The 1,153,433-nt window shown below is 43.0% G+C and overlaps 1 protein-coding gene across 1 annotated transcript; it reads left to right on the top strand.

Moving 5' to 3' along the window:
• The first annotated feature begins 518,833 nt into the window (after window positions 1-518,833).
• On the top strand, window positions 518,834-1,066,555 carry KCNJ3 (potassium inwardly rectifying channel subfamily J member 3). The gene is made up of 3 exons (XM_086958768.1): window positions 518,834-520,477; window positions 530,324-530,540; window positions 1,064,535-1,066,555. Exons 1-3 carry the CDS (start codon window positions 519,806-519,808, stop codon window positions 1,065,119-1,065,121), a joined length of 1,476 nt encoding a protein of 491 aa, XP_086814894.1. The 5' UTR covers window positions 518,834-519,805; the 3' UTR covers window positions 1,065,122-1,066,555.
• The last annotated feature ends 86,878 nt before the right edge of the window (window positions 1,066,556-1,153,433 follow it).

The raw sequence follows: 1,153,433 nt of genomic DNA, 5'->3' as shown, positions 1-1,153,433 counted from the left end.
ATGGGTTCCTAGATGTCTTGAGGTCCATCAGGTATGTAAACTTCCCCTTTTTCTGTTTCACCACATAAGGCCACAACCACCTGTCCTTCAAGTGCCGGGGCTCCAGATGTTCCTTGAGCCACACCATTTGACTAGGTTGGTACTCTACTAGAGTGACCTTTTGGTTGTACCGATTCTTCATCACTTTCTGGCTGGCTTTTAGTTTCTCCGAGGCTTCCTTCTAGAAGATCTTCATCTGGGACTTGAGTTCCAAAATGTAGCTCACTACATCCTGAGAAGGATTCTTGGGAGCTTGCTTCCATCCCTCCTTGACAAGACTGAGAGCCATATGCACAGGGTCACTATACAGAAGTTCAAAGGGACTAAACCCCAATCCCTTCCAAGGCACTTCCCTGTATGCAAAAAGAATGCATGACAAGAGGATGTCCCACTACGCCTCAAGGATGCTGGTAGGTACATAATTATACCCTTCATGGTCTTATTAAATCTTTCAGCAAACCCATTATTGGTGGGTGGTATGATGTGGAGAATTAGTTGGTTACCCAAGACTCACGCCACATGGAATTTCATGTAAAAAGATAGGAAGTTGGTGCCCCAGTCAGACAAAATCTCATTTGCAAAACACACTTGAGTAAATATCTCCAGAAGTGCCCTGGCCATTATTGGCACAGTCACTGTCCTCTGAGAAATGGCCCCTACATACCATGTGGAGTGGTCCACCAAGACCAGGATGAAGCTGTTTCCTAGGACATTCCTTGGATCAAGTAGACCAACAAAGTGGGTTTTCAATTCGGGGAGACAAAATAGGGGGCATTTTACCTTGCCTGTGACTTGACACTGGCCTAGTAGATGGGAGAGGTCTTGCAGAATACATCTGGGGTCAATCTCATCTGGTGCCAAAAAAAACGGGGAATCAACCTTAAAAAGATTTTGACCTGCCATAGGTGTCCTGCCATTTGCTTGTCATGAGCCAACCCCTATAGGGGGACCACCATCACACTGGTTATTTGAGGCTGAAGAACCTTAGACTCACTAAACTGGGGATCATTCTCCCTGTAGATTAGTTGATCACCAGTGGTGTCTCTGTGCTTGGGCCTCAGCCTGCCACCATAGAACTGCAAAAGAGGGGCATTCCTTCTGTGCTTGCTAGAACTCTGCCTGGAAGAAGCCTCTTTCAGTTTGATATCCGGATAGCTCAGGTAGGTCTCCAAAGGCAGCAATGTTCTCTCATCTAGGTTCCAGATCACCCCCCTCAGGATCAGCATCCTCCTGGACTGTGGGAACATCTGAGGCAGATTTCCCAGGCCCCTGCCCTTCCTCTCCTTGGCAGGAACCTAGGCCATTGCTTTAGGCTCCAGGGGCTTTGGATTTCTCTCTTGGACTGCAATGGACTGTGTGGTCAAGCACAGCTACTCAGGCACTCTAACACCTCCAAGTGGGACCAAAGCTCCATCTCTTTCTAGATGGTGTGCTCAATTACACCTCTCAGCAGCCTACCCACAATCATAGCCGGACTCACAGCTACCGTTCAGGATCCTAAGACCCCCCCCCCCCCGATGCAAAAAGAACTAGAAGCAGAGCCATGGGATAGTGACTCTGGTGCTTGTCAACTGTCACAACCAAGTGGACTACAGTAGGGACTATCTGCTCTGAGGACACCAGATGACACGTAACAGTAGTCATGGCATCTCCTGTTTCTTTCAGAGCCTTCACCTTCCGCCCAGTAATGGTGACCTACTTCATAAACTTCTTAGTATTATTAGGAACGTGAGCCTTTGGCACCCTCTCTCTGTTACAGAGGGTCACAAAGGTAACTTCTGCACTCCCTCCCCCTAACTAACAGGGGCAACCTTCTTCCAGAGATCCACGCTTGCCATTCCCGGGGTACACACACCGGTGGGGGTTTGCTTTCATTTCTGGCAGATGGGATCCCCATATTGTGCCCTTAGTCGTACCACTCATAGCAGTAGGATGTAGAGTGACCTCAGGGATTTTTCCCATGAAATCCTTTCTTATGCTAAGGTTAGGATGGTGAATCCTTCCCCTGTATTCTCTTTCGGGGTCCTTTGGAGAAATAGTTTGTGTTAACCTTGCATGCCCCCTCTTTCTTCTGATGGGAACACTGTCCACCCGTTTTTGTGATCCCCAGGTACCTTCTTATTGGCCCTAATGCTAAGTCTGTGGTCCGGCTCCCTTGTCACCTCCTGTGGTACAATAAGCTGGAAATCTATCAAGTGTTGGTACATATCTGGAAAACAATTACAGAACATATGCTGTCTTGCACCAAGATTGTATAGCTCATTGTTGTTACTCACCTTACCGCCTTTCACCTAACCATCTAGTGCCTTAGAAATGTAATCCGTAAAATCCACCTAAAACTGGTTTGCCAACTGCTGGCTGTCCCTATACTTTATATTGTATCTTTCTGGGATAAGATCATATCCCCCAACCAGAGCCTCTTTCATCAGAGTATACTTCATTCTATCCCCCTTTCCCAGGGGCAATATTCTATCCCTCCATGAATTGGGCATATGTTTTCATAGACTAGCCCCTAATTCATACTCATGGATTCTGTATATTTCCAAGGTTTCCTCATAATCCCTAAATCCTGTGTCAATGTCATCCCCACTACATAGCCTGGCACCAGATCTTTGAGAAAGATTATCCTTGTCTCTTCATATTGATTTGTGTTATTTCTGCTGCCATTGCTGCTGGGCTCTGAGAGTTGTTTGACCTTTAGGTCCAGCTCCTCTGTTTTCTCTCATGATCCTGCAACATCTTCTCTTCCTCTGTGGCCCTGTCAGCTGCTATCTTTTCAACTACCAAGCCAGCTTCCTTTCCTCTAAGATCCTCTTGGCAGCAGTCTCCTTCTTGGCTCCTTCCAATTTCATCTCGGGCAGTTGTTGTTTAAGCTCTTTTTCAGCTCTCCTGTCCTCCGACTCCACAGGGGACAATTTGTGAGAGGACACACTGATCCCTGCCCTGGCAGAGGGCCTCAGTTCTGTGGGCATCAGTCCACTTCCTATGCTGCATCTCCCAGTCTGAAGCCATGTCATTTCTTTCCTCATCCTCCTCCTCCACATCCACCTCTTCTTCCTCAGGGTCATCACACTCTTTCTCACTTATTGCTACTCAAATGCTCAGACGGCTTTTTGAAAATCCACTTTTGAGGCCCCCTTTTACAAGGTTAGCCCTCTTTCCTTGCATATTGTTCATCTCCATTTTCTTCAGCAGGTATCACAGGAGGGGGAAATGGGAGACAGGAATTAAATTGGAGAAAGGAAAATATGTGGGTAATCAAGGAGGTTTTAAACAAAATCAATTCTGATGTCAGATTATTATTTGGGATTTTTAGTTTTGCACTGATCACTGAGTGTCACTGCACAAACAAAGGTACTGGATGCCACCACTAAACACCTATATAGGAATTTGGGCTATTAGTTGTGGGCTTAAAATTTTAAGGGAACATAGTTCTAAAAAGCACAAAGTGCCACTCGTGGCCATCTGTTTGTTCTAGAAAGGGGGAAAGTCACAAGTTCAGGCCAACCACGATGTAGCTCAGATCGGATTCAGAGCCCAGGTTTGTTCTGCTGAAGCATTACCTTCTCAAGTCCATGAAAATTGTGCTGTTCAACTTGGTTGGGGGCTACGAGGAGGTCTTTGTCTACACAAGAAGAAGGTTGAGCATCATGGATGGTCAATGTTGTATAAAAAAGAGCTGGTCATCACTAGAATTTCCCATTGGTGATCATCGGGGGATGTTGCTGTTGGTGTGAAGTTCAGGTCTCAATATTACTGTCGTTGTGGATGGAGGCTGTTGGCATACACAGCAGGCCCCTCTGGAGCATTCGCATTGGTGGTTGGAGCTCAAAACATTTGCATCTTCACCTTTTTTTAGGATGAGTACCATCTGATGCCAACCAAGGGTCCAGGACCAGAGGGGCACCTCTTGTGGCTCAGGACTGACTCCAGCAGAGGTCATAGCAAGGTCACATACATTTCTTGGCATGCCCGATTGTTGCTGTTCAACTGGGCATTCCCAGGGGGCCTCTGGAAGCTTTGTTGTGTAGCTCAAACAGGAAGTCAGCCACCTGCCTCTTGCAGTCACTTCTGGGGAGCCTGGGCTCAAGTAAATCATATATAATCTTCCTTCTTCGAAGAGCAGGGAAGTCTTTCTTTTAATTCTTCCACAGGTCCAGGAGTGTTCTGATAGAGGTTCTGAAAGTGCCAATTTTATACATGGTGCCAGGTGCCAGCATTTGAGTGGGGAATTCCCTGTCCTACCTCCAAAACTGGTTCTGGTCAGTTCTTCCCATTCCCCTAGTCCAAACTCTCTGGGGTGACAAAAGCAAAGGCAGGCCTGGTGTCAGGTGTCTTTGCTTGTGCTGCTGGCAGGTCCCTTTGAAGTGTGATCTGGGCAGGGCACAACTCTTTCCCAGCCATCCTGTCAGCTGGACCCTCTGCCTCCACACCTAGGCCTCCCCTGTCTCAATTTCTGGAAGCAATACATAACCCTATGGACACTAGCAGGAAGACACAATTGGTTTAGGCAGAAAAATGCCAACTTTCTAAATGTGGTAGTGTCAGAATTGTAACTTAAAATCTGACTTTACCATTAAAGAGGTTTTTAAATTGCAATTCATTTGAGTGCAAACACCGTTTTGCTATCTGGTCCCAGTCTGAATTTAGCACTTATTAAGTGTAATAATGTAACTTAGTGTTAGCATATGCGGGAAACAGCTTTACAACAGTAAAAAAGGACTTTAAGAGTTTTTCACTGCAAGGGCATGTAAAACCAAAACACACACATGTTCTACTTTTTAAATACTGTTGATCTTGCCCTATGAGCCGTTAATACCTAACTTAGTGGTGATGTATAAGTATTAAAAAGGAAGTTTTAGGCCTGACAAAATGTGTATTTCGTCAAGTTGATATGGCATTGAAAAACTGCACTTTAGGCTGTAGTGTCAAGCCTGAGACATGTTTTACAAGCCACTTCAGCAACCAGCACAATGCTCGAGCCAACTAGTGCCAATTGGATGTAGGCCAATTATACTATGTTTTAGGCAGAGGGCACTAGCATTATAGTACTGGCAAACAGGGGTGAAGAACACAATTATAATAACAACAAAAATGGGTGCCGCTCGAGAGCTTGACTCTGTCCCTTGGTGCTGCTAGCTCGCTACAGGAGTAGCTGGGAGCCAACGCGTTTTCTGGGGGCATTTTCCAGCTGTCCAAAGGAGGACCCGGCCGCAGTGGAGGTGAGAGGCGCGGCGAGCGGGACTGCGAGGACCAGCATTCCTGAACAACACCGCCAGCTGGTTCCTCTTCCCGCCGTGCCCCCTCCCAGTGCCATGCCCCCCGCCTGAAACGCTCATTACCTCTCGCGGCCCCCGCTTCGCGGGAGCCGCTCGAGATTGAGACTCTGTCCCTTGGTGCTGCTAGCTTGCTACAGGAGTAGCTGGGAGCCAACGCGTTTTCTGGGGGCATTTTCCAGCTGTCCAAAGGAGGACCCGGCCGCAGTGGAGGTGAGAGGCGCGGCGAGCGGGACTGCGAGTACCAGCATTCCTGAACAACACCGCCAGCTGGTTCCTCTTCCCGCCGCGCCGCGCCCCCTCCCAGTGCCACGCCCCCCTGTCATACTTAGGAGCACTTGGGCACGCGCATCGCGGGACGCGCGAGGGGCGGAGATCGGGGCGAAGACCGGGCAAAGAGCGGGCCGTTCTAGGCCGTTAGAGGCCGGCAGAGACCGGACCGGGCCACCCCTCTGACGCTCCCTGCCCCTCAGCCCCTCTCCGCTCAACTCCATAATGGCGACCAGGGCTTCACGGAGTAAGCCCGCCCAACAGGGTTCAAGTACACTGGAAAAATTATTCCAAAAGGCGAGTGCTCAAGCCAACAAATGTCAGTCAGTCACGGAAACAAACCTGGAGCTGGGACCTGAAAGCGCGACCCTGGATCACGGGGATACTTTTTCTACTGATGTTAGTACACCTATACTACTGGACGCCACTCATATGTCACTAATGGACAGTATTGATCAGACCATTGAGTCGGTTCTTCAGCAGCTAAGAACTCCATCAATCCAGAGGGATAGTGACTTCCCCCGGTCATCTGGGATCACTGACCACTCTGCCATTCCGGTTAACACAGGAATAGACTCGCAGGAAGTGGGACAGGTTGCCCTGCTCACAGAGCCCGCAGGTAGAGGAGTGGACCAACCACCAAAAAGGAAAAGGTCCAGGAAATCAAAGAAGGCAAAAAGGGCCAAAGTTGATACAATTGAGCTAAATCTGGATGACAGTACAGATATTTCGGCCTCCCCTGAGCTCATTTCACCAGGGTCTAGGTCGGATCACATGGGCTCTCCAGTACCTGCGGCCTTACCATTGCACTCGGGTCCATTTATATTCGGTGGGGCGACTTCCAATAGCACTGACACAATAATCAACTCACTCACAGACACCATTAAGAACTTGTTAATTCCCATCTCAGATAAACTGGATGCCATAGAGAGTAGACTCAAGGCTTTGGAAAACATTCACAAAAGGAACAGCCCTGGGTCAGCTACAAATGCTCTTTTAGTTCCCCGGGATCCATCTGGGAACAGACCGTTGTCTTCTGCACTGACCCAGGTTTCAAATACGGTCCCGTTGAGTACAAACGGTGTGCCTGCCCCTCAGACGCACCCTTTGCCATCTTCAGCGCCTAGGCCCCCTGTCCCAGCCCCTAGGAGATCTAAGCCACTTCCTGCTCCCCAATCGAGGGGAGTTGAGAATTCTACTAATGGTCCCACTGGTAATATCAATTCCCCTCATGATAGGCGCAGGGTGGTTAATTTGCCCCCAGAAGCAGTCCCGTACACGGCAATCATGGTGGGAGTACCTGAGCTAACTGGTGACACAAGGGAGCCTCAGGACTCTACGTAACAAGGTCATAAGTTGGCTTAGTATTAATAGGCCGCTGCCCCCAAACCTGAAAGGTGAGGTTCTGATGGTCAGGAGGATCCCATGGATTGGCCTTACTCCAAAGAATAGGGCAGGGGATTGTATCATTGTAAGTTTCAAAAGCCCACACGTCGCCAACTACATCTGCAATTGGCTCGTAAGGCCTGATAAGTCCAACATTGAATTAGTACCCCTCTCACACTTCTACCCAAATGTTTGCAACACGGAGGCGGGGAGGGAGAAGGGGTGGACTAGAGTAGGCTTTGCTGTAGATGGCTCACGTTATAGACCAAGGCATTACTTACCACCTGTTCCGGCTAATATCACACATTACAATAGATTCTCCTGCCTAGATCAGGTCGACTGACCACAAACCGGGGAGACTTTTCTTAGCCTTGGAAAGCTGGTGGGTGAGGCGCAAAGTTGGGTGGGACTGAGTGTTGCCCCTGTAACTGAATGCGGTCCACAGGATACCGTTAAAGATCGAACGGTTATCCTGGATGATAGTCTGGGTCAACAGGGGCTTTCATCTAACATTGGGTCTGACCATATTTTGCAACCTGAGGTGGCGGAGTTGGATGGTCCACCCGCCACCACGGCTTGTAACATTGCTCTGTCAGACACTTATCCACCCATACTCACTGCGCAACCTCCTACTGGAGGTCAAGGTACACTTCCGTCAGATCCTGGGTTGAGAATTCTCTCCTGGAACGTGGCAGGTATCGCAAATAAGGAAGGCACACCGGAGTGGGATCACTTAGTAGGTAGCAGTGATATCCTCCTTTTTCAGGAAACATGGGCGAGGGAAACCCAAACTAGGAGAGGGTTCAAAACATTTGAAATCCCTGCTAAATGGAGTGGGAGGGGGAGGCCGTCAGGAGGCTTGGCAATCTGGATTGCGAGTCACACTGGGTGCCAGGCGGAACAGGTGCATACGTTTTCGCAGGACATCCAGTGTGTACGGCTCACATGGCCTGGCAAACCACCGTGGGCTGTTGTTAATGTCTACTCGCGACCAGTTGCCGCGCCAAACGAATCACCCACCCTAAACGATCTGTCCTCCTTCCTGGGTCAACTTCCAGGAGACTTCAAGGTGGTGCTGGGAGGAGACTTCAATTGCCACTTTGAACCCTTGGAAGGCCTACTGGAGGGTGCCCTTACTGCCGAGGATGACTACTGGGGGGTCCCACCCTCGTCCTCGCCCCACCCTAAAGCCTGGTCCCCTCTAGCAATACAACTCATGTCCCTCACCTTGAACTTCGCACTGAGGGCGTGTAATGGTCGTACCCCTTCCGATACCCCCTCAGTGTGTACTTTCAACAGAAGGGGCCATGAGTCGAGGCTAGATTATATCATGATAGATATTACACTTTGGTCAAAAGTCCTCGACTTCAGGGTAATAAATTGGTTAGACAGTGACCACAATGCCCTTTGTTTAAACATCCAGTCGCCCCTGCCTCCAGCGGGCACCTCCGCTGAAAATGGAGGTGAAGATATGGGGGAGCTGCTCCTTACAACTAATAGGCGCCGGGTTAAGTGGGGAAAGCTCGTGAGCTCAGAAGATGCCATTAACAAGCTATACGAGTTGGCACTCCCTAGGTTTATGGAGGTGGACGTGCTTCTAAACGAACCAAGAACCCCAGAATATAACGAGAAACTGGTTAGCATACATCAGGAACTAGTGAGGGATTTGGCAGAGGTATTTCACCCGGTGGTGCCAACCCGAAAGAAAAAGACCCATGCTCCCACCTGGTACACCTCCTCCTGTAGGGCAGCCAAATCTGAGCTTATTGCTGCAATAAAAGAGGGGTCAAATAAGGCCAAGGTACGTGACCTCAGGAAGCAGTATAAATCAGTGATGGCAAATGCTAGGACCGAGTGGGACTGGAACCACTGGCAGGACCTTCATGATGCCCTAAAAGCCAGGGACTCCCGGAAATTCTGGCCCCTTGTAAATATTGGGATGGGGGAACTTAAGAAAGCAATTGAACCCAACATTGCCCCCGTGGTTTGGGAGGCTCACTTTGGGGGACTCTACCAAGACACTAATTCCTGCCCTAATATAGCCCTGCCAGTGCCCTTAGGTTCCCAGGACTCTGCCATGGAACTATCCCTAGGGGAGGTGGAGGCTGCCCTGGAGCATTTATCGTTGGGGAAGGCGCCGGGTTTGGATAGGTTACCCGGGGATCTTTTCAGGTATCACCCGGACATCTGGGGTCCGTACCTCCTTATTCTTTTCAATGCCATTCTAGGATGTATGGCAATCCCAGGGTCTTGGCTGGGGGCAGAGATTGTACCGATTCACAAGAAGGGATCCACTCTGCTCCCGGCCAACTACAGGCCTATTAGCCTAATAGATGTACCCCAAAAGCTCTTTGCGCGCCTTATCCTTAACCATCTGCTGGATTGGGTGGAGGACAATGACATCATGAGCACCCTCCAGGCTGGCTTCAGAAAGAACACATCGACCATGGATCAGATCTTCCGCCTCCTCCTCCTTTAGTGGAAGACGGTAACGTTAGAGGGGGGAAGACTGTACATGGTCTTCGTGGATCTGAGGTCAGCCTTCGATCTAGTCCCTCGAAGGAAATTATGGGAGGTTTTGCAAAAGCTAGGAGTACCCCCTCAGCTACTCAGCATTATCATCAGGTTGCATGAGAACAACTATGCACAAGTGAGGTGTGGGAGGGATGGCAAGCTCTCGGCCAAATTTCCGGTCCATCGAGGAGTCAGACAGGGCTGTGTCTTGGCGCCGACCCTGTTCTGTATTTTCATTAATAGCGTCATTCAACATCTTGATAACGTTAAGGACAACGATGCCCCGCTCCTGGCAGGCAGGAGGGTCCCGGCAACAATGTTTGCTGACGATACCCTCCTGCTTTCCAAATCCCCCATGGGGATTCAGAGGATCGTGAACGGTTTTGGCCTTTTCTGTCGCCAACATGGGCTGGAGGTGAACACGGAAAAGACTAAGTTCATGATCTTCAACCCCCCCACCAAAACTAGACCCAATCCTACACTGGGGGAAGTTAGTCTTGAAAGGGTCTCGACCTTTATATATTTGGGGGTAACACTCCAGGAAAACCTCTCATGGGACTGCCAGATAGCGAGATCCAGGCTAAAACTGTCCCAGTTATCGGGTGCAATCCTGAAGGTGGCTAATAAGTCCACCTTTAAGCCTGTAAGCCCGGCCCTGGAAACATACAGGTCCCAAGCCAAGGCAGCAGCCATGTATGGCAGCGAGTTATGGGGACACAAAGCAGGGAAGGCTTTGGCAGGAGTGGAAAATAGTTTTCTAAGATGCCTACTTGGTCTCCCGCAAGGCACGCCACTTCTGCCCTTAAGACTGGACTTGGGTCTTCCCTCCATCGCTGAAGATCTTCTGTCGAAACCTGTGAAGTTTTGGCACCGGATATGGACTACCGAGGAACTGCACCATTATAGACAGGACCTTATTCATGTAATGAGGCTGAATGGCAATAACAAAATTCCCTGGCTGGCTTTTATCAAGACGGAATTGTATAGTATGAACTTGCCAGACTTATGGGATGATCCAGCTCAGGGTTGCCAAAGGATCACACGTAAAACTCTTGCCCAGCTGTATAAAAATAAAAACCTCTCTCATATGGAAAACGCTCATAATAGTGGCACCCTGACGGCACGTTTTATGGAATCCAAAAATTCTTATGGTTTCGAACCTTTTATGGATTTTATCTTTCCTGTCCTAGCGAGGAAATTATTTGTGCAATGGAGGTTTGGTACACTCCCCACCAAAGTATTTACCTACAAATGGTCCATAGGGGGTGACAAACTTTGCCCATGCTGTAAAGCCCAGGATGAAGATGACCTACATATAATGTTTGTATGCCATGCCTACCAGAGACCCAGGAAGCGCTGGATAGCACCGCTCTGCCGGAACCTGGGCTTCGGGAAGTACTTACAGGCCTACAGGGTCATGAAAACTAATACTCTGGGCCATATTGTCTTTGCTGTTTCAAAATTTTTAATGGCAGCGTGGATAATAAGGAAGAAAATGTCCCCCTGAACTGGTAGTACCCTGCACCCCCTACCCCCGCTGGTCCAGTAGAGTCTTCTTATATGTATAATTACTGTGTTTTTAATGTATGTACTGTATTTTACTGCATCTTTTATGGCCTATGTGGCCGAAATAAAGAATTTTTGGATTAGATTGGACAACAAAAATGAATTCATCCAAAACAGTGGATGATGGCAAGAATTCTGGGGAAAGCCACTGCAAATATGTCAAGTCTAACAATATGTGTCATTTCCAACTTTTTTAACATCATTTTCTTCGCAAAGCAAGAGGTATTATTAGGGGTAACCTAATAATTATACTCATAAAAAATGACACTATAGATTAGGAAATCATCTAACCTAAAGCTCCATCTAATTATAAGAAAAAGATAAACATTTTATCTGACAAATGTAATAACTCTATAAGGGTTCATGGGTTATATGGTAGGAAAGTATAACATCATTGGACTAACCTGGGAAAAGGCATACAGAAATCAAGAAATCGTGAAAAATGACTAAGGCAGTCACTTTCTCTCAGCAGGTGCTAATGACAATAGTGATGGGGGAAATTCTCAGTTAAGGGTGGTCAATCCAACGTCAGAAAAACATTTAAGTGTACCAGAAAAGCTGTCAGAAAACAGCGTGCACAGAACATTTACAATATATGTTTATTTAAAGGGACCATCCAGTGTGGAGAAAAAAGACAGTTCTCTGAGCCCACCCTTCCATTGCTGCCAATTGCCAACGAATGGCATTCTAACATGATGCTTTTTTATTGCTGTCAGGTGGAGTTTTGAGATTTATTGCCTCATTCATGGAATAGACCCTTTAATGTTAATTAGTTTGTGTTTTTGTTCATGTTTTTATGAACAAATTAGTAAAAGGGAGAAAATAAAAATGCATGCACAGATAGGTATGTGTGAATGTTCTCTCTGCCCCTCTTCCCTGATCTGGCGGCTTTCACGAGGCCTATTTTGAAGCGTGTTTCTCTCCCGGTGCTCTACAACAAGATACCTCGCGGCCATCTCGCATTAATCAGGAAACGTGCTTCAAACAATCCTTTGTTCATACTCTAGAGGCTAATGCGTTTCACAGTGTTCTATGACCTGTTATAGCACTGCTTGGTATGTGATATGCCTTTCCATTTACCAGCATTTGAGCTCACTCTGATACACAGTGTGGATGGCGCTCCTTGTTTCTTCAGTTCCATATGTGCCAATGGACCTAACGAAATGTCATTTTCTGTTATCCAGCCTCACCGGTGTCACATATTGATCTGGCAGTTTTAACTAGCCCCAGGAGAAGTACGACGTGGTGACATTTTTCCTGACGGCCCTTTTTCAGACTCTTTACATTCTAGAGTCTACCAGGAGTCCCTAAGGTGTGCGGTACACCAAACCATTCATGTAACTGGAAAATGTTGGCTGTGAAAAGAGAACAATAATAAATGCCAACGAAATCTGCTGCTTTCAGGTCTAACGGCTCATATTGGACCATCTAGATAGATAGGACGACCTTTTTTGTGTTAAGTTATTTACAACCATCACAATTTGAAAACAGCAGTCTGCATAAACCAGCACAAATCTACAACATAGTACAACACAATCAATTAATGCATCAAGCATCCCTCATCTGCCTTGCGAACCAGTCCGCTAAAGTGCAAAGTGCAGTATTGACCTCCTAGCTTTAAAAAAGTGCCCCTCAAATAATAAATAAATAATTTAATAATAAAGTGTATGCCCTTCCAACGATTCTGTAAAAAAAACTCAATAAATAAATGTGTTATTAGTAAGGTGCAATAAGACGATTCTTAAAAAAGAAACACTGTTCTTTTTGGCTGAGGTCTACTGATCAAATTCATTGCTGGAGCAACCAGGGCCTCTCTAGCTAGTTATACGTTATGCAATCACAGGCGCAATGAGATCACAAATGATGTGCTGGTGCAGCTCTAAAAATCACCTTGCTAGTCTGAAATTAAGATAGGAACAGACTCACATACAAAAGGTCAAAGGGCTAAATATGGTCCAGCTGCAATAGCTAAAATGGATAAGCAGTCACCAAAGTGTAGGACAGTTAAAAAATATCTGACGATAAGTTCAGGGCCGGACTGGCCATAGCGGGCACTGGGTAATCCCCTGGTGCGCGGCACATGTGGGGGCAGGTTTTGGACCCCTGGTGGCCGTTTTTGTTGCAGGGCCGTCTGCAAAATCGGCCCTGTACAAAAATCGGCCAAAAACCGGCCCCGGCAAAGAGCTAGGCAGCACCTCCAACCCCCCTAAGTGGGGGGGGGGGGGGGGGGGGGGGTAGGCCGAGCACTTTGCCAGGCCTGGTTGTGGTTTCCAGTCCGGCCCTGGATCAGTTCAGTAGCTTCAGTGCTTCTTTAAGGAATTTCACACATCGAGCTGATAGCTGCGGGTTCACACTGCTCAGTCAAGCGATAATAGTTGTGTCACATTTTCTTATGGCGAGTTTATGAAACAAGGGTTTCAGCCAGCAACATCATTGATTTTTCAAGGCTGCGCACACGCATATGGCATGGAAGAGACTTTCTTTCTTCTTGTAGATATATAGGCGTTAGTGCGGTTCCGTAGACCCTGCTAACTGCCAAATCTTGCAGCTTTTAGTGGAATTAAACCACACTGAGTCTCAGCAGTTCTCTTTGGATGGGCAGTTTCATGGGGAGGCGAAGTACACTGCGTTTCCTGACCCTTGAAAGAAAAACCCACATAGATTGGCATGAGCTTTTCAAGAGAGTTCTTATTTGTCAACAACTCCCAAATGGATCTTTGCCAATTCTACCAGCAACTTTGCAGTGAGCTTCGGGGTTAAGTTGCCCTCAAAGTTATTCCACGCATCCAGGGCTTCCATTGCCTCTCTCAGGTAAGGTTACCACAGACGTTTTTTTGTCTTGGATACCTCGCTTTATCGTTTCTTTCAAAGATCCAGGTGGTGCCGCTATGAGTTTTGTGTAATATCCCAAAAAGCCGGCCTTCTACATTATAGATGGTTTATGAAGACCTAATACAAGCTGTATCTGTGAAGATGGTGCTGCATCCTGGAGGTTGATTAAACGTCTAAAACATCTTGTTTTTGCTTTATCCAGTCAGACTGAGCTATGATCTTTAAAAATCAAAGAGCCCTATGAGAGCGCGGGAAAGCATTTGGCATTGATTACTTTACATAGGCCCGTTAAATCGGGACCGTTCGTCCTGGAAACCAATTATTTCAGACTCATTTTCATTGACAAGGTTGAGTCCTTCAAGTTGCAAAGATGTGTAACATGGGAGCCGCAGTTGTTAAAATGGATGCCCAGATATTTAAGGCTTGTCACTTGTTCCAGAACCACATTATTCATTGAAAAATTTAATTTGGCAGCATATCTGTTTTTAACTCCACAGGCCATGATTTTTGTTTTGGCATAATTGACTTCAAGTTTGTTTTGCTCACAATAGCGGGCAAGGGCCGTCAAAGATCACTGCAATCCTAAATCGAATAATAAAGTATCATCTTCATACTGGAGGCACTGTATATGGCAGCCAGAAAATTTGGGAGGAAAATCACGTGCAGACCCCAGCGCTTAGTTTATATCTGCCAGATATAAATTGAAGAGCACTGGGGCAAGGATTGATTTTATGAATAGTGACTCTTCTTGATATTACTTTTACTTTTACCCACGTGTAATACCAGATTTATTCATGCAGTTTCGATAAGGGTAGATAGAAATTGATCAGAGAAAGTGTTATTTTTAATTTATTATTAAGGATCCTGTCATTTTTCAGACTACAGCACATTTATTGAGGATGTGTGTTTGCCATAGTGTTATTGCAAGACTACATGCGAATACTCAATTTTTACTTTAACAAGACAATTATTAGTTAATTAATTTCTTTGAAGTAATAATGTCAAGCTATTTGAATAAAAATACAATATCAGAGAGCAGATCCGAACACCATGCTTTCCAATTCATATATTGTTATGAAATTAGCATTGCAAACTGAAGAAAACCGTTGTTATGGGCACAGTTCAGGAAGCTTTAACTGTAAATGATTGTGTCTTACTTCTGATGTAATAAACTTCTAAAAAGCACCTTCAAGGGATTTAGGGCCAGATGTAGGTAGCCAAATATGGTCGGTAACGGCCGAAAATACCAAATTTTGGCCGTTACCGACCGGTATTTTGATATTGAGATGTGGGGTCACAAAAAATACTGATTCAGTAAATACAAGTCGGTAATTTTACCGAATCGGTAAATAAAAAATGCAAAAAAATTAATTTTGAGATGTAGGTAACTCCTAAAATACCGAATTTCATGATATTCGGTATTTAAGAGTCAGTATTTACCATGGATTGAAAGCAGGTGGTAACCAGGTGCAGGCTATGAAAAAGGGCCCAAAATGCAACAGTGTGACCAGAATGGCAGAATTCTAAGTGACAGCAAGGCCGCTACGGCTACAGAAAGCAGGAGAGAGGGTCTGGAAAAGGGAGGAGCAAGTCTACAGGCAGAGGATAACGCTATTTCAACTAACTGAGCCAGAGATATTGCAAAGGTACAGGCTACACCCCCACACCATCCTGGACTTGATCAGGGACCTGCACCCACTTTTGGAGCACCCAACCCCAAGGGCGCACCCCATCCCACCCCATGTGCAGGTGCTGTGTAGCCTACACCTGCTTGCATCTGGGAGTTACCAGAGTGTGATTGCTGCGGTAGGCAGGGTGTCCCAGAGCTGCCTGTCTCGTTTCTGCAGGAAGTTCCCAGAGACCATGATGCAGAGAATGCATCATTACATCAGCTTCCCTGAAACTCACGCCGAACTGCTCAAGACCAAGACTGACTTTTATCAAATTGCACATTTCCCACATGTCATCAGCTGTATTGATGGAAACCACGTCCCAATATGCCCAACCGCTACCACAGAGTACATTTACAGAAACAGAAAGTCAACCCACACAATCAATGTACAGGTAATCTGTGATGCCAAGAACATTATCACGGACATAATGGCCAAGTTCCCAGGAAGTACCCACGACTCCTACATCTTTCAGAACAGTGGGATCTATACACGCCTGACAGTGGGGGAATTTGGCGAAGGATACCTGCTAGGTGAAACACTGTGTGAAACTCCCTTGATACATATTGCAGATGTATGTGTATGTGTGCATGTGAGTAATGGCTTTCTAATTTTCAAATAGGGGATAGTGCATATGCCGTCCGCTCTTTCATCCTGACACCCTACCTCAACCCTTCAACCCCCAGCCAGAGACAATACAATGTGGCACACAAATCTACTAGGAACATTGTGGAGCGCACCTTTGGGCTTTTAAAAAGCAGGTTCCGCTGCCTCCACAAAAGTGGAGGGGCATGGCAGTACTCACCAATCATCTGCTGTAAGATGATTGCAACTTGTGCAATGTTGCACAACCTTGCTACTAAGGACGGCACTGAGGTGGAATTGAGCGACTATGAGGACCACGATGATGAACATGCACTGCCTGAACCCAACACAGCAGGAGTTGCAACACCAACAGATGGCAGACACAGATGGGCAGAGATCACACGCAACTACTATTAAGTAAGTAAAGAGACACAGACAGGTGGAGTATGCACCCAACGTAGTTTAATATTTGGCACTACGCAGGAACTCAATGTGCAACACAAATGTAATCCATTTAATAATGGTAGTCCTGGGTCACTTCCCCATTTACTTTACAAGTCAATTCATTTAATTCAATTAATTTAGTCTTTATTTCGACATCATGTCATAAAAGACAAACATATTAAAAACAAGAGTTTAAAAAGTATTTAAAGGCACAAGTAAACATCATCATGCCCAAATAGTACAATAAACAGGACTAATTCATTAACAGCTGTAACAATAGAACCTCCAAGCAATTCTGTCCTCTAGCTATTCCTTATCTTTGTTTAAATAGAATTACCATTTAAGATCATAAATATATTAAAATGTATTAAAAAAACATTTTAAAGGAACAATATTTACAACAATTTATCTAGAGGGAAATTTTATATACAAAACATTGTTTCATGAAATATAGGGGTTACTTAGACAGTGGGGGCAACTACTCAATTCAGTTTATTCCTGCGTATTGCCCACATCCAGCTAAGGAACTTAGACACAGCAAATCTGTACCTTTTGTTATGCTTTTCTGGAGACAAACCGGCCTGATCCACCTTAGTCGCGGAATTTTATACACCGGGCAGATAAACAAGATGTGAACAAGGCTTTCCGGTTGTGTAATGCAGAAGAAGCACATAGCACCCCCACCAGTGGACCATTTGCATGTAAAGGTATTAATTGGCAAAGTGCCCACCCTGTATTGGTGAAACCATTTCCTGTCCTCAGGGATTGTAATAAGGTCCCAGTAGGGTTCATAGGCTGGTAGGTGTTTAAGCTCAAGAAACTCACATTGTAATGAGGGTACAGTGCATCTTCGAAAGTCTCGTAAAGAGACCTTCGACCAATACAGTTCTTTAAGGATCTTGCGTGAGGGAAAAATGTTTTGCGCTGGATTTTCCCATAGATGACCAAGGCCCATGGCGATGTAGATGGCCTTGGAGTCTCGGAACCATTTTATTCTGTTAGCTGTGTCCATGTCCCTAACCTCAAGGAGTGCCTGAGCATATAGTTGGAGAGTTCACGGGTGACCCAGATCCTCCACCAGTATGCTATAGGTCTGAATTGCTCTACATCCTCTATCCGCTGACAGCCCAGATCTATATAAAGAGGTAAAAGTGGGGTGGATGGAGGTAACCTCACTAAGTCTCTAATAAATTTGTTTTGGGCAATTGCCAGAGCAGAAATGTTACACGACCCCCATAGTTCTGCCCCATACAACACAGATGCTCGAATTTTTGTGTCATAGATTTTAACACCTTCGCTGCTAGGTGTTTTCCCCTCCGGTGCTGGATATGCCCATTTCCCATTGTTTCATGACAAGCTCAGCTCGTCATCAGCACAGCTCAACCGTGCATCATGACGAGCTGAGCTCGTCATCAGCATGGAAAGGGTTAAGCACCGGAGCTATGGGTTGGGTGGCCGAGGAGTGCAATTCCCTTAAGAGCACTTCCGCCAGCTGGGCGTGTCTGGTTACCAGTTGGTTAATATGGGGTTTCCATTCGAGCCTTGAGCCTAGTGTAATGCCCAAATATGTGAATGATTGGGTTTGCTCAAGTGGCTCCCCATTCATTATTGCTCTTCCTGTCACATACTTATGCCTATGCATTACCATAAATTTGGTTTTAGATACATTAATAACAAGCCCATAGTCATTACAGAAGGTCTCAAAACGCCCAATTGCTCTTTGAAGACCTTGCTGGGTCTTGGAAATCAAAAGGGTGTCATCTGCAAACATCAACAGGGGTATCAACACACCACTAGGCTTAGGAGCATCAGTTGGAAAGTCCTTGTAGTAGTCGATAACCCTGTTGATGTACAGAGAAAACCGTGTTGGAGCCAAGACACATCCTTGTCTTACGCCTTTCAGAATTGGGAACCTATCTGTTACCTGTCCTTGTTGACCCCACTGAACCTGGGCATAATTATTATCATGAAGTTTAACTAAAAACGCAAGTAGTTCAGGTGGCATGCCTTGTTCCTGGAGGACTTGCCACATCTTCATTCGGGGCACTAAAAGGCCGATTTTAAGTCGACGAATGTAGCGTGTAAGGTGCCCTCTCCAAGAACTACGCACCTCCAATAAATAGTGACAAATCTAAAGACCTGGTCCACCGTGCTTGTATGTGCACGGAACCCAGCTTGTAGAGGTGACAAGGCTTCACCATCATCAATCCAGCTTTGAATCCTCAATAGAACTAACCTGGCCACCACCTTTTGAATACAGTCTATTAGGCTAATTGGCCTGTAGTTAGCGGGGTCAGAGCGGTCACCTTTCTTAAATTTAGGAATTTTCTTCGCTCCCTTCCGGGTATCTGGAATTGGGAGCCTTTGGCAATAGCGTTAGCAAGGTACACTATATACTTTGCCCATACATCCATCCCGTGAATGAAAAGGTCCGCTGGTATGGTATCCAGACCCGGAACTCTGCCTTTCAGAACAGTTTTTAGGACATACTCTACCTCCTTTTGACTAAATTGTAAGGGGGTTTGGGAAGTATTGGCATGAGCGATTGTAGGGGATATCCCAATATCAAAGATCTGGCAAGCAAACTGCTTCTTAACACCTTGGCTGCTAGGGATATTTTTATCCTGTGCTGCATTCCCACATTTACCACTGTTCATGACGAGCTCAGCTCGTCATCAGCACAGCTCAACTGTGCCTCATGACGAGCTGAGCTCGTCATGAGCATGGAAGGGGTTAAAGTGCTTCATCCATGTTTCAGGAGAAACATTATTTTCTGGTTGAGCTCTGGGGCAACCCATACCCCATTTTACCAGGTCCTAAAAACCTACAATGTTTCTAGATCTGCTGGCATCATATAGTTCCTGCCAATATTTTTCGTCCCAAGATTTTTTCGCTTCCCGCTGAGAATTCTTATACTTGTGCCTTGCATCTTGGATTACATCCCTATTGTTCGATTTTACTGCTACAGCGAGTATTTTATAGGTGACCCTACAGCTCTTATCATACCAGGAAGCTGGTTTGTGATTTTTAGTGTTATGTTTGGGTCCAGTCATCTCCTTAATAATTTTTTTTAAAGATTATTGAAGAGTGTTAAATGAATAGGAGCAGCCTTGGACAGAGAGGCTTGGTTTAATAAGCATTCCTGAAGCTCCATAGATGCCCTTTCGGCTAGTTCCCCCATAGCTAAAATGTGTTTTAATAGGCATTCAGACCATTTCATCCTCCGTTGATCATTTGTTTGAAATAGTTCAGTAGTTATTAGTTTGAAATCTGCCTGCGATGCACCATTTAGGTCCAAAGTTAAACTTAGGGGATTATGGTCACTCTCTGTTCTTTTTATGATAGTCATATCATGGATAGATTCCCAAAACTCTAAGTTAACCAGTATGTAGTCTATTCTACTGGTACGCACCCCATTATCAAATGTTGGTGCTCCTTCTTTGTCTGCACTGGTCCTACCATTAACTGCACGCAACCCCTGTTCTAGGCATAAAGCTTTGAGCTGGAGTGCGGCCTGTGTCCAGCGCTTTATCAGGGAGATAGTTAGTTGCGGGATGCTCCATGCCACCCGGTTTTCCCCTCGCATAAACATTAATGATGTACAGGTCTCTGGCATTTGGAGAATGTCATTACAACCAGAATCTATCTGGGTAACCGTGTAACTATCATCCGTTTTATCTTCTATCGGTTGCCCTTGTGGAATCGGATTTGGAATAGGAGTGGCCGAGGCATTAAGCCGGTTAGTATTAGTTGTGATTACTTCTTTGAGGGACTCCAATTGGTCACTGATCCATTTCACTCTCTCTACTAAGGGAAGCAAGAGGGACTTCAATAGGTGTTCCATGGCTCCCATTAATTCTGGATAAGAATTAGAGGGTGTGGCTGGGCAGTGAGGCTGGGTTTCTCTACCTTCATTATTTAAGTTTAAGGCCTTCGTAACGCCTGGGGTAGTTTTAGTAATTTTTGCACGCCTACCCATGAAACAGGTCCCCCTACGCTTCCTTTTGTTTCCCTGTCCTGGCTTTAATGAATTATCCACCTTCGTAGGCGAGGCGGGTTTTGGTTGGCGTGCCCCCTAAGTGATAGTTATTATTGGGGGTTCAGTATGAGAAAGGTCAGTTTCGTACTCCTTTTCTAGAATCAGTGGGTACGTACTTATCTTGTAGTTGCAATGGAATACCAAACTTGCTATCTATGACCCTTTCTGTTCCCAAGGAATAGGGGGTAGTGGCGTGTTGAATAAAACCCAGAGAGGAACGTTTGTTTTGTAGTAGTTCTGAAGACAACCTTCTCTCGGTTAGGACTATTTCTCTTTCCAATACATTTGCTGCCCTTGTGATAAACTGGTTGAGAGTCCCTTGGACAGACCCACCCACCAAAGATTTCCTACCACTACTTGGGCGACGATTCATTTCCCTTGTAGGTAGCTATGCCAAGATATGATCTATAATATTGACAAGAGACTAGTAGTTTTTCAATCAATGGGTTCTCAATGCAAGTCCGTAAACAAATGTCAATGCCAGAGTTCTTACATGGACAGAGCCGATGATCCGAAATCCGATGTCAGGGGGGTGGCCCTGCCCTGCCTCCTCCTGCCCCGGACTGCCACAACCTGTTCCGCCCTTGTTCCGGGGTTCTCCCGGGGCGCTCCCGCGTGCTCCAGCAAAGCGGAAAATGGGGCGGATATTTGTGCGCCTCCTGGCGCGATGATGCTGTGTGCGGCTTCCGGACGCTGGTGCCGCTGGTGTTTGTAGTCCTCCTCCCCGGCTCACTTCCTCACAGCGGCCGTATTGATGTTAGTTGGCTCATGGCGGCGGGGGGTGAGCAGACAGACAGCGCTGAAACAGTGCGACCGGTGGAAGATGGAAGGTGCGGGCCGTGATTCAAATGCCCCCAGGGAAGCGAGTAAGTCTCCTTGAAAGTTTCGGCAGTGTTTAGGCAAGTCTCCCCTGTACAAGTCATTTCCGCCCACGCCTACCAGTGCCAGATGTAAGTGGCTGGCTCTCTTCACTGTGTGTTTGGGCTGTTGGCTCACCATGGCGCCTGCTGCTTCTCCATGTCTCAAAAACAAGGGGGCTTGTCATGCTGCTCCTACTGGTGCTTTCCTCACTTTCCGGTACATCTAGAGCAGCAGTTTGTGCTGTCTGTGCATTAATCAGCACCTCTACAGTACTGGTCATCCTAGCAATGCCCCTAGACACCTCATTGCTGTTGTGTGTGAATCCCTCTTGCATGTTGATGCATCGTCTGCATAGCAGGGAAGTGGCTGTGACCTGGCAGTTCATTGCCTTACTTTGTTGCTGCGCATGCTGCCTCTCCTTGCGCCTTGCTAACATGTTCTGGTCCAGTTTACTGCACAGAAGCTGCACCGATTGTGTCATGTCCTGCATCCCTGCAGCCATCTCCTTGTTCACATCAACCAGTTCTCTGATGCCCTTCCCTATGTCTTCCATATTTGTGTTCAGGTTCCTCATCTGGCGTTGCACAGACTAAATGGCCTTCCCCTACATCCTTTGAATCTTGACCATGCTACCCTCCAGCCCATGGAAGACACTGGGACCCTCCACATGTGCTGCAACACTGCTATCTCTGGGCCTGCGGCGTCTGGTACCTATACGGGCACCCTCTGCACTGGATTGCTGTGTGGCAGTGCTTCCTTCCCCAGCCAAGGTTTGAGTGTCATCCCCTCTGTGTCACCTGCTGATGACTCCATTGGGACTAGTGGGGCAACTACATGCCTCTTGCTCTTTTGTGAGGCAGGTGTTGTTAGAGGCAGTGACACAGGCAGTTCAGGTGAAGACAGTGGCAGAGGGCATCCTGAACGTTCTGGGGACTCCTGCAGATGTTGAGACATTTCAAGGTCTTGGGATGGTGGCTGTGTTGTTGGTGCACCTGTGTCCTCTGTGACATTCTCTGCACCTGTGGATGCCTCCTGGCTGCCATCCCTCTCTGGTGCAGTGCCTTTCGTCTCCCTGGTACGCCTGCAAGCAGTCTCGCCCATGGACAAATAAACGTACATTAGCTCTGTGCTCCTGCCTCACAGCCTCTACAATTAAATGATACACACTGAAACACTGTACATGTTGCCTGCGCTTGATCATGTCTGATATGATTTGCCTAACTTGTTGCTTGCTGTGCTGTATGACATGGTGTTTCATTTAATGACTACATGTCCCATGATGCATTGCTCCTGTATAGTGCTACCTCTACTGGACTGGGGTTAACTGTGCCACATAGGGAAAAGGGAAGGTGATGGGGTGGAGGTGATTGCTGTGCATGCCTCTTACCTTTTCTGGTGGCAGCTCTGGCTGAGCTGTCTGCATCTCCCAGTCCACAGACATGCTCTGGTTCAATGGTGGACCCCACCAACTCAGTCAGGGAGGGTGCACGGTTCGACCCTCCTCCAGTTTTGTTTGCCTCTTTGTGGAGCTCAGCAATTTTTTTCTTAGTCAGGCTCCTCAGGTCATACCACCTCTTTTTCAGGTCTTCTATGTCCCTTGGAGTCACTCCTACATAATTCACCTTTGCTTGTATGTCCAGCCAAATCTTCCTTTTGGCAGATTCAGCCACAGTCAGGGACAGCTTGCCAAACAAATTCTGGTGTTCCTTCACCACCTCCTCCACGAGGACCTGCAGCTCCATGGTGCTAAATGTTATTTTCCTCTTCCTCTCTGGAAGTTCCTTTTCACTGCTGCTTGCCATTTTCAAAGTTTAAAAGCACAACACTTTTCTGTGGCTCAGGGACTCAGCTCAGCTCTCACAGCCTCACCAGAAGCTTCTAATTAATTGCAGCTGCCTGTGTAGCCACTTCCTGGTAGGGAGGGGGAGGGTGGTAGCACCTGATTGGCTGCCTACTTAAGTTTCACTTTTTTTTGCTTTCCGATTCGGTATTTACCGAATCGGTATTTACTGATTCGGTGTTTACCGAATCGGTAAATACCGAATCGGTAAATACTGATTCAGTAAATTCCGAATGGCAGATTTAGAATTTTCTAGACAATGGGTTGTGCACCGCTCCTTGATTTTTATATTCGTTTTAGACTGTGCTCTGGGGTATCACCTCCCTTCTGAGGTGTATATGATTGCTCCACTGGTCGCACGCCTGTTACATCACAGGTGTATCACCCTAGGCACAAGCATCATGTGCTGGATACCAGCTCTAATAAATGATATTGTTCATTCAGTGGTTCGATTAATCAAAGTTCTTTAATTCTTATATCCACATGTTAATTCACATTTAATTCTGATTTGATCATGTTAGGCGTAAATATAAATAATTCCTCATTCCAATGCATTTCGGTGCATTCGGCACCTTCATCAGGGAACGCCTGAAAATTAAACAAATAACACACTTTGTAATCATAAGGTTCCATTCTATCTCACTGGATAACTTCTTTCGTTAATATGCAAATTAAATGCTATACTTTCTCTTCGGCATTTCTATGTATGCTCCTTTAATATAAGAGATATGCATCCAGTGTAACACCCGCCATGTTTTTGACCTTCAGGTTCTAACCATCGGTTAGTGTATAATGTTACTAACTCATTCTCTGTTCTTGTTGCTAACCATTACGCGCTAGCTGCTGCCCACACGGGCGTTCTATTTTTAAAGTATACGTTCGACTTGCCGTTAGTAAGTGTCTGTGCCCGGTGTTCGCCTCTCACCTTAATCCCAGCTTTTAGAATCTCAGCTACGCGAAGCCCCTCCGCTCCGTTTGGCTTCGACGCTGTTAGTTCAAACGCGAGTCTCGCGCATGCCCACATTAAAAGGTGTCCTGGCTTTTTTTTTATAAAAAAACGCTGCTTAAGGCTAACTTTATCAACACGGTGAACACTATCACTAGTGACATGCTCCTAGGGCTCTATACATTCGCTTGCGGCGCATCAATCTTGCGGGTCCTGCACTATAAAAACTATCAGATGTAATGTACGTTTACATTCATGATCTCATTGTGGTCAATTCTATTTCTAAGATATTACTAAACAATTACTGGAAAATTCACAATGCACAATAATCTCTCAACATTACAAATAGCACGTAAATTCCATTCTTTTATTTAGCCCATTCGGCTTGAGGCTACACAAGTGATAGATCCAATGATTTTCCCTCTGTAAGAGTATTTTTTTGCTCAAGGATCCTTCCTTTTAAGGAACTATTTCCAACACGCAGGCCCTCAGTTGGCTTACGTTATGCTTTTTGTCCATAAAATGTGCTGCCACTGTTGATTTCATTAGCCCTGTTCTTATATTACTTTTGTGTTCGTTCAAACGAGTCTTAAGTTTCCGTTCTGTGTGGCCCACATAACCCTGTCCACATGGGCATTTCAATAGGTATACGATGTTGGTTGTATCACATGTTGCATTGAGGTTTAAGGGAATTTTGAAACCTTTCATCGGGTGAGTGATACTAGCACCCTTCATGATGTTATGGCAATTACCACAATTTAAACATGGTACTGTTCCTTTGAATGTCTGTTTGTTTATCGTGTGTTTGGGAGTGTTCAATAATTCACCTATGTTTTTCCCTCTGGTAAATGCAAACAGTAGTTCCTTCTGGAATATTCCTTTGAAGTCTGGTTCCAATTTAACTATTTGCCAGTTTTTACGGATAATTCTTTTGAAATTTGCACTTACGTTGGAATATTTACTTACACACGTAATTCTTTGTTCCTTGATTCCGCCGTTCGCCGTTACCGACCGGTATTTGGTGACCTACATCGGGCCCTTAGTACCTTAGAAGTTATGAGATAGGTTAAAAGGTTAACAAAGTTAAAGGGCAACAGTTCAATAACAGGGTAGGAGTTACACATTTGCAAACGAAAGAGGTAAGAGGGTGGGAAGCTTAGGTGTGGAGGGTAAGTGTTTTAATGTATAGTGAAGTTTAGTTTTGAAAGTTGAATGCCTAGGTTTATGTTGTGATGTGCACCTTCCTTCAACCAAGCTGACTTTTTTACACAATAAATTAAGTATGTGGTCTGTGCTGCTTCCCTTTGCCCATTTGGGCTTTGGGGGCAGTCGACCATAGAGAAATGTCCCACCCAAGGAAAATGGGAGAATGGAACAGCCTAAACCCCTAATGGGCTATATTTGGGCTACATGCAGTTTATTAGACAGCCTAATATATATAACCAGCCATTTTTGGTTGTTAGTCACCCTTTTTGGAAGGTGACACAGTGTTTCTTGGAGCAGGTTCAGAGCGGTTGGCAGTTATGTTGGCATGGTTCTACAATGAGATTATTGTTAGGAACATTGGTGAATCAGGACAATGGTGGGTGGCAAAAAAGTTACAACGAGATGAAACAAGAAATGTAAAGTGAAGATTTAGGATACTTAGATAGTTATTTGTTAAGAGATGTAGGTTAAACGGTTAATAGAGTTAAAGGGCAACAGTTCAGTAACATGGTAGAGGTTACACATCTGCAAAATAACGAGTTATGGGGGGGCAGGCAGCTTAGAGATCGAGGGTAAGTGACTGTATGTGACTTGATATATAGGGAGGTTTACTTTTGTAAGGCGAAGACCTAGGTTTATGTTGTTATGTGCACTTGTCTTCAATAAGGCAGCCTTTTTCACACAATACAAGTGTGAATGTGGTCTTTACTGCTCCCTTTTCACCCAAATGTTGGGGTTTTGGGGAAGAGAGACTTTCCCAGAATCTGACTACCTATGTGGAAGTGAATTACAAAGCCTTATCTCTAGCACATAAATGCACAGAACAAACCAAACATAGTTGTTGGAACTAATGGTTATATGCGTATTGAATATCACTAGTTTATTTTTGATCATGCCGTTAGCAGGTGTGTACAAATATAAGAAATCCCTTCCACTCCTTGAGGCTGAGCATTGTGACAACCTACTATAAAATAGTTTTGTTAAATGATGTCATCTTCGTATGGTTCATTGAAAAGAGGGAGCTAATTGTTTTTATTGAAGAAGCACTGCAACACAACTAAATCCAGTGTTAAAATGCGAGCTGTAGGCTTTTCAAGGAAAATGGTATGGTTGACGTTGGTGGTAGCACATAGATTAAACGAGTCAATGTTGAACCTCATTGAAAGCAAAGTGCACGACTTTCATTTTAAATCACCATCTCGAAACAAAATCAGTTGATTTACAACATGTCTATCTGTACCCAGAGTTTAGTCATTAGTAAACCTGCTTTGTAGTGTTATTTCAAGGGCCTGTGCATCCAGAAATGCAGTCCCGACGTGCATTTAGCAATACAAAAGTATCCACAGCAGTTTTATATTCAAAGAATTGACCAACAATTTAGGGGACCTCTGCTCTGTGAAGGAGGGCGGGGCAAGGAGGCCTGAAATAAGGTTTATCCAAACAAAATGCACATTAGACCGACACACCTCATACATTGAAACCAGTTTCTTCAAATTGTATCTGGTACAATAAAAAAAGAGGGGATATCTAGATACAAAAATAAAAGTAACATATTTGTGAAAGTGTTTGTGAATGCTAATGTAAGAATCTATCATTAAAAATAAGAAGGGGAACATGAACACATAAATGTCTGATACAATTATATTTACCCAAAAACTAGCCTGTTAATATATAGAGAAAACAAATTATAATTTTGCCTTTCCACATTTAGAGTAACATTTCGAATTTATTTTCTGTTTTGTGCAATTATTCCGCTCCTTGTTTCATTGTACTTGTCTAATTGCCCAGGTTTCGTGTAAAAAATGTATAAAAATATTTTCCTCTATGTGTTGCGCTTTTTTTTTCTCTGCTTCACCGAGGGATGTAAGGTGGTCTCAGCAACAGCAGGAGATGCGTTAAGCTTTGGAACTTTTCCAGCATTTTCAATGGCACTCTTCTGCTGCTCTGTGTTTACGAAGAACCTAGGGATTTGTCTTGTTTAAATATGTACACAACTGGCATTAAGCCACCTGGTCTTATTGGGAATTCATTGGCAGGACTAAACACCTTTGCAAGTTCTGTCCTGCAGAGACATGCTGGCCCGATGACAGCTTTGGAATACATTTATCAAGAACAACAGAGCACAAAAGCGAACAACTAGCATGTGTGCACTTCTAAAAAGCCAAGGTAGGTGTGTGTGTAAGATAAATAAAAGATGACAATCCCCTTTGTTAACAAACATATTTTTAATGTATTGAGCATTCTGTAGTTCGCTCACGTTTGAGTCAGTTGTATTTATCGTGTTTGCTTCTTTGATATATTTATATTTTTTTTAACAGAGTTTTATATAGCGCAAACTTGACTCGAGGGTCCTAGGTATCAGAGCACTTTACACGAGCACCAGTTGCGTTACACGAGGACACATTCATTTTTGTTAGGCAGGGGGATATTAAGTGATTTGCTCAGACTCATAGGATGCTGTGGGTCCTTGCTTATACTCGAACCCGTTTCCCCAGATGTGAGGTCCACCACCCTAGGCTAGGCCAACTCCTCCCCCCATATTATCTCTTGATTTATACATAATTTCTAGCCTCTACCGTTTACACCATTGGTACTCACAAACATTTTCCCTGGGGGCAGAATGTTGGGTCTGTGATGTGACTAAAGGCAGCAGTGACGCCAGTGCAGTGGCTGTCTGGCAGGGTTCTGGGACCAGATTGGTGGTAAGGCAGGTATAGGGGAAGGGAAACAAAAAAATCTAATTGATGAATTCCACAATGTGGTGCTAGAAAACCTGGGATTAATCCTGGTTTCCCCACTTTACCAAATTGTGTGATCCTATGCAATTGTTTCATTTCAATTTCCCTACTTTTTCTTCATTATCACATATAAGAGGACCTTGATGACTTCAGAATGTGCACTTTACACAACCTACTCCTGTGTTTGAGTTAACAAACTATAATGGTGTTCATGTATATTAGGAACCCCGACCACCCAATGAACACATAACTGACTTGCCTCTCTTAGTTCACTATTGGCATTGATGTCAGGCTGGGTGAAAGAATTAAGGTTTCTAAATTATTATTTGACAATTACCACTATTAAATAAATTCTTCTCAATGCACTTATGTAATCCTATATACTAAGATGAAAAGATCCTGAATGTTAATTAAATACCCTTTTTGAATATTGAAGAGACTTTATCATACTGTCAAACTTTTGCTGCAAGATGTCTTTAAAAATTAAGATTTTCCTAAATGTAAGTGGTGCAGGACTCCCTAGTTATCTCCTTTCTTTAACATCAATTAACCATTAAATAACATCTTTTTATTTTTAGGTCTGAGTTGAATAAACAGAAGTATGTAAAGGTTAGGAGGGCCGCATTTTGAGTAGCAGTGGTCTACACCAATCCGTTTCTCTCTCACTTCTGCCAGTTTACTCATCTGTTAAGAAAGGCTTTTTTGGTCATACTTTTAAATATAAATGCTGCTTCTTTGGCTCAACTAATGCCTTTCAAACATATACATCAAAAAGAAAGCAAATAAGCATTGCTTCAATTAAAAGTATATACTATAGCTCTGCACATTAGGTTTGGGAAAACATTTGTATCTGCATTTTTTCTCATGAAAATCATGAAAGTGAGAGACTAGTGTGTTTTCAAAGGCAAAAGTGAACAAAGTAATATATAATCTATAACCATCTAAGAGCAATTCAAATTTCTTCCAAAAGAAATATTTTTGCACCACATATGTTGGTACATAATCAGATTTAAAAAGCAAAATGATGTCAGTATTCTGTAACAAAATTAAGCCAACAATTAAATGTCTTAGATTATCTAAATTGCACCAGAGAAAAAAAAAGAAGTTACAATGTATATCCAACACCTACATACAAAACACTGTCAGGCACACCTGTGCTCCTCAGTATGGACAGTCTTCTCATTCTTCAAAATGTGTGCATATTCCAGTGTACGATAGACCAGTCTTACACGCCTACAACAGGACTGCTTTAAATGTGGCATCTGTGGATTGCATCCTCCTCAAGGATTGGGCTGTTGTTGCTTGTATATTTATTTACCTTAAAGAAATGAAAATACAAGAGGCATTTGGCAAAGCAGGGACAAGTTGGTTGAATTAAACGTAGCAGCCAGGAGAGTATCAACAGAGTTGCGTCTGAAGAAAGTCTCTCACTCTACAGTTTGGCCGACAATATATATATCGTGTGAATTACAATAAACCAATACTACATTCTTGCAAAATTCCTGTATCTTGGTGTAGCCTTGCGTGGCGCGTTTTAGTGTCCATTTAGTCTCTTCTTGTCTCTGAAAAAAGGGGAACAATTGAAAAGAAAAACAAAGAACAGAGGTTCTTCCAGTCGAAGGACATACTCCTCCACTTGTCTTGACCTCCCGGAGGTTACCTTCTCCTTCCCGACCTCTGGTGCAGCCCCTTACTGCTGTATCTTAACCCGGGCAGCACTGCTGATTGGCCACGCGGTAGGGCTCTTACCCGACTGCTGCTCCCGCCAAAGTTTTAAGGCAGACCGGAGGGTACTGCCATTGCGGTACCATTCCCTGTGACTACAGATTGCTGGGGGGCCTCCCCCAGGGGTGGCCAGGGGAGTGGTGTGACCACCGTTCTGGACTGTGCGCCATTGTGAGCTGGTCTCAGCGCCAAAAGCTGGCCTTGGTCTCCACTGCCTTCTTTGGGGTGGAGTTGCCGCATCCAGTCAGCGCTTTTCGCTGCGGGACTTTTGCACATTCATGTTAGCACAGACTGTCTTTTGGGTCCTGGAGACTGTTGTGGCCCCACCTGCAGCCCTCCTGCTGCCCCTACAGAGCTGAATTCCTGTCCTGAAGACTGCCTCCATGAGCAAGGGGAGACAGCTGCTAACCCCTCCTGGGCCAAAGATCTGCCTGGAATTGCTGTTAAGTGGCTGCTGACACCTATGGATGGGGCTCACTGAATGGGACTGCTGCCATTGACACCTCTATTTCTCAGCTTTCTGTCTCCTCTCCTCATCTGATCTCTTTTCCTTCTTTCATATTTTATGTTCTTCTGTCAGACTATTTCACCATCTGCATCCACTGTTATTTTGTCACTCTCATCTCCTTCTGCTTTCTGCCTTTTCTCCTCTCTCCCCACCTGTGGCATTGAGCCTTGCCTTGTTATGTCCCTGCAGCAACTAGTTCTTCACTGCCCCACTCCTCCGCAGCACAGTTCAACCATTTTCCCACCTCTCTGGACCCTGCTGTCCAGCCCTCCCCCTCATGCTTCTCTATGGTCACTGCAGTGTGGCCGCACCGGAGTTGAGCCGAAGGCACCTAGACCGCTCCTATCACCACGGACCCTGGTCCTAGGACCATCCAGTGATACAAAACCAGCACCCTCCACTCCCTTAACACCGGACACCACACTGCCTGCCACTGAGCATCAACTAATTACACCCAGGTCTCTTTCTTTTTCACCGCACCCTATGCACACGCCTCCACAACGCTGGGATCCAAGAGAAGGTCCTGGACTGGACCACCTCCTTCCTCTCTGGCAGAACCCAGAGCGTCTGCCTCCCTCTTTCCGCTCCAAAGCCACAAAGATCATCAGCGGCATACCCCAAGGCTCATCCCTCAGCCCAACCCTGTTTAACATCTACATGGCACCGGTCACCCACCTCGCCCGACTGCATGACCTCAACATCATCTCCTACGCCGACGACACCCAGCTGATCCTTTCCTCCAACAAGGACCCTCACACCGCCAAACCAACCTCCATGAAGGAATGAAAGCCACTGCCGAGTGGATGATGAACAGCCGACTGAAGCTAAACTCAAACAAGACGGAAGTCCTCATCCTCGGATCCACCCCCTCGGCCTGGGATGACTCCTGGTGGTCGACCACACTGGGAACAGCTCCAACACCCACCGACCACGCACGCAACCTAGGGTTCATCCTCGACTCCCCCCTCTCCATGACAAAGCATGTCAATGCCGTCTCATCCTCCTGCTTTAACACCCTCCGCATGTGACGCAAAATCTACAAATGGATCCCCACCGAAACAAGAAGAACGGTCACCCAGCCTGCACTACGGAAACACCCTTTACGCAGGAGCCTCAGCCAAACTCCTGAAACGACTCCAGCACATTCAAAACGCCTCTGCTCGCCTAATCCTCGACATCCCTTGCCACAGCCACATCACACCCCACCTAAGAGACCTGCACTGGCTCCCCGTCAACAAGAAGATAACCTTCAAGCTCCTCACCCATGCGCACAAGGCACTTAACAACACCGGACCAGCGAACCTCAACAGACGGCTCAGCTTCTACACCCCACCCCGCCAGCTCCGCTCCTCCGACCTGTTCCTCGCCACAGCCCCCCGCATCTGAAGAGTAACCTCTGGTGGCAGATCTTTCTCCCATCTCGCTGCCAAGACCTGGAACACCCTCCCCATCCCCCTACGGCAGACCCAAGACCTGCTGACCTACAGAAGACTCCTCAAGACCTTGCTGTTCAAGCAGTAGCAGCATCCCCCCCAGCACCGTGAGACCCTCACGGGTAAGTAGTGCGCTTTACAAATAATTTGATTGATTGATTGATTCATTGATTGATTGATTTCTCTTGCAGATAGTACTGCTGCATTTTCGCCTGCTGCCCCACACCAGCCCCACCCACTGCATGACTGACACATACCAGACCCCACACTCTCAGCTGTATCTTGCTCAACACATGCATCCTCCACAAACATGCAGTGGATATCTGGGACCTACTTGACTCCAGCCACCCCAACATCGCCTTCCTCACGGAAACCTGGATGAACTCCACCTCTGCTCCAGATATCGCCACTGCCATCACGGACGGCTACAAGAGCATTCACAAGGACTTCATCAACAAAGTGGGTGAAGGCATTGCCATCACATACACAAGCACACTCTGCCTCACCACCCACTCAGATGAATACATACCCAACATGGATCACCTTCACTTCCAGGTTCAGATCAACTCGAACACCACCCTTCATGGCACCCTCATGTACAGACCTCCTGACCCCATCCTTGACTTCATCGCACCACACACTCTCACCTCCTCAGACTACATCCTCCTAGGTGACCCCAACTTTCACCTGGAGAACCCCAACAACAAGAACACATTGTCCCTCCTGGAAAACCCCACTGCTGTCAGACTCAGACAATGGGTCACCTCTCCAACCCACTCAGCAGTACACACGCTCGACCAAGTCTTCTCTGTGATAAGGTCTCCTTCAGCCACACCTCCGAGCTGCCTTGGACCAACCACAACTCCCTCCACTTCTTCTTCACCAAACCCACCATGCGCCACCACACCCACCGCTACCCTCACAGAAGCTGGAACAAGGTCACCAAAGAACAGTTCACCACCTCCCTCAGAAACACCCCACCTCCAACTTCCATGGATGCTAATACATCAGCTCGCAACCTTCACCAATGGATCACCAACTGCCCCAATGTAAATAAAAATGTAAATGTTTTGTACTTGTATAGCGCACAGCTACCCGCAGTGGGTTTCCCGGCGCTTGTACGAATACCGCAAGGGAACCCTTCCTGGCTTCCCTGTGAAGTGTCCACTCCTGGGCACCCCCGTGGTGCAGACCAGGCATCCCTTGCGTTGTGGGGGCCGTTGTGGAGACTAAGCAAGCTATTGCCCAGAGTTGCAGCGTGGGACCCATGATCAGAATAGGCACTGAGGCGAGAATATCCGGTCAGGGGAATTTATGAGCCCGAGACCCGCCGGGGCAGGAATCGAGCCCTGGTCCCTGGCCAGAGCTCTGCATCGAGGTCTGCCTGCTCTAACCATTGAGCCACACTTCTCCACTGGCTCCTATCAAGAAAGCACCAGTCAAACCACAATCCCAAAAAGCCATCTGGTTCTCCCCCACCCTGCAAGTGTCCAGACGCTCCTGTAGATGGCTTGAAAAGAAATGGAGGAGCAGCAAGACTGTGGAAGACCACTCATCCTTCAATCCTCTGCACATCACCACCTCATCAGAACAATAAAGAAAGACGCCCTACAAGAAAAGATCAATGCCAAAATGCACAATAGCGTGGAACTTTTCGCATTGGTCAAAGAATTTGCCAAAACCCAGCACAGGGACAGCAGACATCCCACCCTCTCAAGACCTCTGCAACAACCTCAGTGCCCTTTTCTACCACAAGAATAAGGAGATCAATGACAGCTTCAATGGCCTCAATACCCAAGACCATCTCACCCCACTTGCAACCACGGCACCTAAAGACACCAGACCTCAGCAGACCAGTTGGACTCCCCTCACCACTGGCAACACCCTCAAGATCATGAATGAGCATCCACTCAGGAGCACCACAGGCCCCTGCCCGCACCACATCATCAATAGAGACAGCACCTTCAGTGCCCCTACTCTCTCGCACAATCAACTGCTCCATCAACTCCACTACATTCTGGACCTGGACTTAATTTGCAGAATTCCGCTATGCCAAAATCAAAGAAGTGACCAAAAAACTCTGAAGATTTCAGCAAGTGTCAGAGTGCAGTGCGAACTGCTATTTGCACTTATCCTCCTGCTGCTCGAGTAGAAATTCTACCCAAGCAGCAGCCCGCACTCTCCAACTTATTCCTGGTGAGGGCAAGCGGGGAAAAAACTCTGCTGCACTACGCAGAGCAGAGATTTCTTCACTCCTCAAGTTCCGCAGAACATGAAGTTAAAAAAACTCAGCAAACACTTCCCAGGCCGACCACATTGCTGGAAGTCTGGAAACACACAGAGATCAACCCCTTGCTGAAGAAACCCTTTGTCGACCCAAAGGACCTCAAGAACTTTAGACCCATCTCCCTGCTCCAGTTTCAAGCCAAGAGCATCAAGAAGGCATTCAATGCCCAACATTCTGAGTTCATCGAGGTGAACCACATCCTGGACCTCTCTCAATCCAGCTTCTGAAGCAATCACAGTACGGAGACCGCCCTCCTTGCTGCCAGAGGCGATGTGCACACCCTCCTCGACCAAGGCAAAACTGCAGCCCTCATCCAACTAAACCTTTCAGCCACCTTCGACACCATCTCCCACCGCACCCTATGCACAAGACTCCACGAGACAGACATCCACAAAAATGCCCTGGAATGGATCCGATCCTTTCTCACCAGCTGAAAACAGGGAGTCAGGCTACCACCGTTCCACTTGAAACCACAGAAATCAGTGGCAGAGTGCCTCAGGGCTCATTCCTGAGCCCCACTCTCTTCAACTTCTACAGGGCTCCGCTCGCAGCCATCATCAGGAAGCATAGATTCAATATTGTCTCCTTTGCCGGAGACATTCAGCTGATCCTCTACCTCACCAACAAACCCACAGTCACCAAGAGCAACTTCCAAGACGAGATGAAGGCTGTTGCCACCTGGATGAAGGACAGCTACCTCAAGCTAAACACAGAGAAAACTGAAGCCTTCATGCCGGGCTCCACCCCCTCCACTTGGACCGACTCCTTGTGACCCGCAGATCTTGGACCTTCCCCGATTCCCACAGACCACGCACAAAATCTCAGCATCATCTTGGACTCCTCGCTCACCTTGAACTGCAAGATTAATGTTGTCTCATCATCCTGCTTACACACACTAGGCCTGCTCCTAAAGATCTGTAAGTGGATCCCCCCCCGAGTTCAGAAAGACAGTCACCCATGCACCCATCAGCAGCAGACTTGACTACAGCAATGCACTTTATGCTGGCATCACCCAGAAACTCCTCAAAAAACTGCAAAGTATCCTGAACGCCTCTGCCACACTCATGTTATGTTAAGTGAATTTATCACGCGCTCACCTACTCATGACTGTCCCGGCGCAGAATCATAGGGAATGGCAGAAGGCTTCACATAAAGAGATGCGTCTTCAGTTTTTTCTTGAATACACTTAGTTCCTGGATGGTGCGCAGGACCAGAGGAAGGGCATTCCAAGCAGCTGCAGCTTTGACTGAGAAGGAACTACCCCCTATCCTCTGACGCTTAAAACACGGGACCTGGGCCAAAAATTGAGACGAGGAGCGCAGAAAACGCGCAGGAGCATAAAAAGAAACGCGCTTCTGCATATAGAGAGGGCCATGCCCCTGGAGCGCACGGTGTGCCATGACCAATGTCTTAAATTTCACCCTAGCAGCCAGGGGCAGCCAATGATACAATCGCAGCTGGAAATGAATATTGTCCCTAGATGACAGACCCGATAATAGTCTGGCTGCGGTATTCTGTACCACCTGAAGCCTCTTCAGCCGGTAGCCAGGAATACCGGCAAAAAGGGCATTCGCGTAATCCAGCCGCGACAAGATCAATGCGCAAATAATTGCTTGCCTTGCCGCCAGAGGCAGGAGGGGAAAAAAGCATATGAAAGATTTCAATAAAGCGAAACGGCCACCAGTCAGCTCCTTGATATGGTCCGCAAAAGAGAGATCTTCGTCGAACCAAACCCCAAGATTTTTTGCTGGCTGCCAGTGGAGGTGGGACATGGGAACTCCTGGGGGCCAGAACTGTTCTCTGAAATTTGCAGGGAATGAACCAAACAGTAAGATCTCTGACTTCCCCTCATTACATTTAAGCTGTGCCTCTGCCATCCACTTAAAAATAGATGACCGGCAATGTTGGGCCCGGAGCACCGAATCTTCCCCCTTTGCCCAGGTGAAAAGCAACAGGGTGTCATCCGCATTGGCCAGCACCTTAGCCCCGATCGTCTCTTCTAAATATAGTAGGGGAGTCATATAGATAACAAATAAAAGGGGACTAAAGGAAGAGCCCAGCGGGACACCCGTTGTAACTGACTGAGAAGCGGAGGAACAAGGAGGAATCCATACCTGCTCTGACCGCCCCCCTCCCAAAAAAAAAGAGCGGAGCCAGCCCCACACAGCACCTGATAACCCTATCTTGGCCAAGCGTGACAAGAGCAGAGAGTGTGGGACCGTATCGAACGTGGCTGAGAGGTCAAGCAAAATGAGTGCCGCCCTCCCGCCATCGTCCAAACAGTCCCGTATGACCTCTGCCACCTCGACCAGTACTGTTTCCGTGCTGTGTGACTGCCGGAACCCAGATTGTGCTAGGTGAAGCAGTCCCTTCTTTTCCACATAAACAGAAAGCTGTTTATTAATGGCCTTCTCGTAAACCTTAGCTAGAGCAGGGAGAAGAGAAATAGACCGATAATTCCCTAGGCAGCGAGGGTAAAGAGACTGCTTTTTCAAAAGAGGCAGGATTTTTGCCTTCTTCCAAGCCTCAGGGACCACCGCTGTCTGGAGGGAAAGATTTGTAATGGTATTCACTTCCTCGATAACAACCTCAGCTGAAGATGCCAATATCCTTGCAGGGCAAGGGTGTGCCGGTGAGCCTGATTGTAAACTTTTCAGCAGTTTCATGCAATCCAAGGAATCAACGGTCTTAAATTTTGACAGTGAGTGTCCCCCATCAGCCACTGGACACTTCGTGGTGGTATCCAAGTGGCTACTACAAGATGTAAAGGTAGATTGAATGGCCAAGATCTTATCTCTGAAAAGCCGGAAAGCGTATTACACCAGGAGGGTGAAAATGGCATCACACTAGCTTGGACCGCAGGGGAAATAAAACTCTGTGCAATCGCATAGATTTCTCTGGAGTTATTATTGGCTGCTTCGATACGGGCTGAATAGAATTGCCCTTTAGCCAGCTTAATAGCGGCATAGTATATCTTTTACTTATCCCTAAGCTTGCTCTTAGCAGCTGAACAATAGCCACTCTTCCTCCATGCCCATTCCAGAGTTTTACAGTCATGCTTCAGATCTTTGAGGGACGCGTTGAACCACGGCTTAGATGGCGAATCTCTAGCCCGTCCAAAAGAATGGGGGAGAGCTACAGACGCAGTAGTAGTAGAGATCCAGCTAGAGAACCCTGCGACCTGGTCCTCGAGTTCTCCACCCAACCTGGGTCTGGAATCAGCCAGGGCCGGCTTGAACTCTACGGGATCAATCCTGCCCAAGACTGAAATATAGCTCGAGATAGCCAAAGGCTCCGCCTTGGAAACCTCCCAGGAAAAATAGGTAATGAAATGATCCGACCAAGTAACTGGGCGAGTTTCATCTGCCTGAATTGGAAAGTTAGTGCAGATAGGATCAAGAACATCCCGCTTGATGAGTGGGAAGGCTAACCTGCTGCTCAAGGAGAGCCAGTTGTAAACCATCAAGCAGGTCTTGTGTGTCCTTATTACCAGCCTGGTCTAAATGTATGTTCAGGTCTCCTCGGACCATTTAATGGGCAAATCTGAACGCTTTAGTAGTGACTGCATCCTCCCCAGGCCTGGAGACACAAACCTACTGGACCGGGGGGCCTATAAATCAATGAGCCACCCAAGGTAAAATGTGCTGAGAGCCGGACGCTAAAATCAATGGCTTCGAAACCGCCCCAAGGAGTGGGCTCTTCCATCCTGAGTACCCACTTCTTCCTATAGACAATTGAAACTCCTCCCCCCGCCCCTTCATCCTAAACATCCTCTGCTGCAGCTGCATTACCAGCTACTTGAGAGACGTCCACTGGCTCCCAGTCAATGAAAGAATCACCTTCAAGTTCCTCACTTATGCCTGTAAAGTCTTACACGACACAGGACCTGCATACATCAACTACCATCTCTCGTTCCACTCACCCTACAGAGACATCCGCTTCTCTGAACTGGCCCTGGCCACAATCCTACCTATCCTCAAGACCATGGCCAGGAGAAAGTCCTTGTCCTAGCTCACAGCAGAGACCTGGAACACTCTGCCTCTTGCCCTTAGGCAATCACAGTCACTGTCCAATGCAGGAAGGACCTAAAGACCTGGCTCCTCCACTGAATCACAGTGCCTTGCAACATATCTATGGTCCCTCTCTTGCCCCCAGTACCTTGAGATCCTTATGGGTGCGTAGTCATGCTTTACAAGCCACTTGATTGATTGATTGATTGAAAGAAATTGAATAACCGAGAGGAACAACCCCCTGTAGTGAAAACCTTTATGACATTGGATGAAACAACATTCAGGACAGAAAAACAAAAAGGATATTCATTAGGAACTGAATGTGAAGTTCTCTAGGTGCCCAACATTCACTTCAAAATAAAAAAGAGAGCTATTGCTGTGGTCTTGAAAAAGATGGTGTAAATCAATGGGATACCATCGAAACACATCAACGCATTAAACTTAATTTTTGAAACGTGTGGACAAAATAGATGAAAAATTGGGAATTGATCAGGTGCCTACCCTGAGTGAATTTCTACACAGATTGATACTTTTTGATGAAAAAGTGTATGTTCTTATGTGCTCTCTTGTTTGTCTTTTATCGTCTAATATATTGGTATGATTGATGAATTAGTGTAACATTATCTTGTGATTGTTAGACAAACCTATTTACAAACCAATGTACCAAGGCAGGGGTGCGTTGATTTGTTTTTAATATTTCTAATAGTTTTAATAAAATATGTTTGCATACAGGTATCTGCGTAGTGGCACTATACACGTACAGATTCATATATACATACATGGGGGTCACATTTGAGTGTTCCTAACTACATTGGCATCTAGCTGTTTGGTATTTTAGGGAACACAGGCATCCTTCCAAATTTGTTTTATTGAGGCGAATTTCCTCAGACCTGTTTGTGGTCCTACTGTCTATCAGTGGGATCAATCAGAGTTTTCCGTGGGTGTGTGTTTATCTTTGGGCTAAGCGAACCCCCACTTGTTACCTGACACTTGATAGTTGGGGGTTAGGGTCACAGAGCCTGTCTGACAATGTATCTTTGAATCAGGGTTGATGGGGAGGTCACAGTTGGTGAATCCAACAGCAATGGTACAAGTTTGTTAGAACTTCTACAAATAAAGTGGTGGCCAATTTTTTACTGATATCCTCAGTATTGTGCACTCAGTTGTTACAGTGTACATTGATAATGTATTTAATGATATTGACATTGTTATGTGTGCCTAGATCATGGTGTACATTGACATTGTTTCTACTGGTATTGACATTCTTATGCATGCATAGATTATAGCAGAGATTGACATTGTTTCTACTGGTATCAACACTGTTATGTGGGCATAGTTTATGGCATACATTGACATTGCATTTATTGGTATTGACATTGTTATGTGGACATAGTCTATGGTATACAATGACATTGCATTTATTAGTATTGCCGTTGTCAGGCCTGCATAAAACATGGTATACATTGACATCATATTCACCCATACTAACATTCCACCCTCCATTTGAATGTTCAACGACTTCATCCTCCTATGTCATGATGGTTACAATAGTCAAAACGGTGTGTGTTGCTGTAGTGTCTTTACTCTTTCCCTAGGTAAGTGCATACTACCTAATTTGAGGAGTGTTTACCGCAGGAAACTCTCATTTGTAGAAAACCACACAATAGAAGTACAACAACAAAAACTGGGATTAGTGACGTGAATAGTTTGGACACCCATAGAGGGATCCAAAAAATATACTATGCAACGAGTCCTACTCAGGGACTCCTCCCTCCTTCTTCGTGACAGCTTGCAGATGAGGCAGTTATTGGATGCCAAATGTGAGAGTTCCATTGTAGATATCATTTCCCAGAATAGCACCAATCTTGGCACATACCCCACCCTCCATCGCAGTCATCAAGTCCCACACGTACCGATGTTGCGTCACCATAAGGTGGATTGCTCTCAGTTTTTCCTTTATAGTGTTTAGGCAGAGTTCAGTGTCATTTATCATCTTCAATAGCTTCTGCCTGGTTTTCTGTAACCAGCAGGCGCTCACCTTTGTTTGCATGGCAAAGAAGGGTATCAAACCTCATATGTTAATTTGAGTCTCTGTCAGCAGTCTAAATTCTTCTGAACAGCCCTTGTACTGAGCCCAGCCAAAATATTCAGCAGTTCCTCTTCTTCAAGCCTGATGCAACAGAGTTGTTTTCTTCTGTAACAGATGTTGACACAACTCAGACAGATCTTCTCCAGGGACCAGCATAAGGGTACAGAGGCCCTGCCAAGTGGGAGCGAGATGGGTATAGGCAAGTTCACTGCAAAACCAGTAGATATCCATCAACATGGAGGTGCCCCATTGCAGGTCCTTTACATGTAGTATCACACCAATGTTTTTGTAGCTGACTATCGGTATGGTTCCTTTGCCTCTGAAATACAAAGTATACACTGTGTTGGTTTCTGTACGATTAGGGGTTGCCCCTTTCCCACTAACCATGAGTACCTATTAATCTCGGTATTCCAGATTTCCTGACATGGGGCACCTATACTAACATTGGACCCACTCCCATGAGACTAATTTCCCCAAGCGTGATCAGAGGGAGCTGCCCTGCACTGGAATTCCATGTCTGGGGTCCACTTGTCATTAAAAAAAGGTGGCCAACAAGACATTAAGAGCCACCCTGGGACCTTAGATGGAGGCAGGAGTGGATGTATTCCTGTACTGGTGCGGTGGTCTTGCTACCTCCAAGAGCTTCTTGTCTATGAAGTCCTTGGACCAAATAGTGTCTTGCCCTATAGTGCCCCTTCTGCATATCCTGTGTAGTTCAGTTTGGATATCGCTAGGATCTGTTAAAAGGTACAGCACTGTGGGGTTGGTCTTATACCGGGTGATGTTTCCTATTGCTCTACAGGGTTCTACTCTATTCGGTTGAATCTTGGCTCTGATCCTGCATAGGTACAGATGAATGAGGCATTTTGCTTTTTCTGGGGCTATCTCCTGGGATAAGTACAGCCTGTCTGAGCCTACGGCGTGGGGTATCAGTGAACATATGTAACATGACCTGTTCATAGTTTGAATGCCTAAGTCAGTCAAATGTTGGTACAAGGTGTTGTGTAGGAGTGCCCTGTATAGTGCATGAGGAATGCTAATATTTGGTTCGGTATAGGATTATGTGAGTTGAGAGAGGTCTCAGCGTAGGCGTTGCAAGAAGGTTGAAGTAGAGTTTATGAGACAAGACATACTTCTGGTTCAGGAGGGGCAGGAGATCAACCTGGCTATATACAGCATGTAAAAAAATGCAAAATATGTATTTATAAAACATGTGTAGGCTATAGTATCGTCTTCAAGGGAAATGTCTGTCATCTGGGCACACAGAGGTGTCCTGTCTTGGTGCACTACAAAAATAGCATTTTATAAAAATGGTTGTAAAGTCAATTTGTAGTCTGTGGCACTTAAGTGATTTTCATTGTAAAAGTCCTTTTGAAAGCTTTGATCTAAGGGGTGGCAGCCAGCAGAAATGATGGTGCACTTACTTGCACCTCCATCGCAAACCAGTAGGATAAGAGCTGTGGGTTGTAGGCTAGCTCGGAAAAAACATTCTTCAGTTGATTGGAAAATTCCTGCATTTACATTTAACCTATTCTCTCTATGATTTTACTGTGAGTGATTTTTACTAGTGAAGTACTGGAAGGAGGTGCTAGAATGTTTAGGGAATGATGAGTGTGAGCATATTTAGTGTGACTCCCCCATCTCCTTACTATGGTGGGAACAGTACTCTTCCTCTGTGAGCTGCTCCTCTTAAAGGTGTGATGTTTAACCAGTATGGAGGTGTCCATTTGACCTGCATGGGCTGTGTCAGATTGTGAGGGGAGGTGGATGCTTAATTATCAGGCAAATGATTCTGTTGACATGTGCTCACCCCTTGGGTCCCTGCATGAGACCTGGAATGAGGTTTTTCTCTTATTGAGTTGAGATGCTGGGGTACACCCTCCTTCTGGAAGGTTGGGGTGTTATGGCTAATTTGTGTGAATTCCATTTCTGTGGTTTGGGCACTGCTGCTTCTAACCCACCATGCCGGAGGTAGTCAGGGGGTCAAATGTAGCCCCCATACGTACCTGCAGGAGAATGGCTGGAATTGTACTTGTTTGCCGTGTTTTTCAATGAGAGTCAGGGGTTCTGTTGGATCTTTGTGTGGTCGGCCTGATATAAGTAACACTAATGAACTCAATGGATTCTTTCCTGTGGATTGGGGTCATCTGCTTACTTGTTTTCAAAGTTTTGAGGATGTCCCTGTCCTAAACATGTGAGAACCTGGCTCCAGTCACTGGAGCATTAGCTTCATTTTGGAACCATATGAGGGCTTCAATTTGGTGGAATTCCCAGGGTTGGTGAAACTTACATAGCTCACCCAAGGCTGGGCTTTGAACTGCCGGACCTGGGTGCTAGTTTTTCTGCATCGTTGGGGGTTGCCCTGCCCACTCATCAGACTGTCTTCCCCCCTGGCAGATGAACAGCGGAAGGGGCCTAGGCCCCTGCGGGCACCTAGATGGAAAACTCTAGTGAGGATTCCGGTTCGACTAGGTAGGGCAGTACTAAAGCCTGGCTGTAAATGCATGTAAGGAAATGTGACTGAAAGTGATATGAAGGGGATAAGTCATTTTGGAGGATGGTTTTGGACATGCTGGGTATTTCTACTCTGTGATTGTGCTAGGACATTGCTACTACAGACAGACCTCTGTGCCAAGGCTGTGGGCCCGGTTCCTGCTGGACAGAACTCCTTGTCTGTTACAAGTGGTTGCCTTGTGCTCGCCAAATGACATTGCCCCTGTTGTGGTAGCGTGGCTGCAGCCTGGTTTCTTTGAACCTGATTGAACAATGGAGTTGCATTGTTCTGGGCTTGGTTTTGGGAGTGTAAGCTTTATGGGGGCTGTCCCAAAAATACATCGTCATATATTTTTCGATGGCCTTGGTTTGCCAGGTGGCCCAGTCTGACACTTGTGGCACTCTATGAGGCTGGTGTGGACCAAGACTCCCCAACCTCGGCTGCTAGGACTTACTCGATGTCCTCGGGGGTCCGCAAGGCGGAGCTTGTCTTGAGACTCGTAACATCTAGACATTCATTGCCAACACAGTCCCCTCAAGAGCGGTCGTTTTCAAATTCTGTTGGACCAGTTTGGCAGTGTCTCTCTGGGCTCCTGATTTTCCATGTCCTTTCCCTGTCATTTCTAGTAATAGTGTAATATGTGGGCCTATGTTTCCCACCAAGGTTTGGTGTCTAACCCTACTGCGCCATCTAGTCCAGTGTGGATCTCAGTTGGTAATCTCCTTTTTAGGATGTTATAAAATAATGCAACCTGGGGCCCTGTATTGGTCCAGGGCTGTCCTGTCTCTTGCCACCATCGTTCTCTCATTCTATCTAGGAATTCAGTCATGGTCTCTCCAGGCTTCATGCTCTCTGCCATCAGCACTAGGCAGTCAGGATACATCTTCCTCAGGGCCCTCTAGATCTGAAGTCTGAATGAGTTAACTGCAGTCCCGTTATCCCTGGTGTTGACAAGCGTGACTCTGGGGTTGCGGGTTGAAGAGAATACTGTGTCTGTCTGCTCCATGATGAGGCTGCAGATTTTTTATGTCACTTATAGCTAAGTGTTATACCCATGGTGTTCTTCCCTAAGCATGATTTCCATTTTCCTGACCCATCTATCAATGGGGGCAGTTTGTTCCTGAGCAATTTATGTCCACCAGTACCCAAGGCATGTAGATTGTCCCTGCTGCAGCTTCCTGCAATAGCGGATAAATTCTGGTGCGGGGTAGCTCCTTTGGTTTCTCCCAACATAGCACTCCCATCGTATTAGGCATTCATGCATGCAGGGGGATTCCATCTCGTATTCCCCCTCCATACTGTATGCAGTCCTCTGCAGTGGCCATTTCCTCAGCTTTAAAGGATCTCTCCTCCGGTAAAGAATGATCATAGTGGCCCTTTCTTTCAGTTAAGTAGGTCAGTAGATGGCAAAAAGGTCATGTGAAGGCCTTGCCCTCTTCTCCAGATACTATCTCTATAGGGATTTGTCTGCCTGACCGCTGCATTCGGGGAGACCGTCAGACGTTTGCATCATTGCTCTCCTTGTGCACGAGAAAAGGTGCCATGCTGCTCCTTCTGTGTCTCAATTCTGTTCTAGTCAGGCTATCCTGACCGCTTATTTTCTGTTAAGCCCCTCTCATGCACCAACAGCCAGGTGATGTGTGTGTTCTGTTAGGGGCCTTCCTTCTTACTCTTTGCTGGGCTCATCCCTATGTGGGGCTTGTGGCCTAGCCTCAGTTCCATCCAGGGGAGGGGGAGTTGGTCCTCCCTGCTGGGCTTCATAGGTAGGAGCTTTCTCTCTTTCTATCTTTAACTCACACCTCTACCCTACTACCCACCTGGACTGCCTCCTTCGCTCAGTGCTGTATGTTGTTCTTCTAGTCAATGTCTTGGCTTCAAACTCACTCCCTGATGCTTCATCTGCACAATAGGCAAACTTGAGGGAGTATAGCCTTCAGCCCCACCTCGGAGTCTGATTGTAGAGAACGGCGGACCCTGTCTTCCCCTTCATTGGTGAAATTACCTTCCAGGAGGGCAAATATCTTCTCTCTGAACTTAGGGTGGCCTGTGCTGTGATCAGGAGGATGTGCTCCACTTTTTCTCTGACCTGAAGCGCTGTGACCAATGGATGATGGGTTGAACCCAGTAGAGGCTCGTGGAGGAAGTGCAGTGGGGCAGTGGGGTGGGGTGGGGTAAGGACAGGGTGGGGGTAGTAAACTCTGGCTCACAGCTGACCAGAGTAATGTAACTAAATAAATAAATAAAATGAATTTCATTGCACGCACTGAAACGCATTTGGCGTTTCAGCGCGCGCAATGAAATTAGTGTTATTTATTTATTTAGTTACATTACTCCAGCCGGAGTTTACTACCTCCCACCTTGCCCCTCTCTCATTCGGCCCACTACCCCGCCGCACTCCTTCCACGAGCGGCTACTGGTTGAACCCCGAGGGAGCATGTCACTGGACTGAGCCGGGGCTGACTGCTTCTGAGCTAGTTGATCCTGTGATCACTCGCCCCAGGTCTGGTGGCTTGTTGCCTGGGGTATGTCCAGCAGCACCCTTGACTGGTGGATTGCTATATCCCAGTGCAGGGTTGGCTGGGATGGCGGGCATCAGCAAGAGCTCATCCCTGCCGCCGTATTGGAAGAGGAGGTGCAAATGCCTCGCGTTCAGACTATAGGAATGTCTTGTGTGACGGTGTTACCTCAAAGATTGCCTATTGTTGTAGTAGGGCCTCACGGTTAGCCTTTTTCTGTCCTGCACACCTGGTCTGTTTGTGAGTGTTTGTGTGTTATATGATGTTGGCATTAAATGTTCCCCCATCAGCCCAGGGAAATGTGCGTGCTTTGATGTGGGCGTTCCACCTGCAACAGTGTTTCTCTAGTCTCCCAGCATGTGTGGGGAACCTTGCTTGCAAGTGGTCTAGTGGAGTCTACATGATGGATTGGGGAACTTGTTTAAGGATTTGCAAGTTTTTTGATTGGCCCCCAAAATTTTTTTGTTAATTGCAACTTCTATTCCGATCATGGGAAATTGTGTACATTGGATGGTACCAGAAACAATCTCCTTGTTACAAGCGCAATACAAATCAAGAAAAATAAGACAAAGACAAATGCAATGGCATAGTAACAACTTGTAACAAAGTGCAATTTTTAGTACAGAACAGTATGAGTTGATTCGTACCAGTGAACTAGCAAACGTAAAATTCTGCTTCAGGGAAAATGGTTAATTTTTCATAAATTATAGACTGACTAACATGAGATAACATTTAAACATGAAGCAAATTGTAAAATTTTAACAGCATCACAATCTCAATAAATACATACATGGATAAATCTAAAAGGGACTTAAAGAGAAAAGGTTTATAGAAAAAATTATTATTTTGTTCAAAAAACCTTAGCCACCTCCTAGCTCCTTCAGCCCGAGGAGAGGAGATGCACCATGAAATACGCGGAGCTAAGTGAGCCTGAAAGTCTGTCAGTATTGGCTCGGTAGACAAGAGCAGCAACAATTTGTGCGGAGAAAATGAATAATCTGACAATTATCGGCCCTCTGTGACCAGATACAAGCTTCACCTTATTCATCAAGGTCAGATTTTTTTTTCTAACGTCCACATCATACCTTATTTCACACATAGGGCTTGTGCGTACCAATTGTCTGATGACTGAGTGGTCCAAGCAATAAAATCCACCTTCTACTTCTTTTAGAACAAAACCATTGTTAGGAAACTGACAGTCCTTAAGAAAACCACTTCAACTAATAAAATAAGATCAAAGTGGTGCCCTATATAAAACACCAAGGGCCAAGGTGTACCAGTTGTGTCACGCTCAACAGTTCAAGTGAAATAAATAAGTGACTCCATATAATACACCAAGGGCTGGGGGTGTACCGGTTGTGTCATGACCAACAGTCCAAGTGAAAACATGAGTGGTCCTGTATAACACCCCAAGGGCCGGGGGTGACCAGTTGTGTCACACCCAACAGTTCTAGTAAAACTAGTTGTAGCTACCCTCACCTTCGACAGTGTGTTGACTAGAAAAATGTGATCTACGCACTTGTTCTAGTCTGCAACACGACAAATTCTAGTCAATTGTTTTGTCTGCTCACCGATCTTGTAGCACAGATGTCAATCCATTCGGGCAGGGGTCCTTGTCCTACGGCAGCAGTCGGGATCGATAAACCAATCTCTCCTATATGGCTCTCAAAATGTTGCTCGGATATGAATTTACCATAAAGAAATAAAAAGATAGGAGGCGTTTGGCAAAGCAGTAACAAAGTGGTTTAATTAAATGCTGCGGCTGAGACAGTATTGACAGAGTTATGACTGAAGAAAGTCTCTTACTGTACAGAGTTTTGGCCGACAATATATACATCTTGTGAAGTACAATAAACCAATTTTGCTTCTTGGAAACACCTCTTACCAAGCAATAACAAGTACAGTCATCTGATAAGGAGTCACAGGGAACTCTCGACCTCGGGGAGACCTAATGTGGGCCATTGTGTATGTGTTCAGATGTTATGTGGCATCTAGATTTTTTGTGTAGGAATCTAGGACCCTAGTGAAATTTTCCCCGATTCATGCCCCTATATAGGTATAAATTACCTGATCCTTATATGGGCATAGAAATCATAACCATATTTAGACTGAGCCTGTGCAGCCCAAATACGGCATGGCTACTTCCAATAAGTTCCGAGAATCAACAACGATTTCTTAGAAAAACCCACCTTCAGAAGCAAGGATCTTCCCCTTGCCTGAATACTAATTTATCTAGGAAATCATGGAGTTTTCAAAGAACTGAGTCTTTGATTATATTATTATGTCCAATCATACTGGGCACCTTCAAGGTATAAATATGCCTACATTTGCCCAGACAAACACACTGTGGTTTGGAGCAGTTCGACTATCTACTTGCCCGACGCGCCCTGCAGCAGCAAGTGCCGAAGGAAGCTGACCCTCCAGCTGATGCACTGAGAGACGCTGTCTTTTATCCTGCCGAGAAATCCAGCTCCAGTGTTTCCAGGCTACCCTTGCGAGTTGCTGGGAAATCGAGTCCTGAGTAAGAGATACAAGACCTCCTTCATTCTAAAACCAAGGTACGGAGCTGATTAGACCCTTAGAGAATTCTTGGAATAGATTCTTGGCAAAGAATACTAAACTTAAGCTACACCTCACTTAATTCTTCCCTTCGACTAGACTTAGGTTAGGTACACCGGGGTAGGCGTATTTTAGAAGCACCAGTTGAGTACTTGTAGTCATTATTTTATCACTTTATGTATTTTATGTATTTTATGGCTTAGAAACCATATCATGCTTTTACTGTACTACTTTATAATACTTATTGTGTTATATACCTTGTACTTTATAACCAGTATTACGATTGTAGCAGTACATTTCTTGTGCTTGAGAAAGAAGACTGTTCAATAAATACTTTTTATTGAAAAAGCCCGTCTCTCTATTTTCTCAGCACCTCTGGTGAAACGAAGCATGCACGATTGACTGATTAAAATAGTTATCTATTGTTTCTGCGACTCTAGAGATTGATTTCTTATTCTTTGGAAACAAAGTTGTCATGTTTATGCAGTTGTCAGAAACGAATCCCTTCTTGTGAATTCGAGAAAGTTTCTAGTGACCTCTGAGCTAGCTGGCACTCATAATTAAGTTTAATATATTCGATAGAAACCTAGTTGACCTCAGTCCTACGTCTAAACTATAGTATATATTATTCCAATGCGTAGAGCCTATTGGGAATATAGGAACTAAACTACATGGCGCCCAACGTTTGGTAAGGCGATAATTTAACGCTAGATACTAGAGTAACTCAGTCGTGCTTTTTACACAGACCCCTTTTCTCCCGTAAAATACTCCAATAGACGTCTGGAGTGGGTGAAAGGATAATATTCGCCCAAACTGAGTAGGACGAAAATCCTATGTATTCGTTTTTGGTTTGTTCAATGTTGAAGGACACAGTTATTGTGCACCTAATCTTTGTTTCCTTGAAACTTGTCCTGCAAACTCTTCAGTCAGTAAAATAAAGATTTCTGATGAAGAATTGGCTACAGCTGCAGCTCAAGCAGTTTTAAATGACAGAAATGTCCTACAGAATGACCCGGATGTAATAATCATCCCGGTACATGTAAGAAAAACTATAACTTACAAATTCATAAATAATGGAGTATCATCGAGAGGTGGTAAAGTAATATTTGTTATAGAGTCACATGAATATCGGCAGACAGAAGCGTTCTATTCATGGATTCAATTTCCTCCAGCAGATGGAGGGACACACAAGTTACACTACTACAAAGTAGAGGAACCTCCAACGGAATACGTTCCTTACAAGGACGTTGACATTCCATTAACTTACCAAGAGCATCAGCTCTGGTTTAAAGGCACCCTATAACATGAAAATCACATAACCAGGCTCGGTCCACTAGGTAGACCAGGAGCGACATGGCCGGTACTAGCCAGCTATATACCACACCCTGACATTGAGAACATGATAGGTCCAGAACTGTTAGTACAGCTAAAACAGTTAATTAAAATACATAGACAATTGGTTCAATATGTCATGCGGACCTTAACAGTCCAACCTACTGTGAGGATTCCACAGCACACCCCTCACCCCACACCCCTCACCAGGGGAATACAAACAAAATCACACCACAGACTATACAATCAGTCATTGGTAAATTGCCCTCAAAGAGGGAACAAATTCTGTTCTGGTTAGCTCAGAAAATTACTAAAATAGAGGCAGTATTCCCTGATAGTACACCTCATGAGAAACACAGAATTCTGACAATCTGTTTACCAATGGGGATAGCACCACATGTGGAGGACTGTGACACTTGGGGTACAGTCTTTGCTTCAATCTACACAAAAACACATGATGTACTATCCATGGCGGTAATACCAGACGTTCTGAGACAGATTCAAAATGAATACGGACCAGAACATGCCCTAAATCTTTGTATGAAATTACTGAAATATTTCAAACAGGTCTCGGCTATATTATTAGCCAACATAAAAGGTGAAGCCGCATCTGTGGCAATCCGCCAAAAGTTCAAAGAATCAGATATAACAGACCAACCATATGAGCTTGCTAGAATTATTGAAACATCTTATGAAGAACTAGGAAGAGATAGTTTGAGTGGGAAACCATTAAAATCCCAACTAACAGAAAATACTGAAAAGATTTTTATTAAAAATAATCATACTACCCCTTAGAATAAGTGGGAAAATACTGAACAGTCACTTCCTAAAGAGAACAGGAGCCCTCTGAATAAAGATATAACCTTAGAAATAGGGATAATCTGAGAAAACCTGACTGATATCAAGATACTGATACACGTTCCTCTCGTACCTTTCAGACTTTCTCACAGAAATCCGAGCGGAGAGGACGATCAGAACAAAAAGAAGAACGCGTGAAGTCCAAAGACGAACAGCACGTTCCAAAAAATAAGAAAACTCAATTCACCAAGAAGAAGGTAGCAAGCGTAAAAATCAGACATCCAGAGGATCTTGAGGAGACAACTCAAGAACGGGGAGTGGGCCCAGACAATGCTAGAAAGCGCAGCAGAAGTCACCATAGTTCGCAAGATCTTGAAGGATCATCTGCAGACAGTGGACTTGAATGAATCCATTCAAGTTGAAACTGCCGACACCAGGGTTAGTGTACCCCACAAGTTACATGAGACAACACTCCGGATGGAGGGGGACATACCTAGAAAAATAAAAGCACTCTTTTGGGAGAAGCTATCAAAGGGTTATGACATTCTTGTAGCTGAACAAGACTGGCCACCTGAATTTTTCAGGGAGTGCCCACATGGCAAAGAGATAATTATGCTAGCCTTCTCAAATAACATTCCAATTCACCCAAAATACTCCTATGCGAGAAAATGGGCTGTAGCCCAGGCTCCAGCATTATATAAAAATCATGTAGGATGGGATGAGGACTCTCCTCACCACAAAATCCAGTTGAAAAATCAGCCTACTGCACAAAGGCAGAATCCAGTTAAGCAAGAACCTAAAAAACAGGTCAGGGAGATTTTAAAACAACTTGAATACCAGGGGGTGATTGAAACATGCACCTCATCAATGAACAATCCTTTGTTTTCTGTCTCCAAACCAGCCAATTCATATTGTCTAGTATTGGATTACAGACATTTAAACTCCTGTTGCAAAACATTGATGAGTAACATCGTGCGGAAGAAATATAAAACCACATTAGATATTTCAAATGGGTTTTTCTGTCAAAACATTGCACCTGAAAGCAGGCATTTGACCGCTTTCTCAATTATAGTGACACAGCGACAATTTGCCGTCTCCCCCAAGGATTCAAGAATAGTCCAGGGTTATTTTCAGCCAGGGCAACAGAGGGGCATATTATCAAGGGGGTTTATCTCCGCTTTTTTGGCTTTAAAAGCCAAGAAAGCAGAGATAAAATTATCTCCCTATTACCTAGCTGTTGCTAACACCAGTGAGCGACAGCTAGTAGGAGATAGCGACCATCTTGGGCCCCACTTTGCATGTCAGTGATATTTATCACTAATGATATGCAAAGTGGGCGTGCCAAGATGTTAGCGACTGAAAACAGTCGCTAACATCGCTATCTCCTATTACCAACTTTTGGAGATATTCGCGCTAAGCGTGAATATTTCTAAAAGCTAACACCTGCCCTGAGCAGTTCTTAGCCATGTTATCCAATGGGAGGTGGATAACATGGATAAGAGCATTAGCTCGGTAATGCATGAATATCGCTGACTTTTCAGCGATATTCATGCATTGCGGCGATTTTTATCGCATTTGCGATAAACCTTGGTAATACCAAGGTTTATTTGCGGTAAAAATCGCCGCAGCGCAGCGGTAAATTTTTGTCTCTAACCAAGCATTAGCGATAATTATCGCTATTGCTTGGTAATATGCCCCAGAGTTACTACAAATGTATGATGATGAGGCATTACCTTATGTCGATGACATCTATCTTACAGACAATGATTTGGACGTGCACTTGAAAAGAGTGAACACCATAATACTTGGGTTCCCGTCTGAAGGGTACAAATTCAATTTTAAGAAATCACGAATTGCCCACCTCTGTGTCCTATTCTTAGGATAAGAACTTTCAAGTGAAGGCAAAAGCCTAGCAGCTAACTTTCCAGAGAAATGTGCGCTGCTCCAACCTCCAACAACCCTGAAAAACGTACAATCATTTCTAGGTTTCCTGAATGTCCGAAGAACTCATGTTCTGAATTACACAGAAAGGGTTAAACCTCTCTACGAACTAATCAAACCTGATTTCAAATAAACAAATTGGACTCAAAACCATACAGAAATTTTGCCGATCTAGTAGTTGGCGTAATAAGACACATCCTGATTGTAGATTCTGCCTCTAGAACATTACGGATGTATAATCTATACAGACGGATCAGCACAGCCCGCAATTGTGGGCAAACAAGCCTATAGTGCTGCGTGCGTGATTGTTAACACAATCGCTGCTAGAGATATTTTCCTCCGGTGCTGACTTGTTGGAAATCCCATTGTTCATGACGAGCTCAGCTCGTCATCAGCACAGCGCCACTGTGCCTCATGACGAGCTCAGCTCGTCATGAGCATCAAAGGGGTTAAAGATCGCTGGCACGAAGGTATATTTCGACCTATGGTCACTAAAACTCAATCACTCGGAGACTGTACAGCTCAGCGAGCAGAACTCCAAGCATTCAAGATGGCGCTTGAAAATACCGATCGCGAATTCCCAACACTCATAGAGTGCGACTCGTATTATTGCGTCTAGTCTTACAATGAATATCTACAGAACTGGGTACAAAATGGGTTCAATAATACGAAAGGTCGCACAATTAAGCACAACATGCTTTGGGAACAAATAGTTCTATTACAGAAAGAACTACAAAAGACTCACGTGATCCATACACTGAGTCATCAGCTTGATGGCGTTCATGTTGGAGGGAATTCATTGGCTGACGAAGCCGCAAAGGAAGCTGTGCAAACTGCTTCCATAGCTACAATCGCCCTCTCAAAGAGAGTAATAGACGGTGAAACGCTACTAGCAGTAAAAGCCTCAATGGAAGGCAACCATGCAGCGTTACCTCTAAACTTTCCACTCACGTATACATACATAATTGATGCAAACTCCGTTCCTTTTGCTCAAATCCCTGGAGTGGGGGACAGAGTCATTCCAAACAGGAACCGGAGAGGTGTTTTGGTTCAAGAAGCACATATGGTAGAGGGTCTGACACATCAAGGGATCTTAAAATCTCTAATAGAATTAGAAGAGATGTACTGGTGGCCAGAAATGAGCGTCCAAGTTTATGAATTTGGAACAAACTTTGATACCTGTTACAGATATCATAGCTTTGAAGATCACCAGATGCCTGACTACAGTGTAGCCAGCCCAGTTCAGACACCATTGTTAGACAGCATTAGGCTATCTTTACGCAGACGTCACCATGGACAGATGCGGTCCCACAACTACTAGGACAAGATTTATTTGGATGTGACCCCAGCCCTAGGCTGACGCTAGAACTGTTATAAAGGATTTGCGAGTCTTTATCGGCACATACGCAATCGGCACGCTTCATTCTGACCAGGGTCCTGCGTTTAGCTCTCGAGCTTACAAAGAGGCCATGGCTTGCTTGGGCATTGCAATGCGGTATTCTAGGGACTTCCATCCTGAGGGTAATGCGGTAGTGGAAAGAAAAAAACGTGACATAAAGCAATCCATAACAGCTAAGGTATTAGGTTTGGGTGATGGATGGGTCAAACATCTAATAAGTGTCCGACGTACTACTAACAATCGGCCAAGGAATTCTCTGGGTGGAATCACTCCATACAAATTAATGTTTGGTACTAGAATATTAATCGAACTTCAGTTGTAGAACAAAAACCCTTTGATGTCAAAGATCGTTTGGCTGTTTTACAGGACTTAAATGAAACAAGAAGTCTGAGTAACATAATACAGACACCAACGACCAATGAAGAGAAACCATCTGTCCCAGCAAGCCCTGTCTGGATTCCAAAGATTGGGGAACTAGTCAGGGAAAAGATCGCTGTAGAGAAGGAATTTGGGCCTTCTTACAGAAAAGCAGTATCTGTCTTAGCTATCCACGGAACAAGATCAGTATTCCTACCACCCCTTGCTGGTAAAAGGGAGAACAGAGTTGTGTCCATCGACCTGGTCAAACCACATCATGTGCCCCATAATAAGTAGTAGGCCCAGTGGACTCCCAAGATGTAGCAGACAACCAAATCTTGCAAAAATCCAAGAGGTTCAGACTGAAAGACATCACCTTTGGTAAACCTGCAGTAAGAAAAGAAGGACTATGGAAGAAAGCCATGGAACTTGTGCCTCTGGATACCCAAATAACAGTTCGTCAAGAAACTCCTACAATGATGTAGCATCTGACTATACAAATATGACAAAGGAAGAAGCAGCTCCAAAGATTAATAACAATCCGGATGCAATTCCAACAATTGACAGAACTGCCTCTGGCTATTTCATCAACTTGATACATTTTCTGAGGATCCCAGTGAACCTACAAATATGCCAGCAAATAAAAGTTTCAAAGAAAAAATAACAGAACTCTTTCATTAACTGGAAAAAACATATCTGCTCTCAGGATGGGTTGAATTTTGGATTGTGTTAGGTGTACTTTTCCTCCTGCTCTGGCTCATACTGGTGTTAAGTTTGGGAGGGATGATAGATGGAAAATACAGTACAATGGACACAGCAAGTAAGAAAATCAACTCAATCAATCAATCAACACATTTGTAAAGTGCGCTACATACCCGTGAGGGTCTCAAGGCGCTGGGGGGGGGGGGGGGGGGGGGGGGACTGCCACTGATCGAAGAGCCAGGTCTTGAGAAGTCTTCTGAAGGTCAGCAGGTCCTGGGTCTGTCGTAGGCTGGTAGGGAGAGCGTTCCAGGTCTTGGCGGTGAGGTACGAGAAGGATCTGCCGCCGGCGGTGGTTTTCCAGATACGAGGAACTGTGGCGAGGGCGAGGGCGAGGGCGAGGGTGGCAGAGCGGAGGTTACCTGTGGGGGTGTGGAAGCTGAGTCGGTTGTTGAGGTATGTTGGTCCGGTGTTGTGTAGCGCTTTGTGTGCGTGGGTGAGGAGTTTGAAGGTGATTCTCTTGTTGACGGGGAGCCAGTGTAGACCTCTCAGGTGGGGTGTGATGTGGCATCGTCTGGGGACATCTAGGATCAGTCGTGCTGAGGTGTTCTGGATTTGTTTTAGTCTTCTCAAGAGCTTGGTTGGTGTTCCTGAGTAGAGGGTTTTCCCGTAGTCGAGTCTGCTGGTGATGAGGGCCTGGGTGACGTTTTTTCTCGTGTCGAGAGGGATCCATTTGAAGAACCTGCGGAGCATTCTGAGAGTGTTGAAGCAGGACGCGGAGACGGCGTTGACTTGCTTGGTCATGGAGAGGGTGGAGTTGAGGATGAACCCTAGGTTGCGTGTGTGGTCGGTGGGTTCCGGGGCTGTGCCTAGCGATGTGGGCCACCAGGAGTCATCCCAGGCTGATGGGGTAGGTCCAAGCATGAGGACCTCCGTCTTGTCTGAATTCAGCTTCAGTCTGCTGTCCTTCATCGAGTCGGCGATGGCCTTCATTCCTCTGTGGAGGTTGGCTTTGGCGGTGTGGGGGTCTTCGTTGAGGGATATGATCAGCTGGGTGTCATCGGCCTAGGAGAGGATGTTGAGGTTGTGCTGTCGTGCGACGTGGACGAGAGGTGCCATGTAGATATTGAACAGTGTCGGGCTAAGGGAGGATCCCTGTGGGACGCCGCAGATGATCTCTGTGGTTTTTGAGCGGAAGGGTGGGAGGCGGACGCTCTGGGTTCTGCCGGAGAGGAAGGATGTGGTCCAGGCCAGGGCCTTCTCTTGTATTCCGGCGTCATGGAGGCGCGCTGATAGGGTGCGGTGGCAGACCGTGTCGAAGGCAGCTGACAGGTCCAGGAGGATGAGAGCGGCTGTTTCTCCTTTGTCCATCAGGATCCTGATGTCGTCGGTGGCAGCGATGAGGGCGGTCTCGGTGCTGTGGTTGCTGCGGAAGCCGGATTGGGAACGGTCCAGGATTTCGGGTTAGGTGTTTGTTGAAAATCTTCTCTGTAACTTTTGCCGGGAACGGGAGCAGGGAGATGGGCCGGAAGTTCTTGGGGTCGTTGGGGTCCGCATTGGGTTTCTTCAGAAGGACGTTGATCTCGGCGTGCTACCAGCTCTCTGAGAAGGATGCTGTCTTGAAGGAGATGTAAATTGTTTTCCGTAGTTGGGTTACGATGGTTGTGCTGGCTAGGTTGAAAACGTTGTGAGGGCACAGGTCGTATGGGGATCCGGAGTAGATGGAGTTCATGATTTTGATGGTGTCTTCATCGCTGACATTGGACCAGGTGGTCAGGCGACTGGAGTGGGTGGAGGTCGCGGGGATGGTGGTCTTGGTGGTGGGTGCGGGGATGTTGCAGTTGAAGCTGTCGTGGATGTCTGTGATTTTGCGGTGAAAGAAGGTGGCCAGGGAGTCGCACAGATCTTGTGATGGTGGAATGTCATTGGTGTTGGAGCTGGGGTTGGAGAGTTCTTTCACGATGCTGAAGAGCTCTTTGGTGTTGTGTGCGTTGTTGTCTAGGCGGTCCTTGAAGGCGGTCCTTTTGGCGGTCCTGGTGAGTTGGTGGTGTCTGCGGGTAGCGTTTTTGTGGGTTTGCATGGCTGTCTGGTGATCGGTCGCGGAGCCATTTCTTGTCCAGTTCCTGACAGGTGTGCTTGGAGGTCCGGAGGTCTTCGGTGAACCAGGCGGCTTTCTTGTTGGTGTGGTTGGTTGCGGAGATCTTGAGAGGGGCGAGGGTGTTGGCGCAGTCGTTGATCCACTGTTTGAGTTTGGTAGCCAGGGTGCCGGGGTCGATGGGGTCGGCAGTGGATCAACGACTCCTGAAATCTCGCAAATCATCTCATCGTGAAAGAAGAGACCTGTCATCAGTAAACATCACAGCTGTTCCTATACCTGGTGGATATAGCATGGGATAGAACTGATTATGACATCTATGGCCCGGTGTAGCTGCTGAAGATTCTACACCAGTTTAAGGTCTCTTTGAGTGACTTTGTATCACCCAGCACATTTAGTGATGATTGGGACTTTGAAACTGTTAATAACATGATGACAGACTTAGAAATGTCAGCAAAATTTACAGAACATGAATACCTAGAAGGTTCATCAGATTATGAACAAATGTATTGTTTTTATCATTATGGTCACCATTATTTGCATAAATCTGCAAGCCCTAGGAATGTTTTTACTTATAATCAATGGGAACATTGTCCAACGCCACCAAAGGGTAGCTCAAAAACATTTTATGAAAAGTTTCCGTACTTCTCAGGGTTTAATGTCACAAATCCAGAAACGTTTTATTTCAAAAATATGAATAAGACAGGAATGAAAACAATGTTGACAACTACAAAACAAACTTATTCTGCAAACTTTTATGCTCAGCTGTCCACATTAGGTTTTGACTTTTGGAAAGACAACATTGAGACAAAAATGGTCTGAGGCACAAAAGACTATCAGGTGCAAGGTTTAGAAGCCCTGTTCAGAGACTGCATTATACCAGAACAAATATTATTTTTTAATGACACTGTTCAACAAACTTCTTGTCTTGGCCTGGCTAAGATAAAAGATTTAAACAAATCGTCCATACCAAAGCCCGCACCTGACAGTAATAATACTGCGGATGAGGAGGTAGACATAAAACATATTTAATTCAAAACAGAACTAATCCTGATTGGAAAGAATGGTTAATCTGGCCCACAGACATGAATAACTGTCAAGATAGATTCCTGAGCAAAACACAAGGGTTCACAGTGAATAGGCCAGATCCAATATACTCCCAGAGACAACATCCAGGGATAGTAACTACTTACAGTGTAGGAAAGCTATGCCTTGAGTGGCTACAGAAATCGACACTTCAAGAAATCAAACAACACTTATCTTTACTTAAAGAAGGAAATGATTTGCGAGATTTCTTAATGGGGCCTCGCAAACTACGTCAAAAACGTTTCATATACGCCGGTAAATACGCTGAGTACAATGAAGCTTGGAAAATCACGCAAATGGAAACTGCAGAAAGAATACGAGAAATTGATCGTATTAATTTAGAGAAAGCTCTCTCTGTAGTGGACAATGGGTTAACAACTCTGTCCTCCAGAATATATTCTTTGGACAGCATTGTATCCTCTGCAATTGACATAGTAGAGCAGGACTTGCTAATGTTACAACATGGCCAGTCTCAATTACGTTCTGTAATGCAGCTAGGCTGGACGTAACATCATCTTCGTTTAGGCTACGTGCCATGGCGTCTAATCAACACAACGTCATTGTTTGCTGTATTTAACCTTACAGATAAACAAATCTCTTTGGCACAATGAGGAGCAGACTATACAGTGCTTAGCATTGAAAAACTGGAAAGATTATCATTAACAGTTTCTGAGAAGCCTTTCGTTGAATGGATAATACATGGCACCATCACGATACCAGTGATGATTTTCCAATTTCAGTATTGTCTACAGCATATACCAGCGGGCCTGTATGAAAGGTTGGATATAGAATACATTAAGTCAACCTGGACTTTACCTTACACACACAAATGTTGGAATGGGGGTAAGAGGTATTCCTTAGCGGTAAAAATTGTAAGAACTCACTAAGTGGTACACTTTTGTGCCAGGGTATTAATTTACACAGAGCCTGAGAAGGTTCTGCAAATAACCTCTCTTGCCACCTGTACGGTACACCCTCCACAGTGATAGAACCAATTTTCAGGCAGCTATCCAATGGGGTTGCATGACGATCCATCGCCCTTAAAGATATCGCAGGAGTTTTCATGGCGGCAGTTACATCGCAACGGCGGCCACGGCGGCAATTTTCTCATCGCACATTGTTGCGACGCAATTGCGGCCATGTAATTGGATAGCGTGTCATATCGTCGACTTTACATCGTGCGACATGACAACGCGATGTTTGAGCCCACACATTTGTGTTTGTACACTCGATCTTAACGATTAGAAAATGTGATTAAAACTCACCAACTAATTAAGTACCATAGCAGGCTGAAATTTCCAAACTCCCTCAAATCGAGGGAAAGAGCATTGGCATCAAAGCACTGAAGAGAGACTTCTGCAATACAAACCAGGAGCCGTGTGCCGGATCCTGAAACTGCAGACTCGTACATCGGGGCTGCTCCAGCTCGCAGCCAACACTGTAAGGATGGCTTGTGTGAACAGAAGGTACGTTTTTTTACAGCCAATAACCGCACCCTGGTGTGGATATCGATGTGATGGGTGTTTCCCGTTATCATACCACACGCTTGCAGGTAGTAACTAAGGAATATTGCATAGTGGTCACCCCTGCATTCGGTCACACGGCACACACTTCACAAATCTTGAACTTGCAATCTGATCTGTCCAGCCCTCGGAAGTAATTATAAGGCTATGTTTAGTACAATGTAAAACTCCTACATAAAAAATATATGTCTGATCCCCCAAAGGTCTTGGCATGTGCCTCATGGTGCGCTTTCTAAGGCATGTCTCTCCTGACACTTACTTTAGAAAGGGAACTATGTGATATATTCTGGGGCCCACATCACTTAGCCCAGTAATAAGATTATTTACTTATAACTCAGTTATAAGTTGTCCGCAATGGCATACAATTTAGATAATGTGCTTGTGACATAATATGATGCATAATTTATTTTTGCCGTTGGAATGCACGTGCCATAAATATTATGGGGCTCATTTTTGTTATATTATTATATTAATTATTTCTGTGCTTTATGGGCAGACTTGATTGTGCACGCATGCCCATGCTATGAGGAGATTGTATCTAGATAACTACGCTTAGTGTTCCAGGCAAAGTATCCTGACTGCGTGCATTTCTTATCTTAGAATATTGTGATGAATCATTAAAGGACATTTTCAGTCTCCTCCCAGCCTGGTGTTTTCCAGTATTTAAACTACAAAAACGTAATATTGTGGACCTTTGATTGATGGAAGGTGCCAGAGCCCCTCTTCCAGGGTTCAAACATTTAATTGGCAGGGCCTTAAAACTGGAAATTTCCGAGCACCGTCTGTCTGAGGCGCACTGCAATCTGTGCACTTACTCCGGATCGGTCATATCCCACAGGGGGTGTTTCTAATCGGCATTACTTCTCACAGGAAACTATATATTGAAAGTTGTTATCATAATGTTTCTGATAGAAATCATTTTTTAAATACGGCTTCCCCGTTCTCCCCTCTTATTTGCCCTCTACCTTGTGGATCCCCCCACACATCATGCATCCATCCATGCACCCATCCATCATGCATCCATCCACCCATCATGCATCCATCCACCCATCCACCCATCCATCCATCATGCATCCATGCATCCATCCACCCAGCGATTGCCGCCCCATCCATCATTCATCCATCCATCCATCCATCCATCATGCATCCATCCATCCCCCATACATCCACCACTCACACATCATGCATCCTTCTACCCATCCACCCAGCCATCCATCATGCATCCAGCCACCCATCCATCATTCATCCATCCATCCATCCATCCATCATGCATCCATCCATCTATCCCCCATACATCCACCACCCACACATCATGCTTCCATCCATCCCCCATCCATCCACCACCCACACATCATGCATCCATCCACCTACCCATCCATCATTCATCCATCCATCATGCATCCATCCACCCACCCATCCATCATTCATCCATCCATTATGCATCCATGCACCCATACATCCACCACAATCCTCTTGGCCCACAATAATTCAGAATCCATGTTATTTCAGCTTTTTCTTTAATTCAAAGCCTAATGCTTAGGTTTACAAAAATGAATTATCGTGCTTTTGTTGCCAATAAATTCTACTTATTTTACCTTTTTCATTTTACCGCATGTTAGGCCATAAGTGTTCAAAGCCTCACGCTTAGGTTTACACAAATAAATAATGCTGCTTGTGTGACACCATGCTGTAATTGTATAATAAAGCCTCGTGCTTGTGTGACACCGCATTTTAGTTTTGTTCCTTGTAATCGCTTGTGTTATCAATAATTCATTTGACACCGCTTGTTCTTGTGTGACACCGCATTTTAGTTTGGTTTGTTAAAAATCAAAAATCATGCTTTTGAACTAAATAATCGTGCTTTTGTTTCCAATAATTATTTTGACACACTTATTTTACCTTTTTTATTTCACCGCATGTTAGGCCATAAGTGTTCAAAGCCTCATGCTTAGGTTTACAAAAATAAATAATGGTGCTTGTGTGACACCGTGTTGTAATTGTATAATAAAGCCTTGTGCTTGTGTGACACCGCATTTTTGTTTTGTACCTTGTAATCACTTGTTTTTTCAATAATTAATTTGACACCTCTCGTGCTTGTGTGACACCGCATTTTAGTTTAGTTCGTTGTTATCGCATGCGATGTTAATGGTATCGTGCCGTTGTCGCATGCGTAGCTAATGCATTCGATGTAAATGAGCCGGCGATGTATAAGTCGTGGTGCGATGGATCCGCGATGTGTGGACATCAATGTAATGGGTGTTTCCCATCCAATGGCAACTACGTTATGCTCAATGACCACAGCTGTTGTGGCATGTTGCCAGGAAAAGCCTATCTAGTTAGTGTGTCATCCAGGGTCACTTGTTTTATGCAAGTATTGTATCCAAAGAGAAAGACAGACAGGGAGACGGCGTTATGGCCTTCACTGAATATCTCTTCTATACGAATTGATACTTTAAGCAGAATGAAAGCCATTCTTTTGCATAAAGCTGTGCCACTGACCTTGTCTAGAGAAACTTATGTTCTACAAGTTGAAAGGACTTCTACAGAGATACATGCATTATTATCAACAAGCTGCCCAGTACAGTTCGCAGAAATGTTAAGTCAAATCTTAAACATGTCTGATACTAGTGGCATTGCACATGTATTTAAGACGATTTTTTCGGGACTGTTAACACTGTTTGAAGCAGTCCTCAGCATTTTTCCAAATTTCGTGCACTCTGTGTTCGGCGGCCTCCCTCTCATCTTGGGACTCGTAGCAGGAATTCTATTTTTATTCCTTCTGCTCCGATATGGCAAGTCCAGTCACTAGCGATACCCAGACTTCCATGGAACAAGCCCTCGTTGCCATGAGGTATCGTGAGAGTTTTACACAGATTCTTGGCTTGGCTCGTTTAAGGGATCTGAAGTACACAACTTGGTTCCTTTCGTTCAGAACAATCTGGCAAGATTGCATCTTACCTGTTCTACGATGCCTGCTTTGCGGAGAGGAATGCGTGTTGGACATTTGTCTTACACTTCCATCAGTCCTGCCATCGGATATTGACGCTTTGCTAGGTCCGGTAACGACTCATGCATCATGTTGCCCCCAACGGCTGCCTATCCTGATGACAGCATTCCTTGAGTTCTCACCGGCAAGTCTAACTGAGGCTGAGATGCGAGACACTACAGGCACACAGGTACCACCTACTGCGGACATTGCTAATGCATCAAACGCAGACGGCGATGATCCTCATCCATACACATTTGACCTGCTAACTGAAATGGTTCCACTTTCGCCTACTATGGTAGACGGTTTCTTTGCCAGCCTAGACAATCTGATGTTTTTTCCTGACACCGAGAATAACTTTTGATTCATTCACACAGCGTTCCCTGAACTCCGAAATTCGGCCTTCGTTTTTTCGAAACAAACTGTCTAACAATTTGAACTTTTTCCAAAACAGAACTTTTGGCACAGAGTAATCTGCTTAAAGTAGAACTATTCTTAGAGAACAAGATTTCTTTTTAAAACTTCCTAAATGACAATATTTGGCCTTGTCCTAAAAACAAAACAGTTTAAATATGATGCTATGGGATGGTCTCAACCTTTTTTCTGTACCTTAAGAGACATTTCATGAATGTAATTTCATATTTGACAAAGGTTAGAATGTATGCTCTGAAAGTATGCTTCATATCTGTTGAGACTTGTTTTTCCATACAGTTCATACTCATTTCATGTGAACAAACCTTTTCAAATGCAAATTGTATTTTGGGTGGGATTGTAAACACTAGCCTTAGATATGTTCAGTGCTTATACATTTAGTTTTATTGAACTTGTTAAGTTCAATAAAACTAAAAGTTAATTACACTAGGGTCCTAGATTCCTACATAACACCGTAGAGTGGATGTTGTGTAGGAATCTAGGACCCTAGTGTAATTTTCCGATTCCTGCCCCTATATAGGTAAGTAATTACCCGATCCTTATATGGGCATAGAAATCATTACCATATTTAGACTGAGCCTGTGCAGCCCAAATACGGCATGGCTACTTCCACTAAGTTCCGAGAATCAACAACGATTTCTTAGAAATATCCGCCTTCAGCAGCTAGGGACTTCCCCTTGCCTGAATACTAATTTATCTAGGAAATCTGAGTCTTTGATGATCTTATTATCCTATTATGTCCAATCATACGTCAAACTCTGCACCTTCAAGGTATAAATATGCCTAAATTTGCCTAAACAAACACATGGTGGTTGGAGCAGTTCGACTATCTACTTGCCCGATGCTTCCTGCAGCAGCAAGTGCCGAAGGAAACCAACCCGCCAGCTGACGCACTGAGAGACGCTGTCTTTTCTCCAACCGAGAAATCCAGCTCCAGTGTTCCCAGGCTACCCTTGGCGGGTTGCTGGGAAATCGAGTCCTGAGAAAGAGATACAAGACCTCCTTCATTCTAAAACCAAGGTACGGAGCTGATTAGACCCTTAGAGAATTCTTGGAATAGATTCTTGGCAAAGAGTACTAAACTTAAGCTACACCTCACTTACTTCTTCCCTTGTACTAGACTCAGGTTAGGTACACCGGGGTAGGCGTATTTTAGAAGCACCAGTTGAGTACTTTTAGTCATTATTTTATCACTGTTTGTATTTTATGTATTTTATGGCTTAGAAACCATATCATGCTTTTACAGTACTACTTTATAATACTTATCGTATTATATACCTTGTACTTTATAACCAGTATTACGATTGTAGCAGTACATTTCTTATGCTTGAGAAAGAAGACTGTTCAATAAATACTTTTTACTGAAAATGCCCATCTCTCTATTTTCTCAGCACCTCTGGTGAAATGAAGCATGCACGATTGACTGAGTAAAATATTTATCTATTGTTTCCGCGACTCTAGAGATTTATTTCTTATTCTTGGGAAACAAAGTTGTCATGTTTATGCGGTTGTCAGAAACTGATCCCTTCTTGTGAATTCGAGAAAGTTTCTAGTGACCTCTGAGCTCAGTTTAATATATTTGATAGAGACCCAGTCGACCTCAGTCCTACATCTAAACTATAGTATATATTATTCCAATGCGCAGAGTCTATTGGGAATATAGGAACTACACTACAGATTTGTAGCATTTTGGGGAATGTGTGCCTCTGGCCAAATGTGTTTTTAGGGCCAAATTCCTCAGACATATTTATGGTGGAACTGGTGGCTCAGTGGACTACTCCAGGACCTGTGCATGGCCACAGGTTCAAAACCTGGCGAGTCCACTCAGCCTTTCATCCACCTGAGGTCGATAAAATGAGTACCATTGAGTTTGGTAATAATAAGCATCTGTTATTCAGCGCCAAGATGCCTCTGGGTGAATGTGTGCTTTACAAATACACATGTTATGTTGCAACTGTCTATATTGACTTTGTTTCTATAGGTATCGACATTGTTATGCATGCATAGATTATGGCATACATTGACATTGTTTCTACTGGTATCGACACTGTTATGCGGGCATAGTTTATGGCATATGAAGACAATGCCTTTATTGGTATTGCTGTTGTCAGGCCTGCATATATCATGGTATACATCGACATTGTATAGAGGAAAACAAATAGAAACAACTACAGACTTTTTAGATATTGGTTTGTCCAGGAAACTCTGGGCAAATATTATAAATAGAACAGTATCAAATAAAGTGCTTCAAGAACTTCCATGGCATTAGCCACTATGTACAATCTCGATTGATGAATTATCATGGATAATTTTGAATTTATATTTCATGGATGGACGCTAGATGATTTAAGAAAATACTCTCCTGCTACTATTTTATGCCCTGATGAAGTTCCAGAAGCGATTTGAACGAAACGCATTGGCTGAATTTTATCACGGTCTTACTGAAGAAATATAATAAATGCGATACTTTGAACATATATTGGAGCCTGATTATTCTCTGGTGCACCTTACTATGTGCTATACATTGACATTGTATTCACCCATACTAACACTAACCTTTTCAGCAGGCCTAGTAGGGATGGGTGGTGTGTGGGCATGTTTTCTTACCGAAATGAAAAATTAAAAAAGTGTTTGGCTCTTTACCAATCACAGACGCACACATCTGTGTCCAGCATAGAGCCAGACCCTGTTGAATGTTTTATGTTAGGCTAAGAAAAAATCCAAACAGCATTTGACTCTGTGCTGGGGTACAGGCACTCAGGTATGTGCCCTGGCTTGGAACCAGGGTCTGTTTTGATATTTTTAGGCACACACAGAGGTCCATGCCATATCAGATTCCCTGATGCACTTTGGATTTTTTCCACAATCGATTTTCCTAGCTTATGGAAAAAAGGCACTGGCTATTTGCTGGAGCATGTGTTTTTACTTACCCATAAAACATCCATGCAGTATCTAGCTTCATGTTTTGACTCAGAGACACATAGCTGTTTTCTGTCATTGGGCCAAAAGTTGTTTGGATTTTTTCTCAGCCTAAAAAGAAATCCAAACAGCATCTGCTATGTAATGGAGCACAGACACACAGATAAGAAAAAGTCCAAACAGCATGTGATTTCTTTCTTAGGCGTAGGTTGTACAGCTCATTCCTCTCACAATACAAAGTGAGAGGACGAAACTGTGCATCTGTTTTCCAGCAAGGAGCCAGACCGTGTTAGGATTTTCTTAAGCCTAAGAATAAAGGCATTTCCGATTGTTGTGCTTTAAACTTACTACCAGTTGTAGGGTGAACAGGTGTAAAGCCCACAAAAGGTCCCTGAAGGCGATAGATTACGGAAAAGTAGACACAATCGATATTTTGGTAAGGGGTGAATTTTGTCGATTGCTCTATAATTTCCCAGGGAAACTAATTGGCCACATCAAAAAATAGAAACTACAAGTGAGAAACAAGGATAACAAGGTTTTCATCCATAACATTTTGCATGGACGTTTGATCCTCTTGTCTTTTATGTTGATAAAACTCTTTTCATTGCAAAGGTGTAGTGTTTGTAGCTTACTTAAACGCCAAGAAAATGCCAAGAGCAATAAATTGAGCTCCCGTTTACAATGCTTTTCACTCTGTTCTGTTAGTGAATCACATGACAGACAACATTCTAACAAATAAAAATTAGGGGTGAATAAAACTGCATATTTGAAATGTTCCAAATAATCTGATTTTCGTAATAGGTTGTTACTTGTATCACTTGGAATTCTAGATTACACATAATGCTAGACCATCCAAAAAACCTTTTTTGGAGAAAAAAACTGAGGATGCTGCAAAAAATCCTAGACTTATTGGCAGAGGCAGCTAAGAAAACAGATATCCAGGCACTGATAATATCGCGCATGGGTTACTGCAATGTGCTGTATCTTTGAGTCTCCCAGGGCAGACTAAAAATGCTGCAGAGGGTGCAGAATTCTGCTGCCCGAATGTTATTAAAAATTCTGAGACAATCGTCGCTGGGCGCTGCCCTGGGTAAGTTACACTGGCTTCCAATACTAGATAGAGTGGCTTTTAAAACACTTTGATCCTGCCATAGAATTCTAAATGGTAAAGGTCTGCAATTTCTATTCCCTTTGAAACTGGCAACTTTCTCGATGACTGGAACTGCGCAGAAGTCCGACCCCTTCCCAAGAAGCCTTCAGTAGATTCCACGGACGTCAAGAACTAAAGACCGGTCTCCCTCCTCCCCTTCACAGCCAAATTCACAGAGAAGACAGTCAACGTCTAACTAACGAAATTCATCGAAGAAAACTCCAGCCTCGACCCGTCCCAATCTGGATACTGCAGCAACCACAGCACCTAGACTGCTCTACCCACCGCCACAGATGACATCCGCAAACTCCTCGACCAAAGGCACACCGCAGCCCTGATCCTCCTCGAGCTCTCTGCAGCATTCAAAACCGTCTCCCACCACACATTCACAGCCAGACTCCACAACAACGGCATGCAGGGAACTGCCCTATACTTGCTCCTCTCCTTCCTCACCGACAGAACCCAAAGAATAAGACTGCCACCCTTGCTCTCCGAACCCACGGAAATGAACTGCGGAATACCCCAAGGGTCATCGTTCAGCCCCATGCTCTTCAACATCTACATGGCCCCCATTGCCGCCACTGTCTGACAGCATGGATTCAGCATAGTATCCTAAACTGATGACACCTAGCTCACATCATCTCCCTCAGCAAGGACCACATCACCAACAGACTCAACTTTCAGGAAGAAAGGAAGGATGTTGCATCTTGGATGAGCACCAGCTGCCAGAAGTTCAACTTGGAGAAGACATAGGTCCTAGTCCTCGGACCCTCCCCCTTAGCTTGGGACAACACCTGGTGACCCACCACCCTCGGCAGCCCCCCACACCCACGGCCCATGCCCAAAACATTGGCATCGTACTCGACTCCTCCGTCTCCATGACCCCACAGATCAATGGTGTTGCCTTCACCTGCTTCAACACTCTCTGCATCCTCCGAAAGAACTTCAAATGAATCCCCGTCATATCAAGGATGACCGTCACCCATGGATTCACAACTAGTAGACTGGACTATGGAAACGCCCTCTACGCCGGGATCAATAAGTCTCACTCAGCTTCACAAACTCCAGACCCTACAGAACACCGCAGCCAGACTCATCCTCGGCATCCCTCGTCACGGACATATCACCCAACACTTGCGTAACCTCCATTGACTACCTGTTGAAAAGAAAGTAACCTTCAAAATACTCACCCACGTCTACAAATGCCTCCACAACATCGGACCCCAATATCCTAATGATAGAATCTGCTTCCACGTTCCCAAGAGTGCCCAAGAGGAATCTCCGATCCGCCAGCCTTGCTGAACCCCCACGCATCCGCAGAGCAAGAACACGAGGAAGAACCTTCTCCTACATCGCAGCCAAGACATGAAATGAGCTCCTGATAGACATCAGAGGCACCCCCACCCGGCACATCTTCAGGATTACCCTCAAGACCTGGCTCTTTGACAGACTGTAGCTGCTTCCTCCCACCCCCCACTGGCACCTTGAGAACCTCACTGGTGAGTAGCGTGCTTACATTTTGCTGATTGATTGATTTGATCAAACCATATCAGCCAATAAGGAATATGTTTATGTTTATGTTTATGTTTATGTTTATCATTTATAAAGCATTATAAAGCATTTATAATCTTAGATCATAATATACTGCCAATGTGTTAGTCCCTAAAGATACAGACAGTAGACACCAAATGTTTAGGACAAGAAAATGTCCCCCAAGTGCAAGTGGAATTTTCAGAATTATGACTTAAAATTTGACTCTACCTTTAATAAGGAGTTAAAATTACAATTCTCTAGAGACCAACCATGTAATTTCTACCTGTTTACAATGAACTTATGTCACTTATTAAATGTAATAAGTTGACACAATGTTATAGTTTGGGAGAGGTAGACCTGGCATTAGTGAAAAATGAATTTAAAATGTTTTCGTTATGAGGACAAGTAAAACTCAAAAGTACATGTCCAATGTTTTAAATGCAATGGAATCTGCCTTATGGGCTGTTTAGGGCCTACGCTAGGGGTGACTTCTGTGTTGAATTACTGCATTGGCAGGCCTGAGACATGTTCACCAGTGCTACATAAGTGGGTGACTAGATAAGTGCTGCAGGGCCACTAGTAGCATTTATTTTACAGGCCCTGGGTATATTAGTACAACTTTTCTATCGAGTTCCAAGTAAATTGTATGCGCCAATTGGGTGTTCGCCAAAGGTATTATGTTTACAGAAGTGCGCACATACTCTTTAGCACCGGTTAACAGTGGACAGTGTCCTAAAAGCCAACAAAAACGGGTTCAGAAAATAGGAGGTAGGAAGGCAAACGTTTTGGGGGGTTGGGGGTAACTTTTCTGAGATGGCCAAGTCCAACATTAGAGTATAAAGTAAGCTGGGAAAACATGAAGCATTACGCATGTCATGTACTACAACAAAAACATCCATTGCTGAATACAAGCTACAATGGACACAAGAGCAGGTCAATAATCTGGGAGTGTACATGAATAGAGGTTTTAAATTAATGATCTCCAATAATATCAAACCACTTATAGTCAGAGCCAAGGTGGACTATGCGAAATGGTCAAAATGACATCTTTCTCTATGGGGTAGAATAGAAGAGCTGAAAATTATGGTGATTCCCACGTTCATTTATTTGCTATGCATGTTACCATTACCAATCACTCTTTCACTTTTATGAACCATTGATAAAGACATCAAGCCGTTCATTGGCGCACCACAAAGCTGAGGTTAAAAAGTCAATAAACGAATAGCCTATAGGAACACTACCAAACAGCATTACAATTGGCAAAACTAGCCTACATGTGACCACAATCAAGGACCCCCTCCCCCATGGGCCATCACTGAGCACAAATATACATCAAGTTCCCAAAATGTACCATTATTTTACAAGCATAAGACTCCTTCATCTTTAAAACAAAACCCTGGACTCACACTCAAAAGCTCATTCAGACTGTGGCCGACTATATATGAGCACACCTGTTAGAGCCTTAAAGCCAAGCATTTTGCCTCTGCTCCTCCATTTTGTTGAACATAGGAGTCTTTGCCCTTTACAAGTGTTTTTCAGTACTAAAGTGCTTGTGCTGACTCCCCTAAAACATGGCTGCATTGCCTTATACCCAATTGGCATATTTAATTTACATATAAGCCCCTTGTTGAGTGGTACGCTATATAACCAGGGTCTGTACATGAAGTGCTGCTAGTAGGGTTGCGAGTTTACAACGGGGTGTACCCTAAGAACTCTCTGACCTGGGTCAGTTAAGATAAGTATGTATGCAGTGGTCAGGGTCTATTGATTATCACAAAGAATTTATCATAGAAATCTTTACGTTAATTAATTATTTTGAGATTCCTTCTGTGCAGTACAAAACCATTTATTCAAACATTTTGATGATAGGTGTGCTTAGTAATATTCACATAAGTACCACAAGTACTACAATATGCAAGAAACCAATTACTTCATTGGGTCAAGCAAAAACAGGAGGACGTAAGTCTCAATGGAATTAGTATAAAAACTCTCTTGTGGGTTCAATTCACATATATTATCTACATAATAAACATTTTCGACGCGCTCAAAGTGACAAGTGAGGATTTAGACAATTTCTGGCCTGTCGGATTGACTTTGTGGCTTCTCCCGCTATATTCTAGATTAACTCCTGTCATAAAGTGACTTTAAACCTTTTGAGGTGATACAAGAAGAATTCTATCTATCCACACATCAGAAATGGACGTACATCGAATGATGAAACTGCCTTCACAGTAGACTAATGTGACACGCACTGGGACATACAGGACTCTCTTATCTTACAATGCATGAAATTGAGGACAATTTAAGGGAGCTACAGAAGGATTTTATAATCTACTCGAATATCAATTGTACTCCAATTCCAAAATATCACGCCTGAGTGACAAATGGCAGAGAATCTTACAGATTTAATACACAATGCCTTTGAGCAGATACTTGAAAATCTAAATAAGGGAAGCTTGAATGAAATTCTGTTTGTTAAGTTTGATTGAGGTTTAGTATTGGACCCCCAGGAAATGACAGTAGGTCAACCACACCACTCAACTTGCTGGATGTGCAGACAGTTGGAATGTGACACTATTCATATTCTTCATGATTGTCCCCATATACTTAGGTTATGGCAGCCGGTATTATCTTTTTGATTTCTAAGGACCCCCTCTGACTCGCTACTGGAGGCCCGAGACCCTCACCTAAGCAATTTCTATGCTTTCAACCTCAAAGCACAGAAAAATAAAGAAACAGGTACATTTAAAACAAATACACAAATTATGAAATATTTTAGTTAATTTATAAACAAAAAAAATTGAAAATCTAAATTTTAATGGGAAGGTTGACACTTTTCAAAAAAAGATTTTTCTTCTAAAAGACGAAGCAATGTGCTAGACTATAGCATATATCTTTATCTTGTTTGCTGATATGCTCTGTTTCTATGGGCACACACCAGTGAATACTAGATTCTGTTTGCTGTACTTGAGGCGCGCCTATGACTCATGAACGACGTTTACTATCCACTGCGCTGAATACCGCCAATGTCTTAATCTTGGGACACTGGAGATGAGCACATTTACCTAGACATGACAAATTTAATGCAGCCTCCAATAAACCTCTAAAACACAAGGGACAGGCTAAGACAGAGGTTTAGCTCCAGATTTGGTCGCCTCAAGGATTAGTTCTTCAGAGTCAAAAGTCTCAATCACAGGTCATACTGCTAGTTACATCACAACTGGGCCTAGGCAACAAGCTGCCACCTCCTATATCTTCTAACACCTCTCCCTTCCCCTTCTCCCCTTATCCATTCAGGGCACCTACTTTTGTCCCTTTTACCGTTTACCTACAACTTCCCTCCACCCCCTCCACTCTACCGTCCACATGACAATAGGACAATTGCAGGCTAGACAAGGAAATGTGACATGGCCTCCACCCTTCTCCGCCCTCCCCACTCCCTACATTACACGTGAATCTAAAATGCACGCTCACTAACTCTTTCTTCTGATGCTAGGATGCTGTGATGATGCTATTATTACAATTCTCTATTATATGTACCACATTAACTAGCTCTATTTGCTTCTGTTCTGCTCACTGTAACCCTTTCATGTTTGCTAAAGAATAGTCTGTTCTGAGCTTTCTTGCTCTGCATTGGCAAGTCATGTTTGCGACTGATACTGCTCAAGGTCAACTCAAGGACAATGTTTTTCTGTTTCCTTTTCTTTTCATTTGTGATTAAAATATAAACAGATATAAAAAAGGTTTATAGTGTTTAACTGAAAAGAATAAGTGCAGCGACGTGCTGGTAATGCCAAATGCCAAGGCTGACCAGTCTTGACTGCACATTACTTCTCTTTTTGCTCACACCCCACAGTTCTTGCCTCTTTATCTCACGTTTGATGACTTTTTCGTGCCTGCTTTTAACTGTCACTGTTTCCCTCCTTTCTGCGTTTTCTGCATTTCTATCCCTTGCTGGGGGCCAGTCTGATGAGGAAAAATAATCCCTAGTGCCCAAAACCTGGAGCCGGTGTTCACCACCTACAACCACCTGCACAAACTAAGAAATTAACATTTTATATGGGGTAAACCACATACATGTAGTTGGTGTTTAATAAAGTCGAAATGTAAGAAAATAATGTACTCAGGCACTATTAGTTGGAAAAAAGTCTCTTTTGACCACCTGAAGAACCAGACCGATTAAGCAGCTGATTTTCTTTGGAATTTTTGCTCTCATTCCCTGATTGACTTTATGATGATCAGCCCATTTTTGTCTACAGCAAGCTTGAGGAGAAGAAAGTAGCATACCTTTCGACATGACACAACTCAATATACAGCCTGTTATGTCCCTGATCGTGTAAGACAGATAGATTTATAATTTTTTTCCATTTTCAATTTGCAAACTGCAAACAAATAACCTGTAAGGAGGCTTTGCTAGCTGAAATTAAGCAGAAGTCTTTATACACTGTAGAAAAACAACATACTTAGATACTTGAATTTGGCAGATAACGGTACCTTCGGTGGTTGACCTTTATGTAACTCAGAAAGGATGGGAACATAAAAAGGTTATGCAGCGACCATGCCATTGCACATGTGAACATTTGCTGAGTTGCAAGGAGTAAAAATGCCTGCGAGTGCAGCGTAGTGAATGATCCTGGTAACAAAAAGTACTTGTTATGTCTTCATTCCTTCACTTGATATGACTCACAATAGGCACATGGTGCAAGTCCTAACATGGTCTATCGGCCCGCAAGACATTTCAAGCAATAATAAGTTAGTAGAGTGCATTCTAGCTTTACACATAGATCAGACTGAGAATTACCGTATTGAGTTGGAGTGGTTTATGACCTCTTCCATTGCCAAACACGTCCCATTTACCCCTTACATTGTCAAGAGGGAATAGTAATTCTGTATGGTATAGGGTTGGAAAAGTCATCCACACATTGTGGGGCATATTTATGAGAGAAGTGGCGGAGCGTGGCGTTAGAGTCCTTGGCTTAACGCTATGCTCCTCCACTTCTGAAATGCAGGGCTGCACAGTATTCACAAGAATACGGTGCGCCCTGCGTTTCCCCCTACACTGTTGCAAATTTAGATGCCTAGCGCCAACGCAGGCACCCTTCCACCATAGTGCAAGGGTGTCTGCATTGCAGGGGAATGATTGTTTATGGACAGGAAGGTGTCCGTTCTTGCACTGACTTTCATGTGTGCTGCTGTGACAGAATGGCATTTTAGGATTGCCAACGCAGGCACCCTTGCACTATGGTGCAGGGGTGCCTACGTTGGCGCTAAGTTGCTAAACTTAGCGCTATCGCATTCTTGTAAATATGGTGCAGCCTTGCATTTCATAAGTGGCGGAAAGAGGCGGTAAGCCAGAGAGGCTAACGCCTCTCTCCGCCACTTCCTTGTACATATCCCCCAAAGAATTTCTCCTTGTTTTGCCTGTTTAAGACCTGGTTTCCTTGGTCTTAATTTTGGCCAGGCCTCCTATTTATGCCACCCTTGTAAATAGGGGGCAGCATCTAAATCAATGGGTGTTGTGGTGGAACGCCCACCGCAACACCCTTTGCCCTCCCCTTTCACTTTAAGTGTAGCATGAAAGTGTGTCTTATTCACAAGGCAGTGTTATGCCACGTTAAGTGGATTGATGCTACTTTGTAAATAAGGCGAAGCCCCTATTGCCACCACAACGTCTGAAAAAGTGACGTGGTGGCAATAGAGGCTCGTAAATATGCCTCTTAATCTTTCTCAACAGCTGATCAGTCGGGAGCTGCCTCAGGCAGGGCCAGGTAGAGGCGCCTCCCTGTCATCCAATGCTCCTTTTAGGAGTGGGGTATGGTTTTTATTGGGAGACATGTGGCAATGCTGGGAATTTTAGATAGAGTTTGTGGGTTGCAAGGTCTTCTGAGTAATAAAATAAAATGTTGTGGTATCCATGCGAGCTACACCACCCTGGGCTCTCTTCTGTGTTGAGTAATGAAAGTTATGCACCCAAATTACCCCTGCTTGCTTTATTTATTTTGAAAAATAAGATAGCACCCCGGAAGATAATATAGTAAAAATAAGTGCCATTAACCAAAAAAAATTAATATAATGGTTGAGGTCATCAAGCATAAGGATATCAAGCTATTCTGATCACTTGTTAAACATTCCAAATCTATATAGGAAACACCCTGTATGCGCCACATGCTAGAAAAAAGCAATGTGTTTGGCAAATTACTAACCTTTTTTAGTCTTATGGAAAGTCTGAGGTCTTTGATTTAGCTTATCACCCATTTACTGGTGCTTAAATTAGGGCTGATATGCCAGCCAACATTACCAAGTACTTTAAGTCTTTTAAAGCTAAAGACCCCATGAGTGGTTAAGCAATCTAATGTAGAAGTTTTTGGAATGGTTTAACAACTTCTGTGACTTCAGGAAAGAACTCTGTCTGTGTAACAGAATAATCCTGGTTTCTAACCTCAAACAATCACTGAGTTCCCATCCAAATAATTGTAACTTAGTGAACCTATGCAAGTTCTCTAAGCACTCAGTTTGGTCATCCAGAAATACAATGGCACTGACGGAACATGTTTGAAGATGGGAGATGATTACGCAAAATTTTACTTCTTGCCTTCCCTACTAAATTCAAATCAGATGGTCTTTTTTATAGCCTGTTAAAGAGTTTAAGGGGAATAAAACAATTTATAAAGTCATACTTTCAATTTGTTCATGCTTCTAAAGGACCACAGACTACCACTTTCAGTTTTGTGAATTTATTATAAGGCCAAAAATAATTGAATATTAACACACCTCAATATCAGAGTATAGAGATACATGAAAATCAATGCAGAGCCGAATCTACAAATAAAATTCATTCGGCACAAAAGACATAATATGATGAACTCCAAAATCAGATTGCAACAAAGAATACAAGCTGAGTCCATTTCTCTTTTTATTTGAGAGAAGAACACATAAATATGTTTCCCTACTCCACTCTAGATGAGAGTCCTACCTAATTTTCCATCATCCTATCCCAACGGTGTCAGCACGTGTCGACTTCCTAAGAAGTTCTCAGGTCAAAATGGTCTGATAGCTCAAAGCTATGGAGCTCACTCTAAGATGCTCTTTATCCTCGGAAATAAGTAGAAGTCTCTCAATCTGTCCCTGCGCATCATACAAAAAGGCAATGTTCAGCCCATAATATGTCACATGATAGACTTTTCCATTAACACCATCTTTCAGTGAGTTTCTAAAGAAGCTTTAATTAAGCCAAGTTTTCTTCCAGTGGTCTTGGTTCTCAGATAGGCCAGGTACCGAAGGGGTCCTCCATTCTCGCCTTTCAAACTTCTTTAGAGACATTCCAGGTATCTCCTTAAATCTAAAAATAATGAGGTCGAATTCCTGAACCTGGAGTAGGATGAGAACACACTGTCTTCAAGCACAAAAAGGATTAATTTAATTACAATTCTTGAGCAATCAAGGAGAAACAAAACTCAAAACAACTTGCAGTTTGGGCCTACAATGAAGGCAACTTAAACTAAGCACAAATTACATTGCACAAGTAATATTTCATCCTGCACATTACACATACAGGAATTATAAGTTTCGTCAATATATATATAATCCTACTTAAATGTGTACACTACAATTCAATGCTAATATAACTTTGAATAAATGCATTTTAATAATCATGAAACACTGCAAATGATAAAAATAAATGTGAGTGCGTTTAAACTATGAGCATAGTGCACCCATACAATATAGAGTTCTGTAAGCGCTCTATCAGTCCCCCCTCTTATGACTAGTGTCATAACACCAGTACCTTACCCTCTTACAGTTCTTATCTTTGTAGAAAAGACCGACCTAAACAGAAGTTGTAGCTTGCCACCCCTGTCTAAATCTTTCTAATCCTTTTAGGTACTGGTAATGAATGTCTTGCAGTCGTTCCAATTGCTGCTCTCATTTTTCAAAGAATTCTCATTATGAAGTGCTCTTGCCATTTGTAAGGCTTGATGACTCATAATAGTACAATTATACAAATGACAACTATTATGGTAGGTTTCAAAATGTATCCCATTATTCCTTGTCCCAGACTTCCAAACCAGCTCCCAACCTTTCCAAATCCCTCACCAATTTGCTCCCAAAGTCCCTCAGCAGCCAGATCACGTAAATCTTGATGAATCTCTGAAATGTTACTAATGTACTTCCTTATATCCCGACTATCGTCAGGAATATAAGTACAGCACTGTTAAACTTTCAATAATTAACAGACTCCTCCGGCTTTTGCTAATAACACGTCTATTGCAAGGCGATTTTGAAGAACCATAGCCCTTATCGAAACCATTTCTCCATCAACGATTAATAGAATTTGAGCAGTATTCACTGAAAGTTTATCTACAAGCGTCGCTAATTGTCTAATTTTCACATCATTCAAAATCACACCCAAGCTAGGTATCACAGCGTCAAACACATCCCCAACAAATTCTCCTGGACTTGCACCTGTAGAAAATGAGCCCGCATTACTATCGATGCCCGGGCTGCTGGCGCAAGTCGCCTCTTAGTTCCCATTCTGAATAGTTACCAAATAAAGAGACGGGCGCTGGGAGCAGGAATCACAAGAACAGGATTTATTACTCATGAGGAGAGCCTGTCATTTCGGACACGAAACACAGTGTCTTTCGGGAGGTGCTCTAACAAGTGCTCTGAGACATCGCCTTTTATACCTTACAAAACACTCCTTATTACAATAATGACATTGTGAAACAAGGAAAAGACATTCCCGTAATCCTCGTGTCAATCCCACCCCACATGTAACCACAATAGAGACCCTTGAACTGCCGATAAGAGGAGGGGCAATCACGCAGCTGAGTGTTCCGCTGATTATTAGGATGTGTGCGCCTGATCGTATCCCAAGGGGTGGGGAAGCCAGGATCAATAGTGGGTCCTTTGAAGAGGAGTGACTCCATGCAATAAGGGGCAGTAAACAGTATCCCCCGGGTTAGGCGATGGCCTCGGACATGTGTGGTCAGTCAATCGTGGAGGGAGGGTTTACTAACAGAGAGGTTATTCGTAAAAGGAAAGGAGGTGTTGGTCAGGCGTGGCCGTGACTCCCAAGGACAGGGTCATGCGGACCTGTGCATGTGAGGGAAGGGCGGCCAGAGTGCATGGAGGGAGAGGGTTATTCGAGAGGGGGGGTGTTCAAATGCGCGCAGGAGGGAAGCCGGGGATTTCAATGAGCGGGCAAAGAGGCCATGGTGCCTAAAATGGCTGTCATGTACATATGGGCACGGGCTTTTACTGGCGGAATGATGCGGTCAATATTTTACGGTATATATGGTGCTTACAGGGAGGGGAGTGGGAAAAGGCAAATGAACGCCGCTTATGTACATCAATTTTTCTAATTTCCACAGCACCACGGTTTCCTCTGTGAGATCTTTTCACTTCCAAAGGTCATAAATCATCTACATGGAAGATTTTTGGGAATACCACAGCCAAATAAAACGTACCATACCAATTCTTGGGCAATTTCACATAAGCACTTTTTTCACACACAAAATACACATTTGGCACTATGGTTAATTCATCCAAGAGCGCCTTCCTTATTGATTCCTCAATTAAGAAAATGTGTGCACAAGCACTCTCACCCATAAATATCTTGTCAAAATATGTTGAAGGATGTCTAATGCATAGTTTTCCTTTTTGCTGGAAATCTAAAGCTGTTGGACCAAAACTCCCCTTTGCTTTATGATCTAATTCTTCCTGGGTCCATGGAATAACCTTATGCTTTGGATCTGGTCTAAATAAAATCTGCCTATGTCGATCTTCTATCTGATCTACAAACTTCTTCTCGATGTCAGATAACATCCATGTCAGATTGTGTCTATGGGCATAAGATGTACCTAAAGTAATAGTAGGCATGAAATACGTGGACATCCTCTCGACCTCCTTAAAGTAGTCATACTTATTCATGTATTTGAGAACTGAAGCTTCTGAGAGTACCACATCATAATTAGAGAAGTAGAACTCATAAAGTGCCTTACTATAAAACATTCTCAACAACACACTACATGTGATACCATATGTCAAAGGTAAATGATGGTATCAAATGCCTTATTCTACTGATGCTGGAAATTGCATACACACATAGCAGACTTTCACGTCCATTGTATCAACATATTCATACAACAAATGAGCATATGCATTCAACGTGAAATCACCTTATGACAGGTCTACATGTAAAATTCGACTAGTTTCCTGATCATATCTCTATCTTTTGCGGATGCACCCTCTTCTACATCTTAGACAGGTGGAGTAGATGTCGCCTGTTCCCCGTTCTTTTCAGCATCATGTGATCCAAACAAAGATGTAACAATTACACAGTTATGACAATAAGCACCACAACAATAAGGGTACCGATTATGCATTTCTGCCTTCGACCTGAACTGCCAGGCTCCATCTTGAACCACTGTTGGATTTCTTGAGGCACAATCAAAATCAATAAAGTCTCTTTTCATCTTTATTTGCCTTATCCTGTTATTTACAATGCCTTTTTATTTTCTATTATCATTTGATTATTGCAATTGTCAGTCCAATAACACTAACCTATTGAAGAGATGTAGTCAGTCCTAGCCCTTAATGCTTCTTCTATTGAAAATCCCTAATTTACATCTTCTTCCACTTGGGCCTAGGTTATCTTTTTTCCAAAGGCTAATAAGTTCTCCTTTCACAGTTCAAAGATATTTAATCCAAGCATAGTAAGAACAAAGTGAAGAATTTCTGTGGGAATCTCTCTCAATTCCTGTGTGGTGGGCTGTCGACCAAAGGTAGGAAAAGCAACTTGGTGAAGGGTCAAACATTGCAAACCACTCAACCTTGGTGGATCGGTGACTGTCAGAGTCAGGATTCTAAACGCATCAACTCCAGCGACCAGTAATTGGTTATCAATAATCAAGGTGGTCCCTCCATGACTCATGGTACCGGTCCCCAGCCTCCCGGAGCTCTCCAGTTTCTGATCTACGACCAGGTATGTCCACTCGGGAGATGCATATTTTTGAGACGGTACTCTCTCTCTTCTGGATCGTCTTAGACCATCTAGTCTCTCTTCAGTTTCACTTTGATGGAATTCAGATGTTTCATGAATAGGAGCGAGGTTCTTCTCAGATGCAAGCCTTATGTTTAGCCTCTCTTTTCTTGCTGGCCATGTTTCTGGTTCAACACCTGCTCTCCTCTCTTCCTCTTGATCTGATCCTTCTTTAGTAGGTTGTTTACTCTGATCTGGTTCAAAGTTCACTTTTGCAATCTCATCTATTTTAGAATCTGAGCTCAACTCTAGAGCAGTTTGATCTCGTTTTCCTTGCTCTGTTGATTGACCAGCTTCACCAAGAGTTCCTATGACTTGACCTTTTCCTTCATTTACTGTTGCATTTTCAGTTGCTCTTCTCTGAACAAGTGGAGTCGTTCCCTCCACAGGATCTGGAACTCGGCGGGTATGAGAAGCGTGTATCCAATTTGGCAATCTTCCACACTTCCCAGCTGTATTTGTGTGACCAAAATCACCTGGTATGGTCCTCGCCAGTGGGCATCAAGGCAACTCTTCTTCACATGCTTTCAGTCAAGCACCCAAAGTCCAGGTGGTTAAGGTCATGCAGAAGTTCTCTCGAGGTAGGTGTAGTTGCAGCCTCGACCTGATGAAAAACAGAATTAACCAAGTCAGCCAGACCCCTACAATAATCCAAAACGAAATCATCTGTGATGTTTATCAATGCTGTAGCTCGCACCGTAGGCAATCGCATAGCTCTTCCCATCAGTATCTCATGGGGAGAGAGTCCTGTCCTCCTATCAGGAGTACTACGCAGACTCATACGTGCCAATGGCAGTGCATCTGGCCAGTTCAAAGAAGTCGACGAACAAACCTTTGATACCCTCATCTTGATCGTGCCATTTATCTGCTCCACTAGACCAGAAGCCTCGGGACCATAGCTACAGTTCAATCTCTGATCAATTCTCAAAGCTGTACACAACAAATTCCTTATTTCTCTTTGGAAATTAGTTCCTCTGTATGTTTCCACTGAGGTTGAAAATCCAAACCGCGGAATGAGCCCCCCTAACAGCAGCTTTGCCACTGTGAAACTGTCACACCGTCTAGTTGGATATGCCTCAACCCAAATTGAAAAGATGCACATCACCAAAACATATCTCAGCCTATTACATCTTGGCATTTCAATAAAGTCCAACTGTATCCTCCTGATCTTCCAATGTGACTCATTGCAACCACAGTCCTTGCCTTGCCATTGGGCTCAGTTAATAATTAGGTAACACTACCCTTTCATCTGTTGACACCCAAATGCCATCTTCCCTCTTTTCACAGCCTGCTCTAACCCATGATGCAGCTTCCTCCTCTGAGACCTCATCCTGCAGTCACTTCACCTCATCCCAAGAATCGGCTACAGCTAACATCATGCAGAGTTTGGTCTCTTCTGTGCTCTCTCCTGCATATTCTCCATTGAAAACAGAAGCATGTATAGCACAAAAACGAGCTACCTCCTCAGTGTAGAAATTTCCTTTTGTGACACAGTCCTCTTCCTTTCCATGGGTTTCACATTTTACTACTGCAATCTCCTTAGGTTTCTGCAAAGCGTCCAATAATTGGCCCACATTTTCCGGATTGGGGATCCTGAGGACGTAAAAAATCCCCTCTGTGACCATAACTGCCCAAATTCATGACCCACTCCAAACCCATATTAGCTGTCCGTATAGATAGTCAATTGGATTCCCTTCAAGATGGTACAAGCATGTATCAGAGCAATAATCCCGGCCACCTGAGCAGAGTACACTCTTTTCAAACAGGCAGCTTCCACCACCCCAAGATGGTGCATACAGCAAACGCTGCTCTCAAACACCCTTCATTGTCTCTTAGGCATGAACCATCAACAAAAAGGACCAAATCAGATTCAGGCAGTGGTTCATCGACAATGTCAGGTCTGGGTTTGGTAGATAGCTCAGTAACATCTAGGCAGTCATGCTCTTCACAATCCTCTCCTTCCTCTTGCGGAAGAGGCAACAATGTGGCAGGATTCAAGGTGGTACAGCGTTTCAAAGTGACATTTTCAGAAGCCAATATAACTGGCTCATACTTTGTAAGTCTGTTATTAGTTAACTACTGTGTCTTGGTTCTAGTCATTAACAGCTCTACTGAATGTGGCACATCAACGGTAAGTGGATGACCCATCACTATGCTTTTGCATCTCTCAATGCTGACACCTGTTGCAGCAACTAATTTGAGACATCCAGCTAATGCAGCGCTACCGGATCTCATGTAGCTGAAAAGTAAGCCACTGGTTTATGAGCACCTCCATGTGTGTATACAAGGACTGCTAACGTATATCCCTCCCTCTCACAGCAGAAAAGCAAAAATGCTTTGTTGTAATCTGGCATTCCCAGAGCTGCAGCGCGACATAGGCTCTCTCTTTTCTCGTGGAAGGCTCTCAAGCAACCGTCATCCCATTGTATGGGATCACTTACGTCCTTTCGAGTCAATTTCAATAGTGGCTTTCTGTAGTTTTTTGGAGTTCCCATTTGCAGAATCGCATGGATGCGATCTGCTGACACTCTTCGTTTTCCCCTTTCAATCCGATGACCTAGATACTGAACTTCAGTCTGACATCACTGAAGTTTATTTGGGGACTCCTTGTGTCCATTCTCTGCCAAATGATTAAGCAAAGCCACAGTATCGATCCTGAAAGCATCCTCAGTCTCTGAAGCAACCAACATGTTATCTATATATTGAACCAGAACTGAGCTCTCGGGCATCACCAGCCCTTCAAGATTATTTTTCAAACTCTGAATAAAGATGGAAGGGCTTTCTCTATACTCTTGAGGAATACAACTCCATGTTAACACACAGTAATCCATCCTAAATGCAAATAAATATTGTGTCTCTTTGTGCAATGGTACAGAGAAAAATGCCTGACATAAATCTATGACTGTAAACCATTCTGCCTTACATGGAATCTGAAATATTATAACAGCTGGAATCGGTACCACAGGACAACATAGACTCACAATTTCATTAACCATGCGAAAATCCTGCACTACTCTATACTTGCCACTAGGCTTCTGCAGTCCCATAATAGGTGAGTTACAGTGACTTCCTCTTATTTCCTTGTGAATGCCTTGTGCAATCATAGATTCGATTACAGGTCTTATTCTAGCAACAATTTCTGGAGTCAATTTATATTTGGTTTGACCTGTATCTTAACAGGTTCAACCCCTCAAATCAATCCTATCTCTCTGAAATTCCACACTTTCAGAGAGACCGAGTCTCCCAAATCATGTGGTAACTCCTCTGTCACGAGAACCACAAACATTTCTGCACAAGAATTCATGTTAGCTATTTTAAAATCTGCATCGTCATCATAGGTTTGCAGCTCCACACCCCTCGGAGTGCAAAATATGTTGCAAAAGGTCTCGTTCCAATAGACAGACCGGGCTTGAATCGCACACTACTAATTGATGTCTGTCTCGGATCATTCCTATTCTTACAGGTAATTCATCTATTAATGGGTTAGTCATTCTTTTATTGGTAACTCCCACCATTTGAATTGATTGTCCTGAAAGAGATAAACTTGGACCCACTTCTGTCCTTACTTTGGAGCAGCAGCTCCAGTGTCTAACAAAACTGTAACAGGATGACCATTAACCTCTGCATCTACAAACGGTACACTCTGATCTTCTTCCAAAGTTGCACCCAAAGTGCATTCCTCCTGCAACCTCCTCTGACACTAATGAAGATCTTAAGTTTGGTCAAACCTGTCTTTTATTTCAAATAGGGCATCTGATGGTACACCTGATTATTTGCTGGTATTCTCGGAGGCTGAGGTATCAGCATTTGCGGCTCATAAGCTCCCATGCATGGACCTAGGTCTAGTCACGATGTTCAAACCCTCAAACATCTGTCCTTCTCCCTCATACTGCATTTGATTTGCCAGATTCAATCGACACTTGCGCTTCCAATGCCCGATTTTGTGGCAAAAATGACAAGCAGTAACCCTCTTTTGATTTGCCACCCAATCACCTCCTGCACCTGCATCCATTCCTCTACCTCTTCAATGTTCAGGTTGGACTACCATATTATGATTCATTCCCCTGTCACCCCCTCTTCCTCAGCCCATTGCTCCTCCAACCCCTTGCATCTGATCAGACCTTTCGGAATGTCCCAACTGCACCAATATCAACTTATCTTTCATTTTCTTTTGTGCCAACTTGACCTGATCACTGCAGTATTTTGCGTAATGCAGAATTTTGTCCACCGACTTATTCTGCCAACATATCAAGTGTTGCTGTATCATCAAACTAATATCAGATTTCAATCCAAACACAAACTTCGAGACAAACTGTCCCATATCCTTCTGCTCAATAGTATCCAATCCACTATGCTGTTTAATAGCCAATAAAAGTCTCTCATAATAGTCATGTACCAACTCCTTAGGCTCTTGAGTAGTACCATTGATTTTAAGCCAATCAACAGTTTGAGGAGCCACTTTTGATTGTAACCATGTAATCACTTGCTCATATTTCTTCCTTACCTCAGGTGAATGACCATGATTCACCAGATCGCTAGCTGGTTCTGCAGGGGGCCATTCAATTGTAACTTTACATGCTGTCCACAATCGGCTGGGACCACTATATCAAACAAAATGTTCAAATCAATCCATAACACCTTCGAAATCTTGAAAAACCTGTTCAATAGTTTATACCACTAAGCAGGTTTCTCCCTCAGCCGAGAAAAATCATTAGTGAATGCTGCCAAATCACCCCTGCTCCATGGCACATGTACATACCCTCCATTTTGTACTTCTCTTAGATTGAAATTTCCTACGTGTCCCGTCCCTCAACCCGGAGGCAGAGTATCTCCTATCACTTTCTTGGTACTTTTTTTTTGCCTACCTCTCTTCCCATTTGTCTAATTCTCTCCATGGTTGCATCCCTATGACAAATTCTCTAATTTGTGCCTTTAATCCTGTTGTTCGCTTTCCTTCCAAGTCTTTATCAGTATAGTTCAATCTACAGATTCCCTGCATTAATTTCGTCTTTGTCAAGTCCACCTCATACCTTCGTGCCAACAGTATCAATGCTTCATGAGCTAGTAACATCTAGTAACATCTTTGGTTACAAATAACAGCTCGCTTGGGTCATATGCTTCAATTCTGTCCAATGGCAGATTGCCTTCAATCACCTCTTCCATTTCTGCTTTTAATCTTACCACATCTAACAATGGTGCGTTCATTGCGACTTGTAACATTCTCTGACCTCTTTCACTTCCTGATTCCTCCCTATCACAACTCTGTGTTCTCCTTTGACCACCACTCTCCTCTATTCTCAAAACTGGGCGACTTTCTCTCTCACAACTTCGACTTCTCCAATGGTTACCCTCCCCCAAATTCTGTAGTTCGAACAATAGCCTGAGTGCTTCTCCTCGTCTCCTCATGTCTTCTGTCCCTATCATTGACTCCCTTACTGGTGGAACCCACATTCTGATGTCTGACCTAGAATTTGCCAGAGCTCCTGTTCATCTTAGTTCCCACCCACTCTCCATTTTCGACAGATCAGCCGTAACTGGCAGTGGAGTATTAGCTTCCACAGGTATCTGAGCCAGACCTGTTCCACTCATTGTCAGACTCCCTCCAGATATAGTCTCTGTCCTTCTCCTGGTAGCTGTTGACTCTCTGGGGGTATATATTGAAACCACAGGCCCAATAGTAACTGGTACTGTAAGTGCTTCTGGTAACCTCATGGTACATGTATTATCTCCTGGCTCCGTATCTGCATATCCTGGTCCTCCAGACCCTCCTGGGATTCTTACTCCCACTGAAATCCTGCCTGTTACTCCTGCTGTCTGATCCTCCGAATCCACTTGTTTCACCCCTGAAGTTTCCTTAGGTTTTTGCGTCCTCTCTGTCTCCAACCTAGAGTCACTGGGTGGAGGACGTTCTGCTAACAATCTATCAAGAAAACTGTCATCTGTATCACTTTCCTCCTCTGTCTTACTCTTTCCTCCAGACCTTCCTTCTAGCAACCGAAATGGATGCAATCATTCTCCCTCTATAGAGTCTACTCTCCATATCTTCAGTTGTGCATCCCACATGGTATCTTGAAATGCCTTCATTGCTTTCTTCATCCTTCCCTGTGAAATTTCTCTTCTTTTCACCATTGCTGCTCTCATCCATGCATCTAATGCCTCAAATTGTGTTGGCCTGGAAGGAGGTTTCAGAGAAGACATCACTCCCCTCAGCTGATACAGCACCTCCTTACGAAATTACCCATAGCGAGGGAAAGCCAATTCTCCTTCTTTCTCTGTAATTTTATGCCAATTTTGAAGCCACACTGTGGTATGGAGTCCTACATTAGTTGCCATATAATGTGCCGGGGTATCCTCTGGTGGAGCTTCTTCTCCTATCCGAGTCACCACCCAGGTGTCGCCTCTACACAAATCTCTCAACACCCTAAAACATCTCATTGTTAAAATCAATTAATCAATTAATTGCAGCCCAAGTTTCACTGTACAACGTCGAACAAACTTCCACCAATCTCAGCACGGCGTTACACCAACCGACCAATCTGGGCACACTGACGTCACTGCTCCCTCTTTGCAGCAGCTCACCCTCCTTTACAATTTCACCATGTACTCTCGCTCACACATTCATAGTAACAAATAACTGTATATCCAAAAGCTAATAAACCAAGTAACTGCTCCTAACGCAGTCGCAATAACTTACAGTTACATAAAACAAGTAATTGTCCGTCCGTTAAAAGATTTAATCCCATGCATGCTGCCGCGATTCTGCGCCTGTGCGGCAAAATAGCGAGTGGGCGGGTTCATGCCGGCCCCCAGCCGTCATCAGCACACGAGCACCGTAGTGCATGACAGATGGGGGCCGTCATCAGCATGCAAGGGGTTAATAGAACACTCTTACAAGAACATTCATCCACTATGACCCCGACCTGCATTGGTCACTCAAGCCTGGGGCTTCCTGTCTGCGACGTACTCCTACATTCACACAAAGTTCCCCGTCACAAATGAATCGTCGATAATGCTTCACGACAGCCACAATTTTGATCAGACAATTACAAATACAAAACTATCCCGGGATCTTGAACTTCTCTCGAGTCTGCTCACCAAAACCTCCTGATACGCACTTGTCCCGACCGGGAAACCGATAAACCCACACTTACTCAACTTGCATTCCAACTTCTCAAGACATCACACACTTAATTCATCACCACAATCTAACACACCACACAGTTTCATACTCATGCTACCACTGTTTCCGTCGCACCATCAATGTCCGCTGACTTCAATCCGTCTTCGCTGTCGTCTACTCCATGTCCAAAGACCTATGGTTTTTTCGATCCTACTTCTAATATCCCTTTTCTCCCTTCACTCTAAGACTTTCAATTTGTTCATGCTGCTAAAGGACCACAGACTCCAACTTTCAGTTTTGTGAATTTATTATAAGGCCAAAAATAATTGGATATAAACACACCTCAATATCAGAGTATAGAGATACTTGAAAATCAATGCAGAGTCAAATCTACAAACATAATTCATTTAGCACAAAAGTCATAATATGATGGACTCCAAAATCAGAACGCAGCAAAGAATAGACGCTGAGTGCAATTCTCTTTTTATTTGAGAGAATAAAACAGAAGTATCTTTCCCTACTCTACTCTAGATGAGAGTCCTACCTAATTTTCCATCATCCTATCCCAAAGGTGTCAGCACGTGTCAACTTCCTAAGAAGTACTCATGTCAAGAGGGGTCTGATAGCTTAAAGCTATGGAGCTCACTCTAAGATGCTCCTTCTCCTCTGAAATAAGTAGAAGTCTCTCAATCTGTCCCTGCGCATCATACAAAAAGGCAATGTTCAGCCCATAATACATAACATGATTAACGTTACCATTAAAAACATCTTTCAGTGAGTTTCCACAGAAGCTTTAATGAAGCCAACTTTTCTTCCAGTGGCCTTGGTACTCAGATTGGTGAGTTTCAATGGGGTACACCCTAAGAAACCTCTGACCTGGGTCAGTAAAGTTTGTTACAATAACAATGGTCAGAGTCTATTGATTCATAAAAACAATAAATGTTAAACACGCAATCGATCAGGTATAGAACAAACTAAAGTTATATCCAAAGTGTGCTTATATTATTTATTCATTAATTCCAGCACAGTATTTGACAGGTACCTGGTTCAATTCAATGGGTACCTGGGCATACGGAATGTCATTACATGCAGACAAAAGAAATATACTTGTTCAATTTGCGCCATTGAATCATATACACGTCAGTGGACATTTAGTCTCATATGAATATACCATTTAGGAGCATCAATTAGAGAGATAGAACAGACGTTTTACATCAATTGTCCACATAAATGTCGCGCTCAAAGTGATAGAGGTGGGGAGACAATTAAGTAGGATAGGTGTGATGGGGAACACGTGAGGACTGGGTAAAGGTGGTTGTGACTAGAAGCAATCACAGTGGGATAAAAATAAACCCTTTACAGTCTGTAGTTAGATCTGAAGTTCCAAATATACACATATACATAGGAATCGTGTTATTCTGTTGATTAATCCTATGATTGGCGAGCGGTTGTGATCAGGTCTACGTTTCGACCCCCAGGTTAAAGGGTAGGTTTGATCCTCAAATTGGGGTCTTCATCAGGACAGGAAAAAACTGGAGCGCCTAAGAATAACAATTTTAAATGAATGTATCATATTTTTTTAAAAGAAGCTAAAGAACACACTAAGGGAGCATATCAAAAGTGGGGAATGGCTTACTTTAGCAGGGGCCCTTACGTGGCCATTGTAGTAGGACCATCAAGGGTTCCTTTCTATTGGAGTGGTTATTCCGCCTTCACCTGAAAGGGGAATAATTAATTACTAGTACAAATAGTTGTAGGCGTGAAACACGCATTAATTGTCTAAAAAATCCTAGGGGGGTACTTACTGGGAATATGAGCCTTCCATCCAAAGGGTTGTTTCTCTATTCCAGCCAAATCAGCGTTTGTGCGGACATAGTTCACGCACCACACGCGGTTCTGGAGGTGGAGGAATGTAACAGAGAGGCCTCACTGTGATTGCTCTCAGAAGCTTCCATAACCTCCCCAAGAGAAACGTTCCTAAAGATATCTCGGATAAGGAAAAATGGGTGGCTTAAAACACATTAACAAAATGCAACAGTTTTGAAATCTCTAGAAAAAGTGGGTGTGTGGGAGAAACACAGTGCATTAACACTTTTTGAGAATATATTTTAAAGAGCCATGAAATCTCCAGAAAAGTGTGTGTATCACCATGAAACGTACAGTAATAAACACTCTTTAAAATGTACCTCTCTTCACCAGTCACTCAGAGCTATACCCATGTCACCATAGATCATAGATATGGGTGCTGTAGTAAACAAAGTGCACTAAACAGGTGTGTGTATCACCGTTTCCATATATGCATCAAAAGCAAGACTTCTTGGCTCTCTCAAAATGGCAGGCAAGTTAATTCAACGCATTGCTTTACCGTGCCACTGGACCACTCTGCGTCCTTGGGACTTCAAGATGGCCGTTCCATGTGTATCTGGCATTTCTCATCAGGAGTTTGTAGCAACACGCTCCAAAAGCACTAGGCTGCACACTTGGTTATCTTAGCTGATCTCAAAGATGGCCTCTGTATGCATAGTTAGCATAATACGTCACATCACACACCGTAGCACTCAGAGTCAGTTGGGTCCTCTGATACGCCCATTTGCCACTCACTTACTTATGAGACAGTACTCACCCAGCTGTAATATTGTACACACTAAGGGCTAGATGCATCAAGGGTTTTTGCATTCGCAAACGTTGCGAATCGCAAATTTCGTCCGTTTGCGAATGCAAATCCCAATTTTGGGATGCATGAAGCATTTTGCTATTTTCGCAATTCAAGAAATCGCAATTTTATTGCGATTTCTTAAATGCCATGCATGATTACTTTGGAATTGCGAATTCGCAATTTGGAAGGGGTAAATTAGCATGAAGTGGAACTTCATGCTAATTTACCGAGAACTTTTAAACATGCACTAGTTGCATCTTTGAAAGTTTTCATTTACACACACACATGTCCTTGGGTCATGTGTGTGTGTAAATTGCACTTACAGTTCAATTTCAGGGGTGCAGGGAGGGGTTCTTTGATCTCCCCCCTGCACCCTTGAAATTGCATTCACATTTTGCGAATTGCAATTTGAAATTCGCAAAATGTGAATGCCTTCCCATAGGAATCAATGGGAAGGGTTTTCCTTAATTGCGATTCGCAAATTGTAAATCGCAATTAAGGAAAAATACAGAATCGCTATAAAATTTGCGAATTTTTGATGCATAGCATTTTGCGATTTCTTAATTTTCGCAATTAAGAAATCGCAATATGTTACAATGATGCATCTAGGCCTAAGTCCTTGTATACAGCTGCCATCACATACTTTCTCTGCAGGTTTTCGCCATTATCGTAGGTTCTTCTTTGCTCTGCCTTTGTAGTGTGAACACGGAAACATCCTTCTCAATCTTTCTTGACCCTTCATTGCACTGGCCAGCTAATCACTGCCAGAATTGTTGTAAAGGAATGGGGGAACACACCACTGAAGTGGCTTTATTGTAGAAAACAGCTCAGAACCTACTCTCCTCTGCTGGCCATGTGTTCAACTTCCCACACGGGATTGTTAGCTTTAACATATTATGGAATCCTGCCACTGCAGAATTCAACTACAATGAAAGCACGAGACATGAACAAGATAAGGCCCAGACCCCAAGACTTAAACTCTATACAACAGCATCCTTCCATGGTTCTGGGGCTACGCTTTCTAAACACAGATCCACAACCTCAGTATTTTTTCCAAATGGGCTATTCAGACAATCCACACTCCTGGGTTCCAGGTACTAGTCCCAAGCACTTATCAATACAACAATCTGAACTGATCTCTCAGGAGACTTGCAACACGATTACTTATAGGGCATCATGCATCACTCGCTCACAGGCCTCACTCTTAAACAGCACTCTTGCCATCTCTTCATCTCACTTCATTGCCAGTGTTAAAGTGTTCATTCAGGGAAACTAGTTTTAAAAGGCCAGTTAGAACTCTCATCCAGTCTCCTCTTTCAGGTGAAGCATTACCCTTAATGACACTAGTCTAACAACAAGTCCTCAGTAGATGATATTGTCGTTTTAACCCTCATCCTCCTTGGGCCTCCTGTTCACTCATTGAATTTCCTCCTCTCTGATTTGCAGCAAGATGCGTACTTACAGAGCTGGGATGCCTGTAGGTCTCTTTACCTTGCATCTGGGCCCCACCCTCTCTTAGTCTCCGCCTCGCGCCTGCAAAGGCTCAGATGTTCCGGGCAACCTTGATGAGGATGTGGGAACCTAGCCACCTCCTTGAACTTGGTAAGGTAAACTCACAAAAGATGAAGATGCTTGTGGAGCTCAGGAAACACCACCATTCCAGATCTCTCCTGACTATGACTCTTTGAGGCACCCTCTTCTTTCAAATACTCCAAACTACAACAAATGATCTTCTGTGAAGGGGGGATATGCCATTGATGTGTTTCATCTCTGTTTTTATGTAACATTTTCTCAGTGACTTTGACACATCCATGGCACAAACTACATTACCTCCTTGTAAGTCTTCCTTGCCACATGAATAACAAAGTGAGCTTCAGCTCTACTCCAGAACCCTCCTAAGCAAAAAAGTCAGACTCCCATTCCTCCCATCCCTTCCCAATATGGCCGACCCCTTACACCCTTGACCTCTATAAGAGGCCCAACCCTTCAGCCTGCTTTTTTGGGTCTGCGCACGATTACTCTCCAGATGTGCCTTCAGGTAAGTGGTTCCTGCTGTAGGGTGAGCATGGATCCCTGATTGGTGGTCCTGCGCTAGCGGACTCTGGCGCTTTTGGACCTCCCCACTTCCTTCCCAGGTTTCCTTTTAGGACTGGTTAGGCTCTGTCTTAGTGGGCCAGGGTTCAAAATGGTTAGGGGTGGGCGGGGTGGTCTGGGGCTCTGCTGTATGATCCCTTCTGACCCCTAACCTCACACAGACATGGTCACAAGTTGTCGACCTCTGTCTCAGCCCGCACTCCTGCTGGTGCTCTTTGGCATTGGTTGTGGTGTACCTCAGTTTTGTCTGTGACACGGTTAATTACTTATATAATTTTTCACTGGAGGTGCGGTGAGCTCCAGTGGCCCATACGGTTAGCCCACGGTACTTATCCAGCAGTACTTGCACTACACCGTGGTGAGTTTGAGCTCCCCTGAAGCATGCTGAGTGGTTTTCCATAAACCATTTCACTTTACGTACTCCTTAAACTAAGAGTACACATGGCCCAAGTACCCCAGCCCATCGCAGGGGGGGGGCGTACCATCTCCAATTCCACAGCCACGCCCCCTATTCCTGTCTCCGCGGGCCCGGCCTTCATGCGGCAAGCACTATCAGTCCTGTGGGGCTGGAATTCGGCACAGGGACTGCTGCTTGTAGGGCGGTCTCACCTTCTGACATCCGGGGTGGGTGCAGTCCTAGGCGCTGCCTGGATCCACTCTTGGCTTTCTGTCATGTCCTACGAGAGTTTGGCAGGGGTCTACTACACGGCAAGGTGTCACTTCTTCCTGCATTTCTTTCCCGGCCTCTGTTGGGGGGGCCGGGCTGATTGCATTCAGGAGCTCCTCCCCAGGGCAAGGTATGCCTCCGAGGGTTGGGAGCGGACTCCTCCGGCTTCCCGCATGTTCCTGGGAGACTTCTTTTGTTTTCGCCCCATTTTTTTGCAGGGTCCAGGGCTGTGGGTATTTCCATCTGTGGCTGGATGTGGTCTAGACTGTTCCTGTCCCATGGGACTGGCGGCCGGCAAGGGCTGCTGTGGGGCTCCTATTTTTTTGTACTATCTTGTTCAACACCCGTGGTTTTCATTGTAGGGGGTTTTATTGAGGTATCTTGTGTCGCGCACTTCATCCTTCCCAAGAAGCGGGCAGGTTTGCGGCTGGATGTAGTGGTGTGCTGAGGCTGTTTTGGAGCTCTCGCAACTGCTCGGCTAGTCTGTTTCTACCCTGGTTCAGATTCTTTCAATACTTTCATGGTGGTCCTGTGTTGTATGGCGGAAACACCATCCTCAGGGTGAGTGTTCTAGATTGGTATATGTAAGTGTTTTTTACATTGCCTGAGGGGTCTCAGGAGCCTGTGGCTGCAGTAGGTCTGTGTTTCCCTCCCGGTTTTCATGAGTTGATAGGTGCTTTTGTTTTTATTGTGGGTTGAGCACAGCCTTATGGTTAGAGCGGTCACCCTTGAGACTGGGGACCTGGGTTTATGTCTCAGCCACAGCGCTCATTTTCCGGCGGTTACGGTCAAATCACCCACTCTCCCCATGACCGATAATGTGCTCTTTACAGGCTTTCTGTGGTAGTACATATTTTCTTGGTCTGGTGGATTGGTGTTCTATTGATTCCACTGCGGAGGTCTATGTTCGTTCTCTTTTAATCACAGGTTTAAAACTCTCATCAGGTCCCCTCGGTTTTTCGTTCTTCTTAGGATGTTACATGTGGACCAATGGGTAACAGTAAACATCTGTTGTTCAGTGCCAATATACCCTTTGGGGTGAATGTGTTCTTTACGATTCCCATGTTGTGACCCTATCCCTTGCACTGCTTGACACGGTTTTGGGCCCTTCCTGGTAGTTTTTGCGCTCTTTCTTTATTCTGAGATTGCCTAGAAGAGTTCCGTGGGGTGGTCATCCGCTCTTCATTGTAGGGTTGTATGTTTTGCCTTTACTGTGCTAGTGATCGCACATTTGTCATCCTTTTGCCCGGTGGGGTGTGTGTTTATGTCCTGGTGTTTTGCGGGCATTGAGGAGTGTTCCACGGGCCACTGCTACATTTGATTTGCCGTTTTTATCCCTCATCCTTCTTCCCTTCCGGGCTTTGGGCCTGCAGTCCTTCCGTCTGGTATACTTTTGTCCCTACCTGCTCTCCATTGTTGTGCAGTGTCTGTCCTGGTCGTTCCCTGGTTGTTGTGTCCTCCGGGGGTTGCTGGGGGCTGCTGCATGTCTGATGGGAGCAGGCCATTGTTTTCCCCTGCCATTCCTTCCCTGGGCTGCTTCTGTGGTCTGCAGGTGGGTTTTTGCCCTGGGCTGCTTCTGTGGTCTCCAGGTGGGTTTTTGCTTCTGCTTCTGCTCCTGGAGTCTTGGCTTTTCTTATCTGGGTCTGCGGCGGTGGCCTCTCCGGATACCTGTCTCGGCTGGCTGCCTTGCTTTCTCCTCCTAATCGTGTTTCTCCTCACTTCCTGGGGATTGGGGCTCTGCTTGGGGGCTTTTCTGTTGCCACTGCTAGGTCACCACCGGTTGTCGGGTGTTGGGTTCCCAGGGTCGGTCCGACATGCTGTGGCTCAGTGGTGTGTCCCTGGGTGGCCGTTCCCCCCTCAGCTGGTTTTGTGTGGCCCCCTGGCTGTTCATATCAGGGTTGTCCACCTTGGTAAGGGCTCTCTACGGGGAGTGTTTTAGGTGCCTTGTGCCTTAGTGACAGACAGTGCTTGCCCGGTCTGTCCTTTGGGGGTCCTACCCATCCGGTTGGTCTCAGTGCTCTGTGGGCCTTCCTGTCTCCGGCTGTTCCTGTGGGTTTCCCTTTTTATTGCCTCAGTGGCTCCCTTCCCACCCGGTCTGCCAGTCTGGCCGGTGGCCTTTCAGTTCTGGTTTTTCCTTCCTGGGTGATGGCCGCCTTTGCCATCCTTTGGGGAATGCGTAGGTTCCCGTTCAGTGCTGGGTCGGTTGGTCTGCCTTCTGTTGACCGATCCTTGGATTATCTGGGATTTGCAGTGAGCCTGCGGGGGCTTCTTGTTGCTCTCCTGGGTGGTTACTCCCCAGCCTTGTGCTCCGGGGGGTTTGTGGGGTTCCCCCTGTTGACTTTTTGGCAGGGTCGTGCTGTCCTTGCCTGGGTCACTTTATTCCGGTTTTTGTACCCAGTGTTGGCTCTTTGGCTTCTCGGCTTTTGCTCTTTCCTAAGGTCCCTTTTCTTCCAGGGGTTCTGGGCTTATTTGGCCTGGCCAGGGCAATTGTCCTGTTGCTGGTGCTCGCCTGGGTGCTTCTCCATTGGCATCAGCTGCCGTGGTTGGTGGACTTGGTAGCTGTTGCTCAATGGTCTGTGTTGTGCCTCTGTGGGCGCAGGTTTTGTGTCATTTGTGTCCTGTCCCTGCTTTCTAGCTTTCCCTTGGTGGTTTTTGTTTCCAGCAGTGGTTTTGGGTGTCCGAGGATGCCGGGATTCCTGGTTCTCCTCCCCCGGGCAGGGCCCTGGCTTCCAGTGTTGATTTTGTATCCTTCTCTTCTTTGTCCCTGGTTTTGGGGTCCTGGGCCCTGCTGGCTGAGGTTGCACCCTGGGAGTGTTGACATTGCTCGGGCTCGTTTCACCCAACTGTTCTGTCCTTCTCACCATTGGGGTGTTTCTGCATGTGGCCTTGTGTCCTTGTTCGTTCCTGTTCCTGTCAGCTCTGCGTTGTTCGCTGGGCCGCTGGTTGTTGGTTGTGTGATTAGCCACCTGGGTGCTCGCTTCGGCAGCTATTTTGCTCCCTGTGGAACATTGTTGGGACGGTTTTCTTGGCCCCTGTGTGGGGCTGTCGTGCTCGTTCGTTCCGTGTTTCCCTCCCTTCCGGGTTCATTATGTTTTCTTGTGCATGTGGTCCCCTGGAGGGTGTTCAAATTCCCTTCTGGTGGCTTGGCCTTGGTTTTTGTACTTTGTCCACTTTTCGGCCTCCGTTGGCAGCCTTGTGGTCTTTACTTTTTTCGCTGTTTACCGGTTGGGTTCCCTTGGTGGCTGTGTCGCTGTGGTTTCCTTTACTGCAGACTCCTGGGTCTGTTTTGCTTTGTCCCTGCATAGGCTCTCTGTGTTCCATCTGTTTTCTCCTTGCAGGTGGGGTTTGGGGGACCTTCATTTACGTTATTCGGTTGGGGTGCTGGGTTCCTTTCTGGGCCTCCTTCTGTTCTTGCGGCTCCTCACGGTCTGGGTTGTTCACATCTGGTTCCTCTGCTTCGGCTCGGTTGCCACCAGGCCTGGTGGGTTTTTGTCTCTTTAAAGCTGTGGCTTCTTGTGGTGCCACTGTGGTGGGGTGACCTCTGTTTGTTCGGTTCCGAAGACTGGGCTTCTGCTTCCTTCTTGCTGTTGGCTGTCCGTCGGACGGTCTTGGTGTGTTTTCTGTTCTGGGGCGTGTTGTTGTTGCCTCTGGCTCCTTACAGTTTCATCCCTTACAGTTTCATCCCGGTCCTTCTCTGTCCGCTTCTATCATTTGTTTTGGGCCTGCTTCTGGCTGGACTCCAGGTCTCGAGGGTCCGGGGTCTCGGCCCTTCCGGTATCTCTCTTTCCTGGGCTGTTTCTTTTTGCTTGTGGTTGCCTCTCTTGGGTGTTTTTTTCCACTTGTCTGTGTTTTTGGGTTTGCCCTCTTTCATGGGCGTCCCATTCTGGTCCGTTGGTTTCTTACGAGTTTCCATGAAGCCGCTTGGCTTTGGAATGTGCTCACTTTGTTATTAATGTGGCGAGGAAGACTTACGAGGAGGTAATGCCCCGGTTACTTACTGGTAATCTTCATTACTCCGAGTATAGTCTTCCTCGCCACATGAGTTCCCATCCCTCCCTCCCTGTCTGGCTATTGGCTTCATGTTTATGCTTGGTAGTTTCAGGCTAAAGGGTTGGTCGGCCCCCTCTTATAGAGGTCTTATAGAGGTCAAGGGTGTAATGGGTCAGCCATTTTGGGAAGGGAGGAGAGGCATGGGAGGCTGACTCTTTAGCTTTGGGGGGTTCTGGTGTGGAGCTGAAGCTCACTCTGTTATTCATATGGCAAGGAAGACTATATGAAGATTACTGGTAAGTAACTAGGGCATTCACCACCCTCTTTTAGGACCCCAGGATAGCTATGCTCTTTATTATACAGATGATCAAACTGTGTCATCCTGAAAACATTTTCAGTCAATAGTGAATTAATTGTCACAAAATTAAAATAATGCAATTTGGAAGATTCTCATATAAGGGCTTTTGGCATTTAGAAGGAAAGCAACTGACACTGGCCTTCTCCTACCATGGCTTGGGAATGTTATTAGGTCATGATATATGCACACAGAATTCCTTCAGCATTGTAAGGTGACTCTGGTTTGATTTCAAATACAATATAGGCTCTGTCCTCTATTTCCACTGTAGAATGCACATCCAGCCAAAACCATTCCCTTACTTCTCGTGGATGTCACATCTGGCTTCTGGTGAGTCGAATTGCTCTTGATAAGCAAGAGGACCTGACATGGTCTAAATATTGGGTCTCGGACAGTACACTCCAATTGAATCCATGAGATTTGTTCTTGGTATTACATTTTCGTGGGTTGTTGCATTACAAGCAAGTTAACAGGTATCATGCCATCAAACAGGGCAGAAATTGTCTATCTCCAACTGAATATTGCCTGTTCTTTTGCTACATGCTGGTGGTCATTACACCATGTGTAAGCCTTTTGTGAATATGGCTATGGATTCTTAAATTGTTACAAACTTGTTCCAACTAACTTTTGTCCCCAACTTTACTGGAAAAAACAAGTAACTTACCTGATTAAACATTTATCGCTGGATCACTATACATTCTTGAATGGTGCTATTTTATGTCCATGGAGGCAAATCGTTCTGTGCTTGACGCAAACTCTCTTCACAACCGTATTATGAAAGCAGATTTCCAGAGGTAATAACAAGAATGTCATTGATTTTTTGTGGTGTGGCATTTGGTTGTGGGAGTGATGTGTTATTTTATTTTTGTGGTGTTGTGCATTTGTTTGTTGTTTTTTTGCATGTCATATTGTTGTTCTCTATTATTTCTAGGGATGCTTCTAATTTTCTAACCCAATGCAGCAAATAGGTATACAGTTCCCTTATCTAGCAACAATTTACCACTGTCTATTGTAGTGTAATTGTGCTGCTCCAGCTCGTACAGTAATTACTACGTGAGTGTGCCCTCAGGGGTGCATTGACATTGTGTCACCTCTTTCTGGCACAGTGACAGAGCACCTCTTAAAGGCCTGTTTGTGAGTGAGCAAAGGCAAAGTGTTTCCCCATTTGCATGGCACCATGCCCACATGCAAATGAAGGAATTTCCTCTCAAGATAGTACTCTCCACACTGTATCTTTATACTCAAAACAGAGGCAAGATGATGTTGTTAAATCACATTAGGTTAGGTCACCTTATGACACTTCACAAGAACTGCCAGTGGAAGTGCACTTCATCAAGTAATAATGTGTACATTTTGTTATGAATGTTTAGAAACAACGACCTATGTAATTATGCTCTGTCTAAGCATAGTGGGTGTTATGTATTTTCGTCTTGTAGCTATTAATGATTTGTTAGACTTTAGAGGAAATAAAACACTTTATGTAGTTCTTCTTTCATTTATATTTTTTGTTTATTAAATCTGTGCTTGATGTTTTAAGTATGTTTTTGACTGCATCTCAGTGCAAAATTGTTTTTAAAACCAAATAAAAATGTAGGAAAAACAAATAAGGCACGTAGACAAATATACCAGCCTTTATTCTCACCTATTCTTGAAGTATACATTCATGCTGAAGTCTCTAAAGAGGCGGATACGTTATCTGAGCTTCAATCTCTTTCCTCATTTGACCTTGAGGATGTCAGAGGAAACGCAAATGCTCCCCTGCGGCAGCCAGTTTTAAGGGCCTAGTGTAAAGAGAAAGTTTCGGATATATATGAGGAACAGAATTGCCCATTGAATTCTATTGTCATATCCTTTGTGCGCATTCTGTGAAAAACTAAAAGAAACAATGAAATGCCTGAAACCATGTGATGCATAAATCACTGTACTTTCATGTCTACATCTGTTGTGCGCAAAGCTAGCTAAAAACCAAAGTTAAAGGGGCGAGAATGGGAGAGAGAGGAGAGGCAATGGGTTTCATGACGTGTACGGGGAGATGGAAAGGAGATGACATGGGGGTGCTGTCTCAAGTAGCTGTGAACATTCACTATAATAAGAGGTTCCTTGAAGAAGTGGCCTTCAGTTCATTCTGAAAGTCTGAAATGGAGAGAGCTAGCTAAAATTGCTGATATTAATTAGAATATATTTATTTTCAGGACACAATATTTCCCCTACCAAGGATGAGTATGGGAATTAATGAGAATAATCCTTCTAAAATGCATATTTCAAAGTTATTTATTTTACTTGTGTAACTCAGAAGAAAGCATCGTTTGAAATTAAGTCAACAAGCCTTAAAAAAACAACATTTTGTAAATATTTTTCTGCTTTTATATTTGCATTTCGGTGCCCCTTTCCAGCCTAGGATGCATTGTTACAAATGCCATCAAATCCATGAAATGAGAGCTTAATATATTGGACTTATATATGCAATTTGCAGAAATGTAATTTCATTCTGAGCTTCTGTTACAAAAGAAATCACTCGAGCTTCAATTTTATGGCTTATAATATCCAACAACCCATTAGCAGCCTTATTGTACTGTAATTCAATTGAGCACACATATTGTTCTGTTTCTGATTGTGACATTCCATGCTGGAATGAAATGCGGGAGTATTAGTTCGCTGGCATCTGTGCAAGTATGTATTCAGTTTCTAAATGAGTTATAAGGCATGGCTGTATGGATGTTTTTATTCCTACTTCCAGTGCGATGCATTCAAGTTACAGTAATATTGTGCCCAGATGACATCGGTAAATCTTGTGTAGCTCACAAACTGTGCATACAAACGAATGCATGGAATAGTTTGCTATATTACCCGTAGTTAGAAAGTACTGTACTGCCAATCTTAATCAAGATTACATTGACTCGGGATGGCCTGGTAATAATAATTGGACAGCAATTTGTAGATATCATTGTATTTATATTTAAAGATTAGTTCTTTCTATCCCTTCTTCTGTAGGGACCACTTTTCTTATAAAAAACCATGTACCCAAGGTTCCTCACTACTGATTGGGTTCCCCATGTTCTTGTTAAACACATTAACTAATGACAAGCACAACAAGAAAAAAACACATTTACTTAATATGTTAACATTGTTGACATTATGAAGTAAAACATGGTCCCGCTCCTAATTTAGTCAATAGTTTGGGAAATATTATTGCTAAGTCAGTATTTAATGTGCCAGTTCTTAAAAGTTTTAAAACCATGGCAAATTTCGGGGCAGATTTATGAGTTCTGGCGCATCTCTGCAAATCAGCAGGGATGCGCCAGAACTGATGCGTCACGCAATTCCCTCCTTGTGGTACCACAGATGCCCCGCATTTACAATGCGTGAAAACAAGGTGGGGCTGGCTCTAATCAGCAAGGCCGAGCCTATATCATAAACAACAAAAAGGGGATGCCAGTGCTGATAATAATAACTTAGAACTGTGATAAATCCTCCACAGACTGAAAATCAAATTCAGAAAAGGGAATGCTTCTTAGTCGCAATTTTATTATGTGTTCAATAATATTTTATAAAATCCATTTTTACATTTGAGAAAGAAACATTGAAGGAAAAACAAGAATGCAAAACGGACACAGGAAAATGCAATCAATTTACGAACGAACCACCATTCAATACTACAATCATATCACTTTCACCCTACATTCAAAACATGCAAACTACTCTCACACATACCATATGTACATTATCTACAACAGGAAAACATAAAACTGGTACTGCCTTAGTATGAACACAGTGTTTGTAATTTGTATTGAAAAATAGAACACTACCAAAAGTTTTTACAATTTCAAGCAATCTTGGCAAATTAAACGGAAATAGATAGTGTGCAACAAATGGCAAGAGATCTATACAATGATGTACTCTTAGATCAGTTGGCAGACCAGTAGAGGGATGGGCCTACGCGTTTCGAATCTCCTTTAGTTCTTTGGAGATTCTCATCAGGGCCTCGGGCAACTGAGCAAAAGGAAGGAAAGAAAACAAAAGTGTTTCTTTTAAACAAAGGGAATTACAAGGATAACAATTGCATAACAGGTAGACACATTTGTAAATATCTTAAGCTACTAACACATTTCAGAATCTCTAAAACTCAGTGGGTACCCAGTCTCAGATATGTGGCTTTTTTAATTAATTCCTGCCTTTTTGATCACACAGGACTTTGAGCCTTCTTTACTATAAAGACACGACGCCCATCTCTCCCGGCCCCCGTGGAACTCTTTCACCTCGGCAGCTCTTACCTCGGCATTATCCATTTTTGTTTCCCAGCGCTAGGACACTTTGCTCTTCCCAGAGCGGTAAGAGAGTCCTGTGAGGCTTATACTTTATGATTTTAGGTCTCCATATTATCTTCCCTGTTGAGACTAATTATTATCCATATATCCACAGATTGACTGGTCACCACCCTTAGCATTTTTTCTGTCCTGGACCACCGCTAGCAACTTAGGTGGTAAGTCTACTTCTACACTGACCTCCCTTCATAGCAGCTAAATAGAGTATGGCTGCACTGTAGACTCCTGAGTGTTAACCTGCAGCTGTCCGCTGTGTTAGCAGTACAGAATCCCGTCTGGAGTGTTCTGAATCTATGTTTTACACCGACTCTGTTCCTTCCAATAGTTCCTTTGAGACTGGGTACCCACTGAGTTTTAGAGATTCTGAAATGTGTTAGTAGCTTAAGATATTTATCAATGTGTCTACCTGTTATGCAATTGTTATCCTTGTAATTCCCTTTCTTTAAAAGAAACACTTTTGTTTTCTTTCCTTCCTTTTGCTCAGTTGCCCGAGGCCCTGATGAGAATCTCCAAAGAATTAAAGGAGATTCGAAACGCGTAGGCCCATCCCTCTACTGGTCTGCCAACTGATCTAAGAGTACATCATTGTATAGATCTCTTGCCATTTGTTGCACACTATCTATTTTCGTTTAATTTGCCAAGATTGCTTGAAATTGTAAAAACTTTTGGTAGTGTTCTATTTTTCAATACAAATTACAAACACTGTGTTCATACTAAGGCAGTACCAGTTTTATGTTTTACTGTTGTAGATAATGTACATATGGTATGTGTGAGAGTAGTTTGCATGTTTTGAATGTAGGGTGAAAGTGATATGATTGTAGTATTGAATGGTGGTTCGTTCCTAAATTGATTGCATTTTCCTGTGTCCGTTTTGCATTCTTGTTTTTCCTTCAATGTTTCTTTCTCAAATGTAAAAATGGATTTTATAAAATATTATTGAACACATAATAAAATTGCGACTAAGAAGCATTCCCTTTTCTGAATTTGATTTTCAGTCTGTGGAAGATTTATCACAGTTCTAAGTTATTATTATCAGCACTGGCATCCCCTTTTTGTTGTTTATAGCATTTACAATGCGGCGCACCATGGTGCAAGGAAGGGCAGATGCGTGACGCATCTTGTGGTGTACGGGCGGCGCATTGCTGGAGTAGCATCACAAGTGCGACGCAACTCCTGCAATGTACAGAGTTGTGCGTCACTCCTTACGCCTTACTTGCTTCAAGCAGGCGTAAGGATTTGACGCAGCAGCCTCGTAAAACTGACTCAGTGAAATCTTGTAGATTTCACTGCGTCAGTTTTATGGGGCTTTCCTACAAGGGAACGCCCACCCTGCGACAGAACGCCCACATGAAACCTGACGCAGGTTTCATGTGGTGCAGGGCTTTACAACGTGACGCATCTGCCTAGATGCGTCACGTTGTAAATAGGTCGCAGGGATGCGCCACGTTTCCGCGCCGTTGCGTCACGCAACGGCGGCGTAAACGTGGCGCAGGTCCATCATAAATCTGCCCCATAATGTTTTGCAACATTTTTGGGATGTTTCCTGTTTCTGTGACAGTGTAAAAGTGTAAAATGAACATTTTAAGTAGTCAGCAGTTAACATGCAAGATATGTGAAACAGTAATAAATATGCCGTATGATAAAATATCTCTCCTCTTTCGTTAGGTTTGAGATGGTTAAGTCTAAGTTTCCAAAGGAAAGATTTTTTTTGTTTGCCACGTTTTGACAAATCTGCAATACACTTTCCCAAAAATTTAGGATCATCAAGTTTGGATCCTTCATGGTAACGTTCACACAGATCCATCAAGCATGAGCCAAGAAGAAAGGAAGATCCTAGAAGTGTGATTTCCTATTTTCCCATGGGGTTCTTGGCAAGTCGATACAGAAAAAAACAGCTCCAGCATGGCCAAGTGCCCAGCAAAGATGGGTGCTCCTGCCTGAAGCTCCGCAATCTCGTCAGTGCGGGATGCTTCTTGGGATGCTTCTAATGATGTTGTAATCACTCTTTTGGGCTGTGGAACATTGCGTGTGGCTGAAGGTATCCCTGGTAACTGTGGTGTTCGTTTGTGCATCTAGTTTTTCCACCACTCAACTGTTTGTCTTTGTCAGCTGCAAAATGGTGGAGATGGGGGAGCCAGTACGCACTGCTACTGAAGCAGAGCAATCTTCATACAGCTCCACCACTGAAGCAGCACAATTTCTACAGCCGAGGAGGAGAAGTGAATTCATGGTCAACATACAGCAGTAAGTCACTCTATTCAGCTTTGCACTTCCCCGTACTTGGGCATCACCAGCTTACTGACTTCGGCAATAGGGCACCATTCTCAACAAATTGGTGGCCATGTAATCCTTCTTCTGGCCCAGTTACTGCTTCAACTGTCCTCACAGTCGCACCCTCGCCTTCACAAACATTTTCCCACTGGATATGGTGAGCTATTGGTGCTCTCCCTGCGAGGTATAGTTCCTTAGCTTGTTGCCCCGCATTTGAGACTGATAAATGTCAATACCTTCTACTTCTGTCAGGCGCCTACCATGAGACCAGCACAGTTGCTGAGGCTTAGGTTGGGCCTAGAGAAGCTAAGCTACACAGGGGATATATGTAGAAACCACTTACATAGAGACTCTCCCTGGCACCAGTGGACTTTTCTTTCTGTTTCTACCTGGGAAGCAAGAAGCCTGAGGTTGTCACTGTCTCCATCAGCCTGCAACTCAGTGTGTAGATTCAGTGGCTCCATATCTCCTATCTGAGACACAAGCAGTGTGTGTTTGTTGTTGTCTCTTCAAGTCTACTGCTTAGGTGCATACCTTCAACGAATTCAATGTGGGTCCATTGGATTCAGTGCAATATCAGTGGAGCTCTGTGAGGTGAGAGCGGCCTTTGGTTCACAGCACTTACTTAATCACACAGTTGTTTTGATGGAGCAAGGTTGCACAGGTAAAGTGACTTGCTTGTATTCAACCCTCTCGAAAATAATATTAATGCACTAACTAACATGTTTTGTCATATTAATATTGCATTACACAACGTATTAGGTATCTAGGGGAAGCTCGACAATGTGCTTTTACTAACTATAATACGCTTGCATTAAAATGGCTGCTTCTACGTGGTATTTTCTACTGTGCATGCGTCTGTCACACTCACGTGACATGCTTGGTGGGAAACATTTGCTTCTGCACACTAGAACTAAGATGGCTGTTCTGTGTCCTAACGTGCAAGAAGCTTGCATCACTGCTTGGCTAAGCTGTTTGATTTGCCTAAACTTTTAATGCAATAGTTTAAATAAAATAATGGGAATAGTAGAAAGAAGTGGTATACAGTGGAGCACTCTGTCAGAAGATTCGATAACCCAATCGGGGTTCTCGGAAGGAGTTTGATGACCCAATCGGGGTTCAACTGTTAGCTGCAGAGAGGGTTTACAACGCTGGCGTTTGAACTCTAGCTGTGGTGCTGGTCTTATCCTGTGGTGGTCTTGTCCTGATCCAATTTGGTCCGTAACATGTCCTGATTCTGATCTGCACCTGTTCTTTCTCGCTGGCACCTGCACTTTGGGATTCTTGTTCTTTGTCTTCAGCCCGTGGCCAGGGTTGGTCACCACACCATTCTAGGTAACTATAAAGTGTGGGGTTGTCATTATACCGTTTCCTTTTCTCTACCCACCCTTCGTCAGAATGCTTAATGATATTTCTTTCCAAATTATTTGCATATGTATGTTTTAATCTACATCACTCTAAATAGAACAAGAAATTATTGATTTCATGGTTTTCAAAACTTTTGAAGATTTACTTAGATAAAAGAACTTAAACTTTTTCTTGAGTTTGTGGTTATTTTATGAAATACTAAATGTTATTCACTGCCTATTTTCTTGCTAACTCCCTTGATCCTTTAGGACTATAGGTATCGATGGCTTGGATTGTTAAGACAAATGGTATAGATCCTGAATGGTAAAATCTAAATTGATTGAGTGTAGGTTTACCTGTTTTAATATATATATATAGATATATGGACCCAGGTGAGTATGTTCAACGGGTGAACCCGCGCTCTGTCAGTTATTTTGGTAGCAGAGGAGGGTTAGGGTTTCGTTAAGGTAGGTAGTTAATTATGTATTGATTTTATATATTAACCAAAAATTTTCGTACCTGTTTTATGTTTTGTCTGGAAACCCCGGGGGCAGAATATCAGGTGGTAAATGGAAACCACTCTGTAGTGAGGTTACTTGTCCGAGGAAGTAAGTGCATGGTTAGGTAAAACCGGAAGCACTGTTTTAGGGACTTTTCTGTATAAATGTGTGAATAATTGATAGCAAAGAGTTCGCTAGTAAAACTTTGGTGTGATATCACCTAGAAAGGGTCACACTGAAGGAGTAGCAGGTTCTTCTGAGCTTAATTGACAGCAAAGGGGTTCGCTGGTGAAACTTTGGCCTTACATAACCTAGAAAAGAGTAAGCCCGAGGGAGTAACAGGTTCTTTCATGCCTTGCGTGAAAGGTAGACGGAAGAGATCTACTTGTAGTGTATGAAGAGTAAATGGAAGGGAGTTACTCGCAGTGAAAAAAATCATCTTTTTCTTCGAATTAGTTACTCAGGCACACTGGCGAATGTTTTTACGTCGTTAATTAATGAAAAATGAACATTTACAGTGAATAAAAGGAAGTTCTCGTATTACCTTGCAAAGGAGGGAGTCAGTTGCGGAGATGCGCTGGAGTCACTTAGTGCTGCGCTGGTATAGGTTGGTACAGTGGGTGTGTAGCTGAGATAATATTGTAAAGGAGAGGTGAGTACAGGAGCGTGAGAACTCGTCTCACTAGAAAATCCGCTGAACCATTGGTTGAATTTATTTGAATTCTAAATGTTGATTGGTCATTGAAAATAAGAAACACACGAAGTAAAGTGGCATAAAATTTATGTGGCATTTAGGTCCAGGATTCATAGGAAATATACCAGATAGAAAATATCTAGGTTTTGCTAAAGAACAGATGATTAGAGGGAGACCTTATATCATTTACGGAGATGAAAGAAAAATGTCATTTGTCAAGAAATTTAAACATTTCTTTAAAAAGGATGAGTCAATAAAAACCAGAGAAGTAATTATTATTCCACTACTGAATACGTCCGCATCATACATGATGGTTGAAAGGGGTTATCACACTTGCATATGGTTAGAAAACTGGATAGAATATACAAAAGAAGATAGAATTTTGGCATTTCCAGTAAATGGTACCTTTAATGGTAGAGTTTTGTACAATTTAAGAGCACGCATAAATGAATTAGATCCAAGACCTAGATTAATCCAGTATGAAGCATTAGAGGAATGGAAAACAGAAGCTTTTGAGCGAGACAGATCTAGAAGTGATAAAAGTTTAAATAAATTCTATCCCAAATTTCCTAAAGAGAAAAGAGATAAAAAGATGAAACAATGGAGGCATTCCATGTTAGTGGAAGGATTAAATCCTGTCCGAGCTTTAGAAGACAAACAGGGAGCAAAAGTATTGAGAAAACTAAAAATTTATTGACAAGTGCTGATTCGGAAGATGATTACTTGGAGGATTTATTAATGAAAAATCCACCACCTTATAATGAAGAGCAAAATCAAGTTAATACTAGTTCTCCGTTCTAAAAGCCACCTTTGGTTCCACAAGTGATACATGAGGCATCATTAGAAAAAATGTTACGGGAAAAGCAATGAGAAGCAATAAATAAACAAAGAAATTAAGGAATTCAGGAAATTACACAATTAAATGTAAGTCCTGAAGCCTTGACGATTCCAGTAACTATAGGTCCTGTTGTTCCCTTATACGGAGATAAACAAACTAGGGCCAGATGTGGGTAATTCCTATTTACCGACTCTTAAATACCGAATTTTACCGATTCGGTATTTAAGAGTCGGTAAATAGGAAGGGGGAGATGTAGGTAATTCTAATTTTAGAATTACGGAATCGGTAGGATTCGGTATTTACCGATTGGTAAATACCAAATCGGTATTGCCCATTGATTCCTATGGGCCATGAAGCCCATAGGAATCAATGGGCAATACCGATTCGGTATTTACCGAATTGGTAAATACGGAATCCTGCAAGGGTGCAGGGGGTGTCACTTTGACACCCTGTAGCACCCCAATTCCGGGCTTGTGTGCCATGTGGCACACATGCATGCCCTAAGGGCATGTCTGTGTGTCACATGGCACAGGTGTACATGCACAGATGTGCATGTACACCTGAATTCAGTATTTTACCACCCAATTGGATTGGGTGGTACAATACCGAATCCTGAAGGCCTGTAGCACTGTGAACAGTGCTACCTACATCTGGGTTTTACCGAATCGGTAAAATTACCGATTCGGTATTTTACAGAATCAGTAAATTTACCGAATCGGTAAATTTACAGATTCTGTAAAATTAAGGGCCTTACATCTCGAAATCCAATTACCGGTCGGTAACGGACGAATTCGGCCGTTACCGACCGGTAATTGGCGACCTACATCTGGCCCCTAGTCCTAGACCTCCTGTTTTAACTACACCCGTAGTGCAGCCAAGAAAAAAACTAGTGGATGATCAAGCAAGTGAATGTGAATCAGAAATTTCTTTGATGGATTTACCTATAAGAGAACCAGTAAGTAACTCAGCTAGGAAAACTACACCTGTAAATTCCAGAGAGGTACAAATAGAAACTTCTTCAGGTACGAGAAGTGCTACTGTAGTTACCCCAGAAGAAATTGAAAGATGGTCTCGAGAAATAGAGAAATCAAAATCTCAGCCAAAGACATTGGATATTATTAAATTAGGAGTTGAATTGGAAGAACTGCTTGCTGGGAATGTGGGGTTAGACTGATTAAATGCATTAAATGAAGATGAATTGTTGTTTATATGTCGAAGTATCACTCGAAATACAAAAACATTTCATGAAAAGTTAACAAGTTTGGCAAATGAAATGGGAATTGATATTGTTAAATCGAAAGTGTTACAGAAACCATATCGAACTGAATTTTCTGACAAAGATTTGGAAAATATGATTGTATCAGGTCGAAAATTACAGATCAAAGAGTTATTATCACTGTTGCAAAAATGGGGTGATTTAGATAGATGGAAAACTGGATGGATAAAGAAAAAGGAAGAAGCTCAAGGGAAAAACACTCCATCAGAATATATGTTGAAAGAAACAGAAAAAGTGGAAAGGTTGTGTCCAATGAGAGAAAGGCCAGGTGGAGGTTATGTACATGCCCCATGGTCCCAACAGGATATTTTGTCATTTACAACTGATTTCCCAAAACTCAGAGAGAAACCTGTAGAATGGTACAGGCAGGTCGAGAGATTTGTAAAAGTCTCAAAAGTGTTGTTAAAAGATTTAGATGTGTTATTTGATATTGTTGTTCCTGTTGATTTATGGACAGAATTTAAGATTGCAGTAGACTGGCCAAGTGAAGAGTATCCCAGAAACCCAGAGACTCAAAAACAGGAGCACCATCAAATGAGGTGATGAAAAAGTATAATCAGGTAATACTGTACTTAAAAGGAAAGGTACCTCCAAAAGAGACAGACTAGACTAGAATAGACAGAACTACCCAGAATAAAGCTGAATCTGTGCATGCATATTATGAACGCCTTTTACAAGTTTTTAAACAGTATAGTGGATTAGAAAACATTGACACTAAAGACATGACACATTTTATCTATTGGTGTGTGTCTGGATTAAAACCAGAAATTTCACAATGGATTAAAGATCATAAATATGCAAAATATTGTTAAGCTGAATTGGACAATGAACAAAAGAATTTAGAGGAAAAAGTAATGTGGGCACAGGTAAAATTAGCAGAGCAACAAGAACTTCAAATGAAAAATATTCAGACACAAGGAGATGGAAATGGAGGTAAACCTAGGGAAAACAGTGATGAAGCTAAAAAGAAATTTCCTTGTCATGGGTGCGGCAAGTTGGGGCATTGAAGAACGAGTGTAAAGCTGTATTAAATAATAATGTACAAAATAATAATTTGAATTCACAGACGAGGAATGAGGTATCAAAAAAGCAGCAACAACAGGTAATACAAAACCAGTTACCATTGGCGCCTATGCCAAACCCTGGGAGTCAGCCTTTCTACAGTGTAGATACCACCAGTTGGGAAAGAAGTGGTAAAAGGGACACAGTGACACCCCAATTTCTTTTGAGTGACTCATACTTTGATGAAGACACTTTCTGATGGTGCCTGAGGGGGGAGGACAAGGAGCGCGTACTTGGCGCATCCTTGCAGGTAGATCAGTCAGGTACATACATTGAGGGAAATGTTGAAGGAAATGATGTTACCTTTCTGTTAGATACTAGCGCTACCCGTTCTACTGTGAGAACAGCAGACGTTCCAAGCCTATCCCTCTCGGGAGAAGCGATCCAAGTAGTGGGCGTTTCTAATAAACAAATTAGTACCCCAGTTACAGAACCAATGGAAGTCAAAATAGGTAATTTTAAAGGAATGCACAAATTTGTTGTATGTGACTCCAGTCCGGTAAACCTGTTAGGTAGGGATTTGCTGTGCAAAATGGATTGCACTATCTTTAGTACACCAATTGGTGTTGAAATTCAAACCCCAGATGAAGATGGAATTTATAAAATCATGTTAGCAAAACAAGAAACTGAAAAACAAAAGTTTACCATAGAAGACTTGCCAAAAGAACGACAACATACGGTAGATCCTAAAGTGTGGGATTTCACGGGAAAAGATGTAGGATTAATGGCGAATGTTGACACAGTAAAAGTGACGGTAAAGGAAGGTGCAGCTTACCCAAATATTCTACAGTACAAAATGAGTCCAGAAATAAAAGCAGGAGTTGCACTAGAAATAAAGCGTCTAGTTGAGGCAGGAATTTTGCAGGAAATAATGAGCAGTCCATGTAATTCCCCAATAATTGGCATAAAGAAACTGAGCGGAAAGTACAAGGACTTACAAGACCTTCAAAAAATTAATAAAATTGTTGTCCCATGTTGTCCAGTTGTGCCAAACCCTGCTGGGATTCTGTATCAAATACCGTGGGCAGCAGGTTGGTTTACTGTAATAGATCTATGCATTTTTCTCCATACCATTACATCCAGATAGCAAGTATCTTTTCTCGTTCAAATTTGACGATCATATCTACGTTTGGAATCGCGTCCCTCGGGGGTACATGGAAAGTTCATCGATTTTTTATCCGATTTTCAAAAAGTCCCTTGAATCTCTGATATTGTCTGGACAATCAGTCTTGGTGCAATATATAGATGACCTGTTGGTGGCATCTAAGAATCGAAAAGACTGTGTTACTGATACTATCGCTTTACTGAATCATTTAGGAAAAGGGGGACACAAAGTATCACCTACGAAATTGCAATATTGTATTGTACCACATCAGTGAAATATCTGGGGCACCAGATAGAGAGAGGTGTCAGAAGGGTTACTTCTGAAAGAATCAGGATAATTCACAACATGAATCTACCTTAAACGCAGAAAGAAATCAGAATGTTTCTTGGAGTTGTAGGTTACTGCATGCAATGGATTGTGGGATTTGCAGTCCTAGCAAAAGCATTGATACAAATGACAAAGAAAAGAGCAAAAGACCCAGTAGAATGGATGATGAAAGCATGTCATATTTTCTGAAATTACGAGATTGTCTGTGTTCAGCACCAGCATTAGGGATGCCTGATTATTCGAAAGATGTTGCATTGTTTTGTGATACACAAGATAATTGTGCACTTTCAGTTCTGACTCAGACCCATGGTCTGATGAGAAGTCCTGTTGCATATTTTTCTTCTACACTGGATCCAGTGGCAGCAGCATTGCCAGGATGTCTGAAAGCAGTAGCAGCAACTTGCATGAGTCTTGAGCAAAGTGAGTCCATTATTGTGGGACATTCAGTAACAGTATACGTCCCATATGCAGTTGTGATTTTGTTGACCAGGACTAAAACTCAGTACCTAACACCTAGTTGGCCGACTAAGTATGAATGAATTCTTGTAGGTGCAGAAAATGTGACTATTGCTAGGTGTAATATTCTAAACCCAGCAACATTGTTGCCTGATTCGCACTTTGCAGAAGTTAAAGGAGATTGAACACAATGGCATTGATCTTACAGATTATTGTACTAAACCTCACCCAGATATAATAGAAGAGCCACTAATAAATTCAGAACATGAGCTATTTGTAGATGGTTCATACATTTGACATGAAGAAGGAGGTTTGAGCGCTGCTTATGCTGTTTGTACTCTATGGGGTCCAGTTGAAGCATCATATTTACCTGGAGAAAAATCTGCACAGGTAGCTGAACCAATTGCATTGACAAAGGCCTGTAAAATTGGAATAAATGTAAAAGTGACTATTTATACTGATGGCCAATATGGCTATGGAGCTGTGCATGATTGTGGGCAACTCTGGATGCAAAGGGAGTTTCTGACTTCATCAGGCACTCCTATTAAAAAAGTAAATGTTGTGAAAGATTTGCTAAAAGCAATCCAATTACCAGAAACAGTAGCTGTGGTCAAGTGTGCTGCTCACCAATCTGGCAACGGCCGAGTGACAGCAGATAACCGATATGCTGACCAATTAGCTCAATATTGTGCCAAAAATAAAATGGCAATAAACAAGAAAATTGAAACAAACAATGGAAACACCTGCCAACTTATGTTGCTTGGGAAAGTGAAAACATGGGAAGAAGTGAAAGACTTGCAAGATGATGCAGAACAGGAAGAAAAGGAAGGATGGGTGAAATAGGATGTCAGAGAAGCGCTGGAGATGGCGTCATTGTTTACCTTGATGGAAGGCCTGTGTTGCCAAACTGTATGCTTGCTCCTATGGCTAGGATGTACCATGGTGATTCTCATCTAGGGCGGGATGCCATGACTAGATTATTCAGACAAACCTGGTTCAATGCAAAGTTCAGGAATGTGGCAGAGAGTCTTTGCCATAGGTGCTTAATTTGCCAACAAATGAAACCTGAGAAGAAAACTGTAGTGTTGCCAGGAAAGATTGGAAAATCAGAAGGTCCTTTTATTCGACTTCAGATTGATTTCATCCAGTTACCAGCTTGCAGAGAAATGAAATATGTTCTTGTCATTGTCTGCCTATTTTCAAAATGGGTGGAAGCTTATCCTACACGTAGGAATGATAGCATCACAGTACCAAAACTACTATTAAGAGAGCTCATACGACGTTTAGGTTTTCCAGTAACAATTGAAGCAGACCGAGGAAGAAATTTTAATCTGTGAAGCATTTAAAATTGAGCAAAAGCTGCACTGTGCCTACCGCCCAGAGGCTTCTGGAGTGGTAGAACAACCAAATGGCACAATCAAGTCAAGATTTAGAAAGATATATGAATCAACATGATTAGAATGGCCTGATGCTTTACCTTTCGTTCTGATGGGACTCCGAAGCATTCCAGACAGAAAAACAGGCTTGAGTCCTCTTGAAATACTCATGGGAAGAGCAATTAGGTAGGCATGGGTGCCAGGACATAAGCTGATACACATATCTGATGATTTAGTACTAGAGTACTGCAAAGATCTGGCTGACCAAGTGCGATCTATCTCTCACCAGGTTGGAGAAGACGCTGTCACCAGACAATCAACTCCAGCACATGATCTGATTCTGGGTGACTGGGTTGTGATAAAAGAACATAAACGAGAATCTTGCCTAGCTCCGAGGTGGGGAAAGCCAAAACAAGTGATATTGGTTACCGTTACAGCAGTGAAATGCGAAGGAATTCTGAACTGGATCCATGCAAGTCACACTAAAAGAGTGGCTGCACCTGATGAAACTGAAGCTGAAGGTTGTGCAGCAGAGCAGTCCCAAGAAAGTGATTCCGAAGTAGTTGATGATGAACAACCGAGCACCAGTCTGGATAAATGGATTCCAGTGATTGACATTCCTGCAGATGTTGTGAGAACTAGAAGCCAGACTTATTTAGATAGACAGAGTGATAGTGAGGATGAGTCAGGAATAGAAGAACGTACTCATATTACAGAACTTAAAGCCAATAGTAATTCCGAGGAGGAACAGATAAGGAGAAATGAATATACTCAGACATTCCAGATACCTGTCACTGTTTCAGAGTCTGAGGAGGGACAGATAGTTAATAAGACGAAGGCTCGGGAAGAAAAAAAACAAAAGTTCTAGATACCTGAGCAGGATCAGATAGATGTAGAAAAACGTGTTCAGGAAGAAGAAAGTGAACCAAATAAAAGTCAATTGCAGAACGCTCCTGAACAAGGCCATCTTAGCATCCAGGCAGAAGAAACATTACCAAGACCTGGACCAAGTCAGATAGAAAGGGATACAGACGATGAAGATGTACAAATTGTGCTACAACTGAATGAGAATAAAAGAGCAATTGAAGAAAAACAAAGTACAGTGCCAGCTAAAAGTCTCATAAAAAGAGATAAGTGGCCTGGTTTTGTCAAAAGATTGAAATTTCGCCTGAAATCAATAAATGAAGAACCAGAACAAGTAAACAAGATATCAAGTCAAACTTGGCTTTCCAACGAGCAACCAAAAAGGAGGAGTCAACGTGTGAAGAGACTAAATAATAAATTAAGAGGCCCTGAATGGACCTATGTCATCCTTGAAGATTTTGAAAATCTAGAACTGAGTGATGAAAATGATGACAAATTAATTGATGACTCAGCAGACGAAGAAGTAAGACCAACTTGAAAATTTCACAGGATAAAATTCTGTGAAAAGTCTCAAAGAGGGGCTAAGTCTCCTTAATCAAACATGGCTGATCGTACTTTTAATGGTAAACCGAAAAGAAACTACTTAAAAACATTCTGATAGTACTCATAGTGTGGTTAGGACTGACAGTAGCTATTCCTTACCTAATGGATAAAAGTGAGAAGAATAACACTAGTATTCATGAGAAAATAGATGTACCTGAAAATGTAAATATACATGGAAGATTAGATAGTTCTAGACAGCAAAAGGTATAATTAGAATCATCAGATGAGGAAGAATTGCATTACAATAAAGTTAGAAATAGAACACACTTGAACGTATTTGCAAACTTGTTAGTACATTATGCAGAGGCAATGGAAATAAGTGATTTATATGTTTGTATGAAGCTACCATTGTCTGTAGCTGAAGGCGTCACTTACCATCATTTGCCCCTAATTTATGGTATTTCATGTAGTATTTTAGATAGTTTATTTTACAAGAAAGGACCTTTACAATATTAATATTCTAATTCAGATGTGATTTTTTCTGAACTTCCTATTAATAGTAACCTGAATCCTGTACATACTAAAGGTAACATAGCTCGTTATATGGGAGAATATTTTCTAACAATAGGTACAGTAGATATAGCTGAAGCACTCAAGAATAATTTAACATGCATTTTGCATGACGAAGAGAAGATATTTTTGAATTTCGTTGAGAAAACGAAAGAGGATTTCCAGAGAAAAGCTACAGAAAAGAAACTTAAAATTCCTAAATGGGAAGAAAATAAAGAATACACCTTGAATGGCAAAACTCATGCTGCTATGTTGCTGGACTTTGAAAAGAAAGGGAAACTCTGTCGATATAGGGAGAGAACAAGTTATTATAACAATATATTCATTGGTTCTAGTGAATGTGAACACAATTGTAAAGTAATTGGGGGGTTGGGGTTTCAAAGATGGAACTGAGCCAGTGTTTCCTGGAATCTATTATATCTGTGGGAACAAAGCATATCACAAATTGCCTGATCATTGGTATGGGAGTTGCTATTTTGGAATAGTATTCCCAAAGGTATACCATGTAAATAAAATAGCTGGAAGCAATGAAGACATTAATGGACTAATAGGTAGTAAAAGAGCTAGTTTTTCAGAAATTGTAGGTGATATATTTAGTGCATTGATACCTTCAGTGGGAGTGGTTTTGAGCACTCAAAGAATTTGCAAATTGTCAACAGTGATAGATCATTTATCGACTGACACTGCTGAAGGACTGTTAATGATCAATACTGAACTAGTTGCGGTAAGATCAATGGTTTTACAAAATCGATTTACTCTTGATACATTGTTAGCAAAAGAGGGCGGAGTCTGTAGACTTTTGAAAGCGCAACATTGTAGCACTTAGATACCTGACAAAAGTTTAGAACTGAAAGGGTATGTAAGGAATATTACATATTTAGAAAAAGATCTTAAACCACTGGAGGTTGATAGTGCATGGAAGAGACTAACAGATGGTTTCTCCTCTATAGGTAGTTGGTTTTCTAACGTAGGAGAAAGTTTGGTAGGTAGAATACTGATGCCAATGGTGGGAATAGCCCTCATGCTTTTAGGGATAATAACTTGTTGTAAATGTCGCAAGCATAAAAAGACATATACAGTGAATAAGAGAGGAAAGAAAAGAAATATTAATGAAATTGAATTAGAAGAGCATAATGGACATTTGTACAAGAAAGTGAAAGACCTTCATATGAAAAATTAAAAGAATTTTAATAGAAGGTTTAAAGAAATTGAGTTGGGTGAAATGTGAAAGTTGGCATCTGTTTCATTAATTAGTGATGATAAAAAATATAATCAAAGAGGGGATTGATGGAGGAAGGTTGCACACGTAAAGTGACTTGCTTGTATTCAACCCTCTCGAAAATAATATTAATGTACTAACTAACATGTTTTGTCATGTTAATATGCATTACATGACATATTATGTATCTAGGGGAAGCTCGACAATGTGCTTTTACTCACTATAACCCACTTGCATTAAAATGGCTGCTTCTACACGGGTTTTTCTACTGTGCATGCGTCTGTCACACTCACGTGACATGCTTAGTGGGAAACTTTTGCTTCTGCGCACTAGAACTAAGATGGCTGTCTGTGTCCTAATGTGCAAGAAGTTTGCATCGCTGCTTGGCTAAGCTGTTTGTTTTGCCTGAACTTTTAATGCCATAGATTAAATAAAATAATGGGAATAGAGTAGAAAGAAGTGGTATACAGTGCATTCATTTTATTCTGTGTCTCTAAAACTGTTTCTATCTTGCATGTATCATATTTGGGCCTAAATGTACCTCTGAACTCCATCTTTGGAGAGACTGCGCCTGTGCGAAAGAAACCCCAACCTGCTGAAGCTGTGGCATTGAACCAATGGCAATCTGACATGGATGGCAAGAAACTATGAAAAGTGACCTCCTCACCCTGCCAAAGGAAGGTGAATTGAATAAAATGTTAAATGTATTATTGTTACATTCACTACCGGGTGGAATAAAAAGCACATGGGAAGATAAAGTAATGGGAAGGAACATTTAAACACATGATTGACAAGTTACTTCATAATAATATGGTGTGATGATTACTCCTCGTCCTTTGCCCAATAAAATTGTGGGATTCACACATTTGCAACTTTTGGGGGTGGTACACTGATCTATAAAATAGTATAACTAGTGTAGGTTAAGATAGTTAGATTGTCTGACTTGTCCAAATAGCTGACCTGTCACTGACTCAACGCACTCAATAGGTGATCAAGAGCAGAGTTGCTGGCAGAGCACTCTGTCAGAAGATTCGATAACCCAATCGGGGTTCTGGGAAGGAGTTCAATGACCCAAACAGGGTTCGACTGTTAGCTGCAGAGAGGGCTTACAACGCTGGCGTTTGAACTTTAGCTGTGGTGCTGGTCTTAGCCTGTGGTGGTCTTGTCCTGATCCAATTTGGTCCTTAACCTGTCCTGATTCTGATCTGCACCTGTTCTTTCTCGCTGGCACCTACACTTTGGGATTCTTGTTCTTTGTCATCAGCCCATGGCCAGGGTTGGCCACCACACCATTCAAGGTAACTATAAAGTGTGGGGTTGTCATTATACTGTTTCCTTTTCTCTACCCACCCTTCATCAGAATGCTTAATGATATTTCTTTCTAAATTATTTGCATATGTATGTTTTAATCTACATCACTCTAAATAGAACAAGAAATTATTAATTTCATGGTTTTCAAAACTTTTAAAGATTTACTTAGATAAAAGAACTTAAATTTTTTCCTGCGTTTGTGGTTATTTTATGAAATAATAAATGTTATTCCCTGCCTATTTTCTTGCTAACTCCCTTGATTCTTTAGGACTATAGGTATCGATGACTTGGATTGGTAAGACAAATGGTATAGATCCTGAATGGTAAAATCTATATTGATTGAGTGTAGGATTACCTGTTTTATTATATATATAGATATATGGGCGCAGGCGAGTATGTTGAATGGGTCAGCCTGCGTTCTACCAGTTTCTTCATTTTTTTGTCACCATTCACTTCTAAGCCTTTGACACCAAGACTTCACAATGCCCGCATCCATGACAAAGCCCAGGAATGGATCCGCTCCTTCCTCATTGGCCAAACTAAGAGAGTCAGACTACCACCATTCCACTCCGAACCTACAGAGATCAGGTCTGGAATGCCTGAGGGCTCCTCCCTGGGCCCCACTCTCTTCAACATCTACATGGCCACATACAGCCATCGCCAGGAACCATGGACTCAACATCATCTCGCATTCCCACCACACCCAGCTGATCCTCTCACTCACCAAAGAACTCACAGTCGCCGAGAACAACTTCCACAATGGGATGAAGGCTGTCGCCACCAACCTGAAGGAGAGCTGCCTCAAGCTAAACTCAGAGAAGACCGAAGTCCACATCCTGGTCTCTATCCCCTCCACCTGGGATGACTCTTTGTGGCCTGCATATCTTGTCGCCCCCCACACCCACAGACCATGCTTGAAACCTTGAATTCATCCCGGACTCCTGACTCACCATGACCTGCTACATCAATGCCATCTCATCATCCTGCTTCTAAACGCTATGCCTGCTCTAAAAGATCTTCAAATGGATCCCGACTGAGTCCAGAAAGACCATCTCCCATGCACCCATCAGCAGCAGACTCCACTATGGCAATGCACTCTTTACCGGCATCAACCAGAAACTTCTCAAGAAACTGCAGAACATTCAGAATGCCTACGCCAGACTCATCCTCAATATCTCCGTCTGCAGCCACATTGCTGGCCACCTGAGATACCTCCACTGGCTCCCAGTTTCAAAAGAATCACATTCAAGCTTCCCACACACATCTAGAATACCCTACACAATGCAGGACCTGCGAACCTCAACCACTGCCTCTCATTCCAAGCACCTACCAGAGACCTCTGCTCCACCCAACTGGTCCAAGCTATCATCTCACATATCCGCAAGACCACATCACGAGGAAGATCCTCCTGCCACGCCTGTGATTCAGCCATTATCACCCAGACATGGATATATGGAGACAAATCAGGAACCATTAAACTCATGGCAAATTGCGTGAGTGCAAATGTCATTTATCTGACTCTATGATCTTGTGGCTTAGGTTATACAGGGGAAACCTCGAGAGAGTTCCGGACAAGATTCTCTGAGCATAAATCTGCGATTAAAACCAAGAAGCATCCAGCACCACTAGTCAGCCATTTTTATAGCCACCAACATATAGAAAATGACCTGAAATTTCTTATCCTAGAACATGTAAAAATAATACCGGGCAAAAGACTCAGTAAAAATTTGAAAACAAAGAGAAACCCTTTGGATTTTTTTCTTGGATATGGTTCGAAAAGGCCTTAACAAAGAAATAATTTGGGTAGTGAAAACTTGAAGAGGCACACCGATTTTGGAGTTCCACAATCTTCAGACAGCCATCATAGATTCATCATAAATATCTGAGCCCACAATACATATTACAACAGAGAAAGTAACCTCAGGAGCCTTATAAGCAACTCATTACTTAAATAAAAAGTATTTTTACTGTCAACAGATCGTACCCCTGGGGAACCAGGGGTACCTCATGGGGAATTATGGCACACCCAATTTGGGGTTCCATAATCTCCAGACAGCTGTCATGAACTCATCAAAAATACCTGAGTTCACAATATATATATCACAACAGAGAAAGTAACCTTATGAGTCTTATTAAAACTCATCACTTAAATAAAAATTCCATATGGTCATTAGGTCACACCCCTGGGAAGCCTGGGGTACCACATGGGGAACTAGGCACGTTTCAGTAAATTTAGAACCGTCTTGACATTTCATTGTGCTATATCCATTAGACCTCATGTCAATATATTCTCACTTTACAGGGAAAGATACATCATTAGGAACTTCCAATATGGAGCTTTTGGAGAGATATTGTATCTATAAAATACCACAACACCCTACCTAGATGACATTTACACAATCTATAGTTCTTTTTTTCCTGTGACAAATTGCGGGCACATTAGGAATTCTCGCGAGATTTCGCCACACTAACGTGTGTCAGAGAAGATACCGAGGCGTATACTATTTTCTTCCTCAGCATAACTTTGGCACAACTTTTTTCCACATGGTACCTACGGAAGGAAACATTAGGGAATACACATAAATAGAGGAAAAAGGGCCAGACCCATCAGCCAGACACTTAACAATATCAAAAACACTGTGTTAAGATGGAGCCGCTGTAGCCAATCGTCCTTTGTTTATTTTGCGCAAAATCGCGGCCCCATTTGGATTTCTTGCGATATTTTGCCTTGTAAATGATGGAGGAAAACATATCGTGTTTGGTAGTGATACATAGGATGGATGCAGCCACGGACGCGATAGCATGAATCTACTTAGTCGATCCCTTTGCATGGGGCACCCTTTGTTAGACAACTCTTGATTTCCGAAACTTTTTCACGTTACGCTAGAACCATCCTTTAGCAGTTCCTTCCTGTTATATTCCCTACGCACCGCACAGAGTAGGTTATAGGTCCTGTTAATTATATCGAGGACCACCACTCCTCGGCTAAAGGCTTTTTAACCCAATACCCTAATTGTTGTAAAATATAACCAAGGCCATTTCTTCGGTAATAAGCTGCCTACCAGCAGATACCACATCCAAGTATCCGGACTACTATAAAAGTATGACAATTTTTGTGTCCGACAGTGCTACTCAATATGTTTCAAATTAGTCTGTTTTTTTGCAGTTATAATCATAATGTTTTCGGCTTATCAATCACGGATACATGAGCCGACATGTCAACAGCCTATGCCTTTTAACAATGATAATCAATACCTGAAGAAAACTAGGTAACCCAGGTAAGGTGGCGCTCTGCAAGTAAGGGTAAGTGAGGTCCTCTAATATATGCGCAGGTGCTCCAAGGAAGGGTGTGGTTACCAACACCCCACACAACCTACAAGTAGGTCTTCCAACACAATGATTCTCCTGAGCACTCACAATTTATACAACAATCAAATAATAGCACAATTTGAAAAAGTCTTTCCAGTGTATCCAAAGCAGTTCCAGGTGGATGATCCCAATAATCGTATCAAAAGTTCTTCAAATCGTATTCTTTTATTTTTTACTTCTCTTCAAATAAAGCTTCTCCACATTCCATGTACAGATGTCATTTATTCAGCCAACACGTGTTTCGTCTCGTATATTATACATACAACGACTTCCTCAGGGCGTATTCTCAAGTATTTATGCAATTCCACAAGTCACAATAATCACTCTTCTCCGTACTCCAATAATGGTTTCTGGGACCCCTGTTTCTCTCTAAGAAGTAATCATAAGATAGGAGTCTTCCTATTTTTTCAATCTATTCAGTTCATCAATGATCTTATTTTCAATCCTTGTTCGTCTATCCACGAACTCGTTCCCGTCGGCGTTCAGAGACGAGACGAAACACGTGTTGGCTGAATAAATGACATCTGTACATGGAATGTGGAGAAGCTTTATTTGAAGAGAAGTAAAAAATAAAAGAATATGATTTGAAGAACTTTTTATACGATTATTGGGATCATCCACCTGGAACTGCTTTGGATACACTGGAAAGACTTTTTCAAATTGTGCTATTATTTGATTGTTGTATAAATTGTGAGTGCTCAGGAGAATCATTGATAATCAATACCTCTTTTCCGATAAGCATTCTTGGTTCCTGTTTCATTAGTGCATCCTTTTTCGGCTAGTCGCAGATGATATGAGATTTGTTTAAGGGATGTCAAAGGAATTTACCGCCTGACACACGGCGATAGGTGTAAACTACTTTGTAGCGACAGAAAGCCCCAATTGTAAGCCAGCCATTATATTTATATATTCCATGTCAGTATACCATAGACTATGGATAAATATCTAAGGAGCATACACAATTACATGCTCCATGTCACAAGTGACCGCACGATTAAATGGCCCATCTCTTGGCAAACTAATATGACAGCTATGCCTTTACATAGCTAAATAGTTGATTTTTTCAATACAAGCTGACTTCATGACGACTATTATAACAGCATAAAAACTCTTTCTTCTTTTTTCAGTAGATTGGCTGACACATAATACTAATCCAAGAAACAATCACTCTTTTTTTGAAAACTCTAAGAGATCATAAAAACCACTACTGCGAGATTGGGACATTTTAAGTCCCATGTTAAACTAGGTAAGACCCTTTTCTAGAATTACAAACCTTAACAGGTAAAAATAACCTAAGTGTCCCACTATTTATAAATCCATCGCTTTATTTCAGTTTAAGAACAGAACCACCACAACTGCGGAATCTGGATAAACAAAGCAAAGTTTGAAGCTCCACAAAATCCAGCATTACAGACCTTGTGTCCCATAGAAGGAGATCAAATATATAACTGGTAAGCTGGCTAGCTTTAGCTTCCAGTTTGTCTTGATAGGAGCATCATCAAACATAAAAATGTATCAATTCCTTTTGACTTTTGTCCTATAAACAGATTCCTCGCTGCACCTTCTATCTGTGTGGAACGGATTAAAAGTTTGTAATACCAAAAACCCTCAGTTTTCTGAGAGACATGTAGGTTAAACAAAAATCCCTTTTGCTTTACAAAACTCATGTGGGGAAAGGGACATTTACTCAGTTTTACTAAATGTTCTTTACTATGACACTTTCATATGGTACCTTAGCACTTAACCTTCTGACATGTGTTTTTATTTCTTAATTGTTCAAACACTTGTCATACTAATACTTTTCACAACCTTATCGTTCATCTAACACAGGAGGTGGTGTTTGTTTTGGAGATACGAGTTACTATGTGCACATGCATGGAGGCAATCTATTATATGTAAATAAGTAGAATGTATTGATGTATTGTACAGCATACAACTATACCCTTACCCAGAATATTGTATTATTACAGATAAACCCCCAGACAAATCCCAAGGATGACATTTGTAACACTATGGCCCTGAAGAAGGTGAATTTAATTAATTTTACACCGACACATACGTAGGCCAGTGATACGCATCTGAAAGCCCTACTCAAGGAGTAAGCCAAAAAGAAGAAATAGAAAAAAACAAATTGATGGACTTACTTGCATCTTTTGAAATTTGGAACTTTGTGAAAAAGAACAAAGAGGAATGAGGAGTAGGTTTTGTCGAACCAGATGTGTTTTTTATTGTGATTTAGCTTGTGTGGTATGGTTGTGGGTATGAAAGAGTAGAAGGATAGGTGAGAATGGAAGAATGATGGAGATACATTTGGGGTCTGTCTGCACACACATAACACTGTTTTGAAAAATTTAAATATGTTTTTGTCCAATTTGAAGTAGTAATGAGAACTGTTTTTGTGGTTCATTACGTTTACAAAAAATAGCAAAAAAAGTGTGAAAAAAATATAAATGTCTATAAAAAGTAAATATATGAATATTTTTTGATTAATAAACAAATCTCAACATAAGACAAATTTGTGTGCATAGTGTCTATGCTGTAAGATAAATGCTTTTGAAAAGTAAGATAGGCCAGATAAGAGGTTTCTCATTGTATCGAACATCCTCTCCTACCTCGCAGCAAAGACCTGGAACACCCTGCTCTCCAACTTGGCAATCACCGTCATAGTCGCACTTTACAAGTCACCTGATTGATTGATTGGATCCTGACAAAACACATGGTGAAGGGTGTAACTGGAAACATGAAGGAAAAGGACTCTAAATCGACCTTGTAACATTCAAAACAATCTCCACCGCTCCCTGAGTCCCCGATCAAACTGCTCAAACTTAACACTGTACATGATATTTGATAGAGTGCCAAACAAAATACTGACCTTCTCGAACTGGAAGTGGCAGCCATCAGCAAAGATTTCGAAGACATGTCAATAAGATTGTCCAATGCTGAGACTAGAGTAAGCATAGTGGAAGACTTTACAAACTCTCAAGCTAAGCAGATACAAGGTCTTGAACAATCCATCTCATCTCTAAGGAGAGATCTTACTGAACAGGAGGACCATATTCGGAGAAGAAATGTATGTATCTTCGGTTTACCGTAAGGTATTGAATCTTCTGCTCCATTCGTTGCTGATTTTCTGATTTCTTGAATTCCGCGAGCCCTCCAATTGTCTTTGAAAAAGGACCTTGAGATTTAAAGAGCCCATATGATTTCAACGTTCAAGCCTAAAAACATGATGAACCCGAGACCTTTGATTTCCAAGCTCCTGCGCCATCAATACACAAAGCAAATATTAGCACACACAAGGAAGATATGGTCATTACAGTGGTGTGATCACAAAATCTCAGTTTCGCAGGACTATGCCAGAGACACTCTCATTCGCCACAAAGGATCTGTGGAAAAGATTTTGAACTTGGGCCTTCCTTTCTCTTTTTCGAGTCCCTCAAAATTTTGGATAACTTTAAGAAGGCCAGTCAAAAGTCTTTGTAGAACTTTTGGAGTTGGCAATGTTCCTGGACAATCAATCTGAGTTGCATATGGAGTTTGATTCTGCGCTGTGTTCTTCTTTGCTTTATCATTGTTCCTAAGTTGCTGCACATCCTAGTGCTCTGGATCCTGGATCACAGTTTATATCCTTTTCAATATTCTTAGTGCTGTTCCTTTTGTAAACCTTCTTGACGTATTGGGTTCCAGGTGCATTCCTCCTTAGCTGGGTACTAATGTGCCCATTCATGCCTTAGGTGTCTTAGTCCTTATGTCTACACCCTCTCAGTCATCATCATATATGTCTACCACACTACTTAGTCTCTGATGTGCTCACTCTTGTGACTATTTCACTAACAGCTCTTTGAGGATTCCCATCTCCTAGTGATCACTTTTATAATGGGTGTCCTTTCTTTGTCCTTTCTTTTCTTTTCTTTTATTGGATACCTCATTTGTGGCTGGATCATTATCCGCTATTTCTGGGGGTAACTTTCTACTAGAGGTCACTTTTCATGACAGGGCCCTCTTTTAAAGTTCACTTTATGGGATACCTCCCTTATTTTAATATTACTTACTTAGTCAGTACTGATTGTTACTATATATTGACACAATACAGTAACTTTGTCATTGTTTCTATTGTTATTACCCACTTAGACCGTACCCTTTGACACAATACTGTTGTGAGACACTGTCATCTCCGGGATTTAGTTACTTCAGTCTACTCATATGCCTGGTCACTTGTGCATTTTCACCTCGTTCTACATACTTATTCTGTGACACTCTAGGCATCGGCACTGGCTCCTCCTACACCTTAGCTTAGTTTTTGCTATTTCACCTGTACACTTACCTATGGCTACCTTTGTAAAAGGTCATGGTTCGAATTTGTCTAGACCTGTCTGGAAAGAAACAATGTTCTAAGCATAAAGTCTGGTATCTAGCATGTTTTTATCTTTGCTTTTGCATGTTTCCATTTTTGCACACATTGGTATGGCATGCTATTGTAATGTGGGTTTTTCTCCTAAATGCCTGTTTCTCTTATTGCATGTGCTGTTCCTCATCATCCTCCGCCTGTGAAACATTTCCCGGGGGGTAGTTTCTGCAATGACTTAGTCAGCCCTTACTGTACTTTGTTCACGTCTTTTTTTTCCAATACAGTATGTCTTTTATAGACATTCCCTGGTAGGATGGGGTCACATCGCCTCTCTGACCTGGTGCAGAGACAGTGAGAGTCCCCACTTTTGTTCTCTCTTACCTTATACCTTCCTCCCTTTTCCTTTTCTCAGTGGGACATCTGTTTCACCTCAGTTGTTCTTCTTTGCTCAATTCCATGCTGAGCCTTCCAAAACCCATTGTGTATCTGTCACATATATATTGCTCAAATGCCCTCCCCAGGACATTGTTTCCTTAAACACCAAAGGGCTGAATCACCCACTGAAAAGGGCCATAATTGTGAAGGGGTATGTAGTACTCCTCCAGGGGACCAAGACCGGTTTCAAGTAGGCACTGCTTATGAGGAGGGATGGGTTGCGGATTTTACCTGCTCTGAAGCCATGGGTAAACGTAATGGAGTCCTCACCCTTATTTCTAAAAAAGCAGGTCTGTCAATAGTCACAGCTGAACATGACACCAATGGGAGATGGCTACTTACTAGACTGCACATTCAAAAAGGAGCTTTAGAGGGAAGAAAACCACAGGTTGCCCTCCACTCAACAGTCAATCAAAAAACAACAAGACCTGGTTTATAAGGCACCTCTTGTCAGGTTACACAATTTCCAAACGGAGGCGAAGATTTACAAAATGTAAATTCCACATAATCCTCTCTTTCCTTTTAGGAGGTATTCGCCAAACAATTTTTCTCCTTTACTTAAACCCGTTTTTACAACAGGCAGTCCCCACATTTTATAATATTTCCATCAACTTATCACAATGTGAAAAGAACCCAAAGTTTCCAAAAAAAGGAGGCAGAAGGAAAAAGTGGGAAAAGACAAAATGACCCATCACGTGCGCTCCACCAACGGGGTTGCTGGTTGGTACTCAGCAGTTGTGCCCACTATTCTCATTGTCGGTGGTCATCTTGTCTAAAAAAAGAAAATAGGTGTCCAAAAGAAAATAACCTCGATGCAGTGAAGTGAGCAGGTCACATCTCACGATGTAACCATGTGTAATTAAAATTGAAAAATACACTATATTAGCAACCACTTTATTATTCACAAAGTGGACAACTACGTGCAACTTTGTCCTCAGGACCCCTTCCCTTCCTATCTTTACCTTCCCTCCTCTTTTCCTTCATTAGCAATTGGGGTAATAGTTGTGATAGAAGGCTTTTTTTCCCTTTGGAATCTAAATCTTTGGATATCTTTGGTTTATATAGGCTATAATTGTTTATGTATCGTTTGGCATTTAATTGTATGGATATGATGTGGTACTGTACAGATAAATGCCTTCCCTTTTTGTACTATTTTATCCCTTACTTCTGTCATTTGGTAAAGATTCTATTTGATCCCTTACTTCTGTCATTTGGTAAAGATTTGTATCAGCCCTACCGAGGTACTTCATATGTGCCACACACGTACTGCTTTTTAGCCTTTATCACTTATTTTATTTACCAGTTTTGATAACTCTTCTGCTTAAAATGGTAAAATAGTTTCAGCAAAAAAAAATGCTCAATGGAATTACACCAAAGATGCCACAAAATTAGAACTTTACTCACGGATTATGCTTTTATTGTAGGGTTCATCTGCTAATAACTCTTTAAAAAAATTGCATTGAGCAGAAGCATAAGGTATTCCATTACATCATAAAACCATCACTTATCAATATTTCTTTCAAAATAAACATCCTAATTGGAAACATTAGGATCCATTCTTATTTCCCGATTGTATTCCCTGATATTTTTGAGACGTAAAGTGCAGCTTGCCGGAAAAGCATTCAAAATGAATCTTCTTGGATTAAAAGATGGGGATCTAATGTTTTAACACATCAATCCCCTGTGTTAATATAAACATAAATGAGGTGCATTGTGCTGGGATTCCTTTTACTTTATATCTAACAACAGTGGTCCCATGCAGGATTAGGAATGAAGAATATAATAATATAGACACAGTGGAACTATATTGGTTTAAAGTGATTTGTTCAGCCGGACAGTGATCACAGAAATCTTTACTATATATAATGCACAACGAAAAATTCTCTTACATTCAACAAAGAGTGAGACACAAGCCTGTGCCTTCACGCTTACAGATTGGCAAAGTGAAAAGACAGGGAAAGAGAAAGATATTTAGGCAGAAAGTGAGCGATTTCTGTTAATTATAGCAATGACAGAAATTCATAAACACCATTAATAGCATATCTCAATAAATATACATATTCATATATGGTGTGACAAGAGGTCGACGACGTTTCGATTCCATAACCAAAATGCAAGGAATCATCATCAGGACACAAAATATTATGCCTAAAGCCTGTTCTACACAATAGCCTAGGGGAAAAGAAATTGGGAAAAGTTTTAGTTTAAGGAACACAGAACAGAACGTATCTGGTGACTTTTAGTGAGTCTAAGTGGCTAAATGGTCCATAAGGGAACAGAATACAGCACGCGTGATCTCAAGGGTGAAAGACCTTTTAAATTATCGTTGAGTGTCTACACGTGAGTGACAGCTCCTTAAGTGTAAAAAGCCTGATGACCGACGTGATCACATATAGAGATGGAAAAACGAGTGCTTGTGTAGTGCCCGGGAGTGACTTTTGCGCAGTTACTTCAAGGAACACAGGGGACTGAAGTCTACCTGTGAGGCGCAGGGGGGATGGCCCTGACGTCTTGGTGCAGGGATAGCGCCAGTAATATGTAGGGTCGGGGCTGAGGAGAAAAAGAGGTTTGGTCAATGCAGGTTCGCCTAAGGGAATCAGGCCGGTAGACCATGATCGGGGACTCACCAGGGTCCTATGGTGGAGGCTTACGGGAGAGTTTGTAGAGCTGCGGTTCTTTAGGTCGCCTTCTGGAGACGGAGGCACCTCGCCTCTCGGTGGGTCTGGTGAGAAAGGGGGGCGGTAAGAGACTGCAAGGAGTGCCTGCACAACATGGAGGGCTAGTAAGCGCTACACTTACCGGAGGATAAAAATGACGATCTCCAGTAATTTATGAAGTTGCCCACAATGGGGTGTTAGGTATTGATTCCAGCGCCAAATAAGGCGCGGTCGGGCGAGCCTGTTTGAAAATAACATGTAGGGTCAGAATAACAGCCCGTGGCGCGGTAAAGTTAAGATTGCGCCTATGAGAGTTCCTGTCACTTACCCAGGGCTTCGCGATATCAAGGCTTCCCAGCGATGTTATTCCGCGTTGTGCACGGGAAGGCAGGGAAGGGGAGTATTAGCCAGAGTAGTTGAATGCTGATTGGAGGGCAGACGGTCAGAAATAATAGAGGGACCAGTGGCGGCGGCCATCTTGGGTTAGGTGATTTACTTACTAGTAGACAGTAAGGAAGGGGTGGGAATTAAACGTGGCGGCCATCTTAGATGAGTGGTGGATTGCATGCACGAAAAAGGTGAATCACACGTGTCTGAAATTGAACTATAAAGGTGGGACTATGATGCCCATAATTTGTTAACAGCATCATCTCAGCAGGAGAGGGAAGATCTCCAAGACATAATTCTGCTGGAACCAGGACTAGTCACCAAGATCTTCCAATCTCCGTGTTGGGTGAGGGGCCATAAAGCAGGTAGTCAAGAACACTTGCCCTAACCCTGTAGCACTAAACATCTGCCTGCCTGTCATGGCCAGAGTTCCTTGTGAGGAGGAGAGCCCCTACATTCTGCCAGCCTGCCAACCCCAGTAGGTCCTGTGAGGACGGGGAGAGCACCTGGACGGAGCGCGGCCCTGCGGGGATCCTGGTGAGTAGATCCAGGTAAGCAAAGTGTGAGACATTTTGTCCTGTCGGGGACTATTGCAGAAGTGCAGGCCATCTGCCTGATTCTGCCAAGTTGATGAGCCCAATGTGCAGGAAGGAGCCATTATGAAATTTGGGCTGTCACTTATGTGTAAGGCAAGTTGGGTGACTGCCCCGGGTGCCAGAAGGGGGTGGGACCACTGAGAAATTCAGACTGTTACCTGGTTGTGCACTAGTATGAACTCTTAAGGACAAACATAGACTGTGTTTGTGTGGGGCTGGCGTAAGCTGCATCTGGAAGTCACCTCCAGTATCAAATGCAGAATAACAGACCGCACTAGATGGACAGAGGGACTTGCAGATTCTGCAGAGGGCAACGCCATGTGCGCCAACCTTAACAGACTCTGGAGGTCATTTTAGTGCACCAATGCTATTCTTTGTGTGTTACAATAAACTACTCCTTTTTCATAAGGACAAGTAATTGACTGGACAATCACCTTATTGTTGTTACTGTATGTACTTTTAGTTGTGAGCTTGTGTATGTGTTACACCTACTTCCCCCTAAAGAGACTTGGACTGCTGGACTCGAGCTACCAATGGGAGTCAAGTGCTGGACTGGGTGGTACTTGGCCAAGTTACTCAGAAAAACCATAACTGGCTGGGCCCCAGGACATAAGTAGTAAAAGGCCTCAACGTCCACAGTTATACCCACTAGCTCCTCCTTGCCCCATGGCCCTCAGAAAGGGGTTCTGACAACATGGTTTTCCCATTATTCTCTTTCTCCTTCCTCCTCCATTTTCTCCATTTCTCTCTCTGTCTTTCAGTAAAAATCTGATGATGAAAAATAAGTCCTGCCCCCCAAAAAAGTGTCGGTTCCCATTGCTCACAACCCCTGGCACAAATTAAGCACTGCTCTCTTCCGTATAGCCCTCGCCTGACAAACCCTGTTCTCATGGGATAATTTGTCTCGCCCACAATGCACTGTCCATAGCCACATTATGTACAAATTGTCAGTCTATCCTACATTGCACTGCATGGACACATTGTGTTCAGTGGTTTTCACCTTGTCCACGCTTCACTGAGTGATGACCCTTATGCTAAGAGCTAATGAGTCAACCTCCCAGTGTACTTTGGAGTGCTGCTGACTCTCTCCTTCACTGCTCTCTCTAAGCATATACTATTCACGGAGTTTAGGGCCTCATCCCTTAGTGCACTCCATAGACACATTGAGAGCTTAAACTGATACTTTTCTCCAAACTACTACCATATTGCATTATGTGGCTCACACTGCACTTAGTTTTTGTTGACTCTTTCCTGCACTGCTCTCTGCAGATGCACACTGTGTTCTGAGTAGGTGGCTTGTCTCTTAAGTGATAAAAATTGGGTGAGGAGGGTTCTGGTGATATTTATCTATGTATATCATTTACTGAAAGACACAAAGTTATGGTAAGCAAACACAAAAAAAACAAAAAACCGAAATTCCCCAAATATCGTAAGCAAGGCACAATCCATAAAATAACTCACGCCTCCACCAAGTTTTGCTCTTGGTAGACAGTCTTTCTTTTCCTGTGCGATTGACAAAATATTATATTGAGGATGGCGGATAGTGTGAGTTATGATATGTGATGTCCATTGCTTAATAACTGTACATTTTAATTTTCAGGTTTGCGTTCACTGAGCCATAACTGACCTTTAACTGTGTTTTTACATCATTGAATTTCTAGGGTTTTTCGATATACTGCATTTACCTGCCATGTATCCATTCTGTGTTGTGGACCGTCATAGTCCGTGCTTAGCCTGGGTTGAGTATTGGGCCCAAACTGTCTGTGCTCAACATTTTGCGGGTGCCCAACGCTTGCTGCACATGGCTGAAGGCTTTGTGCAGCTGGGTTGGTAACAGGGCCTGGGTCTTTATCTATTAACCGTGTACACAATAACTCGCACATCAAATGCAATACTCATGATCTCATCCTTGATGTAACAAATTAAATTACAAATGGTGTAAATGATCTTACAGTTCAGATTACATATCATATTACCATTACACTAGGCTCTGCTGGGTGCCTATGCCAAAAAAAGCTTTTTTCAGGTATTCAGGTCCTATGTTGTGAATTGTCTTGTAGGCAATACATAGCTCTTTAAATGTAGTGCTACTTTTTATGGGCAGCCAGTGGAGCTCTCGCACCGCATTAGAAATTGACTTAAACTTTGGAGTACCTGACAGTATCCTGGCAGCTGCATTCTGTATCAGTTGCAGACTGCCCAGAACATTTTCTTGGGCATTGTTTAGAAGGCCATTGCAGTAGTCGACCTTTGACAGAACCAGGGCACTGACTAGTGTTTTTCCAGTACTAATTGGGAGGAAAGGTAGAAATGTCTTTATCATCCTTAAAACATAAAAGGATGAGGAGACCACTGCTTTGGCATGATGTTTAAAGGATAAGCTCTCATCAAATATACTACCTAAGTTTCTGGCCTTCTTAACAGGGGTGGGGAGTGATCCCAGCTCAGCTGGCCACCAGGCCGGAGACCATCCTAGGACAAGGTTACCAAACATCATTACTTCGGTCTTGTATGAGTTTAATTTAAGGCAGTTACTTGCCATTCATGAACTAATGGCCAACATGCCATCATGAAAGCTTGCCGCTACTGCCTCTCCGTCTTAGTGCACCGCAAGCACCAGTTGCGTGCCTTCAGCATAAGATGTGGGACCCATCCCATAGGGTTTGATTACTCGTGCTAAGTCTGTCACATATATACTGAACAAAGTTGGACTTAGCAACAATCCTTGCGGAACTCCACAACGGAGAGAAAAAACTGGTGAGTTGAAATCACCCATACTGACTGACTGGGTCCGGTTAGAGAGGAAAGAGGACAGAAGGGCTCTGGCCTTTCATCCCGTGCCTATGGCTGAGAAACGGTTGATCAGAGTAGCATGATCAACCATGTCAAAAGCTGCTGATAGATCCAGAAGCACCAAGACTGCGACACCTCCTCTATCAAGCACCATTCTAATTTCATCCGATGCTTTGATGAGTGCGGTCTCCGTGCCGTGGCCTTTCCTAAAGCCAAACTGTGTGTCATCTATTTATTTATTTATTTATTTATTTAGATATTTGTAAAGCGCACAGCTACCCCCAACAGGGGTGTCCCGGCGCTAACTACATGAGAATAAAAAGGTCAGGGAGGGTGAGCTGAAGAGAATCGATGAGGCTAGGCACGAGAGAAGAGCCAGGTCTTCAGTTTCCTTCGAAATAAGGGCTCTGATGTCAAAAATCTGAGTTCCACCAATAGATTCCACAATCTGGAGGTGGCCTCAGCAAAAGCCCTGCCACCCGTACGTGCCAGACGGAATTGTGGGCAGAACATAAGGCGAAGATGGTTGGATCTCAGATCCTGCGTCGCATGAGTCAGCCTGAGTCTATACATTGGGTATGCTGGCCCTCGGCCATTGAGAGCTCTGAAGGCGAGGACTAGAGCCTTAAACTAAATGCGATATCTCACTGGTAACCAGTGCTGTTTGGCCAGCTTATTCTCTTCAATAAACTGCACCAGCTGGATATTCATAATTTTTTCAATAATTCCCGCTGGAAATGGGAGACACGCGATTTGCCTATAGTTTTTGGTCTCTCCTGGGTCGAGATTGTTTTTTGTTAACAATGGCTGAATGCTTGCCTTTTTCCATATGGAAGGGTAGGTGTCTGAGCAAAACATAGAATTACAGATGCTCGCTAGATTAGCGCCTATCATGTCAGCGATCATTTTCAGGACTAACAGCGGGCATGGATCAGATGGGGAGCCTGATTTGACTGTGTTAACCAGATCAATGATCTGTTCCACAGACACTGGCCTAAATTCCATGAAGCTGGGGATGTCTCTCCTCCTGCTGTTGTCAGCCAGTTGATTCCAGGCCCCCGTAGGAGTGGTAAAATTGGAATAAAGTTGGCTGGCTAAAGAATCACAGAGTGATTGAGACGTCTCCTTAGTGGAATTCACCACCGGCCCTGCCAGATTGGATACTACCTGAAACAGTAGTTTTGAGGTAAAATCTATTTAAGGGGAGTGCCCTTGGAGAAGGTGAGCACATTTGACTTCCTGGATATCACCATCTCAGAAGACATCTCATGGAAGCCTCACGTAGCCAAACTGACACTCAAACACAGACAAATTGTGGGGCCCCTGCTAAAAGAACACATCACCTCCTCTAGCAAACTGGTGGCAGCTCCACTCCAGATTTACAAAGCCAAAGCAGTAGGTTCAACCCTGTATGGTGCCGAGCTCTGGGGTTTTGACACAATGGACTCTCTTTTGACTTCTGAGAATAAGTTTTTTAGGCTTGGTCTCCTTACCATAGAGCACACGTTACATCCGCTAAGTCAATTTGTCAGTACATTTCCATAGTTTATACGAACATAGACACATAATTTTTTACTTATAATATATGAAATATTTACATACAACATACAAGTGACGGTGTGTCCCAAGTGAATATTTCAAAGAACCTACAATTCTATTGTGAAAAATCAATAACCGGCAGACACAGGCTCCAGGGACACGAACGCATGCCAGGGGAAACCTTTGCTTCAAACTTTGCTGCCTTCCATCTCTGCCTGGGCGCCGGGGGTCTTTCTCCCCTGACCCTCCTCTGGTCTCCGGATTGAACTCCCCTGCCCAGCTCCTCTTGAACGATGAGGCTGCGACTTTGCTGCGGACTGCCTGTCCCCCCCTGGACCTGCTGGCTATGCCAGCCCTCTTTCTGAACCTTCGGACTCGGACCTTCGCGCTCCCCGCCATTATCTCTATATGACGTGCCTCTTCTACTAACTTTTTCTTCCACCATTTTAGTGATCTCTCACTGTCCTTTTGACTTTCCTACTGTCTCTCTTATTGCCTCTGACCAGTATAGGCCTAGAGTATATCCATTTGTATCTCCTCCTCTTGTGATTCTATCTCTTGTACATTTGCAATTTTTTTCTTTTCTATTTGCACCTTTTTGTAACGCGTGTAATCCTAAGTCAGCTGAAATTCCAGGAGCCTAGTCCCGACAGCTCGACGACTTTCGGAGGGCTGGATGAGGTCCCCCGCTACACGGCGGAGGAGGGCACTGGACATCGAATGCTGTCTTATGTAAAGCGCTCTGATAACCTAATCGGTTCAAGATCCTGAAATGTGCAACGTAACTGATTCTATGTAAACTGCTGTGACAACATGTAACGGAACTGGTGCTATGTAAAGCGCTCTGATAACCTTATCGGTTCAAGTTCGCGCTATAGAAAACTCTGAAAATAAAAAATAAATAAATAAGTGAGATCAATAAGAATTATTAAAAAAAGTGAAGTGAGATCAATAAGAATTATTAAAACACCCTGACAAATAAGAATTATTAAAACCTCCTGATAAATCAACTCATATAGTTCACATAACAATTCATCGGACCCAGTTACAGTAGGCTAGTCCAATCTTCCTGCAAATTGAGCCCTGTATTGAGACTGTCAGTTCTCAATATCCACTTAAGTTCCTCTTTGTTCAGCATCCTAGTGAGGTCACCTCCTCGCGGTGGTATAATGATTTGGCTGGTTCCTTTTACAACCATCGATGTAGATAAAAACACTAAGCTCAGACACTAATTCACATCATAAACAGTGCTGTTTAAGCCATCAATAAAGAGGATTATGATGGAACAAGATTAAAACAAATTGTGCCCATTATACAAAAATACTCCTATACAAAGTTTTTTCTTTCAGTGCTTAAATAAAGTGCAATACCTCATTAAGTTTCATAAAGTACATTTGTCCCTGAGCTAAGCAAATATATATATATATGTTGCTGTGTCGTGTCTTTATCTACGGGACTCGTAGGAGAAGAAGCTGATGTGATATATATATAACTTTTGGTGGATGGCTTTGTGGACATTGTAACGCGCTAACCAATGGCGCTTTTGGATAACCCCTGTCACGTTTGGGAAAGAAGGTCATTGGTACTGCTTAACGGCATATTCTACATTCCTGTTAAGGAATACTTCGGACCTGCCTTTGTGTGTGGCGACTGGGGCGGTGGAGGTAATTTACCTCTGTTTGTGGCAGTTTGCCCCCGCTCAATTGCTGCTGTACACGAGGGTTGTGACAGTCTGAGGAGACCGGAGGAGTGGCTTATTTGGCGGCGAACGGACAAAGGGAATATCGAGCCCTGCTGGGTCGGGCCACCGCAAAAAGAATAACAACATTTTGAGCCTCCGCCATGTACCAGCCCATTCTGCCTGATCATATGGCATTGTGGGAGTTGTGGTGCAATGACATTGACATGCACTACAACAGGTGTGCTTCACGGCAAGGGGGAGGAGCGGAGCCTTTTGTTCATCTAAAGCCAGCAGGAAGCACTTACCAGGCCAAACTGTCGGGTGAAGGGCGCTGAGGAAGGCAAATGCGCCGAAATGCATTCACCGCCACCGGACTTGTGCGTTTGCTGTCAATAAAGGCTGCTCTGAAAAGTATCTCCTCTGTGGTTGCCGCCTTCTTCCTTTTGGTGGATGGCTTTGTGGATATATATATATATATATATATATATATATATATATATATATTCACTGAAAAAACCATAGGTTATAGACCATATATAGTTAGGAATTAGCATTTACAAAACCTTAATTTACTCGCACAAAACCATTGAAATTCCATATATAGTTAGTTGCACTAACTATATATCGCGCACCTGCAATCCACTGCTGATGATGTCACATATTACATCATTCATGACATTGTCAGTGACATCACTGATGACATCACTGATGACATCTCAAATGACATCACTGATGACATCACTGATGACATCTCATTTGACATTACTGATCACATCACTGATGATATCATTCATGTGATAATACGATGAACCTCTTCAGACTCTAATATAACCTTAGATACAATCAGTGTAAACAGACACTCACAGACTGTCACTCATCCATGGAGTTACTCACACACCTAGTCAGTCATGCAAAGAATCAATCACACCTCCATTTCCTCAACTATACAGTTATACAAACTTTACTTATTCAAACATATACTAACACATATTTTCTCTCTTATACAATCCCTGATACAAGTTCACAATGATCCATACAGCCACTCACACATTCACTGGCTCTTATGCACAGTTATTTATATATGTCAACTCTCACATGTACTATGTTTTACATATGTACTTACTTTGACATGTAGCACTGAGATATCCATTCACTCACCAATACACTCATGCACACAGTCAACCGCCCATACAGCTGTTTCCACATGCACTTTTGAAACCAATCATCTAGTGAATCAACTGCTCACACATCCATGCACAGAGTCCTACACCTCCCAACCACCCACACACACACTCAGTCTCCCATACAAATACTTGGGCAACCAATCAATAACCCATATAGTTACTCATATAGCTACTTATCAACACATGCAACAGTTTACAGAACAACAGACATAATGATGCACAAATTAAGACAGTTTAGTCACAAACCCATGCACTCAGTGAGACACATTTAATCACTCACTCATACAGTCAGTCATGCACCTACTAAATCCTTCATCCAGACACTTATACACCCACTCATTCTTCAATATGTAAGACATATTTTAACTTTACAGAAACATACAGTCACTGGATGTTGTCATCAGTGATGTCATCAGTGATGTCATTTGAGATGTCATCAGTGATGTCATCAGTGATGTCACTGACCATGTCATGAATGATGTAATATGTGACATCATCAGCAGTGGATTGCGGGTGCGCGATATATAGTTAGTGCAACTAACTATATATGGAATTTCAATGGTTTTGTGCGAGTAAATTAAGGTTTTGTAAATGCTAATTCCTAACTATATATGGTCTATAACCTATGGTTTTTTCAGTGAATTTTCAAGGTTTTGTAAATGCTAATTCCTAACTATATATGGTCTATAACCTATGGTTTTTTCAGTGAATTTGATTGGTTTTTTAAAAGCTAACATCTGAAGCTGTAAAATGTATTCTTCTTTAAATCCAAAAATATATTTTAGATGTTTATTAATAATTTTTTTTAAATATTTTTTTGCTTCGCTTTCGGTTCGCAAACTGGGAAGCTTTCCGTTAGCTGATCTTGATGCCGCAACCTAGTCCGCGAACCGGTAAACGTTTCGTTTGCGCAACTGTGACGCTTTGCGGAAGCGCGACGTATCACTTTGTCGCGTAATGCGTCTTATGACGCGCCGCGTTAGCGCTCCCAGAAGTGCTCCGGACCGCGAACCGGAAGCGATGCGGGACGCGGCGCGCACCGCGTAACGTGAGCGGAACAGGTCATGTGACTTGTTTATAAAACTTTTCATTGCTTCATTTCACTTTTGGTTTCCTAATAATGTAATACTAGGTCATGTGATCTAAAATTAACACTTTTCATTGGTTTAGAACTTTTGCTTTTCCCAAATGATGAAAACCCCTCCTTCTTTCCTCACTCTGACTTTCATCTTGGTGAGAGAAAGACCATTTACCTATAATTGAGCAATGGCTTCTGTACTTGCTTCACCTGGTGCACCCCCACCACCACCTCCACCTCCTCATGAGAAGAGAGGACCATCATCTCGGTTCATCGCCAACACAGAGGAGGAGGAAGAGGATGAACTTGAAGAAGAGGAGAGAGAAGAACAAGAGTTCTTACAGGAGTTGCCCCGTGTTTCCCGTCGGAAAACTAGTTTTATCTGGCAGTTTTTTTCAATCCCTCGAGGGGAGAAGAAAGTCAATGCAAAATATGCCACCTGCCTTATCTGTAAAAAAAAAGCTATCAAGAGGCACTGAAAAAAAGTATAGCATGGGAAACTATACCATGCATCGCCATATGACCAGGTGGCATCCACTCAACTACAGCCGTGCAGAGTTGCGTGACCTGCAGGATAATCCCCCAACAACTCCTGTGGCCAGGTCAACCTTGCATATCTCTCTGACTGGAGGAGAGGCACAGGAAACCGTGCCAAACATTCAAAAGAACTTCAAACACATGAAACTAACCTGCTTGTATTGTGGGGCATTACTTTCATGTGGGAACAAGAGCGTAAACTTAATGAACATTGCTTACGAGAATCATAATTGCCCTAACCCACCCAAACAGTCATTTTTTTTTTCCTCCTGTTGAGCCTTTTTCAATGCCTGTTTTTTGTTGTTTCCCCTCCATCAAAAACAAAAAAAAGATATAAAACTGTGCAAAAATACAAAAAAATCAAAAAATGTTTAGAAAAAATAAAAAATAAATAAAACAACAAAAACATTAAAAAAAAGTTCTTTTCAGAACTACCTCCCCTTTCAAATAAAATTGCTAGAATGTTTAGCACTCTGGCAAGCTCTATTTCTTTTGTTTCGCTTTCCAGTTAGCTGCCCGGTTCGCGAACTAGAAGCGAACCAAAAAATTTTTTTTTTAAAAAAAGAAGAGTTAGTATAAGGAAAGTAAACAGAGAGTAATGTTAAAAGAAAGACAGCTATAGGGAGTAAACCAGAGATACTGTTTAATAGATCTATTTAACGAAGAAAAGATGGAAGAGGGTATAATTGCGAAAAACAAAATGGATAAGGAAGTGAAAGAAAAAAAAGAGAGTAGAACAATAACAAAGAAGAGTTTCTTGGAGAATGTGAGTGAATGTTCAAAATAAGATTAAAACATGTGGAATAACAGAGAGAAAAAATAGAAAACAGAAAAGAAGAAATAACAGAAAAAGATTAATTGAAACAGCAAAGAAATGTAAATAACATAGAGCCATATCATCAACATAGGCAATAAAAGTTTTGCTTTTTTTATCAGCAGAAATATGTCGCCAAAGCATTCTAATTAGCTTGATACATATGACTCCTTGTGAGGCCTGTCTTGCAACATGGTGCATCTTTTTCATCAGTGCTGCATCGGTTTCATGTGGCACGGTTTTAAAACAGCATGAGACATTTGCCTAAATGCATCAATTTGTAATTTCGACGCCTCATAACATATCTTTTGCACCGCTACTGTGTCACAAAACTGACGCACAGTGGCGCAAAACAGGCATACATATATCATAAATCTGTCCCTAACATTTTAAATAATTAATTCAGGATGACGATAAGGTGTGGTCTCTCCTGAGGTTTGTTTAAGGTGAGGCCTACTCAGGGTTGCATATCAATTTTACGCTTGTTGAAGAATACAGAGGAGATAATACATGTGAAGGCCTACCAATGAAGTAAGTCATGTCCTCTTATTACATCATTCATGACATGGTCAGTGACATCATCAGCAGTGCATTGCGGGTAAAAAGAGTAGAAAACATTTACCTTATAATTCTTGTTAACTTTTAAAAATATTTTTTCATACTTTCAATCTGTAAAAGAGAGAACAAACATTTCCAAAAATATTAAAACATGTATTTAAAAATTAGAAAAAAGAAGGGAAAAGGTTCAAGAAGAAACAGTTTTTCAACAACTTTGACATTTGCAGAAGCCTCTGCTTCTCTACGTCCCCTACACAATCCTAAAGATATTTATTTTAAACAAACAGTATCTTCATGCTGATGAAGTGAGGCCTATTTTGGAACATGGTGCTTCTTTTGCATTGCTGATGTCTCACAATAGTGATGCAATAGCAGCGCAAAAGAGATGTAAAGCCATCATAAAATTGTGTCTAACATTGTAAATGATTGTTTCAGGATGCAAATAAGATGTGTCCTTTCAAGAGGTTTCTTTGAGGTGAGGCATATTCAGTTTTTTTTAAGAAAACAGTACCCAGAAGTACTGCACTGTAAGCATTAACTTTGACACTTACAGAAGACTCAGTTTCTCCATATCTACCTCACATTTCTAAATGTATATCATAAGTACAAAAAGCAGAACATTAATTATACATGTTAAATGGTTTATTTTTGCTGTTCTCAGAATGTATCAAATTTCACTTAAATCAGTGACTTGAAGGTATTCATCATGTAACAGCGGGGAAAAAAAAACACAATCAAAATGATTGTGTTTAAAAAACCCATTCAACCTAAGAAATCTGAATTCAAAACCCCTTAAAATTAACTTACTTTCAATGACGTCGAAGGATGTCCTATGAACAGCGTCCACTCTGTTGTGCTATAAATATTTTCAGCCCGCCACTTTCTGAAAGAAAACCTCCATCGTTTTGAAAAATATGTTACATACAAGAAAAGACTTCTCACATTCTACCACATGTTTCCACTTGGCCAAATCATGTTGCAGCGATTCACAACTCTTGTAATTCTTCCAATCAAATCCCGTCATTTTCTATTTTCGCAACTTTCAAAAAGAAAACATTTAAGATTATTTTCACAATCCTGGACTACTAATATCTTACCCTTCTTTCTCACTCATGTTCTCCTTTTCCTATGACACTGATACTGCTTACTATGAAGCAGACTTACTTGCATCAGGTTTATATAGTTGGATTTTTAAATTGACATTATAATTAAAAGTTTTGGACCAATAATCTAGACAGCATTGCAGACTTACATTCCCTCTACTTGATGAAACTTTTGCAATTCCTCAGAGGAAATCCCGAGATTCTTTCTTTAAAATTTTGGTTTTAAAAACACCAGGTAAGAATTTTTAAGGTCAAACGGCAATTTTTTTTTGAAAGTTACAACAGAATCGTTGCAGAATGACCAGCCGTTTTTAGACTTTAAATAAGCTGTGTAATGTCCTGATGTTGTTGAAGGACCATCGTGATAGATAATTGCTACAGTTACAAAAGTCCTACCTGATATTGACAGCTGAGAAGCAACAAATTTTTTTATTAAAGTTGACAATTTTGATCCATCAGGCCTACATCGTTGGATCATTAAAATGACATACTGGCCATATCTTCGAATAAATAATGTTGACATCATTTCAGATTTACATTGGCTACACTCCATGTTGTGATCCGCTGCATTTACTAGCTTATTAAAGGAGACTGATTTACTGTCTGGCAAAGTTAAATATATAAATCTTTCTGAGTCTACACTAGTAGTACTTGATACCCTACAGTTCTCGCAGTCATGCTGCCATTGATAAGAAAGCCCAAACAGGTGATCTACATCTACACCCTCATCTTGCAATACATCAAGCATATACATTAAAAACTCATCTAACAGATAACGAACTTCAGACACACTTTCTACTTTTGTTCGATCAGTGCTACATTTCTCTAACACAGAATTCAACAAACAGCATAAACTTTGTTCCGAATTGAACACAATCTGTTCTTTTAAAGTCTCTAGTGAAAAGAGAACATTAACCACTACATTTGCATAGCAGTTGACACCAGAACTGTTTTCAAATTGAAAACCGACAACATCTTCAACAGAATCCACTTTCTTTCTGCTAACAATTTTCAGTTCATCGACTTTTGGTCTTTTTGCTACAACCTCCCTACTATTACTGATATTTCTTCGTTTACGGCCTACCACACGTTTCTCAAACAAAGGATATTGAGGCAAATGTGGCGCATACTCTCTTCTTAACCTATTGTATTCCTTAACACAATCTAGATCCGCACAAATGTTTGTGACATCACAGTCAATCAAGTACAATCCCGATAAAGTTCTAACTCGTGACAATGCCACATATGCCATACCCTCCTTGAACACAGAACTGCCAATATTCACCAATGCACTATCTACACTTAAACCTTGCGATTTATGGATTGTCACCGCATATGCCAAGCAAACAGGAAACTGTTTACGGCGAACATATAAGTCTTTAACAAGCAAAATCCTAGCAGAACAATGACCAATTAGCTGTACTTCCTCAATGCCATCAAATTTAATTTTTAAAAATTCTATTCCATCTCTATTTCTGTATTTCTCAAAATCAACAACATTACCCATTGATCCATTTACCAGACCTCTTTCAACATGTAAATTCCTTCTCAAAATGATTCGGCAATTTAAACACACATTTAAAGTCTTTTCAAAACCCGCTGTTTTAGATATAGTCTTCTCTAATGAATCCAATTTTGATTTCAGATTCTCAGACAAAATAATTGTTGATCCCATATGCTCTATTTTGTCAATAGCTTCAAGTTTCACAATCTCTTGCTTTTCTAAATTCAACATTTAGTTGTTGAAGATGGCACATTCTGCAAGAGTTGGCATCAAATATATTCCAGATTTCTTCTCAGTAATTTTCTGAAAAATATTCTCAGGCACAATGTCTTGTTCGGGATATAAATTTGAAAGTAATCGTGCATTTAAAGCTTCTTTTCCATGCTCGGTCACTTTTCCAATTCTAATATCTTGTAGAATATTCTTGTAATCTTCATCCTTCGCCTGACGCATATTTTCATGCAGTTCAGCATAATTGAAGTTTAACCATATATTGACGTTGCCAATGCTCCCTAGGCACTTCCTGGTATCTTCATGCGTGAGTATTTTGAACACAGGTTGACCTTTTACTGGTGTCAGCTGCAGAAGATCTCCGAAAACAATGATGTGTTTGCCACCAAATAACACATCATACTCAGTTTTAAGAACTTCTTGCATTCTCAAATGCACAAAGGCAAGCATGACATTGGAAATCATGCTTACTTCGTCAATGATAAGAAGTTTCATTTTCCTCAAGACTCTTGAAACTTCACAACAAGCATCCCCAGATAACTTGTGGTATTGTAATTTGTTGTCATGCTCCACTGGCAGCATCAGTAGACGATGCAAAGTAATACCTTTAATGTTATGTGCTGCCAGTCCAGTTGGAGCGGTGACAACACAAGACAGCGATGACTCAGTCCTTTCCTGCAAATAACAAGAAATTGCTTTAATGAGGAAACTTTTTCCAGTTCCCGCTTCTCCACTCACGTACAGTCGGACAGGCTTCAACGATGTACATGAGCACTCTTTCTTCTCATGACTTAATCCATGCTCAATTTGCTTGGTAACTTCATCATATATTTTCCTCTGCTCAACGTTGAGTTGTTTTTCCAAGTCTTCTAAGTTAACTGAATCCTCCTGAGCATGTGCCATGGCTCTTTCCACTTCATTCATAGCAGTGGCAGCTTCATTTTCGATAATAGGTCCTCCAAGTGGATCTTGACTCAATGAAACAGAACTCTGACTGTCCTGAGAACTGTCTCTGGCAATCTCGGCTGCAATCGTTGCTTCCTGCTCAATTTCCAAAGTTAGCATTTCTTGATATTTGGGAAAAGCAGGACATTCTATGGTCTCCTTAGCAGCAGTGAAAGAGTCTTCGTAACAGAGGAAATCTCCAAGCAGTTCCTCTTCTGCACGCCAAGGCTTGAAATTTGCAAAAGTGCTAAATAGAAAAACTCCTTTTTTTCTGGAGATTCGCCACTCAATTTTCGATGGTTTACTAATTGGCATTTTCTTTGCTTGACCAGACATCCCTCACTTCCAATTACAGCATACACTCCATTCTCAATATCTTCTTTGATGTTCCTCTTGAATATATAATTTTGTAGAACCTCATATAGACAAACATTCTCAAGGGGACTGCTTCGATTTGGATAATATGTATCCAACATGTTGGTCTTCAAAATGTCGGAACTGTTTGGTTCCTTTTCTGCCAAATACTCAATTTCCCGGACAGGTTTTAGAACTCGATTTCGCGTTGCAGCAAGACCAAGACTCGCCCAAACGATACTCCTGGATTTGGCATAGAGACTTGCTGAAGACAACCGGTCAGAACATTCATAAGCTCCAATTTCTCGATGCGACAACATCTTCAGACTGAAACTGTACAACTTCTTGCTGAGGCTCTTTTCATGGGAAATGTCCTCCCACATATCCTTCAGTTCTGTCTTTTCTTTTTTGGTGATGTAAGATGTCACATACCGAGCCACAGCCATACAGTTGTCAGCCACAAACTGTATATCCATGTTAGCATTCCACATGGACAAAATCACTGGGTTGTAGTCGTTGATGTACTTGGACTCTTCGTTCCTTTTCAAACTGTATGTATTTTTGGGTGATTTCCTCGTGACATTATGTCGCAGCGAAGACATCAAACTGTTCACTCTTCCTTTAGAAATCACCGGTCGTGGAAAGTTGAAACGACATTTGGTGTAGAACTTGTCCTTGTTTCTGAATTTACGACGACAGTACTTTCCACAACGATGGCTTTGGAAACGTAGAACTTGTTCTCTTAGGCTTTTCTTCTCCGTTGCGTTTGGAACAGCACACGTAGAATACTGTTCTATGAAGTTCATCACTAACTCATCCGGATCTGTTCCAAATTTAGGTGCATCCTTGATCCACAGCAACATATGTATATGAGGAGCACCTCTTGCTTGGTACTCCTTTCTCCAGAAGAAATCCAACACCTCTCCAAGAGGTGGATTTTTCTTATTTGTGATGAAAGACATCATAGCTTCAAATCTATGATTGAAGTACCTGCATACATTCACTGGATCCAAAGAACACAGTTCTCCTGGTGTCTTGAATTCAATGTTTTCAATATTTCCATTTGCGTCTCGTAGAAATTCAAGTAAGTCTTCCCAGCCATACTCGGCACAGCTCAGAGTAAGGAACCATGTTGGAGTTCCTAAGTTCCTCAGCATACATTTTAAATCACCATGACGACGATACCAGTACTCATTAGTACCACGCTGACACGCCATGAGATTAATTAGGTGAGAATCCAAAATACTGTCTTGGACATTGACTTTATGCATAAAGTCACTTGCCGAGATGTTTCGCATCTGTATACCACTTTTTAAGATGTGGTTCACTGCATATGACAGTCCAGACAGATCGCTTTCAAACAAGAGATGAAACAAATAGGGAATGCATTGACGAAACCTAGGATCTTCTGCATACAATCGTAAAGTCCGGTATTCAGACGCAGGAATTTGATGAGGCCGCTCATCATATCTTCCTCCTTGACCTGTTGGAAATAGCTGTGGGAAACACCGAGCTTCCAAACTTTCCTCCCAAACACTAATGGGACTCCCTTTGGCTTGTTTCATTTGAAACAACTCAATTGCATTCCCCATGACTTCCTTGGAATGCAAAGGATGAACACTATAATGTTCATATATTTCTTCACTTTTAGAGGCCTCTACTTTCTCAATTTGGCCAGCACACAAATCGCTATCCTCTTCATCACTTACTTCCTCTTCTGCAACATATACATTTATATAGTACTTATTATTTTTCTTCAAATACAATGTTGCCTTTTTGACTTTCCTAACATCCACTAAATCTTGCCATATTTTCTTATTCTTTGTCGGAACACCATTAACCAAGATAACCAAAGGTTCCTCTTCAACTTTTTCTACTCCAATTGTGTTAATGTTTTTGTTCAAATCTAGAGGCAAATAAACAACTCTTACCTTTAATCCTCTCTGTAAATCTGATGGAGGCAACTTCCCTGTCTTTGGCTCCATTCTTACAATTGCCTGAAAGGGATGGATACTTTGAATCAAAATAGATTCATAAGTATTTAAATCCTTCAATTCAGAAGGAACCTCAACCAATTCCAGATTATTATGAACCGCCCTAGCAGGCATCTGGTTTTGGTTTAATTTGTTACAACAATAAGTACACACACGTTGATCCGATCCCAAATCAAAACAATTTTCTACCATCAAGTATGTGGCAAAATCCTCCCATTCACTATTAATTTCCCTTTCACTTTTTGCATATAAATCCACTAACTTAGTTTGATTCTCATAATAAGTGCGTCGACAACACACACAAGTGAAATTAGGCCTCTCACTTGATTTCATCTGAAACGTGGCAATTTCCTTCTGAAATTTATCTGTACTAGAAACCTGTACATTATCTTCAACATTACCCTCTATTTCTGGGTCAATTTGAACATTCTCATCTTTATTTCCAAAGTAACAAAACTCAATTTCTTCACAAATATTCTTGACATCTATTTCAGAACCATGCAAAAGAGCAGCACATAATTGTTTAAGCATAATTGCTGGACTCTTAGCATGATACAACATTCTCACTATTTTCCTGACTTTATTATGATGCACTGCTAGCATCCTGAAATGATGAAAAACACTCTGGCATACTCTCCTGGAAAGACAAGCCAGTGAATGACCATGCAAACCTGTCGCTTCTCTCACTCTGCAAGGATCTAATTCTTGCAACAACTTCATTTTCTGCTTCAAACTTTTCTTATTAAATGTCCGTACAAAATCACAAAGCAAATTGATGGAATCCTGTCGCACACTGCAAATAGAACTACACTTCCAGGTGTACACAGGACGCTTAGGACGTCTTCCTAAAACCTCATTACCTAACACCTCGTCTGTCTCTGTTGTCACAAGTTTTTCTTTTTCAACTGGACAACCATCCTTCACTTCATAAGCTCGACCACTGGTGTCAACTGCAAACACCAAATCATTATCCTGAAAATAACTCTCCTCATTAAAAAATGCCTCACAACTTGAACTATGCATCCATTCTCCGGAAAAAACTTCACAAAAGTTACTACGATTTACTACTCTCTTCCATCTACTATTTGATTTGAAATCAGAAATTACCTTGCTTAGTTTCCTAATTCTATTGATTATCAAAATAAACAACTTTCGCTTAATTTCAAAAGCATGATCAATAATTTTCTCTACATTTTTCTTCTTATAAAATGCCACTTTCTGTTGGCCTTTCTTAATATTTTTTAATAAATTAACTATTATCCTGTTGCGGAACATTCGTTTTCGAATGTCCCTAAACTGTTGTTTCCTTCTACTATCATGCACAGAGTTATCTCTTCCTCTACCAGTAACATTTTTGATGGGTCTTTCCTTTCCATTTAAATTGCTTTTCTTTTTCTGGACTGAAACATTTTTGGGAGAAATACTTTTTTTACTACAAATATTTCTTATGAATGATTTCGTGCTCTTACCCGGAGCTTTCTTGGTGATTTCACGAGTATTTTGGATAGAGGACTGCTGCAATAATACATGATCTTGCTGTCTTTGACGTTTTCTCGCCTTTGTAATACGATTTTTAGTTGGCATTTTTTCAATTTAGAAATGATGTGCAGTTGAATCTGTGGAAAAATATAATAAAAAACTGTTATTAACCACTATTACCAAACAGTAAATGAATAACAGTCATCATAAACTTAACACCCTACTTATTATATAACATAGCAAATCTTTGGCACCACCACTGCGTCACAAAAATGACACACAGTGGTATAAAACAGGCAAACAACAATCATAAATCTCTCCCTAACATTTTAGATGATTTATTCAGGTTGACGATAAAGTGTGGCCTCTCTAGAGGTTTGTTTGGGCCCAGATCTTTGGACTGGGGTAAATGGGTGTCATTGATCCACATTCGGTCCATCACTTGTTTTGTTTGTTTGAAGTGAGGCCAACACACGGTTGCAGATGACATCATAGACACTCAAATGCCTTATAAATATGACCCAAAACAACCTATGAAGCTCTAGCAGTACATATCTACAAATGTAATTGATTTCAAAAAATCGTTTTTAAACACAGCATATAAATCAATTGTATAGCTGCATTCAAGAGGAAATGACTGAAAATGTCCTTGAGACATATGAAAGCGTTTTATTGAATGCCCTTGCACCATTTTTGGGACATTATTAACATGGCTATGTAACTCCCATAATCAAAATCTAAATTTGCCAAGCACAGGTGGGAGCGTATTTACAACAAACTTGCCCCATGAAGAATGCTTTCCATTTAAAAAGGGAAAAATAACATCATAGACACTCAAATGCCTTATAAATATGACCCAAACAACCTATGAAGCTCTAGCAGTACATATTCAGAAATGTAATTGATTTCAAAAAAACGTTTTGAAACACAGCATATAAATCAACTGTATACCTGCATTCAAGAGGAAATGACTGAAAATGTCCTTGAGACACATAAAAGCGTTTTATTGAATGCCCTTGCACCATTTTTGGGACATTATTAACATGGCTATGTAACTCCCATAATCAAAATCTAAATTTGCCAAGCACAGGTGGGAGCGTATTTACAACAAACTTGCCCCATGAGGAACGCTTTCCATTGAAAAAGGGAAAAATAACATCATAGACACTCAAATGCCTTATAAATATGACCCAAAACAACCTATGAAGCTCTAGCAGTACATATCCAGAAATAAAATTGATTTGAAAAAATCGTTTTTAAACACAGCATATAAATCAATTGTATACCTGCATTCAAGAAGAAATGACTGAAAATGTCCTTGAGACACATGAAAGCGTTTTATTGAATGCCCTTGCACCATTTTTGGGACATTATTAACATGGCTATGTAACTCCCATAATCAAAATCTAAATTTGCAAAGCACAGGTCGGAGCATATTTACAACAAACTTGCCCCATGAAGAACGCTTTCCATTTAAAAAGGGAAAAATAACATCCTAGACACTCAAATGCCTTATAAATATGACCCAAACAACCTATGAAGCTCTAGCAGAACATATCCAAAAATGTAATTCTTTTCAAAAATCGTTTTTAAACACAACATATCTGTTTCAGCTTACATGAGAGACCATGGAATGGACTCCATGTACAACAATAACTTGTGTTACTGCATGCCAGAATGCTACACAAAATATGCAATTACAATTTCTCAAAGAAACAAAATCTATTTGTATTTCACTTGAGACAAAGCCACATTTTAAAAACACAGCTTTCTTCATCATTTTCTCCTTAAATCATACTATTCTCTTTCTAAATTAAATAAATCTTTTCTCACCTTAGCAAATACTTTTTGAGTTTCAAAACAGTCTCAGAAATACACCAAATTGTTTTGAGCAGATCAAACAGGATGCACTCCAGAGGCTGCAGCTATTGAAAGCACAGAAATACAGATATTCATTACACATATCTCTCATATTAGCCAATCATAACTCTTCCCTCACTTTTTTCAAATCAAAACCCTTCCCCCCTCTGCCCTCTCTGCCTTTTTTCCATAGCAACCACCTCCTGGAAGACCTCTCATGTTTGCAAATTCACACAACAATGTTTCAATTGAACTCTGAACTCTCAGTGCACCTGCGTATCCAGTGCAATCTTTCATTAAATGTTTTTTCCTTGACCATTCAAATTGCATCTTTCAAAGAACACATCCATGCACCCTAACCTTCTGTTTTCAGAAATGGAAATCCACCAATCACTGCTAATGAATCATTAGCACTGAAACTCCACAGTTTTTTTTCTTTACAAACTCCTACTGTTTCAACTGCCCTTTCATTACCACACTTCATCTGACTGCAGCACAACCTTCTCTCACCATTTTTAAAGTCTGGATTGTTGGACATAGTTACATCCACTGGGCTCAAAGGTATGCTGAGAACAGAAATTTACCTAACCTCAATTTACAAGATGTGGAAATTAAGTGGTTGGGCCAAAGAGGATTAAAATGTCACCAATTGATACCATTGGTGAAAACCTTTATGCATTTGCCAAAACCTGACCTGTTAATTGTGCACTGTGGAGGTAATGATTTGGGCACTTTGACTGGAGTAGGTCTGGAAATGCTTTTAAAGGACACCTTTGAGCAATTAATGGCACTTTTACCTCAAACTGCCTTGGTATATTCCAATATATGCCAAAGACAGAAATGGAGGTGGTCCAACCAATTTTGTCCACAAATTGAGAAAGCGAGGAAGCATGTAAACAAATCTGTTTCAGCTTACATGAGAGACCATGGAATGGGCTCCTTGTACAACAATAACTTGCGTTACTACATGCAAGATATCTACAGAGGAGATGGAGTTCACTTCTCAGATGAGGGCAACAGAATTTTCATTCTGAATTTAAGACTGTGCATTGGTACCTACTTATAAGTACCTAAATGTACCATAAACCCAAAAGCTCTTCTCAGAGCTACCCTTCATCTGATCACTCACAATTATTATTTTTTTCTAACTTTTTTCACTAATTTTCCACAAATTACGCTCCACGGGGCGCTACCCTGTTCGCGAACCGAAAGCTAACCTCGCGGAATTTTTTAAAAAAATGTTTTTTTCCGCACATATAAGCCTCCTCAGCCACCCTCAGAAAACCTAGGGGGTCAAGATAAGTCTACCATGACCCCTTCTACCCATTCTAAACATTATTTGTCCTCCATCTTGTATCTTAATGCGACCGAAACATAAAATGGTGGACCCCCGTGACGCTTAAAGTTCGCGAACTGAGCCGCTTCCCGGGAAGCGGTCCAAAAAAAAGGTGGGAAAGTAATTTACAGAAAAACGACTAGAGACACTCTCACCAAATATAGATTAGCTCATACTACATAACAATCCCTTTCATTTTCACAAATTTGATTGAAATTCCATTTAGCCATTAAGCCTGTAGACCTCTCTAAGTACCGTGAGGTAAATTACTTCACAAAACACATCTGAAGTGTTGGAATTGACAACCAATGAAAATGTTACTTTCATTTTCTACTTTTATTATCTGACATTTGATTGGTTATATACCTGTATATATATAAAGGAGGAGAAGAAAACACAGCCATTTTGACTGCTACTTCTTGTTGTACTTGTACATCACATTTGAATAGCTATCAAACAATTCAACTGAAGTATATTGTGCACTATAACTTAATATGGTAGACTTTTTCTGATAGATATATACTATCCCTCTATAGTAGTTATAGATTTAGATAGACTTCTCTGTTATAGTTATGAATGGAGTTAGGCTTGTCTTGGTTAAATCACATACACTTTTTTATAGTCCTATTTCCACTCTGATACTATACACTGCCAAAAGATAAATTCACTGATAAAAACTGCCTATCTAAAATTAATCCCAACAGTGCCCTATCTCTACTAATATATATTTTTTTAATCAAAATTTCAGGCAAAATGGAAGGCGAGCAACAAGTTAAATTTACAATTGTACTGGAGGAGAGCAGCCAAGAAAAAATTGATGATTTTATGGATCAAAGTAGAGACCAGGAACTACTACAATGTGTTGAAGCAGTGAATAACCTGCTTCAAAATGAGGACAATTTACACCCTATATTCAATTTTGAAATTTCTGACACTGAAATGTTAGAAAATTTAATGAATTATGAAACACAATCAAAATAAAAAAAATACTTTAAAAATGAAGAAAACAAAAAAAAACAACAAAAACAACAAACAATTAACATACAGTATTAGAAAAGTCTATCATTCTTTTATCCTTATAGTACGCTGCCCAGAACGCTTCCCGGTTCGCGAACTTGGCGCTCACCACGCAAAAAAAAAAAAAATTTTTTTTTTTTTACCCTCCTGGGCCCCTTTAAAACCTCCACATAAAACCTAGGGGGTCAACGAGGATCTACTATGCCCCCTTATGGTAATTTCCCCCTTTGTTTTGGCCTCTTCTTCTCTCTCGATCCTACCGAGAGTTAAGATGGCGGCCGCTCCGGACTGTTTAGAATGTTGACAGACACCGGAGAGCCAATCAGCTTCGCATCGCAAAGTTCCGTTTCACGAAAAGTAAGCGGACCGGAGCGCAGCCCGGAGGGCTGTTCCAGATATATATCTTGTTTTAAACGTTAATTTCTCAAAATCCACTGAAGCACATATATTGAGACCTAGCAAAGGCACATCGGGCTAACAGTCCCTACAATTTTGCCAAGTTTCGTGGAAATCCATTCAGCCGTTCGGCCTAAAAGTGAGGCCAAACGCCCTATGGAAATTAACATTGGAAAAACGCGTTTTGGGACCCCCCTTTTTTCTCGGCCCCCCCTTGACGAACCCCCCCCAAATTTCCAGGAGCTGCTCAGAAACAAAATGTGCCATTTTCCAGAAAATTTCAGCCGATTCCGTCCACAAACGCCAAAGTTATTAGACATAGAATTTTCAAAAATCCCATAGGGAAAAAATCCTAACTATATATACCTACTGGCGACCGCCAGTAGGTTATATATATATATATATATATATATATATATATATATATATATATATATATATATATATATATATATATATATATATATATATATATATAGGAGAAAGACTCGTCCCAAACCTCCAACACTGCCAGATATTGCGCAGTCCAGAACAGACGAAGAGAGGAACCCAGAGATGGTGCCAAACAAGTGTGTGTTTATTCAAGCTCAATCTTGCTCAGCATGCCCGCCATATATATATATATATTTTAAATTCATTCAAATAGTATTATTCTTGACCTTAATAAAGTGCATAATTTCATATTCCACCCCATCTAGCAGCAAGTACCTCTTAATATAAAGTGTGATTGCGCATAAACAATTTAAAGTAGAATATTCTCATTCCATACACACAATATACCATGGTTTAATTTATGGCATCTTACACTTCAGCGCTTTCTATTCCATCCATATATCGACATGCAGCGATAAATCTCTCAATAGCGCCAACCCTTTTTGCATAGGCACTTTAAAATGTCTTTGTTCAATTGATTTTATTATGCTATTCTAAGTACGTTGGAACTCTAGTTGACCTCCAGTTCTGCAAAATCAGGGATCGTGCCACAAGAGAGGCAATAGCAATAAATGTTTTTCCCCTTTAACCATTGAATTTTGCCTCTGTCTTAAAAGCCAAACAGCGACACATCAGCCTCGGGTTCTCCGCAAGCACATTTTTTTTTCTCAAAACTGCGCTATCATTGGGCAGGTAAAAAAAACTATGCAGCAATCACCTCCTCCATGCTGGTGACAACGAAAACACTGATCCTCTAGTTCTAGATACATTCTATGTAAGGCTTTAGTAGTAACATATGCCATCAAGCAAAAATGACATTTTTTTAAAAATGTTCAGGCCGCAGGGTCTTATTGCCTAATTGCGAGATTGCCTGCCACTCGAGCTTGGAAAAAATGCATTGCATTGCCTGAGTAATTTCATCTAAAAAACTTTTCACCAAGTGGCACTTTTCTTGATTTTGTAAAAATCTGTGCCAATTTTGACCCAAGTTGGCAGGGTGTGCCCAGGTGTGGCCCCTAAACTCGTCGCAGGATGCGTGTTTCTGTTCCAGAGAAGACTTGGTCTGGCAGTTTAGGCTGGACTAGTCCCATGAGGCACAGGGTCAAGACTGATTTGCATATAGCAGGGTCTGAAGTCGGGTGGTGAAGTGAGATAAAGAGCGATGATGCATTCAACTCAGTTCTATGACTGGAGTTGAGTGTCTGAAAAAGTTCTGCACTCTGTCCATCATTATCTTGTGTTTACTTTGTTTGCCCTAAGTTGGCAGGGACCCCTCACGCGGGGCCCTTGCTCACTTTACCACTGGATTTAAGCTAGACTGGCTGATGAGGGGTGTTACCCCAGAACCAGTCACTGGCTTGGCAGTTTGGGCTGGATGCTCCCATGAGGCACAGGATCAAGACCGATTTGCATACAGCTGGGTCTAAAGTGGGGTGGCGAAGTGGGCTGAAGAACGATGGTGGATTCAACCCAGATCTATGTCTTGGTTTGATTGTCTGAAAAGTTTCAGCGCTCCGACCATCATCTCCTTGTGTTTGTTTTGTTCGGTCCCAGGATGCTTGTTTCCTGTCCAGAGAAGACCTGGCGTAGTAGTTTGGGCTGGACTGTTCCCATGAGGCACAGGATCTAGTCTGATTTGCATTAAGCTTGGTCTGAAGTGCGGTGGCTAAGTGAGAACGATGATGGAATCAATCTAGATCATGTTCTACCACTACCAGAGCTTTAATGAGAATCAGCCCCCTTCAGAGCATCGGGCCCGACATAACAGCCTGGACAAATTGGAGTCTGTAGCTCCCACTACCCAGCCAACCCCCGTGTGGTAGCCCTATTCCCTATTTGAGATGCTTCCTAGCCAATGTCATATCCCTACCCAAGCATTCCATTGAACTATGGGACTTAATTAATTCTGAGTCCCCTGAGTTAGGGTTTCTTACAAAGACTTGTCTTAAACCCTCTTCCACTCCAGCCATCACTTTAGCCCTTCCTGAAAATTACCAAATACTCAGACTGAATAGGGAGACTAAAGTGGGTGAAGGTATCACCTTTGTATATAAAGAAATGCTGAAAGTGTCTATCATTGCCTCTACCTCAGACAATGACAAAGAAATCTGTATTTTTTAAAATGAACTCATCTCCTGGGAATGCTGGAAGGGTGCCCTTATACACAGAACTCCTGGGCCTCTCAAGGATTTTACTAATAAAATGATGAAAAGCATTGCCCCCCACACCATTTCCTCCAAGCAATTATTGGTGCTAGGGGATTTAAACATGTACACTGAAGACAGTGAAAACACAGAGTCCGCTAACTTTCTTGACAATATGGCATCCTTAGGATTAGTAATGATCAATACTGGTCTGACCCATTCGGCTGGCCATACACTGGACATTATCTTCTCCAATTCTTCCAGTATATTTGCAGAACCACCCTGCCTAGTGACCTGGTTGGTTCACTACCTGATCAATTTCCAGATAAATTGCATCTTACCTAGTGACCCTCCTTCTATTCCCCTTCGTAATTTTAGAATACAATGGCACAAGATTACACAGGACTCCTTTGGAAAAAGTTTTATACCCCTGACATATGTAGAACCTGTTGATATTGAGACCAGGCTCAGGACATTCCATGAGGCCTTAGAATTAGTCACTAATACACTGGTGCATTTAAAACAACAGTATACCAATTTCCGTAGGACACATGCATTCTGGTACACCTCCGAACTCCAGAGAGAAAAATCTAACTGCAAACAATTTGAAAAAACGTGGCGAAAAACACAAATAGTGAAAGAGAAAATAATCTATAAAACGGCTCTTGCACTCTACCATGGGAATATTAAAAAGGCACGAAAAGCTCATATTGCCGCTCGGCTACACCATGCTGGCAATTCCACTAAAGAACTCTACAAAGTCCTTAATTCCTTTACCAACCCTATAACCTTCACTACTTAGATCCCCCCTCTCAGACATTACGTGATAATATTGCCAACTATTTTCAGGAAAAAAATTATATAATCTATGACCAATTCCCCAAAGACAATGTACTCCCTGATATCTCTGTCCCACTGTCTACATCTCAGATAAAGAGTGAGGGATGCCTCGAGGGCTTTCCCATCTTGCAGGTACCTCAAGTTGAAGAGATGCTGAGAACAGCTAACTCGGGTACCCCTCTCGACATTTTGCCAGCCAACCTGTTTGCTTCTCTAGCCCCACAACTAGCCTCTAGTATCTGTACTATACTAAATGTCTCGCTTAGTGAAGGGAAACTCCAACACAAATGGACTGTGGCACAAGTACTCCCGATCCTTAAAAAGACTCATGTACCCTCAAGTGGGTTGACTAACAACCATCCCATTTCACTCCTCCCACTCATGAGTAAACTCCTGGAAAGACATATAAGTACTCAGCTCATGGGATATTTAGAATCCCACGGCAAACTCAACCCTTCTCAAACCAGTTTCAGAACCAACTACTCTACTGAAACCACCCTCATAGGCATCACAGATCACATTAAACTTGCCCTGGACAACAATAAGGCAGCTCTGCTGATACTTCTGGATTTGTCTGCGCCTTTTGATATCATGGCCAACCAGATGCTACTTCATAGACTGAGTGAGATAGGTGTCCTGGGACTTATGCTCAAATGGCTTGCCAGTTTCAATGTGTACATTGCCCGCCCTTACCAAGATCATCAGAGACCCCGGTTTCACCCCATATTCCTATTCAGATGATACCCAACTCCTTTTATCTTTTGACAATTACAAGATCTCTACCAAATCTCTCTTTGGGGATGGTTTGTAAGCTATCTCTGGATAGATGACACAAAACTTCTTTCAGCATAATGCAGCCAAAACTGAAATCTTGCTGTTTGGTAAAGTCCAAACCCTGTGTTTTCCTGACTGGTGGCACAGAGAGCTGGGTTCAGCCCCCACCCCTAAATCTGTGGATAAAAACCTTGGTGTCCGACTGGACCACTCCCTAACGATGAGAGACCAAGTTATGGCCACCACAGGTACCAGTTTTCACACATTGAGCCTCCTTCCCATAACTGACCGCAGGACCTTAATACAAGCATTAATTATTACCCATCTCGATTACTGCATTGCCCTTCTTATGTCCGCCAATGAAGCCATCCTGAACAGTCTGCAGGTGGTTCAGAATACAGCAGCCCATTTAGCCCTTAACTTGCCCCTAGTATCCCTTTCCCGGCCATTGTTACTGCAGCCTCACTGGCTTCCCATCCGTCAGAGAATCAAGTTTAAAATGTGCATTCTAGTCCACAAGTCACTACATGGCAGAGGCCCTAGTTATCTTTCTGAAAAACCTAAATACAATCGGCCTGGAAGATCTCTTCTCTCTGGAGATAAAGCTCTGCTAGCTCTCCCCAGTTACAGAAAACTTAGGGCAGAGGGCAAAGCTTTTTCATATTTTGCCTCCGTGTACTGGAACCAATTGCCCATCCTATTACGGAAGTGCACTAATCTGCCCCACTTCAGAAAACTCCTAAAGACTGAATTGTTCAGTAATTGGCCTACCTAGCCCTGCATTTATCACTCCTTACCCAGGAGATACCCCTCCAGGGACGATTCCAGCACTTTATAAATTAAATAAATAAAAAGATCTATGGCAGGGGGTGAGTGTCTGAAACGTTTCAGAGCTCAGTCCATCATCTCCTTGTGTTTGCCAATTTCACACCCCCTCCTTAACTTTGTTCTAAAAATAGTGACCATTGCTGGTGAAAAGCCTATACTAGACGAACAACAGTATTTTTTCAGTAGGTGCATAATCTGCTGATACCCAAAGAAGAAAAGCTGCAGCAATCCCCATATCTAGCTTGAAGACCCTGCCAAGTAATACATCTTCCCCCACCAGAAAATGGCCCAAGTCTATAAAGCTGTTTGCCTTAAAAAAAACTTAGATGGCTGTTCTGTATTTGGAGGCCCAGAACTTTGCATTCCTTAAGCTGCAAATATTTGTACCCTGCAGAATGAACATGTATGGAATAGAATGCCTGAAGGCTGGTGCAATATTCTTGTAATGTTTTGTATTCGTTATATTTTGGAATATGTATGTATCTGAGGCAGTGCCAACCCCCATGATTTATAGCCAGCATTGGAAGTTTAACCCTAGATATCTTATTCCTAATAAAACATTGAAAAAGTGCTTCTAATTCTTTAAAATGGATCATATAAATTTTTAGTGGGACATTTGTAAACTAGACATTTTTATCAGAACAACTCGCCCAATTAGTGTAAGAGGATGAAGTGTCCATCTGTCTAAAAAGTCTCTAATCTTTTTCAACATTACCCCATAATTCAGTTTGTGGAGCTCCGCATAACAGTTAGTTACATATATCCCCAAGTATCAAATTGTATTGGGAGAGGAAGCTTGCTGCTGAAGATAGGATGATAAAAGAGGTATTAAATAAAAGTAATACTGTTTTATTATGATACATTTTATATTCCCAAATCTATTGTAACAGCTCAAACTCTGCCAATGTCGTTTTAATATTTTGTTCTTCAGTTCTGAGATATAAAATTACGTCAGCAGAGAACAATTTTAACTTGGGTATCCCTACTATTGATGCTTCTATACCAGGTCGAATGGTTTCTTGGCATCAACCATCATTATCAGTGCAGGTATCTGAGATTTCGTTCATAAAATCCGTTGCATGCAAAAGAAATCCAGTATTTGATTAAATCAGCCTACCAGCACAAAAATCAGTCTGATTCTTATGAATCACCTTCTGAGCAGCCGGAGTGATACGATTTTCCCAAATTATCATTACAGTTTTATAATCAGTATTTAATAGACTAATCGGCCTATATGAGTTCTCATGTCTAGGATTCTTTCTATTCCTAAAAATTGATAGAATCTCTCCTTTTTTTTACAAAATTAAAACAGGCCTGGGGAGCTCGTAGAGTTTCACTGTGCAAAAACTCAGTGGAATTATGCAAAGGTCCGGGAGCGGGCAGAGTATTATTGCTGAACCACCCCTATTGAACACAAGAAGACATGATGTTAAACCAAAGTCACCAGCTAAAGTCAAAAGAAGTTTATACCATGAACTAAGAACAAGACTTATAGTAGATGCACAACTGGATGGCAGGAGCTGCTATATATGAGGACATTTCAAATTATGATAACCACCGACTCAACTTAACTCTTCCTCTGCTCCCTGGTCACTTCCGCAGTACACAGGCATGGAAACTAAAGTGCTGATGAATCATCAACACCTCCTTACATGTATTGCAATGGCCTGCCAAGCCGTTGGCTGACACCTCAGGCCCCCAAAACCTGCTCCCACAGACACGAAACGGGCATGTTGGAAGGCCACCATTACCGCAAGCCTTCCCACAAGGCATTGAAGCCAAAGCCTGCTAGGTTTCTAATTCTGTAACATCAGCTACTAATCTCCCTGCATACCTGTCAGCTGTGGTAATTTAATAGCATAAAAATACTGATGTATTGCTTCCTTTGAAGCAGTATATTTGGTAGCATACAAATTATTATAATATTTTTAAAAAACGATTAGCAACCTTATCGTTTTCAGAGACCAAAGCCCCCAGTTCCACCAGCTCAGTAATTAATTCCGCCTCCTGCTTAACTCTGGTTGACCAAGACAGGAATTTCCTAATCATCTGACTTTCCTTATGGTGAAACATCCACGACCTATTCCTCTATAATAAAAGATTCCCTTAGCTCACACATGGGTTCGGCCAGCTGCAAATCTGCTAAAGCTCGTTCCCCCAAAGAACTAATCTTCATCTGCAGAACAATATCAACTGCAGATTGGAGTTCAGCTTTTTGTAACCCCACAATTTGAGATTGTGAAGCCATAAATGTCACTATCCGTCCATGCATTGTTGCCATAAATGCACCCCAGACTGAAAAAAGTGTTGCAGTGTAAATGTAAATGTAAATGTAAATGTGTGTGTCTTGTAAAGCGCACTGCTACCCGGAGGCGTCCTGGCGCTATAGACCGCTGGGGAACCTGTCCTGGCTTTCCCTGTGAGATGTTCACTCCTGGGTATCTCCAAGGTGAAACCAGGCATCCCAGGCGTTTGTGGGGGGCTGTTGTGGAGATGAGGCAAGCTAATGCCCAGAGTTGCCGAGTGTGATCCCTGTTAGAGTAGGCACCGAGGCGAGAATTATCGAGTCCGCTGACCCTGGTTCACGACCCTGCCGCGTCGGGAATTGAACCCTGGTCCCGGGCAGGCCTCTGCTTCCGGGTCTGCCGCCTCTAACCAGTGAGCCACACCACTCCACCAGTGGTGCCCTTATTCACCTGGAAAACCTCCTTAATACATGTGTTCATGTTTTTCAACCATTCCTTGTTTGAGAGAAGGAGGCAATCCATCTGCCACCCGGACCTTTTTCCTTTTTCTCGCTTCTATTTCTACTTCAATATCTGCCAACTAATGAGCTGAAAATGAATTAGCCTAAATTTCAGAATCACAAAATTAAGAGAATGGGAGATAAGAAAGTGATCTATACAAGAGGCAGACTGAATTTAACGAGAGTAGCAGGTATATTGTGAAATTCACTGATGGGCCCTACGCCATGGCTCAATCAATTTATAATCTTGCTTAATTACAACCAATACTTTTTTAGTACTTGGCTTCAGCTGTTTTTCGGTTTTGTTTGAAGTATCCTTTACCAGATCCTGGATAAAGATAAAGTCCTCCGCTAGAATTATAGGGCCCACTGCTTCTCTAGCCAAGTCATTGATCTGCATGATAGCTTTAGGATCATCTATTATCGGGGCATAATAATTCACTATATTGAATGGATTTCTATTCACCCCAGCAGTAATCCAAATCCATCAGCAATTGGGATCCCTCCGAACCTGAGCAATCACCCAGTCTATCCCTTGCCCAAAGTAAATTGCTACCCCTCCTATTGCCAACCTTGCAGAAGCAAAATATGCCTTTGGATAATATTTTGGAATAAAAAGATTTGGTATATTTGTTTTAAGATGAATCTCCTTAAGAAATAGAACTTAAAAAGAAAAAAGAAGTTAACCTCCTGATTAGAAGACCATATTTTTGCTTATTGGACACTCCATTGACATTACACAATATTATTCGTACTTTAAGACCCATCACCCCAGTACCCTTCTTTAAATTGAAGCCTCTTATAAAATATCTTTCTAAGAATTGCATTAACCTTTATGATTCGTTTTTTTACTAAGAGTGCTCCCCCCGCAAGAACACCTCCCAACCCAACCCATGCCCAAGGAAAAGGGGAATGGCCCACAGTACCCCTCTCCTGGGGAATGTCCTTACAGGGTGCCATGGAGGTGCACTCTGGATGAACTATACATCTCCCCCCATTTGCCTTGTTAACACATTAACTATTATACTCGATCTCCACCCCCAGTGTACTTTGTTTTTTTTATCAACTAGAAATCTTTTGCAGCAGCTGCTTGACTTCATCCAAATTTGTAAACAAGTAACATTTCCCTTTCACTAAAACCCTTATGTTAGACTGTTGGGCAATTGCTGCCTGTGCGCCCTGCACTTTGAACAAGTCTAAGAGCTTTACAAATTCTTTCCGGCGGCATGCTGCCACTACTGACATATAGGGAAGGATACAACAACAATGTACTTCATGGTTAGAAAATGGCTTTTTCTGTATGGTTCTAGTAAGAAGCCGCTCTTTTATGCAAAAGTCTGCAAAGTTTACCTTAATTGTCTGCAGCTGTTTTGAATCAGGATGGGGCTGGGCCTGGCTGGGACCCTGTTTGCTTGTGTGATAGTAAGATCTCCTGAATACTCATATAATACATTTTTCATGATGAATGTTTCGACACATTGAAGTACTTGACCCCTTCACATCCTTACAGAACTCCAACCAGACATAGGTTTGCGTAACATGAGTGTTTTTCCAACTCCTCAATCTTGTTTCCTAGTGAAAATGTCTCCTTCCTTGCTAGGTTGACTTTTTGCTGAATGATGTTCATCTGATCCTCCAGTAGTGAGATCTTGGACTCAGCCTCCTCCCTTCTGATGGGGAAGCTGCCCACTGCTTCTTCAATTCTAGACAAATGTTGATGCAGAGATGCTATCTTGCTTAGTTGCGTTGCTTTTTAGTTTCTTATTTCATCCAAGATAAGGGTCAGCATGATCTTTATATCACATTGCACAACAGCCTGCTCACCTTGCAGCTGCTTTGAAAGCTGCTTCTCTGAGAACCCATCTGATTTCACATGTGCCTGGTCTAGCTGGTCCATATCTGCTATTACTGCTGTTGTAGGAGCCTCAGACTGAGGGACCAACAAAGTTTTACTCTGTACCACAGGAGATTACTATTGACTTTCGGCTTCACCATCTGCTTTGGGCACGGAGAAAAAGACAGCGTACTTAGAGGAACACAGATTCAATATCAGGGGAAAACCCCTGAGGTGCAGTTGATGATATTTTTGCTTTTGTAAAGAGTGGGTATTCTTTTGATTTCTCTTGGGTCGACCTGATGTGGCCTTCATTGATATCCTCCAACGGCTGGCCCTTTACTTCTTCGTTGACCTTTTCGCTTGGCGCCTTCTCTTTATCATTGAAAGCCCAGCTGTTCTCTTTAGAGATTTTCGGTATCTCACTTTGTATCGGGGACTCTTCCTCAGACCCTACTTCCCCTGCCGACTCCCCTTATGAGAAACTCTCCTTATTTGACCCAGCAATTCCTGCCTCAGCCCTGTGACTCAATATATCTTCCTCTGAACTTAGAGGGCTTGACACTACTGATGACCCTTGGTGTGATTTAAGATTGCACTCTGCTCTTGCCTCAGCTGACGCTGTCTTCATTTGGGCTGTTTGTGTTTTTGCTTTGAGTACCACAGTACATTGCAACTGCATGGCAAGGGCTATTCCTTGGCAGGGCTGCTACAGCGCATCGCGTGCCTCAGCGGTATTCTTTTGCGGCTCCCCACTGTGCTGCACTGTACTATGCGGTACAAAAGGGGGTGGTGATGGACGGATCATCTGAACCAATAAAACACTCACATCCATTCAACAGATCTGGGTTTAATCCATCATCGTTCTTTAGCCCACTCTGCAACCCCAGTTCAGACATGGCCATATGCAAATCAGTCTGACCCTGTGCCTCATGGGAACAGTCCAGCCCGAACTGCCAAGCCATGCCTTCCCTGGACCAGAAACAAGCTGCCGAGGACCGCTTTCTGGCATTTCAGCCATCTTCAGCCCGTCTTGCTTGAATCGAGTGGCAAAGTGAGCAAGGGACTCACGTCTGAGCATACCCTGCCAACTTATGGAGAACAAAGCGGTACAAAAGGGCGTGGTGATGGACGGAGCATCTGAACCAATCAAACACTCACACCCAGTCAACAGATATGGGTTTAATCCATCACTGTTCTTTAGCCCACTCTGCCACCTCAGTTCAGACATGGCCATAGCAAATCAGTCTGACCCTGTGCCTCTCGGGAACAGGACAGCCCGAACTGCCAAGCCATGCCTTCCCTGGACCGGAAACAAGCTGCCGAGGACCGGTTTCTGGCATTTCAGCCATCTTCAGCCCGGCTTGCTTGAATCCAGTGGCAAAGTGAGCAAGGGACTCACATCTGAGCACACCCTGCCAACTTATGGTAAACAAAGCGGTACAAAAGGGGGTGGTGATGGACGGAGCATCTGAACTAATCAAACACTCACACCCAGTCAACAGATCTGGGTTTAATCCATCACCGTTCTTTAGCCCACTCTGCCACCCCAGTTCAGACATGGCCATATGGAAATCAGTCTGACCCTGTGCCTCATGGGAACAGTCCAGCCCAAACTGCCAAGCCATGCCTTCCCTGGACTGGAAACAAGCTTCCCAGGACCGGTTTCTGGCATTTCAGCCGTCTGCAGCCCGGCTTGCTTGAATCCAGTGGCAAAGTGAGCAAGGGACAATGGACTCATGCCTGAGCATACCCTGCCAACTTATGGCGAACAAAGCGGTACAAAAGGGGGTGGTGATTGACGGAGCATCTGAACCAATCAAACCCTTCCAACCAGTCAACAGATCTGGGTTTAATCCATCACCGTTCTTTAGTCCACTCTGCCACCCCAGTTCCTGGCTGAAGACGGAGTGGGATGGGTATGCTCAGACGTGAGTGCCATGCTCTCCACACCACTGGAGTCAAGCTATCCTGGCGGAAGGCGGCTGATAGCCAGAAACCGGTCCTAGGATGCTTGATTCCGGTCCAGTAAAGACATGGCTTGGCAGTTCGGGCTGGACTGTTCCCATGAGACACAGGGTCAAGGCTGATTTGCATATGGCCATGCCTGAACTGGGTGGTGTGGAGTGCAAAAATACGATGGATTTAGGCCCAGATCTCTGTACTGGGGTGATTGTATGACATTGTTCTGCATTCTGTCCATCAACTGTTGTTTTTGCACTGTACTATGTGGCTGCGTCTCAGTTGCGTTTTCAATGGTGTCCCACTGTGCACCTGGTGTGCTGTGGGGCTGAGTCTTTTTTTCCCCCATTGTGTCCCGCTGTTTGATGTGAGTGTGTTTTGGCTGTGTTCTCAGTGACGCCTCTGCAGTACTCAACTGTATTACCAAGTCTCAGCGGCCCCAGCAGTATCCCACTGTGCAGTGCCGCCACATCCTGAAATCTTGGCTATCTGTAACCTGGAAGCAGAAACCAATGCCAAAGAGAGTTGTGGGGCAAGGGAGAGGGCAAGTCACCTAGCTGCAGCTCATGTGGGATTGCCTGCTTCCCGAAAGACTCTAAGCATTTTAAGTCCATTGCAGGAATCCCAGGTTTCATGCAGATCTAAAAAGGCGCAAATTTAAATGGGATGGTTCCAAAAAATTAATTTGCTAATAATTGTAGCGCATTTCTAAAGATATACACATCACATAGCAGACACCTTTAGCTTAATTGTGATATTTTGCGTTTCATGCAAAGCCATTAAAGGGGTGGTAAAAAAAGCAGCATTTGCAATTATAACTCCCATAGAAATCTTTGCTCTCTGTTACAGAAAGAAACTCAGAAAATAATTATTATTAAGAGCATAAAAATAAAACTTTACTCAGGAAAGGCCAGGGCTTGGAGAAAATCTATTAATTAATATTAAAGAAATTAGCATTACAATAATATGACAAGTGGCCTCAATGTTGGAAATATACGTATGGTTAGTGTACAGAGAATACCCAAACCCAGGTTTGCAGACTCTCCATAGGAGTACAATAAAAACACAAAAGTCAACATTGCGCAAGGAGCCTTTCACTCCTGTTTTTAATTTCATGTCCATAGTACCTAAGTCTGGTCTGTAAAGCCATTGAAACAGGTTCTATGAATAATACCTACCCAGGAAAAAGGCGGTGAGCTATGGTGGTTGGCAGCTTGAGACGGGTTGCTCACACAAATAAGACCTAAAAGAAGCACTTAAAGACCGAACTGCGTAACTCCCAGCAATACAACTCTCACAGATTTTGAGAAGAGCTCTTAGGCCGCACCTATAGAGATATACCAATGTGAGCTGTTTTGTGTATGTAATAGTGAGCATAGTGTAATAAAACAATTGCAAATGTGAATTAAAAATGACTCTCGGTGGTTGATATAATCCAACTTTTATCACTGTTCTTGATGGGGATAATTAAAAAAGCAGTGCCAAGGGATGCAACTTTACCTTCTAGCCCCTTGACTGCTTGGCCTTTCCTCCTTCCCCAGTGCTGAGATCTTTTTTGGCTATCTGGGGTAGTTTGTGTTTAGGGCTTCATAACTTTTTTCTACATAACCTATCCATAGAAAATGTGTGTCCTTTTTTCCAAAATCCTGGAGATTCTAAAAGTACCCAGGGTTTGTGGATTCCCCTGGTGGGGACCAAGAAATTAGCCAAAATACAGTTAACTTTGGGGATTTTCGGAAAAAAGTGCTGTTTTTCCCCTACAAATGTTATTAACAAAGTGTTTGCAGTAATAAAATCACCATCTTCTCAGCTTTCAGGAACAGGCAGACTTTTGTCAGACTACCAACATTTTCTACACTATTTTGGCATTTTAGGTGGTCACAGTCTATGTTTCCTATTGTTTATGCTTTCAACCTCCTTTCAGTTAGTGATAGAAAGTGATGTGAAACTAATAATGGATCCTGGAAAGCTATACATTTCCAAAAAGTAGACAAAATTCTGAATTCATCAAGGGGTCATTTGTGTAGATCCTTCATGGTTTTTTTAATAGAAACTAACAGTTGAAATGAAAACAGATTGAAAGCGAGCTGAAAAAAACAGCCATTTGTGCCTCTGTTTTTTTAACCTGTAACTTCTTTTAAGTATGGCAGATTTTTATAAAGCAATATACCGTTATTGTTGCAGGGGTATAAAGAACTTGAAGATCTAACAAGATCCCAAAGTTCCCAGAGCCAATAATTGAGCTCCACGTTGCTATGATTTTTCATTGTGTACCAGGTATACAGCAATTTACTTGGTAAAATATAAAGAGTAAAACATAGGTATCAAGGAAAACTATGTATTTCTGAAATGGGAACAACATATGGAGTTTAGAAGCAGTGGTTATTTACACAACTCTGAGTATGTGGGCACCTTTACCAGCATGTGAATAAGAGGGCATTCTTGAAAATGAGTTCTTTTTTACACACTATCTTACACTTGGAAGGGAGAAATGCATAATAGTCAATTGGCAATAACACTTGTTCTACTATTCTGTATTTCCCTAAGTCTCCCAATAAAAATGGCACTTCACTTGTGTTGGTAGGTATAGTGCCCGTGACAGAACTCTGACCAAAACGCAACATGAGCACATCACATTTTTCCAGTGGAAACTGACCCCTTTTTTGCAATGTGCCTGGCTGTGCTTTTTGGACCCTAGCTCAGCTAGTAGCTAGGGAAACCAGAATACCTGTACATTTTCAAAATCTAGACAACCAGGGGAAACAAGGATGGGGTGACTTGTGTGGTTTTCACCAAGTTCTGTTACACAGAATACCTTTGAACCTCAAACTTTGTAAATACTTACATTTCTGTGCTGGAAAGTTCTGGAATCTGAGTGGATCCACAAACTTCCACCCACCCAGCATTTCCCAAAGCCTCTGATAAAAATGGTACCTCACTTGTGTGGGTAGGCCGAGTGCCCGCAGCAGGAAACGGCCCAAACAATTCAGACAAGGTATTTTGTTGTATAGAGACATTTCTAAAAGTGGCATTTTCAAAATGTAACTTAAAATCCAACTTTAAATTGAATTTTTTATTACAATTTCTCAGACACCAAATATCAAAATCTTACCTGTTCCCAATCAAATGTTTGCTCTTCTTAAATGTGATAAGGCAAGCCAATGTTATTCTATGGGACAAGTGGGCCTCACAGTAGTGAAAAACAAACAGGAGTTGTTAACTACCAGGACAGGTAAAACACAAATATATTTTCAACCTTTTAATTACAATGCACCCTTCCCTGTCGGCTACCTAGGGTCTACCTGACCCAATAAAATGGGGGTAAAGGCTTTGCAAGGGATTTATATTGACAAGTCCTATTGGCGGTTTAAAACTGTATTCAGGCTTCAATTTCAGGCCGGGACATGCTACAATGGGCTACTTAAATGGGTAGCACACTAAGTATGGTAGGCTCACTAGTAGAATTTAACTTACAGACCCTGGGTATATGGTATGCCACTCAACAACAGACTTATAAGTAGCTTATATATGCCAAGCAGGTGTCTAAAAGACCAAGCACAAGTACCTTGGCATTGATTAGCAGTCATAAAGTGCAAAGCCTTAAAGCAAACAAAAACAAATTGCAGCAAAAAGTGGAGGGCAAAGGTAAAGAATTGTGGGGAAAATACCTTAAGCCCGACAGGTCTCATAATTATATATGTAACAGCAAATAATAACATGCTAACAATCCATTAACATAACATTTGATACATGCATACATTAATTAATAAATACATTAATTAATAAATAAGTAAATAAAACATACACCAATGGAAAGTAATATCTAACTATTAGGCATCCCCAATGTTTGAAATAATAATCTGGCCAATTAAATTCAAACTAAAAATGATTCAACAATAAACCATATGAACCATTTAAAGGCTATAAATACAACAAATTGTAATGCAGCTGCCCAAAACATTGAAGTAAGTTCATATTCCTAAACATTACATTCATAAATTATCTGCTACATAAATAAACTCCTTAAAATGTAATATATGATCACAAAACGAATTCTAACAAAATGTGCCATTATTTATTTATGTTACAGATACATAATCTACTTCAAGGCAAATAGTACAAAAGATGAAGTAAGACAAAAAATGTCTTGTCAGAAAAAAACCATTGGGGTTGATTCACAGAAGCATATATAAGTGAGGATAGTAGTCAGGGCTGGCTCTTGGGTGGTGCGACTGGTGCCACGCAGGGGGTGATGACTACGGATAGGCGCACCATGTTTGCAAGTATATTATGGTTTTAAAAGCAGTTGCTGCTACGTTCCTTGCTGCCATCAATTTTCAGGCAAAAATAAAATATCGAGATAACTACTGTGACTAATTTTCTTGCTCGAGAGAGATCGAAGTTTTGTCTATTGGACGTTTAGACTCATCGTAAGTTAGCACAGATGGTTAATATGCCTGCGGCAAAGGATGTGTCCTATGCAGATCACAAAGTGCATAATATGTAAATAGGTCAGTGGTTACTGCTTTTGTCATAGAGTTCCTTTGCTGCTTACAGTTTATAAGGCAAAATCCTAACAGAACTATGTGAGCAATTAACTGTCATCAAAGAGCTCTGCCAACTGGTGAGTGGTCCCACTCACAGCGGCGGACATCTCTTAGACCCCATCCTTTCGAATATGACCAATGTGAGTGTTGAACCCTCTATCCCTATGACCTGGAGTGACCACTGTTTAGTGATTATGACTATACCTCTCAGAGATGACCCCAACATAAAACCCGCCCAGCAGGTCCTGTAAAGAATGTGGAGGAAGCTTTGTCTCGAAGACTTCCACGCACTCCTAACAATTAACCCTCCCCAACCTAGTGAGGACCCTGATCGAGGCTATGACCAGTTTTGCGAGTGGATTAGCAAAGCTCTGGACACCTTGATACCTGCTAAATGGATCATGGTGCGCTCCCACAAATCCAGCCCTTGGTTCAATGAAGAGCTCTCCTCGCAAAAAAAAGATTATAAAAAAGCTGAACGAAGATGGAGGGGAGAATATGATCCGGCACTCAAGACCCTCTTTGTCCAATTACAAAAAAGTCACCACCGCAATATTTGTAGGACTCGAGCGGGGTACTACACTACAGAGATTAAGAACAGTCATAATGCCTCCAAAACCATTTTTAGAATACTAAAAGAGCTCAGCGCCAAGAAAACGATGGACAATCCCAATACTTCTCCTACACTTTGCGATAACATGGAGTCTTTTTTTATGGACAAAATCAAGAAAATCTATAGTACCTTCCCAGCGATTCCCCACCTCATTCCCTCAGTCGATCCGAATAGACCCAATCTTTCTAATATTCCGGCACTCAGCCAAGAAGACTTCCTCAAACTCTGTAATAAAATTAAGTCTGGTTCACCCGCAGACCCCCTTAAACCTGAACTATTTAGAGAGTCAGACTGGACTGTACTTGGCCCCCTTAGAGATATTGTAAACCTGTCCTTCTGCACTGCCAATATACCCACAAGATGGAAGCAAGCCTGGGTGACACCCATCATAAAAATGCCCACGCTAGACCCTACCTTACCCGAAAACCTCCGACCTATATCACTCCTCCCCTGGCCAGCCAAAGTAGCGGAAGCCCATGTTAATTCCACCTTGACCAAATACCTGACGTCTAATTCCATTCTGGACAGGTCCCAATATGGCTTCCGTGCCGGCCACAGCACCGAGACAGCCCTCTTAAGTGTGACAGAACATCTCCGTACCATATTAGATTCTGGCGGAACGGCAGCACTGATTCTTTTAGATCTCAGTGCTGCCTTCGACACGGTGTCACACGAGGTACTGCTGTCCAGGCTGGAGCAGGTAGGGATCACAGGGCTGGTCCTCAGCTGGTTCAAAGCTTTTTTGTCAGGCAGATCTTTCAGAGTCTCCACACCTCCTTTTCTTTCTAAAGAATGTCCCATTGAGCAGGGTGTGCCCCAGGGGTCGGCTCTCAGCCCTACCCTGTTTAATGTGTACGTCCAACCTCTGGCAGAAGTAGCCAGGAGATATGGGCTGTCACTTGTGTCTTACGCTGACGACACCCCGCTAGTGGTGGCACTGAAAAATGAAAGCGGTCTTAGTGCACAGAATTTTAAACAGACTCTCATAGTCATCACCAGTTGGATGATGGCGAACTACCTCCAGCTCAACGCCAGCAAAACTGAGGTTTTGCTGGTGGGCAAAGAGACAACTGCTTGGTGGAACAGCTGGTGGCCAGAGACCCTCGGCCAACCACCTGAGCCAAAAGACTATGTAAAAAACCTGGGAGTCTGGGTGGACTCTGCCCTGAACTTCACCCACCATGCTAAGAAAGTGACTGCCACCTGTTTTGGAATCTTACGCAATCTCAGGCCGATTTTAAAATTCTTCGACCACCAAACCCGCCAACTAGTGGTTCAGTCAGCCATCCTCTTGCGGCTGGACTACGCTAGCTCCCTTCTGTTAGGGGAAAACGTAGCAGAGAAATCTAGACTCCAGCGAGTCCAGAACGCCGCCGCCAGAGCTCTGACCGGCCTTCCCCGCCATAAGTCAGTGACCACTGTCCTTACGAAACTCCACTGGCTTCCCGTGGAAAAAAGGATCCACTTTAAAACCTTATGCCTAGCATTTAAAATCCTAAAAACTGCCTCCCACCATGCTATGTCCACTCCTCTCATCCTACATTCCCCGACGCACTCTGCGCTCTGAAGGACAGAATCTAGCCATAGTGCCCCGCATTAAATTAGCCAGGATGGGTGGCCGTTCATTCAGATACCTTGCAGCAAAGTGCTGGAATGAACTCCCAACTCAAATACGGGGATTGGAGGATCTGCTACCCTTCAGGAAAGCCATAAAGACTCATCTCTTCTGTTAGTTTGCAATATCTCCAACATATCACTTCAGCATCTCCTCCCGCTCAGCTTCATGCAGCTAGCGCCGGGACGCCCCTTGGCTGGGGCAGCCGTGCGCTATACAAGCTCATATAACATTAACATTAACATAACATGCAAATTACATAGCATAGATTAGAATGTTATGATTTATTTCTGTCTTCCATTATCTGAATGTTGAAAAAATGGTTCATTAGTGTTGAAATCAATTTGTACTATTAAAGTGAACCTCCAACAATGGTGTTACATTTTAAATTCTGAGATTGCGCTTCTCCAGACCAAGCACTCTTAAACTATACTGCCTATCAGTATGGATGACATGTGACTCTGACAACTTCCAGTCCACTGTCTTATCTAACATTTCATATACACTGATTTAAACATTTATGGTTGATTGTCTCTGTGTAATGTGTTTGTGTGTGATGTAAAGTGCTCTGACACCCTACACTGGTATGAATGGTGCTATAAAACTAATTAAATGTATCTGAGAGAGAGTGTTTATGGAGACTTGATGGACACTGTTAAAGGGTGGTAGTGAGGGAATCAGTGGCATTGAGGGTCATTGGGGGGCGGTTACAAATATTGTCGCACTGAGCACCACCAGTGCTAAACCAAGCCATGAAAGTAGTCATTCCAAGATACTCTCTTATATACTCTTACAAGCCGTGCGAATCAGCCCAAATATCCAACTCTCTATTAGTAAATGTGTAAAGCTGACAGAGTCTGTTCTTTTTGTTCTAATTGTATTTGGTTAATTCCTAAATAATTCCATTTTACCCCTCGTTTTGATAGTTTGGGGCCAATTGACTAATGTATGAGTGCGCAAAAGAATTCTACAGGAATACTTTTTTGCATGCACCACAATGTTGTTGTCAATTGGCCCACAATTAGATGGAACTTATTTACTATATTGTAAAATAAAACATGAATATTTTTTGGAAATGCAAAGAAAATGTAACCATTCAAATAATGAATTTCTTACATTTTATTATTATATTGTACTCTATCACTTCACAATCAAGGATTTATTTTAAAACAAAATCTAGGCTACACATATTACCAAGAAAATAGTACAATGAAAGAGTGCACTGCAAGTTCACCAAGTAACATTTCAATGGATACTATGGAAGAGAAGCCACAGTTAATATCTCAACAGAAAACAGAGTGGATCACAATCACCAACTACCGAGAGCAGAAATGAAATTGAAAGGTGCAGTTGGTGATTAAAAAGCAAATGTATCGACCTGTATTGCACCCACCAGCATTACATAAGAAGCCTATGCTCTATTGTGATCAGCTATCTTGATAACTGCCTCCTAACCCAGATATCAGAACACAAAACATCAGCATAAACCAACAACAGCACTCTGAATGTATGGCGAGATTGAAACCTTTCACCTCAAATAACAAACCATAAAAAGAACCGCTCATACTATATATAACAAATAACAATGGGAAAATAATTATCATTTTCATTATACTAAAACACGCCCACTGTAGTGCATGACGGCTGGGGGCCGTCATCAGCATCAAAGGTTTTTAAGTTATTAATAAGAAAGTACTCACCACAAAAAGATAAATTGGCATTGATTTTGAATTTGCAGTGCTTAATACAAATCATAAAATGTACATAGAAGGCCAAAAACATGGGTGTGGTATTTCCATTTTAACCCAGATACATGGCAAAAAATCAAAACTCCCTTATAACCAAGGATTTCTCTGTCTACAGGAAATCACCCTTGCTTTCGACTTGCCTTTGAAGTCTAAGCATTGACCTAACAGATTCCACCACCCACAAAAATAATGATTGAAAACCCTAATAAGTCTTAGTTTACTGTTTAGCTACCCAGGTGGGTCACATAGACCGGTCTGGCCAGACACGCACTGATGTTCCATATACCATGGTGCAATATCTACAACATCACAAACCAAGACCTTAAACTGAATAATGCTATTGAAGGGTGGCACAACTCCTTCTATGGGACTTTAAGGAAAGCTCACTACACCCTCTACCAATTCATCATGATACTATAAAAAGAGCAGAATTACCAATAACTTCAACAAAAACCAGTCCCAAGCAAAAACTCTCAAACCTAAAACCTCTAAAAAAAACAAAGAAACAAATGTATGCTAAACTTTCAGAAAAAGTTATCTTATTTGAGAATACTTAAGTAATTGACTGACTTGCATCAATAGTGTAAGACCTACTCTAAAAGACACCAGTAAGGGGGCATGGCCTGACCAGTGACCATAATGGCCGCTCAGAGTTGAAGCTCCGTGCGAACCCTGCACATCATCAATAAAATGCGGACTTGAAACCGCATCATTGCCTGAAGAAATCTGCAGACCAGAGCTCAGAATTGACACTGCGACCTGTGCTCCCATGTGTGTGCCTCAAACAAGCGTTTGAAGCTGCCGAGAGCCAAGCGGGACCTGCCGCAGCCAAAATGGAGCCCAAGCTCCTATGAGATTTGCGCTGGGGAAATGGCGACCTGCCGGCCGGAGCCCTATGAACGACACCTGGGCTGGTGACTGTGGCCTGCTGTTGAAATCACCTCCCCTGGACCGGGGTATTTGCGAACCCCAGCCACGGTAAGACCACTGCTTGCACTGCATGGCGGGAGGCAGAGAGGGAGGAGCGGCCTGTACCCGTAACCAAAAGTGCAGAGCACAGGCTCCCTGCAAGCGCGATTCCCCTGGAAGCCCGATAATAGCGAGGTGAGCCCATGGAACTGCCTGCCATCCTGCATGCATGAGGGCCAGTAGGAAGGTAGTAGGCACTGATTCTTTGTGCCCAATCGCCTGATAACGAGCGAGCACATGGGGATGCTCAGAGGGCATTCGGAGAGGAGGAGAGGGGGAGGAGAGGCGGCTATACACCTGTGAGATAGAGCTGTGACACTGGACATGCAGTGTTGGTGAATGTGGAGATCCCCCATAATGTGAGATGCACGCGGACGCCCTTCCAGTAGTTTGTACCCACTGATCTGAATGAGACGTATGAAGGAAAACCACCATACAAGCAGCAGCTAATGGGGTGAAGACCTGAACGCTCAGCGACACGCCAATACAGGGCAGCCTAGCAGCAGCCTCATACGGACAGTAGACATTGCATCGAAGTGGCTACCTAACAAGCTTGCAAATTACATGAACATGACAATGACAACTGCCCGAGCTGCGGGGTGGCACATGACTAAAGGGGATGATACACAGAGGTCCTAAACAACGGAAGTTGCCATTCGATGCACTTAAGAATCAAGAACGTGCGCAAATCAGCACCATGGCAGAGGGAACATTTACTGGAACACTAGGGGAAAGTGGTCCACCAGATGCCAGCATGCTGATGCTAGAGCTGAGATCTGGCTTTAAAGCTCTGGATAGCCGATTTGACGCCTCGGATAAACGACCTGACAGATTAGGTGAGCGCATAGATTGGCATGAAGCTCGGCTGGACACGGCAGAGGGTCGAGTCTCAGATCTCGAGGATGGCACAGCCCAAACAGCCAAGAGAATGGAATGGCTAGAGAGGGTCATTAAAACAATTGCCACAGAAAATTAAGATTTAGAAGCAAGAAGCCGAAGAAACTGTGCAAATAATTGGGGTACCATAATCCACTAATCCAGGGAGAATGGACCAATTCGTTGAGTGGCTACTGACGGGCCTATTTGGAACTGAACATTTTACGTCTGTTTGTTGTGGAGCGAGTGCATAGAACGCTAGGACCACGACCAAACACTGGATGCCTGCCCAGACCTATCCTTGCAAGATTACTAAACTTTAGAGATCGGGACATTGTTTTGCAAGTAGCCCGTGAAACTGAGCGTCTATCATGGCAAGGATCATCTGTATCCATATACCCGAACTTCACCATGCTTGTGCACACTGCTGTTTTTTTTACGACGCAACTGTTTATTTTATTTTATTTTAATTTCTTCTATAGCGCAGGAATCAATCCCGTAAGGGTATCTCCGCGCTTTGCCAACTAAGAAGGTATTAGGTAGAGCAGCCTAAGGTTTATATGGATGGAAATGCTTCTAGGAAAAGAAGGGTTTTTAATGCCTTTCTGAAGGACAAGTGATTTATGGTGGTTCTTAGGTTAATGGGAAGATTGTTCCAGAGGGCAGGGCCAACAGCAGAGAAGGCACGGTCTCCATGCCTAATCTTCTTTGTGTTGGGAGGTTTTAACAGGGCTTGGTTGCAGGAATGGAGGGACCTGCTGGGCTGGTACAATTCAAGAGACTGGGCTAGATATTTAGGACTTGCTCCATACAGACATTTATGTACCGTGCAACAGATCTTGAAGTGGATGCGCTGTCGTATGGGAAGCCAGTGCAGTTCTTTCAGCAAGGGCTTGGAAGGAGTCCTGGCAGGTGCACCCATGACCAGTCTGGCTGCCGTATTCTGGACCACCTGTAAACGGCCTACTGCATCCGTATTGGCTGTTGATTCTAATTGATGACTGACCCGTTCCCATGATATGCTAATTTAGAGCTGGTAATTCGTAAGTTGCCTCTGGATGTGGCTAAGTAAGGCCTGATTTGAATAATATATTGATGTGTGGGGGGCTCGCATAGCATTGCCGCCCCCCCTGTAATATCACAAAGTACATTGAATTGAGTTATCTGCCATGTTAGCATAGCAAAAATGTAAAGTTGAATGATGGGATCAAGGGGAGTGAACCTGGTAGACAGCTACTTGGTTGGGTTGGTGGGACGGTGGTGAGCAAAGAAGGATTTATATTGTTTGTAGTTATTGTTCAGGTTTGTTGCTCTAGAATCACACAGGCATGCAACTGCACCATTACCTAACTAAGCATAAAGAATGGCACTACGGGTAGCAATCCCTCACTGTATAGATATAACCATGTTGACGTGGACTGTGCGGGAACCTACTTACCACAGAAAGTGTAGACAGGTACTCCAATACATACGGCAACATAAGGTTAACATTGTATACCTACAGGAGACACACTTACCACCTGCTAACCCATCCAGATTTGCGACTTGGGGACCACATTGCTATTTCTCGAACTATAGATCATACTCCTGGGGAGTATCCATTCTGATCAATAAAGTGTTACTATTCAAGCACATTTCCACAGTTGCTGATGTTGAAGGCCGGTTCCTGTTGGTGTTAGGCTGCCTAGCAGGGCAGAATGTCCTTTTTGTTAAAGTGTACTCCCTGAACATAGATGATCCTGCCTTTTACCAGCGATTACATTTGCAGATAGACCTAGTGGACACAGACCATATATTTCTAGGAGGAGAACTCAATAGCCTGCTAGATCCCATGCTTGACAGCACCACCGTAGCCCCTGTCAACAAGCCCCGATCACTCATGATATTGTAGGAAATGTGTCAAACACACACACTGACAGATGCGTGCTGGCAAAGGAACCCACAAGGTACTGATTACACCCATTATAGACTGCAATACAACACTGGCGAGGCTGGCTTACTGGCTGATATCCAGATCAGCTATGCAATAGATCCAAACTATTAAGCACCTACTCAGCACCTTATCCAACCACTCTCCAGTGCTTATAACAATGCAAGTCCCTGGCAAAGAAGGATTTGAAAGACAATGGCAATTCCCTTCCACAGCACTATGAGACATTGTCTTCAGGACTGAGCTGTGCACAGCAATTATAGAATACTTAGACCACAATGAAGGATCAGTCACGGCACAGGCCACCCTGTGAGAGGCTTTTAAGGATTACCTTAGGGGAGTCTGAATCTCCACGCAAACTGTAGTCCTAAGAGACTTGTGATGTACTCTCATCAGCCTAGAGGGTGACATTGTAGAGCGAGATGGGTAAAGTATAGAGAAGGTGGGGGGAGAAGCCCCAAAATACTTGAAACGGAGAGCAGAGCTGCTGGCTGAATATACGGAGGCACAGAGCATAAGTTCTACTATTTAGGAAAGTATGCAAAAGCCTAAAGATTCGAAAGAGGAGAGGAGTCAGAACTCACCTTGGCACGATTACTAACACCGCAGCACATCCAGAACTATATTGCTAGACTGCAGAGACAAGATGGTGCATGCATAATAGGCACACCAGCTATTGCGCAGGAACTACCAGTGTACTATACCAACCTGTACACTGCTAGATCTGTCAACAATCAGGGAGACATCTCCTCCTATCTAGATGAGATAGCAATGGTGTGGCTGTCAGACGCCCACCAATAACTCCTGAGCGAACCCTTCTCAATTGAAGAGATAATACAGGCTATTGATGCTATGGATGGCTCAAGAGCACCTAGCCTAGATGGCTTCACTGGAGTCTTTTCTAAAGCATATAAACACCTCCTGGCACCTCATCTCCTGGTGGTAAATGCAGAGGCACTGACAGGGGGAACCCTACCTCCCACACTTACAGAAGAGGTCATCACCCTGATATTGACATGGGAAAAATCTGCAAAAATGCGGATTCTACCACCCACTGTCACTACTCAACTTTGATTATAAAATATTAGCTAAGATGTTAGCTACCCCTTAGCTCTCCTTATGGAGCAGATTATATCAACTGATCAAGCTGGATTCATAAGGCATAGATCCACGGAACTGAATCTGTGAACCTTTTATTTGGTCCTTCATAGAATAGACCCAGGAGTCCCAGCGGTGGTTGCATTATTGGATGCTAAAAAGCATTTGACTCTATGGAATGGCTGTTCTTGCACGCTGTGCTGGGAAATTGGGTGTATGAAAGGGGTATTCTGCACTGATTTAATTATTGTGCACTGAACCCACAGCCCGAATCCTCTTCAAATGGTATGAATACGGAGCCTTTTTTTTCTCCCAGGGCACTTGACAGGGAAGCCCACTATCCCCTTTATTGTTTATAATTGCAATAGATCCACTGGTGACATACTTGCAAGAAGATCATATACATAGAGGACTACAGTTCAAGCATGGGCCACTGCTAACAACCCTATATGTGAATGATACAGTACTATATGTAAAAAAGCCGTCCGACATCCTCCTTCCGATTTTGACAGAAGTCGACCGGTATGGGGCTCTGTCTGGACTCCACATAAACTTGGGCAAAATTAATATGGGGGTGCAAACAACCAAGTATAAGTTGGAGCACAATGATCCTACCATATAAAAGAGGAAGATTTGGGGTGTTGGATATACAACTATACTACTTAGTGGCACAATGTAGCTACTCATGGTTCTGGTACTCAGAAGCCTGAGTTCCTTATGCCAAACAAGAGAGAGAGATTTAGAGGACCCCACCCCACTGGAGGCTCTGTTACTAGCTGGGATGACACCAGACCCTCAAGATGTCCAAACACTACACAACACTTGCTGGGCATGGGTGAGATTACTTAGGAGAACAGGGGGCAACATTATATTTCCCAGTACTTCCAATCCTTGCTACCCTACACTGGACCCATTAATGCAGGGTGCCCTTCAGCAATTGGAAATATGCAAAATTGGTGATTTATTCCCCAACGGGCACACCTTCTCCAGCACAGAGGTCCCCTAGTTTTTATGGATCAGTTTATCCTGACCCGTACACAAGCAGCACTAAGGGATACCATATCAACATACCTCATTGAACCAAAGGAATTTACACCGCTTACACTTATAATTGAGGACAACAGTGGAGAACATATCATTTCCAGACTGTATAAAGCTTGCCTGGCGCTCATACCACCACAAGATACTAAGGTGTGAGATGCCTGGGAAGCAGACTTAGGACGGCCACTCACCGATAAAATGTGGAAAAGCTGCTATACTCAAACAAAGTTAGTTTCATGTAATTATAGGCATAAGCTAATCCATTTAAATATTTTGAAAAGAGCATACATTACGCTACCACAGACGGCTGGCATAGACAAAAATCATTTCACATACTACCCCAAATGCAAAATGCACGCGACCACTTTCGCACATATGACATGGGCATGTATCAAGATTGCTTCATATTGGCAAGACATATTCAGAGAAGTGCAGCGAATGACTGGGCTGCAAGTGGAAAAATCTTCACCATTAGCAGTACTGGAGTATGTTGTTTACATCCCCAAAAGCATGCTTGCTCCTGGCAAAGCGAGAAACAGCTATACAATGGGGCAGGAAAAGGAAACCCATGGTAAAGGGCTGGATAAAGAGTGTGGTATATTGTGATACCATAAGCAAGCTGTTCGCAGAATTACAACCCCCTACATCTTGAATAAAGCACATATGGCAGTCCCTGAGGGACTATTTAAAATAATGAGACAAAAGGAACACACAACAAATCCCAGAGTGAACCTCTGTTAATACCATACATAAGTGCATACACTGTTTAAATGTATATCATGATGTTATGTTGAATGGAACTATTGGAAATGCATAGTGAAATACGCTAACCTACCTAGCCTAGCACACAAAACAGTGACATTAAACATGAGAGATAGAACGAATAAATTGTATGTCACTCAAGAAAAACTGGAAGTGAACAATTGTACTAAACGTTTGCACCCGAACAAATACTATCATGGAAGAACTGTGTAATTGAAATCATTGCAACACAAACTTAGCTAAAGAGAAGCCCAAATAAATAAACACAAAATACATTAAACAAACCAAGAAATACATTTCAAAACATACAGACAACATTTCAAGAAAACATAAAGACTTAGCATTATTCTAAACATAAAATACATACAATCAAAAACATACTTTTCAGCTATAATAAAACAGAAATTGTACTTACACATCTGAGGACCTTGAACATCCTACAAGGTGTTGAATACAGAGATTCCAATAACCCGCAAAAGAATGCACCAAAAACACCAAATCATTACAATATATTACTAAAATATCAACAGTTAAAACAAATTTAAAAAGCAATAGCAAAATACTAAGATTCACTTCATAGAACAAAATGTAAGTTTATTCAATACCTAACAAAACCCCAAAATGAACCACAAACCATAAAAAAGCAATTATATTTTTAGTCCTTCCACTCAAAAATGTGAACCCCAGTATTTACAATATAAATTATCATAAAAGAGAAATACTGAATTACAAATGATAACCAAAATATACTAAAAAGAACCTAAGAAAATGTAAACTACAAAGAAGTCTTCCATAATGCATAAGCAAAACACAATGCACCTTACCCATAATAATACCGACAAACAAGATAATCGCTTAAATTAAATTTTTTATCACAATTGGTACTCCTCAATACAAATTTAATTCCAACCGCTTTAATACCCAGTTTAGCCCACAGCCAATTAACTTTTAGATAACAAAAAATTCAACTTTAGAAATACCCTAATTTAAATAATTATGTGAACATTCACAAAAGTAATAAATATATACTTTACTAGCTTACCCGACGTGCGTTGCTGCGATCTCAGAAGAAGGGAAATTTAAGGAAACATGTTATGATAACATTTAATTTACATTGTGTCATTTTTATTCAAACTTATTCATTTTAATATGGAAAACATTTTAAAGTATTGTTTTAATTCTGTTTATTTATTCGAGTGCTTGTGGATACACGGTATTTTTTGTTTTTCCGTGTGGTGCTTACACAAATAAATCAGAAGGTTTTCCTACGCGTGAGCTGGCTAAATACAGTTGTCCATGTGAGAAACACGGATTCTCCAAATCTAGTCCACACACTTACAGCGATTGTCCTTGTGCTTTGTTGATGGTCATTGCAAAAGCGAGTCGCACCGGGAACTGTAAACTTTCAGTATTGGAAAGATTATGAGGGCCCTGGGGGGCCGATATTTAACAATGTATTTATTTATTTATTTTTGCCAGAAACCTTTGCGGGACTGTACTCAACAACTTCCCAAAGTTTCAGGCTGATCGGTTCAGTATTGGAAAGAATATGCGGGCCCTCAGGGCTGATATTTAACAATTTTGTTTATTTTATTTTTTTCCAGAAACCTTCACTGTAGTGTACTCAACAACTTTCCAAAGTTTCATGCCGATCGGATGAATGGTGTAGTAATGCATAAAGGACAAACAGAGAGACATACATTTGTTTTTATATATATATAAGACTAGCATACCCGTTGCGCTTTGCTGCGATCTCAGAAGAAAGGAAATTTTAGGAAACTTGTTATGATACCATGCAATTTACAGTGTGTCATTTTTATTGAAACTTATTCATTTTAATATGGAAAACATTTTAAAGTGTTGTTTTAATTTTGTTTATTTATTCGAGTGCTTGTGGATACACTGTAATTTTTGTTTTTCCGTATGGTGCGTACACAAATAAATCAGAAGCTTTTCTGACGCGTGAGTTGGCCACATACAGTTGTCCATGTGAGAAGCACCGATTCTCCAAATCTAGTCCACACGCTTGCAGCGATTGTCCTTGTGCTTTGTTGATGGTCATTGCAAAAGCGAGTCACACCGGAAACTGTAAACGTTCAGTATTGGAAAGATTATGAGGGCCTTGGGGGATATTTAACAAATTGTTCTTTTTTTTTTCCTTTTTTTTTGCAAGAAACCTTCGCGGGAGTGAACTCAACAACTTTAAACACATTTTTTTATTTTTTTTTGCCAGAAACCTTCGTGGGAGTGTACTCAACAACTTCCCAAAGTTTGATGCCGATCGGATGAATGGTGTAGTAATGCATTTCGAACAAACAGACATACTTTCTTTTTTATATATATAGATAAGATTAATGCACTCACTAACTACAATGATATCTTTGTATACTGTACCTTTCATAGATGATATTTTCTAGAGTGAATAGAAATATATGTATCATAATGTTAGGAGGCACAATATTTTGGCCATCATAATATTAAATCACAGTATTATTGCTACAATGTAATATAAAATGATATTCAGGCACACTGTTGCAGAGATATTCTCTAGCATGTGATATTTTGAAGTAGCGTGGAGGAGCTAGTCACCTAGGTATGGGCAGATTGACCATCCTTGAAGATGGGACCTCCTTCCACTGAAACTACCAATTATGTGCTTATGTAAGGCGAAGAGGTAGCTGTGAAAACTAAGGATGGTTCCCCTTAACACAACACCTGAGAAATTATTTATGGCTTGTGTGTATGTATACTGTCGTGGGCAAGACTTTTTGGACCACTAGAGGAATTCGTTTCTGAAGGCTTTCACTCTTGAAATAAGTTTAAAAAAAGGAAATATCTGGCGATTATTCATATACAATTAGATCAAATAGAAAAGACTGTGATCTCGTTGCACTGTTGCTAATAGGTTGTGGTACATTTTAGAGTCTGATTTACAGAGACATGTATGACTATGTAAAATAGTACCACAGGGACCCTACTTTTCATACTCCATACTGCCTTTGTTGATACGTCTCTTACTTGTTTTGGGTCAATTTCAAAAAGGAAAGTACGCATATTAAAAAGATTACTACTGGAAAAAAACTTCATGCGCTGTAAAATGCCTTGGCAAATCGATCCCAATTTGCTTGCTTGTCTAAGATCTAGTGCAAGCTAATTTAGGATTAGGAGGCCTATAATTAAGGCATGTGACAGAAGGAGAGTTATAGAGTATAGATACTTAGGGGCAGATTTACAAAAATGAATAGTAGCACTACACTATATTTCTTTTTGAACTCTTACCAGCAATTTTGAAATGGTCACAAAAGTCCTATCTGTTAATAAAAGCGCAATGAGGTGACAGACCATATGAATTGTTCTGTTGAAAATGAATAGTCCTCGAATATTACTGTTTTATCACTATTTTAGATGCTTTGGAGCCAATTCACAAAGGCATCTAAGAGTATTTCCTGAGAAATACTTTATTGACTCCAAAATGTCTCTGAGAATAGTTCCCTTTAGGACCAAATCATAAAGAAAGTAAAAGTAATCGTGAAGTTAGGTGACTTTACCTTAAATGTACTTTGAGACTTTTTTCAGTTCAGGTACAAATAGCATATTATGCTGGAAGACAATGCCTGAGGTAGTCTTCCAGAGGTAGTATTGGACATCCAGTGACCTTTTTAAGCTGCCTTGTGCCCATGTTTTTAATAGTGCATGCCGTACAATTCCACATAGCGGGAAGGGGAACCAAATGTGCACAAGCTATTTTTTCAATTTTTTTCTTTACTGGGAAGACAATTCTCCATGTGGTGAAAGCCCTTCTTCTCTTACACTTCCTTTAAATCTGGGGGCGATCCATTCCCATTTCCTTCTCTGAAGGGGAGGTAATGCAGACTGTGGCTGTGGTAAGTCACCAACCATTTCCAGATTTTAAATGAGTTGTATTGCAGTTTCTGAATTCCCTCATGTATACATGTTTATCTACAATAACAATTCTTCCTATAAGTATCATGAACTAGTTTATACATCTTTCTGACTTCTATAATTGCAGTTCAATTATATGTAATAACCACTGCCAAAAGATTTGCTTTGCCTGTGTGTATTCCTTTGTTATACCACAGAGTGTACCAAATTTTGCAGAGAAAGAGGCTTGAGTCCTTAAAAAATATATCCTTTAAAGCTGTGATCAATCTACTATGAATATCACTAAGAGCAAGCTCAGCCAAGAGCCAAGGTTCTAAGAACATTAGGACATAGTGCCTTATTCTGACTTAGGTGCTCCTCCAGTTGTGCCAATCAACAAACCGTCCACTGGAGGATTGCCAAGGCCATGGTGTGCCCGCCTGCCAGATTACGAGTGTAATCCATGATGGGCAGGCATTACAGTGGTGGTCTGATGGCGGTGGTCTCCTAGGGAGAGCCTAACACACAGACTGCCACAGTGAGAGCACCTACTGCACGTTCCTGCATGGGGTGGCATGCTTGTCTCACCATGCAGGAACTGGGGTGCAAATGCAGGGGGGCACTACATGAGCGACCTCGCATGCATCCCCAGGCCTAGGAGCAGCAGGGGGCCCGTTGCTTCTCCACCACCCTTTTCACGGTACACTCACTGAGTTCAGACAGGTAACTCGTAATATGCTCAGCAGTGCTGCAGCTGTCCTGCAAGTATATTGTACCTCCCTGACCGCTGCGTGACTGATGTGGGATCTTGGATACTCGGCAGACGCATCAGTCCTGTGGCAGTTTAACAACCACACTTGTATTACTGCAGGCGGGCCCACAGTGTAGCGCTGATAGGACCACCCAACGCGAGCACAGCGGTCGTATGAACTGCAGTCCTTGTAATTAGGCCCGTAATGCAGAAACAACGGTGCTATATATACTGGCCATGCTGTTCAATTTAGTTTGAATACTTGACTATTCTACAATGTTAGTAGGTACTTCCCGGTAATATAAAAACACTTTGTTCATGTTCAAAGCACGGATATTGTGATCAAGATTGGGTCTACTTAAGAACTCAATATTATGACGACTGACCACAATTTAAGAGCTAACATAATATGTTAAACTTTTGTAACAGTCCCTTTAAAAGTGTTTTCCCCCTTACTGTCTGATTATGTTCAGCCATTGCATGACTAGATTTTACAGTCAGAGAGACCAATTTGAATGTCTTGGCTAACTATTTCCTTACAGGTCTGCCTCCAATGCTAGGATGCCCCAAATCTCATAGATGGTTGTAGAAAGGAAATTCATACCATCACGAGTTCCTACCTTACATTGAAATCCCCATTCAAAATAAGCAGGTGGTTGTCAGTATTAAGATCTAAATTATCCTCAACCATACATAAAGTAGTCGATTATTTATTCCTGGGGTTAAGCGACTGCAAACATTGTATAATTTTAAAGAAAATTGCTTCCTCAAAGTTTTTGTAGGCCTAAAAAATCAGGTGAGCCAAGGTCTAATTTCCTAATTTTACTATCTATCGAGATTTTTACCCAAATTAATAAGCCTCCAGAAGGAAGGCCCACGTTTAAAGTGGAAGCCTCCATGCTAGAGGTTAGATTGCCTGTTCCGAACAGAGGCGCTATCGCCCAGGTCTCTTAGAACAGGCATGCATTACAATTATAAATGAAATCCCCCACAACGGATCAAAACACTTGGCACTCAAACCTGCCACAATCCATGAAAGTACCCGCAATTGAGAGTAACAGAGAACCACCTGGGATGAGACAGCACCCAAAACAAGTGGGTAATTGCAGTGATTACTGTTAGAATTACTTGATAAACCATTATGACATAAGAGGAGTTGCTGTTTTCAGAACCTTCGTCCACGTTTTTCCTCAAATCAGATTCAATTTATAACCATGACTGGGTATTTGTATTCCTACTGGCATCAGATTTCAGTCTGTAGTCATTTCAGCCAGGATACGCGTCTAATTTGTTGAAAGTTCAATGCTGAATTTTGTGTCCTCAAAGATTAAACTCAGAAAAATATAATGGGGATGTATGTTTCACATGCACACCAGTTCTTTTAAAGAGTCATCCTCGGGTTTTATGAGTAGAATAAATATTGTACTGCAGAGTTTAATGAGCTAAGATATTTGGAATGTTGCTGGCTATTCATGGTTATGCCCCATAAAAGTCTGCAAGAACAAATGAAGCAATCTAAATTGATGTTTAAGTCTCAATGGAGGCTCATTAGAAAAGGAAAAAAATACATACAATGCAGCATTGCTGAAAAGTTAGAAATCCCCCGACAGATAGCGAATACTATAAGCGATGGAAACCTAAAGGTAAGATTATTAAAATACAATGCTAACGTTAAGAAAAGCCCAATATGTCTTTTTAAAGGCCTTAGGAGGATAGTGACGTACTAATGACTCTACAGACAGTGACAGAATGTAAATAATGTTTTTGTCATATATGTTTTTGAGCATGGCTCCAGAACATTGTCTTATTTAAGTGGCATGGGGCCTCATATAGAGTTTGGTGGGCAAGATACTGGGGCATATGTACAAGGAGTTAATGCCATATTAGTGTCACTTTTCTGACGGCTTTGTGGTGAGATGTTTTTCGCCTTATGTACAAGCTGCCACAAGACTCTGCTAGCAGCAGTTTTCCGGCGAAAACGTCCTTTATAAAGATCGCAACTTATGTTAGCACTTATGACATGCAAGGTAGGCGTTCCTGTGCAAAAACGGCCGCTAAACCCACTTCCCGATATTTACAAGGGGATTCTTTAAGTTTGAAGTACCAACAAAAGTGCCTGTAGCTGCAGTTAGGGGCAGGTTTTAAGAACAGAAAATAGCTGGTCTTAAAAATGGAGATAACCCTTGGGGCCTCATTTCAGCAGGTTTTGTTGCTGCCCTGTGTCAAAACTACAGGCCAGGACTGCACACCATCAATAAGATAGTGCACATTCCTGCGCCTCACTCATGAAAAGTGTTGCGGTGCTGTGACAAGACATCGTTGCAACACTTTTCACTACCCCCTTCTTGCAACGCCATGGATGCGTTGTATTCACTGGACAGTGCTCCATGATGCAAGTAATGACAGATACATCTGGAATCCTTAGGTATCTTCTCTGCGCTAAAGTCACCATTCCTGCAGTCATGTCACAACCATGACTCAATTCCAGCAATGCATGTTACCAGCTTAGCCCTGTGGCACTGCGTCACCCTTACGCCTGTCATCATGCAGGCACAAGGTACTGACTCAGTGTCGTTCTTGAGGGGTGCCCAGGTGTCGGTGCAGTTGGAGATCCATCTGTTGTGGTTGCGAGCTCGATGTCATCGTCTGTATGCTTTGGCAGAGTGGTGGTGCTGAGGAAGTTGACGAGACATATGGTGAAGATGTGATTTATATAACAGAAAGGAGGAGTACCACCATAAAAAAGGCTCAAAGGGCGATTTTTGGTGGGATGATTTTCTAATGAGGAAAAAGAAGAAAGTCCTTCTTTGATTTTAATAACCCCTCACTCACCGACCTGGTCGGTGACATGCTTCATCATCGGGGCTACCTTGACAGCCGAGTGCCATCAAGGTGTGCTGCGACACCTGGAATACAGTGGAGCGGGTATTTTTGGCTTATAGGTGAAAAATGTATTCTTAAGACTACTGGACAATGTTAAAAACGTGTGTGTAGATACAATAATAGGTTTAATTATGACCAAGTGTATCTGTAATATAAGTGGAAGGTCTACATGGTTTAAACCGAAATGGAAAATGCCGGTTTTTCTTCAGGACCAGAAAAGGAAATGGGTGGTCAGGGTACACTAATGCCCTGTCATACCTGCATTCCTTTGTTCCCTGATAACAAAGTTGGTTACAGGGCGAATGAAGCAGTAACCCGGGGGTGGTTACGCTAGGAGCGAAAAAACCTGTAAAGAAAGAGAATATAAGTCACAAGAAAACTCGTTACGTGCCTGCCACGTAGTGAAGTGACGAAATCTGCTATCTCTGTGAGTCATCCCACACTGAATTAATGCGGACTTTTCAAGTGCGATTGTGCTGCTCAAATAAATGGAAAATAACAAATTGGCGCAATACATCCAATGTTGTTTCCTGGCACACCTATCAATGGTTGTGTGCTTAGTAAGAAACGATCCGTGATTCTTTAGTCACTCGCTACCATGGAATATAGGTGCGTGGCTATGCAACAATCATATCCTTATAAGTGAAAAGGAATACCGACGTGCTATTGCTTCATCATGATCCACACAAGATAATACAAGACAAACACTACATGTAACACACAGTATTTTAAAAAAGTGCTTACTCCTAATTAGGGGTCATTAGGCTGCACGGGATTAGAGGGAAGGGAGGCCACTGTTAAAAAACATATTCTGCAATTGAAAGGGGAGAAAAGCTTAGTACCCAATAGTGTACTCGTAGGTACTGGAAAGGTTGTGAGAAAGGAAACGGAAGAGTTCGCGTTTCACCGGCGAACAGCCAAGGTCTACTTACAGTTTTCGTGTGGCTAGTCAGGCCCTATACCTATTTTACCCCTCCATGCGCCCGTAAGGAAGCGAGTGGAGAGTCGGGTTTAAGGCTGTCGCTGTCGGGGTGGGCGTGGTCTCCTCAGCGTGATGACGTCACGCGCTTCCCAGAAACTACTACGGAAGCCTGTGAGGCACACGCGGGGTGAAACTATGGAAACGCTGTCGCGTTTATTAAATTAGTTCACAATGCTAGAATTTAGCACGCAAAGGAGCAGTAAAGTGCTGTTAAATGGTGACATGTCTTACATTATACAGTCCGATAATTAAACACGAGTGGTAAATATAACAACAATCGTGTTTCCTTAGTTGAATGCTACAAAGAAGAGGGGTATAGTACCTCTTAACTATTCCTTATGATGACATGTCTATCGTGGGAAGACCGATAATGTGACACGGGTAGTAGATGTCTCAACGATCTTAATCCCTCGCATGATAGCTACAAGGGGGAGAGGATATATTAACTCTTGCCTATTCAGAGTTGAGGAGTTACCTTAGGAGGTCTGTCTACAGAGTCAAAACAACCGGGTGGTGCCTTATGGGCCAGGCAGTTTGTAAAAAATGGGGGTTGATTGAAAAACAGTAAGGCCATGAGATCTTAGGGCTGGATATATATTCGTGAAGAGGAAGTCTTACAGCGTTTTGGTGGGCCAGTCATTATAGAACATTCGCCCATGGTATGTTATCATTTAAACCATTGATATGTGTAGATAGTCTGTACACCCATCTTTGCTCCTTTTCATACAGACGTTTCTGTAAGTTGGGGCCAGGAGATATTTGTTCAATGATTGTCCATACCATGTTGTTTGGTGTATGATTTTTCTCTATAAAGTGGTCTGTTAGCCTGGTCGCACTTTTTTTGCAGCGGATGGTGCTGCGATGTTCACAAATTCGTTGCTTCACTTTTCGGGTAGTTATTCCTATGTACTGTTTTTTGCATGTACACTAAATTAAGTAAACCACATTACTGCTGTTGCAATTAGTGTGGGAAGCTTGTCTCCATATCTTTCCTGCTTCAAGGTCCAGTGTTTTTGTGTTTCTCGTCAGATGACATACGCTACAATTTCCGCAGGGGTAGTGTCCAGTGACGTCAGGGAGACCCCAAGTTCTGGTGATGGATTGAGCAGCTGGAACTGTCCTTGTTTTTGGCCTGGTGTTGACCAGAGTGTCCTTAAGAACGCAGTATCAAATCAAGTGACTAGAAGTATAAATAAACACTGGGCAATCATAAACACTGGAAATCTACACTGGGAGAAACCACTGTTTTCATTCAAAAAGTCTCACAGTCTTAAGGACACTCTGGTCAACACCAGGCCAAAAACAAGGACAGTTTCAGCTGCTCAATCCATCACCAGAACTTGGGGTCTCCCTGACGTCACTGGACACTACCGCTGCGGAAATTGTAGCGTAGATTATTAAATTCACTTCCCACTCACATTGCTGCTGACCCTATTTTCTCTAATCTCTCTATTATCTCTGTCGCACCTCCTATCCAGCTTTGCTGGACTGATCATTTTGCAGTTTCTTTTTCTTTTAAGCCTCTCAATACTTCTTCGGTTAGATCTACTGCTCAGCCTACAATCTGGAACTGGTCAAAAACCTAAATTTTCCTTCCTTGAAAAGTGTGCTTCGGGATAATATTCATATTGCTTGAAGCCTGAACTCGGACAAGACGGAGGTCGTCGTTCTCGGACCCACCCCATCAGCCTGGGACGACACTTGGTGGCCCACATCGCTAGGCACAGCCCCCGAACCCACAGACCACGCACGCAACCTGGGGGTCATCCTCGACTCCACCCTCTCATTGACCAGGCAAGTCAACGCCGTCTCCGCGTCCTACTTCAACACCCTCCGCATGCTCCACAGGATCTTCAAATGGATCCCTTCCGACACGAGAAAAACTGTCACCCAGGCCCTCATCACCAGCAGACTCGACTACAGGAACGCCCTCTACTCAGGAACAACAACCAAGCTCCTGAGACGACTTCAACAAATCCAGAACGCCTTGGCACGACTTATCCTCGACGTCCCCCGACGCAGCCACATCACACCCCACCTGAGAAGCCTGCACTGGCTCCCCGTCAACAAGAGGATCACCTTCAAACTCCTCATCCTCGCACACAAAGTCCTACACAACACTAGACCAACATACCTCAACAACCAACTCAGCTTCCACACCCCCACCCGAAACCTCCACTCAGCCAACCTCGCCCTTGCTACAGTTCCTCGTATCTGGAAAACCACTGCTGGTGGCAGATCCTACTCCTACCTCGCAGCCAAGACCTTGAACGCTCTCCCCACCAGCCTATGACAGACTCAGGACCTGCTGGCCTTCAGAAAACTCCTCAAGACCTGGCTCTTCGATCAGTAGCCCCCCCCCCCCCCTTCCCCAGCGCCTTGAGACCCTCACGGGTTTGTAGCGCGCTTTATAAATGCAGTGATTGATTTATTGATTGATATTCTTGTCTCCTCCCCTAACTTAGCTCAAGTTAATATGCATTTGTGGCTCTCTTCAGCCACTGATGTTGTCTTGCCTCTTGTCTCTAAACCCCTGATCAGGACACATTGCCCAGCGCCCTGGTTTACTAATTCTCTTAAACAAGAGGAAAAGCACTGTAAAGCATTAGAAAGGCAATAGAGAAACTTTTTTTGCCTGATGTTAAACTAGAGTATTTGGGATCTTTGAAGAAATATCATGCTCTATGTAGATCGGCATGTGATACCATTTTCATAGATAAGATCTCTAGCTCTCAGCACTGCCAGAAAACTTTGTTTAGGTGGTGAATCAACTCTCAGCCACCAGTGTGTTTCGGCTGTCCTCTTCACTTACTCAACTACAATGTAATGACTTAGCATTATTCTTTGATAACAAAGTTAAGTCTATCCACGCTCAACTTGCGGTGGAATCAGAATGAAGTCAATTATTAGTGGAAGTATTACGAATAGGGCCAATGTATTTCTCTTCCATTTTGATCGTTAAATAGTTGGCCAGCATTTTACCTGCATTATTTTGACCCCTGTGATATTTAGATTTTATTTTAAGTGAAATATTACAAGCATCAATTGTAGCGAAATAATTTAAATCTGATTACACCTTAATGAGGTCTCGGAGATGAGTGGGTGAATTAGATGTGAAGAAAGAGTGTTCGAGAGATTTGAAATGTTTGGGGGTAGAGAGATACTGGCAGTTCAATCATTTCTTCTTTTTGGCCATGTATGCTGTGGTGAAAGCCCTAAAGGATGCCTTAAAGGTGTCTCAATTATTGTGGATAGAAGTATCGCAAGCATTATTGAACAGGATAAACTCCTTTATAAAAGAAGTAGCCTCAGATATATAGGATTGGTCAGACAGAAGTGAATTGTTAAATCTCCATCGAGCATGTTTGGAATTGGTAAGGGATAGGTCAAATGACGAAGAGACAGGGGCATGGTCAGAAATTAAAATGGATCCAATTTCAGAAGCTTGAACAGAGGGTAGTAGAGATTTTGAAACCAAACTATAATCAATACGCGACATAGTATGATGTACATTTGAGAAAAATGTAAATTCATATTAACAGGGCTGCAGGTCTTCCATACATCAAAGAATGGACATTTGTGTCACATTCAGTAGACAAAATTTGAAGTTTTAGAGATTTGTGACAAGGGATTGCAACTTTGCCCTTACGATTAACCGCCAGTGAAAAAACAACCTGACCCACCCATTGGTGTTTAAGTTTAAGAGATTCAACATCATTACAGTGGGTTTCCTGGAAAAAAGCAATGTTACAATTTATTCTTGATAAATGAGAAAGTACCTTATGACACTTGACACGGTGACCTAGACCACGAATGTTCCATGACACAACATTAAGCATGTTAAAAACAAGGGTACAGGAACAATAATGGGAACAAAAAGTCACCATATATCAATGACAAGATAACACCAAAGAATTATAAAAAAACAGTAGAGGATGATGAAACAAAACCCATATGAAGTTGTGAAAAGAGGAAGAAAAGGAAGAAAGTGATAAAGGGAAAGGGGAAAAGAAGGTTAATGAAAAAGGGAACATCACAGAAAGGTTAGTAGATTTAAGAAACAGAAAGAATAGACGAGGAAAGAATAGCGATAGGTAAAGTGAAGAAAGAATAGAAAGGATAGAATGAAAAAAGGGACAGATCAAGGAAAAAATAGGGAAAGACAGATCAAGAACAGGAAGCCAGATCTGTAGAGTGCAGAGAGAAATACGAAAACCGGACAGGTCTGCACACATGAACAAGAACAGCAACGGAGAAAGTCTGAATGGAAGAGGAGAAGAAAATATTATTTTTTAAATGACAATATGAAGCATAGAGGGAATAATAAAGCATAAAAAAAACTAGTTAGACCGCATAAACCATCATAAAGAGATTAAAAATATAAAAGACCAAAACACAAAGTATTAATGAAATGTAAAACCGTAGCAATCTAAAAATGTAACAGCATAAAGAATTTAAAGGACATTGAACATTTATAACCATAGGCATTCTAGAAATAGAGTGCAAAAGTTGTTTCAACTTGAGAGGATCTGCAAAAGAGCAGGAAACACACTCATGAGTGATTTTACAAAGACAAGGATGTAAAATGCCATATCGGATATTCAGAGATGTAGATGTTATGACACTACCAAACAAGGCAACGTTTTTCTCGGGCAATTTTTAAGAACATGCATCAAGTAAGTAAATTCAAGAAATAGCATAATTATGCCACGTGGTTTGGTAGAGTGAGGTTGAGGACAACCAAGATGATGAGCTCGTTGTTTGTTGAGGGGAGTCGAAGATTGAAGGCCAAGAAGGTCAGCCAGGAATTTCTTCAGAAAAGAAAGGAGATCTGGACCTTCAACATTTTCGGGCAATCCATACAGCCGAAGATTATTCCTTCTGTTGTGGTTTTCTAAGTCCTCAGTGTGAAGTTTAAGCTTATGAATTTCTTGTTCTAGTGGAGGTATTTTAGTAGTCGCCTCTTGTAGATTACTTATACATTGTTCCATTTTGGTCATTTTACCTTCCATATTCATCCATCAGTCTTCCATCAATTGTCATTTTTCATTGGTGGCATTCATGAATAGTTTTAAAGCACGCAGTTCTTCCAAGATTGAATTTAAGACCGGATTGGAAGAAGATTGGATTGGACATGGAGGATCATTCTCTGCACTTTTCGGTTTGGACCCAGGCGAAGAAGATTTCATGTAAGAGGTGGATTTGTTGGTCATCTTGACAAGATACACTTGACGCCTAGATTGAGGATGATTTCTAAGAAAAGAGGTCCTTCCGATAGACAACATTTTTCAAAATGTATGTCACAAGAGGATGCAAAGCTGTCTCACAATTTGATATAGGTAACGGAAAAAAGTACAGCAGAAAATGAAGATGAGAGTAGCAAACTCATAAATTTAAACAGTGACTAACAAGTCACAACCTCCTGAAAATGACACACTTGTGACAAAAATTCTAGACGAGTCAACTTCAATGGAGGGTAAAACAGTGGGAGTGAAGGCAGCATATGAATGTAATTGGTAACACCGGCCCAAAGGAGTTATTACAAAACCAGATAACTGTAGAGTTGGTAACAAATGGGCTGGTAGTATACCTTTGTTGATTCACCTCATGACAGGTGGCACATTAACATATAGAAGGAGGACCCTACACCCAAAGATGGACATAAGGTCAGATAGGTATGAGGGGTAGAAACAGAGGCAGGTGGGACTGAGGAAAAAGGCCTTAAGGCAAGAAAATGCTGGTAAACAGTCCCCCAGATAAACGATAAAGCTGGCATTGGCAAAGAAAATAAATGAGGGATGCCAGAAGTGGAATTTCTTTGAAATGCCCCCTTTTTTATAAGTAGATGTCTGTCCAGCCACAAATACTATAAAACGGCACAAAAGAACATGTCAGTCAACAAATAATTACTGGGCGACATAATTACAGCAGGAACTGTTGTTCTCATGGTAAAAATCCCCTCAGGCAGCGAGGACGTTGCGCATGCAAAATGGCAGCCACCCGCGATGAGGAAACCAAGGAGCGACAAATAAAGATGAAGGCAGACGCCTCGCTCCTAAAATTTCACAGTAGACGAGAGCCACCATGAAGCTGGAGCTGCACATCGCCACCCGACAGAAGGTTTGGGTCAGGAAGCGGGGAAAATTCTCCTCCGTATCGCTGCGACGAAGCAGAGCCCAAGTAAACACCGCCATCTCGTTCAGGGTGGTAGCCTCGCCCCCAGGAATAATGTTTTTAAATTCAAATTTGAGAACATTGACCCTGCAGCATTAAACAAAACTATTATTGAAGATTATAGGGTGTCCATTATGACTTGTCTAACTAAAGATCTATGCCCTGCTGTGATCCAATCAAAATTTCCTAAAATCTGCAGGTCTATTTATACAAATCTCACATCCTCCATGTCTCCACGAGAGAAGCCACCTTTCTGTTGGTTTAATGCAACATATTTAGCTGCCGCTAGGAACTTGAGGGTTGTACTGAAAAAGCACCCACAAGTAGATTGTGAGGTTAAGATGGTTAGAGAAAACTATAAACACGTCCTTCAAAAAAGGAAGTAAAAAATAAGAGATAAGAGAAAACGGTTGGGACGATTTGAAGTTGTGCATGGAATTGAGGGACAGTTCAAAATTCTGGGAAGTGGCAAATAAGCCTTTCTGTAGGGAGCCGAATGTTCCTAGCATTGACCTTATAATCCTGATGGAAGAATGTGTGTCACATTTCACTAAATTCTTCTTAACAGAATACTCACCCATATCATCAGAGTGCGACTATACTCTGGCTTTGGAAACCCTTTGTGATTTTCATAATCCTTTTGAAGTAGATGAGGTTTTAGAATAATTAAAAAGTGCCTCCCAGAAAAAGGCTCCCGGCTCTGATGGGGCCCTAACACACATATTTAAATCATATATTGATCTATGCGCCTGATTACTTACAAATGTGTTAGGATCAATAGTCCAAGGGCTCATCCCTAAAGGGACTGCTCCCAGCCGACTTGTTATGGGCCAATCTCCTTTATTGATTCCAGCACCAAGATTTTGGGTACAGTCTTATTGTTCCACGTCAAAGAATGGGCCCTAGCAAAGAATGTCCTTTCAGAAGTCAATTTGGCTTCAGATCCAACATAGAGACAATTGAACAATGCCTAAATCTCTATTATAGCATAACTTTAATGTAACAAGGCAAAAAAGGGTTCAGTGCACTTGTCATTTATTGACTTATCAAGTGCCTTTGTCTGTGCCATTTTCAATTACTTGGGTCCATTTCCATTATCCCTCTCCATCCCTCCTCTCGTTTTTTACAGCATCCCCCCCCGTTCTCCACCCTTTATTTAGCACCTAACCGCAATTCACCCTTATGTTGTCCTTTCCTTTTGTAATTGTTTTCGACCTTGCGCTGTGATTTTATTTTAGGGCGTAGTGATAGGCTGGGCCACTTGCCTCCTTGCTTTTAGATTGTGGCGCTCTAGTCTTTTCAATCCTGGAGACTACTTTAAGGCACTTCCGGTTTCACTCTCTGTCCAATTTTGGAGCAGAGGTTAACCAGTGCCTGTTCTCCACCTGAAGCGCACCCGCTACAGGTAAGCCTGTTTGTTTATTTCCACATTGTGTGGCTAGTTTTTTTGCCTCCAAACCCATTTTCAATTTAATGGGTGATAGGCCTGCAAGTTCTAGCACTTTGTCTTCATAGGTTCTTTTCAACGGAAGACCTGCCATTCTACTGAAGCACAGGCGCTCATTGTTGGAGATCACCGTTACACCGGTAAGATCCTTGAACACTTTCATCAGTTTCCACGTCCCTGTTTTTCATTGAGTACACCGAGATTAAGAAGCGAACCTTTTTCTATTTTCAGGTGCATCCGACATTTACTGTTGACCCTTTACTCAAGTTCTTCATACTTTGCCATTTGATATGGGATCTCCGGCATTCTGATAAGATCTTTTGCCAATCATTCCCTCTTTTTACTCTCATCACAAGCACTCCGATTTAAATTCAGCCCTTTACTTTTCATGAGCCTTACTTTCCATTTAATATACACCTACGAGGATGTTTCTGTTTTGTTTTACCCTCATCAGACCAGCCGGGTCGGAATTATCACCGGCGCAGTGGTGTGATTTGGGTTTTTTTCTTGCCTTCTGTGCCTAACTTCATCCAATGTTTTCCTTTCATTAGCTTTCCCTATTATCACCTACCCCTTTCTTTTTTCTTTACCCAGTAGACCTTACCTGATACCAACGTTTTACGAACAGGTAGCATACTTATGTCGCTTTTCATTGGGTTTTGATGTCTGGTTGCTTTTTTTACATACTTTTTAATTATTTTAGCCTTTTTTCCGTTATCTGGCCACTTTTCAGTAGTGTGAATATACAGATTTAATGTTTAACGAGTTTCTGTCGGTCCTTTTTTGGTTTGTGCTACTCTTTAGTGGTGTGAACACACAGATTTAATGTGTAACGAGGTTCAATCTTTCACTTTTGGATTCTGCTACATTATTTTCTATTCAACCCCCATCTCATTCTGAACCACACTGAACACAATCTTGAAACAGGCTCCTTGTCTAGCACTGATATCACTTGTGCGCTAGCATAATATTCTTTACGATGGTTGTTCTGTTAATTATTTGCTTAAAAATGAATTTTGCTTAAGCCTCATAGCCATGTTAAGATGCACTTGTAACTCTCACAATTTATTCACTTCACTATGCACCAAGTTAGCATTTCCCTGGAGCAAGTTCCCAATGTGCAATGAATAATCTATCTAGCTAGGTAAAGCAGCAATAACGTATGTCATGTGACAATGTCACACATTTTATCCCTAGGTCTGTGTTTTATGATTGTGTGAAGTCACCATTTTATTGTCCTGACACTTATCTTTTAGGGTTTCCACGACTTTAACCTCTTCGCCGCTAATGACAAGGGTAACTCGTCATGGAGTTTCCATTGATTTCAATGGAAATTACATTGAAGCACCAGAAGGACCATAGCATCCAAGTGGTTAAGGTTCTCTCCTAATTTAATTCTTTGGGGCCGCCACAGGTGCATGTTTGCAGTTGGTGCAGCCTAAGTGTCAAGGGATACTTTCCATTGTGACGATATACGTGTTGGCTGGTTGTGTTAATAAAGATTAAATAATTTGAAGAGACTGTAAACAACTTACGTGGAACTTATATGATAACATTCCTAATGCAAGAGACTTTGCTAAACAGTGCATTTACCCAATAAAGTGTGCCCGGGACTGTGTTTCTCTATAAATTGTGCGGGTCTCTACCCACACACACTTAGGGGTTTTAGGTACTTCCCCTATCCTGGTTGCACCGTGTCATAGACATAGCTAATACACGAAACGCAAATATAGCAAGGTGCCCCACTTCTTGGCATATCCCAAACCCTGTCTATTAGACATGACAAAAATTCAACACAAAGCATTAGCCACCTTACCTTGTTTTGCACTCTGTACTCCGGTCCGAACCACTCCTTCTTAACCCCGCTATTGCCCAAATCGAAACTGAGACACTACAAGGATGGGATAATATTCCTGCAGGCGTTAGGGTCCCAGGAAATATGTTATGCAATGTTGAATTTGATGATCAGATCAGCTTTTTATATTCGGAAAACGAATGAGATTTCGGGATGCGTTTATGTGAACAATATGCAACTATATTTATAAATATTTTTATAATTCCATTACATGAACCCGTATGATAGTATTTTTAAATGGATGCTTGTATTTATCACATACGTAATGTTGATATTTGCTTTGGCTTCCCATGTTTATAAAATGGAATTTAGATTTTTTGCTGTTTTTGTGCTATAATGTTCTTATTCGATGTACCTGAGTATATTCTAAAAGTATACTCTGCCCCATATGCACTGCATTTACTGTAATATGCTTTTCTTGATCTTTGCACTTTTGTGGCTTCGACCAAATAAAGATAATTTGACTGACTGACTTATTTATTTATACAATGTCACTACAGCTAACAGATTGTAGTATATGAAACATGTTATGGCAAATTACATCACACATGGAGTTCAGCAACCTGGCATGTATGTATGTTGATGATAATATTTTTTGTTTAAAAATATGTGTAACAAATTTGTTGTATATATATTTAATTTGGTATATGTGAAACACATTTTCTCTAAGTGAATGTATACAAAAATGATTACAAAGTTTAACATTTAGAAATTTATGTTTCCTTTATAGGTACATACCCCATACACAACACTTTGGACCTTCAACAGTGAGAATACACCAGCTCAGTGTGTTCTGTCAAATTTCCTGGCCAGGCCACCATGCAGAAAAGGGATATCATATGGAAATGCAGATTAAACCTGCAAACCATAATGGATTTGTCTAATCAAATGGAACCTCTACTACTACTAAAACCCAACAGCATTACCACCAACTGGGAAAACGATGGCTGTACTCTATTTTGCTGCAACTGGTTCTTTTCAATATACCATTGGAGACAGCAATGGGACGACTCAAGCTACCTTCAGTGGTGTACTATAGCAATTTGTTTCAGTGATGATGACCCGCAGAAATAATTTTATCCAATTTCCTATGAATGATGCAGATATCAACAATATAAAGGCTGAAATCTATGGTTTTGTGGAATACCACTTGTGATTGGCTCAACACACAATTCCTTGGTTTCACTTCACAACTGAAAATAGGTGTACAACAACAAGAAACTCTTTCCTTGTATCAATGTGCAAGAAGTTACTTCACTAGTGTGTGCTACATTCCTGGGTACCACCCATTATTCTTTTGTGCTACGCAATAGAAGCAAATGGTACAACTTGGCAATATAAGTTCCTGACTTGTTGGTAAGCAGTGTTACAAAAGTTAATAATGGAATAAAATCGTTTTGTGGATTCCTATTAATTTTTTTTATCATGATGATTCTGCTTATCCTGCCCAACTGTGGTTGTTACCACCCTTGAAGAATCCAACAATGCCAGGTGGAGTCCACTTCAGTGGAGCGGGCTTTTGGGTTCCTGAAAGCAAGATTTTGTTGCCTTGATAAATCGAAAGCATGCCTCCTTTACTCAGATAATGTGTGTCAAATCATAATGTTATGTTGTATAATGCACACCATTGCCCAGCACAGGAACACCCCTTTCATTCCTCATGATGGTTAAAACAAGGATACCCATAGTGAAGTTGCAGATTTTGCAAATACAGATGACAGTGGTGATAAAGAAGGGAATGATATAGGCCCTTAATAGCTCTGACACACCGGAAGGGCAGTAGGGATGAGTAAAATCAAGCTCTGTATGGAGGAACAGAGAGGGTACCGTGACTTGGCAGATGTTCTGCTTCCCCCCCCCCCTCACAGTCATGCACTGACCACAAGGTGCAGAAGCCATAGACAGTCCGTGCAGAATCAGTACTAGTGAAGTAACGAGCTGGAAGGGGGAAGACGGCTCGTCCCCTAAAAGGCCCCCTGCTTGGGAGTGACAAAGATGAAGCTGGAAGGAGAACAAGGAGTATTGACCCTGGACACAATGGTTAGTCCTTGCCAAAAGTCCATAACCCAATAAGAGCTGGGTGGGAGACCCAAAAGCATCTTCATACACAGACACCTTAACATTACGAAGTAGAGAAGCACTTGTTGGGGGATGGGTTTCATCGGGCAGAGCTGAGTCTATCCTGTAAAACACCACAAGCAATAACCCTCAAACAGGGATACAGATACATGCCCAGGGAAACTCTCCTGGGACTTTGCCTCTTGCCCTGTAACCTGCATGCTGCCCTCCCACCCCAGCGATACTAAACTCAATTCAATCAACATGGCAAAAGAAAGAGATCCAAACCACCCAAACTAGGAAAAATGAACAGATACACAAAAATGCTACCTCCCCCAGTCAAACCGGAGGAAACACCTCAACCTATGGCTGCCAGCACATAACTTCAACAACATAGGGAGCTCATGTGTCTCATCAAGAGAGCCTTCACCCTGTACATGGCAAGGACCAACAAGACTAAATATAATAGCAAAATAATATTAATAGTGGTGTCTGAGGCAAAACAGGATATCTCAAAGAACGTAAAGATACCCATCAGTCGCTATCTGATACCGCCCTTGTCATCATCTGAGTCTCATCACACCAAGGAGCTCACAGTTGTAGCCATCAGAACTAGGTGTATGTGTTAGATGCTACAAAGCAAGTGATGCAAAGAGGATTTTTGAGGTATTGAGATGATGTGTGCTAACTGTGCTAACTGATTTGCAGGGCATCAAGTGGTGAAAAAAGAATAGGTGATGTGAATAAAATTGGAGAGATGAGAGGAGTCATAATTTTAATGGTTCCTCTCAATCTTCCAATAGTTAAAAACAGTGCAAAAATTAGCAGTGTGTACAAATATCTGCTACTGATAATATATGGTCAACATTTTTCAGCAGAACAAATGGACAGGATTGTCCTCTGCCTTCATCAGGACCTAATCTTCGCTACTTCAAAGGGTGAGAAATATATATAAAAAGGTAAAAAAGACACTAAATATCAACCATGTCACCTGTTAATCCTAGGTACATCTGGTTTCTCCTCCTGTTTACTAATAGATGGGAGGGTAAGACTTCACCTCACCTCGCTGAGGCTCAGGTAAATGGAGCACCGCTCTCTCCGTCGGTACCCCTGGCGAGCAGCTGACCTCCCCGAGACGGCTCAGCGGATGTGGGGTGGGGAGATGTAACCCTGTTCTGTGTCTATGCCCCTTCAAAACTACAGAAACACACTCTGGATAGAGTAGCCAAAATATTGTTGGAGGCAGGTTCTTCCATGCTTATTATAGGTGGAGACTTCCATGATGTGCTTAGCTCAAGTCTTGATCGCTCTGGCCCGATACCAGCTCAACAGAGGGAAACACCATTAGTAATGTTTGTGAACACTTTGGGTCTCTCAGACCTTACTCTGATCAAAAGGGGAAGGATCACTTGTCCTGCATAACGTCGGGTATGCCGGAACGGTTCTGACTAGTCCCAATAAAAAACCCTCATGCACGTGTTGGTGAGTTTTGCGATGTTAAGCGGTATATCTTGGTTCTCCGCTGTCCCTCACACGTGTCTGCATAATCATAGGGTTTAGTTGTTTATGCAACCTCCATCCAGGAGGTGATACCCTCAGTTAAAATCAGTAGTGATCAGTGATAGTGACTGTGACGTGATAAAGTGAAAAAAATGATAAAAATGTCTCTCTCATCCAGAAAAATTTCTTTTATTCGTTCTGAATTTCGGAGGCAAAATTTATTTTAAAATATTGCTGGTGAGTAAGAGTGATTATGACTCTTTCACACTATAGTTGAGGTATAGGTCGACATGTTTCAGCCCTTGAATTGCCAGAAGGTTGAGGGGGCTTTCATCAGGACCACAGTGAAAAGTGTATAGAGACCTCTCACGTCTCTACATGTGAAAGAAAAAAGGTTTCTAAAGGAACATGTCGTTATGCTGCTCCTAATAAGGTATATATTTTACCTGTAAAGAAAAAAGACATACTATACAAAGGAAAGGGTATGGGAAAACATTGAAAGACTAGTCTACTGGTTAAAATGACCAGGAACATATATAACGCACAATGGCGTCGCAACTAAAAAATGGCAATACTTCGAACTGACTACCCTCATCCTAGAGCAGGGTCAACTCTCTTGTTGTTAGCGTTGCAATGTTATGAATTGTTATTTAGTGAATTGGAACTTGGTGGTAAGAATAGGAGTCTGAATTGTGTTCAGATTAGTATCCAATCTATTGTACATATTGCTAATCGATTTACTCTCATGGATATGGAAAATCAATCAATTATGGGATGACCGGATTGTGCGTTTTTCTTGAGTCTCAAACTTAATTAGTTTTGCTTAGCAAGTGATAGACTGTTGGGAGTTTACGTGTATATCTTTTACACATCTCATTCATCTGTGTCTCTCGTCAAAAGTGCCTTCATTAATGATTACATTGTACCCCATCGGTATCTGGAAACGTGGCGTATTTAAGGAACATTTCCGTTGCATGCATCGTGCTCATACAACTATCTCACGCACAAACGTACCTTCGTTAATGGCTATGTTGTGCCGCTTCAGGATCCAGGTGAGTCAGGGGGGCACACTACAACAATGAATACTGATTCAATTGGAGGTCAAAGAAAATACAGATACACTACGGTTTCACCGTGTTCTCCCCATACTAGCTACCTCTGCCACTCCGTCAGTTACTTGTTCTGACACTGCCAACGCTGGTCCCGGAAACAGGTTGTTGTTTCTGGGACTGCATATTTGATGTCCTGAACGGAATAAAGATGGAAAAAAGACTTCCGGGTGTTACGTTTTAGTCCGTTTTTTCTGTTTTAAATCTATTTCAGAGACAGTGTGGAAATAATTGTCAAAAAAGATAGTTTTAAGGGTGTTGCTATTATTACGCTCGATATTGCCGCATTGGTCCAAATAGATTTGCAAAGTTAATCTCAGACCTTAGTCACCACTGATATCTGGAGGACAGAAAACATCCCTACTTCACAGGTACATGATATTCTCCAGGCTGGACTAAATTTCTGCCCCATGGGAGAGATAGGTGAGAGTAGAAAGACAAGAATATTTGGCTGGCGGGATGACGGACCATCCCCTACTCTGGCTGACACTCAGCACACTCAATCAAGGGTGGGTTGGAAACTGAATGCCTTGGATTGAAGTGATGAGAGAGTGGCACGTGAACTGAGAGTAGATACAGAAATATACTTTAACAAGAATAAGGGTTTAGTGCCATCAACGGTCACACTGTGGTAGGCCAACAAAACTGTGCTGTGAGATAGGGCGCAAAACACCATAGCATATAAAAAAGAGATAGGTGAGGGAAATTGAAACACTGGAGAAAAAGTTAATAGAATTCAAAGGAAAACCCGGAGTGGAGACAGCTCCGACCATTATGCGGCAGATAACGATTGCCCACCGGGAATACCATTCCCTGGTGCATCACGGAGTGAAAACCCAGATTCTATTCATGCAACCCCACTTATTTTATGCAGGATGCAAAGCAAGGTGATTGCTTGCTTGGCTGGCCAGACAAGAGGCATGTTGGATACACACCAAACAGTGTGCAAATAATGAGTGCAACTCCAAAGCTCAAAAGATAGTCAACAAAATTGCACAATACTATGCATACTTCTACAGGGCTCGCCCTTTGACTGACACACCCCGAATAGTAAACTACTTGGAGGGAATGACGTCCCCACCCTGTAGAATGAAGGTCGTTGGGTCCTAGTGAAGGTCTCTTTCTGAGGTATTGGCAGCCATCGACAAACAAAAAACTGGGAAAACCCCAGGCCCCAAGGAATCCGGCAGACTTTTTAAAGAGAAATGCAGGGATGCTAGGCCCCCATTTAATTAAATTGTCTACTGAGGCATAAGAAGAAGGGATCCTTCAGAAAGATCTCAGCAGCACCACACTGGTGGTGATTCATAAATTTGGGAAGCCCGCAACAGATAGTAGTTCTTACCAACAAATATCAATTTTGAATATCATAGCAATAATACTAGCCACACGGTTACTAACAGTGATCACATCCCTAATCCACAAAGACCAATCAGGGTTTGTGCCTCAGAGGTCGACCAGATTTAACCTTCACAGGCTCTATAATTGGCTAGAGACAACACATTCCAAGGATGAGCCTCATATTTTTTGTCTCTCAATACTTAAAAGGCACTCGATGCCGGCCACTTTCTCTTTTTAACACAAACACTGAACAGTTTTTGGTTTGAACCCAAATGTTTGGCATGGGTAGAACTGCTGTACAATATTACGGTAGCTAAGGTACGGGTTAATGTGATAACATTAGGGGAATTCCCAATAGGTGAACAAGACAGGGTTGTCTCCTATCCCCCTTACTGTTTTCCCTCACTCTAGAGCTGCTGACATGTGTGGTTCAGATACACCCAAATGACCTGGGCTTCTGTATTGTGGAAGATGAGATCGAGGATGAATGGATTTCATTATACACAGATAACATCCCATTATATGTCACTCGCCCCAATGTAGCCATTCCAAGCAAATTCAGGACATTTGAGAATTATAGCCAACATGCTGACTACAAGAAAAACTGGGATAAGTTTAACTTGTACTCATGGGGGTGGTGGGTCACCTTGGGGCACAAGAGTTTCCTAGACGTCTACGCATTGACTGGCAGGGGTTTCAATATTTGGGACCTTATGTGACCTCATATAGGGAAATGGACCCCAGCAAGAATATTCAGAGAGTACTGACAGACTTCCACGCAGATGTGGAACGATGGAGATCTTTTCCCGTAACATTACTTTGGGAGGGCTGCTATGTACAAAATGATAACTCTTCGCAAATTCCTCTACATTTTCCAAAATACATATCATGCGATATTAGAAGACATATTCATTAAAAAAGAAAAGGAGGTCCGGAAGCTCTTATGCAATGGGGACACCGAAGAGGGGTTCTGCGGATGCTACAAGCACAATCAATATAATGAGGGAATAGCACCCCAGACATACACTCATATTATTGGACACCTCACTTAATAGCAATTAATGACTGGGGATAGGCACTGAGAGTCCATCCCCCCTATGTGCGGGAAAGATCACAATTGCAGTCCAGCTCATATGAATACTGTATGGAGGTAAGGGCTCCAAAAAGTTGCTGCCTGAGACTCAGAGGACCATTGAAGCCTGGAAATAGGGGGGAGAGGTGTATGGGATGGGAGGCAAAAGTTATCTGTGAGACCCCTGTGGGTAGGAACATGCTTGAAGTTGAAAGGGTTCAGAGAGTGGGACACCATCAGGATCTCCAAGTTGGGGAATCAACTGGAGGAAGGAACCCTGATTACATTCAGCTCCCTCTAGCAGTAATACCAACTGAGTATGACACACAAATTTCAATGCATATGATTTAAGCACACTTAGGAGGCCTAGAATCTAGACACAACAGACATCCCTGAATATGCATCTCTGGAAGCAAGATTGCTTCAGGGTGAGAGAGAGGAAAACGCAGTTTCCTAGACTTACAAAACAATTAACAATCATATGTCTGAATCCTGGACAATGCTGAGTGGTAGAAAGAACAGTGAGATGGGGGACTTGAACAACACAGATTGGCAGGCAGCCTTAATGCACCCAAGAGAAGTCGCTATAAGGTCTTGGTTAAGATTGGTTCAATTCAAAATACAACATATGATATATTAAGACTAGGCCCGTCTACATACATTTGGCCAGACAGAGTCTCCACAGTGCTTACGATGCGGGCAGAAAAGAGGTCATTCCTATATACCTTATGGGTCTGACAGGATACAACCATATTGGACCACTATATTAGAAGAGCTGACTGAGATACTGGGGGAAACCATCCTGATAGACCCGAAATATGTCCTGTTAGGTAAACTCCTCTTCAGTAACCTGGGCCTTGTAGTGGTCAAAGGGGGCATGTCCAAATACTGGGGAGTCACCCAATTGCCAACCTTCCAGGAGTGGAGAACAGGAATAAACCTTTACTTGGCTGCTGAAAGGCCAGGGGTTGCCCTAAAAATTCCACAAGATTTGGGATCATTGGAATGCATTTGGGAGACAGTGAGGCAGCATCACATGTAATGCTGTCCCAGTGACTCATGATAGATGACTATTTCACATGCTGTGTTGTTTAATGAATACCTACTGTGAATAAATTGATAATGTGGTATATTATGATAGAATTTAAACAACTCTACCTTTGCTCCAATAAAGCAGTGATTATTCGTGTGCTCAGTGCTGTTGAGCACGATGTATTGTTTGAAATGAAACCAAAACCAATATATATATTTTTTTAAACCAATTATGTGTCTAAAATTGAGGATTCCTCAGTGGCCACAGCTTCTTGCCATGTCCTGCTGAAAGCCATGGGGTTCCACAAAGTTGAGTTAGGACCTTATTTAGAGTTTATTTGGCAAGGTAATCTGTCACAAATGTGGTGGAGTACCCTGCCCGCTCGTGTCCTCCCACTCCATTTAGAGGCAAGCAGACCATACATTTTCTGTAAACCTAGCCTTGTTTGGAAAACTTACTTCAATGGCATGATGGAGATGAGGCCATGCACTAAATGTGAAAGGAATCACGATAGCAGAGGCTTCCGTTAACAAACTGAGAGGACTGCAGGGTCGCTGATGTCTTTAAATTTAATGAATAGTCTGTCAGAATGACAGAAGTAATGTTCTCCCTCAGTCTGAAAGATGGGGTACTGTCTGTCAAACTCTCTATTAGGCCCTAAGTGGGAAAATAAAAGATTTGACTATTGGCACCTGCTTGGTCTACCCAACCACCATTCCATCACTTTCAGCCTTAAATTACTCCTCGGTTCAAGCAGTCATGAACTGTAACCTCTGACTGAAACCTCTGACTAGTGCTTTGTATTCTCCAGACTTTTTTGCCGTTAAAAGACTTTATATTTACAGTTTCCCGTTATAATTTTGACCATTGTGGTGTCTTAATGCTTATTCAATTTTTCTTGATTTTTCTGGATTGGTTTGAGAATTTTAGTGTGCTGTTTTTTGGCTGTTTAAAATTATTAGATACTGGAACAGTTTTTGTAAATTATCCTAACTCTAATTATTACTTTTGTTAGACCTGGCATCTTTGTCTTGTTTATCCTCTGTTTTTGACTGATTGCTGCATTTTGTTTTTGCTGGTTTTAGAACTCTGGGCACTTTACCACTGCTGGTCAGTGCTAAAGTGCAAGTGCTCCCTGTATAATTTGTGATTATGATTGGCTATTCATGATTGGCATATTGGATTTTCTTGGGATAACCCTAGTAAAGTACACTGTGTGTGCCCAGGGCCTGTAATTCAAATAGTACTAGTGGGCCTACAGCAGTAAGTGTGCCAACCACACGAGTAGCCCTGCAACCATGTCTCAGACCTGCCACTTCAGTGTCCGTGTGTGCAATTTTAAACTGCCATGTCGACCTGGCAATTGCATGCACTTGTTAGGCCCAAACCTTACTTTTTACTACATTCAAAGCTCCCCTAGGATAGGCCCTCCTTAGCCCCATGTGCAGAATGCAGTGTATCTGAGAGGTAGGGCATGTACTTGTGTGTTTTACATGTCCTGATAGTAAAATACTACCAAATTCCTTTTTTCACTATTGCAAGGACTATCTTTCCCAAAGGTTATAACTGGAGCTGCCTTGTAACCTCTTACAAGTGTAACTTCCAATTGAGATGAGATGGAGATTTGAAGTTTGGGGTCCCTTAACTCACAATTCTTTTGGGGAAGTTAGTTTTTAAATTGCGTCTCATAAAATGCCACTTTAAGTAGGCATTTTCTTGGTTTACCAATCTGTGCCTCTGCCTGCCTGTGAAATCCACGACTGGTTTGGACTACCAGGTTGGCTGTTTGTGAATTCAATCTATAAGGTCACACAAAGAGAACTGAGGTGTGTCCTCCATATCCAGATGAGCCATCACCAGGCTGATAGGTCTTCCTGAGCTAGAGTGGTGGGAGGAGTTGTCACTGATACCTGAATTGGGCTGGGCCTGTCCTCACACAAAGTTGTCTCTACCCCCTTGAAGTGTGTCTGTAGCCAGGTCAGAGTAAAGCAGGGTCTTGTGCACTACAACAACTTCCCATTGAAGGTTGCCTACTTCAAAGGTAGAAACTGGTATAAGTACTGGAGCTGTGACAACATAACCTCAGAACACTTCTGGACTAAGAAGAGATTCTGCCAAAAAGAGGAGCTGGAGAATCTGTAGGAAGGAAACTGCCACTCTGTTTGCTGGCCTTCTGCTTGCTACTAATGTGTTGGGCAGTAAAATGACTGCACTTTGCTTTCTACACCCTGCTTTTCAAGTTTCTCCAAGATCTTGAGTTGGGCTTGCCTCCTGTTGGAATACTTCATCCACATCTTGCTACCAGCACTGGGGCTGATCTGCTGTTGAGTCCTGCATTGCCAAGTGGTGTTAAAACCAGTCCTGAGCTGTTGGAACTGAGTGGTTGTGCTGTAATCCCCAGAAAAGCAAACCTGATGCCTTCCATGAGGCGGCTGCCTGCACTGAAGCCATGGTCACAGCTCGTGAGGAGCACAACACACAAACTGCAATGACATCCCTGCCCAGGCCTCACTGATGATTTCACTTCATGTTGTCATCAACAGCACAGCAAGCCGTAATGCCGACAGCACAGCTCGTGAAGAGCACAAAGCATCGCCTGGATGACATTGCAGTACCTTGTGTACTGACAACAGCACCATAGTCTCTGACCTGGTCTCTGACACAGCTGTCTGCACCATGGCTGAGGGTACCACTCATGAAGAGTATGACTCATCACACTGTCTCACATTGCAACCCCGGGTCTGCCGACAACAGCACTCAACACTGATGCAGCGCCACTGCCTGTACCAAAGCTGTGGACACCGCTCATCAAGAGCATGATGCATCGACCATGATGACATAGTAATCCCGGCCCCACAGATGCCAGCGCTCCTCACCTCGATATCAAGGAGCTCGATCCGCAACACATGGAACGCCAAGGCCTCAATGACTTCTGTCTGACTTTTGTAACTGACGGATGCCGGCAACTCTTTATCTTCAGATTTCATTGCAAGGTCCCTGAGGCCTCTTCACTCCTAAAGGTACTATTTTGCAGGTCTGTCCGACACGGTATAAATGAACTGTTGGATTTGTGTTGTTCATGATGCCATGATAGCCCCAGTTGGCACTATCGACTGTAAGGAACTGTATTTTTAAGTGTATTCTTACAAAAATGTTATCTTTATATGTTTATGTTTATCGAATTTGCCTTGTTTTATTCAGATAAATATTGGCTGTTTTTTCTAAACTGGTATGGAGTCCTTTTTTAGTGATTTTACTGTGTTACTCTGTGTGTGTACAAATTCTTTACACATTGTCTCTGAGTTCAACCTTGACTACTTGTGACAAACTACCAAAGATGTGTGCAGGAGTTATCTTGGGTGTGTAATCTGGCTAGAGTAAGGTTTCCTACTTGGACAGAGAGAAAACCACTGCCAAATAGAGAGCCCCATTTCTAACAGTTTTTATTAAAGGATTGTTAGAAAGTGAATTATTGGTTGGGATGATTGTGAGACCTCACCAAGTAATAATGTCACTATTCTGTATCAGGTCTAGTTAGTTTTTTTAAAATACATTCTTATCTAAGGCCTGGGTAGCTGTGGCACAGAGCAGTCAGGCTTAAACTAACAAAAAAACAAACAAGTGTCGAGCATTTATCAGTACGAAAGCTGTCATTTTGTAAAAAACACAACACAATAAAAATCCATCTCTAATTAATCACCAAAATTACACAAATCTGATTAAGGGAACTGGGTTTTGATTGTAGCAAAGTTTTAATAAATCATTGCAATTCACACCTAAAACAAAAGGTAAATCACAACTTTTCACCCTTATCAGTAGTCTATAAGCCTCAAACAAGAGGGTTGGGCACCAAGTCCTAATCTCAGACCAACTGTGATAGAACTCAGGGTCAGATGCTGGCACAAGGTTGGCCACGATCAAGAGTTAAGTCAAGTCAAAAGAAACTTTATTTCGGCCGTGAAGCCATAAAAGCACAACACATATACACTTCATTGGTTAAAATATATGTGGAAACACAGGGACTATAATTCATAAATGGGTATTACAATCGTCTCAAGTTGATAGATTTATATTAATAACAATTTTTCTTTGAAAAGGTGAGTTCGAATTATTTTACTACAGTTGGGACAAATCTTTCCAACCTCTCAAAATTTGGCAGATGCTTGCTTACAGATCACATTATGGATTTCTAAAAGAGCGCTAAAAATTTATTTAAAAATAAGTTAAAAGAAGAAACATTAAAATTACTCTACCAAACCTAGAGGAATTGGCACAATAATCTAAAAAAACTATAAAAACAAGCATACTTAAAAACCGGATACAACATCTAGGTACTAGCCAACTCATTCTCCTTGATGATACTTCTAAGTATACACCACATTGCGTATAGAAATTTCGAGGTGACAACAGCATATAACGGAAGTGTTTCATATTTAAGTAACCTAAACACCTCAAAGTAATTTCTGAGCCCCATATTCCTGCAGAGTTGAAGAACCCACCTACCTCGAGTTAGGCCTACTATAAGCAGGACAAAACAACATTACATGGAGTTCTGTTTCTTCAAAAGTAGAGCAGTCTGGACAATCAACTTTGGTTACACCCTTCCATTTATTCATGAATGCACGGATCGGTAGTATACCATGCCTAAATTGTAAATACTATTTTTTTGCCATAAACAGTTGGATGCTATCCAGAACCAATTCTAATTTATACTGCTGATTAATATCTAGGAACCTTGAGGTCAGGCAACAAGAATTCAAACTTTGGGTCAACATAGCAAATTTATGTTCTTTGAAGGCGACAGCTAGTGTTTTTTAGATACTGGGACAGGTCTCTTCCGGGGTAGACCACATATTTGCCCACCCCAGTGAGAAGCATACCCTCCGAACATAGGACAGCCAAGGAAGGTTTGCTGCACCTAAAAGGGACATGACATCCCTCAGTTCCTCCCTATAAGGAACTAACTCAGGTGTGCTCCATATGTGACGCCAAAATAAGAGAGGACGAGAAGCTATAAGATGAGCAATTGGGCCAATACCCAAATCCATCCTAAGGGGGGTTAGGGGCATGCTGTTAGGGAGTCCCAGAAGTTGCCTAATGAAGGTGTTCTCTGTGACCGAAAGGATATGAGGCGCACAGTGACCCCAAAGTTCAGCTCCATATAGACAGGCTCCCCTTGCTTGGGTTTTGTAAATTTCTGCCGTGGGGACAACCACTTTCAGTGTGCAGTTCTTATAAACTTTCAGAATGCCACCTACCGTTTGTGTTAGTTTCAAATTGGCCTTCTTTGCTGGAATCCCCCAGTCCATTTTATAATTGAGGGTAATGCCTAAGTAGTCAAAAAGGGGCACTCTTTCAAGGGGCCTACCCTCCAATTGGGGATGTGGGAAGTTAATAGTTTTTGCGTGGAAGACCATCTATTTTGTTTTCTGAACGTTTATCTCTAGACTCCAATTCCATGAAAAAGAGCTAAACTCGTCCAATAGACGCTGCATTCCCATTGATGATTTTGACAGGAGCAGCGTGTCATCGGCGAACATTAATGCCGGTATTTTGCTAATCGCTAGTCTTGGGGAATCCAAGTCCTTCACTGCCAGCAAGGTTTCGATAAGACCGTTAAGAAAGAGGGAGAAGAGTGTTGGCGCTAACATGCAGCTCCGCCTCACCCCTTTTACCATATCTTACCCTTGCATAAGTACCTTCATGGAGGCGTTTCATTAGGTGACAAAGATAAACCGGTGCTCCCATGTTACATGGTAGACCCCATAACTGGGACGCTGTACCATATCAAAAGCGGACTTGAGGTCCACAAAAGTTAAATAAAGGCTACCTCCCTCTAGTATACCTGTTTTCCAGTAAATTAATTGCAATCTAATAATCTGGTCGATAGTCGAGATCTTGGGTCTAAAACCTGCTTGTAAGGGAGTTAAAACATTCCTCTCGGCCATCAGAGATTGCAGTCACCCCAGCAAAACGCTTGCAAAAATCTTTTGGGAAACGTCAATGAGGCTAATCGGCTGATAATTTGCCGGGTTGAGGGGGGAACCTTTTTTGAATATTGGGATGATTTCCACACCAGCCCAAGTCATGGAAAGTGGCATACCCTGTATGATAGCATTGAATAGAATTTGTAAATAAGGAACCCATACAACCTGTTCATTTCTGAATAGGTCGCATAGGGATTCTGTCCAATCCCGGAGCTTTGATTGGAAGAATTTTTTTCACCGCCAAAGAAACTTCCAGCATTGAACATGGTGGTGGGTTCACATTTGATGGGTTCTGGTCTACATCTGGCAACTCATATATTGCAGCTTCAACCGTAGATCGATAGTATAATCCTTTAAAATGTACTCTCCAGGCTTCTTCCCCCAAATTGGGTTCTATGGCCGAGTTGCCCCTGGAATTGCCAGTTTTGACCAGATTCCAGAAGCTTCTCATGTCTCTAGAGTCCAAGGCTGATTTTATCGCTTCCTATTTCTTGGTCTCGCAGGCTGCTTTGGCTTCAGCTATGGTTTTTTTGTAATGGGTTCTAGCTAGTCGGGTTCCTAGAGGGTCCTTGTTTTTTTCCTTAGATACCAATACGCTTTTGGCGGCCTTACACGCTTTGTTAAACCAAGAATGTTTAAACTTTGAGGGGAATTTATTAGTATTACCATAGCTATAAAAAAAACTCTGCTAATTTTAAAGACATCTCCTGGTGGTTCATACTTATCATCGATAAAGAGTCATGGCCTTGAGGGTTTTCAGACAAGCTAAAAGCAGTTTCTAGGTAGGGAATGGTTTGTGTATACAACAAGGCAACTTTTTTCGTTGGATACTACCAGAGTCCCCCATCGTACTCTTCTACCCCCTTGTGTTGCAATTAAATTTGGAGGGGGATCAGGTCTCGAGCCCTGTGCTCCCCTAAACTGAGGATAGGCTACTATGAGTGCCAATGGGTTGTGGTCGCTTTTGCATCGAGGTTGAACCACAAAATCTTTAATTCTGAACCAGTTCTCAACATCCACCAGTATATAGTCGATTGTAGAGGCCTGCTCCGGTTTATTAAATGATGGGTTTCCTGGAGAACCTGAAGGAAACCGACCATTGCAGGCCCTTAGCGAGTGAGTGAGGGTGAGTGAGGTCAATTGGAGAACAAGGGGAGTTCACCCCCTTGTTGGATAAATGTTACAGTCTGGAATTGATCACACGGAATCCGCTTAGCTATTAATGGTAGGAGTTATACCAGTGAGTGGTTCAAAATTGCGGTTGAAGTCCCCCCTGTGAGATGTTAGCCTGGCATATGATGTCCACAAGTTCTAGTGGGCACCTTGCACCAGTCTAATCAACCCTTATTGATGGTGGTTGTAAAGTCAACCTTATAGAAAGCTATCCTAGTGGTAGCATGGACCAGCAGTCAATAGGCTAAGACTTCAGAGAGCATGTGAAGCCAGCTGTTTTACCAATTATAATCCCTTGAATACCAAATGAAAGGACACAACACAAGGTATATATCAAATCTATATGTATTTATTCTAAACACAACCCCTCTGCACTCTTTATGACTTCAGAGGTAAAAGTACATCACAAGTTACTCAATTAGCATACGATAAGTTGCACATATACAGTTATACAGTAATGCCCTAGGGGCCTCACAAACCATATACTAAGAAAATAGTACAAGAACAATATCTGAAATAGAGAGTAGGCCAAGGGCCTAGGAATCGCTGGGCTACACTAAACAACCAAAGGTTAGGAAGTAGGAGGCCCACGGGAGACGTGTGCAGTGTTTAAACACAGTCGCAAGTTACCATTGACTTATAATGGGAAACAAAGAAGTTACAAAGTTACTGTTTAAGGACACTTCCGGATGGACTAGGATGGAACCCTTTTAAACTAGGAGACTTCGAGAGTCAAGACCCACTGGAGCACCAGAGTACTCGTGTTACCTCACCCAGGGAAGCCGGGTGCATAGGTGTCTTTTCGTTTTGAGTTTCGTTGTCATTTTCTATGGAGATCTGCAAAGAAGTGCTGCAGGCGACCAGAGGAAAAGTGTCCAGGTTGATTGGTGATGTGAAGAACCTGAAAGCAGAGGGGACAGAGTCTGGGTCACTAGCCAGTGACCAGGAAGGAACCAGGAAGGAACCAGGCGATGTTGCGATGATCTCGGGTGGAGAAGGTGAGCTTGTCTCTTCAGCCACGAGGTCCAGGAGGCATTGATGATGACCAAGCGCTGGATTCGAGCTGTCACACAAAGGGTCTAGTTGACTGCAGTATCAGTATCTGGATTGGTACCAACAAGCCTTGGCAAACGCAACCCATGCAGGATGTCGAGAATGGCTCTGTTACAGACAATTTTCATACAGAGTAGGAACCCAATATACCCTTGCAGGCTTGGGCAATGAAGCTATGTAAAACAAATGGTCTACAAGGAATTGTGTTTCTTGGTACTTTGTTGTAATTGTTTGGACAATAACGTTTTAAGAATCACACTCTTATAGTAGTGGACAGCTGAATGAATCACAACAGTAAATGTAACAGTTCAAGAAATATCATACATGGGGCAGGTATAGTATTCACAAAGTTTTATATTTGTAAAAAAGTTTTTCAGGGATAAATTAAAAAGCAACAACACATAGTTTGCAAGGTATCATCAAATTCACCTATTTACAAAACTATGAATAACATCTTCTCCTATAAAATTAAAACAATCAATGTTCTGGAGAGAAAGATGCTTAAGTCGACGTTTCGGTCTGTCAAGGATATAAAACCGGAAAAACACACTATCTTGCAGGGCTCGAGGGATGTTTATAGACCATGCCTAAGTATTATCCCCCGTAGAAATCAACGAACAACTACAAACTTAGGGGTCTCCAAAGGGATCCAGAAGTGATCCGCTACTCAAAGTAACCTTATCAACAGTACAAGGGTACGATGACAGTGACACTCACAGACCAGATCACAAGATGTGAAGAACCAATAACGTGAGTCACCCCTGGTTTAGGATTCCCATCAACGGTCTTGTGATGATCAATATTATCATTTGGTAATCCTTATCGGGTATTGTGTCTCTAGATCATTGAGACCGGCATACCCAGATAACCAGATACGGGGTAGCGACCCACAATCACTCGGTACTACCACATGATGTTGATGTGATGGGAAGTGCAGTGTAAAAATATATGTAAGTGGTGGTCTAAAAAAGGATAGGGAGCTCAACCAAGGTAAATTTAATAGTTGTTGGCCCCTTCCCTAATAAAAACAAGAACAGTATAGTATCATCAACGCAGTCCACACAAATAGCTGCGAGGAGACCAACATGTTTCAGCCACTAAAGGTTCACTCCTCTGGCTTTCGTCAGGGTCTCTGTTCAAATAATCTACTACTGCTTACAAGTGAATAAAGTGTGAAAAAAATACAAAAAAACACACAAGTGAAAACCAGTAAAGGATATAATGTTCCATAAACTGTGTCAACTCCTCTCTTCGGCACCTGGTTGCAATTATACCAGGGTGTCCGGGGAGTGGACCTCACCTCTTCCTGGACCTGGCTCAGGATATGTGAGACCCCGCTCTGTCCGTCGTTGTCTCTGGCCGTGACTGAGTCATTGGACAAGTAACGGATACCTGCAGTCTTGGCCAACTCGATGCCCATGAAGCGCAAATCGCAGCTTCAAGTGTTTTTCTCCTGAATCCAGGAAAAAGCACTTTTTTAACACCAGACCACTATTTATGGTCTGTATTTGGATGAGGACTGGACACTCCTTAGTGTGTGTGTACCACCCCTTCCAAACAACACGGTCCTGACGAAAACCACCTAATACGATCAATGGTTGAAACATGTAGACCTATTTTAACTTGTAAATAATTCACATAGCACACTACGCTATTTATTCTTTTTCACACATCTCGTAGCACCTAACCCTTCCTAAATAGGCACTGGTGCAACAATTATTTTTAATAGGGTCCGAGCACTCCAGAATAAATTCTTGGTGTGAGTAGACTTGAACCCTTTTTAACACACTTTCCATAATTACCATTCGCACATATAAAAATCAAAAAAAACCCGCTCCACTGTAACCAGGTGTCGCAGCACACCCTGTAGGCACTCGGCCTATGGGGTGGGACCCCGATGATGAAGCATGTCACCAACTAGGTTGGTGAGTGAGGGGTCTTCTATAAGGACTATGACTGTCCAATATAAAAAGGTTGGGGCAATCTCTTGCTAAAACCAAGGCCTTAAGCTCCTGATACCATCACAGCCCTACCAACCCTTTCAGGAAGCCCGACCATTTTGAAATGGATTTCTTTTTCCATCTCAGCCCAGGCTGAGATCTCTAGATCATTGCCTAGTAAACAATCTACAGGCATGTTTGTAGACACTGCCACTCTTTTTGGGCCAGTGACACCTCCCCAGCTGAGATTTACTACTGCCATGGCATGATTTTTCTGCTCCCCATCAATATTGGTCACCTGGTATGTGAACCCAGGTAAAAGCTGTTCTAAGGGGACTAGTCTCTCAGTCACCATAGTGATGCTAGCCCCTGTGTCCCTATAGGCCTTAGCTTTCTGACCATTGATGTGGGGCTCCTGTCTGTACTTGCCCAAGGTATTGGGACAAGCAGTGAAGTTGTCAAACCCCATGGCATTTTCACAGACTAGAGTTGCTGTGGTAGGGGACCTGGTTAGGCCAGAGTCCACCTGACTTCTCCAAGTAAACCCAGCCACAGTTTTGGGGGCACTCCCACCATCTGGTGGATTACTACTAGTAGTAACAGTAGGGGTTGGGGTATTACTGGGAGGAATATTTTCCTTATTGCTGGTTTTTGGGCAACTGCTGTCAGTTTTCCAGTGGCCGGGTTGCTTACGTACATGACAATAAGGTTTCTTAACAGTAGAGCAAGGAGTTTGGAACCCACCACCCTCAGAGGATTTTTGGGGCCCTGTAGTGGTCACCACCCTGATTTTTAGGCCTCACCCTGGTCCTGACCCATTTGTCTGCCTTCTTACCCAATTCTTGGGGAGAGGTCAGATCGGACTCCACCAGGTGTTGGTGCAAAAGCTGGTTTTGACAATTATTAAGGACCTGCGCCCTCATAATCACATTGTACAATCCTGTATAGCCATTTACTTTACTACCCAGTAACCAGCCTTCCATAGCCTTAGTAGCACAATCTACAAAATCAGTCCAGTCCCGAGTCTGTGTCTTCTGGGTGTCTATAAACAGCAACCTGTGCTGCTCAGTGGTTAAGCCAAAACCATCTATCAGAGCACTCTTCAGGACAGTGTAGTTGTCAGCATCATGTTAACTAACTGTTAGGAGCTTATCTCTGCCTTTATCTGAAAAGGAGAGCCACAAGATTCCTGCCCACTGCTCCTTTGGGACCTTCTGCACTTTGCAGGCCTTTCCAAAAAGCAGTTCATCCCTAACCTGATAGGGAGGGACAATCTTGTTCAGGTTTCTATGGTCATGAGACCTTTCCCTATCTTTAGGAATTATACTGCCACCAGTGGGTTCTAACCCACTCAACTTTTTCTCTCTCTCAAGAGCTAGGGTCTCTTTTGCAAGGGCAACTTATTGCCTCTTGATCCTAAGCTTGGCTTCTCTCATCCTAGCTTTATGCTCCCTCCTCTGAGGAGAATGCATTCTCCTCAGAGCAGAGGCATTTGACCCCACTGATGAATCAGGAATGGTCAGATTCACTGGAAAGTGATCTGGGTCTTCTGTACTCACCATTAATCCTACTTGGGGGTCTTGATTGCATCCTTCCTTCTCCAGTCCCATGTCGTCCTAGGTTAACCTGGTTCAGTTCACTGACTTCTGCCTGGTTAGCATCCACATCATCATCCCCTTGGTTCTCACCAGTGGGATCTTCTGTTGAGGGATGGCCCTCCTCTGTACTACCTGTGTGATCTGGGTTGCATGCCTTTTCTGCATCATACTCCACTAAAATATCTACCAGGTGGTTAAAGGTTGGACTCTGTCCTTGTCTCAGTCTTCTGACTGAACACAGACTTCTCAGTTCCTGAAAAGTAAACGTGTCATACTTAGAAGGTACCCTTAGGTTCTCTTCTGGCAGAGGCCCACTAGGCCCTGCTTCCAAGGACATTACTACTGAGGTGTAGTGTGTGCGCCTACCTATACTACTTGTTTCCTACTAGAACCTCTCCAGGAGTTGTAGTCAGGATGTCCTAGGCCCTTACCACATACAACTGCTAAGTTCAGCAGAGTAGGGTATAGGAAAACAGGGTTAAACCCAATAAAGTCTATGGGACCTGGGTGATTATCGTTACAAAGGGAAGGGGTCCCAGACAAAAGATAGATTAACATAAATTTATAAACATTTGAAACACTTAGAATACAACGTTAGTCAATGCAAAAAATATTTATTCAGATTTGCATGATTACCTTCTACTGGTTAAAGTTCATATCACATATTCATTAGACAAAATACAAATTAGTATTGGATATATGTGCCCAAATTCACAACGGGTAGGGGGGGAATAGTGAGGGACGTGTCAAGGGCAGGGTAGGGTCAAGGGATAGTCTGACTCATTCTGTGACAAGTTTTTATTACAATTTCAAAAATAATACATGTAGTCCCTTTAGCCAAAGGGCCACATCACAAGGCTCTATCAGAGTCCAAGTTATTAACTGTAGCACCGAGCCAAACTCCACTTCAGCCGATAGGGTCTTGTTGGGGTAGGAGAATGGTCGTTATATATATAGTCAACGTTTCGACCCGAGCTATGTGTAGGAAGGTAGTCCTTACGGGGCGGGTCTTCCTCAGGACAGAAGGGTTGTGAGTGGGCAACCTCCTAGGGGTAGTTAAAAAAGAGAACTATTAGTACACACCCATCCTGTTGATTGATTACAAGGAGAGTGGGAATAAGGGGGACAAAGTTCCATTGTTCAACACGTACTGTCAAGAGTCTACTCACATACAAAAATAAGGGAAATATACAGAAGACCAAAAATTAACAATGTTCTGGTTCAGGTTGGCATTCATACACTTCACTGATTCCGAAGTAGAATGCAAGGATATTGTGTAGTTACAAGTAACCCTACTGTGAGGATTGAATCTTAAATACACATTCACGGCCCGCTCACAACAAGAACTTAAAACGAATCATGCCATAGTTTCATGAGAGTCATACCTATCGGTAAAAGGTTCCTCAAAGCTTCTGATTAAGTGACCAAGGTCTTTAAATGATGGTTCATCCCGACACCTTAAAACGGTACAAAGAGACATTAGTCATAGTCCCACCATACCAAATGGTCGAAGATTTAGAACTGACAAGTCTAAGCTTACCACTATACTGAAGTTTCCATGATCAAAAGATCCATTCTGACGGTCAATGATTGAAAATGTTCCATAAAATTCTACAATGGACACATTAGATGAGCAACGGCGCTAGGAACAAAGACAAGAATGGGTTTGGAAGGTAAGAATACAGTAAATAATGCTTTCTTAAAAAGAAGGGAAATTAAGTTAATAGATGTCCTGTCTAGGCTTACCACTGTATAGGCATTTATATAGCGCACTACTTACCCGGAGGGTCCCAAGGCGCTTCGACCGCTGCGAAACCCTTCCTGGCTTCCCTGAGAGATGGTCCCTTAATGGGTATCTCCAGGGTGAGACCAGGCATCCCCGGCGGTCTGGTGGGGCCGTTAGTGAGGATGAGGCAAGCTAATGCCCAGAGTTGCCGAGTGTGATCGCTGATCAGAGTGGGCACCGAGGCGAGAGAATTATCGAGTCCGCTGACCCTGGTCCAGAAACCTGCCGCGCCGGGAATCGAACCCTGGTCCCGGGCCGTCCTCTGCTCTCGGGTCTGCCGCCTCTAACCAGTGAGCCACACTAACTAAACTGTAGTACTCTTTGTAAATAGATCTAGGTTGTTGGTCGTGAACAAACACACATCGGATATGTATCTGCACTTAAGCAACAGAGATGAAAGTATTGTTAATGGGAGTGCATTTGTTCAGATTTACGTGACACAGTAATTCGAAAAAAAGTTGAAAAAAAGTTGGGTGGGAGGGGGGGTTCGGGGCTTACCATAGGCATGCAATTCTCTCGCAGACTCAAAAGGATCTGTCTCATACACAGTTCGATGTATGTACTGAGCAAATAACTCTTATGCCTGTATAAAGAGGACATGAATCATAAAGGATCATATATGGGGGCATCACTGGGTTAGGCGATAGTTTCTATACAGTTTTGTAAGTAGTCTGTATTCAAACAGAAGCGCTAGTCACAATATGATAAATGAGGCTTACCACCATAGTTTCAAAGTGTGTCTGGGGGGCGCGCCATCCGTATTTACTCTGACTCATGTGCCTAAGAAAACAATAGATTGGTCCGCTAAGGTCGGAGCCCAAATGCATATTCAAATTAAACACAATCACTTTGCCGAGGTGTATTCAAGGAAAACGTCAGTCTTAATCAGTTAAAACGTGGCTTACCGCCATTCTACCCAGACTTTCAAGGGGGCGCGTCACTCTTGTTTTCTTCACTCAAGCGCCTAAGGAAACAATAGGGGTAACGCTAAGAACTAGTCGATATAACTTATTTGGTAAATAGATAAACTGTTTTCAGGATTGCATTAGACCAAGTACCTCTGTTTGATTCAAAATAGGGTCGGGAGAGGAATCCACACGTAAACGCGATCCGCCGCATGTAGTGTGTGTGCACTGACTTCCTGGTTGGTAATAAAGGGGGTGGGGCAGAGTCAGAAAATGGCAAAAGAAGTCGAAAAAAGACTTATTCGTGGCGTCAAGGCAGACCTAGTGTAGGTTGTCATTAAAAGTAGAATTGGTGGTAAATTATTAGCATATACTTTAAAATGCGTTGATATTAATTATAAACAAAACAGACTCCACCGGATTGAATTAATATTGTTCCAAATGGAAGGAGAGATGAAAACGAAACATTGTTCATTGTGGTCAGAGACACAACCAAGTGTATTCTGGGGGAGGGTGCGTGCATTGCAAATTCCACAGCCAGTCATTCTATTCTAGTTTATTGCTTGTTAATCCAATATTGGATCCATCGGAAAAGTTTTCAATTACCCATGTTTAAATCCCATTCTAGCGGTGCCCTCTCGAATAGAATGACTGGCTGTGGAATTTGCAATGCACGCACCCTCCCCCAGAATACACTTGGTTGTGTCTCTGACCACAATGAACAATGTTTCGTTTTCATCTCTCCTTCCATTTGGAACAATATTAATTCTATCCGCTGGAGTCTGTTTTGTTTATAATTAATATCAACGCATTTTAAAGTATATGCTAATAATTTACCACCAATTCCACTTTTAATGACAACCTACACTAGGTCTGCCTTGACGCCACGAATAAGTCTTTTTTCGACTTCTATTGCCATTTTCTGACTCTGCCCCACCCCCTTTATTACCAACCAGGAAGTCAGTGCACACACACTACATGCGGCGGATCGCGTTTACGTGTGGATTCCTCTCCCGACCTTATTTTGAATCAAACAGAGGTACTTGGTCTAATGCAATCCTGAAAACAGTTTATCTGTTTACCAAATAAGTTATATCGACTAGTTCTTAGCGTTACCCCTATTGTTTCCTTAGGCGCTCGAGTGAAGAAAACAAGATTGACGCGCCCCCTTGAAAGTTTGGGTAGAATGGCGGTAAGCCACGTTTTAACTGATTAAGACTGACGTTTTCCTTGAATACACCTCGGCAAAGTGATTGTGTTTAATTTGAATATGCATTTGGGCTCCGACCTTAGCGGACCAATCTATTGTTTTCTTAGGCACATGAGTCAGAGTAAATACGGATGGCGCGCCCCCCAGACACACTTTGAAACTATGGTGGTAAGCCTCATTTATCATATTGTGACTAGCGCTTCTGTTTGAATACAGACTACTTACAAAACTGTATAGAAACTATCGCCTAACCCAGTGATGCCCCCATATATGATCCTTTATGATTCATGTCCTCTTTATACAGGCATAAGAGTTATTTGCTCAGTACATACATCGAACTGTGTATGAGACAGATCCTTTTGAGTCTGCGAGAGAATTGCATGCCTATGGTAAGCCCAGAACCCCCCCTCCCACCCAACTTTTTTTCAACTTTTTTTCGAATTACTGTGTCACGTAAATCTGAACAAATGCACTCCCATTAACAATACTTTCATCTCTGTTGCTTAAGTGCAGATACATATCCGATGTGTGTTTGTTCACGACCAACAACCTAGATCTATTTACAAAGAGTACTACAGATTAGTGGTAAGCCTAGACAGGACATCTATTAACTTAATTTCCCTTCTTTTTAAGAATGCATGATTTACTGTATTCTTACCTTCCAAACCCAATCTTGTCTTTGTTCCTAGCGCCGTTGCTCATCTAATGTGTCCATTGTAGAATTTTATGGAACATTTTCAATCATTGACCTTCAGAATGGATCTTTTGATCATGGAAACTTCAGTATAGTGGTAAGCTTAGACTTGTCAGTTCTAAATCTTCGACCATTTGGTATGGTGGGACTATGACTAATGCCTCTTTGTACCGTTTTAAGGTGTCGGGATGAACCATCATTTAAAGACCTTGGTCACTTAATCAGAAGCTTTGAGGAACCTTTTACCGATTGGTATGACTCTCATGAAACTATGGCATGATTCGTTTTAAGTTCTTGTTGTGAGCGCGCCGTGAATGTGTATTTAAGATTCAATCCTCACAGTAGGGTTACTTGTAACTACACAATATCCTTGCATTCTACTTCGGAATCAGTGAAGTGTATGAATGCCAACCTGAACCAGAACATTGTTAATTTTTGGTCTTCTGTATATTTCCCTTATTTTTGTATGTGAGTAGACTCTTGACAGTACGTGTTGAACAATGGAACTTTGTCCCCCTTATTCCCACCCTCCTTGTAATTAATCAACAGGATGGGTGTGTACTAATAGTTCTCTTTTTTAACTACCCCTAGGAGGTTGCCTACTCACAACCCTTCTGTCCTGAGGAAGACCCGCCCCGTAAGTACTACCTTCCTACACATAGCTAGGGTCGAAACGTTGACTATATATATAACAACCATTCTCCTACCCCAAAAAGACCCTATCGGCTGAAGTGGAGTTTGGCTCGGTGCTACAGTTAATAACTTGGACTCTGATAGAGCCTTGTGATGTGGCCCTTTGGCTAAAGGGACTACATGTATTATTTTTGAAATTGTGATAAAAACTTGTCACAGAATGAGTCAGACTATCCCTTGACCCTACCATGCCCAAGTTCAGCAGAATCTTATGTATTATAAGACCTTGATTTATATGTACCTACAGGTACCTTAATGTGATCTTTCAAATGATATCTCAAGATTACATGGTAAAATAACAGCAAGCTCGTATCCCATCCGCTGCCACCAATGTGAGACGTTAGCTTGGCATATGATGTCCACTAGTTCTAGTGGGCACCTTGCACCAGTCTAATCAACCCTTATTGATAGTGGTTGTAAAGTCAACCATATAGAAAGCTATCCTAGTGGTAGCATCGACCAACAGTCAATAGGCTAAGACTTCAGAGAGCATGTGAAGTCAGCTGTTTTACCAATTATAATCTATTGAATACCAAATGAAAGGACACCACACAAGGTATATATCAAATATATATGTATTGATTCTAAACACAACCCCTCTGCACTCTTTATGAGGTCAGAGGTAAAAGTACTTCACAAGTTACTCAATTATCATATGATAAATTGCACATATACAGTAATGCCCTAGGGGCCTCACGAACCATATACTAAGAAAGTGGTGCAAGAACCACGTCTGAAATAGAGAGTAGGCCTAGGGCCTAGGGAATTGCTGGGGCTACACTAAACAACCAAAGGTTAGGAAGTAGGAGGCCCACTGGAGACGCGTGCAGTGTCTAAACACAGTCGCGAGTTACCATTGACTTATAATGGGAAATGAAGAAGTTACAGAGTCACTGTTTAAGGACACTTCCGGATGGACTAGGCTGGAACCCTTTTAAACTAGGACACTTCGAGAGTCAAGACCCACGGGAGCACTGGAGTACTCATGTTACCTCACCCAGGGAAGCCGGGTGCATAGATGTCTTTTCGTGTCGGGTTTCATTGTCCTTTTCTATGGAGATCTGCAAAGAAGTGCTGCAGGCGACCAGAGGAAAAGTGTCCGGGTGGATCCAAAGGTGGATCGGTGATATGAAAAACCTGAAAGCAAAGGGGACAGAGTCTGGGTCACTAGCCAGTGACCAGGAAGGAACCAGGCGATGTTGTGATGATCTCACGTGAAGAAGGGGGGCTTGTCTCTTCAGCCACGAGGTCCAGGAGGCATCGACGATGACCAGGCGCTGGATTCAAGCTGTGCCACAAAGGATCTAGTTGACTGCAGTGTTGGTATCTGAATTGGACCCAACAGGCCTTGGAAAACGCAACCCACGCAGGATGTTGAGATTTGCTCTGTTGCAGACCAGCAAGGTTTGTGGCGCATCTCCTTTTCAGAGAATCTGGAGCAAGCCTGGAGCAACTAGGAAAGCAAGTTTGTTTTAAGAAAAGGTCTTCAGGGGGCTCACTAGCCAATAGGCAAGAAACTGCAAAGATGCATCAAGCTGAAATGCAAGAGCAGGCCCAACGCGGCAGTCGTGGAGTGTGGAGGGCTGAGCTTCAGTGCAAATAGTGCTCGGGCTGGGGATTCTCGTACCCCAATGCACAACTACGCGGGTACCTCAGGAGTCAAGCAGTTAGCAAATTGCAGGATGTCCAGGGTGTCCAGTCCCATGTCTCTCATGTCAGCCACGGGTCTCAGCTTTGCTGTGGATGTGGGTTGGTGTCAGAGAAGTCTGGAAGTCTAGTTCCTGTGTCATAGATTCTTCAGGATCTGGCGGGAGCCTTGAAAATGTAGACTGGCAAAGTTGCTGATGGTGCCTGTTTGCACAGGGTGGTCACTCCTTGACCACAAGGGAGATGTCTTCCATCTTCTAGTCAGAATAGAATGTTGAAGGTCCAAGAGTTCTGTATCAAAGTTTCGTTCCAGGATAATCTGAAGTCCTGGGTACACAGCTCCTATACTTATACTAAGGATGGGGGCTGGATTACCTAACTAGGTCCCTCCTATGGGTGGACCTGAGAAGGGGGTGGGTACACCCCTTTTGCTTTGTCCAGTTTCATGCCAGAGCGGGGCTGTAGTGCCCCAGCAACTAGTTTGAACCGGGCTATGCATGGGGCACCTTGTGTGCCCCAGGCAGTGTCTAGATGCATTCACTGAATGCAGCCCTCCCTGCCCCAATACACAAAACCCCTGTCTGGGGAGGTGCTGGCACCTCCCTGGACCGGAAACCTATTGTCCAGGCCGCCCTTGCTGGAGTTTCCCCCAGCAACAGGAGGTCAAACTCGTGTCTGTGTCAGCACCATCCATTTTGTGATGCTGAGGCTCTGTTTAACTTTAACCGGGTAAAGCAGTAACTACATGTCTTCTCCCTCTAGAAGGTTGGAATGCTACCCCCGCCACCAGAATTGGCGGGGAGTAGTATTCCAAAATGTTTGACACCTTGCACAACATGTTTTGATAAAGCCAAACCAAAGTTAGCATTAACCGCGAGGATTATAATGCACTTAAGAGTATATGGTATGGCTACATCATAGAACAGCTATAAGGAGATGGTTTCAAAAGCTGCAGAGGGGCTCAGCTCATTTCAGAGCACCCTCTCACATAAAACCAAGCACTCTGCCTCCAGGATTGTCGTGGCCTACCATAGGAGTGGCTTATAAGTATATATGTGTCTATATATAAAGGTAGATATAGGTATACTATATCTAAGTAAAGGGTAATTACACCACTTTACCCAGGTTGTGTGAAAAGACCTGTGGTGTCAGTTTGGAAGGCAAACCAGGGGTGGCACAATACATGCTGCAGCCCCTGGTAGGCCTAGGGTGCACCTATGCCCTGGGTACCTATGGTAAACTATAAAGGGGCTCACAAGAGTGACCCAGTAACCAATCTGGTATGTATGTCAAGGTTATAGGCGAAGTTTTTTGGGTAAAGGGTACCGCAGGGAAGAATATGTCCCAGAACAAAACTAAGGGGATGCATGACTGGTATACTACAGCATGCAGGAAAGCTAAGACTCGGTTAATCGAAGCCGTTAAAGGCAAATCCCAACCCCTGATACAGATAGCCAGGAAAGAACACAAGAGAACACTGGCACAAGCAAAAAAGGAGTGGGAAGAGGCCTATTGGTCTACCCTTAAAGAAGCTAGCTCCAAGAAAAATTCAAAATGTTTTTGGGACACTATAAGAGCTAGAAATAGGCCAGATAGCGACTTGATTACCTGTAATATCCCAAGTCAGGCGTGGGTTAAACATTTCTCAAAGCTCTATACCCGTCAAGATGATCATCTTACTCCCATTGCTTCCAGTGATCCTGAAGGGGGGGTTTTGGCTCCACTATTGTTTCCTCCAATTTGGGACACCCATCCTAAAGATTTTGACTTTACAATTAAAGAAGTGGAATATGCAATAGGCACTATCATCCCTCAAAAAGTGGCTGGCACGGACGGTATCCCTGGCGACCTTTTGAGATCTGACATCCCGAAGTGGGGAAAACTGATTCACTCCCTACTTGTCGCCATCTGTAGGGGTACCCCTATCCCCTCCTCATGGAAAGGGGCGGAGGTGGTCCCTATTTATAAAAAAGGCCCCAGAGAAGATCCATCAAACTATAGGCCCATTAGCCTGTTAGACATTAGCCAAAAAGTAGTCGGCAAGGTTCTACTGGTCAGAATATTAAACTGGGTAGAAGAAAATAAAATCCTTTCTGACTACCAGGCGGGCTTTAGAGTGGGCACTGGGACAATCGAACAAGCTTTTAGAATAATGATGGTGTATTGGAAAGTCGTGGTTATAGGCAAGGGCAGTCTTTACCTCGCGGTTATCGATTTAAAGACTGCCTTTGACCTTGTACCTAGGGAGACCCTATGGAGTGTATTGGCTGATATGGGGTTGCCCCACTACTTACTATCACTACTCGTTAGGCTACATGAAAATAGCTTTGCCCAGATTAGGTGGGGCCGAGGGGGGGAAAAAACAAACAGTATCCCGGTTGAGAGAGGTGTCCGCCAGGGATGTGTGTTAGCTCCCACCCTCTTTTCCCTTTACATCAATGGGGTGGCTGAGCATCTCCGGAAACATCCTTCAGAGGAACCATCCCTGGCTGGCGAACGCATACCTACCCTCCTCTTCGCGGATGATACGCTTTTAATATCAAAAACCCCAATAGGCCTCCAAAGGCTCCTAAATAACTTTCAATCCTTCTGCTCCAACCGAGGCCTGGTAATCAACACAAGCAAGACAAAATACCTTGTGTTGAATCCTCCTAAAAAACCAGTCCGCTCTCCTACCCTGAACGCTGAACCTTTGGAGAGGGTAGAAGTCTTCGACTATCTTGGGATTCGCCTCTCACACAAAATGGAATGGACCCCACATTTGGACAAAATGCTGCTAACTCACAAGAGGATAACAGGAGCTCTCTTGAAAGAACAACGCTCCTGTACAACAAGACCAATAGCTGTAGTCCTTGAGATCTACTCGGCCAAAAGGGTTAGTTCTGCTCTCTATGGGGCAGAACTTTGGGGGTCATCCATTACTGACGATTTACCAAGATCCGAGAAGAAATTTTGTAGAGCGATTATGTCACTACCTCAGGGTACTCCCACGGTCCCGCTAATGTTGGACCTGGGTTGTCGCCCAATTGATGACCTTGCAAGATTCTGTCCACTTCTGCTATGGGCACGTCTGTGGCGTGTGGAGGAACTTGGTAAATATGCGCAAGGTCTAGCAGAAATCATGTCATTACCAGGGTGGCATAAAATCAAATGGTTGAGAGATATGAAGACATTGTTAGTAAATCTGGGCCTAAACGAAGCGTAGGCAAATAGATCCTCAACCCCGAAGTCAATTCTTAAGAAACTTTATTGGGACTGGATTTTGCTACAAAGGAACACTAGTACTTCTATGGGCAGACTTACGGAGGACTTCTTGAAGTTTAAGGACCAACCAAAACGGGAAGTGTACCTTGACATTATTGAAAAACCCTTTGATAGGGATTTTTACTTCTAATTTAGAGCAGGAACTCTTCCTCTGTATTCTTTTACTTCACGATGGAAATCCCCTGCACAAACTACAGAGCTTTGCCCAGTATGCCTAGATAAACGAGAGACAGTGGCACATCTCATGTTCGAGTGTGGAGAGTATGCAATCCCAAGGAGGGTTTGGCTCAAAAACTTATGCCGGCAGCTGGGCACTAGGAGCCACATGGCCGCAATTCGGATACTAATGTCTGATAGTCGTGCCATCTATGCTTGCGCCCTAGCCAAATTTTTATCATGGGCCTGGTCCATTCGAACTAAAAGGCTAAAATTAACTGTTTAATTCTCTTTTTAAATTGACTGCCAAATTAGTAAAAAAAAAATGTTAACCAACTTTTTTTTATTAGGTTAAATCTTCACTGTATGTCCATGTTTGCTTTTTGCTTTTAAATTTGATGTATTTGTGATTCATGTGCAGCTTTTATGATAGTTTTTTATCGAAATAAAGCCTTTTTGACTTTGACTTTGGTATGTACCTAAAGTACATGGAGTCCATTTTATAGAGAAAGCAGATAGTCTGGGACCCTGAATAGCAGGGTCCCAGGCCAACTAAGTCGAAAACCAGCAAAACACAAGGAAAAAAGTTGGGGTAACCATATAGTTAGATACCACCTTCCTACACCTCCCTACAACTTTATGAACAGATTCTGGTAGAGTGAGGAGTAGGGAATCCAGGAAATCTAATGTCTGAGAATTTTGCCCCTGCCTTACTGGCCGAGAGTATACACTAAGAACAGCCAGTTTGAAATATCATCGAGAGAAAGGAGAATGCACTGGATATCCTATGAATCTGTGTATAGCACTTTGATTGTACAGCCCAAGTGGGTAGCAACCCAGATGCAGAAGCCCCCCCGATGGTCTCCCTCTAAGTCCCTTTAACGCTGGGACAAAGTAAGTCACGTAACCTGCTCTATATAGTGGTATAGTAGACGACATCTCTTGGAAGAGACATATCTCGTGTGCATCAATAAATTCGCCCCAGTCAGGAAGGTTCAACTTGGCAGTAAGACCTGCTATATTCCAGGAAAGAACCCTAGTGTTGTATGGATCTTCTTTGATGCCAATCTGTGAGTGCACAGGATCCATGACCAGTTGTGACACTTTGGATAATGTATCCTCCCTGTCCAGAGTGTTTTCCGAGGGTGCCCCTTGTATTTTTGGTGAAGCACCCGAGTTTCCAATGGCCTCAGGTTTTGTACTGTGAAGGAGGACCACAACCGCAAACCTGGGGCAGTTTTGAAGCGCAGTTCATTGAGTAGCTGCTCCTTCTATTGATTCCACTGGGCGATTCAGTCAATCGACTAAGTCTAAAGTACTGTGTCTGTTACTGACTGGAATGTTAAAAGGGGAGGATGATTCGAGACCTTGGGGCAGCTTTAGGAAGTTTTTGGTCTGGGCTCTCATTTCCCATTGTTTGTATACACCTCCTATTCTTTCCATCAAGGGACTGGAGGAGTAAAAATATCTCAGGGGGTGAGACTGGATTACATTGGCCTCCCTTACATTGGCCAGTCCAGTGTGTGTTGCACCACCCTGGTATCCCTAAAGTTTATCAATACACAATCCCCCAGGATATCGTTTGCCTCTGTCCCAGCCAACAAACCCACCTAACAAATAAAATTTCACACAGTGTTGAGGGTGGAAGTGGTCTATATTTATTTAGCGTACCCCAGGGCTCATCCCTCAGCCCAACTCTGTTTAACATCTACAGGGCACCGCTCGCCCACGTTGCCCATTGGCACAACCTCAACATCCTCTCCTACGCTGATGACACCCAGCTGATACTCTCCCTCCCCAAGGTCCGCCACACCACCAAAACCAACCTTCACAAAGGAATGAAGGCCGTTGCTGAATGGATGAGGAGCAGCCGACTGAAGCTGAACTCGGACAAGAAGGAGGTCCTCGTCCTCGGATCTAACCCTTCGGCCTGGGATGACTCCTGGTGGCCAATCGTACTGAGTACCGCTCCAACACCCACCGACCACGCACGCAACCTAGGGGTCATCTTCGACTCCACCCTCTCCATGACTAAACAGGTCAACGCCGTCTCCTCCTCCTGCTTCAACACCCTCCGCATGCTCCGTAGGATCTACAAGTGGATCCCCACCGAAACAGAAGAACAGTCACCCAGGCCCTTGTCAGCAGTAGGTTGGACTATGGAAACGCCCTCTATGCAGGAGACTCGGCCAAACTCATGAGACGGCTCCAACGTATCCAGAACGCCTCTGCATGCCTGATCCTCGACATCCCTCGCCGCAGCCACATCACACCCCACCTGAAAGACCTGCACTGGCTCAGGGTCAACAAGAGGATAACCTTCAAGCTCCTCACCCATGCACACAAGGCACTCCACAACACTGGACCAACGTACCTCAAAAGACGACTCAGCTTCTACACCCCCACCAGCCATCTCCGCTCCGCCGACCTCGCCCTCGTTACAGTCCCCCGCTTCCGAAAAGCGACCTCAGGCGGCAGATCGTTCTCCCAACTCGCCACAAAGACCTGGAACACCCTCCCCATCCACCTACAGCAGACCCAAGACCTACTGACCTTCAGAAAACTCCTCAAGACCTGGCTTTTGAAGCAGTAGCAGCATTCCCACCCCAGCGCCTTGAGACCCTCATGGCAGAGTAGTGCGCTTTACAAATGATATGATTGATTGATTGCTTTAGCCAGAAAAACAATTTGTTTTTTAGGTCAGAGTAAATCTCCACTCTCCCTGTTACCAGTTCTGGGACACTGGTTAAAACAATGATGTAAGGAGTTTAGGCCGGCGGTAGATCTATACGTGGAAAATCAGGTCTAATTTGGCATCTATTCATAGGACCACTGTTATAATAGCCCCTTCTACAATTGCTTGTAAGATTTTGTTCCTCATGCGGACCTGTGGTTGTTGCCAAGATTGTGGGGGGATGGCATGTGTCCCCCTCCTGTGCTGCCACTTGTTGCTTCACATCTGAGGCTACAACCTTTTGATTTCAAGAAATAGGCCCCAATGGATTGTTAGGGACGAGTGGAGCAGTGGTAACATTTATGGCCGGGCAATTAGTTTGGTCCCTAGTGGCATGATTAGAGGCTTTAGAATTTTCCTGGCTACTGTAAATGCTGTCTATTTTAATCCCCCATGTATTGACCAGCGTGGTAAGCTTCTCAATATGACTCTTAAGAACCTCAAGTTCAGCTTGAACAAAAGCTTCAAAATGAGATTTAAGTTTTGAGGCCAAGTTAGTGGCCCAAGTTGGCAGTTCTGCTGCTGCTAGGTGATTTTCTCTAAAAGTGGAGCCCTCTATCTGCGCCTTTAGTGCTGTGCTTGTTGAAGAGTGTACATGTTTCCCCCCTTGTGGGCTTTTTGTTTCCTCTGGCCACCTTTTCTAGTTAAACCCCCTCTATCTGTTTTCTTTAAATTTTCAGAAATTATTTTTTCCGATGTAAACCTTAGGTCAGGGGTAAATGAGAGGTTTCCCAGTTGGGGAGAATCAAAGTCTCCTATTTCCACAAATCGTTGGAATACTTGTGATCGACGGCATTAAGGAAAGCCTTTTTTCCGTATGTTCTCTCTCGTTGGAGACAGCCCCAATTGCCTGCCGTAGCATTTAATCAATGGCAGTCGGCTTGTTGGTGGGCTTACGCGCATGAGCTTTCTGGCGGGTATTGGGCCTAGAGGGTGGAGATGCGTTATCCCCCATACTATGCTTTGAATAAGCTTCTAGGGCAGGGAGAAAATACTAAGGGAGATGGTGAACTGGGTCAGAGGGGCACACTCCGTGGGTGACTTTTAAAAGTTTTATCGGATACCCCTCGCGCTTTCTAACACCCACAATAACTTTGAGGATTTTAAGGCCAATGCTCACTTGAGAGGCCTGTTAAGGAAGAAAACTCACTAAGTTCAAATCGTCAGGGTGGTGTCCCAGCCCAGCCCGCACAAGACAGAAGGCTGCCTGTCAGCGGCCCGGGGCAGAAAACAGGATTCCAGGAATCCCGAGCTGCGTGGGGCAAGGCGGCGCTTCATAGCACGGTGTCAGCGCCTCCACATGCAGCAGCTGTAGGCGATTAGGTAGTGGTGCACCCTGAGACCACGAGTCCCACCAGAGCATTACAACAAGCTCAGCAGGGTCCCTGTTGGACTTGGCCCTTTTGGCAGGTCCACCCCAGACGTTTTTGCTTGTTATATGTAACATGGGGATGATGATTCCCTTTCTGAGTGTGTGTGGTGAGAAAGACCTGCCCTCCCATAGGGATGCATGGGGAATGTGTGTGTCCCTAGTAGTTCCTGATGCGTGGGGCGTGCAGGGTCGAGTCTGGTATGTGCGAGCTCGTGGGATTGAATGCTGCGCCATGGTATATGCGGCAGGAGTGTGTCTAGTGTAGAAGCGCCACTTTTAGAAGTGGGCATATTTGTGTCATTTGTGCCTGGCATGTGATTGGCTGAGGCGGGCTGGTCAACCTGGCTCCAAGAGTCTGGGAGGGTCTGCCCCGGTGGTGAATGGAGTGTTTAGCATGCTGATGCGAGGGGAGGAGTGAGCCTGGGCCTGCTTGTGGATTGACCGTCTGGTTTGAGGGTCCTGAATGGGGCTGGGTTTTTTCCCACACAATGCTGGCTCCACCCCCTGGGGTGCGTCTGATGTCCCTGGCCTGGCCAGTAAAAAGAATCCCCCATAACCAGTTCTAGCTGGATCTTCCCCTGCCTGCCCCTTTAGACAAAGGTTGTTGTGTATAAAAAGGGTGCTGTGACACTCTAGAAATGTTCTTGTTCCCAACTTGAACCGACCAGGGGCGTGCTGCTGCTTGGGCTCAGGGGAAGGCTTGCCTCCCTGAGCCCTGCCCAGCCCCTGGACTGCTAAGATGAATGATTGTTGAAGGACTCTTGTGCTGGCTGTTGTCCTAAGCGCTGGGAGCGCTTTATCCTGCATGGAGGGCTGGGCGCGCTCTATTTTCCCTGTCCTAAGTGCTGGGAGCACTTTACGTCTGTCCTAAGCGCTGGGAGCGCTTTATGTCTGTCCTAAGTGCTGGGAGCGCTCTTTACTTAAGCCGGTGCCCACCCGGCATTTGCCCTGTCCCATGGAGGTTCCTGAGCCCCTGCGAGTGCCTACTTTGCCTTATTTCAAACTTTATCGTATTACGAGGGAGCCTACTCCTCGTTGATTTCCCCCGGGATTGGCTGCCGGCCCGGGATTCCCTAGTGACGCCTTCCCTGGGGCCGCGCCGTGATTGGCTGCCAGACCGAGGACTATGCTGGCTGACCCTGGAGAGCACAAAGAAGCAGGTAGCGGCGGGAGCCTACTCCGCGCTCCTGCGTTGCCCCGAGATGCCGCTGACCCCCCCCCCCCCGGGGCTCCCGAGAGTGAAGGAGAGCCCCAGAGAGCGAGAGGAGGCCGGCGGAGAAGGAGAGACCAGCGCAATCCGGTGAGTGCAGGAAAGGGGAGGAGGGGCGTCGGGGCACATTGCCGGTGCCCGCCCCTCCCCTCGAGTACGAGCGCTTGGTTGCGCAGAGGCCCGTTGGGCCTTCCTCTTGCTGAGTCCCCCGAGAGGGACTCCACCAGCTCATCCCCCATTTATTCATGAGCCTGAGAAGGCTCCAACGTGGCCCAGTATTTTTCGAGCCCCGAGAGGCTCGAGTGCCCTTTCATTGTCTTCAGAGTCCAGAGAGGCTCATTGCCCAGTTGTTCTCGAGTCCGAGAGGCTCCACCCCTTTGGCGCCCTTTTTCCTCAGAGCCTGCGAGGCTCCCACGAAGGCCCTATCTTCTACAGCGGCCCAGCACTTCGTGGGCAGCTGCCACGTGTAGGTTTATTCATGGCTCCCTGCAGCCTGTCCTGACATTGAGACATTGGGCGTCCTAGCCCCAGAAAGGCCAGTTGGCCTGTCGAAAGTTATTGGCTAATGTTAAATGTGATTTCCTGAGAGTTCTTATGTGTTGCGCCTCCGAAGGTGCGTCTGTTGTGTTATGTACCTTGTCATTCCTTCCCTCTTGAATATCTATTGCCTCGTATAGGTTGCTTCTGGTTAGAGTGAGTTCTACTGCTAGTTCTACAAAGCTCCGGGGTGTTATGTGTTCTAATGCTAGCTCCTGGTTATTATATGCTCTAGTGCTAGTTCTATGAAACTCCCAGTTGTTATATATCTTAATGCCAATTCCACCAAGGGCATATTCTTGGCAGCGGCCCCCCTGGCCCTGTCCTGTACATAGTCCCTTGTAAGTTCTACCCGTGCCTCTGGCACCTTGTCAAATGTGTGTTCCTACCTAATGTGTTCTTTTTAATACAAAGACTATTTTCATATATACCTTGTGTGGAGTTCCTTTGGTGGGGGACCCTGGAGGTTGTTGCTGGTAGGTGCGTGCGCAAATACTTTACACCTAGCCTCCGAGATAGGCCTTGCTGCTCGCGCCACGTTACCTAGAGGGTGAGCAGGGCTTGTCTTGGTGTGTGACGCACTTGCCCTGACTTGGGAGTGGCGGTCTCTGACTGACTTTGGGGCAAGCCCTGGCCAGCCGGGGATCCCTTTTCCAACATTGGTGGCAGCAGTGGGATCTGGACTTGTGTTTGCACAGTACCACAGCGATAACTGGCCTCACTACAAAACTCTGCATTTTAAATGGTAGCAAAGAAAGGAGATTATTGTTTTTAAAGGTTGCTAGAAATGTCTGTTCTGTGGAAAATATGGTTCTTGTGCACTGTGAGTTAGGTGTCCCTAGCCCGGGAGGGTAGATCATCCCCCTAAGTGCAATGTGTTTTCTGGATTCACCAGGAGGGTGGGATCCGGTGGTGGCAGCGTAATTGTGCTCAATGTGTGTGGTCCCTGTCCCTTCCCTGGAGTAATGGTACCTGTGCCACATGGGGTCAGGTTGGGGAACCAGTGGCAGTAAAAACTGTCTTACCAGTCTGGGAGGGGGTGTGTGGGTGAGTATTGAGTTGTGCTGAATAATGGAGTGTAAGTTCTCTGGGATAGGGAGCTTGCTGAATCAACGATCATTGTGTCCTTCCTTACCCCGCTGAATGCGTTTGATGCATCATGTGTTCCGTACACCGCTGAATGTGTTTTATGCGTCAGGTGTCCCCCTTGCAAATAAATGTTAAGTGGTATCCCGTACAAGGAAGTCCTGCTGGCGCTGCTGCGGCTTGCCTTGGGGAGAGCTGAACACTGAGCTCTGCTGGCGCTGCCGCGGCTCATCTTGCTGAATGAATGTTAAGTTGTATCCCGGACAAGGAAGCCCTGCTGGTGCTGCCGCGGCTTGCCTTGGGGAGAGCTGAACGCTGTGCCCTGCTGGCGCTGCCGCGGCTCACCCTAGTTAGTACAAGAAGGAACTCCTGCCCGAAGAGGAGGAACCTGGTAAGCTGTATGGGGTAGTGTCCCACAGTGGTTGCCTGCCTGCTGAAGGAGGGATGAAAGTCTTAGATTTTATTTATTTTTTCTTGTAGAAGTCCTGGTGCGCCAGGCATCTGGCCGTAGGGTACTGCCCGCGGTTGGGGAGCCAGTATTCGGTGTTTCCGGATCTGGACGGCAGGGCGACTGTAGCCAGTGTCCTGGCTTGGGTGTCTTCTAGATGTACTCCTAGGAGCAGGTGGGGCCCACCTTAAGTAGAAGGAACATGTTCTATATGGGAGGGTACAGAGCTGGAAGGGGGTCAGAGGGAGTCTGACCCCTAGGCATCCGGTGAAATTAGTTCCCAGGTGGTAGAGAAGTGGAGGGAGTAAGTTCCAAGACTGGGAGGAGAGGGTGTTCTGAGGGTGCTTCTCCTGGGAGAGCGCAGGACCCCAGAAGTAGAGGTAGGGTGGGGCATTCTTGCCCGTGACCTCTGGTCAGCCTGAGGGGGCGGACCCTAGGTGGAAGGAGCAGTGGTAGTTGGAGCTACACTGAGAAAGGGAGTGGAGAATGGCTATTGTGTGCCAGGGGTTACCACCCCCAACTCCGGGTTAGCAGGGACCAGTGGTATCTGCGTGGCCTAGGGCCTGGTCCTGGTCGTGGACAACTAAGGAGTACCAGTGGGGTAGCCTGGTTGGGCCTGTGTTTTTTTTATAAGTCTGTGCGTGTCTTATGGATCAACGTGGCGTAGAACCAGAAGGGTGTCCCTGCCGTGCGGGCCGCGTCCGTGTTCTATCGCCCAAAGCAGGGAAGTCCATCACGGTGGTTATTGGTCCACCCTGCATTTTGGCTGGAAGGGGGTTGTGTTGGACTTGGCCCTTTTGGCAGGTCCACCCCAGAAGTTTTTGCTTGTTATATGTAACATGGGGATGATGATTCCCTTTCTGAGTGTGTGTGGTGAGAAAGACCTGCCCTCCCATAGGAATGCATGGGGAATGTGTGTGTCCCTAGTAGTTCCTGATGTGTGGGGCGTGCAGGGTCGAGTCTGGTATGTGCAAGCTTGTGGGATTGAATGCTGCGCCATGGTATATGCGGCATGAGTGTGTCTAGTGTAGAAGCGCCACTTTTAGAAGTGGGCATATTTGTGTCATTTGTGCCTGGCGTGTGATTGGCTGAGGCGGGCTGTTGAGCCTGGCTCCAAGAGTCTGGGAGAGTCTGCCCCGGTGGTGAATGGAGTGTTTAGCATGCTGATGTGAGGGGAGGAGTGAGCCTGGGCCTGCTTGTGGATTGACCGTCTGGTTTGAGGGTCCTGAATGGGGCTGGGTTTTCCCCACACAATGCTGGCTCCACCCCCTGGGGTGCGTCTGATGTCCCTGGCCTGGCCAGTAAAAAGAATCCCCATAACCAGTTCTAGCTGGTTCTCCCCCTGCCTGCCCCTTTAGACAAAGGATGTTGTGTATAAAAAGGGTGCTTGTTCCCAACTTGAATCGACCAGGGGCGTGCTGCTGCTTGGGCTCAGGGGAAGGCTTGCCTCCCTGAGCCCTACCCAGCCCCTGGACTGCTAAGATGATGGATTGCTGAAAGACTCTTGTGCTGGCTGTTGTAGTAAGCGCTGGGAGCGCTTTATCCTGCATGGAGCGCTGGGCGCGCTCTATTTTCCCTGTCCTAAGCTCTGGGAGCACTTTAGGTCTGTCCTAAGCGCTGGGAGTGCTTTATGTCTGTCCTAAGCGCTGGGAGCGCTGTTTACTCAAGCAGGTGCCCACCCGGCATTTGCCCTGTCCCAAGGAGGTTCCTGAGCCCCAGCGAGTGCCTACCTCGCCTTATTTCAAACTTTATCGTATTACGAGGGAGCCTACTCCTCGTTGATTTCCCCCGAGTTCACCGCCGCTGGCCCGGACCCCTCGTGACGTCTGCCCCGGGCCGCGCTGGGATTGGCTGCCGGCCCGGGATTCCCTAGTGACACCTTACCTGGGGCCGCGCCATGATTGGCTGCCAGCCCGAGGACTATGCTGGCTGACCCCGGAGAGCACGAAGAAGCAAGTAGCCTACTCCGCGCTCCTGCGTTGCCCCGAGATGCCGCTGACACCCCCCTCCTGGGCTCCCGAGTTTGAGGGAGAGCCCCCGAGAGCGAGAGGAGGCCGGCGGAGAAGGAGAGACCGGCGCAATCCGGTGAGTGCAGGAAAGGGGAGGAGGGGCGTCGGGGCACATTGCCGGTGCCCGCCCCTCCCCTCGAGTGCAAGCGCTTGGGTGCGCAGAGGCCCGTGGGGCCTTCCTCTTGCTGAGTCCCCCGAGAGGGACTCCACCAGCTCCCCCCCCATTTATTCATGAGCCTAAGAAGGCTTCAACGTGGCCCAGCATTTTTCGAGCCCGGAGAGGCTCGAGTGCCCTTTAATTGTCTTCACAGTCCAGAGAGGCTCATTGCCCAGTTGTTCTCGAGTCCGAGAGGCTCCACCCCTTTGGCGCTTTTTTTCCTCAGAGCCTGCGAGGCTCCCTCAAAGGCCCTATCTTCTACAGCGGCCCAGCACTTCGTGGGCAGCTGCCACGTGAAGGTTTGTTCATGGCTCCCTGCAGCCTGTCCTGACATTGAGACATTGGGCGTCCTAGCCCCAGAAAGGCCAGTTGGCCTGTCAAAAGGTATTGGCTACTGTTAAATGTGATTTCCTGAGAGTTCTTATGTGTTGCGCCTCCGAAGGTGCGTCTGTTGTGTTATGTACCTTGTCATTCCTTCCCTCCTGAATATCTATTGCCTCGTATAGGTTGCTTCTGGTTAGAGTGAGTTCTACTGCTAGTTCTATGAAGCTCTGGGGTGTTATGTGTCCTAATGCTAGCTCCTGGTTATTATATGTTCTAGTGCTAGTTCTATGAAGCTCCCAGTTGTTATATATCTTAATGCCAATTCCACCAACTGCATATTCTTGGCAGCGGCCCCCCTGGCCTTGTCCTGTACATAGTCCCTTGTAAGTTCTGCCTGTGCCTCTGGCACCTTGTCAAATGTGTGTTCCTACCTAATGTGTTCTTTTTAATACAAAGACTATTTTCATATATACCTTGTGTGGAGTTCCTTTTGTGGGGGGCCCTGGAGGTTGTTGCTGGTAGGTGCGTGCGCAAATACTTTACACCTAGCCTCCGAGATAGGCCTTGCTGCTCGCGCCACGTTACCTAGAGGGTGAGCAGGGGTTGTCTTGGTGTGTGACCCACTTGCCCTGACTTGGGAGTGGCGGTCTCTGACTGACTTTGGCGCAAGCCCTGGCCAGCCGTGGATCCCATTTCCAACAGTCCCGCAAAAGACAGAAGGCTGCCCATCAGCAGCCCAGGGCAGAAAACAGGATTCCAGGCATCCCGCGCTGTGTGGGGCAAGTGGGGCGCTTTATTGCCTGGTGTATGCGCCTCCACATGCAGCAGTTGTGGGCGATTAGGTAGCAGTGCACCCTGGGGCCACGAGTCCCACCAGGGCGTTACAATAATCAGCAGGGTCCTGCACAAGTCAGAAGGCAGGCAGTCAGTAGCACAGAGCAGGGAAAACAGGGTTCCAGGCGTCCGGCGCTGCGTGGGGCAAGGCGGCACTTTATAGCACGGTGTCAGCACCTCCAAAGCAGCAGCTGTGGGTGATTAGGTAGCGGTGCACCCTGGGACCATGAGTCCCACCAGGGTGTTACAACAATCAGCAGGGTCCCGCACAAGTTAGAAGGCTGCCCGCGAGCAGCCCAGGGCAGAAAACAGGATTGAAGGCAAGAATACCCAGTATTGTCTGTGGGATTGGCACTAAAGAATCTCACAGTGCCTCTCTTTACCCAATTCTAAAATCCTGGTAGCAATCTTCCCGGGGTCAGAGCTATTCCCACACCACTAAGGTGGGCCCCTTCTAATGAGCCACCCCTCCTCGATAAAAGGTTTAGGAATGAGTTTGACCTCTCTGGAAGAAATGTCAGCCTGTCTGTCTGCACAAAGGAGCTGGCAAGCTATGATTTGACTTGTATCTGCCTAATAGGAGTGGTAGCCCAGTAGAAGCTGGACCATCTACGACCATAGCCCTCTGTTCATCCTGTCAGGGGGATGCCAGAATGACTCACTTCAGTAGATCTTTTGTTCTATTTTCCAGTGAGCCATTCACACCTGTTAGCAGTAAGGCAGCAGCCTGTCTCAAGTGATACCTTCTGTAATAAATCAGAAATAGGTACTAGAACTTTTAGGCAAGAGAGTGGCGACTTTCTAAAGTGACCTTCATAATATAACAGTTACTTTCAATCTGACTTCAACATTAAGTCGTGTTTAATGTATCAATTAGTTTGATATCTTGAAGTATCATATTTGGTGGTCCCAAATGGAAATTAGCACTTAGAGGTTGGACTGGTGAAATCCCATGTTAACCAATGACATTACCAGTCTTGATACACTGACATGAGAATTGTGAGCTTTCACTGCCAGGACATGTAAAAGTTAAAATAAACATTCTCTTCTTTTTAATAACTGGCACCCCGCCTTATGAACTGCTATGGTCTTCCCTATGGATGACTTATAAATATTAAAAACTAAGGTTTACTTGTCAAAATGGCTTATATTGCCATGTCAGGTTGGAAGTTTAAAAGCTATCGGACTACGCTGCAGTGGGAGACTAGGCGCCATGTTTTCACTTTGCCACTGCAGTGGTGGCACAATAAGTGCTGCAGTCCACTAGTGATCTTTAACTTACTAACCTTGTGTACTTGTGGTATCATAAACTAGGTACTTATAGGTAAGTTAAATATGCAAATCAAAGATTAGCCAATAGCACATACACTTTGAGGGGTCAGAGGACATGCCTGGTCAGTAGGGCCAAGTGCATATCAGAGTAAAAACACATTAGCATCAGTCCAAAGTTTGAGGTGAGTGTGATCATACGAAAAGGTCCTTTCCCTATAAAGATAGTAAACATTTAACAAAGGTACATTGTCATTCCTTTTAGTTTTTAGGAAATAAAGTTTCTGTTTGCTAGATGCTTATATGTAATGTTCAAATTACAAGACATTACTTTAGTCTCTCAATATGGCACCCACGCATAATGCTAATGCCAAGCATGGATATTAGCAAAGGTAATTTTGTCTGCAAAACTTATCTTATGGGATTTGTGTAGTTTGAACCTAGCCTAAAGGCATCAGAGCATGCTACAGGGTCATAGTCAAAGAAAACGTAGCTCATTATTGTAGCTGTTGCTGTTTTCTGAGAGCAGAAGTGAACTTTAATAGGTGGATCTTCGCACTTTCCTAAATTGAAGCAGAGTTGGTGGAAATCCTGATGAATACAGATTTACTTTTCTAGATCATAGTGCATCAATGCCTTGTTTTTAATTTCTTATACATTTGTAGCTGCAGTTTGATGGTGTCCTGGTTGTGGGTGTGCCAGGAGCCAACGTAGATGGTTATCTCATTAGCCAGATATGTACGAGTACTGGTTTTGATGGTGTTGTAAATGATGCATCTGGTTTTTTAGATGGTGCTTGCCTGCAATGGGAGTTTCATCAGCTTGGAATGATGTGGTCATATTACGTCTGGCACTGGATGAGATTTGTGTGGCATGTTATATGGTCTTAAGTACTGCTAGTACTGGGGGCTCAGGGGCAGGACATTACGGCCTTTGAGAAAGAAAAGTATAATATCTTGAACAGTATTCTGAAGTCGCTTTCAGAAAACAGTTTCATTTTCCTTAGAGATAGAACTGGTACTAGGAAATAATTGTTTCCTTGGCAATGTGTTCCTTGAAAGTGAGGTTGTGTTCCAAGATACATCCAAGTGGCTTGATGTTGGGTAAAGGCTAGGGCTTGAATCTCAATGCCCATGGCATTTAGCCTGGTTTGCAATAGTTGCTGCTTGTTGGTCACAGGAAATAAAAGGAATGCTGTCTTGATGGGGTTTAGCTTATCATAGGTGTTGGACATCCAGCTAAGGGTGAAGTGTAGGCAGTATTTTAGGTAGAGTATGGCTGAAGAGAAGGAGGAGATTTCAAGAGAAGTTGTGTATCAACTGCATACTGGCGAATTGTAATGCTATTATCAGTTAGTGGCGTCCTAAGGGCCCCATGCAGTGGTTGAAGATGACACAGGGAAAGGTGGAGCCCTGTAGGACTATACAGCAAATTGGGATATTCCGCGGTTTGAAGGTGCCTCTCTAGGCAAAGTATTGTTGGTTAGAAAGGTATAAAGAGACCACGTGAAAGACATTGCCAGTAAATCTCAACCAAGACTTCAGGATGACAATGGGAATGGGATGGGCTTTGTCATTGATTTGTGAGGTAGCCGTCTCGTTGCTTCAGCATGATCTGCAGCCATATTAGCAGGCATTCAGGAGATTGTTGGTATTGATGTGATCCTAGGGGTAAGTGTGGTTTATTTTTTCAATGATCTCACCAATGTAGGGCAGGTGAGTGATGCACTGAGTCCAGGTGATTTCTTTAATGTTTAGTATGGGCTTATATAAGGCCTGGCATCCTTGTGGTGGGTTTCCCCTGTATTTTTGCCTCTTCCTCCTGTGTTTTTACTGTGTGCTGGGCTCTGTTTTTGCTGGTCTAGATGCTTTGGGCACTTTGCCACTGCTGACCAGTGTCAAAGTGCAAGTACTCCCTCTGTAAATTGTGACTATGGATTGGTGTTTCCATGATTGGCTTGTTTGACTTACTACTAAGTCCCTACTACAGTGTACTGTATGTGCCCAAGTCAAATGCTGCTGGTGGGCCTGCAGCACTGATTGTGCCACCCACACAAGCAGCCTTGCAAAAGGTTCTCAGACCTGCCACCGCAGTGTCTGTGAAAGGCAGGTCATGTTTTGGGGTGTGTAACATGTCCTGTTTTTCACTAATGAAAGGCTATCTGTCCCACAGGATAGAATGAGAGTTTATTTATAACATCTTATAAATATAACTTTCCATTGGGACAAGATAGGTTGGTATAGTATGCCTGAACTCATAATATAAAGATGCATATTTTAGTAAGGATGATCTTTGCATTCTGTGTTTGAAAATACCACTTTTAGAAAGTGGGTAGTTTTTCTTGATTAGCCATCCTGTGTGCCTCTGCTGGTTTGTGAATTGGTTGTCTGGCTTTGGAATGAAAGGGGATGGGGATGTGAATTCACTGTAGACAGCCACCGGGGGGGTGGTTTGAGGTGTTTCCTGCCTTTCGTGTATGAGTCAGGCCGGGGCTGAATAGACCTGGACTGCATTTAGAGCAGGGGGAGGAGATTTCCTATCACCTGAATAGGCCTGGTCTGCCTTACACAATGTTGTCTCCAACTCCTGAACAGGAACCTGCACCAGAGAAGACAGAACTGGGTTGGACTGAGCACAGAGCCTCCCTGGCATCAGAGAACAAAGAGAAATGGGCTATAAATGTTGGGGCCCAGACCCCTGAACTTTAGATTACTTCTGGAATTCAAGAGGAATCTCTGCCAAGGGGAAGAGCTGGGAAAACTGAAGGCGAAATACTGCCCCTTTGCTGTGTGCTGTCTGGGGTTGGCCTGCAGTGGCTGTTTCTGCCAAAGAGAGAATAAAGACTTTGCTGTGTGCTGTGTCTCCTGCTTGAAGAAGATCTCCAAGGGCTTGAAGTAGAGCTTGCCTCGTGTTTTGAAGTCTCAGGGACACAAAGACTTCACCACCAGCTCCCCTGAACTTCCTTGCTGGGAGTTCTGACCTGCCAAGAGGATTCTGTTGCTGAGTTGGGCCTCTGGAGGCTTTTCCTGCTTCTAAGAGCTGGAAAAAAAACACAACTATGAAAAGTGTGATGCATTTGCACCTGTTTCTGATGCATCACTGAAGAAACTGACACAGTGCCTGCCCGCGGCTGGAGAAATCGCTGCATGCCGAATCTCGTGCACCAATCTCTGAAGTCCGAGATCACCGCACCGATTCCGATGCAGGCCCTGCTGTTCGGCTGCAAGAACCAACACATCATGGGACCATGGTTGGAGAGACCAATGCAGTGCCGTTGTCGCCAGTGCCACATCGAGAACTGCTGCATCCCCGATCCGTACGCATTGCACCGGGCGCCAATTCTACAGAAAACCAGGGCCACAGTAACAAACCGACACCTCACCTCCCCGCACAGTAAGAAACCAACATTTCACCTCCACCTCAGTAGGGAACCGACACATCACCTCCCCTGGAATAAGGAACCAATGTATCACCTTCCCTGGGCATAAGGAACTGACACATCACCTTCCCTGCAGCTGTTTTGTTTGTGATTGTGACGCATCCAAAGTACTTTGTTTTGAAAGCGTGGCATCTATAGTTTGCTATGGACAGAACTGTTTCTACCTTTTAAAAGTCATATTTTGATTCCTGTACTGTGGATTTTGTCATTTTGGTCTTGTTTGGTTTAGATAAAGATTGCTTATTTTTCTAAACTGGTGTGGTGTCCATTTGTTTTCACTGTATTACTTACTCTATGTGCACACAAATGCTTTACACACTGTCTCAAAGATATGCCTGTCTGCTCATGCCTAGCTACCAAGGGAATGAGCAACAGTTATTATAGAAGTGTATCCTCCTTACCCTGACTTGGAAGAAGGGTCCCTATTTGGACAAAGGTGCAAACCATTGCCAACTAGAGATCCCCATTTCTAACAGCTTCTTAAAGAGTGGAAGGATATGACCTGTTCCAAGAGTTTTGGGGAAGAGGTCATGAACTGTAAGGAATTGATAGAGGTGAATAGGGGTAACATATCATCATCACATACAGTGGCTGTGAAGGGGGGAGCATGTGGGTGAAATCTCCAAAAGATGAGAATTTGAATGAAGGCCATTGCAGGATTCTACAAGAAGGGTGAGTCTAAGACAAGAAGCTTGGGTTGTTTGGGGGCTGTTGAATCTTCTTTGTTTTTTCACGTAAGTAGAGGTTGAGGTCAATGCACTTGTCTGTGGAGTGTGGGATAGGAGGTTTAGGGAAAGCTTTCATGTAGTGATTTGTTATCTTAACAAGTGTTCTTCTTCAACTTAATTGATGCTGTTAATATATCACAGTGCTTGGGCTGTGTGATGGCCTGAGTAACTTCCTCATTATAAGCTCATCAGTGATTTTGTTTTCCTTTGATGTCCTTTCTTGTCTGCAGGTAGAGTGTGTTGTTTGGTAAGTCTTTGTGATAACAAGTTACTGAAGGCTTCAGGTTGCAGTAGTTTGAGGCAGCTGGAGTGTGCATGTTCATATGTTTTTTTAGTAAAGTGTTAAAGATGTTTAAAAGAGTGGTGATATCAGACATGGAGTTGACAGGGCGAGAGAGGAATTAGAGCTCTAAGTTGTTTATGGAGAAGTCTTTAAAATCTTTGAAATATTGTTGTTATCTTTCCAGTTGACCTGAGGGTGCTGGTTGGATGCTAAGTAAGGAGATGAGGATGGTGAGGTGGTTGGTACAGTCCAGGCTTTTGGGACATTTGCATTAGATGGTCGAAAGGATGATTTTGAATATGTGTTCTTTGAGTATGTTTAATAGGTGGCATGTTGTACCATATTGAGTTTGTCAATGAGATGAGGACCATAAGGGTTTTTCTGTTTCTGCGTTTGTGTTGTCTGAGAAGATGAAGTCATCTTGGAGAGATATATTTGCAAGTCGAGTGGATGAAGTTGTGATGAGATCTCTTTGCATGCACTATGACACTTTGGTTAAAATGAGTATTCTAAATCTTCATTTGGTTTATTGAAATTCACAGGTGTTCTGTTCTTTATAATTTTTGCCTTTTATGATAATTATTATAAATGAATTGTAAGAGTAATTGTGATATTTTATTTTGTAAAATACACTTGTTTATATTTGTTGCTCTGAAGGCATTCCTCCTTTGGTATTAGTGAAGAATGTTTACTGATGTAATCCCAGACGCATTATAATAAGAGCTATAAGGGATATTCAAGAATTTAAAAAGTTTGACCAATATATAGAACAATTTCTTGATTCAAATATTCTTTTGGTGTACATATGATTGACTTCGGTGATTTGTCAAAGTGCTTCTCTTAGTTCACATATGAACGAATTACTGCAGAGTAAGAGATGATTGACTTACCTATGAATACATGTAGTCCATCTGTTTTGATATGTATTTCTAGGTCAACACATCCGTTTCTTGCTATAGTAAATCAAAACCTTCTTATGTGTGTACTCTTTGAAGAATGTTTTTTATTTTTTATGTGTTTCATGTAAGCTGAAGATGTTTTGGAGTAATTTAGAGAATCAATGTTTAATCCCGTCTTTTCTTAACACTAACCGCAGAATATGTGTTACTTCTCACTAAAATTGAATTTGTAATGCTCTTTACTTCTCAATGTCAAGTATTTTTCTTTATTTCCAAAAATATATTTAATCATTTAAAATGTGGGGTATTTTTACAGATTAAGTTTGATTCTCATGCACTTTGTCGGTGCATTGACATGGTTGTCATTGCTTGTGGAAATGTCCTTAGTAGTAGTTGTGTATCCACGGATTTATGTGGCAGGTAGCAGCTGTGTTTTACTGTGTTTGAAGAGTAGGATTCTTTGATGTTAGATGTATGCTAGTGCAATATCTCAGAGCATTTCCTCAGGCTGTCTTAGTCACATGTGCATTTAGGTGCAGAATAATCTTGAGGTTGTGGCATACAGTGACTATATGGCCGGCACTGCACATATCTGGCATGACTTGGTTAAGTTGTGCTCAAGCTTTTGATGATGATGTCTCCGGCTTTTAGGTGTGCTAGAGTTTTTTAGGGCACATGTCCTATGTTGAGTGTGGAATGAATGAAAGCATATTTCATGCTTAGGAGGTGTGCTGTTCTGATTAGGCCATGACTTAGAATGCACATGTGAGTTAGTTAAACATTCTAAAAAGGAAATCTGGAGTGATGGTGGTATTATATGCATATCTGGAATGGGATCATATTTAGATGTGGCATCTTATGGGTGCTATTCATGATAATTTGTATACATGCCTCCAGTGCATGAATGGTAGTGGTAGGTAGCACATTTCCACATAGAGAAATCAATCCCAGAAAAAATGCAGGGCATCAAAGAGTTGAGCCGTGGGATTGAACATTTTCGGAAGGGTGTCACCTTGTAGGCAAAGAGTATATCTTACCAATGGCTGATAGCAGAAATGGCATTAGAAACAGAATGTGTTGCGGTACAAATCCATACTCTATATACTTTATTAGCATCATCATGTCCACATCAAAGTGTATATTTGTTGGTGGCATATTTGAGCTTGCAGTTCACTTCTTTCACCTTGCTGCTTGTCAGTGAATGCATCTTATTTTGGTTCATTAGGTTCCTCGGACATGTATGTGCCTTATCCAGGTTGAAGTTCAAGAAAGGTAAAATCTTTGAAAGATTTCCATATACCTTAAGATACTGAGATTTATGCTCTAGTGCCGGTGATCTCCCTATGTCAAAGTATAGGAAAAGTAAAAAAATGTATAACAGTTGGTAAAAATTATTAAAAATAGTTGTCATGGTAAATAATAAAATACATTATTTTCCTATCAATGTAAAACAAAATAAAAATATTACAGTAATAATAACCTAATTTACAGTTAACATTTAGTTATTTGAGTATGCTAAATTAAATTAAAATAATGCTTTAAAAGGTTCAATTAATAAAAAATCCATCACATAAAGTAATTTTTAAAAATTGTTTATTCATTCTTAATAATTATTAAAAGTGATTAATAGATTCAATTAACCATATTTAAGTATAGTTGATTAAACCATAATGTTACAATTTAAATTAACAAAATGTTATTAAAATATGTTCAAATAAAAAATAAATGTTTTATTTTCAGTTTGTTTAACATACAATTATAACTTCTTATATTTTCAACTATTTGAAATCAATTTTTTTAATCTAACATTATTTGCTATAGAGTTTATTTTTAAGACTCTGTCTCCATTATTGTCTATGGGAGGTTTTACAGTACCTTTGAGTGACTATGTGTGGTGCTGGTCTTACAGTAGTAAATATTGAAGTGCAGTTTGTGGATAGGGGCGTTTTAGTGTCTTGTGAGTAAGTAAACCTCCCTTCGTAAATTCCTCTGTTACAGTCCCTAATGCCTTCTCACTACTCATTTGAACCTTATGTTTTAGTAGTAAGTATTCTCCATTTATTTTCAGCCACTCCTCCCTGTACCTCCCACATTTACTACTAAAATGTATACTTATGTGTTCAGAGACTCCACAGTTCACAGACAAAAAGAAAGAGGAGGGGGAGCCTCCTCATGTAGGCTTAAGAATAGCAAATTTATAGTAAGTTAGTAGTTCTATTGTACTACTATTAAATGTACTACAAAAGGTAGTTGGTGAATAGGCCCAAAAGTATTGAGAATTTACTTTTTACCTGCAGATTCAAGTAAATAAATTCTGATCATGGAGGTTTCAACTAGTGGGTTGACAGACCAGCCTCTAAACCTGTGATGATCTTCTCGACAACTTGCAGACCCTTGTTTTCAACAAGGTGGAGTTAGGTACATTCGCACACCAGACTTAAAACCTGAAATGATCTTCTCGACAACTTGCAGACTATTGTTTTCAACAATGTGGAGATAGGTTCACTCATACAATTGGGTACGCAATGGATCTCATGCTTACACACAATCTTGAAACCTAGAGCATGCAACCACAGACCTCGTCAGGTCACCCTTTACATATTCATCAAACTGCTGTATATGCCATACATACTCCAGCTGTAGTAGAAATAACTGCCACCTCTGGGATTGAGAAGATTAGGGCAGGTAGAGGCACATTTCAGTGCTATCAAACTATCCTAAATAGACCATGAAACCTTTCAGTAACATTTGTATTTTTTTTTTTTTTAAAACATGATTGGCACATGCATACAGTTTGCTTCAAACAGCTGAATAACAACTGCTATTAATCGCTGGCCTGGCTTCACGTTTGTGATTTTGAAACATGTGTTTTTATTTCTGCGCAAATATTTTTGTTAATGGCATCTCCATGAATACTGATGGTCATTATGATTTCGTCATGGTTACAAAAGGTGTACTAAATTAGATAATCTGCAAAGTCAGATGATAGTGCAGATACTTTCAGGGTTGTAGCTCTGGGTAATGTCATGATTGGAACATTTATTTTTGACAAATCTGAACCACACAAGTGCAACAGTCATACGATCTCAAAAGAAATAGAAATCAACAGATCTATTTAAATGATTTTGCAAGTTTATTTGAAAACTAATTTTGTTTAGATTTCCAGCAGTCTTCTAGTTCAAATTATGTTAAAAAATATATCTTTCACTAAAACTTGAAACAAGGCACCTGTTTACCATGCAAAAAAACTAGAGTCATTTAACTTGTACATTGTTGATTTGAGTGCCCTGATCTTAATATATATTTAAATGAATCATGTTTGATCTCGTCTATTGCTCCCAGCAGATTCATTATTTCAGAATTAATATCTGCATTGCCGCTCATCATGTGAAGCATTTGAAAGCACTTTATCTGCGGATGACATTTGAGGGTACTTTTTCCCTTGTTATTCCCAGTTCAATCTTCCAATTATTTTTCTTGTCTTAAAAATAGCTGTGTTCATTAAAATGCACTCCTGTGGGGACACATAACAAACAATCAACTTGCTGGAAGTTAATGCATTATTTACAGCAAATGAACTAGTGTTTCTGACATGATAAGCCACAAGGTGCAATGCTGCTGTCTGACCAATATTTATAAATAAAAGCTCTGACTCACTCCACATGGTAAAGGTGATTCCTCCATTACGCTCTTTCTGCTATTAAAAGGGACAGGTAGGGGTTTGGGAACTGAACGGCGACATAATTGCCAGTATTCATCATTAGCAGTAGTTTATGCATGAAACAGGGCGAACTGCATGGTTCAACAGGGCAGTGACAGCAAAGGTAAAATTAAAGAAATTGCAAAGAGAACAGAGAAAGGCCTCATTAAAAATGTGTAGTTAACCGAAAATTCTCCAATTTCTGGAGGAAAAATTAAATATGGTGTAGAGTTCACTGGATGAATTTCCTCCGCTATAAGAATAGCACTGTGGAGGAGATGTATACACAGGATCGTGCTTCTTATTTAGAGCTCCCTTTAATAATTAGAGAAGTGTCAGTTTAAGCTCTAAAATAAAGCACCAATGTCGGGGTATTAATAGAGCTCTGTAAAAAAAAGGACTGACTGAAAAAATGCACTTGCATGAACAAACTGTGAAAATGAATATGGCATGAATTATGTTTTACAGTGATAGAGATGGGACAAATAGCTTTTGCAATGTTGGAAAAAGTCACCCGCCTGGACCATGTCTTACTCAGGAAAACTGACCTGTCCCGCCTCCTTAAGGGAGTTTATCTTTTTGTTCAATGAGACAATTCATATCAAGTCAAGTTTTTTTGTTAAAACCAAATACTCAATATTTAAAATGATATAATGATGCACTTTAATAATATTTGTTTCCTACAACACTAATGACTGTCAACAAAATGCTCCTGTTAGCAGTACTGGAGGTTGACATTTTGGATGCCAGTCTCAATGGGCAGGTAATACAATAATATCCCCACATTTATTTACTTTGCATTTTTCTATAGCTTTAAAAACACAGCACGGGTGACATATTGCTTTACATGAGTGCTCATCGTAATGTGTCATCAAAATTAAGGTAACTGTACATCCACACATTTGCGACATACCCTACGAAAATTCTAATATTGTCTGAGTCAGAGAAAACGGCCGTCAATTACAAACGTTTTCATTCTGAATTGAACATTTATTTGCACATTATTACCAATCGTTTGAAACTCCACCAATGTCATGAGAAAAGCGAAAGAATAGTCATATTTTAGATAATAGGCCAAGGCAGGAAAGCACTTTTCATCTGAGTGGCAGGAGGTCTGGAGCAGAGGTATTTTACTCCTCTCTGGGCTTCAACATTAGTTGCAATAGCTCCTGGACTAAATATTTAGATGAAAATCTCAACCCACCCGAGAATGCTGTGTGCAGATCTAATAAAAAATTATGTCATACCTTCATTCTGAGTAGCAGGGTTTCCGTTCTCCCACAGAACTGTGCATAGAGATCTAGAACCTCAGTGAGTTAGGATGATCCAAAACTCATCTCAGTGTCAGAAATCTCGTTACCTAGCTAGCTACAGTGTCTCATGGATCATTATGAAATGATACATGTATTAGACAAACCAGAACATGATCTTTAGAATACCTCAGGAGTCGTGGAACACATGAACACTCTTTCGTTATACAATCATTTCAAACCAAAACTGGGAGTCAAAGAACACACATGCAAGTTTGAAATATTTATTATTCAATGCAAAGTTCTCAAACGCAGTATCTTGTATAATACCAAAATGCAGATTATAAAAATCAGAGTTAGCAGCATAGTCACTAATCCATAGTAAGCAAAAGGTGCTAGCATGTTATAATGCAAAAACCTATAGAATCGATATCACCTATATTTCGCGCACCCTATCTAGTATATTATTTTATATCTAAGAAGGTCTCATTCGGGCTTTAGCAGGGCGGCCCCATACCTCTCAATGTCAGTAGGAGCAGTTCACATCAACAGCTACCAGCTCTCTCCATGCGCAGTACCAAGTGTCTACGTTCATTCCGTGTAACTCTATCTTAAACCCGCGTAGAGCCCACAATGTTGGCATCAACATTATTTGTGTTATGTCTAATGTCTAATGTGGTGCGAGGATCAGACTTCCCAGCAACCTTGTGTTAGGTTAATCTTAGAGTGTGCAGCTCTCAGTGTGCAGACAGTTGTACCAAGTGTACGAGGCAAAGCTGATAGCATAGGAATAACATATTATTCTCAAATAAAACACCTCACCGCTTCTAGGGTGAAAGCTACAACAACAAGTACGTGTCGTGTGCAAAACTGAAGCCGAAGGCAAAGCGGCTGTTTAAACATGTAATACACTCATGCTAACTTAACGCAATATATGTAATGAAGTATCCATATGACACCCCCCCATTGGTCCGAGCACCGCCAATCATAAGGGAAAAGGCAATACTAAATCAGATACAAAAATTGAAAGCAAAATTCAATAATCTTGAGCTAAAATAAGCTAAAAATATGTATGAATGAATATGTATGAATGAATATGTATGAATGCCTACAGTGGCCTCAAATCTAAAAAAAGAACAAAAGTCTTGAACCAAAAGTCTTCCGCCAGGTCCAAAAAATATGAAATGTATGACCAGGTCGCATCCTTTCAAATGTTTGTAAGAGAAAAAACCAAGGCACTTATCCGATATCCAAAGTCATGTGCCACCTAGACGTTATCTCCAGCGACATCACGTGAGTGAACTTTCCATCAACTGAACATAGTCCATCCCTCCAATTCAGCGAGGGGAAAGTTATATTTCACAACAAAGCATTCCCTCCAGGCATCTCACGATTGGAAAGTATATGCAAAGAAAGTTGCAACAGCCTCCAGTATGAAATCACTGCCATCATCCGCAAATAGCTCAGCCATCCAATTTAGCAATGGGAAAGAACATACGTGCTCCTCCAGCATCGGATCCTCCTGCAACGTCAGAGGACAACTCGGTGGGTTCACCAGATCGCTGTGTGTCAGAAAGGCATTCGCCGCTGCAGAGATCTCCCATTGGCCCAGAACTCCATTTATTGCTGCCAAGGCCATAACTCTCTCGCCAGAACAGATCAGCTCGTGAGCCACAACGGGACGCATTAGCTGATCAAAATCGACGTCAGGAGCAGTCCTCAAGCATAGGCATAAATCAATGGCCCAATCGAACTCGCAGCTCAGGCAGTGAAACACAGGTTGGACACACGTGAAGTCGGTGAACCGAAATGACAATCTATAGGCCGTGCTTAATGCTGCAAGCGGCAATGTTCCATAGTAATTGAGCATCCGATTACGACACAGGGTCAGGAGGCGCTGAACGGCGTCTTGCGCAGGATGGGCATCCATGTTTTATGAAGAAAAACACCAACAGAAAGCCTGCGGCCACAGCCAGCAAAACAGGTAGTCCACCAAACAAACTCGAAAAAATAGTGTGGAAAAACGTGGGAATTATACCAAAAACTTTTTCAAACGTAGTCACGAGGCCACTGCTTACTAGTTTAAAAAAATGTGCAAGGCCAGTCGTTGAAGAAGCATTAAAAATCTGGTGTACCAGCTCGCAGAAATGAAATGGCAAATCAGTGTTTAAGAGCGCCTGCACCTCTGTGCGGGTGTTGGCTATGTGAAGGACATAAGTTTCCCGGGCCGAACTCAGGGTCACTTGTTTTTGAGACAAAAGGGCCCTTATTCTGCTTAAACCATTGAATTTCGCTTCCAAGGTTGGGATCCGTGGCCAGATGGAGACATCTGAAGAGCCATGCGTGGGTGGGTATAGCACGTTCTTGCAGCACACTACACGCTCTGATACAGTAACTATATAAGCCACACCAATTAATAAACCACAACATAATTCGTTGTTTAAAAGCAAATAACTACCATTAGCTAATAATGTAAATGTGGGCACTACTGCTGGAACTGGCGTGCCTTTTAAAACACATGCTAAATTTGGGCGGTCCTGATTACAAGAACCGTGTAACTGAATGTGTCTGCATATTAATGAATGGTCAGGTGACTGTGTGCATTCCTCACCATTAAGATTAACCTCTTTTCCATCTTTCAGACATCTGTATGTGTATGGTAATGACCATGCCTCATGTAGGAATGCATTGCCTAGCGGTTCATATCGTCCTATAGCAATATAACGCATACAGTTAGTAAATTTATATAAAGGGAATGGTAATGTAATTAATCCATGAATAAGCCATGTGGCAGTAGTGGTTTCAGCAACAGAGAAAGGCAAGGACTCTAGCTTTTCAATATGTAGCATAGAAAATGAAGCATCACGCATTGAAAGCATGCGCTGTTTCTCAGTAAGATTAAAAGGAGCAAAAAGGGATGAAACGTTCAATGAGGTCCAGGGAACTCGACCAGCCTTAAGAGTCTGTAGCGTCCATGCAAACTGCATCACAGAACGCAATTGATTTTGACCATGGTATAACGTGGACACTTCATCATGTACAATATCAACAACAGAAGAAACAATATTATCCAATGTGTAAATTCTGGAAGAAAGCATGTTAATACTGTTATCGACCACTGCAAGCACTTTTTCCAAATTTGCTTGATCAATAGCTCTCAGGCGTTTAGCTGCCTCAACTTGTGAAAATTTCCAAATCTCATTGTATATAGCATAAAGAAAGCGTTTAGATCTACCCCTAGCTGGGCCTTTTATAAAATCATTTAGATCTATTTTTTCATTCAACTGGGACAGATGCAGTTTAACTGCAGCCAAAGTGGAATGTTGTAACCAGTTCTGACACAATTTTCCTACTGAATAAGTAGTAACAGTGTGATCTGTTTCAAACCTGGGATCTGGCCTGACGTGTGTAAACCCTTCAGACAAACCCAAAAAACAACGTTGGCAAGCATCAGAGCTCCTCTGCCACAAGAGCCACCCCTCCGGGTCGAAATGGGAAACATTAAAGGAGGAGTTCTGCAAAAGTGCTTGTATCTCACTGATGGACAATGTACTGAAATTACTCCAACCTGAATATTCTTCCAAATCAGGGATAGTAGGGGTATTCAACTTTTTAGATGTAGCCAATCCAAAACATGTTGTTTGGGAAATAGATGAATTTAAAAACAACATATGATTCGGGATGAGACATGCACGATGCAAAGCCTCAGTGCCTTGTACCTGCCAATCTTTGGTACCCCAAACCGATTTAAGGTCAATAGTATCCTTCCATAACTCATAGCCATCTACAGATAATCTTTCTAGAAAGGACTTTGAATACAGCAATTTTGTATCAGTAAGTCTGACTTTGGGCATGAATTTCTGGTTTACTTTAAAATAAAACGACTCAGGATTTGATTGATTAAAGTCTGTAAAATAAGAGTATTTTCCCAGAAACGTACTTGAGCTCCCATGTAAAGGAGCAGGGCAATGTTCCCACTGAGTGTAATTCACAGGAACCCTCCTGGAACTTGTCTTGTGTAAGAAATGATTCCCATAATGTTGATAGCAAAACAAATCACCATAATTGACAGAATCTAAGTACAAATCCTCAGCATCAAAGGCCGAATAATATTTTAAATCAGAGAACAATGCTTCTACGGCCTGAAGATCCCAGTCATCAGAATGAATATTTTGTTTAACCACATCTCCCATGTTTACTCTAAGCACATTAGGAACATTAATAACTTCTGTGGGGCCATGTATCTGAAACCTAACCGCATCCCACACAATCCCATCAAGGACAGGCCAAGCAGTAATTTCTACTGTTTTCAAGTCTCTCCGTAGCCTGTGTGCTGAATGTGAGGAGGAAAGAGGGGCCAATGTTCCATTAAGGTACCGAATTCCTGTTCTTTCTTTCACATAATGGCCATCAATCAAGCGGAAAAAATAAAACACAAAACCAATTGACATAAAAAGATAAAATGAAAATAGTATCAGCCAAACGTAGGTCCAAGGTGGAACTAAAAAATGTTTTTTAAACAACGTGGCATATTTTGCAATAGTCGATGGTTTCTTTGAAAGTTCCGAATCAGAGTCAAAAGAGAATCTTGACTGGTTAGCCAAACGAGCATTTAGATCAGACATAGATAAATCAGCAGGATCTGCATAGGTCAGCTCATCAATGTTAGCAAGAGGAATAGTATTTAATAAAGGATTGGATAAAGCAGGCATCTCGAGGGACACCTCCTGATCTGTACCAGATGTAATAGCCAGCACAGAGTTCCTCACCATGGAAGGACAGGATGCAGCCGGTGTCATGCTATGAAGAATCGGCCACCCTGTGTGTCTTGACATTGTCAATAGAAATAAATCTGTTTTCCTTACGACCTGGAAGTGGTGGTAAAATGACTGTTCTTGTGCCCTTCACTCCAAGGACTCGAACTGGTGCTCGATATGAGGGACCAAACTCTTTCTTGTTATCGATCTTCTCTCGAACCAGTTCTCCAACTTGGGGTAGCCAGCCAACTACCGGGATCTGCAACGCATCATCCGATGTGGAGGGCAAGTGTTCCTTTGCAAGACTGTCTCTGGTCTTTTGTAGATCCTGTAAAACATTGCAATGTTCATCTACGTCAAAGGCCGCGGCCTGGGCCTGGCAGTCTGCACCATCAAGGTCAGGGACGTACATCTTGATACCAAAGAGCATTTCGTATGGGGTCCGCCCACCCAGAGACCTTCTAGGGAGATTATTAAGCGCACGCTGCACGCCATAGAGGTGGGTCAGCCAGTTTCTACCAGTGCCTATAACACGTGCTGTCAAAGATTGCTTTAAGTCGCGGTTCATTCTCTCTACTACAGAATTGCCCTCAGGCCTGTAGGGACTTGAAAACTTCACCTGTACTCCCAACGAAACCATAGCATCCTTATACGCCTTAGAGGCGAAAGCCGGACCCTGGTCCGAGTGGAAAGTACCACAAGCAAAGATTCCCACAAAGACACGCAAATCCTTAATGACAGTTCGCGAATCAGCGCTTCGATGCGGCCATACCCACACAAAGCGTGTGCATGAGTCAACTGCTACTAAGATGTATTTACAAGCAGTATCAGAAGAAAAAGGACCGCAGTGATCCAAATAAACGCAACCAAGCGGTTTATTAGAGATGCACAACTGTGTCTGAGGCGGACGCGCAGCAGTAGAAGGCTTAATCTGCTGACAAATGTCACACATAAGGACATAATCGCGCGTCTGTTTGTACAGTCCCCGCCACCAGAACCTCTGTTGTAGCTGAGATACAGTGGCTGAGACGCCCGCATGCGCAGACGCCACACCTTCATGAGCCGCTGTAATCAGAGAAGCTCTGCGATCCGAGTTGGGAACTAAACGCTCTCCAACTTCAGGAATTTTCACATAAGGAACCTTATCGGGACTTAAGTGGTATGTGTACTTCGAAGGGAACCCCGCAGGATATTTACCTCCCTTCGCTGTGGCAGCAACAGCCGCCAAGATGTCATCATCTATTTTGCTTTTGGACCTCGTGACCGCTGCAACTAAGTATTTTGATACCGCTGACTTCGCTGCTTCATCAGCAAGCGAGTTGCCAACAGCGTGGACTCCCACGCGCTGGTGGCCGAGAGTATGAATCACAAACACGAGCGGCAGTTTCTCTTTAAGTTCCGCCACTCGGACCCAGATCATTTTATGTTTTATTGTGCTACCTTTGGAATCACGAAAATCATTCTGAATCCAAAAGAACAAGTTCTCATTGTAAGACTGGACACAGTAGTAAGAATCACTTACGATTAAAGTCGTCACACAAGGATCAGCGTACTCCAATGCAAGCATTAGAGCACGCAGCTCAGCTAATTGTGCGGTGCAGTCCCCAAGCGTCTGCGTGTGCACGACGCTGGACTCGAACTCATCGTTCACCATGGCACCGACCACAATGGCGCAAGCGGAAACGTAGGCATGTTTAGAGCCATGCGCAACCTGCGCCGAACCATCCGTGTAAATGATACAGTGGAAATCCTCCAACGGCCGCATTGCTAAAGGCGCAGGATGAACAAATTCATACTGTAAATACTCCTGCGACCGTAAAGCGGCGTCAAAAATAAACGTGACATCCTGAGATGTCAAGGATGTAGCCCACTGAATCCACCGAGGGTGCAAAGCTTTAGAATTTGGTACACTGGCTTTCGTGACCGCCTCCAAGGCCGGACACGGGGTAACAACCAACATGCGCTTTCCCTGCGACAGGGCACGTTCCTTAAGAATTGCCATCTGCATAGCCGTTAAAACTTTCTCCACAGTGGAAAATCGCAATTCAGCCGAAGTGTACAAGTGTGACTTGTAAGCAATAGGTACAGTATCCCCCTCATTAAAAGTCAGGTACGTGAAACCCACCGTCCCAGGGATAATTCTTATCACCAGGTTGGTCTGGTTATCACGGGTCTGTAAGTAGTCAGAAGTGAGCAAATCAGCCTGCAAGGACTGCAGAATGGCTGAATGCTCAGGCAGCCAGCATGATTTGGAAAAAGATGGTTGTACCAAGGCATATAAAGGCTTGATACGCTGGGCATATTCCGGAATGTATGTCCTCCCGAAATTTAAAAAACCCAGTAAAGACTGTAATTTTTTCAGCGTTGTCGGAGAGCGCAACTGCGCGCACTTCTCCAGGAAGTGAGGAGCCAATCCCTTTCCTTCATGGTTAAGTTCATAACCTAGAAACAACACTGTGTACTCCGCAATGTGTGATTTTGCAAAGTTAAACTTGTAACCCATGTCTGCAAAGTTACAAATGATGCTGTTTACACGACACAGATGCACCCAAAGTTCGTCGTCTGTGAGATAAATGTCATCCACATACGAACATGCAACTGGATCGAAACTCTCCAAAAGAGAGACTATGCGGGCGGAAAACACCCCAGGACTATTTTTATATCCCATTGGGAGTCGTTTAAACATTTTTTGTACGCCGCCGCATGTAAAACTGGTCCATTGGGAACTTAGACCATCTAATCTATGTGCATAAAAACCATTGGAAATGTCAAGCGTGGTTTTGAACCGTTTACGCTCAAGACTATTCACTAGGGCAGAGCCGTGAGTATTCTGTACTGCACAGTTACGGCAATGCGAGTTCAAATGCCGGTAATCCAAAACCAGACGATATGATCCGTCCGGCTTGTTAACAGTAAAAAGGGGATTATTCATCGGTGACACACACGTTTCAATTACACCTTGATATTCCAATTGTTCAAGGATAGCCGCGACCGAAGCCTTAGCTTCACGCCGTATGGGATATTGGGGTTGTGGCTGCGGCTGTGACCGTAACGGAATCTCATGGCTCGGGGACAATTTATCCCAGCCACACTGATTCCGGTACACAGCCGGCGCAAGCGCCAGAGCCCACTCTTCTGCAAAATGCAGAGCTTCCATTCTTGGCACAGTGTGCGCGAAACTGGGGAGGATTACCTCCTCCCCTCGCGGAGCTGCGAGAACAAAAGGTGGGGGCCAGTCAGCCTCCGAAAGCAAAATATCATACGTATCCGAAAGATTTTCCCAAAATACCCCTTTTACAGTTCGCTGCATGTCACCTTCAATTAACAGGACAATTTCAAAAAGTCTTTCAGGGGGAGCAACATGTGTATCAGCTGTTTCAATCACAATAAAAGTTTCAGTCGCTGTCACCTTCAACAGTGGACGGAGGGCCTCTCTCACTATGGTAATCTCCGCCGCGCTGTCCAGCAAGGTCAGAGCCCACGTCAGATTCCGAAGCCGCGTTCTCACTATCTGGGGCATATCGATGCGCCGTTAAGGCAGCGACTTTCTTCTTGGCAAACTGCGGTCTCTTTGGCGTAGAGTCGTCCCGCTGATCCCCTTCACTTCGTGTGCGGGGCTGGCCACGTCCTTGCTGGCCACCCCTGCCCCTGCCGCCCCCTCCACCACCGGTTGACGGGGCCGATGAGTCCTGAAAGGAACGAGGAGAGCGTTGGTCAGTTGCCTGATATCTATCAGGCGATTTAATCGTAGCGCGATCGCGCAATTCATAAACTCGCTCTGACTGCGCAGGTTGTGAAGGCGCCGGACTCGAAACCTGTGTCTGTTGTTGTTGTTGCTTACCCTGATTCTGCTTTTTAGGCCAATTTTGTTTTTTGGACTTGGGCTGTCCACCTGTTTCCGAAGACTGTCCCTGGGGCTGCTTCCTTTCTTTTTCAAGAAAAACCTTTGCGCCCTTAGAATTGCGGCCAACCGTTTTATAAGCTGCCACAATAATTTTTGCCAGCTGACGGGGTTTCTCGGCATCGGGAATTAACGCCAGACCATTGGCCACTTGAAAGTTCACAGCATCCCCTTTTACATTGGCAAGGATAATACCGCAAACTGTCTCAAATGAACCGTTCAGGCGCATACCCAACTCAACCGCCGACTCAGGTCCGTGATCATCTTGAACACGTTTGAGGATCGCAGACAGGTTCGACACTGTCGGTGTGCCAAAGCACCTCGAGTAAACCGCTGCAAAAGTCTTACCCCATGTTTCACAGTCAGCAAGTTCAGGGGCTAAATCCTTCGGTAAACTAAGCGTAAGAATCCGGTGTTTTTCACCCGGAGTCGTATTAGGAAACACAGCCTCCAGCTGGTCGAATTTCTCGGCAAGCCAGTAAGGAAAATCATCCTTATTGTCTGGCTTTCTGCCCATTACGGAATTCACCAAGACAGGACTGATTTTCAAACCAGCCTGTTCCGCTCGAAGCCGCGCACCTGCGGGGGCTGCGCCATGTATATTACGACCAATGTAATGAACAAGCGCTCTAATCACGTCAACCGCGACATCATGCAGACGCCGCAAATCACCCACATTACAAGTGGCGCGATTAGGATGAGGAGTAAATCCGCCCAAGGCGGGCCAGGCTGTGCCCGGAATGGACAACGGACCTAACCTCGGAGCCGTTAAAGAGTGGGGTAGGACGCCACCAAACCAAACTCCGTGCTGCCAAGCATCGATAGGTACTTCCAGTGCTCTGTACGGAGCATAAGCCGCCGGAACAGCCGAGGCAGTGTACGAGTGGTAGACGCCCGAATTAGCGTTTACTTCCGGAAACGTCACCCAGGAATAAAACAATTCGTACGGGTACGCATGTTCCGCACTCACCACTAGAACCACAGCCAAACCTTCCGCAGGGACATTATATGCCCTCAAGTGGTCGCGAACCGCGACGCGGCTATGCTGCGCTATTTCCACGGCCATGGTAGCACCGGAAGTGAAAAAAGGACAAAGAACACTTTGTAGCACAACTGGGTAGTAATTCAAAGAAACCGTTTAAAGTAGAATTCAAGCTTGAAAAGACCTATTTCAAAAATAGGTAGGTTTTTCCGACACCACCGTTTACCGGAAACGGGAATGAAGGTGTTACGGTTTGAATGATATACTACTCGAGTGTCATGAAATACGGCCAACCAATCCGTTGGGCGCCATGTAGCATGGTTTCCGTTCTCCCACAGAACTGTGCATAGAGATCTAGAACCTCAGTGAGTTAGGATGATCCAAAACTCATCTCAGTGTCAGAAATCTCGTTACCTAGCTAGCTACAGTGTCTCATGGATCATTATGAAATGATACATGTATTAGACAAACCAGAACATGATCTTTAGAATACCTCAGGAGTCGTGGAACACATGAACACTCTTTCGTTATACAATCATTTCAAACCAAAACTGGGAGTCAAAGAACACACATGCAAGTTTGAAATATTTATTATTCAATGCAAAGTTCTCAAACGCAGTATCTTGTATAATACCAAAATGCAGATTATAAAAATCAGAGTTAGCAGCATAGTCACTAATCCATAGTAAGCAAAAGGTGCTAGCATGTTATAATGCAAAAACCTATAGAATCGATATCACCTATATTTCGCGCACCCTATCTAGTATATTATTTTATATCTAAGAAGGTCTCATTCGGGCTTTAGCAGGGCGGCCCCATACCTCTCAATGTCAGTAGGAGCAGTTCACATCAACAGCTACCAGCTCTCTCCATGCGCAGTACCAAGTGTCTACGTTCATTCCGTGTAACTCTATCTTAAACCCGCGTAGAGCCCACAATGTTGGCATCAACATTATTTGTGTTATGTCTAATGTCTAATGTGGTGCGAGGATCAGACTTCCCAGCAACCTTGTGTTAGGTTAATCTTAGAGTGTGCAGCTCTCAGTGTGCAGACAGTTGTACCAAGTGTACGAGGCAAAGCTGATAGCATAGGAATAACATATTATTCTCAAATAAAACACCTCACCGCTTCTAGGGTGAAAGCTACAACAACAAGTACGTGTCGTGTGCAAAACTGAAGCCGAAGGCAAAGCGGCTGTTTAAACATGTAATACACTCATGCTAACTTAACGCAATATATGTAATGAAGTATCCATATGACACACTGGATCCAACATCTGTTGACCTAACGAGAAATTCTAGCTGCCTACGTCAGTAACAATATCCATCAACCCTGAAATATCGCTTAGGAACATATTGGCATTCTATCGGATTTGTTATGCTGAACTTGGGCAGTATCATTGACAGCTGAATTAGCTCAGTGCAGAGCCGAGTGCCTGTTGTCTTGTGTTTGCAATTTCTAAGGCGCAGGCAATTCATTCCAGAATGATCCAACACAGACTACTAAAAGAGAGTCCCTTGTGATCCAAGATCTGAGATCAAACCCCTTCCTAAAGATCTTACATGGGAAGTAGAGAAGTCTTGTTTCTGAACAGTAACTAACACAATGTTTTCAATAAAAGTCAGCATGCACCCCAAGGATCCAGAAAAACACTGAACATCCCCCCGGCCATCCCATTAATTCCAGCTGTTGCTCTATTCTTTAACCCAGTTGGACATTTTTTGCTTTATCATTGATGTCACATCATCCCGTTTACAAAATTATTGTCCAATTGGATTATTTATAATAACTTATACCCCTTGCGAAGAAATTATTGTATTCTTAGAACATACTAATTCTGTCAGATATCAATTATTTTTACATAATTCTGACACACATCTGCAATCTTATGATCAGGGATCGAAACTCATCTAATAGGCTAAGCTATTTATTTATTTGACATCAATTATAGATACATTATTTGACACATCAATTATAGGTCCATTTTTTTATTCTTGTGTATTATTTATAGAAAGTTCGATAATTACTCACTCATGTTTAGCTGTGGTTAACTTCGTCCTACATCCATCACAAGAGACGAGAAACAGTGCGTGCCTTGCAGCAGAGAAGTAAAAGTCCTGTTAAGATGGCAACATGGTTTTAGCTGCCACAAACTAATACTACAGGTGACGCACAAGTTAACGTTAAAACATTCTTTGCGGAAATATATGCTAGTAGGTTCATCGCACATATGGATTACCAAATTCGCCTTATTTGATTTAGGCATTACTTCATCACAACCACTATTCTATATTAATATGATTTTAGGTCGAAACATTTGTAATTAAGGAAAACAGATGTTAACCTCAATTAATTGCTAGCAAATACATAAAACATAATCCAACATAACATAATACCAAATAAGAGAGGTAATAATAATAATAATCTTTATTGCATGATTAATTAAAATCTTTGCAATTGGGCAATCAAAACAAGAAGGAGAAAAGTACATGAATAAAGCATTTTGGAAAGCAATTTTAAAAAACATTTAGAAAAGTTAAAAAGTGAAAGAACAACCATGCTGCTGGTACAGTACCCAAATAAGAGAGGGAAATGAAAATATCGGGAAATTAACCCTTGTTCGTCTCAACAATAGATTTAACATCATTATAAGGTACAATATACCAGTCTAATGTTTGATAATAAAAAATATTGGAAGGTTTTGCAGTAACGGAAGTAGTAAACAGCAATTTCAGTTTGAATCATAGTAGAGCAATGACAGCTTCAAAAGGGATAGTGCCTCTGAATTTATGATTTTCAATGCCAAATTATCATGAAGGTATGATTATATGAGTAAGCATAGATTTAATATTCATGGCTCTAGATCCACATACATTGACGATAAATAATATGCTCAACTTTAGCGAGTCTGCAGCCTGTGTTTTGACTCTGAGAAGTGCGTTCTTAATAAAGGGCCTAATTTAGAGGTCGGTAGATAGGTTACTCTGTCATAAACGTGACGTACATCAAATCTGCTGTATTACAAGAGCCGTTGGATATAAAATAATTGTAATAGGGAGGACGGGATATCCGTCTCGTTTGCAACAGCTTAATGCAGTATGTCAAATATAAATTAGTCCCTTAGTCCAGTGCATTTGAACATTGAGGCAGTGCAGGCTATACCACTATGATCCAGTGAAGAGTCAATGGTCTATTTCCACCTGTAAGAAATTGAGTTACTGGTTGAGGAGAGTGAAACCCTACTCAAGCAGCAAACTCACTCTTGTCAGGGTGAGGCTCAAACAAACCCCAAATAAACCTGTGCTCAATTCTCTTGTAGCTTGGCACAGACCAGTTGGGCTTAATTAAGAGGCAATGTGTAGAGTATTTATTCAGTGTTTAGATAAGGAGAAAGTGAACACAACACACGAAAAAATCCATATCAATTAAAAGAAAAGAGCAAAATGTTATACATAATTCAAGGTTATAATGACAAAAATCCAATCAGCAGAACAAAAGATATGCAACTGTAAAGGTTTAAGGGAAAAGAGTGCCTAAAAGTCCAAAGCGCCCCACGCGGTTATCAGGTCATATGAGACCAGGAGAAAGTCACACATTCAGGCCAACTGCGATGGAACGCAGGTCAGGTAAAAGGACCAGATGAATCCAGCTGGGAAGTTACCCTTTCAGTCCATTGCAAAGAGCCCCGTTCATTGTGGAGTGGGCACAAGGAGCAGACAAATGTGGCAATCGTCAATGTAGTGCGAAGAGCAGGCCAGGCATCGCAGATGGTCATGTTAGCAACATGAAGATCCTGCTGTCGTCACGAGTGGGTGGGCCAGACAATTTAGGTTGCGGTCCCTGAGAGCAGTCCATGCTGTAGGACAAAGAGTCAGGTTGATGGAATGTCACGTTAGTGGGGTTGTACTAGTGAGAAGGTTTCTGTGTAGAAGAGCCCATTTGTGGTTGTGAAGAGAAAACAACTTAAAATCAGCTTCTCTGATGAAATACCAAGGTTCTAGGAACTGAGGGACAACACTTGTGGGTCAAGAGCTTGCCCCAGCTGGATCTGGGTGCTGGTTCAGGTGGTTGTGGGCCTCTTATGTCCCTTTGGCTCTGTACAGGAGGCCAGCAGACTAGCCCTTGTAGTCACTCTGGGAGTACTTGGTTCGGGTGCAGGCTCAATGAGGCAGACTCAACACAGGGGCAGCAATACAGTAAGGCAGCAGTCCAACAAGACAGTAGTCCAGCAGGGTTGCAGTCCAACGGAGTGGCAGTTTGTTCAGCAGCATAGCAGTCCTTATTCCTGGCAGAGTCTCCACAGTTCTACAGGTCTACTGAAGAGTTGGTGTCTGACCTCCAATATTTTTACCACGAGTCTCTTTTAAAGTGGGAAAAGCTTCTAAAGGTTGCCCTTTTGAAGTGTACAGGTTTTCTTCCTCCCCCTGCCTTGGCTGTAGACTAACAACAGGGGGTATGCAGCCCTTTGTGTGAAGGCAGGAGACAGACTATTCAAGTGTAAGTAGGGCTGTGACCAGTTCCACCCTCCCATCCTGCCAGTGATGGCTCATCCAGGCAGATCTAAGCCCTCTATTGTGAGTGAAATGCACAAAGCCCAATTGTCAACTGTAGCCATTATTGTGACCCAGTGTAAGGCTAATGGCTAAGGCAGAAAAATGGCAACGTTCTAAAAGTGGTATTTTCAAACTTGCAATTTCCAGACCGAATTTACCATTTTCCAAAGGCACCGAATATGAACTGACGACCTGTTTCCATTTGGAATTTACAGCTTATTAAATGCAATGAGGTTACTCAAATGTTATCCTATGGAAGAGGTAGATTTTTCAGTAGTGAAAAATGAATGTATATTTTCCACTACCAGGTCAAACTTAAAAGTACATGTCTGACTTTTCAAATACTCTGCACTCTGCCCTCTTGGCTGTCCAGGGTGTACCCTACTGGTGACTTATACATCTTAAAAAGGTAGGCTTGGGCCTTGACAAGTCCACTTGGCAGTTTAAAACTGCACACAGTGGCTGCAATGGCAGACCAAAGACATGTTTAAAGGGCTACTAGGTGGATTACACAATCAGTACTGTAGACCCACTAGTAGCATTTAGGGGTCCTGGCCACAGGCAGTGCCTATTTACTAGGGACTCACATGTACATTAAATATACCAATTAGGTTTAAGCCAATTCTACCATTTTTGAAGGAGAGAGCTCAAGTATGTTAGCACTGGTTAGCAGTGGTAAAATGCACAAAGTCCTAAAGCCATCAAAAACAAAGTCAGCAAAACAGCAGGTGAGAAGGCACAAAGTTAGAAGTAAAACCACACCAAGGATGCAATGTCTAACATCAGCAGCACACGAAATTGATGAATATCTCATTTATCTGACCTTTAAGAATGAACAGTCTGCTGTTACACCTGCTAAGTACTCTAGCTGTTCCTGTGAATTTAATTAACGCACACAAAGAGGAGTAGGTGTATGAATCTCTTTGAGAAAGGCGGCAAGTGCTTCATTGAAAAATACGGCCCTCACTCACAAAATTGTGACATGGTTCATCGTCAGGCTTGCTTACAGTACACCCCTGTGCAGACCAATGCCTGGGGTGGGGCAAAAGAGAGGGGAAGACAATACAAACATATACAAAAAATATGGATAATGGATCCTGGGATCACAGAAAGAAATGTAATACTTTGCCATTATTTGATTTGGCAACTTCAGCTGGTTCAACATATGGCCGCTTTTATTCAGTTAGGTTGGTCAATATTGGATAAATTAATAAGCAGTTACCCAAACCATATTTCTCAAAGACAACATCTAAATTTACAATTCTTTATTGTCCATAGTTCAGCACATGATTTTTTTGTATCCTACACATTTGTAACCAATGTCATTGATGCTGCTTTTTAGGTTTTACCACAGAAAGATTGTTGAAGACTTATTTTGTACAATACACGTTCTTGCTTATGATCGTATGGCTTTCTTGGCTTTCTCAAATCCCTGCTGCTGCATCAATTCTTTCCTCTATAGTCCTGTGTGTTGTCCTACACACCTGGACCATTTTGTCTTTACATCCCAGAGCTTAATTCACTGTATTTTCCATTAGCGCTCCATGAAAGCATGTCTTTTTTCCTTGTTCTCTCCCATCTGCTTTTTCTCCAAACCATCTACGTCTCCCCCCATTCTGTTCATGGATGTCTCTTAGTAAATTACCAGGGGTTAAAGATGTGATCCGTAGCTTAGATCATGCTACTCCTAAGTTTCTGTGACCGCTTGCATAGTACTTACATCAGCACAAACAACATCTTTGAGCAATGTTTAATTTGTTGAGAGGAAACAAACATGCATCTTGGCCGCAGAGCTTGTTGCGTGTTTATCTAGGTTCCTGATCGATACTGTGACCTTATGCCCCTATTCGGCTATAAATCCATTTATTCCCTATATTGGCATAACCGTTCAAGTGCGATTTTCTGAAAAGTCATCTCTGGCCTCACACGAACAGAGCCACATTCCAGCATAGTTCTCTCTGCCACTTCCTTTGCGACCAATTAGTGCAATGACAGAGCAGTAGTCACTATCTGATATTCCTAGATAACACTCCGAGTTCTTCAACAAGATAAAAACTCCGCAAACCTGGAAATCCCCGCTTGCTGTGTTTTGATTAGTAATGGAACTCTAATGAGCAACTGATAACTATCACTTCCTAGTGACATCTTTAATTGACGTCTTATGTCCAGCAAACTTGCGTCAAACCCGGCACCTGTCAGGTATAAATATTACCAACGTTGCCTTAAGCAATGGAGAGCTACTGTTGCTGATACCAGCTGCCTGCAAGACCCCGTGTTGGTGAAGCTAGCACTCTGTCGCTGCAGCCTGCTGTCCCCTTGGTGGTGAAGCTGCTGATACCATTATCGCTGCTAAAGCGCAAACGATGGTGCAGTACGCTTAGGAGCTGAACAGCCGTCCCTCTGCGAAGACATCCAGCAGATTCCAGCTGCCCGCGGACGCTGTCCCCCCTCCTTCCTCGACGCGCTGAAGAGACCCGCTGCCTTTCTCGTGCAGAGAAATCCAGCTCCGGCGTTTCCGGTCTGCCTTCGCGGGTGACTGGGATATCGAGAGTGACCCCTGAAGGAGATACCAATCCTCCATCATTCTATTCAGAGGTATGGTGTTGACTAAACCCTTAGACGAGAATTCTTGAAACAAACCTTGGCAAAACCAACTTAACTTAAAGCTACTTACTTACTCCCCTTTCACGTGTTAGGCTTAGGTCAGGCACACTGGGGTAGGCTTAGTTAGAAGCACCAGTTGAGTATGTTAGCCTAATGTATATATGACTGTATATATGTTTTATTACTTTTAAACCATTGTATGGCTAAGAAACCATATCAATGCTTTTACAGTTCTATTTCGCAATCCTTATCTTACTGTACGTACTTTTTATCCTAACAAGTCTTGCAATTGTGGCAATACACAACGAGAAGAAAGACTGTTCAATAAATGTTAACCCTTTATTGACAAACGCCCGTCTCTCTATTCTCTACATCTCGTGAAAGTAAACTGCACTAGACTGACTGAGTGAAATACATGTCTATTGTTTCACACGACCCTAGAGATTGACTCTTGATCTGAGGAGCAAAGTTGTCATGTTGCACGGTTGTTGGAAAACTGAATCCCTTCATGTCTGTGCCAGGGAAGCTGATCACTTCCTATGCAGAGAAGAAAGTTTCCAGTGACCTCTGAGCTAGTTGGTAACACAACCCAATTAAGTTTAGCATAGTCAGTGGAGGCCTGGAATATCCGCAGTTCCACGTCGATACTACTGTTTATGTTATTCCAATGCGCAGGGCCTAGTGGGAAACTAGGAACTACACTACATGGCGCCCAAACGTTTGGTAAGGCGATAAACTAACGCAAGACAGTAGAGTAACTCAGTCGTGCATATTTCACACAGACCCCTTTCTCCCGTAAATACTCCAATAGACGTCTGGAGTGGGTGAAAGGTTAAAATCCGCCCGACCTTAGTAGGAAGAGATTCCTATGTAAAGCTCTGGTTTATTCAACGTTGAAGGATACAGTGTTCCAAAATATTGTGCACCTAATCTTTGTCTCCTTGGAGACCTACTCTGCAAACCTTGCATTTTAACAAATGTCGGTAGAAAATAACGGAACCTCTGGGGCCGCAGTAGATGCGACTCAGCAAGGTCCCGAACAAGCAGACCCGGATGCAATTATCATCCCGGTCCACTTAAGAAGATCTATAACTTTAAAACTTATAGAAAACGGACTGACACCTCAAGGTGGTACAGTAATTTTCGTGATAGAGGCTCACGAGTATCGGCAGACAGAGGTATTCTATTCATGGATAAACTTTCCAGCGGTAAACGCTAGAACAAAAGAGTTTCACTATTACAAAATAGAGAAACCTCCGGAAGAGTACGCTCCTTTCGAGGAGATTGAAATTCCACTTAAATTTCAAGAGCACCTGCTCTGGTTTAATGGCGCCCTAAAACACAATGATCACATAACTAGGCTCGGTCCTCTAGGTAGACCAGGAGCCACGTGGCCGGTTCTAGCCAGCTACACACCACATCCTGACATTGTAAGAATGTCAAGAGAAGAGCTGTTAGTACAGCTAAACACATTAATAAAAATACATAGGCAATTAGTCCAATATGTAATGCGGACTGCAACAGTCCAGCCAGCTGTTAATTCACACCAGCTGACCCCTCATCAGGGGAACACAAATAAAATTACACCACAAAACATACAGTCATGTCTTGGTAAAACACCCGTAAAACGGGAACAAATTCCTTTCTGGTTAGCACAGAAAATCACTCAAATAGAGGCAGTATTTCCTGATACTACCCCTATAGAGAAACACAGAATCTTGACCATCTGCCTTCCTATGGGAATCGCACCACACGTGGAGGACTGTGACACTTGGGGTACAGTCTTTGCTTCCATTTACACAAAAACACACGGTGTTCCGTCTATGGCGGTAATACCAGAAGTGCTAAAACAGATTCAGAATGAATTCGGTCCAGAGCCCGCTTTAAATCTAGGTATGAAATTACTGAAAGACTTCAAGCAGGTCTCGGCTATACTATTAGCCAACATTAAAGTAGAACCAGCATCTGTGGCGATCCGCCAGCAGTTGAAGGAAACAGATATAAAAGATCCTGTTGAGCTTGAAAAAATCATAGAAAAATGCTATGAAGAATTAGGTAGAGACAGCTTGGGTGGGAAACCGGTAAAGCCCCAACTGCTCGAAAATCCAGAAAAATTATTTATCAAAAATAATTTAAACACTCCTAAAAAGAGCTGGGATGGAAATAAACAATCCACTCCCAAGGAAAAAGTTTTCCAGTCCAGAGGAAGGTCTCCTCGACGGAGGGAAAGAACTCCGACTCGAGAACGCCAGTCTCCCCAGAGGGAGCCCTCTGAGAAAAGATATAACCTTAGAAATAGGGATAATCTGAAAAAACCTGATAGATATCAAAGTATTGATAGACATCCCTCTCGATCTCTTCCACAGAATTCGGAAAGAAGAGGACGGTCAGACCCAGGAGAGCACACCAAGTCCAAAGACAAGGAACCTGCTCAGAGTAAAAAATCTCAATTTCAGAAAAAGAAGGTAGCCAGTATTAGAGTAATCAACCATGCCGAGAATACTGAGGACACAGTTGAAAAACGGGGAGTGGGCATTGACAATGTTGGACAGTGCAGCAGAAATCAGTATAGCGCGCAGGATCTTGATGAGTCATCTGGAGACAGTGGACACGAATGAATACATTCAGGTTTAAACTGCCGACGCCAGACTTAGCGAGCCCCATAAAATATACGAAATTACATTGCGTATAGAGGGTGATAAGACTAGGAAAATTAAGGGTCTATTTTGGGATAAGCTCTCAAAAGGCTATGATATTCTGTTAGCTGAAAAAGATTGGCCCCCGGAGTTTGTCAGGGAGTGCCCTCGTGGCGAAGAAGTGATTATGCCTGCCTTCTCGAATCACATTCCGATTCACAAAAAATATACATATGCAAGGAAATGGGCAGTAGCCCAGGCACCTGCATTGTATAAAAATCATGTAGGATGGGATGAGGACTCTCCTCCTCACAAAATCCAATTAAAAAGTGAACCAACTGCCCAACAGCAGTATCCCATAAAGCAAGAAGCTAAAAAACAGGTCAGGGAGATCTTAGATCAACTTGAGTACCAGGGGGTGATTGAAACATGCACCTCTCAAATGAACAATCCTTTCTTTCCTGTCTCCAAGCCAGACAATTCATATCGTCTAGTTTTGGACTACAGACATCTTAATACATGTTGTAAAACTTTTGCAGTACAAAACTTGCATAGTGCAGCCCTAATGAATAACATAGTTAGGAAAAAATACAAAATGACATTAGACATATCTAATGGTTTCTTTTGTCAGAACATTGCACCAGAAAGCAGATATTTGACCGCTTTCTCCGCATTTGGGTCGCAGAAATAATTCTGTTGACTCCCACAGGGGTTCAAGAACAGCCCAGGACTATTCTCAGCTAGGGTAACAGAGTTACTACAAATCTATGATGATGAAGCATTATCTTACGTAGATGATATTTATCTCACAGACGACGACTTGGATACTCATTTGAAAAGAGTGAACACCATTATACTTGGGTTCGCAGCAGAGGGTTACAAATTCAACTTTAAAAAGTCCCGAATTGCCCATCTGACAGTACTGTTTTTAGGGTACGAATTATCAAGTGAAGGGAAAAGCCTAGCGGACAACTTCTTAGAGAAGTGCGCTGTACTCCAAGCTCCAAAAACGCTGAAGAATTTACAATCCATTCTAGGTTTTCTGAATTTCGGAAGAACTTACATCCTAAATTACGCAGAGAGGGTTAAACCTCTCTACGAACTAATTAAACCTGATTTTAAACAAATCAATTGGACTCAAAAACACACAGACATTTTGAGATCACTGCAAACAGACATGTTAGCAAAAACAAAATTAGATACACGTGACAACACACGTGATCTTGTAATCCGAGTCATCCCAGGAAGATGCGGATTCACGTACCTAACCTCTAATGAGGGAGAAAAGGTACCAATAGCTTACAAATCACATTTGTACACAAAGGCTGAAATAAAATTCAGTTCAACGGAGAAAATTCTAACTGCGGTTCAGACTGCTGTAGCGAAAGAAAGGCCCCTAGCACAAGGTAAACGAATAATAATCGTAACTCCTATACCGGCTTTAGAAGCGGTGACTAAAGCAAGCATTCCTAATGCTAAAGCTTTGCATCCGAGATGGATTCAGTGGGTTAATTCTCTTGCTGCAACAGACGTAGTTTACGAATTTGATCCTAATTTAAAAACACAGGAATTTTTACAATATGAATATGAATGTCCTCTGCCAATTGAAATCCTGCCTCTCGAAGAATACGGAAGTATTATATATACTGACGGATCAGCACAACCCGCAGTTGGGGGTAAGCAAGCTTACAGTGCTGCGTGCGCGATTGTAAAAGGTCGCTGGCACAAAGGAAAATTCAGACCACTGGTCACTAAAACACAATCTCTAGGAGATTGCTCGGCTCAACGAGCTGAATTAGTAGCATTTAAGATGGCGCTAGAAAATACCGATCGCGAATTCCCCACACTAATAGTGTGCGATTCTTTTTATTGCGTACAATCTTATAATGAATACTTGCAGAATTGGGTGGAAAATGGTTTCAAAGATGCAAAAGGTGGCACAATAAAGCATAAAATGCTTTGGGAACAGGTAGTTCTTTTACAGAAAGAACTACAAAAGACTCACGTGATACATACACTGAGTCATCAACGTGATGGCGTTCACGTTGCAGGGAATTCATTGGCTGATGAAGCCGCGAAGGCAGCTGTGCAAACGGCTTCCGTAGCTGCGATAACTCGGTCACAAACAAAAATAGACAGCGATATTCTACAAGCTGTCAGTGCGTCAGTAAAAAATGATAAGAAAACACTCCCAAAAGGCTTTCCTGAAAAGTACTTGTACTTAACGGATACAAATAATGTTCCTTTTGCTCGAATCCCTGGAGTGGGGGATAGAGTAATTCCAAACAGGGAACACAGATTAGGACTAATCAAAGCGGCACACGAAGGGATTGCTTCTGCACACGCTGGCGTTTCCGCAACAATATCACTATTAAAACAGAGATATTGGTGTCCTCGCTTGAGAATACAAACTAAAAAGCATGTATTAGAATGCAACATATGCCAAAGGATAAAAGTATCAACAGTAAAACGACCAGCGCAGACACCCCTTCTCATCTCGGATAAACCATTTGCATGCGTTTACCTGGACCACTGTGGTCCCCTACAAAGGGACGGCAACTATAGATATATCATGGTAGCAGTGGATTCCTGTACGAGGTTCATATGGATGTGGCCCCAGCGCTCGGCTGACGCTAGAACGGTTATAAAAGATTTGCGAGTCTTTATCGGCACATACGCAATTACCACGTTCCATTCTGACCAGGGTCCTGCTTTCAGCTCTCGAGCCTATAAGGAGGCCATGGCTAGCATGGGAATTGGGTTGCGGTATTCTTGTCCGTCGCACCCCGAAGGGAACAGTGTGGAAGAAAGAAAAAACCGTGACATAAAGCAATCTATAACAGCGAAGGTATTAGGTTCAGGCGCTGGGTGGGTCAAACATTTAACAAGTGTCCAGACTAGTCTTAACAACATGCCAAGAAATTCTCTAAAAGGTTTCAGCCCATACGAACTATTGTTCAGAATTAGAATGCGCGTTCAGGACCTCGATAGTCAGATGTCAGTGGTACAAGAAGAAACAACGCACTTTGATGTAAAGGATCGTTTGGCTGTTTTACAGGAACTGAATGAAACAAGAAAATCATTAAGCAACATAAAGTTAAAGCAACAGCCAAGTACCACTGACGAGGCACCACCAGCAACAGCCCCAGCAAGGCCTGTCTGGATTCCAAAGATTGGGGATCTAGTCAGAGAAAAGATCGCGGTGAAGAAGGAATTTGGGCCTTCTTACAGAAAAGCAGTACCTGTCTTGGCAGTCACCGGAACAAGATCAGTTGTGCTACCGCCCCTTGCTGGTAAAAAGGAGAACAGAGTCGTGTCTATTGATCTGGTAAAACCACAAGCATGTGGCCTATAATCAACAGTAGGCCCAGTGGACTCCCAAGAAACAACAGAATACCCAAACTTGCAACAATCCAAGAGGTTCAAACTGAAAGACTAATCACATTCGATCAGCCTGCAGTGCACAATGAGGGACTATGCAATAATGCCATGGAACTCGTGCCTCTTGAACCACAAATTGAAACATTTCGTCAAGAAACATCACCAATCTACAATGATGTGGCATCAGAAAGTGCTACCGAGAGACAGATTGAAAGAACAATCCCATCAATGACAGAACTGCCTCTGGTTATTTCATCAACTTCGACAACTTCTCTGAAGATCAAAACGACCTCGAAGTGATGCCAGAAACAAAAAAGTATTCTAAAGAAAATACAACAGGACTCCTTCAACAAATCAAAGAATTATATCTGGATTCACCGTTGATTGAGCATTGGATTATTTCAGGGGTATTCATACTCCTACTATGCCTAATTTTAGTTTTAATTTTAGGAAAGTTTATTACAATTGAATGGACACAGCAAGTCAGAACATCAACCTAGTCCTGAAACCACACAGATCATCCCACGTGAAGAAAAGAGAACTGTCAACAGTAAATGTCACAGCAATTCCAATACCTGGTGGGGTAGTATGGGAGAAAACAGACTATGAGATATATGGTCTGGTCGAAATCCTGAAGTATCCTCATCAACTAAAGGTTTCCTTAAGTGACTTTGTAACACCTAGTACATTCTCTGATGATTGGGACTTTAACAGTATTAATGACATGATGTCTGATTTAGTAATGTCAGCTAGATTCACAGATCATGATTATTTACAAGGTTCATCTAGTTATGAGCAATTATTCTGTTACACCCACTATGGGGATCATTACTTGCATAAATCTGCACAGCCTAGAAATGTTTTTATGTATAATCAATGGGAACATTGTTCTACACCACCTAAAAGCAGTTCTAAAGCATTTTTTGGGAAATTCAAATACTTCTCAGGGTTTAACACCAGTGATGCAGAAACGTTTTATTACAAACTGTTAGATAAAACAGGAATGAAAACAATGCTGACAAATTCTGAATTGATATATTCAGAAGCATTTTATGACAAAATGATGACATTTGGTTTTGATTATTGGAAAAATATTATTGAAACGAAAACAATTTGGGGTACAAAAGATTGGTAGGTGCAAGGCATTGAAGCACTATTTAGAACCTGCATGATACCAGAACAAATGTTGTTTTTAAATGACACAATACACCAAACATCTTGTCTTGGCCTAGCTAAGAACAAAGACCTTAAAACACTGTCTATACCAAAGCCAATACCTGAGAATGCAACCACAGATATTGAGTTAGACGTGTCACAAATTTTACATTTCAACAGAACACATCCTGATTGGAAAAAGTGGTTAATCTGGCCTACAGACACAAATAGCTGTCAAGATAGATTCCTGAATAAAACACAGGGGTTAAAAATGACCAGATTAGACCCTAGATACTCCCAGAGACAACATCCAGGGATTATAACAACATACAGTGTAGGGAAGCTCTGCCTTGAATGGCTAACATCATCCACACTGGCTGAAATTAAGCAACACTTGTCTTTATTAAAAGATGGTGCTGATTTGCGCGATTTCATTCTTGGACCACGCAAACAGCGTCAAAAGCGCTTCATAGCGACCAGTATCTATGCTGCTTACAACGAGGCTTGGAAAGTAAAGCAAATTGAAACTGCTGAAAAAATACGAGAAATTGATCGTATTAATTTGGAAAAATCACTTTCTGTAGTAGACAATGGGTTAATGACTCTGTCTTCCAGAATATATTCGTTGGACAATATTGTATCCTCTGCCTTTGATGTGATAGACAGAGATTTGCTTATGTTACAACATGGCCAGTCTCAATTACGCTCTATTATAGAATTAGGCTGGACGCTGCAAAATCTTCGTTCAGGCTATGTGCCTTGGCGTTTAATCAACACGACGTCATTATTTTCCAGTTTTAACCTTACTGATAAACAGATCAGTTTGGCACAGAAAGGAGCAGACTATACAATCCTGAGCATCGAAAAACTCGAGAGATTACCATTGACAATGTCAGAAAGTCCTGTCATTGAATGGATAATACACAGAATTATCACAATTCCGATAACAACTTTCCGATTTAAAAAGGGCCTTGAGTACATACCTGCTGGCCAATATGAACAATTGGGTAAAGGATATGTAAAATCTGAATGGAAATTACCATACACTCATTCTTGCTATAGTGACAGCAACAAAAATGTATTTCTTAGTGGTGACAACTGTAAACATTCACTAAGCGGTATACTTTTGTGTCAGGGTATTAATTTACACGGAGCATGTGATGGAAATTCTAACAACCTTTCATGCCACCAGCTAGTCACACCTGCAACTCAGATAGAGCCCTTCTTTATGCAACTTTCGAACGGGAGTTACATTCTTAGAACGGATCACAGATGTTGTGGCCTCGTGCCAGGGAAAAGTTATCTAGTAGAAGTAACATCCATGGTCAAATGCTGTATGCAAGCATTGTTTCCGAGTGGGCCTGCAGACATAGTGACTCCCATCTGGCCTCGTCTGAATCTCTATTCTATACGAATTGATACATTAAGCAAAATGAAATCTGTACTTTTACAGACAACAGTGCCTATAACGTCATCTAAAGAGACGTATGATCTTCTAGTTGCAAGGACAGCTACTGAAGTTCATGACCTTTTAGCAACAAATTGCCCCGTGCATTTCGTAGAAATGTTAAGCCAACTCCTTAACATGTCTAGTGCAACAAGCATCCCAGGCATATTTAAGACAGTCTTTACGGGACTGCTAACACCCTTCCAGGCAATTTTGGGAATCGTTCCTAATTTTGTGCACTCTGTTTTTGGAGGTATACCATTATTTTTGGGACTTGTAGCAGGGATTCTATTTTTGACCCTCCTGCTTCGTTATGGCAAGCCTCGACTCAGACATAGCTCCCATGGGAATGGAAGAGACAATCCTAGCAATGCGCTACCGGGACAGGATAACTAACGTCCTTGGATTGGCCAGGTTGAGAGATCTAAACATGACCTGGTTCCTTTCATTCAGACCTATATGGCAGAACTGTATCTTACCGGTACTAAGATGTATGCTATGCGGCGATGAATGCGTGTTGGACATCTGTCTTTCACTTCCATCAGCAGTACCAACGGACGTCGATACTTTGCTCAGTCCAATAACGGCTCACGCATTGTGTTGTCCCCAGCGGCTACCAATCCTGATGACAGCATTCGTTGAGACTCCTGTACTACGACTAGGTGGTAACAGGGGAGCGAGTGACAAAAGCAACATCACCCAGGTACGGCCTTCTGTGAGCATTGCTGCTCCTGACTACGATGACAGCAATCATTCTCACACCTGCCAAGTTACAGCGCTATCTAATTTGGTTGAACTGTCACCTGAATTTGTAGACCAATTCTTTGAAAGCCTGTCTGATACGATGTTCTCACCCGTACAGAAACAATAACTTTTGGAGAAGCTTTCCGACACACAGCGTTCCCATGAACTCTGAATTCGGCCTTCAGTTTTGATCAACAAAAACTGCAAAAAAGCTTTGGAACTCTATGTTTCCCCGTTCAAGCATTAAAACTTTTTTTTTTCAATTTGGACAATTTTTCTAATATTGACTCTTTTTTTGGCACGAACAATTCTTTGCTTAACGTAAAAACTATTCTTAGAGAACAGAAGCTTCACACTTCTATTTCTAAACACATCTAGAGACATAACAATATTACACCAGCCTCTAGCACATGTTATTGCAATGCATTTATATGTGATGATTTATCTTGCCCTTCTTCTGTCAGAGATACTTCATGTGTAATTCTTTTTGCATAATCGTTCATTGATTTCATATGCAATAATTTTTTGAATGATTACTATGCTTCAAAAAACGTACAGTACCTAAATTTCATGTATTTCAAGTACGCCTGTTTCAAATGCATTTATGTATTTTGGGGTGGGCAATGTTACACATGCATCTAATTGCTTTAGTTTTAGTAATTTTGATGGACATTAACCCGTGGAGTGGGTGTTGCGTGTTTATCTAGGTTCCTGATCGATACTGTGACCTTATGCCCCTATTCGGCTATAAATCCATTTATTCCCTATATTGGCATAACCGTTCAAGTGCGATTTTCTGAAAAGTCATCTCTGGCCTCACACGAACAGAGCCACATTCCAGCATAGTTCTCTCTGCCACTTCCTTTGCGACCAATTAGTGCAATGACAGAGCAGTAGTCACTATCTGATATTCCTAGATAACACTCCGAGTTCTTCAACAAGATAAAAACTCCGCAAACCTGGAAATCCCCGCTTGCTGTGTTTTGATTAGTAATGGAACTCTAATGAGCAACTGATAACTATCACTTCCTAGTGACATCTTTAATTGACGTCTTATGTCCAGCAAACTTGCGTCAAACCCGGCACCTGTCAGGTATAAATATTACCAACGTTGCCTTAAGCAATGGAGAGCTACTGTTGCTGATACCAGCTGCCTGCAAGACCCCGTGTTGGTGAAGCTAGCACTCTGTCGCTGCAGCCTGCTGTCCCCTTGGTGGTGAAGCTGCTGATACCATTATCGCTGCTAAAGCGCAAACGATGGTGCAGTACGCTTAGGAGCTGAACAGCCGTCCCTCTGCGAAGACATCCAGCAGATTCCAGCTGCCTGCGGACGCTGTCCCCCCTCCTTCCTCGACGCGCTGAAGAGACCCGCTGCCTTTCTCATGCAGAGAAATCCAGCTCCGGCGTTTCCGGTCTGCCCTCGCGGGTGACTGGGATATCGAGAGTGACCCCTGAAGGAGATACCAATCCTCCATCATTCTATTCAGAGGTATGGTGTTGACGAACCCTTAGACGAGAATTCTTGAAACAAACCTTGGCAAAACCAACTTAACCTAAAGCTACTTACTTACTCCCCTTTCACGTGTTAGGCTTAGGTCAGGCACACTGGGGTAGGCTTAGTTAGAAGCACCAGTTGAGTATGTTAGCCTAATGTATATATGACTGTATATATGTTTTATTACTTTTAAACCATTGTATGGCTATGAAACCATATCAATGCTTTTACAGTTCTATTTCGCAATCCTTATCTTACTGTACGTACTTTTTATCCTAACAAGTCTTGCAATTGTGGCAATACATTTCTCTTGTACGAGAAGAAAGACTGTTCAATAAATGTTAACCCTTTATTGACAAACGCCCGTCTCTCTATTCTCTACATCTCGTGAAAGTAAACTGCACTAGACTGACTGAGTGAAATACCTGTCTATTGTTTCACACGACCCTAGAGATTGACTCTTGATCTGAGGAGCAAAGTTGTCATGTTGCACGGTTGTTGGAAAACTGAATCCCTTCTTGTCTGTGCCAGGGAAGCTGATCACTTCCTATGCAGAGAAGAAAGTTTCCAGTGACCTCTGAGCTAGTTGGTAAAACAACCCAATTAAGTTTAGCATAGTCAGTGGAGGCCTGGAATATCCGCAGTTCCACGTCGATACTACTGTTTATGTTATTCCAATGCGCAGGGCCTAGTGGGAAACTAGGAACTACACTACAAGCTGAATACCTTCAAACCATACTTGAAATGTTCGAGGGGCGTGGCTAGCTGCCTAAGATGGCGGACACGATCTGGTGAGGCTCCACGTCCCGGGGGTAAAAAATCAGATTGAATCGCCACACAGCGAGACATCCACAGTACTGTAAGGGCCCAGAACAACATTGGTGGCGTCCTGAGGGTGGAACGATACCATGGGCTCTGTTAGGGCTGCAGAGACACAAGAATCGTGGCGCTGGGACAAGCCTGCAGAGCGTGGGGACTACCTGCGGGCCGTGTGGAGAAGGCCAAACTGCATTTCTGCTTGTCTCCTGATTGCTGGCACTCCTGGTGGCCCGGTCGGGACAGGGGGCGATCCATGGTCGGCTGCTGACCGTTGCAGGCGGTGGACATATCCCAGGCTCAACTCTGTGGAACTGGGAAGACATCGGTGGGACTGCTCGGCCGCGATGTTCCATGAAACTCATGGAGCAGCAAATCGGAGCCATTATGACTGGCCTCACTCTTCTACGAGCAGATCACGGGAAGCTTGCCGACATGGTGCAGGACCATGAGAAGGCCTTGACTAGCATGGACCCCCAGCTCTCGGAGCATGCAATGCAAATATAACAGCTGCAACAACAAGTGAATGGCCTCCAGGACCGAATCGAAGACATGGAAGGCCGAAATCTGCGGAATAACATACGAGTCATTGGTTTGCCGGAACATAGCGAGGGAGCTAAACCTACAGACTTTATGGAAAATTGGTCTGCGAGTATGTAGCCCAGTGCTTATCTCCATATTTGTACGTGGAGACAGCGCATCGGATCCTAACTGGAACGCCGAGGGCAGACGCACCGCCCCGTCCCCTGATTGTCAAGATATTGAATTACAGAGATTGGGATGTACTATTACAGAAAATGAGAGACAAAATACAGATCCAGTCTGAAAATCATAGCATTTCTCTTTATCCGTACTACACCATACTGGTTCAGGGCCAACGGACCTCTTTCCAAGCAATCGAAGAAAAAGTTATGGGTGGCACAACTTAAATACGCCCTCCTGTTCCTGGCCAGACTCAAAATCATAAATGATAGGAACACCTACTTCTTAGACAGCCCCAGTGATGTGGTAGAATGGCTAGAGGTGCTAGACCTGGAACTAAGCCAGGATAAGTAGTCAGGATCGACAAGACATAGCTCGGTAATGCCGCAACAACCGCAAACCCGTGGATATGGCCGTGGCCTGAAGAACCTTGTGAAAATGGGCCCAACTCAAGACTAAATCTGACGGGCAGGGCGGAGGCGCTGGCAGTGGCTGGATCATTCCGTGAGGCCACTCCCAAAATATTAGCTCTGACTCGGACCACAGCATCACTTTGTTTCCCTCGGTGAAGCCACAAACTATGGATGCCATAATAGATAACTGAGCAATAGGGTTCTGACTTTTATCCTATGTGAATATGCTGGCTGGGACATCTATGCTGTATGAATGGAACACCAAGAAGCACTGTATCCTTTATTTCTTTACAGTAAAAGGACTCAATAATGGTTGTGTTCTATACCTAATTGCTACAGTGCACAATGCAATCCAGCATTCTAGTTCTAAGTGTACCTACACACAGTCAATGCACGTAACACCCTCTGCTACCTATTGGATGGCACCGGGCATTACCAATGCCGCTGCACTATGACCCTTATACTAATAACTAAGGCGATTCATTCAGAATTTGTTAAATTAGATGTTCTGATAATTTCCCCCTGGGCTCTCTTTAGAGCTATCAGAGCCCTACAGCCATGTGAGATGTAGTATGGTTGGCAGCAACGACCCCCCGCAATACGCATGCACTGTTTTATGGAATTCGTATTTGTTTGTTATGGTTATTTGTTTGGCACAGTAATGTTTAAAGGCTGCGCCGAGTATGTTTAGTTCACACGGGGAGGGGAAGTCCTGGTCTGTGCCTCCACAGGGGCTCTGTACTGTTTGGAGCGAAGTGCATGATATACACATATGCCACACACTGATGCCACCTTAGGATCATAACATTTGCTGACCTGCAATGTGAGAGGGCTCGGAGCAGTGCATAAAAGTCACAGTGTCCATGCTTACCTCCCCAGATGGAAGACACATATTGCCTTCCTCCAGGAATCACATCTGATGGAGGCAGGGGCCGCGAAGACCCGTAAAAAATGGAGAGGTCAAGTATATACCACTAATTATTCGGCCTTTGCTAGGGGGGCAACAATATGGATTCGCCATGGGGTCCCATTTCTGGAATTAGAACGCCGTATAGACAACCAGGGCCGTTACGTACTCTTAAGGGGCACTCTGGATGACCTACCTATAGCCCTACTATGCATCTATGCTCCGAATTTTGATCAAGACAATTTTTTTCAAACCCTGGGTCGAGCTGTGGCGGGGTGGGACACTATACCCTGGATCCGGGGGGGAGATTGCAACACTGTCCTAGATGTGGAATTAGATAGATCTCACCCTCCTTTACATGGCGCTGGAGCCCGCACACAGGCTGAGCAGCTCCCCACATGGATACAGGGTTGGAGGTTGCAGGATGCATGGCGCAGATTACACCCCACACACAGGGAATATTCCTTTTAATCACCGGTCCACCAGCTCCACACCAGAATCGATAGGTTCATCTGCTCCAACAACATTACCACACAGTTACGACAGTCCATCTATCTGGCCAAGCCCCTTTCTGACCATAACCCACTGGAACGTACACTTACTTGGGATAGGGTCCCAACCCCGGAACACAGTTTCCTCCAACCTCATAGACTGGGACGCGCTCAAGGTAGTAGTGCAGGGTTCTGACATTAGTGCCATGGTAGGGGCTAGACAAGTAACACATAAGAGTCTACTTACTATAGAAACTCAGTTGACAAAATTTAGAACAAGCAGCAACGACAGACCCAAGCAAACAGGAATCCCTGCAAGAGGCCTGCATCAAACATGCAGAGACCCAAGATACACTCCGACTTCATCAGGTCTACACGCAATGGAAACATACAGAAGCCGGTAGGGCTGGTACGCTACTGGCCTGGTTACTGAAAGATCACCCAGAAGCGCCTGTCATCACTAGCATACGCTCACCTCAGAAGGGCTTGGTTCACATCAAACTAGAGATCAATGAAGCATTTTGTACTTATCGTAGAGATCTATATGCGGCACTTGCACACACTAATGATAGATTAGTGGAGGATATCTTCACTGACCTACTACTCCCCGAAATCACGGAGGATACCCGAAAGAGTCTATCGGGGCCAATTACCCAACATGAAATAAGAGCAGTCATCAATGGACTAAACCGTAATAAGGACCCTGGTCTTGATGGCCTGCCAATTGAATTTTATGTAACATATTCAGACATCCTAGTCCCTAAACTGGAGGAACTCTATAAGGCAGCCTGGGACATAGGCTGCCATCCACAGTCCACTATGCAGGTCTTAGTAGTGTCCCTCCCCTAGCCAGGTCGAGATGGCACTGACTTATTCAATTACAGACCTTTATCCCTATTAGCAACCAAATATAAGATCCTAAGTAAGGCCCTTGCTAACCGGCTGCTACCTGCCCTCACCTCCCTTATACACCGAGACCAGAGTGGGCTTCTCCTTTCAGGCAGCACTTCTCCAAATACAAGGAGACTGCATCACATCATGATGGCGACCTCGACAGAATATGACAACGCGGGATGCTTAACACTGGACTTGCGTAAGGCCTTTGGCTTGATAACATGGGATTACATGTTTGCGGCCCTGCAGCGTTTCGGCCTCCCCCCGGATTATCTCAAATGGTATGTCTCCTCTGCATAAATCCCACGGCCGGGTCATATGTCCCAGGAATACAGCGTGCATAGGAGTACTTGACAAGGGTACCCGCTTTCCCCCTTTTGCTTGTCATAGCGCTGGACCCACTAGCCATAACCCTGAGACGGTCGTCTGACCTGGGGATACCAATCGGTGGTACTACACACTTGATTTTGATATATACGTGGACGACATCCTCATATACTTGCATGACTTGACGGTTCAGGCGGAATCTCTTCCCGCTGTGTTCTCCACCTTTGAGAGAATATCGGGCTTAGCGATCAATGCAGAGAAATCCAATGCCTTTTACTTCTGAGAGGGGCCGCGTCCAGACGTGCAACAAATTTGGCACCTATGAGCTAGCTGTCGCACATACTGCATTTAAGTATCTAGGCATTCATATATATACAGGACACAGACAGATCAATTGGAGGGTAACCTAATGAAGGCTATTTCTGCTATACGTTCCAGCATATCTTTCTGGACGTCTTTGTCATGATCGGTAATGGGGCGGATTACTATCTCCAAGATGGTAATGTTGCCTCGCCTGCTTTACTTCTTTGTTAGTTTACCCCTATTGGTGCCGCAATCGACCTTCCGCTTCCTTGACACACTCCTGCTGGAGCTCATCTGGGGAAAAGGGGGAAGGAGGGTTAGCCTCATGGAGCTGCAATTGGCGTCCCACAGGGGCGGACTGGGGGTTCCTGATTTCCGGGCATATTACTGTGCATGCCAATTGCAATGGCTGTCGTACTGGGCAGCGGGCAGGAACCTTCCGGACATTGTATACACTAATAGAGCTCTAGACCACGGAACTCTACATACTTTCTTGCTCCCCAAAACGGAAAATGCCTCCAACTGCTCCTCCATTATTTAAAACTGCAATACACTGTTGGAAAAAGGCCCTAAGCTACACCTCGGGTGCGATCCCATACGCGAAGAATATCGCACTACTAGGAATACCGATCACAGATGGCAGGCTTACACAGACTAGACTGAGCGACTGGGTGGAGGTGGGGTGAAGGAGGTCGGATCCCTGTTTGGGGATGGTAGCCTCTAAGATCATGATTCTTTTGTGCATACTCTGGGTGCGCCTGACCACCTGTACCTGTTGCACTACATTAGGGTAACATGGGCGCCTCAATGTACCGAACCACCGCAACACGAACTGGTACACTTACTTTACTATATGGGGTGGGGCGGCCACCTAGTTAAATGGCTATACACAGGGATTCGGGCACAGGCTTCTGTGGACCTTAGGGACCTCTGTATGAAATGGGAAGGGTCAGCGGACACAGAATTTACTGATAAAGCATGGGAGAGTATTCTAGAGCACCCCAAACGAGTTTCCCATAATGACAAACTTAAGTTCCTTCAAACTATGATTCTTCATAGATCCTATTTGACCCCAAAGAGGATACGGCGTATGTTCCCGGAGGCCCAAAACAACTGTCTGAGATGTAAGGCGGAGGAGGCGGGCTTCATCCATATGATATGGGCATGCCCCAACCTCCGTGACTACTGGGGAAAGATCCAAACGATTCTTAGAGAGAACACACACCTCCCAATTACAGACAACATGCTGAAATGTACATTAGGCCTGTGCTGGTGTAATGAAGCCCAGAAGGTCCAGCTACGCATCTTAGACCTGGCCATTAGCACAATTACCATGCAATGGAAATCCTCTAGGTGCCCTTCCATACTAACATGGCAGGAGGAGGTGGCTCAGTGGGGTAGCACCGAAAGTGCGGCACAGAGGCGCAAAGAGGCGTGTGGACTACGGAAACACCACATTTCAATGGACTGGGAGATCATGATGGGAGAAAGTAACCAACTTGATCTCCTGCATACACAAATCAATCCTACCCCATGAGGAGCCCAGTGGCCATGGTATAACAGAGGCATAGGCCGAATAGAGTCTTTTGACCAATTTAGCACACACCAGCTGCAATAAACAGGAAAAGATAAACATTTAGGTGGTATGGATTTGAGGGTAGGCGTGAGGATGGCAGACCGGAAGCGGGTGGGGCAAGGTGGGGAGGGGGAGGGTAGGCTCAGTTTAAGATGTAATTCCAAAGTACATACTGTAACCACCTTCGGTGATTATAACTTATATTGTCACAGTATATGGCTTGAATCTGCGAAAAACTGTATTTTGACATGTTACATGATGTATTATGCCTTGAAGCCTGTTTCAGGCTGACAGTGGCATTGTAAGAACAACAAAAAAGAAAATGTAATTTATACTTGTTCCAATGTACTGCAAACAGCCAGAGAATTACAATAAAGTTTGTTTTAAAAAGAAAATTCTTGAAATATTCAATGGTTAAGAAAATATAGGAACTTTCAGGTTTGAAGATCACTAATTAGCTTAATCACGTCGTCACCAGACATAATACCTTATGTATTTTGGGCTCATTGTGAAATAATAGGAAATCATGTCACATTAAATGATATTCTGATTAGAGGACAAGCATATGTGGATGGTGCCCCAGATGGCCTAATGCGAAATACATGGAATGCCCTGAATGTGTTTCTTTTGAGCAACCTTCAGCTCACATATCTCTTTTTTTTATCCAGACCCCCAACTAAGCTCAACAAATACAAATACATAAAATAGAAAATATATGGTTATGTTATTAAAACATTTTAAAAGCTCTTTATGAGAAAATACAAGTTATATTAGTTTGTGGTCCGCACCAACCACTTACAATAGTTAAAACTATTAGATTTGAACACTTTTTCTTTAAAATAACTTTAGGAAGCTCTTTAAAAACTTGAACACATTTTAACAGACAAATTGATTTGGGGAGACTGGCACACCGTGATTAGATCTTGCGTTAAAATAGCATTATATCTTAATCGAATTGGCTTTATATATCGACGCTGAGCCTCTACCAGTAACATATCTCATCATAAATGAAGTGTAATGCAGTGATGCCAGTTCCAGAAACAAACTTAGATAGCTTAGTCTGTCAACACACTTGCCACAGGATTCTCTTACAAATTGATAGTTGAAGTGCATTTGGAAAATTCATGAAAGAAGGAAAATATACAAAAGCAAGATTACATAGTCATTAAAGTGCTTCTTCCAGTAGAATCAACCAAGGGCCAAATTTCAACTCCTGTATTTTGGTTTGAAAAGATGCTTGGTTCCTTCATAGAGAAGTTTGAAAAGATATCTGAAAAGGGTACTTTTTCTAAGGAAAAATATTCACCATGTACTACAAACCTGAAATTCAATCTGACGCTCTGAAACTGCAGGTTTTATATATTTTGCAGTTTTCTTGAAGCTCTGCAGCAAAAAGTCTTGAAAACGTGCCAAACCTCTTTGTGTGCCCAAACAACCATAGTAGAACAATTCCATGCCTCAGCAGGATCTTGGGGGGACTTAGAAACTCTTAGGATGTCAGACAGAGGGCTTCAGAGAAATCCAGGCCAGGTCTAGTTACCACTAGTCAGCTGTGATTCTTCACAGAAATGTCCTTGTCAATTTGGTTATGTTCCTTGAGCCATCCAGGGTACCAGCCTAATTACACGTGCAAGGGTAACAAACCTCCTCAGGTCCTTCTCACAGGTCACAGATGCCAAGAACACAAGGTTGAGTCGGTCTGGTAACTTTTCACAAGCCCAGTAGGTTTCTGATGAAGGCTGGGTGAGGGTCCAGCTTCATAAAGGTCACCAGTCTGTGGGTGAGGGACACTTTGAGACACTCTTAGTTCCTCTCTGGCCAATGGAGCAGAGTTTCCCATGCCCTGACCTGCCTACATTTTCTGTAGTTTCTGTTTGCTTTTCTTCAAACAGGCCCAAAATGCCATGTGTCAGGGCATTTTCAAGATGAAGAAAGTATTTGGCAAGACTAAACTTGGACTCTCAGAGCTTGGGTAGTGTGTGAGGAGTGTACTATGATTAGCCTAGTGTCCTCCATCACCTACCACTAAACATCAGTTTGAAGCAGGCACTGTACCCAAAACAAATCCAGAGACCAAAGTGTTATAAAGCTAAAGAAGAGTCCTTTCTTTAGCAATCAGAAAGATGATATGCAAGAAGCATCCTTGTATCCTGTTTGCTACCTTTGGAGGATGCAAAACGTTTACATGTGATTCAGTCATACCTGTCATGCAGCATTAAACATAGTGGTTTCATTGTTTTTCAAGCTGGTCCCTTACCTGAGTTAGCTTTGTTAGAAATGTAACTAGTGCACTGGCTTTCTACATGGGGCAGCTAGGCCTGCAATACTGACAATAGTTTTTTAGGTCTTGTCACTGTAGTTACATACATTTTCTACATGCCCCATGTTTAAATATTCTACACTCTAGCTGATGGTCTTCAATGCCTACATAGGTTAACTTAACTTCGTGATATTTAAAAGGGAAGAAAGCTCATTGCTCTTCCAGCCAACAGAAGCCCCCCCCCCAGGACTTACTCAATGTAGGTCGTTGCACAACACCTCCACTGGCGCGCTAAAAGCAAGCCAGCCTGTGACTATACGTGCCTAGACCACCCCCGTGGAAATTACACTATTGCAACACTCTACACCCTTGAACCCGGATGCCGCAACAAACATGCCACAGCACTGAACCATACTCCACGGTAAGACCTTTCACCTGCACACTCTGCCACGTCACCTGCCACAGCATACACACTAGTCCACCAACCCGCCCCACCCCAAACATACTACAGGGACAACCTTAACAAAAACACCAACTCTCATGTGCCCTTCTCAACAAATGCTTGCTATGCAAACACTTTACAGAGATTTAGAAACTCATCTCCACCCTCACAACAACGTCCTCTTCCTCACTGAGACCTGGCTCAACCCCTCTTCTATACCTGATGTCACCAATGCAATACACAAAGGATACAAGATCACCTGCTGCAACCACACCAATAAAGTGGTACAAAAGCCACTGGATTCAAGCAAGCCGGGCTGAAGATGGCTAAAATGCCAGAAACAGGTCCTCAGAAGCTTGTTTCCGTTCCAGGGAAGGCATGGCTTGGCAGTTCGGGCTGGACTGTTCCCATGAGGCACAGGGTCAGACTGGTTTGCATATGGCCATGTCTGAACTGGGGTGGCAGAGTGGGCTAAAGAACGGTGATGGATTAAACCCAGATCTGTTGACTGGGTGTGAGTGTTTGGTTCAGATGCTCCGTCCATCACCACCCCCTTTTGTACCACTTTGTTCGCCATAAGTTGGCGGGGTATGCTTAGACGTTAGTCCCTTGCTCACTTTGCCACTGGATTCAAGCAAGCCGGGCTGAAGACAGCTGAAATGCCAGAAACCGGTCCTCGGAAGCTTGTTTCCGGTCCAGGGAAGGCATGGCTTGGCAGTTCGGGCTGGACTGTTCCCATGAGGCACAGGGTCAGACTGATTTGCATATGGCCATGTTTGAACTGGGGTGGCAGAGTGGGCTAAAGAACGGTGAGGGATTAAACCCAGATCTGTTGACTGGGTGTGAGTGTTTAATTGGTTCAGATGCTCCATCCATCACCACCCCCTTTTGCAACCACACCAATAAGCCTAGCTAAGGGATTACTATCATACACAAGGAATTCATCCAATACACCACCACAAAGGACAACATCACCCCAGTCATGGAACACCTCAACTTACGACTTTAAACAGACAGCAAAACCACCAGCATGGGCACCCTTCCTACCCTCCTCTAGGATCACGCTTAGCCTTCCGCAACTTCATCGCCCCTCTTGCCCTAGACTCCAACAACATTTTCCTCAGTGACCTCAACTTCCATCTCAACAACCACAATGGCATCAAACACCACCAACCTCCTCAACAGCACAAATAACATTGGATTCATCCAACTCATCCATGACCCCACACACACCACAGGCAATGTACTGACCCCATCTTCATCTCCAGTGATACCTCATCTTCACCTCCAGTGATCGCATCTGGTACAGACACACCACTCACCTAGACCGATCACTCCATCATCTACTTAAATATCACCAGCTCAATGACCTTTCCCTCAGTGTGTACAATGCCTCCCACTACAGCTAGAACTCAATATCATGGTTCAATGCCCTCAATAGCACCCACCCTATCTCCTCCAATGACATAGATCAGAACATCAGAAACGTCAACTCTTGGATCACCAACTGCGCCAATAGTGCTGCTCCCATCGGCAACAACACTCACAGAAGGTCCACCAAGCAGGCTAGCTGGTACACTAGAGATCTCAGAACTGCTAAATAACACTGTAGACAACTGGAAAGGAGATGATTACCAGCAAGGACACTACCAACAAGATCGCCTTCAAGACAGCCTTCAACCTCTAACACAGACAGTTGAGAGAATTGAAGAAAAGGCCTTAGCCTCACACATCGAATAAGGCTCCAATAACAGCAAAGAACTCTGCAAAATTGTCCAAGAATTCTTCAACCCCTCAGTTGCAGCAAAGAACATTGCTCGCTCTCAGGAACTATGCGGCAAACCTGCAAACTTCTTCCACAACAACATTGCCAACATCTACAGAAACTTCCAGCCTCAGCCCAAGTCTACTGACTTCTTCAAGCTAAACAACAACCCGACTACCACCACAGCCATTCGACTAATCGGATGGAGCCGGCTTGGCCCACATGACACTGCTTCCATTATTAACTTTGTTCACTCAGGGGCCCTAAGTGACCCATGTCCTCACAATTTCGTTAACCTAGGGGAGCCAGAATCAGCCACGTATGCACCACCTTGTTCAAAACCTCAATTGCCATCACTACCTTCCCCAAGTACCGGAAACATGCACAATTCCACTCCCTAATAAAGAAAGAATTGGCAAACCCCAGCAAACTCAACAACTACCGACCGATCTCCCTGCTCCTGTTCGCGGATAATTAATTAGAAAAAACCATCAATCAACAACTCTCCTCACATCTGGAACAGAAATTCCTACTAGACTCCACCAAATATGTATTCTGCTGAAATCACCACACTGATACAGCCCTCATCGAGGCTGCCAATGACATCCAAGTCCTACTCAACCAAGGAGAGACTGCTGCTCTAATCCTCCTAGACCTCTCGGCAGCCTTCCATACCAACTTCCACCACACACTCACCACAAGGCTGCACAACATAGGCATCCAAGGAGCCGCACTCAGATGGATCACCACTCTTCTCACCAGAAAAATGCAAAAAGTCCACCTTCTCCTCTTCACCTCGAAACCACAGAGTACCCCAAGCATGCACTCTCAGCCCCATGCTCTTCAACACTTACATGACAGTTCTGGCTAGCATCGCCAAACCCACTGACTAAACCTCTTATCCTACGCTAATGACACACAGCCCTCCTCTCTGAAGACACCACCAAAACCAACTTCAACAACTGCATGACAGATGTCGCCAATTGGGTGAAGGAAAACTGCTTGAAGCTCAACACTGACAAGACAAAGGTACTGATTTTCAGTAACAAATGTTCCCCATGGAATGCATTGTGGTGGCCCTCAGGACTCGGACCTAGTCCTACCCTCACTGACCATTCTAGGAACCTAGGCATCATTTTGGACATCAACATAACCATGACAAATCAGGTCAACTCCATCTCCTCCTCCTTCTTCTTCACCCTCTACATGCTTCATAAGATATTCAAACAGTTACCGCAAAGTTCGAGACGCACCATCACCCAGGTGCTCATCTCCAGCCGACTGGATTATAGGAACGCACACTATGCAGGGATTGCAGCTCTCCTCCTCCAGCGACTACAGACCATACAGAATGCTGCAAACAGACTTGTCCTGGATTTGCCTAGACAAACCCACATCACCCCCTGCCACAGGGAACTCCATTGGATTCCTGTACAGAAAAGATGCAAGTTCAAGCTCCTAACCCCTCAATGCAAGGCCCTACACAACTGCGGACCCACCTACTTGAACCATTGCCTGAACTTCCATCAGCCCACAAGACACCTCTGCTCTGCGTCCCTTTCTCTAACCCCCCAACTCCATCCCATGTAGCAGATGCAGAGGTTGCTCCTCTTCTTACCTTGCAATGAAGACATGGACCTCCAAATGTCTTCCAGAGTTTCAGAAGTCCTTGAAGCCATAGCTAGTTAGCTATTCAACTGGACCCTGCCAACGCTTGATACCCTCATGGGTGGCAAGTAGGGTTCTACAAATCTACCGATTGATTGAAGATTTTACCTGCCGGAAAGTAATATTTTAACCGGTCACTCTGTAGGTTCATCCTGCAGTAGTAGGGCTAAAATGGTAGGTCTGGAGCCATGATTTCCTTTCCATACTAGTGGATGGCAAAATATATCCTGCAGTCAACTGGTAACATTTATCTTTCCATGACATGCTTGTGGTTTCTACACCATATACTATGGGTTAAGAGGACAGTTAAATATACAACTATACAATATACAGTATACAAATATAGCCCATTTCTACATGTTTTAGAGGCAAGAGCACATACACTGGGTACTAGACAGCAATACCCCAAAGAGCAAAGCCTAAAAACAGCAATTGAATTCAGCAAATATTTTGAGGTGCACTGAAAAAGGGCATTGTCTCACGGTAGGGCTGCCAGAAAAGTAGTAGCCTATTGCGTAATTTGGTAGAGTTCGCAAGTATGCTTTAAAGCACGTATTAATGCTACAGCAAAACACACAACAGGTTAGCCAGATGTTTCTTATTTCTTATGCCACACTTTTATTCTGAGAAAGTTTTCAGGTTGCAAAAATCTTTGATATGATAGATCAAACGTTCAAGCAGGAAAAAATGTACCTGACAAGCCAACACCACAGAGAAGAGTTTCATTGTGTGTATAGCACAGGATGAAATATGTTTACCACTGCCCAGTTCCTAACCAGCTGCAAAACTTGATCACTGGGACCATGGAGATGTGTGTGCCTCAATACGAGGGAAGCTGACCTAGTTGTTTCAATGTTATTATATGTGATTGTCTGTGTGTGCCTATGCCAGAAGCTAACCTGAGATGTTATATTGCCTGCTGAGCCCGTTCACCAATTTAAGAACAGGCGTTAAGTACGCCTTAGCTACAGCCTCACTGCAAATCTGAGCCAGTGACAGAAAAAGACAAGCAGGGAAGTGAAAGAACAGTTTTGGCTTATTTTAGAAACATTTAATGCCAACTCCTGTATTGTAAGTCATGTATGTTTTGTCTACAATTTCTGTAGGACCAGAAGCACAAGGGGTATATGACTGCAAATTCTCCAATACGGTAAAATAGAGATTTTCTATAACATAACATAGTAAAATTGATTTAGAAATAATTATCAAATTGCATTTGGAAGAGGCACGTTTGAATCTTCCATTCCAAATTGCAATTTCTAAACCTATGTACCAATAGAATGCAGCCATAATTCTGAATACAAATCATTGACCAGTTACTGACTCCCAAATTACAGTGGCAACTGATTTGCAAAGGGGACGGGATTCCTTTGGACCCATTTCTCTTTGGTAATAGGGTAGACAGCCTCAGGGGAAGAAGGTAGACATTCAGGGGACCACTGCCTTCTCTCACAGACGTTTTCCAAATAAAATACTTTTTTTCTTAATGCAGCCTTCGAATCTTACACAAACTTGTAAAAAAGATTTTCAATGTGGAAATATGTGAGCATGCAACCACGTCTTAAATGATCATGACAATGGCATGCCAAAGCTAGGACCAGGAGCGTTGGTACAGAGTTTGGTGCTCCCCGCTTGGACCTGTAACCAATACATTTAGGACAAGTTCAGTATTGAGGACTGAACATTCACCAAAGGAATGACAGGCACAGCATATAATTTTCAAGTGTATATATAGAATTAACAGGCAAATTACATAAGACATACCAATAATGAGTTCAGCAATGGAAGAGGAAACATGGGTGGCTCATTTTATGAAAATATTTGGGGCAGTGTATGAAGTGGTGGTCTCCCCGAAAAGTGTTAGGCAGGTAGAAACGAAAGGTAGATTGGGTTTTAAACTGGTAGAGGTAAGGTAAGGGATGGTCCGATGTATTTATTTATTTGATTTATAAAGTTTTATATAGCGCGAACGTGACCCACGAGGGTATCAATTATTAAACATTAGATGATTGATGTGGTATACAAACATTTGGTATTCTCTAATCAGTACAAAAGAGGTATATAGTATTATATGGATAGCATAGGTGACTAGAAGACAACAAAGAATGATCCACAAGGACATCAGACCACTTCACAGAACACAGGTATTAGACATTAGAAGGTTGAGGTAGAATATATACATTCAGTATTTTCCATACAATCCAAAGTTCAAAGTTAGGTTTATTCTACTTTTGTTGCAAAATCATAAAAGCACAAATATCACAATATGTTAATAAAAATTTTCAAAAAGTTAAAAGAAAGCAATCGCCACATATTTCCACAATAAAAACGATCGTGTTTCGGCAACAGTCGAAACTTTCCTATTAGTTAATGGAGGGTAAATAGAATGGTACCGAAAATATACATAACTATCGCCATACACTTTCAGTGGCTAAGATTGAACAAAGAAGAAACAGTCAATGTAATTTCATATAGTTTAAAATGAGTATTTCCTTATTAAAATTGGAAAGCAACAAATACATACATTGTGGCCTACATTACCCCAGTCCTATAATATTCCTCAGGGCAATTGAATTTTAAAAGAGGTAGACAGAAATATCATGATATCATAGGTAACTATTAGTCAACATCAAATTAGGGCCTTAGGATGTAAATGTGTTAATTAGAAGAGTTGTTACTTCTTGTTTGAAGGAGGTAAAGGATGAGATTCCACCTACTAATGGAGGCAGGGAGTTCCAAATCTTCGGTGCGATCCCTGAAAAAACTCTTCAACTAGTTCTCTTTTTATGGAAGAATTGTGGTTTCAGCAGTAGTGACCTCGAACTTCTCAGATGTCTACATCATCCCGATCATTCTAACTTTAATGCTAAGTAGGAGGGGGTATTGTTATGCAGGGCTTTGTGGGTCATACAGGAAACCTTTAGATGCATTCTTGTCTCTTAGGGCAACTAATTCGGAGCTTTAAGGGTTGGAGAGATGTGGTTGTTTCTTTTAATCCCTGAGACCAGTCTGGCCGCAGCATTGAGCAAAGCCCTCAGCAGGGCCAACTTGTATCTGGGGAGACTGCATAGAGTGGTGCTTCCGTAATCCAATCTTGATAACACCAGGGCCTGTACCACCATTTTTAGATCAGTCGGAGGGTGGAATGGTTTAAGTTTCCTTAATATACTCAACTGGTGTTGGCTCCCTTGGTGGCATTAGTGATTTGCGCTTGCATGTTCAGGTGTCTGTCTATGATGTCTCCTAAGGATTTTGCGGAGCCATTGATATGGGGAGCACAGTCAAAGGAAGTTAGATGTCTTAACCAAAGGTTATCTATCTTGGGTGTGTGTTTGGGTGGGGAGATGAGAAGGAATTCTCTTTTTTTGGTGTTAAGCATAAGGTATTTGTCAGTGAGCCACCTTTGAGTGTTCTGTACAATAACGTTGAGAGAGATGAAGTCTTCTGGAGAGGATATTTTCATATACAGTTGGGTGTCGTCAGCGTAAAGGTGATATTGGATGTTTGCAGAGTTCAATGCGTTGCCAGGGGCTCCATGAATGGATGAAAGAGAATGGGAGAGAGTGCTGAGCCCTGTGGGACCCCTATGGTGACCAGGGAGGGTTGAGAAAGGGTTGAGAGTGTTCTGTAGAATAACGTTGAGAGAGATGAAGTCTTCTGGAGAGGATATTTTCATATACAGTTGGGTGTCGTCAGCGTAAAGGTGATATTGGATGTTTGCAGAGTTAAATGCGTTGCCAGGGGCTCCATGAATGGATTAAAGAGAATGGGAGAGAGTGCTGAGCCCTGTGGGACCCCTATGGTGACCAGGGAGGGTTGAGAAAGTCAATGCTTAATTTTGATTCTTTGTGTTCTGTTGTTAAGGAAGGAGGAGAACCATTGTAATACTGTCCCGTAAGGCACATCCTTCGTTCCAGTAGGGACAGTAGGTTGTCGTGCTTGACCGTATCGAAAGCGGAGGATAAGTCAAGAAGTATCAATAGGCAGGATTTGTTATGGTCTAGTATTTTTAGTATGTCATCCAATATGTGGATGAGAGCAGATTCTGTGCTATGATCTTTCTGAAAGCTGGATTGGTGTTTGTCTAGGAGGTTGTAATTCTCTATGTGATTACATAGTTGTAGTTGTACACATTTTTCCAGCAGTTTCGCTAGAGTAGGGATGTTGGTTATTGGGCGGTAGTTGTTTAGATTTGAGGGGAGGGAGTCAGATTTCTTCAGTATAGGTGTGACCTGCCCTACTTTTAGACAGTCCGGTATGGAGCCTTGACTCAGGAAGGCGTTTACAATCTTCGACCATAGGGCTATGATAGAGGTTTTGATAATTTTGAATAGGGAAGGAGGTAAGGGCTTAGAAAAATGGTTGGAGGGGTTAATCTCTAGAAGAGTGTTGTAGATTTCTTGTTCAGGGATGGGCAAGAAGGCGCGCCAAGAGGCATTGTTTTTGGGGATTTCCGTCAGAGTACTAGAATGAGCCACAATCTGAGCATAACATTTAGTGTCCTGAGCAATAGGTTCTGGAAGGACCTTCTTGGATTGGATGTTGAGTTCAATACATTTTGTTTTTTCAAGGAAGAAATTGGCAATCCGATCGCAGTTAGAAATAGCCGGATTGTTTAGTTCCACAGATTTAGGCGTATTGCGCGCTTGTTGTTTGACTATTTCAAAAAGTTTCTTGGAGCAGTTAATGGCTTGGTTCAACTGAGTTCTGAAAAAGTCTGCCTTAGCCTTAAGGATCTTCCTGTTATATGCATTCCTCAGCCTTCTAAGGTGATATAGGTGATCAGTGGAGGGTGCTGATTTACATAGTCTCTCGGCTGATCTTAGCTTTCGCCGGTCAGAGTTCAGATTCTGGTTGAACCATGGTTTGGAGATCTTGGAGGAAATGTTTTTTTCTTGGAGGGGCGCTGTAGAGTCAAGAATTTCAATTATAGTGGAATTATAAAAGATCCTGAGGTCATGTACGTCAACCAAATCTGTCTTGGCTGTTAGGGCGGAGATGCATTGGTTTACTAGGTCGGTGGGGTTGATATTTTGAATATTCCTTTTCCACTGTTTTGTTTTTGGGGGTTGGCCCCTTATTGTAGCTACTTCAGTATTGATGAAGAAGATAATGCTATAATGGTTCGGCCAATCACAAGGGATGATGAATTCTAGTGATACAGTGTTAGTTTTCGCTATGATGAAGTCTAGTATCTCTGCCTTGTTGTGGGTTGGACTGTCACAGAATTTAGAGAGATCCTGATCTGACAGAAAAGATTTGAGACAGCTTGCAACATGGTTGTAGTACAACAAAGGCCCCCAGCCTGAATGGGGTTCTCATAGATTTCTTTTTAGAACACTTTTGACCAATATATTCAATGTCTTAGGGAAGACAGTCCTCTAGACTCTTGGGAAAAAACTATAATAATACCCATTTACAAAAAAAGGGACAAGGCTTCGCCCAAAGTTATAGACCAATGTCTTTGATAGATGGCACAGCCAGATTGATGGGGCGCCTTTTATTGAACAGATTAGAGGATTGGGCTGGTGAGAGAATGCCCTGATAGCTACACAGTGTGGATTCAAAAAGGGACCATAAATCAATGCCTCAATTTGATCCTGATAATTGATAAATATACAGTGTCCAAGAATGGCCAAATATATATGTCCTTTATGAATCTCTCAGCCGCCTTTGATTGTATCACCCATTCGAAATTATGGACGACATGGAAATAGACGAACCTACTACAGTATTGAAATGTCAGATGCATTCACAGGCCTCTGCTCTAGTTTGGTATGGAAAGGATGGGGAGTGTACAAGGCCCTTTGAGATTTAGAATGACGTTAGGGAAGGATTCGTCCTGGACCCTTTTTTGTTTTCAATTTATATTAATGGGGTGGAGGCTGCTCTGTCTTGATCTACTAAAGATGTGCCTTATTTTAACTCATTTAACAACAAGGGGTGGTGATGGACAGAGTTTGTGAATTAAGCAGAATACTCTCACCCAGTCAAGAGATCAGGGCTAGATCCAACACCGTTTTTTAACTCACTGCACCATCCCAGCTCAGAACCTGGCTATATGCAAATTAGTCTGTTCCTGTCCCAGTGCATGATGGGAACAGGGCAAACCAAACTACCAAGCCAATTCTTACACTGGGAAGGAAATAAGCTTCCGGGGACCGGTTTCTGGCATTTCAGCCGTCGTCAGCCCGGCTTGCTTGAATCCTGATGGTGCAATGAGCAAGGGACTCACATCTGAGTATACCCTTCCACGCTTAGGGTGGACAAAATATTTAACAACAAGGGGTGGTGAAGGACAGAGTTTCTGAATTAAGCAGAATACTCTCACCCAGTCAAGAGATCAGGGCTAGATCCAACACCGTTTTTTAGCTCACTGCACCATCCCAGCTCAGAACCTGGCTATATGCAAATTAGTCTGTTCCTGTCCCAGTGCATGATGGGAACAGGGCAAACCAAACTACCAAGCCAATTCTTACACTGGGAAGGAAACAAGCTTCCGGGGACCGGTTTCTGGCATTTCAGCCGTCGTCGGCCCGGCTTGCTTGAATCCTGATGGTGCAATGAGCAAGGGACTCACATCTGAGTATACCCTTCCACGCTTAGGGTGGACAAAATATTTAACAACAAGGGGTGGTGATGGACAGAGTTTCTGAATTAAGCAGAATACTCTCACCCAGTCAAGAGATCAGGGCTAGTTCCAACACCGTTTTTTAGCTCACTGCGCCATCCCAGCTCAGAACCTGGCTATATGCAAATTAGTCTGTTCCTGTCCCAGTGCATGATGGGAACAGGGCAAACCAAACTACCAAACCAATTCTTACACTGGGAAGGAAACAAGCTTCCGGGGACCAGTTTCTGGCATTTCAGCCGTCGTCGGCCCGGCTTGCTTGAATCCTGATGGTGCAATGAGCAAGGGACTCACATCTGAGTATACCCTTCCACGCATAGGGTGGACAAAATATTTAACAACAAGGGGTGGTGATGGACAGAGTTTCTGAATTAAGCAGAATACTCTCACCCAGTCAAGAGATCAGGGCTAGATCCAACACAGTTTTTTAGCTCACTGAACCATCCCAGCTCAGAACCTGGCTATATGCAAATTAGTCTGTTCCTGTCCCAGTGCATGATGGGAACAGGGCAAACCAAACTACCAAGCCAATTCTTACACTGGGAAGGAAACAAGCTTCCGGGGACCGGTTTCTGGCATTTCAGCCGTCGTCGGCCCGGCTTCCTTGAATCCTGATGGTGCAATGAGAAAGGGACTCACATCTGAGTATACCCTTCCACGCTTAGGGTGGACAAAATATTTAACAACAAGGGGTGGTGATGGACAGAGTTTCTGAATTAAGCAGAATTCTCTCACCCAGTCAAGAGATCAGGGCTAGATCCAACACCGTTTTTTATCTCACTGCACCATCTCAGCTCAGAACCTGACTATATGCAAATGAGTCTGTTCCTGTCCCAGTGCATGATGGGAACAGGGCAAACCAAACTACCAAGCCAATTCTTACACTGGGAAGGAAACAAGCTTCCGGGGACCGGTTTCTGGCATTTCAGCCGTCGTCGGCCCGGCTTGCTTGAATCCTGATGGTGCAATGAGCAAGGGACTCACATCTGAGTATACCCTTCCACGCTTAGGGTGGACAAAATATTTAACAACAAGGGGGGGTGATGGGCAGAGTTTCTGAATTAAGCAGAATACTCTCACCCAGTCAAGAGATCAGGGCTAGATCCAACACCGTTTTTAGCTCACTGCACCATCCCAGCTCAGAACCTGGCTATATGCAAATTAGTCTGTTCCTGTCCCAGTGCATGATGGGAACAGGGCAAACCAAACTACCAAGCCAATTCTTACACTGGGAAGGAAACAAGCTTCCGGGGACCGGTTTCTGGCATTTCAGCCGTCGTCGGCCCGGCTTGCTTGAATCCTGATGGTGCAATGAGCAAGGGACTCACATCTGAGTATACCCTTCCACGCTTAGGGTGGACAAAATATTTAACAACAAGGGGTGGTGATGGACAGAGTTTCTGAATTAAGCAGAATACTCTCACCCAGTCAAGAGATCAGGCCTAGATCCAACACCGTTTTTTAGCTCACTGCACCATCCCAGCTCAGAACCTGGCTATATGCAAATTAGTCTGTTCCTGTCCCAGTGCATGATGGGAACAGGGCAAACCAAACTACCAAGCCAATTCTTACACTGGGAAGGAAACAAGCTTCCGGGGACCGGTTTCTGGCATTTCAGCCGTCGGCGGCCCGGCTTGCTTGAATCCTGATGGTGCAATGAGCAAGGGACTCACATCTGAGTATACCCTTCCACGCTTAGGGTGGACAAAATATTTAACAACAAGGGGTGGTGATGGACAGAGTTTCTGAATTAAGCAGAATACTCTCACCCAGTCAAGAGATCAGGGCTAGATCCAACACCGTTTTTTAGCTCACTGCACCATCCCAGCTCAGAACCTGGCTATATGCAAATTAGTCTGTTCCTGTCCCAGTGCATGATGGGAACAGGGCAAACCAAACTACCAAGCCAATTCTTACACTGGGAAGGAAACAAGCTTCCGGGGACCGGTTTCTGGCATTTCAGCCGTCGTCGGCCCGGCTTGCTTGAATCCTGATGGTGCAATGAGCAAGGGACTCACATCTGAGTATACCCTTCCACGCTTAGGGTGGACAAAATATTTAACAGTAAGGGGTGGTGATGGACAGAGTTTTTGAATTAAGCAGAATACTCTCACCCAGTCAAGAGATCAGGCCTAGATCCAACACCGTTTTTTAGCTCACTGCACCATCCCAGCTCAGAACCTGGCTATATGCAAATTAGTCTGTTCCTGTCCCAGTGCATGATGGGAACAGGGCAAACCAAACTACCAAGCCAATTCTTACACTGGGAAGGAAACAAGCTTCCGGGGACCGGTTTCTGGCATTTCAGCCGTCGGCGGCCCGGCTTGCTTGAATCCTGATGGTGCAATGAGCAAGGGACTCACATCTGAGTATACCCTTCCACGCTTAGGGTGGACAAAATATTTAACAACAAGGGGTGGTGATGGACAGAGTTTCTGAATTAAGCAGAATACTCTCACCCAGTCAAGAGATCAGGGCTAGATCCAACACCGTTTTTTAGCTCACTGCACCATCCCAGCTCAGAACCTGGCTATATGCAAATTAGTCTGTTCCTGTCCCAGTGCATGATGGGAACAGGGCAAACCAAACTACCAAGCCAATTCTTACACTGGGAAGGAAACAAGCTTCCGGGGACCGGTTTCTGGCATTTCAGCCCTCGTCGGACCACCTTGCTTGAATCCTGATGGTGCAATGAGCAAGGGACTCACATCTGAGTATACCCTTCCACGCTTAGGGTGGGCAAAATATTTAACAACAAGGGGTGGTGATGGACAGAGTTTCTGAATTAAGCAGAATACTCTCACCCAGTCAAGAGATCAGGGCTAGATCCAACACCATTTTTTAGCTCACTGCACCATCCCAGCTCAGAACCTGGCTAAATGCAAATTAGTCTGTTCCTGTCCCAGTGCATGATGGGAACAGGGCAAACCAAACTACCAAGCCAATTCTTACACTGGGAAGGAAACAAGCTTCCGGGGACCGGTTTCTGGCATTTCAACCGTCGTCAGCCCGGCCTGCTTGAATCCTGATGGTGCAATGAGCAAGGGACTCACATCTGAGTATACCCTTCCACGCTTAGGGTGGACAAAATATTTAACAACAAGGGGTGGTGATGGACAGAGTTTCTGAATTAAGCAGAATACTCTCACCCAGACAAGAGATCAGGGCTAGATCCAACACCGTTTTTTAGCTCACTGCACCATCCCAGCTCAGAACCTGGCTATATGCAAATTAGTCTGTTCCTGTCCCAGTGCATGATGGGAACAGGGCAAACCAAACTACCAAGCCAATTCTTACACTGGGAAGGAAACAAGCTTCCGGGGACCGGTTTCTGGCATTTCAGCCGTCGTCGGCCCGGCTTGCTTGAATCCTGATGGTGCAATGAGCAAGGGACTCACATCTGAGTATACCCTTCCACGCTTAGGGTGGACAAAATATTTAACAACAAGGGGTGGTGATGGACAGAGTTTCTGAATTAAGCAGAATACTCTCACCCAGTCAAGAGATCAGGGCTAGATCCAACACTGTTTTTTAGCTCACTGCACCATCCCAGCTCAGAACCTGGCTATATGCAAATTAGTCTGTTCCTGTCCCAGTGCATGATGGGAACAGGGCAAAAGAAACTACCAAGCCAATTCTTACACTGGGAAGAAAACAAGCTTCCGGGGACCGGTTTCTGGCGTTTCAGCCGTCGTCGGCCCGGCTTGCTTGAATCCTGATGGTGCAAACTGGTCCCCGGTAGCTTGTCTCCTTTCTGGTGAAGAATTGGCTTGGTAGTTTAGTCTGCCCTGTTCCCATGATGCACTGGGCCAGGGACAGATTGATTTGCATATAGCCAGGTTCTGAACTGGGATGGTGCAGTGAGATAAATTACGGTGATGGATCAAGCCCTGATCTTTGGACTGGGTAAGAGTGGTCTGCTTAATTCAGACACTCTGTTCATCACCACCCCATTTTCTGAATCGTTTTTGGCTACTATAGGTGTGGCAGGGTATACTCAGACATGAGTCCCTTTCTCACTGCACCATCAGGATTCAAGCAAGCTGGGCCGAAGACGGCTGAAATGCCAGAAACTGGTCCCCGGTAGCTTGTCTCCTTTCTGGTGAAGAATTGGCTTGGTAGTTTAGTCTGCCCTGTTCCCATGATGCACTGGGCCAGGGACAGACTGATTTGCATATAGCCAGGTTCTGAACTGGGATGGTGCAGTGAGATAAATAACGGTGATGGATCAAGCCCTGATCTTTGGACTGGGTAAGAGTGGTCTGCTTACTTCAGACACTCTGTTCATCACCACCCCCTTTTCTGAATCGTTTTTGGCTACTATAGGTGTGGCAGGGTATACTCAGACATGAGTCCCTTTCTCACTGCACCATCAGGATTCAAGCAAGCTGGGCCGAAGACGGCTGAAATGCCAGAAACTGGTCCCCAGTAGCTTGTCTCCTTTCTGGTGAAGAATTGGCTTGGTAGTTTAGTCTCCCCTGTTCTCATGATGCACTGAGCCAGGGACAGACTGATTTGCATATAGCCAGGTTCTGAACTGGGATGGTGCAGTGAGATAAATAACGGTGATGGATCAAGCCCTGATCTTTGGACTGGGTAAGAGTGGTCTGCTTAATTCAGACACTCTGTTCATCACCACCCCTTTTCTGAATCGTTTTTGGCTACTATAGGTGTGGCAGGGTATACTCAGACATGAGTCCCTTTCTCACTGCACCATCAGGATTCAAGCAAGCTGGGCCGAAGACAGCTGGAATGCCAGAAACTGGTCCCCGGTAGCTTGTCTCCTTTCTGGTGAAGAATTGGCTTGGTAGTTTAGTCTGCCCTGTTCCCATGATGCACTGGGTCAGGGACAGACTGATTTGCATATAGCCAGGTTCTGAACTGGGATGGTGCAGTGAGATAAATAACGGTGATGGATCAAGCCCTGATCTTTGGACTGGGTAAGAGTGGTCTGCTTAATTCAGACACTCTGTTCATCACCACCCCCTTTTCTGAATCGTTTTTGGCTACTATAGGTGTGGCAGGGTATACTCAGACATGAGTCCCTTTCTCACTGCACCATCAGGATTCAAGCAAGCTGGGCCGAAGACGGCTGAAATGCCAGAAACTGGTCCCCGGTAGCTTGTCTCCTTTCTGGTGAAGAATTGGCTTGGTAGTTTAGTCTGCCCTGTTCCCATGATGCACTGGGCCAGGGACAGACTGATTTGCATATAGCCAGGTTCTGAACTGGGATAGTGCAGTGAGATAAATAACGGTGATGGATCAAGCCCTGATCTTTGGACTGGGTAAGAGTGGTCTGCTTAATTCAGACACTCTGTTCATCACCACCCCCTTTTCTGAATCGTTTCTGGCTACTATAGGTGTCGCAGGGTATACTCAGACATGAGTCCCTTTCTCACTGCACCATCAGGATTCAAGCAAGCTGGGCCGAAGACGGCTGAAATGCCAGAAACTGGTCCCCGGTAGCTTGTCTCCTTTCTGGTGAAGAATTGGCTTGGTAGTTTAGTCTGCCCTGTTCCCATGATGCACTGGGCCAGGGACAGACTGATTTGCATATAGCCAGGTTCTGAACTGGGATAGTGCAGTGAGATAAATAACGGTGATGGATCAAGCCCTGATCTTTGGACTGGGTAAGAGTGGTCTGCTTAATTCAGACACTCTGTTCATCACCACCCCCTTTTCTGAATCGTTTTTGGCTACTATAGGTGTGGCAGGGTATACTCAGACATGAGTCCCTTTCTCACTGCACCATCAGGATTCAAGCAAGCTGGGCCGAAGACGGCTGAAATGCCAAAAACTGGTCCCTGGTAGCTTGTCTCCTTTCTGGTGAAGAATTGGCTTGGTAGTTTAGTCTGCCCTGTTCCCATGATGCACTGGGCCAGGGACAGACTGATTTGCATATAGCCAGGTTCTGAACTGGGATGGTGCAGTGAGATAAATAACGGTGATGGATCAAGCCCTGATCTTTGGACTGGGTAAGAGTGGTCTGCTTAATTCAGACACTCTGTTCATCACCACCCCTTTTCTGAATCGTTTTTGGCTACTATAGGTGTGGCAGGGTATACTCAGACATGAGTCCCTTTCTCACTGCACCATCAGGATTCAAGCAAGCTGGGCCGAAGACGGCTGAAATGCCAGAAACTGGTCCCCGGTAGCTTGTCTCCTTTCTGGTGAAGAATTGGCTTGGTAGTTTAGTCTGCCCTGTTCCCATGATGCACTGGGTCAGGGACAGACTGATTTGCATATAGCCAGGTTCTGAACTGGGATGGTGCAGTGAGATAAATAACGGTGATGGATCAAGCCCTGATCTTTGGACTGGGTAAGAGTGGTCTGCTTAATTCAGACACTCTGTTCATCACCACCCCCTTTTCTGAATCGTTTTTGGCTACTATAGGTGTGGCAGGGTATACTCCGACATGAGTCCCTTTCTCACTGCACCATCAGGATTCAAGCAAGCTGGGCCGAAGACGGCTGAAATGCCAGAAACTGGTCCCCGGTAGCTTGTCTCCTTTCTGGTGAAGAATTGGCTTGGTAGTTTAGTCTGTCCTGTTCCCATGATGCACTGGGCCAGGGACAGACTGATTTGCATATAGCCAGGTTCTGAACTGGGATAGTGCAGTGAGATAAATAACGGTGATGGATCAAGCCCTGATCTTTGGACTGGGTAAGAGTGGTCTGCTTAATTCAGACACTCTGTTCATCACCACCCCCTTTTCTGAATCGTTTTTGGCTACTATAGGTGTGGCAGGGTATACTCAGACATGAGTCCCTTTCTCACTGCACCATCAGGATTCAAGCAAGCTGGGCCGAAGACGGCTGAAATGCCAGAAACTGGTCCCCGGTAGCTTGTCTCCTTTCTGGTGAAGAATTGGCTTGGTAGTTTAGTCTGCCCTGTTCCCATGATGCACTGGGCCAGGGACAGACTGATTTGCATATAGCCAGGTTCTGAACTGGGATGGTGCAGTGAGATAAATAACGGTGATGGATCAAGCCCTGATCTTTGGACTGGGTAAGAGTGGTCTGCCTAATTCAGACACTCCGTTCATCACCACCCCCTTTTCTGAATTATTTTAACTCAGTCCCCTTATCAATTCATCTTCACGCTGATGACGCTGTGCTAATAGTGAGAACTGGTCAGGTGCTTCAGAAACTCATATCAGCTTACATGAGTTTCATGAAAAGTTTAGATCTTCATGTGAATGTAGCAAAATCCTTTGTATTAGTTTCAGGGGACCATCCTAAAAAACTCCCAGTTTTCCATTTTGATACACATGGGGGTGTGGGTGGTGGACCATGGAAGAATAGGATAAATGAAAAAGCCTGTTTACTAGAAAATAATACTACAGCCATAGTTTCATCAAAAAAGTCAGGTCAAAATTCGAAAGCTATCACAATTGGTACTTATGGGGCAGGGGTCTTGGGGGTGGTGGATATAGATTCCTTACAGTGCACAGGGAATGGCTTTTATAAAAGGCTGCTTGTGCTAGCCCTCCTTTACAGCTGCTCTAATTTCAATAGCCACGTTGAACTCGATGCCCCATACATGTCAGAGATACTGCGTTTAAGTCCCAACATATTGTGGCTTTCAATTTGGGGTAGGGAGACTGTAAACCTGAATCGGATCATCCTGAAAGATTGTTTTGAACACATAATTAAGTGGCTGCAATATATAAGGGGCACACTCAGGTCATTGGGTTTACAGGAACTTTTTGAGAACCCACAGAGCTGCGTGCTACTATCTAATGCTATATTTAAAGAAGCTTTCTTATTACAGGCTGCCAGAGAGGGAATGAAGGCTGACTGCACTAAATCTACTGTGATGTTGTATCAATTGTCCCCTCCCCCACACAGGACGTATTTTCTTATTTGGGCACAATGTCTAACCTCCAACACCATTTTATCTGAGTGAGGATCCGCCTAAACTATATTCCTCTGATGCTGGGCTACCCCGGTAATGTTAACTCTGCTCAAGATCTGATGTTATGTCCATGTGATGGGTTGTCTTCCCAAACTGGTTTACATATATTATGTTATCAAAAATAGTTTTAGGCAATGCCGAACAGCTTTATATTTCATTCAAACACTTGTGTATCCCTTTGTGTGTTACTCTCTGGCGTCATTCCTTTGGAGATCCCTAAAGTGTGATAGATCCCTTATAGACAGTGATGTAAGACATGCGCTGCATTCTTAAAGATTTTCAGCAAACCTTTTTTATAAATTATTAAATGTTTTTTGGCATGTTTTAATAGTAATATTATTATTTTTCATATTATGTAATTTTAACTTATGGTCTCACTTGCTTTTTAGGCACAATTATATAATGTACTATGTATTATGTATTTTGTGCACCTTATATGCTATGTAAATATAGAGAAATAAGAACTGTGACTGACTGACTGAGTTCAGCAGAGAAGCATTTTGGGTCTTATTTATAAGCCCTTGCATCACCAGTACGTCACTTTTTCCCATATTAAAAGTGACGCACCAGCGGCGTAAGGGGCTTGTAAATAAGCCCTGTAATTTATAGGTACAAATAATTTTATAAAGTTCAATTTGAAATCTAACATATATTTTGCTGTCTAATGGTGGGAAATAGGTGTTTGGGAATACAGAGAAAAGCATGCTCTTCATAGAACTTTAGACATTGGCTTTCATACATTTCTACACAAGAGCATGGTTCTCAGCATATGCACCAATAGGAGACAAACAAGAAGAAACATTTTACTGCAGAATATATTCAAGAATTCTCTCATAGTATTATTTACATTGGATTTAGTCACTCTCACAGTTTATTCAAACTTGTTGGTTGATACATTGTACAATGATAGCCTGGGACAGTTTTAATGTCCTTGGCTAGGTACAGCACTGGCAGACGTTTCTGGGAATGCTCTCCAATTATTTGTGTAAAGTTTGAAAATCATGGTAGTCATCACTTGGTGTGTTAAGACATTAATTCAAGATGGAGGCCAGTGTAAAGACTGCTCATGTTAATCGAAGCTCCGTTTATTTTAATGTATTCAAAGTGAACAAAGTGAAAAACAGCTCACAGCCCCCCCCCCCCCTCCCCCACTGAGGCTTTCTAATCATCACTTTCTCTTTATGACAGAACATCATTCATTAACTTTAGGTTCTTCTCCTTTGATTCTCCCAAGTCCTTCAGTATGTTGAGAAATCACTTTGCATCCCTTCAACCTTTACTCAAGTCTCTTTCTTTTTTAAACTCTCATAGCTGACAGCCTCTTATACCTATAGTCCATACCATTGCTTGATGAAATTATCTGGAAAAATGTTAATAAAATAAGAAGACATGCAGTGCCAATTAGTATAACTAAAAGAGGAATTAGAAGTAAAACCTCTTCCAATAGATCCAAATACAGAACCTAATCCCTCCGATGCTCCTGACTTTTCCAGCTCACTTAGTTTGTGCATTATGTTTGAAATAATTAACAATGCAGCTGTAAAGCTTGTTACATACAAGTGGTATACACGGACAGCATTCAAGCGCATGAATGACTTTGCAAACTCCGCCCTCCTTTGCTAGGAGCAAATACAATGGAAAAGCAATTTTGCATAGTCACACATCTCATAGCAAGCAATTCCTTTATAGATATTAATGTTCCTGCATTGTTAGTAGCAAGCCAATCTAGTAAAGTGGATATCCTTCTAATCTTAACATTATTTAAAGCAATTCCCATTGGAGGTATAAGTGCTCCAAAAATATTACAAAGGATCTGTATGAAACTGTGCTTACTTTGCTTTGTATAGCGCTCGAGATTGAAATCTAATTTGTTATTGTGATAGATTCTAGGGAAGACCAGGGCAGCATAACAACTACCTACCCAGTTACATGGTAACTGGGCATAAGCTGACATACCACATACATAATAGATGCTTTTAATCTTTACCTCAAATTCAAAAAAGTTCTGCCTTTAAATAAATAATTATGCTCATATTGCCTCCATCACATTTCATTTTCTCAACAGTGTCATTTGCCTCTTGCTTCCGTATTATACATAGGGATCCCCTTTTAGAAATGCCTATGCTTAATTTATTTGGGTAGTTACTTTGAAGCCTCCTTGCCCATTCTAATAATGTGTTCTGCACCCATTTTCTTTTACGGTTTTCTTCATCTATTGTTATCCATTCACTCAGCTCATCTACAAGTACTCTTTCATCTGTACTAATTCTACAGGTTATATTTAGCCATTGACGGAACTCGCAGAGTTTTGCTCCACGGAAATCCGTGGAGTTCCAAAAAAACAGTGCAAGATTCCACAGAACTCCGCAAAAAGATGGACGAACGTTAGTCCACCCATGAACGCTGCTTTTTCAGGCCAGTAGTGCAATCACAACACACAGCACCAAGCTGTCCACATGGCTGTGGCAATTTTGTTTTGCCGGCTTCTGTCTTTCCATGCTGGCTGCCTTTTGTTTACTTTATCGTAATCCATCGAACCCCATCTTCTCTTTCCTCTTCCTCCATCCCAACCTTTTTTTACTTTGTTATTCTCTCAATGTCCCTGTGTGTATTTTTGTATTTATTTTATATTTTCACAACTTCTTTGAGCTTTAATCCTTTCCTGGCCTATCCTGTTGGTCCACCTCCTGTTTTTTGCTCAAGTCCCACTTATTCCTTAATTATTTCCAGTTTCTTCCACCTCGTGCCTCTCTTATCTATTCTATGTCAGAAGCGGGCAACATGGGCACCACCGTGCCCATGTTGCCCACAGGTGTAAATAGAACTGGAGGGGTGCAGTGCCCCCTATCTTTGGTGAGGAGTAGGTGGCAGCACAGATCTGCTTAGTGGCTGTGCAACAATGCACAACAAAAGTTGTCACTACTGAGAACTTGTACATTCATGAGGTAGATGTACACTTGAGTAGAACCTCTGGCATTGAGATAACGCAATATACTGTAAAAGCAAGAGGAGGCAGTTACCATCAGTACACCAACAAGTCTTTATATACAATGAACATGCATTAACTTTAGTGACAAAAACCTATGAGTTTCATCAGCAGCTCGGCATAAGAGAGGAAATATCAAAATCATTAATTGCAGTATGCTACTCCTAAGAATCAACTTTAAATACAGTTTGAGTTACTTTCACTTCCCAGAAAACACTTCGATCAAAGGTTGGAGTACTTGCAAAACTAGGGAAATGCTCGGAGCAAAGGTTGGAATTACTTGCACTCCTGGGAAAACAATCAGAACACAGGGTGGGGTACAAGGTTGATGCAGATATCGAAGTTTGTTGGGGGAGGATGTGGCCTAATGGCTAATGAGATAAATCTCGGGATCTGGGTTCAAGTTTTGGCAACGATGCTCAACATCCTGTAATTCTGGGCAAATCACTTAATCTCCCCGTGCCTAACCAAAATGAATGTGTCCTCGTGTAACGCAACTGATGTTCATATAAAGTGCTCTGATACCTTTGGGTCAAGTGCGCACTATATGAAACTCCAGGAAAAAAAGCCTCTGCACTGCTTTCTCTTGGCACTACTCTTCATCAGAGAACACATAACTAACATCTTTAATCCTTGTGCTGTGACAGATCTAAGATCATGGTTGTAGGAAGGGTCCCATTTATTACTGTAGTAGGTTTAGTGCACATCAACTGATAGCAAGCACTTAGCCTAGTTCTCCAACTTGTCTGAAGTTTGAAGAAGATCTTGAAGCCTTGACTCAGAGCGTAGTGGAGCAGCTGTGCAAGAGGGAGGGAGGAGGAAGACGTTGAGAGTGCTGGTGCCACGGGAGCCACTGGTTCTGGTGGACTTGAAGGAGAATGGGTTCTAGCAGGATTCTTCAGGTGAGTGGGAAGGGTGAAGCTTGTTCTGCAGGGAACGAGGCCAAGACACGATTCATGTGTGGTGGGCAGGGCTTATATACCCTCTCAAAGGCTCAATGGATGTAGCTATATCATGTGGAGCACATGGCCGCCTGCTAGGTCCCCAAACTTGGGGAAAACACATGCTAGTACATTCTTGTGAGAGGTGTGCCCAGTATATGATGTACACTTATGTAAGTGGACACCTTGCACTGATCCAGACAACCCTTAGGGTGATTTTAGTGGTCTTAGACAACCTTAGAAAGCTTTCTAAGTGGTAGCTGTGGAGAGCAGTCTTCAGGCTTAGTCCAGAAGTAGTGTAAATCAGCTTGTTTTACCAGAACATAATCTTATGAGTCTGATTTAAGTTAAAATGAACCACAGGGTGTATTTATAAAAATATGTATTTATTACACAACACTCACTAACACATTCAGATATCTCCTAGCTGGAGATAAACACAGTGCACACAATACTTTGCATTAGAATAGGTAAGTAGCACAGAATACACTGTGGTGACAAGGGGGAGACCAAACTAAATACTAAAATAGGAGTGTACGAACCACACCTTGAGTAAAGACAATACCCAGAGGACGTAGAAGTGCCAGGAACACAAGGAACCACCCAAGGTGGTTTTCTAGGAGCCCCACTGAGGTAGTGTGCAGTGTAGGAACTGGTATCAGAAACAGTAGTTGAACTCAATGAGAGACTTCAGGAATATACTGCTGAAGGAGAATGTGGAAGTGTCCAGTTGACCCAAAGATGGATTCAAGATGTGAAGAACCTGCAAGCAGAGGGGACAGAGTCTATGCTAGTCAGGTGTGACCAGGAGGCACGGAAGACAAAAGCCCACAGATGTCAGGTGTTTCAGGAGAGCTGACTGTGACCTTAAAACTTAAGCTGTGTGGACCAGGCGATGCTGTGGAAGACCAAGAGCCATATACAAGCTGTCCCATGTCGGATGTCTATAGTTGAGGGGTCGGTGTCAGGCAACAGCATCACCAAGCCTTGACAACTGCTACCAATGTTGAAGTTGAAAAAGGTGCAATATCGGGACCAGCAAGGTCCAGGAGACTCACCGCAAGCAGGAGAGTCAGTGCAGTCCCCAAGCAATCAGGGAAGCCCAAAGAATTCAAAGGGGACCGTTGACATGACCCAAAGGTCAGAGGCACTGGAGTTGCAAGAGGACCTCGAGCAGCTTACAAAAGAAGAAGACCCACAGTGCAAGCAATGTGTTGTTGTTTAAGATTATGATCCCTGGAGATGCTTTAGGTTGGGGCTGCTTGGAACCTAAAGATCTTGAGGGAAGGAAGCCCACAAGCCTTTGCAACAGCAAATCGACGCTGTGCACAGTTGCTCAGTTCCTGTGGCTCCGACAAGGGATACTGGCCTCTAACTTGGTGAAAGGATAGGGCAGGCTTTGGGGGATGTGGAGAACCACCACCACTTATCCAGGTGTACCTATTTAAGTGCAGGCTGGAGAGGAAGCGCAGCATATGTGTGCAGCGGGCCGCTGCGTTGTCCGTGCCTGGCACGGGCCTAGGGCCAGAAACTCCTGAACTAGTTACTGAAGTTAAGCACACTCTAAAATATTTGGGCTTAGCCTTCACGCCCTTCATCGATCTAGGATCTAGTAGTAAAGCATGCATACTGTTCTCGTGTGAAGCACTGTTAAGTGCAGATTACTTTCAATGCCCAGAATGTCATACCAAAATTTCCAGGATCACCCGGGCGATGCCTAAACACAATAAAAACCCGGCCACCTTGTCGTGTAGTTTCTATATTCCCAATAGGCTCTGAGAATTGGAATAATATGTCCTATAGATGTGACGTAGGTCGACTAGGTCTCTATCTAATATATTAGACTGAATTGTGAGTGCCAGCTAGCTCAGAGGTCACTAGAAACTTTCTCGAGTAAACAAGAAGGGATTCGTTTCTGACAACTGCATAAACATGACAACTTTTTTCCCCAAGATAAAACATACCTTCAGAGTCGTGGAAACAATAGATAGATATTTCACTTAGTCATTTGTGCATGATTCGTTTAACCAAAGGTGCAAAGAAATAGAGATACAGGTGTTTTCAATAAAAGTATTTATTGAACAGTCTTCTTTCTCATGCAGAGGAAATGAACTGCTACAATCGTAATACTGGCTGTAAAGTATAATGCATACAGCAAGAAGAGTATTATAAAATAATACTGTAAAAGCATGGTATGGTTTCTAAGCCATAAATACATATATAAATAAATGAAGACTAAAAGTACTCAACTGGTGCTTCTAAAATACGCCTACACAGATGTACCTAACCTAAGTCTAGTACGAGGGAAGAAGTAAGTGAGGTGTATCATAAGTTTAGTATTCTTTTGCCAAGAATCTATCCAGCTACCCATCTAATCAGCTCCGTACCTTGGTTTAGAATGAAGGAGGTCTGGTATCTCTTTGTCTCCGGACTCGATTTCCCAACACCCCACGAGGGGAGCTTGGAAACACTGGAGCTGGTTTTCTCGGCAAGAGAAAAGACAGCATCTCTCTCAGTGCGTCAGCTGGAGGGTCGGCTTCCTTCGGCACATGCTGTAGCGAGATGCGCCGGGCAAGTAGATAGTCAAACTGCTCCAAACCACCATGTATTTGCTAGGGCAAGTGTGGGCTTATGTATACCTTGAAGGTGCCGAGTTTGACGTAAAGTTGGACATAATAACGTCATCAAAGAGTTGTAGTTCTTTGAAAACTCCATGACTTCTAGGACAAATCAATATTCAAGCAAGGGGAAGTCCCTAACTGCTGAAGCCGAGTTTTCCAAGAAATCGTTGTGGCATTTCGGAACTAGTGAAAGTATCCATGCCTGTATTTGGACTGCATGGGCTATGTCTAAATATGGTTATGATTTCTCTGCCTATATAAGGACAAGGTATTTTATACCTATATAAGGGCATAAATCGAGAAAATTACGCTAGGGTCCTAAAATGCTATACAACAACCTCACCCACAAAGATTTTAGAGCTCCTATTAGCACTTATCAATGCTAGGTCGTTGATTAAACACAAGTACGAAATCGTGGAATTTATTACTGATAATAAATTGGATATCTTGTTTGTGACAGTAACCAGGAGCGAATAAATGTCTGATTCGTATTTTAACATCGTAAGTCCTCATGGGTATAAAGTGGTTAGGCAGGATAGACACATTACAAAGGGGGGTGCTTGCAATTATTCATAGGAGCGAGCTCAATACACATTGCTCACTTGTACCCACACCAGAATGCGAGACAATCCATTTTAAAATTCCTATTCTTGTTCAAGAGACATTTAATGGAATACTAATATATCGCCCACTAGGCCCCAGCAATAGCTTCTTGACTAAGGTTCATCCTCTATTAGAATTAGGGCTCCAATCTAATTTTTTTACTATCCTAGGTGACCTGAACTTTCATCTTGATCTACTAGATGATAGGGACACACGGGATCTCCTTGATGTCACATCAGAATTAGGACTGCAGCAGCTCATACATTATCTGACCCATTTAGCAGGACACACTTTAGATGGACTGTTTACTAATAACCCGGCCATCTCTAAGATATCTAATCTCCCCCTGACTTGGACTGACCACTATGCTGTTTTATTTAGTTATATTCTGCCTCGATCTCATATTGTTAATACGTCTAGCAGTCAGACCCTTGGCAGACCATGGCATAAAATTGACCAGAGCGCACTGGAAAACCAGCTAGTACAATGCCAACCTGCTTTGAGCTGGGAAGTAGAAGCTTCAGCCATAAATGATATAGCATGGCTGGAGTCAAACATTGCCATTGTAGCACCTACCACAGTAGTAAGGAAAAACAGGAAAGTGCCATCAGCCCCTTAGTTCTCGGAGGCCCTACGATTAGACAAACAAGCATGCTGCAGGCAGGAAAGAAGGTGGAGGAAAAACTATGAAGCATCAGAAAAAGATCTATACAAAGCCATACTGGCAGATTACAAGAAAAAGTTGATTGTTGAAGAGAGCCAGTACTTTACGTTGCAAATGGAAAAGGCGGTACTTCCAGTAAGGAACTCTTTAAGAGGATAAAAAACCTAATTTCAGTTCCCACCGATGACACCGCCAACTCCAATCAAAAGTTTTGTAACACTCCTGCCAACTTTTTAAAATCCAAGTTAGACAAAATATATGACCAATGTGCCAAGCACACTTCAAATGCTAATGACACCGTACAAGTAGATACAGGCAAAGTGTCATATTTAGATTTTCCCTCGGCCTTCTCCGTTCAAATAGCTACACTTCTCTCTACAACCAAAGCAGAAACCCCAGATGATCCTTGTCCTCCTAGGATCCTTCAAAGCATCAGTCATATTATTAGTCCACTGCTAATTAATATATTTAATCTGATGCTATCTGTCAAGCAACTACGCAGTCTCCTACCTTATCTTGCTTGTGTCTGTGTAGTTGGGTTTCGCAGGGACGCAAGGGACCAACTTCCCGATTCACTAAAAAATAACTTGTGATGTAACTCACAATCAAGTTAAAAATTAGGAATAAGGGAGGAGGGCCGGGTACTGAATGTTGATGAATACTTGCTGTCGACCTGCGAGGAAACAAGTGAAATTCTAAATTCTCTATTTTAAGGTAGTTTTAGTATTTCTACAATTATTTACGTGAGTACTTTATTTTAGGAATGAAGCCTACCTGCAAACTGTGATTCTCTTGCCTACGTCCCAGTATTTCTTGTTTTAAGTTTAGTTGAGGGTAGCTTTGAAGAACAGGCTGTATCTTGTGTTGTATAATCGTAATTAGTTAAAAAGAAAACAACAGAGTAAACACCACTGCACCTTTTAAGAACCTTGAGTTCTACTTCTTCAATCAATACAAATAAACAACTTACTTAAATATTATCCAGAAATTCTGTGCAGTGTTCCTACTGCTTGAGAAAAGAAATACATAACAAAGAACAACAACCTACAAGTTGTTACATTCTACATTTCAGGCTTGGTCAAATAATTTCTTTAACCTTTTCTGAGTTTTAGTTCCAAGAATACCTTTTTATCAAAAGTCCTTTTAAACTAATCCTGAAATATTTCTCCTTGATAAAAGCAATTGTCCCAAAATTAGTCTGAAACTTGACCTGTCTTGCGAAGGGCTTCAAAATGTGCATAGTTACTTATCTTCTTCTTTGTCTTTTATTTGCAGATCCTGCTGTAGTGGAAAGAAAGAATAATTTCCTGAGAGGGGCCAGAGTCGTTGAAAACCATCGCGCTGCAAGCAGGTGAGTTCAAAGCTACTAATACATCTTCTCCAAATGACGGTCCAAAAGCAAAGCACCTTCTGGAAGGTGGGTGTGGTTTTTATAATCTGAGCCACACCCACGTCAGTCACCTTTTGCTAACGCCTACACGTCCCGTCCCGTTCCAGCGTGACGGTGCGTGGAGCGTTTCCTTTACCACTTAGGATCAGCAGCGGTTGAAGTTTGCAAGGTGCGTGAAGCGTTTCCTTAATTGTACCTAGTTTACCGCTTAGGATCAGCAGCCGTAGAAGCTTGTACCCCCCAATCAGCTATCCCAAAGCGTTCTGCATTCTGAAAGTCATAACACTTTCACCACTAAGATGTGAAGTACTAAACATAGCGTTTTACCAATCACTACTAATGTCTGAAACCAAAGTAGGTGTATTCAGAGCCTATCATCCATATTGTGTAATTCCACAAAATACACTGTAAAGCATACACAATTATCATACGAAGTGCTGGTGCATGGGAGAGGGGTGGGGTTTTTCCTGCATTAATTCGCGTTGCATTTTAAACGCACGCACATGAACGTGACCTGTGCCAGATCGTTATTAACGACAGTACTCCCCTCTCAAGATCCCCCCTAAGACCTTTGTGATGGGTTTGGGCTTTGTTGGATGTCGAGTATGGAAAGCTTCCACCACTCGTGAAGCAATCTTTAGATGAGCCAAAGGTTCCCAGCAGCGTTCTTCTGGGCCATAACCTTTCCAGTCTACCAAATAAAAAAGTTTTCCCCTAACTCTTTTAGAATCCAGAATTGTTTTAACTTCAAATCCAGGAATTCCTTCAATTACAATGGGAGGAGGAGCTTTGATTAGCAGTGTTTTAGTATTATAAGGTTTTAATAAAGACACATGAAAGACTGGATGGAGTTGATAGCATTGTGGGAGTGCTCATTTTACACTGACTTGATTTATTAACTTTTTCTACAGTAAATGGTCCTATGAAGCGAGGATTACATTTCCTATTTCCTTTTATTCATAGGTTCCTAGAGTCTAACCAGACTTTGTCCCCTTTCGCATAGGAAGGTTGAACAAAACGGTGTTTATCTGCTGTGATTTTTTTAGTTTCTTTTGCTCTGGTTAAAATTAAAGTGGGCATCATAATGAATAGGTGTTAGTTTAGAGAGATAAACAGGTACAGACTGAACCATGTTGGTTGAAACCAAGTGATCAGGAAATGTTTAGGGTGATAACCATAATTACAAAAGAATGGAGACATCTTGGTAGAAGAATGTTCTACATTATTACATGCAAACTCCAATGCTCATAAAATATCTGACTATTCATCATCTAGGTTCTTTAACATGCATTGTAAACATTGTTCTATGGTCTGGTTGGTACGTTCAGTTAAACTATCTGTTTGTAGATGGTAGCTAAATGACAAACGGTCTTCCATATTCAATCATTTACTTAAGTTTTGCCAGACGTGGGAGATGAATTGGGAACCTCTATCTGAAATGACAATAGACGGGATTCCATGTAAAGGTATAATGTTTGTCATTAAAATTTGTGTTAATACCATAGCAGATGAAAGTTGCTTTAATGGAACGAAATGAGCCATACGTGAAATTGGATCTACTACAGTCAATGTGGTAGGGAAACCATTTCTAGTTGATGGAAGATCGATAATGAAATCTAAAGAGATTGTATGCCACGGTTGAGGTGGAATGGATAGGGGTTATAACAGATCACTAGGGGCTTGATGTGAAGATTTGTTTTGAATACATACACTACAAGTCTCAACAAAATCTTTATTATCATTGAACATGGAAGGCCACCAAAACTTCCTCTTAATTACTTGATAAGTCTTAATGGTTCCTGGATGGGTTGCTAAAAGAGTATCATGATGTAATTGGAAGATTACCTTTTGAATCTCCGGTGAAGGTACTATGATTTGATCATTTAGAAACAATAAGATTTCTCTCTTTTGTGAGAATGGATATTCTTTTTTCCAGTCATCGATATCTTTTGACTTGACTTTTTTTTCAATGTCCGTAATCACATCACAGATTGTGAGATTAGCTTGGAAACCAGTCGTTGGTAGAACTGGTTGTACATCTGTGTTATTTTCACTTTCTTTTTCACCAATACCCGATAAAGCATCTGCTTTATGATTCTCTTTTCATGGTCGGAAAGTAATTACAAAATGATAATCATTAAAGAATAACGACTATCTGAGTTGTCTAGCGGATAAAGCTTTGACAGATACTAAAAAGTGTAAGTTTCTGTAGTCAGCATAGATGGGGATTGAATGACGTGCACCTAACAAGTAATGGCGCCATTCCTAAAAAACTGCTTTGATTGCCCATAATTCTTTATCTGCAATAGCATAATTTTGTTCAGCTGTATTTAATTTCCTTGAGTAGTAGGCGATGGGATGCATTTGTCCTGTGTCTTTATTTCTTTGAGACAAACGTCCCCCTAAGGCAAACTGAGAAGCATTGGCTTCTAAAATGAATGGCTGAGTAGGATCTGGATGACTTAAAATGGGTGCTGTGGTAAACCTTTCTTTTAGGGCCAGGAAGGCTTTTTCAGCCATCTCTGTCCACTCAAATTTAACACCTTTTCGAAAGAGTCTAGTAATGGGAATGATTATTTGGGAGAAATTCTGAATGGAATGCCAGTAAAAATGTGCAAATCCTAACAAACATTGCACTTGTTTACGGATATGCTACGTATTGAAGTGGCGGGGCTGGGATGACCCCGGGCCTACACTAAGCGGCACTGAAAGTTTTTGCCTGCGCGGATTCTACACGAGCGGTACATGACAGATTGGCTGCGCAGCACAGGCTCCTCGTACCCATCAGGCGCCATGGGGAAGGGCGACAAGACTCAGAGCAGGCTTACTTTCGACCAACGCCGCTCTAAGTCTCATGAGGCCTCGGGCGCAGATAAGGCCATATCGGCTGATAGAGCGGACAACACTGAATACTCGGACATTAAAACCATGCTCTTAGCAATGGAAAAAGGCCTCCAGGATAGCATGTCATCCATAGGCACCAAGATCGATGCCCTCACCTACAGGATGGACCGCATGGCGGAACGCGTTGACAAGCACGCTGAAAGATTAGACATGTCCGAAAAAAGAATCACGGAGGTAGAGGAAGCCCAAACAGAGCTGGACTCAGATCACAAGAAGATAGACAAACTCATGCAATCGCTACAGGAGAAAACGGAAGACTTGGAGGCCTGCTCTCGTCGCTCTAACCTCCCCATCACGGGCCTTCCGGAGTCGGCACAGACGGGAAACATGGAAAAGTTCATTGAGAAGCTCCTGATTACTCTCCTGGGTGAAGAAGTGTTCTCTTCAATGTTTGTGGTTGAGCGTGTGCACCACTCGCTGGGCCCTCGCCCGCGTCCGGGAGTCCCGCCGCGTCCCATTATCACCAAGCTCCTCAACTACAGGGACAGAGACGTGGCACTCCGGATAGCCAGAGACAAGAGTTCGCTACAATATGAGGGCTCGGAGATCTCACTATATCCTGACTTCACTGCAAGGGTACAGGAGGCCCATAGGCACTTCGCCCGGTACAAGCGACAGCTTTGTGAACTTGGACTAGACTGTGCCATGCTGTATCCTGCAAAACTGTGAGTCAACCGGCAGGGGCACTCCCACCTTTTCACAGACCCTAAGGCTATACAGCAGGCCCTGAAGGGATGGTCTAGGGACCACCGCAGAGACGCCAACAAACCGTCGGACGGCGAAGACCAGCCCAATCAGCTGGACGAGCAAGAGTGACCTTGGTCTCTTGCACACCTGGTGAAACTATGGAGTGACTGAGGCACAGTGAGCACAGTAATCAGGCTCTTGGCAGAGAAGTACATGGTGGCTTTGCCCTTGGGGTAGTTACATCCGGAGATCGGCGGAGAACCGAGAACTATGATTGGCTGTCCCAGGAGAGCTGATCGTGGGTGAGGTATTTGCAAAACACATGGTAGTAGCCGTGGAAAACCACCCGGGGACATTTGTCAAATGTCTGACTCTCTTTGGTTTGATGGGTGGAGGGGGGGAGAGGGGGCGTCAACGACAATTTGTGCGGCAGACAGTACTACCAGCATTGTATTTAGAGGTCGAATCCAAAATCTTAGCTGATGCATGTAATAAGGTACAACGAGAGACTGGAGCGGGGTAACTGGCAAGTTGTGTAACCTAATCACTTTCTTGTTGTCCGGCAACCTCACCCCCCGCGCGCAACGCACTCTGCTTGACCAGCGGGAGGTTGAACAGTTGGGGTATAGAGATGGAGGGAGGGGGGGCGGGGGCTGTTTCTGCGAGGCCTTGTTGGGGCGGGCTGCTGTGGGAGGGGGGTGGTGGGAGCTATGGGTTGGGATCGTTTATTGAGGAGAGTGGGTACTGTTTTTGGTTTTGAGCTTGCTACAGATCATAGACACACAGAGGACACACGCTCACAGAAAATTCAGGATTGACCTCCATGGCAAACACGGCTGACAAAGACAACACCACACAGACACCCAAACTTAGGGCACTCAGATGGAATGTTTGTGGGCTGAACAACCACAGGAAAGTCAGGAAGGTTCTTAGCTACCTACAGCGACAACATATTGACCTGCAACTTCTGCAGAAAACCCATCTGCCGTCAACGAGCAGAATGCTACACAACAGAGGCCTTGAGGGCAATATAACTGCTGCGGGTGTCACGTCGCATGCCAGGGGAGTACTAACCTGGGCGAACCCAAAATTGAAACTCACACTGTAAGGTCTTCCCGCGAACTTTGTCTGACCACTCGCCAGTGCTGTTGGTACTGGACACCCCAGGGCAGACCATCCCACCCTTCATGTGGCGGTTTCCCCCATATTCCCTCCTAGACCCGCTGTTTCCTGGAGAGCTAGATGAGGCTATTGATACCTTTTTTGAGACTAACATAGGCTCTGTAGAGAGTTTCCAAGTGATATGGGTGGCTTTCAAAGTATACATAAGGGGTATAGCGATGTCGAAACACTCAGGTGTACTCAAGTCCATTAGACTAAGACTGGCGGAGTTGGAGCGGCAAATGGCGATCTTGGAGGAGAGACAGAGAAGACACTCTGACACTGCAATAGGTGATGATATAAAGTCACTTCTGACTGAATACCATGAGGAAGCTGACAGAGAAGTTAAACACCTGGGGAAATATGCATCGGCCCGGACATACGGGGAGGGAGAGAGACCCAGCTCAGTGCTGGCTAGAATTTTGAGAGGGAAGAGGGGACGGGAACAAGTGACGGGAATAAAAACTGGAGAGGGTGTAGTCTTAACAGATGAAACAGGCATAGCACAGACTTTCAAGACCTTTTACACCGAGCTGTACTCATCCAAAAGCGGCAACCTTGAGGATGACATACTTGAATATCTCGAACACATTAGCTTACCTTCGTTGACCAACGCACACAGGGAGTTCCTGATGCTCCCAATAGAAAAAGATAAAATCATTGAAGCCCTGACGGGCATGCGCGCTGGCAGCGCCCCAGGGGCAGAGGGGCTCACAGTGGGTTGTTATAGGGCATTTCTGGATAAACTGCTCCCGCACCTCTCGATGCTTTTTGATGATATTTGCGTAGAAGGCAGCATGCCGCAATCGATGAGGGAGGCTCTTCTGGTCACAATACTGAAGCCGGGCAAGGCGCGAGATGAGTGCGGCTCGTATAGACCTCTATCATTGCTCAACATGGACACTACAATATTTGCCAAGGTATTGGCAAACCGCCTGGTGCTTTTAGCGCCTCAGCTGGTCGCACCGGAGCAGGCCGGCTTCATCCCCAGTAGGAACCTAACATATAATACTCGCAGAGTCCTAGGCACTATTCAGCATGTTAAGCAGGACCGGAAGGCACTCGCAGTGTTCCTGGACATGGAGAAGGCCTTCGACTTGGTGGAGTGGCCGTTTATGCGCCTGGTGCTACAGAAGATGGGCCTCGGGATGCCGTTCCTTCAAATGGTAGGGGCCCTGTACAACTGCCCACAAGCCAGAATCCGCCTTGGCAACCTGGTCACCGACTCCTTCCCCATATGCAGGGGGACTAGACAGGGATGCCCGTTGTCGCCGCTTCTATATGCCCCAGTGGCTGAACCATTGGCGTGTGCGCTATGAGAATACCATGGCAACGAAGGCATTGGATTCCCTACATACAGGATATTGGTCTCGATGTATGCGGATGACACTTTGTTATATGTTCGCGACCCTGACAATAACTTATCTTCGGTACTAAGAGAGGTAGTGCACTTCAGTGCCATATCGGGCTTGAAGGTTAATTGGACGAAGTCCTTGGCCTTTTCGCTGTCCCCGGTAACTCAGAACATAGACATGGACTATTCACTACAGTGGACCACAGACTCAGTTAGATACTTGGGTGTGCAACTTCATACCAACTGTGAGATAGTGTTCAGAGAGTCTTATGGTACTGTCTTTAGCAAACTTGAGGATGATGTGGAGGCCTGGTGCAGACTCCTGCTCTCCCTCCTAGGCGAATATCAATCATGAAAATGGTTGTGCTGCCTAGACTATTGTTCCTATTCGCTACCATCCTGATAGTACTTCCCAAAATCTTCTTTCAGAGACTCACGCAACTTATGATCAAATTGGCATGGGCAGGGAAGCAGCCCTGTGCCAAGTGGTCACTACTCACACTACCCTATAGCATGGGCGGGCTAGGTGCCCCAGACTTGGAGCTTTATTACAGAGTGGCCCAAGCCTCCCATTTGCACACTTGGCTGCATGGTGATAGCTGCATTCCACATGTCCGCATGGAAACATTATTGCCAGTCCGGTTTCGCTCCCGACAACAATCTTTCAATCAGTGGATCGTAGAACCGGAATCCTAGATTCCATTGCAGCAACAAACCATGCGTGGCACAGCCTTTTGCAATTGCAGGGAGGGGCATTACTCTATTCACCCATTATGCCTGTTGAATCGACCCAGTGGTTGTCCCCCATCAAAGGGAGGGGAGTGATACATGCACTACACAAGCTTAATATCAAAGCTGCGGGGGACCTTTTTCAGGATGGTACAGCCAAAACCTGGGATCAGGTGATTGGAAGCTGTGAGTATACCCCCCTGTTGACTTGCTTCCAATTCCACAGAGTACGTAGTGCCCTCTTGGAGCTATTGGGGGACAACTTGGCGGAACCGCCAGAAGTTCCGGAACTCACATACATAATGTAAATGTGTTAATTAGAAGAGTTGTTACTTCTTGTTTGAAGGAGGTAAAGGATGAGATTCCACCTACTAATGGAGGCAGGGAGTTCCAAATCTTCGGTGCGATCCCTGAAAAAACTCTTCAACTAGTTCTCTTTTTATGGAAGAATTGTGGTTTCAGCAGTAGTGACCTCGAACTTCTCAGATGTCTACATCCTCCCGATCATTCTAACTTTAATGCTAAGTAGGAGGGGGTATTGTTATGCAGGGCTTTGTGGGTCATACAGGAAACCTTTAGATGCATTCTTGCCTCTCAGGGCAACTAATTCAGAGCTTTCAGGGTTGGAGAGATGTGGTTGTTTCTTTTAATCCCTGAGACCAGTCTGGCCGCAGCATTGAGCAAAGCCCTCAGCAGGGCCAACTTGTATCTGGGGAGACTGCATAGAGTGGTGCTTCCGTAATCCAATCTTGATAACACCAGGGCTTGTACCACCATTTTTAGATCAGTCGGAGGGAGGAATGGTTTAAGTTTCCTTAATATACTCAACTGGTGTTGGCTCTCTTGGTGGCATTAGTGATTTGCGCTTGCATGTTCAGGTGTCTGTCTATGATGACTCCTAAGGATTTTGCGGAGGAAGTTAGATGTCTTAACCAAAGGTTATCTATCTTGGGTGTGTGTTTGGGTGGGGAGATGAGAAGGAATTCTCTTTTTTTGGTGTTAAGCATAAGGTAATTGTCAGTGACCCACCTTTGAGTGTTCTGTAGAATAACGTTGAGAGAGATGAAGTCTTCTGGAGAGGATATTTTCATATACAGTTGGGTGTCGTCAGCGTAAAGGTGATATTGGATGTTTGCAGAGTTCAATGTATTGCCAGGGGCTCCATTAATGGATTAAAGAGAATGGGAGAGAGTGCTGAGCCCTGTGGGACCCCTATGGTGACCAGGGAGGGTTGAGAAAGTCAATGCTTCATTTTGATTCTTTGTGTTCTGTTGTTAAGGAAGGAGGAGAACCATTGTAATACTGTCCCGTAAGGCCCATCCTTCGTTCCAGTAGGGACAGTAGGTTGTCGTGCTTGACCGTATCGAAAGCGGAGGATAAGTCAAGAAGTATCAATAGGCAGGATTTGTTATGGTCTAGTATTTTTAGTATGTCATCCAATATGTGGGTGAGAGCAGATTCTGTGCTATGATCTTTCTGAAAGCCGGATTGGTGTTTGTCTAGGAGGTTGTAATTCTCTATGTGATTACATAGTTGTAGTTGTACACATTTTTCCAGCAGTTTCGCTAGAGTAGGGATGTTGGTTATTGGGCGGTAGTTGTTTAGATTTGAGGGGAGGGAGTCAGATTTCTTCAGTATAGGTGTGACCTGCCCTACTTTTAGACAGTCCGGTATGGAGCCTTGACTCAGGAAGGCGTTTACAATCTTCGACCATAGGGCTATGATAGAGGTTTTGATAATTTTGAATAGGGAAGGAGGTAAGGGCTCAGAAAAATGGTTGGAGGGGTTAATCTCTAGAAGAGTGTTGTAGATTTCTTGTTCAGGGATGGGCAAGAAGGCGCGCCAAGAGGCATTGTTTTTGGGGGTTTCCGTCAGAGTACTAGAATGAGCCACAATCTGAGCATAACATTTAGTGTCCTGAGCAATAGGTTCTGGAAGGACCTTCTTGGATTGGATGTTCAGTTCAATACATTTTGTTTTTTCAAGGAAGAAATTGGCAATCTGATCGCAGTTAGGAATAGCCGGATTGTTTAGTTCCACAGATTTAGGCGTATTGCGCGCTTGTTGTTTGACTATTTCAAAAAGTTTCTTGGAGCAGTTAATGGCTTGGTTCAACTGAGTTCTGAAAAAGTCTGCTTTAGCCTTAAGGATCTTCCTGTTATATGCATTCCTCAGCCTTCTAAGGTGATATAGGTGATCAGTGGAGGGTGCTGATTTACATAGTCTCTCGGCTGATCTTAGCTTTCGCCGGTCAGAGTTCAGATTCTCGTTGAACCATGGTTTGGAGATCTTGGAGGAAATGTTTTTTTCTTGGAGGGGCGCTGTAGAGTCAAGAATTTCAACTATAGTGGAATTATAAAAGATCGTGAGGTCATGTACGTCAACCAAATCTGTCTTGGCGGTTAAGGCGGAGATGCATTGGTTTACTAGGTCGGTGGGGTTAATATTTTCAATCTTCCTTTTCCACTGTTTTGTTTTTGGGGGTTGGCCCCTTATTGTAGCTACTTCAGTATTGATGAAGAAGATAATGCTATAATGGTCCGGCCACTCACAAGGGATGATGAATTCTAGTGATACAGTGTTCGTTTTCGCTATGATGAAGTCTAGTATCTCTCCCTTGTTGTGGGTTGGGCTGTCACAGAATTTAGAGAGATCCTGATCTGACAGAAAAGATTTGAGACAGCTTACAACATGGTTGTAGTACAACAAATGAATTCCCCAACCTGAATGGGGTTCTCATAGATTTCTTTTTAGAACACTTTTGACCAATATATTCAATGTCTTAGGGAAGACAGTCCTCTAGACTCTTGGGAAAAAACTATAATAATACCCATTTACAAAAAAAGGGACAAGGCTTCGCCCAAAGTTATAGACCAATGTCTTTGATAGATGGCACAGCCAGATTGATGGGGCGCCTTTTATTGAAAAGATTAAAGGATTGGGCCGGTGAGAGAATGCCCTGATAGCTACACAGTATGGATTCAAAAAGGGACCATAAATCAATGCCTCAATTTGATCCTGATAATTGATAAATATACAGTGTCCAAGAATGGCCAAATATATATGTCCTTTATGAATCTCTCAGCCGCCTTTGATTGTGTCACCCATTCGAAATTATGGACGACATGGACATAGATGAACCTACTATAGTATTGAAATGTCAGATGCATTCACAGGCCTCAGCTCTAGTTTGGTAAGGAAAGGATGGGGAGTTTACAAGGCCCTTTGAGATTCAAAGGAGCGTTAGGGAAGGATTCGTCCTGGACCCTTTTTTGTTTTCAATTTATATTAATGGGGTGGAGGCTGCTCTGTCTTGATCTACTAAAGATGTGCCTTATTTTAACTCAGTCCCCTTATCAATTCATCTTCACGCTGATGACGCTGTGCTAATAGTGAGAACTGGTCAGGTGCTTCAGAAACTCATATCAGCTTACATGAGTTTCATGAAAAGTTTAGATCTTCATGTAAATGTAGCAAAATCCTTTGTATTGGTTTCAGGGGACCATCCTAAAAAACTCACAGTTATCCATTTTGATACACATGGGGGTGTGGGTGGTGGACCATGGAAGAGTAGGATAAATGAAAAAGCCTGTTTACTAGAAAATAGTACTACAGCCATAGTTTCATCAAAAAAGTCAGGTCAAAATTCGAAAGCTATCACAATTGGTACTTATGGGGCAGGGGTCTTGGGGGTGGTGGATATAGATTCCTTACAGTGCACAGGGAATGGCTTTTATAAAAGGCTGCTTGTGCTAGCCCTCCTTTACAGCTGCTCTAATTTCAATAGCCACGTTGAACTCGATGCCCCATACATGTCAGAGATACTGCGTTTAAGTCCCAACATATTGTGGCTTTCAATTTGGGGTAGGGAGACTGTAAACCTGAATCAGATCATCCTGAAAGATTGTTTTGAACACATAATTAAGTGGCTGCAATATACAAGGGGCACACTCAGGTCATTGGGTTTACAGGAACTTTTTGAGAACCCACAGAGCTGCGTGCTACTATCTAATGCTATATTTAAAGAAGCTTTCTTATTACAGGCTGCCAGAGAGGGAATGAAGGCTGACTGCACTAAATCTACTGTGACGTTGTATCATTTGTCCCCTCCCCCACACAGGACGTATTTTCTTATTTGGGCACAATGTCTAACCTCCAACACCATTTTATCTGAGTGAGGATCCGCCTAAACTATATTCCTCTGATGCTGGGCTACCCCAGTAATGTTAACTCCGCTCAAGGTCTGATGTTATGTCCATGTGATGGGTTGTCTTCCCAAACTGGTTTACATATATTATGTTATCAAAAATATTTTTAGGCAATGCCGAACAGCTTTATATTTCATTCAAACGCTTGTGTATCCCTTTGTGTGTTACTCTCTGGCGTCATTCCTTTGGAGATCCCTAAAGTGTGATAGATCCCTTATAGACAGTGATGTAAGACATGCGCTGCATTCTTAAAGATTTTCAGCAAACCTTTATTATAAATTATGAAATGTTTTTGCCATGTTTTAATAGTAATATTATTATTTTTCATATTATGTAATTTTAACTTATGGTCTCACTTGCTTTTTAGGCACAATTATATAATGTACTATGTATTATGTATTTTGTGCACCTTATATGCTATGTAAATATAGAGAAATAAGAACTGTGACTGACTGACTGAGTTCAGCAGAGAAGCATTTTGGGTCTTATTTATAAGCCCTTGCGTCACCAGTACGTCACTTTTTCCCATATTAAAAGTGACGCACCAGCGGCGCAAGGGGCTTGTAAATAAGCCCTGTAATTTATAGGTACAAATAATTTTATAAAGTTCAATTTGAAATCTAACATATATTTTGCTGTCTAATGGTGGGAAATAGGTGTTTGGGGATACAGAGAAAAGCATGCTCTTCATAGAACTTTAGACATTGGCTTTCATACATTTCTACACAAGAGCATGGTTCTCAGCATATGCACCAATAGGAGACAAACAAGAAGAAACATTTTACTGCAGAATATATTCAAGAATTCTCTCATAGTATTATTTACATTGGATTTAGTCACTCTCACAGTTTATTCAAACTTGTTGGTTGATACATTGTACAATGATAGCCGGGGACAGTTTTAATGTCCTTGGCTAGGTACAGCACTGGCAGACGTTTCTGGGAATGCTCTCCAATTATTTGTGTAAAGTTTGAAAATCATGGTAGTCATCACTTGGTGTGTTAAGACATTAATTCAAGATGGAGGCCAGTGTAAAGACTGCTCATGTTAATCTAAGCTCCGTTTATTTTAATGTATTCAAAGTGAACAAAGTGAAAAACAGCTCACAGCCCCCCCCCCCCCAATGAGGCTTTCTAATCATCACTTTCTCTTTATGACAGAACATCATTCATTAACTTTAGGTTCTTCTCCTTTGATTCTCCCAAGTCCTTCAGTATGTTGAGAAATCACTTTGCATCCCTTCAACCTTTACTCAAGTCTCTTTCTTTTTTAAACTCTCATAGCTGACAGCCTCTTATACCTATAGTCCATACCATTGCCTGATGAAATTATCTCGAAAAATGTTAATAAAATAAGAAGATATGCAGTGCCAATTAGTATAACTAAAAGAGGAATTAGAAGTAAAACCTCTTCCAATAGATCCAAATACAGAACCTAATCCCTCCGATGCTCCTGACTTTTCCAGCTCACTTAGTTTGTGCATTATGTTTGAAATAATTAACAATGCAGCTGTAAAGCTTGTTACATACAAGTGGTATACACGGACAGCATTCAAGCGCTTGAATGACTTTGCAAACTCCGCCCTCCTTTGCTAGGAGCAAATACAATGGAAAAGCAATTTTGCATAGTCACACATCTCATAGCAAGCAATTCCTTTATAGATATTACTGTTCCTGCATTGTTAGTAGCAAGCCAATCTAGTAAAGTGGATATCCTTCTAATCTTAACATTATTTAAAGCAATTCCCATTGGAGGTATAAGTGCTCCAAAAATATTACAAAGGAACTGTATGAAACTGTGCTTACTTTGCTTTTTATAGCGCTCGAGATTGAAATCTAATTTGTTATTGTGATAGATTCTAGGGAAGACCAGGGCAGCATAACAACTACCTACCCAGTTACATGGTAACTGGGCATAAGCTGACATACCACATACATAATAGATGCTTTTAATCTTTACCTCAAATTCAAAAAAGTTCTGCCTTTAAATAAATAATTATGCTCATATTGCCTCCATCACATTTCATTTTCTCAACAGTGTCATTTGCCTCTTGCTTCCGTATTATACATAGGGATCCCCTTTTAGAAATGCCTATGCTTAATTTATGGGGGTAGTTACTTTGAAGCCTCCTTGCCCATTCTAATAATGTGTTCTGCACCCATTTTCTTTTACGGTTTTCTTCATCTATTGTTATCCATTCAATCAGCTCATCTACAAGTACTCTTTCATCTGTACTAATTCTACAGGTTATATTTAGCCATTGACGGAACTCGCAGAGTTTTGCTCCACGGAATTCCATGGAGTTCCAAAAAAACAGTGCAAGATTCCACAGAACTCCGCAAAAAGATGGACGAACGTTAGTCCACCCATGAACGCTGCTTTTTCAGGCCAGTAGTGCAATCACAACGCACAGCACCAAGCTGTCCACATGGCCGTGGCCATTTTGTTTTGCCGGCTTCTGTCTTTCCATGCTGGCTGCCTTTTGTTTACTTTATCGTAATCCATCGAACCCCATCTTCTCTTTCCTCTTCCTCCATCCCAACCTATTTTTACTTTGTTATTCTCTCAATGTCCCTGTGTGTATTTTTGTATTTATTTTATATTTTCACAACTTTTTTGAGCTTTAATCCTTTCCTAGCCTATCCTGTTGGTCCGCCTCCTGTTTTTTGCTCAAGTCCCACTTATTCCTTAATTATTTCCAGTTTCTTCCACCTCGTGCCTCTCTTATCTATTCTATGTCAGAAGCGGGCATAATGGGCACCACCGCATACCATGCAGGTGTAAATAGAACGGGAGGGGTGCAGTGCCCTCTATCTTTGGTGAGGAGTAGGTGGCAGCACAGACCTGCTTAGTGGCTGTGCAACCATGCGCAACAAAAGTTGTCACTACTGAGAACTTGTACATTCATGAGGTAGATGTACACTTGAGTAGAACCTCTGGCATTGAGATAACGCAATATACTGTAAAAGCAAGAGGAGGCAGTTACCATCAGTACACCAACAAGTCTTTATATACAATGAACATGCATTAACTTTAGTGACAAAAACCTATGAGTTTCATCAGCAGCTCGGCATAAGAGAGGAAATATCAAAATCATTAATTGCAGTATGCTACTCCTAAGAATCAACTTTAAATATAGTTTGAGTTACATTCACTCCCCAGAAAACACTTGGATCAAAGGTTGGAGTACTTGCAAAACTAGAGAAATGCTCGGAGCAAAGGTTGGAATTACTTGCACTCCTGGGAAAACAATCAGAACACAGGGTGGGGTACAAGGTTGATGCAGATATCGAAGTTTGTTGGGGGAGGATGTGGCCTAATGGCTAATGAGATAAATCTCGGGATCTGGGTTCAAGTTTTGGCAACGATGCTCAACATCCTGCAATTTTGGGCAAATCACTTAATCTCCCCGTGCCTAACCAAAATGAATGTGTCCTCATGTAACGCAAATGATGTTCATGTAAAGTGCTCTGATACCTTTGGGTCAAGTTCGCACTATATGAAACTCCGGGAAAAAAACCTCTGCACTGCTTTCTATTGGCACTATTCTTCATCAGAGAACACATAACTAACATCTTTAATCCTTGTGCTGTGACAGATCTAAGATCATGGTTGTAGGAAGGGTCCCATTTATTACTGTAGTAGGTTTAGTGCACATCAACTGATAGCAAGCACTTAGCCTAGTTCTCCAACTTGTCTGAAGTTTGAAGAAGATCTTGAAGCCTTGACTCAGAGCGTAGTGGAGCAGCTGTGCAAGAGGGAGGGAGGAGGAAGACGTTGAGAGTGCTGGTGCCACGGGAGCCACTGGTTCTGGTGGACTTGAAGGAGAATGGGTTCTAGCAGGATTCTTCAGGTGAGTGGGAAGGGTGAAGCTTGTTCTGCAGGGAGCGAGGCCAAGACACGATTCATGTTTGGGCAGGGCTTATATACCCTCTCAAAGGCTCAATGGATGTAGCTATATCATGTGGAGCACATGGCCGCCGGCTAGGTCCCCAAACTTGGGGAAAACACATGCTAGTACATTCTTGTGAGAGGTGTGCTCAGTATATGGTGTACACTTATGTAAGTGGACACCTTGCACTGATCCAGACAACCCTTAGGGTGATTTTAGAGGTCTTAGACAACCTTAGAAAGCTCTCTAAGTGGTAGCTGTGGAGAGCAGTCTTCAGGCTTAGTCCAGAAGTAGTGTAAATCATCTTGTTTTACCAGAACATAATCTTATGAGTCTGATTTAAGTTAAAATGAACCACAGGGTGTATTTATAAAAATATGTATTTATTACACAACACTCACTAACACATTCAGATATCTCCTAGCTGGAGATAAACACAGTGCACACAATACTTTGCATTAGAAATAGGTAAGTAGCATAGAATACACTGTGGTGACAAGGGGGAGACCAACCTAAATACTAAAATAGGAGTGTACGAACCACACCTTGAGTAAAGACAATACCCAGAGGACGTAGAAGTGCCAGGAACCCAAGGAACCACCCAAGGTGATTTTCTAGGAGCCCCACTGAGGTAGTGTGCAGTGTAGGAACTGGCATCAGACACAGTAGTTGAACTCAATGAGAGACTTCAGGAATATACTGCTGAAGGAGAATGTGGAAGTGTCCAGTTGACCCAAAGATGGATTCAAGATGTGAAGAACCTGCAAGCATAGGGGACAGAGTCTATGCTAGTCAGGAGTGACCAGGAGGCACGGAAGACAAAAGCCTACAGATGTCAGGTGTTTCGGGAGAGCTGACTGTGACCTTAAAACTTAAGCTGTGTGGACCAGGCGATGCTGTGGAAGACCAAGAGCCACATACAAGCTTTCCCATGTCGGATGTCTATAGTTGAGGGGTCGGTGTCAGGCAACAGCATCACCAAGCCTTGACAACTGCTACCAATGTGGAAGTTGAAAAAGGTGCAATATCGGGACCAGCAAGGTCCAGGAGACTCACCGCAAGCAGGAGAGTCAGTGCAGTCCCCAAGCAATCAGGAAAGCCCAAAGAATTCAAAGGGGACCGTTGACATGACCCAAAGGTCAGAGGCACTGGAGTTGCAAGAGGACCTCGAGCAGCTTACAAAAGAAGAAGACCCACAGTGCAAGCAATGTGGTGTGGTTTAAGATTATGATCCCTGGAGATGCTTGAGGTTGGGGCTGCTTGGAACCCAAAGATCTTGAGGGAAGGAAGCCAACAAGCCTTTGCAACAGCAAATCAACGCTGTGCACAGTTGCTCAGTTCCTGTGGCTCCGACAAGGGATACTGGCCTCTAACTTGGTGAAAGGATAGGGCAGGATTTGGGGGATGTGGAGAACCACCACCACTTATCCAGGTGTACCTATTTAAGTGCAGGCTGGAGAGGAAGCGCAGCATATGTGTGCAGCGGGCCGCTGCATTGTCCGTGCCTGGCACGGACCTAGGGCCAGAACTCCTGAACTAGTTACTGAAGTTAAGCACACTCTAAAATATTTGGGCTTAGCCTTCACGCCCTTCATCGATCTAGGATCTAGTAGTAAGGCCTGCATACTGTTCCCGTGTGAAGCACTGTTAAGTGCAGATTACTTTCAATGCCCAGAATGTCATACCAAAATTTCCAGGATCACCCGGGCGATGCCTAAACACAATAAAAACCCGGCCACCTTGTCGTGTAGTTTCTATATTCCCAATAGGCTCTGAGAATTGGAATAATATGTCCTATAGATGTGACGTAGGACGTAGGTCGACTAGGTCTCTATCTAATATATTAGACTGAATTGTGAGTGCCAGCTAGCTCAGAGGTCACTAGAAACTTTCTCAAGTAAACAAGAAGGGATTCGTTTCTGACAACTGCATAAACATGACAACTTTTTCCCCCAAGATAAACCATACCTTCAGAGTCGTGGAAACAATAGATAGATATTTCACTTAGTCATTTGTGCATGATTCGTTTAACCAAAGGTGCAAAGAAATAGAGATACAGGTGTTTTCAATAAAAGTATTTATTGAACAGTCTTCTTTCTCATGCAGAGGAAATGAACTGCTACAATCGTAATACTGGCTGTAAAGTATAATGCATAAAGCAAGAAGAGTATTATAAAATAATACTGTAAAAGCATGGTATGGTTTCTAAGCCATAAATACATACATAAATAAATAAAGACTAAAAGTACTCAACTGGTGCTTCTAAAATACGCCTACACAGATGTACCTAACCTAAGTCTAGTACGAGGGAAGAAGTAAGTGAGGTGTAGCATAAGTTTAGTATTCTTTTGCCAAGAATCTATCCAGCTACCATCTAATCAGCTCCGTACCTTGGTTTAGAATGAAGGAGGTCTGGTATCTCTTTGTCTCCGGACTCGATTTCCCAACACCCCACGAGGGGAGCTTGGAAACACTGGAGCTGGTTTTCTCGGCAAGAGAAAAGACAGCATCTCTCTCAGTGCGTCAGCTGGAGGGTCGGCTTCCTTCGGCACATGCTGTAGCGAGATGCGCCGGGCAAGTAGATAGTCAAACTGCTCCAAACCACCATGTATTTGCTAGGGCAAGTTTTGGCTTATTTATATCTTGAAGGTGCCGAGTTTGACGTAAAGTTGGACATAATAACGTCATCAAAGAGTTGCAGTTCTTTGAAAACTCCATGACTTCTAGGACAAATCAATATTCAAGCAAGGGGAAGTCCCTAACTGCTGAAGCCGAGTTTTCCAAGAAATCGTTGTGGCATTTCGGAACTAGTGAAAGTATCCATGCCTGTATTTGGACTGCATGGGCTATGTCTAAATATGGTTATGATTTCTCTGCCTATATAAGGACAAGGTATTTTATACCTATATAAGGGCATAGATCGGGAAAATTACGCTAGGGTCCTAAAATGCTATACAACAACCTCACCCACAAAGATTTTAGAGCTCCAGTTAGCACTTATCAATGCTAGGTCGTTGATTAAACACAAGTACGAAATCGTGGAATTTATTACTGATAATAAATTGGATATCTTGTTTGTGACAGTAACCAGGAGCGAATAAACGTCTGATTCGGATTTTAACATCGCAAGTCCTCATGGGTATAAAGCGGTTAGGCAGAATTGACACATTACAAAGGGGGGGGGCTTGCAATTATTCATAGGAGCGAGCTGAATACACATTGCTCACTTGTACCCACACCAGAATGCGAGACAATCCATTTTAAAATTCCTATTCTTGTTCAAGAGACATTTAATGGAATATTAATATATCGCCCACTAGGCCCCAGCAATAGCTTTTTGACTAAGGTTCATCCTCTATTAGAATTAGGGCTCCAATCTAATTTTTTTACTATCCTAGGTGACCTGAACTTTCATCTTGATCTACTAGATGATAGGGACACACGGGATCTCCTTGATGTCACATCAGAATTAGGACTGCAGCAGCTCATACATTATCCGACCCATTTAGCAGGACACACTTTAGATGGACTGTTTACTAATAACCCAGCCATCTCTAAGATATCTAATCTCCCCCTGACTTGGACTGACCACTATGCTGTTTTATTTAGTTATAATCTGCCTCGATCTCATATTGTTAATACGTCTAGCAGCCAGACCCTTGGCAGACCATGGCATAAAATTGACCAGAGCGCACTGGAAAACCAGCTAGTACAATGCCAACCTGCTTTGAGCTGGGAAGTAGAAGCTTCAGCCATAAATGATATAGCATGGCTGCAGTCAAACATTGCCATTGTAGCACCTACCACAGTAGTAAGGAAAAACAGGAAAGTGCCATCAGCCCCTTAGTTCTCGGAGGCCCTAAGATTAGACAAACAAGCATGCTGCAGACAGGAAAGAAGGTGGAGGAAAAACTATGAAGCATCAGAAAAAGATCTATACAAAGCCATACTGGCAGATTGCAAGAAAAAGTTGATTGTTGAAGAGAGCCAGTACTTTACGTTGCAAATGGAAAAGGCCGGTACTTCCAGTAAGGAACTCTTTAAGAGGATAAAAAACCTAATTTCAGTTCCCACCGATGACACCGCCAACTCCAATCAAAAGTTTTGTAACACTCCTGCCAACTTTTTAAAATCCAAGTTAGGCAAAATATATGACCAATATGCCAAGCACACTTCAAATGCTAATGACACAGTACAAGTAGATACAGGCAAAGTGTAATTTTTAGATTTTCCCTCTGCCTTCTCCGTTCAAATAGCTACATTTCTCTCAACAACCAAAGCAGTAACCCCAGATGATCCTTGTCCTCCTAGGATCCTTCAAAGCATCAGTCATATTATTAGTCCACTGCTAATTAATATATTTAATCTGATGCTATCTGTCAAGCAACTACGCAGTCTCCTACCTTATCTTGCTTGTGTCTGTGTAGTTGGGTTTTGCAGGGACGCAAGGGACCAACTTCCCGATTTACTAAAAAATAACTTGTGATGTAACTCACAATCAAGTTAAAAATTAGGAATAAGGGAGGAGGGCCAGGTACTGAATGTTGATGAATACTTGCTGTCGACCTGCGAGGCAACAAGTGAAATTCTAAATTCTCTATTTTAAGGTAGTTTTAGTATTTCTACAATTATTTACGTGAGTACTTTATTTTAGGAATGAAGCCTACCTGCAAACTGTGATTCTCTTGCCTACGTCCCAGTATTTCTTGTTTTAAGTTTAGTTGAGGGTAGCTTTGAAGAACAGGCTGTATCTTGTGTTGTATAATCGTAATTAGTTAAAAAGAAAACAACAGAGTAAACACCACTGCACCTTTTAAGAACCTTGAGTTCTACTTCTTCAATCAATACAAATAAACAACTTACTTAAATATTATCCAGAAATTCTGTGCACTGTTCCTACTGCTTGAGAAAAGAAATACATAACAAAGAACAACAACCTACAAGTTGTTACATTCTACATTTCAGGCTTGGTCAAATAATTTCTTTAACCTTTTCTGAGTTTTAGTTCCAAGAATACCATTTTATCAAAAGTCCTTTTAAACGAGTCCTGAAATATTTCTCCTTGATAAAAGCAATTGTCCCAAAATTAGTCTGAAACTTGACCTGTCTTGCGAAGGGCTTCAAAATGTGCATAGTTACTTATCTTCTTCTTTGTCTTTTATTTGCAGATCCTGCTGTAGTGGAAAGAAAGAATAATTTCCTGAGAGGGCCAGAGTCGTTGAAAACCATCGCGCTGCAAGCAGGTGAGTTCAAAGCTACTAATACATCTTCTCCAAATGACGGTCCAAAAGCAAAGCACCTTCTGGAAGGTGGGTGTGGTTTTTATAATCTGAGCCACACCCACGTCAGTCACCTTTTGCTAACGCCTACACGTCCCGTCCCGTTCCAGCGTGACGGTGCGTGGAGCGTTTCCTTTACCACTTAGGATCAGCAGCGGTTGAAGTTTGCAAGGTGCGTGAAGCGTTTCCTTAATTGTACCTAGTTTACCGCTTAGGATCAGCAGCCGTAGAAGCTTGTGCCCCCCAATCAGCTATCCCAAAGCGTTCTGCATTCTGAAAGTCATAACACTTTCACCACCAAGATGTGAAGTACTAAACATAGCGTTTTACCAATCACTACTAATGTCTGAAACCAAAGTAGGTGTATTCAGAGCCTATCATCCATATTGTGTAATTCCACAAAATACACTGTAAAGCATACACAATTATCATACGAAGTGCTGGTGCACGGGAAAGGGGTGGGGTTTTTCCTGCATTAATTCGCGTTGCATTTTAAACGCACGCACATGAACGTGACCTGGGCCAGATCGTTATTAATGACAGTACCCCCCTCTCAAGATCCCCCCTAAGACCTTTGTGATGGGGTTGGGCTTTGTTGGATGTCGAGTATGGAAAGCTTCCACCACTCGTGAAGCGATCTTTAGATGAGCCAAAGGCTCCCAGCAGCGTTCTTCTGGGCCATAACCTTTCCAGTCTACCAAATAAAAAAGTTTTCCCCTAACTCTTTTAGAATCCAGAATTGTTTTACCTTCAAATCCAGGAACTCCTTCAATTACAATGGGAGGAGGAGCTTTCATTAGCAGTGTTTTAGTGTTATAAGGTTTTAATAAAGACACATGAAAGACTGGATGGAGTTGATAGCATTGTGGGAGTGTCCATTTTACACTGACTTGATTTATTAATTTTTTCTACAGTAAATGGTCCTATGAAGCGAGGATTACATTTCCTATTTCCTTTTATTCATAGGTTTCTAGAGTCTAACCAGACTTTGTCCCCTTTCGCATAGGAAGGTTGAACAAAACGGTGTTTATCTGCTGTGATTTTTTGAGTTTCTTTTGCTCTGGCTAAAATTAAAGTGGGCATCATAATGAATAGGTGTTAGTTTAGAGAGATAATAAGGGACAGACGGAACCATGTTGGTTGAAACCAGGTGATCAGGAAATGTTTAGGGTGATAACCATAATTACAAAAGAATGTAGACATCTTGGTAGAAGAATGTTCTACATTATTACATGCAAACTCCAATGCTCATAAAATATCTGACTATTCATCATCTAGGTTCTTTAACATGCATTGTAAACATTGTTCTATGGTCTGGTTGGTACGTTCAGTTAAACTATCTGTTTGTAGATGGTAGCTAAATGACAAACGGTCTTCCATATTCAATGATTTACTTAAGTTTTGCCAAACGTGGGAGATGAATTGGGAACCTCTATCTGAAATGACAATAGACGGGATTCCATGTAAAGGTATAATGTTTGTCATTAAAATTTGTGTTAATACCATAGCAGATGAAAGTTGCTTTAATGGAACGAAATGAGCCATACGTGAAATTGGATCTACTACAGTCAATGTGGTAGGGAAACCATTTCTAGTCGATGGAAGATCGATAATGAAATCTAAAGAGATTGTATGCCACGGTTGAGGTGGAATGGATAGGGGTTATAACAGATCACTAGGGGCTTGATGTGAAGATTTGTTTTGAATACATACACTACAAGTCTCAACAAAATCTTTATTATCATTGAACATGGAAGGCCACCAAAACTTCCTCTTAATTACTTGATAAGTCTTAATGGTTCCTGGATGGGTTGCTAAAAGAGTATCATGATGTAATTGCAAGATTACCTTTTGAATCTCCGGTGAAGGTACTATGATTTGATCATTTAGAAACAATAAACTTTCTCTCTTTTGTAAGAATGGATATTCTTTTTTCCAGTCATCGATATCTTTTGACTTGACTTTTTTTTCAATGTCCGTAATCACATCACAGATTGTGAGATTAGCTTGGAAACCAGTCGTTGGTAGAACTGGTTGTACATCTGTGTTATTTTCACTTTCTTTTTCACCAATACCCGATAAAGCATCTGCTTTATGATTCTCTTTTCATGGTCGGAAAGTAATTACAAAATGATAATCATTAAAGAATAACGACTATCTGAGTTGTCTAGTGGATAAAGCTTTGACAGATAGTAAAAAGTGTAAGTTTCTGTAGTCAGCATAGATGGGGATTGAATGACGTGCACCTAACAAGTAATGGCGCCATTCCTAAAAAACTGCTTTGATTGCCCATAATTCTTTATCTGCAATTGCATAATTTTGTTCAGCTGTATTTAATTTCCTTGAGTAGTAGGCGATGGGATGCATTTGTCCTGTGTCTTTATTTCTTTGAGACAAACGTCCCCCTAAGGCAAACTGAGAAGCATTGGCTTCTAAAATGAATGGCTGAGTAGGATCTGGATGACTTAAAATGGGTGCTGTGGTAAACCTTCTTTTAGGGCCAGGAAGGCTTTTTCAGCCATCTCTGTCCACTCAAATTTAACACCTTTTCGAAAGAGTCTAGTAATGGGAATGATTATTTGGGAGAAATTCTGAATGGAAAGCCAGTAAAAATTTGCAAATCCTAACAAACATTGCACTTGTTTACGGATGTGCGACGTATTGAAGTGGCGGGGCTGGGATGACCCCGGGCCTACACTAAGCAGCACTGAAAGTTTTTGCCTGCGCGGATCTTACACGAGCGGTACTTGACAGATTGGCTGCGCAGCACAGGCTCCTCGTACCCATCAGGCGCCATGGGGAAGGGCGACAAGACTCAGAGCAGGCTTACTTTCGACCAACGCCGCTCTAAGTCTCAGGAGGCCTCGGGCGCAGATAAGGCCATATCGGCTGATAGAGCGGACAACACTGAATACTTGGACATTAAAAACATGCTCTTAGCAATGGAAAAAGGCCTCCAGGATAGCATGTCATCCATAGGCACCAAGATTGATGCCCTCACCTACAGGATGGACCGCATGGCGGAACTCGTTGACAAGCACGCTGAAGGATTAGACATGTCCGAAAAAAGAATCACGGAGATAGAGGAAGCCCAAACAGAGCTGGTCTCAGATCACAAGAAGATAGGCAAACTCATGCAATCGCTACAGGAGAAAACGGAAGACTTGGAGGCCTGCTCTCATCGCTCTAACCTCCGTATCACGGACCTTCCAGAGTCGGCACAGACGGGAAACATGGAAAAGTTCATTGAGAAGCTCCTGAATACTCTCCTGGGTGAAGAAGTGTTCTCTTCAATGTTTGTGGTTGAGCGTGTGCACCACTCGCTGGGCCCTCGCTCGCGTCCGGGAGTCCCGCCGCGTCCATTATCACCAAGCTCCTCAACTACAGTGACAGAGACGTGGCACTCCGGATAGCCAGAGACAAGAGTTCGCTACAATATGAGGGCTCGGAGATCTCACTATATCCTGACTTCACTGCAAGGGTACAGGAGGCCCATAGGCACTTCGCCCCGTACAAGCGACAGCTTTGTGAACTTGGACTAGACTATGCCATGCTGTATCCTGCAAAACTGTGAGTCAACCGGCAGGGGCACTCCCACCTTTTCACAGACCCTAAGGCTATACAGCAGGCCCTGAAGGGATGGTCTAGGGACCACCGCAGAGACGCCAACAAACCGTCGGACGGCGAAGACCAGCCCAGTCAGTTGGACGAGCAGGAGTGACCTTGGTCTCTTGCACACCTGGTGAAACTATGGAGTGACTGAGGCACAGTGAGCACAGTAATCAGGCTCTTGGCAGAGAAGTACATGGTGGCTTTGCCCTTGGGGTAGTTACATCCGGAGATCGGCGGAGAACCGAGAACTATGATCGGCTGTCCCAGGAGAGCTGATCGTGGGTGAGGTATTTGCAAAACACATGGTAGTAGCCGTGGAAAACCACCCGGGGACATTTGTCAAATGTCTGACTCTCTTTGGTTTGATTGGTGGAGGGGGGGAGAGGGGGCGTCAACGACAATTTGTGCGGCAGACAGTACTACCAGCATTGTATTTAGAGGTTGAATCCAAAATCTTAGCTGATGCATGTAATAAGGTACAACGAGAGACTGGAGCGGGGTAACTGGCAAGTTGTGTAACCTAATCACTTTCTTGTTGTCCGGCAACCTCAGCCCCGGCGCGCAACGCACTCTGCTTGACCAGCGGGAGGTTGAACAGTTGGGGTATAGAGATGGAGGGAGGGGGGGCGGGGGCTGTTTCTGCGAGGCCTTGTTGGGGCGGTCTGCTGTGGGAGGGGGGTGGTGGGAGCTATGGGTTGGGATTGTTTATTGGGGAGAGGGGGTACTGTTTTTGGTTTTGAGCTTGCTACAGATCATAGACACACAGAGGACACACGCTCACAGAAAATTCAGGATTGACCTCCATGGCAAACACGGCTTACAAAGACAACACCACACAGACACCCAAACTTAGGGCACTCAGATGGAATGTTTGTGGGCTGAACGACCACAGGAAAGTCAGGAAGGTTCTTAGCTACCTACAGCGACAACATATTGACCTGCAACTTCTGCAGAAAACCCATATGCCGTCAACGAGCAGAATGCTACACAACAGAGGCCTTGAGGGCAATATAAATGCTGCGGGTGTCACGTCGCATGCCAGGGGAGTACTAACCTGGGAGAACCCAAAATTGAAACTCACACGCCAGCTTCTGAGGGCGGACCGGCAGGTAGATTTGTTGTCTCCAAATGCACAGGACAGGGGATGGAATTTGTCATAATTAACGCCTAGGGCCTGAACTATGACTCTCCAGAATTTTTCCAGGCTCTGGCCACGATTGCTACAGAGTATGGTACAGAATACCTACTGTGGGTGGGGACTTCAATTTAGTGCTCGACCCTGCTCTGGATAGATCCGCTGGTCCCCCTCGTAGGCCGACAGCGGCAGCGCTAGCCCTACAAAGTGTGATCACCGGTCTAAACTTGAACGATGTATGGAGAACGAGGCACCCTGAACAGGGTGGGTACCCTCATTATTCGGCCTACTATGATATCCATACCAGAATAGACTACTGGCTGGCGTCCTCCTCCAAGTTGGGACAGGTGCAAGACTGTAAGGTCTTCCCGCGAACTCTGTCTGACCACTCGCCAGTGCTGTTGGTACTGGACACCCCAGGGCAGACCATCCCACCCTTCATGTGGCGGTTTCCCCCATATTCCCTCCTAGACCCGCTATTTCCTGAAGAGCTAGATGAGGCTATTGATACCTTTTTTGAGACTAACATAGGCTCTGTAGACAGTTTCCAAGTGATATGGGTGGCTTTCAAAGTATACATAAGGGGTATAGCGATGTCGATACACTCAGGTGTACTCAAATCCATTAGACTAAGACTGGCGGAGTTGGAGCGGCAAATGGCGATCTTGGAGGAGAGACAGAGAAGACACTCTGACACTGCAATAGGTGATGATATAAAGTCACTTCTGACTGAATACCATGAGGAAGCTGACAGAGAAGTTAAACACCTGGGGAAATATGCATCGGCCCGGACATACGGGGAGGGAGAGAGACCCAGCTCAGGCTGGCTAGAATTTTGAGAGGGAAGAGGGGACGGGAACGAGTGACGGGAATAAAAACTGGAGAGGGTGTAGTCTTAACAGATGAAACAGGCATAGCACAGACTTTCAAGACCTTTTACACCGAGCTGTACTCATCCAAAAGCGGCAACCTTGAGGATGGCATACTTGAATATCTCGAACACATTAGCTTACCTTCGTTGACCAACACACACAGGGAGTTCCTGATGCTCCCAATAGAAAAAGATAAAATCATTGAAGCCCTGACGGGCATGCGCGCTGGCAGCGCCCCAGGGGCAGAGGGGCTCACGGCGGGTTGTTATAGGGCATTTCTGGATAAACTGCTCCCGCACCTCTCGATGCTTTTTGATGATATTTGCGTAGAAGGCAGCATGCCGCAATCGATGAGGGAGGCTCTTCTGGTCACAATACTGAAGCCGGGCAAGGCGCGAGATGAGTGCGGCTCGTATAGACCTCTATCACTGCTCAACATGGACACTACAATATTTGCCAAGGTATTGGCAAACCGCCTGGTGCTTTTAGAGCCTCAGCTGGTCGCACCGGAGCAGGCCGGCTTCATCCCCAGTAGGAACCTAACATATAATACTCGCAGAGTCCTAGGCACTATGCAGCATGTAAAGCAGGACCGGAAGGCACTCGCAGTGTTCCTGGACATGGAGAAGGCCTTCGACTTGGTGGAGTGGCCGTTTATGCGCCTGGTGCTACAGAAGATGGGCCTCTGGATGCCGTTCCTTCGAATGGTAGGGGCCCTGTACAACTGCCCACGAGCCAGAATCCGCCTTGGCAACCTAGTCACCGACTCCTTCCCCATATGCAGGGGGACTAGACCGGGATGCCCGTTGTCGCCGCTTCTATATGCCCCAGTGGCTGAACCATTGGCGTGTGCGCTATGAGAATACCATGGCAACGAAGGCATTGGATTCCCTACATACAGGATACTGGTCTCGATGTATGCGGAAGACACTTTGTTATATGTTCGCGACCCTGACAATAACTTATCTTCGGTACTAAGAGAGGTAGTGCACTTCAGTGCAATATCGGGCTTGAAGGTTAATTGGATGAAGTCCTTGGCCTTTTCGCTCACCCCGGTAACTCAGAACATAGACATGGACTATTCACTACAGTGGACCACAGACTCAGTTAGATACTTGGGTGTGCAATTTCATACCGACTGTGAGATAGTGTTCAGAGAGTCTTATGGTACTGTCTTTAGCAAACTTGAGGATGATGTGGAGGCCTGGTGCAGACTCCTGCTCTCCCTCCTAGGCGAATATCAATCATGAAAATGGTTGTGCTGCCTAGACTATTGTTCCTATTCGCTACCATCCTGATAGTACTTCCCAAAATCTTCTTTCAGAGACTCACGCAACTTATGATCAAATTGGCATGGGCAGGGAAGCAGCCCTGTGCCAAGTGGTCGCTACTCACACTACCCTATAGCATGGGCGGGCTAGGTGCCCCAGACTTGGAGCTTTATTACAGAGTGGCCCAAGCCTCCCATTTGCACACTTGGCTGCATGGTGATAGCTGCATTCCACATGTCCGCATGGAAACATTATTGCCAGTCCGGTTTCGCTCCCGACAACAATCTTTCAATCAGTGGATCGTAGAACCGGAATCCTAGATTCCATTGCAGCAACAAACCATGCGTGGCACAGCCTTTTGCAATTGCAGGGAGGGGCATTACTCTATTCACCCATAATGCCTGTTGAATGGACCCAGTGGTTGTCCCCCATCAAAGGGAGGGGAGTGATACATGCACTACACAAGCTTAATATCAAAGCTGCGGGGGACCTTTTTCAGGATGGTACAGCCAAAACCTGGGATCAGGTGATTGGAAGCTGTGAGTATACCCCCCTGTTGACTTGCTTCCAATTCCACAGAGTACGTAGTGCCCTCTTGGAGCTATTGGGGGACGACTTGGCGGAACCGCCAGAAGTTCCGGAACTCACATACATAATAAAGACTGAGACCCTCAGAAGTTATTATCTACTCTGTATAAGCTGTCCCTGGTGCATAGGGAACACCAGTATACGAAGGTGTGTTTGGCTTGGCAAAGAGACTTAGAGATACTTATTGACGACATGTGGCATTATTGCTGTGTTAATACTAAAAGGATATCTCTGGATGGCAGAAATAGACTAGTGCACTTCAAGTTCCTCAATAGGGTGTACTACACCCCAGAACGGCTCTACAGGTATGGCCTTCGAGGCTCTGCGGAATGTGAGAGATGTTATGCACCGGACATGGATTCTCTGACCTGGCATGGCAGTGCCCTGGTGTGCAGGTTTTTTGGGAGAATGTCTTCGCTGACATAAGTAACATTGTAGAAATTGACCTTGCCCCAGACCCTGCGCTGGCACTACTGGGACACTCCAGGAAGCTACCCAGCGCAGCTCGTCGACTAGTAGACATGGGGATGCTTATAGCCAGGCGAGTGGTTGCATGTTGTTGGATGAGAGGTCCTGCACCTACTCTTAAACGCTGGGCACACAACATGCTTTACTGCTGTACACAGTCGGAGAACTACCGCGAGTTACTGCCCCCCACTAGTCGTCCCAAGAACTTTTGGGGTTTGTACCACTCTTACCTCAGCAGCAGAAATGATGCAGTCGCTCGGGTAGAGGACTAGTGCCACATGGGGGACACCAGGAGCCATACAAAAAGTAGAGCTAGGTGGCTGTCTGTGCGGTGGGCAACGAACATCACACTAAGGGGAGCTAGTGGGGCAAAGGTGAGATGACGAGTGCCTCCTTTGAAAATATGTTCAGTTGATATTAGAGGGTACGCCGCCTGCCCTGTATTGGGTTGTTGGCTGAATGGCTGTGTATAGACCAAAGATGGGAATTTTTCTTTGTTGTCCTGCATTGATTTGCGACATATGACAGATTGGAGGGAGGGGGGTTTAATTGATTGTAATGCTCTGTGTATGCCAAACTCAATAAAAAAGTTTAATAAAAAAAAATGGTACTCGACAAACTGAACTCATCATTTATAGAGTGCTCTGGTTTTCTAATTATACTTGTACCATAGCTACTTTCGAAGATTTTGGTTTGCTTTTATTGGGACGTGTTGGACGCTCTTCAACAAAGTGTCCTGTCTTGCCACAATACAGACATTGATTTAACTTTCATCTCTTTTCCTTTTCCTCTTTTGAAAGAGGTCCTCAGATAGTACCAATTTGCATTGGCTCTACTGGATCTTGTTTGTTTATCACCTCCTGTGGTTTGAACCTTTGTCCTTAAAAAATAAAAGCTTGTGATCCAATTTTCCTCGTTTTCCTTTTCGTTCTGACATGTGGTTTAATTTTACTACTAAATCTATAAACTCATTACAATCATCAGGGGGTTCTAAAATCTGCATCACCATATCTTTTAATTTGTCTCTCAAACCCCTATAAAAAAGAGAGTCTGAAATATAATGGAGTAAGTGCGAGGATTCTTGCTTTAGATTAAGTAGTTCGTTATTCGCTGATTGTACAAAAACATGCTTGGCGAATATTTTTTTTATAGAATGTTCGAATTGCATGTAGTTAGATAATATAGAGTGTCTTTTTCCGCTAAAGGGACTGACTAAATTGTAGCATCCCCTCCTAAATAGGACAAGATAAATGCCACCTTAGATGAGTCATCTGAAAAGGCTCTAGGTTTTGCTAAAATATTGAGGTGACATTGATTCATAAAAATGGTGAATTTGTTGCTGTCCCCATAAAACCATTCTGGTTGTGCAAGAGGGACAGATACCGGGGTGATCACTTGGATCTGTGTTGGATTACTAGTTGTGGAAGAGGAAGAGGGATTTGGATAAGAAGTTTGAAACATTTCAGCTTTAAGAACAGGTTTGTTTATTGATCCTTGAATCCCTACGTAAAGCTGCATTTTCAGCTTTTATATTGGTCAAGATAGTAGCTATGTCTTGTAAAGAAATTTGCGATGTTGAATCCATTGCGACCGGATGAAACAATTATCGTAGGCTTTACCTTCTTTCAAGGAACTACGCAGCCTCCTACCTTATCTTGCTTGTGTCAACGTAGTTGGGTTTCGCAGGGACGCAAGTTACCAACTTCCTGAATCACTAAATAATAATTTGTGATGTAACTCACAATCAAGTTAAGAATTAGGAATAAGGGAGCAGGGCCGGGTACTGGACGTTGATTAATTCTTGCTGTCTACCTGCGAGCTAACAAGTGAAGTTCTAAATTCTCTATTTTAAGGTAGTTTTAGTATTTTTACAATTATTTATGTGAGTACTTTATTTTAGGAACAAAGCATACCTGCGAACTGAGATTCTCTGGCCTTCGTCCCAGTATTTCTAGTTCTGAGTTTAGTTGAGGGAAGCTTTGAAGAACAGGCTGTATCTTGTGTTGTATAATTGTATTCAGCTAAAAAGAAAACAACAGATTAAGCAGCACTGCACCTGCACCTTTTAAGAACCTTGAGTTCTACTTCTTCAATAAATACAAATAAACAACTTACTTAAATATTATCCAAAAATTCTGTGCACTGTTCCTACTGCTTGAGAAAAGAACTAAATAACAAAGAAAAGAACAACAGCCTATAAGTTGTCACATTCCACATTTCAGACTTGGTCAAATAATTTCTTTAACCTTTTCTGAGTTTCAGTTTCAAGAACCCCTTTTTATCAAAAGTCCTTTTAAACGAGACCTGAAATATTTCTCATTGATAAAAACAATTGTCCCAAAATAAGTCTGTAACTCAACATTTCTTGCAAAGGGCGCCAAAATGTGAATACTTACTTATCTTCTTCTTTGTCTTTTATTTGCAGATCGTGCCGTAGTGGAAAGACAGAAGAATTTCCTGAGATGGGGCCAGAGTCATTGAAAACCGTTGCGCTGCAAGCAGATGAGTTCAAAGCTTCCAACAGGTCTTCTCCAATGGAAGGCAAAGGGCCTTCTGGAAGGTGGGTGTGGTTTTTATAACCTGAGCCACACCCACGTCAGTCACCTTTTGCAAACGCCTACACGTCCCATCCCGATCCAGAGTGACGGTGCATGAAGCGTTTCCTTTACAGCTTAGGATCAGCAGCAGTTGAACTTTGCACAGTGCCTGAAGCGTTTCCTTAATTGTACCTAGTTTAACACTTAGGATCAGCAGCAGTAGAAGTTTGTACTCCCCAATCAGCTGTCCCAAAGTGTGCTGCATTCTGAAAGTCATAATAATTTTACCACAATATGTGAAGTACTAAACATAGCGTTTTACCAATCACTACTAATGTCTAAAACCAAAGTAGGTGTATACACAAGTTACCATCCATATTGCGTAATTCCACAAAATACACTGTAAAGCATACACAAATATCCTACGGAGTGCTGGTGGACGGGAAAGGGGTGTTTTTTTTCCTGCATTAATTCACGTTGTGTTTTAAACGCATGCACATGAACGTGACGTGTGCCAGAATTATTCATGACACTATCGCAGGGGCTCTTTCCTTCCATATGGAAGCAGTCATGCATTTTGCCTTATTTAAAAAAACGAATTTGGACATAACAGATCCAGCCAATTACAGTCCTATTGCAAGGCTCCCACTTCCCGCAAAAATATTTGAGAAACTGTTAAACACCACTGAACTCTCCACCTTCATTGCAGAGGATAAAATCTTAGACCAGTGTCAGTTTGGTTTCAGAGCAGGTCATAGTACTGAGACGGCTCTAATAAAACTACTGAGGAAATCCGTAAGACACTAGATGGTGGAGGGTCGGCAGCCCTCATTCTCCTTGACCTGTCTGCGGCATTTGATACCGTGGACCATATGCTTTTGGTCGAATGCTTAAAAATCATACGGATAGGAGGAAGGACCCTTTGCCTTTTAACTTCATTCCTTTTGGATCAAACTCAATCTGTGCATTTGGGCAATTTTAAATCTGCACCTTTCGTCCTGCCATGTGGGGTGCCTCAGGGGTCCTTGTTAAGTCCTACGCTTTTTAATATTTATGTTTCCGAATTAGCTTCATTGATTAGAAGCTTTGATTTTATTCCCACCTCTCATGCTCACGACACTCATTTGGTTATCTCAGCAGTGGATAAGGACATCAATTACTCCATCAAACTTCATGATTGTATGGTCACCCTGAGCAACTGGATGGGTAGGCACTACTTGAAGTTGAACTCGGGAAAAACTGAGGTGGTGCTATTTGGAAACCTTTCTCCTCAGTGGTCACCAGTCTGATGGCAAGACACACTGGTCCCTACTCCTACACCAGTAGCCAAGGCAAATAATTTGGGGATCATCATAGATGAAAAACTCAATATGAAGTCCCAGGTTTCTAAGGTGGTGTCCTCCTCCTTCCTTACTATCAGAATTGTATGTAAAAATCTGCCTTTTATCCCCATTAACACCAGAAAAACAGTACTTACCACCCTTGTCTTATGCAAATTGGATAACTGTAATGGATTGTATCTTAACTTACAATCCAATTTACTTAGAAGGTTGCAGGCAGTACAAAATGCCATGGCTAGACTGGTCTTCGATGTTCCTAAATACCAGTCTATCAGAGTAGGCATTCAGGAATTGCATTGTCTACCAGTTGGTCAACGGATCAAATTTAAGGCTCTCTGCATTGTGCAAAAAGGCATTGCATAGAGAAGGACCACAATTTCTTTGTGACCTCTTTAGCTGGTATTTTCCCAACAGATCGATTTGTTCAGCTAATGCCTACCTGATGTCCACCCCTAGAATCAAAGGGATTAATTGGGGGGGAGGTGTTTGAGCCACAACACTATAAAGGAATGGAACTCCCTTCCACTCTCTCTTAGGAAGACTTCATCCCTACTTGAGTTCAGGAAACTGCTCAAGACATGGCTCTTTAGAAATCAGCATTTTCTGACACAGCATGGCAGACCGTGAGTGACTAGATACCTCTGGGTAGAAGGGCGCACAATAAATTGTTATAATGTAACATATCCTGTGTTGCTGAGTCTTTCAAGGTCCATGGGAACCCAGGATCAGCAAACCAGTCAGCTTAGTTGCACTGCCTGCAGATGCAGGAAAGTGACTCCTTTACTTTAAGGGAGATTCCTTCAGGTGTCTTGAATGCCCACAGGCCTTGGAAGGTTTCCTGCATAGAGCACAGGCACAGACGTTGCAGTAGACGAGCAGGGCAAAGAGATCAAGAGCAACAGGAGTTTTCCCGGTTGCAGCCGTGATGCCCAGAGCGAAGTCCAGAGTACCCAGACCGGTCGAAGTTGAAGTGGTTTCTTAATTGAATTGTGTCCCATGACGAATCTAGGGACCCAAACTCAGGTAAACCCTTAAGTGCCCTAAGGAAAGGGTTGGGACAATTCAGGGTTCGCTCCTAGGGGAGGGGTTGGACAGTGGGAAGGATACTCCCATGTCCTTTGTCCAGTTTCACACCAGAGCCGGAGCCAATGGCTCCCTGAGCTGGTTTGAACTGGACCATGCAAGGAGGGCACCAAATATGCCCTTCAAGCAGACTGAGTAGTGCTGGCAAGCGCTCCCAACTGGCCCCAATACACTAAACACTGTCTGGGGAGTGGCCACACCTCCCTGTGACTTGATATCTATTGTTCTGCCTTTCCCTGTTCGAGCTTGGCTCCGCAGCAGGAGGACAGAATTTTGTCTCTGGTCGGCAGCAGCCATGTTGTGCTGTCCAGGTCTAGAATACTGATACCGGGAGCACTGAGAGCCTAATGGAGGTCCTTTACAGTATTCTGAATAATACCCCCACACCGCTTATGGGTGTAACCATTATCTTTGCGCTATATAAATTGTTTATTCCTTCATTCATATAAGTTTCTCTATATCTATGGTCACTGCGCTTAAAACATATGTCACACCTTCACCCGGCATTTCCAATCTTGAAGGCAGGGTGCTCGGTTCTGAGTGTGAGGGTGCCCCTGCATGAGCAGGACAACCCTGCAGCCTTTGGAGTCTATTCTCCTGGGTTGTAAGTGAGAGAGCCATATAAACATATGGAGGGGCACCGCATCATTACGTGATGACCATCTTGAAACTGGCTGTAACAAAGCCTATCATGTTTGGTATCAAACATGTTGGAATCATACCCCCACACCATAAACTGTGTGGGGTATGATTCCAAGTACTGTAAAGGCCCTCCATTATGCTCTCAGTGCTCCCGGTACCAAAATTCTAGACCCGGACATTGCCAATTATAATTATTCATAACCATGTACTTTTAATCAGAGCACAGGCCCTGGGTATGGTTAACTGAGACCAGGGCACAATCAGAGTCAGAAAACCATCACCTAGGAGTCAAAATAAGTGCAAAAGGTAGGGGGACCCTGCAAATAGGTCCTGATTTTTCACAAAGACACTCTCAATGCTGTTTATTCAACAAATCATGTAGTTTCTTCCGACTCCCCACAGTCATTATTTGTGATGGGGACCTGCAATCCATTTCACAATTTTGGTGTAGCCTTTGCACATCTTTAGACATTGATGCTCGACTCTGAGCTAACTATCAGGCACAAACTGCTGGGCAGATGGAGTGGGTACACCAGGTTTTGAAACAGCTGCTGCGATGGCTATTGACCTCAACTCAAAATGTTTGGGAATGCTTGTTACCCTTCGCTGACTTTGTTTACAATAACTCACTGGATCCATCCACTGGTATTTCCCTCTTTTATTGTTTAACTAGTGCACAGGCATGTATGTTGCCCGAAAAGTTTGTAAGGCACTCTGAAAATGTACCTGACACACAAGACTTTGTAAAACATCTGGCTGATCCAAAACAGCCGGATGCTATCACACTTACATCAACCAAGTTTGAGTACAGTGAAAAATGTTAATGTACATAGACAAGAACAGCCAGAACACACATTTTAAAGAAAAAGTTTGTCTGTCCACTAAACACCTGTGATTACAGGGGCACATAAGCTACCACCCAGACATATGGGTCCCTTTTCTAATTATGAAGTCATTAACTTCATAGCAGTGAAATTACAGTTGCCAGAAGATTATTCATCCAGTGTTTCCTGTGTCCTTATTGAAGCCCTATTGTGACCAGAACCGTCCTGTTCCCCCTCTATCACCTATAACACTGGATTTTCATTTGGAATTTAAGGTACAGAGAACCCTTGATTCTAATCTAAGAAAGAAAAGAACGCTTGTTTTACTCAATTGCTTGGAAAGAGTTTGAACCAGAAATGCAGTTTTGGGAATCGGCCAGCAAGTGTTCATGCCCTTCACGTGGTTTGTGCCTTCCACGCCTGTCACCCAGATGAATCACAACCTGTAGGTCATTCCTTGCAGGGAAAACTGTCCAATCCCCTCCTGCTCCCTCTCTGTCGCAACCCTCTCTTGTGTCTCGGCATAGTGGACTTGCACGCAGGGCCCTTGTTGCTTTACCCTATATCACCCCCTGCAGACTAAGAAATCATGTCTTATATTCAACCAAAACCCCTATAACTGATGTTTCCCCAGCATCCTTCATGATCAATGCTCCTAGAACATACCCTTGATTGATGTTTCCCCAGCAACCCTCATGACGAATGTTTCCCCAGCACCCCATAACTGATGCACCCCTGGCATCCCTCATAACTAATGTTCCCCCAGTTTCCTCAAGACTGATGTTCCCCCAGCTCCCTCAGGACTTTTCAGTAACTTTAAAATACTTTATTTCAGTCCTAGACCATAAAAGTAACAATCAAGAACATAATACAAAACATCACATTTTACTGCTTAATAAAAAAGTGTTTCAATAAAAGTATTTACATTACAGAATGTATCTATAAGAATGAAAAAAAGAATACATGCATTCATGTGTTACTATGATAAAAATCAAAGAAAAGAGAGCAACCAATTAAACTAACCTTTGCCTATAAGGCTAGAAGAGTACTGAGCTTGGCCAAATACATACGAGATGCTTCGCAATGGTGAATGTCCAATTGCGGCGTAGAGGAACAATCCAGCACGTTCGTTGCTTTCGATACATGGGGCAAGAAAATAAAAAATGAGCATAATTTACTGCCTTCAAGAACACCTTTTCATTTTGTCATGATTGTGGTGAGTGGGAGAGCGTCCATCTTGAACTTTAGGTATAAGGCTTTTGTGAATGGGGGTTCAATATCATCCATATAATTTTCAAAGGATGAAAATGACTTAAATTCTAGAAAACATTCAGTCATATGCCGCAGATCTGGCTGTTTATGGAGTTTAATTTCCTCATGTTTCCAAAAGATTTGCTTCAGCCTATTATTTGCAAGCATGGTAATTTTATGTGGTTCTAACTACTCTTGCACATCCCTCAGACAAGGTTGAATAGGAGGGGTAATGTCGGTTTCCTCAGAGCCAGCTTCCATGACTATATTTGACTTGTCCTCCTCCTACCCTTCCATAATTGTAAGGCTTTCAGGAACTTTCCTTTTCCGTAGTCTATCATGATGGGTCTCAGATTCAGCCGGGGTCCAATCTATGTCCATATCGTCAGAAGGGGAGCTTAGAGAAGATGATGTAGTACTCTTCTTTTTTCTTGCTGGAGATCTGGAAGCCAATGGATCAAGAAGAGGTACATCTTGCTCAGCAGGAAGCACAACCTCCTGTTCTGCTCCTACTTCAGGAAGATCTTCTGTTGCTGGCTGTGGCTCCTGTAGTCCACTTTGCTGAGTTTACTGCAATGATTGGGTACTAGTTTGCAGCTAAGGCAAATTCAATTCAGACTCACTGCTCGTCGCAATGACTGCAGTGGTGGCCTTGCTGAGAGACATGGCCTTGTTCTTAGGGTGGGGTAGTGCTGTTGATGAGGGAGTGCTGTTCCCAGCTTGTTGCCCCAGAGGACGGTGTGGCTGGCACACATCTCCTGAAAAAGGTTTGGGGCAGCATGCCAGTGGTGGAAATCTGCTTTTTTGTCTCCACCTCACTGGCCACTTACTTGGCAGCATCTTTCTTTGCTGCCACCTTCATGCTCTGTCAGTTGGCAGTGGCACTTAGCCACACACGCGGAAGACACTGGAGGACTCACATGTTGTGGTCAGTTTGTGCTGGCCTTCTGTCTAGCAGAACTGTAAAGGATATCACTGTGCAGCTAAAAGCAAACAAGCAAGAAAACATTTGGTAAAATGTGGCATTTTTGCAGTTTGAATTATTCACAGTAAAGACAATATAATTCAGCTTGGTCATTAACAACAGCATGAGTTTTCAGGGATTGCAGTTGTGTCTGGATTTGTAGAGGGTGGGAGTGAACCAGCTGGCTTTCTTAGAATGTTGCTTGCCGAGTCCCTTCTTGTGGGGTGCCAGAGTGTCAGCGCAGTTGGATATCTGTTGTTGACAGTGTTGGCGTCTGTTGATGTCAGTGGTGTGGTAGTGCTGAGGAGAATGATTAGATGTTCTTCTGTGGCCTTGTTCCAGCTACAACAGGGGGTGAGGGTGATGATAAATGGTGGGAGTGGCGAAGGCGAAGTGTGCGCACTGGTGATCTATCCAGAGGAGCTTGGTGGTGTGGCTGTAGGTGATGTTCCTGCTAGCAGAAAAGATTGGGTCGAGCATGTGTCCAGTTGTATGGGTCGAAGCAGTAACTAGCTGCTTAAGTCTGATGTTAGAGAGGTTCTCCAGAAGGGATGCAGTGTTCTGGTCAGTGAGGTTGTCCAGGTAGAAGTTAAGGTCACTGAGTAGGATGTAATCAGAGGATGCGAGAGCCCGGGATGCAATGAGGTTTGTGATTGCATCAGTGAAGGGCGGGTGGAGGCCAGAACGCCTGTAGAAAAGGGTGCTGCATGGGAGGTGTTGGGGTTGGTCTGGATCTAGAAAAGAAGGTGTTCCATGGCTGTCATTGGGTCGTTTGACTGAGTGGTCAAGGGGAGGATGTTCTTGTGGACGATGGCAATGCCTCCTCCTCCTCCTGCTCAGTTGGGTTGGTCCTTGCGGATGATTTTGTAGCCGTCGGGGATGGTGATGGCAATGTTAGAACCAGAGCAGGGGTCAGTTCACGTTTCTATGAAGAAGGCGATGTCGGGAGGGGTGGCATCAAGGAGGTCCCAGATTTCTGTGGCGTGTTTTTTGAGCTGGTTGCATGTGCTTTTGGTCGGCTGGTCAGCGAGAGGAGCAGACCTGTTAGTGTGGGCGAAGCTGTGGCTGCAGTTCTGGCCGGAGAATGGCCCTTCGGTGTCCTTGGGTGATGCAAGGTGGAAGACAAAGTGGTGTCCTGTGTTGTGGGTGTGGAAGGCGCTGGTGTATTGTAGGTGGAAGGTTCAAGAACCAGGGTCCAAGGCACTGGGCGCGGTCCAGGCACAGACAAGTGCAGATAGGCCTTCGGCACGCCAGTGGCACGGCCCCAGAACGGCTGCCATTAAGTAGTGTGCGGGGCGCTGGACAGCATGGAGGTGGGAAATGCTGGAGCAGGAAGAGTCACTGGAGGGGGGCAGGCCTGTGGGAATTGCAGGGGCAAGAGTGTTGAAGCAAGAGAGTGAAGAAAGTACAAAAGGGACAGAAAAAGGCAAAAAGGTCAAAGCAAATAAAAAGACAAAAGCTGAAAAAGGGAGAGAGACAGAAGGGCAGCCCAGCGGTAGGGCAGAGACACTCTGCCACTAGACCACCAGGGATGAGGCGCAGGCATGACCATAGCCTCAAACTCCTTGCCAGGGGGTCAGCAGCACCAGAAGGGACAGCAGCTACTTGGCAGAGCTGTGCGAGGGAAGGGCACAGTCCACTATAAAGTTATTACATCTTAGGGTATCCTGGGGTGCTTTTAAAGCTTTTATCTGAGGGGTTCTGTGCAGACAGGCACATTTTAAGAATAAGTGAAAAGGGTGGAATTGACCAGAATGAAGCAAGAAGTGGGGGGTCTTGGAGGCCACCCTGCAGATGCAGTATGCACGCTCCCAAAATACCATAAAGTCAGCTGCCACATGAGTTAGAAACACCATAATGTCAGATGCCACATGAGTTAGGAACATATAGCCAATCAGCATACAGCTCACTGCGTGATCACGCACTCCCGATGCCCGACACGTGGACACGTTACCCACTGGCCCCATTGTGTCCATGCAAGGACAAGGCCCATGTCTACTTTCCATCAGACAGTTAATATATGACTCCAAAGGCAGCAAGTTACATTCCTTACCATACACGGACCTGCAGAAACATTTTATTGACTACTATGAACTGTATTAAAAGATGCCACAAACTGATTGTAAATTTATACAGTCCTTTGACCCCACATCTGTAACTGTTCTCCCAACTGCTCTGTTTAATTTTGCAAACTATTACTGTTTTGCTAATTGTCTCTTGTCTTTTGTTTTTCAAGGTATTCATGTTCATGCAACAAGTACTCTATATCACGAAAACTACCAGATTTTGTTTTCTGCATCGAATGGAAGCGTAAGACTCTAACATCGTTTGACCATTAGCCTAACTGACTAATCGTCCCTTTCAAACTTTTTCAGCTATTGACATAGATGCTCTCTTTGCATAAATGGTATTGGCCTCAGGGAGGCTTGTCAATGTCTGTTAGTCAAACATCAGACTTAAAGTTTATTTTAGCAAGATATGGCCAATCAGGGCCTGAATAAAATTGATTGATCGTTCTCTCTCTTTTGGGTCACTTGGAAGCAGTCAAATAAGTGTTTTTATCTACAATGTCAGGTTGATCAGCTTGTTCTGGTTCTTTTAACTCACTAATTTCACTTATTTTCTCTAGTATTTTCCTAGTTGTCAAAAAGATCTTTTGAGATGTAATAGTCTTGGGCCAACCTTCCTCATCCTCCTTCCTTGAAGGTGCTTGAGATTTCTGCTTCTGATAAAACTGATTCTCTGCCAGAGGTGGAACTTCCTTGAACCGTGCTGTCCTCTGAATCCTGTAATCCTGACTTTGGAAGGTTTGTTTAGGCTTTCCATGAGTTTCTCTATCTCGATGAATACATGTTCTCAATCCAGTGGTCGGTATTACAGTGGTTCCAGAAATGAGAAAGCCTCCACCTGATTCCTGTTCTGAATGATCCTTTGCTGGTGGAGACTGGGCCTTTAGACAAGCCCCTTCTTCTTTCAAACCCTTAGAAACCTCAAACCTAGGGTGACTTGAGGAGTTACTGGATGGTGGCACTGCTTCTTTCACTTCTCGCCTTACCCTTTAGGTGTACAAGGCATGTATGCAGTTCAGCAGACCAGCACAATTGACAGCAGTGTCAGTGAATAGGATCACCTGATATGGGTCTTTCCAGTGCTCCTCCAAATAGGACTTGCAAATGTGTTTTTTTATCATGTCCTGGGGATTCTTGAACAGCTGGAGTAGCAGCAGTAACCTGATGGGAGATAGAATGCACCACATCAGCCAAACCCTTGCAGTACTCAAGAACCCGGTCATCTGTGATATTTACAAGGGCAACTGCAGGAACAGATGGAATTTTCATGGCACTTCCCATCAACACCTCATGAGGAGGCAAACCTGTTCACTTACACAGTACAAATGCTCATCAGCATCAAGGGATTAGTATAGGGCAATATAAGAGATGTAGAGGCACAGACCTTGGTCAACTTAGCTTTGATTGCTCCATTCAAACTCTCTTCAATACCTGAAGGCTCAGGTCTATGACTACAATGAAATTTCAGATCAATTACTGATGCAGTACACACCAAATGCATCACCTCATGTTTGAAGTGAGTTCCTTGATCTGATTCAAGATGAATTAGCACCCAGAATCACATTATTAACTCCTTCAGCACTAGTTTAGCCACTGACAGGTGGTATATGCCTCAACGCATCATGAGAATAAACACACAATGGGGGGAGCATGACAAAGCACATAAGATGCCTGACGCGTTTTGATTGCGCTCCGCATCCTATCCCCCATTTATCCTATGCATCCTCGCTTACTACCAGCCTTTACTAACCTTATGTATACGTAAGGTGTATACGAAGGTCCACTGCATCCAGTGAGGGAATCCCCGATTCTGGAGACAGATGACAGCGGCACAGCAGACTGCGTGGCCTGTTCCCTCACAGGAGTCTGGCCTGACCCACTACATGGAGCGCAGACAGAAGAATCGCTGCTGACGCCACCCGCGGTGGTCCCACGAAATTCCTGCAACAGCAGTGCAGGATGTACACGGTGCAGAGTGCCCCCCGGGGAGAACAACCCATGGCTGGTTGTGGCTTGCGGAGTGTCAAGGGCTGGGCGTGAGACACAAGAAAATGCCACAGTGACCCCTGGCCTGGCTTGCTGCATCGCAGGCTGCAGCGGACTGCTACTGCACCTGATGACAGCTGGTAGGATGACTGCGGTGGAGGTAGGCCAGCATGGCATGCTTGTTGCACCCATCCTGCGAGGGGGGTCACAGAGGTCGGCCAGGCATAGGGCCCCCATACGGGCACAACAGGGAAGTGACTGCGAAGCCTGGCTAGGATCGCACCTGAATCACGGCAGCCCCCGGGGTGAACACTCCACAGCTGGTGGTGCTCGGCCCCTTGGGCATATGCAATAAGGCTTTGACCTCCCTAGACATCAGCCGGGTGATCGCCCGTAGGCCGTGTCGAGGCCCGAGAGATTCCGCATCTGTTTTGCAACAAGGGCCCCTCAGCAAAACCCCCAGAGCACTGGAGCCCGTGCAAGTTTGCTGCGCACCTGTGGGGAACTAGTGCACGGCCGTTTCTCCTCCCGCTCCTTGATGTGACTTCTGTAGTGGTGCAGTGTGCAGCAGGGCCTATGCTGAAGCCTCTGCACCCGCTACATCGCTCGCAGCCGGAGTGCAGTGGATCCGGCCATAGCCGCCTTGAGGTGGGGGCCCGCTGTCCCTGCCCCCTTGAGCTAGAGAAGATGGTGTAGGTGGCCGGGCTGAGCACTCCGGGGGAGAGATCCTTCCTTTTAATGCCCTCCTCCCTTCTGGGCCCAGGGGAACTGCAGGGGAGTCTGGAGCCCAGGATGGCCACGAAGACACCCAAGGTCAGATAAACATAGACAAGGCCCTATTAATTGGAGGTGGGGACCTGCCGGGTTTGCCCTCCTGCGGGATAGTCCTTTGAAGGCAGCACCGAAGGTGTGTCAGCTCCCCAGCACTGAGTGAAGTAGTAGGAACTGCCTGAGTGCTGTGGTGCGGAGACAAGCACAGGGCTGGTACGGACCTATGCTGATCCTGTCTCTGTTGTGGAGGTTACCTTCGGAACCTGGGGGAGACTGGTCGGGTCAGGTGGTTCCGGGGGCCGTTCGGGCCTAGCTCCTCCCTTCCAGGGCCTTGCCTGCTTCCGTCTGACTGGGCCAGTGACAGCGCTATCAACTGGCTGCAGTGGTCCCTACTCCACCAAACCCTCTGCTACAACGAATGCCTGCTTGACTCATTTAGGTGTCCTCTGGAGCAGGGCATAGCCCTGAGAAGCTGGAAAGAGAAGAAGGAGCGCTGCGCAGTCCACAAGAATTAGACGTTTATAGCTCGCTCCCTGTGCAGAGCGTCCAGCAGATCATCAATTGCCGCTTATGTTCCAATAGACACCAGGATGTCCCCTCCAGGGGCCAGTCCAAGGGAACACTCATGGCTTCGGTAATCATAGCGGGGTGAGCCAACTGGACATTGCAGTCAAATTGGAGGACACACACCTCCCTAGAAGGCAGGTTGGATATCATCACCTCCGACTTCACACTTCTCCATGCTGACCAGCACAATCTATCAGACAGGGTTCGCGATGCGGAGACCACACTGACAGACCTGCAACCCCGATCTCGAAATTGCGCATCCAGGATCTGTTGGACTGCATATGCAGCCTAGAGGAGAAGGTAGATGATGCTGAAGGGAGGTCACGTCATAATAATGTGAAGGTGGTTGGACTTCCGGAGGGGGTGGAGGGATGGGATCCAGAGGGCTTCACCGAAACCTGGATCAGAGACTGCTGCCCTCGGGTTGGCTCCTCCACAGTTTGTAGTGGAATGGGTCCATAGAGTGCCAGCCCGCAAACCCCCTCCGGGGGCTCACCCTTGTCCTTTCTTGTCCCGAGTGATGAACTTCAGGGACAGAGATATCATACTGCGGGAAGTTGGCAGACTTCCCGGCCCTGAAGTGCAAAATGTCACTGTTTCCTTCTTCCCGGTTTATACTGCTCATGTTCAATGGAGGGAAGCCACTTTTGGCGTAGTTAAGAAACAAATTAGGTATTTAGACTTTCGATACTCTCTATTCTTTCCCTCCCGCCTTCGAGTTATCAGGAACGGCAACACCCGGTACTCAGAGGCTTGGGACTGGCTTGAGGAGAATGGGCTGGCAACAGCGCCCAAACCAGCAGAGGATTCTTGAGCACATGAGCGACCCCTTCGGGGCCGGCGTAGGAAGAAAGGCAAAGATGTGCGATCGCTCATAACAACCCCAAACCCAGATCAGATCAGATTGGAACGTCATTAGGCATTGCAGACTGGAGTACCCCAGCAACCTACCAGATCGCCTTCACACACCAGCTCGGTTGGATCCTTGCCAAAGTCTGGAGATGCCGGCTGCACACCGGTGTGGTTGACTGACGCGGGCTCGCCTCCGCTACCAGACATTTCCCCTCAGACTGCAGATGGCATTATCTAAATACATGTTACCTATCACCCCAAATTTATCTTGCTTTCATATGGGGCAGAGATCATAGGTTTGAAAGCTAGTCCTTACTGATGCATGATGTACTCCTGGGACATGCCATACATAATTTACCACCTGATTCTCTGTCTCCTACTGAACTGGGGTGAATAAGGGTGATGGACTTTTTACTCGCTTTCTCTCTCCTCTCACCCTTTGTTACATGGGTGCTTCCCCCCGAAGTTGAACAACAATGTTAGTCTAGTTGCCATGAGAAGGTGTACTTTTTTGGGTCGATATCCGTGTTGGGGGACCGCTCATATGCTGTTTCAAGGTGTTCAGAAGATGCATTATAATATTATTTTCCCCCACAAGAGTTGCTTCCTTCAGAGACCTGCTACCCCTGCATATACCCTTCCCAGGGATTTTCATCACACACGGGGAGACACATTCTATGGGCGGGCCCGCTAGCTTAGATCGTCACCATGACTAATCTCAATATTGTCAATTGGAACGAGTCTTGAGACTGCCCAACTGTGCCGTCGCTGGAGGGGACAGATATGTAGTACTAACTATTCATCCATGGCTAGAGAAGCGGTTATATGGGTCAAAGCAGGGATTCCCTGGAATGACGAGAAAGTGCTGGTATACCCAACGGGCGGTAATGTGTTGGTGAGGGGTAGACCGAATGGCCAGCCTGTCTTGTTGGGATCCATCTATTCCCCCAATACTGCACAGGGCACCTTTCTAAACAATCTCTCGGAGGTACTTCTCCGGTGGAAGGAGGTCTCATGGCTTCTGGGAGGAGATTTTAACGCTGTGTTAGATGTTTCTCTTGATCGCTCCTTCCCCCTGAATTGCACTATGGCCTCCTCCAATGCACAACTTTTAGAATCCTGGATGGGCCATTGGGCACTCTCTGATGTCTGGCAAGAATGTCATCCACATTCCCGAATATACTCCTTCTATTCCCCGGTTCACGACATACATGTGCACCTAGATCGCATTTTAACATCAGCTGCTCTACTCCCCCTGATACAGTCTACAGAATACAGACTATCTGGGACGGACACATTCAGATCATAATCCACAAATAATGCATCTGGCCTTTGAGATGCGACTGCCTCTGACCCCGGCCTGGCGATTGCAGACAGTGGTTCTGGAGGACCCTGTATTTCGAGGCTTGCTGGAGACTGCGGTGGCTAGTTATTTCAAGCTCAACACATCTTCTACAGATTCAACTCTGACTGAGTGGGAAGTTTTTAACGTAGTGGTTAGCGGTTACTGTCTGGGGCAGACATGAAGTATTCACAGGCAGCTAGACACATCACTGTCAGCTATTGAGAGACAACTGCTCCAAGTCGAATCATGAACCATCACTCGTCCGGACCAACAAGGGCGACAGGACTAAGCATGGGCGGAAAATCCGTTACGCTCGCGGATTTTGCGGATTTTTGGTAAATTCGCAATCCGCGAACGCTCGCGAATTTACCGAAAATCCGCAAATTCGCAGGCAGCGGATTTTTTTTTTCTTGGTGATACAATTTGCGGCGCGCGGCGTTTACTTACCGTCATTCAGCGTTTGCCGAGTTGTTTTTCTTGATATTTTGCGAGTGCTGCGCCATTTTGGATCTTGCTGCGGGATCCCGCGGGAATTTGGCGAGCACGATTACGTAATTGCGGCTTGCCAACTTGCACAGCGAGAGTTTGTCAACGCGAGTACGCCGTGATCACGTATCGCGGTACTTCGCAATTGCGAGCTTGTAGATGCGGCGAGCAGCAACAATCTCGCACTCGCGAAAATACAAAATTTGCAATTCTGCACAAGAAATCCACCAGCAAGCAGCATAAACCTTCTGGAAATGATGATTTTTATCTGAATAACTCCTCAGGTTGACATTTGCCTGCACTTTTTTTTGCGAGGAGTCCATTTTGGGGAGGGGGGGGGGTAGGAGGAAGGAAGTGCCTCACAGTCTTCAACTTCCTGTTCCTGTCCAGCAGGCTCCTCCCAGTGCTTTGTCCATCTCCTGGTCACTTTTCATTTGGATCTGGAGCTGGAAGGATTACTTTTTGTGGATGCTGCTGGATATTTGGATTTGAGGCCTTTTTGACTTTCTTTGGATCACTTTTGGATTAGAAATTTCACAAGTAAGTTTGTTTGGGGCATTACAGTTGCTGCAACTACAATTTTGGAATTTTCGATTATTGGCCTGTTTTGGGGCCTTTTGCCCAGGGGTACTCAGTGGTGGGTGCACTGAGTCTTTCTGTGGGGTGTTTTGAATTTAAACAACATGGAGGGGCTGGATGGCTTGGGATTGTGCTGATTTTTCTGTGATTTTCGTTTTTTGGCCTGTTGTGGCCTTTTGACCAGTGGTAGTGAGTGTTGCATGGGCCTAGTCTTTCTGTGGGTTGTCTTGAATTTAAACATCACAGAGGGGCTGGATGGCTTGGGATTGTGCTGATTTTTCTGTGATTTTTGTTTTTTTGGCCTGTTGTGGCCTTTTCACCAGGGGTAGTGAGTGGTGCATGGGCCTAGTCTTTCTGTGGGTTGTCTTGAATTTAAACATCATGGAAGGGCTGGATGGCTTGGGATTGTGCTGATTTTTCTGTGATTTTTGTTTTTTTGGCCTGTTGTGGACAGGCCATGTGGTTGGGGGCCATTTTGAGTGCTGCTACAGGCCGTGGCCATGTGCTGGGAGGGAGGGGGCCATTTTGAATGCAGGCAGTGTTCTCAGGCCTGCAACCATTTTGCCTAGATTTCATCCATTATGCCCAGGGGTAGTGAGTGGTGCATGGGCCTAGTCTTTCTGTGGGTTGTCTTGAATTTAAACATCATGGAGGGGCTGGATGGCTTGGGATTGTGCTGATTTTTCTGTGATTTTCATTTTTTTGGCCTGTTGTGGCCTTTTCACCAGGGATAGTGAGTGGTGCATGGGCCTAGTCTTTCTGTGGGTTGTCTTGAATTTAAACATCATGGAGGGGCTGGATGGCTTGGGATTGTGCTGATTTTTCTGTGATTTTTGTTTTTTTTTGGCCTGTTGTGGACAGGCTATGCGGTTGGGGGCCATTTTGAGTGCTGCTACAGGCCCTGGCCATGTGCTGGGAGGGAGGGGGCCATTTTGAATGCAGGCAGTGTTCTCAGGCCTGCACCCATTTTGCCTAGCTTTCATCCATTATGCCCAGGGGTCGTGAGTGGTGCATGGGCCTAGTCTTTCTGTGGGCTGTCTTGAATTTAAACATCATGGAGGGGCTGGATGGCTTGGGATTGTGCTGATTTTTCTGTGATTTTCGTTTTTTGGCCTGTTGTGGCCTTTTCACCAGGGGTAGTGAGTGGTGCATGGGCCTAGTCTTTCTGTGGGTTGTCTTGAATTTAAACATCATGGAGGGGCTGGATGGGTTGGGATTGTGCTGATTTTTCTGTGTTTTTCGTTTTTTTGGCCTGTTGTGGCCTTTTCACCAGGGGTAGTGAGTGGTGCATGGGCCTAGTCTTTCTGTGGGTTGTCTTGAATTTAAACATCATGGAGGAGCTGGATGGCTTGGGATTGTGCTGATTTTTCTGTGATTTTCGTTTTTTGGACTGTTGTGGCCTTTTCACCAGGGGTAGTGAGTGGTGCATGGGCCTAGTCTTTCTGTGGGTTGTCTTGAATTTAAACATCATGGAGGGCCTGGATGGCATGGGATTGTGCTGATTTATCTGTGTTTTTCGATTTTATGGGGTGTTCATGGGGACAGGCCATGTGGGTGGGGGCCATTTTGAGTGCTGCTACAGGCCCTGGCCATGTGCTGGGAGGGAGGGGGCCATTTTGAATGCAGGCAGTGTTCTCAGGCCTGCACCCATTTTGCCTAGCTTTCATCCATTATGCCCAGGGGTAGTGAGTGGTGCATGGGCCTAGTCTTTCTGTGGGTTGTCTTGAATTTAAACATCATGGAGGGGCTGGATGGCTTGGGATTGTGCTGATTTTTCTGTGATTTTAGTTTGTTTGGCCTGTTGTGGCCTTTTCACCAGGGGTAGTGAGTGGTGCATGGGCCTAGTCTTTCTGTGAGTTGTCTTGAATTTAAACATCATGGAGCGCATGGGATTGTGCTGATTTTTCTGGTTTTTTTCGTTTTTTTGGGGGTGTATAACTGAACTGATGTTCGTCTGTCTTCCATTGCTTTTAGGTGCACAAGACTCAAGAGAACCACCAGTGCCAGGAAGAAGTCCTGCAGTGGTGTGTGTGTGTGCAGCATAACATCACGCGACGTCACGTCTGGCCACAGACAACTCTGCAACTCGTGCAACTGCGGCCTGCTGTTCTGACCTGCTCAGAAGAAGATGGCCCCAAAAAAAGTTCTCTGTAGCTCCTCTAGCAAGAAAGTTGCCAGTGAGGAGCAGAAGAAGCAAGTTACCAAGGAGGCTGGTGTGCCGGCCGCCGCGTTTTTTGGGAGTAAAAAAAAAGGTACGCCTGCACCAGCAGCGGGATCTGCTGGGGACCAAGCTGGGAGCAGCACGCCCGCTCCATTGGGCTCAGTGCCTCCACCACCACCACCACGCCAACTTAAGTCCAAGCCCTTGAGTGCTGCAGAGGCAGTCAGTGTACTTCTTCAATCACCATCGACCAGTGATGTTGGCTCATCGCAAGAAAGTAGCAGCAATGTCCCTGAATCAACACAGGTTGTTGTACCTCATCTGACAAGTGTTGAACAACCACAGCCGCAACAACAACCACATGTGCAAGTAATAGTACAAGCCAAAGTACATGTGGAAGGAGAGGCAGCGCAAGGAGATGCGCAAGCAGAGGTGCATGGAGGGTCACAAGTGCCCACAATAGTTGTTCCTCCCGAAGTAGGGGCACATCAGGAAATCGACAATCAAACCGAGGTATCATTTGAGGAAGTCACTCCTCCTAATGATCATTCATTGTCTTCCACATCCCTAGCAAGGAAAAGATCAAGGGGGGTGTCTACATCTTCTTCAAGCCCACCTCCTTCTGATGATCTGGATGAAGATTGGGAACCATCACGGCCGTCTGAGAGTGAGGCACACCATGATATGACAAAGGTACCTAAGCGTAAAAGGAAGGTCGTCGAAAAACTCATAGCTATGGAGTGTGATGAAGCTCAACAAGAAGTGACGGATACTGCTGCTGATGAAGCCTCTCACGACGACGAGCCAGTCATCATAAAGGTCACTGCAGCCCCAGCGAGCATGCAGCAAAAAGACATATTGACCCTAGCCCGAGAAGCTGCTGAGCGTGATGATGTTGTCGACGAGGAGGCAATGGAAGAAACACCACAATCATTGGAGTTAACTAGTACACCAACACCTACCGCTTCCATATTTCTTAGTCGCCAGAAGGGACCTCCATCCACCTCGACCTCAATTAGTGGTGGTGAAAGTGCAAAATGTACTGAAGTTCGGCAATCCACATCCTCCACTTCATCTGGCATTAGCAGCAGGACCACCACCACCAGTATCGCCGCCTCCTCCGGCCCCCAAAGACATTTCAAGTCCGCAGTTTGGGACTTCTTTAGTGATTGCCCAAAAAAGGAAAACTTTGCCATTTGTAGCATTTGTAAGTTGGCAGTTAGTCGTGGTAAGTTTGGTTCCAACTATGGTACCGGAGGCCAGAGAGGTCATCTTGAAAGAAAGCACGCTGTCAAATGGTTTGCGCACCTACAGGCGATCAAGGAAGCCCGAATTGCACGTAATGCTGTTTCATCTGATGATGACGAGGAGGAAGAAGACGTGTCAAACACTTCTCTTACACCCAGTACCCCTGTCAGCAGCACACCCCATGTGAGCCACACTAAGAGTGTGGGAGAGAGTGAGACACCAATGCGAAAAAGTTCATTAGCGATCGTAACTGGGTCGAAGATATCATCATATCATCATTATCCCGTAAATGCTTGGTCCAGGGCAACATTAAAAAGATGTTGTTTACAGAAGCGCAGTATGAACGCAACCACCCACTGACGCGTCTGTATAACACTAAGCTGGCTAAAATGCTAGCTCTGGACCTTCTCCCTTTTTCTTTTGTAGAAGGGGTTGGTTTTCTAGAATTAGTGGCAGCGCTCTGCCCTAAATGGAAGGTTCCTAGCCGGTTCTATTTTGCCCGAGTTGCGGTTCCAGCACTACATGAAGATGTTCTGGAGGTGATTGGGGCAGCTTTGCAGAAGAGTGCTGTTCACACTATACATCTGACAACAGACATGTGGACCAGTGGCGCAGGTGCTGATTACATGTGCATCACTGCACACTGGGTCTCTTTTTCAGGGGTTAAAGCAAAGCTAAACGCAGGTGTTGACCCAGACCAAGTTTTTAAAGCTGCTCGGAAACATGCAACACTAGCCATGTTTGGTTTGGAGAAACGTCACACAGCAGAAAACATTTTGGATGAGTTTAACACAAAGGTCCTTGACTGGCTGTCCCCAAAAAAATACCAGATTGGTTATGTTTCCACGGTTAATGGCGCCAATGTAGTTAAGGCCATGGAGATGGGTGAATATTTCAGAGTAGCGTGTTTGGCGCACTGTATAAACCTGGTTGTCAAAACATTCTTGAGTGATAAAGACAGTGCAGCGTACAGGGTAAAGGACACCTGCCGAAAAATGTGCAACCATTTCAGCCATTCTTTTAAGGCCCGAAAGCATCTGAGGAGCCTGCTATATGAACGTCGAATGCCAGTGAAAGCACTCATCCAGGAGGTGGCAACACGTTGGAACTCAACCTTCTACATGCTTGAGCGTCTGTATGAGCAGTATACGGTACTTGATCACTATTTCTTAACACAGGGTACAGCTCAGAAGGAGGACCTGAGGATGGGTGCGGCGCAATGGGACATAGGTAAAAGCTTGACACGCATTCTTCGTCCTTTTGAGTTCTTCACGCGTGCAGTCAGCAAGGAGGACTGTAATTTGGGAAAAGCTATCCCATTGTTGTACATGCTGGAGCACCAACTGAAGGAGGTGTGTTCTGTGTTTCAAAAAGATGAAAAAAAACCAAGACCCTTTTGTTTTGGCGGATAAATTATTAGAGCGCCTACAAGGTGATGAACGTCTTAAAATGATCCACTCAAACCAACATTGCATTTGTGCTACTATTCTGGATCCACGCTACAAAAAGGCGCTGGCAGGCCAAGCATTCTTTTCTTTTGCTGATGAAGATGTTACAAAGTACAAACAGTGGCTAGCCTCCTCAGCCAAGAGGTTTGAAAGAGAACGGCAGAAAATTGAAGGGAAAGGCAGTACATCAGCATCAGCAGGCCATCCCCAGTCAAAACAATCCAATTCTGCACCTGTGGCTGCGGCACAAGTGACCTCTCAGCCGTTAAAGATACCGGCAACCGGATCATCTGCACCACCAGACACAACAGTAACATTGGAGGCTGAAGAGGATTGGCTAGCTCGGCTTGGGTTTGGTTCTCAAAAGGTCACAGCAACAGCTAAGCAAAGTGGAGGAACCTTGGAGGAGCACCTTGAGTCGATGGTGAAGGACTATCTGAATGACTCAACAGAGGTCTATGTTAATGCTGACCCATTGGCGTATTGGCATGGGAAAAAAGAATTGTGGCCACAGCTCTCCAACCTGGCTTTAAACTACTTGTCTTGCCCACTCGCAAGCGTGTCTTCTGAACGTGTTTTCAGTGCTGTTGGTGGCATTGTAACTTCCAAATGGAGCCGCCTCTCGCCCAAAAATGTGGAGAGGTTAACAATGATCAAGATGAATCAGCACCTCATACCACCAGATTACAGAGTACGAGAAAGCACGCCGGATGAAGACGAGGTGGACAGCAACATAGATGAGGGAATTTCTTCTCTGTCAGGTGACACTGAGCTCACCCTGCCTGAATTCGCAGAGTATGATGACGAAGCCTTATTCTTATTCGTGGACCGTGACACCGAGCCCTGAAAATGAGACAATGAATCAATAACTTTCTTTTTCGTCCTTATTCACTTTTATTCCTGTGTGTCTGTCTTTCTTTGTTGTGCACAGTTAATATAATTCAAACTTTAATCACCTAATCACAAAAACAAGCCCATCAGCAGAACGGTCTTCACTTGTTTGCTTATTGATTTCTCATTCCTCAGGTTCACAAGTTCAGAAGAACATGCTCCTCTATCCTCCTCCTCCAGACTCCTATTTCCATCAAAGCAGAGGGCTGGTTTACGCCCAATGAAGAAAGACTCAGCACTTGTGGGGGTGTTCTACTTCTTTGCGGGTGAGTTGACGGCTCTGGGGCCATTGCTGGGAAGCTCTAATACCGGATAAAAGGGGTTTGGACCAAATCGGAGGCGGAATTTTGTTTGTGTTTTTGCTGACTTGCTTGCATTTGAGGTGCTCTTTGGGGGGGTTCCGGCTCTTTTGTGGGTGAGTTTCGGGGTCTGGGAGCACTGCTGGGACAGTCTAATCTTGATTGCATTTGCTTTTCAGGAAATCCGTGGTGGTAAACTGGAGTTATGGCCTAGCTACACAGCGCGTTTGGACCGAAGGCCGAGAAATATTGTAAGTATGAGATTTTGCTTTTGGGCAGTTTGGGGGTGTTGTGCTTTTTGGCGGGTGGGTTGGCGGGTCTTGGGGCATTCCTGGGAAGGTCTAATACCGGATAGAAGTGGTTGGGACAAAATCCACGCTGATTTTTTTGTTGTTGCTATTTCTGACATTTTGCTCAATGTAGCGTTTTCGGGGGCCTGTTTGGGGGGCTTCCTGGTGTTTGTGGGTGGGTTTCGTGGTCTGGGAGCACTGCTGGCTATGGATACTTTACTTTGCAATTGGTTTAAAACAAATCCATGGTGGCAGAGGGGAGTTAGGGCCTAGCTGCAGAGCGCGCGCAGAGTGATTTGGGAAATTGGCCAAAAAATGACTAAGTCCCCATTTTTGTACTTTTGCTCTTTGGCTGTTTGGGGGTCTTCTACTCGTTTTCTCCTGGGTTGACGGCTCTGGGGCCATTGCTAGGAAGCTCTAATACCGGATAAACGTGGTTTGGACCAAATCGGAGGCGGAAATTTGTTTGTGTTTTTGCTGACTTGCTTGCCTTTGAGGAGCTCTTTGGGGGGGTTCCGGCTGTTTGTGGATGAGTTTCGAAGGGCTGGGAGCACTGCTGGGACAGTCTAATCTTGATTGCATTTGCTTTTCAGGAAATCCGTGGTGGTAAACCGGAGTTATGGCCTAGCTACACAGCGCGTTTGGACCGAAGGCCGAGAAATATTGTAAGTATCAGATTTTGCTTTTGGGCTGTTTGGGGGTGTTGTGCTTTTTGGCGGGTGGGTTGGCGGGTCTTGGGGCATTCCTGGGAAGGTCTAATACCGGATAGAAGTGGTTGGGACAAAATCCATAAGGAAAAGCCTTTTGGCAAGTTTTGTAACTTAGGGTTCGTTAGGGTTAGCCCTAGCAGCAGGATTGCATGTGAATTTTGGGGTGTTCTAGATTTTTGCAACTGAGTTCTGGGTTCTTAGAGCACTCGTGAGCATGTGTAATTTTGGTTGCAAGTCATTTGAAGAAAATCCATGGTGGGAAAGGGGGGATTTGGTATAGTTAAAGAAAGCCTCTGCCACTATTCTTAACTTATGGCTCGTTAGGGTTAGCAGTATTTCTATTGCATGTGTTTGGGTGGAGGGGTTTTCGAGTCTTGGAGCGATGCTGGCTATGGAAACTTTTGCTTGCTTGCAAGTGGTTTGAATACAATCCACGGTGGGTAAGGGGGTATTTGGGCCTACTTTTACTTTCGAAGTACGTTTTGTCACCAGTTTTCTGCTAGGCCTCGTTTTTTGAGATCTGATTGGGGGTCTTCTACATTTTTGCAACTGGCTTTAGTAAGGGTCTGGGTGGAAGCACTGCTGGGAAGGTCTAATTTTGTTCTAAAACACAGTTTACAGTACACCTAGCTTGAGGGGAAAGATCCGCTAAATTAATTTGCCCACACTTATTTATCCTTGAAAAGGTGACTCAGACAGAGTACGCACTTTCAGAAATGTTGTACTGTCTATTAGGAAAATTAAAGTGTGACTTTTTGCACTACACAGCGTGCATACCTTATATTTATTTATCAGTGCTGTTTTTCGTTCAATAATTACAGGCCGGGTTTCAGTCTGCAATGGGGAAAAAAGGATGGAGTCAGGCTTCACATTAGCGAGCCGCAATTCAGCATCCGCCAGGCAGGCAGTGGACAGGGTGTCTTCTGGTCACCAACATTGATGGACGAAGCGTCAGCTGGAATGGAGGAGTGCCGCTAATAAGAGGAATTGTTTGCTGCATGCAACTTTCTTACCAAATTCAACAGGACAACTACAACAATACAGATACAGTGTCCATTCTTTTATTCAATGAGTGTGTGTGACTGCATTTCTTGGATCTCTCTCTGCTTCTAAATTGATCCCTACAGCCATTCTATAGGTTTTACTTCGGCTATTTTTTAAACCTAATTTAATGTAGCCCTGTACAGTCGCATTCTGTCATTCACGGTTGTCGAAAGTACTACTTACTTTTCTGTAACAATGCATTCAGTAGTGCATGCACTTCCTTTATGTCACGTAAAAGATTTATGGTTAGCTTTGTACCCAAAAATGTCTTTATGTTCAATTATTGTTTGTGTCCATGCTGTGCTTTTTTTTTTTTTTCTCATCAAAACCTACCCAAAAAGAAACCCTCATTCCTATCCATTTTACAAACCCTAACCCTCTTCCCCCGGGTTGTGTGGTTTTGCTTGATGTGTGACTAAATGACATCAATAATTCCACACACTTGCTGGGGAGGATAAGGTCATAGCAACAGGCTGGTGAAGGAATCCGAGGATATATTCTAGACTTACCCAGCTTCAGTACTATTTCTTGTAGTATTAGCCAATGTCAAAGAAACAAGTACAAGTTATACTATAAATACTTTACCATTTGTTAGGCTACATTGTGGCACTGTTGTAGTCTAGTGTACTGTCACCTGCTATATTCTCTATCGTACCGTTGTAATGCTACAGTAAGGACAAACCAGGTTTCATTTTCTTTTTTTTCCATAGCCATGCAACTGCCACTGTGTCACACCACTAGTACCACCACAATGAGGAGGACATTTCAGCCGCCCTGGATTGCAACCTTAATCGCCATTTCCCGTGGAGCCAGCCCTGGGCCTAGCCCTACTTGCAAACAGAAATTACAGGTAAGATAGGCGTTTAGTTGGAGGTAGCATAATGGAGTAATAGGAGAGACGAGAGATTGACGGTAGTACTACTAAAGTCCTAGGACTATTCAGGAAAGCAAACTTACTGTTAAACCCCCACCCACCAGATTCAAAAGCAGTAAAAAACAGGTATGGTCAGATAAAGTTTCAAAAAGTATATTTTTATAGCCCTAACAAAATAATCTCCTGCAAGACCCTCCCTAACCCCAACGATTGTCCTTCAAAAGTCTCCAAAAAACCCAACTCCCAATTCCCACCCCCCAAAAGTCTCTAAAAAGGGGCAAGGGACACTATGGCAGGGTGCTGTTGACTTTAGCAGCCAGGACATCATGCTCCTTGCGGAGGGTAGCATGTTCGAAGCGGAGGCCCTCCACCAAGTTCTTATAGTTCAGGACCTCCTGCTCCAGGTAGGACAGTCTGAGGTATAAGCGGCGCCGGTGTGCCTTGCAAATCCTGTGGGGGGCAGCTGCTGTCTTTGCTGCTTGGCGGTGGCGTTTGGCTTTGGTAGCCCGGCTCCGTACCGCTGGAGCACTGCGCTGGCTGGCTGGCAGCCCGCACGGAGGAGGATGCAGCTGTCCCAGTGGACGTTGTTGTTGTACCAGACTGTGTCTCCTCCTCCTCCAGGGCCACCAGCCTCCGATATTCAGCGACAGTGGCATCCAGCCTCTGTTGCCGGGCCATTCGAGCCAGCTCCTTCCTCCTTGATGGTCTCTTGGGTTTGGAAGGAGCAACTACATGAAGAAAGAAAGACATAGTCTTAAACCAATGCTCCTTAAGATTAACACAAAATGATTGAGCAGAAAGTTGTCACAGTACAAGTAGCAAATTGAAAGCACAGTACATAACTATTGAGGACAGTATCTATGTAACCTCCGACTTCTTCATCCTTGCTCTAACATTAGTGGGAGTTTAAGGAACAAATTCTACGAGCACTATGGACTTCCATTGCAGTCAACTATGACAGTACACCCATCTTATTCTTCTTCTTCTCTCTTGTTTAGGAAAATTGTTACGTTATCTTATGCAAGCCGGCATAATGCCAGCGCAGTGAACTTGCACCCGAGAAAAACAGACGCACACCATGGTGAGTGAGACAGACTTGCGTTACTGTACCGGTCCAGTACATGCAGGTGGTGAAGCTCTTACTTTTCTATTATGGGTGGCACTGAGAATATAAAAGGGCTACTGCTTAATTAATTTAGCTTTCACTCTACAGTGCAAATGAGTATTAGAAAAGGAAAATGAAGAAGCTAAATAATCTGATTATCTATCACTTCACATGGGATGTATTTGATGACATATGGGATGACTTTAGGTGCTTTGCTTATTATTGAGTGAACAGTGATACACCCACACATGAATGACGTACTACTACTAAACTAAAGTTTTTAACAGAGGTAGGGAGTGTCCACCGTAATAACCGGATATATGCTGTGCTTGCAGTTGCAATACAAACTACTGCTACTATTCATGGTAGTATTTGGACAAAATTACAACTTCTTTTCCTTGCCTTTCCTACACTGGAACGGACGTGCGGGTGCGGTGTTACATGCTCTTCAAAGTAACACTTAGTTCATCCAGTGACCGTCTACTCTCTCTAGATACACATATGCTATCTAAGAGTCAGATAGTACCATGAATGATCCAGGCATCCATCCATTCAAAGTATATGCACACATACAGTTTCTGTTTCACCCACCCAGGCTGTTCTCCTTCCACCCATCCTTGCTTCATCATTCACCCAGCCATGCACCATACCATATTCTTTCCTTCCCAGCCACCTCGGGGACCAAGCAAACACATATCATTCTTCTTTGCCAGTCATCATTACATTTCTCGTCCTTCCACACTTACTTACACCCTTCTTTCGCTTTTCGTTCATCCCATCCACCAAGTTCATCTCAGATCTGATTGGGATTCTTCTCGCCAAAAACTTCACAGCTAAGTCGAAGTACATTTAGAGGAGGCTACTACCTGGTTTATTTATAATACACCCGTGCAGAAAGCACACTCTGCAGTCTTCAATCTCAATGAGTAAGGAATATATAGCTTACCTCTGCCCGCCACCACCGTGTTATCCCTCACAGGCATGTCCTTGTCAGGTACTTGCACCGCCTCCTCCCCAGAGTTGTCCTCCTCGTCCAATGCCGCCGCCACCTCCGCGCTGGCCCCGCCTCCAGATGTTCCACCTACAAAGTACATTTAATAATGTTAGAATACACCACTCACTACTATATAATATTTGGTCTAGGAGGAAGAAAGAAATGTGAAAAAAACAGTATACAATGTAATAATTTGTGACTGTCTACTCTAAAGTAAAAATGTCCCTTTTTCCAGGGAAGGCTGTTGTCTTGCGGCACTTTTTGGCACAACTGATGAATGTTTGCTTTTTATTTTTAACACGCACCACTTTTTCTCCTAACAGACAGAAGCTTGACTTCTAAGAACACGAGCAGGATCAAGTTCAAACCAGGTGAGAGCTCGGCTCGACCACAAGAAATGTGTCCAATTAATCGTCAGCACTAAGCACTTTTCAATTTTCAGTTAAACGTTTACTTTTATGACATACTTGATTTTAATAAATGTTTACTTTTAATAAAACTTTTAAACTTAAATAGACTCTGTGGTTTTTGGTCCTCCAGACTAGAGTGAATGAGCTAAAGGTTTTGCAATTTTTGCAAGCATGAGTCCGTGCCTCTGACATCATTGGGGAATAATCATAATCATCGGTGACTTTGGGAGCTAAATGACTCTGCCACACTATCAAGTCAGTAAGGAGATTGGGGGTTCAACTACAAAGTCTGTTATCACTGAGGTATGTGGAAAGTCTAACAGCACCTATTATAATTGATAAGCTAAGCAATGCATTATTTAGTGTCCATAGTTCTGTTTGTGCAGATTTGTCCCTGCAACAGTAGTAAAATGGATTGTCCTCCTATCCAAACCAAAAGTAAAGTAGTATCTTATTCTTTCTTGGTGGTCATTCACCTTTTTATTGTTGGCAATTGTCAAAGCATAAACATTTAGAAGACTTGAAAAGACATTATGGACAATCCCAGGCGACTGCACTCTGTGCATAGAGCTATTGCTGACTAGAATGGGAGTCCAATGGAATTGCCAAATGTGCAATCTTAGTTAGCTACACAGACAGACTAATAAGAAGAATCTAGTAATACCACACGGAGTCATAGTCGAGGCAGGATAAGAATTTAGATCCAGTCTACAAGAATATCAAAGACGATTTAGAAAAAATCTAATGAGGAACGCTGGGAAAAAATAAGTACTCTATATTAAAATTAAAACTTACTGGGGCCAGCAAAGGAGCCCTCGCCTGCCCGATCCTGGCCTGCATCCTCAACAGCACCCTCCTCCTCCTCCTCCTCCTGTGTCCTCCTCTTGCCCCTGGGGGAAGCTGATGTACAACATGAAAGAAAGAAAAACAGAAAACATGGATGATATTTGTCAACCAAATCAAACATTTCAAAAGAACTAACAAAATATTTTGGCGAAATAGCAAATAGACAACTATTCAACGGGATATATTATTGACCAATCTCATGTGGTCTACTACGTTATTAGTATTGCTTGATTTGCGGACCGTCGAATTGTAATCTTCTTATGTAACTCACTACACAAAGTACTAAAAAGGTTTGCCTAGGATTGGCAGGCAGCAGTCCGCAGCACGCGAAGTGACAGCCAAAGTCCACAGTGATTGCAGATCAGCGACAACACTAAAGTTTCCCACTACATTAACCAGTCATTAAAATACTCAAACTATCAATCCACCACCACTATTTCTTCTTATCGCCATGTGTACAAAGGAAGGACTGGACTTGAGTCTGTAGGGGCTGATTTAGAAGCCCCTTGCGGCTCTTTTGCTCCATTGTTGCGTGACTTTTGTGACGCAGCTGCAGCACAAAAGAGGCGCAATGGTGCGGCGTATATTAACAACGTGACGCATATGGGAGATGCATCACGTTGTAAAGTCCTGCGCCATCAGGGGGCGCTCCGGCGCAAGGGAGGGCGTTCCTGCGCAGGAACACATCCTAAAAGTGGCTGAGGGAAATCTACAAGATTTCAATCACTCACTTTAACGACAATGATGTGTGACTCAAACCCTGCGCCTGCTTGAAGCAGACGTACGGCTTGACACAGCTTTGGGGAGATAGGGCACCCCAGAGCATTGATGGAGCTGCGCCATCATTGCGACGCAACTCCAGCAATGCGCCGCCCTTACGGCACAGATGCGTAACGCTTTGGTGACGTTTTGGGCCCATGGTGCGCCGTATTGTAAATACGGCGCACCATGGGTGATAGTGGCGTGGCGCACAATTACTGGCGCATCCCTGCTACTTTGCAGGGATGCGCCGGTAATTAAAAATCTGAACCTTAGTGTGTAGCATTACGCAGTTCTTTAAACTACACTCATACATAATTTCACAGGCCAATGAAATGAACACAAAATCGGAAACAAATAAGCATAGTAGCAACACTACTGAGAAGTAGAGCAATGCACCTGAAATGCACAGAAGATTTTGAAATATAATATACCTACAATGTAATGAGCAGCAATATTGCTCTTGGTAAAAAAAAAAATTGCAATATAATAACACAGCAGGAGAAAACAGAGTAGTAAAGAAATAGCTACTACTACTATTCACCAAGCCCGGGGATCTCGAGGCCAAGTAGGTCGAGCAGATCTCATTCACGGGTCAGGACATCCGTCCAGCGGTGGGTGGCCTGGCTGTAGGTGCGCCGGACCCGAGAGTGGTGGTACATGGCCCGGCACACCTTATCCCACCGCTTCCGGCGTTCCCGCATCCCGTACCCGCCTCCGATCTTGCCGCCTGCCATTATGGTCCTGGGGAGGTGGCGCTGTACATAGAACACTAGTGCGCCCACCTCCTCCGGGCTAAAAATCTCCCGGGGTGCGACTGTCTCTCCCCTCAAACGCCCGCACGGGAGCCGGGCTCGGGGTGCGGGACCCTTCCCCTTCTCGGGATGCTTCCCGGCTCCCTTCACCATGGTCTGGGCGGAAAGGAATAAAGAAAATAGAATAGGGAAGAGAAGAAAAGAAAAGAAAAGAGTTTAAAAAAGTAGTTTAAAATTAACAAAAAGTAGCAGTAAACACAAAAATATAGGGCTAGAAAAATAGAGGGATAGATAATAGGTAAAATAGATAAAAAAAACTTCAAACAAACAAAGGATGTCACAGATTTAGAGAGGATACAAGAAGCATGCCGAGAACCATAGCAATGAATGAGAAACAAGATGGCCGCGCCCGTGCACGACCGCACGGGTAAGTTCGCGCAAAATGTTCCTCGCGAACACTCGCGAAATTGTACTTGCGAGCCGCACACTTTGCGAGATTACACTTCGCGCCCGGAAATGGAAATACGTCATGCAAACAAGATGGCCGCGCCCTTGAACGACCGCGAGGGTAACTTCGCGCCTTGCGCTACAAGCGGCTCGCGAAAATGCACAAAGCCTTGCGAACTAACACGCCGCAAAAAAAGAAATCGCATATTCGCATGAATTTGCGGCTTCCGAATCCGATCTCGCGCGTGTTCGTGCCCCGCAAATCCCGCGAAATTGCAGAAAAAACGAGTTTTGCAAAACTGAAAGCACTCGGCAGGTGCAAGAGTTCAAAATCATCATTAGTAACAATTCACTGTAGTGCTTCCTGACTGGGGCCCCTCCAGAGTTCAGTTGCTAGTTGCAACAATTGTATGACCCTGCTCTGACCCTCACAGCAGGCTCATAGAATAGCTACAAGTAGGCCACAAAGGTCCTGGAAAAAAAAATTGCACTGCAACAGAAAGCAAATTACTGATAAGGAAGCAGGTGCCAGACCTGGAATTTTAAAACAGTAACACATTAATAAACTAACCCCAAATTAATTCATGTCAGTTGAAGCAGGGCAGGTGTGCTTGCTTTTCCCCCCCCATAATCTACAGTGATGATGAACCAGAGGGTGGCATTGATGTAACAGAGGGTGGCATGGGTGAAAGAGAGGGTGGCAGTGGTGAAACAGAGGGTGCTGGGAGGCTGTGATGATGAACCAGACGTAGAACCAACATAGTCGCGACCGTTGCGAGCTGACAAGTAAGTTCGCAATTGCGAACTAGTACTAAACCCTCGCGAACTGGCAGAAACCCTTGCGAACACAAAAAAAAAAAATCCGCAAATTCGCGAGAATTCGCGGATTTTGCGGATTGCGAGTTTGCAAATTCGCAAAATTTGCGAACGCCAGATTTGCAAAATTCACCCATGCTTAGACAGGACAATGCCCATACTGAAAGGAGGGAGCTACTGGAGAGACTGCGGTGCCATAATTACTTGGCGCACTTGGCCCGTTCCCACTCTACGGCGGACAAGGCTAGGAAGTTGCTGACCTACTTGATACAGCAAGAACATCACCAGCGCCCAACACAGATGTTAATAGATGACCTGGGACGCATGTGAGGTACTCAGAAAGACATTCATGCAGTAATGACAGAACACTACACTAGGCTATATGCAACCTGGCAGGTAGGAAACTGACAAAGTGTGGAGGCATTCCTTGACACAGTAGAACTGCCCACTCTCACAATTGATCAGCTCCTTGCTGTGGACTCCCCATTGACGGAGGAGGAAATAAGGGAAACACTGCGATCTCTGAATGACTCCTGACGGAGTTCTTTAGGACATACCTGGAAAGATTAGTACCTCGTCTACACTTGCTGTACACCGCTGCAATCACTGACTGGATTCTTCCTCCGACCATGCGTACAGCCAACGTGGTCTCTCTGTTGACACCCAGCAAGGAGCCCATGTCCCATGGTTCCTACCAACCAATTGCAATACTAAACACAGACTACAAAATTCTGGCAAAGATTTTGGCTAAAAGGCTGGCTCTGCTTGTTCCTGACTTGGTACATTCCGAGTAGAATGGATTTGTTCCCCACCGTAATACGGCTCTGAACATACAATGCTACTTTTGGGTGGCAGCGTACGCCCCTATTGATTGGCCTCACTCGGGTTGCATGGTGTTGGACCTTGAGAAGGCCTTTGATTCACTGGCTTGGAATTTCCTTTTCGCTGTCCAGGCCCGCTTTGGATTGGGACCATACTTCATTAGTATGGTACGATAGCTATGCCGCAGTCCGACGGTCCGGGGTAGAACGGGCCCTATATCTCAGATCCCATTCAGGTGCGACTGGCGACCCGGCAGGGATGCCCGCTGTCTCCTCTTTTGTTCGCACTGGCAGTGGAACTGCTGGCGGCTCATGTCTGCACCCACGTTGACATGGGTATTGTTCTAGGAGATGGCACACACAATATTCCATTATACGCGGACGACCTGTTGTTGTATGTCCGTGATCTTCACAACATCCCGCCCTCTCTTGATCAGGCCCTAAGTCAATTTGCAGAAGCCTCTGGACTTCAGGTTAACACAGGGAAATCTATTCTTTCAACTTTCCTACAGGAGAATCCTGATCCAGGATATGTCCTAGGTGGAACTGGAACCCCAGTAACATGGTGCATAGATCCTTTCTGTTATTTGGGGGTGCGTGTATAACACACCAGGGCAGACCTATTCAAAGCAAGCATACTAAGGACGGCCACAGCCATTCAGTCACAAATGAGTTTCTCAAAAACCCTTCCGCTTGCAATCTCCAGGAGGATTCCTCTTTTTAAAATGGTAGCCCTTCCCTGACTCCTCTACTATTTCACCTTTCTACCTATTATTATCTCCCCTCCATTCTTCAGACAATGGGAAAAGTTTGTGACAGACTTTATATGGGGGACATCAAGGCATAGGTTGTCCATGGGGAAACTATATTTTCCTGTCGAACTGGGAGGATTGGCAGTGCTTAATTTTGCTTCGTGTATCGGGTTGTGCACCGCCTTAATGTTAACTTCAATTTCAACTGTGCACTTGGGTATCACTCCCCTCCTGGAGTGTATGTCAAATAACTTCTAGCTGCACACTTATTGCTTCATAAGTGTATCACCCTAGGCACCAGTATATGTTTGCTGGAATCTCCAGCGTGGTTTTACTTCAACAGTTCAATCTATAAGCTTTTTCCAAATATATTACTCCATATACTCCTTAAGTTCAAAATCCAAAGGTTACTTTATTCACTTTTCATTCATTTCAAAATTCAAGACAATCGTGTTCCAATGCCTTTCGGTGTTTGACCACACCTTCGTCAGGGAACGTCTACAATTTAAATAAACAAAACATTTTCTCAGTGCATGTATCAAAATAAACAACATTTCTACACGCTGTAAAGTCGAGTTTTACCTATAGATTAAGTTGGCATCCTTATGTCAAATGTAACCATTATCCGTAAGTGTATCGAGTACTCTGTAAGTTTGTTAACACTCGGGGTTTGCTACTAAGTTTTGCGCTAGTTGCATATTACTGTGGACGCTACCCCTACAAATCCGTGAATAACGGTTAACTCTATGGAGGTAATCCCCGCCAATTCTCACCTTGTTTGAAAAGTGGAATCAGCTCATTCTGCTCCCGCGGAGTCGTGCCACTCCGTTCGAAGTTCGAGTAATCTACTCTCACTATACGCTGGTTCACGCATGCGCTGTATGTAGGTAAAACTTTTTTTCTATGTTCTAACTTTATTGTTCACTACGCGGTCACTACTGGGCTGTTGCTACTAGATCAATTACCGGCTCGTGCGGGCCCATCAATATAACTTTATGCAAATGTAATATGCCTACGGAGCAACATTCGGTTCAGGTAATACGGTATAACATAAATGGTACAAAGAATTTATCACAAGTAACAAGAAAAATCAGTCCTGTCGTTCATTTCATTGGGCTTCAAACTGCTAAGGTAATAAATCCAATAGTTTTCTCTTTTTAAGAGATTTTTCTTGTTCATTGTTCCTTCTTTTTTAGGGACTATTTCCAATACACATGCCCTAAGCTGGTTGATGTTGTGATGTTTTTCAACGAAGTGCGTGGCCACTGTTGATTTCGATGATTGTGTTCTTATGTTACTCTTGTGCTCATTGAGCCGAACTTTAAACTTTCTTTCCGTGTGGCCTACGTAAACGCTGCCACATGGGCATTTTAGTAAATACACTATGTTGGTTGTATCGCATGTGGCGTTCACTCTTAGGGGTATTTTATGTCCTTTCATCGGGTGATTGATGCTTGCACCCTTCATAATGTTGTGGCAGTTTCCACAATTTAGGCACGTTCTGTTCCTTTAAAGGTCCGTTGACTTGACTTTTGTGTTGGTGTTTTTAACAGTTCTCCAATGTTTTTACCCCTAGTATGAGCAAAGAGTGGTTCCTCATCGAATATGCCTTTGAAGTCTGTTTCTAGTTTTACTATCTGCCAGTTTTTGTGAATTATTCTTTTAAATTGAGCACTTACGTTTGAAAATTTGCTGACGCAGGTTATCCGTGGTTTTTTCTCTGTTTGTTTGTAGGACATTAATTCAGTTCTGGTTTTCTTTTGAGCTCTTTCTTTAGATTTTTTTGATGATATCCTCCGGGTAACCCCGTGATAAGAATCTGTTGCCCATTATGTTCAGTTGCTCTTGACGGTCATCATCTTCCGTGACCAATCTCATAACCCTGAGGAATTGCGAGTAGGGAAGGTGAGTTTTGAGTGACTGTGGGTGATGACTCTTATATTGTAACAAATTATTTCTATCAGTTGGTTTCCGATAGAGGTTTGTTATGAAGGTGTTATCCTTTTTGGTGATTTCTACGTCCAAGAATTGTATTGTGGTTTGGTTGATGTTCCAGGTGAATTTTATTCTGTCATTCCTGTTATCCAAAATTTCTAGTTGTTGTTCTAGAGATGCTTGCGTCCCCTTCCATACTAGGAAGATATCGTCTATGAATCTCACGTAAGTGAGAAGATGAGTGGCCCATTCCTGGTTGTTGTAGATATGTTCCTCTTCAAAAGATCCCATGAACAAATTGGCATACACCGGCGCGGCGCAATTGCCCATCGAAGTTCCATTCAGTTGGATGAACCAACGATTGTTATAGGTGAAGTAGCTGTTCAACAATGTAAACTGCATTAGTTCCATCAAAAAGATTTGCAGGTCTTCTGGGTAAGAGCTATACAATAAGGCTTTCTCAATAGCTTCCAGGCCTTCTTTGTGTGGGATGGCAGTATACAGGGTTTTTACATCAACTGTCGCCATGATGGTGTTGTCTTCCAATTTCACCTGTTGTAATTTTAACAGAAAATCGGTGGTGTCCTTGATGTGGGATAGGTTTTTATTGACCAACGGTTGTAAATGTTTATCAATGTATTTTCCAACTGGTTCATGAATACTCATCTTTGTGGACACTATGGGCCTACATGGTGGGTTGTGTTGATCTTTATGTACCTTCGGTACCATGTACATAGACGGGCTTTTTGGATTCTCTTGAGTTAGATAGTTTTTGGTTTTCTCACTGATGGTTCCTCTTTCCGTAGCTTTTTTCAATATTGTTTGAAGGGTTCTACGTATTTCTTCTGTGGGGTCTCTTTCTATTTCCATGTATGTGTTTATGTCACTCAGATGTGTCATAACAGCTCTCTCATAGAAATCTGTGTTGAGTATCACCATAGCACCTCCCTTGTCTGCTTTTTGGCAGACTATTTTTTCGTTTCTAGCCATACTCTCAATGGCTCCGAACTCTTTCTTAGTCATGTTTTGATATTTGCTTCTTTTGTTGGTGTTGATTTTACTAATTTCTTGCTTGCATAGGTTTTCAAATAGATCGATTGTTTTATGTGAAACTGGTGGCATATATGAACTAGTGGTTTTTAATCCTTTCAATTCATCTTCCTTACTTGGGGGTTTGTCAGTTACAATGTTCTCAAAAAAATGTCGGAGTCTCATTTTACGTGTCAGTTTGAAAAGGCTAACTTCAAGTTCCAACTGGTTGGTACGTGCGCTGGGTACAAATGATAAACCACGTTGTAAAGTGTTGATTTGGTATTCACTCAGGTGTTGATCTGAGATGTTTATTACTAAATTATCGGTGTCCTTCAATGGTTTTTCTTTTTGTCCTTTTTTGAGGTCACTGTCCTCATTTGTGGTGGGGCTTTTTCTTTTGTTTTTGTTGCGTCCCCTCCTGGGTCTTCTACTTCTTCGGGGCCTGTGGCTAAAAGAGGATCCGTTGTAGAAGTTCCCTCTGTTGGCGTAGTTTTCTCTGGTGGTGTGGTTTTTTGTTGGCTATGTGGTTTCTGCGTTCTTGAAGTTGGTCTTTCACTATCTGAAGATGAAGTGTCGGTCTGTGATGTATATTGCTTGTTTTGGCGCCTTTTCGCATAAACCTCAGCCCACGTATATACCTCTTGAAGCTTAGAATCAAGGGTATCCCTTTTGTACTTCCTGAGTTTGCGTTCATTCACTTCTTGTGTGTGATGGGCTAATTGGGTATTTATGTCCTCTAGTATTTTCTTAAGTTCTTCTTCTGTGACTCCTTTCTTTAATTCTTCTGTTGTTGTTTCTATTTCTGTTTTAAGTTCCTCCAATATTTTCGCCAATTCCTCTATGATCAATAATATCACATCTAAGCTGCACTTATTGAGTATTGCAAACCAGCGTTCTGTGAAAGGTTTGGAGTTTTTTGACATAGTGATGGCTTCAGGGCTATTCGAAGGCCTCTCGGTATTCGTTGCGCTTTGTGATATTGAACCATGGTGCTCGCATGGAGACGTTGATTGATCTCTTTTCTTGTAAGATACATGAGATGTTTTATTTGTTGTTCTTTGTTTCTTGTAAATGTATGCTCCGTTGTTTCAGTTTGGATTAATGAATAAATTCTTTCACTGGCCTCTGCCGTGAATGCAAAAGTGTCTGCTCTTTTGTCCGTTGACTTTGTTATATCTTCGTATTGCATTTTGTACGTTGGCGTGCTACTTCCCAGTGGGGGGATTTGCAATTAGCTCCTTGTATCGGGTTGTGCACCGCCTTAATGTTAACTTCAATTTCAACTGTGCACTTGGGTATCACGCCCCTCCTGGAGTGTATGTCAAATAACTTCTAGCTGCACACTTATTGCTTCATAAGTGTATCACCCTAGGCACCAGTATATGTTTGCTGGAATCTCCAGCGTGGTTTTACTTCAACAGTTCAATCTATAAGCTTTTTCCAAAAATATTACTCCATATACTCCTTAAGTTCAAAATCCAAAGGTTACTTTATTCACTTTTCATTCATTTCAAAATTCAAGACAATCCGTGTTCCAATGCATTTCGGTGTTTGACCACACCTTCGTCAGGGAACGTCTACAATTTAAATAAACAAAACATTTTCTCAGTGCATGTATCAAAATAAACAACATTTCTACACGCTGTAAAGTCGAGTTTTACCTATAGATTAAGTTGGCATCCTTATGTCAAATGTAACCATTATCCGTAAGTGTATCGAGTACTCTGTAAGTTTGTTAACACTCGGGGTTTGCTACTAAGTTACGCGCTAGTTGCATATTACTGTGGGCGCTACCCCTACAAATCCGTGAATAACGGTTAACTCTATGGAGGTAATCCCCGCCAATTCTCACCTTGTTTGAAAAGTGGAATCAGCTCATTCTGCTCCCGCGGAGTCGTGCCACTCCGTTCGAAGTTCGAGTAATCTACTCTCACTACGCGCTGGTTCGCGCATGCGCTGTATGTAGGTAAAACTTTTTTTCTATGTTCTCACTTTATTGTTCACTACGCGGTCACTACTGGGCTGTTGCTACTAGATCAATTACCGGCTCGTGCGGGCCCATCAATATAACTTTATGCAAATGTAATATGCCTACGGAGCAACATTCGGTTCAGGTAATACGGTATAACATAAATGGTACAAAGAATTTATCACAAGTAACAAGTAAATTCAGTCCTGTCGTTCATTCCATTGGGCTTCAAACTGCTAAGGTAATAAATCCAATAGTTTTCTCTTTTTAAGAGATTTTTCTTGTTGATTGTTCCTTCTTTTTTAGGGACTATTTCCAATACACATGCCCTAAGCTGGTTGATGTTGTGATGTTTTTCAACGAAGTGCGTGGCCACTGTTGATTTCGATGATTGTGTTCTTATGTTACTCTTGTGCTCATTGAGCCGAACTTTAAACTTTCTTTCCGTGTGGCCTACGTAAACGCTGCCACATGGGCATTTTAGTAAATACACTATGTTGGTTGTATCGCATGTGGCGTTCACTCTTAGGGGTATTTTATGTCCTTTCATCGGGTGATTGATGCTTGCACCCTTCATAATGTTGTGGCAGTTTCCACAATTTAGGCACGGTTCTGTTCCTTTAAAGGTCCGTTGACTTGACTTTTGTGTCGGTGTTTTTAACAGTTCTCCAATGTTTTTACCCCTAGTATGAGCAAAGAGTGGTTCCTCATCGAATATGCCTTTGAAGTCTGTTTCTAGTTTTACTATCTGCCAGTTTTTGTGAATTATTCTTTTAAATTGAGCACTTACGTTTGAAAATTTGCTGCCGCAGGTTATCCGTGGTTTTTTCTCTGTTTGTTTTTGGTTTTCTCACTGATGGTTCCTCTTTCCGTAGCTTTTTTCAATATTGTTTGAAGGGTTCTACGTATTTCTTCTGTGGGGTCTCTTTCTACTTCCATGTATGTGTTTATGTCACTCAGATGTGTCATAACAGCTCTCGCAATTCCTCAGGGTTATGAGATTGGTCACGGAAGATGCTGACCGTCAAGAGCAACTGAACATAATGGGCAACAGAGTCTTATCACGGGGTTACCCGGAGGATATCATCAAAAAATCTAAAGAAAGAGCTCAAAAGAAAACCAGAACTGAATTAATGTCCTACAAACAGAGAAAAAACCACGGATAACTTGCGTCAGCAAATTTTCAAACGTAAGTGCTCAATTTAAAAGAATAATTCACAAAAACTGGCAGATAGTAAAACTAGAAACAGACTTCAAAGGCATATTTGATGAGGAACCACTCTTTGCTCATACTAGGGGTAAAAACATTGGAGAACTGTTAAAGACACCGACACAAAAGTCAAGTCAACGGACCTTTAAAGGAACAGAACCGTGCCTAAATTGTGGAAACTGCCACAACATTATGAAGGGTGCAAGCATCAATCACCCGATGAAAGGACATAAAATACCCCTAAGAGTGAACGCCACATGTGATACAACCAACATAGTGTATTTACTAAAATGCCCATGTGGCAGTGTTTACGTAGGCCACACGGAAAGAAAGTTTAAAGTTCGGCTCAATGAGCACAAGAGTAACATAAGAACACAATCATCGAAATTAACAGTGGCCACGCACTTCGTTGAAAAACATCACAACATCAACCAGCTTAGGGCATGTGTATTGGAAATAGTCCCTAAAAAAGAAGGAACAATGAACAAGAAAAATCTCTTAAAAAGAGAAAACTATTGGATTTATTGCCTTAGCAGTTTGAAGCCCAATGGAATGAACGACAGGACTGAATTTACTTGTTACTTGTGATAAATTCTTTGTACCATTTATGTTATACCGTATTACCTGAACCGAATGTTGCTCCGTAGGCATATTACATTTGCATAAAGTTATATTGATGGACCCGCACGAGCCGGTAATTGATCTAGTAGCAACAGCCCAGTAGTGACCGCGTAGTGAACAATAAAGTTAGAACATAGAAAAAAAGTTTTACCTACATACAGCGCATGCGGGAACCAGCGCGTAGTGAGAGTAGATTACTCGAACTTCGAACGGAGTGGCACGACTCCGCGGGAGCAGAATGAACTGATTCCACTTTTCAAACAAGGTGAGAATTGGCGGGGATTACCTCCATAGAGTTAACCGTTATTCACGGATTTGTAGGGGTAGCGCCCAACGTAATATGCAACTAGCGCGTAACTTAGTAGCAAACCCCGAGTGTTAACAAACTTACAGAGTACTCGATACACTTACGGATAATGGTTACATTTGACATAAGGATGCCAACTTAATCTATAGGTAAAACTCGACTTTACAGCGCGTAGAAATGTTGTTTATTTTGATACATGCACTGAGAAAATGTTTTGTTTATTTAAATTGTAGACGTTCCCTGACGAAGGTGTGGCCAAACACCAAAATGCATTGGAACATGGATTGTCTTGAATTTTGAAATGAATGAAAAGTGAATAAAGTAACCTTTGGATTTTGAACTTAAGGAGTATATGGAGTAATATTTTTGGAAAAAGCTTATAGATTGAACTGTTGAAGTAAAACCACGCTGGAGATTCCAGCAAACATATACTGGTGCCCGGGGTGATACACTTATGAAGCAATAAGTGTGCAGCTAGAAGTTATTTGACATACACTCCAGGAGGGGAGTGATACCCAAGTGCACAGTTGAAATTGAAGTTAACATTAAGGCGGTGCACAACCCGATACACGAAGCTAATTGCAAATCCCCCCCACTGGGAAGTAGCACGCCAACGTACAAAATGCAATACGAAGATATAACAAAGTCAACGGACAAAAGAGCAGACACTTTTGCATTCACGGCAGAGGCCAGTGAAAGAATGTATTCATTAATCCAAACTGAAACAACGGAGCATACATTTACAAGAAACAAAGAAGAACAAATAAAACATCTCATGTATCTTACAAGAAAAGAGATCAATCAACGTCTCCATTCGAGCACCATGGTTCAATATCACAAAGCGCAACGAATACCGAGAGGCCTTCGAATAGCCCTGAAGCCATCACTATGTAAAAACTCCAAACCTTTCACAGAACGCTGGTTTGCAATACTCAATAAGTGCAGCTTAGATTTGATATTTTTGATCATAGAGGAACTGGCGAAAATATTCGAGGAACTTAAAACAGAAATAGAAACAACAACAGAAGAATTAAAGAAAGGAGTCACAGAAGAAGAACTTAAGAAAATACTAGAGGACATAAATACCCAATTAGCCCATCACACACAAGAAGTGAATGAACGCAAACTCAGGAAGTACAAAAGGGATACCCTTGATTATAAGCTTCAAGAGGTATATACGTGGGCAGAGGTTTATGCGAAAAGGCGCCAAAACAAGCAATATACATCACAGACCGACACTTCATCTTCGGATAGTGAAAGACCAACTTCAAGAACGCAGAAACCACATAGCCAACAAAAAACCACACCACCAGAGAAAACTACGCCAACAGAGGGAACTTCTACAACGGATCCTTTTTTAGCCACAGGCCCTGAAGAAGTAGAAGACCCAGGAGGGGACGCAACAAAAACAAAAGAAAAAGCCCCACCACAAACGAGGACAGTGACCTCAAAAAAGGACAAAAAGAAAAACCATTGAAGGACACCGATAATTTAGTAATAAACATCTCAGATCAACACCTGAGTGAATACCAAATCAACACTTTACAACGTGGTTTATCATTTGTACCCAGCGCACGTACCAACCAGTTGGAACTTGAAGTTAGCCTTTTCAAACTGACACATAAAATGAGACTCCGACATTTTTTTTGAGAACATTGTAACTGACAAACCCCCAAGTAAGGAAGATGAATTGAAAGGATTAAAAACCACTAGTTCATATATGCCACCAGTTTCACATAAAACAATCGATCTATTTGAAAACCTATGCAAGCAAGAAATTAGTAAAATCAACACCAACAAAAGAAGCAAATATCAAAACATGACTAAGAAAGAGTTCGGAACCATTGAGAGTATGGCTAGAAACGAAAAAATAGTCTGCCAAAAAGCAGACAAGGGAGGTGCTATGGTGATACTCAACACAGATTTCTCTGAGAGAGCTGTTATGACACATCTGAGTGACATAAACACATACATGGAAATAGAAAGAGACCCAACAGAAGAAATACGTAGAACCCTTCAAACAATATTGAAAAAAGCTACGGAAAGAGGAACCATCAGTGAGAAAACCAAAAACCATCTAACTCAAGAGAATCCAAAAAGCCCGTCTATGTACATGGTACCGAAGGTACATAAAGATCAACACAACCCACCATGTAGGCCCATAGTGTCCACAAAGATGAGTATTCATGAACCAGTTGGAAAATACATTGATAAACATTTACAACCGTTGGTCAATAAAAACCTATCTCACATCAAGGATACCACCGATTTTCTGTTAAAATTACAACAGGTGAAATTGGAAGACAACACCATCATAGCGACAGTTGATGTAAAAACCCTGTATACTGCAATCCCACACAAAGAAGGCCTGGAAGCTATTGAGAAAGCCTTATTGTATAGCTCTTACCCAGAAGACCTGCAAATCTTTTTGATGGAACTAATGCAGTTTACATTGTTGAACAGCTACTTCACCTATAACAATCGTTGGTTCATCCAACTGAATGGAACTTCGATGGGAAATTGCGCCGCGCCGGCGTATGCCAATTTGTTCATGGGATCTTTTGAAGAGGAACATATCTACAACAACCAGGAATGGGCCACTCATCTTCTCACTTACGTGAGATTCATAGACGATATCTTCCTAGTATGGAAGGGGACGCAAGCATCTCTAGAACAATAACTAGAAATTTGGATAACAGGAATGACAGAATAAAATTCACCTGGAACATCAACCAAACCACAATACAATTCTTGGACGTAGAAATCACCAAAAAGGATAACACCTTCATAACAAACCTCTATCGGAAACCAACTGATAGAAATAATTTGTTACAATATAAGAGTCATCGCCCACAGTCACTCAAAACTCACCTTCCCTACTCGCAATTCCTCAGGGTTATGAGATTGGTCACGGAAGATGATGACCATCAAGAGCAACTGAACATAATGGGCAACAGATTCTTATCACGGGGTTACCCGGAGGATGTCATCAAAAAATCTAAAGAAAGAGCTCAAAAGAAAACCAGAACTGAATTAATGTCCTACAAACAAACAGAGAAAAAACCACGGATAACCTGCGTCAGCAAATTTTCAAACGTAAGTGCTCAATTTAAAAGAATAATTCACAAAAACTGGCAGATAGTAAAACTAGAAACAGACTTCAAAGGCATATTCGATGAGGAACCACTCTTTGCTCATACTAGGGGTAAAAACATTGGAGAACTGTTAAAAACACAGACACAAAAGTCAAGTCAACGGACCTTTAAAGGAACAGAACCGTGCCTAAATTGTGGAAACTGCCACAACATTATGAAGGGTGCAAGCATCAATCACCCGATGAAAGGACATAAAATACCCCTAAGAGTGAACGCCACATGCGATACAACCAACATAGTGTATTTACTAAAATGCCCATGTGGCAGCGTTTACGTAGGCCACACGGAAAGAAAGTTTAAAGTTCGGCTCAATGAGCACAAGAGTAACATAAGAACACAATCATCGAAATCAAAAGTGGCCACGCACTTCGTTGAAAAACATCACAACATCAACCAGCTTAGGGCATGTGTATTGGAAATAGTCCCTAAAAAAGAAGGAACAATGAACAAGAAAAATCTCTTAAAAAGAGAAAACTATTGGATTTATTACCTTAACAGTTTAAAGCCCAATGGAATGAACGACAGGACTGAATTTACTTGTTACTTGTGATAAATTCTTTGTACCATTTATGTTATACCGTATTACCTGAACCGAATGTTGCTCCGTAGGCATATTACATTTGCATAAAGTTATATTGATGGGCCCGCACGAGCCGGTAATTGATCTAGTAGCAACAGCCCAGTAGTGACCGCGTAGTGAACAATAAAGTTAGAACATAGAAAAAAAGTTTTACCTACATACAGCGCATGCGCGAACCAGCGCGTAGTGAGAGTAGATTACTCGAACTTCGAACGGAGTGGCACGACTCCGCGGGAGCAGAATGAGCTGATTCCACTTTTCAAACAAGGTGAGAATTGGCGGGGATTACCTCCATAGAGTTAACCGTTATTCACAGATTTGTAGGGGTAGCGCCCACAGTAATATGCAACTAGCGCGTAACTTAGTAGCAAACCCCGAGTGTTAACAAACTTACAGAGTACTCGATACACTTACGGATAATGGTTACATTTGACATAAGGATGCCAACTTAATCTATAGGTAAAACTCGACTTTACAGCGCGTAGAAATGTTGTTTATTTTGATACATGCACTGAGAAAATGTTTTGTTTATTTAAATTGTAGACGTTCCCTGACGAAGGTGTGGTCAAACACCGAAATGCATTGGAACACGGATTGTCTTGAATTTTGAAATGAATGAAAAGTGAATAAAGTAACCTTTGGATTTTGAACTTAAGGAGTATATGGAGTAATATTTTTGGAAAAAGCTTATAGATTGAACTGTTGAAGTAAAACCACGCTGGAGATTCCAGCAAACATATACTGGTGCCTAGGGTGATACACTTATGAAGCAATAAGTGTGCAGCTAGAAGCGCTTAATTTTGAGCATTATTAGTTAGTCTCCCAGCTGCAATGGGTTGCCAGGTGGCTTTCATCCTGATATTTAGTGGACACAGCTTCATTACAACCCCCAATAGCACACCATGTCTTGCTACAGGTTTTTCACCCATGCACAAAGCCTGGACCCCCAGGCACACTCTACTCACCTTACCCTATAAATAATTCTGTAGGAGCCTCTTTCTCACCAGAGCCACCATCCCATATGCACCTGCTATCCCATTGCTAGGAACACTGCGAGGGAACACTCCCACAACAGCAGCCGAGCTACGACACTGGGCCTTGCAGGGCATCCAAGACATGGGACAACTTTTCCAGGATGGCTCACTCATCCCATATCATGAACTCATGGCAGAAGGGAACTTACGCCCTGGACAGTTTTTATTGCATTAAACACTTATCGTCTAAGTGGGGTACACTTGCTCAGGTACCACCTACACACAGCACATTGCAATACCTATACGTGATGGGAACCAGGATGCACTTGATATGAGGGTTTGCATCCTCCATTCATCATCACACAGAGGCCAACCTCACCCATCTGAGGCACCACTGGGAGGGTGCCTTGGGGAAGTCATTCACTGATAGAGAGTGGACCACTGTTCGGGGCAGCCCGACGTACATCCCGCCTAATCACCTGTTTAAGCAAATCCAATTCATTGTGTTACACCGGGCTTATCCCACGCCAGCTCAAATTAATAAGTACTTCCTCTGTACTGATGCAGCCTGCCCTCGATGCTTTCAGTTAGATGCCCACATTCTCCATATGCTGTGGCATTCCCCGATCCTAGAAGAATACTGGAGTAATGTGACAACCACTCTCGCGCTGTTCCACCTAGATGGGAGGTGCATATATTACACCTATTTATGAGAAATAAAAAGCACAGGACTGCCACCTGTTTTCTGGCTCTGGGTCTAATAGCAGCAAAACACTTGATTACCCAGTGATGGAAAACCCCTCTGTCACCTCACACATTAGCCTGGCGCCAATCTCTACTTAACTGGGCTAGGGCGGAAGGAGTGGTGCTACACAGGGAAGACCTGCTTGCTATTCGTCAGTTCCCCCTGGTGTCTCAATGGGATACTATGGTCTCGAAGTTACAGGAAATGATCACTAACACTGGGGAACCCCGAGATGATATCCAGGACTGACACCCAATGCTCAGACCCCTTGGTATGGGTGTTGAGTAGCATTGACTTCCAGGAAAATATGGCCTCTTTTCATAATCCCAAAAGGGCCCTATAAGGCCTGCTGCCTCGGTTATACTAGGCACGGCAGCAGGTCTCATGCAACACCCCCACCCCTCCTTGCATTAGGTTGTCCTCCTTTTGTTGTACCCTATGTCTACAATTTGGCTTAAGATGCATCATGTCTGAAACATTCACAAGCTGAGTAGTGGTCAGATTCTCAGGCACCGCTACGCCCTCTATACAGGCGCTGTCATGAGACTCCTTTTAGTATCTGTTGAACAACGCATCTGTCCTTTTTTTTACAGATTGGTACTGGATACTGTAACATTTGCAAGCAACTATCCATGGTATATATGCATTGTTCTGGTTGTATGCTTAAAATGAAAAATGTTAATAAAAAGATTTAAACAAAAATGAGAATAAACAGACAACAACAAGAATATACTTCAATTGATTATACCGAGGCCACTGAGGCATCTAGGCAAACTCCATCTGGAAATGGTTGAATAGATTTCCCAATGTGGTTTATAGCCACCACACCCCTATTGTCAACATTTTGTTTCTGTCTGATAGCACAACCTTGATACAGGCATTCTGCCACTGATTGAAAATGAGGATTGTACCAGTGCAACTTTAATGTGGACAAATGTCTCTTTCACATATCTCATGTTTTCCCTCTTAGACCTTTCTGCTTCTGGGGCATTATGTTGCAATTCTCTCAGCTCATTGAAGGTATGTACAGTAATCAGTAGCATACTGGAAATAGTCTCTCCCTCTGCTTTGCATGGCTCACCCATGTGCAAGGTGCTGGTCTAAAGAACACAATATCGGGCAATTTCATTTGCATAACGATTGCCTCTGGTGACAAAATTACTGCTACTCTTGCTTGCAGCACACTTCATAACAGCAATTTCCTTCAGCAATTGTAAAACATCCAACGAATGGGAGGACAAACAGAGGCCAAGAAAGCTCATTGTGACTACAACTGCCCAAAGATTTGCATGACTCTGCACCCATGCTGGGTGCCAATATAAATGGTAACACATGAACCTTCAGATGTGCAACAAGCTCTAGTATAGGTAATTATTTCAGCTACTTGTGTGGACATTAAACGACACAGGTAGGATGATTCCACCATCCCACATATTAAATATACAGCTAAGGCAACTCCTAAAATACCAAGATGATCTCCAAGGCAAGATCCATCAACAAAGAGGATATGGTCGCGTTCAAGAGGAGGTTCATCCAGTTTGTTGGGTGTTGCTTTTGTGCCCAATTCAGTAACACTATCACAATCATGATCAACATCACCTTAATTTCATCCCTCTGGAGTTGGCAACAGGGAAGCTGGGTTTCGTTTGTAACATCTCCTGATGAAACCATTTTTGGCTGTCAAAATGATTCTCTCATAGCTGGTTAAGCAGCTATTTTCAATCAATCATTATGTAGCGCGGCTAATCACCTGAGTGGGTATCCAGGTGCTTTGATGTCATGATGCTTCAGTTGACTAAGTCAAACAGCCAGGTCTTGAGTGCGCTCCTGACCTCCAGTAGATAGGTGGAGGTCCTTAACTGCAGAGGGAGGTCATTCCAGGGTTTTGCCACGAGGTAGGAGAATTAGAGTCCTCCGCTGTGGTTTAGGAGGGTGTAGGGAATTTGGGCGATTGAGAGGGAGGTGGGGAAGTTGTCTGGTAAGGGGGTAGAAGTTCAGGCAATGGTTAATGTAGGCTGGTCCTTGGTTGTGCAGTGCTTTGTAGGCATGAATCATCAGCTTGAATTTGCATCTCTTCTGTATAGAAAGCCAATGGATTTTAGTGAGGTGAGGGGTGATGTGGGGGTGTCTGGGGTGGTTGAGGATGAGTCTGACAGTGGACTTCTGTATGATCTTGAGTTTCTGCAAAAGGTGTGCATTTATTCCAGCAGAGAGTGCATTGCCCTAGTCTAATCGGCCTGAGTGACGGTACGCCTGGTGTTCAAGGGGAAACATTTGAAGGCTTTTTGTAGCATGCGAACTGTGTGAAAGAAGGCAGAGATGACTATCCAGGGTTATGCCAAGGTTTCTGGCATGGTCAGTCGGTTTGGATGATGGTCCTAGTTCTGAGGGCCACCAGGAGTCCTTCCAAGCGTGGTATTTTTGCTGAAGATTAGCACTTTCATTTTGTTCGAGTTAGGCTTCAGGCAATTTTCCTTTATCCAGTTGTTGACACTCATCATTCACCTTTGGAAGTTGGTTCTTGTGCCAGTGGGTTCTTTTGAGAACGAGAGGATGAGCTGGGTGTTGTCTGCGTAGAATATGATGTTAGCCCTTGGGATCTGATGATGTTGGCCAAGGGGGTCATGTTGGTGTTGAAGAGGGGGAGTTTTAAGGAGGATACCTGAGGAACACTGCAGATGATTTAAAGCACCCTGACAAACTCTACTTAGCATAAAAGGGGTGTGTAGTGGTTTTTGCGGTGAGCGTTCCCCTGCAACAACTTTTGATTTTTACGATGCCCCCTATTTACAAGGGCGGCATAAATAGAAGGCAGCACCAAAATTAAGACAAAAGAAAACCTGATCCTAACATGGCAGAATGAGAGGAAATGCTTTATTTATTTTTGTTTTTGCTATTTCTATGTGTTCTACATTGTGCAGCACACATAGAAACAGCAAAACGCCATGCATGATTGTTTATGTGCAGGAAGGTGTCCCTTCCTGCATGTAAACAATCATTTTACAAATGATGAGTTGCAAGTTCAATGTGTGCTGGGTGCCTGTGTTGGAGCTAGGCTGCTGACATTTGCACCAGCACAGGGGGAAACGCAGGGCTGCACCATATTGTTGTAAATACGGTGCAGCTGTGCATTTCAGAAGTGGTGGAGCATTGTGTTAGGCCAAGGAGGCTAACGCTGTGCTCCGTTACTTCTTTGTAAATATCCCCCACGGAGTCAAAGACTGCTGAGAGGTCGAGGAGGACTAGAGCCACTGTTCTCCCCCATCAAGGAGGGCTCTGATGTCATTAGTGGCTGCGATCAAGGCAGTCTCATTGCTTTGGTTTTTGTGGAGTTCAGATTTGGAGATGTCTAGGAGAAGTTTCTGCTCCAGGTATTTGTGAGCTGTTGGCTTTTTCCAGCACTATGGTGGGGAAAGGGAGAAGGGAGATTGTGGAAAAAAGGCAGAGATCGCTGTTAGCATTTAGCTGAAGCCATCTTGTTTTCGGCAGCCACCTTGTCTGACCATGTGCTCACCAAGTGCTCTTTCCTTCTTCTCAGTTGCTTGCCCTTGTGCTTTGCTCAAGAACTGGCGATACCTAGCCATTGCTACTCTGCACATGCTCAGAAGAGCCTGTAGCTGCCCATGCACCTGCTCTAGTCTGTTACTGACAGGCTGTTTTAATCGAGATCAGCAACTGTTGGCTTCTCCCTTTTTGTTGATTCTGCATTCTCTGTATGACCATCTATGTATGTAACTCTTCCTATGTGAACTTGTATTGCCTCCTTTTGTGCTCCTGTGTGGGTATAAAAGACCCATGGTTCAGGGGGCAGAAATCAAACTCACCGGCAGGCACAGAGGACCGTGAGGGCAACGGCCTTGCTACCGGCGCACCACTTCTACCGGCACTACACCTCCCAGCTGCCCCGGGGGTTTGGCGCACTCGTGATGCTCCCGCCGCGCCTGGAGGCGCTTGAAGAACGTGGGGCGGCAAGCGCACTGTGGGGGCAGAAATCAAACTCACCGGCAGGCACAGAGACCCGTGAGGGCAACTGCCGCGCTACCGGCGCACCACTTCTACTGGCACTACACCTCCCAGCTGCCCTGGGGGTTCGGCGCACTCGTGATGCTCCCGCCGCGCCTGGAGGCGCTTGAAGAACGCGAAATGCCTCCTGCCTCACGGGACGTGCGTGGGGGGTGCCGGGTTTAAGCCCAGGCAGAGGGCGGCCCGTCTGTGGCCATCAGGGGCCAGAATTGGCCAGGCCGGGCTACCCCCCTAACCTCATCTATGGGTAAGCGCAAACAACCGAGTAATGATGTCCAGGAGGGTAAAAAGGCAAAAGTGCCAAGACAGTTAGAGTCTATTATATCATACTTAACGTCTGCAGTGGGTGCTCTAAGCAAAGAATTAGCGAATGCCGAGAAGGAACTGGTCTTGGATACCCCTATAATTGTTATTGAAGACGTTAATATTAGCCCTATTTCCGCGCCTATTGTACCTTTAGAACCTGAGGACATTTTAACAATTCCAAAGGGGCGTATTTAAACCTGGTAGTGGAATAATGGAAACTGAATCTGTAGAGGAAAATCAAGTGGCTGAGAAAGAGCCCCCTGGACCCACGGAACATCGGAGACTGGGGAAACGCAGAAACATTATGAAATGTATGAAGCGCCAAAAACATGCATCTGGGCAGCAAGGGAGTGACTTTAATATCCCTCAAAATTTGGGTGACCTGGTGAAAAAAATGTTTACATCTCGCGTGGAACCAGTTTTAGTGGGTATAGCTAAGGACATTATAGATACCCTCAATAGCTGTGTTGCAGGACTGTTAAAAAAATGCAATCAAATTGATTTATTTATCAAAGACTATAGAGGTCTGGAAGCTTAGGATATGCAGGCCCAGAAAGTTTGTAGTACTACCCAAGGGGAAAATAAGGGGCAAAAGGGTAGTTCAAGATCAACCCTGATTCAGGTCCCCCTTGTACTGTAGAGAGAAATTGTGACAGTGGTGTGACTGATAACTCTTTTTTTCAATCTGTGGGGAGCTCTAATGTAGCCAGCATGAAGGGGTCAGGGCCTAGAGACATTATGAGTAAAACAACAACTGGCATATATATGGGTAACCCCAATAGACAGGAGAAATACGGCTGTAGTCATCTGGATTTGCCACCTGATGCTGCTCTCCTCTAGTTGCAGTATTTAGGCAAAAATGTGACTGAATCCACTCATGATCTCCTAAGACAGTCCAAAAAGTGGTGCATTCAATACAGTAGTGGGGGACTTGACATATCACCCAATATTATTATGGCCAGAAGAGTGGGCTGGATAGGCCATCGACCTAAAAATATTGCAGGAGACTGCGTGGTTGTCAACTTTAATAGACCCAGCGTAGCTGACAGATTGTTCTGGGATACATCTGAGATAGTTTCTCCTGGCATTAGATCAGTACCATTGGGTTTTTTCGATCCTCCAGCAATTGGGCAACTAAGGGTCCATGGTAGGCCTTTACTAGTTCCCACCGATGAGAGGCATTTATTGGCACCCAGGGGTATTTCTAATAGTCTGACTGTTAACTCACAATCTAAACCAGGAGGAGTTTTGCCGTGCACTGTAGAAACTGCTACAATAGTATCATCCCTCATGCATAACCCCAGAAATCCATGTAGTATAGATATATCTCTACATAATCATTTTGCTCCTTTGTCAGAATTGGAGGAAAATGATTGACTACAGGATAATGTGTCGCATTTACAAGAATGTCCCTCCTCATTAAACCCAGTAATAACATGGAAAATAATGAGTTGGAACATTGCAGGAATTAGGGCTAAAAGAACGGATACTACATGGGTGAATTATCTAAAAGAATTTGACATTATTGCCCTACAGGAAACGTGGGACTCTTCTGAGAACTGCTGTTCTGACGGTTTTATAAGTATTGTTGTACCTGCTACTCCAGGGACGGTGGGCAGAGTAAAAGGAGGGTTAATTTTCCTCCTCTCATTAAGATTGAAAGGCTCACTAACAATGCTGGAGACAGGCTTGAGAAACTTTCTAATTGTTGAATGGGTAATGCCAGATTTGGCTAAGATCCTATTGATTAATTTTTATAATGCAAAGGAGAGTGTGTCTTTCAGTCAACACTTTGGAGCCAATTAGGATCGCGGACAGAAACGTGTTCCGTCCTTCAAGGAAGCGGCCAAGTTACTCCAGACCGCACCGCGGATAAACCTCCGTAGTAATTAGGATACAAATGGGACGAAAGTACGTCCGCAGCGGACGGACCTCAGCAAACACCGTCCGCGGAGAACGGAATACACCTGAGACCGCCGCAAGCGGACGGAACCGATGAAACACCGCCTGCTGCGGACGCACATGACCGCAGGAACAGCCACATCTACCGCTATACCTGCGGAGGCTCCGTGTCCGCGATTAGGATAACGCTGCCTGTACCCCGGTACGCAACGCAATCCACGGCCACAGCGGAAACAATGCAACGAGAAACGGTGCATCTCAGCGGAAGGCCAACACGAACAACATCCCTACCGTCAAACCAATGACAAAAAGTGTGACGGAAGTTAATAGCAAACACACGAAACAGGACTACCACCCACCTGAAACACCAACCCCAATCACTAGCCACAATGACACCCCCCCAAGTACCTACTAATTCACATTAGTCAACACACCCACCTAGCACCTGACTGCCAACAACCATTGGAACACGACCACGACACAGACTATAAAATGACTCCCACCCACTACCACAATCCTTTGCATCACAGCATAGCTGCTAGCAAGAGGCCCAAGACGACCGACAGCACACACCAATTGAACATATACAACCACCACCCAAACACACCCACCACACAAACACCCACCACACCATTCCTGCACACCACACACCTGCACCTCCCAACTCACTCAACCCACACCTCGAGCACCACACACCATGGCACCCAAGAAAAATCCAAAATTCATGGAGACCGAGTTGAAGGTAATGGTGGATGAAATCATCCGTGTTGAACCCCACATATTCGGGGCACTAGTCCAGCAGACCACCGTGGGTGACAAAAATCACATGTGGGACAGGATCGTAAGTAGGGTGAATGCATCAGGGACCGTGCCAAGGACAAAGCACGAGATACAGAGGTGGTGGCATGACCTGAAAACCAGGGTCAAAGGGATCCGTGCCAAAAACCATCTACGAGCACAGCACACTGGCGGCGGCACACCCCCGGAGCCCATACCCTACACTGATTGGGAGGAAAAGGTGCTGGGCATACTGCACCCAGAGAGCCTGGAAAGAAGTGAGGAAGGAGAAGAGGCTGGTAAGTACAAACCAAGCACCACGAGCACAACGACATGGTCTGCCTCACACAACTCAGAAGACACATCTCACAGGCCCCAACCCATGCATGTGGTCCACATACTCACCAAAATGTCTACGACTCCCAACAGGCCCCCATGTCCACAGGGAGGGCGGTGGTGGTGGGTGGGGTGGGTGAGAGGTCACTACTACAACTCCCAACAGGCCCCCATGTCCACAGGGAGGGCGGTGGTGGTGGATGGGGTGTGTGAGAGGTCACTACTACAACTCCCAACAGGCCCCCATGTCCACAGGGAGGGCGGTGGTGGTGGGTGGGGTGGGTGAGAGGTCACTACTACAACTCCCAACAGGCCCCCATGTCCACAGGGAGGGTGGTGGTGGTGGGTGGGGTGTCTGAGAGGTCACTACTACAACTCCCAACAGGCCCCCATGTCCACAGGGAGGGCGGTGGTGGTGGGTGGGGTGTCTGAGAGGTCACTACTACAACTCCCAACAGGCCCCCATGTCCACAAGGAGGGTGGAGGTGGTGTGTGTTGAGAGGTGGGTGGGGTGTGTGAGAGGTCACTACTACAACTCCCAACAGGCCCCTATGTCCACAGGGACGGAGGTGGTGGTGGGTGGGGTGTGTGAGAGGTCACTACTACAACTCCCAACAGGCCCCCATGTCCACAGTGAAGGCGGTGGTGGTGTGTGTTGAGAGGTGGGTGGGGTGTATGAGAGGTCACTTCTACAACTCCCAACAGGCCCCCATGTCCACAGGGAGGGTGGAGGTGGTGTGTGTTGAGAGGTGGGTGGGGTGTGTGAGAGGTCACTACTACAACTCCCAACAGGCCCCCATGTCCACAGGGAGGGCGGTGGTGGTGGGTGGGGTTTGTGAGAGGTCACTACTACAACTCCCAACAGGCCCCCATGTCCACAGGGAGGGTGGAGGTGGTGTGTGTTGAGAGGTGGGTGGGGTGTGTGAGAGGTCACTACTACAACTCCCAACAGGCCCCCATGTCCACAGGGAGGGTGGTGGTGGTGGGTGGGGTGTGTGAGAGGTCACTACTACAACTCCCAACAGGCCCCCATGTCCACAGGGAGGGCATGGCGGTGGGTGGGGTGTGTGAGAGTTCACTACTACAACTCCCAACAGGCCCCCATGTTCACAGGGAGGGCGGTGGGCGTGGGTGGGGTGTGTGAGAGGTCACTACTACAACTCCCAACAGGCCCCCATGCCAACAGGGAGGGCAGTGGTGGTGGGTGGGGTGTCTGAGAGGTGGGTGGGGTGTGTGCGACAGGACACTGAAATGTTAATAATTTGAAATAAACATGTAATGTCCACAGTACTGATCAGCACAATCTTGTCCCACAGGTGATCGAAATCTCACTGGTGAAACCAGCAACCGGCCGCAAGACTCGCCTCACACACATCCAGGACTCTCTGGGGACGATGACAGAGCCAGCTCCGGTGCGGAGGATGGAGCGGGCCCGAGCACACTGCCAGGGCAATCTGGCTCACAGGAAATCCCTGCCCCGACAACCGTCGCCTGTGTAACTCCTACAACACCGGCCACAGTGAGCTGCAGAGCCACCACCACCACCTCCACCACCACCAGTACCACCACTCCTGCCTGTGCCACCCTGCCTAACCCACCGCACGACGCAGGGCCATCACCATACCAGCCAAGCAGGAAGAGTGGGCGTGAAAGGAGAGAGCCGAGGCCACATCAGCCAAGCAGGAGTTCCACACACCGTCGAGCTGGGGAAGCACACCCACCCCATCCTGTCGCTGAGTCACTGGAATCCCTAGCCCGAATCCAGGCTTCCTACGAGCGTGGCCAGGAACAGGCAGATCGTGCCCACCAGGACTCGGTTGACAACACAAACATGTTGCGGTCCATTGACAGCCGGCTTGGCCATATAGTGGACATCATGGGCCAGCAGACAACACTGTGGAGGGAATGGTTAGCCTGCAACACCCCCACCGCCCCTCAACCAAGTGTCCAGACGCCACGGGCAGCAACACCACCGCCACCGCCACCTGTGCCCCTGGCGACAGATGTGGCCCCTGAGCAACCTGCCCCCCAAGCTGACTCCGTTCCGGCTCTAAGACGGAGGGGCCGTCTGAGGCAGGAAGTGGGTGAGAGCAGTGGGGATGCTCCATCCACAAGCTCCAAGAGGGGCCGACAATGACTCTGACACTGCCTGAGCCAGCCATTCACCCTGCAAACTATCCTGTCCCACATAGCCAATCATTGGCACAGGTCTGCTGGACTAGCCTGACATCACCCAATGTGGTGTCAGCACAGACATTTCATCTGCCATGACCTTCAACCCACACTCCCTCACCCCACACTAACTTGTAAATATTCACCAGCACCAATGCATAACCAGTAAATAAATTCCACTTACACACTCAATGATGTGTTGCCTCCATGTTTATTCACATGATTGTCTCAGAAACAGACGTTACCAGGTGCAGGGATCCAAGTCGTACATAATCCTGCCGCTGTGGGAGTGACCTAGGGAAAATCAGAGACAGCAAGCACACGTGAGGAAACTGAATCACACCCATCACAACACACTGCAGTGCAACATTCCACAAACCACATTCATCACTAAATCATTGGATGAGAGGACACACATCATGGAGACTTGCATGTCCAAAGAAATAAACACACACAAATGCAAACATCTAATAGCAGAACAGCCAGCTGATGCACACCACATCCACACAACACCAGCAAACATACATAAGGCCTTGTCAACTGGCACAAGAGGTAGTCACTCACATTCAAGGGAAGTAGCGATCAATGAGCTGTCGCCTCTGGTCCACACCTTCCTCCTCACCACTATCCTCATCAGTTGACATGGGTGGGATGGGAGGCCGAGGAACTTGTTGATCTTCAGGGTCCAAGAGCAGTTCAATGTTATTGCGCAAGGCCAGGTTGTGGAGCATGCAGCAGGCAATCAGGATCCTGCATGCTTTTGTTGCGTGTTTATCTAGGTTCCTGATTGATACTGTGACCTTATGCCCCTATTCGGCTATAAATCCATTTATTCCCTATATTGGCATAACCGTTCAAGTGCGATTTTCAGAAAAGTCATCTCTGGCCTCACACGAACAGAGCCACATTCCAGCATAGTTCTCTCTGCCACTTCCTTTGCGACCAATTAGTGCAATGACAGAGCAGTAGTCACTATCTGATATTCCTAGATAACACTCCGAGTTCTTCAACAAGATAAAAACTCAGCAAACCTGGAAATCCCCGCTTGCTGTGTTTTGATTAGTAATGGAACTCTAATGAGCAACTGATAACTATCACTTCCTAGTGACATCTTTAATTGACGTCTTATGTCCAGCAAACTTGCGTCAAACCCGGCACCTGTCAGGTATAAATATTACCAATGTTGCCTTAAGCAATGTGAGCTGCAAGCTACTGTTGCTGATGCTAGCTGCCTGCACGACCCCGTGTTGGTGAATCTAGCACTCTGTCGCTGCAGCCTGCTATCCTGTGGTGGTGAAGCTGCTGATACCATTATCGCCGCTAAAGCGCGAACTATGGTGCAGTACGCTTAAGGAGCTGAACAGCCGTCCTCTGCGAAGACATCCAGCAGATTCCAGCTGCCCGCGGACGCTGTCCCCCCTCCTTCCTCGACGCGCTGAAGAGACCCGCTGCCTTTCTCGTGCAGAGAAATCCAGCCACGGCGTTTCCGGTTTACCCTCGCGGGTGACTGGGATATCGAGAGAGACCCCTGAAGGAGATACCAATCCTCCATCATTCTATTCAGAGGTATGGTGTTGACTAAACCCTTAGATGAGAATTCTTGAAACAAACCTTGGCAAAACCAACTTAACTTAAAGCTACTTACTTACTCCCCTTTCACGTGTTAGGCTTAGGTCAGGCACACTGGGGTAGGCTTAGTTAGAAGCACCAGTTGAGTATGTTAGCCTAATGTATATATGACTGTATATATGTTTTATTACTTTTAAACCATTGTATGGCTAAGAAACCATATCAATGCTTTTACAGTTCTATTTCGCAATACTTATCTTACTGTACGTACTTTTTATAATAACAATTATTGCAATTGTGGCAATACATTTCTCTTGTACGAGAAGAAAGACTGTTCAATAAATGTTAACCTTTTATTGACAAACGCCCGTCTCTCTATTCTCTACATCTCGTGAAAGTAAACTGCACTAGACTGACTGAGTGAAATACATGTCTATTGTTTCACACGACCCTAGAGATTGACTCTTGATCTGAGGAGCAAAGTTGTCATGTTGCACGGTTGTTGGAAAACTGAATCCCTTCTTGTCTGTGCCAGGGAAGCTGATCACTTCCTATGCAGAGAAGAAAGTTTCCAGTGACCTCTGAGCTAGTTGGTAACACAACCCAATTAAGTTTAGCATAGTCAGTGGAGGCCTGGAATATCCGCAGTTCCACGTCGATACCACTGTTTATGTTATTCCAATGCGCAGGGTCTAGTGGGAAACTAGGAACTACACTACATGGCGCCCTAACGTTTGGTAAGGCGATAAACTAACGCAAGACTTTTAGAGTAACTCAGTCGTGCATATTTCACACCCCTTTCTCCCGTAAATACTCCAATAGACGTCTGGAGTGGGTGAAAGGTTAAAATCCGCCCGACCTTAGTAGGAAGAGATTCCTATGTAAAGCTCTGGTTTATTCAACGTTGAAGGATACAGTGTTCCAAAATATTGTGCACCTAATCTTTGTCTCCTTGGAGACCAACTCTGCAAAGCCTGCATTTATAAAAAATGACAGACAGTGAAGAAGAAAGGGAAACAGTTAGACTGGTATCCCTACTAATAGAGGAGGACTCGAGTCTCCTACACACAGACCCGGATGCTATTATCATCCCGGTCCACTTAAGAAGATCTATAACTTTAAAACTTATAGAAAACGGACTGACACCTCAAGGTGGTACAGTAATTTTCGTGATAGAGGCTCACGAATATCGGCAGACAGAGGTATTCTATTCATTGATAAACTTTCCAGCGGTAAACGATCGAACAAAAGAGTTTCACTATTACAAAATAGAGAAACCCCCGGAAGAGTACGCTCCTTTCGAGGAGATTGAAATTCCACTTAAATTTCAAGAGCACCTGCTCTGGTTTAATGGCGCCCTAAAACACAATGATCACATTACAAGGCTCGGTCCACTAGGTAGACCAGGAGCCACGTGGCCGGTTCTAGCCAGCTACACACCACATCCTGACATTGAAAAAATGTCTAGAGAAGAGCTGTTAGTACAGCTAAAAACATTAATAAAAATACATAGGCAATTAGTCCAATATGTAATGCGGACTGCAACAGTCCAGCCAGCTGTTAATGTACCACAGCTGACCCCTCATCAGGGGAACACTAATAAAATTACACCACAGAACATACAGTCATGTCTTGGTAAAACACCCGTAAAACGGGAACAAATTCCTTTCTGGTTAGCACAGAAAATCACTCAAATAGAGGCAGTATTTCCTGATACTACCCCTATTGAGAAACACAGAATCTTGACCATCTGCCTTCCTATGGGAATCGCACCACTCGTGGAGGACTGTGACACTTGGGGTACAGTCTTTGCTTCCATTTACACAAAAACACACGGTGTTCCGTCTATGGCGGTAATACCAGAAGTGCTAAAACAGATTCAAAATGAATTCGGTCCAGAACCCGCTTTAAATCTAGGTATGAAATTACTGAAAGACTACAAGCAGGTCACGGCTATATTATTAGCCAACATTAAAGGAGAAGCAGCATCTGTGGCGATCCGCCAGAAGTTGAAGGAAACAGATATAAAAGATCCTGTTGAGCTTGCAAAAATCATAGAAAAGTGCTATGAAGAATTAGGTAGAGACAGCTTGGGTGGAAAACCAGTTAAGCCCCAACTGCTCGAAAATCCTGAAAAATTATTTATTAAAAATAATTTAAATACTCCTAAAAAGAGCTGGGATGGAAATAAACAATCCACTCCCAATAAAAAAGTTTTCCAGTCCAGAGGAAGGTCTCCTCGACGGAGGGAAAGAACTCCGACTCGAGAACGCCAGTCTCCCCAGAGGGAGCCCTCTGAGCAAAGATATAACCTTAGAAATAGGGATAATCTGAAAAAACCTGACAGATATCAAAGTATTGATACACGTCCCTCTCGATCTCTTCCACAGAATTCGGAAAGAAGAGGACGGTCAGACCCAGGAGAGCACACCAAGTCCAAAGACAAGGAACCTGCTCAAAATAAGAAATCTCAATTTCAGAAAAAGAAGGTAGCCAGTATTAGAGTAATCAACCATGCCGAGAATACTGAGGACACAGTTGAAAAACGGGGAGTGGGCATTGACAATGTTGGACAGTACAGCAGAAATCAGTATAGCGCGCAAGATCTTGATGAGTCATCTGGAGACAGTGGACACGAATGAATACATTCAGGTTGAAACTGCCGACACCAGACTTAGCGAGCCCCATAAAATATACGAAATAACATTGCGTATAGAGGGTGATAAGACTAGGAAAATTAAGGGTCTATTTTGGGATAAGCTCTCAAAAGGCTATGATATTCTGTTAGCTGAAAAAGATTGGCCCCCAGAGTTTGTCAGGGAGTGCCCTCGTGGCGAAGAAGTGATTATGCCTGCCTTCTCGAATCACATTCCGATTCACAAAAAATACACATATGCAAGGAAATGGGCAGTGGCCCAGGCACCTGCATTGTATAAAAATCATGTAGGATGGGATGAGGATTCACCGCCTCACAAAATCCAATTAAAAAGTGAACCAACTGCCCAACGGCAGTATCCCATAAAGCAAGAAGCTAAAAAACAAGTCAGGGAGATCTTAGATCAACTTGAGTACCAGGGGGTGATTGAAACATGCACCTCTCAAATGAACAATCCTTTGTTTCCTGTCTCCAAGCCAGACAATTCATATCGTCTAGTTTTGGACTACAGACATCTTAATACATGTTACAAAACCTTTGCAGTACAAAACTCGCATAGTGCAGCCCTAATGAATAACATAGTTAGGAAAAAATATAAAACGACATTAGACATTTCTAATGGTTTCTTTTGTCAAAACATTGCACCAGAAAGCAGATATTTGACCGCTTTCTCCGCATTTGGGTCGCAGAAAAAATTCTGTCGACTACCACAAGGGTTCAAGAACAGCCCAGGACTATTCTCAGCTAGGGTAACAGAGTTACTACAAATCTATGATGATGAAGCATTATCTTACGTAGATGATATTTATCTCACAGACGACGACTTGGATACTCACTTGAAAAGAGTGAACACCATTATACTTGGGTTCACAGCAGAGGGTTACAAATTCAACTTTAAAAAGTCCCGAATTGCCCATCTGACAGTACTATTTTTAGGGTACGAATTATCAAGTGAAGGGAAAAGCCTAGCGGACAACTTCTTAAAGAAGTGCGCTGTACTCCAAGCTCCAAAAACGCTGAAGAATTTACAATCCATACTAGGTTTTCTGAATTTCGGAAGAACTTACATCCTAAATTACGCAGAGAGGGTTAAACCTCTCTACGAACTAATTAAACCTGATTTTAAACAAATCAATTGGACTCAAAAACACACAGAAATTTTGAGATCACTGCAAACAGACATGTTAGCAAAAACAAAATTAGATACACGTAACAACACGATCGATCTTGTAATCCGAGTCATCCCAGGAAGATGCGGATTCACATACCTAACCTCTAATGAGGGAGAAAAGGTACCTATTTCGATTAAATCTCACTTGTACACACAAGCAGAAAAAACATTCAGTCCCACAGAAAGAACTGTGAACGCAGTGCAAATCGCATTAGCAAATGAACGAGAACTAGCACACGGCAAACGGATTAATATCCTTACAGCGGAATCCGCCTTCGAGGCGCTATTCAGCCCAGTAAACCTGCCTACAGTGTCACTGGATCCAAAATGGATACAGTGCATAGATTCTCTAGGAGCGGAAGACGTGAAATACTATTTCGCCCTGCAATTCGAAGAACTGAATGATTTAAAATATGAAGAAGAATATCCTCTGCCAATCGAAATTCTGCCTCTCCCACAATACGCCTGTATAATCTATACAGATAGCTTTGTACAGCATTTCAACGTAGAGAGAAAATCCTACGATGCAGCATGTGCGATCATTAAAGGTCGTTGGCTGTGCGGTAAATTCAGACCGAAAGTAACAAAAACTGAATCTGTAAGAAACTGTTCGGTTCAAAGAACTGAAATCAGATCTTTAAAGATGGCGCTCGAAAATGCAGAACGTGAATTCCCGACACTTATAGTGTGCGATTCTCATTTTTGCGTCAAGTCTTACAACAATAAACTGCAGAGTTGGATTGAAAACGACTACAAAGATGACACAGGTGCCACAATAAAGCATAAATTGCTCTGGAACGAGGTAGCTCTTTTACACAAAGAACTACAAAAGACTCACGTGATTCACGCACAGAGTCTTCAACGTGATGGCGTTCACGTTGCAGGGAATTCATTGGCTAATACAGCCAAAGCGGAAGCAACTAAACCGGCTTCCGTAGCCACAAAAAAGCGTACAGATAAGTACATAGACGGGGAAACCATGCTGGCAGTAAAAACGACCGTAAAAGGCGACTGTGCAGCACTACCCGTAAACTATCCACTCAATTATGCATACATAATCGATGCAAACTCCGTTCCTTTTGCTCGAATCCCTGGAGTGGGGGACAGAGTAATTCCAAACAGGAGCAGGAGGGGCTTCCTCTTACTGGAAGCACACATGGGGTTGGGTCTGAGACACCAAACAATCAAAGCCTATCTGAAAGAATTACAATCAGAGTACTGGTGGCCAGGGATGAGTATAGATATTCAATGTTTTGCTCAAAATTGTGAAAACTGCAACTGAGATCGCAAAAATGAACAGGCCAGTGTAGTTTCAGGATCCCTTCTAGACAGCATAAGGCGGTCTATCTGCGCAATCAAAGAAGAGAAGCGCGTCCCAGTGTACACCATTAAGACGAAAAGCACTTAAAAAATGAGGCCTCCAGCGCTCGGCTGACGCTAGAACGGTTATAAAAGATTTGCGAGTCTTTATCGGCACATACGCAATTACCACGTTCCATTCTGACCAGGGTCCTGCTTTCAGCTCTCAAGCTTATAGGGAGGCCATGGCTAGCATGGGAATTGGGTTGCGGTATTCTTGTCCGTCGCACCCCGAAGGGAATAGTGTGGTAGAAAGAAAAAACCGTGACATAAAGCAATCTATAACAGCGAAGGTATTAGGTTCAGGCGCTGGGTGGGTCAAACATTTAATAAGTGTCCAGACTAGTCTTAACAACATGCCAAGAAATTCTCTAAAAGGTTTCAGCCCATACGAACTATTGTTCGGAATTAGAATGCGAGTTCAGGACCTCGATAGTCAGATGTCAGTGGTACAAGAAAAAACAACAGACTTTGACATCAAAGATCGTTTGGCTGTTTTACAGTAACTGAATGAAACAAGAAAATCCTTAAGCAACATAAAGTTAAAGCAACAGCCAAGTACCACTGACGAGGCACCACCCGCAACAGCCCCAGCAAGGCCTGTCTGGATTCCAAAGATTGGGGATCTAGTCAGAGAAAAGATCGCGGTTAAGAAGGAATTTGGGCCTTCTTACAGAAAAGCAGTACCTGTCTTGGCAGTCACCGGAACAAGATCAGTTGTGCTACCGCCCCTTGCTGGTAAAAAGGAGAACAGAGTCGTGTCTATCGATCTGGTAAAACCACAAGCATGTGGCCTATAATCAACAGTAGGCCCAGTGGACTCCCAAGAAACAACAGAATACCCAAACTTGCAACAATCCAAGAGGTTCAAACTGAAAGACTAATCACATTCGATCAGCCTGCAGTGCACAATGAAGGACTATGCAATAATGCCATGGAACTCGTGCCTCTTGAAACACAGATTGAAACAGTTCGTCAAGAAACAACACCAGTCTACACTAATGTGGCATCAGAAAGTGCTACCGAGAGACAGATTGAAAGAACAATCCCATCAATTGACAGAACTGCCTCTGGTTATTTCATCAACTTTGACAACTTCTCTGAAGATCAAAACGATCCCGAAGTGATGCCAGAAACTAAAAAGACTTTTAAAGAAAAAGCAACAGAACTCTTTCATCAACTGAAGGAAATCTACCTTATTTCCCCTTGGCTAGAGTTCTGGTTCGGTCTAGGTGTATTTTTCCTCCTGCTTTGGCTCATCATGGTACTGTGTTTGGGAAAATTCATTGAGGGAAAATATATTACAATGGACACAGCAAGTCAGAACATCAACCTAGTCCTGAAACCACACAGATCATCCCACGTGAAGAAAAGAGAACTGTCAACAGTAAATGTCACAGCAATTCCAATACCTGGTGGGGTAGTATGGGAGAAAACAGACTATGAGATATATGGTCCGGTCGAAATCCTGAAGTATCCTCATCAACTAAAGGTTTCCTTAAGTGACTTTGTGACACCTAGTACATTCTCTGATGATTGGGACTTTAACAGTATTAATGACATGATGTCTGATTTAGTAATGTCAGCTAGATTCACAGATCATGATTATTTACAAGGTTCATCTAGTTATGAGCAGTTATTCTGTTACACCCACTATGGGGATCACTATTTGCATAAATCTGCACAGCCTAGAAATGTTTTTATGTATAATCAATGGGAACATTGTTCTACACCACCTAAAAGCAGTTCTAAAGCATTTTTTGAGAAATTCAAATACTTCTCAGGGTTTAACACCAGTGATGCAGAAACGTTTTATTACAAACTGTTAGAAAAAACAGGAATGAAAACAATGCTGACAAATTCTAAATTGATATATTCAGAAGCATTTTATGACAAAATGATGACATTTGGTTTTGATTATTGGAAAAATAATATTGAAACGAAAACCATTTGGGGTACAAAAGATTGGCAGGTGCAAGGCATTGAAGCACTATTTAGAATCTGCATGATACCAGAACAAATGTTGTTTTTAAATGACACAATACACCAAACATCTTGTCTTGGCCTAGCTAAGATCAAAGACCTTAAAACACCGTCTATACCAAAGCCAATACCTGAGAATGCAACCACAGATATTGAGTTAGACGTGTCACACATTTTACATTTCAACAGAACAAATCCTGATTGGAAAAAGTGGTTAATCTGGCCTACAGACACAAATAGCTGTCAAGATAGATTCCTGAATAAAACACAGGGGTTAAAAATGACCAGATTAGACTCTAGATACTCCCAGAGACAACATCCAGGGATTATAACAACATACAGTGTAGGGAAACTCTGCCTTGAATGGCTAACTACGTCCACACTGGCTGAAATTAAGCAACACTTGTCTTTGCTAAAAGATGGTGCTGATTTGCGCGATTTCATTCTTGGACCACGCAAACAGCGTCAGAAGCGTTTCATAGCGACCAGTATCTATGCTGCTTACAACGAGGCTTGGAAAGTAAAGCAAATTGAAACTGCTGAAAAAATACGAGAAATTGATCGTATTAATTTGGAGAAATCACTTTCTGTGGTAGACAATGGGTTAACGACTCTGTCTTCCAGAATATAATCGTTGGACAATATTGTATCCTCTGCCTTTGATGTGATAGACAGAGATTTGCTAATGTTACAACATGGCCAATCTCAATTACGCTCTATTATAGAATTAGGCTGGACGCTGCAAAATCTTAGTTCAGGCTATGTGCCTTGGCGTTTAATCAACACAACGTCATTATTTTCCAGTTTTAACCTTACTGATAAACAGATCAGTTTGGCACAGAAAGGAGCAGACTATACAATCCTGAGCATCGAAAAACTCGAGAGATTACCATTGACAATGTCAGAGAGTCCTGTCATTGAATGGATAATACACGGAATTATCACAATTCCGATAACAACTTTCCGATTTAAAAAGTGCCTTGAGTACATACCTGCTGGCCAGTATGAACAATTGGGTAAAGGATATGTAAAATCTGAATGGAAATTACCATACACTCATTCTTGCTATAGTGACAGCGACAAAAATGTATTTCTTAGTGGTGAAAATTGTAAACATTCACTAAGCGGTATACTTTTGTGTCAGGGTATTAATTTACACGGAGCATGTGATGGAAATTCAAACAACCTTTCATGCCACCAGCTAGTCACACCTGCAACTCAGATAGAGCCCTTCTTTATGCAACTCGCGAACGGGAGTTACATTCTTAGAACGGATCACAGATGTTGTGGCCTCGTGCCAGGGAAAAGTTATCTAGTAGAAGTAACATCCATGGTCAAATGCTGTATGCAAGCATTGTTTCCGAGTGGGCCTCCAGACATAGTGACTGCCATCTGGCCTCGTCTGAATCTCTATTCTATACGAATTGATACATTAAGCAAAATGAAATCTGTACTTTTACAGACAACAGTGCCTATAACGTCATCTAAAGAGACGTATGATCTTCTAGTTGCAAGGACAGCTACTGAAGTTCATGACCTTTTATCAACAAATTGCCCTGTGCATTTCGTAGAAATGTTGAGCCAACTCCTTAACATGTCTAGTGCAACAAGCATCCCAGGCATATTTAAGACAGTCTTTACGGGACTGCTAACACCCTTCCAGGCAATTTTGGGAATCTTTCCTAATTTTGTGCACTCCATTTTTGGCGGCATACCATTATTTTTGGGACTCGTCGCGGAGATTCTATTTTTGACCCTCCTGCTACGTTATGGCAAGCCTCGGCTCAGACATAGCTCCTATGGGAATGGAAGAGACAATCCTAGCAATGCGCTACCGGGACAGGATAACTAACGTCCTTGGATTGGCCAGGCTGAGAGATCTAAACATGACCTGGTTCCTTTCATTCAGACCGATATTTCAAAATTGCATTTTACCTGTGCTACGGTGTATGCTGTGCGGCGATGAATGCGTGTTGGACATCTGTCTTTCACTTCCATCAGCAGTACCAATGGACGTCGATACTTTGCTCAGTCCAATAACGGCTCACGCACTGTGTTGTCCCCAGAGGCTACCAATCCTGATGACGGCATTCGTGGAGACTCCTGTACTACAGCCAAGTGGTAACAGTGGAGCGAGTGACAAAAGCAGCATCATCCAGGTACAACGCTCTGTGAGCATTGCTGGTCCTGCCTTCGATGACAGCAATCATTCTCACACCTGCCAAGTTACAGCGCTATCTAATTTGGTTGAACTATCACCTGAATTTGTGGACCAATTTTTTGAGAGCCTGTCTGATACGATGTTCTCACCCGTACAGAAACAATAACTTTTAGAAGCTTTCCGACACACAGCGTTCCCATGAACTCTGAATTCGGCCTTCAGTTTTGATCAACAAAAACTGCCAAGAGCTTTGGAAATCTATTTTTCCCCGTTCAAGCAATAATTCTTTGAATTGGACAATTTTTCTAATATTGACCTTTTTTGGCACGAACAATTCTTTGCTTAACGTAAAAACTATTCTTAGAGAACAGAAGCTTCACACTTCTATTTCTAAACACATCTAGAGACATAACAACATTACACCAGCCTCTAGCACATGTTATTACAATGCATTTTTATGTGATGATTTATCTCGCCTTTTCTTCTGTCAGAGATACTTCATGTGTAATTCCTTTTGCATAATCGTTCATTGATTTCATATGCAAACATTTTTTGAATGATTACTATGCTTTAAAAAACGTACAGTACCTAAATTCATGTAATACAAGTACGCCTATTTCGAATGCGTTTATGTATTTTGGGGTGGGCAATGTTACACATACATCTAATTGCTTTAGTTTTAGTAATTTTGATGGACATTAACCCGTGGAGTGGGTGTTGCGTGTTTATCTAGGTTCCTGATCGATACTGTGACCTTATGCCCCTATTCGGCTATAAATCCATTTATTCCCTATATTGGCATAACCGTTCAAGTGCGATTTTCAGAAAAGTCATCTCTGGCCTCACACGAACAGAGCCACATTCCAGCATAGTTCTCTCTGCCACTTCCTTTGCGACCAATTAGTGCAATGACAGAGCAGTAGTCACTATCTGATATTCCTAGATAACACTCCGAGTTCTTCAACAAGATAAAAACTCAGCAAACCTGGAAATCCCCGCTTGCTGTGTTTTGATTAGTAATGGAACTCTAATGAGCAACTGATAACTATCACTTCCTAGTGACATCTTTAATTGACGTCTTAAGTCCAGCAAACTTGCGTCAAACCCGGCACCTGTCAGGTAAAAATATTACCAACGTTGCCTTAAGCAATGTGAGCTGCAAGCTACTGTTGCTGATGCTAGCTGCCTGCACGACCCCGTGTTGGTGAATCTAGCACTCTGTCGCTGCAGCCTGCTATCCTGTGGTGGTGAAGCTGCTGATACCATTATCGCCGCTAAAGCGCGAACTATGGTGCAGTACACTTAAGGAGCTGAACAGCCGTCCTCTGCAAAGACATCCAGCAGATTCCAGCTGCCCGCGGACGCTGTCCCCACTCCTTCCTCGGCGCGCTGAAGAGACCCGCTGCCTTTCTCGTGCAGAGAAATCCAGCCACGGCGTTTCCGGTTTACCCTCGCGGGTGACTGGGATATCGAGAGAGACCCCTGAAGGAGATACCAATCCTCCATCATTCTATTCAGAGGTATGGTGTTGACTAAACCCTTAGATGAGAATTCTTGAAACAAACCTTGGCAAAACCAACTTAACTTAAAGCTACTTACTTACTCCCCTTTCACGTGTTAGGCTTAGGTCAGGCACACTGGGGTAGGCTTAGTTAGAAGCACCAGTTGAGTATGTTAGCCTAATGTATATATGACTGTATATATGTTTTATTACTTTTAAACCATTGTATGGCTAAGAAACCATATCAATGCTTTTACAGTTCTATTTCGCAATACTTATCTTACTGTACGTACTTTTTATAATAACAATTATTGCAATTGTGGCAATACATTTCTCTTGTACGAGAAGAAAGACTGTTCAATAAATGTTAACCTTTTATTGACAAACGCCCGTCTCTCTATTCTCTACATCTCGTGAAAGTAAACTGCACTAGACTGACTGAGTGAAATACATGTCTATTGTTTCACACGTTCCTAGAGATTGACTCTTGATCTGAGGAGCAAAGTTGTCATGTTGCACGGTTGTTGGAAAACTGAATCCCTTCTTGTCTGTGCCAGGGAAGCTGATCACTTCCTATGCAGAGAAGAAAGTTTCCGGTGACCTCTGAGCTAGTTGGTAACACAACCCAATTAAGTTTAGCATAGTCAGTGGAGGCCTGGAATATCCGCAGTTCCACGTCGATACTACTGTTTATGTTATTCCAATGCGCAGGGCCTAGTGGGAAACTAGGAACTACACTACACTTTGCCTGGTGAGTAAGGCAGGGCCCCTCCGGTCTTATCCAGGCACCGAAACCTAGACTTCAGCAGTCCAAAAGTATGTTCAACCACTCTACGTGTCCTTCCATGGGCATCATTGTATCGCATTTCACCCGCTGTAGTTGGATTACGTATGGGACTCAGCAGCCAAGGCCTGTTTGGGTACGCTGAGTCGCCTATGTAGGGGGATGAGAGACAGAAATATCACAACCAGAATTGGTGGGTACCCCATGCCACACAGATATCACAACTGTCCCCACAGCATACTCACCAACAAGCCACTCACATTCTGGACGCAGATTTGCCATCAGTTGGGGACAATGCTGCTCCGCATGATGTGGGAGTCATGTGCAGAGCCTGGAAATCTTGCACACACATGGGATATGATGTAGTCGGCCAGGCACACCACCTGCACGTTGAGGGAATGGAAGTGCTTCTGATTCCTATACACCTGCTCACGTGCCCGTGGTGGAATGAGAGCGATATGTGTGCCATCAATGGAACCCACTACGTGGGGTATCTGGCCCAGTGCATAGAAGTCTGCTTTGACTCCTGCCAACTCTGCCGGCCGTGGGAAATGGATGTAGTCATCCTTGTACAGCATCATGGCTTTTAGAACATCCCGAAGTACCATGCTGAACATGGACTGTGACATCCCCCGGCAAAAGCCTAACCTTGATTTTTAAAGCCCTTCACGGTATTGGCCCTAAGTACATCGGGAAACGCTTCTCTTTCTACCTGCCTAGCAGGGCTCTGCGATCTGCTTCTTTGGCTAAAGTGGCTGTGCCTGCCATCAAGCGTTCCAGAACTGGAGGCCGGGCTTTCCGGTATCTGGCTTCGCGGGGCTGGAATGAGCTACCTTTGTTTTTACGAAGGGCAAATAGCCTTCTTGCTTTTAGGTAGGAATTAAAAACTTGGCTTTTTTCTGCATAGGGGTTTTCTTTGGTCTTTTTCCTTCATTTTTTAGTTGTTGTGTTGTCACTCTGCATCAAGTTCTCTTCGCCAAAGGGCCGGGATGCTCTTTGGAGTAGCCGTGTGCTATAGAAGAAAATAAATAATATAACATAACATAACTGTGTACTGAAAGGTGCCAGTTGCAAAGAAGTGTAGTGCCACCATCACCTTTGCTGTGGGTGTAATGGAACCTGGATAGGTTCTTCGTGGCTGCAGGTGAGGAGACAATTGGTCTACAAGCTCCATCAATCTACGTCGATCCAGCCGGAATTTCCTGATCACCTCCTCGTCAACCATATCCTCCAGCACAGTGTATGGGCGATGGACATTTGGAGCCCTCCTGTGTGGGAGTAGATGTAATGGAAGTCAATTCACAAACAACGCATGGCTGTGCAACTCAATCACATGTCATCCAACTCTACCAACAAGAAAAATGTGGTGGACAATTGTCATATGTGTGACATCTCTGATTGTCACTACAAGACGGAGTGCCGTATGAACAATGTGCAGCCAATAGCAACATGATGTGTGTCAACATGTGCAATGCAACTTAGTCTCATGTCAACATTACTGCCAACAAGTTATGTGTCATGACCCAAATGTGTAGAAGCCTCATCACAGACACACATGCACGTGCAAGCACACAAACGATAATGATACACATACACCATGTCATCATGCACCAATGACAACACCAAAAATGGTGAGCATACGGACATTACATGCATGGTGACACAACAGGCAACACACATACACTGAATGCATGTGTACCCCCACCATTGTTATTACCACACATTAACCACACACTGACAACATATTCAGAATGTGGCGATACAGCCGTGATGTCCTGTGTAGATGTGAAGAAGTTGAAACGTCTGTAGGGAAATACCCGACGTCAACACGTCGACATGCACATGTGTTGCACATTGTGTGCACACCGATGGGCATAGTATGAAGGCACATGAAATACAGCATGACATATGAAGTTTTGCAATCACACTCACAACCCTCATAACGCAACTGCAGACTATACACCACGGTGCAGCGTCTGAAAATATACAATCATTGGCACCGCCATGACGGTACACTGCTCCGCTATTTTCGATTGGGCATACGCGGGCCACGTTCCCTCTTCCCATTGTCTGCATTTGCACGGACCGTCACGGTCACACATCGGCAACCGCATGTGCAAGCTTCCGGGACAGATGCTTCTTTTGCAACAATGTTCAATCTCTGGCGCCACCATGGCGTTGCACGTATTCCGCTGGGGAGGTGCAGGCCAACACATCCTTCAGATGATGTCAATGGACATGGCAGTTCATGACCCCCCTTAAAGTCACATTGCATCATCCACTGTACACCCGCCGGCCCAGCCCGGCCCAGGACTGCTGTGCCAGGCCCCGTCCACAACCGCTGTGCCAGGGTCGGTCCAGGACCGCCGTGCCAAGCATGTGACCCACAGCCTGCACAGCCCCGTCCACAACCGCCGTGCCATGCCCGGCCCAGGACCGCCGTGCCAGGCCCCGTCCACAACCGCTGTGCCAGGCCCGGTCCAGGACCGCCTTGCCAAGCATGTGACCCACGGCCTGCACAGCCCCGTCCACAGCCGCCGTGCCATGCCCGGCCCAGGACCGCCGTGCCAGGCCCTGTCCACAACCGCCATGCCAGGCCCGGTCCAGGACCAACGTGCCGGCCATGTCAACCACCGCCGTGCCAGGCGAGTGAACACCCGTCGGTGGGTGACATGCCTGGCACGGCGGTCCTGGACCAGGCCTGGCACGGCAGTTGCAGACGGGGCTGTGCAGGCCGTGGGTGACATGCTTGGCACGGCGGTCCTGGACCAGGCCTGGCACGGCGGTTGTGGACGGGGCCTGGCACGGCGGTCCTAGGCCGGGCTGGGCCAGCCGGTGTACGGTGGATGATGCAATGTGATTGTAAGGGGGGTCGAGAACTGCCATGTCCATTGACATCATCTGGAGGATGTGTTGGCCTGCACCTCCCCCGCGGAATACGTGCACCGCCATGGTGGTGCCAGTGATTGAACATTGTTGCAAAAGAAGCATCCGTCCCGGAAGCTTGCACATGCGGTTGCCGATGTGTGACCGTGACGGTCCGTGCACATGCAGCCAATGGGAAGAGGGAACGCGGCCCGCGTATGCCCAATCGAAAGTAGCGGAAGCAGTGCACCGCAACACCAGGGCCAGTCATTGGCCCTTTTACAAACACGCATCCAGGGGTGACCAATTGCTGGCGACGTATGCCACTGACTTGGGCTCAGGGCCCTATATATGTGTGATTTCCAAAAGCACACATTCAACGCTGTGAGCCAGTGCTGCCTGTGACCATCACCTCGACCTCCTGCTGCTGAGCTGACCGCTGACTGCTGCTGTAGTGCCACTGTCCAGGACCTTGCCATGCCGAAAGTGCGAGAGATCCGGTCTCGTCCCTTCACCGCCGCGGAACTAGATGTTCTCGTGGGCGGTGTGCTCAGCCACTACGAACAGCTGTATGGTGCACCCGGACAGGTGGTAAGTGCAGTGGTGTACATGTTGTTTGCCCTGAGGTGGTCAGTGGCTCCTGTCTTATGTCGGGCTGCCGGTGTGCTGTGGGACCTTGACATGTGTTGTGCAGGGCATGGCTGGATGTAGATACGTCTATCTACGTAGTATGTGCATGTCATACTGTCCACTAACGTTATCCTCTTGTCTCCCATCATGGTAGGTGAAGATGCACCTTCGCAAGGCAGTGTGGAGGAGCATAGCACGTGATGGACGGGCAGTGGGGGTGTGCAATAGGCGACACACACACTGCCACAAACGCTGGGACGACATTTCCAGGCTGAGCAAGAATGGAGCGGAGATGACACTGGGGATGATTCCAAGAACGCCACGTCTGGCCAGACGCTCCATGACACCTCTCATGCACCGTATCATTGCTGTGACGCATCCTGACCTGTCCGACTGGCTGAGTTTGGATCAACAGCAAACTAGCGGTAAGCAGACTGTCTGTGTATGTTACTTGGGAGTGCAATGCATGTATTGGTGCTCAGACACAGTAGTGACTTCCGTGGTGCGTATGTATCGCAGCAATGCCATGTTGGTGCCATTGGCGGAGTGTAATTTGAAATCCAGGTCCGGCATGTTGACACGCCACTTGCTTAGTAGTTGAGTGTTGAAGCACATGCCGTAGAGGTCTATGGCTCCATGGCAAGACAAGTGTGCAGATCTACATGCTCCTGCTATGTCCGCATGCTGTACATGTTTCACGGCCACCACCGGTTATTTCATGTGAGGATGACTGGTAGGGGTGGGCCGTGTGCAGGATGGTGGCTAGATGTGTTTTGTCAGCAATGGAATTAGGGATTTCGTGTCCTTCTGTACGTGAGTGTGCCCATTACTTACACCTCTTTTCTGTGCATTTCAGCTTTGGCAGAGGGCACTCAGCCACAGACGGCAGAGATAAGTGGAGGCAATGCATCCGGATCTGACTTCACGCACACGCAGACTGACACAGAAGAGGGCAGCCCCGGAGAGGGGGACAGGACCGTCCCTGAGGACTCGCATGTCGAGACACTATCGTCCTCATCTTCCGACAGTGTCGGTGAGTCAGCACTGTTGTCACAGACTGGGAGTGGGCAATCAACACCTTCGGTCGGGACACAGCACACAGGGCCCACACTGCTGCCACCTGTACCAAGTACTGCTCGTGCACGCAGAAGTAGGAGGAGCAGAGTGGCCTTCTGTGCAGGCACCGCTGCCCTTGCCCCGGTGACCCAAAATGCACTTTGTGCTGAGGCTGTTAATCTGCTGCGACAGCTGTGTGTGGGTCAGACCAATATGATCAATGCATTCCAAGACCATGATAGGAAGTTGGGGCAGGTGGTGGCATTCATGGACGGGATGCATGGCGATGTTGCTGGTCTACACAGGACAGTTCAGTCATTGGCAAGCAGTGTGTCGTCTGCCATTGTACGGTCACATGGACACGGTGCTACTGCTGTTCCCACATCTACACCACTGGATGTCTCAGGGGGGAGTGAATATTCTGACCAGGACTCTAATACAGGTTATTACACTAGAAGCAGCCACAGAGAGCACGTCAGGGCACGGAGGGCACAGACACCATCCCCTAGGTCAGCAAAATCTGTTCACAAAGACAACATCAGATACACTGGAGTTCACACACAGGATCCACAAGTGGTGTTGGGGGAAATGCCTTCACATGCTACACAGGCATCCCACACAAAAGGTACTCCCAAGGCAAGTGATACTCACACGTCCATGGACACTCCCTTGGACAAGGACAGTCCAAAGACGAAGACACCTCTGAAGAGCAGGGACACTCTCAAGGACAGGGACACTACTAAGGAAGGGGCCACTCCCAAGGGCAGGGACAAGGACTGTCCAAAGACTAAGGCACATCAAAAGAGCAGGGACACTCCCAAGGACAGGGACACTACTAAGGAAGGGGCCACTCCCAAGGGCAGGGACAAGGACTGTCCAAAGACAAAGGCACATCAAAAGAGCAGGGACACTCCCAAGGACAGGGACACTTCTAAGGAAGGGGCCACTACCAAGGGCAGGGACAAGGACTGTCCAAAGACAAAGGCCCCTCTAAAGAGCAGGAACACTCCCAAGGACAGGGACACTACTAAGGAAGGGGCCACTCCCAAGGGCAGGGACAAAGACTGTCCAAAGACAAAGGCACATCAAAAGAGCAGGGACACTCCCAAGGACAGGGACAGTACTAAGGAAGGGGCCAATACCAAGGGCAGGGACAAGGACTGTCCAAAGACAAAGGCCCCTCTAAAGAGCAGGAACACTCCCAAGGACAGGGACACTACTAAGGAAGGGGCCACTCCCAAGGGCAGGGACAAGGACTGTCCAAAGACAAAGGCACATCAAAAGAGCAGGGACACTCCCAAGGACAGGGACAGAACTAAGAATGGGGCCACTCCCAAGGGCAGGGACACACACAGGGAGAAGGTGTCTTCTGGAGACAGGTACACCACAGACGACAAGTCTGCTGCCAGGAACAGGGCACCGTCCAGGGAACAGGGAAAGTCCAGAGACAACCCTCCTCCTACGGACAAGGCAAATCCAAGGGACAAGGCTTCTCCCATAGACACTGGCGCAATCAAGGACAGGCATACATCACCCCTGGCTGCACTGAGGCTGATGTTGTTGAAGGAACGGAAAACAGATATCTCCGCGGCGGAGTACCCCCATACCTCCACTCCCATCCTGGCCCGTCAGAAGCTGAGGAAGGAGTCACCTGTTGTTGCATCCCCCATTACACATGATGCTGAGTCCAGGTGGCAGGCACACAGCAAACGACAAGCAGGGTCCAGCACGTCCCCAGAGAGCAGAGCCCCAGCAGCAGATGCTCCACCTTTGGTGGATGATGTTTCATTGGAGTCCGCACCACTTGCCAGTCCTGTCATGTCCAGGGTGACCTCACATATCCCAAACAAACGTAGACACACACCATTGACACCTGGCCTCACCGATGTGGCTCAAGGACAGCTATCCCCAGCTCCCAGAGCCACCCTGCCACCTGGCCCATACAGCCCTGTGGATCATCAATCCGGTGTTCTCAGTGGCGCATCAGAGGTTCACTCTCAGTTGTCAGATAGTGGCACTGTGTCTGTTGTCTGCTGTCATGCATCATGTTGTGGCACTGTCTCAGTTGTGCCCTCTCCTGTTTCTGGTGCTGGCAGTCTGTCTGGGTCTATGGCTCATGTGTCAGTCACTAGAGCTGTGGCTGTGTGTCACACTCCTGGTTCTGGTGCTGGCAGTCTGTCTGGGTCTATGGCTCATGTGTCAGTCACTAGAGCTGTGGCTGTGTCGCACACTCCTATGTCTGGTGCTGGCAGTCTGTCTGGGTCTATGGCTCATGTGTCAGTCACTAGAGCTGTGGCTGTGTCGCACACTCCTATGTCTGGTGCTGGCAGTCTGTCTGGGTCTATGGCACATGTGTCAGTCACTAGAGCTGTGGCTGTGTCGCACACTCCTATGTCTGGTGCTGGCAGTGTGTCTGGGTCTATGGCTCATGTGTCAGTCACTAGAGCTGTGGCTGTGTCGCCCACTCCTATGTCTGGTGCTGGCAGTGTGTCTGGGTCTATGGCTCATGTGTCAGTCACTACATCTGTGGCCTTGTGTCACACTCCTGGTTCTGGTGCTGGCAGTGTGTCTGGCTCTGCGGCTCATGTGTCATTCACTAGGGCTGTGGCTGTGTCTCACACTCCAGTTTCTGGTGCTGCCAGTGTTTCAGGGGCAGGTACTCCAGGCAGTCCAAGTGCTCTGTGATGTGCGGTGTGTTTCCCTTCACTCACATCTATTTGAAGTTGGTGTGTATATTGTCCATGTCAGGGGTACCTTGCACCACGTACTTGTGCTGCCTCTGATGTACCTGTTGGATGCCATGGACTGTTGATGCACTTAGCCTCTCTCATGTGCTGCCTCTGATGTCCCTACTCTGTTGGCCACAATTCCCTGTTGCTGTTCTGATACTGCTGTCTGCCCTTATGTGCTGCCTCTGATGTACCTGTTCAGTGCAATGGACTGTTGATGCACTTAGCCCCTCTCATGTGCTGCCTCTGATGTACCTGTTGGATGCCATGGACTGTTGATGCACTTAGCCTCTCTCATGTGCTGCCTCTGATGTCCCTACTCTGTTGGCCACAATTCCCTGTTGCTGTTCTGATACTGCTGTCTGCCCTTATGTGCTGCCTCTGATGTACCTGTTCAGTGCAATGGACTGTTGATGCACTTAGCCCGTCTCATGTGCTGCCTCTGATGTACCTGTTCGATGCCATGGACTTTTGATGCACTTAGCCCCTCTCATGTTCTGCCTCTGATGTACCTGTTCGATGCCATGGACTGTTGATGCACTTAGCCCCTCTCATGTGCTGCCTCTGATGTACCTGTTCGATGCCATGGACTGTTGATGCACTTAGCCCCTCTCATGTTCTGCCTCTGATGTACCTGTTTGATGCCATGGACTGTTGATGCACTTAGCCCCTCTCATGTGCAGCCTCTGATGTACCTGTTGGATGCCATGGACTGTTGATGCACTTAGCCCCTCTCATGTGCTGCCTGTGATGTCCCTGCTCTGTTGGCCACAATGCCCTGTTGCTGTTCTGATACTGCTGTCTGCCCTCATGTGCTGCCTCTGATGTACCTGTTCAGTGCAATGGACTGTTGATGCACTTAGCCCCTCTCATGTGCTGCCTCTGATGTACCTGTTCGATGCCATGGACTGTTGATGCACTTAGCCCCTCTCATGTTCTGCCTCTGATGTACCTTCTCTGTTGGCCACAATGCCCTGTTGCTGTTCTGATACTGCAGTCTGCTCTCATGTGCTGCCTCTGATGTACCTGCTCTGTTGCCACAATGCCCTGTTGCTGTTCTGATACTGCAGTCTGCTCTCATGTGCTGCCTCTGAAGTACCTGCTCTGTTGGCCACAATGCCCTGTTGCTGTTCTGATACTGAAGTCTGCTCTCATGTGCTGCCTCTGATGTACCTGCTCTGTTGCCACAATGCCCTATTGCTGTTCTGATACTGCAGTCTGCTCTCATGTGCTGCCTCTGAAGTACCTGCTCTGTTGGCCACTATGCCCTGTTGCTGTTCTGATACTGAAGTCTGCTCTCATGTGCTGCCTCTGATGTACCTGCTCTGTTGGCCACAATGCCCTGTTGATGTTTTGATACTGCTGTCTGCCCTCGTGTGCTGCCTCTGATGTACCTGCTCTGTTGGCCACAATGCCCTGTTCCTGTTCTGATACTGCTGTCTGCCCTCATGTGCTGCCTCTGATGTACCTGTTCAGTGCAATGGACTGTTGATGCACTTAGCCCCTCTCATGTGCTGCCTCTAATGTACCTATTCAGTGCAATGGACTGTTGATGCACTTAGCCCCTCTCATGTGCTGCCTCTAATGTACCTGTTCAGTGCAATGGACTGTTGATGCACTTAGCCCCTCTCATGTGCTGCCTCTGATGTCTCTGCTCTGTTGGCCACAATGCCCTGTTGCTGTTCTGATATAGCAGTCTGCTCTCATGTGCTGCCTCTGATGTACCTGCTCTGTTGCCCACAATGCCCTGTTGCTGTTCTGATACTGCTGTCTGCCCTCATGTGCTGCCTCTGATGTACATGTTCGATGCCATGGACTGTTGATGCACTTAACCCCTCTCATGCGCTGCCTCTGATGTCTCTACTCTGTTGGCCACAATTCCCTGTTGCTGTTCTGATACTGCTGTCTGCTCTCATGTGCTGCCTCTGATGTACCTGCTCAGTGCAATGGACTGTTGATGCACTTAGCCCGTCTCATGTGCTGCCTCCGATGTACCTGTTTGATGCCATGGACTGTTGATGCACTTAGCCCCTCTCATGTGCTGCCTCTGATGTACCTGTTCGATGCCATGGACTGTTGATGCACTTAGCCCCTCTCATGTTCTGCCTCTGATGTACCTGTTCGATGCCATGGACTGTTGATGCACTTAGCCCCTCTCATGTGCTGCTTCTGATGTCCCTGCTCTGTTGGCCACAATGCCCTGTTGCTGTTCTGATACTGCTGTCTGCCCTCATGTGCTGCCTCTGATGTACCTGTTCAGTGCAATGGACTGTTGATGCACTTAGCCCCTCTCATGTGCTGCCTCTGGTGTACCTGTTCGATGCCATGGACTGTTGATGCACTTAGCCCCTCTCATGTTCTGCCTCTGATGTACCTGTTCGATGCCATGGACTATTGATGCACTTAGCCCCTCTCATGTGCTGCCTCTGATGTCCCTGGTCTGTTGGCCACAATGCCCTGTTGCTGTTCTGATACTGCTGTCTGCCCTCATGTGCTGCCTCTGATGTACCTGTTCAGTGCAATGGACTGTTGATGCACTTAGCCCCTCTCATGTGCTGCCTCTGATGTACCTGTTCGATGCCATGGACTGTTGATGCACTTAGCCCCTCTCATGTGCTGCCTCTGATGTCCCTGCTCTGTTGGCCACAATGCCCTGTTGCTGTTCTGATACTGCTGTCTGCCCTCATGTGCTGCCTCTGATGTATCTTCTCTGTTGGCCACAATGCCCTGTTGCTGTTCTGATACTGCTGCCTGCCCTCATGTTCTGCCTCTGATGTACCTGCTCTGTTGGCCACAATGCCCTGTTGCTGTTCTGATACTGCTGTCTGCCCTCATGTGCTGCCTCTGATGTACCTGCTCTGTTGGCCACAATGCCCTGTTGCTGTTCTGATACTGCTGTCTGCCCTCATGTGCTGCTTCTGATGTACCTGTTCAGTGCAATGGACTGTTGATGCACTTAGCCCCTCTCATGTGCTGCCTCTAATGTACCTGTTCAGTGCAATGGACTGTTGATGCACTTAGCCCCTCTCATGTACTGCCTCTAATGTACCTGTTCAGTGCAATGGACTGTTGATGCACTTAGCCTCTCTCATGTGCTGCCTCTGATGTACCTGTACGATGCCATGGACTGTTGATGCACTTAGCCCCTCTCATGTTCTGCCACTGATGTACCTGTTCGATGCCATGGACTGTTGATGCACTTAGCCCCTCTCATGTGCTGCCTCTGATGTCCTTGCTCTGTTGGCCACAATGCCCTGTTGCTTTTCTGAAACTGCAGTCTGCTCTCATTTGCTGCCTCTGATGTACCTGCTCTGTTGGCCACAATGCCCTGTTACTGTTCTGATACTGCTGTCTGCCCTCAAGTGCTGTCTCTGATGTACCTGTTCGATGCCATGGACTGTTGATGCACTTAGCCCCTCTCATGTGCTGCCTCTGATACCCCTACTCTGTTGGCCACAATGCCCTGTTGCTGTTCTGATACTGCTGTCGGCCCTCATGTGCTGCCTCTGATGTACCTGTTCAGTGCAATGGACTGTTGATGCACTTAGCCCCTCTCATGTGCTGCCTCTGATGTACCTGTTCGATGCCATGGACTGTTGATGCACTTAGCCCCTCTCATGTTCTGCCTCTAATGTACCTGTTCGATGCCATGGACTGTTGATGCACTTAGCCCCTCTCATGCGCTGCTCTGATGTCCCTGCTCTGTTGGCCACAATGCCCTGTTGCTGTTCTGATACTGTTGTATGCCCTCATGTGCTGCCTCTGATGTACCTGTTCAGTGCAATGGACTGTTGATGCACTTAGCCCCTCTCATGTGCTGCCTCTGATGTACCTGTTCGATGCCATGGACTGTTGATGCACTTAGCCCGTCTCATGTTCTGCCTCTGATGTACCTGTTCGATGCCATGGACTGTTGATGCACTTAACCCCTCTCATATGCTGCCACTGATGTCCCTGCTCTGTTGGTCACAATGCCCAGTTACTGTTCTGATACTGCTGTCTGCCCTCATGTGCTGCCTCTGATGTACCTGTTCAGTGCAATGGACTGTTGATGCACTTAGCCCCTCTCATGTGCTGCCTCTGATGTACCTGTTCGATGCCATGGACTGTTGATGCACTCCACCATCATCTTCCTTGTTGCTGCTGGTGCTTTCTTTCCCTCTTCCATGACTTACCATCTCTTGTGCCCCCTCTCTTGCTTCTGCTCGCAGCCTCTCCCTGAAGGCCGCCTATTTCTTTACTTTCTGTTTTTTATTTAAAGCCCTCTTTGGTGCATCCCATCTTGCCAGTCACCAGTCTTCTGTATTCCTCTATTGATTATTTTATCCCCCAAAGAGCGTGTGCCTCTGCAGACGGCACAATTTTAAAGATCGTGTATTTCTGCAGTAGCATGGTGTTAATAGAAAGTCGGGTGGCTGGTACTTACTTTAAGTCAGTTTGCCACCTGCTTTCTTGGTCCTGGGCTGTCCTCAGAGTTTCGACTATCCTGGCGGCCGCTGCTGGAACCGCCGGTCACCGACTCCATGATGTGAGCTCAGCTCGCCTCGGTAATGGATAAGTGAGACAGCACAGGACGGCGGCCTTGCAGCTGTGAGCAGGAGGCAGGTGCTTCAGGCTCCATAATATAGGTGGCGCCCGCAGAGCCAGGCCGAGCCGCTTCCTGCTCCATAAAACAACTTCCCGCCTTTGGAAGCAGGACGTGACGTGACGTGACGTCCCCCCACCGTGCCAGACTAACGGATGTGTCATCATTGCACGGCCTTAACGTTAGGATTTTATTTAATGCATTCTTATAAAGCGCGGACTTTACCCGAAGGTGTCAGAGCACTGTACAATAAAAAGGCCACCACAACGGGGCACACCAGTGACGCGCTGCCACCGCCCCCCAAACAGTGCCGCCTGGGGCGGTCCACCCCCCTCGCCCCCCCTAGCTACGCGGGTGGTGAGGCGGGTCTTGAAGGTGGTCCTCTCTGAGGTGTCCTTGCTTGTGCTCCATCTTCATTCCAGTTGCTTGCAGTGGCATTTTGCTGTTATCATTTCCTTGGTGTACCATCTTGCTTGCTTGTTGGATCTCCTGTGTCTGCTGTTCTTAATGGGAGCGATGATGTTGATGCAGTTGGTGATCCAGGAGTTGAAGTTTTTGGTCCGGGTTTGATGCAATGTTAGGGCATGATGTGTTGGGGGTGTTGGTCCATTGGCTCGTTGATACTTTGCTCCAACTGTGATGTGGGGCACAGGGTGGCTCAGGCATAGAGGTGTGGGGACTGGAGATGTTGAAGTGTATGATACAGTGATTGGTGCAGATGAGTTTGATGACATGGCTGTACTTGACCCTGTTGCTAGAAGTAAAGATGGGGTCCAATGTGTGTCTTCCGTTGTGGGTGGGGTCGGTGACGAGTTGGGCGCGTTTGATGTTTTTCATCCTGTCGAGCAGGCTGGCATTTTTGGTGTTATTGAGGTCATTGAGGTGGAAACTCAGATCTCCGAGGAAGATATAGTCTATGGAGTCAATAGCAAGAGAGGCCCACGTGGTCTCTAGGCGAGGGTGACTCTCATGGTGGGTTTTCTGTCTGTCTGGAGAGGTGTTGTCTGTCTCAGTGGTGCAGTGGATGTTGTCTATGTGGAATATGGCATGTGTGAGCCAGGTCTCATGAGGAAGATGACGTGGGGGTTGAGGGTGTGAGCCAAGTCTTGTTGAGAAAGACAATACAGGGGTTGCGGGTGGCTATGAGGTCCCAAATCTCTGTTGTGTGTTTGCAAAGTGAGCGTGGGTTGAGGAAGAAGGGGGAACAGCATTTACAACGCAACTTTTACCACGCACTACCTTTACCACGCAGCTTTTACAACGCAAGTCATTACAACGACTTGCACTGGGGGGCGCTGTAGGATAGGGAATGGTTTAATTTACTATCCAAAACCTTCCCTACTATCCACGGGGACTGGACTTGGAATAGTAAATTAAACTATTCACTATCCAGCGCCCCCAACGCAAGTCGTTGTAACGACTTGCGTTGTAAAGGTTGAGTGGTAAAGGCATGCGTTTTAAAAGCATGCGTAGTAACGACATACATCCAGAGGAAGCATGCAAGTTGTTGTGAAGTAGACCTATTGTGTTGGTTGGTTCATGTGGTGGTGGGTGATCTGAATATACTGGAGAAGGAGCAGTGTATGCAGGAAAAAGGCCATAGACTGTGGGGCGGTGTAGCAGCAGTGTTTGGTGTGGCATTTGTGGTCCATGGCTTGGAGTTCAGCGGCTGTTTAGCTGCGGGGTATAGGAGAACTAGGGTATCTGGCACTGGGCATGGTCCAGGAATGGACGGGTGTAGATGGGATTCTCTTTGGGACGCCTTCGGCTCACCAGCAGTGTGCACAACTGTAGGTCCTGGGAGGAGGGAGGAGCACTAGGTAACAGTGAGCAAGGCTGGCAGAAGGCAAGAAACAGTTGGTAGCAAAACAAGTGGGAGAAAAAAGAGGGAACAAAACAAGTTGAAGTAATAAAAAGAGGGAAAAAAACGAAGCACATGTAGACACAAAAGGGAAAGGCAGAGAAAAATGGCACAAAAACAAAGACCAGTGGAAGGAAAAATGAGGCACAAGCCCTGCAAGAATCAGGCTGTTAATGGACTGACAGCAAGAGTGCAAACTGAACCTGGGAGCTGCTCAATGTGGGTTGCACTGCCGCCTTCATTCAGTAGGTCCTGTAAGGAGGTAGGGTTGCTGGGTGGTGGTGTGTGGAGCTGGCTGGAGGCAGGAAATGGGCAGTGGCAAAACAAGTGAGAGAAAAATTAGGGAACAATACAAGTGGGTGAAAAAGGAGGGATAAAACAAGGCACAGGCAGGCATACAAGGGAAAGGAACAAACACAAAGGAAAAATAGCTCAAAACGCAAAGACCAGAGGAAGGAAAAATGAGGCACAAGGAGGGCAAGAATGAGGCTGTTCGAGGCCTGACAGCAAGAGTGAGAGATGGGCCTTGTACCTGCACAATAGGGACACTGCAGCCTCCATTAAGTAGGTCCTGGGAGGATGGAGGGGCACTAGGGGGTGGTGGATGGGACTGGCGGGAGGCTGGAAATAGGTAGCAGCAAAGCAAGTGGGAGAAAAGGAGGGAACAAAACAAGTGGGACAAAAAAGAGGGAAAAAAGGGGGCACAGACAGGAACAAAAAGAGAAAGCACAAAGGCAAAGGAAAAAAGGCACAAAAGGCAAAGACCAGAAGGAAAAATTAGGCACAAGAAGAGCAATAATCCAGCTGTTCAGGGGCAGACAGCGAGAGGGAGAGCTGGGATTGTCAAATGCTGCATGCTGGTACGGTTCATGAGAATCTTGATTGAGTGATGGACCATAACAATAAATCACTGAAGACACACTGAAGACAATGGAGTCAATCCACTCCTGGGCCCCCACAGACCGCTGCCCCCCCACAACTTCAACAAAGACGCCAACACAATCGCACCCATGCTCCGCCACACCCTCAACTGCTCCCTGACGACCGCCTCGTCGCCTGATGACTGGAAGCACGGCGAGGTCAACCCCTCCTGAAGAAACCCTCGGCAGACCCCACTGACCTCAAAAACTGCACACCCATCTCCCTGTTCCCGTTCCCAGCGAAAGTCATTGAGAAAGCCATCAACAGCCAACTCACCACATTCATCGAATAGCACAACATCCTCGACTCCTCCCAATCTGACTTCTAAAAAAAATACAGTACGGAAACCGCTCTCCTCGCCACAACAGACAACATGCACACCCTACTGGACAAAGAAGAAACAGTAGCCCTCACCCTCTTGGACCTCTCAGCGGCATTCAACACAGTTTCTCACTGCACCCTAATGCGCAGACTCCACGATGCAGGGATCCAGGACAAGGCTCTTGACTGTATCCGCTCCTTCCTCTCCAGCTGAACGCAGAGGTCAGACTCCCCCCTTTCCTCTTGGACCCCACACCAAGCACCTGCGGAGTCCCCCAGGGCTCTTCCCTCAGCCCTACGCTCTTCAATGTCTACATGGCTCCGCTAGCCTCCATCATCAGAACCTATGGACTCAACATTGTGTCATACGCAGACGACACCCAACCCATCCTCTCCCTATCCAACAAACCCAACACCGCCAGACACAACTTTCGTGAAGGCATGGAAGCCGTCGCCAAATGAATGAAAAACAGCTGCCTACAACTAAACACCAACAAAACGTTTGGCAGCAAACCAACATGGCCGCTTGCTAGGGCTGCTCCGGAGCCCTCCTTTCCTACCTCACAAATCTACCACATAAATCCGTATTAGAGGTGTGAATTTCGCACCTGGAGAAAGAGCGGTGCCTGACAACACAACCCTGAACAAAATCGGAGGTTGTGGGCCAAAGATATCCTTGTTGGCGCTTCTGGCCAGGGACGAGGGAAAGCCGGGGCCTCAAGTGATAGCGCCTGCCGTAGAAGACGTTGAGGTTGCCGGCGTGCTCCACACCCCCAGGGGGCCACGGATTGAAAACGTGAGGCTCAGAAAATACCCCCAAACACCCCTGAGGGCCGCAACGCCCTAGGCGCCTTCTATTGCTCAAATCTGGTTCACGGTTCCTACCTAACACTTGGATAAGACGGATTAAACCCAACGCCAATTTCAATTAGCACACAGTTGGCCTGGTACTTTGGAAAAGACCTCACCATGTCCAACGCAAAGGGCCCCAAAACATCTCAGCAAAGTAGGCTTGATCGCTACACCTGCCCCAAGGCGGAACTGCCAGAGCGGAAGGGAGTTGGCGATAAGGCACAGAGCGGACCTGAGCAGGATTCCACTGAACCTACAATGAAAGACTTGATGACAGCTATCACAGGGGTCTGCACATCTATCGACGCCCTCTCGTCGGAACTGACACTCATCAGGGCTGATCTTGCAAAATATCGAGAAAAGGTCAAGCAACTGGAGCTTACCACCGCCAGTCTTGTGGAAGACACTTCGCAAATGCAGATGGAGGTCAGGGAACTTCAATCATTCCGTAGGTACACAGAGGACAAGCTGGACGACTATGAAGGACACTTGCGACGCAACAACATCCTTGTTCTTGGGGTGTCAGAGAAATCAGAAGGTCCCGCCACAGACCCCTTCATTGCAAACCTGATCACAACAAAGCTGCAACCTAAGGGCCTGTCGAAGTGGTTTGCAATCGAGAGAGAGCACAGAGTGCCAGGGGGTTGACCGAAGCCGGGAGCCCCCCCCCTTCCGATACTGGCCAAGGTAGTCAATTATAAAGACAGGGATACCATACTGCAAGCAGCAAGAGTCGCTCCTCCGATCCACCTGGACAACTCCGAAATTACTTTCCTTCCCGACTTCACCCGGGCAGTTCAAATGCATTGAAGCTTGTTCCTGGATGTCAAGCGCAGGTAGCGTGAAAAAGGACTAAAATATTCCATGCTTTTTCCTGCGCGTCTGAGAATTGAGATTGATGGGAAAACCCGCTTCTTCGACCTCCCAGCGGTGGTATCTGACTGGCTGGGCAGCCTGAAAGCCTCACGGAAAAGAAGCACACATGACCACTAAAAAGGACTATGAAACTTCAAAGGAAGGCTTTCGGTGACTTTGAACCGCCTGTTTCCTCAACCGGTTGAGCTACGGCCACGAACATTTGGCGCATGCAGATATTGACCTATTCACCGAAGTACTGAAACCCCTCAAAAGTTGTGGGCTGGGTATCCATCATGTACTGAACCTGTACTCTGTAACGGTAGGAGGGGGGTTAACGGGCGCTAGAACCTTCCCCAACATTCTTCTTTTAGTAGTGTTCGTTGGGCGACAGGCACTCTGCAGCATTTAAAGTACCAGGGGCAGTTTTAGGCCCAGAGTGCAGGGGAGCAGGGAGGGTGGATGTTGGGAGGGGTTGTTTTTCTTGGTTTGTTGTCTTTGGCGTTAACGCAACAGTACAATGCATGAATATGATGCCAATAATGGTGATCTATCTACTTTTTAATTGGAGTACAGTGTAACAAAGAAGTTAAAATCTTAAGTTGGAATGTTAACGGACTGGGGGATAAGATTAAGAGAAGTGTTGTATTGCAAAATATTAAGAGACTATCACCAGACATAGTGCTACTCCAAGAAACCCACCTTATGGACAACACGTGCAAAGCAATGCACAGATGGGGTTACTCAATGGTAGCATACACAGGCTTCACATCTTACTCTATGGGGATGGGCATAATGCAAAAGAAGTCATTCCATTTAGCACTCACCTCCACATGTGTGGATGATGGAGCAGATATATTGGGGTCACGGGTATTTGGGAGGGCAGCACTATCACTTTCATGTCAATATACGCACCTCCAGGGATGCAACCTGTAACATTCACTGACCTCAGCGCTGTATTGCTCATTTTGCCTGACGGACACTTAGTGCTTGTCGGCGACTTCAATTCGATAATATTGGGTTCACTGGACAGACACCTCCCTCACGCAACCCCCCAAGCTGCCCACATCTTCTCCAGTTGTTTGGAGGCGATGGGGCTAGTAGACGGATGTAAGGCATACAATCCGGATAAAATTCAACACACTTTAAACTCCGGGGCTTACAACAGTCTCTCCCCCCTTGACGATATGGTTGTCCCACCTCCACAAATAGCAGATTTTTTTATTTTTTTATTTAGGAAGTTTTCATTAGCACTTGCCAGACCCAGGGGTATAGGAGCGCTTTACAATGGGAACATAACAGATAATCATCAGATACAAGATAGACATATTAACATAAGCACGCAAAAATAAAGAGCAACATATTGTAGTGCAGGACAGTTTTTTCGTTCAGATTCGTTCGGAGTCTTAGTGCTGGAGCCAAGCTCGAAGTCTTCTAGTTGCCCCGAGCTATCCATTCCCTAGGGAGCGGTTGAGGAACAGGGTTTTGAGTTGGCTTTTGAATTCTACAAAGGAGGGACTGGCTCTGATGTGAGGGGGAATGGAGTTCCAAATTTTGGGAGCGCTTCCAGTGAAAGATCGGTCCACAGTTTTTTTTTTTTTTTGGTGGGACGAGTAGGAGGGAGTTAGAACTTCTCAGGTTCCTGGTCTGCCCGGCTTTAATGAGTTTTTTTGCCAAGTACTCAGGTTTGCCGTTGTGAGGGGCTTTATGGGTGAGGCAGGCTGTTCTGAAGCTAATCCGCATTTCGACTGGAAGCCAATTAATTTTCTTGAGTGCAGGGGAGATATGATCGAATTTCTTGATACCGGTGATCATGCTGGCGGCCGTATGCAATGTTGTTTTGATGGGAGCCAGGTGTGATTTTGGAATTACTGAGAGGACTGCGTTCCCATAGTCCAGTCTTGACAGATTGGGTGGCCTGTTTGAGATCATTGGACGCAATTAGGGGTTTTATTTTGTTCAGTAGTCTGAGGTTATGGAAAGCACTTTTGGCCGAGTTCTTAATGTGTCTTGTCATGTTCAGGTTTGAGTCTAGAGTGATGCCTAGGGATTTGACAGAGTCCACTAGAGTGAGATTCCGGTTGAGCCCATCAATGGCCTTTAACCATTTGGCAATTTGAGGGTTATGTTCATTATTGGAGATGAGGAGAGTCTCCGTCTTATCTGAATTTAGTTTCAGGTGGTTGCTTGTCAACCAGTGTTGGACATCTTTCAGTACATCATTAAGTCTTTGTATGTTTTTGAGAGAGGTAGTTTCCAGATAGATCTGAATATCATCAGCGTAGAGATGGAAGCAGATGTTGGCTTTTCTGAGAAGTTTGGAGAGTGGTTCCATGCAGATGTTAAAGAGTTGCGGTGATATCACCGAGCCCTGAGGGACACCCTTGTTGACTTGGTGGAGGTCGGAAGTGAAGTTTTTGATTTTTATTTTCTGTGTGCGATTGTGTAGAAAGGAAGAGAATCATTTGAGGACTACCTCTCCAAGACCAGCTCTTTCTTGGAGAGCCTTTATGAGGAGTTTGTGATCTACAGTATCAAATGCTGTCGAGAGGTCAAGGAGAATGAGGAGGCAGCATTGGTCAGAGTCTAGTGATCCATGGATATCTTCGATCAATCAATCAATCAATCAATCAAAGCAATTTATATAGCGCGCTACTCACCCGGCAGGGTCTCAAGGCGCTGATGTTAAGAATCACTGTTTCGGTGCTACAGCCTTTTCTGAAACCAGACTGGTGGGGGTCCAGGAGGTTGATGTTGTCCAGGTGCTGGGTTAGTTGATGTAGTATGCATCTTTCTAGAGTTTTTGAAAGAAGGGGGAGGTATGACACAGGTCTAAAATTGTTCAGATCCATCGCGTCTAGGCCGGGTTTTTTCAACAGGGGGGTAACTTGACCCATTTTAAGGCAGTCTGGGACCACTCCGTTTTTCAGGGAACTATTTATAATTTTGCTCCAAAGCAGTGCTAAGGTGTGCTTCAGATTTTTGGTCAGTAGGGGAGGAATAGGGTCTAGGACATGAACTGAGGGTTTGGAGGCGGAGATCAACATGACTATCTCAGTTTCTTGAAGGGGTCAGAAACTAAGCCAGGAATTGGGAGAGAAATCAAGAAAGAGATCAAGCAACCCAGCTGCGATGCTCTTCGTGGGGTGCATGTTGTTGATGTCCAGTGAGAGTTCGATTTTCGTGATCTTATCATTGAAGAAGTAGGCAAAGTTATCGCATAGTTCTGTGGACGCCTGTACAGAGGAGGACACGGGCTTGGAGGTTTGTTGTCTGATGATGCTATATAGTTCCTTGGGTCTGTTTTTAGCACTGTCTAGCGCCGAGCGGAAAAAGCTGGATTTTTTGTTTTTTTATGTGATTGTTGTACTTTTTACGGGCTGATTTGAGTTGATCTCGGAAGATGGAGGTAGGGTTATTTCTCCACTTTCTTTCTTTGGCTCTAAGTTCTCTCCTTTCGGAGTTGAGGTCGGGGTTGAACCATGATCTGGATGGGATAGCTCTACTCTTTTTCTGCATTAGAGGAGCTATTTTGTCAAGGATAGACACTAGCTTTGCGTTGTAACATTCAGTGAGGTCATTAGTGGAGAAGTGGTCATTGGTATTGGGGATAAGTGAGCTTATCTGTTCTTCAAGGGCTGCTATGGGAACCTGAGAGAAGTTTCTCAACCATTTGGGGGGGTCTTGCAAAGGAGTTTGAGAGAGAGTTAGTCGGTTGATATGAAATAGGATCATGTGGTGGTCTGACCAGTCGACTGTGAGTATGTGATTGATAGTGATGATGTTTCTTTGAGCGATGATGGCATCCAAGGTGGTTCCTTTATAGTGTGTCTCCTCTGTGCAGCATTGGATTCGATTGTTATCACAGAGGAGACTGGATAGCGATTAGATTATCGGGTTGTTGGTCTTGTTCCGTCATAGGTTCAGGTCGCCAGAATTAGATTGTTACAAAAGGGGGTGGTGATGGACGGAGCATCTGAATCAATCAAACACTCACACCCAGTCAAAAGATCTGGGTTTAATCCATCAGCGTTCTTTAGCCCACTCTGCCACCCCAGTTCAGACATGGCTATATGCAAATCAGCCTGACCCTGTGCCTCATGGGAACATTACACCCCGAACTGCCAAGCCATGTCTTCCCTGGACCGGAAACAAGCTTCCGAGGACTGGTTTCTGGCATTCCAGCCATCTTCAGCCCGGCTTGCTTGAATCCAGTGGCAAAGTGAGCAAGGGACTCATGTCTGAGTATACCCTGCCACACTCATGGCGGCCAAAAGCGGTACAAAAGGGGGTGGTGATGGACGGAGCATCTGAATCAATCAAACACTCACACCCAGTCAAAAGATCTGGGTTTAATCCATCACCCTTCTTTAGCCCACTCTGCCACCCCAGTTCAGACATGGCTATATGCAAATCAGTCTGACCCTGTGCCTCATGGGAACATTCCAGCCCGAACTGCCAAGCCATGTCTTCCCTGGACCGGAAACATTATTCCGAGGACCGGTTTCTGGCATTCCAGCCGTCTTCAGCCCGGTTTGCTTGAATCCAGTGGCAAAGTGAGCAAGGGACTCACGTCTGAGCATACCCTGCCACACTCATGGCGGCCAAAAGCGGCACAAAAGGGGGTGGTGATGGACGGAGCATCTGAATCAATCAAACACTCACACCCAGTCAAAAGATCTGGGTTTAATCCATCACCTTTCTTTAGCCCACTCTGCCACCACAGTTCAGATATGGCTATATACAAATCAGTCTGACCCTGTGCCTCATGGGAACATTCCAGCCCGAACTGCCAAGCCATGTCTTCCCTGGACCGGAAACAAGCTTCCGAGGACCGGTTTCTGGCATTCCAGCCGTCTTCAGCCCGGCTTGCTTGAATCCAGTGGCAAAGTGAGCAAGGGACTCACGTCTGAGCATACCCTGCCACACTCATGGCGGCCAAAAGCGGTACAAAAGGGGGTGGTGATGGACGGAGCATCTGAATCAATCAAACACTCACACCCAGTCAAAAGATCTGGGTTTAATCCATCACCGTTCTTTAGCCCACTCTGCCGCCCCAGTTGTACCGCTTTTGGCCACCATAAGTGTGGCAGGGTATGCTCAGACGTGAGTCCCTTGCTCACTTTGCCACTGGATTCAAGCAAGCCGGGCTGAAGATGGCTGTAATGCTAGAAACCGGTCCTTGGAAGCTTGTTTCCGGTCCAGGGAAGACATGGCTTGGCAGTTCGGGCTGGACTGTTCCCATGAGGCACGGGGTCAGACTGATTTGCATATAGCCATGTCTGAACTGGGGTGGCAGAGTGGGCTAAAGAACGGTGATGGATTAAACCCAGATCTTTTGACTGGGTGTGAGTGTTTGATTGATTCAGATGCTCCGTCCATCACCACCCCCTTTTGTACCGCTAGAATTAGATTGTTGGCATCACCGAGTGCACCGTGAGCTAACATGTAAGATAATTATTCTCCGAATGCGGCGGATTTGCCTGGAGGATGATAGAGAAGGTGACAAAGTAAAGATCCATTATCTTTGGTCTTAATGTTGGTTGAGAAACATTCAAATGTGTTGTAGTTGTATGAATGTATTTCTGTAATGACCATTTTGTCTTTATAGATGATAGCTACCCCTCTCCGTCGCTGGTCTTTTCTGTCTTTATTTATGAGGGCAAAACCTGGGGGTCCAAGCATGTCTAAGCATGGTGGGGATAACTCATCGAGCCAGTTCTCAGTAAGGAACATAATGTCAATGTCATGTGAGAGGATGGCCTCTGCTAGTTCAGTTGCATGCAGGGAAGCCGACCTGCAGTTGATGAGCAAGCAGTTTGTGAAAAACTCTTTGTTGCTGGCAGTATTTTCTTTGGGCGCTCTAGTTAGGCTGGTAAGGACGGGCGGTCACGGGGGTTTTGTGCAGGGAGGGTCTTTTCGGAAGCCCGTGATCACTTGGATTTTGGATTTAGGGTCGTCAAAGAAGGGTGTGTCGTAGGAGGAGGCAAGAACGGATGCTTCATTGTCAGACATGGCTGCTTCTGTTCTAGTGGGTCTTGAGATCAAAGGTTTTGTATCAGTATTGGAGGGTCTCTGAGCCCTAGTGGAAAGGGGTGCGATTCTTGAGGCTTTTTGTGTCCAGGGTTCAATGACCAGTCTTGGAGGTCTCTGAGGTTGAGTTTCATGGGTTTCTGAAGGCCAGGAGGGGCACTTGTAGCTGTGGGTGTTGGCAGTGGGGGGAACCTCGGGAGGTCATTGTTGGGATCTGTGTGCTTTATCTAGATTGGAGAGGATTTCGGTCAGGCCCTGGGAGATCGAGTCTATCTGGTTTTCTAGTGACGCGAGTCGCTGCGCCACTGAGTCATGGGAGGGGTTGGGGGCATCTTGGGGGGGTTCGCCTTGTGTGGTGTAGGTCGGGTTGATGGAGTGTTGTCTCTTACTCATTGTGTATGACAAGTTGCCCATTTTTGAAATCCTGGGAGGGGGGTGGATTGGGTCGAGAAAAGAATTAGAGTTTTTGAGATTTGTGCGGGAGCTAGTGAGGATAGGGGTCACTATCAGTGGGGCTCGTTTGCGAGATTGCGGTGCGTGTGTCCAATAGGGGAGTTTCCCCCCTCTGTGTTCCACGACATCTGCCTGGCTCTGCTGGACTGCATCCTACCCCTGTTAAATACCTCCCTTGAGACAGGCACGGTGCCCAACTCCTTCAAGGAGGCAGTCCTGGTGCCTTTGCTAAAAAAACCTGGTGCTGACCCAGAGGACCTTGCTAATTATCGGCCTATCTCCCTTCTGCCCTACCTATGCAAACTTTTGGAGGCACATGTCACCAGTTGCCTCTCTCAATTCATCGAGTGTTCCAACTACCTCGAACTCAACCAAGCCGGTTTCAGACCAGCCCACTCCACCGAGGCTGTGATCCTGGCAGTTATGGATTCCTTAAGGGACAATGCCGACAAAGGGGCACCTCAAGCGCTCGTCCTATTAGATCTGTCAGCGGCGTTCAACACGGTGGACCATAACATCCTCCTCCACCGTGTCGAGCAGGCCGGCATCCAGGGCCTGGCCTCTGCCTGGCTCAAATCCTTCTTGTCGGGCAGAACCCAAGCGGTTCGCTTGGGTCCTTTCACGGCTGCCAAGGTGCCATCGACCTGCGGAGTGCCTCAGGGATCTTCCCTGTCCCCTCTGCTTTTTAATATCTATCTTCAACCACTCATTCACTCCCTGAAGAGGTGAGACATCACCGTCTTCAATTATGCAGACGATCTGCCAATCATTTTCCCTCTCAACACGCCAAATGCAGCCACTGACTGTCAAGCGGTGATGCTACACATCCAACAATGGATGAATCTGAACCAGCTTAAGCTGAACCCAGGGAAAACAGAGTTAATTCTCCCAAGTAACAGCCCCATCTATTGGGTCCACAGTTCTGGCCGGTGAAGCTTGGCCCCCCACCCGCTCCAGCCAAGTCAGCAAAAAGTCTTGGGGTCCTTATCGACACAGAGCTCTCCCTTAAGCCCCAGGTGGGTGCTGTTGTGTCATCATGCATGTTCCAGCTTAGAAAAATCAGGAAAGTCTCCCATTTCCTTACACCCGAGGCTCTGATACAAGTCCTGATCGCCCTGGTACTGTCCCGCCTGGACTTTTCAAACTCTCTGTACCATGGCCTACCCAAATCCCTTCCTCACAGGCTTCAAACAGTACAGAACCAGGCGGCCAGACTGGCCTACAAGACCCCGAAGTGGCAGTACGCGAAGCCATTACTTCGCAAACTTCATTGGCTGCCGGTTGAACGGAGGGCCGCATTCAAGATTGGCTGCCTGGCATTCAAAGCTGTCTCTGGAACTTCTCCCGCCTTTCTCAAATCCCTGGTCACCCTCTACCGCCCGGCACGCAATCTACGGTCTTCTCATCACCAGCTCTTAGCTACCTCCCTAATTAAGCTTAAAAAATTTGGTGGCCGCAGATTCGCTCACTTAGTCCTCAATCTCTGGAACCCACTGCCTCTCCCGTTCAAATTTTCTAATTCTCTTCTGGAATTCAGAAAACTTCTGAAAACTTTTCTTTTTACACAGTCTGGCTGGACCCCCGTGCTTACATCTCTCAGCATTCAATCAGCGCCAGGCAACTTATGGTGACAGAGCGCTATACAAAACCCCCTTAAGATAAGATAAGATAAGAGGGTGTGTTTTCTTTAGGGAGCTGTGGCGCATGATTGGTAGCGGTGCTGTGTTGTGTGGAGACTCGGGAGGGGATGGATGATGGGGGCGTGTGGTGGTGTGGGTTTTGCTTCCTGTTGGTGCCGATTAGTTGTAGGCGGGGGTAGGGTTGAGGCGGGTTGAGGAAGGTGGGGGAGAGCGGATCGGGAGTCAAAAGCTTTGAGGTTCTCATTGTTTGCCTGAATGAGTATAGTGCCGTTAGTGTAGATGGTCACGGATGTGGTCCGTCTTCTAGATGAGCTATTAGGGAGCAGGGATGTTAATTTGCAGCTGTGAGGTGTTGATGTGGTTTTGGCGATGTAAAGTTGGGCTCTGAGAGTGGAGATCCAGTCTTCTGGTCTCTCCGTGTGGAAAATTAGGTTCATCTTGATGATGCCTTTAGAGTAGGAGTGGTAGATGTCTGTAAATAGGGTTTCTCAGTGTTATCGGATTAATTTCTGTTTGAAGTTTTGTCTCATTTTAGTAGAGAGGTGGGGAGGGAAGTTAATAGTGTATGATTTCAGGCTGTGGGGTTTCAGATATGTAGGTAGGGATTGGGTGGGGGGGTTGGCGTGTCAAGAGCCATAGTGAGAGAACTGGACGCAGGGGGATCAAGTCTCTGAAAGTCACAACAGAGCCCTATAGGAAGATAGTTACCCCGTCCCGGTTGGGGGAGCAAAAGGGACTCTTCCCTCGGTGGGCATCAGTTTCGTCTTCGTTCTTGGGGACCCAGCAGTCAGCGTCAAGAGTCCTCATATTTGCAGTCAAATGTGGCTAGATTCTGATCACTGGGGTTGCGCTGGTCTTGGGATAAAATTCCTGTCAGCTACGTTACCCTAGCTTAAAGAGAGGTGTTCCCCCATGTAGTTTTGTGCCTGGGGAGAAGTTCTGAGTGTGGATCAATGGGTGGCCATCTTAGGGCCAGGCATTGAGATTTTCCTGTGTGATTGTGGTGGGATGAAGGCATCCGAGGCTTTTGGGGTATACTAGTGATGAGGTCTTTGAGCAAGACCCATTCACTGTCTTCTTGGGGCCCTTACTTGTGGTTCGGTCTTCCCCCTTGCAAATTTGTGGTTGGGGAGAGTTCTCAATGTCCTTTGTAGGCATCCATCTTGGGGCCAGGCATCAGGTCTTTGCTGTGAGTTTGGCTGGAGTTAGGTTTTCCAAGGTGTTGACAGCATAGTATTGATCGCCAAATAGTATTAGTAGTGCTGACTAGTGTTTTGTTTCTCTAGATTGATTCTCTAGATTGTGGATTAGTCTTCCTGCTCGTGAATATGCAGTCAGGGGCAGTTTTCAAAATCACGGGCGACCATCTTGGGGACAGGCTCCCGGGATTTGCAATGATATGCGGCGAATATTAAGTTCTCTGTGGCGTTGCCGGCAGGTTTCTGTGGTGATCCAAGGAGGAGGTCCTGTCCGCGAGCTCCGGTGCCCCTTTTTGCTATTCAATTCTTATCTATGCGATTTTACAAGGTTTAACCCTGCCGTGCTGAAGTAGATGTCTGCCGCGGGTGGCCATCTTAGTTACAGGCAGAGTTGTTTGGCTGGCACGGCAAGGATTTTCTGGGTTATTGCATCCAGGAGATGCTGAGTCAGACCAGCGCTGTACTTCTGTGGGTCTTAGCGATGAGCTATCCGGGAGTCGTCCAGTATGTGGTCTGCTGACAGCGATCACCTCCAGGCGTCAGTTGCAATCCTGGAGATGTCATGACACCTGGCAAGAGGTATTACTAATCACTCCCCTCTATGGCTCCACATAGTTCTAGACCACACACAAGTGGGACGTGTTGCCCCTATCAATCCCTGGTACCTAAAGAACCCAAAAATATGGAAAGACCTAAATAAATGTATTGACGATTATTTCTTGGAGAACGAACACACAGTTGAGTCCCCGCAAACGTTATGGGAAGCCTTCAAAACAGTGGTCCGGGGACGGACCCTTTCCCTAATCACTAGATCCAAGAAGGACATGGTAAAAGACATCTCTTACATGGAACACAAGCTTTACCGTATTGAACAAGACATCAACTCAGATGCCACACCTGACTCCCTACATACACTCTGTCTGCACCAGGACGAATACCGGGCACTGGTCACTGACCGTGCCACATTAATGGGACAAGACAGGTTGGGCCGTATATATGATTGGGGTGATGAGGCTGGCAAATTAATTGCCTGGCTAGATAAAAAGGAACATGCAAGCAGGCTCGTGCCAGAACTTAGAGGCGCTAGCGGGTCCCACGTTACGGACCCTCAAGATATAGCCAATCACTTTGCAGCTCACTTATGCACAGTATATCCCTCGGTGGCGCCATACCCTGAGACAGAATTCTCTGATCCTATTAACGACATCACCCTTCCTATGCTCCCGGACTCCGACCGAAAATTTATGGACAGTGCCCTGATCGCTGACGAAATAGAAACTGCAATAGGAGCGCTGCACTCTGGAAAAGCTCTAGGCCCAAACGGTATCCCAATCGAACTTTACAAGCTCCGTCCTAATAAATTGGCTCCCTATCTAAAGTCCATGTTCGAAGATAGCCTTGAACAGGGATCGCTGCCATGTGATCAGAGAATAGCGACCATTGTTACAATCCACAAAGAAGGGAAACCCAAAACTGGCTGCGCCTCTTATCAGCCCATATCCTTACTAAACGCAGAACCAGAAATCTCAGCAAAAGACCTTGCCACTAGACTGATATGGGTTATAGGGGACCTAGTGACCCCAGCTCAACAGTGTTTATGCCTAGAAGAAATACTGCTTTAAACCTGCGTAGATTGCATGGGGTCCTGGGCAGGGTACCGACGATACGTGAAGATGCAATCATAGTCTTCCTAGATGCCACTATGGCATTTGATACACTGGAATGGTCCTATTTATTTGCAGTACTTGCTAAATTGGGGTTTGGGCCTACTTTCTGCCGCTGGGTGCGACTATTATATAGCGCCCCAATGGCTCAAATAGTGGTGAACAACAAGAAATCAGAGCCCTTCACCCTTAGCAGGGGGACCCGCCAGGGGTGCCCCCTATCTCCTTTATTGTTCGCTTTGGCCCTCGAACCTCTTGCGGCATAGATTCATAAGAATGTAATGATCCGGGGCATGCGGTGGTCGGCAGACTGGGAGGACCGTATTTCTTTATATGCAGACGATATTCTTCTGTATCTCACGTCCCCAAAAAGATCCCTGATTGCAGTATTCAATATCCTTAACATCTTTGGTAGATATTCTGGGTTTCGAGTCAATTGGCAAAAATCCCTGCTGTATGTCCTCTGGGGCCCCCCCACCTCAAAACTGTCCTATACCAATAGTCTCAGAAGGCTTCAAATATCTGGGAATATTCATTTCTCTTGAGACCTCCCTAAGATATGTTCATAACCTGGTTCCCCCCTGCAGAGGCTCAGAAGCAATATAGCAAACTGGAAGTCACTCCTGCTCTCACTATTGGGCAAAGCAGCCTTATTTAAAATGATGTCCCTACCCCATTTCTTATATGCCCTGCAAAACTCGGCTGATCCTTTCCCAAACTCGTATTTTATGAAATTGAATTGCTCCAGCGAGACCTTCTTTGGGGAGGGAGTCCGTATATTGCGTTGAAGAAGTTAACACTCAGCTGGTATGACGGCGGTATCGGTTTACCCGACATCAAAAAATACTACTGGGCGGCGCACCTTACAGCAATAAATCATGGCATGTATGGTCACCCTGACAACCAGGGGGTTCCTTTTGGATTGTTGGCTTCTTCCGAACTGGGCCTATTCCCGGGCACTATACTCTAAGCCAGGCAGATACCCGCTCACCGGCCCCACCAGCCACACAGTTAAAATCTGGCACTCTGCAACTAAATCGTTCGGTTGGCACAACAGATTGACTCTCACCACACATCTGTGGGACTGGCAGAAACTTGGATACTTGGGAAATTCCAAGGGCTTTGACAAATAGGACCTAATCGGCATCTCCCATATTAGGGACTTTTGGTGCACAAAGGGCGTGAAATCTTTTAAAACCCTCCAAACACAATATGCGCTGGTGGACTCTGGGATTTTTCTGTACTTGCAAATCCGACACGCTTTGCAACAGTATTGTCTAGTACCTCAGCTCTGCCGGATTCCTCCTCATTGGAGGATAGGCTGCTAGACGGCCACCTGCCTGAAAAAGCCATTTCCCTAACCTATCGAAAACTTACCAATAATATGGAGGACCCCCTGCTGGCAATACGGGACAAATGGACTGAGGACGGACGCGAACTAGACAATGAAAGTTGGCAGGCAGCGGTTTCCTCTCCCAAAACTGTTGCGATCCCGGCGCAACTCAGACTGGTGCACCTAAAGATCCTGCACAGAATTTACATAACTGGTCCCCAATTGCTACATATGGGTGGGCTGACGGATGGATCTTGTAGGCGGGGATGCACACAGTTGGACACATTCATGCACATACTATGGCACTGTTATGGTCTCTGGTTGGCAGGGGTGTGCACCCTAGTCCAAGTAGGGACCACCGCTTCTGAAAGGGCAGCTTGGCCCAGAGCAGGAAGGCTTAACTTCAGAGGCAAAGTGTAAAGTATTCGTGCAACACACAACAATGGTGACGCAGTAAAAAAACACTCACAAAAGGAAAAGACACTACACCAATGAAGTATAGGAATAAGAATATCTTTATCTAAGTTTCAGGCAGATCAATAACCAGATAACTCTAGTTTCCAGGCAAGATCAACAAGAAACATTACCCAGGATTCATGAGCTATGAACTGGCATTATTTTGCTGGCAGTGTCTGGGGTCGATAGGATTGTGCAATTACCAGTTTAGTTTCAGGCATGCACGCTAAAGAAAATAAAAGCCGGTGCATAGAGGCCCTCCTGAGCTATACTTTCCAAATGTCCCCCATACCAGAGAAAGAGGAGTAACCTTGCAGGTTCAATGAGTCTCTGGAGCAATGTTTGTGGTATTACTAGTTGTTTGAGGCCGTGTGTACAGAAAACGAGTGCAGGGAATAATGCGCGGGTTCAACTGCTAAATTGTCCCGAGTGCCCGCTATTAGGAAGGTCCTCAGGCACAGTATGCTCGAGTGGACCGACTCCGGATCAGCAGAACAGTCCCCAGCGGTTCGCGGTATGGAAGGGCAGTCCCGTGTTCACTAGTACCGGTGTTTGGAGCCCCGCTACTGGTCTCTCACAGCCCCTGGTTTGCCCTAGGACACAAATGCCACCCCCCAACAGTCTCCAGCGGCCCCGCAATTCACTTTCAGGTAGGCACTGGCACTCGTTAGTAAAGAGGGCTGTCCCCGCCGCCTGCCACTCACTCCCGCCAACCTTCTCCAAACGGCAGCTTAATGCCACACGCTGTCCATTACCTGCAGTTGGCGGGTGAGCAGGACACCATCGGGGAGCTCTCCTTTCCTCCGGGACACTCTCCAGCCATCGGTGTAACTCTTCCTGGCCCAGTCAAAGCTGGGAAAGCCCTCTAAGCCAGTCCAATGGGAGAGTGGCAGGCCGATGGCACTACGGGACTCCTGGCCGGGGGCAACCAATCCCAGCGCGGCCTGGGACTGACGTCGCACCAATCCCAGCGCGGCTTCTCCTGATGCTTGGGATGACGCGCCCAGGGCACCCGAAAATCTCGTGCCGCGACGGTGATTACAGGAGGCAAATTTAAATATCCCTGAAATCCTGGTCAGCGGCAAAGTAGGTACCTAGACAGAGCTTCCTTCGGCAGTACGCGGGTCACGGCCACACAGCGCTGTTTGGCTACAGCGCTACTCAGTGCAAATGAAGCCCTCCCAGCACAATCCGGTCCCACAGCAGCGGTGGTGCTTTCTGCTGCACAGCGCTTTGCTTCTCAGGTCCTTACAGTTCAATTAGGGTCCCCAGGCTGCAGCAGTGATTTCCAGCGCTGCAGCGTGACTCTGTGGAAGGTGACGGATGGCTATGGTCTTTTTAGTTCCGTTCTGCAGCAGAGCAGTTCCACAAGCTGCAGGGACAGTCCTTGAGTAGCTACAGGGCAAGCAGTGACACACGCAGGCACAGCGTTATTGTTATTATTATTATGTTTCTTATATAGCGCCTGAATCGACCCCCGAAGGGGTATCTCCGCGCTTGCCTTGGGAACCAGTCCTGGCTTTTCCCTGTGAGATAGCCCCTACAGGGCATCCCCAAGGTGAAAGCCAGGCATCCCGCTGCGGGGGCCTTTGTGGAGATTAAGCAAGCTTAATGCCTAGAGTGGCAGAGTGTGAACCCATGATTAGGTCAGGCACCGAAGCGAGAATTATCGAGTCCATGGACATTTGAGCTCAAGACCCAGCCGCGTCGGGAATTGAACCCTGGTCCCGGGTCTGACCTCTGCTTCAGGGTCTGCCTGCTCTAACCAGTGAGCCACCAGTGAGGCAAGTTCTTGGAAGCGTTGTTGTCCCAAAGGCAGTTATTATGTATATTGTGTTGACACTCTGGAGGTGTTTATTGAGGTCTCCCTAGCAGGGCAGGATTAGCAGGCAGTAGGGAAGCTCAGCAGGTTGGGGCAGCAGTTCCTTAGAGCAGTCAGCCTCCTTCCAGATGGCAATTCTTCCTGGTGCAGTGGTCCTCACTCCAGCAGGGGCTCTTCCAGGTCCAGCAGTGTAACAAAGAAGTGAGGCCAGGACCCTCCCTTATATATCTTTCAATCTGGGGGCAGGGGCTTCTGGAAGAGTCCAGGGAGTTCAGGTATGTTCCCTGCCTTCCCTGACCTGGCTGTCACATTGACGAGAGACAGGGCTGTTAAGGCTACAGTGGGCAGCCCAATACAGACCATTCAAGGGAAGACGGTGTGAATCACCACTCCCACCTCCCAACCCAGGCAGACTATCAGTATGCAGAGGGGAGGGGAAAGTCTACAGTGCCCAGACTAGGTGTAGGCAGGAAAAGGTCCACTTTCTAAAAGTGGGATCCCTAGCGTAGTAGTGCCCAAACCCTATATATAATTGGAAAGGGTTCGCCGCCCCGAGTCCAACAAGACCAAACATGACAGACTTATTAGGTCCCTGTCAGAAATTATCCCAGAAGGGGAGTTCCTAATGCTAGCTTATTGAGAGTTAAGCCTTACTGCAGTACCAGGGGCTTGTGGTAGATATTCCAGTGTCACAAGGTTTTAGGGCAGAGCACCTGCACTTCGGCACTGTTTAGCAGTGGTGAGGTGCCCAGAGTCCTAGGTCCAACAAAAAGGTACAGTAAAAATGGGAGGCACAAGGGCAAAAGGGTAGGGGAAGACCACCCTAAGGCTGACAGGTCCAACAGGCACTGTGAGCCGATCCAGGAATATTGGCGCAACATGCATACAATCATGAGTGGAACACTGGAGGTAGTAATCAAACCTGAAGCGCCCAGATACCTTCTTAACATCTGGGAACCTACCAACCTCAACACTTACAACACACAATGGGTCACACTTGGCTGCATGATGGCCAAGAGAAATATTGCGCAACTCTGGGGAGCCCCACATACACCCATGGTTGCAGATTGGGAGAGAGACAATGACTGGTGTATGCTGAGAGAAAAGACAGTTTATGTGGCCCGGGGCTTCCCCCAAAAATGGTCTAAGATTTGGGCCCTCTGGAATGCATACCGTGGCGATATCTGTACCCCTCCTGGTGATGCTGATAGTGATGATGCCCCCTCTCAGTGAATTCCTACGAAATGAACTATTGTATTTGTGTGCATATCTTATTGCACTGTAAATTCCTTTATTGATCATGGTGAAATTGTACCTTTATGTCGAGACTGTTTAATAAAAAAAGATTTATATATTTTTTTTAAAAACAACAAAACAAGTACTCATCATGGGCCCAAACCCCGATGCCTGGAACGACACCTGGTGGCCGCCTGCCCTCAAAAGCCTGCCCACCCCCAGAACACACACACAACCTGGGAATCATCCTGGACTCCGAGCTCAAAATAGACCGCCAAATCAACACCGTCTCGTCCTCCTGCTTCCACACCCTATGCCTCATATGTAAGACCTTCAAATGGAACCCCCTTGAACACAGAAAGATCGTCCCTCACGCCCTGGTCAACAACAGACTCGACTACGGAAACGCACTCTATGCCAAAATAAACAAAAACCTCACCCACAAGCTACAGAACATCCAGAACGCTGCCGCAAGACTGGTCCTCAATCTGCTAAGACATTGCCACATCTCACAGCAACTGCTCACACTCCACTGGCTCCCCATCGAGGTTAGAGTCACCTTCAATATGCTCACCCACGCACACAAGGCAATCCATGACACCGAACCAGCATACCTGAACAACTGATTCCTATTCCACGCACCCCAAAGGACCCTACGATCAGCCCAGCTCTCCTACGCCATGGTCCCCCGCACCAGAAAAACCAGATCAGGAGGCCGCTCCTTCTCCTTCCTCACGGCCAAAGCCTGGAACGCCCTTCTGCTCCACCTCAGGCAGACAACATTGCTCCCCATCTTCGCAAGAAACCTCAAAACCTGGCTCTTCGACAGACTCCCTCCTTGATGAACAGGAACCAGCACCCCCTTCCCCCCCCCAGTGCCTTGAGACCCTTACGGGTGAGTAGTTGTGCTTAACAAACGCTTGATTAATTGATTGATTGGATAACCAGGCAAAGTTGCTGCCACCAGGTCAAGTGTTGCTGAGAACTAAGCAATGGGGCACTTAGTTTCACCATGGACTTTTGTTAGTACAGCCAATGCACACCCATCTCATTTTGGGCAAAAGAGTATGAATTCTTTGGTAGGATATGGCATTTCAAGATTGGGTTTCCTGCCAAGTAAATTATTGAGCTCCTGGAAAACTTCCATACTTTTGTCATCTCTTGGCACTAAGTCATTGACAACAGTGCATCAGCCTCAGTAAAATCTTCAAAACAAAGGAAGAATTTGTGATCCATGGTTGGCAAAAGCCAACCATGCCCAAGGAAATTTGCCCTTCTCTCTGATTGGTTGGGAATTTCATTTTAAGAAACCGTCTAAATGCGCTTATGGGACATTCACCTCACATTTTTCTCTATCTGATGTCCCAGATACATGACTTCTTTCTGACAGTATTGTAATTTCTCAGGAGAATCTTGATGCCCATTCTCAGCCAGGTGGTTGAGCAGAGCAATTGTGTCTTGTTTCTGAGATTCCTGAGCCATCAATGCAATGAAAAGATCATCGATGTATTAAATTAAGGTCAAACTGCATGGTAGCTGAGGATATCCTAGATACTTTTTGAGTATTTGATTGAAATAGGATGGGCTTTCAGTATAGTTTTGTGGAGCATGGCACCACATGATGTCTTTCTCTCAGAATATAAATGCTAAGAGAAACTGGATCTTTGTGCAAAGGATCAGAGAAGAAGGCTTGGCAAACTACAATGACTGTGAACCACTCAGCCTCTGGGGGAATTTAGAAAAAAGTCACACCATGGTTGGGTACCACAGGATATCATGGAACAACAATGTGGTTAATTTCCTGAACATTTGGTATGATCCACAAATTTTTGTTGGCTTTTTTTAAGGCCATAATTAGTGAGCTACATGGAATACTGATAACTTCCTTTAGAATTCCCTGTCCCATCATGCTTTACATGATAGGGGGATTCCTGCAATGGTCTCTGGGGTCATTTTATAAAGGCATGTGTGAAGGAAAATGACATTGGGTCAGAGGGTAGTTAATCTTTAGGGTTTGTAACGTTTGATTAATACAATTTCACATTCCCATGAAATCCCAGGCAGCCTCTCCAACTGCCTTTCTCAAATCAATTGTCAGCTCCTCCTTAGTAATGGCTGGATACAATCTGACAACAGATTACTTAGCTTTTAGCTTGAACTCTGTATTGGTTGCTTGGGTCTCAATCCCAACTCCATCTTGTGTACAGTAAATGACACAATTGAAGCGGGGGAGATCCCTTCCTAGCAAGTTTACAGAACTTGAATCAAACACTTTGAACTGATGCTGTTCCTTGATGTCCCCTATTGTTACATGTACAGGGTCTGTAAATTGGGTATTGTGCTGTTGATTGGCGATACATTCAACTTAGACTTCTTTTCCAGAGAAGGGTAGGTCAGGGAACTCAACTGTTCTAAAATAAGGCATGTCAGTTACCCTCTCTATCCACATACAGTCCACTCTGATCGCCTTCCAGGACTAACTCAAGTATGCACACATCCTCTCTCCTCAGGCACTCTCATTGATCCTGATCAACATTTGAGAAGTCTCAAACATCATTTTTAGGTATGATCGGATTGAGGGTTACCCTTCTTTTTGGTTGAAAATATGAAAACCCTACCTGCATCTGCATGGGGCTAAAGGAATTCTGTGACAAGCCAGAATTTGGAATCTTCGAGGTTAAAACATAGGGTCTATGTATTAGGGGAAGCTCTCTGTGCACCACAAGATTCATGACTTAGACATCAATCATAACTTAGTCTGGGTTAAACAACACTCCCACTTGCAGTGCCTGGCCTTCTTACAAATATAGCAAGGGATAACATTCTTTAGGGCACTTATACTAGTTCTGGTATTGCTTCCTCAATATCTTTCCATCCCCAGGGCATTTCCTCCATATGTCATCAAAACTCCTTGCATTGTCATCCCACATATGGGATCCACTTCAGTGCTATTAGTAGGAACTTTAAATCCCTTTGGCCCCTTACTCTGTGCTAACTGGGTCTGGACTATTATATACTTCTCCTTAAGCCACTTTCACTTTGCTTCCAACATGTCACTACAATATTTTGCATACCGCAAAATCTCATTAATTGGTTTAATCTGCCAACATAAGATACCTTGGATGATCTGCTTATTGAATTTGGGTCTAAGTCCCTGCACAAAAGAGGCAAGAATCTCTCCAATGTTGTCTCTGAGTGGATCCTTCATTCCACTAAGCTCCCAGAACACCTGCATTAAAACTCTCAAAATAATCAACTCTTTAGGCTCTTGAGAGGTTCATGAAATCTTGGGCCAATTAATTTCTATTTAGGAAGCCTTTGCCTTTACATGATTCATGACTTTGTCATATTTGCTTTTGACTCTGGAGGAAGGTGTACTCATTCCAGCCACTCTAGGCAGCTCCTGTGATGGCAAGTCAACTATCCTCTTACATTCTTCCCACAAGTCCTTTGGGACTGCCACCTTGAAAAACACGTCCAAATCTTCCAACAAGACCTTTGAAATTGTCACAACCTGTTCCACCTGTGTACACCACTTATCAGGATTCGCTCTAAAGTTTGGAAGAGATTTTGTAAAATGGATAAGATCTGACTGTGATGATGGGACATGTACTTATACTCCTCTTTGTATTTCTCTCCAAGGATATCCTTCACCGTCCCTCCTGTGGCTCCCTCTTTGTATTCATTAGCACTCTCTCTCTTTCTTTTCACCTTGACCGTCTCCTTCCTGGACCACAACTCTGAATTTTTCAGTCACGCTCCACTTCCTAATTTTCTCAATCAATTCCCTTACATGATTCCTTACTCCTCGAAACTTAAACAATTTCAACTCCTTCTGACCCATCATTATCCCAACATTCTTCTGCAACAATTCTGCACTCGTCTGCCACCTCTTCACCACTCTTGCTTCTTCTTGCTCATGTACAGCAACTCATAGGGTTTATTACTGTAAGCTTGGGGAGTTAATAAGGAGATGAAACAGCAGTCTCTGTATAGCTTGGAGGTGTGCGAGCTTCAATCGAGGTTTCTAAAGTGGCTGGCAGATTATATGGGTTGATCTTATACTGGGGAGCTTATCTAGAAAGGCATCCTCCTCATCACTTTGTTTCTGTCTCCCTTTTAGGATTTTCTTTATCTCCTAACTCTTTATCGAGGGATAAGCACTAATGTCTCAATGACTTCATCCCTCCACTTTCTCTGTCTTTACTTGCCCTGTACGCTTCTCCATGAATGAGCCCTAATGCAGATTTTTAATTTAAAAAATGTCCTTTTCTTTTCGCTAACCATTTGCTCCTTAAGATTTAAGACTTCAAATTATGTGGACCTAGGCTGAGGTTTTAGGTCATACATTCATATCCTCAAAATCTCTTTTGTAGGGATATGGAAGGTCCCACTCAGTGGGAATTACAATTCTCCATCAAAGTAGGTGTATTTGGGCCATTGGCTAAGCCAGATGCATGTGTGCAACAAAGTCAAAGTCAAAGTCAAGCAAGCTTTATTCGACGAATGTCATAAAAGCATATAGTACATATAAAATGTGTCCTTATAAATATGATAAATAGTGATAACAGTTACAAATTCATTAAAAATAACATTGATACTACGGCCAATTTGGGGTAAAATTTTAACATGTTGCATAAACAAAAAGTTTTTCGCCCCAGAGTTAAAATTTAAGCTGCCAACAGTCTACTTCGGATTGACCATGCCCAACCTAAAAATTTGGCCACAGCTGTGTATACAGGCGGATTGGCACAGGTACAAATTAATCTAACAGCAACCAGCCCACTCCTTGTGCCCAATAACCTACACACTGGGCGTAACCAGATCCGCCGGGTGCTCATACACAGGACACTCAAACAATAGGTGGCTAATAGTTTCCAGAGTGGCTGAACAGGCTGGACAGGCAGTCTTGTCCCCACTAGTCCACCTATTAGTGAACGCCCTTAGTGGTAAACTATCAATTATCAATTGGAAGTAGAGCTTCCTGTCTAGGGGTTTTGTGATGACATCCCAGAAGGCTTCCAAATTTGACCCATCTTTGAAGTCCAGGAACATGCCAGTCAGGGAAAGGGGAGCTGTATTCTTGAAAGTTTTAGAAGCCACGGACTTCCAGTACAGGTCTTTGAGAACCTTCTTTGGGGGAAACCTAACATTTCCTGGATCATCCCACAATTCCCCAAGGCCTAGATTCCTTAGTGCACCTCAAATGTGTCCTAACCACTTGATTTTTTGGGAAGTATCACTTTTTATTACGTCCAGCAGACCCCTGGTATATACTTCCAGTTCGGGCGTAGTCCAAATCCGCCTCCAGTATAAAACTGGGCACAAAGACGCAATGAGGGCTATTGGGCACAGGCCCAGATTGTAAAATTAGGGGCTCATAGGGGTGCTCTGAGATAATTTGATTAAGTTCCTTAGGAAACGGTTTTCGAAAGCTGTTATCCCCCTTAAGTTTTCAGACCCCCATATTTAAACTCCATAAAGAGCGGAACTGACTACTTTGCCGTTATATACTGATAATACAGGGGCTATCGGCTTAGTGAGGGACCTTGAGTGTTCCAAACTTAGAGCTCCTGCAAGCTGACGGTGTTTTAGAGTAGCCAGCTCCACCTGGTGTTTCCACGTTAAGTCATTGCTGAATACAAACTCCCAGATAGCTAAAAGCCTGAACCTTCTCAAGAGATAATTTGTTCATACTTACTGTGCCCTTAAAAGATTTTGACGCGTTAAAAGACATGAACTTGGATTTTAAAACATTTACTTCCAAACCACGAGCGGTACAAAACTTTTCAACCCGCTCGGCGTTTTAGATACTATCAGACAATCGTCAGTAAACATTAAAATGGGGACTTTGGCTCCTGCAAGGGAGGCGGCATCAACATTAGAGTCAATCAGTAGCTTGGCCACGTCGTTAATGTACATAGAAAATAGGGCTGGCGCCAAAATGCAGCCTTGGCGCACTCCGGTTTCTACAGGGAACTGGGTTATGACATTACCAGGACTACCCCACCTAATCTGAGCAAAATTTTGCTCGTGAAGTTTTTTAATTAGTGAAAGTAGGGGCCCAGGCATGCCCATATCGTTAAGAACGTTCCATAAGGTCGAGCGAGGAACCAGGTCAAATGCCGCTCTAAGATCAATAAAAGCAGCATATAGACTACCAATTCCAATTACCACAATCTTCCAGTACAGCATAGCAAAATGCAAGACCTGGTCGACTGTGCTAATGGAGATTCTGAAACCAGCCTGCAAATGGGATAAGATGTTCTGGTCCCGCTCCCACTCCAATACTTTATTGAGGAGCAGCCTGCCAAAGATTTTTTGGGTGGTGTCAATCAGGCTGATTGGCCGATAGTTACCCGGTGAGGATTTATCCCCTTTTTTAAATACAGGAATAATTTGGCCCCATTCCAAGAATGAGAAATGGGAGCGCCCTTAGCAACCACATTGGCCAAGAAGAGTATGTAGGTACACCAGGAATCTTTATCCTGCAGGAATAAGTCCGCTGGTATGCCATCAATACCTGGCGCTCTACCAGGGATGACTAAGCCTAGGGCACGATGCACATCTCCAAGGGTGAACGGATGTTCCAAAAAAGGTATGAATGGTACCTCCATGGTGCGGTTTGTGACCTCACCCTTTGCGTATTGCGGCTTGAAGTTGGCTACCCATTCTTCTTGGGGGACCCAGTTCTGGGGCTTATCCGGGTTGCCCTCACTACCCTATTTAAAAACGTTCCAAAACATACGCTAGTCTTTCTGAGATCCAGCCTCCTTTAAGTCTTGCCATCTCTGTTCGTCCCAAGCATGTTTGGATCTAGAGACAGCACTTTTATATGCGGCCCTTGCGAGACGAATATTCCCGATTGATCTGCTTCTAATGGCTCTACCCAGTTCCAAGCGGGCCTGCCTACAATACCCTGTATACCAACGTGGTGGCAGGGGGATGCGTGATCCATTTGGTTTAGAAGGCCTAACAAATAAGCTTCTTAACTCTCTAAAGAAAGACTTGTGGCTCCTAGTGCCCTTTTCTAATGCAGGAGCCAATAAACCCTCTTTAGATAATACACCCAAATCACTTGTTGCCTGAGCTAGCTTGCTTGATATAAAATCAATATTCTCTTGAATAGTCGAAACCTTTGACCAACGGACGTGGCGCATATCATTTGAGATGGCGATGTCAATGGGAGAGTTACTACCCAATTCCCCTTGATCATTGACGGGCTCTTCCCAGTAGGTGAGTGTCATACATAGGGGATTGTGATCACTCTCAACCCTGTCAACAATTGACATATCTTTGAGTTATCGCCATAAACCCAGACTGACCAGGATATAGTCAATTCTACTCCCACGTGGCCCACTCCTAAATGTGTTGGCCCCTAACTTAACTCCAGCAGTCCTACCATTGGTTGATCTTAAGCCTTTATTTAGACAGATTGAGTTGAGTTAAGTCACTATTTCTGTCCACCTTTTAATTGGCTCCAGATAGAGTTTGGGTACGCCCCATTCCCTGTCTTCTTCATCCGATATGTACAAATTGTCCTGTGAAAGAGGTTCAAAGGTTACATTAAAATCTCCTCCAATAATTATATTGGAATGAGAGGAGTGTCGTTCTATCAGGTCTTCCAGGAGTGCTAGTGCTTCAGATTTTTTCCCCCCAGTACTTCGGGCATACAGATTGTAGATATAAATAAGCTTCCTATTTGGGAACTCTTACCTTAAGATCTGTAGATCCTTGTGAATAGTGGGCACGGGCTTAATTATGGCATCAAGGTCCTGCCTAACCCATATTGACAGGCCTTCAGACGGGCGGCCTCTCCCTCCCTTTTCAGCTGGGATACTATAGTTCAGATAACCAGAAAATGCAATGCATCCAGCAGCAAGGTCTCCTGGAATACGCATATTTCATACTGGCTGATGAATGTTGCCCAATCCGGAGAGTCTTATTTGGATTTCAGGCCAGCTATATTCCACGAGATGATTGATCCTGAGTACCCAAGATCAGCTACAAAGGCATCATTTTGGATTATATCTGGAATACTAGGTGGCACGATGGACGAAGAAGGCATAAAAGATGTTGGAAGTGGTAAGAGAAGAGAATTGCCCGGGAGGATAGTTGTACCTGGGACAGACTTTTCACCATTGATTACATCTCTACCTTTTATGTGTGTAACCCTTTCTTGGCTGCCATTTCTCAAACTGGTGTGCCTTCTGAGGAAAACTTATCTTCCTTATTCACGTCTTTCTGCTTTTTTATCAAGGAATTCCCCCTACTGGCAAGTTTTCAATCCCTCTCCATTCTAATCTCCATGCTCTCTGTTTTACTGGGTTTAAATTCTGTTAACTAATACCAGCACACCTCTGTCAAAGGTTCCCCTACCTAAGAGTGGCTATTCACCTGTGGTAAATAAAATTACCTAACTATTTTTCTATACATTAAATATCAATAAAGGACAGCTCAATCAAATGAGAGGCAGAGTCCGTGGTATCTGAGTCATACGGGCTTTAATTATGCTCCTCGAGGAACAGGACATCATGTTCCATCACCACTAAGGTTCAGAAAGGGACATTCAACATTTTATTAACATCACACATTATATATAGTAAAACAGTATAATTGAAATGAATACAGTAGGCGTAACAGGTGAAAAGAGAGAGATAAGAACACATGTGCGTAACAAGAGGCGTGTAAAAAGGCGTACACGTGGGCGTGCACTGGACATGTCAGAGAAACGTCACAAGAAAACGTCACAAGTGGGTGGATGCATAGAGAAAGTTTGCAGGATCAGCAGAAACGTATGACCTAGGTGCGCGCGCAACTGAACATGACGTGTAACTGGGGAGAACTGGGGGCTTTGACTTTAGCACTAGTAGAAGAGACTGGTGTCTGGGATGTCAGAGCAACCTGTACCTATAGCATATCTGGTATCTCATGTTTGGAGGATGTGGTGTCTGAAGTAAAAGGTCTCTCGGTCAGAGGCAATTCAATACTGAATGCTAGTGCGTGCATACGTGTCTTGGTGCAATGCGCGGGGCCATGGGCCTACCATGGTAACGGGTTCAGTAAATCACTTGCAAGGGGGACAGGAAGGCCGGGCCCTTTGCTCTACAGCTGGGAATATGTTTACCTATTTCACTAGACTGGAATGTGTTTTCGAGGAGGCTGAGCAGATAACTGTAGGCAAAATACGATTTTGGCAGGCAGGCCAGGCTGAGCCGGGCACCGCTTCGCTGGGCAGGAAGTAAGGCAGAGGTCAGGGATGCATACAGCTTTCAGAGACAGAAGAGAAGAGACTCGGAGCCTCGTTTAAGGGCCTAGCTCAACTGAGCCAGGAAACATGGAGAAAACGTGTGCGAGATTCAAAAGTGTACCATGTAAAGACGTTGGCACCATAGGCCTAGAAGCCTAATTAACGGGATTTCCATGTAGAACTGGATAGCTGACATGTTAAGGTTGGACGCAAATGCATATGCGTCTTTCTAGCATGTACGGGAAGGAAGTTACACGACATACAAGGAACATGGGTGCATGAATAGGGTGCGAGTGGGGGACACATTGGCTACCTGAAGATTTCTATTACCTCATTCCCTCCTTGGACCCTACTACACCCTTTAGGATATATCTATATTCATGAGACCATCTATCTGTTCATATAGCATCATTTGTTCTTCTTTCTTTATTCGAGAACGGGAACGTGTACTTGGACGTGGAATACAAGCTGTGGCGCACAAGCCGCAAATCGCTGGCCCACATTGCAGACAGAGACAACAACTGAATACTATGACCAATATTATTCCTAGGAATGATAACAATTTCCATCCCCAGGCAGATATCACACTCCAGAGCCAACCGGACCAAGTCCAGGAGCCTGGATTCTGGTGTATCAGGTGAGCAATTTCATGAAGCCGAGTTATGGCCTTATACACCGATGGCGCGTTATTAGGAATAAACATGCAACAACTGGATCCGATGACTCTACAAGCCCCGCCCGTATCGGCCAGGATGACGTCAAGGACAAGGCGATTTTGAAGAACAACAAGTCTCATAGCAGACTGCTCCTCGGTCAGGTTACCTAAAGCAGAAGTAGTTTCATTCACTACTGCCTCCAAAGTTCTGGTTAATTTGCGTATCAATTTACTATTCTGGACAGGACCTACAAAGAAAAAGAATCCTTTATTGAAATCTATATATTGCTCCCATGTTGTTTCAGTCTGGTCGACAATCGGGGTCTTGATCTCCCTTCTATGTCTTACATGCACAAGATGTGGATTTCGGTGATAATCAGGCGGGGCTAGGAAAACAGGCGGCAATAGGAACGCAATATAACACGTCCCATCCCAATCTAATGGCAGACGTACATAGGCTGTCTGACCACATATAAAATAAGAATGGCGGGAAGCTTTGAAAGTAGACTTTCCTTTATCACTGAACTCGACCACAGTATTACAATCACTGTGTCCTAGATGTACTGAACCATTCTTTCTGACGCATAATTCACCTTTCACTGGCAAAACTGTAATAAAGGGCAAGTCCGAATTAGTCTCAGACTGCACATTCAGAATCATGAGGTTAAGTGTAAAATTACCTAATCCGTACACTTCATTTTCTAGATCGGTCCCTGTCCTTTGGGGAAGACCTTCCTCGTCTGGAAAACATATTTTATTCATAACTGTATTCAGGTTCCCCCATATCCAATCGCATTGGGAAACTGTGGACTTACTGTCTAGGGAGGACATTAAAGTAAACCATGCACCACACAAACCATTATGTGTGAACGGATAAGGAAAGAGGGGCAGAGCTCCCTTGTATTTCTGATAGGGAGGGAGTCGGCCACATACCCAGCAATTGGTGGCATTGCTGGTCTGGTGGGAATGATGTAACATACGGATGAATGTATTGTTGCGCATTGCTAATCAATAGGATACTTCGTAGGGAGGCAGGTCGCTAAAAGTGTGCTCTACAGTGTCATTAGAGGAAGCATGTACATGAGAATCAAGAGGAAAGAAAATATGTAGCATTAAACTTATGCATATAATTGTAAAACTCAGAAGAAACATGAAAATTAATGCGATAACGCATCGGCTGTGCAAATTTTTACAATATTGTTTTCTCTTTTCGATTCGCCTATCTCTCTGACTACTTGGGTCTATCTTATACATGTCAGAAACCTGTCTAACCGCTTCACCCGAGGGGGACTTAAACAATTAAACGCTGTCTGACTTACTAGACCTCAATTTGGAATGGTACTCCTGTTGAGGAGTTTTCTCTAGCAGGGGGAGTTTAGAGTCAGTGTCTGAAAGGGGGCAGTCCTTAATCGAAGTCTCTGGACACAGTCCGTGAACTTTTTTAATATGACTGGAGTGGAGCCATCCCTTGCGACCTTCTATCTTTACGGCGGTCCTCGTTGTCATCAACACCAGCTTTGGCTGCTTCCATCTGGGTTCCAGTGGACTTGATCTGTCGAAATATCGGACATATACGAATTCTCCCGGAACGACTTCATGCGGTTTTACTTGGGTGTTGTCCGGGAAGGCAGCCGCGACCTGTGAACGACAAGATTGTAGTGCAGACATCAAGGAAGCCAAGTAATCTGTCAGCATATTACTTTCAACATCGGTTATTTTTCTGGGCATAGGCGTACCCCACATATTTGGGGGACGTCCAAAAATTATCTCATACGGGGACAATCCGGTTCTAGAATGGGCTCCCATTCGCATGTAAAAGAGGGCAACTGGCAGGGCTACTATCCAATCTACACCTTTTTCCGCACAGACCTTTGCTAAGCGTGTTTTCAGGGTTTGATTATGTCTCTCAACGAGACCAGCTGCTTCAGGGTGTCGTACGCAGTGGAATTTCCACTGGTAACCTAACAGGAGTGATACCTGTTTCATGAGCTCGGACGAGAATGGCTGACCATTATCAGAGTATACGACACGGGGCAAGCCGTATCGCGGGAAAAAGTCACGGACCAGTTGTTTGGCAGTGGTTACAGCAGTGTAATCGGGGACTGGATATGCTTCTGTCCATCGGGAAAGAGCACATACAACTACGAGGACATACTTGAATCCTCGGCATCTGTCCATCTGGATATAATCCATCTGGAGGACTTCAAAAGGATGGTCAGGAGAATGAAATCCACCTAGTTCCACGGGAATACCTTTGCCTGGATTGAACTGACAACAGATCATGCAAGTACGCACTTTCTGTTTCGCTGCTGCTCGTAAATGTCTGTTGAACCAAAGATTCTGTAAACTGTCTAACATGGCTTTCTCTCCTAAGTGTGCTGGACTATGTGCTGTGTTAATGATAACTTGAACCATAGAGTCGGGGAGGAACCATGTGGCTCTTCCCTTCGTCATCCATCCCTGATCTGTCTGGATCCCTCCTTGTTCAGTCCATTTTTTGATTTCATCTGGGGTTGCATGTGTCTGTATGTCGAGTACATCTAGTGTGGGATCCTTAACTGTTATACCATGTGTCAGTGAAATTACTTCGGTCTTTGTCATATCAGTCGGTATGTCTGTTTGAGTCTGAGCTGTGAGTTTAGCTGTTCGATCAGCTAGGTCGTTACCCTGGGAAATAGTGCCGGTGACTTTAGTATGTGCTTTGCACTTCATGATAGCTATGGCTGTAGGCAAGTGTATTGCTTCTAACAGGGCTTGAATGAGGGGACCGTGTTGTATCTTGGTATCGTGAGAAGTTAAAAAACCTCTTTCTTCCCAAAGAACACCGAAATCGTGAACGACTCCGAATGCGTACTGTGAATCTGTGTGTATGTTTACTTTGTTGTTCTTGGCTAGTATACAGGCTTGGGTCAGAGCGATGAGCTCTGCTGCTTGAGCAGATAATGTGTCAATACGATGTGTTTCTATGACTTCAGTTTCAGTGGTCACGGCATATGCGGCCACTAACTCTCCTGTGCTTGTTCTCATACATTAACCATCCACGTAAAGTGTCAGGTCTGGGTCAGGCAATGCAATGTCTGTCAAGTCTTGTCTGGGCTTTGCCACTGTATTAATGACTTCTACACAGTCGTGTGGTGCTGGATCAATTGTAATCGAGGGTAACAATGTGGCAGGGTTGAGTATGTTGCAACGTCTGATTTCTATGTGTGGCTGGAACAGGGTCAGTTCATAACCTGTCAGTCGTGCTATGGTCAAGTGTTGAGTCTGGGTTCGGTTCAGAAGAACTTCGACGGAGTGTGGAACCTGTACTGTCAATGGGTGTCCTAACACTATGGAATCGCTTTGTCTGATAGCTAGAGCTGTTGCTGCAACTGATTTTAGGCACGCAGGCAAAGCCTGGGCTACTGGATCCAATGTACTAGAAAAATAAGCACAAGGCTTGTGGTTTCCTGCTTGATCTTGTGTGAGAACAGATAATGCTGTGCCATCACGTTCTGTGACAAAAAGTGTAAAAGGTTTGCTGTAACACGGTGTCGCTAAAACAGGTGCTTGACATAAAGCTTTCTTCAAGTCATTAAAAGATTGTGTATGTTCCTGAGTCCAAGGGAGGACAGTTGAAGTCGCTGCCTTCTGTGTTGTCAACTGTATGAGTGGCTTGGCTAGATATGCATACTGAGGGATCCATTGTCTGCAGTAAGAAGTGAGGCCAATGAAGGCCCGTACCTCCTTTTGTGTCTTGGGTTGTGGCAGATGGGCAATTAACTGGATACGATCTGGTGTCAACTGTCTACCCCACTTGGACAGCAAGTGTCCAAGGTATACCACTTGCTGGGCACAGAATTGCAGTTTCGAAGGGGACACTTTATGCCCCTTTTCGGCCAGAAAATACAAGACTGTCAGTGATGCGCGTTCGCATTCACGTTCGGCCCGTGCTGTAATTAACAAGTCATCAACATATTGCAGCAGAGCAGTGTCAGTAGGCATGTGAATACTGTCTAGTTGTTGTTTCAGTGCTTGGCTGTAAATACTAGGACTTTCCGTGAACCCTTGAGGTGCACGTGCAAATTTGAAGCTTCGGCCATTTAAACAGAATCCAAAAAGGTACTGGCTTTCCGGATGAATGGGGACACTAAAGAAGGCGTTTTTCAGATCTATTACGGTGAAAAACGCAGCTTCGGAATCAATGGCAGTCAATAGTGAAGAAATATCTGGGACTACTGGGTACTGTGGTATTATACATTTATTGAGTTCTCGAAGGTCAATCACCAGTCTGTAGACTGGAGGTGCATTTGGGTCAGTTCTTTTAAGAATTGGAATGATTGGAGAATTACATACATTGGAGTCAGTTTCTACAACTACTCCTTGGGCAATGAGCTCGTCAATAATTTTCAGTAAGGCTGCTACAGCCTCAGGTGGCAATTTGTATTGTCGGATTCGGGGCAGTACAACACCTTGCTTAAGTGTGACACGATAGGGAGTAATGTGCATACAACCTACATCGGTTGGACCTTGCGCCCATAAATGCTGTGGTACATTTTGCAATTTTGGATCAAAATCTCTCAACACATAATGACCTTTAAAGTCACGTAAAAACAATCTCACTCCTTCTGGAGAACAACATATCACTGCACCTAGTGCTTTCAACGTTTTAATACCAAGCAAGTTTTCAGGACATGATTTCGTCAATAACAAATCTGTAGTACAGGACAATGGACCAACTGCAAGGGGAACTGGCTTTGACACTTCGTTAACAATAGGATTTCCTGAAAATCCAAGGGAAACATTCTGTGAGCCTGAGAGGGGTGCCCCTGGAACCTCGTCATGACTAATGGTAGTTCTGCTCGCCCCTGTGTCAATCAAAAATGTTCTGTCTTTCCCTAATACCTGACTATGTACATAGGGACCATCTTGATCTACAGGAACCTCGATAAGGGGCAAGCCAACCTCCCTCTCTAGGCTGTTTCATGTATACTGCTGGTAAAGGGGGTAATCTGACTGTGCATACTGGTACATTTGCTGTGTGACATGTTGCGTTGCGGCAATGGGTTGGGGTTGGGGTACAGCTACTGTCTGTTGTTGTACATTCTGGGGAGGTTGCGTATTCTGTGGAATATTCTGTGGAACGTGTTCTGGTCTAGGCGGACGCGGTCTTTCTTTCGTTTTTCCTGTGGCTATATTGTGTCTTAGAACAGCACATTCATTTATATAGTGACCTGGCTGTTTACAGTAGTTGCAATTCCCTTTAACAGGAGCTGCAGAGTGACTAGTCTGCGTGGTACCCCTCTTCTGACCATCTGCTGGGACGGACTGGGCAACTAGTACTTTCATTTTCGTGTCTTTCATACGTCTCTGTTCATGATCGTGTTCCTCTCTAATTCTGTTCTGGTGATATAGTAACATTTGTAACATTTGGGAAGGGGTATTTGCTTGCCATGTGCTCTCGACTTTCAAGACTCTGTTTTTAACCTGTGGTAAGGAATTCTCTACTAATTTGGTCACAAAGAGATGTGGATATGATTCGCTACTTGTTTTCAGGCCACTATTAATAATAAAACATTTCTCGAATCTAGAATAAAAATCACTAGTGTCTTCGTCTTGTTTCTGTTTGCAGGCTGAGATTGCATCCCAGTCTTCCTTTTTAACTGTCAATAATCTAGGCAAGACTTGTACTAATAATCCTGGTAATGCTTTGGTTTTGTCCCCAAGACCTATACCTGGGGTTCGTCCCTTTTCTTCGTCTTCCAATTCAGTCCAAATAATCTTTTTATCTCCCACCTCCCATTCTTTTTCTTTAAGTTTTTCGTAAATACCAGCCGGCAACAATACTTTTAACATTTTAAGAATGTCGGGATACGTATAGTCTCCCATGAGTAACATGTCTTTTAATTCACGGTGAAAACCTGCCGGATCTTCATCATGACTGGGCACTATTTTCTTCATTTCCAATAATTCCATTTTGGTCAAAGGAGTGTATACGAATACTCGCTGGAGCTCACCCCCTGGGGTCAGGACGGGATGAACTTCTCGTAAGGGATTCTGTCTGTCTATGTAAAATGGTTGTCTTACTTGGGGTGGAACAGGAACGAAATGTGGAGTCAGAAAAGTTCTGTATTTGTGGCGTTGTTCTAGAATGGTATTAATTAAATCGGTACCTAGGCCTCTCCATCTTTTTAGGAGTAATTCTTCCAATATATTATATAGGGGACCTGGATCAGAATGCTGACTTTCATATAGTCTAATGAGATGTTGGATCATGTACATACCAGCCAATCGCTGTTCGTCTGGGGTAAGACTCAAAAATGTTTGCGCTACTGAATCATCTTTATATATACTATCATTTCCAGCCCATTGGACTGCTGACCATGCTAGTTCCTGATCATGCATGGTACTAAGTTCACTGTAACCTATTCTTTCTTTCAGTATTTTATCGGTGTCTTGGAATACATGTTCAAGAGAACATTGTTCTGGTATGGGAGAAAGGAAACGTTTCTTGCTTTCTAGACGAATGGGTCTGTCAAAAGGTCTGTCAAAAGAATACTGTTTAGGAAGTCTTGCTCTACCTACGTACGCTATTCTATCTGGGTCTTCTACTGTATTATCTATATCGTCCTCCTCTGAGGTTTCATTCTTGTCTGTCTCGGCTTCTCTAGCCGCATCTTCTTTTTCACGTATTATTATGATTTCTTTACGGATCTTTCTATACATGGCTTCTATGCAATTTTGTTTATCATGTTTACCATCAGCTATATTGTTACTCCAATTTATCAGTATGTTCATCTCTTCTTTGCTTGTACCTGGCCGATCTCGTTCCCTTATCAAACAATTAATCAGAAACCGTAAGATCATTCTTTGTGTCTCAACCTTTTGATGTGCCATGGCCTCGCGAATGCATTCTGGTCTCTCCCCTGTTCTAATAAAATGATATATATTGTCTAGATGGTTAGTCATTTCTGGTAAAAGAATCAAATAGTTCGTAACACGTCGTAGACGTAACGAATATAACATCATGTCTTCCTCGCCAGGTTCTGAGTCATATCTACAATCTGTAATGTACTGTCTTAGGGATTGGAAAGTCGCTGCTTTGGGCGTACGCTGTAATGCTATTTCTCTGAGTGTCATTCGTTTTACTTGAGGCGGGGTGATAGGCTGACCTCCTACGGCACCTCCTGAAGCGGAAGCATAACCATCAATTAGATGGGTTGATACTGCTGGTGTCGTAATTTGAAAAACAGGTGCAGGTAATGTAAGCGGACTCTGGGTTGTCGGTATAGCGAAAGGATTGTAAGGACTGACAGTAGGAGGAACAGTAGTAGTAGTAGTAGTGACAGGAATAGTTGTGACCGGGACAGTGGTGACAGGATGGGAAATGACAACGGATGGAGAAGTCGAGTCTGGAGGGGGTGGAGGTAACGCGTCTTGAACAGACTGAACGGGCTGAGTAGGCTGCTGTATGGTTTGAACAGGCTGAATAGGCTGTTGTACATTATTAACAGGTGGTACGCGTACATTGGTATATGCTGGAGCTACATCATCTAAATAGGAAGAAAGGAAAATGTCCGCTGCGGTCTGTTTGTGACGGAGTTTAGTCGGGACCAATGGTGGTGGCAAGTTACGGGGTACTTCCGGGGTCGCCTTGGGCAGGCCCTCGGCAAGAACAGGATACATGCCTGTAATGAGTGCATTTCTTTGACGGTCTAATTGTTCTATTCTGACTCGTTCTCCTTCTTCTAGTAACTCTTTTTCTCTGGCTTCTTCGGATTCTTCTCTACTTTTCTCTGCTTTTCTGATTGCTTTCTCTGTTCGTCTATGCGCTTCTTTGCGCCACAATTCTATGGCATCTTTCTGGGATTGTCTGGCTTTCTTTTTCCATAATGCTTCTTCTACTCTCATGATGCAATCGGCATCCCATGTCCCTGAGACAGGCCATCTATACTTCTCTTCCAGATCCCTAGTGTAATCCACCCACAAATCTAGATACAGTATGGCATCTAAGCCGTGCTTATGGTACATAAAATGTCCAGGAGTGTCCCTAGGCGGGACGGGAACTGCTTCTTCGAGTATCCCTTTCCTAGTTCCTATCTGACGTAATTTTGAGAACAGCGGCATGATTGGACTAACTAGAACGTGAGCACAGTAAACACAGTAATGAATAGCAAACAATCATTCATACCACGACATTAAAACACATTGAAAACATGTCAGACTGATATTACCTGATACATAAAAAACACGGATTCTGAAAATCTCGAGATACAATACTAGAATACTGGATTACTAGATGCACTGCTAAAACAGTACAGACAATACCGGTCCCATAAAGAGACACGTCATACCGCGTTCACCTAAGTGAACACGTCCGGACCAGGTCTGTGTACCCAGACCTGTCTTGACCGGGCACAAATTAATGAACCCGTCTAGATGCGTTCTCAACAACGGTACTCACCGGGAAGCAAGAAACTGAAGGCCTCGGAAACTGGACTGGACTGGACTGCTACGGCGGCTGGCTGCTACACATCATGCTACCCCGCATGCGCTTCGGAACAGGTGGGCCTCCGGATACCTCGGACCTTGCTCTCTCGACTCGGGGCTCTGGTCGGGATCCTCCGCATTCCTCACCGCCTCGTCTGGATGCCGGACCGCAGTCTCCGTCTCCTCCGTGGGCCCGAGGGAGATAGCAGGAAAACCCGCAGGCGTGCACGGATTCCGTCGCGGCTGTAGAAGGGGTCAAGGCCTGCGTAACATCGCCGGCGAGTGGGGAAGGGGGGGAGTACCTATTCGGGCGCCAGATTATGTGGTAAATAAAATTACCTAACTATTTTTCTATACATTAAATATCAATAAAGGACAGCTCAATCAAATGAGAGGCAGAGTCCGTGGTATCTGAGTCATACGGGCTTTAATTATGCTCCTCGAGGAACAGGACATCATGTTCCATCACCACTAAGGTTCAGGAAGGGACATTCAACATTTTATTAACATCACACATTATATATAGTAAAACAGTATAATTGAAATGAATACAGTAGGCGTAACAGGTGAAAAGAGAGAGATAAGAACACATGTGCGTAACAAGAGGCGTGTAAAAAGGCGTACACGTGGGCGTGCACTGGACATGTCAGAGAAACGTCACAAGAAAACGTCACAAGTGGGTGGATGCATAGAGAAAGTTTGCAGGATCAGCAGAAACGTATGACCTAGATGCGCTCGCAACTGAACATGACGTGTAACTGGGGAGAACTTGGGGCTTTGACTTTAGCACTAGTAGAGGAGACTGGTGTCTGGGATGTCAGAGCAACCTGTACCTATAGCATATCTGGTATCTCATGTTTGGAGGATGTGGTGTCTGAAGTAAAAGGTCTCTCGGTCAGAGGCCATTCAATACTGAATGCTAGTGCGTGCATACGTGTTTTGGTGCAATGCGCGGGGCCATGGGCCTACCATGGTAACGGGTTCAGTAAATCACTTGCAAGGAGGACAGGAAGGCCGGGCCCTTTGCTCTGCAGCCGGGAATATGTTTACCTATTTCACTAGACTGGAATGTGTTTTCGAGGAGGCTGAGCAGATAACTGTAGGCAAAATACGATTTTGGCAGGCAGGCCAGGCTGAGCCGGGCACCGCTTCGCTGGGCAGGAAGTAAGGCAGAGGTCAGGGATGCATACAGCTTTCAGAGACAGAAGAGAAGAGACTCGGAGCCTCGTTTAAGGGCCTAGCTCAACTGAGCCAGGAAACATGGAGAAAACATGTGCGAGATTCAAAAGTGTACCATGTAAAGACGTTGGCACCATAGGCCTAGAAGCCTAATTAACGGGATTTCCATGTAGAACTGGATAGCTGACATGTTAAGGTTGGACGCAAATGCATATGCGTCTTTCTAGCATATACGGGAAGGAAGTTACACGACATACAAGGAACATGGGTGCATGAATAGGGTGCGAGTGGGGGACACATTGGCTACCTGAAGATTTCTATTACCTCACACCCACTAGCCAATCCCTGCTCTACACACTGATTACACAATGCCCAAATTCTATCACAGTTTCTACATATTTAGAATTCCTCTAGCCATGGTTTTGAAGAAACATTCCAACCCCACTTCTCATGGTGTTTTATTTGTAATCTCCTGACTGGAATGGGCATTGGGTACATTTTGTCATAAGTACTTAACAAAGTGTCTGCTTGATAGAAATAGTTTTTAACACACCAATATGTGTGTAATTATTAGAAAATATTGCAATAGTGCTTGACTGATATTGATTCTTACCCCCACTTTAGGCCAAAGTCAAAACTTCTATTTACTTGATGGCTGCACTTTTCAACATGAACGACCTGTTGTAGTGGTTGGTGACATTTAAAAATGGTGTCAATTGCAGCAAAGTAAATACTTTGATGCACCTGCAAGCACTGTGAGAAAGCAGCAATGTATTTAGGGTCAATGCCAAAGCTCTAAATCCTGGCTCATATAGCCTGTGTTTGTAATGGACCATGGTTGAGATCTCTGGAGTTGAGACAGTACAAGTGGTGGTCAACTTCAAAAACATGCTAAGTTAAAGTTTTAAAAAAATGTTTACCTTCCACTAGCTGCAAACTAGTCCGTTGGTGTTCCTCTGCAGTCCATGGCTCGATAAGTCCTTCAGCTAACTCCCCTAACCAATCCAGGTGCTGCTGTCATGCTGATGATTATATTAACCAGCCTGAGAGAAGCAACAGGATTGGTTGGAGCAGGCTCGCTCTGAGTTCATTGAGGCATCGGGGGTCTATGCCTGCTCTTTACCTGGTCGGCTAACACAGCTGGTTGGAGCGGTTTAAAGTATACATGTGTGGCTGGCCATCACAAGACAGGATGCCAAAACAATATGTGCACTTTAAACCGGAGTCGGCACCACTCATTCAACCAGCAGCAATGGCCCAACCTATCCCTCACACATGGCTCGGGTTGGGAGCAGTGAACAATAAAATGTTGATAACATCATTTTATTACAATTTCATTTTTCAAATGTGTTGCACTTGCAGCAGGGAGGGCGATGCTTCGCCCACCTGATGGAGGGGTCACTGCTGACCATCTGTACTTCACAGTGTGCTGCATAGCTCCAAAGAGGCCCATGGAATAAGGGGCACTGCATGCTATTTTATTTTCAGGATACCTTCTTTCTGCTGTTGACCTGCTCTTGTTTCTGATCCAAAAAGATGATTTTAAGCTTTCTAATAATGCATGTGGAATTTGTCTTCATTCTACTGAATGAAGATCTGGGCTTGTGAAAGAAAAATGCTTGAAACATAGTCACTGATTTATTGCAGTGTAGGGTAGCTGCGTCTTGCGACTGTCATTTTTTAAAGCATGTCTGTTTTGATGGGAACATTAAAAACATTTATTTACAGCAACTCGGGTACTGGTGGCGCGGCACTTGTCAGCATTTTTACCTGTAGAATATTGGAAAACATGAATAGCATGGGCTCTAGCTTCTAGTCCTCTAAGACTTTGATTCACATATGTTGTGTGAGTGCCATTTTCAAGACTCCTCACACCATTTTGCAAGGTAGGCTTTTTTATTTTTCAATTTGCATCTGGTTGGTAGGGGAAGTGTGGTGGAGGGATGTAGTAGAATATTGTGCCATGAGGGACTCCTACATGCACCAGGTCATGTGTCGCTCTTGGAGGTTTCTGGGTAGCACGCGTAGACATAGATGACCAGCCAGCATTGCCCACTATTGTTTACTCTCTTCCATATCACGATCAACTTTTTAGTCCACAATTTTTGTTGTAAGTGGGTTCTCCGTTTAAGGATTACTTTGGATTAAATGAGTTTTGGACCTTTATTGATGAATGAGTCTCTCTACCTGAGTCTCACTTACGATAACTGCATGACAATTTGGACTGTGCATGTTTGCTGCTAGTGTCCATCTTTTAAGATAATAACACTGTGAAACAGCTAAGGTAATGGTCACTGGATGGGACTGGTTACAAGGGAATACATGTTCACACATGTGTGCATTGGTCAATGTAGCATGTGAGAAACCGCAGTTGTGAGCAGACTGGTAGCTTCCTACAGAGCATGTGGCAATTTTAAACTGCAAATTCAAACTGTGCAAACATATTCAGTTTGACAGACCTAAAATTTCCTTTTAAATAATATTAACTCACCTCTATGTAGACCTTATTGTCCATAAAGGCAGTGTGTATGATATTTCAACATAGGGCATGCAGAAATTAATGTTGAACATGGCCTTCCAGTGAAATATTCCCAAACCAATTTTCACTGTAGCAATGCTGACTGCTGCTATAGGGAATCATTAGGCTGCATTGTTACATTTATTACATTCTACATTTGGATTGGTAGCAGCTAGAACATCACTTCTTGCACTCATTTGAATTTTGGAAAACATCTGCTAACACATAGTTTAAATCATTCAGTGCCTTTACAACGTGGGCACTACAATGAATTCATCATTACCACATTATCCTTTAGCATGGAAGTCGTTATGATCACTGGTTTTGGGATACGTATTGTTGGAGAAGTGTTGGATTTTAATCCAACACCTTCCCTACTGTTACACAGACTGGAGTTGGAATAATACATTATACTGTTGCAAAGTCCTGACTTCCCTAAGGCAAGTCATTGTAACGACTTATGTGCTAAAGGAATGCATGGTAATAACACAATCAGTGTAGTGCCCGCATTGTAAAGGCATATGTGATAAAAGCATGCGTGGTTCCGTCATACACCCTTTAAATAGTCATTTAAACCTCCTCTTTAATGGTAAGGTTGGATTTTAAATTATTTTTTTAGAAATGTCACATTTAGAAATCTGCCCTTTTCCTGCCTAAAGTTTCTACAGCCTTTCTTGGAGTTTCCAGCTGCCTGGGCTGGTCATGGCTCTCCCATTGGGGAATGTGTATTGGAGCGAGACAGTGCACAAAAAGACCTGAGTGTAGAGGGGACTGGGTCTTCCTAACAGGATGGCTTGGGGAGGAGCTGTTCACTGTCCTGATTACATTTTGACACCAGCCTTTTTATGTTAATTCCCAGGCTGGAGCCAATTCCAGGGAAGAGGCAAGATCTGACAGAATACGTTTTACGGTTAGACTGGATTGGGCATAAAACTGGCTTCCCCAGAACATGAAGGAAAGCAAGTACCCAGACCTGGACAGTCACAACAGTAGCACCATGGTCATGTGGAAGGAAAAGCCTCTTGATGGCTTGATGAACTGAGGACTCTGTCTAGAGCTGACCACAGGACTAGTAGGTATCTCCTGAGCAGTTGCGGATGGCACAGGTAAGCATGGTGAGGCTGGTGGGGTGGGAGGACGGGAAGTCGATAGACGATAGAATAGGTAAAAATAAATAAATAAATAATTCATATTCCTTCGTCTGTCGGCTTTCCCCCTGCCCCGCCCTCCGTGCTTACCTGTGCCAGCCGCCGCTGCTCCTAGGCCAACAATACTGGCTGCAACATGTCATGGAGACCATGCGGCCTGTGGAGGGCACAGCAAAGAACATAGATGGACAGTGAAACCTGATCCTTATAGAGTGTCCCCTGTTAGGGTTGGGAGGGCTGCTGAAAATGCTCCTTGTGGCTAAATGTAGCCACCAGGAGTAAAATGAGCCCGAAATCATTGAAAGTGGTGCAATTGGGCTGAAGATATTCACCTCTAAACATCTTGACCTGTGACACCCCTGCTCAAAAACAGAGCGTGTGATGCTCTGAAACCTGTGCTAAAAAATACTGCCCAGGCAGGCCAGTGCAAGGGTGCCAGTAAAATAATAATTTCATTCTTTTTTTAGGGAGATGGCATGGATGGGCCCCTTCCCAGAGTCACACTTAGCCCAGGACCACATTTCCCAGGTTAACATCAACTTAAAGGGAGCCTCATACTCCATCCCCGAGACACAGAAAAAGGATGTTCCCCACCACTGAAGGACCATAAAAGTCCTTCTGCATGGCGAAAGCAGGAAAGATGTTGCAGGCTCCAGCTAAACATTGAGCTGTGCGCAGGAAGCTGGCTGGGTTGCTGGGGCCTTGAGGCTCCTCCACAGCCCTACCGTGAAATCTGCCCGGTGGTGGCCTGGTTCAGATGAAGCACCTAGTTCAAAAACATAAAAAGAAAAAGAAAACAATGGGGAAGCCGGGCACACCAAACAAACTGCGGCCGAAGTAGCTCATGGAATATTCATCGCTCCATGTAAGGATTACCCCATATTGCTCTGCAGAGCTTAGTATGTTTCTGAATTTGGCCTTGGAGTTTTCTTATAATGGGTAAGGGCACCACCAACACAGATTTTAGTACTATGGTGGCTGCAGAGAGTACAGCAGTCCCTCCTCAGAAAAGATTTAAAACTTAACACTCTGCCTCCCACGTTTTAGCATGCCTGACCTGATAAGGCTTACTCTCATTTTTAAAGCACTCCCTAGGCTGTAGCTTTGTCCTACATCATGGGAGTGCAGGGATCTCTAGTGGTTGGTTTTATGGCTGTATTCTATGAGGCCTAAAGTAGTACAAGACAGATCAGGCATGTGTTATGCTGATTTTCAATGCTTTATTGACAACATATTATTGACTCTGATGTTTGATCAAAATTGCAATTCTTTATTGACTATAATGATGAAATGAAAAATATCGCTGCTGATTTCAGTGACAGAATGGTGATTTTTAATATGTGGTTGTTGTTCTTTTTATGTGGTGAATTCTTGAAAATCCATTCGACTTGCCGCTAAGCATGGGTGAATTTTGCGAATCTGGCGTTCGCAAATTTGCGGATTTGTGAACTCGCTATCTGCAAAATCCGTGAATTTGCGGATTTTTTTTGTGTGTTCGCAAGGATTTCTGCCAGTTCGCGAGGGTTTTGTACCAGTTTGCAATTGCGAACTTACATGTCGGCTCGCAACGGTCGCGATTATGTTGTTTCTACGTCTGGTTCATCATCACAGGTTCCCAGCACCCTCTGTTTCACCACTGCCACCCTCTGTTTCACCCATGCCACCCTCTGGTACATCAATGCCACCCTCTGGTTCATCATCACTGTAGATTATGGGGGGGAAAAGCAAGCACACCTGCCCTGCTTCAACTGACATGAATTAATTTGGGGTTGATTTATTAATGTGTCACTGTTTTAAAATTCCAGTCTGCACCTGCTTCCTTATCTGTAATTTGCTTTCTGTTGCAGTGCAATTTTTTTTTCCAGGACCTTTGTGGCCTTCTTGTAGCTATTCTATGATCCGGCTGTGAGGGTCAGAGCAGGGTCATACAATTGTTGCAACTAGCAACTGAACTCTGGAGGGCCCCCAGTCAGGAAGCACTACAGGGATTGGTTACTAATGATGAATTTGAACGTTTGCACCTGCTGCTTAGTGCTTTCAGTTTAGCAGAACTTGTTTTTCTGCAGAACAGCAAATGTAATGCCAACAAACTTACTTGTGAAAGTTTATTTCTAATCCAAAAGTGATCCAAAGAAAGTCAAAAGGCCTCAAATCCAAAAAAGGGCAGGCAAATGTCAACCTGAGGAGTTATTCTGATAAAAATCATCATTTTCAGAAGGTCTATGCTGCTTGCTAGTGGATTTCTTGTGCAGAATTGCAAATTCTGTAATTTCGCGAGTGCGAGATTTTTGCTGCCCGCCGCACCTACATGTTCGCAATTGCGAACTTACACTGCACGCCGCAAAATTGTATCACCAAGAAAAAAAAATCCGCTGCGTGCGAATTTGCGGATTTTCGGTAAATTCGCAAGCGTTCGCGGATTGCGAATTTACCGAAAATCCGCAAAATCCGCGAGCGGAACAGATTTTCCACCCATGCTTACTTGCCTCATATATTGACGTGGTAACCTTTGACAAAGCCAATGGACTTGCCTGAAGTTTTAATGTGATGAGGCCTTGAAAAGGCTCATGGGCTTGCCTTATAGAGCTATATGGTGACCGTCTGAGAAAGACAATAGGCCTGCTTTATTTAAAATGGCACCCCCTTTATTGTGATATTCTATCTGGACTACGTGGGAGGTACTGTGATTTTGGGGGTCATGACCCAGTAGTGGTCAAATGTGATTTCAAATGTCACCAAAAGTAATTCCATCTGCCAGATGTATATATTTATAAATTATTGCATAATATTTAGTAGTGTACCTGTAATAAATGTGCTTTTCTCCCCCCCCCCCACAAAAAAATGTTACTGGACAATCGTTTGTGCACTAATATTGCATGCCAGAGGGTGGTGATTACCAGCCCTCCCTCCCCCCGGGTAGGCCTTGGGCTACTCTGCTTCGCTACAGTATAGAGGTCAAGTACTACAATGGGGTGCTTGGTTCGCAGAGAGGAGACAATTGTGGGATTATTACTTGAGCAGGCCTCCAATTCTGTGCAACTAATAACCCAATTTCTTACAACTTTCATTCAATAGCTTACGGAATTGTGGGACTTCTTGTCTTAATTCACTTATTAATCAAGCAATAATGGGATTGTGGCTACTCACCGGTAAGGGTCCCAAGGGGCTGGGGTGTAGGGGAGGTTCAGGATCCTGTCCATCAAGGAGTAAGTCTATAGAAGATCCATAGAGTGGAGTGGGAGGGCCTTCAAGGCTCTGTCCACGAGGAAGGAGAAGGATCGGCCTTCCAGTCTGGACTTCCCGGTGCGGGGGACTACAGAGTGTCAGAGCTAGGCTGCTCTTAGGGTCCTTTGGGGTACGTGGAATTTGAGAATGCTGTTCAAGTATGCTGGTCCAGTGTTCTGGAGGGCTTTGTGTGCATGGGTGAGAATCTTGAAAGTGATTCTTGCCTTGATGGGGAGCCAGTGGAGTGTGCGCAGTTGCTGGGATATGTGGCAGTGCCGTGGCAAGTTGAGGATTAGTCTGTCGGCGGCGTTCTGGATGTTTTGAAGCTTGCGGTGGGGGTTTTGTTGATTCCGGAGTAGAGTGCTTTACCGTAGTCAAGTCTGCTGATGACAAGGGCGTAAGTGACGATCTTTCTGTGTTCGAGGAGGATCCATTTGAAGGTCTTGCGTAGGAGGCGGGGGTGTGAAAGCAGAAAGATGCAACGGAGATGATCTGGTGGTCCATTTTGAGTTTGGAGTCCAGGGTGACTCTGAGTTTGTGTGCCTAGTCCGTGGGGGTGGGTGGGCTTCCAAGGATGGGGGGCCACCAGGTGTCTGTGAGAGGGATGGGAAGAAAGTAAAGCAAGGAGGTCTTATGTGTGGCTGAATGATGGCATCATTTATTAGAATACACCCAAAGACAGAAAACAATCCAACACAAAAGTCCGGTATGATGGGGTTCCGACGTCCTCTTCTTCCATTGTCCTTATGGTGGATCCTCTCCTCTTGGCAGGGTGACGATGTGGCACAACCCCAGGGGATAAAGCAGAAATAAAAGGAGAAAAGGCGGTCAATGTAGCTGTCCCCTAAGCGAAGTCTAACGTGAGGCAACTCACGTTCCACCACCTTAGTCAAGCGGAACCATGGAGGGAGTGAATGGAAAAAGAACATGAGGAACAGGTGAAACTAAAAAAGGGGATAAAGGCTGATTATAATAAACGAAACAGAAGGGAGTGACCTCTTTCTTTCGGGGTCTCCTTATCTCAGGACTCCTTAGCAAAGCAGGAGTTCATCAATATCCAACAAGTTTCTCAGATAGGCGTGTATCTCCAATACGTAGCAAGTAGTGTTATTTAACAGGCTTGTGCAAGTGCCATGTAGACGTTGAACAGCGTGGAGTTGAGGAAGCGTCCTTGGGGTCTCTGCAGGTGGTTGGTGTAGGGTCCGAGAGGAAGGGAGGGAGTCTGACCCGCTGTGTTCTACCAGAGGGGAATGAGCGGATCCAGTCGAGGGCCATTTCCAGGATCCCTGCGTCGTGAAGTCTGTGTGTTAGGGTGCTGTGAGAGACTGTGTCTAAGGCCGCTGAGAGGTCAAGGAGGATGAGTGCTACTGTCTCTCTCTGTCCAGGAGGGAGCAGATGTCGTCTGAGGTTTCTGTGCTGTGGTTCTTTCTGAAGCCAGATTGAGAGGAGTCAAGTATGTTGTGCTCTACGATGAAGGTGGTGAGTGGTGGTGTTGATGGCTTTCTCAGTGACTTTCACTGGGAACAGGAGTAGGGAGATGGGTCTGTAGTTCTTGAGGTCGGTCGGGTCCGCTGAAGGATTTTTCAGGAGGGGGTTGATCTTGGCATGCTTCCAGTTCTAGGGGAAGTAGGTGTTTGCGAGGGAGTGCTTGATGATGTGGCAAAGCATGGGTGCGATGGTGAAGATGTGGTGGGGGCAGGGATCCATGGGGGCCCCAGAGGGGATTGACTTCATTGTCTTCAGTGTGTCTTCGGTGGGGGCATGGCCTGATGCCAATGGAGACAGGATCCTGAATCGGAGCTCCTGTTGGTGAGCCCCTCTCTGGCCCCATCCTGACCGCTACAGGGGAGCCCCAGGCAAGAAGACTAACTCTGAAGGTGTCCAAACCTTAAGAGGGTCCTGGGCGCTGATTTTGAGGGGTGGATAGCCCTCCCCTGCCGGTGCTGGACGACTCAGCCGGCGAGCCCATGAGCTGCGCAAAATGGCGGCTGCGCGGTAACAGCGGAGCCCGGAGTGCGGTGGTGCTGGGTGCCTGCTTGGGGGCGGTCCGGCACTGCAGACACGGTGGCTGGAGCAGTACCAGGGGCAGAGGTGGAGGCCGGGACTGCTACTGGCGAGGAGGCGGCATCAGGAGGAGCCTCGGCGGACCAGGCGCTCGGCAGCCATGGGCTGTTTAAGATGGCAGCCGCATTGCTCTTTCAGCCCCGGAGGTGAAAGACTTGGCGGGCGATCACCTGGTGTTCCTGCCCTGGGTGCGGGACAAGTGTCAGCGGTGGCAGTAAGAACCAGCCCCATTGCTGGTAAGGAGGCGGTGCAGGGAGGAGCTGCAGAGGGCCCCGGGACCTGGTGAGTGCCCCCAAACGGGAGTGGGGGCCTGGAAGGAGTCGGATGCGGCGGAGACTCGACCCCCTGAGGTGGCGGACACAACCGGGAGTGCGAGGAAGCAGTTGCCCCCCCTTTCATGGTAGAGCGCATAGGGGGAGAGCGAACAGTTGTGCGACCTGCAGGTAGCAGAGAAAGCGCTGTGGAGAGAAGGGAACGGGGCCCTGCCGGGAGTGTGGGAAGGGTGCGAGTAGCAAGTCCCAGAAGACCATGGTGAGACCCTAGGGTGGGAAGCGGCAAGAAGAGGCCTGGGGGTGGACTGTTGCAGCGGCAGCGGCACCTGGGGATAGAGGCTCGCACAAGACGGTGGGCCTGATTGTGGTCTGCCTTGTGTGGCCCTTGGGCTTAGAGAGCAGCGCTGCGGGGGACGCCAGTGCCGACCATTGTGGAGAAGGAGTGACGGTGGACCGGTGAAGAGAGGCACCTGTGGGGTGGAATGGAGGGCCCACAGCACTGGAGAGGTAGTGACAAGGTGCCCAGGGCATAGTCTTCACTGGCTTGAACACCGCATACAGGCGAGGGGTACCTGCAATAACCTTTATCCTATCCTAGCACACGTTGGGAGTGCAGACTACTGGACTTGCGGTCACCATGGCCCGGACCGCTAAGAGGTGGAACACTGAGCTACAGGAGGGAGTAGGCGAGGATTGCGGAGACTCTAATTCACGCCTGGGGACCAGGAAAGATGGGGGAATGCCCCAGGGCGACCTCTCCCTCCAGGACATTCTGCAGGCCATAGAACGCTCATGACTGGCAGTGGAAACTAAAATTGACACTCTCAGGGAAGATTTGGGCCTCCCTCGAGTGGACCATAGAAAACTGGTGGATCGTGTCACAGCCACGGAAGCAGAGATAGAGAGCCTGGGACCGCCGGTCACGGCGACATCAAGCAAACTCACGGCCATAGAGAAAAGGGTGCAGATTCTGGAGCAACGGGCGGAGGATGTGGAAAATAGGGCCCGCCGGAATAACATTCGAGTCACGGGCCTCCCTGAAAAGGTTGGAGGAAACGATATGGTGGAGTAACTCGAGCACTAGTTGGGCACAGAAGTGGCAGAGAAAGGGTTGTGCACATTCTTTGCGCTGGAACGGGCGCATAGAGTGCCGGCCCTGGCCCCGCAACCTGGCAGACCGCCGAGACCGGTGGTGGCCCACCTCTTGTTCTACAAGGATAGGGATCATGTGCTTGGACAGGCTCGTCTTACAGCGCAGCTTAAAATAGAGAACATCGTGGTACGGATCTACCTCGACTTTTCACCAGAGGTACAGCAACAAAGAGCATCCTTCACAGCTGTCAAACAGAAACTGCGCCAGATGGGGGTGTCCTACTCTATGTTTTTTCCGGCCAAGTACTCATCGTGCATAATGGAGGGACCACCTTCTTTACCACCCCCCAGGACGTATGGGGTTGGATTGAGGAACAAGATCCCCGAGGGCAACAGCGTGGAGGGAATGTTCCTGCGGATAAAGCCTTGCCGGGCTCCCCTGACAGAGTGGCTGCTTCAAAGAACCAACCGACGGTGAAAGAGGCGAATCGAGCTAGGGCCTGTGCGATTGCAGCGGTGGCCACATTGATACGGCCTCATTGATATGGCGGTGGCCATTTTGTTACTTCTGTTCACTGTATATATTCTTACACTAGTCACCCTGCGCCGTCTCTTGCTGATCACTTTGTCACTTGCGTCGCCGCCGTGCACATCACTAGCACCACTTGAGCACCAAGTACAAATAGGGTTGTTTTAATTGAATTGTTTACAGTGCTGATACAACTGTAACCAGTCCTCTTCCTGTTTTGGATAAACATGATGCCTTGAGCACATTTACAACTAAAAATGAGTCTCCTTTTTCTTGTCTGATAATGTTGTTTAACATATCCTACGTAATTGTCTACAAATAATACCAGTTGGGATATCATATTTTTATACTCATTGAGTGCAGCAGACACCCGGAAACTAACACCACACTCTGGGGAAGACCAGAGGGACTCGGACTCAGAGACCAGCTCGAGTTCGGTGGGGGATGCCAGCCAGACCCTGCCGCACGTAACTCCCAGATCAGCAGATGACCTGATGTGAGGTGGGCCACGCGTGCAGGTATTTCCAGAACTATGCTCGGGGGCAGGCAAAGGAGACTGATGGTAATATACTGCTACTTCTCAATCAAGGCGGTTCCCTGATGCCATTTTGTGATCTGTTAGCCGGCGGGGGGGGGGGATCCGGAGAGGTGGAGAGGACGGCAAACCTCTTGGTGGAACTTGGCCTGATCGCCACCTCTGAACTATGTTTGTTTGAGTACTGAAGTGTGCAGTTTGGAAGGGGGAGCTGTTCTCAAATGTCCTGGGGAGGGGGTGTTGGGATGGTTTTTGTAATGTTTGGAAGGGGTTAGTATTTTGGGTCATGGAGAGGGATGCTGCTGTCGATGGGGGGAGAAGCCATGTCCTGCCGTCCTGTAAGAGATGCCTGCAGGCTGCTCGGAGAGGTACTAGGTCATGGGACTTACAAGGGGGTGAATATGTGCACTCATGCAGCAGACACAGGCCACCTATAGCATAATGTTGTGAAATGTTAGGGGCATGCACTCTATGAGTACAAGGTATAAAATATTCCTAAGACTAAATAGGAGAGGGGTGCAGATAGCGATGCTCCAAGAAACCCACATACTGGATAAGGAAGGTGAGGCTCTGCGCAGGCGCTGGAGAGGGCAGGCGTTCTACACATCATATTCAGCATTTGCCCGGGGGGTCTTGATTTGGGTGCGGGTGGGAGTCCCCTTCCACCCTATAGAGCACAAAACTGATCCAGAGAGTAGGTACCTGATTGTCTCCGGAAGGTTGGACGGGCAGGATGTTACCCTAGTCAATGTATATGGCCTGAATGTGGATCACGTCAGGTTTCTGGAGCAGCTGTCGGGGGTGCTGGCACCATACATGACAGGGGCGGTTCTCATAGGGGGAGATTTTAATTGTATTGCTGATACTGACATGGACCGATCACACCCGCCTCTCCGAGACTCCCCAGTACACGTTTTGGCTAGACCTTTTAGTGATTGGCAGACTTGTTGGGGGCTCGTGGATGTGTGGCGCAGGGCACACCCGACAGATAGGGACTACTCGCATTTATCCCACACCCACGATTTACACGTCAATTTAGACACCTTTCTGAGCAGACCGGGCCTCCACACCTGAGGTTCCGTGACGATTTGAACCCGTGTTTTCAACATTGTCGTAAATACATAATTTTGGTATCAGCGAACCGCAAATGATCCATTTAGCATATTCTGGTGTTTTCGTTATGCTACGAGCAAGAGTACTCCTGTTACGAACACATTTCCAATCTACCCATGGCATCCATCTTAGATCATGGCAGCCATTTTGTGTTTCTTGCCCTCACATACGCAATGACCTCTGATTACTTCAATTCGATTAAGGACACGTAGGCTTAGCCGGCGATTCACCTCTCTAGTGACACGTGCACCTTAGAACAGAACATGCTGTAGCTGCATGACTCGACAAAGGCTGCCTCCTCTGCCTGAGGCCAGCCCTGCTATACTGGTTCTCGTGTTCGTTGGCCTGATCATGATTAGGCGGCCGAAGCTGGTAGCCTTGCCCATTTACGACCCACAAACATCTCTTATCCTGCTTTTCTATCTTCTGCACCTGGCTCTGCTCCTTTCCTTCTGGGCCTTTATTAGGGGGAGGTAACGAAATTTACGATGAGGCGGTCCGGCTCTTGAATGAAATGTTGACATGGAATTGTGATGGAATAGTGGGAACCCCTCTTCGTAATGTTTGACATCAAATATTATCAACGATTCCTGTGCAACGCCAAATATTTATTGTTTAGGACACAAAGGTTTGGGAATGTACTAGCATTGTGAAGAATTCGCCTGAAGGCTAATATTTTGTATATAAGGAGCAACCCTACTTGTACAAATCGAACAGGCTCCTAGACACTGCCCGTGTGTAGTTTCTGTGACTTCTGTGTCCCTGCAGTAATAAACCTTTGGTCTTTGACGCCACCACCGAGAAGCCCGTGTTTCTGTTTATTTGTGCACCGAGACAGGTAGAACTCCGGGGTCTTCGGGTGTTATCCCTGACACCTCTGGACGGAACCAAAAAGTCCAGAACTCCAATTGGCGCCCAATGTGGGGCGACGTCATTCGGTACCGGTCCAAAAGCCTGAAGAGTTCGAGAAGCTTCGTGTGAAGATTCCTGAGGGAGGCGCCCCACTTCATCGATCCCGGCATATCGCAAAAGTGGCCCGACGTTCTCTTCCACGAGGGTTCCCGTTCAGGACGGCTGCAGTGGTCCGTTGCCTTGACCGTCGCCCTGTCTTGGACCCAAGGTGCAGTCCTTATTACGGCGAAACGTGACGGGTTTCTCCTTGGTGACGTCTTCAGTGCCTCAGTTAAGTATTTAGTGGTTGCTAGTTGGTTACTTCGTAAGGGTTGTTAAAATCCTTTTGGTTCTTGGTTTTGGTTTGGTTTCGTAAGATTATCACTGGTTGTTCTGGTAACGATAATCTATTGGTTCAGTTTTGGGTATCGATACATAGGTTCGTTTTTGGTAGGCCTAAGTTCTTGGTTCGAGTGCAGATTCTTGTTTTTGTTTGTTTGTTCTGTGTTCCGGATTACAAAATGGTAAGTCGGAAAAATTGTATGTTGTCGTGTTTTGGTTGCAACAGTGATTCCCGGTTGGAGGACTCATGTTTGGTTCCTCCGATTGGAACTCCTCTATATGATCTGTATTGTAAGCATGGTGTGGGTCCTATATCTTATAATGAGGTGTGGGTCCGATACACTGAAAAAGACGGTGTCCTTAGTTGGCCACTGCATGGTAGTTTTGAACCTGAAGTTCTAGATAATTTGGAAGTGAAATTGTTTAAAAAGAAAGCCCGGCCGGCAATGTTTGATTCTTTCCGTTACTGGCGAAAAGAATCTAAACAGAGAGAAATTAAAAGGTTGAAGAAAGAACAGAAAGAGCAAGAGTTGACTTTAGAACAGGCGGCTAAACAGCTGCAAGTCAACGAGTCTGAAAAGGCAATAGAGATAGCTACTAGAGAGCGTAATTTAGCAATAGACAAGTGCTACCCTGCCTTGCCATCGAGTACAACTAAGATAGTAGAGGACCCCGAAAACGATCCTCTGTTGTCTTACTTGTTACGGTCACCCCCACCATATGCACAGGGTGCTACGGCTCTGCCTGTACCGAATGTTCAATTGCCGGTTGCTGGACAACCTGGTATTCCTGCTCCTGCCCCTCAGAATCAAGCTCCTGTACTTCCTGTGGTTAATGTGAATGTTCCTTCGGCACCCCCTCTTCCTGGGTTACCGACTTCTTTGCCTATACTTGTATCGCTTACACCTACTGTTTCACAAGCTACCTTACCTGATACTCCTACTGTCCCTGTGCTATCTGTTCCAACTGCTACTGTGTTTTCTACATCTGCTAGTATTATGACTCTGCTTTCTGTTCGTCGAAGAATCACTGATTCTGTCTCTAACATTCTGTCTCCTTTCTATAAAACCTTAATTAAGACTCCTACTTCTGACTCTGTACAGAGACGTAGTCAGCTTCCAAGTACTGAGGAACGGGGAATATTAGATTCCACGGCTCTCAGATGGATTTCGAAGAGTAGGAGATACAGTACTAGAGATGTATTGGATACATTTATGCAGTGGAATGAACCAACACAACGATATGTGTTCGACGAGATGTGCTCCCTTTTACGTGAAGAGTTAGAAGAAAATGACACTGACCCGAGTTTAGAAGAATTGATTAAGGTCCAGAAAGAGTTTGCTGCAGGTATGATAGTAGGTCAAAATATAAAAGAAGCGATGGAGCTAATTTTAAGTTATAGGAATGATCCATCACTCCGTTCACCAAGGGACTTAGAGAAGAGTAGTGCGAAGCAGAATCGCCAATATCCAATGAGAGAGGTTCCACCAATTTGGCGCGAAGCTGTGCAAGCTGATGTAAACCTTGGTATTGCAGCCGCTCCGGCGCAATTCCAGAGAGTGTGGATACACATTCCGTGGAAGCGAGCTGAAGTGTTAGCAGTGAAACAGGCCTTGCCAGATCTGCGTAAGAATCCTGCCGGATACTGTAAGGAGTTAGCACAGACAGTTGAGGCTTGTGTGATGAATCTAGCGGACATTGACATGTTATTTGGGAATGTAGTTCCGCAACCAATTTGGGCTAAAATTCGTAAAGAGAATCATCCAGTTGCTCTAGGTGGTGATTGGGCAGCTATCATTGCAGCAGATGGTCAGCAAATAGGTGGTTCCAAACCCGAACCTCTAATTGCTAATCTTCCAGGTAGGATAATTGACTTAATGAAGACTCTGATGCCAGCATTGCGCGTTAACTGGGACAAGTTGTCCGCATGCAGGCAGAAGAAAGACGAAAGTGTCTCCGACTTTTTCACAAGGTTTGAAGAGACTTTTGTAGATCACAGTGGTCAGGATATGAGCACAGAAGGAGGACAGAGATTGTTTGTCGATAAATTTGTACACAATCTGCTACCAGAGCTCTGCAATAAATTGAAAGATTCCGAGAGTGCGTGGGCTGTCTCTACGACTGCGCAAATACTTGCAACTGCACAGTATTATGAAAACAGGGATAAAGAGGAGAAAAAGAAATCAGATAAGAAAACGAAAGATTTAAAGACTAAAGTTCTTTTGCAACAGGCATATCCTCCTCGCATGAATCAGACCAATACACAACAATGGTCGTATCAAAGGACAGATTATGGTTCTCAGAGACCGCAATACCAGTGGAATCAATGTGCGTATTGTAAGAAAGAGGGTCATTATAAAAATGAGTGTCCAGTCTTAGCGCAAAATAACGCTGCAGCAGCTCAGAGAGGTCGTGGTGGTTTTGTGCAAAATTCTAGGGATCGAGGACGAGGTGCTATGCCTCCACAAACAAACGATCGCCCTTCCAATCACTTTGATCAACGAAATGGACAGTCTGCTCAACAGAATAGGTCGCAACAGTATCATGTTGAAGACTATTGTGAAAACGATGAGGGATTTCAACAAAATGAGTACTAGGACAGCCATGGACAGAGAGAGGGAGTAGTATCAGTTCCAGTGGATCAGAGTGGGCCTTATGTCGCAGTAGCAACATCAGGTGTAGTTGAACCGTTTCTGTTGGATACTGGTGCCGCAAAAAGTTCTATCATTCATGCGAAACTCCCTGGCGCACCTTTGTCCGGCTTAACAAATGTTTCTGTAGGTTTTTCAGGCGCCCCTGTTTACAACCCTGTATCTGGTCCTTTGTCTATTTCTGTTGGACCGTGTCAATTGAAAGCACCCCTGATTTTGACGACAGGTTGTAATGAAAATCTGCTTGGTTTAGACTTGTTAAAACGCCTATATGCGACATTGTATTGTTCTCCGGAAGGAGTACAGCTTACGTTGGGTAAACGAATCACCTCTCCGATGTACTTGTCAATGGATGCACTCCCGCCAGAGCTGCGTTCTCTCCCTGATACTCTTTGGGCGACTGGTCCTAACGATGTAGGCCTTTTGGAAATACCACCATATGTAGTCACTTTGAAAGCAAATGTCAAATTTCCACGAATTCCTCAATACAAGATCTCTAATGAAGGTGAACGTGCACTTTTATTGATTGTGCAAGATTTGATTAAGAAAGGGGTGGTTGAAGAAACTAGAGGAAATGTCTGTAACAGTCCTGTATTGCCAATTTTGAACGTACCGACCCTTCAAAGCCTCCAGTATATAGGTTTGTTATCGATCTCAGAGAGGTTAATAAAATTGTGGTTCCGCAGTTTCCTGTGGTTCCAGATATTACTGCATTGTTAACATTGATTCCTGCAACAGCCACATAATTTTCAGTTATCGACTTGAAGAATGCCTTTTTCAGCATTCCGATAGCCGAGGAAAGCAGAGATATTTTCGGCTTCTCTCTAGGAGGTCGAAGCTTTAGGTTTAAACGTGCTCCACAAGGCTATTGTGAGAGTCCCTCCATTTACAGTCAGGCATTAAAAAGTCAGTTAGATTCTTTTGTACTTCCTCCAGGTTCTGCTCTAGTGCAGTATGTAGATGACCTTCTAGTGGCTGCCGATGACAAGGAAACTTGCAAAGCAGCTACAATTTCGTTATTGCATCATTTGTCTAATTTGAACAATAAGGTGTCACCTTCGAAAATGCAATACTGCTGCCAAGAAGTGACCTACCTAGGTCATCTCTTGTCAAAGGAGGGAAGGAAGTTGACCCCAGAGAGAATAAAAGCAATTACGCAGATGAATGTTCCTCGCACACAGAGAGAAGTACGTGCCTTTTTAGGTATTACCTCTTACTGTAGGCAGTGGATCCCAAATTTTTCTCTTTTAGCAAAACCATTGGTAGCTTTGACTGGGAAAAATGTTCCGAGTCCGGTGCCATGGTCTGCTGAATGTCAGGAGAGTTTTTCTGAGTTACGGAATGCAATGTTCAGCTCCTGTATTGGGTACACCCGATTACAGTAAGCCATTCACGCTCTATGTTCACGAGAGAGAAGGTTGCGCGTTGAGTGTTCTGATACAGAGATTTGGTGATAAACAACGCCCTTGTGCGTATTTTTCATCAACATTAGATCCGGTAGCTAGAGCGTTGCCTAGTTGTTTGAGAGCTACAGCGGCAGCTGCGGCCTCCATTCGACAATCTGCTGGTTTGGTGGTGAATAACATGCTAGTGGTCATGGTTCCTCATGCTGTGGATACACTCATGAACCGAACTAAGACGCAACACCTTACTAGTGCTAGATTATCAGGCTATGAGCTGACATTGTTAGCGGGTCATATTCAGATCAAAAGATGCAATGTAGTGAATCCAGCAACACTGTTGCCGGCTAATCAAGAGTCGAGTGATTCCGAACCCCATGACTGTTGTTTCAGAACCGAGGAGGAGACAAAAGGACGAATTGATTTAAAAGACACTCCATTGTCAGATCCAGATGGCACGTTGTATGTTGATGGGTCATGCTTTAAATTGGAGAATGGTGATGTGACTGCTGCTTATGCAGTAACGACTTTGAGTACGATTGTGGAGACTGCAAGAGTGAGTCAGAATTCTGCCCAAGCTGCAGAATTAATCGCTCTAACGAGAGCGTGTGTTTTAGCAAAGGGAAAGAGAGTGAATGTGTTCACAGATAGTCAGTACGCATTTGGAGTGGCCCATAATTTTGGCCGTTTGTGGAAAGAAAGAGGTTTCATTACGTCCCATGGGACTAAGATTCAACATGGTCAGTTAGTTAACGACTTGTTGGAATCTCTAACCTTGCCGACTGAAGTTGCGATTGTGAAATGCAGTGCGCATAAAGCAATCACAGATGATGTTGGTCGTGGGAATGCTTTTGCTGATGAGACCGCTAAACAGACAGCTAGAAATATGATGAGTAGAATGTATGTTGCTACGTCCGCAAGATGGATTTCTGAGTCTGGAATGTGCGAAGACACAGTGGAAAGTGTGAAAGAGATTCAGAAAGAGGCGACTGAGGAGGAAAAGCGTGCATGGAAAGAGAGTACGGGTAAATTTGACTCGAGTGGGTGTTGGATTGATTTGTCGGAACAACAGCGTTGGATGTTGCCTGATGCGTATGTGCTTGCAGTGGTGACAATGGCACATGGAGTAGCGCATATTAGTTCTAAAGGAATCTGTAAGATGTTGGCTCCAGTCTGGAAGAATGATGGGATTAGTAAATGTGCAGAGAGGGTGGTGAAAAATTGTATGGTATGCTTGATGCATAATCCTGGCAAGGGAGTCCCTACACCTGCTGGTCACTTTGCTCCTCCCTCTTGCCCCTTTGAAGTGATTCAGTTAGACTTCATTCACATGGATCGGTGCAACAACCTAAAGTACGTCCTGGTGGTAGTTTGTGCTTTCTCCAGATGGATCAAAGCATATCCACTAAAGGACAACACTGCCCTATCAACTGCCAAAATTCTTCTCAAGGAATATTTCCCTAGGTTTGGAATGCCATGGATTGTATGGTCAGATAACGGAAGTGAGTTTATAGGGAAAGTTATGCAGAGTGTGTGTGCCGGTTTAGGGATCAAGCAAAAGTTTCACAGTGCAAACCATCCCCAGTCTGCTGGTTTAGTTGAGGGTTACAATGGCACCCTCAAACTAAAACTTGCTAAAATACAGGCATCCACGGGTTTGTCCTGGCCAGACGCACTACCCTTGGCTTTGTTATCCACGAGAGCGACTGTACATTCTAGAGTAGGGCTTAGTCCTTATGAAATTGTCTTTGGTCGTCCCGCTAATATTCGGGGAGTGCCAAGGCCGAAAGAATTTTGTTCTCTGTAATATCCAATGTTGATTGATTACCTTTACGACTTTACTGCTAAATTGAGTCTTATTCACCAACAGGTTTTCGATGCATTGCCAAAGCCACCGGAGAGTCCAGGTCATCAGCTGAAACCAGGTGACCACGTTGTGGTGCGCAACTTTGCGAGGACGAAGAACCTTCAACCCAGATTTTTCGGCCCCTATCAAGTACTGCTAGCAACGAGAACTGCTATTCGTGTGGCCGGCGCAAACACTGGATACATACGACGCACGTCAAACGTGTGCCCCTGCCACTTCCTTATGACAACTGGGTGAAGAAGGGAATTGGTGCCTCTGAGTTCGAGCGAACACCCAAATGTATCCCTTTCAGCGATGCCGAACTGATAACTGACACATCGAACTCTGACTCTCCTCCTGAAACTACTTCTTTGACTCCTGAACACTTGCCCTCTGCATCAGAAGAAACTCTGCCATCTGCGAACTTGAACATTGCAACCTCTGCTGATGATACACTGTTTCCAGATCAAACAGCTCCTGCAAAACTGAGATACAACTTACGATCTAGTAATATGGACAAATAAAGCAGGAAACTGCCTATTTTTACACGTTTGAAATTTTGACACTTTTGCCTCCAGCCAGGAAGTTTGCTATTATTTTATTGTTTTTAAAATTGCCTTGCCGTCTGGGTCGCCGTAGGGTCGTGGCTGTGTGCCTAGTTGAATCTGCGGGGGTCAGACACAAGGTCGATCTTTCTGTTAGTTCTGGGAACTCCCAGGGCTGATAGAGGCATTTTCATCTACGTACACATCATCAGTGGTCGCGAGCGGATTGTAGAAGATGGAGCTTCCTGCGCTGCAACGAGAAAATGTGATTTATGTTCGCAGAAACAGACTTTACAGAATTCTTCATAGCAAATGTTTTCTGATGCAATGTGCTATTACATTTTTAATTGTTTTGATAACGTTGGTGGGTGGAATCGTTTTTGGTATAAATTTAATTTTTATGCCAGTAACTACAGTACCTCCCCTTGATCCTGCTACCTCTACTGTTTCTTCTATGCACTCTTTTCACTCGTTTCCTGAACATGAGCAAGCTCGACGCTCAGAATTTATCAATAACACTTTCGTACAGCTCTTGCACCAACACCAACTGGTGGTCAACACTACAGACTGCTGGGTGTGTGGCTTGATACCCCACACTATGGATAAAGGCATTCCCTACCTGGTTTTGCCTTTTAGCTATAATGGATCATTTCAGGCCTTTCAGACCATCTTTGCCTATGCTCTTGAAACCTATCCTCCGCGTCCACCACGTTCCACTAAATATAACTCTGCCAACAAAGCTTTAGTCCAGGGAATTATTGACATGATCAAGGATGTCAATAATACTCCGTCTTACCCTAGAGACGAATTACGAGTATATTTGAGTTGGAACTCTACAGAGTATCGCCTTAGTTTGGGAGAAAGCAAGCGTAAAAGCTCCACTCCAATCTGGGTCGTACCTCACCGAGGTCAGGTCTGTTTGCAAGGAAATGGGAGAAATCCGAGAGCTCAGCTAGGGAGGAGTGAGTGCGTTGAGACTTACGTGTTTCCGTCTAACTCTTCCCCTGCCTTCCTTACTGCTAGGGGTACCTACTTCATCTGTCAAGACAGAGCGTATACATGGTTGCCTGCTGACTTTTCAGGTTCATGTTATATTGCTCGATTGTTGCCTCCAACATACACTGCTTCTTCAGACTATCACAAGACCAGAGTAGCAAGAGGTGTTTTCAGCAAGGAAGACACCGCTGGTCAGGAAGCTGGAGACTTCTTCAAAGGTTTCCTTCCGTTCTGGGGGCCTATGGCCAATAGTAGAAACATACGTCAGCTAACACGGGTAGTTGAATCTACTATTAACGAAACTGCTGGTGCCCTTAGCAATTTGACAGCTGAGCTTCAGGCGGATAGACTCATGACGTTGCAGTACCGTATGGTTCTAGACGTAATACTTGCAGATCGAGGTGGGGTATGCAGAATGATCCAATCGAGCTGCTGTGTCTTTATTCCCAATAATGCTCCAACAGTCTATGAGGCGATCTCTAAGCTACACAAGATTTCCGACTCTATACATGTAGACAAGGGAAACTGGTCCTTCATGGAGTGGTTGTGGACTCTGATATCAGCGTGGGGATGGAAGGTTCTGATGGTCATTGGTGTCATCTTAGTATTCCTATTCTCATGCTGCCTGATTATCCAGTGTGGTCCCGCTTTGTGTAGTCTCTGTGCTGCAACCTGTTTCAGAAAACCACCTGCGTTTGGAGAAAAGGCACGAGAAAGGATGATGATACAACAGCATGTCACTGACCTGATGAGCATAGAGTTAGACTCTGACATAGACTGAGTAATTGCCTATGTAAGGCCAAAAGGAGGGTCTGAGGTTCCGTGACGATTTGAACCCGTGTTTTCAACATTGTCGTAAATACATAATTTTGGTATCAGCGAACCGCAAATGATCCATTTAGCATATCCTGGTGTTTTCGCTATGCTACGAGCAAGAGTACTCCTGTTACGAACACATTTCCAATCTACCCATGGCATCCATCTTAGATCATGGCAGCCATTTTGTGTTTCTTGCCCTCACATACGCAATGAACTCTGATTACTTCAATTCGATTAAGGACACGTAGGCTTAGCCGGCGATTCACCTCTCTAGTGACACGTGCACCTTAGAACAGAACATGCTGTAGCTGCATGACTCGACAAAGGCTGCCTCCTCTGCCCGAGGCCAGCCCTGCTATACTGGTTCTCGTGTTCGTTGGCCTGATCATGATTAGGCGGCCGAAGCTGGTAGCCTTGCCCATTTACGACCCACAAACATCTCTTATCCTGCTTTTCTATCTTCTGCACCTGGCTCTGCTCCTTTCCTTCTGGGCCTTTATTAGGGGGAGGTAACGAAATTTACGATGAGGCGGTCCGGCTCTTGAATGAAATGTTGACATGGAATTGTGATGGAATAGTGGGAACCCCTCTTCGTAATGTTTGACATCAAATATTATCAACGATTCCTGTGCAACGCCAAATATTTATTGTTTAGGACACAAAGGTTTGGGAATGTACTAGCATTGTGAAGAATTCGCCTGAAGGCTAATATTTTGTATATAAGGAGCAACCCTACTTGTACAAATCGAACAGGCTCCTAGACACTGCCCGTGTGTATTTTCTGTGACTTCTGTGTCCCTGCAGTAATAAACCTTTGGTCTTTGACGCCACCATCGAGAAGCCCGTGTTTCTGTTTATTTGTGCACCGAGACAGGTAGAACTCCGGGGTCTTCGGGTGTTATCCCTGACACCTCTGGACGGAACCAAAAAGTCCAGAACTCCACACCCAGCTGGGGGGGGGACAGAATACCTCACGAGGACGGTCTCGGACCACAACCCACTCATGCTATGATATAGGGGGGGTAGGATTTTGCAGCCCATCCCTACATGGCGTTTCAAACTGGAAGCACTTGAAGATCAGGTCTTACAGCAAGAGACTAGGGAACACATCATACAATAGTTTACTGACAATGCGGGCACCACGGACTCTAGAATCACAAAATGGGAGGCCTTCAAGGCTCTGATCAGGGGGAGCTGCATGGCTGCATCTATTGGGGTCCGTAAGACGCTCTCAGCAGACCTGGAGAGAGTGGATGGGGCACTCAGGGCATTAGAGAAGAGATGGCCGGAGCACCCAGAATTGAGGCAGGAACTCCTGGAACCTTAGGAGGAGGTGGCAGTGCAAGTAGAGCGTCTACGATGCTTTGATTTCCAGAAATACATGGATAGGACACATGATGAGCGGGACAAAGCCGGGCGATTGCTGGCATGGCTCGCTGACCCATCCAGAAGGGGCAGTACTATACTGCCGATACACGACCAGGGAGGATGTCCTTTATATACACAGGAGGAGATTAGTGGCCGGTTATGGGAGTACTACGCCCGCTTATATAAAAGCAGTGGCAACCGCGACATTGGCAGGATAGCAGACTATTTGACACTCCCTCCTCTCCATACCTTAGCGGTGGAGGAAGCGGAGGTGCTGGGAGCGTCGATTATGGCACGGGAGATCAGGGGGGCAGTCAAAGCGATGGCACGGGGAAAGACTCCAGGCACAGACAGACTGCTCCAAGAGTTCTATGCCATGTACCTTGGAGAGCTGGCTCCCAGGCTAGTGGAGTTATACACAGCTACATGGGAGAGCAGGAGGTTTCCACCGACAACGAGGGAGGCGGTAATGGTTCCCCTGCTTAAGCCTGACAAGAACCCAACTGAGTGCTCAGCATACCGACTGCTATCGCTGCTAAACATCGATTTTAAAATTCTTTGTAAGATATTGGCCACCAGGCTACTGCCACACATGACATCTTTGGTGCATTCCGATCAAGCTGGTTTCATCCCTAGCAGAAACACCACTTTGAACATCAGGAGGCTGTCTGCAGTGTTATAGCAGGGAGCGGTAGAAGCGCAGGACGGGGTGATCTTTGCCATTGATATCGAGAAAGCATTCAATAGCCTTGAGTGGGAATACTTATATCCAGTTCTTGCAAAGATGGGGCTGGGGCAGGACTTTATCCAACGGGTTCAAATACTCTATACAGATCCAGTGGCGCTGGTATGGACGGGCCGCACCATCTCCCTACAGTACGGTGTGGAGAGGGGTACACAGCAGGGGTGTCCCCTTTCCCCCTGCTGTTCGCGCTGGCGGTAGAACCACTGGCGTGTATGGCAAGATCAGGGTCACCATATGAGGGCATTCGACTAGCAGAGCAAACACACCATATCACATTATATGTGGTGATTTGCTTCTTTTTCTGAAGGATACAGGTATGGCGTTGGGCGGAGCCCGGCATATGATGGACGAGTTTGGAGCTCTTTCTGGGCTCTGCGTCAACAGCAAGAAGTCACAACTCTTCCCGATAGCGGGAGAGGCCCTGCCGCCTGCGGGCCTGGGAGACCTCCAGTGGGAACCATGCTGTTTTAGATACTTGGGGGTTAGAGTGTATCATGATCTCTCTGATGTTCAGGAGGGAAATATACAGGGGGCTCTCCGATCGCTCAAAGGCAGTATGGCGTTCTGGGTGACGTTGCCCCTTTCAGTGGCGGGCGAATATCCTTGCTGAAAATGGTGGCATTGCCTTGATTGTTGTATTTTTTTACCACGTTCCCAGTGTGGATCTCTAAGGCAGGGTTCCGATCCCTTGACTCTATTCTGATCACTTTTATCTGGGGTCCCAGCAGGCACAGAGTGGTGTTGGCTACGTTGCGCAGGGCACAAGCAGAGGAGGGTCTAGCGGTGCAGGATATGGAGAATTATTATCTGGCGGGTCAGCTCCAACGCTTCACACAGTGGGTGGCAGGAAGTCTAGATCCGGGTAGGAGGATGCCCCCGTTCACCCCGAGTAGAGCAGCTGTCCTGAGTACACTCATGGGTACCATTAAGCAGCGCACACTGACCACTTCAGAGCATAGGGTAATAAGAAACTGCTGGATCAGAGGTCTTCAGAAAACCAAAACCAAAAGACCTTACTACCCGGAGATGCCTTTTTGGAGGTGCTCTCGCATGGGGGTCAGTGGAGGGGGTTGGAGGAGTGAGCACACGCGGGGGTCAGTAAGGAACGAGATTTATATGGCGATGGGGAACTTCTCACATTTTAGGCCTTCCAAGCTAGTTAGGATATCCCACAGGGGCATTTTCTACTATATGGGGCAGTCACTGGGGCCATGCGTAGACATTGGGGTCGGGGGACACTAGAACCACCTACACATTCTACATGCGAATACATAAGCCTAGCAGGCGGTGTCATTAAGGCGGTCTCATGTCTTTATAGAGCCATTAGACGGTATTCCACGGCGCCGCTGGAGAGCCTGAAAGATAAATGGGAGGTGGACATTGGAAGCCCCATAGCGGAGAAGGATTGGGACAATACACTGCTCCGAGCCACCAAGGTCTCCCGCAATGCGCGATTCCAATTAATTCATTTTTATACTCTGCATAGAGCGTATATTACCCCTGACAGGATTAACCAATATTTTGGTCGGGAGGATGCGTGTTGTCCCAGATGCCAGGAGATAGGGGCTAGCTAACTTCACATGGTGTGGAGTTGCCCGAGGATAGTGGGGTATTAGCAGGAGGTGGTTCAAGAGACAGCACACGTCTCAGAGAAGGAGATCCCATGCACCCCTGGTCATGTACTCCTCAACCTATTTCCCCACTATGCTAAAACCAAGGTCACAGCCAGGTTCCAAGACCTGGCCTACATTCTGAATAAATGTGAACTTACCAGCAAGTGGAAGGCCCCGGCTGGTACAGGGGTCAGCAATTGGAAAAGGGAACTAGTGAAGTGGGCAAGCTGTGAACCTAGAATCTTGCTTAGGAACGCGAAAATAGGTATAGGGAGATTGGAGCGGGCACAGGCCCGGGGGTTGTTGGTAAGATGATCTGCAGAATGAGGACCAGGAGTCGACACCTAGCTCGCCACGAGCGGGATTCCAACTGGGTTGCCCTGGAGAGCTGGATCAAGAAAGAGCTGAGGGGGAGACATAACTGGGCCATGGTACTCTAACATCCACCCACATGGCGAGCTCTTTACACAAGGCATAAGGATGTGGCGAGTATCAATGGGATCCAGACCATGTACGCAGCAAGAGTTAACGTGGCAAGGAGGTCCACAGCAGCAGGGGAGGGGAAGGGGGGAGTAGTAGGGGAGGGTACTGTTAGGCTGTTAACACTGATGAGAATCCAGTATAGCAAACATTATATACCGTAGTAGTCAGTCGTAGGATAAGCAGAGACTGGGAAGAGGGACGTACGAACTCACTGGGACGGATCCTACATGGGGATTTGTGGATATTTCCTGTCTGGATGAAAATGTATCTGTATTGTACTGATTGATAAATGCCAATAAAATCTGTTGGTTTTAAGGTGTCGGGTGGTTGGTGAGGGTTCTGTGAGTTATCTGTCTTCACCAAAATTGTCGTAAATGTTCTCGATTTTGTGGTGGAACAAGGTGATGAGTTTGTCGCAGAAGTCTTGTGAGGGAGGGATGTCTGTAGACTTGCTGAGGGTTGGGTGAACTCCTTGATGATGCTGGAGAGTTCTTTGCTGTTGTGGGTGTGCGTGGAGATTCTGTTTTTGATCGCTTTCTTTCTTTTGTTTCTGATGAGTTGGTGGTGGGCGTTGGTAGCGGCTCTGAAGTTGTTGTGGGCTTCTGTAGATTTGAAGTTCCTCCTGCCCTTTTTGAGGTGGCGGCATGTGCGTCTGGAGTCTCGGAGTTTGGTGGTAAACCAGCTGGCTTTCCCGGTGTGTGTGTGCTGTTGTTCTTCTTGAGAGGGGCGATGCTGTTGGTGCAGTCGGAGATCCATCTGTGAAGGATTTGGGCTGCAGTGTTGGGGTCATAGTTGTCAGCGATGTTTGGGGTAGAGTTACCAAGTGAGGAGTCTAGCTGGTCGTCTTTGATTTTGGTCCAATTTCTTTGTGGGAGCCGGTGCTGGGTTCTGTGGATTGTGGGTGTTCTGAAGGTGAAGTGGATGCAGTGATGGTCTGTCCACTGGAGTTTGGTGGTGTGGCAGAAAGTGATGGAGTTTCCTGTTGAGAAAATGGGGTCAAAAGTGTGTCCTTCTGAGTGCAAGGGTTCGGTTACGTTCTGGCAGAGTATTATGTTATGGATGTTGTCAAGGAGGGATGTGGTGTTAGGGTCTTGTTGGTTGTCAAGGTCTAAGTTGAGGTCTCCAAGCAAGGTGCAGTTGGTAGACACAATGGCCTGCGGGGTGATGCTGTCCATGATGGAGTTGGTGAATGGTCCGCGGGGTCTGGAGGGTCGGTAGATGAGGGTTCCCTGGAGGGTGGTGGTGGGGCTGGCCTGTATCTTAAAGTGTAGGTGTTCCATCAGGTCTGTGGGCTTGTCAGGAAGTGTGCTCAGCTGGAGTGTGGGTTTGTGAACAATGGTGATTCCTCCCCTTTCCCAGGGCGGGTGGGGCAGTCCTTCTGGGAGATCGTGTATCCTTGGGGAATGGTGATGTCGGGTCCCGAGGTGGTGTTGGTCCAGGTTTCAGTTAAGAATGTCACATCTGGGTTGGTGCTGTCGAGGAGGTCCCAGATTTCAGTGGTGTATTTGTGGAGGGATCAGACGTTGAGGATGTTGCATTGCAGGGTCTTTGGTGTGGTTGCGTTCTTGTGGGCGGGTTGTGCTGGATCTGTTGTCTTGGTGTTGCTGCATGAGTGGGTGAATCAATGAGAATTAAAGCAACCTAAACAACATTTTATGATAGGAATGTCTATTAGTGGATATGAAGTGTCATTTTGGCATGAAGTGGTTTGGCAGTGCCCATGCTTGTCTCATTACTTGCCACTCATTCAGAACTATGGGCTGAACCAATCATATTCTACCTTAAGGACTCCACAATGAACATGCATAGCTAAGTGTTGAAGCCCATGGGTACACCTCAATAACTCCTCGATTAGTATACCAGGAGAACCAGGGCTAACATACATGGACTTACATCATCCCAATAACACAATATACATATCTGTCATATCTTATTTCACAGTGACTCCTGTTGGTCCCTGTTTGTTTTTTCACCAAAGTTAATAGGATACATTTTGCCCTTAGTGGCACAGTTAGAATGTTTCCTGTTGTTGGCTACATTTGGAGAGTTTTGATGTACTTGGTAACCCAGTATATATGTATAATCATTGATGTGCGACCCCTGTATACACTACTACCGTTTTCTGCATTGAACACAATTTACATATGGAGAGCGGAATGTATATAATACAAAGTGCAGTGCAATGTGCTTTAAAAGTTAGCTTTATAAATGAGCTACTGTAATGTACAAACAGAAAGGCACGTTGCAGCAGTTTTTTGGACAAATTGTTTTCTCTACTCTCATCATGTTTTAATTCATCTGACACTGACTTGATCATCCAATGAATCTTGTATTGTGCCACTGAGGGTTTGTAGAAAAGAGACCTAGAATCCGGATATTCAATGAGGATCAAGAATTGAATAACCAATTCAAAAATTAATAAGTAGATTCATGTATGCGACTCTCCATACTATATAAATAAAAAAATATCACTGCTAGTCTGAACCTTCTAAACAAATTTAGCCAGACTAAAATCATGCTAACCAATAGTTCTGCTAAAGCGTTACAAATCAATATAATTAGTACCTGATGATTATACATCTCTTTCTACGTTTTTTTCCTTGTCATTTATAAACCAATTGGAATTTCACAATCAATTTAAGGAAATAAATCATGATAAGGATAGATTATGGTTTTGTTTAAAGCAAAATTCATTAAACATATTCAAAAGGTAGAACATCATTAATAAACATATAGGATCTGAAGAATTCTGGTCAAACTAATTAGTTTAGTGTTGGCATAAGGCGATAAGAAGCACTGGAAAGTTTAGTAAGGACATGGGCTATAACAGCTCAAGGGTAGTGTCCCATCAAGAAAGAGTCCATGAATGGCGCACACAGCATATGCGACAGTTTGAAAGGAAGCACCTAGAGTCTGCAAAGGTTCCCAGAAGCAATTTCTGGGAGCAGGTCTTGTTTGGACTGGGAAAATCAGAGTGAACTAGTCAGTCAGTTCATCATCAATTCAATCCAATATTCTCCCCAGACTTTCTCAAATCAATGTATATTATAATTAAGGCTCCCGGTTTTCCATTTAAATGGATTTTTACACATAAATAAAGTATTTATAATAGAAATGGAAAAATACGACAAACCTGTGCTCCTGCCAGGTGGTTGCCTCGCCACTCCGCTCCTCCTGATTTCAGTGTGTGCCTGCCCACATTAATACCTGCTGGGCCATTAATCTTTGGATATTTGTGGGAAATTCCTTCTTATGAGGGTCTTGTATTGACCTCTGGCCTGCCCTCCATTGCCCTTTTGTTTCACTGTTTGCTCTTTATGGAGGCTGGGATGCGCTAAGTGGCTAATGTAAGACCAGTAGAAATGAGTTGATTGCAGGATAGATTGTGAGGATCTGCAGGGTGACAAAGCATTCAAAAACTCTTTTAATCCTTTCTCTTATCTGTGGCTTCAGTTATTTTCTTTTTTTTAAAACTGCTTATCGGAAGCGTGTGACAATAATAAGTAATTAACCAAATGGTCACTGAGTCACTCTGAGAAACAAAAATAAATCTTTTGAATGTGATCCGAAAAGGGCTAAAAGACCGGGAGCATAAACACAGGTGGGGAAATTCGGTTGGATTAACATTTGGATCCTTGCAGGCCATAAAACGAAATTTTCCACCCTGACTTTGGTTGGCATGAAGAAACACAGCAAGACAATAGCAGAATGTAAACATTCCTGCGAGATTCATCTTGCCAGAGACAGCCAGAGCATATTGTACACTCTTTTCAAAGTTAAATCATGTTTTTTCCACCTTGGCTGCAGTTAAACTGTGTGATATACCGCACTAATGCACCAAAAATGTCTTCAACAAATAGAACTTTGTTTTCTAAATTCAGTAAAAGGTTAAATGCTTCTAGGCAGTAAAAAGTAAAATAAGGCAAATGATACATGTCTAAGGCCCAGACTCTTCAATGCAGAGACTGTCTCTCCTTTCTGGAAATGTATTTTGCATTAGCGAAGGAATTAGTTGAAAAAAAGTGATTCAAAAGATGCCAGCTCATGTGGGTGTTGTTCATTATTTCAGGTTTCAGAAATGTGAGGGAAATAGAGTCCAGCAGGACAAACGCAGGGCCTCAATTTCTGAGGAGTGCAACTTTATTCCCACACCAGGTTGGTGATTTATTCTCAAGACTGCCCTAGCCACATGGGAGACCATGGCGAAAGGCGGATATGGGACAAAGGTGTGGGTATGACACTTTAAAGATCCTTGGTGGTCAGAAATAGGAGCCCACTGCCTCAAAGGAGGTTGTTTGCTCGCTCAGCTGTGGACATCAACTTGCACCACAGCGCATGCTGCAAAGAGGAGCATGGAACTGGTAATAGGAGCAACGAGGCACCCAATATATCTAAATTATCATGAAAGCTGTCAGCTCTTTCATGCCCTCTTTGGCCAGGTCACTGACAGTGCACTGGTGCACTCGTCTAAAATCTAAATGTGTTTACATCTAATAATCATGGCTAGTGACATAGTGTTTCCAATATTGTAACAGCAGCATCTCATGAAAGTATTGTATTCACATAATATAAATATAGCAAAACCTATAACTACCCTGTGCACTGTCTATTTATATAAACGTGGAAAAATACTAGCTCCAGAGTCTTATCTTGCTTGCACTAAAAATAAATGCGGATATATACAGATAATAAGACAAAAAAAAAAATATGGATAAAGACGGAAATGTTAAAAAAATAAATACCATAAAAACGGAAGCCCTTTTATAATACTCTATTTCTGGTGGTGACACGTCCTTGGTCACCTCATCGTATCTGACCACTCACTTCATTGGCCAGTTCATGTAGGATGATTGTCGTGAACCATGAAGACAAATATTATAGAAAGATGTGGTTTTGGTCACATAAGTTGTCAGATTTTCCGATCAGTGAAAACTTCCAAACAATAATCCTTTAGCAGTATGCAAATGATTGGGTTCAAGAGGACATTTTCCCATAATAAATGTTCCCAAAGTAACAACTTTTGTTGGAAACAGTCCTTGTAAGCGAGTGATAACTCTTCTAGTAAGACAAAGTTTTGCTTCACATTGTAAGTTTATGAAACCTTCGAATGAGTGCAAGGCAGCACAAAATTCTGAAAAAGGCAGGCCTATTTTATTCAGTTCTAAAAGATGTGCAGAATATAAAGTAATGAAAATCTATGTTTCACGAATAAGAACAATTCTCTAAGATTCTTTCAATTTATACACACTCAGAATACATTATCTGTTGTATTGTAAAGATCACAAATAGCTAAGGCATATTACTGCATTTCAAAGTATCAACATGTAAAATTATTTCAACTCATAAATATTAATATTGTTTCAAATGATTTATATTAGTACATGTACAAAGAACATAATCTGAAGGTTTCAGAACAATTGCACTAAATATGACTATGCAACAACACTTTGCCTCTTGTCAATTTCAGTGCACATTTTCGCTTATGCACTGATGAAATGCAGAATGGGACCCTTCAATATCACATGTAGAATTATCTAAATTATGTTAGATTTAATTAATTCTTCACACGCATTATTATTTCAATGAGTAAGGTTGCCCAATGTCATGTCAAATAGCAAAATTCGTACTGACTGTGGGTTAAAGTAGTAACTCGATTTGGTCAGGGGTGCTACACGCTCGAGTCAAGGCTACCAACTCGGCCACTTGTGCAGAAACACTCCTTGCAACCATGAAGCTTCAATGACTCCAGCAACTGTACAAATAGCATTGTAGCTTTCCGATTTCCTTCCAAATCTCTTAAATATGATCCATCAATAAATGAGCTGATTCAGGCAAAGGCGTATCAAATATATCAGGACTGGGCTTTGTGCTCAGTTCTGTCACATCCAGACAATCATGGTCAGCTTCATCAATTACAATCTCATTTCCAGGAAGGATGTCAAACTTGCAGGATTCAAACACATGCACCTCAACATAACTTTCTCAGCTCCCAAAATAATCTCCTTATACTTTATGAGGTGGCTGCTAGTAAGATGCTGCACTTTAGTATGAGTAAGCAACAACTCTACTGCATGGAGCACATGTACTTTAAATAAATGTCCCATGACTTGGTTCCAAACTCGCTGATGTTGCAGCAACAACTTTAAAACATCTAGGCAATGCGGCAGAAATGGGATAAAGATTAGCCAAAAAATAGGCTGCAGGTCTATGCGCAGTACCATGGATTTGAGCAAGCACAGAAAACCTTCATGCCCCCTGCAGAACAGAGTAAAACTCTTATTATAGTCGGGCATTCCCAAAGCTGGAGCTTGATAAACACTCTAGCGGTTCAGTAAAAGGGCACAAACAATTGTCATCCAAAAATACATCTTTGTGTGTCAGCGTTTGAATAGGCTCTGCTGTCAGAGAAAATTTAGGAATCCATTGAAGACAATAGCCAACCATTCCCAGAAACATGCGGACTTCCTTTTGTATACTGGGTGTACCTGTTCAGAATCGCCATGATTCTGCCTTGAGTCACCTTTTTTTGCTCCTTTCTCATTATGGTGTCCAAGATACAGAATGCCTCTTTTGCAAAACTGCAATTTTGGACATGGATACTTTATGTTAATTCTCAGCTAAATGGTTCAGTAAAGCAATTGTATTGCATGTGAAAGTCTCCTGTGTATTTGATGCTACCAACAGGTCGTCAATGTATTGGACAAGAACAGAATTATTCGGCATCTCCTAAGACTCTAGATTTTTCTTCGATTCCTGATTGAATATCAAAAGGATTTCCTTATACCTTAGTGGGACTCGGCAACATGCCAAGACATGGCTGCCGAACTAGAAAGCAAAAAGATATTGGCTATCCTCATGCAAAAAAAAATAGAAAAGAATGCTTGGCGCAAATCAATGTCAGAAACCTATTCAGACTCACATGGAATCAAAAATAATATCACAGCTGGATTTGGTACCACAGGACACCATGAAACCACAATCTGATTAATTTGGTGCAAATCCTGAATAATGCAGTATTTACCATTTTGGTTTCTGCAAACCCATAATAAGAAAGTTACATGTACTTTCAATTAGTTCTTTCAGGGTTCACTACTCAATCATATAATCAATCAAGGTAGTAATCCCTGCAGAGGTTTCTAGACTCAAATTATTTTGTGTAATTTTCAGAAATTCAGCATCGGGCTTCACTGGAGCAACACTTTCAATCAGGCCAATATATTTTCCCGTAAAGTCCCAGACCTCTGGTAATACAATATCTTTCAATTCCTGAGGTAAGTTATCTTGTGTTAATAAAGGAAATAATCTTTCAGGTTCTGAGTTCCGTTTAACCAATTGGAAAACAACATCCTCATCATTGGTGTGAAATTCAATTCCCTTTAGATTAAAATAAAATGAACAGTTGAGTTTGCATAGCAAATCTTGTCCCAAAAGATTACCTGGATTTGAATCGCACAAAAAAGTGTATGTAGATCCTCAAAGGAACCTATTTTTACAGGTACAGATTTCGCAACTAGATTTGACATCTGCTTGTTTGCAACTCCCACAACTGGGATTCTTTCTCCTGAGAGGGGTAGGTTTGGAACTTCTACTGTTCTCATATGGGTATCACCAATGTCAACAAGTAAAGAGATGGGAGTTGCATTCATTTTATCATCCACATAGGGATCACTCTGGTCTACCGCTGTGAATGCGCCAAGCACAACTTCCTCCTTTTCCCTCAGGCACCATCATTGGGATAGCTCTGAATCTACGTCATCTATCTGAATCACAGAATATTGGCAAGACAAATTCTGAGTCACAACGTTTTCTGTATTTGCATTGCACCCTTGATTTGAATTGTATTTCTGAACCTTCATTTGAGGCATCGGGACTTGTGGAACATTCTCTGCTTGATTTCTCTGTCTGTAACCCTATTGGGACTTTATAATGGCATTTCCCTGTGATTGTGCATATCCAACATTCTTAATTTATCATCCATTTCCCTATTTAACTGTATTAAATCAACATTCGCACTTCCAATGCCCTAACTTGCCACAAATGTGACATGGATTTGTCTTTTTCAATGCCTCAATTGAAACACCCCAACGTCTACCTTGTGGCCACATACCTTGTTGTTGAACTCTACCTACCTCTGACATCACAGAGTTTTGCTGATAACTACCCTGCACAGCACGCATGTGATTAATAGCTTCTTGTGCTTCATTTCACGCTCATCCCCACAATATTTTGCATATTGGAAGACTTCATCCACAGGCTTTCAATGCAAACAAATCAAATACTGCTGAATCATGAAGATAAACGTGGGTCTTAATCCATATACAAATCGTTAAACAAAATATCCCATATCTTTCTCAGACAAATTTTCAATTCCACTATACTGCTTGAATGCTAGCAACAATCTCTCATGGTAGGCTTGAACTATTTCCTTCAATTCTTGGGTTGTCCAATCTATTTTTACCAAATCAATTTCCTTAGGGGAAATTTTCCCATGTAAATATGTGATGGCTTGATTTTCTCTCAATTTCAGAAATGTATTTGTAAAAGAAAAATTATTTCTGGCCTAGTCCAAGGAACGTGTATGTATCCTCCTCCAGGCACTTCTTTCATAGGGAGTATCCGTATTTCCTCATCCCCATCGTCTTTGATAGCTAGGAGCATCTGCATCATGACTTTCAGTCTATCCTTTTTCTTAGCTCACGGACTTCCCATTTTTCTAACTTTCCACATTTCCCAAGGATAGCTAACAACTCCATAATTTGCCATCGCAATCCTGAAGGTCACATATTTTCAATATCTTTATCATTGAAGATAATGCAAAGTTTCTGTAATGTTTTTTATTTCTGTACATCCACGCTGTATTTTTGGGACAAATCAGACAATTTTTCATGAGTGTTCCGAGCACATCCAGTAATGTCTTTGCAGATGAACAGTAATTCATCATTCTGGTAGGAAACTATTCTGGCCGGGCTTACAGTCCCCAAAATCATCTCTTTCAGCTCTACTTTGAGTCTTGCTAAATCAAGGAATCTAGTTTTATTCAATATCAGGGTATTTACTCCATGGTTTCTGCACCCTTTCCATTTGCAGAAGTGCCAATCATGAATTTCTTGAGAAGTGGGACTTGGTTGTTCTTTTAATGTATTCAGAAATGTATCCCCATGATATTCCTTTCCTGCAATAGAAGTTGAATGTAAAAGGGACACATCAAAATCTGGCATTGCCATTTGAAGAGTATTTCCTGTAGCACTCTGAGTTACTCATGGAGTTGCCACATCATTCTAAGGTATGTAGAAATGTTGAGCAGGCCTAGACGACCCTGTTAGGAACTCAGTTGTTGTTTCGAATGTACAATTGAACCAGCATTCGTTCCATTGAAAACCTCAGCTGACATTGTAACCAACAGTGTCTGCGTGGGCTGTCTATGCCTCATGTCAACAGGCATAGAGGTTGGACCATTTATCGTAGGAAGGGCAGCTGAAGACTTACCTGGCTTCCTCCGTAGCCAGATTGATGTAAAGGGGCTACAGGACCTATAGTTGCTGGAACAGTTAACTCATCTGGTGCATTATGAACAGTCTTATTAGTAGTGTTTGACATTTTGGTATTACCTCTAAGGATGGGTGGAGCTCGCTGAGTTTCACTCCATGGAATTCCACGGAGTTACAAGAAAACTCTACAAGATTTTGCTGAGTTCCGTGAGCATGTGGAGTGTAAATGAATAGAATATATACAGGGACAAAAAAAAATGCAATGTTTGCTATGGTACCTTTGGCCACTAATGGCAATGTTCACATGTGTTAGTTCTCATGGCAATATTCATTTGCTGCATTGTAAACATCTATGGTCAACATTCGTAATCCAAGGGATCTCTCTATTCTTAAGAGAATCCTAAGATGATTCAATCTATTGCCTCTTTAAAACAACAACCTCTCTGATTGAAACAAACAGGACAGCACAAACAAAAAATGTGTGAAAAGCGAGATGGCACCTCACGGGCGCACCACCAATGGGACCCCTGGTTGGTACTCACCAGGATGGCCCTGTTCTCATCATCGGTGCCATCAAGCTAAAACCAAAAACGTGTCTCGAACCTCAAAAATAAAAAGACAGTGAATGGTGCAGTGGACACAACTTATATGTGACAAAACTGACAACATTTAACATATAAGTCACTGAGCAACTGGGACCATAAACTTTACTTTCATTCCCTTCTCTGTTGCAAAACAGTGAACACACATATACTAAAAAAGAAGAGAGTAAATACTACCTATCGATTCACTCTCTACTTACAGCCGACATGTTTCATTGCCTTGGTTTCTATCAGGCAATTTCTTCAGGGCAATACACTTTAAATGCCACTGCAAGAGACACTGAAGCTTGGGTGCCTGCATGCAGTATTGGCTCTCATACCAGTGATGAAATTATGCTAAAAACGGAATCCAGCTCCCTTAGGTGAGCATGGTCCTTACTCCCCGTTCGAGAAAGGTACGGTGACAGAGTAGCGGTCGGCGTCCTCTCAACCCTCGAGGGTTGAGAGGAAACATGTCGGCTGTAAGTAGAGAGTGAATCGATAGGTAGTATTTACTCTCTTCTTTTTTAGTATATGTGTGTTCACTGTTTTGCAACAGAGAAGGGAATGAAAGTAAAGTTTATGGTCCCAGTTGCTCAGTGACTTATATGTTAAATGTTGTCAGTTTTGTCACATATAAGTTGTGTCCACTGCACCATTCACTGTCTTTTTATTTTTGAGGTTCGAGACACGTTTTTGGTTTTAGCTTGATGGCACCGATGATGAGAACAGGGCCATCCTGGTGAGTACCAACCAGGGGTCCCATTGGTGGTGCGCCCGTGAGGTGCCATCTCGCTTTTCACACATTTTTTGTTTGTGCTGTCCTGTTTGTTTCAATCAGAGAGGTTGTTGTTTTAAAGAGGCAATAGATTGAATCATCTTAGGATTCTCTTAAGAATAGAGAGATCCCTTGGATTACGAATGTTGACCATAGATGTTTACAATGCAGCAAATGAATATTGCCATGAGAACTAGGACTGTTGTTGTTTATTAGCTTTCAGAGTGGAGGGCGTCCTAGTTCGGTTTGTCTTTCCCTCTAGACTCCTATTTTTGCAATGTTCACATGTGTGCCCGCTGGTGGTGCTCTCATGCTGCTGTTGGTTCATTCAAAGTCATGCTTTACTATTGCAATCGTATTAGAAGTATAATGAGGTTTCCTTTACCTGCTTGGCCACAGCTCTGATCACTAAGATACAGAAGCAATCCTTGGCAATTTTCTTCTGGTAAGCCATGTACTGGTCCATTCAGTGCCTCCCTTGTCAGTTGCTCATTTCCCTCTCCTGTGATCCTCTGATCTAGCACCTAGCTGCAGTCACCTCCAACTCTGCCCTGGGCTTCACAGGCTCGCTGCTAGCATGGATGACAGGGCGCATGCACCATGCATACAGCCTCTCATGGGCGATCGCGGCAAGCAAGCTGCTCTCCCAATCTCTCACCATGACTGATTATATAATTTATGGGTGAGTGGACCCCGGTGGTAATGATGAGGCTGCCGGGCCCTGAGACACACCTTGCCTCATCCGCCATCACCCGCCGTAGAACAGTGGAACCGGCAGGATTATTATTACCCAGATGAAGAGCTGACACTGGGTTGATTGCAAACTCACTGATCAGGAAACAGGAAAGGAAGTTAATTTTCACTTCCCCGGACACACAAAGAGAATGCCAGGGGAAATGTAGGCCCAATAAGGATTGCATGTACTTAGGCACACACACAGCTGGAGGGCAGCAGGAGCACAGTATAATTGGATAGGTTGGTGCCTTGGCCTTGGTGGGTGGCAAACTCAACTCTGTGGGGAGAGGGCAGAGTTTTTGCCCGAACTTTACGTTCCAGTAGGAAATCTCCGCAAACTCCACCCGCTGAGCGAATTTAAGTGCCCGCCCTTAATTACCTTCCATTGGTGCGAACATTGTATGTGGAACGGGATCAATAGGTAGAGCACGTGCATCATGAATTTTTCCACAATATAAATGTGTTAAATTAAGGGGCTGACTCTCATTATAAGATGGTGGATGATTTAGCAATAGTTTTTTTTTTTTAACAATTCATCATAAAATTAATGATCACTAGCGCCATCCGGAGCTAGGGTTCTCGTATCCTCAAGGTGGTTTTCCTTTTCCTTTCGCTTCTCTCCATCCTCTTTCTCTGCAACCAGTACAGGATACATTCTAGTGCCTTTTGCTTTGTCAGTTCTCCAAGCCTTTTGTTTTGCATTCCATCTGACCTCAATATGATCTATCCTCAATACCACCAAGCACTCAATGTCACTCAAAGTCCACAAATAAATTAGATATCCTTGAATCTTCTTTTTCTTTATTCCTTCGTCCAAATATCACAGTAGTTCACAAATCACAGCCAACACTTGTTTCATCTTGTCAGTCTATGACAAATAAGACTTCTTCAGGGCTGTAAACATATACAATAACCTTTGTTTAGGTCTAAATACATCAATAACACTATCCACAAAAGAAATATCAACCATATAACAATTGAAAAGAAGTCACCGAATAACAAGTGAGGTCAAACAAAGTATAGCAGAAGAAGTACCCAATACCAAGAGAGAAACTAAAACCTCCCATGTGTGTCAGAACAAGATGCCAAGTCGGCAGAACCATAGCATGAATCCCAGTCTAAACAAAATCATCCAGTAAAAGCAAAAGACACACAACGTACCACTAAATCTTCCGTTCCTTCCTAAGATCCTCAGTATAATAGATTTCAAATCTATAAAATAAATTGGATTTATAAGCACCCTATCACCAACCCTTCTTTCAGGTAAAATAAAGTAACAGAAAGCATAAGCGACTAAAGACTCACCACCTAGAGATTGTATAAATCCAAGGTATCCTTCCTCATGAGTAAAGCGTATCGCTTGTATAATTATTCATACGCAAATGCGTGTAACATATCAATTCAAAGTAACCTTCAGCAAAACGCTGCAAATAAAATAATGACGCCGTAAGTTTCTGTTATTAGCTATGACAGTCACTCTATCACTGTTATTCCATACAATATGGGTTACACACTATCTTACCTTTCAGTTTAATCTGCCATAAATCAGGTGAAAATTAGTGTTTGAGGAGAGCGGTCCATAACTAGAAAAACGAAAAATAATAATCTCAATATTTATGTTCAAATGGAACCGCACCAAAACATAACTCACTACAAATACTGACAATAAATACTCTAACTCACTAAACGTGGTTCCGAATAATGCTTACCGCTCATCTGCATGGACTCCTCATCCAAAACTATCGGCGTGCTGCACACGTGCCATCTTGTAATGGCTTAATATAGCAAACCATAACGCGCGCCATCTTGTAATGATCAAACTTTACTAATAATCTTGCAATCTGTAGTACGCAATATCCCCGTAAACGAACTATTTATCCTCATTCTTAAATTCTCCAAAGTAACTCAAATGTGGAAATAATCATCCGCACATCAACCCATATTCTGCCTATATCTCGATCTCAAAGTCCGTTCTTTACTTCCATAAACCACACGAACGAAATGAAAACAAAAATCGCTGATGTCATTTCTATTACTATGCGTACCAGCAAAAGGTTCACAAAGTAACTCAATGCGAAAATCGTCATCCGCATATCAACCCATATTCTACCATAGCCAGCCCAGAGTCCATACTGATTTAGCAAACCTGTTCAGAGTTAACTGTCTCTAGACAAGAAGTTCCCGTGGTATTCTTGTCCGGAACCCCGCTATTGCCCTAATTGAATCCTTATTAATAGGGATGGGTGGGTGGGTGTCTTCTCTTGGAGACGTCCGACTCCTGGATGATCAGCGGACAAAGAGGGGGCCTCTAGGCTGGTCGCAGGCTTTTAAGCCTCGCGCCCTACTAACACTTCCGGGGCGTACCTCGACCTTTGTTCCCATTGGTCCTGACGCGACGCTCACTTCCGGGTCACGCAAAACCGGAAGTGATCCGGCTCCGGGTCGGCCCTTTGGCTGCCACTAACGACGCCATTCCCCGATGGGGTTGGCGCCTTCCATAGATGGCAGACAAAGTGCATTCTCCCCCCACCACACTGCATGCTTTACAAGGACCCAACCCCACATCAAACTCTGGAGTCGTACTTGATTTTCTGCAGTGTGCTGCTTGTTTATTAAAATTTAAGTTCTCCGGTCAATTACCTCATTGACCCACCAATCTCTTTATTTATTCGTACATATTCCAATACAGTATTTAAGAATAAACTTGCACTTATAATACAATATATACATTCACCGCCCATTCCACTGGGCCTTTTATTTGACTTCAGGGTTGCGCCAGCAGGCCACAATCCAGATCACCTGCCCCTTAACGTTAACCCCCTTCTGGTCAACAGAGCCGCAGGTGAGGAAAGCGCCCACTTGGGCAACCAGAAGCCTCTGGGGTAGGGCTGAAAAGCCAAGGCCACCAGCAGGTCGGCCCCAACTCTCCCGCCAGCCCAGAGTCCATACTGATTTAGCAAACCTGTTCAGAGTTAACTGTCTCTAGACAAGAAGTTCCCGTGGTATTCTTGTCCGGAACCCCGCCACAGGACGAGGAGCTTACTGGCGGACTCGACCTCCCCCCCCTGCGCTCAAGAGCTTCGGAGACGGCCCCTAGCACAGTTTCTATAAATATCTCCATACCCGCCTCCGACAGGTGGACTCCGTCCTCTGCGTATAGCTCCGGCCTTTCTGCCTGAATTAATTTATGGCGAATCGCTTTAATACTCGATTTTTGCAGGATTTCCGCCACCGATTGGTTCAGTCTTTTGACAGATCTGTTTATTGCCTTCATGGGTGCGCCCCGAGCCCACACGAGTCTCGGGATGACTTCCGACCATAGTACTATAGCTTCTGGGAAAATGTTTTTGATTGCTGCTAGGGTAGAAAACAGGGACTCCTTCACTTCTCTCCTCCCGCCTGGAATCATGTTGTTGCCTCCGCAGTGCAACACGAATACATCTGGTGAAGGCATGCCTTTTGCCAAAGCCGCTTTTACATCCCTCGGGATGTCCGCCAGGCGCTGCCCGCCTATCCCCACCCAATGATGGTCACAACCTCGCATCATGGTCACCCTGTCCATGAGTGTCTTTTCGAAGTGAGCCCCGGCCCTGCGAATGAAGGAGTGGCCACACCAACAGATTTGGGTTCTCTTAGGGGGGGTACCTAAAGTAAATATGAAGAGTAAATGTGGAGAGATACAGTCAGCCGATTCTCACAAAGGGGACGCAAGCTAAAGATACATCAGACTAATTGCGGGCGGATATAACGTTCGTAACACGCTGATTTCCAGCGACCCAACCTCTTGATTACCTGTTCGGGTAGGCCTAAGCCAGCAGCCGTTGTCGCTGCTCCAATTCTAAACGAATGTGATGTAAAATCGGCCGGATCAACTCCGATCCGTGCCAAGGTCATTTTAACTACTCGAGTGAACTGGAACCTGGTAAGTGGTAACCCATTCTCATGAATCAAGAGTCTATCATCGGCTCCCTGGGGCCTGGCTTGGAGAAATACCCTCAGCAAGTTGACCGGACAGAAGGGCTCACCCTCTACTCTACCCAGTTGTAACCAGGTACCTTTACCCAGCGGATCCGTTTTCGATCTCCGCACCCTCATCCGCAGGACACCTTTGGACTCGATTATATCAGAGCATTTCAGACCCCCTTCCCTATCCGATTTGGACGTCGGAAGTAATTCTGAAATTCGCAGCGCCCCACAAAAGGCTAAGGTATAGGCCACCCGGAACAGTTGCGTCTCATACTGGGAGAAACAAACAAACGGCAGAGCTCCTAAGATTTAAATCAATTTTTCTACGTCTATCGGCCTCCTAGAATCCTTCTCCCCGGGCGCTAGGCGCTCCCAACCTCTCATTGCTCTTCTAACTCTCTGATCTTTTGTCGGATCCGACACCCCCCGTAGACCCGCATAAAATGCTAACGCCGACAACTGTCTTTTCATGAATGCTACCGACTTCTCTTGCTCTTTCTGCTGCACAATGAAGCCTAATACACTCTGGGGGGCAAAGATGTCCGCTACACCCACACCCCTCAGGTATGCCAGATACGAATCCCATGAACTCTGATACATACTCTTAGTCCTTGGAGCCAAGGATGCAGATATCAACTCGGCGGCTGTGGGGCACCAAACTTCCATAGCTCCGCTGGGAAGGCTGACATTGACGTCTCCGCCTGGGGCCAATGCTCCCGGAACTCTGTTAACTTAAAACGAGACAATGCATCAGCCGCTTTGTTTTCTACACCTGGAACATGTTTCGCAGTGAATTGGACATTATGGCTCAGGCACTGCAAAACCAATTCTTTCAACAACCTGAGTACCCAAGTACAGGTAGCCCTCTGGCTATTAATCACCATGACTACGGACATGTTGTCTGACCAGAATACTATACTCTTGTTTGCCAGCAGATCTCCCCACAAGTGCAAAGCTACCACTATGGGGAAAAGTTCAAGGAAGGAAATGTTAGTAGTCAGGCCTCGCTCGATCCAGTCATCTGGCCAGCACTGCATACACCATTTTTGACCGAATATAGCTCCGAAACCAATACTACCTGCAGCGTCGGTGAACAGCTCAAGATCCGTATTAGAAGAACAGGCTGCTCGCCACAACACCGTGCCATTGAAGTCCCTCAAGAAACTTTTCCAAATCATAAGATCCTCTCTAACTTCAGCTGAGAGCCTCACTCTGTGGTGTTTGGCCCGCAGTCCAGACATTGCCCTCGCTATACTCCTAGAGAAGGCCCTGCCCATAGGAATGACCCGCAGAGCAAAGTTCAGTTGACCCAGAAGAACTTGTAGCTGATGTAAGGTTACCTTCCTTGCCCCCAGGCAGCCATCAATAGCGGCCCTAAAGGCATCGACCTTGACTTTTGGCAGCCTGCACACTCCTGCTGTTGTATCAATCTCTATGCCCAGGAAGGTCAAACACGTGGTCGGGCCTTCGGTTTTTTCCGCCGCCAAAGGTACTCCGAGCGCCTCAGCCAAGCGCTGGAAGCCCAGCAGGGCCTTCCTGCACGACTGGGAACCCTCGGGACCCATGAACAGAAAATCGTCCAGGTAGTGGACTACAGCATGTGAGTTGTCCGAGGCCAGAAACTGCTCAACCGCCCATTCTAGGAACCTTGCGAAAGTCTCGAAAACTGCACAGGCAATAGAACACCCCATAGGCATGCACAAATCCAAAAAATAGTTACCGTCAAATGTGAAGCCCAAGAACCTGGTGTCGTCCGGGTGCACGGGCAGTAACCTAAAGGCTGATTCAATATCGGCTTTAGCCATTAGGGCTCCCTCCCCAAATGCCTGCAATTTCTCAATAGCCGTGTCAAATTTGGTATACTTCACCGAGCACAGATCCGGGTCTAGCTTATCGTTTACCGAGAGCCCTGGGGGACTCGATAGATTATGGATCAGACGAAATTTACCTTCCTCCTTTTTTGGAACTAGACCCAATGGGGAACAAACCAGATTATGGGTAGGTGGTTCTATGAAAGGGCCCCCAACCCGCCCCAATGCTACCTCCTTCATGATCTTCTCTCGAGCTGCCTCCATATTTCGCAACACTGAGCTCTGATTGCGAGGTGGGACATTGGAAGGGGGGGCTGAAGACGGGATACGAAAGCCAATTGTAAAACCATGCAGTAGGAATTGAGCCTCCCCAAGATTATCGTACTTACTGAGGAGGTGTGTCAGGACATGCCGTTTAATTGGAGTTGGTAGCTTTGTCAGGGGTCTTAGTTGGCTTTCCTTTTGGGGCACTGTGGCTGGCCTGTTCTTTGGGGTTACCAGTTTTCTTAAAACACCTGATCTCGGGATGAGAGGTACCCCCGCAGTAGGAACAGCAGTGTTTGAATTTACACGCGACCCCCCTGGTACACTCATTTCTATTAAACTGCCAGCAGGCCTGTTTTTTCTCACCGACCCCTTTGTCAGTCCGAAAGGACTGGCTCTGAGTTGAGGGTACCGGGGTAGGCGTTGAAGGGGTGGAATAGAAGACTGTATGCCACAAATTAATCTCCCGCTGGTCCCATGCTATACCCGGGTGAACTGCCTTCATCTGCCTGAACATTTTATCGTATTTCAGCCACCCCTGGCCTGGAAACTCTGTTGCCGCACCATGTATCAAGGATATATAGCTCATCATTTGCGGGCCTAAAACCGGATATTTCTCAAGCATAACAGCGGCATATATTGCAAATCCCGTGATCCAATTCTTCATGGACCATTCTACCCATGATTTCTTCTGATTGTAATCTCCCTCCTTTCCGGCTTTGGGTTTTCCCGCCACCACCCCCGCATTGATAAGGTCGAACACTTCTATGTATTCGCCCCTGAGTATTCTGTCCTTCATATCTGCTGGCACATGCCAAGTTATCCCCGCGGATGGCGATAAGGTCATTGAGGAAGAACCGAACATTAGAGCGCTGAAAGCTAATAATGGGGAACCAGCTGGTTGCCCCCCAAACCCTCCATGCATCTGGCCATTAGAGGGACCCGCAACATCCACTACGGCATTCGTCATTGAGCCCTGACTTGGACCCCCTAGATTAGAAAAAGCAGTCATCGCTAAGGGGGACCCGTGAGCTGTGTAGGCAGGAAACATTGAGCTTACCGGGCTGCTACCTATCGCTTGACCATGCGATCCATATAATTGCATCCCTGGTAACTGAGCGACCCCCCCGGGCTGAACCCAAACTTGCGACACTCCGCTACCTGGCTGTGCCACTACTGGCGGTAACATACCGTGCAGACCGGACCCCCCCACAGAAGTGACGGGGAACCCTCCTATCTGCGTAGGCCTAGTTGCCTCATACTGCCCCTCGGCGTCATCTGGGTCGTTCTCTGCGCCTAAGTTCGAATCAATTGTCTCTGGCGCCTCCTCCTCACCTGGTGATACTGGTCGTGAATCCGTCGGCCTAGACCGCTTGCCTCTTGCCGAGCTTCTAAGCTTTTCTGGGGTCTGCTTCGCTCTTTTGCCTCTCCCCCTCTCCTCCTGAGAGTTCGCATCTGCTCTAGCCCCATCTCTCATATTCTTTAGTACCCAATCCATGCCTTTTTCTCTTGTGAACTCCAGCAGTTCCGTAAAGGCAAGGAATTCCTCATTCTTGGCTGCGGGTTGTTTACCCTTCGGTACCTTCTTCGACGGCATCCTGCACTTAAAGAAAAAACGACGTTAAAAACTTATCGAGAAACGCAAACGACTTTGTAGGCCCACCGTGCCGCGGATGGGCCCGGACCCAGGGAATCAGATGATCGAGCGCCAGCGCTCGCCCTCCCCCCGGACACGAGGATTTACCGCGGCAAACCCCCCCCCCTGCAAACAATATTTAAATCAAGAGAAATAAGCACGAAAGCTGTAAAGATAAAGAAATCTAGCACACACTGCAAGGCCCGCTAACCTAGACCACGAGTCGGATTAACTCTCGCTGTATACTCCAACGCTATGCTCCCACGATGTCTTCTCTTGGAGACGTCCGACTCCTGGATGATCAGCGGACAAAGAGGGGGCCTCTAGGCTGGTCGCAGGCTTTTAAGCCTCGCGCCCTACTAACACTTCCGGGGCGTACCTCGACCTTTGTTCCCATTGGTCCTGACGCGACGCTCACTTCCGGGTCACGCAAAACCGGAAGTGATCCGGCTCCGGGTCGGCCCTTTGGCTGCCACTAACGACGCCATTCCCCGATGGGGTTGGCGCCTTCCATTGTCAGTATTTGTAGTGAGTTATGTTTTGGTGCGGTTCCATTTGAACATAAATATTGAGATTATTAATTTTCGTTTTTCTAGTTATGGACCGCTCTCCTCAAACACTAATTTTCACCTCATTTATGGCAGATTAAACTGAAAGGTAAGATAGTGTGCAACCCATATTGTATGGAATAACAGTGATAGAGTGACTGTCATAGCTAATAACGGAAACTTACGGCGTCATTATTTTATTTTCAGCGTTTTGCTGAAGGTTACTTTGAATTGATATGTTACACGCATTTGCGTATGAATAATTATACAAGCGATACGCTTTACTCATGAGGAAGGATACCTTGGATTTATACAATCTCTAGGTGGTGAGAATCTCTAGGTGGTGAGTCTTTAGTCGCTTATGCTTTCTGTTACTTTATTTTACCTGAAAGAAGGGTTGGTGATAGGGTGCTTATAAATCCAATTTATTTTATAGATTTGAAATCTATTATACTGAGGATCTTAGGAAGGAACGGAAGATTTAGTGGTACGTTGTGTGTTTTTTGCTTTTACTGGATGATTTTGTTTAGACTGTGATTCATACTATGGTTCTGCCGACTTGGCATCTTGTTCTGACACACATGGGAGGTTTTAGTTTCTCTCTTGGTATTGGGTACTTCTTCTGCTATACTTTGTTTGACCTCACTTGTTATTCGGTGACTTCTTTTCAGTTGTTATATGGTTGATATTTCTTTTGTGGATAGTGTTATTGATGTATTTAGACCTAAACAATGGTTATTGTATATGTTTACAGCCCTGAAGAAGTCTTATTTGTCATAGACTGACAAGACGAAACACGTGTTGGCTGTGATTTGTGAAGTACTGTGATATTTGGACGAAGGAATAAAGAAAAAGAAGATTCAAGGATATCTAATTTATTTGTGGACTTTGAGTGACATTGAGTGCTTGGTGGTATTGAGGATTGTTTTTAGCCATTTGGCTAATTATGAGAGTCTTGGTAACAGACTCTTGCCCACCTTGAGCACCGGCCTGACTTGTACCTAGACTTGCTTACACACGCTGTGTGCTCCTTCATAACTGTTACCTTGTTTAATGCTGAATATGATCTATTCAGGGTAGTTTTGTAGCATCCCTGATATTTCAGTTTTTCTTTTTCATGAACTAAATGCTCCCTTTCACTAAGTGCTTCAAATTGCATGGGTCTAGGATGGGGTTTGATCTTGAATAATTGTCTTCTCAAATTGTCATGAATCTTAACATTAAAGGTTTCATATTGTGTAAAGACTAAGGTACCATCATTTTCAGTGTATTTCATCCAATTTTCAAGCCAAGTAAATGAATGATATCCACGTCCTTGTGAAATATTCAGTGCTGGTGTACCCTTGACTGGTATTGACACCCCTCCTCTAATTGGTATGGGGACATCTCACTGTATCAAGCTTCTCAAATTCTTCAGGATTTTTCCTTAATAAAATGTTGCCTTTCAAAAATGATTCTCCAAAAATCAATTTCTCTTACACTTCCTTGTTTAGCGTTTGCAACCAATACCAGCGCGGCATACTGTAACATAATAAACCTATCACAGAGCAGTGTAACACCAACCGACCAATACCAGCATGGAACACTGTGAAGTCAATCTTACTCCTCGCAGCGTCTACCCGTCCTTTACAATCCTTCGAGCTCATACTTTCTCTAAGCAAAAATCTTTCACAATGCAAGCTATTTCAATAAACTCTATCTGCTCCTCTAAAGAAATTATAGATTTGTACACACACGAAATCTAACCAGATACAATGATCTATTCTACTTTAACATACTTTTTAAATGAAATCTCAGCCAGCGCGATCTCACTCAGGCTCTTGCAATTACTCTCCGTGCACTGAGAACAATTGTAACAACCGGAACCCTCAATCTCACAAATAAATGTCCCTTCTCTTGGCGGCACTGCTGATGACGTCCCACACATAGCACCTTCAAAATACAGCAGAGAACTTACTCAGGGATGTATGACGTTACAACGCATACTTTTACCACGCATACCTTTACAACGCGATATTTACAACGAATACCGTTACAATGCATAGCGCTTAGAGGTACTGGATAGTGGTAAGTATAATTTTCTATTCCAACTCCAGTCCCTGTGGACACTAGGGAAGGTGTTGGATAGAAAATTAAACTTATTCCCTATCCTAGAGCGCCCCCCAGCGCAATGCGTTGTAATGGTATGCTTGGTAATGCCTGCGTTGTAATGGTAGTGCATTGTAAAAACTTTGTTGTAAACGTTGCATACCCTTACTCAGTGCATACCACACTAAGACCACCCGTAGGTGTATATCCCTGGATCTTAGGTCAATTCAGACCCAAAAAACCTTCAACCCCTTTGCATAAAGCGCATCACGCAAACATGGTCTTTATCCACTTCCCATAACATCACACAACCATTTCACAACACCTCAATCTAAGCTTAAGCATTTGGCACATGCAACCCTATTAACACTCACACCCCTGCTTCAAATCGTCTTCACTACACGCCACTGGTACTCAATCTTCTTAAGCTGAACAGGCAACATTGGACCCGGGCTGGGATGGGCAATTTCTAAACAGGGATCTTGACAGAGATCTCAGTAAAGATCTCTCTGTATCCTTATGTCAGTGGACAAAACCATCCAATGTGATACCAGTTTATTGTTGCAGCAAATTTGGGGCCCAATTGTTTTCTCTACTCTCATAATATGTATACATTTTTCTGGCACTCACTTGATCCTCCAATGTACCTTGTATTGTGCCACAGAGGGATTGGATATAAGAGATCTAGCATCCTGGTATCCAATCACGATCATGAATTGAATAATCGATTCACAAATTAATAAATAGATTCATGTATATGACTCTCAAGACCAGACTATATAAATAAAGAATTATCACTGCTAGTCCGAAACTTCTAAATAAATTTAGCTTGACTAAAATCATGCAAACCAATAGTTTTAGTAAAGGAATCCGAAACAATACCCTTAGTACCTGATGATTAGAGATCTCTGTATACTGATCTTTCCCTGACATCAATAGACCAACTGGAATGCAAAATCAATATAATAAGTAAGCATGATAAACATACACACTGGTTTAGTTAAAAGTAAAACGTATCAAAGGTATTCAAAAGGTGGTACATCATTAATAAACATTTAGGATCTAAAGAGAATGTGTCAATCAAATTAGTTAACGGTTGTAAATAGGTAAGAAGAAGCTTTGGAAAGTTTAACAGGGACATGAGCTATAACAGCTCATGGGCAGTGTCCCATCGAGAAAGAGTCCACGAATAGGGGACACAGAGTATCTCAGTCTGAAAGGAAGCACATAGAGTACGCAAAGGTTCCCAAAAGCAATTTCTGGAATCAGGTCTGGCTCAGATCAAGAAAATCGGAGTGAACCAGTCAGTCAGTTCATCATCAATTCAATCCAATAATCTCTCTAAACTTCCTCAAATCAATGTATATTATATTCCTCTACTTCTGATAGTGACACCTCCTTGGTCACCTCATCATTTCAGACCTCTCTCTCCACTGATTATTTTGTGTAGGTTGATTGTTGTGGGGCATAAAGAAGACATATTTTATAGAAAGAGGGGGTGTTGGTCATGTAAGTTGTCAGAGCATCCGGTATGTGAAAACTTCCAAATAATGATCCTTTAGCAGTAGGCACATGATTGAGTTCCTTAGGACAATTTCCTATAGTAAATGTTCCCAAATTAGCAACCTGTGTTGCAAAAGTCCTTTTAAGCAAGTGAGAACTCTTCTAGTAAGACACCCTTTTGCTTCACATTGTAAGTTTATGAAACTTTAGGCAGGGCATAACGGGGAAAAAGTGAGGCCTGTTATATTTGCTTTTAAAAGATGTGCAGAATGTAAAGCAATGAAAATATACATTTCATGCATAAGAACAATTCTCTAAGATTCTCTCAATTTATAGGCACTCAGTACACATTATTAGTTGTATTGTAAAGATCACATAAAGCTATGGCATATTACTGCATTTCAAAGTATCAACATGTAAAAAAGATTCAAATCATAAAATATTAATATTAGAACATATATGAAGATCTTAAACTGAAGGTTTCAGAACAATTGCACTAAAGATGACTATGCAACACCACTTTGTCTCTAATCACTTTTGGTGCACATTTTCACATATGCAATGAAGAAATGCAGAAGGAAACCCTTCAATATCACACTTAAAATTATCTAAATCATGTTAGATTTCATTAATTCTTCAAACACATTATTATTTCAATGAGTAAGGTTAAGAGTATAATAACATGTGAGACCTTCGTTTTAGCACTCGTAGGCACATTAAAATAGCAAATGAAAATGTGTTTATAAACCTAAGAACCTATATTATTACATTAATATAATTCCATCTATTCTACTTTTAATCTGCATGTTTTTATGATGTTTTTATGATGCAGTAACCAAGGGGCACATGCATTAAGCCTTTTCCTGTTCCCAAATGGGCCGATTCGCAGAATCGACCCGTTTGCGAATGGAAAAAAAGACCTTTTCTTGTGCATGTAGGTTTTGGCAATCACAATTTAGGTAATCGCAACTATGTGCGATTACCTAAATTGCAAATGCATTTAGGGAATCGCCATTTGCGATTCCGTAATGCTGATGCATATAGCCTTTCCTAAAAGCTAACTGTGCATTTAGGAAACGCTTATTATCATCAACTATAAGTTGATGGTAATATGTACATGATTTGAAAAATGCACAAAAAAGCATTTTTCAAAGTGCCATGCAGTGTACACTTGCTCTTAGGGCATGTGTGTGCTTTACATGTGCACACCTACCTTTTTTGTGGGGTGCTTCAGGGGGGGGCATTGGCCCCTGGGCACTCTTGGGTTTGCATTTGCTATTTTGCGATTACCAATTTGGTAATCGCAATTAGCAAATGCAATACCATGTATTCCTATGGGCCTTCAGGCCTATAGGAATGAATGGAGTCACATTACCTAATAGTGATTTGCAATATCCGAATCGCTATTAGGTAATGTTAAGGAATCGCAAATTGCTTTGTCGAATCCTACATGCAAAGCATTCGCCATTTGGGAATCGCAAAATGCTGTCTTGATTCATGTGGCCCTAAGTACACTCACTTTTTATTTTCCAAGACTCTTTACTGTGTGATTAGTGCACTTTCATTTGTTGGTTACTCAAGATGTCTCATAATTGGTTTAACTATCTGTCAAAGGATCTAGCTGTTTATTAGCTGTATCAGGCAGAGGAAGAATTAGCAATAATGGTAAACTAGTGGCATCTCCATTAAAGTTTCCTGTAGATCTGATGTAGGAGAAATTGGTATGTGGGGTTTCTTTAGTTTTAATCTCTTTCGTAAGACATTTAAATCAAATTAAACAGGTTTCTATGAAGTCTTCTAAAACTTTTAAGTGTTTGGTAGTTGTGTATTTAAATAAGACCTTGGGTGAGGAGTGAAGTTCTGAGGTGTGTGATCTGTCGTGGTGTCAAAAAGCAACAATGTGGAAAGTGGGAAATCCGATGTCTTAGGGAACTTTGCAATCTTTTCTGCAGAAGAAATTAGGTGGTGTGGGGGGCTGCAATTAGTGTGCCTGGTGACAGAACGCTGCTCTGTTCTGATTTGTGAAAGATAAATGCTGGCTATAGGAACCTATGCAAAATGTGTGCAGTCACAATTTCCAGCCCTAGTGGAAAGAACCATCCTTTTACTCTTCAGTACCACTGAGTTTGTGGAATGCAAACATCCGTTATTACTAAAGTGTACATGAGCAATGCGGATTGTGAAGAGTTGTATGTAATAGCTAATATATTTAGTCCCACAAAACTAAACTATTGTTATTTTCAGATTTTTGATCTTTGTCTACAGTACACATATCAGTGATGACACTAAACATGATGTTGCTAATGCGCACACACCAGTTTCCCAAGCAAGCACTCACATGTTAGTGGTGAAACACAATTAATTGGGCAATCTGTGGCAAGTGAGTACTTGAATATTTTTTTCCAAAACACATTTTTACCCATGATCAAAGCTCCTACAATCTGATTGCAGAATGATTATAAGACAGTGAAGAGTCAGCATTATACCGAGGCAGAAAGAAGCTGTGGCTGTGAATAAGGATGTTCTTACTGAGCATCTCCAAGTTGTTTTAGGTAATAAGGCTGTTTTCTGCACTGGTGGTCATGGCTCGAGCAATGATGATTGTGCCTGGGTGTTTGATGGATGTGCCTGAGTATTTGACACTGATCTTGGGAATGCAGTGGCTGTACTGATTGAATGTGATGGCTTGCCCTTTGACCCTTGCTTTAGCATATTTTTTAGTTTTGCCATAATTTTAATTTACTGTACGCCTTTAAAATTCAAACATACGAGTCCCTGGGATGTTTCCATAGTCACCAGTATCAAATGTCATGTGAGATCGCTTCCAATGATGTAGTACAGAGTCAGATCGAAGAGTGGGTGGTCCCTTCTGCTAGCCCTGGTGTTTTGTAAATTGATGTTGTTGTCTTTTTATCTGCTAACCCTACCCACTCCTTACTTTCTGGTGCTTCACAATCCTAATCCATTCTACACCAAGTTCGTTTTTTCATGTTAATTAATTTGTAGCTGAAAGATGCAAACTGTATCTTATCAAGGAACCTCCTTTTTATGCAACCCAGCAGTTTAGTTTTTTTTCTTCCTGAAATGGCCATTAGCCATGTTGCAATGGTGAAGTGAAAAGCCAAGGTGGCTGCCGATCCTTAATCGCACTTCTTTGGGCAGGCCTCAAATCTGTTCACAACAATTGGGCTTTCAGATATGCTCTGAAAGTCCGACTTTCCACTTAAAGGTTAGTGCATCCTAGCCATTGGAGTATACTTAGCGCTAAAAATCCTTACATTCGGTGAGATTGTACTCAACAAGTGCATCACTTGTTTTAAATATTTTCTAAATAGAAGATGAATAACATTCATTATAGTGATCATTTTGAGAGGCATTTCTCAATAATCGTGCAGCACAATTAGAACATACAAGTGTAGTAACCTGTTTTAAATGGGTTTCTTCCTAAGTAAATAAGTTGCATAAGAGAAAAGTTAGGTAATGACTCCTTATAAATTGTTTATAACATTTTATTTTCAGGACATATGAATCTTTTCAATCCCTCTCAGGACCCTAAGGGCTTTCATACTGGATATCTGCTCCCTGGAGCATACAGCCGCTCAGCAGATGTTAGACAAAAGGTATTCACGCCTTTTGTTTCACTTGGTAATGTGTAGGTTTAGGGGCGAAATGCACGTCAATAATCGTTGTGGTTTCACTAGAAAATGAGTAATTGAATTTATAGTAAACTGTATCAGAGCACAGAGAAGTTAACGAGACACGCATGCTCTTTTATCTGCCCATCATGGACTCCAAACTCTGCCTTAATGGACAAGCCACTCTTATTCTAGTTGTGACAATATTATTCCTACCCAGAGGTTTTCAACTATTCTATCTCATGGTTCTTGTCAACAGTGGCAAATGAGCCCTACACCATAAACAAATTATACATTTCTTTAAGTAAATTGTCAATTGTGCAATTTAACATCTCTATGTCTCTCTGCACCATTACCGTTTTTATAATTTTCTCATACAACGTGAAAGCCTTATTTTTAAACATATTTCTTGGTTAGCCAAGACCACGGCCGCAATAAATATGTGCAGTTTTGCAGTCGGACGCCTAACAAAAATATCACAACACACTTTTGTTATGTACAAATGACCAATCTATCAATCTTATCAATACGTCATGAGGATACAACATAAGTCCAAACCAAGGTAGCACAACGGTTACCTAGCCAGTCCACAGCCAAATTACAAGTACACCCTAGTCACAGATTCTGTAGATAAAAACATGGACACCAACAATCCTGCTCACAGAGGAACCCCAAACCAGGGTTGATGAACGAAGTGCTTCTATCTTTTGACTACTTGTTTTTAAATTATAGTTAAAAGATTTATTTGTATTTTAAACAATTACCTTTCTGTTTCTTGTTTGTGTAGTTGATCTCAGACCCTAGGTCTTCTCTATCTCACATCCCCTGATTAAGATTTCCGAGAATGTATCCAGGTAATTCTTGCTCACAAGTTACAGTTTTACTGCTGTGGATTTTCTGTTTTCAATGTATTTTTTTTTTTTTTTGTAAGGTTTTATATAGCACTGGCTAGACCCGGAGGTATCCGAGTGCTTTACATGAATATCAGACCATAGCTGCAGGTTTCATCTTTACAAAGGTTACACAGTTATTAGAGCATAGCTACATAGTTAAATGTTAGGTCAAGACAAACAATAAGGACATATACGTAAGGAAAAAAAGCATTCAAGGGAAGCGGGGGAAGTAGACAGAGATTGAAGGGGGGGAAGAGGAGGGGGAGGGTGAAAGACACAGCAAGAAAGAAGGGGGGTGGTCACGGGTGCACAAACCGGTAGACGTGAAATAGCTGCGTCCAAAGTCCAGTAAACTTTGATCCAAGGGGAAGTGACATTGTTCCCCCATCTCCGTTGCGAGAGGCTCCCTATTACATAGCGTACTCTGTCACTGGGGTCTCTGAGACTCCAAGACCTACCTACTGGATCCTTCTCCAAAAAGGGGTGAGGGAGTGCTTTGGCAAGGGCTGCCATACCATACCTCAACTGTGAGTGGCTCCCTTAGCGCTGTGGACTCTCTCAGAGGGAACACTGAGACTCCAGAGTATAAATATTGGATCTTTCCCCAACAAAGGGAGAAGGAGTGCTTAGTCAAAGGGAACAAGGGATAGGGGGCTAGGCTACAAAGCAGGCAGGGGAAGAGACTCAGGGGAGATGGGATAGGAGCAGAGGAAGTAGACAAAGAATGAAAGAGGGAAAGCGGTGGGGGAGGGTGAGAGACAAGCATGAAAGAGGAGGGGGAAGGTGAAGGGGGTACAAACCGGTAGATGAGTAAAAGCTGCATCCAAAATTCAGTAAGCTGTCCTCCCAGGGCAAGTAGTATCATTCCCACATCTCCGCTGCGGGAGGTTCCCTTTATGCAGTCGACCTTCTCAGAGGGGTCTCTGAGACTCCAAGGCCTACCTACTGGATCCTTCCCCAACAAGGGGAGAGGAAGTGCTTTGGTAAGGGGCGCCATACCATACCTCAACTGTGCGTGGCTCCCTTGACACTGTGGACTCTCTCAGAGGGGTCACTGAGACTCCAGAGTATGAATATTGGATTGAAGCAACCCATTAAAGTTCAAAGCATAGATGTAGGCTCGCATGTCAAACTGCAATCCTGCAGGCAGATCAGTAGAATCAGGCGACTCCTGCATGCAAGTCAGTACAGTAGTGGATCACCCTGAAATGCAATGTCCTTCCTGAGGCCCCCACGCCCAACTATCACCTCATTCAATGGGTAGAAGCTGTGCAGAGGCGGGAGGGAGATACCTGCAAACAGGAGGGTGATCCAGGGCCCACATCTCAGACCTCCGCCTTCCGCCAGCCTTGGGGTTAGCAGGCACAATCAGGTAGGGCTCCTCCGTCTCCCAACAGGAGGAGTGTGCACCCAGTGCCGTGGCCAGAAGAAAGGGACACAGCCATGGGCTCCTCCGCCTCCTTTCAGGGTGAGGTTGCACTCAGTGAGATGGCTGGACGAAAGAGACAACCAAGGGCAGAACAGCTCCACAAGCACGCCCCACCGTACTGGAGCCACTTGGCGCTATCTTTCTGAAACAGGCTCAAGCCGCAACATCCGGAGGCCCGTGAACTCACCTCACAGTGCGGTGAACGTCAGCACAACAGCCAAGGAGGACCATGCCCTTGAGCATCTTGCCAGCGCAGAAGCAAGGGTCACAGCAGCTGCAGGGGGGTAGGCCAGGGAGCAACTCTACAAGTAAAGTAACCTCTAGCGCGAAGCAAGGCAAACATGAGATTTACCCAGCAAATACTGCAGAGGGACTCATCATCCACACAACTAAGAAGTTAGGAGGCTCCGAGCTCATCTTGGGTCAGAGGCAGTCTCTCGGAGGCGTCGTCGTCAAGGAAAGTTTTCAGGTAGGACATTAAGAGGAGCTGCACTCAGTTGACAAAATCCAACATAAAGAAGTTTCCACAGATGTCTCCAATGTTCCTGATATGAAAATATACAAGATAACATTCTCTTGCAGGTTCGAGTTTTGTGGTGAGTGATAAATGCTGCAGCCGCAGAATCGTATAACTCCACTCACCTTAACCATTGTCCATTGGTTTCTTAACAGTTTATTCATGAAAAAAAACAAAATCTGAAAAATGTTCATTCCAATACGTGCCATTTGTTGTCAGTAAAGATAAAACTTTTTTAATTAATTCTCCCCAAATAAACATTTAATACGGAAAAAATAATGACTAATGTGTAATAAGGTCCCATATTTCCAAATATAGGTCTGGAGACCTTTACAAACCACTAAGGAGCCAATTGATGTCACTAGTGGAAAATATTGCATTTTTTATATTATAGTTTACCTATCCTGTGCTTTTGTATCATATTTAGCTACTCAGCTAAATGCCACGACCCCCATTGCTCTCTCTGTAATTTTAAGTGTTAAATCTTGCTCCCTCAACATCACACTCTGGATTTCTAACCTGCCCTAAAGTCGTTTGCCCTGCACCCAGAATGACACTGTTATCACCCTCATTTACAATATTATGGTGAATAACCTCCTCTAATGATACATGATTTATTTCTAACGCTGTCAATTGGGGAATGGATATCTGATTGAGAATGGATGGGAGAAAGGGAGAGAGCGAGGTAATGGGTGGGAAGGTGAGGGGAATAGTGAGTGAATTAAGTGAGTCCTACATCACTGTCAAGCTGCACAACTGCAGGATCAACCTCTTTATAAAAACGTGTACTTGTTATTAAACAAAGCCATATCGTAGGAATCTATTTCAGCTTTTAGAAATAAACAGAATCTAAATCGAAATGACACCCTGTAACAAAGGTAACAACGCAAATGCAGTTCACAATGAATGTATTTGACTTTATGTGTCCGTCTTAATGTTTAAAACGAATTATGTGCCACTGACTTCCTAAATGTGGGATTTACAGACGTCTTAGTCTTGTGGAGTATTGCGCGGCTTATAAATATGCATGTTGCTGTTTATGATTACAAATGTCATTAGCGTTTGTTCTGGAGTGGAGCACACTGAAAACTTTAAGCACGCCACATACAACCCAGCCTTCTGTTTGCTCTCCTGCAGTAATAGACTGCAGCAGAGAGGCAGAGTCGACTGGGCATGCTGTGGATACAACCCCGGCCAATAAATCTAGAATTCATTACAGCGCCCTTCCGACCTGGGAATAATCATTTGCTAGCCATTTTACGAAACTGCTTGCCAAATGGATTTTTTTCCAAACGTGTTTGTGCGAGGATAACGTTCATATCCGGGGAAAAGTGGGCAACATTTCAATATCGTGGGCTCCATCTGCGCCTTTTGATACTGGCAGGGGGCCTGCGTGTGCGTCTTTTTTTACACGAGTGCTAATCTGCTGCCTGCGCACTGCACTCCACTGAAGTCCTCGCCGCTCTGCCTCCCTTTACCATGGTGAGAATGAAGGTTAATGTCTCCCGATGTTCGGCATTAGCTGGAACATTACTCATTCTACACTTGCACGCCGTGGAATATTAAAGGGCGATTCTTCCGCACGCGCTCCGGAGGAGCCGTTAAAAAGACGGCTTCGGTTTGTGATTGTCCTATTGTAATCATCTCGGAAGCAGATCACCTGCCCGGGGTGATGCTCATCTGAATGGCGAAGGTGGAGGTGCTGCGCGCGCGTGTGTGACGGAGGCGGGGCTGCGTCCGCGTGCCGGTCTGTGGACTGCTGCGGAGAGGAGCGGAGGCCGGTTTAATTCCTCACCCTGGGAAACGAGGAAGGAAAGAGCATGGGAAGGAAGCGCAGGCAGCAGCAGCAGCGGCAGCGGGCGGGGCTTGTGGCTCTCTGCAGCTGATCATCATACGCACCATCACTTTCTCTCTCTCCATCCCCCATCACAAGCCAACTCACCCCTTGGAACAGCCCGCGAGCCCGGTGCAGTGAGCGGGGACGGCGTTAATGCGAGGACCTGGCCTCCTTTTTTTCTATTTTATTTGATTATAAAAGACCTCTTGGGAGGAAGACAATGCCGAGCAGACAAGGCTGCTGATGCTCCGACTGAGAGATTTTAGCAGATGGGGGTCTGTCTTTAAGGATTTTTTTTTCTCACAGCGGCACTGCAGAAGGGCAAGCAGTATTCCAGAGGTGGCTACGAAATCTGCAACCTGCTCGCCCCGCTGACATATTATTCACCTAGAAAGAGGGGGAGAGGAAGGGATGCTGGCGGAGCATTGGCAGAGACCCTGCAGGCTGCCTCCCCTCGCTCTCTCGGGGAGGACCTTGGCTTGTTGATATAACAATGATGCGCTAGGTCTCGCCCAGAGCCCATGTGCTGCCTGAGTCCAGTCTTTGGCTAATGCTTCCAGCAACTGAGGAATTGTGAACTTGCCTCCTCGAAGCGTTTGAATACATGTAAACCTTCGGCTCAGGTGGTTTCTTTCGTTTGCAGGTCACTCATTTTTTTAATTTTTTTGGACCATGCCTGCGAGAGATGACTTTTTGTAGAATTCTGCCGCAGGGGTGGGGGGTCAGGAAAGGGGTCATGACCTGTTTCTGCCTTCTTGTGTGAAGGAGTGCTTTCCAGCTTGGGGGGCCCAAGGAGCAACAGAAGCGACCATGCATCTACTCTACTCGGCATGCGTCTTTCTGTTAATCAGATGAAGGCTCACAGCGCTTTATAACAGATTCTGGGAAATAAAGTCTGCAGTAAAGGAGCACAGGGGAGAAAATTCAGGTATTCTGAGGACATATGACACAAGATTGATTTGCTCCGCTCATTACTCTCTCCAATTTTCTTGGATTATGTCTGCACTCCGGAGGAAATTTGGAGACGATTACCAGGTAGTGACCACCTCGTCAAGCGGCTCTGGATTCAACCAGCAAGCACCCAAGAAAAAAAGGCAAAGGTTTGTGGACAAGAATGGCCGGTGCAATGTCCAGCATGGGAATCTGGGCAGCGAAACTAGTCGCTATCTTTCGGACCTCTTCACTACCCTTGTGGACTTGAAATGGCGATGGAATCTATTCATATTTATCCTTACCTACACAGTGGCGTGGCTCTTCATGGCATCAATGTGGTGGGTAATAGCGTACATCAGGGGAGATCTGTACAAAGCCCATGATGAGAACTACACTCCCTGTGTGGCCAATGTCTACAACTTCCCATCAGCATTTTTGTTCTTTATTGAGACTGAGGCAACCATTGGCTATGGGTTCAGGTACATCACAGACAAGTGCCCTGAAGGGATCATACTCTTCCTCTTCCAGTCCATACTAGGATCCATTGTGGATGCCTTTCTCATTGGCTGCATGTTCATCAAGATGTCTCAACCCAAGAAGAGAGCTGAGACCCTGATGTTCAGTGAACATGCTGTGATCTCTATGAGAGATGGCAAGTTGACCCTCATGTTCAGAGTGGGCAATCTTCGCAACAGCCATATGGTTTCTGCTCAGATCCGCTGTAAATTACTCAAAGTAAGTCGCAGACACCACATCAATTGTTTTCCCATCTAGTAATTTGATCCTTCTACTTTGAATTGCCAAAATAACTGATTGCTTAGTTGTACATTTAGTTCTCCGCTTTACTTACTTTTAGCACAATTTTTAATGCTTGCATGTTTATTGAATGCTACGCAGTGGTCTCTGGTTTCACGACACACTTCATATCACTCTTGTTTTTATAAATTCTCTCCCAGTGCACTGTCAGATATTTAGTATGTGGCAATGTAATGTTGGTTTGCATTATTTGCCGCAAAACTTTGTTGGTAAACTTTATGGGGCAGATTTACAAGCCCCTTACGCCTCTTTCACGCCTCCGTTGCGTCACTTTGGTGATGCAGCGGCAGCGCAAAAGGTGCGCCATGGTGCAGGGTATTTACAACGGAACGCATCTGGGAGATGCGTCACGTTATAAAGCCCTGCGCCATAAGGAGGCATTCCGGCGCAGGGGTGGGGGGGGGGTGGGGGGGGGGCGTTCCTGAGCAGGAACGCCTCCTAAAAGTGGCTGAGTGAAATCTACAAGATTTCACTGAGTCACTTTTAGGCCAATGCTGCATCAAAACCCTAAGGCTTGACGCAGCATTGGACAGATAGGGCCCTCAAGCCTTGCTGGAGCTGCGTCGCGCTTGTGACGCAACTCCAGCAATATGCCGCCTTTACGGTACAGATGCGTGACACATCTTTGCCGTTTTTGCGCATGGTGCGCCGCATTGTAAATGCGGCGACCATGGATGGTGGAGCTGCGGCGCACAATAACTGGCGCATCCCTGGGGATGCGCCAGTTATTGTAAATCTGCCCCTATGTATTTGTCATAACTGTGAAAATACTATTATTGTTTTGTGTGCATATTTTCGGATATGTGAACAAGCTTCTGTTATCGCAGTTCAGCCATAGACTGGGTATTAGGTTTATGTTGGGAGCATGTTCAATTAATCTCTTCAGTGCCCAGGCAGAGTATTTCTTATGACACAAAGTGTATTGTGCCATTCTACTACCAACATTTGAAATGTTATTCCGTTCTTTTCTATGTTTTACTGCTTTCACACTTACCTCTTTCATCAGTTGTATTAATCTGGAATCCACCTTCTCTTACATGTCTCATTTCTCACGTTCTCACATTCCACTCCATCTCTTTATCCATTTCCATCCCCCCCACCATGTTTGTTCCATTCTCCAGGGTATGCATCTACTTTCTTGTGTGTCATAGGCCTTTCTCGATCCCCACTTTTTTTCATTCCTGCCAGGTGTATCAAACTGCCATGCATCACTATTTACTGCTCAAGCAACATTATTTTTCTCATTTTTTCCACATCTGTATCACCCCCTCTCTGATTCATACTGTCACAATATATCACTATGTTACTTTTTATAGTGATGACCGATATATGCGTTGCTTCTTTGTGTATTATTCTTCACATCTCTTATTCTCTACTCATGTTTCATGCATTTTATTTCACATTTGACCCAGGTCATATGTATGTACTGCTGCCACACTGAGTACCACATCCCTTTTCGATTGTGTTTGTTTATATCTGACTCATTAGCCGATGCCATCTAATTCCACCGTCCCATTCTAACTGACCTCATTTGCTCTAGTAAATGAATTTTCCTCAATCACATGTCAATTTTCTTTCTCAGTAGATCCTGCGCTCTCAGTTTACCTATAGTCTCAGCTTTCTGAGTCTTCAGGAATGTCTCCTCTGTCTGACTTGTGTGCTACTTGATTACTTAATACTCGCACATCAGATGTTTTTGATTTAATTTACCTCATGTTTATTTTTGGTGAGTGTTCGTGTTGTATCCCGCTACATTTTCACACCCATTACATATTTTCCAAATATCTCATTTACTCCTACGTTCATTAATACTAAAAGAGTTTTAAGCTTCTACAATGTCTTATGTTCTCTGTCTCTCATCTGCCTTGTACATCGGTTTACAGAAAATGTTCAAAACTAAGGGCCTGATTACGATGTCGGGCGGAGTTGCCTCTGCCCGACATCGTGTCGGTCACAGGACTGACCGACACCCGATCAGTGGTCCCGTTCAGCCCATTAGGTTGCGACTTAACACTGTCCAGTCTCATTCCTACATTTTGCAATGGGAACATGCATTCTGTCTGTAAACCGTCCGGATTGCATGCGCCCATTGTAAAAAAAAAATGGAAGGTGCTGTTCATCCCTGCAGCCCACGGCAGGCACCTCAAGGTGCCTGCCTCCAAGTGTAGGGATCAACAGTGAGGCACCATAGGGACCCCCTCTGGCTCGAACTGGAGGCCATGCCCCCAAGGGGCCCTGCTGGGGGCCCCTAAATGCGAGTTCTGACAGGCTTTCTGAGTCAGAAAGGTGGACACAGAAAGGCTGCCAAAACCCGAAATCAAAATCCCAAGAACGGAAAGAGCTACCCATGTGATTACAGGCCGCATTCTGACTGGCTAACAGGCTCTCTGAGCCTGTCGCAAGCCAGCCAGAATAACCAGTCGGATACCTTCTGAACCACCTCAATCAAAATGAGGGTCTGAGCCTTTTACGACTGCATCTTAATCGGCTCCCAGGTGTCCTGTGCCTAAATAAAGTCATGTAGGTTTTCCATTGACTGTCCTGAACCCAGTAGAATAAATACCTTCTCTAAATGAGGGAGCAAAGTTTGTTCCCTGAGAGTGGGTGTTCGCCTCATAATTGGACGATTGTACTGCACCTATTTACCAAATCAGCTGATGTTCCTACATATTAAGAATAGGAAATATGGATAGTGCTGTGGAACCATAAATGTAATGTTAAACATTTCCCACCATAACTCTGTTATTTGCTGAGCCCAACATTTTGCAAGACAAACTGTAGGATCACTGTAAGTTACCTGGGAAAAAGTATTACACATCATTTTAAACGTGTTTGGAAATGAGTCTTGGATAGAGTTGAAATTTTATATTTCAAGGAATGGGAAATAACTATTTTTCAAATGTGTTAGTAGTATCCCTTTTCATAGATTTTTGTGCCGTTCCTTCAAATGTTGAGCAGCTCACATGGGAAAATAGTGATGTATTTCAGACCCTGTTCTCCTGAAATGTTTTGTTTGTTTCTCTCTTCATGAGTGATACCAAATGACATGCTGTACTGCAATACTGTACACAATCGCATGCTAGTTTATTCTTTACATTTTAAAGATTGAACGTCATTTTGAGTGTGAGTACACTTCGAAATTATCAACTACTTTATTTTTCTTTTTTTAAACTGTCCTCCTTGTTTTCACGTAGTTTCAGACAAAAATCCTTTTGCTTTGACAATTACACAAAATCAGGGTGCAAAAATCAAAAAGATTGAATAAGTCCAACATAGTTAGTATTTTTTTTTTCTTTTTACAATATTAGTGTTTCCGGTGTGCTGAAGAGAATGTGCATTTTGGATGGATTAATTAAACTGGCTCACTGTTCTCATGTAGAAACGTTTATGTTTTGGTACATGCAGAAATGGCATTTATTTGTATGTCTTAGTTTCAATCTCTATTTCTATGCCTTACGTTGATGTAACAGATGAAGAAAGCAAATGGCCGATTAAATTGGCAGAGAACGAGTAGCAATATCATTCATTGGGAATGTTTCTGATGCCACATCAAAACTCATGAATGATGCTGTGGCATCTTTAGCCAGAGATCTCGTTTTCTCTAACCACACTTTGTTTGAAGGCCACTTCAGCCCACAAATACAATGGGATCAGAGAAACTAAAGATCATGGAATGCAAAATGCTATTAGATAAAGAGTATGACTGGCATGGTCACATGGGCACTTGCCAGCTGCACTTTATAGTTGTGATTGCATCTTGACCCCATGAATTGAGGCTGTTGGTCATCATTTAGTAGCAGATAGTTCAACACTTAGGCTCTGTTTCAGACATATCAGATGCGGCTCCACTCGAGACAGGAGCTGTGGGATACACCCCCTTGGATATGCACATATTCCAACATCCCAAAAATCCAGTTGCCTGTTTGTGTTGCTTCCTGACCCCCCTCCCCCCACCCGTGACCAGATGCTCTGCACCCTAGGCCTTCATTGTGGTATTAGGGTAAATATGGACATGTATTTTCTGTGGTGTTAGACAAAACAGTGGAAGGAATAGATTGCATGATAGAGCATCTCTGCTTTCTCTGTCCTTGTTTTTATGAGAAATATTTCGGCCTTAACAGAGTTTGTGGCGTTCCGCTCCTTGGAACTCTGAAGTGCTGAAAAACTTCACATGCTCAGTGGAGTTCCTCAAGCAGAGTGTGGTAAGTCGTGTTGCTCGCACTGATTTTTAGTAGTAGTAAATTGGCAAATTCTGGAAAATCACCGCAAATGGCACTATGCATCACAGCAGAAGGCGCTGTGTTTTTTCTGCTACTCGAGTAGATATTCTACTTGCGCAGCTGCTTCAACAATGGGAGTGGCACATTTCTCAATGAAAGCAGTCGCCACCTTCTGCGACCGCCCGTGTTGATAAATCCCGCCGGGAGGAGGTCTAGCTTACAGTTTTTCTTGTGCATGCTTGCCAACTTAAGGTGGTGGAACTCCGTACAGAGGGGGCAAAAGTCTGTGAACTCCGCCGGCGGTGCAGAATTCTTCTCCCATCCCTAGTTATGTTTAAATCAGTTGTGCTTAATTAAGCAAAATATCAATAAATTACAACTCAAGGACAACATCCCTGCTTAGTGCTTAAGCTCAGTACTTTTGTTACCATGTAGAGATACTAGCAATGCTTTCTACACCCACTTAAAAAGTATTGTCTACAGCAGATTTTAGTCCTTATTTTGCTAATAAATTTTATTTAGCCAATAATGTGAATGCCCAAAAAGTCTAGCTGAAGCCGTAGTCGGATTCCATCCCTTCTCAGAACCAGAACTGTAAGCTAAAGTCTCAACTTTGGTAACGCAGTTGGCTGAAAAGGATGCGCTTTGTTCTCGGATGCCAGCCAACACTGAAACAACACTCCGCCATCTACAGCTTGGAGAGATAGCCTTTGTGTGAATATAATCACATCTAGATGAGACAGAGGAATGGTTTATTCTACCAATCTATGCGAGGTGATAGCACACTGCTTCACATTTATTATTATTATTATTATTATTAATTGGGTTTTATAAAGCGCAAACAACCCAGAGGCCTCGTAGCGCTGTGTATGGTCAGACTGTAAAATAATATGAGTTAGAAGAACATACAGTTAAGAATGAGGAGAATTAAGCGAATAAGTAGGTTTTTAGTTCCTTCCGAAATTTTAAAAGATTGGGTTCGCTGCGAAGGGAGATGGGCAAGGAGTTCCATGATTTTGCGGCGTTACAAGAAAAGGAGCGTCCGCCCCATCTGGTGCGTCTGATTTTGTTAACAGTAGCTAAGGAAGCTGTGCTCGATCGTAGAGCTCTGTGGGGAAGGTAGGGGTTAGCCAAGGAACAGATCATTGTTGGAGCGGTCTTCCACATGGCTTTGTGCATAATACACATGGATTTGAATAGCACTCTGGCTTTAATGGGAAGCCAATGCAGCTTCCTCAGAGCCGCTGTGCCCGATTCCCGTTGATTTAGACCCAGCAAAAGACGAGCGGCAGCGTTTTGGGCCACCTGCATCTTTCTTGTTGTGGCGATGGGAGCCCCTAAATATAGGGAGTTCCCATAGTCCAACCGGGACAGTATAATGGCTTGCACCATTATTCTGCGGGCTTCAAAAGGGAGAAGTGGCAGCACTTTCCTCAACATACGCATGAGCCCGAAACAAGTGGCGGACAGAATGGTAGCTTGTTGCAAAAAGCTGAGATTTGCATCCAGCCATATGCCCAAGCTCTTTATATGGGGTTTTGGTTGGGGCGGGGGGCCCATACATGGGGGCCAATCCATCATAGGGCTAGGGATGGTTGGATTACCTAACACCATAAGCTCCGTTTTTTCGCCATTTAATTTCAAATGTGAGGCAGCCATCCACTGGGCAACCGCTACCAGACAGTTACTTAGGTTCAAACGGGAGGAGTCAGATTGATTCAAAGACACAACTAATTGTGTATCGTCGGCCACTATGCCTACGCCGAATGAGTGCGCTATGTCAGCAAGAGGCTGCATATAAATATTAAAAAGGGTAGGGCTCAAGGCAGAGCCCTGCGGCACGCCTTGAGCCAAAGGCCAAGTTTTTGAGTGGGTGGTGCCCTCAACAACCTCGAATGAGCGATTTTCCAGAAAAGACTGGAGCCAGTGCATAGCTTTCCCAGAAATTCCCATTTGGTGGAGGCGAAGTAGAAGGATGCTGGTGTTGACAGTGTCGAAGGCGGCACTAAGGTCGAGCAGCATGATTGCCGTAGTGCCGCCTTGATCCATTTGTTTCCTAGCCAGCTCGGTTACCGCCAAAAGAGCCGCCTCAGTTCCTAACTTAGGACGGAAGCCTGCTTGGGAATCATGAAGTAAATGATAGTTTTCTAGGAATTGAGTGATTTTTAGTAATTAGTAATTAGTAATTAGTAATTAGTGACATTTAGTAATTGCTTTGTCACTTTTTTGTGTTTATCATGAGCGAAACATCTGAAGATGTAAATACATCTGTGAGACCATGGAGACTTGTCTACTTTCCGAAATAACCAACTAAACCAAATCTTCTCAATTCGCTGAAGAGTCCCTGGAAATAGCATTGCACTGCAAAAATGATTTAATATGTACATGGGATCATTACAATGCTCAGATGCTTGGTGAACTTGTGTCATGGGACACTTCAAGCATGTCTAGGATTTTAGCCATCACCACTTTCAATGCAGGGCTTTTAAAGTATGTGTTTAACATCTTGAAAGTGGAGCTCGAAGTCCCACATTGCAACCTGCTGAATGGAAATTAGCCCTAAGTGACTGAAGACATTATATATGCATAAACACTTGGCAACTATGACAATTTCTACCTTTATCTAGGATAGTCATCAAACGTAGACGAGTAATGCAGAGTTTCTTCTACAATAATTATTTCATAACAAACGATTATAACACGGTAATATTAGAGACGAAACAGTTCGCGTGTTTTTATAAAACAAATCCTAAATCATTAATTCCCAGCACTAATAATACAAACATGATGCTCGTCATACACTGATTCCAGGTCCAACAGGCCTCAAAGCTATTTAGGAAACTAAAGAGCAACAGTGAACTATACAATGCGGTAAGATAAACTGGGCTTTATATACATGAAATAAAATGGGCCACAGTTAACTAAAGACAGCACCATGCTGCAGCAACATTATAGCAGTTAAAGCAGGGGTGAACGTGACAGAGCACGAGGTAATTCTTATGAAAGCACACGGCTCAGAAGCCTAGAGCGAAGCATAAATTATGCAAAAAAGAAAGGAGAACTCTGGGCTGTTCCCATTTTAGGTGACGAATATTCCAAGGAATGCGTATGAATCCATCAATGGCACTGCTTTTACTGGCTAAATTGTCTGTATTCAAGCACTGGATCAACAAGATGAAATCCACTCTGAACCGGAAATGACATCATTATTTGATCATTCCAGATATCTCAGGAAGCATTTTGATCTGTTTGCAATGTTCAGGCTGGTATGCCATGGAGTGAAGCAAGCTCTGACTTGTTTTACTCTCATTAGTGTTCATCAAAGGAGCATAGTTTAGTCACGAATATGGCAAGGCTATGTCTGTGGCATCCATCAAGGGAGCGTGCACAGTGCACGGGCGGAATGCATGACATTATGTGGCATTTCATGATATCAGAAAATGACTATTACTGTCCATGCAAGCCTTAAAGGCTAAAGGTGCGGCTAATTAAGCAGCTCTCTGTAGCTTACCTGGATGGCTGCCAAGTGGCTTCCCGCGGTGGTGACACAGTCCTTAACTTTTAGCGAGCAGCACTTTGAATAATGGTTTGCTTAAGTCATAATTTAATGGTAAAAATACTACACGGTTCCTGAATGGAGAGTGGCTAAAAATCCAGAAGGCCACTTTGCAGCTATTGATAACATTATGACACGTCACGAACCCAACGTACGTGAGGCCGATTCACAAAATCATTTTAGTACACACGTGGCACTCTGGGAATACAATCTTACGTACTCTTACATGACTTTAAGAATCGGCCCTGAAACATCCAATCCCTATTAGTATAAATGCCAGCAGAGAATTGTCCTATTTGTAATTATTTTATATGAATGTTCCCTGAATAGTCCCATGTTATTAACATTTTAGATAATTTTGGAACAGTTCGCAAAGTCATGTACGAGAACATAAAATAGTCCTGCAAGAGTACTACTTTAAATACCGCTTAATGCTTTTGTGAATCGGCCTCATTATGTAAAAAGTTCCATATGATCAGAGGCATTCCACAAACATTTTGACCTTGACAACAGCAGACTTGATAGCAGAAAATATATTGTAAAATACTTCATTGGTACTTCTAGGCGAAGTAAGGCAGTGTGCATGGCACGGACACACTGGCACACTTTATGAGCACGTTTGAGGCTACCTTTCTTTCACCTAAGCATAATCCAACTCTTCTCTTTTAGTGACATCATTTTTTTGGTAGAATATTTCACCAATTTATATCTCCACCCACGCCCTAATGCAACTATTATTCAAGTCAAGGAAAGCTTTATTCGTCTGCAACTAATAGTATTTTGCATTACATATGATTTTTGATCATCACTTGAAGGTATAAAGATTGAAGGCTAGAAATGCAATTAGTTTACGCATGGAATAAAATACAATCGGCTGAGTAAACCACTGCAGGAGTTCTAATGGAGACTAATGAATATCTCATTTTACAAAAAGTAGCCCATTAGTGAGTGACTATAATGGAAGATGTGTGTTACCTTATAAATGATGCAGCAGCAAAGAAAATCAAGTAAGTTATTGAACATTTTAGGGCACAAGATTCTGTGTAAGGTACCTTTCAGAATAGGGGTAGTATAAATGATTTCCCTTGTTGCATATCTTAAAATTAGCTTCATAGAATGTGTGGCCACGTTGGTTAACCCTGCATTTTGATACATCTTATAAGGAATGCAGTTCTTAATTATAAGAAGGGTCACTTAAATTATGTGGCAACGGAGGATCAAATTATACTACAGCGTTGACTAAATTATGTGGCAAGAGAAGGCACATTAAGTGTCATAATGTGGCACAATGTGTGACAGTATTATTTTACTATTCTGTTATTTTAACAAATATTAGTACTGTTTTGGCATCGGTTTCATCTCATTAGTACCCGTTTAACGAGTGAACACAGCAATCGTTACCTGAAGTGTGACCAATTAATCTCTGAAAAAGGTCTGCTACTGTGTGATACCTTGTGATGACTCTTTTTAAAAATTATGTTGATCTGTTTGAGCCAGACGCAATTTTGCTTGGAATCTGAAAGCTTTGCCGCAGACTTTAGATTGCGTAGACAAGTGTGGTTAATCCATTGGGTAGGCAAGTATGTTTAATACATAATTACATTGTTGCATGTTCAGAATCACATATTTTCAGTGGCCGTGTTTACAAGCCAATACTTAAAGGAGAACAAAATCTACAAGCGTAGGAAAGCAAAGTGTTGCTGACTAAAAAGTTAGACATTTCTATAGGTGTCACCTGTGATATGGTGTACCATAGCTCCCTTGAAAATAGTCATGTGGATTGTGCATTGAGTTAAACATTTGCCACTGAAATATGCATTGAATGGCAGGTCGCCAGTTTTAATTCTGGAAACTCCAGCTCAGCGTCTCTGAGGACAATTCGTTTATAGCACTCTGGAATGGAAAAATCATGTAATGAGGCGCTATGTTGAAAAGTTACTACTATTAATAATTATATTGTATTTTCTCTTTTGATGTGTACTTGTCTAGTCGCGACAGACACCCGAGGGTGAGTTCCTCCCTCTCGATCAACTTGAACTGGACGTTGGGTTTAGCACAGGAGCAGACCAGCTTTTTCTCGTTTCCCCTCTCACAATCTGCCATGTGATAGACGCCAAAAGCCCCTTCTATGACCTCTCTCAGCGGTCCATGCAGACGGAACAGTTTGAGATTGTTGTTATCCTGGAGGGCATTGTGGAAACAACCGGTAAGCGCACATGTATTTCTTGTGTTACAACAAGCTTTTGTTTTATGTATAGGGTATTTTTTTCTTTTTTGTTTATCACAGAGTTTATTACTTAAAAAAAAGTCTAAGACTGTATCAGGTTAGCAGCTGTGTATTTACTTTCATATAACATTGATAACATTTGCAAACAATTTGTAATGCACATGTTCCGGTTTATCAAGAGTATAAATATTGTATCTTATAGCAGCATTTATAGAGAACTTGCTACACCTATGTAGGGCGCTGAAGCGCTTGCCTACATGAGTTGCATGCTACACCATGTAGGGTGTGTTGTTGGAAGGATGTTGTTTTTGTTTGGTCTAATGTGAGAAGTCTTCCATGTCAATCAGGAATAATTCTGAGGTCTGCTTATTGTGTTATGGCATGCAGCACATAGCAGTGTGTTGGATGATGAAGTGTAAGAGGCAGATGCACAGTTTTATGGTTTTTACCATGCTGGTAGCATTGGACAGCTCTGCACGAGCCTTTAAGGTATTTCATATGATACAGTGTGCTTATCTTGTTACTGCACTGGTTTGACCAATCTGAGATTTTTTTGTATAGTTGTGGTCCTGAGAAGAAGTGTAATTGGTGTGGTCCTGAGAAGAAGTGTAATTGGTGCAGGGAGAGATGTGGACAGATCTGTTAGGATGGACATTTTTTTATTACCACTTCATATATGAAAGTATAAGTGAGATGTATAGAAGTGGTCAGCTTGTGTAGACAGTTGGGACCTGCAGTGAGGGGACTACATTAAAGTCCTCTAAAATTGTCTAGTAATGTGTGACAGATCTCTAGCTATTCCATGCCCACTCATTTGGTGATGTTTGGCTGTATAATCCCGGTGACTGACTACCCTAAATACAGATGTCTTATGTGCATAAATTGCAATCTTTGCTGACTGCTGCATATAATTGTTTTAGTATTATTTTGGCCCATAATGCTTATATATGTAAGTACATAACTATACAACTCCACGGCTAACCATAGGCTAGCCTTTTTTTTTACTTACCTGCATAATGAAAGCAGAATGCTGGTTGAGTTGTTAACAATTTGTGGGTTGCAAGCTGAGGATTGTGCTTCAGGTTGCAACTTTTTTCTAGGCTTTGTTGCTGAGATGATAGTGGTGCAATTATCTAGGAAATAGTCAAATTTTCAATTGTCTTTGGAAGTGTATATGGTCTTGCCTACTTTTAGTACTGGCTGGTAGTGAGTTCCAGAGCTTGGCAGTTTGTATAAAGAAGGCAATGCCTCCTATATATTCGTTATGATAAGGTGGTATGGTGATAAATGGTGCAAGCCTGGCGCGCTGTATTCTGTTTGGTTTGTGTGCTTGAATTTAACTTGTAGGTAATCTGATTCAATTCAGAGTAATTCTAAGGTTTTTCCTCCTCTGGATTTAAGAGCATATCCTCCCACATATGAAGACCTTTGGTGCTAACACACAGAGTGGTGCAGGTCATTGCAATGGTGGGGTCAGCAATGGCATCAGTGGCTCCGGTGTCAAACTGTGAAAAAAAAACTCTTGTACTTACTGATTTATAATTACAATTTACACAAATGAATCTCTGCTTCTCCAAGTAAAATCATTGCTAGGTATTGAAAAGTCATTATCACTTTCAATTCTTGGTAATGTGCTTACAACATCAGTTTAAAATCTTCAGCATCACTGTCAAAGCACTGTTCAAACACAAACTCCACAGTGAACGTGACAACCTTTACAAGTTTGGCTCAACAGAAATGAAGAATTTTTGGGACTAATCATCACTAAGCTGTGGGGGCAGAATTTTGGCACCAAGCATTTTCTGCTTGTAAACCACACTTGGGGAATTCTGTGCCCCTGCTTATTCCATTGATATGTATGGCCTTCACTGGGTGAAACCAGCGTGAATACTGAATTCTAAATCTGGTTATTCACTGCTATGGCATAGCAAAAGTGGGAAACAAATGTCTTTCCTACTATTGGTACATCTTTAAAGAATTGCATGCTGCTTTTAGAGGGTTCTCAGTGAGTTTGGCAGTGCAGAGCCAGCACTCTGCTCTGATGGAGAGCAGAGAGCACAACTTTAGGAGGGCAGTCTGAGGAGGGAAGGCAAAGAGACTGGCGAGGGTGGATAGTAGGAGAATAGGTATTGTTTTTAAAGATGTGGGGAAGGGAAGAGAGGCTGTGTCAAGTAGGGCTCCCTCATTACTCATGTGCCCCATTTCAACAGTTGAAACAAGGCGCTGATTATTTTTGCACATCATACATATTACAAAATTATACATGGATAAAAAGTCACACACATGGGTGTTACACACCTCACGGTTCTGAGTGACATGATAGACAATTCAACGACTTTCAGAAATCCTCAGTGACAAACGTCCCAGTCTTTCACTGTTTGCCCATCTATAATTCTATGTGCCACCTCACATTCCTTTTTTGGCACAATTCTTCCTCAACCACAAACACTTAGTCTCTATGCTGTCTTCACCACTGGGAAATTGTATTTTATTTTAACATTTAAGCTGCTTTCGATTCTTTCCAGGAATCACATCTTAGGAGTTTGGGATTTCATTTTTTCATGTTTATAAGGCTTTCTTTTTTCTTTTTCAATGCTTTAATTATCTACAGTGCAGCATTCAGGTTACAATTTGCTGTAGAAATACTTCAAATACAAATTCAAATGTACAGTAGAGGTTTCAAGAAATTTATAGATAACATTGCCCTATGTAACTCCCGGATCAATGCTCCAAGAATTCAAGTGTCCCCAACTCAACATTGAGGCCCCCTTAGCAGTGACATTGAATTTTATTTGTGGTGTACAGCAAGTGCTGCGGTCCAGCTATTAGGCGCAGAGAAACAGAAACTAAACCATCAGAAATGACCATAAGCATACAGTAAACAAGCGTCGAGATAATACAAGGGACAGTAGTAAAAAATACTTTATTTGATTTGTTAAAATCATAAAAGGGTGGGACTTACCACCATATAATACATTAACATCTTTGAATCAGAATAAAACAACGTAAAATAGCATCTTTAAATCAGCATAGAACAACATAAAACAACACTAGCCCCCATGTCCTGAGCAATTTTGCACAAATATGCATTAAAGTAAAAACGGGGAGAGAGTTTTTAAATGTTCAAAAGTAAAAAGAAACAAGGGTAGGACTTTTGTCGTTGAGATGTAGGGGCTTACAAGTGACTGTTTTAACGGGGGGTGCTGCACAAATAGGGGCTTATATTTGATTAGATGTAACTGTCCCCTCTTATCTCAAAAATGCTTGCCATATGTAAAAATAACAAAGAACAAAAAAGTTGGAGGAGAGAAAAGTGACTGTAAGGAGGATAAGGGAGGGTCTGTATCCAGCTGCGAGGAGTACATAAGTCCCAGTTCCTCCTATGCTGCCATCTTCTTTTCAATCTCTTGAGCAGCAAATGCCAGGAATTTAACGGTTTTACAGGAAGTTGTATTGAGGTCCCGCTAAGGCATTTTATCACAGCCGCCCTGCTGGTCCTGACTTGTAATTCTCTTAAGAGTGGCTTCAGGAGGATCTTTCTTGGATTTTGTAAGGCCGGGCAAATACATATTAGATACAGTAACGACTCTGCTCCCTTGTTACAGAGGCGACGATCCGAAGTTGGCCAGGTCCGTAGCCAAGTAGGGGTAAGGTGTTTGCTCAGGAACCACCCCAACCTCAATAGACAAAGTTTCCTCTTGTAGTAGTCCCTGAAAAATTCTTGTAAATAGGATTGTTGTTTCAGTTGGTTGTAAGTTGGCATCACGAACCAGGCTTGGCTTTTGCCAGCCACTAATCCTTTGTCTATTTGCAGCGATGTTTGTTTGACAACTTTGTTGGTGATTCGTTTAAAAACAGAATATGTCATTGGTGAATGCCAAGCTTCTTCCAGATTTAGCGACAGAAGCGCTTGCCTAAGACTTACACGTGGAATTGGTCTGCCTGGCAGAGGTGGGCAAGCGTGTCCTCTCCCGCATCCCTCATGCGCCAGTAATATTTGGCCAAGACCCCTTGTCTAGCCGAAATCTGATTTGTTAAACCATATTCCAGGCGTATTTGTGCTTGGGAAATATGTCGCAGAATTGAGAAAAGTTTTTTAAACAATCTTGATTAGGCAAGGTTTAACAAAGTAGAGTCCTTGCTGGCCATCATCTCCGAGCCATATCTGATTGAAGGCAAGAGTTTTGCTGCTATGACCTTTAGCAAATGACCAGTTGAGCTTCCGCTCAGTTTTTTTTGTATAGTTTTGAAGGCGAATTGAAGTTGTTTTGCTTTTGAGTTCCCATGGTTTAAATGGTGTTTGTACTTTAATTGGCGGCCTAATAGGATGCCCAAATACAAGGGACAGTAATCACAGAATGGGAGCACAGCAGAGGGTGCAAGGGACACATGAAGGACACACCGATTGTTGTATGAGCGGGGGGGGGGCGGGGTGAAAACCTTTTATTTAGACCTTGTAACGGACCAAACCCGAAGTTTGTGGAAGGTGGTACTCTGAAACAGGTCAGATAATCCGAATGGTATTGTTTTTAAGAGATGGTAGCATTTTCCCGTTGACGTACAACTGAGTGCAGCCGCATTGCTTTACAACTGAATGCAGCTTTGTGTGCAAGCTTAGGAGACCTTGCTGTATGATAAACAAATATGTGCTTTGTGCTCAAGTATGTCTAGCCTAAAGGGCGCAAAGGGTTTCAACGTTTCAGATCTCACAATTCACTCCACACTATTAAAAACTGTAAGGCTAGTATCTGGTTCCTCCAGTAGGTTTTCCCATATGCCACATTGTTATCATTCACGTGAGTCTCGTTAGTTCAGTTTGCACAAACCAAGACTACAACTCCCAGCATGCAGGTGTGTGCTAAATGCAAATCCAGAAACGTAAGCTTGACATCATTTTAAATGAACTCTTCTGGTTATCCAAGTTATGAGAGCTTTTCGGATGGTAAATCAAGTGACGTCCATTTAAATTTCATGATGATTATTGTTATTTGTCTAGTGAAATATTGAACACGTTCCTTTATTAAAGGACAATGGATGCTGTTTGGAGTAACTTGTAAAAACTGAAGTGACTCTTCTGGGTTTGCAATTCAGAATGATGCATACTGACAAAGATGTGATGGGCGAATATTGCTTTTGATTGACTAGGTAAACTATTGCCAGTCTGATGGCTCGTTTTTAGGCTGTTTGTGAAGGCGGCCTAGCCTGTTAAAGAAACATAGTGTAATGGCGATAAATACAATTTGTGAAATCTGGCTGTCAATCAGGTTTTGACAGCCATGCTGCGGCCAAGTGCAGTGGCATAGCAGACAAGTAACACCTCAAATGTGTAATACTTTTGCCAGTCCTGTTCATCAACCACAAGAATTGTGTTTTCAGAGACCTGAGGTTTGGCTTTTAAAATTGCAATCGGGGTTTCAAAAATATCATCATGCAAAGTGCTAAAAAGGGAAGACAACCTGGTGGATCTCATGCAATTCTTGAGCAACTTGGCAGCTGTGCAATGTAGGAGGGAACCTATTTATGCATTTTAAAAAGCTTGCATCATGCTATGTATAACCTATTTATGCATTTTAAAAAGCTTGCATTATGCTATGTATGCCTTAATACCATAACAAATAAGTCTGGGGATATTCACCTTTTGTAATTGACAGATATGCCTCATTAAAATGTAGCCAGTACAAGGAAAAAGCATATTTGCTGCAGAATTTCAGCTCTAGCAATTGTATTGATCTTTTATTTAAAGTGTTTTACAAAGAATAAAATGTATTTGTCTGGATTAACCTCAAAAGTAAATACGTTGCATCACTCTGTGTGACTTCACAAAAATACAAATAAACGTGGATGAAGGTAACAGGATGACTTCTTATGGACTTTTAGCGAGCATAGGATGATACTATCAAATATCGAGGCTAGGACTATTGGGATACAGTGATCTCACAATGTCGAGGAACAAAATATTTAAAGTTAAAAGCATGTAGAGAAAGTATAGATGTACTATTCTTACCTTACAAACACTATTAAACACTATGCACAAATCCCAATATATAGGCAGAATGGTGGGTGCAAATGACTATTCTATGTTAAATGCATTTATTTAGTGCCAGAGTACCTGAGGGGATCTTGACGCTAGGTACAAAGTGCAAGAAATGAAGAATTACGATGTATTATGTATTATGAGATATCCTGAAGGTCAGAAGATTTGTAGAGGATTTGATAGAGAGTGGAAGATTGTTCCTGGAGGTGGAAGAACTCCGAACAAAGCTGCGGCTCCACTAAGCTGCGCATTTGAATTTAGGGCCCTCTGGTGACCCCCTTTCATGAGCCACACAACCAACAGGGGATATACACTAAATAAAAATCCCACACAACAGATGTACTCCAACTGCCCAGCACTGAAGGCCCCTTTAGCGGTCTGAACACCAGCAAGCCTTACCCCTACAAACGCAATATCAACTCGCTTTGGTGGTAAGTACTCAAATCCATTTTAGAAGAAGCTATAAATGAGTGGGGCTCAGTGAAGAGGCACAAAAATAAGGAAGTCAAAAGTTAAAAAAGGAACTAGGCAGGCATTCAGCTAGTCAGAACCAACTCTCTCACATTAAAGATTATAAACGTTTTGGGACAAGAACTTGGGGAAAGTACTGAAATGATAAATTGAACAGATGAATAAAAAAATAAGTAGATTCAGTCAGTCAATAACTTTATTTCGGCCGTTGCAGCTATTAAAGTATCACAGGCAGGCAATACAATACAGACATATTAAAACAATCACATTTAAAAAACAATCTGTAGGAGCCTGTAGATTTTTCTTTTTAGAGTCCAGACTTCCTAATACTCCGGGGGAAAAAAAGTGCATGTGCATTGAGTATATAGAATTGGCAACCTTCATAAAAGAGCCTGTGCCTAGGATTAATAGAAGCAGCCTAACCCCCAACTGTCGAATCAATGCCTTAAAAGTGCCAGTGCCTAAAGTGCAGAGGAGGCCAAAGTTTGATTACAAATTCCCAATGGCTGGTTCAGCTCAGACCATCTAATGCAAATAATGAAGCAGACTTAAAAAATCGCTAAGAACAGCTAAAATTTATATCCAAGAACTGTAACAGCAAAAGTCTATAACGTAAGAGTTAGTAGAATGACCCGTCATGCAGGTACAATTCTAAGATTAGTTCAGAACAAGACTAATAAATAGATACATGTATAAAATAATTTAAGAAGTATTAAAATATAAAGAAGTTGCATCAGTTACATGGTCAATGCGAACCTCCTACCGATCCACATTTTGCCCAGAAATTTAGCAACAGCACAGACAATTAGCATGCTAGATCGGATTTTAGGATGCGTAGTGCCTTGCTGTGACAGCGGGTACCTAGTTGCCTACAGACAGGTGCTATCCACCTAGATCTCATAAAGTGGTACGTAGGGCATGCAAAAAGTATGTGACTGATGGACTCGGTTGCAGAAGAGCAGCCAGGGCGAAGCTGAGATGTGAACGTAGCCTGGTGCCAGGAGGCAACAAAGGTGTTAACAGGAAGGGAACTAAATCTGAATAGCATATAAAGTTTCCTATCCTGGGGCTTTGTAATAACCTCCAAATATAGCTCAAAGGCACCTTACAGTTTGAACTCCATAAAATCAAGTGTCAAACCGCCTCCGGAAGGATGGGAGATAGGGATTGGGCCACCCAGTCCCAGTAACGTTTCTTAACCTGGGATTTGGTAGGAAGTGATTCAGGAGTATTGGCATCTCATAAGCCTTCCATTCCTTGAGTGGACATCATTTTTTTCACCCTGGTTAGCCAGCCGATTTTCCTATGGTGGTCCAGCGCATATAACTCCTCCAAAGCAGCAGCATATGGTTGTAGCTCCGGGGTGGTTTTTAAGCGCAGCCAAAAGAGCAAGGGGCTTAGCTGCTTTTTTGAGCAAACGAGAATCTACCCATATCAAATCTCAGCGGTTGCAGGGGGGTACGCAGTGGCAGAGAGAAAAGTGAACTCAGAAATGTATTTTCGGTCACTAAGAGTGTATAGAGTTTTTAAAAGTCCTAGAGTCCCGCCCCTTAAAGAGCTGCGCCTACTACTTTGTGATCATAAATGCAGAGGGGAGAAGCTATTGGCTTGCTCAATGAGATCTTGTGCTCCTGGATCAAAGCCCCTGAAATGCCCCTTAGCTGGAGGTTCTGCTTCTTAAAATGATGTCTCCAGGAAAGGTAATCGGAGGGAGTGATACCCAAGTAATCAAAGGTACCCACTCTCTCTAGTGGTTTCCCCTCTAGAAAAAGCTTTCCCGTAAAAGATCGGTGAGGATTAATTATTAAGAGCTTGATCTTTGCGGTGTTTCTCTCAAGACCTCTTGGTGCACAAAAAGAATTGAACCTTATTAGGAGAGATTGCGCGCCACTCTGGGTCGTGGAAGGAAACTATTAAAGTGTTATCTGCAAAAATTACGGTTTTCACCTTGAAACCCCCCCCCCCCCCTCCCCAGGGTCGGTGCATTGGCTGGGCTCTCAGTGAGAAACTGGATAACACCATTAATGAAGAGTGAGAAGAGAGTGGAGGCCATTACACATCCTTGTCGGACCCCTCTGTTGACCCTGTATGACAATTCGCCCTGGTTACCCCAACGTACCCTTGCTTAGTTCTTCTCATGCAGGCGAACGGCCAGCAACAACATTTTGGATGGAATACCCATTTTCTTCAAGACACACCAGAGTTTGTGTCTAGGGATAAGGTCAAAAGCAGACCGTAAATCAATAAAAGCTGCATGTAAGCTTCCCTGAGAAATTGTCATTGTTTTCCTAGTTAGTAATAGGAAGTAGGTTCATTTATTGAATGAGCTAAGTTGATTATTACATTACCATAATTTGCAAACAAATATCAAAAATAGCATCAAGAAATTATCCAGTATAAATATATTATTAATCAATGCACGGCAGAATAAGGGTGTCCAAAAACTGTTTACCAAAGTTGATAGATAATAGAAAGTGAACATCAAAGAAGCAGAATGAAAAAATTCCACATTTTGGATTGGGATTTAAAGTGCATAATGAGCACAGGATGCTTAGTAACACACAAAAGCTGAAACGAATTCTAATCACTAAAAGTACAGATACTGGTAAGTGCAGCAAATTGATGGGCAAAGAAAAGAGAGTAGTTGAGATACCATCAAGACAATAAATCAATGGAACCAAAAATGTACTTGAGAGTGTGGTGAGTTGGAGAACGAGGCTGGGAAGGTGACAGAAAAAGGAATTTCAGTTCCTAAATATGTGTTGAGGAAGTCAACATGAAATCATTCCTACAGAGAACAGGGGGAAGACACACACACAACAAATCAGTCGAAGTTCACAATAAAATTCAGGTTTATTAGTATCGAAAAGTAAAATTACATTGAATAATAACCATGGATTAATGGCCACAAATAACTATGTCTAACCTCGAGACAATGACATCAACAAGATGGTCCCAAACATCAAACAAAACCCTGCTGCTACAGTTAAATGATTGACAATGTTATTTATTGTAAATATGCCACAAATGTTTACACAGTGGATAAAAAGGACCCGAGAATTGTTTTTAGTTGCAGTCGCTGAAGTAGCCGCATTTGTCATCTGAAAGGGTCTTCTCCAGAAGAATCCCTTCAGAGACCCTCAGACATTTCAGAAGTGTAGATTATATTCTGTTTTTTTATTACCAATACTACTTTTTAAATATTGGAAATTGAGGATCAATTACCTTAATCGTAAAATGTTGAAAGCCAAAAGACACACTAGTGCTAATAATGGTGAGGATGTTAATCACGAGGATGTAATAAAGGGCCATCAAATATCACTGCTACTCTAAGTCTGGCAAATTGAATCACACTGGGGTTTACACAGTGTCGGTGCTCTTTTGTTTACACTTAATAGCACAGCATATGAAATACTTTTCCTTGGACATCTGGGAGCATTTGTCTTTTTTGCTTTTTTTATGGTCTGGAGTGCAACTATCAGAAAAATACTCCTTGACATCAGCACCAAAACACATGTTTTTCCTAAAGTGTATTTAGATGAGCGCTTTCTTGGTATAGCATATTCCATCCAACTAATCCAATTGTAACATGACCCAAAGTTCAGCATCAATATATGTGTGAGAGAGAGATGCTATATTTGGTGAATAAAATGATACCTCTGCCCGAGAACTGATCTTAAAAGACGAATGGCACATGATCATTCATAAATCCAAATGCAAGTGGATTGACATCAGATGTTATCAAAAATTGCTTCTCACTCTAGAACTCGCTCTCTAAATACTGGAGCGTTTCCTGACAGCCTTTGCAATGGGAAGGGTATCAGGCTGAGCAACCAGGTGTGCTCTGTTCTGCCGTTCTGGATTCTATGTCTAGTTCTATTTGAAACACTCCAACATTTCAGTTGAACATATCATGTTCTTTTACATGGTACCAAATAGTTTAGTTTGCTTCCCTGATGGGCAATAAAATTAATACATTTATAAAAAAAGTTAAACACAATTAATTTAAATATTGGATGTTCGTGGTATATTTATATATATATTTAGGCGAAAAAATGGTTAGGAAGTTTTCATGCCTATAAGTCTACCTGTTAGATAAAATAACATCCACCAATGTCCATATTATGTCTTGTTTGGTAAAATTTGTTTTCAAAATGTAGTGTCCTCCTTTAACCCTTTCGATGCTGGGTGGCGTGTGCTGATGACGAGCTGAACTCGTCATATAACGCAGCTTTTAAAAAAAAGCCGCACAGCGCGAAAATCGCCACAGCATCGATGCGGTTAAGCAACAAAGACCACAGTTATTGTGAGTAGCAAATTTGGGGATTGTGGAGCGAGGAGGCAGGGGGGTGAAGGGGGTAAATGAAAAATAAAATTAAACATATCTCCTCACGCAACAGGAAGCACCAGGCTCCCCTGAGCCAATGACAACACTGCAATGCAACGTTGTGTTTGATCTGAGCACTGTGGTTCAGTGCTCAGATTGGGAATGGGACCCTGGGCAGGTTCTCAGCCCAGGCTGTAATGCAGCATGGGTGTAGAACATATTAAGTGTGCATGAAGGTTTGGCTGACCCGGGACGGATGGCCAAACATTCATGTGGCCTTAGGGAGGGAAAACCACTACTCTCCTGCTCTGCCAGCAGAGCACTCCACCCCTCCTCGCAAAGCTGCAGCACCCACAAAAGGAAAAAAGAAAATGAAAATATCATTGAGTTATTCTCATTTTATATATCCTTACACTGCTGAAAAACAGTGGGTTGACGCGCCTAAGCCTTAGCTGAAGAACTGCCACTGGTTATTCTAAAAATAGAAAATCAGTAGTAAGCTAGCTTTTAGAAACCTTATGTCCAGGGCATTGTTAGAGGAATTGAATATTCATGGATATGGAATTGATATTTTTTCATGTATTCCACTTGCATGCACCACTATGGTGCAGATTTTCTCTAGGAACGCTTGTCCGATTTTTATGCTAGAGAACCTCAATCTTTGGTGTGAAGCTGTTGCCATTGATCAAGAAGCACAGCAGGAAACTACAGAAAGCATGTGCACAATACGTACATGCTTACATACATTTCACCTCTTTTAATCCTGAGAAGCAGATTAAGGGAGAGGATGTAGCCTTAGGGAACTGGGTTCAAGTCTCGGCAACGACGCTCAACATCCTGTGATTCTGGGAAAATCACTTAATCTCCCTGTCCCTACAAACAATAAAAATGTATTGTGTCCTCATGTATCGAAACTGGCGCTCATTTAAAACGCTTTGATACCTTATGTCTCAGGTCTAGTTTGCCCTATAAAAAATCTTAACAAAAAACCCTGGGATGAATATATTCAATTTAAGAGTTGATTATCACGACATCAGATTCCTCTGAAGAACATTTGCAGATTTCATTTTCGCACATTTTTCTCTAAGTATATTTTTCTCCGAGATATACTTGATGAAAAATACCTCAAGATCAGCGTCATGTATGATTATGGATTTATCTTGCTTCTTTTAATCTGTACATCCCAAATCAGTAATGTAAGTGCATTACCTTGAAGTGCTAAGTGAAGAATATCGAAATGGCCTGCCTGCCTCACGTCAGTGCAAACACCCACTCGTAAAGTCTGTCAAATATTGGCTGCTTGTTGCCATGGAAATGTCCTTTTTTGTATTGATCCTTATTTCTAGGTACCAGAAGTGTAAAAACTGTTTACAGAAGACCTTTCTCTGAGGCAAGCAGAGGCGCTTATGTAATACCGAGAAAGAGTATGTAATTGTTTGTGTGTCATTAGTTATATATATATAACCAACATTGCATCCTAAATTGTGAAAGCATCTAAACTTATCAACTTCAAATGATTTCTACCCCTATAATATTGTTTGTTATCTGACCCTTGCATAGCACCACTATTGTGGCATCATGGCACTCTTAACTGTGCGAAGTGATTATAAAGGGACCTGCAAGGAGGGTTTCAATAGTGTGTAGTTATAGTGTGATCTATGTGAGAAGAGTAGGTTGCTGTACGTTAGGCCCGACACATGATCTGATCACTTTGCATTGTTTGTGTTGCTGAAGCTATACACCCACCTATTTAACAGTTGTATGAGACGGATGGAGTGTGATATGTGTAGCTTTATTTTAGCAGAATCTTCTTGTCTAGAATAATTATTTTTACCAGAAATTACTAATGTAAAGGAAACATTATATATTTTAGAAAATAGACATGAATATTCAATAGAGGTGGATTTTTATACACACGGATAAAGAATCCAAAAAAGGCAAATCCCTCATACCTGATTTACATAGTTCTGCATCACATTTATGATAAACATTCTGCACATTGCAAATGTGCATGCAAGCCCCTATTTAGTTACCACGGAAGGCACATAATAGTTGATTAAAACAAATGCCTAGGCGGTGCAGAGCATTCATGCTCATTTTTACCTCTGATGAACTCACAGTGCTAAACCTAGGTCTACATTTAACTCACCACACCAGAAAATTATTTGCAGTTAGAAAACTGCGTGCTGTGGAAATGACAGAAAATAAGGAGAGCTCTGAGGTCCCACCTTTTATCCTTACCACCGCTCCCATGACCCCTTGAGACCAGGCCTAGAAGAGACCAAAGGGCAAGAGCTCGGAAGCAGATGTTCATAATGGTATTGTGCAAAAATGATGTCCCTATCCCTGTAGAATGGGATGAATGTGATGAAGGGCCATGGGCAGATTGGGGCCACCGTGAAGGGTTGAGGTCCTCTCTACACCGCAGGGGCTGCTGGGACCTATGTCGAGGCGCCTAGTTGCTTGCCCTTGTTTACAAATTGACATCCGTGGCGGAGGGCCGAGGTTGCAGTTCAACTGCTTCACAACAATTCATAGTTTGTACTCACAAACTACCAGACATGTTCTTAAAGCCTTACTCTTCACTGTAGACCAATAATCAGGTGGCAGGAGGAAACAAGCATGCTCATCTCAGCAGGCTCTTGGCCTCCATTCCATAACCAGCGAAATGACCAAGACATCTTTTATAGCACGGTTTAGCGGTGAAAATCAGCATTGTGTATACTGAGGTTACTGCCTTTTGACTGTATGAAGGGACATGCAATGGAGAATGGGTTATATTTGCCACAAATCTGTAACATGTTTGCGTTGGTTGGTGGGCTCCATCAAGCTAGGTCTTATGTATGTGAAGAGGACGAGCATGCAGTGTACTCATCCTCAGTGCATTCAGTTCACTCCCTGTGGATGAAAAATACGCAATGAACTAAACCCGTCACATGCCTGGCTTTGCTGCTTCAGGTCGCAAACTGAGATCTCTTGCAATGCAAACAACGTGTTTTTTCTAACTCTATGCACAAGTAGGTTGGGAGAAGTGTGATCGAGCCTCGCCCCGTGTGTGTACTTAGCTTTCATCTCTTTTCAAGTCTCTGACCCTTATGTAACTAACTGATGAGTTCATTAATTCAGCGAGAAGTTCCATCTTCCGCTGGCAGCAAAACTGCAGTTTATTAATCTATGATAATCCTCTGCAGAAAATCTGTAGAAAACTTCTTAAGAGTGTTTACCTTTGGTACCACGCACTCATGAGAGGTAATATCACAACTAACCTATCCAGATGTCTTCACCCATCTTGAGCTTCAGTTTGCACATGAAATCAAATATCTGCAAAGGTAATCAGTCGGGCTTTGAAGATAATTTAGTGGCAGGAGACAATTTATATTTTCGAATGGTAGAATAAAGATACATAGGTAAACGTGATGTGACACTTTTGTTTGTTTTTTACATTTTTAAATGAACAAAAGAGCTTATTTGTCATTTTCCTTCCTAACTTTATCTCACTGGGTTATAGTTTTTATTAGATATTTCATGAAATGTACAAGCACTCCTATTAATTTATAAAGGATTGCACTGTGATAGTTGAAGCTTCAATTAAAACCATAGAAAGCCACAACATACTGATTAATTTCACTGTTGAAAAATGGCCATCTCTGAATGGTCATCCCAAACGTTTGACTTCCTCCTCCTCTTTTTTTGATCTTTTTTTTGTAAGGTGTACATACATAGGTGAAACATAAGAAACACATCCTTTTGGGGAAAGGTTACCAGAATGGAAACACACAAAATGTGTTTTTCTCAGTTAAAGACAAAGCTGATTCTCCATAAGGAAAATGTTTACCATGTGGAAGTAAAATTCACAGCAGGAGACTACTGGAAATCTATGACTATCATAAGTTTTGTAAGTGCACCAGAGAATGCTCAAATATGGAGATCTACTTCAAGTCGAAAAGGTATAGTAGGGTAGCCAAGTAGATATTTAAAGTGGAGACATGAAACAGATGTTCAAAATGAAGTATAATTTATTTATTTGCATTATGTAGGGTTTGTTTCCTAAACTGAATACTAGTGGTGCGTATTTGAGTAGAAACACCCTTTTTGATAGTCCATAAGGGTAATATTAGCCCATATTAAAAATAGTTTGTAGCCTAAAGGAATCCAGTTTTCTGAAAGAATTAAGACAAGAATATAAAGTTCATGGTATCTTAAAACTGCTCCACTTTGACAAGTTATGTCAGCTACTTTGTGAGCTCAGTGAGTTCATGCATGCGGCACAGGCATCTGTTGTTAATCTTTTCAATAATCTCCTGGGTTAGTGCAGTTTTTGAATACTAGTCAAGTTATTTAACATGCACATTTTACAGTCTTCGTAATCCATTAATATGTGGACTGATTTAGAAAGTCGTTGGGTTAGGAGATTTGCTGGGAAAGTAATATTAGCCCTCAACCTGGGCAGGCTATAAATACAGATGCAGCATTTGATTAGATTTACTGAATGAATTGGGAATTCAAAGTACTGCGAGAAAACATTACTTTTTTGGTTTCTGCTGGACGTTCATAGCATAAAAGCTGATGGAATGTGGAGGTAAAATGGCATGTAATGCATAAGTATATACTTGAGTAAGTGTGGAACACTTATTCCAACAGTTGTTTCCCATTTCTCAGGAGCGAACCCATTATTGGTCAATATTCATGCATCCCAGAATTATAGGTACATACAATTGAGGGAATATCAATGCGGAAGTTCCACAGATGTTTTATCCATGCCCATATTGTTTATATTCATGATTGAGGAGAGAAATATTTATTATAAAGAACCAGTGACAATGCAATTGAGTCTTAAAAAGTGATGAGCATGAAAAACAAGTGATTAGTAAATGTCGCAAGAATTTTTAAATGGCATTATCCCTCAAAATGCACATTTAAGCCATATGTAATTGATATCACATCACCTTTTTAATCAGTAATGGCATAAATTGGGTAATTAACCTGAGTAATGTAATGAAAACTATGGAAATGGCTTATGCATCGAGACGTACATAAGTTCTTTGATCATAACATTGTTTTATACTTTTTACGTCTATGGATGAAAAAACATTCCTTTCCCCTTTCTGCCCCAAAACTTGGGAACTAGCTGCAAACTATGTCAGAGGTACCTAAATGAAAGTTAGTTTATGCTTATGGCAAACCATTCTCCCATTCTGCAGTTACATTGTGTTGAACCTGGCCCTTTTTGCAGGGTTATCCCCAAACCTTTTTCCTGACGTGGTGTTTTTGGCTATAGAACTCAAGGCACTCTACCACTTCTAATCAGTGCTAAAGTGCATATGCTCTCTGTAAATTGTGAGCATAATTGGTTATCCATGACTCAAATATTTGATTTACTGGTAAGACCCTAGTAAAGTGTGCCAAGGCCTGTAAATCAGATCCTACTAGTGGGCCTGCAGCACTGATTGTGCCACCAACACGAGTAGCCCTGAAGCAGTATCTCAGATCTACCACTGCAGTGTGTGTGCACAGTTTTAAACTGCTATTTTGACCTGGCAAGTTAACCCATTTGCCAGGCCCTAACCCTCCCCTTTTTTACATGTAAGGCACCCCACAGATAGACCCGAGGTACCCCCATTGTAAGGTGCAGTGTATGTGAAAGGTAGGACATGTACTGGTGTGTGTGATATGTCCTGATAATGAAATACTGCTAATTTCGTTTTTCACTATGGAAAGGCTATCTGCCCCATAAGATAGAATGGGAAATGCTTTGTAACATCTAGCAAGAAAAACTTTCCATTGGGACAAGATAGAGAAATAAAGTTTAGGCTCTCTGAACTAATAATTTAATAACACATCTTTTAATAAAGATGTTTTTTAAATTGTGTGTTTGAAAATGTCACTTTAGTAAGTAGGCCTTTTCTTGTTTAGACATTCTGTATGCCTCTGCCTGTTTGTGTATTGACTGTCTGGTTTTGGAGTGACAGGGGCTGGGGATGTACATTCACTGTAGAAAGCCACTAGGGGGGTTGAGGTGTGCCTTGCCCTTCCTGGATCACTCAGAGCTGAGCAGAATGGGGCTTGGCTGCATTTAGAGCATTGAGAGGTGTTTTCCTGCGCCTTAGTATTACATGTCTCCCTTGCACAATGCTGTCGCCACCCCCTGTGGTTATACTGCACCAGTGAGGCTAGAACAGGTTTGGACTGGGCTCAGAGACCCTTGAACCAAGAGAACAAAGACAAAATGTGGTATAATTAGTAGACCTTACACCCCAGCACTTTAGATCACTTCTGGACTCAAGTGGAACCTTTGCCAAGGAGAGAGCTGAAGAGCTGTGAGGAGTAGTACTGCCCCTTTGCTGTGTGGGGTTGGCCTGCAGTTGCTCTTTCTGCCAAGGAACGGACAAAGTCTGGAATTTTGCTGTGAGCCTGCTTGAAGAACAATCTCCAAGGGCCTCTGTGTGTTGCCCTCCTGTTTTGAAGTTTTAGGGACACAAATACATCATCCCCAGCTTCCCTGAACTCTGCTGCTGGGAGTTCTGATCTGTCAGGAGGTGCCTGTTCCATTTTTGGGTCTCTGAAGGTTGTTCCTGCTGTTGGGAGCGGTAAGAAACCTGAAAAACGGAGAAAACTGATGCATCACCCTTCATTCAACTCTTTTTTTTCGAGACGCAGCACCACAGTGCAAGCAGGAGCTCCATGCACCTTCACGCTGCTGCAGAGACGACGCTGCACATGTCATGGCTGCAAGAACTGATGCATCGTGGGATCGCGGCTGAAGAAACTGCTGCAGCACCACTTGCCGCTGCCACATCGATCACCAGCGCATCCCCGTTTTCCACACATCACTGCTGTGCATCAAGTTTCCCCAATGCATCACCCGTGGGGACCAGAACCGTCTGGGAGTCGATGCATCTTGGCCCCCTACAGACCAGATTCGACACATCACTTCTCCTGCGTGCAGTAGAACTGTTGCATTGCCTCCCCAAGGACTCAGAAACGGACGCATCTCTTTGTTTCTCAATTCTTCCCTTCTCTGCAGCAGTTTTGCCATTGTGAAGTTTGGCGCATCTAGAATCACTTGTAGAATCACACATCCATAGTTTCCTATGGATCAAGTTGCTTGAAACATTTCAAAAGTCATGTTCTAATTGCATGTATGTTTGATTTTTTTCTGTTTTCATCATGTTGGGTTTAGATAAAGATACTTTATTTTTCTTAACTGGTGTGGTTTCAATTTATGGTGTTATCACTGTATTACTGTGTGTTTAGAGTACATATACTTTTCACATTGCCTTTGGAGAAGCCTGTTTGTTTTAGCCAAGCTACCCAGGTGGTGAGCAGGGGTTATCCGAAGTGTGTATCCCCCTTATCCTGACTAGACAAAGGTACACACCTTATCCTGGTACACAGGTACATACCGTTGCTAACTAGAAACCCCCATTTCTAACAAATGGGAGATCTGGATTCTGAACAAACCATAAACACTGAACAGCTCAGTCTGTATTGTCAGTTTGTGAGTTGGTGAAGAGTACAGTTGGATGTCTACTTTTAAGGCATTGCACTGTCTAAGGGGCAGACATTTAACTAGGAAATTCTCTGATTTATTGTGTCACATGCATATGGCACAACTCAGAAAGAGTGAACTGGGGTTGCCTATGCCTTATTCTGACCTGAGCTCTTTACATATCAAGCGCTAACTCTGAGAATTTCGAAATGTATGTCCTGTTTCTTAAGAGACTCTGCTCTGTGCACACACACACGTCCGTGAGATGGGTATGTTAATGTTTCATAGATTGCTAACGATCTACAGCTTTAAAAATGGTTAATAAAAGCATGAAGATCAGAGTGCCTAGTCCTCTTTAAAGGATTTATGCTGTACAATTTTACAAACCATGTTCCACTGGTGTTAAGACTGTTGATGTTGGCATTAGCAATAGTACCAATATGAAGAACAGTATTTTATGGACCATGGATCAGATGGGCAATGATAGGATTTTGCGGTTAGTAGCAAATAGCGCTAAAAAGGTTTCTTTAGGTCACAATTTGCGCAGACATTTTGCAAATCCCATTGTATTTTATGAACCAACCTATGTCCTAATGGGTCAGTTCTCACATTTTTAAATCTTACTGAGTAGCAATTGACCTAACTCATGAATATTAACAACCTACTACCATTTGCTGCTGTCATAGGGTTGTTGCATGGGTCAGAAGATCACCATGTCTGTGATTGCTTTGAAACAAAGCAATAATTTTTTACAACACAGTTCATTTTCCTATCAGGAAAATAGGATGTCTTAAAAAAAAATATTTCACGAACTTTTTTAGTAGTAAGCAGTGGTACCATGTACAACTCCCATACTACTAAAATATTTTTGACAGAATTCACAAAGGGGAACGGTCTCTTGGGGAGTACTACACTCTCTTTGTGCAGCTGAAAGCATTAATATTTTGCTGCCAGAATGTGATTACAAAACGTTACTACATCTGCAAAGCAGTATTTGGAAGGGAAGCCCTAAACACTACTCTTCCAAACAGTCTTTCGGTATGTAACTTGCAAATTCAAATTGCAATTCGGTAATGATTAACTTAATGGCAATTTGGGTTTGGTAATACCAAAAACTATTTTCCGGTCACAAAGACTCAAAGTTATGCAGGAGATAGTTAGCACTGGTGTCCTCTTGGAGTTCAACACTGACTTCTTTTTCAATAATTGTATCTATGAATGGCTGGAGAGTGATTTGCCGGTAGTTAGCGAGGCCACCATGGTCTAATGTAGGTTTCTTTAGGACTGAGAGGAACTGGCCTGTCCTAAGAGCTGTTGGGAAGATTCCTTGAATGAGTCTTTGATAAGGATTTATGGGTTCATCATGATGACTACCAACAAAAATTATGCTTGCACCCAATTTAAGACTGTAAGTCAGACTATAACAACATTCATATCACCATTTTAGAAAATGCAAATCACTCCAGGTACAAAATGGAAAAAGGTGCCTATGAGAAATTATTGAAATGGAAAAACAAGTTTGTTTCTAATAGCTGGTAGAACCAAATCTGCAAACTGATCAGCATCCCAAACTGAGAAATTGGTAAAGCTGTCTGGAATAATAATGTGACCGCAGTAATATAATCTTTGCCTGGTTAGTTGCACAGCTTGAAAATTAAAGCGACCTTGGGACAAGTAGCTGATGAATCAAGTTTTACTTTTAGTTTTGAGATTGTTGTTCGATAATTTATAGGATTCGTTTTGAGGATAAACTGCCCATGTTGAGTTCAATTAAACTCGTGTTGCAATGGAGCATCCAGCCCATTACATAATCAGTGTCTGAAGCAAAAATAAAAAAAAAGTCTGTACATCCGCAGTATGGCACGCGGTGTCCTAAGTGGAATAAATAATAATTGCTCCAGTTCTTTGAGTAATTGGCATGGTTGCCTTCTTTGACTCTATGTATTCTCATTTGCAGTATAAAATCTTTGTCACCTAATCCAACTATGGCCGTCCTTTCTGCTGTGGTCTGCTTTTCACTCCAGTGTGCATTCACTTAAGAGGACACGCCATTGATCATAAATAAGTGTGCAATCTCATGCTATCTTTCTGATGTGAACATTCAATTCTCCGGTGTAAAAATATCGCTAAACTGTGAAGTATGCCTGCTGGAAATGAATAATTAGGGAACACGAGAGTTCATTCCATATTTGCAATAACCAATTTAAATATTGCTTGCCTGTGCAGCTCATTACGCCAAAACAAATGATTAACACAAGTTCCCATTTCATAACCACTCCAGGCAACACATCTATATTTCCGAATTATGTTCTATTTTGAAGTGCAGACACTCAGGGCATTTATTAATTCATTCTGGCTGCTTATTTTCCAGGTTTTAGACAGGGCGCCAACAGTGAAAAGACTTCTATTCATAGCACATTAGTTGACAGTGTTAAATGTATGAGCACCTCATCCTTGCAGTACCACCATTTTAATGTGTAATCGCGTTCTCGCATTAACAATGTTATTCCTCTATCAAAAACTACGTTTTAGACAGAGGGGTTAAATTCTGGGGCATTCCTGAAGTGCAAAGGCAGTAAAACTAGGAGGTTTCCATAGGAATCGAGTGTTTCAGTACAGGAGTGTATTTTTATTCTCTGCTGGGCAGCTCACTGACGTGACTCTCTTCTGAATTAATATGTTAAGGGTGGACTGTAAGACATTTATTGCAGAGATAAGCGTTTGATTTATTGTTCGATGCTACAAACCTTATGCGAGAGTTAGGAGAGACAATCAATTCAGTAAAATAGTGTCTTTCTCAGAGAAACAATTTTCTCTAGTGCAGCATGTCTGTCAATCTTCGGTGCCACTAAACAATGCTTACCTTCACAAAGATGGCTTGCTCTACCATACATAGAACAATAGACTTATTTGCTTACCCCCACAATGATATCATTCTGTATATGGTAAGCATGGAGAACTGGCAAAGGAAGAAGCTGCAGTCTATAAAGTAAAATATGAACCTAGATTTCCTTAATTATATATTGATACATGCATTGTTTGTGAAGAACTAAAGACCAGAGATCCTTTCACTTGCATATTTTCTACTGATATTTCCCTGGACTCTTTTCGCGAAGGATTGTGAATTGCAACCCAAAATATACCACAACACCTTAAAACAGAGCGATCCATTTCGAACGTTTCTTTCGCTGTGCAGAATCTATGCTAGCATGATGACAAGTTTAGGGAAATTGTGCCCGATTGACTGTGTTCCATTTGTCTTTGTCCCGTTTATCCAAGTGATTGGCTTAAACTTACCCAGAGTGGAAACAGAAGGGGTTGCATCAACTGTAGCAGCTGGTGTATCCAAGGTTTTTTATCATTTGAATAAGTGCAGGTGACGTATAGAATGCTGCATCGTGGGGATTTTATTTTAAATGCCCATAGCTCAGTTAAAAGTCAGCTTGTAAGTTCGTCATGTGAAATGTGTAGATTTTTGTTTAAAAAATTACCCTTTAAGCGCACACTTATTTCTGTTTTGATATCCCCCGTCTCTGTGAATAAAGCTCTGGGGTGAAGGACTGGGTTCTTTGGACCAGCGGTGCCAGGGCACAACACCTGAAACCTTCGTGGGTAACCTGCTCCGGCGTACAAATCACAGAGACACGGGACACTTCCTTCGGCGTCAAAGAGTCAAGGTTTATTTACTGCAGGGAACACAGAAGTCACAAGAAGTACATCGAGTGTAGTTCGGGGAGACTGCTTCAAATTGTATTTGTGGATCGCTCCTTTTATACAGTTTCTACCCATAGGATAACATGATACACAATAGTTTACAACCTGGTTCCCACAAGTCGCTCTCAGAGGGGTCGCTTAGATCACTTTGAAACACACAAGATCCGGAACATAAGTGCGGAAACATTTGGCGGTTCCCAACTGTAAAAACCCATCTTCCCACCATTAGCAAATTCCAATCAGCAGTAAAGTAGATCGAAACAGGAACGAAGACAGGTGCAGAGGAAGACGGAGACAGTGGGGAGATCGGAAAGGGTGTAAAAGGGGAGTGTCGAGAAGCACGAGATACAGGCATCAAAGGGACGTGCCTAATGAGATGCACGGCTGAGACAATAAGCCCGTGCGGCAAGATGAGCCTCGAGCGGCGCCATCTGCCTTACAGTAGCATCCCCCTCGTCATAAAGACACTTTCAAAGAACATGTGTCTTCCGCAAATATCTTGGAAGTCCCAGGGTCGCGAAGCGGACAGCGTCCGTTCGCTGGCTACTTGAGGGCAAGAGACAAAATGGATGCCGTATCTAAGATGGAACCCGTGGGTACAGATGACAAACCCACATAACAAACGAACGGTTTAAGTTAGCACAGCGAAACTGCGCACACTTGCTAAACTCGTCATTTGCGGTTCATAGATACTAGACTCGACCATATTCGTGTGAGTCGAAAACACCACTTACAATTGTCACGGAACCTCAGACGCTCCTTTTGCCCTCATGTAGGCAAGCACTAGTCGGAATCATACTCGATATTCATCAGACCATCAAGATGTCGTTGTAGCATAGCTCTGTCCAACCGAGTCCCCTTGGTAACAGATGGTTGTCTCATACACGTTGTAGCACAGAGGCCACATAAGGCAGGACCACACTGCACACAAAGGCAACACGTGAACAGGAACACTACCACAACCCCGATGATCGTCAGAATCTTCCAACCCCAAGTCGACACCAGGCCCCAAAACCAACCAAGTAGCGTCCAATCCCCTACATCCACGTGTATGGATTCGGAGATCTTGTGCAACTTCGAGATGGCTTGATAGACAGTAGGAGCATTATCTGGAATGAAAATGCAACAGCTCGAATGGATCACTTTACATACCCCACCGCGATCTGCTAAGACAACATCTAAAACCATACGGTTTTGTAATGTCATAAGTCTCTCCGCCTGAAGTTCTGTGGTGATATTACCAAGGGCACTGGCAGTAATGTTAGCTGTCGATTCTACCACTCGAGTCAAATGTCTCAGGTTCCTACTATTAACCATAGGTCCCCAAAACGGGAGGAAACCCTTGAAAAAGTCTCCTGCCTCTTGACCGGCAGTATCCTCTTCACTAATTACGCCTCGTACAACTCTAGTCTTATGATAATCGGCATCTACAGTAAACGTCGGAGGCAACAGATTTGCAACAAAACAAGAGCCCATGAAGTCTGCGGGCAACCATGTGTATGCACGATCATGACAGATGAAGTACGTACCCTTGGCAGCCAGAAGCACAGGGATCGGGGACATTGACAGAACGTAACTTTCAGTGCAAGCACTTACTCCAAGTGAGGCTTGCGAGCCACGACCCACAAGACAAAGATTACCAGTGTGGGGTACGACCCATATTGGAGACGAGCTTTTAAGCTGCTTTTCATTAGTGAACGTACTATATTCCCCTTTATTCGGTGCCCTATAGGCTTGTACCTCTGCCTTAGGGATGAGATAAGCATCATAGATCTCATCTTCCAAATCCTGTATTATCATCGATACCACCCACTGCCATGAGGTAGGACCCGGTTTGGGGGAACGTTCTGGAGAGGGGTGGAAACCTAGTGCGCTTCGAAGCATTGTTTGGTATGCTCGAGCTGACCCTTGGGAACTATACGGTAACACCAGATATGGAATTCCCTTACCCGTAGTATGTGGCATCAACCCACACACCCAACAATTAGTAGTGTTAACCACTAACTGATGCTGATGGAGGAGCTGGATAAAGGAATTGTTGCGGAATTCTACACGTCTAGCCTGTTCGTGTTCTGGTAACATATGAAAGGAATGAGGAGAAGCAGTAGAAGTAATGTTAGGGTAAGGAGTAGGAGTAGGGGTAGGAAGTAAGAAGTAAGACATAGTGTAATACACCCCACCCGCCAAAAATGCGGAAGCAGTTAAAAACAATACAAACAATTGGGATACAAAACATTTAGTACGACTAAGTTTCTGCAGTTTGACTCTATACGCCTGCGTTCCTTCCAAATCGTTCAGCTTTGAAAATGCCATTTCCCTATGACCGTCCGCAACGTTTCTTGACGCACTTCGTTCTGTGCAGCAATAGTCAATTCCCAGGAGTTCCTAGGAACCGACGGCCTTTAACCTAGCGTCAAGACCTACTGTCCAGAAGGAAGTACGCGCGCGGCCCTACGGCCCTCAATACACAATATGTATTTATTTAGCACAATAATTCAGCTGTGGAAGGAAAAAGATACAAGGAAAAAATCTTGATATATATATATATACAAAACAATTTTCAATGATACGAATGTTCAAAGTTGATCATGGGAAACGAAGATATTGCAGTTATCAGTTTCAGCAAAGCAAGCAAAAATTTATTTGTCCTTAGTATGAGAACGCAAAGAATATCGATGTTTCCCGGGACGTGTCTGCTCGTCAAACAAAGGATCTGTCGAAGAGACAGCGTCCTGCTGATCAGTTCGTTGGTCTGGTCTTGAGTCTCTTGCTGACAATGTTCCAACAATGGCTTTCTGCTGCGCTGAGTGTTCACCAACAAGTTGTGCGTCACTGAAAGGTACAAACGCCGGCAATGTCGCTGCTTCTGTTGACGCAATGCCTTTCCTCACCCACGGGTCTGCCGGCAAAGGAATAGGGACTCGCTTACAATGGGTAGCATGTACCCAGTTCTTCCGTCCCTCAAGACGAACGGCAGTCCTCGTGGCCAAAAGCACCTGGTGAGGTCCAACAAAGCGGGGGTCCAGATTCTTCTTGCGCGAAAAATTTCGGGTGACAACCCAATCACCAGGCTGGAGCTGGTGGCCTGGACCCTCCGTCTGCGTCGGCAAGGCGTCGTAAACCTGTTGATGAATTAACCTCAGTTTAGCAGTCAAGTCATGTAAGTAGTCAATCAACATCGGGTACTCAAGATCAACGAATATACCTGGCCTAGGAACCCCCCACACATTCGCAGGACGGCCGAACACTATTTCATAGGGACTAAGCCCTATTCGGGAGTGTACAGTCGCCCTAGTTGACAGTAATGCTAGAGGCAAAGCGTCAGGCCACGAAAGTCCAGTCGTAGCCTGGATCTTCGCTAATTTCAGTTTAAGGGTGCCATTGTACCCTTCAACCAATCCAGCTGACTGGGGATGATTGGCGCTGTGGAATTTTTGACTAATTCCAAGGCCCTTACACACACTCCTCATCACACTTCCAACAAACTCACTTCCGTTATCTGACCACACGACTCTAGGCATTCCATACCGAGGAAAGTATTCCTTCAGTAGGATTTTCGCAGTAGACAAGGCAGTATTATCTTTGAGGGGATAGGCCTCGATCCATCGGGAGAATGCGCAAACCACAACCAAAACGTATTTCAGGTTATTGCATCGCTCCATATGGATGAAGTCCAATTGGATCACCTCAAAGGGATACGAAGGAGGAGCAAAACTGCCAGGGGGAGTTGGGGTTCCTTTGCCAGGATTGTACATTATACACACCATACAATTCTTCACCAAACGTTCAGCACACTTAGTAATTCCATCATTCTTCCACACATCAGCCAACAACTTGCAAATACCTTTCGCGCTAATATGTGCTAACCCATGTGCCATTTGCACAACGGCCAGTACATACGCATCAGGCAACATCCATCTTTTCTGATCTGACAAATCAATCCAGCAACCATTCACATCCAACCTTCCCGTACTTTCTTTCCACTTCATCTTTTCAGTGTCGGTGGCCTCATTCTGAATTGCTTTCACACTCTCTATAGTATTCTCACACATACTTGATTCTGTAGGCCACCTAACCGAATTCGTCACATACATTCGAGTGCTAAGGTTCCGGGCAGTCTCCTTAGCAATCTCATCTGCAAACGCATTACCACGACCAACATCATCCGTCACCTTACGATGCGCACTACATTTAACAATTGCAACTTGAGCAGGCAAAGTCAATGCATCCAAAAGATCGTTCACAAGCTGGCCATGCTGTATTTTCGTGCCATGTGACGTCAAGAAACCACGTTCTCGCCACAATCGTCCGAAACTATGCGCTACACCGAAAGCATACTGACTATCGGTGTACACATTCACACGTTTACCTTTTGCTAATACACATGCTCTAGTAAGAGCGATCAGCTCTGCAGCTTGGGCAGAATTCTGATTCAATCTCGCAGTCTCAACAACAGTATTCAATGTCACCACAGCATAAGCAGTAGTCACATCACCATTCGGCAATTTAAAACATGACCCATCCACATACAGGGTGCCATCCGGGTCTTCCAATGGGGTGTTTTTAAGGTCCACACGACCTTTTGTTTCCTCCTCTGTACGCAAGTAGCAGTCATGTTCTGCTACTACATCTGACTCTGCACTAATTGGTAACAAAGTTGCCGGATTTAGGACATTACAACGTTTTATCTGAATGTGGCTTGCCAAGAGCGTCAATTCGTACCCAGATAACCTCGCACTCGTCAAGTGCTGAGTTTTCGTACGGTTCAAAAGAGTATCGACTGCATGCGGAACCATCACCGTAAGCATATTATCCATGACCAATCCTGCTGATTGTCGGATGGAGACCGCAGCTGCCGCAGTTGCTCTCAAACAACTCGGCAATGCTCTAGCTACTGGGTCTAAGGTCGAGGAAAAATATGCACATGGACGTTGCTTACCACCAAAAGGTTGCGTTAAGACGCTTAAAGCACAACCTTCCCTCTCGTGAACATATAACGTGAACGGCTTGCTGTAATCAGGGGTACCTAACACAGGGGCCGAACACAATGAATCACGTAATTCAGAAAAACGTTTCTGACATTCTTCCGTCCATGGTAAAGGAGTCGAAACATCCTTGCACGTAAGAGCCACCAATGGTTTCGCTAGCAATGAAAAATTAGGAATCCACTGCCTGCAGTACGATGTGATACCTAGAAAGGCACGCACATCTCTTTGGGTTTGTGGCACAGCCATGCGCGCAATCGCTGTAATTCTCTCTGGGGTCAATCTCCTTCCCTCCTTTGACAATAAGTGACCTAGATAGGTTACTTCTTGACAACAATATTGGAGTTTAGAAGGTGACACCTTGTGATTTAACTCACAGAGATGTTGCAGCAACGACACTGTAGCAATTTTGCAAATGTCCTGAGTATCAGCAGCCACCAATAAGTCGTCGACGTATTGGATTAAAGCCGCACCAACCGGCAACCTAAACGCATCTAGTTGACCCTTCAAAGCTTGACTGTAAATCGATGGACTTTCACAGTAGCCCTGAGGAGCGCGTTTGAACCGGAAGCTACGTCCACCAAGAGAGAAACCGAAAAGGTCCCTGCTCTCTTCGGCAATCGGGATGCTGAAAAACGCATTTTTCAAATCAATCACCGAAAACCATGAAGCCGTAGCTGGAATCAGAGTCAGTAGCGCCGTAATGTCAGGCACAACAGGGAATTGAGGAACCACAATTTTATTCACCTCCCGTAAATCGATAACAAAACGATAAACAGGCGGTTTGGTAGGATCAGTACGTTTAAGAATGGGCAGTACAGGACTATTGCACACGTTTCCCCGAGTTTCTTCAATGACATCTTTCTCGATCAAATCATAGATGATCGCTAACAAAGCTCGTTCACCATCCAGGGAGATACGATATTGGGGAATACGTGGCAATCGCACATTCAATTTCAACTGAACAACATAAGGGGAGATATCAAGTAGGCCCACGTCGTTTGGACCCGTCGCCCACAAAGATGCAGGAAGAGAACTCAATTCCGGTGGAAGCTTATCGAGGGACAAGTACATGGGAGAGACTACCCTCTCTCCTAACGTAAGCTTTATACCCGCAGGAGAACAATACAAAGTCGCATACAAGCGTTTAAGCAAATCCAGACCCAAAAGATTTTCACCACAACCAGTGGTTAAAATCAACGGAGCTTCGAGCTCACGAGGCCCAATTTTAAGGGGCAAAGGGCGCGAAACTGGATTGCTAACGGGGGCGCCAGAGAATCCAACGGAAACATTTGTTAAGCCAGACAAAGGTGCGCCAGGGAGTTTCGAATGCATGATAGAACTTTTCGCTGCACCAGTGTCCAACAGAAAAGGCTCAACGACGCCCGATGTAGCAACTGCGACGTAAGGCCCTCTCTGATCAACCGGAACTGATACCACTCCCTCTCCTTGTCTTTGGCTGTCCTAGTAATTACTATCGTCAGTTCCCTGATCGACGTAATAATCGTCTACATTGTACTGCGCAGATCGTCCTTGCGATGATCCACGTTGGTCGAAACAATTATTAGAATTTGACGAGTTATTAGAACGGTCGTTCTGAGCACCATGACCTCTACCACGTGATGCGTTCTGTGAACCACCACGACCTCCTCTAGACGAATTACCACCACTACGATCATTTAAAGCAGGACAATTGAATTTAATGTGTCCCTCCTGTCTACAATAAGCACATTGGTTGTACCCCAACGAAGATCTCTGAAAAGATGAATCATTACGCGGCTGCGATCGATTTGATTGCGACTGCGATCTATTCTGCTGAGGCGCATTCTGATTAGAACGCGGCGGATATGCTTGTTGTAACAACACTTTAGTTTTCAGCTCTTTCGTCTTTTTATCGGCACGGTCATTTTCCTCTTTTTCTCTATTTTCGTAATATTGTGCCGTAGCCAGAATCTGAGCTGAGGTAGAAACGGCCCATGAACTTTCTGAATTTTTCAATTTATTGCACAAGTCGGGCAATAAGTTCGATACAAATTTATCCACAAACAACCTCTGTCCACCCTCAGTACCCATATCCTGCCCACTATGATCGACGAATGTTTCCTCGAACCTCGTAAAGAAGTCTGAAACACTCTCATCTTTCTTCTGCTTACAGGCTGACAACTTGTCCCAATTTACCCTCATAGCTGGCATAAGCGTTTTCATTAATGTAATGATTCGCTGGGGAAGAAGTTCAATCAACTGATCGGGTTTAGTAGCAGCCACTTGTCCAGCGTCTGCCGCTGTAATGGCAGCCCAATCACCACCTAATTCATTCGCGTGATCTTGGTGACGAATCTTGGCCCATACCGGTTGCGGTACGACATTGCCAAACAACATGTCGATATCGGCCAGATTCATTATCGTAGCGTCTACGAGCTGCGATAATTCTTTGTAATACCCCGCAGGATTTTTGCGAGGATCAGGCAAAGTTTGTTTCACCTGAAGCACTTCCGATCGTTTCCAAGGGAGGTGTATCCACACTCTCTGGAAATGTGCTGGTATTGGAGCATTAGCATTAGTATTATCAGCGGGTACCCAAACTGGCGGAACTTCTCGCATAGGATATTGGCCAGACCCATCTCGTTGTTCAATGTCCTCAACGAACAATGCATGAGGAATAGGAGCAGGACGAAGAGATAGCAACCGTTCAATAGCACGTCGGACATTAGTATCGACTATCAGTCCAGTTGCGAACTGAAGCCGGAGTTCAGACAGGGCGGTCAGCACCTCGTCAGGCGCAACAGCCGCTATCTGATCATGTAAGAACTTGCACATTTCATCAAACACATATCTCTGAGTAGGTATGTTGAATTGATCAAACGTTTCGAGGACAACACGAGGTGGATTTCTAACAGGGTTTATCATCCAACCCATCGCCATATTGTATAGCGCAACACGTTCTCTATTACCAGGAAGCTGGCTACGTCTCTGTGGACCATCAGAACCTGCAGACCCAAAAACAGGTCCGAGCGACTGAAAGAAGTTTGTCGCAAGGGGAGAATCACGATTACGAGTAGAGGGAGAAGAGTAAGACACAGGACTAACAAGAGAAGGAGTAGAGACATTAGCAACGACAGGGGTTAACAACACAGGAGCAGTAGTGTGAGTAGGAGTATGTGGAAGCGGAGGAGCAGTAGGAATAGACACAGGCACAGGAGCAGGAACAGTCGGAAGAGCGGGTGCAGGTTGAGGAATAGGCGGAGCAGGTACGGCAGGGACCACAGGAGCTGCGGTACCCTGTACGTACGGAGGTGGCGACTTCATAAGATAGGACATTAAAGAATCCTCAACTGCCTCTTCCTTCTTATCCGACTCCGTAGACAAAGCAGGATAGCATTTGTCTATGGACATACGCTGTAATCTCTCAAACACTTCCTTATCCTTATCCTCCTTATCACGCTGAAACTGCTCAGCTTTCTTCACTATAGTAGCAACAGTATCTCGCTGACTACGTTTATTTTGTCTGATCTCTTTCTGTCGGGCTTCTTTGCGCCAGAACCGAAAGGCATCAAACATGGCCGGCCTTGATTTACGTTCGAACAACTTAATTTCCAAATTATCTAAGATCGACGCTTCGAAGCTACCGTGAGGTGGCCAACGAAGATCGCCGTCTTTCTTTGTATATTTGATCCAATAATCGTTAAAAGCAATCGGGCCTAGCCCATGTTTGCTATATAGGTCATAAGTAGGAGTTCCAACCGGAGGTATCGGACATGAGTCCTCCAGCAGGGAATCCGCACCACAAGGTCTAAAGCAACTGAACAAAGTACTGCGACCAGGCATCTTGCACACTAGCCGAGTTTCACAAACTTCAAGGGTTACGGGATTTACCAAGTCCCAGCAAAGAACTAAACCCTCGGTCTTTGGCGGCTGCAGTCGTCAAACAAATACAACAACAACAAAGTACGCTAGCAAAGTGTCACCGACAAAAACACTCACACAGCGTGTACAACAAAGACACCCGCTAAAGTGTCTACAACAAAAACACTCGCTAAAGTGTTTACAACAAAGACACTCGCTAAAGTGTCTACAACCAAGAACTCTGGGAGCGACCCACAAATACTTAACTCAAAGATCAATGGCGTCCTCAGGAAGGCCCGTCAATCGTCTCGCTATACCAAGGTCTACGCCAGGCGCCAAAACAGGTCTACAGTCAGGGCAGCAGTCCGTCGCAGCCGTTAGGAGGCGGGAATCTTCGCGGGAAAAGTCTTCGGGCCACTTATTTCGACAACAGGATCGATGAAGCGGGGTGCACCTTCCCTCGGAGATTTCACACGAAGTTCCTCACGATCGTCAGGCTTGGACCGGTACCACTGATGCAGCCCCACGTTGGGCGCCAACTGAAGGACTGGGTTCTTTGGACCAGCGGTGCCAGGGCACAACACCTGAAACCTTCGTGGGTAACCTGCTCCGGCGTACAAATCACAGAGACACGGGACACTTCCTTCGGCGTCAAAGAGTCAAGGTTTATTTACTGCAGGGAACACAGAAGTCACAAGAAGTACATCGAGTGTAGTTCGGGGAGACTGCTTCAAATTGTATTTGTGGATCGCTCCTTTTATACAGTTTCTACCCATAGGATAACATGATACACAATAGTTTACAACCTGGTTCCCACAAGTCGCTCTCAGAGGGGTCGCTTAGATCACTTTGAAACACACAAGATCCGGAACATAAGTGCGGAAACATTTGGCGGTTCCCAACTGTAAAAACCCATCTTCCCACCATTAGCAAATTCCAATCAGCAGTAAAGTAGATCGAAACAGGAACGAAGACAGGTGCAGAGGAAGACGGAGACAGTGGGGAGATCGGAAAGGGTGTAAAAGGGGAGTGTCGAGAAGCACGAGATACAGGCATCAAAGGGACGTGCCTAATGAGATGCACGGCTGAGACAATAAGCCCGTGCGGCAAGATGAGCCTCGAGCGGCGCCATCTGCCTTACAGTAGCATCCCCCTCGTCATAAAGACACTTTCAAAGAACATGTGTCTTCCGCAAATATCTTGGAAGTCCCAGGGTCGCGAAGCGGACAGCGTCCGTTCGCTGGCTACTTGAGGGCAAGAGACAAAATGGATGCCGTATCTAAGATGGAACCCGTGGGTACAGATGACAAACCCACATAACAAACGAACGGTTTAAGTTAGCACAGCGAAACTGCGCACACTTGCTAAACTCGTCATTTGCGGTTCATAGATACTAGACTCGACCATATTCGTGTGAGTCGAAAACACCACTTACAATTGTCACGGAACCTCAGGGGCAATCATCACAGAATAAGATAAACATTTAACTTTCACTGGCTGAATGGCAGTGATAAGATTCCGCAGTGCCTGTGAGATTAAAACTGCACTGTGTGCAAAAATATTATCAATGGCACAAAACTCCACCCAAGCCACCAGAAGATGCCTGGATGTATTTAGTGGCTGACAGTATGTGACCTGGAGATGGCATGTGCTACGGTCTCCTAATATTTTATTTTTTGTTTTTTATTGACCTTATCAGCATAATTATTAGGCCAGATCCAAAAGTGGCCTTGTGAGGGCTTTTCCCTGAGTCTCTTAAAGAATCTATGTGACTAATTGCATTCATATGGGGTAAAGTGGCATAGTCATCCGTGCCGGAAGAGTAATATGCTGAAGCTCCCTTTTAACCATAATACCTTTTATGAATTTTTTGATATCTGAGGGCTAGTTATTATTAGTTACAGAACGGTGAGTATGCCTTCATGCAATCCATAATTGAAGCTTTGGTAATAATTAGGAGGAAGCTCTGGTGAGGTGTTCTCAGAATATTACTGCTGCAATTTTCGTTCAATGGTTTCTTGTGTTTGCCCACCTAGGTGCAATGTAGGCATGCTTCATAAACTAAACATTTATGAATGCCTGCTGTTGAAGGTTGAAGATTGCCCGTACTGGTGAGAACACATACATATGTAGGAGCCAGATGCTCTCATGGATTCTGTTTCTTCGTTTAGATGAAGACATCTAACATACCTTGGGCAAATACCCCTCTCCAAATGCTTGCCACACTTTGCGAAACAAGGATTTTCACAATTTTCACTTTGTGCTGCATCCCACTTGATGGCTTTCTGATTGGAGCGATGATTTGTATACTATTCTTTATCTGTTTATTTTAGCGGTGGCCTCTGACAATGTAGATGACTCCCTCTGAATAAATTGAACAAACTTTAATCTCATGTCACAATCCAGCCATTCGGCACTGTCAGTCAGTGAGGATTTACTTTATTCGGTTGATGAAAACCATCAAAGTACAAATAACAAAACAGGATAGATCAAATCTACAAACATAAAATACATAAATGTACAATCAATTGAGTAGCCCCATCTTGTGACAATATGACAGACATTACATTTTAAAAGAGAACAACAAAACAATTATTACTCTTGGTAGAGTCTTGCTCTATTCAGGGTCGTTATCTACAATGCGAAAAAATGCACTTCATAGAGTTACATGACGCTTCATGCAGAGAAAAGAACACCCCGAAAATCCATAGCGGGGGGAATAAGAATGCAACCCCCCAACACATAAAAATTAGGCCTGGGAGATAAATAAATAAGATAAAATTAGCCCATCTTGCTCTTATCCAGTGTCAAATGTAAGAAAACAAAAATTAATATTTAAATAACATGGTTCAAAACAAAGTCCACAGAGTGGTTCAATGGTAACCTATTCCTATACCTGAATGCTCCTGTTAGAAAAATTGCTACCCCGAAACAGAACATGGGTAACGCTAGCATTTGCAAGTATGCCAGCGCCGGCCTAACTTGTTCAAAGTTACAGCCTCTAAGTAGAGGAATGTTACATTTTCTGCATAGTGAATTGTAATATGCACAGAAAAATATTCAATGAAGGGTGTTCTGGTCAGAGAAGTTATCACAGGGGCAATAATTTAATGTACCTTCTTTAAAATACCCTTTAGGAAACGCTAGGAGCCAGTGAACCATATTATGCCTAAATCGTATTAGAACAAACAGATGGTATGGTTTGTTTATATAGGTTAAATATGGTTGCAGCTGTCTCCCCAGGCTCAGTGTGACAAATCTTCTCACCATGGGCTTTCTCAATTCGTTCTCCTCCCAGACATACGTCTATCTAAGAACTGCTTGAGGTCGCCTATGGCTGATGTGCCCAATGCTATAGGCCTCAGAAATATATCGGAGCACCAAGGGTTTCCATCTGGTCCTTAATGTATCGTATCCATGGGATGTCTAACATCTTAGCTAGGGAGAGGCCATCTTGGATAATCAATTGGTTAAGATTTGATGTGGGTTGTGCCCAAATTCTCAGCCAACACAATAAAGGGGCAACCGCAATCTGGTCGGAAATAAAACCTACTCCTTGCTCCTCATGTATGTTAAAGATTGGTGTGGAAGCTGGGACCGACAGCAATCTGGATTTATCTAGCATCTGTGTATCCCCAGATATCGCTCCCATATGTCGCCAAAGGGAGACACTTGGTATTGTAGATCTTCATAAGCGCAGGGAGTGGTTTTGATCCAATTCTTTTCGCAAAGTCTAAAATAGCCCCCAAAGCTCTGGCTAATATATTCTTTTTGTACGTACACTGCATACACCATGAGCGCCGATCATCAAAAAGAACCCCATAAAATGTAAAAGTGGGGACTTTTACTAATTCTAGATCCTGGCAATAGAATGTGACCTTCATTGCCCTCCTTGAACCTATGGACATAGCATATGACTTTTTAAGATTAGTAATTAAGTCCAAAGACTCCATAAAATCTATAAAAAATTTAAAAGCGTTTGCAGCCCCCTTGCAGTCCTTGCCACCAAGACCGCATCATTGTGATACAGAAGTGTGGGAATCATTTTGGTACCAGCTCCAGGGATATCTTTACAACATGAAATCAGGGAGTCCCCTAACTTGTTAATATAGAGTGTGAACAGCAAGGGGGCCAAACTGCACCCCTGCCATACCCCTCTTTTAACTGCCCAAAAATCAGTAAGGGTACCATCTTCATTAAAGCGCACTGCCGCTTTTGTGTTTTTGTGGATGGCCACCAGAAAAGAAATCAAGTCAGCATCTAGCCCTATGTCTTGGAGGGTCGCCCAGAGTTTTGATCTTTTAACCAGGTTGAAAGCCGAGTATAGATCCATAAAGGCCAGATGGAGATCCCCCTTGCTTAGCGACTGTATACTTCCCTATCACCAAATTGAGATTAAGGCATTGGCCCAGCGTACCTTTCCCTTGCCTAAAGCAATATTGGAGATCGGAAACGAAACATGCTTGATTAAACCAGTCTGTTAGGCGTGCGAGGACAACTTTCCCCAAGATTTTGGCCGCGGAGTCAAGGAGCGAAATGGGCCTATAACAGGCTGGATCGTCTCTTGCTCTCTTCTTAAAGATCGGGATAAATACTGCCTTGGCCCAAGACAGAGGGAAAACCAGACGCGGTGGCTGCATTAAAAACATGGGTTAAAATCTTTGCCCATAAATTAGGATCTGCTTTATAAAGATCAGCCGGTACTCTGTCTGGACCTGGGGCTTTCCCCGCTGAAGTTGATGTAATAGCCTCAATGTCTTCATCCATAGTAAAGACTAAGGGATGTGATACAGGATCACTACCTACTGTCCCAGTGGGAGTTCCGGGGATCACATCACTATACACTTTCCCAAAGTGTTACACCCACCTCTCAGCAGGAACTAAACAGTCTTTACTGGAGTTTGGTGATTCATCAAACATTGGGCTATTTACAACAGACCAGAATCTAGTACTATTGGCCGGAACACTGGCCTGACTAAGTTCCTCCCACGCTATCTCCCTCAGTTGCCTTTTCCGCCTTTCCACTGCAAGTTTGTATTCCCTTTTTGCATTCTTAACCCGTAAGGCTACATTTTCTGCACGATTGTTCTATGGGTGCAATATTCACATTGGTGAGTTGGGTCATGGGCCTTCCTTTGTTTACAGCACAAATATTAAGGTCCAGTATCAATGGGTTGTGAGCACTAAAATAATTATTTGTTGCACTTAATGTGCCTAGTGACGATAACAATGAAGAGGAGATCAAAATATAGTCGATTATACTTTGCCGGCCATGACCAACATATGTAGGTACAGGAGGTATCCTATCCGACTGTGCAGGGCAGATCAGGTTATGGGTTGATAAAAATCTTTCTAAAAAGGTGCCGGAAGAGGTGTGTTCAAAATGAGTTAACCCCTGAGGGCCATACACCTATTCCAGCCTTACTAAGCAATTGGTAGGGCAAACATGAATATTAAAATCTCCCAGGACTAATATGTTATAGTGAGTTTCATTGCTGTCAGCATAGTTATCCAAAAAGCAGTAAGAGTTCTCAGGTGCTCTAGCTCATTACTTCTAGTAAACGAGTTATACAAATTTACCACTAGAAGAGTTGGCAGATTCTTCCCTGTCAGTTCCACTGCCAAAATATTGGGGGAGCATGATTCAATCAACTTTGCTTTGTATGACAACTTAAGGTTGATCAGCAGTAGTAATACCCACCCCCTTGCTCTACCCATACTGGATGGTATAGCACATTTACAAAAACAAATTAGCCCATCCAGATAAAAGGTTTTGTTAGCCTTCCATGTTTCCTGAAGGGCTATGATATAATGTGTAGCAAGGAAAAGTTCCCAACTGACGTCCCCCCTTTTAGCCCTTAGACCATCTCTGCTTCCAAAATCATGGTCACTCACTGAACACTCTGGCTATTCAATGGCATAGGCACATACACATTGCTTGCAGTAAGACTACTCAAATTGGAGTGGATGTAGTTACTGTGAAAGGGGATGGGACACAGATGGTCAAAGGGGATGGGACACGGATAAGAGGTGTGTCTTATAGAGATTTGGGGGCAATTCATAAACTGCATTTTGAAATACTTTAAATACTACAAAAATAGTACTACTAACATACCACAAAATGCAGTTCAGTAACTTACATGCAGTCGTGTAAACCGCTGCCTCTCCTACTTATGTGTACAGAGTTTTCCACACATGCAGATATGCATTTTATTGGTAAATGTGGGAGGGGCAAGGGAATGGCCGAAAAAAGGGAAATGCTTCCTACTTAAAGGTAGATCTAAAGGGAGAAGTGAATAGGAGTTTAGGAAGGGTAAACCTTGGCGTTAGAGAGGGGCATGCACACACCCACAAAAGAGTGAGCCCATTGCTATTCACAAACTGCACATCTAAAGTTATAAAAAGTAAAAAAAAGACCCAAATTAATAGTACACGTACTCCTGTTCAGAGCTGTAGTAAGCGTGGCCTCCACACATGGCTCTTCACTGGCACTAAAACACCCTCCAACATAAAATTACGGAGGCAAGGCCATAAAATAACATCCCTTTTTTATTGTCAAACAAATTAAATATAAATGAAACATAGACCCGAATTTATGATATAATATGGTATTAAACTTTTTAAATTTAAAAATGTAACTTTTTTGTAGAACAATAAATTAATTTTAATTAATTCTCCACATGGGATTTAGGATTTTTACTACACAAAAAAAGACATATCTTTTTTTATAATTTATGTTTATTTTTCTATTTAGCTCTTAGGAAATATAAATGTTGTTTAATTTAATATATTAAAATATTTATTTTAATATTATGTTACTATTGCTGTAGCAGTTTGTATTTTCTTTTACATTTAAAATAAATACTTTAAATTAATTTACATGAATATTTATTTAAAAATATTTTTTAACTTTGCATTTCTAAAAAGTTTTTTCCTATGCTTTACCACAGGAGATCTCCCACAACTCTTTTGAATACTCTATTTGTGAATGATGATGTGGAGTGCTCAAATGTTTGTACAAATACTTACATTTCACTTTGTGTTCAATAGAAGAATAGTGATTCCGATTGTAACATGTGAGCACCGAGAAATTGATACATCCTTTTACAGTAAACATTCTCAATCAAAGTTATCCAGCCAAATAATATTAATAAATGTTATAATAACTTCTAAAAACAGAAGATGAAATGACTCCAGACTCCCACCTTTTCTTGTCCCTACAAGTGTGACTGGGCACACATTTATGAAAGTTTGTTAAATAATATTGGGAATATTACGAATGTCTTAAAAAAATTGAACACAAGTTCAATATAGGCCTCTCCCTTGCAAAAGTGAATAAACATGGGGCCAATTCGAAGAAAATAGAAGACCTCCCAGGTTATCTTTGCAAGACTACATTTTGTTTCAAGTTGTAATATAATGAAATGGCAAAGAGTCAGTTTCTGTTTCGAATGCTGTTTGAATTAATTAATTAATAAATAATTGTAATTGTATTTATATAGTGCTTGCTACCTCATACGTGGCATCAAAGTAATTTTCGGCAAAACGCAAGCTTCTCTGGAACCCATAAAGGATTAGTGGTGAACAACTATAAGAAAATATGAGTTAATTTGAGTGGTGGATATGTTGGATTGAAAAGGATATTGATAGAATAGGGAAGAGTCTAGAAAGGGTATATTGAGAGATCATAGTAGTAGGAGGAGGTTTGGGATAAGTAAGGAGAGATGGGGGACAGACGAGTCTCTAGAAATTGGTTAGGGAGATCATTGTAGTAAATAAGTTTTTGGATGAGTCTAAGGAGGGATACATGAAGGAAGAATTCAGAAAGGGTTGTTTGGGATATCATAGTAGTAAAATGAGGTTTGGGATGATGCAAGGAGGGATGGAACAGGAAAGAGTCTAGAAAGGGTTATTATCGATATCATAGTATTAAAATGAGGTCTGGGATGAGTTTGAGAGTGGAGGTAGAGTATATATTGAGAGAAGTATAGGGTGAAACATAGGGTAGTGCATTGGATACATTATTTTTTATTTTACTTTACAGTAGGGGTAAAGTAATAAATATATAGAGACATACGTACATGGAGGGTATACATGTATAAGAAAGGCAATATATCAAGATTTAAGTTGTATTTAATAAACTCAGATTTTCAAATGTTGCTATACTTTGTGCTAATTTATTTGTGTAAAAAATCAATTAAATATCAACATTTCAATAGCGAAGCAATTGTAGATAAATAGTTATGCTAACAATTACATATTGTGATAGGTAAATAATGAGCCACAAGCATTTAATCAAATAACTTGAATGAAAACTATGCAGTGACCTTTATATGTGTTAAGCATAGAATAATATATGTTTTTTAACCATAAGTAAAACACAAACAGATGATGGACTGAATGCAGAGCAAATCAAACTTTCACCCAAGTCAAGAGATCTGGCCCTAAATCCATTGTATTTTTGCCATTCTAGTTTGAACCCAGCCATGTACAAATCGGTCCTGACCCTGTGCCCAATGGGAAAAGTCCAGACCGAATTGCCAGGCCAGGTCCTCCCTGGACTGGAAACAAGCATCTTTGAACTGGTTTCAGGGCATCACCCCTCATCAGCCAGGCTAGCTTTAATCCAGTGGCATAGTGAGTCCGGGACCCATGTCTGGGCATACCTAGCACACTTATGGAGAGAAAGCAAAAGCCACACAGAGGATGGACGGAATGCAGATACAATAGTGCAATAATAAGGCTAATTAACTTTTTACACCAGGCTTATAAAGTGCTAATTTTTTGAGTTAAGAAAACTGTTTTCAAACATTGTTTTTAATTTATTTAACAATCACCTGATATTTGCACCAATTGCAATGACTTACATTTTTCATTGTTATGTTATGTTGTGTTATGTTATGTTATGCGGTAGGGAGGACGGTGGCAGTGTCTCCCCGACCTGCTGACGCCTCAGGTCATGAGCAATTGACTGATGTTATATTTGATTTTAAAACTGAAAAACAGAAATTTGCTGAATGATTTTATAGCGCCGAATTTTAATTACGCTTGTAGTCCATTGCTGGGTGTAATAGCGCTACACACTTCAGGGCAACACTTACAGCTTAAACTTACAGCTTATCCCAGCCTGTGCTCGATCATCCGTCCTGCCCGCCCTAGTCCGACTCGGCAACCAGAGTCCTTGAGTGGAGGGCGGGTCAGGCAGAGCCAGGTCACTTCCGCCTACAGAGAGCGGTTAGCGCTCTAGTTGCTGCACGCTGAGGGGTATTTAGGCAGCGAGGAGCAGGCGGCAAATCGCGGTAGGGAGGACGGTGGCAGTGTCTCCCCGACCCGCTGACGCCTCAGGTCATGAGCAATTGACTGATGTTATATTTGATTTTAAAACTGAAAAACTGAAATTTGCTGAATGATTTTATAGCGCCGAATTTTAATTACGCTTGTAGTCCATTGCTGGGTGTAATAGCGCTACACGCTTCAGGGCAACACTCACAGCTTAAACTTACAGCTTATCCCAGCCTGTTCTCGATCATCCGTCATGCCCGCCCCGGTCCGACTCGGCAACCAGTGCCGATGAGCGGAGGGCGGGTCAGGCAGAGCCAGGTCACTTCCGCCTACAGAGAGCGGTTAGCGCCCTAGTTGCTGCACGCTGAGGGGTATTTAGCCCCCTCGTCACAGGAAGCGCGCAGCGGTCGCGCGCAGCGAAGCGCCTGAGACGCGCCAGAGAGAAGCCCGTCTGCGCCCGTCCGCGACAGGACGGGACCAGGGGCCATGGCTTTACCATCTGGGGACCTGAAGGTATCTAGGCTGATGTATTCCTCACAGACCTTATTGTGCTTACGCTTTAACTCACTAACATCAAATTGTAAGCAACAACTTCATTGCTTCCCTGAAGGGCCATTTTCGTGTAGGTCCTGCTATTTGCAATTCGGGACTAAAAAAGACTCTCTACTCCAACAACGCACTGTTAATATCTCTAATGCTTTAGTACAGGGAGGAAAGAATCTATTGTGCAATGTCAGATCTTTAGCAAAACACTATATCGAGGTCTGGGACCTCATTTCCACTCATAAAGCAGATTTGTGCTTTTTAACGGAGACATGGCTCAAACCCCATTCTACCCCTGCTATCACTCTTGGTATACCAGAGGGCTATAAAATACTCAGAATGGACAGACCCAAAAAAGTTGGTGGGGGAATAGCTATTGTATTTAAAGACAATATTTCCATTTTGGTTATTGATCAATGCTGTAACCCGGCTTTTGAAATGTTGATCTTTAGGATTGGTTCATCTGCTAAACATAGCAGAAAAGGAGCTTTGGTTTATCGCCCTCCTGGCCCCATAAAAAATACTTCCAAATTGTTAGTTGAAGCACTAGCACCTCATGTATGCCCAGATAAAGATTTTTTGCTGCTTGGGGATTTTAATATTCATAGTGAAGAAGAGAATAATAGTGAGGTACAATCTTTTTTGACCGACATATCCCTAATAGGACTTAAGCAATTTCCCTGGTATTGAATGTTGTACACCTAAACAATACCATTGGACAGACCACTTTGTGCTTGAGTTCTCTATGCCTATGAAGGGCTCACACTCTATTCCCCATGTTCAATTGCCATCTAAACGAAGGCAGTGGCATAAGATCACCGATGCTACTTTTGAACAGAAATATCTTCCCCGTCCCGTTTTACCCACGGATGACATCAACACCGCTCTCTCCAATTGGGATCTAGCAGTTAATACCGCAGTACAACAAATTGCCCCAATAAAAACTTTTAAAATAAGCCCTGCTAGGAAACAAGAGGTCTGGTATTCGGAAGAACTGCGTAGTCTTAAACGCATGGCTAGAAAGACAGAGAAGACATGGAGAAAATCTCATCTGGATGAAGATAAAATTATTTATAAAAAAGCCCTTAACATCTATCACAAAGCCATACGATCTGCACAAAAGAATCATGTTACTGTACAGTTAGAGGCAGCTGGTAACAACTCGAAAGTATTATACCAGATTGTCAACACTTTTCTAAAACCTATAGCATGCGAGAGTGCAGATATGGCCTCAAAACATCTTTGTGATAGTATCTCCAGTTTTTTCACTGAAAAAATCGATGCCATTTATAAAAAAATAGACACTTATCCCTGCCATGAGTAGTCAGGATAATCATACTTTGGTGCAAACATCGCCCATAAATTTCTATTCCTTTAATGATTTTCCTGAAATATCATTAATAGAGGTTCAGAAACTGCTCACTGATATTAAAAGTGGGAGCCCTGCTGACTTACTTCCAGCTAGACTTATGGGTCCTTTAGGGAGAACACTAGGTCCTGATGTTCAGAGACTGGTGTATCTCTCACTTACAACTGGGACTGTTCCACAGCACTGGAAAAAAGCTTTAGTCAGACCAATTAGGAAGAATACTTCTCTCCCCTGGACCAACATGTCTAATCTCAGGCTAATTTCCCTGTTGCCATTTCTAGGGAAAATCATCGAAAAGCACACCAATAAACATCTATCTACCTATTTGGAACAATCTGGCAGCCTCGATCCATCACAGTCAGGTTTTAGGCCAAAATATAGCACCGAAACGGCCTTGCTGTCGATAACGGACGATCTACGGATGTACCAGGACAAAGGCTATTCTGTTGTCCTGGTGCTGCTAGATTTATCGGCAGTGTTCGATACCATTTCTCACAACATCTTGATCGAACGACTGACTGTGAGTGGAATCGGCGGTAAGGCACTGGATTGGATTAAAAGCTTCCTCTCCAACCGCACCCAATGTGTCACCATGGGTAAGTTTAGATCGGAAGAGGTCAACATCACCAAGAGGGTCCCGCAGGGCTCTTGTCTGAGCCCTACCCTATTTAACACCTATGTGGCCCCCTTGGCAGAAATAACCAGAGCTTTTGGTTTTCGCCCAGTGTCCTACGCTGATGATACGCAGCTGCTTTTCCCCTTCAAACAACTAACTCCGGGGATTATACAATCTTTCTCCGATGGGATGAAGGCAATTGCGAGGTAGATGTCCTCCAACTTTCTTCAATGTAACGTTGGAAAGACTGAGGTGATGCTTTTCGGTGAAGCCAGGGTCCAATGGTCCCCCGATTGGTGGTCTCCTGATCTGGGCCCAGTTCCTGAACCTAAATCTATCATCAAGAACCTGGGAGTTAGACTAGAACCGGAGTTGACCATGAAACAACATGTTATCACCACCGTGGGATCCTGTTTCCACGTGATAGGTCTCCTCCGTATGATATCTCCTTTCCTCCCTGACTCCCATAGGAGAACTCTAGTTCAGGCGTTAGTCACCAGCCGTCTTGATTATTGTAATGGTCTCTTGGCAGGTGCAAATGAAGAGGTTTTGGATCGTCTGCAGGTAGTGCAGAATACAGCAGCTAGATTAGTCCTTAATGCACCTCCCAGATCTCCATCTAAACCTTTACTACACAAACTTCACTGGTTGCCCATACGTCAACGAGTGAAGTTTAAGACCTGTTGCATCATTCACAAGGGCCTCAATGAATTGGGACCAGAATACTTGGCTAATAAATTTGTTCCATATGTTCCCACCCGTACCCTTAGATCTAGTGAACAACTGTTACTGAATGTTCCTAAGATAAATAAAACTAGGCTAGGCGGTAGGGCCTTGTCTGTGGTGGGTCCTAATTTTTGTAATGCGCTCCCACTTCCATTGAGACAATGTTATAACCATCTTCATTTTAGAAAATATCTGAAAACTTTTCTGTTTAGTTCACTTTAGCTAAGCACCCCTGTTGGGTTTTAATGAGTTCTTATCTGTAACATTTTTAATATCATTATTTCCTCTCTTAGTTCCTCCGGCTGGTTGTCACAAGCGCGGAGATACTCCTCCGGGAGTTTATTCACAGCGCTATATAAACCCGCTAATAAATAAATAAATAATAATTATACCTGCTTCTATGGCGCATGGCTGCCCCAGCAATGGGGCGTCCCAGCGCTTGTGAACGTACCAGAGGGCAGGACAGCACAGCAGCAAAAGTAAGTTTAAACAGAGGAAAACAGCCAGGTTTTGATCTGTTTACGAAACGGCATATGATCAGAAGTGGACCGAGCTCCTAGAGAGATAGAGTTCCAAAGCTTCGGGGCCAGATACCCGAAGGAGCGGCCACCGGCTCTGCTCCTTCGGATCTTGACTGTGCGGGCAAGAAATAGATCCGCCGAACGGAGGGCAACCATGGGGGCATAGAAGGAGCAGAATTCCCGCAAAATCTGGGGCCCAACACCGTATAAAATTTTGTGAGTTACACATAGAGTTTTGAACTGGATCCGCTGTTTAATCGGCAGCCAGTGTAAATGGCGAAGAATAGGGGAGGTATGGCAGGTCTTAGGGAGTGCACACAGGATACGGGCGGCAGCATTCTGGGCTCTTTGTAGCCTATTTATCACTGTCAGGTTAGACTCAAGCATAGGAGCATTACAATAGTCTAGGTGGGATAGGACTAGAGCCTGGACTATAATCTGACAAGTGTGTGGCTAAAAAAAACTAAGAATAGGCTTGAGAGAGCATAGGCAGCCATAGCAGGTACCTGCCACTCTCTTGGGATGAATTTCCATCGAGAGTGAGTTGTCCAACATCACACCCAAATTTTTAACAGTCTCCTTAGGGATAGGGGAAGGTCCTAGTGTGGGGGGCCACCAGTGTTTATCCCATTTCTGTGTTTCCCTACCTATAAGAAGTATCTCAGTTTTAGATGAGTTTAACTGAAGATAGTTCTGCGACAGCCAGTTTGAGATAGCCAGAATATCCTCCTGGAATTTAGTTTGGTCAGCCATGGTGTTTTTGGAGAAGGTGAAAATAAGTTGTGTATGGTCCACATATGATATTAGTTTAATTTTGCGTTCACGAGCCAACATGGCCAGTGGGCGGACATACACATTAAACAATGTGGGGCTGAGCGCAGAGCCCTGCGGAACCCCACATTCCAGGGGGTGCCTGCTGGATGAGTATGGCGGGGCGTGAACCTGAAAGGAACGGTCAGATAAAAAAGACGCGAACCAGTCCAGGGCACTCTCCCTGATTCCGATCTCCCACAGTCTCACAAGCAAGATCCTGTGGGAGACCGTGTCAAAAGCCGCGCTCAAATCCATCAGAACCAGTATAGATTCTTCACCCTGGTCCTGCACCTCCCTCAGATGTTCCATGACAGCCAATAGATCAGACTCCGTGCAATCTTTAGCACGGAATCCATTTTGTGACTCATCTAAAATTCCATTGGAATACAGGTAGGTGGTCAGAATAGAATTCACGTGAGCCTCCATCACCTTAGTAAGGTAAGGGAGTAGAGAGACAGGTCTGAAGCTATCCGGTCTGGCGGGTCCAAAGAGGTTTTTTTTAGGAGGGGAACAACTTTGGCATGTTTCCAGAATGTGGGGATGACAGCTGACTGAAGCAAGTTATTAATTAGCACCTGCCCCTGAAGTGCTCTGAACAGTTCAGGTTTGACGGGGTCTTCCGGGGAGCCGGACTTCACTTTTTTGGTCAGGGATTCCATCTCTATCTGCTCAATGGGAGAAAGAGATAGCAATGAGTAAGAAAGATCATTTGGATCTGTGGTAGGACTCAAATATATAGTGAGACCATCCAAATTCAGGGAATTGTAGATCTCTTTGACTTTGTCAATGAAGAAACAGGCCAGCTCTTCACATTGTGGGTTAGACACTATCAGGTTGCTTGTACCTTCCCAGGCCTTGGTCAGGTCTTTTACTAAAGAGAAAATGGTTTTGGGGCGGTTGGTACTGGAATTAATAAGGTCCGTATAATACTTGGCTTTCGATGATTTTATAAGTTTGTGATATGCTTTTGTGGCTTTTCTAAAATTGATTTTAGTCTGGTGGTCATACGTGCGCCTCCAGAGGCGCTCCAGTCGCTTGCAATGCTTTTTATTTGTTACTAGCGCCTCTTAGTACCATGGATGGGACTGCACCCCCTTAGGTCTTGACAAGTTCATCGGAATGAAGTGATCGAGTGAGTTTTTTATCCACTCCCTGTAGGCTATATTGGCCTCCTCGATGTTACTGGACCAGATTGGACGAGAAGTTTTAAGTCTATCTTCAAACAAGATGTTGTCCAATTTATTCCAGGGGAGCTTCCATAGCAGGGGAGAGGGCTTTTCCCTACAGCTAGCTGGAATCGTGATTGAAATATGGATGGGGAAGTGATCGGTCCAACTTAGGGTACTAGGAGTGGCAATCGAAACTTCCTGGATATTTGAAAACACCGGATCTAATAAGTGGCCAGCCTGGTGCGATGGCCCATTAACTAGCTGGTTAAGCTGGCAGGCCTCCAAGTCTCCCAAAAACTTCAGTATAGCAGATTTGTTGCGACACTCTAGATGGAGATTGAGGTCGCCCAATACACTGAAGTTTGCTAATTGTAAGGTCAGCACAGAGATAGTCGAAATCCGTGATTCCTGGAAGGCGCCAGCTGGCCCAGGGGGGCGATATATCAAAAGGCCCGTGAGGGTAAAGGTATCGGAGACCCGTATCCTGAATACCGCACTTTCGCAGCTGGTTATACTTATAGAGCTAAGGGTGCAGGAATAATCACTTTTAAAAATCACTAATTTTCTCCTTTATGCTGATCTTGTTCCAAAGTTCCAGGCACTCTAAAACACCAATTATACGATTGTTCCCCTGTTTTATCTTTCTGGGCTAATGTTTGGAATATTTGCATGAAAATGTTATCTCTCTCTTCCCCATTATCTTTTTTACACATATTTTTAGGTTCTTTATCTGATGATATTAATATTGTTACATCCTCTTCTTCTAAATTATTAGACCTATTTATTGCTCTTGCATTTTAAAGTTATTTTATCGTGTTGGAAGGATAATTCTAAACTATCTGTCCACACTTGGTATAACTACATTTGCGATGAACACAGAATTTCTATTGCTTCCTCCACCTCTGTACCTCTAATAATTAAATCCGATCTGTTATGGCTTCCCTTCACTTCATATCTTTCCTCTAATCCCTCTCCCTTACCACGTGCTATTACTCCCACATGATTCCTCTGGTTACCCTCTTTTTCTCTCCTCTCTCCCCTCTACTCTTTCCTTCTCTTTCGTTTCTTCTTTCTTTCTCTTTCCTTCTTTTCTTTCTCTCTATCTTTCTCCCCCTTTTCCTCATAAAATTCCTCTGGACTGATGTCATTTAATATTATATTCATATGTACTTTTTTCTAACTTTTCATGACATGTCTTTTGTATTACTTTTCAATGCCTAATAAAAATTTCTTAAACAAAACAAAATCACTGCTAAGCCACCACCTCTTCCCTTGAGTCTTTTCTGTGAGTGTATGAGGTAACCTGGAGGGAGAGCCAGGGCATAAATGGCCGAGGTGTCATCAGTTAACCATGTTTCTGTCGGAACAAGAGATCAGGGGAATGATCTGTGAGAAACTCCCATTGTAATCTTTTTAATAATACAATAAATATCATCAGCTACTACCACTACTACTCTCCTCTGAAGAGAATAGTTCGCAAACTATGAGACAGATCAACAGTGAATATAGGAAAAAGGAAGCCAGCAATGAAAAAAAATGAATACTTAATTGTGACTAAAATAAAATATAAAATCAGATCTAAAACTGTCAAACAAATGCAATATAAAAATAATGTAACCTAATGTGAGATAGAAGCAAAGAAAAAGAAAAACGAGGACAAAGGATTTCAAAGATTATTTATGTATAGTGTTCATTGACTGGATATTTGTTTTGATAGGTTGCCTCCATTGCCTTCTGTAGGTGCTAAACGCATTGTTCAATTTGTGGTTCCTTTAGTGGAATGGTATTCATCTAAAGGAATATTTGTCATAATAGCAGCTCTAACTTTATTTAATAAACTCATGGTTTACTGTGAGAACAACCAGGGTAGTTTCCACAAAAGTATGAAAGGAAACCTAATGTGAATGCCCAATAATTGAGATTGTCGGTCATGACACATGTGATATTTTTAAGATATTTTTTTTATATGCTCCACTGTGTGTTCAGTCATAAGCTCTGTACTGCTCCTGTGGTCTATTTTGCTAGAGAAAGAGTGCAGAATCATAGCTCCAGCATGGAAATTGAAACAGAGAGACAGCAATGATGGATAACAATACACATTTTTGGGGAAAGTTTCCTAGAGTTGTGATCTTCTCCCATTCTGTTATCACATCTCTTGGAGTAGTGTAGTTTAAAATGAGTGCTCTTTGTAGTGCTGTGGTATTATCCCGTGCTCTCCATTCCACTTGAGTCAAGCTATCCTGGCTGATGAGGAGTGAAACCCCGAAACCAGTCCTAGTTTTTTGTTTCCAGTCCAGGGAGGACCTGGCCTGGCAGTTTGGGCTGGAGTGTTCCCATGGGGCACAGGGTCAAGACTGATTTGCACATGGCTGGGTTCAAACTAGAATGGCATGATGAGCAAACAAACAATGGATTTAGGCCCAGATCTCTGTTCTGGGTTGAATGTATGATATTGTTCTGCATTCTGTCCATCAATTGTTGTTTTTGCATTTGTCACCCCAAGTGGTACGGGTATGCCCAGACGTGAGTCCCGTGTTCTCCATTCCACTTGAGTCAAACTATACTGGCTAATGAGGGGTGAAACCCCTAAACCAGTCCTAGGATTCTTGTTTCCAGTCCAGGGAGCACCTGACCTGGCAGTTCGGGGTGGACTGTTCCCATTGGGCACAGGGTCAAGACTGATTTGTACATGGCTGGGTTCAAACTAAAATGGCAGGGTCAGCGAAAAAACTATGGATTTAGGCCTGGATCTCTGTACTGGGGTGAATGTATGACATTGTTTTGCATTCTGTCCATCAACTTTTGTTTTTGCAGTGGTATCATTAGGTTTTAGCGGTGATTGCAGGTTTCCTAACCTTCGCTGCCAGGTGAGATATGTCCTGATTCAGAGGTCTCCAGCTAGCACATTGTTCCAAGTGGGAAAATCCAGATGTTATGGTTTAGTGATAATGCACTCATCTTCAATTTGCACATGAGCAAGGAGAAAACATGGATATTACATTGACGTCCTCATTTTAACTGGTCTTGGGAAAATAGATATGGAAATACAACTGCATCATTGATCACCTGTTCAAAACTAACTGGTTGAGCTAAAAAATGCACTGTGACCAATCTCTACCTGATGAAAGAAACTATGCAGCCCATTGAAAATTCTGAAATTAATCTAGAAGACTGAGAGTCATACAATTAGAGAATAATGAGATGTGAAAGGTATAGATAAGTTTCACTGATGTACTACATTGCATTAATGTTGACAAGGATCTGAGGATTGGCGAGACTTACAGTAAACTATTGTAACTCTGGAGATTGAAGTGTGTTACTAGCTAGTTGGTAAAAAATTCAATGACATACAGGTGTGGGATCAAATGAGGTAGGAGAATTGTGGAGGACTGTTGAATAGTATAAAATACGGTGATGGATCAAGCCCTGATCTTTGGACTGGGTAAGAGTGGTCTGCTTAATTCAGACACTCTGTTCATCACCACCCCATTTTCTGAATCGATTTTGGCCACTATAGGTGTGGCAGGGTATACTCAGACATGAGTCCCTTTCTCACTGCACCATCAGGATTCAAGCAAGCCGGGCCGAAGACGGCTGAAATGCCAGAAACCGGTCCCCAGTAGCTTGTCTCCTTTCTGGTGAAGAATTGGCTTGGTAGTTTAGTCTGCTCTGTTCCCATGATGCACTGGGCCAGGGACAGACTGATTTGCATATAGCCGGGTTCTGAGCTGGGATGGTGCTGTGAGATAAATAACGGTGATGGATCAAGCCCTGATCTTTGGACTGGGTAAGAGTGGTCTGCTTAATTCAGACACTCTGTTCATCACCACCCCATTTTCTGAATCGATTTTGGCCACTATAGGTGTGGCAGGGTATACTCAGACATGAGTCCCTTTCTCACTGCACCATCAGGATTCAAGCAAGCCGGGCCGAAGACGGCTGAAATGCCAGAAACCGGTCCCCGGTAGCTTGTCTCCTTTTTGGTGAAGAATTGGATTGGTAGTTTAGTCTGCTCTGTTCCCATGATGCACTGGGCCAGGGACAGACTTATTTGCATATAGCCGGGTTCTGAGCTGGGATGGTGCAGTGAGATAAATAACGGTGATGGATCAAGCCCTGATCTTTGGACTGGGTAAGAGTGGTCTGCTTAATTCAGACACTCTGTTCATCACCACCCCATTTTCTGAATCGATTTAGGCCACTATAGGTGTGGCAGGGTATACTCAGACATGAGTCCCTTTCTCACTGCACCATCAGGATTCAAGCAAGCCGGGCCGAAGACGGCTGAAATGCCAGAAACCGGTCCCCGGTAGCTTGTCTCCTTTCTGGTGAAGAATTGGCTTGGTAGTTTAGTCTGCTCTGTTCCCATGATGCACTGGGCCAGGGACAGACTGATTTGCATATAGCCGGGTTCTGAGCTGGGATGGTGCAGTGAGATAAATAACGGTGATGGATCAAGCCCTGATCTTTGGACTGGGTAAGAGTGGTCAGCTTAATTCAGACACTCTGTTCATCACCACCCCATTTTCTGAATCGATTTTGGCCACTATAGGTGTGGCAGGGTATACTCAGACAGGAGTCCCTTTCTCACTGCACCATCAGGATTCAAGCAAGCCGGGCCGAAGACGGCTGAAATGCCAGAAACTGGTCCCCGGTAGCTTCTCTCCTTTCTGGTGAAGAATTGGCTTGGTAGTTTAGTCTGCTCTGTTCCCATGATGCACTGGGCCAGGGACAGACTGATTTGCATATAGCCGGGTTCTGAGCTGGGATGGTGCAGTGAGATAAATAACGGTGATGGATCAAGCCCTGATCTTTGGACTGGGTAAGAGTGGTCTGCTTAATTCAGACACTCTGTTCATCACCACCCCATTTTCTGAATCGATTTTGGCCACTTTAGGTGTGGCAGGGTATACTCAGACATGAGTCCCTTTCTCACTGCACCATCAGGATTCAAGCAAGCCGGGCCGAAGACGGCTGAAATGCCAGAAACCGGTCCCCGGTAGCTTGTCTCCTTTCTGGTGAAGAATTGGCTTGGTAGTTTAGTCTGCTCTGTTCCCACGATGCACTGGGCCAGGGACAGACTGATTTGCATATAGCCGGGTTCTGAGCTGGGATGGTGCAGTGAGATAAATAACGGTGATGGATCAAGCCCTGATCTTTGGACTGGGTAAGAGTGGTCTGCTTAATTCAGACACTCTGTTCATCACCACCCCATTTTCTGAATCGATTTTGGCCACTATAGGTGTGGCAGGGTATACTCAGACATGAGTCCCTTTCTCACTGCACCATCAGGATTCAAGCAAGCCGGGCCGAAGACGGCTGAAATGCCAGAAACCGGTCCCCGGTAGCTTGTCTCCTTTCTGGTGAAGAATTGGCTTGGTAGTTTAGTCTGCTCTGTTCCCATGAAGCACTGGGCCAGGGACAGACTGATTTGCATATAGCCGGGTTCTGAGCTGGGATGGTGCAGTGAGATAAATAACGGTGATGGATCAAGCCCTGATCTTTGGACTGGGTAAGAGTGGTCTGCTTAATTCAGACACTCTGTTCATCACCACCCCATTTTCTGAATCGATTTTGGCCACTATAGGTGTGGCAGGGTATACTCAGACATGAGTCCCTTTCTCACTGCACCATCAGGATTCAAGCAAGCCGGGCCGAAGACGGCTGAAATGCCAGAAACCGGTCCCCGGTAGCTTGTCTCCTTTCTGGTGAAGAATTGGCTTGGTAGTTTAGTCTGCTCTGTTCCCATGATGCACTGGGCCAGGGACAGACTGATTTGCATATAGCCGGGTTCTGAGCTGGGATGGTGCAGTGAGATAAATAACGGTGATGGATCAAGCCCTGATCTTTGGACTGGGTAAGAGTGGTCTGCTTAATTCAGACACTCTGTTCATCACCACCCCATTTTCTGAATCGAATAGTATTGAGCAGCTTTTTATTACGCATGATCAGTTGAAATCCCCTTCCCAGGATATCTTTATCTTTATTCAAAAATGGGAGGAAATGCACAACTAAAGTAGCTTTAAATTGATACCAAAGGTAATAATATTAGAGAAAGTGCACATAGACAAAGTGGTATGGCTGCAGACCTAGAATGTATTGAAGGAAATAGACTGACTAATGTAATAGTGAATGGAGCAAAATGAATGTGTGTCCCTTGTCAGGATAAAACCGACAAAAACTAGGGAGTAGCAAAAAGAGTAAAATGCTTACTCTGTCTTATAAACAAGGAGCCTGATTCACAACGATAAGCTTATATGTTAGATCTAAACTTAGACCAAAAGTCTAACTTTATAACTTTTGGAATTCACAAGGGCATTTACTACTGCTATCTTTATGTCCACACTCTGGGTGGAGATTCACCATGAGTGCAAACATAAAGTTTAGACCAAACGTCTAAGTTTACCTTTGTGAATTGAGCACATAGTATTTAATATTGCAGTATAAATCTTCCATGGCTAATTTTGTTTAATGTCTTGCAATGTACGAGATAAACACGAATGTGGTATAGTTCAGTTATAGTATAAACATGGTATGGTCTACAGTAAATTATACATATATTATATCTATAACTTTCAAAGCAGAAAATCACAGAGCTGTGAATCAAATATAATGGGCACATTTCTTATAACTCAATCATGTCTTGGCCAGTGCTAGGTTTGTGCACATTTTGATACGTATATATGTGCTGTTTAAACTCATTACCAAATGAGAGGATAAATCAAACAATAGAAAGTTTTGCATGAAGCAGAACGATATTCTTTGATAACATATATACTTCAAATTATGATAATACGGATTTTCTAAAGGGCATTGAACAGATATTACGATATTATTCAGATACAAGCATATTGAAGTCTGAAATGATCAATAATTAAAAATGTATGTGAGCAAAAAGGAGGATGCAAAAGAAAATCGAAATATGTATTGATTAAATTCTTGCTGTTTGTGGTTCAGCTATTGTCATTATATATAGTGGCTGCAAAAGTGAAGACCTATGATATTGCAGCAATGATTATAACAGAAAATGTTAATAAAAATATTTCAATAAATAATTTAAAAAATATTATATTATTTCACTAATTTCAAATCCCTTTGGGAAGGCATTACACACCTGCTAAAATTAACGTAAAGGGAGAGGAGATGCTTGGGCCCCCCTCGTTGTAGGCTGCCTGTGCAGCGGACATTGGCGATCCAATCCTTCACTTCAATGGAGTTGGGACCCCCTTGTAGTCTTGGAACACACCCCACCTCAGTAGAGGGACCTGGTGTCAATTACGTAGCAGCTCTGCTGTCGCGGGTGCTCGGTTCTATTTTGGCTACTATATTAATTCATTTGGTCCCCTGGATATGGGGGAACAGGACTGTGGGGGCATTGTTCCTACCTGCTATTCAGTACCTACTCTGTGTCCTGGAAATCTCTAAGAGAACTGTATCACATGTGCCCTGAGCGCCGCTGTGCAAGACCTACGTGATCCCCTATGCCCAATATGTCAGTAGTCATGTAAGGATCAGTGTAACAAGTATTTCCTCAGAGTTGGCATAGCATGTCCAGTTCTTATAATGTATGCTGTTGATGGTTCTTGCTCTGTCTAAGATCATGAATCCTACTGAAGTAATGACAGAGGCACCATATTTATGATTCATGCTTTTGTTGCATAACCTAATGCATTTCATGTGCTGATGTATGAGTTATGTCATTTTTGCCTGGCACTCAATCATTCAACCAAACAATCAGGGGTTTGTATGGCAGAGCTACTCACCCATGAAGGTCTCTAGGTCCTCAGGGGGGAGGGGGCTGCTGATCCGTCTGGGTGTGGAGGTTCAGTCAAAGAGGTAGGAGAAGGATCTTCCTCCAGTTCTGGTCAAGTGGATCTGTGAGACGGAGGCCAGGGCGAGTTGTGCAGAGTGGAATTGTCTGGTGGGTGTGTGGAAAGTGAGGCAGTAGTTATGATATTCTGGTCCTGCATCATCTAGAGCCTTGTAGGTGTGTGTGAGGAGCTTGAATGTGATTCTCTTGTTGATTTGGAGCCAGTGGAGTTGTCATAGGTGTTGTGACATGTGGCTGCAGCGGGGGATGTCAAGGTCCAGTCTGGGGGGCGATGTTTTGGATGTTCTGTAGTTTCCTGAGCTGTTTCTGTGTGATGCTGGCGTAGAGTGTGTTGCATTAGTCAAGTTTGCTGGTGATGAGTGCATGGGTGACTGTCTTCTGAATGTCTTTCAAAGCAGGCAGAACGTGTGGAAGCAGGATGAGGATACTACGCGATTTGGCAGGTCATTGTGAGTGTGGATTCCAGTATGATGTCAAGACAATGAGTATTACTTCAGGATTGGTATTGTATGCCCCAAACCTATGATTCATGTTGTCTGTGGTCTTGTGTAGTGTGTCTATTGTGTTACATTTGTGACCTATACATATACATTACAGTCAGGATTTATTCAGAATCATATTACCACAATCTCATTGTGTCAAATCAATATATTTTTGATCAGGAGTAGCTAGTTTTTAGATTTTTTAGTCATTATACTAATAGGTCTGGAAAGAAGCAATTACTCTAGAGGATGTATTCTACATTGTTCTGAGAAGATGTGATTTAAAGTTTTGTTTCATTTATAGATTATTCCATTACATAATGCAAAAGGGGACATGATGCATAGCAATATAGCATGTTAAATATGTTCATGTCACAGATGTGTATGAGACAGAATTACCATTGTACCCTCCTTCATCCTGTTATTGACTTAAGTGTAAACAGTGGCAGCACTGATGGGACATGCATTTGATCAATTTTAAAAATAGAATGAATAGGAAATATCCTGTTATCCCAATCAGATGCTCATTTGGTGGCAGTCATGATAGCAAAAAATCATTCCCAAACATATTTTTTTTAGGGGAACCCCTCTGTAATATCTAAGGCATGATTTTTCTTTTTTTATCAGAGGCACTCCCAAAATGGCACAGACACAGGGAGTTGTCATTTTTCCTTGTGATATCCTAACCTTTGTCAATAGTCTTACATGATATCTAGAAGTTACTTTACAACAAAAGGTCCAGGGTGTTATAATATTTGTTCTGAGAAGATCCACAAAATTCCCAGTGTTTTGCAAATTTGTAGGTAGTATTACCACCTACTTGTCCAATTTTTGCAGAGGAAATCGCTATATTAGCCCCACCCAGTGAATACCGCACCCCATGTTATTAGAAGAATTACTGGGTACTGTAAATCCCTCACTTTTTGCTGGACCCTTTGTAATCAGGACCAAAATAGGGATAAGGTACCAGCTTTTATGCAGAAACTGCAATCTAATCATTCTAAAAGAAAAAGCTTCTCATAATTTGTTTGCTTGATTCCACTTTCACCATTTGGGATCCTTTTTAATATTTGGTATAGATTTGCTTTGGTTATGAAAATAAAGGCATCAGATGACTGGTGGTCATTACGTAAATTCCACTTCCTGTATCGTAAATAATCCTTTGGAGGCTCATGTAAATAAGCTTGGTATGCCAGGGCGCGGTTGTATTTTTCTCACACTTCCAAGCACAACGTACAAATATTGTGGTTTGATTGGATAATTTTGAGTGGCTTGCTCAATTAAGGAAATCCTATAATACTTAAATGCCTATTTATTGCACATCTTAAGAGCATCACTGCATATGACAACATTGCTTGAATCAAATCTTTGCTGAAGTATTGGAAATCCTTTCATAAAGGTGACTACATCTTTCAAGGCTACAAGAGGCACGGTCCGTGTTTATTCCTTCTAAATGATTTTTCCTTTCATTGTAACATTAAATATAACCTTTCCTTAACAGCATGCTTTAACACGTTTGATTTATGTTGCTTTGAGGACCAAGAGGCATGTTTCGTTTTCCAATTAAACGTCTTCAACTTTTGACTTTTTTTATAGATAGTGTTAAGAGGTTTTTGTCATTACATTATGGAAATTTATTCAACAATATGCGCTGCAAAAACTGTACTGGTTGTACTGTATGAGGTTGTCTATGTACTGCAGTTCGGATATCTATCATGTTAGGAAAACCTGTAGAGCAGACCTGCACCCGAGAGTTTCTTGGGGCTGTGAGATCCAGGGGAGAAGGGGGAGAAAGCTCAGGCTAATCAAAGCTTACGTAAACAGCCAGGCCTCCAATAGCTCCCTGAACCTCAGGAAGTTAGGTCCAGACTGACTGATTTCATAAAATGGGAGCCAGGACAGCGAAACTGCTCTCTGTTGCTTGAACTAAGGGACCCTCATAAGGTTGGCAAGAGAGGAGCTGAGATTTTGAGGAGGAACATAGCTTTTAATTCTGCTTGCTGCAAAGTTTGCACGATTGGCTCTCCAGTTTCAGTATAAAACTAACATTATTTAGTGAGAGATGGCATCAACACTATTGAGGTGAGACAGCCTCAGTGGGAACCTGCAGCCTCTTGTGTCCAGTTGCTGAGGGATTCCTTGTGGCCAAATATTGGTTGCTTTTGAGTCTACCAGCACTACTCTCATTCTATTCTTTTATCAGTGCAAGAAGGTTTAAAAGCATGCCCACTCAGTGTAGTTTTGTTTAAAGACTTTTGTGATTTATGAAGTCAAAGACTTCCAAATCGTCTCTGATTCTCACTTACGGAATAAGTTTCTTGATTTTCATAGTTCACTGAACTAAAACATTTCAGTCCTGTTATGGTGTCTTCCCTCACCTCACCAGAAACATGTTCATTGAAAGTGTAAAAATGTCCCTACATTTATCCTGAAATGATTCTATAATCGGTTGATTTTTTGAGCGTTTTATGGATTAGAAGTGAGACACAACCCTTTCAGGATTCTACTATCAATAATGGATTCAATACTGTCTTGAAGACAGAATATAAAAACACCTGACCAAAATGTAGGATTTATTTTTAAGACTGGATATCGTTTTAATAAGCCGCACCTAATTTTTGCCACTGGGAAGGTAACAAGACATGTAGTGGTTAAACTGATGACATCTTCTATTGTGGAAATTGTGTGTGACGTGATATGCTAGTTTCCATTACAAGTGTTCCGCTTTCAGACAGGGTTACATATTTAGATCTAGAAATACATAAAAATAGCGAAAGCACCCAACTGTGTATTTTGTTTGCCTTTGGGCACTGTTGCATAATCAGGTGGAAATGCAGAGATGGGGATTGGACTACATGAGCAGTGCATTTTTTAATTGCCTCCTACCACATATTCTTCTTTCACTTCATTTAATTGGTAGAGGCATAATGGCAGTAGTTGAGGTCTTTAAAGGCAACTCATTTTCAGTGTCAGTGTGATTGGAAATGTACTGTGTTATTACATGTTGATGAGCCTTCATGAAACAATACTATTTGAAAGCCCCGAGGTGGTCACACTTCTTGATCTGCTATTCATGGCAAATTGGCTGGCATTTTCACGTAAGAGGCGTTTTTGTAAAGCTCTGGTTGGCCTTTTGGGTATTTTGGGGCTAGTGACAGGTTACAGATGTTTATTAGCAAATTTATTAGTGCTCATGTTTTTCAACCCATGATTAATAAAAAACCGGAGTGTATCCACCAAAATAGAAATCTCTGTCCATAAAGATCAAACAAAGATACGTGCAGTAGTTGCATCATATGGCTACATGAGTATTTAATGCAAATGCATCATATACCAAATGTTTTTACTTTTGCAAAAGGTATAGAACGTATGTGGTTTAATAGCGCATACCATAGTGCGATACTGCAACCAACTTGTGTCTTGCTGTAGAAAGCATTTACACCTGCATACAGGCTGCAACGCACCCACATTAATGGACACACACACAGAACAGTTAATGCTGCCATTTACAATATCGTCCAAAGGTAACTATTATTGTATTCCTGTGGTGCTTTTTTCAACAAAGCAAAATCACGGAACAGTCAAATATTTTGATTTACTTTATTATTAGCCATTAAAATACGCAGTTGAATTAGCTCACTTTTTTGCAGTGCAGTAAATTGTGTAAATGATGGAAGCAGTAGTGTTTACACTTGATAGATCTGACCCGTACCTTTGGATCATTAGGGTATGAAATGTGATCTCTCGGAATCAGCTTACCCAGGGTACAGTGACAGCTGCGATGGAATGGGGCTGGTGAGGCGGGGTGGGGGAGGATAAACAAATATAAAAAATAACTTACCTGATTACTGCCTCAGCTTCTCTTCCGTCCTCTTCTCTACCTGGATCCCCTCAGCACGCAGGCTCCCCTAAGCAAAGTCACCAGCATGACAGTGGCATCATGATTGGTATGCATGACCTATTTGAGCATTCAGACGGCGCCTGGGGGCCTTGGGACTGTTCTCCACACAGCTGTGCAATGTGGCCTGGTGGAGAAATGCGAAGTGCGCATGACTGGCCGGACCAAGATGGCCTGCCTTACTGTCATGCGCACTTACGGTGCATAAACCACTCCTCCTCCCGGTGACCCCAGCCCCGCCCCAACCCACCCTAACCTGGCCCCTTAGCCTGTACTAAAAATTAAATGATAACGTTGTGTTATTATCATTTTTATGTTTCCTTTTTTTCACTACTCTGAGAGCAGTGGGGCGCCACTCCTCCGCCTTAGCGGAAAAGCTGCTCCTGCCAGGACACACTTTTCTCTTGCGAGTAGTAATAAACTGTTCAGAACATTTTGTGTCGCAGCCGTACTGTGCATGTTCATTCTAGCATCTCAATCTTTTCTATTCTGTTAATTTTCAAGACAAGCTCCAACAGGGGAAAGGGAGCTTAGTACTTCCTATTTGAACAGATGATAGCACTAATATTCAATAACAATCCATCGTTCCTTCGCAAACGTTCCCTCTTTTCATCTCAAGCATTAGAGTGTGCGGAATGAGGGCCTTTAACTCACAGAAGGCTATTTGCAAGCTCATTCATTTTTTCTGAAAATGTCCTGAGATTTGCTCTGATTGGGGGGCCTCTGTGGTTCACTGGGTTTAATTGACATTCTCTTGCACAAAGCACCAGCATCCAGATAGTTTACCATTGCACACGTGCAGGGGAAAGTTTCTCCTGCTTTTGCACTATACAGTGGAAAAATAATATTCACATTGACCAACTCCTGATTAATTTACTGAAGAGTGCTAAGACGGACATTTCTCACAAAACCTTTCGTCTTTTTTTTAAGCAGCGAGTACACATTTACCGTTTGTCCTTAATAGTCAGAGCACAGCAGTACAACATTGTACTGCATGCATTCATAATTTATTTAATCTGACTCGTGCTAACAAACCGCGACCTCACATATAGTGAGTGGCATTTGTTGGAACATTTGAATACTGCAACTCGGAGCTGAAAATTCGGCGTTATAGTTGCTTGCAGAGAGGTGGTTTGGGAATCCCTTGAGCAGCTTGGCAGGATGTTTGACTCACAGCCAGGACCTTCACTTTGAACGCGTGATATTTACAAGGCCTTGGGAAGGGTCAGTATTTAGGTACTTGGATAATGGGAGGAGATGGAGCACGGAAGGCGTCCTGCACAACTGGGCTTTGGAAACACAGTTTTAGCTTTAGAGCAGCAACTGAGGTGTGATGTGAAGACCCACAGCGAGGCACCCATTCACCTGCAGTTGTTGAGTCGATAAATGACACCGACCATGAAGTGACCCTAGCTGAGTTAATGGTCTGTCCACTGCTCTAGTGGAATGCTTAAATACACCTATTTGTAGCAGCTGGACCTATTTCATACAGGGGTGTGCAGGTGTTCCCAGGGTCAGTCTGGACCATAGGGCAATCTAGGAGTGTCAGATGGGCCAGCCTGACAGGTCAGTTTATGCATGTGGGAGGGGACGTTTTTGTCGTGTAGTGTGGGACTGGTGTGGCAAACATCTTTAAATAATAAAAACTAGGTGTAAGTAGCTAGTAGCTCTGTGCTGGATGCTGTTCTCTCGTTGCATGCAGCATAGATGGACCCATAGCACTTCGTGCAGTTAGAAGAACAGGAACTTGTCAAAATGTTATCTATTTGATAGAGAAGAAATATTATGAATTGTAATGCCTCATTTCTCTAATATACCGCTCACATTGTCCACAGAAAGCACACATTCCTATATTCCTCGCCTCTGAGAGACCATCTAGACAGCATGCCTAAAAAAAAGGTCCAGAGCTCCTCCATATATTAATGCGGGACACCTTTTTTTACCTACCCAGTTCGTAAATATGGGCCACTTTCATTTTTGTGTGGAGTCTCATTTTTGCACTGGTCTTACTCTGGGTGTTCCCAAACAAGAAACAATTGCACAAAGAGTTGCTCCAGTTGTTTCACATTTGTGCTATAAGGATGAAGATGCTGTGGTGATCTGATTTACACAACTGACACGCTTTGGTTCAAAACATTAATTGAATTATTAGTTGGTGAAGATGCCAAGTGGCTTGGAATAGTAATGACATTTTTAATATGTAATGGAACAGTTAAAGAAGATAAAGTAGTGCAGTTTGTTGTAAATGCAAATGTCTAAGTGATCAAAGTAACTATCAATACTATGTTCAACTTGATGTTATGACACTTCTTTTTTACAGTTATCACTTATTTTATGAAACTTTTAATCTCCGAGTTCAATTAAAAAACATGTGTACCTGTAGATGAAACGTAGTGGATACAGTTTCACATGCTGTTGGGAAATTCTACTTGAAAGAATAGGGATTCTAACTTGAAGCTAACCTGCTTCAAGTTTCTGCTAGAGGACATCGAAGATAGAGTTTGGAAAAGGGGGGGGGGGGAAGGGAGGTGCTATGTAAAAAGCATTGTTAAATTCCACAAAATTAGAAATTTGTGGTGGTACAAAAAATGGTAGGTACTTTCCCACCGTGAAAGCACATCAAAATGTACCACACCTGTTGAAAAATAACCATTTGGAGCTACGTATACTCAGCATTATTTAATGTTTCACTTACATTTCATTTAATTCCAAAAATGTACTTAAATCTCAATGGTATATCTCAGTAGCTCGAATCCATTTTTGAGCACTTCTGTGCAATACAATAAATTGACTACTATGTAGCGTAGTAGATTATGCGCTGCTTGTTAATTTAAATCCTTCTTCATGAGCATATGAACTTGATGTTTTCCTGGTTGGTCAGATGATTCATTGACTCAGGATGCAAATTCAGATTATTTCCCCGGTCTCCTGCTTTGGGGTAGTCTCACATGGGCATCTTCAACAGGCGCTATCATCCTAAGTCCTAGATCTTTTCTACGAACTCAATAAATTAGGTCTATTCCTTCTAAAGTTAACTAAGGCTGAATCATATATTGGTTAGGTTTGTTTTGAACCTTAGATTTTCAGAAGTGGTGGGGAGTAGAATGCAGTGGTGGCTGGCAACTATAGCAGTGGAGGGGTGGGTGCATAAAATAGCTTTAAAAAAGAAAAATAAGTAAACTGTCACTTACCTGCTTGCACAGACACGTCCTCCTCGCCCTGATTCTCTTCTTTTCCTGGTGTCCCGTTAAGGGCCCCAGCTAATCAACTTAACAAATTCTGGTGCTTCTCTCATGCTGTTAACCAACATTAGAGAAATGGCTTGGCAGGAAGGAGTGGCCTCGATTGGTGCTCCGAGGACTTTGTAGGATTCTGCAGGCTCTCAATCCAGCTGTATAAGACAGCTGGGTTGAGAGTTTTGTAGTGCGCATGTTAGGCTGACCATCACAAGATGGCCAGGCAAAGTAAGATGCACATTATAAATAAGTGCACAATCAGCCCACCAGCCTGGCCACTCAGCAGGCCTTACCCGTTCCGACACTCGGCTCAGGATGAGTTGTCAAAAATAAAATGGTAATGAATTGACTTCATTAACATTTTATTTTTTATCTCTGGGGCATTTCTGAGAGCATTTGGGTGGGACGATGCTCATTCACTCAAATAGAGGAGCTGCCCCCTGGTACTATGAGAGCTTTAGATCTGGTCAATTGCGTGTTTTCTGCAACGGATTTGGAATCTGTGGCCAGCAGAGTTGTTGCCTGTAAGGACTTGTATGTTTCAGTGTTAGTGACTAGATGTGCAATCTTGAATGACTTAGTAGGAACTGGTGGTTGATTGGGATTTGACAAGAATGGACAGTCTTCATTATTACATTATAAGGTATATGAACATAGTCTGTCCATAATACTGGATGAACCATGATGTACCTGTGAGAAACGGGCTACTGGTTGAGGGTGTGGAACCCTACTCAAGCAGCAACAGCATTCAGAATCAGGGTGAGGCACAAGCAAACCCCAAATGAACCTGTGGTCAATCCTCTGAAAGCTTGGCACATAGGAGTGAGGCTTAACTTAGAGGTAATGTGTAAAGTATTTATGTGTCACTTTAATCAGTGATAAAGTGAAAACACACAGCAAGAAAAATCCTACACCAATTTGAAAATATAGAACAAAGTATAATACTTATATTTTGACCAAAATGAACAAAAGCCAATGAGTAGAACTGGAGATATGCAATTCTAATGATTTAAGTGAAAATAGCGTGAAAAGCCCAAAGCACCACTCACAGCTATCTGGTCATGCAAGACCGGGAGAAAGTCACAAGTGCAAGCTAACCGTAATGGATCATGGACAGAATACAGGGACCAGATAAGTCCTTCTGGAAAGAGACCTTTTCAGTTGAGTGCAAAGAATTGTGTATGCTGTGGAAGGGGCCGCAAGGAGCAGGGAGGTGTTGTGAATGGTCGAAGATTAGGTCTGGCATAGCGGATTATTGTAGCTGAAGCACAAAGATCCTGTTGTCATAATAAATGGTTGGGCCAAAGCTTCTTGGTGGCGCTCCGTACAAAGAATTGGGTTGAAGAAGCTCATTGTTGGGGAGCACTGTGAGCAACAAGGTTTTGGCACCAACCGGCCCGTTTGTGGTCACAAAGAGCCTAAAAACATCAATTCAACTCCACTGATGCCACATCAAGGGTCCTGGACCTGAGGGGCACCTCTTGGGAGTGAGGGTCTTACTCCCACTGTATCTGGGTGCTGGTTCAAGACATTGGAAGCCTGTTATGACCCTGTGGCTCTAAACAGGAGGGCAGGAGAATAGTCTTCAGTGTCACTCTGGGAGTCCTGGGTTCAGGTGCAGGTCCAATCCCTCTGACTCAGGCAGGAGGGTAGCAGGGCAGCAATCGAGCAAGGCAGAGGTCCAGCAAGGCAATAGCTCAAGAGAGCAGCAGTCCAGCAGAATGGCAGTCCATTCAGCAGCACAGCAGCCCTTCTTCCTGACACAGTCTCAACAATTCAAGAAGCATACTGAAGAGTTGGTGTCTGAGGTCCATTCTTTATATATGGTGCCTCCTTTGAAGAGGGAGAAGATTCTAGAGGTTTCACTTTGAAGGGCAGATGTTTCCAAACTCCCCTGCCCTTGGTCCAGACTAACTGCAGAGGGTTGCAGCCCTTTATGTGGAGGCAGGGCACAGACTATTCAAGTGTAATCAGGGCTGTGCTCAGCTGCACCCTTTCCTCCTTCCAATGATGTCCCCATGTAAGGTCTCCATTGTGTATGGCTGTCTAGAATGCCCATTAAGCCCAACTATCAGCCACAATCAGTCATGACACAGATATATGGCTAAGGTAGGAAAAATCTAACTTTCTAAAAGAGGCATTTTCAAAATGATAATTTAAAATCCAACTTTACCATACAAGAGGATTTTTCATTAGAAATTCGAAGACACCAAACATGAACTTTGTACCTGATCCCATTTGAAAGTTAAAGCATTTTGAATGTAATAAGGCAACTCCAATTTTATCCAAGGGGAGATTACAAAATTAGAAGTTTTTCACTACCAGGACATGTTAAACTTAAAAGTACCCATCAAAAATATGAATACACTGCATCCTGTCCTGACTTAATTGCATTAAAATGTAATGTTTGGGCCTGACAATAGGTTTATCTTGGTATACAACCTTTAGCACGCATTTTTTACAACGCACTACCATTACAACGCAGGCATTACCACGCATACCATTACAACGCATTGCGCTGGGGGGCGCTCTAGGATAGGGAATAAGTTTAATTTTATATCCAACACCTTCCCTAGTGTCCACGGGGACTGGAGTTGGAATATAAAATTATACTTACCACTATCCAGCACCTCAAAGCGCTATGCGTTGTAACGGTATTCGTTATAAATACCGCGTTGTAAAGGTATGCGTGGTAATAGTATGCGTGCTAACGTCATACATCCGTTTATCTTGCTAGGTTGAAAGGGCAATGTAAAACTGCACACCCTCTTGAGGTGTAGGGGAGGAGACCCAAGTCCAGAGACTGCATACATGGTCAATAGGTGTGAAGCAAGGGGATGTTTGTAGGTCTTATACGATATCCTGTGTGCCTGTACAAACCAGTGGCCTTTGACCTATCAAGGTAATCAATCACCTGTAGTATCTCATCACTAGAATAAGGATCACTAAGAAATTGCCTCTGGGCATCTGTGGTGCAGACAAATGCAATTTCAGAGAGATAGTCATCCAATTCTGTGTTATCTCTAGGTGTGTGGGATGTGTGTAAATCATTATAATGCCAACACGTGTTGGCAAGGCAAAGACAATGAACAAAATATTATGAAAATATGGAAGAATAGTACTGAGTGACTGAAAGAAAAAGAAGAAATAAAGAAGACTTATTCGAAAATATTTGCACTACTTTTTACTGTTATTGTGTCTAAGAGTATTATTTTGTGGATTGATTCTGATATAATTTCCTAGTATTGCTCAGGGGGAGAATCTTGTTGTAAACCAAGTTCCTAGGCACAGCTCAACTGGTCTTCCTTCCAGGGAAGCAAAAACATCTCCTAAAAACCAGGCCATTGTCTCCTTTCTAGGAGCATTTTTCATACCTTAGCGGGGCTATTCACCAGCTGGGATAACAGTTGGGGGGGAGAGGGGGAATGCAGACTAGCCATGAGGAGCAGGGAAAATTGTCATTTCTGAAAGTCTCTTTCCTTACTATTTATATAAAATCTGACCTCACCATTGTGTATCAAAATAGTAATTTAATGATATTTCCTGCTAGTGCTAAGTATGACATTTGAGAATTACTATTTAATTTTGATTCCCCGTGTTTCACTATAGGACATCCAGCCTTCCTACAGTGAAAATAGCTTTGGGTGCTAACCACTGAATGGACATGTAACTTTAAATTTCTACATGTCCTATTTTTAACTACCATGCACACTGCCTTGAGAGCTATACTGTCTATATAGGGATGACAGTAACATTTAAAATCATGGTTTTCTCTTATAAAAAAAGTTCACTTTCACAGGTCAGGCAGCTGTTTTAAGACTGCAACAGCTGGGCTACAGTGATAGGCCTGGAGACATATGTATTTTGTCACAGTTGTAGATGGCACACTATTGCTGAGTTTTTTAGTGGTATTTAACCTTAACTGCTCTGGGTCACTATGTACTATATAGGACTTATAGGATCGTTCAATAAGCCAAATAGGAGGAAGTCTATTTTGACATATTTACGGGTCATACCACATGCACTGGGCCTGGTTAGCAGTGTCACAGTCCGATCAGTCTCAAAAAACGGGGTGGCCATGCAAAAAATCATCCCTTGTTAAAACAATGTTACAGTTTTTAAAAAAAAGGAAAATACTTTAATGTTTTTCCTCCAATAACTATTGTTTTTTTCAAATCCTCTACTTATTTCAACCTTTTTTTGCCAAAAAAGTTTCCCTAGAAATCATTTTTTTAAAATTATCAAAGATTATATGGCTGTTTGACAACCAATGGCATCTCTGTCAAGAAGATGCTCATTTTGTGCAGACATTGCTTTCATAGATTACATTGGCAATCTCTTCCTCATTACATGATTACTTTATATAGGTAAATACAAATCTCACTATCCGAACATGGTGTTGCCATACCTTTCCTACACTCTAAAACCAACAGTAACCTAAACCACTGCCCTTACATTTGAGAAGTCATGAACAATTAGCTATCCAGAAATCACCTTTCCATCTATGTGGGCAGGCAACTTGTGGCACTGGTGAAGCATCCAAATATACACTTGGGGCATGAATCACAAAGGGCCTCTGCACTCTTGGCGGAAGCCAGGTAGGCTTGGCGGGGGGCCTGCACTTGTGTCGGGACCTACGCATTGCAGTTTCTCAATCCGGAGGTTTTGCCATGGGTGAGGAATCCCCTGCCACGACTGCGGGCCTCCTCCACAAGTGCACAATCCCTTTGTGAACCCTACCCACAATGTTTTTTTCATTCTAGTTTGGATGGAATTTCTCACCTTATATATGCCCAAATGTTTTTCCAGGAGACTACCCAATAAGATCTTCCAATTAAGTTGCACAGGCTCAAGCACACTGTTTCTGTCTTTCTTTCAATGTCCATCACTATCATATGTGGTCTGACCATGAATTTAGTGTTTTTAAGTCTCGTTGTTGGTTTTTTTCTTATGACTTTAATATTATCGTGGGCCTGTCTATGATTATATAATCATGTAGGTATGAGTCAATGCTAAGGCCCAATCCCATTAACATGACTCCTTTCAGTGTTGGTGCTCCATAGCAAAATTCAGCCTACTAACTTTTTACAAGTGTTAATCTCTATAGTGCATTTATAATGGATTTCTCTAGGTCTGCATGTGTCTTCTTCGTTGTTGCTATAGGCAACTATTTAATGATTGAGGGATCCCTGGGAGCACTTGTGCCTATGCACCATCATGCTCAGTAACTTCTTCAAATTTGCATTCTCTTTCTGTGTATGCCATTCCAACTTGAGGCACTCCCCTGGGTTGATAAACTCCCCTGAACATCCCTCTGGACTTTGACAGATGTAAATGAAATGTCTGTAACTAGAAACAGGTTTTTCTTTCGGTATGTAATTTTGGTGTGTTGTAGGGGAATTTAGGGCCATAGGTACACATTTTAGAAATGGCGATAACCTAATTGCGATTAACTGTGGAGCACATTTTAGAAATTGCTATTCCTAATATTTGAAACACATTGAGTTTCAGTTAGCGATTCCTAGTGGGTCACAAATCAACCTACCTCATGACTATTCATGAGGTAGGTCGCAGTATGCAGCCCATTAGGAACTACAACCATCACTAGGATGGTGGCCTGCTGGGGTCAGCAGACCAACATGCCTGTGATTGGTTTTTAATAAAGCAATCAATTTTTTTTAATGTAGCCACGTTATCTTAAAGGAAAACAGTATGTGTTTGAATAAAAAAATGAAAAGTTTAAGTTCCGTTATTTTAAGATGGGCAGTTGTCCATGGCACCACTGCCTGCTCTTATTGTATCATCTTTCACAAATGGGAAGGGATCCTTTGGGTACCCCCACCCCCCATTTACGAATAGTTTAGTCCTCCTCTGACGTGTCGGTAAAAAATGAATGTTTTGCAACTGATATTTGGCTTTATTTAGGTAAAGCAATGTGTCATTGTTGAATCACCCAGGGGTAAACGCAATACGCCGTCATTGAGCAGTGCAGAGCATTGTCATTTGGCCGTGCAGGCTGTAGAACTACTGTCATCAAACAACCTCTGCCTCAGCATCGAATGCCGAAGCTTTGGTTCCAATTAGCACAGTGGTGACGATGCATGAGCTTTGTAGCAGCTGCAGAATCCAAATCTGAGGGCCGGGACTAAGAAGGGGCCCCTCAGGAAGTGTAGGACTCTCAGAAGGCAGAATCCACTAACACCAGCAGAATTGCAGGACGTCTTCTGTGTCCGAGACTTTAGAAAACATGAGGCAAGGCAGCGAGCCCTTGGAGGTCACTTGGAGGGAAGGCAGAGTCCAACTCTCATTCACCAAAGTTGGGAAGCTGCAGGGCAACCAGCAGAAAAGCAGTCCTTCCATAAAGCAGTCCAGTTGAGTCCTTTAAGCATTACAGCAGCAGTCCTTCTGACAAAGATTCAGTTAAACATCTAGTAGTGTCTGATTTTAGCGGGGTCAGGGACCCAGTACTTCTAACCAAATTGCCTTTGATGTAGACAGTGACTTCAAAGAAGCTCTTTGAAGTGCACAAGGATCCCTTTCAACCTAGTACAGCCTGCTAGGCTATATATGGGGGCTAACTCAGTGCTTTGTGTGTGGACAGGACACTACCTAATGAAGTCAGACCCTGCCAATCCTCCCTGCCCACGAAGGCCAATATGAATGCAGTTGAGTGCTCAGAATGCAGATGAGCTTCACCTTCCTGTGTTTATGGCTGTCTAGAGGGAATGCACAAAGTGTAGCTGTCACCCACCCCAACATGTATTGGAGACAGGTTGTCAGGCACGTAGAGCAGTAAGTGCAAAGAGATGTTTCTAAAAGTGGCATTTCTGAAACAGTAATGTTAAATCCAACTTCACCAGTACAGAGGATTCATTATTACCACTCCAAAGATATGAAACATGAAAAAGCTACTCCTCTCTGATCAGGAATTACAGCTTAAAAGCGTATTAATAAAAACCCAATGTTGGCCAATGAGAGTATTAGGCCTCAAAGTAGTCAAAAACAAAATAGGCTGTTTGTCACTATGAGGACATGCAAAACATAAAAGTACATGTCCTACCTTTTGCCTACAGAACACCCTGTCCTTAGGGTTACCTAGAGCCTGCCTTAAGGGCGACATATATGTAATAAAAGGGGAGTTTGAGGCTTGGCAAGTAGCTTTAAATGCAAAGTCAAAGTGAAGTGGCAGGTTTGAGACCGGTTTGAAAGGATATTTATGTGGTTGGCACAATTAATGCTGCAGGGCCCCTAGTGGCATTTGAAGTGCAGTTCATGGGTATATGTGAGACCACTTTGCAAGAGACTTACTAGTACCTCAAATATGTCAATGAGGTATACGCCAATGTCATCAAGTTTAGGGGAGAAGCACATGTACTTAAGCACTGGTATGCAGTGATAAGTGCTCAAATTCCTAAGGCCAACAAAACGAATAAACAAAAATTTGAGGCAAATGGCAAAAATTAAGGATGACCAGTATAACATAAATAAAGTCCAAGTGAATGAATGAATGAATGAATACCCTCTTGTAAAGTGCATGGCTACTCTTGAGCATCCCAGCGCTGTAAGACCAGAGGACATAGAAAGACACTATTGGAACAAGAATGTCTTTAATCGCTTCCTGAAAGCTAGATGGTTGGATTCATGCCTGATGTTGTCTGGGAGTTTGTTCCATCCTTTGGCTGCTTGAACAGAGAGCCGCGGCCACCCATCCGAGCCAGCTTCACCCTAGGTACTACCAGCAAATTACGCTGGTTAGATCTTAAAGATCTCACCGATTGATGGCGACGGAACAGGGGATCAAGAATGGAAGGGCCAGCACTATGGATGGACTTATGCGCCAAACATAAGGTTTTAAACATAATCCTTTCCTGGAAGGTTAGCCAATGAAGCGATCGAAGTGAGGCCTTAGCCGAACATCAATTGGGGACTTTCATGAGCAGCCGAACTGCACAATTCTGCACGGATTGCAGAATTTTTATGGTACCAACTGGGGCCCCCATGTAGACGGCATTTGCATAGTCCAGCCGCAACAAAATCAACGACTGGACCAGCATTCGTCTAGCTTCGAATGGAAGGAGATCTAGAACTTTTTTTAAGACTCTCAGCAATCCATAACAAGTCACGGCCACCTTCTTAGCCTGGTATTGAAATCCTAGCGAGGAGTCCAACCAGATCACCAGGCTTTTTATTTGGGTCTTAGGTACCGGAGGGGGGTCACAGACAATACGGCCACCAGGGGTCCAAGTTGATTGGGGCTTTATAGCCCAGAAGCATAATGTCCGTTTTGGCCCCATTTAACTTTAAAAAAGAAGAGGTCATCCATTCCAGGACTTTGGTGAAACACGGGGTCAAATTATTCTATATTGTATTATTTCAATATTGTAAAATATTATATGCTGTATATAATGCATTAACAATACAATGTAAGTCTGATGTAATTTGAAATGTAAGTAACCTTACTATCAGTATGAAATGCCATGCTTTTGAAATGCTTTCATTGAATAATGTGCCCTATTAAAAAGAAAACTCCTTCCACATGATTAGGTTTACAATAGCAAAACCACAATTAGTGAACCCAAATTAGTGTTCTCTGTCTTTAGCCACTTAAGTGACAACATAAATACAATAATAATGGCTGCTGGAAACCCTTTATTTGTATACATACTATTCTCTGGTTAAGAACAAAATGTATAATCTTGAAATAAATTGCCATCTGTCGCAACAGGAATGCCTGCATTTGAGTCACATACCAACAGCATTTCCAATCACTATTAACCCCTTCAAAAACGGAATTTTTCAAAGGCATCTTTAAGCTTCTGCAAGATAAAATGAGGTGTCTTCAAATGTATTTACATTTTGAATGATTTATCATAATATTGTTAAATCCTGCAAATTTGTAGCGTTTCTCGTGTCATGGAAAATGCCTTTCAGCAAAAAGTCCCATCTTAGTTGTATTCACTTGTATTATCAACATTTGCATGTGTGTTTTTGTTGATGATCCTATCACAACAGTGCCATTTAAAACATGTTTGGAATAATATAGGTAATAAAATGATTAAATAGACAGAATTGAAGTGACATGCTTATGTCTGACAACATTTATAGGATTACCTCTGACATGTCACTTACCATAATACAGAGACATAAGCCTTGGACACTCCCACCCACATGCTCTACTACCCAACAAAGGTAGCACAGTTGATCCAGTAGGAGGAGATTTAGGACCTGTATTCTAAGAGTATAGGGAGGGACAATACACCACCAATGCGAAAGAATGCATGGTACAGCAGCATCTGGACCCATGACTAGTAGGATGATGTCAGAATTATTTTTCTCGCAAGAAATGCTCATCCGCATTTGGGAGCCATTGGTGTCCATATCCGATGCCCACATTTGTTGATTTACAGCTGAGATGATTTTTTGTAATATTGAATTTTTTTTATTGTACCTCATGAACTTTATAAATTCCTGGCCAAAACGTGCATAGAGAGATTTTGAGCTGAAGCATTCTGTCCAGACTCTCCCAGCCGCAGAGTTTAATTAAACTAGCTTGTTCCTTTTTTGCCAAACCCCTCTTGCCTTTTCACTTATTTAAGGTAAATTCATATCTGTGCAACACATTAAAAAACAATATCACACTCATGAGTCTTTAAGTAAGTGTGGAATTACACGAGTGAACTTTGAAGCATACCTGTTTTAACAGGCTTCAGCTACTAAATATATAGATTTTAAGTAAGAGATGATGCATAAATGTTACATCAGCTTCTCCTCAAACAAATTAAGTTTCACATTACAGAAAATGTTGACATAATCAATAATGATTTACATTAAATTAAAATAAAAGTTAACCATAGTTAAAGATACAAAAAAATGGAAGTGTAAAACAATACTTATTCAAGCCCATTATTCACTTACTATGCATGCAGCTCACGGAGATATATTGGCGGAGGGGTCCAGGTCGCTGTGAACTTGCCTAATAGCAAACTTTGGTTTTATAAACTTGATCATTAATGCTTCAATTAAGTCCAAGTATTTTTTTAAACTTCAGTTCTATTTGACTTTAGAATATTGCAATTTAAACTACTTTCCAAATGATACCTTGTATATAAAAATCATGAGATTTCCACACCTCACTATGGCTGATGCGCTTCAGACATATCCACACTGGTATCATCTGCATAGAGCAAGACTATCAGGGGACCAGTATTAAACTGCAGACCCCTATGCAAATGTCTCTCTTGGAAATTATGAATTAAAGGATCCATTGCAAGGATAAACAAGAGAAGGGATAGCTGGCAGCTCAGTCTAGTACCCCGTGAAAGGGAGAAAGGTCCGGAAACTGTGTCATTCAAACGGAGTCTTGCCATTGGTTTGCTATGCAGTAAAGAGGCGGTAGCAATGAAATCCTTGGGCATACCAATACGGCGTATCACCAAGAGAAAAAAAGGCCAATTCAACTAATTGAAAGCCTTTTCTGCGTCTAAAAGTATGGCAGCGGCAGGAACTTTTGGATCAATCCTGTGGAGCACCGAGAAAAGCGTTCTCATATTTAATGAAGTGGAATGGTGGGGAACGAATCCCGACTGGGTTGGGGAGATGATAAACTCCCGGCCGCAGAGTTTAATTAAACTAGCGTGTTCCTTTTTTGCCAAACCCCTCTTGCCTTTTCATTTATTTAAGGTAAATTCATATCTGTGCAACACATTAAAAAACAATATCACACTCATGAGTCTTTAACATCTTTTTGAAAGTAAGTGTGGAATTACACGAGTGAATTTTGAAGCATACCTGTTTTAACAAGCTTCAGCTACTAAATATATAGATTTTAAGTAAGAGATGATGCATAAATGTTACATCAGCTTCTCCTCAAACAAATTAAGTTTCACATTACAGAAAATGTTGACATAATCAATAATGATTTACATTAAATTAAAATAAAAGTAAACCATAGTTAAAGATACAAAAAAAATGGAAGTGTAAAACAATACTTATTCAAGCCCATTATTAACTTACTATACATGCAGCTCACAGAGATATATTGGTGGAGGGGTCCAGGTCGCTGTGAACTTGCTTAATAGCAAACTTTAGTTTTATAAACTTGATCATTAATGCTTCAATTAAGTCCAAGTATTTTTTTTAAACTTCAGTTCTATTTGACTTTAGAATATTGCAATTTAAACTACTTTCCAAATGATACCTTGTATATAAAAATCATGAGATTTCCACAACTCACTATGGCTGATGCGCTTCAGACATATCCACACTGGTATCATCTGCATAGAGCAAGACTATCAGGGGACCAGTATTAAACTGCAGACCCCTATGCAAATGTCTCTCTTGGAAATTATGAATTAAAGGATCCATTGCAAGGATAAACAAGAGAAGGGATAGCAGGCAGCTCAGTCTAGTACCGCGTGAAAGGGAGAAAGGTCCAGACACTGTGTCATTCAAACAGAGTCTTGCCATTGGTTTGCTATGCAGTAAAGAGGCGGTAGCAATGAAATCCTTGGGCATACCAATACGGCGTATCACCGAGAGAAAAAAAGGCCAATTCAACTAATTGAAAGCCTTTTCTGCGTCTAAAAGTATGGCAGCGGCAGGAACTTTTGGATCAATCCTGTGGAGCACCGAGAAAAGCGTTCTCATATTTAATGAAGTGGAATGGTGGGGAACGAATCTCGACTGGGTTGGGGAGATGATAAACTCCATCAGCTGGGAGAGATGGTTAGCGATGATCTTTGCCAATATTTTATAGTCTAAGTTCAAAAGGGAGAGGGTCTATAAGTGCTGCAATGGGATGGGTCTATACCCGGGTTGGGGAAAAGGATAATGACCGCCTCCCGTAATGTGGAGGGCAGAGTCTATCTTTCAAGTGCCTCTGCACATCCTTATAAACTGTATAAAAATCCCTGTGAACCCATCCAGGACCGGATCAGATGAGCCTCATAGGGAATCTATAGTTCCCAGGACATTTGCCTCTGGAATTGGTTCTGCTAAGAAATCCTGCATGCCTTTCTCTAAGTACACCAGTGCGATCTCTGACAAGTAAACCTCCTGCGCCGAGGAGTCATTCTCAACTTTGGTAGTGTATAAGAACTTGAAGTTGTTCAAAAACTTGTTTTGAATGCGGTTGTGGAGGTGAGTGTTTAATTTGTGGAGGTGTAAATTTCAGAAATATAAGCTTTACTATACGGGAGTGGAGCATCTGCGTCAAAACCCGGCCAGGGCATTCTCCCTCACCATAGTGCCTAGCTATCTGGTGTTTACCCAAGTGCAAGACCCCGCGATCCGCTGTCTCCCGGAATTTTACGAGAAGAGCCAAGCGTCTTCCCTCCCTATCTTGGTCTTTTTTATGGACTGTTAAACCATCTAGTTCAGCGATCTTGCGTTCTAGTTCAGCGATCTAGCGTTCTATGTGTGACAGTGTGTTCTGAAGATCTTTAAGAACTCTAGAGTGTTTCAAAATGCATACTCCCTGGATGAATGTCTTGAAGCCCTCCCACAGGACTGTCCAAGTGTCTACTGAACCTGTATTAAGTGAGACGTACTCTTCGATGGTGTTGCTCGCCTCCGCATTAAAAAGGTCATCATGTAGGGCTCGGCTCGGGAAGCGCGACTGCCGCTCAAAGCCCTCCAAATGTGGGACCCGTAGATGGAGTTGCACCGGGGTATGATCAGAATACGTTCTGGCCAGCGACCCCAAAGACTGGAACCAGCCAGCAATACCAGGGGAAACTAGCCAAAAATCAAACCTGGTCTCCAGGTGTTGTGTTGACAGGAGCAGTGGGTGTATTCCGTGTGTGTGGGGTTGCGTTGGATCCAGATGTCTAACAAGGAGCCTGGTTCATATAGCTCTAGCAGTGTGCGGCGCGCTCGTGGCTTGGCGTTGGGTCATGGCAGTGCTGACAAGGTTCGGGTCAAGTAACAAATCGAAATCTCCCCCAATCTAAAACAGGCTTGTCTCCAACCTAGCTAATTGGGCTTGTAGTGTATGGAAAAAGTCTGGTGAGTCCGTGTTGGGCCATAAACAAAAACCAGTGCTGTGTGGTGCCCCATAAGTGATCCTGTGACTATTACAAATCTGCCCTCGCTATCCCCTAACACTGTGTGGGGGCTAAAAGTGACCCTTTTGTGAATAAGGATAACCGTACCCCTGGCGTAGTTGCTATAGTTAGTGAAGTATCTATGCGTCCCCCAACCAGCAGCAAATTGTGCAGTGTCCGATTTAGGTGAATGAGTTTCCTGCAAATAAGCAATATCCACATTGTGTCTCATTAAATAATGAATAATTTGCCTCCGCTTACAATCCCCTTACATTCCAAGACAATAAGGAAAGGCCAGAAGGACCAGCATTGTTACCTAACTGGGCCATCCAGTGTATTTTTCAGGCATAGCGTAATAGCGTAACAATGAAAAGCAGAAAATCTTGACAGTGACCATTGCTGTGCATAAACAATAACATTGAACCAAAAAACAGTTACTTCCACCCGTGCCCACCCAACCTCACTGCTCCAAAATCGAGGCAGAACCACAACCAGAAGAAGATTGTGAAGTACCAAGTAACTTTACAGTGGAGTGATAAGCCCCAAGTAGGGTACCTCTGTAAATACAAAAACAAGCCCATGGTATACACCATGAGGGGTGGCAATGCCATGCAAGTCGGCCAGCAGAAAAATAATAGACATTAACCACATTTAGTAGCTCAAAAATGCTGTAGATTGTCTCAAAAAGCATCAGCCTGTAGCAGAGTTAGAGAACCGATCAGCACTGGCATCCGAACAGCAATGTGGGGGGAGGGGCCCCCACCTCCAGACCCAGCCAGATTTTTATTCTGGTGGAACATGTGGCAAAATGCTTGCGCCTCTGTGGGAGTGTCACATATACGAGCTCGGACCTCAACATCCACCTTCAACCTGGCTGGTTACAGAATGTCGCATTTTAAACCCAGGTTCCTCAAGGTGGCCTTAACCCATTATATTTCCTGTGAGCGTCCTGCACCATTATGGTGAAATCGGGGTATAAGGATAGTTTAGAGCCTTGCCAGATGGTGTCTCCTCATTCCCGTGCGAGGCGTAGTGCTGTGTCACGGTCTCTGAAGTTCATTACTCCGGCAATGATGGGTCTGGGGGCACGCCAGGGTTAGGCCATGGCCCCAAGGATCAATGAGCACGCTCCATCGAAAATTGCGGGTTAAAAGAGTCCCTCCCAAAGAGGTCAGACAGCAGAGTTTCATGAAAACGTCCAGTCGGCCTGCTGCAGTGAACTCAGGGACATCTAAGATGCAAATTTTATTGCGCCTACTGCGCTCTTCGAGGTCTTCGTCCTTTATGGCTACCTCTTTAAAGATGCGTTTGACACGCTTTAAACGTTTCAGTGACTGGGCTGTGCCATCTTTAATATCCAAAATGCAGGCCTCCGCCACGTCCAGGCGGTGGTCATGCACTTGGATTTTGCCCCATGCTGCCAGGCTCTTGTCCAACACATCGAACCGCACATCAAGAGCCCGGAATCCAGCCCTCATCTCGTGAAGCATAGACGTCGCCGGGGCAGGGAGATCGTCTTGGCGTTCTGCACCTTGCATGTTGTCCGCCATGTTGGAGCCGCCTTCCAAAGGTTTGTCTGCGAGTTTCTCAAATTGCAGGGTCTTCTGCTTGGGGTCTTTGCGGCCAATTCCTCAGGAAATCCAGGAGCAGCAGGGGATTATGTGGATGTCAGAATGCACCCTCAGAGAGTCAAACTGCCACATGCAGTGAAGTATTAGTGCCAACGGGGTAAACGGTGCTGCCTGATGTAGTCCCAGGGAGGACTGAAACAGAATGGCCCGATGTTTATAGAGCTGATGCCTTAAGTAAGACTGGTCCCATGGTCAGATGCCTCCCATAAGCCCTGCTGCCACCAGTGCAATGCTGGAGAGAGCCCTTTCCCAATGTGGTCTCAAGTCCTATTGTGAAGCATTGATCTGGTCTGCCAGTGCCCCTTGCACTGTCAACAGAATAGGCTAGACCTCATCACCAAGCCACAGAGCTTGCCGGACCACACCAGGGGGCCACAGCAGGTATGTATATCCAGTGAATTAATCGACTGCATGCACTACGGGCCCAGATGGAGGAAACCGCTCCGTGATCCCAAAAACAGCTGCAATCTCTGCCGGTGTCTGCAAGCTACTCTTTGTCACAGGTAGCGGTGAAGTGACCACCACCTATGCCACAGTGTGGGCGGGCTGCAAGGAGCAAGGACCACGCCACCGGGGTGGCCTGTCACTGCGATCTAGGGGCCAGCACCGGCCTGCCCCCCCCCCCCCCCCTCCGCTCCATGCGCCACCCGCCGATGGAAGTAAGCCTGTCTGGGCCCATATTTTTAAGAAGGTTAAACTGAAGACTCTGTTATCAGCTATGAAGCTCTGGTCCCAAGTGAGATACCTTCTAAAAATACTGTATTACAATGAGGTAGCAACAGTCTGGGATTCCCCAAGAACGCCTCTGTGTATGGAAGATGCCCTTGCAGCTCCTCTCTGTGCTTGTGGCATTACTACATGGGGGCAATTGATTGTCGATGCTGAACTAATTTCCTGGCCTCATTTTTCGGCGATATGTGAGAACTCTGTTTCAAAGTTTAAATATTATCAGCTGAACAGTTGGGCAAAGTCTATAGGGAAAGAGTTAAATGGAACTAGGACTTGGCTTCAAAGATATGCTCTCACTAAATAAAGTCAAAAGAAGTGTCAGAGTGGTACAGTCCAGAATGGAGAAGAGATGCAGGCCTTATTTAATGCGATTTGGAAGAAGGCTCTGCCGGATGAAGACCTTGAAATATAGGGCAAGTATCTATGTCTTTTTTATGGTCTTACTTAAATGATGCATCTTTAAAAAAGAATCACCTCTTCACAGTACACAAAGCCTACTGGACACCCCAGAAATTATCGAAAATGGGAAGCCAAGAGATCAAGAAGTGTCCAAAATGTGGAGAAGACAAGGCAAATGAGGTGCATATGTTCTGGAGCTGCCCGGTAATACACTCTTATTGGCAGAAGTGGGTAAGACCATTTCAGATATTATGGGGCTTGAAATAAAATTAACAACTGTGTCCATAATTTTTGGGATACTCCTGAGGGATTTGGACGGTGGCCCATTAACAAAAAAACATAGAGCACTGTTGTTCACACTGATCCTTCTGAACCGAAGATAGCTTTGTATTAAATGGATTTTAGCCTGTCCTCCTACAGAGGAAGAGTGGATGCATTCCATTCAGAGGGTATCAACTTTGGACCAATCTGGTACAAAGCTAAAAAAAACAAAATTCTGGGGAATCTGGGATAAGTGGGTGGAGATGAGTTCTTCTGTGTAGGATTACATAGAATTCATCAGTTCCCGGTTTTGTGGATTTGTTGATCTATTGGTTCCCTCTATGTATATTTTGGTTTCCCTGTGGTGTGCTTTATCTGTTATTTATTTTTGTTTGTTTCTTGGTCCGATGATTAAGAATATGCTGTAAACGAAGCCCATTGGTAGGGCTGCCAACATTCCTAAAAAGAATCAAGATTAGGGGCCGGCTGGGCTCATCACAATGAAGCCGAAGGTGTGGGTCTGGCGATTTCGGGTATCCATCTCTCCTTTGTGGAGTGACCGGGACCCCTCAAACCACTTTGGCCAGTTGTGTTGGACGGAAGATCCCTTCTTGAATCTAGCGCATATTGTAGAGAAATGAGGCCTTTAAAAAATTTAAAAAATTAAAAAGCCTGTCTGGCCCGCAGCGGGCCCTATCCCTGCCGAGGCTTTAACACAATGTCGGGCGCTGGCAGAGGGGAGCAAGTGCTGTAGGCCCCAGCAATGCTCCATTCCGTTCTGTGGTGTCACGAGCGGCACCACCGCTGTCGCCATGCGACCACCACTACGGCAGGCCCCCACTCACCCGCTACCTTGCCCAGCTGCCTTCTCTTTACTCCGCTTGCTGCTGTACGCCGTGCCTCTGGGTGCCACACCACGTCTCCATGCACTTCGGCACTGTGATGGTGATATCTTGGCGATTACGGGCCTGCCAATCCAGGGTGGCAGCTGGCAGCTCAAGGGAGTCAGGGTGTCTTCAGCAATTCAGTGCCTCTGAGCATAGGGTCTTCAGCATGGGTTTCGCTGGGGATAATGAGGGATGTGCCAGGCCAGACCCCGAAGCTTAAATAGCAAGCGGCCGTCTTGGTCGCTTGCGTGGCCACGGCCCCCCAGACCCAATCCTCTTCACACCTACTCAGGGAGAGGCTTGGCTCTGGCTGGCAAAGGCTGAGAAATCAAAAGAGACTGCTACAGGGCTGCTTTAGGTAACTTTAGGATTGTACGATCTAAAACCACTTTCCGGTAATAGTATGTTAAATTTGACCTTGGCAAGATGTTGGGTTTAATCTAGGGCAAAGCTTAGGGGTGACTTATAAGTAATAAAAAAGATAATTTGGGACTTTGGAAGTGCTTTTAATTTCAAAGTCAAATTTGAACACAGTTTTATTTTAAAACCAGCCTTCGAGGCAAACCTGGCTTTAAAATGACATCATACACCACAGGAGTGCACACGTATGTGCAATAAGGCCAATGGGATCTGTGAACCTACATGTCCTATGATATATTAGAACCTTTCAGGTGGGCTGTTGTTAGATCTGTCAGCATTAGGGGGGTCTTCTCCCAAACATTTTGCCTTCCTCCTCCACTTTTCCTAAACACGTTTCTGGCTGGTACTAGGACTCAGTGCACTTTACCACTGCCAACCTGTACTAAAGTGCTAGTGCTCTCTTCTCTAAACACGGTAATATTGGCTTGACATATTTAATTTATTTAGAATTCCCTAGTAGAGTACCCAGGGCCCCTAAATTAAATGTTACTAGTGGGCCTGCAGCACAGGTTGTACCACCCACTTAAATAGCCCTTAAATATGTTTCAGGCTTGCCATTGCAGATCAAGTCTGTGCAGTTTTAAATTGCCATTTCGTCCTGGCAAAATAAACCTTTTGTCAGACCCAAACATTCCTTTTCAATATATATAAGTAATCCCTAGGTTAGGTGCTGGAAAGCCCAGAGGTCAGGGCCCAATGTATTTAAAATGTAGGGCATGTACTTTTAAGTCTTACAAGTCCTAGTAGTGAAAACCTTTCAAATTCATTTTCCACTGCTGCTTGGCCTATCATTCCTGTGGGATAACATTGGAGCTGACTTAGTACATTTTAAGAAGTGTAAATCCCAAATGGGAAGAGATAACCAGTTCACGTTTGGTGTCTCTGGAAACATAATGTAAAATCTGATGTTATGGTGAAGTTGGATTTTAAATTGCAATCCTGAAAATGCCATTTTAAGAAAGTTGCCATTTTCCTGCCTTATGCATTTAGTGCCTGTAGCCTGTCTCTGGTCACATGATTAGGTGTAGCTGACAGTTGGGGCTTTGTGTATTCACCCTAGACAACCATGCACAATAGGGAGATTAGGTGTGCATTGATGGCCAATCAATGGCAGGATGGGAGGGAGGAGCTGGGTACAGACCCATTAACACATTAATAGGTTGTGTCCTGCCTGCACCTCCACACAAAGAGCTGCAAACACCCTGTAGTTAGTCTGTAGATAGGGAAGGAAAAGTAGGATGCCTGGGGTCTACAATGGGAAGCCTCTAGGACAGAGGTCTTCAAACTTTTGGATGCCGAGACCCCCCTGTCAACATTTTGAGGTGTAAGGACCCCCTCCTGACAAAAATTTCTAAAACTGTAGGCAGGGCTACTGGAATTATGAGGCAGTTGAGGACCAAATTACGCAACAGGCTTGACTAAATTGTGTGGGAAGAAAATGTAAATGATGTTACTTGACGCAGCGTATTTTGGGATAGCATTGCTTCATTATTTTGAAATAAATTTTTTACACACAGTAACACTGAGGAAAGATTTCACCCCATCAATACCTGTTTATACCCAAAATACAGAAATGAACATCAGCAAGATTTCTAGTCAACCTTTGTGAAGGGCCCTCCACTCTGCAGGAATACATGCTGCCACATTAGAAGCTCACCTGGCCCTGGCCGGGAGAATGAGGGGTCCCTTAAAACCCTGGCGGTTTTCTGCAGGGTTAAGCAGTGTACCCATGCAGTTTTCCTCTCACTCCCTCCCTTCCATCCCTCTCTCCTCTCCCAACCCCGGATCCCTCTCTCACTTTGCAGACCATTTTCTTTCACCCCTTTTTACAACTTATGAACTCTCCCCATTCAACCTCTCACTTCACCTTTAATCACCTCTTGCCATTCTGTCTTTTTACTGCCCTCATCTCTAACAGTCTCTCACATTTATCTCATGGCCTCTCTGGCCCCTTCACCACCCATTCCCCTCAGCACTTTTCATTCACCTCGTCTCTCCATTCAACTTATTGTCTATTTGTATCTTACACCTCTCTGGTTCCCCCATTCATCTTTCACATCTCCCCTTTGTTCTAACAGAAGCCCTCACCTTTGGCTCACACTCACTTCTAGAGTGCCCACACTACTCTTCTGCAATTTACATTTCTCCTCATCCCTGACCTATTCAATCAAATTCTCTCAATCCCTTGCTGTCCTCTCTCATCCTCTCATCTCTCCTCGCCAAGCATAGGGGAAGGACCTGTATGCTCCTCTCAGTCTGTGCCACTCTGCTTATTGTTCCCCAATTCAAGAAGGCATGAGTTGTATATCTCGCTGTTTTGGTGCAGGCCGCACAGTTATGGGACTTGCACCCTCCTTTGTTTCACTCCACCAAGAATCGATTATCCTTTAGGAAGATATACAAACCTTTCTCTATGCTCTGTAGGTTACCCTATTTGGCTGGTTATCCATCTCCTTGTGTGTGTTTCTCATTTGCCTTCAGGCAGCAGATGGTTATTAGCCCCAGGGCTTCTTTTGGTAACAGTGGCACACTACAAATGTAAATGATAATAATCTGCAGAAGCAGGGAGGCCACTAGACCAGAACTTCTGGGGAAGGGGGACTAACACTCCCAGCCAGGGCTGGCCCTAACACTGGCTGCACCCGGTGCAACAGTCTATTTTGGTGACCCACCCCTGTTTCCTCCTTCTCCATGAATTCCCTCACTACCACTCACCAACAATGCACCTCATCTCTCTATAACACCTTTCTGACAAACATTTCATTTTTTATAGCGCTACTCATAGTTTACTCACTCATTTCTGTGATCTGCATGGTACATATTCTTTGTAGCAGGCACATTAACCCTCTGCGCTGTGTGGGTGGCAGGAGTGCCCATGTGAGTGCACGGTGAGCGATGCGACAGTGTGAGAGTAGGGTGAGAGGGGTGATTGCAGGCTGAGTGAGGTGGCCATACGATTTTGGGTGCGGATGCAAGTTTAGAATGGAATGAATGAATGTATGATTACTGCTGGGATTGTTTGAGTGAGTTGTATATTCAGCAGTGAGGGGGACAGGTGAGTGAAGTGTCACATGAGTGCAGGATGAGTAGTGTGCTTGTGTGACTGCAGGGTGCGGTATAGGGTGAACAGCACAAGTGCATTGTGAGTGCAGAGTAATCATTGTGAGTGCAGAGTGAGCAGGTGAATGGTGTGAGTGCATGGTGATCAGTGTGAGAGCATTGTGATCCCTGTGAGTGCAGGGGGAGAGTGAAAGTGAAGGGTGTGAAGGAGGAGTGAGTTGTCTGAATGCAGGGTCCATTCCCAGACACTTGAAGTAACCCAGCATGTTATTGACTGCAGCGTAGGGTTTAAGATCTAAGTTAAACTATTGCTATTATGGCAGGGTGGAGGAAATAAATAATGTGCTGATCCTGCAACAAACTTCCAGTCTTATGGATACGGTTGCCAGTAGATTATTTTGATGGCCCAGTTGGTCCAAAAGTAAGCAGTCACCTAAAACTGAATTTTAAGCACTTATTTGTGCATACTTCAATCAGCAAATATAAATAGAAAGCACTTTTAATTGTGTTCTAGGACTGCCTCGATGATCCATGACTGTAAATTAAAAAGAACAGACACAGAAAAGTCACATAATGAATTATTTCATACTTTTTTATTTATAAATATATTTAGTGTCAAGAGGAGGTCTCTGCAGGCTCTTTAAACAACACACACAGGCATTTTACTTTTGGCAACCCTACGTTATATTCCTTTTCATGAAATGTATCTCACACTACATCAGTAAATGTAAAATACAAATGTAAGGAATAGGCAGAGTGGGACCCAGGGGGTACTTGAATCAGGAAAAAAACACTAAGCCTCTGTAACCAGTTTACAAAGGCATGTAAATATGTAAATGGTCTTTAAAGACCTGTGAAAAACTCTGATGGGCGTGCTGGAGATAAGACTCCAGACACTGCCCAGCTGAGGCCCCAGCAGCTCGAGTTACATGCAGCAGCCCGGACTGAGACACAGGGGAAGAGGGGGGCTGAAGCCCTCGGGACTGAGCCGAAGTGTGACTGGGAGCGCGACCCCCTTTGCATCGTTCCACGGCCCCCCTGGGGGTCGCGCCCCACAGTTTGAAGACCCCTGCTCTAGGAGCTTCTCCCCTACTTCAAAGACGCAGCTGGGTATAAAGAAGTACTGATGTGCTGTTGAAGGACTGCATCTTTGCTGGACTGCACTCTGCTGAAACCCTACTTTACTGTTCAGACCTGCTGCCTGCTGCCCTCTTGACTGGTCGAGAATGACTGGACCTGCATCTCTTGAACCCAGTCCCTAGAGTGACTCCAAGGTCTAGTTGGCTGGCCTCCTGATCTAAGGTTTCATGTACATAGCAGGCTTTCAATAACCTTGCATCTGCACTGGAACTCTGCCATCTGTGAGTCTACCCTGTCAAGTAATACCACCCCAGTCCTGGACCCTTAGAAGTGTGCAGAAGATGCTTTGCTTACTCTGTGGTTCCAGCAGAACTGATGCACCTACTCAGCTGCGTGGTGCAACCCTCAGCAGAACATATTCATCTCCTCTACTGCGTGTATTGGACCCACTGAAAAGACTCGCATCACGGCATCAGCCAGCATCGCCTGCTGAATCCTCAGTGCAGGCCCTTTTATCTCTCACTGATGGCAGCCTCGATGATGACGCTGGAATAAGCATCACAGCCTCGCAGCTCCTTAGACCCGGAGAATTGCCACAACTGCGCCACGTATCCCCAACACCGGGCTTCAAATCGCAAGCCCTCAGCAAGATCCTCTTTGTCAACGCAACTTTATCTCACACCAAGCACATCTCGGAACTGACACATTGCAACCACAGCGTGGCCAATCTTTGATGCAGATCCACACAATGCTCCACAACCCAGGATTTAAGTTACTCTGTTCAGTAGGCCTAACTGTGTCCTGATAGCTAGCTCGTGCTCCATCACAGTTGGTCTGACGTGTGACTTTGTCCTGATTCAGCATGGCCAGATAACCACAGTTGGCGCTTTATGCCTTTTGGTGCTATTTTCTTTAAAAACTTTAAAATTCATTATCTCCAGTTTTACTGATTGGAGTTTTGTTGTTTTGGTCTTGTTTCATTTATTAAGCACTAGTCTAGTTTCCTAACCCTGTTGTAGTCTACCTCTGTGGCGGGTTTTTACTGTGTTATTGTTTGCACACATTCCTTAAACATTGCCATTAAATTAAGCCTGACTGCTCTGTGCCAGGCTACTAAGGGGTTGAGCACAGGTTGATTTGGTGTCTGTTTGTGTCCTACCCTGACAAGGATTTTGGTTGCTGCTTGGCCAGGTCACACACCCCAGTCAACAAGTAATGGCAATTAAAACTTCACTAGAAAGGAAGATTTATCATTTCCATTCCAAAGATAAGAAACATGAAAAAAACTATTCCCCTCTGATCAGCAATTATAGCTTAAAAGTGTATTAAGGAATTCCCAATGCTGGCCTATGAGAGGGGTAGTGCTCAAAGTAGTGAAAACCAAAATAGGTTGTTTGTCACTACAAGGACATGCAAAACATAAAAATACGTCCTAACGTATGCTTGCATACCACCATGCCCTTAGTGTTACCTAGGACCTACCCTAGGGGTGATTTATATGTAATAAAAGGGTAGTTTAAAGCTTGGCAAATAGTTTTAAATGCCAAGTTGAAGTGCCAGTGAAATGCACACACAGGCAGTGAAGTGGCAGGCCTCATACAGGTTTCAAAGGCTACTTATGTGGGTGTCACAATTAGTGCTGCAGGCCAACAAGAAACATTTGAAGTACAGTCCCTGGGTATATGGTATACCACTTTGCAAGGGATTTACCAGTACCGCAAATATGCCAATAAGGTATTCACCAATATCACCATGTTAAGGGGAGCAGTGATAAAGTGCTCAGAGTGCTAAGACCAGCAAAACAATCAGCAACACGTGAAGGCAAACGGTCTATGGTATGACCACTCTAAAGATGACAGGTCTAATGCTCATAATATGGCCTGTATGGTATATAACGTACATTTAAAAATTGTAAAATAATATATATTGTCCATAATGCATTAGTCTGATGTCATTTGAGGTTTAAGTAACCTTACTTTCAGTACGAGATGCCATGCTTTTGGAATGCTTTCATTGAACAATGCACCCTAATAGAACCTAGACTCCTTCCACATGATTAAGTTTTCAATAGCAAAACCACGATTAGTAAACCCAAATTAATGTTCTCTGTCTTTAGCCACTTAAGTGACAAAATAAATACTATAATAATAGCTGCTGGAAACACTTTATTTGTAGAGATACCATTCTATGGTTAAGAACAAATGTATAATCTAGAAATAAATTGACATCTGTCGCAATAGGATTGCCTGCATTTGAGTCATATAGCAACAGCATTCCCTATCACTATAAACACCTTAAAAAACTGAAAAAGGCATCTTTAAGCTTCTGCAGGATAAAATGAGGTTTCTTCAAATGTATTTGAAATTCGAAGGATTTATCATAAAATATGTTATATCCTGCAAATTCTATACATTTCTTGTGTCATGGCAAAATATCTTTCAGCAAAAGTTCCACCTTAGTTTTGTTAACCCCTTCGATGCTTGTGACGGAACGATTCCGCCATCAGTCACGGTTGAGCTGTGCTGATGACGGAATGGTTCCGTCACGACCACACCCAGTTATGGAATGTCCAGCACTGGGGGGAAATCAGGGCAGCACGCACGGTGTTAACCAGCATGTGTGTTGTTTGTGAATGAACCTACCACACATGCCATTTAAAATGTTAGGAATAGTATAGTTGATGAAATGGTGAACAGACAGAATTACAGTGACATGCGTAAGGTTGACAAAATGTATGGGATTACTTGAAATGTCACTGACCATAATGCACAGACTTGAGTCTTGGACACTTTCCAACCCACATCTTCTACTACCCAACAAGGGTAGCAAAGTTGATCCTGTAGGAGGAGATTTAGTACTCGTATTCTAAGAGTATAGTTTAGTACTGTTCTATTTTTTATACCACTTTAAGTTTAAGCATAAAAAGAAAAGGAAGAGTTGTCGTTTTGTTTGGTCTGCCACTCTTACGTTCTGCAAATTTCTCAATTTTGTATTATCAAAGTACAATAATATCGTGTCCAGAATAATGGCTGCTAAAAGTGTGTCAAAATCAGTGTAAATAGCTAAGTAATGATTTATTCTTCTTAACAGCACTTCTATATACCTTGATGATATGCATATATCTTCAAGGGACACATATGTGAAGTTAACAATACTGAATCTATACTGATTTTAAATACCAACCTTGATGATATGTTGCCATTCAATGATGTGGACACAATATCATTACAGATCAGTAATAAAAACTCAATGCTTTGGCGCACAGCTGCTATTCTTCTCTTCATAATTGCCTTGTGAAATCGCAAAGAAAAGATGAGTGTCACAATGGAGGAGCTGGGCTCCTGGTACAGGCAACCCTGAGTGGTCATTCTACCTCCAATATCTACCCTTTTAGACACATCTACGTATTGATATATTTAGTTCCGTATGTATCTGCTAAATATATTGAATCAAATATTTTTATTTCTTACTAATGGCCTTTAAAAACAATATTACAATCATGAGTCTTAGACATCTTTTTAGAAATATGGAAGTACAGAAGTGAATTCTAAAGCATACCTGCTTTAACAGGCGTCAGATTCTAAATGTGTGCATTTTACAAAAGAGATGTTGCATTAAAGTTACTTCAGCTTTCCATCAAACAAATTAAGTTTGACATTACATTTTTTTTACATAATCAATAGTGAGTTACATTAAATTAAAATAATAGTAAACCATAGTCAAAGATACAAAAAATATGGAATTGAAAAACAAATCTCATCCAAGCCCATTATTCACTCATAATACATGCAGATCACAGAGATGTATTGGTGGTGGGGTCCAGGTTGCTGTGAACTTGGCTAATAGTAAACTTTAGTTTCATAAAGAGAGTCTTGATCATTATTGCTTCAATTGTGTCTATGTATTTTAAAAAAACTCCAGCTCTATTTTGATTTACAATTTTGCAATGTGAACAACTTTCCAAATGAAACCTTGTATATAATAAATCTTGAGATTTCCACACATCACTATGGCAGATGGGGATTTTCGGAGGAACATGGGGGCTGCCAGCTAAACGGACGCGGCTCAGCTCTCTCCCCTGAGACCATGAAATTAAGATCTCCTGCAAGTTATCTTTTAAAATAAATTTGCCGGTGCATTATATCTTACCCCGCCCCTCCCAAATACCGTATCGCTGCGGGGCAAGCCTCTGGATGCGGACCTAGTTTTCGTTCTTGTTGGACCCCCTCGGACCCTTGGAGCAGGTGGTGTGAGGAGCGACCGGGATGACACGCACTGGAATCGCTGTTGGCGTTGGGAGGAAGCAGCCCGAACGCGGAAGAGACGCTACATGGCTCTGCTCCTGTTCCGGGTGACAGGAGGGAGAACCTGCAGTAGCGTCAGCTCGCTCGAGTCAGTGAGAGGAATTGCGAGGACGAGTGAGTGTGGAGTGGATTGGGAAACAAACGCCGCCATAAAGGTAGGGAGTCTGCATTCTGTATCTCTCCCTTCCATTGAGGATATCAGTTCTGGGAAATGTAGTAAGGTAGAGCAACTCCACCATATCATGCATACTCCTGAGTACGGAGGCTTGACGCTACTACAAGGAATAAGGGAGAAGACCATAGGGGCACCAATTAAGTTTATGGATACAGAAGGAGTGCTTGGTGCTGGCAGTACGGTGAGTCCCAGTAGTACGGAATCAGGAGTGATATCAGAAGAGATCCTAGAACTCAAGATAAATAGATATACACTACGCGCCAGGGGGATGTTTGATTCAATTAAAGAAAAGCCTGTAAATCCTCCGCGTGTTTCTCCCCCGGTATCCGAAGTAAGGGCTCGTGGAAGACGGGGCAAAACTAAGGGGAGTACCTCTGACGAGGGTATTGGCACAAAGTTGAAAAGGGAGACACAAGTAAGGGCAAAGGCAAAAAAGGGGATCCCCTAAAATAAAAGTAACTCCTTCGCTCAAGACCTTTTACAAAGTTATGTCCACTACCACAACTACTACTTGTTCTTCTCAGCTTATCCCTGCTAATCCTGCAGGAATATTGAACCTGGGGTGCTCCTTGGGGGCCCTCAGCATGTCCGATCCTGCTAAGGGAGGGTGTTCAGATACGCCATTAGATACAGTCGAGGTTGTGATGCATCCAGCAGTCGATTGTCAAATAGATATTCAGTATTGGTGGTTAATGAAGGAGAAAAGTTTTCTATGGAACCAACTAAAGTCCCCAATGCTTCCAATATAGTGCAACCGGATATAGCACACAATTCTATTACTACTAAGAATGTAGACTCAGAAGATATAGTAGGTGAACCTAGTACAACCTCACACTCATTGGCGGATATACTTCTTGCTATGAAGGATGAAATCACCTGCAGATTTACGTGTCTGAGGCTAATCAAGCAGAGATGACCAATAGATTTTTTACCTCTGAGGCCAATCAGGCAGTAATTCAAGCCTCTTGTGAGGCGCTATCTAAGAGATTGGATGATGTTACTCTAAGGACCAAGGCAATCAAGATGGAAATTCCTAAAATTAAGAACTCAAAGCGTGCTACTGAAACGGAGCTAGTTAAACTGTCCACTCAGAATAAAAAACTAAAAGAAGATTTTGAACGTTTAGAAAATCATTCCCGGCGGAACAATTTGAGGCTTCTGAACGTTCCGGAAGCGCTGGAGTGGTCTGACATCAAGGGGTTTGTAATATCTCTTTTGATGGGGACAGTGCTAAAAGGTTCCCCAGAAGTAGATCTTGTACATGAAATTCAAAGGGTGCACCGTGATCCATTTAGAAGGAATCCCACCAAACAGAACCTAGAAAGATCCTGGTAAATTTTTTAACATATTATGTCAAGGAGCAGATCCTGTCCTCCGCTCTGAAAGAAGGTTCCATACTTTTTATTAGCTCTGATCCTTTCTATTTTCAAATAAGATCAGATATCTCTCACACGACCGCAACCAGGCAGTGGGAGCTGGGAAAGAGGTTGGAACAGCTGAATAGTATTGGGGCCAAGGCACAGTTGAAGTTTCCAGCGTTGCTTTGGGTGATGTGGAACAATCACATGTACCAGATTAAAACTGGTGAGGAGGCAGATGCCCTTATAGCATATATTAGGGGTGAGAGGGGGGAAGTAGGATTATGGAGAAGTTTTCAGTTTGCACAGTAAATTTAGCTTTTAGTAGAAGTCTAGTTAGTTAGAAGTTCTTATTCTATCCCACGGGGAGAGAGGGCCAAATAGGCAACGCCTATTGGAAGGGAGGGTTCCTCATGGGAAGAGGGGGCACTGGGGCACTGGGGGTTTGGGGAGGGGGGCACAAGGGTGGGGAGCAGTGGGAAAAAAAGGAAAAAAATGTCGCCTCATCTCAACTTCGAGTATGAAATATCATGTCATGCAGGGGAGTCAGCTTTATAGGTAGAGCAGGGGAATGGTAGGGAATCAAGGCCTAAGGGATAGAGGGACCATTTTTATCTCTTCAAACGTAAATGGGTTGAGGTGCCCTCGAAGGCAGAGGTTAGTTCTTAAATATCTGGAGCTTTCTGCCGCCCAAGTTTGTATATTACAAGAAACACACTTAAGCTTTATAGAAAGTAGTTCTATTTTCTCCAAGGTCCCTTGGATAAAATGTTTTAGTGTGTAACAATCAGACATCTCAAAGTAGAGGGGTGGCGATCCTGGTTAAACAAGGCGTCCTTTGATCTATTAAAAAAACACAATCGGAGTCTTCTGGGAGGTGATTGGTGGCTCAATTAGCATTTGCGAACGTAGACTTAGTATGTGCCTCATTTTATGGCCCAAACGTAGATGATCCGACCTACATACATAAATTGCAATAAATATTGACTTTGGAGTCACCACCTTACGTTTTTGGGGGCGACTTTAATGTTTTGTTGGATCCATCAAAAGACAGATCCAATTTTAGTCTCTACATAGGAGACTCAAAGAAACGTGAGCTTTATTGAATATGACACATGATTTCGATCTGGTTTATCTATGGAGGGCCCAAGGAGGAGAACAGGGTTTTAAGTTCTATGGTAAAAAGTACAGTCATTCCTCAAGGATTGATTATGTATTTTCAGATAGGTTGTCTTTGGACAACCTAGAGGGGATATTTGTCTTGCCAACCCACCTCTCTGATCACGCACCTGTACAATTTTCATATCAGAACAAAGGGTTGCCACAGCAATCGCCGAGTTGGACCCTGAATAGGGCCAAGCTTCTTGACCCTGACGTTATCGAGGCAGAGTAGGCTTCCCCTTTGGAATTTTTTTTACTTTAAATATGGGTTCAACGACTATGGATTTTATTTGCGATGCATATAAAGCTTGTTTAAAGGGGAAGCTCCATGGTATTATTTGTTTTAAGAATAGGGTGATGGCGGAGGCATTAAAGTGCATTGAGGGAAAGATAAACAAGTTGGAGGGAGAAAAGAACGGATTAAGTAATGGGGATTCTGAGTGTCTCTCGCAAGTCCTGAAGGACTTAGACGAGGTAAGACTGGAATATTGAAGAAAGCTAGATGTAAAATGTAGACCGCAATGTAATACCAGAAATATGCAAAACTTTGAATATGTTGAGAAAGCTGGTGCCCTATTGGCCTGGAAAGCTAGAACTGATCGTGCCAGGAATAACATTAAAAAACTGATTATAAACAACAATGGGGAGACTTCAAGCAGGATGGAGGATATGCAATCCTGTCTTCCCTCCCTTTTTTCAGATCTTTACAGAGAGGACCTGGCATCCTCCCCGAGCTCTATTCAGTCATTTTTGAGTAATAAACATCTGCCCATTCTGTCGGAAGAAAGTAGGAATTAATTACACGCTCCTTTTACTCTGGAGGGGATAACCAAGCAAATGAAAAAATCTATGAATAAAAAAGCTGCAGGCTCGGATTCGCTCCCGAGTGAAGTTTATAAACTTCTTGGAGAGGAGTTGATTCCTGCAATGGGTATTACTTTTAATTCAGTTTATTGCCCAACTTAAAGGGTCCCCAAGTCTTGGAAGGAGGCAACAATCGTTCTGATTTTAAAACCTGGTAAAGACCCTAAAAAGGCAGATTCATACCGTCCAATCTCCCTGCTGAATGCCGACTATAAGATCTTTATGGGCATATTGGCAGGGAGATTGGAAAAATTGGTCCCAAAATTGGTACATATGGATCAGAAGGGATTTGTTGCTGGAAGGCACATTCAGGAGCAGATGCAGCTTCTAATAGGCAATATCCATCTGGCCATTCGAAGAACCTAACCATTGGCCGTTGTCGCTTTGGTTGCGGCCAAGGCTTTTGAGTCTGTTGGGTCTACCTTTGGGAAGTTTTGAAGGTGATGGGATTTGGTCCCATCCTTATCCAAACCATGCAGAACTACTACCAGGGTGCCTCCTCCTGAATCCTCTTTAACCCCTTCGCTGCGGCGGCTATTCCGCTGCAGCGCTAAGGGGGAGGCGGGGCCACGCGGCGCTCCTGTGCTCGTGACGGAACCGCTCCATCACGGCCCACGGGTGAGCTGTGCTTGTGACGGAACGGTTCCATCACGGCCCGCCCGCTCTTTAGAACATCAGCGCAGGCGCGGAATTCGCGCCGCGCAGGTGCGGCGAGCAGGCCATGACGGAACCATACCGTCACCAGCACAGCCCACCCGAGGCTCGTGACGGGACGGTTCCGTCATGAGCATGGGAGGGGTTAATGGTCTATTAACCTCAAGTTTTAATATTCAGAGAGGGACCAGGCAGGGCTGTCCGATCTTGCCCCTTTTATTTAATATCTATATTGAAGCTTTGGCACAGGCCATGAGATTGGACGATTCAATCTATCCCTTTAGGTCTGAACACTATCGCTCTAAAATAGCTCTCTATGCAGATGATTTGATATTATATATGAGCGATCCTGAGGTGGTGATCCCGAGGGTAGAGGAGCTTATGGCTGAATTTGGGTCTCTGTCTGGTTATTTAGTTAATAAATCAAAGACAGAGGTGATGTGCTGGAACCTGGAGTGGGCAGGAAGGGTCAACACAGAGTTGAGATATCTGGGGATTTACATTGTTAAGGATTTGGAAAAAATTCCTCAGATTAATCTAGATAGAATCATCAAAGAAATAAATTGCCTCTTTAATAAACCGGTCCTGTGATGCTTGATTCCGGTCCAGGAAAGACATGGCTTAGCACTTCGGGCTGGACTGTTCCCATGAGGCACAGGGTCAAGGCTGATTTGCATATGGCCATGTCTGAACTGGGGTGGTGTGGAGTGCAGAAAAACGATGGATTTAGGCCCAGATCTCTGTACTGGGGTGAATGTATGACATTGTTCTGCATTCTGTCCATCAACTGTGGTTTTTGCATTTGTCACCCTGAGTGGGATGGGTATGCTCAGACGTGAGTCCCATGCTCTCCACAGCACTGGAGTCAAGCTATCCTGGCTGAAGACGGCTGATAGCCAGAAACTGTTCCTGGGATGCTTGATTCCGGTCCAGGAATGACATGTCTTGGCAGTTTGGGCTGGACTGTTCCCATGGGCACAGGGTTAAGGCTGATTTGCATGTGGCCATGTCTGAACTGGGGTGGTGGGGAGTGCAAAAAAATGATGGATTTAGGCCCAGATCTCTGTACTGGGGTGAATGTATGACATTGTTCTGCATTCTGTCCATCAACTGTGGTTTTTGCATTTGTCACCCTGAGTGGGATGGGTATGCTCAGACGTGAGTCCCATGCTCTCCACAGCACTGGAGTCAAGCTATCCTGGCTGAAGACGGCTGATAGCCAGAAACTGTTCCTAGGATGCTTGATTCCGGTCCAGGAATGACATGTCTTGGCAGTTCGGGCAGGACTGTTCCCATGGGCACAGGGTTAAGGCTGATTTGCATGTGGCCATGTCTGAACTGGGGTGGTGGGGAGTGCAAAAAATGATGGATTTAGGCCCAGATCTCTGTACTGGGGTGAATGCATGACATTGTTCTGCATTCTGTCCATCAACTGTGGTTTTTGCATTGGAAGAAACTCAGACCTAGATTAAAAAAAGGCGAGCTGGCCCTTCAGATATTAACTTATACTCGGTAGCATTCCAGTTTAAAAGCATTTGGATGTGGAGTTCTGGACTTTTTGGTTCCGTCCAGAGGTGTCAGGGAACAACACCCAAAGACCCCGGAGTTCCACCTGCCTTGGTGCACAAATGAACAGAAACACGGGCTTCTCGATGGTGGCGTCAAAGACCAAAGGTTTATTACTGCAGGGACACAGAAGTCACAGAAACTACGCATGGGCAGTAACTAGGAGCCTGTTCAAATTGTACAAAGAGGGTTGCTCCTTATATACTAAATTTTGGCCTTCAGGCGAATTCTTCACATGTTGGTACATTCCCAAAACCTTTGTGTCATAAACAATAAATATTTGGCGTACACAAGAACCGTTGATAAAATCTAATACAAAACATCTACGGAGAGGGGTTCCCACTAGTTCATCACAATCCCTTGTCAATATTGCATTCAAGAGCCGGACCGCCTCATCGTAAATTTCGTTACCTCCCCCTAATAAAGATTCAGAAAGAAAGGAACGGAGCCAGGTGTGGAAGATAGAAAAGCGGGATAGGAGATGTTTGTGGGTCGTAAATAGGCAAGGCTACCGGCTTCGGCCACCTAATCGTGATCAGGACAATGGACACGAAGACCAGTTTATCAGGACTGGCCTCGGGCAGGGGAGGCAGCCTTTGTGGAGTCATGCAGCTACAGCGTGATCTGGTTTAAGGTGTACGTGTCATGAAAGAGGTGAATTTCCGGCTAAGGCTACGTGTCCTTAATCGAAATGAAGTGGTCAGAGGTTATTGCGTATGTGAGGGCAAGAAACACAAAATGGCGGCCATGATCTAAGATGGATGCCGTGGGTAGATCAGAAATGTGTTTATAAAAGGGGTGCTCTTGCTCGTAGCGTAGCGAAAACACCAGGATATGCTAAATGGATCATTTGCGGTTCGCTGATACCAATATTATGTATTTCCGACAATATTGAAAACACGGGTTCAAATCGTCACGGAACCTCAGACCCTCCTTTTGCCCTTACATAGGCAATTACTCAGTCTAAGTCAGAATCTAATTCTATGCTCATCAGGTCAGTGATATGCTGTTGTATCATCATCCTTTCTCGTGCCTTTTCTCCAAACGCAGGTGGTTTCCTAAAACAAGTTGCAGCACAAAGACTACACAGAGCAGGACCACACTGGATAATCAGACAGCATGAGAAGAGGAATACTAAGATGACACCAATGACCATTAGAACCTTCCATCCCCACGCTGAGATCAGAGTCCAAAACCACTCCATGAAGGACCAGTTTCCCTTGTCTACGTGAATAGAGTCGGAAATCTTGTGTAGTTTAGAGATCGCCTCATATACTGTTGGAGCATTATTAGGAATAAAGACACAGCAGCTCGATTGGATCATTCTGCATACCCCACCTCGATCTGCAAGGATAACATCTAGAACCATACGGTTCTGTAACGTCATGAGTCTATCCGCCTGAAGCTCAGCTGTTAAATTGCTAAGGGCACCAGCAGTTTCGGTAATAGTAGATTCAACTACCCGTGTTAGCTGACGTATGTTTCTACTATTGGCCATAGGCCCCCAGAACGGAAGGAAGCCTTTGAAGAAGTCTCCAGCTTCCTGACCAGCGGTATCTTCCTTGCTGAAAACACCTCTTGCTACTCTGGTTCTATGGTAATCAGATGAAGCAGTGTATGTTGGGGGCAACAATCGTGCAATATAGCATGATCCCGAAAAATCGGCAGGCAACCATGTATAAGCTCTGTCTCGACAGATGAAGTATGTACCCCTAGCAGTAAGAAAGGCAGGGGAAGAGTTAGCCGGAAACACGTAAGTCTCTACGCACTCACTCCTCCCTAGCTGAGCTCTCGGATTTCTCCCATTCCCTTGCAAACAGACCTGACCTCGGTGAGGTACGACCCAGATTGGAGTTGAGCTTTTACGCTTGCTTTCTCCTAAACTAAGGCGATACTCTGAAGTATTCCAACTTAAATACCCTCGCAGTTCGTCTCTAGGGTATGATGGAGTATTATTGACGTCCTTGATCATGTCAATAATTCCCTGGACTAAAGCTTTGTTGGCAGAGTTATATTTAGTGGAACGTGGTGGACGTGGAGGATACGTTTCAAGGGCATAAGCAAAGATGGTTTGAAGGGCCTGAAATGATCCATTGTAGCTGAAAGGCAAAACCAGATAAGGAATACCTTTATCCATAGTGTGGGGTATCAAGCCACACACCCAACAGTCTGTAGTGTTAACTACCAGTTGGTGTTGATGCAAGAGTTGTACAAAAGTGTTGTTAATGAACTCTGAGCGTCGGGCTTGCTCATGTTCGGGAAACGAATGAAAAGAGTGTATAGAAGAGACAGTAGAAACAGCAGGATCAAGGGGAGGTACTGTAGTAACTGGCACAAAATATCAAATTTATACTAAAAACAATTCCACCCACCAACGTTATTAGAACAATCAAGAATGTAATGGCACATTGAATCAAAAAGCATTTGCTGTGAAGGATTCTGTGAAGTCTGTTTCTGCGAACATAAATTACGTTTTTCTCGTTGCAGCGCAGGAAGCTCCATCTTCTACAATCCGCTCGCGACCACTGATGATGTGTACGTAGATGAAAATGCCTCTATCAGCCCTGGGAGTTCCCAGAACCAACAGAAAGATCAACCTTGTGTCAGACCCCTGCAAATCCAACTAGGCACACAGCCACGACCCTACGGCTACCCAGACGGCAAGGCAATTTTAAAATAACAAAACAATAGCAAACTTCCTGGCTGAAGGCAAAAGTTCAAAATTTCAAAATATCACAATATGCAGTTGCCTGCTTTATTTGTCCATTTTACGGTTTCGTAAATTATATCTTTGCTTTGCAGGTACTGTCTGATCGGCAAATAGCGTTTCACTGGTAGCTGTTGCAGTGTTCAAGTTCGCAGATGACAGAGTTTTTCCTGATGCAGGGGACAAATGTTCAGTGTTCGAAGGAGTCTTTTCTGAAGGAGAGTCAGAGCTTGGAGTGTCAGTGATTAATTCGGCATCGCTGAAAGGGATGAATTTTGGCGTGCTTTCAAATTCGGAGGAACCAATTCCCTTCTTCACCCAGTCGTCGTAAGGAAGCGGCAAAGGGACACGCTTAACATGAGACGCGTGCACCCAATGCTTGCGTCCAGCTACACGAACTGCTGTTCTTGTTGCAAGCAGGACTTGGAAGGGGCCGACGAATCTCGGCTGAAGGTTCTTCGTCCTTGTGAAATTCTTGATAACCACAAGATCTCCTGGTTTCAGCTGATGCCCTGGACTCTCCGGAGGTTTTGGTAAAGCATCGAAAACCTGTTGGTGAATAAGACTCAATTTAGCAGTCAAGTCGTAAAGATAGTCTATCAACATAGGGTACTCTAGAGAACAAAACTCCTTAGGCCTCGGCACACCCCAAATATTTGCAGGACGGCCAAACACTATCTCATAAGGGCTAAGCCCCACTCTAGAATGTACAGTTGCTCTCGTTGATAACAAAGCCAAAGGTAGTGCGTCTGGCCAGGCTAAACCTGTGGATGCTTGTATTTTAGCTAATTTCAGCTTGAGGGTGCCATTGTAACCCTCCACTAAACCAGCAGACTGGGGATGATTTGCACTGTGGAACTTCTGTTTCAAACCTAGGCCGGCACACACACTCTGCATAACTTTCCCTATAAACTCACTTCCGTTATCTGACCATACAATCCGTGGCATTCCATACCTAGGGAAATATTCTTTGAGAAGGATCGTTGCAGTTGATAGGGCAGTATTGTCCTTTAGTGGGTATGCTTCAATCCACCTGGAAAAAGCACAGACTACCACCAGGACATATTTCAAATTATTACAGCGATCCATGTGAATGAAGTCTAACTGAATCACTTCAAAGGGGCAGGAAGGAGGAGCGAAGTGACCAGCTGGAGTTGGAGTTCCCTTGCCAGGATTATGCATCAGGCATACCATACAATTTTTCACCACTCTCTCTGCACACTTACTGATCCCATCATTCTTCCAGACCGGAGCCAACATCTTACAGATTCCTTTAGAACTTATATGCGCTACTCCATGCGCCATTGTCACCACTGCAAGCACATACGCATCAGGCAACATCCAACGCTGCTGTTCTGTCAAATCAATCCAACACCCATTCGAATCCAACTTGCCCGTACTCTCTCTCCATACACGTTTCTCTTCCTCAGTTGCTTCTTTCTGAATCTCTTTCACACTTTCCATTGTATCCTCACACATTCCAGATTCAGCAATCCATCTTGCAGACGTAGCAACATACATTCTGCTCATCATGTCTCTAGCTGTCTGTTTAGCGATTTCATCAGCAAAAGCATTTCCACGACCAACATCATCCGTAATTGCTTTATGAGCACTGCACTTCACAATCGCAACTTCAGTCGGCAAGGTTAGAGATTCCAACAAGTCGTTAACTAGCTGACCATGTTGAATCTTAGTCCCATGGGACGTAATGAAACCTCTTTCTCTCCACAAACGGCCAAAACTATGGGCCACGCCAAATGCGTACTGACTATCTGTAAAAACATTCACTCTCTTTCCCTTAGCTAAAACACACGCTCTCGTTAAAGCTATTAATTCTGCAGCTTGGGCAGAATTCTGACTCACTCTTGCAGTCTCCACAATCGTCTTCAAAGTCGTTACTGCGTAAGCAGCACTCACATCCCCATTCTCCAATTTAAAACATGACCCATCCACATACAATGTGCCATCTGGATCTGATAATGGAGTATCCTTTAAGTCAATTCGTCCTTTTGTCTCTTCCTCCGTTCTAAAGCAACAATCATGTGGCTCGGAATCACTCGACTCTTGATTAGCCGGCAACAATGTTGCTGGATTCAATACATTACATCTTTTAATCTGAATATGACTCGCTAGTAATGTCAGCTCGTAACCAGATAGTCTCGCACTGGTAAGGTGTTGTGTCTTGGTTCGGTTCATGAGTGTATCCACCGCATGAGGAACCATGACCACTAGCATGTTGTTCATCACCAAACCAGCAGATTGTCGAATGGAAGCCGCAGCGGCCGCTGTAGCTCTCAAACAACTAGGTAACGCTCTAGCTACCGGATCTAATGTTGATGAAAAATACGCACAAGGGCGTTGTTTATCACCAAATTTCTGTGTCAGAACACTCAACGCGCAACCTTCTCTCTCGTGAACGTAGAGCGTAAATGGCTTACTGTAATCAGGTGTACCCAATACAGGAGCTGAACACAATGCTTTTCGTAATTCAGTAAAGCTCTCCTGACATTCATCAGACCATGGCACTGGACTCGGAACATTTTTCCCAGTCAAAGCTACCAATGGTTTCGCTAAAAGAGAAAAATTCGGGATCCACTGCCTACAGTAAGAGGTAATACCTAAAAAGGCACGTACTTCTCTCTGTGTGCGTGGAACACTCATCTGCGTAATTGCTTTTATTCTCTCTGGGGTCAACTTCCTTCCCTCCTTTGACAAGAGATGACCTAGGTAGGTCACTTCTTGGCAGCAATATTGCATCTTTGAAGGTGATACCTTGTGATTCAAATTAGACAAGTGATGTAATAACGAAACTGTAGCTGCTTTGCAAGTTTCCTTGTCATCGGCAGCCACTAGAAGATCATCTACATACTGTACTAGAGCAGAACTTGGAGGAAGGACAAAGGAATCTAACTGGCTTTTTAATGCTTGACTGTAAATAGATGGGCTCTCACAGTAGCCTTGTGGAGCGCGCTTAAATCTGAAACTGCGACCTCCTAGACAGAAGCCAAAAATATCTCTGCTTTCCTCGGCAGTCGGAATGCTGAAAAAGGAATTCTTCAAGTCAATGACTGAGAACCAAGTAGCTGTAGCAGGAATCAGTGTTAACAAGGCAGTAATGTCTGGAACCACAGGAAACTGTGGGACTACAATCTTATTAACTTCTCTAAGGTCAATAACAAACCTATACACTGGAGGCTTTGTAGGGTCAGTTCGTTTCAAAATCGGTAATACAGGACTATTACAAACATTTCCTCTGGTTTCTTCAACCACACCTTTCTTAATCAAATCTTGCACAATCAATAAAAGTGCACGCTCACCTTCACTAGATATTTTGTATTGCGGAATTCTTGGAAATTTTACATTGGCTTTCAAAGTTACTACATATGGTGGTATTTCTAAAAGGCCTACATCATTAGGACCAGTCGCCCAAAGAGAATCAGGGAGTGAACGCAGCTCTGGCGGGAGTGCATTCATTGACAAGTCCATCGGAGAGGTGATTCTTTTACCCAATGTAAGCTGTACCCCTTCCGGAGAACAGTACAATGTCGCATATAGTCGTTTTAACAAGTCTAAACCAAGCAGATTTTCATTACAACCTGTCGTCAAAATCAGGGGTGCTTTCAATTGACACGGTCCAACAGAAATAGACAAAGGACCAGATATAGGGTTGTAAACAGGGGCGCCTGAAAAACCTACAGAAAAATTTGTTGAGCCAGACAAAGGTGCGCCAGGGAGTTTCGCATGAATGATAGAACTTTTTGCGGCACCAGTATCCAACAGAAACGGTTCGACTACACCTGATGTTGCTACTGCGACATAAGGCCCACTCTGATCTACTGGAACTGATACTACTCCCTCTCTCTGTCCATGGCTGTCCTAGTACCCATTTTGCTGGGATCCCTCATCCGCTTCACAATAGTCTTCAACAAGATATTGTTGAGATCTATTTTGCTGAGCTGACTGTCCATTTCTTTGATCAAAGTGATTGGAAGGACGATCATTCGTCTGTGGAGGCATAGCACCTCGCCCTCGACCTCTAGAATTCTGTACAAAGCCACCACGACCTCTCTGGGCTGCTGCTGCATTATTTTGCGCTAAGACCGGACATTCATTCTTGTAGTGACCCTCTTTCTTACAGTACGCACACTGGTTCCACTGATATTGAGGCCTCGTTGAACTATAATCTGTCCTTTGATACGAACCCTGTTGCGTGTTAGTCTGATTCGTGCGAGGCGGATACGCCTGTTGCAAAAGAACTTTAGTCTTTAAATCTTTCGTTTTCTTGTCTGATTTTTCCTTTTCCTCTTTATCCCTATTTTCGTAATATTGTGCAGTTGCAAGTATTTGCGCAGTTGTAGAAACAGCCCACGCACTCTCTGAATCCTTTAATTTATTGCATAATTCAGGTAACAAATTATGCACAAATTTATCGACAAACAGTCTCTGTCCTCCTTCAGTGCTCATATCCTGACCACTGTGATCTACAAAAGTCTCTTCGAACCTCGTGAAGAAGTCGGAGACACTTTCGTCTTTCTTTTGCCTGCATGCGGATAACTTGTCCCAGTTAACACGTAATGCGGGCATCAGAGTCTTCATTAAGTCGATTATTGTACCCGGAAGATTAGCAATTAGGGGCTCAGGTTTTGCACCACCCGTTTGCTGACCATCCGCTGCAGTGATAGCTGCCCAATCACCACCTAAGGCAACTTGATGATCCTCCCTACGAATTTTAGCCCACACTGGTTGCGGAACTACATTTCCAAATAACATATCAATGTCTGCTAAGTTCATTATACAAGCCTCAACCGTCTGTGTTAATTCCTTGTAATATCCAGCAGGATTCTTACGCGGATCTGGCAAGGCCTGTTTCACTGCTAGCACTTCAGCTCGCTTCCACGGAATGTGTATCCATACTCTCTGGAATTGCGCCGGAGCGGCTACAATACCATTAGGAGCATCAGCTTGCACAGCTTCGCGCCAGATTGGAGGAACCTCCCTCATTGGATATTGGCGACTCAATTTCATTTTACCTTTCTCTAAATCTCTCGGTGAACGAAGAAATGGATCATTCCTAAAACTTAAGATCAGTTCCATCGCTTCTTCTATATTTTCACCTACTATCATTCCAGCAGCAAACTCTTTCTGAACCTTAATTAAGTCTTCTAAATTTGATTCAATATCGTCTTCTTCTATCTCCTCTCGTAACAACGAGCACATCTCGTCAAAGACATACCGTTGCGTTGGTTCCTTCCACTGCATAAATGTATCTAGCACATCTCTCGTACTATATCTCCTACTCTTCGATATCCATCTGAGAGCCGTGGAATCTAAAATTCTCCGTTCCTCAGTGCTTGGATGCTGACTACGTCTCTGAACAGAGTCGGAAGTAGGAGTCTTAATTAAAGTTTTATAGAAAGGAGACAGCATATTAGACACAGAATCAGTGATTCTTCGACGAACAGAAAGTGGAGTCAATACACTCGCAGACGTAGAGAACACAGTGGAAGTAGGAACAGATAGCGGGGCAGTAGGAGTATCGAGAAAAATAGTTTGTGGAACAGTAGGTGTGAGCGAAACAGATACAGGTATAGAAGTCGGCAATCCAGGAAGAGGAGGAGCCGTAGGAACATTCACATTAACCACAGGAGGTACAGGAACTTGATTCTGAGGGGCAGGAGCGGGAATACCAAGTTGTCCAGCAACCGGCAATTGAACATTCGGCACAGGTGGAGCCGTAGCACCTTGTGCATACGGTGGAGGTGACCGTAACAGATAAGACAACAGAGGATCGTTTTCGGGGTCCTCTAGTATCTTAGCTGTTTTCGATGGCAAGGCAGGATAGCACTTGTCGATCGCTAAATTATGCTCTCTAATGGCCACCTCTATGGCCTTTTCACACTCGTTATCTTGCAGCTGCTTAGTTGCTTGTTCTAGAGTCAACTCTTCTTTCTCTTTCTGTTCTTTCTTTAATCTCTTCATTTCTCTCTGCTTGGATTCTTTTCGCCAGTAACGGAAAGAATCAAACATTGCCGGCCGGGCTTTCTTCCTAAACAATTTCGCTTCTAAATTATCAAGAATTTCGGGTTCAAAACTACCATGCAGTGGCCAACTAAGGACACCATCTTTCTCGGTGTAGCGGACCCACACCTCATTATAAGATATAGGACCCACACCATGTTTACAATATAAATCATATAGGGGAGTCCCAATCGGAGGAACCAGACATGAGTCCTCCAATCGTGAGTCACTGTTGCAACCAAAACAAGACAACATACAGTTTCTCCGACTTACCATTTTTCAGTCCGGAACACAAAACAAACAAAACACTAAACAGATATGTGCACCTGAACCAAGAACTTTTAGGCCTACCAAAACGAACTGATGTATCGATACCCAAACTGAACAAAATAGATTATCGTAACCAGAACAACCAATGATAATCTTACGAAACTAAACCAAACCAAGAACCAAAAAGGATTTTAACAACCCTCACGAAGTAACCAACTAGCAACCACTAAATACTTAACTGAGGCACTGAAGACGTCACCAAAGAGAAACCCGTCACGTTTCGCTGTACTAAGGACTGCACCTCGGGTCCAAGACAGGGCGACGGTCAAGGCAACGGCCCACTGCAGCCGTCCTGAACGGGAACCCTCGTGGAAGAGAACTTCGGGCCACTTTTGCGATATGCCGGGATCGATGAAGTGGGGCGCCTCCCTCAGGAATCTTCACACGAAGCTTCTCGAACTCTTCAGGCTTTTGGACCGGTACCGAATGGGCGCCAATTGGAGTTCTGGACTTTTTGGTTCCGTCCAGAGGTGTCAGGGAACAACACCCAAAGACCCCGGAGTTCCACCTGCCTTGGTGCACAAATGAACAGAAACACGGGCTTCTCGATGGTGGCGTCAAAGACCAAAGGTTTATTACTGCAGGGACACAGAAGTCACAGAAACTACGCATGGGCAGTAACTAGGAGCCTGTTCAAATTGTACAAAGAGGGTTGCTCCTTATATACTAAATTTTGGCCTTCAGGCGAATTCTTCACATGTTGGTACATTCCCAAAACCTTTGTGTCATAAACAATAAATATTTGGCGTACACAAGAACCGTTGATAAAATCTAATACAAAACATCTACGGAGAGGGGTTCCCACTAGTTCATCACAATCCCTTGTCAATATTGCATTCAAGAGCCGGACCGCCTCATCGTAAATTTCGTTACCTCCCCCTAATAAAGATTCAGAAAGAAAGGAACGGAGCCAGGTGTGGAAGATAGAAAAGCGGGATAGGAGATGTTTGTGGGTCGTAAATAGGCAAGTCTACCGGCTTCGGCCACCTAATCGTGATCAGGACAATGGACACGAAGACCAGTTTATCAGGACTGGCCTCGGGCAGGGGAGGCAGCCTTTGTCGAGTCATGCAGCTACAGCGTGATCTGGTTTAAGGTGTACGTGTCATGAAAGAGGTGAATTTCCGGCTAAGGCTACGTGTCCTTAATCGAAATGAAGTGGTCAGAGGTTATTGCGTATGTGAGGGCAAGAAACACAAAATGGCGGCCATGATCTAAGATGGATGCCGTGGGTAGATCAGAAATGTGTTTATAAAAGGGGTGCTCTTGCTCGTAGCGTAGCGAAAACACCAGGATATGCTAAATGGATCATTTGCGGTTCGCTGATACCAATATTATGTATTTCCGACAATATTGAAAACACGGGTTCAAATCGTCACGGAACCTCAGATGCAACTTGTGAAACCAGAGGCTCAGCCTGGGGTAGGTTGTTAGGAGAAATGGCGAGAGCTGAAGGAGGGGGAGGCGGTGAGGCGTTTCTATATAAGTTCGGGTCTCCAAAGTTTTTTAAGCGGGTACGTTTGAAGGTTTTGAGGGCAGCTTTAGGGCTTTGGTATAGGGTTAGATTCAGTTGGGGCATAGGTTACTATTCGGATAATGCCCCCGTCTGGGATTCACCCGGAACACCGGGCTGCCCTAGAGACAGCCTGGCATTGCCAATAAGGAGGGCGGGCATCACTACCTGGGTCGAGTTGGTGGACTCTGAAGGAATTCACCCTTGCCAATACTTGAAAGCAAGGATCGGTTCAGGATTTTCTAGATTCAAATACTTACATCTAGTGTCATGGTATGATGCAGAAAAAGGGGAAGTAAGAGGGAATGGGGAGATTGAAAGGTTGTGTCAATCCACCCTCCCAATAAAGAAGGAAATCTCAGTGTGGTACAACCATTTAATGGAAGCTGAAGTCCCTTTATGAGCCCTCATTAAAGGTTTTATATAAATATGTCAAACCCGCTAGTTTGAAAAAGTATCATTTTTTTCTTATTAATAGACTCTATTACAGTCCCGCCAGGATTGCCAAGTTTGCTCCAGCGCCACCTCCTAAATATCCAAGATGTTCGCTACCCTAGCGAACGATCTACATGTTGTCTAAGAGTGTCCAGAATTGGTAACTTTTTGGAAAGAGGAGGGTGACTCTTTTTGAGATGTTTTTAAAACCAATATCAATATCAACCTGTCATTGGTCTTTTTTGGGGATGATGGCCGATTTGGCCAGACTGCTTCACAGATAAACAGTGGTCTATTAATCTATCTGGTATTGTTAGCTCGTAGAAAAATCTGCAAGAAATGGAAAGATCACTTGCCACCAAAAAGGGAGGACTGGCTCAAGGCTTCACTCGCTATGGCTCGACTGGAATACGAGGGGTTGGAGGATAAGCCATTAAACATCTGGCATCCTTTTATGAGTTGGGGCCGGAATTTAAGATTAATATAAATGGTCCAATGATTACATCAAGTTCCCTCACAAAAGGGATCGGTCGGGTGACCCATGCGAGTGCTGTAAGCCGGGAGGTCCACAGATTGTAAGAGCGGCTTCGTAAGACCCGCAAAGGCTTGAAAGGTGAGATAAGGACCAAAAAAACAAACAAAAAAAAACATCACTATGGCAGATGCTCTTCAGAGATAGCTGCACTTTTTTAAACAAAGATAGCTGGAGTTGTTTATTATATTACTCTTAATATGACTTTTCCAAGAGAAGGGATTGATTTTCGACATACCTTCAAATGAGTAAATCTGCAAAAATTGCATGCTAAGTATACGATTAATAAACATAGTCATATTGTGAGAGAGAGATTCCATTTTCTTTAGTACCTCTTGTGATGATATGGTGCTATTTGGTACAGGGGATGGTTCAACTTTCTACTGGTTAATGGAATGACTCCAGGAGAAACATTACAGGTGCGAATAAATAGAGCACAATTTTTTTATTTCATTGCATAAACATATCTCTACCCCAAAGTAAGATTTCTCCTCACTATGTAGGAATACTTGGGTGATGAAAAGTGTTTGAAAAAAACTCTCAGCAGAGTGGTCTCAGCTGTGCGATTTGCTGCTGAGCAGAGTTGTCTTAAGCCAGGTTTCAGCTCATAGGGAAATCACAGAATATGTTTCATTAAAGGGCTGTTTTGTGATAGATTGATATTTCCAAAACATGATGGACCAGAAACTGATAAAAGAACAGGAGGGTAATGTTCACATTTTGAGCCACATGCAAACTGAAACCCTTGACAACCAACTCTAACGAGAACAGTTATATGCAAATTCTCTCCATAGCACAAAGCAAAGAAAAGTAAAATGAAGAATCACAATTCTTCAGTGCTTCCCTATGACACTGGTTGCATCCTGGCACTATCTTTAACTTGCCTAAAAGTAGGCTATCACAAATTGGCCAGAATTTAGTACAATTATATGCTGAATCTCCGAGGCGGCATTCAGAGTACATATAGGGTGATGCAGACTCCCAGAAATTCATGTGTTCCTTATGTTCTAGTAAATGTGATGTCTTACTTCAGAGTCATAGTGTACCATGCCAGTGTGGCTTTTCTGCCACTGAGCGATAGGAAACTTAGGGAGATTTGGGGAAATGACCTGCAAAACCCTTTGTCCAATAATATTTGGTATTCTAGCTGTGCCCAAACACAACTAGTCTCACACAACCGCCTGCACAAACTCAGGCATTACAAAGGGGGGGGGTAGGGCGCTGGATGTTGGAATAGTAACAATTTACTAATCCAACTCCAGTCTATGCGGACTGTAGGAAAGGTGTTGGATTTGAAATCCAACACCTTCTTCTCCCTCCGCAAGTGATTGTAACAACTTGCGGGGTAATGGTATGCGTTGTCACAACGCAGTCATAGTTACGACCACGTTGTAACAGCATGCGTGGTTACGGATGCTGGGTGACAGCTGATTTCCGGCCAAAAGACATTTGGCAACCATTGCAAGTCTACCTGCTGTCATTGGAGAACACAGCTCTGGGTTAACAAGCATAGATGCTATTCTACATGTGTGTCATCAGCCCCAGTGCACCGTGTCTAGGTGCATCCGAAACAGACTCCCCCAGATTGCACTGAGTTCTTTGCCACTTATCCATCCCACCCCCATACTGAGATTGAACTATAATATTGTATTGAATCCACTGTCACCGGTGGCCTCTATAATGTACTGAAGTATTGTGCCCACATTATGTTACCCATATCTATGAGCTGTTTCTTTCTTTTGTTTTGTAATATGACAAAATGATAAAGTACCAAAAAATACTACATGTTGTCATGAGCAGAGGGAAATGAGAATAATAGTTGAACTGGCCAATGCATAGAGAAGGCAGACCCAACGCTTCTCCATTTATTATATATGTCTGATTTTTTTAGTTTATGATTTCTTGATTACATGTGCAGGTGAGACCGCTAAAGCTGTTCCTAAACCAGATCTGAGAAGGTGGATATCAGAGATACTAGTCTTATGAGCTGCGAAAAACGACCGTCCCTCTCAACCTCTCAAATGCCCCAAGATCCTTCCTCCCACCCCGGCTATGCCCCTTTCTGAGAAAGCACACCTTGGGTGGTGATGACATTGATGGTAGTCATTGGGGGCATAGCCAAACTACTGTAAATGTGCATTCTTCATTTGGAATTTGATATTCACACATATTTCAAAATATGAATGATATATACATGAATATATTTTCACTGCACATACCTTTTGTCTTTGGGGCATTTACGCTGGGCACTAAAACCCTTTGAATAGATACATTGAGCAATTTCCACTGTTTGTGTTCAGAGCATTATTATGCTAAATTCTGCTATTTAGCACTGTACCAAATTAACATTAAGTAAGTATCTTACACTGTGAGTGCTGGAAGCAGAATAGCCCAGTATGTTTACATGATTTGAAAACAAGAGTTCAAAGATCAGGCTTTTCGATACTGTCCGCAAAAAAAATTTGTCTTAGGAGAATGTTAAAACAGAAATATACGTATTTAAATAATTACTTACATAGAAAACTTGGTGGTCAAAAACAGTTTTCTCGGAAGAAGTGCAAATGAAAGAATTCTTGTCTTCTCTGCGCATTTTCTGCTTCCCTCTGAAGAGATGTTTTAATAACTTAAATGGTAGTCGTTGAGATCTTGGAGCATTTCATTGAGAAATGATTTTACTCCTCAAGCTTTGCTCTCTTGCTTTTCTGACAATTCGTTGTATCTCTAGGAAGAAAACAAACAGTAGTCACTACTTTCACAGCAAGTGGGAACAATTCAATGGGCCCACAGCAAGAGCAAAAAGGGCTGCATTATATAAAAGGTTTACTATCCTTGTTTATGCTACAGCACACATTTAACTTGGTGTGTCATGCGCAAAAAGGGACAGTGAGCCCTGTTACAGATAGTGTAATTCCATACTGCAGGTCACAACTTGAGGCTGCCCTGGCGGCAGTGAACTAGTGAAAGGCAGAGCAGTAGGAGTAACCACTCTGTCGTTCGCAGTGCAGGCGGCACACAGCCTGCACTTCAAAGTAGGAAGGGCTCCCCCCACAAGTAATATGGACAGTTGCAATAAGTTAAATAAGGGTGCAGTCAACTGGTCTGTATGGCATAGAGCAGACACGCTTAACTCAGAAAAGTAAGTGAAGTATTTAGCTCTCCCAAAACATGACACAACACACATTTAACCACAAACAATTTCTAAAAATGGAGAACATATTGTTAGGCAAAATGACACAAAAATAACTGAAATGCAATAAAAGAAATTAGATATGAATTTTGCTAATTTTTGGGGCAAAAGCACCAAGAAAAAGTAAAGTGCCAGTCAGAAGTAACTATTTACGGGGTCTAGCAGGAATTGAGGCTCACCACAATAAAGCAGTGATCAGTTACACCAAGCAGTGCATCCCAGAAAGTAATTTCCCTTCAGAACAACGGGCTGATGTAGAGTTTGATGGATTGAATACTCACAGGCATGGCGTATATCCCATATGACATATTACAACATAATGCACATGTATTATTGCTGACAGAATCTTTGACGTGTCTCTGATGGAGATATTTAAATAAGGACCCTAGCCTTTCTTATAGAAGTCAAAATGCTCCAGCCAAGCAAGCTTGAAGGTTGTATCTGGCAGAGTCCTCTTAAAGTTGGAATAGCTTTTGGATAAGGACCAAAAGAACCCAAATCGTCTGGTCGGTCGGATACTTTTTGCGCCTTCGGTCGGTCAAGCTATCTGCCTCCGATATTAGCCTCTTTTTTGGAGCTCCGAATCCTCCAGCATTTCAAACCTGAAGCTGTATTCAACAAAGACCTCTTGAAATAGGATACCTTAGCTGCATACCCACTGAAGCTTTAGAGGTCTTGGAAGTCCAAAAAGTTTCAAATGTTCTTCTTTTCTGGGGCAGCTCTTCTTGGTCCCTACTAAGGTTTTAAGGTCCGCAGGGACAACACATAGGAGCCAGGACTCACCTCAGCAAATGCCATCAATAGAGTACAATGCAGGCCCAACTGGTCAGCTAGTCCCTTCAAGAAAAGGCCTCTCATGGATTATTGCGTCAGCCCACTAACCCTTTTAAGTCCACATCTCATCCTCTGTAAAAGTGGAAGCGGGTCCTGTATTTTGGGTCTCCACAAAGTTCACAGACTGCACATCCAGTTTTCGTATTTTCATCCACTGGTTCAGGTGGGTTCTGAGAAACAGGGAGCGAGGAGCAATGTATGAAGAATTCACTACCCAGTGAGTTGGAGGGGGGAAGAGTTCTAGCCACTCCCTATCCATGAGAAAAAAGATTCCAAGGGCTACCCTTTGAACTTTTGCAGCAAATGCCTTTTACTTACTTTCTAGCAGAGTGCTATTTTTAGCAACATCGAATATGGCAGAACCCTTATGTCCCTGGAGGCGGCTGTGGCCCAGCCAGGGATGAGTTAACTATAAATGGACAGGCTTCGCCCTGGTCCCTTTCAATTTAATTAAAAACAGTGGTTGAATTATTTCTGTAGCATATCCCAAACTAAAGTTTGCAAAAATAGCATTCAATGTTTCACAAAAAAAGCCTATTGTTAGTTCTGTTGCTATGAATGTAATGATAATTAGTATTATGATCACTATTATTATATTTATTTTTCACCAATGCCAAATCATCCATCACCAAGGTCGCAAGAAGACCTATGTTAATTGCAGCACACTGCGTCATTGAACACTGCCAGGAACAAACTCAGAGTAAATTCTTACTCAACAGAACTGTCATTAACATCTTGCAAAAAGAAAATTATCCACAGCTTTCTTATAATAAAGGCCATGTGAGAAATCCAGGTCAAAGTATCCCATGGCAGCCAGAAGTTACTGACCCCAACTGTAGCAATTCAGGTCTATAGTTTCTGATGTCCGGTGACTCCCAATTTGCAGACCCCCCAAATTTGAACTCAAGTACTACTTTTATCAATTGTCTCTTATGATTGAGCATTCACATGCTTACTTAGGGAAAGTCTGTGTTGTAGAAACTCGGTACTAAATAACTCAAGATATAATGCTCAATAAATCAATGTCCAGTCTGTGCCTTTTCTTTAAAAATGATAAGCACATGCATACACCCAAAATTAAATGCTAAACAGAAAATTACAAATGTATACAAGATGGCTGGGTAAAAAAGCAATGAACACATTCTAATGGGTCATGCACAATATAGGGGGTGCATACTATTAAAAGGTCAGCCACCAAATAATCCCCAAAAAAACAGACTAACCTACAATGTATAAGACATATTTAAAGGTTTGCATCACAGCAGATGCACATACAATTACATATATTTAGAATTTTACTGTGAAAGAAGCTATACTATATGCAGTGACATACAGATAAAAACACAAACTGTGAATATGTCAATAAAACATATTTCTATCACTAAAGCAGGTTGCCTAGGAACTGCCAAGAACCCAGGAAGCCTGTTCACTCCAGGGTCACACTGAAAGGACAACACAGGCAGCATTTAAACATTGCTAAAGCTCTGCCAAGGCCATGAATCCTTTGGCTAGTGAGACATATGGAGACACACTAATAGAAATAGAGCTGGCCTCCTGCATGGGGCCTATTGTATTCATAGCTGCCCCATGAAACAAATCATATTGTTGGTAGTTCTGCCAGCCCCTTAGGGATCTGTAGAAAATAAATATGCACATTTATAAGCCCACATTGAGGGTTGAAAAATATTTCCTTTGCTCTAGGCTTCTCCTTTGAGGTGACTGCCTTGATCCTGTGTACTTTTACTTTTCTTTTTTTCAATTTTCTACTGATACACTGAACACTGTAATGTGTAGTTAAAAAGGGGTTGAAATGATAATTTGTAAAGAAGTGTTCAGGCTTGGTGTGGTGTCTTTACATGCCCATTACCATCTGGCAGGGTTATCAAAACAGACTTTTGAGTGAAAAACAGGACCGGGTGACCAACTAGTTATGCACACTTCTTTGTGAATTAGAGAAACACACACTTATACACACATACACATGCACACACAGACATCCAGATAGATACACATAGACTACCACCAAGTTCAGCAAAACTGTCAAAGTTAATATTCACTTTGTCATCTAGATCAAGCAACCTTATCCTGAGTTGCATATTCCGTTTATTGGTAATTTGGGAAATGTTTTGAAATGCATCCATCTACATCTAAGTAACCACTAATCATGGCAGCCATGGGTAATACACTCCAAACCAAATTGTTTACCTTCACATGTGTTACCTCTTAATCACTATTCTCCGTGTAACTCCCCAATAATAACTGGTGGTATTTTCTATATTTCTAAAGTAATGATCAACCCTCCTTGGCATTCAAGGCCACAGAGATAAGAACTCATATGTTTAACAAAATGCACTAAACCCCTGCAAAGGCTACACATAAAACATGAGTGTGGGAGTGTGGGTCTAATATACAGGCGAGGAGGCTGGATGAGTTTGCGAACAGGCAAAGTTTTATTTTGAACAAGAGTAGGGTTAGGTAACACAGATGTCCGGGAGTCACAATAGTCCTCTTCCTGTGAGTCTTGTTCTTTATATAAAGGGGCAGAGGGCGATGGTTCAGGCTCCTCGTCTTCGGAGTCGAAGGGTGTTCCCCGGAGGCTCATAAAAGAGAAAAGAGAAGGAGCCATCAGAACACTGGTTACCTTTTTTATCAAGGAAGTTTTAACCTGTCACCGCACCTCGGTTGTGTTCAGTACTAGGCAAATTTGGGCGTGAAGTCAGTGATTATGCCAAGGTAAGGAACCAGTGAGGGTAAGGAATCATGGGAGGGGACAGGAGTCAAGAAATAATCAGGAACCACTATCACGGGTCAGGTTTAGGCAAAAATACATGCTGTCACTTATTTTACACTTCTCTCGCCACCCTCCAGTACCTTCCCGCCACCCACCGGTTCTTTTCCCCCACCCTCCAGTCCTCGTGGTAACCCCTCACTCACCGGCCCCTGCCGCAAACTCTCCTGAGTCCGCGGCCGCTCTCCATCATCCTCCGGTGGGATCTACTACTCCTCACTCCAGGGCGCATCCGATTCTTCGTCCTGGGTCTCTCTGCTCATGGGCTTCTCCACGCTGTCTCCTCCGCACAGTTTCTCTTCTTTCGCAGCTCCTCCCGACGTCTTCTCCCGCTCTCCTGCTTCGTCTGGATGCCCGCCCCTGTCCTCGCAGTCCGCTAATTTCATTGGTCTCCTTTGACCACTTCCGGGTCCTGCCTCCCAGCTTTCTGTAGGGAGAGGAAAAGACAACATGGATCCGGATTGGGAGTTTCCTTATCTGTAGCGGGAGTCCGCTCCTGAGGGTTATCGGCCCACGGGACCGCATCGGTGAGTACTTCCTCACAATGAGCTAGTCCAGATTAAAATGCTTCTTCACTGAGCCTGTTTGAGAATTTGACAGGCAAGGTAAGATACTCCTCTGCAAACATGACGGAGGCACTTGGAATGCACCATACTGAATAACTGTCATATTTGTGACTGACTACCCCATTGGCAAAGCTCTAAATCGGGCACTAATCATCAAACTATTTACAACTTCCTATAAATCTGGACATTTTGCCCGATTACCTGAAAATACCAACACAATGCAAATTAATCTCAAATCTGAAATTCTTCTACACAATAAATTTTAACGATGGAGTTCAGATTGGTGATTTTCTTTGAGGAAGAGTATATTACATCAGGCAGTTATTGTATTCTAGATGTTTTTAATCACACAGTTGTGTAGTCAATTGGGAAATTGTGTGGGATGAATTTATGTTTTTTGCACATATAATCGCAATACAATATGGTGAACAGAAAAATAAGGTGGACGTTGTGAATTAAAGAAGATCAGAAGCAGAGTTTCAATGTTGGATAAACATTAACTTTGAGAGGCACCTTGTTATCAGGTACAGCAAAAAATGTATTACTTGAAAAGATTACATTACAGGAGAAAATAGAAAAGTTTAAGCAATAAGATGATTAGATGACAATAAATAAGTACCTGGAGTGTTATTCTGCTAGTTAGAGACATATACAAATTGATACCTTTATAGATATAGATCTGAAATAGTCTTTATAAAATCCGGTATCTGGAGAATTGTTCTTGGTTTTTAGGTTAACTTAAATAAAGAGATGGAAAGCATGGATTCATTTTCTGATATTATAAAGAGAATTAACTTGTCAGTATTTGATCATCAGTTGATAAGAGAAATTCCTTCAGAGAAAGACAACTTAAATGCAAATACACAAATTCCCTTTCCCCCAACCCGTGAAGAAGGAATATTTTTGAACCCATTTTATATGTTTTTCAACGCTCAATTGATATTTAATGCAACGTGCAATGGAATCATGTAGGGTCTCTCTGAAAAGGCCTCTTTTCAGGGTCCTAAACTAAAAAACATGCTAAGCATGAATTGTATAGGTCTAATATTCTTTTGATGTGAACTTGCAGGATCTTAAAGTCCTACATTTTTGACTATGTATTTTGACTTCTACAGATCAGAAACATTTGATAGGGCTAATCCTTTTAAGATTGCTCTTCTCTATTAGCCTGTAGCAGATTGTGTTGTTCAATCATTCAGGTGGACCTCGATGCTGAAAAGCCTTTTAACCTCATGAATTGGATTTTTGAATCATTACAATGTACACTAGGGAGACTTAATACAAAAGGTAATATGCATCTATGTAATTATTCATAAGTATATTTACTGCTACACCTAGTAAATCTACACGTTTTTTCTATTAACCTCTTCTGAGCATAGATTTGTGCCTTTTTGTACCCACTCAATCAGGGAGTCTTGTCCATAATTTATAAGTATAGGGCTGCTACTGGTGACTCCCACGTGGAAAGATGTCCATATGGGTAAGTAGAGAAAATGTATGAAAGTTTATTATTTTTAATAATATATAAACATATGTTAATGTAAATTGACTATACAAATTTTATGTTAAATGTTTTATACTAATCTAGAACTAATGAGATTAAATGTACTAGCCCATTAACTCATCAAACTGCATGTATATTAAATAATCAATAATGTAAATATATTAGTTACATTTTAAAGCAATGTTTTAAAATGATCACACCCTCAATGAAAAGATATATATTTATTTTAAATATAGTAAATTTGACAAAATGTGTAGGTTAAAGTAATTTAAAGTATCTTTAATATTTTAATACAAGCACCTTTTACTTTTTAGAATTATTTTTATTATTGAATCTTCAAAAAACTAGAAATATTAATACTAAAGGTCGTATATCATTTTTAAACACGTTAAAAATATATAATTTAAGTGTCATAATAATGAAATAATGTTATTTTGACATTTGCATTAGTTTTCATGGTGTTATTTTTTTTAGTTCCCTGCCTCTCTTTTTTTCTATTGGAGTTGCAGTACTGCAGTACTTTTATACATGTTTCAACATTATTTTGGTTGTAGAAACTTTAGAAGTGTAGTTTGTAAAGAGCAAAGGAATTACTCTTTTGGGGGTGTATATTGAATTAGAATGTCCCTTTCTTCTCTATTCCATAAGTGTTCCTAAAACTCTCCAATTTAGTAGTAAGTATTTTCCATTTTCCACATAGTCAACCTTGTTGCTTCCAAATTTACATCAGAGTTGTATACCCATCTGTATGGAGATTTCTGACACCTTGACTGAGAGCTCTGCGCAGAAAAGGAAGTTAACGTGGCCATCTCTGCCTGCAGGTTTGGGAATAGCATTTTGTACTGGGGTTGTTATCATTCTTCGGCTACCGCCTCACACAAGAGGTACAAAGAATACTGAACTGAATACATTACCGATGTTAAAATAGAGTAAAAAGTTTTAAATGACCTCAACACCATATGAGACATCTACTATGGTGTGGGAGGATCATTAGTTTTTGGATATTTAAAACCAAAAATTCCACCTTGGGATTTAAGAAAAAAATACAAAACAAGTTAAAAGGGCAGTAACATCATTTTGAATTGTAAAAATGTTAACTCATTGGCAAGAAGCCCTGCGACAGAGGTTTGTGTCAATGACTGGATGTGTCTGGTGGGCTGGCAGACATCACTAAATTTAGAGTAAGGTAACTCAGTTAAGCTGACTCTGTATTTTAATCATCAACATGTAGGAGTAAATACCATACTCCAAAGTCTACAACAGGCCATAAAATACTGGAATAATATTTTCTCCCTTTTACTGCACAAAACGAAATGGTTTAACCCAGCATTTAGCTTATTTCTTTCAATAACAAATTCCATGCTTTAAAAACCCTTTTCACGCTAACTGCGTCAGTTAACTACCACAAAATAAACATAATAAAAAAATTCATAACTGTAACATAAGAAATTTGTATCCTATATTGCATCTCTGTGATTTAGGGAGATCTATATAAACTATCTAACACATAATTCACTACTTCAGACAGACTGAATGCACATCAATATTGGAAATATATGCATCCCTTCATGGTAAAACATCTATGTACCATTCAGTTAGATTAAATCAAATGAATGTGCACTCAAAGATCAACGCTGAAAAAAATATTTGAGATTTGACATTTGGTAACTTTTACATGGTCAGCCATTCCACAATTATTCAGAAATCTGCCATCCATATGTGTGATACTGTAGATAAAGATTAAGCTGGGAGGTTGGAAATATAGTCTTCTTGTGGAGGGGTGTTTCATTTCGGGCATTGTGAATGTTTGAAAATTATTTTTATTGTTCTAGGTGGGCACATTCTATAAATGTCCACCAATGTTTTAAAATAGGAGGGGTAATTTATTTTAGTAGGTTGCCTAACAGTTTGTGCTCAGCAAACACTCAATGGATGGCAGTCTTGCCTATCTTCAGAACAGTGAAGCATACTTTCGTACGTATTCTTAAAGCTGCTTACCATGACTAAGGTTTATTATAAAGATGAGCATAAACAGAATTACAAAATATATGGTTACATTTGTACATGCCATCATCTTGGGAGCTCCTAGGCTTGTGTATAGCTTTAACTGATGTTTCAAGTAAATATGGAGGAAATTAATGATAATCATAGCTCTCTGCCAGTCCTTTAGGTCTCTTCTCTGTCTGTTTTGTTTAGCATTTTGGCATAGTGTTGAAACTGGAATCAGGAAATAAAGTTCCTGGATGCATTTATATTAACTTGCATGAAATTTCACCTTAGGAATGGTAAATCAGAGTTTGAAGAAATCCAGGCATGTATTTTAGCATTTTTTTATTGAATAATAATGACATTCTTTGCATTTCAGAGAGTAGTAACAACATTTTGAATATGCAACACAAAAAAACATATTAGCCACTGAAATGAAAAAAAATATCAACTGTGAGACAACTGTCATTATTTTAGCTCTTTTCATAGTCGATCTGAAACAGACTTGGAACAAGGATTCTAAGAAACCTGTAAGAACTGAACAAAAATGTATATAGAAATGTATTAAGATTTATTTACAGCACAGCTGGAATAGCCATTAGTGTAAAAATAGTTTCAGCACTTTAAGTCATTCTCTGCTGGATGGAATGTCATGTAGCCTCTAATCCTATTAGATGAACAGCATGAAGTTAGATAAAGACATATATAAAATAGAAAGATTAGTTATACAATAGAAACATAATCTCTAAACTGGCTATTCCAAAACGGAGATACATTCTTTGAGGAAATACAGTTTCTTCAGATCCAAACAACAGTTGAGAATAAACGCATACAATTACAAAATGGTGAAAAATCTTATGTGGGTTCCCAACAGCATTAACACATTTCAAGAAGGTATATGGCAACATAGAAAATATGGTTTACAGTAAAGTAGTAGTAGAGTGGTCTGATTATAAATGACTACTATCTGTTGCATATAGAAAATAATTGATCTAAGTAAACATGTGAATTGGTGAATATTGAACTCTTAGAATCAGACTTTATACATTCACATAAGTGTTCTACAAATAGGAATGACGGAAGAGTAATTAAATTCCTCCGTGAAATATACATCCTTATTTATTTTGCTACAATATCATGTTGTTTAAGTCTTTCCTCACCTTTGCCACGCAGTGCCCTACACTCATTCCTCGGTTCACCCCATCTGCCAACACATGTTTTAATATGTGGCCATTTTATTTTCTTCTTGATAATTTTCATGTTCTCTAATAAACGTCTTGTAATAGCAATTGTATTTCATCTATTACTATTCAAGTATCACCCAGAAGATAGTGTTGGGGGACCAAACTAATATACCACACTTTTAAGGGCCTTTTAACAAATGCTTTTTGAAGTAAAGTAAAGTTGTGCTACTGCAATACTATTTTACATGCATCTACATGACGTTGTGAATTGGCCTAAAAAAATCTAAACTAGGAATAAAACAGGAATATTCACAATAGGTTCATATACAATTAGTGCACATAAAAAGGACAGAGCACTCATTGTACTTTTACTACAAGGGAGATTGATGTATGTGGACCAATTCGCAAATGTATCTTAAAGTAAAAGGGCAGTCCTGTGGTAGTAATTTTCTTACCTGAAGATGATTTTAATAATCTGCCTCAAGGTTGGAAAAAGTTGCCAATCTCCTCTAAAATAAAGTGCCGTTGAAGAAAAGCATAAAGAAAATCAATACAACTGAAGTTTATTTGGACCTAACTTACACTCTGAATAACATTGAAAACGTAGTGCATAAAGAAAACAGTAGTGGTGTATCCAGAATTGGATAAGACCGCACATACACAAATAATAGTCTAGTGGACAATAATGCTGGATAAGTAAAAAACAATCTTTAGTTCTTAAAGACGGAATGCTGCATGGACCCCTATCCCCCACTACCAAGAGGGATCAAATGTCAATCAGAAGTTTGACAAGTATACAACCAAAAAGAAGTGGTTAAAGAGAGCACAATCCTGAAACACATGTACATATAAGACTAGTAAGTCATGTAGTAACAACAGTATTTAAACTGTATATGATCTGTTATTTCCAATTTTAGGACAGGACAAAGGAGCAGATAAAGTTCATATTCATATTATCATTTTCTTTATTGGGAGATCCATAAGATTTGAAGTTGATAAAAAACAGCCGACACGTGTTTCGTCAGTACTAACAATAAGTACTCAGACTTTTTCAAGGCTATGGAAACAGAGTGTCCCGGCGCATGTGACCTCTTATCTTAGTCATGTAACAGTAGCAATGAGACTCGGAATCAAAGTAAAAGACAATGGTCCAAGATAGCCAATAAGAACATCCGCAGTGTAGTAGGTACAGAATATGACAGATCAGATTGCCATCTTGAACTCAGCTAGGGTTAAACAGTCCCCTCATTTGAATATTGGTGTATTAAATGAGTTTAGACAAAACACACTTCCTGTAAGAGGTGCATGAGTAATGTTCCAAAGTTGGTATGCTGGCCCAATCCTGAGTCACAATATTATTAGCAAAAGGAACACAGCGCAAGCGTGCTGTAGTGTGGCCTCGAAGGGTTTAGAGGCGAAAATGTAATGAGTGGCACCACCTGATAATGACGCCTGAATATTCACAATAGGTTCATATACAATTAGTGCACATAAAAAGGACAGAGCACTCATTGTACTTTTACTACAAGGGAGATTGATGTATCTGGACCAATTCGCAAATGTATCTTAAAGTAAAAGGGCAGTCCTGTGGTAGTAGTTCCCTTACCCGTAGATGATTTTAATAATCTGCCTCAAGGTTGGAAAAAGTTGCCAATCTCCTCTAAAATAAAGTGCTGTTGAAGAAAAGCATATAGAAAATCAATACAACTGAAGTTTATTTGGATGTTTAAAGAAATCATCACGTTGTTCAACAAGGTTTACATTTGTGGAAGTTTTAAACCATACAACATTGACACCTTGAGACTTCCTAAAGTTGATAAGCATGAACAAAAGTAACATTCCTTCTGGCCCCTAGATGCATCAATTTTCTGCTTTCAGAAATCAAATTGTGCCAACAGAACATCACATTGAGAGTTTTGAGCTACTGTAACAGGTAATGGAGTGAGGTTTGGAAACGTTTTGACATATATTGTTGGACGAGGTGGGCATTAATTGCTCAGTGACAGCACTCTTTCATGATGAGGCAACACAGAAATTATTAGTGGCTGAGTTCAAAGCTCGACATCACAAATGGAAAAAAATTATTGAGAAATGTTTGTGTGAACATAGTTGCGATCTTGGTCTGCAGTATTGAGAGAAAACCTGCAGTGGAAAGAACAAAGAAAGAGTCACTCAAGTTATGAACAGCAGTTGTTATATATAATGTATTACACATTGAATTGCCTGTTTTGATTTTCCTGTAATCCTTTTGACACCCTCATTACCATAATTTCTCAACCTTTTTCCATCATAGAAAGTGATAAAATGCTGCATGGAGAAATTATTAATCCTACACACCTATATGTGTAGATTGGTTGCTTTGCAAGTGGAAGCAAAAAAGAAATATTAAAAATAACTGGTATCAGAAGGTAGTAGAGGTAATTTGGACGAACTAAAGAGGATGGCAAGGAGAATGTACCTTTTAAGATGTTCAAATAAAGCATGTTTTTCATGAGGGTGGCTGAAATCTAACAGAGGAACAATAAGGAATAATTAACAGAATGTGAGCAGTATCATTGAGATATAGGTATTGAATTAAAAAAATCCAGCGAGAAAAGAATAATAATCTATGAATGTGAAAATCAGATATCAGTGCTTCATGAAAGTTAGGAGAAGAGCTGCAAACCACATTTTGCCTCCAAGCCATGTGCACAAAACATAGTGAAAGAATATGGAAAGTTGTAGATACTCAAAGTAAAGACAAATACCAGTAGACACAATAATACAAGAAAGTACAAAGCAGTGAGCAACAATTGAACAACATTTATGTTTTGCTAAAAAAAATCTCTATTCAAAAAAGGATGTTATATTTCTGGATGTTTGTTCATCTTAGGTAGCTTTTTTCTCTCTCAGCGTATTTACATACTATTGTTACACTCATATTGATAAATATATGTTACTTCATAAATTTATATTATGAAGGAAAATGAACACACAACAATACTGTTTTAAATCTGTGGGCTCTATAAACACACTCAACTAAAAATAGGTTTGGGGTTCTTTATACAGCACAGCATTAAATGTCATGTATTTTTTTATCTTACTTTTATTTTTCTAAACCGGACCTTTTTCACAGTTCCAGTTTTCTTTCATAAATGTGCGTCAAAGAAGATGCTATCAGTTTACATCTGTTGATACACATGAATCAGTCTGTCTAGATACTGGACATCCCAAGTCCTGAAACTTTGCAAAATTATTGGGCTTGTTCATATTTTATTTTTCACAATTAATGTGTACTGACTTAGTGTTATTAACACGATCTTGTGCCAAGGAGGCCCATCTATTTTGTTGTCTGGTAGCCCTCCCCGGATGTATGACGTTAAAATGCATACTTTTATATCGCATTCCATTACAACACGATTTTTACAACGCAGGATCCTTTACAACAAATGCCTTTACAACGCATGTCATTACATAGCAGATGCTATTACAACGCATGCCATTACAACGTAAGTATAGGTAAGTATATCTTTTTAAAAAAAATTGTAATTAATAAATATTTAATTAATTTAATTTATTTTAAGTCGTTTTTTAAAAACTGAACCCTTAAAATACCCCTGTACCCAAAACCTATCCCTAATCCCTAAAGCTACCCCTGTACCCCACAACCCAAACCTAGCCCTGAACCCTAAAAATACCCCTGTACCCCATAACCCAAACCTAGCCCTGAACCCTAAAAATACCCCTGTACCCCATAACTCAAACCTAGCCCTGAACCCTAAAAATACCCCTGTACCCCAAAACCCAAACCTAGCCCTGAACCCTAAAAATACCCCTGTACCCCATAACCCAAACCTGGCCCTGAACCCTAAAAATACCCCTGTACCCCATAACCCAAACCTAGCCCTAAACCCTAAAAATACCCCTGTACCCCAAAACCCAAACCTAGCCCTGAACCCTAAAAATACCCCTGTACCCCATAACCCATACCTAGCCCTGAACCCTAAAAATACCCCTGTACCCCATAACCCAAACCTAGCCCTGAACCCTAAAATACCCCTGTACTCCATAACCCAAACCTAGCCCTGAACCCTAAAAATATGCCTCTACCCCAAAACCCAAACCTTGCCCTGTACCCTAAAAATACCCCTGTACCCCATAACCCAAACCTAGCCCTGAACCCTAAAAATACCCCTGTACCCCATAACCCAAACCTAGCCCTAAACCCTAACAATACCCCTGTACCCCGAAACCCAAACCTAGCCCTGAACCCTAAAAATACCCCTGTACCCCATAACCCAAACCAAGCCCTGAACCCTAAAAATACCCCTGTACTCCAAAATAAATAAATGTATTAAAAAAGATAAACTTACCTATACTTACGTTGTAATGGCATGCGTTGTAATAGCATCTGCTATGTAATGTCATGCGTTGTAAAGGCATTCGTTGTAAAGGATCCTGCCTTGTAGTAGTTGCGTTGTAAAAGTAGTCCGTTGTAACAGTTGCGTTGTAACTGTTGTTTTCCGCCCACCCCATGTGCATGTGTCCTTCCCTAATGTATTACTTGACTAAAACCGATTAGCTATATTTCTACATAAGTCTGGATTTACAGGTCTGCTCATTTCTCTGTGTTAATATATAATAAATGTTTCATCCTGCAAAATATACTCTAGAATTATGGGAACTGAATACATTTTTGTTTTGGGGTGTTTTTTATATTAGTTCTTTCCTGCTTACAGTTGTAAGGTCACACCTCTCTAGATATGAGGAAAGCAAATAATCAGGAAAACTATTTTAGAATAATTTTTTTCTTACTTTTATCTTAAAGTCATTATTAGCAGCAACATTGAGTAAATTGGTTTATTCGGCTTGTCAAACCTAGAAAATGGTAGCCTTGCATCAATTTACATCTATAATAGGCCATTATATTCAGCTGATGAGGAAGGTGCCTCAAGGTCATTGGGCTGATTGAGGAGATGCAAAACTAACCATTGCCCAGGGTGCTGGAGGAGCGTGATACCCCGGAGGACCAACTGACTAAGAAGAGCATGTTGTCCCCCTGATAGGTCAGCTTAATACTCCACAAGGAGGGCCAAGGCCCCTAGGATAAGGTCCGCATTTGGGGTGCACATGTGTCAACCCTCATCATCAATTTTATGTTGTTCAGGGGACCCTCATGCTCTCTGGCATTGATGCTAAAATTAAAGATAATTCAGCACCTCCACACCCTAGCAAAGCGGATCCTGATGGATGACCTGAGCTTCAGGGGTGAAAGCAGATGACTTTCACTCCTCAGCACCAATTTATTGGGGTGTGGAAAGCATACCATACAAGCCCCCAGGATGGAACAAGTGTCTGGCAGGGTGCAGGGCCAGCTTGTTTTTCATTTGTGTTTGGGCTATCGGGAGATCAATAAAAGAGAGGATGTTTCAATAAAAAAAAGTGATGGAAAAATTATTTTTCTTTGTGGTACGAATTTGCTATGGGCAAAAAGACTGCGTCAGAATCCTTTGTAGTGCTGACAATTTTTACTTGGTGCTGTAGTGCCTTAGGATGGGTGGGGGTCATTGACGTTTTGGAAAGTCACGGGCTCAAATAAATGCAGGAGCCCACAGAGTATTGTCATTAAAAGTTTCAGAAATGTCACCCTAAGCCTCCAGGTAATCCACTTGATGACCACAGGAGAGATTCTTTTCACATTTTCATGCACTATTGGAGCTGGGTCTTATATCCTGATAAAAATAGGGTCCGGAGCCTTTGGTTCTTTTTCTTTTTTTTCTGAGCCCAAAGGCTGTATAACTGTAGAATACGACACGTGTACACAATTCAGTTAATGTTGAAGTGTGTTATTGACTATAACAAAGTTAATAGTGACTCACTGCATGTATAAATAAATGCCATTTTAAGATAGTACCATTGTGGGTGTTTAAATGTTGTTACATTGGGTTATCATGACATAATTCTGCTTTTTTCATTGTAAGGCCAGTAGGCCTGACTTTTATTACCTATATTACATTATATCATGTTTAGTATATGTGGTGGAATTGTGATTTTACAGTTCAGCTTGCTAGGGGTGTGAACTGTTAAAAGACTGTCACCCCAGGTATTTCCACCTGCCAGCTTGTGCACATTTGTAAGTTATGGCATTTTATTCCTAAGTAAAAACAGTAACCCAACAATGATTTACTGACTGTTTGGTCAACAACACCTTCTCCGAGTAAGCCTTTGACTGTTCTGCTTCACTACCATGAGAGATTCAAGTGCTACAATGGGATATTTGGTTGAAAGTAAAGGGAGATTTCATACTTATTACTTGTGAAGAACCCATATGCTTCACCACTAATAATTCACTTTCTTGCTAAATATTTCTGTAAAGGATAAGCAAATCTGGATAATCACTTATACATCATATATTGACCTGCATGTGAGTCAACGTTATCATATTCTATGTAAGTGAGGTGCTGGAAGTTTCTGTCTGTTGTTGTGTGCTATCATACACAAATACAGTTCCAAGAGCTTGGTCTCTCATTAGCTGTTATTACCATTTATACAATTCTTCAGAGAATCTGTTTTAAAGGGTGCCAGCTCAGGGGGCCATCATCACTTTTTGAAATGAGCAAGCAATGAATGGTGCAAGTCCCAATATTCTCTGTATGCAGTCATTGTGGCATCTGTCTTGTAATGTAAGTTATCTTGACATCTTGCTAACCAGAAAAACTATTTCATTTCGAATTATGTTGACTGAGTGAGAAATTACAGAAATCATGTTTTGGAACATTGCTTGGAACAAATAAATGTGGAAACCAAAGGAAATATGTGGTATTCAAATCAATGAAACAAATGAAGAAAATGAGGCCACGTTGTTAATAAAAACCTTAATATGATGTTTATATTTTCAATACCTAATCAAATAATTCATTATTTAAATGAGACTAGAATGTCTAGGTCTAGCCTAGAGACTGCTTTGTCGTATAAGATGTCAAATGTTTTGAAAACTATTCACCCTAAAATGCATACCTACAAATTCAGACCTTTAGCGAATTTCGATAAGACTCTTTCAACCATTAGTCTTAACAATTGTCATTCACACTTTGCTTCTACCATCATTTATTTTCTATTGTCCTAGAAGTCATTATGTCAGATCATATCTGCACAGCTGCCTGCGCTGGTGTTCCTTGTTTACAATTCCTTTATTTTTATGTTTTTTAAGTAGGACCAATTCTTTTTTTGAATGTTGAATGTGTTTGCACAAAATAAAGTAAACAAGTCCCATTGGCTTCATTAAAACTTGTATGTTGTTCAGAGAGTGAGATAAATGATGGTTTTGTAAAGTATTGGAAACTGTTGACCTGAAAACTTCTCCAGAATAAACTACAGGATTGTATTTATTGATTGGTTCCAAAGTGATATGAAAACCCAAAGAAAACATTTTCTACTGCCATTTTGATATACATGTGCACCTCGAACAGCAGTTGAAGGTTTCATCGTAATGAGCAGCCGCAGTTGAATTGGTGCTCATCCTGGTTCCAGGATCCATGAATGCCTAATCCTGGGGCCCTGATGACCATCACACCCCTCGGGGTGTCTCTTCACAGTCTCTGCACCCACCCCGTGAAACTCTTGCAGGGGTTGGATCAGTGCAATCGACCACGCAGCTGGAAAGAGGACAGATTTGTCAAGCACGACGTAGGATGGTGACAGCCTGGGCCTCCATCATCAGATGGCAGTAACTCCCAGGTGGCAGTCAAGTGGGGACCTGGATTGGCTGCTCATGGGTACCTTTGTGACCCGAATAGAGATCCCACTTGGGAACTGACACAGAAACTGACCTCCTCCTGCCAGTGGATGAGCGGAGCAGCACAGACTATCTGCGGTCAGTTCTGACTACTGCCTGGAGGGGGCCCGAAAGCTGTGTCCTGTGGGGCCTGACGATTAGAGGAATCAGGGAAAGGAGAGCAGCTAGTCGTGTGGGACCATGGAGTCTCAGAGCCCTGAAGCACAGATTTGTTTTGCTGGGGGTGCGATGGGCATGTCCCCACCCCTGCTAGATGCAGTAGGGAGCTGCGGTGATTGCCAGAACCTACCTATGGGCATATGCTACAAGATTGGCATATTTTAGGATACCCCCATTTGTCAGAAAGACTTGCGGAGGCCTGACCACACTACAGAAACTCCTGAAAATCTCTAAAACCCTGGGGGCTCCGGAAAACTACTGTTGTATGCCATTCAAGACCTTGCATTGCTCAGTGTAACCAGCCCACCATAGGACTTAAAATGGGGAGGTCCCAGTGACACAAAGAGGATGACATGAGCTGTGCCATCTTTGAGGGGCACACCTCCCCCTCAGGAGGACAAATTAGACACCATTCTGGCTGCCATTGGCTTCACACGAGAAGCCCTGGAGACCAAAACTGACTCATTGGTAATGGACCTAGGCCTTTTATGGGATGACAGCAATAACATGGCGTCTCATCCTAAATTGGTTGAGGCTAGCCTATGGACAAGAGGTCCAATGTCCAGGGCACATTCAAGCAACCTGAATTTGCCTATTCGGAGGGTAAAAATATTGGAGACCTGATCAAGTACCTAGAGAGCAGCAACAGGAACAAGTGGGAAGGAATGGAACCACGCTGGCAGTGGTGACACTGGTGTTAGGTGGAAATGGTTCCGAGGGACTCATGAGCTTAGCCGATTATAGGCACTCTACCGTTAGCAGTGTCAGTTGATCAGATCAGACAATGCAAGGTACAGGTTGCCAAGCTGCAAGAAACCATCCAACTAAAGCATAGGGTTTGGCACTACACAAAAGGTATCGGAATAGAGTTTATTACACATGTTATTTTACTTTTGCCCGTGGAGTGCTTATTTGGACCCTACCAGGAGTACTCCTTTTGGTACAACTTGAGATAGTTGGCCCAAAGGGGCATTGCATTATGATGGACAGTAAGCTTGAGGGTTGGGATGTGGAGTTAATAACCTTCTATTCTCCTAACTCAGACCAACCAGCATTCTTAAGATCACTGGCACCACACCACACCTCTCCACTCTTCTCTTATACCCGTTGCTGGTTGGAGAATATTTTAATGGTTTAGCCAATTCATCTCTTGTAAAGTCTCACCCTCCCCTACCTACCACACCAACACACAGTGGCTAAGGCCCGCTTAGATTGAAAAAGCGAGTGGGACATGATAGACATCTGGAGTGTACATGAACCCAAACACAGAATATTCCTATTGTTCAGGAAAGCATGATCTTTTTTGCACGGCTAGATGTACTACTTTGCAGGGGCTTGTTATGTAATGGATTAATAAATCAAAATACCTTGCCAAAGCACATTCAGACCGCAATCCATTCCTGTTGTCTCTGTGCTGGAAGACCCCTAGACTACCCAGTTCAACCTAGAAACTGAACATGGAAACCCTAGAAGACTACTATTCAGGACTACTATTATCCAATATTATTTCTTCTTAACTCACAGAATGGGGGAACATTAAGATGGTGGTCAGTGGCCATTACATTGTGGTGACAATGGGGATTAGGGGACAATTGTTGAAAGCCATTTCCCAGCAGGAACAATTACTTGACCAATTAGAAAGTGAGGACCTCCAATTTCCCGCTTGTTACTAACAACTGCCAGCAGCAAAGAAGAAACTGCTGGAGTTGCTGGAGAGGCTGAGGAGATATGATTATCATCACTATATCAAAAAAGTCCATACTGATCAGGACAAGTCCAGCTTCTTACTTGCTTGGCTTGCAAAACCCTCCTGTGAAAACAAAGCTTATCTATTGTCAAAACTGATGAGGATCTGATGTATAACCTGGTAAACCTCAAAACAGAGTTTTTGGACTACTATGCTAGATGTTATATACTCCTTTAGAAACCTGCCCTCAAGGCATTGCATACTTAGTTCTTGAATGATTGGACTGCCATAGTAGGACAAGAGACTGCAGTGGTTCTGGGGGAGGAAATTCAGGTGCAGGAGGGTTGAGGAGCTATAAAGTCCCCAGACCAGGGTTACACCCTTGGAACAGAAGGCGTGTCCATTGAGTTCTATTAGATGTACAGTGACATCCTGGCTCCCAGATTGACTAAGATCTATAATACTGCTCAAGACCAGGGAACTCTCCCTTCCACCATGCATGAGGCCCTATTGGTACTGCGCTTAAAACTTGGGAAAGTGGGGGACCTTGTTTCCTCCTGTAGACCACTCTCAATCATGGATTATAACATCCTTAGCAAAGCATTGATCACCAGATTACTATCCCATCTTCAGGCCTTTGTGCACCTGAATCAGCCCAGGTTTGTTCTGACCTTCAGTACGGTCCAAAATATAATACACTTAATTCACAACTTGCTCTCTCTTCACAGACCTGCCCCAAGGCCGTGATGATGACAGTGGACATGGAAATGCCTTTGACTCTCTCCATTTAGAATATTTATTAACTGTCATAGGCTTGGTAAAAAGCTACCTTACATGGACCAAACTCCTCAAAACGGACCCAGTCACTCGTGTGAAACCGGGGATATTATCTCTGAAGCCTTTGGCATTGAAAGAGGCTCTAAACAGGGCTTCCCCATTATCCCTGGTTCTCTTTGCCTTGGCCGTTGAGCCTCTTGTCCTCATGCTCCAGCAGGGCCAGTCCTACCAGGGTCTACCAATAGATAAGAGCACACTTTCCACATCCATGTATGTAGATAATCTACTGCTCTACCTTTGCGAGGAGCGCCTCACGTGGAGGTTGACATTGCAACACTCACCGAGCTTGGCACTTTATCAGTTAAGCCAGTTGGTAGTGAGTCCCACCCACTCTGCAGGGCATTTACTTGACCCGGTCTTTTCTAATATCCCTTTGCTCCTGGTCAAGACACCCAGCCCAGTGTGTTGGTCTGACCACTTTTTGGTTACCATCTTCTTTCCGCTCTCCTAGCCTATACCTAGAATCAACCCTAAGGCCACTTTTAGACGTTGCTGGCACAAACTTAAAATAGAGGATTTGCTTTCCACTCTGGCATCCTCCTTCCCCACCCTAGACACTGAACCTGAGCTGGCATATAAATCATTCTGTGACTGGATACTACAGGTCTTGGACACTTTGATCCCTCCCAAATGGTCTAAAGTTTGCTGCCCTAGCTCCAACCCCTGGTATGATGACTCTCTGGCAGCCCTGAGCAGCATCTGTAAGAAGCTAGAATGGGTCTGGAGACTGGTTTAGGACCTTGGGGCTAAAAAGATGTAAGAGGATCCGATTAAACGCTACTACAAGGCCATAAATCGGGCTTGATCAGCCTATCTCACTAATGAGATTAAGTCAACTTAAAATCCGGCAAAAAGCATCTTCAAAATACTTAATGACTTTAAACCTAGGAAGGGCCCTTCCACCCCGTGGATCACGTCTGGGCAGCTATGTGAGGTTTTGGCCACTTTCTTTGTCTAGAAAGTCGAAGCCATTGATAAATCCTTTTCTATCTGTCCTTTGGACCCCATGGTTTCATCAGATCCTCGGATCACTAACACCCTAGTAGCGATCCCCCTATCTCCCAGGATGAGTTTCTCACTCTGAGAAAAAGGTCAAATCTGTTCCCCTATAGATCCCATGAGGCCGGCCCAATTAAGGGATAAATTACCTGTTCTAATGACGCCTTTGCGTCAGATCATCAATGCCTCTTTCTCCAAGGCAATGGCACCCCTGGCATGGAAACAAGCTAGAGTGGTCCCCTTGCTGAAAATACCGACCCTTGATCCAACTAAGCCGGAAAATGTTTGACCCATATTCCTCCTACCCTGGGTCGCTAAAATTGCGGAGGCCCACTCCAATACCATTCTCTAAGGCTATCTGAACAACATAGGTGCCTTGGATTGCTCCAAGAATGGCTTCTGGATGGGTTATAGCACCAAGACCGCGCGTCTAGCAGTAAGTGAACATCTACGGACTATCCTTAATGAGGGACAAACTGCGACCCTCAAATTACTCGATCTTAGCGACGTGTTTGCCACGGTCTCCTATCAGATGCTCCTGCATCGGTTAGAGGAGGCGGGGATGGTGGACCTGGCCTTGGAGTGGTTTTGTTCCTTCCTTTCTGACAGATCGTTCCAGGTTTCGGCCCACCTTCCTCTCACAAGCTCATGTCATCAAACAGGGGGTTCCCCAGGGCTCGGCTTTAAGCCCCGTGTTGTTCAATTTCTACGCTCAACCCCTGGCAGCGGTGGCAAGGGACCATGGCTTGACCATGGTCTCATACGTCAATGATATGCAGCTAGCGGTGGCACTCTTGGATGACCATTCCCAGGGCACCATGAAATTTTGGGGTGGCCTAGCGGCAGTCGCACACTAGATGACCATAAACTGCCTTCAACTTAATGCCAACAAATCAGAAATGCTGTTAGTGGGGAAGGACAAGGGGCTCTGGAGCAAGCATTGGTGGGTGGAGTCTCTGGGCACTGCCCCCACCCCTAAACCAGTAGCAAAAAATCTAGGGATCTGGTTCTATTCTACCCTTGGGTTTCAGGAGCAGACCGCTGGTATTTGCTTTGGACTCCTTCGGGGCTTGAGGCCCATACTGGGCCTCTTTGATCCACTAACCTGACAGTTGATAGTCCAAGTGACTATCCTATCTAGACAGAATTATGCTAACTCACTCATGCTAGGCGCCAATAAGGCTGAAGTCACTTGCCTTCTGTGAGTACAGAACGCTGCTGCCCGAGTCCTGCTGAGGCTCCCCAGAACTAGCTCTGTGTCAGGTGCCTTGCTGTGCTTACAATGGCTACCTGTGCCTCAATGCATCCAATTCAAAGCTTTATGCCTGACCTTTAAAACCTTAAAGCTGTCCTCCCCAGAGATTTTATTTAATCTGCTAGTTCCCAATGTACCTACACAACAGTTACGTTCTGCTGAGCACTTCCTGGCAACAGTCCCCCGAGTGAAGCTCCTCAGAGCGGATCGGGGTGGGGGGGCAGTCGTTCCGGTTTCTTGTTGCTAAACTATGGAACTCCCTCCCTGTCCAAATCCGGTGACTAGATTGCTTGCTGTCATTCCGTATGGCTATTAAAACCTACCTTTTCCCTATGATCTAGCCCTAGCTTCTTCTGCCACTGCTGCTAGCGCCGGGACGCCTTTTCACTGAGGCAGCTGTGCGCTATATAAAATCACCTAACAATAACAATAACAATATCAAGTCCAGAGGTAAACTGGTCATGTGTACCCTGTCCATGAAAATGAGACTGTGACATCAGGAAGGGTTTTCACTAGGAAACACACACCATTCCCTAATTGGGAGTGTGAGTTTTTCGATCGGAAACTCAATTGCTAGAGTATGACCTACAAATGACAATTGCTTCTCTATGCCAGACTATAGCCTTCCGACATACTCTAAAGCAGTTGGTTATGGGCCGTGGCACTTTAGCCAAGATGGTGATGTTGCCCTGCCAACTGTACTTCTTCTCTACACTCCCTATTTGAATACTGCACACCATATTCTAGTAGATAGACAATCAACTGTTGTTGATACACTGGGGCAAAGAATGTTGTAAAATGCTTTGGTTAAGATTTGCATTCCTATGAGAGGTCAGCCTCATGATGACTGATTATGAACTATATTATTTAGTTGCACAATTAGTTTGGGTGATTAAGTGGAGAGATGCTCGTTAGGGCGCCCATGTGAATTGAGTCTAACATGCACAACATGGCTGCAAATAATTCTCCACTCATTACGCTAATCAAAAGGCACTACACCATTAAATACGCCTGGTCCAGGGCACCCCAGAGAACACAATTGAAATGCTCCTATGCCCTGGATCTGCCATTATCCACAAGACAGGTGGGACTGGATGGGATTAAGGGCTTGGGAAAACATACTTGATATGTTCAACTCCCCCCTCATTTCCGATTATATGGGACAATGAGGGCCATGAGGTATATTTACATAAGTGACCAGACGAGCCACCTATCCACAAAGCACTACAGATCATATGCATGATGACTTGTAAGATCAAAGCCATTACCCTACTGTACAAGGAGCTTCTGCAATAAACTAAGGGAAACCTAGGGGCCTACGAGACAGATGGGCGATGGACATGCAACTCCCGATTTCAAATAGGGATCTGGTCTCCATTTTGGAATGCACCCCATGACCATCAAGGAATGCTAGCTTTAAGCTCATCCAATATTATTTCTTACAGAGTATAACTCGCAAGTAAATGTATAAATCTGACATTCCCTCTGGTACAGGCAGTGTAATGGCGTCGCCATGCTGACATACTCGCGGGAGTGCCTGTTTGCCATCGGTCAGGTAAGCCGCTGTTGTACCCTTCCATCGGTACATCCATTGCGAGGCCCGTACCATTGCCCCTGTAATGGGTGGGCTCTTGACTCTCCGAGTCCTCTCCCAAGGACTACTTCTCCGGTGACCCGCCGTATTACAGACTTTCCTTCCTCCTTGCGGATCCTGAACCTGAATGTCAGGTCTGCGCTGAAACACTATCAGAACATCTTTGACCTCATTGAGGAGGAAGCTCCAGACATCTTTGCCATGACTGAAACATGGCTACAGGATGCGGATACCGCTATTACAAATCTATCCTGCCCACCCGGTTATTCTATGTACACCTTGAACAGGTTGTCTAGAGGTGGGGGTATAGCTTTAGTGGTAAGGTCCTCCTATTCCTGTGTCTGGAGTGCCCTAAACATCTCTGGGTGTGAAAGTGCCTTGTTCAAGGTCTCTGTCAGCCCTGAGTTTACGCTGTCCGGGATGGTCGTTTATCGCCCGCCCGGCAGCGATGTGGCGTTTAGAAATGCTTTTCCCGACATTGTTGGCCCTTTGGTCGCAGACTGTGCCAACTTTTCCATCATGGGTGATTTGAACCTGCATTTCGACACCCTCTCAGGCCTGACAGTGCGCTCCATCTCCTCTGACCTAGAGGCCTTTCAACTTCCCCAGATGGTCTCCCAGCCTACCCATTCGGGGGGCATATTCTGGATCCCCTGTTTACCAATCTGCCGGGGATTACAATCACCTCTATCTCGCCGGTGGAATGGACTGACCACTTTTTGGTGTCCATCCTATGCCTGGTCTTAGCCACCCCTTCCATCTCCTCGGCTAGATGGGTTCAGAAGAGGGCCTGGAAGAAGCTTAGGTTAGAAGACTTCCATCGTCTTCTATTAGAGGAGCCGCTGGGCCCGTTGACGGAGGTAGAAAAGGGGTATGACCTCTTCTGTTCCTGGATTACTAGGGCCTTGGACTCTCTGATACCTATTGTATCTACTAAAATCAACTCCAGAGAGTCGAGCCCCTGGTACGATAGTGCCCTTCGGGCCCTAAAGGGTGCCTGTAGACGGGCTGAGAGGGCCTGGAGGAAAACCTATGGAGCTGATCTAAAAGCTGCATACGCCAGGTCCGTCAAGCTCTACCATCGGGCTATCTGTCGAGCTCGAGCGGCTTTTTATGCCGCGGAATTCCGGAACAGTACTAATCCGTCGAAAGCCATCTTTAAGGCCGTAAAAGATCTTATGTCAAAGCGGACTACCTCTACGACCGTAAGCTCTCTTTCCCACTGTGAATCCCTTGCTTCCTATTTTCTGGGGAAAGTCCAAGCTATTTATCGGACATTCCCTAGCATAGGGTCCGGTCGGGAAAGTATCAATGGGACCCACCATCAGTCTACTCTGCTTGTCTTCCCCCCCCTTACCTTGGACGGGTTTGATAAACTTGCGTTGCAAGTCAAATCTGGATCTCCATCCGATCCAGTAAGGCCTGCTCTCTTTCGAGATCAGGCTTTTATGGGACGTGCAGCTGTATGTTCCCTCGTCAACCTTTCCTTGGAAACGGGAGTAGTTCCAGCTAAGTGGAAGCAAGCTGTGGTGTCCCCAATTATCAAAAAGCCCTCCCTGGACCCGGCCAAGCCTGAAAGCTATCGCCCCATTTCGTTGCTACCTTGGCCAGCCAAGATCACTGAGGCCCATGTCAACTTGGCCCTGTCTGAACATCTTGTACGGACCAATGCCCTCGACCCCACACAAAACGGATTCCGTGCCGGCCACAGCACGGAAACCGCGTTACTTGTGATGGTGGAACATCTCCGTGCAAGGTTGGATGCTGGTCAAACGGCGGCGCTTATATTGTTAGACCTTAGCGCCGCCTTTGACACGGTAGACCACAGCATCCTCCTGCATCGGCTTGAGGAGACCGGCATTGGCGGTCAGGTGTTGCAATGGTTCCACTCCTTTCTAGATAACCGCTCCTTCTGTGTTGCCATCCCTCCCTTCAAGTCCAATTTCCAACCGCTGGCCATGGGGGTTCCGCAAGGGTCCTCGCTGAGTCCCACGTTGTTCAATCTTTACGTGAGACCGCTGGCTGATGTCGCTAGGCAGTGGGGCCTAACTTTGGTCTCATATGCCGACGACACACAGCTGGCGGTTACTCTCAGCGGGGATGCGGAGACTGAGGCCCCCAGGTTTCAGTCTGGACTGAAGGCGGTGGCTAGCTGGTTGACAGGCAACTGCCTTCAGCTAAATGCCACAAAAACGGAGGTGATGGTTGTCGGTAAGGGAGTGGAGCTGTGGGGTGACCAATGGTGGCCCTCTGAGCTGGGACCCACTCCGACCCCGGTATCTGAGATGAAAAACCTGGGGGTCTAGCTGGATGCGGGCCTCTCCTTTGTAGGGCATACTAAAAAAACTGCGGCCTGTTGTTTCGGTCTCCTAAGGGGCTTGAGACCTGTTCTCAAGTTCTTTGACGCCCCGACCAGGCAGCTGGTGATCCAGGCAACTATCATCTCCCGCCTGGATTATGCCAGCTCTCTTCTGGCTGGGGCTAACCAGGCCGAGCTAACCCGTCTGCAGCGGGTTCAGAATGCTGCGGCGAGGGCGATTGTCGGCCTGCCCAGATTCAGCTCGGTGGCAACTGTCCTTCGTACCCTACATTGGCTCCCTGTCAGGAAGCGCATCCTTTTTAAGGTCTTGTGTCTCGCTTTTAAGATTCTGAGAGGTATTGGCCCGGAAATCCTATCCAGCTGTCTTTCCTTTTATGTTCCCACCCGCACCCTCCGTTCCCAGGGTTTGGCCCTTGCGGTGGTCCCCAGATTTAGGCTTAGTCGCATGGGTGGCCGCTCGTTTAGTGTAAAGGCCGCGTCAGCATGGAACTCCCTTCCTGTTGAAATTCGTCTGATGGAGGACCTCTTGACTTTCCGGAGGGCTTTAAAAACTTTCCTGTTTTAGCTGCTTTCATGTTTTTAGTTTCCTGTTGTGTTATGTTCTACCTTGTCTCTGCGCCGGGACGCCCCTTGGCTGGGGTATCTGTGCGCATAATAAATCAATATAACATAACATAACATAACATAACATAACATAATTGCAATGTAACTAGGTGGATCCCAATTTTCACAGGGTTTGGTTGGCCTGCCCTATCCCACTGTGAAGCAATATGGTGCTGAAGCGCTAAAATGGGCGGATTGTGAAGAGATAACCCTTCGGAGAGAGGCACTGCGGAGCACTAGGGCCATGGAGCAAGAACATGGCTGGCACACCATATTGCAAGAATTCCCCATTATAGATGACAAAGGGAGGACCCTCCTGGGTAGTGATTAACCCTTAACTCACCAGCATTGGAGTTGGCCCCCCAAGCCCCTAAAGATCATGCTTGATGCCCAAACCAGCATTCTTACAACCTTCATAACCCCTGCCGCGAATACAAATAGCACTTTTGGTATCACCCCTGAAGGATATACCCAATTCAAAATACCTTTGTCACCTTACGCTATTTTTACTTTGCTAAAGTATTGTTTTCTTTGGATAGGGGTGCAAAAAGATAATTTTACTGCTATACTTATCGTATTCGTCTTGCAAAACAATACCAATTACATTTTTAAAGAAATGGTTCACTGAACTTGTTAAAACAGCTTTATCACACTACAATAAAACTCACAAACCTACAATTCTCTGTGTTTGCAGTTGACTGGCAGTACAAGAATATCTTAAAACGATTTTACATATATAAAATAATGCTCTTTATCCCATAAAGTCTCTCCTGTTGGTACAGAAATGCAAGCAATTAATTAAATTACTGCTATTCCAAATGGAAATTGAAATGAATACAATAGGATCAGGTCAACAGCAGTTGCCCAATTACAGAAAATAAAGATTGAATGCTGTGCAAGGGAGAGAGGTTTCTCGAATCAAAATATAATGACTCTCAATATATCTGTTAGGACAAAGGACAAATAAATCACAAAAGTAGTATAAGAATGAAAACAATGAGAAGATTAGTTTGTCGGTAAACTCTATTCCTAGATATTTTATAGCTCCTGTCTGCCAAGTTAGACCTGAGGTACCAAGAACTTCTTTGGTGGTGAAGATGTTTAGTGGTTTAACTTCGGACTTATCTTTGTTTAACTTGTATCCCGACAGGTACGAGTACTTGCTGATTGAGGTCATGAGACCTTCGATCGATTTGGCCGGGTTTTCTGTTGCAATTAATATATCATCAGCATACGCTGCCAATTTTATCTGAGTATCTCCAAAGGAGACTCCTTGAATATCTTCATTCTTTTTGATGTCAGTTAGAAGGGGTTCAAGGGCCAAAAGGAAGAGTGCAGGAGAGAGCGGACAGCCCTGTCTGGTACCTTGGTAGAGGCGAAATGGGTCAGAGAGGGTGCCATTAATTGCTATCCGAGCCGAGGGGGAGGCGTACAGGGCCATCACCATTGTGATGAACGATTGTCCGAGATTGAATGAGCGCATACAGTATTGAAGAAAAGACCACGAAACCTTATCGAAGGCCTTTTCAGCGTCCAGGGTGATCGCAACCATCGGGGATTGGGAGTTGTTAGCTTTCTCTAAAATGTGGCACAGAAGTCTGGTGTTGTCATTTGACATCCTATGTTTCAGAAAGCCAACTTGCGACGGGCTTATTAATTTGGGAAGAACAGCGTTTAATCGGTTCGCTAGGATTTTGGCATATATCTTGCAATCAAGATTTATCAAAGAGATGGGGCGGTAGTTTTTGGTGTGGAGCGGGTCTTTTCCCTCTTTAGGGATCACGACTATGTTGGCTTCGCTCATAGAGGGTGAGATACATCCACTGGACGCCGTAGAGTTGAGAACAGTGTGGAGCGTGGGGGTAAGTTGGTTTTCAAAGGCTTTATAAAAAGAAGCAGAAGCAGTGAAGCCACTACCTACACACGATTAATAGACTGGGTCACCAGGTGTCCAGAATATACAAACTGATCCGCCCACAGTCCACAAAGCTCACAACATCCACACAGTCCTTCTGGGACTCGTACTCTTCCACACCAACCTCGGAAGCAGAGTGGGCCAGAATATGGGAATCTGCCTCTCGACACAAAATCAGCCCTACATTATCCCAATCTAAATTCTGGCTTCTCCACAAAGCTTTTTGGACTCCTAGGAGACTCTTCCTGCACAACATCAAGGAAGATGACTCCTGCTGGAACTGCATGGCAGAGGGTGGGGACCTTGAACATCTAATATTCAAATGCCCCTGTGTGTCCGAATACTGGGATAGAATTTTCGAATTTATCACCAAAGTGCTGCATGTCTCGCTCCCGAGGGAATTTGCAACCTTAGTCATGGGTTTCACCAAAGCTGTTAACCTCAATGAAAATGATAAAGCCCTACTTGACTTACTTTTGACAGCAGCGGTCAAACTCATACTGAACAACTGGAAGGACACTGGCAAAGCTTCTTTCCCCCACTGGCTCAACTGGGTCTCGAACCTCAGAGGAGCCGACAATATTGCGCTGGCAGCTACACCTTGGCGCCCCCCCTATAGGAACCTATGGTCCTCGCTGGACGCTCACTTCGACCTATTTAAACCACCATGATTATGCACATATACACCCTACCCATAGTTCGGGCTGCCTACCTGCCCAAGCGACTAACCTCATTGACTTATATGACTACCTTGATCCACCTATGACTGTAACCTTTGTAAATGTACTGATGCAATGCCTGTGCTTTACATTACTATTTGTGTTTAAATTGATTATTGTTTTTCGTTCCTTATGTTAATTTAATTTACCCCTCCTTTGTTCCCGTTACACTTGCATGCTTGCTCTTGTTGATACCGGAACCATGCATAATTTCTGCTCACGCCTGTAATGCTTACTCATCTCTCTCAATAAAAATTTTTGTGAACTAAAAAAACGAAAACAATGAGAAGAAAATGAATTAATGCCAGAAATGATTTGTGCCTATGGCCTGTGGCAGAAAAGTATATTCATCAATTGTGTTTTAACATAACTACTGGTGTGATCACAATTTACTGAACAAAAGTGTACTAATGATGATTTTTTTCATATATCACTCTCCACTAGGTATATACCTGTTTTCAAGCACTTTCAGTGAAACTGAGGGATAAATAACTAATATGATGTTTATGCAATCAGTCATTTCCCTCCACTTCAATAAGAAACAAAATGTATTGGATGTATGATGACATATCACGTACAAAAACATCATGCTACAGAAATGTTGTGACAAAAACATTGAAAACCACAGTATCAGCTTTCTTTAACCCCTTCGCCGCGCGGCAAATTCTGCTGCGTGGCGAGGGGGGTAGGGCTTGGCGTGGTGCTCAGGTACCCAGGACGGCTCCCCGCCATCATAAATCACGGTGAGCATGTGCTCATGATGGCCAGGTGCCATCCGAACTCCGCCCACCAATTAATTTGCCCGCACAGGTGGGAATTAATGGCTCGTGGGCGGAGCGGCAACGGTCGGACGGCTCCCGGCCGTCATGAGCACACGACTACCGTGACTCATTATGCCTGGGAGCCGTCCTGAACATCGATGAGGTTAAACCTTTTGTAAGTAACAATATTGACAACACTAACAGCGCCAATAGAAATATTCATAAACCCAACAATATCAAAAACAAAAAAATAAAATATTAAAATATTGAGATCAGACTGGAACATAAATTATTATACTACAACACAAAATAAATTGCACTAAATTAATTTAAGAAACAAAACATATTAGAAAAAAATGTATTCACATCTTACATATGTGGCAAATCGTTAGAAAATTAACGCCTACCTAAAATATATACCAATTGTATTCCTTTCCAAAAGTAAGTTTATAGACTGTTAACAACTAAAATAATAATAAACTATCCCATATTTAAATGCCAAAAATAATTAGAAAGAACAATGAATTGCATGCTTTTCTAATAGATTTGTAATACAGAAAGAAATGTTGATAAAAATAAAAATCCAATCGGGAGAAAAGTCAGACGCTTGGCAGGGGTGACAACACAGTAAAAACTCATCAAAAAGTATAAGTGCACACATAGAATTTAAAAACCAATTTTATTTACCTTTAGAAATAAAATAAGTTATAAAATACATATACTTAATATTTAGCATAATCAAAATCACCGTTTTTGCAACTGGATAGTAATTATAGCCAAAAGTAATACAATAATTTTTTAAAATATTAATTGCAGAGAATTTAAGGAAAAAACAAAAAAAGTCTCAAACTCTGCACAACCCAAGAGAAACTGTGAAACGTGCTTGATGTTTGGTGTACGACAAAATAAACCACAAAAAAGAAATTCCACCTGCATATGTCATCGCCTATCCTTGGAGGCTTTCAAGGAGTGAGGGAAGCAATATATATTTATCATTGACAGACACCAATGTATTCATCACAGCTAGATATATACCCTCCAAAAAGAGAAAGCCGTACTAAACCAAATGGGTTGTACCTAAACTAAAGAGAGCATTACCAATGAAAGAACTACTAAAAGTGCAGTAAGTGCTATTCTAACTGCTGTTATGTTTTAGCAACCACTTTAACTGACAGAATTGAAGCCATATTTCAAGTACATGTCTGTACCAACTTGCCAATAGGAACGTTTTTAAAACACATTATTCTAAATGCTCCTGAGAAAGTAACTGTGTATATGGGCCGGGATGCCCGCCACCCCTTCCACCACCAATCCCAATGGGAGGAGACAGACACAGTTTGAACTTTTTGGAAGGCAGGGGGGCCTCACGACCCCCCCGGCCGTATTTATTAAAATATGAAACAAAATGTAAAACTTTAAATTAAAAACGTTTCATGTATCATGTACAAATTCAACTTCCATTACATTTGATGAAGACCGGTATATTCAGGCTAACCTTAACAAATCTCTAATACAAAGATTTCCTAACCGAGTCTAACATCATGACATAATGCATTGCATACGAATTTGTACATCCTAACGTTAGGGGCCAACGGCAAGGTCTTAACCGGTGTCAGGTCCCTATCACCAAATTCCCGCCCTCACGTGTAAGATATGGCTGTTGTAGTTCGGACTGGACTGTTCCCATGGGGCACAGGGTCAGAGCTGATTTGCATAAAGCCATTATCTGACCCAGGGTGGTGTGGAGTGCAAAAAACGATGGATTTAGGCCCAGATCCTTGTACTGGGGTGAATGTAAGACATTGATCTACATTCTGTCCATCAAATTGTTTTTTGTAATTTCCTCACGTGTGAGTGGCGCATGCGCAGAGGACTTTACCCTCGTAGCCAACTGTAACTTCCCTTGTCGTGGGGGCCCCCTTTCACTCGACGCCATCTTAAGGTCGTCCGAGTTCCCGTGCGGGGTATCCCTAAGAAGGACAGCGTAGACTCCCCCCCCTTTCCCTGCACTCTCTTCCGCCGGAGCGGATATCCGGCCCCCCGGGAAATTCTGGGGAGGGGCATATAGCCGTTCCCCCCTGGGAGGGGCCTATGACCGTCTCCTCCTGGGCAACCCATCCGTAATGGGTGCCGCCCCCCGTGGGAGGGGCCAATGGCCGCCTCCCTCCGGGCGCTCCCATCCATAATGGGTGGCGCCCCCCCTAGGGACCTTGAAATCACTGCTCACCGATCATGACCTTACTGCCACAGGCCAGATAGTTGACCGACTATCTGGTCCCCCCACACCTCCTATAGATCATGTCTCTTCAACCCCACTAGCCAAGCTATCATGTCTCCTATCAATAAGTCATTCCCCACCCTGGACAGGTGTACCCCATCATCAGAATAACAGTGATCGCCCCAGATGCACCCATGAGATATGCTTTGAAGATGAGCAGAGCAAAACAATTTCTCCATTTTATTGTTGACCCTCTTTACCGAATGGTTCAACGCTGTTGTGGACAAACCACTCCGCCACACCCTCCTCGGAATCATGTGAGACCAAGCTATTGTACATCCCAGGAGCGTCTTTGCTAACCAACTAACTGCAGAAAGAAAGTATGTGCTCAATTAAAGCTCGTCTGCCCAACCTTACCCAGTCATTGCCCCCAATGTGCACTATGACTACAGATGGCCGTGACCTGTGCCGCCCTAATAATTCTTCCACAAAACTTTTCAGTCGGTCAATACACAGGCCGCCCTTCCCATGGAAGGACACCCTGAAAACATATTCCTCAGATTTGTGGATCGCATCACCTGTCTTGAATATGTCCCCGGCACGCCTCACGTATGAGTGGCCCACGACCCAGACCGCTCGTCTTCCATTCCTTGTTCCTGAAGTGGTGGTTAGCTGACACTGGGCCGGTCCCAATTTCCGCCCTGCGTCACAGGCTCGTGAAACTGTAATCCAAACAAAAGACAACAAGCGTGAGTGCACTTTTTCAGTAACTTACAACATGTGCAGCCGCACATACCGTTTGAAACAAGTTGAAGACCAGCGTCCTAACTGTTTAACATTGTCTGCCTGCAGACCTCGAGCCGTTGCTTCTGTAGCGGCCCCTATCCTGAATGAATGGGTCCCAAAATCAATCGGGTTCAAGCCTGCCGCTGCAATCATGATTGCCAGCACCCTCTGAAACTGAAACTTTGTTAACGGGGTGCCGTCCGCATGTCGCAGCAAGGCCCCCCCCACGTTGTCAACCTCTGTTTTAGGTAGGCCTCAACATGCCTCACTGGACAACAGGGACTACCTGGAGCGCGCTGCAACACAATGCTATTCCCCTGGGCCTCCTGATCCGTCTTTGACCTGGCTATCGTGATCAGCAGAGAATTCCCCCTCACTTGCGTGTGATCCCTGAGCAGACCCCCCTCCGTATCTCTTTTGTTGGCAGCCGCAGGGCCCCATAGAAAGCCAACGCGAACGCTGCCCAGAATAGTACAACCTCGCTAGGTGAGGAGCATGTCTCCTCCAGTTTAGCCAACAAGGAGGTCAATCTGTCAAATCCTATTGGGTGCCTGGTATCCTTTTTGCGCCCCTCTAAGCGCTGCCAGCCGCGTAGTGCCTTCCTGACTACGAAGGAGTCAGTCAGATCCCTGATACCATGGAACTGAGCCATAAATGATATGGCGGCCTTATACCGACTGGCGGTTGCCGCCGACCGGCCCTCCTCATGAAGTGCCACTAAAAATTGGGTAAAGGACCCCTCCTGACCCCATCTATGCTCCCATGCCGAGCCCAAAAAGGTGCAGTACGAGCGGAACGCCCCTTCATAAGCTTTCCTTGTCTTGGGCGCTAAACTGGCTGCCACGAGGTTTTGTAGTCCGGGGCGCCGATTTGCCATAATGCTTCGGGAAATGGCGCTGCCACTAGCTCCGCTGAGGGTAAACAATCCCTGAAAGCCTGCATTTTGAAACGAGAGAGCGCATCAGCTGCATTATTCAGTACACCCGGCACATGTTTTGCCCTGAATTGTACGTTTAATCTCAAGCATTTCAACACAATTTCTTTCAACAATCGCAATATCCATTTGCAGCGTGCTGCCTGCTGATTAATGCACTCAACCACAGTCATGTTATCAGACCAAAATACCACAGAGCGGTCTCTGAACTCCTCCGGCCATGCTGACAGAGCCACCCAGATGGGGAATAGCTCTAGAAAACCAATGTTACTCATCAAACCGCTTGTTTCCCACCTTGCTGGCCATCTTTAGGCCGACCAACGGTTTCCAAGGATCACGCCGAACCCCACGCTGCCTGCTGAGTCGGTCTATAAGCCTAGTTCCGCCGACGAGGCTGGGGCTTTGCTCCAGACTACTCGGCCGTTGAAATCCACCAGGAATGCCAGCCAAATGAGCATGTCCTGGCGCACCTCTGCCAACAGTCTCGTGTGATGGTGCCCTTCCTTGAGGCCAACCATGGCCTGGGCAATGGATCGTGAGAAAGGGCGAGCCATTGGCATAACCCTTACTGCAAAGTTAAGCTGACCTACTGTTTGCTGTAATTGGTGCAGTGTCACTTTCTGTTTCCGAAGACACTGCAACAAGGAAGCCCTGAATTTGGCGATCTTCTCTGCTGGCAAGCGGAATCAACCCTCCACGGAGTCTAGTTCAATACCCAGAAACTCCGGGGAGGTAGTCAGCCCCACCGTCTTACCTGGCGCCAACGGTACCCCGAAACCCCGCATGAGCACGCAGAAATCCTGCAATGCCCGTGCACAGTCCCGAGAGGCCGCTGGGCCGAGAAACAGGAAATCATCAAGATAATGCATCACATGTTGGTGCCCTGTGGCCTTCGAGAACACCCACTCCAGAAATGAGCTAAACATTTCAAAATAGGCACACGAAATTGAACAACCCATCGGCATGCACATATACATGTAGTATTTCCCCTGAAATGTAAAACCCAGCAAGTGCTGATCCTGGGGATGCACCGGAAGCAACCTAAATGCAGATTCAATATCCGATTTTGCCAACAATGCACCGGGGCCTAAGCGATTCAACATTACCACTGTGTCATCGAAAGATGCATACCTCACACTGCAAATGTCTGGATCGATCGCCTCATTGACGGAAGCCCCCCTTGGTGCCGACAAATTATGGATGAGCCTGTTTTCCCCCGGGTCCTTTTTAGGCACTACCCCTAGTGGGGAACACACAAAATCGGCAGTTGGTGGGTCACTAAAAGAAATGAGTTTTAAACTTTTTTTCAAAGTTAAACATTTGTTTTTTCACTATTTTAAAGCCTGTAGCTTTTTTTTAATCAAATGACCACCTTTCACTTTATCAGTAGTTTTTTGGTTGGTTTCTTGCACAAAATACTGCACATATTCTTTGGGTGGATATCTTATCGCTAGAGCACACTCCCAAAAATGAGTTAACTAACCCATTTGCATTTACCGTGGGGCTCTGTCGCAGTTCACATTAATGATACAACCTCTCTCTGCCACATTTCTCTGTTCGATTACATATGAATTCTTAACACAAATATTTCAATCTTAGAGTTGATTAGCCAGTTGTTTGCACTTTGGCCACACAGCATTCACAATGACAGATAGCTGTTAGATGTAGCAATAAGTATGATATATTATAGTTATTTTAGATTTATTTTCATACACTTGGCAATCTGATTTTCAGGAGACAGAAACAAATGGAGATATGTCAAGTAGCCTTCTGTCCAAATCTGTGATCAATAGTTAAAACTACTACAACGAAAACATTTATTTGAGAATTCAAATGTCAAAACTATTACGATTGGCTATATAAATAAAATATTTTGCAAAAATATACAATTATCTAAGTTTACTTAAGACTACTTCTTTTAGAATGATTTGAAGTCTCACAAATGACCACCATTTTCGTTTTACCTCCCTTGCTCTCCATTGCCCATCCAATGAGAGAGCAATGCTTAGGTTTTTCAATTTCTTTCAATAAGCAAATATAAACTTTCCAATCATATAAAATGGATTAAAAAAATGCTCGTCCATGCAGTCCCAAATTTGAAAAGCGGCAGAAATATAATTTCTAAGAGCCTTTTCAATATTTCAATCCGATTGACATATTTCTTTGTCGCTTGAAAATTGTTATGAAATGTACATTGTAACCGAGTTACAGTTATCTTTGAAAAAAGGGCCTATACTGCTGCTGGGAATTGACATTCTGGATTTGCCGACAGTCTCTCTCAGCCCAGGAGGCAGAGACCAAGCACAAATGTGTGAATTTGTGACATCTTTGACGTTTTACACATGAGTTAAATGCCTTGTGTCACTGCCTCCACTCCACAATTTTTTAAGAGGCATTCACTTATCAAGGGATCGCCTTGAATAGCATAAGAAATTGCCATATTTGAGGTTATGCAACCAGTGGCAGCAGTTAATAGACTGCTCCCACTGTGATTTCAGACACAGTACAATATTATTTTACACTGGTGAAGATTTGGCGAGAACTTTTTTTAAATGTTATACAATGGCAGTGTTTCAAGTCATTCTAATGGATTCCTGGTTGTACAGATGTCCGGTAGTACGTAAATATGTTTTAAATAGACCTTTTAGAAGGTTGCAAAATATAGGTTCATGGAAAGCATGTCCATGTATCATGTTGTATATATATGGCAGTATGGATGGGGAGGCTAGCACATTGGCAAAATTATAAATGGCATTCTAAATATTTGATCAGAGTTTTCTGAGCGTCCTGGTTTAATCATGGAATTTTAATATTTTTCTTTTAATTTGATAAATATTTCTTTTCGAAAGGAGCATTAACTCATCTTCTCCCTCATTTTTACTTCTCCCTCATTTTTACTTCTGTACTGGATCTGTTCTTTTATATATATATATATATATATATATATATATATATATATATATATATATATATATATATATATATATATATATATATATATATGTTCTCCCTTTACAACTCTCCTGAAAGCACTTGATAACTATTTTGCCTGTCATACTGGCCTTTTTCAACACAAATTCTACCTTGCCCGTCATCAATCAACTCCTGTATCTCCTCTCTTCCTTCCTTCAAAGATCTAGATCCAATAAATGTATGCCTTCTTTTGTTTTCTTTCTTACCTCTAATCTCATCTTCCCCTCGTAAGGCCACAAACATAATATTAGTTTCTCAATGTCTTCTGCCATTCTTACTTCATTAAATTAAAACTTGTCTAACTTCCTCTACAGTGAAAACTTTTATCCCAACTTTGATCTTCTGACATCTTGAATCGAGTTATTAAGCTGCCCCTTAAATATATTTTTAATTCAGCGACACCTCTTTTTCACTCATTGAATATTTTTGTTTGTAAAAACGTTGTCTTGATTTGCCCCAACATATTAATTTCCTCTCTAATCCAGTTTTGCATAAATTCCTGTTTCTTCTGTTTGCCTCCTAAATTCGATCAGCCTTTTTTCCTCCTTGCACCTCTTCTTCATTTAGGTAATTATCTTTGCTCTAATAAACCATCCTACCTTCCTCATTTCCTCTTTCCATCTTTCAGACTCCCTTACAGTCTGTTTCCTCAAGGAGCATTTCTCAACATCTTTATTTCAGCGCCCACAACTGGACATTATGTTTCTTCATTTTATTATTGTGTACCGTTTTGTAATATTTTTCATTCCTTGCCTATCTTCTGTGCAGAGCACAGGCGCAAGTGTTATTAAAAAAAAAATAAGACATATTCAAACTATTCTTTCAAAAACCTTTAGAGACTAGAAGGTCTAAAATGTAACTAAACTTACTTGTTATCATTAGTTGGGCCTCCGTGGAGTGGATTGTTACTCATTCACATCAACAAACATGTAAAGAAATGAAACGAGAATGGGGTTTTGTTAACCTGCAGCCCAAGTCCTCCCAATAGCATGGTGGATCATGTTTTGGGACAATGGTGGTATCCTGAAAGAATAGAATGAGGTAAAGTCCTTGTATCGAACTTGCAAATTCATGTGAAGAGGTGTTTTGCACCCTGTAGTAGTAAATGCATATTTCCACGTCAAATGTGCATAAATATTGCTGTTAGTGCCTCAGTGCTGAATTTTGTGCTTTGAACATTTATTTTTATATACATTCATCACAGATGCAAAGGACCCACCTTACCTCAATTTTAGTCAATATCCCCTTCGGATAACTATGAACTACCACTCGGAAAAGTAAATATTATATGTGTGTTTCACCTTCCTCGTGTATTGAATACAGACATCCTTTTAACAGAGGGTTTGTTTGCCGGTTTGCATAAATCACCCACTGCTTGTCTCCCCCTCCCCTCCATGAAAGGTTTCGCTCCAGAACACATTTTTCATTTGAGATAGATTAAAACTGTGGCACATGTTCTAGTAATTGTTGAATCGACTGCCAAAATGGTGTCACTTTGACAGCCAAAGAAGTTTTGTTGCAATTTAGTAAAATATAGAATACCGAGGTGCATAAACATTTAATAAAATCATTTTTCAAAAGCAGGCTCAGAATCTTTTTTTTTAAATAGTATTTTCCTAAGCTCTGCTTGTTCTTTGTCCACACAAATGTGATTGCCTTGTAGCAATAGAGGATGCTGGTCATTGCGGCATTTTTTCTTTTCCTTGAATCTTGTCTGAAATTGTAAAATGCAGAATTGCGCTGCTCCTAGCTGTGGGTCATGATGTACTCTGTGAGATTTTGTTCAACAATAACGAGAGTAAGAAACCGTTTCAGCTTACAAAGTGTAGCCTCTCAGCCTTTGCATCAACAATTCTGATACCATCGCATTAGCTTGCCTTTTTTAAAGTCTCAGTAGAAATCTGACCTAGCAGCTTTTGGAAGGTTCTATGCCTGGTGCTTTTTAGTTTTTGTTACTGATTTAAAAAAACAAAACATTCCTTGGCTGTGAAAATTCCGCACTTATAACATTCCTTACTCTGTCTTCATTTTCGCACTTATTTCTAGAGCATCAGAATCAAACATCGCAGTACAGTCCACTACAATCAGGGGCGTAGCTTTAGGAGGGTTTTGTTTGGGGTGTTACACACCCAAATATATGCATTTTTTTATATACTGTTGAGTACAACTGCTGTTAGTTGGGTATGGTGAGGTGCCAGATTTCACCTGGGATTTTTGCATGCGTTCACTTACAGACATTACACACGCATTCATCTCTGTTTGAACGCCCTAAAAATGTTGATTATTTTACAAAATATTGTGTTTCTCTACTTTGTACTCACACCAGTCCGCATTTGTGTTCATTTCCGCTGTGCCTCAAGCTCCTCTCATGAACACTGCTTTGCATTGTATGTAAATCTGAAGCTCTCACCTCCCTAATCTTACTGACTGAGCTGCGCCCCTGGCTTCAATGTACACTTGAACTCAAATTATTGTTTTAATTCTCCATGATTTGAATACCCTCTTCAGTGTTTCGGTGACTTTGCTATTGATAATATTTATGAAGGTATGTGGATTGAAAACACCGAGTCCTTCGTTTATGTACAGGAACCTACTTTGCTCCTAGTAAGTCAGGGTTGTTATGCTTCAGTAAGTTTCAATATGGCTTTAAGGTTCGACTCATCCATATTTCATCATCTGAATCTTATTATTAATGGAACAAAGTGCATATAATACAGTCGAGAAATACCCGAACCTTCCACTATTCACTGTAAAACACACAGGGCATAATGTTTATTCATATCGCATCTGTTTCTGAAACTGGAATCATTTTGCTAAATAGAAATAAGTCTATGTATTTTATTACTCACAATTGGGCTTCGATTTAAGCTACTAAAGCGGCCTTTAGGTGAGACCCCAAAACGTCCCGAATGACACCAAATTGTCAAGTAAACGTTATCTGCCACAGGCTACAATTTGTGTATGTTTTTGGCAATCAAGTAATGGACAGGTGTTAGAAGAGATAATTTACTCCATGCTCACGATGTTTTTAACACGAACAACAGGCAAAACATAACCACGCTTTGATCTCGAGCTTGCTCGTGTGTTTTAGATCAGCCTGTACCATGCTGCGCTTCGTTCAAAGGAAAATCAAACAGCGAGGGAGTCTTCTACACTTTTGTCCAGTAATGTCATTTAAAAGTCATGCAATTGACTGGCCATGTTTTAGCACTAAAGGGCTGGTAGAGTTTAATTTGCTGCACATGTTTATCTCGAACATTCAATTGCTTTTGAGATTTCAGATGGTATTGAAGCACGTTTATTGTATACTTTGGACCCCATGTATGTCATGCATGTTGTTCCAAAAAATCTTTAAATGTGTGTTTGTATGAATTTAGAGATGTATGTGGTATTACACTGCCGCAATCCTAGCCAAAAGTCATTTCAGCAAGGTAAAGTGTTATAAGAAAAGGGTCAAGTCAATGAGTAATTGGAGTCCTAGTTGGTTTCCTCTGACAGTGGAAGGGGGCTGTTGCTTTGTTTTTAAAGTCTCTTTCAGATGAATGACATCTCAGTAGTTATTTTTAACCCAACAAGAGACATTCCAGAACCTTATGGCTGAATATGTAAGTTTAGGTAAAAGGGCAAGCCTCTTACTTTTCACTTAAAGGACCCTTTTAGGAAGTGTGCCGTCACTGTACTGTAGCCACTATTGGCATCAAAACCATCCGTTAGCTGACAAAGTTACCAAATAATACATAATTATACCTTTTGTAATAAGTAATAGCTGTCAAGTATCTTAGCTATTTTGAGACAGATATGCACGATCAGATACTAAACAGAGGCTATTCATTTTCACAATATAAAAGAACATCAAAAAGGGTGAATTAATTAGACACTCAGCTCTTCTACCCACATATTGTATTGTACGCTGTGATTGCCTTTGTTTAGTATGCAAAACTGCTAAAGGTTTATCCACTTTGTCTAACATGTTAGATCCTTATGATAGCTGTTCTAGTTTGTGCTAGATAAGACTATCTCAAAGTTCATTGTGGCAAGCAAGAGCTGCACAACGCCTCAGCACATTACCATCCACCATGGTATGCAACTTGGATATCATATCTGAAATATCAGTGTGCAAAAATGGTCATTGCCTAAATATTGAGGACCAAAATATTGACAAGGTAAGTATATATAGATAGGTATTATTTTAATTTACTCAACGCCCCTCAGATGTACCTTAATAGCATAGATCTTCAATAGTATATATATATATATATATATATATATGCTGCAAGAACTCGTCTCAGTCTCCACACGAGACCAACAGCCACACACAAGCAAAGACGAGGTAGACCCGATTTTCGTGCTTCTTCTTTTTTTATTTTAGCTTAAAGTGCAACCATATCAGCCACGACGCGTTTCGGCAGATCCCTGCCTTGATCACATGACAACAGTGTCGTGGGATACACCTCCTTTTAAAGTGCAAGTGCATAAAATGGACATAGAAAAAATACTAATTTACAGCTTTTTTCCATCATTTTTCATAGTGTGGTACGTAAAATACAGAAAATATTTGTAAAATACATTCGCTGAAATTCATAAATGAGGATTCAGTCTCGAAAAGTGTTTTTAGTATAATACAATAAGGTAATGTTTGCTGTATTTCAAATGTCCATTCACTAAATACTATAGTGCATCACCGTGAATCTAAATAAAGAGAAATTGAAACTAAAACATTTTTCAAAACGTGATAGAAAGAAAAACTCTTTTTTCCAATAAACAAAAATGATAACCTATGTGCATAATGAAGAAAAGATTAACTAAGATTTTGTATACACATACAGGTACCTTACCAAAAAGCAGTTCGAAAAACAGTTTCTAATCTTCTTTCAAGACAAATACAAGGGAAATATTATCTACATATCTCTGATTCACAAGGGGTTCCACCAAATAGATGCAACTCAATATAACTATCCAAATGAGTGTTTCCCACAATTGATCAACCTCCACCAAAATTGATAGATAATTGTTGTTGCTCAATCCACTCTTGGTTCTATTAAAATTGCATAAATAGTTAAAATCCCTTATGGAGTATCAAAAATATATCTATAAATATTTATCCTTATCACCATGTAAAATCCATTATTTACAATACAAAATGAGTTCATAAGGTGTTTATAACCAGAAAGTAATGGATAATTCAAACTTTTACATCCTAATATGTTAAACTGATGAAGACTGTGCAATTTATGCGGTACTTCTTGTAAGCAAATACTTCCCAATACTCATTCTAGAAAGGTGTACAGATCTTCCGTCATGTTGAGACCTTTTGGCTGCTTTGTATCTAAAGTCAGGATATAATGTGTCTCAAGCCTACGTAGCATGCCTTCCCTATCCCCTCCTCTTCTCTGCGCGGGGACTGTGTCTATGATGTAATATCTTAGATCTTTTAGATTTCCACCATGGACTTTATGGAAGTGTCTTGCCACGGGATAATTAGGGTCATTGTTGGTGATCGCCCTAATATGTTGTAAGATCCTCTTGTGGCTTGGGAGCTTGGTACTGCCTACATATTTTAAGTTACAAGTGCACTCTAGTATGTATACCACAAATTCACTTTTACATGTTAAGTGAAACTTGATGTTTTGTGGTTTAGAGCTGAAAGCTGTTAAATAGGAAGTTTTGTTCACCCCAAATGAACAAGCTTTACAGCTGGAGCACTTGTAAAAACCTTTGCGCGCTAGGGACAAGCCTGTGCTATCCTTGTATTCTGGACTGCTTCTTACCAGCACATCCCCCATCGATGTTGCTTTTCTATAAGTGATAGAGGGGTATTCAGGAAGAGAGTCTCCTATTATTGGATCCTCTTTTACAAGATGCCAGTTGCGTTGGATGATTTTTCGCAGTTCCCTATGCTGGCGATTGTAGCTCATAATTAATCTGGGTGCCTCATCAGGTATTGTTATGCTACTGGTTTTTTCTGCCGTCAGGATTTCTGCGTTTTGTAGGAGTTCCTCTCTGGATTTTAGTCTTGATTTGGCCATTGCCGCATCAATTGTTTTGGCACTATAGCCTCTTTCCAGGAACCTACACTTGCTCTCTTGTTGGTGTCTCCTGAGTTCCCCTTCGTCACTGCATATTCTACGTAACCGCAGCATTTCCCCATAGGGGATGCTGTGGATTAGATGGCTGGGATGTGCGCTACTGGCATGTAACAGGGTGTTCCCTGCAGTCTGCTTTCTGTACAGGATGGTCTTTATCTTGCCTTCATCAGTTTTAACTAGAACATCAAGGAAGGAAACTTGCCTATCACTTATGTCAGATGTAAAACATAAGTTAATATCATTAACATTGATGTTATCTATGAAAGCCTGCGCCTCCTGTTTGCTGCCCTTCCACACAATGATCAAGTCATCAATGTACCGTAGGTAAGATATTATATTGTTCATGCAGATGTCCCGATATTTCTCCCTGAGGACCAACTCCTCCCACCAGCCCATGAACAGACAGGCATAACTGGGGGAGAAGCTGGCCCCCATGGCGACACCCTGAACCTGACGGTACATTTGCTTATTGAAGAGGAAAAAGTTGTGTTCCAAACAAAACAGGAGCATATCAATCAACATTTTGTTGTGCATTGTAAATTCAATAGGTCTTTTGGATAAGAAATATTGTACAGCCTTCACTCCATCTCTGTTGCGGATACACGTGTATAATGAGGAAACATCCAGGGTTATTAAATGATACCCTGTTTCCCATTTAACCTTGGCGATTTTTGATAGAAAGTCCCCCGTGTCTTTCACATATGACTCTAGTTTATGCACGTGTTCTTGTAAAAAAAAGTCTATATACTGTGAGAGATTTTCAAGGGGTCCATCACATGCCGCGATGATTGGTCTTCCTGGAGGTGTTTCCCTATTCTTGTGTATCTTGGCTATAAAGTCAATTACTGGCGTTCGCGGGTATTCTTTCTTTAGGAATTTGAACTCCTCCATGTTCAAAAGTCCTAAACTTTTCCATGCCAGTAGTTTACTGCCCAATTCATCTTGCATCTGTTTGTATTTGATGGGTGAGCTGTGGTGGTAACATTGGACATCGCTGAGCTGTTTGTTTGCTTCAGTGAGATATTGTGAAAGAGGCCATAGCACAATGTTTCCTCCCTTATCCGAGTTTCTTATTACCACTTGATTCTCATTCTTTAATTTTTCCAATAGATTATCATATTGAATTTGTTCCTTTGTCCTTCTTTTCTTGGTCATTTGTATCTTAGTGTGTAGTTTCTTAACTTGCGCAACCACAGTATCATTGAAAACATCTATTGAGTCTTTAGTTGTAATCGGTACAAACTTGGATTTTCTTTTGAAAGATGTTTCCGGTTTCTTGTTTGCCAGACTCCTTGTTTGTTGGGAACTGAGAACAGGAAAATCCTGGGAGCTTTCCTCATTCTGTGACTCCATGTTATTTTGGGAACTATTTCGGGTATTTATTATTCCTTGGACAGATGTTAGCAGCTCATAATCTTCCGCTGCCAAATTTATATGGTCTGCCTGTGGATCCTCTTGTGCACTCCTGTTTTTTGATTTGTTTGTAGGTTGTGTCTTATGAAATTTTCGAAGTTTTAATTTTCGTATGAACTGGAACACATCGGCCCTGGTTTTTGTATAATGAAAATTGCTTTCAGGGCAGTACGATAGACCCAATGACAGCAACTGTTTCTCCGCCGTTGTCAAGTCAATGTTCGCTAGGTTTATTATCGTATTTGAATCTGTGTTCATTTCTTGTGATTCTACGTTTTTGTCCCCCGTTTGTTGTTCCAAGCACCCCTGCCCCGCCCCCCTCGCTTTGTTGCGTTTCCTCTGGGCGGCCCTCCGCTCCCGCCTGCTCCTTGTCCGTTTTTTGCCGGTTGTTGTTTGCCTGCTGAGCGTAAAGTATCACGCCTTGTCTTGCTGATGTACTCTAGCTCCTCACCCATCGTTAATCTTGTGGTATCTTCATCCTCATATTCAGATCCACTTTCAGTGTATACACTGGAGCCTGATGCCGAAGACATTTCTATTTGGGATTCTCTCTCCGGTTGTGCAGAGCTGGAGGGCTGCGGATTTTGGCACGTTTTCTCAGTGTTTGGTTTACCTGATTTGTTCTTTCTCATGGAGTCATATTTCCTGGAGAATGTGAAAATCCTCCCGTTTTCATAGTCCTCTTTGTCCCTTCTAAATTTGTATGATTTACGGTTTTTTATTTTGTCTTCTTCCTTTTTCAGTTTGCGTTCCATTTCTTCCTCGAATTTCACCTTAGAAGCTTGTGGGTCACTCATCGCTTGAATCTCGCTGCGCAGAGCATCTATTTTCGGAAGAATTTCCCCTCTATCAATTTCTGCATGCTTCACTAATAACTCAACTAGTTTCCTCGAAGAGTCTAGATTGCATTGCGCCCATTCCGCCATTAGTACCGGATTTGGAGTGTCATACGTGGGCGCTATCATTATTCTTAACCCTCTGGGGATTCTGTTTACCTCTAGGTATCGACTGAGGGACTTCGCTTCCCACCATTTGACCATTTCTGTGCGCATCAGCTTTTCGAGTGCCTTGTATTTGTCTTTTAAATCAGTACCTTCAGGCAAGGTTTTATCTGTGCCTGTGGTCTTGCTTTTTGGTCTTGTCGTTTCATTTGAGAACAACTCTTTCGCAGCGCTCTCACGATCCTTAACTGTTGCCGCTGACATGGTTGCACTGACAATCTGCTTATTTATTGATTTTCACCCGCCGCGTGGTAGATGGCTTAAGAAAGGCTCGCTAGCTGTCAGCTTCCCCTTCGCTCTCCTACTGCTTACGCGGGTTACTTGTTAGCACGTACCTCCCACCTTCCGATCCATATCGGGTTGCCCGGTACCTGATGGAGTTCGTTGTCCGCCTCCGCCGTCTTACACTCGCTCCTCCGAGCTGCGCCAGACCGCTTCACGCGGACGCCTTCTCCTCGGACCTCGGCAATGCTTCCACCTCCATATATATACATGCACAACACCTGAGCACACCAATATCATTATTTCAAATCTGAGTAATATAGGTATTTCTCCAAACAGTCAATAATGTCTCAGCGTCCTATATGTTCTAGATCCATAGAGTATCAAAGGAAAATCAGGTAGTCTAAACAAATCTTCTTAGGTTGAGGACTGATTTTAATTTCCACAGTTCACAAGAGGAAAACAGCAGCCGACGCACGTTTCGCCCACAGGGCTTTTTCAAGGCTGCAACAAAGATGTTTGTACATATCCATCAGATAGTGATTGATTCCAATCTGATTGGGACATTGAACATGTCAGTGTGGCATGCAAAATCCCTTGTGACTCAAAATAATCAACCTAGTTTTATACAAAAGATTTTTAAACAAATAGAGTGATTATATATAGGCAGAGACACCCTTGTGGATCAAGTCTCCCAGAGACCATCTGTTTATACTGGTGGAAAAAACAAAGATATTGTCCATCTAAAAGCTTAGAAAACCAAGAGACCACACAGCACAATTCGAGATGCAAATTATTATGTTTGAGTGACTTTGTGTGGAATATTTAAACCATTTTGAACCATGCCCATCACCAGGTGCAAGAAACATGCACCTATTAGTGTGATGATTCTCACCTCTTTGCTCATTAATCCAAGCGTCTACGATTGTAAATGTTCTCTTAAATGCACTATTCTTAAGTGGATGGATAGAATCCCCGATATTAGCAGCCACATATAATGGTTGATGTTTTAAATTTGGCGTTCCTATTCTCACTCTGTAAAAGTGATACCAGTGTTAATGATGTTCCTTGCTGGGCAAAATATCGTCACATACCAGCTATAAGTTCTCACTCATGATTTAGCAGTGCATCATGTTGTCATATGCTTACATTAGGGAGTATATCATCTATAAGGGGGCTATGGTAGACAAATATCAGGTGTGTCATACCCTTAATATATGAACACCAGGGAATGACACTTTGGTGGGTAGGTGTCAAATACCTTAGGAGCACCGCAGCCATAGTTCCATAGTTGCTTCCTATCATTTATCTATGTTCATATTACAACTGGCATAACCTTGCGATGCGCGGCTCAAATTAAGCAAACCCGTTTGTTTTATATATATATATATATATATATATATATATATATATATATATATATATATATATATATATATATATATATTCACTGAAAAAACCATAGGTTATAGACCATATATAGTTAGGAATTCGCATTTACAAAACCTTATTTTACTCACACAAAACCATTGAAATTCCATATATAGTTAGTTGCACTAACTATATATCGCGCACCCGCAATCCACTGCTGATGATGTCACATATTACATCATTCATGACATGGTCAGTGACATCACTGATGACATCACTGATGACATCTCATTTGACATTACTGATCACATCACTGATGATATCATTCATGTGATAATACGATGAACCTCTTCAGACTCTAATATAACCTTAGATACAATCAGTGTAAACAGACACTCACAGACTGTCACTCATCAATGGAGTTACTCACACACCTAGTCAGTCATGCAAAGAATCAATCACACCTCCATTTCCTCAACTATACAGTTATACAAACTTTACTTATTCAAACATATACTAACACATATTTACTCTCTTATACAATCCCTGATACAAGTTCACAATGATCCATACAGCCACTCACACATTCACTGGCTCTTATGCACAGTTATTTATATATGTCAACTCTCACATGTACTGTGTTTTACATATGTACTTACTTTGACATGTAGCACTGAGATATCCATTCACTCACCAATACACTCATGCACACAGTCAACCGCCCATACAGCTGTTTCCACATGCACTTTTGAAACCATACATCTAGTGAATCAACTGCTCACACATCTATACACAGAGTCATACACCTCCCAGCCACCCACACACACACTCAGTCTCCCATACAAATACTTGGGCAACAAATCAATAACCCATATAGTTACTCATATAGCTACTTATCAACACATGCAACAGTTTACAGAACAACAGACATAATGATGCACAAATTAAGACAGTTTAGTCACTAACCCATGCACTCAGTGAGACACATTTAATCACTCACTCATACAGTCAGTCATGCACCTACTAAATCCTTCATCCAGACACTTATACATCCACTCATTCTTCAATATGTAAGACATATTTTAACTTTACAGAAACATACAGTCACTGGATGTTGTCATCAGTGATGTCATCAGTGATGTCATTTGAGATGTCATCAGTGATGTCATCAGTGATGTCACTGACCATGTCATGAATGATGTAATATGTGACATCATCAGCAGTGGATTGCGGGTGCGCGATATATAGTTAGTGCAACTAACTATATATGGAATTTCAATGGTTTTGTGTGAGTAAAATAAGGTTTTGTAAATGCGAATTCCTAACTATATATGGTCTATAACCTATGGTTTTTTCAGTGAATTTTCAAGGTTTTGTAAATGCTAATTCCTAACTATATATGGTCTATAACCTATGGTTTTTTCAGTGAATTTTCAAGGTTTTGTAAATGCTAATTCCTAACTATATATGGTCTATAGCCTATGGTTTCTTCAGTGAATATATATATATACATACATATATAAACATATATCATATGTATATCTATATAAATACAAACATAAATGCATGCATACATATACTTATATGCATACAGATGCATGTTATTTACATGAAAGTTGAAAAAACACTAATAAAAGAAAAGCTAAAAAGCCACCTCATTACAAACAGAATGGCTTTAACTTAAACGAGGGCGAGATCTATTGCATTTTCAATGCTTGTTTACTTTGGTTCCATCAAGAAGGCATTCAGATATGTCACACATTTGCCATAAATTCTGAATGTTAGCACTCTAGTTGCACATTAGATCACTGTAGTAAAGCTACTGCTCACCAGGGACGTCTGCTGCTGGTATTCAAAGTACATGTTTCAGTCTGCATGTCAGAATTTTTTTAATGAAATAGAAGAGGATTTGAGAAGTCACTCAAAATGATCCCTAATTTTTCTTTCTGAAGCACTAATCATACTTTCTATGGCAAAATTAACCCCCTCATGTTGTTCCTTTTTAAATTGAGTGTTTTCAGACTTACCACTTCATTCCAATCAAGATGGCTTCTGGTGTGCCATACTTTTGTCATAAGTAAGACTGTTAGCGCTCTAGTTGTTCTTTAGAACACTCTGGGACATTCTGTCATTGGGCTATACTTGGGGTACATCTGGGTGATATTTGGGCTACATTTAGGCTCTTTTGTCTCTGGTGGCCATCTTGGGAGACTGTATGTCAGAATTTTTTAATGAAATTGAAGAGGGTTTGAGAAGTCACTCAAAATGTGCCCTAATTTTTCTTTCTGCAGCACTAATCATAATTCATATGGCAAAATATACCCCCTCATTTTGTTCCTTTTTAAATTAAATGTTTTAAGAGTTACCACTTTATTCCAATCAAGATGGCTTCAGGTGTGCCATACCTTTGTAATAAGTAGGACTGTTAGCGCTCTAGTTGTTCTTTAGAACACTCTGGGACATTCTGTCATTGGGCTATACTTGGGCTACATCTGGGTGATATTTGGGCTACATTTGGGCTCTTTTGTCTCTGGTGGCCATTTTGGGAGACTGCATGTCAGAATCTTTTAATGAAATAGAAGAGGATTTGAAAAGTCACTCAAAATGTGCCCTAATTTTTCTTTCTGCAGCACTAATAATACCTTCTATTGCATAATATACCCCCTCATTTTGTTCCTTTTTAAATTAAATGTTTTAAGAGTTACCACTTTATTCCCATCACGATGGCTCCAGGTGTGCTATACCTTTGTAATAAGTAGGACTGTTAGCGCTCTAGTTGTTCTTTAGAACACTCTGGGACATTCTGTCATTGGGCTATACTTGGGCTACATCTGGGTGATATTTGGGCTACATTTGGGCTCTTTTGTCTCTGGTGGCCATTTTGGGAGACTGCATGTCAGAATCTTTTAATGAAATAGAAGAGGATTTGAAAAGTCACTCAAAATGTGCCCTAATTTTTCTTTCTGCAGCACTAATAATACCTTCTATTGCATAATATACCCCCTCATTTTGTTCCTTTTTAAATTAAATGTTTTAAGAGTTACCACTTTATTCCCATCACGATGGCTCCAGGTGTGCTATACCTTTGTAATAAGTAGGACTGTTAGCGCTCTAGTTGTTCTTTAGAACACCCTGGGACATTCTGTCATTGGGCTATGCTTGGGCTACATCTGGGTGATATTTGGGCTACATTTGGGCTCTTTTGTCTCTGGTGGCCATTTTGGGAGACTGCATGTCAGAATGTTTTAATGAAATAGAAAAGGATTTGAGAAGTCACTGAAAATGTGCCCTAATTTTTCATTCTGCAGCACTAATCATACTTTCTATGGCAAAATATACCCCCTCATGTTGTTTCTTTTTAAATTAAATGTTTTAAGAGTTACCACTTTATTCCAATCAAGATGGCTTCAGGTGTGCCATACCTTTGTAATAAGTAGGACTGTTAGCGCTCTAGTTGTTCTTTAGAACACTCTGGGACATTCTGTCATTGGGCTATACTTGGGCTACATCTGGGTGATATTTGGGCTACATTTGGGCTCTTTTGTCTCTGGTGGCCATTTTGGGAGACTGCATGTCAGAATGTTTTAATGAAATAGAAAAGGATTTGAGAAGTCACTCAAAATGTGCCCTAATTTTTCATTCTGCAGCACTAATCATACTTTCTATGGCAAAATATACCCCCTCATGTTGTTTCTTTTTAAATTAAATGTTTTAAGAGTTACCACTTTATTCCAATCAAGATGGCTTCAGGTGTGCCATACCTTTGTAATAAGTAGGACTGTTAGCGCTCTAGTTGTTCTTTAGAACACTCTAGGAGGCTGCAGTAGAACACAAAGGAATCAACTGACAGTCTCTGTCCTTGTTGGATGTACATGTTTTAGTGAGAATGTCAGACTTCATTTTCACATGACTGAGAAAGATAATGTGAATTTACAGAAAATATGCTTTCAGTTTAGCCTATAGATCCCCTTCCAAACCACTGTGGGAAAATCATGAGATATTAGTTTTCTTTCAAACAATATTCATGATATCACAGCAGAAGGTTTTTTCACATGGTAAAATCACCTTAGAACCCACCACAATTCCTAAAATGAGTATGGTACCATCAACAAATGATTTATAATGTAACTAAAGTCCTAAAACCCTCTATTAACTACAATGCTTTTTAATGAGGTGCTATCATGTATATTGGTCCCAAGATGGCTGCCAACACTTCTTGGATGAAGTGCTGACAGCCAATCAGATCAGATGTGTGGTTAGGCTCCGCCCAGATATATATCTTTTTTTGAACCTAAATTACTCAAAATCCACTGGAGCACATATATTGAGACCTAGCAAAGGCACATTGGGCTAACAGTCCCTACAATTTTGCCAAGTTTCGTGCAAATCCATTCAGCCGTTCGAGCTAAAAGTGAGGCCAACCGCCCTATGGAAATTAACATGGGAAAAACGCGTTTTGGGACCCCCCTTTTTTCTCGGCCTCCCCTTGATGAAACCCCCCCAAATTGTCAGGGGCTGCTCTGAAACAAAATGTTCCATTTTCCTGAAAATTTCAGCCAATTCCGTCCACAAACGCCAAAGTTATTAGACATAGAATTTTCAAAAATCCCATAGAGAAAAAATCCTGACTATATATACCTACTGGCGACCGCCAGTAGGTAATATATATATATATATATATATATATATATATATATATATATATATATATATATATATATATATATATATATATATATATATATATATATATATATATATATATATATATATATATATCTATCTATCTATCTATCTTTACCACTTCCTCAGAAATGCCGGGACACTTCAGCAGTGGTGCACCTCAAGGTCCGAGGTTGCCCTGTATTCCATAAGTTTTCCACCATGCACAAAAATGCGCTAGTGCACGCCTTCCAAAAGTCAGATCACAATATAAAGAAACATTAATGGTATGTAAAACGTAACGTGCATAAACATAGACAGTGGACTAAAGTTCCAAAAGTCGTCAGCCATCTTATAGTGGTTAACTTAATGTATACAAAATAAACATTCTCCATTCCTATCCGAAACAAAGCAAACATAAATTTATATCATGCAACAAAATCCTTGTTGTATAATCAATGTGGGCTCTGTTATCATGGACATCTTGTACATGGGCTGCGGTTTCTATTAAAAAACACGCCCATCATGCTTGGAGATTCGGCAAAGTGCGGTACAATACTGCACTTAATGATCCTCCCCCCAAAAATTCCATATTGCCCCAGTAGACAGACACATTTCTAAGTCATACGGAGTAAAAAAAAATATCATTGTACTATTTCAACGTTTGGCATGTTTACAAAAATAAATGATATGAGCTATCCCAATTAGCCAGTGAATAAAACCCAAGTGGGTTAATCAAACTCATCATCTTAAGTCACAAGATAACCTCAATCCGAAGCCCCAGTGGGTATACATAAAGGTCTTAAATACACAACTCATTGGTCTGAAGGAAGGCTCAATGCATATATTTGCCCAAATGGGCTTGGATAACAACTTCCTTCTCATATTTACAAATGATGTAAACTTTGTGGAAATATTAGCGACAATTGTGACACCACCTATGTAGAAAAAGAATGGGGGGGAAAAAAGTACATAAAGATAGTCTAAGGTCATCCATACTCTTGGAACACATAAAGAAAGCATGTGCGTGAATTAAAAACAAGATTAAAATGTTACAGAGATATTGACACAGAAGACTTAGCTAAGGATCATTGCACAAATGACGATAAAACAGCCATATTTGCAGCAAAAGATAGTTGTAATACTGGCTAATTAAACTACCCAGATGGCACGAGAAACATACATCTAAAGCCTAGATCAAAAAGAGAAATGGAGAGTCAGGGGGTCTAATCACCTAAATACCAGGACAGTTCTTCTTCAGAATGTAATGACCTCGGTATCTTTGTATCCAGAATATATCTGGATTCTAACTGACGTAGTCTGCGAATTCTGTCTCCTCCTCTGTTTGTTGGAGTGACTCTGTCAATTCCCAAAAATCGCAATAAGTTGCGGTTGCTTTTATGTAGTTCCTCGAAATGTCTAGCCACCCGGGATAGTTTGTCTTTGTTTTGGATAGCTCTCATGTGCTTAAGAATGTGTTTTTTTGCCGCAAACATGGTGCTAACCAAATATTTTTTGGCACATAGGCACACCAAGACATAGACACAATAGTCCGACAAACATGTAGGGTGTTTCTCTATCTCCCTCTCTGTGTCGCTCACTGCGCAATAAACATTTTTGACATTTGAACTAAATATGCATGCTTTGCATGACATGCAGGTAAAGAATCCTTGGACACCTGTGTTGCCGCTTTTACCATGTGACACCTCATTGCTACACAGTCTGTCTCGCAGTGAATCCGCCTTCCTATACGTGATGTTAGGGGCAGGACCTACCACATCCTCTAAGGTGGATTTAGTTTTAAGGACTTTCCAATGTTTATTGAGGTATTTTTGGACCTGCCAGGAGCTAGAGTGGTAGGAAGTAACAAATCTGAGGACACTGTCAATTTCTTCAGTAGTCTTTTCTTTCAGTATCAGCAGTTCAGTATGAGTGAGCTTACTGGCTTTGAGAAAGGCTTATTTGATAACACTTGGGCTATAACCCCTCTCTAAAAACTGATCTATATATTCACCAAAAAAACAAAGGTTAAATGGATGTTATATTTAGGATCAGATTTCACTCGTACACAACCAGTGAAATTCAGCAGTTATAGTTACCTGAGCTAACTATAACTTACGCCCCTGCAATGCACTGCTTATGACCTCTTATATTACATTACTCAAGACATAGTCACTAACACCACTTATGACATCTCAAATGACATCCTTGTTAACATCACTGATTGCATCATCTACAGAACCACTCACACACCCAAACACACCTCATACAACCTCTCCCACACAATTCCTCACATATCCATATACACACCCATACTAGTATTCATATAACCAATCACTCATCCATAAAGCCACTCATAAATCCACTCACAGAGCCACTCACACACACACTAACTCACCTATACAGCCTCTCATGCATTACATATTCCCGGGACATAGCGGGAGCGGTCCCTGGGGGTGGCAGTCCTCACGACCATTGTTCAATGAGGAGCCCGCAAGGCCACCATCCTTCCATATTGACAGGCTGGCCCCAGGAAGTAGTGGTCCCTGGGGACGAATGTGGCCCAGGAGGGGGGGCCAGCCACCCACCCAGTTTTATTTATTTATCAGGCCATAGGCCCCCACAGCTGCCCATTAATACTAGTTGATTGCCCCAGGAAGTTGGTGGTCTCTGGGGCTTCTTCAAAGCACCAGGAGAGGGGGTCCACACGGCCCCCGCCTTTGATAAAGCTAAAGCTGCAGGGAGGTGGTGGTCCCTGGGGCTTCAACTAAGTCTAGGAGGGCAGTCTGTCCACCTCCCTCCCCTTTTTCAAAGAGAAAGCCCCAGGAGATGTTGTCCCTGGGGCTCTAAGGGCCTTAGAAGGGGGCCCCATTCGGCCCTCTCCCTTTTAAAAAATAAGAAATGCCCCCGATGCCTGGTCTACCTGGGGACTCATTACAAAACAAGGGCAGAAGACTGCCCTTTGTTTTTTTTCAATTTTGCCATGAATCTACCCATGATTTTGAGGCAACAATTAAAAAATAATTTTTAAACCCCAGCGGGCCCCTCTGGGACCCAACCGTCACATCTAGGGAGTCAGGGTTTCTACCCTGCCTCCATTTGTATATTTTTAAGGTTTTTGTGGTACTCAGCTGAAGCCGAGTCCCAAGATGGCTGCCAACACTTCCTGAATGAACTGTTGTAACTGAATCAGATTACAACATGGGAACTGTCGGATCCACTGAGGATCCGCTCCCCTAGATATACAAACTTGGATTTCAGTTAATATCTCTAAAACTACCAAATGGAACTACACCAAACTACCAAATGGAACTACACCAACTACCAAAAGGCACTACTCTGGACCAAATTTAGTGTGATTCCGTCCAGCAGTTTGGGCTAAAGTTGTATCTAAAGTACCCTTTTTCCCAGCTCTATCTGACTGGCAAATTGGTTTTGAAAATTTTGTGACGATTCATCAAACAATGCCAAAGGTATCAGCGAAATAAAAAATGCTATATAAATAGGTTATTTTATTTTACTTTGTATTGTGTATTGTGGTATACTTATAGAGCGCAGCCTGTCACCACCAAGGGCATCCTGGCGCTTTGAACCCTGATCTAACAACAACTTCAGCAACTAGCCTATCCTCGGGAAGAGGTGGGTTTTCAACGCCTTTCTAAAGGCTGGAAGAGCCTCAAGGCTCCTAAGGGATAGTGGCAGAGAGTTCCAGAGTTTGGCCGCCGCTACTCTGAACGATCGGCCACCCATCCTCACTCTCTGAAAGCGCGGGACTACTAACAGCTTGGATGACGAGGAGCGTAAGGCTCGAGCTGGAAGATACCAAGCAAACATTCTCCGCAGCGGGATAGGTCCCAAGCCATGAATAGCTCTGAACACTATGCATGCGGCTTTGTAGCGGACGCGAAGGTGAATCGGCAGCCAATGGAGTTCCTGTAGTGCTGCTGTAGACGAGCTGTAGTAGGGGCGGGAAAGAGCGAGTTTGGCAGCCAGATTCTGTACCCTTTGGAGCTTGCCCAGTAGTGTTACAGGGGCATCCAATAGTAGTGCGTTGCAGTAGTCGAGTCGACTTAAGATAGTGCTCCGCACTACTTCGGATCTGGCTTGCTCAGGAAGGAGAGGTAGAACCTTACGCAACATCCGGATAAGCATCATGCACGTGGACGTGGTCTTATTAACGTGCAGATCCAGCTGTAAATTAGGCCCAAAAGTGACCCCCAGATTACGCGCCGAGTGTGTGGCTGACACCGTCTCAGAGAAGGACGGGGGCCAGAAGTCGTCTGGGAGGTCCCTGGGGATTCGGTCACCGGAACAATGCAAAACCTCAGTTTTGGTACCGTTGAACTGTAACGAGTTCAAACGGAGCCAGTCCGCTGTGGCCTGCATACATCGGTGAAAAGTCTCCAGTGGGACCGCATCCTGTCCCTCCAGCGAAAAGACCAGCTGGGTATCATCTGCATAGTTAAATGCAGAGATCCCAAAAGATTTAATAAGCTGGACTAGTGGGCGGAGGTAAATATTAAAGAGTATAGGGCTGATGGCTGAGCCCTGCGGTACTCCTTGTCCTACTCTCCGCTCCTCTGAATTGAAGGGAGGGAGCGACACACGTTGTTGACGATTATCCAAGTAGGAAATTAACCAGTCCCTAGCCTTGTCTTTAACTCCACACTCTTCCAGCCTCGCTATCAAGGTTGGATGGCTGACCGTGTTGAACGCGGCCGACATGTCGAGCAGCACTAAGAAGGCTGCCCGACCACTGTCGACTCGCGCCCGCAGATTGTCAAGCACGGTCACTAACGCGGATTCCGTCCCATGAGCTGGGCGGAAGCCAAATTGCGTCTCATCCAGCCAGGTGTTTCCTTCCAAGAAGCCGGATAGAGTGCGGGTAACCAACTTTTCCATGATTTTAACTGGAAAAGGAAGCAGAGAAATTGGCCGGTAATTAGAGAGACAGGCAGGGTCCAGCGTAGGTTTTTTTAAAAGCGGAGATACCACTGCCTTCTTCCAACAACCCGGTACAATCCCTGTTTCAAATGACTGGCAGCAGATGGAATGTAAAGGCTGGAAAAGTTCCTCCTGAAACAGCCTCCAGAGTTTTGGCGGAAGAGGGTCAAGAGGCGAACCAGATGAGATCGTAAGGGCTAGGCTGCTAAACTCCTCCAAGGAAGGCAGAGGAAAGCTACTCAGTTGGGGTCGACTGGCCTCAGTCGCCGGAGCTCTCAAACTGAGAGCCTGGTCCAAGGAGGGCAGGGGAAGACTACTCAGCCGGGGTCGACTGGCCTCAAACGCCGGAGCTCCCAAACTGAGGGCCCGGACCAAGGAAGACGGGGGAAAGCTACTCAGCTGGGGTCGACTGACCTCACTTGCCGGAGCTCCCAGACTGAGAATCTGGTCCGCAGGAGGCAGAGAAGAACTACTCAGCTGGGGTCGACTGGCCTTAGTCGCCGGAGCTCCCAGACTGAGGGCCCGGACCAAGGGGGGCGGGGGAGAGCTACTCAGCTGGGGTCGACTGGCCTCACTTGCCGGAGATCCCAGACTGAGGGCCTGGTCCGAGAAGGGCAAGGAGAAGCTACTCAGCTGGGGTCGACTGGCCTCCCTCGCCGGAGCTCCCAAACTGAGGGCCTGATCCACGGGGAAGAGGGGAAAGCTACTCAACTGGGGTCGACTGGCCTCGGTTGCCGGAGCTCCCAAGTTGTGAGCCTGATCCTCTAGTCGGGGTCGACTGGTAGGTGAGGCCGGAGCTTCTAAACAGGGGTGAGAGATCCCCTGCAGGGGTCGACTGGCCATCGCCTCCGGAGCTCCCGAACCAGTAGGAGAATTGACTGGGTCCTGCAGACCCTCCAGGATTCTGCGGATTTTCTCCTCAAAGGCCTCGGTAATAGAATCACAGAGAGCTTGCGATGAAGGGACAGAACTGGCCACACACGTGGGATGGGCAAGGTCTCTGACAATTTTAAAAAGGGCCTGTGCCTTGTTAGGGGCATGATTCAAGGTGGATTCAAGATAGGACGCTTTAGCCAACTTGATCTGAGCCTTGTAATTTTGTATGGCAGACCGGAACACAATTTTCTCCGAATCTAGGTATTGTTTCCTCCACGCCCTTTCTGCACGTTTGCAGTCGAGTTTGAGCTGACGAAGTTCGCTCGTGTACCAAGGGCTAGCTCGGTTCACCCTACCCCGTGACTTCCGAAGGGGTGCCAGCTTATCCAAAGAACTCGAGATTGATTGGCAAAAGCGAGCATAGCTCTCCTCGGCTGTATTGCCAAGCTTAAAGTCCTTGTCTAAGATGTTCGGCAGAGGGGAGGTTTTAAGAATTCGGGACCAAGGTCTCTCTAGTTTGGCTTGGGGTAGTCCAGCCTCCCGTGAGGTGTGGTCCTCCAGCCAGAGAGGAAAACAAGATCAAGAAGTGGTCTGTCCAATACTTACATCCTCAATATTTTGATAGCCCATATTTAGGCTACAATCTCCTACCCAATAGTCTGACTTACAGCCCTCACCGCCAACCCATGCAGTGCTATGAAAGACAGGGATTTGTACCTATTGGGCTCAGTAAACTGAGCTGTTACATTGGTTTATAGCAATATCTGATATTTATAGCACTAAGAAATAGCAGATATGATGTTTAAAGTCTTATATATAAATAAAAGGTGTAATTAAGTGCTGAGCACAGCTGCCCACCGGTACCATCCATATATAACTATATTTTGCATTTATGTGTGACATCTAATTTTTCACTAGGTCCCACCAACTGTGCTTGTATGGACTGGAAAAAACGTACTTGGGCAGAACCCTCATCTTCCATCCATGTGAATGATGCAGCATAATTCAGAGGTCCGCCCTTACATGATTGTCTTTTTCAGTGCAATTTTCCTATTTCATGTCAGGAGGTTTGTTTTGAAACATATCTGTATTTTCAAATGCCAAGTATCTGCTTTGCACCTGAAGGAATGAATAGGTGTTAATATTTGTGCTAATATCTCTTTTTCAATTCCTGTGGGTTTATGGTGAGGTGATAGATGCATCATGTGCCCTTCTGGCACTGGACAACTACCAGTAAACACAACAGATGCTACTGGTCAGTGTATCTTAAAAACAAGGTAGTCTGTCTCCAATAGTGGGGACCCATTCAACTTAAAGGATAGTAGTCCTCACCACCCGAGGTAGAAATGCTTCATCATAGGACCATCCCTGTCATCATATCTAACTGTGGAGATGGTGTGGGTGATAACGCACCACATAAGGGGGGTCTTGAGTTGTTCATCTGTCAAGAGGCAGTGTGCTAAAAGAGTAGGTGTGCCTGTGTGAACAAAAAATTTGTATGAGTGCAGAGGTAAAGATAGTGTTGTTACAACCTCCTGGTGGACCTGTAGCATGTTATTCTTGTTCTCAGAGGGTAGAGTTTTAAAAAATGGGTATAATTCAAATCAAATCATGTGGTCAACATGTTTCAGCCTGAGCAAGACTGTCAACTTTGTTGTTGAGGGAGTCATCAGGACCAAAATTCCCTATGGCAATATTAGGAAATAAAGGTAAATGCATACAACCAGTGGGAGCTGAATGTAAGCTGATTTCACTGACAGCTGAACCTGCTTAAGTCAGGAGATAAGAAACTCAAAGTGGCATATAGTTTATATGACAAAATATTAACTTTGGTGGACAGAAAAACCTCACCCTCTGTCGTGAGGTCTGCATTATTAACACAATGATTGTGACAGTTGGACACTGAATACACACAAAGTACATGCCAAAATGCTTTGAAATAAAGAAGGAAAAAGTGGGAAACTATCCACTACCTGTTGGGTCTATGCCTCACTTCAGCTCCAATGGACCAGGCATGAATAAGACTAGGTAATGAAGCCAAGGGGAGTGAAAAGAGAATATGTTAAACAAAGTGCCACATTGGTAGCTTGAGTTGCCAAAGGCAGGCACAGAGATATGTTATGTCGAATACACATAAATAGTGTAGTCTGTGACATTTCAACTAGAAAGAAACAGCCCTGTAAGCAAGGGGAAACAGTGTCTTGTCCATTGGGTGGTATGTCACAAAGGAAACTCAGAGATAGGTTCTGGCTTTCTCAAAGGTAGTTGAAGAATAACAAAAAGAGGATTCTGGTTGTCTAGTCACCTTGTGGTTAAAAAGGCGTATACCCATTTCCACTGCAACTTGCATTTCTGCTCGGACGAGCAAATTGGAAACTGACCACACACACTGTGGGAGGACTGAGGAACTGCTGTGGAAACTCTGGAGATTTCGCTGTATTGACCGTTAGGAGGCCCTGCCGGGTTTTGCGAGTAACCCAGGAGCAGGCAGCAGTAACAGCGGAAGAACAACGGTGCCGGTGGTGAGGTGCCAGAGAGAGGGGAAGAGCGGCGGCCGCGGTGAGGCGCGGGACGGTAGCCCCGACAGCCCTGACACCCCAGACAGCCGCAAACTGGGAGCCGAATTGTAAAGTAAGCCGCCAGAGAAAAATCGATAGTATCTCGTCAACCAGGCACTGTGGTTGCTGGGGGACGCCGGTGGACGTTCAGCCGACACTGGGCTGTGACCCAACCGCCCGCATTCACCTCGAGTTTCACTTCGAAGGCGGGTGAGTTGATGCGGGAGTAAAGGCCACATCAGCATTTGCGGGGGTGAGGAGGGTGTCTATTTAGCCATCCAGCGGCTGTAAGCATCAAACTAAATAGGCAAAAGCTGCGAATGCTGTGAATTCTATCCCCCCCCCCAAAAAAACCAAAAGGATTCCAAAGCGGGAGAAACCGGGACTACAGAGTAATACCAGCAGCAGCAGAAGCCGTTAATTTTAAGGATCTGCGAACACCATCTTTTTTTTAAGGAGCAGGCACAATAGAGTCTCCGGTTGATTAACTGGCAGGAGCCAACAAACCATTTAGAGGCTTTTGGAGCTAAATTGTCTGTTTGACTGTACTACAGTGTGGAATTAGCAGTTAGCGGTAGTATCTGTAAGCCCTAAGACCTAGAGCGGGTGGCTCTGTGACAAATTGACTACCACGGAGGATTGAGCGAACAGGCACACTTTTAACCAGGCAATTTATCTCTTATGCATATATGCTAATTGTTGGCTGGTACAGGAGGATGTAGTAGCAGGTTGAACATACAGTCAGTGGAAATCAGGGGACCAGTGTTGCGTGGTATAGGAAGTTTTTTCCCTCTCCCTGATTGAAGCAGGGGTTTAACCGGGCTCAAAACTGTATATCTGTACCACAAGGAAGAAAAAATAATCCCATAAGCAAACGTCTAAATTGAAAGTAAAATGAGGTCTGGGAGATCCATAAAACAAGTGATACAAAAGCGGGCAAGCAAGGTGGAAAGAAAGCAAAGGAGTGTGATGGCTCACCGGAAAAAAAATCAAGAAAAAATAAGCCCCTTAATTGCCTTACAATATTCAATATTTGGAAAACCAGCTACCAACAGAAAATTCATATTTTTAAAAGATCCCACGACAGCCATTTTCTCAGAAACAGGCCAACTGGAGGGCCTTCCGAACCCATTAACACCTCAAAAAAATCATCTAAGATAGAATAACAACTTGGAGAGCATAAAAACACAGAATAATAGTCACTTAGTTATCCAAGCTCAAGTTCACGCTACTGACTTCTCTGACCACTCACATTCAACAACAAAATCAGTATTATATTTAATACCATTCAAACAAATGCCAGAAGAGATACATTTGGAAATTTCAGATACTCTCAAATCTGCAAGAACCAAACAGAACAATTCATGGTTACACTCAATTTCATTAACAAACAATACGGATCTCCTGCAGGCTCTGGAAGTTGAAAATACAAATGTCCTAAAGAATAGAAAGAGTAAAGAATCAATAGAAAAAAGGACAGAACCTTCGTATCCAATTATTGAAATATCAAGTACACTGGAGCAGCCAATCCAATTTCAGAGCCTAACAAATCACAATACAAAAAAAGGGGATCAAGAACAGTCGGTACTGCTGCATCAAAGTACTAACCCAACCATTCCAACACAGAATAACAGCCTAACAGCAGATAAAGTTGTGGAACAAGATAAAAATTAAGATAATAGTGGAGATACGCCCGCATTGGAAACAAAAGGAGGGATTTAGCAATCAGCATACTCATCACTACTAAAAGTGCTGAAAACCACAATAACAATCCTTAATATGCAGTCTGACAAGTTAGATACACAGATCGACCTCTTGAATGTAATTGCCTCATATACCGTAGGAATTAACACGAAATTGGAAATGTTAGCTGATCTAACCATGAACAAGCGAGAAATAAATACAGTATTAACCTCATAAGTGCTGCGCCTAGTCCAACGGCCGACGGCACCACTACCTCAGGAGTGCTGTCGTCGGCCGTTGGACGCTCAAACCTCACCTGCGCAAAGGAACGTTCAGCACTGGAGCTGGACGTTCCATAGCTGCTAAGGTGTTAAGCAGAGATTGTGTATGTGGTCCAAAAATCGATAAGCTAAGCAACGTTCCAGCGATCTTAACAAATATTCTAAATGAAAGTAAAAAGATTAATGATGTGGGGGGAACAACAAATTGTCTAACTAAGATCTCAGAATCAAACCTACAAAGTTCTATCACTGGCGACACAAATGCACCGACCACGGCAGAAACTCAAATGATCTGTACTAATATCGAAAGTCTCAATTATATTAAGGGTAATTCTGGGATGGATAAACCAAAGATGAGTAGTGATGGAGCAAAGATATCCCCCACATGAGGTGGAAAAGAAGGAAAATTATACAACCAGAATCAATAATCCAGCAGGGGATTTCCCGGGAAAGAAACAAAGAGAGACAGTAGAACAGACTCAAGAGAAGTGGCCATTGGATTGTAGGAGTAATGCTGTGGAAAGAAAAGGCATCACAGAGCTGGAGTGAAGAAATTTCCAAAAAGAAGAGGTAAAAGAAGGAAAAATTGACAGTTAAAATCAACACACAAATAGGTGACAGATATGGAAGTAATCAAAGGGAAGTATTAGAACTTACCCCAATGAATCAATCCATTGATGATCAGAACAACCCAGTACAAATAAAGGGCAGTACTGAGAAGGAGCACACAATACCTCCGGTAGAAGATGTTCCCAAGGAAAACATTATAATTAAAATCAACAAGCGGGCAGGTGACAGACATGGAACCAGTCAAAGAGAGGTACTTCAACGCGCTGAACCAAGAGTCAAACATCTGGGCAAAAATCAAGAAAATAGTTGTAATAAACAGATCATATTGACCCCCCACTATATCTCTCAGGGGCAACATGACCTCCTCAATAGAGGGAACCTATTAAAACTAATAGCTGATATTTCTACCTTAAACCATTTGACTACCTCAGATCTGCTGTCAATTAAATTTCTCGAGAAAGAAGAAAATAGTAGTATGGAAAAAACATTATCGACCTGGAAAAATTAAGACGTAGCGCTAATAAGGATTGCCAGACAAGTTTTTGAAAGTTGGGGTATCACAATGACAAGACCAATAAAAACACGATATCCCTCACCCCTACTAACTGAGCCAAAGATTCTAAAAAAAGAACAAAACGTACCTGCATATTCAGTAGTCCAAAACGCAAGAGGAAAAACAAACCCCGCTAAAGACGCCACAGAGAGTCCTACTAAACAACAAGATGGCAATAAATGGAATTGGATGGCCAAAGCCTTAAAGGAATATGGAATGACTTGCCACAAAGGGTAAAAGCACCATTAACAGTACCATAAAATTCCTATCGTGGAACATTGCTGCCAAAAAGGAATTAGAGGAAGATAACGCCCCAGCATATTGGGAGCACTGTGACATCATCACCCTGCAAGAAACATGGATAATGGAGTGTAAGGATGTAGCCAACTATACACTCCTCCAAGTAAAGGCAACTAGAACACACAATTATGGTAGGCCGAAGGGTGGCTTAGCAATTTGTATATCAACCGCGCTAAATATTAATACAGAACAATTACTGAGTACTACATCTGACCAACAAGTAATTAAAATGGTACAGGGGCATAAAAATCAAACCACAGTAATATTATAAATCTCTACATTCATCCAAATGTAAGAAGAAAAGAGGCACAATCCGAAAAACTAACGTCATTAGTCGCCTCTATAAGGTTTGATAATCCAGAGTGGGAGATAATAATAACTGGCGATTTTAATTCACATTTAATCCATACACCAGATGAGGATGACCAGCTGATAGCAGACAACGAGCAATGGTCTGTTCCTCCACAATCGTCGTCATTAATAAAGAGACAGGACTTAAAGGGGAAAAAGCTGGTCCAGACACTAGAACATTTAGGCTTCTGAGTCCTAAATGGCAGAACAAAAGAGGACACTCTTCCACGGTGGACCTATCAGGTTGTTCACGGGCAGTAAATTTTAGAATATAAAATTATAACTATTCCTTTACTTCTTTACTTGCACGCCTGACGAAATATAAGATCAAATATTCCACTCGAAGTGATCATGCATATCAGGTATTTGAATTGGAAACAGGTCATCAAAAACATTGTACGGCGCCCGTTGAGTTGGGTCACTTGACCATAACAAACCTTAAAAGAATACGATGGTCAGCAGAAACCCTACCTGAACTATCAGCATTAGCAAAAGAAATAGTTGAAGCCAAGAATACAACTGGCAAAAACACATTAGATTGCTGGTCTATTTTCGCGAAAACACTATTGCTTCAGGCACCAAAAATTATTTATGCACAGACTAGCAGGCTCAAGCCCTAAATACATATGTCTAGGAAAGCCTATTTGTTAAGAAAAGAACTGAGAAAGATGGTGAAGAAAAACAATACACAGAAAATCCCAAAGCATACATGGCGGGATATAAAGATCGCCAAGAGGCAGTATAAAATACAAATCTGGAAGGTTCACAAAGCACAACAGAAAATCCTCTGTACGAAATTACTTTTTAGTGCCAAACAAACAAACAATAGGCTGTTTTGGGAACTAGTCAATAACTTAACTTAAGATCAAAAAAGTGATCAACAATGCCTCGGTATCAGAGAATGCATGGGCAGTCCATCTAAGTAAAATATTTGAAGATCACATAACATCCACGAATAGGTCAATTAATGGGAGCAGCAAGACTTCAATCGCAGTACTCACAGGGAAGAATCATCCAGGATCGTTAGATCCTGGCACCACCATAGCCCAGGAAAGTCAATGCCATGCATTAGAAGATATTGCCAGAATAATAAAAAAGGGTCGCAATGATGGGGCCCCAGGTCCAAATGGCATCCCTCAGGCCATATTCAGGACAGATCCCGACTACTGGGCAAAATTCCTACTAGGTCTTTATAATGAAATCTCCCTAATTACACGTGCTGTATGTTAAAGCCTGGATTGGAAAGCAATAGCATTTGAAAATGTCAAATAATCTTCTTCAAGGAATTTTGCTGTCTCCGTGGTATCTACTAAACAAGATGGATTAAATCCGCAATTACAATGTTAAAGTTTTGATGAAACATGGATAAAAAATGATGTATTGTAAATGGGAAAAGTTCCCACTTAAAGCAGTGCATAAGTTCGGCGCGTCAGCTACACGCCCTTGTTATTTCATTTTCAAAAAAGTGACCAGGGACGGGTCACTTAGAGCGTTGTGCCTGCAATTCAAGAACGCGTTTGATAACTAGGATTACATGAAAGGGAAGGAGTGCACTTTGGCTGAATTACTTTTGCAGAGCAATGTTTAACATATTTCTGCAGTACCCAAATGGTGGTAAAGTCAAAACACTAAGCAATAAAAATCCCAACAGAATTTGAAAAATAGAGCATCATTTAATAAAGGAAATGACATCAAAATAACAAAAAATCAATAAGGAGATTCAGAGATATGATTTTTTAAAGAATTAAGTAAAAATCACCCCAAAAGGACCTAAACACCAATAATAGTCTATGGAAGTAGTAGACTGGGACGTAGGCTCGATGTGAGATTGACTGACCTAGGCAGATACTTCAAGATGATTGGTCCTGTTAAAAGTCTTGAAGTCAAAATGCTCAGAAAAGTTTTTAAGTGCCACCTTGAAAGAGACTTTGCCACTTTTTTTAGAGAAACATTTTAAGATTTCTTATAAGACTATAAGACTCAGTGCAGAATGGGACTTTGTTGTTTTTTGCGGAGAAAAATCCTCCCTACGTGGGATGCCACTGTAATTATAGCTGTCCCCTTGGAACCAAAGGCCATATACCTGAAGCAGGTTGACCTCACTGGTGCTTTGGAGCTTAAGTCTTTTTTTCCTGTAGTGCGGAGACATATGAGTGGGATGAAGCTGAAATTCAATACCATACTGTGAAAATGTCGATGACATATATTTTCAGACTAGTCCCATGGAAGCTCTGGATTGCTGTAGAACAGGTTTTCAAAAGTTTCCACATTTTCTTCTGGAGCCTACACAACTGCACTTCTATGGTCCCAGGCCCATAGAGGCAGACAGCTGGGCACTTCAAGAAAAAGGCATATTTCAGTGTGTTGTGTCAATGTAGCCTCACAGCAGGACAGCCAACTGACCCTTGTAGTCAATTCCTTTTCCAGGGTACCGGGGGGGGGGCTGTTGCAGTCCTTCATGGTCCCTTTCAGGTCACAGGGAGCAGGTTCAGCTCTGCACTGATCTTCCACAGGCCCAGTTATGAGGAGGGTGCCTTGTAGTACCATCCTTATGGCTACTGGGTGATTGTGGCTCCTCCCTAACCATAGATAAATGTTCCAAGAGCAACATTACCCACATTTGCAATGGCTTCTGTTTTCCTTACTGTAAATACCCCACAGTGCCCCTTTACTATCAAAATTCAAGATGGAAAACCCTTTTTTCCTTGTGCAGAACCTGTGTGCCCACCCAGAGGTGTGGCCAGGGAAATTAGCAGTCCTTTTTTCTGTGTCCACTCTAAACTAGTTCCAGGGGTGGCTGTACTCCCACTGGGTTTGATGACAAAGGCTACTTCCTACAGTTCTCCCCTTACATTAATTAGACAAATGTCAGATACCCTTTCAGGTTCCTGAAGCCCATGGGTACACCCTAAATGGTTTCCCTGCAATGCAAAGAAATACACCTCCCACAAGCAGGCCATTGTCTCTGCTCTGTGAGCAGTTTTTACTCCTCTTTCATACCTCAAGTACAAACTGGGCAATTGCTGGAGAGTAAATGCAAAGGTACAAGTATGTTTTTAAAATTGAATGAACAATATATTTAATAGGAGTCTGACATTTTGTAATTGCATTGGATTGTAATTAATGATATAAATTCAACTTTGAATGGAGTCTACAGGTGCTAAAGGTCAAAGGTTAAAGATTAAAGTGTACAATCTATACTTTAAATCTTGCTATGTGCAAGTTACAACTTACCCATGGAATTTTTCCTTTTGGACCTAGTCTGTGGGGGAACATGCATTCACAATGTTGCATATGTTCTGCTCTTGAATATTACTCACCCTAGACTGTCGGCAACAGTGTGTGAAAAAGGGCGGCATATTTAATATAGAAAAATCGGGTTTTTCTACTTGTCAAAAGAGTGATTTCGACAGTTTTTTTGCAAAGGAGTTCAAGCTGCTGCTGCCAGGATACAGAGTGTAGGCCTGAAACCATATTTTCACTGCCACTGTAGTGGATGACACAATAGGTGCTGCGGAGTGGACTGAAACATCTATTGTGCCATCCAATACAGTGGCAGCGAAATTATGGTTTTATTTAACTTCCATGCTATATTTCTGCTCCATATTCTATGGACGAACAGTAAAGTTGATTGTGCTATTCGGGTATAAGCCAATTTTGACATGCTTAAAGGGAGAGCGCAGGCACTTTACTCCAGTTTAGCAGGGCTAAAGAGCACAGAGTTCTAATGCCAGCAAAACAGGGCAAATATTGAAGTAAAACAGATGTAAAGATGTGCATTTCCTAAACAACACATCCTATGAATGATGTCAAAAGCCCAACCCAGCTATATATCGATCTCAAAAAGCCATTTCTGTCAACAAGATTACAATGTATCTATGCCAACACGAGTCCCTTGTAATACACCGAGCACTGAATGTTACACCCCTCCCCCCCCAACCTCCCTTGCAGACTGGTAATAGTCAGGTCTGTCTCTAAATACTAAATAAATAAAGACGTGAGCATTAAAAAAATTATAATTTTTTTCTAATTATATTGGAGTGAGGAGGAATTCATGTAGGATTTTTTTTAAGATAAAGGAAAAAATATAATACCCGACCATTAGTTTTGAATTATCCAATGACTATAACTGATCGCAATATTGAAGGGCTTATCATAGTTCACATTTTCAATGAAGGACCTAAAATGCTATGCAGGATATCGATGAAGAGGAAATTCAGCTGGCAGAGTCCTATCCATATTTATAGTTTCCTGCTGAGATTGAATGATATTTAGTTCCTTTCAAATTTAAAAGAGGGTAGAGGTTTTAACCCTATTTTCGGTACTTCATCAAGTCATCTTATTACCACCTATCGAAAGTTGTAAATTAGTGAAACATGAAATCAATCCAAAATCCCAGTGATGATCTTATATCTTTTTCAATTTAAAATGCCCCCCTTCCCAGTCATGTTCTGCATAATGTACCACAATTCCAAGTTGACTCCACACATCACAGTGTTCTATGAACGTCTGTGAACACGATATTATGTTTGAGATGCTCTGTCCAATAGTAATCTGTCTTTATATAAAGCACTTCATGCTACACTTCTGATATTTCTAATCACTTTTGGGAGCAGATGCGGTTATTTCAAAATGTATGGTGGTACCACTCATTCTACCAATGTCATAAGGAAGGGATACTCAATGTGCATTGGCAAAGTGAACTTGTGAAATACAGGACACTACTTTAGTAAGCAGCAGCAATCAGCTCACCGAGCCATCCTGTTGGATACAATAAATGACCTATTAAAAACGGTTGCTACTCTTTTTTTTTGAAAAATAATCAAATAACGGTCAATTAAATAAAACACATGCAAACATACAATATGAGTGTCAAGTACTTGTTGCTAGAATTTGAATAATTAAAGACAGAAAATATTGAATAAAGGTGAGATTACTGAATACACAGGAGTTAGCAGGAAGGTATTAAAGAAAATAAGTGAGATATAATACACCATTTACAATGGACGATGCATCACAAATACACTGATTGTTTGCATGTCATTACATTGATTTAAATGCGAGTGCATTAAGCGCAGTATGCAATTTATGGCAATTTTACACATTTATTGAAAAGATGGGTGATGTCTCTCAGAAGGGTTTTTGATGATTTGTTGCTTTCATATTCTCATGAATCGGTGATGCTTTACTTTACTTTGTCCCTTGCAAATATAATGAAAGAATAAAGGTATAATGCATAATTAAACAGTACTCTCCCAGCAATCGTAAATGAGTGATGAGGTGAGCTTTGCAAAATGTCCAATATCTGCCTTTCATTTTGCAATTCTAAAGAAAGAAAGATACATACACTTGGAGTGCAGGAACTCGCAGATCCTTCTATCCATTAACCCTGCATTTTTAGCAGATTTTAAATGTTTTAATAAAAATGTGAAGCCATTGTTTCATTTTAGTTCAGAGGTGAAATGTCAGTGTCACTACTAAATTCTAGCATAAAAAATCTACTGAAATGTACATGACATTCCACATAATTGATTAAAGATCTGGGTATTTAAAGCAAATGCTGTCGGTCTGCACCCTGCGTTGTATGTAGCAAGAACTGTCATGAACATTTGATTTTGCTAAAACAAATACACCAATGTATCATATTTCACGTATGACCCCTACGGGGAGAAGAGATATACTTATTTTGTGCAAGTAATTGCAGTGGTGGGCTGGCACTTATTTCTGGTGGATGGCGTTTATTTTTTATCATCAAACTTTGATCAAGAGCAAGGCAATAAAAGATAAGAGAAAGGTAGGAAACATCTACAAAGGGAGAAAATGTGTTCAGAAAGAACCTGCAAGAGGGAGATAAAGAGACAGGAAGGTTATGGTGTGTAAAAAAGAGACAAGGGGTGGAATCAAAATTAGACAGCTTTGGTATTCATCATCATCAAACTTTATTTCGGTCGTACGACCATAAAAGTACAATGTACACTACAACTCATAAGACATGGGATGCATAGCGAGGCTATGAAGGTGCAGTGTGGAATTCGGCTCATACGTAAAAGATTAAGAATAGATTAAAACATAAGTTTCATAGCAGGACCAACAAGCCAAATCGGACTAAAGTTAAGTTTATAGTTCACTTGCCGGGTCCTCCTATATCTTTTACTAATCAGAACTGTAACAACAAATTCCTCTTTGGAGCTATAGTCTTCCAGCCGGGTCCGCTATGTTGCAAATCTTTATTTGGCATGCAACCAATGCACATCTTGAAATCATCCATAATGGTGTGCTATACTGTTGATGCTTTAGATAGTTGAAAAACAATTAAGAAAAAATATTTTCCTCAACATGTTTGCAGCAGCTTCCCCCTTATGCCCCACATGTGACCAAAGAACTTTGCAACTGCACAGGCTATCACTAGTTTTGGGTCCGATCCAAGTATTTGCAACGCTTCAGCATAATTACGTGCCCCAACTGGTTGCATACAGGCATGAGCCACTTAGCTCTTGGACGTGAATAGGCTGGACAAGCATATTAACACATGCACAGATGTTTCTGTAGTAGCAGTGCAAATGGAACGAGATTGTGATGACTCTGAGGTAATATGCCAGGAGCTAGTGCGGGCCTTGAGCGGAAGCCTGTCGAACCTGAACTGCATATATAAATTTCTATAAGTAGGTCCCTGAATTAGGTCCAAATATTGTTTCAGGGAGGCAACATATTTAAAATCTGTGCATTGTAGTTGATGGCTGCAGACTGAGCTGCTCAACTACAAATGCGGTAGGGAGTGAGGCAGGGTCCCTATTTTCTCAGTGGCCCTCTAACCCTATGTTGGCTAGTAAAAAAGGCTCCCTAGCACAAGTTATATATTATTGTTATTCTCAGTATACAAGTGTCTTCACCATTCGTCACTCTTGCATTCATAAATGATTCTTGTCCATAAGGTCCGGTAGATTCTTTTGAAGTTTTATTTCTGGAGATTCACAGCCAACACGTGTTTCATCGTATTGGGAATGTAACCCACAACTTTCTCAAGGCTCATTCCAGAGTAAATTGGTTGTATATATTATGCGGTGATACTTCCAACCCGCACTGGGTTTCTGTTGGGGGCGTCTGTTAAGTACTGAGCCTTTGTCGTTAATCTCCTTAGTCCCCCGTCTTCCGTAAGCCGTTTTACATTCCTTAGCCACCTGTTTATCTAGGGCGATAACTTCCTTGAGGGCCTTGGCATCAGAGCCTAACTCAGGAGTGGACCTAAACCTACACCAAAACACCAGTGGTCTTAGCTTAGTCTTATCAGCTATCGATATCCTACCCAAATCTAACCTTAAGAGATAGAGGGGCGTGCTGTGAGGTAATTGGACTATACTCCTCATAAATTTGTACTCAGCCTGGAGAGATCAACCATCCTTTCAAAGCCCCACAATTCTGCCCATATAGAGCTGAACTCACCACTTTAGATTCATATATCTGTAGAGGGGAAACGACCTTTAGAACAGAGTCATTACATGGCACCACACTTACAACACAGTCATTACATCGCAACATCCTTTACAACGCATATCACTACAAAGCAGGCATTACTACACATACCATTACAATGCACAGAACCCTTACACTATCCAACACTTACCCTACTATTGCACCCCCTGGAGTTAGAATAGTAATTTTAACATCTACACTATCCAAAAGTTACCCTACTGTTGCACCCCCTGTAGTTAGAATAGTCATTTTTACCCTTATACTATCCAATACTTACCTTAAATGCAATGTGATGGTGTGCTTTGTAATGGTATGCATTGTAAAGGTAGTATCCGATGTAATGGAATGCTTTGTAAAGGTAGTTTTTTAATATGCGATTTAGTGTCATGCGATTTAATGGAATGCGTTGTAGTGGATGTTGCAATGTAAAAACTGTGTTGTAAGTGCATGCTTTTTAAATGTATGCGCTGTAACGTCATACATTCCTGTAGTGGAGCTGCCACAGGTTCGCTGTAGGAAGTACTATGCTCTATAATCAGAGCACTTGCTATTTGCTTGAGCTTTAAACCCAATTTGGCCACATGGGGTTTCCAGGGCATATCTTCGGCCAGGTATTCAAAGGTGCTAACTCTCTCAAGCAGGGTGTCTCCCAGAGTTGGTTTGGCCTTGTAGGATTTGTGGGGGGTTTATTGTCAAAGGCTACATTTTTGAAGTATTAATCTCTGGACCACTTAAGCTACAGGTATCATTAAATTGGTTAAGCAATAGCTGGAGCCCACATGGGGTTTTGGACACTAGCAGGGTGTCATCAGCAAACAGGAGCTTCACAATCCTTTCACTCCCCAGCATCAGGACATCAGCTGGCTTTCGTATTCAGCAACATCAGCATTCACCATCTCCAGCAGTAGGATTTAAAACAAAACTTTGCACTTTGTGCATTTATTTTTAGGCACCAGGGACTACAAGTTCAAAATGCACAATTGTATGAGATTGTTGTGAGCCCTTGATGCAGAATTGGAAGTGGCAACTCATTCATTAGGGCACTGACCTTCCTCTATGAGGCACCACACCCACACTCTGCTGACATGATCACTGCATTATGCTTTTTGCACTTGTTTTATCCTAACTTTCTTTATCAATTTAGTTTGCAGATTATCCCTCTCCCACGCATGGTCTTTGCCATTAAGTCTTGTAAGAAGAGACGTGGTCCTGTCACACAGCACACTATTCTTAGTTATGACTGACAAGGTTACCACTGCCATAAATTAAAGGGCATTTGATGAAATGACTGATATTCTGGTTTGCTATTTCTGTTGTGTAATTTAAGGTCTCTCAACTGCACTGTGTCTGAGAGTCAGAGACGGAGACCACAGCCCCCTGATCTCCGATAGAGCCCTTGGATTTTGTGACCCAGCCAATCTCAATGCCCTTTTGGCCCATTGTTGTAAAAAAGTATGTGAGTGGCTTTGATATTGGCTGAGAGGACCTGTTTTCGTGCAAGTCAAGCTCTGCAGATCTGCACATGTGCTGTAAATGGCAGGGAGTGCGACAGTGGAAGCATCCATAGATTGACCAATCACAATGTGGTAAACACAAGGAGATGATGGATGGAGCACTGAAACTTTTCCGACACTCACCCCCAGTAACAGATCTGGGTTGAATCTATCATTGTTCTTTAGCTTACTTAGCCACCCCAGTTTAGACTCAGCCATATGCAAATCAGTCTTGACCCTGTTCCTCATGTGAAACATCCAGCCCAACCTGCAACAATCCTGGGACCGGTTTTGGGATAACACCACTCATCAGCCAGGCTAGCTGGAATCCAGTGGCAAAAGTAAGCAAGGGGCCTACGTCTGGGCATACCCTGCCAACTTAGGGCAGACAAAGCAAACACCAGGATATGATGGACAGAGCACTGAAACCTTTCAGACACTGACTCCCAGTTACATATCTGGGTTGAATCATAATCATTCTTTAGCTCACTTTGCCACCCCAGTTCAGACCCCGCCATATGCAGATCAGTTTCCTGCTGAGATTGAATGATATTTAGTTCCTTTCAAATTTAAAAGAGGGTAGAGGTTTTAACCCTATTTTCGGTACTTCATCAAGTCATCTTATTACCACCTATCGAAAGTTGTAAATTAGTGAAACATGAAATCAATCCAAAATCCCAGTGATGATCTTATATCTTTTTCAATTTAAAATGCCCCCCTTCCCAGTCATGTTCTGCATAATGTACCACAATTCCAAGTTGACTCCACACATCACAGTGTTCTATGAACGTCTGTGAACACAATATTATGTTTGAGATGCTCTGTCCAATAGTAATCTGTCTTTATATAAAGCACTTCATGCTACACTTCTGATATTTCTAATCACTTTTGGGAGCAGATGCGGTTATTTCAAAATGTATGGTGGTACCACTCATTCTACCAATGTCATAAGGAAGGGATACTCAATGTGCATTGGCAAAGTGAACTTGTGAAATACAGGACACTACTTTAGTAAGCAGCAGCAATCAGCTCACCGAGCCATCCTGTTGGATACAATAAATGACCTATTAAAAACGGTTGCTACTCTTTTTTTTTGAAAAATAATCAAATAACGGTCAATTAAATAAAACACATGCAAACATACAATATGAGTGTCAAGTACTTGTTGCTAGAATTTGAATAATTAAAGACAGAAAATATTGAATAAAGGTGAGATTACTGAATACACAGGAGTCAGCAGGAAGGTATTAAAGAAAATAAGTGAGATATAATACACCATTTACAATGGACGATGCATCACAAATACACTGATTGTTTGCATGTCATTACATTGATTTAAATGCGAGTGCATTAAGCGCAGTATGCAATTTATGGCAATTTTACACATTTATTGAAAAGATGGGTGATGTCTCTCAGAAGGGTTTTTGATGATTTGTTGCTTTCATATTCTCATGAATCGGTGATGCTTTACTTTACTTTGTCCGTTGCAAATATAATGAAAGAATAAAGGTATAATGCATAATTAAACAGTACTCTCCCAGCAATCGTAAATGAGTGATGAGGTGAGCTTTGCAAAATGTCCAATATCTGCCTTTCATTTTGCAATTCTAAAGAAAGAAAGATACATACACTTGGAGTGCAGGAACTCGCAGATCCTTCTATCCATTAACCCTGCATTTTTAGCAGATTTTAAATGTTTTAATAAAAATGTGAAGCCATTGTTTCATTTTAGTTCAGAGGTGAAATGTCAGTGTCACTACTAAATTCTAGCATAAAAAATCTACTGAAATGTACATGACATTCCACATAATTGATTAAAGATCTGGGTATTTAAAGCAAATGCTGTCGGTCTGCACCCTGCGTTGTATGTAGCAAGAACTGTCATGAACATTTGATTTTGCTAAAACAAATACACCAATGTATCATATTTCACGTATGACCCCTACGGGGAGAAGAGATATACTTATTTTGTGCAAGTAATTGCAGTGGTGGGCTGGCACTTATTTCTGGTGGATGGCGTTTATTTTTTATCATCAAACTTTGATCAAGAGCAAGGCAATAAAAGATAAGAGAAAGGTAGGAAACATCTACAAAGGGAGAAAATGTGTTCAGAAAGAACCTGCAAGAGGGAGATAAAGAGACAGGAAGGTTATGGTGTGTAAAAAAGAGACAAGGGGTGGAATCAAAATTAGACAGCTTTGGTATTCATCATCATCAAACTTTATTTCGGTCGTACGACCATAAAAGTACAATGTACACTACAACTCATAAGACATGGGATGCATAGCGAGGCTATGAAGGTGCAGTGTGGAATTCGGCTCATACGTAAAAGATTAAGAATAGATTAAAACATAAGTTTCATAGCAGGACCAACAAGCCAAATCGGACTAAAGTTAAGTTTATAGTTCACTTGCCGGGTCCTCCTATATCTTTTACTAATCAGAACTGTAACAACAAATTCCTCTTTGGAGCTATAGTCTTCCAGCCGGGTCCGCTATGTTGCAAATCTTTATTTGGCATGCAACCAATGCACATCTTGAAATCATCCATAATGGTGTGCTATACTGTTGATGCTTTAGATAGTTGAAAAACAATTAAGAAAAAATATTTTCCTCAACATGTTTGCAGCAGCTTCCCCCTTATGCCCCACATGTGACCAAAGAACTTTGCAACTGCACAGGCTATCACTAGTTTTGGGTCCGATCCAAGTATTTGCAACGCTTCAGCATAATTACGTGCCCCAACTGGTTGCATACAGGCATGAGCCACTTAGCTCTTGGACGTGAATAGGCTGGACAAGCATATTAACACATGCACAGATGTTTCTGTAGTAGCAGTGCAAATGGAACGAGATTGTGATGACTCTGAGGTAATATGCCAGGAGCTAGTGCAGGCCTTGAGCGGAAGCCTGTCGAACCTGAACTGCATATATAAATTTCTATAAGTTAGTCCCTGAATTAGGTCCAAATATTGTTTCAGGGAGGCAACATATTTAAAATCTGTGCATTGTAGTTGATGGCTGCAGACTGAGCTGCTCAACTACAAATGCGGTAGGGAGTGAGGCAGGGTCCCTATTTTCTCAGTGGCCCTCTAACCCTATGTTGGCTAGTAAAAAAGGCTCCCTAGCACAAGTTATATATTATTGTTATTCTCAGTATACAAGTGTCTTCACCATTCGTCACTCTTGCATTCATAAATGATTCTTGTCCATAAGGTCCGGTAGATTCTTTTGAAGTTTTATTTCTGGAGATTCACAGCCAACACGTGTTTCATCGTATTGGGAATGTAACCCACAACTTTCTCAAGGCTCATTCCAGAGTAAATTGGTTGTATATATTATGCGGTGATACTTCCAACCCGCACTGGGTTTCTGTTGGGGGCGTCTGTTAAGTACTGAGCCTTTGTCGTTAATCTCCTTAGTCCCCCGTCTTCCGTAAGCCGTTTTACATTCCTTAGCCACCTGTTTATCTAGGGCGATAACTTCCTTGAGGGCCTTGGCATCAGAGCCTAACTCAGGAGTGGACCTAAACCTACACCAAAACACCAGTGGTCTTAGCTTAGTCTTATCAGCTATCGATATCCTACCCAAATCTAACCTTAAGAGATAGAGGGGCGTGCTGTGAGGTAATTGGACTATACTCCTCATAAATTTGTACTCAGCCTGGAGAGATCAACCATCCTTTCAAAGCCCCACAATTCTGCCCATATAGAGCTGAACTCACCACTTTAGATTCATATATCTGTAGAGGGGAAACGACCTTTAGAACAGAGTCATTACATGGCACCACACTTACAACACAGTCATTACATCGCAACATCCTTTACAACGCATATCACTACAAAGCAGGCATTACTACACATACCATTACAATGCACAGAACCCTTACACTATCCAACACTTACCCTACTATTGCACCCCCTGGAGTTAGAATAGTAATTTTAACATCTACACTATCCAAAAGTTACCCTACTGTTGCACCCCCTGTAGTTAGAATAGTAATTTTTACCCTTATACTATCCAATACTTACCTTAAATGCAATGTGATGGTGTGCTTTGTAATGGTATGCGTTGTAAAGGTAGTATCCGATGTAATGGAATGCTTTGTAAAGGTAGTTTTTTAATATGCGATTTAGTGTCATGCGATTTAATGGAATGCGTTGTAGTGGATGTTGCAATGTAAAAACTGTGTTGTAAGTGCATGCTTTTTAAATGTATGCGCTGTAACGTCATACATTCCTGTAGTGGAGCTGCCACAGGTTCGCTGTAGGAAGTACTATGCTCTATAATCAGAGCACTTGCTATTTGCTTGAGCTTTAAACCCAATTTGGCCACATGGTATTTCCAGGGCATATCTTCGGCCAGGTATTCAAAGGTGCTAACTCTCTCAAGCAGGGTGTCTCCCAGAGTTGGTTTGGCCTTGTAGGATTTGTGGGGGGTTTATTGTCAAAGGCTACATTTTTGAAGTATTAATCTCTGGACCACTTAAGCTACAGGTATCATTAAATTGGTTAAGCAATAGCTGGAGCCCCCATGGGGTTTTGGACACTAGCAGGGTGTCATCAGCAAACAGGAGCTTCACAATCCTTTCACTCCCCAGCATCAGGACATCAGCTGGCTTTCGTATTCAGCAACATCAGCATTCACCATCTCCAGCAGTAGGATTTAAAACAAAACTTTTCACTTTGTGCATTTATTTTTAGGCACCAGGGACTACAAGTTCAAAATGCACAATTGTATGAGATTGTTGTGAGCCCTTGATGCAGAATTGGAAGTGGCAACTCATTCATTAGGGCACTGACCTTCCTCTATGAGGCACCACACCCACACTCTGCTGACATGATCACTGCATTATGCTTTTTGCACTTGTTTTATCCTAACTTTCTTTATCAATTTAGTTTGCAGATTATCCCTCTCCCACGCATGGTCTTTGCCATTAAGTCTTGTAAGAAGAGACGTGGTCCTGTCACACAGCACACTATTCTTAGTTATGACTGACAAGGTTACCACTGCCATAAATTAAAGGGCATTTGATGAAATGACCTGATATTCTGGTTTGCTATTTCTGTTGTGTAATTTAAGTTCTCTCAACTGCACTGTGTCTGAGAGTCAGAGACGGAGACCACAGCCCCCTGATCTCCGATAGAGCCCTTGGATTTTGTGACCCAGCCAATCTCAATGCCCTTTTGGCCCATTGTTGTAAAAAAGTATGTGAGTGGCTTTGATATTGGCTGAGAGGACCTGTTTTCGTGCAAGTCAAGCTCTGCAGATCTGCACATGTGCTGTAAATGGCAGGGAGTGCGACAGTGGAAGCATCCATAGATTGACCAATCACAATGTGGTAAACACAAGGAGATGATGGATGGAGCACTGAAACTTTTCCGACACTCACCCCCAGTAACAGATCTGGGTTGAATCTATCATTGTTCTTTAGCTTACTTAGCCACCCCAGTTTAGACTCAGCCATATGCAAATCAGTCTTGACCCTGTTCCTCATGTGAAACATCCAGCCCAACCTGCAACAATCCTGGGACCGGTTTTGGGATAACACCACTCATCAGCCAGGCTAGCTGGAATCCAGTGGCAAAAGTAAGCAAGGGGCCTACGTCTGGGCATACCCTGCCAACTTAGGGCAGACAAAGCAAACACCAGGATATGATGGACAGAGCACTGAAACCTTTCAGACACTGACTCCCAGTTACATATCTGGGTTGAATCATAATCATTCTTTAGCTCACTTTGCCACCCCAGTTCAGACCCCGCCATATGCAGATCAGTTTCCTGCTGAGATTGAATGATATTTAGTTCCTTTCAAATTTAAAAGAGGGTAGAGGTTTTAACCCTATTTTCGGTACTTCATCAAGTCATCTTATTACCACCTATCGAAAGTTGTAAATTAGTGAAACATGAAATCAATCCAAAATCCCAGTGATGATCTTATATCTTTTTCAATTTAAAATGCCCCCCTTCCCAGTCATGTTCTGCATAATGTACCACAATTCCAAGTTGACTCCACACATCACAGTGTTCTATGAACGTCTGTGAACACGATATTATGTTTGAGATGCTCTGTCCAATAGTAATCTGTCTTTATATAAAGCACTTCATGCTACACTTCTGATATTTCTAATCACTTTTGGGAGCAGATGCGGTTATTTCAAAATGTATGGTGGTACCACTCATTCTACCAATGTCATAAGGAAGGGATACTCAATGTGCATTGGCAAAGTGAACTTGTGAAATACAGGACACTACTTTAGTAAGCAGCAGCAATCAGCTCACCGAGCCATCCTGTTGGATACAATAAATGACCTATTAAAAACGGTTGCTACTCTTTTTTTTTGAAAAATAATCAAATAACGGTCAATTAAATAAAACACATGCAAACATACAATATGAGTGTCAAGTACTTGTTGCTAGAATTTGAATAATTAAAGACAGAAAATATTGAATAAAGGTGAGATTACTGAATACACAGGAGTCAGCAGGAAGGTATTAAAGAAAATAAGTGAGATATAATACACCATTTACAATGGACGATGCATCACAAATACACTGATTGTTTGCATGTCATTACATTGATTTAAATGCGAGTGCATTAAGCGCAGTATGCAATTTATGGCAATTTTACACATTTATTGAAAAGATGGGTGATGTCTCTCAGAAGGGTTTTTGATGATTTGTTGCTTTCATATTCTCATGAATCGGTGATGCTTTACTTTACTTTGTCCGTTGCAAATATAATGAAAGAATAAAGGTATAATGCATAATTAAACAGTACTCTCCCAGCAATCGTAAATGAGTGATGAGGTGAGCTTTGCAAAATGTCCAATATCTGCCTTTCATTTTGCAATTCTAAAGAAAGAAAGATACATACACTTGGAGTGCAGGAACTCGCAGATCCTTCTATCCATTAACCCTGCATTTTTAGCAGATTTTAAATGTTTTAATAAAAATGTGAAGCCATTGTTTCATTTTAGTTCAGAGGTGAAATGTCAGTGTCACTACTAAATTCTAGCATAAAAAATCTACTGAAATGTACATGACATTCCACATAATTGATTAAAGATCTGGGTATTTAAAGCAAATGCTGTCGGTCTGCACCCTGCGTTGTATGTAGCAAGAACTGTCATGAACATTTGATTTTGCTAAAACAAATACACCAATGTATCATATTTCACGTATGACCCCTACGGGGAGAAGAGATATACTTATTTTGTGCAAGTAATTGCAGTGGTGGGCTGGCACTTATTTCTGGTGGATGGCGTTTATTTTTTATCATCAAACTTTGATCAAGAGCAAGGCAATAAAAGATAAGAGAAAGGTAGGAAACATCTACAAAGGGAGAAAATGTGTTCAGAAAGAACCTGCAAGAGGGAGATAAAGAGACAGGAAGGTTATGGTGTGTAAAAAAGAGACAAGGGGTGGAATCAAAATTAGACAGCTTTGGTATTCATCATCATCAAACTTTATTTCGGTCGTACGACCATAAAAGTACAATGTACACTACAACTCATAAGACATGGGATGCATAGCGAGGCTATGAAGGTGCAGTGTGGAATTCGGCTCATACGTAAAAGATTAAGAATAGATTAAAACATAAGTTTCATAGCAGGACCAACAAGCCAAATCGGACTAAAGTTAAGTTTATAGTTCACTTGCCGGGTCCTCCTATATCTTTTACTAATCAGAACTGTAACAACAAATTCCTCTTTGGAGCTATAGTCTTCCAGCCGGGTCCGCTATGTTGCAAATCTTTATTTGGCATGCAACCAATGCACATCTTGAAATCATCCATAATGGTGTGCTATACTGTTGATGCTTTAGATAGTTGAAAAACAATTAAGAAAAAATATTTTCCTCAACATGTTTGCAGCAGCTTCCCCCTTATGCCCCACATGTGACCAAAGAACTTTGCAACTGCACAGGCTATCACTAGTTTTGGGTCCGATCCAAGTATTTGCAACGCTTCAGCATAATTACGTGCCCCAACTGGTTGCATACAGGCATGAGCCACTTAGCTCTTGGACGTGAATAGGCTGGACAAGCATATTAACACATGCACAGATGTTTCTGTAGTAGCAGTGCAAATGGAACGAGATTGTGATGACTCTGAGGTAATATGCCAGGAGCTAGTGCGGGCCTTGAGCGGAAGCCTGTCGAACCTGAACTGCATATATAAATTTCTATAAGTAGGTCCCTGAATTAGGTCCAAATATTGTTTCAGGGAGGCAACATATTTAAAATCTGTGCATTGTAGTTGATGGCTGCAGACTGAGCTGCTCAACTACAAATGCGGTAGGGAGTGAGGCAGGGTCCCTATTTTCTCAGTGGCCCTCTAACCCTATGTTGGCTAGTAAAAAAGGCTCCCTAGCACAAGTTATATATTATTGTTATTCTCAGTATACAAGTGTCTTCACCATTCGTCACTCTTGCATTCATAAATGATTCTTGTCCATAAGGTCCGGTAGATTCTTTTGAAGTTTTATTTCTGGAGATTCACAGCCAACACGTGTTTCATCGTATTGGGAATGTAACCCACAACTTTCTCAAGGCTCATTCCAGAGTAAATTGGTTGTATATATTATGCGGTGATACTTCCAACCCGCACTGGGTTTCTGTTGGGGGCGTCTGTTAAGTACTGAGCCTTTGTCGTTAATCTCCTTAGTCCCCCGTCTTCCGTAAGCCGTTTTACATTCCTTAGCCACCTGTTTATCTAGGGCGATAACTTCCTTGAGGGCCTTGGCATCAGAGCCTAACTCAGGAGTGGACCTAAACCTACACCAAAACACCAGTGGTCTTAGCTTAGTCTTATCAGCTATCGATATCCTACCCAAATCTAACCTTAAGAGATAGAGGGGCGTGCTGTGAGGTAATTGGACTATACTCCTCATAAATTTGTACTCAGCCTGGAGAGATCAACCATCCTTTCAAAGCCCCACAATTCTGCCCATATAGAGCTGAACTCACCACTTTAGATTCATATATCTGTAGAGGGGAAACGACCTTTAGAACAGAGTCATTACATGGCACCACACTTACAACACAGTCATTACATCGCAACATCCTTTACAACGCATATCACTACAAAGCAGGCATTACTACACATACCATTACAATGCACAGAACCCTTACACTATCCAACACTTACCCTACTATTGCACCCCCTGGAGTTAGAATAGTAATTTTAACATCTACACTATCCAAAAGTTACCCTACTGTTGCACCCCCTGTAGTTAGAATAGTAATTTTTACCCTTATACTATCCAATACTTACCTTAAATGCAATGTGATGGTGTGCTTTGTAATGGTATGCGTTGTAAAGGTAGTATCCGATGTAATGGAATGCTTTGTAAAGGTAGTTTTTTAATATGCGATTTAGTGTCATGCGATTTAATGGAATGCGTTGTAGTGGATGTTGCAATGTAAAAACTGTGTTGTAAGTGCATGCTTTTTAAATGTATGCGCTGTAACGTCATACATTCCTGTAGTGGAGCTGCCACAGGTTCGCTGTAGGAAGTACTATGCTCTATAATCAGAGCACTTGCTATTTGCTTGAGCTTTAAACCCAATTTGGCCACATGGTATTTCCAGGGCATATCTTCGGCCAGGTATTCAAAGGTGCTAACTCTCTCAAGCAGGGTGTCTCCCAGAGTTGGTTTGGCCTTGTAGGATTTGTGGGGGGTTTATTGTCAAAGGCTACATTTTTGAAGTATTAATCTCTGGACCACTTAAGCTACAGGTATCATTAAATTGGTTAAGCAATAGCTGGAGCCCCCATGGGGTTTTGGACACTAGCAGGGTGTCATCAGCAAACAGGAGCTTCACAATCCTTTCACTCCCCAGCATCAGGACATCAGCTGGCTTTCGTATTCAGCAACATCAGCATTCACCATCTCCAGCAGTAGGATTTAAAACAAAACTTTGCACTTTGTGCATTTATTTTTAGGCACCAGGGACTACAAGTTCAAAATGCACAATTGTATGAGATTGTTGTGAGCCCTTGATGCAGAATTGGAAGTGGCAACTCATTCATTAGGGCACTGACCTTCCTCTATGAGGCACCACACCCACACTCTGCTGACATGATCACTGCATTATGCTTTTTGCACTTGTTTTATCCTAACTTTCTTTATCAATTTAGTTTGCAGATTATCCCTCTCCCACGCATGGTCTTTGCCATTAAGTCTTGTAAGAAGAGACGTGGTCCTGTCACACAGCACACTATTCTTAGTTATGACTGACAAGGTTACCACTGCCATAAATTAAAGGGCATTTGATGAAATGACTGATATTCTGGTTTGCTATTTCTGTTGTGTAATTTAAGGTCTCTCAACTGCACTGTGTCTGAGAGTCAGAGACGGAGACCACAGCCCCCTGATCTCCGATAGGGCCCTTGGATTTTGTGACCCAGCCAATCTCAATGCCCTTTTGGCCCATTGTTGTAAAAAAGTATGTGAGTGGCTTTGATATTGGCTGAGAGGACCTGTTTTCGTGCAAGTCAAGCTCTGCAGATCTGCACATGTGCTGTAAATGGCAGGGAGTGCGACAGTGGAAGCATCCATAGATTGACCAATCACAATGTGGTAAACACAAGGAGATGATGGATGGAGCACTGAAACTTTTCCGACACTCACCCCCAGTAACAGATCTGGGTTGAATCTATCATTGTTCTTTAGCTTACTTAGCCACCCCAGTTTAGACTCAGCCATATGCAAATCAGTCTTGACCCTGTTCCTCATGTGAAACATCCAGCCCAACCTGCAACAATCCTGGGACCGGTTTTGGGATAACACCACTCATCAGCCAGGCTAGCTGGAATCCAGTGGCAAAAGTAAGCAAGGGGCCTACGTCTGGGCATACCCTGCCAACTTAGGGCAGACAAAGCAAACACCAGGATATGATGGACAGAGCACTGAAACCTTTCAGACACTGACTCCCAGTTACATATCTGGGTTAAATCATAATCATTCTTTAGCTCACTTTGCCACCCCAGTTCAGACCCCGCCATATGCAGATCAGGCCTGACCCTGATCGTCATGGGAACAGTTCAGATCGAACAACCAAGCTAGAACTTCCCTGGACCAGAAACAAGCATCCTGGGACCAGTCTCAGAAAAAGATGATGGACATAGCACTGAAACTTTTCAGAATCTCGCCCCAGTCACAGATCTGGGTTGAATCCATCATCGTTCTTTTGCTCGATTCACCACCCCAGTTCAGACCCAGCCATATGAAAATCAGTCTTGACCCTGTTTCTCATGGGAACAGTCCAGTCGAAACTGCCGAGCCAGATCTTCCCTGGATCAGAAACAAGCATCCTGAGACCGGTTACTGGGTAACACACACAAAGTGATTTTCTATGTTTTCATGGCTCTACACTCGGCTTTAAGGCAGCTCCCTTACTTACAAGTCATTATGCACTAGTGTCCGAAATACCTATGATATATAAAATAAAAGTAAAACTTACCGTCCCGCTTTTGGTTAAGTCCAGAGACTCCTGACTCCCGCCGTCCTGCGTTTTGAATTCCTGCAGTGCTCATCATCAGGAAGTATACAAAAGAGATTGAGGGAGCGACCAAATTCCACACGAAATCAAATGGTTCACAAATGTGAATTCCAAAGAATGTTCTTTTATTTGATGGTATTCAACAGAGATGATGAAGATAAGATCAGTAACAATTCTTCAGTATTTCACAAGTCAATATATATAACAAACAGCCGACGCGTTTCGTCCACAGATGGACATCATCAGGGCTGTAATTACCAAAAACATAGAGAAAGCAAAAAATTAATCAACTGTGCCTACATTAATCAAAAATATAATACATCAAATATTACAACTTTATGATCATTATCTATCAGTGATATGTATTAGTCAGCCTATATAACAATCTACAAAAATGAAAAAATGGACATATTAACAATGAACATTTAGACACAACCCCTAGAACTCGCCATGAGAATAACTATTAATAGTGTAAACGTGTTCAGCCTACCTCCTGTTTATGTGCACTTTTCAAAAAGCGAAATCCTGTCTCAGTATTCGAAAAATCCAAATGTAGTACAACCTATTTGGAAATTATTAACAGGCTTAACAAATAATATTGATTCAAATAGATCATATACATCATACATATTGATTAATACATAAACTTCTGAATGTAGAGGAATTCATACTTATTAAATTTTATAGATTTAAACAATTGAATACAGAAAAAATGCTTCCCAAAGGCATGACTGAGTAACCTCAAAAAATATGTGGACATTAACAGACCAATACTCATGAAAAAAACAAGACCAATTTCGAAAGAACATCTCACCTGAAAGTGACCCTAAATTAGTTTCTTTGCCTGAACTCCCCCTTTATTTTCCTTTCCTGAACAAATTCTTTTTCTTAATATCACTGTAAGATTGAAAAATACATCTGATATTAAAAAGTAACAAAACCTGAAAGGCTAATCTAATTGCTGGAGGAGGCATCACACTTCTAAATATAACTCTGAATTACTCTTCTGGAGCAAGTCTCATAGAATTCAAACAACAACATACAAAGGGAATCGTATTGTGTGAAACTCATAATAAAATAGGGGAGGGCAGACAGATCCCTTAATAATCATTACATCCTGAAAAGATTTTTAGCCAACTAAATATAACAATCTGTCTACATCAGGCCTTTAACTACTGATCACCATCACAAATTTCCTTAATAATATCTGATCCTCACCTGATTTCAAAAGAAATTCAAAAGCGCCATTCCTATTGAAAGAAAAAAAAAATACGACCCTCAGAAAACCTCCTCTATCATAAAAATGAATGGACAGAGTTTAACTGAACAATGATAATTCACCCCGATAAATTATCTAAGCCGGTCTGCACCTCACCTTGTGATAGTAAGAATCCTATATATTCATGGGGAGTCTCGGCAGGCGACGTCTGGCGTCCTTCCCGACAGCGTGCAAAGAACCTGCTACCGCTGTCTCCCTTTAAACCCATACTAACCAATCAATACCATCAATGCTATTCCCGCTCAAACTATCCACTATGGTTTACAACCCGGTCCGCCATGCCTGATAAGCAAGACTGAATGCCGTGTAAAAAGTCCTCTATCAGTTCTCTATTGCATCTGTATCTAAGCTCAACGGACGAATTATATCCGGTTTCAAGTACATATCCGGTTTGAAAGTTGCTGGCATATTATATCCGGTATAGTTGCATATCCGGTATATTGTAACGACCAATAAGATATCCCAGTTTGACTATAATCAACCAGGCCCGCCATGCCTATTAAGTATGACTAAATACCGGGCAAAAAGTCCTATATCAGTTCTCTATAGCGTCCGTATCTAAACTCAACAGACGAATTATATCCGGTTTCAGGTGCATGTCCGGTTTGAAAGTTGCAGGCATATTCTATCCGGTATAGTTGCATTTCCGGTATATAATAGCAACCAATGAGATATCCAAGAGTGACGATAATCACTCGTCTCCCTCCCGAGTCGATCAATCACAAGCATTATGGAATCCGGAAAACATGCGAGTACAGCTACATAATAAATGAAAAATGTGATTTCATATTCAGGGTTCTATTTACATAAAGCGTACCTGTATTTGACTTAACTTTTTTCTAGTTATCGGATTCGAGGCAAGAAGGCTAAGTATAATTACAGATCAGTACGTAGGTCCGCTGGTCAGATGTGTTAGCCAATAAGCGTAAACTCCCACTTTCAAAAGACTGGCCTGTAACACTTACCAAACTGATCATAAGATCAAAAGCCGGTCAAAATATTTCTGCTCTGAGCCTGAAATTACATACTATTACCAACCATCAACCCTTTCAATACAAGAGCAATTGCTGATATATGTATCCCTGGTTTATATTTAAAAACCCTGAATGTATATCGTAATCCCTGTGGTAACAAAAACATTTCTGATAAACAACGACTTACATCAGGAAGGCTGCAGGAATCCTCCCTCCCCTCCATCGCGGCGTTGTGATTGGTGAGGCCACGCCCCACCAGGGTCATTTTCTCTATGTATAGAGAACAGAGAGAGTGGGCGGTGCTGCTCGAGGGCAGGGGGGAGTGACTTGTCCACTGTTGTTCATACTGACTGTTTGGGCGGCCTCAGGTTGCCCAACAGTCAGTATGAACAACAGTGGGCAAGCCACTCCCCCTGCCCTCGAGCAGGACCGCAAACCCCCAACCAGACACTTCTGCTTTCTTGCAGTGCGAGAATGCAGAAACAAATGTTAGTTATTGCCTTTATGTTTCTGCCTTCTCGCACTGCGAGAAAGCAGAAGTGCCTGGTTGCGGGTGGGCGGTCCTGCTATCAAATTCTTTCACCTCTCATTATTGATCAGCTCACGCAATGAAGAGGCAGATAGCCATGTGTGGCGTAAGAAAAAGGGCACTGTACAGTTTTGAAAAATTATATACTTATGTGCCAGGGTTGACAGTTACAAATATTTGTAAAAATATTGAGAAACGCTATCTAAAATGTAAAGCTTAAGAAGTACCGTCCAGAACTGCCTTTTAAACATATCTCTTTTTATCCAAATTCTTCCTCAAAATGTGCTGTAAAAGATGTGATTTTGCTCTCTTTTTTTACGTTTCTCAAAGGGTTAATCCCCAGATACCTCTTTTGAACTGCCGGACTTGCACATTTTGATCTCTCGACTCTGGGAATATTTTTACGCCGCACCACTTTGAATTTTCCCAGCCGCCACTGAGAATCAGTTGTGTATGGGAAAGGAAAAAAAAATAACCCTTACCCGTTTTGTTTCTAGATGTTGAAAAATATATTTTGAGCTCATATTTTTTCTGACTATATGTTTTGATTTGAACTGGCAATATGCGCATGCACATGTGTTTTGAAAGATTCATACTACCGTAACATGATTTAAAATCTAATTACCCTATCAATGACTTATGCACTTACATTAAAAAAATCGAGAGTTGCTCTTTGGCTTCTTCGTTCCGAGCACTGTTCAATCCAGGGTGGTCGTTGTACATTGAGTAAATACTGATAAAATCAATTCCTGCATTAACAAGGTGCTCAAATATCAAACCATTTTAAGTTTCAGATCTTGTATAACGCTAATGGTGCTCTTACGTGAAGCCACTAAGGCAGGGCCGGCTATTGGCATAGGCGAGCTGGGCATAGGCCAAGAAGCAAGGTCTCCAATCGTCAGGGGAGCGCATGGAACTGTGTGCATTATGGTTATGCAAACAGCAACTCTTCGCTCACCTGAATCCGTTGATTTAGTTTAAAATGTTTTAATCCTGAATTAGCATGCCGTATGTTATGTTTAATAGCCTGTTAACACCCTTCCGTTCCTCCTTTCTCCCTGTGTGCCCTGCTCGCAGGCACCAACAACCCCCTCATGAGTGTGAAGTAGCCAAGCTGTGGGTGAATTGGTGAGCTGGGGGAGGTGTGGAGATGTTTGTGGCCAGAAGCCAGTCACTGCTCAGCCAAGGACTCACCATTGATCACAAAATCAGCTATGTTATCTCATTTTGGTTACTATCAGCAGCAGGGGCCTCACACTTCTTTCTGTCCTGGGGACTATCCTATCAAACAAAGTGGCTTATTGACAAGCCCATTGTGCCACCAGTATATCACTTTTTCCCATATTAAGAAAAGCCCCAGTCTTGCACTGCTGACTCAGAACTTGCAATTTGCACCAGGTCTTACCAGGAACCACTTGTGCAGACAAGAAACCCTTGGGGTACACAATTAGTGAACCATTCCGATCTTAGTTTGGGCGCAAACTCCCTTTAGCGCCTCTATCGTGTTTGTGTGGGGCTTTTAAGAGGCCCTAAAATGAATATATGTCCCTATGCTACAGGAGGCAGACTTCAGTCTGAAAGCCATCCTATTTACGCAAGGAATCTCAAGTGGTAGTACCATGGTAAAAAAGAATATGTCATAGGCCGTTGTACCACATTTATTATGAATGTGTTTATCAGTACTCCATTGCAAAGACTGGATCCGAATGTTTGTGTTTACAACAGTGTACCCAGATGTTGCATGCACTGACAGTCTTTGTTACATAATATTTAAATTATGCATTTACTGTAAAACAAGCAATTCCTAAATAAACACAAATTAAACAATGGATATATGAAACAGCATTGCAGGAAACATGGATTGAGGAATATCTCGCTGATATAGACGTCATGCCGATTCGTGTTTGGCATTCACTGAAAAACTATGTATTGTGAAAAAAGGTTGCGTGTACGCAATGCTTGCTACCCTCAGAACAATTTTTTCTTCATTTATATGCCAACAAATATTTGTGTAACTTAATATTATTTTGGGCGTTCGGGTTTTCACAGAATTGACAGCTGCAGCATTCTGGTTTGGTGTTTTTTCAATATTGTGTAAAGTTGTTTTTGGGAATATACCAACACCACAGTCGCTGTTTGGCTCAACGTGGAGAGTTCCATTATTCATGAATTCTGCTTCAATAATGGAATTAATAATTTAAAGAGGAGGAAGGAGGTCTGCAGGAACACCAGCACTTTGCGAAATTCATGACGTCTAAAATGTGGCGTTGACTTTATTTCAGTAAGAGCATTTCTCAGACCATAAGAATTTGGACCAAATTTGTCAGCTCTACTCATATAAATGATTTCTTAAGGCAGTTGTAGTGTGGTGTAGTGTGTTGGAGTGTTTTAATGATTTCCACAAACCGCACTACATTTCATACCTTTCTTCAATTCACTCACCTGACATTGTTCCTCAAATCAGCATCAACGTACCTTACTTACTCTCCAAGTCCACAGCAGAAATGGTGTAAGCACGAAAAGACCAAAATGGCCTGCCATCAGCTTTAGTTAGAAATGCAATCCCCCAAAACATCTGTTTTAATCTCTCATTTGTCTGGAGCTGTTTCTATGCAATGTGTCTTAGCAAACTTCAAATAAATTGCATGTGATATCGACACCAGAGCCTGAAGTTATGTCTTCATTTGAAGACTAGGCCCAGATTTACCAAGGGTTTGCGTTACTTTTTTAATACAAACCCAGCACCATTTAATTTTTGATATTTACAAAGCAACGCAAATTGCTATTTGATTTGCTTCTTAAGGAAAAGTAGGTTAATGCAGTTCATTGTGCTGCCTAGCATTACTTTGCATCAGGGAGGCGTTCAATGTGATGCACTGGCATCCAAAAACTTGTAAACAAGGATTTGCTCCAAAATCCTACGCCTCTCTGTGGCTGGCATAATGAGGAGATATATCTTTATCCTAATTTTTGTTTTTTTTGCATTCCATAGCACACATACAAAGAGCAAATAGCTTCGAAGAACAGTTTCTGTGTAGGAAAACTATCCTGAACACAATGCAAAAATCCTTGCACTCTGTGCTGCCTAGTACCAATGAAGACACCTTTACACCAAAGTGTGCCAGTGCATGAATATTGCAGAACTGCAACATTTCTTTGAAGATATGATGCAGTTCTCCTCTCTCCAACTGATAAAATGCAGGACAGCAACTTTGCTTGCTGCGTTCCACCAATTGCTAAAAAATGTTGCCCCCAATAATTTCAGAACATTTTCATATTGTGATTTTGTTTGCATGTGAAAGTATCTTCTTAATGGTATCTTCAAGTGTTCTCGTTAGGTGTAGCCTGTGTTAAAACGGGGGCAAGTAACAGTAGTTGATGCAGCCAATTTCTTCTTGTGAAAGTCTAGAGGAAAATGAAGAATTACAATGCAAATTGGACCTGGCATTGTCTGTAACCGCAGTAATACAGTCATTCTTAGTGGACCCTCTTGGTAAAACTCATAATAGGCTACATTTTGCCCACCCCTAGATTTACTAGTACCCACAGGATCAGAAACTCTTGGAGTGAGGAAATACCTCCTATTTTCAGTCTGCTTTTAATGAGGCCCCTTGTGTCACTTTGGTTAATTTTCTAGCGAGCATTACAGTATTTGGTGAAATTATTTTTCTTTGCAAACTCATCACTTAGTAGATACATCGTATTTTTTAATTCATTAACGTAGAGAGATTTTGAATCCAAAGTCCTGAAAGAGGTCATAATAGAGGGAATCTAGGGCGCCAACACCCCTGAACCTATGTACAAATTTTGCCTCAATATCATTTTTCGTGTGCTGATGATTGTAAATTTTCCTCAGTAAGACAAAAACAGAAATAGTAAATGTTGCAGTATATATTCTAATCAGACAACATTCAAAATACACAATTACAAAAAATACTCTTTTCATGTAGAAAATAGGTACCTACACAACCACACTAACTGTCAAAATTAGAGACTTATTTCTGTATTTAGAAAGTATCTTTAACATTATTAAAATAAATATATTTTTTAAACATTCTATTGGTACTGAATGTCTCCTACATTCCAGATCAACCACTCACCTCATAATCTCAAACATGCACATATTTGACAGTCCCAGCAGTCATGCACTTCCTCATAGCAATCCTTTACATATTTGCAAATGGCCTGATCTTTTAAACATTTGACTGAGGGTCACTTGATGAGATTTAAACATTTCTACATCTTCACACAATGCACATCAGTTGTCAACAACCTTGTTTTTGCCACAGCATCCTCTTGGCTTCAGTATTCATCATGGCATTTGTTTTTTAGCAAGAGAAATAAACAGGTTCGACGATATGGGAAATAAATCACACAATCTCAGTTCAATTGAAATATTCTATTGTGGACCTTTCATAAATTATAACTGGTCCAAGCTTTTTGAAATAATCAGCAGCTTTAAACAATGCTCTTACCAACAAGCAAATCATCAAGGCTGCATGAAACAAATCTGCTGTCACACTAAATCTGTCAATCTAGGGATCAAGCAAGGGTTCGTAAAGTGCAGCTACTCATCTGTGAGGGTCTCAAGGCACTAAGGGGGCGGCTGCAGATCCGTCTGGGCACTGGGGCTCAGCCGATGAGCCAGGCCTTGAGATCCTTCCTGAATTGAATCAGCAAAGGGGTTGCCTAAGGTGGAGAGGTAGAGTGTTCCAGGTCTTGTCGGCGAGATAGGAGAAGGATCTTCCTCCAGTCCTAATCTTGTGGATCCGTTGGACATTATCCAGGGCCAGTTGGGTGGATTGGAGGTGTCTGGTGGGTACGTGGAATGAAAGGTGGTGGTTCAGATATGTTGGTCCTTCGTAATGGAGGGCTTTATAGATGTGTTAGGAGCTTGAAAGTGATTATTTTGTTGACTGAAAGCCAGAGGAGTTCTTGAAGGTGTACAGTAATGTGGCTAAATCTATGACAGCTTAAGATTCTGTACACTAAAAGATGCTGCCACTAATTTGACACCCAGCAATCTAAATGTTTTGAATTTTTACATTGTTTTAGCCTGGCCCAAAGGCATTAGAGCGCTTCGCAAAAGGGCCAGTTAACATTCTCACAGGGAGAACATGTGATTTGCACAAAATCACAGGATCTTGAGCTTCAAACCCAGTTCTACTTGTTATCTATATACTACCCGAACAACTTCTTATTCACTTCAGCATTATGTCATATATGTAAAATATTCAGATGAGCTCAAATCTTCTATTAGTACAATTACTTTCTCTGTTTATTGTTTTGTTTTGGATTTTTCTTGCTACTTTCTATGGGGCATATTGTACAAAATATGAGAACGGGCAGTGTTTTCTTTTACTAAGTAGTATGTCTCTAGGACTCACAATAACATAAAGCACTCCCTCTCCACTTGGACGAGAGAATAACAGAGGCCCTTGGCCCATTCTAGTGTTACAGATGCAGAGGAGAGATGGCATTTGAAAAAAAGCATGTGATAATAACTACAGTAGGGGGTTTATTTTTGAGTGGGCCGTTATTCAGAAAGTGCATTATCTGGCTCTACTTGGAGGGAAGTCCCCCCCACCCCACTCCATGTTGATTCTGAAGTAGCTCCCCAGGTGTACACCATAAGCACTTTAACGCCAATCAGAATGTGTGCTATTCAGCCATAGACCCACTTAAAATGTATCTGGTCGTGCAATGCATTGCTGTGTAAGGCAGGGGCAAGCTTGACTTGAAAACGACATGACGAAATGCAATATTAACAAAAAAGAGTATGGGGAAATTGTGCTACAATTCTCTGAGGGTCCATCTGTAATCAATTGTATTGTACTTCTCTTACAGTGCAAAGTTCTATGTATATAAGCACAAGTATTGTGGCAATTTGTGTGCAAATTTATTTTATGGATAGATACTGGACAATATCCACCAGGCTCTGATGACTCCTTTCGAGGTCTTGAAAATGTGCAGCACGTGCTTTTTTTGTCAATGCACAATCCACGTGTATATTGATGGCAGGGAGTCTTCAACAGTCCACAATTCTTGCAGATGATTGACATCAGTGCTGCACCTTATGATCAAAGGGAACTGATATGAATCTTCTCCTACTTTTTTATGTTATAAAATCAAACCTGTAATTGTCAGAATGGCCGCCAAAAGTCGCTGTGCAATTTGCAACCAGCTAATGTGGCCTCTCATTTCGTACATCAGGTCAGGTGTTTACTTCAGCATCACTAAAAGATACAAACAAGTTCCCATGTGGCCATAATATCTTCAAAGTTTCAGCACCAAAGGTATTTTTAATATGCCTCTGGGTTGTGGCCATTTATATATTTTCTCAGTACTTTAGGCATGACTATTAAGGGCGCCTCTCAGTAGTTTTGCTGAGTACTTTCAATCTGCATTTTAGACCCAGCTGTTTGTTCTCATGCTTTTTCCTGTTCATTGTTCCTGGGTGGCAATTACTGCACATTCTGTAACTGCTATGCTGTTTGTCTAAAGTATTTAAATATGCTATTTTCAGAAATGGAAACCATTTACTTATTAGTGTGATGTTCGAAATCCTTGTTTTGCCTTTTGCACAGAACAGTCTTTGACGGGCTAGAATATATTTCCCATCCACTATCCCTTTTTCTTGTATAAGGAAACAGTAGTTATAATAAGCAGCCGTGGGCCATCCAGGTAAGAGCGGTGGGGCGCTGTGGCATGATGGCCATGTGGAGGGGGGTTTTGAGAGACGACGAGGGAACATTAATTATTTATTTGATTTTCCCTTATGGTTGTCTGTCGAAACGCCCCCAAACCAGCCCCACCACCCCACCGCTCTTAACTGCACTGGCCACTCATAATAATAAGGGCATTCTTTGTGTATTTCATCAAACCACCATTAATATGATTTATTGTATTGTCTTCCAGCAGTTTTCGTTGTATTGTGTTTTATAGTATGAGCATATACTCATCGTCTACATGTATAAGTTATAAGGTGGCTCAGACTGTTTTTCTTAATGGAATCTTTATACCTGTGCACTTACCTCTTTTTTTCATAACAATAGTGAAAGGTAATATCAGTGTGACTTTTATCTGTCCACAGTTTATGCAATACCAACTTCATCTCCTCTGTGCACTTCCTGCTTCCCTCTGCACTGTAACATATTATGAGTAATAGAATTGGTCAGTTTGCTCCACACCAGGAATTCCCTTTAAGAAAAAGGCCTGTGATGTCTTTTATTTCTCTATGAGACGGGAAGTGGAGCACTGGGCCGCTGCAATTACGTCTCCCATCTCATGAGGAGATAAGAAGTGACATGGACGGTGAGCCATTAAAAGGCCTTGTTTCAGAGCAATAGTACAGGATGTGTAGCCGACTTGAATCCCAGCCCATACCTTGACCTCATTAAATCTTCCAGCTCCTGGCTAAAACAGTCATTTTTCTAAAAGCCAGGGATTCAAGCCTTTGCACTGAATTTAAATCAGACGTATTGCCCATTTATTTTTGAGGGCACAGAAGGACCTCTTTGCTTATGTACCTATATAGTGTCAGATGCTACAGTTTTGTGGGTTTCAAGAGTTGAAGAATACAAGATGTTGTACTAAGAGAGAAAAGAGAAGGCTAAGTACCGGGATGGAGAAGGGAGGAGGCGACAATGAAGCTGTCACAAAGAGGCATTTTAACTGTACATGTTCTATTTTAATATAAACAATATCTACTCAACCCAGTTTCGACTCCGTAGCTCTAACGCAACAGTTTAAACAATGAAGAAGAGAAGAGAGGCTTACTCTATGACATGGCATTTCACAAAGCATAGACCTCTTTCTTTTTACCATGAAATTGTGTAATTGTTTTCCACAAAACTTTGGTACATTTCCTAAAAAATCTCTGAAATTATGCAAATGGCTCATAATGTGGTTTCGCATTATTTTCTTGGTCAGTTTCATACCTTGAGTAAAAAAAAGATCATGCTAGATGTTGACACCAAATGGTTCCAGCAGAAAATGTCTCTAAGGGCCTAATGTAGGTAATTCCGATTTACCTACTCTTAAATACCGAAGAATACTGATTCGGTATTTAAAAGTAGGTAAATTGGAAGTAGGCAGATGTAGGTAATTTGTCTTTTTCAATTACCGATTCTGTAAGATTCGGTATTTACCAAATCGGTAAATACAGATTCGGTATTTACCAAATCGGTAAATATCGAATCCTGGCAGGGGAACGGGGTGTCACTTTGACACCCTGTAGCACCCCAATTGCAGGCTTGTGTGCCATGTGGCACACATACATGCCCTAAGGGCATGTCTCTGTGCCACATGGCATAGGTGTACATGCACAGATGTGCATGTACACTGGAATTCGGTATTTTACCACCCAATAGGATTGGGTGGTAAATTAAGAATTCCTAAGGGCCTGTGGCACTGCAAATTGTGCCACCTACATTTGGATTTACAGAATCGGTATATTTACCGATTCGGAAAAATACCGAAGCTGCATATTTACCGAATCGGTAAATATACCGATTCTGTAAATTCCGAGCCACCTACATGTCAAAATCCAAATACCGGTCTGTAACGGCCGAGGGCCCGATGTAGGTCGCCCAATACCGGTCGGTAACGGGCGATTTCGGCCGTTACCGACCGATATTTGGATTTTGACATGTAGGTGGCTCGGAATTTACAGAATCGGTATATTTACCAATTCGGTAAATTTACAGCTTCGGTATTTTTCCGAATCGGTAATATACATATTTATGTTTTTTTTAGCTCTAGGCTTAATGCTCTCAAGGTTAAAGAGCTTTCAAGTAGTACGCAAATGTGTTAATGGGTACGAATCCATAAATATTATTAGCAGTTATACTTTTATGCATGATTAAATACAATGCTTTTTCACTTTACATTTGTATGTATTTCTCTAAGGGTAAAAATCTTTTTCCTGTGTAGAAAGCCGTTCCCAGAGCCCCCTGCCAATTTTAACAGTGTCCCTTCATGGTTCCGAACTTGAATAGGGATTTTCCCCTGTCTTGAGAGGTCTAACATTCCAACTGTATCCACAGTGTGGAATGTGCCTGACAAATGATTGTGAATATTGACGGACTTGTGAGATCGCAGGTGTCAAACTACTTAGATTGGTATCTCCACCCTAAAACCCCCTCAGCCAGCCCTAGAACAATTTGCTCAAATGTAAAATCATACCACATTGGTGTAATGTTGTGTAACAATAAATTCCTGAAGGTATGGAAATTAATCATTCTGAACAATAAACAAGAATTTACGTTTGTAATTGAAACGATTTTTGCATTTAATTTTAATTTACATGTGCACATTTTTGGGACTTGGGGTTAAAGCACTAGAAGTTAGTTTGAAAGTAGCAGGGACAATTGAAGATGCTCAGTCAAAGGAACACTCTACGCCAGGCTCTCTCTGCTCTTGGCTTCATTGTCTGTAGATTATCTGATGTATATTCACTATAACACAGTTATGTGTCCAGCAATATGTTGCTTAAACTTGCAAGACATATAACAACTGCTTATGTGCATCTTTCACTTTTATATAGACGAATAGAATGAACATGTGAAGATGTTTTTTTACAGCTCTTTCATGTACATCTGTTCACATGTCCCAGCGGTAAGTGACATTGTGTCTAGAGGGATGCTGTGAAAACACAAGGCCTGTCTGCACTCCAAGCCAGTAGAAATTTTAGAAATAGAACAGAAAGTAAGCCTAGCTCAGTATCATAAACACACAATACAAAACAGACATTTGTTATTGTAAATTATGTCATTAAATTATTTTTAGATTATCTCATGGTTTGTTGTGCTATATGTTTTTTTTTTGTCCGATGTTGGGTTTTGCATTGTTATGCAGGGTTATGTAGTGCTTAATTTGAGCTAAGGTTGCTGGTGGAGTCCACCGGCACTCATTTTTGGGGTCTGACACATATTTTTCCTCATCGTACATTTGGAGAGCAAAAGAAAGAAGAAGAAAGACAGAAAAACCATCACAAATGGAGAAAGCAGGAGCTAGCAAGAGTGAAATAAAGGTGCAGGGATTGTCTGGTAGTCAATTAAATAGGCATGAGGTGGATTCCAGATACGCAGCCTTGGTATTTGGTACACCAGTGCTGACCGCAGGCTTCTGAACGGAACTTGGGCACAGCACTTATTCTTCTACAGATTAAGCACAGGGGTTATGTTTTGTTTTCATAGGTTGTGCTGTGTTATACTGTTTCACGATATGCTATGCTACTTGATTATATTCAGTAGGCCTGTTAGTACTGATAATACTAAAGTGAGTTTGAATATCAGTGGCATTCTAACTGGCTGACAGAGTTTTGAATAAATCCTCCTCTCTCCTTTAGTGGTCAATATTGATAGTATTTTCATTTTTGACTTGATGGACAATGGAGAAATGTTGAAGGACAGCTGGGAAACTAACAGGTGTGCTTATATCATAATAAAAAATCAAATGATGGATGGAGTGTTGAAACCTTTCAAACACTTAATTTGTTTGTCACATCACCCCACTTGGAACCAGCCACATGCAAATCAGTCTTGACCCTGCACCCCATGGGATCAGTCTGGTCTGAACTGCCAAGCCTGGTTCTACCTGGGCAGGAAACCAGCATCCTGAGACCAGTTTTGGGGCATCACCCATTACCAGATAGGCTAGCTTGAATCCAGTGGCACAGCAAACAAGGGATGCACATATTGACACTCCTTTGCTGGGGTGAGTATTTGAAAACATCAACACTCCATCCATCATATTATTTTGTGATGTTGCTATGAGCAAGGGACCTTCATCGTGGCTAAGGGTATGCCAAGATGAAGGTCCCTTGCTCACTGCACCACTGGATTCTAGCTAGTCTGGTAGATGATGGGTGATGGGTAAGTGGTCTGTGAAGTCTCTAGTGTGCGCAGTAACAAAGTAAAAGAAGTTGATAGAACAAGATAGAAAATGGGGCCACACAAGGATAGGGATAGGAATTTAAGTTGTTTTAGGTGTGGTAGTATGGACCACCTTGCAGGAGATAAAATTGTCCTGCACTTATGGACAAAGTCAATTTTATTGGACATTATGCTACAGTATGTAGGAAGAAAAATAAGAAAAATCTGAGTCAGATGATGACTAAGAAAATGAAGCTGAAGGTGTTGGGTGTGGAATGTCTTGTACTAAACATGGACATGATAGCTACGAATACACCTGAGGGGCCGATTTCGATTCCGATCTGGGTCGGAAATCACTCCGACCAAGCCGGATCCGGGGTGTTTTCCGACCGATCCGGACTCCTGGAGTCCGACCGAGCGAGTATAATGCGGCCGTATGCTGTCGGACTCGTTTTGGTCGTACAACGCGTTCATGGGCTCCCATTGACTTAATGGGTACTTTCCGGACAAGTGCGTCCCCTACAGTGTGTACGTGTCAGTGCCATCCACACCGTACATGCCTGCGGGTACCAGGGGGTCCGATGCGGGCCCCCAAAGACCAGCTCCGGGAGCTATTTCAAGCCGGAAGCTCCGACTCGATCCGGCTGTCCGAATCGCACATCGTACTGGGTCGGTCAGATTTCGCCTCCATTGTACGCCACGGTTAGCTTACGGTCGAGACGTACGGAGCAGTTCGGACCCGGAAACGATTCAGCTGGAGATTTTGTGCTTGTTCGCATCGTACTTCGTCATCCGGACCCATGTACGAACCAGACGGAAATTCAGCCTCTGAATCCGACCCGCTAATCCCGAACCCGATTCGGAACCCTTCCGACCGAGATCGGAATTGGCCCCTATGTGTAATATGACCATAGGGGGAGTTAGGATTGCCATTGTTCTGATCCTGGCACACCTTACAAAATCATTATTAGGGAAATGTGGGAGGAAACTTTCACTGAGGGATTAAGTGAGCACCTGATAGACACAGATATTCATACAGTCACGTTTCCGGGTGAGAAGATTCTGATGTTGGCGTACTATCTGTTATCTTTTGAATTGAAGGGCAGGAACACCATGAGTAAATTGTATATTGCCAAGGTGGGACCTTCTGTTTGAGGATGGATGGACCAAAAGGCATTGAAAATAGTATTGAATCTGAACAGTGTGGCTCAAGTACTTTTGTTGGAAGAATCTGAGCAGGCTCTTGTGGTGAAACTAAAAAGAGATTTCCCTGAAGTATTTTCTGGCCAAGTTCGTAGACTGAAGAACTTTGTGAACAAAATAGTGTTGAAGGAAGGAGTGAAACCTGTTTGTCATAATGTCAGGAACATCCCAATAATAATCAGGGATGACATGGCTAAAGAGTTGGAAATTCTAGTAAGGAAATGGATCATTGAACCCTTAGAGTGTTCAGAGTAGTTTACACCATTGGCTGTTTCCAGGAAGGCAAATGGAAAGTTAAGATTATGCATAGATCTTACAGAATCAAATAAGAACATTACAGTGGACAAATTTCCTTTGCCAAATATTTCAGAATTACTGGTGAAAACTAAGGAAGTCACGTGTTATTTCATGATTGAACTAGCTTTAACCAACCACCAGGTGACCCTACACACTGAGTTCAGGAAATTGACTGCTTTCATCACACCTACGGGATGTTTCTGCTTTGTTAAAATGCCATTGTGACTGGCTTCAGTCTCTGTGGTCTTTCAAAGATTAATGCACAGACTTTTGAGGGGTTTCCCCAAAGTAGTTTATTTCCAGGATGATATTTTGGTCATGGCGGAAAGTAAAGATGATAACGGTTGTAATTTATATAGTGTGTTGGAAAAATTCAAAGAATATGGGAGAATTAGATAAACACAAGGTCTATAGACATTCTGTAACATACTTGGGACATGTGAGCAGTGACAAGGGGCTCTTTCCTAAGAGGAAGATTATAGAGGTAATCAGAGGTGCCATTGCCCCCACATGCACAGATGTTGAAGGATGATTTTTAAGTCTTGCAGAATTGTATGCTAAATTTGTTAACACAGTTTACAGATAAAACATACAATATTTGACAGTTGTTGAAAGCTTAGCAGAATATTTAATGGAATGACATATTGGAATCACAATTTGAAAGAATCAATGATATCTCTGTTGCAATTCCTTTGCTTGGGTTCAGTTCCAAGGCTTGCACAATTTTGACTACTGATGATAGTGGGAAAGAATTGGGTGCTGTATTGTACCACATTTCAAGTGCTGGAGTAGATAGTACGGTGTCCTTTGCTTCCACAGCTCTGACATCACCATAAGGGAAGTACTCTGTCATTGAATGGGAAATACTAGCAGGTGTTCAAATGTAGGCAGTTCCTACGAGGTATGGAATTCATGTTACATACAGAACACAAGCAGTTCCTAAACGTTTTAACTACTGATGACTCAACTAAGGCCACACCTTCTATAACCAGAATGTCTCTTTGATTGCTGGACTATACATATGAGGTAGAATATTTACTAGGCAGGAGAAATTAAGTGGCAGCCTATATTGTCAGATCACCAGCACAAGGAGAGGCAGTGGAAACCAGTGAGTGGGGTGGCTGTAGTGTAGCCAGTGTGCACTGTGAAACTGAAGCCATTTTCGAGTGTGAATAGAAAGTTGGGTGCAAAGAAAACATAACTTTGGCAAAGTATTAAAGTATGTGTTACAAGGGTGGCTAGATAAAGGAAAAGTCTCTGAGGAAGGTAAAACATTTTGGGAACTGAAGGAGGAATTATTTATTTCTGATTCAGGGTTCCTTTTCAGGGGTGGCACAGTGGCTCCCCCTGACAATCTCCGTAAAAGTATTCTGGGGCTGATTCATGAAGGGCATTTAGGAATTCCTAAGTCCAGAGAGTTAAGGGTTCATGTTGGTGGCATGTGCTTGATTCTGGCATAGAGACGTTTGTTAGGTATTGTAAACATTGTGCAAATGCTCGTGAAGTATTGAGACCGCTTCTTGGCCTTAATGAGATACTATCAAAAGGGAATTGGTTCCTTTCTGTGGTTCCTAAATTAAAGCGCCAAAGCTTCAATGAATAAGACACCTAAAACATTTCTGATCTCAATAGTGCATATCTTGAGATCAAGATATGCACTATTGAGATCAGAAATGTTTTAGGTGTCTTATTCATTGAAGCTTTGGCGCTTTAATTTAGGAACCACAGAAAGGAACCAATTCCCTTTTGATTGTTGCCATATTTCCCAGTCCTTTCTGGGTTTGTTAGGGAAAACTCTCTCTTTTGTTGAACTTAATGAGATACTGTCAAACCCTTGAAGTTTTGGCAATGGATTTTTAGGCACCAATTTTAGATAGAAATGGGATTTCTAAGAATATTATAGTTTTACTGACACATATTCTAAATGGCCTGAATTGGTAATGTGTGAACATGTGAATGCAGCATGTGAAGTAATATTCTTGGAGAAAAGTATCCTTAGAGAAGGAATCCTTAGGTCATTTTGAATGATAATGGTCCAAAAACTTTGGCTGAAAGTTTCTTTCAAGGAATTGCATTAAGGAGAAAAAGGCACTAGTTTATCACCCTGTCAGTATTTGTGCTGTTGATAGACTCAAGAGGGCTATTATTGGTTGTATTCAGGCTGCCATTATTGCAGGTACAAATTGGCAATTGGAACTGGGCAAATTAGTGTGGGCATATCGTATAATTCCTACTGCAATGTGTATAGCCTCTTTAAGATTTTGAAGGGAAGGGATCCGTTTACTAAAGACAATGCAGTGTGGATGTCTAGTGAAAGTCAGAGTAAGTGGTCACTGGTGGTGGTCAAAGAAAATTTAGAAAATGCACACCAGGTTTACCAGAAGCATTAGGACAAGAAGCATAATGTGAAGGATGTCACTCTGAAAGAAGGTAATTCGTGCAGGTCAAGCTGGATAAAAGTGTGAATAAAGGTGGAAGTGATTTTTCTGAACCATTACCAGTGTGCTAGATATATGTGTGTTCAGCCAAGGTTAGCAATGGTAATGTTTAGCATTTTAGCAAGCTTTCTATATGTAATCACATTTTATCATAGATTTGTGGGGGTTTGAGAGCTCTTGGAGCATTGCTGTTGGAGAAAGAACATAATGGTATGCCCAGTAATATTGCTGTTCAAATTCAGCAAGGTCAGTCTATGGTTAACCTTCCGACTCCACTAGAATGCTGGAATTAAATTCCCTCCTGGTGATGTGAGTGAGTCATATAGTAATAGGGAGGAATAGGGACATACTTCTTCTCAGATATTCGGTTCTCACATCAAAGGTGTGAAGGTGATGAGTACAGGCAGAACTATATCACTGTTCACTAAATGAAAATATTTTGCGGTTGGGTGAAGGTTCTAATATGTATGCTTCATTCCTTTGTGTTAAGTATGCATTTTTTCCAGGTGTTCTAGACAAATATAATTTCATAGTCAAGTTTTTCAAATGTCAGAACAAGCCTATATACTTTACAGTATGGGTTTCTCAAAGTATTGTTTTAAGTTGCATCATTTACAGCAGATATACTGTGCAGTGTGGGTATATTACAGTTTTGAGTTAAGTTACACCATTTACAGTGTTAAGTCTCAAAACTGTAATTATAGCCACATATACTTTATGGGGTGAATTTCATACAGTGATTACTTCCCAAGCAATTATTACACTGTTCCCATTATCGATTGTGATAATTTATTATTGTATAGTCCAGTTTTAGTTGTTTTTAAAAGAGGAAGATGTGTGGTGTTGCTAAGGTAGGCAGGCAGTCATAATTGTCATAGTGATGATCTATGTCGATTCTGTTGTGGAATGGAAAGGGGATGGTTAGAGGGACAGTTGGTTCAGCTTTTGGCTGTGAAGAACATACTAACTTACTCCCCCCTTTGATAACTAAACTACCAATTATTTAACTACTATCCATCCATTTCATCTTTATTTCGACAATATTGTCATAAAAGAAATCACATATTTGAGCAATTAAAAATTGATACAATACATGTAAGTAGAGCAAAAAGTAACAAGAAAGTGCAAGTGCCCATACCACTTGTCATTACATAGCAATCAGTTAAAAAATAAATGTCCGTATATTCCTCCTTTGCATTCTAGAGTTTGAGTGCAAGCACCAAAGCATCTATACAACTGTGGATGCTGGATCCAAACTCAGGCGATATTTACATACATTCTTCTTTTGTTCCACATAGCTGCCAAAAATTTTGTTACAGCAAATACAATCACAGTTGAAAGATCCGTTTTAAATATTCTATAGGCTTGCATACAGTGCGTGATCCCCAGATTTTTACATGGAGGAATGATCCAACACCTCCTGGATTTTTGGTAAGCGGGGCAAAAAAACAAGACATGTATTTCATTTTCCTGCTCCGAAGTACAACCAGGACAATTTTTTGGGGAGGACGAACACCACTTGCTCGTAAGGGCTCTAATAGGTAGAGTGCCATGTCTCCATTGAAGGTACAACTTTCTCGAAACAGCAGGACTAACATCATCTAAAACAGGCTCAAATTGATAAGAGTCTTTAATCATTAAAAAAGTACCAGATAAGGTGCCGATTTGTCCATTCGATGTGAGAGCAGTTATTTACTTTCGTAGTACAATTTGGCCAGGTACTTGCAAGGGACCCTAGTACAGGCAGACTCAGGGTCAGACCACATTAACGGGAGACCTATTCTCCCAAATTCCTCTCTCACATACTTCAGCCAGGGAAATTTCCCCGCATTCGGGAGCCTTAAAACATCCAAGAGCTCATGCCTATAATTCTTGAGCTCAGGGGTGGTCCAGAGCCTCCGCCAAAATGTTAGCGGTTTGAGGCCCAATTCCTCATCTATGGTTCTGAGGCCCAAATCGAGCCTCAACAGCAATAGAGGTGTACTGGGGGGCAAAGCCACCAACTGTCTTAAAAATTGTTTTCCACGACGGCAATCGCAGATCAACACTGTTAACCCCAGAGTTCGCCGCCGTAGATTACTGCCCCCGTGCCTGTAGTTTATATATTTTAAGAGGTGGGCCAATTGGTTTAACAGAGGATTTGTTTAAAAGCTTGAGGATACCCCCGCTAATTGAGCCAACTTGAGTTGGGATTTTATTTGATGTGGGACCCAAGTCATAGATTCATTTAAAATGAGCCCTAAATACTCGAGTCTGAACCCTTTCTAACTGGACTTCACCTATCATCGGATTTGGGTGTGTTGTTGCTGGTGGGTTTAAAAATCATAAATTTTGTTTTAAGGGTGTTTATTTCCAGGCCCTGTTCCAAACAAAATGACTCAAAGCCATCCAGCACTCGTTGGAAGCCCATGGAAGATTTTGAGAGCAATAAGGTATCGTCTGCGAACATGATCGCAGGAACCCGACAACCATCAAGTTTTAGAGCGTCGCTGTTGGGTACCGCATTCAGGTGTGTGATTATCCCGTTGACATAAAGGCAAAACAGGGTGGGTGCCAAGACACACTCCTGTCTCACTCCTCTGTCAACGGGGAATCTGGCTGACAGAGCACCATTTTTCCCACACCTGACCTGTGTGAAGTTCTCCCTATGGAGTTGGATTATCATGTTCAAAAGAGGGAAAGGAATGCCCAGTTCTAGAAGCACCGTCCATAATTTCCCATGCGGGACCAAATCGAAGGCCGCACGGAGGTCCACAAAGACGGTATATAGTGAACCGCCCTCAATCTTGACGGTTTTCCTTAAAAGCAGGGTCAGCCGAAAAATCTGATCCTTAGTGAATACATTTTTCCTGAGCCCTGCCTGGTAAGGGCTTAAGATGGAAAACTCCTCCATCCATTCTAAAAGGTGGTCTAAGATCAGCCTCGCGAAGATCTTTAGCGGCACGTCAATGAGGCTGATAGGCCTGTAGTTGGCTGGGAGTAGAAAAGAGCCCTTCTTGAAGATAGGGACTATCTCAGCTCCCAGCCAAGTACTGGGGACTGCCATACCCCTTTGGATTGCATTAAATAAAACCGCTAAATAAGGGGCCCAGACCATGGGTTCATGCTTGAAGAGGTCGCCTGGGAGTTTATCCAACCCTGGCACTTTGCCGGCTGCAAGTTTGGAAATAGCAGCACGGACCTCTCCCTCAGTAAACTCTACCTCATTAATTTGAGCAATAGAGCTAGCCGCTAATCCCGCTTGTTCCATGTCATTGGTAGAATTGTCCCCTCCATAGAGGGTGCAAAAATGAGCTTCCCACACATCCGCAGCAATATTAGGTGCTATTGCCGGTACTGAGTCGGCCGACCCCGTATTAACAATTAGCCAAAATTTCCGTGCATCTCTTGTTTTAAGAGCAGACGTTAAATTAGCCCAATTATCGTTGTCCCACTCGACCTTAGCATGGTGTTTTAACTGCCTATATTCTGATCTCCTTTCTTTTATCAGTGCCCTATTATTATTTTGCTTCAGGACCCGGAGGAGTTCTACTTTCGCCTTTCTACAGGCAGTATTGTACCATGTAGGTCTATTGCCCGCCCTTCTCCCTATTGGCCCTGGGGGCTTAAGGACCTCTGCTAGGGTATTAGTTAATTCCTTGTTAAGATCCCCAAGTTTTAGATAACCTTCAAGTGAGAGATGCTGCGGAATTAAGGCGCCAACCGCTTCCAATACCGGAATGGGCCGAGCATATAGCTCCGCCACTAGCTGGATAAAAGCGCCCTATCATCTAGGCCACTATCTGGCTTACAGGCATCTTTGGGGGTGCCAGGGGATAAAAAGTCCAGAATCAGCACATTATGATCACTTTCACCCCTAGTTTCCACCCTAAACTACTATCAGTGTGTGCCCATTATTACACTTGTCCATGTAGCCCAGTAATCCTATCCAATGCCTTTTAGCATCCAACAAAAGCAATTCTAGGCTGTTCACAGAGACAAAACACAAGTTGTTCACTAATTAATCATTAATGCAATTTAACTTGTGTCCTTCGTAGTCCCATGATTGAGTAGAAAACCATGTTGTTAGTGGTATGTTCTTTTAGAAAATGATTAGCAATTATTTGAACATGGTTTAAAATATAATTTGTTTATGAACTTGGCCTGGAGAAGGAGCAGATATATTTATCTTTATTCATTTGAGTTACGGAATTACATTAGAAGATCAACAAATGCTTTTCAAGGTCTTGAGTTGAAATATCTCTAATTATTTTATTTGGTATATGTTACATGTCAATTTGTATTTTTGTTTTGTACGTTGTAAATACCAATAACAATTTTTTTTTTTAAAAACTCTGTTGAGTCACCAACAAAATATCATTGTATTGCAGACATCTCTAATATATATTCTCCCTTACCATTTCAAATTTTATAAATCATATTTTTTCTAGTTATCTGAAAGGCCATATTTTTGACAATGTTGGAACTGAATCCGTTGACTCTAGGACTTTTTTTAATCCATTTTCGAGTTGACATGAGCAACCTGATTTTTTCAGATTAAGTCTTGCGGGGAATATTCCAATTACATGTATTTAATATGACAAATATTAAATCATTTATTTAATATGGTAAATATCTGTGCTTCAAAATAATTTGACTATTAGCAATATTGTTTGCTGTAATTTATGCTTCTGAAACAAATTTGAGCTCATCTGAATTTTCCACTGCATTAGCTGTTTTCATGTTAGCCATAGAACGACAGTAAATCAACTCAATAAATTGGCCAGAAAAAACAATTGTACCACAAGACTACAATTGAGCATCCATCTGTCCCACAGCTAAATTAACAGCCCATGTTGTTGTAATATATGACCTACAGCTTACAATTTGTAAGAATTGAAAAATTGTTATGATAGTAATTCAGAAGCAATATAAACAATATAAGTGCTGATATATGATATATGCTGATGACTGCAAAATGAAAATATCCCATCTCAAGCACTTTTTAAAATGAAAATTATATAACATTATCAAAAAGTCCAAACCCACTATTAAAAACCAATTGTCACCTTGAAGAAATGAATGATGTAGAATTGATTGACTGCATGATGCAACATAATTATAAAATCTTCACATACATAATATGTTGCAGGCTAAAGAGATACTTACATATGCATTGGGAACATGTCAAAACTGTAATAGAGCCTCACATTTGATGTTGACTCAAGTTTCTATATTGCCCTTCAAATGTAATATTTGGATTCCAAGTTATGTTACTTTATAATTAATCAATACATATATGTTTGTGTGTGTATTTATGTGTGTGTGAGTGAGTGGGTGTGTGTATGTGTGTGTGCCTATATGTGTGAGTGTGTGTGTGTGTGTTTATGTACAAAACGTTCTAAAACCTATTTCAATATTAGGCCATTTTAGAGAAATGAGAGTAAATCCATCCAGATAAGAGTTGACAATACTGATAAGCTATATTTAAGCCCAATCTACCTGATGTTTTAAGTTGTGTCTATCGTCACTTTAGTTAGAATTGTAATTCCCTAAATATATTTATTTTGATTTAATTGAAGTATAATAATAATCCACATTTGTAAAGCGCACAATCACCCGTAAGGGTCTCTAGGCGCTGGGGGCCGCTGGGAAGATTAAGCAAGCTATTGCCCAAAGTCACATGGTGCTGGGCTAATCTGCCACCGGTGCCGGGGATTGAACCGTGATCCCCAGATTCCGGAGTCAGTCGCCCTAGCCGCGGCGCCACACCTCTCCCTAAGTATGACTGCTAGTAGCAGTAGCTAGCTTAGTTACTAAAGCTGGTCAATTATGAGCACAACACAAATCAGCTCAGACAGATTAATCATGTTAATTGTTTCCACAAATCACACTTTTTCTGTAAATCGTACCAGCTACAAGATAAACAAAAACATTCTTTTGTCTATTCCATCCTACTTTGTGAAGCATGGTGTCACTACTTTGTCACAAGTTTATTTGGAGTTTGAGCAGAAAATGTGTTGGATTTTGTTTGTTCTAATATCTTTATTAGTTTGAGAGAAGAAATATAAACAATTAAAAGAGCATAATAAGCAATATAACCAAAAAGAGAGTTACACAATTAATAAGTAGATAAATAAGCATTAATCAGTATAGATATAATCAATGTCCTATATATCACCGACATATCAATTAATATGGTGGAAAAAGCAATACAAGAGAATCAGTTGTATCACTTCTATAAATCAATCAGAAAGATAAAGAGAGAAAGGAAGAAAAAAGAGAGAAGAAAGTATCGAGGAAGAGAAAGAGAAGTAAAAAAAAAGCAAAGACGAGATAGAGAGAGATCGAGACCTCTGCTATAATAGGGAGGGTAAGATAAGGAGAAGTCACAAAGGGATATTGCGCCACCAGGCCTTGTAAGGCTAAGTTCATATGTCTATCAAGAGATCTCCAGACCCCACTAGAAACAAAGTGTGTATAGTGTTTCTCCTCCACAGAAGTATGAGCCCCTCGGAGAAATGATACCCAAGCCCACCATGTAGGATAGGATATGGACCAAAGGATTTCCGTTCTGTTAATATAATCTTGACCGCAATTGACAGCAACAAGTCTAGCAATTGCATATCAAGAGGATCCAAAGGCAATGATGTGTTGGATTTTAAATAAGTACCATTAGCAACAAGTATTTCACTTTTAAATGGCACTGGTTGTCAAAAGGATGCTGTATCAATACTGGTCGCTAAATAAGTACAACATTTGTTTGCTCATGCAATACAGGCCTGAGTTAGACATCGGCGAACAGGATACTCTTTCACAACTCTGGCCAATATTACGTCCACCAAAATGTAAATCCCATAGGATTTATAGAGATATATATTTTGGCGGACAGGATATCTGACACGGTTGTGATGGAGTTACCCATCCACTGAGATCTAAATCAGGCCCTTAGTCAGCATAAAGAATCCATCGAAATTGATATTTTGTAGCAAATGTCATTTGTCTATCTTGAGGTTATTCGGTTGAAAGAAAAAATGGTGAGCTTGCCTACAAAGTTAGTAACACATCTAAAACCTGTTAAAACATATTTAAGAAAATGAAAAAGAATATCACTTAGGATCCTGGTTTTGGCTGGTAAAAACTACTTTTGTCACTTAGAGAACTATGGGCCTGATCACGAGTCTGGCAGTCTTCTGACCGCCAGACTGGTAGTGGCGCACGAGTGGCAGTTCACCATCTTGCATATTATAAGTTACAAAGTCATAAGGTTGGTGGATCACCTGCTGCGCCCGGGAACCTTTGTTCCCTGGCATTGGCGCAGGAGCGCCACAATGCTGAGCATGGACTGGCGCAGTCCCACTCAGCATATTTTGCGTTCCCCCACCGCCAACCTCTTCATGGTGGAGCCATGCAATGAAAAAGCTGGTGGTGGGCACCCATGTCCTCCAGAATACCGGTATATATTCAGGGAGGCGCAACATGTGCCCCCCTATCTGTATTCCCCACAGTTCCAGCACAGCATGGACGTAACTGTACATGCCGTGCTAGACCTTTTTGGCCGTTCCCATTGCAATGCCTGTTTTCAAGGCATCGCCACGAGTATGGCCAAAGAACTACCAACCGTGTTACGAGTTGCTCTTTTTCAACTCGTTCTACGGTCGGCGGTCCTTGCACAGCTTTGGCGCAGCAAAGCCAGCAAGGTGCCAGATGAAAATCTGACATTTTTGTGTTCTCTATCTGAGCAGTGGATCCCTTTCTGCCAAAGAGGATACATCAGTCACTGTAAAAGTCCACTTGTGGATAAAAATCTTGTAGAAATCCAATTAATTATTGTATGATGGAATGTTGGTAGGGTTCAAAAGCAATTTTATATGTTGTTTTTACTAATATCAATGGTAGTTTCTCTTAGAGATAGTGTATGATATGCAATATTAGAATCATCACAAGCCTAATTGAGTTTCTAAAGGTCAGCAACAGTTATTATGTTTTTATTTTTCAATTACAAAAGAGAAGAGAATTACACATATGCAACTTTTACAAACTTGTATGTCGCTTCATCATGGCCAAAACATATATAATTGGAAAAAATACATATTTGATAAATGGATGGCTCAAATGTTACACTGTATTTCAATCAGACAATGTTATTTACATTGAAAAATGGAGCACAGTAGCTCAATAGTGCTGTGTTAAAATAATGTGATTTTTGCAAAAAGCTCAGCATGATGACTGTGGTTGAAATCATGCCTCCAGGTACCCCTTCACCCTTGCCCCAGGCAGCAATTTACTGCTGTAGGCCAGTGCAGAGGACAGTGATGCATGCCTCACTGAAATGCTATCTTGACTCTACCCAAGCAAAGAAATGTAGACAATTAACTCATTTAACTCTAAAGTTACCATTTAAAGCAGAACTCCTGAGGTATAACCTCGCTATCACTTCTTTTAACATCCCTAGCACAGTATGTATGGTGTTGAGTAGTGACCTTAGTGACTGTTAGAATTTGGGTTATTGTTTGAGAACCAAATTAATGTTAGATTAGGTTTAAAAAAGAGGTTAGGTTAGTCTAGGCTATAAAACTGTTGTAAGAGACACTCTGCCCCACTCCTGGTAGGTGTTGCATAAATACCAGGCTATTCCCGAAAGAAATTAAATTTAAGTTCAAGCAGCACCAAACAACATTAAAATCCTTCAATCGAGCAAGGCTGAATGCCGAAGCTGCTGAGGGCCCCTCAAAGTTACATACATCATCATCAAGTCCCCTCAAATCCCCAACAGGAACAAAGCAGGATTTTGTAACCACAAAGGCCGCATCAACACTCGGGTAGATTTGCCACTTTGCCATGAGCCAAGATTTTAGCTTCCTCTTAGTGATGTCTTTTGTCCGTGAAATCCTTCAGTGGGACAAGGTTGTAACCTGTAGATGAGCATAACACAGCAAGACAGAATACATTAATCAACTGTAGCTCCTTTCCTTGTGGAAAAAAGCTTTGAGATGGACAAACCTATATATCTTGCCCTATGAGAGTACGCTATTGCATTGGAAGTCTAAGCACATTTCCCGGTCCTCATGAGGTTTATCAAGCACTGAGGGCCTGATTTAGATTTTGGTGGATGTGTTATTCAATCAGAAGCGTAATGGATCTTCCGTCTACCGTATTAAAAGTACCATGTATTCAGTGGCACTAGTAATACAGCGGACTTGATATGCATTGCATGTCTGATGGAGTAACCTAACTGCCAAATTCTAAATCAATCCCTCAGTCCCAAAAGACTGAACCACTGAAAAAATTACTCCTCATTATTCCTACAGTCTACTAGGTCCTTAGGGCATGCTTCAGGCACTGTCTCTTTCGATTCTGGGTTTTTCAGGATGCAGTTCACAGAGGTCAGATGGGTATTTTAGGGTTCAGAGTCCGTTTCGGTTTTTAAAGTAAAAGAAAATGCAGGAGAAGACCAAACACTTGGAGGGCAATTTAAGTCCCTAAGTGTGAGAGGAGGCAGTATTCATTGAGTCTTATTTCGTCTAGCATTTAAGCAGATCTTCTTCTTTCCAGGCATTTCTTACCAGATCCAAGAGAGTTGAGAGGAGGTGGTGTTGAGGTGCCAGTCTTAGCATGTGTACTGGTCAGTAAATGGAGAATTTCTTACACCGAAGCCTAGCAATTATGTCACAAATTAAGGACTTCTTTTCTCAGTTCACTGCATGCATGCAGTCTCAGAACCTCTCCTCTAAGGTGACCATAGTCATCTTACGGCTACTGGAATATTTCTGCTCCCACTAGGCTCTCTCCTGTGGAGACAAGATCTCCCCAAAAGAGTTGGAACTGGATTTTCATCTTGCAAAGAGCACAGACTTTTGTGGCAGTGAGAATGAATGGTAAGACTCCTAAAATTCCATTTTGGGTCTCCACTTTGAGGTGAATAGTTTTGAAAGTTGGCGTTTGTTTACCAAACTTTGTTTCTCTCTCTTCAAACGGGTATTCATTGTTAAATAAACATTGTTAACACCACTCTAGACTCCTGCTTCTGTAGACAGCCATGTTTTCCTCAAGGAAAAAAGTAATTAATAATCAGTCAGGATTGTGGTTTCATCCCCTGAAAAAAGGAAAGGCTACTTCACAAACACATTCTAAACAAGTTTTCTCTCAAGCAGAAAAAAATAGTTTTATAAAGTTACTTTTCCACTAATGTTACCAAACATATACCTTCCCCATTGAAATAGATTTTTAATAACAAGTGAAAATAATGTGTATGGCTAGTCTATCATTTATCCAGATGAAGACTCAAGGTAGAGACGTAATCAATAACTAGGCTTGTTAATGGAAACCAGCCTGGTTATAGATATTGGACACAGTGAAAACAACTTTTTGTAACTGTTCACTGTAGGGACACCCTTTTCTTAATATCTAGCTTAGACCACGTTTATATAGTAAGTCCTAGTCCTTGGGGTGTACAACACACCCTTTGTATGTGACATAGCTAAAATTAGGTTTCCTATAGTGCTAGTGCTTTTTCTTGCAAAGTGACACTCCTGTGATTTTAAACTGTAGCCCAACCAAAGCACAACAGTACTTTCTGGAGCCATACACTTAAGTCATGGTTGAAGTGACATCACACTGGAGCTCACAAAATGACATTTAACTTCCATTCAACTACCATGGCATTACCGGAATTTTAAATAGGCTTATTGTGTAAGAATATTTTCTTCCAAGAAAACACAAGCTGAAACAGAGCTAGGCAGTGTCATGGCGCATACTCCTAAAGGCAACAAAATAAAACAGGAAAAAATGAGAGAACCAGTTCAAATGTTATGTCTTTTCTTAGTGTTCATACGATTGTTATAGTTATCTCGCTGTAATCAAAGCAGAAGTGATTACAAATTTAATAATTTGTCCTCGCTCATAAGTACTGACTATACAAGTGTTAAATGAAGAAGGGCCAAATAAAAGTGTATATACCCAATCTGGTACATTGGTTTTCCCCCTGACATCCTGTAACCGGAAGTTGAACTTGCCTTGCAAAGTGTGAAATGACAGTCAGCGTTTTGTAAAAACAATATAATAATGTTTTCCTTTGAAGTAAATTCTCACAATTCAGTTTCCCATTTTCACATTTACCGCCACATTTTAATATAGAACAAATTTTAATTTTGACAAAGTCACAGATGAGTAGCATTCTCATGCACCAACTCCCTCTGAGTAGCAAGTTAGAGACTGCCTTTATGGGAGACCTTTTCATCTGCATCTGTGTAGCTACCACAATGAATTGAATCCAATCACACAATAGTTGCCCTGCTCATGATACAAAAGAGATAGCTGTCAGTACAAGCTTTCCTTTGAACTTCCAACACATCTTATATCTGTTTTGGATCTCTCTCTCCTGGCCCCTGTATTCAAAATAGTCATGAGACACGTTTTTCATATTTTATAGTCCTGGGAACATGTAGAAATTGTCTTGAAAAATATGAAAGCTTTACATTTGATGTTGACTCAAGTTTCAATATGCCTTTCAAGTGTACAATGTGGCATCCATGTTCCGTTACTTTAACATACATCTATTTTACTTGGGAGTAGATCTTAAATTACAATATGCTTGGATAAATCAATAAAGACCTTCATCATAATGAAAATGTTATATCAAAACAAGACAAAATATAGTACAGCATGCCCCTAATTGGCATGCATTAGCATTTGAATGGATAAATGCATACCTTTGCCTTGTCTACTCTATTCATAGTAGTAAGGAGTCCATGGAAACTTTCCACTTTAGATTCTGCCACAGCTGAAATGAGGCATTATTTTTCAGATACTGATACATCTCTACTACCTTATGCTCAGCATATCTTGAAAGTGATAATTCAACCTAACAATCCCAGGATATCTGTCAGAAGAGGTCAAAGAATAAAAATAAACAACAATGGAGCAGTGGTAGTTCAGGAAGGAATAATGCAGAGAGGGTCACAAGAAGTAGTGTGAGATGGCCAGACTAGGTTACAGTTTAGATTTCTCCTAGCTCATCAGTTGAAATCATTAGTTCACATTTTTAAAAGCAAAATCATGAAAAACATGTCATAATTACAACAGCCTAAAGTATACAGAAAGGGTTGGGTGGAATGCTTGAATAATCTCAGCCTCTGGTAATTTCTTGAGCTTAATCTCAGCACATCATTATAATGCACACCATGCCATCTCAGTTTGGACCCAACTATATAAAACCAGTCTTGACCCATCTCAATGAGAATAGTCCAGCCCGAACTACCAAGCCAGGGCATCCCTGAACCGGAACCCAGGACTGGTTTCAACCTTGTTTTGGGCTTATCTCAAGGGTATAGCTTGGTTCCAGTTACACAGTGTGCAACAAAAGCACATGGTCTATCAATATAGCTGCAACTGCCAAACTACATAGATATAAATGTAATTAAAAATGAATTGATTTCCGGTTCCTACCCAGTCACTTTGACTTTGGTCCATCACCTATAAAAACTTTGCAGTGTAGGGTGAAATACTTCCTGTAGCCTACCAATTTACCCTCCTCATGGTATCTCATGGTGCAAAAGATCAAACACACACATATATAAACAGAAGCATACGCACACACACCATATTTCTCTCTATGTCAGAGTCAAATGTCCACTAATCAGTAGATCCAAATATTGCTTTGGGAAAGAAGTGGAAACCACCCATCTCCTTCCCTAACAACAGGGATGAACAAGCCCAAGACAACCAGTAAAGGAGGATTATGAGAGAAGGTGCAATAGGGATGTCGAACAAATCCCTTTGTCTATTCAGGATTTGTTACAACACAACTTAGAAGGTGAGTTCCAGTACTGAGTACTCTGAAGACAGCACTGGAAATGGTCCAAGAATTACAAGGATTTGAGTAAATCTTTTTAAGAGTTCCAGGGATGCACCACAAGCAGAAAACTGCTGAGAATAGGAAGGCACTGGCAAAATCATTTGTAAAAGATGCTGCAACCCTCCGTCCCACCCCATCACAGAATCGCTGGATAAAACATACATCCAGGGAAAGGCTCAACCTTACTTATGCGATGCCTTGACAACACAGGCTGGGGGGAAAGTACTCAACTTCAGATTTACTATGCTACGTATCACAGATGTTAATCCAGCTTGGGCACGCAAGAGGGAAAACGTTTCATGCAGGTTATGCTCCGATTTTAAAGAATCTTGGACCCACCTCCTGTGCAGTTGCCCCAAACTACATGACGATTAGTGGTGCCTGCATTGCCCGATATTCATCGCAATGGGAGTCAGGAGTTGCTGGGAGGCTTTGGATTTGTGTTTCTTCGAATCCACATCAAGCAATTTAGCCAGAATGGGGAAGTTTATGCACCAAATCAGGATTGCCATTAAAGAGGCGTTACAATCTGGAGCTGCTCCCCTGATAGACTAACAATCAAATATTTTACTAGCATGGTGCACTTTATTCCCTGAACGGGGGCAGCAGGGTGGGTCTTCCAGAGGTTTCAAGGGGGAGTCGCCCCAGGGTGCTGATCTTCTTTTATCAATAAGCACCTTCAATTAACTTTGAGTACTAGCACAGGCAAGCCAGGGGTTTATAGCTGATTCAAGAAAAGGATGTTAGGGGTGTGAGGATGGGGGTAAACGGGGAACCGTTTTGAACATTTATTTTTTACTGTATTATTTTATTTAATTGAACAGTCAATAAATATCTATCTATTTATCTAACTGCTGAGAAGTAGAATTTGGCATCTAGCTAAAGATTGAGAATGATTGAAAGAGAGCCAGGAACACTGGTAGAGAGCAGGAGAGTAGAACTAAGCAGAGGAACACAGGTGACTAGCACAGCCCAAAGAAAGGGTTACTCTCAACTGAGTGGAGAGTCAAGTGCCTGGCTATGCCCTCAGTGTGGCATTTACTGATTTCAGGGGACCCTGCACTAGTTTATTGAATACTGCAGTAGTTAATTGAATCCTGGCATCCTCAATTTCTGCGATGGATCTTTGAATCCCACTGTAACCTGCCACTCAGATGGAATATACTGTCACAGCTTTTGGGGTGCTCTCTTGGAAACAGGATGGTTGTGCTGGTGATTCCCAGCAGATCACAATGGGGTGGCACACATGTGGCAACCACAATCCCTGGCTGAAGGACTCCTGTCACTCCTGGACGGATGACATCCTGAGTAGCAATGAATTGAGCATGGGATGGAAGCAGCACCAATAATGCCAAGGACCATAGGTGGATGTGAGTGGGAGTGAGCACTTTTGACAAAGTATGAAAATCTCTCTCCCTATTTCTATTTCCTTTATTTTTGTTTGTCTCCGTTTCCCCCTTTCTTTTTCACTATCACCTTTATCTACCTCAAATCAATCACTAGAATATGCAATAATAGTTTTTGTGGATCATTCAAGTTTTCAGTTGACTAAACATTGGAAACAACTCTACAAATATCAATTAACTTGTGTAATAATTGTCTCCTATGGGTTTGATTCCATTATTCTACAGGATACTTTGGAGCCTAATTATGAAAAAGTCACACACTGCAGCACAGCAAGGGAAGGGGCAGGAATGTGCCATATTTAAAGCAATATGGCACATTCCTGTCTTTTCCCCTGTAATGGTGCCCTTTTGGCAGCCAAGCGCTAATGCAGTCACCCTTGCACCAGGGTGCAAGGGTGTATGCATTTCATGAAGGAATGTTTATGTGCAAGAAGATGCACCTTACTGCACAAAAACAATCCTGAGAGGAATATTCTTCTTTATATATGTGCTGTAGAATGCCAGCACACATAGAAAGAGGAAGCAACAAGGAGAAATACAAATATTTCTAGGAAGGAGTATCTTTTTGGCGCATTCCCAAGTCTATCAGTACTGGTATATCCAGGAATGCATGAAAAACTATGGGAGTTGCATGGAAGCAACTACCCAACACCCATGGAGCACTGTCCCAGGGCAGATTAAGACTACACAGATGCTACTGGCTATTACGCAATACCGAAAGGCACAAATTCAAAGTAAGGCACTGACCGCAAGTTGTGCTGGGTTAGGCACGGAGTCACACAGACTCCCAAACAACAGTATCTTGGAAACAATGTCTATGGATGATGCCTTGCGTCATGGAGCTAAGGCGTCATTGCCAATGTCGAGGCCGGTTCCCTAGTAGCCACAGTGTAGACGAGGTGTCGTGTCTGTGAGGAGGTGAAATGTTGAGTCCAGGACTGAGAAAGTTAGCAGCGTCAGCGGTGATGCGTGGGTTCGGGAGAGGCGATGCAATGTGGATGAGTTTTTGAAGTCACACTTATTGGTAATCAGCTCTGTGATAACGAGATGCAGGCGCTGTTGGTGATGGTGCCAGTGCGAGTGCTGGAATCGGGAAGGCCAATAACTCCAGGCATCAGCAAGAGGAGAGGTGTGTTGTGCACTTCATGAGCTGTGCCTCCGGCTTCCATGCAGGTCGCAGCGTCACTGGTGGCATCGCTGATAGTGTCAAATTAGTTTTTCTTGCTTTCTTTAAGCTTCTTCCAGCTTCCAACAGAAGGAATAACCTCCAGCAGCCCAGAACCGGAACAGGAAGTCTTCTGGCAGGTCATAACTACAGTAGTGGAGTTCAAGGGAGCTAGTGGTGGAGTCTTTGTATTCATGAGACTTCAGAACAGGAGGCCAGCACACACACGCCCTTGGAGATTTTCCTTCAAGCAGGGTCACAGCAAAGTTCCAGTCTTTTTCCTTCCCTTGGCAGAAGCAGCCACTGCAGGCCAACTCTGCAAAGTACATGCAGAAAAGGGGCAGTACTCCTCCTTACAGCTCTCCAGAGTTCTGCTTGGCAAAGGTTCCTCTTGAGTCCAAAAATTATCTAATCTCTGGGGTTTAGGGTCCAATACTTAGACCCCATTTTAACTTTGTTCTCTTTGTTGCAAGGGCCTCTGTACTCAGTCCATACCAGTTCTGTCCTCTCTGGCACAACTTGACCACAGGAGGTGGATACTGCATTATACAAAGGAGACACAACCTATTCAGGTACAAGTGAAACTCCTCCTACCACTCTAAATGCAGCAATGGTATATTCAGATCAGCTATGAGTCACACAGGAAAGGCAAGATACTCATCAATCCCCCTTGTGGCTGTCTACAGCAAATGCACATTCCCAGGCTCTATCACTTCAAAGATAGACAGTCTATACACAAAATAGTAGTGACACACAGAATGGTTAAATAAGAAAATAACTACTTTCCAAAAGTGGCATTTTCAAAAACACAATTTAAAAACCATCTCCCTGAAAAGTTGTGTTATTAAATTTTGAGTTCAGAGCCTAAACTCCACTTCTCTATCCCATTAGAAAGTTAGACTTGTAAGAGTATAACTCCATTGTTAGACTTTGGGGCAGATAGCCCTTTAAAAAATTAAATTGTAAGCATTTCACTATCAGGACATTTAACACACACTAGTACATGTCCTACCTTTCACATACACTGCACCCTGCCCATGGGATACCATCGGCCTACCTGAGGGGTGCCTTACATGTAGGAAAAGATAAGGTTAGGGCCTGGCAAGTGGGTGCACTTTCCAGGTCGACATAGCAGTATAAAACTGCACAAAGACACTGCAGAGGCAGATCTGGGATACCTTTGCAGGGCTACTTATGTGGGTGGCACAATCAGTGCTGCAGACCCTCTAGAATCATTTGTTTGACTGGCACCCTCAGTGCCCTGTACTAGGGACTCATCAGTAAATCAAATATACCAATCATGGATAACCAATCACTGTAGCAATTTAAACAGGGAGCACTTTCACTTTGATACTAATTAGCAGTTACAGAGTGCCCTAAGTTTCCAAGCCAGCAAAACCAAGATCCGTCATACCATCAAAAATACAGGAGGTAGAGACAAACATCTATCTATTTATCTAACTGCTGAGAAGTAGAAAGAGGATACCATGCCAAGTATTCCAAGTCTAACCTTTGTTAGTTGTTACACCTGCAACCTACTTGTAGATTTTACCTAGAGGTGCTAAACATTGTGGAAAAGGCACTTAACAAAATTTGGTAAAGACCAATACTTTCTCAGTAAATGATTATTTCCCTGAGCTCACCTCTGTCATACCCCGAAAATACAAACTGATGTAGCTTAAGAACATAGGGCTAGATGTAGGTAAATTGTATATACCGATTCTAAAATACTGAATTTTACCGATTCGGTATTTAAGAATTGGTAAATCCAATGTAGGTAAAAAATCGGTAAAAATTACTGAATCGGCCCATAGGAATGAATGTCAATTTCCGAATCGGTAATTACCGATTCGCTGAAAGAGGGAAAAAGTCAAAGGTGGCAGGGTGTCACTTTGACACCCTGTTGCACCCCTGATTAGTGCTGGGGTGCACATGTGGCATACATACATGCCCTAAGGGCATGTATGTCTGTCACATGGCACAGGTGTAAATGCACATTTGTGCATTTACATAGGAATTCCTTATTTACCACCAACTAATAGTTGGTGGTAAATAACGAATTCTTAAGGCCCAGAAGTACTCTTTTAAGTGCTTCCTACATCTCATTTACCGATTCGGTAAATACCGAATCAGTAAATGATGATTCAGTAAATACCGAATCGGTAAATACCGATTCGTTATTTACCGCATCGGTAAAATAGCCTCCTACATCGGAAAAGGCTTTTAGCGGTCGGTAACGGTCGAAATCGGCCGTTAACGACCGGTAAAAGCCTACCTACATCTGGCCCATAGCTACAAGGCCGTAGCGTACACATGGGTGAATAAATTAAGCACTGGTACATTGAAAGAGCGGATACCTGATTTAAGTTTTATGACCCTAGCATAAAATACACCTAACAAGTTTACAATTTTTTCAAATGAAAATCAAACTTACACCTCGAAAAAAACCTTTGCAAATTATGCCCAAAGTTTGCTTAATAAACAAAGGTACATAGTTGCTGAAGGTTTGCATAAATGGGGTACAACACAATACAAAACACAGAGGCAATTTTCCATAGATTATAAAAGCCTGCAAGCACTGATAAAAAGTAATTTTGGTCCGCACAAGTAGTCACACAGACACCACAAAATATTTGCTTGAAATGGTTTTGTTTTAGGTAAGTGGGTATGGCACTGCTAAGTTTCACATTTTACATGTTAAAATGCTGTATCGTAAACTTTTTAACTCAACTGAAAATTAGCAATTTTATATCCAGTGGAATCCCAATGAAATTAAGACCACACCTATGATTTAATGGATTACTTCACAAATAGCATTAAAGATGTTATTAATGACATGAAAATAATTGTGCAATTAACAAAATGAATGACACTTCTATGGATACATTACAATCTCTTTGTGTAAGTGTTGAAATTTAAATATGTGCTTGAAGTCTTTTTTTTATTGTTGCACATATTGAAAGGGCTTACGAATTGTGTTTGCTATGTGAGATTTGGTTTGTATGGAAGGTATGGAACTATGGTTTTCAGAGCTAACAATACTTAAGGAAATTCAGGTTTTTTAAATTTTATTTCAGAACTATGAAAGATCTTCAACTGCGCTTTATAAGTGAATTGCAGAGGTTTTTGAAACATACATAAAGGCATTATAATCAAAGAGCGATATAATTTATTACTGGCTGTGTTTCTTTTAATGGAAAGTTAGAACCGTTTTACTGATGGTTGTGTGCATATATGTGGTGTGTGTGGTAGTTATAGTGGTAAATGATAATGCCTCTGTGTTCCAGCCTTAACTCATTCTGAATGGCCGCAGATATATTTATTTATTTATTTATTTATTTTCGATATTTTTATTGCGCATACAAATACCCGAAGGTGTCTCGGCGCATGTGGAGGCCAGAAGGACCGGACAGCAAGCTTACTGGTTGAACAACCATGTCTTTAGGAGCCTACGAAAGCTCATCAGATTGGGGGCAGTTTTAATCGGGAGTGGCAAAAGGTTCCAAAGCTTGGGCGCAGCAACCAGGAAACGTCTGTCTCCCCAGGTTGCTGTTCTCGTGCGAGGTACCTGCAGGAGACAGGTGTTGGCAGATCTCAGCTGCCTTTTAGGGGTGTACAGCTGAAAGGCTTCAGTCAGAAACTTGGGTCCAACGCCAATAACTGCCTTATAGGCAATGCAGAGGGCCTTGAATTTAATGAGGCCTTCTACTCTTAGCCAATGCAGATGACGAATGGCGGGAGTAGTAGGCTGGCGGCGTGGGATGTCAAGTAGGATTCTAGCAGCCGCGTTCTGTATGGACTGCAACTTAGATAAAACGAGTTTCTGAGAGTTGAGAAAGAGGGCATTCCCGTAGTCAATTTTAGAAAACACTAGGGTAGAGACCAGGGTCTTCCCAGCTGAGGTAGGGAGGTAAGGCAGCAATTTCCTAATTTTCTTTAAAATAAAGAACGCAGATGACACAACCTTGTTAACGTGAAGGTTAAATGACAGCTTGCTGTCAAAAATAACTCCCAGGTTTCTAGCCTTTTCAACTGGGACAGGTGGAGAGCCCAGCTGGTTGGGCCACCAGATGGAGGACCATTCCGGGGAGAGTTTACCGAAGGTCATGACCTCGGTTTTGTCCGAGTTAAGCCTCAGACAGTTGGAGGACATCCAGGTACTGACAGCGAGCATGGCCCTTTGGAAATTAGCTGCCACCACTGGGCCGTCCTTATGGATCGCCAGAACCAGTTGGGATAAACGCACTCCCTATACAAATCCACAGTGTGATTTACCTTTCCTCTACATAGCCTTTGACTGGCTTCAACAGTGGTTGCAGCAGGTGACCAGCCTGCTTGCAGCCACCACCAGCTGCACAAGCAATTTGAAAGTAAAACATAATCTAGTATATTTCTATTCATGTAAATGGTGCCAAAATTATTGACAAATCAACAAAATGATTTTTTGACTCTACTTTATCCTTACCCCTACCTTGTGAGCCTACAATGAATCTTGAGGACTACACACTTAGCTTAACTTGACGTATCAACAAAGAACTAAACATGTACATTTCCGATGAATTTGGGACGCCATTTACAAAAAAGATTTATACATAAACGTAAGTTTATTTCAAAATATTCTTTTTTTACACCTGCCATGAACTCTGACAGCATGTTTTGGCAGGCATAAGGACATTAATGTCTGCATCGATTGCTGCCACATCTGTGCACTTGTCTGCATTCTTAAATCCCCCTCAAGGGGTGAGAAAATTAGCATACGAAGGTGTGATTAGGCCTGGAAGTGTGTGAACTCATTCACAAACTCATCTCATTCCCTCCTTTCCACCCTGGACAGGTTTTTCACTCCAGCCAAGATTTGGAAAGCATTCCATGTTAAGTTTGATAGGGTGTAGAATGTGAGGTTTCTTATTGGGGAAAAATATTTATCCAGGGCATGAACAAAAAAATTCACATTTGAACAGGGAATCCAATTTTCCTTGTTTTGAGTTCATTTAAATGGTGATTTTCACAGAGTGAGAAGAGGATTCCTCTGGATGTGTCGCAACAATTCTAAGAATACAAATGGAATCAGGCTACTCTTGCAGATTGTTATGCATATTCATGGGAATTATTATGAATTTGAGAAAGCAGTCAATATACACTCCTATGTATAAATACATTAGAGTTTATATTTACCATGTTCATTTTACGATCCTCCGTGAGAATTTGTAGATGTGCACAGAAATTATTAGGAAAACACAAGGAGATGATGGACGGAGCACTTGAAACTTTTCAGACACTCACCCCCAGTCACAGATTTGGATTGAATGCATCATCGTTCTTTGTCTCATTTTGCCACCCCAGTTCAGACCCAGCTATATGCATATCAGTCTTGACCCTGTGCCTCACAAGAACAGTCCAGTCCAAACTGCCAGTAATTATTAGCAAAGCACCACTTAATGGATCTTTATAAATCTCAATAAATCAGATAGAAGTTAAACATGTCAGGTATCTGCAAAAAGTCATTCAGATCTATGAAATCAAATATTTCTTGGCGCACAGTTAACTTTGCCTCCTTAGTAGATCTCAATCAAAAATACATTTCTTTACTGACATTAACTTGCTAGCAGCCTGCAAAATTTCAGACATATTCATTAAAACAGTTCTTGAGTTATCTTCATATCATCATTTTTTTAATCACCCTCCTTTCACTGTGCCCTCATCTTTGACACATTTGAATATATATCCATACTAATATAATAAAGAGAGAGCCCAAACCTTTGAGGCGGGTAATCTCAGGAACCACAGCACCAATCATAACACCCAATACAGCGTTGGAAAGGGCAGTTGCAGCAGAAGGACATAGGCTATACAGATGCCTACCATATACATTTAAAAGGTTAAAGAACCGTGCCAGCAAAGTAGTCCCTTGTGGGCGTGTCTGCGTTGTGCTGTGGGCGTGTGCTGGGGGCGTGACAAACACTGGGGGCGTGTGGTACGTTCCGCCCTTCATGCCATGTCTCATATTGTATGCTAATCCCACCCTGCTCCCTTTAAATACCCCTGCACCCCATAATCATAACACCCTTACTCTTTAAAATACCTCAACACCCTTAAACACTAACTGATCTTAACCCTATAAATATACCTGTACCCCAAAACCCAAACCTATCCCTAAACCTTAAAAATGCCCCGGTACCCCAAAACACAAACCTAGCCCTGAAACCTTAAAATACCCCTGTACCCCCAAAACCTAAACCTACCCCTGAACCCTAAAAATACCCCAAAACCCAAACCTAGCCTTGAACCCTAAAAATACCCCTGTACCCCAAAACCCATACCTATCCCTAAACCCTAAAACTACCCCTGTACCCCATAACCCAAAACTATATCTGAACCCTTAAAATATCCAAACACCCCAAAACATATACCTCAGTATCCCAAAACATATACCCCTATACCCATACTTACCTTATCCAATCATTAAAAAAAACATGGTTTTACCATTCATGCATTTTGTTGTAAATGTATGCGTGGTAAAAGCATATAAAATGTAATGCCATGCGTTATAATGGCATTGTGGAGTCATGGTACTTTTGTAATGAAAGTATGCGGAGTGATGGTACGCGGAAAGAAAGTTGCGGAATAATGGGTGTTTACCCTCCCCGGGTAAGTACATTGGTGGCACGGCGGCCCACATCTCCAGCAACATACTCATATTTTTTCACCACCCATTTGAAAAATGCACAAGTCTCTCTCATTGATGGCCAGCACCGACATACACTTTTAGACACACCTCCCGCCACAAGTTCTAGAATTGAGAACTTTAGAGCTGGGGAGCTACGTTCGAATCTCGGCATCAGCTCAGCATCCTGTGATTCCAGGCAAATCGTTTTGTCTCCCCGTGCCTACCACAAATGAATGTGTTATTCTGTAATGTAAATTGTGCTCATGCCATGTTGTCGAGTTCGTGCTATATAATATTGCAAGGAAAAATAAAGTAGGGAAACTCGAGTTCACACATTACTGAACGCGCACTCTTAAGTGCATGAGCAGTGCACTGTGAATGGGAGCGTTTCACAGGCCTGTCACAGATAAGAAATGCTATCAAAACGAAATCCTACAAAACAATATACTACTGGCCGGCAGCAATTCATACCTGGACAACCTCGGGACGGGCTGCTAGTGAAAATATAAAGGATAAGCTAAAATAGCTATGTGTCCACATTGTGCTGTGTAGATATGTGGAACTGCTTCACTATTATTAACAATCAATAATTTTTTTGTGTCTCCGCCTTTATTCCACACTCTATTTTTTGGATCTTCATGAAATCTGCCTTTCCCACAATGGAATTAAATTTCCATAAGCCTACCAAATCTCTAGATTATTCAGTGAATAGCACCAAAGCTATTAGCGTATGAAATTGTTTTGTTCCTTTCTAACCTGATGGATCTACATCAACCATGATGGCAACCTGACCGAATGGACAGCCTTTAACAGAAATAACACAGTAGCAATCATGCAGACCATCCACTCAGGGGCCGCAACTGACCCATGCCCGCACCACTTCTACAGTATGGGAACATCACCAATCAGCACCACCCTGACCCCCATCATCAGCACCTCCGTCGTGTCTGCCAGTTTCTCAGATTAAAGGGATCATGCATAAATCAATGCCCTCCTCAAGGAGCCCCCAGATAACTCAAATCAATTTAGCAAGTATCAACCCATCTCCAGACGTCCCTATACAGGCAATGTGCAATCACTTCCTAAAGACCATAAACGAACAACTCACCTCGAACTTCACCATCCTCTGGACAGCACTCAATCAGGATTCAGGTAGAACCACAGTACAGAAACAGCACTCATTGCGGCCACAGATGACATTTGAATAATCCTGGAACAAGGAGAAACAGTGACCCTCATCCTGCTCAACCTCTCTGCAGTCTTCAAAACTGTCTCCCATAATACTCTCATCAGAGGACTCCGTGAGATTGGTATACAAGGACCCGCTATCAAATGGATCAGTTCGTTCCTCGTGGGAAGAGCCCAAAAAGTCAGTCTGCCACCCTTCACATGAGAGACCAAGAAATTGATATGCAGATTCCAACAGGGCTCATCCCTAAGGCCCACCCTTTTCAACATATACATGACACCGCTCGCCAACATCATCCAATCACAACACATCACTATCATCTCCTATGCCGATGACACCCAACTCATCCTCTCCCTGATGGACAAAACTAACTTCACCAACTGCTTGACAATGGTAGCAGACTGAATGTGAACCAGCTGCCTGCTGATCAACTCCAATAAAAAGGAATTTCTGGTCTTCCGCAACAAAACCTCCACATTGGACTCCACCTGGTGGTCATCAAAGCTAGGCCCAACACCGACACCCACACCCATTGGTCACACAAGAAATCTAGGGATCATCAACATGATGGCTCAAGTCAATGCAGTGTGCACCTTCTTCTTCGACTTTCTGTGCATTCTGTGAAAGATCTTCAAATGGTTATGTTATGTTATATGTTATGTTGAGTATGAGGATATGTCCTCATACTCAAAAATGCATTGTAATCCTCTGCTATTCATACCTTGCCTTCAAAATAATTTTCTGATTAAGAAGTGGAATGTAATTGTTGTAATGGTTCCCAGCAGCAGCATAATTGCATCTACCCCATTCTGCTACTCTGGTTAGGCAGAAAACGCTTGAACCAAAGTGAAAGCCCCATGGTCAGTCGTATGACACTTTTGTATGTTTTCCAACAGCACTATTATTTGGCCATGACCTGAAGAGAAAAATATTTCACCTTTTTCATAGATTTGTGTGAATTATTACTAATGGGAGTCTCCCAGCAACACTATTGCTGATATTGGTACATCATACATTTTAACAGAATAATCTAATATTTTCTAAAAATATTATAGTATAATCGGACACCCGCTCAATCATCTTGAAACATCCAAGTTGGGGTCATTCTCTATACCTCCTGCTAGAACAGGGCTTCATCTCTACATTTTTGTGTCAACAATCTAGACTTTGGTATTTTTATATTCCTTTTTGTGACTTCCTACCTCCTCCATGAAAAAAACAGAGATAGCCCAAACCTACAGACTTTGCAGAAAGACTGGAAAGCACACTTCTTCAAAGTCTATTTAAATAGTTAATTTGTGACCTGACGTGAACCTACCATCTTTACAGGTGGCATTGCTGAATATTTCTTGATGGTATATTCATGATACACATGAAGCGCCAGCAAAGCTACGTTCCCACTATATACATATTGTTAATAGTTTCTGTTAATATATCCATTAAAATATGTATTTCCTCTGAAATTAATATTGCGTTTTCTTTCTTTTGGTTTAAAATATCTGGCGAAATATAAGCATAAGATACATCAAAAGGACAATAATAGCACGGATTGCAAGGAAAAGATCCATTAGGGGAAATAACAGAGTAAAACAAATCTCTCAGGATTTTAATTCCAATTCATGTGGACTAAATTTGGAACGGGAAGCAAATATGACTTGGCAGCAATGGGATAACGTGCAACTTAGACACAGAATAAAAAAGTGTGGTTGGAAGAGACAGATATCAGATTGAAATGAGCATGTGTAGATATCTGGCGATTGAAGAACAGACACTCCCCAGAGAGGTTTAGGAGGGATTGGATGGGGTATTAGAAAATAAAGCAGTGTGGCGATTTTAACAATTTATTAAATTGCACCAGATGCATGTTAATATTTAAATATTTTGAAGAGGAGGTAAGAAAACAGGTAGCTGCCAAAATAGAAATATATAGTTTTAACGGAGGAGGGCATTAAAAAGTAACTACTTGGTTTTAGTTAGGATGCCAATTAACGCAAAAATACATCATGGCAGCACAAAACAGTCTTCAGTAAGGAAAACCATTAAACTTCTAGAACGTCACCTCGTATTTGAATGACTAGGCTTTGAACGTCTTTAACATGTGTCTGGGAGATTAATCAAGTCAATTTGAATCCCAAATTTCAGAATGTTTTTAACAGAGCGCTCCAGATGCTGTGAAAGGGAATTCATAATGATAATCATTTTTCTCCTGTGGCTTCCTGTCACCATTCTGCATTAGGAATGAGCGCCGGATATTGTGAGGAACATTGTCACTGCAACAGTGATTGAAGTCTGATTGAGATAAAAGCTTAATTGCGCAAGCTGCAATGGAAGTATGTAATTGAAAGGTATCACTCAAGCAAACTTCTTCCTGCAAAAGCCTTGCAACAATGTCTTGAACATCTCCAGGTTCATGCATTTGCAGTGGTATAATGATCCCATGCACCGGCCCTTGTATCCCTTCTGAGATTTAGATAGTGAAGATGCTAAACAGTACCTGGTAGGCCCCTTCATCCCTTTGCAGTGTCCACTTTTAACTACAGAATGGTTGCTAGCAATGGTAAACCTGACTTACAGTAAGGCAAGTAAATGCTATTGTTACCAGACAATGAGGTTTTTAAAAATGAAAAGTAGTAACTTTTATGTGTGCTGCACAAAACGACACACATAGAAGATACAAATTGCTATTTTAGATTGTTTATGTGCAGGAAGGGCCCCTGCATGCACATAAACAATCATTCCCCACAACAGAGGCACCCTTGCACTATGGTGCAAGAGTGTATGCGTTGGCGCTAGGCAGCTGAAATTAGCGCCACCGCAGGGGGAAATGCAGGGCTGCACCGTATTGTTGTAAATACAGTGCTGCCCTGCGTTTCAGAAGTGGCGGAGCGAGGCATTAAGGCAAGAAGGCTAACGCTGCGCTCCGTCACTTCTTTGTAAATATGCCCCCAAGCCTTCACAAAACTCTGGCTATAATGTGCTAACACTTGCAAACATATGCATGCACAAATGCTGTTGACCACTTGGAATACCTGTTCTTGAAGAACTTAGAAAAGAGAGGCAACCCTATGATGTAAAAAACGCAGAGCTTGTCATCACTTAATAGTCCACGGACAATTAAGTGCCAGCATATGATAACCACGAAATTGTTGGAAGACATATTGGAGTCTGGCATGAACTAGAAGCTTACATATTTTACTCTGTCACACAAAACAAAAAGTCTATAACGGAGTGTGACTGTGATGTGGCAATAAAAATTCATGAATCAGTTCAAATATTGACCCACTCTTTATTGCCACATCACTGTACAAAATTGAATATAGAGGACAATATGTTTTTCTCCCTATAAATCTATGGAGAATCATAGTCATCTTCAGTAGGATCTTAAAAATATTCTTGGCACATTTATACTAATTGGGAATTAGAAAAGTTTGCAGTTAATTCAGGCCTTTTAGTGTTCATCAAAAGGGGGCTCAGGATGTAAGTTTGCAGCCAATATCACCCTCCCACTTGTATCAGACCCTGAGATTCATCAAGGTTAATTTAAATACCTGCTAATGTGTGGCATTCTGGTAACAAAGAGATCATTTCCCACAGAAGCTTTCTGAATCTGGTGAGTGATCACAGTATATCAACTGCAAAGGATGACACCCTAATGTATATTACCAAAAACGGAGCTCCTGGATTTGCTGCTGCTCTTTTATCTTTTCTAGGAGGGATTGCAAACAGATTTTTAAAAAGTTCACGTGAGAGGGGACATCCCTTCTTGTGCCAGTCTCTATCTCCACCTGACGGGCATATTTTACTGTTCAGCTGTAGTGTAATTCAAAGTGATGACTATAGTACACCTGTGCAGCCTCTGAATAGGTCCCCAATGCCCGATCTAATGAGTGTTGCCCTCATCATGCCCCACTCCACCCTGATGAACACTTTTTCCATATTCAGAGACAGTAGAACTGCTTCTTTGTGGTGTTTGCTCACCAGTATAATAGGTGAAGAGCTTTTTGGCCTTGCCTCTGGTGGATCTTGCCAAAATAAATCTAATCTTATCAGCATTTATTAAGAGTGACACACCACCTCCAATTGAGGATCTTTGTATCTATGTTCAACAGGGAGATGGGCAATACAACGAGAATGAAGAGGAGTATTTGGCTTTGCGATCAGGGTGATCGTTGCTTTGGCCATGGACTGGGTCAGCTCCTGGGTCTGACCCAGACAATTAACGGCGTTTATGAAGAGAGGGGCAATCTGAGGTGTGAATGGTTTGGAAATTGCTGCTATGTAGCCATTGGAACTGGGTGCTGTGCCAGTCCTCCTATTTTTAAATACTGTGAGGCCTTCCATGACCGAAATGTGTTCATCTAAATAGTCTGCATCCAATAGAGAGATATTGGTCAAAGTCATTGATCATAAATATGAGGTTACTGCTGCTGAGTCATATAGCCTCCTATAATCGTCATGGAATGTGTATAGTTTCCCTTTCTATGATATCCTATTCGTCCCAGGAGCTTCGCTCTTTTTACAAACCTTCTGACGCCTGTCATGCGGTATTCCCTGGCCGCTTTAAGGGTAAGCGTAAATGTCCTGGCTGTAGCTGGCATCTTGCCAGTGTCCCCCCTCCTATATCCAGCAAGGAGGAGGGAAACGTTAAGCATCTCTGCTTACTCCTTAACACCAGATCAGTCCACAGACACGCCCAGGAAATCTTTGATCTCCTGGCCACTGAAGAACCTGTCTGTCTGATGTTTACTGAGACATGGCTGAGTGAGTCCTCACACCCTGACATTGTGTCCGCGATCCCCCCTGATTACAACATCTTCAGGCAAGACAGAGGGAGGGGCAGAGGGGGGGCGTGGCTCTTGGAGTACAAAAAGCCTACACGTGTTCTGTCATCCACACGGAGGCCATCACGGGCACCGAATCCCTCGCTTTCTCCTTATCCCTGTCATCCCAACAATCTCTCCAGGGGCTTTTAATCTATAGGCCTCCAGGTCCCGCAGGATCCTTTTTTGAGGAACTTCAGTGTTTAATTTCTACATTAGCCTTAAGAGCAGAGCACTGTGTACTAGCCGGAGATTTTAATTTCCATATGGAAGACAGCTCTGACCCGGATACCACCAAGATGATCTATATCACGGCCTCTCTGGGCCTGCTCCCTTATCTTTCTGGACCTACCCATGATAAAGGCCATACTTTAGATCAGGTTTTCTCTACCCTCCCGGTTGAGGTGACAGCACTGCTGCCGGTCTTATGGTCCGAACATCGGCTATCTAATTTTTTCATACCAGGCACTAAGAAACCAGCAGCCACTGCCATGAGACATCAGGAAAGTGCCTTTAGGGCATATCATCGGGTGACCCCGGAGATGTTGGCCCAGGCCCTTCAGGACCATCCAGTCTCCTATACCGGTGATCTGGATAATGATCTTGAAACCTTGCAGACGTGGCTCGTAGATAGGTTGATCGAGCTTGCCCCTGTAATGCCCCCACGAACCACCGTGAAACGGGTTTCGGCACCGTGGTTCACCGAAGTGCTGGCGCACTCCCGTAGGCAGTGTAAAGTTGCCGAACGGACGTGGCGGTCTTAATATGATGCCGTGGCAAAGCTGACCTATAGATCTATGATCAAATCCTACCATCAACAAGTATTTCAGGAAAAAAAATGCCACTTCGCTAGGAGAATCGAGGAAGCAGCAAACTCCTGTAAGGAGATTTTCTTCATTGTCAGGGAATTTACAACTATGCGCTCTAACTCAGTTCAGGAAGTTCCTTCTTAGACTTGGGCCGCCACCCTGGCCATTTTTTTCACCACCAAAATCAGGCTGATACAGGATTCTTTTCCTATTAGGCCGACGGTTGGTTTTACGAACCTTCCGGAGGGACCAGTCCATCCTATTTCTCCAGGCCCAGTCTTGGCTGTTTTCCCGCCACTCTCGATATCTTCGTCATTAACACTTATGACAAATCTCAAATCTGGATCGCCTCGTGATCCCTGCCCGGCCAAATTCCTAGCTAAAATGGCAGCTATTGTCAACCCTCTAGCCAACCCAATTTTGAATCTTTCCCTTAGTCAGGGAGCTATCCCGCAGACATGGAAGCAGGCTATGGTCATCCCTCTCCTCAAAAAACTGAGCCTTGCCCCAGAAGTCCCTGCCAATTACAGGCCCATCTCGCTTCTTCCGGCATTGACAAAAATCCTTGAGAAGCATGTACATGGTGTGCTTTCCAATTTCTTGGAGCCCCACGAGCTGCTACATGCCTCTCAATCCAGCTTCCGCCCCAATTTAAGCACAGAGACGGCGCTATTGGAGGTCTCGGAGGCCGTTAAGGAGACGCTGGATGCTGGAGGCAGGGTTATATTGGTCATGCTGGATTTGTCGGCGGCCTTTGACACCGTCCCCCACGAGGATCTCCTCGTAAGACTTCATGATATCGGTCTGAGGGGGACGGTGTTCAATTGGTTTCGTTCTTTTCTAGCCAACCGCCGACAAACGGTCTGGGCCTCCCCTGGATCCGCCGAGATGTCGCCTTTGGAAGTCGGAGTTCCTCAGGGCTCCGTGTTGAACCCGACTCTATTCAACATCTTTATGACCCCTTTGGCGACACTGGTGGAGTCTTTCGGGGCCCAGATCGTATCCTACGACAATGACACCCAGCTTCTCTTCACCTGCCGGAAGGGAGAAGAATTTGATGGTGAAAGTATCCGTGGGTGCCTTGGGGCTGTTTTTAATTGGTTCCAGCTAAACAGCCTCAAGTGCAACTCAGATAAATCTGAGATACTTTTTTTCGGATGTCCATCTGCTCCGGATTGGCATGGGTGGTGGCCCGCCGACATGTTCCCTCCAGCTCATTCATCTCAGTCAGCCAAGAACCTGGGAATTAACATCGATAATGGGCTGACGCTCAAATCCCAGGTGCTGGCTCTTACAGGAACATGTTTCGGCATTCTCAGGATGCTCCGGAAGTTCTTCCCGCTACTTTCTGAGGAACATAGGAGAACGACAATTCAGGCCCTCATTGGATCCAGATTGGATTACTCGAACATCTTATATCTTGGTCTCCCGGAGTACCTTTTACAACGCCTACAGGTGGCCCAGAATGCTGCCGCGCGAGCCATCTTTGGCCTCCACAGGCGGGCCAGTGCCTTTAGCCTATTGCAAGTTCTACATTGACTCCCTATCCGGAACCGGATAGTATTCAAGGCTATGACGTTGGCCCACAAAGCTTTGCATGCCGCGGGAGCTCAATACTTGCAAAGGAGGCTGGCTTTTTACCACCCGGCACGATCCTTGAGATCGGAGTCCCTTTTCCTTGCGTTAGTGCCCCGAATAAAAAAAGCCCGCATTGGTGGACGTTCGTTCAGGCTGTTAGCTCCGCAGCTGTGGAACTCCCTACCTTTGACCCTGCGCTCTACTTCTAATTTACTTGCGTTCAGGAAGGGCTTAAAGACTTGGCTCTTTACTTGCTAGAGACTTCCTGCCCTGTTCGGAATCTTATCCTTTTTGTTTCTTATCTTTATTGTTATGTTTTGCTTGTCCCGTCTTAGGTCATGTAGTACAAAGCGCCGGGACACTCCTCGGAGTAGCCGTGCGCTATAGAAGACCTATTTAACATAACATAACATAACATAACATAACATAACATAACATAACATAACATAACATAACATAACATAACATAACATAACATAACATTGTATGTTGTTTTGATCTTTCCCCCGATGTTCCTAATTACCTCTCAGAGTTTGTTCACCAGCCGGACGCCTACTTTGTTCCTTCTCTTGTGGCAGCTGACTCCAACTCCAGCAAATTATTAATTCAATCATTCTATCCATGACCTTTCAGTATAATTCAAGATTATGGTGATGGCAGTCAATTATTTGACTGTGAGTGTACTGTATGTTGTAGAGGTGCAGACACTGTAATGATTATATATATTACCTGCTACTGGTAGTAAATATGTGCCTTTTGTCTGAGTATCAAACCGCTTTTGATTTGTTTGAAGAGGCTGTCAGCTGAAATGATAATGTGATTCATGGTTCTCCTCAGTTAAAATTGTACCTACAGGAAACTTCTTTGTCAATTATCGATGCAAAAAGAAATGAACAAAATGTATGAAGATTATTTTCCGAAGATGAATTACCATAAGCCATTATTAGTAGGCTTCGGAGGAGCTCAGAGTTTCACTCCATGGAATTCTGCGGAGTTGCTGAAAAACTCTGCCACAATCCGAGGAGTTCCGTGTGCCGACAAGGTATTGCTCAGCCACCACTATGACTTAGGCCCATTACCATTATACACCTACCAAGTTGTATGCATCCAAATTTACGACGAGCCTAGATTAACACATTTCCTTTAAATATTCATTTTCCCATGGGAATTTATTTGTGGCCAAGATCACACACTTTGGTTAAGAAGCTGGGAAACCAGGACAATCATCAATGGCTGTAGATTCACAGGAAGACAAAATTATTCCAATCTTTGTGCTTGTTCACTACGGCTGTGGTCACTTAAAGACCTTCAGCCAAAGTACAATCCATTTATGTTTGAAACCAATCCAGTGTGAACATCAGTTCCACAGGTGCCTGCATGCAGAGCCCGCGTCATATGCCTCATTGTCTGATTCATAGGTGCTGCAGTACACAGGCACATCTGGTAGTGCTAAAAGGCTGGATACTTAAAACCCATCAGAAAAAAATATGTTGATTCACGTGACAGTTCTACTCCCAGCTACCTCACTAGACCACAACACTCAGTGATCCTGTGCAAAATACACTACCTGCCCATGTTTCTATGTAGTCTTGAAACAGCATACACTGGAGCTGATGTGCTGGAGGGCTACATTAAGAACTCCTCCTCAAAATACCCCACAGCATTATAACACAGATAGGACAAACCAAGCCCTAAATTCATAGCATATTTTAAAGAGTTTCGGCTGGATGTGCATAGTCCGAGACAAGCAAATGTTGATTAAGTCAGTCAGCTCACAACTCATGCATCTCCCAGCGTACTACACACGTCATGTATAGACAATGCCCACTCATCTTGGTTTCATCCAGTACTACAAGCACCATCTCCATGAGCATGTCACTGCACCCTGCATCCGACACCTTCAGTTTGGTGAAGCACCCAAAATTATTTGCCACAAGTGCATCACCGTGTATTGCCCATAGTGCCTTGTGTTCATTGAGAGACCCAATGAGAAGTTGTTTAGCTTTCATGGAGGTGTAAGCCCGGCCAGAATAATTATCATAATGTGATCTATGGTAGAGCCATATGCCCCTGCCAGAATAATACCATTGTACTGTGTGCCATCTGATGGTCATCAAAAGTTTTGGGGGTTAGCTATACAGCTCAATAGAGTGAAACACAGTGAGCAGAAAATTACTGGATGCTAGTCTGAGGTGAGATGACATGCAGGGTTTCCACTCCAGCATGAGATGCATGCAGTGCACTGTATTGAGGAAGAGCAGACAGTGGGCGGCTGGGATAGAGGGCTGCTCGCTGAAGGTGGGTAAGCGGTGCCGCTACCAAAGACGTCTAGCAATAGCTGCCCTGCCATGGCAGGCAGAGGTTAGGGTGTGAGGTTTACTTCGGAACCAGTGCATGAGCTCACAGAGTGGAAGGATGGAGGCAACAGTACTTCTGCTTGTACCCCTTGCTGCAGTGGCACAGCAAGGGATAGTGGGGGGAAATCTGCCCAGGGCAGCATATGTTTTGGTGATGCGGCGTGCTCCCCCTTACCCACTCTTACCTGTGGCCATCAGGCAGCAAATGCAGGAAACAGCAGCACATCTCTGCCCTCTACCCCTGCTTCTCAATTTGGCCGCCACAGGCGGCAAAAGTAGGGGCTGCCATGGGCGGCACAAGGCCTAGCTATGCCACTGCCTCGCTGCTTCTCTGGTTGCTTCAACTGCAGAGCCTTTCCCAGCCTAAGGACAGGGGCCGTGACGTGCAGGAGTCCCGCGGCAGGTTGCGTGGAGCCAGGCCAGGCAGAGTGCAACTTTGGGACCCCAGGGTCGGTCAAGGCTTGGACTGCAGCTGCCTATGCCACTGTGAGTGGATGTTGTGGATTCTGCTGCATGCACGCTTTAATTGCTCTACCACCCAATACAAGCTGCAATCTTGTGACATTACCCTTCCCTGAAAGGTTCAATCATGCAAGCTTTCGGTTGCGTTCACCCAGTTTCTGCAGCAGCAAAAAGGCTAGTGGCCCCAACCTCCTTTCTGGGGTGAAGTTAGAACACTAACTTTCACCCATGATGGAGAGAGTTGAGTCTTTTGGCATGCCTGCAAAATGACAAAGGTTTGTTGTCGGTTTCCCTCAGAACGGTGAGAAGAGGGTGGCTGCCAGTAAAACTCTGCTACGCAGTGGAGGTGGAGTTTTTGCTGAACTGCGTACTCCATGCGGAGTAGCAAAAACTCTGTGAACTCCATCAGTGGAGCAGAGTTCACAGCCTACCCCTAAATATTAGATGACCCACATGAGTCAAGAACAAACCTATGAAGAGAATTTTATCATGGTGCGGTACCACAAGCTGCTATTATTTGCCCCCTTGGGTTAGACACAATTCCTTGAAGAGTCATTCCTAAAAGCGTAGTACCAGAAACAGAAAATCTCTCTTGAGCTAGACAAGAGTCCTCGCCACACTGTACTATCATAGCCTGTTAACGGAGACCCTGTAGGTATTGCCAGTTTAAATAAAGACCACTGCCCCTCAACCTGAGGATACCAGAGAATTATGAACAGAGCTAACCTCCTTGGATATCCATTTTTGACATCAGTGGGAAAACACTTGATTGTCGAGCACAGCAGGTCATAGAGAGGGCTGAGCTTCAACAAACATTCATATCAGCTCGACTACTGCTTTTTATTCCTTGTTATGGGCTAGATTACATGTCCATGCTGGGTAACAATGGCGATTGTGATCATCACACATTTGATTTCGCATTTGCTTTCACCTCCTGTATATTTCCTCCCAGATCACTGCCAGACATCAACAGCTCTTCGTCTTGTTAATGGGCCTTTGAGTGCAGCCCTCCTCCTCCAACCTGGCTCTCTAGCCTGCAAGAGCAGGAGGGGCCAATGTGAGAATCAATCTCCTAGGTACAGTCTTCTTCACTTGCCTGTCAGACCACCTACCAGCGTCAGTGAAAGGTCACTGCTGAGCCTCTCAGGCTCCTATTTGATCATTCCCTCGCTACCCACACCCAGCGCTACTCTGCTGCCTCCCTATTGTCAGTGTTAGAGGGGAAGGGTAGAGCGAGATGCACAGAGTGCCAAACCGCTCCAGGCACACCACATTATTGACATACAATGGCATTCCTCTCCTCTCAGACACATGCCTTCTCTTCTGAGCTTTGCTGTCTGCTGTGCTCTTGCTACTTCCTCTCCTGGCATCTTCCTCCAGCAAGGCTTTGTCTTCAGCTTCCCCTCTCTTCTCTTCCTGGTCCCTTCCACTTCCGTCTACCCATCCCCTTGGCTGTGCTCCCTCTGACGCCCCCTCTGTGCGCTTCCACTGAACCCAATCTGGTGAGCTCTTGCCTCCCTGCTATGCTGTGGTGTCCTTGCTGAGATCATTAGTTTACCTTCTCATTTTGTGATCTTTCTTTAGCCAAGTGTTTCTTCATACCCGAAACCTGGATTTCTGGAAGTGATTGTTCAGAGAGGTGTTTGTTTACATTCTATTGAAGATCACACTTTTTCTGAAAGTTAAAGAAATTTTTACCTGTAATAGTGTTTATTTAAGACACATTTTTGACTATTTTGAGTTCCAGGGGAAGGACAATTGTCTGCATTTGATCACATTTGCTGTTTGCTTGCTTGTACGTGAATGTAATGAGTAAATGTGACCTTTGACATGTTCTGCATTGTCATTGGTTGAGATAGATAAACCTAAAATGGACACACGATTCGACTAACAGAGCATATATTTCACCCAATAACAAGACGTCCCTATCTCTGTGACTTTTTGTTGCCGCAGCTCTTATGCATTTTTGTTACATTTTATTTTAAAAAGTTGACTAAAAATTATTTTAAGATTTTCTGATTTTTTAAATGAAAACATAATAAACGAAGGCAACACAATACAATTTTTAATGCCGAAAAATATCAACGAGAACTATGGACTTCGCCTATTAGCCTATTGGATGTTCTAGTTTGAGCGAGAGCTTGTAGATGCCAAATATAAGTGGAACGATTACCCACAGTGCCTAAACAAGCCCAAACACTCCACATGCAATTAACAGTGTTAATGAGTCAAAGTGTGTCAACAGATCTTTAAAACTTGAACGAAGCAATGGTTGTAAAGATATTCCTAGAACGTATTTCTTGGAAAGTGGAGCAGCAATTCTCACCTTCCCCACAATCAAGTCAAATACGATGTCCTCGATGTTCAATTGCATTTCTAATATAAAAACCTAATTAATGAAACAATAATATGTTATTGGGTGAATTATATTTTGCTCTTCATGTCTTTTAAAATATTTTTCGGACTTTCATCCTTAAAAAGAAAGTCACATACTCGTGAGGAAGTACCGTGATTAACATTTTGCAAACATTCTGAAAACAATAGTTATTGGTTAACTGCAGTAATCGTTTGTTTCATCAATTTTACTTTCACTCATGGTTTCATTTTTCTTTTGAAACAAATACATGGTTTAGTAGATTATCTTGTGATAGAACTCAGGTTGCAGGTATCGATGTGCCATGCACTAGGATAGTTGGTAAAGAGAGCTGACTGAAAGCTGCCCGTTATATATTTTAGAAAGACGGTGTGTTAGAGAGAGAGCGTGAGAGAGGGAGAGAGAGCACACAGAGAACAGAAACATGTCATAAAGAAGGGAGCAGCTGAGGTACACTGAAAGCAGATTACATTTGCACCTTTCACTAGTTCAGCTGTTGCTTTAATGCGAGTGCTAGCTCCTCTTGGAAAAATAGCTGAATAATACAAATGGTATTATAGAGTAAAAATAGACAGATTGTTTATTCTAAAAGATGCCAACTTGTGTACCATTTACTATACTTCTCAATTCTTCCCTATTATCACGACTGCAAATTTGATATTGCTTGCTTGTCTAACAAAACCTTAGATGGCAAAAATAGCAAATATATGATATTGTATACTATAAATTCTTTGGAATACTTATCAAAAAGCCCTTTAACTCAAGGAAGAGTTGCACAAGTCTTAAAAAAATCCGTGGAGAAAAAATAAACAAGAAAAAAACACAGTGGTCCAGTTTAAGAAATGATTGGCAATGGAAAGACTGCATTACAAACAATGTACATTAAGCATCGATAAAAAAATATGAATTGAAACAAAAGGAATAGAATAAAACTTTCAGCCACTGCACAAAAAGGTAGAGGGAGGAATTTCTTCCTATAATATCAATGGTGTGAATGCAGAGGTAAGAGGTGTGGACAGCAAAAAGGGAAAGCAAGAAGGGAAAGCACCAAGGATAGAGCAAACCAATATGAACGACAAGCAGGGACTGGAAGAACAGGAGAGGAAACAGGATAGTGAACACACTAGCAACGGGCGAATAAAACTAGGGTGAATCCAGGGCCAATGGGAGAGATGTGGCTGAAATAGAGTGACAAAGGTAAAGAAAATGAGGAACAATCGAGGGGCAGTGGGCTGCAGAATGTTTAGGGACCACAGGGCAATACCTAAAATAGGATTGGCAAGCAAACTGTAGCTGTCCGACTTTCTTTCATAAAAATGCTTTTGAGGAAAATAAAAATAAAAAGAAGTGCCATACCACTGTTTCATGATGGTAGCAAGTAAGCGGACTGAGTGATCTATTAAAGCATCAATTTCATGTGACTAATAAACCAGATTCAGTAATTAATATTTATTTTTAAACACTCTTCAGTGAGCAAACGATTATGCAAGAAAGTACAATGTTGGAAACTTATTAATCAGGACCATAGGAATTTTGTGATTCTGCCCATGCATTTGCTCTTTTGCCACATAATCCATCATCTACTCAGAATCCGCAGATTTTAAATAAAAAAAAAGGTTTTAGATAAAATGGAGCAAACATTATTATAAATGTTGCAACAAATGTTCATGCGCAGTGGAAGGCATATCACAAAGATGAACTGGTCATCTTTCAGTTGCTTATTTCTGTATTTGGTTGCTAAACTGGAACGAATGAGCTGAATTCTGTGGTTAAACAGTTCTACATAGGAAAAAAATGACAAAATAATGAAGTCAAACTTTCAAAAAATGGGCAACATTATGCCTCGTAATTTGCCTTTCGTGCTGGATAATTTCCTTAACTCTGTTGCATAATTTGGTGGTCCCCTTCTGCATAATTCCAGTGGGTAGCCGGCACACTGACAAAATATCGAGACCACAAATATTGTGGGACAGAAATATTGATGCAAGAATATTCCACACCAACATATTGTTATCCTATACTTATAATGTAAATGACAAAAATATCTAAATTAAAATATCGGTATACACCAATAGCAGATACAGAAATATAATTTTTCAACACACATGCATATTTGTATATGTATATGTGTGTGTGTGTATATATATATATATATATATTACCTACTGGCTATCGCCAGTAGGTATATATAGTTAGGATTTTTTCTCTATGGGACTTTTGAAAATTCTATGCCTAATAACTTTGGCGTTTGTGGACGGAATCGGCTAAAGTTTTCAGGAAAATGGCACAATTTGTTTCTGAGCAGCCCCTGAAAATTTGGGGGGGTTTCGTTAAGGGGGGGCTGAGAAAAAAGGGGGGTCCCAAAACGCGTTTTTCCCATGTTAATTTCCATAGGGCGTTTGGCCTCACTTTTAGCTCGAACGGCTGAATGGATTTGCACGAAACTTGGCAAAATTGTAGGGACTGTTAGCCCGATGTGCTTTTGCTGGGTCTCAATGTATGTGCTCCAGTGGATTTTGAGAAATTAACGTTTTAAAAAATTTATATATCTGTGACAGCGTCCCAGATAGCGCTCCAGATCGCGTACTTTTCGCGTCACGGAGCTTTGCGAAGCAATGCTGATTGGCTCTCCGGTGTCTGTCAACATTCTAAACAGTCCGGTGCGGCTGCCATCTTGTCTCTCGGTAGGATCGAGAGACAAGAAGAGGTAAAAAATGAAGGGGGAATTTAATGAAAGGGGGCAAGGTAGACCCCTCTTGACCCCCTAGGAATGATGTTGGGGTTATTAAAGGGTCCCGTGGGGAAAATAAAAAAAATTTGATTTTTCACGGTAGAAGCGTTTCCCGGATCGCGAACCGGGCCGCAAACTGGTAGCGAAACGGGAATTCGCCATTTTGTGTTTCGATTTAATTAAATTACAGGGTATAAGGGGGTACGGGAGACGTATTCTGATCCCTTATGTTTTTTGAGGGTGGCTGAGGAGGCTCATATATGTTGATACATGTCTTCCAGCGGTTGTGCGTGAGCGTTTTATTTTTTTTGCTGCGTGACGTCTGTTAACGTTCGATTCGAAGGAAATCAGGAAGTGTTGACCGCCATTTTGTCACTGCGATTAAATATTTTGTTAAAAATAATTGTTATAAATTAATCCTCATTGATAAACATTGTCTGCTCCATCTTGCCTTTTTTCCAATGCCACAATTTTATCGTGCACGGCAGCCATTTTAGATGCCTTGACCAGACCCACTCTCTGCACGCCGTCGATTCTCAGCACGGCTCCCCACCCTCGCAAGCATCTCCCCCACGCACTGGTCACCCCCGCTCTCTCTCTCATGCATGGGCCATAAACCTCCCCCCATCTGCGCTGCTCTTCCCTGAGAATCACACCCGTGCCCGCCCGACACCTTCCTTTCACCCTATTCACTCCCGCACCCTCTGACATTCCTCTTCCTCTGTGTCCGATTGTCCAGGCCGGTCCCAGGCTATCACCTAGCCCTGCGGATGTAGTTTATGGCCCCAGCTGTAGAGAATCCAGACATGCCAACCCTCCCGATTCAGGCGTGAGACTACCGATTTCAGTGCTAGTCTCTCGCCTCCCGATTCCTGCAAGCAAAAACCCGATTCCTCGGGGGTTTCAGCTGACAGGGCTTGGTATTGTGTAACGTGCTAATTCTTCCAGGAAACGTCAGAGGGCCGATGCAGGGGCTCTAGAAGGGGTGATAAACCATTTAAGCCTCATTAACAAGCGCATGGTCTTTTAAAGATCTGTGAAGTACTCGGGGCGGCGGTGTGTGTGCCCTGTTTCAGGAGCGGGCGGGGGGGGGGCACTGCCAGCAACTTGCCAGGCCAGGCAGTGTTCAACACTTGCATCACCCTTTCTCTGCCTGCTATTGTGCTCCATGCTTCGGAAAGGTAAGAAAAAGAACGTGCATTTGAGTTTGAAATGTCCGATCCTGCAGCAGCACACTTCCAAAGCCCAGACATGACAATAACCCGATTCAAGGCCCCATTCTCCCGATTTTTAAAAAAAAATCTCCCACTTTGCTCTTCTGAAATGTTGGCATGTATGAGAATCACCCCTCTTCAAAGGAGTTACAGTAGATGAAGGCCCCCACCCCATGAGATCCGTCACACCATACGGGTTCCTACATTCTGATAACCATCCTGTATTGTGCTTGGGGAGGGGATTCTCACTGTGAGGGTGTGTGGGACCGAGCCTGAAGCGGAAGATTCCAGGGATGCCTCTTTGTTCATCAAAGTTTTTACAATTATGTGTCACATTAATAATATATAGCACTTCAACAAAGTAGTAGGATTATAAAACTTTAATAACTTATAAATATATACAACGCAACAAAAACAGTAAACACATTTAAACATTTTTTTGTAAAAAGAAGCAACAATGGTCAGTAGCTGTGTTTTGTGCGAATAGTCCCAAGGCAGCACAACGAGCTGAGTTCTGGACGGCACCCAGGTAATGTCACCTGGGTGCCGCACTGGTTTTTGTATCCTACAATGCAGCTCCGAAAAAGGGCGTGGGGCGTCCCTGGGGAGGCCTTGTCAGTAGCGGTCTGTTGTGCGAATAGTTCCAAGGCAGCAGAACGCGCTTAGATGTGGATGGCACCCAGGTGATGTCCAGTAAACTGCTGCACTGGTTTTGGTATCCTATAATGCTGCTCCGAAAAACAGCGTGGGGCGCCCTGGGGGAGGGGGGGGAGGCGGCGTGAACGGGCCTCCCCAGGTGGCGGCTCGTGTGCTGTAGTGGGGCGCCCCTTTACCGTTTCAGTTGCCATTCCGCCCGCTTTTGGTACACTGTGCCAAAATCCGCAATTCAGCTGAGTTGCGCCTACTCTTGCGGTTCAGCGATAGGCGGCTGCCACAGGACTCTCAAAATGGCGGCAGGCTCTTTCCTTTTTGGGCCTGGTCCACTAAAATGGCCCTGGGACACCTTGGAACTCAGACGCTTGTCTGCTAGGTCTTGGACCCCATTCTCGAAAGCGTCCCCTCAGCCGTGAAGATTCTACAAAAGTCTTGGGGGCCCTCGACTCCTGCAGGCTTCCGGTGGGGAGCGGCTGCCATGATTGCTCGCGGAATGACCACGACGGAGCCACAAGATGGTGGTGCTTTCATGCCGACGCCAGCTTCAGTCTGAAACATCCAGAAACAAGGTGGGGCTTTCATCGTTTTGGAAAAAAAAAATGTTCTAAACCAATGAAAAGTGTTAATTTTAGGTCATATGACCAAGCCTTCCATCATTAGGAAACCAAAAGTAAAATGAACCAATGAAAAGTTTTATAAACAAGTCACATGACCTGGTATGCGGCAGAGGGCTATAAAAAGCGTAGAAAATCCGTTGGCACATGAGGCGGCGTCAGTAGCGGACCGATGTGCGAATAGGCCGAAGGCAGCACAACGCGCCGAGATCCGGATGGCACCGAGGTGGTGTCCAGCAAGTTGCTGCACTGGTATGGCTATCCTACAATGCTGCGCCGAAAGTCGGCGTGAGGCGCCCCGTTGGCCTGTGAGGTCGCGTCAGTCAGTGGGGGCGGTTTGAGGATCTGACTGCATTGGAAAGCAATGTGATGCTGTGCGTCGCCCCCAAGATGGAGGCTCCTCGGCTGCAGTGGGGCGCCCCTTGGTGTTTCACTCGCTATCCAGTTGAGTTGCGTTCGCACTTGCGGCTACAGTAGGCCGAAGGCAGCACAACGCACCGAGATCTGGATGGCACCGAGGTGGTGTTTAGCAAGTTGCCGCACTGGTGTGGCCATCCTACAATGCTGCGCCGAAAGTCGGCGTGGGGTGCCCCGTTGGCCTGTGAGGTGGTGTCAGTAGCGGACCGATGTGTGAATAGGCCGGAACCAGCACAAGGCGCCAAGTTCCGGATGGCACCGAGGTGGTGTCATAGTTGAGAGTTCTGAGCAGTGCTTGTAACACTGTCTGAAGCTTATTTGCACCTGCTGCAGCTTCACTATCGCCCTGGTGTGGCCAAAGATCGCCCATGACATAGGCGGCCGGCTCCCGGGGTCTGGCGGAACTTTTTTCCTTTTCCTTTCTGCATCTTGTCCCACAATCCGTTTGACCTGAAGACACGACCAGGTCCCTGAATGTGTGCAGGGGGACGTTATTGATTGAATCAAAATGGCGGCTTCACACAAAGCTGAGTCAAGCGTTGCTGTTGATGCTATACAGACAAAAATTGGTTTTCAGTTTGTACATTCTTCAGGATTTTTTTTTTCATCCAAGGCTGGTTGAGAGTTTGTAGAACAATGCCTTCAGATTTTCAACATACTACTCTTCAACATTCTTCCTAAATGTAACAATGTGAGACTCACTAGGAGAACGGCTGTTTATCTTTCCTTTCAAAATGCTGCCAACAATATTTTCTGAATGGAAGACACCATCTTGTAGCATAAAGGGCCGAAAGGGGTTCTGGTCAGGCCGATGGTTGGTGGAGACATTTTGACTATATCCTGGACCTGCCCGGCCTCGCCCAAAATGGCGCCGGTATAAATGGGACTCGTAACTCCTTGTTGTGTACTGGTTGAACAACCTTGATATCACGAGATATGAATGCAGTTTTGATGCACATGGCGGGCGGGGACGAGAATTGATTGAATATTTCGACATCCCTATTGATATTAAGGTCTGATGTGTTATTGATTACTGTACTATTGAAAGTTCGAATTAACGTCACCCATGGTACTTGCCCGCAAATGTATATCTAGATAATTTTATTGAAAGTGGCCCTGTCGTATTTTAATTACAAAATGTACGTCCACCGATTCCGCAACTGTTAGACACCTTAGTTCTTGCAACCTAATGACCCGCTCGTTACGTTCCTCTACAATGTAAATGTCTCCTCATCATATACGATTTCAGTTTGCTCCGTGACCGGCCCACGTGGTTATAGGCCCGTATTTGTATACTGACATTTTCACAATAAAGGTTTTTAAAACAAAACATGGTAGTAGTATTTACATTGGTAAAGTTTTTAATTTTAGTCACTGTTTTCGAATCAGTAAAAGGCAAGTGAAATAAAGCAGTCCAATTACATGACGGATAAAAGGTATAATACGCAGGAACACAGTAAAGATAAATGGTCAAGGGCAGTTGTGTTTTCCACTCCTGCAACATAAAGTGATCGATAAGAATCTGATAATCAGGCGTATCAGCGACTAAGACAGCAGGCCGAGCCTCTTTTACTCAACGGCTCCGTCATGGGACGAATAAACGCCCTTTTTCTCGAAAAAGGAATATATTTTGCTTGCAGGACAGTTGTAAATTTTCCGGGAAAGTACATTAGCCTGGAACATTATAACATATATGTTTAAGAAAAAATAATGTTCGAAACCAATAAAAAGCGTAATTTTTAGCTCATATGACCAAGCCTTTCATCATTAAAATAACAAAAGTAAAATGAACCAATGAAAAGTTTTATTAACAAGTCACATGACCTGTTATGCTTACGTTACGCGCTGCGCGCCGCGCCCCGATCGCTTCCGGGAAGCTGCGCTTCGCGCACCGGAGCACTTCCGGGTGCGCTAACGCGGCGTGTCATATAACGCATTACGCGACAACGTAGGTCCAGAATATAGTCAAAATGTCTCCACCAACCAGCTTCGGAACACAACCCCTTTCAGCAGTCTAAAAAGTTCTGTTAAATGACAACAGAAGGGACAGGCAACAAGAACCATCAGTCAAAGAGGGGAGGGCAAGTTCTTCTCTACCGGGTCATGTTGGGGCGCTACCGGAACTGATCGAATTGGTAGTCTACAGTGTTTCTGGATGTTTCAGACTGAAGCTGGCGTCAGCATGAGAGCACCACCATCTCGTAGCTCAGTCGTGGCCATTCCACGAGCAATCATGGCAGCCGCTCCCCACCGGAAGCCTGCGGGAGTCGGGGGCCCCCAAGACTTTTGTAGAATCTTCAAAGCTGAGGGGACGCTTTCGAGAATGGGACCCAAGCTCTATCAGGCAAGCGTCCGAGTTCCAAGGTGTCCCAGGGCCATTTTAGTGGACCACGCCCAAATCTGAAGAGCCGGCCGCCATTTTGAGAGTCCTGTGGCAGCCGCCTATCGTTGCATCACAAGAGCGGGAGCAACTCAACTACATGGTGAGCGAGACGCTGTAGTCGCAAGAGCGGGCGGTAAACAGCTGAATGGCGGAAGAGGCACAGTGTAGCAAAAGCGGGCGGAATGGCAACTGAAACGGTAAAGGGGCGCCCCACTACAGCGTGTCTTCAGGTCAAACGGATTGTGGGACAAGGTCCAGAATGGAAGAGTCATCAAAAGGCAAAAAGTTCCGCCGGACCCCGGGAGCCGGCCGCCTATGTCGGGGGCGATCTCAGGCCACACCAGGGCAACACGACTTGGGGAGGGGGCAGGAGCTAAGTGCCATCTCACCGCCCCTCGGGGGCGTCCGTCAAGCGGTTCAGGGAGGCACCACATCACATTGTTTAACAATGCAGTCAGGTCCACAGAGTCGAGCTGTCTTGCAGCCATCATGGTGTGCAGCTAAGTTCATCTTACTAGTTTCGTATTTCTCATGAGGGGTTGTTTCTATTTTAGCGAGGTCAAAAACAGATCCCATTAGTGGCCTACTGATTTTGCTCGATTCCTTTTGTTTTTTTAAACTATTTTTCACTATCTGCAAAGACTAAACAGAGTATTGCGACTCTGTGCTTGTTTGTAAATACAGAATGAACCAAAGAGAACCAATTCTAAAACAGTAAATGCTTGGATAGCAATCAATCAAATAGAGAGAGAAGCAGGTACGACGGATTACAACGGGGGCAAAGGCCTACGTTAACTACCCTTCACTATCTGCAAAGAGAGAGTACTGCTAAGAGAAAAGAGGGGGGGGGCAGCGTTCAAAGCACATCAGCGTGCATAAACACGAAAATGTTTTTACCTATCATGTACTTGACATTTGACAGCATTTGATATTTGGTATTAAAAAACCATTGAAATTCACAGAAAAAAAACATAGGTTTTAGGCCATATATAGTTAGGGATTTGCATTTACAAAACCTTATTTTACTCGCATAAAACCATTGAAATTCGCATATATAGTTAGATGCGCTAACTATATATCGCGCACCCGCAATCCACTGCTGATGATGTCACATATTACATCATTCATGACATGGTCAGTTACATCACTGATGACATCACTGATGACAACTCAAATGACATCACTGACGACATCACTGATGACATCAATCATGTGATAATACGATCAACCTCTTCAGACTCTAATATAACCTTAGATACACTCAGAGTAAACAGACACTCAAAGACTGTCACTCATCCATGGAGTTACTCACACACCTAGTCAGTCATGCACTGAATCAATCACACCTCCATATCCTCAACTATACAGTTATACACACCTTACTTATTCAAACATATACTAACACATATTTACTCTTTTATACAATCCCTGATACAAGTTCACAATGATCCATACAGCCACTCACACATTCACTGGCTCTTATGCACAGTAATTTATATATGTGAACTTTCACATGCACTGTGTTTTACATATGTACTTACTTTGACATGTAGCACTGAGATATCCATTCACTCACCAATACACTCGTACACAGTCAACCACCCATACAGCTGTTTCCACATGCAGTTTTGAACCCATAGATCTAGTGAATAAACGGTTCACACATGTATGCACAGATTCATACACCTCCCAGCCACCCCCACACACACACTCACTCTTCCATACAAATACTTGGGCAACCAATCAATAACCCATACAGTTACTCATATAGCTACTGATCAACACATGCAGCAGTTCATAGAACAACAGATATAATGATGCACAAATTAAGATAGTTTAGTCACTAGCCCATGCACTCAGTGAGACACATTTAATCACTCTCTCATACAGTCAGTCATGCACCTACTAAATCCTTCATCCAGATACTTATACATCCACTCATTCTTCAATATGTAAGGCATATTTTAACTTTACAGAAACAGACAGCCACTGGATGATGTCATCAGTGATGTCATCAGTGAAGTCACTGACCATGTCATGAATGATGTAATATATGACATCATCAGCAGTGGATTGCGGGTGCGCGATATATAGTTAGTGCATCTAACTATATATGCGAATTTCAATGGTTTTATGCGAGTAAAATAAGGTTTTGTAAATGCAAATCCCTAACTATATATGGCCTAAAACCTATGGTTTTTTCTGTGAATATATATATATATATATATATATATATATATTCACAATCCTTCCAGCCAGAAGGAAAAATAGGTCGCTCTCCTGTAGTTATTTTGCATTTTCTGTTTTTGTTTTTCTTTACTCCTACATGTGCAGGGATATAGGTGAGACGATCTACGCGTTTCGGTATCTACAAATACCTTGCTCACGATCAGGAGTGCGACCCGTTTTGCCTTCTGGCTTGATGGATTGTCAAGAAATATTGAGGGGCGTGGTTCTGCCACAGGGTGTTACACCCATATTGAATGCAGCACAACCCGGTGAAGGGGAACCATGTTGAAAATATATATATATATATATATATATATATATATATACACACATATACATACATACATGTATATACATGAAAATATTTAAATATTACATATATTAATATTTAACAATAATATTCTTACACATCAATTAATTTAAATAATTGCAAAATGTATCTATTTGTATACGTTTATTTACACATATATAAATTATTAAAATAATATTTATTATAATGTACAAAACTGTAAACTTAAAAAATACAGTACATATATATATATGTATGTGTGTATGTATATATATATATATATATATATATATATATATATATATATATATATATATATATATATATATATATATATGCCGATATGAAGGTTGATCACCTAGAGAGACACACACGAGTCCAACTGCAAAAGGTTACCATCCTTTCTAATCAGTACAGGCTTGCAAAGTTTGTGGGCAGATTAAAGCAGCTCTCCACAGTGCCTGACGCGTTTCAAGTTTCCCCTTTTTCAAAGGCTTGTGGGAAGTTCGTGCTCGGGCGACGCCCAACTCCTGATTAATTGCACATTTTTAGCATGGAATTCTGGGAGTTGTAGTGTCCTTTTGTCCCTACTCAGATTAAGAGTGCACTTGCTGGCTGCTAACGATGAAGCTCCCACTGAGCCCCCACCAACCGCATGCCTTCAATCCACTGTGTTTGTAGGGCATGCTCTGTGACATACACCTCTAAGTCCAGATAATTTACTGAGGTGTCACTTATATTGCTAGTAAATCTCAGATTGCGCTCGTTATCATTTAGCGTGATGACATATTCCTCAGCTAAGGCTCGGTCGCTATGCCAAACGACAAAGAGATCGTTAATATACCTTGCCCATATCGTGATTTAATCTAGCCAGCATTCGTTGCCCTCGCCCCAGGCCACGTGCTTCTCCCACCAGCCCACGAAAAGATTCACGTCACTGGGGGCGGAGCACGTGCCCATGGCCGTCCCACGTGTCTGTCTTTACAGTGTCTCAGAGAACAAAACAATATTGTTCTTGATGCAAAAACAAATATATGTATATGTCATTTTACAGCTCGGCAAGGACAGCACTGTACTAGTCCTATGCTTAAAGACTTTGCTGTATAAATGGCAAAAGACTTTGTCCTTTTTTATCTCGGTGTGGATAGCATTGTGCTAATCCTATGCTTAAAAACTTGGATAGAAAAACAGACATTTGAGGAGAGCAGATCTAGAGTGTCGCTGGTGTTGAGAGTGCTCTAACAGGAGCTGCTTTCCACCTAAACTTGAGAAATACCCAGAGTTCTCTCCTTCTTTTTTGCATAATTTATGCATCACTCTATGCCTGAAAGGGTTTTGTTTTGATATATATATATATATATCAGCAAATAGACTCCCTCCTACTTCTTTGTACATCGGAAAGAGAGTCACGGACCCGAACTTCGTAGCAGAAACAGTTTATTTTTTCATAAGCCGTATGACGCGTTTCGGGCAATGGAATGCCCATGATCACATTTGTTATATATATATATATATATATATATATATATATATATATATATATATATATATATATATATATATATATATATATATATATAGTGACAAAAGGAAACATACATCATTTTAAAAGCAAACCGCTTTATTAAATTAAAGAAATAAACAATAAAACATTTTTTTTTAATAATATGTGAAATTTTACAAACAGTACTAAATAAAAATATTATATGTGAGATAACACAGAAACGACATAATAATATAAATGTAAACAATATAAGAAAGCTATATAATTGTAGGAATGATGCATATACTATTCCCACTCCAATCTCTGGAACAGTAGGGAACATGTTGGGCTCAGGAAGGGTACAATTTACTATTCCCACTCATGTCGATGCAACAGTAGGGAAAACATTGGACTCAGTAGGGGTAACATTTACTATTTTCACTCCAGTCTGTGCAACAGTAGGGAAAGCATTGGACTCTGGAGGGGAACAAATTACTATTCCCACTCGAAACAACAGTAGGGAAAGTGTTGGATTGCAGAGGGCTAACAATTTTCTATTCCCATTGTAATCTGTGCAACAGTAGAGAAATTGTTGGTTTGCGGAGTGGTAAAATTGACTATTCCCACTCCAGTCTGTGCAACAATAGAGGGAGAGTAGTTAACTTCAAACCAATGAAATATTTTAACAACTACATTAAGTTACTAAAAAGTTAAATATTTAAAAATAAAATATATTTTCACATTTAAAAAATGCAAATGTATACCGTTTAATGCATTTTTTTATTTACAACACATATGTACTAATTTAATTAAAATACCACACTATTTTCATACAATAATAACAAAAAACAATGTTATTTACAATTATAAACCATACCACAATCAACAGATAACATAATAAATAAAACACTTAAAAAATAACTATCCTTACATTTGCTATAACATAAATAACTTTCTACCCTATACCTCCACAAACTCAACAACACACATCTAAAATATACATAATTAATTATCAATTACACAATATTTATTAAATAACAATAAATTCATTATCAATTAAACAATTAATAAGAATTAATAGTAAATTATTTATATTTAATTAACTTCCTACCCCTTACCCCTAGAAACTCCACACTGCACCTGATACATACATTTAAAATATCTTAATTGCACAATATACATATTTATTTTATCAATAAAATAACTATTACTTACCATTAATTATTATTGTACATCCTTTACCCCTACCCAAAAAAATTCACACCAAAAATATGAATACAAAATGTCATTTATTACACAATTTACATAATTAATTATCAATTACATAACTTACATGATTATTACTAATTAAACATGAATTATTAATTCACTATCATTAAATTACTTCCAATTCTATACCCCTCCAAACTTCACCATCCGCACCTAACACTTAACATAATTGAAAACATTATTTACACAATTAACATAACTAATGAGCAATTAATTATTTAATATTAACAATTAAATATTAATAATGAATGATTCACTTCCCACCTAGTTCTTATAAACCCCACAGCCTGCTATTGCACTAAAAATAACAATCAACTATTGAATTAAGTTTAAAAACAACTAAAAGTGCAACCAATTTATATCATATACAATTAAAATATATACTAAAATACATCCAAATATTTTAAAAACTATATTATAAACAACTATATTTTTGTGAATGATATTAGTAACATAGATATTTTTAACACTGATATTAAGAACACTGATATATTTAACATCGCAATTTCTTACTTTAAAATGTATATTCTTGTTAACAATATGTTTACTAAGAATATTTTTATCACAATATTTTAAACTCAATATTTTTACCTCTTGATATTTTTTGGGGATATTTTATTGAATACAATAGTATACATAAGAATGTACTAACAGAGCAGTATCAGTTGGATAAATGAACTCAAGTTAAATCAGGAATGAATTACATTAGTGTACAATGACCTAACGTACCAATGTATCACAAAACATTTAAGCTTAAAAGGTATCCTCTTTTGGTATACCGCACACATTCTAATACAGTGTCTCATGAGTGTGTAAATATATATGTGTACAAATCAATTCATGCCTTTTCGGTCACGTAAATCTCCATTTTGAGCAAGTGTACTGATAAACATGGACTCTTACATGTATTACTTCTGTACAAAATCAGATTGAAAGTTATTACCACAGCCTACCTTAGATCCAAACACATCGAATTCATCTTGTTCTCGATTTCTTGTTAAACACTAGTGATGCATAATATATATATGCAGCTCCACGTGGAGGAGTATTCTAGATAATGTCTTTGCAAAAGGAAGAGAGGGACATTATGCTGCATACAAGGCTTTACCTCTCATAAGTTGTGACACCCTCCCTGCACTCAAAAATGGTAAAACATAGCATATGAAACCCATTGTATTGAATATATACTAATAGCATGTTTGGCCAACTGCATTCGTTTTTTTGCACAGAAGGCTGTGATGTCAAAGCCACTCTTTCAAAACGAGGATGTCATTTCCATCCTTAGTCGCCACACTTTGGACATACGGCATAATCGAATGGAAATGCTTATCTGATTTTCTGCATTCCACCTAATAAACTTCTCAATTTAACAGCATGTTTTGATAATGACAGCTCTAAACCACACTGATGATTTAAACTTTAGACTTTATTTATGAACATACTGAATTCTTTAATTGTGATCAGGTACCACTGTGAAGGTTACTTTTTAAAGAACAGATTCAATACACTCTCAGTTGTGCCCAAAGGAACTGTTTCTTATCAGAGTGGAACATTTCCTAACTAACAATTCCATATTTTGAACAACAGAATTAAAATGTGCTTTGTTTTTGGTCTATACAAACAAGCAGTAAAGTCCTGTATTAACCTGATTGTTTTAAAAAATAAATCACATACTTACTCTACATGCTCTATAAAGATATCTAACTAGAAACAATCATACCATGACAAATAAATCCATCTCAGTGACTTGGTGCTATTTCCTTTTTTATAAAAAGAAAGAGACTTTGTGCTCATGGTTTGTTCTTTCAACAAAAAACACCAATTGCCTGACTGGTCCATAATAAGGGTAATACATTCTCCATAAACACATACATAGATATGCGTCTATATGAACATATCTATTTAGTGCTTCAGTGGTATTCATATGTAAAAAATGTGCTTAAATGTGGCAATATTTATTGCTCGTGGGCTGAGCTTATCTTTTTATTTACAATTCAAGTACAGAATGTTTTAAATTGAATTTTTATTGCTCTAATACATCATATCTAAAATTTGACAATCAACCAGAGTTGCATGAATGGACGAGAAAACTAGTGAGATCAGATTCTGTGCCAAGCATATTTGACAAGTTTCACGATAAGGTAAGTTCATAGGTTCAGCGCATCTTCATGAAATGTTGCAAACAGATCAAAAAATGCTCTATCAGTAGCATGCATCTGCCGTCTGGGTCAATCACAGAGAAAGACGAATGACAGGTGCCTGAAAGAGCAATTGAATGAATTGGTTGGGGTTGTGTGAAACAAGAATACAGCTTTTCCTGTATATTTAAGCATCCTGAGGCAGTTAGATCCTTATATGAGACAGGTAGAATAGAATTTAAGCTAGGCACGTTTCAACTTCAAACAGGTTTATTGGAGTTTGAGTCCAGAAGGCAAGTCCATTACTTAGGACATTTTCTGTATGAGACGGTGAAAATGAAAGAAGTTGTGCCTTCAAGACACTGGCACGTTTCATGGCAAGGCTCAATAAGTACCTATAGAGTGGGTGCAGTGTTCTGTGTCATATGTATGATAGCATGAATGAGGCATGTCTAGAACAAATAAGTATGTCTCTATAAAACTCTGCATGAGTAATTTGAGAGTCATGTGCTAGGATTTTAAGTTTAAAACTGACTTGCTATTGCATTGTAAAGATTAGCTGCTATTTGCTGTGCTCCTAGAAAAAGGAAAAAAACAACAGGTAATGGACAGAATGCAGAACAATGTCATACATTCACCCCAGTACAGAGATCTGGGCCTAAATCCATCGTCTTGACCCTGTGCCCCATGGGAACAGTCCAGCCCGAACTGCCAAGCCAGGTCCTCCCTGGAATGGAAACAAGCATCCAAGGACCGGTTTCTGGCTTTTAGCCCTCATCAGCCTGGATAGCTTGATTCCAGTGGCATGGAGAGCATGGGACTCACATCTGAGCATACCCGTCTCACTCTGGGTGACAAATGCAAAAAACAACAGGTGATGGACAGAATGCAGAACAATGTCATACATTCACCCCAGTACAGAGATCTGGGCCTAAATCCATCGTTTTTTTGCTCACATGCCATTCCAGTTTGAACCCAGCCATATGCAAATCAGTCTTGACCCTGTACCCCATGGGAACAGTCCAGCCCGAACTGCCAAGCCAGGTCCTCCCTGGAATGGAAACAAGCATCCAAGGACCGGTTTCGGGCTTTCAGCCCTCATCAGCCTGGATAGCTTGATTCCAGTGGCATGGAGAGCACGGGACTCACGTCTGAGCATACCCGTCTCACTCGGGGTGACAAATGCAAAAACAACAGGTGATGGACAGAATGCAGAACAATGTCATATATTCACCCCATTACAGAGATCTGGGCCTAAATTCATTGTTTTTTTGCTCCCCGTGCCATTACAGTTTGAACCCAGCCATATGCCAATCAGTCTTGACCCTGTGCCCCATGGGAACAGTCCAGCCCGAACTGCCAAGCCAGTCCCTCCCTGGAATGGAAACAAGCATCCAAGGACTGGATTCAAGCAAGTCGGGCTGAAGACGGATGGAATGCCAGAAACCGGTCCTCGGAAGCTTGTTTACGGTCCAGGGAAGACATGGCTTGGCAGTTCGGGCTGGACTGTTCCCATGAGGCACAGGGAGACTGATTTGCATTTAGCCATGTCTGAACTGGGGTGGCAGAGTGGGCTAAAGAACGGTGATGGATTAAACCTAGATCTTTTGACTTTGTGTGAGTGTTTGATTGATTCAGCTGCTCCGTCCATCACCACCCCCTTTTGTACCGCTCATAGAAAAAGGACATTATCTGTAAGAGTACCATCTAGGTGAATGTAATCAGGACGAGGCATGCAGTTGGAACCATAAGAAATAAATACATACTTTTATCATATATGCGTGAAAGAGGGAGACATAGTTCAGATGGGTATATTTTTGCACGCATGGCAGGAGCTTTTTGGCCTGGGGATGCCGTATTGTGATCACCATATACAAATAACTGAAAGCTTAACCACAATTACCTTCTTTCTGAGTGATAGGGTATAACAAGCCCACATATCCAAACCTGACTCTGACATGCCACAACCTATTACTATTTAAAAAAAACTGTTACTGGTGACCACTGATTACTCAGAACATCAATATATACCAACAAGTCATTAAACTACACACCACATATATTTATTAATATCTTCAGTATCCGTCGTAAAGACATCTATTAAAATTAAATGTGGCATTAGAATTCCACAACTTAAATAGCGACTGCCAGCCTCAAAGTGCTGGACAAAATAAAGCTATTTTCCTACTTTCTATGCAGCAGGAGAGGTATTAAGCAGTGATGAATTACAACGAAATACTCAATTGGAACACAACACCATAAGAAGCAATTTCCTATCAAGGCCTCACCTTCGCTGAGGAACAAAAAACATTCCTATAGACATACAGAAACAGTTTATATAGCTTGTGACCCCAGGGCATTGCCCATGCATTGATCCCTCTTGAACTTTTTCATTCCTTGTGACTTAAAGGGCCATCATCTTTTCCACTGCTGCTAAAGTCAATATACAGTGTTGAACTAACAATATTACAATTGTTCAACAAGTACTTAGCTAACTGCACACACCAGATGAAAAATTACCCTTCATCTTTGCAGTCAGCAATGTCTTGAGATATGACGTGGAGGTCATCTTTATCAGCAAAGCCCTCAATTCTACCTCCATTTTATCTAAGCTAAACTTTAGAGTTACATGGGATCCATATGAATACTGAGGTTATGAACTCTCAAAAATGGCTGGCTATAATACAAGATCATCACACATTTTCTGTATCAGGTGAGTGTTATCGGAGTCTGTGCTAACGACAAAAATGAAGGAACAAATGTAAGAGGCTAAAAAAACATTAATTAGGACAGTGCTCAAAGCCCATCCCTGATGAAGTACATATTTTATTGTCTTTTACAAGAAACAGGGGCTATGGCTTTGAACCTGATTGACAGGTATAAAAGTGGGTACAGCGTCCTGGATGCAATGAACATCAAGCCAAGCCAGGAGAGAAGGATGATCAATGGAGTCAAAAGTGCCTGAATGGCCAGTAGTATCATGATGGCTGTAACCTTGACGCCATCCATTTGTTTTCCAAAATTGTTTGAGACGCCTATGAAAACCTGTTTGGTGCTGGGTTCAAGATGGAATCCTGCCTGCACTGATCTGAAGCATTATAATTCTCTTGACATCCAAAAGGGTGCTAAAAGCATAACTTGTTATGGCTTGAGAAACGTCTGGCACAGCCGTCCGAGAAAACAAAAGAGTTGAGGAGGAAAGAGTAGCAGAGGAGATGACATTTCATCCAAGTTTCAGATAGGAAAATACCCATACCACCCTTCTTTCATGTATGCCCAAGCGGAGATTCATAATTTCTTGCTGCCAAGCAATTACATCCTAGAATTGAATTTCAGCCTACTTAACTTAGAGATAAACATGTCAGAGGTCAGGGTACAGTGTCACAAGAGGAAAATGACAATTATCTGTGTTGATGCCTTACTTTGCACTACTTTGGCAGAACCACTAAAGCATTAAAAAGCTTTTAAAACATTTTATTTTAGCACTGTATATTTGATGCTACCTGTGTCAGATGGGTTGTTCATTATTTTTTGCCAACTTTCCGAATTGCCTACATACAACTTAGGGCTTCATTACGATGTCTGCCGGAAAGCATTCTGACCGAATCCTTTCCAACTGACCCGGGTTCAGGGAGTTTGACCGACGGATTACGATGTTTCTGAACACTGTTCGGTAGGACTCCCAGCGACTTCAATGGGAGCATGTGTTCCGACTGACAACACAGGCACCCTGTGGCGGACACCCCATGGTGCCTGCTACACTGGGCATGGTTGTAAATAGGGGACCCATGGGTACCCCCACAGGCCCCAACTAGAGGCCTCTGGGTGAAGACAGGCCTACCACGGGCCCTCAAAGTTGGTTTCCGACTTTCGTGTTGGACAAATAAAGTTTTCAAAGCTTGTAATTGTAATACGTCAGACAGAAATGCGGTCTATAGAGCTGTATGATTCTGCTCCAACTGACTCGGAGTCTCCGAATGCTGGTTGGAACCACGTCAGACAGACCGAACAGTTCCTTATGATCGTAATCGGTCAGTCAGAAATGCTACTGAGTTGGTTGGAAACATGGGTTCCGACTCAGGTTCGGAAAATCCAAATGGCGTTCAGAGCCTTTCCGACTGACATCGTAATGAGCCTAGTGCCATACTGTACAAATCAGTAGACTCAACTAAGGAAATACATTATCCCTATTAAAAAGTATTAGTGCTTTAGCAAAACTTAACAAAATCTAATTTAATTTAGTATTTGTACTATTTATGCAAAGTGGATCTAGTCACATGGGCAACAGAGCACTTTATATGAAAGTAGGACAATGCAACACACTATAACTTAGGGCAATGTGGAGGAAGCAGGAAGCGGAATGTGGAGTAAATTTGTAGAAAAATGAATTCCCTAAGGTGGAATACCTTGAGTTAAATATGAAAAGAGGTGATAAAGGAAGGACAAAAACAGATTTAATTCCCAAAGTTAACAAATAAATAAACCTAAATCAATTTCAGAAGACTGGATTTTAATAAATACATTTAATTAGTGCTGCTATTCGAGGACTTCTTGGGTGTTATTTCAGTTTGAAACAATTTTTTTGTTTTAAAAGCTATGCATGTGTTTCTGTACCTGAATGAAAAGAAGACAGGCCCAAGCTTAAACATGCAGGACAAATATGGCGTAATTCTGAAACAAGCATCTATTGGGAAACTCAGGAAGCTGTATGTGATGTTTTCAATGTATTTAAAATGTCCACGTCGTAACTGTGCAGCAGAGCATCTACAGATCTTGGAAGTAAATCTCAGAGTGATGCACTAACATATATTTTTACTTTGCTTTCGGTCTCTTTCGTGTAATCTCTTTATTGCCTCGGGCAACTTTGCTATATTTATTGCTTTTGTGCATCAGAAAAACGTTGTTCTTCAGCTGGAGTATATATTATGAATGCAATTCTACCTTTTATGAGCCATGGCAGTGCAAGGTGTCTGGTCTGACTGGCCCTTGAAAGATCATTTTAACACATATTGATTACTTTTGAAGAAAGAGAGAAGTTGCTGCTGCACTGTGGAAGAAACATATAATGCGAATGCTGTACGAAGTGCGTGATTCAAAAAAGACATCTGCAGCAAAATCAATCTCACAGGTTTCTTTTTGTACATATTTATTTTATATGTTTTTTAAGGATCGACCCTGATTTCACAATGGTGTTACAACAGTATACAACTAAAATAGTAAGCTATGCCACCAGTGGAAAGGCACTTGCCCATTGATATGAAGGAACTGTCTGAGAAGGTTCCGCATTGATGAGTTGAAATTTGAACACTTTAGATGTTGCCCAGAGAACCATGGCTAAAGTGCTGTTTTTTGCTTTTTAAGGGTTTTCAGACATACATTTTATTTTGATTAGTAGAAAGCAAAGCTGCCAGAAATGCTGAGCTTGCTGAATGCTCGTAATACTACAATAAATAGCCTTCAGGAAAGGCAGACAATCGAGAATGTTGTTCTGGTGTCAATGGGAAGTTGATTTAGAGTAGCTAGGCTAGAGAAATGTGATACAATCAATAGACTTCCATTATTGATTATGATAGGATACCCATACAGCGTGGGGAGCGTGCTCGCTCCCATGCTATTTCATTGTTTATCAATGATGTAGCAAGCAGACTACTGGACTGCAGGAACGACTATCCAGTTATGAATGGCACGAAAGTCCCAATTCTGCTCTTTTCAGATGACTCTTTACTCATTTCCACAACACCTACGGGCCTGCAATTCTTAGTGGACACGTTTTTAGATTTCTGTAGGGATAGGAGTTTGGAGCTTAACATTACCAAAACAAAATGTATGGTGTTCGAGAAGGCGAAGGTGAAATTACGTGAGGTTAAGATTACATGTGAACTCCTTGAGAGGGTCAACAATTTTGACTATCTTGGGATAAGATTAAGTGGCTCACTTGGCTGTGAACAACATTTAGATAAGAGTTCTCTTACTCTATTCCACAGGTCAAAATCAATACTGAGATAACACAGACAGTAATACATTCGATCACTGACCCCAGCATTAGAAGTCTATTGTGTTAAAGCCCAGAGTGGTGCTTTGTATGGTGCAGAGATATGGGGTCATACAAACACAAACAAACTGACTACCTGCAAAAATACTTTTGTAAGATCACTTATCTCAGTACCCATCACTACCCCATATCTGGCCTCACTAAAACCATTAATTGGCTGGTTGCATATCTAGACAACTCCCCGGCTCTCTGATTACTATAATTCCCTGAGGGAGGTTCTGCTGATCCGTGGTACATAAAAAAAACGACAGTGGTTTGAACACATTGCGAGCTGGTGCGAATCACTGAGCATGTCGGAACTATGGGAATACCCAGAAAGGGCAACTAGAGGGGATCTACCGAGACTGAAATCCAGGTACTATTAATTTGGAAAATTTTCCAAATAAATCCTGCTTTTAGCGGAATACTTGTTTATGTAGAAGTAAGTCATCAGACCCTTCATGTTTTAAACAAAAAATATTTTGAGCCTTATTTCAAAGTAAGCGCAAATCTACTTTTGGGTTTACAACCTCTTATGGATGCAAATTCATTCATTCATAGAATTCACAAGCGTTTTACAGGTCGCAGTTAAAATCTTGAACAAATATTAATTCTTTTGTCACATGCCAGAATATACACTTATGCATTCTAGCATGCCAAAACCCTCACCTATTGCAAAAGCACTTGCTAACATTTGGTCTCTTCTGTCTTCCACAAGTTGTTCTCCACCACCCCAACAGTGGTGAAAACCAATTTACTCCTTCCCCTTCCAGAAATGAATCTCTGATCATTTCAAGAGCTTGAAGGAGTCGGAAACAAGTATGTGGTGTGCACAGATTTCTATGATTTTCCTACTTTTCAGTTGGCACTCTTTATATACCTAGGTCTTTTTCCATTGCACCACAAAAGCATTCCATAACTGTGGGTTGGTTCAAACCTTGGCATGGAGATGCCCAATAAGAAAATCCTCAGCACAAGATAAAAATAAAAAAGTACCCATTGTCTTTTAGGAAAAGTGATAGACCTTCTGTGTGCTTTGCAAAGGGAAAATAACAGAATGCTCCCTGTGCATTGCGGTCGGGTAGAATGGTATTTGTAAAGTGTATTTATATAGCGCTCACTACCCCTGATGAGACACTGATGTACTTTGTGACAAGTAACACCTTACTCCGGAACCCAAGATTAGAGCTAGTTAGTGATATGTGCTTCCTTTTTTACCTTGTGTATTAGTTGTCGTAAATTTGTTAAGTTTGTGCTCTCGAGTTGTTGTGCATTAAGTAGTGTTGTAAGCAGAGATAGAGTAATGGAAATAGAGTAGAAAATGGAAGTTGTGAGTGTTTATTGAGAGTAACGAACACGTGCATATGTTAGTTGGGTGAATTGGATAAAAAAGGAAGTGGAAATTTGATAAGGAGGTTTGAGAGTTCTGAGTAGTCGGAAAGGTTTGTGAAGAGTTCAAGTGCTGAAGGATGGGACAAAGGATGAATGGATGTTTTTAATAAATCAACATATACATATTGAAAGACGTACCCACACATCTAAATGTGTGGTATATATGTACGCACAAACGCAAATAAGCATAACACTCAGTAAAGTTTCAATAATAGGCAATAGTCCCTCTATTTCTAGCCATATGCACAAAGAAACAGCAATATGTACATGGTCTCATATATTAAGAGTATTTTGTGGTTCAGTGTACAACCTTTCCACTCCCTGTATTAATGTATCTGCTTATAAATTAAAGAATTTCTCCAAGGACAGAGACACATGATTAACAACAACCTCATATCCATTCATATTTTGTCATGTCTAAGTCGGTTCAGTCTCTGCCTATACAAATACATATTATATACATAAATATATGTATACACATGCACACACATATATTTAGTCATACATGTACTGAAAGATTTAATGCACATAGTCAAGATGGCAGCCTAGTGCAGAGCTCCAATGACCATACAACATGAGCTGCTGTCGCTGGACCCTGCCCATGCCAAGTTAGTGGTCACAATAGCAGGGATCAGCAGGAAGAGCCTGGTAAAAGGGAAATAACGGAATTTCTTCAGCCTGTCTAGTTATCCTAGCAATTCTAAACCCAATCCAATCTCATCCACTGAGAAAATAAGGTCACTATTTGACACAGCAAGGACTCATCAGTCCACTCTCTACCTGAGTCACACCTTAAAACATCCCTTTTTTCTGTGGCACTCCTGCTTAATCTGCTCAAAGTTCTCACATTTGCTGTCTCCCTCAAGTCATCCAGCCTTCTCCTGACTGCCCCCTGCCCTAGAATGTTCAATGCTCCTTTGCTTCTACACTCTTCAGCCATGGGGCACTCCTGATTGCTTTCTCTTCCTCACCCTAGATCTACGATCTACAACCCCCACTCTCCAAGAATTCTAATCTGGAATGACAGCCCCATCTGTTGGGGGGTGGTATTCAAGCTCAAGTAGTTCTAACAGTGGGATCCACAGAGAGACATAAGCATGAAAAATGGTAAGGCTGAGTGTGTCTCTATCTCTGTGTGTGCACTTCTTCATGCATATTTGTGTCTGTGTGTGTATGCATGAAAAGTGTATGAAAAGTGAAATTGAGTGTTAAACCCACACTCTACCCTGGTAAAGTGCTAACCCTGGAAAATAGCGGTGATGCTTGTAAACTTGTTGGCCCCCATAGCACTATTCTCATTGCACACCCCTCATAAATATGGGCAACCACATAAAGGTGGTAATTCAAGACAACCTATGGACATTTGTGGTTTGGTAGCCACCCCTGGAAATTTGCTGCCCATGGCACAGTGTTGCTGCATATGGACAACTTGTGGGCATCAATGGGATGTTGCTCACCTCTCGAAAATGCTGGCCCTGTCACAGTGCTTATAAGTCCAGGTTTATTGTTGGCATCCATAGTATAACTGTGTCTCTCACTGGGATAATACTGTTCCCAACAGAATGATGGTCATTCTTATTTTATTTTATTTATTTTTATTTAAAGAGTTTTCTATAGCGCGAACATGACCCTTGGGTATCAGAGTGCTTCACATTACACGAGGTAGGTTAGAGACAAGTCTTGTATAGTATAACAAATTCACAGTTATATGTCGTAGGTACGCATACAGCCATAGATATAAAGGGTTAACAAAAAATATATACAGTGACATGAGGTGGATTTAGGATACAACTAGATATAAGGTGTACTGGGACTTCCGGTATGCAATAGTTCTAAAGTGTCTTTTTCCTGTGCATTCTACATTCTACAATCCTGGGTCAGGAAAAGTGTATTACCATCCGGGGATATTCCCAGTAAAGCTGGTGATTTTCTCGTCACTTACATTGGTGTTCTGTCTTGGTAACATCTTTGTCACGGTGCTATTGATGAACTGTCTTGCCTATGGAAGAAACTTACTCATTAGGAAGATATTATTTTCCCTATTAAAGGTTGCTGTGTTTGGAATGTTCCTAATGTTTGGAGGAGGTGAGTTCCAGATTCTGGGGGCTGCTCCTGAGAAAGCTCTATCATAGGTTTTCTTCTTCTGGAAGATGGGTAGCCTCAGCACGAGCTCCTTGGCATTACTGGCTGGTCTCTTTCCTCCAGAAAATTCAATTTTCTGGGCAAGGTATCTTGGTGTATTGTAGTGAAGCTCTTTGTGGGTAATACATGCCATTTTAGCTGAATTCTGGCTTCATAAAGTAGCCAGTTTAATGCTTTCAAGTGTGGGGAGATATGGTTGAATTTCCTCAATCCGGTGATAAGTCTTGCAGCTGCATTGAGGCATGCTTTTAGTGGTGCTCTTAAAATTTTTGGTAGACCCGCTAAAGTTGTACATCCATATTCAATCCTCAAGATAACTTTTGATTGGACTGCCAGTTTGAGATCCGCCTTAGAGATGAATGGTTTCACTTTTCTAATGTAGTTCAAATGAAAACGGGCGCTTTTTGCCATTGATTTGATGTGGGCTTTCATGTCTAGGTTCTCATTCAGCGTGATTCCTAGTGATTTCGCGGAGTCAACTAGGGTAGGGGTGCAATTTAACACTGTGATCATTTTGGACCATTCCTTCACTTCTGTGTGGTTCTTTGGTGGTGAGATTAGTAAGACTTCTGTTTTTTGTGCATTTAGCTTCAGATGATTGTTAGTTAACCATTGTAATGACATTTTTGAAGGCCTCATTCATTATCTTGATGTCTTCCAGGGATGCGATCTTGAAGTATATCTGCGTGTCATCCGCGTACATGTGATAGGATATTTTGGAATTTCTGAGAATTTCTGTGAGTGGTTCGACTTACAGGTTAAACAGTGATGGAGATAATGTAGATCCTTGAGGGACTCCAATTGAGTTAGGGCATGATGGTGAAAGTGATTTGTTGACCAGGAATCTTTGCGTTCTATTCTGGAGAAATGATTCAAACCATTTTAGCACATTTCCAGACAATCCCATCCTGTCATGGAGCCTGTTCAGTAATTTTTCATGATTTACTGTGTAAAATGCAGTTGACATGTCAAGGAGGATAAGTAGACATGTTTGATTGCGGTCTATGGCCTGTAGTGCATCATTGACAATATTTAGGATTGCTGTTTCCGTGCTGTGTCCTTTTCTGAATTCCAACTGGCAATCGTCCAGTAGCGAGAAATTGGCTCAGTTGATTTTGCACACATTTCTCTATTAGTTTGGCAAGCAGAGGAATGTTGGTCACTGGGCAAAAGTTACTAGGATCTGCCGGGTCCGCTGTAGGTTTTTTGATGATGGGGATGACTTGACCTGTTTTTAGGCATTCTAGAAGGATCCCTTGGGATAGAGAGACGTGTATTATTTTTGTCCATATTGGAATCACGATATGGCTGATTTCTTTCAGGCATTTTGAGGGGAGTTGGTCATTATAGTGGTTATTAGGTTTGATAATTTTGGAGGTGGTATTGATCGTTGAGGGTGTTTGGTTGTCAAGGTTGTCAGCTTCTCTCCTGAGTTCTCTTTCAAGTGTGTTGACCTTGTCGGTGAAGAATGTTGAGAATTCTTCGCAACTTAGTTGCATTTTTGTTGTTTCTTGGGCAGATTTGGCCAGCTTATTGGATTGCTGTTTTAAGATCTCAAATAATATCTGTGGTCTGTTTTTGGCGTTATCCAGTTCTGATCTAATAAATTCCTTTTTGGAAATGAGGATATTTTTGTTATATACATTTCTGATTTTTCTCAGGGATTTCAGTTTGGGGAATGATGGGTGTTGTCTCCATTTCATTTCAGCATGTCTCAGTTTCCACCTGTCTTCATTCAGTGTCCCATTGAACCATGGATTTTTACACTTCTCTGTGACTCTTTTCAGTTTTAGTGGCATGGTGGCTTTAACCATATTCGTTACTGATGTAGTGTAGTGATCCGTTAGATCATTCACATTCTGCAAGTTGTTAGGTGGATTTAGGTTCTTCTCACAGCTTTCTACTAGTGGTTCCATATTCAACTCTTTAGTGTCCCACATCCACTTTTTGAGTTTGATAGGTTGTGTGGACTTGTTCTTTTTCAACGTGGGTATCAGGAAGGTTATGGCATGGTGATCTGACCAGTCGTACGGCTCAATTGATAGGATTGAAGTATTATTGGTTTTTGAAATTATCCAGTCTAGCGTAGCTCCTTTTGAGTGTGTTGGCTGTGTGCATGCTTGGGGGAGGTTTAGCTCCGCTAAAAAGTCTTTGAGAGCGTTAACCTGTTTGTCCTTGCTGTTGTTCCAGTAAAATCCCCTAGGAATATGTTATTAGCATCAGTGTTAAAGTTAGTCGTAATGATCTCTATTAGCTGGTCTATGAAAGTCACATTATTCCCTGGTGGGTGAGAAAGTGCATGCAGCTTGCTCCTTTGATTGTCTGCCGATCTTATCTTGAGATCTAGGTGTTCACAGGATTCGAGTGGGTCAGATTGTACTTTGCTGACCTCTATATCCGATCTGTGAATCTATACCACCCCCTGTCTTTTTTAGTCTATCAAGTCTCACAGTGTTATACTGAGGGGGCACTAGTAGATCCATGCATGGAGACGAGGATTCCGATAGCCATGTTTCAGTAAGGATTGTCACGTCAATTTCTTGGCTAATGATGAGGTCAGCTATGTCTGATGCATGTTTTGCTGCGGACCGACATTTGAGCAGTCAGCATTTTCAGCGGTTTCCCAGCGTGACTTGGGTTCAGATTTTGCGAATCGGTGATTAGCTGGACTTGCTGTAGGTTGTTAAGGTTGGGTTTCCTTTCATTCTGTATGGATGTTGTATTAACATCGATCTGGACTGTTCTAATTTCCTTGCCTCTACTGTGGTCCTTAGGCTCATACTCCCGTAGTAAGGATAGGGTTTCTTCTTCCGATAAGTTATTACCATTCCTATCAGGTCAATTTTGCCTATTTGATAATGGCATGGCCGTCTCATTGCTCTTTCTTTGAGGGTTAAGTAGTAGTTCTCGGATATGCTGGGGTGACGTATTAAGAGTGCTCACCCGCTTATATCGGGATTCACGTTTTGCGTTCCCTGTGTTTTAGCTCTGTTCTCTTTATCAAAGAGCTTTTCTTTTTGTTATTTGTTCGGTTTTCTGCTCTACCTCTATTTGAAATGTGGGGTGCGCTATCTATGTTTTGTGCTCTTAATACCATGTTTGGTGGATATACATTTTGTATGTTCCTAGATGTCCTTTGTGCTGTAGTAGAGTGGGGTATGGAAGGGGCGATATCTTCCATATCAGTTATTTTCAGGTTTTCATTTGGTGGCATACTCATCGGAGATGACCCGTCAATGGGGAGAGGCGTTGAATCTCCCCTCTGAAAAATCTCCAGGTCGTTATTCGCATATTGTGTAGACATTTCTGTTATTTCTGTATAATTTCCAGACTGCGTGCCTCCTGTTCCGATTGTGTCTCCTCGTTGAGTAGAATGTAGTAGATCCTGAGAATCTCTAGTTGGTATGATATCTGTGGTGGTAGTGTTGTAGGAGTCTAGAGTGTCTTCTTGTGGGGTCAGGTGTAGTTGAGATCTTGAATTCTCTACACATCCTTTTAAGGTTGAGAATATGCTGTCGAATTTTTCTAATTCTTTGTTAGCTGCTTGTAAAAGCACTATTCCGTTCTTCTAAATAGGTATGCATAGGCCCACTCTGCATCTTGGTGAGGATATGATCATAAGTTTTGTGCCATGTGGGATATTGGTCATAGTTTTTATGTTGAGCATGTTTGTAATGGCATTGCGCCAATTAGCCGTTCTTCTGGTGAAGAATATCAGGTCATTCACAATAATGCCTTTCTCTTTGCTAAAAGAGGGTTAAATATTTTATGACATGAACATTCATGCCTACTGGTTCTAAGTAGTTGTCGGCCATATTTGTTGATTGGCGTGGAGTATTATTTGATGTGCCCTCACCTAAATATCACGATCTGTCTGTTTTTCTTGTTGTGTCTCTTATATAGTTACAAATTGTTACTTTTTCTTTTTTACATAGTTGTCCATTGTCCAGTTGCGCTCCGTTGTTCCCCTCACTATTTATGGTTTCTGTTATTGATTTTGTTCCCTTCTTGTGCCTTGCGTGATGAATGTTTAATTATTCTCCCTGTCTTGAGTAGATTTGTTTAATTTGTATACATTCGGCTTAAGCTGTATTGCCAGCTTAATTTTCAGAGTTTTTTCTTTCCAGTGTCTTTCTTTGATTAAGAGTTATTTCAAGAAGGCCGCAAGTTGTCAAGCTTATTTGAGAGCTGAATGCCCTTCTCTATTGTCCTCTTTCATTTGCCCTTACTTGTTGCTGCTATTTTGGGTGATGTCTTAGTAAGGAGCGTCCTTCACTCAAGGTGGCCTGGGCCAAAGGCAGTAGAGTTCGATAGTGTGCGCAGATAGAAATTGCATTGACAATGAGGTGGGGACTGCTGTATCTGCTCACTGATCTGCAAGTCCGCGTCAGCCACCATTCTAAGGTCAGGCATGCCGGACCCTGACTCCCCAGATTTTCTCTTCTGCCCGGTCCTATTGTGCTTGATTTCAACACTATCTATATAGCGACCTAGAATGATCCCCCCAGCAGCAGGGGGCTGCGGTGGACCGTGCGGGGATGTCGCATGTGCTACAGTCTGAAATGTCGGGCATTAAAGTGCCAGGGTTCTCTGCCCCAGCTTCCCGGCAGCACAACAGTGCAGTGCAGTTCCCTGAGCCCAGGGAGCTCATGCGGCAGTCCAGTTATAAGCCGCCTCGCTTCCTGTTCTCGGGCTCCAAACACCAGCGCTCTGTATCTCACCTGCATTCAAGACGAGCGCAGGGAAATACTTCAGATTATGGGGGCAAGACAGCAGGAAAAGCGCAGACCCTTGGGGGCACTGATAGCCTGGGGCGACGCAGGAAGAGCATCTGGAACCTCACCTCTGTCCCGTCATAGCAACCTTCAGGGGGTCAAGGCAGCGCCCTCCAGGTGAGCACCGAGCAGCCTCCAGGCAGCTCCCATGCAGCCCCTGGGTTATTCAGCGATACGATCCTCCGTTGTCGCATGTCCTCCGTTGTCCCAGGCAGGGCGAGCCGTCGATGTCCGCTCTGGTCTGGTGCTGGCAGGGAGAAGTCGTGGTGGGTTGCTGGCGAGGAGAAGTCGTGTTGGGTAGGTTCACTCTTTACTTCTATTTTTCCCTGCCATTCCAGTAGTCGGTGGTCCATGGGTGGTGGCTGTAAGGCGGGGTTTACCAGGGATTTACCAACTTTGGTTATCCCGAACCCAGGAGCTCTTGGATAGGGATCCTACTTGGCATAGTGGTGCACTCCCATGCCATAATGAAGGATATAATGGAAAATGCATATATGTATTTTTTTTACGTTAGTATACATGCTTGGGCAACAATCGCTCCAAAACCAGATACATCCTGTCAATGCACAGGGGTTCATTGTTGAGCAAGGGGAAACCTATTACATTTGTAAATACTTGTTGGAATTGGTGCAGTTTGCTATTTAATTTTGTGCTAAATATGAGTCAGCAATCTCTGGGTGAGCACTAATAGGTGCTTCCCCTCATGTGTTTTCTCTTTCCTATCAGTTTGCACTTTCAGATGTGATGTTTTGCTTATTCTGTATATTGTATATAACTTGCTCAGATATGACTGCACTTGTAAAATTATAGTTGAACAAATCATAATTGGCGTTTGAAAATTCTCATTGTGAAAACTTAATTACTTGCAACGTTTGTTATAAATGTTTTTCATTCAATTCAATCCTGCAGCCAAACTAAGCGTTTCTTCCTCTTCTCGTTGTTTACCAAAATGTAGTTAGGGTTTTGAATATTTTTACAGTTAATATTAAGACAGGCACACCTCAATTATATTCCTAAAATATTGCACATTCCACTTTATAAAAAATACATTAGTTGTTGTTATTCAGAATATTGTGTCTCCTACCTTTGATTTTCCATATTCATATCCTACAATTTTAAGATCAAACACCCTTGTTTTCACTGCTTTGAATTGAGACGTTGCTAAAGACATGATGGACAAAGCTAATCAAATGGGCTGTGTTATTCCAATGTTTTGTTGATGAACTGGTTTCTAAAGCTGGCTCATTTCTTATTGTAGGCGAAATAGCATGCCAAAAAGCTTTTATCATTTGGAAAACGTGTGTGCGCGTGTGCCTGCCATACTTGTGCTTACCGGCATTGTGAGTCTATTCCTGCAATGTTGAGTACTCGCAACATAAGCTATGAAAATTATGTAAGTGATAAAAAAAAATTTTGAAGCCCTGTTCCTTAGCAACCCCTAACTATATATAACAACACTAATGTGTCCATTGTTTCGGTGTAACAAAAAAGTATTCCTCTCGCCGGAATCAGTTGCATAATGTCTAGCAGCACTGCAAACGCGATGGTATAAAGCAGCTTCTTTCATCTGCCTGTCTGTAATTATTTCTAAAGTAAGAATACTGTTATAATATTGTGCCTGTACTCTTGAGATATGCTTCCTGCTGGAACTAAAGCCTTCTGCTGCTGCAGGAATTATTGATAGAAACGAATGACGAAGCAGCGCAGCAATGTCCTGCTTCAAACGGAGCTAATTATCTCACCACCCTTGTTAGTTTATTCACAAATGTAAATGCCCCTCTTATTCTCCGTGCATGTTGTATTTGTCCAGAAATGCATTTTCTGTAGTTTGTACATGACTTAGTGAGTGCTTTTATCATTCATGCAATTGTGACCTATAATTTTATGTATTTGTATTTTTTTGTATTTCTAAAACATCAGTACATGTTTAACCTTATGCTCCTATTTTAACCCCTCTGCATTATTACCTCAAAGTAAATGTTTGAATCTTCCAACGCATCATATTAGCCAGACCCAATTGTAATGTATGTATTATTTGTAAACTAGCAGCCCGTCCCGACGTTGTCCGGGTATGAATTGCTGCCGGCCAGTAGTATATTGTTTTGTAGGATTTCGTTTTGATAGCATTTCTTATCTGTGACAGGCCTGTGAAACGCTCCGATTCACAGTGCACTGCTGATGTACTTAAGAGTGCGCGTTCAGTAGTGTGTGAACTCGAGTTTCCCTACTTTGTTTCATTGCAATATTATATAGCACGAACTCGACAACATGGCATGAGCACAATTTACATTACAGAAGAACACATTCATTTGTGGTAGGCACGGGGAGACAAAGCGATTTGCCTGGAATCACAGGATGTTGAGCTGATGCCGAGATTCGAACGTAGCTCCCCAGCTCTAAATTTCGCAATTCTAGAACTTGTGGCGGGAGGTGTGTCCAAAAGTGTATGTCGGTCCTGGCCATCAATGAGAGAGACCTGTGCATTTTTCAAATGGGTGGTGAAAAAATATGAGTATGTTGCTGGAGAATGTACTTACCGGGGGAGGGTAAACACCCATTATTCTACAACTTTCTTTCCGCATACCATCACTCTGCATACTTTCATTGCAAAAGTTCCATGACTCAGCAATGCCATTATAACGAATGGCATTACATTTTATATGCTTTTACCACGCATACATTTACAACAAAATGCATGAATGGTAAAAGCATGTTTTTTTTAAATGTTTGGATAAGGTAAGTATGGGTATAGGGGTATATGATTTGGGGTACTGAGGTATATGTTTTGGGGTGTTTGGGTATTTTAAGGGTTCAGATATAGTTTTGGGTTATGGGGTACAGGGGTAGTTTTAGGGTTTAGGGATAGGTATGGGGTACAGGGGTATTTTTAGGGTTCAGGGCTAGGTTTGGGTTTTGGGGTATTTTTAGTGTTCAGGGGTAGGTTTAGGTTTTAGGGTACAGGGGTATGTTAAGGGTTCAGGGCTAGGTTTGGGGTACAGGGGTATTTTTAGGGTTCAGGGCTAGGTTTGGGTTTTGGGATACAGGGGTATTTTAGGGTTTAGGGGTAGGTTTGGTTTTGGGGTACAGGGTCATTTTTAGGGTTCAGTACTAGGTTTGGGTTTTGGGGTACAGGGGTATTTTTAGGGTTCAGGGGTAGGTTTGGGGGTACAGGGGTATTTTAAGGGTTCAGGGCTAGGTTTGGGTTTTAGGTACAGGGGTATTTTAGGGTTCAGGGGTAGGTTTGGGTTTTGGGGTACATTGGTATTTTTAGGGTTCAGGCTAGGTTTGGGTTTTGGGGTACAGGGGCATTTTTAGGGTTCAGGGGTAGGTTTGGGTTTTGAGGTACAGGGGTATTTATAGCGTTCAGAGCTAGGTTTCGGTTTTGGGGTACAGGGTATATTTATAGGGTTAAGATGGGTTAGTGTTTAATGGTGTTGAGATATTTTAAGGAGTAAGGGTCGGTTATGATTATGGGGTGCAGGGGTATTTAAAGGGAGCAGGATGGGATTAGCACACGATTAAGCATGGGCTGAAAATTTGTTCCGCTCGCAGAATTTGCGGATTTTCCGTGATTTTCAGCTAAGCACTTACAGGGTTACAGCAGCAGGTGCAAAAGTTGAAGCTAATTTTTGTAACCTTTTACAAAAGGGTTACAAAGAATTTAACTTCAACTTGGGCACCTGCTGCTGTAAGCCTGTAAGTGCTTCCTAGCGCCTCGTTGCCTACTTGCAACTATTCTCTGACCCTGCTCTGACCCTTGAAGCAGTATCAGAGAATAGTTACAAGTGGGCAATGAGGCCCCTGTCACGAAAATTAAACCTCAACAGGAAGCACTGACAGATATAAAAACAAGCATTTGCAATGCAATAGGTCTCGCATTAGGAAAGTTTGAGCTATTGGTCTTATAAATTAAACATTTTTTTATTTATGTGTTGGTTTTGAAAATAGCTAAATTAATAGCTTTGTCATTTACAATGCCAATAGTTATAACTTTCGCAAATGTGAAACCTATAGCATTTGTAAAGCAACATGTTTTGTATTTACGTGACTTAGATGTATTGATATTACAAATTCCAATGGCTTTTACATTTTTTAAATAATTAATACTTAAATAAAAGTGAATTTAATTTATAATGGCAATAGCTTAAACTTTTGTAAATAACCTTTGTGAAGATTATGCTCAGTATATTTTATTGTGAGGAAAATCCTAGAACAGAAGTGAAATATTAACATCTTTTTGTGACATTTGTAATAAAGCTTGAAACATTGAGAGAACATATTTGAACCAGTTGTTGTTGAATGGTTGCACAGATTGATGCTGGGGTGGCGCTGAGTGGTGCTGTGGTGGTGCTGAGTGGTGCTGTGGTGATGCTGAGTGATGCTGTGGAGGTGCTGAGTGGTGCTGTGGTGGTGCTGAGTGATACTGGGATGGTGCTGAGTGATACTGGGAAGGTGCTGAGTGATGCTGGGGTGGTTCTGAGTGGTGCTGTGGTGGTTCTGAGTGGTGCTGTGGTGGTTCTGAGAGGGGCTGTGGTGGTGCTGAGTGGTGCTGTGGTGGTGCTGAGTGATGCTGTGGTGGTGCTGAGGGATAATGTGGTGGTGCTGAATGATGCTGTGGTGGTGCTGAGTGATGCTGTGGTGGTGCTGAGTGGTGCTGTGGTAGCTCTGAGTGGTGCTGTGGTGGTGCTGAGTGATAATGTGGTGGTGCTGAGTGTCTGTGTGGTGGTGCTGAGTGATGCTTTGGTGGTGCTGAGTGGTGCTGTGGTGGTGCTGAGTGGTGCTGTGGTGGTGCTGAGTAGTGCTGTGGTGGTGCTGAGTGATGCTGGAGTGGTGCTGAGTGGTGCTGTGGTGGTGCTGAGTGATAATGTGGTGGTGCTGAGTGATGCTGGGGTAGCGCTGAGTGATGATGTGGTGATGCAGAGGGCAGAAAGTCACAAAAAACAGTCTAACAAAGGACTGAAGGGCAGAAAAACAGGGGAAAAACGAGTCTAACAGAGGACAGAAGGGCAGAAAAACAAGGGAAAAATGTGTCTAACAGAGGGCAGAAGGGCACAAAAAACGAGTCTAACAGGGGGCAGAAGGGCAGAAAAACAAGGGAAAAACGAGTCTAACAGAGGGCAGAAGGGCACAAAAACAAGGGAAAAACGAGTCTAACAGAGGGCAGAAGGGCACAAAAAACGAGTCTAATAGGGGGCGGATGAATCCCGCCCTGCGTGCTTGTCCACGAAGATACGCCAGTTATTGTGCGCCGCAGCTTCACCACCCATGGTCCATGTGGCAAAAATGGCACAGATGCGTCACGCATCTGTGCCGTAAAAGCAGCGCATTGCTGGCGCTGCATCGCAAGCGCGACGCAGCTCCAGCAATGCTCTGGGGGACCCTATCCCCCCAATGCTGCATCAAGCCTTGCGCCTGCTTCAACCAGGCGCAGGGTTTTGACGCAGCATTAGCCTAAAAGTGACTGAGTGAAATCTTGTAGATTTCACTCAGCCACTTTTAGGAGGCGTTCCTGTGCAGGAACGCCCTCCCCTGCGCCGGAACGCCTCCTGATGGCGCAGGGCTTTACAACGTGACGCATCTCTCAGATGCGTCACGTTATTACCCAGCGCATGGCGCATCTTTTGTGCTGGCGCTGCGTCACAAAAGTGACGCAACTGCGGCGCAAAAGAGGCACAAGCGGCTTGTAAATCTGCCCCATAGTGCTTTTACTACACTGTAGCTGCGTAAAGGGCCAGAAGATGTGACTCCAGTGACCATGTGTGCCTGTGCCTGTGTTACAGGAACACATGGTCACTGGAGACACATCTTCTGGACCTTTACGCCACTGCAGTGTTATAAAAGCACTATACATTTACCCAATGAGGGAGCACTTACTGGATTATCCAGTAGAAAGTACTCCAGGGCAAATCGCAAAGAAATCTGCGATTTCGCGGGAAAATTCGCCGATTGTTTTTTGCGGAACGCGAATTCTCAAATTTCGCCCATGCTTACACGCGATATGAGACATGGCATGAAGGGCGGACCGTACCACAAGCCCCCTGCATTTGTCACGCCCCCGGCACACGCCAACAGCACAACGCAGACACGCCCACAAGGGACTACTTTGCTGGCATGGTTCTTTTATCTTTTATATGTATATGGTGGGCATCTGCATAGCCTATGTCCTTCTGCTGCAACTGCCCTTTCCAACGCTGTATTGGGTGTTATGATTGGTGCTGTGGCTCCTGAGATTACCTGCCTCAAAGGTTTGGGCTCTCTCTTTATTATATTAGTATGGATAACTGTTGGGGCCCAAAATTTTTATGAGAATACCAGGGGTGCAGAATACATGGTTCTCTAGTCGTGATTCCACCTAATGCATACATACACTCTTTGCCTCTTTATCTTGCTCCTGCAGTTTTATTTAACTCCCTGCTTTCTTCTTTTGTCACTATCTTTAATTTCCTCTCTTGCTCTGGACCAAAGTCTGATGATGAAAAATAGGGCAGGTCCTAAAAGAAGTGCCAGTGGGCCCCACCTGCAACCACCACCCCCCTCAAATAAACCATGAGGGGCATATTTACAATGAACTGGTAGAGCACAGTGTAGCGCCAAAATTGCTAACGCCATGCTCCATCAGTTCAAAAACACAAGGATGTGCGGTATTCACAAGAATGCATTGCACCCCTGCGGTTCCCCTAGCACTGGGGCTAAATCTAGTTGCCTAATGCCAACGCATGCACCCTTGCACCACAGTGTAAGAGTGTCTGTGTTGCAGGGAATGAGTGTTCATGTGCAGGAAGGTCTTCCTTCCTGCATATAGACAACCACTAATGGCGATTTGTAACTTCTACGTGTGCTGCTTTTGCAGCACACATGGAAGTTACAACTTGTCATTGTGTAATGATTTTTTTAGTGCAGGACTGGAAACCTTCCTACACATGAACAATCACTAGAGGTGATTTGCTAAGAAAAGGCGAAAATGAGGAGAAATTAATAATTTCTTCTTCATTTGCCGGGTTAAGACCAGGTTTCACCTGTTGCTATTTTTGGCACTGCCCCATATCTGTGCCACCCTTGTAAATAAATTGCTTCCAAGCCCCAGAGCATGCGGAGTGGGGCACTTGGTTAGCCCATTCTATCCATTTGCTCTCTTGCATTGTGAATGATGCCATTTTGACTGAACCTATGTGTATAGCTGCTTAAAAAGAAGTAAGTGTACTTCAGTGCATGGGTGATGAACCAATAGTTTAGTTTTCAAATGTTTCTTTTTTTTTTCTTTAACATTTTATAAATGTTTTTAGTCAGCCATGAATGTTTAAACTATGTGTTCATATTACACTAATGCAAACCCAATAGTACCTTCTCTTTGTGTAAATAAACTTCTAATTATCTTATTTTGTGTGTTAAACCTAAAAATGGTTTCTAAATATGTTTTAAGTGCATCTGATTGATGGTTGGGAAGCCGTTGTACTCTTCTATTAACATTATATACAATAGGTAATCGTTTTCAAAGTTAAATGTTATTATTGCCAACACATGGCCATCTCATTTGAGCAGTGGCATGTTTTCTTATTTTCTTATTTTTATTTTTATGGCATGTGCATTCAATACAAATGCATTTATTAAAAAATCTAACCACTGCACCATAATGCCAAGTCCAGACAAATTGACTTTGCCAAGTCTTGTTCTGTTTTACTCTTTCAATTTAAATGGTTCAATCCGCATTGTAGTGGTGGACATCAAGTAAACAGAATTTGAAAATTCAAGAGTCATAAAAAGCTGGAAAACCTGGGAGACAGCCACAAATGTTACAAATGTTACTCACATTTATCAATGTGTATTAAATGCAAAGCTTCAGAGGAATACTCAGTTCACGGTACTGCATACTACACCAGGGATGGAGAGTGAACAGTTTTTGCTATGGCAATCCCTCAAATGTAACTGTTTTTTTCATTTCTTCATACTTACAGTATTTTAGGTCAAATGGGCATGAATCAGCTTTCTTGCTACTATTTAGCCTGCATTAGTAAAAACAAATACATAAATATTGTATAATAATGTTAATATTACTTTATTAGTGCCCTCTCGTCTTTGTTAGCCCGCATATAATTTATAAAATGATATCTAGACTGCAAAATTGTCATTTCTAATAAAGCAATATGTCTCTTATAATTATGATGTGATGATAACATTCACTTGGGATGAAGAGTATGGGCATAGTCACAAAGGCATTTTGTAGTAAGTAAAGTTCCACTTTTGTATGTATTCTTACTCGACTTTGTGAACTGTCCCCAAAATATAATATCTAAAATAAAAATGAATTGGGAATATTCAAGAATATTGATATGCAATCAGTACAAATAAAAAAAAAGACTGTGTATACTTCTCACTTTTCGCAATAAGCAGTTAAATGTTTCGAAGGTCGATTTGCTAAACCATATAAGAGTACGTAAAAAAGTACTCTTGCAGTATTACATACCATACACATACATGCTTTTATAAATCATTTCATAAATGATGATGTAGGCAGTACATAGTGGGCAGATAGAATCCATTTGTGTCCTCTAAGCTATCAAATTAAATCTCTACCACAAAGTCACTCTTCCATTCAAAGAGTACTTCCTCCATGCAGAGGACTGCCACAGATTCTCTAAGACATGGCCTTGAATACAGTTTTATGGAAGTGTAGAGGAAGGAGTTATTACCTTGTCCTGGTAGCAGACTGCAAAAGGTATCCTCATGGGACAGGCTGTGTTTATGAGATCATTTTCTTGCCTATAAAACTCCTTTATTTTGGCATGATGGCTCAGTGATCTGAGCGCTCAATCTTGTAGCACGCAATGAGCAGCAGAATATGAGTGTGAATCATAACAAAGCTAAACTAGACATCATCATTCCGAGGTTGAAACAATTAGTACACTTTATTGTGTAGTAGTAACATCTGATATTTAAAGTGTTTATAAATAGCAGAACATTGTCATGAAGTGCTATCTATCAAACAAGTTGGATTCATTACATTCGATTATTTTTGCAGCCAGGGAGTGGACTAAATATTTGTGCATCCGCAGTTTCTGAATGTTACATATGAGTGCTTTTGCTTTGGATAGCTCAACCTTCAGAGTGATGGTATCAATGATCTAAATGCACCTTTCTGTTTGCTTTTCGAGAAAGTACCTTCTGAATCTTGCAATATTATAAATTAATGTGTGCTGTATGTCAATACATATTACAAAATGAAGCTTTCATTCAAAATGTCTATTTTGAATTTGAAGTAAACACACAACTCATTGCCGCTCACTTGCCATTTCATTTTTTCTACGGGTTTGTTTTATCTCCATACCAAACATCTTTGGATAATATCAATGCATAATAATAATTAATGTCATATCACCTTGTATTATTATCCCTGATGGACAAAATTACATTGAGTAAAATAGAAAACCATGTAAATGTTTTTAAAGCAATAACTGTTCTCTTAGAATGAAAAGTAAGCATATACCTCATTTTAACAATATCAGGGCCATATGTATCATCATGCCCATTTGCAATTTCTAAATAGCGATTTTTAAGGAATCGCTATTTAGAAATCGCAAAATGGTATGTATGTAGGGAATCGCTTCTTTTTAGCGATTCCTTAACATTCCTAAATTGCGATTAGCAAATTGCTAATCGAAAATTTCCCATTCATTTCTAGGAATGAAGGGGAAATTTGCGATTAGAAATTTGCTAATCGCAATTTAGGAATATTTTCAAGGGTGTAGGGGTGTCACAAGAACACCCTGCTGCACTCCTGAAAATGACATGTGTGGGCATATATCGCACATACATGCCCTAAGGGCATGTATGAGCGTCATATGCCACCTTTGGATTTTAAATAAATTGCTTTTTCAAAAGAATTCGCAACTTACCACCAACTAGAAGTTGGTGGTAATTTGCGATTCCTTATGGGCATTTTTGCATTAATTTTTATTTGATACATTGCATTTAAGGAATCGCTAAATTTGCGATTCCTTAAGTGCAATCGCAAAATAAGGAATGGCAAATTTAGCGATTCCTTATTTTGCTGCGAAAATGTTTCATACATTCCATTTAGCAAATTAGCATTCGCAAAGGCCGAAATTCGGCCTTTGCGAATGCTAATTTGCTTGATACATATGGCCCTAAGTGTGTACAGATGATGTTGCATTGAAAATGTTGATCACTATCACTGAAAATGCACTATTATTTTTATACCTCATTAAACAAGCTGGAATATAACAAACACAAAGATTTTTAGTGTATTGTCCATCAGTTTTAATGGGATGATGACATACTTTCAGTGTGGGTTTCTGAAGATTTGAGGAAAAATGTCTGTATGTAAGAGTCAAACAGTAATTGAAATAATGTTAGCATTTTCCTCTAATGAATAATAAGTAAGGTATCATGTCAGATCATGTGTGCTCTGTTTTGAATGAGCCAGATATAATTGACTGTTTGAAACATGCTATGGTTGAGTAAGGTCTATATTGTGGTAACAAAACAGCATTGGAATGTAACGAAGAAGATTATCATGAATAACAATGAGTTATTTACTGTTGAATGTTTAATGTATGTTAGAGATGCATGCCCTTCATTACAAGCTATTTGCAAAACAACTGACAATGGCAAGATTAAGCAACAGATTACAAGAGAGTGAACAGGATTGATTTCTTCAATGGGAGCTACCTCTGGCCGAAATATTGACTAAGACATATTCTGCATATGGCTGCATCAAGTTAAAATGCTTGCGTAAACATTCAACTCTGTAGTTTCATACTGTGAAAATTGATGTGCCTTGAATTGAAAAGCAATTTTGGGCCAGATATTTTCAATGTTATATTATATGTCAGAGCAGGATGTCCCTGTTTCCAACGAAAAGAAAATCATTTTATCAGCAGTGAATCAACTTGTTCCTTATTTCCTGTTTTTTGCATACTTTTACAAGTGCATCTAAAAATACTTGTTTGGGACGGTATATAATGAAAACTATATTCACGATGTTCATGTGAACCAAAAAGTATGGTATGGTTTGGCATACAAAAGTTAGATAACAGTACTTGCAAACCCTGTCCTACCACCACAGATGCAGGGTGCAAAGCAACATTAGAAAACAATTGCTGAGATGTAACCTCAAGATTAGGGTTAACCCATTGCTCATTCTCCTTTTCTATTATTATTCGCAGATATTGGGAGGGTTCAGATGAAGAATAAAATCACTCTCTACAATTACTTTTGAATTGTGCTGGTCCTGAACAATCAAATCATCTAATAAAGATGTACTCTAGGATTTACTATTCAATAGCACAGAACAACAATTGAATCTAGTTATTTTTTTTGTTTGGTGTTTAAAAGATGCTTGCACCATTCATAGAGAATATACTGTATCTATGTGCACTCTATGGGGCTTTGGTTCAGCTTTGAATTTTGGCTCTGCAACCTTCAATCATTAGTGTGCGATATTGTCATTCAAATCTTAAACCAGCCCATATGCACATTATTGTCTCCGGGATTCCTCCTTGGCCTGGATCTCCTCATTTCTGGAAAACCATCAGCAGGCTGTCCAGCTGGCCGGCTTTTCCGCGGCTGCCTGCCATATCACCTGTGGTGTCCCCCAAGGCTCTTCTCTCTATCCTCTTCTGTTTAGTTTGTATATTCTCCCTCTCATCTCCGCTCTTCAAAAATTGGACGTCACAGTGTTTAATTACACTGATAACCTCCAACTTATTTTCAATATCTCCTCTTCTTCTTCTTCTTCTGTCTCTAACTTTCAATTAGTGATGACCTTCATCAGCGACTGGAATAATTCCAACCACCTTAAGCTCAATACTGACAAGACTGAGCTTGTAGTTATTGGTGTTGCCTCCAGTCCCTGGTCCTCTTCATTTTAGCCCCTTTCTCTTGGTTCCCCCCTCCCCCTCAGCTTCTGTTAAAAGTTTTGGTATTAAAGTCAGCAGCGACCTCTCCATGCACTCTCAAGTCAGTGCGGTGGTTTCATCCTGCTTTCTTAACCTACGCATCATACGGAATATTTCCGGTTTTTTTCTAAAGTGGCACTCAAACTAATCTTGCTAGCCATGGTTATATCACCTCTGTTTTACGGAAATGCCCTGTACGTCGGAATCCCGGCGTACGAGCTTCGCCATCTCCAGCTAATCCAGAACCAGGCTGCTAGGCTGGTTTACAAAGTTCCCAAACACTACCATGTCAGCCCGCTTCTAAAAGCTTTATATTGGTTACCACTCTCTCAACGTTCCTTTTTTAAACTCGGATGTTTGATCTTTAAAGCTGTAGCCGGCACAGCTCCTGCCTTTACAGCCGCCAAACTCAAGTCTTACGTCCCCACCCACGACCTTCGGTCTTTCTCCAAACACCTCTTGTGTATCCCCCGTTGTAGAAGGAAGAAACATGGCGGCATGAGTTTCTCCTTCATGGCCCCCTCTTTTTGGAACTCTCTACCCCTTAGCATCAGGACCACTGCTTCTTACATGGACTTCCGTAGAGCTCTGAAGACCTGGCTTTTCTTGTAAGCTTTTGCAGAGTAGGTTGCTCTTCTCTCTCCGCTTACCTCCGTCCTCAGCATCAAGAAACCGCCTGGTCAATGAGCGCTCTACAAATCTTTTACCTTTAACTTTTTAACTTTACACTATGTGATCCCAGATATAATTCTTGATTTCATCTCTGCATTACATACGCACAAAGCAATCCTTTTTTTAAATTGTTTTTCATTGCAGCAGGCATTTTATTTATCACTTCTGTCAGCGCAAAAGGGTAAAATCTATTAACTTTATTGATGCGTGTTTGTTTAGCTGACGACATTATATTGTATTTTTAAATTAACAAAGGAATTTGTGTCTTTCTCAAAAGTATTACTTTATGCACTTTTGTGTTTTCCAACTTTTTTTGTACAAGCGACTGTTAAAGAAAGAAAAAGATGGTAGTACTTCAGAAGCATTTGTATGTTGTTGACAATTTCCAATAGTGGACTGATGTGTTTACCTTTTTGATGAGTTGATATTTTACCTGTTGTTTGAAACTGTGCAGTTAAAACTGCTGATGCTTCTACAATTGTTCAATTTTGATATAATGCACTGGGGTTTAATATATAAAATGCTCACCAGCGCATACATTAAATGTCTGGTCTACATGCAGTATCCCTTTATTCCAAGTAACACATTTTATTGTACTCTAATTGATATCCTCTCTGTGACATAAACATATTGAAACAGACATATCACTGTTAAAAAAACATTTTCAACACAGAGATTAACGATCATGGCAGTAGTTGCAAAATATGTATTTCTCACTCATGGAAAGCCAACTAAACACAAGGAAGAGAGAAACACAAAGAGCACGAAATGAAGATCATTCATTTGGTGAAGAATAAAAATTGAATGAAATGTACATAAAAGTGATAAAGCTAAAACCCTGAGATGTCTAGGCGCTAGCTTCTGAGGTTCAACATGAGATGTGTAAGGAATTATAACCAGAAGTTAACTGGTTGAATAACCAGGTTTTTAAACTTTTCATAAAGTCAAGCAAATTTGATTTATTCTTAATCATTGGGGGAAGGAATTCCACAGCCTTGCTGTGCTTGCCACAAAGCTTTTCCTGCCCTATTTAACTCTTTTAAATTTGAGGATGACACCAGGGGAGGAGTGAAGAGATCTTGAAGGGATATAGGGTTGAACATGTTGTACCAATTGTGCAGGTCCTTGGGCACGTAAAGACTTAAAAGATATGCATAGGACCTTGAAATTAATATGCTTTTCAACTGGCAGCCAGTGTAGCTCAGCTAAGGCTTGAGACATGGACTTACGTCTAGGAATATCAAGCAGTAGATGGGTCACCACATTTTAGAGGGTCTGTAGTTTATTGCAGCTTCGTTTTTGAGTGGATATGAGTATGGTGGCTGCGGTTTTCTACAAGAATGAGATACTATAGGAGAGGACTTTCCTGAGGATTTTCAAGACAAATAAGCATGAGGTCGTAATGCAATTAATCTGGCCCTCAACGGAAAGTTTGGTATAAAAAACGACCCCCAAATTCTTGACTTTAGCAGATGGGGTTGAAAGGGATCCAAGTTCATGAGGCAACCAGCTAGTGGACTAAAAGGAGGGGTTATTACAAAACAGTAGAACCTCTGTTTTTGATGAGTTTGACTTTAGACAATGGTCCCTCATCCAGTTGCCTATATGGCATGTACAGTCATGGAGCTTGGCTGCAGATGTTTCTGGATTGCCTACTATGGACAAGATGATTCAAGTGTCATCCATAAATATAACTAGGAAAGCCCTAAGATCTTATTAGGCCAGCAAGCAGGATACCATACAATTTGAAGAGGGTGGGGCTCAATAAGGACACCTGTGGTACCCCGCATGGCAAAGAGAAAGACCGGGAGAGAAAGTCTTCCAGGGTCACTGATTATACTCGGTCCGTAAGAAAGGATGTTAGAAGGGCAAGTGTTCTGTTCTTGGTGCTGAATGAGGCAAGACAGCCAACTATATGATTGTGGTTGACCATGTCAAACATGGCCGAAAGATCCAATAAGATCAGGGCCGCATATTCCTTGTTTTCCAAAGTCTGCCTGAGTTCTTTTGCAGCTGTTAATGAATTGAGCTCCATGCTATGAGGAGCATGGAACTCAAACGAAGTGGGGTATAGGATTTTGGTTGTCATTAATAAAGGTCACCAGTTCTAAGTTGATGGCCTTCTCAACTAGTTTAACTGTGGAGGGTAAACAGTATAGTGGCCTTTAGGTATTTGGATCACTTGCATCTTAATTAGATTTTTTCAAAAGCAGATTGATTGAAGTATTTTTGCACTCCTTTGGAAAGTATTCAGAATAGAGTATTTTATTATACATATGCGAGAGGTGTGCAGCTATTACCTCTGGTATCGTATGCAAAATTGTAGGAGTACAAGGATGGCATGGGGATCCAGATTTAACTTGTATTAGAAAATGTTATGTCTGATCTGGTGTAAAAGAAGAGAAGATAAATAGAGTTTTATCTTTCAAGTTGTTGGGAGGACTTGTTGGTGGGCAGTGGAGGTCAGCTGCTGAAACACTTTATGAGGAGTTCCTAACTGAGGGAGTCCTAAACTCTGCCTTTGTGGAAGAGGTGTCTGACTGATCATCTGAGCAGAAGAGTCATTTGAGCCCAAAAAGGAATCAAATACAGATTTAACAAAATCTTGAAAAGAGGCTGCCGAAGTGTTGCAGAACTGTTGGCTAGCCATAGAATCTCTTACCTCAGGAAATTTGGAGAGTTTTTTAACCACTGCAAACAATTACTTTGGATAATTTGTTGTAGCTTCTATTTTAGCTGTAAGATAATAATTATTTTTTCGCTTGACACATCTTATAAAGTTGTATGGAAGCCTTGTATATTTCTTTGTTATCAGACTTACAGTCCAGCCTCCATTTCCTTTATAGTCTGAAACATTTCTGCATTCCTAGTAGAGGGAAAAACATACAATATCAAGGATAGAAAATTAAATTTGGGTTGTGGAAACAAATGTCTTTAAACAATTGGCTATTGGTGATCACGTGGGCATATCAAAAATATACAACAAATGCACAAATTGATTTTCAAGTCTGGTTTGTCTAATTTAACATTTTCATTATACCACTGTAATACACTAGGACTGCACGCTTATTAGGACATGTCCGTTCACCCCTTGGAAAAAGAGGCATGGTCATAGTCATCTGAAAATGTAGTGATTTATGCAATGGCAACTATGATTTGCAATTCCTTTAGTCGACGTAACTGTAACACCAGTATGTATCTTCTGTGCATGTATTGTATAAACTAGTGTATGGCACTATACAACAATATGGGTTTGCTTTAGACTTAATCCAAGTGGAGATATCTATTAAGAAAATGTTAAATACAAAAACACTGCTTAGAGACATAACATCAATTGAAGTGCATGTGCACTCAGTAGGTAGCTAGTAACACAAAATACCATAACTTAATATAACATCACATAGGATAACATAAAACAACATAACATAACATTGACATATGACAGCACAGAATGCAAAACAAGAAGCCCATTACCGGCAACACATATTTATTGCCTTTATTTTCCGTCTACCGAGTTAGCTGGTGAAAAATCTACTCAACCACTTGAAAATGTTTTATAAGAGCTCAAGGACAGCTTTTTGGACATTTAGATATAGGTCTTTTTATTCTCTGTGGGAAAGATGCCTGAAAGCCCACAGTTTAAAAGAAAATAATGATGGAAACATATAGACACTCAAAACTGAACTGGAGAATATTGGAAACCATGACCTCAGTGTCCTTATTACTGTGAAATGACTGAAACTGAACTCTTATAATGTTTCTGGATTATGGAGCTGATTCACTTATGTAAATTTGCACTTTTGTGTAAATTTACCATTGTTTGCCAATCATAAAGGTATTTTGCAAGTATATGAACACAAAAGATGAGAGAGGCATTATTGTAAAAACAACATTCATAGGGTTTAATCCCACAGATAAAAAAGGAAGGTGATGGCCGAAATAATAATTCTTTCTCTAGATGGTGTTGTAGATCCTTTTAAGGTCCACAAAACCAAAAAAAGAGGGTTCCACAGGGTATTAGCCGAAATCGGTTGGCGATTTCATTCATTTATTCCTGATCACTGATCTTCGAAAGAAAATTTTGTAAAAATCCATAGGCACTGTTCATGCTAGTTCCAGTCAAGAACCAGAAAGTATGGTGTGTTACGGGCTCAGTCGCAGGCCTGGTAAGTGGCCATCGAAGAAAATCCTGTCACATCATTTTAGTTTCTCTGGAGACCTTTTTATGGTCCACTAAACCAAAAAAAGGGGATCCCACAGGGTATAGCCCAAATCGGTTGGTGATTTCCTACATTTATTCCTGATCACTGGATCTGAGAAAGGATATTTTGTAAAAATCCATAGGCACTGTTCATGCTAGTTCCAGTCGAGAACCAGGATGTATGGTGTGTTACAGGCTCAGTCGCAGGCCTGTTATGCGGCCATTGAAGAAACTCCTTTGATGTTATCCTTTCTCAGATCCCATGATCAGGAATACTTTTAAAAAATCGCCGACCGATTTGGGCTAATGCCCTGTGGAATCCCCTTTTTTCAGTTTTTTGGACCATTTACTTGTCCTGAAGAAGCCTGCAAGGGTGAAACGCATTGGCTGTTGTGTATGAAATATTGAATAAAAGGATCTACAACACCATTTAGAGAAAGAAGGATTATTTCTATCATCTGTGGGATTAAACCCTATGAATGTTGTTTTCACAATAATGCCTCTCTCCTCTTTTGTGTTCATATATTATATTTGAAACCATAGTGGGTGGCTGGCTTTGAGAGGTGGGAATTTTTTTGTTGGCAACTATATGAAATATTATTAAAGTGCTGTGGAGCAGGGGCCGTTTCATTCTTCCAGGTGAAAGTTGAGGTCACCAAGAAGAATGTAGGCTCTGTAGTTAACGGTGAGCGGAGCGATAAAGTCAGTGATGAGGTTGGTAAATGTGGGTTGGGCTCCAGGTGGTCGGTAGGTGAGGGCTTATTTCAGGGTGTAGTTTTCAGAAATGTGCAACTTAAAGAGCAGATGTTCTGTGAATGGGGTGGCATTCTCTGTAGATGTTGTACTTTTGATGGATTCCTTGCAGATGATAGCAATGCCAGGAGCTGATGAGGGGGCAAGCATTTACATATTAACAAGGACAAATTTGAAGCCTTCTATTTTTTTAATTTCATCAGGTATTTTCAGCTAAGAAAAAGTGAAACATGTGGCATCTTTCTTACATGCCTCCATAATCTGCATTTTGGATAGTTAGGGATTTAAGGTTTGGGTGCAGAATATCGAGAACAAAGTATTACTATCTTTAATATACTGGCTAAAACATCAAGGTCAAAATTATCTGCAGGTATGTATGTTTAGATTTTCTATACTTTATTCCAAAGGACTTAATTTTCAACATTTTGGTTGTCACTATTTTAACTATTTTATTTTGGTATCACAATATAGCCCATTATAGACTACAAATGATAATTAATAATTCTAAGAGCAGCCTTGGGAAATTATAATTATTGTATACCTTGTATAATACATTTTGGAATCCAAAAATATTCATAACCTTTAGGTTATAGACCCATTCAGCTAAGTTGAATGATGTATCCTCAGCCACAAGTATTACAAGTGATGGAATAACATAGATAGAAGTGTACCATTTGCACAATAAAAACTCCAATACATTATTTTCCTGCATTAATAATGGGCAGTGCTCCTTTGCACAGAGGGAAGGTAACGTCTTTGAAGCAATGGAAACCCTGCTCCAAGTAGCCACTCTAAGGTGTTCTAACACTGATATACAAACAAGTTTCTGGAATGGTGGTACGAGCAGAGCCTTCACTCCTTTTCAAAAATTCAGTAAGAAAGGGTATATTTACTTAAGAAAACCCATCACAATATTGTGTGCCTCGTGTCCTTGTATTTAAAGTCCCTGGACTAAATTGACCCAGATTACAGTTGCCATCAGGAATATATATGGTCATTTTTCTCCACAAAATAGTTTCTAAGCCAACCAACCTATATAAAGACTTCAAACCAAATTCATTTAATAAGAAAAGAAAAAAACTGAAACAGATCTGAGTGTCACTTTTGATCTAAAGCCTTTCCAAAGCTTGCTGTTACACAGTTAAATTGGGATTTATTAGGCAATCCGGAATGTATTCAGAAAATATATATTCAAAATGCTAATTGATATAAGATATATTACATCAAGAATAACATTTAAAAACCAAATGCTTTACTAATTGAACTAATCACTAACAGTATGTGTCAAAGATAAACAAACATTTGCTCTCTGAGATGTCCTAAAACAGAAATAAACTTCAGGGTTCTATTCACAAGTGTATATGCAGAGATCTATGAACATGAAGCTCTTCACCTACACCTAAGAGAGATTTTCTCATGGGTGGATTCACTATTTCTGCTGGGTGAGTGCTCCCTATATTCAGACTTATGACTATAAATCTCTATCCCCTCAAATGAGAGTATGAAGACATACACTACAGAAATTATGATGGTTAAGTTACTTTCAGTATCTTCCCATCTGTTTGTGGAGACCGCAGCCACTAGGGTTAATATCTCTGTTTGGAATGTGAGAGGAGAAATTAATTAATTTTATTAACTTAATACATATATATATATTTTTCACAACTAAAATCATTAAGTATTAAGCATAAAAATATTTACCTTACTCATCCATACTCCTATTTATGTAGTATTATCAAACTAGAAAATCAAAACACGCAAGCTCTAAACATTTACATATTATTTACTGATATTTTCAATGAATCCTTCATATTTATGCAATTTATATTATTATTTATAATTTACATTAATTACCATTTGTATCCCCTCAACCATATCAGGTTTATTGAATTATTTTACACATTTGGTATTAAATAAAATTAAATTAAGATGGAATGTAATTGAATGGTTACAAAGTTAAATATTGTAATGATCATGAACAATTATTTTATTCAAACATTCAAAAATATTCTGTCATTTTTTAAAATAAATGAGATAAAATATCATTTTTGTTAATATATGTTATTGTATTGCAGCATGTTGTACCAGCGGTTGGCCATGGGTGGTTCTTAACTTATTCTGAGGCGTGGCTGGAGCACACTTAATCATGTGTTGTTATGCTACTAATGCAGTCAACTTAAGTGTGTAGTTATGAAATTGTCTTACTCATATTTGGCTGTGTTTTGATATTGGCAGGACCTTCCCTAACCCCTCCTTTCATTTCTCTGAACTCCACCCATTAGTAATTAGTGCCATGGTCCAACTATTTTCACTTGTTCCTCCCACATATTTTACTAAAACCAATACATTCATGTGTGATGATCACTGCACCCATTATGGAGATCTCAGCACAGAAAAGAAGGAAAAATAGGAGAGGCATATATGGAGCTCTCCGTCCAGAGGTTTGTGAAATGTTTTTGCAAGTTCATAATTTAATACTACTTTGCATATTCCAAAAAGGGATTAACAAATTGTTTCTTAAAGTGACATTTGCTGGGGTCATAGTTACTGTTCCAACCCTCAATCTCGAAACATGTATATTGTCCCATTGTTATATATAATGTAGTATCCTCTTTAAATCCACTATTCATCACCCTTGCTGTACCACAAAATCCTATTAATTTATTTAGAGGTATTTTTATTTCACAAACATAACAAAAAGCCTAGTAGCAACCATTAGATGAAACAAATAATTGCCCATTATTGCTTGATTTGTTATGATTTGCAATTTGGAACACCAAACCTATCTTAGATACATAAGGAGCTGTAGTTTGCTGTGAAGAAATATACAAACTTCCTGTGGAAAGCCCTAAAATCTGATTACCCTTTGATATGGCTTAAAACAAAATCATGTTAACCATCTGATTTTTTGAAAGGGAGCATCCCATGGCTACTCTATCACTTCCACTTGTTCCTCTGAGAATTTTTTTAATTTCTGATTAGTGCCAAGAAGGTTTTATTTTCCATCTATATAACGATGTACCCCCTTCCTTGAGCTATAGTAGTATACTTTACATATTCCAAAATGTAATTGAAAGCCCTCCAGCATGTGATATCTACAACTACCTCTCCTGTCTTTACTGTGTACCATTCTCTTTCCCAGATGCATAGGTTGACAAACATTTAGGTAAGGGTAGTGGTTAGAAAACTGAAAATAACTACTATGGAATGAGTTCTCGGCCTCCCAAAATATCCAGGCATCAATTAAAATGTCAAGATAACTCTGGTGAATAATTGTCTTCCTGGAGAGGGACCGGAGTTTTGTCTAGGGGAAGTTTTTACTGCTTGTAAGGTAGTACAGAGGGTTAAAATGCCTGCTGCTAAGAACGTTTGTTATGCAGATCAATAAGTGCATATAACGTTCAAGTTCAACTTTATTCGGATTCCAAAAAATCCATAAAAGCACAATCACAAATTTACAACAAAGTTAATAAAATTTATTCCATATTACTCAGTTTACAATATTGTACAATAGCAAGTCATCAATTGATTTGATAATACTGATCGTACCAGGATAAAAGCATTCAGGGGTTACACATCGTCTTGCGTGCTCTAGTGGCAATTTTCAAAAAAGTGCTGGTGTGAAAAACGAATTCTTCGATACTCAAAGTAAGCAACCACTGATAAGCATTATCCAAAGAGACAGGTCTCTGCTTTTTTTAAAAAGGGGTTAAAAACCACTTAGTATATTTTAAATAATATTTACAAGAAAAAATGTAAATCAGTTTGGTCACTCACACCATCACATGGACAAAGTACCTGATCAAGAGTGGGCTGATAGCCAAGTGGAAAACATAAGAGAAATTTGACAGTGCCTGCTCTTAGGCGAAATAAAAGACTCCTTTCCCAGTGACTCATTAGTAGAGTAAGATAAATTGGTAAAGGATGCCTATATGATTTTATGGACATATAACTTAATGCAAAGGATTTCTTTGATTCCATACAAATCCTTTCTGTGTTAAAAAGTGCATAGAGTGCGCCTTTTAGCTCCTTTTTGTGTAGTGTTTTGGCTGTGCTTGGGTTTAGGAAGAGACTGCCATTATTAACACTGCACAAACTATGGTAGACTTGATAACCATGGAATATCCATTCCTCTCTCACATTTAAGACAGTCGCTAATAAGTCCTCTAGTTAAAGACGCAGCTTGATTTCTCCAAACTGATAACCAAAAAAGAGCTGGGCGAGCATTAATAAAATCTATATATATAAAAACAAAAGTATGTCTGTTTGTCCTTTATGCATTACTACACCATTCATCCGATCGCCAAGAAACTTTGGGAAGTTGCTGAGTACACTCCTGTGAAGGTTTCTGGCAAAAAAAAAAAAAAGTTAAATATCGGCCCCCCAGGGCCCTCATAATCTTTCCAATACTAAACGTTTACAGTTTACGGTGCGACTCGCTTTTGCAATGACCATCAACAAAGCACAAGGACAATCGCTGCAAGTGTGTGGACTACATTTGGAGAATCCGTGCATCTCACATGGACAACTGTATGTGGCCAGCTCACGCATTGGATAACCTTCTGATTTATTCGTGTACGCACCAGACGGAAAAACAAAAAATACCCTGTCTCCACAAGCACTCGAATAAATAAACAGAATTAAAACAACACTTTAAAATGTTTTCCAAGTTAAAATGAATAAGTTTCAATAAAAAAGACACAATGTAAATTGAATTTTATCATAACAAATTTCCTTAAATTTCCTCTCTTCTAGGATCGCAGCAATGCGCAACGGGTAAGCTAGTCATTAAAAACATTTAAATTAAGTTCCCTGTGGAAAATATATTGAGGGGTGAACATTATGACACCCAACAGCTTTCTGCAAAACCTATTTTCCTCTTGCTAAATTGAGTGTGTATTCACATTGCCCCAAATCTCAGGCCCATAAGTGGCAACAGGGACACATTGTAGTTTAAAAAAAATTAAATGGTTAATATAGCACCTGTATTCTTTGGACGTGGGAGACTAAGGATTGAATTAGTGGTCTTTGAGAACTTGCTCCTGGAGTGAGCCAAATGCTCAGTCCAGGAGCCGTTCGCAGCAAAGACCACCCCAAGATAGGGAAAACTGCTAGTCGTTTTCAATTTTTGGCTGCCTACACAAATTGAATTAAGCTTACACTTTCCAGGGCCACATGACATTATGTAAGATTTTTTTTATATGAACTCTTAAGTCTAGGCTGCCCATGTAGTTTACAAAGGAATTTACTAAAGTACGCAGAGAGTTAGGAGTACGGCCAATTAAGACCGCATCATCTGCGTATAGCAGTGCCGGCAGTTGCATCTCATTGATTCTGGGGACATCTGCTGTCAAAGCTTTCAGGGAAGTGTTAAAACCATTAAAGTAAATAATAAAAAACAGGGGTGCCAGAACACATCCCTGTCTGACACCCCTGCCCACCCCTATAGCACCAGAGACCTCACCACCACTACCGATCCTAACCTGAGCCTTGAGATCTTTGTGAAGATGCACCAAGAAATTTACCAAAGGCTCATCCAGCCCATAGGCCAATAAAATGGTCCACAATTAGGACCTATTAACTAACTCAAAAGCAGACAAGAGGTCCATAAAGGCCAAATAAACTGGGGAGGATCGGGCAATGGTATATTTTCCAATGACCAAATTTAGGTTTAGACGCTGCCCAATTGTCCCGACCTTACTGCGAAAGCCCAATTGGCATGGCTCTAGGATACCACTGTCCTCTGACCATTCTAAGATCCTATTATATAGAACTCTGCCCAATATCTTTAGGGTATTATAAAGCAAAGAAATGGGCCTATATTTAATGCGATCTGATCGACCCCCTTTTCTGAAAAATTGGGACAATGGTGCTCATGGCTCAGGTGCTCTTCAACGGTGCATACGGCAAGTTATTAAAAATGTTCCCGGAGGAGCGGAGCCCAAAACAATGGTTGCCATTTAATCAAGTCTATGGGCAGGCGGCCCGGAAAAGGAGCCTTATTTCCCAGGCTCTGGTCAATCGCTTCTTCCACCTCAGGCAGAGTTATTTGCAGGTTGGACAATTGGCCAAATACATACTGTTCTGTCCCTTGTACAGATATGGCATACATCTTAAGTGGCTCTCCCACATCTCGCTCGAGATGGTACAGCTAACTGGTGTCAATAGGTGGCCCATAGAGCACAAGTCCTTTACACCAGACCAGAATGTGTTACCCTTTTTTGTAGCAGCAGCCTTAGATAAGGCTTCCCAATGATCGTTCAGGAGGGCACCCTGCTCTCACATCTATCATTCACCTTGGGCTGGACATTAAAACTTTCCGTAAATTCCTATTAGCCTCTGAACATTCATTATCGAACTACCTTGGTGCATTGTCTGCCAGGGGGATTGGTTTTGAAAAGTGAGTTTTAATTGCTGTACGAAGTTTAGTAAAATCAATGACTACCCCAGGATATGGGTCGGTGGTCGATAGGCAACAATTAATTAAGTGAATATTCTCCTTCACTATAGTTTGAAACACTTTGTCACAATCAACACCCCTCCATTTTACTCTTAAATTATCATTTGATGGCAATATATTCCTGGCCCCACATTCTATAGAGAACATGGGTGGGATGCTAATCTCAGGACTATTTTAAGAGGGTTGTGGTCCCCGTGATTCATCACAGTAACTTCAGCGGTCATTAAGCCATCCACAAGAGTAGGGGTAATAAAAATGAAATCAATAGTTGAAGAACAATTCCTTCCTTTAAATGTGGGGGCTCTATAGTTCGTATCGGGTAAAACTCCCTCAACGTCCATAACATTAACAAGATTATAACAGGCCAGGAAAGTAGCTAGCTCAGTGCCACTGCGCAAAGCAGGCTCAGAGGAGGGTATACACGCACCATGCAGAGGGAATGTAAATTTGGCATTAAAATCACCACCCAAGTGAATCCCAGTGAACCCCCCCGGCCCTTGCTGACTATCTAGTTTAGCAATATAGTTTAAAAAGCTCAATAAAAGTCCTATTTGGAATAGAACAGAAGTCATTATTATAAAAAGTATTCAAATAAAAAGAAACACTCCTCTTATATCTCAATATCTGAAAATGACGGCTATTGGTTGGTAGGACCTTCGTACTCTCACCAGCAGCAACTCTGAACCCAATAAATAAGCCCCCCGATGGGCGACCAAATTTGTACTAAAACAACGAACACCCTCAATGTGTAATTCATGGGTTGCCCATGTCTCCTGGAACATTACTATATCTTGGTCAGGTATTACACACAGCTAATCCTCATGACCTAACCTAGGGGGTCATTACGATCGCGGACGGACTTGAGTCCGTCCGCGACCCCAGAGCATGAGGGAACGTCTACATGGGCGGCGGCGTTCCCTCTGTGCAGATTAGGATGTGACCGCCAGGGTGATCAGTTCCTGTGTTATTCCTATTCATAGCACTTTGTGACAAATCTACTGTGTATCTTGTGTAGGTGGTAACAAGTAGGCTATTACTTCATTCTGTTAGTTCACTTGTTCAGTCTGTATTCAGGATTGGTGCCCCAACGATTGATTAACCTGAGGCATAGTACAGTTGTCCATGTTAATTGTTTGTTACAATTTTCTTGTTTGAAGTACTTTGTTTGACATGTTCTTTTCAGTATATTGAATGTATTTGTGTATTTTTGTAAATGTTGTGTTGTATCTCTTGATGCCAAAAAACTTTTTCAAAATCTTTTATAAAACAAAAAAGTGATTCAATACAAATGGTTGTCCAACCTAGCAATTGATTATACTAGGCTGTGTACTACTGCATAGACTCAAGCTGCCCGGCTATTGTTTTGTTTATTTCATAGTAGTGGTCCAGGCCAGACAGTGACAGGACGCAAGCCTTCCCCAGTTTTCCCCACGTTCCAACTCAAGACATTCAAATTAGTGTCCGTTTTAAGCTTAGTTGGAGTTTGTGAGATATCACACATATCAGTTGGTGCCACCAATATAGGCCCTCCAGGATTTTCTACTTGTTGCAACTGATCAGCAAATATAGGTGTTTCGATAATTCTTGGGTCGTGGTCAGCCAACTTGTCGGTTACGGGAACTGTTTTAAGGCCTAAACAACTTTCAACAGGGCGGGCTTGACCAACCAATCCAAGTGGTTGTCAGTCTTGATTGTCTAGGTTGGATAAGGCCTGGAACCTATTGGAATCCAATGGGAAGACATGGGCATTCCCGGCAGTTGTATGTTGGGGTTTATAGAAGTATCCCTACGGGAGTGCACTAATACAGGTATCAAATACTTGCGACTGCTCATGGGTACATAATAATGTCTAACCATTTGGGGTTTACAAAAATTAATGACAATGCAATCGCCACTAATATTTTTGGGCGAGTGGCCAACCCACCCAACTCGTCTAACCATAAGGATTTCATTCATATCAAAAGCATGGAATTTCTTATGTTTAATCAACCAATCTACTGACTTGTTCCGTAGGTCTACCCAGGATTCCCTCCGGTTGCCAGTAAGACATGGGACACCTGCCAAGACCAGAGCATAGCGGCACGCTGCGGGGGGAGGCTACGAACATCTACGTTGGGTTTCGGATGATTGGTCTTGGCATTGTCTCTAACAATACTAACATCAGGCACTTGGGTAGCATCCTGTCTATTCCTTGGATCAGAGTTATGGTTTAAAACAATTTGATTAATACCATCTCCCCGTGTAAAACACAAATTAGATTTTACAATATCATTATACACAGTAGAGCTTGGCAGTGATGTGTTGATCCCATGAGTTATACAATTTGACACAAGTAAACTAGTCCCCGCATTATCAGAGGCCGATTCTCCTTGCTGCTGGACAGATTGTCCATAATAGAGTCCATCCTTTGCAGCCGCCCCCATAATAGATCAAAATTCTTATCAATAATCTCCTTAATTTGCGACAGGGCAGAATCTAACATTTTCTCAACAGAGTTTACAAGCACTTTTTCCATGATGTTATTTGTGCCAATTGCGTTTCCTAATCCATCAAAAATTATGTCAGTCTGAGTACCCATTGTAATCAAATAAAAAAATTTTGAGATAGTTACTAGATCAGCTCTAGGGAGAGCGGCACAGGGGCGCTTAGCCATTGTTGATTTCTGGATGCCCACAGCTCGCTTCCGTTTGTTAGGTAATATTTACATTCCCTCTAGACTTAGCAGCCTGCGCGCTAGTATTAATTCAGGGGGCGGACTAGACGGCTGCAGCAGTCATAATAGGTGCTTCATGTTGTGGAGATACAAATCTTGAGATGGGAAAGGGACTCTCAGTAGCATTTTGTGGTGATAAATGAGGTGTGTTGGCTGGGTTGGTGCCGCCCAATGACAGACGAGCCTGTAAAGAAACATGGTGCAAAGACAGACGACGTTCAGTTAATGCAATTTCATGAGTCAGGAGGGATTCTGCAGTTAAGAAAAAAGTGTCTAGGGTCCCTGCAAGTCCTTTCCTTTGAGTCATTTTGAAAAACACAGCTCTGCTGAGCGGATACCCAGCATTAACAGTATGAGTGTAATACTAAATAGGATAACGAACACCAGGAGATTAAGATGCCTTTCACAGTACCTGGGATACCTGGAATTCCTCAACAGATGTATGGCTGGCAGAAGCTATCAGAGGGGGAGCCCAGCCATTCTCACGAGGGTCTTGAATGAGGCAACTCTGGCAGGGTTGCCCCGCTCTTGGTCCTCAGCGACAATCGTTCCAATCTATAAAAAAGGGAATCGGGATGACCCCCAATGTTATCGTCGTATATCTCCTATTGACGTGACGGCGAAGGTGTTGGGTCGTGCTATCTTAAACCGCCTTCAAGATTGGGCAGAGGACAACCAAATATTCACAGATGTACAATATGGGTTCAGGGAGGGAAGATCAACTACCGATCAGTGCCTGAACTTATACCTTTTGACGGCTAAGTACACCATCGCCAGTAAGGGGGCAATTCATCTAGGGTTTATGGACCTCTCAGCGGCCTTTGACCGCATAAACAGAGAAAAACTGTGGTCATTGATGATAAGCTTGGGGGTGGAACAAGAGCTAGTCAACACCCTGAAGGCCTTACACTGGAACACATCAGCAACGGTCCGATACAACCAAGACGAAAGTAAGACAGAACCATTCTCATGTACAAGTGGAGTGCGGCAAGGCTGCATTTTAGCGCCTTTTTTATTCTCTTTGTATATCAACAACTTGGACAAAGAGCTTTCCAAACTGAGAGTGGATTCTCCCCAAATAGGTCATCGCCCAGTGCCTGTCCTACTTTATGCGAACAACGCGGTGGTGTTAGCTAGAACACCGCGGAGCCTCCAGAAGTTGATTGATGGATTTGTCAACTTTATGGCCACACTTGACCTGTCAGCCAATTTGGAAAAATCCTACGTGATGACAGTTGGATCAAGGGCAAAAAAGAAATTTGTATATAAGATAGGCTCTCATAAAGTAGGCCAGGTCCAGTCCTTTTCGTATTTAGGCGTCCCATTTGATGAACAATTAGACTTCAGATCCCTGCTGGAAAAACACGCAGCAAAACTGGTGGCATCAACAGGGGCCATAATGGGCTATGGAAGAAGACTGGGCAGATGGTCGCCAGAACAAGTACTTAACCTGTATAGGTCCATATGCTGTGCTAAAGCAGCCTATGGGTCAGAAGTGTGGGGTTTTATAAACAAGCATTCGCACCAGATTCAGGCGGAGGAAAATATGTTTTTTAAAAGGCTATTGAAAGTGCCACAAAGTACTCCATCCTACATCACACATGAAGAACTGGGAGAGCCCTATATTGAAGACCGAATAAAGATCAGGCCGCTTTTAGCCTGGATTAAAATTTTGACCAACTCAGAGGCTGGCCTTAGCAGGCAAATCATCAAAGACTGTCTGAACCGGGACAGAGGGAGCCATATCCCCTGGATAAAGTACGTAAAAGACTCCCTGGAGGCAATCGGCTGCAAAATGTTTTTTACCGCACCGGAAACCCTAAATGCCCAGAATAAGTCGCTGGTTAAAAAACTATATGGTGAATGGAGATCCACGAATAGGGCTGTTAGAGAAAAACATAAAACTACAGTTTATGTGTACAGCCTGCTGAAAAAGTCTTATGGAATGGAACCGTACCTTGCCGTGATGTACAATGCACAGGACAGATTTTATATGACCCGTTTCAGACTGAATATGTTACATCACCTACTCTCAGTCCCCTCTGGATTTGCTCTACTAGTGGAGTCGAAGGGTACCTGCAGCTGCGACAGTAGGTCTCCGCAGGATACCCTTCACTTTGTTTTGTTATGTTCTTTTTATTCAGCCCCCAGACGAATATTTCTAGTAGGGATCCTCAAAAGAGCCAAAATCAGACAGGCGAAAGCAGCTTTACAGTTTTTACAAGAAGCCTCGGATCCATATATACTGCTTTGTACAATAGGTTTTATTAAGGTGGTGATGAGGCTAAGGAACACAAGAGAAGCAAATAACTGTAATGCCCCGTAACCAGAAACTATTATTAGAAATTTCTTGATATGAATGTAATGTCCTTTAGCTCTCTTTTTAAAATTATTTTAATGTGTTTTTGAATTGTTTTTTAAATGAAATTTTATATGTACTTTTATGGTATCTTTCTAAGTGCCGAATAAAGATATTTGAACTGAACTGAACTGGGTGCTAGTGAGGAACTCCGTGGCATGGGTGGTTATTTGGGGGGGGGGGCAACAAATTATGTTGCACATGGCGTGACCAGTGTTAAAGCCGGTTATGTGAAATGCACCTCTGTAATTTCTCACTATATTTGAGTGCAAAATGCATCCTCTCATCTTTGATACAAGGATGCATTTGAGCAGAGTACTGTGAACAACAGTCATTCGGTGCCAGTTGTTCACATGTGTTCGCAGTTAACTTTAATCATAAAATGCCATGTTTCACTGCAAGTATTTAACATGAATGGCACATTATTATGCAAAGTGGCGTAAAATATTATTTTGTGAATTTATGGAATTTTGCTTAACCAGCATACCACAATTACACGCATTATACTGGTGAAATACATTTAGCCTCGACTCTTAGGTAAAATGACAGGTCGGACCTAAACATGATGGCTACACCCCAATCACATACGGCTTGATCGTCTTTTTTAAAATATATTGTATCCTCCATGAACAAGATATTCAGTGAAGGGATTACTGTCCTCTGTGAGCCATGTTTATTCTAAAAATAAGGCTAGGATGTGATTATTGGTAATTAACTTGTTTATCCAGAAAACATATTTCTACCACTGATTTGGAATAACACCGAACAGCAAAAATAGTTAATCTATTTGGATTGAGAGTGCCAGAGTTAGAAGGGGCAAAGAGATGTTTCTTTTCAATCGATGAAGGAATGAGTAAATGCTGTGCTCTGAGTGCAAAAGAAACAATTAATGGACGGAATGCTGGACAATGCAAACATTCACCCCCAGTCACAAGGATCTGGGTTAAATCCATCATTCTTTGCACACCACACCTCCCCAGTTTGGACCCAGCCATAAGCAAATCAGTCTTGACTCTGTTCCTTGTGGGAATAGTCCAGCCTGGGCCTCCTTAGACCAGAAACAGGCATCCTGGGACCGGTTTCAGGGCATCAACCTTCATCAGCCAGGCTAGCTTGAATCCAGTGGTGTAGTGAGCACGGGACCCATGTTTGGGCATACCCTTCCCACTTAGGGCGACATATGCAAAATAAACAATTAATGGACAGAATGCTGGGCAATGCAAACATTCACCCCAATCACAAGGATCTGGGTTAAATCCATCATTATTTTGTTCACCACACCACCCCAGTTTGGACCCAGCCATATGCAAATCAGTCTTGACCCTGTTCCTTGTGGGAACAGTCCAGCCCGAACAAGCATCCTGGGACCGGGTTCAGGGTATCACCCTTCATCAGCCAGGCTAGCTTGAATCCAGTGGTGTAGTGAGCAAGGGACCCACATCTGGGCGGACCCTACCCACTTAAGGTGACTAATGCAAAAGAAACAAATATTGGACGGAAGGCTGGACAATGCAAACATTCACCCTCAATAACAATGATCTGGGTTAAATCCATCATTGTTTTGCTCACCACACCAGTTTGGACCCAGCCATATGCAAATCAGTCTTGACTCTGTTTCTTTTGGGAACAGTCCATCCCGAACTGCCAAGCCTGGTCCTCCCTGGACCGGAAACAAGCAACCTGGGATCATTTTCAGGTCATCACTCTTCATCAGCCAAGCTAGCTTGAATCCAGTGGTGTGCAAACTGAATGCAGCATCTCTGTTAGGACTGAGAGATGTGGAGTTTGAAAGCAATTCCTTCCCTCTAAAATAAATAGTCCTGGGTGGCTGACTGCTAATAGTTTGGGCTGAGGCAAAGGGCATGGCAGGATAAAGACTGGTGCAGATGGTGTTGTCTTGGACGTGTCATCAAAACATCATCGGAACACCCACTGCCCACATCTGCTGCACTTCCGTGGTGTGGGCTCCATGTTATAATATTATAATATTATAAAATGTATAAAATAATTAAATAAATAATAAAATGTATTAAAATACTTAAGAGAAAGAAAGATACAAGAAGCCAGGCACGCTCTTATGTACAGGAAAATAACTAAAAAGTAAATAAAATGAATACGACACCGAATTATGAGGGAAAAGTCTAGGCACATCCGAGTGTACACATAAAGAAACAAAAGTTGTCTGTATCAGATCCAAAGCACTCTTCTGTTCCAATATCAGATTGTCCTGCATATGCCATTTTTTGGTGGTTGACGGAAAATTAAGAGGCACTGCCCTAAATAATTAAAAATAAAAACAATTAGGTTAAAATATATAAAATGTCATGTTTTAGTGCAATTAATGTGTGGTGCCTCTTATTTCAATGGTAGTCCTACGTGAATAGGAGCTATGTTTTCAAATTTTGTATTTACAAAATACGTTTTTTTTGTAGATTATTTTTTTTAATTCCCTATTGCTTTCTATAGTGCAGAAGAGCCATACAAAAAGGCAAAAAGTTATGTACATTTTGATTATATATTCTGTTGTAGTTCAAATCAGGGATGCAGATTCGCAAATTTACATCTAGGTGTAGATCTTACCAAAAACGCGTGAAAAATAATCAGGCCATATTTTGCAGCCACTTTTGTGACAATCTGATTTTTTTTCTAAATCATTGTCATTTTATCAAACATTAGCTTGTTTTTGCCACACATGTTTGGAAGAGAAAAGCTAGAAAAGGGGTAGATGTTTCAGAATGTTGTGCGATGCCAATATTTGCATGTTAACGGGAGGACACGTTTGGCAGTATCTGCCAAATGGGTTTATAACAGAATAGATCATTGTTTGGTCCAAATATTCAGGGATCCGAATTCAATAATTATGTTCCTTATTCACAATATACATACAAACCATAACAATTTGCATGTGTGTTATTGTGATTCTCTGAATACCATAACATGCACTCTAAATGAGCGGCTAATGTGAAAAAAATACAATCTTTGATTTATGTTGCTACGAGACAGTAAAGAATACAGCAATACGAAATGCAGCAACTTTGTTTCCATGCAGTATTGAATATAAAGAGCACAAGGGGTAAATTACAACGGTTAAGTTAACATATAGAGGAAGCATTAGAAAATTAATTTAGGAACACCACAAAATGCACAGAATTTCAGTGCCTATGGGAAACAAATCCAATCTCAGGTTCACATTTAAATAGCAGTGCAGATCCATATAAACTAAGTTTCTGATTTAGATATTGACGTATGCTGTACATCAACTAATCTTTTTTTCTTATTATTGTCTATCCCATTTACAGAGGCTAGATCTTGGCGGATGGGTTACTCCGTCGCGACACTACCGAACATCCTGTCTGACGAAATATAAATCCATGGGATGTAATGGAATTTATATTTGGGTGGATGGGATATCCATCACAGTTGTGATGTAGTAGGCCGTACGCCAATATCTAAATCAGGCCCCATGTTTCTATTTTTGTTGGAAAGCACATTGCTTAATTTTCTAGCATCTGTAAATGGGATAGACAATAATCAGAAAAAAGATTCAGTGATGTACAGCAGATCTACAACTGTTTTTCAAAATAAAATTGGTATCCTAACAAATGCACAATTGAAATTAAAAATGCATTTAAATTGTTAATGTTCATTTTATGTGAATCATTTTGCTTGTTTTGACAGTAATCACGCCTGCCTCTGAAACACTGACCCAGAGGCAGAGGCTTATTATATGTCAACTATTATGTTTCACGGAACTGTTATAATCGTAAATCAATGTGTAACATGGACTTGCCTTTTGACATTCTTAAAATTGAAACCTTCTGCAGTAGGTTGTTTTCGTATTTATATGTTATTTTCGACTGATTAAAAAAATATATTTTGAATTTGATGATTGAATCTAGTATAAAAGTACAGTATGTACTAGCCCCATAGCAACAAATCTGCCAGCAATAGTTAATTTATTCATTTAGCTCGGCTTAGTGTGGGAGTTTGCACACCACTGTGAAAAATACATCACAGCTCCGAAGATCATTTTATTTCTACTGCAAGTGGATAAATCGTTTCAGTGAATTGAATGTTCTCCCAGTGACCTTTTTTTGCATCAAAGGGGGAAAACAATTTTGAATGATTATAAACTGGAAGTTGTCAAAATAATGTTCTTAATTTCTCCGAACGTATTTGGGACCACCCTTTGAATGGCTATGCTTCATGCTTAAATTAAACTTATAATTGTTTTGACTCTAAATCACTAGTCTTCCAGCTGTGTTGTGAGAATCCTTTGTGCTGGTGAATAGATGTCAGAGTGGTGCCAAGTTTGAGTACCCTGCATGACATGCAGGCATGCTTCTCTGCCCTGAGTGCCCAAGTGCATGTTTATCTGATATCCTGACTTTTACTTTAGCCCAGGCATCTTGCTAATCTAAGTGTCTGTTCAGAGACCTAGGCCTATTTTTAACTGGCAGGTACTGTATCTATCATGTGAGCTGAATGGGTACAACCAAGTGTGCCTTCATTGTGGTCAGTGAACTAATGTCGCTTACTGGATATAGCAAATAAAGTGGTGGTGACAGCACAGGATGATTTACAGAAGAGATCTGTAATATGATCAGGACTTGTTATGCTTATCACATTTAGTAGGCCTGACTTTCCACTTGCATAAAGTTCCACTAACATGTGTATGCCCATTACTAGCACTAACATCCCATGCAGGTATACATATGTAGTGTCTGCAACACATGTATGGGGAGCATTTGCATTATTGAGTCAGCCTGAGTAATGAAGTCTGGTGGAATCCATTTTGAATGACAATGGTCTGGCATAGCATAGGATGGAGGTTCAGGACTGTGCTTCCATACAGTCAATGTGTATTACCTGCATTCCTTTAGCCGGAGAGAGGCAAAACAGAAACAGAAGTAAGAAGGATGGAGACAGGGCTTATGCTGAGAGGTGGGACTGCAGTCTCTGTTGTCAGAGGAGAGGAAGTTGGTAGGTAATGCCTGCAATTTGATCAGTCCCTGAATTCTCCTTCGGTTGGGTTGATGACAGTCAGCTGCAGAAACCGCACACCTCTTTGCTCCTCTGTTGTCGATATTACAGATTGGAGACATACCTGGCTACCTGCTGTGAAAGCATCACTCTACAAAAAGACTGTGTCTGATGAGAAAGCAGCCAGAGGAGGACACTTGAATAAAGAATCAGCCCAACCAGTTCGACAGTTTGAGACAGGTGTCCACATCCAAGTCCAGATATTGTATATAGAAATGGGACACCAACCACCCAACTTTGTATAAGTGCCACGTCCTTTATAACCAGGCAATGAAGTGTTCTATAGAGTAATCAAAATGACTCCTGTGGAACCACGGATAGTTTCTGCTATAGGTGTAGTTGTAAAAGTGCTCTGAAACACCTAAAAGCATTTCCCGTCTGCTGAGAGAGGGACTAAGTCAGCCTAGCTCTGCTGGAGGAGAGTCTTTCCAAATATAGAGAGACTCAGAATGTTCCCAGTATCTGTGGGACATCTAGAGACACCTGACAGAATGATAGAGAGTTAGGTAGGACCCTTGTGTCTTGTGGGCCTTCGGTCTCTGATCATGTATTCTGGAAGGAACCACTACTGCATGGTCATCTTAGACATAGTGGGAGCTGCAACCTCATAACAGCAATGGGCCTAGACAGGGACTGCAAAAGTGTGATTCACAGAAGTCCTAATAAGGGCCACACATGCTGTGACTTTCAGCTTGCTACAGCTCTTTCAAATACACATGGGATGGCTGCCAATTCAATTAGAGACAAATAACAATTCAAAATATTCATAATTGACTCTTGTGCTGAGGGGACAGCCAGGAGGGAGTAGACGTGGGATTGGGGAAGGTGTGCAGACAAATCATACTAAGAACACTGACTTTGATTATTGGGCTTCTGTAATATTTATTTTAGCTGTGTGATTTAGGCACTTTCGTTCTTGAAAAGACAAGCACTAAGTTGAACATGGAAATAGTTGTTTCTTTTGGCCGATTTAGTGGTGAGCTCGAGCACCTCCCATTACTTTCCTGAGAAGCCTGTGGCTGCTTTCTCTTGCTTCCTTGGGAGTCAAGTGCAGAAGGTACATTTCGAACACTTTGCAGTCATAGTACGAATGGCTCCAGTACATCAGTAGTAAAGGAGCTCAACTCCTACACTTATGGCACAGTAAACCTGCCCCGTAGCCTCCTTAACATAGTATGATAGGTGGCTCATAACATTTTTTGTCAGTCATGTCCTGGCTTCATGTAGGTGTTAAAGTGGGGCCTCCAAACAACCCCTTAAGTTGAACTGCTTTGTTTCTTATAAATGATTACACAGTGAATCATTTTAAGGTGACCGGTCTGCCAATAACATGTTGCTAATCATGTATCATACTGTGCTTTTAAAAGTGATTACTGAACAGTATTAAAAATATTTGCGTTGTTAAATGGGTTCAGATCTGCCATGTGCCCCATATCCTGTGCAGCACTTTCTGCCAATCATAGTATTATGTGCAAGAGTATTTTAAATGGTATTCGTTTTAGTTTTGCTTTTAACATTGCAAGGATGAGGAACAAAATTCCATAATCTCCATAAACTCAGAGCACTTTTAGTTGAAAAACTAATTTTGGTTTGTCGTGGGTATGTTTACAGGCTATTTGCTAAATTGTGGCAAAATAGAAAGCCAGCATGAACATGAATTGTTGTCAGTATTTAATTCAGGTCTTCTAAAGTCCCTGAAACATGTTTACTCCCTTGCTTCCAATGTGAATTCAGTTTAAAATATGTGGTTAATTGTACGACAAAAACAAGAAAAAACATGACTTTAGAAAAATGCAATATTTCCCTGTACCCCTGAATCTCACTTGAAATGTCTGGCTGATTTATTATGTTTTGCATTGAACATATTTAGTGCGATAGACTTACAAGCTCTGTTGCACATCATGTTGAATATATTTTGGATGATGTGTCCTCAAGCCCTACTAAAATTATTTACCGTGCTAGCAGTATTAATGTTTATGGAACAATTGTGAGAAAATATGTTTGTCAATTTGAAGGTCTGGATGGAATTATTTTATATAAGGGTGGTAATGGTGGGGAATGGCAGATATGTAAGGGCCACTGATCTACATGGTAAGAAACATATCTTTGTACGCATATATATATACATTCACTGAAAAAAACAAAGGTTTCATTGACGTTATAGTTAGTTGGACATTTCACTCATACAAAAAAATTCTGACGTTATAGTTAGTTCAGCTAACTATAATTTGCGCTCCCGCAATGCATTGCTGATGACGTCACATATTACATAATCATGACATGGTCAGTGACATCAACGATGACATCACTGATGACATCTCAAAAGAAATTATTGATGACATCACTGATGACATCATCCAGTGACTGTGTGTTTCTTTAAAGTTTAAATATGTTTTATATATATGCCAAGGTGTATCGAAGAATGAGTGGGTGTATACGTTTCTGGATGGAGGATTTAGTAGGTGCATGACTGACTGTATAAGTGAGGGATTAGATGTGTCTTACTGAATGCATGGGTTAGGCTAAACTGTGTGAATGTCTGTGTCAGTCTGTCTGTTGTTGTGTAAGCTGCTGCATGAGTTGGTCAGTTGCTACATGAGTCTATATCGGTTATTCATTGGTTGCCACAGTATTTGTATGGGTGACTGAGTGTGTGTGTGACTCTGTGCATAGATGAGTGAGTGATTGATTCACTGGTTGTATGGGTTCAAGAGTGCATGCGGAAATAGCTGTATGGGTGGGAGAGTGTGTGTATGGGTGTGTTGGTGAGTGAATGAATGTCTCAGTGGTACATGTCCAAGTAACTACATGTGTAAAAGGCAGTGTATGTGAGAGTCGGATTATATAAATGAGTATAAGTGAAAGTCCATAATTGTGAGAGTGGCTGTATAGATGAGTGTGTACTTGTATAAGTGATTATATAAGAGAGTAAGTATGCATTATTGTCTGTATGAATAAGTGAGGTGGTGTGTGTATAACTGTATAGGTGAAGAAATGGGAGTGTGATTGAGTTTTTGCATGACTGACTAGGTGTATGAGTAACTCCATGGATGTGTGGCTGCGTGTGAGTGTCTGTATAGGTGTATGAGTGCATATGATAGCGTTGTATTGATGAGTGATTGCATATATGAGTGATTATATTGGTGAATGAGTGGATGTGAGTAGACCTAAGAATCTGTGAGTGCATATGTAGTACCTGATATTGGTGTGTCGATGGTTTAGAAAATGGTAGTCTGTATTTTACAGTGGGTGTATCAAAGGTTATATTAGAGTGTGAGGAGGTGCATCAGATTTTCACGTGGATTATGTCATCAGTGATGTCATTTGAGATGTCATCAGTGATGTCACTGACCATGTCATGAATGATGTAATATGTGACGTCATCAGCAGTGCATTGCGTGAGCGTGAGTTATAGTTATCTGAACTAGCTAGAACAGCAGAATTTCTCTGGTTTTGTACAAGTCAAATGTCCAACTAACTATCACCTCAATGAAACCTATGATTTTTTCAGTGAATTTTTAAGGTGTTTTAAATGATAATTTCCAACTATAACGTGCCTGAAAACTATGGTTTCCTCAGTGAATTTCAAAGGTTTTTTAAATGCTAATTTCTAACAATAATGTCCCTTAGACTTATGGTTTTTTTCAGTGAATTTCGAAGGTTTTTTAAATGCTAATTTCGACATATAACATGCCAGTCATGTTTCCAGAGTGGTGGAGAAAGTGTGGCCTCCAAAACCTTCTTAGCAATCCCACTATGTGGGATTTACTCTAGGCAACAGGAGGAGTAGTTAGCCCCCAACGTAAACCTTGGGGGACAACTAACCCTTTTATTACCACCAGAAAGTCCCACACAGCAGGATTGCTTACTTCTTATATCAGATTGCACCCCCTCCTTGCACCCCTGTGCAAACATGCCCACTAGCACTTTGTAAGTTGGGGGATTAAGTCCCCTTGAATCCTGGGGTCCCTGGGGGCCAACTAGCCCACCAGGTACCTCCAGTACACACAGGTCTGCGTTGCAGAGAGGTGGTCTGAGGCCACTCCCCTCAATAGAACCCCACTTTTGAAAAGAGAAGGCCCTGGGGACGTGGTGGTCCCTGGGGCAGTGTGGGGGGCTCGAGTCCCCCACACTAATTATTACTTACAGCCCTGGGGAGGTGGTGGTCCCCGGGACATGGGGGGGTCCTTAATTAATAAAGCTCCAGGAAGGTCGCGGTCCATGGGACAGCATGGGGGGGTGGGACCCCCATGCTTTATTTATTTAAAAAGGCCCGGGAGGTGGCGGTCCTCTGGGCTGCGGGGGTCAGCGTGCCCCCCACATTATATTTAATAAGCCCTGGGGAGGTGGTGGTCCCTGGGGCTACAGTGACCGCTGCGGGCCCCCGCTGTTACTTTTAGGCAAGCCCCCGGGACCTGGCCCACTCGTGGGCTCAATAATAACAAAGCGTGAAGCCTGCGCTTACATTTTAAAAAACTTTATCAACAGGACTTGTGCACACAGCACCAATTCTGCCGGTTAAATAAAAGAAGAAAATCTTTTTTGAGCCCTGGTGGTCCTAGTGGGACCCCCCTGAGAAGGCCTAGGGGGTTGGTGTGTTTCTACGCTGCCCTCTTCTAGTTTTAAACATGTTTTTCACTGTTTTCTTGTTACTAGGTACCGAGTCACAGGATGGCTGCCATCACTTCCTGGTTTGGAGTGTTGGCAGCCAATGAGAATGAAGCTTGTGCTCAGGAGACTTTGCAAACCCACCGCACCCATAGATATGAACATTTTTTCTTTTTTCAAATTTTCAGGAACTACTGAACGGATTAAACCATTTCTAAACCAAGACGTACCTTTTTGTTAAATTTGGTCGAATTCCATTCATCAGTTTGGGCTGTAGCTTTGTCTAAAGTTTTCTATGGAAAATAACATGGGGAAAACGTGTTTTGGGACCCCCCTTTTTTCTCTGCCCCCGCTTGATGAATCACCCTGAAAATTTCAAGACAGGAGCTGACCGGTGAGCCCCACTAGTTTTGAAAATTTTGCAAAGATTTGTCAAACAGCGCCAAAGTATAAATGGGCAGATAATGTCTAGTGCATAACTTACTGTTTTTTCTTGGAGCTCCTACTATAAAGCCAACTTGTTTGCATTCCTTTGGAAACTATTAAGCATGAATATCTTATGATTTAATGCGGATTTGTGATGGGTCTGTGAATTGTGAATTGGTGATTAATTGATAAAGGTGTGCTAAATTCTAACCATCAAATGGAATCCTTCATCTGCTGAAATCTATTAAGGAATGAAGAGTTGGTGCAAGCAAGGTGTGCTTATCCTAAGTGTTTACCTTATTATGTTTGTATTTAACGCATACTGTTTATAAAGCACAAACATAACCAGGGTATTAGAGTGCTGTACAAAGAGAGAGCTGATGGGGGGTGTTACAGTGAAGTCACCCTTCTCTCATGATACACTTTACAAAGATTCAAAGAGGATGTTAGAAAACAATAGACTACAAGATGAAATGGGTGAATAACATTTAGAAGGAGTTATCTAATGATAAATGTTTTTCTAGCAGTAGGGCTTTAACATCTTTCTTGAAAAGCCTGAATGAGGAAATTACTCCCGGTGAGGGTGGAAGGGTGTTCCATATCTTTTAGCAGATCCGGCAAAAGCGTGGCTAGGTGTTTTCCTTTTTGTTTGAATCAGACTGACTGTAGTATGGATCCTAGCTTCAACTGAGAGCCATCTGAGACCTCTGAGTGATGAGGAAATGTGATTATAATGGTGTGTACCTGTTAAAAATCTTGCTGCTGCATTTATTGTCACTTTGGTTGAGGTTATGCTGACTTTAAGTAGACCTATGAGTGTGGCATTCCCATAGTCTAGTCTTAAAAGCAGTAGCGGTCTCCTAGCGGCATTAATGGTTTTAGCTTTCTTAGAAGGTGTGAATGTAGGTTAATGCTTCTGTTTACAGTTTGTATGTGAGCTTGAATGTTTAGAATTGAGTCTCGTTTGATGCCTATTGATTTTACAGAGCCACAGATGGTTGGGGTGCAATTTAGTGATTTGAAGGTGTAGGACCATTGTGGGGATTGATGGGTTCTAAGGGGTGGGGATAAGAGCATGATTTCAGTTTTCAGGAGATTTCATTGTAGGTTGAGTGTGTTCCAACCAGTCCTGTGTATTTCTCAGGGTGTCATCCAGTCTCCGGATATCCACTTGAGTGGAGAGTTTGATGTAGACCTGAGTAACGTCAGCATACATGCGGTATGAGATTTTTGATTGCTTCAGGATTTCAGCAAGTGGTTCCATGTAGAGTTGAAGAGCATGGGTGAAATCAGAGATACTTGCAGAATGCCCTTGTGTATGTCTGCTACATCAGAAAGGATGTTGCTGATTTAGATTCTTTGGAGATGGACCTGCAGGAATGAGGTGAACCAGTTGAAGACTGTTCCTGATAGACCCATTCAGAATTCAAGAGTTTCTCTGAGTCGATTATGGCGGTCCATGTTGAACTCCGCTGATAAATGAGTATTAGGAGGCAGGATTTGTTTTGGTCTAGTGATATTTGTATTTCATGTAGACAGTTTAGAGTGCCACCCTCAGTAATGTATCCTGGCCTAAAACCTGATTGGTGTTTCAATGACAGGTCAAAATCCTGGATGTATTCACAAAGCTGCTTAAGGGTGAAATTCTCTACTAAGTTAGCTTGAAAGGGTGGATTGGATGCAGGTCAAAAGTTGTTTACGTCTTTCTGGTCAGTGCTCATTATTTTATTGGGGGAGATGCTTGGCCCATCTTCAGGCGTTCTGGGAGGATCTTTGTTGGAGAGATGCACTTATAATGTTTGTCCATAGGAGAGTGATGGATTGATGGTGCAAATGGGACAGTTGAAATGTATAGCAGGTTTCATTGACTGAATGATTTGCTCTATTTCCTCCACAGACAAAGATTTGAAATTGTTCCAGGGAGTTCTGTTTTATGGGGGGACAGTTAGAGTGTATTGGCAAGTATGCTTGGTGTGAGCTTTTATAGTTGGGCTGATGGATTCCCTAGGTTAAGAGCTTGCTTGGTTGAGAATAGAGTTGCTTATCATTGTGATTTTATCCATACTAATATAATAAAGAGAGAGCCCAAACCTTTGAGGCGGGTAATCTCAGGAACCACAGCACCAATCATAACACCCAATACAGCGTTGGAAAGGGAAGTTGCAGCAGAAGGACATAGGCTATACAGACGCCCACCATATACATTTAAAAGGTAAAAGATCCGTGCCAGCAAAGCAGTCCCTTGTGGGCGTGTCTGCATTGTGCTGGGGGCGTGTGCTGGAGGCGTGACAAACGTTGGGGGCGTGTGGTACGTTCCACCCTTCATGCCATATCTCATATCGTGTGCTTATCCCACTCTGCTCCCTTTAAATACCCCTGCACCCCATAATCATAACACACCCTTACTCCTTAAAATACCTCAAAATCCTTAAACACTAACCATCTTAACTCAATAAATATACCATGTACCCCAAAACCCAAACCTGTCCCTAAACCCTAAAAATACCCCTGTACCCCAAAACCCAAACCTATCCCTGAACCCTATAAAGACCCCTGTACCTCAAAACCCAAACCTACCCCTGAAACCTAAAAATGCCCCTGTACCCCAAAACCCAAACCTACCCCTGAACCCTTAAAATACCCCTGTACCCCAAAGCCCAAACCTAGACCTGGATCCTAAAAATAACCCTGTACCCCAAAACCAAACCTACCCCTGAACCCTAAAATACCCCAGTACCCCAAAACCCAAACCTAGCCCTGAACCCTAAAAATACCCCTGTACCCCAAAACCAAACCTAGCCCTAAACCTTTAAAATACCCCTGTACCCCAAAACCTAAACCTACCCCGAACCCTAAAAATACCCCAAAACCTAAACCTAGCCCTGAACCCTAAAAATACCCCTGTACCCCAAAACCATACCAATCCCTAAACTCTAAAACTACCCCTGTACCCCATAAACCAAAACTATATCTGAACCCTTAAAATACCCAAACACCCCAAAACATATACCTCGGTACCCCAAAACATATACCCATATACCCATATTTACCTTATCCAAACATTAAAAAAAACATGGTTTTACCATTCGTCCATTTCGTTGTAAATGTATGCGTGGTAAAATCATATAAAATGTAAAGCCATGCGTTATAATGGCATTGCGGAGTCATGGTACTTTCGTAATGAAAGTATTCGGAGTGATGGTATGCGGAAAGAAAGTTGCGGAATAATGGGTGTTTACCCTCCCCCGGTAAGTACATTGGTGGCACGGCGGCCCACATCTCAAGCAACATACTCATATTTTTTCACCACCCATTTGAAAAATGCACAGGTCTCTCTCACTGATGGCCAGTACCGACATACACTTTTAGACACACCTCCCGCCACAAGTTCTAGAATTGGGAACTTTAGAGCTGGGGAGCTACGTTCGAATCTTGGCATCAGCTCAACATCCTGTGATTCCAGGCAAATCGCTTTGTCTCCCCATGCTTACCACAAATGAATGTGTTCTTCTGTAATGTAAATTGTGCTTATGCATGTTGTCGAGTTTGTGCTATATAATATTGCAAGGAAAAATAAAGTAGGGAAACTCGAGTTCACACACTACTGAACGCGCAATCTTAAGTGCATCAGCAGTGCACTGTGAATCGGAGCGTTTCACAGGCCTGTCACAGATAAGAAATGCTATCAAAACAAAATCCTACAAAACAATAAACTACTGGCCGGCAGCAATTCATACCAGGACAACGTCGGGACGGGCTGCTAGTCTTTAAATAAAGTAGAGAAGGCTTGCAGTAGTCTATGCATTTGTTTGCAATTGTGGGTTCTGCATTTTTTCTGATTGCAGTTTTATTATGTAAAAGATTTTTCTGGGCCTGGTCTTTGCTGTGTCTAGTTGTGATCTGATTGCTGTTGTTTTGGCTTGCCAGATAGCCTTTTTATACGAGAATCTGCGTATTCTCAGTTGTTTGACTTGGGTAGTGTTTGATTCCTTCCTCCACAGTCATTTCAGATGTCTTTGTTATCTTCTTTCATTGTTTATATTTTGTTTATATTTTGGTTAAACCACAGTACCAGTTTTTTTGTTTGCATTTTTAGAATTAACGGAGTAACCGTTTGAGTTATGTTGGTCATACTGCTATTGTAGTGATGCCCCAGTTCTTGAAACAATGTTTGATCAGTCTGAGGTGCCAAGAAGTTTTGGCACAGACCCACCAGTTCAGTTCTGTGTACGCGGCTGTAATCCCCAATCCAAGTTTCTTCCCTCCACTTGATTTTAGCTACTTGTGCGGACATTTTGAAAAATATTTAGTGGTGGTCAAAGTGGGCTATTGGGGCAATACCTCGCATATTTACTGATCCTGGTTTAGCGATGATGAGGTCAAGTGTAGCACTTTTGTTGTGACATTGTTTGTGATTGTTTCTATAAGTTGTTCCAGGAAGACTGTGTTGTCACCAGGTAGCTGGGACAAAAGGAGTGTTTTTGCTAGCAGTTTCTTTTCCAGTTTAATTTCAGCTCCCATGAGTTCAAACAACAATGTATCTTTAAGTGAGAGTGCGTTTAAGGTTAGAGAGTTACTGTAAATTTCAGCAAGACCTCCCCCAAGCTTTAATCTCTGATCTAGATATAAGATGGCAAAATCCGGGGAGAATGAGAAGGTCCAGGATGAGAGCTGCCATTGGAATGAGCCAAGTTTCTGTCAGGAAGAGAATGTCCAGCTCATGAACTAAGATCACATCTGCTATATCAGTTGCATGTTTTAAAGCAAGCATTTCAGATTTTTCACTGTTTTGTGAGTTACTTTGTAGTGGACATTGTGTTCATTGCAAATGGAATCAGGTAGTTGTGATTGACTTGTAGAGGGTTGTATCTTTGGTTTTGAGGGTGGATATCATGATGATCGCGATGTTGGATGTTGTGTCTAAGGGTTTTTTTTTAACCTTGACAGTATATTAGCAGAGTGGTTAGCTCTGATCCTGAGGGGTGATCATTTTTCTCAGCCGGTGAAGCTTGTTGTTTCAGGGAGTTGTGAGTCTGCTGTTGTAAATATGTTCACTCGCTACTAGCTAGAGAGTCAGTGCACTTGGTTGTGGGAGTGTACATCTTTTCTAGAGTGAGTAGCAGTGTGATGACTCTCTTCTTGACCAATTCTATATCTTCCCTGAGTAGTTGCAAGTTGCTGTTGATTTAGTTTAATGGATGGTTATATGTAGGATACTGTCAAATTAAATTGTCCTTCAGTGTGAATGTTTGCAAACTTTTCTGACCTGTCTGCGTTTGTGCTTTAGTGGCATTCTTCCCTCTGTGGCATTTGCAAGTCCTGCGTTCAGCTTTTTTAATTAGTACTGTCCTATGAGGTCTGCTTGGAATCTGCTGTCTCTCTGGTCACAGGATGGGGTGATGGTTGTTTGAGGGACTGTCCTGTGATTGGCTGTGTGTGGGGAGGGTCTCTTCCCAGGGTTTGGAGGAGCACTGCCTTTCACATAGCAGCATAGAGTCCTTGTAAGTGGGATTTTGTGTCACAGCTAGATTGAGTATACCGCTCTGTGGTCATTTTACTGTTTCTAATTCAGTAGGAACTGAATTGGAAAGGATTAACCAGGTTATTCTAGCGGTTAAGAACTCTCTGGTGGGATAACACGTGTAGCACAGGGGCTGTTGGTCGATTTATGCTCAACCTATCTGGTGGTCAATGTTATCTACGTTTTACATGCATGCCCTTTATAGTGGGTGTCATGGCTGTATTTTTTGGATGCTCTATGCAGGAGAGTATTTTTTCTTCTTAATAAGTGATGGTGTGTCCAAGGACCTGGTCTCCCTGTTAGTTGTATGGTTGACCCAGTCAGGCTTTACGTTAGCTTGAATGGACCACAATGGTGTTTCTATCATCTGCTCTTCATCAGGGGGATAGTTCTTGGGCATTGATCCACTTCTTGTTGTAGAGAAGTTGCTATTCTGGATGAGAGGGTTTTTTGCAGAAGTGTCTATTTGGAGTTCTCTATTAACTGTGCCCCCTGCTGGAATATGATTGCTATTAAGTGTAGATCTTTGGGTTGTATTAGTAGGTTTAAGGTAATGGTTAGGAGACAGGTATGTGACTGCTAGCTAGGAGGTTTTGTTGGGGTTACTACATACCTTTTCAGGTCACTAAAAAGTGAGTCAAATGCTGGTAGGTCATTGTCCACTGCTTGGATAAGGACGCTGCCATTTTTATAAATTGAGGTGGTAGCTTTCACTTTGAGTAACTGGAGGTGATATAAGCTTGAAACCATCTCAGAAGTTCTGTGTGGCATTGACTGCCTTGAGGGAGTAAAACATATTCTGCTATTTTGCTGTGCATCTCGTGTGAAAGTTTGGATCGGTGATAATGGCTCCTTCTGAGAAATAAAAATAGGAGTCATACATGAGAGTTTCAGGGTTGCTCCTTAGAACTTTTTGTGTGAATATTTTTGCTCCAATGTTGAATAAGTCAGGGGAGTTGTTAATTCTGAGTGAGTTGATTCCTGAAGGGAACAGGGTGGGAATATTTGTATTATTGAGGCCCAAGATTTTTCTTTATTTGTGATGTGGGGAAAGGCTCCAAACTTTGCTGTTAGAAACAGACCACAATGAGGTCAGTGGTGCCACATCTCTAGAGTCATCCTAGTCCTTGAATGATTTGCAGCTTTTTTCTACAGATGCTTACAGTGGAATAGGCTCTTGTTGAAGAATTCATATTTAGGGGTGCTGATTCGAGATTTGGGAAGAGGGTTCGACTTTCCCTCAAAAGGCTATTTAAAAATGTATTTATTTATATTAAAGGAGTTTTTTATATAGCGCTGGCAAGACCCGAGGTTATGAGAGCACTTTACAACATCGTCAACGGTAGCATCAGACAACAAATAGTTAAAGTAAATAGCAGTGTTGAGAATTGAACCAAGGTTTTATCTTGAGAGAAAGAAAACATACATACATAGATCGGAGTAGAGATTCCCATTATGTGCTAGGTCCTACTGCCCAGAGGGTTAAGGTGCTGATTGATGAAGGGATCCTTCGATTGTCTCTTAAAGCTCATGACGGAGGGGTTATTCCTGAGATATACTGGAAGGGAGTTCCAGATTTTGGGGTACTGCCTGAGAAAGAGTGATCCAGCAGGGGGTTGCTGCTTCTTAGGTTTCTCGTCTGGCCTGCCTTTGTCATTTTGGCAGCAAGGTTGTCAGGTTTATCGGTGTGAAGGAGTTTGAGTGTGAGTCAATCATTTTTGAAGCAGCAACAATCTTCAATCAGGAGCCACATCAGATCTTTCAGGGAGGGGGGGATGTACTTTTGTCCTTTGAATCAAGTGACGATCATTGCTGCTGCATTTAGTGTGGTTCTAATGAGGGCTAAGTGGGACTTTCCGTGCCTGTGAGGTTGGTGTTTCCATAGTCTAGTCTGGACAGAACCAGACTTTATGTGGAAGTTTTGAGATCAATCAGAGAGAGGAAGGGCTTTATTTTGTTCAGGAGGTTTAAGTTGTATAAGGCACTATTTGCTGTATCCTTTGTGTGTGAGCTCATGTTCATGCTTGGGTTCACTGCATTCCTCAGCGATTTAGCAGAGTCTATTGTAGATGTCTTTTAAACAGGTAGGGTGGTTATCCGTATTGCCTATTTCGGTATGGGTGCCAAAATAGGCCATTAGATTGATTGGATAGCCCAGTCTTCTTTCAGTTTTGTATTCTGGGGAAAGCCAAAGATCAATGGTCCAATATGACTGCTCCTCATTAGCGTGCGCTCTATCAGACTAAAGTCTTCTCCCTATAAGCATTTCTTTAGCCATCAGCTATTTTGTTGACCAAGTGTAAGGCTGCTGTACTGGCCAGAAGGAAAAAACTTGGAATTATCCCCAAAATCTCAGCCCCCGTATCCTGTTCTGGGTGAAGGTCACCTCTTAATCTTCAGGTCGGAACTACCTCCACTGCCTCAAAAGTCATATTCTGCCCTTTTGCTTCACCCCACACAATCAGAATTAGCCTGCAAGCTCTCTCTCAGCACGGACACATCTGGTGAGTTGCGCTTTGAATTCGGGGCAGCAGGGAGCAAGAAAATGGTGCCTCAACACTTCTGTCCACACTCTCCATGTTCCCAAAGGGTTCAGATCAGCCCATAAAGCTCTATCTCCACAATGACAAGGGATGAGTAGCACTTTGAAATTGTGGCAGAAGGGGAAAGGAGAATGGTGATCTGGGTGATTGGTGGTGCAGTGGGCCCCACAAACGAACATCTGGGATATGGCTATACTCTTGAAGGCGTTCTCCACTGTGAGGACTTTGCTTCTTAATTAGTTGTCGCTGTTGCTGTGGAATTCTGAACTCCTATTCCTCAATCCTGTTCATGGCTTTGAAAGTTTTCAAAGTTAAGTTTTTGTAAGGGTCATATCAGGAATTTAAACAAATATTGTGATCCCTGGCCTAACAGCTTTATGAGGATCTCCTGCCCGTTGGCCATTATCAGTTTAGTGAACTTCATTGTGTTTGTATTAACTATGAAGAAATCAAGGAATTCGGTCCTACAAAAGCATTAAACTAATTCCTAAGATTTAAATAGCAGTTTTTAAAGAAATGTGCTATGCCTAACATTGGTAGAAATGGCTCAAGTGAACATCTTCTCTCTGGGAAATTGTGAGGAAATATGTAGGCACTTGTGTGCTGCAAGTTCTCTGGTGGGTAGGACATTTTTACCTGCAAGGGTTTCATGATGTCAGAGTCGAGGAAGATAGAGCCAAACTGATATTTGACATTTTGGGGCCAAAGGGTAATTCACTGCAAGGATAACTATCCCCCTCTTTTGTACCTTTACAAATATTCCTTTTTTCTGGAGCTCAAAATCCTCCATCAGGGCAAAAGAAAATTTGGTGGACAAGGTGCCCGCCATGCTGCAGCCTGCATATTTTACATTGCTCAGGAAGACAGGAAATGGAGAAGCTCAACTGGCTGCACATGAATAAATGAATTATCTTTATGTCATTGTTGACCACCTTCGGGGCCATCTACATAAAGGGGGCTCACTACCTCCATAGGAGATTTATTGAATATATTCTTAGTAGAGATCTAAGGTATTCTAGGGACTTGTTTCCAATCTCAAAATGTGGCTGGCCAGAAGGATAGGTCTTGTTTCCCCATTGGAGTCAAATTTGTGGAATGGTCTGCCTAAAGAGATAAGGGATACCAAATCAGAAATTCAGTTAAAAGAATGATCTTAAGACCTTTTTTTTTTTAGAGATGTTTAGGCAAGGGGGAGTGTTTTACCTGCTTTCAGCTCCAGGATGCTTCATTTGAAGCAGCTGTTCACCCTTTACAAGTAGCATTTCATTCAATCATTCATTCATATATGATATGTTGTGAAGGATGAATGTTGTGATCCTATGAAAAAAGATAAGGGACATTATTTCATTAAATTCAAAAAGGCTATTTTTACCTATTGTAAGTCTGAGTTCTTTAATGCAAGACCTATTATTTAAGTCATCCTTTGGTTAGGTTATGTTTGTATCTTATTTGCATGATGGTTGGAGGGAGCTCTACTATTTGTGCAACCTGGCATTACCACAGAATTAATTGTTGGTAGGAATTGTATGAAAGTAGAATTTTGTCAAATTGCTAGGCAGTAATCATTGACTAATCCAATTGCAGGTGAGATTGGAAATATTTTGTTATCACCTAAGAATGTGCATTACAATTTCAACTGCACCAATCATGGATCTGAATAGGCTGTAATGTTCAACTTTCACAGCTGCTCAATTCATTGTATAAAACATTGGCCATCCTATTACTTGCTCAATCCTAGTCATTCTTTCAATTTTACTGCACCTTGTAGCTTTATGACATCAAGGCCAACTCCCGTAGTACCACCTAATATGAGCAAGGCACTCATTGTGACACGTGTGGCTTGAAAAGTAGACCTGAGTTTGCTTAATGACACCTCCATTACATTTACATCATGTTGATGCTTTTTAACATGAGACCAGGGGGGTTCATAACAAGACAAACATCATATAGTCCGAGCTCTCTCCGGGCACTTTACAATGTAAAGGCAATAGCTCCTTTTTAGGGCAACCATTTATAACAGTTTTCAGCACTGAAACCTCGGGAAGTGGGTGAGCCTGATCCCTTTATCTTCTTGCCTAACAACTGCCATTTATTTATTTTCCCATAATCATGTCTACATCATAGAAACATTCTAGCACAAGCAAGACATAAACATGTAACTTTTATAAGTGGTACACTTAGATTCAGGGTACATTTTAGCTAAATTAATCAGTACTGCAAACTCTGTACTAGGCTAGGTTTTAGGATACAATTTGTGCTAATGTGATTGCGGTAGTGAACTTCCAATTGTGACTTGATTCCTTGCTGATGGTACCAGTGATATCTAAAAACTCCTAAAGTCCAGGCTTTGGAAAGAGGTAGGGTGCTAATAGAAGATGAAGACCATGTTTATTTAATTGAGTGGTCACAGGTGATAAGTACTGGTACTCACTTTTCAGATTTTGACAAATAGAATGACAAAGACAGGCAAAAATGGAGAAAGAATGTGAAATATAAATGCAGGAAAACCATGGCAAAAGGTAATAACCAGGGACAAAAAAATAATCTGCAAGTTTATGGGCAAAGAAACAGAATCTGTGTAAGGTAGTAGAAGAGGAAATCAAGATTAGGTAGCCGTTTTATTCAGTCATCCCAACATTTGGAAATTGTGATCGGAAGGCTCCTAAGAAACAACTCTGGGCCTTGGCACTCATTTTCTTACAAGCTGAGCACTGACATTAAGGATATGAAGCCTGAAAAATATTTACTTTAACTTTACATTAATACCAATGAACTGAATTAATGTTATCATATAGTCTTCCTGTGAAAAAGTAGAACAAGTGAGAAAATCATACAAACTGGATTATTTGCAGGGTGACTACCCACCTCAAAGAATATTTCCAATCCTTGTCAGGGTGAACCCTCAAAGTTACTACTCCATGGGAACCATACTACAGAGCAGACAGGTTTAACATACGGCAATATGTAAAGAGGCAGTACCAAAACACTCATAAAGTTGAAATGCAGAACATTTTAGCTGGTCATAATACAGCACAGATTGAATGCAGCACTTCAGGTTAATCTTGGTCACAAATGTGACCTTCTAACTTTAATGCTTTAAGTTCCAACCCATACAGGAATACATTTCAAAGGCCCACATGACCTCAGGGGAGACTAATAGTGACTCACAGGGTGTCAGGAAAAGGTCCAACAGAGTCCTTTCCAGGTCCAGTTGACATTGATCAGCAGGGCCCTTCCTGGAAAGGTCTCTTGTAGATTGTTGTATCCTTGTAGTTTAAACAAGAGATCAGCATTTGACCCTTGGAGTCCACTTCTCTGTCCTGTGTTCAAGAGACAGCAGATCCAGCCTTAGGAACTCTTCTCAGGTAACAGACATCAGGTTCAGTCCTCTTCAGATCTGTCTCAAAACCACAACAATTCTTAAGTGAGTGCCTTGAGATCCATATGATTGCCTGGCATGAGTTAATGGGTAGGAAAACTCCTTGAAATGCCCTAACCAATGGGGTAAAGGTTTTTGGGATCAACCATACCCACTTTTGGCATTTTCAAGGTTGTAAAAGTCTTCAGCCACATTAAATGTGGGCTTTGGTGGTTGAGCGTGTGAAGAGATTTTACTATGATAATTCTAGAGTCGTCACACATCTTGTTTTTATTGCAGGTTCACAAATCAAAATGTGCAAATTCCTACACAGTCATGTCATAAAACATTATCATCTCAAGTTATTATCTTCACAAAGCAAATACAAAATGAAAATATATTCTTAATCATGCCATAGACTATTTCATTATAATCTTCAAAATAGGTAATACAAAATAAATATTATTTAGCAATCATATCATCAACAATTCCTTCTTACATTATAACCTTTACAGAAGAAATACATGTCAAACCCTTGGAAATCCTAAGGGATTTTGCCAAATAGATTTGAAAGAAGTCACAAAGATGCAGATTCACGAGTAGCAAGGATAAAAAAGGACTGGAGCCTTCTATAGTGGGAGCCACAGATAAGCTTTCACAATATGTGCAAATAACTGCCTCATGTACAACCAGTTTAACAAGGAAAGCCCATGTCTTATCGAATTTGTTAAGCACTGCGACCCGTTTTGCATAAATTTCCTCTTTTTTATGGACAACACCCAGTTTATCTGTGCATTGATTAAAAGATGGGGTACAGCTGCTTGCTAATTGGCTTTAATAACAGACATTGCAATTAGGATAACAATAAACCCGGCCCTCCTTCCTAGCCCAATTTGAGGGTTGACTTAAATGTCTTGAGCCTCCTATCATAATAATGATAGGAGGCTCAAGACATTTAAGTCTTGCATATGGTGGGTTTACCTCGAATAGGAGACTGTCGATAGCTGCTAACCCACTTTCACAAAAGACCAGCAGTACTTAGCAAGTCCAAATCATATGCAGCGAGATACACCCTCTCCTCAATTGTCTGGCAGATAGATGGAATGTCAGACTTTCTTGTTTTTAGAAACTTTAATGTATAATATACCTGCCACTGTGCAAATAGTTGAAAACATTTAAAATTGGCCTCTTGTAGGGCAGAAGTGTTGCATTGACAAACTTCCTCACAATCATTGTGACTTATCTGGAGCAGCAGTTTTAGCCCCGACGACCAATGTCAACACTGAGGTCTCTCAGAACCTTTGTGATAAAATGACAGTTTTTTTCTATGCCAAAATTAAGAACATCTACTCCTCCTTGGAGAATTTAAACTCTGCGGCGCTAATCTTGATCCTCTTTTGGATTCTCTGGTTGTACAGCTGACGGATTGCCGCTTGCGCTCCTTTCCTTCTGTTCTCCAAGAGGACACTGACTTGTTGTTAGGTGGGATTAGATCTGGCTCCCACCTTGAGCCCTGTCCTCTCAAGAGCCTGAAGTTAGGAAGGTAGGCCATTGAACCACCTCTACCCGCCATCCTTAAATCCGTCATCTCCTCTGGCCAATTTCCGACCGCATGGAAAATGGCGGTGGTAAAACCTCTCTTAAAGAAGCCCTCTCTGGACCCGACAGAAATAAAAAACTATCGACCTATTACCCTATTACCAGTTCCAGCTACAATCCTTGAAAAACATCTTAACCCCCGTCTCAGTTCTTACTTGGAGGAATACCAACTGCTCGTTGGCTCGCAGCATGGGTTCAGGAGTGACGACAGTACCGAGACAGCCTTAACCGTTGTCTTTAACAACATTCGACAACAGGTTGATGCTGGTCATACCACCTTACTGATCCTCATGGACCTCACGGCAGCCTTCAATATGATTTCTCCTAGTAGACTGGTTGGCAGGCTCCAGGAAATGGGGATAGAGGACTCCACACTTAACCTGCTTTCATCGTTCCTTCTGAACTGGTCACAAAAAGTTAAGATGGGCCATTTTCTTTCTACCCCAAAACATATGTTTTGTGGAGTCCCCAGGCATTCACATTGAGTCCCACCCTTTTTAATATCTATTTAGCCCGGCTTGCCACCATGGTAAGGTCCTTTGGCCTAGAAGTGCTATCCTACGCTGATGACACGCAGTACATGATTTCCATCACTGATAGTGGTTCAGCTTCTGCAGTAAATTTTAAAAACTGCATGCGGGCGTTGGCCTCATGGGTGGTCAAAAACTTCCTAAGACTCAATGGGGACAAAACGGAGGTCCTTATCTTTGTGGAGACAAGTTGAATAGCTGGTCTGAGGCCTAGTGCCAGAATCTCTTGGGTCCTGTCCCTGCTCCTCTCTCAGTGCTAAGAATCTAGGCATCATTGTTGATTCCTCTCTTTCCCTGGGCTCACAAATAAATAGAACTGTCTCCACCTGTTTTGGGATGATACGGAAACAGGCAGTGGTGGCCCTTGTGGTGGCTAGATTATCCTACTGCAATGCCCTTTATTTTGGGATAAACGAGGGGCTTTTACACTGACTTCAATTGGTGCAGAATGCCGCCGCTAGGCTGGTGATGGGTCTCCCCAAATTCCATTCAGTCTCAGCTACCATCAGAAGCTTGCACTTGCTCCCGTTGGGGAGTTGAATAGTGTTCAAAGCCTTATGCCTGGTTCACAAGGCTGTCCACAATAGGGGGTCACAAGGTATTAACAAAATGTTTCAAAGATACCTTCCCTGCAGGGTCTTGAGATCTACGAGCAAGAACTTAGTAACTGTTCCCTGATTCAGGAAAGCTAGGGGGGGGGGGGCAGGGCTTTCTCGCTCATAGGTGCCAATTTGTGAAAGTCCCTTCCCTCCCCAATTGCCACTCTGGAAACTCACTCCCTATTCCGCAAAGCCTCGAAGACCTGGCTTTTCACCTGTCCTAACATCTACGCCCTGAAATCCCTGGACAACTTCCACCCTGATCTCCTTCCATAGTGCCTTGATGCCCCTGGGCTAAGTTCACGCTCTGCAAAACTTATATTCATTCATTCAGTTTCCTTTTGCCACTTCCTGAATATGGAATTGTATATGGGATTTTCAGATGCCAGTTTAGAGTCCTCACACATCTAACATTAAAATCTAGTTTGGGCCACTCATTGTACCCTCAGTAGAACAAAACAGGGTTTTCCAGCAACCAGACAGTGGATAGGCAAGAATTGTTTCAGTATCCTGTTTCCCTTTCTTTCAAGTGCACACCAATGTTATAAGTAAAGCCCAGCAGACATGTTAAGCAGGATTTTGACATTCCAGCAAAATTTGACACTGTAATTTCAAAAAGAGGACCAGTGTGATTGGAAGCATCTTCAGTGGGGGGACAAAAGAAGAGCCCTGCACTGGTACCCACTAGCATTTGGCTGTGGCAGGTGAAGCCTCTTTGAAGTTACTCCTTATCCTGGGCACAACCACACTGATCATCCTGTCAAAGGAACATCAGCAACTCGCCACATCCAGCCATTTGTTCCCTGCTCTAGAAGCAGTTTTCAGACCTCTATAAATGCTAATTACGAGCTGGCAGAAGTGGTAGAGCAGATGCAAATATATCCTCCATTAACTTCGGGGTTTGAAAAGGTAACTTTTTAAAAGTTACTTTTCTTTAATATTTATTATTAATCCAACTTCACAATTGAATAGGCTTAAAAATAGTCCACATTTTTAATCTAATCGAAGTATTCGGATTTTTCTTCTGTACTCTGCTTTTCTATAAAGGAAATCTAGGCCTGCCACATTGAAAATAGCTTTTAGCTACTAGTCAGTGTAAGGACTTGTTAACATTAATTTTCTAAATGTTTTACCAGTAAATACCATTCACCCTGTCTTAAGAGTGACACAGCCAACATATGGGTGACTTAATGAAATCTAAATAAAGGTTTTGACCTTTCAAAAAGGTTTATTTTGATAGGTTAAATTGTAGTTTTTACAATGTTACTATCAGGGTACACTGGTAGTCTGAAGCCATGTTTGTACTGCCATTGCAGTGGATGGTGCAAGAGGAGCTGTAGTCCTCTGGTTGCATTTAAATTACAGGCCCTACATGCACTTTGTACCATATAATAGTGACTTATAGGTAGATTAAATATGCCAATCAGTTGTACACTATTTTAATCTTGTTGAAATCGGGAGTCAGGCCTTTTACGACTGGTTAACAGGGGTAGAGTGCACAGAATTCTACTGCCAAGAAAACACTTATGGGAAACATTTGTGGTACACCACACAAAAGAATGATAATTGCCTCAGGAAATCTTTACTAGAATATCTCATTTAGTGTGATTTAATACTATTTTAAGTGGGAAATCTGTTTTGAACAAAGCTTTTTTACTGAGGATTGATTATCCATTACTGCAAAGTAGATTAATGAGAATGGTGCACCTATCAAGTTCAATATTTTCAAACCAAAACAAACTACAGTTCATGTCACATTGGGCTACAGCCTTTAGAAATAAGTTTTCGTAGCCATGCATCTAGCCATTGAGAATGCCTGCGAAGAAGGCTGGGGGATATTTGCAATTAACCTTCTAATTGCATCTGAATTGATCACTTAACTCCAAGCATAATAAATGTGCATTACATTAATTGTTTGGATGCCAGGCAAATATTTGATTTGATTCCAAATGCTTTCAGTGCTGACATGAAATGATACGTGACAATCATGATATGATAATGAATTGTAATATGTAATGTTAAATATCTCACATTTTTAGAACAAACATGTGGAAATAACGTTTCACAAAAGTACAATAATCTCCACTGTATCATGGAGAACCACGCTACAATAATTATGCTGTGGTTTAATTCCAAAGGAGCGGTACAATGTGCACTCGGGAAAAGCAACAGAATGAGAACTGACATTGTCCCTCTTCCAATTATCACTGATAAACAGAGGCTCATTTTCAGCACCTAGCAATGAGTTTCAATTGCTCTATAAAAGTTGGAAATCAAATTATCAGAGATCTAATCTATTGTTCTAACAAAGACAATTTAATTAGTTTTGTCCTAAAAGTGATACTACTACAGCCATTGGGAAAAATGGATAAAACAATGCATGAATAACGAATTATGGGATTTAATTTTAAATAATTGAAAATAGATGTTTTTTCGATGGGGACACTTTTGAATGACTTTGAGCAGAGGTGTGGTGTGTAAAAGTTAACTTTCCACCACAGTTTATGAACAAAAAAGTGCATTTAATGTTTTCCGTGAATAAAAATCTATACAAATTAATTTTATTTTATATAAAACGCTCCCAATTTAAAACGCTTAATTGTACAGTGAATGTGACTAAACACTTTTGAACTAATTGCTTACCTTCTAGTTAAGCAGGCTCGTTTACAAAAAATCTATGTATATGCAGATTTTGGTTTACAAAAATGTAGTCATTTGTAGGAAAATTCTAGCTTTTCAGCCTCAAATACATCTTAGTTATGCAACATGGTAATTAAAGCAATAATTGCACATCTCAGCATAAATAAACGGGTAATTGAGACTTAGCAAGGATGCATTCATGCACCCAATAAACAGACATCACTCAGGGGAATTAAATATGTTGCTCACAGAGTAACCCGTTGAATACTGATTATTAATTCATCTGTGCAGCAAAAGTATGCATTCAGATCTATATTCTAAAAGAGGTTGTTAATTGAAATGCAATGAGTGTATCATTACTCATGAGTACACATCAATGTGAGAACCTCATTTATGCTGAATGGAAAAATGACTGACATACCATCTTACAAAATATGCTTTTGGAAAATCGTGCGTGCCAGATCATCAAAATTAATTAAAATATGAAAGAATTGACCAGTGAATTGGAAATAACAAATATTAACACAAAGCTTTCCCGAATTAGCATATTGAAGCAAGCTTTAACATGCTCGTTGCATAGTTGAGAAAAAGGCGGTTCATACTCTGTCAAGTTAAAGTATTACAGAGAGCTCCAGGGTTTACTTTTTAAAAGTTTTCATCTGTTCACAAATATTTTCTTTGCGCACAAAGAACACCCTTTTTCATCATTTTATATCATTTTTACCTCCATTAAACTACACTTAAAGTGTAATCTTTTCTTTTGCGGTATTTTACTAGCATCTATAAAAAAAGGTACAGGCATTTTCCTATACTTAAATAATATGTCCTTTTTTGTCATGCCAAAAAAAGGGTTATATTTCTAATATTAGTAATACGTATGATAATAGATGCATCTATACTTTTTTCAAGTATATCATGAAATGTTTCTAATTTTGCTTATTTAGAGATATACATGTGTGTGTATATACATATGTATGGGTGTGTGTGTAATATATATATATATATATATATATATATATATATATATATATATATATATATATATATATATACACTCACATGCACACACATACATATATATGTGATCAAGTCCCCTGTGAGGGACGAAACGTGTCATGGCTGCTGCTGCGCTGACTATGGAATTCAAATAAACTGCCGCTGACTAGCCACAGTGGTCTGCGCTCTTTCTTTGCCTTGTGGAACCGGGCTATTTTGGAAGAGTTTACCTGTATATAGTCCGATTCGAGACTAACAACCAGTTGGACAGTCTCCTTTGAAGTCCATATGAGTCGGTTCAGTCGATAGGAACTGCCTATCGAACCTTGGTACAGGTTTGGACCGACAAACAATAAACAAGCAGACCATCTATTAGTTGAGACGTGTATGCTGTCGATATTAATGTTTGTGTAAGTATAGGCTCAGTGCCTTAGTGACTTCCTTAGTAAACTGACCAGATTGTAATTGTCTATGTTGCAGGGCTACACTGTGAACAAGACCTGCGGTCGAAACGCGTAGGTGAAGGGGGCTACATGTGAGTCTCTGGTTTAATAAACCCAAATTAACGTACTGAGCGAGGGCGACATTATTTCTAACAATAATAATAATGAAGGGGGCTACATGTGAGTCTCTGGTTTAATAAACCCAAATTAACGTACTGAGCGAGTGCGGACATTAATTTCTTTTGGTGGCCAATTAAATAGTAGGGGGACGTTCATCCCTACTGTCCGGCACCAACCGTGCAAAGTGTGCACCTCCCGGTGAACGAATTGGTGGATAATTAAGTTAGAGGAGGCAACACCCAACTATCCTCAGTGAAACCCTGTCTTCCGGAACAAACCTTGCAACTAGCCACGTTGAAACCGCAGCGGTACGAAGTACCTTCGGAACGAAGCGATCCACGTGAAAAGCAAGAAGTCAGGAAGAAATAAATCATCTACAACTGAGGAAACCGCAAGAGGCATTCTGCTACTTAAGGAGAAAGGAAAAGAATTTCGAAGACGCGGCGTCTCATGAGTGAAAAATAGGGTGAGAGCGCATAGCGTCTCTCTGTGCTTACGGAAACGCCCAGTGGGGTCGCGGTATACAAAGCAGTTAACAAAAGCGAACCAGCAAAAAAAGTATAAACCTGAAATCGTAACTGTTGAAAGATTGTGCTCAGTACGTATGGGTTAAAGTGACTATTTCAAACGTTCCCCCTGCCACAAGAACAGTTTTAGTGGAAACGTTGACGTTTGTATAAGACAATAAGCAATCTTGGTAAACCATGGAAGAAAGAGCAAATAAACGAGCAATGCGTGCTCAACCTATGTTTCAAAAAGGAAAAAAAAACGGAAAGTACCACTAACAGCACAAGGAAAGAACCAGAAGAGACAGACCCTGGATTAATGACATTAAAACAATTATTCGTGAAACTGGAAAGATTGCTCAAAAAAGGAATACCCAAAAGTTGGGAAATCCTCACATTGGGAAAATATCTGGAATGTAAAAAGGTCCCCAGAGGCCTAACAATATATACTCTCCCCAACCACCCGGATACACGTCCTGAAATGCTCATTGACTGGGGCAACAACAATATGCAATGCTCTATCAATATGATTAGAATAATAGGGAAATATGCAAAGATTGATGTGGAAGAGCTACACGAAAAAATAGCGGAGCTGGAATCCCTAATTTTGTCTCATGGCAAAGAGGATGAGTCCAAAAAACACAGGAAAGACATGGAGGCCGCATTGGACAGACATGAGACAGAAGTAGAAGAACGCAAAGAACGCAAATATAGAAGGGATGAACAAGATTACTCATGTGGAAGGATATTAACCTTCGCGAAAAGATTTGATCAACTAAAACAACAAATGAAAACGCAGCCACAAACAGAAACCCCGAATACAACTCTGAGCAAATCTGACACGGATTGGAATGAAAATGAAGATAAGGAAATCACAGGAACAAGGACACCTTTTTTAGAAGAGGTCAAGTTGGTATGTCTAGACCAACAACAATCGAGGGGAAGAGGATGAGGAAGAGGGAGATGAAGAGGCCAGGGACAACAGGGAACAAAAGCGAAGGGAAGAGGCCAACAAAGCCAGAAAAAAATGAAGGAAAACCAGAAGAGGCTCCGGAAAAAACAAAGGGATATCATTTACGAAACAGAGTAACAAACAAATAATGGCTGAAGGAGAACCAGACCCCTACTTAATAATCAACTTATCTAAACATGTATTAACGAGGGCAGAGGAGAATCTCCTTAATAAAGGCCTTACTTTCTGTCCGGAAATGCACTTCGACCCAGTTGAAACAAAAATTGATGTATATAAATATACACGGAAACTTAAACTGGCAAAATTCTTTAAAAAGAGAGAGAACCAAGCTGCAAATAATGATCAAAATATTGATACCATTGATGAAAATAAAGAGCGAATCACAATTGCTGAAATTCCAGCTATGTGCACTGCATTTGAACTGGCCAATGAGGTGGAGGATTCCACAATAACCGACAGTCAAATGTTACAAAACATGGTACAGAATATTGATCAGCATCAAAAAACAAAATTCAAGAAGCAATCTAGATTTTGCCCTATGTTACATCCAGGAAACAAAATTGATATATTCTTTGATCTAGTCAACGCAGATCTTGAAAAAATGAAAAAAAATGTCCAAAAACGAAAAAAAGAGAATATGTCTATCTTGGAACGCAAAGCACTACAGTCTTTGATTGAAAATGACTCACTGGAAATTAAACCTGCCGACAAAGGCGGCACTATAGTCTTAATGGAGAAATCAGACTATATACAAGAAGCTATGCGCCAACTTAGTGAGACTAAAAAGTATGAAAAACTGAGAAAAAATCCGATCAATGAATTGATTGTGGAACTAAATACTAAGCTCACTAAATGGGAAAATCAAGGATTATGAACAAATCAGGAAGTACAATTCCTCACTACTGAAGATCCTGTTATGCCCACCATGTACTTTCTGCCAAAAGTGCACAAAACATTAAGGAAACCTCCGGGCAGGCCCATTATAGCAAGTTGTGGCTCAGTATATGAAAATCTTTCAATCTACGTGGATTACTTTCTGGCACCAATTGTCCCTACTCTAACAACATACATAAAGGACATAGGAGAATTCTTACCGAATTTGATGAATATCGCATGGGTTGACGGATACAAACTTGCCACCATCGATGTAGTGTCTCTATACACTTCTATAACACATAACATGGGCCTAACAGCTATGGATTTCTTCCTGAAACAGAAACCTTCGGAAGAGCTACAACACTGGCGAATGATCAAGGAAATGACAGAGCTATGCCTTAATAATAACATCTTTCTTTTCAATAAAACATATTATGCCCAGCGATGCGGAACCGCTATGGGAGTTGCATTTTCACCGAGCTACTCCAACCTAGCAATGGGTTGGTGGGAGAGAACAATAGCCTGGAGAGAAGAGAATAACAACCATACCTCAAAAATCATACTTTGGCTCCGCTTCATCGATGATTTGTTCCTAATTTGGAACGGAACAGACATTGAATTCACCCAGTATCTAAATGAACTGAACAACAATGAAATGGGGCTGAGATTTACATCAGCAATCAGCAACAAGGAAATAGTCTTTTTAGATACCAAGGTGTTGTATTTCATGCTATGTTTTTTACATATTATAGTGTATTCCTTTAAGTAGTTCATGCCATTAGTTTATTTATAAATCTTGTCCTGCAATCTGTTGCCATGGTTTGCATGTTCTACATTCTATGGTTGTATCTGACTGGACCTGTCCTGCTGAGCAGATGCTGTACTGTGTTCCTCTTCTACAATAAATCCTTTTCTTCACTTAAACTGGACTGGATTACTACAAAATTGGCGACGATTTTACTGGTTTGCTACATTTTCTGGGAACACAGGAGCGACCAGAGGATTTTGACCTGCGCTGCATTTTCTTCATTTCATCATTTTTGCATCCTTTGGATCTTCATGTGAGACACTTTTCTTTTTCTTGTATGTTTGTTTTTCAAAGACTTCTGGATTTATTTACTTGATTTTTCAACCTTGTTTCTATTTTTCATTAATACTGCAAGTTACTCTGTCATTTTTATACCTGCTCTGCTGTTATCACCTTAAAAGAAATACTGGAAATACTACTGGATATGCTGCAAATACTTCCGCTTTTTCGCTGCATTTTTGTGATGTTTTGCTAATTTTTGCCGTTTACTTTGCATCGATTTACATCTGATTACTAACTTGCTTACATTTAAAGTGCTGCTTCGCACCAACGGTAATCTCTCCTGTTCTCGCTCTCCATCTTCCAGCTGCCTGCACGTCATCGCTCCACGCATCTTGGATTACGCGTCTTCTTTCAACTCCACTCTTCCTTTGAAACTCGATGGTTGCATGTGTGCGCTTGATGTCATCGCGCACACGTCGACACCATCTTTGTTGATCCGTATCCCAGCAACCAAGCTCCGGTCTAATATTATCGCATTTCAACACGGAGGAAGATATTTTTCATTCTACTTTATGAAAAAATCGCTTTTAAACGTGAAGCAGGATACTTTTCTCCAAATTTAACTAAGAAATCGTTTTAACTTATTTCTACAACAGGTTTGATTTCATTTGACTATTTTATTTTCTTGACAATTCATACCACATTTTTCTTCACTTTAAATTTCATGTTTACTTTTCATATGATTCAGTTGTAAACACCTTTATCAAACATGCAATTTGATCCTCCGCCAAAGTTTCTACAAAATAAAGGAGAACCTCCTATTCCATGGAATCGCTGGAAAGAGGAATTTTTAAATTTCTTAAAAGCCATCGATGGAGATAGATTCTCATAAGAAAGGAAAAAAAATATTTTATTACATTCTTTGGGTTCTGAAGGCCAAGTTATATTCAGAACACTTCCTTTACATGATGGAGGGGGAGACAGAAATGTTTTTGATGATGCAATGACTCATCTCGAAGCTAGATTTAAACCAACTTTTAGTGTTGCTTTGAACTGTTATAAATTTTATACCAGAGCTCAAGAAGAATCTGAAACTTTTGATGATTTTTTAACAGCCTTACGTTATTTGTCCACTAACTGTAATTTTGGTCCTATATCTGACGAGATGATTAGAGATCAGATTATAGTCCACACTAAAAGCAAGAAAATTCAAGAAAAACTATGGAATATGGGTGTTCCAGATTTGAAAGATGTTATTGTTACAGCAAAAGCTATTGAGCAATCTGATAAGTGGATGCAATGTTTGGATAAGAAAGACAAAGATAATTCTTCTGAAGTATGTGCTGTAAAATCAGATTTGCCTACTACTGCTTCTTCTTCCAACAACACACAATGCACTAGTAATTCCTTTCAATGCCCTTTCAAAAAGAATGACACATTTTTTCATTGTTTTAGATGCAGTAGTACTAATCATGCTGCTTCTTTTCCTAAGTGTCCTGCTATCGGGAAAGAATGTAATAAGTGTGGTAGGCAAGGACATTTCAGTAGTGTATGTAAGACTACTACAGGAAATAATGCAGCTACAGGAAATAATAATAAGAGTAGAGTCTCTTTCATTACCAGTAGTATGGAAGAATCTGACATTCCTGACAAAGACAATGGAAATAATTGTGAAAGGGGTAAAGTTGTTTCTATTATTGATTCTAATGAACAAGATGTGGTTTACCTTAAACAACCTGAATGCATTGTACAAGTTTTAGGAGTTGATCTTAAATTGATGGTTGATTCAGGATCACCTTGGACAATTATTACTAAACAGTATTTCATTCAAATGTTTGAAGGGATTGTCACTTTTAAAGATCTTAAGGAATCTGACATAATTGCCAAGACTTTTGATGAGTCTATCATCCCGATGGAAGGGTATTTGGGAGTAGACATTTTAGGGTCAAGTAAGGTTTGTCAAATTATATATTGCTACAAAGGGAGTGAATGTGCTTGGATGGAGAGATCAATGGAGTTTTAGTATAATCCTCAATCCCAGAAGACTTGATCCCATTGTCATTACTGATGATAATTTCAATGAAAATCGGTCTGTCAAGACTATTATTATTACTGGTGAATGGATTAATGAGATCACTAACTTGTTTCCTAGAGTTTTTTCAAAAAATTTAGGAAAACTGCACAATTTTCAACATTTGATTAGACTTAAAAAAGGAACTATTCCAGTTACACAGAAATTGAGAAATGTACCTATAAATGTTAGAGATGAAATTAAAGCATTGTTGAAAATTTGATTGATGATGATATAATTGAAGAAATTGAATCTTCTGAATGGGTTTCTCCCATCGTTTTAGCCCGAAAAGCTGATCAAAGTCTCAGGTTGTGTGTAGATTTGTTGGCTCTCAATTCAAATAATATAGTAGACTGCCATCCCCTACCGAATATAAATGAGGTAGTATGTATGTTAGAGGGAGCAAAAGTTTTTTCTACATTTGATTTGCGTTCAGCATATCATCAAATTGTGCTAGCTGATGAATCCAAACAATTGACAGCCTTTCTCACTCCTGAAGGCCTGTTTCAGTACAAAAGAATGCCTTTTGCGTGGGCCTCTGCGGCATCAGTTTTCCAACGTACTATGCATCATATTTTCACAGATTTGTACAAGTTTGTAAGATGTTTTCAGGATGATATCCTGGTGTTTTCTCCTGATAATACATCTCATAAAGAACATATCATAGAAGTTTGCAAAAGACTTGGGACACATGGTCTCACTTTGAAGGATAATAAATGCAAAATGTTCTGTGAGTCTGTGGAATATCTAGGACATACTCTTTCTGGTAATGGTGTGGTACCCAAGAAATGCTTGGTTGAGGCTATCACCATGTTCTGATAATAAGGAAAAACTTCTCTCTTTAAATGGCTTGTGTGAATATTATAGCAAGTTTATTAAGGGTTTTGCAAACAAAATGGAACCTTTGAGAGAATTGACCAGACAGAAAGTAGAGTTTTACTGGGGAGAGAAACAGGAGTCTGCTTTTCAGGCTATTAAGCATGAGATTGCCAATGCTCCTACTTTGAAGCCTTTCTGTATCAATAAGGTTTGTGTGGTTACTGTGGATGCTAGTGAATATGGCCTAGGAGGAGTTTTATCACAAAAATGTGGGAAGGATGAGTGGTGTGTAGCGTTTGCTTCCCGGACATTGAGTGAAACAGAAAGGAAATATTCTGTCATAGAGAAAGAGTTGTTGGGATGTGTTTGGGGAATAGAACATTTCCGGAATTTTTTATGGGATAGTCGTTTTCTGTTGAAAACAGATCACAAACCACTTGTTTCCATACTTTCTCCTGGAGGTGGTCGGAATGCTACAGCGTGGATTGCTAGATTGATATCCCGTTTGCAAGAGTATAGCTTTGATGTTGAGTACTTTCCTGGAAGAAGTAATGTAACAGCTGACTGCCTTTCAAGGTTGCCTTGCGATTTTAAATCTATGGGTGGTAACAAGGAAGAAGAGGATGTTGATTTTGTTGCCTCATTAAAAGACTTTGTAGCTGATGAATTTTCTGCCATTTCAGAATCCTTTTGGGATAATGCTGTTATGCGTGACAAGAGTTGGAGCATTCTTAAAGATTATATTTTGAAATGTTGGCCTAATGGGAATATAGTACCTCCAGAGTTGAAAGCTTCTCATCAGGTCCTCAGTGAGTTAGAGGTTGATAATGATTTGATTTTCAAAAGTGGGAAATGTGTACCTCCTGAGGGTATGCAAGAGGAAATTATCAGACTTGCTCATGAGTGTCATTTGGGAATGTCTTCTATGAAGAGATTAGTGAGAACCAGTTTTTGGTGGCCAGCAATGGATAAAATGATTGACAGAGTGGTTCGTGATTGTTCTATATGTGTTAATAGTGATAAAATGTTGAAAACGTATCCTGCTCCTCTCATACCAATTTCTTGGCCAGAGAATCCTTGGAGGAAGCTAGCATTTGATATATCTGGTCCTTTTATTTGCTTACCTCAAGATGCCCGTTTTGCTTTGGTGTTAATAGACTACCATTCAAAGTGGCCTGAAGTCAGGTTTGTTTCTTGTGCTTCTTCACAAGTTATTGGAGAATTCCTTAGGGAGGTGTTTGCAAGAGAAGGTAGTCCGGAGGTATTGATTACTGATAAGGGGGTACAATTAATATCTAAAGAAGTGGAAGATTATCTCAGTTCTTGTGGAATCAAACATATTACAACTCCTCTTTACGAATCACATGGTAATGGACAGGTGGAAAGGTTTAATCGCGTGTTAAAGGACTCAGTTGAATGGGCAAGGAAAACTCCCAATGTGTGGAAGAAAGTTATTCGAGAAAGATTATGGTTGTACAGGATTACTCCTCACTCAGTTACTGAACTTAGTCCTTTTCGTTTATTGAGAGGGAGGGGACCAGTGTCAAAGTTTTGTCCTTGGTGGATGAAAGAGAAATTTAATATTTCTAATATTCCTACTCCTGTTGATATTCGCAGTACTTCCTTGAGGGTCAAACACCACCAAGAGAAAATGAAAGAATATCATGATTCTAAGCATAAAGTGAGAATACCAGATTTTACAGTGGGGGATTTAGTCAGGATACGTAAACCTGGTTTCTTGATTAAGGGTGCTTCAAAATTTGGCCCTGTTCGAAAGGTAGTAAAAGTTAACATTAACAGCATTGTAACTAATGATGGTAAAGTATGGAATGTTAGACGTGTTGTAAAATGTCCTAATTTTTCCACTGTGAAGTACCCAAGTTTTTCCTCTTTTAGTCCTGACAATGTTAAAGTGCCTGTAAAGGATGACACTATTTCTTCAAGAGTTAAGGCTAACAAGAGAGTTGTCAATGTACCTCTTTGATTTAAAAATTGATTTTTTCTTCTCCTTTTCTTTTTTTTTTCTTTTCTCTTTTCTCCTTTTCTTTTCTTTTCTCTTTATTCTCTTCTTCTCTCTTCTCTTCCTTTTGTTTTTAGGGATTAGATGTGTTGTATTTCATGCTATGTTTTTTACATATTATAGTGTATTCCTTTAAGTAGTTCATGCCATTAGTTTATTTATAAATCTTGTACTGCAATCTGTTGCCATGGTTTGTATGTTCTACATTCTATGGTTGTATCTGACTGGACCTGTCCTGCTGAGCAGATGCTGTACTGTGTTCCTCTTCTACCAACTCATATGGACTTCAAAGGACACTGTCCAACTGGTTGTTAGTCTCGAATTGGACTTTGCGTGATCCATAGAACTGTAAAAATGTTTAAAAATTACTGTTTTACAAACGATAGTTTCCAATTGTTATTAAAAACTACCTCTCCCAGAATGCACCATTACGTGCTGATGGGAGGCAAGGTATATAAATTAAAAATAGAGAATGGACTAGTGGCAACACTGTGAACAAGACCTGCAGTCGAAACGCGTAGGTGAAGGGGGCTACATGTGAGTCTCTGGTTTAATATACCCAAATTAGCGTACTGAGCGAGTACGGACATTAATTTCTTTTGGTGGTCAATTAAATAGTAGGGGGACGTTCATCCCTACTGTCCGGCACCAACCGTGCAAAGTGTGCACCTCCCGGTGAACGAATTGGTGGATAAAAAAAAATAAATAAAAAAAAAATATATATATATATATATATATATATTACCTACTGGCGGTCGCCAGTAGGTAGTTATAGTTAGGACCTAGTTTCCATAGGAAATCCTCAACATTCTATTTGGAATAACTTTGGCCCTGGTTGAAGAATCTTAGCGAATTTCTCAAAGAAGATGGCTCGGTCCGCTGCGCTCCTTCCCTAAAAGTTTGGGGGGGATTGGTCAAGTGGGGGCTGAGATAAAAGGGGGTCCCAAAACGTGTTTTCTCCATGTTATTTTCCATAGGACCTTTAGACTCGGCTACAGGTCGAATGGGTGAATGGATTTATAAGAAATTTGGCAAAACTGTACAGTCCGGCTCGCAGATTACGCTTTTTTTGGAATGGTGTAAATCCGTTCAGTAGTTGCTGAGGAAATTAAAGTTAAAGTCAATTATATATCTATACGCGCGCACACGTGCGCGCACCCAAACGGCTGCGCGTGCGAGCGGAATTTTGCTGCGTGACGTCTGTTAACGTTCGATTCGAAGGAAATCAGGAAGTGTTGACCGCCATTTTGTCATTGCGAGTAAATATATTGTTGATTTCAAAGTGTTGGAATATGGAAAGGGGAGAAGGTAGAGATTGTTTTGCTGCGTAGGTTTTCTCAGGGTGTGCAGTAAGGCCCTTAAAGGCGAAAATATATATATCTATATTTTTTTTTAAAGTTGCGTGGTGCGCACACTCGGTCGCGCACACCTTTTTACTAGAGTGTGAAAATGGAGATAAATCAGTAGTTTGAGTGCTTAGATATAAGGTGGCTCTGAAAAGAGCCCTTGTGTTAATTGAGTGTTTTCTGCATTTATAAGTAAGTACCGATGCAGAGCCTGATGTTGCAGAGGAAGATTCTGTTTCCCTCATTCGTGAAATGAACACCGTCTCTCCTATAGACGTCTTGCATGTGGTATCGCAAGTTGTTGTGGTAAATAAAACCCATGCTATAATCTCTGAGGAACGCAGAAACAGATTTATTTACATGTCTCCTTGCTTTCTCAAATTGTGCACAATGTTGATTGGACCAATTCCATTTCTGTCTTTGGCATATATTGGAATATACCAAGGCAGATCGAGGAAAAAGTGTCATCAATTGTCGAAAGGTGTCTTTTAGAAGCATTTCCAGACCTACCCCAGTGATTGTGCCTAGATCGTTCCCACCACAGTGCACAATTATAAGGTCTGGTTCTGGGAGATGCATAAAAGTTTTCACCAATGGAATCAATTGGTGACATTTCAATCCTCTTTTGGAAATCCATGTTATGTGTACATTTGGTAAGCTGAGGTTGCAAATTCGTCTGCTTACTGCATATTTTTCACTCCAGTGAATATAACTGTGTCCTATTAGCCAGACCTTCATTTTCAAGGGATTTGTAGTCGTCCTCCGATCGGTTCTGGAAGTGGAATGGTAGTTAGAAGTTGAAATTCTAAATAATGAAAAAGGAAGAGGCTGGGTGTGGTTCAAAAAATAAAAATGATTGGTTGATTGTAAGAAGTGGAGATTGAACAGTACGTTGCATGTTAATGTTTATGTTAAACGAAAAGTACTATTGGGTGTGAAAAAAAAGACATGTAACAGAGCTGTGGATTGGCAGGTGTTTCTGGAGGGAAAACAGTGTTGTTACTTTGCTGTAGAACGTTGAGATATGAACTTTTGACCTGTGCCTTCAGCCAGGTGCAGAATGAGGTGTTACCATGGAAACAGCCAGAGATGGCAGTGGGTGATGGGTGACTTTTATGTGACATTGAAAATATTGTGAGGGAGAACCAACTGAAATGTAAATGCTTACGTTACGCGCTCCGCATTGCTTCCGGGAAGCTGCGCTTCGCGCCTCGCGCACCGGAGCACTTCCGGGTGCGTTAACGCGGTGCGTCATATGACGGATTACGCAACAACGTGATACGTCGTTGGGGCTCCACCGGAACTGATCGAATTGGTAGTCTACAGTGTTTCTGGATGTTTCAGACTGAAGCTGGCGTCAGCATGAGAGCTCCCCGTGGCTACGTCGTGGCCATTCCGCGAGCAATCATGGCAGTTGCTCCCCACCGGAAGTCTGCAGGAGTCGGGGGCCTCGGTGACTCTTGTAGAATCTTCAAGGCTGAGGGGACGCTTTTGGGAATGGGGCTCATGCCCTAGCAGTCAAGCGTCCGAGTTCCAGGGTTGCCCAGAGCCATCCTTGCAGGCCAGGCCCTAGTCTGTGGAGCCGACCGCCATTTCCTGAGCTCCGTGGCAGCCGCCTGTCGCTGTATCGGAAGAGTGGGTGCAATTCAGCCGGATGGCGGGTGAGACGGTGTAATAGCAAGAGCAGGCGTAATTCAGCTGGCCGAGCGAGGCACTGTGCCGCAGGAGCGGGCGGAACTCAGCTGGCCGAGTGAAGCGCTGGGGTGTAGCTAAGAAACCTCCACCTGGTGAGATGGGAGAGGCTCGTTCGCGCCGCCTCTTCCTTCCAGTGCACCCCACGCCGTCTCCTGGCGCAGGTTTATGTGATGGTCGGACCAGGGCACCGCATGACGTGTCTTCAGGTCAAACGGATTGTGGGACAAGGTCCAGAATGGAAGAGGCATCAAAAGGCAAGAAGTTCCGCCTGACCATGGGAGCCGGCCGCCTATGTCGGGGGGATCTCAGGCCATACCAGGGGAACAAGACTTGGGGAGGGGGCAGGAGCCAAGCGCCCCCTCCGAGTCCGCGTTTCTTGGACCCTGAAGTATGGCACTCAACATTCAGAACTTATGACATTTGTGCAAGGCAGGGACATCGAAGCCTCTCAGGGACCAAGTATATCCAGCGTCCTTCCTACAGAAGGTGGTGGGGGTGGCGGCATTAGCAAGGCATCCCCCCACACAACTTGTCAGACATGACCTCTGGATGTACTGGGTGTTCAATTTCAGAATTGAAACTACTAAGAAGCAATTAGAAGTGTTGTTTTCATGTTGCAGTAGGCTGCCATGTAAATAGTTATTTAATAAAACGTTTTATCCTGTTACTTTGCTGGTGTGTTGTATATATTTATAATATTTGCATAGTGTTTGTCGTTATTTTGGGCGGGGTGGGCGGCGGAGCCGAGCTGTCTTGCAGCTATCATGGCGTCGAGCTCGGTTCCTCTCTCTAGTTTCATGTTTTTTCTAACGATTTATATGTTATAGTTTGCTAGCACGATACAGCGGTTAGTCCGCATTTTATATATATGTCCTTTTTATTAGGGGGGTCCTCCGGTGGAGTCGGACGATCTACCTCTAATAAACGGTCCGGGTTGAAACAACTACCAACAAACGGGGCAGAGATAGGCATGATGGGTTACAAAGGGGACAAAAGTGTGCACTACCTATCCTTCACTATCTGCAAAAACTAAACAGAGTATTGCGACTTTATGCTTATTTGTGAACAGAGAATGACCCAAAGAGAACCAATTTCGAACAATCATAGGCTATTGGTAGTGGGCAGAGAGGCCATGACACAGAAAATGGCTGTTACTTACGTGCATGATGGGGCCTAAAAGGGACTAGATGGCGTGGCTACTGTTTCGCGACTTTCACTTTACTTTTAACAATGGTTGTGGTGAACATAAATGAACGCCGCTCATGTATACCTAATTTTAGTCATTTTCCACAAAAAAGCTTTTGATATTTGCTATTAAAAAACCAAAGAAAATCACTGAAAAAACAATAGGTTATAGACCATATATAGTTAAATATCTGATGTCCATCTCTGCGCTCGATGGGGATACAGGTCGTCGATCAGAAGATGTGCTGGCCACCTCTAATGGTAATAGCGTGGCCAGGGCTCTTGTCGTTGCCTCTGCAAATTGCAGAGGGTGCACTTGTTTGACATGACGCACCATGGTATGTATGGAAAGGGAATATTTTTTTGCTGGATTTCTTCTTGAGAGAACCAAGTCACATATCGTGCAGGTTACTTTTGGTGCATTCACTTTCTTTTGATCTTCAGGATAAGTGAAAAATTGCCAGATGAAAGATTTATTTTTTCTTATTAAAGGTAGTCGATCATTTTGGTCAGATTCGGAAGATGAATGAGATACGGTAGCCATTTCACCAAAGTCTTCCGAAAGATGTAGGACGTTGTTCTCTCTTGAGAGTAGAAAAGATAGTGAGGGAAGTGGGTGGAGTGCTGCGTGTAAATTCCAGAATTGAAAGTATTAAGAACCAATTGAAAGTGTTGTTTTCATGTTGCAGTAGGCTGCCATGTAAATAGTTATTTAATAAAACGTTTTACCCTGTTAATTTGCTGGTGTGTTGTGTATCTTTATAATATTTGTCGTTATTTTGGGTGGGGTGGGCGGCAGAGCCGAGCTGTCTTGCAGCCATCATGGCGTCGAGCTCGGTTCCTCTCACTAGTTTCATATTTCTCATGAGGGGTTGTTCCTAATTTTTCTATTTTAGCGAGGTCAAAAAAAGATCTCATCAGTGGCCTACTGATTTTGCTCGATTCCTTTTGTTTTTTCTAACGATTTATATGTTATAGTTTGCTAGCACGGTACAGCGGCTAGTCCACATTTTATATATATGTCCTTTTTATTAGGGGTGTCCTCCGGTGGAGTCGGACGATCTACCTCTAATAAACGGTCCGGGTTGAACCAACTACCATCCTGATTTTGTATATCTTCTGAGCTGGATTTAAGCACACAATTGTTAAAGTATGAAACGTTTTATATTTCTAAAAAAAATACTAAGGTGTGTACATCCGGTAACGCACGAAAGTTTAAAAAGACATTCGGCTCCATTTACTGAAAAGTTTCATAAGAATAAAAAAGAAGTCTAGGTACAGTCTCTTTGACGTACTATAAGTTCTTTGAGGGGTGTATGAAGAAATTCAATAAGTGCAAATCGCAAGGTTTTTACGAAATATATAGGCTGGTGCGCGCACTTGGTCGCGCACGAAAGCCTGGAAATGCGATATCCATTTTATTGACAACTGTTGCCGAGAGTGCGCACACCGGGTCGCGCATGAAAGTTTAGTAAGGCTATTTTTATTTACAGACAAATTTTAATGTGTTTAAAAAAAGGCAAGGTACAGACTTTCGAATTCTGTATTGCTTTACAAGGAGTGTCTATGCAACTTGAACAGTGAAGAAAACGGCTTGTTTTCGAAAAAAATATTGCCAGAACTTTATTGCCAAAAGTATAGGTTGCATACACGACAATTTTCTGAATTAGCATTTTAAAAACCAATGAAATTCACAGAAAAAACCATAGGTTTTACACACGTTATAGTTAGGAAGTAGCATTTAAAAAACCTATGAAATTCACTGAAAAAACCATAGGTTTGACACATGTTATAGTTAGCTGGAAATTTTACTGACATAAAACCAATGAAATTCCACGTTATAGTTAGTTGGACTCACTATAACTTGCGCGTGCAATGCACTGCTGATGACGTCACATATTACATCACTCATGACATCACTGATGACACCATCCAGTGAATATGTGTCTTTCTGAAAAATAAATATTAGTGAGTAATGTTTAAATATTTAAATATATATATTAGTGTTTCACTTTGTGTATAAGTGGCTGCATGTGTTGGTAAGTAGCTACATGCGTATGTATATGGGTTATTAGATGTTTCTCTTAGTATCAGTATGAGTGTCTATATGGTTTGGTGGGGGTATTACTTAGCACATAGATGCATGAGTGTCTGACTCTTTGTTTGTATGTGTTTTGAAGACAGCATATGTGCAGGAGTGTATGGGTGGATGAGTGTGTATATGTGTTTGTTAGTGAGTGAATGACTGTCTCACTAGTGTCTTTATCAGTAACGACATATGTTTTAATCTAGTATATGTGAATATTGATGTATATAAGTGAGTATATGTGAGAGTAAGAGATTGAAAGAGTTCCTGTTTAAATAAGTATGTGTTTCTATAAGTGATTGTTTAAGAGAATAAATATGTGTAATTTTCAATAGAAGTAAGGTGGAAGTGTGTGTATAACTCTATATTCAAATAAATGGATGTTCAATAGTTTATTTGCACGTGTGAGTATGTGTGTGAGTAACTTTTCGATGATTGTCGGTGTGTAACAGGATGTATAGGTGTATCACTTCATATGATGAGTGAGTATATGTATGAGTGGATGTGTATATAGATGGTGGAATTACTGAATTACTTGTTGTAACTGATATGGGTATCTGCATTTTTTTTAAATTTCAGTTTCTATTTTTGAATATTTGTTTCAAGGGTTACATTACAGTGAAAGGAGGTCTGTCACTATGTCACAAGGATGGTGTCATCAGTGATGTCATGAGTGATGTCACTGACCATGTCATGAGTGATGTAATATGTGACGTCATCAGCAGTGCATTGCACGCGCAAGTTATAGTGAGTCCAACTAACTATAACGTGGAATTTCATTGGTTTTATGTCAGTAAAATTTCCAGCTAACTATAACATGTGTCAAACCTATGGTTTTTTCAGTGAATATATATATATATATATATATATATATATTAGTAGTTGCTAACCTTTTGGAATTTAGAGAAGCTATTTCGAATTACAAAAGAGGTTTTGCACCTCATTCCAAATCAAACTTAGGTAGAAGTGTGACAGGCCGTCACCTCCCAATTGCAGTGAGATATATCTAGGGTATGCAACCACAAGTGAGATCACAAACCATTAATATGCTACTGGCTCCTCAAAGGTGGTTTTAACAGATTTACAAAGGGGAAATATCTCCCCTTGGATGGTTATCACTTTGGGATTTCTGTTTTAAGGTATTGGGTGGAGCAGGTAGTGGGCCATGAGCCTACTTCCTGCTCCACTGAAGTAATCTATTGAACCACTGTCTTCTCCCCCTCATATTTTCAAAAATTGAACCATTTGTTTAAAGCAGCATCAGGTCCTTTAAGGAACATAGGCTGCTTTAAAAAAAATCTCAATTGGAAATGCAAAAAAAATGGGATAGTGGCCAACTCTTTCTTGCAGGCCACAATCCCTATGTCTGTAGAAAATCACATGGGTAATAAATAGTGACCTGCAAAAATTCATATTTTTTGGGCTTATCATACTGATACCCCATAAACTCACTGAACACCCTAGCATATAATCGGGGGTAAGCATTCATGAATGGTCAGTGTATTCTTACAGTCCCCTAAATATGGAGAAGACCCCTAGGCCATTTTCGGTTTGCATAACTACAACTTTCATTAATAAAACGTTCTACATGTAGACTTTAGCCTACTTTCACTAGCAACAATACAAAGGAATAATAAATTCATTGATAGGCTTGCTTCTACTATTTTTATAGTTTGTTAACAATCACTGGAGACTCAGAAACTCAATGGGTCATGCATTCCTCAGACACATTAAAGATCTTATGAGGTTACTACGTATGTGGTCTGGAAAACATAGGATGGTAGTAACCAAATGAAAACTATAGAGGTCTCTTCTGGGAACCTGTACTGCTCTTCACACCCTAAAACAACCAGTACAACGTTGAGGTGTTCCCCTTCTTCTCTTGACCTCCACAAAATTGTAGTGTCCTTTGCAGGGCCTGATCTGGGCTGATATGGCCAGTGCCATGAACATTTTTATTTAACCTTTTTAATGTATTTGATGTGTGTTCTGGCTAAATACAAGGTGAATTCTAATGGTGCTCCTGGTCACGCACCTGGGTTCTCTCCTCCACCTTCCAGCACAGCGCAGGTTGTCAGTGCTGGCAGCAAGTTATGATATTATTTAGGTATACTTTATCCAAAATGGAAACATATTAAACATTGCTGATTTTACACTTCAGCAAGAACTGCCCTGTTTGCTTCCTGCCATCCTATCCTGCAGTTCTTTTACAGTCCGCAGGGACTGCATCGATCAGCTCTGCACCAGGGACTACAGCTCCAAGAGTCCCCTCAGGCGCCAGTGAAGAGCTTCACCATCTCGTGCCAGGAGGCACTTTAATATGGACCAGGCTCCCGCAGCGTGGGACGTGAGCGGGCCAAGGGCAAGCCCGTCCGCTCCCGTCAAAGCCCAGAAAAGGCCGGGCTGGGCCACATCTCTTGGTTCTGTTGTCCCAAATTCCAGCACTGAATTCACCCATAATCTGCGGTAAGACTGAATGAATATACGCTTAGGGAAGGACACACTCGAACATTTTAAATATTGATGATGAACACTCAAATTGGGGTCTCTTATGTATTTTAAGCATCTGTGATTCACCTTTTAGGCATTTTTTTAATGTCCTGCAAAGATTATTTTTAACCTGCTAGCTTTTCTTTTTCTCTTTTAATAACTCGGGTCTATTGTGGGGCAGTACTCTTTACTATTAACATTGTATCAGCACAAATGTTACAATTTTGAATTGGGTTATCTGTGTACTGTGTGTTCACATTTTAACTGTATCTTTACCCATACTTCCCATATTAGTTAAATAGTTGAGCTAATTTCCCCTAACCTACTTAAGAAGATAAAATGGGGAAAAGGAAAGCAGCCAAATTTATTACAGGGAGGAAAAAGATAGCAAAAATACAGAAGCCAGCAAAATCAGCAGCTGAGAACTGTACCCTTGATGCTATCGATGAGATAATTGAGGAGGTAGAAAGCATGTTATCATCAGGGAAAGCGAATAATGATAAAGGAAAGGGTAAAAGTTCCTCTTATTGTGCTCGGAAAGAAAATGTTGGTATGTTAAAGCCAATTACTCCACTCATTATTGTCCACCAACTCCACAGTAAAGAGTTAAACCAGACTCCATATGTGTCTCCATCAAAGATTGGACAGGGTACAGGTACCTTCTCCCACAATAAGTAACTGTGGAAGTATGGGAAGGGATCGACATAGCCCACTCAATAATGTGGTAGTAAACATAGTGTGTTCCAATTGATACTTGTCACTAGAGTTTAAAGAGGACGAACTCCATGAAGATGGCCCAGTAAACAAAGTCGTAACTCGTTCTATAGGTCTGTGTTTGCAAAAGGAAGCCTTGCAGAATACTATAGACCCTACCTACAAACTGATACAGGTTCTGTATGAAAAACTTAACACTGTCCATGCAGAGGTCACAGCAATTAAAAGAATGATTGAGGCACTTACAAGCCGTCTTCCTCTGGACCCAGGAACAGCAGTTGCTGATCCTGGGGTTAATATGCTTATAGGGAAGAAATCTGGCTCTCCTAATATAGGAAAGTGGGTACCAAAACCATCAAATAGAATTACTGAACATCAATACACAAACAAGGTATTTAAAGGCAGCTCTCATTTATCACAAACATTGAATATGAAACACCTGGAAACTGGGGGGTTTCCCGAGAGACTGAAACTTCCTGAATTCCCACAGTCTTTAAACAGAGCGAGTTTAATGAGGCCAGCTGTTATTGGGGATCAAGACAGGTACGCAAGTAGGTACCTGGATAATCAACACCCACCGAGTCCTGGTAAGAGGGCATCTAGTGTGGTAAGGCGACCTGGTATTAAGGAGGGAAAACATAGAGCGAACCAGAGCGCCATACTCTACATAGTGATGAGCAAAAATTACATAGTGTACACTTAAATAATGTACCAAGGCTAGCCCCTAATCATAGAGAAGAGAGGGAGTCTCTTGTGAACAAAGTAACACATTGGTTCAAGAAGGAAAGGCAATGTTGCTCGATCATTAGATTGGATTAAAAAAATGTGGAAAGGATTACTCAGGATACAGGGAATCTAGATTACATAATGGTATCCTTCTGGTCCAAAGACATCCCTGAGAATTTAATCATTATCAATTTAAGATCCCATCTCCTTTTTAAATCAAAAATTAGTATTAGACAGTGTAGAACAGGGGGAAACATTGATCCCAACTAACCAACAGTGCTACAGCGACATAGAAGCGATAGATTGACTATCTCAAGCTTCATGCACGCAACTTGAAGCGAATGAAGTAGCTCAATCCCCCCACAAACAAATTGGCACCTACAATCTACTGATTTTCCTAAAGTGTCTCTCTCTCTCTCTGGTGTAGACCACTGGCCTGAGGGTAACCTATTGGTTGTCTATATATGGGCCAATTCTTTCTCCCAGTATTTGCCCCAAACGGAACCATATATGGATTATACAACTAATCAAAATAGCTCGACCTCCCAGTTCAGTACTTACCCCAATGTAGACTAAAGATGGTATCTTGGAACATAGATTCCTTGTAAGGAAATTGCAAGAACCGGACTGGCAGATATATACTTACTCCTTTGATATTTGTTTTTTTCAAGAATCATGGGCTAGGGAACCTTTATTTAAACTTGGCTACAGGACATCCAGTTTAGAGGCATCCCAATCAGTTAGAGGAAGACCTTCTGGAGGCCTACTAATTTGGATACAAAATGATATAAATGCTTCTGTAGATATTGTTCCTACTGGTACTGATGATATCTTGGGTCTTAGACTGGTCCCCTATAGGACTAATGATGTCCACTCCGGGCAGGGAAGGGCGGTTGGGTTTTGTGAAGATAAAAGATATTTTCGCCTAGAGAAAATTGACCAGTGGGTCACAGAATTCCTGACATATAGGACCATCCTGGGCACAAGCCCGGGGAGTGACAAAGTCATTAACAATGTTAAAAAGATTTTTAGAGGAATTGCCAGCCTGTACTATTTGATTAATGATGAAATTGCGCCTCGCAAGTTTGATGTTTGACGATAGCGGGACTAGGCTTGTTTGTAAAGAATTTATTTTGGGGCAGTTGGCTTCGACACCAGCATCTCTCTAGGTTCCTACATTTTGACTTTTCTTGTTTTAGCTCGAAAGTAAACCAGGAGGACGAGGGGCGATGTTTAGAGTGGCGGTTGTTTTTATAGGGGATTGTGTCGTTCAGGGCTTTAGTAAGAGCTGATATGAAGGACTCAAATAGGTTGGTGACCTGTGAATTGTTTTGTGGCCAGCTAGGAGAGAAGGCTCCCTTAAAGGCACCCAGGTTAAGTCAATGCCATGGTCTAGAGGCACGTGGTGTGGTTCTGCTGTTACTCTTGGAGATGGGGAAAGGGGGACTGTATATAAAAATATAATTGAGAAGTGATCAGTCCAAATAACGGGGGTTGGAGCCTTACAATCTCTGCATTCCTAATTAGAGAACAAGAGATCTAATGAGTGACCCGCTGTATGAGTGGGACCAACGACTCGCTGGGTAAGTCCTAGCATTTCCAGTTCTGCTAAAAACTTGATGACCTCGGGATTGGTGTGGTCTTCCCCATGGTAGTTAAAGTCACCTAAGTGTAGAAATTTGTTTGAAGCTAGAATGTGGTGGCTAGCTCCTCCACTAACTATTGACTAAAATTAGATTTGGATCCTGGGGGCCAATAGATCAATGCTCCACTTCAAGAATCGGAGGCAGAAAGATTTATTTTAAAAATACCCATCTCTACCGTGTCAGAGATGGTGGTAGCAACCCATGTTAGCTTAATTGAGTTTTTAAAGGCAATAGCGATGCCTCCACCCACTTTAGGACATCTATCTAATTTATTCCGTTTGTAGTTCTCCGGGATAGCTAGAGCAATGGCTGGGGTGTTGGACAGAGTAAGCCACATTTCTGTCATGGAACAGATGTCTAAGGACTGCGAAGTGATAAGATCCCATATCTATTTGCGTGTTTCACAAGAGATCTTACATTACAGAGGAGGCATTTAAGGTCCATCCACATAGGTATGAGGTGAAGACCGGTCTCTGCCTGGGTCCAGGGGTCATGATTACTCTGGCTTTGGGGCAAAGTTGTTAGGGCACAAAAGTTCTTACGGGGATTTTAGCCTGATTTTGCACTCTTAGCATGTGGAGGGATGCAGCTGAATAATGATAGAAGTAAGGCCTAATATCCTTAATCCTAGGAGAACCAGGGGTCCTACACCTCATTTTTTTTTGCTATTATATGTAGCGAAAACTAGATCCGAAGGAACTGGAGTACTTTACATGACCACCAGTTATATAATACAAGATCACATTCAATTTAGGGCACAGGAAGTTTAAAAGATTTGCACCTAATGACAGGATGTTGAGCTGACACCTCTGGTTCTGGTTGTAGGTGCTGTCTGTTGAAATGCAAAGACAATTTATTCAAAAATTCCAGACTGAATGGTTTACTATGTGGCTATATATTATGATGCAGTCGTGGTTTATTCTGCAGGACTGAGTCATCATTTTTGTTAGTGCTAATTCATAAAATAGTTTTTCAAAATGTAAAGCATATTCTTCACAAAGTAAATATTCATCATACTGAAATATGCTCAAAGCAATGTCATTGGAGCCCATTGGCGACACTGTGAGATGCAGTTTATTTTACGACAACATTATTTGTGGTATACTGTTCTATGAGGGAAAGAGCCACTGATCCAAACATGCAGTTATTAAAATCAAACCTCCTAAGGAGATACATTTTGTCAGAGTTAACTAAACAAAGTAGTTATGCTCTTAAATATGCCAGGTGGCTTTAAATATGTAGAGAAGATGTACGCTTTTAAATTACCTTACTAAATTACGCAAAATATTTATATAACTATATAAATGTCATGACATCATAAAATCATAATGCACATCGAAGGTCGTAAAGTTTTCTGGGGGTACAGTGACATTCAGTATTGAAGAAGGGGGTCGCAGATTCTTCTGCAGATGGGGTGGATGCAGAAAAAAGGCAGAACACATTTAACCATGTGCCATATTCCTGACAGACCTTTTGGGGAAGGTCTTGGTGCACCCAATGAGAGTACCTCCAGTGTTATCAGGTGTAATCGGGTGCCATGTGCTGCTTTGTATGATACAAACCTTGCAAAGATTTGAAGAGACATAGCACTCATCTTTATTAATATTATTATTATCATTTATTAAGTGCACGTATCATCCCCAAGTGGATCTCTCGGCACCGCAGTATCAAACAACGAATAGCAAGACAATGTGCAGTTAGAGATTAAAAAAACAGGTTTTGTGAACTGAAGTAGTTTAGTGCAGGAGCAAATCTAGAACGGCAGCTTATTCCAGTGGTGAGAGGCCAAGAGAGCGAATGAGAGACACCCAGTCTAGCTTTGTTTATCCGTTTGGGGCACAAGAATAGTTGGTTACTAGATCTAAGTAGCTGGGTCGGAGTATATGGCTGTAATTTATTTTTTAAATAGTCTGCTCCCCTTCCCTGCCAGGTGTTAAAGAACAGACATAGGAGCTTAAATAGAGCCCTTTTTTATGGGCAGCCAGTGGAGCATGTGCAGTAGAGGTTCAGATGGTGACTGTGGGGGAAGATTAAAGGCAAGGCGAGCTGCTGTGTTCTGTGCCACCTGATGCCTAGATAAAAGGCCTTCATTCGTACCATCCATTAGGAAGTTACCATAATACAGGCAGCTCACTATCAGAGCCTGGATCAGGGATTTTCTGGCAGAAAGAAGTATCCAGGGAAAAACCTTTTTAAGCATGCATATCTGGCCAAAAGAGGTGCCCAATATGCTTTTAACATGTTCATTCATAGATAAGCCATCATCCAAAAGGACACCTACATTTTTCACATATTTTTTCTGAGTCAGGGGAGCTCCCAATTCCAGGGGCCACCAATCAGCAAACCATACTGCTTGGGCTTTCCCATACAAGAGAATCTCAGTCTTGTTTGTGTTGAGCTGGAGGACATTTTCAGTCATCCATGACGCAATCTTTAGCATGCAATTTTATAATTTTGCCTTAGTGAGGGAAGGATTGATGTCTATAGTGATTATCAGTTGCATGTCTTTGGCATAGGAGATGGTATCAAAACCACTTGATCTGATGAGCTTTGCCTGAGAGGACACTTAAATGTTAAAACGCGTGGGACTAAAAATCGACCCCTATGTCTAGAATCATGGAGTTTGAGATGAACAAATCCAGCTGCACTACATGTGTTCTTTCTGATAGAAAATGTTTTAACCATATTAATGCATTCCCGTCAATACCAAACTCCCTGATTCTTTGAACTAGAATCGAATGGGGGATGGTATCAAACACTGCTGATAAATCTGGGAGCATTAACATGACTGGGGTCCCCTTGTCTAGAGCTAGCTTGAACTTCGGTTAAAGCTGATTCTGTGCTATGAGAGGCACGGAAACAGGACTGAGAGGGTCTAGCAGTTTATTAGACACTTAATAGTGTGTCAATTGGTTATTCACCAGAGCTTCTAAGATTTTGGAGAAGGGAAGTAGTGAGATGGGTCTGCAGTTCCACATATCCATAGAATCGGTAAAAGATTTTTTAAGAATAGGTCTGATATGTGCTGCATTCCAATTCAGCAGGAGGGTAAACATCTTTAATGAGAGGCTACAGTTGTCTGTAATGGGGACAGTTAGGTCAGACACCTGAGAGGTGATAACATGTGGGGGGACCAAATCCAAAGGGGAACCTGTTTTGATCTTTTTTAACAGGGCCTGCACTTGGTCAAAATGCTGAGTTAAAGAGTTCTAATGTTGGGGTTGGGATCTGTATCATCTGAATTGAAATCTGAAGATATCTTTATTTCATTGTTTTTAAATGATTTATAAATCGTATTAATCTTCTGTTCGAAATAATCTGCAAGATATCAGAGTTTTTGAGATGAGGCGTTTGAGGGGCTAATTCTTTGAGAATTTTTAAAAGCACTTGAGAGGAATTATTCGCTGTGCGAATACTATCCCCTAAATGTGATCTTCTGCAGTGTTACAGTTTTTAAATATATCCTGAATGCAGTTTTATAGGTAAGTTTATCCTGTTACAGTTTAGATTTCCTCCACCTCCGTTCCAATTTTCTGCATGTAGCTTTTTCCTTCTTGAGGGCTTCAGTGTACCAGGGTGCTGGAGAGTTTTTTTGTGGGTCTTACATAATTTCATAGGGGCAATGGTGTCGAAGGCATTAGCTAGTGAGTCCTCAAATGCTATTAAATCTGACTTGCTGTCACTGAAATCCTTTATAACCGGTGGATTGAAAGTGGGGATGAAAGTGGAAAGGACCACTTTCCTCCATGGTCTCGGGAGTTTCAGAGTGTCAGCAGGTATCTGCTATATTTAGGAGTGTTTAAAATAAACTTTAAGGCTAGATGATCAGTCCATGTCAAAGCCATGGTTGGATCAACTGCCTTGTTTGGTGTATTAGTAACAAATGGCGTCCAGTGTATGCCCTGCTGTTAGAACGCGGGGTCTCTAGTTGGAAGAGGTAGGTACCACTGTCCAAATAGGGACTCTTGCTTCTAGTCAGGGTAAGAAGGATGCACTCTTTAGATAACCCCTGCTCACCCCCTTGGAAGCTTGGCACGAGCAGTCCTGCTTACCAAAGGCAATGTGCTAAGTATTTGTACCAACACTCACAGTAACACAGTGAAAACACCACAAACTGACTCCACAACAGAACAGAAAAATAAAGGTATTTAATGTAAACTACACAAGACCAAAACAACAAAAATCCAACATACACAGTTCAAGAATATGGTTTCAAATGAGTTCTTAAGGTTGCATTAAAATAATCCACAGTTGCATCACATTTTAACCATCAGTAGCTTTAGATGCGATAAAAGTTCCAAGTGAAAGCTGTAGCATTGAAAAGCAGGTGATGGGTCACTCCTGAGACCCTGGGGAGGCGATGCAACAACCCCGCTGGATGCAGCGGGCGTCTTGCGGTGACTCCGATCTGCATGAGGAGGGATGTGCTACCGTGCGTCAATTTGGGTGCACAGGTTTCAGTGGAAGCGGCTCGCAAAAGGTGAGATGCGACAATCTTTGGGGTGGCGACGATCTCCGGTGCAGCGACGATGCGCGGCTCAGTGGCAATCTGCTCCTCTCGCGGCCCCTCAATGCGATGGCTCTGCGACGACTCTCGTAGCGACGTGATGTGGTCCGCAAGCAAGCGGTGCAATGATCTCACCCAGTGACGGCCAGCTCTGCGACAATACTCGCAGCAATGGAAATCTTCCCGCACCGGACTGGTGCGTCCCGCAAACAAAGGATGTGGTGACTCTGGCAGCAGCATTTCCTCGCACTGATGGGTATGCGCTCCGCAAGTGAGCGATGCCATAAAACTTGCAAAAAGTCTTTAAAATCTTGGTTTCCAGCTTCCCAACACAGGTACAACTTGCAGAGGCACCACAACTGGCCCCAGCACTCTAGGAAGGACAGAACTCTCTCAGCAGAGTTTAGGGAAGCTGGGGGTGAAGTCCTTTTGTTCCTGGGACTTCTTAACAGGAAGCCAGCTCTTCTTCTGGCCTTTGAAGATTCTTTCAAGCAAGGGGACACAGCACAAAGCAAAGTCCTTCCCCTCTCATTGGCAGCAAAGCAACTGCACGTCAGTCCAGCAAAGCAACAGCAGGACAGTCTTCCTTCTTCAGTCTTCCAGCTTTCTCCTTGGCAGAGGTTCTTTCTTGACTCCAGGATGATCTAATTTTCTGTAGTCTGGGGTCCTGTACTTATACCCCAAAAGGTCTTTTTTCCCTTGTGCAGGAGGGCTCTGTGCCCGGTCCAAACCAGTTCTGCAGCACTCTGTTTACATGACTCCTTCTTTCCTTTCACACTGCAGAGCAGAAACATCAGACGCCCCACAGGAGGTGGAGCCAGCATTGTGGAGGGAAAGCACAGCCCTGGAGCACTTTGTTGACATGATTCCTTCTCTCCTTTCACAGTGCAGGGCAGAGGCATCAGCCGCACCACAGGGAGTGAGCCAACACTGTGGGGGGCAGGCACAGTCCTATTCAGGTCCCAGGTGCAACTCCTACCTCCCATCTAGATGCATATCTGTCTCCTGGAATCTCCCAGCCCTGTCACTTACAAACCAGACAGTCAATTCACAAACAGGCCAAGGCCCACAGAAAGGTCAGACAAGAGAACAGCCACTTTATAAAAGTGCTGTTCTCTAACACAGGATTTAAAAAACACCTTCCCTAAAAGATGTGTAATTAAAATCTGAGTTCAGGGATACCAGACTTTTATGTCCCATCTTGCTCCTATGGGAAGATATGCAGGTAACCACTGTAGCCAGCATTCCCCATGATAGCATATGGCCAAGATAGCCTTACAAAAGTGAAAAACGAAAATGGTTGTAATTCACCACCTGCACTAGTACATGCTGTATCTTTCACATACACTGCACCAAAGGGTACCTTGGGCCTTCGATAGGGGTGAACAAATTGTACAGAAAGAGAAGGGTTAGGCCTGTTCAGTGGGGACACTGACCAGGTGGACATGGCAGTTCACAGACTGCACACAGGCACTGCGGTGGCAGGTCTGAAACACCATTTCAGGGCTACTCATGTGGGTGGCACAATCAGTGCTGCAGGCCCACTAGTAGCATTTGTATCACCAGCCCTGGTGCACTTTACTAGGGACTTCTTGGTGATACAAATATGCCAATCATGGAATACCAATTATAATAACAATTTACACAGAGAGCATATGCACTTTAGCACTGATCAGCAGTAGTAAAGTGCCCAGAGTCCTATTACCAATAACCACATGTCAGGAAAAATAAGGGAGGAAGAAGCAAAAAGTTTGGAGACAACCCTGCAAAAAGGGCCATTTTCAACACAACCCCCTTCCAGCCTAAAGCCAGAGTAGACCAAACGATACCTCGATGGGATTCCCTGCTTAAGGCGATAGAACACGGAAACTGGCCCAAACAGCAGGGCAGTATTCCTGTTCTACGCCATCCTGAACCCAGTGGGATCACTCTATCCATACTCTGAGGGTCCACCATTCCAATCCATGTGGAACTCTTCTCCTCACCTGTGGACACCATCTGTGCAGCACCTAAACTTAACTTGCTCACAGGAGTGCCCCAACAAAAAGACAGCAAGCCACAGTGGCCACCGACAGCGGTCAAGGATGAGACCCAGGCCTTATACCTCTCAGGGCTCTCAAAACCCTGTGGCGTCATATGGCAGGGGGCAGTTGCCCAAGGTGCACGGCACCCTTTGTCCACTCTCCCTCCTCCGGTCTGACATCCTGGCACTGACCCACCAGTCCCGGACCCGTATCCGGTGGCTGGACAGGAGGCTGGGGTGGGCTTTTCCACACCCGGTACTCCTCTTCCTTGGGACTCTGTACCCTCCCACCTGGAGCGGTACCCCCTTCTAGAATAGTCAGGACTCCTGTGGCAGGTGTCCTGCACAATACACCCACGAGTTCAGGGGTTCTATCCTGCGACTGGGATTCCAGATCAGGGGGGACACCCCAGACCTGGCCTTTAAACCTAGGCTCCAAAGCCTCTAGGTCTGGCAACACCTGAACCTGGCTTCCCCACCCAGGGACCAACCTCTATGGTTGAACACTTTCCTGGCACACCAGGACTTCTGGGTTCCCACACAGTAACCACCTGGCCAACACAACGGTGTGGCCCAGTCCACCCCCAGGGTGTGACTCCTGCCCCCCTTCCAGGGGCAACCCTGTCCACCAGGACAACCTGCCACAGGGGTCACTGACAGCTGTCAGAGATGAGAGCCAGGCTGTATGCCTGTAAGGAATCTCTAACCTCTGTGGAGTCAGAGAGTGGGGAGCAGTAGCCCCAGGTGCCTGGCACCTTTCCTCCACTCTCCCTCTTGCCAAGTCAGGTAGGGCATCCTGACACTGGCCCGCCAGCCCAGGGCCTGTACCCTTAGACTGACCAGAGGTCACGGCCGAGGTTCTCCTCTCCCTACCTCTCTCTTCTGGGGTTCTGCCCTCTCCTCCCAGGAGAGTCACCCTCAGCACACAACTCTCCCACCAGTTCAGGACCTCTCTCCAGCAACTGGTCTCCCAACCTAGTGTATAAACCCTTCGGGTTGCACCGGGTCAGAGGCAAGGACTCCCTCCCTCTGCACCCCCTTCCAGAGCACTGCACCTTCCCTACTGTAGGGGTACCCCTGGAAGCCAAACTGGTCAGGAGACTGGTTACATATGTCTTCCTTCCAGGTCAGGCAGATCCTGAACCTGAATTACAACCAAGCGAAACTGCTTGCCCTCTGTGCACTGTTGCTAGTCCCTGTTGGGAATTTGTAACAAACGCTAATCAAATATGCTTGAAAACATTCCACAAAATGTTCAACTTTGGTTTTGATCAATGCTTTTTTAATGAAAGTTGATAGTCCATCAGAACATTATTATGATTCATAATATCCAGTGTACATATAAGATACATTCCTTAGGCAATCCAATATTTTTCTCAAGAAATGGTCAGATGCCCAATGCATTTCGGACCCCACGGCCCTTCGTCAGGGGCTGTATCTGAAAAACATTAAATAATACATTCACTACACTAATCAAATCTCCAATGACATGGGTTACAGTCTATAGCATCCTCATTACATATGCAACATGATGTCATACATCGGTTATATGTAAACCAAAAATTCATAAACACATGACTTATAAATATGGTGAAAAGAAGGGAAAACAAAATAGTGCCATGATTATACTAATGGACTGGATACGCTAAAGGAAACACTCACTTGTGTGTGAAAACCTGTGATGCTCAAAAAAAGAAGAAAAAAAGGTTCTGGCTTTTCAAAGCTGTCCCATGATACACTGGCACCTAACTGTTAACATAAGAAACCGGTCTCACTTCTCTGAGGCAGCAAAGTGAAATGAAAATAAGAACGTGCATATATTGCACGAGACTAACCTTAAGCGGGGCGACGCTCTGTGTTCATACAAATGTACACTTCGGTTTTCAATATGCTGCGTGCCTGTAAAGCACATAATTTTGGTAACTACATTCTGTATAATAAGAACTGCGCCTGGCAAATTACTAAAAAACGTAAAAGAAACGGATCACGAACCTGTATTTCAACGGGCTATCCAACGGGGTCAGTTTATCCTTTACATGAAGTGTTCGTGTGACACAAACGCGGCATATGGTGCTGTTCTATCTAGAGAAGACAACAGAAATGAGGGTTCAGGGCTCGTAGGTTCCTCAGTTTGTTTAAGGCGACCTGCACCTCTCATCAAGAGTCAGTAGAGTGCCCCTCCCACCACTAGGAATATGATCCCCTGTGTCAGTCCCCCAATCTACTTCAGGGACACTGCACACCACTGGAGCGATCTCATAAACCTGAACCCCCTGGTGTATGTCAACCCCCTCCCTCAAGTCAGTCGCCACATCTCTGGGTGTTGGTACCTTTCTCTCAGCACTGGAAACTATAATGTTGCTGCCACCATCTGAGCTGGACTCCATCACCAACTCAGCAAAGCTCACCTTTTGAGCTACACATTTTTCTTCTTTCTGGGCTAAGGCCCACCGGATCTCAGCCTCCTTGACTTCCCGGTTTAAATCTCTGTACCTCCGCACAGCAGCAAGGAGCCACTCATCTTTCTCTCCCTCACTGTCAGAGAAGTCCTCCTCCTCAGAATCGTCTGTTAGTGTTGCTTCCCAAATTCTGACCTCATGGGATTATAGGCATGCCTCAAGATCCCTCCTTTTGGACACTTTTTCCACAGGCAGCCCCCTCACTTCGCAAAAGGCTTTTATCTCCTCCACTGTGTAGATATACAGGTGGAAAAAGTTGACTTTACAGGAGCAATACTAGCCAGAGCCTCAGTATCCAAAAAATACTTCCAGGAGGGTACCAGGAAACAAAACAAACAGTATGTGGTTGCGTAGTGGTGTGCACTGACTAGTGATGCACACCAGTCACTGTCGGTCTAGTACAAATACAAGTTCAAAATCCCACCGCTGACCAACAATGTTAGAACTGGGGGTCTCTAGTTGGCAGAGGTAGGTACCACTGTCCAAATAGGGACCCTTGATTCTAGTCAGGGTAAGAAGGATGCACTCTTTAGATAACCCCGGCTCACCCCCTTGGTAGCTTAGCACGAGCAGTCCGGCTTATCAAAGGCAATGTGCTAAGTATTTATACCAACGCTCACAGTAACACAGTGAAAACACCACAAACTGACTCCACAACTGTTTAGAAAAATAAAGGTATTTAATGTAAACTACACAAGACCAAATGACAAAAATCCAACATACACACTTCGAGATTATGGTCTCAAAAGAGTTGTTAAGGTTGCGATAAAATAATCCACAGTTTTGTCACGTTTTAGCCAACAGTACCTTTAGATGCGACATAAGTTCCAAGTGAAAGCTGTAGCGTTGAAAAGCATGTGATGCGTCACTCCTGAGACCCTGGGGAGGCGATGCGACAACCCCGCTGGTCGCAGTGGGCGTGTTCCGGTGACTCCGTTCTGTATGGGGAGGGATACGATACCTTGCGTGGATTCCGGTGCACAGGTTTTTGTGGAAGCGGCTCGCAAAAGGTACGATGTGACAGTCTTCGGGGCGGCGACGATCTCCGGTACGGCGACGATGCGATGCTTCGCAGCGATTTTCTCCTCTGGTGGTCCCTCGATGCAATGGCTCTGCGACGACTCTCGCAGCGACGTGATTTGGCCTGCAAGCAAGCAGTGCGACGATCACACCCAGTGATGACAGGCTCTGCGACGATACTTGCAGCGATGGTAATCTTCTCGCACCGGATTGGTGCATCCCGCAAACGAAGGATGTGATGACTCTGGCAGCGGCAACAGGCACTGCGATGATCTCGGCCTTCGTAGCGGCAGGAATTTCCTCACACTGACAGGGAAGCTCCGCAAGCGAGCGATGCGATAAAACTTGCAGAAAGTCTTTAAAATCTTAGTGGGGACACTGACCTGGTGGACATGGCAATTCACAGACTGCACACAGGCACTGCGGTGGCAGGCCTGAGACAACATTTTAGGGCTACTCATGTGGATGGCACAATCAGTGCTGCAGGCCCACTAGTAGCATTTGTATTACCAGCCCTGGCACACTCAGTGCAATTTACTAGGGACTTCTTGATGATACAAATATGCCAATCATGGATAACCAATTAAAATAACAATTTACACAGAGAGCATATGCACTTTAGCACTGATCGGCAGTGGTAATGTGCCCAGAGTCCTATTGCCAACAACCATGTGTCAGGAAAAATAAGGGCGGTAGAAGCTAAAAGGTTGGGGATAACCCTGCAAACAGGGCCATTTCCAACACCCGCTATATGAGTAGGGCTACATACCTTTCGGTAGAGACCAAGGGATTCCATAGCAGCAGTCAGGCTGTTGGAATCAGAGTCAGATGGAATATCCAGATAGTAATTATAATCCCCTAATAGTATGAAGTTGTCTGCTTGTAGAACATAGGGGGCTAGCCATAAGCCTTGGGTTGAAGTCTTTTTTGTCACCCGGTGGGCGATAGACCTGAGCCACCGTCCATTTAACCTGATTTTTTGAGGAATGTGAGCTGATATGGCTATTCCTCCTCCTCTTTTTTAACTATCTACCTAGTCTTGTAACTGTATACTCTTCAGGAAATGCAACCACTAGAGAGGGAGAGGCATTATTGTGCAACCAGGTTTTTGTAATAAAGTAGATATCTGGTTTAGTTGTCTATAGGAGGTCCCAAAGCTCTGGAGCATGCTTCAGAAGGGAGCAAGAATTAAGATAAAGGCCCCGAAATCCCTGAGAGTGCAATCTGTGTTCATGGGTCTTATTCCATGGAATGTTCTTATTCTTAGCCCGTGATTTTATGGACCAAGGGATCGTCTGCCTGCTTATTAAAGAGGGGGGTGGCTGGGAGCTGATTACATATCGCACATTGCCAGGGTCCCTCGACATGAAGAAAAGATAACTTCTCCTTACAATCTCCAGGAGCTTAGACCTAGGGTAGATGAGAGGGTGCATTCCTTTCTGACAGGGACCAAGATATGCAGCCTTCCTGGCGGTTGGCGGTGTTCAGGCGCGGATGGGCGCAGACCGGCTTGCCTTTGGTGTGCCTTCAACGTGCCGGTGGCACGCCCGCTGCACGCATGTGTTGTGCGGACGCATCTTTATTGCTGATATCATATATTGATATTTACCATAAGACACACCTTCATTGTTTTGGAATATTGAATTCAATATGTAGGAACGTTTCTGTTACTTTACAACAACGTTATTCCATATTCTGCATAACAAAATATATAAACCTATAGCCTAAGAGTCCATAACAACTAATGGAGCTCATCCAATGTACTGCTGTCCCTATTGCCTTGACTATTTCAGGGTGGCTCAGTTCAACGGTTTCAGGTGTGGGTACAATGATAGGCACTTGGCCTACTCCATTAATCACAAAAGTAGCCATCACAACCTGCAGCTTGACACATCTCTATATGACGTTCATGTAACACTCTCTGGCAATACATTTAAATGCAAGCAGTTTCAGCAGGAAGTTAGAATTGAAATCCTCAAAAATTCCTATTAAGATTGATGTGACTCCTACTATTTGAACTTTTCAGGAAAGCAGAGGATCCCTCCTAATGTTTTTGGGAAGCACATTTCCATGGAAGGGCCTAAAGCAATAATGTCCAAGTGCATTAGGGACTGCTTTAATTCACCCATCCCTGGCCTCGCTTACCGAGTACATTTGTTTATCATGAACAGTTTGTGTATGTGAGATTAAAGTTGAAAACATGCAGCCTTTTTAAACACAGCGATATTACATCATCAGGGCCAGTGCAAAATATGATTATTTTTCAAGAAATGCAGTGGTAGGAAGCAGACAGAAAAATATTTGGTTTCAAATACGGACGGCTATGAGATATATCAATTAACTTGGTATTGCAGAGACATTAATTAACAATACAGCAATGCAAATTAATATTATACTAAATAAATAACTAAAACCAGTGGCCACGTCTTTCTAGTTTACACCGATGTAGTAGCTATACTAGAGGTCTGACATCGCTTTAATTGTATTTCATTAATGGGAGCAACTTAAGTGTGGAACAATCTATACCATGTGTCTATTGGAGAATGGGTGCAGTGTTTTTATTCCATTTCTAAATTACAAGCGATCTTAATCAATCCATCCAGGGACCGTATCATGACCTAGTTGTTAGTGCTGTGCAGAAGCAGAATAGATCAAGGACTTCTGGCCTAGGTTTGCCAGGTTTCAAAGAGATCGGGCAACACAACTCTGCAAGTGTAGATGTTGCGCTGTGTTGCGTAAATGGAGGAGAGCAGAACTGCACCATATCTACTAATAAGTGGCGCAGTTCTGCTCTCTTCCTATATTGGCACACTATTGGCAGCCTTACGCCAGTGCATGCACGTTTATGTGTTAGTGCAAGGGTGTCTCCATTGTGGCTGCATAGGTTTTATGGAGGAAGGGGAACCTTCCTTTACAAAAACTATGTATTAAGGCATTTTCCTCTTGGTATGTGTGCTGTAGAATGCGGTACACATACATACAAAAGAGGACAAAACAATGAGAAATTAAAGTATTTATCTTTGTTCGGTCTGCCTCAGTAAGGCAAAGGATTTTGGTACAAATCCCTTTCTGCATTTTTTTTAGATAGGGATGTGTTGCAAGACTCACACGGGTTTGAATTGGAACATCTATGCACCACTCATGAACAGCCCCCTTGATGTATACTAATGCAAGGCAGTGCATCACACTGTGTTGCATTACTTCGGATTATAATTCAACAAAACTCATGATTTGCATTGTATTGTATATCCCACCAGTAGTCTTTGCTCTGGATATGTACTAAAAGACACTCAAACCTGACGCAAACTCTTTGTAAATCTTAGCCTTTTTGCAAAATTGTGGTGTTAGCAAAATATTTTATTGACTTGCAAAATCTGTGTCAGAGCATGAATTGCAGAAAAAAAAGAAGGTAGTGCTGGCGACGGCCGTGGCCCGACGCCAGCCCGCAATTAAAGACAGTTTAGCAATACCAACCATCAGCGCCTGAGTTGTGAGAATACACACATTTTTTGTCTGGAATGCACCCTTTTTAAATTAAATGTTGGTATGCATTTATTAGTTCAACCAAGCAACATCTTGTAATTTAGTAGGCTGGGATGTACACTGGAAAGCTGCTTATATGTAGCAGGGGAACAAACAGTATCTCAGGAGCTACTCGTTGGAACAGCCTGTTCTAAATGTTAAATGTACACAAGATGCTTTGTGAGTGCATGGCATTCTAAAATATCCCCATGGTCAGCGACTGGCTGCCGCCCCCCCCATCTGACCACACCGACACCTGACACATGAACATGAGACCTGGTTATCTTTGGAAGGCGGGAGGTCGCAAGACCCCCCGGCCGTATTTATTAAGATATGAAATTAAAAAAGGTTTTTAATTGCATGGTCAACAATTTATACAAAAATCAGCAGGACATTAGATACAATATTGTCAACAAGTTTGAGAGGCTAACCTTAACAGAAACTCTAATACAGATTGTTTCCTAACCGAGTCTAACATCCTCATCTTGATTTTTGTATACTACATTTCTGGCCATATGGCAAGGTCGCTAACCGGTGTCAGGTCCTACTAGCTGCGCCTCACCTAGAGATGTGCGCATGCGCAGCCGGGCCTGGTAATTACCCGGTCTACACCGTGAACTCCATTTACCCACTAAAGGAGGGCCCTTACTCTGCGCCATCCAGTGACGTCATAAGTATGCGCGCGGGGTGGCTACCAGCCTAAGGAAAGCGTGACTACTCCAACCCGCGCCCCTTTGAAGCACCAGTTACCTTGCCCCTGAAGTTCTAAGAGTGGCCAGTGGCCCCACCCCTGGGCGGGAACCTCGCTAGGATGATGCCCGCCCCCTCAGACCTTAAAATAGCTGCTCACCGGTCATGACCTTACCGCATGCCCCAAACCTAATAAATACGACGACCTAGGAGAAAAATTCTAATGACAACTACTCTAGCTAACACATACATCAATTAAAAGCTACAAAGGGAAAAAAGTCCTAGCACAATTGCAAATCATAACATGTTACATCACAGTTCACTAAAGGGGGAAAAAATTCCTAAAGAAAGCATAACCAGCATAATATACAAACCAGACACAGATCACTTACGAATATCAAGTATAGCAACAAGCACCTACAGATTACGCTTAACTAGACTAAGACAACCTCAACAATTTAGTTTCAGGGATGGTGGGTGGGGAAACCAGAAGCCCCGAGCGCGGGGCACAACACGCTGTGGAGGAGCGTCCAGGAAGAAGAGGGTCTCCTGGGCGCTCCCCGCCTCTTTATTCCCAAGGGACTGGGTGGGGGTGGCTACGCCCCCCACCCTGCCCCTGCCGGCACGCCCGCCCCTGACCCGGACATCCTACCATGGTATCCGGGTCAGGGAGGGCACCAACCAATCGGTGGTGGGGCGCACCCAGGAGGGCACGCCCCACCACCGAGAGGCACGAAGGGAGAGGGCGATCGCCGTGCCGCCATGCGGGCGGGGGGGCCAAAAGCCCCCCCTTTTCACATGGTCAGCGACTGGCTGCCGCCCCCCCCATCTGACCACACCGACACCTGACACATGAACATGAGACCTGGTTATCTTTGGAAGGCGGGAGGTCGCAAGACCCCCCGGCCGTATTTATTAAGATATGAAATTAAAAAAGGTTTTTAATTGCATGGTCAACAATTTATACAAAAATCAGCAGGACATTAGATACAATATTGTCAAAGAGTTTGAGAGGCTAATCTTAACAGAAACTCTAATACAGATTGTTTCCTAACCGAGTCTAACATCCTCATCTTGATTTTTGTATACTACATTTCTGGCCATATGGCAAGGTCGCTAACCGGTGTCAGGTCCTACTAGCTGCGCCTCACCTAGAGATGTGCGCATGCGCAGCCGGGCCTGGTAATTACCCGGTCTATGCCGTGAACTCCATTTACCCACTAAAGGAGGGCCCTTACTCTGCGCCATCCAGTGACGTCATAAGTATGCGCGCGGGGTGGCTACCAGCCTAAGGAAAGCGTGACTACTCCAACCCGCGCCCCTTTGAAGCACCAGTTACCTTGCCCCTGAAGTTCTAAGAGTGGCCAGTGGCCCCTCCCCCTGGGCGGGAACCTCGCTAGGATGATGCCCGCCCCCTCAGACCTTAAAATAGCTGCTCACCGGTCATGACCTTACCGCCACAGGCCAGCATTGTTAACCGATGATCTGGCCTCCCCCCACCTAGACCCCCAATCAGGAGCAAGCTTGTTTAGTAAATCCCTCTAACCAGGCCCAGAGATTGTTAGACCACAAAACATTCCCCGCCTCAGTCAAGTGTACTCCATCCCCTAGGTAATACTGTTCGCCCCAGATACACCCATGTGGAATCGACTGCAACCGGGGGGCCCGAAATAGTTTGTCCAACTGTGTGTTGATCCTCTTTACCGAGTGATTCAACGCCCTAACCGAGACCCCCCCTCGCCACTGCCACCGAGGGATAAGTTGCGACCATACTACCGTGCAACCCGGGCAAGTCCTGGCCACACACCCCGCAGTGGAGATGATCTCCTCAATAAGGATGCGTCTCCCCAACTTGGCCAAATCATTCTCCCCCAGGTGAAGTATCACCACTGACGGGGGGGCGGGCTGCTGAGCTAAGAGTCCCTGGAAGAAGTTCCTGAACTGGTTGAGACATAGACCCCCTCTCCCGAAGAATGCAATGTCAAACCCCTTTTGCGCAGCCCTTTTTTTACGGTCTCCTGAAAGAAAAACACATTCAGCACGCCTCACATACGAGTGACCCACGATCCAAACAATCTTCTTGTGTTGATCCCGATGGTTGTTCCGTGATGGCGAAGATCGTTGATGCCAGGTGTCGAGTTCCTCCCCTGCGTCACAGGTCTGAGAAACTGCAAAAAAACAAAAACAAACCGAGCGTGAGCACCGTCCTGTCACAGCATGTCAATTCGCACATATCGTTTATAACATGCAGAGGACCATCTCCCAATTTCCTTCACATTTTTAACCGGGAGGCCCCTTGCCACTGCCCCAGTTGCTGCCCCAATCCTAAACGAGTGAGTGCCAAATTCCTTGGGGTCAAGACCTGCCTGTCTGACCGTCAGTTCGAAGACCCTTCTAAACTGGTACCTGGTCAAGGGGGTACCGTCGGCGTGACACAACAGTGCGCCTCCCGCCGTGCCCCCTCGCTGTTTATGGAAGATTTCCACATGAGCAACCGGACAGCAAGGATTGGCACGGGCTCGGTGGAGCACTATCGTGTAACCCCGTGACTCCTGGTCGGTTTTGGATTTCTGAATTGTCACCCACATGGTGTCCTCCCTGATCTTCACACAGGCCCCTTGTAGGCCGCCCTGCTGATCATGTTTGGACGCTGCCACCAACTCGCCAATTCTCAGAGCCCCATAGAAAGCCAGGGAAAATGCAGCTTTGAACAGAAGTACCTCCCACTCCGAGCTACAGACACTGTGAAGTGCCAACAAATAAAGCTGTCAGCCGTGCTAGCCCGATGGGCCTTCTTTTATCCGCAGGGTGACCCTGTAAACGGCGCCAACCCCTCAAGGCCTTGCGCACCATAAAGGTGTTAGTGGGGTCTCGCATGCCCTTAGCCTGCGCAAAGAAAGAGACCGCCGCCCTATGCCTGCTTGCAGCCGCTACGGAGCGACCCTCCCTGTGCATCCATTCTAAGTAGGCCGCAAAGCTGTCCTCCTGTGTCCACCCAGCCTCCCGTTCCTGCCCCAAGAAAGTACGGTAAGACAAAAACGCCCCTTCGTAAGCTGTCTTGGTCCTGGGGGCTAAGCTAGCAACCACGAGGTCCTGTAATCTGGGGCACCAATCTGCCAAAGTACTGCCGGGAAGTGAGCCGGAGAGGGGTCTGCTACAGGAAGATGTTCCCTGAAAACCTGCATTTTAAAGCGAGAGAGGGAGTCAGCTGCATTATTGAGAATGCCAGGGACATGCCTGGCCTTGAAGACCACATTAATTTTCAAGCATTGCAACACAATCTCCTTTATCAGGCGCAGTATGAAAGGACAGCGTGCCCCCTGTTGGTTTATGCACTCCACCACAGTCATGTTATCTGACCAGAACACCACTGATTGATTACATAGGTGTTCGGGCCAGACCTTCAATGCCACCCAAATCGGGAAGAGTTCCAGGAAGCCAATATTGGTGGTCAGACCCCATGCTCTCGATTCTTCCGGCCATCGTTGGGCGACCCACTTGTTCCCCAAGATGGCGCCAAAGCCCACACTACCAGCCGCGTCCGTCCATAGACCCAACTCTGCTGATGTGGTGGGGGGACCGGGCCACACTACCCTGCCATTGAAGTCCTCCAGGAACGCCATCCAAATAAGCATATCCTGGCGAACCTCAGATGACAGCCTTGTGCGATGATGTTTCTCCCGTAGTCCCTTCATTGCTTGGGCAATGGAGCGTGAGAACGGGCGTGCCATAGGGATGACCCGCAGAGCGAAGTTCAGTTGCCCCACCACCTCCTGTAATTGTTGCAAGGAAACCTTGTGTTTGCGTAGGCATTGACTTAGCGCTGCTCTAAACCTAGACACTTTGTCCCTGGGCAACCTGAAGCATCCTTCAACTGAGTCGATTTCAATACCGAGAAATTCCAAGCAGGTGGATGGGCCAAACGTCTTCCCCGGCGCTAGCGGGACCCCAAAAGCCCGCATGAGCACGCAAAATTCCTGCAGTGCCCAGGCACACTCCTGAGAGCCCGCCGCACCTAAGAAGAGAAAATCATCCAGGTAATGCATGACCTGCTGGTGGCCCGTCGCCTGTCTCATGACCCATTCTAGGAAGGAGCTAAACGTCTCAAAATATGCACATGATATGGAACAGCCCATGGGCATGCATTTATCCATGTAAAACTTATCCTCAAAAGTGAAACCTAGGAGATGATGATCAGCTGGGTGGACCGGGAGGAGACGGAAAGCAGATTCTATGTCTGACTTTGCCATCAGGGCCCCCGGCCCCAGAGCACGCAACAAGTCCACCGCCTGGTCAAATGAGGCATATTTTACACTACAAATCCCTTCATCAATCGCATCATTCAAAGTCGCTCCTCTGGGCGCCGACAGGTTGTGGATCAGTCTAAACTGGCCTTTCTCTTTTTTGGGAACTACTCCTAGCGGTGAACACACAAAATTGGGGACAGGCACCCTCACGAAAGGGCCAGCTATCCTGCCCAGAGACAGTTCTTTGCTAATTTTTGCGGCCACCACTGTAGGGTTGTGTTTTACTGACAGTTGATTCTTGCAATGGGCGCTACCTGTGTACCCCCCTGCCGGAATCCTAAAGCCTTGGGAGAAACCTTCTTGAAGTAGTGTGGCTGCTGTGTGGTCCGGGTATCTATTTAACCATGGTATCATTGCCAAAACATCTACAGGCGTGGGGGTACCCAACCTGTTTGTACTACACTGGCTTTCCTCTTCCCCTCTGACCGTGGTTGCCCTGCTTGGACCTGCAAGATGATTCAGGGTGAGAGGGGTGCCCACAGTTCCCGCACGCATGTTTAAATCTACAGGTGCCCGGGGCCCTTGTGCAGGTGCGCTTATTAAAATCCCAGCACACCCCTTTCTTTTCTGACCCGCCACCCCTATTCTTACCCGGGACGTCACCCGCTTGGGGTGGCCGAAAGGGCTGTTGAGGTCTGGCGGAAAAAACCTTGACTGCACTGGTGGACTGATGGGGGGGCGAGCTCTTTGAGAATTGTTGATGCCATGACATAGAGTCAACCTTGTCCCATGTCAGTGATGGATTAAATTCCAAGGCTTTCCTGAAATTGACATCATACCCTTTCCAGGCATCCCCAGAGTACTGTTCACTCCACCCCACAATCCTGCTCTGGTAGCATGCCAATGGTGCCTGCACATTGGGGGGTCGTTCGGCCTTGATAGCCGTGAATACTGCAAAAGCCCTGATCCAATTAAGTAGAGTTTCCTCCACCCTAAATCTAGAACACTGTGCCCTCCATTCACTTGGATGCATCCACTCCTTTAGTGTCTTAGCATGTTCCATTTCCCTATTATCAAGCAATAATGAATAAATGTACACATATTTATCAGCCCAAATCATCCCCTTCACAGTTTGTGACACATGTTGTGCTAAATTCTCACTCCTGGAGGGTATAGAACCATCTCCCAAGAGAGGCAGCGCCACCTCCTTACCATTTCCGGGCACCTGGGCCGGCTGCCCACCATCTCCGTTCGGTTGGGCGGGACTGGAACCTGCGAGGGAAGAAGATGAAAGCACTGCAGCACTGTCGGCCACCACTGCCGATTTAATCTTTTCCACCAATTTTGCCGCTTCTGCCGCATGATCTGACGAAGCCGGTAACACCCCCCCCTTCTGCAGCCACGGCATCAAGGCCGTTATCTGAGATACCAGTTCAGGAGGGATTGAGTCTAAGTTACCTGCCGGGACTGCCGGCGCCACTGGGGGCATACCCAGTGGCAAAGGTGTAGGAGGCAAGGGGGCAGCCGGTGGCGGCAAACCCGTGTTTTGGGTTGGCACAACGGGCGAAGGGGCAGGCACGGCTGGTGGGAGCGCCGGCGGAATGACAGGGGCCGGCGCTGCAGGAACAGGAACTATTGGCGTAGGTGCCAGAGGAGCCGGAACCGCAGGGACAGGTATAATAGGTACCGGAACCAACGGCTCCGGGGGTGGGGGGGCAGTGTACCTGGGCTTCTTTGCTTTGGGCCTCTTAGGTGGGGTAACAAAATCCCCCCTTGGCAAGGGGGCCGCCCTCTGGCGAATAGGCCTACCCGATGGGCCAGGAGCCTCATCAAACCTCTCATTAAAGTGGGCCTCTAATTCATCAATTTTTCCCAAACGCTAGTTAATGTTGCTCATTTCAAGCATCATGGTCTGCATCATAACCTCCATCCTGGACCCACCTTTTCCACCCCTTGGCCCTGGCATGTTCAAAACCACCAACAACTGCCTACACTCCTAGCGATACAATTTGAGCGTGTTTGCGCTCTGTACTTTCACCAGATGGAGGATGTCCAGGGGGCTGTAAGCACCATGCAACGGCGACCGCAACACCACCGGCTTATCCGGCTATGTCAGGGGTGAGTAAACCTAGTGTAGACCCACCCGGCGGCAACCAGGAGCGATGAAATGCTAGCCCCCCGTTCTCCTCTTACCGACCAATCCTGCGTACTTCCCGCCGGTATTGTGTCCGCACCCGCGTCCTGCGTCCACCGCTTAGAGCTGATCAACTGAATTGCAGCTGTGTTCTCCTTAAGCGTCTGTAATAGAAAATATATCAATACCTGGGAGTATGAGGTAGAAGTAGTTTTATGTCTTACAATTTGAAAGTACACCCCAGATTTACTTTTACAAAGGCGGGGGCCCAATTGGTTGCAATAAATTAGAAGGGGGCCCAATTAAACACTCACTCTGGTTGCACAGTTGGAATAAAGTAGAGGCAAACACTCACTCTGATTGCAAGAACCCTTGTTTACTATTTAAAAATTCGACCCCCAAAGTTGCAATAATTAAATTAGAATCATCCACATGTATTTAAAGGCAACGTTTCCCCTGGTCTCCCATCCAGGTCCTGCCCTGAACGACCCTTCTTAGCAACCAAAACAGTTGATGCAAATGACAAAATTGCACAAATTCCCCTAGGGTCTCCCCTCCAGGCCCTGCCCTGGTCGACCCTGCTTCGCTTCCTCTCCATTAAAAACTGAATCAATTCAGCCCTAATAGCTGTACGGGTTGTGGTGCTGGGCGCGCGAAAAGCAAAGAGTTAATGAGGCGCTCTGAAGACAGTATGAAGCAACCTTCCCGCGCTAACTCTTGTGGCGGTAAATAACCTTATTGTGCCCCGATCAGAAAGACAGAAAAGACTGTTGCACCGCTGGCGCGAAAAACACTTCCTGCATGCCGGCTCATTAATATGCACCGGCCGGCTGATCCCCGATGCGGCGCCCACCCTCGCAAAATACCTCAGGCTCCGCCGACAGCCTCGTGTAACCTGTGACCCGCTCCGCCGCTGCTCCGTATACCGGTGACCTGGGCTCCTTCACGATTCTCCGATGGACTCAGTCGCGATGCCAGCTAAGATTCCACCGAGTTCCGCCGACCGCCGCTGCACGCAGCCAAGCCGATCAACCACAAACACTGCCAACACCGGGCACGGGCAACTGCCGCAGCACAGATGAACCTGGAAAATAAAACAACAGGATTAACAGAAACCAGAAGCCCCGAGCGCGGGGCACAACACGCTGTGGAGGAGCGTCCAGGAAGAAGAGGGTCTCCTGGGCGCTCCCCGCCTCTTTATTCCCAAGGGACTGGGTGGGGGTGGCTACGCCCCCCACCCTGCCCCTGCCGGCACGCCCGCCCCTGACCCGGACATCCTACCATGGTATCCGGGTCAGGGAGGGCACCAACCAATCGGTGGTGGGGCGCGCCCAGGAGGGCACGGTAGAATGTGGTACACATACATACAAAAGAGGACAAAACAATGAGAAATTAAAGTATTTATCTTTGTTCGGTCTGCCTCAGTAAGGCAAAGGATTTTGGTACAAATCCCTTTCTGCATTTTTTTTTAGATAGGGATGTGTTGCAAGACTCACACGGGTTTGAATTGGAACATCTATGCACCACTCATGAAAAGCCCCCTTGATGTATACTAATGCAAGGCAGTGCATCACACTGTGTTGCATTACTTCGGATTATAATTCAACAAAACTCATGATTTGCATTGTATTGTATATCCCACCAGTAGTCTTTGCTCTGGATATGTACTAAAAGACACTCAAACCTGACGCAAACTCTTTGTAAATCTTAGCCTTTTTGCAAAATTGTGGTGTTAGCAAAATATTTTATTGACTTGCAAAATCTGTGTCAGAGCATGAATTGCAGAAAAAAAAAGAAGGTAGTGCTGGCGACGGCCGTGGCCCGACGCCAGCCCGCAATTAAAGACAGTTTAGCAATACCAACCATCAGCGCCTGAGTTGTGAGAATACACACATATTTTGTCTGGAATGCACCCTTTTTAAATTAAATGTTGGTATGCATTTATTAGTTCAACCAAGCAACATCTTGTAATTTAGTAGGCTGGGATGTACACTGGAAAGCTGCTCATATGTAGCAGGGGAACAACCAGTATCTCAGGAGCTACTCGGTGGAACAGCCTGTTCTAAATGTTAAATGTACATAAGATGCTTTGTGAGTGCATGGCATTCTAAAATATCCCTTTGTCCCCGAGTCATACACCACTAGTTTGCAACCTCAAAGAAAGCCCTTTGTTTGCCATGTTCCCATGGCTCCTTTTGTTATTTCCTGCTTCGCTCCTGGTGTACGGTGTTTTTGTGCATTGACAACGACATCTGCTTTATCAACTCGAGTTGACTACACATTCACACAAGAGCAGCAAGTGGTGTGACCTTGGTGGTTTGCGAATACATCGCTGGGAAGTAGTTTTATGGTTGGTTTCTAACATAAACATGGGTGATGCACTGATGTTGTGTGTGGTTTTACACTGTACAAGGATTGTCTTTTAGCAGTGAGCACCCTAATTGTAGCTGACGTGTGTAATGACCTTCACAGAGCAATGCAGGGTTGAAGGAAAAGTAAATGTATCTCTGTGGGTTATTTGTAATGCAATCCCCAGATTGTGACCGTGCTGCCATAAAGTGAAGCAATGCAGCAAGAGAACCAGGGGGTGCTCTTTTCCCTAGAGCACCAGCAGCAGCTGCAAATATGTCAGCAAACAAGCAGGCAAATAAAGAAGCAACTTGGGGAGTCGCACAATATTAATGTCGATTAAATGTATGTATGCCGTTCAACTCGCTCTTGTGTCACAGATGACGAAAACCAAAACTGAGGATTCAAAATGTGCCTCAGCTCACGATATTGCAAAGGTCTGCCAGTTTTCCGAAAATAAATGGATGGAAACTGTTTGCCATGAAATAAATGCGAGACCTCAGTACTCCCATAGCACCTTAGGCAAGATTACATGCTGAGGGAAAATGTTTGACCTTTTTTTTGCACTGCATTTAAATCGTGCGCAATATTTGCAAAGGCTAAGAAGTGCGGGCATGTTTTGTACACCAATAACTTGTGTGCAGTTGCTATTTAAAAGTGGTGTCAGAGTCTTTTAATTAGAAAACAGGGTTCCCCCCAGTAGGTAAACCTAATTTTCATGCGGAAGACTTTTGCCTGTTGTTTTTTCTTTATTACAACAGTGATGAGCATTTGCCAGAGTGCGACTGTTTTACGAATTAGACAGTAACCCAGTCTAAAATCAGGTATAAATAACAATCACAAAGGAGTTTCAGATACTAAAAATATGTCCGAGTATTGCCATATTTTATATACTATTGTAAAGCAATGAAAATGTGTATCAAATTCAATTGTATGCCAGTCACAAAAATTACGCATAGCTGTCTCTAGGCCCTTTCTTTATTATTTGCAGAAAGCATTCTGTTATACGACTTTCTAAACATCAATAAATTGTATTTCAAATTCGAAACCCTGGCTCAATTTATATTTCGGGTTGCTTTACAGGAATATGACTGAACCTGTGTTATTCCAGGCTAAAATGCAAAGATTTTGAGGTTTTGGCTAGGGGTGTGCAAAATGTGCATACTTTCATGTACGGTAATTATGCAAAATTCTACAAGATTTACATAAAATAAGGTGAAATTAGGAAAAAGCAAAACAGTCATTTATTGCTATATTTCAGCACGAAATGGACACAGGGACACATTTTGTAGTAAAAAATAGTACAAAAAAACCCCACAATTGCCGTGGACAACAGCCGTTCACATGATGGTCATGCGCATTGTTCGCGTGCTTCCGTGCTACAGTTTTGCAGCAAACACTGCACTTATGTCTCAAGGCTTAAAAGCATCATATCGCAAATTTCACCTAAAAGGTGTAACACAAATTCACAAAATTACCCAGGATTACATCAGCATAATGTAATTTTGCCTAGTTTTGTCTTGCTTTATAGGCTAAAATCATTTCTCCACTGTGATGGTGCACTGACTAAGCTATTGAAATTTGCACAGACTATTAAATCAATGATTTAAAGAAGTCAAAGATGACAAGGAGGGTTGAGCGCTATCTCACATTACATTAAAAAAAAGAATACTTGCAGACATTGAATGCTGCAGCATCTCAAATGAGTCCAAAAAAGATATTATGAGACTTCTGCACGTTATATTGCGTACCAGCTACTATCCTATCTTCCTATTGTAAAGCTAATGATAGTGAGTATCTTACTATATAAGGCTATATTCACAAACGTCAAATATCTACTTCTTTTGCACTTTGAGGAAAGTTTTGATGTTTTGGAATTCAGAAAGAATTTGAGGTGGATACGTATGCAATCATCTAAATCCATAAATGTTGAATCATAATGCATTTCAACGAGCCACAGACGCGGCAAACAGACGCAAAGCTGCATTTCTGGAGTTTTTCTCCGTTCTTGCCCAATTTTTTTTGACTGTTTTGACATTCCTTTTACGGCCACTTGAATTCCAGTGTTTCAAATCTCTTTTCTCCCGTAAAAAAATGCATTTCCTCCTGCAATTGCCAGGAGAAAGGTTACGCACATATAAAGGGTGTGGAAAAATAACTGATTGCTGAAGTTTACAAACCTAGTTTATTACTCTACAAATTTCTTGAAAAAAGTTCATATGAGAAATACAGTTTGGATTTTTCTGATTTTGTGGACTGGGAAGGTGAGTAGGCCCTTGTAAATTGTTTATCTACTCAATATTGGACCGCAGTGAACAATATGTTTTAGTAACTGGGCCACATGTAGGTGAACAATATAAGTATTTCCTAAATGACAAGTAACACACAGGAACACATGTTTACTATCTCACAGCCAAAATCGCTGTTAATACAATATTCTGACTCTATGTCTGGGAGAAATTGAAAATGACTATATTTTATTAGGGGCTTGCTATGATTCTCTAGAGTAATGAGGCAGAAAGAGGAATGTAAAAAATGTGTAGAATCTTGGAGGTATAGAATTCCTGTGCTTACCTGGCTTGCAAGGGTCCGGTGGTTGTCAAAGATTGATCGCCTGGACTTCGGTAGGACGGATCACAGTAGGAAGCTTGTATGACTCCAGGGTACTCAAGCGATTCCCTGAATGAACACAGAATGATGATATGATATTCCAGCAGGGCAGTTAGCAATGTAAGTTGGTCTCAAGGCAATCCACAGGTGGTGGGGTACAGAGTCTAATAAACCCCAGACTCATGGGATGTTACATTTCCTTCTTGTTATGACAGGGAAAAGGTGGTGGCACATCTGTATAAGGCATTAGAAGATTTGACCAAACACTGCCTGATGGATGTAAAGATAATCTGGCCCAAAAATATAGACAGAGAACTCGAACATATGATTGGACACTAATAGTCCCCAAAATTAAGAAATGCCATGTTTAAATTATTACATGTACGAAAATGGGTTACTATTTTGGGAGGTTTTGAGTCCGAACCAAGTAATAAGCCACAAAATCCTGTGAAGTCAAACGCACAATTCCAATAATTTAAACCTGGGTTTAACCCATGGTAGCTGTTTCAAAGAGCAGATAGGCTTAAATTAGGAAAATGTGCAAAGCATTTAGCACAATTAAAACACAATGCAATAAAGATCCCTTAACCTGTTTCTAAAAAGTAAGAATTTTGGTTTAGTAATAATGAAACTAAAATGACAAACATCATTTAGGGGAACTGTAGATATACATTGTTAAAGTTTTAAGGCAAAATCAACAAGGGCCTAGCCACAATTCCAGTCTAATTGCATGGAGCACACACAGGTTAGGTACATTAAGCAGGTCATCCCAGTCATACCTTCTGATTTAGTCTTTTCTATGGGAGACAAAATCCTCCAGCAGGGTAAGGTTGAAGGCTGTATCCACTGAAGACTTCTCAAGCACTTGCCGAGGTCCCACTGAAACCACTTGCGTTCGAGAGAAAATCTCTAAGCAGGAGATATTTCAATTTATGACCTTTGAAGACCTCTTGTCTAGCGGATACTTTTTACACCTTTGCCTGGCCAAGATTTACATCTTTGGACATATTCTTTTTTATGGATCTCAGAATTTCCAGGGGAGCAAGCCTGAAGAAGTATCCAAGAAACTCACATTGAAATCAGAAATCTTTGCCAAATAGTCCCTCTGAAGCTCTGGCGGTCTTGGAAATCCAAAACATTTCTAAGTCCCAATTTTTCAGAATTTCTTTGGCAGCTCCTCTTAGCCTATTTTAAGGCTCCTAGTACCTCAGGGATAGCAGTAAGGGGCCAGAACACATTCCAGCCGAGGCCACCAGCACGGTCCAATTCAGTTCCAGTTGCTACTAGTCAGCTGGGTGCTTTAAGAAAAAGGCCTCTTGCAATTTGTTGTGTCCCTGTAGCTATGCAGAAAATTAGCCAACTGACCCTTGAAGTCAATTTCTTATTCTAGTGTACACGTGGGAGCAGATCCATCCCTTCAGGTCTTCTCATATGTTATAGACAGCAGGTCCAGTCCTTTTCAGTTTTGCCACAGGTCCAGGAAGTGTTTTCTTCATAAAATCTGTGTAGAAAAATAGGTTACTAGTGGAAGGGGGTGAACCTACTCAAGCGGCAACCACAATTCCTCTCAGGGTGAAGTGACAAGCAAACTCGAAATAACTCTGTGCTCAACCCTCTAGCAACTTAATACAATGCAGTTGGGCTTCACTGAGAGTCAATGTGAAAAGTATTTTTACAGCACTTGAAACAGTAACAAAGTGAAAACACAACACAAGAAAAGTCTCACACCAATGTATAGAAGTAGAGTTAAATGCAATAAAATATTTGAGACCAAAATGAAAAAAATCCAATCTGTAGAACTGGAGATACGCGATTTTAAAGATGTAAGTAAAGATAGTGCCTAAAAGCACAAAGAGCCAACTATTAGGGTTATCTGGTCTCATCGACCAGGACAGACTCACAAATTCAGGTCGACTGAGATGGAACATGAGCAGGATACAGGGATCAAGTTCAGCCCACTGAGTAGATACCTTAATCTTGGTTTGAAGCATTATAAGATCAGTGTTGAGGATCTATTGGCAGCAGTGACTCCGATGAAGATGCGGGGCTGCGATGCAAGATCCTGCATTGTCATCGACGATGTGTCAGCAATCGGCTTGCGATGTAAAGTACTGTGTAAAGGGTGTGTCATGCAGTGGCAGGTCTGAGGAGCTGCAGTGTGATGTCCAGCATTGTCCTGCAGGATACTGTCATTGCGGTGCATTGCGATGCGGAACTGCAAGGATCTGCACTCCATTGGTTCTGCCCAAAAGACCATAGCTGCACTGGCAAAGCACCCTCAGGCTCACCCTAAGGGTCCAGGGCTGGGTTGGCACCACTTGAGAGCAAGACTCACAGCAGACAGAGTGCAGGTGCTGGGTTCAAAGTGCTTAGAGCCTTTTTTGCCCCTAGGCTTTGAGCAGGAGGCCAGCCAACGAGCCCTTGGAGTCACTCTAGTAGACTTGTTTTCAAGATAAAGGTCCAGTCCTTTTTACTCAGGTTTCAAGATGTCAGTGCAGCAGAGTAGCAGTCATACTTGCAGCAGAGCAGCACATCAGTACTTCTGAGTCTTCCACAGGTCCAAAGGTGCACTCAAGGGTTGGGTCTGAGTGCCCAGTGTTTATACTTGGTGCCAGCTTTCAAGTAGGAGAAAGTTTTGGGGGTTTCCACCTTCAAAGGTGTTTAGAAATTCCTGCCTCCCTGCCCTGGCCCCATCTTGTCTTTGGGTACAAAAGACAAGTGTAAAACCCTTTGTGTGTGTTTTAATGCAGAGCCTTTGTGATGTGCAAGCTCCGTCCCTTATTAAACCAGTTATGGCCCATCCTGCCCCTTTGCCTCAGTGTCTGGGAGCAATACACAAAGACCAACTGCCAGCTACACCTATTCGTGTAACCCAGGATACAGACAGCAGGCACTAAATCATTGGGACAAGAAAATGTCACCTTTCTAAAAGGGGCATTTTCTGAATTGCAACTTAAATATGACTTTACTATTAAGGAGGGTTTTAAATTACAATTCTTTCTACACCAAACTCGATATTCCTACTTATTCTCAATTTAAAGTTGTCCATTTTTAAATGTAATAAGGTAAGCAAATGTTATCTTATTGAAAAGGTAGGCCTTTCAGTAGTAAAAAACTAATTTGAGTTTTTCCCCATCAGGGCGAGTACAACTTAAAAGTACATGTTCATCTTTTTAAATACACTGCACCTTGCTTATGGACTGTTTAGGGCCTACTCTAGAGGTGACTTAAACGTGTTAAAAAGGAAGGTTTAGGCCTTGCAAAAGGTTAATTTTGCCAGGTTGAAATCGCAGGTTAGCTCTGTACAGACAGGCTGCACTGGCAGGCCTGAGACATGCTTGAAGGGCTACTTAATTGTGTAGCACAATCAGTACTGCAGGGCCACTAGTACCATTTAAGTTAAAGGCCCTGGTCACATGTAGTACCACTTTCCTAGGGACCTAAAAGTAAATCAAATGTACCAATTGGGTACTAGCCAATGTTACTATGTTTTAGGGAGTGAGCACACAAACTTATCACTAGTTAGCAGTGGTAAAGTGCTCAGAGTCCTAAGGCCTACAAAAACGCAATCAGTAAAAATGGAGGAGTAAGGTAAAATGTTTGGGGGAAGACCACACTAAGGCAGACAGGTCTAACCCTCTGCTACTGCCCTCAGTGAAAATAGCTTTTGGGCAAGTCACCATAGGAACATTCCAAAATTTTATTTGCACAGGTTCCACTTTTAAATACCACATACCCTACCTTGTGAGCTACAACCCTTACTTATGAGTTACTTAATAAATAAAAGTAAGATTTCTCTCCTGCAAAAGATATATTTTAACAGGTCTGTCTGCAGGAGTCAGGCTACACATGTAGACAAGATGCCATATTTTCCTTTTCAGCCTAGTGAATATTACAATAGATGCCGTAGTCTACAGGTGACATTTATCTTCCTATGCTACTAGTGTATTTATTTACACTGCATACCGTAGCCTTAATAGCAAGTTAAATACACCACTTGGAGTTTAACCATTTTACTATTTGTACAAACTGATGTCTGTCTTCCCTGGACAAAAAATTTAAAGAATGTAGTTGATCATGGGACATCCATCCAAATCACTGTAGCTATTAAGATGCATTCCCAAATAAAACTGTTGTGTGTGTGGCATGGTGGACAGACTTTAGATCAAGAATATTTTTAAGTCTGATAATATGATATGGTCTTATGTTATGTTATGCGTTTTTATTTGGCGCACAGATGCTCCAGCTAAGGAGCGTCCTGGCGCCCGACAAGGCAGCTGCACAACACAACTAAACAATAGACAAACAGTGTAAACGAACTAAGGGAATAAAAAGGTTTTCACCGCACGGCGAAAAGAAAGCAGATCCCTCATAGCACGAATCGCCGGGGGCAGGGAGTTCCACAGGACCGCCGCGCGCACTCGAAACGAACGTCCTCCAGCTCTACTCCGCTTAAAGCGAGGCACCACAGCCAGTTCTAGGTCCGCAAATCTTAAGAGTCGCGCTGGGGTGTAATGAGCGAGGTGGGCCATAAGAATCGTAGCTGGGGACCCCTTCAGAATTTTATAGGCGACACAGAGGACCTTAAACTGGATCCGCTGAGCCACCAGGAGCCAATGCAGTGATCGCAGGGTGCTGGAGGTAGGACAGAATCTTGGGAGGCCTACCACTGCTCTTGCTGCGGCGTTCTGAATCCGTTGTAGGCGCCCAATCTCCGCCTGATTCAGACCAACCAGTAAGGAACTCGCATAATCCAGCCTAGAGATGACAGTGGCTTGGATCATGAGTTGCCTGGTGGGGGCATCGAAGAACTTAAGCACTGGACGGAGCCCGCGCAGGATGCCAAAGCAGCAGGCCGCCGTGCGTTTGGTATGACACACAAACGTAAGGGAAGGGTCCAGCCAGACCCCGAGGTTCTTAAGCTCGGCGACTGAGATGGGAGCAGGACCCAAATCCCCAGGCCACCATCTCTCTCCCCAAAGATCCGGCTGTCTGCCAAAAACCATGACCTCGGTCTTACTAGCGTTCAGCTGGAGACAGTTAGACGTCATCCAGCTGGCGACCGCCCGCAGTCCTTGTTGAAACCTGGGAGCATCGACTTCGGCATCCCCGCTGATCGTAACCGCTAGCTGGGTGTCATCGGCATATGACACCATCGTCATACCCCATTGCCTGACAACCTCAGCTAGCGGCCTTACGTACAGATTAAACAACGTAGGGCTCAGCGAGGAGCCTTGGGGGACCCCCAGGTTCAACGGATGGAATTTGGACTGGTAAGGTGGGACGGTCACGCTAAAGGCCCGGTTGGCTAAAAACGACCGGAACCACTGGAGAGCGATACCGGTGACACCGGCCTCCTCTAGGCGCCGCAGAAGGATTAGGTGCGAGACGGTGTCAAAGGCAGCACTCAGATCTAATAGCACAAGCGCTGCCGTTTATCCCGCTTCAAGCACGGAGCGAAGGTGCTCCACCATATAAAGCAGAGCCGTCTCCGTGCTATGACCAGCCCTAAACCCATTCTGCGTCGCGTCGAGGATATCTGCGCGGCGGAGATGTTCCGAGAGGACAGCATTTACATGCGCCTCCGTAACCTTAGCCGGCCACGGCAAGAGTGAAATCGGCCGATAGCTCTCAGGCTTGCTACCGTCCAGGCTGGGTTTCTTGAGGATAGGCCGAACCATGGCTCGCTTCCACTTTAGTGGAACAACGCCGGATGTTAATGACGAGTTGATCAGAGAGCATAGCGGTGAGATATCATGTACCGCTAGGTCTTTGAACACATCTGGGCAAAGTGGATCCTCTGGGGACCCAGACTTCACTTGACGGGCCAATGAGTCTAGACTATCAGATGTTAAAATGGGAAAGGAATGCAATCCCTCAGATGGTGGCGGCTTAAGAGATGGATTAGCCGAGGGAGTGGCCAAAGGAAAGGCCCGATAAATAGCATTCACCTTTTCCAGGAAAAACTCTGCCAATTTTTCACAATGCTCAACAGAGCTCTGGTACGTCGTTGTTACCTTTTTGGCAGTAAGGTCTTTCAATACCTTAAAAATAGCCTTAGACGGGTTCGAACTAGTCCTGAATTGTGCAGCATAAAATGCGGCACGAGTTCTGCATACCGCCCGGTGATACACTTTCACAGTAGACAGGTAGAGAACTTTCTTCGTGCTGTTGTAGGCTTTACGCCAAGCCCGCTCAGCACGCCTACAAGAGACCTTCAAAGCACGCAGTGAGTCGTCGTACCAGGGGCTGGCTTTACCGGTCCCAGTTTTACAGCCTACCAAGGGAATAAGAGTGTCCAAAGCCCTGGATACCCAATTGCAAAACCTGTCATAGACCTGATCAGGCGACCCCGTGTTGACAAATGGGTCAGCCGATAGGAGGTGGAGAAACACATCCAGCTTAAGTTTGTTCCAGCGTCGTCTTGGAATCGAACACACCACTGGCTTGGGTTGAATAGCCGGAGTAGGGCAATGGATCTGTATCAGGTGATGATCAGTCCATGCTAGAGGTGTGTAGCTGGTAATGCAGGCTTCCGTAAGATTAGTAAAGAACGGATCAAGGGTATGACCTCCTGAATGGGTGGGCTGTGCCACCAGCTGAATCGGCTGGAGCGCCTCAAGATCTGCCACAAAACTGGACACCGAGGGGCTGGTTAAGTTGTCAAAATGCAGATTTAAGTCTCCAATGATGGAAAAATTGGAGCACCCCGTAGCCAGTTCACTAATGGCATCAGGTAGCGCCGCTCTAAAGGCCACTTCACTCCCCGGGGGCCGATAAATCAATAGCCCCGACAGGGTGAAGTTAGGTGTAATAGCTACCTTGAACATTGCACTTTCGCAACCCGGGATTTTTTGACCATGCCACGTACAAGAATAGCAGGATTTAACAGCGAGAGCTATTCCTCCGCCTCTAGAAGCTCGGTTTAAAGTGAATACTGAGTATTCCGGCGGGAAGGCCAGGTTGACAACAGCCGTGTCGGCATCCTGCAGCCAGGTCTCCGTCGCGCAAAATAGGTCAGGCAACTCCTCATCTAGCAGATCGCGAATGTCTAGATGATGCCTAACAAGCGACCTGGCATTGAGATTCCATAAGCTGATAAAAGGCTGTGGGCTAATGAATAGAAGCTTAAATTGGGCCAATCAACTTCATTGAATCCTCATAGGTATACTCGCATGACAAGCTGTCCTTAGACTCCAAATGCTTTTATGAGGCAGCATTTTTTAGCTTTTTTAATTTTTCAAATATTTAAGCTTTGATTACAAGTGCTCCAAAGCAGGTTTCTCCAAAGTCGGTCCCGGAGAGCCAAATCCATGCCATATTTTAGCATATCCCCATTTAGATAAATGTAGTTCTATTTAAAATCTGGCATTGATCCAGCCCTCCAGGACTAACTTTGGAGAACCCTTTTTCAGCGTTTGGAAATTATATGGTTCATTAAACTCAGATAAGTGCAAGATTTTGGAAAATAACATGTGGTTTCTGGTGCTTATTGCATCAACATACACATGTTGTGGTAAATAATATATTATTTTCCCTGGTAAATTCGGATAGGTTTGATTTGGCAAACTGTAACAAAACGTGCCAAGTTTATTGCACCCAATAAGTACAGTGATCAGCAAATTCCTTATAACTCAGAATTCGGACCCGTGTCAGACAGGGGTTTGGTCAGGGGGTGGAACAGCTGTGACTCACTCTTAATCCGGGTTAAAGATTGCAACTTTCTACAACGTTATTTTGCTTAAAATCTTTGAACCCTTTATCGCTTATTCTTCAGTTATGTCCATTATGCCTCATAAATGTAAGCTGGGTTTGGATCAATAAATTCTCTATCTGCAATAGTGATGTCCAAATTGAAAAGGAAGATTATGTGGAGAAGTGTGGCTCAATGGTTAGAGCGGCAGACCCTGATGCAGAGGTCTAGCCTGGGACCAGGGTTCCATTCCCCGCTTCGGCGGGTCTTGGGCTCAAAATTCCACGGACCCGATAATTCTCGCCTCGGTGCCTATTCTAATCATAGAATACCACTCTGCAACTCTGGGCTATAGCTTGCTTAATCTCCACAACGGCCCCCACAACGCTAAGGATGCCTGGCCTCCACCCTGGGGGTGCCCAGGAGTGGACGCCTCACAGGGAAAGCCAGGACAGGTTCCACAGCGGTATTCGTACAAGCGCCTTGAGACCCTTGCGGGTGAGTAGTGCGCTATACAAGTATCAATTTACATTTTTTACATTTTACTGCAATGCAAAACAAATATACATTGTGGTATATTTCTGGCTAGGAGGCGTGGGGACCCAGACACAAATCAGTATTGTGAACCCTCTCTTGTACAGTCCTTCAGCTGTGTTCCCTACAGCTCCTTTTACAGTTTGACTGAGAGAACATACTCTCTTAAACCAACTAGCTTCACTGACTTTGAAATATTTCTGATTGTGCCAAAACTTTTTTTCTATCTTCAAATAAATATCGCTACATGTGTAGTCCAGTATTACAACCTTTCCAATTATCCATTGCTTTTTTAATATTTTACTAGCGTCAGTGTAGAGATATCTGCGGTGCATGCTGAAAAATAATTGGTAATTGATATTTTCCCTTCTTCTCCAGTGCTGAACTGAATATATGAAATTTGGTAGTAAAATATACATTCTAAATGTCTTTTACTGCAGTTTGAGCATTGACATTTCTAAAACCTCTTATGAATTTTGCCATCTACTTCATCCTGTTGCTCCCATACTCTAACTCCATCCTTCTCTGTATATCATTTCATTCTTTATTGCAGTTCACCAAGGTTCTGGAAAACCTCTTTACATTTTAAGGTATACTTAAATTCGCCTCCTAAATGCATGCATGTGTCTCACTTGCCTATTTTGAAACAATCTATTTTCTATTGCGGAAGTTCAGGAGTGTTTCTATGTTTTAAATTCGCCATCAGATTATTTGTGTCAATGTGAAAGGTCATGCAAAGCTAGGTGTATTTGTAAAAGATTGTCTTCTAGGATAAAACGCCTTCCACGTATTTTGCTCCACACGTTTCTTTCTATTATGCATAAATCCCTGACTTTTCCGAGCGTGCACCGAAGAGATAAAGTTGATGTGACTTACCGAGACAGTTAATGTTTAAGACTCCCGTGTTATTTTTAGGCTCCTGTTTTTCTGATTGATGACAAGCCTTACATCATGTGATGGTCTGCGGATCATTTAATGAGCACACTCTGCCTTAAACATGCTCTTTAACCTCGGATACTGATTATTCACTCCTTCCAATTACATGGTTCAAAGATTTTCAGGCCGCTGGAAATCCAGGCAAGGGCCCCCGGAAACAAAATTTTCCTTAAGAGAAGTCGTCAATTTCAACGTGTTAAATGTGTAATGATAACAGACATCAAACAAAATGTATTCTGTGTGGATGCACTCATAAATATTTCCAGGTACAGAATAGCTATGCATTATTCTATACATGGTGAATTGGCATATGATTAACTGGCTCAGTGAAACGACATGCAACATACATTGCACTACATTCTAGCACATACAGAGTTCGATTCTCAGACGCGAGCTGGACATTGTTGGAAATATATTAGTCTGTAAATTTCTACCTACCCGTGAAGAACATTTTCAACTTTTTCATGATTTGAAGGGATTCCCATGGTTAGTCATTGAAACCTATTGAAAGAAAGAATGGTTTTTAGATGTCAGAGAAAGGGCGCACTGCCAGTATGGAAGCACTGTAAGACCAAGTGGGATGTGGTGCAACTGGGTGAGTGGACAACCATATAACCACTCAAAGGAGAAGTCAGCAAGCTGTACTAATCCAACATGACAAAAAGAAACATACCCTATGCACACACTTGAAAGGTACAAAAGTGGGCACAATATGTCCAAATGCAAATGTTCAATACAATGCAGAGAAACAACAATGATATGCAAGTTAATGTAAATAAATAAACAAGTGTTTGTAAAGAAATCTTGGTCTCCTTGTTTTAATCAATCACAGCTTGTGAACAACCAGCCGACAAGTGTTTCATCGCATCTCGCGAATCTTCAGGGCTCCAGTGGTTGTGTTTAGACCAAGCGGTCGCTCTTCCGGTGATACTTCCGACCCGGAAGGGCCCAAGACCATCCAATCTCAATATCGAAGCGAATTAAATTAGCTTGCAAGCGTAATGCGCTTGTTGTGGGTCACCCGGGAGAAGGTATAGGGGTCAATCCCTCTGTATCTATGATTTTTCGTATGTCGCGATTGTTAGGGATTGCTCAATGGCCTCGTCCGGACTTGATGTCTTGCAGACGTCTTTTCTCTTTCATGTTCTCCCGGGAGAACATGAAAGAGAAAAGACGTCTGCAAGACATCAAGTCCGGACGAGGCCATTGAGCAATCCCTAACAATCGCGACATACGAAAAATCATAGATACAGAGGGATTGACCCCTATACCTTCTCCCGGGTGACCCACAACAAGCGCATTACGCTTGCAAGCTAATTTAATTCGCTTCGATATTGAGATTGGATGGTCTTGGGCCCTTCCGGTCGGAAGTTTCACCGGAAGAGCGACCGCTTGGTCCAAACACAACCACTGGAGCCCTGAAGATTCGTGAGATGCGATGAAACACTTGTCGGCTGGTTGTTCACAAGCTGTGATTGATTAAAACAAGGAGACCAAGATTTCTTTACAAACACTTGTTTATTTATTTACATTAACTTGCATATCATTGTTGTTTCCCTGCATTGTATTGAACATTTGCATTTGGACATATTGTGCCCACTTTTGTACCTTTCAAGCGTGTGCATAGGGTATGTTTCTTTTAGTCATTGAAACCTAACCTGTGATCTTGTCGTGATTCACTTGTATCAAACAAGGGTTCCCTGTATGAACTTATGAAAATAAACCCCTAGGTCAGGGAAAAACACAGTGGAAAAAGCAACCTAGGCGGAAACAGTAGATTGCCCACACAATGGTGGTAGGACAAAGACTAGGACTGAACAGCTTCCAGTTTTAACTGGAAGCTGTTCAGTCCTAGTCTTTGTCCTACCACCATTGTGTGGGCAATCTACTGTTTCCGCCTAGGTTGCTTTTTCCACTGTCTTGTCGTGATTCACCACAGTAACAGCGGTTTACTGGCGGTGCTACTAACCCCTGATCAGAAAAATTGATCACACTGTGAATTCCCCTATGATGAGAGTCCACAGCACCATGTGCTCAGGTATTCATCTTCCTCGTCCAGACGAATGAAATGCCGACCTTTGCAGTTCTCAAGATGAATTAAACAATCTTACAGAGTATCCCTATTTTCGGAGTCGCGTTTTGTACTTTTAAACTGTTTTTGTACTTCTAAATGATTTACACATTTTCATAGGTTAAGTCTGCTCTGTACCATAGCTAACAGGGTTTGAACTCCGGTTAATTTTACTGGAGCTAAAAAGAACAGTGGCATTATTACATATGGTGGACTACCATCCTCCACAACTAATATTCCACTTCCCTACAGGTATCATCATCAAATGCTAATTTTGCACTTGACTACCGCAATTAAATCTATTACAGAACCGAAGGAATTAGGGAGGATTTTAGGATGCATTGCAGCAATGCCCCAAAGTATATACCTTCTATCATATGCCTCTCAGATACAGGTGATTTGTGTTTTCTATTACCATTTACATGTCTTGTCATATCTGCTAAACATGAATGAGCTTCCCACAAAGACACATCCTTGCTATGCTAGTATTCAGCAGTAAAATGAGGACATTATGATGCTCTTCCTATTGTAGTATCAATAAGCAGAAGCAGAGAATCATGGAGTCTGGAGATTTTATGTTGTTGTGCTTCAAGGCAGCAGATTAGTTGAACATAGTTTTGCTAGATTTAATGTTTAAACATTGCGTCCTGTGCCTTGATTGAAGAAATGGGCAGAGAAATATAAAAATAAAGCTGATATATTATTTAGAAAACTTTGAAATTAGGTTTTGTATTAAACAAAACGGCATTGATGCCAGACAGGGAGACTGCATGAATTATTTTTGGTGAAACATAGAAACACTTCAATTTTCTAACCTAGTTTTAAATCACTGGCTGTTCCGTTGGACATTATATCACCTATTTTGCACAAATCAGGGAAGGACCTCAACTTGAGGCATAATGTAAAAAGCCATTTTTGCAGTCACAAATCATGTGGCTCACAAATCTGCAGGCTTTGTGAATGCAAAAAGGCATGTGACAATGTCCTAAATTGCCCTTGTAAGTTAAAAAACACTTAACAAGTTACAATAGACACATTTTGACTCCTTACAATTTCTGGAGGTGAGAAAAGGGTATCTACCCTTACTTGAGAATCGTAATAGCATGGATCAATGTTTTGTGACCACAAACTAGGTGATAGGAATTAGCTGACTGAGAGCTGTCCATGATGAGCTGAAGTGTGCTCTGGAGAAAAGTGCTAGACAACTAAACGGACTCAGAGGACCTTATTTATGAAAAAAAGGGCTCAGTGCAGCAAGTCACCTTGCTGCGCTGAATCACTAGGAAAGGGTAGAATTGTGCGATATTTAAGGCAATATGGCGCTGTTAGACTTCTAGCCATTGGCGTGGGTCTCCCTTCCATTTTTTGCTGTTGCCTCCTGTGTTTTTGCTGGTCTAGATGCTTTGTGCACTTTCCCATTTTCAACAGGCGCATTCCTGTCCTTTTCCCTGCATTGATGCACATTCGGCTGCTTCACACGAACTCATGAGCCCTTGCACCATTATGCAAGGGTACCTCCGTTGCATGCAAGATTGTCTTTGTGCAGGAAGGGGCATCTTCCGGCACAAAAATAATCCTGAGGGACTTTTTTCTTTTTTCTATACAGAATGCAACACACACAAAGAGAGGCTAAAACGAGGAGAAAGAAAGATATTTCTCCTCATTACACCTCTCCAGGGTAGGCATATCTTTTTGGCACATTCCCTGGTTCAACTGTTCTTGAAAATCTTTCAATGCGTCAAAATCCATTAAGGTTGTATGGGAACACCCATGTAACACCCATGGAAATGCCTTCCTGGCATAGAGTAATGCAACACAGCAATGTGCGCTGCATTACATCACTCAAGATTTATGAAGCCACGCAGGGCCACGGCTCTCTTGCAAGAGCAATGCAGATGGGCCCCTAAATATGCCCCCATGTGTATTGGATGATAAACAGCTTCATCTCTGTGAAAAACCGTGAAGCCACCAGTGGTGGGTTGGCGCAACTAGCAACACAAGGAAACTGATGCATGGTCTCACTATTCACAGGATGCCAAATATATGGTACATGGTAACTGCTGTCCCCTTTAGGTTGACATTTTAACATACTGTGATTTTTAATTCAGAGATGGATGTCGTTTGTCCTTTCCCTGCCCCCATACCCGCATTTGTAGTTATTGAGGAGATTTACAAAATAAACCACTTCCTTACTGACAATAATAATGCTAAGTAAATATGTCAAATGACACTGCTGCACTGTGACAGATTGACAAAGAAGTATATCAACAGCAGAGTGAAAATAATCATGGGTCACATCCCAGTTGCTGTGCAAAAAATCAATCTCTGCTGCAACCAGTTTAGCACATCAGACCACAAACCCCTCTTGGTGCAAAAAGATAGTAAAATCGCTCCTTGAACCCATGTGTCCTCTGAGTAAAGTGATCTCTTGAATTCTGGCATATATATCCCTGCCTATTACAAAGGAGACATCACTTCAAAAGTCAAACAGCATAAGATAGGATTGGCTAGTATTGTGTTTTTTTCTTCTGACTCTACCAGCTCTGTAATTCTCCGAGAAGTTGCATTTTTGGTGGAGTCATTTGTTGACCATTTTGTGATGGGGAACAACAAGATGCAAATTAGATCCCCTGGAGAAGCCTTATGTCAGCGGTGTATCAACATGGGAACAAATGCAGCCTGTGGAGCCCATGTCCACCTCTATGCACTCACATGTAAGGTGTAATACTTTAAACTGGTATAAAATGTCAGTGTTCTAGGGTATTGAAATCCCATTCAAAACAAAATATGGACTTTTAATAATGCACTATAAAGTAGACTAATGGGGCATGTGGGGTTGGCCTCGTCTGAATGAATATGAAAATGTAATTGAATAGCTGAGCTGCCTATTTTTGAGCCTGGAGTTCTTGGTTCTAACCAGTCTTTGGCACTTGACTATAATTGTGTGATTCTGTGAAAATCATTTAATAGACCTGTTTCAAAAGTAGTGCGACATATGTACATGCAATTGTAAATGTGTAATTCCAAAATGTGAAATCGCTCCTGAGTTACACAAGCTTGTATTGGCTCCTACTGAGTACTCGGCCCAGAGTTTTTCTATCTTTTATTTTGTGATGAACACAAGTGGATTGTGGCATGAATCTGAGAAATTCACAAGATCCACTTCTGCAAACCATGCATTAAAAACAGGCGAGACGCAACCAAAACACTTTCTAAAAATCAAAGACTGCCTCATTTTTTTGGACCTTGAGATCCATTGTTGCTGGAACAGAGATTTTTGCACCGTTTCTGTATTATTGGTTACCTGATTGTCTATTGGTATTATATATGTACATGACTGCTATCCTAATATGCTATTTCACGTACTACCGACTACTATATTGTACCCAAAAGTTTTGTTTAACTGCCCTCTTGTTGCCCCTACCCCTTGTTCTGTAACTTTTAAGAAAGAGGTAAAAGCCATCCCTATGGCCTAAGCTCATCTGATCTCTAGTGTTGCTGGATCAAAGACTTTGCACCGTTTTTTATGTATTATTAGTTACCTGGTCCTTTATTGGTATTATATCTGTACATGATTGCTATCCTATTATGCTACTATATTGTACCCTATAGTTTATTTAATCACCCTACTGTTGCCCCTACCCCTGTTTCTGTAAAGCGCTCTGATATCTGCAAAGATCTTGTTTGCGCTATATAAAACTTTGAATAAATAAATACATTTATAGCCATCATTCCTTCTCGGGTGCAATGAAAAAAAGCAAATTTCACCTCGTTTCATGATCTGTAAACTTTTCCATCAACTCCTACTCTTAACGCCACCAGTTATTGTGTGGTGTTCCCCTTGTGTCCAAAATGGAAGCTAGGATGCATTTTGCACAATGAAAATAGCACTAAATGCCGTAGAACATAAACAGCAGAAAGAGCAGCTGCTCATGCTCGCTGAATGTGCTATTGTGATAGGGATTTTTGCCCCAAATCAATCTTATTTCGATGAGTGGAAATAATTACATTATTATCAGAAATTCCATGTCAAAGGGTAAAGCGAAATTACAGAAATTACTCTGATTACTCTGGTGTAATTAAAATTATTCCTAGGCCTAATAAGTATCTCGTCTTTTTAATACTGGCCGAGATGTGATTCAAGATTATTGAAATAAATACAATTAAAAAAATGTGACATTGTTTCCGATGGTTTGCAATGGCCCATGGCAGATGCAAGATACAGATTCGCTTTTTTGATCTGTCTGTTATATCTAGCATGATATGTGTTTGGGTTAAAAACATCAAGAAAGCTTCACATTTCTTGTAAGAACTTGGCTCTGCCAGTGCTCTAGTTCCTGCTAGACGTGTAAGATAAAACACGCCAATATGCTTGTTATCCACTTTTCTTAGTGAATTGCACAAACATTCCGTAAGTCTTCTTTGACAGTGTCCCATTGATAACTCAACAGCTTCACAAAGCGTAAAAGAGGCTGGCATATTTGTTATAAACTACTGATGATACTTTTTAAAAAGTGAAAAAGAGCATGATAGTTGTGCATTGGTCACCACAATCGCCAATAGTTGTTTATCAAAACGACAGTACTGAATATTGAGACATTGCACAATATGGTAGCTTATTTTATTTATTTTTATTTTTATTTCTTGTATCGCGCTGGACTCAATCCCATGAGGGTATCTCCGCGCTTTGCCGGCCAAAGAGTTATCGTATTCTTTAAAGTGCATTAGAGGGACTGAAATGCTTCCTGGAAGAGGAGTGTCTTCAGGGCCTTTCTGAAGGATAGGTGGTTGGTGTTCATCCTCATTTCTATGGGAAGTTTATTCCAAAGAGCAGGACCAACTGATGAAAATGCTCGGTCTCCCTGCCTAGCTCTTTTTGTTGCAGGGGGTTTCAAGAGTGCTTGGTTGCTTGTAGGACCAATGGACATAACAGAACACTATTTAAACATTGTGTTGCTTTATAAGGCTGCTCCAATGTAAAAGGCCAAATGAATTTTAAATGTGATACAAAAAAAATAGCATTATGAGAAGAATATAAATGTAATATATCAGCAACAAGAGAGGGAGGGTATGAGTAGACACTCCTGGACCCCGGGCTAATTCATACACAAACAACAAAGGAGTGACTAGGCACAAGCATTTGAAAAACAATAACCACGGTTCTCTTAACGTGTGGTGAAGGTTAAATAAATGAATAAATAAACCCCCATGGAAAGTGCTCTGTCTTTATCTAAGATAAAATGGTGCTGCCAGTTCCGTTAGTATACCAACTGGTATGCCTCTCACCCTCTGGAGCTAGTAATCTACAGTGGTGAAGCTCTATTCATTTAGAAGGACCCTCACTCACCACTAGTTGGTGACATGCTTCATCATCGGGTCCCCGCTAGGGTGACCGAGTATCACCCTAGCGTGCTACAACGCCTGACTACAGCGGAGCAGGATGTGGTGAGTGGAACAGTGCCCAAATCAAAAAGTGACTAAACGTGTGGTGTCAGTGCAAATTAAAAAATGCAGAGGTTGTAACCAGGTCAAAAAGTTTTTAATGATGGCCAACCCGCATTGATTAAAAATAGTGAGTGGACTAGACAAGGTTCTGAGTTACGGAACCCCAGTCCTAAAAATCGGTCGACATGTTTCTGCTGTTTTATTGCATTTTGCTCAGCTTTCTTCAGGACCTAATAAATAGTCCTCCGGTGGTGTGCGCGCACTAAGGCGTACCCTCCCGGGAGGCTCTAAATGTGAAAATTAATAAAATTCAAAAAAACTGTGTGAAAAAAATAATAATAATCACACAACAGTTAACCATGTCATCTCATGCCATTTGCAGAAACAATCATAGCAACAAAAAGCGGGGCATCTTAATGTCCCGCTTTTTGTTGCTATGATTGTTTCTGCAAATGGCATGAGATGACATGGTTAACTGTTGTGTGATTATTATTATTTTTTTCACACAGTTTTTTTGAATTTTATTAATTTTCACATTTAGAGCCTCCCGGGAGGGTACGCCTTAGTGCGCGCACACCACCGGAGGACTATTTATTAGGTCCTGAAGAAAGCTGAGCAAAATGCAATAAAACAGCAGAAACATGTCGACCGATTTTTAGGACTGGGGTTCCGTAACTCAGAACCTTGTCTAGTCCACTCACTATTTTTAATCAATGCGGGTTGGCCATCATTAAAAAATTTTTGATCTGGTTACAACCTCTGCATTTTTTAATTTGCACTGACACCACACGTTTAGTCACTTTTTGATTTGGGCACTGTTCCACTCACCACATCCTGCTCCGCTGTAGTCAGGCGTTGTAGCACGCTAGGGTGATACTCGGTCACCCTAGCGGGGACCCGATGATGAAGCATGTCACCAACTAGTGGTGAGTGAGGGTCCTTCTAAATGAATAGAGCTTCACCACTGTAGATTACTAGCTCCAGAGGGTGAGAGGCATACCAGTTGGTATACTAACGGAACTGGCAGCACCATTTTATCTTAGATAAAGACAGAGCACTTTCCATGGGGGTTTATTTATTCATTTATTTAACCTTCACCACACGTTAAGAGAACCGTGGTTATTGTTTTTCAAATGCTTGTGCCTAGTCACTCCTTTGTTGTTTGTGTAAGAATATAAATGTAACATAATTTGTGATAGATATGCTTTTTTCACTTATATTTTTCCCGTGATTTATAACCAACACACAGGGGAGTGTTAAACTTTACACAATTTGCTGATAGCATGCTATCGGCATTGGTATAATAGGACAAGCTTCCTAGATTTAAAATACGCATCATTTCAAATTAACACTGAACAATTTAAGTCTAATTGGGTTGATTACATTTCTTAAAGTCATTAGCGGAACACTTTTCATCCCTGTCTTGGAGTTTTGCCTGCTCGTTCCTATTCATGATACATTCTGGTCATTTAAGCACTTACACAAACTACAAACCACACATTTGAGCTGCGTTTAAAACACTGGGATGCCTTGAGTATTTTAGGCAATTATCGTCCTTTGATTTTGATGAATCATTTGGAAAATAATATTCAAAACTCTCATCTAGACTTGTTAATGCTCCTTGGCCAATCAAATACAGTTTTTTTTCTTTTGGTAGATGAATGTCTTGTGATATTTGTGTATGAAAGTCCACACGCCAGAAATACCTGAGACTATATTTCACTGGAAAAAATAGAAAAACAGGTGACAAGACATCGGTTTGCTTACTTTTGCATTCATCAAGCACATGTTCATGTTAGTTCAGTGGGGTTTCAGGTTTTTTCTACAGTTATGATAATGCACATAGGATAGTCTGTCTATGTGCATGAAAACATTTATTTTGTCATTAACAAAAGTAAGAATAATGCCAGTGCTACCGTAAAATTTGTAGCATTGTAGTCCCACTGACAGTGAATTTGCATGCGTTTTTCATTGTCCCTGAAATACCATTTCCCATTTTATATAAAGTAAGCACTAAAAGGGCTAATTTAAGAGTTCGGGTAGGATCACACAATATATTAAGCTGTGTCTGGAGGCTTAGTAGGCTAATGTGCGCACTCTGGGGACCTGTGTTCGACTTCATGGTCACAGGTTCATATCCCAGCAGCTTCCACTCAGCCTTTCATCTATCTGAGGTCGCTAAAATGAGTACCATTGAGTAAGGTAAAAATGAACATCTGTTATTCAGTGGCAAGAAACCCTCCTGGGTGAATTTGCACTTGACAACTACTTATGTTATTTGACTGGTGCTATTTGATGGCCTTAGTGACAGCGGCTGCACCTTCATTAGAGAGAAATGCCAATACTGATACCTTACTCCAAAACAAAATCTATCAAAAATGCATAGACAACCGTACAACGTACCAAGCCATTGAGTTGGTGAGAATGAAGGTATATGTGTGAATTCTGTTCACTTTCCATTGTGTCCATCTCATTGTTTGTACATAATTCAGTTCTAAATGTGTTTGAATTTCAAATGATTCACAAATAAGTACTTTTGAGATAAATAGCTATTAAATAGCATCCAGATGCATTGTACGGTTGTCTGTGCATTTTTGATAGATTTTGTTTTGGAATAAGGTATCAGTATTGGAATTTCTCTCTGTTGCTTAACTTCATTAGGCTCAGCCTTACTGATTAGAGGCATACCCACTTTTGTTATTAGCACCTTCATTAGGGCAGAGGTGCTTGCCCCCTGCTGCTACAAAGGAAAAAAATAAAATATATTTATTATAATTTTTTTTTACTTTCCCCAGCCTGTTTGGGGGAGGGGCCAACGTTGCTGACTGGCAGCAGAGAATTAGTGCTCACTCCACCTGTTTACACTGCACAGGTCAAATTGTCCGGCTGTCTTGAGACGGTCAGCCTGCCTTGTGCAGTGGAACCCTCTCTACCTAACTGTCCACAACAGCTAGGTGGTGAGATGACACAGGCCCCCATTGCCTCAAGGAGCATAGAGGCAGCCTGCTTCAGCCAACCCTGGTGCTGCTTTCATGCTGCTTATCTGCAGCATGAAAGCAGCATCAGGATTTGAGTGGAGAATTCCACTGCTGCAGTCAGATTGCAGAGGGACTCCTGATCGGAGGAGGCACGCCAGGGGAGGTAAGTGCATTTTCATTTTAATTCATTTTCATCCTTGACTTTAACTTAAAAACTATCAGCCGTGGTTCATTATAAACACTGTTTAAAGCCACCCATGAATGACAGCCACATGTGGCTGGTGCCCTAAATATTTTGGAGGTTGCCCTACCAAATGTTTAGGGTACCAGCCACCACTGCTTGGTGATAAGTAAGACAGTGTGTAGTGCACACAGCAGCAGATTTTTGGAGGTAAAGAAGAATATTTGGACATATTAATTGTGTTGTATTTTATTGAGGTAATGTTGTGTTGGTGTTGTACATTTGTACAGTGCTGTTGCAATTTGATATTTTTCATTCTGCTGTGGCTGTTTGATGCGTGCATGTTTTGACTTGTTGCAGTGTGCATGTTATGTCTAATTGTACCATTACTTTGCTTTTGTGAATGTTACTGTTTTATGTTTGAAGTGAAGCCAACAAATACTGCTACATTTCAAGCAAAACACAGCACAAGACTTTCAAGTTCCAATGGCAGGCAATCTTTTACTGCTCTCTAAGGGGCTAAAATAGTGCTTCACCAGTTCTTCAATTATTTAAGAAATGAGTCAGACTGCATTTGTGGCCGAGACCTCTCTCAAATCAGCACCTGTAGTGCTCACTTTATGGGATTCGGCCCGTTTCCTCTACCAGAAATTTGGGGTAACTGGCGTGTTAAATAGATTACGTGCTTGAGCAGTAGTAGTTTAGAATCTTTTGGAGTGTTCGGTGGTGGATTCTACCTGGAACGTTAGAGGAATGTGCTGATTCAGAGTGGCAATGTAACAGCATGTGTTAATATTTCCTAAGGAAACTACAGAGCTCAGCAGAACACAGTCCAATAACATAGAGTAAAGAAAAGTAACACAACAAAAATGTGACTGCACATCAAAACAATCAAAGCAAAGCAAAGCAGAACACAACCAAAGCAAAACAATACCGTGAAGCAGCTTAAAACACAATAGCACAAAAAACAGCATCACATCTGCATCACATTACTGCCTCAACATAATCTAAGACAACAAACAAGCCCAAATATTTTTGTAGCACATTGCCACCTCCACAAGTCTGCTTTTATAGCTGTGCTTAAAACTTTTCAGGCTCTGATAGTTGAGCAGGAGCAGAATGCCATCACATACCACCTACCAATTGAACCAGCAGCCGCTATTGGGTACCGCGTCAAACTGAGACAAGTTGGTTGAGAAGGGAATTAAGAAGGGAACACTGGGGAATATATACTGTGGCTGGTGCAATCCCTTACTAGGTATTCTAACCAACCAAAATACAATGAATATATTCTCACCTGTACAGTCCGATTTGTACAGAGGAACAGCAGAAAATATATTCAGTCTCAACTCAATCAGCGTTCGTTTGGAAGAAGAGGAGTAATCTTTTGAAGAGTGATCAGCAATACCAAAAGGAAACAGTTAGTACAAACCAACTATACACATTCCTTTTAGCACCTATCTCTTTTCACATCAGAGACTGCATGTCAACATTTACACCCTCTTTTATATAGAGACCATTCCTAGGATGCTCTGCTCAAAGTCTCGACAGTGACCACCTCAGCCTCTCGCATCTCTTCCGCTACCACTGGCAGCTGGAAATAACTGTTATGGTCCATAAGCCAAAGTGCTTGAGACCACAGAACCTTGTAATAAAGGGTGACAGCCTTCTGACCCCCACCATGCTGCATTAACTGGAAAGGGCGAAGGATCTTGACACCACAAGGAGCATGTAATAGTGCCAGACAAAATTATTTTATGATCTGGTTCTAAGTATACTGCTTTACGCGCGCATCTTAGTCAACTACTCAAACACCCCCTCATACTACCCTCTGAATTCTCTATCAGTGGGTGTTTTTTTCTACACTTGCTAATAGTTGTGCGATTAGATAATCAATCCACCCAGGCATCACGTAGGATTCTCTCCCCATATGTTTGTGTCCAATGCAAGTGCAACACAGCTAAATATTGCCTCTTTTGTTTTGGATTACAGAATAATCTATGAAAAACCAAGTACCAATTAGAGTAGAAGAGTGGCCCATCCTACACAAATTGCGCTTGGGTATGCTGAGCAGGCACACACTGGGTTAGAGTGAATGTGCACAACACAGCACAAGGCACAAACTAACAGAGTAGATAACTTGCCATTCTGTAAGGAAGGTTCTGAGATTCTCAGGGAGTGTGCATTTACCTGAATTCACCCAGAATTTGACCCCCTTGTTCCAAACGTGCAAACATAAGTTATCTTATGTAAAGCAGTCTGGACAGCTTCCGGCCTGTTGTGCATCAGAGAACTAAAGGTATGGTTTTGGGAGTGTTACAGGGAACCATATGGGAGTATAATTGATAACTGCACCCGCAGGGGGCACCCACAGATATGCAATGAGTCCTCCCTCGCATATAACAAATCAACTGCAAGGAGAAAAACCATTTACTCCAGGCAAAGATATCACACATTCAGTACTCATTTGAGGATTAATCAACCTAGTGCATTTTCCATAAAGAGAACATATACAAAGTCAAAAGAAATTCACTCATCGCATTTGAAGTATCTGAAGGCGGATCTACCTTTACCTGCTGTTTATGCTTGCCATCCACCCGAAAGGAGGTTTATGTTGAAATTTCTTGGTCAAGTGAATAGTGAAGAAAATTTCGTGTAAGGAAAGAAGCAAGGAGGCAGAATTCCAGATTTAGTCCAAATACATTTCTCATGCTGAAATTTGTGTCCATGTATTGAACTGCCACTGGTCAAATTGTTGGCGTGGCTGAATTCATGAACTCCTTTTCTCCTCATTCCTCCTTTCTAAATTAAGATGTTGGACTTTGCACCCGGATGCATATGCTGCTTACAGAGTCACCTACAGGTATTTAAATGGATTGTCCCCTAGCATCGTTTAATGGGACACATTCACTCTCATTGTAAAAATGCCAAATCATTGTGTGATTACTGTACAAAGATGTTTGAACGAATTCATTTTTAGCATGAGGAGCCTGACTTTTAACACAGTTTTACTGATACCATTGTATTTTCATGGGTATGGTAAATAGTTTTCATAGTTTTCTAAACATCCTGCACATTCTGTAGCAATAAAAAAAACTGATTATATTAGGTCATTCCACTAATCGAAATGATCTACTATAATTTGAATATGTTCCCTTCTCCTCCAGAACTCACTTTTAAAATCATATTGAAAACAAAAAGAGAATAATCCCTTACACTTGTTGACTTTATATCGCCATTAAATAAAATTGCTGAACAATCAGATGTGTTGGGCGAATTGAGACACACGAGAAAGGCACTTGTTCTTCAAATAATAGCAGAATATACCAAGGTAGAGCACTTTTTCGTCCATTCCCTTGCTCGCTCTCTCTCTCTCTCTCGATATATAGATATAGATATATATCGGCATCTTGGACACACGCATCCAACTATCATAGATTTGAAAATAATAAAATAATGCAATTACATTTTTGGAAAGCATGAGAATCATGTTAAATAAATCATTCACATTATTATGTATGAATGTGCATAAAAAGACAGTGGAAAACCACGTTTACTGGCCCTATGTCATATTAGTACATACATGTCTGTGCATGTCACTTCAGATTGCAGGAAAGCCAGTGCATTGGGTTACACCAAGTGGTTTAACTAAAAAATACATTGTGCAAAGGAGACTATTCATCACAAAAACATTGGGTCACACGATGTGACTAAGCAAGAAGCCCACTTGATCATTTTCTTGCATTCAAAAAATGTAATTGCATTATGTGGTGTAACTCAAATGTCATGATCGGCATTCTATTTTCCCTACGTGGTTACGAGTATTTTTTCGATATCTATGCATTTACGAGACAGGCCTCTTTCTAAAGGTGATGGGACACAGTGTACTTGTAATCAGGCTGTGACGAAGCGGGGGTAAGGGGAGGGAGGGGGATTAAATGCGTACCCAAATGAAATATTGTGGAATTGAAACTGGGGAGTGCGAGCCTTTCCAGAATCTATGATAACTGGACTCCAGCCCCTTGGACATTGCTAACTGGCTCTGCACCCGTGAACTTCAACGATCCCGCTGAGTGGACGTGCCCGGGCTTCTGCAGAACTGCTTTATACAGCAATAGGTCTTTCAGCTCCTCTAATTTGCAAGAAACTGGAGCCACAGACAGTTATAACACAATATTTAAAAAAATCTGAAGACATGCTAAGTTTCCAAGTCTTCAACAGGCATGCACCTACAGCACAAAGAATTTTACCCATTCTAATTTCTCTGCGCAGAAGCTCAGAGAACCACTACCTGTGAAGGTTAAAGCCTGTATCCTATTAGAACATTTTCACAGAATGTACCACACCATTCTTCCCAAAAGGCTTCACTTTGTCTGCGTCGTGTTAACTGTTCAATCACCTCAGTTTTGCTGCATGTCAAGTCATGAAAGAGCTAGAATGGGCGTTGTGTGGTGCCTGTTTCTGAAAGCCTGTATCGAATGCGATTTTCCATGGAGCCAGAGGGACAGTCGAAAGAGCAGAACATTTGCTGTTATTAAATGCGGTGATCAGGTCACTGTTTAAAATCCTGGCCGGACCATATCAGCCGTCAATCCTTTTGAGGTTGGAAAATAAAGTGCCATTAATTAGTTAGTGGGATCATCTGTTATTCACAGTACTTGGAAACAGCAGAAGCGTGGCATGAAGTGCATGGAATTATCTTTTGTGGCTGCATACAGAATATTGGGGTAGTTGACCGTTTCCATTAATGAAATGTTTTGTAAGCTGTACGGATTGCACAGCGTACATGTGCCGTGGCAGTGATATGATCGTCCTTATTCATTGTTTGAGTTTGATGAGAAAGCAAAATTGTCGAGGGACCAAAAGGGAATTCGTGCACATATTGGGCGTATGCAAGTGCCCACTTTTGACTCTTACTTATCTCTAGGATTACCAATGAAGAGCCATCTATAATGAAGTCTTTTTTTAATAAAACATATTTTGGCCATTCCTGTAGCCCTTGGAAATTGGTTATGAATAAGAGGTTCATGTATTACGGCATGGGACAATTAATAGTATAAATTAAATGTCGGTTAAGGGAAGACGTTGTCATCTATTTGTGAACTGTATACTTGTGACTGACTAGTGATGCAAAATAGGACAACATGAGTTATAACTCTTATGAAGTGAGCATAAAACACATTTTAACAGGAGTATAAATAATTTAGGTAGATTTTGCAAAGTTTAAAAACTATAAACTATATATACATCAAGTGGCTAGGTTTGAGGGAAGATGACAGTGGAAGCATTTGGCAGTTGTTGGGAGCCAGAGTAAGAAAAACTTTGTCAGATCCGCTGAGTTACTCTTCTGACAGTGATTTCGAAAGTCATACGTCATTCTGAGCTGAATTTCCTTTCGATCTACTCCCTCCTGTTGAGGGAACGGAACCACAGGCACATTATCTTATGCTTGCAACAAGGTTTAATACTACTCCTAAACCAGAAGCAGATGACAAGTTGACCTTAAAATGAACAATATGATAGGCAGGCACTTTCTTCAGTAAACACATCAATTAGTCAATCAAGATTTATATAGCATGACTACTCACCTGTGAGGGTCTCAAGGCACTGAGGGGGCTGATGATTTATCTGGCCACTGGGGCTCAGTCCAAGAGCCAGGTCTTGAGATACTTCTTGAATTGGAGCAGAGACGGGGTTTTCCTGAGGTGGGGGGAGTGGAGGGGGGCAGGATGTTCCAGGTCTTGGTGGTGAGGTAGGATTAGGATCTTCCTTCGGTCCTAGTATTGGTGATCCATAGGACAGTGGTCTGGGCCAGTTGGGCAAAGCAAAGTTGTCTGATAGGTACGTGGAATGTGAGGCAGTGGTTCAGGTATGCTGGTTCTGCATCGTGGAGGGCTTGGTAGGCATAGGAAGGCATATGGAAGAATAACTGACTTGATTCATAAGCAGGCCAGGCAGGAAATGTTCCATTGGCAAGAAGGAGTGATTGAACTATTCCTTTAATTTTGAGTATGAATGTAAGCCTGGAAGTAGGTTTGAGCTGACCAGACACATAGGAGAAAACGCGTTTGCATATCCATTAGCCTAAATACAAATATTTTTGAATAGAGATCTCCCCTACTAATAAGCTTCCCTAGGCACTTCTGACACTGTGACTGAAGTGTAGAAGAATGACGACCATCCTGGTCTGCTCTGCTTTTTGACTTACTTATTATGTAACAGCCTTACTGACTTGTATAAATCTTTTCCTTAGTGTCCATAGGTGGCCTCGTCACTGTGTGTCTGCTTCTGACATGATCATAAAATAAAGATAAAATATGATAATCAAAAATCAATGTACTCATATTTTAATCCATTTTTATTTACCAGGCTGTCCAGATAACTTTTTTGGGTTGATGAATTCTAGATGTCACATTCTTTGTTGGACTGACTGATACAGTTATACCCTCCCTGGAGATAGATGATGTAAGAAAGAATAACACATGTTTTTTTATTCACCTCATGGAATTGTATAATTCGCCATCTGGTTAGCGATGGGACATTGTACTTCTGCCAAATACAGTAGTAACAATATTTGTAGGTAATATGCTAAGCCAGCAATTTGAGGCAGGTTGATGACATGCAGCCCCCAATAGATACCCTGCCTGGCAAAGGCACATGTGTAGTTAGAGATTTTACTCACTTCGGCTGCTTTGGCATGACATTGTTGGTTTCTCAACTAAATCGACTGTCACCATGGTTTGTCACCGTGGATAGATAAGTAATTTGTAAAAATCAAATTCTTATGAACTATGAATGAGCTACAGGTGTCTCTCGACTTATGTATGACATTAGTCTCGAATGAAGCTCTATTATTCAAGGGATGGCTCTTGTTGAGAAACTGGTGTGTCTGCTCATTTCTTGTCACTAGAAAAGGGCATTGTGATATTTATAGTGTCTGCACAGTCAGGGTCGGAGATATTTCCAGATAATGTTTGCAAAATATCTAGATTCCTAAAGGTTAATAAACATTGGCACTCACCATCCCAATTATTTGGGTCTATCTATCTGCTATTTACTCGTCATTATATTTTGACATATGATCATGATCACACATCAATGAACATGGATTAATTGCTTGACCTTTCCTGAGGCTGGATATTTTTTGTATCAGAAAGCAGGGAAAGAAGCAAAAAGTGCAGGCAGCACCCCGGCTGCACTGTTAAAGGGGTTTATTATTCCTTTGCAGGCGGGTGAAGTCAGTGACTGCCCCTGCCCACAAGAGGATGTCTGGGGGTTCCATGGGGCCTCCTTTATCCCCTCCAGAAGGGTGCCATTAGTTGCAGTCTGACAGCAAACCGACTTTTAGATGGCGCAATGTCAGTGTGCCTTCTGGGAGCTTCTTTGCCTCTGCGCCCACGTTTCTAATACGGCGCTGGTGCAGAGGCAAAGGGATTCTCTTATTTGCATGGGGCCCATGCTCTCGGAAGATAGCAAAGGCACTTTATGTGTGCCACCGCTATCAGTGTTACAGAAGGCCCCTTCTGTTATTCCAAAGTGCCTTGGGAGCACAGAAAGCTGGCGCAAACACCCGTTGCCCCCTTGGGACACTTATGTGATACAGCTCTAGAACTCTAGGCAAGTATTTTTGTCTCTGCCCATAACCACAACCATTAAACACTGTTAAAATCTAAGCCTATTAAAATATGGGTTTTGTTGTGTAGAACCACAAACCTCATAGGTTGCGTGAATTAGCTTCCACCACCCTAAAAGACAAAGTCAGCTGCATCGTTCTTCTAGCACCTATTTTAATTTTTTTTATTATAGAAGTGATCTCAACTTGCCTCTTGAAAAAGAATTTACCTGGGACTTTTCAAATTTACATATGGTGCTTTCAGATTGTTCGTACTGCATAGGAGGGCCTGTTTTCAAAAATGAAAATATACCCACATGCTCCCACTGTAGCACTGTTTTCATTAGTAGTCAATAATTAACTCTTATGATGATGTTTATGTCCTCATGAACCAGTCCATGGTAATGACACTCCTTTCCCATCAAACACACTCTATCTTTATCAACTAACAATTCCATCTTGCGAGTTCCAAAGATGTCAGTAATTGTTTCATTGCCGGCCTACACATTACCTCTAAATGTGGCCTTGAGTTTTCTTCTAACTCCTGTGCTTTGCAGGGGTGGTCTGACCATTCTGCCAATCTGACATTTACTCCAAAAGGCTGCAGAACCTGTCCCTGTCCTGAAGCCCCTTGTCAGTGCTGGTGGTCATCCTGCTGTGTTGGACCTGTTAACCTCTTCAGTGCTCATGACAAGGTCAACTCGTCATGGGTTTTACCTGCCCTGTGCTTATGACGAGTTGACCTTGTCATGAACAATGGTAAAACTCAAAGTCCAGCACACAGCGGGAAACCCCCTTAGCTGCCAAGGTGTTAAACATTTGTGATAAGATAGACTTTTGGTTTTCAATTCGACCATGGTAATGTGAACATTACTACTCTCCTTATCTGATTAAGGGTATGGATTGAGATCACCAAAATCATCTAACTTGCATGTGTTAAATTTAGAAATTATGACAGCTGCCCAATTACATTTTCTATCAAGGAAACTATGTAGAAGGCTGTTTAGTTCATGATGTCTCAAGTGACATCCGCTAATTGACCATCTCAGATTTCCATAATGATGGTGTGTATTGAATAAAGAAAGTAGGCACTACACTGTTTTTGGAAATGCTTCTCGCAAAGAGCATGTGCTTGAGAACAATAATATAAAAAATGAGTATTGGCAACCCCTACACAGTCATGAAAACATGACCCATTCTTTATCATTTCATTTCATAAGTCTTTATTGCGATTTTTCGTCATAAAAGACAAGATACAAATTCCATCCATAAAATACACCATAAATTCAATAGTCAAGGACTACACCTAATATATCAGCACAATTAATAAAATAAATATATATATATATATATATATATATATATATATATATATATATAAAATCAATTCTTAAAAAGGATTAAACATATAGCCAGCATAAAGACTTAAGATAAATATCATGGTTAAAAAGGAGAAATCAATTAAGAATGCCAATTCCAGCACTAATTCAATTGCCTAGCTGGGCTTTACATAGCTATTTCGCCCCGGTTCTTCGCGCATAGTACCCATGCCCAACTCAAAAAAGTATCTATTCCAATTACTACGAGATCAGAGGAGTCAGACTTCAGTAGTCTCTTAGCAGCCATCGCTGAACATTTACTAAGGGACCGGCATACTGGTTTCAACCAGATGCTATAAAAAATGAGTATTGGCAACCCCTACACAGTCATGAAAACATGACCCATTCTTTATCATTTCATTTCATAGGTCTTTATTGCGATTTTTCGTCATAAAAGACAAGATACAAACTCCATCCATAAAATACACCATAAATTCAATAGTCAAGGACTACACCTAATATATCAGCACAATTAATAATATATATATATATATATATATATATATATATATATATATATATATATATATATATATATATATATATATATATATTTACATATAAAATCAATTCTTAAAAAGGATTAAACATATAGCCAGCATAAAGACTTACGATAAATATCATGGTTAAAAAGGAGAAATCAATTAAGAATGCCAATTCCAGCACTAATTCAATTGCCTAGCTGGGCTTTACATAGCTATTTCGTCCCCGTTCTTCACGCATAGTACCCATGCCCAACTCAAAAACGTATCTATTCCAATTACTACAAGATCAGAGGAGTCAGACTTCAGTAGTCTCTTAGCAGCCATCGCTGAACGTGTACTAAGGGACCGGCATACTTGTTTCAACCAGATGCTTCGAGGTTTATGGTAAGCCGGGCATACAAATAGAAAGTGGTCAATATTTTCAATATAATCCTGGCAAAAAATGCATTTATCACTAATAGCAGGATTCCATTTACTTGATGGCCAACGAAGGGGTAATGTCTAAAGCGGGGCTCCACTCGCTATAGCATTAACTAATGTCTTGATATATGGAACCATTCTTTATCATTCCATATATATATCTATATATGTGTCATATATAGAGCAACATATTGTAATTGTCTAAACATTTCTAATGAAGAATGGAGGGGTACTTTAATTCCAGTGGAAAATTAGCCCTATAATTGCAAACTGTCTCAAAATACCATAATTGTCTTAGGACGTGTTTTATGAGAGATAAAGGACTCTAAAAACAGACTCTATATCTTACTGTCGGTTACCAAAGTGACATCTGCTGAAAGATATTAAAGCAAGGAATTTAAGAATAATTGTTCTAATTTGGTGAACAATAGGAAAATATGTTAATGTTTCTGGGGTCAGTCTAAAACATTTTGCTTATAGTGATCTAACAATATACTTCATATATACTAAAGCATAAAAAATCAGAAGGCAGATGTCAAGGAACATATTTATTTTTTAAATCGTAGCAAAACTTTGACATTTTTAGTGGCTGAAACATAAGTCGTTTTTTGTAGTAAACATGAAGGGAACATTGCATTGGCCCATTTTCTGGACTTCAGAAGGTGCAAATTGCTGTGTGTGTTTTCTGATGAGAATATGAAGAATGGCCACTTCAACTGTACCCTTTCCCGCTAAAAACACTTACCTTAAGTCGAGAGACAGAAGGAGGCTGCTGCATGAGGAAATATATTTTACCTCCCAAACGCACTTTACTTTGTAAATTTGAGATACCATTGAAGTAGTTCTAAGATAAATGCTCCAGCTGCTATTTGGTAACAAGGTGTATTTTCAGAGACGAAACCACAAAGCAGGTAGAAAAATTCTCAACTCCTGTGTCTCATTGCTTAACATTCACATCTACCACTCAGCGTATTATATATATATATATATATATATATATATATATATATATATATATATATATATATATATATATATATATATATATATATATATATATATCACTGAAAAAAACCATAGGTTTCAGGCCTTATATAGTTAGGAATTAGCATAAAAAAACTTTGAAATTCACTGAAAAAAACATAGGTTTCAGACCTTATAAAGTTAAGTATTAGCATTTAAAAAACCTTTGAAATTCACTCAAACAACTATAAGTTTTAGGGGTGTTATAGTTAGCTGGACATTTCACTCATACAAAACCATTGAAATTGCTCCTATATAGTTAGTTGTACCAACTATATTTCGCGCACCCGCAATCCACTGCTGATGATTTCACATATTAGATCATTCATGACATGGTCAGTGACATCGCTGATGACATCACTGATGACATCATCCAGTGAATGTGGTTTGCTTTGTTATTTAAATATGCATTATATATATAGCAATTTGCATTGAAGAATGAGTGGATATATATAAATAAATATTTGGATGGAGGATTTAGTAGCAGTGTAATTGACTGTTTACTTGACCAATTTATGGTGTCTCACTAAATATAGTGGATAGTGACTAAACTGTGTGAATATCTGTATCACTTTGTCAGTTGTTGTGTAAACTGATTCTACAGTTGGTTACTAGCTATGGGAAAGTCTATATTAGTTATATATTAGTTATTGAGTATTTGTATGGGAGTGTGAAAGTGTGTGTGGTTCGGTGGGGGTGTGTGTGACTGTCCAAAGATGTGTGAATAGTTGATTCGATAGATATATGAAGTTAAAACTACATGCTCTAACAGTTTGCGTAGGTGAATCTCTTTTTGGGTGTGGGATGAGCAAATATATTTCTCAATGGTACATGTCCAAAAAACTAGAAAAATAAAAGGCAGTGTATGTGTCAGTTGTTGTATATAAATAAGTATACATAAGACTCAATGATTATGTGAGTGACTGTGTGGATAACTGTATACTTGTAATAATGATTTTAAAATTCACTAAGTATGACTTACTATCTAAATGAATAGATGAAGTGGTGTTTGTATAGGTGTTTAGCTAAGTAAATATGTAAGTATGATCCATTGTTTGCATAAGTGAGTAGGATGACTTCATATGTGAATAGGATGTGTGCTGTTGTTTAATGTTGAAATAGGTATATAAGTATTTTTGATAGTGTTCTGTTGTTCATTGACAGCATGTATGAGTGAATCTACAGGCAAGTGATTAGATGTGTGTATACATCTATGAATCACTGAGTGGATTTTTAGATACTTGTATTGCTGTGACAATGGATTAAAATATGATACTCTGTATTTTACAAAGAGTGATGAAAGATTTTAATAGTGTATGAAAAGGTGTAAGATTGTCACGTGGATGATGTCATCAGAGATGTCATCAGTGATGTCATTTGAGATGTCATCAGTGATGTCACTGACCATGTCATGAATGATCTAATATGTGACATCATCAGCAGTGGATTGTGGGTGCGCGAAATATAGTTACTACAACTAACTATATAGGAGCAATTTCAATAGTTTTGTTTGAGTGAAATGTCCAGCTAACTATAACACCCCTAAAACTTATAGTTTTTTGAGTGAATTTCAAAGGTTTTTTAAATGCTAATTCCTAACTATATAAGGCCTGAAACCTATGGTTTTTTCAGTGAATTTCAAAGGTTTTTTATATGCTAATTCCTAACTATATAAGGCCTGAAACCTATGGTTTTTTCAGTGAATTTGGAAGTTTTTTTAATGCTAACTCCTAACTATATAAGGCCTGAAACCTATGGTTTTTTCAGTGAATTCGCAAGGTTTTTTAAATGCAAATTCTATTAGCGGATAACGTTTAAATATGTTAATAACCTTGTGGGACCACCTGAGCAGCCCTAGGGGGTCAGGTTGTTTCTACCCTGCCCCCTTTGCCTAGGGGGTCATGGACACTCAACCCTGCCCCATTTCCACGTTTTCATCTTTTATTGTCAACTTTCTTTTAAAACCACAAAATGACGGCGGTAGGGTTTGCTCGCCGAGCACTCACAGGGCACTCTCAGATCACTTCCCGTGCGCGAACCTAGAGAACATTTTTTTTTTTTAAATAAACATTATTTTTGACCTTTGGAGTCCTTTAGAGGTCCCCTGAGAAGGCCTAGGGGGTCATGGACATTCAACCCTTTCCACGTTTTTATCTTTTATTGTTAACTTTCTTTTAAAACATTATTGAAATATTATTTTTGACCTTTGGAGTCCTTCAGGGAACCCCTTTCTACGTTTTCATCTTTTATTGTTCACTTTCTTTTGAAACCACAAAATGGCGGCGATATTGCACTCTATACTACAAGTCTTACATCATACCTTTATCACTTGGCAACTACCTCATTAATTACAAACAAACAATTCTTACTTTCTGTGAGAAGTTGGCCCGATATGCAACGTTCGCTATTCTAGCGACCGCTATGTATCGTTCCAACGACCCTTATGGTGTTTGGTTGTAAGTCAACCTATAGACCAGCTATCCTAGTAGCGTGGATACGAGCAGTCTAAGGCTAAAGACTCGAGAGGGCGTGTTAAGCCAGCTGTTTACCACACATGTACCCCTTGAACACCCAGTGAAAGGACACCACACAAGTGTTATGAAAATAAACAGGATATTTATTAAGAATCACAACAGCCCTGTACTCTTTATGAGGACCGGGTACTAAGCACAAACCAAATCTCTTAGGTAAATACTTCAAGTGCACAGTTTAAACAAGTGTCCGAGGACACGGAAAGGTTAAGGTCTCGGGCGAACCCGATAAGGCAAGTCGGAAGCGAGGGACTCGGGACCCTAGAGTAAGGAGGCTATGCAGGCACCGAAATGCCGAGTTACCTAGCCACGAGGGCTGCGGCTGCACAAGTCTTACATGCGTCGGGGTCTTCGCTGACGAGCCAGGAGCCGGAAGAAAGGAGTTGCTGGCCGGCGACCAGTGCTGAATAGTTCGTAGAGATCCAAGCCTGGATCGGAGATTGATGAAACCTGAAAGCAGAGGGGACCAAGTTCGTACTACTAGCCAGTAGTCAGAGGGTACCAGGAAGGCACCGGTTGGCCGTCACCTCGACTAGGTGAGTGGGCGACGCTAGGCTCTGCAGTCTCACGGACCAGGAGGCGTTGTCGGCGACCACGGTGGAGGTGCGAGCTGTCCCACGAAGGATGATGCTGTCGGCGTCGCTGGGCCCAGGATGGGGCAACAAGCCTTGGCAGATCTCAGGGCCACGGGGTGGGCCTAAGATGGCGTCTTGAGTGGACCAGGAGGGTCCGGGGTGCTTCTCGCAAAGATGGAAGCAAGGGCCAGTCTGGAGCAACCAGACCAGCAGTGATGATTCTCGGATGTCGTCACAGAAGGGCACAAGCCAGCGGCGAGTGACCAGACAACGTGCTGAGCAGCGAGCAGAAGGGCCCCACGCAGATCGTGGAGATGCTGGGAGACTGCACTTCGGTGCTAGAGCGGCTCAGGGTCGGGGCTTCTCGGACCCCAGAGCACTCACCAGAGAGTTACCTCGATGGTCGTGCTGGTTTTTAAGAGCGTGCAGGTTCTGATGATGGCCGGTCCCTCGAGGTCTCGTCGCACCCACAGATCACAGCTGAGCTGATGACGTGGGTAGAGGTCAGAGGTGCCAGGGAAGCCGGTTCTCGTCGAGCTGGGCCATCGGATCCTTGAGGAAGGACTTGCAGCAAACCGCAGAGTTCTTAGTTGGTGCCCGCTGATGCAGGGTGACTACTCCTTAGCCACAAGGGAGAAATCTTGAGAAGAGTCTTGAAGTCCTTTCGTAGAAAGTAGTCTTGATTCAAAGATGATCTAATTTGGAAGGGTCCCCGCTCCGGTCTTTATCCTAAAGAAAGGGGTGGGTACATGACTAGGTCCTGCCCTAAGGGTGGGACCAGGAAGGGGGGTAGTTACGCCCCTCTCCCCTGCCGGGCTTTCCCCCAGGCCAGGGCTGTCGCCCCTGGAACTGGTTCTAACCGGCAGATGCGTAGTGAGCACCGGGGTGCCACTCCGCAGTCACCTTCTCGCCAAAGCCCTACCTACCCAGAATACACAAACCCTGTCTGGGACGGTGCGAACAGCGCCCTCGACAGGAAACCCTTTGTCCAAGTGCTCCTCGCTGGAAGGACTCCCAGCAGCAGGAGGTCAGACTTGTGTCTGTGGTGGCAGCATCCATTTTGTGGAGCTGAGGCTTCAGTTGACTTTAACCGGGGTTCACAGTTACGTACATGTCGTGTCCCTCTAGAAGGGTGGGATGCTAACCTCATCGCCAGGATTGGTGAGAGGGCAGCACCCCGATTCGTATGACACCTTACTCGACTTGTTTTGATAACGCGATACCGGAGTTACCGATATGGTACGCGTTATCATGGAACAGCTATCGGGTCTTGATTCCGCAAGCTGCAGCCGGGCTCGGCTCGGGCCTGAACCTAGCTCACACGAGCCCACGCACTCTGCCTTCAGGATTGTTAAGGCCTGCCATTGGAGTGACTGATAGGAACTCGGGTGTCCATGGTATGGTTAGATATAGAGCTACTATACCTACAGCGAAGGGTGGTTACACGTCTTCGCCCCAGCTGTCGTGCAGCCAGTTGTGTCAAATTTACGAGGCTAGCCAGGGGTGGCATAATACATGCTGCAGCCCATGGCGGCCCTGGGTACACCTATGCCCTGAGTTACAGGGTCTGATAAGGTGGCCCAGTACCAATTGGTAAATGCACCTAGGGTACATATCGTAATTTAGAAAGAGAACAGCCAGGCTGTGGGTCTGATTAGCAGGCCCACAGCCAGAGAAAGTCGTAAACCAGTGAAACAAAAGCAAAAAATCTGGGTGATCATAGGATTGCAGACCCTACTCTCCTACATGACCCCCCCCCAAACGTCGGAACAATAAGCTAACCTTGACCAGGTGAGTCTTCTTGTTCTAAGTGGAAATACCTGGAGAGCCCATCGGCATTGCCATGATCAGTACCAGGTCTATGTTCCACTGTAAAGTCCATCCCCTGTAGGGAAATGGACCACCTAAGCAGTTTGGGGTTTTCACCCTTCATCTGATTTAGCCACAAGAGGGGCTTATGGTCGGTCTGAATCTTGAAGTGAGTGCCAAACAAGTATGGCCTCAGCTTCTTCAGGGCCCAAACCACAGCAAAGGCCTCCCTCTCAATAGCTGACCAATTCTTCTCTCTAGGGGTCAGCCTTCTGCTTATAAAAGCAATGGGCTGGTCTTGACCATCAAAATTCAGTTGAGAAAGAACAGCTCCCACACCCAACTCAGAAGCATCTGTTTGGACAATGAATGGTTTGGAGTAGTCCGGACTCTTGAGGATAGGTGCCGTGCACATGGCCTGCTTTAGGTCATCGAATGCTTTTTGACAGCTCGCTGTCCACTGAACCTTTTTTGGCATTTTCTTACTTGTCAGTTCGTTTAATGGTGTCACGATGGAACCATAGTTCCTGACAAACTTCCTATAGTAACCAGTCAGGCCCAAGAAAGCTCGAACCTGAGTCTGGGTGGTTGGAGGAGCCCAGTCCCTGATTGACTGTATCTTGCTCTCCAGTGGCTGAACCTGGCCTCCACCTACAAGGTGGCCCAGGTATACAACCTGTGTCTGCCCTATCTGGCACTTGGTGGCCTTGATAGTGAGACCTGCTGCTTGCAGTGCCTCTAACGTCTTCCGCAGGTGGACCAGGTGATCCTCCCAGGTGGAGCTAAAGACAGCGATATCGTCAAGATACGCCGCGCAGAAGTCATCCAGCCCAGTAAGGACTTGATTCACCAACCGTTGGAAGGTGCATTTTTCAGACCAAAGGGCATCACCACGAACTGATAATGCCCACCAGGGGTTGAAAATGCGGTTTTAGGCTTGGCGTCCTCAGCTAACCTGATTTGCCAATACCCAGCTGTCAGGTCAAACGTACTTAGGTAGTTGGCCGAAGCCAATCTATCGATAAGCTCGTCTGCCCTTGGTATTGGGTGGGCGTCAGTCTTAGTGACTGCATTGAGACCCCTGTAGTCTACGCAGAACCTCATCTCTCTCTTACCACCCTGGGTGTGAGGTTTCGGCACTAGAACTACGGGACTAGCCCAAGGGCTATCCGAGGGTTCAATGACTCCCAGCTCCAACATTTTCTGCACTTCACTCTTGATGCAGTCTCTAACGTGATCAGGCTGCCGGTAGATTTTACTCTTCACGGGCAAGCTGTCACCAGTGTCAACCTCATGGGTACACCAATCGGTCTGGCTGGGTGTTAGAGAAAACATATGTCTGAACGACTGAAGAACCTGTTTACAGTCGCTCTGTTGATGTTCGGAGAGGCTGCCACAAAAGACAACACCATCTACCGATCCATCGTCAGGATTCTGAGTGAGCAGGTCGGGGAGAGGGTCACTCTCCTCCTCCTGTCCCTCATCTATGGCCATGAGCAAACTCATGTCCTTCCTGTCGACATATGCTTTTAGCCTGTTGACATGAAGCACCCTGTGGGGGCTCCGGGGAGTTCCCAGGTCGACCAGGTAGGTGACCTCTCCCTTTTTCTCCAGGATGGTGTAGGGCCCGGACCATTTGTCCTTGAGTGCTGCTGGGGCCACTGGCTCCAACACCCACACCTTCTGTCCGGGCTGGTAAACAGTCAAGACAGCCTTTTGGTCATGCCAAGCTTTTTGGAGTTCTTGGCTGGCCTTAAGGTTTTCAGATGCCTTTTCCATGTATTCAGCCATCCGCGAGCGGAGGCCAAGCACATAGTCCACTATGTTGGTTGCAGGCTTTTTGAGAGGTCTCTCCCATCCTTCCTTCTCCAAACACAGGGGTCCCCTTACAGGATGCCCGTACAAAAGTTCAAAAGGGCTGTAGCCAACCCCCTTCTGTGGGACTTCTCTGTAGGCGAACAAGAGGCAGGGGATCAGGACGTCCCATCTACGCCGAAGCTTTTCCGGTAGTCCATGAATCATCCCTTTTAGGGTCCTGTTGAATCTCTCAACAAGCCCATTGCATTGTGGGTGATAGGGTGTAGTGAACTTGTAGTTAACACCACATTCCTTCCACATAGCAGTTAAGTAGCTCGACATAAAGTTTGCACCTCTGTCGGAGACGACCTCCTTAGGGAAGCCCACTCTGGAGAACACTCCAACTAGGGCTCTTGCCACAACAGGGGCTGTAGTGGTCCTAAGGGGAATAGCTTCAGGATACCTGGTGGCATGATCCACTACCACCAGTATAAACTTGTGCCCTGATGCTGTTGGTGGTTCCATGGGACCGACGATGTCGATCCCCACCCGTTCAAAGGGTACCCCCACCACAGGCAGTGGTATAAGGGGGGCCTTTGTCGTGCCACCTGACTTACCACTGGCTTGGCAAGTGACACAGGAGCGGCAAAACTCCTTGGTATCTTCGTTCATGTGAGGCCAGTGAAAGTGTGAGACGAGCCTGTCCCACGTGTTCGTCTGGCCCAAGTGACCTGCTAAGGGAATCTCGTGGGCCAAGGTAAGTAGGAAACCACGCTGAGACAAGGGTACAACCAGCCTCCTGGTCATGCCAGGCTTGGGGTCTCTTGACTCAGTGTACAGGAGTCCATCTTCCCAGTATACCCTGTGGGTACCTGTGGCGTTCCCAGCAGCCTCAGCAGCAGCCTGCTGTCTGAGGGGTTCAAGAGAAGGGCAGTCTAACTGGTCCTTCCCCAAGTCTTCCCTTGAGGGTCCCCCTGAACCCAAGAATTCAACTTGATCAAGTTCGAATTCCCTAGGCTCAGTTTCCCTCAATTCCTGTAGGTCAGCCTCCTCTGAGACTTGATCTTCGACCTGGGGCAAGGGGGAAGGCGCAGCCTTAACCCTACTGCTCTTTTTCTTGGGAGGTGTCTGGTCCGTTGTTCCAGGATCCAGCACCTGTTCAGTGGGGCATTTCCTGACCTGTGACCTAGTCACAGCGAACACATGTGCTGGCAAACCTAACATTTCCATGTGAGTCCGGTGCTCCACTTCTGACCATTGTGACGACTCCAAATCATTGCCCAACAAACAATCCACTGGGAGGTCTGGACTAACTACAACCTTCTTTTGGCCAGTTACCCCTCCCCAGGAGAAAGCTACAATTGCCATACTGTGATTGGTAGTGACATTGCTTGCATTGGTCACCAGGAATTCTGTACCTGGCATGATCTGTCCGGGGTCCACAAAGTTAGGCGTCACCATGGTGACGCTGGCACAAGTGTCCCTATAGGCCTGAGCCATCTTTCCATTTATGAAAGGCGTCTGTCGGTATTTGCCCAAAGAATTGGGGCTTACGTCAGGGGACACGTCCACGTCCCCTGTACTGACAAGGACAGCCTGAGTGAGTGTGCCAACTAAGTTGTCACGCCCCTCAGAACCCAGGGTTAACCCTACTAAACCCTTGGGAGGCGCACTACCACTGCTGACTGTACTAGGGGGCACAGGTGCCTTAGGGGCTGCAGTGGCAGGAGTCTGCCCTCCTCCTTTCTTGGTGCACTCACTAAACCAGTGAGATTTACTTTTACAGTACTGGCACCATCTTTTGGATTGGCCTTCTTTCTTCTTTTGGGGAGCCTGACCCCCACCCTCTTTGGGTTGTTGGGGACCTGTCGAAGACTTCTGGTCATTTTGTTCCCCCTTAGAATCTTTACCCTTCTGGTCTGCTTTCTTCTGACCACCTTGATTCTGGCCCTGGTTCTGTTTAACTCTCGTACGAACCCATCTGTCTGCCTTCTTTCCCAATTCTTGGGGAGAGGTCAGATCCGAGTCGACAAGATGCTGATGCAACAACTGGTTCTGACAATTGTTTAAAATTTGTTCTCTCATCATCAAATTATACAATCCTTCGTAATCAGTAACCTTACTGCCCAGCAACCAGCCCTCAAAAGCCTTAGTGGCACAATCGACAAAATCAGACCAATCTTGAGACTGCGTTTTCTGGGTATCCCTGAACAGCACCCTGTACTGCTCAGTGGTTAGGCCGAACCCTTCAACGAGTGTATTTTTCAAGACTTGGTAATCGTTCGCATCCTCCACCCTTGTGGTGAGGAGCTTGTCTCTTCCTTTTCCTTCAAAGGAGAGCCACAAGATAGCTGCCCACTGACTCTGGGGAACGCCCTGCACAGTGCAGGCCCTCTCCAAAGCAGTAATCCATTTGTGGATGTCGTCCCCTTGTTTAAAGGGGGGCACTATCTTCCCAAGGTGTTTCGTATCGAAACTCTTTTCCCTATTGCTAGGTACATTGCTGCCACCAGTGGGGACTACCCCACTTAACTGTTGCTCTCTTGCAAAGGCAAGCCTCTCTTTGGCCAGGGCAAGTTCTTCCCTTTCGATCCTTAGATTAGCTGCCCTTTCCTTAGCTTCGTACACTCTCCTCTGAGGGGACGTCATCCCTCTCTGAGACGAGTTGTGAGAGCCATTGGTTTGAAGGGATCTGCCAGAGCCTCTCGACAGAGATCTGGCTCGTCCATTCCCAATGTTAAGCTGACCTGATAGTGGCCCCAGGGGTCCCCCAGTACCGCTATCATGTTTGCTTAAGTTGGACCTGCTTAGTCTGACGACTTCTACCTGTCCCTTATCTGCCTCATCCCCAGAGAGATCCTCATCCTCATCTTCCTCCCCATCTTCGTTCTCAGTTGCGAGGTGGATGAGGTCAGGATCGTCTCGGGTTCCCTCGAGGGGAGGCATGTCTCCTTCTGGATTAGAATGGCTAAGAAGCTTCTCAGCCTTTCTGGCATCATAAGTCTCGAGGAGACCAATCAGAAAGGAGGTGGTGGGGTTAGCCCCTTGCTTAATCTTCCTAGAGGTACATACTTGTCGTAACTCATGGAAGTTAAGCGCAGTATATCTTGAAGGGATGACCTGTGGAGGGTCAACTGACACAAGGGGAGACTCAGAGTTTCCTCCTTTGTCCGACATACTGCTTCTAGTGTGGTGTAAGTGATGCACCTACCTACACTATGTGTTTCCCTACTGTTCCCTTGCTAAGAGTTGCAGCCAAGGTGTGCTAAGCCTTGAGGAGCTACAACAGCTGGTTCAGTAGAACTCAGAGTATTCTAAGCTTTAGTTATATGTACTAACAGTACTTATGCGATCTTTCAACAAGATATTCTTAGGATACGTGTGGTAAAACAACAGCAAGCTCAAATCCCACCCGCTGCCACCAATGTGAGAAGTTGGCCCGATATGCAACGTTCGCTATTCTAGCGACCGCTATGTATCGTTCCAACGACCCTTATGGTGTTTGGTTGTAAGTCAACCTATAGACCAGCTATCCTAGTAGCGTGGATACGAGCAGTCTAAGGCTAAAGACTCGAGAGGGCGTGTTAAGCCAGCTGTTTACCACACATGTACCCCTTGAACACCCAGTGAAAGGACACCACACAAGTGTTATGAAAATAAACAGGATATTTATTAAGAATCACAACAGCCCTGTACTCTTTATGAGGACCGGGTACTAAGCACAAACCAAATCTCTTAGGTAAATACTTCAAGTGCACAGTTTAAACAAGTGTCCGAGAACACGGAAAGGTTAAGGTCTCGGGCGAACCCGATAAGGCAAGTCGGAAGCGAGGGACTCGGGACCCTAGAGTAAGGAGGCTATGCAGGCACCGAAATGCCGAGTTACCTAGCCACGAGGGCTGCGGCTGCACAAGTCTTACAGGCGTCGGGGTCTTCGCTGACGAGCCAGGAGCCGGAAGAAAGGAGTTGCTGGCCGGCGACCAGTGCTGAATAGTTCGTAGAGATCCAAGCCTGGATCGGAGATTGATGAAACCTGAAAGCAGAGGGGACCAAGTTCGTACTACTAGCCAGTAGTCAGAGGGTACCAGGAAGGCACCGGTTGGCCGTCACCTCGACTAGGTGAGTGGGCGACGCTAGGCTCTGCAGTCTCACGGACCAGGAGGCGTTGTCGGCGACCACGGTGGAGGTGCGAGCTGTCCCACGAAGGATGATGCTGTCGGCGTCGCTGGGCCCAGGATGGGGCAACAAGCCTTGGCAGATCTCAGGGCCACGGGGTGGGCCTAAGATGGCGTCTTGAGTGGACCAGGAGGGTCCGGGGTGCTTCTCGCAAAGATGGAAGCAAGGGCCAGTCTGGAGCAACCAGACCAGCAGTGATGATTCTCGGATGTCGTCACAGAAGGGCACAAGCCAGCGGCGAGTGACCAGACAACGTGCTGAGCAGCGAGCAGAAGGGCCCCACGCAGATCGTGGAGATGCTGGGAGACTGCACTTCGGTGCTAGAGCGGCTCAGGGTCGGGGCTTCTCGGACCCCAGAGCACTCACCAGAGAGTTACCTCGATGGTCGTGCTGGTTTTTAAGAGCGTGCAGGTTCTGATGATGGCCGGTCCCTCGAGGTCTCGTCGCACCCACAGATCACAGCTGAGCTGATGACGTGGGTAGAGGTCAGAGGTGCCAGGGAAGCCGGTTCTCGTCGAGCTGGGCCGTCGGATCCTTGAGGACGGACTTGCAGCAAACCGCAGAGTTCTTAGTTGGTGCCCGCTGATGCAGGGTGACTACTCCTTAGCCACAAGGGAGAAATCTTGAGAAGAGTCTTGAAGTCCTTTCGTAGAAAGTATTCTTGATTCAAAGATGATCTAATTTGGAAGGGTCCCCGCTCCGGTCTTTATCCTAAAGAAAGGGGTGGGTACATGACTAGGTCCTGCCCTAAGGGTGGGACCAGGAAGGGGGGTAGTTACGCCCCTCTCCCCTGCCGGGCTTTCCCCAGGCCAGGGCTGTCGCCCCTGGAACTGGTTCTAACCGGCAGATGCGTAGTGAGCACCGGGGTGCCACTCCGCAGTCACCTTCTCGCCAAAGCCCTACCTACCCAGAATACACAAACCCTGTCTGGGACGGTGCGAACAGCGCCCTCGACAGGAAACCCTTTGTCCAAGTGCTCCTCGCTGGAAGGACTCCCAGCAGCAGGAGGTCAGACTTGTGTCTGTGGTGGCAGCATCCATTTTGTGGAGCTGAGGCTTCAGTTGACTTTAACCGGGGTTCACAGTTACGTACATGTCGTGTCCCTCTAGAAGGGTGGGATGCTAACCTCATCGCCAGGATTGGTGAGAGGGCAGCACCCCGATTCGTATGACACCTTACTCGACTTGTTTTGATAACGCGATACCGGAGTTACCGATATGGTACGCGTTATCATGGAACAGCTATCGGGTCTTGATTCCGCAAGCTGCAGCCGGGCTCGGCTCGGGCCTGAACCTAGCTCACACGAGCCCACGCACTCTGCCTTCAGGATTGTTAAGGCCTGCCATAGGAGTGACTGATAGGAACTCGGGTGTCCATGGTATGGTTAGATATAGAGCTACTATACCTACAGCGAAGGGTGGTTACACGTCTTCGCCCCAGCTGTCGTGCAGCCAGTTGTGTCAAATTTACGAGGCCAGCCAGGGGTGGCATAATACATGCTGCAGCCCATGGCGGCCCTGGGTACACCTATGCCCTGAGTTACAGGGTCTGATAAGGTGGCCCAGTACCAATTGGTAAATGCACCTAGGGTACATATCGTAATTTAGAAAGAGAACAGCCAGGCTGTGGGTCTGATTAGCAGGCCCACAGCCAGAGAAAGTCGTAAACCAGTGAAACAAAAGCAAAAAATCTGGGTGATCATAGGATTGCAGACCCTACTCTCCTACACTTTCTAAATATAAATTTAATCTTCAGAATTTTCAAAATTTAAAAGAACTTCCAACATTAACTGATCTGGTATGTCTTCTTCATTCACATCTTCTCTATTCTCCTCATGAAAAGTCTGCAAAGAAATTTCCTGGCACTCTATAGTGTCCAAACATTCTTCAAATTCATCATCCACAGACTGATCAAAGAATTCCATCATGTGTTCGCCTCCAACAACAACTTGATTATTACTGATACTGTCAATGTCTGGTTCAATCATAATCTCAATATAGGTTGCAGAAAATCCATAAAAAATTACAACGGCCTCCTCATTGTGGTGATCCATTTTATATTTAAATTTTCTTGCTGTAACTTGGAAAGAAAAATAAATCACTTTAATTTGTCATTTTTAGAAATACTTAATATTAAACTAGCTTTATCAAGTCTTTAATATTAAGGATAGTGCACTGCTGTTAAGGTAGTATAAAAAGACAAGGCAGCATTGGTATTTCAAAAATTACAGCAATGTAGTTACATTTACAAGGTTCCCATACTATCATGCTATCTCCATGTCTTTACATTTCAATAAGGCTTAAGGATATGAGTAAACTTACTATATAACACAAAATGTTGCACTCTATACTACAAATCTCACTTCATACAACAATTATTTGACCACTACCTCATAAATTACATTTAAAAAAGTTTAATTTCTCAAACAAATTTTATTTACTAAATATAATTTTATTGTTGGGAATTTTCGAAATTTAAATCATCGTCTAACATTGCATCATCAGCAATATCAACATTGAAAATCTCTCAAAAAGAATCCTCACCCAGTGAGAAAGAGAGAAAGACAGATAGAGTAGCAAAACATTGTTCTTATTAACTTAAACTAAACAACATAGATCTCCTTACAAATTAACAACTCACCTTCTAGAAATCTGTTGAACAGTAAATACTGTGTCAATCTCACACCAGAAATTCAACTCAAAAAAATCCCTCAGAAGTCTAACTCAGACACTACAATTACAAAATGGCTGTGTTTCCCTCTCATTTCTCATACATATTCAGATACCCAGCCAATCAAATTTCATCACACACAATATCAAAACCAAAGTAACATTTTAATTGGTTCAAAATTTCAACACTTTCAAACTCACACAATCTTCAACCTACACCCTATCTAAACCCAAAGGTGAAAAAGTCACCACTCAATATTAAACTTAACCAACATCTAAACACTCAAACTTGTTATTTAAATGTATTTGTTTTTGTCTTTTTAGACCACCGTCCGTGCACGGTGCGCAGACCCCGTGATTTTAAATTTTTTTTTTTTTCCTGATCTTCGGGGTCCTTTAGAGACCTCATGACAAAACCTAGGGGGATCAGGAATCTCTACCCTGCCCCCTTTTCAAATACTAGCCTTCTGTTTACAGCTACCTTCTGCCACAAAAACAAGATGGCGGACAGCACTTCTTCATCTCGACTGACTGGAATGTTGACAGACGTCCAAAAGCCAATCAGAATTCTGCTTGCGCACGCTAGGGTCCGCACACAGTGCAAGGACCGTGCAAGGACCGTGCATGAACCGTGCGCGGAGGGTGTCCCGCCCATAGATATATAATTTGGGAAAATTTAATTTTCTCAACAACTACTGGAGCGATTTTCACTAAATATAAAAAAGGCACTACTGCATACCAGTCCCTACCATTTTGCCAAGTTTGGTGTAATTCCATTCAGCCGTTCGGGCTGTAGCCGTGTATAAGGGTCCTATGGAAAATTGAATTGGGCTACATTTCACATTCAATTTTTGCAAAAACTACTGGAGCGATTTTCACCAAATATAAAAAAGGCACATCTTCATACCAGTCCCTACCATTTTGCCAAGTTTGGTGTAATTCCATTCAGCCGTTCGGGCTGTAGCCGTGTCTAAAATTTCCTACGGAAATTAACATGGGAAAAACACATTTTGGGACCCCCTCTTTTCTCGGCCCCTGCTTGACGAGTCCCCCTGAAACTTTCAGGGAAGGAGCGGAGCGGAGCGAGGCAATTTTAAGGAAAATTACACACAGATTCCTCAATCGGCGCCAAAGTTATTCCCAATAGAATGTTGGGGATTTCCTATGGTATCTAGGTCCTAACTATATATACCTACTGGCTAGCGCCAGTAGGTAATGTATATATATCTATATATATCTATATATTAAAGCTCCGCAGGCTGAAAACCGGCAATAAATCAGCACTCACAGCAGTCTAAACCAAATACGGTTTATTTGCGCACAAATCCAAAAAACAGACGCGTTTCAGCACTTGCCTTCGTCAGTGTCAGCTGGCGACGGCAAGGCGGAAGTAAAATAAAGCATTAATCATTGAAAGTAAAATCAGACAATTACCTTAATCAGAGCGCCATCTTTGAATGGTGAAATAACGCTCGTTATAAACAAAACAAAACTCATTTCTAGCAATGCATGTAGTGCTGCACAAAACATTCAACCCTTTTCATTACAAGTTAAATTAAATTAGATAATCTAATATTGACATTTAGCCCTGGATGGGCAATTCATTGGTTTAAAGTCAAAACCTAGTATTCATAAATCAGCATCAGTTGCATTGCATGACTAATCAATATAGTACACTGGTAAACAGTTCGAAGAAGTTTCTATACCCCATAAACCTGCGATGAATTAACGCAGTGATTAAGGCCTGAATGGCCATATTAGTGAGACTGTAAATCAAAGTGACCAGAACCTTACATAACACTAATAAATCAATAAATCAAATTCCAATATCAATTCATCAAAAGGGATCAAGCTGTAAACCAATTAATTTCTTAAAGCATTTTACGTTGGTGTAAATCTCTCAGATAGTGACACAGTTCAATTCATACGGGAATCGTGTTATAAATGTGATAGTAGTTCTTCCCCTGCGTTAAGTCCTCCTGGTGACTTCGTTTGAAGATCGATAATATATCGTGACTCCAATCGTCTAAGTCTACGTTTCAGATCTCCACCCCTGATGTCTTGAGGGATGCAGTCTAAGCTGAAGAAGGTAAGTAGAGTCCTATCACTGTTATGGTGACTAGCAAAATGTCGGGCCATCGGATAGCTTTCATCCTTGTTGGCGATGGCCCGTTGGTGTTCTAGGATTCTAAGCTTGACTGCCTTCGTTGTGCTCCCTACGTACATAAGTCCGCAGGGGCACTTCAGGCAATACACCACAAATGTGGTAGTACAAGTAATAAACTTGTTGATTTTGATCTTGGAATCCTTATGTGGCACCTGATAGGTTAGTACCCTCTGACTATTACTGCAGGCCTTGCATTTCCCGCATGGATATGAGCCATGCATGGCGTGCAGTTCTCCTTTAGACTTCTCTTTTGGTAGGTGGCTTGTGACCAATCTGTCTTTCAATGATCTTATTCTCCTGAATGTTATCATTGGATGTTTTTGCAGGTCCTTCCCGATTATGGTATCGGATTGAAGGATCCCCCAATTTTTTGACATGATGGCTCTGACTCTATTCGCTGCCACCGAATAGTTTGTAATAAGTCTAATAATGCCATTCCCTCCTTTAGAAGTGTCAATTTTTTTATCCTGCAGTAGGGTGTGTCTCTCAACTTTTTTAGCTTTCTCTTCAGCTTGTTGGAGGACGGTTCTAGAATAGCCGCTGGATCTAAAGCGTTTCACGTGTTTTTGTGCGGCCTCTGTGAAATCTCTTTCCAGGGAGCTGTTGCGCTTTATCCTCAACAGTTCCCCCTAGGGGATGCTCTTAACTAGGGAGGTCGGATGGCTGCTGGGTCCGTGTAGGACAGAGTTACCCGCCGTCTCCTTTCTAAAGAGGGCGGTCTGAATCGTGCCTGAGTCAACGAATACCCTTAGATCTAAAAAGCTGACTTCTTTCTTGCTCATATTGTATGTGAATTGCTGGTTAAGATCGTTATGATTTAGAATCTCGATGTACTCCTGTGCTGAGAGTTCGGACCCTCTCCAAATAAGGAAGAGGTCGTCGATATACCTTCTCTTAGCATATCACCCTGTCCACCCATGGGGTTTTATCGTCTGCCCAGGCCACCTGCTTCTCCCACCAGCCTACGAAAAGGTTCGCATAGATATCTATATATATATATATATATATATATATATATATATATATATATATATATATATATATATATATATATATATATATACCTACTGGCGATAGCCAGTAGGTATATATAGTTAGGATTTTTTTCCTATGGGATTTTTGAAAATTCTATGTCGAATAACTTTGGCGTTTGAGGACAGAATTGGCTGAAATTTTCAGGAAAATGGAACATTTTGTTTCTGAGCAGCCCCTGAAAATTTGGGGGGGTTTCGTCAAGGGGGGGCCGAGAAAAAAGGGGGGTCCCAAAACGTGTTTTTCCCATGCAATTTTCCATAGGGCGGTTGGCCTCACTTTTAGCCTGAACGGCTGAATGGATTTACACCAAACTTGGCAAAATTGTAGGGACTGGTAGCCCGATGTGCCTTTGCTATGTCTCAAGATATAGGCTCCAGTGGTTTTTACGAAAATTAACTTTGAAAAATATATATTGGGCTACATTGGGCTATATATATGTTGGAGCCCAAATGTAGCCCAATGTAGCCCAATGTAGCCCAATGTAGCCCAATGTAGCCCAAAGATGGCCACCAGAGACAAAAAAAACAAATGTAGCCCAAATATCAGCCAGATGTAGCCCAACTATAGCCCAATGACAGAATGTCCCAGAGTGTTCTAAAGAACAACTAGAGTGCTAACAGTCCTACTTATTACAAAGGTATGGCACACCTGAAGCCATCTTGATTGGAATAAAGTGGTAACTCTTAAAACATTTAATTTAAAAAGGAACAAAATGAGGGGGTTCATTTTGCCATAGAAAGTATGATTAGCGAATATATGACGAAATCCCGCATACCATCAGTCCGCAAAAAAAATCCTGCATGTACTATTAGGCCGCAAATTAAAATAACGAAAACTTTTAGAACGAATATGCCTTTAGCATACACTAAACAACTAAACTACCCTAAACCCTAAAACACTACCCCAGCATGACCCTACACTACACAAACAGTACAACACTACCCTAAACCCTAAAACACTACCCCCAGCATGACCCTACACTACGCAAACACTAAAACACTACCGAAAACCCTAAAACACTACACCCCAGCATGACCCTACACTACGCAAACACTACAACACTACCCTAAACCCTAAAACACTACCCCCAGCATGACCCTACACTACACAAACACTACAACACAACCCTAAACCCTAAAACACTACCCTCAGCATGACCCTACACTACGCAAACACTACAACACAACCCTAAACCCTAAAACACTACCCCCAGCATGACCCTACACTACGCAAACACTACAACACTACCCAAAACCCTAAAACACTACACCCCAGCATGACCCTACACTACGCAAACACTACAACACTACCCTAAACCCTAAAACACTACCCCCAGCATGACCCTACACTACGCAAACACTGCAACACTACCCAAAACCCTAAAACACTACACCCCAGCATGACCCTACACTACGCAAACACTGCAACACTACCCTAAACCCTAAAACACTACCCCCAGCATGACCCTACACTACGCAAACACTACAACACTACCCTAAACCCTAAAACACTACCCCCAGCATGACCCTACACTACGCAAACACTACAACACTACCCAAAACCCTAAAACACTACCCCCAGCATGACCCTACACTACGCAAACACTACAACACTACCCAAAACCCTAAAACACTACCCCCAGCATGACCCCACACTACGCAAACACTACAACACTACCCAAAACCCTAAAACACTACCCCCAGCATGACCCCACACTACGCAAACACTACCACACTACCCAAAACCCTAAAACACTACCCCCAGCATGACCCTACACTACGCAAACACTACCACACTACCCAAAACCCTAAAACACTACCCCCAGCATGACCCTACACTACGCAAACACTACAACACTACCCAAAACCCTAAAACACTACCCCCAGCATGACCCCACACTACGCAAACACTACAACACTACCCAAAACCCTAAAACACTACCCCCAGCATGACCCTACACTACGCAAACACTACAACACTACCCAAAACCCTAAAACACTACCCCCCAGCATGACCCTACACTACGCAAACACTACAACACTACCCAAAACCCTAAAACACTACACCCCAGCATGACCCTACACTACGCAAACACTACAACACTACCCAAAACCCTAAAACACTACCCCCAGCATGACCCTACACTACGCAAACACTACAACACTACCCTAAACCCTAAAACACTACCCCCAGCATGACCCTACACTACGCAAACAATACAACACTACCCTAAACCCTAAAACACTACACCCCAGCATGACCCTACACTACGCAAACACTACAACACTACCCAAAACCCTAAAACACTACCCCCAGCATGACCCTACACTACGCAAACACTACAACACTACCCAAAACCCTAAAACACTACCCCCAGCATGACCCTACACTACGCAAACACTACAACACTATCCTAAACCCTAAAACACTACCCTCAGCATGACCCTACACTACGCAAACACCACAACACAACCCTAAACCCTAAAACACTACCCCCAGCATGACACTACACTAAACAACCACCACAACTCTACACTACACTAACACAACACTACACTACACAACACTACACTACACTACACAATCACTAACCCACGAAAAAATTAACACAAACCCACTTACCTCTCTCGTCATCGTGGTTTTCACAACGCAAATGCATTTACCATACATGCCTTTAAAACGTAATTCTTTGTAAAGGCATGCGCGATAAATGCACATGCGTTTTGAAAAAATGCGGGATAATGGTATGCGAGGTCAATGACCTTGCGGGATAATGGTATGCGGACTGAAAGTCTGCGGGATAAAAAATGCGGGAAAATGGCTGCAAACCATGATTAGCAGCAGACTTCCCTGGTGAGCACTAGCTTTACTACAGTAATCTAATGAGCAACTAGAGTGCTAACATTCAGAATTTATGGCAAATGTGTGAAACATCTGAATGCCTTCTTGATAGAACCAAAGTAAACAAGCATTGAAAATGCAATAGATCTCGCCCTCGTTTAAGTTAAAGCAATTCTGTTTGTAATGAGGTGGCTTTTTAGCTTTGCTTTTATTAGTGTTTTTAAAACTTTCATGTAAATAACATGCATATGTATGCATATATGTATATGTATGCATGCATTTATATTGATATAGATATGCAGATTATATATGTTTATATATGTATATTACCTACTGGCGATAGCCAGTGGGTATATATAGTTAGGATTTTTTCTCTATGGGATTTCTGAAAATTCTATGTCTAATAACTTTGGCGTTTGTGGACGGAATTGGCTGAAATTTTCAGGAAAATGGCACATTACGTTTCTGAGCAGCCCCTGAAAATTTGGGGGGGTTTCGTCAAGGGGGGGGCCGAGAAACAAGGGGGTGTCCCAAAACACGTTTTTCCCATTCATTTTTCCATAGGGCGGTTGGACTCACTTTTAGCTCGAACGTCTGAATAGATTTACATGAAACTTGGCAAAATTGTAGATATGGTTTGCCCGACGTGCCTTTGCTATGTCTCAATATATGTGCTCCAGTGGATTTTGAGAAATCAACGTTTAAAAAAATATATATATCTGTGACAGCGCTCCGGTTAGCGCCCCGGTTTGCGTACCTGACGCGTAACGGAACTTCGCGAAGCGAAGCTGATTGGCTCTCCGGTGTCTGTCAACATTCTAAACAGTCCGGAGCGGCCGCCATCTTGTCTCTTGGTACGATCGAGAGACAAGATGTGGTGAAAAACGAAGGGGGAAATGAAGGAAAGGGGGCAAGGTAGACCACTCCTGACCCCCTAGGATTGATGAGGGGGATATTAAAGTGCCCCGCGGGGCAAAAAAAAAATAAATAATTTTTTTGCGATTTTACGCCGTAGAGGCGCGTCCCGGTACGCGAACCGGGCAGCTCACCGGGCAGCTAACCGGGCAGCTAACCGGCAGCGTAGCTGTCAACATTGTAAACAGTCCGGAGCGGCCGCCATCTTGTCTCTCGGTAGGTTCGAGAGACAAGATGTGGTGAAAAAAGAAGGGGGAAATGAAGGAAAGGGGGCAAGGTAAACCCCTCCTGACCCCCTAGGATTGATGAGGGGGATATTAAAGTCCCCCGCGATTTTTCACGGTAGAGGCGCTTCCCGGTACGCGAACCGGGCAGCTAACCGGCAGCGTAACGGGAGTCCGCCATCTTGTGTTTTTGGAGCGTCCGGTTCGCGTACCGGGTAGCGTCCCGGTAAGCATAACAAGGGGAAAACCAAGAGAAACAGTAAAAAAAAAATTAAGGGAATAGATTTCCAGCAAACTTGACAAAATTGTAGGGACTGTTTGTTTGATGTGCCTTTGCAAGGCCTCAAGATATGTGCACGTGTGGATTTTGTCTAATTAAGGTTAAAAAAAATATATATATCTGTAAGCGTGCTCCGGCACGCTTACGTTACGGGTTTTGTTTGCGCTGCAGAGCCGATACGTCATGGTTATGCGACGCGTCATGAGGCGTCTCACGTGGCTACGTGATACGTCACGTAATAAAGAATATATTTTACAGCTATAGATATTAGCTTTTAAAAAACCAATGAAATTCACTGAAAAAACCATAGGTTATAGACCATATATAGTTAGGAATTTGCATTTACAAAACCTTGAAAATTCACTGAAAAAACCATAGGTTAGAGACCATATATAGTTAGCTGGACATTTTATTGACATAAAACCAATGAAATTCCATATATAGTTAGTTGCACTAACTATATATCGCGCACCCGCAATCCACTGCTGATGATGTCACATATTACATCATTCATGACATGGTCAGTGACATCACTGATGACATCACTGATGACATCTCAAATGACATCACTGATGACATCACTGATGACATCTCAAATGACATCACTGATGACATCATGACACACCAATACCAGTTACTACATACGCACTCACTGATTCCTACGTCTACACACACATTCACTCATTCACCCATACAATCACTCATACATACAGTCACTCATTATTACAACACTATCATATGCACTCATACACCTATGCCGACACTCACACACTGCCACTCATCCATGGAGTTACTCACACATCTAGTCAGTCCTGTAAAGAATCAATCACACTTCCATTTCCTCATCTATACAGTTAAACACAGAACACCATACTTCAGTGACATCACTGATGACATCACTGATGACATCTCAAATGACATCACTGATGACATCATGACACACCAATACCAGTTACTACATACGCACTCACTGATTCCTACGTCTACACACACATTCACTCATTCACCCATACAATCACTCATACATACAGTCACTCATTATTACAAGACTATCATATGCACTCATACACCTAGTCTGTCCTGTGAAGAATCAATCACACTTCGATTTCCTCATCTATACAGTTAAACACTGAACACCATACTTTTCACACATATACTAACACATACTTACTCTCTTATACAATCACTGATACAAGTACACATTGATATGCACAGTCACACACCTCCCAGCCAGCCACACACACACTCAGTCTTCCATACATCCACTCATTCTTCAATATGTAAAACATATTTAAACTTTACAAAAACACACAGACACTAGATGATGTCATCAGTGATGTCATTTGAGATGTCATCAGTGATGTCATCAGTGATGTCATTTGAGATGTCATCAGTGATGTCATCAGTGATGTCACTGACCATGTCATGAATGATGTAATATGTGACATCATCAGCAGTGGATTGCGGGTGCGCGATATATAGTTAGTGCAACTAACTATATATGGAATTTCATTGGTTTTATGTCAATAAAATGTCCAGCTAACTATATATGGTCTCTAACCTATGGTTTTTTCAGTGAATTTTCAAGGTTTTGTAAATGCAAATTCCTAACTATATATGGTCTATAACCTATGGTTTTTTCAGTGAATATATATATATATATATATATATTGCGCTCCAACTCCTCCTGATTAGTCAAGAAGACAAAACAGCACTCGAAGAGGTATACTGCCAATCACGCTGATTTTATTTCGCGAAAAGGGGGCTCACACAGATGCGTTTCGGCGTGCTGCCTTTGTCAGTGTGTGTTACACCAAAATGCATTGTCGACATGTTGATAAAGCATTCAGGTGATCAAGGACATGAACATTGACAAAGGACTCTCACCATTATGCTCAAAGGGCGCACCATCTTGGAATGACATATGATGTATTATTGTCACAATCAGTCAATAAAATTGGATATAATATAGCCCTCAGATAGGCAATCGCCCCTTGAGAACAGTGATGCCTTCGTTATACACATTGTTCTTGAAATGAACAAAAAAATAGAGCCGTGGATCGGCTAATGTCCCTTATCTTGCATGTCATCATTCCCATCATAATTTACAAATTACATTTTCATTCCAAATATGGAAAAATTACTTTTGAAGGGAAAGGAAAGCTCAACAAGTAGATGCGATGGGTTTTTTAGCTGAAAGAATGGCATGACATTACATTACTACAATCAACTCAGTAAATCAATCCTATTGAGTTATATCTCTAAGTATTTCTAGGGCTGTTAGTTTACAGAACAGCTATGATGTTATTAGCCTAGATAACTTATTCAGATATAAAAAAGGCATTCGCCCTCTGAGACAAAGTCATAGCAGCATTATAAGACATTCATAAATCACTTCTAATTCATGGTCGCATGATTACTTCACAATTAGCATAATTCATAGACGCTAAAATATTTTCCTCAAATAGTGAGAATCCAAATTTCATCATATAACAATCACAAATTCATATTTTCAAAAAAATGATAAGAAGAAGAAGAATCAAATCAGATCCAATCAGATCTGATTAAACTTTCAATTGAGAGTTAACAAAACAAATATCAAATGCACAGAACAATCATGTTAGTTAAGGGGACAGCGTATTAGGAGATAAATTCCAGCTGGCTCTAGTCCACATAACAGGGTTATGCTCATACAGTGTTCAAGTTCTTCATTCTATACTGTGAGCTATTTCTCTTATTTACCTAGATGGAATGCCATCTCTTCCCCACTGTTAAGACCTTTAGGGTGTTTTGTAGAGAGGTGTATTATATATCTCGACTCCAACCTCCGGAGTCGCCTCAGGCAGTCACCGCCCCTCACATTCGGGGGCACAATATCTATTCCAAAATATTGTAGTTTGTTTCGGTCCTGCCCATGTGCTTCAGCAAAGTGGCGAGCCCCCGGGTAGGCCGGGTCTGCCTTGTCTATCGCTCTAAGATGTTCTAATATTCTTAGTTTAAGCTCTTTGATTGTGCTTCCGATGTAGCGGAGGCCACACGGACAGTGCAAGCAATAGACCGCATACTGCGTACTACAGGTGATAAATTTGTTGATAATCATTTTCTCTCTGTTTCTGTTATTATGTACGAAAGGACCCGTTTACTACCTGCGCACGCTTTACAGCGGCCGCAGGGGTAAAAGCCTTTTTGATCCCTTAGAGTATTAACTCTTGGGGCAAGTTTCTCAAAGTGGCTGGTAACTAACATGTTGCCAACTGATCTTGCTTTGCTGAAAGTGAGAAGTGGGTGAGTTGGTAAGTCCTCATTAAGTACATTATCAGTCAATAGAATGTGCCAGTTTTTATTAAGCATCATTCTCAGATCTTTCGCCCCTGATGAATATGGGGTAATTAGCCTGCATTTCCCTTTATTATTGGTTTCCTCCTTCCCACGTCCTCCCCGTGTAGGGTTGGATGTGAGGAGGGTTCCTCTCTCGATCTTCCTTACTTTATTCAGTGTCTTTTTCAGCAATTTTTCGCCATACCCCCTGATCTTAAAACGAGATATGCACTCCGAGGCAGCCGCCTCGAAGTCGGAATCTCTGGAGCAGTTTCTGCGGAGCCTCAGTAGCTCCCCATAGGGAATGCTATTGATGAGTTGGGGAGGATGGCTGCTGCTGGCAAAAAGTGTTGAATTCCCAGCAGTCTCCTTCCTATATAGGGAGGTATGAAGATGTCCTTCTTCAATGAATATTCTCAGATCCAGATAAGCCGCTGCCACCGGATTAACTGAACCTGAGAAATGAAGATTCAAGTTGTTGTTATTTAGTATGTTTATGTATTCATCTGCTGTTTCTCTTCCACCGCTCCATACGATGAACAAGTCATCGATGTAACAATGCCAACACACTACTTTCCCTTCTTGCTCCCTAACCCCACAGCTCCTGGGCACCTGCTCCTCCCACCAGCCCACGAATAAATGCACGTAGCTGGGAGCAAAGCAGGTGCCCATCGCTGTTCCTGACCTCTGTATGTACAATTGATCCCCAAATAGGAAAATATTATGGGTCAGGCAAAATTCAACAAACTCCAGAATCATGATATTATGTCTGATGATGTTCAATCCTGGTGTACAAGCTGGTGATGTCCAATACAATCAATAAGTACCCCGATTCCCATTCCAAATCCTGTATTTTCACCAAAAAGTCTTTTGTGTCTCTAATGTACGATTTCAAATTGGACACCAGAGGGAACAGGACATTATCAACGAATCGGGACATATTCTCTGTCAAACTCCCAATGGAGGAAATGATTGGGCGGCCAGGAGGACAGTCACGGTTTTTATGTAATTTAGGGAGGTGGTAAAATGTTGGTGTCATGGGACAGTTATTGCGCAGGAATAGGTGTTCATCTCTACTAAGCATCTGAAGATCGTACCATTTTTGGATTAGTTCTTCATATTCCCTTATACTTTGTTGATAAATTTCATTGGTACATTTTCTATAAAATTTCTTGTCCGAGAGTTGCTTCAGAGCTCCCTCCTTATAATAGTCCCTGCTCATTAAAACCACGTTCCCCCTTTTATCTGAGGGTTTCACCACGATGTTTTATCTGCCATTAGGGTCCTCAGCGCATTTCTCTGTTGTTCCGTAATATTATGATCATGGTTATGGTGGTCCACTTTTTGATATTGCATTAAATCGTTGTTCATCGCTTCCGTAAATACATCAACCGCGTCCCAAGGGGACTGGGGAACAAAGATAGAGACTGGTTTAAATCCGCTTTCCTCTCTATCCTGTTCCACTCCTTGCAATTCTGCTCTTTGTGCCACATCCAGTGGTTCAATGTTCAGGGTTTGCTCCATTTCCAGGTCCTCTAGGATTTCGACCGTGTGTAGGTCCCTATATATATGTATATACCCAAATTTACTAAGCTTTGTGTCTGGGTTTCATCCCTTTTTTGGTGTAGCCCTAATGGAAAATCTTTTTGGGCATTTTCAGAGCCTTTCAAAGTCCAAAATCCATTTTGCATGGCTTTCATAAAATAAATGAAATCAAGGCATAGCATAGTGCTGCCTTACTTTCCTTTGCGTCAGATAGGCTTTGCATGGCTGAAGTACGCGCTTTCCAGTGCATCCACCTATGTATTTTGATGCAAATGCATAGTTTTAAAGATCTTTGTTTTAAAATTTGAGCCACCTAAGGTTCCTACATATAACTCTAAATTTCTCTGAGTTAAAAATAAACTTTAGACAGCAGAGCAGAAACAGAGAAAGACTGTCTCTGCTAACTGTTTCAAACTTGTGCTGTCTGCCTTGCATTCAATGATTCAGAGAAATTGAGAGGTATACATAGTAACTTTAGACACTTCAGATGCAAAAAAGGTCAGGCACTAGGCTCTGCGCTGGGCCAGTGCAACTCTTTCTGAAACTGCCCAGATATTTACATGTATTTCTAAGTCCATGATCATAAACATTGCAAATTAAGAACTTTGTAGTATCCTGAATCTATTTGTTTAAGAACATTCTATCCAAGGAATCACAGGTCTTGAAAAATAAAAGCATGAATATTTTTAGCTTCCAGCATAGCCACTGCTGTTTAAAATGCGTACCTTTTCTGAATAAAAATAAGGTATCAATGATATAAAATGCGTACTCTGAATGAACATATCTCATCCTATGCACAGATTACATATCCCACACATAGAACCTTGTTATGAGTATCAGCGCTATCTTTTTTACCTAATAAATAATAATACCACAGGGCACATTATTTATCGAACGTGATAAATCGCACTTATTTTGAGTTTCTGGGGAATAGCATGTGAATTTTGATGTTTAGCACCCCAAAATACTCATGGTATGGTAAATAATATATGCTTTTTCACGGTTAAATTTCAGCAGTTTTGACCTGCCGTAATTTAATGAAGGTTGAGGTATTTAATGCTTCTGATAGATAATGGATGGGGTAAAAACCATTCAATTCATAATTCTTCTATTGTGCAAACAGGGATTTATATAATCAGGCCTCTAGACTAAGGGGTCATTTACGAGTCTGGTGGTGCATGGACCACCAAATTCATGAGGATGTGGGTCTCCCGACCCCCGATTACGAGTTGGGTAACCATTGGACCGCCACCGCTGACAGGGAACCGATGCTGCAGTATGCTGGGTGGGACCTCTGTGGTCCAGGAAAGCATATTATAGGTTTATAGGTTTCCTCTCCACCAGGGTTTACATGGCGGATCTTACTCAAAATAAACTCTGGCAGAGAGGAAATAAAGGGGGCCAATCAGTGCCCCCTGGTGCCTCATTCCCTCTGTGCAAACACACCAGTTCCTGCACGTCATGTACTTTTTAGTCCATGCTGTGAAGGAACTGTTTTTGGCATTCCCATTGCGGTGTCTGTTTTTAAAGCCACAGCCCGGGGAATGCAAAAAAAGCCTGACAGACACGAGTCTGACTCATAATCTGGCGGGCGGCCTCACCACCGGTTTGGCAGTGTGGCGGCCCCAGCGCCATACCACCAAACTCCTAATTGGGCCCTAAGTGTTCTTTGGAAAACTTATTGGTTTTGAAGGTATTGTTGACTACATGTTTGCGTGTCTCATTTTAAATTCTATGTGTTTTGCATTTTACTGCAATCGTTATGATAATTATCATAAGTTCATCATGCCATTAAAAAATAAAAACTCAGGGAGAGTATTGCACCTTTTGAATGAACAAAATATAATGAGTATAACTCAGCCGATGATAAATTCAGAAAATTGCCTTCCCATTATATTGAAAACATATCTACCTTTCTCTCAATCCTAACACAGATGCTGAGCACATACTGACCAATGCTCAGCACGTTCACTTGTGACGCTTAATTCATAAACTGGTATAACCGCATCCATATTGGAAACAAAGAGTTGCTCATAATTTGAAGAACAACTAGCATTTAGTCTGCTTTCCATGTGAACAACCAGTCCATATATTCTGCAGTGTTATTGCCCATGTGGATAATAAGTCATATTATGTGGCACATGGCTGTACACATACAATTTCATCTACGAACTTTTGAAAATACCCTAAAACTGTGACAAAGCTTCCCGTTATTCAGTGAACAAAAGAAGACAATTTTTTTAAAGATGAATACAAGTGCTGAAATGTTAATGGAGCTGATTGACATTACATGAATTATATTGAAATACATTTGTCGATTCTTAATCAGCTGTTGTGTAGCCATTTTATAAACATTTGAAGTTACAGATGTATATATTACCCATGTTTAGGCTATCTGGTTTTAATAACTGATAAAACCCAACCGAAAGGACAATAGCCATCACCGGTGTAAACATATAAACACATTGAAAAAACCCCTTTGCAACCAGAAACTAAGTGCCATTCAAAGAAAGGAAAAGATGAGTGAAAAATACATGTTTATTTTTTCCTGAAGGGGCCAATACAATGTAACTTTGTTTTACAAGGTAGGATCAAGACAGAGTGGGCTAACATTGTTCTGCTTGAGTTTTGTTGTTTAGGGTTGTCGCTAAAACATTGTCTCTTCTTCCTTCAGCTTTTTTCAGTTTTGTGGTCTTTGGTCTAAAGATGCACTGTTTAGATGCTTGTTTTAGGTCCTATTTAGTTATTTTATAAACTGTAGAGAATCGGTAAATATCAAAATCATATTTGATATTTTGGCTACATTTGATTTCACTGATAGGTAAAATATCTGGTTTCATAAAAATCTTTCCTCATATGTACCATCACATTTACCCACAGAACAAGAATGGGTGAAATACTTTGAAACATCAGCCCCTTTTTCTAGTGAATAAGTATTGATTGCAAGTGAAGTGCCAAACACTCCAAGCTTTAAACATTCAATGCAAGATGTAAAGACAGGTATATGTGAAAAGAATCTTCTCACCAAGCATCTGAGATAGTGGTGAAAACATGCCAACAGACGTTTGGTAAAAATAGAACGCTGTGTCACTTGGGATGCTGCTGAGAAAATTTCCTACCAAGTTCAATAAAGATTGGAATGATATTGTTTGTATTTGCAGTAATTCAGCTACGTATGTGAAACAGTTGTATGATGGTTTGTCTAAATCGATACCTGAGCTGGTGTGCTTCCCAGTAAGAGATCCTCGTCACTTGTTAGATAGTATGCTGAAAGCATCTTTACAATCTTCAAAGTTAATGAAGAATGCTATTGACCTTGTAGTCCATTCTGGTGCGGTAAAATTGTATTTGGACCTCATATACCATTATACACATGTAATATCAGTGCAGAAGCAAGCAATAATTAAAATTAAATAAAAATGCCATAAACACCGGGAAAACACTGTTTCTGTTGTTTTTAATGGTGCAGAAATGTGTAACCACTCATAACCACTGTGTTTTAAGGTATTTTTAAGGCCTCAAAACTGAAAAAATCCCACTAGAATTTACCAAGAATAGAAACTGAAAATAGGAAAGCCTACCCATGTTATAATACCCACGTCCATTTTTTCCTGGCTCTAGGTGTGAGTACTTTAAGCATTGTATGCAGTATATGTGATTGGGTTATTGAATGTATAGAATGTTACACATTTCTTTTGACTGTCTTTTTGTAAAATATATTTGTATTGATTTATCTCCTTCCATCATATCAAATTTAAAAACAAGAAATAATGGTGCATTTTCCCGCACTGTTTTCCCCACTTGCAATCAATCAATAGTAAGTTCCTGTGTACAAGTGTGTGAAATGCATGTAAATATTTGTGCATGTGTGTTCAGCACAATTTCATGGAATATTCTTGACCATTTTAATAATTGGCCATCTGTGAATGTTGACTGCTATAACCTCAGTGCAAAGGTGTATGTGATCATGAAAACGTGTATGTACACAATGTTCACATGGACATTCATGTGTGCTTCATGCATGAATAAGATGCTGAAAGTACGCACATGAAAGAAATGCCTTTTAACTGATGTACGGCAGTCTTCTGCCATCAACATATTTGTGTGTCAGACCCATTGTTTACACTCGCCTGAGTTCTCTGACATCTCTTGAGTAAATCTTAATGTATATATGTGCTGGGAAAAATAGCAATTCTTTGAAGTTTTGACTTTTTGTCACATTGTGGTCGAGGAATCTTACAAGAAAGAGAAACTGTTAGTCAAGTTGTGTCTAAGAAGTACAGACAATAATATATAATCTAACTTCAAAGTCTAACCACCCCTTAAAACTCCCACTCTGCCACCCCATGAGTGGAATTTACATGAGTGTAGAATTCCACACTCATGGCATATATCTCTGCACATGTAAATGGGCTTACACCTGCCAGGAATCCATCTGAGCAGTAAGTAATGTAACTTTGATCCTAAACATGCATTTACAATCAAATGTATGAAGAGTCCACTAAGAGTCTGGAGTCACCACACTGAATCAAAAGATTACATTAAAGGTCACCTTAAAGAAACGTGGGCATTTTGTCAAGTTGGATTGTACATTTCCACACAGGGGTCTTATTTACTAGGGGCCTGCTGCATCTCCGGAGAATTACTTTTTTATGCGTCAGTAACGCAGGCCTCTCAATCATTTCTATGAGGCAACTCAAAGCCACCCTGCATGGCCTCATAGAAATGGAGTAAAGGAAGGCAGCACAAAGCACTGCATTGCCTTATTCTGCTTCAAGTTGTCCTTCCATGGGCATTGCAGTGGGTGTTCCCACTCAACACCAACGGATGTTGGTAATACCTCAGATTTACAAAATCACATGAAACTGGGGCAGTGCCAAAACCTTACGCCTCCCTAGAGCAGTGGTAACGAGGAGAAATGTTTTCACATTTCCTCATTTTTTCCTCTTACCATGGGTGGTGCATTCTGCAGCACACATAAGAGGAGGAGAATACCGGCATGAATTGTTTTTGTGTTGAAAAGTTTCCTTTCCTGCACAAAAACAATCCTGCCTGCAATGGCGGCACCCTTCCACCATGGTTGAAGAATGGTGCCTATGTGGCTGCTAGGCAGCAAATTGAACCGTGGCGCAGGGATACAAGGACATGCATATTTAACAAATACTATGCATTCCTGCCCTTTCACACTGGCGTAGGGTAGCGCAGCAAGAAGACTTGGGGCACTGCCCTACGCCAGTTCATCGTAAATGAAGCCCCCAGTCTTCAGTGATCCCTGTGATGCTCCAATCCTGACCCTATCAAATAGAGGTCTTCAATTATGCCACATATATAGCTTGAGAGGCACAGAGGAGATGCTATTGACTCCTTGTCCATCTGTAGACCATGTCATCATCACACTCCAATCCCTATCAATGCACCAACATTCTTCTTCAGTGTTCCTGCCTGATCTCTATCAGGTCACTACTGCCCTTTTCGAGTTCTTGCCACTTTTACATCAGGAGTAGAGAGACACATGATCGCACACAGAGCTTGCCATAAATGAGATGGTTTCCTTGATTGACGTCATCAGATCATGGATGTGAAAAAACGATCTTCATGAATGTTTCATCCCCACTGATAATAGCGAGATAGCAGTTTACTAAAACCTCTCATTTTCTCTCCATATTTTCCTGGTTCCTTCATATTTCTAAAAATGTGACCTGGATCAGCAGCTGCTTGATTGGCTGGTTTCTCCGGCTAATTGTTTCCACTACGCGCTCAAATGCAGCTGAACATTTACAGGCTTTCATGTGTTTCTAGAATTGTAAAATATTGAAAAGTGCACTGGAAAACCATCACTCTGCCGGATGGGCGAGCGCGAGAGAGATTTATTTTATTCTCAAAGCAAACACCTCATTAAGCATATTTTCCACTTGAATGTGACCTTATTAACATAGGGATACGTCTCTAGCAGAGCAGACAGACCCTCGAACAGAAAAAGGAAAGGTTACTCGATAAAAACTTCAGGAATCAAACCTTGTTAATGAGTAAGTGAATGCTACACGGCTGAAAATGATGAATTTGAACAATTGCATGGGCCATAGAAAACAACAAAATGTGTCAACTCATAAGACATTTTATTTCCAACATTACATCTTTCTCATTCATAAGAGATGGGTTGCTTTTATTTACTAACCGAAGCAGGAAACAGCAATCTGTCGGCGAGCCTTTTCAATCATTTTTTTTGTTATGCTAACGATTATATTCCTAGGAATGCCTTTTGACACTAACATCTAGAATTTGCTAGAATATCTATCCACCCGTACCATGTAAAATTGTGTGCTCTTCATATTTAGGAAACCTTATGGAAATGGGCACTCTACTGCACTGAGATTCTTCCTGTCATTTTAAAATTAGATTACCCACCACATCAGAGAGATTCCGACATAAAACTAGTTCATAAGATGCTATGGTTGCTATGATACTGTAAGTAGTTATCTTTTTTTGAATAACCATGGCAACTAGACTATAAACCCAATAATTTACTTGGCTGTGTAAGCCCTGCTTCACTTGCAGTAACTTATGCAAGCGTGTTTTTTGTAAGAGAGCATGGACATTTATAAATCCGTATCATAGTATGCATATAGCACAGAAATGAAATGCAATTTGTTCTTAGGTAGGCCGAATTTAATTTATCATCACACATTTTTCTTCAACCATATTGTTTACATTGGAGTAATCAGTTGCGCTATAGCGCTATTTCAGTTCATACGCGAACGAAAGCTCGATGAAAAATGTGAGCACATTTTAAAATTAACACTGTGCCACACTGTCATAATTACCATCTTGGGGTAGCAGCAAAATATGTTTGTACATAGCGTTCAAGAAATAATTTTCAACAGTTGTCAAATAATTAATAGACTACAGAGCCCGGTGTGCTAACCCAGGTCCCTAATACTGTTGTTTTCCTGCATTCTAAATTGTGCCCTGAGCTTTATAGTGAGATTCAACTAATGCACTAATGAACTGCCTTGCAAAATGAGCATTCCTAAGATGTCGCAGTACCTCCTGTCTCATTAAAGTTTATGATTAGGCAGCATTTTGCGGCCCTGTGGAAAGGCCTGTGAAAGCAGAGATAGAAGCATGACTGGAATTGCAGACCTCCATCCCTGTGTTCTCATTCCTTACACGTGAAAATATGTTTTAACACTCGTTGTCCCTTGAAGGGACGGGACTAGTTTAAACAATGTTCAAATGGACAAAATGACATCAGATGGAGTAGGCAGTGGTCCATGGCTCCCCTCTAGGCTGTTCTCCGTCATTCAAAATTTAGAAACTCTCCCAGAGGTGCAGCTTTCCCTTTGGAAATCGCTTACCACCCAAAGCAGATGTTGGAAACGTTTCGAAGGTTTGCAACCATAATAGTGTTTTGAAAGCCAGTAATGCATTGCAACTCACAGACAGGAGAGGAAGGCAACTTTCAGTCCCCTTCCGCTTGGATGTTATTTAGGGGTTGCAACCGTGACTCCGGCTTACCCATTGCGACCCCTGGCACTGCATTTGCAACCCCTGGTCTCAGAGGCAGCAAAATGGTTACCAGAAACACAGGGGTAGCTTGTCCTAATGGACATTTATTGGGGATCCAATCACCTTGTTTTCTGTCAGTTTTATTATTACATTAATAGTGAATAATAATACATTATTCACTATTAGTGTGATATAGAATAGAGTGCAATTAGCTGTAATATGACCCTTCTTGGCAGCAGAGGCAAGTAAAAATGCTTTAAATTTATGTTGTGTGCATTCATGCAGGTGAGAGTGTGTTTATGTGAGAGAGTGTGTGTATGTGCAACTGTGTATGCATGCGTAAGCTTGTGTGTGTAAATGACCGTAAAGTTTGAATGGCGTGGAATGTCACTTCTGCTACCCCTGGCTTTTTTGTGAATTTACATTCATACCATTCGGTTTGCTGGGAACCATTTAGTGAAATAAAAAGACTTTTCTAAATCACACAATGCCTTTTGTAAATACTGATTTTCTGAATCCCAGTCATTGTGACTGGAAAATTCTCTTAATACATTGGAACCTGTAGGATAAAGGGTTACTGGTTGAGGAGGGTGAAATCCTACTCAAGCATTAACAACAAATCCTGTCAGGGTGAAATCACAAGCAAACCCCAAATTCACCTGTGCTTAACCCCTTGGTAGCTTGAAACAAGCATCAGGCTTAACTTAGAGGCAATGTGTAAAGTATTTATCCAGAACTTCAGAGTAATAAAGTGAAGATATAACTCAAGAAAAATTCCACACCACTTAAAAAACTAGAGTATATTTTAATAAATTATTTGAAGCAAAGAAAACAAGAATCAATACAGTAGTACCGGAGATAAGAGAGTGCCTAAAAGTGCAAAGTGCCAAATGTAGTTATCTGGTCATGCTAGAGCAGGACAAAGTTACAAGTTCAATCCGATCACGATGTAGCACATGCCGGATACAAGGACCAAGTCAAGCCCACTGAACAAAATACCTTAAATCGTGGTTGCTGAGTGTTGCGAGATCCCACACCGAGAATGTGTCGCACAGCGGTGCTTCCGAGCAAGCTGAATGTTTGCAATGCGGAGTCCCGCGTCACTGCCGAGGATGCTGTTGATGAGGGGCTCACCATGCAAAGTTCTCTGTCGAGGATGCATCTACAGCAGCAGTTCTAATGAAGCTGGTGGACTGCGATCCAAAGTCCTGCATCGTCATTGACGATGCTTTAGACAAGGAGCTTGCACTTGGAAGGCCTGCATCGAGGAGGAATTGAGGAGTGGCAGTTTCGAGGAAGCTGCAGGCTGAGATGTCAGGTCCTGCTTTGTGAATGTGTCATGCAGCAGCGGTTCCAATGTGACTGTAAGGAGATGCATCAAACTGCATAAGTTTTGCTCACTGGACCACAGCAGGGCTGGCAGAGCACCTTCAGGCCCATATGTGAGGGTCCAAGCCTGGGATTGCACCACTTGGAAGACAAGACTCACAGCAATAGAGTCCTGGTGCTTAGTTCAAGGTAGTTGGAGCCTTTTCTGTCCTTGAGGCTCTGATCAGGAGGCCAGACAACTAGCCCTTGGATTCACTCTGGTGGTCCTGGGTTCAAGGTGCAGGTCCAATTCTTTTCCCTCAGGCAGCAGGGCAGCAACTTGTCAGGGCAGCTATGTAGCTGTCCTTCTTGCAGCAGAGCAGCTCATCAATCCTTCTGAGTCTTTCACAGGTCCAGAGGTGTACTGAAGAGTTTGGTCTGAGTGTGAAATATTTTCACCTGGTGCCAGCTATTTACTACGAAAATGTTCTGGAGGTTTACACCCTTAGAGTTGTTTGAAATTTGCTGTCTCCCTGTTATGACCCAAGCTTGTTTGGGGACACAAATAACTACTGTCAAACTCTTTGTGAGTGAACTCAAGCAGAGCGTCTGTGATTTGCAAGTGTGGTAGGTGACAGCTTCTCCTCCTCATCTAGCTAGAGATGGCCTGTCCTGCCAACACCTATTCCCCCTTTGTCTCACAGTCTGGTAGCAAAACACAAACACCATTTCACAGCTCTATCTAGAACTGCAACCCTAGATACAGGCTGCAGGCACCAAAAAGTTGGGCAAGAAAATGCCAACTGTCTAAAAGTGGTATTGTCAGAATTGTGAGTTAAAATCTGCCTTTATTATTGAATGAGGTTTTCAATTATAATTCTTTAGATACCAAACGCTAAATTCCTACCTGCCCTCAATTGAAAGTTAACATGTATTAAATATAATAAGACAATATCATGTTATTCTATGGGAGAGGTAGGCATTGAGTAGTCAAAATCGAATTTGAGAGTTTTTCACTATCACAACATGTAATCTGAATGTACATGTCAAACATTTTAAATACACTGCGCCCTATCATAGGAACCGGTTAGGGGTTTGAATGAATTAAAAGGAAAGGGTTATACCTAGCAAAAGGTTTATTTTGCCAGGTTGAAATGGCAGTTTAAAGCTACACATGCAGGCTGCAATAGCAGGCCTGAATCATGTTTAAAAGCCTACGTAAGTGGGTGGCACAATGAGTGCTGCAGGCCCACTAATAGTGTCTAATTTACAGTCCCTGGCACAAGTAGTACCACTTCACTAGGCATTCATAAGTAAAATAAATATGCCAAATCGGGTGTAAGCCAATTCTACCATGTTTACGGGTGAGAGCACAAGCACTTTAGTACTGGCTAACAGTGGCAAAGTGTACAAAGTCCTTGAAGCCAACAAAAACAGGTTCCATAATATGAAAGTAGCATGTGTTATAAAACAAAATATTCACTAAAGGGTATAAGAGGAGAAAACTGTTCACCAGTACATGTCATGAATCAAAGATGAAGGAGGCAGATCTTTACTCTCTATTAATGTTTTCTGGTTGCCAGCACAGCCTGAATATTTTATTGCTTGTTCTAACACAGTTCAATTCCTTGCATTTGCTATTGTAGTTTATTGTGATCCATAAGAAATGTAAGCTACTTTGTTTCTGATTAACATTGCTGTCATTCTAAGTAAGCATTTACTGAGCCAGACAATATGTACAGCAGCATGTGGTGTGGAGCACGGAGCACAACAGGACAAAACACCTAAAAACAAATCTACTAAGGCTACACAAAGAAATGCTGAGTGGGGCAAAGCCAAGTGTAGAATACTATGAACTGCCCAGTGCATAAGATGTTTCCATTTTGTTTGAAGTGGGGTTTCTGGCTGGCTAGGGTAGTCAGGGTAAGTCAGAATCACACCTACGATCATCTGTGCCCACCCACTGGTAGTTTGGTCCAGAGCAGGCTGGATTATCTGCCGAGGCAATGTGTAAAGCATTTGTGCAAAACACAGTAACACAATGAATACCCCACAGAAGTGACTCAACGCAGGATTATATAAAAATATACTCTATAGTGCAACCACATTCGGACCTAAACAATAAAAATACAAGGTATGGTTGGCTGATGGTACCATAAGTTTCTTGCCAGAAGAAGCCCAACATATTCAGCAAGTCTACCGCCAATGGTAGCAGCTCCGACTCATGATGTTTTGGCAACACAGAGCCACCCTCAAAGGAGCTCAAGATTACTTTGCTGTCACAGGGAGTACCTCCACTACAACAGTACCTTCCCAAGGGCACGCAAAGCTCTCTGTCACTGGGAAGGGCTTCTGACACTGTTTTCTGACGCAGTGTCCTCTCCTCGGCACGGCAGCTCTCGGTCATTCTCCATCACATCTCTCTCTGGAGGGGCCTCATTGGGCAGTAGTGTTGTTACATGCAGGAAGAGGATGTCTTGGAATGGCAGCTATCCCAAAACGGCAGCATGTCCCGTTCCCTTGCTGGGGAGTCATGCTGGAGGGTTTCCTTTGGAGCTGCTGTGATAAGGCTTCTGTCATCACGTAAACAAGACAGGGGCACAACCACAGAGCTTCCCTCAGTGCTGCGGCAAGCATGGGAGGCAAAACCACATGCCGGTCTCCGGAAGTAGGAAGCACTCAACACACGCTGGTTCAGGCAGTTTACTGGACGCTCAACACCCACTGATCCTTGTAAACTAGGGACACTATAAAACACTCAAAACGAATTGGATGTGCAATGTGAAGCAAGGAAAAAATGGTCATGGCTCCTTAATCAGCACACTGTTGCAGAGCACACAAGAGACAGAGTCCCATGGGAGAGGTACTTAAGCACAATTTTTTGGGGGCCTTGAGATTTCAAACAGGGGGCAAGCCAACAAGCCCTTGTTGAACACTTGGGGGACAAAAAGGAAGCAGCTAACAGCAAGGCAGCATAGATACGGTCAAGTTGCAAAGTGGAAGTCTCTCTTGCAGCCCAGCAAGCGGCAAGCAGCAGGCCAACAGAGCAAACATTCATCATATTTGAAAAGGTTATTTTCTGATTGCAAATATGGCTTTTTACTGCTTTGCATAGATTTGCACCAATGGGGTGTTATGAGAATGTTACAGGGACAGATCAGCACAAACCCCCATACGTTTTCATGGCAAACCTCACTCTTGTAATAAAACCAGATTGGGCTTTGCATCAAAAATGACTACCTGCTTAATTCAGGTGCAATGGGTCATGTGTTCATTCCTCTTAAATCTTGACACATGCCACACTGCATGAATCCTATATAGCACACATCAAAGCATAGAAAAAGTTTGAGTTATCTCTGCATAGGAATTTGTACTGAAAGGGTATGCTTCCAGTACAGATCCTAAGCTACACAGTCCACATTCATCTCTTCAGCATGGTGCGAGACTGTGCTTCACATAAGACAGCCTTGTTTGAGCATCAGCATAGGGTATGACAGCAAAAACGTACCAATCATAGTACATGTGACTCTATGCTGTTGTTTTGCTCTTGCACAAAACAGCACTGTAAATTTGGATACTGAGGTTTGTTGCTTGAAAAATGAGAAAACCTGGGCCCTAATGATGTAGCAGGAAATCACTTTCTCTTGTGAATGGCTTACCTTTGTCTGTGTGGGAAACAATTAAAGGCACCAAACATTGTTAGTGTCATCCCTGTGTCCCTGTTGCGCTCCCATTTCTCGCCTGGCTGATTTACAGTCACACAGGTATCTCAGACCTTAGGTGTAGTCGTAGGTGGGATCGAGGTCTTAGAGTTCTGCTTTTAGATGTCATAGCTTGGACACACAAGCGCCCACACAAGAGCACTCAAACGTAATAAAGAATGGGAAATTGTCAAGAGTATTCATACAAACTTTTTTTGCATCTGCATTAATTAAAATAAACCGCATTAGAGAATGATAAGAATTCATTGGAGGACTCAAAGCTGAGAACGAGTCCAATGAAGCAGCAGGGATATCAACCAAGAAATCCTAGCTGGAGGTAAATTAGAAAGAACTAGTATCTCATTTAGGATTCTTATAGGCTTCTTAAGAGATATATAACAATGCGTGACGTGATAGAATCTGGAACACTTTTATTGAATTGTATTGTTCCTAAGAGGCGAGGGCTCAATGAATAACGTCTGACATTTATCGTCTTGACCACAATCTTATTTACCACTTCCTCGTTGTCTTCTGAATCTTTCTTCTTGTCTTTCATTAATCTTTTCTGCTACATAATTGATTTTTCCCGTAGTCTGTTATGCTTTGTGTAGTAAATAACAAGAAGACTCCACATCCAGGAAGGTGGCAGGTAAGTGGTTTATTGCAGCAGATAGAAAAGTAACAGGACCGTTTCCCATCTGGCCAGGAAGTAACTGACACAGAATGGAATCATTGATGGTGACACAGAGAGAACTATGATAACAGTCTAGAAGGTTGGAGCCAGGGCAGGCAAGGAAAGGACAGATAGGAATAAGTCATGTACAACACATCTCCCCCCTTTGGATACCAAAAGAAAACAAGAAAAGAAAAGAGCAAAAGAACAGTAAAAACTCTTAAGGAACATAGTCATTCAGATAAGCAGGAGGATGGCGAGAACGTGGACACCTTGAGCAGACGTTGGAAGAAGGAATAGCAGAGGTAGTAGCAGAGGCAGAACTCCCAAGCACATCATCACACACAGATGAAGAAGCATCGCCACCACCCACCTCCCCCCGTACAGCAGGCAAACCACGCAACTCAGAATCTCCTTGAGTAGACAACATGTAGCCACTACAACTCGTCTCAGAAGAATTATTAAGGTTACAATCTGAAACATTTGAGGCCTTTTTCTGATATAAAGCAACCCTTCTGTAGTTCCATTTGGCACCATTCTCAAGCAGAACAAACTGGGGAAAAGCTTTCTTAACGCGAAATGGACCGCTGAACTTCGAGAGGCCCTTAGTACAGCGACCTGGCTTGACTTTGACTAAATCACCAGTGGATATGGGAAGAGAGGAAGCATTTGAAGGAGAAGAATGCTTACTATCTTCCCTCAACCAGGCAGGAGTTAGCCTAGAAACAGGGGAACGACCGCGCATTAGTTCAAAAGGGGACTTTTCGGCTTGTCTATGGGGCGTTGAGCGGTATGCCCAAACCAACTCTTGTACGCGCTCATCAGAAAAACACCCACTAGCAACTGACATTTGTATCACACCCTTTACCAGTCGATTGACTCTTTCGCACAAACCATTACTTTCAGGATTATAAAGACAGGTGCGGTGATGAGATATTCCACATTCACGCATGAAACCTGCCATTTTGTGAGAGGTGAGCTGGGTGCCATTATCCGTAATTAGAACTGAAGGATAACCCTCATTCATAAAAACAGACTTAAGGAAAAGAATTGTGGAGTCAGTCGTAATCTCCCTCATGAAACGTACAGTCAACCACTTGGAAAAGCAATCGACAACAACCACGGCGAAACGTTGATTTAAGGGTAATTCGCACATAGGGCCAATGAAATCCAAGCATATTGTATGCCAGGGCATGTTTTTAAAGGAAATGTTACCGACAGATTGGGAACCAACAATCTTAAGGCGCTTCTCCCCTTCCATGCATAAGGAACACTTGACTACACAGTCTACAGCATCACTATCGATTGAGGGCCACCAAAAATTTTCTTTTACACGCCGCTGGGTAAGGGTTTGGCCCAAATGACCCTCGTGAGCTAAACTGAGAATCTTTCCCCTCAAAGAGCTAGGAGGAATATAGCGATCACCTCTCATCAATACATTTTTCCCAAAAACAGACAACTCGTCTACGACCTTAAGAAAGGGTCTGACAGCTGGTTCCAAGGTACTTTCTCTTCTTGCCCCCTTGAGAACAAGATTAACCACAGCTTTTAAGACATGATCTTCATCCATGCCTTTGGACCAATCTTCGGCCGAAAAAGAACTCTCACACAAAAACAAGACATCGTGTAAAGAGGCAACAGCTCTGTCATCACACAGCTCACTCAAAGAATCTCGGGGATTAGAGGGAGAAACAGGGAGGCGCGACAAACAGTCGGCTTGGACATTCCTCCAACCATGAACAAATTCAACTTCGAACTGATAATCCTGAAGGCGAGAGGCTAACCTGGCCAGCCTGGGCGAACCTTTACCTGTGCCACCAGGTGCTAAAACATTCACTAGGGGTTTGTGATCTGTGCGAAGGACAAATCGAGAACCCCACAGATATGTTCTAAAATAGTTAACACCCCATGCAGCCGCAAGGGCTTCTCGCTCGATAACGGAATAATTGACCTCAGAGGTAGACAGAGGCCTAGAAGCAAAGGCGATAGTTTTTTCACCTCTCTCATGTTTCTGAAGGAGAACAGCCCCAAGACCAACAGCACTTGCGTCGACCATTAGAACAGAAGAACGTCTAATGTCGAAAGGAGTGAGAACATCTGAGGACTTAAGCTCAGATTTGATGCTGTTAAAACAAGACTCTTGTTCACTCATCCAAGAAAACTTGACACCTTTTTTTAACAAAGATCTTAAGGGAGCTGTCTTCGTGGAAAAATCTTTTACAAACTTGGAATAGAACTCAATTAGCCCCATGAAGGACCTGAGTTGTTCCTTATCTACAGGAGAAGGCGCCAGTTCAATTGCTTCTAAAAGGTTTTTCTTAGGCCTTACACCCTCAGCAGAGAGACAGAAACCCAGATATTCGACCTCTTTGACCAGAAATGCACATTTTTCACGACGTAACGTGAGACCAGCATCAACAATTCTACCTAAAGCATTGCGTAAAACACAATTATGTTCCTCCAAGGTATCGCCAAAAATGAGAATGTCATCTTGGAAGAAGATAACTTTATCTAATCCCTTGAATACCTCAGTAACCATACGCTGGAAAACACTGGCAGCAGAGATTAGACCAAAGGGTAACCGGGTAAATTGAAAAGTTCCCTCGCCTGTAATAAAAGCTGTGAGATGTTTAGAGCTGTCATCCAGACGAATCTGGTGATAGGCGTGCTTAAGGTCTAACTTGCTGAAGAATCTAGCCCCCTTAAGGGTGGAAACCAATTCACCTATATTGGGTAAAGGGAATATGTCAGCCACAACGCATTTATTCAAAGAGCGTAGGTCTACACAGAAACGAATTTTGTTGTCGGGTTTCTGTGAGATAACTACGGGAGAAACCCATGGAGAAGCTTCAATCGGTTCAATGATACCTCCCTGAAGCATCTCTTCCAAAACAGCCTTAACTTCATCACGCAAGGCAAAAGGAACACGCCTCGCTTTGTGCTGTACAGGAATACTGCCCTCCTTTAACAGTATTCTGTGTGTGTATCCTTGTAGTTCACCTAATTCCTCCCGAAACACCTGACTATGATTGGCAAGAATGTCATCAATGTAGCAATCATCCACAACTAGAACAGGTTCATCAGCTCTGGGATTAACAATTATGTGTAAGTCATACTGATGAGAACGTCCTAGTATTGCGGGACCATCCACAGACACGTAAATCTTGCCCCAGGTTGACCTATTTTTGAAAACAATCATCGCTTTAAAGTAACCAAGAAGGTTGATTTTCTCACCTTGGTAACCGGATGGAAAAATATCACACACATCCAGGCATTTATTTCCCCATACTTCCTTCAGCATAGACGAGGGAATAATAGTCCACTTGGACCCGGTGTCAACCATCAAATCGACATTTTTCTCATCAATCAAAAACTTTGCTTTGATTATCCGCTCTCTCTTCTCGACACACGCACATACTGAATCATACAATACAAGTATTTTGTTGACATCACGCTTTAGGTCATTGTAATCACTCACTACTGTAACTCTCTGGTTGGTTCTGTTCTTGCATACCTTTGCGAAATGACCTAATTTACTTGCTTGTTTCCTTGTGCGCTGAAGATTTTAATGTCTCTTCACGGAATCGCCTCAATGATGAACTCCTCAGCGTTGGACTGCCGGAAATGAGTACAGGTTAACACGAACAAAGATGGCCGCCTGCGTATGTCATCACGGAGGTCACGTTAATGACCTCGCGTAGACAACGCGTAGCGTCCAGGAGTTCAGTGTTCCTGCGAGCGCGCAAGACGCTCAGGCACGGCTCACACGCTTGACACTGCTCGCGGTCACAGTTCCTCGCGAGACAGTTGTCATAGCAACAAAAGAAACAACATACGCACCGTTGGGCTCTGTTGCTACGTGACGCTGCTTACAGCAACCGACAAGGAAGAGGCGAAAAACGCTGAAACAGGACTTCAGATCCAAAAATCTCGACGTCAAACAGCTGCAGAAGAAGTAGTCGTCGGAAATACAAAGCGCTGCAACTCGTGAGTTCGTTGGGGAACGGATCGCCGTTTTTCCAGTCTTTTCTTTAGCTGCAAACGAAATTGGGATGGCCAGATGCTCCCACCCTCGTCGCCAAAATGTAGTAAATAACAAGAAGACTCCACATCCAGGAAGGTGGCAGGTAAGTGGTTTATTGCAGCAGATAGAAAAGTAACAGGACCGTTTCCCATCTGGCCAGGAAGTAACTGACACAGAATGGAATCATTGATGGTGACACAGAGAGAACTATGATAACAGTCTAGAAGGTTGGAGCCAGGGCAGGCAAGGAAAGGACAGATAGGAATAAGTCATGTACAACACTTTGGATCCTTTCCTCTGGATGCTGTCATATTTTATGGCGTGACATCTAAGATACCTCATCGGATATATTGTGCCCAATTTTATATTTGTCTACACTCGAGAGGGCATCCATCTTTACGATTTTTTACGTGTAAAACGTTCCCAAATAAAATAGTGAAAGAGGCATAGCTGGGCATTGCTCGTGACATTGCAAAAGCATGGTAGGTGAAGTCACCAATTGCAAAGGTCAGACAGAGGGTATGATGGATCATAACAAAAATGTCCCTTCACTGCAAGTCAGATGACTTTTTTGCTGAAATAAACCCAGAGTTTGGCATCAATTCACTAGATCTCTGGCAGTCTCATTGTTTGTGATCACCAGCAGTGATGTTATTGCTGATGTCACAGTGAGGGAATGAATGAGGTCTTATTTGACATATCTGATGGTGTAAGTCATTCATCTGTTTTCTTCTTTAAATGTATAAATTTGCGAAATTCAGCCGCAAAACAGTGTATGTTTGTTATGTTTGTCATTGTTAGTGTGTTTCATTCTGTGCCTCTGTGCAGCTGTAGGTCCCTATCTTTTTTTTAAGTGTGAGGGAAACATTTCCAATAGTTCATGCAGCAGGACAACTTGCTGCGCTGAGTGAAGGGAGAGGACAGGAATGCATCACCATATTTTGCAATACATGGCACATTTCTTGCTCTCTGCCTGCGCAGGTGCAGTTTGCAGACAAAATATAAAAAAAACAATGCAGAGCAGAAATATTAGGTTTTATATATCGTGAGGCTCAAATATTGTGTGCAAAAAATATTGTCAATAATATCAATTTTCAGATAAGTAACATCGACATTTAATAATAACTATGTTGTTTATATCGTTTGCTTAAATATTGTTGTTAATGTGTTTTGTATTCTTTTTATGTATTTTAGTACATATTTTAATTGTATATGTTATACATTGTGTAATTATTGCTAATGTTTCTTAATATAGTTTGTAAATTTGTTGTTGTTTTTAAATTTAATTTAATAGTTTATTTGTATTTTTAGTGCCGTACTGGGTTCTGGGGTGTATAGGGCTATAGGGTGGGAAGTAAATCACTTATAATTAATTATTCATTAATATTTACACAAATTTTTTAATTAATACTTAATTGTGTTAATTGAGCAAATATTTTCTTTTATTACATTTATTTTAGTTGTGGGGTTTGTAGGGGTATAGGGTGGGAAGGAATTAAATGTTCTTTATTTACTAATTAATTTTTAATTGTAATTAATTATTCAATTGATAAATAATTCTGTAATTTATGTAATTATTTACATGTTTTATTAATATATTTGGTGTATTTTGGAGGTGTAAAGGGTGTGAAGCAAATTAATTATAATCAATAATGAATGTTAATTATTATAAATTATTTAATTGCTATTTCATTATGGAAATTGTGTAATTAAGACATTTAAGTTGTATATGAGGGGCAAATTGTTGTGTTTGTAGGGGTAAAGGGTGATACGTTAATTAAATAGAATTAATATAGTATTAGACAATTGTTATAAATTGCTTCATTGATAATTATGTAAATTATGTATTGCCATTTGTTTTAAATATATATTCGGTGCATGTTTGGTTTGTAGGAATAAACGGTGGGAAGTTACCTATAATTATTGTATTATTCATTGTTTAATTGATAATTTATTGTGTAAAATATTTTGGAATTATTATAATTGTATGATATATTTTAGTTGTGTCCTGTTTACTATGTAAAGGTATAGGGTAGGAAGTTATTTAAGTAATAATACATTTAAAAATTGTTATTTATTGATTAAACAATTTGGCATTTATTATGTTGTGTTAATTGTAAATGCCATTATATTTTGTGGTTTGTTATAATTGTGAAAATATAGTGTGGTGTTTTAATTATATTATTATTTTAATTTAAAGTGTTTAATAAATATTGTAATACATATTTTATATATATGTATTAGATTTAAATATTTTTATTTGTTATTAAATGTCGTTGTTGCTGAGACTGGAGTGGCAGTAATACATTTTAACCCTACGCTATCTAACACTTTCTCTACTGTTGCAAAGACTGGAGTGGGAATAGTACATTTTACCCCTCCTGATTCCAATCCTTTCTCTACTGTTGCAGATACTGAAGTGAGAATAGTGAATTGTACCTCTCTGTAATCCAACAGTTTCTCTACTGTTGCACTGACTGGATTGGGAATAGTAAATGTTATCCCTCCTTAATCCAATACTTTTCCTACTGTTGCAGTGACTGAAGTGGTAATAGTAATTTCTACCCTTCCTGAGTTCAATACTTTCCCTACTGTTGCACAGACTAGAGTGGGAATAGTACATTTTACCCGTCTGCAACCCAACACATTCCCTACAGTTGCAGCGACTGGCGTGACAATAGTAATTAGTACCCCTCCTGAGTCGAACGGTTTCCCTACTGCTGCACCGATTGGAGTGGGAATAGTACACTTTTCCCTCTGCAATCCACCACTTTCCCTACTAATACAGAAACTGGAGTGGGAATAGTACATTTTACCCCTACTGAGTCTCAAACTCTTTCCCTACTTTTGCACTGACTGGAGTGGGAAAAGTACATTTTACCCCAATCCAACACTTTCACTACTGTTGCACTCACTGCCATGGCAATAGTAATTAGTACCCCTCCTGACGCTAATGCTGTGCCTACTGCTGCACCGACTGGAGTGGGAATAGTACCTTTTTCCCTCTGCAATACAACACTTTACCTAGTGTTGCACAGACTGGAGGGGGTTAGTACATTTTACCCATTCTGAGTCCCATCCTTTTCCTACTGTTGCAGAGAGTGGAGTCGGAATAGTACATTTTAGCTCTCCGTAATCCAACAGCTTCTCTACTGTTGCACAGACTGGCATGGGAATAGTAAATGTTACCCCTCTGCAATGCAACACTTTCCCTACTGTTGCACCAACTGGCTTGACAATAGTAATTTGTCCCCCCCCCCACATTCCTACACTTTCCCTACTGTTGCAGTGACTGGAGTGAGAATAGTAATTTGTACCCCTCATGAGTTCAATGCTTACCTTACTGATGCACAGCCTGTAGTGGGGATAGTAAGTGTTACCCCTCTGCCATCCAACACTTTCCCTACTGTTGCACCAACAAGCGGGGCAATAATATTAAGTACCCCTCCAGAGTCTCATGCTTTCCCTACTGCTGCACCGATTGGAGTAGGAATAGTAAATGTTTCCCCCTGCAATCCAGCACTTTTCCTACTGTTGCACAGACTGGAGTGGGAATAGTAAATTTTATCCCTTCTGAGTCTCAAACGCTTTCTCTACTGTTGCACTGACTGGATTGGGAATAGTAAATGTTATCCCTCCTCAATCCAATACTTTCCCTACTGTTGCAGTGACTGAAGTGGTAATAGTAAATGTTTCCCCTCTGCAATCCAACACTTTCCCTACTGTTGCACAGACTGGAGTTGGAGTAGTAAATCTTACCCCTTCTGAGTCTCAAAAGCTTTTTCTACTGTTGCCCTGACTGGATTGGGAATAGTTAATGTTATCCTTCCTCAATCCAATACTTTTCCTACTGTTGCAGTGACTGAAGTGGTAATAGTAATTTCTACCCTTCCTGAGTTCAATACTTTCCCTACTGTTGCACAGACTGGAGTGGGAATAGTAAATGTTACCCCTCTGCAATCCAACACTTTCCCTACTGTTGCACAAACTGGAGTGGGAATAGTACATTTTACCCCTACTGAGTCTCAAACTCTTTCCCTACTTTTGCACTGACTGGAGTGATAATAGTAAATTGTACCCCTCTGCAATTCAACAGTTTCCCTACTGTTGCACAGACTGGAGTGGGAATAGTACATGTTACCCCTCTGCAATCCAACGCTTTCACTACTGTTGCACCGACTGCCGTGGCAATAGTAATTAGTACCCCACATGACTCTAATGCTGTGCCTACTGCTGCACCGACTGGAGTGGGAATAGTAAAGTTTTCCTTCTTTAATACAACACTTTCCCTACTGTTGCACAGACTGGAAGGGGAATATTAAATGTCCAGTCCTTTCCCTACTGTTGCAGAGAGTGGAGTGGGAATAGTACATTTTACCTTTCCACAATCCAACAGTTTCTCTTCTTTTGCACATACTGGAATGGGAATATTACATTTTATCCCTCTGCAATCCAACACTTTCTCTACTGGCGAATCGACTGGCGTGGCAATTGTAATTTGTACCCTTCCTGAGCTCAATGCTTTCCCTACTGTTGCTCAGACTGGAGCGGGAATAGGTAATTTTACCCCTTCTGAGTCTCAAACGCTTTGCCTACTGTTGTACTAACTGAAGTGGGAATAGTAAATGTTACCTCTCCGCAATCCAACACTTTCCCTACTGTTGCAGTGACTCGAGTGGGAATAGTAATTTGTACCCCTCCTTAGTTCAATGCTTACCTTACTGATGCACAGACTGGAGTGAGTATAGTACATTTTATCCCTCTGCCATCCAAAACTTTCCCTTTCTATTGCTCCGACTAGCGGGGCAGTAGTAATTAGCACCCCTCCTGAGTTCAATACTTTCCCTACAGCTGCACTGACTGTAGTGGGAATAGTAAATGTTTCCCTTTGCAATCCAACACTTTCCCTACTGTTGCACAGACTGGAGTGGGAATAGTTAATGTTACCCCACCTAAGTCTCAAACGCTTTCCCTACTGTCTGGAATAGGAATATAAAATGTTATCTTTCCTGAGTGCAATGCTTTTCCTCCTGTTGCACAGGCTGGAATGGAAATAGTAAATGTTACCCCTCCTGAGTGTAACTGTTTCCATACGTGGAATAGTACATGTATTGTTCCTATAATTATATAGTTTTGTTTATATTGTTTAGATTTATATTATTATAACGTTGCTGTGTAGTTAACATTATATTATTTCTATTTATTAATGTTTGTAATATGTCCTATATTTTTAGTAAAATATCATTTTTGTATTTTGTATTCTTTTTAACGTGTAATTAAATTGGGATTATGTTTTAGAATTATTTCCAGTTTATTTGTTACAGTTTGCAAGTATATGTGTATGTATATGTATATATACATATCAAGACATACTGGATCTGTCAAAACGCATCATATTGGGGCACTGGCCAGGACTGACTGGATGCCATTAAATAAAAAGATTTGTACATAAGTGGAGTTAGGTCCTGGGACATGTGGTTGGTTGGACCATATATATCTAAGCAAAACGTACAAGTACCAACCACACACTTTTTTCAATCCTTATATTAAAGGAAGAAAACAAACCAATATTGCTCTTAGGTTTGTTGGATATATCTTATTCTTACCCTTTTAATTTCTATTTTTTCATTTTTCAAAAAGATTTTTATGTATGAAAAAGAACACAAAACATTTTTGACATTTACACATAAATACAAAACATTATTCACATATATATACACAATGTACAATAATTACTTATTTTTTGTTTAATATACACAGATCCTTGTCTAAACTTGACAAAGTGACGCTCGATGTCAGTCTCAATTCACTACATATAAATGCAGAGAATCAAAAGTTGTTCAAAAATTATAAACCATATCTGAATTCATTGGTCTATAGGTCAATTGATGTCCTATTTTATATGCCGATGCGTTTCGAACCAGTTGACTTGAATTCATAGGTTCTCCTCAGGGCTCTGTCTTTTAGTAAGTATCTGAAAGATGTGTACAAAATGAAAAATTCGTTTTAGCTCTCTATTTTAATTACTTGTCATCTCCGTCTAATCAAACTGTCGCTATTTTGTACCTGTTTTTCCAGCAGCCGCCGGTCTACAGGTTTGGCGTTAGTTCTCGTAGTCTTGATCCTTCGCCCAAAGTGGAAAATAAATTCATCACCTTTTGTGCAGGATATTTTTTAGTCCAACATTGTCAAGCCTCATTTCCCCAGACATACCTTTCTTTGTGTTTCAGTGCTCATGAGTCTTATTGCAATTTCTTCACGAAGAGACACTCATTCTGTGCCTTAAAGGACAACCTAGAATTTTGAGAGGCTCCTTAGTATATGTCAAGCCAGTGGTTTAATTTCACCATTATCTCGCTTTTTTATGTTTGTGAAGCTTCCCTGTTATAATGTCGCAATATACTCAGCGCTCTCCGCTTATCCAAGTTTCTATGTGTGCAGACGATACTCCAATATTCTGTAGTTGCCTTTGGACCTGTAATTTATAAATGGGTCTCTGTCAGATCTATCGATGTAACTATCTTTTCTTTCTTCATATCTTTAACACTCAAGAAGGCATACCTGTTGTATTCTAGCGGTGCTCCGCGTATTTTCCGTTTTCTTTCACGCACCAATTGTAAACTACAAGGGCACTCGTGTCTTTAAACCTATTATGGAGACCTAAAGTTAGTTTGTGTTTTTAAACTTTTAAACAAGACCTTCATTAGACTGGGTTGTTCTGCTCTCCCCTTACCTCTGTTATCTGTTATCGGCGATCCGGTGACTGCAGAGTCAATCTTTGGACGCCGTTGCCACCTTGGAACGGGTTAATATAGAAAAGGCCATGTGTTATGTGTCGGCCATTTTCGGGAGGGATAAACTATTGTGCCGCTTTTTTACAGACATTGTAGATTGATTTAAAATGAATGTGTACGTTAAAGCTTTCTGTTGAATGAATCATTGCAAGTGGAAGCCCGAGTTTCGCTCGTGTTTACATCGTGAAAGCGTTTGTCGGGTATTTCATGTGCGGTGGCTATCTTGTAATGTATTTTTGTGCTCAATATTTTTGACACAATATTTATGTCTTATGATATTTGTGGTTTCGATATTTTATCAGGGAACCCGCTGGTGCACGATCTGCTTCCTAGTGCCAACGTAGGCACCATAGGGTCATGATATAAGAGTGCCTGCTTTGCAGGTAGAATTGGTTTTGCTCAGAAAGAGACACCGTCCTGCACAGAAACAATCCTGTGGTGCTTTTTCCTCTTTCTAAGTGTGCTGCAGAACATATTTAACAAGCAATGCATGGCCTCGCAAGGTGTCCTTGCGTTGGTTGGTAAATCTGACTGAAGGATTGTGCTGCCTTTGTGACACCCTGAGTGATGCAAGGGGATCACAATCCCTTAATACATTTGATCCAAAGTATTTTGCAGAGGAACTAGGTAGCAGGCACAAAGGAACAGAACAAATGGACACTTATTTTACTTGGCAACTGATCCTGACTACCTAACAGTGCTGTTACCGAGAGTGTAGGAATCATGGACAAGCCTCAGGAAATCCACTCTCTGTAATCATTAAAACATGTGCACTTATGGCAGACGTGGGCTTTATGCATTTTCTACCCTGAGTTTTGACTGGGTGCAGGGCGGTGCACTGAAGTTCCTATTGGCTTAGGGCAAGATTTATACCTCTGATGGAGATGTGCATTTGTTTCTTTAGGTTTAGCACTCAGCTGCACACTTCATTCCTGCAGTTTAATGTGTTTTAAATAAAACATTAGTTTAAAATGAAACACATAGCAACACTTACGTTCATACTGGCGGGCATGACGACTAGAAAGCTGGCATTTTAAGTGCTCGCTGTTGTCATCTGGCTTATTGTGCAGGTCAAATCCTGGCATGTTGAATTGGGTCTTTCATCCTTTTGAGGTCTAAAAAATGTGGAACATTCATTTTTTTTCCAACTCCATCAGCCACCGCACACTTTTGAAGGGAAGCCTTGTGCTAGTTCTGCATTCAGACCTGCAAGCCTCTGTGTCTTTCTCCCCTAGAGTCATTTTACCTGGAACTTAGTTTGTGGCCCAAGTGAAGAGGAGCCTTTCCTTCCTTTAATTGGAAGAACGGACACATTCCCAGTAACTTTTTATCTTTGCGCTCAAGACATTTTCCAAACTATCATATTTTAGTTAGAGCTATACATAATCAGTCCTGAGGAGACTGTAACATGTAGGTTAATTAGAGGAGTTGACCTGTAATACTAACCGCAGTGTCTTTTGATTGCATCTGATAAACATCTGAATTATTGATGGGATTTTGTTTATAAAAGTTGGAATGTTACCACTGTGCTTTTAACAGCAACAAAAAGTGCAAAACAAGCTTGCTGTATCAATAGGTTTTCAATGCCTGCCAACGCCTCTTTGAAGCCTCTTGTGTACGTTTCCATCTGCAGTCTGATGCATTCATCAGGCGGTCAGGACTGAAAGGCACATCTCTATTCCCAGTTCAGTTAAAGGTACTAATGTTTTCATATGTCAATCCTGGATCGAAGACAAGGCAGCCCTATCCAGAAGATCGCATGGCTGGATTAGAATAGGCACGAGGCGAGAATGATCAGGTCCGGGCAAATTAAGCCCAAGACCCACCGAGGCGGGCATTGAACGCTGGTCCCGGGCCAGACCTCTGCATCAGGGTCTGCCGCTCTAGCCATTGAGCCACACTTCTCCACACTGTGTGCAGCAGAACTGTTGCATCGCCTCCCCAATGTCTCGGGAACTGGCTCATCTCTTTGCTTTCGACGCTTCTTCTCTCTGTAGCTGATTGGCCTAGTGAATTTTGACGCAACTACAAGTACTTTGTGTAAAAGTCACGCATTCATAGTTTTCTAAGGCACAAGTTCTTGAAAGCTTTTGAAAGTCATATTTTTAACTGTGTATGTTAAATCTTTTTTATTTTGGTCTTGTTAAGTTTAGATAAAGATATTTTATTTTTCTAAACTGGTGTGGTGTCCATTTGTGGTGTTTTCACTATGTTACTATGAGTGTTGGCACAAATACTTTACACATTGCCTTTGGGATACACCTGTCTGCTCGTGCCAAGATACCAAGGGGGTGAGCAGGGGTTATCTAAAGTGTGTGTACCCCTTTCCCTGACTAGAAGCCAGGGTCCCTATTTGGACAAAGGTACCTACCTCTGCCAACTAGAGACCCCTATTTCTAACATACATGAAACATGCCAAACAGGTGTAAAACGAATTCTACCATGCCCGAAGAAGAGATCACAAGCAATTGAGACCTGGTTAGCAGTTAAAGTGCACAGAGTCTTAAGGCCAACAAAAACGAATTCAGCAAAAGGAGGGTAAAAGGCCAAAAGTTTGGGGATGACCCTATATAAAGGACCAGGCCCAACAGACAGCCTCAGTATTCTTTGTTACATTTTATGTTTTTTGCAATCTTTTTAAACTTCATCTAACTTGCTTCTAAATTTTCATTTCTGCATATACTAGCAAGCAGTAGTATATTTACTCCCTAGTCACTGTTTAAAAATGTCTCAATTATTACGTAGCGAGGCATGTTCTGAATTGTTACATTTAAATCAAAACTTCAGTTTGTAAAAATGCTTTTATTTCACAATTGAACCGGTTTGAGGAGTCCTACTTCAGGTAGCCCATACTTTGCCTTCCCTGCATGAAGAGAAAATTCAAAACCAAAACCACTTTGAAGCAGCATGGTTTATCATCAACGTTTCACAGCAAATTAATTGTGATTAGAAAGTGTGTATTTTCATAGACATCTGTGGCCATATGGAAATTTAGAGTTATTGCAGACCATCTAATGTATTCTTTGCCTGGAGCTTCCTTGGCATAAGAGACAGATGATGATGATGATAATTATGATGATAATGATTATTCCAATTAACAGCTGTTGTTATTATTATCATCATCATCATTATTATAATTGTTGTTGTTATTATTATTACTATAACTTAGTGAAGCAACAACAAATCTATCAAACTTCACCTATCAATGAATCAAAATAGCTTACTCAGAGCACATTTTAAAGAATAGGATGATTCTGGGACTACCACCGACAGCCCATTGGTGGCGTTCCCACCGCCATTGTAATGCTGATTCCCGCCTGCCACATTAGGGTGGCGAGCGGTTGGCGAGACTGACCGCCACCGATCCGATGGGCTGAAGGAGCCCATTAATCTGTCGGAGGGACTTGTATTCCGTACAATAAATGCAGTGCCTGCAAGGCACCGCCATTGGGATTACAATGTCCCTTTCCGCCTACCTTTTCATGGTGGTTTATCCACCAAGAAAAGGCAGGTGGAAAGGGACATTGGGACTTGTAGCTGGTCCCCCCTTCACCCCTTGCACTCCAATATTGACCTGGGGGGCACCTATGCTGCCCCACTACATATCCCTGCACTATATGGCAGGCGCCACAGGGTGCCTGCCACTTAGTGCAGGGATATGCAAAAGGTGTATTTTTTGTACTGCAGCATGTGTTGCAGCCGGCAGCACACGCTGCAATACAAAATATACACTTTGCGAAAGCCTTGAAAGTGGTGGAATTGTAAGTAGTTGGTCAGGCTGTCCAATCCACGATATGATGGCTGTCAAATGAAAGTCGGGCCACCATCAAAATGAGGCCCTAAGAGCCCAATTCACAAAGAGCCTCTGCAGTCTGGTAGTCACTGCACTCCTGGCAGAATCTTTGTAATGAGAAACTGCAGTGCGGAGATTCCTCCCCAAGTGCGCTGACTTCACCATGACAGCTCTTTGTGAATCAGGCCCTAAATTTATTAAAGCAGACATATGTAAGTAAGTAAGTAAAGTATTTTTTATTTAGCATAGTTACTTAAAACCATTGCTACAAAGCACCTCATAGCATTTCATTTATAAGTTAAAAAAAAATTAAATGTATTAAACAATTTACAGAAAATCTGTAAAATCAGTGCACAATATTTGTTTAGTAGCATCCCTCACTGTTCTTTATGACTATAATGTTGTTCTGTCCAAAGTTAGTGGCCAGGGATCAGCATCTTGATTTTGTGGCATTCTCTTCTCTACATGTCTCAAATATTTTACCAGGCAGCAGTTCAGCTGCGTGTCCTCTGGTGCAAAGCAAGCCAGCACGGCCTGCCTCCGTGTGCAGATGCCTCTCTGGTTAAAAAGTGACTTTAAAAGTTGTTTCCGTTCTTGTGTTAGTTCTTTGCACGTACAAAGCAGGTGCAGCATATCTTCACGTGCTGTGCCACACATGGTATCAAGCCAAATCAGTAATTGAGGAATTGTATTTTATTTTTTTGGCAAGCAGCAAGAGAGGTATAGGAGCTCAGGATCAAGTTATAAGTGTTTGTCCTAGAAGCTCAAATTGTTTAAGCTGTGGGTGGCACAATCAGTGCTGCAGGCCCACTAGTAGCATTTGATTTACAGGCCCTGGCACACTCAGTACACTTTATTAGGGGCTTACCTTACCAGTAAATCAAATATGCCAATCATGGATAACAAATCATGTTTACAATTTGCACAGAGAGCATTTGCACTTTAGCATTGATTAGCAGTGGTAACGTGCCCAGAATCCTAAAACCAATGAAAACAGGTCAGGAAAAAAAAGGAGAAAGAAGCAAAATATTTGGTGACAACCCTGCAAAAAATCCCAAGTCCAACAATGTACTTATAAGTCCCAAGTAGAGTGGTATACCATATACCCAGGCCCTGTCAATTAAATGCTACTAGTGGCCCTGCACTTATTGTATCATCCACTTAAGAAGCCCCTTAAAACATATCCCTAGCCTGCCTTTGCAGTCTGAAAGCAATTTTAAACTGCCATGTCAACTTAGCAATAAACCCCCCTTACCAAGCCCTAAACCCTAGGGTGGGCCACAGGAAGCTCACAGGGCAGGGTGCCTTGGAATTGGAAGATTGTGCATGTACTTTTTAGTTTTACATGTCATGGTAGTTAAAAATTCCTAAATTTGTTTGTCACTACTGTGCAGCCTACCAATGCCATAGGATAACATTGGAGATATATTTAATAAGCTGGAATTTCCATTTGGGAGCAGGTAGCCATGTCACTTTTGGTGTTTTTGTAATTGTAATGAAAATCCCTTTGTAATAGTAAAGTTGGGTTTTCGATTACATCTTTGAAAAATGCTAATTTTAGAAAGTTGACATTTTCTGCCCTTAGCCCTTTTGTGCCTGCAGCTTGCCTTGGGTCACATGAGCAGGTATACCTGACCGACTTTGTGAATTTCTGATGTGGTGCAATTGAAGCCCCTAACTTACTGGATATGCCTGTGGTCCATGCCAGAGCTAATTGATTACATGGATTCTATACAGGAAATGTGGAACATGACTAATGCTTTGAAAGTTCCTTGGCTCAAGTTTGTGTCAAGTTGGCTCAGAAAGTTAGGTCTACCGAAACTATAGGATGACCCAGAAAGCGCCTTTAAGACTGAGGCTGTTGTTTTAAAAACCTGTTTCTCAACATGCATTCATGAACAATATGTTAAGAATGGGAAAAACAGGCATCTAACCAATCAGTTTCCTGAGTTCAAGGTTAATCCACATCTTGAACTGTTTTTAGATATTATTGCACCTCCATTAGCCAAGAGCCTGTATGTTTGCTTCAGATTGGGTAATCTACCTATGAAAGTACTCACAAACAGATGGAGGGAAGCCAGACCTGCAAGTCATATCCAGCTTGCAGATTGGCCCCTGAGTCAGATTAACACATTCTGCCTGTTTGCTCTGCATGTCATGGTATGTGCCTCGAATGGATACACCCAGTGTGTTTGAACCTAGGGTTACTTGTTATTTAATTGCTCAGAGAATCTTGAAAACAGACACTTCAGGCACAATTGTATTTTCGGTGATCCGTTTTTTGTAAAATGTTTGGTACTAGTGGTACAAGCTTTTGTTGTAGTTATTGGTCAACAGTGTGTGCTGAATAAAAAGAACAGTTTTAGCACTTGTCCAACGACTGATTTAGCTCCAGTTCAAATGTGTCTTTTTGCACTTCTTAAGCTTGTGCACTTTATGAATTTGTATTGCTATATTCTATCATCTATGCAAAGAACGTACTATTTGCACATTTATGATTCTGCACTTTGTCTAGTTTTAAGTTGGTACTTTACTTGGTTTGCAGGACTAACTGTATATTTTTGTCCTGTTTTAATAATATACTGATACATTTTATAGTACTTTTAGCTCCTGTAGTCGAGCTGCACGTATGATGGGACAATGGTTGTCATCTCCCAGATATTGGAGAGGATCATATGGACATTTGTATGAGTAGTCCTTTGTGTACCTTTTGGATTTTGCATTCTTGTGATACTTTTTTTACTTTTTTATTCGTTACTTTACAAAGTGAATGGGGCGGTATAAATTAGTTGCCCATTTTTGTATGTTTAATAAACAATGTGTTTTTGCTAATGTGGCTATGAAGTACTATTGATATTGTATGCTTTGATGGTTACGATAGAAGAATAAAGTAAAATTGACTGACTGACTGACATATCCCCTCCACATTGTCACTGCAGCCAGCTTGGAGCCAGGGCAGGGGAGTCCAAAAATTCCAAAACTGAGGACTTAGAAAATATTAGGGCAAAAAGTACTTGTAGAACTAGGAACAGAGCAGAACCAATCTGTTCGCCTATACACCTGCTAGATTGAGTTAGCAGCTTCACCTGCTATATTCTTCTCAGCAGCAGCAAATCCTGTTCTGCAGGCGCTCACCAAAGGGGTATCCGGCCTTGTGGAATTTTATTCGGCTACAGCCCTCTGCCTCGTCCCGCTGGAGATTTTTTTATGTTCAAAATATTTTATTAGATTTTAAGATAACAAGACAAACAAAAAAGTATGGTACATATAAGGCAATAGTGTAACCATAAAGTACACTACTATTACAAAGTGATATAACAACAATGAAGGGCTTAGCATTGTTCTAAACATAAGAAATTATAAAGGTTGGGAACTAACAAACAAGGCTACTTCACAAAAACATAGTTATAAAATATAATGAATAAAACAAACAGTAATATCGAATCAGTCATAAATGAATATTAATACAGTCTTCAATTGGTTTCCATAACTTCTGAAATGATAGTGTATTTTTTAATGGTCCTTTAAAGGAGAGATGAGCACCTGACCTAATCAAAGTAACATATGACCACCAGGCTTGGATAGATATTTCATCAGATGATTTCCAATTGGAAGTAATGGACTTAACAGTAATGGAGATAAGGAGGTTAAAAAGCTTAGATTGGGGTATAGATAAAATAGATGATAAGATTTTGACTTCCAAAAAAAGAGACTAAGTCCAAATATTGAAATCTTTACTGTGATATTGACCCAAGGCTCCCTGACGATGATGCTTCGTCCTTGGACACGGACTACAACCTTGCCCCATTAAACTTTACCTTCTCAGAACATTTTTCTCAAAATTTCTTTTAAGGTAAGCAGTGACCGGGCCTAATCCCGTTCTTGTTTCCATTTTTTTCGAATTTAGATTCGATTTTTCTTGGGTTGTTTTTTCATTTTATTACTGTTCTTGTTAGTCATAAATACTTAACACACTGTAAAGTTAAGCCCGACTGCTTTTTGTTACAAGCTAACCAGCGTTCAGCACAGGTTAATTTAGTGACTATATGTGGTTCATTCTGCAAGGGATTGTGGTTGTTGCTTGACCAGGGCTCACCATCAACCCATTTTCTCACACCGGCTTTTGCATATGGAAAAAATACACAGCGTCAGAAGGCCAATTCTTTATGGGAGTAAATAAAAGATGACACATAATACAAAGGTAAAATGTTAAAACATGCTCCCAAATACATTTGGATGCTATTGCAAACTAGGGCTGGACATCGTGAGCAAGTGATCTAACCAAAGTTTTGACTAGCTCACATTCATCTCTGCAGAAGGCTTCATATGCAATAAAAGCTCCCAACATTTTTTTGACCAGAAGTTTGTCACCCTTCCAGTTATTCACATGATTGTCAATTAAATCTGGAGGAACAATCGTGCAAACATTTTTTATGCACTTCCACCAAGGGAAGTTGTTTATTCTTTTAGTGTCATTTCATACAGAAAACAACTTAAGTGGTCATAGTAAGATACAATTTTTCAAAACTCCCCATTTTTTTCACATTGGGCTAGCCAATCCAGTTAAAAGCTTTATGCTTATACATACATGCCAAAGAGACCCGATCCAAGCGGGAGACTCCCCATTTTTGAAGCAAAAAAGGCCTTTATTTTAGTTTTCGCCTGCCTCTGCTTCAGTAAAAATCGATGGGGGAAATACATTTTTCAATCACCCTTTTTCCTCTAAAATGTTGGCAGGTATACTTATATATGAGCCCAGTTTACTGATATCTTTCTCGTTTGTGCTGATGGTAAAGTCCGCCCCATTCCGCTGTTTATTGGCCCAATATTTCTGTTATGTTAACTAGGAACATCCTGTCTGTAAGTACTAATAATGTTGGCTTCTAGTGTTCGAAAATGTGTTGCCTGCTAGAAGTTCTCCTCCTTTCACTATTTTAAGAATGTAATATTCCCATTCTATAATTCATAGCTAGCATGTAATCTTTGTCTATTACCTTTATTTAGACTCCTTTAACAAAGCAGTGTTTCGACATCTACTTAGTCCAGTTCTCCTTATTTCTTTCACCCGTATATTCTACGTTTGCCTTTTAACATCCGTTTTTTCAACACCTTTTTGTGATTTTCACACGTCAGGGCATGTACTTTTATACCGTCAGGCTTTCCCTATTTTATGTAATGTACTCCTTTGTACCTTTCAATATGGCGCTTTCAGCCAATGTAATAGACCAGTTCTCGGTTCATTATCACTTGGCCTTGTGAAAATAAATAGAGGACATTTTTTTAATACACTAAAAATGGCGCAGAAATAGATGCTGTATCTTGATGTTTTGCCCAACTTCCATGCTCGAAAGCATTCGACTCTCGTTTTTCCTTTTCATCACTTGCTTGCTAGAACAGATGTTCATTCCTTTTTGCCTTGTTGCAGCATTTGCCTTTGTTATGGATATTGTTCCGGATTACATTTCACTTCCAATTTGGTTACATTGCACACCTCACCATAAGGCCTCTGTAAAGTACTTTACATAAAAAGCTTTATTCTAATACCTCACTAACCCGTACTATTTTGTAGCACTAAGGGTGCCTGTTAGACCACAATGTAGAATGGTGTCCATTTCAGTAATACAAGTGAGATCGTTGTTTGCTTCTGCTGTTTGTTATAGGAAGATGATTGCTGTTTTGCTTTTTCGACTTTTGTTGCTTTTGCACAAAAAATGTTGTTTTGTTTAATCATAATGAAGTTGATGTTCATAAAAGAGTAACAGTTTTGTTTGTGTTGTTCCTGATTAAGGACTGCAGAATGCCCAAAATGCATTGGGGATGATATTTAGGAATACACAAGCACATGCTACGTTTTATACCTCTGAATTTTAGGTGCAGCAGAACCTGGATATATTTCTTTACCATTACTTGCAAACCCAAAATTAAATGCTCTGCATATTTCAATCAAACCCCAATGTCTAAATTGCTAGTTTACTGGAATACGTAGCATATCTATGGATATAAATTGCAAAACTAACAGTTGAACGGTGGACATTATTGCCAGCCCAGGTTCCTCAAAGGAAGGACCTCATTCAGATGAAAGAGCGATTATGTATTGTAGTGTTTGGTGTCTGAGTCAAAGGAAGCGCTTACACAGGACACCACAAATAGAACTACCAGTTTAATGATTATATTTGGGAGTGCACCTATCAAGGTACATTCTCACATGGGGTGATCTCATGTATCTATATAAGACATCAGAATCAAAAGGAATGTCCTATCAGGGTTCAGCATGTTATCGGAGAGGAAACAATAACAAACATTTGACTAATGGCATCATACATTTCAAGAAGTATGGTGTCCACTCAACATGAAATACAGAATGTTCTCTTTTAGGGAAAAGGCACAAGTCCTGGGTTCTAAATGGACCTGTGGATGGACTGTAGGACGGCTCTGTTGATGATATGAACACGTTTTATTCCATATGCTTTGACCGGAACTATAGAGCTTCATAGAATGCTCAATGATGTACACTTCCTCCTTCTGTACCCCCTTGAAGTGTCTCAACAAATGTGGTTCAAGGAAAACAAACTGGGAAAGCCAACGTTTTTAACCGGGCCACAATAAACCAATACCCTTAATGAGAATGTAAACTTTCTAACATCGATACAGAAAGTTGTTAATTTCTTGAAGCATTATGAAGAAATCACAGTGAAATTTTTTGTTAAATGTTGTATATTCTTAGCGCAGAGGATATTTTTTCAATATTATAATTCTAGTACTGGATGGATTGACTGTTTCTACTTATAACAATGAGGTTCTAAATTGACAGCGATGAATTTAGGTGAATAACATTGTTTCACGATACTCATATGCAAGCATTCAAGCTAACATGATGACAATATGTCTGCCAAGAGTCAAACTGCTATTCCACGCGTCAATAGCTTCAAGCACAACCATAGATTTCTGTTAAGATTCAATTTTTTTCCTACAAACTCTGTTAATATTTTCTGACCAATCGAGGCCCTGATGAAACAAACACATTAGGAGTAGACACTGTGTGAATCAAAGCATATGATTTGTTTTGAAAGGGCTTTTGAAAACGTCACCCAAGGGTATTTTCCTTCAGTCACTGAACTGTATCTAACTGACTGAGTTAAAAACGGCAAGACCTTGTTGGAAAAAAAGGATGCTGTAGCATTCCCAAGCCTGGCGCCCTTTATTTGAACTTGACATTTGTAATGCTGGCCTAACTATGGAGGTAGATACATAGTTATGCAGTGATGAAGTCTACAGAAGATCAACAAGCCTAGTATGTCAGCAAATTTCACATATTGTTACCTCTGTAGCTGTTGCATTATTCTAGATTTATTTTGGACGAGCAGGCTTTCTCACCCTGAGTCATCTTCATTGGATGTTTAAAAGGAACTATATCCACCGGGGCTGAAAAAAACACAGCAAATTACGCTCGAACTGAGACGCCACATGCAGTTCTTGGGTCTCGCAGTGAACCACTGGGGATAAAAGCGTTTAATAACAGTGGGTGTGATGGTGGAGGGTCTAGAAGGCGTGAGTTCAAGGCCAGTTTTGGCTGGCTATTTTTTGGCTGTGAACCAAGTCAGATTTTGCTCTGCAAGGGGAAAAAGGAAGATTTAGCTAATAACAATTTGCCCTAGAATTTCTAAGCCAGCAAAGGTGTCATTCTGCTAATGTACAGGGTAGATTAGGAATGTGGTTGCATGTCTCCTGCCATTTGAACATTGCTGACCATTGGCCTGATTGAGAGTTTGCTGGATGGGATCCTCTGTCACCAAAATGATGGATAAGCTGCCACAATACTAGTGCACTAAAGTAACTATAATTCGTTCCTTGGCCAGGCACAGTTTTGCCATCAATGATGTAATTTCAAATATTGCCGTGATGTTAATATTGATGCTGGGCAATAGGTCATAAGTGATGTAATATGTTGAGCAATTAGTATTGCATGGCGAGAGTGCAAGTTATAGTTACTTTACGGTGCGAGTTACCGTTACTTGCCATAACAATATTTGGTTACTTTTTTTTAATGCAAAGTTAGATATTGACCATACCTAATTATAACGTCACTTTAACCTTTGTTTTGTGAATTTTCTGATTTTTGTAATGTAAAGTAAGATGTCCATCACCATGCGTGGCGTGTGGGGTTGGGTGTTCAACCCTTGCCACACACGGCCTCTGGTCCTGCACAGTGTGGGTCTTGGCACAGGGCCAGTCCTTACCCCACACCCCTCATGTGCCTAAACCCACACTGCAAAGCCGTAAGGGTGATGCACTGGTTTCACAGTGGATCTGCGGGTCCATGAAACCTTAAAAAAATAACTTTTCAAAAAATGTTTACCCCAGGGGGCATCATTCTTGAACACCACAGAAGGCCCAGGGGGATAGGGTACCCCTATCCTACCCCCTTATGTCTTCTTTTGTTTTATGTTTCAGGACACAGGACTGAGTCCTTTCAAGTCCTAATAGTGGCAGCAACTTTTACTTCAGGCAAATCATTATGCATGGTTGAGATTGCGAATCTGTTGCGGATCTACTGCAGAACCTCTGCGATGTGAAATAGCTATAGATTTGGAGCCAAAATTTCGCAAACATTGTTGAACAGATTTACACAAAATCATAAAAAACACTTTCTGGACCAATGTACACCTTTCTCCCAAATTTGGTGTAATTCCGTTCAGCAGTTTTTGCTTTATCACTGTTCAGTTTGCCTACGATAAAATTAATGGGGAAAGTGTGTACAGGGACTCACTCTTTTTCTTAGCCCCACCTGATGGATCACACCAAACCTTTCCAAGAAGGTGCTGTGATGGCTGAGACTTAAAAAAAAAAAAGTTTGATGAAGATTTATCTAACTGCACCAACGTTATAAGGAAACAAATAAATGCTTTTCCAAAGGAAACACAACCTTAACTAGACATACCCAATGGCAATTGCAACTAGGTAATTAGGTAATTGTGTGACTTGGCCCTTTCTGCAAGGTCATCCCTAAACATTTTGTCTTTACATTTCCTATTTTAGCTGAATTTGTTTTTGTTGGGCTTAGGTGTCTGTGCACTTAACCACTGCTTGTGCTCTCTCATTAAAACATGGTAAAACTGGCTGTACCCAATTGGCACATTTAATTTACTTGCAAGTCCCTAGTAAAGTGGCAGTGCCTGTGCCCAGGCAGTAGCGGCTCCTCGAGGGAGTGCTATAGCTGGTGGGGTGGGGCTGGGAAGGGGAAGGGGAAGGGTGGGGGTAGTAAACTCCAGCATACGACCGAACTGAGGTAAGTAAATAAATACATTAAACAAAGAACATTGCGTGAGCTGCATCACCTCTACTGCGCGGCGCAATCTCAAGCAGAACTGATGCATAGCCCCTGCTGCATGTATCGGTACCACAGCAAAGACCCGCACTATGGTTGTGCGATGCATCCTTGGCATTGCCCCTCACATCCCCTGTCGATGACAGCCTCGACAATGACTCCAGACTAAGCATCACAGCCTCACAGCTCCTCTGAACCGACACATCCGCTGACTGCGCATCCTCAATGCGGGACTTCACACCGCAAGCCCTTGTCGATGGCATACTTAACGATGATGCAGGACCATTGACCACAGTCATACTGCACATTAGAATTAACACATCTTTGACACGGATCCTCGCAACCCTCTGCAAGCCAGGATTTAAGGCACTTTAGTCAGCTGACCTAACTAGGTCCCTGTAGCCAGCCCACGCCTCATCCCAGTCAGCCTGAACTTGTGACTCTGCTGGTCCAACATGACCAGTATCCACAATTGGTGCTGTGTTCTTTTTGGTGCAATCTTCACTGAAATCTTTAGATGCATAACTCTGGTTCTACTGATTGGATTTTTTGGTGTTTTGGTCTTGTTTCATTCATTAAAACTCACTCCATTTTCCTAACTTGGTGTGCAATCCTTTTTATGTGGTGCTTTTAACTTTATTACTGTTTCAAGTGTTGAACAAATACTTTACAGATTGCCTCTAAGTTAAGCCTGACTGCTGTGTGCCAAACCACCAAAGGCTTGAGCACAGTTAAATTTAGGATTGGCTTGTGCCTCACCCTGACAAAGATTGTGGTTGCTGCTTGACAAGGGCTCACACCCCAGACAACCAACAACACCATTTCTTAAAGCAATATATATATATATGTAAATATGTGTATATATGTATGTGTGTGTGTGCTTAGGTGTGTGTGTGGATGTGTGGATGTGTCTGTGGGTGTGTTTGTGTGTTTGACAAGCCTAAGCTCAACCCCTGGTAGCTGTGGCACAGAACAGACTGGCTTAACTTATACAAAATGTGTAAAAAAGTCAGAATTACCAACAACAGTTAAAATGTCAAAGACGCAAAACAATACAAATCCCACTACAATTTAAATAGTGTAAAATCTAATAAAGAAAATGTCCTCGAAATGACAAAAAGGAAACTGGAGACTATTTTTTTAAGATGTAAATGAAAATAGCTCCAAAAAGTTCAAAGCACTAAATGTAGTTAATGATGACCATGGTAGACAGGAACCTACGTGCAATTTTAGGCCGTTCGTGATGGAGCGTGCGATGTATCATGTAGATGGCCCCTCTAGGTCTTAAAAGTAGGGTATTTCAAAAACGTTTTTGAGTTCCATTCTCAAGAGGAAATATGTCATTAAACTGAGGAGAAACTCATCTAATGGGACAACCGTGAAATTCAATCTGATGCCATGGAACTGCCAGTTAGACATTTTCAGTGGCTGGTCCCCTTAAAGTTCTGGAGCTATGTGACAAAAGTTTCTAAAAAGTTCCCAAACTTCTATTGGTGACCAATGTACCACAGGAGTACGCTTCCAAGGTCCCCAGGACCTTAGCAAGAGCACATAGTGACTCCCAGGTTGTCAGGCAGAGGAAAAACGGCAAAGACCAGCCCAGGTCTACTTGCCATTCATCAGAATGTATTTATTTATTTTTATTTCAAACATTTATAAAGCGCTTGACGAACCCCAATGGGGTATCTCCGCGCTGAGGACAAAAATGGTACACCACCACGGGGGATACGGAGCTGGAAAATATGAGTCTTAAGCTTTTTCCTAAAGGCCAAATAGTTGGAATTCAGGCGAAGATCTAATGGCAATTCGTTCCATAAAGTAGGGGCAATGTAAGTGAAAGATTTACCACCTAGTCTGGATTGCCTGATACGAGGAACTACAAGTAAGCCTTTTCCTCCTGAGCGCAGTGTGCGAGATGGAATTTGTTTGATTAACTTTCCGACCAAGTAGATAGAGCCATCTGGTTAAGACTCCTAAACACAAGGCAGCACACTTTAAAGTGGATTCTCTTTCGAATGGAAAGCCAATGTAAGTTAGAAAGTAGGGGAAGAGAAGGAGTACGCCTGGGAGCACTAGTCACCAGACGGGCAGCCGTATTTTGCACCACCTGTAAACTTTGTAGATCAGAGTCTTTGGCCGAGATCAGTAGGGCATTGCTATAATCCAAACCACTAAGAACCAGAGCGTGGATTAATGTTTTCCGGGTATCAATAGGGAGAAAATGAAAAATCTTACGGAGCAAGCTCAATGCATAGAAGCAGGATTATTTAATAGCTGCTATATGATCTTCCAAATTAAGGTCTCTATTTATTAATACCCCTAGATTTTTAACAACAGTCTTTAGGATAGGAGCTGTGCCTAGTTCATCTGGCCACCAACTAGGGGACCAGCTGGTAACAACATCCTGAAGAGCACGATTTCTGTTTTCCCTGCATTTAACTGTAGGAAATTACTCTTCATCCAAGATGAGATGGTTTTCATGCCTTCCAAAAACATGTTCTGGATTTTGGGAGTGTATTTATTGTAAGTATAAATTAATTGTGTGTCATCTGGATAGGAAATTGGGGAAACCCCAATTTTCCTTAGAAGAGCTGCCAAAGGGGCGACATACACATTGAATAAAGACGGGCTAAGGCACGAGCCCTGAGGCACCCCTTTCGTGACATGGCTGCTCTTAGATTTAAAAGGGCCCAGGTTCACTGTTTGAGTTCTGTCTGTCAGAAAGTCTTGTATCCAGCTCAGAGCAGTGTCCTGGACATCAATAGAGCGTAATCTTTCCAGCAATATTACGTGGGAGATGGTGTCGAATGCGGCAGATAGGTCAAACAGCCCCAAAATTACTGCCTGACCTGCATCCGCTAGCATTCGAATGTCATCCGTCACTTTTAGTAAAGCAAGTTCGGTACTATGTCTGGGACGAAACCCAGATTGAGAGTAGTCCAGACAGTTATTGGATTCCAAGTATGCTGAAAGATGAGTGTTAACATGCTTCTCCAGCAATTTACTGTATAGAGGTAGCAGGGTAATTGGATGGTAATTGGTTTTGATATCCGAGGCCAATTTAGTGTTTTTGCGAATAGGCATAATTTGGGCCTCTTTCCATGCGTTGGGAAGTTGGCCTTCTTTAATAGAGTGGTTAAAAATGGAGCTGAGAGGTGCTGCCAGTTCAGTAGTTTGACAAATTTTGCAGGAATTAGATCCGTGGGGGAACCGGATTTTGCAGATTTTAAAAGAAGTTCCGTATCTTGGGTTGTCAGCTATGGGAATTCTTTGAAAGTTTCCTGTTTGAGATAGACAGAATATTGAACCATATCAGAATCGTAACTATTAATATTAGAGGAGGTAATGTTTTTATATATATCCTCTATTTTTGAGAAAAAGTCGTCTGCAATTTGATCACAGAGGAGTTGAGTGGGTTTCTCCTCAGTGTTAAGGGCTTTGGGATTAACAAAGGTATTTAGAATTTGGAAAAGCATTTTAGGCGAACTGCCTGACTGTTCCAATTGTGAAGTGATGTGATGTTTACGCGCAGATTTAACATTTTTGTGGTATTTCACCAAGGCCAAATTGTATAGTTCTTTATTAACAACATCCTGGGTGCGGCGCCAATTACGTTCCAGTTTTCTACAATTCCTCTTTTCCATTCTAAGATCAGAAGTATACCAAGTGTTCAGAATTCGGCTTAATGAGAGTCTTCACAGAAATTTCCTCTTCAGCTTTTTTATGTACCGGCAACCACCTAGAGATTGAGCTTCATGATCCATGGAGATCTTTCTTTTCTTAGATCTCACATGTGAGAGGGTTCAACCTAATCTAGTCCTTCTCCCAGGTCACAGATGAGAAATGCAAAAGGTTCTGTCAGCCTAGTATACCTTTGCAAGTCCAGCAGTGTTATGATAAAGATGCCTCGGAAAGAAACATACTGTGTGTTGGTACCAGCTTGTGGTTTGGAGGTGACTCCTTGGTAATCTCTAACCATTGAAGGCCACCCAGGGGATCAGCCTGAAGATATTTGAAGATATTTCTGTTTTGCATTTCAAGGGGAAAAGAGGTCCAATCTTCTACAGTCCTTTTCACAGATACAAAGTGCAGCAGATTCAGTCCACCTAGTATCATTTTGCATTCCCAGCAGTGTTCTTAAGAAGGCTGGTTGAGGATTCAACTTTTTAAGGTTCACCAGCCTGTGGGTCGGGGGCACCCTAAGACACCTAATTTCTTCTCTGACCAATGGAGCAAAGGTACTCAGGCACTGACCTACTTATTTTGTCAGTAGTTCTTTTTTGCTGCACTGTAAACATGCCCTAAATAAATGCCATGTTTCAGGACATTTTCAAGATTGTTAAAGTCTTCCGCCACGCTGAACTTTGCTGCTGAGGGGGGGTAGGGGGAGTGCATATTGGCAATCCTAGTGTTCTCTCACATTTAATACTAAAATCAGGTATGAAGCAGGGACTGCAGTCACAACAAAACCAGTGGCAGATATCTGGTAGGGTGAAAACAGAGTCTTGCAGCAATCAGGCTGGTGATACACAAGAAATGTCTTTGCAGCTGTTTACTTGTGCTTCATACAAATCTGTCATGCAGGATTTAACACTGGGGTGTCGATAGGAGGAGCACCGTTCTCACCCTGCATATTATGTTGAGCTCTTTGGAGTCATCTATGGTCAATGTCAATTGTATGCTCCTGGTGGGACTTTCACACCTCATTCAATGCTGAGCCCGGTGTGAAAATAGCTGGATAACTAATACCAAATTGCCTCTTGAAATCACAGGCAGGTAAAAGTTAACTTTATAAAAGGACCTTTTTATTAATATTGATCAAAAATCAAACTTTACCATTTAATTGGATTTTTAATAACTTATAAAATAGTGGTTTGAATAATTTTTATCTAATCCCCTTTCCAAGTTAGCTAGTATTTTATTTTGTGCTCTAATGTTTTTACATAGGATAGCTAGGTCACAGTGAAAATATGTTTTTGGCTAATGTAGGACCATGTTAGCCTTAAATTTCTACATGTCCCACTCTTAAACAGCATACGCGCCACCTTGTGGGCTAGTAGGCTTACATATGGGTGGTTTAAAAGGGAGATTCTATTTGCAAAAAAAGGTTATTTTTAATTGGTCATATTGGGGGTTTAAACTGCAGCAGTTAGGCTATGATGGCAGGCCTGAAGCCTTACTTTCCGTGTCACACTAGTAGATGGCTAGTCCACAGGTGACATTTAACTTTCCACGCATCGGTGTCATTTCTACACTATTTACTATGGCCTGGTAGGAGAGTTAAATATTCCAGTCGAGGGTTAACCAATTTCTACATATTTTTGGAGTCTGAGCTCATACACTGGGCACTGAACACCAGTGCCCCAGTGAGTAAAGTCTAAAAACTAGCAATACACTTCAGACAAAATGGTTTAGGTTTTACGGTTTTGAGTTCCACACTTTTTTCATCAATACAGAATATTAGTGATCTAGATATTCATTACACTGTGAGTACCTGCAATTGGTTACTAAGGAGTTAATTAGAAGTACACGTTTCGCTCAGCATATACACATTTGTTATTGAAAAGGGCGAGGAAGATATTTCAGAACTCATATAAAATGTTTCCTCGTTTCAGGGTTCTAGAGCACTAACCATGATTTCTATGACAAAAATGGTCCCCTCATTTTGTTAATCTCTAACGGAAATGTTTTAGGTTTTATAGCTTTGATTCCATCAAGACAACTTCAGGTATGCCACACTTTTACCACAGATACAGAATGTTAGTGCTGTAGTTGTTTAATAAATATTGTTGGGAGCTTTTTTAACTCTGACTAGATTGTTTCACTGACATGGATGAGAAAGATAGGTAAGAACTCATAAACCGTGTGCCCCTTTATTTTACCTTTCTAGAGCAATGCACATAATTTCCATGACAAAATGCCCCCCTCATGTATTTCATTTCTAAAAGTAATGCTCTCCATTTACAGCTTTGATTCCATCAAAATGACTTCAGAAATATCACAATGTTCTCATAAATACAAAATGTTGCCACTCTGTCCATTATAACACTCTGGGAGGCTACAGTTGAAAACTTAGGAATCAACTGGCAGTCTTCCGTTGAAAGTACATTTTACTCAAAATATCAGACATTATTCCCACATGGCTGAAGAACATAGTGTAAACCTATTGAAAACGTTCTCTGATTCTTGTTTGTGGAGCACCTTCCATAGCCTCTATAAATAAATCATGAGAGGAAACAGTTTTCTCCAAAAATTAGTTTGGTACCACCAACAAATGATTTAAATAGTGAGTACAATGTGTTGGTTCCCTTCATATGTTTCCCTTTTTGTCACTGTCAAAACATGCTATCACAGTATGCATTACAATTAGGACCAGGTCTCTGAGTCTTGCCATGATTGCCACAACATGTTTTTCATTTAGTGAGCAGCCTATCAAGGTGGGAGGGGTATTGAGAGTCCCCCAGGGGTCAGGGTTCATTCACCCTTTTTTAATAATTAATTTCCAGACACAGGGTTCATGTCCTTGAGTCCAGTAATGACTGTCACAACATATTTATTAAGTTGTGGCCAGCCAATCAATCCATCATGATTGACTAGTCCCCTTTAAAGTGACCAATCAGGGTATATATGGTTTTCAACAGTCCAGTAATACCTATTATTGTCATCCCTTCATGCCCAACATGTGCCCATCTTTAAACTCTATTTGCACGAAAATGGCTGAATGAATTTGCACCAAATCACAAGAAGCAAGCTTTTGAACAAAGTTCTAACTTAGAACTTTGTCTGTAGTTGGGACATATGATTCCTATTGGAATTATCATGAAGAAGCAATGTTTTAGGATCTTTCCTTTTTCTTGGCCTCTGAGTGACGGATCGGTGCAAATCTTTCCAGGATGGAGATGACATGGATAAACTGCTGCTTTTTAGTAGTTTCATGAAAATTCATCAAATGACACCAAAGTTATTAGTGAAATAAAAAAGGCCCTTCCTATAGAAACCCTGAACTGTTTTTAAGACTTTGAAAGGTAACCCATCCAAAATGAGAAAAAGAAAAGGAACAGTCATAATCAAATATGAATAGATCCTAAATACACATATAATTCTTTGGCATGTGTTCAAAAAAATGACTTCATTGTATTAATTAACAACATATGTCTTAATAATTAGATTTGTTTTTCTATCACCTCATGTACATTGGAGGGTAACCTATCAATTAAAAAGTATTGAAGGTCTTCACGTTTACCCTCATTAATAGGTGGAAATGACATGAGACAGATCAGGTCTCATCATTGTTCTTAAGCACTCTCAGATATTGTAAAACCCACTTATGGACTGGGGAAGTGGTACTCCTTTTACAGTATTTAGAGCAAATCTATTGAACTACATGAGTACTTTTAAATGTTATATGTTTTCTTATTAAATACATTCTATTTCTTGATGGAAACTAATCTTTGATTGTAGCAGTAGAAACTTTGTTTTCCTTTTAGTCTGGTATACCTTTTTTACTAGTCTGTCTTTCAATGATCCCACTTTCCTAAACGTTACAAATGATTTATTGGTTAGGTCTTTACGATCTTCCAGTGCTGTGTCAAAAGTGTTTGATTTGATTGAGCTCTGTACTGAATGTAGTGAGTTCCTGTAGAGCTTTTGTGTTTATGTTGAGTCCAAACAACAAATTCTTCCTTTTTGAAGCTTTACTTTATTAAAAGCCTTGACTTTACTCTCTTGAGAAAGTTATTGATCACACAATATTGAGGAATTCAATATTCTGAATACAGTATTTTTTTTAGGATGACTTCTAAAGCTCAAAGTTATGGAATGCACCTACTTGGGTTGTCAAAATGGAAATTTAAACTGTTTGCACTCTCAATGAGCAGTCAATTTTACTTGCTGCAAGCACCCACATTCCGTCTCAATTTGCACCTCATTTGGGATCTGTTTTGGGTACAAACTGGAGTGTGTCTCTGATCTGGAATTTGCATATTTAATGTGATTATTTTTCTCAGGCCTAAATACAAAGCTCAATTGCAAATATTCCTCCCATCAGAGGTGTCTTTCCATGCTCATTTAGTCAGCTATCACTGACCTAAAATACCCACACCCCACCCAATGGAGAACGTTTGCGCTCATGCAAAATGACACCATATTGTTTGTGTCCGTAAATCCGTGGGTACAAGTAAATTCATATTTTGTGTTTAGCAAACCTTAGTATACACTTGTTAATGGGTGTGTTCAAATAACTGAGTGAATCAGGGCCAAATAGCAATAAACAATTTTAGAGATATAATTTCTCAGAGTTTTTGTTTTAAACATGAAATCAGCACGTGCATGTCAGAAGAACCAATTTCTAAAATAGCAAAAATTAAAAAGGTGATCAAACTCATCTGGAATGTTGATGCTCTAGTCCTGGAATGTCTTTAAAATGGGGCAAGAGCAATCTGAAAAAAATGTATGGCTAATGCGAATACCTTAATACATGAATAAACTGTTCAACATATGTCATACAATATGCCCTTCCTTTAATGAGATTATTTTATCTGTTTCAATCTTGATTTGATGCTGACTGTGGAATAATTTCAATCAAAAATTGGGGTGATATTCTTGCATCTTCCCCTGCGAGCCATTTGCAAGGAATACAAATTGCAAATTTGCTCCGACTTTTCTAGGCTGAATGAATTGCATTTGCGCAAATTTATACTGACATCTGGACCAAATTGCCAGTATAAAACGTTGATTCTTCAATGTCAAAACAAAAAGTATTTTACAATAGTCATGTGGTGTAAATTTGGATCAATATCTAGTGCAATTCATTTAACCTTGTTCATTGTCTTAAAGTAAGGATTAGAAAAAAATGCTAAAAGTTTCTTGAAATATTATTGTGCAAAATAAGCTGCATAGCCTAAAGTTCTCAGAATTGCTCTGTCGACTTTAGGGAGGGTTCCATCACTGTTGGAAAATCTAAAGTTACTAATCTGAAAAGTTTGGAAGCCTAAATAGAAAATCTATGATGGCCCCATGCAAACACCATTTTGTATGCTAGGTCTCCCTGCCATCCGTTTACTCTCATCTTAGGGAAGATGTGTATTAGGGCTTCTGGTAGGATGAAATAGTACGTTACTCACGGAATAGATTTCTTTTGTAATCAACTACTGTATCATATATGCTATTTAATACAGAGCAGACCTTTCCACCTGTCAGCTTGGCCCCAGAACAATGCTAAGAACATGATTAAGCAGGAAGAAATGCAACCGATCTTCCCCTTAAAACAATGACTTCTGTGTTTAAGACTGCAGTTATAATTCGACAAGGGAATATTTCTTAGTTTAATCATTTCTGATATTCTGTATCAAACAGATTCGTAGTAAAGCACTTTATCCTCCACAGTGAGAAGGAAGTAGTTTCAATTCAAATTTTAATATCTACAAAGATGTCAGCGGTGGATTAGGGAGCCATTGATTTCAGTGGATGGCGCTATAGAAAATAAAGTGCCTATCTTTAGAGGGTTTATTGCCGACAATGCTATCACTGAAAGCCTGTTATCGCGTTGGCTTTGCTGAGCCTGTTCATTTAAGTGGAAATAACGTAACAGTCTAATTCCTGAGGTAAACTTAGCACTGTTTGACCAATTAGCTTGAGTTAAACGCTAATTTACACAATATGTAAATTATGAAATGTACACAAACCAGAAGTATTTTTTAAGAAAAAGGGTTTCATTGTAGTTTCCAAAAATCTTTCACAAATTTAATGAAATATAGGACTTCTCTCTTAACCAAACACATTAAAGCCACAAAAAGCGAGGAAAATGTGTTGTACTTTTTTCCTTGAGAGTAACAATTGTATCGCTAATGAACAACAGGAGCTCTTGTTCATATATGTTGTACTTCAGCAAATTAAGGTAGAAAAAAATCTGGAGCAGGAACGTAATAATAATTTCTCATTGTCCCTTTGTCAGCAACATCCGTGTGTTTAATCCTTTCGGTGTGTGAGCCACTGTATTTATCTCAGCCTTGCTTTGTGTTTCGCTGTGTTAGTGCCCTGATACATCTGGGGATTACCATAGCATTCTTTATCACATGATTCAATTTAAATCCCTGCCAGCAGAGAAGTGCTGCATCATGTTGATTTGTGCGGCTAATGTTCCACGTTGCATAGGAGGGGAATTACTGTCTGGCTAAATGCGGGCACTTGAGCGTAGTCTTATTTAGATGAGGTTGCTAACTCAATAAAGCTCGCACAGAGCTTGCATCAGCACTATCTTAATTAGATGTTGATGATATTTGAAATGTCTGCCCTGAAGCAAGCGTTCATTACAACGGATTTAACGTCCTAAAAAACAACAAACCTGTAGGTTGGCAAACCTGTAGGTAGGGCCATGTGTGTCCTCTTGACTTATTTGTATGGTACCACATCGGCCTAGTAATGTCCAAGATCTGCACAATAGCTGATCAAGGAACCGCAGCCTTAATAGTTTGCCAATCCGCAGCAGTGTGGTGGCGTCTGGGTTTTTATGTGCGGGGGTGCCACCCTGCGTAATTTCTTGTTGTGAAGATTCCTAAAAAAATTAAAATAGTATGCAACTATACTCTGTTAGCCTGAAATGAAGTTTGTGGATATATCGTGTAACTTTTTTATTGCAACTTAAAATGTCATACAAGATCTTGGGATGAGAGTGGCGCAAACAGAATTTTTTCATAGTGAGCATTTTTCAACCAGTCACCAAAGGAGGGGGAAGTACGCAAAATGACGTAATGTAAAATGCTAAGAAATGCTCACTTATTATACAATCTATGAATGTTACAAATGTCATCAGAATAATGAGCATTTTTCTGAGGCATACTTACGAGACAAGTGACATCGTTCAGATTACTCACTTTCAGTTAAGCACTGAAGATAGTACTGCACAGCTTCATGCTGGACAGACATCCTGACCACTTATTATGATGTTTCCTGTGGCTAAGGTAACAAATAGACAGATAACTATTATGTAACACCGAGCTCCATAAAAACATATATTTGTTGTCTATCCTACTTTAGGATGTAGTTTCTGGTAGCAGATAGTAGCTGTGTTGCATATCTTAAGGGAAATATGCATATTTTGAATCTAGGTACAGTGTTTATTTAGAAAGTTATGTGATGCTAAGTATACTGAGGGTAAACAGATTTAGTCATTTTGCCATTCTTGACTGGTTCGAAATACAAATAGCACATCTAGTGGCTAAGGGTCTTATTATGACTTTGGCAGTCCTCCAGCGGTGCAGCCACCAGACCGTCCGTTGAAGGACCGCCAATGCCGTGGTGCACCCCCGGCTGGATTATCACTGTTATCCATGGTGGGTGAGTGGTGCAGTGGTGGCTGACGGCTTTGGCTTGTTAGGCTCATGGGAGAGCCTAACATGCAGACCACCATGGTGAGAGCAATGCTTGCATGTTCCTATGCAGTATGGCATGATTGCCACACCGTGTAGGTACTGGGGGTGCCTATTTCCAGGGGGGCAAAACAGGTGCCCCCTGCATGCAACCCCAGGCCTAGGAGCATTAGGGGACTCTGTTGGGGCCTCCCTAGTTGCCACTTCACCAACCTTTTCATGGTGGGCTCTCTGCCATGAAAGGGGTGGTGGAAAGCCGACTTATAATATGCTCGACTGTGTCAAAGCAGCAAAGCCAGCATATTGCAGCTCCCTGACAACTGCACGACTACAACGGAATTCTGGATCCACAGCGGCTGCAGCGGTCCAGTGATGGTCCATCTGCCACACTCGTAATACTGCAGGCTGGCCTGCAGTGATTACAGTGGGCCTATGGACCGCCATACTCGTAATAAGGCACTAAGACTAATCCTATGCTTTACTATCAAGTTCAATGGTTTTTTTTCACAAATAGCAGTATATGATTGAAATGGGTGTCATTTATGGGTCACTGGGAGTTGCAGCTGCGACCCCTGCCTTGACCCTTGAGTCCCATGGCAGTACCTTTGCTACCCCTGTCCTCAGAGGTGGCAAAAAAGTTCCAGGAACACAGGGAAAGAGTACAATTAGCTCAAATATTGCCCTCCCATCTCAAGTGAGCTGAGGTAAGTAAAAACATGCTTTTAAATGTATGTTTGTGTATGCTTGCAAGTTAGTGTGTTTATGTGAGAGAGTGTGTATGTGGGTGTTGGTATGTGGGAGGTGTGAATGTGTGTGTATGTGTAAGCGTTTGTGAGTGTAAAAGTGAAGATCAAATGGCATGCAATGTGTCTTCCGCTACCTCTGACAGTTTGGAAAATTGACGTCCATGATGATAGGAAACTTGTTGGGCTTGCCTAGAGCTGACACATAGTTGCAACTATTGGTCCTCACCTCTAGCAGACTGCTGCAGAGAATTTCCCACATTTCAAGTCCCAGAAACTAAAAAGGTTGATGGTCTTGGGTTAGTGGAATTCCTCTTCCTGAGCTATCTTGGGACCAGGGGTTGGATTTCCAAAAATTGCCTTCTGAGGCTTGGGTAATCTTAATCTAAATTTCACAGAGTTTGTTAGCATCACACAGCTGAGAAAATCACAGGGGAAAGTGTGAGTACTAGCTTGAGATGGAATTGGTGGATATCAGCTAAGTACTGTGAGCAAGTAAGCTTTTTAGGCCAAGACAGAGCAAACCTTTCTTCCGAAATTATATGGAAAATCAGAGGTATTTCATGAATCTACCTGGCCTAGAATAGAGGGAAACTGTGGCAAATTCCAAGATATATTCTTCCTGAGACTTGTTACGAGGACATACAGTTCCTTTTTCCCACTAACCCAGAGGGTGAAAGGGGGCAGTATCCTGCAAAACAAGATCACCTATGTATGTCCGTCAGGGACACTGTGTCCTAATGAAGACAACTGGGGTCTTTCGAAACTGGGGCCCTCTGTGGGCTTGTACTGCAGAGCCCTTAAACGTTAAACAAGTGTCCCTTTTTGTAATTGTAGTTGTAATTGTGAATGGTATTTATGAAGCACTTACTACCCTTCATAAGTCATTAATGTGCTTTGCAGAGAGTAGCACGCTACTGTGGCACCCACGATTAGAATTTACTAGTTAGTAAATTAGCAAAAAGTGTCTTTTTTGTAATTAGTTGTGTTAGGTTTGTGCTCTTGAATTTTTGTTTTTTATTTCTTCGCTAATTCTTTATTGAGAAATCAGAACAAAACAATGTAAAATAGGGCTGCAATAGGAGATGCCACTCCTGAGACAATATTACAGCACTAAGGAATACAGTACATAATGAAACAAAACATTGGGTACATGACAAGCTGAGATGCCACAAAGCACAAACCCTTAAAGGGCTTGGAAGGGCAATTTCAAGGAGGACACGAATGTCCACAACTGAATACAATACAATACAAGGTATGGGAGGGGACCAAAAAGGAAATGAAAACATGACAAAAGAGGATGAAGGGAAAGGCAAAAACAAGTTGGGAATCGATACTCGCATCCATATGTCTGTGGAGGGGGAACAGGGGAAAGAGGTGGAGGAGTGGGAGTGAAGGGAACGACAGAGAGAGGAAGGAAAAGGACAAGGAGCAGGGAGGAAGCGTTATGTGGAGAAGGCAAAAACAAGAGAGGAATAAAAAGAGAATAACATAGGCATGCATCTGCAAGCGTCATGACCAGGTAGGCTTGCAAGGGCGAGTTCAATGTGGTGTAATTTAATTTAGGATCCAGCCAACTTGTTAGGTGTGGGTGCACACACAGCTAAGGACTAGCAGGCAGCGTCTTGGAGGAAGGGTGCATTGGTGTGAAGAAAGGCCTCGGCTTTGTCTTGGTTGTTGGAGATGACTCGCTCGTAGGAGACAGTCTGATACATCATCGAGAACCATTCATCATGGGAAGGAGGTGTGGGGGAATGCAAATCTTAGCTGTGGCAAGTGCTGTATGCAAGAGATGCCGTTGTAGGCGAGAGACGTCTGGAGAGTCCGTGAGGTCATGTAGAAGGATCAGGTGGCACGAGAGAGGGGTCACAACTGGTAGGGTCTAACTCAGTGTAGGCCAACTGCCTCCCAGAAAGGTTGTATCGAGGGGCAGTCACAGAGGACGTGCAACAGGTCACAGCAGTCATGGGAGCAGTGCCAGCAGCTTGTGTTGGGTAAGAGGCTCACAGCTTTACAGTCATGCAGTGAGTTAAAAAGACAAAACTTTAATTGTGCTTCTTGTGCCCCATGGTCGAGTGGCTCAAGGAGCATTGACCAATACTTCAGTTCGTAACCCATCTGGAGCTTTGCCATGTGATGCGGAGGCAATTGAGAAGGGGTAGGGAAAAAAGATGACGCTTAAGAGGCTATAGAAGCAGGACATCACACTGCAGAAGTGACCACACATTCTAATAAAGGAGATAACAGGAGAGGGTTGGAGGACATAGGGTCGCACACCCAGGCCACAGTTGTGGCAATGGCATAGCTGTATGTACAGCCAAAACTGGCAGGGTGAAAGGCCAAATTCTTTAAGGAGCATCACAAAGGATTTTAGGGCACTCTGGTCAATGATCTGATGGAGACTGCTGGTGCCCGCTGAGCAATCCCAATCCAACATCTTGTCACCTATGCATAGGCTAGAGTAGCCCCACAATGATGCGTGGTCCAGTAGAAAGGGTCCACCACTAACAGGCAGTGGGACTGTGGCCATAATTTTGCCTTGACTTGATTGGCGGGTCCCCGGATAGGTATGCCACCCTCATAGAGTGGGTGCAACCCTTGTGGACAACCCAGCAGTGTATGCTCCACTAGCACCCATTGTGGCAGATCCAGATTCCAGTAAGCAAGCTGGGACAAGTGGAGAACTAAGGGGTAGTGCTCAATTGAAAGCAGAACTCAGGCCCCCACATGATCGGTGAGCCAGGAGTTTGGTATTAGCCAAATGGGGGCAGGAGGCCCCCCAGAAGAAAGACTGCTTACTCCGGTCAGCAAAGCGTATTTATGAGAGAGGGATCAATAAGGGCAGCATACCTAGGATGTAGGTGTATATTGGTAGCGTCACCATTCCCACTGCCTGTACCCTCTCTTATGAGATTCCGAGGTGGGTCTACTTCTCAAAGTCCAGCTTCACACTTGCCAGCAGGGGAGCAAGGTTGCCCACCACTATGCACTCCAAACCTCTGTTTATATAGACCCCCAGATACTTGAAGCAAAAGGATTTCGGTTGGAATGGATAGGCGGACATCGCCACACTGGTGGTCACCTGCAACATTGCAGCGCCTCACTTTTGTCGCAGTTTATAAGGTAACCCAAAACAACGGCAAAGCCAGAAAGGATGTCTAAAAGGGCCACAAGGGAATGTGGGATATCATATAGGGTAAGCAAGACATCATCCATGTAAAAATAGACGGTAAAGATAGACAGTGGATGTCTCACCAGGATGGGGATGCCAGTGAGGTGCTGAGATTGGCAAAGAGAGGCTGTGCGGGGTTCAATGGCAAGAAGGAACAGTAGGGCCCAAAGCCGGGAGCCCTGCCGAGTCCCCCTCCATAATGGGAATGGTTCTGAGAGAAACCCTTCACAATTATCCTAGGCAGTAGGTGAGTCATAAAGCCAATGGACTTTGGTTATAAATACATCCACCAGGCCAAACCGCCAGATGGTCACAAAAAGGTACCTCCACTCGATTCTGTCAAATGCCTTTTTGACAGTGAGTTAGAGAGCGAGGCCCTCATCTTGCAAGTCCCGGGCCAACCACAGGGCATGGGCAATAATGTGGAGGTGATTCCTGGATGAGCGGCTGGGAACGAAACCCTGTTGCATATGGTGGATCAGGGATGGGATCACCTTGCAGAGATGAGCTGTGAGGACACCAGCAAGAATCTTGATGTCCCCATTAATTAAGGAAATGGGTCTGTAGCTCCCACGGAGTACGGGATCTTTCCCAAGCTCAGTAAGGAGCGCTATTACTGCCCTATTAGAGATGGACCTAAGGGAACCTATTTAGTCGGCCTCGTGAAACGTTTCATAAAGGCAGTCCACCAAATTCTCTCCTGCCCACTTATAGAACTCTGCAGGAAAGCCATCTTCCCTGGGGGCCATGTGGTAGAGAAGCCTGGAGATGACCTGGGCTCTCTCTGTTTTGCTGATTTTCCCCTCAAGCAGGTTTCTACCGGACTCATTGAGACTCGAGAGGGGCACACTATCAAAGAAGGCCTCTAAGCAGGCAGGTTCATCGATCACCTCTGGGGTGTATATGACCTGATAGAAATCTGCAATTCATTCACAATGTTATGTGGGCGGGTGAGGATACTACCGCCAATGGATTTAATAGACAACACTTAACCCGTTGAAGTGTATATTCAGCCTTAAATGTGAACAGGGCATTGAGGTCCATGAGGGTTTTCGCAAAGCGGCGACGTAGAGAGGACAATTGATTCGCAGTGTAGAGGCATGTGAGGTACACAGTCTTACCCTCCAGGACGCACTGCTGGGACTCTCTCTGGGCATTAGCAAGGGCTGCGTCTCACATAATCTGGCCATAGATAGTAGCTTTTGCGGCTGCCCATAATCCTCAGTAGGAAGAGATAAACCCCCTGTTATGTTCTAAGTAAGTAGAAACTTGAGATCTGAGCTAGGATTTGCTTTGAGAAGTATGGTAGTGTTATATGTCCAGATGTCACGGTTTACACCCGGGGGAGCCAAGAACCAAGACTAGGGATATTAGGATTATAAAAATGGTTGGAGAGCGCAGGCTCCCAAATATGGGATCCCTGGGAAAGTGCAACCACTGATTGGTGCTGCTCAAATATGAATTTACCTAGAAAAAAATTGTTGGTTTAATCAAACGCAGCTGCCGGGAGAACAGGTAACAGAGTAAGGGTCTGAAGATGGTTTCGAAGTACATTGATTTTGGTCATCATTTTATTCATTTCACAGAGTGTAATAAAACAACTTTTACATTATTTTTAGAACAGGAATCTAGGCCTAGACATGGGGTCATAAATCTGTCAGTTTTCTAAGAGGCGCAGGTAGGCCTTGACTTTATGCTGACACAATGCAGGGCCAGTGGGTAGGTGTGCAGATGACTGATATGGGAGGCGCGTGATCACTGCGTGTACATGCTGTATTCTGATTTGCTAGGTATTCCTTACTTAGGGGCTCATTGTGATGCCTGACGGACTGGAGTATGTTCGCCATCCCTGTGTAGACCGAGAACATCTGCCATACATGCGGCAGTCCCGCACCACAAATCAGGATGCAACCGCCACATGGCAGATGCATTCTGATGTTTAACATTGTGGCGGGTGCTGCTGAAAGCAGCACCCGCCACAAAGTACAAATGGCATGTTGCGCATTTCACAGCACTACGTGTCAGGCACCACAAGGTGTCTGCCACCTAGTGCTGTGAAATGTAGAGAGTACCAATGGTAACCCCCAAGTGCACCCTCACCGCCCCCTACACAAGGGGGGCTCGCAAAGGCCCCAATACAAATCTCCACAAGCCTTTCCATGGTGGCATCGCAGCCATGGAAAGGCTTTCAAAAACAGCATTCATAATTTGGTGGACGGTGCCTGCTAGGCACCGCCACCATTTGATGCTCCCTGCACTGTCCACCAGGCAATCTGAATGATTGCTTTTGGCAGTTCCGTGCGGACGGTCTTTGCGTCCGCTTTGGTTCCCCCCGTCATCCTAATTTGGCTGTGAAAAATTCACTGTATGATGGCAGAAGGACTGCCACAGCATCGTCAGCCCTGCAGTGGCGGTCCTTCCCCCATCCTAATCGACTCCTTAGTGTGGCATCTGACATTTTAGTGATTTTGGGAACACAAGTCCCTCCGGCCAAAAGGGTTTTATTGCGGCCAGTCTCCTGAGACTATTGTGATGTTGCTGCCTATCTTTGAGAACAATCAGGGTTTTTCCTGTTCACACATTTTTCTAAGGGTTACGGTTCACCCCACTGGTGATCTGTCAATCAGTTACATTGGGCCTAGGTCACACGGCCTGCCTGACCATGTATTTGTAACTCAGGTTAAGGGGAAGATCACATTGGGTGATTTCAACAACAGTGATGGGAGTTCGTTATCATACATTCATATTTCATGACGTGCATTGATGTAGTATTCTCCGGTATTAACATGGGGAAGCCAGGAAGTAATCCATCCTGGTACCATGAACCGGTGACAAGAACGTATATTCCTGGTCCTCTTGGTGCAAAAAGTGCAAGAGATCCACAAGGCCATAGTCAGAAGTGACTTCCTCTATAATGGCCTGGTCCATGGTATTACCTACATACAGAGGGCCAGTGCAGACAAGCCCAGCATCCAGCACCAGTGTCCAGTCCCATCCAATGAAAGTGGGATGATCCAATTTCCACTAGGAGATGGTTGAGCAGTAGAAAGAAGTGGCACTTGGGACTTGTAGGTGCGTACACAGAGTCGACACAAAGCATCTGTTTTCCGAGCCTGTGTTTAGCAAAGACATAAATACATACAGCTGTCAGGATCCTTCCATGTCTTAAGAGTGTCTGAGGCCGGCTGCCGGTGCTGTCAGACAACTTCTTTTGACCACCCGCCCCCCCAGTCTCCCCCAGTTTTTCAGACTCCAGATGGGAGCAATGGGTTTCCTGCAATAGGGCCACATCCAAACACTTGCACTGCAGATAGGACTGCACCTTTTTTTGTTTTATGAAATGTATCAGGCCATGAACATTCCAGGGGACAGCTCACAGGGGTTAGGGGGTGGAGAGGTATAGACGGCCATCGTGGTAGGGGAGAGTGGTGGCAGGGATATGTGAGTGCGCTGAGAAGACACAAGTACAAAGTGAAATATTAGAGGAAAAAATGAGAAAATAAATGAAGAAGAAAAAAAGTAAAAGAAAAGAAAGGAAATGAAGTGGAAAGAACCCTTGGACTTGGGAGAGGGGTTGGTAGCCTGAAACAATAAATAGTGAAAAGAAGAAAATTAAGTGGCTACTTTCTTCCAGGTCTGTGAGTTTGTTCCGAAGATACAATAATTGGTCTCAGTAGTGAGGTGTGATATTTTTGAGGCAATGCCTTCCAGGTGGCAACCAACCGCAGTGACTTCCTGCAAAATGCAGTCCATTGTGGTACCTGGCTGCGGACGGGATGGGTGCAGCGGTTGGGGCGGTAGATGTTGCCAGAGAAGCGTCCATGGATCGATGTGGGAGACTGCCTCTGAGAAAAGCAGCTGATGGGAGGATTTGCTGGTGGGCTTTGCTAAATCAGGGAACAGAGAGGAGAAAAAGTTTGGACACTCAAAAGGACTCCTCGAAATGTGATCGGCATGTGGTCAGTCACCTGTGAAGGTGTTCAGAAAGGAGAAGGCATCCGAAGGAGAATCAATGCCTGGAGGCCTATGCGTCCACTCAGGGGAGGTGGCGCGCCCCAGTCCTGTCCACATGCACTTTGAGAGGAATGGGCCAGCCCTCCAATTGGTAGCACCCTGATGACCAGGGCAAAACAGGTGCGAGAAGCAGAGTATCGAAGAAGAACCCTGGCCCAGAAGGTTCCATAGTGGGCCCCTTTTGATGATGCAGTCAGGGGCAGAGTATTCAGAGTCTTCCTAGCCTCTGGGTGACCAATGTGGCCGATGTGGTTGTTATAAGCCCATGGGTATCATCTCATTCACTCTGTGGGCTTGCAGTCAAATGAAAAAGGGCCGAGGCCGGACGGGTAACCTCAAGAAGACTACGGATGGAGTAGATCAGCTGTACACAACTGGGTGGAGGAGGGCAAGTGAGGTGAAGTGTGGCACACTAGGGCTGCACAGCCCAGGTGGATGCAGTGATACAGGTCCATGGGGATGCTGGAGATTGATGTGTTGCTGGGCCCTGTATATAGCGGGCTCATGGCCTGTGAGGAAGAGGCCCAACAATGAAGGTTCAGCCCTAAATGCTATGGTGGGGGAGGGCCATGCGTGGTAATGCAGACTCCGAAAGCAGGTGTTGTTAAGGTCCTGTGTATCACTCCAACCTCGGTGACGATGGGCACCCACAGGGCTCAGAGTGATAAAGGGTATTGTGGGTCACCAGATAGAGCTGAGGAGAGGAGCCCGACCGCAGCCCACTAACCAGGAGATGCTCCTCGGGCAACACCTGAACGTTCCCAATGATCGCAGTGAAACTGCATGGCCAGCCCCAAGGCAGCAGAATTGAGCTCTTCGGTAGGCTAGGCCTACCCACGTAGGCATGAAGTGGGCGGCCGGCATGAGGTTGCACACGATTTAGAATAAAGCTCCAGACCCCTCAGTGGCACCACAGATGAGGACCTAGCAGTGGTGTGTTGCAGTTATGGGCATGCTGCTAGAGGCAGACACATGGAGGTACATGGCACACCTGAAATCAAGGGTGTTGTTTGGTGGTAGGCTTCAGGCCCTCCTGTGTGGCTCGAGGTGAAATGGCCATGTCTTTGGCACCACTGTGTTGATAGCTAGATCCCCCCCATTAGGATCACAGGAGCCGGGAGGGGATGGGAGCTGGTACTTATGAAACTCACATGACTGTCAGAGTCCACACCGTGCTCAGCTCTTCAAGTGAGCAGCCACCATCATTGTCCATGACCTGACCATCCCCCGCTCTTGGAATCCTTGTGTGTTTAGTATAATTTAGAGTAGAGATAGGATAATAGGAATGAATTTGAAAGTGGAAAAAGTAGAGGTGAAAGTTTGAGAAGGAAGTTTGTGGGTTCATAGTAATCAGAAAGGTTTGGGATGAGCCAGAGAGAGAGCAGGGATGGGATAAAGGTTGCAAGTAGGATTTTCTATAGTAAAAAACGGAACTTAATATTTGTATGTATATATGTATATATATTTATATATAACGCACAAAAGTCCCTGCAAGGCAACCAACCTTAACAGCGGCGCTGAACCAGGAAACAGACTCCACAGGCAAGACTTAGTGCTCAAGGGTGTTTATTCAAAGCATCAGATGTCCAAATGATGCGTTTCTGCACCCAGACATGCGGCCTTGATCACATTACACATATACGAGAATACAAGAATCGTTCTGAGGAAATAAAGGCCTTTCCAAACAGTTCTCCTCTGGGCTTCTGCTTCTTTTTCGGAGGGAGTCTGCTGCTGATATTTTCTGCGCCTGCCAGTGGCGCAGTTCAGAAGTCCCCGCCTCGTCATTGGGTTCGGACCATAAGCTGGCATGCTTCACTGCACTTCGTTACCTCCAGGGATGGATAGTGTCCGGTACCCGCCTCTCTAACAGGACGATCGGAGCAGTTGAGGTATTTTGCCTCTGTTTGGGTATTTTGCTTCATGCACTTTGACCCCTGCTCATTCATCTTCCTGTGTGGGGGGGCTGAGGCGGTACGAGGGGACTCAAGGAGAGACTTTTTTGACACAGGACCTCTGTGGAGGGTCTTGATATCCTGCTCCATTTTTTGGATCCGCTGCTGGTATTTGAACCAGCACACTCCCTACACTTCACCGACCCGAGCTGCTTTGAACATTAAGCTTCCTGGGAGTTGTAGTCTGAACATTTGTAACGCCCTGCAACAGGTGAGCAGGATTGCTTTGGTGGGAGGAGCGGACCAACGTCATCTACTGAAGAGGCAGCAAGGTGAACACTTACCATGACTTTCCTTTCTTGTGTTGGGCGCTGAAGAAGGCGCAAGCCGAAATGCATCCGCCGCCACGAGAATCGTTCTGAGGAAATAAAGGCCTTTCCAAACAGTTCTCCTCTGGGCTTCTGCTTCTTTTTCGGAGGGAGTCTGCTGCTGATATATATATATACATATACCATGCATGACGCCTGTTGTTTGGATGAGAACCAGCGCATCGCTCCTGTTCCATGGATTGACCCCAAAGCATCACCTTCAGAAGCACCACTGTACAAGGTCTGCACATCTCCTTTGAATGCATCCTTGACGACGATGTTGAATCTTAACATCCCAGCTTTTTGCTCATCAGATCCCATGCATCATCGCTGCTGCCCTGATCAGGACCAGCGTATGGATACCGACGCAGCCAGGATCAAGGTACTTTTGTTTAGTGGGCCTCACTGAGTTCCTGTGTCTGACCTCTGCAACATCACAGTCAGCCGGAACTTTTGACTTTGTCTGGGTCTGGTGTGACCAGATATCCCAAGTTAGCACATATTGCCTTTTTACAGTTTATTTTTTTAAAGTTCCTATCTCAAGTTCTACTTATTAAATTTTTGTTATTTTGGTCTTGTTTTATGTATTAAACTAAGTTATATTAATCTAACCAGGGACGGAACATTTTTAGTGTTTTATTTCACTGTTTGAAATGTTACTCAAATATATTACATATTGCCACTACGTTAAGCCTGACTGCTTTGTGCCACGCTACTAAAGGGTGAGCACAGGTTAATCTAGAGTTTGCCTTCTTCTTAACTTGACTAGGGTTATCAGTGCTGCTTGACTTGGGATCATAGTTCCCTAAAACCACTGTCATTTACTACTAAGGGGCCAATGCCGGATTCGGCCGGAAGGGCTCCGAACATTCCGACCGAATCGGTCAGTGCCGGCCAGATTCGTTTCCGACTGAGCCATTCCGATGGGCTCGGTTGGAAAGGAATCCAACTCGGATTTCCGGATTGTGGCTCCGACCCTGTCCACAGACCGGAAATCTCTCAATACTCCCCCTGTCGCCTCTTTACGACCGAGGGAGTACGATGGCATCTTTTCCCTGCCTTTTCGTGCCGGTGTGTCCGGCACGAAAAGGCAGTCGGAAGCTGTCTCTGGGGGCCCCCAGCAGGGCCCCCACAGGTGTGAGGCTGCCGGATGGCAGCCTGGGGGCACCTATGGTGCCCCTCTGTTGATCCCTGCACCCGGTGGCAGGCATCTTGGGGTGTCGGCCACAGGGTGTAGGGATGAACTGCACCCCTGCTTTCAGCAATGCAGGCATGCATTCCGCTCAGAATGCATGCTTGTATTGCTAAGTATACGCATGCGACCGAACCCTGTTCGGTCGCATCGTACTAACAGGGCTGTAACTGATGACAGCAGGTCGGTCGGTTACAGCTTCTGGCCGATGTCGGACGGACTCAGGTCCATCCGAAATCGGAATCAGCCCCTAAGTAGTGTACATTTTGCAGTAATTCATCCTTGTCTCTCCCTATTTACTACCAAAAAGTATACCACCATACGCGGAGATCTGTGGACAGAAAAGATAAGCGAAGCAGAGGATTTCGTCTTTAAGGCTGTGTACATCATTTTGTATTATGAGAGTAATACTACTGAAGTACTACTTTATGTACCACAAAATGCAGTTTGTGGAAATGCCCATATGAATCTAAATTCTGATGTAAGGTTCGTACGTTATTTGCTGCAAAGCAAGAAAAATTAAGTCAGCACAATGCCTATAATATAACCCCCCATTCCTGCCAGAAACAAGACATATCATAAATGTAAGTGGACACTGCATTTACAACCCCCGACTGTCACATTTTTTCCATTGTATTTGATTTTGTTTGAGAAGGTGCTGAGTTCTATTTTTTGTTGCAAATCAATTTTTTGAAAAACATTAGAACATATACACGGTAATTTTGCTTTCAGAAAGACCTGAGCAGGCATTTACAGCTTAGAGCTTCTTACACTTCAACATCAATTTATGTAATCAAATCACATCAGTGAAAAAAATGATGTGTCAGCAGCCTGGCTGCAACGAAAAACGTGTAACCATTTCCAGAAAAAAAGGAAATTGGAGTCCACGTGCTGAGTACAGAAAAATGGAAAGCAAACACTTCTGATAACATGCTGTAGACAAAATTAAAGAAGCATGTAAATCCAAACTCTTTGTGATACTGTTTTTAATGTAACATACCAGGACACCATCCCAACTACAACAGCAAGCAAGCACAAAGATTGAAAGAAGACAAATCTTTCACTAAACAAAAACACCATCAAAACAAAGTATATGGTTTATGACCATAAATATAAAATATCTCCAGAGCTCCGTTCCGTTCACCTTGGAGACAGCATTCGACACGTAGGTACTGATTATCAATTGGGCAATGCAGGGGATTAGAATTACCTAGGACACAATTAGCCAGTCAGTTAATACTACCATGCAGTGTTCACTTATAAAAAAAGAAAAACCTGCATGCGTGTCCGCATTCCATGTGATACAATGGGCCGCTTCCATTCACCACCTCCCATGAGCAGGGTATAAATTGGAGTGATGGAAATTGCTCTTGGCAGGGGGTGATGGGTGGGAGCTGGGAGGGTGTCAGGCACATGGGATGTTAGCATCAGGTTGGAAGGAGCCTCCCATTCTTCCCATTGTGTCGTCAGAGCCATTGAACAGGGGCCGGCTCTACTTTTGCCTGCAGCCCCTTTCAAATCAGGACTCCTTTACCAGCTTAATTATCTGGTTGGTAAAATCAGTAAATCTGGGAGCTCTAGACCCCATGTGATAGAGGCTGAGCGTTACCACACCAAAGATACCACTCAACCTCAACTCATCAATGGCCCCAAATGAGGAAAGTGAAAACCTTCCACGCCCAAGGAAGACAAGCTCAATAAAGTGATTATATTATATTAATTGAGTTTATTGAGTCCTTATTGAACCAAGGTCTCTTGGTGCTACACATAATGGATAGCGACAAAAGCAGCTTGTTCATTAAACAACACATTTTGAAGTGTCTTTCTAAATTCGAGGTATGAAATGGTTATTTCCCAATTTCACAAGGAGACATTCAATGCCTTTTGGGCCAGAGAGGAAAAGGTTTTGACTTCCATGGGGGTTTTCTTTATGTAATGGATTTGCACGGGAGCTTTTTTGGAGAATTGCATAGATCTTGAGGTTATATTATCAGTGGTGGCTCACACAGGTAATGCTGGGCAGCGGTGAGGCGGGGCGGGGCTGGGTGGGCATTTAGTGGAGTGTGACATACGACGGTAAAGTGGGGAGTAAAGAAATAATTCAATGAAAGCACTTATTTTGCGCTCACAGCAACGCCGGCTCTGCGATGGTGCGAGTGCAAAGTAAGTGCTTTTATTGATTTATTTCTTTACTCTCCACTTTCCCATCGTATGTCACACTCCACTACCCTCCCACCCAGCCCCACCTCATCTCCCCACTGCGTTACCAGTAAGAGCCGCCACTGTATATAAGGTTGCAAATGTGAGGCCGAAAGCTATGGAAAAGATGAATATATTGCTTGATGAACCAAGCGCAGTGCCTTAAATTGGGTAGTCGAATGAGTTTCTGGTAAAGTGCAGACAAGAAAAGGCTAATTTTGCAGCCTGATTCTGCATGTACTGCCAATGTTGGAGAGATGGAAATTATGTTGTCTAATCTGGTTCCAATCAGCACTGGGACTTCATGCACCTTCCGTCCAGGGATAGCATATACCTTCCAAAGATGTAAGGTTCTGGTCCAAATTAAATAGAACATTCTATCACAAAACCCTTAGTACATCTAACCATGTTTTATGGATGGGCACATCACTATTATTTCTGGCCTAATAGTAGGAGTCAAAATTGGCAATGTAATACCGTATGGGCAGGGAAAATTGCATGATAAACATAGGACTTTCTCAACATTTATCAAGCAAAGATTTAAACTGTGCACTCTATTTTAAAAGGAGTGCTTTAATCAAATCCATATTTAATTATCACAAGGGAACCCAAACAATGGCTGCAGACCATGGGGACGTATCTTCTGAAAAACAGGGGTCCTTAGCTTAACAGAATCAACAAAAAGACAATAATATAGGCCATAATAGGAGACTATATTTGCCACTGCCCAGCCGGGCAGGGTATTTATTTCAAAGGATAAGAAAGTGGAAGTTAGTTAGAAGGCACAGTCCAGTACCATACTCTGAGACAAACAAAACATACAAAGGAAAAAGGGTTACACAGGCCTTAATACTAGTGGTAAGTCACTACAAATGTAAATTCCTATCCCCTGCAAAAATAGATGTTTAGTCTCACTTTTAACATCTCCCAATTAAGTCCGACCTGATTTTCACAATTATCATATTGGTTACGAATACAGAGGTTGTGCAGCATTTACATATACACAGTGCCTAAATTATTCATAAAAAGTTAAGTGCATGGACCCAAGGATTTTATTTAGAGGCGAGTGCTGGCATTGTAGAATACATAGACTGTCAATCTATAATTCAACCTTGTGTATTTTTCTGCAACCTAAAAGTTCCTGCCCCTTAATCTAACAACATGCAGGTTCTTGTAATCAGGTTTTTTTTCTATATACTTTTTTCTGTAATTCACTCCTGTCATTTATACCCTTTTTCTGCATTTCTCTCTCTTGCTCTGCGTCTGAATCTACTAATGGAAATAAGTACTGGTCTCCAATAGTGAATGCTGGTGTCCACCACTTGCAATCACTAGTGGAAATGAAGCAATGTCTATTTAGATTGGCTGTTAGTGAAGTACTGGACACGTCAGAACCAGAGATCTTTCTCTAGTTAGCATATTTTAAGACTTTTGCTCTGGACCTGGATCTGGACTGTTGAATCTTTGGACCCCCCTCCCTGAGGCTATTTTAAAGCATGAGGTTACTGAAGTGAAGGTCTCCATCCATTAGCAATTCACCATGAAGTAACAACAAACCCCCCACCATTCAAGAACCACCTCTGCCTACTTTGCCGTTAAAAACACTGTAGTACAATTATCTTATAATAATTCGATAATTAACTCCGTTTGATAATTGAATGCTAAATCTAAGCTGAGACTCTGTTATTGGAGGAATGCTCTATTCCAATGACAAGGAAAGGGTGGGCACATGCATGTATATTAACTCAAGCAGTCAAACTCATTTTTGTCCATTGTATACCTCAATAAGGAATGACAGGTCTTCTATCATACTTACTAGTACTTGAAGTATTTACAGTTTCTTAAATATGCTTTTCTACATTTGGGATGGGGAATTTTAAGATTAGTTATTATATTAAACTTTAACAATGTATGTTATATTTATGTTAAAGTCTTCTATAAAACAATTTTCCTCAGTGAGTGCACTGACATAATTGATGTCAAATGCATGATTAATTCGTTTTCAGCAACCCTTTCTAATTATGGCTGACCAATTTGTTATTTGTAATGAAGTCTGAGAAACAGTTTCTGAGTGGAAGGCAAATCAATACCGCTGCACAGTAAAAAGAAAGTTAAATACCTTCAAATGTGTATCTCTACAGCATTCTGAGTTCAGATAATTATCCCAACACATAGTTTTGAAAACAGATAAAAGGAATAATCAAAAAGAGAGCACGGAGCAATAAACTCTGGAGAATCTGCAGGAGACCTTTAGATGGCATGTTCTTCATACTGTGAGCACATAAAGTCTGCAAAGTCAGAATAGAGAGAATGAATCACTTATTGTTTGTTAATTATAGGCTCGAATCAACAAAAGTGTCTCAAAGGGTTGTTTATGTTATTAGGTAGTTCTGGCTGATTTTGTCTGAAAATTACTTTATGATGGTGACTAAGATACTCTGTCAAAATATGCAGTACTATCCATATTTAAGAGGAAATGATTAAGGGAAGTGACGCCTTTCCTAAGAATACTTTAAAGCTGCCATAAATGTTCTTCCATTCGTATTGCCAGGAAATGTTCTCTGGTCGGTCAGATTCAATAGGATCCATTCAAGGGCATGGCTGAAACCCCTACAGTCCACGCAGTGTGGGGGATACTCTTCTGAGTATAAAGGAGGAACTCCTTAGCTTGTCAGCTCGAAGGTATAAGTATTGTGCGGAGCCCCCTCACCATTTCTTGCAGGGGTGCTCCTAAGATTTTCGTGCACCACTTGCTCCAATGATCAGAATCTTACAAGCAACAGCTTGCTTTGCAAGTTGTATGAATTCAATATATAAGTCAAATTATTTATCATTTCTTGGTTTGAATGTAAGCATAATTCATATGGGATTTGTAAAAACTAATCTCAACTTCAAATGTTCATATGCAGATTGGTAAATTGCAAACCATTTTTCACATCTCAATTCAGAAAGCAATTTCTAAGGTGCATAAATGGGCCTTTGTGCATACAACTTATGCGGAGACACAATTACATGCTTACTCTACGGCAACGGGTAGGCCCAGTAATCATTTTCTAGCATGTACAATCTTGCATCGCAAAGTAATGTACATATGTAGATGAATTTACACCCTCCATAGCTGCACCCTTCAACAAGAAGTCCCAAACATAAAGAACAGGGGCAGTGCATTTTTAAGTAACTCTGGGTCATTCTATGCCCATACTCACAAACACTTATGCACTGCTGGTTAATGAACATGATGGTTTTTTTTTCTAAAGAAGTTAGTATACAACTAGTGGAGTTTAAGACGACATGCTCTTTAGATCCCGTCCATTAGATGCATTCCGAAACCCACATTGACTGAGATTTGGGATTTGCTAATGTCTCCAGGCTCCGTCCTTCACCTCTCCTCCATTCCTACATGCCCTTTTTATGTATGAAATGTCAGGGGGTTTTGATGTTGTGCACCTAGGACAGTGGTGTGCCAGAATTTACTACATTATTGACATTACAACAAGTCTTGAATGTGATGAGTTGGTTCACAGTGATAGCTTGTGGATTTCTCTGAGGGTCGGAGTGACCTTGAAGAGTCAAACTATTATATGGAGGATGCTGATTCATGGATTAATAGATTCTGATGTATTATATGGAATCCAGTCACAGAACATTAATCTATATTGCTAGGAATGGAAAACAGACTGGATGGTAGCATTAAAGCCACCGCCGGCCTGGAGGATGCGGATTCACAGCCGTGGACATTGGAAACACCCACCGCCACATTAGGAAGGCGGTGGGATCAGCGGCGGATGGCAATTCCGTCCGCCGCTGATCCGCGGTGTATGCACGCAAATAGGGTGGTGGTGTCTGCAAGACACCGCCAGCCATATTAGAATGCAGGCGGAAACCTGCTTTTCCACAGCGGCTTTTCCGTCGTGGAAAAGCACGTGGTCTTTTGTGTTTGGGAGCCCGTTGCAGGCCCTCAGGGTGTTGGGGGGTGCACATGGGGGTACCTATGCTAACCCCCTGCTTTGGCATGCACAAGGTGGTAGGCACCACGCGGTGCCTGCCAAGTTGTGCATGCCAAAGTTAAACATGCATATTTTACATTGCCGAGGGTGCTGCTCAAAGCAGCACCCGCCGCAATGTAAAATATAGGGGATGTGACCGCCAGTGTGGGGGTCACATCCTAATTGCTACGGAGGGACCGCCGCTTCCCCTGCGGTCGGTCCCTCCACCTCGGGGGTGTTGGACGGACGCAAGTCTGTCCGCCATCCTAATCGACCACTTAGTTAAGAAAGGCTTCATTTAAATTTAGATAATAATTCTGCCACACATAGAAGGTAGAGTGTAATATCTGATAAACAATATTTTAGTGATCATCATGACATAATCAGTATACAAAACCTATTGGAAGTCCCTAACCAAACAAATAATACCTTGAGGCATTTGTGTTGATTTGAAACTTGATAAACAAACTACAAGTGGTTCATTTGCTTTGTACAGACTTTACGGAATGCCTCTTCATGTGCTTTCAAATGAAGAACACATAATCTGAAGGTCCACTGCAGATGCTCCCCAGTGTACGGCCTGCCTGCTCTCTATCTGAAACTTCTTCTCAACTGTTTTCAGGACTAATCAACTTTAGGATAATTATCTGAACTCAGAATGCTGTAAAGGTATTTCTTTGAAGGTACTTAATTTTGTTTATACTGTGCAGTGGTATTGATTCACCTTCCTCTCCTAAACTGTTTCTTAGACTTCATTACAAATTACAGATTGGTCTGCCACTATCAGAAACTGTTGTCGAAAAAAGCTATTTGCTTTTCCATTCAAGCCTCAGACAGAGATTACCATTGTGCAAGGTCCTTTGGACAAGTATACACTTAATATTACTTTTATTTCCTTTACTCTGAAACTCTCTCTCTTTCCTGCTCAGAAACCCCTCCACCACCACTTACGATCCAAATGTTGCAGTTTTGTAAATAATGTGAATAACATGTCCGCATTTCTGCTAACATGACTTTATATCTTACTCAGTTTGCGTCTCATTGCTCAATTCTTCATATTTCATCAAATCTCTTGGGGCATGTGAAATGTCTTATTATTTCACAAAAAACTATAAAATGTCATGAACATTTCTCAACATTACTCTCTTTGCATTGCTTCACACTTTGTATGTGACTTTTTCATGTGTAACCTTTTTATGTGAAGGCATAGCTTGTGTAAATAATTGTACAAAATACCAGCATTACAATGGTGCTGGCAGGACATTTTGAGAAACCTCATGAATATCAGATAAAGGGAATTTCAGTTGTGAGTTTCACCAGTGAAATAAAAAATGTGCTGACGGATAGAGCCTTCTTTATGTAATCACGCTGATTATAAACATTTTACCATTTGATGCTGCGTACACAACCTCTGGTAAATTATGGACAAATTCTGCAATAAATGCAAATAAAAAAATCCATTGTAATTAAACGTTTGTTGCATGTTAATTTGCTTTTATTTTTGCGGGCATGAGGGCCATTTCTTTTATTGGCTTCTTTGCTAATTCTTTTTATTCATCCTAGATCATAGTATTTTTCACTGATTGTGCCTTATACAATCTTTAAGCATCCTAAGTTATCTTTTGCAATCTCTTTTGAAAATTTAACGTTTGCTAAGTTTTTGTAGTCCAGATTGTAAACACTGTTCATGAATTAGTAAATGATCTAGCGTTCATCACACATCTTTTCACTGCTTCACAATGTTTTTAAGCACCATTGATTCTCTTCATTGTCACTCTCATTTGCTTTTTTTTAGTTCATTAGTGCATGTGGGCTTCACCCTCTGTGATGTTTGTGCTTTTTACCTGCACTTGTGTGCTCATCCCACTCCCCCCCTTTCCTGGTTTTGCTGCCATATGCTTCTCCAACTACCTCTGTGTTGTACTCTCTTGTTCCATTTCTCTACCCACATTCTTCTCTTACTACATTTTCTCCACTCCTATGATCCTTCCTCATGCCCTCCTTGTTGCTTCACCCCCATGTTCCTCCTACCACTCCTCTTCCCAGTTTTGAAAAAGAATGTGCACTAAGCACTTATACATGCAAAAGTGAATGGAAAATAAACACTATTGATCCAAAATGTTAGTATATGTTTTTACACTGGCCATTTGTGCACTGTGGCTGGGCATGCTCTGGGACTCCGCATGGTCCATAGTCTGTCATGGGTTTGACCGGCAGCTGCACACGTGCTATGATTGGGCCTAAAATGTGACTGCACATAAACTTGTTTTAATCTTGAGATGGGACATGGCAGGGGATGGACATTTTCAGAGGTTGGACATTAGTATTTCTAGGCCTGAGATGGATGGAAATGTGCATGAGCTGTGATTGGGCATGAGTTTGCCATGGCCTCAGGTAGCACTGATTGCTATCACTCACATAAATGAGGACTTAAATGCATAAATGCTCTCAGTGTTAAATGTCCATAGTGTGATATACCAGGATGCAAATCCCCAACGAGTCCTAAACAGGTGCTTTCACCATTGGGTCTTCATATGAATCTGTAACTGCCCCTGAAAACTACCCCAGGTCTCAGTTCAGCCTAATACTTTAGATCGAGCTGATTGCTGCTTAATGATTTAGTGCCTTTCAAAGTATCTGTGCATGCCTGCACTACACTTACCAATAGCAGTAGGTTTAATTACTTTCAGGGTGTCTTTTTCGATATAATATGTTTGTTTCCTTTAAGCTTTTATTTGTGTTTGCATATTAAATCTTATCAAAATAAGAGGACAAGTGAGCACACGGCTCATTTGCCTAATTTGCAACTTGAATTTGAATCCTGCCTTCAGCCCTTAACTGAAAAGCTTTTATTCAGAGCAATTCACTTCTCTTTGTCAATTTTTTTATGTTGTGTGTAGGAAGGTGGATATCTGACTATGGTTACCCCCAAACTTTTTGCCTGGTGTTTAGCTGGTTTTTGACTTAGTTGGCCTGGGATCCTGCTATTCAGGGCCCCAGGCTGATTGCTCTCTCCTTAAAATGGACTCCATGTACCTTAGGTGCATAACACAATTGGAATTGGTTCACCTTATAGGCCCCTGTAACAGTGTACCATAGGTACCCAGGGCATAGGTGTAGCCAAGGCCTGCCAGGGGCTGCAGCATGTATTGTGCCACCCCTGGCCTGGCCTCCATATTTGACACAACTGGCTGATCACTCAGCTGGGGTAAGTTGGTGTAATCACCTCTTACTTAGGTACAGTATGTCTGTGCCTAACCCTAAACTGGACACATATGTTCCTATCAGCCACTCCTATGGAAGGCCTCATCAATCCTAGAGGCAGAGTGCTTGGAAATATGTGAGATGGTGCTCTAGCATGAGCTGAGCCTGTCTGCAGCTGTCGGGAACCACTCCCTAAACTGTTCCGGGATATTGCCATACCATATACTCTTAAGTGCATTATAATCCTCGCGGTTAAATGCTATCTTTGGTTTGGCTTTATCAAAACATGTCGAGTAAGGTGTCATACGAATTGGAATACTATCCCCTCGCCAGTTCTGGCGACGGGGATAGCATTCCACCCTTCTAGAGGGACACGACATGTGTGTAGCCTTAACCCCGGTTAAAGTTAAACAGAGCCTCAGCTTCACAAAATGGACGCTGCCACCACAGACACAAGTCTGGCCTCCTGCTGCTGACCGAAACTCGGCAGATGGTGGCCTGGACAAAGGGTTTCCTGCCTTGGGAGGTGCGAGCACCACCCCAGACAGGATTTTGTGTATTGGGTAGGACAGGGCTGAATAGAATCAGACATGCCCGGGGCACACAAGGTGTCCCCGTGCATAGGCCAGCCCAAACCGGTTCTGGGGCCTTCCAGCCCCAGTCCTGGCGCGGAGCTGGACAAAGGAAAGGGGGTGTAACCGCCCCCCTTCCTGGTTCCTCCCAGAGGAGGGACCTAGTAGGTGATCCACCCCCTAGATTGGAATAAGAGGGGGAGCAGTGCCATTGCACGGCAGATCATCCCGAAATCAACTTAAACTAAGAAGAAGACTGGACTTCGACATTCTGCTGCACAGAAGACTGAAGAAGAATCTCCCTTGTGGCCAAGGAGTGACCACCCTGTGAACACAGGTACCAACCAGCAACTCGACGTCTGCTTTGCCGCCGCCTCCCGCCGGAGCCCGAGCCCAGAGCCCGACAAGAACCAGATTCCCAGACCTCTCAGAGCCCGATCCACAGTCCCTGCAAAGAAGGGACCCGTGGAGGCACCGAGTGACGTGGGACCGGACCTCTTGAAAGACACCCGAAAAGCTGACTGCGCAGCTTCTGAGGCATCCTCGACGTTGTGCTTTGGGGATTGAGAACCCCCACCACCGAGCAGCCCTTGCACCGAAGATCAGCCCTCCAGCATCTCCACGATCTGCGTGGGGCCCTTTTGCATTGTGCCACTCGACGCGCCATCCCGGCCACTAGCCACGCGGCCAGCGGCCATCTTGGCGACGAACCCGAAGATTTAAACAGCAGGTCTGGTTGCTCCAGACCTACCCAAGCTCCTGTGAAAAGAAGCACCCGCTCTGACCTTGCTGGTCCGAGTGAACAGCATCTTTCAACTTCTGCGTGGCTTGCATTTGCCAAGGCCTGTTTGCTCCGATCAGGTCGCCGACACCGCCAACAGCGAGAAGCCTACGTGGGACAGCTCGTGACCGACTCCTGGACGTCCTCGACCCCGGGTATCCACGTGGCTGCAGAAAGAAGCTACCCGACAACGCCTGTTTGCACCCGACATCACCTGGTTCCACTCTGGTTCCACGGCAGTCACTGGCTAGTGACTTTGAACACTGTCCCCTCTGCTTTCAGGTCTTCACATCTACAGATCCACCCTTGGATCCACCGGAACTCTTCTCATCGAGCCGCCTGCAGCATCTCCTGCTCCAAGCACCATCGACCAGCGTGACGAAACCCGACACATCTTCGACCCTGTGCACCCGCTTCCTGTGGGTGAGGTAACTCAGCTCCGCCGGTGCTCCTGCACTGGTACACATCCCAAGGGCCTGTGTTTTAAGTTTCAGCTCCGTAGGTCACTCGGAAGGTTCCTAACTTTCTAACTTTGTGCTTTTTACGCACCATAGACTGTGTATTGAGAAGTGCGTGCACTTTGGACACTGCACCCGAGTCCCGTGGGCCTTTCCCGACTTAGCTAACTCCAGTCTCGAATAGCTCCAGCGATTCCCAAGGCCCTAGGCCTCTTCACTTTCCTCCTGGTATCCCTTATACCACTTATTTAGTATATGGTTTAGGTGGCCCCTAGGGCTCATCCATATTGTGCAACTTTTGTGTATTTTAAACTGTCTTGTGATTTAACGCTTGTGCTTCTGTGCTCATAAAGAGTCCAGGGGATTTTATAGTTAATAAATCAATATATATTTTCAATATATATCTGTGTGGTGTCCCTTTCATTTGGTATTCAAGGGGGTTGTGTATGGTATAACAGCTGGCTTCACATGCCTTTCAGAGTTTAGCCTAAGACTGCTTTGTCCACGTTACCACTAGGATAACTGGTCTACAAGGTTGAATTACAACCATCATCATAAGGGTTGCTTGGCATGGTACAAAGTGATCACTAGAACTAGTGAGCATTATATACCAGGCCAACTTCTCACATTGGTGAGCAGCGGATTGGGATCTGAGCTTGCTGTTGTTTTACCATTTCAATCTTTGAGATTATCATTTGAAAGATCATACAGGTACCTGCTAGGTACATATAAAACAAGACTAGTATACTTAAGTTCTACTGAACTTAGTTGTTGTAGAGCAAAGGGAGTAGCACACCCTAGCTACAACTACTAGATAGGTTTAGTAGGTAAACACCAGTGTAGGTAGATTGCAACACATCCACCCACACTAGAGCAATGTCTGGAACAGAGGGGTCCAGTGGACTTACTCCTGTTGAGAGTGACCCTCCAAGGGCACCATCCCAGTTTGCTATTTTTCCTTTTAAGGAACTAAGACAGCTTTGTGTCTTAAGGGGTCTGAAGACAGGGCCTTCCCCTACTGCAGACCACCTAAGAGAGCTTTTGGATCAGTCTGAAGCTCTAAAGACCTCTAAAGCAAACCCCACAGGGAATGCTGAAGGAGGCCATCCTTCAGAGGATGACACTGTAGACACCCCTGCCCCTATCATCCTAGAAGATGAGGAAGCCTCCACCACTGGAGCTCCTCAAGTAGATGTAGAGGAAGAAGAAGAAGAGGGGGAGGAGGTGGAGAGCAGTGAGTCAGATGATGACAGAGATAGTCAGGTGCTGGTCAGTAGACTGAACCAGGCTAACTTAAGTCAACTTGGGAATGAATCAGGTAACAACCCATTCAGACCCTCAGGTGGACTTAACCAGAGCCATAGGAGGAGGAGGCATCACTCAGGTGAATCCAATACCTCCCATGTCTCTAGAGGCTCTCATGGTCACTCCAGAAAGGAGATGACTAGCCCTCAGAGAAGGGAACATGAGGCCAAGATGAGAGAGGCTGAGCTTAGGATCCAGAGGCAAGAATTAGAGGTTGCCCTGGCTAAGGAGAAACTTGCTAGAGCAAGACAGCCTAGAGAGAGTGGGGTAATAGAACCCACTGGTGGCAGCAATATCCACAAGGATAAAGACAGGTCCTTTGATACAAGAAACCTGAGTAAGATTGTGCCCCCCTACAAAGCTGGGGATGATATCCATAAATGGATCACTGCAATGGAGAGAGCCTGCAGAGTACAGCAGATCCCTCAGGAGCAGTGGGCAGCAATCTTGTGGCTCTCCTTTGAAGGTAGAGGCAGAGACAGACTCCTCACAGTTAGTGATGAGGATTCTAGAAACTACATGGTCCTGAAGAGTGCTCTGATTGATGGGTTAGGCTTAACCACTGAACAGTACAGGTTAATGTTCAGAGATACCCAGAAGACACAGACTCAGGACTGGTCTGAATTTGTTGAGTGTGCCACTAAGGCTCTGGAGGGCTGGTTGCTGGGAAGTAAGGTTACTGACTATACAGGATTGTATAATTTAATTATGAGAGAGCAAATCTTAAGTAATTGTCAAAATCAGCTTCTACATCAGCACCTGGTTGACTCTGATCTGACCTCCCCACAAGAATTGGGTAGGAGGGCAGACAAATGGGTCAGAACCAGGATCAGGCCTAAGAACCAGGGTGGTGACCAAAAGAAAGAGACTACCAAGCCTCAAGAGAAGGGTGGGGATAAAAGTGAGGAAAAGACTTCCCCAGGGCCCCAAAACTCCAAGAATGGGGGTGGGTCCCAAGACACTTCTACATCCCAGAAAAAGCCTTATTGTCATACCTGTAAACAGGTGGGGCATTACAAAACAGATAGCTGTTGTCCCAAGAATGGCAATAAGGAGAATATACCTCCAGGTAAGGCTCCAACACCTCCTGTCACTGTTAGCAGTGGTCCCCCAGGTGGTGGGAGCACCCCCAAGAATTTGGGTGGGTTTACTTTTGGAGGACAGGTGGACTCTGGCCTATCCAGGTCCCCTAACTCAGATACTCTTGTCTATGAGACTGGCATGGGGTTTGCCAATTTCACTGCTTGCCCAAACACTTTGAGCAAGTATAGACAGGAGCCCCTCATCAATGGCTTGAAAGTTGAGGCCTTCCGAGACACAGGGGCTAGCATCACCATGGTGGCTGAATGTCTAGTCCCCTCAAGGCAACTTTTACCTGATGCCAAATATCAGGTGACAAACATTGATGGTATAGAATCCAATCATCCCATGGCAGTAGTCAATCTTAGCTGGGGAGGTGTCACTGGCCCAAAGAGAGTGGCAGTGTCAGCAAACTTGCCTGTAGATTGCCTACTGGGAAATGATTTGGAAATCTCAGCCTGGGCTGAGGTTGAACAGCAAACCCATTCTAGAATGGTAAATCTCCATGGAAAGGTTAGTGGGGCTGTGATGGCTACAGCCCCAATTCAAGATGTCCTTCCTGAAAAGGTTGGGAGGGCTGAGCAAACCTCAGCCCCATCTTTAGATAACTTCCCTCCTGAAAAGAGTAGCAGGGCTGTACTAGTAACAGCCCATACCCAAACTGAGTCTCCTCCTGAAAAGGTTGGTGGGGCTGTGATGGCCACAGCCCAAACTCAAACTGATACATGGGTAGTGAAGCCTGAAATGATGGATCACTACACCCAAACAGAGAGCATTGAGGAGGAAGAGAAATCTCCCTCCCACCAGACTTTAGGAAAGGATCAGCCTCCTCAGGGAACTGATCATACCCCTGATGAAGGAACTGTCCCAGAGGTTGTTAGGCCTGGCCTAACAGAGCCTCTGATGGCAGTGGACCCTTCTCAGGTGGGACCCAGTCTGGAGCAGGTAACCTGCCCCTCTCTACCTTGCCTTACTCAGCCCAGGGCTGCAGAGGACAAGAAGGACAGTGAGACCCAAAGGGCCCCCTGTCAAATAAAGCACCCCCATCAGCAGATTAGGGGCACCGAAACTAGTAGCCCTAGTGAGGTGAAAACTTTAAAAACTCCTGAGGGATCCCCCTTAAAAGTAGTTAGGGACCTCCCCCAGATGGATATTGTTGGGCACAGCCAAACCTGGGACCCTAAGGGCCCAAACCTGAACTGTCCCTCCAGTAAGCCAAACAGAGGGACCCAGCCTCCAGCTTTAGGTAGCCAGAGGTTGACCCTGAGAGCACAGTGCAACTCAGTCAGAGAAAGAAAGGCACACATGGTGGAGAGTGATTGGAGGAAGCTGAGCCCTACAGAGGAAACTCACTTCAGTACTCCATCTCAACACCAGCCTTTGACTTTGCAAAGACACACCACAGGTAGAGATTCCCTATGGTGGAGACCCTCAGATACCCTTAGGGTGAGGGATTGCTTAGTGGACCATGAGACAGGGGGTTACCAAGCCAGAGCTGGTACTTCCTTATATGGCCACTTAGGCAATATAGGCTTACCTGGTCAAGGATAGCCTTATCTCCTTTCGTTTGGGGGGGGGGTTATGTAGGAAGGTGGATATCTGACTATGGTTACCCCCAAACTTTTTGCCTGGTGTTTAGCTGGTTTTTGACTTAGTTGGCCTGGGATCCTGCTATTCAGGGCCCCAGGCTGATTGCTCTCTCCTTAAAATGGACTCCATGTACCTTAGGTGCATAACACAATTGGAATTGGTTCACCTTATAGGCCCCTGTAACAGTGTACCATAGGTACCCAGGGCATAGGTGTAGCCAAGGCCTGCCAGGGGCTGCAGCATGTATTGTGCCACCCCTGGCCTGGCCTCCATATTTGACACAACTGGCTGATCACTCAGCTGGGGTAAGTTGGTGTAATCACCTCTTACTTAGGTACAGTATGTCTGTGCCTAACCCTAAACTGGACACATATGTTCCTATCAGCCACTCCTATGGAAGGCCTCATCAATCCTAGAGGCAGAGTGCTTGGAAATATGTGAGATGGTGCTCTAGCATGAGCTGAGCCTGTCTGCAGCTGTCGGGAACCACTCCCTAAACTGTTCCGGGATATTGCCATACCATATACTCTTAAGTGCATTATAATCCTCGCGGTTAAATGCTATCTTTGGTTTGGCTTTATCAAAACATGTCGAGTAAGGTGTCATACGAATTGGAATACTATCCCCTCGCCAGTTCTGGCGACGGGGATAGCATTCCACCCTTCTAGAGGGACACGACATGTGTGTAGCCTTAACCCCGGTTAAAGTTAAACAGAGCCTCAGCTTCACAAAATGGACGCTGCCACCACAGACACAAGTCTGGCCTCCTGCTGCTGACCGAAACTCGGCAGATGGTGGCCTGGACAAAGGGTTTCCTGCCTTGGGAGGTGCGAGCACCACCCCAGACAGGATTTTGTGTATTGGGTAGGACAGGGCTGAATAGAATCAGACATGCCCGGGGCACACAAGGTGTCCCCGTGCATAGGCCAGCCCAAACCGGTTCTGGGGCCTTCCAGCCCCAGTCCTGGCGCGGAGCTGGACAAAGGAAAGGGGGTGTAACCGCCCCCCTTCCTGGTTCCTCCCAGAGGAGGGACCTAGTAGGTGATCCACCCCCTAGATTGGAATAAGAGGGGGAGCAGTGCCATTGCACGGCAGATCATCCCGAAATCAACTTAAACTAAGAAGAAGACTGGACTTCGACATTCTGCTGCACAGAAGACTGAAGAAGAATCTCCCTTGTGGCCAAGGAGTGACCACCCTGTGAACACAGGTACCAACCAGCAACTCGACGTCTGCTTTGCCGCCGCCTCCCGCCGGAGCCCGAGCCCAGAGCCCGACAAGAACCAGATTCCCAGACCTCTCAGAGCCCGATCCACAGTCCCTGCAAAGAAGGGACCCGTGGAGGCACCGAGTGACGTGGGACCGGACCTCTTGAAAGACACCCGAAAAGCTGACTGCGCAGCTTCTGAGGCATCCTCGACGTTGTGCTTTGGGGATTGAGAACCCCCACCACCGAGCAGCCCTTGCACCGAAGATCAGCCCTCCAGCATCTCCACGATCTGCGTGGGGCCCTTTTGCATTGTGCCACTCGACGCGCCATCCCGGCCACTAGCCACGCGGCCAGCGGCCATCTTGGCGACGAACCCGAAGATTTAAACAGCAGGTCTGGTTGCTCCAGACCTACCCAAGCTCCTGTGAAAAGAAGCACCCGCTCTGACCTTGCTGGTCCGAGTGAACAGCATCTTTCAACTTCTGCGTGGCTTGCATTTGCCAAGGCCTGTTTGCTCCGATCAGGTCGCCGACACCGCCAACAGCGAGAAGCCTACGTGGGACAGCTCGTGACCGACTCCTGGACGTCCTCGACCCCGGGTATCCACGTGGCTGCAGAAAGAAGCTACCCGACAACGCCTGTTTGCACCCGACATCACCTGGTTCCACTCTGGTTCCACGGCAGTCACTGGCTAGTGACTTTGAACACTGTCCCCTCTGCTTTCAGGTCTTCACATCTACAGATCCACCCTTGGATCCACCGGAACTCTTCTCATCGAGCCGCCTGCAGCATCTCCTGCTCCAAGCACCATCGACCAGCGTGACGAAACCCGACACATCTTCGACCCTGTGCACCCGCTTCCTGTGGGTGAGGTAACTCAGCTCCGCCGGTGCTCCTGCACTGGTACACATCCCAAGGGCCTGTGTTTTAAGTTTCAGCTCCGTAGGTCACTCGGAAGGTTCCTAACTTTCTAACTTTGTGCTTTTTACGCACCATAGACTGTGTATTGAGAAGTGCGTGCACTTTGGACACTGCACCCGAGTCCCGTGGGCCTTTCCCGACTTAGCTAACTCCAGTCTCGAATAGCTCCAGCGATTCCCAAGGCCCTAGGCCTCTTCACTTTCCTCCTGGTATCCCTTATACCACTTATTTAGTATATGGTTTAGGTGGCCCCTAGGGCTCATCCATATTGTGCAACTTTTGTGTATTTTAAACTGTCTTGTGATTTAACGCTTGTGCTTCTGTGCTCATAAAGAGTCCAGGGGATTTTATAGTTAATAAATCAATATATATTTTCAATATATATCTGTGTGGTGTCCCTTTCATTTGGTATTCAAGGGGGTTGTGTATGGTATAACAGCTGGCTTCACATGCCTTTCAGAGTTTAGCCTAAGACTGCTTTGTCCACGTTACCACTAGGATAACTGGTCTACAAGGTTGAATTACAACCATCATCATAAGGGTTGCTTGGCATGGTACAAAGTGATCACTAGAACTAGTGAGCATTATATACCAGGCCAACTTCTCACATTGTGAATATGTGTAATGTGAAAAAAAACCGGAATATTGGTATGCTTAAGTAACATTTTCCCATCGTGATGATCAAAGAGTACCTATTAAAATATTTGCTTATATCCAGCCTGCACTTTTCCGCTATTTCCTAAGGTTCTCACTGCATTACATAACTTTCAACATATGGCCAGATTTAAAATATGGATGATGGTCCATTTCGCCACCAGGGCCACAGAAATACCGTCCATCAGATCTAGAAATGAATGCCAAGAGGGCCGTCATTTCCCGAAGCATTGGCAGGAACTGCAAACACGTCAGTTCCTGTCAGTGCTTTTTGAAGTTTGGTTCAGGGCTCCATCCACATGATGGAGCCCTGCAGTAAACTGATTTATTTTTATATTTTCAAAGAGAAAATCCCAAAGCAGGGTTTTCTTTTTGAAAATAAAAAATAAAATACTCTCCTCACCATAAGAATTCTCTCCCATGGTGAGTGGAGCACCTAGCAGATTTTACTGCCTTTTACTGTCAGGGTTTTCCTGGCTGTGGCGAGCAGTGTAAAATGACCTCTAATTCTGCCCAACTGCATTAGGTGGTGGAATTAGAGGTCTGCCACGAACGCCCCTTACTGCACAGGGCCGTAGCAAAGGTTTAATCTACAGAGTAGTCTTCACAGTGATTAAACCTATGGTCCACCAGCTTATACATTTGGCTGGTGGACCATTATGTTGGCAGTAAGCTTACCCCGTTGTCACGGAGTATGCTTGATGTAGTGTGTGGGGTCTAGTTGTTCACACTGACGCGCACCCCCACATCCGCAGGCCAGGCGTGACCTGCGGGGATTGAATAAATAGATGGTGGCCGCACGAGGACATCACTTCCCCTACCAGTACAGTGTGGTGTCCTTTACTGCCGGCCGCACGCTACTACCCGCGCGTTAGGCCTCACGCCACAGGGTGTTCCTTACAACATTGGCGATGAGCGGAGGTGGCCCAACCCTCGCTCGCACCGTCGCGCTGTCCCTAGCGCGTCTGCATCAGGCGCTGTGTAGCGCTGCCTCACGTCTGCCTGGAGCCGCTGCATATGCGCAGCTCCGTCTGAAGCACCGCCCGGGCTTGCCAGTGGCCGCGTGCGCGGTGCAGCTGCTCTGCCCGTCAAAGTCCCCACCGGTGACACCTCGCTCTCCTGGGCGCGGCCGGTCTTCACTGCAAAAGCATCAACACGTGAAGAGCGTAGAGGCTGGTGCCTCGCCCACCCCTGCTGCCGGATCCACCACCGAGTCACCAGTGCAAGGCCCTGCTCTAGAGGAAAAGCCTCATCTGGAGACAGCACAACAGGTCGCCCCACAGCCATCAGGGGTTGAAGATCGGCCTGGCCATCCCTCACCAAGGGGATTAGGAAGACAATGCTCGAGAAGAGAGGCAATCACTGCCACGAACAGGGAAAGCCACACAACAAGCATTGACACCTGTAATTACTGAAGTTGAAATAAACAGGGAAGGTCACACAACAGGCACTGGCACACGCATTGATTGCAGTAGGAGAACAAACCACAGCTACACAAACAACAAAGGAAGACTGTGTGACATCAACAAGCACTGGCTGCTGCAACTGGCACAACACTGGAATGCCCCATATCACCAAGTAAGGAGACAATGTGCCCTAGGCTGGTGTAGAGAAACCCGAAGAGAGGGGAGGGGCCTCACTGGAGCACAGCATTCCTCCCACAACACCTTCACGAGGAGGAGCTGTTTAAGGTGGCCCAAGATGCACACCGCCAAGCACGATTTTGGACAACACCAACGCAGCTGCGCCAGTTCGCATCCCGTTTCAGCACGCAGCATCAGGAGTCTTGCCTCCATTTAGCAAATTAGAAGACCCCGCGACAGCCTGCCCCCGATGGAAGATATGGATTGAACGCCTGGATAAATACTTCATCGCGACCCGAGAGACTGACAAGGCGGTGAAGAGATCTTTACTACTCCACTATGCAGGGGATGAAATCTTCAAGCTCTTCAAGCATATGCCTAACACAGGACCCATGGATGACTACGATGCAGCAGTGACGGCACTAAACTCCCACTTTGACCCGCAAATGAACCCAGATTTTGACGTTTTCAAACTTGGACAAGCCCGCCAAAGGGAAGAGAATCAATGTATTTTATGCACGTCTCCGGGAACTACCCAGCACCTGCACGGTTGAAGACCAACCAAAGGAGATCAGACGACAGCTGATCCAACTCTGCGCAGCCTCATACTGTGAAAACACAGGATCACACTAGAAGACATTTTAATACTGGCCAGATCTCATGACCTATCCGCAGCTAGAGCCACAGCGTAGGACCAAGCCCTAATCAAGTCCCAAGGTAATCCAGAATCCATCAAGGTAGAACAAGCTGACGCAGTGAAGACCAGCATAAGAGGAGACTTATCCAGAGGACCACGAGGAGACGGGTCAAGATCCAAATGTGGATACTGCGGACATGAACCACATGCTGCGAAAGACTGTCGGCCCAAGGAAAGACCTGTTCTAACTGCGGGAAACAAAACCTCTTCGCGTCTGTCTGCAGACGACGCAACAGAATCCGAGACGGTTGAGGACAAAAACCTCCAACGTGAGCCGTCCATCAACTGTCGGTGGCAGACACTGCACCATCCGACCAGGCATAGAGAACACCTGCAAGACACCTACCAACTGTAGAAGATTCGTCGGATGAAGATGATGAAGAGATATATGTCGTCTCTTTTGTGAAAGAGCTCAAGCAACGCCGTGGCCCCAGCCCACCTGCATCATCCAAGTCGCAGGAACCGAGGTGAAAGCAGTGATAGACACAGTAGCAACAGTAAATGTCATGGGCTTACAACAGTATCGGAGCCTACGCCCTTGTCCCCCAGTGACACCATCCAAAACTCGGATATATGCGTACGGAGCAGACACACCCCTGCCACTAAAAGGGAAGATCTCAGTACCCATCAAGGCTGATGACCTCGAAATATTGGCCCCTATCCACATCATTGATAGGAAAGCAGACACCCTCCTGAGCAGTCACACCACGGAGGACCTGAAACTAATTGCTTTTGCCAGGCGGATCCGGGCCTATCAAGTTGAAGAACTCCTAGGGCAGTTTCCTGAGCTGTTTGAGGGCTTGGTGTGCATTAAGTACGAACCCATCAAACTGCATATCGACAAGTCAGTCGCCCCAATTGCCCTGCGACACAGAAGAGTCCCGTTCCACCTGCAACCACTGATGGAAAAAGAGTCGGAGAGCCTAGAGAGACAAGGCGTAATCGAAAAAATATCCAGACCGACACCGTGGGTATCCCCGATGGTCATCGCCGAAAAGCCCAAGGAACCAGGAGCCATCTGTCTGTGCATTGACATGCGATTACCCAACAAAGCGATCAAACGGGAACATCACATCACGCCAACAATGGACGATATCATTGCAGATGTAAATTGATCCAAATGGTTTTCAAAGATAGATCTAAATGCCAGGGTATCACCAACTACCCCTGTCGGAGGAAAGTCAATACATCACCACCTTCAGCACCCACCCAGGGTTCCGGAGGTGCAAGCGGCTAAACTTCGGAATATCCTCAGCAGCCGAGGTATTCCAGAACATCATAAGGGAGATTCTATCCGGTCTACCGGGAGTATTGAATGTGAGGGATGACATCCTCATCCACTCTACAACAGCAGCTGAACACCACAAACATCTCCGGGACACCCTGAAGCGTCTCAGCGCCCATGGATCGCCCCTCCACAAGGAGAAGTTCCAGTTCTTTCAACCCTCCCTCGAGTTCTTTGGCTATGTGTTCAATCACGAGGGCATACAGGTCGACCCGAGCAAGTCACAATCCATGAAAGACACCCTGGCACCAACAACACTGACAGTAGTGAGAAGCAGATTCTACCTGGCAATGGGGTTCAGAAGGAGAAGAGCCTTCCAAGGCATAAAAGACGCACTACTAGGGGAAGCCACGCTGGCATACTTCGACCCCACAAAGCGGACTGTAGCCCAAGAGCGTGAACCTGGACAATGGACTGCTCTAGCTTTAGACAGCAAATCCCTCACCCCAACAGAAACAAGGTACGCCCAGATCGAGCGGGAGGCGGTCGCCATCAAATGGGCCTGTAACCATTTCCATTTATACCTCCGAGGACACCCCTTCACGATGGTTACCGACCACCAACCTCTGGTCCCATTATTCAAAGGGTCAGCGCCACATCCACCTCGCGCATCGAACGCTGGGCCGTTTGGCTGCAGCCGTATGAGATGGAGGTAGTTACCGCCCAGGGGCCAAAAACCCCGCCGATTTCCTTTCAAGACACCCCACTCCGCCAGAGGGGCTCGAGGAAGATGAAACAGGTGAATAGTTCACCCACTGGGTGGCCCTCACGTCGTGTCCCGAGAGTATGCCCCTCGACGAGCTGAAGGAAGCTGGTGCCTTAGATGAGGTATACACCAAACCACTAGAAGCCGTCCACAAAGGCTCATGGACGAACTACCTCCGACAATCAAACTCCTGGAACCCAGAAGCTCGAGAACTCCTCACCAAAATGTGGCGAGTTTGTCATGAACTTAGTGCCACCAGTGATGGCATCATGCTTAGAGGACCCCGTCTGGTCATCCCTCAGAGCCTCCGGCAGCGGGATGTCCAACTGGCACCCCGAGGACATCAGGGAATAACGAAAATGAAGTCGAGAATGAGAGAGAAAGTCTTGTTCCCGGAACTCGAGGAAATGGTGGAAGAATACGTCCGAAGGTGCCCATTGTGCCAGCTAACGAGTGGTCCAGAGAAACCCATTCTGATTATTACAGAAGAAGCCTGCACAACATCCTGGTCCAAAATAAGCGTAGACCTTGGAAGTTTCCCTGGGGGAAGCCACACACTGGTAGTCATAGACGCATACTCAAAGTATCCGGTAGTCGAGCCAATTACATCGACGGCGTTCAACCACGTCGGGCCCGCACTAGGGAAGATTTTTGCCATGTTCGGGTTCCCTCACGAATTGCGCAGTGACAATGGTCCCCCATTCCAAAGAGCGTCAACAAGGGATATCGCACCGTCGCATCACACCACAATGGCCCCATGCCAACAGGGACGTAGAACTGTTTATGCGCACGCTCAATAAGATGTTCCGCATAGCTGTGGTGGAGCAGGAGGACCTAGAGCACAAGCTACACAAATTCCTGAGAGAATATCGCAACACCCCTCACTGCACGACCCAGAGGAGCCTGTGGGCCCTGATGTTCCACGGCCCTCGCAGAGATTTACTCCACACCTGCCCGGAGTGGTCACCACCTCCTCCAGACGTAGAAACAGTGCAAGAGCGGAGAAGGCGACAGAATCAGGAAGCCAGTGTTCGACGTCGAGCTACGCACAGAGGACTCAGCCAAGGAGAGACAGCCCTCCTACGCCACTGGAGGCAAGGAGGAAAATTCCAGATGCACTACGAGCCAGGTACCTGGACCGTCACCGCAAGCCAAGGTACAATGGTGACCGCCCGAAGAGGAACAGAAGAAGTGTCAAGGACTATATCATGGTTCAAAGACGTCCCGCCAAGACAACGCCAGGACACCTCGAACCCAGCTCTAAACCTTGAAACCCCTTCAACAGCCGAAGGGGAAGGAGAAGAAGCCATCAACAACCATGCCAGTGGGAACCTAGAATTGCCCAGCCCCCCTACTCACGAAGTCAACCCAGAGGGCCAGACCCAGAACAGTTCCGGAGGGAGTACTGGCACCCAGGGGTACAGCTTGCGGCCAAACCCACGCCCAAGCCACAGACTCAAGGACCATGTCTGCTGAGCAAGCGGAGGGCCCTTTGGCCGGCATTCGCGCAAGTACTGTTTGCTGATGATTGACGCCTAAAGCCTCAAAATGTGATCATGCTCTTCAACATCCTTACCATAGATGAGGATGTCATCCTGGAAGCATAACGTCTTTTGGAAGGCCCGCCAGCACATGTTGCATGATCCTCTGGAACGCAGCAGCGGCTGAGGCTAAGCCAAAAGGCATGCGGATGTAGTGGAAGGCTCCCAATGGGGTAATGAAAGAGGTTAAGTGCCGTGAGTTGGGGTGTAACTCTACCTGGTGGTAGGCAGAGGAAAGGTCAAGGACACTGAAACAGCTGGCACCTTTGATCAAGGTGAGGAGCTCATGTACGCGTGGCAAAGGATGTCTATCTACCCATATACTGTTGTTGAGGTCTCTAAGGTCCACGCATAGCCTGATGTCCTTTCCAGTAGACTTCGTTGTAAGAACAATCGGGGCCAACCACTGTGAGCTCTCTATGGGCTCAATAACTCCTTGAGCTAGCAATCTATCTATCTCTGCTTGTAGCGGAGCCTGCATCAAATAGGGAATATGCCTTACCCTATGAACCACAGGCTTAGCCTTCCCTTTAAGTTTTATAGAATGCTGGTAGCCCTTGAGTAATCCCAAATTATCCGTGAACACCTGGGGAGACTCCTCACACACCTTCTCGCCCCCTACCGACTGATCCACCAGGAGTACTTGATCAGGACTGTTGGGGTCAAGTTTGATGCCTAACTCTCGTTGGTGTCTCCATCCCAACAAACAGGAGCCTTTCTTTGTAACATAAATTTTACTCACTTTGCACCTTCCCTTGAAATCAAATCCTCATTGTTGTCATTCCCACCAAAGGTATAGGGTCCTTATTGTACCCCCCTGGGTGTATGTCTGCAGGTTGTAAGACATGCTGTCCTGTAGGGAACACTTTATAAAATGTCTCCTCTTCAACTAATGTATATGGTGAACAAGAATCGGCAAAAACGGTAACCTCTCTCTGGTCTAGAGTGATGGTGCAAGACGGAAACTTCTCAGCCTCGTCTTCATCGTCAACCTTGAACACCATTTTGACCTCTTGGTCTGTCTCCTGTTCAATAGAGTGGACTGACATAGGTTGAAAATCTTTGCACAGTCTAGCTAGCTGCCCCCTTTTCCCACACTTGTGACACGTGACAGATTTAGCCGGGCAACTTGCATGATTGGCCAAGTGATTCGGGCTTCCACATCTGAAACACTTAAGTTTAGTCCCCGGGGGAACCAGCCCTTGACTTTTCCCTTTAACCTCCATGTTAGTTTCCTGTTTGCTTATGGCATTGACCTCAGTGATCTTCCGCCCTTCTCCCTTCATGGCTGCCATGCAATCTGCCGTGTGCTCGATCACTACCGCGATATCTACAGCTTGCTTGAGATCAGGATTAGCAACCAAAAGTCTTTCTTGAATTTTGTTGTTATTCGTGCACCTAACTAGTTGGTCTCTAATAAGGGAGTCATGTAAATTATCAAACTCACAAGTGTTTGCTAACCTTTTGAGTGCTGCAATTAAAGTTTTCACCTTTTCCCCTTTACCTTGTACCCTAGAGAAGAATTTGTGCCTCTCCAAAACTACATTAATGGTCTTCCCAAAATGTTTTTCCAGCCTGTTAACTGCTGCTAAATAAACATTTTCATCATCATCACTGTCCTCCTCTGCCTCCGCAGTTGTATTATCATAAGTTTTACGCCCTTCTACACCTAAATTATGAAGTAAGGTGTGCAGTTTTCTTAAAGCAGACAATTTCTCTCCCCCAATTGCTATCAGGTAAGATTCTAGAAGTCCCAACCATTGTTTCCAGGGTAACTGTGGCTCCCCCACTTCGTTCAGAAATGGTGGTGGCTGAGACATACTCGTGCTTGCCATGCTGAGGGGAAAAATAGTACAATGGCTGGTCTTTAATATCTAACAATATGTGTACCTCGCCGGAAATGTAAATTCCCTTGCCCCTGGACCTTGTTAGCAACACTCAAACATGAATCAATATTACCCCAAAACCTTTTCACAGTACAAGTGGAGTAAACCAGGAAAAGAGAGGACAGTTCCACCCCTTCTACACAGCTGTGCCCCTCAGCAAAAGATGGACTGGCAACTTATTTTTTTTCTCCTGTAGAAAAGAACAGTCCAGCTGTGCCTGCCAGCGAAGATGCGTGTAACGTAGACAGTACCTGTTGGACCTGAAAGAACCGGTAACCAGCGTTGTTCTTCTTCCTTAACACCGGTGCTGACGTACTGAAGCTTAGTTTGAGGAAGTCGTGCAACTCGAGTCAGCTGTGCCCATCAGCGAAAACAGGCAACAACAGAGTGGCTCTGAGGGGTACACACCCTCACTGCTGTCACCTCTGCTCAGGAGAAGGCGCCGCTTAATCTTCCCGTCACCGGCAGACCCCTCCGTGAGGAAAACTTGACGGCGCAGGTGCAGTGTTACTACCACCGCTCCCCGACTCAGGCGCTGTGAAGAAGAAAATTTCACTGGTGCCGAGCACACTTCACTACTCCCCGGCACCGGCGCTGCGAAAACAACCGACTGCACAGGTGCGCTACTGTCTCCACGGCTCCCCGATCCAGGCTCTGTGAGGAAACGACTGCGCAGATGCCGAGCTTGAACCACTGCTCTGAGGCTCTGGCGCACTTTGTGACATGAACCGCGTTCCTTGAGGAGCCCACACCGCGACACACCAAGAGGGAGATACGCCGCACCACTCCACGCAGACAGGCTGCCTCGCTTCCACAGCCCCTGCCGCACAATGGATCACCTCATCCACTGTTGCTCGTAGCGCTCAGCCACACCATGGAGATTAGGCGACCACTCTTCCAGACGACACCCGCAGATCCCAAAGATTCTTAGGCAAAAGTCACTGCATCTGTCATGACCAGTACGTCCAAACACGGATCCATTGTGCTTTGCACGCGTGGGTTCGTATCCCCTCCTCGTCGCCAGTGTAATAAAATGACGAAGTACACTGTAGATATAAAGAAATCTTCTTTATTGCAACCTAACACCATCACAGGTTCCAGTCAGCTGAAGGCAGCTGTGGAATGTTCATACATTCTTGTGTGGGCTATACCAACAGCGGGCTGGGGAAGGGGGGGAACGGAAGGGACCATGTGACCAAGTGAGATTACAACAAGTTTCTTCACTTATTTTGTTTCCATAATAAAGTCTGAGCAAACACTCTGCTGAATGGCATAATTCAATATGGTTTTGCAGCTGAGCAAAAATTGCGAATATTTAGTTTTTGCTGTATTTTCTGCTCTGTGGGTACTGAGTAGACACACAACATGCTGATTCTGCCTTCCTTGTAGACTTATTTAACACATTTGAAAAGTGGAGCATATATGTTTACTTTATTCCCTGCGCTAGTAAAAAGTCAAATGCAGTAGTGTACAACATTTTCACCAAAGCCTTTGTGCTGCATATCTTATTATGTAAGCTGTTAAAATGGTGCAAATTAAACCTTGACCGGTGCCACACTTATCGTAATTTGAGCATATACAATTTAAGTGTGCACCAGGGTAAGCCCGTGCTACTGTAGCCATTTTACAGGAGCAGGAACTAGGGGTGCTAAGTTCCCTTGAGAGCTGTGAGCTCTAGTTTCAATGTTTTAACTTCAGAATCTTGATTTCAAGAGCCTCCCTCCCCTTTCCAGTAATCCAGCCTCACCACAACAATGGTAAATGATGCAATGTCCTTCACATAGTGAAATACACTATTGTGCCTTGCCCATCACAGCTCTCCCTCCTCACCCCCCCGCCCCCCGGGTTGACCAGGATAGGAAAGGGGAGAGAGAAAAGGGGGGGCGAGGGAAGCACAGTGAAGTCATAGGCGAGTATCATGAGCTTCAGGCTCCTGTGATCCCTTCTTCACACCTCTTCAGGTATAGTGAAGGGAGGACAAAGACAATTTTGGCTATGGCATTCTTGTTCAGGTACCTACAAACCGACATGGCCAGTCACGTAGAGCTTTTATTCCTTTTTTAAAAGCCATGTTGCAGAGCATTGTGGATGTTACACAGCTTGGCCAGAAACACTCACAAAGTGAATAGGCCCTAAAGGCAAAACCAATTGGCTTTGTCAATGTTTAATGTTTTTTGTTGCAGTGTTTATTATTCTGCAGCATTGTTCAAGTAAGGAATGATAATTGCTCACACAAACTTGCAATACTGTTTACATTAGTGTATTGCTGTGCACACAACTGGAAACAATTTATCTATGGAATGTTGTTAAATATGGCATACTTAAAGTCCTTATATTATAAATATCTTGGTTCTACTATAAATAAAATGTGATGATACACAAGTAAATGTGTTATCTGTTGGACATTGCACAGATTGCCTTGATTATGGGAAATTACATTATTATATCTCTCACAATAGCTTCATATGTTGAGCAAAAGAAAGGGAAGCAATAAAAGAGGGAGAGAAAAAAATTTCAGACTCCGTATCCCTTAGCTGAGACATCACAAAATATAGTAAAATGAATGGTTGAGTTAATCTCAGCAACTGCTAATCACTCCTGCTTTCATTCCATTCTCTTCCAGCTGGTCTGAATCACAACAGGAAAAACATTAAACCATCTTGGCCATGCCCTACCAGGAAGGATCCAGCGCATACTTCCTGGCCATGCCTACTTAGGACATACAAGCAAACAGTATTCCTGAGGCACTAGCTAAATATTTTCCTCATGTGTCAAGTCTTTATGAGGAAGCATGCTTATATACTTAAAGAAATAACGTACTCAGCAGGACAGAGTGTAAAAAAAATCCTCAGTGTCTAATTTAAATGTTAGCGGAATATAATGGTCCATCCGCCAGATTTAAAAGCGGGTGGACCTTTGCTGTAACCGCCATATTCAGACTTCTCTGATGGTCTGATGAAGTAAGTGCTATCAGGGGTTGACCTCTATGTCTGCCCATCTAGTTTAGATGGATGAACATACCAGCCACTTTTCACAGCCTCTCTCTGCCAGGAAAACTCAATCGATAAGGGGCAGTAAATCTAGCAAAACTCCGTCCCATGGCAAGTGGCGGCACTGTATTTTTTTCAAAATAAAATCCTAATTTGGGCTTTTGTTTTTAAATTTAAAAAAAAATAAAAATTAACTTTGCCCTATGGCTCCATCATGTTTGATGGAGCCACACTTCAAAGTTTCAGTGTATTGATGGGAACCGCCTTGCCTGAGGCTCCTGTCAATGTACTAAATGTCTATCAGCTGATGGACATTTATAAATTTGGCAGTCGGGACCTCCGCCAGCGCAACAGAGTAAAATACTCTCTCTCCCTGGCAGAGGATAGCCGACCATCAATAAAAAATTTCAGGTCCTCGGTTCAGATATTTACATTGCACACTCCATATCTAAAGTGACGAGCCAAATGAGAAGTGGCACAGTATTATATTAAATTTACACAATTTAAAAAGTTAGTTTTAGTGGGTAGATTTAGATGCTTTTCATTTAACTCTCTCGAGTGGAGCTAAATAGAATTTCACATTAAGATGAAAACACTATGCCTAATCGTAGTTTGCTATGGGACATCAACAGCCATATGGAACTGAACATATGAAGGAAATGAACAAGTGCAAAAAAAGCAAAATTAGCAGAATGAGACTGCTATTTACATGTAAAGCACATATATTCAAGTGAGCCAGCCGAGAATGTAATTGTGACCTAAGTAAGATTTTTTTCGTGTTGTTAAAAAAAACTAGAACTGTTTCTGTTTTGAATTGGATACCTGATAAATTGTTCTGCCATAGAGTCTCCAAATGACGCCATCTCTTTCCCTGAGCTATACTCGCAATTGCAGGTGAGGCTCATTCTCAGCCTTCAGCACCGATGTCCATCCAGACACCGATCGCGCTCCTCGTAGCACATGGCCCTGATTGGTCGACTTTCATCTCTTATAAACTGTTCGGAAACTAGGAACCTAGTTTCTGTCTGACTTCGTTTGAAGAAAAGACTTGCCTAACTTCTGCTGTGGAAAGATGGCCCAAAGTGAGTATTTACACGACTGGCCCATTGGAGGTAGCAAAGGAGAACACAGGGGTGTGTTTGGTATGTGGCTTTCATCCACTGTCCATAATAGTGGATTTGCTGAAGAATGGAGAAGCGATAAAAAACACATTCGAAACTGACTGGAAAATACCAATGGATGAAGTACTTCACATTCACCTACAACGTGGGCGGTGAGTATGCATGCAGGGTGGCTAATGCCCAGTCTGAGCCCAAGGTCTGCAAGTGAGACCCCATGTTGTGGCACAACTTCAGATTATCTGCAAATTATTCTGCTTGAAGGACTGAGGTGGACTTTCTATTAACCTCTACCCTGGTGACATTTCTGGAGTGTTGTCTGAGCCACTTTCTAACAAGTGCTCATGGCTCATTTGTGGTCAACTGTCAAATCCAGATTGGTGATTGGCGATTGGGGGTAGAAATGCGGTGTTATTTTGCTGCATTCTATTGATATTGGAATTGTTAATTAGCTCTTGCATATCGCTTATTATATATCACTTTGGTGTAACAGACGCTTTGGGAGACTGGGATATGACTTTTCAAATGCTAAATTCTTTTTTTGTGATGCATTCATATTTTGAAAAATACAAATCAGTTGCTTAAACTATAAACATCTCTCGAAAATAAAAAATCCAATGTATTTTGGTGTTTTTCCTGTGTGTTAAACCTGAGCTTGTATTTTATATAAAATAACATTTGTTTAAAAATAAATTGTGGGGCCATTATTGTACTAACTGACAACTCAGGAGATTTATTGATAAATGTGTGGGCATGTGTTAAAAGTTGCCCCAGAGTGGTTTACTATTCAGAGAAGTAATTTTAATTGTAGTATTTTCTGCTATATCTTAGGAGTGTACAATAAAGAGATGTCAATAAGTTGTGTGCTGATAAGCTTTTCTATAGAATAGATAGTGCCAAGGTAAATTCTTGTCTTGATGTCAATGATTATATAGCATTACATGTTTTTGAAAGAGTTTTCTCGACAAGTGATTTTTATGACATACAATCTGATCCAAAGAACCCTAAATTAGACCGTTTTTGGTATCAGATGCCTTCAAAGCAAATATATACCAAGATCTAAATCAATTATTCATGACATTGATAGATACAATAAAGTGCAAGGATTGGTTTCAGGCATTCCTCTATCTAGTTTAAGAATCTTTTCCAGATATGTTAATCTTTTTATTTAGTTAGGTAGTTATTAGTAGTTGTGTTTAGAGCATAGTAGACCAAACAAGGATAACAATACATGTATACAGGTGCATAAGTAGTGGCTGATTGACAAAGAGTAATCTATGTGTAATTTTCTTTGCATACCTAGACTTCCGCTTAGTCCTAGATATTGCCCAATCAACTGAAATTCACCATTTACCTGTAGGAGTAAGATTTGCGGGTCTCTACCCCTCACATGAGGGCATGTAGTACAAACTAAGAGAAATTGCAAACATAAAGTTACTACTATATACTAGCTTTGCAGTTGGATATTTCCAATATATCTGTTGGGGCATGGCTGCCACCCCAAAAGTGGAGACTTCCTCCAACAGGGTGGAGTTCTTGGTATCGGGGGCAGGCATCTATAAATTGAACAGATAAGAAACACTATACACATGAACTACTTCTCAAACTGTTATGATTCTCCTCTTCCCCTTGGACTGTCTCAATAACAGGATGCCACAGAACACATACTGATTTCAAGATGCAGCCAATCCCACTTAAGAGAAAGATGAACTTAATTGGGGAAAAGACAGACCTTTTTTATCTTAGTAGTTGATGGTTAGAATGAACTAAATGATCTGCCTCTATCTAACCTGAGTGGAGTAGAGATGGCACCCAAATAGCAGGAGTTGACAGACTGTGTCAATGCATTTTTGATGGAGGCACACACCCTGGAGGACCTCAAGAAAAAAATGGCAGGATGAAAAAAGTTGGGTGAAAGAGAAGTTCTCCAGGATACAAGTGGCAAATTCAATTCCTAGAGTTAGAATAAGAGCATGTCTCTGTTTCACCCTCCTTGATGAGTGTGTCCTTCCCACTATGCACCATGATTTGCTATGTGACCAGTTTGTTCCAGGAAGCCCCAATCTAAGGAAAGGTAATAACACAATTTCTGTTTCTGCAACTAACTTTATTATGTCTTATGCCCTCGTCCTCCATGTTCCTTGACAGATAGATAGATATCACACTCACACACACACACACAGCATACACAGCTTCTATAGCCCCAATGTATAGGTATTTGTCTTAACACTCTTTACCTTTATGACATACAGTCTCCAAATCTAGTGTTTTGTTTACAGTAGATTGAAGAAGAGTACTTCTGACTGTGTCAGGGTGATAAACTGGTGCATTTGCCTGGAGATGTAACTCAGTACCTGTTACAAACATTTTGATTAGCTTTCCTTTGAAAAGGCACCCATGTCTGCATTGATCCTCTTGAAAGTTACAAAGGCCAGGTAGTAGGGTGCAGTTATTGTTTGGACATGTACAGGCATGGGCAGTAAGTGGTCTGTTAGTGAATTTAGGTCCTCCTTCCACTCTACAGCCATGTCAAAGAGCACATCAGGTTAGAAGTGGTATCTGGCAATGGCTGCTTCCTAGGATATTCCAAGAATTCTGATCCTCTGATTATGCATTCCCTCCATCTTTCACAAATAAAAATACTCCAAATGACGGGGCAATGCTACAAGAAATATTCACTGACATAATGATTTTTTTATCCTGCTTTCCTATGTGAGAGAGCTTTTTACAATTTGCTGTTATGAATTTCACCTGTTGGCGGGTGTGGAGGAGTTCTGGCTATCCACAATCGCCCACTCCTTATGTTGCATGTATTTGAAGCCTTCTTGCAATATGTATTATATACTTTGAATCTGAAATTAATGTTGTTTTATTTGAATTTTTTTAATAAATAAAAATATACAATTTAATAACAATATTTTTTAGAGACTCATGATCATTTATTTTCCTATTTTTTCTATGAAGTGTTGTTTCAATGTATTTTGATTTCTGTGGGAATGCATTGCAATATCAGTGCTGGCCATGTGTGGCGTTTGACTTACTCCATATCTTGGCTGTAGTAAATTCCATCCAGTTTTGTCAGTGTTGCTATTGCAGAAAAGTTTGTTGTAACTTTTGTGAATAGCAATTGATATTCCTCATTAAGCACCTTCATAAAATTCCTTTAACTCCACTCTTTGAGTAGTAGATATTGACCATTTTCTAACCACTGCCATTGCTCCCCTACACGTAATACAAAAATACATACCTCTGTGTGCAGAAATGTCCACAAGTAAGAGACAGGGCTGGAGTAGGTCTTCAGACAGTGATATATCAAGTAGTTCTACTAGAGTAATACTCCCCATATTAAAAAAAAAAGCTATTGCGAATAGGCCTCATTGTTTCCAATGAACAGCGTGAGTAGAAAGATAAATATGTCATGTGTACATTGTAACAATGTGTAAACATCAGTCATCAGGGAGATTATTAGTTTAGGAAATCAATAGACAAATCAGTCAACTAGAGCATGGAAGTCTGTAGAATCTTTGCAATAAACGACTTTCAATTACTTTTTCAATGCTTAATATTGTGATTTGCTCTCATTGTGGGAAGGATAGGTTTCCATATATTGAGTGTGTTCCCTTTTTAGGTATATTTTTTCTTAACAATGTAAGACTAGAGGAAGATGTTATTTGAAATCTGAATTGAATGGACTCCTCCCACTATGGTCAGGTTTTCTGTGCCAGGTGACATTTGGGAATATAAAATGTTAAGCTTAAAAAAGGTGAGAGACCCCTTGATGCAACCAAGGGAGTAGGGTACTCTTGACGAGTAGAAAACAGATATTCCCTTTGTTTTGTTCAAAATCCCAATAATATGAACAAGCTCAACTTACAACTGAGGCATACCTTTACATCCGTGCAGTGATAATATCCCTACAACATGTTACAATCATATATCTGAAGACTCTCCGAAGATTGTCACAAATTATTATTTATTAAAAAAGCCTTTAACCCTTTCGCTGCTAATGACGGAAAGGTTCCGTCATGAGCATCGGTCGAGCTGTGCTCATGACGGAACCGTTCCGTCATGACCACGCCCGTTTGCATGGAGGCCCAGCACAGGAGGAAAATATCCATCGCAAGGATAAGGTTATATAAAGGTATATTGAATAATTAATTTCACATCCTATACATATCAGAATTCATACAGAACAATTAGTTTTAAAAAAACACAAAACACGCAAGGCACAATAAAATTATAAAAAATAACAATGGAATTACCAGACATAACACAACATAAAAAGAGATAGAATATATTTAGACAGTAAACTTTGTCTTTAAGAGAACATATCCAATAGAATGATTTAATAACGGGGCCTGGATACTCTATTCCATGTGGTATCTACAGATTCAATTATTCCCATGGATTATGTAAATGAACCGTCAACGCGTTTTGATGGGTTAATTTTATGTTCCATCTTTTTCATGAAAACAGCTTTGACAATTCTCTCTGTCTGTACATCTTGTAGTCTAGACCCCGTTATTTTTAAACCTGTTGCTTTCTCAGTAGAAGATATTATGGGTGCAATCAGTCTCTCAACCATTATGAGGTTCTTCTCAGTTGAACTTTAATTCCAGACTTAAATAGTGTGTAACCAGACTCCGATTTGCCGGACTCATGCGTTACCGCCTGCTTTGGCATCTGGATTGCTACCTCGTGCTATGACCTAAATTTCTGTGGCAGGAGAAACTCATCACATCAGCACTCCTCTACCGTATTACGCTATATTCTGCAGATTCAAGTGCAATACGATAGAGGAGGATAGAGGAGGCACAGGATTGATGGCACCTCGATCTTTTTAACGAAAAATTACAGAAGTGCTGACGTGATGAGTTTCTTCTAATATTTCTTTTAAATATTGTAATTATTTTAATTGTGGCTCTTTTAAAAATCGGACACTGACCGCCTGCATGTTTTGACGAGATTAAATCGTCACAGGGGTCCCGATCTCCATTTCTCCACCGGTGCAGCCGAGCACAGCGCTCTCGCCGGCTGGGCAAAGCGGAACCGCCATCTTGGGGGGAGGCAGGGTAGCGCTCAAGCTCCTGGACGTCTCCCGCCCTCCCTCACTACATAAGGAGTGTCAGTGATAGTGGAAACTGACTACTTGTTTTCCCCTGAGGCGGATGCCGGGGGCATTTCTCTCTGCTAATTTACTAAAAATCGAGCCTGTGTGAGAGTATATGATTGTTTGCTCATAAACTGTTTGTGTGGTGATTTATGACCTCTGTGCAGTCGCGCTGACCGGCCTTTTAAATATTGTAATTATTTTAATTGTGGCTCTTTTAAAAATCGGACACTGACCGCCTGCATGTTTTGACGAGATTAAATCGTCACAGGGGTCCCGATATCCATTTCTCCACCGGTGAAGCCGAGCACAGCGCTCTCGCCGGCTGGGCAAAGCGGAACCGCCATCTTGGGGGGAGGCAGGATAGCGCTCCAGCTCCTGGACGTCTCCCACCCTCCCTCACTATATAAGGAGTGTCAGTGATAGTGGAAACTGACTACTTGTTTTCCCCTGAGGCGGATGCCGGGGGCATTTCTCTCTGCTAATTTACTAAAAATCGAACCTGTGTGAGAGTATATGATTGTTTGCTCATAAACTGTTTGTGTGGTGATTTATGACCTCTGTGCAGTCGCGCTGACCGGCCTTTTAAATATTGTAATTATTTTAATTGTGGCTCTTTTAAAAATCGGACACTGACCGCCTGCATGTTTTGACGAGATTAAATCGTCACAGGGGTCCCGATCTCCATTTCTCCACCGGTGCAGCCGAGCACAGTGCTCTCGCCGGCTGGGCAAAGCGGAACCGCCATCTTGGGGGGAGGCAGGGTAGCGCTCCAGCTCCTGGACGTCTCCCACCCTCCTCCCACCCCCAACAAGATATGGATATAAAGAAACGACTCTCCCGTCCGCGCAGCGGGCGGGCGCAGCGGGAGCGCCGATGGCGCGCCGAAGGCGCGCCTAAGGCAAGCCCGTCTGCGCCCGTCCGTGCCGGACCCGCGCCCAGCGCCAGTCCCCCTGCCTCTCATACTTCCATGATTACTTGGTCCTCGGAGCAACTTGTATTGCTACGCCGCAACACTTGCAACTCGCATAAACATTGTAACCCCCAAACCTTGGACACCTGTTCTTACTCTTGCCTTGGGTGTAACCATTACATTCCCGCTTTCATTAAACGGTGTCCACCATCCAACAGTGGTACTCACTGCTCATCTCCGTCTACCGTTCATGCTGGCGTAATTAACTGCCGGTCTCTTCCTGCACATGCATCCGACATTTGGCTTCTACTAGATACGAACAAGTGGGATATTTTATTTCTCACAGAAACATGGCTTAAAGACTCGTCCATGCCAGATATCAACTTGGCCATTCCCTCTGGTTTCCGTTTGGTAGGCATTAATCGAGACGGCACTAAACCTGGAGGGGGTCTGGCGATCATTGCAAAATCTCACTTCACTCTGAGCTCGACTAAAATTGTTAACCTCGGTTTGATCGAGGCCATGTATTTTGTAATTAAGGACGCCGCCTGCACTATCATTGATGGTATCCTGGTATATAACCCCCCCCGTTACTGCCTGTTCTCTCAGTGCCCTGTTGCACTCAATTGCGGACTTTTCCCTTAAACACTCGCACTTCACAGTGCTGGGAGATTTTAATCTTCATATAGATAATCCTTCCTGTGCTCAAGCCTCTTCAATTCTGGAAACCCTCCAAGGACTGACCTTGTCCCAACTAGTTAAAGGCCCTACGCACAAAGCCGGTCACATATTAGACCTGATTTTTTCAAATCATCCTTGCATAACGGTCTTTCCATCTCTCCCCCTTACATGGTCCGACCACTTTCTAATCCCCTTTCATATTGACAGACCTCCCCTTCCCCCTACCTCTTCCCTCAACAGAGATAGTGGTCGTAAATGGGTCAAGGTGACCTGTGAGGCCATTGAGTCTCAATTTCAGTTCCATTTTAATCAGACGGAGGATCTGGACAAGGAAACGGCAAGATACAACTCTGCCCTTACCTCAGCACTTGATTCCATTGCTCCTCTTGCTCCCCTGGCGTCCGCCAGATCTCGTCCCTCGGCTCCCTGGTTCACCCCCCTCCTTCGCGAGGAAAAAAGCAAATGCAAAAGGCTAGAATGCATGTGGCGTCAGAAATATGATCCAGTGGCTAAACTGGCCTATAAATCTGCTTTAAATAAATTTCATATGCTCAAACGTTCCTCCATGAGATCATATTTCTCCAGCCGTATTCAACAGGTGCAGAATTCGTCAAAAACCCTCTTCTCAATTGTGAAAGATTTTGTTACTCCTCTGGCCATAAAAACTCAATGCAGCCCTACCCAAGATCTTTGCAATGGTCTCTCTGATTTTTTTCAGGACAAAATTACTAAACTTGCTTCCTCATTTGTCTCAGCCATGCCCAACCCAATTCCAGACTCCTCTCTCCATACGCAATGTTCCTTTAACTCCTTTAATGAATTATCATTTGATTTTGCCCTATCTCTTCTTCAGCAAGTCAAGTCTGGCTCACCTATAGACCCTGTTCCTGCTAAAGTAATGGGCAATCTTGCCCCAGTTTTAATTAATCCCCTTCTTTCCATTTGGAACTCCTCCCTGGCCCAGGGTCATTTTCCTTCTGCTTGGAAACAAGCTAGGCTGCTTCCCATTCTTAAAAAACCCAACGCTGATCCTTCCCAATTCTGCAGTTACCGACCCATTTCGCTTCTGCCCAAGCCAGCTAAGATATTGGAGAAAGTTGTTCAGAAACAAATGGCCCAGTTCTTGGAAACAAATAAACTGCTTCACGATTCTCAATCTGGGTTTCGAACCGGTTACAGCACCGAGACAGCGTTGCTGGAAGTCTCAGAGACAATTAGGGAATCAGTGGATAGGGGTGAGGAGGCCATGTTGGTCCTCCTCGACCTATCCGCTGCATTCGACACGGTTTCCCATGTCATTCTTACATCCCGACTACAACAGCTGGGGATTGAGGGCACTGTCCTAGCATGGCTCCAATCCTTTTTATCCGGACGGACCCAAAGGGTACTGTTGCATCCATACCAATCCGAAGATAAACCCCTCCTGTGTGGCGTGCCCCAAGGCTCAGCCTTGAGCCCTTTATTGTTTAATGTTTACCTGGCCCCCCTTGCCAAGGTAGTTGAGTCTTTTGGAGTCAGGGTGGTCTCTTATGCTGATGATACTCAGCTTGTTTTTTCATTTAGAGACCATTCTGACTCCCTCTTTTCCAACTTTCGAAACTGCCTTGGCAACATTTGCACTTGGATGGCTGCTAACCATCTTGCCCTCAACACTGAAAAAACAGAGGTCCTCTTTTTCAGCCAGAAAACTGCTCCCCCTTCAACTCTTTGGTGGCCTACCATTCTTGACCCTCCTCCTGCACCAGTGCAATCAGCCCGCAACCTGGGCTTTATATTTGATAATACCTTGTCCGGAAAAACCCAGGTTAATAAAGTAGCGGCGGCTTGCTTTAATAAACTGCGCATGATCAGGAAGATTTTTCCCTATCTCCCCCAGTCTTCCCGTAAAACAGTGGTCCAGGGACTCATCACGTCACACCTTGACTATGCCAACAGCCTCTATGCCGGTGCCCCCCAATATCTCATTGATCGACTTCAGATTATACAAAACGCGGCTGCAAGGCTGATTGGCAACATCCCTCCTCGCAACTCGGTCAGAGCCTACCGAGAGGAGCTTCATTGGCTTCCAATTGCCTGTCGCATTGACTTTAAGGTTCTGACCCTTGCCTTTAGGGCAATTAATGGCATTGGCCCCCGCTATCTGAGCAAAAGGCTTAAAATAGCTTCTTCAGTAAGGCATCTGAGATCTAATAGTCTACGCCTGATGACTGTCCCTCGCTTCAGACTCACGCGTACTGGTGGCAGAACCTTTACCGTTGCAGCTGCTAAGCTTTGGAACAGTCTACCCTTGGATCTCAGGTTTTCTGAATCAGAACAAGTCTTCCGTCGTAAACTGAAAACATGGCTGTTTTCTAAGCACTAGCCTGCAAAGTTTCTGCAGACCTGTAGATTTTTCATGAACTCAGCAACCCCCTCTGTGATAAACAAGTAGTCTTAGCGCCGGGACACCCCCTCTGGAGGTAGCCGTGCGCTCTATAAAATTCTTAATAAATAAATAAATAAATAAATTCTACCACAGAAATAAAGGTCATAGCACGAGAAGCCTCAGAGATTTTCATGTAGATTCATCCAACAAGCGATTTTCAAATTGACTCAAGCATAGCTACTTTGTTTCTTTACAAGTCCTTAATTACTTACAAACAGATTTATGGAGTCTTTCTAATGTGTGCGGTGTTACCAAGCCACCTCGGAAGAGGTGTTATCCATCTGCAAGAGTTATTTAGATGTCTTCTTCCTGTATTTATTTTGTTTAATTGCAGCTAAACAATTTCTTTGTTTCATATAGAATTGATCTCGGTAGACATGGGATTCATAAGCGGTTCTGAAAATCTTATTGTGAAATATTTCAATAAGTCATGCAGCAGTAGCAATAGAACTTAATCTTTGATTTGTCAGTTCATCATGCTCAGGGCTCCAGGCTTCCCATTGTACAGCATGGCCTGTCTCACCCTTTTTAGAATCAGTTTTAACTACGATGTGAAAATAAGTGAGTGATTTAAAAGCACTAAAAATAATCCAGTTTTATTTTTCAAATAATAGCGCTCGAATGAATATGGTTGTAGTTGTGTCCTCACTTGCTCCTCATGTTCCTCTTACAGAGAGCATTTCTTAATAGCTAGATATTTTAAAGATAATGTCGATTTTATGGAACATTGGTGTGCTCATAAACATAGTAGCTGTTCATGAACTAATACCCCTCGTAGTGACTTCTAAAACATAGATTAGAGATATTACCAACAGTAAAATGTTATTTTTCAAATGTTAAATGTGTTAAATGTGTACCTAATTTATTAGCCTGAATCTCACAAAGATGTCTTGTCTTTTGTTTAAGGGATGACCTGCCAAGCCAGAACGTCATACACTGAAGATGAAGTCCTGTGGGGTCATCGATTCTTTCCCGTTATATCCTTGGAGGAGGGGTTCTTCAAAGTGGACTACTCTCAATTCCATGCAACTTTTGAAGTTCCTACGACACCGCACAGTGTAAAAGAGCAGGAGGAAATGCTTCTAATGTCCTCCCCGTTAATTGCTCCAGCCGTTAACAACAGCAAAGAAAGAAACAACTCAGTGGACTGCCTAAACAGTTTAGATGATATCAGCACAAAAATGCCTCCAAAAATGCAAAAAATCACTGGAAGGGAAGACTTCCCCAAAAAACTTTTACGAATGAGCTCCACAACTTCAGAAAAGGCATACAGTATGGGTGATTTGCCTATGAAGCTGCAAAGGATAAGTTCAGTTCCTGGCAACTCAGAGGAAAAACTAGTTATGAAAACAGGAAAGATGCATTCTGATCCCATGAGCCAATCAGTAGCTGACCTGCCACCAAAACTCCAGAAAATGGCAGGAGGAGGGCCTAGAATGGATGGAAACCTCCCTGCAAAATTAAGGAAAATGAACTCAGACAGATTTACATAACACTGGCAGACTTGTAGGTTCTTATTTGATTTTGAAATCACTAGTAACCTAATAGCAAATGACAAAATATGGTCAACACAAATTAGCATTGAAGGTTATCTGCACAAAATTTCCTATCACTACATGCAATTTGAAAAGACAGTGTTTTATCACAATTTTGATGATTAGAGAAACGGCTCTCAAAGAAGACCTGGGATATTTTTATGGTCTGGTTATAGGTATATTAACATAAATTGGCATGTAGAAAAAAATCAAGCATGCAATAATAGTGTGCAGATTTTGCATATAGTTTTTTGGCATGATTCTTACTATATTTATAATGTATATTCTTATTAACAAACATAAGGGGTGTCACTCTTAACCCACCTTTCCTATGTAATTACTATGTACACAGAATGATGGGCAATTATACGCCAAATCTTATATTAACCTACATTATATTTTTCTGATGTAGAAAGATCGTGATGTTTTGTTTAAATAAGTAGTTTTGGTGCATGTTTTCTTTCAAAACAAAAGTTAACAATAGGAAATAAACACATTATATCAACAATTGTTAAAGGACGTTCCCCGGGTGTTTTCAAGAACTATCTTTCTTTCCAAGCACGTCTGTCTCCTCTGTTCCTCCCTCTTCTCCCTAATGTTAACGTGCTGTTGTATCTGTCTACATAGTGGATTTTCTGTTTTTCTTTACATAAGTATGATGGCACTCGTTTCTATGCAAAACATTTTCTACTATGAAACTAAAATGTTCTTTTTTAAGACTTAACCGAAATGTGTATTTATAATGTGCTTTAAAGGATCTATGATGTGTTCAATGGGAATTATGTTAAAAACAAGTTATCTACCCCACAAAGACATGACAATCTAAATGGTTGATGCCTAAATACATTGAAGAGGCTATGTACTTTGTAGAAAGGCATCACATTACACCTTCAAATCAAGGACAGATCACCTTATGTCCAGCAATTCAGTATATTGAAATTAAAGTAACAATGTACCAAATTTTTACTCCCTTTGATTAGTCCTCTTTGTTCGGCAATGGCAATGATGTTTCACAACATTTGTATGGCTGTGACCTGTTAATTAAACCCTTTCCATCAATGAGCTGTAAAACAAGTTACTCTGCACCTTGCCCCGTCCACCAAAACCACTCTCTGCCAGTGAGTTATATTTATTAATGGCATTTAAGTTTATGTCCACCATTCCTTCAAATATTGAATCATCAACTCAATGATTTCCTTTCAGATATTTATTTTTTTCTTTTATCACATCAAAAGTAATTATGACATTGCATTTTTTCTTTAGGCAACTCAAAAATTGATGAAAGGCTTCACTTAATTTCAATTATTGATATTTACTCTGGGTTGCAGTCAAGTCCATTGCTGTTGAGATCATCACTGCCATTACAGTTGTTATCGATCCACAAGCACATCATTCTTAGTCCTGCCCCAATAATACATTAAGCATGGGCGAATTTTGCGAATCTCGCGTTCGCGAATTTTGCGGATTTGCGAACTCGCAATCCGCAAAATCCGCGAATTCTCGCAAATTTGCAGATTTTTTTTTTTTGTGTTCGCGCGGGTTTCTGCCAGTTCGCGAGGGTTTTGTACAATTTCGCAAACGCGAACTTACCTGTCGGGTCGCAAGTTTTGCGAACTTGTTGTTTCTACGTGTCCAGCCTGTTTGGGACACTCTTCTTCATCACTGCCACTCTCTGTCACCACTGCCACTCTCTGACTACTCATGCCACCCTCTGGCCCACCCATGCCACCCTCTGTTTCATCCCAGCACCCTCTGGTTGTCCAGTCAGTGTACATTATTCTGGCAAAGCAAAGCACACCTTCCCTGCCTCAAGTGACCTGAATTAATTTGGGGCTGATTAATGTGTCACAGAATATTTTTTTAGCTGGCACCTGCTTCCTTAGTGCTTCCTGATTAGTGATCTTTTGCACTTGCTAAGTGCTTTCACTGTTGCAAAATTAGTTACAACACCTGCCCTGCCCCAACTGACAATAATGAATTAGGGGCTGATTAATGAATTTGAACTTCCAGCCTGGCTCCTGCTTGTCTCCCTTAGCTGTAATTCAGGACCTTTGTGGCATATGTGTAACTATTCTGAGGTTCAGAGCAGGGTCACATAATAGTTGCAAGTAGGCAACTGAACTCTGGAGGGGCCCCTCAGGAAGCACTACAGGAAATGGCTACTAATGATGAGCCTGAACTTTTGAACCTGGTAAGTAGTTTCAGTTTTGCTAAGATCGCATTTCTGCAATTTAGCGCTTATTCGCGGGGCGCGAAGTTGTACTGGGAAGCCGCGAACTCACGCGAACAGTGCGAGCAAGCCATAAAATCCGCTGCTCGCGGATTTGCAGATTTTGCGGGAGATTCCCGAATCTCGCGGATTGCGAATTTACCGAAAATCCGCAAAATCCGCGAGCGAAACGGATTTTCCGCCCATACTTATAATACATGATGTAGGTTAAGCTGCCAGCCCATGTCCCCCCTGAAAGGGAACACAAGCAATCCAAGAGCATTAATCCTAATGGCATCACTCCTGACCTACAAAGACTAAATTATAGCGCAACATTGTTACACTCTACTAAAATAAATGCACTGCCCTGTTACGGATAATACTACTCATTTCATTAATCTAATAAAGCCTGTTATACTACATGTATTCAATCCAAATAGGTTTTATGAATTTAGATGATGATTTCATTATCGTTAACAGTTGTACTATCCAAAAATGAAAAGGCAAGTAGTCAAGTACAACCCCAAGACTAAGGAATCGACCATATACACACATTAATAGAGGCTAATACTTATGGAATTCAGCAAAGGATGCTTGTGCAACAGATAATTGTATTTCTAAATGTAATGTCCTTTGGCTGTTTTGCCATTTCAGTTGTCAATGCAAATGTTTCTGTCTGTTCTCCTTTTATAAGTTTACATTATTTAACAATAATAATGTATGTGCTTTTGTCAAGTCCCCCTTTTGTGGGTCATGTATTACCCAACTATGGCACTAAAATGAAATATATGCAAATTACATAAATCCTACAGACTCCATGTTAACACATTTATAAATATAAAGGTGCAGATGCACATATACAAATAGAAAGCATCAAGATGCACATGATTATGTTTAGTATTGCCATGCAAATAAACAAATATCTACATAAACTCACACAGGGACACGCATACACATATTTGCGTAGTTTTCGCACAAGGCCACTTTCTTTTTAACTAAAATAGCATTTTACTCATCTCTTAGAACTCTGTAACCATTTGACTAATTAGCACTATGCTCTACCTAGCCATTTTTATCCCCCTAGTTATGATACTTGTGTTGATTGATTGGAGGGAGTAACTTTTATTTAATGCTGTAAACCTATGGAGAATGTAGAAAATGTGGTACAAAAGGGGGTGGTGATGGAAGGAGCATCTGAAGCAATCAAACACTCACCCCAGTCAACAGATCTGGGTTTAATCCATCACCGTTCTTTAGTCCACTCTGCCAACCCAGTTCAGACGTGGCCATATGCAAATCAGTCTGACCCTGTGCCTCATGGGAATAGTCCAGCCCGAAATGCCAAGCCATGCCTTCCCTGGACCGGAAACAAGCTTCCTAGGACTGGTTTCTGGCATTACAGCCGTCTTCAGCCAGGCTTGCTTGAATCCAGTGGCAAAGTGAGCAAGGGACTCACGTCTGAGCATGCCCTGCCAACTTATGGAGAACAAAGAGGTACAAAAGGGGGTGGTGATGGACGGAGCAGCTGAACCAATCAAACATTCACACCCATTCAACAGATCTGCTTTCACATTTAAAAATGTGAAAGCATAAAAAGTATGAAACACATCTATCCTGTATTTTGACACACACCAATACACATACAGGCACGAATATTGACATTTTAACCCACAGATGTATTTTACCAGTTGGTATGTAGGCATATAGGCACACCCAAACACAAATTAAATCATAAGTAGGCTTCTGTTGTAGGTGTTCTAACAATACTCCTTTTTAGATAACTCAATTGCTTACAAGGATATGCATTTTTCATTCTGCTAAATGCATTTCAGCTTTTGGATTTGTAAAATGGAATTGAAACCGAACTAGTATGAAGTGAAAGTACCCCCTTGCACATATTTTATAGCCCATTTTTGTAATACGTATGTTCCAGAAATGTTAAAACAAAATCTCAGTTAAGCTGAGAGGGATGTTTACATTATTTAAAAATAAAGAAAGGAAAATATGCAGAGCTGTACCAAGTAAATGACATCTAATCACAACATCACTCTCTTTAGCAAATTCTTTAAGCATTTTAGTAGAACACATCTATTTAACAGTAGATGGGCAATGAGTAAGGGTCTCACTGTTGAGGTCTTTGTACCACCTGTAGACCATGAATCTGAATGCTGATGGAGCCAACAATGTTGATGAAGCAAATACAGTAAGCTACTATTAAAATCAGCAATAAAATACATATTTTACTTTTATATCCATTATTTTATCCTTTTATATGCATTACTGATTGGATTATAAGCATATAAAGTAGCAATTTTAGAATTACCATCCATTTTAAAGTAAATACAAGAAAAGGTTAATTTCAGTCTCAATAATATTAATGGAGTACAGGTTCTACCTGTACTTTCAACTGCAGTCACTATCCAAACAATTAAGTTTACTAGTGTGAAAATAGATTCACAACTCATGGTACCAGTGACAAAATGATTCAGAGACAATGTACCTCATTACAAACTTTGTATTTAAACCAAAAAGGAATGGTGTTTCCTAATATTCACCTGATGTCTCAATCAAACATGACCATAAATGTATATTGAACCTAATTTACAATCAAAGGAATTATGATGTGACTCACATATATTTGCTTCCAGGGAAAGAGGGTTATTACAATGAGAGTCTGGTTTCTTTAATACTTTCCTTCATACATTTCTTTCACTATTGGAAGATGTAGAGGAACATGATACATGTGTTACTTTAAAATGCAGTCTATGGCTAAATTTGCTAATATTCATGCATGTCATGATGAACCATGAGTTTATGGGCTCCAGGGGTCAAGTGTACCTCACATACATTACACTTTTTCCAATTTCTTATGTATTCTGTAGCACTCCAAGTTAATGTCATATCTATTTTGTGTACGGTACAGATTCCTTATTTAAATTTGTTGCCCTTGCATCTTCAAAAAATTTAGTGACTATGTATCTGAAAATATACCTCTCACTTAAATGCATGCTGAATCTGCAAGGTAGAACCAAACTAAAAGCACATTCAGCCAGTTGTTTTCCCCTGAACTACAATAGTTGAGTTTCAATGCAAAATGAACCCAATATGTAAGGAAATTATAGGTATGATGCACATTGATTGACTGCAAAACGTCAGAGAAAACTTACAAGAAAAATCTGGAAAGCATTTTTGTTGCAATTGTAACTCATGAACATGTTATCTAACGTTATTCCTTCAGTGTACTCAACTGTCAAATGCTGACTTTAGCTAACATGGTATAAGCAAGTTAGAGTCAAGAACATATAAGGATCCACTAGTAAGTAGCCGATATATGAGGCCATGTAAAGTAATTGAACATAAATGTGAATATTATTGTGCAGAAATTCAGACGTAAATCAGTAATGTGAGAGGATACATTTAAACATGATATTCTTGGATCAAACACATTGGTTGCAGTCTCTAGGTGTAGATGTAAAGACTTTGTTCATTTTTATATTGCTGTTCTGAACCTATGCCAATGAGATGCATGCTTGTTAAGGTTTTAATTAACGCCTTAACCGTGCTGGTTTTCCCGCCGCGGTGCAGGCGTTCTAAAGGGTGGGCCAATGGCCGACGGCAGCACTGGGGAGGGGTAAACTCTACCTTTTTTTTATGGTTTCATCACACATTCAAAAAATGAATCTAGGGCTCCATATTCAAAGCGTACATGATTAGCGAAAGAGGACATACTTGATGTGTCCCATGTTGTTGATCTATCAGGCCAGACAGGTGACCATTGTGAGAGATCACTACCTTAGGTGTCTTATGTAATTTTAGTTTGGTGGTCCATAGAAACTCCCAGCCCATATGATCAAAAGCCTCCCCACATCAAAATATATTTTGGTAAATGTAGTCGTAATCTTAGTACCCAGTCCATTATAACCATTCAAGATTGATGTGTTTATTGGTATCACAAACCAAAGCTGCAATGGTGCAGCCCTAGCTGTGGATGATGCATGCTTCATTGTCTTGAGAAATATAGATTTTGAAATGACTTTTGTTTAATTTAACAACAGTCTGGATTATACATTTAAGCAACGCTGGAGTCTGGTTAGAAAACTATGTTTCAGTTCAGAGGAGATTTGGCTTTAGGGTGTATGAAATTCAAAAACGTAACATAATCATGATTCTATTCTAGCTACACAGTTGTGATAGTGTCTTAAGTATTTGTTTAATATAATCACCCATGTCTGATGATCTATTGGAGTGGCATGCCTCAAAATTACTAAACACCACAGATATTTTGAACAAGAATAAGCAAAATTACCTCCAGACAATATTGAAAATATGTTCTGTATGGAAGGGACTGTCACTACCCTTTGATTTATCCATGGGTTTATTTACAAAAAATGTTCTCATTAAAGGATTATTTATGTATTTTGTCACTTGGGAGTGGGTTAGCAACAGGTCCTTTCCATTTCATATAATTATGACTTATCACCAGTACCCAGCTCTTTCTAATATCTCTGGTCCTTAAGCTACAGCATAAAAGTCAGGTCCAGGCAAACCAGCAACTACCATCAAAGAGGTGCTAGGTGGTTGTGGAAGCTCTTGAGTACAACATATGTATATAAATCCCATTTCTATGTCATTTCTATGTCACAGATTGTGATTCTCTTCTACCATATACCATATATAGTGATACAAATGGTTTCTATTATCCATGTTCAAAATATGTTTTGAATATTTTTTTTAATGTTTTAATGCCCTCGAGCTCCATTCCCATTATAGAAAATTGTCAAAATAAATAAACCTGTTAAATGTTGTACTGTCAACAGTAAGAGGGATCACCAGTATTTGCATTCGGCGAAGCTTTCAGTTGTGTTTGAGAGCTGGAGTTTATACATGTAGCACCGTCCTATCACAGGTACAACCACCCTACTCCCTAGTCTCCCTGGTTATTTATTTTTTTAGGAATTTCTGAAGTAGTTGTGCTCAGGTAATGCTCATCTCTAATCCCTCTCCTTTTAGTGGTCTTCACACTGTTATAACTTTCTAGATCTCTTGTGGACCAGACTTTGATTTCGTTGGCAATGAATATGCTTGGAGAGTCATTTGAATACTTCTGACACATACTCAATCAGCTTAGTGTAAATAAATGCAATTCAATTACTCATTCACTGTGTGGAACAGATGGTGACATAGATTAAGTATATGCGTAACCATCACTGCAGTGTACACAGCTTTACTATTCAGGTACAACTGACAAGAAGAGATTATCTGTAGCTCTTGATTAATATCAGGTTAATTGTTACACACTGCCAATTCAAGGATGCAAGTAAAAGACTTGCAGCAAATGGTTCAGGCACTCCTGTAATTTGAACTTGGCAGATACATTTCTTTCCATGGAATATCTATTTAGTGTTTTGAGTGTTTTTATTCTGGGTTTTCTGTGCCCTCATATTATGTGAAGAAATGGCAGTTCCTAATCATTCAGATATTCATTTTGTTGATTATCAACATCTGTTTCGTATTGATATTCTCCGTTCCTGTTTGAACTCTATGACTCAAGTTGCACCATTTCCTTTCATCTAGGGGTTCGTAAAAAAAGCAACGTGCATTTCTGCAGTCTGAATCCTTTATAATTCTGCTGCAACATAGGAAGGACTAGGTCTTCATCTTACACTACATGAATAAAAATGCATGAGAACATCAACTCTGACAATATAGACTCTAACAAAATGAAACCAAGTGAAAGGGGTGAAAACATGCCATTGAGTCATAATAGCATCTCAGCACAATTTCCGCTTATAGGGAAAAGCAACACTTTTGACACATTTCAATTATTTGCTCAATATCAACAGTTATATGTGAGGTGCAGGTAAAAATGTCCAAAGCAACTGTCACCAACTTAGCCTTTTATCCTTCCAATGTTATTTAGTTACATACCATTAAATTAGTTATGGCAGCATTCATTTTCACAGTGCTATAAACCAGAAAATCTATGATAAACACTATATAAACTACAGTGTTATTATAATCATTGTCTCTTTCAATATGATCAATTCAGTATGCCGGGTTAATACCTGATCCTTTTCTCTCTAATGAAATGGTCTGCCTTCTATGTACTAGTAGTGTGGAAAATATGACATAATGCTTATAATTTTAGGATCCATTTTTATGTGCACTAGTCTCTTGCATTTATAGAGACTACAAAATACACATAGGTCTTTTGCATTGGAGTGTTTACCCGGGCACTAACTGATGATCAGTTTTAAAGAAATTCTCATTTCTCAACCATTTTTCATTTCAATAGTTTTTAGAAATTGACATACAGCTTTATACATGTTTAATTATGTTTGTCCTTTCATACTAAATTATTTTAACACAAGTTAAATTAAACATTTGGAAGACCAAAGGCTGATATTTTAATGTGAATAATATATGCTTTGCACAAACAAAACCTATTTTTTGTCTTTGTTTCTGTTTTGTCTGTTTTCCTGAAATATTTAAAGTCTATTATGCTTTACTTTAGGGAATGTCGTTAATTTATTTGCATTCTGAAAACCTAAGATTTCTTCTGTGAAAATATGTGCAGGGTATATGTGTACTTTTACAATTTCATTATCAAGATATGTCCTACTCGGAGCATGGCATAATGATAAAGAGGTGATAAGGAGCTGTTTATCCATCTGATTTCAAGCTTATTATTTGTTAAGGAGCTCTGTCTATTATGTACACAAAGTCCCTTTTAATATTGTGTAGTCAACAAAGGTTAACAACACACTTAGCAGTTTTCCCAATAAAGCCTGATACTTGAGGAAGAAGAACTGACATGACAGATATTCTTTTTATCAAAGTGCTGTCTCAGAATATTACACTTTATGTATTGCAGGTTCAATTGAGTTCATTATAAGAATTGAAACAATAATGTAACATTGGGTAAAGCAAACAAAAAAACTAATATAGCCCCATAAATGTTGTTGATTTTTTAGATCATTTCTTTGTTCATTGATGAAGTAATATGTAGTTATTTGAGTTTGACGGATGGATACTTCATCAAAAACATAACTGATATTCTGTTCTTACAACAAGCTCCATAGGCTATAATTCACTCATAATACTGCAGACAGGATATGCATCACATTTGTGGAGGTGTAACCTGTAAAACAGGCTCTAAGTCTATATTAGATTATCTCTGCTATTGTTAGCTAATATCAGGATAGCAAGCTGAGGTCATGGGGCTATAAAATGATGGGACCTGCCTTTAACACTTTGTACAAGTAAATTCTATTGGAAAAGCATTAATAAGTATAGGACAATTAATTAGTCACTACAAATGTGATTTCATTCCTATAGTATATTTAGATAATCAAGAATTATAATACATTTAAAAGTGGATAAAGTACAGGGCTATGCATTTCTTAATTATTTGTTTTGATTTTGTAGATGGGTAATAGGAGCTATCTGCCTCATGGTTTCCGGTCACAAACAGCTCTTTCTGTTTCTCATAGCTGTCCAATGACATGTGACAACTCTCTTAGAATTGTTAATTCAGTTATCTATATTTTATGTTTAATTATAAGGTACATTTGCACAAAATAGAACAAGAGTGCTGTTGGGGGTACATCAATCAGGCTCAAAAACATGGCTGAGCCTAACGGAGAATAATCAAAACAAAATAGCATGTAATGAGAATTCTATTGAAAAGGCTAAACTCAAAGATATGCACTAAATCTTCATCATAAAAAGATTGCTGAACTCTGATGAAACTTAAGCTCATTCACATGCATTTGATGCAACTTAAAATTTTGACTCACAGTAATTTTCCATTTAGGAATTAGGTTTTACAAAAGTGCAAAGGTTTCACTGCCTCATTGTACATTGTTACCCACATTTGATTCATTAATGTGGCATTATTGCCACCAGTAATATGAAATGAAAACTATACTACTTGAAAAACCAAAGAATTACTCTGACTTTGTGAATGTCCTCTGCAATGGCAATGTATTCCTGAATCACTGAAAACATTGCCATAATTTGCACCTGAGTCAGGCATGCACTATATTTATCACTAACCTGCATGAATTTTGGGAAGAAGTGATGGATGACTGACATTTGTCTGTTGCAAATATGGTACAAAATATTCTACGGATCACTCTAATACTAAGCACAATAACAAACTATTCATGTATTTGTCCTGCGTGATAACAACAATATAAATAATGAACATGATTTACTTATTCAATCAATAGAATATAAAAATGCATGACCTTTTCTGAGAGTGAGACATTTATTTCATAACACTCAAAGAATAGGGAAATTAACAACAATTTATTTTGTCATTTGCAGCACAATAATATTTCTGGAGATCTGGGCTATTTATTGTATATTTCATCAGATTTAGTTGAATTGTTTCCTACAGATTTGTGTTCAGTATGCAACAGAAAGTGCTCTGTGTCATGTGCTTATCATATCCTCTTTTAAAACAGAAAACACCCTCACCACACCTTTGAAAGGGACTATGGAAGAGAGCCATGTAATGTTTGCTAAGCTCTTACTGCATATAGACACTTGATTAGAGCTGTATAGTTGAACATTTAATACATTCTTAAAGACTTGCAACATATCCAAGGAAATCCAAATTGGTGCATTAAAATGGACACTATTACATACTTTTATTTGTTGTAAATAGTTTTTACATACATTAATATGCAGATTTATTGTAATTGCAACAACAGATTTTTTTAGAAGACTTACTGTATAGTAAGGCAACATAATTTTAAATGTACACACTTTCATGGCTAATCCAATGACTAGTATAATTATAAATATATGATTAGAATGATAAATTTCAAGTCCAGATATTTTGCAATGCTTTTTTGTTAATGTTTACTTTTGTTTTTTTTGTGAATTTTGCAAGCAAATCTGACTTTTAGATAAGTACTGAACAAATTAAGTCCATTTTAAATGAACAAACAACTAGTGTTGGTTTTCTAAATTGTTTCCACATGTCTTGTTCTGCTCAGCAAATGTATCTCTACATAAAATATTACAATTTGACTACACAGCAGGCCTGTGTCCTATGCTACTGAATTGTTGTTTGAATAATATTGTAAATTGTAAATATTAAATCTAGAACTGAATTGCATTTTCTGGCATGCAAACAATTATTGTATAAATGTACAATTTATTTGAATTATACAAAACATTACAGCTATTGTACTTACTAATACTGCAAGTTCAGTTTTACCTAAAGATATATTAAACTTTCAAAGTTTGTTGGGTTTAAGATTTGCCTTATTTTCATTTTTTATTGTGTGACTTGATAAATGCCATCCAACTATATCCCTTTACTTTTATCTTGATTGCAATGTGAGTTGTTTTGCATCAAGATGTTCACTATATGCTTATGCTACTATTTCTTGGCATTCAGCTACACTCATGCACTTCAATAAAGATAAGCATCAGCAATATATACACAGTCTGACTAAAAATGCTAAAAAGGATATTGTGACTCGCTACTAAGATCCGCAAATGTCTTTGTTTACAAAAAGCAGTACTTTCTGAAATACTACAGTTGCATGGATGTTAGAGTTGAGAATCAAAGCTTACAAAACACTTAAATTGAACTATAATTGTTAACTTTACTACTTTAGTTCCTCGAATGCACTGCTAGTTACTTCACGTAACATTAAGCTGAAATCACAAATTACATTATCAGTAAAATCATTTATGTTGCATTTCATGTATACGATAAATTTATACGAAGGTGAAATATGCAGTTCAATTCATTGGCAGTAGATTTTTTCAAGCATTTCTTTATTATTTTCAGACATGAGCAACAGAATTTATAAGCTAGAGTAAGTATTCTATAACTTGTACATAACAATATCAAACTCAAAGCATCAATATTAATAAAATAGTCACAATACAGCTAATGATAACAATAAACCACAATGTAAAAATATAAAAGAGGATAAACCAATCAACACATCGCATCTGTCTTCTTGGACTCCTTATTTAGACCATATCTCCTCATCACCTCCAGCCTTCCATTATCATTCTGCATATAGGATTATTCACACCCAGCCTATCAGGTTTGTGGTACTGTATCAAATGTATACATAGGTTGAAATGTCTATGGGGCTACCTATATTTGTCCCCCACCCGTATTTCCAGCACTTCTTAAATGACTATCAGTAGTGTTCCCCATCCATTGTGAAAGTGCCTAAACTGAATTCCCCTTACTGTATATGGCAAATATCAACCCAGTCTCTGCTGAGTTACTGGCAGAACATAGTGAGGAGACGGGTGAGGTAAAGCTTTTTTTGGGACTCAAAAATTGTGGGTCTTTAGTTTAGTTTATTACATTAGCAGAGTTAATTAAAACCATAGCAATAAAATGAAATTGTAGCACTGTTACCACATTAGAGCACTGCTTCTTTTCTTGCCGCTTGCGTAGATTTTCTACCTGAGCAGCAGCTTTCTCAACACACACTGAAGGTTTTTCAATGCGAGGGGTCTCTACCATCTGAGACCACCCACAAGAGCTGGTAGAGCAATCCATATAGAGCTTTGTCAGCTCCTGGATGTCTCTCTCTCTCGTTGCTTTTGTTTGTCCACAATTTCTTGTTTATGGAGAGCCATGTCTCTCATTAGTTCCCGCCTTGCCCGCAGTACCTGAGAGCACACCACAGATGCCTCATTCCTTCCTATGCACTGGCATCATGAACAGTCAATTTCTGTTTATCTGTCTGCAGCTTATAGTAAGACATGTTTAGTTGCCAGCGCTTGAGCACTAAGACCATATCTCACAGTTCTAGCTCCAGGATTACCAGAACATGGTTTGTTAAACTCCTTTCAAGTATCCAGCAATTCCTTAGGGCAGCTAAAGTGGGATAATTTAAAAGAAAACAGTTGATCCAGGAGTAGGAGCCGTGTACACTTGACACAAAAGTAAATTCCCTATCTCTGTGACGAGTCAGGCACCCAGGGTTAGTCAGACCAAAGTCTTTCATTATGTCTGAAAGGATTGCATTGTCTCTAGCATTTGGTTTATCAAAACCACCTGTCCTGTCTATATAGGTATCCAGGGAGAGGTTCCAGTCCCCACCCACCACCACCCTTGTGCGCACAAATTCCGTGAAAAGTTGTAAAAGATAGGAAAGTTTGACCTGTGATGGGTGCATACTTGGAGTCCAGTACTACTGTTCCTAATTTTAACAAAGGCGTAATTTCCCCTGTCATGTTTTATGTGTTCTACGCTGACTGAAGTATTTTCTTGAGGGTTATGACGACGCATTGCTTCTTAGGAGATTGCAACAGTCCCTGTGGCCCAGAAGGGGTGTCTTTTTCACCCGTTTAACTCATCATAATGACTCTCCCAACCTATTCCATTTTCAGTTTGCCTGATTCTGCACACGATAGGTGAGTCTTCTACCAAGACTGTTAGACCTGACAACCGAGGCATGGTAATCCCCCAAACATTTACATTGCACCCATCCTGTTTGCTGAATTTCTTTTTGTTGGCTTTAGCTCTTTACCACTCCTAACTAGAATGAAAGTGTTTATGCTTCCTTCTAAGAACATGGTGCAATTGCCCTACACCTAATTGATGCATATTATTTACTTGTAAGTATCTAGTAAATGGTACTATATGTACCCAGGGCCTGTAACTTAAATGCTACAAGTGGGCTGACAGCACTCATTGTGTCTACCATTCCAGTAGCCCTTTAAACATGTATCAGGCTTGCTTCTGCAGCCTGTAGTTCAATTTTAATATGGCCATTTTTACGTTTGCCAGGCCCACATTTTCCGATTTCATACATATAAGCCACCCCTAAGGAAGTCCCTAAAGGCCCACCAGGTAGGACACATTGCGTTTAAAAAGTAGAACTTCTCTATTTACGTTTTACTTATCCAGGCAGTGAAAAACCCGTTTTATCCTGTTGTAAGGTATATCTCTCATCAGGCAGGCTAGCTTGAATACAGTGGCAAAGTGAGCAAGGGTCCCACATCTGGGCATACCCTGCTAACTTAGGATGAACAAAGCATTCACAAAGAGATGATGGATGGAGCACTAAAACTTTTCAGATAGTCCCCCTCAGTCACTGATCTGGGTTGAATCCATCATCATTCTTTAGCTTACTTCGCCCTCACTAACAAAGGTGTGAGAGAAAGCATGTCTTTCATCAAAGTTGACTTTTCTTTCAGCACATTTAAGATCTTGACGGGAATACCAGTCAGTGTCCACATCATTGTCATTTACCGAATTTTCTTTCCTCATCCAGGACTGAAACATATAGGTATTAGGGATTCGACCTCTGAATAACTCAAAAGGAACCTTCTCAGTGATAGAAGGTGGAGTTAAACGATAAACCATAACTCACTCTAAAATAGCAGTTTTAAAGTCACAATTTTGTTCCTCAGGTAGTTGAATTGTTTCCTTAAAACACAGTTGAATCTCTCAACCATGCTGTTGCATTCTGGATGGTAAAGAGAGCAGGGTTTGTGTACTATACCTTTCTTGCTGAAGAATTCTTCCATTTCTTTAGATACAAATTCTACACCATTGTCTGTTAGAAGAGATTCAGGGAGACTTTCTCTACAGAAAATGTTCTCTAAAAACTTTGTCACATCCTTGGTTTCTATACTCTGTGTGATTTTGATCTCAGGCCAACGAGAATATATGTCCACTAAAACTAAAACATAGGAATGAGCACGTTTGGAGTAGAGTGGACCCAACGTATCTAAGGCAACATGCTGCCAACAACGTTTGGGAGCCTTGCCTATGATCATTGGTTGAACTCAGGTTTTCCAACTTTTATCACAAGCATTACACTCTATGCAGTCTCTCACCATGCGCTCAACCTGTATGTCAATTCCTGACCACCAGATATTAAGACAAATTCTTTGGTTTTAGAGATACCCAGATTTCCCACATGGGCCAAATGAAAGATTTTCTTCCTAAGAGACGTCGAAGGAACGAGGCGAGTTCCCCTACAAAGTAAATCATCCTTCGAAGAAAGTTCAGTTTTTTACATTCCAAATTTTTTAACACCTTCACTCAGCAATCTAACATCAGACCACCCTTTCGATACAAGTTCACAGACCTTAATTAAATCATGATCACTTTTGAAGGAGTCTCTCCATTCTGATTCAGATACAACTCCTGCAACCACCTCACAGACTTTAAAATCATCAATCTCCCATTTATCTTCTGAATCAAGAGACATCTCAACATCTATCTTTGGAACCTGACGGGAAAGGCAGTCAGCAACTTTGTTGTCGATTCCCGGAATGTATCTCACAACAAAGTCAAAGTCTTGAAGAGCAATGACCAATTTGCATATCTGAGAAGATATGGCATCCAATGACTTCTTGCAAAACACATCCTTTAAGGGTTTGTGCTCCGAATGAACAAAAGAGGTCCCGCCAAGAAATTTCTTGAGTTTCCTTCTTGCCCAGAGTACACACAATGCCTCTTTTTCGATCACCGAATATTGAAGTTCAGGACCTACAAGTGGTCTAGAAAGAAACAGTATGGGTTGTTCATTCCCATCTTTGATCTGTTTGAGAACGGTGCATAAACCATGTGAGCTGGCATCTGTGACCAAGATAGAACTCAAGGAGGTGTCAAAGCTTTGTAATGATGGGGCAGAAGAAAGAGCTTTCCTAATCCCTTCGAATTCCAACTGACATTGAGCAGACAAGGAGAGTTTCACACCTTTCTTTAAGAGACACCTAAGTTCAGAAGTGCGACAAGCAAATCGTGGAATAAATGTATTGTAGTACTCCGCCATACCCAGGAATGTTATTAGTTCATCCCTGGACTGGGGAATTGGAAGTTCAACAATGGTGTTCACTAAACGCTCCTTGGGCTTAACACCTTTATTGCTTAAGCAGTGGCCTAAATAATCAATTTCTGAAAGATTACATTTGCATTTATTCTCACATAAAGTGAGTCCTCTCTTGCTGAAACGTTCAAGTACACATTTAAGCCTTGCATCATGTTCACTTTGAGAAGAGCCATGATTTAAATCATCATCCTGGTATATTTTGACTCCTTCAACTCCACTAAGAACATCTTCGATGACTCTCTGAAAGAAATATGCCGCAGAGTTCAACCCAAAGGGAAGATATGTGAACTTAAATGTTCCAAAAGCAGTTATAAATGCAGTCAGATCCATGGACTATTCATCAATTTTTACTTGGTGATATGCTGCACGTATGTTTAAAGAGGAGAAAATACATGCTCCATTAAGTTGGGTCAGAATTTTGTTTATGTTAGGGAGAGGGTACTTGTCATTTGACCTCGATGAAAAAAGAAAATTCCATAAATGACAATGATGTGGACGCTGACTGGTATTCCCGTCAAGATCTTAAATGTGCTAAAAGAAAAGTCAACTTTGATAAAAGACATGCTGTCTCTCACACCTTTGTTAGTTTGGGTGACCAAGTGAGAGTATGTTTGCCTCAGAAGTGTGGTAGTACAAAATTCTCATCTCATACTGTAACCAAATTGTTTTGTTAATGCTGTTCGACTAGATGATGGTCGCATATGGAATTTAAACAGAATATCTCCAATCCGCACTTCTTCTGTTTTCGACAAGAATAAAAAAAATTCTCCTTCTACAGAAACTACTCCTCTGCGTATGAGCACTCACACTCGTAAAAGTCCACATAAGCTTCTTAACTATGTTTTAAAATAATTTTCTGTTTCTATCTTGCGTTTCATATTGTATTAGGGGGAAGGTGTGTGGTAATGCTCTTTTATTATTTCTTTAGTGTATTTCTCTTTGTGGAACGTTTTATATAAGCATTCAAGAGTGTATAAAGAATGTACTGGTGTCGCCTAGCAATCTGAGACAGTTGTATACTGGCTGAACTGTGGCTAGGACGTTTTGATATCCTTATCTTAATGAAGAAAAATCTATTCACTGGCCTCAGTTTCAACAATAGTACCTTCTTTTTTAATTTTTCAAGTTCCTTAAACATGAACTCTTTCATGGCTCGAGCGACACTGCGAACTTTACAAGTAACAGGCAGGGAATCAGGCTTTAGAACAATATTGTGAGTGTAACCTAACAGGCAACCCAATTTCTCACAAAAAACTTCTTTAAATTCTGATCGCAAAGCACAATTTGATTCAGTTACATTTTGAGCCTCACTAGTGTTTGAAGCTTTAATGTTAGAAACAATATTTGTACTTTTATCATTCAAAACAGATTTTAAGGAAATTGAATGTGGTGAGATGTCTCTGAGTACTATACATGGAACCAGAGAAACACCAAGATGAGCCTGATGGACCCAACTGATAATGCTGTCTCCCTTAAACGAAATGTATATCTTACCTGCAGTCAAACGCCCTTCATATTTGATTCTACCCATGAAGTATTCAAACAATTTTATCAGTTGACCTCCATAGGCTAAGGGTTTTTTATATCAGGCTTAAAAATAGTGACCTTCCCACATAAATTTGAATCGAAAAAAACTTTGGGGATGAGAGAGATTTTGCCCCAAAATCAAACAGCATATTGATGTTACAATCATTTATCAAGACAAGATCAATGGAACCTTTGGTTTTGCTCTTGTTAAAAGGTGTAAGAATTTCACCGCAGTGTAAGTTGTTATCATCAGAAACAGACTCACTCCCACTTTCCACAATAACTTCTTTGTCTCTTCTATAAGATTTATTATTTTTAGATCTACAAGCTTAAGTAAAATGACCAATTTTACCACACTTTTTGCACTTCGATTTGAAAGCAACACAGGTTTTGTTATTAGCAAGATGATCTGACATATCACAACAGTAACATTTTAACTTGGTATCATCTTTTGATTGAGGATTGAAGAATTCGCAACATGAAGGGAATCACGTTGTTTCCATATAGCCTTAGAAGGTTTTTTAGTAACAGTATTGACCTTTTCTTCTAATGTACCATTTTATTTCTTGTTATTGACCTCTACTCAAGCAAGAGAATGTTCAATTCTTTCTGCAATTGCCAAGACCTCGTCAAGTTTGGATCATCTTTCTGCCAAAGCTCATCTTTGATTTTCTAAACTAAACAACCTAGCATAAATTGATCACATATACGTTCTTCAATAGAATTATCAAATTTGCACGTGGCAGCTAATTTACGAAGAGCAGAATTGTAAGCTTTAACAGATTCATCAGGTTTTTGTACCCTCCTACTAACGTGGAAACGTTCAAGAATGGTGCTAACTTGTGGGAGGTAATGTTTATCAAATTTCTTGAGACATACTTTGAATTAATTAAGATTATCTGACTCATCATCAGTTAGATTAGGGAGATGTTCGAACACCTCTTGTCCCTCTGAACCTAAACAGTGCAAGAGTAATGCTGATTTCCTTTCAGCACTCAAGGATACACCACAGACTCTTGCATAATTTAGGAAAACCTTTTTCCACTTTTACCATCGTATGTTAGGGTCACCAGAATTGGACAAGAAAAACAGAGGAGAAGTAACATTCTGCTTGGTATTAAAAGTAAAAGAAATAATAAAATGCAGAAATACTCTTAAACAAATGATCAATATTGCATGTACAATTGTAATACAATTGCAAAGTAATCCAGTTGACACACACATATGTGAATGAAGTATGTTGTGATGAATAATTTTAGTGAATATTTAATGCTGTGTATATCACCGCGGAAAAAATGTTGACACACCAGGTACAAATGTTGGCTGTGTGTATCAGCGTGTTGAAGTATGAGCTGTGTATATCAGCATAGAAAACACATTAACACACAATAAGAGACTGTTGGCTGTGTGTGTCAGCGTGATTCAAATGTCGAAATAAATTAGAAAAGGATACTTGACAATTCATACAGAAATGCTGTGCGTATCAGAGTTTAAAGTGTAGAAGAGTTAAAAGTAATAACCATCCCATTGTATTTAGCTGGCTAAAAGTTGAAAAGGATAACATGTATTTCAGCACTGTTTTTGGTAGCTGTGCGCGTCAGCGCAATAGGATTGACATCGACATTAGGCAGTTGGTTTTCATAGATTGCAATTCGCAGTACATCAATCTTTCACAAAGGAATCAGCTGTGCGTTTCAGCGCATCGGAGTTGATGTTGTCGCTAGACAACAGAAAGTCTTCGCAGACGTGGAGTTTACGAGCGTAAGAGTGTCAAGCAATTATGTAACTGACGTGTGTTACACAAGAGTGCACGTCAGTGCGAAGAGGTCGAACTATCGCATAGCAACATTGCGTGAAGAAGTCCAGCAATAGAATAATGGATGTTGATAGACGTATTACTGATGTGCTTGACGTGTAGCTCGTGTGCGAAGAATGGAACACAGGCTGCAAAATTGTAGCGCACGGGTAATGCTTGAGCAAATATTCAACTAATTCTGTATGCCAAAGCGCGTTGTTACAAGAGTTTTACTTATGTCCTTAAAGTTTAAATAAAAGTTTTCTCATACAAATCCCACAAAAAAAATGTGTGAAAGGTTAGAGTGTGCGACATGGAGAAAGAGGGAACCCTAAAAACAATATAGAAACGTGATGAGTTCAACCGCATATAAATTAGCGAAGTGGTGCTGAGTAAAGGATATTGAAGAGAAGAACAGTACCTTGAATTACAGCACAGTAGTGTTAGGACATTGAGAAAGTACTGGAGATATAGTTCTTTGATAAAGTTGAGATGAAATTCTTACTGTCGCCAGGTTCTTGGAGAAGTAGAAAGATGAAGAAAATTGATATCCCATGATCGTCGCCAGTGTAAATAAGTACTTGCACGCAGAGTAACAGATGAATAAGTCTTCTTTATTAAGATGAGAATATCAAAATGACCTAGCCACAGGTCAGCCAGCATACAACTGACTCAGATTGCTAAGCAACTCCAGTACATTCTTTAAACACTCTAGAATGCTTATATAACAAGTTCCAAAAAGGGAAATACACTAAAGAAATAATAATAGAGCATTGCCACACCTTTGTACTGTTGTTCTTTTCCACGGTTACAGTGCTCCATCTAGGCCTCCTATGTTTGAGTGCGGGAACACTCTAGCCCTCAGTTCAGACCTGGTGTATTCGCATATGCAAGTACTGTGCAGCCATGAGTTTGCAAGGTTCCTCAGCTCAGTCATGCTATGTGGGGCACTACGGGTCTCTCTGTGGTTTGCAGTCCTAACATCTGCGACCTAGGTCAGCATACTACCCAGGTATGCAGGATTTTGAAATCCGGTGCCAGGGTTGACCAAGAGCCTTAACGGGAGCTGGCCATTTTTTTCACAGCCAAACTCTGCCCCCAGCAGATGTTCTTATGAGAACACAACTGTTTCTCCACTGATAGACAACATATGACCCAACAGAAGTTATATATATTCAAACAGCTGAAGTTCAACTGACATTGAACTGATATCACCAACATTCCATGAGTAGCAAAGGATACAGGTTCACTGTTCATCACAGATGTCCTCACATTGATGTTTTGCACTAAAAAAAAGGCCTGCAGTTGCAATGGCAGCTAACCAATCAGCAAAACGTGCGTAGAGGATGGCAGCACTGATTACATTATCAATGTCATAAAATGAAGCATAATATTGCATTTTTCAATGTATACTAGAAACAATTCTTACTTTTTGCATGGACTTTTGGATGTTAACATCATTGCTCCATTTCACTGGCATATAACAAAGTCGATGGCATCTTTTGGCTATTAATAGAGCTAGAGAATATAAGACTCTCCACTTTACATTTCCATGTGACCTCTCTGGAATATATAATATAGCTCTTAGAGAAGCTGCAAATATTAATGCCTATCAAATCTCTCTGTCTCTGCAACTGCTCTAACAGCAGTATTGCAGTGACAATATTGTGTGGCTGTCAGTGAAATTGCAATCTGCAATATAGGTTTGCTAAGTAGTGTCTGTGAGGACTGGTGGAGGTTAAAACATAGTGGCTAATGGAATCTTTTGACAGGTCTCTACCATCTATTTTTGACTTGTAGCATGTTTTCTTTATGTGAAGTGTGTAAGGACAAATGGTTGGCTGTCAATAGCAGTGAAGCCTTTAATTCCTACTGCACCATTGAGCATGTCATACATGGCCAAAGACCGTGCACAGCAAAGGCTTGATGCATGGCCTGACCAGATGCCAGGCCAGATCCTGTGCCCAAACCTCTACAGGCAGCAAATCCCTGCTGTGCAGGGCCTTTGGCCCTCATGAATCAGCATGACATTTGCTAAACCTCTGGTATTATATTTTTTTTATATGGTATGTCATGTTTTCTGCAGATCAATAGAATACAATACATTTAAATGGGGTGTTATAAAACCTTTCCTATGGTAGTAACTTTGGTGCTTTATTCCAGAGATCTGAATGAAATTTGACAGACCCATATCATGTTCTGTTTACTCCTGATTTATTGAGATTTTATACAAATCCATCTAGCAGGGGTGGAGTTAAATGGTGGATTTTACTTTCATTCCGAGATTGCTATAATTCCCTTAAGGGTTTTGTTCTGTAATGGATAACAAAGACTCCTGTAGGAATTCAATTAGGAACTGGTGCTTTGTTTTTTGTTTTTGTAGTTTTATATATTTTGAACTTGACCCGAAAATAGTGGAGTGCTTTACATGAGCACCTATTACAATACACATGGTCAATTTACTTTTTTTAGGCTAGGGGAGATTAAAGTTCTTATTTCCGGGTATTTGGCCTAGGGAAGCAAAGCAAGTCATCTTGTCAAAGTGAAAGAGCAGGAATGCACTGTATTTATGCAATATGGCACAGTCTTGTTCTTTCTCCTTGCACTGGCACCACTTCGGCTTCCTAGCGCAAGCATAATGTAAGGGTGCTTGTGTTGTCTGCAGGTTTGTTATATTCAGAAAGTGGCACTTCCCTACACAGAAAGAGGAGTTTCCACTTTTGATGTGTGCTGCAGAAAACAGTACAGATAGAAAGAGGAAATAACGAGGAGAAATCAAGACATTTCTCATCATTATGCCTCACCTGGGAAGCATAAGGATTTGGCACTTCCCCAGGTTTACATGATCTTGTAAATCTGGGGCAGCATCAAAACGCATGAGTGTTGCATAAGAAAACCCACTGCAATCAATCAATCAATCTATCAATCAAGACATTTGTTAAGCGTGCTACATACCCATGGGGGTCTCAAGGTAGCAGGTGTGTTTTCGTCCGGAGTTGAGTGCGTGAAGGGTGCTCGGGTCGTAGTGCAGTGTCATGGTGTCTTCGGGGTACAGGGGTTCTGGCGCTGGGCACGGTCCAGGCGTGGATGGGCACAGACTGGGCTCTTCGGTGCGCCAGATGCGCGCCTGCTGTGCGTGGCCACATAGCGGCCGCCATAATAAGGGGAGCTGGGAGGGAGGAGCAGCTGAGTGGGGGCGCCGGAGTAATGGGGGCAGCGGGTGGGGCCACAGGGGACGCAGCGTCGGGAAGCAGGACCGGCAAGGGGGCCCGGGGAGGGGAAAAATACACAGGCAGGGGGTGCAGATTAGGATATCTGACAAGAGTACAGGGCAGAAGCACAATATCTATAACCAAACAAACACTGGAACAACAGAAGAGAAAAACACCTCAGGAAAGTACGGGTGGACAATTTACTAAACCAGAAAACAGTGGAACAACAGTAGAAAAAAAAAGCACAGCTGAGAAGAGTACGGGCGGACAATTTACAAAACCAAACAACACTGGAACAACAGTAGAAGGAAAAACACTAAGAGAATTACAGGCGGACCAAGGCCTACCAGGCTGGCCTCGAACTAGGCCAGATTGGGGGTAGAACGGGCGCAGTCAGGTGGAGCTACGCGGCGTGGGGAGCGACCTGCCTGGAGACAGGGTCAAGGGTCGCTCTCAGTGCCGCGTAGTGGCCACCATAATAAGGGAAGATGGGAGGGGGAGCAGCTGGGTGGAGGGCACTGGATGAATGGGAGTGGGGGCGGGGTCGCAGGGGACGCAGCGGCAGGTAGCGGGACCGGCAAGGGGGCGCTGGGAGGGGAAAAACACAGGCAGGGGGTGCAGATTAGGATATCTGACAAGAGTACAGGACAGAAGCACAATATCTAAAACCAAATAAACACTGGAAAAACAGTAGAGAAAAACACAGCTGTGGAAAGTACGGGCAGACAATTAACTAAACCAGAAAACAGTGGAACAACAGTAGAGAAAGAAAACACAGCTGAGAAAAAGTACAGGCGGACAATTTACTAACCCAGAAAACAGTGGAACAACAGTAGTGAAAAAAAACACAGCTGAGAAGAGTACGGGCGGACAATTTACAAAACCAAACAGAACTGGAACAACAGTTGAAGGAAAAACACAGAGAGAATTACAGGCGGACAAAGGCCTACCAGGCGGGCCTCGAACCCGGAAGGAGCGGGGGTAGAACGGGTGCAGTCAGGTAGAGCGGCGTGGGGAGAAACCTGCCTGGAGACAGGGTCAAGGGTCTCCCTCACTGCCACGTAGTGCCCGCCATAATAAGGGGAGGTGGGAGGGAGGAACAGCTGGGTGGAGGGTACCGGACAAATGGGAGCGGGGGCAGGGTCGCAGGAGACGCAGCGGTGGTAAGCGGGACCGGCAAGGGGGCGTGGGGAGGGGAAAAAGATACAGGCAGGTGGTGCAGATTAGGATATATGACAAGAGTACAGGGCAGAAGCACAATATCTAAAACCAAACAAACACTGGATCAACAGAAAAACACCGGAGGAAAGTACAGGCGGACAATGTACTAACCCAGAAAACAGTGGAACAACAGTAGGGAAAAAAAACACAGCTGAGAAGAGTATGGGCGGACAATTTACAAAACCAAACAACACTGGAACAATAGTAGAAGGAAAAACACAGAGAGAATTACAGGCAGACAAAGGCCTACCAGGTGGGTCTCGAACTCGGCAGGAGCGGGGGTAGAACGGGCGCAGTCAGGTGGAGCTACACGGCGTGGGGAGTGACCTGCCTGGAGACAGGGTCAAGGGTCGCTCTCAGTGCCGCGTAGTGACCACCATAATAAGGGGAGGTGGGAGGAGGGAGCAGCTGGGTGGAGGGCGCTGGACGAATGGGAGTGGGGGGCGGGGTCGCAGAGGACGCAGCGGCGGGAAGCGGGACCGGCAAGGGGGCCCGGGGATTGGAAAAAACACAGGCAGGGGGTGCAGATTAGGATATATGACAAGAGTACAGGACAGAAGCACAATATCTAAAACCAAAAAAACACTGAAAGAACAGTAGAGAAAAACACAGCTGAGGAAAGTACAGGCAGACAAGTTACTAAACCAGAAAACAGTGGAACAACAGTAGAGAAAGAAAACACAGCTGAGAAAAAGTACAGGCGGACAATTTACTAACCCAGAAAACAGTGGAACAAAAGTAGAGAAAAAAAACACAGCTGAGAAGAGTACAGGCGGACAAATTACAAAACCAAACAAAACTGGAACAACAGTAGAAGGAAAAACACGAAGAGAATTACAGGCGGACAAAGGCCTACCAGGCGGGCCTCGAACTCGGCAGGAGCGGGGGTAGAACGGGCGCAGTCAGATAGAGCTACGTGGCGTGGGGAGCAACCTGCCTGGAGACTGGGTAAAGGGTCGCCCTCACTGCCGCATAGTGGCCGCCATAATAAGGGAGGTGGGAGGGAGAAACAGCTGGGTGGAAGGCACCGGACGAATGGGAGCGGGGGCGGGGTCGCAGGAGATGCAGCGGCGGGAAGCGAGACCGGCAAGGGGGTGCGGGGATGGGAAAAAGACACAGGCAGGGGGTGCAGAATAGGATATCTGACAAGAGTACAGGGCAGAAGCACAATATCTAAAACCAAAAAAACACTGGAAAAACAGTGGAGAAAAACACAGCTGAGGAAAGTACAGGCAGACAATTTACTAAACTAAAAAACAGTGGAACAACAGTAGAGAAAGAAAACACAGCTGAGAAAAAGTACAGGCGGACAATTTACTAACCCAGAAAACAGTGGAACAACAGTAGAGAAAAAAAACACAGCTGTGCACTCAATAAGCATTCTCCCGTGCGCAGTAACGACTTACCGTGATTCTGCGTTCGCTGACTCAATTTTCTCTCCCGGTCGCGTGAGCCACGAGGTTTGGAATCCGGCCGCACAATCCCGCGAGACTGTGTGAATGCGAACACATCATTCGGACGCGCGAACATGTCATTCGGACGCGCTATCTTCCTTCCGGCACAGTGTTGGTAAGATCACTTTCCCGAACAAGCAGAAACTAAAATCTGGCACAGAATATCTCTCGAGCATGATAAAACCTTCTTGAAAATTATCTTTTTGCTCAGAAAAACCCCTCAGATTATGATTTGGCTGTAGTCAGTCAGTCAAAAGTACTTTATTCAGTTAATTAAAACCATAAAAGCATTCTACACACAGTTTTGAAATTGATTAAAAACTAATTAGCAGCAAAGATAATACATTACTTGTAAACATTGGATAATCAAGACAGAACAATCTAATATGTAACATTATAAAAGGAACCTCAATTTGTTAAAATTATTTGGTATAAGCTCGATCATAAAAATCACTCATTTTTTCCTCCTTTTTTTCCTCATTTTTTATTCTAACTGCCGCAGTAAGAAAACTGGCTATACTAAAAATCTCTCAGACATTGGATAGCAGCTGTAAATACATAAGTGCTGGTTTTTCTTGTAAAAAGCCTTTGTCTTTCAAAATTGGGAGGATAAAACGCTTCCGAATATGCAAAAAGTGCTAAAAAAAGAAGATAAAGTGCAATGTATCCTGGGCGGAAAAGTTATCCCATGAACATACACCCAAGTCCTCCACCCTTCTCCATCCAGGAGGGTCAGCAAGAAGAAAATGTAGCTGATTCAGCCTAAATCTTACCAGGAGAAAACGGTGGTTAGGATTAGATACCACAATCAAGTAGGGTTCCATTGCAGAAGATGTTTTTAGCAACTGATGAGCACGTATAGTTGGTTTTACCAACTCCCTTTCTTCTCTATTCATAGAAGCAATCTGTAAATAAGATTTCTTTACCCATTTCATATCATGCTTTACAAGTTTTTCTTGGAAATTAAATAGCTCTGGCCGTCCCAGGTTTGCTGCTATCCTTTGGACATGACTCAGCCAGGGAATACGGCTCTCTTGATCAAGAGCCATACAATCTCTCAGAACTTCACGATTCAGTTCTAGTTCGGGGTTAAACCAGGTTGAAATCCATTTCAAGAGGGGTGCTATTACAATTAAGTCCTCCACAAAGCCAGTCCCAGTCTCTTTATGGATTATAAATATTGACGTGGATTGTGGGACTGATAACAGAGTTCTTAGAAATTTATTTTCAGCTACCTGGATTTCCTTTGCCTCTCTAAAGCCCCATATATGCGCACCATAAGTTGCAATAGAGATACAGTTTGCTTTATATATTTTTAGCAAAGCTTGAATTGGCTTGGCTTCCAACCTACGTGCAAAGCCTAAATCTGCACATGTAGATCTGGCCTAAACATTTCTCTTTGCATGTAGTTTCTGAATCCATGTACCTTGATCATCGAATAAAACGCCTAGATAAGGGAAAGTGGTGACGCTAGTGATCACATTACCCTCACAGTGGAGGGTTTTAACTCTTTAAGGCTTGGAGCCAATTATCATTGTATGTGATTTTGAAAAGTTAACACTTAAACCTAAGGATTTCATAAAAGCAGCAAAAGGAGGTTAAAAGAAGTTGTAAACCAACCGCTGTTTGGGCAGCATCGTCCGCGTAAGGTAGAGCCGGAATCAGTCGCTCCCCTACACGCAGAATTTCTTTACAGGCTTCCCCTAAAACTTGATCACGGTTATTAATATAAAGGGTGAAGAGCAGGGGGGCCAAAATACACCCCTGTCTTATCCCATTGGTGATACATATTCCCTGGGTACAATCCCCCCTTTGATCGTACCTAACTGTAGCTGTCAGATCCCTATGCAAGTCGGCAAGGAAATAGACAATATTTCTATCCACCCCTATCTTGAGAAGTAGAATCCATAATTTGGACCTATTCACTCGGTCAAAGGCAGAGGAAATGTCCATAGACGCGAAATTTAGTGTTCCATTCTCGGCAAAGGTATATTTCCCAATTAGTCGGTGCAGATTGAGGCACTGATCAGTAGTGCCTCGTCCTTTTCTAAAGTACTATTGCAGATCTGAGAGAGTGTTAGATTCATTTAAGCAGGCAGTGAGTTTGCTAAGTACCACCCTTCCAAGCACCTTTACGGCAGAATCGATGAGTGATATTGGTCTAATCACAGACTCTGACCATGATCTAGGTAAACAAATTTGACAAGCTATGTTAAAAACATTGGCCAATATTTTGGACCAAAGCATTATATCAAATTTACCAAGGTCGCCTGGGACGCCATATGGTCCAGGGGCTTTGTTACTAGTCATTTGGATTATGGCATCCCCTACTTCTAACTCCGAAAACATCAAGGTGTATGCTTCAACTTCAAATGTGGTCCCTGAGGGTCCTTGAGTATCCTGATCGCCGTATATAGATTTAAAATGATTATGTCAGTCCTGCTCCTGTATATTACAATCAAGGGGACAAATCGTAGATTCTTTGAAAAAGGGTTTGTTAACAATTTCCCAAAATAGGCACTATTTTTAATAACATCAATGGACAAAAGATCATTCCATGCCTCATGTTTAATCTATTTTTTATGTTTATTTATTGCCAGTTTATATGTTTTCCTTATACTTGCTATGGCACCCTTGTCTTGAGGTTTAGATTTTAAGGCCTCTAGCAACTTTCGGTGGGCAGCTGAGCAATTACGATCAAACCACCTCTCCCCTTTATTTGGGTGTTCCTTACAAGGCCGTTTAAGATCAAAGGCCACCTGGGTACAAATTTTCATATATGCCACAAGGACCTATTTATCCCTTGAATTGTCATCTAAACAAAGATTCATCTACTTACCAACAGTAAGCGACAAGTTTGCCTGAAAATGCTCCGGCACTACCGCACACCATTCATTTAAGTCTGCGGGCCTGGTATTTAGGACATATTTTAGAGGTACAAACTGATCCATTTGATTTCCGGGATTTCTTGAGACTTTCGCCAGTGTCTAACTTATAGGGTTATGGTCACTATACTTGGACCATAGGGTTGTGTAACCTATCACCTAAGATGTCAGAACTACACTGATAACAATATAATCAATGGTGGAGTGCATACCCCTACCTTTAAAGGTGGGGACGACATCACCATCAGACTGTAGTCTTTTGTGAAAGGAGTTCTTATTTTTCTACTCTTTTTTTCAAGAGGAAGGAAGTGCCCCTGAGTCTCCAACTTCCTGTTCCTGTCCAGCAGGCTCCTCCCAGTTCTTTGTCCATGTGCTGTTCACTTTCATTTGGATTTGCAGCTGGAAGGATCACTTTTTGTGTATGTCTGCTGCATCATATCATTGGATTGGATTTATTGAGGACTTTTGGATTTTAAATTTTATTTTATAAGTAAGTTGGAGAATTGGTGTACATGTTTGTTTGATTTTTTTTATCTACAGATTTCTGGGATTTTCATCCTTTTTAAAAAGTATTTTTTTGGGAGGCCTGTACTTTCATGAGGGGCCAAGTTGTATTTCTTTGCAATTTCAGCCAGTAGGCCTAGAGGTACCCATGGGTCCAACCATGTTTCTGTGGTGTCTGTTGAATTTCAAGTTTTTAAGCATTATGGATGGTATTGGATTGAAATGCAAACTGTGTTTTTGGAGTGGAATTTCAGTTTTTTTGGTGTGTGTTAATTAAATAGGGGCTTTTCATCCAATAGGTAACCATAGGAGTTCATATACTTAGTGAAGGCCTGCTTGAGTTCATTGTATGTACTTTCTGTGGGTGGCCTGGCCATGTGGTGGCGACCATTTTGTGGGACAACAGTAAAATCAAAAGTGTCCCAGAGATATATGCACAGTTGAATAATTACATTTAAACAGTAAAACTTTTACACACCACAAGAAAATAGCCTAAAAATGAATTGTGTCAGCCAACACTTGAATAATACACAAAAACCCAAAGATTGATATATCAAAATACATTTGTAATATTTATTACACATACAGTTTAAAACAATTTATGCATAAAAACATAAAAATCATAATCAATTGTTACACATTTTATTTCAGAAAACAAAAGTCGACGCAGCATTTCGGTGATACTCAATGGATGTTTCACCTTCTTCAGGACGGTTTTAAATTATAAACGCTTTCAATTTCTAGGGACCTTGGTTGAAGCCACCGTGTTTTTATTTTTATAAAAATGCTCTGGGCATAGGCTAAAAACAACTTTTCAAGAAACCTAATGGGGTCTGCTTGTCAGTCGCAACTGGATTTCTTCAACGCTCGAGGTGCCGTCATAGGTTGTCTTCCCCGAGTTTGATTTCTGGTCCTGTAATTTGGCAGACCACGCTGTACAAGTATTAGAGTATGTATTTTTCTATAAAAGACCTTAATTAAGATTTACGGCCTCCCTGCATCCATCCAGAGTCCCATTTTGTGAGACCAGCCACGGTGCTTTTGCCATAGGCCTTGAAAATTGTGGCCTACTCTGTCAGTAGGCCCAGAGGTCATCTTGAGTGCATGAAACTTAACTATTTTGGTGATGTCTGTTGAATTTTAACATCATGTATGGGATGGATGCTTTGAATTGTTTTGCAAAATGTGTTTTTTGGATGTGTGTTAAATAAATAGGGCTTTTCTGCCAGTAGGTAACCCTAGGATTCAGCTTGCGTTCTTTTGGTACCTTTGCATAGCGCAACGACGCAAACTTACAGTTTTTGTCTTCTTCGCGTGCTCAATCTGCGTGTTCGCGCATGCGATAAAGACTTTTTTTTACAGTTTGCGATGCCGAACACGCCAAATTTGCAATCTCGCGAGTAATATGTCTCGAGCTTCATAAAACCTTCTCGAAAATGATGATTTTGTTCAATTTGCTAAAAAAACTCCTCAGTTTGTCATTTGGTTGTAGTTTTAGGAAGGAAATTACCCAGAGACTCCAACTTCCTGTTCCTGTCCTTTGTATGTACTTTCTTGTTTTGGGTGGGCTGACCATGTGGGTGGCGGTCATTTTGTGAAGCCAAGCATTGTGCTTTTGCCATAGGCCTGCATTGTCTGTCTTCTCTTTCTTTCATGTTGTTGTGGGTGGCCATGCCATGTGGTGGCAGCCATTTTGTGGAACCTTCCACTGTGCCTTTGCCTTAGGCCTCTAAACTTGTGCCCTATTCTGTCAGTAGGCCCAGACTCCAAAAGGTACTCATCAGTGTGCTTGATGTCACTGTTGTCTGTTGAAGTTAAACATCATTTAGGGCATGGATGGCATTGGATTGAATTCCAAAATGTGTTTTTTGGGGTGTAGTTAACTTTTTGGATGTGTGTTAATACATGCCTTTGTTGCATATATATGTGTTGTTGTTGTGTACCTTTCCAACCTTTTTAGCCATGCCGATTTTCTCTTTTGCATTAAAGCTGTGATGTGTAACAGGCATCCTCCTTTGTCTGGCCATATAGGGATATAGGCCTGCTTGAGATCATTGTTTTACAGGCCTTACCCTTGTGCCTGTGATGATGAGTGACCATGTGGCTGGGGGCCATTTTGTGGTGGTAGTAGTAGTGTGCTGTTTTGTTTCTGTCACATAGGCCTGTGTGTCTTTCCATTGTTCCTCTTGGCTTACTGCTTACATCCCCATTGCCAGCTGCAGGTCCCTCAAGCTGCATCCATCCCACATGATGCACAGATTAAGGACAAACAAGTTCCATTTCCACTATATCTAGTTCTTTGCTATTCTTACTCTTACTGAGTGTACATTAGTAGTAATTAAAATTAAAGCACAACAAATTTCGCATGTGACTGATGTTCTTCTGCCTTCTTTGCTTGTAGGTGCACAAAAGACTGATGAGGAGGTGTCTGTCATCATCGCCTGTTGTACTGCCAGACAGACGTCCTGCTGTTGTACGTGACGTGTGGTGTGACCTGACCAGACATCTCTGCAACTTGTGCAACTGAGTGCTGCTGATATCTGAAGAAGATGGGTCCAAAGAAAGCAGGTACCAGATCCTCCAAGACCAAGAAAGTTGCTGAGAAGAAGGAAGAAAAGAAGAAGGAAGTGACACTTAAGTCTGGTGTTGACCTTAAAACCGTTTTTGGAGAAATCAAAAAGTACCCCTGCAGCAGCGGTATCCTGGGGGTAAGCTGGGGGCAGCACCTCCGGATCAGTGGCCCAACCTACCAACTCAGGCCCAAGCAGATGAGTTTGGAAGAGGTAGCTTACCTAATGGTAGAAAGCAGTGATGCTGAGCCTGGCCTATCTCAAAGTAGTACACAATCAACGCATGAGGGAGCCCGCAATAGAAGTTGTTGTTCCTCCCGAAGTTGGGGCAGTTCAGGAAATTGAGCCTCATGCAGAGGAAGAAGAAGAGGAAGCCACTCATTCAGGAGATCCATTGTCTACCAAATCCCCAGCAAGGAAAAGGAGGGTTAGTACATTGAGTTATTTTCCAAGCATTCCTGCTGATGATCTAAATCTCACTTGGGAGCCACAACAATCTGAGCATGAGAGGGAGACACATCCCAAGACCAGGCTGGGGAAAATTAAGGTTCCAGAAAGCCTTAGACTTATGGAGGATGATGTAGAACAGCAGGATAATGATAATGATGATGAAGATCCAGTTACCACGAAGATCACTCCTGGCCCGAGGTCATTAACCTATCCAGAATGGCTGCGAGTGCGACTGGGGATGTAGCACGCATACTTCCAACACAGGCAACACCAACACGACCTCCAGCTTCCATATTTACATTAGCAAAGGGACGGCAGCGTCCAATAGCCAGAACAAGCACCACCTCAGCAGAAGTAGGTACTGGTATTGCACTTGCACAGAGTCAAATTCAACAGACACCATCCAGCTCATCCGGCATTGGAAGTGGCACCTCAAGCAGGAGACAAAAGTTAAGCTCCCCAGTGTGGGACTTCTTTACGGTTAGCGTAAAGGAGGAGAACAGTGCTATATGCTCCATTTGTCATACCTCTGTTAGTCATGGTAAGCTTGGTACAAACTATGGTACAGGAGACCAAATGACCCATCTGAAAAAACACCACGCAATCATCTGGGAGGATCACCTTCATCGCATAAAAACTGGAACCATAAAAGAGTAGAAGGTCTGCTCACGTTGGAACAGGAAGTAGAAGAAAAGGGATACATTCTCTCTGGTAGTGGTATACAAAGTAGCCCTGTCCCCAGCACTGCAGTGGTACCACCCACACCCTCAGCATCAGCAACATCTCAATGGCACATGAGTAAGAGTCAGCCTGAGACACAAAGGAGTACTGCGATGCAAAAAAGTGCAGCGTTGAGCCGAACAGAAAGGAATACCACACAGCGTAAAATTCTTAGCATGTTTACTAGACAGGAGAGACAGTACGAACGCAACCACCCAATAGCACTTTTGTATCATGCGAACCTTGCTAAAATGTTAGCGCTGGGCCTACTCCCTTTTTCTTTTGTTGAAGGGGTGGGTTTTCTGGAATTTGTGACAACCATCTGCCCAAAATGGAAGGTTTCCAGCCGCTACTGTTTCGCCAGAGTTGCTGTTCCAGCACTACTTTACGACGTGCTTGAATTGCTTGGAAAAGCCTTTAAACGGAGTGCTGTTCAGAGTATCCACCAGACAACAGACATGTGGACAAATTGCCAAGCCACTGATTACATGTGCATCACTGCACACTGGATCTCTTTTTCAGGTGTGAGAGAAAAGATATCTGCCGGCATGGACAGCTGAGATTTTTCATGACACTCGCAAACATGCAACTGTAGCCATGTTTGCTATGGAGAAATCTCATACTGCTGGAAACATTTTGGATGAGTTCAACAGCATGGTCTTTTAGTGGCTGCTACCAAGAGGGCTTAACATTGGTTTTGTTGCCATGGACAATGGCAGTAATGTAGTTAAGGCCATGAAAGATGGTGGCAATTTCAGGGTCCTGTGTTTGGCACACTGCATTAACATTGTTGTTCAAGACTTCCTGAAAAATGAAAGCAAAGTCAGCAACTTATTGACCACCTGCAGAAGAATATGCACACATTTCAACCATTCTTTTAAAGCCCAGAAGCAGCTGAGGGTCATTCAACATGAGCATAAAATGCTAGTCAAAGCACTCATCCAGGAGGTGCCAACACGTTGGAACTCAACTTATTACATGCTTGATCATCTGTTTGAGCAGTACATACCACTTAATGCTTATGTCATGAAAAGAAGATTAGGAGATCCTACTGTGAAAGCCATGACCGTTGAGATGAGGCAATGGGACCTCGTTAAATGCCTGACAGAGATGCTACTTCCATTTGAGGTCTTCACACGTGCAGTCAGCAAGGAGGACTGTACTATGGGCCAAGCTATCCCATTGTTGTACATGCTAGAGCAACAGCTGAAGGAGGTGTCTGAAATGTACGAAGGTGTGGAAGACAAAGTAGACGCAAGTTATTTGGCGAACGCCTTAGCCGTTCGCTTATCTGAAAATACAAGGATTCAAAATAAGATTGTGTCATATCGACATTACATTACTGCCCCAATTTTGGATCCACAGTCCAAATTATTTCTGAACAGTAATGCAGTAATTCCTTTTTCAGAAGTGGATGTTGCCAAGTACAAAACTTTAATAGCTGAGGAAGCCACTGATTTAGAAAATGAAGAGCTCTCCATTAGAGGCCTGCCAGAGCAAGTACTACAGGGCATCCAGAGTCACGTTCTACTTCAGAGTATGAGAGCAGTGTGTTTGCTTCCCAGCAGTCACCAACACTACCAATATTAACAACAATAGCACCAAAAGGATCAGATCCATCAGACACAGCAAATCAAATGATAACTGATTGGTTTCTTTGGAAAGAGATGGCTAAGTCTGTTGCTGATGCAAAGTCAAAAGAGGCCAAGCAAATCGGAGCAGCCTGGAACAATGAGCGGATGGTCCAGGCCTATCTGGATGACACAACAGAGGTCTTCATGGAGCATAGCCCATTGGTGTATTGGTATGGGAAAAGAAGCCAATGGCCAGTGCTCAGCAGGCTGGCGATAAAGTATGTGGCTTGCCCTGTCACAAGTGTCTCTTCTGAATGTGTATTCAGTCTTGCTGGTGCCATTTTACCTGTGAAAAGGACCAGTGTCTCGCCCAAAAGCATGGAGAGGTTAACCATGATTAAATTGAATCAGCACTTCATGCCACCGGACTATAAAATTCGTGAATCACAGCAGGAAGAGGAGAGCGACTCCGAAGAAATAAGTAGTGGGTTACATGACCTACTTCTGTCCGAACCACTAGAGTTTGAGGACGAGCTCCTCTTCCCTGACAACTAGGCTTTCAATTTGTTACTTTCTTCCTTCCTTTATTTGTGTGTGTGTATATCTGCCTTTCTGGTTCAAATCTAACCACAACAAATCTATCAACACCGTCTCCTATTTTGATGTACCTATTGAAGTTGCACGTCTGTGCATTTAACTGTCCACTCCTCAGAGTCCTGCTCCATCTGCCTGACTTGCTCTAAATACATTTCCATCAAGCCAGACATTGGGTGGAGATGGAGAATAGTACTATAATGTAGCCTCTAACGGTCCCTCCATAACAAGTTAAACTTATGTGACTATGGCCATCTTCTGTTTTGTTTCCAGGCCGAAACTCATCACTGTCCTAATGCTATCGCCTCTGTCTGCAGGCACCCACAACTCCTTCACTGTCAGAACTTGAGCAGGCATCCAAAAGTAAAGTAAACTTGTCATCAATTTCAGAAGGCTCGGCATCTCTCATCTGACAGCCAAAGAGAACAGCAACACAGGTATATTATTAATGAATGATGCCATGCATTGCATTGGATGTAGTTAATATACAAAGTAACAGTGACTCAAGTGACAGTCAGTGTTTCCTTCTTGTTTAATAACCAAATTGCACTCCTACTACTCCTGTGCTCCTACTAGGTGCAGTCTGGACTTACTTAATCGGAGTCACTCACTACAGACTGATGATGACCATACTATCTTTGCACGCAGTCAGTCAGTTGGATCTGAGATGATTGATGGAATAACTGCGTTTCATGAACTGGCATCAAAGTTAAACACTATAATTCAACAAGAAGCACAGAAGACCTAGGCTACATGTCTGTGCAGTGGTGTAGTCGAATAGTGGTATGTTGATGACTGACAGTGGTGCATTGATTTAGTCACTTGATTTGGAAAATGCTAGGTTTCTGTATATAGCTTTTGTATGGCTCTGTCAATATTTAAGGTAAATGGCTTGTGGGTCACAGCCCGGTGCTGTGGGCCTGTTCTTCCGTGCTGGCTCCTGTCTTGTTCTTGTAGATTAATGCTGTGTAAACAGTACTAGAGTAGACACAATGTATCCAAGCCGCCTCAGTCTGAAAGTGTTCTCGCTCAAGAGTCTTGTCTTCTTGCACTACACCGTAATTGATGCTTTTTTTTATTCATTCATTTTTAATACCCCTTTTGTTTTTCCATCTACACTTACAGGCCGGCCTTTACTCAGTGCTATTATACTTGGAGCAACAACTCACACTTACCCTACCAATCCGCATCAGCCAGCCAGTGACACCCAAGAATGATGTTCAGACTCTAGAGTCACTGTCCATGGAAGGGAGGACCAAGATAAATGAGGAGATACAACTCCACAATTGGACCTTAATAATACAGTAACTTTAGTATCATATTCATCATTCATCTTTTAAATAATTTGATTCCTTTTTTCTCTTCAATCATTTTACGACTGCGTGTTGTATTGTTGTTTGGTTGCTAATTGATCCATACAACTATTTTTCAATTTTCTTTGCTAGCTTTCAGCCCGGTCCAGCAGGTAATTAGGGTTTCGCTGAGGGCATACAGGCAAAGCAAATTTCATATAATACTACTTCCCTGCACTGTCTAATTGTGTAGTAGTAGTTAAGTACTACTCATTAACCATCAAGTTCTCTTCATCAGGCATGCATTTCCTTTTTCTCCCTTTATAGATTTATTGGATAGTGGATCATCGTCGTCTTCAAAGATTGTTTTGCTTTTGTTGTCTCCATGCGTACTGTTTTTCTTTGTCAAACCTTTCCCCAAACTCCCCTTCCCATCCATTCATTAAACCCTAACCCTCTTCCCCCGGGCTGTGTGATTTTATATTGAGGTGTGATGTGCCTACATTAAATGTACATCAACAATTGCTCACACGCTTGCCGGAGCAGATGTGGTTAAAGCAACACTAATTCAATGTCAACGAGGCAGGGCGAGGACCTTCTTCTGCTTGCCCACCCATGCTCAGTCTATGTACAAGCCAGTTTATTTTCCAAAGGGACCCACCCAATACATCCTAATTAATTGCTGGCATTGATTGGATTCACAGCATTAAAGTTAACGAATTATGATTATGTGAAGTCACTCCTTCGACACAACTACAGTTTAACTTCTTAGCTTCTTGTACTAGGCTGTCCCAGCCACCATTATGTTTTCTTTTACTTTAGCAGTTGCAATATTTTTTGGGCAGTCTTCTTCTGTACTGTCCTTATCTACTACTCCCACAGTCTCTCTCAGGCAAATGACTGTCTCTTTCTTTTGTTTGCAAATGCTAGTGCCAGTGTCTACTACTACCACTACAACCATCAATCAATCAATCAGTCATTTGTTAGGTGCACTACATACCCGCGAGGGTCTCAAGGTGCTGGGGGTGGGGCAGCTACTGATCAAACGGCCATGTTTTTTGTATCCCCCTGAAGGTCAGCAGGTCTTGGGTCTATCGTAGGCTCAGTGGGAGGGTGTTCCATGTCTTGGCAGCCAGGTGGGAGAAGAATCTCGCTCCGGTGGTTGTTCTTCGGATGCGCGAGACAGTGGCGAGTGAGAGGTCAGCGTAGCTGGCAGTTGGGGCTGTAGAAGGAGAGCTGTCTGTTGAGGTAGACTGGGCCGGTCTTGTGGAGTGCCTTGTGTGCGTGGATGAGGAGCTTGTTGACGGGGAGCCAGTGCATGTTTCTCAGGTGGGGGGTGAAGTGGCTGTGTCATGGTACATCGAGGATCATCAGTGCCGAGGTAATTTGGATGTGTTGTAGCCAATTGATGAGCTTGGTTGGGGCTCCCGCATAGAGGGCGTTTCCGTAGTCAAGTCTGCTGCTGACGAGGGCCTGGGTGACGGTCTTTCTTGTATCTGTTGAGATCCATCTGTAGATCTTGCATGGTAAGGTATCTTCTTCATTCTCTTGGGAAACCATGCAGCCATTGCTGTGCCGAACTTAATCCTCATCAATCTCAGGTAAGATAAGTTTGCTGGGAGGTATAATGGACTAGGAGGAGCGACTGACAGTACTAGTAGGACAAATATAACTCAGTGGGGGGTACCACATCTATCTGTTTGCATGTTACAAAATTGGCAGATTATTTAAATCCAACACCGGCTGCTGCCCTGCATCAGCAAGGAAACCTTGTGATGTACATAAATTCATGAAACAGTACCCCCCTACGCAAAACTTTAACATCATTTGTGTAAGTGTAAATAAATAACATTTATTTCCCTAACAAAAATAAACTATTCCACACCTCACCCACCCCTCTCCCTAACCCCAACCAAAGTCCAAGTCCAACCAATGTCCAAAAAATAAGAAAGACAAACACCCAATTTCCACCCACCAACAAAAGTACCATAAAAAGTGGCACATTAACAGGGCCCATCTACAATCGGCGGGCTTTCAGGTGTTTGTCCACCAAGATTTTCACTCGCTCCTCGAAATTGGTCCTCGAGCTGTGCCATCCGGAGGAGAAGTTTCTGGCAAAATTCCCAGCACTTACATTTGCATCCATGTGGGGGGCAGCAGATGTTGAAAAAGGGTGGCGCTGGGCGGCTGCCTGACCGCGGCGCCATACTACTGGAGGCGGGGCCTGGTTGGGGCCCGGGACATTAGAAGAGGCTGCAGCTGCTGCCGCCTCCTCCTCCTCCTCTGCTTGAGCCACCAGCCGGCGGTATTATTCATAGATGGCCTCCAGTTTCCGGTGCTGGGCCCTGGCAGCCAACTCCTTCTGCGTGATTTTTGGGAAGGAGGATCTATAAAGAAAGAAACAGAATTGTAACCAATACTCTTAGTAAATCAGTAACACAAAATTAATTCAACACATAGTGGCACAGTAGCATTGGCAAGCGCAGTACATAACATTTGTAGTAAGTATCTATCCTCCCTCTTTCTCGGCCTCTAACATTTGTTGGAGTTTTTTTCCAGCATTATACTTGCCCTAGTACGAATGGATGGACTCCAGTACACAGAACAACAGTCTTTTTCTTATCTCTAGTTTAGCTAAATTACATAACCTTGTTGTAGCCGGCATGCCAGCTCAGACAGCTAAGCATGCGTCCAAGACCAACAGACGCGTCAATAAGCAGACTGCTGTTACTTTTATTTACTACTCTGCAGGTGAGAAAGCTCGTATTTTTCGATTACGGGTGGCACTGGCCATACTCTCTGTGTTACATGAAGGGCAATAGCTCAATTTCACTTTCACTGTACCCTGTCTACTTCAAAAAGGCAGATTACTATAATATATTCCTGATCCAATGATCATTGCTTATATGGAACAACAACATATCAGTCCTATAGCGGTCGGTGGTGGGAATGCTGGCGGGCGGTGACATGGGGAAGGGGAGGGGCAGGGTGGGGGAAGCAAAGTATGAATTGCGGACAATTACTGGTAAATAAACATTTAAATGAATAAAGCAAATTTATTTGCACGCACTGCATTCATAATACATAGTTTACTACCCCCCACCCTGCCCTTCCCCCTCGCAACTCCCACCTCCGACCGCTACTGCATGAGGTACTTTGTTCATTGTTTGTGTAACCAACAGATATACCACCCTTTGCAGGCTGGCTGACACAAGCGAAAAAAAAATAACATAGGTAGGAAGTGGTCCTTGGAGTCAGAGGAAGGCGCTTGATAATATATATATGATGTGCTTGCAAACTACTGAGTCATCAACTGTATTCTGAAATGAAATCCTACTTTTATATAAATATTACCCTCTGCTTTGCTACTCTGGCACAGTTTATTTTACATTCTCTTCAAAGTAAGACTCCAGGCTGCATCCAGTGACAGTCTCCACCTGTGCCGTCTATGATGAATACATCCAGGCATCCATGCATTAAAAGTAAATGTCTATCATTCTTTTGTTATATATCGCTTAACAAACCTTAGCTGGTTTCCCCAACAACCACCCATGCGTCCACTCTTTCTTTCCTTGCCTTGGCTTTGAGTTTGACACAAACATCGCTGATGATTCTTGCTATCCACTATCCACCCATACTGTGTCACCCTCTCAGGCAGCCATCTTCTTTCACCTTCCACCCATCCATCAACAACCTGCGCATCTGATTCCTATCAGCCACCTGCATGCTGCTTCCAAAGTATCCTTCTCTGCTAGTCGTATCACATCTCGTCCGTCTTTCCTCCTTCAACCCTTCTTTCCCTTTTTGTTCAACACATCAATCAAGGTCATCTGATCTGACTTTTAGTCTTCTGCAGAAACTTTCACAGCTGAGTTTTAGTCAGATAGAAGAGGCCATTGGTTACTCAATTCATTCTGGTAATACTATTGCTAATGCATTGGTAATGCTAAGTAAAGGGTATCTTCTTCAACCTTTGTATATTGTTCACTAGAACTTCAAGTTCATACTCAATAAGTCTCACAGTACAGTGAGTGAAGTGTTCCCCTTCCAGCTAGTAGTAATGCCAATAAGTTATGAATATAACTTACCACCGCCGACTACTACTGCTGGCTCCTCCCCAGGAGGTCCTGCAGGTGCCACATTTCCTGCCCCCTTCGGAATGGCAGCATCACCATCGATGCTAGCCCTGACGGCACTGGTGGTTGGTAGTATGCCTAGAAAAAAATACACATTTTTAGATGACTGTACACCGCCCCCTATTTTATTCGTATACTAGGAAGATTGAAACAACAGTTAAAGTACAACATACATCATCACTAGTCCAAAATGCGTACTAGAGTAGAGTCAGTACACAGACATTAGTAGTATTATGGTCCCTTGGGTTATCTCTACTCCTACTCTACTCTTTGGAAAGTTAGCCTGAGCCATGTAACCATTTTAGATTCATGTCTACTCTTTTGAGCATGTTAACTTGCAGCTTGTTGTGCAGTAAGACTTCTTTGAGGCCACATGAATGTTGAGTACAAGTGAAAAGGTCGAAAAACAATCAACTTTTTTTAAGGGGTTCGGTTAGTCCCTATTGCTTAGCCATAATGTTACACTTTTTTGCATGATTGTGAAATCGCATTATACTGTCTAACATCCACCATTTTTCTCATAATAGGCAGACGATTCCCTTCTGTAAAGTAAACCACACATTTGCAGACCTTACGCGACAATGCATGTAACCAGTATTTCTACGTTCAACGGTGAGAGGTCTCCCAGAAGTCACACAGATGTTTTGTATTCTCCTATCATGCACTTGTAACAAATGTTTACTGTTTTACATCTTATGCATTTTTGCATGTTGGAGCTGGCTGTACTAATTGCATAGAAAAACGTACAAAGCTTGTTGTTTGAAAATTAATAAACCTTTTGAACTTACACATAGACTCTGTGCTATTTGGTGTAGCATTGAGGACTTACACTAACACAGTGAGCAAAATGGTGTTATGTTCTGGGTTGTGTAATGATTGGGCATCTTCGTGTGGGGGTTCGGAATCTAATGAAACACTATAGCTAGTCAGTGAGGGGATTGTGGGTTCTGAGTTCTGACTGAGGTGTGAGTAAGGTCCAACATCCTATTTTCTTGTGCATAGTTCTGTATGTGCCTGTGCAGAATCCCCACAATAGTAGTAGTATGTACTACTATCCTAACAAAAATACTAGTCAAACATCTTGTTGGGCATTTTGTTGGTGGGCATTGTCAAAGCCTCGTTGGTCTATCTGAGCTTTATTCAAAAGAAAACCTTAAATAAAGAATTGCCAACTGGGCTCCTTGCACACTCGTTGTTTAGGGATGAAGTCTCCTTCTCTACAGTGGGTCATTGGGGGCCAAGTACCTCTCCTGTTATATTGCTGAGATGTCTTCAGAGGCCACCCCCCTTTCTCCAGCACTCTGCAAACATGCCTCCTGGTGCTCTGATGGTTGGGTTATGAAGTCATCTTGCCGACTGAGGCTTCTTGGGAGCCAACTACCCCTCCTGTTATCTCCAATAAGTTCCACAGAGCAGGATTGCTGAGAGGCTGTCTGACGCCATGCCACTTATCTCCACCACTCTGCAAATGGGCCTCCTAGCACACTGCTATTTAGAGGATGAAGTCCCCTTGGATGCTAAGGATCTTTGTGGGTCAGGTACCCCTTATGTACCCGCCAGTAAGTCCCAGACAGCTGGATTACTGAGAACTGGGTAGAGACTCCACCCCCTTTTGTTAGGATTTGTATGAGAAACCACGCTCAACCACACTTAGAACCATGAGCAAGAACAACTGTATTTGTGTGGGCTTTTGTTATTATTAAGTAATAAAATAAAAATCCAACTGCATGTATATTTTGTTTCTTTTGCCAATTATTGTATTTGTTTCTTTTATCTTGCCAGTGCTTGTTTTTGTTTCTAATATCAGGCTTTATTATAATGCACCTCATGTTGTAAGAAAGGTGGTTAAATCATGTGTAGGGCTCATGGCGGCAGGCACGTTGTATTAATAGGCAGTTGCATCATGTGTAGCACGTTTTTCTCCCCTTCTACCGTTAAGGAACCCTACCCTCCTGAATCCTATTTAAACCCTGTGAGAGCAAGCACTTACGCTCATCAGAGAACTTACTCACTTGTGTCTTCGGCACTTCTGTGTTTCTCCATCGACGCCTCATTCCGCAATGATTTTCACAGCAACCTTGACGCGCTCGGCGGAGCGTCCCAAACCTTCCTCGGAGTCCCATTCTTTCGGTGGTCTCCACGGCAACTAGAACGCGGCAATCAGCTTTCTGGTCCAACACTCTTCTTCGCAGTAGCTCTTCCGGTTTCATTTTTACGAAGAAGATTCTCCTGAAACAAGGTAAGATTGCAGTCACATGAATGCATGCTCGCATGGAACAAGTATGTTTTTTTTAATCGGGGCAATGCGCAGTGTGAAGTTTTAAAGCAAAAGTCATTGAACTTAAGTTTGCTTTGTGAATATTGGCATCGCGCAAAAACTCACTGTCCACAACTTCTTAGTTAGCAAGAAAGGCCACTTTATTCAGACAGGTGTAAATTAAATTCTGATCAAAAATCTTTCAATTCATTATTTAATAAACCAAAACTTCCCTCAGCTTATCTTAGCATTCTTACTAAAGAGGAAACCCCCCACCAAGTTAAACCCAATAAACCCAGAAGCAACTGTCTCTTGTTGATACCCCCTCCTTTCCTTTAACTGCCCTTTGAGGATGGACCAACCATCTCCAGGCAGCCCACCCCCCATAAAAACCCGCCTAAGCTCATAGAAACTACCTAAAACCTGTCTTAGCATGGCAAGCCTAGAACCTCCCTGTAATTCTAAAACCTAAGACCTAAAGGGGAAGGGAAAGAGAGAAAAGAGAAAAAGAAGCAAAAAGGGAAGGGTGGGTGGAGCAAAAACAAACTCCGCTATCCCCCTTCCGCCATCACCGCTCCCCTTCCGCCGCCTCCACTCCTATTTAAGCCCTCCGCCCCACTCTGCCTGACTGATTGCCACCTGTCTCTGTGGCCAGCACTTGCGCGAACCTACCCAGGAAGAGACCGGCTCGAGCACGGCTCTCCCTGGGTCCCCACTTGAGCAAGAACTCACTGTCCACAAATTCTTAGTTAGCAAGAAAGGCCACTTTATTAAGACAGGTGTAAATAAAATTCTAATCAAACATCTTTCAATTCATTGTTTAATAAACCAAAACTTCCCTCAGCTTATCTTAGCATTCTTACTAAAGAGGAAACCCCCCACCAAGTTAACCCCAATAAACCCAGAAGCAACTGTCTCTTGTTGATACCCCCTTTTTTCCTTTAACTGCCCTTTGAGGAAGGATCAACCCGCTCCAGGCTGCCCACCCCCCCTAAAAACCCACCAACCAGGAAAACCGAATAGAGTTTTCCTGCCCCACCAAGAGAATTCAAACCCGTTCATTAGAACACCACGGATGCACATCCAAAAGTTTAGCAATCAAATCCAGGAAATAGAAAAACTGACCCATCTGATTAAGGTGGACCCAATCTTCCTGAAAAAGGTGTTGTTCTTCTAGCTGTAAATGCATGTGAACCAAAATATGAAAACCAATCCGCACACAAAAAAGTCTCATAGCTGTATTCAGTTTCCTCTATGCTCTTCCCATGGCTGCTTGCTCACGTGCTCCGCTCCAGTGCAATTGTGGTACAAACTCCGTCCAAATCACCATGGTGCTCAACCAGATGACCGTGATGACCACCAGATCCAACGTCATTATTGGTAGTAAAGACAGGCCAGATAGAGCCACCAGATCGTTCTCGCTCAGGTGAAGTACAAGTAGATCTGAAGGCCCCCCATGCACATTGCAGACAACAAAGGAAACAAACCCCCCCAACGCATTCCCCCTGTACCATGCCAGAAAACCTCATATGTAACACTGTGGCGACCAAGCACTCTCCCGCAAAATCCGCTGCTCAGCAGAAAACACAGCCCATATAACGAAGGAGTATCCCACAAAGCAAGTCGTCCGTGTACCTTGAACAATCCTGTGAAAATAACCTAGGCAGAAAAAATATGGATTAACAAGAAAAGAAGAAAATTTAACTATTTTCTGACACACTTTTCGCAACATTTCAACCGCCATCTCCCAACTCTGCAGATCTGCGACCAATCCCACCCCAACGGGCAGCCTCAGTCGCTGCCCCAAGGTGAAAGGGATGTGTCCCAAAATCAAAGGATCCTCCACCAAAGCAAACAACCTTCCTCAAAAACAGCCAACAACTGGGCAATAGGAATAGGACTCCCGTCAACGTGAAAGAAAAACAACACCAGCCAGAAAAACAAGAAGAAAACAAGAAGAAACCCAAAAACCTCCCACTCCCGAACCGGCAACAGAAATCCAAACCACTCCTCCCCAAGAAAAGCCATTTGCCTCTGCCCAACTGATCAGTCTTAGAAACCCTCAGCCAAAGTCTCAACCGAACACCCTCCACAAAGACCACATGAATAGTCATGCCAACCCTGGTTCTCAAACCCAATATCTCAGAAAACCCGGGATGCCCCAAAAATACCATAGAAAACACAAACCGAAGTTTGGCACACTCAAAAGCATCATAATAACAAGAGGGCAACTTAAGCAACATCTTATGAAGCAAAGCAAACTTCACTTGCTGCGGCAACCACATAGATCCAGCTCCCCAGACAACCCCTATGAAAAGTAAACACATTACCAAATCTCATAAATACCTGCCATGTTCACCGATAACTCCGTCCCGTAGATGCAGCCACCGAATTCTCAACCAAATGGCCAATCCCCAATCCTCCCACGCCCATACGTACTGTGGGATCTGAGTCTGATTGAGCTCTGCCCCAGGAGCCAGTCTGCGGGAATCCGTTCACTGAGAAAACGAAACAAAGCGTCCTCTATACGATCATTAACTCCTGGGATATGTCTCGCTTTGAAAACAATATTCGGCCGTAAATACCTCAACATGAAAGCACCCAGCAACTTCAGCACACGCAAATCCTTTGCTCTCTGCCTGTTGAGCAAGGCAACCAACGCCAAGTTATCCACATGGAATAACACAGCCCTGTTACGAAAATCCTCACCCAGACATACAGAGCCAGCAGCAGTGGGAATAGTTCCAAGAAGGCAATACTGCGGCCCTGACTCTGCCATTGTGAAGGCCAACTGCTGCACACCATTGCCCCTCCCAGAATATGCCAAAGCCGTTGGCACCAGAAGCATCCATGTAAAGTTGTACCTGCCAAAACTGTGTCTTCATCTGCAAAGACACGCCATTGAAATCTTTGGGAAAAGTCAACCAGATATACAAAGCTGCCCTGACAGCTGCAGAAAAGCGCACTCAATGATGGAAGAGACATGCCCCAGACAAAGACTACCCAACCTCTTGCAAAATGTCCGACCAGCACGAACCACTCTACAATGCAAAGTTCTGGTAACCTAACAACTGTTGTACTTGACGAAGCTCCAACTTACGCAGCTCCACAACAGACAACAAAAATGCAGAAATCTCCTGAGCCTTAGCCGCTGGCAACCCCGCTACCATGTGGCACATATAAGGAAGGCAGAAATCCAATTCTCAATCTACTTTGTGACACTAGGTAGCGGAGCTAACTCCCTCTCCTCATGCTTAGACCTTTTTAGGCCTGGATATCCTGATGAAGTAATTGAAATACATCAATAAACTCATGACTCCAAAGTCTGGACTCTAGGGGGCGGGCGTGCTACGACCTACGAGCTACGCAGCAGCACTTTGTTGTGTGACCATAGGCTATGTGTGGTGTGAAAGCAGTGAAGGTGAAGTGTAGGGACCTAAATATGTGACTGTTAATTAAAAATTAAAAATTCCCTGGCTAGTAGAAAAAAATGATTTATTGGCTTCTTTGGCTGGGAACATTAAACAGGGGTTATAGTAGAGCTTTGATATGTTCTACCAGGTCGATATGTTTCATAAGCAGTCCCCTACTGCTACCTCCTCAGGACCTCTATTGGTCCCTACCGTTTATACTCAAATAACTCTCTAAATAGTATGCCTATTGTCCCAAAATAAAGCAGCAAAAATAGGCTACTTTATTTTGCTCCTGGGCTTGAGTTGGACCTTGTTGAAAAGCAAAAAAATGGGTGACCTATTATGGTCTCTGTAAGAGAAAGGGAAAAAAAGGGGAGGGAGAGAACACATAAAGTCATTAGCATACGTATCTCTACACAATGTTCATTTTAGTCACATTTTAGCGTGCGTTACTATCTCTGCTTTTGTTACTCAATGGTAACCTCATTGTGTTGGATCACATATGGAGAAATATCATGATATATTTTTCTCTTATTCTATACGTAATTTCTATAATGAGCCATGGTGCAATAAATTATTATCCGGTAATTCTCAGGATTTTTATATACTATATTTCTTTAGTTTCCACATACAAACACGTGCCACACTGCATTCATACATCGCACCCAAACGGTAGGTAAGGAAATGAAACAAGTCCCGAAATGAAGTAAATGTTCTTGGTAATGGCGATGGTTGTAGTCATTCCTATGAAGGTTGACATCTTCTAGGAAGATTTGGGAGCAGTGTCGCCCCACACGGGAAGAGATGATATCCATGATTTGTTTGATCAATGCAGGGTTGTTGCCTGGAGGTTGGTAGATCAAGTGTAATATACATAGAGGACTGTTGTTGCTCACTATGTTCATGCAGAGGTAATCGCAGATGGAAAGGTCAATGGTTTGTGCCTGATTCACCATAACGTGAATGCAGTGTATACAGGCTATGCCAACCCTGATCTTTTTGGTCTGTCTGTTCTCATAATACCATAACCTGGAAGGACTAAAATGTTCTTTAGCCATGTTTCTGTTACGAGAACTAGGACTAGAGCGAGCATAAGTATGAGGTCTGCTATGCCCGCTGCGTATTTCACAGCTGATCTGCAATTTAAGAGCATACACTGCAGGTGAGATCTGGTATTCTTTGAGGTTATCTCTGTGTTGAGTACTGGTTTGAAGTTGGCCTTGTTTACCTGTCTAGAATTTGGTCTCTGTTCTCAGTGTGAGTTTGGGGCAATTGTTAGGATGGGATTCGGGTTATGTGGATGGTTATTGTTGGAAGACTTGTAAGTCAGAAGGAGGGATTGCAGGGCAATGTCTGATAGTGAATCCATGGTCCTGACTGGTCTAGAGGAAGCACTGTGGTAGGGTATGGCTCACCATCTTGTGACCTGGGGTGGCTGGATGGTAGTAGACCAGTTGTAAGTGTTTATTGGTTGGTGAGAATGGTATATTTTAATATTAGGGTGATCAGCCTATTTCTCGTAGGTATCATAAAGGGCTACCTGTTGTGGCCAACTCAGTTGTGATGCTCGATTGATTCTATAGGTCAGATATGAGTTGCTGTAGTTCCTATGTAATTTCTCCAGTCTGGTCTCAATCTTGGCATGGAAACATGAGGATGGGGTTTGGGGCATGGAGTACGGAGGTATGTGGTTTATCTGAGTTTCGTTGTTGTTCAGGTTTTTGTCGGGAAGAGTAGGAGGGGGATTGATATGTGTGGTAAGGCTTTTGGGCTTGTAATCTGGGCTCAAATGGGGGGAAGTGGTGGTGGATATACTTTTGTCATTGCATCGCTCTAAGGTCCTACTAGAAGTGGTGAGAGGGTATGGATAAGTTTGGTAAGTCAGGGTTGCCTCTACATCATCCAGAGGAGTGGCCGAGAAGGTATTGTGAGGTCTGATTAGTGTGGTGTTGGGTAAGGTTGTTGGCTGTCCATAGTGGTAAGGCTATGAAAAGACAATATGTGGGGCTCCTGCTGGTCGTATGAAAATCTGGGGTGGTCTACAGAGTGGTCTGTCTTATTATTAGGTAACGCCTGTTTGATGATAGGGAAGGATTCATTGAATAAGTCAAGGTTGTGATGACTGCATGAGTATAATCCCATTGTTGAAAATGAAGATGGTTAATGTTGCATTAAGGGCAGGTAAGGGGGCTACTTAGAGTCTTAGGCTACGTGAGGTTTTCCTGGATATAGCGATAGATAGTATTGAGTAGAAGGATTTTCTCCATTGGGCCCTTTTTTATGTGTAAAATAAAGAGATCCTTAGTCATGGATCTTTTAGATGTGCAGAAGTATGGGTTGGATATTAGTGTTTCTCTGTGAAATTTGAGAAGCCAGTGTTTGAGTGCTTTGGAGTCCTGTTTCGATAGATTAGGCGGGCATTTGATTTTAAGGGCATTGCCGCTGTCTGATTCAAAGATGTATTGAGTGAAAAGTATGACCCGGGGTCCATGTCTGGTGGGTGCTATCGTGATCCTCAAAGGGTTGCACTGTTCACAGTAGGCAAAGTAAGTGTGAAACTAATGTTTTTTGCTGGACCGATAGGTAGGTGGGTATTTGGAAAGTGAATGCATATATCAGTGACAACTCATCCTAAGCTGTTCTCCTGGTGGGAGTCCTCAGTTGTGATGCTTACAATGTGATAGATTTGGGTAGCTTGTTGGGAAAATAGCAAACTGTGGGCCGAATCATCCTAACCTTTAGAAAGTGGTTATTCCACCAGCATTTAGGAAACAATCAGTTGGGGTCAGGGATCTTTTTACTTACAGTTTTGTTGCAGATAGTGCATTCAAAGTACAATCAGCCAGTACTATTCCAAGATGGCTGATACTTTAGATCAGGAAGTTTCTGCTTTGGTGGTGTGCCCATAGTCCTATTTCCCTTTCTGCTTTTTTGTCTGACTAAGTCCTTCTTCTTCTGGTGTGAGTCAGGGACAGGCCAGTTCTCTTTCACTTTTTCTTGAAGGGTGGGCCTCCAACTTAGATGAGGAAGTAAAGAGATTTAGTAAAGAGGGGTCCCAAAATGATTGTTTTGGAAAGAACGCAGTCTGGACAAATGAAATAAAAAACTAAAATAATATTAATAATTAAGCACCGAGTTGGTGTCTGATCAGGCCCCACCAACAGATGTGGATTATGTAAATCTCAGTGGCGGGACCCATTCATGCTTCTCTCCAGGCCCTGCAGTGAGGAAAACTGTGTGTCACTGCTGTGCTTCATAACTCAGCCAGGATTGTCCGGCCTGACCGCCTCATCGCCCTCCCAACCCCGGGCTACTAGAGACAGCAGGATGCCATCCTCAGGGAAAGCAATGGCATCTGAGACGGTAAGAGGCAGAAGACGGCAAGTGAGGCTGGGCTCCTCTGATTGAGGAACAGCTCCACCCACAGGAGACTCTCTGTATAAGCTTGCTGCCACCATCCAAGACTCAATGCTGTTGAGGCTCACCGTATTGGACCGTGAACCGGTGAGCAACTTGCTGGCTGGGCACCACACCAGATGTCTCCAGGCACTGGGAGTCTGCAACCCCATTGCTGGGTCCTAGTGCATCTCGTAGGCCAATGGAACCCTCTTGGGCTAGGTGCTATGTGGGGTAGATGGGCACGACAAAGACCAAGCTAATGAGTAGCTGGTGGGCAGAGGCAGCTCATCAGGGCTGCTCAGAGTCATCAGAGGCCCGGCTGCACTGTGCCCACGGTTCAAGCAGATGACGCAGAAGGTGAGGGCATAAACGTGGACAGCACAGCCAGTAGGTAGCAGGGAGGCCAGAGGACTGCTTACCTCTAGTGATCAGCTCGTCATCAGCACGGAGAATGGAGAGAGGCAGCCAGGACTCTCAGCACCGCGAGGTGAGCAGAGACCAGTGAAAATAGCTATAGATCTGTTTAGATATTTTGCTGCTTGTGTTGTTGTTAGGGGCAAAGGTAGATGGCAGGGTATAGTCAGAATATTTAAGAATTAATCGGGCACATGCATAATTGTCAATTGCATTCGCAAACGGTGCGAATCACAATTTTCGGCCGTTTGCGAATGCAATTGACAAAATAGGGATGCATCATGTTTTTCTCAATTTTAGAAATCGCAATCATGTTGCGATTTCTAAAATTGCAATTGCTTTTAAGAAATCGCAATTTGAGATTTCTTAAATGCAATGCATGAACATTTTAAATTTGCGAATTAAAAAATAGGGAGAGGTAAATTACCATAAAGTTGACCTTCATGGTAATTTGCGGAAACTTTAAAAAATGCACCGAAGGGCATTTTTGAAAGTTTCATTTTACACACACACATGCCCTTGGGGCATGTGTGTGTGAAAAATGCACTTAAAGTTATATTTCAGGGGTGCAGGGGGGGTCCAGAGGACCCCCCCTGCACCCTTGAAATAGCATTTTGAATTTGCGATTCGCAATCGGTAATCTCAAATTAAAAATGACTTCCCTTTCATTCCTATGGGCCTCTAGGCCCATAGGAATCAATGGGAAGGGATTCCTTATATGCAATTGGCAAATTGTGAATCGCAATTAAGGAAATGTAAGAAATCGCAAAAAAAATTGCGATTTCTTGGTGCATAGCCATTTGCGATTTCTTATGTGCGATTCCTTAATTTCGCAATTAAGAAATCGCAAACGGCAACAATGGAATACCCTCCCCATGAATATCAGACAGGAGAAAAATGAGACATCCTTTAGAAAACTGCTAAAAACTCATCTTTTTACTCTTTAATAGCTTGTTTTCTGGCTTCCACCCTTCAAATACTTCTCTCTCCACAGCGCGGGGACACGCCGGGAGGCGTCACCAAGCGCTTCACAAACCCCTATAATAATAATAACAATGATGCATGTAGCCGAAAGATCCTAACCCTGGGAGCTCCCTTTAGCTGGTCCTGTCTGGGCAGCCATCTTAAACCAGCATTTATAGGTCTACACACACATCCACTCATTCACCAACTCGCTAACTAATATAGTAATACACCAACTCACTCACTAATACAGCCACTGATATATCCACTCATATACCCATAAAGCTACTCACACACAGTCAGTCACTCATAGAGCTAGTCACACACCTAGTCACTCATCTATAGAGTCAATCACACAGCTATTTACTCACGTATACACATAATATATACACGCCCATTCATTTATTCATATAGATACCAACGCATACTCCCCATTACAGTCACTGACACAAGCACACACTCACCCATATGCCCGCTGTCACAATCACTCAGTCAGACATACCCTTACTCACTCATATACTCCAACACTCTCCTATACTGGCTTTCACATGAACAGTTACTGACCCATATACTACTGACACATCCATTCACTCACCACACAACCATACACACATTCATTCACCAATACAGCCCCTTGCCTACCTACTCACTAACCCAGAGAATCACTGACTCATCCATACATACAGTTATACACGCCCTCACCCACCTAAACAGGCATTGAGACACTCATAAATGTACTCAGATAACTAATCACTCATCCATACAGAAACTCACATACCCACTCACACACCAATACAACCACCTAGACACCAACTGACAGACAGATGCAGACATTCACACAAGTCACTCACCCATAAATTCACTGAGACACCTAATCACTCACTTATACAGTCAGTCAAGCACTCACGGAATCATCCATACAGGCACTTACACACACACACTGATTCAACAATACACCTTGGTGTGTGTGTGTGTATATATATATATATTCACTGAAAAAACCATAGGTTTCACACCAGTTAGAGTTAGGGATTAGCATTTAAAAAACCTATTAAATTCACTGAAAAAACCATAGGTTTCACACCAGTTTTAGTTAGCTGGAAATTTTACTGACGTAAAGCCATTGAAATTCCACGTTATAGTTAGTTGGACTCACTATAACTTGCGCGCCTGCAATGCACTGCTGATGACGTCACATATTACATCACTCATGACATGGTCAGTGACATCACTCATGACATCACTGATGACACCAGCCAGTGAATGTGTGTCTTTCTGAAAAATAAATGTTTTATATATGTATTTGTAGAGGTTGATGGAAGAATAAATGGTAAAATATGTGTCTAAATGGATGTTTATGTTTATTATGTTTTTTATAAATAAATTGTTTGGTTCACTGCCTTATTAAGTGTATTTTAGTGAATACGTATATTAACAAGTAACTTTTAAATATTGAAATATATGTATCAGAGTTTCACTTTGTGTATAAGTAGCTGCATGGGTTGGTGACTGACTCACTGTTTGTATATGTTTTGAAGACAGCATATGTGCAGGACTGTATAGGTGGATGAGTGTGTATATGTGAGTGAATGACTGTCTCACTATTGTCTTTTTTAGTAACGACATATGTTTAAATCTAGTATATGTGAGTATTGATGTATATAAGTGAGTATATGTGAGAGTGAGAGATTGTAAGAGTTCCTGTTTAAACAAGTATGTGTTTCTATAATTGATTGTTTAAGAGAGTGAGTATGTGTAAGTTTCCTTAGAAGTAAAGTGGTAGTGTGTGTATAGCCGTATATGCAAATTAATGGATGTTCAATAGTTTATTTGCATGTGTGAGTATGTGTGTGAGTAACATTTGGATGACTGTCGGTGTGTAACAGGATGTATAGGTGTATCACTACATATGATGAGTGAATATATGTATGAGTGACTATATAGAACTGTTGGTGAATGAGTGGATGTGTGTATAGATGGTTGTATTACTGAATTGGTTGTTGTAACTGGTATGGGCATCTCCACTTTTTTGAAAATGTTAGTTACTATTTTTGAATATGTGTTTCAAGGGTTACTTTACAGTGAAATGAGGTTTGTCACTCTGTCACAAGGATGGTGTCATCAGTGATGTCATGAGTGATGTCACTGACCATGTCATGAGTGATGAATATGTGACGTCATCAGCATTGCATTGCAGGCGCGCAAGTTATAGTGAGTCCAACTAACTATAACGTGGAATTTCAATGGTTTTAGGTCAGTAAAATTTCCAGCTAACTATAACTGGTGTGAAACCTATGGTTTTTTCAGTGAATTTAATAGGTTTTTTAAATGCTAATCCCTAAAATAACTGGTGTGAAACCTATGGTTTTTTCAGTGAATTTAATAGGTTTTTTAAATGCTAATTCCTAACTATAACTGGTGTGAAACCTATGGTTTTTTCAGTGAATTTCATAGGTTTTTTAAATGCTAATTCCTAACTATAACTGGTGTGAAACCTATGGTTTTTTCAGTGAATTTCATAGGTTTTTAAATGCTAATTCCTAACTATAACTGGTGTGAAACCTATGGTTTTTTCAGTGAATATATATATATGTATATTATTACTAACAGCCCGCCCCGGCATTGCCCGGGGGCAGAAGGGGGCTGGGGGCTGCATTTTGAGCATTTGTTTAGTCCCGGCCGGGCCCCCCGCCCTCCCCTGACATTCCCTATACCGCTGCCCGCCCGCCTGCCTCCCGCCTCCCACCTCTGCCTTACCTCAGCCGCACTCCGGACTTAGCCCCAATTCCCGGGCCCCCGCCCACCCCGACATTGCCCGGACCGCCTCCCGCCTCGCCTTACCTGAGCTTCAGCGCCACTCCTCGCCGCACGTCACTCCTCGCCGCACGTCGCCACTCATCACCGCTCCTCCCCGCCTGTCGTCATCACGCAGGTGTAGGTCGCGGTCAGCACTACGTCGCGGCCGGTGCTTGTTTTCGGGGACTACTTTATTTTTAAACTTTAATTTTTTAATTTACGTTTATTTTTTATTTTATGCAGCCTATGTCCATCTACACACCCTGAGGATTACAACAATGTATCGGATGTGTGGATTGGCGCTGTGGTTCCCGAGTGTACCTTGCCTATAGGTTTCTGTTCTCTCTTTATAATAGTAGTATAGATAATACCCTTTTTTTTAAAGTATATTCATTTTTTTTTTATGTTTCACCCTGGAGCGCTCCCGGTGCGCGCCCCAGGTGCGCGTACTGGGGCGCGTCCCGGGAGCGTACCAAAAAAAAAAAAAAATAAATAATGAAGGAGTGAGCATGAGCAAAGGGGACAGAGATAGTGGTGTAAAGATAAAGAGAGCTAGAAGGAAGAACACTGAGGGACTGTGTAATAGATAGTAAAACAGAGAAAAGGTATTAGTGGAAGTAACTGAGAAATGGAAAATGAATAAGGGAGCAAAAGAAGAGAAGAAATGGGAAGAAGACTAAAGCAGAGGTTCTGGGAGAATGTGAATGGGTGATGAAAGTAAAAGGAAGGAAAGTAAAGGATGGGGAATGACGGGTAGTGACGGAACCAGAGAAAAGGAACAGCGGTAACGGAGGGAAAGAAAAGAGCAGTGAGTGTAAGTAAAGAGAGGTGAAAGAGGGTGGATAAAAGTGAATAAGATATGGGGAGTGACAGAGAGAAAGAACAGAGAGAGTAAAGGAAGGAAGGATAGAAAGGGACTGAGTGAACCAGAAAAGAAAGGAAAGTGAGGGAGTGTGGGTGAGCAGGAAGACTGAAAGAAGTTGAATGTGTTAGGAAAGTAAGGAAAAGGAAATAAACATGGAGGATAAGAATAAGTGAGGGAAGCTGATTAAGGAAACAGGGGTGAGGTAGGGTGTGAGAAAAGTAGTGAGGTTAAAGCAAAGGGTGATGACAAACTACATGTTTTAGTCACACTTACCATATAATTAATGAAAACGTAATTGCATGTTTAAACTACACTTTATATCTGTGAAAGACAAAAGAAAAAAAAAGTTATAATTAGTAAAATATATATTTTAAAATAGAAGAAACAGGTCAAGAGGTAAAAAATCAAAAAAAAGTGTGCTAAGAAATAAAGCAAGAGTGAAGGATACAGAAATGGAAATAAAGTAATGTAGAAATACCAAAAAGAGGGAAAAAGAAATAGAAGGAGAACAAATTACTGAAGGTAAGTAAGATACTAAAAGAATGTGAGATACCAAAACGAAATTAGGAAAGAGAAGTAAGTAAAAGGAAAATGAGTGAAAGGGAAAGGAGTCTAAATGAGGATCCATTTACAAGAAAGAGGAATGGAAGATGACTGAGAGTGAGTGAAGGGGAGTCAAAGAGTGAAGGGATGAAAGGAATGAGGTTAATATAGAACGATAGAGGAAAAAGGAGTGAGGAAGTAAGTACACAGAAAGACAAAGGGAAGGACTGAGTGAAGTGCAGTACAATGAGTGAAGAAAGGAAAAAGAGTAAAGGAGCAAAAGAAGGAAAGAGAGGGGAAGAGAACTAAAGCAGTGATACTGAGAGAATGTGAGAAAGCTGAAAAGTGGTGCAAGGGCGAGAGGAAATGCAGACAGTTGAAATTGGATTGAGGAGTTGTGAAAGAAGTGGAGTAAAGGAACAGCGATGAAACAAAGTGAAAGAAAGGCAGTGTAAGTGAGTAAAGAGAGATGAATATGGGTGGAAAAAGGAAAATGAGTGTGAGACACTGGGAATACAATATAAATTACACAATGCAAACTATAGAATAACTTATACAACATGTTACATAGTTTATTTTTGCTGTTCTCAGAATATATTGAATTTCACTTAAAACAGTGAGTTCAAACTCTTCATCATATAACAGCGGGGAAAAAAACACAATCTAAAAGATTGTGTTTAAAAAAAAACATATAAACTTACAAATCATATATGTACACTAATCTTTGATTCACTTACTTTTCCTTGAGACCAAATAGTAGATAGTGAAGGTCCTTTTCGTAGGAAAATATTCTGCTGTTCTCTAAAACTTCCATTTCATTGACTTTCTATGAAAAAAGATCTAAGAACATCTGAAATAATTCTCAACGTTTTCATTTTCCTCCTTGTGTTAAGTTATGACTTATTACTCATACCTTGAACTTTCCTTACGGCCAAATAGTGTCAGATATATGAGTATATTTTGAATTTTCTCTAATTAAACTCTGAAATTACCGTTTACCCGAAGTTTTCAAAGAAAAGCTCATATGACATTTTCACAATGTTTAAAAGTTCATATTCTCTTTTTTGATCACTCATGTTCAACATTACCTATAAAACTGATATCACTTACTATGAGATCCACTTACAGTACCTATATGAGGTAAATAATTTTTTTTTTGAAAACCTTTATTTCAACAAAGTAATACAAATACAGACCTACAACCACAGTAACAGTGGATATCGCAATCAAAAAATAATACACAGCTCATCAGCCGACAACCCGGGGGTTCAGCAGCGATACAATATGCCCATGCAGCGTTCTTGTGATGATGGCAGGATAAATGAAAGGTTTCACATTTTATATTTGTTAAAAAGAAAAAACTAAACATAACAACAAAATTCCGAGGTGACATTTATAATGTATGTGGCTGTCTCAGATAGCAGGGGGAGTGACCCAGTTAAAGGCAGCTGTAAAAAGGATACGGAAACTCGAGGAGGGAATGAAGGGGCCAGGAGCGAACAAGCAAGTAAAGTACCATAGGATGTAGGCATATGGGATGTCCGGTCATGGGGACAGAGGAATATCATTGGTTTCTACAAAAGGGGGGTGCAAATCTCTCCACGATATGAGTTCCATTGACCCCATATCCTCCCCCATTTCTTTGGTCTTCCACGGGCGATGTATACAGTTTTTTCTCTGAACATGCACCAATCCATGTTTTCCTCCCAGGTGGAAACCAGAGGCACCCTTTGAGACCCCCACAGCTATGTCACGTTTCGCAATCATGTTGCCGAGGGTGGCCCATTGAGTCTGCGCTACACTATAATCGTTCGGCTCCCACACGTTCAACAGGCACCTTCTGGCCTCAGGCAACAATGAAACACCCATAACCTCTTCCATAACCTCATGCCCTCGTCTCCAATACACCACCACGTCCGGACATTCCCACAAAATATGAAGAAAAGTAGCAAGCATACCACAGCAGCGCCTACACAACCCATCCATAGAGTAACCCATGCACATCAGGCGTGGACCCGTGACATACACGCGGTGTAAAATCTTCAATTGTACCAGCCGGAGACGCGCCGGAATCGCGACTTCCTTAGGGGATGATATCGCGGCCTGCCAATCTTCGTCATCCAGCTCCAGCCCGTCTCCAGTCCAGGCTCCACAAAGCTGTACAAGGAGATCCGAACGGTCATTGATGAGCTTTTTATAGATGAGGGAGATGGTACTATCCGGGATATACCCATCAAGCACCCTGTCTTCCAAGGGAGAGGACTCTGGGATAGCGGTACCGATCGGGAAAAAGGATTCAAGGGCATGGCGAACCTGCAGATATCGGAAGTGCTCTCTATCGCCCAGTTTATACTCTCGTTGAAGTTCCATGAAGGATTTGATCCTATCCTTGACCCAGAGGTCTCCTACCCTACTAATGCCAATAAGATCCCATTTGTCAAATACCTTTGTCGTCCAAAGACAGCCCAGTCTTTCCGCCACATAAAGCGGAGTGGCTCTGGTCAGCCTGTCTGTCCATCCCGTGGCAGCAGTTGCAGCACCCCACACTCGCACCGCAACCCCAGTGGGACCGGTGAGATTTTTCCCCCCCCGATCTAGAGTAGAGCACCCTATTGTAGTCCCCTCCCGGCAGCTGCCATTTATCCATCTCGAATGCCGGATTCGGGACCGGACCATACATTGCGTGGTGTATAGCACTCAGTTGCGACGCCCAATAGTACCGTTTTATATCGGGCAACGCTATACCGCCGTCGTACCAGGGCAGAGTCAATTTCGCCAGTGCAATGCGAGGTCGCCCGCCCCATACCAGCTTCCTCTGGAGGCCCTCAATCTCCCGGAAATAACTAGCAGGCACCAAATCAAGCTTGTTTTGGAGGGCGTACAGAAATCGAGGGAGGTTCATCATCTTAAACAGGGCCGCTCTCCCAACCGGGGACAGCGGCAAACCGCACCACGCTGTGACATCGGACCAAAGCCGGCGGAGAGGCGGAAGCAGATTCCTCTCATACCGTATGGCTGAGTCCAAGGAGATATAAATCCCTAAGTATTTAAAGCCGTCGCGCGATACCGGTATTGGACAGACATGGGGCAACAGTGGCATTTCTGCAGTGAGCGGGTAAATGCAGGACTTAGGCCAATTGATGGCCAAACCCGAGTTCCTCCCAAAGGAGTGTAACACGTCAAACAACACTCCTAGTGACTTACGAGGGGAAGTAAGGTATAACAGAATATCACCAGCGTACAACGATATGCAGTCCTCGAAGTCAGAGGACCAACTAATGCACTTAAGTGACGGCTCCCACCTAGGCCACACAGCAAGGGGCTCAAGAGCAAGCGCGAAGAGGAGTGGTGATAACGGACAGCCCTGTCGCGTCCCTCTTCCTAGGACGAAAGGCTCCGAGGCCCTACCATTGACAACCACTTGGGCCATTGGTTGTTTATAAAGAAGTCTGACCAAGCCAATAAAATTAGGACCAAAACGAATTTTGCAAGGGCCGGCCACAAATACGGCCATTCTATTGTGTCGAAGGCCATCGAAGCATCTAATGAAACCAAAATGGCCGACTCACGAAGTGACCCCGCCCTTGCCAGTACACCATGAAGGCGGCGAAGATTGAGAGCCGTATTCCGATGAGGAATGAACCCGGACTGATCAGGGTGTATCAAATCACCGATAACCGTGATCAAACGATTCACCAAGAGTTTCGCCAAAATTTTGGGCTCGACGTTCAGAAGCGAGATCGGCCTATATGAAGAACATTGATCACGAGGCTTCCCATCTTTGTGAATAGCGACAATAGACGCCAATCTCTGATCCCGGGGAAGAACCCCGAGATCTCGCGATTCCAAAAACATTTGGCGAAGGTGTGGCGCCATCTTGTCTGGACAGAATTTGTACAGCTCTATCGGGATACCATTCGGGCCAGAGGCCTTTCCCGAGCGAAGGGAGCGGATAGCAAGCGCTACTTCATCAGTAGAAAAATCCACCTCCATAAGCTACCTATCTGATTCCGAAAGGCTAGGCAGCGCGATATCCCTGAGTAGCAAATGTGAATCCTCCTCCGGCCTGTCCGAGACCGGCGCTTAGACCTTCTGAAAGTGCTGTGCGAACACCGCGACTATCTCTCCTGGGTCCACAACCCGCTCACCGTTCTCTCTTACCACTACAGGCACCACACGGTTCAACCTTTCTCTCCTATCAAGCCACGCAATCAACTTCCCAGCCTTATCACCAACATCATACAAACGCCCCTGCTGCTCACGACTCATCATCCTCGCCGCATCCGTCACCAGCGCTTTGTGATTTCAGTCTCCAATCTCACCACATCCTCATTCTTTCTTTTTCTCGCGCTAGCGATCAGGGAAAGGGCTTGACCCCGGACGACTGTCTTAAAGGCCTCACACAGGGAAACTGAAGAGGACACAGACCCAGCATTCTCCACAAAGTAGTGGTCCACACATTTAACCACCTCAGCCCGGGTTTTTGGATGTCGTAGGTGCCAGGGGTTAAATGGGGCAACCCGGCCTGCGGCTTCCAGTTGGACATCAATCGTGAGCCAGAGAGGAGAGTGATCCGAGATCCCCCGAGCAAGGTGTCGAATTTCCATCACAGAGACCATCTGCACCGCTGGCACCAGGATATAATCAAGCCTCGAGTGACTACCATGTGCTCCTGTATTGAAGGTATATTGTGCCTGCCCAGGGTGCAGGTGCCTCCAGCAATCCACTAAACCCAGCGCATCCAGGAAGTTACTCATCCATAACTGTGACCTCAAGAGAGTCCGGGGGGTGACGATCCTCACTACCACAAACAACTGAGTTAAAATCCCTACCAACCAACAACATACCCAGAGGGAAGTCCAGCACCACTCTACCCAAATCAGAAAATGTGACGGACTGTAAACCCGGTGAGACATACACAGATAGAACAGAGATCGTCTTCCCCTCCCAGCGACCCGTAATGGCCGCGTACCGGCCTCTATCATCTAACACAGTACCATCTATCTCCAAGGGGAGGGAATTCCTGACCAGGACACCCGCCCCCCTCGACCCAGTAGTGAATCCTGAATGTGCCGCCAAACGGTATCCCCTTCTATTCAGTGCATGGCAAGCATTTCCTATCAGATGTGTCTCCTGCAGTAAGACTATATCAGGTGAAAGACGTTTCAGATACTGTAAAACAATCCCCCGCTTGATCCTATCACCCAGACCATTGACATTCCAACTCAGCACCCGCAGCCCCCTACCCCCCATTCCAAAGACATGAGCTATGCTCCCCCCACAGAGAAACAGGCACAGTGGATAAAGCGCGTAGTGAAATAGAACCTCGGGATAAATAAAGAAATGAAAAGCCACCCCCCGGAAAACCCATAAAATCCCCCCCACCCTGCACCCCTGCGTTAGACCCGAAAGCCACCCCAACGTGCAGTGTGCCTGTCGCCCCATTAAACTAATCTACGAAAAGAGAGAAAAAGACCCCTTAGAGGAGGAAGAATCCTGAGCCCTCCCACCCCCGGTTAATCAACAGGTCATGCACATAGTAATAGTCAAACCCCCGCTGCAAGTCCGTATAAGTGGCACGCTGGTTGGGAATCACTCCGCCCGTTCCTCCGGGGCACCCTCGGCTCCCATCGATTGTTCCTTGTCGATCACGGTGTGCTGGCAAAGTATCGATCCAGTCACTGGCAACCTCCGGACGATCAAAGAAGAGCACACGCTCCTCGTATTCGATCCTCAAGCGAGCCGGGAACAGCATGGCGTACTTTAGTCCCATGTCTCTTAGACGCCTTTTCACACCGGTGTAGCTCATGCGTTGTTTTTGCACCGCTTGCGTAAAGACTGGGTAAAAACTGACCGACGCGTTGTCAAATTCAGCGGGTCCATGGGGCTTGAGGCTTGCAGGATAGCGTCTCTGTCTCGAAAATTAAAAATCCTGGCAATTATAGGTCTTGGTGCGGCGTCCAGTTTAGGCCTACCACCTGGGACTCTGTGGGCACGCTCCACGGTAAAAAGGTTGCTGAGTCCCTTAGGTGCAAGATGATGCAGCACAAGATCCTCCACCAAAAGGTCTGTGGAGAGCTCCGAGAAACTTTCCGGAAAACCGATGATACGAACGTTGTTTTGCCTAGCCCGGCTTTCAAAGTCGTGCAGCCGACGGGCGAACAAGTCATTTGATGATCGAAGAGTACGAACCTCCGCCTGTAAATCAGAGACATCCGTCGTGAGGCTTGCGGTCTTAATGTTCAGCGACTTGACCTGCTCGTTAGTCTTTGCGAGGTCTGTTCTGATAAGGTTGACTTCAATCGCAAACGTGTCTATCTTTGAAGCCAAGGTCTCATACTGCTGGCCCATCGAGGTCTTAACACCGGCAATGGCGCCCATTACATCCCGCAATGTCAAGTCTTCCGTCACAGGAGAGCCATCTCCAGTCTCATCCGAAACTTTACCCGCTCCACCAGGGGATCCCTTCGGGCGGGCGAAGCGATCAATAGTGTTGGATTGGGCGACACCCCCTCGGAATGCACCCCTGGTGGCTCTCTTCTCACTATCCGACCTGCCCGCCATGGTGGGTAGCGAGCCCAGTCGGGCCGTTCGAGATCTGGTGAGAATGGCTCCGCGCAGAAGCGACCAGTAAAGACAGGGATGAGGGCGAAAGAAGAAGAGGTGCAGGGCCAGCAGCAGGGCAAGGCCAGCAGTCGCAGCAGACAGCGAGTCACAGTAGATGATGACCAAAAACGAAACTGAAAGTACCCCAGGGGCGACAGGAGGGTCCCAGTGACCGTTGTTGTTCAATTGCCACCTGGGTACTTCAGAGACACGAGGCCGCGGAGATTCGTGGGCCGCCAAGTTCCAAGATGCAGAGAGTCCGGTTCCCAGCGTCCAAATCAATTTCTGAAAAGAGATATCTTGCCAGCAGGGCGTCAGCTAATAGAACCTGTCGTCAAAATCAGGATATGTGGCAGGATGGATGCGGGAGGTGGAAAGGGTCTCGGGAGCCCTGAGCTCACGCGTCCATCTTGGATCTGCGCGTAGCTCCTCCCCATAGATAAATACTTTTAAACATTAGACTAACTAACTAACTAACTTTTATTAACTACTCCCGTCTTCAAAGGCCAATTACCTTTACTAAAACTTTCGTTCTAAAAACAGTAGCTAAGAATTTTTTAAGTCAAAAGGCAAACGTTGTTTATAAGTCAAATGAGAATCATTGCAGTAACTCCAACCTTTTTGACATTTTAAGTAGCATGTATAATGTCCTGATGTTGTCGAAGGACCGTCATGATAAATAATAGCTACAGTTGTAAAGGTTCTTCCTGAAATTGATAACTGAGAAGCCACAACATTTTTGATACAAGTTGTCAATTTAGTTCCATCAGGTCTACATCGTTGGAAAACTAAAATGACATACTGACCATAAGTTTGTATAAATAATGTGGACAGCATTGGACACTTACATTGGGTACACACCATATTATGATCAGCTGCTTTAACTAGATTATTAAATGACACTGATTTGCAGTCTGGTAAAGTCAAATATATAAATCTTTCAGTGTCTATTCTAGTAGTACTTGATAAACTACAATTGTCGCAGTCATTTTGCCATTGATAAGAAAGGCTAAAAAGATTTTCTACATCTACACCTTCATCTTCCAAAACACCAAACATATACATTAAAAACTTCCTGACAATCCTGCAGAATGTTCTGTGAAAATGTATCTTGACCAGAACACATGTCTAAAATATTTCGAATTTCTGTTACGCTTTCTATTTTTGCTCTATCACTGCTACATTTCACAAACACAGAATTCAATAAACCACACAATCTTTGATCCGGATTTTCAACAATCTGTTCTTGTAAAGTTTGAAGAAAAAAAAAAACATTAACCACTACATTAGCATAGCAGTTGACACCAGAACTGCTTTCAAACTGAAATCCAACAACATTTTCATCAGAATCCTTTTTCTTTCTGTTTTCATCTACTTTTTGTCTTTTTGCTACTACCTCACTGCAATTATTCTCATTTCTTCTTTTTCGGCCTACCACACGTTTTTCAAACAGAGGATATTGAGGCAAATGTGGAGCATACTCTCTTCTTAACCTATTGTATTCTTTAACACAATCTAGATCTGCACAAATCTTTGTCTCATCACACTCAATCAAGTACAATCCTGATAAAGTTCTCGTGATAATGCCACATATGCCATACCCTCTTTAAACACAGAACTTCCAATGTTAACCAAAGCACTATCTACACTTAAACCTTGAGATTTATGAATTGTCACCGCATATGCCAAACAAACAGGAAACTGTTTTCGGCGAACATATAAGTCTTTTACAAGCAAAAATCTAGCAGAACAACGACTGATTTGTTATACTTGCTCAATGCCATCAAATTTTATTTTTAAAAATTCAATTCCATCTCTATTTCTATAATTCACAAAATCAATAACATGACCCATTGCTCCATTTACCAGACCTCTTTCAACATTTAAATTCCATCTCAAAATGATACGACAATTTAAACACGCATTCAGAGTCTTTTCAAAACCAGCTGTTTTAGATATACTTTTCTCTAATGAATCCAATTTTGTTTTCAAATTTTCTGACAAAACAATTGCTGCACCCATATGCTCTATTTTATCTATTGCTTTCAGTTTTACAATCTCTTCATTTTCTAACTTTAACATTTTGTTGTTGAAGATGGAACATTCTTGCAGAGTTGGCATCAAACATATCCCAGATTTCTTCTCAGTAATTTTAAAAAAAATATTCTCTGGAAGAATGTTTTCATTTGGATACAAATTTGAAATTAATCGAGCATGTAAAGCTTCTTTCCCAAGCTCACTTACTTTTCTGATTCTTACAGCTTGTAGAATATTTTTATAATCTTCATCCTTTGCCTGTCACATATTTTGAAGCAGTTCTGCATATTTAAAATTTAACCATATATTAATGTTTCCAATGCTTCCAAGGGACTTCCTGGTATCTTGATGCGTGAGCATTTTAAACACTGGTTGTCCTTTTACTGGAGTCAACTGCAGTAGATCTCCAAAAACAATAATGTGTTTTCCTCCAAATAACACATCATACTCTGTTCTAAGAATTTCTTGCATTCTCAAATGCACAAAAGCAAGCATTAGATTTGAGACCATGCTTACTTCATCAATGATAAGAAGTTTCATTTTCTTCAGGACTCTGGAAACTTCAGAACACACATCTCCAGATAGCTTGTTGTAATGCAATTTTTTATCATGCTCAACTGGCAGCATCAGTAAATGATATAGAGTAATCCCTTTAATGTTATGTGCTGCCAGTCCAGTTGGAGCGGTTACAACACAAGACAGTGGTGATTCAGTCCTTTTCTGCAAATAAGTTGCAATGGCTTTAATCAGAAAACTGTTTCATGTTCCCGCTTCTCCACTTACGTACAGTCGGACAGGCTTAAATGATGTACATGAGCACACTTTTTTCTCATGTCCGAATCCATGTTCAATCTGTTCTGTGACTTCGTCATATATCTTTTTCTGCTCAACGTTTGGTTGCTTTACCAAATCTTCTAAGTTAACTACATCCTCTGGGGCTTGTTCCTTAGCTCTTTCCACCTCATCCATGGCAGTTGCAGCTTCATTTTGGATAATTGGTCCTCCTAGTGGATCCTGACTCAATGAAGTAGAACTCTGACTGTCTTGAGAACTGTCTCTAGCAATCTCTTCAGCAATTGTGGTTTCTTGCTCTATTTCTTCGTTCAACATTTGCAGATAATTTGGAAAAACAGGACATTCTATGGTATCCTTGGTTGCATTAAAAGAGTCTTCATAACAGAGAAAATCTCCAAGTAGTTCCTCTTCTGTACGCCATGGCTTAAAGAGTTGCAAAAGAGCTAAATAGTAAAATTCTCTTTTGTCTGGAGCTTCGCAACTTAATTTTCGATGATTAATCAAATGGCCTTTTCTCTGCTTGACTAGACATCCTTCATACCCAATGACAGCATATTTTCCATTATTGATATCTTCTGTGATGTTCCTCTTATAACTGTAGTTTTGCAGAACTTCATACAAACAAGTGTTCTCAAGGTGAGTACTTCTATTTGGATAGTATGTATACAACATGTTTGTCTTCAAAATATCTGTACTGTTTGGTTCTTTCTCCGCCAAATATTCAATTTTGTGTACAGATTTCAAAACGCGGTTTCGTGTTGCAGCAAGACCTAGACTCACCCAAATGATTGTTCTTGATTTGGCATAGAGACTTGCTGATGATAACCGATCAGATCATTCATATGCTCTAATTTCTCGATGCGGCAACATCTTCAGACTGAAACTGTATAATTTTTTACTTATACTCTTTTCATGTGAAATGTCTTCCCACATTTCCTTCAGTTCAGTCTTTTCTTTTTTTGTGATGTAAGATGTCACATATCGAGCCACAGCAATAGGGTTGTCAGCAACAAACTGAATATCCATGTTAGCATTCCACATGGATGAAATCACTGGGTTGTAGTCGTTGATATACTTGGACTCGTTGTTTCTTTTTTGTATGTATTTTTGGGTGATTTCCTTGTCACAGTATGTCGCAGAGAAGACATCAAATTATTTACTCTTCCTTTAGAAATCACTGGTCGTGGAAACGCGAAACAACATTTCGTGTAGAATTTCTCCTTGTTTTTAAATTTTCGACGACAGTACTTTCCACAACGATGAGATTGAAAACGTAAAACTTGTTGCCTTAAACTGTTTTCATCAGTAGTTTTTGGAGCAGCACATGTTGAATATTCTTCAATGAAACTCATCACTGTGTCATCCGAATCAGTTCCAAATTTGGGTGCATCTTTAATCCATAACAACATATGTATATGAGGAGCACCTCTCGCTTGATACTCCTTCCTCCAAAAGAAATCCAAAACCTCTCCAAGGGGAGGATTTTTTTGTTGGTAATAAAAGACATCATAGCTTCAAATCTATGATTAAAATATCTGCAAACATTCACTGGATCCAAAGAACACAGTTCTCCAGGTGTTTTCAATTCTATATTTTGTATGTTTCCATTTGCCTCTCGTAGAAATTGAAGTAAGTCGTCCCATGCATACTCAGCACAGCTAAGAGTGAGTACCAGGTAGGAGTTCCTAAGTTTCTTAGCATACATTTCAATTCCCCATGACGACGGAACCAATACTCGTTTTTTCCACGCTGACATGCCATGAGATTGATTAGCTGAGATTCCAAAATACTGTCTTGCAGATTGACTTTATCCATAAAGTCCCTCGCCCTTTTGCAGATGAGCTCCACTTTTCAGTATATGATTAACTGCATAAGAAAGCCCAGACAAATCATTTTCATACAGTAGATGAAACAAATACGGAATGCATTGACGAAACCTTGATCTTCAGCATATAATCTTAAAGTCCGGTATTCAGCTGCAGGAATTTGAACTGGTCGATCGTCATATCGTCCACCTCGACCTGTTGGAAATAACTGTGGAAAACAACGAGCTTCCAAACTTTCTTCCCATACACTAATAGGACTTCCTTTTGCTGCTTTCGTTTGAAACAAGTCAATTGCATTTCCCATTACTTCTTTGGAATGCAAAGGATGAACAGTATAATGTTCATATATTTCTTCACTTTTAGACACATCAACTCTTTCAATTTGGCCAACTGAACAATCACTGTCTTCTTCTGTAGCTGTTTCCTCTGCTCCAACACTTACATCTTTGTAGTACTCATTGTTTTTGGCCAAATACAAAGTTTCCTTTTTGACTTTCCTAACATCCACTAAATCTTGCCAGATTTTCTTACTCTTTGTCGGAACCCTATCAACTAGAATAACCAGAGGATCCTCTTCTACTCTTCCTGCACCGATTGTATCAATATTTTTCTTGACATCTAGAGGCAAATAAACAACTCTTCCCTTTAATCCTCTTTGTAAATCTGTAGGGGGTAATTTCCCTATCTTAGGCTCCATGCGAACAATAGCTTGAAAAGGATGGACACATTGAATCAAAATTGATTCATAAGTATTTAAATCCATCAATTCAGTAGGAATATCTATCAACTGAAGATTATTATGAACAGCTCTAGCAGGCATTCTATTTTCATTTAATTTTTTCAAACAATAATAACAAATACGCTGATCAAAACTCAAATCAAAAGAATTCTCCACCAACAAATAACTTACAAAATCCTTCCATTCACTATTTTCCAATTCACATTTTGCATATAAATCAACTAACCTAGTCTGAATCTTATAATGAGTTCGTCGACAACACACACAAGTTAAATTAGGCCTTTCACTTGATTTCACCTTAAACTTGGTAATTTCCTCATCAAACTTTTCTATACTTGAAATCTGTACATTATCTTCCACATTACCATCCATTACTATATACATTTCTACACTGTCCTCTTTGTTCCCAAAATAACAAAACTCAATTTCTTCACAAATAGTCTTCACATCTACTTCAGATCCATGCAAAAGAGCACTGTTTAACTGTTTAAGCTTAAGTGCTGGACTTTTTGCATAATACATCCTTCTTACTAATTTCCTCACCTTATTATGATGCACTGCTAACATCCTAAAATGATGAAAAACACTCTGACATACTTTTCTAGAAAGACAAGCCAGTGAATGCCCATGCAAACCTGTGTTTTCTCGCACTCTGCAAGGATCTAACTCTCGCAAGATCTTCACTTTCTGTTTTACACTTTTCTTACTATATGTATGTAAGAAATTTCAAAGCAGATCGATTGAATCCTGTCGCACACTACAAATACTACTGCACTTCCATGTACACACTGGACCCTTAGTACGTCTCCCTAAAACTTCATCAGCTAACACCTCTTCTGCATCTCTAGACACAAGTTTCTCTTTTTCCATCGGACAACCATCTTTCACCTCATATGCTCGACCACTGGTGTCAACTGCATGCACCAAATCATTTTCCTGATAGTAACTCTCCTCATTAAAAAATGGCTCAGAACTTGAACTATGCATCCATTCTCCAGAAAATACTTCACAAAAATTAGTCCGATTAATTATTCTTTTCCATCTACTGTTCGATTTGAAAACATCAATTGCCTTGTTAAGTATCCTAATTCTATTGATTACTAAAATAAATAATTTTTTCTTAACTTCAAAAGCCTGATCAACAATCTTCTCTACACTTTTCTTTTTCTTGTAAAAAGCAGCTCTCTGTTTACTTTTCTTTTAATTTTTTAGCAAATTTAAAACTACCCTATTGCGAAACATTCGTCTACGAATGTCCCTAAATTGATTTTGCCTTCTATTGCTATCCATATTCTTCTCTCCTGCTCCAGTAGAGACATTTTTTGAGGGCCTCTCCTTCCTTTTCAAATTTGCTCTCTCCTTCTGGATCTTCACATTACCGTTAACATTTGTTTTTGTTCTACATATGTTGCGAAAAAAAGACTTAGTTGTCTTACCAGGATCTTTTTTGGTGTTTTTTGAAGTACTTGTTGTAGAGGATTCCTTTAATTCCGTTGCTGATTTTGTTCTTTTCCGTATGGTATTTTTTCTTCTCCTTTGCCTTGACGGCATTTTTCCTTACTTTTGAAATGTTGATTTCAATCTGTGGTAAAAAAAACCCACATTATAGAGCACTATTAGCAAACAACAAAGCAATGACAATAAGCAAACGATATAAACACTAATTTGCAACATATCTAAGTTTATACTACAGCAACTATATAACTACGAGTAAGACAAAGAAAAACAGCTAGAGGCAGTAACACAAAAACACAGAGAGACTCAGACAAACAAACAGGTAGAGGGAGTAAAACATACAAAAGGACTAAGACAAAGAGAGTGTATAATATGTTGAAAAACAGAAAAAGGATGTAATAGGGAGAGGGAGTAAGTCAACAAAAGGGAGTAAGTCAGAAAAAGGATATAACAGGGTATAAAACAGAGAGAGGGTGTAACAGGAAGTAACACAGAGAGAGGGTGTTAGAAGAGAAAAGGTTGTAAAAGAGACTAAAACAGAGAGAGCCTGTAAAGGAAGAGACAGAGAGTAAGTTTGAGAGAGGGTGTAAGAGGAAGTAAATCAGAGACAGGATGTTACAAGAAGTAGGTCAGACAGAGGGTGTAACAGGAAGAGAGAAAAAAAGTCAGAAAGAGAAAGAGAGACGGTATAAAACAGACAAAAGGTATAATAGGGAGTAACTCAAGGCTAGAATATTACAAAGAAAAAGGTTGATTAGATAGTATCTGCATGATTCAAAAAATATATTAGCACATTTCACAATCATGTCATCTATGTTTTGAGGTAATTGAATGGCTTTTATATTTTTGATAAGGAATTAATAGTGTCTTCCTCATTAAATAAATATATTTGAACCTTTTACAATGATGTCATCTGCATTACCTCAGATTAGGAAACATATTGAGCTTCTTTCTTGTTTGTTTGTGTCATTTTTTTTGATAATGCTTGGCAAAAAGATTTTGCTGCATAGAGGAATTGTATTATGTAAAATTGAGAAGTTTCACTAGTGACCTGGAATGCTTGTACATAGGACCTGTGCTGTGTTTGAAAAATCCCCTATCTTGCAAATCTTGCAAGCATTATCAAAAAGCAAGACACAACCCAACAGCAAAGAAACTCAGGGCCTTATTTATGAAAGCCTTGCGCCACTTTTATCCAATGTTTAAAGTGACGCACCCGCGGCACAAGGCAATCATAAATAAGGCCCAAATGTAAATACCATTGATTTGCCCCCAAAATCGTTTTTTAAATAACATTTTAGAAACACAGAGCAGGTCCTATGTACAAGCATTCAATTTCACTACTGAAACCTCATTATTTCACAAAATACAAATCCTCTATCTTGCAAATGTTGATACCAAGCATTATTAAAAAGCAAAACACAAGCCAACAGCAAAGAAACTCAGGGCCTTATTTATGAAGGCCTTGCGCCACCGGGGCGTCACTTTTTTCCCATGTTAAAAGTGACGCACCGGCGGCACATGGCAATCATAATTAAGGCCCAAATGTAAATACCATTGATTTGCCACTAAAATCGTTTTCTGAATAACATTTTAGAAGCACAGTGTAGTACATATGTTAGTTCTGGTGGGTTGTCTTTCTAGTCTTCTTGGGAATGTGATTACTGTTCCTATTCTATGTTCCATGTTCCACCCTTCCTTCTCTCTGGTATTCCACTCAGTGTCAGTTTACTGGCTTCTGCTGCTGTTGGTGGTCTGCTCTTACGCTGTCTCCTACCTACAATAAAGAAACCTGTAGAAACCTCCTCTTGTCTCTGGACATCATTTACTACAGTATTTTGCTGACGATCCTTGAACCCCTTTATCACCTCGTCACAGCAGAGAGACTCAAGAGCAGACCGATTCGAGTTGAATCTACTCTACGCTGCCTCAGAAGATCCGACAGCCTCACATCAGAGATCGCAACGGAACTGGCAAGTTTTTACCTGCTCCTGCCTCCGTTTCCCCTCGTTTTGTCCTTCTGTCGTTTCTTCAGGCTGCCTCCTACTCCTGCGGTGCCGTTTCAACTCTGATGACACATTGGAATCCTCCGCGGGAGTTAGCGATTCTCCCTGTGACGTATGTTGTTGCTCCTCTTCCTATGCGCGACTCATCCTAACGTGCCGCGTCTCTCAGGAACTGGCGTCTTTGCATGTCAACGTCATCACGCTGGGAGCCATTTTCTGTTTCCATGGTCACCGATTCAACTCCAGCAGAGCAACGACGATGCGCTTGTCTTGTGCGCATTTATCACAAGTAAACCTTCAATTTCATTGTTGTTTGTAGCGCTTTTGCCTGGATTACATTAACTATTTATTTAGTACTGAAACATTTCCGTTTATTTTTGTTTTTGTGGTATTTTCGCAATTAACAATACTTATAACATTTTCTGCCTCTCACCACAATTCAAAATATGTCTGAGCAACCTTCCTTTCAGTCTGGCTCTATTGTTCTACCGCCCAGTTTTCTTTCCTCGCCTGGCCAGCCCAGCATATCATGGGAAGACTGGTTTCCCATGTTTGAGAACTATCTTGATGCCTTGGATGCCCAAGAGTTCTCTGCCAAACGCAAGAAGGCACTTCTTTTGGGTTCTCTCGGTAAGGAAGGACAACGTGTCTTCAGGTTCTTGCCGCAAGTTCTGGTAGCTGGTGCACAAGCACCAGTGGATGAGTATAAGGAGGCTGTGTCTCGTCTTGAGATCAGGTATGCCAAGGAAGAAAACCTGGTCATGAACAGGTATAAATTTTACATCAAAAGTCAAAGAGCTGGTGAGAGCATAGACGACTTTGTTTCTAGACTACGAGAAGTGTCAGTGAAATGCAAATTTGGCAACATGACTGATGAGCTGTACAATGCAATAATAAAAAGATCCAGGAACGTCTTTGGGCAGCGAAGAATCCCAATCTGCAAACAGCAATTGATTTGGCAAAGGTTGTTGAACAGTCCCAAGGGTGTATGAAAGAGTTGGAAAAAAGAGCTATTTCAAGTGACGTTGGTGAGGTGTCTTGTCATTCGCACATGTTTCCAAGTCAGGAAGATGATGATCAAGACGAAGTTGCTCTTCTTAAACAGAGAAAGTTCTTCAACAAGAAAACTGTTAATGTTAAAACTAATAACACTGTTAAACCCCTTTCTTCTAGGCAGTGTCTTAGATGTGGTAGTCTTGCACATGCTTCCGATTCAAAGTTTTGCTTTGCAGCCAAGCAGGAATGCATGAAATGTGGTAAATTGGGGCATTATGCTCGCGTTTGCAGAGGTAGAGCTCGTCCTTCTGTTTCATGTGTTAGTGACATTCCAGGGGGAAAAGATGACACTGACAAAATTTTGGTGGTTGGTAAGGACTGTGATCTTCAACATGAAGACCAGAAACGCAGAAATAGACCTAAGGCTCTTTTCATTATTAATGACAAGGATATTTACTTGATGGTGGACACTGGTTCGCGTTACACCATTATTCCCAACTCCATTTTTGTTGATTTGTGGGGCATGGGTCCTCTTTTCCCTACAGATATTTCACCTGGCGGGTATCAGGGTGAGCCACTAAATATCCTTGGGTACTTCGAGGCAAACATTGTGTTCTCTACGAGACATATTTTTGGGAAAGTGTGTCTCAGAATCTGGTCCTGCTATTCTCGGTTGGATACACCAATATGACCTTTGCATTGTGGTGAATCCCCGAGCTGATCCTCAGGTCATGGTTGTGGAGGACACTGAGTTGTCTTCTTTGCTCTCTAGATTCAAAAATGTGTTTGGTGAGAGTTTGGGACGGCTCAAGGGCTATTCACATAAAATAATAATCAAACCCAACTCAATCCCCGTTCAGCACAAGGTAAGGCACATTCCTATTATCATCAGGGATGAGGTCAAGGGTCTACTTGATGACATGTTGAGTTCTGGGGTCATTGAACCGGTAGAGGCCTCCCCTTGGGTTTCTCCCATTGTCGTCACCAAGAAGTCTGACGGCAAACTCCGTTTCTGTGTCGACCTCAGGTCTCTCAACCACTGTGTTGTTGCCGACACCTTCCCGTTACCTAATATATCTGAGCTAGTCACCACTCTCAATGGGGCAAAATTTTTCTCGAAATTGGACCTCAGGAGTGCGTGCCACAAAATTGACTTACATAAGGATTCTAAGTCCCTAACAGCTTTCATTACTCCTTGGGGTACCTTTCAGTTTACTCGTCTGCCCTTTGGTCTCAAGTCAGCAGCTAGCGTCTTTCAACGCATGGTGTCAGGTATTTTCGAGGGTGTGCCTAAGGTGGTCTACTTCCAAGACGATATCCTGATTTATGGTCTTACTGAATCCCAGCACAATTTCACACTCAGTGTTGTTCTTGAAAAGTTATCTGAGGCTGGTCTAACTTTACGTAAGGACAAATGTTTGTTTGATGTGTGTGAAGTGGACTATTTGGGTTACACCATCACTTCCTCTGGCATAAAACCCAAAAGGAACTTGTGTGAGGCTATTCGTTCTGCACCCTCACCTTCTGACAAAGACCAACTACGCTCTTTTATGGGATTAATAGAGTATTACTCTAAGTTTGTACAGAACTTTTCTGATAAGACTGTGTCTATAAGATCTTTGCTCAAACGGGGTGTGGGTTTCACTTGGGGATCTGAACAAGAGAAATGTTTTGTTAACATCAAAAATGAGATTTGTGATGCCAAAATGTTATCTCCCTTTGATGTACATAATAAGTCTATCGTCACTGTTGATGCTAGTGCACATGGTCTGGGTGCTATGCTGTCTCAATTGAGTGGGGGATCAGAGGTCACCATTGCTTTCGCCTCCAGGACCCTCACCGATACGGAGAAGAACTATTCCGTTATCGAAAGGGAAGCATTGGCTGCCTCTTGGGCTGTCGAATACTTCCGTACCTACTTATGGGGCATGAAGTTTACCCTACGTTCTGACCACAAGCCCCTGATCAAAGTCCTTTCTCCTGGTGGGGCTGGAAAGGGCTCTGCCCGACTTATGAAGCTGGCGGCTAGATTACAAGAGTTTCAGTATTCAGTGGAGTACATTCCTGGTTGGAGAAATGTCCAAGCCGATTGCCTTTCCAGACTGTCTATAGATTGGCGTTCTCCTCATAATTCAGTTGTGTCATTAGACTTGGATGATGTAGCTGTGGCCTCAGTTGAGGATGCTGTTTTTGTGGGTGAAGTTGTTTTCTCTTCCAGTGACTGGTCTAGGGAAATGTCTGGTGATGCTACTCTTCAAGAAGTCATAACACTTATAAGATTGGGCTCTAGGAGAGAGAGTTCTGTCTCTGTTGCTGTTCGGCCTTATATTAAGGTCTTAGATGATCTTTCTATTGTTGGAGACTTCCTTTTTAAGGGTGAGAAATTTGTACCCCCCTTTGGTTTAAGGACCAAGCTTTTGGCCTTGGCACATGAGGGGCACATGGGCCAGACCCTCACCCAAAGACGTCTTAAGGATCACTTCTGGTGGCCTGGTGTTGACTCCCAAGTTGTGGATTGGGTTGAAAATTGTTCTCTCTGTAGAGAAGGGGAGAAGCGGTTGAAAACTGGTCCAAAGTTGGCTGATAGTGCACACATTCTTTCTCCAAATTTGCTCTGGCATACCATTGCCCTTGATTTTATTGGCCCTATGGGTGAGCTAGGGGAGAGTGACAGATTTGCTATTGTTGTTATTGATGTGTCCACCAAGTGGTTGGTGGTTCATTTTACCAATGATATCACTACCTCCAACTCCATCAGGTTTCTGGGTAACCGCTTTAAGGATGAGGGTTTGCCTTCTGTCTTAATCACAGATAATGGTCCACAACTCACCTCCAAGGATATGGAGACTTTCTTGAAGGAGTGTGGTGTCTCCCATCACCACACATCTTTATACAACCCTCAGGGTAATGCTGTTTGTGAACGAGCCAATAAAGTGGTTAAGGGTATTATACAGATGGCATCTAGTGGTGGTCACATTGTCAGGAAGATGGTGAATGAAATGTTATGGGCATATCGTACCACCCCTTTGGCTAGTGGGGATTTGTCTCCATTTCAATTGATGAGAGGACGTGATCCTGGTTTGAAATTATTTCCCTCATGGATGAGGGATGTCGTTACTCTGCAGGCTCAGGGTAATTTTCCAGATGATCTTCAAACTGATGTTGTTGAATCTACCTCCAATTCAATCCCCCTTCTCCTTTTCTCGTGGGAGATTTAGTCAAAATCATATTGGGTAGGTTACAAAAAGGCTTGTCCAAGTTCAAGGGTCCATTTAAGGTCAAGAAGGTGCTTAACCATTGCGTCATCCTTAACAATGGTGAATGCTGGAACTTCAGGAGAGTTGCTCTTTATAAGAGACAAAGGACCTCTTCCACCTTGGTTTCCTTGCACCCTGATGCTTCTGATGCTTCTGTTTCTTCCACTCCTTGTCCAGTTGACTCTGATACTAGTGGTTACTTGTTGGCCAATGATACTGATGGTCACCTAGCTTCGAATGGTGTGTCTCTTGACTCTCTTGCACAAGATGAAGTCAGTGTTTCTGGTGGGGGTGATGCTCCTGCTCTGTTGCAGGGCCCAGTCCCTATTCAAAGTTCTTCTCTTTCTGCACGTCCTCTTAGGCCTCGCCGGCCTCCTACTTACCTGCAGGATTTTATTTGTTAAGTTTCATTTTTTTTTTTTTCATTTGTTTTTTTTTGTTTCTCAAACAACAGAAAGGAAGAAGATGTGTAGTACATATGTTAGTTCTGGTGGGTTGTCTTTCTAGTCTTCTTGGGAATGTGATTACTGTTCCTATTCTATGTTCCATGTTCCACCCTTCCTTCTCTCTGGTATTCCACTCAGTGGCAGTTTACTGGCTTCTGCTGCTGTTGGTGGTCTGCTCTTACGCTGTCTCCTACCTACAATAAAGAAACCTGTAGAAACCTCCTCTTGTCTCTGGACATCGTTTACTACACACAGCGCAGGTCCTATGTACAAGCATTCAATTTCACTACTGAAACCTCACTGTTTCACAAAATACAAATCCTCTATCTTGCAAATCTTGATAGCAAGCATTATCAAAAAGCAAGACACAAACCAACAGTAAAGAAACTCAGGGCCTTATTTATGAATGCCTTGCGCCATCGGTGCGTCACTTTTTTCCCATGTTAAAAGTGACGCACCGGCGGCACAAGGCAATCATAAATAAGGCCCAAATGTAAATACCATTGATTTGCCCCCAAAATCGTTTTTTGAATAACATTTTAGAAACACAGCGCAGGTCCTATGTACAAGCATTCAATTTCACTACTGAAACCTCACTGTTTCACAAAATACAAATCCTCTATCTTGCAAATGTTGATAGCAAGCATTATTAAAAAGCAAGACACAAACCAACAGCAAAGAAACTCAGGGCCTTATTTATGAAGGCCTTGCGCCACCGTTGAGTCACTTTTTCCCATGTTAAAAGTGACGCACCGGCGGCACAAGGCAATCATAAAGAAGGCCCAAATGTAAATACCATTGATTTGCCGCTAAAATCGTTTTTTGAATAACATTTTAGAAACACAGCGCAGGTCCTGTGTACAAGCATTCAATTTCACTACTGAAACTTCACTATTTCACAAAAAACTATTCCTCTATCTTGCATATTTTAATATCAAGCATTTCCAAAAAACATGCCACAAACCAACAAGAAAGAATCTCAATCTGCTTCCTAATTTGAGGTAACGCAGGTGACATAATTCTAAAAGGTTCAAATATATTTCTTTACAGAGGCAGACACTATTAATTGCTTCTCAAAAATATAAAAGCCATTCTTTTACCCCAAAATCGTTTTTTAAATAACTTTTTACAAACACAGCACAAGTCCTATGTATAAGCATTCAATTTCACTACTGAAACTTCACTATCTGCTTCCAAATCTTCTCCATAGTCTCTATCTAAATTAAATGAATCATTACTTACCTTTACAAATGCTTTGGGAGATTGAGAACAGTGTCAGACACACACACCAATTTTTCTTTAGCAGAGCAAAAGGTGTGCACTCAATACACTGAAACCAAGACTGGCACAGAAAACCTCTAATTCTACACACATATGCCTCATTTCAACCAATCAAAACTCTTCCCTCACTATTTTCAAACCAACACCCTTCCCCCTCTCAGACCTTTCTATCTGTTACCATAGCAACTCCCTCCTAACTGAACTCTCAGGTTCAAAAGTTTATTCTACAATGTTGCAAATTAAGTCAGCAAGAATGTTTGACCTCTCAATACACCAGCTTATCCAGGGCATTATTGCTTTAATTGACTTTTTCTTAACCATTCACATTGCTTCTTTCACACAACACAACCATGCACCCTAACTTTCAGTTTTTAACTATCTGAATCCACCAATCATTGCTTGTGATTCAAGAGCAGGGAAACTCCACAATTATTTTTTTGTAAACTTCTACTGTTCCAACTGCCATTTCATTCCCACACTTCATCTGACTGCACCAGAACCTTCTCTCATCATGTATTCTGTGTGGATTATTGGACATAGCTACATCCACTGGGCTCAAAGGTATGCAGCTAGCAGACATTTTCACAACCTTGATTTATCAAATGTGGAAATCAAGTGGATTGGCCAGAGAGGATTGAGATGTCACCAATTGATACCATTGGTGAAAACCTTTTTGCATCTGCCAAACCCTGACCTCTTAATAGTGCACTGTGGTGGAAATGACTTGGGCACTTTGACTGGGGTTGGTCTGGAAATGCTTTTAAAGGACACCTTTGATCAATTGATGACACTTTTTCCACAAACTGCCTTGGTATATTCCAATATATGCCAAAGACAGAAATAGAACTGGTCCAACAAATTTTGTCCACAATTTGAGAAAGCACGGAAACATGTGAATACATCTGTTTCTGCTTACATGAGAGACTATGGAATGGGTTCAATATACAACAATAACTTGCGTTACAACATGCAAGACATCTACAGAGGAGATGGTGTGCACTTCTCAGATGAGGGGAATAGAATATTCCTCCTGAATTTAAGACTGTGCATTGGAACCTACTTGTAGGTACTTAAATCAGCAACAGAACCCAAAAACTCTTTTCAGGGCTACCCTACCTCTGATCACTCATAATGATTTTCTTTTTCTAACTTTTTCCACTATTTTTCACCAAAGTACGCTCCCCGGTACGCTCCTGGGTACGCTTCCCAGTGTGCGTACCGGGCGCTACCCCCGCGAAAAATGTAAAAATGTTTTTTTGGGGGGGACATAAATGGGCCTCCTAAACCCCCCTCAGAAAACCTAGAGTGTCAGGAAGTGTCTACCGTGCCCCCTTCTACCCATTCCCAACGTTGTTTATCCTCTATCTTGTGTCTCAATTCGACCGAAACACAAAATGGCGGACTCCCGTAGCGCTCCTGGTACGTGTACCGGGGCGCGCACCGGTAAGCGCTCCCTAAAAAAATGTGGGAAAGTAATTTACATAAAAACCACTGGAGACACTTACACCAAATATAGAATAGGCCCTACTACATAGCAGTCCCTACCATTTACCCAAATTTGGAGGAATTCCATTGAGCCATTTGGGCTGTAGCCCTGTCTAAATATCCTGAGGTAAATTACATGACAAAAACACATATGAAACTGTTTGAATTTTCAACCAATTAAAATGTTACTTACATTTTGTACTTTTTTTTGCTGACATTTGATTGGTTAAGTACATGAATATATATGAAAAATGAGAGGGAAACACAGCCATTTTGACTAATACTACCTAAGGTACATTAGGAAAGAATTTTGACAGAAAACTTCAACTACTTTGAAAAAGGTAAGTTGTTAATATGAAAGGAGAACTATGTTATGCACTTTAAGTTAATTTGGGAAAACGTTTTCTGATCGTTATATACTGTCCCTCTGTAAGAGCTAGAGATTGAGATAGACTTCTCTGTAATTATTATGAATTGAGTTAGGCTTCTCTGGTATAATTATGAATTTACTTAGGCTTCATCACATGCACTTTTTAATAGTTCTACTTCCTGCTTGAAACCATACACTGCCCAAAGATAACTTCACTGTTAAAAAATCAAAAGTACCTGTCTGAACTTAAACCCAACAGTGCCCTAACTCTACTGATATATTTATTTTTTATGCAATTTACAGCAAAAAAATGGAAGGAGAAAAACAATCAACTGTTATTTCTTTTGTAGTAAAGGTGGAAAATCCAGAAGAACAAAAATATTAATTTAATTTCATGGATGACTCTTTCGACCAACAGTTACTAGAATCTTTGGACAAATAGAATCATGTACTAATGATTATGAGGAAATTCCGGACGATATTATGTTAGAAGTTTTATTAAATTTTGAAAAAGAATCGGAAGAATAAATTTATTTTTAATAATTAAAAATTGATTGAGACATTATTCATTTTAATATGTATTTCATGAAGTAGTACCAAAATGTTTATATTATAAAGTGAGACTTAAAGTATACTATGCAACTTTTTTGTGTTACATAGTAAGTTTACTCATAGTTACTACCTTTCTCCCACTATATTATCTCCAATGTGTATTTTACATCTCTTTTTCATCATAAGGGAACAGGATAGATTACCCATGATCCCCTAGGACTTTTCAGGGATTGCTTAAAATATCTGTTTCTGCTTTCCTGACACACTATGGTACGAATTCCATATACCACAATAACTTCTATAACAACATGCAAGATATCTACAGAGGAGACGGTGTACATTAAATTTAAGACTCTGCATTGGTACCTACATGTAGGTACTTAAATAAAAAAAAGAAAAACAACAAAAAGAATTTTTTTTTTGGGAAACAGCTACTTTTTTTAAAAACTGTCATTCTTTTTCCCCATGGTACGCTCACCGGTGCGCTCACCGGTGCGCATACCGGGCGCTCCCCCGCGAACATCGAAATGTATAAATTTTTTTGCCTTGTGGGGCCCTTTTATGGCCCCCACATCAAACCTAGGGGGTCAGGGGAGGTCTACCCTGCCCCCTTATGGTCATTTCCCCCTTTGTTTTTGCCACCTCTTGTGTCTCGATCCTACCGAGACACAAGATGGCGGCCGCTCCGGACTATTTCCAATGTTTACAGACACCCGTGAGCCAATCAGCTTTCCGTGTGCAAGTCGTGTAGCGCGCCGGGTGCGCGTACCGGGGCGCGTACCGGGGCGTGCCTATAGATATATATATTTTTTTTAACCTAAATTACTCAAGATCCACTGGAGCATATATCTTGAGACATAGCAAAGGCACATCGGGCTACCAGTCCCTACAATTTTGCCAAGTTTGGTGGAAATCCATTCAGCCGTTCGGGCTAAAAGTGAGTTCGACCGCCCTATGGAAATTAACATGGAGAAAACACATTTTGGGACCCCCCTTTTATCTCGGCCCCCGCTTGACGAATCCCCCCTACATTTTCAGGGAAAGACCGGAGCTCCGCGAGGCAAATTTGAGAAAATTATCAGGCAGATTCGTCACCTTTCACATGGTGCTTTCCCCATGTGAAAGGACGCATTACTGGAGTTGCGTCACTTTTGTGACGCACTCCAGCAATGCGTCATTTTTCTGTTTACAGATATGTCAGAAATACTGACGTATCTGTAACTCCTTGCGACATGATTTGTCATACATTAAATATGACACTTCTGGAATGTCGTAAGGAGTGCGCACAGAAAAGTGACGCATCGCACCAGCGGTGTAAAAAAATGCGCCTAGTTGCACTATATTTAAAAAGTGACGCATCTACCTAGATGCGTCACTTTTTAAATATAGCGCAACGAGGCGCATTTTTTTACACCGCTGGTGCGTCACAAAAAGTGACGCACAGGCGGCGCAAAACTGGCAGCGCAAGGCCTTCATAAATATGGTCCTGGATTTTCCCCGTGCTTCGCTCTCCGGTGCGCTTCCCGGTGCGCGTACCGGGCGCTCCCCCCCCACAAATCGAAAAAATATATATTTTTTAAAATGCCCCGCAGGACCCTATTTTAGCCCCCACATTAAACCTAGGGGGTCAGGAGGGGGTCTACCCTGCCCCCTTTTGGTCAATTCCCCCCTTTGTTTTTGCCACCTCTTGTGTCTCGATTTTACCGAGACACAAGATGGCGGCCACTCCGGACTGTTTAGAATGTTTACAGACACCCGCGAGCCAATCAGCTTTCCGCGCGCAAGTCGCGTGTCGCGCCTGGTGCGCTCCCCGGTGCGCGCACCGGAGCGCGCCTATAGATATATATATTTTTTGGAACCTAAATTACTCAAAATCCACTGGAGCACATATCTTGAGACATAGCAAAGGCACATCGGGCTACCAGTCCCTACAATTTTGCCAAGTTTGGTGTAAATCCAAGGACGCATAACTGGAGTTGCGTCACTTTTGTGTTTACAGATACATCAGAAATACTGACGTATCTGTAACTCCTTGCGACATGATTCATCATACATTAAATATGACACATCTGGAATGTCGTAAGGAGTGCGCACAGAAATGTGACTCATCGCACCAGCGGTGTAAAAAAATGCACCTTGTTGCGCTATATTTAAAAAGTGACGCATCTAGGTAGATGGGTCACTTTTTAAAACCCTGCGCCACATTATACCTGCGTCAGGTATAATGTATGCGGAGGGGGCGTTCCCCCGCAAAAAGCTTCGTAATAGAGACGCAGTGAAATCTATGAGATTTCACTGCGTCACTTTTAGGATGCTGTTGCGTCAAAATCTTGCGCCTGCCTCACAGCAGGTGCAAGACTGACACAAGACCTTTCACATGGTGCTTTCCCCATGTGAAAGGACAAATTACTGGAGTTGCGTCACTTTTGTGATGCACTCCAGTAATGTGTCAATTTTGTGTTTACAGATACGTCAGAAATACTGACGTATCTGTAACTCCTTGCGAATTGATTAGTCATTAATTATTTATGACATATCTGGAATGTCATAAGAAGTGCGCCCAGAAAAGTGACGCATCGCTGTTCACGTAGCGATGCGTCACTTTTCAGAAATGAGGCCTCCAGTTTATTCACTGTGTCACCTCTACGTCCCTTTTGCATACATTACACCTGACGTAGGAATAATGTGGCACAGGGGTTTACAAAGTGACGTATTTACCTAGAAACGCCACTTTGTAAATATGAATAAATAAGGTGCATTTTTTATTGGACTGTTGTGTCCCCAAAAGTGATGTTTTGGTGGCGTTAAAGTGACGCATGGCTTCATAAATGAGGCCTTCTACCTTCAACTCCAGCAATGCATCTTTTCTTATCCTTCAACACTCCTGTTCTTTTTCAACATTTTCATTGAATATCATCATTCCCCATATTCACTCTTCTTCTCATAACTTTCTTTCCTAACACTCACCTTCTTTCAGTCCTTCTACTTCACTTCCTTTCACCTCTCATACCTTTCTGTTCTTTCTTACTCATTCTCCTTTCAATTATCAATGCACTCTATTTCACTTACTCTTTTTCATTTTTTTAAGAATATAGCTCTTTGATGAGAATTGGAGGTAGTTCTGAAAAGAACTTTTGGTTTTCTTCTTTTTTCAAAACAGGAACAAAAACAGGGAATGAAAACTGCTCAACAGGAGCAAAAAAAACAAAAAAAAATTAGGGGTGGGAAGGGCAGCGATGGTTCTCCAATGCTCGAACCATGAGCTGGACACTTTGCTCCCCATAGGTGAGGAGTTGATTGCAGTATCTGCATCTGACGATACCATGGTTAAATGCAGGTTGAATGTTTGGCACCTGCTCCTGTGATTGCCCCCTCCCAGAAGAAGTTGCTCCTCCGGTGGATGTAGAGGCCCCATCACTGGGAACCTCTTGTGCCAGAGCCCTGTCACTTTCCCGGGCAAAATTCTGGGGGTGCTTCCTCTCCACATGCCGGATCATAGTGAAGTTCCCAAAAGAGTACTTTTTCAAAGGGTTACCTCGTGACAGCTCTTCTTTGCAGATCCTGCAGCGGACTACCTCTACGACCGTAAGCTCTCTTTCCCACTGTGAATCCCTTGCTTCCTATTTTCTGGGGAAAGTCCAAGCTATTTATCGGACATTCCCTAGCATAGGGTCCGGTCGGGAAAGTATCAATGGGACCCACCATCAGTCTACTCTGCTTGTCTTCCCCCCCCTTACCTTGGACGGGTTTGATAAACTTGCATTGCAAGTCAAATCTGGATCTCCATCCGATCCAGTAAGGCCTGCTCTCTTTCGAGATCAGGCTTTTATGGGACGTGCAGCTGTATGTTCCCTCGTCAACCTTTCCTTGGAAACGGGAGTAGTTCCAGCTAAGTGGAAGCAAGCTGTGGTGTCCCCAATTATCAAAAAGCCCTCCCTGGACCCGGCCAAGCCTGAAAGCTATCGCCCCATTTCGTTGCTACCTTGGCCAGCCAAGATCACTGAGGCCCATGTCAACTTGGCCCTGTCTGAACATCTTGTACGGACCAATGCCCTCGACCCCACACAAAACGGATTCCGTGCCGGCCACAGCACGGAAACCGCGTTACTTGTGATGGTGGAACATCTCCGTGCAAGGTTGGATGCTGGTCAAACGGCGGCGCTTATATTGTTAGACCTTAGCGCCGCCTTTGACATGGTAGACCACAGCATCCTCCTGCATCGGCTTGAGGAGACCGGCATTGGCGGTCAGGTGTTGCAATGGTTCCACTCCTTTCTAGATAACCGCTCCTTCTGTGTTGCCACCCCTCCCTTCGAATCCAATTTCCAACCGCTGGCCATGGGGGTTCCGCAAGGGTCCTCGCTGAGTCCCACGTTGTTCAATCTTTACGTGAGACCGCTGGCTGATGTCGCTAGGCAGTGGGGCCTAACTTTGGTCTCATATGCCGACGACACACAGCTGGCGGTTACTCTCAGCGGGGATGCGGAGACTGAGGCCCCCAGGTTTCAGTCTGGACTGAAGGCGGTGGCTAGCTGGTTGACAGGCAACTGCCTTCAGCTAAATGCCACAAAAACGGAGGTGATGGTTGTCGGTAAGGGAGTGGAGCTGTGGGGTGACCAATGGTGGCCCTCTGAGCTGGGACCCACTCCGACCCCGGTATCTGAGATGAAAAACCTGGGGGTCTGGCTGGATGCGGGCCTCTCCTTTGTAGGGCATACTAAAAAAACTGCGGCCTGTTGTTTCGGTCTCCTAAGGGGCTTGAGACCTGTTCTCAAGTTCTTTGACGCCCCGACCAGGCAGCTGGTGATCCAGGCAACTATCAGCTCCCGCCTGGATTATGCCAGCTCTCTTCTGGCTGGGGCTAACCAGGCCGAGCTAACCCGTCTGCAGCGGGTTCAGAATGCTGCGGCGAGGGCGATTGTCGGCCTGCCCAGATTCAGCTCGGTGGCAACTGTCCTTCGTACCCTACATTGGCTCCCTGTCAGGAGGCGCATCCTTTTTAAGGTCTTGTGTCTCGCTTTTAAGATTCTGAGAGGTATTGGTCCGGAAATCCTATCCAGCTGTCTTTCCTTTTATGTTCCCACCCGCACCCTCCGTTCCCAGGGTTTGGCCCTTGCGGTGGTCCCCAGATTTAGGCTTAGTCGCATGGGTGGCCGCTCGTTTAGTGTAAAGGCCGCGTCAGCATGGAACTCCCTTCCTGTTGAAATTCGTCTGATGGAGGACCTCTTGACTTTCCGGAGGGCTTTAAAAACTTTCCTGTTTTAGCTGCTTTTTATGTTTTTAGTTTCCTGTTGTGTTATGTTCTACCTTGTCTCTGCGCCGGGGCGCCCCTTGGCTGGGGTATCTGTGCGCATAATAAATCAATATAACATAACATAACATAACATAACATATCTTTTGGAGCATTTACCTTTTTTTGTCCATGTGGGATTTTAAAAAATTTCCAAATGAAATGTTCCTTAACTTTTCGTTGAGGAGGCTCTTCATTGATGAATTCATTGGAGTCATCCTCACTGCTGGATTGTCTGGGAGCCATTGAAAAACCAAGAAATATCCTGGAGCAAAAAGGCAGGTCTTTTAGTCACAAAAGTGAAAGAAGAAGTGAAGGAAATGGGTGGAGATTTCATTCTTTGTCAAAAAACTGTTAGCAACGAATGAAAAGTGTTATTTTAAGGTCACATGACCCGACGCGCTTACGCTGCGCGCTCCGGAGTGCTTCTGGGTGCGTTTACGCGGCGCGAACGTAGGCGCTTCCGGGGCGCAAACGTGGTGCGAATGTAGGCGCTTCCGGGTGCGTTTACGCGGCACGAACGTAGGCGCTTCCGAGGGCACTTACGTTGCGCGCCGAAGTGACGTCATCAAACTTTTACGGAAATGCATAATCATTTTCCCTATAAAAAAAACTGATTTTATTTGTATGGTATGAAATGTTTTGCATTATTATTAACTTTTCATTCATATTTTTTTTCATGAACGAAAGTAGCGCTCTGGGTGCGCTTTCAGGTGAGCTCACCGGTTAGCTTACCGGAAAGCTTACCGGAGAGCTTACCGGAGAGCTTACCGGAGCGCGCACCCAGAGCGCAAAAGAAAAAATTATATAAAAAAAAAAGAATACTTACACAAAAGAGCAAATTGTAAAAAAAAAAAAGGTTAGAAACTCGATATAGAAAGGAATTAGCATTTAAAAAACCTATGAAATTCACTGAAAAAACCATAGGTTTCACACCAGTTATAGTTACCTGGAAATTTTATTGACATAAAACCATTGACATTTCCACGTTATAGTTAGTTGGACTCACTATAACTTGCACGTGTAATGCACTGCTGATGACATCACATATTACATCACTCATGACATGGTCAGTGACATCACTCATGCTTGAACCGCTGAAGGGAATGACACCAAACTTGTCAAGATGGTAGTGTCTGGTATGCAGATCACGCTTTTGGTAAAATAGTGTAAATCCCTCCAGTGGTTCCTGAGAAAATTAGAAGAGAATTCAATTATATATCTATAAGCACGCACGGGTGCGCGCACCCCGTGATTTTTTTGGGGGGAGGGTTGGGGGGCTTCTCTCTTTCATTTTTATTTGTTTTATTTAAATTTCGAGGGTGCTCACCCCTCGTTTTACCCCCGAGATCACCGCTGCGGCCCGAGCCGCCTCAAGATGGCCGCCGCCGCCTGGTTGTGGGCGGGGCCTGGAGGACGTGGTTTCCGCGTCCCCCTGCCTGGGGGAAGCCTGTGCCTGCCGGTCTCCCGTGCCAAGGGGGAGACCGGATAATGATGCCGGCTGGTGCGGGGCTCCCGTGTGCTGAGGAGCCCCGGTAAAAGAGGAGACGTCGTCGTGAGTGCTGCACCCACGTATCTAGGGGGGGCCAGGGGGGCGGTCCGCCCCAGGCGGCACTATTGTGCGGCCGCGCGCACTGGTGGCCCGTGGCGGCGGCCTTTATCATTTATTTGGAGACTCAGTACTCAGTCCTCAGTAGTGTCCATGTCCTCAAACAAATGATAACGGCCGCAGCCACAGGCCGCGCTGCCCCCGTGTTAACAGCAAGCGCTCGCATTCGCAATGCTTGTTCAGCAGGCAGCACTGCTGCGACCTACCCAGTTTGTTGTTTAAGTCCCAGGGCCGTCAATCATGTAGCCCGTGAAAGCGCTACCATGGCGGCCCTGAGTTTAATTGGCCAGCCCTCGCGCTGAAACGTAGCGCAGGCGCAGCACCACGGCAGGACTCGGCAAGCAGGGCTGTGAAACGCTAACGGGGAATTGTTAAATGTGTGCAAGGATGGCTCATAACTTCTACTGTCCAACTGAGCTAGTCTGTGTTTTTTTCCCAGTGTATTTGTGAGCTGTTATCAGCCAGTCACGCTGGTCCATAAAGTTAAGAGCGTCTAGGAAACCTCGCAAGGACATTACAGTTCCTGGGCTAAAAAAACTGCAGAGTGTGTGTTTGAAAACGCTCCCACGTCACATATGCAGTCCGTCACAACACTTGCAGCTTTCCCGCCAAAGCACCGCGGCCGCCCCAAGGTCCACCGCACGCTGCACAGTATGCAAACGACAGTGGTCACTATCACGAGGCAGACACCGGGCAGGGGGAGGGGCGGCAGCGATCAGAGCACACACCTGTGCAGGCAGGGCTGCCCTGATAGCTGCCGCCCCTCCCCCTGCCCGGTGTGTGCTGTGATCGCTGCCGTCAGAACACATACACCACAGCGGCCTCAGCCTGCAGTGCTCCAGCTGCGCCGCTAGCTCTTGTGTGTGAGTGTGTGTCTCAGGAGCTCATCCTCCGAGGGCAGGAGGGACCCGCGAGCCTGGGGGGAGAGAGGAGGCAGAGGCAAGGAGGGAGAAGGGACCGGGAAGACAGGGTGAGACCGGAGAGTGCGGGACAAGACAGGGAGAAGGGAACAGAACAGGGAACGACAAGAGAAAGCGGGCCAAACAGGAGAGGGGCAAGACAGGGAAAGGCAGGGGAGAGGGGGGCAGGCAGGAGAGAGAGAGCAGACAAGACAGGGAAATGGAGGTTGGACAGGCAGGATAGGGCGCAGGGGTCAAAACAGGAAAAGACAGGAGAGAGTGGGACAGGCAGGAAAGATCGCAGGGGACACAACAGGAAAAGACAGGAGAGAGGGGGACAGGCAGGAGAGAGCGCAGGGGGCAAGACAGGAGAGAGGAGGGATAGGCAGGAAAGAGAGGGGGGCAAGACAGGAAGGATAGGGCGAAGGGACGCAGAAAATGGAAAGAGCAGTAGAGAGTAAGAAGAGAGAGGGATTAAAGATGCAGAAAACACTTTTCAGACGCACCACTTAACCAATACATATTTTCCCATTAATGTTATTTGTCAAATGTGGCACATTATACGCTCTAAAGAAACAATGTTATCCTGAGCACTCTATAAACAACTTAATCCAAAATATGGAGAAGGTTCAGGTGGGTGCCCTCGCCGTCGCACGTAGCCCAACGTGCCTTAGAAACAGACAAGTGATGAGGATAGAGGCCTAACCTCGAGACTGGGCACTCAATTCACAAAGAAAAGCGATGCTTTCTCATAGAAGTTCATACGTCTTTATTCAATTCCTTTGAATTTCAGTTATGCATCTTTTCAAACGTCATATTGTATGCTTCATCAACATAATAATCGTCTTATGTTGAACTTTGTCAATACATAAATCCACTTGATAACAACACCCAATGCATTTCGGGTCATAAAAGAACAACACCCAATGCATTTCGGGTCATGAATGATGTAATATGTGACATCATCAGCATTGGATTGCGGATGCGCGAAATATATAGTTAGTGCACCTAACTATATGTCGAATTTCATTGGTTTTATATCAATAAAATGTCCAGCTAACTATATAGGAGGAATTTCAATGGTTTTTTATATGTTAATTCCTAACTATATAAGGCCTAAAACCTATGTTTTTTTTAGTGAATATATATATATATATATATATAACGCTCCAATTCCTCTTTGTTTCAAAAGAAGACAACAGCACTCGAGAGGTACTTTCAAACGTGCAGGTTTATTTCATGCAGGCACTCTCCACAGACGCGTTTCGGTGTGTTGCCTTCGTCAGTGTGGTAACAGTGATTTTCACTTGTAGATGGATTAAATACACCATTTTCACTTTCTTACTCTATACATAGAGATAGATAGAGGACAACCCCACTATAGACGCTATGGGCGCCATCTTGGAATGTAAAATGTGCAACCTAAGAATTATCACCGATTGTACAATAAAGCCCATAGATGGGCAAATCCATACAGGTAGTGAGTATAAACAATAGATTATATGTTTGTGATGTAAACAACAAGAATAAAGCCGTGGATCGGCTAGGGTCCTCTATCTAATGAATCACATAATGGTCCACCAATGTCTGCAGACATTCAACATCTGTTGTTACCGTATAAGTCGCAAAGCAGTACAACTCACATTGTTTGAATCTCAGTTCATCACCATGATTACGTAGGTAATAAGAAGTTCCAAAGTCCTTAGAACACAGCGTTATTAAATGCTAAGACATATAAAGGTTCTAGGTAAGAGAAAAAATATAGGGGAATGATCAGAGTCCATTCAACATGAAATTATGATTCGATCTAGTGAGTGTTCTGCCAATTAGGCGACAATGGTACACAAAGGGTATGTGCTCAATAAACAGTTATGAATACCTTCACAAAACAAGCAGACAGCCACTTCAGTGAACATTGGATTCGACATCACATTACAGCTATATTTAGAAGTCAATTATAGGCTATCTAGTCATCCAAAGTTCTTAC

Source organism: Lissotriton vulgaris, chromosome 2_1 (assembly GCF_964263255.1).
Source record: "Lissotriton vulgaris chromosome 2_1, aLisVul1.2, whole genome shotgun sequence".
NCBI lineage: Eukaryota > Metazoa > Chordata > Amphibia > Caudata > Salamandridae > Lissotriton > Lissotriton vulgaris.
Note: the sequence above shows the minus strand (reverse complement) of the source record. Positions and strands in the feature narration are given on the sequence as shown.

What these genes read in the sequence shown, in the direction of transcription:
- KCNJ3 (XM_086958768.1), top strand. Translation starts at nt 519,806, where the DNA reads ATGTCTGCACTCCGGAGGAAATTTGGAGACGATTACCAGGTAGTGACC. An exon ending in TCCGCTGTAAATTACTCAAA is followed by an intron (nt 520,478 to 530,323) that starts GTAAGTCGCAGA and finishes GTACTTGTCTAG; the next exon opens with TCGCGACAGACACCCGAGGG. An exon ending in GGGCATTGTGGAAACAACCG is followed by an intron (nt 530,541 to 1,064,534) that starts GTAAGCGCACAT and finishes CTTTTGTTTAAG; the next exon opens with GGATGACCTGCCAAGCCAGA.